The sequence below is a fragment of the Lagopus muta genome, chromosome 1 (genome assembly GCF_023343835.1).
Source record: "Lagopus muta isolate bLagMut1 chromosome 1, bLagMut1 primary, whole genome shotgun sequence".
Lineage (NCBI taxonomy): Eukaryota > Metazoa > Chordata > Aves > Galliformes > Phasianidae > Lagopus > Lagopus muta.
In genome coordinates, this window is record NC_064433.1 from 92,902,118 (window position 1) to 94,055,550 (window position 1,153,433).

At 36.1% G+C, this 1,153,433-nt stretch overlaps 1 protein-coding gene and 1 long non-coding RNA gene across 4 annotated transcripts; both read right to left on the bottom strand.

Moving 5' to 3' along the window:
• Positions 1-150,062: 150,062 nt before the first annotated feature.
• Positions 150,063-761,331, bottom strand: CADM2 (cell adhesion molecule 2). 3 transcript variants are annotated; one of them, XM_048941279.1, is made up of 11 exons: positions 760,806-761,331; positions 377,443-377,469; positions 329,334-329,483; positions 274,782-274,934; positions 272,185-272,322; positions 265,878-266,048; positions 245,569-245,659; positions 216,407-216,585; positions 197,767-197,886; positions 155,864-155,989; positions 150,063-154,325 (listed from the first exon to the last, which is right to left on the bottom strand). In XM_048941279.1, the coding sequence occupies exons 1-11, from the start codon at positions 760,864-760,866 to the stop codon at positions 154,207-154,209; spliced, it is 1,335 nt and encodes a 444-aa protein (XP_048797236.1). In that variant the 5' UTR covers positions 760,867-761,331; the 3' UTR covers positions 150,063-154,206. The 3 variants fall into 3 exon arrangements, with proteins under 3 accessions (XP_048797236.1, XP_048797245.1, XP_048797255.1); XM_048941288.1 differs by lacking the exon at positions 377,443-377,469; XM_048941298.1 differs by lacking the exon at positions 197,767-197,886.
• Positions 699,953-708,678, bottom strand: LOC125691701 (uncharacterized). Its single transcript, XR_007376224.1, has 4 exons — positions 708,632-708,678; positions 703,272-703,321; positions 700,394-700,539; positions 699,953-700,312 (listed from the first exon to the last, which is right to left on the bottom strand). It is a non-coding gene; the product is annotated as an uncharacterized LOC125691701 (long non-coding RNA).
• Positions 761,332-1,153,433: the final 392,102 nt, after the last annotated feature.

The window sequence follows — 1,153,433 nt, forward strand, 5'->3', positions numbered from 1 at the left end:
AAATCCAGTAAGTTAAACCAAGGTAGTAACAATATACCAGGAAAATATGTACAAAATGAACACTTGACACTCATACCTCATATTCAGAGAGCATGCATTTTTGTCCATTTGAAAAATGCCCATATTCAGGAATATAGAATAGTTTTGTTTGTACCCAACATTAATCCAGTCAAAAATGTCAGGAGAAAGTACATTCTGCCTCTCATGCTTTAAACTAGAGACATGTACTTCACTATGTCAGTTGCAATTTAAAATTCAACCCAAATAATAATGCATCTCTGAGGTAGATTTCTTTCCAACCTTTGAATAAGTGTATGAATAAATAACTCCTTAAACTGATTAAATTCCTTGTCTAAGAATCATAAATACAGATACTTTCATGTCAATTGCAATTCAAGTTCATATTCTGACACATTTGTCAACCTTGAAACTTAATAGTGCAAAAATAATGTTAGGAAACATTTAGATGAAATGTGTTGTTTCAACAGGTTATAAAATAAATAATGACGTCTCACAGGTTTGTAAGAAAACTAACCTAGGTATCATATCTTTCCTTGTCTGTTGTAGGAGATGCCTAAGGAGGGTGAAACAATACTGGCAAATGGTCTCAGTAACCTCCCTGGTCAAATCTTACACTGCACAAGACTAATAGCTCTTTTATAAAGCATCTCTCTTAGCAACATTTTTCAAATCCAAAAGCTCAGAGCATAAACTTTTTAAAGGAAAAGTGATAAAGTTTCACTAGCATTGATAAGCTGTATTTTGATCCAGGAGCAGGACTCATCAGCACATGGATTATAAAGACAATGCATGAGGAGACCTATGGCTTGGTTATAAGGAAACAAAGTATTTAAATTAATTTTATAGGGTTTGTGGAAATTTGCAGCCATGGCCTATAGATTTGCTCCAGTGCTGTTTCTCTGTTGAGAACACAACAGAAGGTACAGAGAGCCACAGAATTTGTGTTAGCTCTCTAAGTTTAAGGTAAGTCACCATTCCATGGTTCATGTGCCATAAGAGATGCAATACACTCTCAACTGTGGCAGATCTCATATCTTAAACAGAGGAAGAATTATAAACTAGTGTGATACTGCCAGCAGACAAATCTGTACAGCAAAAAAAATTCAACCAAATAACCAAAATGAACAATTTCCAGTTGGGACGACGCTCAGTGATTAGAATTCTGTACAAAAGCACAAAGTCTTAACAGGTGGAATTGTGCAGTACAAGGCTTGCCTCATATGCAGCTAATGTAGGATCAAAAAAATAAAATTTTAAGGGCAAAAAACCCACAAAGAGAGCAGCTAGGGCCTTACCAACATCATTTTATGAAGTAACTTCAAAAGTTACTTGAAATTTTGTTGTAAATTGATTAAATTTTTATCATGAACAAAAATCTTAGAATGTCAACATATAAAATAAAATCTAATGTATTCTGATGACATGAAATTCTAGTTTACAGGAAGCAGAAACAAAGTAAAAGAATAAACCAGCACTGATGTGCACAGCAGTGACCCAGAAAATGCAAATAGAAATTGATGGGACTCTACCTTCATGTAAAGGATTAGAGAAGGTACTCAGTGATATATCAACTTAGAATACATTTTCAACAGTTGCATTTAAAAAAAATTTTTGCCTGCAAGTGATGAGACTTTTCTGTAACTGAACACCTGTCCAAAGTAGAATTTTACTAACTATAATCTATAAATACTGCCAACAATTTGCTGAAAGAGTTGCAAAAAAAAAAAAAAAAAACCAACCTGAACGTGTGATAGCTAGAAAAAAAAAGGATTAGACAGTGTATGCTCAAATGGAGCACATACTTTGACTGGAAGGAAAAACAGTTGTTCTGTCTCGAGTGAGCATGCAAGACGTAAGGTTTGTGCTGTCAGTGTCTTCTTTTTCAGCTTCTGTTATACCAATAGTAACGTTACCTAAAAACACCACCAGGATGAAAACTTTATATTATTTGTTCACATATTAAAAATTATGCTCTTCACTCACTCTGTCATCTGAACATAAGCTTATTAAATCACCAGAGCCCTCATAGTGTCTCCAGTGAAGGAGACAATACTCAAACATAGTGCTCATTGGCTGCCCAAATGTCTTTCAGACATTTGAAAACTAACAGCTTGAAGAATTTGTAAGAGAGGTGTGAAGAACTCTCACGAGAGCTGCAAACCATTCAAAGGGAAGACAAGGACTTGTTAAGTAATCTAGCTTTTCTTATAAACTCAAATTTCATTTCAACAGCTTTATGTAGTTCAGAGGCTATCACCAACACTCCTATACCTCATTGCTTTGCCTGTACTGTAAAGTCATTAATGGAAGAAGTCCTGATAGTTTTTTAATTTCTCTTCCATCTAATCTGACAGCTGATCTTACTATGTGTTACTATGTCTTTTCAGAAATCATTGGTTACTTTTATCTGTACTGGATTTTTGGAGCAAATTATATTCACAGATTGGTCATTTTTGAGCATTAAGGAAAAGAAAAATGCTCACAATAGTGCAGCTTTCATTCACTAAGATGAAGAACGTGTGGGCACTGTAAAACAAAACAAAACCAAGAAGAAGTAAGATACTTTCCATTGTAACTCACTGTATGGAACTGCTTTAGCATGATGGTAGGACTCAATGTCCAGAGGTTGCTTCCAATCACTACAGTTCTGTGATAATGATAATATTTTTGAAGGAATTCCAGACCTGTGTCACTGGATACCTCTCAGTAATGCATAAAATTTAGGCTGTGTGATTCTGACTTGAAACAAGAAAAACACTGATAAATGAGACCAAAACAGGTATTCAGTCTCTAAATGACTTTGAATGTCTCTTACAGAATACTTCCATACTAGCATTTAAGTACAGATCAGCAATATACTTTTGATTTTCCTGTTTGTTCCTGTTTGGTTTTGTTTGCATCACAAAATAGTCTCTGAGTGCATAAACTGTATTAATTTCAAAGTAAGATACCCGTCAAGATGTACTTTGCTCTCTCACCTGAGATGCTTCAGCCTTTACTGGGTGTTCAGTACACGGGATCAGCGTAGAGCTAGTCCAAAACAAAACCTAGGAATGCCTACTCTTCTTTTGCTAGATCTTCAATATCATCTGCTTTTCTACATAGATCTTCTCTATTGTGTAGTACATCTTGTGACAGACAACTTTGGAAAAGCCTGTAATATTCCACAGTGTCTAAATATAACTTCAGAGAAATATGAGCAGCTCACAGTTGTATTTTGAACACAATCCAGCCTATAAATACATATAAGTTAGACATCATTGGCCAGAATCATTCAGGATTACCAAGGAAAATATGAAATTATACATTTAATTCTGAAATAATTGGAGGATTATATAAGGACAGCACAATAGAAATCAGTGGAGTTAAAATTGACTAAGCCATCTGTGAACTTGGCTTACAGACTCATTTTGCTAGTAGATATTGGAAACAAAATTGCAATGCACTGATTACCTGCTTTTTAAGTTCCCTTTAAATACACTGACTATGGCAACAATGCTATATGCTCAAGCAACTAGTTAGTCCATAGACACTAGTAAAATAAAACATTATCACTCATCTCTAGCTCATAATAATTGTAAAATAGTGGTCTATCCTGAGAAAAACACTAGGTTAAGAACACTTGCCAAGTTGTATGTATTTTAACAACCCACATAATTTCTTCATGTGACCTATTTTGCATCAATACCTCTTTCAACAACCTTTTTCAGAAATTCTAATCAAACCTATTCATTCAGGATCATCAAAATATATATTGAGTCTTTTTCTGTGCATTCTTAAATCTGTAGTCTTTTGCAATATTAATTTGTATGTTAACCATTTAAGAGATAGAAAAGAGATGCAATATTTTTTTTGCCAAAAATTCTGAGACTGATGTCTTGGTCACCACCAGAATTAAACAGCAAAGTTAAAAATAAATAATTTTCTGCCTTTTACTGCTAGTAGATAAATAGTGCAAACAGAAACATACTGTGGATTCCATTACAATTGTAATGCCGCTGAAAAATAATGAGCATTAAGTTAGCATTCCTGGCACTCCAGGCTCTTGAAGTTGCATTAGTTATTTTCATTGAAAGAAATGCAGTGACTAATCCTCTGCAACTGAAGACTCTGATATTATCTTGTGGATCCAGATAGCTCCTTCCTCTCTCCCTTATATTTTGTAAGCCAGAATGTTTGCAGTCTTTTCCATGTTTGGTTTCCAAACCTTCATAGTGCCTGTGATGTTTCAAATGCATAGCTTCCATTCCATAGGGCCAGATTGCCTTGCCAGGCTGAAGGGCCAGAGTGAACACATTTCCAATTTCAAAGCTGCTTGTTTTAGTAATTCTAGATAGAAAGGCTCTGAAATTGGTATACACTCATTTTTCTGTTTAGTGAAAGGCTGTTTCAACTCTGAATTATTCCCGTAGCATTTTACTTGACAGAGTCTGCAGGTGTAGTGTAATGTCTAACAAGGAACCAGAAAGAGGGACTCCAAATATCTACTGATGAAAAAATAAAATCAGCACCCAATATTCAGCATTCCTGCAGCAACGTAGGCTTCACTCCACTTAAGAAAGAGCTCTTGCTCCTATCATTACTTTATTGGAGCATAGGGGAACATGTCATCTGTAAGGTTATTTTGGCAAGAAAATTGAAAGGAAAAGGAGGTTTTAAACTATGTACAATGTTGATAACTTTGACTCTAATTAACTTTTATATAAGGAAAAGCTTTCAAACTTGGTGACTTTTCATTATTGCTGAAAAGTAAATTCAACTTGAAGATGCCTTGGGATACATATTTTGGTCACAGATTTGTTGTGGCTTGTCACAAGTATTCTGAGATAACATCACGATTATCTTATCTGCATAAGAGTGGAATCTAGAAGACTCAGATGAGATCAAATCTCTATCGTGTAGATAGGTATTTTATAAGCATTCTTGTACCCCCACATCAATGAAAAGCAAAGAATGAGAAAAGGAATAAGACGAAGATTTGGTAAACCAGTTCCTTTGAGTCACAAAGGGTGCACATTTCCTGCCTTGCAATTTGTCTGAGAATGGATTAATGTATTGTACTACCTATAACCTATGTTTTGGGTATTTACACAGTCAGGAAGAACATACTGGCAAGTAAATACTAAGTCATCTACTACAACATGATTGAACCCTGGTAGGAGGAGTTGGTGGCAAAGTTACTCAAATGTGCAGATTTCACACTTTAAGTATTTCACTGGCTTTTACTTTGAGGCTCCAGTCTCAATAACATGCTGGTGGGCATCTTCCTGCTTAATTTATTGTCAGAAGAATCCAGCTTGAATGTCTTGAGGCTGCTTCATGGTGCAAACCAAGGCCATAATGTAAGTAACCAAGTGAGGATTTGACTGGAAAGCACACTTTTGATTCAGACTGCAACACTAACATATACACATTTGTTGTATCACTCCAGGAAGAGTTTTCCCTGCTCTACCAGTCAACCTCATGGCATTGCATGGTGCCACCTCCATGGCACAAAGCAGTACACTCTAGACATCTGATCAGAGTTTCCCATTTAACAAGCTTTAAGACTCCAGAAAGGCCTGCAGCTTAGAATGGGCTTGTATCCAAGTGACTTGGATTTAAGTGTTTTCTACATTAACCATCTATTTCTGGGAGAACAGTCAGAATGAATAAATCCAGACCCCCTACTAGCCCAATGGCTTACTATCTAAAGTACATTTTTCTTCTTGGTCAATATATACACCACAGAAATGGTTACAATAGCTCAATAACTTTAGCATTATAAATGGATTGAATTCACTCCCTTTCCAACATTTTTCAATTATTTTAAGTTCCTGAAAGCAGCTATATTTTAAAGCTACTGATAAGAAATCTTCAGTGGGATCACTAGCCTTATAAAACTTATTATGTAATAGAAGGTAATTTCATTCTCCAGGTAATTCATGTGTGACTTACAATTTTTATTTTCTCTCAATAATTTTTTCTCTCATCAGAAAATAAGTTTTGTGGGTATGTCATACATCATTTTTTAAATAACAATTTTTATTGTTTGTTATCTGATACCATGTTCATTATTTTAAATAAGACTAGGGAGTAAAAAACTATAGGAAAATAAAAGTGTCATGTACTTCTAATCAATAAAAAGAAAGTTTATTAGGCACATAAACATTTATAAATAAGTGCTAAATTAGAATTTTGGGAAATGCTGCTTTTTCCATGTGTCTTGTGTAGATTGAAAAAGTCTAATTTCTTACATGGTAATCAAAGGCAGAGATAGCACACATATTTGCATGTTCAGGGTACATTTCCCTTTGAGCAGGTCCACACAGGTTTTCTTCAAACACATTACTTTTTACTTTCCCCTGAACCTGAAGATTTTGACCATCTGAGTGGGAATTCTGGATGACCAAAGTGCCAAACAAACACCACTAGAGGACTGGGATCAATTTAGAGCAAATACGCTCTGAGTCCAGAATATATTGGATATAATGGATACCAAGCATTAAATCCAACAGGTTCTGGGATTGCTAGGCTCAGTAGATGCACAGCCTGTTAGGTTTGAACACATTTTGAAGTTTGTAGGTAGAAAAAGAGAGAATGTTACGAATGAGTATTTCAACCTATGTTCTTTGTCTTCTGGGAAAGGTGTTCTCATAGTAAGTGGCAGGCACCAGATTCTCTTGCTTTCAATGCCAGAAACAGTTTAATTTGTCTTGAATAATTTACTAGTAACTGAATCAAGAAAGGGAGGGAGAAAGCCAGAGTGGATATTATCCTTTACCCTATTGGTAATGGAAAATAAATTGAGGAGAGTATGTCCAACACGGCCTGACATCTTTACTGTAAGAAAGCACTAAGTAGATTTGCTCAGACACAATGAATTTGGTCACACAGGTGAGACAGGGGAGGAAATCTCTCTTTGTGGTCACAACACAATTAATGACAGCTGAGTTCTTATCAGGATTAGACATTGAGATACATTCACAAATCTCATATCTGGGCAGTTTTTCTCGTGATAGCACAGTACTCCAGTGAGCTAAGCATTGTGCTGTGGATTGTTTTTGTCTTTTTTTTCCTGGGTGTGATGTGCGGAATCAAACTCTGTAACCCAAGTAAGATTACAAAGCAGGTACGGTTTATTCAGTGCTGCATGGACACCGGGTGCAAGGGGGATAGATCCACCTAACTTGCACAACGTCTGGAAAAATCGTGCTACAGATATAGGCAAAACTAATATATAATCAATAGTTTTCCCAGAATTCGGATACATATTCATTACACCCCTGAGAGTTCATTAGCATGCAGACCCTCCCCTCTTGTGCGTGCCTAGTGGGTCATGGGATGAAGATTTGTTTTCCTTGTGAAGGCTTCTGACTGTTTTCACTGTAAACTCCTGGCCTTTCAGGGGAGCGTCTCCCCAAACTGGTTTCTTCTTGCACTGTGGACATCTAATCACCTCCCTGCCAAATGTCCTCAGGCTGTTCTCAAACCTTTATCTTTACGGCCTTCATCCCCCTCACTATACCAGACAGAGTGTCTGTCATCCTTTATTTTCTAACAAGCTCTGCATTCTTGCTTCTATAAACTATCTCTAACTATTCCCCTTCACCCCCCTTATTCTCAGTCACTGTGAAGCCTTGCCTGTTTACTTTCACTTATGGGGCCCATCTCACCTTTCAGGTGGAAGTTTAAATCGCCGAGGCATCTTGCGCTTATAGAAATAAAAGTGGGCAAGGGAAGTAAATACGCTGGGGAGCCCAGACCCAACTCACCCAAAAGCATAGGAGGCTTCTATACCTGTACAAGCATTGAGCTCAAGTGTCCTAAATTTTAAACTGGAGCTTAAACAGCAGAAAGAATGCTGGATAAATCTTAGCTGGGTAGACAGATAAAGAAAAACCCAGCAGTAAACAAAAACAATTCAGATAGCGTAAGAAAAATCCAGTGAAAGTAAAGAATTTATGTCAGGCACCTGATAGCTTATTAGATTGCATATTAAATAAATTGCATAATTTCCTGCTGTGTGTGGATTTCCTGCTGACATTCTTGGAGCACTTAAAGGCAAATAGAATGAAATTTAAATTAGGCACATATAATGAAAGCATGGAAGCACCTACTCCAATCTGTATTTATTTTAGCATAAACATAAGCATTTTTCTAACTATTATACTGAATGAATTTGTTTCCCTAAAAATGAGTTGCTGGCTTCCCAGGGACATTTTGAGGTTGACCAAAAGGTCTAACTGTATCTGGTTGTGTTTCTCTATTACATCCGTTCAGTTAATCCTACCTCTGAAACAAATTAATATTGAAGGAACATTAAGAATATCAGAGGAAAAACCAACATGCAAACAAAAAAAACTATAGAAAAATGTTAGATCAGTTGTCCTTCCAGTTTTTCACACTTATGTGAAAATTGAGCTGCATATAACGGCTACATCGTACTCCACGTATTTATCAAAGCCAGCAACCCCAAGTCCTAAATACAAGGAGGAAAATACAGCAATTTTTAGTTTTTCTTGTGTCACACTGCATCCCTATGAGATGACCACAAAGTTTGGCCACCAGAGAAACTGTCTGAGGACTAGGTTCTAGACTGTATTTCAACCTCTGCTGGAACATATCTGCAGTAGTTGAGCAGTTGAATGAGGTTTAATGTGTCATGCTTTACTCTGAGTTGTTATCAGAGGTCTTCAAATTTTATGCCACAGCCCATTTCAGATATTTACGTAAACTCATTCTGAATTTGACTCTTCTCACTTCTTTTTTCATAGATCATAAGGCCCAGAGCTTCTCTGTTACAAGTTCAGGTTTGGTTTTCTTCTTCTAAAAATTCTTCAAGCAAACTGAATTTAGTAGCGTAGCAAAAAAACTTTGAAGGAGTCATTTACTGGCAATTGTGCATGGCATGGAGACAGGAAGTAATGAAAGGTCACAAAGAGTTGGAAAGCAGTACCTGTGTGCTAACAGTAGTGTAGTAACATTGTGAGGCTGTTTGGCAGAAAGGACTTCAAATGAATAAGATGGAGCCATAGTGCTATTGGATAAATGAGATGGATTTCACTTCTGCAACAACTGTGGAGGAAACGTAACATAGTGGGAAAGAGAGACTCTGTAGAAAGTCCTGGCTTGGGAATTTCACCTTTAATTTCTGCTACTCTGCCTTCCCGTATGTATAATCACAACAACCTTATCCCTGTCTCTTGCTTACTGCTTCTGTTCAGCTTGGGGCAGGGGACGCAGTGCAGAGCAGAGAATTTGGGCAATTAATACCATCCTACGTTGTGCATGTTGCTTCCACCGGAGAGTAGAACTGTAGAAGTAAATCCATGCTGACCTACATGTCTTCCAACATAAGCAGAGCATCCTTCCTATGCCTCCCAAAACAGAAGCCTATGTTTCCTATACCTTTTGCTGTCTTTGCTCCCAGACGTAAGCTCCAACTTCCACAAATAGATTTGTAGCAATCAGTGTGACTACTCATGTGAGTAATGGCTCACAGCTGGATGCAAACAGTCATGAGCTCCCTATATTTTCAGTTTTTGAATTTTAGTATTTTTCTTGTGTGTGTTGGGTGTTGGTTTTTTTTTTTTTTTTCCGCAAAGAAATTGGATAAGTAAATTGCTTTTCCTAATCTCCTCTATGTTTAGGATCAAAATGATCAGCACAGTAAGACAAATAAGGAATTTTATTAAAGTTATCCCAATGCTATTGCAACTTGCAGCTTTTTTGTGGTTATCAAGCTCTTTTGCTGACACTGTCTTTAAACCCCTCTCCTGTGATTTCAAAGCACCCCCAGTTTCACTAAATTCAATTGAGGTGTTCAGAGTTCATCTATGAATGCTAAGATTTTTTGTGAGAACACTCTGAATTCATTTTTCACCCAGACATCCCATTGCTGGTAGTTTGTGGGTTGAGGTATGCAGTAATAATCCCTAATGACAGTGTATTCATCAGAAGTGACTAGAAGAAATTGATGTTATTTCCTTAGATAGTTTTATCTCAATAAATCCAAACAGAAACAAAAAAATAAAATAAAATAAAGACGGGAATCTCAGGAGGGAAAAAAAGAGAATTTTTTTCCTAAGGAGATGATTTTTACATTTCTATGCCTACAGTGTAAGACAGGCTTTCAAAAAGTGTTCAGTGTCCAGACATTACTTCTGCAAAAAAGTGGTCTGGATCTTCAGAGAATTTAAACCGCACGACACTGGCTACTGTATTCATGTCTTAAAATCCTTCAGGTTCTCTTGAAAGCTCAACTTAGTAAAGAAGCAATGCCATCCCTTGAAAATCCTTGCGCTTCCTAGGAAACGTCACAAAACTCACTTCTCAGAAAGATGTTGCAAAGCACTTCCTCTCTGATCCTTAAAATAGTGGTTTTTTAAACAAAAAGTCTTTCAACTGAAATCTAGATGAAAATATAACACAAACATCTGACTTTTTTAGTGCATTTCATCTGTAGTCCTTTATACTTACTGCTTTATGATTTATGTCCATATAATCATCTCTCCAACCTACTTTTCCTGAAGCTACTTCTGTACTATCTGTGGACTGTATAGCTCATTATCCCTACTGCTGTTCCTTCCTTGCTATTACTAAAATACTTTGTCCCAATCTCCCTGCTCATCTCCTGTCTCTGCCTTCAGGCCAAGTTCAGCTTCCTTTTTTGCTGCAGCTATAGCAAGGCAATACTCCTTTTTTCATGCTCTCCCTCTCACCCTATTCATCTGTATAAAAGCCTTCCTCCAACCATGACTGACCTCTTCTTTCTTGATAGTCTCTTCTGTACCTGATATTCAGCGAAGTCAAATATCACCTAAAGAGAGAAGAGTGAAGAAAGCCACAAATGTTACACAGCACAAAGGCCACACACCTTAATTTTTTTCAATATGAAGGAATATTTTCCTAGTGTCTCCAATGTCTGTGGCTACTTAATTCTGGGTAATATCTGCTCCTTTTATTAGTAAATTTTGTAGCATCAAAGCTCAAGTAAATAACTGTATGTGAAGATTTGTTTAAGTCAATACAACTACAAAACTTGAAAGGCATAGAGACAATATTTCAACTGTTTTCTCTTGCCACAGATGTTTAAGAAACTGGACTTCGGGGAAATGCAGTATTAAGATGGTTAAGTCAATATAGCAATAGATAACTAACTGGAAGTATTACAACAATCCGAAGGGGAAACAGCTTTGAAGATAACTGTGTCTCACCAGCTAGAGGCAGAGGCACGTCACATACTGTAAGTCTGCATTTGCCTGCGCATAGCAATCTCACAATAATGAATAGGCAGGAGCAGGCACACTGGCAATATAACATCTCCCTTCATGCAGAGGCTGTCTGTAAATAGTAAGATTTTGGATGGAGAGATAAGGAAGTACAAACTGCTAATATCTGTCCACTGCCTCACCCGAAAATGACTTCACTTACCACTGCTGGGAGTACCTAAAAGAGTGCACAGAGAATATAAACACACACATGCAAATATCAGTTGTATCTGTAAACCTAAGCCATTTTCTCTGGGCTGTTGGTTTTTACCTCATTTTGTTCAGACACAGCAAATAGATGTGTCAGCTTTTTGTTGGTTCAGTAACAGAGAAAAGTCTCTAGAATCCGATTATCCCAATTCTTATAAAGTCTGCGGTTATTTAAAAGCAAGTAGTCAGGAGATTTAGCTTTGCTTCAGAAACCAAGTAATCCTATTGTTCCCCAATAAGTATGGCATGAGTCACATCACTACAACAATCCCTCCACGTTCCAGTCTTAATTGTTGCAAAATTAAGAAAAGAGTTAAATACATCTTACTGCAAGAAAATGAATATTTCTGGTTCCTGCTGCTACATAAAATGGCAGAGAACTCCTCCAAATGTAAACCGTATCAGTTTACTAATACAACTGTCCATTGAAAGCATTAGTCAGTCATATTTCATTTCACCATCTATTTACAATCTGTTAAATCCACAGACTAATTTTACAATAAAAAGTGACTGCTACTTCTTTATCAATAGGGATTCCTGTGAGCCTCCAGCCTTTCCCACCATTTGACAAGAAATTCATTACAATAATGAAGGACTATAGCTACAGCTCTGCTAAAAAAAACCCACGGTTTTTGTTTTTTTAACAAAGTTATCACAATTGCCTCCTATTTGAACCAATTTTTCATGAGCTTCACAACAATTTTTTACCTGTGATCATTTATTTCATGACTATGTATCACCTGAATGCTGAGGTGATCCCATAGCTTTGGAGGACACATCCTGCTGAGAGTAATACACAAATGGATGGGCAAGTAGTTGTCACTCCAGAGCATTTGCATGCATATCTACCACATCATCCAGCAGGCATATCCAGACCTGAAAACGCTGGTACAGCCATGCCAGTTCTGGGAGCTCTGGTCCTGGTCCAGCAGAGCAGAAAGGAGTGACTATTTCAAACAAGTACTGGGGGAGCCAGTGTACTGGTTTTCAGAGGAAAGAGTAGTAGTTAGGTGACGGGCAGGTCTAGCAAGGGCAGTTGATCCATCAGTTGGGGATCCAGCCATAAAAATAGATTTGGATTCATAATGGTATTCACTTGTTTAAGAGGTTTGGATGAGGGGAGACCAAAGTCTGTTGGTAAATACTCAGTTTCTATTCAGAAGGCCCTATTTTTGATAGGTTTTATGGAAAAGATGTGTTTGTCTTATTTTAATGAAGTTTCCACCTCAGTAAATCAGTGTAGTTTAGGAAACATCTTATTAAAATCAGGTTCTGTTCCTGAATATCTCCAAAGCTCTGCCTAACAACCTCGAGTTGCATGAAGTTCCTTGTTTTCTTAGCTCATTCTGCAATATCTTACCTACAAAACACTTCAGAAAAAAAGTATTTTTGTGTAAAACATGCCAGCAAAAATCAATGCATAAGTGATAGAGAAAGAATTCTGACTACTGCTTGCATTAACTATAGCACACAAAATTTAACCAGCAGAGCTTGAATTCAATAAAAAAATAAGTATTAAAAATTAAAACTTGCAAGTGCAGAAAATTGAATTGAATCAGGGCTCTCCTACCACCAGGGAAAGCATGTGGAAAATGTTTTACTGCTGAGAAGAGTCCAGCTGATATTGACCAATACCCCCTTGACTTCCTCTAAAACATTTGTTGCATTAAAAACAACCCCTAGAAGCAGCGATTTATTTCTGAATTCCCTGGGTGAACAGAAAGACACAAAGGTCCTAAATCTGCTGACTAAGATAAATTGCAACTTGTTATGTATTTAACAAATGATAATGCAAAATGCAGGAAAATATACAGAGAAACAGCAGATAGCAATGGAACCGAGTACATGACCTGCCTGAGAAGTTACTGCATGCAGTCGAAGAGCAGATAGAACTGCAGACAAATTCCCTCAGCTTCCTCTCCCTACAGAAATAATCTACTATTAAGAGAACATATATTTCCCCCTGAAAGTGAATCCTTCAACTGCGCAACAAAGTTGACTGGGAAATCACTATTACAGTTGAGAGAGTAATTATTTCTAAAAGGAGGATAGATTAGAAGAAAGAAATGTGCTGAATTTCACTTTTTAAGAACCCAAGAGGAAAAAAATATATAAGAAAAAAAAAAAAAAAAAAAAAGAGAAAAAAGAGAAAACATCAGAAGAATAAGCAAATGGTTATTATTAATAGACACACCTCTTCCTATACAATGGCTGCTAGCTGCACAGTGCCTTGTTTCACACACAGAAGCTGATGTCGGCCAGAATTTAAGATAGGACACAATGGACAAGTGGTCTAGTAGGACACAGCAATTCCCGTGGTCTTATTTTGTAGACAAGTGCAGTTAACCATGGTTTGGGTTTGTTTGTTTTTTGTAGTAGTTGTTGTTGATATTTATATCTCTTCATGTGCTTCTTTCTGGACATAATGACTGACAAAGCATCTTATCAAAATGTCACCACAAGCCTCTGGCAGACCAGGTCTTACCTTGAGCCCAAGCTCAGCAGCCAAGCAGTAAGTGAAGAGCTACAGTAGCATCTCACAGAATAACGCAGATGAGAAAAAATGGAACCTGTGACTGCCTTGCAAGCACTTGCCTTCAATCTGCTCACTTCTCCTGCTTCCACACACTCCAAAAAGGAACGCTATGTACCCAGGCTTCCCTCTATCCATTTAAGGAAACAGCTAAGAAAAGAACTTAGAATTAAAAACTTAGATCTCCAACATGGAAACTGGCATAATGAATTGAGAGGACATATTAAAAAGGGAACTTACTGATGGTAGCTTGGAAATAAGACAGTTTAACAGGAAAAAAAAAATCATGATTATGTATTAATTATCCTCTCCTACTGATACTCCTACACACGTTTATTGTTGCACTGTTTCTACTGCACTACTATGGTGTGGTGCACAAACACTAGGAATGAAAATCATTCTACAGAGGATTCAGTGTGTTGTTTTTAAATACAGAGCTGCACACTTTCCATTGCAAGGTAAGGATGATATCACTGAAAAAACTACCAAGACCACACACTCATAAAAAATAAAACACCAAAAAACAACCAAAATCCAAAGCTAATCAAGGACAAAGTGGGGGGAGGTTTAGGTTAAATATTAGGAGGAAGTTTTCCACACAGAGGTTGGTGATGCACTGGAACAGGTTACCCAAGGAGGTTGTGGATGCCTCATTCCTGGAGGCATTCAAGACCAGGCTGGATGTGGCTCAGGGCAGCCTGGTCTTGTGGTTGGTGAGCCTGCACATAGCAGAGGTTGAAACTAGATGATCGTTGTGGTCCTTTTCAACCCAGGCCATTCTATGACTGTATGATGATTCTATGATCTCACAATGACAACTGGCTTCACCATGTGGGATGAAAGGAAAAATAAAAATCACAGCTATTTTCCTGAAGAGATCTTTTCCAGGGGCAGGTTCATTCTCTATCACCAGAATACCTCTAATCCTGCATATAACTGAAACTTCTGCCTGTGCCAACAATTTCTTACATTTTCCTTCTTCAGATAGCCAGCGTTAACACTACCCCAAAGCTGTAGACTTGTTTAAAGAAAAAAAGGCCAGCAGAATAATGAAGTGTTAAGACGGTGCTGTCTTTTCCCTTTTAGAAATGAGAACACCTGTTTTTCTCCTGAACAAATTTGCACAGATTAGGTAGGACTTAAATCATTTTTGATGTTTCTTACTCTGAGTAAGTCTTGGTTTATTAAGGAATAATTTCAGGAACAAGCATAATCAGAGTTGAGACACAACAGGACCATTTATTCTTTCTAAGGCCTAAATCATGAGGCTTCAAGCAAAAAAATATTCTGAAATATAGAATCATTAACCAAATAGAAATGTATTGATTTCTTCATTTTTTTTTCAAAATTTTTCTAACTTCTGCTGGGAAATCGCAGATGGAAAGGGGATGCAGACAGTTCATTTGGGAGAAACAAAGCTAAACAAAACAAAAACCAAAAAAAGAACAACAAAAAGCCCCATAATCTATTCTTTATGGCTAGATAGATATTGTCACCGACTAAGAAGAATGTGTGCTATTAATACTTCTTTTAATTTTTATCTTTTACTAGCTGATGTATTATTTTATTATGCTAAAATAAATACTGCTTTTGTCTAGTTTAAGTTCTGTGATGTCTCCATTTAGGTTAGTATATTGTCAGATGGGAACATTCTCTCCTAAGACGATTTGTGTTCATGAGGACAGTGACCCACTCATCAGACAGCTAATGGTGCAGCCAGACGTGAATCACATATCTCAATTTCTTACAAGCTCTGTTCTGTAATGACCTGCTGCTATTCTTCTGAAAGATCTGCAGAAACTCTTCAGGTACTCATTCCAGGACAGATCTACATGACATGTAGGTACAGAAAACATTAAAAGGCAAGATACCTCCACCTAATGCCTTAGTTTTGGCACATAGCTGTGTTTCACTGAGCACTGAGGAATGTTTTCACATTCCTCTGTACCATAAGCTTTGTTTTTTAATGACATGACTAACAGCAATGTCTATCAGCCCTTGGCTGTGTAACACACAGTAGTGATGCTGTGGCCCACCTACAGCCTCCCAACAGATTTGTCAGGATGGCTGGCAAATAGAGCAGACACAAGTTGAGGTGTGTACGGGGAAAGAGAGAAAAGTGTGCAAGGAGGCAAAGTCTCCTCTCAGTTCACAATAAATCCACTTGGAGATAACACTTGATATATCCTTTCTGGATGTTTAAGAATCTCGTATTTCATACCAGAACTCAATTTGGGGAAAGGCAGAGAAAAACCAATTCACTGTTACTCAGGACAGCTATTACAGTATTGCATGTTTGGAGATAATCTACAGAAAAACAGCTGACCTGCTAACAGTGCGATACTTGAAATCAACAGAAAGGCAACCACAACACTCCAGAAAATTCTGAGGAACAAGAAATAAATGAGAGTTCTGAAGTAAGATTGATCCCAATTTTTATGTTAATAGAACTGTACAGCCAAACAGATTTCACTGCTACCCATATCTTTTTTATAGATGAGTCATTGTGCTGACAAGTACTTCCTTTCCTGTCTGCAGCATTTTATTCATCTTTGTCAATATCTGTGATACTGTCTGATCAGTCTCAACAATTGATCAAATAACAGATTGTGAAAAATAATCTACAGCTAATGAGAGATGATAAAATCTTTTTCTTTTTCTTTTTTTTCATTCTCTTTTCTTTAGGCATTTTAAACCAGCACCTACGACAAGGTTTCTTGTGCTTTATCCAAAATGCCAGATCCTTGCTACCTTTAACAATGTGCTAAGAAAAAATTCATTATTTATAGGATATGACATAGCATTTCTTACATTCCTGTTTCAGTCTTTGATCTCTCCTGACAATTTATTTTAAAGAATTTTGCTATCTTAAAAGGATATAATTGGAACATGTTTTCCCTTCAAAAAAGATTTAAAAAAAAAGAAGAGGAAGAAATGCTGAAATATAATTTATATTCTTTTCAGGTTTTGAACCAAGTTCCCATTTACTAGACGGTATATTTATATTTGTTTTCTTCCCCTTTAGCAGCAAACCACTAATGAATTTTTTACAGTACTTTTATTACCGTATATTCCTGTGAAGTACTCCTTTCAATCTTTTGATGATCCATGATCCAATGAAGAAGCTCAATATGTCACCTTGGTGTCACTGCAAGTCATGATTGCAGGGCATTTTCTATTTGCCCATACATGCTGAGTGCTCACTGTAAGCGTCCTGTGTACTTGCTGCCTGCTGATAAGCACAAAAAATATCCCTATTTGCCTACCTCTTGTGTGACTCAGTGCCCCAGAATGCACAGGGGTGAAGTTACTCTGCATGATAAGATGCCATGTGAACATGAGACAATTATCTTTTTTTCTAAACCAAAGGACTATCTCAATATTCCTAAAATATTCACCTTTTTGAAAACACCCATTCAGTAAGCATCCATTCGATAAGTATGTAAAACAGTATTTGAGGACAGCAGAAAGGAGAAACAGAGCTAACTGAACAAGAAAATAATGTTTGTTTGTGCAGGCATCTGCACAAGGAAAAAAGATACCTCAGGACCTAAGAAACAAACAGCAAGTAATGGCAGTATTCTGGCATTACTGGCACTGCCTGCCTAACTTTTGGCCAGGAAAGTCTATGCAATCTAGGCTAGAGTCTGATGAAGAAAGCAAGTTAATTTTGGCAGTGGAAAAAGAGAGTGTCGTACATCACCAGAAGACTGGTAGTCAAGCTCATGCCAGGCACATGCCAGTCACTGGTGAAACAGTTACAGGTCAGAAAATACACAAAGAAAGGGGCTGTCACTCAAGTATGTGCAGCCAATCCTTGTATTTTGTCACAGAAAGTCAGAAGGAAAAAGTTTCCTGAAGAGCAGCATAGTCAGAGATAGGACCCATATCCTAATGAGACTTTTTGCTATGACTATATAAATAGCAGACTTGTGGGATAGGATACTGCTATATAAGAGTCTATTTCACTCAAAATTGGTTTTAGCTGGTTAAAGATAGCATGTAACAATGTTTACATCATGAGAAACATACACCATTTCCAGAATACAAAAGCAGGGATCTTTCTTCTGGATTACATTCACCGCATTTCTTGGACTGCAATAGCTTCCCTCATTTTGGGGTCCATAAAAAAGATATATAGCTGCTTGAAAAAGAGAGCTAATATTTGAGAGCATGCACAGATAAAATTTAATATACTTTTAGTATCTTGAAAGGATGCGAGAATGTATCACGAGTCAGATTGATGCTAGCAAAGATAATGTTTCTATTATTATTGCTATGTATGGCATATTGAATCATCTCTGTAAGCTAAGGTGAATATTACTAGCAGAGGTTAAAGGAATACTCGCATTAAAAAATGTGATTGCTAATTTTCAGTATCCATGTATAAGTGCAGTTATGAAAGCCTACCAAAGGTGCTTAGATGAGAGGCCACACAAAATTTTAGCAGTATGTCTGACTACAGAATTGCCTGCTTTTTGACCAAGTGATAGCTAGATAATTGCAATTGAGTAATATATAAACTAGTAATATGAACTGTTTTGGAGTGAAGAATGTGGTTTGGACATCTACTGTCTTCTTTATCAAATAGAAACATCAGAAAAGGAGTTAGCACAAACTCTTCACAGCAAACAGGGGAAGGGCAATACATTTTGTAGCTACTCTTTCATAACATCCCTGGGAAGAACACAGTGCTTGTACAGTCTGATTTAGGGATAAGAGGAAGGCCACAGGTCTTCTTGATTTATTACTGGCATACATTTGAAATAGAAAAGATTTCTGGCCATGTGTGTATGTCAGAGTAGTATACAGCCTCCAAAAAAGTGTTGAGATAATGGTTTTTGTTGTTTCTAGCCTGTGATTATCTATAGTACCGCGCTACGAAGCCTTGGAGTGACACAATGTTTTGGTACCTTGACATCCTTCCCTCTCAAACCTACAAAACATTACAACAAGCAGCCTGTGGGCATTACTGATTCTCTAACTCTTGGTCAGTCATTCAGGAAGTACAGAGGTTACCCTCTTGCCAGCCAAATCTGCTAGAGAAAACAACAATTATGAGTTAATTGGTGGAGGGAAAGATCGATCTCTAGCTTCCTAAACTCTTTTCCAAGAAATTATGCAAAGAGTTGTGGAGGCCTTCTGGTGTTTAAGGGAATGTGCCATTAAAGGGAACCCAAAGGAAGGCCACATTTACAGATGAAAAAAAAAGGCTTCTCAAGGGGTCTCAGGTTGCCAGTGTAGGAACAGAGAAGCAAACCACTAAATTAATTACTCCAGACAGTGCTAGTTACAATTAAAGTAAGTAAGGTAGAAGCTACAAGCAGCTGAAGGGCATGTGGGTCTCTCTGTTGTTCAGATATCCGCATGAATGCCCAGAAGAACAAAGACACTGGATACAGGAAGATCTTTCCTCAGGATGGAAAAAGTAGAAACATTATTCCTGGAAATAGGAATATTTCCTCAGGAAAATATTTTTCAGCAATTCTTGGAAGAAAGCTTTTTTTTTTTTTTTTAATCAAGGAGCACAAAAAGGATATCTCTGTACAGATCACCACAACCAACCCACAAGGAAAGATGAGCAATCCCTTTGCAAGACAAAAGAAATCAGAAGTCATGAATCAAATACACAGCTATTCTATTTGCTCCTTAACCATTGTGAAGGTACAGTGTAATAGCAGAACATTTAAAAAGGCAAAACTGGGTTTCTAAATTAAGCTACATCTTTGCTGCCAAGATCTGCATTTTCTGATAATGCTGCTTTATGACAGTTGAATATTAAGTTGTGGCTTGGATTTTTAGGAGTGATAGATAATGAATAACTCTTTTTCTGTTTCTAGGTTTTTAAATGAAGAGCTTGTTTTAAAAATCCATTCTTTTGTCTTATGAATGTTAATTAAACACCTTTTTTTTTTTAAGGAAAAAGAGGTTAAAAATGAAAAGAATTGGAAAACTGTATGTATTATCTCAGCTCTAAATTCCTACTAATTGGAATGTTCTGTCTTCCCCATATTCAATCCTGCAAAATTTCAGAGCACTACAAATGTCTAATAGAACTTCAATTACATCCTGTGTATCTACTCATCCTGGCATCTGTTGAATTTATCTTTGTGTGGTACATTTTGTGTATTTACAGCTACATCCAAGAGGTATACTCTTCCTTTTGCATGTGCAAATACATGTACTGTTACACATAACTTACTACATACACACAAACACCTTGCAGCACTTCTTCCTTTGTCCAAATACTTAGTTAGGAGATCAGTGGGAAGTTAGCAGATGCTAGCTCCCCCACCTTTTGACTGGCCCACTTTGACTAATATTTCTGCAACGCTCTTGAACTGAATATCCGTGTTTTCATTTTTGCCTTGTGGAGACGCCTGTTTAGCACCTGAAACCACTGTAGAGAGTAGGGTTTCAATCAGGTATCAGACAGGCAGTAGGATTAACCCCCTTCAAATTTGCACACGGGTGCATACAAGCCTGAAAAATATGAACTGATATTTTGTGGAATAGGGTAGGAAATAAGAATTAGTGCTTGGATAACATTTTCATTACAAGAAACTCTAGAGTTCTCTACCAAAGGAAAAGTGTTTGATTTTGGGAAAAAACTGTGTTTCAAAATAGGAAAGACAGAAGGCCTTCTCTTTATGAGTTTAAGCATTCAGTGACACACTCTTTCTTCTTTTTTGCTCATCCTGATTAGTCTGTTACTCCCTTTATATTCCTATTGTAAATGGAAGGGCAAAATGTGAGCTGTGCAGTAGCAAGTCAGATGGCAAAACACAGTCTGCAGTAAGCCACAAAAAATACAATACCCAAAAAGGAAACAAAATTATTGGTATGACAGTGCAGTGAACTGACATTGTGTAATCAAATGGTAGGATACAAGTATTTAATTAATTAAAAAGAGAAAGGAAGAGGAAGAGAAATACTGAGGTTATTACACTTATTTCTACTCCATTATTTTGCCGCTCTCCCCAGTATATGACTTATTTGTTGCTTTTTAGAAGATGTGGTAAAAAGAATGGATAACTAACCTAAATTTTATCACTTAAGAAACCTACTTCATATGACATAAAAAGTCTTGACTACCTCCTTCCTAGCTCCAGGAGTATAAACAGTTTACAAACCTTCTCCACTCTTTTCAGTGTATTTCCAGTGCTGAATGTCTGTTTTAAGCACACAGAGTAACGGTGCCCTGCTCCTTCACCATAGGGATTTAACATACTTTAGCTTTTATGAAGAAAGAATTCTGCGGAATCACTTAAGCTGAAAAGCCACTTGCCTGAGCACCCTCCCCTCCCCCAGGCCCCCCCAGGATCCATTATGATGTCACTGGATTTAAATTGATGGATTTGACAACACTGTGAATATCCAGATAGGGGGGTGAATTTAAGTAATTTTTAAAGCTCACTCCAAGCAATCCTATTTAAATGTGAGTGTAAAATCAGGTTACTTTTACACTAAATAAAGCTGTGGAATACTGCTATCTTTTTAAGTGCCATAAGGATGGGATGCCAGCATGGCATCACAGGGAATGGAAAATTCTTAAGGTGCTGAATTGGTAACATCATTTCTAAAGGTTGGGAGGAAGTGATATGAAAGACCAAAAAGCTTTAAAGGACACAGCTACAAAGCCAGCTACTGCGTATCCTTGAGATGTTCCTACAAGGACTCTATGATGTACAACGCCAAAGGAAGAGAGATCTATGGAGTCTGTTGAGACAAGGTACCTCTGTCAACGTTAATAAGAAGCGAGGTTATCTCACTGCTATGTTTGGGTCAGAAAAACACTGAAGTTTCTCAGAAGACACATGACTAAAGAGATAATGAAGTAACTGAAGAGCTACCACTTTTCCCATAATCTTTCCCCAGAATAAGAAGATTAATGATAAAATGATAAATGGCCTCACAATCTAAAGGAAGTGAAAGATCCTTTTTTTCTTTTCTCTTCTCAGTTTTTCTTGCTTAGAATTCAGACACTATTTTAAGAGTCTGTAGAACTCTCTTGATCTCAATGAGAATGTCATTTTTATGGATTTGTGCAGTGCCTAAGCACTTTAAAGTAACACAGTTTTTAAAAATATCAGTAAAGGAAGAGCAAACAAGTCATTCCAAAGCCTAAATGACTATAGGAATGTACTAAAAATTTGCTGAGAACTTAGGACTCTCTGAGTTACACTTGCACAGCTCAACTCTGAAAAAAGCCTCTCTTAATGACTTTATGTGCTTTACCTTGATATCTCTACCCAACCTCATCTGGCTTGACAGTGACTTTTTTTCTCTGAGACATGGAGATGACAGCACAGGGCACAGAAGTAGATAGTCAAACATGTGCTTGGATTATCAGTAACTGAACAATAAACAGCTATTTTCCTCCCCTTCAAAAAACAAACATAGCAGTGAAGGGACTGAAGTCATGACAGACATGAGCAAGAATATCTGTCACATTAAAACAGCCCTTTTCAGCTACCACAACTCAAGTTCCCTTTCTTAACAGCATAGACATAGCCCTTGATGATATACCTACTGTTCCTCTTCCTTCCTGAACCTTCCTTTTCAACTGTTTTCTATCCAGTCAGGTTAAGAGTAAGAAATGCATTTTTTTGCATCAGCCACATACAGTTTTGTTTTGCTTTCCTTTAGATCAGAAGGATAGATACTTTAGAATCACAGAATCAGGCTGGAAAAGATCTTAAAGATCATCAAGTCCAACCTTGACCTAACCATACTACCCTACCTCTAACAACCCTCTGCTAAATCATGTTCCTGAGCACCACATCCAAATGGTTTTTAAAACATCCAGGGATGGTGACTCAACCACCTCCCTGGGGAGCCTTTTCCAGTGCTTAACAACCCTTTCTATGAAGAAGTGTTTCTTGATATCCAACCTAAACCTCTCCTGGTGTAACTTGAAGCCATTTGCCCTCATCCTGTTATCTGTCACCAGTGAGAAGAGACTAACACATTTTGGCTGTAGGCACCTTCCAGGTATTTGAAGAGAACGATAAGGTCACCCCTCAGCCTCCTTTTCCCCAGACTAAACAGTCCCAGTTCCTTTAGTCTCTCCTTGTAGGGCATATTCTCCAAGACCTTCACAAGCCTTGTTGTCCTTCTTTGGACCTGCTCCAGCACCTCAATGTCCTTTCTGTACTGAGGTGCCCAAAATTGAACACGGTACTTGAGGTGAGGTCTCACCAATGCCGAGTACAGGGGCAGAATGATTTTCCTAGTCCTGCTCACCACACCATTCCTGATACAAGCAAGGATGCCATTGGCCTTCTTGGCCACCTGGGCACACTGCTGATCTAGCACCTCCTGAATGCCTTCAGTGTCTCCTAAAATTTCAGAAGAAATTTAATTCCTCCTCTTTCAAAGCAGAAAGAAATAAAAAGTTTGCCTGAAAACAATTTGATGATATATAAAGTAGAAATACTTCTTTCTTCTCCATAAATGATCTGTCCTTTATTATTCCTGCTTTCCAGGTGAGTTTGACCTGGCACATTGTTACTTATCACATTTTTCCTTCCTATCTCACTCTAAATTGTCAGTACTCATTTTCTATATGTAAGCAGAAATTTATCTGGAAATTTTAAACACCTCGGAAAGATAAGATAAAATATTTCCCTTTCTTAATTTCCTATGAGAGCTGTTATACCACCTTTTGCATTAAATTCGAATGATTCCACTTGGATAAAATCTTTCTGAATTGCTTCCCATCCCAAAGCCCTCATTCTGTTCCTGCATCTTCCAATAAATTAAATTTACTATGCCTCAGCTTTAGAACACTAGAGCCAGTGGGTTCTCCCCATAAAGGCAGAGATGAGATCCATCTTCTTCTTCCATTCACAATTTTTTTTTTTCTTTAATAAATAACATCATGTGCTTCTCTGAGTCTTTTTTTTTCTTTTTTAGGCAATGCAGTTTCAATTTAGTTCCTGCTCCCGGATGATAGTTGCAGGAGAACTAGTCATACTAGTGAGTTTCCTGTGGCTAATCCAGATCTTTCTTTAGGAGACAGCCCAGAATTCAATGTAGTCCTTTAGCCCTGAGGTCCTTGTATCTTTTTCAAATGGAGAAAAATGGAAAGATTACCTCAAGTGCTTTGCTGCCTCCCAGTATGGCATTTGGATTCACAACAGCAGTATGACATTTTTAACTCATGACTCATATGTATTAGCTCGTGGTTCAGTAAAACCCCTGACCCTTTTCTGTACAACAGCTTCCTAGCCAGCTGCTCCTCATTCCTTATTTATGTAGCTGATTCAGCTTGCCTACATGAAGTACTACCTTCTTGCCCCTATTCCATTTCAGCTCATCTTCCCCAGGTTGTCAAGATCATTTTGAATTCTGCTCATGTTTGTCAGTAAATTCAGCCTCCAATCTCTCAGCTTGCTAATGTCTTAAGGATGGTGGTCACTAATGAACAGACAGCAGTTCAGGGTAGTTCAATATATCTCTCTATTTTGATAGGGAAACAGTGATAATTGTCTTTTGTGTAGAAGTTTCAAATAGGTTTGCATGTAGCTTGTCACAGATCTTTGCAGATAATGCTTCCTTTACTTTCAAGGATATTGGGAGAGACAAGATCAAAAGACTAGCCAAAGTTAAGACAGAGGGGATTCAGCACTTCTCTGACATACAGTAGAAATTATTTCTATACAATATTTCCTCCATAAAATCTGCTCTGTCACTGTTTGTCTTCACATTAATTTCCAAGTGCTTAAAATAACAGTTGGAAAATCTTCGGTCTAATCTCTTTCTAAAATTTTTATTATCCGATACATCAGTATTTCTCCAGTTCCTTCAATTTTTAATGACAAGCATCTTGGTTGGATGGGGCCCTGGGTAGCCTGATTTGGCAGCCCTGCCTGCAGCAGAGGTTTGTAAGTGGATGGGCTTAAATGTCCCTTCCCACCATTCTGTCCATTCTGCAATTCCATAATTCTATTTTGGTATCCCTTCTGATGTCTACAATCACTGAAAACTTCACATGACCTATAGCTGGATTCAGATCTTGGGTAATCAATGTGTATTTGATGAGAGAGAAATTAATGGCAAGTTTGATATACGTAGGGGAACTAAATAAACAAGTCATCATATTTTGAGTCTAGATTTTCAGTTGTAGTAGGAAGTGAAAAAAAAAACTTTCTCTATTTCTTGATGATTTTTTTTTTTTTTAATTAAAAAACAACAACAACAACAAAGAAGCAAACAACAGATTTGAAGAACAAAGTGTCACATCCTACTTTTCTAAATTTGGCCCAAATTAACTTTCTGTTTCCCCCCTGGAAACAAAAAGTAGTATTTTTCAGAAAATCTACTCTTAAGAAAAGAGAAAGCAGCAGCAACTTTTATTCTGAACTGCACAGTGTCAGCACTCATAGCTTAATACATCATGGATCCACAGTACATTCCAGGCCAATCAAAGCAACTTTGCTCAAAATATGATTTTCAGTGTTTGTGAGAGTAGATTATTGGTTAAACAGATGGGGAAAGAGGAGAACAAAGTGAGCTTTTGAAGTTATGAGATCATAGAAAATTTATTCTGATGGTCGAATCAAGGGACTTGAAAGCTGGTGATAAAAAAAAGGATTTTGCAATTTCTTGTGTCTAGTTAAATTTGTACCTATTCAGGACATTGCCCTTATATATTACAGCTGGAAAACCTGTAAGACATCCAAGGTTACTTTGCAGCGAGGCAACTTCCCCATCTTGCAATAAATTTAAACCAAAAGGTCCCCTAAGATATTGAGTCTGAAACTGAAATTGCCTTCTGTCTCACAGGTTAAGGAAAAGAAAATGATTCTACTAAAACAAGGGAGATTGCAAAACAGGTGCTCAAGAGTCACTCTATGACGATATATAAAAAGTGATGTCAAAAGGAATATTCTTATTTGTGTCTTCATTTATAATTTATATTCATTATAAAGCATCACATAGAATATAAGAAAAAATATCTTAGAAGTTTTGTGATTCAGAAACTATAGCACCAGAAAGTAACTAGAAGATAGAAGTGACTAAGCAGAGGGTCACAGCGAAATAAATCAGCTATTTGGGTAGGACTCTGCCATGTAGCATACTGGCTTAATGTTGACTGTCACAGGTGTTTGCATTTAAAGGCCTTCCTCGTGATCAGCTGTGAGCTCTGTGCCAGCACAGGTGGACTGCCTGAGGAAAGGGTTAGGAACATTGCCCTTTGCCCCCTGGATGTTTTGATTTCAGATCTACCAGTCTAATTTCTTGTCCCAGTTAAAAGCAAACAGAGCCTGCTTTTGTTAACAGTTTAACATGCTAATGACTGTTGTTGTCAAACCTATCATTCAAAAATAGAGATATTAAAAAAAATATTTCTAATTTTAAAAGTGCTGATACATACTAATGAGCATGTATGTCAAAAGTATAGGTATTTAAGGGGCTCCTTAGCAGTTATAGAACTTCGGCACTGAAATATCACTACAGATATTTAAATAAATCTGTGGAGATATGTATCTCTCTTTTATCACTTTGACAGTTTTACTGCCAAATATTCCAACCACTTGAAAAGTCAAACTTACAAAGTTATTTATCTGCACACATTCCCATCAATAGCATCACAAATGTGTGTACAGCCTGAGCATCCATCCTTTCCAAAAACCAAAGATAAATTTCCTAATTTGTCAGAAGGAGTTACATTTCTGGCTAGGGAAGGAGACATTTTTAGCCAAGAAATTCTTGCTGCTGACCACAACTTCACCAGATTTACACTAAAGGTAGAATAACAATAATGATAAAACTCAGCAACACACAAAAACTTGTAGAACAGCAACAGTGGTACTTCTGCCATTTTTAAGAGGCACTAACCTAGTTGCTTCATAAGGAAGCAGATTATGGTATCATAAAACAGTACAATGGAACTATGCTATAATGACTCTAGAAGGTACAGCAGCAGTAGCACTGGAGCCACTTTCTTCACAAATTGTATGATAAAAGATGACACACAAATATAAAATCAATCTAAACTTCATTTGATTGTAGTTTCAACCTTATCAGGACAGAAAAAGATCACAAGACAATATGAAGGAGAAAAGACAACCTATAAAAAAAAGACCAACTGATGCTTTCAGCTGCCTAACTATAAAAATATATCAACGGATGATCAGCGCACTAAAGGTATTCACAGAATTCATATAAAGCAACAGCTTTAAAAGCAAATCATCAGCAATTCAATAGCAAAGAGTTAAATAGTGGAATGAAATGGCTTTAAACTAAAGGAGGGAGGATTTAGGTTATATGTTAGGAAGAAATTCTTCACTCAAAAGGTAGTGAGGCACAGGCACAGCTACCCAGAGAAGTTGTGGATGCTCCATCCCTGAAGGTGCTCAAGGCCAGGTAGGATGGGCCCTGGGCAGCCTGAGCTCATGGAAGTTTTTCCTGTCCACAGCAGAGGGGGTGGAATTAGGTGGTCTTTGAGGTCCCTTCCAACCTGAACCAATATAGTAGTTAAATAAACAAAAGTACCCCTTCAGAAATTGTAATTTATATCATAACAGTTTCATTTCTCTGTATGGAAAAATAATAAAAACATGACTTCTAAGTTACTATATTACAAATTTTATGCCAGCCTAGTAAAAAAGACAAAATGAGAATTTTGTTTGATGGTATGTATTTGTTGCTTTGTGTTATTAATTATAAAGCAGTAATTATACATACATTATTTTATATATTCAAACAGGAATACTAACAGGATAAGACTCAGTAATCCCATTATTGGCAGTACAAAGGTTATTAAACAATCTGCAATTGCCACAAGGTGTAGCTCGCTCTAGAAGTGATACCTCCTATCTATTTGCACAGAACCTACAACAGGTACAAACACTATTTGATAAATTCTCAGCTACAAAGCATTGTTTTTCAACACCATTAACTCTACATTTTTGCCTGTGATGAATAAGAGCCTGCGTGCCACACCTACACAAATCTGCACCGGCAGAGATGAGTGCTGTCACTGTTGCCACTGTTGAAACACACCACCCATTACCTCACTGTGTTCATATGCACTATTAAATCTCCATAGACTTTCAGGAAGTGTCAGTGTATGTCAAGGGGTGTAATTTTTTTCCTCATGGAGGTATTCAGTTCCACATCTTTGTTTCCTATGCACTTCCATGTCAGATGTAATTCTGTTAGACTGTCCCTCTGCTGCCATCTGTTAAATGGCAAGAAAATTAAATGGGATATTGCTGGGAAGGTTCATCTTGTATTGCCATTCCACTAACATCCATCTCTGACATCGTGGGCCAACATAAAATAGGAATCATTACATTGAGAGCAGCCCTCACATTTACTGAGGGCCTGACCAGTGCTCAAAAGTCCACTGGATGCCTTTCTTTATTAGGTACAAATATGATCTCATCGTATTGTCTTTATTTTACTGTGATTTTGAGTTTAAAAACCTTGGGCAGAGATCTGCGTTTTTTTCACTACTGCAATGGTATGCAGCAATGTGTAATCCAGGTCTGCAACTGCAGTGCCTCTTTTCTATACACCACTGCAGTTTTAATAATAATCTGAAACATTTCCTTTAAACATCCCCTATGATAACCATTGCAGTACACAATAACAAACCATAATTGAGTACATTCCCTCTCCATCCCTCCAAAAGTCTAAACTATTATTTGTGCTCTGAAATTAAGATTTCTTTTGTTTTAGGAGAACAAAAAACAGCTCCTGTTCTGAAGAGACTGTGAACAAACTGACACCTATGTTCTGCAGATTTCTATTGTATCTTTTCATGATGCAACCCTACTCTGAAAATGGCTTCTCAGGCTTACTGTGATACACATATTCTATCCACACACCTGCCCCAGGAACTGGGTGTAGCAGATCCTAGAGTTTCACATCGTATTCAGGATCTCACAGGCATTCCCGAGGCTGCCTCTCTTAGTAAGAAAAGCAGGCAAGGCCATCACTAACCCAACATGTTTATGTATTTGTCTGTGTTTATGTACATATATATGTGTGTTTAAGTACTTATACACATCTGTATAGATGAATAGATAAACACTTCATTTTGTTTCTCTCTATTGCTCCCAGCATTCTCCATGAGCCTATGACTACCATGCTTGATTTCAGCTAAACCAGTTACATCTGCTCCCCACTGTCTCTCCTCCTTATACAGTCCACTTCTGTCTTTTGTCATAGATTTTTTTAATAGTGTCATGGAATTGTTTTAATGAGTGACTTGAAATAGAAATCAAGATAGAATTAGATTACAGAAGTTTGCAAGTCTTGCAAGCCACATCAGAACTGTGGCTTGCAGAGAAAATCAAGACCCTGTTCTATGAATGGGCTATGAATATGAAGTAGATTTTATCAAGGCTTGAATGAACTGATGTTAAGAGTAATGTTAAATAGTGATGCCCTGATAAGGCTAGGAAAAGTAAAGCTGCTTAATTTAAAACTTGTCTTGGTAACATGCAGGAGACCTAGCTGAACAGGGCAAAATGTGTAAGGAATGCAAAGGCCAAATATGTTTGGATGTCAAGATGCGTACATCCACTAGAACGAGAAATGCACATAAAGAAATTTCTGTTAGTGAGTCAAACTGCAGTTAAAAGTATATGTGTCAAAAATTACTAAAACAGTACCAAAATGTCTTCAGGTTGAATATTGTTCAAGACTGTTTCTTTCTCTCATCCCTTTTTAATATTCCTTCTGCTTCAGTAATAATAATATATACATACAGTATATAATAATATGAATAATGGAAGTAAGTATCCATGGACAGGACAGCACAATGGTATTGCACAAATTTGCAGCAACCAGACAGTTGTCTAGTAGCAGGATAAACTGACACAGAAGCAAAGTTATCCTACTTTTGTGTAAATTCTACCTTTGAACTGCATGCATCTGGCAGAGCATATTTTATTGTGTTCACTGGGTTTTCATTACACCCCTTGTCATTTGCTGAAAGGTATTTTAACTTCATTTAAATCTCCTTCTGCCTTGAAAATGTCAATAAATGTCATTGTTATCATCAGTTTTGTCCTGGGTCAGCTTTTCTGAGTTTTCTGTCTTTAGATTTGATTAAAATTGGGAAATAAATAGTGAATAACATATTGATTGCAGACTGGAAAAGGCTGAAGATAATTTATTATCTGGTGAGCATGATGTCAAGTTTTTTTTCTACCAGAATCTTTAGACTAACAAAATTCTATCTGATGGGAAAGTAGGTTTTGTAACTATTCTTTAACGTTAAGTAGTTTTACAAATCTTTGTTTAGTCATCTATAGACCATAAATCAAGTTAAGATCAATGCTAGATACCCCATACTGTTAGTTTAGCAAAGACCTTAGAAAAAAGTATTAGAGATCATTAAAGCTGAAGTAAAAATTCCTCACTTATAGGAAAGAAAAAAGAAAAAAGAAAGAAAAATAGAAAAAGAAAAATAGCAAACACTCTGTGAACACTAATCTAAAATATAATTCACTGTATTAGCAGTGAATTCATTATACTGCTTTATCCAGCTGTACAGAAGAGTAAGTATTTGGATCTATGTGTCCTAAACTGACATTTTGTCATTATCCAATACTGCTTCACTGGCCAAGAGAATGAAAACTTGAAATGCCAACATAAGCTTCAGTATTCTTCATCATACCAATGAACCTTCATGAACCTTTCTGCTTTCAAGCCTTTTCATGAGTAGGAATATCTGAGCATATCACTGGTGATGATTTAGAAGCAGCAAAATGAGACAAAAGTAGGTATGACATCAGTCAGGTTCTTCAGTCTATCTTGTTTATTTCTTAAAGTGTATCTTTTCTAATGGCGATTTAATCTACAGAAGCCTGTGTACAACCTTAACAGTTTTTGCCTTCAAATACAACTATGAGGCTCCCTCTCCTCATAACAATCATATGCCCCTTATCACTAATGGCAGTGGTAACCGTTCTTAATGAAAATCCTGCTCTGATGTCTGTAGGGCCAAGGTTTTCTGAGCACAGTATTTGGCAAAGTGGGCTGCCACCCACTTGAGGGAGCTCAGGTCTATGCTTGATTCGTAAGTGATGGCACTGGGTTTTATTGAGAACAAACAATAATCAGAAAATAATATATATGGTGGGCTGAAGAAAATCTGGAGATAATCTTGTCCAACCTGCAGTGTTGTTGTTGCAAGACACCTCAGGTTGGCAATTGTTGTGCCATACAGTCAGTAAGAAATGGTTGAAAACCAGCAGACATAAGAGGAGCATTACCAGTAGATGCTGTCAGTGGAAACTGGGCCCTAGTCACAAACCTTTACTCACCTCCCTCTCCCCAGAATCACAGTAACTGCTTTGTATCTTACCTCTGTAAGGTGGGTGCCAATGCATGCCTCCCTAATATCAGAGAAGTGTATGGCACTGTTCCAGAACTATCTTAGGCACTTAGTGCCTTGCATCATCTCTGAGTACTTGGCAATCTTTAATCTGCTCATTCTGGAAGGTAAAGAAGAGTCACATTCCACATTTTCAGAAATAACACTGTAGATCATATAAGACCATTAGATGAGAAGGTTAAACAAGGCTTTGTAATTACTACAGCATCAAATTAAAGAGATGTCTGAATGATTCAGTTATCTAGAGTGGATAGACGTGGTTCCCTGTACAGCAGATGCAGAAGAGTAGTAATATGTAAGCATGCAACTTTTCAAGAGGCAAAGCTTAGGTAAATTATTCCCTACAGAGAAGGCATAGTGTCTGGTAGTACCTCTTTGCTGGTTGTACAAGTACTGCACAATAATAATGTCATTTAAGAAGTATAGATGAACAATACTAAACAACAACATTGATCTATACAAATAATATCTCTAATAAAAGCTGATGTGTGTCCCTAGCTGCTAATCAGATTTTGCTTGCACCTCTGAAGTCATAAAGGCTGCCACTCTAAAGTGACACCACCAGTCAAACTACATGGATTCAGTACCTCTGGAGAAGTTAGGATAAAAACTGTGTGGTAAAATATATGTGGTAAAATATATGTGATAAAATATTAGGAGATTGAATTATCTTAATGCTGTCTTCTGAGCATTTATAAAGAATAAAAATGTTTTCATCCACATTATTATTATTATTATTGTGTGCAGTTGGAGAAAAAGATTATAATTTATTTCAAGAAAGAAATCTAATGGAAAAAGGAAACTGGCCAGTCCTCACTGATAAGAAATAGAAACAGACTGCCTACAGACAAGATGACTTCATGTACAGTATTGAGCAACATTAAATTTGTTCTCTGTTCTATTCATTTGTAATATAAAGGAGTCATGGTGCACTTGCTAAGAACCCAGCTGGTTGCACTGCTCTTCAACTATTGCTTTTTTTTTACTAATGTATAAATGGAAACATAAAGCATGTAAGAAAAATAGCCCAGATTTTAAAGGTGAGCAGAATGACAAACAGAGCACAGAATGAAAGCACCACCATGCTTTCATTTTAAGCTGAACCATTGCATTATCTTGTGAACCTCAGTTTTCAACCTCCTTCCCTCTGTATCCTTCTTCTCCAGTAAGCTGCTAATGGCACTGCTTTTAAAGAAGAAATGGTCTCTTACTTCAGCTGCAGTTCTTTTGGAAAAAAATTCTATACAAATAAATAAAAGATAAATATAAAAAATATTCTGTTTCTTGTATTAGTTAGACAGTGTCAGTGACTCATACAATGAAAGAATACTCATTGTCAGTTGCAATCAACAGGGAAAAATAAACTCATGAGAGTTATTTAACACAGATACTTGCTGTGACTCTTCTTCCTACATTTCTAGCCAAGCTAGAAAGGGATTTTAAAGAGTATCTAAGAGATTTCAGCAACACAATTGTCACTAAAACTAATGGTTTTTTTTGTTCTAAGTCACTTTTCACTGTCCTCGTTAAGTCCAAGGCATTCTTTTTACCAGATTTGTACCCAGACTACTAATGTCTGCAGCATTTTCTAAGGTACAATTAGATTTAGTATCTTCCTTCACTGCCCAAATATTAATAGTTTCCAGCTATTAAGCCCAAATACACCAATTTCATGCCTGACCACTCACATGTCAACCTCTACGAGAACAAAACCTCATCAGCAGTGGCAATGTATTTGTTTAACAAATACAGAGCATGATTACTAGATCTTAATTTTCATGGAATTCACATATATCTTTATAACTGCTACAAACCAGCCTAAGATATAATTGAAAAGATAAGGAAAGAAACATCTAGGGATAACAGATTTTTATGTAAGTATTATTGTTATGTATTTTTATTGCAGCTTCTGATTTGCTCCATTGTTGTGCTTCAGGCAACGACAAACCTTTTCACCTTAACAACAGTCAATGGGATGTTTGAAATAGTATGTGGAAGAGGGGTGGCTGTGTATATGTGATTTTTTTTGTGATTTCCCACTGCACCTATTTAGTGATGATACCATGACACCCTATGGAAGGAGCAGCATCTGTGTCTTAAACTGTAACTATGTACCCCTTCAGAGCTGGAATAAATTTGTTTCCCACATTCCCAGTCCTCTACTAATGCCTGCTGCTGACACAGAGGCAATGTCCAATCAACTGGCTGAACAAAGTGTTGACAGACCCCAGAGATGCTTCTCTGGCCCTGCTGCGATGAGAGGGCAAAAGGAGAAGAAACAGAGTCCATTAACAACTTGAGGGGGATGTCAAGGGATTAAATATTGTTGTGGGTTGCAGTATGAAAAGTAGAATGAGTCAGAGCTCCAGCTGATCCACTGGGAGGAGAGGAGCTGTAGAGATGAACAGGAGGAAGAGGCTGCAGAGTTAAGGTGAGCAAATGATACTGCAGAGGAGGAGAGTGGAGGCCTGGGTCAGCCTAAACCTTCATGCAAAGTCTGTCAAGAAGAAAATGTAGCTGAGCTATCTCACGCATACCCTCTCCTGTGGCCCTTGAAGAGTGCAATTTACACTCTTGCAATGTCCACCATGACTAGCATCACAGAAGGACCGGTCAGGGATGTACAGTCCCCTTTTCTCTCAGAGCCCATTGCCAGTGGCACAGCACCTTTCCTGTAAGCAAAAGCAGAGCCAGCAGGGAATGAGTGTTGCATGGTTAACTTAGCTGCTTGGCTGAGCAGCAAAGTCACAAACTAGTTCCTTGCAAGTATTTGAAGCTTGAAGTTCATGTCAGGAGAGGGATCTGGCCAGTATTTCCTCAGGCAGGCTGGCTTCTGAGCTCTGAGATGTAGCAGTGAGCAAAAGAGCTTTCCTTACACACTTCATTGCAACTGAACATCTGCTTCCTAACACTTCACCACCTTCCAGTCCCCTCTATGCTTTCCTTTCATTTTCATTCCAGTCTCCTCATGCTATCATTCATTAAACCACCATCTTCTTCAGAGAAGCTGCAATCCAGAAAATCCTAATGCATCTCTGAATATTGCAAAGACAGCTCGAAATAATCCAACACATTAATCAAGCAGAGAAAAATACACTACATCTGAACTGCCTTAGTGAATGTCACAGAGTATATAACAAAAGAAATGTTTAATTACTCTGTCACTAAGGCTTACACAGCCCTGTCCCCATTCTCCTCATCCCAGTATGATGGTAATAATCAAGATAATCAGGAAGTTGGTGTTTATAAATCAATTAATACATCAATTAATGTAATGGTTAATGTGCTGCCTAAAGCAGCTATTATTGGCAGTACATGTCGGTTAATTGTTTCCTTCGTACGCTGCTGGCTCAGTGGGAATGTATTGGCAGAAGGTAACTTTTGTGCTTGTTTTGCTGATATTGAGAATGATGCTGGACTCTTCTGGGAATGACCGTATCTCCCTTTTTCACTGTCTGAAGGAAAAAAATATTGCTCCCAGACTTTCTACCTTGAGTAGAAGGTGCAGCATATTCTTTTGCAACTCAAGATATCTAATCAAGGACATCACATTTCAAACTGTGTCATACTTGGCCCCCAGTCTCCTGGGGGACTGCATAAGGTATGATATCAGCATACAGATTGATGCTATAGGCTGCAGGATATATCAGGCTTATCAGTAGGGACCCTGCACCTGTCTAATAATGTTAGATGTATATTTTGTATAATAGCTGTGAATAATTACTGCCTCTTTTCTTCCTAACATAGAAACACAATACAAATCAGAAATTAACCTTAGAGGGGTGACCAAAAGTAACATCACAGTAAGGTAGGGGATGTAATGAACTCCTGCCTACTATCTCCTATTTTAGCCATACTGCTTTACACAACTTTTTCCATCAGAACACAAAACATCCAGAGCAAGCTTATTTGTTTCTGAAACTCAACAATATACTTTGTAGAATCCTACCAGAGCTATAAGAACTTATCTTGCCTTTTCTCCACTGATGCAAAGTCAAGCAATGACCTGAAAAACTATTGTAAGGAAAATTTTTCACACAACCACGTGCTTGATTCTTTAGTACACATTAAGCACAGCCCTTGCATTAAAATGGCACATGATGATTTACCTGCTCAGGTCACAGCAAAGAACTTGGGAAGTACAATATGAGGACTAGATTTCCAGCTCGGGATTGAACCGTGGTATTATGAAAAAAATACACTGTTAAAATAAAGATAAATAGTACATTATTCTGCTATGAGGGGATATTATGGACTAGCAATCAAATTTGATTTCTACTTAGCAACATAATTTTTATAGTTCAATTATATTACTCTGAACATATGTCATGGGTATTTTATACAATTAGAGTGCAATAAATCAAAGTAATTTACTACTATATCATATGTAGGCGCTTATGTGAGTGTGCATTATCTTCAACATGCCATAACAAGTTTTGTGTTTTTGTATATGCAAAAAAATGTATAATTGTACATATAAATAACTTGCCTGTTTTTAATTCCAAAGTATTTGAGTTTTCACACACATCCTAAAAGGATAAGTCCTTAAGTCTTTACAGATATGTCTTCAATAAAAATAGCAAGTCAGAAACAAATAACCAGCATAAGAGCAGTAACAGCATATTAGTGCTGAACAATCTCCACAAACAAGAAAAAATAAATAAATAAAAGAAAATTAAATACAGATAATAAGTAAAACTGATCAAGCCACAAACTCTCCACACATGGAACAAATAACTAGCCACTATCACATATAGTATTAACACTGAACAACATATCTATTAATAAGGCACTGAAGAAGACAAACACATACTGAAATGTATTAGAAAATACAAATGGGAAAAAAGAAATTCTGGAGCTGCGAAAATAGTGGTGAATATGGAATGGATGATGCTTTCAAAGACACTCAGAGTTGACTGAGCACTTCTTCAAGTGAATAGAAAAAAAGCTCTCAGTATCTAAGGGAGCTGAGCCAGTTTGGTGCTCAGTACCTTTGAAAATCTCTCTCTGTAGCATACAGACATAAGCATTTTTTGAACTTGAAAAATCCTGACTAATTCCACACATTTCCACTATCCACAGTCATGGATATTCAGTACTGACAGAGCGTGTAGCACACACAGCCGTAAATAGTGTAAACTTATCATCAATGGACTTCATGGAAGAAAATTCCCTAAATCTGGAGATTTAGCTGATATTCAAATACACTAAAGTATTGGAGGAGATACTGGATGTGATTTGTTCAGTGATGGCCACTGTCAAAGGTTTATGGGCTGGTTCGGCTCAGTTCTGCGACCAGCGGGGCAGAAGGATTTTGCAAAATCCATGCCTTTGGAAAAGGGAAATAGGGAACCCCAAAATAATTAAAAACAGCGGCAACGATCTGAGGAGAAACAAATTAATTTACTAAATACGGTATCAGAATGCAAGATAACACACTGTAATACAATATAATTAGAATTGAAGCTAATAAATCAAATATAATGAGAGTGTTCGAAATGTGGATAAGTCTCACCATAATGCTGAGGTGAGATGCACAGTCCAGTTCAGCAGCAGGGAGATAAAGAAGAGCCGATGAAGAAGAGAGCATCAGGTAACCTTGCCAGGGTTTATATCTCCTCTCTGACTGCAAAGTCCCCTGAGGTATGTAGTGATTCTCTTCCAGACAGGTGCCTGGAACTGGAGCATTAACACCTTAACTCCCAGTGCATTACATGATGTTATAACGTGGAATGACGATAAGCAAAAATCATAAAACCATGACAGCCACCCAGCCCATACACAGAGGGGATACTTCTGGACAGGAACAAGAGAGAGTGCTAGCAGAGCAACGTTGAAAAAGGAGAAATGAAATTTGCCAAATATTTGAGGAATTAGAAAAAGGCATAGAACTAGAACTATTCCCAACAAATGGAAAAAGTGACAAGAGTAACCAGGATTAAAAGGATAAGAGAACAGAAATAAACAAAGAATCACAGAATTATAGAATCAAGGAATGGTTTTGGTTGGAAGGGACATTTAAAATCATCTAGTTCCAACCCCTCTGCTATAGGCAGAGACACCTCCCACTAGACCAGATTGCTCAAAGCCCCATCCAGCCTGGCCTTGAACACCTTCAGGGAGGGGACATCCAGAACCTCTCTGGGCAACCTGCTTCAGTATCTCACTACCTCCACAGTAAAGAATTTCTTTCTAATATCTGCTGTAATTCTATCCTGTTCCACTTTAAAGTCATTTCCCCTTTTCATGTTACTACATGACTTTATAAAAAGACCCTCCCCAGTTTTCCTGTAGGCCCCCTTCAAATACTGCAAGAATTGCCATTCTGAGATACTGACAGCAGACATAACTAAGTCAGTCATTAGCAGAAATAGAGAATGACAAAGGAAATGGGGCTGTTTAATCTGGGGAAGAGGAGGCTGAGGGGAGACCTTATTGCTCTCTCTGAAAGGTGAGAACAGGGCTGGTCTCTTCTCACTAGAAAGGGTTGTTAAGCACTGGAATAGGCTCCCCAGGGAGGTGGTTGAGTCACCATTCCTGGATGTTTTAAAAACCATTTGGATGTGGTGCTCAGGGACATGATTTAGCAGAGGGTAGTTAGATTACAGTTGGACCTGATTATCTTGAAGGTCTTTTCCAATCTGAGCAATTCTGTGATTCTAAGATTCTGTGACATCATTCATTTTGCCACTCTGGAACTAAAATCAGCACATAAACACAAACACAAAGAATGAGACAATCAAATGTGGTCTTAAAAATATTAAGAAATAGAATGCTGTAATTAGACAAGTGGTAAGAGATGAGATATACATTAAAAAATAGTGATTTGTATGCTCATCTGAGAAAGCCTCTCAATAATGAGGCCAAAAAAAAAAAAAAAAACCCACAAAAACCAGAAATCAGTTTCCTGGCTGAATTCATAAATTCCTATAAAATAGATCTAAATCCACTCCATCACTCTTACCACGTAGCTCCAAATCCACCATGAGGTTCCATGGAAATGTGATGTGAAATGGTGAAATAATTTTTTTGGTAGAGTCTAGAAGACAGAAAGACAGGATAAAATAGCAGACAGCACTTTCCATGAACAAGAGATAGTCAACCTGTCTTCACAGTTGACTGCTCAGATATGAGATCTTCAAAAAACACTTCTATTAAAATCAATTGAGATAATTGTATATGGTTAAATGTTGAGATTGCAATTTTTCAGAAAAAAAGAAAAAAATCACACCCAAGCTTCTCCCTCAAGACAATCTGCTCCATAACCTTCCCTGGCACCAAGGTCAGGCTAGCAGGCCTGTAGTTCCCAGATCCTCCTTACAACCCTTCTTATAGATGGGAGTTACACTGGCAAGCCTCCAGTCTTCTGGGACCTCACCGGTCAACAAGGAGCGCTGATAGATAATGGCAAGCAGCTCGGCTGTCACCTCCGCCAGTTCCCTCAGCACTCTCAGGTGAATTTCATCTGGCCCCATGGACTTGTGCAGTCCAGTTGGAGTAGTTGGTCTCTGACTGTGTCCTCCTGCAACATGGCAGGTTTTGTCTGCTCCCCAGTTGAGATTACCAGGTCAGAGAGTAGAGTACCCTGAGGATGACTTGTCTGACTTTTAAAGACAGATGCAAAGAAGGCATTCAGAACCTCTGCCTTTCCTTATCCTCAGTGGTCACATTCCCAGCCTCATACAGTAAAGAATGGAGATTCTCCTTGGTCCTCCTCTTACTGTTGATATATTTGTAAAAGAGTTTCTTGTTCCTTTTTACCCCAGCAGCCAGGTTGAGTTCAAGCTGGGCTTTTGCCTTTCTAATTTTCTTTCTGCACATCCTAACAACTTCTTTGTATTCCTTCTGAGTTGAGGGGCAGAGGGTTAGTCTGACAAAATGCCATCTGACATGGAAGTGAAACAAAGGTATGTTGTTGAGTTCCTCCATGCAGAAAAAATTGCACTCATTGACATTCATTGAAGCTTGCTGACCATTTACGGAGTGGACGTGAGCACAGTGAGGCAGTGGGTGGTGCATTTCAGCAGTGACGACAGAAGTGAATCACCTCCACTGGTGCACAACATGATGTCTCTTGTTAATAGTTGGTAAAAATCTACAGCTCATGGTTGTGCCTATGTTGAAAAATAGTGTTTCATAGATGAGTATTTGGTCTATCAAATAGTGTCATTCTGCTCCTTGTATCTGTTGCAGTTTCCATGGAAATAAATGGAAGGCATTATTTAAAGAGGTAATAGGTACAGTCTTTGCCACTGAGAGAAACACCTCTTGTTAGTTTTATTTTCATTCTCATTACTTGTATTTCTCTGAGTGTTTCTTTATAAGGAAAAATTATAGAAATAAGAACTTTCTCTGTATTTTTTATTATCTGCCATTGTAACAACCGCACTGGTCATGTTAATTAAAAGCCTTTGCAATATCTACTTTCCCTCACAAAGAGTGTTAACATAGTAGGAACACATCATCATCTTTGCTTCATAACTGAATAAACTGTGCTCATACAACTTTTACTCCTTCTCATTTGTTTAACACTACTTTTGTCCCCTAAGTGATTGAGGCCAATGATTATCATGTATCAATTCAGCAAAGTTGAAAAAAAAAATAAAAAATTTAAAGGAATCCCTGAACAATCTCACTTGAACATTTTAACATGATCCTACTCTTAAGCTTCCTTGCTGATTTCCTATGCAATACATGTAAGATTTTTATGCTATTCATAGCTTGTTTCCTACAATACTTGAATGACAGCATATCTTAAGTGCTATGTCTGCAAAATGTAAGCCACAAAGTGTTTTTCAAGTAATCATGAAATCTAAAATGAGTTGCTTACCCTGACTGAATAATGAGTTCTAGCGTGCTTTTGTATATTTAACATTGTGATTTCCTATTTGATCTCAAATGCTACATTTAAAAGTAGCCTAATCTTGGAGTTTTATAGCTTGTCTTGAAACTTTATCAAGCGGACCTTTCATGAAACGTGTACATACATGTGGATATACCACATATTCTTCTTTCTTCCTTTTTGTTAATCATTAGAGCCCTTTATGAAACTTTCTACCAATTATCACACCTATGACCTATGCTTTGGATAGTTCATTTTTGTAAATAGTCACGATCTAGATAAAGTTGTGAAATTTTCAGTTTATTTAATGTAACTAGTAAGCAAGAATGAGAAATGTCTCCCCTGCAATTTTATACATTCCAGAGTACTTTGCTTAAGGTATATGCCACTATAAAAAACAAGATTGCCTGTGTTTCAAAATTAAATCAGCTCTAACAAAGACAAATTATTTGCTTTTAAAGAATAAGGAGCATATAAAAAACACTGTAAAATCAGGGCAGCAAAATATGTGTTTCAAACTTTTCACTCTGCTTCTTTTTTTTAATGATAATGAGTTGATTGACATACTCCCCAGAGGGGCAGATTTCTGATAATATCAACTGCAGCTGAGCAGATTCTTTTGCTAACTACCTGAAATTGCTGAAACATGTCAGGTATTCCTTTGCTGGTGCTGACAGTAATGAATACCTGGTTTTACACAGTTTCAGCCACATGGGGGAATCACATTTTACTGTCTTCAGTTTTCAGCTGGTAATCTCATACATGAGCATATTTAATATCCTCTTGACTTGTACCAGAACACCCACTAATATCTTATCAACTGCACATTTTGGAATCTTTCACTTGAGCACTTCGCAGGTAGGGGGTAAATTGCAAGGATTTACCTTCTAAAGGTTTATCTGAAGTGCTGTTACCCCCTGCTCGCACATCTCTCTGCCCATGCAATATCACAGACCTAGAATTACAGAATCTATCATAAATCTTAATTTTTCTTGGCTTTCTCATGGGAATAGTAAACATCTCCCTGTAGAAAATGAACATCTTTTCTTCCTCTTCACCACTCTCACACTCCTGTTTCCCCTTTCCCCTTTCCACCATCCACCCTCTTCCCCAGTGAATAAAACAATAAAACCTCACAGTATCTTTTTTTGTGGCTAAACCTGGACATCTTGGTGCTGAAGTTTTCACAGTTACTACCAGACAGCTGCCAAACCAGGCTTGGCACCTTTCAGTGACATATGTATCATTTCGTAACGTGGATGGATCACTGAAACTGTAGGCATTTCTGCATCACAAAGAATTTTAACAACAGTTTTCATGGGATGTAGGATACTGGTGATATTTTCAACTCTTTTCAAATCATTTTTAAAGAAATTACGAGGTGCTATCCATTTGTCCAGACCCATTTTGACAGTACTGTAGCATTAATAGCTGATTGTTGCTCTATCTAGATAACATGTCACAACATTGTTGGAACATCTGTTATCAATTTACATTGGGAAGCAGCCAACAGGAGCTGCTGCTTTTTTTTTTTTTTTTTTTTTTCCCCCAGCATAGTACTTACTGTGTAGATGTCTTGGAAAAATAATGCAAACATCATTCAGCTGGTTCACATTTCAGCCCATTTCAGTGACTGAACTGGAAGTGTATGTAAAACATCTAATATGAGAGGACAGCTCCACTTCTTTAATCACAGTCAACATGTTAACTGCATTATCTATAGTAACAGATGGGTTCTGACAATACTGTTTCCAATCTTACTGACACAAAACACTACTCAGCACATGAGTAAGGTTCTGATCATTCTGTTATCAGAATGATCTGACTTGTTAAACTCTCTCTTTTGCAACACAAAGTCTTGATCTGATGTTAGATAGCTTTGAAATATTTTGTTATTGTCAGTCAAGATACCATGTCCCTAGAGGTTATAAAAGATACATCAGACATTTCTGATGTGCTTTGGCCTTTGATTTCTCCACAGACTCATAAAAACATTTGCAACTGGTGCCTCCTGGGAATGTAGCACTTGGACTGAATTTTATGTATAAGCATCCAAATGCTTTCTTCCAACCACGGAACATAGAAGTAAAACATTATAAAGGATTTGTCTTCTTTGTTATCAGCTTCATTCCACAGTTCACCCCTAAGCCCTGGTATCCTGCTTTTCCAGATGGTATACAAGTCAATACAATTTTAGGATCTTTGTTGAAGCCATCAATTTTCAGCAAACCAAAACTGAGTTGTTCCAAATAATTCCCTCCATGGACAGTTGCCCATATGTACTGTGGATAAGACTGAGCTGGTTTATTTTCTTTTACTTTATGTGGTATTCTAATACTATCGCAGCATCTTCTGTGTACTAAAATCTTTCTATACGTTTTCATTTTGTGTTCCAGACCTTAAGCTCTCAGAGTAGAAAAGAAAAAAAAAAAAACTTGCTTGACTGTCTTAACACTCTTTTGTACATTTAAATTAGGCAAAAAGACACTTCCATAAAAATAGCTTTGCTAAAGATATAAAGGTTGGGTCAAGGTAAAGTATGGATCAAGTACCATGTGGTGTTGAGATACCTTTAAATTGTGTGGATTAGAGTCATTCTGTATCATTTTGTCTGGAGCCAGCATTACTTCCTATAATGGAAGAACTTAGCAATGCAAATATAATCAAACACAACAGTAGATTCTACAGTGTGGCCACATGATTTCAGTTTCTCTTATATCAACATTAGAATGGCTGTCTATGTGGATTTGCACTATCGTTCTACTTTGGGATTCACCAGCTGTCTACAATCTGCCTTTCAAAGCAATTTCACATTTTTCCCTTTGGAGACATCAATACTGTATTGCTGGCTTTAGAACTCATGTTGCAGTAGCAAGCACTGTGTATTGTCTCATCATAATCTGTGCTTTGAATGATTCTGTATGCAAAACTAAAATATTTGCATTCTTAAAATGGAAAAGATGCCATGAAATTTTGAATTGTTACCTCAATTAGTTTCACTTAAGCCATTTTTTTCATTTGTCCATTGCAGAGGCATTATTGAAGGGATGATCCTGATGATGAGATACTTAAGGGTCATTTGTAGAAGAGAGAGGTGGTGGGAACTGAGGTCTCCCAGAGTTCTTTTGACAGAGAATATGGAATGGGTTTTTGATCACCTATGAGACAGTAGGGCATTTTGAGGATGATGAACTACTCAGCTGGTAGAGGGAGGAAATAAAAGATAATGATATCCAGTTTAGCACAAGTCAGCCCTCCTCTCAGCAAGAGCCAGTGCATTCAACAGGTTAAGCATCTAATCAAGTACTTCATTGTGTAATGTAAAGAGTGAATGAGTTCTCTGAAGCTAGTAAAACTATACACGTTTTAGTAATGATAAAAAAGAAAAAGAAGCTTTATGTTTTAGGATTTCCTAACTTTTTACTCCATAAAACTGTTCTTCCTTTTTAATCACTAGAAGAGCACCACGCTGCTCCTTACAGAGCTTCAAGATCTGCTAATTCTTCATAGCAGAAAATATGTGTAAACATAAGACATTTTCATTTTCATAGGATAGTCATTTATGTTAGAGAAGATCTTCAAGATCCCCAAGTCCAACTATTATCCTGACCTACCAAGTCCCACCACATAAACCACGTCCCTTAAGTACCACATCCATGCATTTAATAAGTACCTCATTATCAATGTGTTCCTCTCCCTTCTCTCAGGTAGTTTTAATATTACTCATTTTTCCAGACGCATAATATGTATTATGTTATATACCACATAACAAGTAGAGTGGTCTCCTTACATGAAGAAGAACCAATAATTACATCTGTGATTGGTTCCTGTTAACTGTGGTATATTGAGCAGAAACAAAACTATACAGATTATGTGTTACATTCCAGAAAATACCTTATAGATGAACACATAGTAAGAAGAAACACCTTTTTCCCGGTGCAGTGTTTTTAAGAGTGTTGTGTCACTGACCTTTGAATTAAATAAAATCAGTAAATTTACCAAGTAAAAAAATGAACATGTACACCTCAGCTAATGACTTGAACCATAGTATAATCCATTAGATGACCTCTGTTTTCTTTTGCTTCGTTTTCACCTTTACCTACTTTTTCATCATTGTATGAGGTTTAGAAAAGATTATGATTGTAAAGAACACCTTATATTTGTATCTAAAATTGTTCAAATGACAACTCTATCTATTTCTGGAAGGAAATTTCATTTATGCAGCTTTCTAAGTGACCCATAAGAAATTGCACATCTATAAGAAGTGACATTATCAAATAGAATTACAATAATGGCTGCATACAAAGACTTTTCTTTGCCTAGGAATGGATATAGAAACATCTGGAAAAAATCCTTGTTTCGCATTTGTTAAAACAATCTAACTTCTTGTAGAACTTTTAAATATAAAAAGAGCTGCCATCAGCATGGACTTGATTTCTATGCAGATCTCTAGATGGCACTGTGATTCAGTTATTACACCATTTTCTGTTTAATTCCCTCCCACTCTCACAGATGTTAAAAGCACTGAGTACTCCTTGTCTGGAATAAGAATTTACTGTTTAAAAGTCAGTATTACGCTGAGTTGCTTATATACTTATTGTATGCAATTTCCTGTTGATATTTCAATATTGCTTATCATTTCTTTCTAATATTACAATTTTAAATAAAGATAATCTTGCAATGGAAAAAATTGTCAGTCATTTGTTTGTTTTTGTTGGTTGCCATTTTAAATGACTGGTAAGGTTTTCTAGCACTGTGGTTACTTCACTATCCGCAGAAAAATGGCAAAATTGAAAGCTGGTAGTTAACAGGAATAATCAAAGACAGACAAAATAAACCACTCCTTGGCACTGATAGATTATTTTTTTGCAAAAGAGGAAAGAAGGGTATGAGGAAAAAATACAATTTTAATAAGAGGTTACTTGAGTGCACTGCAGCAAGGAATTTGAGTGTAAGGCAAAATTGCATATTGTTTCACTTGGCTTCCACATACTTTCCTGCCATGCTAATGAGGAAAATGTCTTTAAAACATCAACAGAGAAATATGAGTTTGTACCAGAGAATTAGATTTTGGAGACAAGGTCATAAAATTTAGGTCATACAGTCCAGTGCACAGAACAGTGCTGATAAATTCTGATGGAGGTGGCAATCAGGATGAAAGGAAAATAAGGAATTAAAGAAAACAATAGTTTTCACATGTCTCTAGTGCACTAAGCAGCTTCCATACTCAGGCAAACAAACAAACAAACACACACATAATTTAAAAGGAAATGCAACTTGCAGTGTAATAGCCATTTATCCAAATGCTCTGAAATGAAAGGCAGTATTCAGACCCTTTCTATTTTGTTAAATGTCACAGATATGAAGCCTCGGAGTATCATCTATGGAACCAGAAGAAAATAAGATAATCAGATGAGACTAACATACACTTAAAACAAAGATCATTGAGAAAAACTAATTCATCATATTACAGACTGCAGGATTTGCAGAATTTACAGAACTTGTCAAGAAATTATAGGTCTTATAGGTCTTCCTCCCAGATGGTGGTTTCTCTTTCTTTCCTCTTTGTTTGCCATGTGCCTTTGGGATTTCCTTTTTTATTTTTTTTAATTTATTTTTATTTTTTTGCAGATCTACAGAAATTACAGATCTACTTAACAATATTGTGCCAGAGCCATTATACAAATGCCAATTTCTAGAATTTATATCTGAATTAAGATCCTGTGTAGAATCTAGTCTAATCTATGTCCTGCAAAAGTTTTTTCCTTGTAGAAGTCCCCCTCTGTTTCACAGTCTTATAGTCTGGGTCCTACAAACTTAAGCGTATGTTGAAATTGGAGGAGTGATGCAGCTCTAGCTAAAACTGCTGAAAAACTTCTCTGCAAATAAGGATTTATATTTAAGCAGTAGTAAAAGCATGACATTTTCAGTTTATAAAGGCAATTCTTGTTTAGAAATTCTTAAAATTATTTGCTTCATATTAAGTAAAAAGAGACACAAAATGCAAGGAATTGCAGTATGCTCACCATTGACATGCTGGCAGTGGGCACAAGAAGAGGTGCTGCACTGAAGGCAGAGAGCAATATGCCTGTCAAAACCCTGATGTCATCTAAAAACTCAACATTATGATGGGGTTTAGCATGACAAAAAATGAATGCTCTCAACTGGCCACAGGAGATTACCCAGCTCAGGACTGTGCATGTATAGTCTCAGTCTCCTTCCTTGTCAAAAAACACCAAATTGTCTGAATTGTCTTTTTTTTTTTTTTTCCTTACAAAGATTAATCATTTTTATCTAAGTATTTCATCCTGCATGCATATTTTTTTTTCTTCTCGCAGGATCTATTTATTTATACAAAACAATAGCTTATTTCACAGTCAACCCTACCCAGCATATATTGCTGTTTTCATCAGCCTCCAGTCCTCCAAAGTGTTCAATAGTTCTTGTAGTCTTTCCTAATGCTTCAGAATCCCTTTTGGAATTCTTCTCAAAACCTATGACATATTCTTCACATAATCTTCTCTGCAGACTTTTGCTTATAATTCACTGTGACCCATTCAAGTTCCACGGAAGGTTGGTATCTTCTATCCATGAAGATACCTATCCTCAGTTATGTTACTGAACTAAGATATGACATAAACTCATCTCCTATATGTGGAAAGAAGTCTGGTAATGTCATGAAACTGTTACTCTTTTCCCAGGCATCAACATACTCAGGCCCCCCTTTCTTTCACGAAACAACAGCTTGAACAGGCAGACTGGTCTTCAACTTCCATTGTTCCTATAATGTAGAAGCTTTACTGTGGCAGTAAGCATGTGCTAAAAATCAAGCTGCCAAAACACACTACCAAAAATTGTATCACCATCTCCAAGTGAAGACAACATAAAATATAATTTATTGCCAGCGCATATTAAAAGGAAAGCAAAGGCCAAAACCTCAAAGTTGTGTTATAACAGGCCAAGGTCAGAGGCAGACTCTGTTGACTCTCTGCCTTGCTCATTTCTCAGGGAGCAATTTTGACAGAAAGCTCTGACTCATTGTAGAAGGTGCTATTTATCATAACTTTAAGAAGGAGAAAGAGGACCCAGTTAGAATAAAGTGTCTGATTTGCATGCTGAATGTATGATAGTTTATATTTTAAGTTATTAATGAGTATGCTGATCTGAAGAAGGAAATTTGCTAAATATTTAATATTTAACAAGCTTTGGTTAAACAAACTGGAACAGAGGAAATTTCTGAATTTGCAACCACAGCAATTTTATGTTATATTTTTATGTCAGTATTCATATACATGCTGAAGATGTTTGGGAAACTAAACCACGTGAAGATCTTACATTTCTATAGTATCTTTAATTCAAAAGAGTGCCAAAGTATTTAACAAACTGCAGTCAAGGATCATTTCTCCCATCATTAAAATGCAGATATGGATGCAATGAATTTCCAAAGCTCTTTAGAAATACAGAGGATCACTGCACAAGAGTACAGAAAAAGAATAAAGAATGCTGCAAGTTCAGAGACTTGATATCGATGGGAATTTAATCCTTGAGGTTTGTGAACTCGTACTAGCATGTCTGCAACTCTGGTCCCCACACAATTAAAGAAAATGCAATCTGTAATAAACTGAGGAGACTGAAAGCAACTAATCAAAGATGTAGGATACTATGGTTAGCCTAAAATTGTTTTGAAAAGCAGGGTGAGACTGACCTCACATTCCTTTATTGAAATACAGCATCTCGGTAGCAGACAGTCTGTGGTTTTGGGCACGACTAAGATAAATATAAAGATAAACTCATAAATAGTCCTCCAAAACAATGATAGTTGTCAACTCATTAACAAAACTCTGGTTTTCTTGGCTGTTCTCTTATCTACGTAAATAAAAAAAGTAACACCTCCTAGTTATTTCCACAGAAACTATAACAGATACATAGAACACAATAACACTATTTGATCTAGAAAATTCTCAGCTACAAAATATTCTTTTTTCAACACAGTCATTACCATGTGCTACTTATTTTTTCCAGCTATGAACAAAAGCCTGCATGCTACATTTGTAGAAATCCGCACCTGTGGAACAGACACCACTGCTGAAACGCATCACCCACTGCCTCACTGTGTTCACTATTTGGTCCCCACAACAGTTCAGTAAGTGTCAGTGAATGTCTGTGGGTGCAATTTTTTCCACTTCCATTTTTTGGTGAATTCAGTTCTACACTTCTGCTCCATACATACTCCCATGTCAGACGCCGGTCTGTCAGACTGCCCCTCTGCTGCCCTCTGTCACATAACAACATGTAACTGAATATTGGTTCAAACTTCACTATCAAACCACCAATACCTGCCTCTGACACTGTGGACCAGCATGCTAATAGGACGGGCATTACTTTCAGAGTACCCATCATATCTATTTATCCCCAAAGCCCACTGCTTTAGATTGTGAGATTTGATAGTACTATGTACCTAAGATCTTGGAGCATGAACACTGCTGCCACATAGTGGCAACCACAGTCCTAGAATCCTTGGGCACCATCCTTCCAATCAGCTGGAAAACCAAACAGTAACAGGGCAAAGCAGGGATCAGTATTCACAAATCACTATTCAGGAGTAGTTTTCCTGAATTTCTCTTGATTTTGTTAAGTATTTAATTCTGTTTTACCTTTTACTGTTTGAGGCATTTTTTATCTTCACTGAACGATGTTATATTCTGTGATTCCTTTTTTAAAGCTACATAAACAAACCAGTAACAAAGATAAAGTAAAAGCACCCACTTCTTCAATCCTTGCCTTGAGAAAGGCTGACAGGGAATCAAGTGGAAGGCAGTCCTCCACAATGCACTTCTGATTCCAATTTGATTCACTCTATTTTTAGTCATGTAGGGCCATTTTATCTTCTTAGCACTGCATCCACATCAGCTTACACACTTTGCTACAAGATGCTCAAGCTGAAAAACTCCTGTGCAGCTCCTGGAGTACTGACCACATCCTTGAACACTTCTGAAGAATATCAGTCTTTTTTAGGTCATAACATGAGGTTACATTCTTATCATCTTTTCTTAGCATCTTAAATCTTCTTCTCTGTGCTGCACCCTGTGTATCCTCCCCCAGTGGGAAAAAACTCCACCCTCCTATCTCAGCACAGGTATCCAATAGCATTATTTTTTCAGCTTTCCAAGGAGAGGTGGAAATTCAGCCTCATCAGGATAAATCTACCCTTCCAGTCCTTTAACCACAACTCTTCTCCATAAAGCAGTGGCACTAGCAGACACCTGTGGATATGCACACAGATGTAGCCCAGTTCTCATCTCTCATCAATAAAATGCAGATAACAAGGATGTCCCATTCTACAAAAATGCTTTGAAGATATTCACAGTAGAGAAGAGGAATTGCACAGGTAACTTGTTAAAGGAGGTTGGTGGATCACACAGTATGGTGAAAGAAATACAGTGCTCCTTCTTTCTAACTTCCTGTGTTCTTATTCCATCAGGAAATGCTCAGGCTAGCATCCATGAGAGAGGTGGAGAAAGTGGCTAGCCAACATGAAAGTACTCCCTCTTAAATATATCTTCATTTAACTCTAAATTGAAGTATCCTTGTACAGTTTATATTTCATAAATGTTAGATAAGAATGAATTGACCCTATACTTACTCTTCTTAGAAAGAATAAAAACAAGCAAACTTTTGTCTAACAAAATATGAAAACAAAAATTTTTTTCCCATCTGCAAATATGACTATTTTGTCCTTTGTGCAAGAAAAGAAAGCCATACTTGAATGTATAATTCCACTTGTTGTTTCCAGGGAGCAAAAACCAAAGACAGTGTATGCTTTCATGTAAATCTTTCTCAAGTGTGTGGTAGCAGACTGTTACACACACATACACACACATTTTCAGTGGTACAGCAGTGTTCATTACTGAAACCAAAGCTCCCCTGAAGAAGACGAACAGTTCACTTAGACAGCCTCTATTGAAATTTCTCTGGATGACTTATTTTTCATAAACCAAGGCCTCTGTTACTAATAGATAATGTCTGAGCTTTTTAAATGGAGAATTTTCATCGTTCTTAATTAGCTGACATGTATTAGATCAGTCATCTTTAGTAATTCTGTATACTGTATATTAAAATTGAAAATGATTGAGTAAAACAATCAAAATGGAAAATACTAACATACTTCCAATTGCTACCTTGGTGGACTTTTTTTGCTTTTACTTTTTAAATCCACTACCTAATAAAACTGACTGATCACAAAGAAATCCTCTTCTCAGAGTTGAAAGTACACAATTTGAACTTCAGAAAGTTCTTACTGATGTTGGAGCTTGATCTTTAAACAACATTTCTTCAGCATGCCAGTAATATGGTACAATCTGTTCCTCATCAAAAAGAAATACAGCATCTCAGAATTCAAATTTTATTATTGCAAGGGTATGATTTAACACCCTGCATACCTAAACACCGTCTGGGAGTTAGGATGGAATACACTATGTTGGGATCTATCCTTTTTATTAAAAACACATTATACCTTAAGGGAAGTATGTTTTTCTGTAGGGATTGCTTCACAATTTAATTAGAGCAGGCTATCCTCTCATTTTATGAGATTCATTGGAGCTCAGGAACCACAGTGTGATTTATATCAGCATATCCTGCTCTATCAGAGCACAAGGGGTAGCTGTGCTCTATTGAGAAAAAAATTGCATGGTTAGCAAAAATTCTTTGGACAAACTGCAAAAATGACAGTACACTCTTGCCTCCACAAGGTACATCATACCTCTAGCAAACTGTTACACATTAGAAACATTTCAGAAACATGTGCTTGCTATGGGAATATAGCACCCCACTGTATCTTCTTCCTATATAAGCCAGGCAACAGTATTAAATTTCCAGGCTGCCTGTTGGTTTTTTTTTGCTTTTTCCCAGGACCATATTTTAAAAAATAGTGCTGTAGATGCCTCCTGAACAAACCATCCTTTTGACATCTTTAAAATACATCTAGTTTTTAAATTCCTTTAAGAACTTGTAAAAAGCTGTATAATTTAATATTCATATTCTCACACAGATGCACTCAAACAGGGTTTAAATTTTGTTGAATAAACTAGCCCAGTCAAGGAACTTTCATCCCATTGCAGTACTCCACTAAGAACAGAAAACAGAATTTAATCTCGGGGGAAAGGGGACCCATCAAAAATAGGAACAAAGGTTGGCAGAAAAATACTTCTATTTAGTACAACAAGTACAGATGAAAGTCCTTTATATCTATGGAACCTATTAAATGGGAGCTGACTATGTAAATACGTAAGTCATAAGATCAAACACATACAGAGGAAAAAAGAGACTGGCTGTGGGTTGGCTCACTCCAACAACAACAACAACAAAAAGAAGTACAGTCTCTACCCAGAGATGCTGCCAACCCTTAAATGAGAGTGAGGAGGGTTGGATCCTGGCTCCACCCCTTTCAGTCACTTGGGTGCATTGCTTCACCTGAGCTCACTAGATTAGCCACCCCTTCTCATCTGGTTCTCAACCATTGGTTCAGGCTTTGCTGAGATAATCAAAATGTATGAATATACCAGTTCATTTGATTTTCCTTTAAAACAAATTTACAGACTACATATTTTTGAGGACAAGAAAGAAAAATGACCATCATGCAAACACATGACACAGACAAAGTAAATGTAAAAACAACATCAAAAATTCATTCTTTCAAAGTATTCTCAAGATTTTTGAATATCTGTTTCCTGTTGAGATCCCAGAGCCAGAAGCTGCCACTCCAAGGAGAGCTGACTCAACCACTTTGGATCTGAGCTGTCACTCCAAAGAGAGCTGACTCGACCACTTTGAAAGCATTGAAAAGGGGCCATCATTGCCATGGTTGCCGTTGCGGTTGCTGCCATCGTCATCATCAACAGAACTACAATGCCCAATGACCCACCACTACTGAAGATCAGTGACTGAAATACGAACCATGCTGGATCCATGGTGGTGACTATCTCCCTCTTGCTTCCTATAAAGACTCCTTGCTTCTTCTTTTCCATCTTTTCTATCGCCATCCTTCCCTTCCCCATTACCCTAATTTATAATGGTGTCCGTCTTCCCCTACCCCTTTCCCTAATTAAGATCTTTAATAAACTGGTTGTACCAACATTTGAACTGCTGTTTCTTAACCTCATGCCGGGTAGACAGATATTAAAAGAACCTCCTTTCCCTCCTATAAATTGGACCGAGACACTTGGAACATATTTCTTCTCAGTATTGAACATCTCTGACAGTATTTAAGTATGAAATGAGAAAGCTAGCTCCACTGAATCTGGCTTTATAGAACAACTAGGGGCATAGTAGGCTGCTGCATTGCTATTACTGGTATAACCAGTGAACAAGTACAGAAGAGCAGTAGAGAAAAACAAGAATGCTGAAAGGAAACCTCTTTCGTCCAGTCTCCAGTGCATGAAAGGCACAAAGAGTCCCAGTGTCTTTTGTCAATGGGATGCTATTTAGATGGAAGAATCCATGTTCTTTATCAAGTACAGAAGTTGTGACTGTGCTTACTTGAACAATACACCAGGTTAATGTTCTCTTCACAAGCATATACATCCCCTAAAAAACATATATAAAGACCAAAGGCAAACTTTTAAAGTGATCCTCAAAAAGAAGAATAATTCCTATGAGAAGTTCCTATACTTCCATTCTTGCAGCAATAGCATCACTACTCTATATTTGTTCATGGGGGGTGTTTGATCTGGAATCTGGTCTCCAAGCAATTAAACTGACAGAAGGAAAAATGATGGGGAAATTGCACACACAAAATGGGAAGGATTGTATCTGAGCAGCTGTTTTGGAATCATAGGTGCTAAGTTACAGGCTACTATCAGTGAGGCCTGTGACATGGGATTGCTGTGGGCAAAGACCATGAAATGATTTATAATTTAGTTAAACTTGCATTATTAAAAAGGGCCTCTGTCTCTTCTGAAAGATATTTGTGCCTGTCACTCATTCTCTTGATTTTACAAGTCACTGGCCTAGTTGGAGACCAAGTTATTAAAAAATAATCTTTTTTGTTGTTGTAGTTATTGAACTGATGCTATCAAAAGGACTCTATGATTTACAGCACCTGTCTCTAGGGAGATTTTAATCCATATTTTTTTTCATCTCTCCTCTTGATGCACATTTAAGTTTACCACTCAGTGAGATTCCTTTTTTCTCCTTCCTTGTTTGAATTCAGATGCTTGGTCTACTCTATTCTTCCTATACAATATAAGATGAAACTTATGCTTTGGTATGTATCTTATTTCCTCTCTGCTTTGTTTGTTTTTTGTTTTTTTTTTCTTCATAAAATTATCCTCACAATCAGCACTTTGGCAATGATATATCAACCTGGAACACACACACACACGCACGCACACAAACACAAAGACTGGTTGCATAGTCTCTTGTGTTTTCTGGAGCTTTGAAAGCAATAATCAGATGCTCAGGGTAGTAATTCTGTCTAGTTTCCTTTTGCCTTGAAATGAAAACTAACCCTGAAAAGGTCACATGCACCATGCAGTGGAGCATGGTGCTCTCATAGCTATATTTGCAATAAGAGTAAAGTCTGCCACTGGAAAAAGTGCAAATCTAGCTGCACAGCAGAATTAACACAAAAACTAATCCTATGAAGAAGAAAGTTTTATTAGTCAACATGCCTATGATGGTTGGTATGTCTGGGAGCCCAGCTAATATCTGCACAGTATCATGTCAAATGTTGGCTTCTTAAAGATAGCTCAGGACATGTAATGCTGACCTGTTGATCTGCCCAGAGAACCTCAAAATACCTTGAATGTACATACCCCATATGTCTTCACCCTAAGGGCTAGACATGGAATAGAACAAACCATCTGCAATCAGGTTGCCCCAAGAGCATAGCAGGACACTAAAATTCAGATCAGGACATAGAATTCCCACGGCTTCAAATCTTGGAGACCTCCACTATCACATTTTAAGGAGGAGAAAAATGCACGAGAAGCTCAGAGAGAATTGTCTTGCACAAAGACAGTCAGTTAAGAGTTAGAGACCTCCTGAGCACAGTGAAGTAGGCTGCCCAGAGAACTGCTGATTAACAGCATTTTATTCTACAAGAGGCAGCCGTTCCTGGCTCCTAGTTTCTGATGAGTTTCTTTACCTGGGCCAACAGTGCCTTTCCTAGCAAATTTTGGCATGTTCTTCTGCTCAAGACTGTGGTTCTCAGTAAGTCAGTACCTATATCCTCTCCTCTTTTCCCTGATTGGCAGCCTTGCTAGCTGGCCACATATTTGTCAATCAAATGGAAAAACAGAAGAAAAGATACTAGACATGATTCACAAAGTTTCTAGCTTTATGTTCAAATCATACTCCTTTCAAACAGTATTCAAAACACCAATCTTATCCCAGTGTCTTGTAATGAAGATGTGTGGGGACCACCAAGTATTAAAAGGAGACATGCTATATATTTTTAAGAACTAAATAAATAGAGGAGTGGGATGATCAGTTACTATTTCAGACAGCCAAAGAGAGTCAACTTTAGCTTGGTTTTGTGATATCATTCTACCAGTGTCTTTATACTACCTTAGACTTTAAAATCAGTAATCAATGTGCATGATAGGTAACAGCATGTGCTGTAGTATTTTATGCATACAGTAACACCTAATTAATTGCTTCCCAAGCCAAGTAAGTGGTTTCACTGTGTTATACATTATAGAAGATTCTTGAAACTAGTTAGTGCAACAGCAGGCATGCAGTTAAGCCTCATATACTTGTGTATAAACACAGCTACTTGGCAACACCTCAGTACAGCTCTAGATGAAGTTGAGATATTCGAGTTGAGATATTTCAGTATAAAGAAGCATTTATTTCAAGGCAGAGGCTCCTCTGATTCAGTTTCTGTAGCTGAGAATGAATCAAATAATTTCTTATAGTGACAATTCTCTCCTTGGATGATAAGTGGGATCTAGAAGACTAGCAGAGATCTATGTATTGTAGATATCTGAAATTAGATGATGTGATATAATCTTTCCCAGCATCCTACATACTCAATGGAGAAAGGCACGCATGTTATAAAAAATCTTCCAAGTAAGGATTGCACACAGCCAAGCACAAGTAAATATTTCTGAGAGAAAATATTCTAGGCCAGATAAACAAATTAAAAGGACGCCTTTTGGAAGAAAAAAAAAAAAAAAAAAAAAAAAAAAAAAATTACAGGAAGAAATACGATAAAACTAACAGAGCACTGTGCCAAGTCTTAGGAAGTTCCTTAGGAAACATTTTTCACAACAGTCTCATACTTTTGCTGTAGAGCCATATCACTTTAAATGCTGGTGACTAAAAGGCAAGCCTAAAATATTAACATGAAAAGAAATCTCAGCAGTTACTGCCACATCAAAAATTAACCCTGTACTTTCCTAGATTTAGACTTTTAAAGTCAGTTATATTGACTAGAAAAAAAAATGATTCACCTCTAAGATTTGTTTTTTAATCTATTTTACATTGTTGCGAAACATAACAATATCCTGAGAAGCAAAGACAAAAACCAATATGTCACTTCTTTCATGGGAATGCTTAACCAATAGGCTGTTTAGTCATACTCCTTTTCTCTTTCTTAGCCATTCTCATTTTCTTTGTGGCCCAACAAATCTTAAAATCTTTTCGGAAAATTCTGAAAACTGAAAGAGATTCACCATGAAGAGTGTAGCATAGTTTACTTCCAAAGCAGCTCATAATAATCTCCTAGAAGATGGGAAATAGAGAATTGATTTTGTTCAGGCTGAGAGGGATTGAAATTCTTCTCTATCTATTCCAAGTTCTAGAAAAGATGTTTCCCAGTTTTCTTCACTTACTATCACTGCAGAATCATAACCACTGGCAGGTCTGCAAAATGTTCAAGAGATGGCACTTGTACCCTGTGATCTCCTACCCACCTTCCTTTTTACACCTCCTGTCAGATATCTTTCCATGATAACTGAAACCCCAGACTCATGCAAACTCCCTCCGAAGTGGGAGGTCCCCATACCTGGTGGAGAAACCATAGAGTGAGGTGCTACTTCTGCACACAGCAGCAGCCCACCAACAGCCTATCAGCACTTCAGGTTGAATTACCACTCAGTTATAGCTGCTTCCAATAGCAGCCCTCACTTCACAGGATAGACAAAAAACTGCATGGTAAGCTTATGCGAAGAGGCTCTGGGTCATGAGGGAAGTTTGTGCAAACAGGAATATGCTTCCCCAGTCCTTAACCCAGAACATACAAAAAGGTTCTCAATAATGTCTATAGTGTAGTAAAGAGAAAATGGTAAAAATAACAGGAGAGAGGGAGAAAATGAAAAGTCAACAAAAATTGGGCTTTGGCTTCACTGGTAAAAAGGAAGCCCTCTTTCCCTCCAAGTAAAATGCAGACATCTTCTTTCTCTTGGGGTGAGTGAACACACAGAGAGTGAGGGGTTGAGGAGGGTGGGAAGGTTAACACTGATGTCTTCCCTGCCACTCTTTTTTCCATCCTATTCATACTTGAGGGAATGCTTCCATTAATACATGTCTATAGAAGTTACCCAAGGAAGCAAGCCAGACTGTTCCCCAGCAGGAACTGCCTTTAACAAAGGAACATCATTTCCTTGCTTCAGGGTTATTTTAATGGGAAGTTGAACAGAATACTGTGGCTGTTTTGGTTAAAAAGCCTAAGTGGACTAAAAGCATGAGAAAAGACCAGAGAAAGATTTCTGTCTCCTCACTTGGCCTAAAAATGTCTAAGTCTGCTTTTCAGCTTCATTGTCCATTTCAGATACCACTGTTTGTGTCTGAGTTATTAATAGAGATTGAGTTTGAGATGGGAGCAGAATCTATATTTCTTCTCATCACATAAGGTAGCCAAGAATTCCTCTTCAATTCCAGTTACTCCATAGCAACAGCTTCAATATGCCGATGTTGTCTTACAATTTAAATGTAGAAAATTTCAATTTAGCAGAATCCAATAGAGTTTATTAAATATTTTTACTGGGAAAATTCAGAAAGCTTTGCATGTGCAAAGACAACGAGAAGAATAACTACTTAGATCATAAGCATTATTTTGCATACCTGAAAGACATGGTTGATGTTATCTGCCACTGTATGACTTGTATAATGAATCCAAGCCTGATTTGAAATATCCTTCATGTTAGCGCTGCCCCAGTACCTTCCATAAACTGTACGAGTATGCAAGAAGCTTTAACTCTTCTTCCAGGTCACTCTTAAGTTTCACTTTACCTAAATGATGACTTCTACTCAGTATTGTGTAAATATATTTACCCTGACATTTGTGATAGCAGACAGAAATCACGTCACTGCCAATTCCAGACCATTATAATTCATTGTTTTGATTGAACAGTGTGATTTATCTACCTTCACTCACTGTATGAGCATGGCTGAGTGCCAGCTGAACCACAATGATGCCCAAGACCCAGAGAGATTATGTGGGTAAAGCACACGCTGCAGCTGTGATGATATACAAGAAGGGGATGGCTCATGCTGAGAGTCATTTCTGCCACACATTAATTCAGCAAAATAAACAATTTTTTCTTCATCTCACGTGCTCTAAGCCTGGTGCAGAGATTTGCAGTTGTTTCTTGTTCGTTTTTTGTTTGTTTGCTTGTTTTGTTTTTGTTTTTATGATGCCTTTCCAAAAAGAAAAGAAAAAAGTTGATTTAAAAGGCCTTTCTACATCATCTCTAGAAGTGTCATTTGCAACAAAAAAGAAGAAAACTTTGCACTGTCAGACCAAATGTGTAAAGCCGTTTCATACAAACATTGCATCTTTTAAAACTTCAGAAAAGTCTAATTTTCATTTCCCATTCTTTGCTATACAACAATGTACTCACACTCCATGTACTCACACTATGGGAATCTTTCTACTGACTACAAGTGGCTATTGGTGTTTCTGAGCCAGAAGGCAAAAAGGAAACTATATACAGAGTAACTACAGTATTAGAAATCTGTACAAGATAAAACAACTACTAGCATTTATATTAAAAAAAAAAAGATTATAACAGGAAAAGAATTTCACTGGAGGACCATCATATAAATGTTGGCCTGCTTTGAGAAGTGAATGTTCACCACACTTGACTGAAATACATATTCTTTTGAATACAGCTGTGATGTTACAGGAATTCTATTTTGATTAAATGTCTAAGGAACAGAAGAGGAATGCATGCAAAACAATAATTGAAAATATAGCAAGACAAAGATTTTGAAATGTAAAATAATAGTTGAAAATTCATCAAAGTAATCTCTATTTTGGATAAACTATGAAGATCTCAAGTAAAAGCATGCAAGCCTCTGTTTTCACTGAGATAAGAAGAATGACTTGTGATCTCAATCAATGCACTGTGCAGAAGGGGCATCTCAGTAGCCATGTACTTGTAAAGCACAAATGTAGGAAAATATTTTAATTAATAATAAGCACAGAGACTCCTTCAAGGGGAGAACTCATTTCTCACACCTATGTCTTAAAGTTATCTGTTACACTACTTTCAACTCTTTGAAGAATTGACATGGTATAGTGCGATACAAGGTTCCTACAGTATAAAACGTACCTCTGGGGACACCCTTTTACAACTGTAACAACTTCTATCCATGATTTGTACAATGGCATAAAAGTATTCATATCTGCAGGCAGAAATGTTAGTGGACAGCAAGGAAAATTAAGAGATTGTTAAAGAATGAAATTAAGCTCCTGGATAAATAATATTGGCCCATCGGTGTATATTTTAAGACAAACAAAAATTCAGAGTAATGCCTATAGAACTGGATTGCTGGGTTTGACACTGGAATGCTCAACCTTGAAAACCTTCACATGAGTCGTATGAAGATGAGGTCATGGAGCATGAACATATCACTGTTAAAAGACCTATTTAAGTCTTTGGAGGTACAAAGAAATGAGTGATCTCAGTGTGGGTAGGACAGTTGTTGAAATTGATATACCTAATTTTCAGAGCATACCCTGCAGAAGATGTAAAAGTTCTAAACCTATCAAAGGGAAGATGCGTGGAATGTATGACTGTCTATCATATTAATTGACTTTTAGAAAGATTGAGTTATTTCAACTTTTATGAAAACAATTAAGGAAAGGGATCTTGGTGAAGATCCTGCCAAAAGTATGCAGTACAGGTTTAAGCTACTGAAGGCTTCCAATAACTCATTCCATGAGAACACTTGTTTCATAAATTGGTGAAATGTTGAAGTTGAGGGATGTGCCAGTAGTTGGAGCAGATGCTAGAGAGCTGTCTTGATTTCTAGCTTAGACTCAGAAGATCTGAGTTCTCTTGAAGCAGCATAAATAATTTGCTGTCAGAACCTGTCCACTACAGTCTCCTGAATTTTAGGGGGTGCAAGTTTTCAAAGTTCTTCTTTTTTAAAAAAAAGAATAATTATGTCTTTGTAGTTTATTTCCTAACACTCAAAATATCCTAAAGGATTTGGAACAATTTTACATGATTTTGGGGGGATTTGGACGTATTCAAAACAACAAATAAAAAATTAACTTCTTGGAAAAGTTAAATAGCTTTTTGAAAAATCAAAAATTTCTACGCATTCCTCAATCATTTTCTATAGAGTTCACACATGATCGAGGAATCTAACAGAGGCAAAAATGTGTGGGATTTATAGGTTACACTTAAGAGTATTTTAGGGAAAAATAAAATATTTCCTTGTTTTTTTATTCAGAAAAGTATTTGGACTTTTAATAATTGCAAAGATAATTTTTTACTCTTCACTATTATCCATAACAATAGAACATTGTTTGAAGCTTTTTCTTTACCAATAGCTTTCTTGTATTAAACGTGCACTATGGTTTATTACAAGAGAACTGCTGATTAGTTAGTGAATTAGTTAGAACTGCTGAACTGTTGGCAATGATCACAGGAGCATTTGTGCTTTTGCTATAATAAATAATTAGCAACAGAGTTAAAGATACTGGATACAGGGAAAATGGAATAAATAAGGATCAGCATGTTAAATCTTTGAGAAGCTCCTAGGCTGGTGTATGATCTCAGTGTTGGAACAATATTATAACTGTTTCAGACTGTGTAGATTGGGGCTTACAGAAAGCATAACAACACTATTTGATAGAAAAAAATCTCAGCTATGAAGCACTGTTTTTCAACATAGTCACTACCGTTAGCTGAGTGTTTTTGCCAGCAAGGAAAAAAGCCTGCATGCCACACTCATAATAATCTGCACCAGTAGAGGGGATCCACTGTTGCTGTCACCACTGCTGAAAGTCACCACCCACTGCCTCACTATGCTTGTATCCTCTCTTTGGTCTCCACAAACGTTGATGAGTGTCAATGGGTGCAATTTTTTCCACACGGAGGAATTCAATTACACACCGTTTCTTCATATATACTTCGATGTCACATGCCATTGTGTCAGATTGCCCCTCTGCTGTAATCTGTCACACAGCCACAAAACATAACAGAGAATTGGTGGGAAAGTTCAATCTCTGCTGCCCACCAACATCCACAACTAACAACGTGAGCCAACATAATAAAACAGGAGGCACTACTTTCAGAGCAGCGCTCATATTTTCTAGATGTGGAAAAATGTATTATCTTCTCTTTGGTTGAATTCTAAACAGTCAAATCCTCTACCTCTCTCTTTGCAACTGATAAGGGACACAGTGTACTCAAACATATTCTAATCACAGCAGCGATCTTTATCCACACCTTAGTTAAAGGAAACTTAGATTATTACTCAATGATCTCAGGTATAATATCCAGCTGAGAAAGAAATGGAAATATTTTGGGTACGATCTAGATTTGTCCAACGGTTCATAGAAAAATAATATCTGGAAGCAAGAGAATTTTGCTTGGTTGGCCTTAGATTTCTTAAAATTAGGCTCTAGTATTTAATGGGCAGCCATAGTCATACACTCAATATACAAAATACATTTAAATTTTTAAGATTATATGCAGGCGAGATTGAGACAAGAGAAGCAGATGTTTCATTTCCTGTGAAAGGGAATCTTTTCTAACTCAAATTTAAAAATTTAACACTGAATGTGTACATATATATATATATATGTATATATATATATATATTAGAAGCGAGATATAATACAAATATACCAGGTTTTCATCAGCTCATGCTTCAGGAAAGATTACTGGCGATGAATATCCTATCCCAATCATCAGAGTGGGTTAAGGTGACATGTGAATTTTCTCTTCTCCCTCTTCCTCTGCCATCTCTCCAAAAATTTAGGTCAGTATGAACATATAATTTGTTGCTTTTTTTTTTTTTTTTTTTTCCCTGGAGTAGTTGGTGAGCAGCTTCCTCCAAAACCTGTTGAGAGTCTGGGCAGGAGATCACATTTGAGCACTGAGACAGCATAATTAGTGAAGCCTCAGAACTTGATTATCATAATTTCAGGTCATCCCAAACCACCTGGATTCTGCTAGACAAAGGAGCAAGAGACCTGAGGCCATATTTCAGCTGAGCACACCTTCTACATCATTGAAATGCTGTTTATCAGGCAATAGAGACAATAGAGTCCTTTTTAGATGAACTATAGCGCTATCCCTGTTTGCTGTCAATTTGCTGAATTCCTCATTATCTACACATGAAATCCAATGGATGCCTAATGCCAGCTTAAACTACAAATCAGCACTTAACCCACACAGGATATGTAGGTGTCCTGAACATACACAAACACAGCATTATAAGCAAGTATCTGTGCATGCTGCTGTGTGCTATTCTACTTTAGCATTTACCTTGGTAAGTTGCAAAGAAAGTTAGGAAGCAGAGAAAACTATTTTTCTGAGTAGACATTGACAGTCTGTCTGCTGCTGGCCCTGTAAAAGCATCACCAGTTGCACTATTCATCTTCTAGACAGAAGCACCTTTTCCAAGTATTTTAATTAATTCTTGTACTTCATATTCTTCGGGAGCTTTTGGAGTGCTCTGCTAACTGGAATAAATGTGAAATGACCTTATTCTTTAACATAACCTTGTAAGAGGACTTTTCATTGAATAGGGACTCATTCCTGCTCCTGTATATAAAGTTCCAACGCACGTTACTCCCCTGGGTCTCTCTCCAAGCTGCATTTCAGCTCTTATCTCTTGAATAGCAGAGGACTGGGATAGAATTACTCTCTGTGAAATATCTGTATTTCTTCTGATTTTAAATCATTCACAGATGTTCCCATTAATTATATCTTAAAAATATATTCCTAAGGTTAACCTGCAGAAATGCAGCTTACACACATACATGAGGCTTCCCTTTACCTATAAAATAAAATAAAATCAATAAAACACTGAATCTTATACCATGTTAGCACTTAACTAATGGACACTTCACTGACTAACTGCCTTGAGAGTGATTCCTCTTCTATCTCTGCTTCTTTTCCTTCCCTCTGTTTTACCTCATTTAAATTTTGCCTCTCTCTAAGCAGATTAACTTTAATCCTCTTCTGTTATTTGTGCCAGTGTGTGCATGAAAGAAGACCGTAAATTGTTTTGCTCTGGTACCCCAGTTTTCTCCCTACTTTTTCTTCCTGACAACTCTGGGGTTCTTTATAGTATCATTACAAATGGAAAAACCCAAGAATCTTTGCCACCAATACTTTAGAAAGCAGAAAATGCATGATCTTTGTGACCTTAGCCTACAAACAGCTCTATTTTCTAGACACATCTTAATGCTCATTTCCAGGTAATATTCTAATGCTACTTAGCTTTCCTTGTCAGAACAAGAGATGCCCTGGTAAGAATTAACTGACACAATTAAGGGTAGCTAAAGCCTCTGTAGATCCATTTACAAAATTCATAATGCTTGTGGTAACCACCAAGCACAAAAACATAACACAAACCAAAATCAAGTATCATGTCACTTCCATACCTATTCCATATCTGAGAACTGTATAGATAATCTTTATTTAGTCCATACAGTGAGAATGATGTTCATTGACAGTGTCTAGCATGGGACGCATAACTTAAAGAATGTTAAAAATAAGACAAATATGTCTGTTTTTCAAGATGAAATTTTCTTCTGTGTTTGACAGTATGAACCTGTGAGTACTCATCTATATCCCAAAGCCAGGATTTTGACGTACCTGTGTGCACACTAATCAGTGTATCCAAAATGAGTAATTGATACCACTCTTTACTCATTAAAAGTTTATGAAATCATATCCCTTCGAGTAAATTCTCTATTCACAAGCTTGCAAAGTATCTTTCCTCAATTTTTTTTTTGTAAGGGAACAAGAAAAGTAAATGAACAAACTAGGCAAATCTCAGGATGTGATTGTGGAGGCATTTGTGTCTGGATTGAAGAAAACATCTGGTTTTCAGACTTAGCCATTCAGATCAGGTAAGATTCACTAATTTGATTCTGAGTCAAAAGATTGAATGACTGAGCCTGGCTGATGTGTTGTTCTGAAGCATGTCAGCAATAGATATATGAGTTAGGTGCAGTTGCCGTGTCTACTCTCTTCCTTCTCCTCATTAACAATGTTGCTTCCAAGATCCTTAAGCCAGCTCTTTGTCCTCAAAAGGGAAAGGCCAATGTTCTTTCACATTCCTCCCAGTTTAGTTTTTCTTCTCTGTCCACTAATACGGGAGCCTTTGTACTTGCACAACCTCACCTTACCTCTGGACTCCGTGAATTCTTCTCATCTTCTCCATTCCCCATCTGTAATCAAAATCACAAGACAAAACCTCATTTGCTCTTCTGACAAATCTTCAACAAGTTCTAAAACAAAAACACAATGCAATATTCCATTTTTAAACATTGCCCAAAATGTGAAACAATGGGAAACCCTGAAAAATACAATGACCTCAATACACACTGAATATCTTAGAAAAAAAAGGTATTGTGTGGAGTTGTAAGATATCTTAATAATTATTCAGTTACGATAAGAAAGGAATTTAACTTGGACAATATTTATCCTGTTTTCATCTTTTTGTTTTGTTTTGTTTGCTTTGTTTTTCTTGTAGCTTTTTTTTTTTTTTTCTTCAGTGTGCAACATGATGGGTAAGCAACAGAGAGAAAACTGTTCACTTTCAAACTACTGAGTTTTTACACAGTCTGCAAAATATTCAGATTTCCATACATTAGTTCCTGTGGCAGATCTTGCCTGGAATCCTTCACGTTAATAGCAATCATGGGTTATTCTGTGGGCCTCACTTGCTGGATAATTTCCATATTCCATTTCATTTAAAGTTTTTTTTACACACAGATTCCAATTAATAGGAAACAAGATGATGAGATTTCTAGGTATCTTTCACTAGCTCTGCTACACATTAAAAGCAAACAACAAAACCAACAAATACCAGCTAAAAGCTATTCTATTCTATATCTTTGATGAAAGAATTAAGTTTGTCTTCAGAATCTGTCAACAGAGTATTGGCAAAGTCATTTTAATTATATTATAACTCACTGGACATCCCAACTATTCCTAGTTAATAACAAAGGAAAAAAGTTCATTGAAAAACATATAAACTCTCTTAAGAAACACCTCAGAAAAAGCAGGAGAAAATAAAATACTTAAACAATGGGCTTGGGGTTATTATAAGATATTTTTCAAAGAGGCTGAGCCTTACTAATGGAAATACTTTAAAAAAATATTCCAGATGATCAACACGATATAAACATGGAACAAAAACTAACAATATGTCATTCCATATGAGGTACAAGAAGGCGACAAAAATCTTTGTGAGCAATTAATAATAAGGATATAAAAATTACTCTCAGAGAAGGTGAGAGTATAGCAGAGAAGACATTTTTTTTTTTTTAAATACTATTATAAATAGTGCAGTATTATTCACTATATCATTGGAGAGATTCTTGTGCTGGAATTCTTCTGCCTGAGAGACTTGTCAGAGGATCCAGCTGAAATTGAAATAATTATAGAAAATATAATGACACATATGGACAAAATGAAGAGTAGGTGCACACTAGGACCAGATGGTGTCCACCCAGGAGTTCCAACAGAGCTTGAGGATGAAGAAGACAAATGGTGAATAAGTTCCTGACTAACCTGATATTTGGAGATAAAAAATATGGTAATAAAATAAACAAATGAAAACGTGATAAAAACAAATCAAGCAATCAAACAAACAAGTAATTTAAGACAGAAAATGGATTCTAAAGAGCTAGTCAAAACTAGAGTAAACATAATGTACTAGAAAAAGCCAGTGTGGCTGTTTGAAAGTGAAGCATAGCCTTGAAAGCATATTAGAATTCACAGTGTTGGATTTCAACACTGATGTAGATACAGACTAACAGTTTGATATAAAATATTTGGCCTTCCAAAAAGTTTTCAACAAATTCTTTCCTTAATAGTTTTTGAAGTAGACTGCCATCTGCAAGGGAAAAAATCCTGGCTAGATAATTGGATAAATGGCAGGAAAAAAGAACATAGATATAGTATGACCAGATCTCAAGCAGTGAAAGAAAATCATCAGTGGATTTTCACTGGGACCCCTGTTGTTTTATATAGACATAAATATAACCTCACAAAGGGGGGTGAGTGAGAAGCTGACAAAGTTTGCTGACAATATTGACTTATTAAAGTAGAAAGGACAAGAGTCATGAAAAATTCTAGAGGTATCTTTTGAAACTAAGATGCTAAGAAACAAAATGTCAGGTGCTGTTCAATATAGGTAAAAGTGCAGTTAGTCAAATGGAAGAAATATAATCTCAACTCTATGTTCAAAGTGATGGTTTTACAGCTTCAGAGTATGATTTTTCGATTATGACTGAAAATTCCATGAAAACAGCTGCTCACTACCCAGTAGTAGTTGAAAAAGACAAATCATGTGTTAAAAACTCTTGCAAAATTAATGGAGAATAAAAAAAATTGAGAACTTTGTTAGGCTGTCATATAAATCCATGATACATCCATATCTTAAATGTTGTGTATTCCTTACTCTCAAAAAGGATAAAATAGCATAAAGCATACACAGAAAATGACAAAGAAATCAAAAGTCTAGGACAGCTTTTGTACAAGGAGGAACTAAACTGATAAGCTCTGGCATGGAAATGAAATGACATGAGAAAAATTTACAAAATTGTAACTAGTATAAAAAGAGTGAATAAGGATCATAGAATAGCTTGAGTTGGAATGGATCTTAAAGATCATCAAGTTCCCATCTCCTGCCACGGGCAGGGCTGCCCCCTATCAGTTCTGGCTGCCCAGGGCCCATCCAACCTGACCTTGAACACCTCCATGTATGGGGCACCCACAGATCCCCTGGGCAGCCTGTGCCAATGCCTCTGAGTAAAGAACTTCTTCCTAACATCTAACCTACATCTCCTTTCTTTTAGTTTAAAGCCAGTCCCCCTTGTTCTGTCACTACACAATGTTACCGTGTAATTGCTTGTCCCCCTCCTGATTATAAGCTCTCTTAAAGTACTGGAAAGCCACAGTGAGGTACCCCTGGAACCTTCTCTTCTCCAAGCTAAACAAACCCAGCTCCATTAACCTTTCTTCATAGAAGAGGTACACCGGACCTCTGATCAACTTTGTGGCCATCCTTTGGACCCCCACCAATATCTCCACATCTTTCCTGTGCTGGAGGTTCCAGGTATGCTTTTTTTTTTTCTTTTGTTTTTTTTTTTTGTTCTATATCACAGTGGCTATTTAGTATGCCAAAAAGAAAGGAAATGGTCAAATAAAATATTTATATTGAATAGATTTCACACTGCAGGGCCTTGGATTTGGCAATAGACATTACAAATCATGAACAATATAGAGGATACAAAATTTAATTAACATAGCTAAAGATGGAGAAGAAAGCACACTGATATATGTAATATGGCTCTCAGCTTCAATATTCAGCAATAAAATAACAAGCAAATGCCTCTAAACCAATCTGAAATGAGGGAAAAGCAGAAGCAACATAGTTGGAAGGTTATATTTCAAAATATAATTAGTGTCAGAATATTTCAGAACCACTAAAAGCAAATAAGTCACCAAGTTCAGTACAAAGGGAAGTACAAATGACAAAGCTGTAATTTACTGAAGGAAACATACCTCATTATTTTTATTATTTAAATCTAATCATCATCAGATTAATTTAGATGAAATGAAATGAAGGTAAAGTACTACATCTTCATATTGCATAATAATTGGTGTCAAAGAAATTTTAATTTACTGGAAAAAATCCCTTCTGTGCAATTATAGAGAAAAAAAAAAAAACAAAACTATTATGTACATTAAATAGCTCTCGTTGCAAAATATAGCTCTCAAAAGATTAGCCATGGTTTAAATGAATGGACACAACGTAATTTCCCATGTTTTCTCTTTGTGAAATTAAAGAAGACTGTGAAAAAGCCCATGTGAGTAAAAACAGTAAGAATGTTGAACATACAATAATTTATTTATAACTGCACATTAAGAGTCCTCTTTGACAATGCTACATTTTGTTGTGTTAAAGACAGAAGTGAACTAAAAAAAAAAAAAAAAAAAAAGCATGTTCCAGCCAGGGGGAATGCTCACTTTCAATCAGAATCCAAATGTTCCCATAAAGCTGCAACACTAAGTGTTGCCAATATGTCATTTATACGACTGAGCAGAAATAAGAAATAAGTACTTCCTCCCTTTGGCTGTGATATACAAAGTGGCCACACTACCAAGCTCATGCAAGCATCTGAACATGAAGAAGAAATACCAACATTGGAACACATGGCAATTTTCTGTGCTCCCAGGCTAACTTCCTCTTCAAAAACTTCACAGGAACTTCAAAAATCCGTTCAGAAATAGCAATGATACTGGCAGTTTTCTCTCAAATGCTACAGGTAGAGAGTGGCATATGTGTAAATGTTCTGTGACTCTTGTCTAGAAACAAGTTTGGTGATAGGAAGAGAGATCAAGAGACTAGGAATGCTAGCCAGGAAATGTGCCATTCTTCCACAGTCTTTCAGCTATTTTGTTGCAACCAAGCTGTACAGAAAAATGTTAACATGTAAGTGTGAAAATAACAACATAAGCTTCATATTGTTTTGCCCCTTCCAAATTCAGGCTCAGCTGGAGCTCTTTGCACAGTCAGACCAGTTGTTGTTTTATCCAAACCAGTTCATCCATCCCTAATCAAGATGCTAGCAACCAGCTGTGTTGATCCTCTTGCATTCAGTGCACAGCCTTTCTGTGCTCTGCAGAAAAAACACCTCACTTTAGACTATGCTCAGTCAAGAGTGTTTTTTCCATCAGGAATCCACAGGTGCAAGCTCTCTGGCTTTGGCTTTGCTCCACATGAAAGCTAATTGCATAGCCCTTGGATGACCATTTAGACCTGAGCCTCTTAACCTCTGCACTGCTGAGAATAAGCACTGTATTCAGCACTACAGTACAGAGCAGGGGCAAACTCACCTAATTGCCCCTCTACACTTCCTCCTGTAATGACATCTCACAATACACTGCTCCCTCCTTGGATCTCAGCCTGCAGTCTTCCTACTGACTACTCTGCCCTACTTCACCAAGATGAAGAAGATAACCAAATGATTTATTGCAAACTCCTGTCTTTCTCTTCCTACATCCCTTGGTTGCTTTCTGTATTGCTTCCTGTCTTAAGGTTTCAGTGATGTTATCTAAAAGGAAAGGCATTAGCAATTGGGAAGAAGGTGAGAATACACCTTCACTAGCACTGTAGTCAGTAGTCAGCTACGTGAGTATTGTAAGGGGCTCAGTCAAATGGGGATTGGTACCTAGAGCAGAAACAGAGAATATGCCAGAGTTGGCTGATAGCTGTCAAACACAGTATGTTCCAGAATCATGGCGATTTATCATGTAGGCACAGTGTGCCTACCATTCAGTTCAGATAACTGTATTTCTCTACTGCTAATCGGGATGAAAAGATGTACAGGCTTATGATGAATACATCCCTCCCATCCACTCTCATTTAGGCTTAGCAAGGACTCTAGAGTTAATGGACTACCTGGAGCCACATAATAGTAGAAGTCTATCATGGAACGTAATTCTCTTCAGTGGGGGTATTGAGTTTTGCCTTGCTCTTGTGGCTATGCAATCCTAGGCAGAAAAGGAAAATGAATACTCCTTTAAGCAACTGCTAAAAGGATCCTTTTCTAATTGGTGTCAGCAGGTATGACAGTAAAAGGTGACTGTGTCCTCATGACTCTTTCAATTACAAAAGCAGAGGAAAAACATTCACAGGGTACTTGCAAGGACCAACACCATAGAATTAAAAAATTGCTGTTTTTCACAGTTACACAATTGTAAAATTTGCTAAAATAAGCATATTCTTTTTTATCACTTATTAAGAAAAGACAGGGTCATAACCAAAAAGAAGTAAATAGGGATCTGGATGTAAGTGTATGTACGACATATGTAAAATACAGTCAAGATTGTTAAACAACAATGGACTCGTTCTCTTTTTTTTTAGTATTAACAAAATAAGTCAGGAGATAACCTTGTACAGGAAACAATCTGATGAAGAGCCTTCTCACAGTACTCACAGTGTCATGGGCTCCGTTTATGAAATCCTGTGGTAGCCCCAGTAAAATGTTGAAATGCATAAATTTAGTGAAGGTTGAAGGAATGAGAAACTAGGCAATCACTAAGCTGTCTTGAGGGCTACAGATCCTCCAAAAGCAACAAGCCTTTTTTATTTTTTTATTATGATTATTTTTTCCCTTGAAACAGAGCCTAGATTGACCATACAGTTGGGTTTGATTTACCTAAACATCATTCAGATATCTGAAGCAACCAAGCATCCACTGCCCTTGAATGAGGGCTGTGTCAGATGCAGAACTGACAAAATCCATGGGAGTCTCTGAAGCCATTCTTGGAGCCTAGGGTCCTCCAGCAATTACACTGTGATAAGGAATCATTTCTTGTAAATGTCAGCCCCAAGAAACTGAACGCAATTCAGTTGTGACAATGTTTGTTTTCTACACCACAATTTTTCAGACAATGTCATACCTGTTTACACATATCACAGAAGCTTTGTGAAGACTTAATTTTAATTGATATTTTACTGTTCTAGGATATTTCAACATTTATTCAAATAATATATTTGCATATGATTTTGTAATTAAATATACGAATTCATCCATTAAAGTATTCACTCCTCCTAAATTCAGTTTTAGATATATTTAAGAGTAGGCATACCACTAAAGTGTACTTGTGGACAGAAAGATGCAGTTCAACCTCCATCCATCTAAAATGGCCATTAGTTATTCCTTAGAACCCTCATTCCCTACAATTACTATTTAGTTTAACACTAAATGCTTGCACTTTGGAAATAATTTTATTTCCTTTTTCTTTAGGCCAAAATCTGATTTCACAGCCACTTTAGTGCATTACCAGCAGGTGGAGTAATGGTAAAGCAAATACAAGCTCCAGATATTTATTTTTTAAATGGCCATTTTTAATATATTTTGCCAAGATTTGCATAAACTAGTTTGATATGCCAAAAAATCCTATACATATACAGAGATTACATACATTCACACACTTAAAAGCAAACACTAAAGGCCCATGTTTAATACTTGAAATATGAAGCCCTTTTCTATTTAAAATCTATCATTCTACGTGGTTTTCTGCAATTTCTACATACTGACCAATACATAATTTTCAAATTGTACTAGAAGCCTAAAATCTTTCATTTTCATCACTTGAAAATGAACTGATCAATGCCCAGAGGCAGTAAAGACTCTCTGGCAAGCTCTGCTTTGGTATTAAGGTCAGTTGAGATTTGAGAGACAGCTTTGGTTAATAGTGTTGTGACCTTGCCAACCCGTGGTTGTGTAGTATGCCCAAAGCCTTCACTGTACTGGATGGGAGCAGAGTTAGCAAGACCTTTGTCCTATGTCAGCATGAAGTGGTGGCTGTTGTGGATGGATTCGCTCATGTAAAGAAAAAGTTTATATGAATGCAGCAGTTATTCTTCCTCCTCTGCACTGCACAAAACTCTCTTAGCTACTCTCCTTGAGATAGCACTAGGACCTTCCAAGTCATTCATGTAAGCAACAAAACAGAACCTTAACAAGCACAGAACAGCTCAACATCTCCACAACATCTTTGTCTCCAATGACATCAATTTGAAGCTCAAGTTTGTAATGCTCTTGTATGTGCTATCAAAATGTAGGAACTTTATAAAATGAAACATATATGCTCTGAAAGGAATATCACTTGGACTGCAGGCTGTAGTCTTTGTTCAGGCAAAATTCCTACCGAAGTCAGCTGCTTTTTTTTCTTTTTTTTTTCCCTGATATAACACTCAGCTACTCAGTGCAAGCAATCCCCACAGTCACTATAAGAAGAAAAAATGATCAGTTAGTATTAATAGACTTATTGACTCACTGCCTTTAGATAAGGAGGGCTGTGATGCATTTCTGCATAGATATATTGAACTGATGTCTGAAGCATGATGAAGCTGATGCTTTTCTGAAAATCAGTGTTAATTTTGGAAGTAAAAAGGCTGAAATTGAGCTTCGTTTGTGTGCAAAGACTAAAAAAATATGGTCAGGTTATCACTATCGTTCTTTAGCTATGAGATTTGCAAGAAAAAAAGATAAATGCAGGAGCTTCAGTTTGCTCCTAGTGATCATATTAAATTGCAAATACCAACACAAAGGGAAAAAAAAAAAGGGCAAGGTTTCTCCAGTAAAATTAACATAAGCCTAAAGAACTGTAAATATCAGTCTTAGTATATGCGCTAGCGAAGTATAGGTAGGATTATTTCCCCTATCACCATTTGTTCTAAGGAGCTATGTAGAGATTATTAATATTAAAGAAAATCCTTCTCCCCACTAAATCCACAAGTTTAAAAAAACATTTTCTCATATCCATCTGAAAATACCAAATCTGTCTGTACTACCTTCTTGGTGTTCTTCCAGATCATAATGGTTTTCCTGTGATTTTGTTTGTAAATTACTTCTGATTCATTTGGGATTTTGTTCTTTCTGTGTGCAGCACGTTCAGTAAGAAATATCTACACTCTTTCCCCTGCCAATACAAACACTGCAGATGATCATCTTCTCTACCTCCCTATTTTTCTCTAGCAGAAAGGGGGAAGCACAGAATAACAGATATTTCAAACTAACCACATATTTACTGTCAGACAAAATATAGTCATATTCCTGAAAACAAACATAACCTCAACTTATAGCAGGGAAAGTGAGTGAGAAAAAAACGAATATAAAATATACTACAATCATTCAATAAAGAGAGCTGTAAGATTAACCAAGTCATGAATTAGCATGATCTCAAGAGATCAAGCTCGTAATACTTGACATGTTTTGACATGTATGAAAAGGTTAAATGAGTTTTAAAGCTGAGAAAGAAAGGAGTATTTCACAGAGCTGTTGCCTAATTAGGGCTGTATTCTTAAGGTTGCTATGCACCCTCTGCAGCCTTTGCAGTCTCATCACCAATCCTTCATTTCAGGAAGAGTCACAGCCAGGGCGCACCTGGATGCAGCCTGCAGCATCAGCCCTGTTTGTTAATTGACTGTGCAGAACATGAGGGTTCCCACAAAAGCCAAGGCAGCACAGGCAAGTGTAAGGCTGCAAGAGTGGGCTGTGACAGAAGTGGTTCTGCTGCATGTGGCAAGCATGCCATTTTCTCAACTCACACAGCTCACAGCTCACCCTAGTTCAGACATCCCTTGTGTTCCCCTTTACTGGTTGATATGTAGGCTGTTTATTTGTCCCCAAATCAATGCAGTAAAAGGTATGACTGTCTAGTTAGAGTAAAAAAAAAAAAAAGCCAAAAACTATGGTTCTTTTAGCAGCTGAGTGCATGAAAATGAGTTCACATCCAATGTTTTGAAAAGAAGGAAGGGATAGGAGGCAAGCCAGTAACTCTCACACACATTCTTCTTTTGCTTTGCATCTCACACATCCTGCAGGAAAGGACCTATTACCTAAATTTCAGACTTGCCTTTTCCAAAAGAGACAAAAATTACTTTCTTCTTGAGTCCTGGTTTCTGTTTTAGTCAGGACCAAAACTGATTTCTGCAGAGGCTTTTATGTCTTCCTCAGGAGGAATTTCATCAATTTTCAAAATGATTTCTTGCTATTATACAAATATTGCAGAACAAAAGACCAAGACACAGACACAATATTCTAGCAAAAATAGTTTCACTTCTCCAATTTTCTAATTACACAGTGTTATCATATTTTTCCTCTCATCTTTTTTAAAATTTTTCTTGTTTTTAAGCTAGCCCAGTTTGTACATTCACAGATGGTTTGGACAGGGGCACTGAGCCTTCACTGCAGTTTTCATTCTAGTCACAATGAATCCTGCCCATGGAAAAAGAAATCCTGTAAAGTTCATAGAATCTTCTCCACTGATGACAAAAAAAGACAAAGCAGATCAAGTTTGCACTCATCCTTAACGTGACTATACAGTTTTCAGTTTAGGTGTTAGCTTGTCATTCACAGTTATCCACAGTTTAGAGTTGGGGGGTCTGACACAAGGAGTCAGTGCATGATCTTCTGTATGAAATTGCCCTTTTGATACATTTCCAAAGTTTCAGAGTGTAGAGCCTCTTAACATAAATCTTCATTGATGATGCCTAGTGTCTCCCTTCCACTGGTGTTAGTCAGGTAGAACCTCTACTTTCTACTTCTCTGCATTTTGTTTTGTATCATTTTACATGTTATTCTCCAGGCTCAGAGCCATGGAGGAGAGTTTGGAAAGCAAAAGCAAAAGGGAAGCATACCTTAGTCAGACAGATTTGCTATAAGGCAGAAAACAAGGGCACATTCGGGAGATCTTGACAGAAAGTGAGACAATAGAAAGTAAAGTGGTGGCAGAGGGAAATGAACAGAAGCCAGAGCACTTCTAAGAACTTGAAAACACTGCAAATTAAATCCAATATTTAGCTGAAATGTTTTGTTTTCTTAAAAGAACTGCAAAAAACAGAGATCTGCATGTGAATGTTAGGTTCATTGATTAATTCAGATTGGAAATGACCTTGGAATGACATCTATTCCAACCTCTTGATCAGAGAAGGATCAGCGCTCAATCTAGACTAGAAGTATTTGTTTGCTCGATTCATTTGTGAACAGTCATGTAATAAATACTGTCTCTTCAATCAAGAGTCCCAGAAATAGAAAAAAAAATATTGTATATATAGATATATATATATATATCACCTACTAAAATAGCTCAACATCCAGAAGGTAAGGAATATATCTAGCAATAACTAACAAAGGTATTCATTACACTATCACTTCAAAGCACAGCTTTCACATGTTAGCAGCAGCCTTGTTACAGTTATGCCTTATCTGCATTAGCACTAAATCTCAAGCAACCTGCTGAAAAATGAACTGCAGTAATGCTTCAGTGGTAGGAGGATCAGAGGAAACCTAAAGAAAGATGTGAAGAACACATCTTTAGAGTCTTCCTAAATTTTTCCAGAAGTGAAAAACATGCTTCAGTAAGAAATAAGATCCCCACAGAGTTCATGTAGATGTGAGTTCTAAAACTGTGTGCTAGGAACCAGAGGATTTGTTCGTTATTAAATTTGTACTGTGTTTACCTGTGTAGGATGAGATTGAGGAACTTAATTGCATGCTATGTCCTTGCCCTCCGATCTTCTTTGTTAATTACGTTTAAGAATTAGATGCATCAATTTCTCTTATTTCCTTAGGACTGAGACAGTTATTAATTCCTAGTAAGCTTGCTTTTTCCATCTGCAGAAGGTTATATTTTCTTTTCATTGCATGCACAGTACTCCCAGAAGCTTTCAATTTGCATATATTGAAGATTACTTCACACACTTAACACTTCCAAAGTAAACTTGCTTAGAACCACCATGTGGCAGTGCTCTGAGGATTAATCTCACAGTCTGAAATGATAACATCCATAAAAATTACCAAGGTAAGGAACACACCTATAGATAGATAGATAGACAGATAGATGGATGGATGGATGGATTGATAGATGTGAATGTGCATGCATATGCGTATGAGGAACATGGCTGCCTGGTAGCTCCACTGAAGTTCCTTTCTTTAAGTGTTACAGATCAGTCTTGAACATACTTCCCGCCCTCTTTCCTCTGAAGCTGCTCTCATCATGTCTTATGGCTTAGTTTCCAACAAAGATGAGGTTCTTTACTGAGTAAGTGAAGATTTTTATTTTTTTTTTAATCTTTGAGAATGGTTCTTTTTATTTCAGATGGGATATTAATTGAAATTACATTCTACTCCCATCTTCACCTAGTAGCTTAATAGTCATCACATTGCACAAATTATTTTTAATACCTTGAAAAATTCATTAAGTGAACAAAAGATCCTGACATAAGTCATAAGATTTTTTTTCCTCTAAAGTGAAGTTAATAAAAAAGAACTCTAGAATATTAAGGTCTGAATTTTAAGCCACCTTTCTTCCCATTTTAAAGAAGGGTCTTTCTGCTTATTTTCACCAAATTTAAACACTAAGCTCTGACCAAAGATAATCATTAAACCAGAGGGTTTTATCATGCATGAAAAGATTTTCAAAACTAGCCTATTTCTTTTATAAGTGACTGAGAACTGAAGAAAGCATTAGACTTCTCAGATTTCAAGTAGGGTAAGAGTCACAATTAAAGAGAACTTCTATATTTAAAAAAAAAAAAAAAAAAGACTGACATGTAGGCAAATAAGACTGGATGGAGAGGGATAAAAAAAGGTATTTCCTGAGTGGTGACAGTAGAAGCATCATGCCCTGCTGGAGCACGCAGAAGTGCTGGAAAGCTGAAAAACACATTGATGTTACAAGCACAGTTCATTTTCTCTAGACTGTCAAGCATGAAGAACATTTCCTGTCTTCCATAAAGTTCATGACAGATCTCCGGTGCTAGGATATACAGTTGGCATTATGTCTGCATGTGCTACATCTCCTCACCCCAATGAGTCAGAATGATCAGGTTGGTCCATCAATAAGAAAATTCCTTCTCGCTTTTGTTTCAATTTCTCTGACCATTCCACTCCAAAGAGACATGGAAACTGAAAAAAAATTGACATGATAGCTTATTGTTTTTCTATACAGTTGGAGATTAAGAAACATGGATTTAGGATGATGGATAATTTTTGTTCTGTGATTACCCTTACAAATAGAATAATGTACAGATCTCTTTATTCTCCTATGGATGTTTTCTTCAAGTCTTTCCCAGCACAGAAAAACACCTTAGCATAGTTTCCAGCTTTCCGGTCTGTAATGCTTCCTGTGCTGATGAAAGCTAGTGTGCAGAAATGGATCATGACACTAGGCATGTTAACTTGGGAAGGAATCAGCAAACACTCATAAGATTTTTTTTGTTGGACAGGAAACAACAAATTGGAGTGTGCTGCAACATAGAATACTGACACTATCTTGGACAATGCTTTCTTAATAAAGTTAAACTGAGAGAAAGATCAGTGACATGCCTCATCTGGGTCCCCCCATAAACCTGTGGTGCATTTTTGTTGGGGTTATTTCATTAGGGCTCTGAGCTTGCTCTGAGCTTGGCCCAACCAGGCACTAGCCAGACTGAATAGCAGGGCTGTGTCTGAGTCACTGTCCCTACCCTGGCCCAGGGCTTCAATACAGGGCCAGTCACCAGGGAGGACCCATACTGTCCTGCAATACCTGTCACACACCCTCAGGCCTCCAATCACAGTGCAGCTGGCATAGTCACATTTTTTGCACTGTTCAAACCCACTGTAGCTCAAAGCCATCTGTGAAATTATCAACATCTGGAATTTAATCCAAGTCTAGGCTTATCAGATTTGTAGTAAGCAAAAGAAAAATACCACTGTTTTCAGAAAAAGTTGTCTCCCTTTACAGTTGAATCCAGTTTTACACACAGTGCATGTATCCAAACCTGCACAAGCTCATCAAGGTATTTCAACTCACCTGGTATTTCCAAGGATGACAACAATGGCCAGGAAACAACAGAATATCCCTCAGATGGACATAAGTAAGATATTATATATCATATTCATTATATCACTTTCAATACCACTTTTCTTAATTTGCTCTGGTATCATCTAATCTAATGGACTGGTGTGTAAAATTATCCTTTCCAAGAATTGAAGAGCAAACACAACAAAAAACTGCTCATTCTTCTCCAAACAATGTGATCTAAATACATGCTTGACTTAAACACAAGTGGGACTGCACATATGTTTAAGTGGCATTTTTATGTGCATTGGCATCCTTGGTAGCTCTCCAAGTTTCATGGGCCTGTGCTTGTTTGTCTGTATACAGCTGAAGTGGCTGGAAGACTAACCAAATCAAAAAATATCTGAAACTTCTCCTCCTTTGTTGTATTTAATTTTAACAAAAACCTCAACTTAAAGTTATGCAAACCTTTAATCAACGATCATTATAATTGTTGGCTGATTTTGAAGTTGTTGTGAAAATTCCTCTACAGCACATCATATTAAAGGATCATCCATATTCAGGCTTTTATCCAACATTGTTAAATGAGCCTATCTTGCCATAAAATGTTAATTAACAAAAACCCAGTTTTTAACGTGGTAACATCTCATATATGGACCAGAGGTAATGAAATACATAATGCATTGCAGGATCTTGCTAATGGCTGTTTCCAACTGGCAGCAAAAATAGCAAATACTGGCAGTGAATAGTTGATAGATGCATAGGAAGAAATAATGCAAAACGTAGTACTTCCCCAGGGTTTATAAAGGAGTTACTGAGTAAAATAATGCACTCCAATAAAGAATAACTTTTCTTCACTGACAGCTTCTTTCCAGAAATTTTCAAAGTACATATACTGCTTAAATCTATATGTTTACAATAAATAGAAAAATTCTACACAGCTTTCTAAAACGTATGACAAATGTAAAAGGACTTTAAACACAATTTGACTGTTGTACGTATATTTCACATTGCAGGAAACACCTAACAACCAGATCTAATAGTGTGATGAAAATTAATTCTTGGCCCTTCTACATAGGTTGCTCTCAAAGTAATGCCTCCTATTTATTTGCACAGAAAATACAACAGATTCGAAGATCACAATAACATTATCTGATAGAGCAAATTCTTAGCTACAAAACACTTTTTTGCAACATAACCATCATCATCATCAGCTATTCACTTCTGCCAGTGATGAACAGGAGTCTGCATGCATCACTAGTACAAATCTGCAGCAGTGGAGATGACCTAATGCCACTGTCACCACTGCTAAAACGTATCACCTGACTCTGGCTCATAGTGGTGACACCACATCTCATCACCAGTAAAGATGTGATCTGGGGAACTGTTCCCACCAGCCTTGTGTTGTTTCAACAGGTCCTGAAACAATTACACACGGTGTTCCTTCTGTTCCCCGTGAGCATCTGTACGATCCACCTGGCACGAATTTTGTTTCCAACTCACTGATGCTGATATTCAGGTCTGGTCATAATCCACCAATTTATGCAAATAAGCTGACTGAAACACTCTTCATTTCATAGTGTGACAGGCATGCATGGGCACCTGGAGCATGGCTTGTCTTTCATGCCACTGTTGTCACTGCTGAAACATACTACCCACCACCTCACTGTGCTCATATACACTGTTTGGTTTCCAGAAACACTCAGTTAAGTGTCTATGAATGTGATTGAGTGCCATTTTTTACTTCATGAAAGAATTAAATACCACACCTTTGCTTCATACACATTTTCATGTCAGATGGCAATTTGTCAAACTGCTCCTGCTGCCATCTGTTGCATGGTCATAAAATGTAATAGAATGTTGGCAGGAAGGTTCAACCTCTACTGCCATAATGCCAACATCCACACCTGACAACAAAATAAAGTAGGAGGCAATACTTTCAGAGCAACCCTTTTACTATGCCTATCAATTACTGTATAATGTTGTGATCATATTTTGGCTGAAGGAATTCACTACAGTTTTTACCAAAAACAGATTTCAGCATGGTTAGCGAAATTAGGAACACACAAAACCATTTGTTTAGTTTGGTGTGCAGAAAACAATAATTGCTAAAAGCTCAGATTGAAGAAATTCTCAGTAATCTGACACATTTCATAAAAGAAAATCAGTCTGGAGATAGTGGTTCAAGTAGGGAAGATAATAAAACCCAATTTGGAAATTGGTACAGCAACATATCAATTAGAGAATGAATGAACATAGTATAGGTCTTTATCATTCAAGACCTCTGGCCTTTTATTTTGGTTCAGGATTGTTTTTGGCATTCATTTATAGGTGACATCATCAATTTTGCAGCTGGAGGCCTCAACACTGGGTTAAGAATTGCATAGTGTAACCAGAATTGTCTTTATCTTTGCATTTACTGCACTCAGTCTTTAATCCAAACAGGGTTGTTAAAGATTAAAAGGAAAACAAATGGTCTTTTAAAGCCAGATAAGCTAAATTATTACAAATTATACATGTCTCAGTTCAAAATCATTAATAGCTCTCAGAATAAAAGATTAAAAGACAAAAATAACCTAATTAGAAAGGATTTACAGTAGGGAGTTGAATTGTTTGTGCTCAGAGCAAGGCAACATTGGATCTGAAGTACAAGACACTTAATGCACTGGCATAATGATGATCAGGAATGTTAAATAATATAGTTCTTCTATAAACCAGTCACTTTTGTAAGAAAAATTGTGGAGAACAACTTGGAAATGGTATCTTGTTATCTGAAAATTTATCCCGCTTTCCATTCTCTGAACAAAAGGAATGGTTAATTATGACTTTGCAAATACTGCTTTCGATATACCTGCACTGTATAAAACAGCAAATTTCAACAGCAATTGTAAACTAAAACATGTATATTTATGAGCAAACCTTACATTACACATGTGAAAAGAATACTGAATAAAAGGTAGGTATATTACTGGGGTTGGATGATTTCTTAGCCATCAGCAGCGAAGCTGCAAAATAATTTAAACTGAACTGAGCACTCAAGGGTAAACTCAGCTTTCAGTTATCCATGTGTAATTCCAATGATTTGCATTCAAGAAACTGTGGGTAGAATTTGGCCTCGAGGAAGCAGCCTGTGTTAGTGCCATAACCCTTGTTTTACAGGGAGTACAACATTTGGCCCAGGGGAGAAATACACCTCTTGTAAACCAGGTAAGCAAATGGTCACAAACCTGCTCAAGACATTAACTGCATAAATCAGAAATAATTTCATTTCCATTTAAAAGAAAAGTAACACTGTATGAAAGAAATCTGTGCTTATTTGTTCTGATGCTGATCTTAAAGATTTTGGATTGCTCTCCTTGGATGAATGACCCACGTCTGTCTTCTTCCTCAAGTTCATTTACAATTTATATATTAGATGCTAGCAGTTGGAATCTAAATTATTGCTAGAGATAACTGTAGAGATAAAATTCTCTAGCAATCTTCTTCACACAAGCACAGCTACAAGATATTTTGCACTTAAAAAGAGCCCATCTTGCACATTAAACCATTATGGTGAACAACTTTTACCCAATAACAATGGTATTCTCCATATGATCATCATCAGTCTACCAGTAATATCTTTTACTAAAAAAATATTTAAATGCAACGCTGGGGAAAAGGAAAATCTTGGGTAGTTGTTAATAATATCTTCAATGGTGATGCATTAAATTATCAGTGCTGTAAAGTATTTTGGATCATTTTTAAAATTTAGTGCAAGATTGTCTACATTTTATTGTTGCCTATGCTTTCATCATAATTATTCAGATTTACATTTTCATAGGTTCAAAGAGTCATTTCCAGCCCAATTCACTCTAACTGCATAGTGTTAAAAAAATTAAAGCCTTGCCAGGAAGGCTGAAGAATCTCAATACACTATTTCCCCCTGCCTACTGCTTAGTGGCAGAATAACCTACTGATTAGAGGACAGTCAAGCCACATTAAATCTATTGTGTTTTTTTTGGTTCTTGCCAGAAGGCACGCTATGAAGATGACATCAGTTGCTTTATCTAAGTGAGCCTGCTTTAGGAATGATATCCCCATGGGCACCCTTCCCCTTGCTAGCATATTGCCTAAAATTCCAGCTTGAAATTTAACTGGTCTCACTGTAGTTATCATGTTAAATACAGGTGAAATGCTTATCTAATTGTGCTACTACTTCCTCTTTATTTCCTCTGGTTAAATCAACTGTAAAAATTAGTAAAAATTCATTCCCTAGTTTTTTTTTCTAAAACTCCTAGCCTGTGCAAGCATATAACTTAACTGTCACAAGGATTTTATACAACCATAAATGCTGTTGTGCATATTTGTCATCTTCTCCAAGACTTCCTTATTTACCACCCAGGCTTTAGGTGCTAACAAAAGGCATGAGTCAGGAATCCATCATAAACAAAAGCTGGACTGCAAAGAGGTTCTAAAAAGGTGTTAAGATTTAATTCAGCATAACAGTCAAAATGAATCTAAAAATACTACAATTATTTTTAGAAAATTTTTGGGCAGCAAATAAGTGGATGTTCTATCTGAATAAAGATGAAAGACCATAATATTCAAATAAAATAAAATAAAATAAAATAAAATAAAATTTCAATGGTATCTCTGGGACAACTACTATATTACAAAAAATGCAATATACAAAATTGCAAAATAATAATATTGCAAAATACATCAGTTCTATTGTCATGCTAGAGAAATAACAATAGAATGTTTTCAAGTTAAACTGAAAAGGCCTCCAAAATGTTTCTGTTGCAGTAGTTTTAATACTTGTGTCAATATGTTCATGAATGACTGAACTTAGGGTAAACAGATATGAAGACTACATTTCAAATTCAAAAGCGATGCTCAAAAAGAGATAAATTTTGCATAAGATTTCAGCCTTAGAGGGTAAGTAGATGTATACTCTCCTGCTAAGATTGTTTCTCAAGCCAACTGCATATCTTGCTTTCAAACTTAAAGTACAAATAAAATATGTTTTAATTAATTCAAATCATAACCATCCAGTCCCTGAGAACTGAGGAAGCATTAATTTTTCTTGTCTATTCTAAAGTTATAATATTCTCATTTGAAGGAGATGCATCATTTGTGGAGACTATTCCCCATCTTGTTCATCATTCAACAGCATGTACGTTTTTCCTATTTCACTCATCAAAATGCACAGATTACCATGCATGCCATGTAATGCATTTTTGTGACACAAAAATCTACCATCAAGAACTCTCTTCTAGTAGAATGTTTTAATAAGAAGTTATCTTTGTACTTACAAACACTTTTTAATAGCTTTTTTTTTGTCATTTGTAACTGATGCAACCCTATATGCTTCACCATCTAGACAGTGAAAAACAGTTTGAGCTAACAAGAGGCTCCATCTTGCCAAGAGCCTCATTTAGTACACAGAACTGATCCCTGTGCAACTAAAAGTAAATTTAGGCATTGATTCAAGGAGGCAAGAGAATTCATTCACTTCTTGCATAGGGCAGTAAGAAAACAATATTCTGTTCTGCATCTGTCCTGAGGGCCTGGTTCAGAGGGGAATTTCTGGCTGGGAGGAAACCAGGGCATCCTCTGTCTTTGGTGACATACACCTCACCAGCTTCCTTGCTCAGCAAGCTAGAGTAGACTGAGTTGAGCTACAGGAGCTCACAGGCAGCAAAACTGTCCAGCTTAAAGCTAGCAGAGTATCTTGGTCTTGTCATGTGGCTCACTTGGGTGCCTGCAGAGCAAGAAGGTCGCTGAAGATTACTGTGTTTTTCAGGTGGGCTGCTATTTTTCTGTTCCAGCCATTGGTACTTAAATTATAATTAAGTATGAGACAAATCACTTCAAGACGAAAAAAGAAAGCTGTATATCACTTTTATTTAATACAATAAATACGATTAAAAGGAACTATTGCTGTCTCTCTTAGTATTCCCTCATATATATCAGCTGTCATTTCTTGAGGTTTAAAGTGCTTGAATAATAAACCTGCACAGAATTGAATTACTTCAGTAGCAAGTTGATTAGTTCCCACATCCAATAAAATGTCTGTGGTATCTCATATATTTGGCATTTAATGTTGTAATTAATAAGTCTTGATCATGTGCCTCTTACAGCCACAGGTCAGTGACAACAGTGACATTCCCTTTCTCAGCAGGAAATTGAGCCTCCAAGACATTTTCCTGAGACACTTTCAATTATGATAAATTGTCAGATTTGCTTCAGTCATTTTGAAAACTACTTCATGTATATCTTCCCAGGTAAAAGCAGCGCTGAAATCTAAAGATTTTTTTAAAATTATTTTTATTTTTTTCTTGATGCAAATCACATTTGGAAGATTTCAGATTTTTTAGGGTCATTATACATTCTCAAATGAAAGACATGTTTTGAAATGAACTGATTTCAATAATGTATCTTTCCAACTTAATGTAACACTTCGAATAGTGGGCCAGGCACTAAATGACTTTAAATCTGTGTAGCTCCATTGATTTCAATGGGTACATGTTCAATTTATTCCACAGAGGGATTTGTCTCTTTAAATTAATATGTTTTAAATGGCAATGTTGGAAAAGCACTTCTACTCCTTTTCTTTTTAATGATGTATAGAAGAGTTGTTCAGTTTCTTTCTTTTACACTCTAGTGTAGTAAATACCAGGATCCCATTTTCCCTCTTATGTGAGTTCTAGCCAGAGTTTTGGTATGGAAGTTTTCCATATTCGTATTGATGGTATGTAGGATATACAAGTGTGGAACAGAGAGGTAGTTTCATAAGTCATCACTTAAAAGCACATGAGATCTAGTCTAGACAAAAGGTTGGGAAAAAAGGAAAACCAAAAATCAACAATGTCACAAAAGCAACATTACTATGTTTCTTCTTTGATGCTCACATTAAAGGCACAGTGATTTTTGCATTTGCTAGGCTGTCAAAGCCACCCTGTACACAGAAATGCAGTTTTTAAATAAATGTTCATGCATACTGAAAAATTGAAAATACAAGAAGTAAAAGTAGTGCTGTTGATTTCTCAACTGGAAGTAAGAGTGAAAGACTGCAATAAGAAGGGGGAGAAGATATTGCATTTAACCACCTTGATGTCGTCTGCTAAGCGACAGGGCAAAGGGAAAAGTGGGAGTGCAGCAGGGAAAGGGAGAGGGGTGGAAAAAGCATTCTTAATGCTTGCTTCCCTTACTTAGATGTTTGCTTGGTTACTCTCTGACCAAGAAATGTTGCCTATGAGCTGAAGACAAACACCTGACAATTCTCTAATTATCAACCTGGCTGTACATTGTCAGCATTTACAATCCCAGATTGCTGTTCATCTATGTAATATTGGCAAAGCTGGCTTTCAGACATCATTGCTTAGACTCCAAGATATTATTCATTTTAAGAAGTAACATAGTTTGAGCCCTTTTCCATTCCTGTCCTAGTTTTATTTTAGTCTTCAGGGAATGCCTTTATCAAAGTTTTCTTTCTCTACAGTCATAAGGACTAGAATCTTATTTCAGCCAAAGCTGAATTTTTCATACATTCATGTGTCTGAAAGAGCTGGGATGTAAAGAGAAAAAGAAATATGAAATATCATAAGACCTGCTGTTACTGCAGTAAACAGTCAGAATTTATAAGAAGGCATGATACAACATAAAATAGTCATACTTCCCTGAAATAGAAGAATTTCTCAAGCCTCTGCAAGCATATTAGTCTTACAAGTTTTGCGGACTAAAATCTTATGATAAAAAGTTTGGAGCTTTGCCCAAAATCACAGTTAATTTAAAAAAAAAAAAAAAAGGACTTGGAATTAGAGGTCTTCAGGATTATCACCTGCTGACCAGGAGTGAAAATGCTGTCTCTACCTCTCAGCTTTTTACTTCAGACATGGGGTCAATATTCCCTGAAGAAATAGTATCTGTTACTTGTTTTAGAAGGCTGCAGCTGGTGCTGGAGACAGCACACACTGAGAAATGGCAAGTGAGGAAAATCAGAGCCTTGTAGCAGAAACTGTGTTACTAATCCCCAGCACAGTTTTGAGGCACCTTCACACACCTCTTCCTTTTTATGTCAACACCATGCAGCAGAGCATGATGTGAAGTCTTCTCAGTTAGCTCTCAGTGACACCAGATAACCCTAGATGGCACAAACTTAGACTGGATATACCACCTCAGGTACAAGTGCAATTAATCAATGCTCCAAACACTGTACCTAAGTGAAAAACAAAACAAAACAACAACAACAACAAGAACCCCCCCTAAAACAACAAAAACCATAGCTATACTGCTTCTGGGCACCAGGTGAGAGAAATAGTAACCCCACCTCTTCTGACTTTGGAGTTATCTTATGCAGAGAACAGATAAGTCTTCAGTCCTGTACCTCACAAGATGCTTCTTGTGTGGAACCATGTGCATTACAAGTGAGATTTACTTATAAATTCATTTTGGACCAAATGTTGTTACCACAAATTTCTCATGTTTTCAGTACACACAAATTAAAGGCAATCCTTGCATTGACCTCAGAACTTTTTCTACATTAATCATAGTATACAGAGAAATTTGATCTGCCAATGATCTCCAATGAAAAATTTACTTGTTTTGAGAGTGTTTAAGACATCCTCCCACTGCCTCTGGATTTTATAGAGTGCTTTCCATTGCTGCAGAGATGTGATCACTGTACTTTGTAAGTATAAACAGTCAATTGTTTATCAAATTAAGTAAATAAATAAAAAGTAAATTGGTTTCAGCTGCTGAAAGACTTTTGAAAGAATATTTTTATTACACATTAGTAAGATTTAGAACATTTGTAGCAGAGTGAAGCCAAATACCTCCTGAGATGATCACTTATTAAATTAACAACTTAAGAACATGGACATAAACATTAAGTAATTCTGAAGAAATTAAAACAATAACAAAAAATATTTAAAAGGACAATTATTAAAAATAATTGTAAAGGGAATGAGAGAAGCATCATGCACTGGATGCAATATGAACAGAATACAAAGAGATGCAAAAGATGACAAAAGCTAGAACAATGGCATAGAAAACATTTACTATAATAATAGAAAAGCAGCAAGATGCAGCAGCTAAATCTTCTTTTCCATCAGGATTTTTTAAGGTAAATGACCTGACCGTGATGCTGACATCTCACAGTTTTCATCTGAGGCAATTGCACCCAAAGGTTTTTATGGCTTTAAGGATTTCCTACCATTTGGCTTTATAACATGGAATCATAAAATTATTCAGATTGGAAAAAAAAAAATCAGATCATCAAGTCCAACCATCACCTTCTAAATCTCTAAATGCATTGGTTGCTTGTTCAAGAAAGACAGAGAGAGAAAGAGAGAAAGTGAGATAGAGAAAAAGAAAGAGGAGGAAAAAAAACCACAAGTGAGATGATTTATTGAAAACAAGGAAAGCAGAGACTACACACAAGTTCCTGTTCTACCTAAATCAGAGACCAAGCTGTTGCATCCAGACTAGCCCACGAACTTAAAAGTCACAAGGTTTAAAAGAAATGTGGAAATCAGTTGCTTAAGAAGATGAGCAATCATAATCCTTCCTGATTTTGCCCAGGCATCATGCTTTCATGTATAAAAAGCCTTGTATCATTCAGGTACACATATTTTTCACAACAAACTTTGCCTACATTGAGTCATTTTATACCCTTTTTGTCCATCAGAGATATCTAGATCACATCAATCTTCACTTACTGTTATTCTATAAAAACCCTGACTCACCCCCTATTCATCTCACTTGTCTGACTCACTGTCTAGCAGGGACTGGGAATTTTACCGTGACAAGCATATTCAGTGGGAATCAAAGTGTCTTGCATAACTAGGTTTCTTTATACAGGGAAATGTCTACTATGTCAATGTTTTATGTTTCCTTCTTCAGGATATAAGGAGGATTTGTTTGGAGGACAATAATCTCAACTGAAACAGAACTGCCTTTTTAAACCAAATCATTACAGTTCATCTGGGGGAAATATCCACCACTATTTTGTATTCCTCCTTCCAGAACTCAACTTTTCCTTGTAGGCAGCTTGTTGAACTGCATCTACATTTATACCCCATAGCCTCCCACCTAGTTAAACTGTTAAACACGCCATCTCAGTCACAAAACTACAGTGCCTGTAGATGTAGTGCAAGGATGTAGCCCAAAATCAAACCAGAGGAGACCAAGAGCTGAATTTCAGTTTTCATAAGATGCAACGGTCCCACTCAGGTTGGACATCATATTGTACCCGCCTAAAACATTTTGAAAGTTCAAGTTTTGGGGTTTTGTTTGCCTTATTTCAAGAAAAACAAAGTTATTCTCTCTCTCTCTCCAAATCCAGGGTGAAATGAAATATCAAAATAACAGATTTTCAAGCCCTTTCACAGCACTTGGTTACCATCCACTTCTCTAGCCTCTCACATTCATGAGGCTGTATAACACATCCACTCTTTTCTCTCCCTTCTGCCTCTCAGTCCCTCCATTCACTTCTGTCACCCACCTACTTTCACTTCCCAGCAGGATGCTGTCGGGGGCTGAAGGAGTTGTAGTCAGCAACTGCAGCTGCTCTTCAGCTGGATTTATGGCTCCAACTGTAAGAGAGTTACAGACCTCAGCCACAGCTTACTGGGACAGAAGGGAAAGCTGTTCTCCCCCAGAGATCTGAGATGATTACAGCTAAGGAGATGGAGCAAAAGGCGGCACATTAGAGGTACTCACTTGGCAGGGAAGCAGATATCCTATAGGCCTATCCTCAGTTGGTTGCAGCACCATGAGAAACTAGCACAAAGAAGAGGCAGGAAGGATGAAGTAATTGCTGATCTTTACAAGCGCTATGTAAAATACCATTCATAATGGTGATGACAATCACTTTCTGCACACAGGCACAAAGGGCTTTTTCTTCCAAGGCACTCTTGACAGTTTAGGCAGGAAGAGAGGTGGCTAGTGGAAGTAAATTGTCAGCGATCTGTCACCAAAGAGCAGATTGCTTTTCCCCTCCTGAATTTTCCCTCCTGAGTTAAGATTAGTCTCTATTGAAACCTATCGTTCTCTTCATTATCAGCCAGCACCTACAAAGATGAATTTTTTTTTATCAGATCTCTCTAAACGACTGCTTAAAGCTCAAATCATTCTGACCTTAGGAAGAGGTGGGACAACTGTTGCCTAACAGTGAAGAACAATGCATACTGTAGAACGAAGTTCCATAACAAAAAATCACTAAACCCATTTTTCTGCATGCAGGCTGCTCTAGTACAAATTAAACCCAATGCAATCACAAGAGAATTAAGGCCAATAAAATTATTGTAAATAAAGTACTAGTCTTAAAAATACTTCGATTTGTCTATATTTAGCTACACGTACAATAGCAGAAATTAATCTGAGAAGATTCTGTTACACACAAAATACTGCAGAGTACCAGGATTTTCTGAAAGCAGGGGAAAGACTCCTCTGTTTTGTTTGACTTTATTTTGATAACTGCTCTGCTGTTTAATGAGGTATAATGTCAACTTCTTTGCAGAATATTAAGATCCATGTGGAAAACAGAAATGTCTGCTAATTGTTTCCTCCTAAAAGCAAACAAGAGAATGCAATGTCTTGTATAACTGAATTTGAAAAATGCCAGGAAAGTTTGTTCTCTTTACAGTCAAAGTTAAGCAAATTCTTTTGGAGAAGGCTGAAATGGGGAGGGAGAACTTAAGTTTCCATTTAGTTTCCAGGTGCACACAGATTTTGTCTTTAGTTGTCACAAGGCAGCCTTTCTAAAACAGGTTACAATAAATAGATGAAAAAAGCAAAGCTTCTGTCACCGGAGCTCTGCCTTTTTTGCTGTATTTGTGCAGTGCCCAGAACACTGAAGCCCTGGCTTCTAAGCAGATATAAATAAACATGGAAGGAAGTGAAAGAATAATATGAGAGAAATCAAATAGATGGGTAACTTGAAAGAAGAAATAAAAACTGAATTTAAGCTGTTTAACCCTTACTTTTCTAGCATTTTATGTCACCTTACAAAGGAAGCTGTTTTTCTAAAAGTCAGCAACATTTGCAACAGTTTTCTTTATAGCACTTCAAAGACAGAAGCAATGAAACAGCAAATACGTATACACTTACATAGCAATGACACTCTAATGTAATAGCTCAGGTTTTCCTCCATGTACTGTGGCTCACTTTTATACAGTGGTGTCCATGTGAGCCCTGAGTTAATATTAAATGTTGAAGTTCAACATATTCTCTAAGCATTGAGAAGGCATCTAATCATTTGTTCTCAGTAGGTAGCATCTCAGTCACACATATCAATTTATAAGCTTGAGAAATCCAGAATACCTACTTAACTTTTAGGATAGGAATGATAGCAACATGCTGCAGAGGAGGTCTGTGCTGGTGGCCACTGAACAGCTGCTTAGCCCCACCTTGCTGATTTCCATGAACTCTGCCTTAATGAGCAGACCCTGTAAAGATGAATCAGACTCTTGTAGCATGGCACAGATGGGTTACACCTTTCAGCAAAAAGTTGATGTTCTTATCCATTTTAATGACAGCAAAATGCTGGTAGTTTTTCTGAATTGGAAAACTCCAATCACGGCAATAGCTTTATCTTGAAAATGATCTGCTAACTATGGAAACAGGCCTTAAGAAGCAAGCCTAGCTAGCTCTTTTGCAGAGGCATTTGTATGGCATATGTGGCAAATAAATGCAATTCTTAGGCATGGATCTGTGTAGCAAATGAACCAAAAAGTGAAGGAAGTAAAAGGAAATAGTACAAATACACTAACTTCATTTGCATTCAATATTGTGAATTGATACAATACAGAAGAGCAATTACCATCTGGCCAGAGTTGTATTTGTTCCACTTGATGCAATCAAAGGATAGACATGTAAAAATATTGTGTTTATTGGATTATTTCTTTCCAGTTGAAGACAGCAAAGAGAATTAATGGGAAAGATGTGCTCATACGTCTTATTGCAATATGTTAATTGGCATTTTTGGTTTTGTCATCTTTTACCTATTTTGTTAAAAAGATAACATGAAAACAAAGATAAGAGAACGAAAGATACACACATTTAGAGCAATCTACAGATATTTTTGTGAAGGTATGGCATGAGGACTTTTCCAGGTAATTGTATCAATGCTCATAAGAAATGAGAAAACTACAAATAATCTGACATTGTGGTTTTACAACATCATGCCACCTCACTGAAAAATGCATATATGCAGGAGGAATGAAAAAAGGAAACTAATATCTCTGCACAAGATGACTGGAAACGTACAGAAAGAAAAGTTTGAAGTGTCACAGTGATATTTTGGGGGGCTTAGAGTTTTTTTTTGTTGTTTGTTTTTCTGCACAAGAGCCTGGAGAGGTCGGTACAATTGTCGATGTGATCTGGAAAAATTGACATGAGGTTCCAATGGAGCTATTCCAAAATCATCCATGTGCAAAGAAAGCATCTGTGTTCTGTTTTCACTAGACCATGCTAGTAAACTAGGTGCCAGAGAAAAGAAAAGCTGCAGCATCATGTTGCATTGAAGACAACAAGGCTATTCTAGAAGAAAGGAAGCCTGATATTAGTTCGTGTTATAATCAAAACAAATCAAGCATGGATAATTTGGATCACCTAACCAGGCTTTATACACACAAGAGGAAAATCTGGTGGCAGCAAATGGAAATATTGTGATGTGATGTGCCGAATAGCTACATTTATCATGTATCATTCAGAGTTCCCAGGCTCAAATTCTGCAGTATCCTATGATTGCTAATTGTTTCTGTAGAAATAGTCAACAACTTAGTTAAATAGATCACAGTCCAAGAGCTTTACAAGCTGCAGCTTTTGTTGGATTTCAAACATTTCAATCATAGGATGGAAATGCCAATCTGCTTGCAGCTGCTGCACTTGTTGAACAGCACAGATCAACAAAGATTTGACAGTCACTTGCATCCAGACAGCAGTGACAGAACAGTGAAGATGTCTACCAAGGTGTCATAAGTTGTTGTCCTGAACATACATAAATAAAAATGTTTATGAAATTTGTTGTAGGAATACAAAACCAGTTCCACATACACAGTCACAAAATCCGCTATAAAAGAGTAAGAGAGAAAAAAAAGGTCTCTGCATTGATCCAAGACCAGAACAAAGAGAATAAGCCCATTATTTTGGCCCTAGGATTAGCAACAAAATAACCTATACAGAGTAAGAAATGAAGACAGACAAAGAAAAAAATGAGAGAAGAAGGTGATAAATGGAAGAAAAAGGAAACCACACAACTTCAAGCTTAGGAAGCTTAACAAATGTCTTTGCATTTTCTATATTTACCAAGCAAACACCACTGAACATTTGAGATGAGAAAACTTCTGATTTGAGCATAGGAAGTGTATTATAGGGCTAAATAAACTGAAAGAAACAGTAGAAGCAGCTAGGAAAAAAAAAAATCACTAAAATATACAAGGAGCACTGCTACGAACTCCTAAATGGAGTTGGAAGCTTAATCTGATGGCCACAGCACAAAGGCCTTAATTCACATTTATTGACATAAGTCTTCAATTCTGAGTGGTGGAGGCTCAGACCATGCCTGGCTCTTTTGAAATTAGCGGCACCAGCCTTGGAATTCTGACCAGTAAGTGAATTGTGCTTTTCCCACTGAACCACTAAGCCAGTGACCCACCATTGAGTCAGAGTCAGTCAAGTACTGTGTCCAGTTTTGGGCCCCTCACTGCAAGAAAGATATTGAGGCCCTGGAACGTGTTCAAAGGAGGGCAACAAAGCTGGTGAGGGGTCTGGAACACAGGCCATATGAGGAGAGGCTGAAGGAGCTGGGATTGTTCAGCCTGGAGAAGAGGAGGCTCAGGGAAGACCTCATTGCTCTCTATAACTTCCTGAACGGAGGTTGTAGTGAGCTGGGGGTCGGCCTCTTCTCTCGTGTCATTAGTGATAGGACCAGGGGGAATGGCTTCAAGCTACAGCAGGGGAGATTCAGGCTGGACATTAGGAAGTATTACTTTTCAGAAAGGGTGGTCAGGCACTGGAATGGACTGCCAAGGGAGGTGGTGGAGTCACCGAGCCTGGGGGTGTTCAAGGAAAGGCTGGATGTTGTGCTGAGGGACATGGTTTAGTGGGAGCTATTTGGAATAGGTGAACGGTTGGACTGGGTGATCTTTTGGGTCTTTTCCAACCTTAGAGATTCTATGATTCTATGATTCTATGATAGGGGCAGGGAGGGGCTGTTGCTGATGGAAGACGTGTTTGGATTAAGAAATCCAGTAATTATCCTTTAAAATGGATATATTGGAGCAAGCACTCTAGCTAGGTGCAAGTACTATTGCCTTCTATCTACCTCAATTTGCCCTGTGGTTTTAATTGAAAGCTATGATGTTTACAGCCAAACCTAAAATGCTGAGTAAGTCTGTCCTGCATTGCTAGACAGCTGCTGTGTTATGGCCCAGAGGTAAGTGATGAAGTGATCCCTTTCTATCCAGCACTGGCTATTTCACTTGGGTACAGTATGCCTTACTTAATGCTTGTAAAGCACTTGGAGGTCCTTAAACGAAAGGCATAAGAGCACAAAATAGCATCATCATTAGCTGTAAGGACCACTGCAGAGCAATGGAAAATATTCCTTTTCCCTGTCCATCTGGGGTTTTGCACACTGCCTAAGCAACACTCCCATTCCCTGCCAGCTCAGAGAGCAAGAGATCAAATCTATGCCTCTGGCATAATAGTGCAGAGTGCTAATTACAGAACTACCATAAAACATCTGCTGTAATGCATAACTATAACTCTTTGGCATGCACAAATACAGCACCTAGATGCTTGGAGTGTATTTCTGTATGTAAACCCTATGAACCAGAGTGTAAGCAGCTCCCAAATGAGTCTTGTCATAGATGATGGGAGACAGAAGAGAAAAGAAAGGCACCAGCCCATCTTGCACTCCATTCGTACAAAGGAATTGCAGATGTGTGCTGTACATTTAGAAAAAGGCAGAAGCAAAGCCATTAAAGCTGCCAGCCATTAAAGCTGCCACCTATCCACTCCCAAATCAAGGTGAACTACCTCAAATGGAAGAAGGGCTGTATTTAAAAGCATACTGATAGGCACTTTCCTCTCATGGTTCAGAGAACTGATAATTAACTATCTGCAAGACACCAGGAAGCTTTCCTTCACTACTGCTGGCATGGGAGATGTTAGGCTTGAAAACTAGTTTTCTCCAAAACACAACTTCTCCAAGATTTCCCATGACAATGGATGGCTTCCTAGAGCTTCCTCATTGCCAGCGCAGAATTTTGCCTAAATGGGATATCTTTGCTCCATGAAAGCAATGACAGACTCAAAGAGATATTAATAATGAAAATAAAGGCTCTGTTCATCCACATTTGGAAAGAGATAACTCTAATTTTTGCCTTGAATAAGCAGTTACTGTAAGGAACAACAATACTCATACACTTTAATATTATGCTTTATAGTTTTCAAGTTTGGGAGGGTATAGATACTATCCTTCAAACATGATTCTTTATCTTATGCAATGTGGGATGGTCTGTCTGGAAATTCATTGCATGTGACAGAATCACAGAATAGTAGGGGTTAGAATACATCGTAGATCATCTTGTCCAACTCCCTGCTAAAAGAGCACACTGCACTAGAAAGTGTGAGCAAACAACTTGCTGTGATAGGAGCACTTGTTACAAAAATCAAGCTTGATATAAAAATAGCCATCAATTGGTATTTCATCCAAATCAGAACAGGCAATAAAGTGTCTCTTTAAGTTTCAGACAGTGTAAACAGTTCACAGAAGATGGATTATTGTGGAGACAGTGGACACGTACAATTATTATTTTACCAAATACATCACCATTGCAAAGGAAATCACCAAATGATGGAGAGTGACTGAGCCCCAGGCTGGTGCCTGGATACATGCAGCCATGGAATACGAAGTCACTGACCAAGGGTTTGTGGCTTCAGTGAGAAATGACTGATCTTGATGACACTCGTATGTAAATTCAGGCACCAGCGGAGACAAACATGGACTTGTGCCTGAACTCTAGTTAAGCAAATCTGCAAGACTTGGACCACTGAACAAGGCTGTGATTGGGTTGTGCTGTGGGGCTGCCAGCAGTCTTTGTTGTTGGTTTTGCTGCTGTTCTAAGAGAATAGTGAATCCAGATCCATTACTCCTTCAGCCTGTATTCAAAGGAGAGGCACTTGAGCCCTCTAATCATCTTTGTGGCCTCCTCTGGACCTCCTCCAAAAGCTCCACATTTATCCTGTGCTGGGGGCATCAGACCTAGATCCAGTACTCCAGAAAGGTCTTCAAGGGCAGAGTGGATGTGGACAGTCCCTTCCCTCTGCCTGCTGGCTACCCCACTTTTGGTACAGACCAGGATACTATCAGTCTTCCAGGCTACAAGCATACACTGTTGGCTCATGTCCAGCTTTTTATCAACCAGGACTCCCTGACACCTTCTCAGCAGGTGTTCAAGTAGATGACATCAGTTACCTTACCATTCTTACTGATGTTGTCATCCATCATAGAAGGCCACCAGGTCAGGCATGATCTGCCCTTGGTGAAGCTGTGTTGGCTGTCTTGGATCACTACCTCATCTCACACGTACCTTAAGATGTCTTCCAGGAGGATCTGTTCCCATACTTCCCAGGCACAGAGGTAAGTCTTACTGGTTCCCTGGGACTTTCTTTCTCCCTTTCTTAAAAATGGAAGAAGTATTTCTCTTTTTCCAGTCACTGTGGACTTGGCTTGACACCAAACACTTTTCAAATATGACCAAGAGCATGCTCAGGTTATTCCTTACAGGGCTCAGAGACCAAATATTGGGTTTATATGCAGGATAGTTTCAAGGAAAGCTGTCAAATACTTTCTCATTGCCAGCTGATGCATGTGGATTTGAAAGAGTGAAACAGAAGGGATCACAGGGAGAAATTATTTCCTGGAAACCTTTGGTTAGTCCAAAACTTCTGTACACTGCTTCCTTGATGTGTCAGAAAACATGTGCTTTGGTGCCTGCAGGAAATAGGTCTCCACTTATAGCATCTCTCTCCATCAGAAGAAACACTTGTCTTAATCACCACTATCCTTTTAAAATATTATCATGTCAAGCATTAACATAAAACCAAACATAATAGAGACCAAATCTACACCTTGATGCATGAGAAAAAAAAAGGGACAAATGAAGCCATTAATTCCAGGATAGCAATTTCTGGGCCAAAATTTTCAAGCCAACATGGGGAGTGAGGAGAAGAAAAACAAACAAAAATACAAAAACAAAAACAACACAGAAGGACTCTGCAGCAGTCTTGTGAGCAAGTCCTATGGAAATGCAAAAGCACACTGAACTGTCCTGTTTATATCTTTACCACAAAACAGGAAATGTAGAGACTTCACTTATTTGTGTACAGTGGTACTAGGGAGAATGCATGAGAAAAGCCCTCTGAAATGAATAAACGGAAATAAAATACTGTTTTTGATGCAAGGCTAATTAGAGAAATTGGAAGCTTCTGCGACAAGTTGCTTTGATTTGTTTTCTCTGTATAGAAGCACTTCTAGAAGTGTCAATATAAAAATAAGAATCTTCTACAATGCCAAAATTCAATGTGAAGCAAAAGCGGCGCCTGTGTTCTAATCTCTGTGCTGGCTTTATAATATCCACCTGAAAAATACAAATGCAAAAACCTGACCAACAAAACCTAAGGAGCATACCAAAAAGAAACAGACTGCCCCTAATATCTTGGGTATATTCAGAGGAATGGCACTGCAGGGAAGACAGGAAAACTTCAGCAACAATTTGAAACTTACTGATACTTACTACTTAATGAATAAACTAGATATGAGCATTCTGGTGCTGTCTACAGAATATTTATTCATTTTGTTTTTGTCTCTGATATATTTATTTTCATATAAGAAATGTTATGCTTTCTTTGTTTTTTTTATAAGACAAAATAATTATCTTAATAGCAGAATACTTGCATTGATAAATAAATGTAGCTTTCCAATATGTTTCTACAGCCTGAATCAGTACATTCTCAAACAAATTAGGCTCTATCTTGCAAAAACAACAACAACAAAAAAAGTTGTAACGTTAACAATGGGAAGCTTGAATAAACATAGACAAAAAATTGTAAAATATAAATGTATTTTTCTGGGAGGGTGGTACTGGCAATTCTTGAACACTTCCCAGTTGATTCTGCTTCCCCCAAAAGCCCTTTCCTTTTGTCTTTTAAAAACAGAATTTGTGGGATTTAAATGACTACAGTGCTCTCTTGCCTAACTCAGTTAGCAACCTAGCATGAAAGAAGCCAAGAGAAAAAAAAATATTTTAAAAGGTGTCACTTCCATAAAAGCCAGAGATAAAGAGATGTATTGTTTCCGTCCCCACCACTGACCCAATTCTCTTGAAGACTGCATATGATGGTACATGTGTGTACATGAGAAAAACAAGAAAGGAAAGTTATCTTCTGTAGGTAAGTATATGTAGAAAATGCATTTGGAAATTGTCAATTTCGATTGCATAGATTTGCAGATGTAACTATATGGCTTATTATTTTTTAAATTATAAGGTTTGTTCCAGATGAAAGAATACATAGACAATAAAAATAATACCACGTATGAGGGCTGAGTTAGAATTGAAAAAAATGGGGAGTCTTTATTTAAAGTGCCTTGTAGGATCTCTGCTTAATAATGTGATGCTAAACTGTGAAGGCCCTGGACCATGCTTTGTTTGAGGTCTTTGGTATTCTCTCAGACAGATGGAATTTATCAAAGCCTTCAGAAACTACATATGCAGCTTGACACTTAACTCTGTGAGGTGCTGAGTATTAAGAGAGGTCAGTACATTTTCTCAAATTACTTTTCAGATTTTTTTTCCATTACAAGGTATAGAGACAGCTATTAAAATGGTGATTGTTTTAAATATAAATCTTTCCAGCATATTCTGGTAAATAGAAAGTAATTTAAGAAAGACTGTAAAAATGTCAGGATTATCTATTCCGGGACAAGGAGGGATCAAAAAGTACAAAGAAATTAAAATACTGAATTTTATGAAGGAGGCTTATATATTCAGAGAACTAGTAGACCATAGCCTCATAGGGAGGAGATGAACATAAAGAAATTCTGAGAGCTACCAGTTCCTTAAAGAAATTATAACAAGGACCTTAAAGAAATTATAACAAGTGTAAAGGAGGAAGAGAAAATTTAATTAAATCTCTGTTGACTAAATCACAAGTCCTCCATTGACATCCTTTAGAGAAAGACACACTCGATGACTAAGGATGGGAAGAAAAGAATAGCATTAGTATATATGGGCAACGTGAATCATAGCTAACTTAGATATTAGGTTAGATGCTAGGTGGAAATTTTTTAGTCAGAGTATGGTGAGGCACTGGCACAGGTTGCCCAGAGGGGTTGTGGATGCCCCATCTCTGGAGGCATTTAAGGCTGGGTTGGATGGGGCTTTAAAGACCCATCCAACTCAAACCATTTTGTAATTCTATGACTTTCATTTGCAAAGAATGTGGACAATAACAAGAAAATATCCTGGAAGTATACTAATGTGAATAAGACCTACAAAACAAACAAACAAACAACAACAAAAACTCACAAAACTTCTTATATAGAGAGGAAAATCTAGTCATTGAGGATGCCTGGAGAGCTGAAGAACCAGTGTCCTCTGGCTTCAGTCTTTACTATAAAAATGATGAACAATTAAGGTCAGTAGCAAAAGGATAGAGTAGGAAAGACATAGATCAGAAAGACCTACTTTTTATTTACAGACTACATGAGCCTGCTAAGCTTAATTTGGGGGAACTTAGAATATTTGAAATTTCCTTCACATTAATGGCTGATTTTCAGAATGTCTAGAAAACTGGCCCAACTCCAGAAAACTGGAAACGATATAATAAAGCGTGTATTTTTGAGACAAGAAGGGGAAGCGGTAGAAATTGAACATCAACCATCTTAACCTAGTCCCTAAATACTGTCACAATAACCAAAAAACTTTCCAGAACTATCAAGAAAACAAGGACACTAGAAATTCTGAAGAACTAGTTGCATCAAATCTACACTTTTTTTTTTCATATTGAGATAACAGTTCTTCCAACCTTAAGCGTTCTCAGAGAGGGAGATCACTAAACATGCCCCTGTGCTGCTTTTGAGGAAATAAGAGGCACCGGTTTAAGGAAAGCATTCTAGATCAATGCAAGCAAAGTTTACTGGACTTCACAGTACTTATCAGTTACTCATACTTCCATTAGTTCTTTGAGCGATGGAACAAAACTAGCCTCTTCAAAATATGAATGTGATACCAGCATGGAAAAGGCAGCAAACACAAAACAAGAAAGCATGATTTAAAATTATCTTCTTGCATATTGGAGGGCTATTTCGTCTGTCTCTCTTTTTCTCTTATATTTTTTCTTTTTTTTTTTCTCGGGGAGGAATGTCATTGCATCTGGTCAGCTACAGTTTGGAAAAATGATAGTTGCACAAATACAGTCTGCAGAACAAACAGCTAGAAAGCTTCTCTACAGAAAACTATTTGGTATTACAGGGGATCACAGAAAGAACATGAATCAACAGTGTCATTCTCTGGCAAAAAGTGACCATTGAAACAGGATTATGGATAGCAACATAAACTGTATTGCTTCTGTGTTTCATAGCACTCGTCTATTTTGCTGCAGTAATGGGTTCAGCTTAGGGTACAGCCCACCAGAAACCTGTGGGTTGCACACAGAGACTCCAAAGGATCAGAGGTGTAAGACACACACCATACAAGGAATGGTTGAACAAATTGAGATTGCTAGCTGTGAAAGTTCTTGAGAATATTAAAAACTTCTGCAGAGGGAGAAAGAATAATTTATCCTCCCTGTCCACGAAGGAGAGAACCAGAAATAATAGGCTAAAACTGCGCTCAAGCCAATCCACTTTCTATCATCAGAAATTTTTAAGAACAGGCAAGATAAGTATTTTTCAGGAAGTGCAGATAAAATTTGTTTTCTCATTTTCTTCTCTGTCTTCCATTATGGCATCCTGAAATCCATTTTAACCCTATGAAGTAAGTATCCTGCCCACTCAAAACTTTTACTGCATTTCCTTTTGCTATCCTTAAAGAACGCGGTGGAAATACTTTTGAGAAGGTTATACTTTTGATTGCTACTCTAATTAGTATGATTGGCAGATATGACTAATACAGTATTTGCAGGAACCAAAATTACATCTATGGCCTTGTAGTGGTAAGAGTTTCCATTTCTAGTGTGATGTCTAGTTTAAAAAAAAAAATAAAACAAAATTTTTTTTTTTTAAAGGAAAAAAGATAGCAGTGTACTTCATGCATTGACCTCATCAACCTTAGAATGCATCCTGTTCTTTACAAAGATTATTCCTTTCACCTTCTGTAACAAATGAGTGGTAGGGAGTAATATATAACCAACAGCATTAAATGTAGAAAAAAAGAAAAAGAAAAAGAAAAAGAAAAAGAAAAAGAAAAAGAAAAAGAAAAAGAAAAAGAAAAAGAAAAAGAAAAAGAAAAAGAAAAAGAAAAAGAAAAAGAAAAGAAAAAGAAAAAGAAAAAGAAAAAGAAAAAGAAAAAGAAAAAGAAAAAGAAAAAGAAAAAGAAAAAGAAAAAGAAAAAGAGAAGAGAAGAGAAGAGAAGAGAAGAGAAGAGAAGAGAAGAGAAGAGAAGAGAAGAGAAGAGAAGAGAAGAGAAGAGAAGAGAAGAGAAGAGAAGAGAAGAGAAGAGGAAAGGAAAGGAAAGGAAAGGAAAGGAAAGGAAAGGAAAGGAAAGGAAGGAAAGGAAAGGAAAGGAAAGGAAAGGAAAGGAAAGGAAAGGAAAAGGAAAGGAAAGGAAAGGAAAGGAAAGGAAAGGAAAGGAAAGGAAAGGAAAGGAAAGGAAAGGAAAGGAAAGGAAAGGAAAGGAAAGGAAAGGAAAGGAAAGGAAAGGAAAGGAAAGGAAAGGAAAGGAAAGGAAAGGAAAGAAAAGAAAAGAAAAGAAAAGAAAAGAAAAGAAAAGAAAAGAAAAGAAAAGAAAAGAAAAGAAAAGAAAAGAAAAGAAAAGAAAAGAAAAGAAAAGAAAAGAAAAGAAAAGAAAAGAAAACACTGATCAGGACAAAAACTCCTCTATCACACCTGCCATAATCTCCACTCCCCCCAGTTTGCTCCAAAGCCCTAAACAAATGGAAAAAAAAGGCACCTCAAAATTCTGCTCAAGTCTAGAAAAGAATTCCAAACAAACCACACACACAAATGGGGAGTAGACAGGTTAGATGATAGAATTTCAAAATCTCAAACATCTGTAATTTTTTTGAATGAATAAATGTTCCTCCTTGACTCAAAAGAAAAGAGGATGCATCATCAAAACAGTAATACCATTCTAGTGCACCCAGTTTCCCAGCCTTGTTTCTACAGAAAAGAAAGAGGAAAGGCAAGCAGTGCCAAAAGAGCTGCCACTGCTGCTGGCTCCCTGGCATCACCTCCTCACGGCTCAGCACAACCCCCCCTGTCAGCACATTGCAGCCTCTCTTCCCAAGGACTGTGTGATCTCTGGCAGTCTGGGCGTTGCACACAGGCTGGGTAGCAGCTGAAAGAGCCCAATAGCTTTGGAACAGCCAATTTGACAAGTAAACAAAACCAAAATCTCTCTTGCTTCTTACAACATGAGCTGTTTACAAGGCTAGAAGCCTTCCTTTGAATTTTGCTTCTAAGTCTTACTCTGAACTTTTTGAAAGAAGGAAATATTGCTTTCCCCCACCGTTACATTTGCATTCCTTCAGTATGCAGGCAGATTACTTATTAATTTTTTAACATTTTAATTCACATGTAGTGCTTTTTTTTAATTGGTTTTAAATATTGCACTCACAGCTTCTGAATATTAACATAATTTTATATTACTAGTGTACTGGTCTCTATCATTTTCCTTTCTCTCTCTCTCCCCCTCTCCTCTTCCTCCCCTCCAGGTTGGCTCAATACACATTGATCAACATCTCAGGAGATTTTATCTGATTCAAAATATTTCATAAGTGAAAAGAAAATCTGATGTCTTCTAAGAAGAACAGGGTTAGCTCTCTGCACAAGAATGAATACCTTTCATATAAGAGACGGTACTGTATATATGTGCTTTCAAATTCCTGAATTTAAGCATTCTGGACAAATTTTTCACATGCAGTGCTTTCATGGAAATTGAAGAGAATATACCATCAGTAACATCAGCATAAAACATCTTCCAATTCCTGTCTCTCCCAAACATTCTGTTTTGACAAAATAAATAAATTATTTTACAATGGATGAATCCATGACATTCTAAAACAACAAAAAACCTGAGCAAAGCAAATTTGTAAGCACAAAGCTTCCTTTCAACTACATCATTGTAAAAATCTTCCAAGGCACTTGAACTTCAATAAAAACAACAACAACAAAAAATCCAACTCATTGTATAAAAATGAACTGTTTGGTGCCAAAGTGTGATATGACGAAACTGTCAGCTATTTAAAAGCTTTAGCTTAAAGCTGGAGCATGTGCAAAAGTGCTGAAAAAAATAGCATCTCCAGTTCATCTTCACAGTTACAAATGTAGTAGATGAATCTGAAAATCTGCCAAACCTACAGTATCGAGCAGCTTTCAGGCATGTACAGTAGCCATTTTGAACCATATAAGATGACTCCAGGATGGTGCTGACGACTGGCAAACTCTTTGTTCTTCTTGTCATTGAAAGACAGGTATATAGGAAAAGGTCCTGAAAAAGGTGCAGTCCTACATTATGAAGAGTTTTTGCTCCAAGTCATTAAATAACAAAACATATAACCATCTCTTCCAGTAAGGGTAAAGCAATCACCAGTATCCAGAGTCTGTGCCTCCTGCCCCTCGTATCCTACAGTAGCACTGCACTGAGGATGTCTCTGCTGGAAAGAGAAATCTACTTTTTTGTTGTTACTGTACCTCACGGCATCTTATAGCACAAAGAGGCCATTGGAACACAAAGACATTAAGAAAAACAGCAGGACAGCAACAGTACTGACAACAGGACCAGGATGAGATAACATGAAAATCTGCAAAATCAGTGAGATGTGGTGGAACAACTCTGGCAATTGCTGACAGAAGAATGTATTTGCTGAAAAGATACGCTTGCTGAAACAGTGAGTGACAAGATTGCCAAGGAGAATTAGATCGCTAGGTCACTGGCCAAACATCAGGAAAGTTTAATGGCTATAAGATTACGCATGACTAATGCTGAGATGGGAATGGAAATTGCTCAAGAGGAACAGTGTTAAACTAGCAGGAAATTAGGGAAGACAGCAATGGCATACACCTGTTCAAGTTGGAGATTCAAAAAAATATCAGCTAACCATTTATTACTTTCTATAAAAGATGTATCCGAATGATAACCCAAAGGTACTCAGATTAAAATCAATTTGAGATGAGTTTCTCATCTCATGAAACTCGGTAGACAAGAAGAAAGAGATGAAGATTAATCTGACTACTTTGAGAGTGTAGAAGTATTAAACAGAAAAGGGAGATCAAGAAAAATCAGACTGCAACTGAAACAGCCTCTATCCATCTTTGGTATAAGCTGCTATTAGTTCTGCCAATGTCAGTGTACACTGGCTGTGGTGCTACATAGGCTCACACTGCCCTATAAAGAGTCAGTCCATCAGTCAGGCTCTTCCAGCAGACACTTGGTGTAAGAAAGAAGCAGAGGTTCTGGTCTAGCTGCAAAAATTTTGCACATCAGAGACAGCAAATATATAAAGGACCTGTACTTACTCTGAGAAAGAGCAAGCAAGAAAGGCTTTGAGCTGAGGACTGTGCTTTTTCTAGAGGTGGTTTGCTTTGTTAACCTCCCAGTGACGGAAATAGTGGGCGATAGCAGGAAAAAAAATCAGTTGAATCAGCACAAGGAAATATGACAAGAAATCAGAATTAAGATGAAATGTGACAAGGAAGTTTTCACAGCAAGGGAAAAACTAGGAAAGGAGAAAATGCAAATAGGAACTGACAGCGAGAAACTGCTTGGGATCGTAAATGAGCTCAGTGGAAGGAAGCATGGCACTTGCTAGGCTGGAACCACTAAATTATGGGATTACACACCAGAACTCAGCACAGCAGCATTTTCTCTCAGCCGCCCAAGCAGCAGATTTATTATATCGTACAGCTCTCTGCCTTTCTCAGTCTGTCCTTGTAAAAGCATTGAAGTCAATGCTGAATAGGAAATTAACCAACCTCTCTCTTGTCTCTTCATTTCTCATTAAATTATTGAGAAAATGTAAATGTTATTTTCTCCCTCTCTGTTTCTCTTCACCAGTTGTTGACATGCCAAGAGCTAAAAGGGAGAAGATTTAATTCAGAGCTTTGTGCTTACCCTTCAGAAGCCAGCGGCCTTCACAGGTGCTCACAAGAACTATTGAAACTGCAGCACTTCTGCTTTCAACGAGTGCTGGTGACCCATGTCCATAAGACACAAAGGAAGAAATTAAAATGAAAGGCAACAGAGTGCTTATGAAAACATTTATTCCCAGGGTTCAATAGTATTCTATGATAAATTCATATAAGGTCAAACCTTTTCTAGGGCAATTTCATAAAACACCAAAAAGGAAACACTTGAAACAAAGAAATCCACATGGCTGTAGACAGAGTTTGCTCCACATGACTCATGCAAAACTTTGGCAAGTTCCTCTGTCTTTGTTGTTGTTTTCATGATGGTAGGAAGAAGGAGGAGGAGGGGATTATCTTACTCAGCCTTGCATAGATTATGTTGTTCCAGACTTTTTAGTTGGTGTGATTCTCAGAATACTGAAGTTGTCTAAAGACAGAAAGGAGGGTGGCTTTTTTTTATGGCCAAGATTATGAAAAGATGCAAAGGAGATACTCCTTTCATGAAAGACAGAGGCTGCACTCACCTACTCTTTTTCTTATTTCTCTCTGTATTTACTCACAGAAATAAAAAGTGTGGACACCATCTGCATGCTTCTGTTTTATTCAGCCAAGAAGAAATATTTGTGACAGGTTTCACTCCGCTGGGTACTTCCATTTTCTTTGAGGTGGGACCATACATGTAGGCATGTAATTTGGGACAAAGCATTCTCATCTATGTATCCCTTTAAGAAATTTATAATACATTCATTGTCATGACTCTTGGCTTCTAAACTGAATTTTGTGTGATGCCCTAACTTCCCCATGTCTTTTCCTTAGAGGATCACATGACATTTTTTAGGTAAAAATCTGATCCTTCCCAAAGCAAATTTCAATTCCTACAAAACAAAACAAAACAAAACAAAACAAAACAAAACAAACAAACAAACACCCCCCCCCCCCCCCCCCCCCCCCAAAAAAAAAAAAAAAAAAAAAAAAAAACAGATCTGATTTATTGGAATGGTGTTTAAAACAACCACAGGGCAGATTTCTACAGCAACCTGGCTTTTAGTAGATACGGCACTTGGCTCTGTTCTCTCTTTTCCTGTGCAGAGTGCTTGAAACAGTGCCATATATGCTATGGCAAATTACACTTCTTGTTTCACAGCTTTTCAGAGTGAAGTAACCTCACTCCAAATTTAGCAGGAGCTTTGGTACCAACCAAGTCCCTGCAGGCATGGTGGAACCAGCGCTACTGCCTCTATGGAGATACAGGGTCCCAGATCCACCAGGGCAAGGCATGTCATATCAGTTCTAGGGCTTGTGGTCCCAGGTGACACGTGACCCTCTACCATTACATCTCTATTCATCACTCTGATAGCAAACCACTGCCAAGGATACCGTGTTTTTTTATATAAAAACCTCAAAGTCCAGCTTGCCCGCTCTATAGAGATTCTGAAAAATACTGCCTGGCAGAGACTAAATCCTACTGATCTGCTTCAGCAGAGAAGTTCCCAAGGTGTTGGAGGTGGGAACCTCTTTAGTTTGAGGGTTACAGAATACTGAAACAAGCTGTCTAGAGAATTTGCGTAGCCTCCTTCTCTGGAGATACTCAAAACCCTCTTGGACACTTTTCTGTGCAACCCACTCCCAGGGAACTTTTTTAGCGTAGGATTCAACTACATGATCTCTAGAGATTGCTTCCAACTCCTATCATTCTGCACAATTCTGTGTAAGGGGCAGCAGAGAACACATAATCAGGTGATACAAATATCTATATTAGCTACCTACTGTATACAGTCTGGCGAAGAGGAAAACAAAACTTCTATTTTTCTTCTGTTTCCATTCCCTTCAAATTTATTTTATCTTTTTTTTCTTTCCTGAAACTCTTAAATAATCATAAATTACTCTTGAAGAGTAAGATCCTTTATCTTTGCACAGAATTAGTACAGCACAGGTTATTTTCCTGTGCAGCTGCAGGCATCCACTTATAAGTGTAAGAGTGGCTCTTTTTCCTCAGCCAGGCAGTTCTAAGCCAATATTCTAACAAAGAGAAATAATTTTTTTGTTTATTTCAGTTATTCACTGTGTTTCATCACATATTCATGATGCTCTATAGGAACAACAAATCCTGCCCCAGTGAACCTAATAATGAATTCACAGTTCTCTCTCTTCCCAGGAATTTCATACCAGTTATTATGGAAAAATATCTTAAGAGCTAAATAAGGTCAGTTTGAGGAAAAATGCTCTTTCTTCTGCCCATGTACCCTTTTCTACTTCATGGGCAAATATATGTATTGCCATCTCCTGATTTTTGTGAAGAGAAGTAATACAGAAGAGAAATGGAGTCTGTGGAATGAACTAAGCCAGTCTTTTCCCATCTGTGCTGCAGAGAGGCTGCTACACTGAAGAGCAAGGGGCAGCTACAGAAAAAAGTTTACCAGCAAGTATCTGCTTGGTCTCTGCCCCCCCTTCCACCTACTTGCACACCAGATGTGAGAATTACTCCCCACAAACACACACAGAAAGCCATCATCCACGTGGAAAGACAAGCAGCACATCTGCAAGTGGCAAGAGAGAAAATCCTGAGGGGAAAAAGGAGACTAGGGGCAGGGAAGGGACAGTAAGCAGAAAAAGAGCAGGGAGACTTTCAAGATATAGAAAGAAGGATGGGCTGAATGAAAGTAAAGGGAAAACTGGATGAGAATAAGGTTCTAGAAAAGAAATGGTGAGATCTGGGAGAAGAAAATAAGACAAGTCATACCTTCATCAATAAATCATGAAACTGTTTAGGAAAGTCGAAGGCCTTTCTTCACCCCCACTTCCCACTTAAAAAATAATAAAAAAAATAAAAATAAAAGTAAAAATAATAAAAAAATAAAAATAGTAAAAATATCTATGAGAAAACATCAATATAAGAGGTATTGAATAGGAACAAACTAAAGTAGGGCTAAAGCATGTATTTTGTAAAGAGGGTTGCAAAAAATAACATGTATGAGTTGTCCAGGTTCTTCTACCTACTGATTGCACATAACACAAGTTCCTTAATATTTAAAAACATTTCAGCCAACACAGTTTGTGACAGCAAATGTTACCTGCACTAAGGTCAGACAACACTAACAGTAGCTAGCCAGTTGCAGTCATGCAATAGATAAGACTTAACTTGTGTTTGAAACAGTGACTTGAAAATGCTTGAATGTAACATGATGGACACCTTTATACTTTTCCTATAGGTTAAAGAGCTACACACAGTTGTAGGAGAGAGCGTATTTTATAACTGGGAAAAAGAAAATCAACAGAAATAAATGCAGTGCATCAACTGACAAGAAAAGAGACAGTGAGCTCATATACTGGACTTCAGTAAGGCCTTCAACACAGTATCCCACAGCATCCTTCTGTCCAAATTGGAAAGATATGGATTTGATGGGTGGACAGTTCAACAGAAGGATTGGCTGCAGAATTAAGTCCAGAGAGTAGAGATCAGTGATGATTGTTGTCCGCCCAGGGGTCAGTGTTAGGACTGATACTCTTTAATGTCTTCATCAAATTACATTGACAGTGAGCTAGAGCGCACCCTCAGCATGTTTGTTGACACCAAGCTGTGGGGTGAGGTCAATACACCAGAGGAACAGGATGCCATCCAGAGGACAGGCTTAAGCAGACAGGCTTAAGTAGTGGGCCCAAGTAAACCTAATGAGGTGCAACAAATCCAAATCCAAGATCTTGGACCTGTGTTGAGGCAACCCTCACTACCAATACAAGCTGGGGAATGAAAGGATTGAGTGCAGTCCGGACAAAAAAGACCTGAGGATACTGGTGGATGACAAGCTGGACATGAGCAAGCAATGGGCCCTCATAGCCCAGAAAGCCAACCACATATACTCAACTGCATCAGAAGAAGCATGGCCAACAGGTTAAGGGAGGTAATCCTGCACCTCTACTCTTGCTGGTGAGTTCAGTGAAGTTCTTGGTACAGGAAAGACATGGATCTGTTGAAGAGTGTCTAGAGGTATTCCAAGGGATGGAACACCTCTCCTATAAGAACAGGCTGAGAGAGCTGGGACTGTTCAGCTTGAAAAAGAGAAGGCTGAGAGGTGACCTGGTAATGGTTTTTCAGTATCTAATGGGGAGCTATGGGAAAGATGTGGACAGAATCTTCTGCAAGTCTGTGGTGACAGGACAAGCAGGAATGGTTTCAAGCTTAAAGAGGCTAGATTTAGGTTGGATATAAAGGAAAGGTCTTTAATAGTGAGTGTTATGAGACACTGGAACAGGCTGCCTAGAGTTGTGGTTGATGCCCTGTTCCAGGAGCAACCAGATTTAGCTGTGGATGTCCCTGTTCATTGCAAGGGAGTTGGACTAGATGACCTTTAAAGGTCCTTTCCAGCTTTAAGGATTCTATGATTCTAAATTCTTTTTAGAATCATAATTTAGATTTTTTTAAAGTTTTCCAAACCTGCTCATTTTTTTGAATAAGGAGTTAATATGACAATAAATATTTTCTGCTTTTAGTCAGACTTGATTCTGTCTCAGTTGTACAGTCACACACTGGAAATAATTCTGAAGCTACCTAATTAGAATGTTCAAGAAGAGCCTACTTGCCAACTGCCTCTTTTGCTTCCCATCTTCAACTCACTGATGAAAGAAGCTGAGCCAACAAAAGTTGGAAAAAACAGTCTGCAATTTACTACTATGTGATAGCAATAAATTCATTCCCTGTCCAAGCAAGATGGATGAGCAATAATTCACGGAACTGTCTAGTTCACAGTCATTCCTGAACCTTCTTGGTCATACTGTATTTCAAGCTATCCCTAAAATGCAGTTCTTGTTCTCCAAACGTTCATATAGATGACAAGGATACTTTCTTGAACTGAGATATGTATGTTAATTTCTTGAATCAGGCTATTTAATATGATGCCCTATACATTCTAACCAGCAAGAGGTGTGATGTGACTGAGATGTAAGATGTAACTAAAGAGGTTATTGAGTGGATATTATCTTTGTGATATTTTGAAGTTTTAAGCATTATTTTATGCTTATTTGCACAATAAGCAAAATCAAATGTGAAAAAGTAGCAAGGCTCATCTCATTGCTATAAGAAACACTTGACTTTTTTTCTTATTTGCTCAGTTTGTGGTTCAGAATTCTGTCTCAAATTTATACTTTTTTTCCCAAATGAAAACTTTTGCATTAACTACATATGCAGGGAGATGGAGGAGATGGGAGAGAAACTCTAGAAGTCAACACAATTGCAATTAGAAGTGCTAAGAAGAACCAAAGTAATGAGTCCTCACAACAAGTTAATGTGTACAGTAATAATTTTCTATATAACACTTTTGGAATGCAGTACAAGAGTTTGCTAATGCTTCACAATTATTTTAAAGTAGGAAAATGTATACTAGGTGACAAATAAGAGTGTTCCATGACTTTTGTCCTCAGATTAAAGATTCCTTATTTGTTTTCAGTGACATGAGAAATGATAATGGCTCCTGAAAAACTGATATTGTTTATCATGTCTCAAGTCCATCTTTCCCTCTTTTCTGCTACTTTTAATACAAAAGGTAAACATAAAATTGCATTAAATAATGTATTAAAGGCTTAGCTTAAACCTTAAGATCAGTATAGTTGACATAACTCTTGATAAGTCTTTAGATATGGGCAGAGCAATGCATATTAAACAACAGGCTTGGATCTTGTATTCAGATTATAAATGACTTCAAGGTACAGTCACATATAAAGTGCACTAACATGTTGCCTACAAATAATAAAAGCATGAAGGCTTATTATTCAAAATCAGCTTCAAGAGCGAACACAGCTGTTGTCATCTTGCAAGACAAAAGTAAAAAATCTGGTACATTTAGCATGCAAAATCTCCTGTGCTGAATCAGTGAAAAATTATTCTTTTCATTCACCTTTCCATGTTTAGAAAGAATATTCCAAGCCTATCAATGCTTGAGCCATATATGGAAGACCTATATGCTACAGAAATGCTAGGGTCTGGCATTTCCTTTTGGACAGAAATATGGCAAATGCAAACAAAATGTTAGGCAATTTAATCTTCAGCCAAGTGGACTGAATTCACCTAAATAAAAAACTTTATTGATATACTTGGTAGACTCTGCGAACATCACAGTAACACAGAAGCAAGACCAAAAGTTATCTTAAATTTAGAACATTGCAAACTCAATCTAAATGATAGTTAATTCTGCCTTTATGTGTTTTGTACCCTTTTTTGCCTACTCTTTGCTTTTCTAAACACCTATGAGACACAGAGCAAATGTGTGGAAATAAAAGCCAGAACTTGATATGAGGAATTCTGGTTACAAGCCTTGAGAATTGTCCAAGCATCCAGCCAGTAGCCCCCAGCACAAAGCAGTATGACAGTCTGCATAGATTAAATTTTGGCTAATTTATCTTTTCTCTAAAGTAGCATCTGGGCAGTATTTAATTCATTCCACTAGCCTAACAATGACAGTAATTTGTATGTTCTCATCCTGTGTCTGCTCCTGAATGTTTCTTCAGTGTATATACCTCTATCAAGAAGGATGTATTCTGCTGTAATACCTCGAGAGAGGATTTGAAAAACAAAGGTTAGGAATGATTCTTACTTACAGATGTCCAGGTTGCCCAAGGAGATTGTATATGCCCCATCCCTGGAGGCATTCAAGGCCAGGCTGGATGTGACTGGGCAGCCTGGTCTGGTGGTTGATGACCCTGCACATAGCAAGGGAGTTGAAACTAGATGATCACTGTGGTTCTTTTCAACTCAGGCCATTCTATGATTCTATGATGATTCTATGTTTTTGTTGCTGTTGTTGTTTTGTTGAGTTTTTGTGTGTGTGTGTTGTTTTTTTTCTCACAAAGATAAGAATATAGTTCTAGCAGAAAAGCCATCTTTCAACTTCACCAATGCAAGGTCTTCACTACCACTACCATATATACATACAATAAAAGAAAGTCATTACAAATTTAAATATTTCAGTTTTGTCCCATAATTATAAGGTTACTAGAACATGTCATTCTCCATTAGATCATTCCATGAATTTATAGAAACAGGGAAGTAATAGTAATTCAAAAAATGTCAACTTTCTTTAGGCAGAACCTTCTCATGAATCTGCACACACACAAAATAAGCAACAGGTAGAATCAGTTTGCCATATTATGAGCACTGAGGCCTGGACTTCAAAAAATAAAAAAGCTGTGAACTTCTGTTAGTGTACACCACTGTAAGGAAAGACACCACTTCCCTATTTCTTTATTTTCTTTATTCAGGATTACAAGCAAAATTGAAAAAAGTGGCCAAGCTAATGGTAACAAGGATTTGTCCATTTGTCCAAGGTATATAGATGCTAGGGTAAAAGCACAGAGATATTTTTGTTTTCCCAAACAGTCATGGCATATAATCTTTAAAAGCAATCCATATATCACAGTTGCCTGGAGCCAACATGACACCTTTATCACTGGCACTTGCTTGAAGTCAACAAGACAATGGATACATTGAAAGACCAATCATGATTCTAACTTCTTAGAAAGAGAAAATATATATACAAAAAAAAAAGTAACAATCTTTTTCCATAAAGCCCAACATCAAAAATTATTTGGCTATTAACAATAAAAATATCAATTATCAAAATGTCAAGAAGTAGAAAAGAAACAAAAACATGCCACAACAGTAACAGTGTTACTTGCATTTTTCTCTACAGCGCAACATAAACCAGTGTGAAATTCCACAAGCAAAATCACTCACAGGTAACATATACACAGCTGCAATGCAATTAGTTCCCACCCACCAACTGATGCCCTGCAACCCCCCAAGCACTGCCACCCCCAGCCAACTGCCTGCTTCATGACAGCCTTCTCTGCGGTGCCACATGGCACAGAATGACACCCAGCCTCATCCTTACTTTGTTCTGGCCCAGTCCCACCAGCTGCCCTACTCCACCGTGGTAGTGGCTCTGCCCTGCCAAGCAGCCCAGCCCTGCTGCAGGCATGCTTTCATCAGTCTGCAACAGCCAAACATTGGTTCACTCCTTATTCCACACCATTTACATCATGTCCAGGCCCTACATTTTCCTGAACATGCCCATTAAGTACACAGATATCACTCCACTATATCGTCCATGGAATTCATTTTGTCTGCTATTTGGGCTTCATCTGTTGTAACAGTCCCTCAGAGCAGAAGAGATTATGCACAGTGCTGGATTGGCGCATGCTGAAGTAAGTTCTGGTTCTATCAGAATATATTCTTTTATCTGACTGGCCCTTGTTTTAGTACCACTGGTAATTGGTTTTTTCTTACCCAGCATCAAAACTCCTTGAGGTACGCACAAAAATTGTCATCCTTCCCAATTAGCCACTGAAGGAACTCAGGTCTTTGAGTAAAAGCAGTCTCACAGATAGGATTGCTTCTGACTGAGGCAAGAATAAGTCAGACTGTCTTGCCCAGAATGTTTTTCATGTGCACAACAGCAGCTCCGTCTCCTTCTACAGCGTTTAACAGTTTTGACTGGGTAGGACCAGCTTGATTGCCAGATCCATGAGTATCAACTAATCAGGTGACTTTTGCTAAATGTGTAATCTCTATGTTTGAACATTCCAAAACCCACTGTGGAGGTTTTGAACAGTCCACTGTATTGATCAATTTTCCCAGAGGTTGGTGCATTATAGGGGATGTGATATACCCATGCAATGCCGTGCTCTTTGGCCCAGCTGCCTGTGAGGTCATTTCAGAAATGAGTCCCATTATTTGACACACTTCTTTCTTGGGTGTCAAGTCACCACAAGGCTTGACAAGGTGAAGTCAAGCATAGCTAACACAATACGTGCTGCAGAAAAAATGGCAATGCGGTACATAATAATAATTGTACCTATATGGTAACACCAGAACCAGAAGTTCCTGAATTCATAATTCTACAAAAGTTAATTTGTCAAAATGTTTTTCTGCTGCACACTACCTCACTGTGCTTTCTTTTTAAATTATAATAAAAAATCCTTTGTAGTTTAAAATTTATTCTTTATTCTTGATTAAAGAGACATATTGAAGATTACTAAACTTGTAATTACAGTTGAGGGTGATAGTCACAGTTTTTTAGAAAAACATCTGTGCAATTGAATTTATTCTTGTAATTCCAGAAGTTACATTTCAGTGGTTAATAATATGGAATTAGATGATACAGCATGAAAAAATGGAAAAAAAACAAATCTTACTTTGAGTGTTTATTTTTGTCATTGCCTAAGTTGTGTAAGAATTACACCAATTATAGAAACAAGGTTGTGATAGCTATATGAGATTTCATAAACTGAGTGAAAAAAAAAAAAAATGAGGGGAAAACAAGGTTATGAGCCACTTCATCAACCTTAGGTATAATTTTCATTTGCTCTCTTTTCCTTATTGTGAGTTGCTGGGAATTGCCCAAATGTGAATGACCACTTACATATCTTTGTAACTGAAAACAGTAAGAGCGCCCCAGTCATCTTTCCTGCTGAAGATGCTGGTGAATGCTGATAAAAAAACTACTTCAGTCTCTCTTCACCAGTGCAGCGCAGAACAATAATGAGTGGAACTATCTCACCTTTAATTCTTACATACCTAATGCCATTCCACATACTCCCATGATTTTTCAGGAGAGATCTAGCACCAGCCAAAAAAAAACAAAAACCCACAAAACAAAAACAAACAAACAAAAAAAAGGAGCGGGCAGATCATGGAATGAACATGTAGCTGGAAGAAAATTAAAATATTACTCATTTACACTTACAGAGATCAGGAGATACTTCAGAAGAAAAAGCTTGATGTTAGGTTTTACATGTGTTTCATAGAGGCACATAAAGCTCCCTGCCAAATCAACAAAATCACAGAATCACAGAATGGCCTGGGTTGGAAGGGACCTCAAGGATCATGAATCTCCAACCCCCCTGCCACATGCAGGGACACCAACCTCCCCATTTAATGCTAGACCAGGCTGCCCAGGGCCCCATCCACCCAGGCCTTGTACATCTCCAAGGATGGGGCATCCACAACCTCTCTGGGCAGCTGTTCCAACACCTCACCACTCTAGAACTTCCCCCTGACATCCAACCTAAATCTTCCCTCCTTCAACTTAAAACCATTTCCCCTTGTCCTGCTGTTATCTACCCTTTCAAAGAGTTGACTCCTCTCCTGTTTGTAGGCTCCCTTCAGATATTGATATTCTTTTCTTCAGGCTGAACAATCCCAGCTCCCTCAGCCTGTCTTCGTACTGGAGGTGCTTTAGCCCCCTGATCATCTTTGTGGCTCTCCTCAGAACCCTCTCCAACAGCTCTCTGTTTTCTACCGGTTGCTTCAGACCTGGACACAAAATAAAGTCAATAGGAAAGAATTTGTATGGTCAATTATTACAAGATTTTGCCAGAAAGGATCTTCACACACTTGCATTCAGAGTCAGCTCACAAGGACTTTTCTGCTATTCTCAAATCACAGTGATGTCCAGGCTGCTGCACAGACCTCCGTATCCTAGCGTATTCTCTGCTGCTTATGTTTTTGGCAGAATTTGAAATTCTGAGAAAATAAACAAACCCTCTTAAAATAGTGAGGGCTCTAGAGGTTGACAAGATGCCCCCAACAAAGCAGAGTAGGACATCCTGGCTGAACTGGTAAATCATGAGTCCAGACACAAACAAGACTACAAAGCTACAAGAGAGAAATCACTCATATGCAAGGTTGGATTCAGGACAGACAAAGACAGACTGGAGCTGAAACTTCTGAGAGTTGAGCAGAGGAACAAAGAGGGGGATCTAAAGGTATATCAGTAACAGAATTAAGAGGTAAGAAAATGTGAGCCTGCTGCCAAATGGAGAAGTGACCCATGTAATAGAAACACAGAAAAGGCCAGGATGTTTAATGCCTCCTTTGCATCAGTCTTTACTGAGGTCTGCTCTCAGGTCCCTGTCCCTTTGTCAGCTAACAAAGCTTTGGAAGACAGGAACTACCAGAAAGGAGGCTTAAAGTACGGGATATTTGAGTAAGCCATATACATGTACATCTACACTGGACAAAACATACCCAAGCACACTGGCCAACATCATCATTAGGGGTCTTCAATCATATTCAAAAGGCTGCAGGGACTCATTGTGGTCCCCAAAGAGTAGAAGAAAGCAAACATTGTCATTGTCTTAAAGCAAGCAAAAAACACATACATTCAACCTGTAACCAAACTTTCTCTTCCTCCCCCACCCCCCAGAAAAAAACCCACCTAGAACAGCAGGATTAGGATTCAGGGAAACATGAGCCATTCAGGCCGGGAACAATTATTTGACTTGTTTTCATATACACCTATGCATGTAAAGGACAGGAAGGTGATTGGGAACAGCCAGTAAAGATACACAAAATTATGTCTGAGCAGTGTGATTATGACATCCACTTTTATTTCTAGAGACTTCCATCATTCGACAGATAAATTAAAGTGATTGGGACTGAGCAGAAGATGCACAGCAAGGTGTGAAACACTAACTAGACTTTCAGGGCTGAAGCTCAAAATCTGTAGGTTTATCATTTATTTATTTATTTATTGAGAAGAGAGGCAGTGTGTGGTGGTTGTTTTTGTTTATTTGTTTTGTTTCAGTGGCTGGTATTTCTTAGGGTTTGATGGTGGAGTGAATGGTTAGCCATCTTCACCTGTGGGTTGGTTGATGGGGCAAGTTCCCCACCCTCAAGAAGTTTGTGGATGGTGACAGTCAGCAGTAGGGGAAGAGGGTGACACCAAAGCCCGTTCTGTCATCCAGAGAGGCCATGACAAGCTGAGAGAAAGAGTCAGCAGAGACAGCTTATATTAGTTACACCGTAGTAGCTAATGGCTCTTCCATCTAGTATCAATAAAAACAGGACTCCTTCATACACCGTCTCCAACTTTTCATTCAATTCCCCCACCTAAAAATAAGTTGCAGTAATCTGATAAGATGTCAGAAGCAAAACGAACATCAGAAAGAAAATCTGTCATAATACAGACTAGAAGTAACTGGAGCAATACATTTCATTGGTGTTCTTCCTCTCCTTAATTCTGAGACTGGTCATCTGAACTAGACAGAACAGAAATGGGGACAAGAAAAAATCTGATGATCCATGATGACCAGAAAAACAGTGAACAAGACATGAATGAAATGTTTATCAGAAGTCAAAGAGTAGGAATGGTTGATACCCTATTTGAAAATGAGTCCTTTTGCACAGTAAACTGATTACAACATCACTTTTATAGCTTGTCATTTGTATCAGACAGTGCATGTATGTTCTTTACTTTTCATCTGAAAATGCTTACTCAACTCTGATATTTAAAGAAGAGAGACCAGGCTGACTAGCTTGCAATGCCTAAGCTCAAATGGAACATTTCAACCGAAACCTACAAGTTCATACCTACATTGCACTGAATTTTGCATGCTAGACAGATTGAGTTCATGTTCTGTAAGTTTACCATAAAGCAAAACCAGCATAAAAGTAAGAAGTGCCCAGCTTCCTTCTCACTTTGTAGTGGGTTTCACTTTCAAATACACTGCATAATCAAATTTAAAAAAGGATGGTATCAGAATTTTTTTTAAATATAAATTTACACACAAAATTTCTGCTATAAGGAGGAAAAATAATAATAATCACAGGTTTTTCTTGCTTTCAAAAAGTCTATTAAAAGACTTCTTAGAATTCAGTTCCATACAATTTTAATGTTTTTTTGTTTGTTTGTTTGTTTTTTTATTTGTTTGTTTGTTTGGTTGGTTTTTTTTTTTTTGCTTTTCTCTAGGAAATTTGAATTGGAACTGCTGGGAAGATGAAAAAAAAAAAAAAAGAAAAAAGAAAAAGAAAAAACCCAAACAGAACAGATTCTGCTACTAAAAATATTTTTAAAGTATCCCCCACCTCACGCACCTACTGCTTTCTGATTATTTATTTACAGAGTGCTCAAGGTTCAGATCACTATCTACATTTGAATCAGTTCATCAGATAAACCAACACAGTGCTGAGTCAATAAAGCCAAGAGAGTTTATAGATGCTGGGGGCTTTTTCTTCCAGTATATCAATCAGAAAAAATACACTTTTTTCCTAATTACCTCCAGAGTCTTGGCAATGCCCTCACAAGCTGTATGTCAATATCATTCAGTAATGTCAGTTGGTCAAGTGGAGCAAGAAGGGAGGGATGGGACCACACTGAAGTCTGTTGACTGCCCCCCCCCCAGAGATTCCTCCCACCCTCACCAGCAGCAGCTAGCAAGGCAGGGTGTGAGCCACGTGCTGCAGTGCATACTCTCCATCATCAGCCCTGACCATCACTCCATTACCTCCCATTCCCTTCCATCAGCAGCAGAAACAGACACCTAGTATCTCATGCTATGACATGGTGGTGCAGCTACAGAAGTAAGGCAGGAGAGGAGAGGAAGAGCAAACTGCATTTGCCCAGCAGACCCTCTCCTGTTATCGAGGGAGGAGGTAGCCCCTCAAGATGTCACCATTCCCCTTTTCTGCCCTGCTGCCATGCACTATAAGACAGGTACAGCTGTTCTCTCTATGCTAATACCCAAGGACCACTGCAAGAAGCATCAGTGATGCTTTGCACCAGGACCTGGACATCCATGTGTTCACTAGGTGCAGTCACATACACACTGCCTTCTGCAGCTCCAGCTCCCAGGATCCAGTAATCCAGTGAATGACAGCAAGCTCATCTTTTCTGCAGTACCAGCCACATTATTTGAATATTTCCCCTGAGTAGATTCAGCAGGTTTTTCCCCTTTATTATTTGCAGCTTCTCAATCTAGTCCTTGGATTTAACTTAGCAAAGGAAAATCTTGTTTTTCCTTTTAGGAACAAATTTCAATTTTTTTTTTTTTAAATGCAAATTAACCAGTCTAAAGCATATGCAGGCCTCAGAGACCTTCAGTATGAATCTTGCAGTGAAAAGTTACTTGCTGGTTGAGACAGGCTTTTCCAGCACAAAACCATACATCCAATTGATGGGCACTACAACCAGCTCTCCTCAGAAGTCCAATTCCTTTCAGTCTGTTTATATTTAATTTCATATGTGTAGGGCCAAGTCACATTATTTTAAGCTTCAATTACTCACATCAATTCTCATTCACTTAGTCAAATGGCACTTTTAACAAGAAGGCGGCTTACAGTCCAGGACATGCAGTGAATATGTAAAGAGCAGAATTAGCCTGAGCAAAAACCATGAAAACAATTGAGAAAACGGCAGCCTCCTCGTTGTGCATTCAGAATAGGAGTTAACAGTAAAGCAACTAAAAATGCTCCCATAGCACTGCAGTTACAAGCAAGCACACAAGTTAGAAGAGCTCCAATGCTGCCAGGCCGCTAACACAGAAGCAGCGGTGTGAAACATGCTTTTAAGATCACAGGAGGTCAAATATTTGCTTGGTGACCACACTGCTGCCTGGCATGCCCCAGAAACAACTTCTAAGACCAGAGTCTATGCAGCCAAAGCCATGTTTACTGTATGATATCTTAGCCATTCTTGCTTCAGGTCCTCACCTCTGCTTTCATTTCTCAACCTAAGGAATCAGACTTTGTCAGTAATAGGACTTCTGAGAGCTTGCTTTCAGACAACTGAAAATCCAAAACCAGCCTTTCTGATTTGTTTCTTTGATACAATATTCCCATTTCAACTCCTGACAAAGCTCCCCTCCCACAACACACAAGGTTTTTATACATACATTTTTCCAAAGCACCTTACTCCCATACATTAATAAACCAGTACTCCCAGATCTGTAGTTGCTGCAGGTTTTGTTTTTTGCTGTTCACAATCTAATTGTACACAGATTTCCAGCCAAGCACTACTGTTAGCTTACTTTTCTCCAGTTAGGTGGTTTAGAACTGACAGAGATTGTACCATGTCTACCACATTACCATACACACATGCATTACAATTACTCTGCTAAAACTTTAATATTAGCATATATAGCTAGCAATCCCTCATAATATATTGTAGAATTAACAAACAACATGTAATCTGAGAATGTTTTCTTTTTTTTTTTTTCCTGGTTCTTTTCACCCTCAAGGTGTTACAATTAATTACAACAGTGCTTTTTGTTTCGCAGAGTATTATTACAATTAATGATGACTGGATAGATAATTTTGTTAGGCTCCCATTTTCTTGCTTAGGGGTATCACTTTCACTCTAAAGTGTTGATTGTTTCTTATCTAACTTTGAAAATGAGATTAGATACATTTAAAATGATGTTTCTTATATTGTCTAACTATGTAGATTTATATGGTAATTTAAGATCTGATAAGCTATGAGTGGCATAAGACTGTAATAAAGTAATCACAGCAGCTGACACATTGGAGAGAATTAAATTGAGTCTTGCTTCAAAAGAAAGAGACAAAAATATGTACCACTACACACTGGGGAGCAGAGTGCTGGGGGAAACATTTAGGGCTAGAGAGTCATTACTTAACTTACACGCAGCGCTCTCATTTTCTCTGCATGACTGGACAGGTGCATCCATTATGTGTTATTTCGGGAAGAAGAATAAAGGAAATAAATGGTCAAATACCAGGAGCTGCCTAGAATGAGATTGAATCTGAGGATTTTTGAGATGAGACTTGGATTACAGGCTTCTCCCAGTGCAGTTCTCTTTACATACTTTTGCACTGGTACAGGTGGGAGAATAATGAGGTAAGAAAGACCCCAATCTAATGGGTGCAGTTTCTTCTAGAAGAAATCCTAATTCCCCTTGCAGGTGTGGCAAAGCAACAGAAAGCAAACAAAAACAAACATTCACTTTTATATTTTGATTTTAAGGCAGCTTCTTAACCAAAAATACATAGAAATTTAGTTACACATAAGAACTCCGTTGGTATACATGAAAGGGAACCAAGAAGTGGGTTTCATCAGAAAGGCAATAGGAGAGTGGAAGCTAAAGATACAGCCTAAAGCATGCTAGGAGACATATCAGAACTCTAACCCTTGCACCCTGGAAATATGGCCAAGGAGCCTGCAAAACCTATAGCAGGGACTGCTCTAAATAGGCCTGAACAGTGTAGAATTATCAGGACATCACCATTCCAGATACTCAATAAGCACTTTTTTTTTCTCTCAGTAAAAGACATAGACCCTTCTTCTGCCTATCTCAGGGATTCAGAGAAAACCAGCTCTGATTACAGCCCTTTTTCATGCAGTAACCTATGCCATAGCCAAAGCATATAATTAGGAGAATAGATTGGGGAAAGTTTTAGTCAGAATGTATGACCTGCCTGGAATGTATGTTATGGAAGGTTTAGAAAATATATATTAGGGTAGCACAGGATAGGATGGACTGTACCTTAAATAAATATACCTTTTAGCAAGGGGGAGAAAAAGGAAATGCAGATACATTTTCCAAGTCACTGCACATTCAAGAGCAGCTAAGTCTCATCTTGAAAAGCAGAGGTATTTGTGATCTACTTATTTTAGTTATAAAATCCATATTTTGTCACCAAGTTGCAATCAAATACTGTTATAGGCACCGTTCCTGCAGATTTAACATTCAATATTAGGCACTTCTCTAACATCATACAGCTAAACCACAAATAAAACACATCCTTTTTCTGGCTGCACAGCCTGATTAGCTACCTGAAATAAGGAGTACAAGTCCTGAGTGAAGGTAAATGGAGGTGGTCCTTTGCTCTGGAACAAGGTAATGCCCTGCTAGTAAGCAGAACTCTCATGGGAAAGAAGAGGTGCAGTACTCCTTTGCTTTTAGAAGATAGTTTTATAGTGCCTTCCACTTTCCTTTTCTCTCTTGAAGTCCTATGCATGCCTGGAATAATTAAGAAAAGGTCTGGAAGGAGTTAGTGAACTGTGAAGGAGTATGTGCTCTCCATCTGCTGTAACCAAAACAAAAATGTAGCAAGTATCTCAGACACATCAGGAGATTTTTTAATTTTTTTTTATTTTATTTTTAAGAAGAAATAAACAAAGTGTCTCTTCTGAGTTTGTTTCCTTGGTTAACCAGAGTTTTGTGGTATGAATGGCTTCTCTTAAAAAGAGCTAACACTTTTTCCAGAATAAATGCTGGCTCTAACAGCTCAGATCTGTCACTGAAATATTTGTTTGCAAGACATTTTATTCTTGGCTTTCCTGTACACTACATCCTCTTAGGCTGAGTTGTTAGCTCAACTGTGCTTCTGCCCCAGTAAGCAATCCCCCTGCCTTATTCTGCTCTTTTTTCCTCTGGCCACCTTCTGCTTTGCCCAGTGCACACCGCGTCCTTCCAGACAGCCCTGCTGTTACCTGGGGTGTCCTTCATCTCTTCCTCAACCCCTCCAAAAACTATCCCCACAATACAGGGCACTGCAGCCAGGCCAGAGACAGCAACAGGTGCCTGCCTCCCACTCCTGTCTCTTCCCAAAATATAAACTGAAGAGTGAGAAAATAAAAGCATATCCTCCCTCATAGAGCCAAATAGATTGTGAGCAGGCAAAAGATAAAATACTTCGAGCAGAAACCCCTAAATTAAAAAGTAAATGTTACCCAGAAAGGGATAAGCTTCACTTCTTAAATCACTTAATGCCTCCCCTGAAGTCATAGATCTACTACGGGCCAGGGAAGCCAAATCTGGTCTGTTCCCAGAGATGAAGGCAAGGCGGAGCACTGCAGGCAGGACTCAGCTTTCTATTGTGCCCTTTCATCTCTAGCAATCCTTGTTTCTCATCTGACACATCTCTGCTACAGTGCTTTTAATACCAGAGAATTCATGCAGAAATTTTCAGCATCAAACCCATACTAACAGTTAGAATGGTTTTTGTGAAATTCATTTTTTCCCTGCCCAAACTCTTCAGCAGCATCAGTTAAATAAAACTGCATAAACCAAATATATAAATCAACTGTTTTACTGTAATTCACCTTGGAACACTTAAAGTGTCACTATGATCTCATACTTCTCTAACTCAGCGAAGAAACAAGTAGAACCTGCTAATGAAATGCCCTTTTTCTAAGGTGCACATAGACCATTTCTGTGTAACTAAGAGCAAAAAAGGTTGCATCCCTTCTTTTGGCAAACTATCAGCTAGGCGAGATACTTAAACTAACCAAGCAACGTATACTAACACCACATGCTTGAGAGTATTCATAATCATGCAAATATCTTTGGCCCACTGACTGAGTTTCCGCAAATGAACAATTAGTTTCTCCTCTATAAATTTTAATAAGCATAGGGCAAGCCATCTATGCTGTAGCTGCTAGCTTTCTCCTCATTATTACAGAGAAACCCATTTGGCATTTGTCAGCTTTCCCTGTATACATCTTTAGAAGAAAATTGTTCTTGGTATTCAGCAACATCCTTTTTAATATATTGTCATAAACAAAAACATGTATTCACTGCTCCTCATACTTCTCTGTGTGACTTGAGAAGCCTTGCTTGGCAGTTATCATACTTCAGGATATCTTTCATAAGCAAATCACCTCCCATTCATCAGCTTTATGTGGATATACTATAAAAAGGAAGTGTTCGCTCCACTTTTCACTTTTTCGCAGACAGATGAAACCTCATTATAGGTCCAAGGATGAGCGACTCTAAATGCATAAACTCATAACCAATTAGCATTATGGGGAGATCTTCTCTACTTTGAAAACACAATTTGTGCAAGTAGCAAGGGGAAATTTTCCTGTGATTGTTAATTATAGTCGGTAATTAAGACTATTAATCTTACTTTTTTACTAAATTACTGCAGTTCCTCAGGAAAAAATATCTATGGTTTTTTGGAGAAAAAAAAAAAAAAAAAAAAAAGTGTTCCAGAATTGAGTAAAAAAGAACAAGTGAAGCATGGAAAGTGTATTCTGTACAGTCACTATAAGCTATACGTAATGGAGGGAAACAGAGCCCAGTTCAAGTATCTGGATCAAAGAAAGTAATTTAAATAGCACCCATAGCAGGGCACTAGGAACCTCTTTACTTTCCTATACACACTTGTCCGCATAGTTGATGCGGAGACAGACAAAAGCAACAGGTAATGAGGCATAAAGAATTCCTTCTTTTAATCAGGGTAGGGAGGAACCTGTTTCATAAATAGGCTACACAATGCCTTTAGATCTGTTATTGTTGCAGTGGCATGAGGTTCCCAGTAATAAAACAATGACTGTCACTGAGTCCCACTGCTAGTTTTCAAGAGACCCACCAATGTCTCGCTTCATACATGCAAAGGACTACTGCAGTAGCCAAAAGCAAAATGTTTTTGACTTTTTCAATACAATGAATTTTTCAGTACAAGCCTTGTACCTCAGTAATGCTTAGCACCTTACAGAAGCACACAAACTTTTTCTGTTACAAGCAGCTTTTTCCTTTCTGCACCTTCCCTGGAAAGCCCTCTACGAGGATTCTATTAGCTGGGTCAGAATGCAATAGGCCAGATGCATAGCGAATATGACAGCAGAAACTCACTGATTTACTGAACCAAAAAAACTCTGTGATAACAAAGGGAAGTTTTCTACTGTAAACATACAGTACTGTTAACATAACAGTATGTTAACATACAACATAGTATGGATGGCAGAGACACATAATGTGGCTCCATAGTTAAAGAAGATGATCACGAAGCTAGTTTAGGCACTGGCCCTGACCACACAAGACTAGCAGTTTCCTATCTCTTTTCTCTGACTATATTTTGACTACTTCTTCTATTCCCCTACTTCACAGTACACAAGCACATCTGGAGATACAGCTCACTCCAGATATGTTGTAGATGAGATTTCACAGGTTTTGGAATTTACCGACAACCAACTTACACATTTATTTGTTACTAATCCAGAAGGTTCATGATAATGGACAATCTCTGCTGAGTGAAACAAAGTCTTTGACAACATACAAGATATTTCAAACTGAGAAAAGCACAGTGCATTACAAAATACAGCAGCACAGGAGACTCAAGGTATTCCCAGGTTCAAGGACCACTTAAGAGTAGATTAGCCCCATTTGCTCCTGCAGTCTGGACTGCTGCATACCACAGCCTGAAGGATTGGTTCACAGGGTGAAGGACATACCACAATGTGAAAGACTACTCCATTTAACTCAGAGCTGTAGATATAGCACGTACACTCATACACCATCAGGGTGATGGTGACTATTCACCTCTAGATGTGCCTGGTATTTTGCAGATGCATATTAAACCTGAGCTCAATCTCTAAGGGTTTATACCCTGAAAAGCACTAAAGTTTTCAAGCAGAATCCAAATAGTCCTGAGGCTATTTAATTTTCCTTTCAAGGTGTTGTGGATTTATACTTAGCCCCTTCTTAAAAGACCATTTTTGACCCAATGGCCCATGATGGTTTCTTCAAAATAAGCTTCAGTCTATCAGTCAGCTTCTGTTTAGTTCACAGATCATTGATACAATAGGATTTAACAGCTGCTCAGGAGCAATCATAGTCTCTCATGTCAGTCTGGTTGCCAGGGGTATACAACAAATGTCAAAAGTCTTCAAGAATAATTTTAATTGTTATTTACTGACCATACAAAAGGTGTAAGCCTTTATGCCTTTAACTTTTTCTCCAATGGGTAAAGTCAAAATACCCTTCAAACTGAGAATTAGAGCTGCCAGAACAAATTGGTCAACATAGTATACACCAGATATATTCTTAAGCTGTAGGAGCTTAACAGCACATTTACTCAATAAATCCCTGTTCTTTTTACTCCTACAAAATAAAACTAGCTAAACTTCAGCAAGTTAAAAGGGGAATATTTTTTATTAAGACTTCACATATCCTCTTTTACTTTAGGTAAATTTTTACAACTATATAATGAAAGTTTGAAACTTCAAGAGTAAAAAAAATATTGGGTTATGTTGAATATTTTTAGGAAGACAATATCATTCGTGAGGCTAGATGTATCATTCAACACATGAAGTAAAAATAGTTGTATAATTACCAGAAAGGGGATAACAAGTACAAGTAAAAGAAAATAAAAAGAAATCCTTGAGGATCCCAAATTGTAGCCCTGAAATTCAGCCCTCAAAAAGCACTTAAACTCGCAGGTCACTGTATTAATGTAATTAAGATCATGCTTTTAAACTGCCTAAATTTTTATTTTGTATATGAATTAGAATATCAACAAAGCAACAGCTCAGTTTGAGCAGCTAGTTGAACTTGACACTTGCCAAATGGTCAAACAGGATCCTGTGCCACAAAGAAAACAGTTACTGTCCCATATACTCAGACTGTGTCTGCCTCTCTTCCCTTCTCCACAGACAGAAATCTTTACCTCCATTATCTGACATGGCTTTGTACATCCACTTCCTTGTCACCTGGGATGGGGATATATCCCCAGGATCCTTCTGCTACTGGTGCAAAGAAAGTAAGGACTGCACGTGCAGAGCTGAAGAAAAACAGAAGTATGGATAACTGTGGAAGAGGGAAGAGAGTGACAAAACTGAGAAAGTGTCCTAACTTACAAGGGGCAGTCTGGATCCAAACAACATACATGATGAGAAGAGCAAAGCTTGCAAGTTCCTGCTCAGTGTCAGGTAGTCTGTGGCAGTTAGGATAGGCACAGAGAAGGGCTGAACATGGAAACAAGGAAACAGCTAACTTCCCTCTGTAGAATAGACAACATTGCTAAGAAGTGCTGAAATATTAAAAGCAGATGTAGCCTCCTATTTCTTTACAAAAAAAAAAAAAAAGAGAAGAGGCTGAGAGGGAGAGATGCATTAGACTAATGGATAAAACATGAGGAATGCTTGCTTCCTACATTCAAAAAATAAAGAAATTTGTTGTTAGTCTAAGAAGTGTCCTAAGCACGAGGCTTATAGATAGGTGTAGGCTGAACTTGTGATATAAATATAATACAAATATAATAGAAAGCTTGGAACCAAGGCAGCAAGGAAATTAAGCAATTACAAACAAGCAGCACTCTGTCTTGTAATGCCAACTGGTGATACTTGTACGTGTTAGTTAGCCCATGTGTATCTGGCAGTGTTTGCAGAAGAAAGACTATAGTTAAGAAATATTAAAACAAATTGCCTATAATTCACATACCACAGTCAGGAAATACTTTCCCACAGTCTGAAACAATATTTTTTCCTGTACTATTGGATGATAGAGTTATATGGAAAAGAACCTCAAAGGAAGGACCACGATTACGGCTGCGTTCACGTAGAGGATAAACAACAGTGTTCACTTCCTCAGACAAAGTTGACAATTAATACTACAAGATGGTAAGAGAGTGATATCATTCTCTTCCTCCACATCATCACCTGGCAGATGTCTTTTAGAGTAAGAGAACTCTTAGATGAGGGCTGTAAACTAATTGTTTTAAGTGGTGGGACTCAGTGGATTGCATACAATTATCACTCTTGCTTCCTCAGGCGTGCATAGAGCACAGAAAGCTGGGATATAAGGCTTGCCATGTTATTTAAGGTTTTCATTTGCTAGTAAAAGGCAGCTGCTTGTCCAACGTGTCAGTTTCAAGAGGCTCCAAGATACAAAGTTGGATGTGTACATCCTAATGAAAGGTAGGCAATCCTGCCCTTTCACTTACACAGGCACTCACCACAGGACTCTAAGTATAGATCTGAGGAGAGGAGAAAATGCTTCATTTTCAGACGTATTAGTTATGTAATTATTTTAACTCTCAGTTACTTCATTTCTGAAGGAAAATATTTTGGAAATTCAGGTCACTGCTGGGAGATAGTACCCCTTGAAGAGAAAGTAAAGATTAATCAGGCAGCTAGGCCAATTTATTAGGTAGAAACTGCAAGCTCAGTCAACTTTGTCTCAGAAGAATAATGTGAATTTGAGTCCAAGAAAGAGAAAGAAGATTGGGAAATTTTATAGGAAGGCAAAATATGGAACACATCTTGAAAAGTCTACTATTAAACTCATGGTACAAAGGAGCTAACTAACAAATCTGAGCAAAAAAATCTTAAAGCCAGTGTTTCCCTTGCTGAAAGGACTGAGAAGTCTAGTCCTCACTCTCAGAGGAAAGAAAGTCAAGACACTGGCTGAACAACATTTAGAACTAGGAAAGAGCTTCAACCTGCTTCAAAACATGTAACCTGAAAAGAAGATACTATATATTTAAAAATTCTGTGTGTTTCTAGCAAGTTTCTGGAGTGTTCATGTAGTTAGATTGCCACAGATGTATTACAGAGGATAAGCTATATTAATGAACCTGCTTTCTTCTCCGAAGTCAGAAAATCTGGGAAGATACATATGTATATGCCTCTATGAAATGTAGGTATTCAAAATAATTTGGTTTCCCATTCATTTTTCAGCTAGATGTTTTTTTCAGAAATGTACTTATGTATCCCTGCAAAATTAACAGGATGCTCTCATCTCATCATCCTATGTTTACAACCCTATTTATCCAGAGAATTCCCAAGGAGAGGTGCCTGACTATCACACCAGTCCTTTATTCTGTACTAGCCACTGAACTCAGCAGGCAGAAAACAGCTCTGATTAAGCTATTTGTATTCCTTAGAGGTTTGCTACTGCCTGGGCTCACTTTGCAGTCCTCTAACACCCAACAAGAATGGCTGAACAACTGAAAATAGTCCTGGCTGTTATATGTCATTATGATATAATGATTGTCTTATGAGCACAGAACAGCAGCATGCATTTAACTTGAGCTGCAAAGACTTGGCCTCGCTCTTTGTTATGCTAGTCTACCAGAAACAGTCGAGTAGGTTTAAAGAGCCGACATACAGACAGAAATCTTCAGCAGGATATCAAGTCCTCAGCTCTCCCAGTTTACATGTATCTGTTTCCTCCTTTAAACTCACCTTCAGCTTTCAGAGATTCCTAGCAATTGAAGACATTTCATTAGGCTTTACAGCAAGAAGCAGTTCCTAAATGTGTAACACTTGAGCTGGAGGAGATAAGGAAGCAGAAAGAATAAGTTTCTCTCTGAACAGAGATGGGTCTAGGCATTGCATACAAAGGTAATAAAAACAAATAAAGACATGAAGTACCTAAACAGCCAAATGACATGCTTAGAACTTACTTTTCAGAATGTCACAGTTCCCTCATAAAAAAAAAAAAAATCATCAAATTTAGAAGTATTTCTAGCTCATTTACATACACAGTAATCCTCAGCCCTGTTACCCATGACAATGAGAAAAACAGAAATAACACAAGTAAATGCAGTCAATAAACTTTTAGGATAAATCAGCAAGTAAAGAACTGCTTAGTGTTCTGGTATAAGGATATGGTAAAAATGTAATTTTCTATCTTCTTGCTTAATTTACAGGCCCACCATGAGAGAATTTAATCAGTAAAACAAGCAAATACTGTAATTCCTTTAAGTGGATGAGGAAGACCATCTCACTTCATAAAGTGCTATGTTTAACTAGTTTGAAAATACAAATTCAAATTTCTAAATTGTATTTTCTGTATATTTCTGTATATGTATATTCCTCCCCTTTTTAAAAAGAAAATAATGAACAAATATTACTTAAACTCTAAATATATTCAGGGCAACAAATAGTTCTGCAATCAATTAAGTCAGAGTGCAGGACATAGAGACCTATAACCATGGAAAACACATTGTTAGGTTTTCCTGCAGTACTTTTCAAAGGAGCTTTCACATATGTCTTTAGACTCATTATTTCTTAAACACCACAGACGCTAGCATCAGCTTAAAACCCACTGTTCATATATCTTCATTTTTTTCTGTCTGTTCCTTCTCTGAACGTGCTATCTTCTTCAAAGAAAAGTTCTCACACTTCAAAATCCTCTCATCAGCAAAGCACTCTCATGCTCCTCCTTTAAATCTTTCCATATAACCTACATTTCACTAAGACTGACAGTGCTCTAAACACTGTCAGTATCACACCCCGTCTTACAGTCTTGCTCTTATCTTTTGTTTCATATTCATCTAAAAATCAGCTCCTTAATTGCTTTGGGTTTCAAGTTGCCTCACTGTCTTCCTTCATCTTGAATCATTCACAAGTCCAAGCACTTCTCACCCTTATTGGTCAATCTGTAGAAGCTATGGGGCTACCTTATGATGGCCAGAAGAACAGCTGAAGTTACTTTATCAGTGAAGTAGGAATCAGCTGAGCATGTAGCATTCCAGCTCCGAGTTTTCCACTCCAGTGGGCTGCATCACTGCCGTAGAACTGGTTACATGTCATTTGGAAGTAGATCAAGGTTAGCTTGTGTTGTTCCACTTTCAGAATGCTATCTTGACAGAGTTGTGAATCTGCTTTAATTTACTTATATTTTCAAAAGCTAACAACTTTTAGTAAGTGACTGTATATGATGAATCTCACAAGTACTATATTTTCCTTAAAATTAGACACTCTGAACAGTAATAAATATAACCATCAAGTCTCAGCAAGAAAAGATCCAAGCATGGCACATGAATGTAGACTGCAGAAAACAAGATGGTCTGCGATATATGTGAGGATCATATTTAAATTTATAACGTGAGAATAGAACCAAGAATAGATATTCAAAACTAAATATAAAATAGAGTTCAGACAAAAAAAAAAAAAAAAAAAAAAAAAAAAGATAAAAGTCATTTTTGATGCACTAGAATGTTAAGCTTTTTAATAAATAAAAAACTCCTTGGTGCTAATTATATGAAGTTAATGGAACTTCCCTGTCAAAATATTAAAATTAACTCACAGCAGGAGTGTCGACTGTCTGAAATATACACCTCTCTACTGCTTTTGAAGTATCAGTATATACCAGTAAGCTTTCTAATTGACAATTTTTTTAAATATAGAAATCTTCATAAACATAAAATGAACCAATTTAAAGCCTTGAAGGTCTTTGCACTAAAGTGCTGTTGAGATAAAAAGCATATCTGAAATACTGAGAGTACAGGTTTTTAGAGAGGGCACCTCTAAGAAACTATTTAAATAATTTTTGATTAGTGATTTTCCATTGAAGGAAGGAAAGCATTGAAGGATGGGCCACGCATGCAGATGAGGCACTGGAACAAGCAACAGCTGCTTTTAATCACACTGCAATTTTCTCATGGTTACAACATGGAGAGGTTCTGACATGAAGTGGCAACAGCCATGTTACTCCCAGTGTATCCTGCTGGAAGAATTACAGAGCTGTGGTGCTGGAATTATGCCTCCCTGCCTTAGCTGTGCTCCTAACCAGATACTTCCTACACAGACCTGCAGAGGAAGTAGCAATTGAAGCCTTCACGTCAGCACTGCTGGAATATTTCATCCTGAGGGGGACCTCCAGGTCAGAGAGCCATGAGCATTTCATGACACTGAGGTGATATGGGCAAATGAAAGCAAAAAATCCATGTTTCCATCATTCATAAATTGGGATTCATAAGGAAGAAGCCACTGCTTTGCATCAAAGGAAAAATATATTTCTAAATACATATTAGAAACTAAAGAACACCATTTCTTTTTATTAAAAGGCACAACAAAGGCAATAAAAAAAAGGAGAGAGATAAATGGGACATGCTGTTTGGAGAGCAACTGGAATGTTTTTGCATAGCAGTGAGGATTACCTCTTCAAAGAAACCAGACAGTGAAAAGCATCAGCAGACCCCTGCCAGAACACAGACACCCTGGTTTCCTGCTTGATGTTCAGCTCACACAGCGTCTCACGAGATAAAATTTAAAGCCTCAGCACTCAAGAACTGCAATCTCTGAATCCTGAATCTATCCACAGCTGTGCTTTGACAAAGATCATCTGCCCTGCTGTGGATGAGCATTCTCCAGTATGCCTCAAGCACAAAGTGTTGGGACATCTTGGAAGCTGATCCAAAAATACAAGCTTGTCATCATTTTCCTAGAGAACACAACACTAGCAAGGGATGCTTTAAGGAGCATCTAACAGTCGCATCTGTATTTGAAGCTTTATGTGCCCTTATTTATCTCACTTTCCCGTACCTGTTTCCCTTCTTTAATCACCTGCTTTAAGTAAAGGTCCATATCTACAGCTCAGAGGCTACAGCTTCTCACTGTTTTGAGGAGTTATAGATCTGCAAATCGATTTTAATATAAATACTGTAGCACAGCACAGAGGTAAGAACAGCTAATCAAGGCACTACATTTCAAATGAGAAGTTACTGATCCTAAAAGATAAAATCAAGAAAGTTATGGTTTAACATTCTCTTTGATCTGTAAATGACTTTGTTTTTTAATTTGCCTATGCTTGAAAAAGTTGGACAAGGAAGAGAAGATGTTACGAGAGAAATTATTTCACATTAATCTAATTTAATTTGAGAGTTCTGAAAAGCATTACCTTCTGTAGTATAGATCTGTCTCTTTTAGAATTCCATACACAGGGTTTAACACAAAGTAAGAAAAAATATTACTTTTTATATTCATGTTGTCCTTGGATCATGATGTTATACATTAGATGTGTCTCACTAAAAGTGACAATGCTTTGAACAAGAGCAGTAATTAAAACCTTGCAGCTGCAAAATTTACACCTAAAATTAGCTCTGCAGTTAAGAGTTCTGAAAGGAATAAATGAGAGATGGACTGCTGCGGAACAGCAGTAACACAACTTCTTGCGATATGTTACAGACATTACATAAGAGATCAAGATAGTACATAACGATCTCATGAGTATTTTCAATGCCATATCAAGCAAAAGAACAGACAGTAGCTTTGCAAATAGCCCTCAGGTTAGAAGGATTCTGACATCTATCTGTGCAGGCAACAGTGCAACTCTATTCTATTTCTTGTATTCAAGTCCATGTCACAGAGCCTCAGGACCAAGAGGAATTTGATGTTGCGACAAAGGGCCCTCCAGCAGACTGCATTCTAGCTCACAGACCCTGGCAACAGCATCCCTTTCTCAGTGCTTCACCACTAGCCCTGAGCACTGGTCAGCACAATAAACTGGGTTGTCTTCCCATCCAAGGGACATTGAGAATTCTTGTCATGTTTCCTACCTCCCAGACACAGAATATTTCTGTTTTCTTTTGACCATTTTCTTTCAGATGGGCTGATTCATTCCTCAAGGGAGTTAGGATAAAATTGCTGAAATATTGGGATAAAGTAACAGGAACTGGCAAACACATCATTAGGAGGTGCTGACTCAGCATTGCATATCAGTTGCCCTCAGGTTACTGTAGAAGCTGTAACTCACAGCTGGGTGCTTCATGCTTTTTTATTTTGTATCTTTACAGAGGATATGACTAACCTGGTCTTTTTAATTATTCTTTCAAATATTCTTTCTACGACTAGTGCGAGCACAAACGTTAAGTTGAACATTAAGGAGGTACAATCTGATAGCAGTGTCCCTTGATCTCTTTTCCTCCTTCAGCCTTCCAAATAAAGAGCACATCATAATGTGTACTGTGTGCAGTTTTGTTTGATTTTTTTTAATCTTTTTTTTATTTTTTTAAGAGCCAGTAAAAGCCAGTCCCACAGCCACATTAAATGTCCCACACTGCCTCTTGTTGGAAGAGAATACAGGCTTTTTGTGCTTCCTTCAGTCAGGAGCTCCTCCCCCAGGACAAGGCACTAAGTACCTGCCAGCTGTCTTCCATCTACCAGAGGGAGTGCAATGTTTTTTTCTAATGAAGGCCACCACATACATCTGAGCTGTTAATTCAAACAGGCACTTCTTTGATGAAATGATGCAACTCTGGGAGGTAGAAATGGGCTAATAAATGTGAAAATGAATCTTCCAAGAATAATATGCCAGTGTCAAGCGGCAAAACAGTTGAAGCACAGTTCTGACCTCTCCTCAGTACTCGTGGTATTCTCATAAAATCTGAGCAGAGGAAAAAATATTTGATGTCTGGCCTTACCATTTCTATTTTTAGAAGGCTACACAACAATACTCTGACACCCCCTGAGGTACCTAATGGTTCAACAGCCCTGGACAGCAAGGTTCTGCCTCCTTTCTAAGGCGCACAAATCCATAAACCTTCACTGACCTGTACTGTTAGTACATTCCTGCCTGCAGCCCTTTTTTTCTGCTGCGTTAGAAAGCCTGATGAGACTGCTTATTGAATTTCTTCCTTTCAACATCAAAGATACTGGCCATGCTCTCCAATTATTTAATAGATTCTGCTACAGTGGAGAACACTGATTCATTTTCACTAGAGATAGCCAGTCATTGTAAAGAGCAATTATATATAATAACAGCATAGTGGTTCTCAAATGTTCTTTTATCAGACACACAGTCCAGTGATTACTGAGACGGTCAGTGATCTGATATTGATAATAAAACTTTATGTCTTTGGTGTTAGTTTTACCAAAATAACACTGGTTTTGCTTTGCAGACCTCAGGGCTCAAAAAGCAGTGGGACTGTTTGGGCTGCATTTTGTTTTGACTGTTACATTTATTCCATGATCATCCCTTAAAAGCCTCACTAAAAGGTCTCCAATTCATGTTTTCCTGCTCAGCAGTGCTGTCTAGAGGAATGACACAGGGGAAAGGGAGATGCTGAGTTCTGAAGCCAATTCTATCAATGGGCAGCCTCAAGCAAGGTGCTTTGTCTCAGTGTTTCCATCCATAAAATGCAGAGTGTAAAACTTTCCTACTTAGCTGTGCACAAATGCTAAAGATCAATTTGTTAATGGCTAAGCAATTGCACTGTGCACAGTCCTTTACAGATATAATGTCCTAAAAATACTAAACCTTTTTGCCCTAATCCATGGACGACTTTCCAGATCTACAGATTAAAGCATTTTCTTAAACTTTCCCTGAAATAAAAATTCAGAAAGAGCCATTTACTAAACCATGTCTCTCAATGACTCTGATCTGTCAAGTCCTCTACTTGACTATAGCGCTATTATTGAAAGCCAAAACAGTCATGAGTTTTACAGGGCCTGCTTGAGCTTGAATCACCAGTTGTGAAGAGCAAGATGAGAGTACCTACCTTCTCCACGTTGTTTTTGAACCCATTTAAACTGACAAAGGCTTCAGTGATGATCATGCATTTTTGGGGCAGATTTTATACCCTAGCTGACAGTAGGCAGTGCATATATGCTCCCGGCTTAAAAGAGCTATTATGTCTCGCAGGCAGTTTTCATTCACTTCACATAATCACTTACTTGGACAACACAGCTAACACACCACTTTTTATGCCTTATTCATTCTCATCTGTAGGGCTAAAACAGATACAACTTTCTCTTGACACGGTCTTTTCCTGCTCTGTGATGACATCCCAGCAGAATGTGGCTGTTTGCTTGCTGTGTAGGTTACTAGCACAGTTCCTGGTGGACCAGGGACCACAGCTATTGCAGATTTTGTCAGGGAATAACAAGCCAGAGCTTTACTGGAAAGAGCATAGATGTGGACAAGCACCTTCATTCAGTCACATTATTTCAGGCTTCAGGCTGAAATTGATCAAATCACTCATGAATCCAGGCAGTTTGGAAGTGCAGGGAAAAGACCCAACATACACTTTTATCCTCCCTGTAATGGCAGCAAGGTTATAGGGAGGAGATTCAGTCTGAATCTGCAATCTCAGCACAAAATCCAGCCCCTCGCACCAAGGAGGCTCTAGGCATAACCAAAAGATGCCAGTACCCACGGTGGGACACAGCATGAGTTTAGGGTCTCAGGAAGTACAGGGATGCTGCAGTGCTGTCAGTTGCAGCTTCCTCCAACTGTCATTTCAGCTCTACATCACCCTCTGTTTGGGCAAAGTAACTGGCATAGCTTAGCTATTACTATGAACTGCTCCAGCTCTACCTTTTAATCAGAGTTCATACTCTGCATAAGCTAGAGCCTGCAGCTAACAGATATAGCAAATTACATATCATTAAACAGAATATTCTGTGGGTTTTCATGGTACCTGTTTCCCACTGCTCCCCAGTCACACACCATTCCTTTTCATGGACACCATGGAGCACATATGGAGCATCCACAGCAGCTGTAAGGGCAGCTGGGGACCGTGTGTGTGGGAAGGAGGTTTGGGGGGGAAGGAGCTGTGCTTAGCCACATGGTCTCCTTACTTCATATTTAACTCCACAGCCATTTTCTTCCATGCCAGGCAGCTGTGAGGCTCTGTTAATACACCGACTGAAATCTATTTTCATCTAGCATTCAAAACATGACTGTAAGTGGTTTATTGTTGTCATGCTTTTAGATTACTTTAACTTTAGAAGCACTGCCTTTCTCCTCTTCATTTTTTCTGGCAATACACACTGCTTCTCTTCCATGTAGGGTGAAAGATGTATAGACTGCTAGTTGTCAGTGCTTGCAAGCAGCCATTTAAAAGCAGATATTTTTTGTCAGCATTTTTATTTGTGAAGCCTCTATGACAGATTTGGAAATTGAAGCCCTTGATTTATCTCCAGGCTGCAAACTAGGCAGAAGCAAGGACACCGGGAGCCTTAGGAACAAAATTACAAACATGTCATTACCTCCTTTAATCTGCTCTTGTTTCTGTGAAATTGCTCCAGACAACTCCAAAAATCCATGTGCTTTTACAACAGGAGAAAAAAACCCTCTTTTCCAGCTATTTTCCACTCATATTATTTGAGGCTACTTGCTGTTAACTTGTGTAAAAGCAAAGGTTAGTAAATATACTTGTCTGTAATATTTATAGGAAGCTAAGCCAACGAAACTGATCAATACATAAAGCATTCATGTCTATGTATGCTTTTTTAATATTTTTGAAATTTTATCTGACCCAAGGACAAAACCAGTAGCAAGTCACACTTGCATTCAGTTCAGGCCATACTTGGCATAACACAATGCAACATCTGGCACATTGAAGCCATGACTGGCAGACTCCAATCAAGATCTGCATGATGGAAGTAGCAGGGGTTATTGTAAAACAGAAGCAAAGGAGCTATAGTGAAGAATGTGGCAAAAAACCTAACTCCCCTTTGTCTGTGCAACCCTTTTCTGTCATCTCTTCCTTTTCTACTGCACTGGAAATCTACACAGAAGTTAGAACAATGAATAAATACCTGTGCTTGTATTGTTAGCCACAGGACAACTTCCATGGATGACTGGAAATGCAGAGCAGAGGAGCTGAGGGGAGACCTGATGGGGGCTGCAGCCCCTTATGAGGGGAGAGGAGGGGCAGCATTGAGCTCTGCTCTGTATGATGGCAACAGGACCTGAGGGAACGGCATGGAGTTGTGCCAGAGGAGGGGCAGCTGGGGGTTAGAAAAAGGTTCTGCACCAGAGGGTAGTCAGGCTTGGAAGGGGCTGCTCAGGACAGTGGGCACAGAGTTCAAAAGATGTCGGCACAACAGACTCAGCAACAGTGGCCTGTTTTTTGAGTGGTCCTGCATGGAGCCAGGGGTTGGACTCAGTGATCTTGTAAGTCCCTTCCAACTTGGAATATTCTACAAATCTGTGAGATCTCACTGCAGATCAGATCTGGAAGAAAGCCATTCTGCCTAGGCCTACTCAGAGCCCATAGCATCCAGCACTTGTGCGACTAGCGCACGGCTAAATCCAAAGCAGTGCTTGGGAAGAGGAGGAGTTTTTTTCCCCTCCTTTTTCAGGTGATTTGACTTTGCAGAAGAAATGACAGGTCCCTAGCTGTTAACCTGAAATATTCTCATCATCATTGACCCAGTAAAGCTGTAATCTTATTCCTCCTAGAGCTGGTAGTGGTGACAAACATGCCCTGAAGCAAATGTGAGTGCCTGCAGAGCCATACCACTTTACAGGAGAGCACTTGCGCCAGAACTGAGAACACTGACGCTGGGGACTGTGCAACCCCATTACCCTTCCTGGTAAATCTGCCGCTTGACCTGCTTTCTGGAAGAGGTTCAGGTAGAAGGCTTCAGTACTGGGCCCAAATGAATTGTTGATTTATTATAGGCTCAGTTGATTTGGCAAAACTCCAGAGAGGAGTGGAAGTTCAGACAAATTTTTTTGTAAGCATTTCCTACTATTTAACTTTACTTGTTGATTTATTTTTTTTTTCTTTAAAACATGCCTGTTGTCAATGGGCTGAAGACCATGTTCCAGGTAGTTAGATCCACTCACACAGAGCTAAGACAGAGCTCCAGTTTCTTTTCCAGGAAGCAGGTCCTAAAGGTCACATCAAAGCACATGACTTTAATCCTTACACACCTTTACCAGTCCATTCCTTTGCATTCAAACTTATTTCTGCTACATAAAACCACTACCCAACTCTTATCGCAAGCCTCTTTTGAAAATAAAAGCAGTAATCTGTCAGAAAATTTGGATGCTGTATCAAATGCAGTTTAGTTGTACTCACTGCCATGTTACCATTTTTATTTTTCAGAGGTGTGATCATAGAAGTGCTGGAAGTGAGGATAGAGCCTATTAGACAAGAAGGCAGAGGCTGAAACTGAAGACAAACAACTACCAAAAAGCCCCTAAATATACATTATTGATGTAAAAGCAAAAAAGACACAGGGCTGAGTTAAGTTTAAAGAAAGCTATGAAAGCTATCATGAGTAGAATTTTAAAGAGGAGGCTACTTACAGAAGTGCAAAATAAAGTACGATGTACTTCCTCTCCTCCTGCTCTCCCATGTTTCCTGATCAGAGAAATGAGTAGAGCAGCAGGTGAGGTCAATGACAGATCACTCCATGGTAAAGGTAAGGTCATATGTCCCCACCCCAGAAGTCTATCAGCTCAAATAAAAGTGATAGGCAAAAGTCTGTGGGGAGGCAAGGCAGGGAAAGGAGAAGACTAAATGTTACTAGAGAAAAGTTGCTCACACTGTGACTTCCTCTCTTAAAAATAAATAAATAAATAAATGAATGAATGAATAAAAGTAGAAAAGTTGCTGTTATCAGAATCACAGAATGGCCAGGGTTGAAAGGGACCTCAAGGATCATGAATCTCCAACCCCCCTGCCACAGGCAGGGCCACCAACCTCAGAAGGCTAAACTACTTCTGGAAATTCAAATCAGTAATAGAATCAACCCAAGAAAGAAAGGAGTTAATCACTGAGGATTAACAGAAGTCTCATTATTAGCCAATTGGGCTATCCTAATGATGTTTGCTATTACTAGGCACTTAGGATGGAAGCTGTCTTCCCACATGAAATTGATCTTTGCGATGAGTGAATAAATTTGCTTCATAACTTGACCATAACAATATAGAATTATAGCTGTAAATTACTGTTCTAATGTTTTCACTTATGGCATAAATACTCCTTATTGCACAATATTCATAGTCTTTCATAATAACTATGTGTGGAATTTCACTATGGGTGCATAATTTCATCATTTATATGCCATTCTGTATTATTTGGGAACAGGTAAATTTAAAATGTATTATTACATAGCCTCCACTTTGGTGGAGATCATTTTAGATAAATACCACAAACTGTAATTGCAGTGCCTGTTGTTAAAATGAAGTGTTCATCCGTTGAAATATATGGATTATGGATGCAGTGGAAATGTTCTCATGTCAGTGAGATGAGAATTGTGTCCACAGTATGGAAAGATCACTGAATCTGACTTTTTTTATTCTAGAACTTGTGATTGACAGACTACCTTATTACATTACTTCACTACTTTTTTTTTTTTTTTCCCCCTCCTTAACTTTAAGAATATCTAATGAAATTAATCACAGCCTGGAGGAGACAGTTTGAAACCTGAGAAGAATTAGATTTGTCAGCACAGGCTTTACAACTCACTTGGACTAATTTGCTACTGGCAAATATATCACTGTCATATACTTCTGTAAACTTCGCATTTGCAGTCTTTTGAACTAACCATACAAGCTAAAGCATTGAAGTCTAAGAGAGTGATAGAAGTGTTGATGCAAGGTTTCTAACTCTGCGGTAGTTCTAGTAGAGATGTACTGTTATACTCCCACGTCTTCTAATAATACTTATTGTTTCACTCATATCAGAAATGCAGAAGGAATGGGAGAAAAAAAAGTTTGTTTCTAAACAAAGCAAAGAGCAGCTAAAGTGAAAAATTAGAGAAAGTGAACTGTACAGGAACATATATAGCGTGTAACCAGGTTGTACATTAGCATCATGAAAAATCTTTGCATCATTAAGATTATTATTAATTGGTTTACACATTACTTCGTGTCTCTTGAATGGACAAAGAGGGCTGCGTTACAATATACCCAGACTATACAAGCATCTTATAAGAGAAAAACAAAAGTTAGGAGAAAGTCTCCAGCAGTTTTTGCCATTTCAGTACTTGCCACTACTGTCAGTTCCCTGTAAGTTATTGATTTCTATTTGAAACAAATAGCAGGAACAATATCTATGCTATTAAAACTCCTGCACTAAAGCAAAACCTTAATTATGACCTCATATTCTCTTGAGTCAAGGTATCGACACATCTGACTGTCACACAGCCCATCTGCAACCAAAGTTGTTTTGCTTTTATGTTGCTGAAGGTGCAATGTAAAGACACTGATATTGCAGTGAGAGATGAGACGTCCTGTGAGGGGCTTGATTTTTCTATTTCAAGATTCAGAAATACCTGCTCATTTCCAGACTGGGCAATGTAGTTCCAACTATATCAGATATTTGAACTGAGATTATTAGTAAATGTAGTAGATCCTGCTGAATTCAGTTAATTTCTTCATCAGTGGTTGTTGCAGGTGTTTGCCTTCCTGATACTGTATTAACACAAAGGCAGTTCTAATAGGATTTATAAGATATGTGGTAACTAACAGAGTGGTAACGGATAAAGGATAATTTTTAAAAATGAAGTCTCAAAGTGCTTTGAAAAGTTGCCTTAAATATTACCTTTATTTTCTAGATGGGAAACAGACATGTGAAGGATACGAGACTAGCTGAAAAAAAGAAAACCCAGTAAAACCTAGGAGTCCTGAGACTGCTTTTGCTTATGTCAATTAAAGAGCTTTGGGGAGTAACTTCTCCCCTCAAAAAAAGAGGTTGATCCCAAAAGTCCGTGTAGAGAGGGATAGGAAGATTTTTTAGAGAAGCCTAGGCACTTGAGTAAGTATATTTAGAGACATCAGTACATAGATCTTGAACAAATTTTGAGGTCGGATTGGATGTCGATCTGTATTCTAGAGAAAAGCTGCTATGGGATTTTTGATTAACAAGAGGTATGGGCACTTGAGTAAGTGAGGTAACCTTTGGCATTACTCATCAAAGAACAGTCCCCTCTGAGATGCCATTTTGCATTATGTATTTCATCTGAATTCATTACATTAGGAAATCATAAGAAACCTAAGTATTTCCAGATTGTATTTGTTTTGGGTTTTTTTAATTATTATTATTATTTAAGCAAAACTTTTCAGTCCATTATAATCCTTTGTTTCTTACCATTTTTCTTGATTTTTGAATATCGGGTATTTCCTGAAGTCTTACATGGCGCATACCAATTTACACTACAATAGGGAGTATTACGAAGCTAAGATGTCCTCACAAATTTGTTACGTTTTTCTTTTCAGAGTATGGCAAAAGGAGAGATTATGAGCAAAGGGACTTTTTACATGTCTTACAGAGACACTTTTGCATTCAGTTTAAAGTCTTCCTTAAAAGAACTGCTACTGTAATCCACATCAGCCTTCCAGATGAAGCTGTTAGAGCAGTCCCATAACACAAGACTTGGCTGGATCCTGGTGGCAACTCTTTCTCAGCCAAGGAGTTGATTTTTCACAGCAAACTGTGCAGTTGAGTGGTTGTGTTGCCAGCAAAAAACAAGGGAATGTGAGAGACATGGGTTATTCACACTGTGCTGGGCACTGTGTTCTTTAGAAATCATATGCTCCATATTCTTGGAGCTTAGCAGAGTTACTGAGAACAGCTTTGCTTTTATATGGACATTTAATTTCCAGACCTTTTCCTGTGTTCCTACAACTCTCTCATGTAACTAGTTCTCAGCAGTATCTGCTCATGCTTTTCCTCTGTCACATTAGCCAAATCCTCCTGTAGTCTATCATGGAACATCCCATGAATCCCAGTCAAGATATAGAACTTTAGAGAGGAAAAAAAACCAAAACATCCAGTCCCCCAACTATTTTTTCCTTCCCAGTTGTAATTGAACATTTTCTAACTCAAAACAAGGACACTTCACTAGCAATACGACTGTGCCAGACACTCATCCTTCCCAGTATTATCCCTCTTCCAATTTCTGAGCATCTGCTTATACACAAGCTGTATGGCTGTTTCTACATCTTGGAAGAAGTCAGTGCATTTAGATGCCACTAATTTTTTTCTAGGGTAGAAAAGACATGGGACAGTCAGAAGGACTGGAATATTTCTTGCAGTTTCTTTCAGATGGCTCTGATGCTGCCCAACAAGAACGTTGACTTAAGAAGTTATTCAAAAGTGTGTGTGTGTGGGGGGGGGGGGGGGGGGGAAGACAGGGAAGTAGAAAGGGAAGCCAAAAAAGAAAAAGCCTGAATGAAAGCTTTCCTTTCCCAGAACAACACTACATCAATCCCTTTGCAAAAGCAATAATTGGGTTCTATATTTATGTCCATCTGTATCAGGTGTAATTTTGCAGAAGTCCAAGGAGTTAGCCTGCTTTTAAAATGAGCTAGCTTTAATAGAAGTCATATTTATTTCTGTGACTCTCTTCACTTTGTTTCATACATATGTGATGTTTATCAAATCATTGTTGGTTCCTTATTAGAAAAACTAAATCAGAGCATAAATAAACTCACTTCATATACAGTGATCCCAGTTTGTAAGGAATACTTCATTCCATTTGCAAGAGATTTTCACGACTCTCACAATGAACTCTGTGGCTCATGAAATTCTGACATCAATCCTCTCTCCTTTCTTTCAGTTAATTGTAACAAATTTCATTGCCTTGTTGTAAAGGAGATTCACTCTGAGAAGGCAATTCCTACCCTAGATACATAAGAAGGTGAAAGATTTCCAAGTTTTGTCTCCTGAGCATATTAATAATGCACTGAGGTTTGGCTTCTTGCAGTATGAATTTAATGGAGAGGTATTAGAGTTTTTCTTAGCTAATAAAGAAGTGAGGATGACTGAGAGTCACTATTTCTTATTCTTTTTGGCAAGCACCCGACTAAGTGGGTGGCAGCTGGTGACAAAGGCTGTGACTGCACTTGCCATTTTCTTGTGAGAGCTGAAGCAGAGCCCTGGCCTGAAGTAATTGCTGCTGAGTTCCAGCATGGTTAGGGAAGAGAATTATGCAGATGTAAATATTTATATCAAACATGATAGTTCTAATTGGAGCTGCTAGTGTAGCTACACCCTAGAAAAATAGGAAGGGCTTAGACAGTGTCATCATTTTCCATTACTTAACGGAGGTGGTGGTGTCTCTTGTGGCTCTAGGAACCTTAAGCAATTGACTTCTGCTTTATGGTCTACTACATATTTTATGCTGAAGGTGCTGCTTGTAGGCAGCTCACTCTCTCCTGGACTCCTTACTTCAATGCATGTTTTTAGTGGTATTCTTTGATCAGTTTGAATGCCACCTGCAAATGACAGTGAAAATCCTTCCTGCCAGGAACCTGATGTGATGCCTCCTCAGTCCCAGGTCTGGGAAGTTTAAGGCATATCAGCAACTCTGAATGTCAGTTTGCCCTCATCTTCTCTTTCAGAGTTTTTTCTCTGTCTCCACCTTTGTTTTCAAATTTCTGTTTCATTTCTTTCCTAAATCTTTCTGTCATCTTAACTGAATCTTTTCCCCATCCCTCTTTAATTGTGAACCTCGTGATGCTCACAGTGCCAGGTGAGGTGGCACTGCAACACGTCCTCCTGACACCACTTTCCCTCATTCTTCTCATATTTCTTGTTCTTTCCCATCACACTCAGCAAATACAGTTCTCTCCCCACTGTTTCCAGTTCCTCATGAGAACAGTTACTTGTTAGTTTTGTGTGTTAAAAGGAGGTACTGTACTGTCTGTTTTTGCACTACAAAAAGGCAGAATGGTCATGATTCATTTCCCGAATGAAAACTCAGACTCAAGGCCCCAGTGGAATTGAAACTAGCCAGACTGTATTTCCCTCCTATTGAAAAGAAATAAAAAATAATGCTGGCAGAGAGAGTGATTTGGTGGTTGAATCACACACTGATCTGGTGCTCCTGCTGACACTGGCACTCTGTCAAGCTGCAGAGCATCCAAGGATCAGTGGCACAACCAACAGCTGCCTTCCCACCCTGGGGGCAGCAAATCAGGGACTGATGGTAAAGCTCTTTGCCACTTGAATGACTATGGCCTAGTTGTACTGAGAATAGCAGGCAAACTCAAAATGTTTTTCTGTAAAATTTGCTGTACATATTTGTGCCTCCTCTAGGCTGAATATACCTTTTGGTGAATAACGTTCAACAAAAATTGCTAACCAATGAGTGAATCTAGAGCTAGTTTATTTGTGCTACACAAAATATCAGCACCAGCTGTACAGATGTAAAATAAACATTAAAAACATAAAGCTGTGTCCTGAGAGAATTCAGTAGATATAAAATCATGAGCTTGGAACAGCAGAACAAGCTGGAGCTACCTACTTGGTAAGAATGAGGCATAGAAGAATACATGAAATAAGTACTGTGTTTGTGTGTGTATGTCTATACATCTGTGCCCCTCTGCATGTGCATTTGTAAGCTTGTGTGAGCTAAAAAAAATGAAACCTCCAAATTGCAACACTACTAATTTCATACAGAAGCACAACGCTGCATTCACGTTTCACTAACCTGTGTTATGAAATGTGAACAGACTTCTTACGCTCTCTTAACCGCTTGTCAGAGGAGAAGCTTATGATGTGTAAATGAATCTCTGTAATGACCTACTGACCTTCTTCCCTTCTACTCAGTGAAATGTAGTGCTCAAAGAGGATTTCAGCTGCTGCAGGAGGGTTGTAGTAAATGAGGAAGATGCATGAGGCACCCAAAGAATGGTTGTGGGAAATCTTATCTCAGCCTTGCAACAGTCCAGTGTGAGAAGATTACTTCTTACCTGCAGCAGCTTCAGCATCCACATGCAGACTATACATCTGACAGTCAGATGTGCAGCATTCGTCTGCTAGCTGAGAGAAGAGGGCACCAGTCTTAATTGCATCCTGGAAAACAATATTAATGGATTGTGTAGTCTATGTGGAAGGCCCACAACACATCCCACACTGGTGCAGTTATATTTCTAACCTCTGAACAGGAGCACTGCTGCTCTCCTCTACTGTGGCAGCCATGACTTTTGCTTACCAGCTTGAGGCAACAGAGGCATCTGAAGGTGGTGGCATCTCTTCATCTGTGGCACTTCTCAGGCACTACAGTAGAACAATGAAGAAAACTACTCCTGGCCATGAAGAGTACCTTCAAGCACCCTCAAAGGGGTGGCAAATTTGGCTGCATTTTCTTAGCAAGCTCAGACTGCTCACCGTAATTGTCTTCCTACATTTTTTGGAATTTAGTCTGAGGTCCAGATCTTCATTTTGAAGGCCCTGACAGGCCAGATTTGGGAGCAGCTGAGAGACTCCCTAGAGCTCTTAAGTGTAAATTTCCATCAGTAATATAATTCCTCCAGTATAATGAGGGCTTTACAAGGAGAACATCCTAAAATCGGAACATAGAATCCCACAGGAAGAAAAGACCATCACAAAGGCCACTATTTCTTCTCTAAGTGCTTTTTATAATCTACACTTCTTACTTAAACATAGGGGAAAATGAAATAAATGAATAAATTAGACACAATGCTTCATTGCACACATAGTCCTCCATGGGGAGCAGATGAGAAAATAAATATGACAGCTCTTACTCATGTTGCTTACTGCTGTTCTGTAGGGTAGTCTCACTGTACATTAGTGAGTGCAATATAATGACGTGCTTTAACTGAATCATATCATGGCAAGTGCACTTCTTTCTCTAAGGTGAGCATTAGATGGTCCAGAAAGAGTAAAAATGCAGTGGAGCAATTACAGAATTATAAGAAATATTTTCTTTTACCTGAGCCAAAGCTGGATAGTGTTCTGACACAAAACCAAAAGCCTTTGCAAAAGGTGTACTTCTTAATTCTCTGTACTTTCTGTTCAATTTCATTTGTCCGGGTCCAAATCCCGATTTTCTTATTTCTTCTTCTCTTTATATCTTACATATTCCTACATGTCTATAAGCTCAATTAGCCTAAAGCCCCTTGCAATTGCAAGCACTGCCTGCTTGCCATGCATTGGCATCAGTGTTTGGAAAATGTTTCTCACTGTACAGTATCTCTGTGATTCTGCTGATTGAACCAGATTCTTCTAGCACATTGTGCAGCTGAAGCTCTAGAATTGAATACAGACTGAAAAGAAGAGCCGCAGCATGTCAGGTTCCCCTTTGGTCCTAAACCTGGAGAGGGTCAAACCTGTTTCCCAAGCTATTGGCATGTGCACAGCTTTGCCTCCTCTCCCTGTGTGCTCCCTTTCCCCAGCCAGCTGCACAACTTGGAGGACGTGCTCCCTCACAATACACTGAGCAGGGACACTTGCTATCCTCACCAGCTGACATTAGTGCTAATTTCCTGTAAGATGCTACAGAACAAAGAAGAGGGCTCTCTCTAAAAATCTTTCCGGCTTGCTTAAAAACACTCTCTGTCTTCCTTTTTTTTTTTTTTTTTTTTTTTTTTTTTTTTTTTTTTTTTTTTTTTTTTCCGTCCATGCAGCTTGCAGAATCAATAAAGCCCTTGCCTCTTAGTCTTGAGCAGCAGAGGAGCTATTGCGACCAACTCAGCAGGAGCAAGAGCTCGGGTAACTAAGTAGCCCAGAGCTAATCAAAAGTGCCCTCCTGTGGCTCTAGATGCTGCCAAGTGCTTGAAGGAGAACCGGAAGGCAATGTAGCATGACTCTTTTGTCAAGCTAGGAACCATCTTCATTATCTTCCATGATTATCTCTACATTTCGTTAATTGTACTTACCTTTACCTTGCACTTGACAGAGTGTTGCTCTGAAACATTATTTCTGAAGGTTGTATATCTTTATATAGATACTTGATACTATGAAAAGAGGGAAATAAATTTTTTTTTGCATCCATGTATAATGTGATGGCCCAGCACAGAGAGGCTCTGTATACAATTAAATTGTTCTCAGTATTCCATGAAATTTCAAGCAATCTTTACAGGTGTTTTTTTTTTTTTTTTTTTTTTTTTGGTTTTTTTTTTTTTTTTTTGTTTTTAAATCATGTTTGTTTCCACTTATATTATTCTCATTGAAAAAGAAAGCAAAGCAAAACAACAAACAAAAAATAAAGCTGTATTTTTGTCTCTATACTGTGGGGTATAGAGAAGGCAGGTAATTTATTGCCTGTTAATAAAAACATTTTTATGTATATGAAATGTCTGGAGACACCCAAGATGTCCTGTTCACTGCAGGGGAGTTGGACAAGATGGCCTTTAAAAGGTCTCTTTCAACTCAAACAATTCTATGGCCCTATGATTCTATGAAACAAATGTAAAGATCTTGTTTTTTTAAAGAGAACCATTCAAGGGACATAGTAGATTAAAATCATCACAGTAAGTACCTACTCAGGCAGGGAAAGGCACACAGTAAAATGCAGTTGTTGAAATGTTTGGTTGATGAATGTGAAAAGGACAGTGCTAAAAGAATAACAGCTTGAACACATAAATGTATAAACATGGTGGTAGATTGTGTCATTTTGTAGATTTTTTTTTTGAGGTACAATGCAGAATTTCAGCACGCTTTGTTTCAACTAATGGTCAAATGACCCTGAGGATCATCTTGTATTCTCCACAGTTGCTGTATTTAAAAAGCATGCTATTGCACATTTATAAATTCCTTAAGGAAACATATCTTGATTTAGAAAAAAAAGAATCAAAGAAGAAATCTGCTGAATGCAACAGGTCTGTACATTTCCTAAATGAATGCCTAGTTTAGGTCATAGGAAAGATACACCATCAGAGATGCACAATGGCACCAAAGAAAAACTGTATAGAGAAACCAGCTTCAACTAGTGTCCCACTTTGTATCTAGAACTTGTTTCTTTTAACAAGGACTCCTCAGAATTTCCTCTTTCCCGTTATATTTGCCTATCTTCCTTTGACCCCAGTGGCCTTTTGTCCTTTAATTAAATTAAAATCAATTAAAGGTGGTAAGTGGTATAGAAAACCTTGGTTGAATTCTCTAGTTCCTTCGAGATTGCTGGACCACCATTTAAGTCCCACAGCCTTAAATGCTTTTTCAGCACTTGACCTCTTCAGAAGCAAGAGTTTCTTCTATAGTGAGGACAGCATTCAAAAGTTACGTCATCAGTCAGAAGGAACTATAAAGCAATATATAGTAAATAGTTTCTAAACATTAAATAAAACAATTGAATTTGTAATTATCTGTAAAATACCAATGTCTCCTAGATTACTTTCTTAGACAATTTGTGTAATCTCAGAATTAATATTTGAAGAAGTATGTAACAGTTCTATTAGAAACAGCAAAATTGGCTCAGTGAACAGTCCGTGTGTACAGCCACTGGTCTAAATCAACTCCACTGCCAATCTGGCAAGCACAAAGAAATACACTAAATGAATATCAAATGAATAGACAATTCAGAAATGTCCAACAGATAACTAAAATTGAAATTTTATTTTTTTTCAATAATATTCATCAGACATTTTTCTGACAAGACTTTTCTGAAAGATGAAGTGCAAATGGGAACCCTGTAAGAATGTTTAGAGGAATTGTACATGACATTTTTTTAAGCGCCACTAAGTACACATTGAATACTTTGTAAGTATATAGGCATAGCAACATGCAAGTGTCATGTACCTAACATTACAATATGCATTTTGTCTGCTTGAGGTTATTAATGAAGAAATTAAATGAAGTAAATGTGTCTCCACCATCAGTGCAATATGTTTAATTCCCAGGGGTTTTGTTTTCAAGGTTGTGGTTTTATTTTTGAATCATTCAAATGTATCCTTCCAAAGGTGTGAACTGCCAGCATAAGAGCAGTGGACATTGGACTTCCCTGGAAAATATACTTATGCTGACTAAATAGATAAAGTTGTTCCAGTCCTTTCACAAATTGTGTCTTACTATTTATTCTAGGAAAATTCCTGCTGAACATTTTTCTGTAGCTATAAAATATCTATACTCAGAGTAAAGGATGCACAAGGAATGCTTTGTCATTCTGTTGTAAAGGAACTAAAGAGCAACTCAAATGTGCTTTAACAACTCAAGCCTTATTCTTTTGAGATCAATAGGCATATTGTATCCAACTTTTATGGAAGCAGAACATATATGAACCCAGTAATCCACGAGTTCACTCTCTTGGCTCACTGCTGAGGATGAAGCAGATGACTGTAGGTTGTATTTGCATATTTCTATGGATGCTGTACAGGGGTATAAGGAAATCTGCTTTCACTGAAAAAAGACAGTATGAGAAACTGTGCATTTACTAGCTTTAAGCAATATGCATAGAAAGGAGGGAAAGAGGAAGTACTAAAGAATTTAGCTCAGCAGTTAAAGACTTTTCCACTCTTAGCAAATGATGTTAACAGTTAACGATTTATTTTTTTTTTTTAATTTATAAAAGCCCTCCTTTTGAATGTATTATGAAGAACCTTCAATAGTCTTGCTGTAGAAGAAGACTAAGAAAAGAGTATGTTTAGAAGCAAATAGTATCTATTTTCCTCAGCATTATGCATAAGGGCAGGATAAGGCTTCATATAGTTTGTGCTGAAGCGTGCAATCAGAGCTCACGCAGGAAACACTTCTGGTTTAATCCTGAACACAGAGACAATGCTGAAGTGCTGACCCCAGAAGGCTTGGTTTTGCAACGGAACTCTTAAAAAAGATGAAAATAAAAATCCTTCAACATTTCTCCAATAATAACATAGACTGGTCCTAAAAAGAGCCTGTAAAAGAAGGGAGACTTTGTTTTCTATCTCCTTTCCAATCAGACTGCTGCTTCTAGCCCAACAGAGAATAAATTACTCAAGACACGGAACATGAAGAGCAGATCTATCATAAACACAGACATCATTAAGAATTTTTTGCCATCTACTGAGAGATGTCCTGCTATAGGAAACCCCTAGTAATACAGTCACTGTATTGGCTCTACATCATCTTCTGTCTATACGTAAATACATTAAACAGTGCTGAAGAAAATGAACACAGCTTGGAAACAGGGTGATTTCTAGACATGGGAATAATTCCCTAAAGGACTGCTGGAAGCGCACAAAGCTTAAAGCATCCCGAGAACGTGGAGTGATACAGAAGTGTGCTGTTAAACCATGTTTATACCTTTATTTCCTCCTGAGTTAAAGCAAGTGCAGAGTGCTGGGTTAGATTCACCGACAGCAGGAAGGAACTGTGCTAGCCCTCTGTCAGTGCTAATAGACAATGCTCACTTGTGTTGGAGTTACTAGTTCAGATCCATTCTGAAAAACCATGTAGGACACCTTTAGGAATTTCCACTTCTGATGAGTTTCTACTCTGCTCTGTTGACGTCAGAAGCAGCTCCGCCTATTTCATGTTCTCTTATTGTTTGCAATAGTCCTTCCCTGTCCAACATGCATTGAGTGTTTTTAATGTAAACATGCTCTTAAAATATGTTGAAATAAGTAAGAGACATGTCAGAATATCTCAACAATAGTGGTATTGCATATTTAATTCAGAAGCTTGCATGTGCTTTAAAAAGTTTCTCTTCAAAACTGCATGCCTTTTACTGGAAAGGAATTGTATAGAAGTTGGATTGCATGCCACTGTCTAGTACTGACTAAATATTGATATGGTATAGCAGTTCATTTTTAAGCTGTTTGGGATGAACCCCCAGCCAGTGTAAATTGGCCCACATTTAAGGCAATAGAGTGAAGCTGATTTATACCAGCTGAGGCTGTGTCCTTATGCCCTATTATAATCCCAAAGAATCCCAAAGTTGGCAAAGAATAGGGCAAGTATTACCAACCTAGGCAATATTTTCTTTCTATTTTTAGCAGAAAAACAAAATTACAATCATCTTATTTCAAAATTACACCAAAGACTCAGTAGTAATTTAAAACGTATACAAATATTTCGTAGCTAGTATTCAGACTAAGAGGTAGATGTCATATTCAAGGAATAGTACAATGTGGAAAAATGCTAACGGCAGTTGCTAAATACATCTATTTGTCTATTACATATGACACAAAGAAGAATTATAGCAAATGGCAGCTAAAAATAATAATTAAAAAAAGGCTTACAATACCCTTTTCTTCTTTTGCTATACTATGTTATCTGTCTTTCAGTGCGTTCCCTGCGGCGGGGTCTGATGGAAAAGTGGCAAGAATTAGAAGGATCACTAATACAAAACTGCATGTTTACAAAACATCAGCTTTATCACGAAAGGCATCCTCCGTGCTTTGATGGAAGCATTTGGTACTTACAATTTAAGACTGCCTGGCATTACTGAGCAAGCGGTGGAAATTCCAGGTGAGGTGATTCAGCAAACTAGGGGTCAGAAAAATGCAGTTCTCTCTTTCTCTGTTGTGCCTGCTAAAAATACCAGGGCATATGGCAGCATATTTCAGCATCTTAACATACTAGGCTCCCCCGAGGACAGAAAAAAAAGAGAAAACTTGTGCTGTTGAGCCTGAAATAGATTACTGAACAGTGTTGCCAGACACAAAGAATGCTGGCAGCAAAGCCATCAGCACAGTCAGTGTTTGCCTTTCCTAAAGGTGTTTCAGTTATACTTAATGGGCCTTAAAGAGATAGAAATTAAAGCTAGTAAGAATAATGAGGAATATAAGCATTTTTATAAATTCGTTGTCATTGAAGGTAGAGGAATTACACATATTGCATTAGGATATCTGCTGCTTGTATGTGTACCTTCCTGATTTTCCTTGTGACTGTTAAGTGTTGTCCCCCTGCTTGAAATAATCAAAATGCATATTATAATTACATGGTTTTCCAAAATCCATACACAGCAAGTACAAGATACTTACATGTAAATACACTATATTCACCTATATTTTTGCATAGTTTTTAGTGTGTACTTTGTGCCACTTAATAAAAGCATTACTCGCATATTTTTATTTTATTTTTTTTTTTTTCTCTATTCTACAGCTTATTCAATTAAAGTAGAAGTAGCTGGATTTTGGTATGTTCATCACAGATTACCAGTTCCTTGGAGTGTAGAGATCAGATACTTGGAGGAGTCTGGATAAGCAGTGGGGAAAGCTGCAGTGTGAGCATGACGTTTTAAATCACCTCCTTAATTAAGAAATATCGTATCAGATTAACAGCGCTAATTTAATAAATTTACCTTTAATTTGAATGGAATTATAAAGGTAAGAACTCTGTTTTCCTTTTGGTAACACTTTACAATAAGTGGCACTAAATTACACTATAACGGCTATGTTACAGGGAAGTACATGTATCTACGCTGTAACTGCTGAAAGAGCTACTGTACATGTGCGTACATGGTAACTTCAGTGCTGTTACAATCATGAATTACATAATTACAGATGATTCTGTCCTTTCTTTTCATTGAAATAGTTATATATATATATATATAGTATACTGTCATGAAAATACACAAGATGTTAACTTTCATGTCTTATTTAGAAAAGTTGGTTTTCTCCACAAATTCCTTTATAGAGGGAGTCTCAGTGCAAGATGAACCACTCCTAAGAAATGTGAAAGCTTTTTAACGTGTTCTAGCTTAAAATTCTGAGCCTCAAAATTCAACATCAGGTTCCCTAAACTGTTTCTTGATTTGTCTGATGATGCTAAAAGAGTGTGAGGATGCACCCCTTGTCTTCTGATGCACAGCTTTCTTGTCCAAATCATGAGAATGTTCTTCAAACATTGGAAAAAAAAAAATTAAAAAAAAAAACAAAAACATTTAAAAGTGTAGAAATAATCAGCAACCGACATTGTAAACAGTACACTGGCAGAAACTAGCTACCTGGTTTTGAGAAAACTACTCTGCATGGGAGTGAGGGAGAGGGTGTCACACATATTTTGGCTAATGTCTTCCCATTCAGAGACTCCATTTCATGCATTTGCTGGGTACCTTGCAGCCATCTTCAAAGCAATCTTTCAGAATGGGATCTTGACTAAAGGAAACAGAAAACTGGTTTAAAAACCAGCCTACTGAAAATCATTAGCTTTGAGGCATGGTTTTGCTTACAAAAGAGAATGATGCCTCTTCACACTTGGTACAGTAATTTCAATCTGTGAGGACTAGATAGGCTTGTGAAGTGCTACCCAGTCAGAATTTGCCATTTATGGCTGCTTGTTGTGGTTTTTACACCTGCTTTGCACAGATGTAAGTGACATCACAAGGTACAAGATAATGAAAGATCAACTGCATTAAAAATCAGCACATATGATTAGTTTTAATTGGAAACCAATGAAATAATACATTTCAACTGTCCAATTCATATCTTTTTTTTTTCTTTTTTTTTTTTTTTTCTTTTTTTTTTTTGTAAAGTTTAAATGCTGTTTTTATACTGCTGGAGAAAATGGTTCAAAACAATTCTGCTTTTGGAGGTCCTGCCTGACTTTCATCGGGCAACAGTTCAAGTAACAACTCTACTATTCGAACAAGCTGGAATTAGGAAGAATAAAAAAAGGCATAAACATCATACTTCTGGGGAATTCCACTTGAGCAAATAAGGCCCTTGTCCAGGGAAGCACTTCTTTTTATGCGTAAGAATAGTGCCTTACAGTTCAATGGAACTTCTCCCATGCCTGTCACTGAGTGTGTGCTTAGATGCTTAGTTCAGTTGGGCCCCAGGTACTGAAATGAAACCTTGCATTGTGTGACACTTTACTGTGGCTAACTGGGAGTTACAGTTGTGGCAAGAATCCATATTTTTGGTACTAAACTGAATGACTTCCTTTGCCAGCCTTTTTACATGTGTATGTTTTGAAAGACATGAATATCTTGTAAACCTATACTAGTTTTCAATGTGTCTAGTAGCACCTACCTGGTTCTCTCAAACTACCATATTATATTAACATATTATTGCATTTTTCCACAGATGGGTATGGAGTGAACTGTAAAAACAAGCATGCAATCACATCAATGCAGACTAATTTCTTTAAAATGTCATACTGTATATGATTTATTATGTTAACACTCAACCACATCATATTATTTATGTCTGTATATTTTGAAAAAAAGTGCTGCTTGATTGACGTCACCCTATTTTCTTGAAATTAACAAGATAAATGTTTCAACAAAAACAATTAAAATACTCTAGTATTGTCCTTAAAAGGTTTATACTCTTTTGATAAATAATCTGACACAGCACCTTTATCTTCCATTTTTCCATACTACATGATGTCATATTCCAAACTCTCCCTTTCCCACACAAAAATAAAATCCCAGGAGAAAGTCCTTTACAGTAGACCATCATGCTTTTAGGCTTCACAAACAAGTACAGCAACCAGAGAGAAATATTCTTTTGTCAAAGGTGCAAAACTCAGGAGTACAACAAACTCCATCTAGACTAACTTGCATTCTCCAGTGTAGAATCATTACTAAGAGCTGTTATGGCAACCTTGTTACTTCATTGGAAGAGGAAATAAGCCAATGGGCTTACAGTGTTTTGTTGTCGCAGTTAAGAGCATGTGATTTTCAGCTGTCAATTACACAAAAAAATTCAGAAATAATCCAAACAGAGACTTTCACTGTGGAGCTAAAAGCATGGCAGGAATTCTCTATCATTCACGGTGACATAAGTTTGTACCTCACAAAATGCATAGACAGGAATTTAATATAAAGAATTAGTCCATTTACTGTATACACAAAACATATATCTTTTGTTTTAACATTTCTATCTTTTTTTTTTCACTTTTTTTTTTTACTTTTTTTTTTTTTTTTTTTTACTTTTTTTTCTTTTTTTCTTTTTTGGCAAACCAACATAGAGAAGCAGCTCTGGAACTGCCAAATTAAAAACTGATAATTTTTGCAACTCAATAGTATTTTTTAAGGATTGTAATCAAATGTGGTTGTAATTTAAAACCTGAGGCTGTGCACTGGTTGTTAGCATAAAACTACCTTTCCATATAACATTGTGCTTCCATTGTATAACAAAGAAAAACTAACAAGAACTAGAAAAGTTTGCTGCTGAACAGTGCTAGGACATACAGACAAAAAAAATACTTATACATGTTACCTACTCAGAATATTTATTTGAGTCATATCTAAAGGGATATAATGGACATTAGAAAATGCCTACTTGTGACTGACTTAGCTACTGCCAAAAAAGTTAAATATGTATCAAACAATGTTTAATTGAATTTATTATATGCACTATATACATATACTAAAATGTCTTGCAGTCATGCCCCATGAATGCTTCAAATTTGAGTAGGCAGGTGAGTCCATGTAAAGCAAATAAATTACAAAAACAGAAATTACTCACACACAAAACAAATCTCTAATCTTTGTAATCCCAAAAAAGCAGTAGAATGGAAAGACAAATTTGTTTGAAATGAAGCACTATTATCTAAATTTGCAGAATCAGTTTAGCTATTCAGCATGATTTTACCACTGAAACATGGCACTGCTGTCAAGGTACCATTTAAAACATAATAAAGCAAAGCAAAGCAAAACAAAAAATTTAGTGGATGGATAGTTGTTTTTTATCCCACCAAATCCAAGCACACAAAAAACTATTCTACAAAGACTTCTGTTTGTATTTCCTAGGGCATATGTCTCAAAAACAAGTTGCTTTTTTAATTATAGACATGTATAAAACATTCTTTGTAAACCTCTAGTCTTAGACTTAACATTTTATGTAAGTAAATTAGGTCCTTACCTAATAGTATTTGTTATGAATATTGTTCTATGACATACTAGTAGGGATCATGGTAAAAGAAACTGAAAAAGAAGAAAGCTGTATAACATTTAAAAATGTAGAAAACTTGAATTAAGATGATGATTAACATTGTTAAGGCTGTATATTCAAGCACTGTATGTTAAGAGAGCAGTGGATATGAATTTTAGGCAATAAGAAATGTCTGCTTTATACACAATGCTGTAATTATAGAATGGGGATGTCAAGAGCTGATTGTTGGTATAAACTGGCTACTTAGAGCAGGTATGCAAGTTAATAAAGATAGCAGAATATGGCAGAAATGAAGTCTGAAAAATGATAGCCAGTTTTCTCCACCATTCAGCCTGATAAGTAAAACTCCAAGATTCTAGTTCTGTATCTAAATGAAATACTCCTTTTTCTCCTCTGCATTGACTTGGCTGCCTTCTGCATTGATAATGGCTGTGTCGGCATCAGGTGCATCTTCAGCTCCTTTTGCTTCGTTTGTTAAATATGTTCCTATAGGAATCAGTACAACAGAAAAAAAAGAAAAAGAAAGAAAAAAGATTAGGTTTTTTTTTTAGATTTACATTGTATTATAGGAAGTACATTTCTAACAGTGCTCCAATTGCTTCATGAATGGATGGATACTTTTACATTTTTAGTATGAATGATACTGGTAGGTTCAGCTTTCTACTTTGTCCATGAAATATCTGTAGTATTAACACTGGTAATCCACATGCACAAATTCACATCTACTCATAGCAAATTAAAGAAATACCTTAAGAGAAGACCACCTTTTATGTAACTGCAGTAGTATGCAATATATTTTGTAATTATAGAATAAAAGATAAAATCTTGGTTATTTCATGGAACAACTATTCACAAAAATCAAATCAACTTTGAAGATTTAGATATTCATAAATGCTTAAAAAAAAAAAAAAAAAAAAAAAGACCACTTCTTTTTTGTACTTCTTTTTACATGATTTTACCTATGCTTAAATTTTACTGAATTCTTTTACGGTCATTTCCAGGAATTACAAAACTGAGGTAGTTTCGCTAACTAAATCCATTCATATTATACTAGCACACATTTTCATGATCAGGAAATGAATAAAAAGTATTGACCTTGACAACCACCTGCCCCTTCATGAAAAATGTAATTTATGTTGGCATAAGATTTATATGCTTTTGTTCAGAAATGAAAAACAAAAGAGGCACATTTCTACAGGTTTATTTTTCCCCTACATGGTCCAATCAAATTAAAATGTTATTTGCATCAGCTGATGTCTGCTAGCCATATGATTATCCTACCTAAATGATTTAATGAGTTAACACCAATACTAATCCTTTCTTCTAGGCTTTTTTTTTTGGTGAGGATAAGCAAATCAACTGGGTTTTAACAACCCAGTCCGCAAGCTATTCAGAGGTTAAATCTCACAAAATGATTTCGGAATTAACTAGGTCAAAATGGGATCACAGAGAGGCTTAGTCAGAAGTCAGTGTCACTCCATCCCTCTTATCTCTGTTGGTGGTGGGGATTCACAATGAAAGGAATAGAATTCTTAAGGTGAAACCCCTGCATAAGGTAAAGCTTGACCTGGGAATGAAACTCTTACTCTGGTGGGACCGTTAGCAAAAGAGCTACTGATCTGGAATTTCACAATCAGTATTTAAAATTATTTTTTTAGTGCTTGTTAGAAGTATCAGCACAAGAAAAATCTTGTGTATGTATATAAACATGCATCTGTTGACTTGATATACTAGTTAATACTACAAGATTATATAATCAGGTGTCTAGAGCTAAAGGCTAAAATCAAGGGTCACTCTAAATCAGTGATTTGTGACATGAACACATAACTGGACATCCTTTGCCTTAGCTAGTCCACTGAAAAACTGGACAGAAATTCAGAGACTTCACTCATGATTACAGTGTGAATGGAGCTTTCTTGTCCAAACCATTCATCAGATGGGGGAAGGTGAAAGGGAAAAGCATTCCCAAGTGAAATCATGCCTTGCTTCCAAAAGGGATAGAAGTTCCACTAAATCTATCCTACCTTTATGTCTTGCCAGGTATCGACCAAGGAGAATTATAGAACATAGCGTTACAAAGACAACTACAGCCACTATTCCTCCTATTAGAGCGTGGTCAGGTCCGGTCTGTCCAGCCAAAGCATTTGGATCTACAGGGAGAAACAAAAACCAAAAATGGTCCTACACAGAAAAAAACTGACAGGAAAAAATCACAATACCAAGTTTTACACTGATCATCCTGAAAATAGGGCATTTCCCTCTTTAATATTTAGCATGGTTATTCCCACATTTACTACCCATATCTTATCAACAACACAGTGCCGCTTGTATTCCCAGACTGTCAAAGCCCTGAGGACATCACAGTTATGAAAAATATTACCTTCTTCTTCTTTGGCAGAGGTTATTAAATGGGAAAGGTTTCTGGTTTTGTCCTCGTCATTTTACAACTGAAAACCTGGCCACAGCTATTTATAGAAGGAAAAACAAGGAACCGAGAATTGGGGATCAGATAGCATCAGCAGAATAGTGTCTGCATAATACATAATTTATAGACCTGATTCTCAGTGGGGAACCCTTATATATTCTCTTCCTCTCATTCCTATCCTATTGCACCAGAAATAAAAAGGCAGATAAAGTGCAGCCTTGCAAAGTCCCTCTGCACATGGCTGAGTCTGCATGAATTTGGTCAGATAAAGGTATCGGGCAACCTGAAAGATCATCATTCATTTTCAAGCCTCGGTTTGAGAGTTTACTATGAATACTCAATTAGCACACAAACGGAACAAGCTGTAATATATTCAGCAGTGTATTCTCATGTCCACTTTACTAACTCTGGACAAGGTGCTACAATGAATGTTGTCAGATTTGAGTCTTCTGTGCTGGTCACCTGTCTATTCTGTTGGCTGGTGCTTTATGAATGTTGCAAAGAATACTGGGAAATGACACTATTTAGAGGTGGGTAATTCTCTGGAACTTTTGAACAATGAATGAGCAATCTTTGTCAGCTGAAATATGCAAAAGGAAGAAAATATTCCATCAAAGAGTCATGTTAAGATTTCTGTTTTGATGAAAGCGCCTCAGCTACATGGTAATAGCAATTCTCTCAAGATGCTATTAGCATGTTCTCTATGTTGCTGTCAGTCTATACACACTGTTTCAAGGGCATTTCCCTTGTAGCAGCCATTTATATTCTACAAGTAGTTTGCAAACAATTTCTTTTTGCAAAACAGAAAGGCAGAAAAAATATTTACAGATAAAAGAAGGCTACCCTGCAAAGACAATTAAAGTGCCTCTGATAATGCTTAGGAAGTGTGATTGTGTGACACCACAATTACATTATGCTGACCAAGATCACCGTTTAATGGTGAGATGTATTTATATATCTACATACACATGTATGTATTAACATAGCATTATTCAGATGAAATGAAAGAGGTATGCTTTCCCCTCTCTTTGCAAAACATCAGCCACATGGAAACTCAAAGTTTGCTGGAGCACACAGCAGTATGGGTCATGGTAATAGATACCATTCTGCTCTTTACAGTCCCCAAAACCCTGAAGCATGGCTTCCTCCCCTGCTGCTGGCTTCAGAACTCCCAGCTGTCTTCTGGCTGCTAAGAGGACTTACGGAAAAATGGCCACAGCACTTCTGCAGACATCACAGCAAACTAGTTAGGGGCCTCAAGAAAGCTAGAAACACATTATAAAGTCCACTGTCCCTGCCCCTTCTCCATCCTCATGAAAATTCTGGCTCGCTATATTGAGGAGGGGGGTTCAATTCAAAAGGCCATCGGCTCTATTTTGATCAAAAAGGACCCTCATCTCTGTGTGCCAGCAGCCTTGCGGGAAAAGGCAAGAGGAGGGCTGAAATCTCATCCTGCTAGAGCCACAGCTTGGAGCCCACAGCCATCCTTCCCCAGGCCTTGCAGAGGCTCTGCTTTCAACAGCGCTTAGAAGGCAGTGATTACTCACTTGAGAAAATGGAAGGTGACAGCTTGCTGCAGGACTTTCAGTCTGCTTGAGCCATCTAGCAAATTCCTCCTTCTGTGGTGCCTGTGGCAAAGTTGCTGTAAACCTGCTTCCAGCAGCAAAAAGCAGCACCAATTTTGGCACTCAGGAGGAGCAATGTCCATAAGTGCTGTATGTAATCTGCAGGAGATGCTCTTCCCCAGAAACTGGGCAGGAGCAGGATGAATTTGTTTTCCCACTGATATACTTACATACTTGCTAATATAGTAGCATTAAAATTAACAAGTGAAAGGCAATATTTTGAGGGATAATATCCTTCCTGATGTAGAGTATAATACAGAGAAGGACTAGCATTGCACTTCATCCAGAGGTACGTTTTGAAAAGCTGATTGCAGCATACAAGCTCAATACCCAGATTTACACATCACTCTTATGTGAGCTTTAATAAGCACTGCAGACAGAAATTGTCACATAAAGGTAATCACTATACACTGAAGTGAATATGCCTGTGTTTTCATCCTCAAGCGCTTTCCAGCATGTAGGTCCTTCCTTTAGCACACCTGATGCAGTGGACTGCTTATGATGAAGATTAATGAGATTCTACTGTTCCTAAAGATTGACATTTTTAGCCTTAAATTTTAGTTTTTCATTGAAATGCAAAAATAGTATTGTATTGCCATTGAGAGAGAACTTTATGTTTCTCAATTTTTGTAAGATTATATTGATAAATATCGTCACAGAAGTCTATTCACAAAGAAACTGTCTATGAACTACTTTCATTCTCAAGAAGCCAAAAAAAGAAGATCCAGGGAACTACAGGCCAGTCAGTCTCACCTCTGTGCCTAGCAAGACGGTGGAGCAGATTCTCCAGAAGGCCCTACTAAGGCAAATGGAAAATAAATACGAGGTGATTTGTGGTGACCAACATGGTTTCATGAAGGGCAAGACATGTCTGATAAAGATGATAGTCTTTCATGATGGAGTTATGGTAGGTAAAGGAAGGGCAACTAACGTCATCTACCTGGATTTGCGCAAAGTTTTCGACACTGTCCTGCACAACATCCTGATTACAAAATTGGAGAAAAATGGATGAATGGACTACTTGTTGGATAAGGAATTGGCTGGATGTTTGCACTCAGAGTTGCATTAAACGGCTCAGTGTCCAATTGGAAACTGGCAATGAGTGGTGTTTCTCAGAGATCAGTACTGGGACTGGTGCTATTTAATGTCTTTGTAGGCTGTATGGACAATGGGATTGAGTGCACCATAGCAAATTTGCAGATGGCACCAAGCTGAGTGGTGCAGATGATATGCCAGAGGAAAGGGATGCTCTCCAGAGGGACCTGGACAGGCTTATGCCAACCTCATGAAGTTTGACATGGGCAAGTACAAAGTCCTGCAACTCATGTGGGGCAATCCCAAGTACAGACAGAGGCTGGGTGGAGAAAGGCTTGAGAGCAGCCCTGAGGAGACGGATTTGGGGGTCTCAGTTGATGAAAGACTCAACATGATTTGGCAATGCGCACTTGCAGTCCAAAAGGCCAATTGTATCCTGGATTGCATCAAGAGAAGTGTGCCAGCAGGTTGAGGGTAATGACCCCACCCCTCTACTCTGCCCTCATGAGTACTGTGTCCAGTTCTGGAGCCTCTAGCACAAGAAGGATATGACTCAGTTGGAGCAGGTCCAGAGGAGGGCCATGAAGATGATCAGAGGGCAGTAGCATCTCTCCTATGAGGACAGGCTGAGAGAGTTGGTGCTCTTCAGTCTGGAGAAGAGAAGGCTCCAAGAGAACCTCATAGCAGCCCTCCAGTATCTGCAGGGGACCTACAGGAAAACTGGGGAGAAACTTTTTATAAGTGCATGTAATGACAGGAGGAGGGAAAATGTTCTTTTTACTGCAAGTGGGTACATTTAGACTTGCTGTTAGGAAGAAAATCTTCAGTGTGAGGGTGGTGAGACACTGGAACAGGATGCCAAGTGAGGTTGTGAATGACCCTTCCCTGGAGGCATTCAAGGTCAAGCTGGATGGGGCTTTGAGCAAACTGGTCTAGTGGGAGGTGTCCCTGACTATAGCAGGAGGGTTGGAACTACATAATCTTAAAGGCCCCTTTCAACCGAAACCATTCTATGATTCAGTGATTATTACCACAGAAAAAATAACCTTTTTAAAAGAAAAAAAATGAAAGGAAGGAATGGATGGAAGGGAAAGAAGTGGAGAAAGATCTTCACAAGAAGCCAATATTTTTTGGGGGAAACAAGCATCCTTTCATAGCAAAATGAAAACCTGCACAATATAAACAATGCTATGAACAGGAAGTGCTTCTCATAGAAATTTTCTCCTCATTGAAAAATAATGTTAACATTAAATATAAATATGCTCTACATTATGCATGCTGTGTAATGCACTATACATTTGCCATTCATTAAATGACCTAAGCCCCATGCCTGAATTATAGATCTGGAACTATCTACCATCTCATAAATAATTACTGTGTCAAAATGTTCCTGAACAGTAGCCGAAAGACAGAAAAACAGGGGTTTGGAAAATATAGCATTTTGTATTTTAGATATTTATAGAGTGACCATACATAATCTTCCAAGTGCTCTAGGCGTTTTTATTACCAGCTCTCTTCAGGGAGGATGCCCTTTATTATCTTCATGAGTTTTACCTGGTCTTAGCCTGCCACACTCGTAACTCCAGTAAATAATGTCTTAATTATACAATTGTGCAATAAATTCTCATAATCAAGGGAAGAAATAAAAAAGGGATTAGTTTGTTAGACTGTTTTCTACTGCAAGAGCACAATAAACTAGAATAGTAATTGCCTGAGATGCAGAAATTCAAAGATCTTTATTAGTCTGATCTTCAAAGATCAGTTCTTATACTGTTTATTTTACTCTTTGATTGGACTAAAGAAATCTTATAGCAAGACAATGCCAGTAAAGCTAAGGAGTCTTTTTTATTCCTTTCTGTCCTAAATTTAGGAAGTACTTTCGAAATACTGATTGCTGATACAGTGACATTTTCAGCTTCTCGGATTTACCCATTACTGTTTGTTCACAGACTTACAGAGATAACATACTTAAAATGAGTAAGAGGAAAGTAATAGATCATTCATTAAGAAGTGAAACACATTGGATAAGACTTTACACCTATTAAATAAGGAGATAAGTGCATTTTCTGACTGAATGACTAAGTTTCAGCGTAGAATATTTTTATGTGATTTCACACATTAGCTAAGCAGAGAAATGCTGAAACAGTTTTTCATGCTTTTGCATAAAGTATATGATAATTATCCATCTAATTTCATTTTCTTCCTGCATAAGTTTCCTTTTTATTTATGCACAGTTGACTTGACTGAGCAGGCTGCAGGAAGGGGTCACATAACCCTTTTCCAAGCAATGGGAGAAAAAGAGCTGTGTATGCTGAAATGGTAGCATATTTTGGGGAATATGCTCAAGTAGACCTCTTTATTGTAAAGCTTAATTTTTAGCCCTGGTGATGAACTAAAAAAGTTACACAAAAATCACTTTGAGTATGACATGCTCAGCTTTTAGGGACCTAAAGTAATCATTTGTTTTGACCATTTATACTAAAAGAAAAATTGGAAATAAAGGCTATAATTTGCTCCAGAGCTTAAAATGCATTCTCAAAATGAAGACAAATTAAGCAGACATTATTTGAAAATAACTGTTCCTTAAGGCTGGGAAAAAAAAGGGATGTCCCATTTCTGACAAGTGCTGAAACCCCCAGCCTACAGTCACTTTTACTGATTTCATGAATAATCCATTACTTAGGCAAAATAGGACTGTTCCAGCAAGAAATCCTGTGGTGTAGCACCAAGTCCCAATTTATGTGGCAGCAAAATCTCTTCAAGTAATTCCTCCTCCTTTTCTCAATTTCCAGGGCCTGTTATCATTCCCAGTACAATTTGCAAAGCATTCATACTTTGGGCGAAGACACTGTTTAAAGGGCCTGGCACAAAATCAGATCAATAAAGCAATGTGTATTTGGGGTTGAGGAGATCCAAAGCACAAAAAGAAACCCCAGTCTGTCCTATTTGAAGAGAGTTGAGTTTATGCAAATGAAGAAGGGTAAGGTGAGAATGTGCAGTGGAAAGCAATGAAAGCTTCTGGAGAAAATCTAGCAAGGAACCACATCTACATGTTTGAGTACTTTTAAGTGCCTTTGTGAAATAAAATGCTAAAATTACAGAAAGCAAGTAATGGACAGGACTCTTTAGTTCTTCCTTTTGAATTTTGAGAAGTTCACCAGTGAATATAAGCTAAATTAGAAATATTCCCCTTCACTAAGACATATTTCAGCTGAGCTTCCTAAAGAAAGAGAGCTTTTGTGATCATGCTCTTTCATTCTCTTCAAATTGCTTACTTAGGAACTACGGATCAATTACAACCAATTTTAAGAGACAGTATAGATCTCAAGATCATTGTTTTCCTGTAACTATCCTGAAAGAACAGGATGCCGCAGGAGCTCAGACCTCATTAGATATCAGAGAACCTGCAGGAAGGATGCCTTTAGAAAAACCCTAATAGAGACAAAAAGCTTCATACAAAATCTGTGCCCTGAATCAATTTTTCAATAAAGGTTTCTCCCCATTGTGATTTCTTTGGCACATAATAAAGCACAGGTCCCTTTTGAAGCTTTTCACACCGTTAGGAGACATTTGTAACACCTCAACTCTTTCCCCAGTGCCTTCTTGTCTCATAATCGGTCAGCTCATGCTGCAGCATTTAGATAATTCAGTTTAAAAATCAGTCAACCAAAAAAAAAAAAAAAAAAAAAAAAAAAAAAAAAAAAAGAGAAAGGAATTTACTCACAAATATGGATAGTAGGTAGGGCTGCATTGACAGCTGACAAGGTGTTTGATTTAGGAATAGGAATAGTAGCTGTGGTGCTGTCTGTGATAAGTGCTTGTGAGGAAATTTTACCCATTTTAGCATCTTCATTTGGGCACCCCACAGCTCAATTTTCCCTTCCTGGCCTGGAGTGCTGAAACAGGTACTTTTAATCTCATTTTGTAATATGCCACTAACCACTAAAATACATGTACTTGAAACTTGTGAAAGTATTGTTAAGGAGGAAAAGAAAGTTTTCTAAACCCTCATTTAAATTGCAAAGAGTAGCTGCCCAAAGGGGTTGGTAGTGAAATTTGTTGAAAATGTGTTTTGTTATTAACCAGTTTTGAACTTAAAATATGTGACAGCCTTCCTTTTACTTCAGTGCCTGAAGCAAAGAAGAACAAAACAGAGTGCTAATATGCAGCATATATAAACTGCTGTTTTAATAGGAGAACATCATCAACCATAGAGAAGACAGACAGAAAAAAAGTTCACTTGTAAACCTTCAAAAGAATTGATAGCCTTTTCTTCTGGTATTACCGCAGTAGCACATTTGTCACATTTTGCCTCTAAATGTTTTTTCTTTCTTTCTTCTTTTTTTTTTTCTTCCCCCATAGCACTGAATTATATATACATTGCTATTAAGAAGAGCCCACATCCCAGAAGGATAAAAGCCCCACTAATGTGTCAACAGATGAATCTACAGCTCCTTTTGAGAGATCATGTTGTTCTCATGAATCTGAGATTTCTTTCAGTGAAGGTAAAACATCACATCTTCTGATGTGTATTCGTGAGTAAGGGGCCCTTGTCCAAGGTAAATAAAAATATTGCCCATATCTATTACTAATTTTTTTTCTTTCGGTGCTAATAAGAGAGCTGTATATCTACACTGGGTAAGAAATGGAAAATTTAATATTTTCTAGGGTCCTTAGAGCCTCGTTCCAGATTTTCTGCCTTGTCTTTTATTTCATTGACACAGTTACTCAAAGTTTTTTCTTTTTTTTTCTTTTTCTTTTTCAATCGTTCTTTAAAAGCTCCAGCTTTCTGAAGGGAACACGTCTTCTAATTAGAGTACACAACAGACTTCTCTTATTGACATTATATTTCGTCCTTCAATAAACTCATTAATTTCTTTAGACCTTGTCGTAGAAAAACAAACAAAAAGCCTAATATCTGCAAACTTTTCATCTTTCTTTTTGTAGAGAATAATGAAGAGAATGAATACTTGCAGACAATCCAGCTATAACTTCTGGCTACTAAAGAAGGGGGATGTGGGGAAACAGAAAACTGGCAGAAATGACTGTAAAATTTCTGTTAAGCCTGTCTTTCCGAGTGAGTTATATGGTAGGCTGCAGCACAACAGCCAGGTGATGGATTAACTCTGCTTCCAGCATTTTAATTTTCATCTTCTTCTGAAGTTCCAGAATGCTCAGTGTCTCCCTCCATTGTACAAACAAAGCAAAGCAGATTGAAGTTTGGAAACTACAGCCTATTAGACATAAAAAAAAAAAAAAAAAGCCAACCCTACCTAGAAAGTCAAGATGCATGATTTCCTATTTTCTGAGAAAAAACTGCATTTTGCGTCATCTTTCCTCTAATGACTTTCCATCAATAAGCATAGGAGGATCTCTGCTTTTTTTTTGTTTTCTTCATCAACAATTAAGGACAGACACCAGCTGGAGTAGGTGTGCATATGTATGCACAACTCCTTTTCTTGACACCAGAAGTTAATTATCTATATAAATAATGAATAATTCCCTAATTAACACAGAAAATGGAGATGCCAGTGAACTCTCCTGCTCTCTTTGTTGTAGTACTTTACAGCTGTGACTTTTGGTCACTTCCTACAGATTTCAGCTTGCCAAGCAGAACATGCAGACAAATGTCTGTATGAGAAGGGGAGTGTGTGTGTATGCTCAGCAGGTTCTGAACTCAGGTACCTCTTGCTGCCATATGGTCTCTTCCAGTCTTATCATTTGCAGACAATGAGAAAGCCATGCCTTGTCACCACAATTACACATCACAAACTGTGATCAGATTGTTTAAAGATAATCCTTCAAAGCACTTAAGAAAGTAATTCTGCTAGCCAGTAGCTTCTGGGAAGTAGTATAATACTTCCCACAATGACTTTTTTTGCCACTTTGTTTTTATGTTTATGTATAAACTCCCTCACAAATTGTTTTTCAGAGTTAATCAGTACCACGGTATAGCTCAACTAAACCTTCTACCTCAGGTAAGCAGTGCAAGAAAGATCAACTTTCAGCTAAGAAATGATATTTAACAAATGTAGAACTTCAGTAAAGTGTAGATATAGAGGAAGTTGTTCCCAATGGCAGAAGTAAGTAAGGCAGAGAAGCAGACTTAAAGCTAGCAGAGAATATCCACGGTTGTATAAGGAACAGAGAAGCATGAGTGGATCCACAGTTGCACAAGGTATGGTGGATTTAATCAATTCAGGAAAGTTTTCAAAGGGAGAAAGGCAGAAGAAAGAAAGGCAGTTTTAATTTATTTGAAGAACAGTTCTAATTAAAACTTACTCCATGCTGGAAGAAAAGCTATTGTTCAAATGAATTCTTTATGCTGGTCATACTAAGTTCTCCTTACCAAAACAGATTAGAATAATTATAAACCTATACAACATCAAAATACCTCAGTAAACCATCCACTTACAGCCAGAATCTGTCACCTTAGTCATGCTGAAGAGCAATTTAATCTGCCGTGAGATTACTCAGTATGAATAACTGCAACAGAATTTCCTCTTCGGCAGTTAATAGCGTATTTTATCTGTCAATACATCTCTAGAAGATTAGCCAGGCATACTTGTGGTTAGGGTAACTGATCCAAGGAAGGCTGTTCACTGGCTCAGATCATCTCAGAAATAGAGAGGTGAGAAACATTAGTGGAGATAGACTGTTGTAATTCTAAGTAACAGAAAAAATGAGTAAATTATTGGGAGGAAGGTGAATACTCCTGTTAACATTTTAGGCATCTTTTATGGCCATTTTAATTAGGGCATAAAATCCTATGTAAATTCTTTGGAATAATGACAACCTCCATTAGTGAAGTTTCTGTCCAAGCAATAAGACTATCTTCAATTTGTTGGAATTATTGCCAGTGGTTCAACTGAATGCCATCCATTCTTCATGCCAACTCTCTACTAATGGAAGCAACAATATTTTCTTCATTTAATAATGACATGGTTGGTGGAATTCAATATCTTAACCAAATTTTCCCCTGGGAACATTAAGACTTTGTTGTTTTCAGAAGTCTTAAAGTTAAATACCATCCAGCTATTAGTAAGAGATTGTTTACTCTTACTGCCATTGATTGGTAATGGATTTGTTATGAATAAGGTCAGTCTTTGCTTTCCTAGAGGACTGTTGTATTCATAAAAAATTATGCTGTGCTAGTTTTGGTTTATGGGGCTACTTTTTTTGAACTCAGCAGCATGTGTTCATTTCTAGCAGCACTCACAGTCTCTGTTGTCAGCACTGTTAGCTGCAATACATGAGGATTCTACCATGGGGGTCACATCCACACTAGTATGTAACTGACAGATTCATTTCCTACCATCTCTGGAGACAGCCACAAGGACTGAAAAATTCAGAGGTCCAGTGTAATTACTATGTATATTTCAGATTAAATAAATGCGATAAAAGCCTCCATCTGGCTGTTGATCAAACGTGCAAAGGCAGGCTGATTTTCAGTGACATATTACAATATGTCTCTTGTAACAGTCCCAAATGCCATCCTGTAAATTACTTACATTTGGGATTACTTGACTATGGCAGACAGAAATATTGCTCACTGCTTAAGTGTTGCCTACTGGGAGTATGAGAGACATGGGCTAATCTTAAAGTTGTTAAGCAAGGCATTAAGAAATAATGGGGCCATGTTTATTTTACTAAATGGCGATTATGCTCATACTATTTGAAGACAGCAAACCCAATTTAATAGCAGCCTGAGCTGGACTCTTGATGTTGAAAAGCCATAAAAAGTCTGAAACCTGGGAAATAAGTGTAAGCGATGTGCTGGAACAGTTCCTGAGGAGAACTTTTTAAAAGCAGAACAAAACACATCAACAACTTCAAATTATGTGCCATCTGTTGACAAAATGGAGGCCTCTTTCTAGACAGAAACTCTGAGATTCAGAGGCTGTTGATAAGGAAAATCTCAAGCAGATACCCAACAAAGAAATAGAACTTTCAAGGGAAAAATTGAAAGTGGTACTTCCATTTCTCCTGGAGGTTGTAGTTGGAGCATGGAGAACCATCACCATGTTACTGAAAGTCTTTTAGAGAGATTATGGTAAGAAAGAAAAGCTGGAAAAAAGCAGGAGAGATATTTATAGGGCAAGTAATCATGGTACGAAGGTCTGTTCATTCTTATGACTTAGAGCTCCTTAAGGTTTACAACTCTCAGAGCAACAAAAAAATTAATTCAAAATTGAAAACATCATAAACATCATTGCTTAACTTACAAGAAGAATCCTCTTTCCTAGTCAAACTGCAGGTATTTCTTGTTGGCAGGATTATGCTTGTCCTCACTGAACATCTGTTCTGTCCATTAAGTGTACCAGAATGCTGTATAACAAGGGCTGTCTACCAAGGACAGCTTTGGCCCTTCAAATTCTTGTTGGAAAGCCCAGAAGAACAACTTATTTCTCTATATCTCTTAAAAGGACAACATCTTCACAACACAGTGGTAAAAACTGATTTTCCTCCAGCCACTTATCTGGAAAAAAATACTTGGAAGCATTCACAAACCTAGTAAGCACTTCCTAGTATTTTTGGCTCTAGAAGCATTCTCCTTATCTCCTATTTGATGACTCCAAGAAGTAACTTCCTTCTTTTTCCTGTTTGGTTCTCATTCTATTTTAACTGCAAGAGAGTTTCCTTTTACTCTGAATTGTCTCATTAGCCCACATCACTCAGCATCCAATTCTACTTAACTGAAGTAGTTCACTAAATGCCATTTCCTCTCAAAAGGTCTCTAAGAACTTAGTCCTCCCTCTGTGAAAGCACAAACAGAGAATGTGAATGAAAACAAGAAGGTTCCAAGCAAAGCTGTGTATTACTACTTTCCCAAGTATCACTGGCCGGCGGCTTTTCATTGCCTCTTTCCTTCTTCCCTTCCTTCCTTTTTTCCTCATCTTTTCCCTTTACATTACATCCATGCCAAGGATGTAATATTCCTCTCTGAAGCATTCTTTCAGCTTAAACTGATGAAAAATAAAGATGCACTCCTAAAAATGCAATTCTGATCATTATGACATACTCGATGCAGTCAGCAAAATGTTCGTTATGACCATCTCACTAACACCTGTAACAATCTCTGTCTTGATAAGAAACTAGCAGGTATTACATACTGCTGAAAATTAGAGATTCATTCTGGCAGGTGAAGCAGGTATAAACCCTATACATTTACTTAAGTATAAAACCTTAAGTATAAGAATTTTAAAACTTTAGCAAGCTACTCCTTCTTCTGCAGAGGTGAGATTCATGAATTTGTGACAGCTTCTCTGCCACCAGGACAGCTGGGTCTGACTCAGCTGTGGCCTCCAACCTGCAGAGCTGGGCAACCCGTAATCAGAGAGCCCCTTGCTGGCAGCAGCCTCTCATCAAAGCCCTGCTCATGCCACCTGGGCCAAGCAGGCAGCATGTGGCTTGTTCCTGCAAAATCTCTTTCAGTACTTAAGGTGGAAAGTTGGTGTTTGTTTCCTTTCTTAACTGTATGCAGTTCAGAAACTTATGACATGTTAGGCTTCATCAGCCTGATGATTGTGCAGCCTGCTCACACTTGTGAGCTGTCCATCCAAAACACCTACTGGTGGTGCACTTCAAGAGGAAGGTTTATTTTTCTAGTGATAGGTGTGAAAAATGCGGATTTAAATCCTTACTGTGCAACAAATTTGCACGAACTTTGACAAAGTGTTTTCTTTAGCTGTACCTCTGTTTCCCTAAAATAACATGTAACTCAAAGAATAAAGAATGATTTTGACTCATAGAATGATTCATAGAACAAAGAATGATTTTGAGGTACTGTGGTAGCAGCGATGAGGCAGGCACTTGATCTGTCCTTATGAGCAATATCCTAGATTTTGAAACATTTGAAATGTATTTTTGTGGCTTTAGTTTTTACTAAGCTTCTGTTGGATATATTTTTATCTTGAGATAAAAGGAAATCAAGTATCTATTATGACGTGTTGCAATAATGAAGAAGTTAATGGCTGGATCTCTTTATTTCAGGCAGATGAGACTGAACAAGATGACCTTAGACAGACACATTTCTAGATGTGATTCACATCAGGTAATTGATGAAGAAAAAAATTAACACAAATATGGAAATAAGCCAGAAACAGTATGAGTCAACTTCCAGATTATGGGAACAAACATGGAAATATTAGAGATGTTGTTAAATGCTCTTAAACAGACATGAATGAGCCCTTGGTTTCATAAATAATATTGAATTTAATAGGAAAAGTTGTTCCATTTTAGCCCTAGAATCACTGAAATTGCAAGTCAGCTAATAAAAGAGTGTAGTGGAGAATTAATGTTTAGAAAAATGAACAGCTACAGCCTCCTGTTTTCAGTTTGCTTTTTCATCCAAATAATATCTAATATTTCATCAGTACCAATAATTTTTTTGCAATATAATTAAACTTAGAAAATCATGATTAGAACTTTGTTTTATCTATTTATGCCAAATTCTTAAAATCTTAGTGAACATTTAAAGGTTAGTTCCTTTACCATTATGTCAATCAAATTCAGCAATGCATTTTGTACATCAAAATTTTATCGAGTGAGCATCTAGCATCTAGCTGTCAAGGTTTCAATGAATGGTATTACGAGCTAATTCTACCATTTCTGTGATACTGAGCAACAAAAAGATATCAAAACATTCACAATGAAATGTCATACAATGTCACTGTTTTAAAATTGTGCGTTTACAGCTACAGCAATTTTTCTTAATAACTGCAGTAATTGTTCGAACATACCAATATGTTATATATTTCAAAGGATGTTTGCATCTTTCATTGCTGCCATAGGGTTTATGTAGTCAAATATTCATATGCTACAAACTAGCATTATTTCAAATACTATAAAGGCTCCACAAATACAGAAGTTGCTATAATACATTTCACATATATTAAGCATAAAAATCCTGGTACACAAAAATAAAAGTGATCACCAAACTCAGCCTCTGCAGAGGTAAACTTGTTAGTGGATGTCTGCAATTAAGAAAGTAAGGGTCACCATGGTCACTGGGGTCTGGAGCACACAGTGTGTGATCTTTCTTCAGCTTTACAAAGGGAAAGATAGAGGAGGAAACATTACCAGCTGGTATCCAGAAGGAGAAAAGAAGATCAAGCCAAATTCCAACTAGATATTCATAAACTTTTTCACCACAAGGAAGTACGCAAACTGGGGTTGTGTGATCTCCAAACTGGACGTACATAAAACTGACATGAAGGAGGCCCTGAACAACCCAATATACATCTAGACTTAGCTTGGATCAAATAATCTCAAGAAGACTCCCCTACTGTATTTAATTCTAAGACGCTAAGAAATGGGTGGCAAGCTACTAAAACTCAAATACTTGAAAAAAAAAAAAAATTGATAAAGAGCTTTTCTGTATTTCTGCATCTTAGTAGGAACATAGAGTTAATATTAAACTAGCAACTTGCAGATGGATGCTAAAATTTTATTATTGCTTCAAGATGTTCTGGTCTTTCTGTGTTGTTTCACATTGTTGCCATCACTTTTCTATCGATACTGTCAAAAATTCAAGAGGCTCTCCAATTACTTTTCTCCTGCCTCCTAGTAATTGACACACTTGAATAAAGGAGCAAGTATTCATGTAAATTCTTAGAAATGATGACACAGAACGTAGCTCTGTGTTGGCAGAGGAAAACCCTGTATGATAGAAAGGGCCTTGTCTTCCCCTTATAATTTATTCTTCTTGGAACAATAAAAAATAGGGTCACAAAAGCCTTCCTGGAAAAAAAAAAAAATATGTATTCCATACTAGATTATTTCAGATAATATTTTATGAAGCATTGTACATAATAAGAATGTCAAAGATCACTATATTGTTCCAATGGACTTTCCATTAAATTATGTTTACAATTACAGAGAGGTTAGATTTGCAAATAAATGAACTGACATTTCAGCTTTCTGTGGGAACTACTGTATTTTCAGTTCGAGGACTTCAATTTTTTGGCCAGCTTGGCAAAACTAGTGTGATCCTGCTTTTCCAGGTATAGCAAGGTTTATTTATAGCAAGGTCAGTTCATTTGAAATCTCTGGTACCTTTTTACTCACTAGAGAAATTGTTATGCAAGTAAAGCTCTGGATGGTGTTGTTTCTCTGTAATAGCAGGGGGTAAGAACCAGCAACCACAGAAATTGCCTTTCAGACTGTCAGACTTGATATTCAATGCACAAACATTTCGTAGATAAAAATATACTGCAGCTTATCTCTATGTAATAACACTGAGCATGCATCTTTCAAAGAATTCCGTATGCCCCAAACACAGCAGGGATTCAGAGATGGGGCTACCACACTGAAGCTCTAATCTAGCAATATGACAACTAAATACATGGTCCCAAATCTTCTTCAGAAACCTGGGAGATTAAATTCTACTGCAAAATTTCTCTCACACCCCAAATGCTCCCAAATGCAGTGGAAAAACATTGTGGAGTGCATCCAGCATCTCTTCTCTTCTTGCTTACTGCATTCCCTTCCTCTTTGGTAATTTGACTCCAGGAGAGGAAAGTTTCTCAGAAAATCTGCCAGTGTCAGAATATTTAGTTCTATTTCCACGAGTTTTCTGCCTACCACTGTCCTTTAGTGACATTACATTTTCATGAAAGAGGCTCATACACACCTTCGTCACAGTGTAATTTAAAAGTGCAACTAGCTGGCTGCAAAAATCCTGCTACTGTCTTGCTACTATGCTATCTCTATTTCCTGTTACTGCTTTGGAAGTAAAGCACAAGTTCTCCTTATCCCAGCAGTAACTTCTATGAGACTGCTTGAATTTTTTTCTTTTTAATGTTATTGTGTACACAGGATGAGATCCAGATGCATATTTAAATATCTTTAATGCATCTTAGGACAACTTCAAGCAACAAAGTCTTGAAATAATGATCACAAAGGCATAGCTTAAACCATTTAAAGGACAGAGAGAAAAATGTGTCCCTGACAAACACATCCTTGGATAACTAACATGCTGTACTGTCGATGCCTAGAGGCACCACTGTTTTGGCTGAACTGATCATCTGGGTACCTGCTTCCATCATAAAGTTGTTTTAAATTCACAAAGTAGGTGTCTCTAGCCTAAGTTGCCTCAGGGCTCAAATGATTTGTCTTACTTCAAGAATGTTAAATACACACTTGAAAACACTGAATTCAAATCAAATTGCACTAAGAACAGGCAATTTTATTCAAGATGCAACATGAAGAGAAGCAGAATCATCATGTTTCACTGGGGCTATTGAGGTTAGCAGGGAAAATGGAGTTTTAGTTTAGATGTTAGATGAGAATTATTTACTCACAGAGTGGTAAGGCACTGCCACAGGCTGTCCAAACAAGCTGTGGTGACCCATCCCTGGGGTGCTTATGGCCAGGTTGGATGGGGCCCTGGGCAGCCTGAGCTGGTGGGGGGCAGCCCTGCCCATGGCAGGGAGTTGGGGTTGGATGGGCTTTAAGGCTCCTTCCAATCCAGACCATCCTGTGATTCTACTACTCTCTGAATATTAAAATAAATACAATTCTGGCAAGCATGAAAGAGGTTGAAATCAACCTCATACTATGGGACACTACCATCAGACACAAATGAAGTCAAATCCCTAGAAGTTGACAGGCATGTTATCTGAGAGGTATGGTTTGTGACTCTGATTTTGGAAAGTACCAGTTTTGATCAGAACTGGCTTGGAGTATAGGTGCGGTGAATACATGAGTTGTTGCACCAAAAGAACTGCTTGAAATGCTCAGTACTGACTTCTTCTGTACCCCGATACCCAATAGCAAGCTCCGAGTATCAGATTATTTCTTCTTGGCATAGTTCTCTGTTGACTTGGTATCTCTATAACGGCAAGTTGCTCCTGGGCAAAAAACCCATGAGATGGATGCAATGGTACCTCCCTTGTCTCCTCTTTCTTTCATGCATGAGCAAGTGTATGCTGACCAGCAAACTGTACAGACTGGCCTTGGGCACGGTCAAAATGTTCAAGCACTTCTAACAAGATACAAACTACTTTTAATTAGATAATTCTTCATCATTTTCTGTGAATGAACTAGAATGTCATATTTGAATACATCATATACAATGGACATGATAAAATATTCTGCAGCTTTCTGTAAAGATCAGTTTGACTTCTAACTATACATTAAATTAAAGGAAAAGGCTCAATTAATATATTTATAAATATATATACACATATATATTTGTATATAAATATATACACAAGCACATCTCCTGTCTCTTCAGAGATGGAGATCATCACAGTTGGTTTTATGCACATTTGAATTTATTTGATAGGGTATATTAGTCATGTTCATGATTATTTAGTAAAAACAACTGATTTTTAGCATCATATGACAGTAACTTATAGTTTATTGATTAATTTTATACACTGTTTAAATTTTTATGAGAGCATATAAAAAAAAAAAACTGTGCATGTGAAATCTTCTAAAATTTTCTTGTAAGCACTGATATTTTGCTGATGTTAATTTCTTGTTATTAAGAGAATATCTGTATGAACTATAAAGACAGTTAAATGTATATTGCATTGTCTAATGTTGTTTAAATCTGTCCTAGCTAACACATTTGTTCTTTCAGACTCCATTTACCTGCACAGTGATTATCAGACAAATTACTGTAGGATTTTTTAGCCAGATTCCTGTCATTTCATAGATCAGATTCAGAAAGAAGAAATTGTGCTATTCACCCTTTCCTGAAAAAAAACAACAAAACCTGCCCAGAGAAAACAATGGTTTTAATTTTCCATTATGTCCATGAAAAACCATGCCAGCCAACCCTTTAAATAAATGCTGATTGATTGAGTCCTTCATCAGAGGCTTAACCATGAACAGTCAGATTTGGGTATGCTTCAACTTTGTTTTATTCAAGGATCTGAGGATGCAGCCCCAGAAACCATTAGACACTATGCACATTTCAAATTTTAAAATATTTTAAACAACTTAAAGCTACTATTAATTTTTGTTGGCAGACAGATGTTTCTTGGGCAAAACAGACTACTTTTGGGAATTTCTTTGTGTGCAGGCTGGCCAAAGACAGAACCCAGTCTAAAAAAGTACTGAACAAGTATTTATCTCATACACATACTTATTCCCTGATATTCAGCATAATTAAGTATATCACCAAGAAGATTTCCTGAGTCAAGTCCATAATCTTTAGTGGAAGTTGGTCACTGCAACACAGAGCAGAAAACAAACTCGAGGAAGTAGATGTAGTCTGGCTGGGAATAACAGCCGTTGTGCTGGTACAAATGCAGTGGCCATGCTCACGCAGTAAAATTTCAGGAATGGTAATATTTGGAATTTCAAATTGCATATTTTGGCACAAGATCTGCTTTACTTTTTATAGGTGGATTTTTTTAGAGATCAGAAAAGCTTTATTATCAGCTGTCACAGGAAACCTATTTTAACATGTTGACATGTAAAAGAGAGTATTAAAAAACTTGATTTGGTTAATCCATAGATTCATACATAGGCAAGAATACAGAAAAGAATCAGAGTTCAAATTACACCAGCAGTAATATGGATAGGGTTCCTTGAGTGAAATAGCACCCAGTATAGGAACTTCACAGTGCTGTCCCTCAAAGAAGCAACAGTGTGTAAGGGATCCATGCCACATCAAAAATTCAGACTCAGAGGCTGTTAAAAGAGAACAAAATGAATGTTGTGAAATGATCCAATACATCACTTTGAAATGTCTCATATGCATCTTCTGAGGAAGCATGAAAAATGGTGTCTGCGTAGCTGACAACAGTATTTTGATATCAGATCACCCTTTTTTTTGTGATAGAACCTGTGTGAAACAAGCAGTTTTGGATCAAAACCAAAACAGTCTTCCAAAGAGCTACAAGAAAGACCTAAGACACAAAAGGACTGATAATTATAACAGAACATAATGAGCTGAGTGTAATTGATGGGGAGTCGAACTGTTCCTTTAAATCAAAAAATCAGATGTCATTTTGAACACTTTTAGGGAGAGATATTTCAGTACTAACATTTTAATATTGTTTTTACACCTAAATTATACAGGAACTCTTTATTCCCAGAACACCCTGAAAACTAGATGACTCATTTCAATAGGTTACACCTCATGAAACATTTTAAACAAACTTGCAAATCAATTATAGGGAGACACATTAAGCAGAACGTGGAAATTTTAGAAAAAAACAACAAAGGTATGTTATTCTTTACAGCTTTGTGTGCATGTATACGAACACATGGATGACATATTTTAAGAAGTTTCAAAGAAACAGAACAGATTGGAAAGTATGGAAAAAGGAACAAAGAATCTGCACTATGATCATAAAGCCCTTTCTTTCAATTTTTCCCATTCATTCTCTTTGTAATTAAACAATGTTCACCAACAGTAATACATGCACACTCTTTGATTTGGAACCTTCTACATATCTGAACACTTTAAAATTCAACGGAAAGGGTTATTCTGTCTTTGGATGAAATTACTAGTACCATGAATAAGTGCTGAATATATTTGTTCTGGGCATGTAGTAGGGATGGGGAAAGGCAGATTTTCAGAGATTCCTTAAAAGAATAATGAATTAAAATTAATCTGCTGTTTTCTTAGTGATTGCTTTTACTTCTAGTAGCAGGAGTTGGAGCATCAGATATATGTTTCATTTACCTCTGTCTCCATCATTCAAGGAAGTTAGAATTAGTGTTATAATCTGATCTTATGCTTGCTTTCTCCAAGTCCTGTCACTTTACATGTAATGTAAAAGAAATTATAAGAATTTATTGAAATAATGCTAGGAATTAAGATACATCTTTGGATTGCACTTCCACTCTTTTCTATTCTTACGGCATTACCTGCTTGTACATCTTTGTGTTTGTTTGGTTTTTTACATGCACGCTACCAAGGGAGAGACTGGGCTTTAGGAATGTTCCTGACCGCTTAGCATGCAAAATGCTGGGCCTATTCCCCACCCTGCAGGTGTTGTCTCCTCTGAGTAGGGAACCAGAGCTAAGCTTTTACCTCTTCATCAGTAAAAACAGTGAAAATAGCTAGGGCACAACCGAGCTTCATATTCTGCTTCATATTTGGCATGTTTTCCCAATTGTTAAAGCCAGAATAACAGGCAATGCTTTAGTAGTATGATTAACAAAAACCAGATCACAAACAATACATAATTTTGGATTTTTTTTTTCCTTTTCTTTCCCCCCTGTTAGTTCATTGCTTTACTGTTGCTGAATTCCTTTTGTTTTCAAAGAACCTCATTTTCTGTCCATTGAAGCAAAACTGAAGAAAAGAAGTGAGAAAATGCTGGGGCAGCTAGGCAGGTAAAATCCTTGTAAATCCTACTCTGAACAGTTTAATATTCTGAATCCCTGCTTCAGGGAGATGAAAACCCTGTCAGCAAGCTCTGAGTTGCACTGCTGTCTGAGTAGGAAGAGTTTACTGTAGATTTGGAAGCCTGACTTTAAAAAGGGCAAAGAAAGAGAATGAAATTAAGATTCCTTTGCTATGCTGAAGCTTTCCACAACACAAGCCTCACTGATAAACAAAAATATAAACACACAGAATTTAGAAGCATTAGAAGTGGTCACAAGCTGCTGAAGGAGACCTTCATTTAATTAGTATTCAAACTACTAGTGAACCATCTAGCTCATTTTGATTCATTATGAAGCATTACTGGAGAAACAGAAAAATAACATAATTCCTATTGATTAAGACTGCCATTATGCATATTTGTATAGGCGTCAAATTCTTTTCAAGTTGCTGGTACCAAGCCAGGATTCCAATCTCTGCTTCAAGCACGCAAGAGACTGCTGAAATTAAACTTTAACATTCCCACTGCAAACAAAAAAATGCCTTCAGAGTGCACACTTGGTTCAATCGGTAGAGACTTCTCTGCACTTAAGTAGTGGAATAGAAGTGTGGTAATATGCCAGTATGTACATCTTAACATATTTAATGTACCTTATGTATTATTTCAATTGTAGCCCTGTATTAATCTGTGATATCACATTTCTTTTTCTTTAGCAAAAGAAGACATAATTAGGACACACATAATGGATAGGTCAGGAAGCAGCTCAATACCTTTCGTGCCCACCCATCTCAGCTCTCCAGAACAAACCAACCCTGAATATTTCCCCACCTACTCAATATACCACGCGCAGTATTTCATACATGAAGTTACTAGGTTACACTCACAGGGCTTGGGCACTGTAAGCTACTGTTATTTGACAGCCTTCAGTGATGTGTAGAAGCAAGGAACCTGATCAAGATTTGCAGAAACAGGTCATTCTGTTGAAAATGTCTACATTAATCATTCACTTCTACCTGATGATGACGCTCTAGTTCTTTCCAGTGATGCTTCACTCACTCATAAACAGGAGAGTATTGACTACGGAGTCTAAAATGCAGCTGCTCTACAATTTTCAGGGCTAAAAGCTGCTGCTTCTGATTCATGACTGCATGCGAATTAACTGTACATCTCCTGGGAGTAGGGTGGACTGAACAGGATATGTGTCTTCTTAGCAAATAGAGTTTAATATCCAGCACTTCAGCAAAACTAGAAACAGAAAAATAGCGCGCTAATAAGTCATAAGAATGCAACAAATACATTGCTGCTCTGTATTAGGGAGTACAGCTTGAGACCTGGAGAGAAACATGCCTCTTCTCAGTCTTTGTGGAAAGTACAAGAATACTGCTTGAGCAGGTTACTATTGTCAAGTATTCATTCATTAGAGGCAATAAGATATAAGAGCTTTGTGGATGCATCTCAGGTATGAAAAGCATCACCTTTTCTGTGTGATTTCTGTAACTTTCAATGAGCAGGAGAACTGTAATAAAATAGTTTTATTATATGGTCTTCCCAGAAGCACTCCTGGACACGAAATCAGTCTGAATTTTATACACACCACCAGAAGGAAAAGGGACAGAGAAGAGTCTCTAACTACATAGCTCAATTTCCCAACTAAACCAAACCAAAAACTAGAAAAAAAGTAAAAAAACAAATGAATTATTAACTTTTGTTCACTATGCAAGATCACAATATTTATGGCTTGACTTGTGGATTTTATAACTTCTGAGTATAGAAACATGGCAATTTTTGGTGGAAAAAATACTGCATATGTATGAATACCCATAATATACTCCTTGTTCACATAAATATATATATCTGTACTATACTTCAACTTGTAGCCCCCTCCATATGCTTTATTTTTGTATTTTTACCATATTAGAACATACGGCTTTCTGGCTTTGCTTACTGTTTGGTTAACTGTGGGACAAGTATTGCTATTACAACCTTGAACCTCCATAACACACCTCTTCAATACATGGCATTGAAGATACACAGGCCTCAAGTGGAAAACCATTATTATTTCCTTCAGAGCAGTGAGAGTCAAAACTGATGAGCACACTCTGTGTAACACTATGATTTTTTTCTTACCAATGAAAATTATATAGAAATTATATAGTAAAGTGTGTGAATGCCCTTTTCATCTGTAATGTATATTTGTGTTACTAGGAAGGAGGAAAACTTTTAACTTGTTTTTTATGATTTTATAATTCCCTTGGAACTGTATGACTTGGCAATAAAGAGTCTGAACTTGTAATTCATTCTGTTAAAGCATGCTACATTGTAATTATTCACAGAAATAAGGGTGGAATTGAGCTGCACTCTTGAGCATCTCTGTCTCTCTCATGATGATTAGACTTTCACTGGGCTTGCAAATAAAATCTCAGATTTAGGGGTAAAACATGCAAATTCTGTAAAAAAAAAATACCCACTTTATTCAAAGACATCCTCCAGGAAAGCATAAAGCACTTTACTGTTATACAAGAACATGCATAATAAGTTGCCCATTTACTTTTACATTTTCAGCATTGAAGCCTAATTAAAATACACTGTGGAGCCCTAAAAAAAAAAAAAAAAAAAAAAAAAAAAAAAAAAAAAAAAAACCCAACCACCAAAACAAACAAACAAAAAAACCCCCAAATAAACAATAAATAAATAAATAAATAAATAAATAATAATAAAAAAAGCAAACAAAAAAAACAGCATTTGCAGTGGCAAAGAGTTCCAGGATTTTGTTTTCAAAAAGCCTTCAGTTTACCCTTATCCTAGCCTTAAATTCAACAGGAGTGGATAAATTTAACCACGTAACAATAATTCTTTGAAACTGTAGAGTACATTAAATCATTTGCCTGTACTCATTAATTGCCAGACAAACTCTAACTGAAACTATAACTTCTTTTTCTTTTCTCAGACTGTAAGAAAGCAGTGGTTTTGGTTTTGAGCTCCTTAGAAACAATGCCCTGAAATCACAGGCACATTTCCCAGGTACAGCTAGATCCACAGAAGGCAGGAAAACCAAAATGTTCTCATATTGCATGAAGATGTTTTAAAATGAATATATTCCAGCTTACTTTTCTTCACACACAAAAAATAGTTTTGTCATCGAATATATAGCGAATAATCTATCTGTCATAAAGGCACCGTGTGATTTAACAGCCTAACAGTTATTAAAAAAAAATAAATATTAAAACTGAGGTTTGTAATTGGGATGTTTTTCTTCATCCGAATGATGATCAATGTGAAGTTAGTATTTTTTTTCCTGTTCAGAAAGATCTTATAACATAGGAATTGCTGTAGTAGATCAGAAAACAACATTGTCTAGAGAAGTTTCTTTTATATTCAGATGAAAAATGCATTACATAAAGTTCCCTTGTTCACCCAGCCATTTTCTGAGTCCATGGTCTAGAAACTTTCTGCATTGGTGACTGTCTTCACTTTTTTCATGTCATTTCTAATTTATGAACCTCTACCATCTCCCCTTCCAGCTATCTCATTTCCAAGCTGTAGACTGCTAGTCTGTTTAATCTTTCCTAACACAGAAACCATTTTCAAACAGCAGTCATCCTTCTCACTTTCTCTTTTTCATTCCATTCAGATCTTTTTGATGGCAGATAACCAGAACTTCACGCAGTATGTCAGATGCGGAGACACAGCATTAACCATGCAAGGCACACTGTAAGATGCGCCACTTAAGATTTGATGCAACATCAGCAATGACTGCTGTTTGTCTTTCTGCTCCTCGTGTGCCCACATTCTACTTGCCTTGTGGTGTGGTCACTGAATCTTGATGTGTTTTCAAAGTACTGGCTACAATGCCTCCAACACCTCCTTAAGGAGTACCATCACCAATTAACTTGGCCCTTACATTCGCTTTACAGGTTTGTACAGTTGAGTTGATTTTCTAGAACAAGAAGTGCTTGCATTTATTTACTGCATTATTGTCATTAGATATTTCTGCAACTGCACATTATGACTACGCAAAATCTCTAAATTACTTGAAGTCCCATGCTGATAACAGTCAGCCTTCTGGTGGAGAATCTCTGCCTGCACAGCCTCATCCTGTCTTTCCTCCTTCTCCCTCTTAGCAATCATCCTTTCTCTCCTAGGAAAAGTGAAAGACAGTGCACAGCAAAGAGCACATGTTGAATGACAACATCAACAGCACTGGAGGGAGCTATGACTCCAGTGCTGTGGTACTATGGCTATGACTCCAGACTATGGTACTCCAGTAGAATCACTGAAGAATTATGGAATCATAAAATATCCCAAGATGAAGGTTCCCACAAAGATTGCTGACTCCCAGTGCCACGCAGGACCACCCAAAATCCAAACTCTATGTCTGAAAGTGGTGTCCAAGTGCTTCCTGAACTCTGGCACTTGAGGCCATGCCCACTGCTCTGGGCAGCTCGTTCCATGCCCACCACCCTCTGGTGCAGAGCCTGTCACTAACCCCCATTTGCCCTCCCCTGACACAGCTCCATGCCGTTCCCTCGGGCCCTGTCTCTGTCACACAGAGCAGAGCTCAGCGCTGCTCCTCTGCTCCCTGTGAGGAGCTGCAGCAATCATGAGGCCTCCCTTCAGCTCCTCTGCTCTGGGCTGAACCAACCAGGGGACCTCAGCTGCTCCTAATACACCTTGCCCTCCAGACCCGCCCCCCCCCCCCCCCACCTCTGTAGCCCTCCTTTGGATGCTCTGTAATTGTTCCATCTCATTTTTGTACAATGTTACCCAAAAATGCACACAATACGCAAGGTGAGGCCACACCAGTGCAGTGTAGAGTGGGACAATCAGAACCACTTAATGTAATAAATTGAAGATTGTGCTATTCACACTCCTAAAATTTCTCAAGCTGTTTCTCAAGCTGTTTTGCAAGTTGCTTGTAAAAAAAAAAAAAAAAAAAAAAAAAAAGCACTACTGTGCTAGAGTGATAGAAGCGATTTTCCCCTCTATATGTGAAAGAAAAAATATGGATAATGTCTGGTAGATTCCTATAAATACTTTTGTATTGAAAATGATAAAACTATCAGTATGGAATAGTGATTTCAAAGGCTATGTGAATTGACAGGTAATCACGTATTTTTGTGATGTACTTTTGCTACATAAATGATCTATGAAATGGGAATGGGGACTGTTCAGCATATAAGTTCATATGTCTAAATTATTTTAAATTTCTAACATAAAAATGAAGTTATACTACCACTGCCTAGTATCAGGAATATTTAACATTATCTACAGAATTACTGCAGGCATTCAGATATATATTCTAAAAACAAGCACAAACTTGAAGTCCTGTTACGTTTTCTTACTTTCAAGTGGGTTTTACGGACACTTCAGACAGAAATTGGGTCTTATCTTAAAATTCACACCTTATCAAAGTTGTGAAGTGTTACATAAAATAAGCAAACAGAGTAACTGCTTGATAAGTGCATAACAATATAAATGCTGTAAACTTATCATGAAAATTATTTATCTGTAATAGCACAGACTGAGTGCTAAGAAAAACAAGCAAACATACCAAAAAGCATATTTTTTGTTCTTCTTGCTTCAGTATGTAAGGAATGAGTTAAAAAAATAAATAAATATCAAGTGAATTGAATGTTCAGTGATGAACATTTTGCAGTGCCTGCTCCATAATTGGCCAAGTAAACTTTCTTAAATATAGTTGAAAGAATGGAACTTATCCCTAATGTAAAACAAGGTCCTGATCTCCCAAAGACTTCAAACAGCTTCACTGATTTCAGCAGAATTGTTCATAAAGTGCACTAAGTATGTGTGCAAGCCTTTGCAGGATTGGGCTGGCATCTGTAGCCAGAGTAATGACGTTTGTTCAGAAGACACAAATGGCAGCTCACAGGAAGACACGTATGCTTATGACACACTCTCTGATGATTTAGTTATAAACTGATTTCATTAAAATGAGATTGCAATATGCATTTAATGCCATATAAAATTGATGAAAACTTTCAAGATTTCAGAATAGGCCTGAAAAAGTGTGCCATCTACAAAGTTTAGACTGAATAACACACTGCTACTTCTGCAGGCCCCATTCTTTCCAATGCTTTTCACCTACTAAGTATGTAAGTAATGCTTCCAATGCAGCACTGCTCTGCTGCTGATATATTCTTTTGTTTCTGATTGCTGAAAAGCTAGCTGCAGAATACAAACAGGATGAGTTCACTTTCCTGAAATAGCTGGTGGTCAATATGGCACTTTATGGCAACTGTTAGTCTAAAAAAAGACTTTTTTTTTTCTTTTTTTTCTTTTTTTCTGGCGCTACATATTCTTATTTCTGTATTTGCCCTGTATTTTTACACTCATCCAAGCCTAAATGCACACATTTCAGTAAGATATAGACAATCCAAAGACAGCACTTAATGCTCGTATAATACCAGAGGATAAAACTGATCTCTTAAAAAATGATGAAATAATCATTTTATTGAAAATGGTCAAATAATTAAAAATTAAATAAAGAACTGGAGCTTTTGACAGAAAAGAAGGAACATTAGTTCTCCTGATAATTATCTCTGATTCCAAGTGATTTACTAGGTTTGCTACAAAAGTAAATAATTTGCATTACTTTTGACCAAGATCTGAAGTTTTGGTTCATCTTCAGACTTAATAAGGCTAATTTTTGTAATGCTTTGAACTGACAGTGATTAACTATGAGGACATCTGACTGCTGTTTGTATTTCTCCCTTTACTAGAAAGCTAAGAGTTAGCATTCTGTTAATATTGCAATTTGAATAAAACAACTTCACCTTTTTTAACAGTTGTCATTTGAACAGTATAAATGATCAGACTATAGCCCCTAGAAAGAGAATTCATAGCTTGGTTGGAAGCATGAAAGCATTAAATAACCATATATATGCATATATATAAGATTTATATACAAATAACAAATCTAGCAACAGATGGGAAACCTGTGATTTTAACACTTAAATATTTGTGGGGGGTTTTATTGTTTTTGTTGTTGTTTTTGTATTTTTTTTGTTTGTTTGGTTTTTAATATCATATTAACTTAAAACTTATTTGGAGCTGAAATTAACCTAGATTTTCACAGATGATATTAAACATAAAACGTTGATCTTTTTCTGTGAGTTCTAGTTGAACAGCAGGTATTTAAATATCAACAACAATCTGCTGTGTCTACTATGATATAAATCTTAAGGATGAGTTAATGCCAATTCTATGATTTTCAACAAAAAGCGCAATTCAGTTCTAGGCATATCTAAAATACTTTCCCAAGTAAATTACTTCCTTTCTAAAATCAGGTATTCAACAATAAAAGCAACAGTAATAAATGTATGATAAATACTCAGAGTCTGGTAGATAAAGGTATGGCTGAATTGACATCTGTAAATAATCAATATTCAGTTTGGAAAGGTATATACACAGAAGGTTATACACAGAAAATTTTCACAAATATCAAGCCACTTATTTCTTCTCAGTTCTCCAGCTTTGTTTGTCCTGTTGCCTTCCTCATCCATCTGTTTGACCACAGACAGACATGTTCAGTTCTAGACATCGGGGATTTAAACACTCAGAGTTTTCCTTCATTTCTCCACTGAAGTCTGTGAAAGCGAGGATTAGCAGCACCATTCTGCAGCCAGATGAAGGGTTTAAGATATGTACAATACTGCACAGCCCTAATCAGATGATCCCCAAGGAAATAAATGCAATGTTATATCATAGAATCAAAGAATCCTAGAATGATAGAATGGCTAGGAAGGAATGGATAGTTTGGAAGGGACCTTAAAGATCATCAAGTTTCAACCCCGTATTGTGGACTTCAACCACTAAATCAGGCATTAGATCAGGTTCCCCAGTCCCATCTAACGTGGCCTTGAACACCTTCAGGTATGGGGATAATGATGTTTAAAGCTCATACTAATTCATGCACTGAGCTGAAAAGGGTTGATTTAGGCTTGTGCTTGAATATAGCATTAAGCTCAAATGCTGCCATGTATCCACCATAAATTCAGAGAATATTTCACAAAATGGTTTAATATGTTAGGGTTTTACAAGTTGTTCAGGTAGACTAGAAACTGAGACACAGACAAACAGGTTTAATATATTTTAACTCAAATATATTTTAAACAATAAAAATAAATACATAAAAAATCATTAAAGTATTTGAGCAGGAGTAACATCCAAAGCTTGAGAATCTACTTATCATGTTCTGCCTTCAGAACAGATGGCTTTCATCTTTTTTTTTCTTTTTATCACAAGACAAACTTGAAAATGACTTTTACATTGACCCATGCGTTTCCTGTATTACAAAATATATATATATATTTTTTTTCTGTTAGCATGCAGAAGTGGTATTTTCTATAAAAGGCTTTATACTTAGAATTTTCATGATGTTCTTAATTTCTCCATTACACTGAAAATTTTCCCAAAAGCAAGATGCTTTGCACTGCATATAACTTCTACATTTTACTAGAGTGCTGAAAGCAATCAAATTCTTTAGTAAATTTCTTTTGAGTATGAAATATTTTCCTGATTGTTTTATTGGTTGATAAGGATTCAGAATTATGTGATAACCTTACATTTCACTCACATTTCATAATAAACATAGAGAAGAACTTCCTGCATTGAAAATACAAACTAAATTCCCCGAGTGCAATAACAACTATTTGAAAAAAATTTTGCCACATAAATAATTTGGTTGGAACTAGCAGACACTATTCAAATGTAGTACATAGCAGAAAAAAGTGTACATTTCAATCACACAAAAAACAATTAGAACATTTTCCCACAGTCATACTATAATATGATAAGAATAATAAAAAAGTCACACAGGGATTGGCAATCCCCTTACAAATTACTTGGCACAAGGTCATGCAGTGCAGAGAGCCAAACTGATTGAAATTAAAGACTAATTTCTTCCTAGCATTACTAAGTCTGGAAATATTGGAAACTGATGCTTCAGAGATTAACTGGAAGGATAGGACTCTGGAATTAGAAGAACATTAGAACATTTAGAAGCTCAAGTGACACATTGCTTTGTAAAGCACGCAAGTGTTCTAAAAGAATAGAAGAAAATCTGACACTTTGGTTCCATGTACAAAAGCATCTCAGCATGGACGCTACCAAAATTGTACTGTAGTGGATAAACAAGATTAGGATTAATGGCAGGAATTATGCCAAAGAATCAAAGAATCAAAATTATGCCAAATATTACAAAGAATGCAATTCTGCCCAGGAACACAGGCAGTTCCTACACTGGGCAAGTAATTGAGTAAAACTCAAACATAAACATTAGAAATATTTCTTTTCAGTCTCTACTGAAAACTACACCCAAATAAAATTATAAAAAGAAAAAGGAAAAGAAAGAAAAAGAAAAAGAAAGAAAAAGAAAAAGAAAAAAGTGAAGTCTTTCCATTGGAATCTTCTACAATTACTTTCTCTAACAAATTAATACAGTTGTAAAAACTGGCTGCTGTCAAGTAATATTCAGGGTCGTAGTCAGAAGTCAAGTTAAAGACTGATAGTGCACTTGGAATCTATTAAAATTAATGTAGTCTCTTTGTAGGATGCTGAAAGCAGTTCATGACCTTTTGTGTATACTGTAGAGACTTGTTAGCCATAAGAAAAGAAGTACGCACAATAAATAGAATGGCTTCCTTAAATTGCCAATCATGAGGATGTTTCCTTTTTCTTTTCTTTTTTTCTTCTTCTGTCCTATCATAACATATTCCCACAAAGATTTATATCCTGGCCTTTGTTGCCCTGGTTCCTTGCCTCTTAGCCTTTATGCTGGAAAAGGAAATTGTACATTAACGTAAATTGCCACTCCTGATAGTTTTTTTTTCCTTGACTGATGGTTTTCTATTACAGGCTTGCAAGAATTCAGTCTGGAAAGAAATCCAAGCATCTTGATTGAAAGGATTTGATACATTCTTTTCAAATTCATACTATCTAAATCACAGCAGGATGACTTGTAATCAAAGTTTTTCAAAAAGAGAATAAATTTAGGGAAAAGGAAAAGGCCATTCAACCCATTGCAAGTCATCTTGGTTAACATAGTTCCTCCAGAATAGTATCTCCCTTCTTCTTTAATGACCCCAGTGCCTCCAATTCCAAACTTGGCTCAGTATGCTATTGAAAAATTGTATTTCTCTTTGAGCAAAAACTACTTCCTCATGTTGGTTCTGAATTTCATTTTTTCAGTCACTTCCATTTGTGCTTTCCCATTCAGTCTTTTATACTCAGCCAAACAGTGAGTCAAGTGTTATTGAATGAGATTTTCTGCCTTGTATTTATCAGAGTAGATGAATTTGTAATTCTCTTTCTTAATTTTATAAGGAAAAAAAATGAACTGTGAAATGGAATAAGCTGTAATTTATGATACTCTATACTTCAAAACAGACTTCCCTTCTGCTTCTCTGCTTCTTCCCTAAATAAGTGTTTTAAGATAATCTTTTAAATCATCAGTTTTCCATTAAAAAAAAAAAGAAAAAAACCCACCTTTTTTTGTTTTAATTTTGTTGACTCTGCTTTTCTGCAGCCAGTGTGACAGATGCACTGCAGTAAAATGCCAGCCTCTAAAGATTTTTGTCTTAAAAATCTTTAGATTTTTTTTGCTATAATTTGCTACAGTAGTACTATAGCAATATACTCAACATACTTCTAATTTCTCTTTCTCTCTCAGTTGTAACGAGGAAATATATTCTAAATCTGTTGTCTGAAGCACAGTATAGGTAAAGCTCATGCACCACTACTAGCTCTGTCAGCCTCGCAGTAAGCCTTGCCCTTCATTTTTTTCACAAGGTGCCTGAAAATATGCAATACACTTAGCATTCTGCCCTGAAAACATTTCTCTGATGTGCTGCTTCTCAGCCATTTTGATACTGGATGTGCTTGTAGACATTATACACACAATTCAGCCTCAATGATGGCTATTGTACTCAGTTTTGACCATGATGTGGTTTCCAAAGGTGACACATAACTAATATCCAAAATCTCTAATGACTCAAAAAGGAGTGTGGTTAGACATTTGACTTTGATGCTCTGAAAAGTGTTGAAGTATTATCTTTAGGATTCCCTTTTTTATCTTCACTGTCTGAATAATCTCACTTTGTATATGCTTTTATGCTGATAATTTAGAAATCAGGTAAACGTAACATTTATTATGGGCACATAAATTCATTTTTAGATTTAAGAAAACAGAGGAACACATTCTGACATAACTTTATAGGCAAAAATTAATAGGTCAGATTAAATCATCTCCAAAGTCACTTTGTGTGGATTTCACTTTTATTTTATTGTTCTGGGGAATGCTGTAGCTTCCAGTCTTACCAAGGTCATTTTTCATCCAACAAACTTAATATAATTAGTATCAATTCTGTATTTTGTGAAGCTCACACTGGAAGTTATTAACTGTGTTTCAAGTGGTGTGTCAGAGAAAGCAAGGGCAGAGAGTAATCTTTTCAGCTTCAAAGGCACAGTTGATGACTTTAGTTCACTGGTTAGTGAAAAAGATATGCATTTTTTATTAAAGGTGTTGGCAATAAATCTGAAACTAGAAACATTTTTCTCTCTTTTCCTTTCCTTTCTTCATTTTTACACCTTGTCAGCACTGTTTCAGTCTTTTTTAACATCCCACATGACCCTGGAACAGTTGCTTTAGTTGCCCTTCCTGTTAACTGCAATGATGCCCAGTTGTATAATTCTGCTTTTACCCATTAAGCTTTTCATCAGGTATCCTCATGGCACAGAACTCACCAAAATCTGCCTTACTCAGCAACTTCAGAAAAAAGACCTCCATGTCTGCTGTCATTATCATTACACACCATGGAAATCTCCTTGAGAAAAAATAAATCTGAAATTATGTTAGACTTGTGTTTTGACATTTTGTTCAGCAATAACAAAACATATTCAAAATAAACTATTTGCCTAATCTTTCTCCCTGCTAAAATGAATGTACTACATTTCCCTTAAAAATCATCACTGAAAGTACACTACACTATGTAGATGCCTTTACAGCAAAGCAAATTAACCAGAAGTCTTAATAAGCTTGTAAAGATCAGAGTCAATCCTTTTGAATGAAATTTGAAGTACATTTGCCGAGTTTTCTTTACAATAAACATTCACTTCTGACAAGTCTCTTTTTTTTTTTCTTTTTTTTTTTTTCCTGAAGAAAGATTTAACAAGAACCAATGCATGGCTGTTAACATCAGAGAAATTTAAGTGAGAAACAAAAATCCATTTTGTAACAATGAGGATAGCTAAATACTGAAGGGAAACATCAAGGGAAAATGTGGATTCCATTTTTTTTTAGGTTTTAAATTAAGTCTAGATATGTTCTGATGAACATTCTTTAACAAAATAAATGTTTCTGATCCCCATTATAAACATATATGAGTGGAAACTGTGCAAGGTTTTAGGTTGGCTGACCTAGTGGCTCCCTCTGGACTTAGCAGATCACAGATCTTAATCTATGAATAACTTATTAAGGTGCATACAGTCTCACTGAATATTAATGAGATTCCGTGTATGTAAGGTACTGTTGTGGTTTAATGTATCAGGTAGCTAAGCACCACACAGTCATTTGCTTGCTCATCCCCCTCCCAGGGGATGGGGAGAGAATAAGGAATAAAACAAAGTAGAACATGTGGGTTGAGATAAAAAAAATAAAGAGGAAAAAGAAAAGGATAATAGTTATAATAATAGTACATATATATACAAATTAAGTGATGCACAAAGCACACTACCCACCAGACAGTTTCTGAGCAGTGGCTGCTCAGCCACTGTTTGCCATTTTCAAGTCACACAGTATGGAATATCCTTTTGGCCAGTTTAGCACAACTGTTCCCCCACCAACTCTTTATGCCCACCCCACTAGCCCCCTTGCTGTCAGGACAGAGAAGCTGAGAAACTAAAATGTTCTTGGCTTTGCACAGCACTGTTCAGCAACAACTAAAACATCAGTATGTTATTAAAATAGTTTATCTCTTATAGCCAAAGCATAGCATCATACCAGTGACTTAAAAAAATCAGTTCAGTCACAGCTGAAACCAGGATAGGTGCTACGAACAAGAAAGGCTCCTGTTGAAGAAATTATTCACTGATTTGCTCCAAACCTCACAACCACCTGTCAACTAGGCTGGATAAACTCAATTAATCAATTTGCAAGCCGAACTGTTTGTAGAGCTGTAAATACTTGATGCCAAAATTCTCTTGTAATCAATGGAATTCTGGCTCTTAAAGTGGCAGGTATGATGCAAAAATATCTACAATTAAACTATTTTGGAAGTAACAAGGTTACTGGAGCATGGAAACTTACAAGCATTGCTGGAGTATGATGTTTGTATGAATAATGTAGCTTTTGTGCCTCATTTACATCTGACTGCAGAAAATAACTACATGTTCATAAAATGTAGGAAATTTTATGACTGAGATCAATTCTCATTTAGAGCTCAAATGAAAATAGCCAATAAGGCTGCACTCCTCAGTACATATGGTCTTCGATGTAATGCTTTATGCTGAGGTCTGGTACTGATGCCTTCAGTCTTTTACAGGCAGCTTTTTGAGAGGCCTGTGTCTCCTTGCTACACATGGAGGCTGGGCAGGAGTGCCAACACCCTGCAGTTGGTAGCACCTAAGGTGAAAGCTCGGGATGAATTCTGAGCCAAGGATTATCTTTGCAGAAAGCAAGCATCCTCCCAACAGAAGAGACTCTTAATTTGGAAAATCTCTGGAACTGTTAGCTTACAATAGAGATTGTCAGATTGCATAATTCATATGCAGTAGGGAAAAAAAAGCAGCATGATCAGAGCTCAGGTTGGGAATGTTTGAATTTCTGATGCATTGCTGAAGACTCTTAGGAGCTCAGCTATATAATGGAATCTTTATCAGACCATCAACCAATTGTGATACTTATCTGTACTGTTGCATTTTGGTCTAAGTGATAATCCATCAAGGCTGGAAATCATGATGTACTTTTTATGTTGCATACTTCATTACTACAAGCTGACAGCTGGATGGATTTGTTAGCACTAGAAATATTTGTTCCAGACACAAAGAACAGGTTCCTAATATAAAATATTATGATATTTCCTTTCTCTCACATCTCCACTGTGCCCATTTTGTAATTTATGTCTCATGTTTATAACGTTCATTTACATGGCAAACTGTCAACAGTATGAAATCTCTCTATTTGTGGTAGAATGCAACAGTCTCACTTCGGGAATAATATGACCAAATAACAATGACATCAATCTTTATCTTTATCATGCTAACTGTTAAGCAGAGAAAATTGCAACTTTCTAAATTCCAGATGCTTTTGCTTTAGTTTATCTATGATAAAAATTGAAAAACCTATATATTTCATGGCAAACAAGGAAACTAGCATCATGTGGATTCATGTTGGCAGAATTTTTGTTTGTGGCTAGGCTCGTTTAGTGCAGTGTGCACTGACCAGAGGATTACACTTAGATATCACAACTATAAAGCCTATTTTAACATTGTTTGAGAAATGGGACTTCCACACAGAAACATTTTGTTTTGATTTTGGTCTGCTCACAATATAATCATCAGAATATTTCCAGTTTTTAGCATGAAGTAATAGTAGGGGTTCACATTTAAATTCAAACTGCACAAAATGGTACTACCATTCACAGCTGCAGTCTAAGGCTACTTACTGCCCATTTTTCTATCTGCTGTAAGCCTCAAAAAAGTATTTATCTTCTTCAGATGCAACAGCATACAAAATTTCTAGTCTTTTTCTAAAGAATAAGATACAGCCTCTGGCTTGAAGCTCTCATGTGTTTGGTCGAAGACTATCACACATGTGAGCATGTATCCATGAAGTTTATGTACACCATGTCCAGGGTGGTGTAGGAGGACTGGGGGAGCTGCCACCTGTGGGGACTTGTGCTGGAGCAGTCTGCTCCTGAAGGATGGCCCCTGTTGTATGGAGCCATGCTGGAGCAGTGCTTGAAGAACTGCACCTTGTGGGAAACTCACATGGGATCAGTTCAGGAAGGAAGGAATCCACATATTACTACAGAGAATGACCATGAAGGAGCAACAGAAATGAAACTTTATATGGATTAATCACAGTCCTTTCTCCCTATTCCTCTGCACCAGGTAGGGAGAAGAGGTAGAAAAGGGTGGATGGGGAAAGGTGTTTTTTGTTTGCTTTTAGTTCTCAGTGCTCAAGCCTGTTACTAGAAACAGACAATAAATTAAATTGATCTCTGTATGCTAAGTCTAAATTGCTCACAACAGCAAGTGGTAAGAGATCTCCTTGTCTTTATCTCAACCCATGAGCCTTTCTTTCAGCATATTTTCTCCATTTGCTCTTAATGAGAGAGAAGTGTGCTGGAGTTTAGCTAGCCATCAGTGTGAAACTACCAAAATCATAAATCAACTTATTTCAGATTTTGTCCTCTTGCTCTCTTGGTACATTGCTTTGGGATTCTCCAGGATTTCTCCTCCCTGTTGCACAGAAGCCTAGAATTCAGCCAAAGAGCCAAATGTTTGCTGATGAGTTGAGGCTGTACACAAACACAGCTGTGGAGTTTTCCTTCCAGTATCAGAACACTCAGTAGGAAAAGGAAAAGGAAAAGGAAAAGGAAAAGGAAAAGGAAAAGGAAAAGGAAAAGGAAAAGGAAAAGGAAAAGGAAAAGGAAAAGGAAAAGGAAAAGGAAAAGAAGGTAAACAGTGTTATTCCACTGCATCTCCCGTCCACACTTGCTGGCTAGTAGTGGACCTTGAGAGACTAGGCATAATTTCTCCCCAGTCTACTCCACTTTGACCATAGAAATACCAAAGAATGGAGAGGCACTTTCTATTTATGGTCCCTCCATCATTTGGTTGGAGATACTTGTTAGGGAAGGTTTCCCAGCTACTGATCTGTAGCCTGTTGATGTTTCTTTGGGGTAAGAAATACTAGTTCTGATCAGAGATAGCTCTGAATGTCTCAAGACTTAAGTAAAGAGGTTTATAAAATAAGTTTGGGCTTTCATCATGGTCTAAATAAAGACATTCTAAACACTGGGGTACCAAGCAGAATGAAAAATTGATCCAATGAAAGAAGTCATTATAATATCAAGATATAGCAGCTCTTGCAAAAGGAGAGGTAAAGGCTGGAATGTCTGATGGGGAGAAAGATAGTCTAAACTATCTAGAGTCTTGCTTTCAATGTCACATTGTTTGGTCTACTGGGGAATCCAGAAGTTGCATAAATCAGTAAGAGATTATTATAAGAGAAAGGAAAATAAAAAAGAAGAAATAAAAACCTGGAAAGTTGTAATTTTGTTATCTGGCTTGAGTACAAACAAGCACATATTAGTTTTTATGATGCTCCTACAGCTATAAAGTATAAAGCAACAAGCTTTTAGCATGCTGTCATACAAAACTGCTTTTAACATTAGACTTTGGTTTTATTTACTATCAGAGTTGAATGCAAGTAAATGTAAACACCTATACCTAAGATATAACTATTCTTGTCTTCCTTATCTGCCACATATCTTCGGTCCCTTCTGTATCTTTTTCTTGCTTTGCTGTTTCTATCTCAATCCATATTGCAAAACACCAAGCTATCAGGGCTGCTCCAAAAGTAATGCCTCCTATTTAATAATGTTAGCCCAGGACATCAGAGGCAGATATTGATGGAATGACAGTAGAGGTTGAACCCTTTGACCAATATTCAGCTACATTTTATTGCCGTGCAATAGATGGCACCAGAGCAACACTCTGACAAAGAGGCTTCTAATGTGGAAGTGTGTATGAAGCAAAGGTGTTTCACTGAATTCTTCCATATGGAAGGAGTGCACCCACTGACATTCATCGACACTTGCTGAATGTTTATGGAGACCAGTGAGGAGTGAGCACAATGAGGGGTGGGTGGTACATTTCAGCAGTGGCAACAGAGATGTGAAATATAACCCACTTTTCAGAAGTCCATGCACAGCTGTCACACCATGAAATGAAGAGCATCTCAGTCAGCTCATCTTCACAAGTCTGCTTATGGTGGTGACTATGTTGAGAAATAGTGGTCTGTAGTTGAAAATTCACTCCATCCAATAGCGTTATTGTGCTCTTAGTAATGCTTCTGTTTCCATGGAAATATACAGAGGTCACAGGTCACTACTACTACTACACGACTACTTTCGGAGTGACCTATGTATCTTAATCACATTATGTGAAAGAAAAATTGTCACAAGAAAAAACTGGCAATGCTTAAAATTCTTTTGATATGAAAAGAGCTGGAGAATATAAATACTGTCCAAGTAATTAATGCATTTTAACTACCTACAATGAAACAACTAATTGGCTCCTTTTCCTTCTTTTCTCTCATGAAGACTACAGAAATTGGACAAAAAGAAGGTAATTTTCTTGCTACAATTGTTGTCATCTACACTGTTAAATGGAAACATTCACAATTTCGATTTATTGCAGTATATCAAAATAACCGCACTCTCAAATCTTTTATTAATCCACCATTAACTATTCTTCTCAATTTAATTCTCCATATATCCCTTAAGAAGGTTTTCTTACCAAAATGGTAAAAGCAAAGATTAAAATAAAACAGTAATTTAACAATTATTTATTTTTAAGTTTATATATGAATGTTAATTGACTTTATGAACAACTTGACTATTAAATCAACTTTTTGACTTTGTAGAGCAGCTGTCTGGGAGAAACCTCATCTCTCTGTTATGAGCAATGTTTTTGGAGATGTTTTTAGAGACTGCTATATAAAGCTGTGAACATTCTGGCACAGTCATTACAGAAATGAGTCAGTTGAGACTGACTCACTCAGATACATGGAACAGAACTGAGTGGATCTATCTTTTGAGTTTGGAATGCTCTTGTAATGTGCCTTTTACACCTATTAGTGTGTGTAGCAGGGGACAGTGGAGATTGTCAAAAATAAGTCAAAATTATTGAGTTTCATAACCTCTGACATTTTTTTTTTCTTGCCAGGAAAGAGATTTAAATGAAAAAAATCTTGGGGAAGAGTGAATGATTACCATAATGCCAAGCCCATGAGAGGATTTTGTGAACATCTGTGTGTCTAAGGACAGAGAGCACAAACTTTTATGCTTTTATCTTCTGTGAACCCATAAGCATGAAGACTTGTTATGAGTGGAGGTGACTTCTATACTGTTAACTATACTCTCTCTTCATCTATAGGACTTCAATGGGGGGATGTAGAATCATCTAGATTAACTTTAGATTAGCAAAGGATTTCCACAGGAAAGGGATCCCTCTTTCCACAACTAGGTGAAAAACCCCAGTCTTCTTTGCCTCTTCCCTTTAATAAAAACAGAACAGTAACATGGATCCACACAGAGCTTTAATGTTACATAAGTCCGATAAAAAGGAGACTACCTATACAACACTTCTTTAGACCCCTGAATTGTTTCTACTAATACATTTTATTCTGATTTTGTTGTGCATTCCTCAGCATGGTTTTTAGGCTTTGAGATACCCCTGACAAACATATAGAAGACAATACTCTTCTCTGACATCAAATTGTGTTTAGATTTTTGAGTTAGTAGGTAATGTACCAGCAAAAGAATAATTAATTCCTGAAGGACTGAACATAAAAGCAAGCATACATTTGTCTGAGAAAATGAAAAGTTTGACTAAAGAAGATGTTTATGAATTATCATACTATTATCTAACTGGATCAGTAACTTTTTCTCATGCTGTTTACTAAACTCCATGCAAATTAAAAAACGGATGGGTCACACAGTTCCAGAAATAACTGACGATGGTTTAAATTTTTTTTTTTCCCATTAATTCAGGCTTTTGATAATGAGAAGGCACAATCATCATAATGTAAAATGCCATAGATTTAAAGGTTCACTGAGATCCTTATATCCTGCAGTATATTTCTCTAATGGCATTTCTTGTGACTAGATGTAACATTCCTCAAGGTGGACTGTGTAATAGTCTTGCAGAACACAGGAATGTCCTGTGAAATTTACCTGAGGTGATTCATAAGTATCTAGTAATAATTTTAGAATATTAGTAATGAAATCTACTCAACAAGAATATTATATCAGCTACTGGAAGTCCAGTTGAAAGATATCTCAGATGTTAGAAATCCATTTTAAAGACTTTATTAATCTGTATGTTGTAACTGTATGATGTAAAGTAAACTTCTGTATCTTTAAAGTACGATCAAACAAGAAATAAGAAACTAAGGTATAGAGAAATGCTACTTCTAACCTACCTAGAAACAAAGTTTTTATATATATATATATATATATATATATATATATATATATATATATATATATATATTTAAAGTTTTGTAGGTCAAAAGTATATTAATAGCTTCCCAATTGCATGCCTTTATGAACTCCTTCAAGTCAGAACTCTTACTGGAATATGAAGCAGAAGCATCACAGGAAAATATGATTACATGGCACTTTTTGTTCAGTCAGGAAAAGATACAACTGAAAACTTGACCCTCAAGTCATTTGTTGCAGGTTTGTCTGTCCAAGAGCGGGGAGGGTGACAAGGCCTAAGGAGAGCATATTGTCCATTTCCTTCTGTCATTAGCATAGAGCACTTTTAAAGAAATCAAGTCTGATGAAGGTAAATCTAGAAGTTTGTTATCTGCACTGCCACTGCCTCCTCTACATTTAAAAAGTTTCTCCACCAAATGTCTCTGCCACTAATTCAGAGGACTCATTTGCCTGATTGAATCTGGAAAATAACTCTTTTAAAACTCTTTCAAACTTCCTTTCAAATACAAGCTTTCCAAGAAACAGCTTTCCAACCCTTTGTCCCTCAGATTGTCTGACCAAGAGATCTTATCTATCAGTTCCTCGAGTTCAAAACAATCTCATCTTCCCAGTCATTTTGCTGCATTCCATTTCAAAGAATTTCTGATTTTTTAGTGATTGATCACATTCTTCTGGTTTCCTTCTTCTTTCACTTACTCTTAAATAGTATCCCTTTGTTACTGTAGCACTAAATTGTACACTTTACAATATGTAGTAGAGCAGAAGCCTGGAAGAATGTCTTCCAGCTATTCTTTTTATTGCAGGGCATGCATATGGTGAAAATGGACACTTCAGAGTAGTGGAAACGAGGTTCTAACTGAAAACGGAACAGAATACCTGAATCACGTTGGTACACTAAATGTGCAAGCATGTCACAGATACAGGTTATTTATGATCACATGACATGATCACAGAACAAAACAATCAAGGACAGCAAACACCAACATGGAACACCAAGCACTTTGTCCTTCAAGAATGCAAGCTCCCAGAAAGCTGGGAAGCTTCTGCTGCATGACTCAAAACACTCTCTTTAAAGACAGATCATCTCAGTTCCTTCACCAAAACCATTCCTCTTACTATTACTTAGCCCTTGGAGCACTTCGCTGTTTCCCATGGTCTCTCTGTTTTTTTATTTCTATTTTTCTGGTGAGAAAGGACTATTATATAATTCTTTTGCTTTTTACTTTTCACTACAATATTTTTTCACACTCTAAGTAATATTAAAGCTTAAAAATGTGATTTCAGGCTTGACATCAGTTTATCACATGAAGGCCACAATATTAACATACAAATAATCTATGGAGGTAGGAACTGGGTAATCTGATACCATCACAACCTTTATACATTGGACTTATATTTAGCTCAGCTTATTCCTGCAAGTTAGGTTGGTCACTGTAACTGTCTCATAACAATGCTTTCAGAAAGAAAAGATTTCATAACACTGTCTTAAACTCCTTGGGATGGTTATAACTCATCATGTGAATATGGCATTGCAAAAACTGAATATGATTTCTTCTCTCCTTGAACAATGAAAGTCATCTACAGATCACACAGGAACCGTCTGCCATTTCACATACTGTGAGAGATATATTAACTGTTCCTTAACCCTAAGATGATAACCTGTGAAACCTTGCAGTTACATCTTCACTGTTGAACAGTTCCTGTTCAACACTGAATATAACCATAAAATTAAGCTTTCACTCATAACTAAGCAAAGCAGTACTAGAATCACTTAAAAACAAACAAACAAACAAACAAACCAACACAGAACAAAAACTTACATTCGGAACACCTTTAATTCCAAAAGAGTGACAAAAATTATGAAATATGATGCCTCTTTGTTGCCAAGCAGGATTGCATCAACAGTAATTCCAATGCAAAGACACTTATCTTGTTTTAAACATTAGCACCCAAAATAACCAGTCTTAAAAGGTCATGTTTATTTAAAAATAGCTTGCTTGCATTTTACATTCAAGTTAATTTACTAACCTCAAAAAAAAATTAAATGCAAATGTATACAAATAATTTAAGCATCCTGTCAAAGTTCACATACATACTGCTAACGCAATTAAGTACTCAAGGTCACAAGTAATTTTCCTTAACCATGAGCCATCACCACATGGATAATTCTATTAAATTTATTTTGAACTAAAATCTTTGAAGTCTCTCTTTAGCAATTTATATTCTTTTTAAAAACCAAACCTATAATTTCCTGTTTATAATGTGCTTTTCAGGCCATAACAAAGAAGCATACTGTACCTCTGGTGCTGATGGCTCTTGCCGATGTGGTTGTGCTGGCTGTTAAGGCTACAGTGGTTGTGACTGTTGCAGTGGTAAGGGAGGGGATGACAGTAGTGGGAAGCAAAGTGTTGAAAACATCTGGTGAGTGGAAAAAAAATATAAAATAAAATCATATCATGCAAACAAAGGAGAACCATAATAGTGGTTTAATTTGTAAATACAAGTATGTAAAAAAATGATTAAATTAAAACATGATTAACACAAATTATTACACGTACAACAGTGGTACCTTTAAATTCTTGACATTATATCACTCTCAATTTTTTATAGTCAGTGTGCTAGCAAACAGGATTTAAAATACTGTTAAAACAACCATGTTTCCACAGATCTGGAGAGTGAATGTTTAAGTGACAAGAATCCATTTCTTCACTGAGCCATTTTAAATGTCTCATACAGTAGAAACCATATACAGATGAAACATGCTGTGTCAGAGTGGGAGATGAAACAACAACACCATCATGCTAAAATAAACACACACATGTTAACGAGAAATGGCTGTATGTTAAAACACCCACTTTCAGACAGACTCAATGGACGGAAAAAGGGGAGAAAATGCTACTAACTATAAAAGCTGCTTTTTCCGGATTGCTTTTCTTCTTCCCACACACTTGTTTAAGACACAGTTGTCTGCTAAGATCTAGAGCAGAGTATATTTCAAAATCTTTACCCTAATTAGTAGGCAGTCATCTTGCAATCATCCTTAATACATACATGTTATCATCAATATATAGCTTAGAACTGAAAAATCAGAAAAGCTAATTATATTACTGTTGAAAAAGTAAATATACAAGTCAGAGAAGATGCAAGGCCCAGATGACAGCATCCTGCAAAACCCTTCAGCTTCTGATCAAATACAGGTATGCCAAGCACAGGCAGCTGCCACTTCATTGCAGAGGAACCAGCAAACTGTTGCAAAATGTTCCTGTACAGAGCAGAACATAACCAGATGTACAGATAGAAAACACTTTGATTACACTGCCAAAAGCAATCAAGACCAGTATCACTTTGCTTATAAGGTGATTGCAGGTTTTAAAGAACAAACAAACAAAAGCCCTGAAGAGAAATACAGGAAAGCACTTCTGTGAGGAAGTAAAAAGCATCTGACAATTTTCAGATTATTTATACCACAGCTTTAAAAGGAAAGGACTAGTTTCTCATCAATTGATGGTAAGTAAGCCATTCCACACTGATTTCAGGAAGAAAACACAACCAATTCTGAAGGGTGCTATTCAATGCAATGCAGCAGAGGAGAACAAGCCTGACCCATGATCTATCTTTCCTTGCTGTGGAAGGAAATGCAATTGGTGTCTGAGTACCATCAATTCTGACTGAAATTAATGGAAGCTAAAGCAGCTCATCCCTTTACAGTACTGGGCCCAACAGAAGACATTTCAGAGACAGGGTTCATGAGTTCAGCACAGCATAATTATTCCCTTAAGACTTCAAATTATAATGTTTGCCTTATTTTCATGATGGATGACAGATTACTTTGCCACTTAAAAAGTTTCCTTGTCAGTTAATATCTATGAGTCACCTGTATTATTACTCTGTATTATTCTGGTTTGGATGAACACCAGCATTATCCCCTCCAGAACCTATACCTGTGGGATTTCCCTTCTGGAAACCTTCAGAAAATGGCATGAGATCTGTCTTTTGTCTGCTGTATACTGATATTTACATCTGTTTTGCAGTTTGAAATATTAGAAACCAGAAAAATTAAAACAGGTTTTTCAAAAAAGACAGTGTAGCCACATTAATCATCAGGAAGAACTGCCACACTACCTGGAATGTGAATACCATGATAATTAAACAGAATGGAGTTGAACAATCATTAGAAATAAATTAACATTTTCCAAAAGATACGTCATATGTACTGATCTATGCAACTTCTTTTCATAAAGAGAAACTCCTTAGATAAGTATCTGTTAAAAATGAAATCAAACAAAGCAACAAAAATGCCTTCTTCGTAAGGATAGTAAATCCTTGTTTAGTAGAAAAGCTTTACAAATCAGCCTCGTACATAGAAGTTAATTAACGTGACATATTTTCCATAATTATATTTCTTAAATATGTTACTTACTTAATATTTTGCAATGGCAAGTCAGTTGCAACTGACAAATTATTGTTTTATGACAGTTTTTTTTTTTCTACAAACACACTGTCTACCTAGTTTGCCACACACCAGATTACATGAGTCCCTGTCGAATTTAGAAGCTGACTGCTTTCCAGTTTCTATTCTAACTGAAATATTTCCAACAAGATTTATTATATTAAAAGAAAGCCAATGTAGGAAACTGAGACTGGTTAACACTGGTAACTAGAAGTTACAAGTATTTTAACACAGATATAGTAGGTTCATCTTTTCTGACCACTCCAAGAGCAACAAAAACTTATGTTGACTGAAGTCACTAACTCTGATGCAAAGCATCAATGTGGCAGCTTGTCAGAAACCTCAAAGAAAAACATTTCCTCAAAGGAAACATAAAAACAAGGAATAGGAGTGGCTTTTCTTCTCTCTTACCAGAGAAAGGAGAAATTCACTATGCAAACAACTGCAGCCGATTTGCTTTGTTCGTAGCATTACAGCTACTTGCTCTCAATAACCAAAGAACAAGACAGGAACCAAAATCAGCCAGACTAGCCCAAAGAAATTTAAGTTTAATGGTATCTATCCTTTAACAATGAGCGTGTCATGGGAAAGTATGCATAAAGTGAGAAAATAGCTAACTGCCTTACCATCAACAGATTTTGGAACTCTTGCGTCACTTTCTGTCCTTAAATCTATTTGGGGCAGCCTAAGCCTAGATAAAAATTTGCATTCTAAATAGCACTTGAGTACCACATTCATGTAATATCCTTATTTGGGCCTAACAGTCCTACCGAGTCTCTGTGACAGAAAGAATCTTTCTCAGTTTTTCTAGGAAGATTTATGGGTTCCTGAAAAAACCCTAATGTCTTTGCCTTGAAAATGTGTTTTTTGTTTTTGTTCTTTTTTGCTTTTTGCTTGTGTCATGGTTTTATGATTTTTGGTCATCAGTATTCCACACCATAACATCATGTAATGCATTGGGGGTGGGGTTTGATATCTGCCGAATGTTCGTCCGTCGGAGAAGAACTACTTTTCCCCAGGAGACTTTGCGGTCAGCAAGGGGATATAACTCCAAGCAAGGTCACCTGATCCTTCTTCTTCGCCTGCTCTTCGCTGTCTGCGCTTTGCTATCTGCGCTTCGCCGCCTGCGCTTCGCCGTCTGTACTTCAGTCACTCAACTGGACTGCACTTCTCACCCCAGCATTGTGGTGAGGTCTATACAATTCAAACAGACTCTCTCTCTCTCTCTCTCTCATTGTATTTTACTAATACTATATTTAGTAAAATCATTTGTTTCACCTCAGATCAGTGCTGTTGTTTTCAAGTATTTTGGGGTCCCCTGCTTCCCCTTTCCCAGAGGCGCGGATCCGCAGATCCCTCCGCCCTGCTGGTCACGGAACTGGGCCGGACCAGCCCATAAACCGTTGACAGCTTGTTTGTTTCTTGCATGAGAGAATGCAGAACACAGGCCTCAAAAGAAAGAATAATAATCTGCAACAGCCTTCATTTTCTCCTTGTTTACACAATACATGGGAAGTAAGTGAGTTTGGTAGCCCCAAGAATCAGATAGACTGCAAATATAAACTGTAAAAGAGTTACATATAAACAAAAGTTTTATATGAAACACAAACAGAGCACAGGCTTCTGTTTATGGAATATGAATATCAGTATTTTAAATATTCATATAAATGGCAGAAACAGGTATTACTATTTGGCTATTTCTAGTTCTATACTTTTTTTGGCAGTATTTTCACTTTGGGGCACACTTACCATGCTTCCAGTGAAGCAGATCCCTGCGTTACCCCCATCTTTGTTTTTTAGCAGTTACTGAGAAACATACTACTAAAAGGGCTATATAGCTTTGATCTCTCCTTGAGCTCTCTGTCAAGAAGTATCTCAATGGATTTGCAAACTTCAGTCCAGCAAATGTGTGTTGCAGAGATATCTAATTCTATTTTCTGGCCTTGCAGTTTCTGAATCTGCTTGTACAGAATGTTCAGCCAAAAACAAATTTTTGTTTATGACTTTCATGCCCCTAAATACTGAGGATTGCTATGACCATGGGACCACATAGAGTGGAACTTTTCAATTCAGGTGGCTGTACTCAAACCAATGCACCAGATTGCTGTATCCATAATACTTAAGTATTAATCCTCATCTTCCTTTGAAGCAGAAAATAGCCATATTTTGCAGGTGGGGAATCAAAGAGGACAGAAAAGCCATGTTAGATATATAAATCAAACAATAATTGCCACTGTTAGTTTAGAAATCTCACTACTATGAGGCGTTTTTAGTGTAACATATTCTATCAAAAATTCAGTAAAGTAATAAACATGGTATTCCATCACCTTGCTATCTCTGAAATACAAACAATTCACTGAGAACTAAGTGTTTCCATAAAAGTTTCTGAAAACAGAAAAAGGATTAGGTATCATGCAGGAGAGAATAAGAGACTCTATACTCAATACTTTTTCATGAATATTCCCACAGGTTATGCATGAGACTGCAACTGGATTTTCAATGAAAAATGGTTCAGTGGATGCAGAGAGAAGCATGGAAAATGTTTTAAGGGAGTTCTTCATGGAATGCTACAGTATGTTAGCATGACTTTAAGCCACACTAGCAGTGGCAAGGTGAAGGCAGACAGCAGGTAATCTGACTGCTGAATGTGAATGGAGAGTAAAGAAAGGAGGAGAATGTACTACTTGGCTTGTTCAGGAGACTGCTCTTTAGGAGAGGCACAAATACAACCTGCTTATGAGTGTCAGAATAGTGCTGTACAAGACTAGCTCACAACACTGTCCAGACATGCCCAGTCATAATTTTGTGCTTGCCTCTCCTTTTCTCTTGTTAATCTAACAGAAGACATTCACCCATTTAAGTGCAAGGAGCCTGGACACTTTACTCTCACTGCAGATTTGGCTCTAAGCACTTTTACTCTCCATTTCTAAATAAATGAGAAATGGTTCTGTTTGGTTTGGTAGGCTTACACAAAACAGAGATCTGACCTATTGAGAATATCTGATTGGTTTGGGGGGAATAAAAAAAGAAAGAAAAACAACAAAAAAACAATAAGCTGAAATGACTGAGCACAATTCAGACAACAATGGCTGCAGTTGATAAAAATGTAAAGGTTTTTGTTTCAAGCTTGACAAAGTCTGACATAAAAATTAAAGGCCAGACTGATAATGATGGATGGCCTGTGCTGTATTTTTACAAAGAGCGAAAGAAGTTTTAAGTGCTAAACTGAACTGAGTGATGACCTACCTGGGAAACAACCTCACTACTCTGCACAAAATTTAATCAGCCTGTGGTATGTAGTACTAAATAATTTAGCAAGGTTTTAAATTCAAAGGGAGCTGCATTTAGAGTTGCTCCCAGAAAATGGGATCGAACAAAGAGATAATTCAGCCTGAATATCATGTGCCAATATCTCCTTAACACTTTAGACTAAATGATCATGAAGCCTTGCAGACATGAGGTCAAGGGGTTCTCTTTACTAATTGATTCAGATTTATGAAACTCTGAAATGAAAATTATGTGCTTGACATTTTTGCTAGCAAATCAGATGTCATTTAAAAATATCCAAAACCTTTTAATAAAAGCCTCATGTAGATCTAGATCCCTAGCTAAAACAATTAGAGGCTAGTGGTGGATGAGTTCATAATGCAAGATACACAGCTGGGCTAAAATGGCCAAGCAGCTTTGGAAGAACAGAAAGTAAATTCACATAGCACCATTATTCTGAGGTGTTTAATGGCCCAGTAGGTCGTATTAAGTGTTGGAAAATGTAGGAGCTCATTAAGGTTTGATTTAACATACTTTGGTCGCCTAGTAAGACAGAGGAAGAAAATCAAGTGCTAAAAGATACCAGAGTTTCATTGAGAGTTCTCTGCCTTCTTATAGAAACTGTAGTTTTTTTTCCTATTTTGAAAGCAACAGATTTCAGTAGCAAATGAAGGACAACAATGTATTTAAAAGCAAATAATGACTTCTTCCTTTTCAAGAGTCAAGTAAGTAAATGCTATTTGCCTAAATTTTATCCTTAGAAAATTAGGAATAGAAGAATAGAAGGCAAAGAACCAAATCCACTTCAGTGTTAATACTTAGTAATGGCATCATGGTGTCACCCAAAATTACTTAAAAGTTTGTCTTATATTACCTTATATGACCTTATATTACAAAATGTCACGTTTTATGACACATGTATAGAGTAGAAGAGTCTAGGACAAAACTAAAAGCATGATAAACATGAGAAAATGAGGATTAGTAGGAAGCTGACATTGAACTACAAAGTGAAAGTTAACTGTCCTGTTTGCCATAATTGTCAGAAAACAAGGAGTCAGGACTCTCAAGCAGGTGACAAGAAAGAAGCGATGGGAAGAAAGTACCTTAATACAATAGGAAGAACATGGGATGAGACAAGAAGTTCTTGTGCCCGAGGGCAGAGGTCAGCTCTATGACTTCCCTCTGCCCCCAGGTGCAGATGTCCAGCTCAGGTCTGCTCTTACCACATGCAGTGTCCTCACAAGCTGTTGCCCTGATTCTTGTCCCTGCCCATGCTGCCCCTGAATCGAAGCTTGAGGGGCATATTCCAAAGTTCTACCAACATCCCAAACTGTAAACAAAAGCCATTGTTTCACAGACACGCAGTGCTATGGAGTATTAAGTCTCTGTGACAATCCTGATAGGCACAGGCAGCCAGTGCCACCATTGGCAGGTAACTGGAGAGCCTGGCCAAGACAACAGCTTTCCTCCACTGCTCCTCCTGAGGGGCACAGGACAGCCCTGAGTAGCATTTCATATATATATATATATATTTTTTAGAGAAAGAAATTTTATCTGGTTAGCAAAACATGATCTTTATGCACAGCACAGATGTTGCCACAAACATGGCTTTGTTACCTGGAAAGCAAAATATAGTATGTTACACTCACAGTTGCACATAGGTACCACAGGAATAGTGAACCACAAGAAAGCATCTAACATGAATATTTCAGTGTTGTGCTAGTGACTGATAACTTATAAATGATGCTCTTTTGAAGCCCTTATTTCTTACTGTAGAGATCATTTTGCTTCCCATATCACTCCGATGAATTTGCTATCAGAAGATACTCTCTAGCTGCAGCTCCCTTATAAAGAAGTTTGCAAAGGAAGGTCTGCAATGCTGGACTCTTAATTAATTGTCCATCACTGTCATTGTTTGCCACCATTCTAGACACCTGAAGAGCTCATTGTTCTTGCTCTTTCTGATGCAGAAGAATGAAAGGTGACACAATGTAGTATCTCACAATATATCTAGCTATTGCTGTTCACTTTTGCTGGGGCAGCTTATATGAATTATATCTTTTGTACCAGAGAAAGCAAATAGCTTGTTATGTGGTACTTCTCAATTCCTACTTGTGCTAAATCCAGCTGATATACAGAGAACATAAAAGGATACATTTGACAAGATAACTACTTGTTCTGATGAGTAGATATTGAAGATTACCTTAACACAAGGAAAATCTAAACTCTCAAGTGGGTGAACTCTTCAATACTGAAGATTTGTTTTCAAGTGCTCTACTTTACTAGTTTTACTTTATTAATGGTTATTAGCATAAAATGTACCTCTGAGGACATATCAAGACAAGTATTCCACAGAAAAATTAATCTCCCATGTTCTGGAGTCACACAAATATAGTATTTTAGACTATTTCAAATGTACACTCTGAAAGCACTACTCTTTCCCAAATTACATTTTGCCAGTTGTGAAAAAAATCCTTTCACATTTTATAATGGTAACGTTAATATAAGCATATTATTTCATTTAAAGGAGCTATTCTATCTTGAATAAAATCTTTCTAATTGAAATAGTTACAAATAATGCACTGAGCACAGTAGTGAAGTTTGTGCAGTTTACCTGAAAGAACTTAAGTAAACTCAGCAGAACGAGGAGTAGGCCAAAGAAAAGAGTTTTGTAATTCATATTCTAAACAAAAAGAACAGTTTTAAAGAACTGTTTGAGTCTGCAGAATCAAAAGCAGCAGCTGTACTTACAAAAGTGCATATAGATGCATCCTGATTTTGTTTGTAACTCTTCATAAACAAATATATATACATTAAAGAATGGAACTCTGCCTTGAATTTCTGTAAGATCCTTACTTAGACGCAACAGAAAAAAAGTTAGGGAAAAGGAATTAGCATCATTCTCATTCCACAGCTAGGGAAATGAACACAGAATTATTAAATAGAATATCTTATATCTCACAGTTCTCTGGTCATGATTAGGGAGTTCAGAATGGATCTCCTCAGTCCCACTGCAATTTGCTATTGAAACAAACTCATTCAAAAGGAGAAAAGAAAATAAAACCTCTTAAAATTGCAACTGTCCTTACACCTGAAGTGCCAATTTCACTGCATTCAAGATGAAATGTTAACACAAAAGTCACCAACCACCATTTTGATTTGTCCCAGTAGCACGGCATTCTATCATAATTTGTATGATGTTCTAGGCTCATTGCCACTGCAATGTTAAAATGTAAAAATACATTTTTATTCTTTTAAGGTAAATAGAAAGCCATATTTCCTTGTTTCCCCAAGCTGTGAAATAGAAGTATTCAAAATTAAATGGAATAAAGTACCGACATCTGGCCCTTGAAAATCTATAAAGAAAAGCTAATATATAAGACAAATTCAGACACCAGCAGCCTTGAACAAAGATGACAGTTTTCTCAAAATGACACCTGACTCTTTCTGTAAAAACAGAAAACAAAACAAAACAAAAAACAAACAAAAAAAAAAAGCAGACAAAAAAAACTCAGGCAGAATGGCACTAGGAAGAAAAAAAGAGGTCAAGGAAAATTCTCTAAAATTTCTCTCATAGGGAGTCAAGTGTTGAGACTAAATGGAAGTAAATAGATTGCTGATCTCTATTTTACTATGGTTGTTGCTTTCACTTCTCGAAGAAATTCCAGACAAATCACTGAAATTGCTTAAACAACACAAAACTCACTGCAGTAATTTTAAGGTTAGTAAAAACGCATCAGATAGAATGCTATTTATTTTAAATTACTTTATTTCAAAAATCAGAGGGGTCCAGCATTAATCTGAAATGCTTTGTCACAGTATGATAGCTATATCCCATTGAAAATCAGCTTGGGGAAGTTAATGGCATCTTTGGAACAAAAATATACTTTACTGCACTTCTTTGCACTCTTTTTGATTAATAAACCTATTTCTCACATTCTTATTACCATAATGAACTACCTGCAAGATAAAAGTTCTTTTTTTTTTTTTTTTTTTTTTCTCTCTCCCCTGAAAGAATCTATCTCTTTTAGTTGAATTCTCTCATGATGCTAGCTCCACTACAATGAAAGCTGGGACACATGCAGTACAGTCAAGACTTGTTCTTATTGTAATTATACAACTTTCATTGATGTAGGCAGGTTATTTTATTACCTTTACTAACAAGCCATCAAATAAGACAGTTCCATAATACATTCCAGTGGAATGCTGCAGTATTTGTTAAACAGAAAACCTGGTCATATTCCCTTACTTATTAAAAACAAACAAACAATAACAAACAAACAAAAAAAACCCTTACAAGCCAATGTAAAGAGATTTCTGTTCCTGCTTGTGAATGATGAAAGCCATCCAGAGCTCTCCTCATTCAAGCAGTAAATGAACACTGCAATGTGTTAGCCTCATTTCTCCTTGTTTCCTACCCATCAAGGATTAAGAAATGTGGAGAAAATGAAAAAAAAAAAAAACAAAAAAACAAAAACAAAAACAGAAACCATGGAGGGAGAAACCAATCCACTACTGCTATGACCCATAGAAATATCTAAAAAAAAGAAAGAGTTTACCCTGCCAAGTTCTTTTCCTGTCCTTCCTCCTCTCCTTTGGTTTGGTTTCCTCTTCACTTGCTGTGAGAATGTGGGTAGTTTCAACTGAAAGACATACCCTCTTCAGGCATGAAGTTACCAAGCAAAAGTAAGGTTTTTCTTCAAGGGTGTATTTGGGGACTAATTAAGTTTTGTGGATACAGGTGAAGGAAAGGTAAAGGAAATGCAGGCTAGAATATAAAGTAGATAAAGAAAAAAGAAATAAAATCGTTAATTCTTCTACCTCCAAGCCTTCTATTAAAAGAAAAATGACCTAGACTGAAAATTTTTGGACCAATTCTTTCTACAAATCACAGATTATCTAACATCACAACATGAATTCCATCAGAAGTAGCAGATATTTAAAGATCTATTCATAGATACTTGCCTGTACGTTTCACCAAAAGGTGTTTAAATCTTTCTTTATTCTTGTAAGGTAACAATGGCCTCTTACAAGAGGTCACGTTATTGTGAGAGATCCACAGACAGCATTAGATGTTCCAACCGACATTATCAGTTTTAGTAGATAAGCATTCACACTTGCAAGCAATATTCATTTTTCTATTGCCTGAGAATGGTTTTGAGATATACCCTTACTGCTTTCCTGTCTATTGCTTGTGTCTCTTCCACTTCCTGTGTGAGTCATACGGAAAGACAAACGCAACATACTCTCTTGAAAGCTGTGAAAAATGTAGTGAATCCTTAGGAAAAAGGTCAAAGCAATTCACAGTAACCCATAACAAGGCAGATGAGGATTCAATGTAGAAAGTCTATGTCATGATTTAGCAATAAATTAGTATGAATTTAATTACAAAGGAAAGAAAGAAAAATGCTGTGTTAGGTCAAGAATTCAAGAACGAAGAGCTAGAAAAAATAGTTCATGATTTCAGGTTAGAAGTTTCCTTTTTAAGGGATGGAGTGAAGCTATTTCTCTCCCACCACAAATTAAAACTGAAGTTAAGCTGTGAAGAAAGATGTTATAGGGAGTCTGAAATTTTATCCAGGAAAATTTCACTTCTTGTCAGTTTGATCAGTTTTTTAGCTGGAAGAGTACTGGAAACAAAGGGAAAAATAACCACCTTATTTATTCAGAGAAAAATAGTAATAGAATACTGAAAGAAATATGAACTGAATATTTTTTTCTTCATAAAGACTTTTTTAATTTATTTATATAGGAATGTGAGGAAAATACAATAATGAGAACAAACGATTAATAATAGAAAACTAAAGATGTTAGAAATATTAATGGTTTGAGATAAGCAAATTCAAAACTGTTTACTTCTCTCTGAGCTTCTGTCCTTCGTATTTGATCAAAGAGCTGAGATACTGAAATTCTCATAGCTCTCTAGCAAAAATACAATATTTTAACAAAAGTTTTTCTGAACTCCCTTCAGCGGTAAGGTGCAGACACAGGGAGCTATAAGAAATTTCCCTGAAACAATTATATCTGTCCTCCTTTGCTCAGAGCCAATGATTTGTGCTACTTTCCCAAGCTTTGTAATCTCAGTTAGAACACAAGGTACTGATGTATCACCAGGCTACTATCATCAATTGATACTAAAGTATTATCATTATGTACCATTTCATTTCTCGAATTAAGCGAAATGATGAGCAACCTATTCTCAAAAGAAAGGTTAATTATAGAAGCACCATATCAGAATGAGACACAAAAGATCATTATCTGCATTCCACATGGCACACAGTGGTACAACAAGGATTATTGTTTGAAAATTGCAAAGTTACTTCAATAATTTCATTATGTGGGTTTGATTATTTTTTGCTGTTGTCATAGGTGGCTTTTTCTGTGTATAATAAATGATCTTGCTGGAAACAGAAAATCATTAACAACTATTTGACTTCAACTTTGTCATCAGACTCAAATGAAATTATTCTGTTAACAGTCTTATTTTCTTCATGAAGCCAGCATATGACATTCATAGGTATGGTAATTTTGCAGTCTAATCTCTCACCCAAAAAAGCTTGACAGAAATGAAGTTCAAGAACGTTAGTGGAAGGCAATGCCAAAGCTTGAAATCCAGAAAAATTTGAGAGCAATCTATGATAAAAGCAAATCAAAGTGATAACAAAACTGACAATAGTATTTGAGAAGTACACTCCAATAAAGATTTAAGAGTTCTGTTTGAAAGAGCAATAGTACTATATCTAGCATGTGTAGTTAAACAAGTACTTCAGTGTAGATGTTCTACCCACATACAAGCAACCAAATAATTAATTCTGTGCATATCATGTGTTGAGAGAAATCTTCATTACCATTCAAAACCTGTATGCAATATTTTCCTTTTCAGAAACCACAGAGGGAGTCCAAATCAAGAACTATCACATTAGCCAATTATACATGTACATAGAAAATTAAATTTCTTCAGATACTGTGTATTATTAAAGACATGACCCAAAACTACAGTTTATTAAATAAGCTCATTGATAGCTTCAATTCCTATTCAAATAGGAATGAGCTATATGTGTTTTAATAGGTAGACAGTGCTGAAGAGAGCTACCTCCATAAGGGAAAAAAAAAAAAAAAAAAAAAAAAAAAAAAAGCAGGACAAATTCACTTTGTGTAAAGTGAAATACTTTGTATTCAGCAATTTCCATAAGTATTCTATTTTAAAAAGAAATCAAGTTATCTAACAAAAAATTACTATTTTAAAACTTTTCTTTAATCAAAACCAATATTTTAATGTAAAACCATAGAAGTGTTAAACACATTCTCCAAAAGCATTACTGTGGTTTGGAATGTTATTTTATTGACCTTTACAAAATAATTTTGAGCTTATCTGAAAGAAAAGAAAAATTGTATCTTATTTTTCTAAAGTCACTATAAATGAAGAAATATCAGTTCACACAGCTCAACTATAGACCCTACTGTGCAAGTATTTATCAACAAAAAGCAATTTCAAAGTAGCTGCCTTGTGAGCGTTCAGGGATAATAGCTGGCCAATTCATCCATAAAATTAAGCCAACATTTCCACCAAGAGTTTCTTGACAGACTTTTCATACCTAAAAACATCAAATAAACATTATATTTCCTAAGTCCAATAATGAAACCTGTATTACACAAAGATTTCTTAATTCATCTGATTATGCAGCATTCAAACAAAACATTCTTATAGGTCCAAGCCACCTATTTCAGCACTGCTGAGTGCTGAAAGAAGTTTGGGGAAGTTAATTTTAACATTGCAATGCTGACTCAATATGACCCTTCACTTTAGAATGTGGATGTACATGCAAAAAATCAAAATAGTTCAACGTAATTTGAAAGTCTACACTTTGCAGAATATCACATGAATAAAATTAACTCAGTGCTGCTACCTTTAGCAGAGGATTCTTATCAAGTTAGTTTCTCAGAATGGCCACAATGCAGTCTAATTCCTCTAGCCTCATCTTTTTCACAAAAACTGAGAAAAACTAAAGACAGTTTGGAGGAAAGGAAGGCTAATGTGGGACTATCAACTCTTATGTACATTTTGAGACGGAAAAAGTCTTCAAGAGCATCATCCCTTTGTTTATTTTTCCTATAAAACCTCAAATCCCTCCACCAGTGAGTTGTCTTTATTTTATTTTTACTTTTTAAAAGATGGAAATAGGAAAGACTGTTCTTTTCACCTCTGTATTAAGGACTCAGAACTGAGACACCCACTTTCTTTTCATTCAAACACAGATAAAAAAAATCTCAAAACTAAAAAGTATAGATATTCGCATGCACAGAATTTCAAATGAAGTCTTAAGTGGTCTTTTGAGACCCATTTTCTTGATATGCCTTGATTGCTGTGGGAGTAGAGTTAGTTTTTAGTAAAAACACTCTCTATTGTAGCTTTACAGGTTATTATTGCTCCATTACATCACAAGTCTGCTCAATTCTCTTTTCAGAAGCACAAGCTTTGTTCAGTCAAAGGGTAGGATTTTCCCACAGGCAAGGAAAGTCTCTTCACTGTTTCTATGAGATGTTTCATCTCAGGAATCATAAAGAAAGCAAATTTAGAAAATGTCCAGCCACCTCAGTATCTAGAATCTTGACACCAAAATGGAGAACAACTAGTTTAATTTTGAGCCTGCTGCTCCATATGGATGTGTCCCATTCTTTTCTGTCCTTCCCACCTCTCTCTATTATGCACTGAATTTTATATATATATTTTTAAACATGTTTATGAGAAAAAGGTGTCCAAAAACTCTACAAGGTTTATTAGAGGCTTGCAGTGAAAATATTTGCAAAGCAGGAGATCTATGGTCTGACATCTTCAGTTTTCAAAGAAAAGGAAAAAAAGTCGTTCCTCCTCAAACAGACTCCAAATTACTTCAGACTCAGTATTTACTTCCAGAGTGAGAGATGTGCACAACTGAGTTACGTAAATAAAGGGAGGGGCTTCTATGATAACTTCAAAACAGAAATAAAATGTAATAAATATGATAGTGGGCAAAATATAAAGGAGTTTAGAGCTGATAGATGTTTTGGAATTTGATTTCAGATGTGCTTTGGATTCCACAGTTTTTACTAATCTGAAAAGAAACTTGCATAGGAAAAGAAGTTCAAAGTTCCATAATTATTGGTGGCTTCATACTTTATAACAGGAAGTGTACTGGATTTGAAGGAAGGAATGGAGGTGATGGAAAGAAAGATGAGAAAACACCATCAGAATGCAAATGTGATCAGCCATCACAGTGGCATTTCCAGTACTTACAGAACAAACAACATAAGATGCCAAGTAGATTGGAAAGTTAAGAAATGAGGAGCTCAGCCAACAGGTTTAAACAAACAGAAGAGATCATTTCCCTCAAAAGCCATAATTCAATTCAGAAACTTGTTGCCACAGGTTACTGTAAAAAGCCAAGATGATAAATGTTTTGAAATAGGACTGGACATGCACATGGAAGAGAAATACTCACTGTCCAGAGGAGAGGTGGAGGGAAACCTTTGGATCAGCATACTGTAGGATATTTTATGTTTGAAATTATGTTTCAAAATATTAACAAGGATATAACTCAGTAACTCAGTTGCCTTTATTTGCAGAAAAATATTTTGTCCACAAGAAAATAAACAAAATTTAGAGTCTGAAGTCAAGGGAATATGCTAAGCCACTTCTTATTCTGCAGAAATATTGAGTTTCTGGCTCAATCTTTTTTCTACTATATAACTGACCACCCACAGCAGCTTATTCATGTCAGTTACTATATTTCTTTGGTAGACCATTGATGTATGCCACATTATTGCTCTTAGTATTTCTCTTAATGGAATACATGGCTTTAAATTAGTAAATTAGGACATTTCACCCCAGGTAGCTTATTTCAAACAGGTCTCATCAGGTCTTATCAAATGCTGCCCCTCCCACTAAGAATATCTCTCAGTGATGTGGACTTCTGTCACCTACTTACTACAGTGCTGAACTAGGCTTTCAATATCCAGAGGTCACGAGTTACATACACAGCAGCTCTTTCTTCAGTTTGACCATGATGGACCACATCCTCTCTCAACTCTGTCTATATCACTGCACATATTACCTAAGCTTTGCCAGTAGAATCTATGTTTTTGAGCTGAGCACCATGAGACTCAGAGCTATCTCTGTTTACTGATGATTAATGACTATATTTGGACAAACAAAAATTCTTAATAAATTAAAAAAGGAGTGAATATTGCCAGCAGCCTATTACCAAAAGAAGGATGTAATGTACCTAACCAGAATGCACACTTCTAAAGCACTAAGCTTACCAATTAGAATACAAAAATGACAACAGCTACAGGCATTAAAGCATGTGCCTTTGTTACTGCAAGAGACAAGTGTTTTAGCATACCACATCTTGCCTTTGCACCGCTGCCTACAAACTCTGAATTTGTGCCCACTTTCCCCCTTCTTGAAATGTTTTCTTGACATTTATTATTAAGAACTGAAGTTAAGAAAAAGTAGCAGCTGTGTTGATTCAGCAAAGTAGCATGAGTATGCTTAATAGTCAATGCCTTTTACCTTATTTAAACACATTCATTTTCTTTGATTTCTTTAATTAAAATACAAATCTAAAAAAAGATTTTCTTATGTTAGCAGATTATATTTATATTATACCTTGCCATTTATCTGCTTATAGGAATATGTATTTCCACTGCCATCATTTAACATCAAAATACTATTACATCATTGTCATTATGGTGGAAATAATATTACTTTTCTCTATAATAGTTTGACTAGGTTGGCAAAGGCATGACACACTCTTTTCTTAGTATATATATATATATAAATTTTCCTTACTCTTTAATTACGATAAATGACATCTTTCATTTTTAGGTAAGCTTCTATCCATACTTTAGCTGTCTAAATCTGTTCTGAGTTAGGAAGATAACTGTAAGATATAACTTCAGAAATTGAAGGAATTAGTAGACAAAGTCTCACTGAGAGGAAATAAATAGGGGAAAAAAGAAATAGAAGCCATATGAAACTTTTGAACCCTTAATGAACAGAAGAAAGAAAAGCTGTAGAAGTGGAAAAAATGTAGATGGAATCGCAATTTGGATTTAAAAAAAAAAGTTACGAATCAGATTACACTTCTCTGACACTGTAGAGTCATTGATGTCCCTTGCTTTCTCACACCAGCTTGCCTGGCAAAAGTGAATCAGTGACAGTATCACCCTAAACTTGGGGAAGTGATTATCATTCTTTCTCTCCATCACCGTACTTCCTCTGGGCTGAAGATTATACTAAAAATCTGTTAGCTGTTTAACACTGTGGCAATGGACTTTCAGAGGTTTCATAAAGGGCAGTGGGCTAGGTCTCTTTTTCCTAGACATTACTTCCTTGACTTGCAACATCAAAGAAGAGATATTTTCTCTACATATAGATTTCTTCCCCCTCATTTCCCACATCTTTATAAATATACCTCCCCTTATGTCTGGCATGTACCTGTATTAGATACCAAAGACTCGTGATCGGAAGGCATGTTCATATGATACATCAGCTGTATCAGAAGGAGCAGATCCAAAAAGTTACAAGTGGGAACACACAGGGGAAGTGACGGCAAATCAAAGGATGCTCCAAGATACATTTTGGAAGATACAGAGAAAATATATCCTCTATTAAAAAGAAGAATGCATCTCAGAGAAAGCTAAAAGGTAGTTTTGCTAGCAGAAAAAAAAGAGACAGAAGAGAGAACAAGAATGATAATAATGAATTGCTCTGAGAGGATTAGGTTCCACTAGGGACACTGAGGAATCCAATGAACTAAAGAAAGGATAAGACACTGTCTAAATTGATCTATACAACCAATTGTAGTACAATTCATAAAATAATTATGTCAGTCTCTTCCATATTTAAAATGAACATAAAAAACTCAGAAATGCAGTAAGTTGTTAAGCACTAAACACCAGCACATACTCTGTCACACTACTTTCATTGTTACAGTAATCTAGGAAGCACCTGACATTTATCTTCTTCAGTTTTAACACCAGAATTCAAGAAACGCAATTAGGAAAACGACAGTACTCATAACAGAAAAGGTCAGCAGTGTTCAAGCTAAACCTGATAACATGCCTAATGTGTTGCCACACAACAGAATGCCTTCCTCATAATGAATAACTTTACAGATTGCCATGAAATTGTTGCAAGATAATCAGATCAACAGGGGGCATACCACTACATGAAAGAAATATAGGAGATTGCAAAATAGTCTTTGATGAGGGTATACTGCAAAGTCAGCACTGATGGAAAATCTACTATTGCCAAACACTGTGTTTTCAAAAATTATCATATAAATAAATTGAGTACAAAACACAAACGATAGAAATTTCTGTTATTTGGTAAGCAAGGAAGACATTACTTTATCCAAGGCCTAAAAAAAGTTGCTTTCATGTAAAAAGTAGGGGGAAATAGTACCATGGTAAAGTATAGCAGAGCTTTCACCTCCTTTATTCACTTAGGTTAAAATTCAAACATTTTCTAGGAATTAATATGTATATATCTGTGATAAAACAAACTTTATACTTTGAGACTGCTAGAGTTGCTCTGTAAAGCCGTACTAAAGTTAAATACTAACATTTTATTATAGTTTCTCCTATAACTGAGTTATATCAAACTATTTCGGGATTAATATAAAAGCCTGCTGGTTTTTAACATGACACATACTGTTGCCTAATTAAACAAAGAAAATAAATAAATTGTAATTTAATGGGAGCCTTCTGATTTATCAGTTTCATTGGAAGATGGATTGTGAATTTAGTACAGAACATATTTTTGAGGATTGATTACAAAAATAAGTCAGATGCTGATGATGATAAGCAGTAGCAAGCCGTAACTTGTGCATTTTGCCTTGTATTTCCAGTTTTCCCTTCATATGTATTTCTGTAACCACCTTAGCTATACATTATGTGTGAAGCAAGTTTTTAACATAACAGTACCCAACATACTGCAAAATATTTTTACAGATGCTTACATTAATGAATACATTTTGCTTAAGCTTTACAAAGAGAGGCATCTGGTAGAAGGAAATAAAAACACACACTATAACTAGAGGATAATGTCAATAGAAGTGCAATTACGCTTTTAGCTTTTTTCCTGATATTCTTGCATTAATGATCCTAAGCAACCAATTTTCCTCAAACACTACAAATGTCTAACATGCACCAAAGAGCTAAAGAGAATGCACTTACCATGTACTATCAGAACATATTCTGTGCTGTTTCGGCCAATTGGGTTTTTTGCTTCACATCTATATGTGCCATTGTCTGTTTTGTTTAGGAAACTGATGCTGAGGACTCTGCCGTTGACAACCATTCGCTCTGGATCTGGTAGTTCTCCACCATCCTTTGTCCACAATACTGGTTCTGGCCTGTTGGGTCCAAGGTGAGACTTTTATTCAGATACATGAAGTGTGTATACACAACGCATATTAGAGACAGTGACTAATGGGCAATACCCTGCCACTAAAGAATACCTAATTATAATTTGAGTTACTGGATATAGTGAGAACTTATTATAACCTACCCACCAGATGGAAACTACTAACCAAAGGGAAGGAACAGGCAGGAAAGGAAGAGGAACAAAAAGGGAAACAGAACAGTATTGGAAAATTCCCCCAATAAATAAAAAAATAACAATTTTTTTAAAAGCACTTGTGAGGTTTCAGGGCACACAGTTCAGCAAGACATTTGGCAAGCAACATTTCTGTGTCATGAGCAGTGTGGTCCTGTGCAGCTGACAGGCATCAGAAATCCTGTGAGCAGGCTGAGGTAGATATAAGTGGTTTGCAAATGGATTCTTAAATTATTTAGACTATTCACATTCACACGTGTACTTGAATGTACTGAGTGTTTTTTCTGAAGCAGGCATATCAGTCATAAAGTAGCACATCTTACATACAATCTAAATTGGTTTCTGTTGCTGTACTTTGACAAAGCCCATTCCTTTCTTCACCCTTCCTGCATCCTTCCATTGCATAATTGCTTGTTACAAATATTATCACAAGCAATGTAAGATTTGAATTAAAATCCTGCATTTCCCTTCAGTGAAATATTTTTGTTTCTAACTCTTGTAACTGGTCACCCCAAATCAGACCAGAGGCAAAGCACTGATAACCACCAGCCAAGTTAAGGACATAGCAGAGAAGGGAACCGATCATATTTATAGATTCCCCTAGACCTTCCACTGACATTAGATACTTAACTCTTTCCCAAAAACTTCCAAGAAGCTCTGCAGCCCAAGAGATTTGCCTAACAGACAGCAGTAAGTATTGATTATTTGTAAGCTGTCCTTACCTGTATGTAACAAAATCCACTCCCCAATTTACATGAAGAAAATTAAAAAAAATTGGTCCATTATTAGGAATAGAAAGCTGGCTTACTGAATCCCATTTCGGCCTAGATAAATAAAGCATCTCAACTCCTTAGACACTAGTCATTAAAGCAATATATTCACAGCCTGAAGACTCATATTTATTTATTTCTACCTGTTAGCTTTGTACTTTTTAACCCAAGTGCCAGTTCCTTTCTTTAGGGTCCACTACTTAAGCAGCTTCAGTCAACTGCAGTTCTAGACTTGCAACTTATATGGTAGCAGAATCTAACACAATATTTGCCTTATAAAAGTATTCAATTTTATGACTAAATAATAAAATGTAAAATTCTTTCATAAAGTCGGCAAATGTTTTGTTAGCTGCTAGTATTACTGAAGAAATACTTAACTTGCTTAATTTAATTATTAAATATGAGTGTTAAGAATTAAATCTAAACACCAAAGCAGAGATATTTTCTTAAAATGTGGCCTTACACACAGAAGAATAGTTTTAATGTCTCCAGCTACATAAGTATATTTTAAATAATACAACATATAAACAAAGTGAAGGTTTCTGAAGGGAACTTGCCACTGTGCATCTTATTTTCTATTTTCTTTATTTTCTATTTGGTAGGAACACTCAACATTTTTTTTCTCTTGAAAAGGAATGGTCTCACCAGTGCTAAGTACAGAGGAACAAACACTTCCCTAGTCAGGGAATATCACAACACTCCTGGAATTTCAAACCAAAGATTAAGAAATTATTGGTGTAAAGGGTCTTACCTATCTGTAAATTTGTCATATGTGCTTCTTAATGTGCTTTCAAGCATTGAGGCTAAATGCACATGCACACAAGATACACGCCTCCTTTCTGCTTAACACTAGCAAGGAATCTAGATGTCCACAATGTTGCAGAAGAACTGTCCCACATTATTACAGTGTGATTAGCTTTGATTCACTAAGGTGGATGTGTTCAATTTTTCAAGAAAACTCCTCATTGTTCCCCATGTACTGTGAATCTGCAATCCCAAGAGTGGAAATTCTGGAATTTTTCTGCTATAATGTAAGACATCACCTTCGTAAGTGGCCTGTTAAAGCAACCACTGTGTACCTGAAATATAAGAAACTTAGAATTTAAATTGAACTTAGATGGCATGGCCTAGGGTAAAACCCATAGGATAACAAATAACTAGGAAAAGGATCCTTAGATCCAAATTATTCAGAGAGCTTTGTTACATCTTAATATACCAATTGCAGTCCTACACAGAGTAGTTAGAGCAGCAGATGTACGTACTCTGGCAGCGGTGGGGAAGCTGTTAATTAACAGAGCCAGCCCCTTTGGCTCAGCAGCAGCAGCAGAGCCATCCCTGGGCAGCCAGCCCATGGTCAGCACGTCACGGTGGCTGGGCACAGCCCTCACTCCATCTCGCCACTCTCCAGGAGGATGGTGCCTAAAGCAGAAATGCTGTCACAGCCACGAAATTAAATCTTGCCTTTGCTGCTGGGAAGCTTTGAGACACTCTGGTCTAAACAATTCATTAGTCAGGCAGAAGTGAGTTAAGAAGATGAGACGTGCTCAAGCACCCAGGCCAGTGTGCTGCTACTGACAGCAACAACTAGAGTGGCTGCCTAGGGAAAGCAAGGGAGTGTGGTGACTGCCTGTAGCCCATTCCCTCTAAGCTCCTCTGGCATCTGCAGTCACCCCATCAGGGGTGCTGGATGGTGCATCTCTTGCTCTCTTTAGTATCTATGCAGTATTTAGACTGTTGCCCACGAATTTCTCTAACTTCTTTCTGAATCTGCTTATGCTGTCTATCAACCCAGTCTTCTGTGGCAATTAATTGAAAAAAAAAATCCCTACCTGCTGTGCAAAAGTATATCTACTTCTATCTGTCTTATACTGATCTCTAAGCAGCTGCAATGACTATTGCAGAATATGGTAACGGTTCTTCACATTATAACCTTGTTATGAGTTACGATAGACCTTATTTAGTATGCATTCCTTGTTCTCCCTCTATCCTTCTATATTTATTTTAATTTGATAATGTTGATTATGGACATAAAAAAGAAATCACAAGAAAACAAGGCAGACTGTAAATTAGGAGCATATTGGCCGTTCCCTGATAAGTGCTTTAGCACCTTAATTGTTAAAAGTCCAAATGCAACTGAAACATCACTGGGGAAGCTCCCCTTCCCTATATGTGGAATATGAGCATGCTGAAATGAAAGTTTTCCACAGGTAATCCTACTGAAATATGCTTGTGGCTGTATATTCAGAGGTTCAGTCTTCACTCAACATTCTGGCTCAGTTAGGGGATATTTAGGTTGGAAGGTCTAAAACATCAGGCAAATACATATATTCCTAATATATTCAGATATATTCATCTCTATAGCCCTATACATTCTATCTCCCTATACATTCATCTCTGCCAAATACACCTCTATTAAAGAATTTCAGTTTTTCTTCACTCACTAAAGCACTGTCATGATGAGAATTGGAACAAACAGGGTAGCTCTATGTCTTAAGTTTGTGATTACTTCAAGTTGAATCACACATACAAATTTATCCCTCACTTTCTCTGACTTTATTGAAGAAAATATTTTAAAGACAGCTCAAATGTGACAGGCCGTGCTAGTTGTTTGGCTAGCATGTATGGCTTTTACTAATTTGGCTTTGCATGTAGATTCCCACAGGGCACAATCAGAATTGCAATACTCTCAAAGAAGCCAGAGATACTAACTATGAGCATACTAAAAATACCTTAATTGTGATCAACGACTACTTCTTCTGCCATCTAAAATGAATTTGAAATCTACAGTTTATATGAAAAACTCCAAAGCAAGCTTAGATTTTGATGTAATTTATGTTTAAGATGATGATCATGAAGATGATCAGCAGACTGGAGTACCTCTCCTACAAAGACTGACTGAGAGAATTGGCTTGTTTAACTTGGACAAGAGAAGATTTGGAGAGATCACATTGAAGCCTTCCAGTACATGAAGGGAGCTTACAGATGGGAAGGAGAGCAAAATTTTACATGCTCTGATAGTGATAGGACAAAGGAAAATGGCTTTAAACTAACAGAAGGGAGATCTAGGTTAGATCTTCGGAAGAAGTTCTTCACTCAGAGGGCAGTGAGGCCCTGGCACAGGCTGCCAAGAGAAGCTGTGGATACCTATAAACCTACCTTTTAATGATATCTTTATATATAAAAATTATATTTAACTTAGTCTTCATTTAGGAATGATACATCGATTTTATGCATCACCACTTCTTTCTGGACACAGGGAACTTAATCAACACAATCCTTTTTTTTTTTTTTTTTTTTTTTTTTTTAAACAAAACAAAACACAGAAAGGTCAAAATATTCTTCACTGAGACCTTGATCTCAAACTTAGATAACTTGCTGGCCTGTAATACTACCAGAGATAACCTTTTGATATCTTTAAGATATGAAAAGCATCAAACAAAAAAAGAAACAAACACAAACAAAACAAAAAATGCCAGCTGTTCACATACTTGATCTCACTGAACATATTAATATCCATCTGGGTATTTAAGCATTCTGTCAAGACTTTGTAGCCAACATGGATAAAAATAGGAAAGACAGAAGGATTTGCAGAACACTAATGAGACAAGTAAATTCATTGTTTTGAGTACGGCTCTCTTGAACACCATCTTTTAATTCTCCAAGTAGGGGTATGTTTCTTTTATCTGCAGTTCCTAAAAAACAAGTGCTAGTGAAAATGTTTAAATGAATAATGGAAAAGGCATCACTACTTTCACCAGTGCATTTTTGTCAAAATGCTAGTGTAATGTTCCAAGTCACCTAAGGAAATTGTTGCTTCATTAATTTGACCGTATGAAGTCAGTCTCAATTGAGAATCTGGATTTTTAGATTTATCAGTTAATCATCCAGTTGAAAGTTTAAATCTTGAGGGAACTTTTTGTTTGTATAAAGCCTCACTCTTGATGAGTCATATTAGGATGAGCTGGTTTGGGAGCATTTCATCTATCAGAAACATCGATATCCACTATCTAGCCTTTCATAAGAGGCTTGGATAAATGGTTTTTATTTTATCAGATAGAAACTTTTTATGATTTTGTAGTTTTGCAGAGCTTGACTAATCCTCAGAGAGCATTTTTCTCCTCAAAAGAATTAGTCAAAAATGTCCTAAGTATCTTTTAAAAAGTTCGCTTTTTATTAGGAAGGTAACTTTAAAATATGAATTAGCTTTTACATTGGTCTATACCTTTCCCTTTCGAACATCTCAGAAAACCTAGCTTAGCTTAAAAACATTTATGATGCCCTATATCAGTTATACCAGTGTTTTTAAAATGACTAAGAATTAAATTACCAATATATGTAAAAAAATGAAGTGTCAACAAAGCAGATATTTCTACTTTTTATTATAAAGATTTGTGAGGAGTTTACAGCTATAAAGACAACAGGAACAACAAGAAATGTTGAAGATACCTGCAGTATATTATGCTTTTGAAAAAGCTGCTTAAATTTAAAGAGGGTAGGAATCTCAAGAGGTGTTAGAATTCATAGTTTACAGTTAAAAAAAAAAAAAGAAACACATAGTAGAAAAGAGAAAAAAAAATTAAAACAAACAAAACCACCCTTCATCTCTTCCATTCTGGTTATAGATAAAGCCTTTCTTTTACCCACTGCAAATGCATAGAGATGACAGAACTTACCACCTATAAGTTTCCTTAAATAAAACAGTCCTCTCACTTTCAGACTGAATCTTCGGGTTACAGTTGCTAACCACATTGATAGGATGGGCTAAATTTACAGCTGAAAATGCTTATCCTAAACAAGCCTATGGCAGTAACTGGTTACAGAGATCCAGGAAGAATCTTTTCAAAGCATAGGTGTTTTTTCCTGTTACTGAGACAGGAAGCATAGATTGCTCCAAGGGAAATGATATTTTTTTAAATATTTTTCAATACCTATTTTTTAACCTTTCCTCGCAACTATTTTTAAGGTTCAATTCAGGACAGTAAATACATACCTTCAGCTGTAAGAATCTGAATGTTCTCCTTCTGCAACAATTATCTTTTTGGATATGTCTCCTAGTCATCAGGCTGATTCTCTTTTATCCTTTAGTATCCTCATACTCCAGGACTGCCTTTTACCTAAGATGATCCGCCCTCGGCACAGCTGTGCTGTGTTGCTGCCTTGCATCTGAGTAGCTCTTTCCCAACTGATGACCAAGCCATTATTACACTAACTTCTTTGAAAATATTTACTTGTAGTTTCTCTTTCTCTTTTATGAATTCTCTGTGCCTCCTACCCCACCACTCCTTTATTTTAGTCTTTCTAAAAAAGGCAAGACAACATCAAACAAATACTCCAAAAAGTGCATAAAACATATAGTTCCAGTATTATTTCAAATCTTATCATGTAGGTATAAAAACCCGCTACAAATAACATTTGGGGGATTGGCTTTCTCACAGTCATGAGACAGATCAACAAGAGAAATTATGTGAAATCAGGAGATGCCTTATCAGTGAATTGCAACATAGAAATATCCCTTGTATTCTCTTACTGTAAGCTGCAGGGAGGCAAGAGATGTACAAAAAGATTGCCTCAAAAACAGCCTCTATGAGGAAGATGACATAGGAATATAGTCCAGAATTTCATTTTAAAGAACTCAATATCCATTGCTACATGAAGACAAATGTAGAGGAGTCCCTTAAGCTTGTTCCTGAGATACCATCCTCCATAAAGTAAGTTACATTTTAAATCTATGCGGAAGGAGAGGGCGTCAAATTGGTGTGCTCTCTACTATGAATGATCCACTGTCCTTCCATGATTCGTACTGAAGTAAAAAAACAGTTCAGAGAAGTATAATTCATAATCAGTAGCCACAAGGTATGTGCTGGAGAAGCAACATTTGTCAGGGTTAGCGTGGTAATGTTAGCTTGTTCAGCATTGGAGAAAATGCAAAATCAAAGAGCTCACAAATGTGTAATATGGCCGAAGGGGCAATGTTAGAAAAAGTTTCATCATGATACTGTGCTATATATCAAAACTGAGGTCAAATAAACAAATTTTCTCAATAGTGGAATACACAGGAACTCAGTACCAAGGTATCTGATAATACAAGTATTGATTTCTTACGCCCCCAGTACTACAGCATGCAAACAGGCAACTCGGAATAAATGCATTGAAACATTAAATCAAATTGTGCACAGGTAGTTGCTAGCTCCATTCTTTGGTTCAAGTACTTCTAACTGTACTCACAGGCAAACACTTAACTAAAAATGAACCTTCTTAAAAATGGTTCTTGTTACAAAGATTTCTAAGAAAATACTGTCATTATTCAGGTTATATGTTTTGTTTTGCCCATTTCAACAGTGCTTTTCCTAATGCCAGTAATTTCTTCTAAGGCTTTTATCTGCTCTCCTCTTCTTTATTCAACAGAATGAATCTACTTTTTGTCTTAGACATATTAAACTCGATTTGCAGTGAAATTATCACTGCATGACATAAAAATAGCATGCTAACCTCCTACAAACATCACCAGTCTTTAAAGAATGCAGACAAAATGTGCTGCCTCTTTTTTTTTAGAATCCTGAAGGGGATCTCAATGAAAAGCTTTGTGTGCTTGTAATAAACTGGGGAAAAATTATTTTAAGCAAGGCTGTCCTCTTGTTTTAGGAAGAGAAAGACTATTGATCTTGTATTTTTTAACTTATTATTTCATTCTTTACCACTTTCCTTTTCTATTAGAAGCTACACAGTATGAGGTTAGGCTTGATTGTCAGATGAGCAAGAGAAGCCAGTTGCAGCTGCAGATCTCCTATTTCCCTCACAGCCCACTCTTTCTTAAGCCAACATTTAGCACAAGTACCTGCAGATACAATACTGATCTATCTTTTCATTGTGATGGATATCTAAATCACATTTTAGTAACATAATGATTGCAAAGACTCTCAGAAAGTCATCTTGGCTAATTGAAATTAATAACTTCAAATCCATATATCAGTTTACTTGCTAAAATGTACCCTTTAAAGGGAAAGGCTTATTTTTTTTTCTCCCCCTGTTAACATAAGAAACCCATTATCTTTAGTTTATATAAGAAATAGAAACCTTTTTGCAAAGTCCATAGTCTTTATAAATCTCATGGCTCTCCTGTAGAGCGAACAAACTCAAAATGTATGTCTTATGAAGCCTAATTACACCCAAATAGAAATTAACTATAAATTCTTGAACTATTGACAAAAGGTCTTAGCTGCATGCCAGGGTATAAAGATAGATCAGGTTTGACAGACAGCTGCTATTGCTTAAGTTTTAGACTTTGTGATGCTTATTTAAATTATTTGTCCTGTGTTTTCTCATAATCACGTGACTTTTTAAAATTTCTATTACCTGAAATTTTTCAATGATGATCATGTCTGCAAAAAGTTTTTCTTTGAATATGCCATACTGAGAAATATTTCCATAAAATATTGTACCACAGTATTACTTATTTCCTGATTCTAGAACTTCCACGACACACAAGAACCAGTTCAGACTACACCAGTAAACTATGTACAATAATTAAGTTCCTAGACATCAAACGTAATGTGAAAGCTGAAGTGGATGGAGCTCTTTATAATTGATATGAATAGCATTATTTTATTCATCAATCAGTGAACAACTCTATGTTTGAACCAAAAACTAACCCAGTATTACCATAATGACTCAACAGTTCCAAAATGAATAAACACTGAGTGTGACAATACAAAAATCTGAGAAAAGGGAATGTTTTCACTCACCTCACCTTCTGTTACTGCTTATCAACAAACCACACATACAAAAAACTTGTTTCCTGGTAAAGTTTTTAACACAGAGAATTATATTTAAACTTACTTTGAGGATCAACATCATAAAGAACAATAGTTCTCCAGTTTCTGTGATTGTTGCCTACTTCAGCTAACGTTTTTTGTAGTAACACAAAATCTTATTATCCTACCTCACATATTTACAGCAAGTTCTAGAGAAGGCAAATCTTTAAAATATTCCAAATATCTAATCTTCTCAATCTAGTGTAGGTTCAGACTTCTGTGTTTCAGGATAAGATGCAGAAAAATATTTTTAACTTTCATGGAAGTGTAAAGTGTAGTTTAGCTTTTTGTAGCTGTTTTAAGTACGTTTAATTACTTACTGATTGCCAGTCTTATTTTGGTACAAAGAAATCTCTGAATCATTTCAGACTTCATTTTGAAGTTTGTGCATTAAAGGAAGAAATAAATCCAAATAATATTCATATAACATACTTTAATTTTCCCACTTGTATGAATATAATATTAAAAAAATATATTTCTATGTTTATTCTTTTGAGTAACTATACTCTCCAGTTTGAGTCTCATCATTAAGCCTCAGAAATCTTTCATCTCTGCATTGTTTTAAAATGTGTTTGTTGATACTGAATATTCCCTCAAGTATACCTGCAGCAGTTTTCCAAGCCCGATGCTTTCTCTACAGCTGTATCTTTTTTTTTATTATTATTATCCAAAATGCTTTTCAAGTTTTGCTTTGCTTTTAAATCTTAAGGCACTTCAGATGCTTTGCAAGGTTTCCTACAGTCCTGAATTGTTTACTGGTGCTATTGTTAATGATATCCAACCAACTTGATAATGCCTTTAATGGAAGAACTTCTTCATCAGATTAAGTACTAGATCTTGTTGCTAATTTTCTTCAAGGAAATCAAAGCTGTGGTGGTTTAACTCAGGTAGACAGCTCAGCACCTCATGGTTAGCTGCTCACCTGCTATCCCTTGCAACACTCTTTCAGTGGGATGGAGAAAAAGAGAAAAGGAGTAAAAGCAAGAAAATATATGGATTAATTTTTTTTGTTGTTTTGGTTTGGTTTGGTTTGGTTCGGTTTTTGTTTTTCCTAGTAACTGAAGAAGTACAAGAGGGTTAAAAGCAAATGAAAAAAAAAAAAAAAGCAAACCACCAAGCAGTGTCACTACCTCTCATGGCCAGATTGATACCCAACTGCTTCCTTAAATCCTCTATTTCCCTTTTTATTTATTGCTGAGAATGATATTATGTGGCATGATGTTATCTCTTTGGTTGGTTTGAGTCATCTGCATGGCTGTGTTCTGTGTCCTATCCCAAAGTTCTCACACATCCCCTAATTTCTCACTAGGGGAGAGTGACAAAGAGAGGCACTGCACATCCAATGTTCAGGCACAGCTAACACAAAAATGTACCTCTGTATTACCAACATTCCTTTGCTCCCAGATCTAAACCCTAGAGGCTGCTTTGGTGAGAATTAGCTCCATCCCAGCCAGACCTAGTACAACATCTCACTGCCATCGCTATAAGGTTTTCTTGCCTTTCCTTTTTCTCTTTGGTATTTACAATCAACCACAATTTCCTAAGCTTATTAGGCACTGCCAGTGTTTTCATGTGACTGTGCTTACAGCTGGAGCTCTTAAATTCAAAACTGTATTCTTTATGGATGTTCAGGCTGGTTTCATAGAAACAGTTGTACTACTTCAGATTTGTGTATGAGGCATGTACCTCACATGTACGTCATGCTTAGCTGACTACAACAGCTTTTGTTCACACACTGCTCAGATATTGTCAGTAAGCTCTTGGAGCAAAAAGGTTTTGCACTGGAGCCTTACGCTCAATTTTGTACAAATACAAACATTCAAAGTGAGAAAAGAAGAAAAAATGCTTGTGCTTAAATTCACCACCTTCCCAACACATCTGAAGATTAAAAACATTGCATGCTTTCTAAGGGGGTTGATCTTCTCCAGCTTTTTACTTTGGCATTCACCTCCGCTAATTTTCCAGTCAGAATGTTGGAGCTATCCTTTGAGCACTGTAGATGTGTTAATGCTTTTTCATAGAGGAGAACAGTAAGTTCCTCCAGCAACCTGGGCCATACACTGCCCATTACATCACCTTGCCTTTTGCTTCTCCACTTTTTTCATCCCTCTCCCATATTTGTCAAATACTTCATCTACTTGTAAACTTTGGGTGTCTCATTCCATCCCTACTCCACTATTTTGCTTCCTCCAAATCTGAACCGACTTCCCAAAAAACAGGCTATACATTTCTACTAATTTATACTTTCCTAAGTCTTAAAACTATTCTATACCCTGTTGGTAACCACTCCCATTAAAGGCAATTTTTTTTCTAAATGACTTTATTTCTACCTCTAAGCAGATAAGTAAACGCAAAAGAGAGAAGGGAGAAGACAGCTGCCAAATTTTCAAACTTTCAGCAACGAAATATCAGTTGGGGGCAAACAGGCCTGAAGAATAGAGGCACAGTGATGTAGTCCATAAATAAAAAGATAAATCTTTTTCAAATGCACCATGAGAAGGTCAGGGAATAAGCACTGACTTTATTTTTATTTTTTCAGTTCTATTCTGAAAGAGATGTGGATATTTTAATGCATTTTTAGTACTTCAAATCAAAATAAACAGTATTTTAGACTACATTTTTAGTAGTCAATTCTAAACCACAGTGTTTTATACAGACATTAAAGTCTTATGCTTAAAACATCTCAAGTTCAGAGAAAGAACTATACTCTTTACAGCTTACAAACAGTTTTCATTAAAAGTACATTTTAAAACCTTCTGCCTATAGAAAACAATGTCTCTGTAATATATGGTTATACTGTTCATTTTGTGTTGTCAGTTTTATAAATAATTTATATTTACTTTAAATTTTAACCAGCCCTCTCCAGAATTCTAATATCTCTTTCAAAAAGTTTCCTTAGGCTGAAATAGTGAAGAGAGGTGTAAATCAGTACAACATCGGGAAAGAAAAGAAAATAGATTAAAAGTCTCATGTTATAAATCCTGCCTTACTTTCTGGGGAATGGAGACCTTGCAGAAGTGGGTAGGGACTACTGCCACTGTCAACTCACTGGCACTAGCTCAAGGACAAATACCAGGAAATACTTTGCAGGGAATATCTGTGGGTTGGCTCGGACTCGAACAGAGATCTGATAAGGTGCTTTCCAATTTTTATAAGGTAGCAAAGATGCTGCTTTTGTATCAAAAGTAAAGGCCTGCTATGGACAGGTTGCACAAGAACAAGCTGTTCAGATGCTAGCACAATATATTATAGCAGCTCTCACAAGCAACGGATAAGATATCCCTAACAACATATCAATAATTAGGGTCCAGTGACAGCCTTGCTTCCAAGAGACTGTGTGAATGAAAAGGGAGAAACTGTTTCCATCAGGTGCATCTCCCTTACTGCTGCAGGCAGCTGGGGGAAGGCAGCCTCATGAAACTGCAGCCTGGTAGCTTCATACAGTGAGAAAGCAAGGTCCACTGAATGGTAACATTACTCTAACTGAGGAACGGGTACATGATGAAGTAGAGAAAAAGCTTCTTTCAAATAACAGAGCTAGAACTACTCTGTTTCAGTGCAGAGCACATCTGTAATGTAGCCCCTTCCCCAGTTGTGCCTGGGATTGGTGCCATTTATTGATGTGTGAATTAGAGAGTCAAATCCCTTTCCTTTCAGATTTATTATCTAAGATCTACACTCAGATAAGAGGGGGAAAAAAAAAGAGGAGAAACTATACAGAGATAAGTGAATATAAAGAATAATTCTCACACCTTGTTTAAATGTTTTATTGCTGTTCTGAGAGGCTTTTTCTTTTCCATCAGAGTATAGCTGAGATGATAAATGGCACATAAGAATTTCATTCACATGAAAAAGCATTGATTAAACACAGAAGTCTTAATGACCTGATTTTGCTATAATTCTAGTTCTATAGGTTTCTAATTATGCTTTCAAACTGCTAAATCTTTGTGCTTTTTATACTGCTGTTTACACCTTGTTGATTCCTTCTTAACCTTTAAGAGCTATTGAAAAATTAGTAGATTATTCTTTTTCATCAGCTATAAGTAAAGCATAATGATGAGAACAAAGGATGATAGAAACTGCAGTGGATTAAATGGACAATAACAAAAAAAATATTTCAAAGACATGTAAATGTCAGTAGTATTAAGATAATATGGTGCTCAAGTGGATGCATCAGAATGGCAGCTGAAAATTACTAGGATTAACCAAGAACTATGCTCTTAATGATAATGAAATGCTACTGGGGATAGGAAAGCAGCAGCACAGCATAACAGCAGGATGTGCACACCTTAGTTACTATGCGTTTCATAGAACACAGGAAAATAACACCCTCTTATCTGGTATGTCTTCAGATCATTTTCTAACATTGTGTTTTTCATAAAAGTTTCTAAGTATACTGCATACATGAAACAAGAGCTGTGGAAAATGCCAATTATTCAGAACTAACAAAGAGATTCACCGTGACTAATTTTAAATGCTTTTTACATTTTCGTACTGTATAGCAAAATAAGAGTACATTTCGTAAAATCAGCTTGGCTTACAGACAAAGAATAGGATAGCTCAACCTGAAGTGCCAGATTTTATGCTGTTTGATAGGTAACGTTGTAGACTGCAAGGAAGAAACGGGAGGTAGCTTCTTTTACGCCACATTTTCAAGTTCCTTTTTTCTTTTTCTTTAATCAGTGTTACATCTGTTAGTGATATTTCTACAGCCAGTTGATGCCAGAAGAATATATAAAAATATTGATGAGCAAAGATTATTATGAGCTTTTTTTTCCTTTGATGATTCAGGATTTTAGACTGCTTTGATATTTCAGGCTGAGATACTTAGAGCTATTCAAATGCCTAACTTGCAATGTTTTCAGTAAGAGCTGTGTACCGATACTTGTAAGAAACGATGTCTCTGCAAGACAAGTAAGCTGAGAAACCTCATCTAAAAAACACCACCTGCATTTTTGGGCTAGGGTCAAATACTTGCTGGCACAAGAATCAAAGGGAAAATGAAGAGCGGCTGATTCACTTCCACCTTTTTCATTATGTAAACAGATGAAAATCTGATGCAGAGTTCCTTGCTCAACCAAATACAACTTGTTTAAAATCTTGTGGCTATTGATGTGAGACAGAGTCAAGGAGAAGCCTCATTAAACTAAAATTCCTTCATGCATTTGAAATGCAGCAACAACACATAGAGAGCTGATAAAAGTACTAGCGTTGCAACTTGAATGACAAGCAAGTACTATGAAAAGTCTTCAGTACCAACCCTCGTTAACCAAGCTATGCAATACTTGGCTTTCAGTGCATGTCAAAACATTGCTCACCATGAAGTTTGGGAGATGTAGCAGAAGATTCCCTTTTCACCAAGTAACAGACCTTTAATAATGTCTTAGCTTCAGTTGGATGGAATTGTTTCCTTCAGAGTGTCTGGTATGATGCTACGTTTTAGTTCTAGGAGAAAAACAGTGTGGATAACACACTGACATTTATAGTTGCTGCTAAGAAGCGTTGTAAAGAACCAAGGCCATTCTCAGCGAAGGGCCCAGGGCACTGGAAGGGAACAGAATAAGGACAGCTAATTTAAACTGGCCAAAGGAATATTCATACCATATGACATCATGTGGAAGGAGAGTTTTGAAAGGAGTGTGGGAGTTCATCTCTTTTCCACTGCTCAGGGGACTAGCTGGGCATCAGTTTGTGTAGTGGTGAGCAATTTCTTGTGCATTACTTGCAGTATATATTCATACATATGTATATATATAGTCATAACTATTACAATTTTCCTTTTCTTTATCCTACTAAATATTTTTATCTCAACCCAGGAGTTCTAGCTTAGTTTTTACTGATTCTCTCCCCCATCCCACTGAGAAAGGGAGAATGAGTGAACCACTGGCGCTCAGCCACCTGCTGACTTAATCCACAAGAAATAACTAGAATACCTATGATGTTTCTATGATCTTTTTTTGAAACTGGATTCTTTTCAACAAAACAAAACAAAAACAAAAACAAATGTTGGTTGGTATAACAGTTACAGTAACACCAAAAGGAAGGATTATACATGGTAAGATTTTTGTACTGAATTATATTTTTTTCACGAGTATCAAAAAACTCTAGAAGAAAGCTTATATTGAAGTACGCTGAATTGCAGGGAGGCCCTTCAGAGGGATCCAGATAAGCTGGATCGCTGGGCTGAGGTGAATGGGATGAGGTTCAACAAGGCCAAGTGTTGAGTCCTGCACTTTGGCCACAATAACCCCATGCAGTGCTACAGGCTTGGGGATGAGTGGTTGGATGACTGTGAAGACGAAAGGGACCTCGTGGTGTTGTTTGATGCTCGGCTGAACATGAGCCGACAGTGTGCCCAAGTGGCCAAGAGGGCCAACGGCATCCTGGCCTGCATTAGGAATAGTGTGGCCAGCAGGAGCAGGCAGGTAATCATCCCCCTGTACTCAGCACTGGTGAGGCCGCACCTCAATTATTGTGTTCAGTTTTGGGTCCCTCACTACAAGAAAGACATTGAGGCCCTGGAACGTGTCCAGAGAAGGGCAACGCAACTGGTGAGGGGTCTGGAGCACAAGTCTTCTGAGGAGAGGCTGAGGGAGATGGGTTTGGTTAGTCTGGAGAAGAGGAGGCTCAAGGGAGACCTCATTGCACTCTACAACTTCCTGAAGGGAGGTTGTGATGAGGAGGGGTTTGGCCTCTTCTCCCAAGCAGCAAATAGGACCTGAGGAAATGGCCACAAGTTGTATCAGAGGAGGTTTAGGTTAGACATAAGGGAGAACTTTTTCTCTCAGAGAGTGGTCAGGCACTGGAATGGCTGCCCAGAGAGGTGGTGGAGTCGCCGTCCCTGGCAGTGTTCAAGAGGTGTCTGGACAAGGAGCTGCAAGATATGGTTTAGTGCTCACGGTAGCAATGGTAGTGGGAGGATGGTTGGACTAGGTGATCTTGCAGGTCATTTCCAACCTTGCGATTCTATGATTCTCTGATAAATAATGAAATACTTCATGCCTTCAAGAGAATATAATGAAATATTAATACTAATACAATAATACATTAGGAACTTATGATTATTTATATTTTAGAGCTGAGTCCTATACTGTGGTCTGCATCAATTTCTTTCATGTCTAAAAATGACTTACGAAACTGCAATACAATAAAAAAAATGCCATTTACTTACAGTAGTTTGTTTTTCCTTTCCCAAATGTATCATTATCTCCAAACAGAAGGAAGTGCTCACACAAACTTCTCTCACACTAAAAATTATCCATTAGCACCTCCACGGTGATAATTTTAGCACTGTAAAGAAAATATCCTCAAGCACACAGTGGGATCCAGCTCTCTTAGCATCTAGTCCTAGCTACCCACAGCAAACACAAAGCTTAACAGCACAGAAACAGCTGTACAGACTAAAAGTTCAGGCAGTCCAGTGCCTTATCTCAAGCACCAGGGGCAAGCAGTTGTCTAGGGAGCAAACGAAGCACGGATGTGGCCTCTGCCAGCAAACTTCCAACATATTGCTATCTCAGGCACTTCTGACACCAAACACAGAGTAAACTATGATGATTTTCCCTTCCATGAATTTATCCATTTTACTGTTGAATTACCATATTTTACCACCTCTTGTATCCATTGACTACAAATTCTGGAATTCTACCTGTCATTTTGTGAAGAATGACTACCATGCTTTGCTATAAAGCTGGTTGTTACTAGCTTAATTCAGCCCTTAATGTTTCTATTTGAAGAGAGAATGAACCAATGAACCTTTCAACTATTTCTATGTAACTTACAATTTTGTAAACCTCTGTAATACTTTCTCTGTTGAGTGACCATCACCTTGCACATTTTATGCGCACATTCATAGAAATCCAGAATGTTGGGAATGGATTTCCCTTACAAAAAATTTGTGGTTTTTTTTCTTTCTTTTCTTTCTTTATTTTTTTTTCTTTTTTTTCTTTCTTTTTTCTTTTTTCTTTTTTCTTTTTTTCTCCAGGTTATCTACCAATTCTAGCTCTTCTTAAAGATCTTACTATTATCAAGTTCAGATGTCAGTTCTACAGACTTGCACATTCTAGGACCTCTCCTGAATCCATTTTGTTCTACGTTAGCACAGTGGTTTTAAACATGAAGCTTCTTGTCATTGCTGGTAATTCATCTATTTCATCCTCAAGTCCTTTGAATGCCCAAGTGAAACCATCTGGTCCTGCTGGTTTCTCATTTCTGTTCACTTTGTCCATTTCTTCCACATTCTCCTATACAGCACATTTAAGAACTTTCCAATGAGCACCTCAGAATAAAAGGGAGATAGTCTGTAATCTACTCATTTTTTTCACAGTAAACATTGATACAATGAATTCATTTGAGTTCCTCTTGTATCTTGATTCTTCGCTGACTGTACAAATGAACACTTTCTCTCCTTGATACATTTCAAGGAAAATTAGCTAATACTTTTAATTACCTTTGCTAGGTGCTCCTCACAATTTTTCTTTCTATTTTTTTTTTCCTTTTTTCTTTTTCTTTTTTTCCTTCTGTTGAGATCTCCACCAGCTAAACCCAGTAGACTCACCACTGTTTCTTAGCTAGATCATTCCCTGACTGGGCTGTTCATGTGTAGATCTCTGGAGTCATTGCTCAGCCTCTCAGCTACCTATAGAAGACTCTTTTGTGAGGGACAAACTATGCACGCAGCTACAGTACTGTATTAGCAGTTATCTCCTACCTATGGTTCTGCATCCTTCCTTCCTGCATGCCACTTTTGCTCTCCTGTGAAAGACTATGTATTCCACACTTGATCTTTACTTGATCTTTCTTCAAATCTTTTAATATACATTTTGGAAACAGTTTACAGTGGTACTTTAAATACCATGCATCATATCTGGAGATTTTGGTTTTCACTAGCCAAACTAATTCTGAAAAATATCAGAGATTTTCCTTGCAAGGGAAAGACAGAGTAAAAGTAAAAAAGAAAAGAAAGATATTTTAAATTTCCTCTATTAATGAAAGGTGCTAATATACTCATTCTCTTACCAGTTTCTTTCCAGCCATGTCTGTTACAACCATAATCTCATTTACCCTGTCATCTCAATTTGTTCTGGGACTATGTTCATACACCAAAGAGTTGTACATTTTGACAACTAAAAAAGTTATTTGGATACTTTTCCATCCTTTGTTTTCCAGCCTTCAGCAGATGCACTAATTGGCTGGGCTTATGCCAGAAAAGTTCTGTGTGGGAAGATACATGCACTTTCTCTATCCATACAAATACAATTCCAAACTGGATATGAATTTCTGAATGAAGGGATACTAAAAACAAAGGTGAAAAAGATACAGATTAAAAGAAATTCCTAATTTTGAATTGTCCTTTTCATGTTCTTGATGTGACCACTTCCATTCCTGAGGAAGGATGGTGTTTTACTTGACTAGCTTACAGCACACACTCTGTCTCAGGGAGCTGTGCTGCTCTAAATATGAGGGGAGAATGCATGATTTGATGTTCTCCATGATGCTGCGTGTTTCAGATCACATTTACTATAGTGAGAATAAGCTCTGTTTCTGCAGTTATGTAAGAGAGCAAAATACTCTGAGTATGATTTGCACCAAGGGAAATTAACTAACATTTTTTCTTGTGTTCTGTGTCTGATGGTTGTTCACTTGTAACTGTAGCTAATCTCTTATTTACTGAAATTATCACAGCATCTCCCAAAATATTTTCTCTCATTTTAACTTCCAGTCTAGCACTGAATTACAATTACACGTGCTGTATTTCAACTTTACTGTCTTCTATGGACCTCCTTTATTTTAGGATGTGTTCATATTGTACACAACTCCATCAGCTGCTCTTTGCTAGGCAGTCAACTAAAAGAGAAAAGAAAAAATATTTCAAAAGGCATTTGCATGCAAAATGGATTTAATGAGCGCTAAAAATGCTGCATTTTGTTGTTTTCCACAATGTACTATCTGCAACACTTTTTTGTATAAACACTGCAGAAATGGGAAGTTTAAAAAAAAAAGAGAAAAAGAAATGATTGAATTGAGCCTATTATATAATGTGATTATTTTACAGAACACTAAAGGGGAAGTTCTTTTGCACTGCAAGAGGTTTTATTTTAAAGTGTAATTTTTAGTCAGGCACTAATTCTCCCACCTGTGTCTTTTTATGTCACACTTTTTATTACACCAATAGAACGTCCCATTTTTGAAGTGAAGATTCTCAGACTATCAGGATGTTTAACACAAAGTGAAATTTAATCTACTATGTTTACATACTGTAACTAAGCAAGAACATTACATACTTCTTATTATGCTATCTACTACATCACAACATATTACATGGTGGAATATTGGTGTATAAGGTTCTAAGCTGAATGTTTACATAATCCTTTAAAATAATTGGCTTTTTGTTGCAAAGACAAACTACCTATCTGGAAAGCTTCAATATGCAGATTTTTCTTTATAGTTTATATCATAACCTTCATCAGATTTTAGAATATTTTATGGAAAATGAATAGTCAGTCAAAACAGCATATAAAAGATGCTTACTAAATCAAGGCAGGAGATAACATTATGATGAACTCCTTTATAAAGACAACTATTTAAAAATTGGCCAACTATCCAGAGAAAGCAATTACATCAGTTAGAGTAAAATCCTGGCCAATGTTGTCAATTTTGGCTTTAACAGATATTTGGACTGGCATCAGTGACCATTAACTGGAATTATTTAAAAAATAGACTGGGCATTGAACTTGGATACTGAAAAAAAATCACCATTAATAACAGTTATGCATATAATGATTTACAAAACCGACCTACGTCACATGTTAAGTCATTAGTCTAATGTTGAAAATAATATGTATTTTCTCCACACATTTCCCACTTAAAAAGCTCTGAAATGTATTGATTAATTTTGATAAATTTTTCTTTAATATATCCACTGCTGCCTGTGCGGATGGAGAAAATTTATGGTTCACTCATCCGTAATGTTTCAGTGCAGTTTTTAAAAGAATCTTACAAGTTTGGTTCATAAGATATTTCTGTGTGGTTGACAATGACCATGGGATACAGAATGACTAACATTAACTGACACGTTATATGGCATCAGATCAAATTAAAAGTAGGCTGTTTATGAGTTAATAATCACCTACTAAAATATAATCAGTTCCTCTTACAGAAATACCATTTCACACTTTTCCAAGCAACGACGTAAAAAGAATGTATGAAGAGCCTAAATACAAAGATGTAATACAAAGTGCTGTTAGAACAAGGTGAAGAAAATTTTCAAGAAACAAGAACAATGCACGAAAGGCAGAGAAACAAAGAAATTTGTAGGAGACAGACTTTATCTAGTTGCTGAATAAGCTAAGTCAGAAGAAGATAACTTGAACAGAAAGGAGAGGTGAATTTCAGCAGAAAATCCTTAAGTTGAAAGACAAGAATAGTAGAGCATGTGCCATCTTGAGACTTGTTCCACAATTTAAGGAACAAAGGGCTGAGAACTGTGAGCAGGCGTTCCTTCCTTTATCCAAGCATACAACAACAGATGATATTTTGTCTCACGTAAAAGTGCATATTTAAAAATATATTTACAGAATTTCACTCAAAACTGTGTATGATATGTGTCACTGAAAACTTAGCTGTAAAATTCCAGCATTTGGAAGGCATAATCTTGAGAAAAAAAAAAAGTATACCTCAGTTGCTGAGAGGTATTGGAGATCCATGCTAGTTATGGGATCAAAGTAAAGGAAGCTAGGTAGAGTTCCTCTTTGTTAAAAACTTACTGATTATGACAAAATTCTAAACCATCCACTTTTCTGCCTAGGGCACAGGCTGCCAAATCTGAACATAAAACAGTGGAAGTCCAGTATTCCAACTTTACTTTTTATCTTGACCTACTTTATTTTATTTGTAATGGCCCTTTCCAAAGAAACATGGAAACAGAACTTCAGAATTTGAGATTATGTACAAATGTCTTAAATTTAAGGGAGAAATACTTCAATATCATATCCATATTTTATTAGAATAATATTTCATTTTGGATATGGACAAATTCATCCAATTTTCCAAATCATTAATACAGACTAAGCATGCAGCTTACGCTGTAGATTCATTTTGCAAGGCAATTTATAAATACAGAAACATGCATGCTTTTCCGGATTCATTACAGTTAGGTCATACAAGAACAGTTGCTACCAGCATTCCTTTCTAGGCTGCTAGGTATTCATAACCCAGGTAGTACTCTGCAATAAATAAAACTTATGCAGAAAATGAGATAATTTCTTTCAGTACCTCCATCTCATCTTCTCAAGCAGCTGTGGAAAGTCTATCTTGTCAAAGTAGGGAAGAAAGAATTGTGCACAGGTGAAAATCTGGCCATTATATTACTGAATTAGAATCTAACCCTGTTATGAAAATGTACTTGCAAATCAATATTGTTAAACTATTTACACCAAAATGTTAACACCTGAATGGCAAAAGTTTTCTGCTATTTTCTGCATGTCTGATTTCAGACTCTTGGGCATAGATTTGTACACGAGCTCAGAACATAGTGTTACAATTCTAACCAATGATGAGCTACCTTCTATATTACATCAAATACTCTTGGGAAAATGGATACTGTGTTCAGCACTAGACATAAAAAATATGTAATCTTTTTCATCAGTTTTGGTCATAGGATTTTTTTTCTGCTTCAGTTCCCAGCTGTAAATTGGAGGCAATTGAATGTACACAGGTCTGATAAAAATAAACATTTAATTATTTGCTAAGTTCTCAGATACTGTGGGGAAGAAACAAATGAACACCTATGAAGAAGATATTTTAATTCTGCAATCCGAGGACATGTATCAAATAAAACCTGAATCATACAGATAATTCATAACTACTACTCTATTGCAGAAGTCAGGAATTCTCTTCAAAGGCTCATATATCCTGCTTATAACATTGAAAGTTTCAGGAAACAAATTATGATGACATTTCTTATACTATAATGAAAGTCAGGAAATTTAAATGTTTCACTTCAAGCAGTTTTAAAAATTTCTTCCTTAGATTTAAAGGTGTTTCTGTTTTGTGTTAGTTTGAACTAAGGTAACTATTCTGAGGAAGGAAGACATTTTCTACTCTTCCTTGAGAACACAACAAATGATCTATGAAGTACATGTTTTGGTAATTTTCCAACTAGCAAACACCGAAAACTCTGAAAGAATGACTACATCTGTAAGCAAAGGGAGACCAGTAGATGTATCTTGATGTTAGTAAGTTTTTGGTTATGGTCTGCAACAGTATCCTTGTAGCTTGGCAGGACCAATACAGGTTAACTATATGCATGTACTACGTGACAGGTGAAAAACCTTTTGGACTATTGGGCTGTAGGGTGGCTGGTTACAAGTAGTCTTCTTCAGGAGTTTTTCCTAGGTATTATGTTTAACTGTCTAATATTGGAGATCTGGCTAAGGAGTTGGAAAGTGCTCCCACGAAGGTTGTCACTGACACCAAACAGGGATTGCATTCAGTATACTAGAGGGGAGGGGTCAGCATTTAAAAGGACCTCTGCAGGCTACAGGAACAATCCAACAGCTTCCTACAGACAGGAAGGGAAATTCAGCAAGGACAGATGCAGATTCTAGAACCTGAGATCAAAAAGCCACAAGAGGTCATAGGCTATGAGTCCGCATGTATCCAAGCTCTCCTGGTTTTGGCTGATCAATTTTCTTAACTATATTCACTGTTTTCTCTTCACCTGCATCTCTACCAGATTATTCTCAAATGAAACAGCCATTCCCTGAGGTCACTGACAGAATGGTGTCATGTATTTCTACTCTAAGTAGGTCTTTGCATCAGACTTTACAAAATGTTTGTCTCACTCACTGGAATCTTTTTTAAATGGATGTTAGAAAAGACAGAACTTTCATTTCCTTTTTTGTGATGATATCATACATATCATTTACACAAGCTTTAGAGTGTTTCAAATTCAATTATTTGGTGTGTCCTCATTATTAAAAGTGATGAATTTTTCTGATATTACAAAGATTATTTGACTGCATTTTAGATTACAGGGTATATGAAATATTGGTGCTTATTCCTGATTGTGACTTTCTCTGTAATTTTTTCATGACCTTACACATAATGTTATTCTAATGATGGATGCAAATGTGAGTCTTTCCCTGAAATACAAATCTTATTTATTTCAGTAAGGCCAAATATTCTCTTCACATTAATCAGCCAATATATAACGATTCTCTTGATGTGCATGGAACGGAAAGACCTATTCCTTCTGCACACGGGAGACAGACAACTGCCTCTTTGTTTGCCATAACCCAATTATTCTATTATACTTAGAAATCCTTTCTAAAATGGCACTAGGAAAACAAAACAAAACAGAAACAAAACAAAACAAAACCCTCACACTTTTTTCATGCATGCTTTGGAGAAAGCAATGACTAAGAATACTAATATTGAACCTTTCTACCACTATAGGGCACTTTTGAGTTCACCTCTGGAGCAGTGTGAAGTCAGTAGGCCATACTGTTCAGATGTAATGTTGTGTACAAGCTACAACTTGTGACAAGAAAAGAAAACACTGCCTTTTAAAACCTTTTTAAGCACAGACAACAGTGTGAATGATCATTGCATTTTTCAATTTTTATTTTTTTGCAGCTATTTTTATTTGAATGTTTTCAAAATATTGTGAGACAATAGGACTACAGAAAATTCTAAACATTGCATATGAGTTCATCAGGATATTTGTGATTTCTAGAGCTTAATTAAATATTCTTCTTTGGAAAATAAACATAAACTAGATAAAACTGTATTATGCTTAAAAAAGAAATAAATTAAAAAGGGATGCTGACATTTTACAGATGTATCAAGCAAGATTTTTTTACCAAAATATTATAACTCAACAACTTTTTGGGGATTCATTACAATTTTGAGCTAGGTAAGATAGCTATAAGGACTGAGAAGATAAATGATTAACTTTCATTTGCTCTGAAATTATATAGTAGTACCTCTCTTACAGAGAGAAATGCCGTTGGATAGTAGTGTCAACTATAAGGTGACACCTGCAGTTTTGACCTGTGATTTCTCAGTTACACAGAGAAATGTCTGTAATAGCCAAAAATGTTATTATTGTTAAAATTGTCAATCAGCTGATCAAACCAATAACTAAGTCTTGCATTTCTACAGTGAGTGTAGTTTATAAAGTCTGCTTAAAAACAATCTGTGGTAAACTGATGAGTGTGTTCATTTTTTCTTTACACCATCAGAAAATTTTAATTGAGAGTGTCAACTCTTTATATGTGTATATACATACAATATTCTAAACACTAGACTTCCACTGCTGCCCATAACTGATGCCACAAGTAGTATATTAGCTAGACCAGAACATCATCAAATCTAGAGGTCTGCAACCACACTTGCAACTTAAACTTTTCAGAAAACACTCAAGTTTTGATACTGGATCCTGCAGGCAATGAACTTAGCCAGAGTTGCAAGCAGACATAAGAGATATCTTTCCAGAAGCACTGTGTGAGGAAGTCTCACTATCTCACCATTCCCATTCTGACACTGTGAGCAGTAATTTCATCTACACCATGTGGGACTGGTGTAATGAAATATGTCACATCAGAACCCCCAGGGGCAAACTCAAGAAGTGATGGAACTTGCAGGAACCCCCTCAGCACCTCTGAGGTATCTGACCTCTGCTTGAAACTGCTTCATCCACAACACATATTCCAGAGGGAACTGTCGCAGAACACATAACAATCTGTGTGACACTTCAGTAACCCCTCTCACAGTCTGCCTCTGCAAAACTACTGTAGAACAGGCAAGAAAATAGCCCACTCTTTCTATAAACTCTACTATAATATCATAAGCATGTAATAATTACATAATACATATAACAGTAATACAATGTTTACCCAGAATTTTGTTTCCAAACTAATTCTTCTAATATTAATAAGCACTGGACCCTAGTCAGAAGCAAGGTTGACTTCGTCCTCACAGTAATGAATAGACATGGAAAGTCAGCAGTTACAGAAATTGCGCCTCTCCTCTTTGGTGATCACATTTTGCTTTACTGGATCATTCAAAATGGCTGCCCTGTCTTTCATTTTCCTCTACACCCTCTCACACACATCCTCGTACTCTTCTCCCCATTACATCACTCTCAGAAGTCCTGTTCCAACAATGCTGTATCTGCTTAAAGACCAGAAATGAGAGATGATACAAATCTATTCTTAACAACCAGCAAACTTGGAGTTTGGTCTAATTCCACACGTTCAAGTGTCTGAGGCTTCCATAGCTGTGGCCATCCGCTGGTCAGGACAAATTTTCATAATGCCTTAGGAGGACCTTCCTTCTCCAATTCTCACAACTTGTTGTTCCCCACCTCTCTGATAAATGTCTGGAGGATGTTCTGGAAGGGCAGCTGATTTCCCAGAGATGTCACTTTAAACAAAACAGTAAGTGAGGTAGGGCTTTTCCTTAGGACTGTGTACCTTTGAATAAGAGGATACCTCTGATGCACATAATTTAAGGGATAGAATCGATGCAAAGAAAAGCATGGGGACAGCTAGGATGTGGCAAAAACTCTCCAGATTTGGCTTCATTCTGCCATTTTCTTTTAGGAAAGGAGTGCTCTGCAGCAGCCATCAGTATTGTGAATGTCATTCTTCATTCTTTTGGCATTGTCATGTCTAACATCATTCTTATGAAAACTGAATAATGAGAAATGTAGCGGTAATAAGTATTAATTTACTGGTATGAGTCACTGCCACCTACAAGAAACAGAAGAGCTGTCAGAGGACAGTTGATAGAAGTTCACTCATGATGTATAAATGTCTATGATGGACCAAAGCCTGCTTTGAGCTCTCCATGAAGTCCACTGTTCATCACTAATCATTTGACAGACATATTTGGACTCTATGGACTTCTCCAATTTCTTCCCAGAAGGTAAGAAGGAAGGATGGGAGCATGACTTTACCATTTCTCATGCTAAGCAACTGGAAACTGCTCCCATGAGAGTGCTTATTTATTACTGCTCTATGCAGTGAAAGACTGACCTAATGAAGCAATGCAGAATTGCTGATGTTGGCAATTCTTGTAGTACGAACAATTTGAACTGCATTTATGAGAACAAAATATTTGTGCCCCCAAAGGCTACCACACAGAGGTGCCCTGCCTGGATAGTTCTATGGTGTAATTTTTATTTGGCTCACCTCTCAAAAGCACATATAATATTTTCAGTTGAACCATTTATGGTTACAACTAAGTTTTCTTTTAAACAAAAATTAAAAAAAAAAAAAAAATCTGTAGGCATCTCAATAGAATCTCCATTCTAATCATTGTTTTTTTTACTAGTATCTCCAAATGCTAACGTATAAGAAATATCTATAATATTGACGTATTAATAAAAAATCCTATATGTGAGGCTAAAACATAAAAGTTTCCTACTCTTTTTGCATCCTACAGAAATTACTAAGAAAAACTGGTGTCTTAACAAAAACCAAGTAACTAAACTGTTTTTTTTTTAACAGTCTAGTATTTTTAGCATGTGAAAGAAATTTCAATGAAGACTAGGGAAAACCTGCTTTTAAGTCATAGATAAAGAGAAGTATGCATCTAAAAAAATAAACAGAGATATACAATTTTTTCTATATAGGTATCTATACTTAGACTTCTATCTTCAGCATCTCAAAATGCAGATATGTAGGTTGCTCTGAAAGTAATGTCTCCTATTTATTTCCATGCAAACTAGAATAGATACAAAGAACACAAAAACACTATTTGATAGAGAGCATTTTCAGCTACAGTATGCTATTTTTCGTCACAGTCGTCACCATTACCTATGCACTTTTGCCAGAGATGAACAAGAGCCTGCAAAATGTGCTCTTAAAAATCTGCACTGTTGAAGGTGACACACTGTTACTGTTGCCACTGTTGAAATGCACCACCCACTGCCTCACTGTGCTCACATCCAGTGTTCGGTCTCCAGAAACATTCAGCAAGTGTCAGTGAATATCAGTGGTTGTCATTATTTCCTCATGGAGGAATTCAATGATACACCTTTGCTCCATATGCATTTCCATGTCAGATGCCATTTTGTCGGACTTTCCCTCTGCTGCCATCTGTCACTTGGCAACAACATGGAATGAAATAATGAGAGGAAGGTTCAACCACTACTGCCATGCCACCAACATCTGCCTCTGAAGTCATCAGAAAACATAATAAAATAGGAGGCGTTACTTTCAGAGCAGCCCTCATAGTCATCTTAGTCAGGTGTCTAAATTCCATGCAGTCACTGGAGAGATAAGAGCAGTTCAGATGTAAATATCTATGATACCAATTTTTAATGACAGTTGAGATCATTTCTATAGCCTAAAATTCTGAGAAGTATAATGCCTCTTCCAATATCCGTAAGTATCTGAAACTGCAGGAGCAAGACACTTAGTTGTTACTATTTCCAACAGCCCTCACCAACTCCATCCAACTGTCCAACTATCCAGATATCTATTTCACAAAACTAGAAAGCTCAAAAAGAAGAAATAAAGCCTCCAAGTTAACTTAGGATGTTAAGACCCCAGACATGAAGGACCAAACCGGTCGTCCCCCGAAACAAACAACAGTTAATTAAAATTTTGTAATGACTGCCTTATTTCTAAGTTTTTATCCTTATGGTGAATGTTAAATGAATAGTGAAAATCAAGCACCTGGGGCTAGAAGCCCTGAAGTCAGTGTGCTACATAGAGATCTCTGCATGTAGCTGTAGCCTGTTACATTATGTGGTAAATACAGAGATGAGGAAAATCCTAAAAACTAGCCAGTTTAGCCAGTTGTGTATTCAGAGCAATCGGTGCTGATCTTTTTCCTAAAATTAAACACTTGTACATCTTTTGCTGAAACTGAAAACAACAGGGTCAGGGACTCTGTACCACTTGATACCTAAGGGAATGCTCGAGGGTAAATTTATTCTCCTTCAAATATATTCTAAATGCAAGATGTAGTTGCACCTGAATTTTGTGAGATATGTACACAGGTATCTCAAAAGCATATAGTAATTCAGAAGTACATAGGTACACTGACAACCAGTTGCATTGAGTACCATGTAAGATTCATATGAAGGAACACTATCATCCTGGTCTAAAGTAGGGCAGAAGCATGATCTAGTTGCTGTGCTGATCAGCTCAGGAGTTACTTCAAAACAATACAGGCTTGTAATACATAAAAGAAAAGTATTTAGATAATTTAGATGACGCCTAACTAAATTAAGAGGTTAACAAAAGAAAAATGAGCATAAATGCTTGACGTTGTCTGAAGATGACTTTGGTTGACGATGTAAAAAAATTCCATTAAATCATTAAAATTGCAAAAAGGAGAAATTCTGCCTTTTGCTACAAGGATTTTGATACATAATTTTCACCTTTTTCCAGGAACATGATTGCACTATTATTTTAAAGACCATTCTAAAATTGTCTGTTACCCTTTCATGTAACACTACACATTGATTTTTTAAGCAATAGGTTAGTATTCAAGAAACTTGATTCATATTAATTTAATTCTAACCAACTTGATTATTTATGTTCCTTCATGGGTAAGTATATAACAGCTTATTGGATACAATTTTTTATTTTTTAAACGAGGTTGATTTAAATAGTAGCTTTTGTGCAAGAGTCGAGCTTTGCAGATATGTCCTTAAAAATATTGGTAGCAAAGATGCTTGTTTCCAAGTAAACAATTTATATTCTCAGACCAGGCTACATCTTTTAAAATTCCAGCAGAAATCAGTAGCCAAATTGCACATACCATTACACTTCAAATTTCCTTGTAAATGACAGAGAAAGTATCCAGAAATTTAAATATATTTTCTGTTAGGCTAGTTGATGTGGGAAGATTTTCATGAGACATTTTCTCTCTTATCATCAGTTCAATGATGTAAACAGTGGCTGATTAAAGCCTGCACTCCTTTCAGGTTGATATACCTGTCTGAAAAAAATATATATATCTCACAGCTGGAATTCTTCCTGAAAACTAAAATAAATGACAAAGTAAAAGACTGATGTTCTATAGATACTTAATGAAGACAGGCTTCAAGGGTTTTCTATGGCAGACATTATAGTACACCCCAGGACGAGACAAAAAGAGCATATTTCTGAAGCTGAAGATTGCAATCACAGCAGAATAAAGAAAATAACAGAACACATAACTTGTTAAATAACTTACACTGGTTTTCCTTTGGATTCACAAGTCAAAATTATAGATTGTCCTTCTTCAGGCCACGAATTAGAAGAAATGATTTTAACTAAAGGTGTATCTAGAAAGAAAAGAAAACAGACATCTTGTTGATATACATGAGAAAAAAGATTATCCATGAGTACATTATTCTCTGCTTACTAAAGACTACATCCTAGATTTAATTTAGACTTGTATATGCTTTTATTTGAACACTTGCAGTTTTCATTGTCCTCAGGAAGGCAACAAAATTGACCAATGTAAGCAAAATTGACCAACTGTAAATTTTTATATTCCAAGGAAACACAGATAGAAAGCTTGTTTTTACTCCAAAGAAATAACCATTTTTTTTTTCTTTCTACATTCAGTGCAATTGCTCCCTAGGAGTATTCCAAAGTGTAATATCTAACAGTGAATAGCAAATACTCTGGGCAATTGTTTCTTTGTCTATTTATAGGTAGATATGATGGAATGCTGCTATTAAGGGTATGATACAATAATATACATTTTAATAAGAACAGTTTTACTTTTGCAAAAGCTTGAAACCATAATAAGAAAGCTACAACGGGCTTCCAGATAAAATACTTTGTTATGGGCATTTTACAGGATATTATTTCTAAATTGCAATAATGTTGTCCCTAAAACAGAACTTTTTTTTTTTCCATTTGACTTTTTTTTTTTTTTTTTTTTTTTTTTTTTTTTTTTTTTTTCTTCCCAAAAAGAATGTTTCAAATACCAATGAAAAGGTCTGTAGAAAAATTTTCAATCTGTCCAAAAATCTTATAAGTATTACTTCCATGTAATGGAATTAATTTATAGTTGTGACTTCAAAACAATATACAATAAAAAACTGTGAATTAAACCTGAATAAAATATCTGTAGTAAATCTTTAACTTGTAAAACAGTTTGCCATCTGGTTTGCAAGGATACACCCTCACAAAGAAAATATTTTATATGAATTAAAGGGGACCTATTTTAAGGAGAAGCAAGGCCATATAGAAATAAACATTTACATACATAGTATTTTTTCCTTAAGAAAAGGAAAAAAGAAATCAAAATAATAGTAAGGAAATCTTTCATACTCAAAAGGAAAATACAGCCCTTTGTTTCCTGTATAGTTTCCTCTATGCTACCAAAAAAACAAAAAACAAACAAAAACAAAACAAAACAAAACAAAAAACCACCAAAAAAAAAAAGTATTTACCCTGAAAATCTAGGTTTATCTAACTTTTATTTCATTCAGTTTGCAATTCCTATTGTTTTAGTAGTGGGGTAGCAGGGAGAAGACAAATAACCTTTTATCAAGAAAATATGAAAGGAAAGATAGCATGATACTACAAAATCAAACAAAATGTGATAGGCTGTTATAGTATTATTTCTTATTGTGATGCTAACAGTTCTATTAAATACTAAATGGTATAAACAAAATGGCAAAAACTTTTTCTATCTTTGGCTTTCATTTTTGACATATCACAATGTATCACTACGGTACAAGACAAGAAAAGGGGCTTAGTGTACACTTGTCATAATTCCACTGAAAGCACTGTCAACACTGTTTAGATTTCAGCTGCTCCAACCTTACACCAGAAACAAATCTTTTTCAAAAGTTTGGCTTTGTTATGAACCCTGGAAACCATTTTGCAGGTGACTAATCCTGCACAGGTCACGCAGGGATTTGCTTCACTTTTAGTTCATGCTTATGGCACTGATCTCAAGTGCCTAAATAAATCAGGGCATCAAGTACTTCTGTAATTTTGTAGTGGTGTTGTAGGAGATTAATGTATTACCCTCTTCACTATGCACTGGACCAGAGGAACAAATTATTATCAGATAGCAATACGTGAAGACTTTAACTGAAGTACTGAGACAACTAATGCAATGAGATCAAGATATTTCCAAAAAAAAACTTGAAAGGGAACTAAACTTTTATGGAAGTAATCATGATTGCTGCAAGTGAAAAAGAAATTAAAGGTTCAGCTAGCTAGCATTACTGGTTTATATTGAAAAGATTATCAGCATTTCACATATTAATGTAAATGACCCAGAGAGGGGATTTCAAACAATTAAACTTATATTTGCATTGATCAGTGCTGTACTGTTCTTCCTTACTCAAAGTTTCCATTCCTGATTTATTCAGTGCTCCAGATAGTGCTCTGTTCTTTATGTGCCTGTAAAGAGAACTTACTAACAGGACAAGAAAAGTCTTATGTTTCCAATGAACTGTAAGATAATATTGGAAATAATACTCTTTTGTGCTTTCCCTACTTATTGTACACTAATTGATTGTTCCTTTAAAACAGGAAACACAGCAATTAATCCAATACATAGTTTTTAGGAAAGCTTACACTTCACAACTTCTGTATTTTATTATCAGTCCTCTAAAAAAAAAAATAGTTGATATTCTATTTTCATAGAATCATAGAATCATAGAAGGCCTGGGTTGAAAAGGATCTCAAAGATCATCTAGTTTCAACCCCCTCCTATGTGCAGGGTCACCAGCCACAAGACCAGACTGCCCAGAGCCACATCCAGCCTATTTTGATTGTTTCTGAGCGTTAGTCTTCCCACTTATATTTTTTATGTTTTCCTTGATTTCTCTGCAGAATTAAAACATGCACTTACAAGGAGAAAACTTCTAAGACCAAGTCAAAAACTTCCTCAAAACTAACCTAAAAATGCTATTTTAACAAATATAAAGATTGCTTGCAAATAGGGGTATTTCCAGAACATAATATTTCCTCCTGTTAGGACCACTTGTTTTAGCACCATTTGATGTCTGAATGTACTTTATCAATACACCAGGCTTTAACTGTTTCACCCATAACTGTTAATCATAGCAATATGAATATTACCTAACCTTCAGAAAATACTTTTACCACCAGGAAACAAAGTCCAAAATAAATAAATGAAAACGGTAAGAAAGAGAAACCGTAATGTAATGCAAGATGAAGGCTTATTTTCAGATATGCTTGTCAGGTTTTTATTTGTAGGTACGTTTAAAAAAAACCCAACACATTTTTGCACTTAAACCCAACATCCTTTTGCACTTAAAACAAATAATTGAAGGAGGTTCAAGGGTTATACTGTGGGTCAGATCTTCCACTGCTTCTCCACTAAGTCAGTAGAAGCATCCCAATTTATTCATTCAAACCTTAGAAAAAACTAATAATTTGCATCTTTTCAGGATTTGGCCCAGTAAGTTATTATAAATAAAATACTTAAAATACTGTAGACTGGTATTTAAAACAGAATTCTAGGAATTATGACTAAAACTTCTTACCAGTACCCATAAATATGGATTTATTCTGAGCTCTAAGGACATTATGGAGGAGAAAAATATTCCAAAAAGACTAAAAAAAACCCCACTCTAAGAAAAAATGCATTTTGTGTGAGTGTAGATCACAAAGCAAGCCTTAAGTGTAAAAGAACTTGTTCAATACTCAGTGACCCATTTATTCACATGTAACTCCAACAGTGTGAAAGCTGTTTGGCCCAAATCAAGCCTTCTTGATTTTGAATAATGAGGTACTTATGAGCTGCAATTGATAGCACCAGTGTGAACTGAGACTCAAACATATCTTTAGACATATGGCAAGATATCTTCTACCTCGTATGTGCCAAGAATCTGCCCTTTTGCTAGAAATTAGAGTATAACACTGATTATCGATAAAACTAAGAGATGTAATTTTTAGATGCAGCCTTTCTTCTTTCAGACTAAAGGCAAAAGTTTCACTGAGTGATTCTTTTTTTTTTCCAGCATCCGAGCACATCTCTCTGCACAAAACCAGAGAAGCCATTTAAAAGCTTTGAGACTTGTCTATTTTTTAATCAAGCAATATAATCTTTATTCACTCACATACAAAATTAGTGAATGCATTTGGAAAACTGATTTCAGTTATTCAGGTAATTAATGTTATCTGATATATAAAGAAATTAAATGCTTTAGCACAAAATTTTTGTTTTCCTCTTAGCAGCAATTAATGGCAAGTTAATATCTTACAGAACTGTTTTAATGATTAATGTAATTTCATTGAAAATTTTTCAAAATAAAAGTGGTCCTTATCACTCACCAGACCTTTGCAGTTAATCAGATCTCCAATGTTTAAATGTTTTATTTGGGCTTTTTTGTTCAAAATGCACTTGACGTTTTTGCATTGCTTGAAGTAAAAAAAGTTAATTCTCTAAAGCTGTTATAAAGTTGCAAGCAGGTTTAAATATTTTCATATAAATTATTTCATATAAAGTTTTTCATATATGATCACATACAAGCCACTTGAATATTCCTGTCTGATAAATTAAAGCCTCTGTGTAAGTCCTTGACAATCACAGGGTAAGTGCAGAAACTGAATGCATAAAAGAAAGTAAATTTGTTTAAGATCATAAGGCAGGTCAACAAGTGAATAGGAAAACGAATCCTTACTAGCTTATTTTTGCTCCCAAGATCATTAGAAATAATTCAGCCTGGTTTTGCTATGTAACTTCAGAAGTCCTTGGTTCCTCTGTCCTTAACAAGCTGGACTATCAGAGCTTCTGTGGATACTTTTTTTCATGAAACTTCCAGTTACTGGGTGAGTAACTACTACGCTGCATGATCTCTATTCATCCTTAGGCATTAATCAGCAAAAGGTGTGTGGAAATGACTAGATTTCAGAAGAAAAATCATTTTGTAAATAGGCAACATGATAATAATATGGTAACTATGCTATGACATCAAACAGTCTCTCCCTGCTGCAACAGTCTTCAGTTAATGAAATTATAATCTTAGAAAACAGCACTTCTTTTCTTGCCTAATGTTACAATGTGAGAAATACATAGATTTTGATGCTTTGAGGCTTTTAACAAATGACTATTGAAAGGTAAATTCAGGACTAGAAAATTTAGTGATCTCCTCCTGGTCATCAGAATTAAAATAATGTTAGAAATACACTGACTCAAGATGCATGCGTCATGGTGTTTACTAAAGAACATTAGGATATATATGTTTTATTGTAATATAAGCAATATTTGCTGCTACAGTTCACTACACATTTTGTTAAGAGGCAAATCACACTGCTTAAAGCTTAGCTTTCCCTGTGCTTCCAGTGAGAGGAGGATCAGAAAATGTCTTAGTGGTTCTTCTCTGCAGAAACTGTATTACAAAGAAATACTGTATAGATCCAAGTCAAGGCTCCTGATTTTCTGCTAAATTAAAACTTTCATTTATTTATTTTTTAATAAGTGCAATAACTTAAGAATAAATTTAAGCCTGGTGCCCCCTAAAATTTTTCAACGTGTCTAACATTTCACCACAGAATCACACAGAATCACATTTCACGAAGTAGAACAAAAAAAGTAGTATTTCCTTCTTAGAGAGACAGTATTACTATTCCCTGAAGCAAAGCCCTGTACTTTCACATTCTTCATCTTGGGGGACTGCTAGACCCCTGTGTCTTAGAAATCCACTTCTATAAAGCCTCACTTCCAGGTAATTTGATTTTAGGAAATGTTTACTAGTCCACTAAGAATAGTTCTTTAGATGAGTTATTAGAGCCCATGCAGTGATTTATGAAAAACAACAAGATCCTTTGCTCCAAAGAGTATTAAGTATTTGCAGTAAGTAAAGCAGATCCAGCAGAATACTTATTTGACACTAATTCGCTGATTAGAACATTCACCCCTTCAGAGTTTGGATAGAATTTGCTCTGAGTCAAAGTGCACACTGACTTCTTCATTGATTTCCCGTGCAATAGCAGGAGTCCACGAGGTACTGAAAGGTTTCCCTTCCACTCCGGTTTTGGACTAAGATTTCCCTTAGAATATGAAAATGCTTTTTTTTTTTCTCACCTAAGGCACCTAGGACAAATCATGAATTTCTGACACATTATGAAGAAAAATTCTTAACTCATTTCTCTTCAGAAGTTACAATTCCCCAACTAACTCGGTGCAGTGCCATTGCCCCTACTTATAATCAGTGCCAATATAACAATGAATATGCCATTCATTTAGCTTACATTACAAAAAAGAAGTTTCTCAAGTTAGATTAGGATGCTCCCAAAAATAAAATCCATACAACTTTAATATTCCCTATATAATTCCTAGGATGCTTAACTGAAAGTTTTGTCAGTGCTTAGCATCAAGTATCTCTGGTAAATCCATTCTCAGGCTGTAAGTAACAACATTTTAGTGAAATGTATTCAAAAGCCTTTCAGCCAGTGCTAAGGAATGTGCTTTTTAAGTACCAAAGATGGCAAAATCTTCAACATTTCAAAAATTCTAAACATTAATAAATAAATAAATAAATAAAATTGAAATTGTTAAATGCAATCAGAATGCCAGAAGCCCAAAATTAAGAATAATTTTTTCCAAACTGGTGGTATAGATATATAAAGCTAGGGCATTTATACTTGCATGTTATTGTTTCATGCATAGTGCACTTTCAAGTACTTGGGTGTTTGTATGTGTCTATTGCAAGAAATAGGAATTTTCTATTACCCCATTCTCTTTTACAAATGAAAATGTAATAAAAAATTCTGGATGATCAAAAGTTTAATGATAATCTCCTGTAATATTGTCCATTAATGGTTCTGCAAGTTATATAGCAATTTTGTAAAATGTCTTCTCTTTCTAACTGCCTTCCGTGTTTCTGTTGTGATGATAGCAATCCAGTAATAAGTAAAGGCTACTCGTTGCTCAAGTAACAATCAGTAGCTGAAAGTTGGTTCATTTTGCTCTATGGAAAAGGATGAGAATATCAAGAAGAAATCACATTTCTCCTGTTTTTCACTGTTGTCATTTAATAAGAGAATGTACGTTTTTCTGGCCTTTAGGAAATTGAAAGACCTGGCACAGAAAAATTGCCTCACTTGGTGACAGTAACATATACGTTTCAGTACATATAAGGCGCAGAGAAAAGATTAATAATCTGAATCAATACATGTAAGGTGCAGAGAAAAGATTAATAATCTGAATTATTTTAGTTTATGATTCTTTGGGGGTTCTAAAAGAAAAATCCATCTGTGAGATTCCTTTCCCTATGTATGTTATACATCAGCATGATATATACTGTCTAAATTTTTCTTAAAAAATACAGGAGATTTTGTGTTTACTTTTCACACTGTTTGAACTTGGAAGAGTGGCCAATACCAAAGGAGCCAGACATAATTAAAATAGTAGAAAGAAGGGGGGAAAAGCAGGCACAGTATTTCAAACACTATTTGCCAATAAAAATGCACACCTCCACACAATATAATACTAAAACAAACATTAATAAGCCTCCAAAGTGATTCTCTCCTATCTGATTACTTTCCATGCAAGCAAATTATCAGGCGCCTATTTCAAAAACAGAGCAAATGCAATCCTTTTCCTCTTCATGTTCTAAATAATTGAAAACAGCCCATTAACATCATTTGACCTTAGGCTTCCACTGGCATACTTTGATTCTGATACGTGTTTTCTTTGAAGGTAATTCTCTGTAGTTCATGCTGTTATGAACGCCTCTTCATCTGCACTAAGAATCTGAGTTTATTTTAAAGAAATCTGGGATCCTTGTTAGACTTACTGGTTGTGTGCAAATTCTGTTAGAAATAATAGGAAAGACACCAGTACAGAGAGGGAGGAATAAATCAATTGGGTTTGTCAGAGAAAGTGATGTGCACATAATACATCAGGATGTGCTACAAGTGCTATTCAAATCCTTCCTTCCAAAATATTGATACTGCCTTCTTATTTAAGCTCTTACAATGCTTTGCTGATTTTAATTGCCTTTTTTTTTTCAAGAAGCTGTTTTATCCAACAGACAGATTTAAAAAGCATTAAAACTGCTACTAACAAAAAAAGCTTTGTTTAACAATGTAATTCTGCAGTTGATGCATTAGTATGAAATATGCTGTTGTATCCATACGAGAAGAGAGCTATGCTTGTGTAACAGAGCTGTGCTTCCCACTGTGATCAGTGAGCTTACCATGAATGCCAGATTTTACTTTCATGGACTCTAAGCAACACAAGGAATCTGTCTTATTAACTACTCTCCAGTTCAGAAAATATTCTCTTAAGCTCCAGGCAGTCCGTAGTAAAAAGCACAGTGTGACAGGCCCTACCTATGGCATAACATCCATGTCATGGATGGCAGATCATTTGATAGAGGAACTGGAAGGAGGCTTTTCATCTCCACTAGAGAAATTTTGTTGCAATTTCTAAGAATAACAGGGGGATTCTCACCTGCTGAACAAATGGGTGGTGCTTTTTTGCCATATATGAAATTCTGCTTTGGTTGGCAAGGCTTGCTACAGTCTTCTCGTCTTGCCCTAATCTGCTGCAATATTTTTAACGGGAGTCTCAAAGAGCAACACAACCCACCCAGCTGCATAGGCTGGTTTCTCACTGAGGGCTACTATATAATGCTGTCTGCATAGCCAGCAATTGCCACTTTCCAGGAAAACTCATACACTTGCCTCATTATCAAAAGGGATTAAAATGTACTAGCCCCTCTACCTTCCTGCTCTTGCCCACAGGCTGTTTCCAGACCATTCCAACAACCATGTAACTATGTGAATTGGTACCTTGTGCATGGGTCTGTAATACTAAGCTTTACTCACCGTTCTTTCTTTCTTTATTTACCCGCTGTTCACTTTCTTTATTTTATTTTATTTTATTATTTTTTTTTTTTGCACACTGAATAAAGGGCTAATCTGTTATATTGTCAAAATTGTAAAAGCAGTCGAGCATGAACAATGGGAAAGATACGGGGTACCTCAACTGTAACTCAAGGAGCCTGCTGATTGGTCCAAAGAACCATATCCTAGAAACCATCCTAGAAACTGAACCAGCTGAAGCTGGAATACCTCCTCAGATTACACCAGGATCAGAAGTACACTGTGAGAATAACATATAGCCTTCATCCCCATGACCACCGGGAGGCACCATGCATGTGTAGAAGCATTAATTAGCGGTGGAATTCAGGATGTAGAATGGGCGTGGTATATTGTAATGAATTCCCAGAATTAATTGTGATAACCACTCCTTGTCTTAGAAATACCATGAATATGTATGTATTCCTTCTATAAATAAAGATGTTTATCTGGTTTCGGCGTGCAGGCTAGAAAGGGGCTACCCTCACCTGCACCTGGCATGCTCGTAGCACTGAATAAAAATATACCTTTTTTATAACTATTTTGTGGTTATAGAGCGTGATTCCGCAAGTCAACACTAACCATCATTTTCTTTGAGCCAGAGTCCAGATTAGTATCATGGATTCATTACAAGACACTTTTCTTCCTATAGGCTTAACTAAATTATGAGCTACCAACAGCATGTCTTTACGTTAGTGTTATTTAATGAAACTGAAAACTTCAATTTCTCTGATATTTTATTGTGTCAGTGAAAAACAACAGTTCTGTGGTGCTATCATTTTAAAAAATGTTATAAAAATCTAAGAGTACTATAATAAAAGATTATTGCTACCTGGCAATAAATGATTACCAGATGATAAGATTTTCAAAGATTTCCATGAGAGACTAATTCATTTCCTTTATACCTCATTTGTCTTTTTCTTTTTTTCCAAAGAGCATGCTTGTGAAATATCACAGCCTTCTTCATTTTTTTCCATAGTGCTTTCTCTATTATTTCCTTGGATCCTTTCCATCATTCCCAGAAGCAAAAATAAAATAAGCATACACCTCTGAAGATGATGATGATTCTTTACTAACTTATTAGCACTGGAGTAAGCCTAAGATATCCTTTTTTTAAGAAAATGTGAGATAATCATTTTCATATACAGATGGCAATTACAAAACTTTTTCAAAATTTTGCATTTCTACACAATTTTTATTCCCATTTCTAAAAACCCTAAGCAATTAGGCTTAGAAAGAGAGAAGTTTAAAGTAATTTTCAAGGACAAACCACTCTAGTATGCACAAAAATAAACATCAAATTGGTTATCCCAAATGAGATCTGAGGGAAGGGAGAGGAGTATTCTAATCAGCTCTGCGAAAGCATTCACCATTTTTATAGCTTTTACACTTACCAGCTGCTTGCATCCTACAGCTGTGATTTCAGCAGTCCTTCAAATTGGGCTTCTCTTGTAAATGACAAGCAGCATGGCTTCTGCTTGTGCCCTGTTGCTTTGTAATAGGTACTCACAAGGCAAGAGTGAATTGATAAACTTTGGTAAATTACACTGGGAGATACAGTAACTTTGATGCTCTGCTTCATAATATGACAAACGACTTATTACTTAAAGAGATGAGAGAAAAAGTATTTTATGTCTGACATTATTTTATTAGTAGTATCTGTGGGGGAGGCAAACTATGTCACGGTATTTCAATAAATGTGTTCAAGAACACTGTAAAATTAAGCTTTGCGATATTTTTTTAAATACTCCTTTAAAAGCTACTCTACACTCGAGCAGAACCAGAACCACCATATGGTCTCTTTGTTAGCTGAGATTGTTTGATGACTACTATATCATCCTTTCCCTCGTCTCCTTCAATTTAGTTTAAATGATGCTTGTTGAAGAAAAAAGGAGTAGCAGTTTGCACCGGGAGACTATAAAAGCACTCTCTTGGATGCAGAACAACAGGCCAAATGCCAGCGTGGGGGAAAAAAAAAGCTTGATCAGTGAAATATTGCTTCCTGACACTTATAATTCATGAGTGCCTAAACTCAAGCATCAACCTGGCAGGAAACCCTTTAAGCTACTAATTCTGTGAGCACTGATTATCTGGTACTTTGTTTAAAATATTCATAGTACCTGTTCCTACATCTCAGCTGTCAGTCAATCAGATACACCACCAAAACTCTACAGTTCCTATCTGTTTCATTTAAAACCTTTTATTTCTTCTTGTAATTCAGTGTGTTCACTGATCATTCTCATATGCTTTGCGGTTGGCCTTGAATAGAGAGAAAAATGTAACTGTAACATTGGCTATACTGGGAGATGCTGCTGAATTAAGTGGTACAAACAGTGGCAATGTCATCGTGTTCTAAATGCATGCCAGTTCATGAAGATAATTAGCACCAGCAGCACTACCTGCGTTATCTCCCCATAATAGGAAAAACAGGGTCACTGTTTTTACAGTAATCCTTTAAATCCCATACACATGTGAACGATATGGTAGAAACAAGAGTCTTTGGCAAATTCGTTCCATTTTGTTCAGTGAACTCTAATGATGAAGCTTAGTTTAACAGCATTTATCTTTTTAAATTATTTCTGTCACACCACTTCCTAAGACCAAACGATCTCCATTTTTCTTACCTTTTCAGATGTGTACCTCTGTTCCACTTAACATCCTCCCTGCCTTTCTTTGTGTCCCTTCCAATTTAATCATATATCTTCTTTTTTTTCTTCTCATTTTTGCCATGTCACAAGTGAAAAGGAAAAAGCCAGAGAAAAAAAAACACCCCTCTGCCTATATCATGCGTGTCTGACTCATTGCATGACCTTTCAGTGTAACTTTGCCTTCTGCATCCTCAGTTTCTTTTGCTTAAGGCCTTCAGCTTTCTGCTGTGTCTAACTTTTCTTGAATATTGCTGGAGAACTGCAGCACATGCGAAGTTACTGAAGAAGTAAGTAAGAGCTTTGGACACTCAGCATACCTGAAGCTTTTCTCTGTGATTCATACCAGACAGCAGGCACTATAAAAGTTTAATCTATAGAAAAATCACCAGGGCATGACAATCTGACTTGTTTCTTGTAAATACTTATCTTGCTTTTCAGAAGAGTAAGGTCCTCTCCTCTAGGAGGTCCTACTAACTATTTCTGTACATATTTTCTTTCAAACTCTTTCACCTGATTGCTAGTCAGTAATTTTGGAAATAGACAGTCCTTTAAACTGTTCTATCAGGAAAGACTCCTTTGTCCTTCAGTAACTAAGTTCATGGCTTACAGTGACCAGAGTTGCAATGTGGAGTTTGATCTATAGAGATTCTGTAATTTTTAGTCTCATTCTAAGCTGAACACATGACAGACTATCAAGCCAGAGAAAAAATAAAGAAGATATTTTAGACACGCTTTTGAGGCAGCATGGGACTTACTGGATCTTAGTCAAGTAATTGAAAAATTCTTTCAGAACCCGGGGCCTCATTTGGAGCTTCTCAGAAACTGAACTGTAGTCATTCAGTCACTCAATCATTATTATCTTGTTAGGGCTACAATATATAAAGTAGTTGTAACAAATACATTTAAGAACTCAATTTCTAGCAGATAAATAATTTAGTTTTTAACTGCTTCACAGTAATTTGGATTAGGAGCTTCAAAAATCTGTCAGTTGGTTTTGGAGTACTGCTACTGGGCTGTAGGTTATTATGTCAGGAAACTACCTCCTTAAGGATTATTCTTCTGAAAACCAATTATATTTAAAGTTCATTTCTTGAATATCCTACTTTTAACATTATTAAACATCCCTTTCCAAAATTCCTTTCTTCGGCCCTCCTTTAAACATGCATCCAAAGAGTAACCTGCCCACAACATATTAAGTTTCCATGCAGAACATACAAGCAACTCATTGGATTTTCCTATTATAGATTTTAGAGAGAAATAAATTCTATTAGATTATATTCTACTTGTAAACATAAGCTTCCAGATGGGAAAGGTCAGGACTGTACATTAACTCTTTGAACTAGATATCCCCTTTGAAAGATTAAAGTTTGGCAGTAAATGGACCCACAAGTTTTTGAATTACTTTGCATTTAAATAATGGATTTCTTATTTTCATCCATCATTAACCTAATTGATCTCATTTAAAAATGCAAATTGTGGCACTGAACTTTCATGTTCACTGATATTATTCTTTACTGTTTACTGTAACTATCCTTTATGTTTCATTTGTTTCAAGCACTCATTAATACGAAAAGCTCAAACAAGATAATTTTGCTTATTAACACAGTGTTGACATAGTTATTGAGCTAAATAATTAAATAGAATAACTTATTATTTACTTTTCATTCAATATGAAGAGGTATACAGTAGTGACAGCTATATCTTTTAATTTGCATTATTATGATTACTATTTTTAAAACTGCCTCTTACACCGGGAAATACCAAAATTTCAGTCCTTTAAGGGAGAAAGAATGGAAAGGTGATCACTGCTTATAGTATAGAAATAACATTGAGCTGTATTGTAAATACTAACATCTAAATTGTCATTTAGGGGGAAAAATAACACAGTTTGGGGAAAGAATCAGAAGAACATCTCAAGACAGGTGAGTCTTGTACAAAGACTAAATTTGTCTCAGAAGAACAGGGAGTCAACTGTAAGATCTCAAAATTCAGGAATCTACAAGAATATCTTGACTGAAACAGAAAAACAAGAACATGACTTGAATAGTTGGCCTCTAAAGAAAAGTCTTCTGTGAGAGACCACCCTTTTCTGTCAGAAAGGTGGATCAGACTCAGATAGCCATGCGAGAAAAGCCATGCTTTTCCTCTCTGTGCTTCTAAAAGATTTTAAAAGAAGAACACACAACCTAAACTTGTTTTGTTCCCAGAGTTAAGTTGAAGAATCTTGAAGAAAAAAGTGCTGCACCCAAGAAAAATATAATTCTGTTTTTTGATTGGGAAATTTTCTCAGCCTTGTGCTCTGTCCCTTTGCCATTTGTTACAATGAGTGCAATAGTCATACTCGAGAACGTCCTGCTGCATTTGCAGTAATCATGTAATTCTCGACAGGCTTAAGCTTGAGGTATTGGCTGCCTTCTACAACTTCGATCTCTGAAGTATCACAGTTTCCAAACATTCTAACTACTCTAAGACAAAATGATTATAGTAAGAAAGCAAATCATGCTAACTTGTAACAGCAAACTGTAAAACCCTGAATCCGCAAATCTCAAGGCAGTTCTTTCTTCTATAGTCCTGGAGAATCATGCCCTTAGAAAATCCAGGTCTTTTTGCTGCCTGAGAAGAACTGTGTGCTTTACTTCATTAACTAAAGATATAATGAGATAAACATTTGTTCTGATGGCAAAGTCAAAACAATTTCCAGCACTCCAGCTGTCTTCACTCCTTCTCAACATCTATTCGTATTTCCTTGAGCTGGCTTAATATTTTGGGGGCCTATTACTACAAAAATAGAGCAAGTCCATGGTTGAGGAAGTTACCCTGAAAGGCCACCCAAGATATTTAAAGATGAAATTAGCTTATTAGAATTAAATACTAAGCTTTAAGGAAGCCATATTCTTGTACTATATATGACACTATTCTCATGCGGAACTGTATTTTAGGCATTCTCTGTAAACAGATGGTCTGACAGTCTATGTATGACCATTTTCTTATGTTTTAAAAAACAACACTATATTTTGTATGGTAGTAAATAGGCTGCTCTGAAATTAATGCCTCCTATTCATTTCCATGCAAGCTACATTGGATACAGGATACTCTTGTGAAAATCTGCACCAGCAGAAGTGACCCACTTGTTGTTGTCACTACTGAAACACATCACCTACAGCCTCACTGTGCTCACATCCAGTGTATGTTCTCCAGAAACATTCAGCAAGCATCAATGAATGTCTGCGGGTACTGTTTTTTCCATGTGGTGGAATTCAATGACACAACTTCGCTCCATACGCACTTCCATGTCAGACACCAATTTGTCAGACTATCCCTCTGCTGCTATCCGTCACATGGCAACAACATGTAATGGAATGTTAGTGGGAAGGTTCAGCCTCTACTGCCATACCACCAACATCTGCCTCTGATGTCATGGGCCAGTATAATAACATAGGCTGCTTTCAGAGCAGCCCTTGTGTATTATTGTCTATTATAATATGTAATTCATATCTTATATTTGCACGTAACACCTTTCTTTCTGAACACGAAACTATAGAAATGGTGTGTTCAAAAAAAAAAAAAAAAAAAAAATCAAAATCACTGAAGTAAAAATAATGGTCTGAAATCTCTTAGTGGCATCAGATAATATAGGTCTGATAAAAGCATTCTGCCTTACACCTGCAACACCATCCTGTTGTCAGTGAAACCTCCATTTGTTAATATGCCACAAATCACAGCAATACACTGTTGCTGAATACACACGCACCATTTTCTACAAGGCTGCACAAGTGAAATGCTAATTTGCTTATCTGTAGTCTCCTGCATTTGAAGTGCTTTGTTTATTTAATAAAAAATCGATAAGCGTATTTCCCAGACAATAGTCAACAATCGCTTGGAATTGTTGCCAAATTTTCAAGTCAAGTTCAGATGCTCATTGCAAAAGAATCTAATAAAAACTCACCAGATAAACAGCTTATCACAAAAACATTGTTGGAATAGCCAGTAGAAGCAAGCTAGCTGATGGCTATAGACTTGTCAGATTGACAATTCACTGCACATCTGTGTCTGCCAATATAGAATTTACTCAAAATTGCCTCTCTAGACACTTCTTTACATAACACATATTTAGCTTATTAGTGCTGTCATTTGGGAGTGTGGTCAGCTTTTGAACAGAATTTCCCCATGTCCGTTAGCACAGATCACATCACAGCTGCCATTTTAGAATCACGATGATTAGGTTTGAAGTTCAAATGATTTGATTTCACTTTAAAGCTTCAGAAGCAGCCTCTGGGGCAGGCTTACACAATTAATTTTTTCTGAGGTCTGCTGGGTAATTTACTGTAGACAGAGAATTTTTATGAAGGTAAGGTAATTACCACTGGGTAATTTTATGGCACTCTGTTCAGTATGAAGCAACATGTTGGCTGCCTTCTGCTTGGATAAAACCTGGAGGAAAATGAAGATGCTGCCTCTGAGAATCATCGCTTGTTTGACACATAGAAGAAAGATGAACAGAGTTCACTCATTTCCTAGTTCTGGATCAGAAGTTGTATTTGCCCTCAAAGTGTCTTTTCAGTGTGTGCATGAGGACTTTGAGTACACAGTCCTGTAAATATTACCATGAGAATCTTTCAAAACTGAAGTACTGCACACGTGTTTCCTTAATGCAGGAGTGAATGCAGGATTTTAGTTTAAGTGCAGAAGTAAACAATGAAACAAAACATTCCTCTGAGATTTGTATTTATCACTTACAAGAAGCAGTTCCTAATAATCAGTGGCAGCTAGGCTGACAAGCAAACTTCAGAGCAAAGCCACGGGGGATACAAGTCTATTTTGGGTTTACTATTGACAGTAAGGGTCAGAGGAAAAATAAACTCAGCAAGCAGTGTCATGCTACCACAAACCTCTGCTGGCCAAGCAGAAACTAAATTATGGCTGAACCTTTCATCACAAAAGAAACCATTGGGTTATTGAGCTGCCCTGCAGTGCACAGAGCATGACACAGAGATGAGCAGGATTAAGCACAAGTGAGGCACAAATTACTGTTAAAAAAAAGCTTAAATGGTTGGAGGAGGTAATTATTTCACAGTCTGGAGTGGGGTACTACATATTTAGTCAAATAGCATGGATATTATTTTAATATCTAAAGTCTGACAAATTAATTTGGAAAGCCCTGTGAAAACAAGAATTGATCACAGTCCATGTTAAGATATCCTTATTTTGCTCAGTGTATAAGTAATATACTTATTTCCAGTTTTGGACTTCACCACTGAAAAAAAAAAAGGAGCAGGATTCAGAAATTTGTTTTATTACATACATGAGCACAGCATAAATATGGTGCATAATGTGATATGTATGTATGTGTGTATTAAAAAACAACTGCTTTTTTCTTAAAGTTTTCGCTCTTATTTCATGTACTTATTTCATAATACTACTGGTGAAAGTTGACACTGTACTGATATCACTGTTGATGGTATTACTGGCTTTAGTATTAACTTTACTTCCTATTAAAGCTGATGATAAAAGCAGCTGTGTGGATTCATAATCATCTCTATCTACATATCTGCAGACTCATTAGAAAGATCTGTTTCATACAGACTCATTGCCCAGGATAGATGTAATACTATTTTGTCATTCACTAGATAAAGATATAAAAACGTCATTTCAAATATTCTGTTGCTTTCTTATTTCTTACCTATTGTCCACTCGATGCAAACACAATCCTGCAATTACTATTATCTTTTTCTTTTTCTTTGCTTTGCTTTTAGTATTTTGATGAAGCCATGTGTGTTTCGTCCATTGTCAGCAGATTTTATCTATCTGTTTTTTACTCTCAGGTATAATCATTGAGGGCAGAAAACAACAAAATTAGCCAGACAATTTATTATTGCTCTTTTTTTCTAACCTGGGATGACAGCCTGGTTAGGAGTATCAATGTACGACAGACATAATTCTTCAGATTTTAGGAAAATGTTTAAGAAACAAGTTCAGTTCTATTGAATTATTTCCCTGCCAAACTGATGTCTAGCTGTGCCATTCTGTTTCACTTGTTTAAGGTACTACTCCGAAGCTCTCTGCTCATCTGAAATACCCCTGAGACATTTGGAACAAGTACCCTATGGAGCAATGCCACACTACCTGATTTTAGGTGAGATGATTTTCAGAACTAAAGGATGTCGAATTAACAGATTCTCATGACTTTTGTCTTGGGGTCCTGTAATTCATCTGTTTTGTCAGTGCTATTTCTGAACTGTTGTCAGCTGGCATTGAGGATGTCTTGAACCAGCCCCATAATGAGTGTTCTGTGAGCATCACTCTCATTAATACAAATACAATGTCTCTTCTATGTTTGTAGTCCTATGAACTGATGGGTAAAAGCAGTTTTCAGTGACTGTAGCAATACCAGATATGACTGTGAGCAATGTCAGGTGGATAAGCAGGAGAATAAAATTAAGGAGCCTGATTTCAGTGCCATGTATTCCTTTCAGAGTCTTTCTGATTGCTGTAGTAAATCATCCTCCTGCACTTCTTTCCTTCAAGGTTCTCTGCTTGAAGCAACATCATTAATTCCATGGATCTCATTCTCTTTTCCTAAAATTTTCTTAAAAACTTTATCTCAAATAAGACTGTTGGATATGTTGACTGTGGAGTTGTATGTGGTAAGGAAAAGGACAATAGACTGTTCCCTGTTTGCAATAAGAAAATATTGCTTTTAAGATTGCACATGGTCTTTCCACCATCTCTTATGAACGTAAGCTTATTTTGGCATATTTCTCACTTATCTTTTGACATATGATGACACTCTCTACTAGTGCTGGAGAGTATAAAATTGGTTGGTGGAAAATTAATGAAGCAAAGAGAAAGGATCGAGAATAATTACTCGTATCTTGTGGCTTCTGGTAAATTGGCAGACTGAGGGGGCAAAATAGCAAATAAAGCACATCAGTGACAGTAAATACCCTTTCCAGTTTGTCCTTGTTGGAGAACTTCAGTGAACGTGCAGAAAAGGAAGAAGGGTCTTGTTCAGAAAATGAAACAATACATAAATTGCTGCTGTTTAGCAAGGTAGTGTCTTATTGCCTGGGGAGCAAAGGGATAAATGAAATATCCAGAAGTTTTGTGTTTGAGAGGCGACACAAAGTCTGCCTTCTTGTTGCTTTTACATCAATCACGTTACACATGACACAGCTTAAACCTCCTACAGCAGCCTGGTTTTTATATCATAGTATGGCTTGGATTAGAAAGGACATTAAAGCCCACCCAACCCCAACCCCCTGCTGTGGGCAGGGCTGCCCCCCACCAGCTCAGTCTGCCCAGGGTCCATCCAAGCCAGCCTTGAGTGCCTCCAGGGATGGGGGCAGCTTCTCTGGGGAGCTCTGCCAGTGCCCCATCACCCTCTGAGAAAAGAATTTAACATCTAACATCTAACCTAAATCTCCCTCCTTTTAGTTTAAAATTAGTAACCCTTGCCTACTGTATAAAAAGGTCTCCCACTCTTTTATAGGCCCCATTTAAATACCCCACAGATTTCTCCAGGCTGAAAAAGCCCATTTCCTGAGCCTTTCTTCACAAAAGTTCTTCAGACCTCTGGTCAATGTTGTGGCCCTGTAGTACCAACATTTTGAACAGGAAGGGAGAAAGCAATTTGGAAGTGAAGGCATGGGTCATACCAGAGGATGATGGTGATGGGATTTAGAATTCAGGGAAATAGATGTTAAGGATTCATCTCTCTAGTACAGATGCCATCTGAACATTTTTAGGGGAGGCAGGTGTTTTATAGTCATTGGTAAAGAAAGGCTTTGATCTGCATCAGGAAAATGATGCATAGGATGCATCAGAAAACAGTTATTTTCAGTACACATTACTTACGGGTACTAATCCACATCTGCCTCATTTCAGATGTTATGCAGATGGCATTTTTAGCAATGCTGTCAGCTTCTATGTATGGAGTGCTTTCTCAACCACCACATTTTACTTGTTTTAGATACTTACAGAACTATCTTCCTTCAGAAATAAGTTATACAAGCCAGCAAACCTTGACACTGCGTCTTGGGAACTAGCTGCTGTTACAGGCAACTTGTCTGCTTCATGGGTAAACCTTGTTTATAATAAGTTCCTTTGCTTACATTTACCCTAGAAACAGACCTGTGAAAGGTCTCTACCCTTCACTTGATCTGGTAATATTTTGCAGACGTCTCTTTCCCTAGATGGCAAACAAACACTGATGTTCTTCAGAAAAGTATACATAACAGTATACAGAAGAATGGTGATTACAGTGCAAGTGAATATGTAAATGTCACCTGGTGGCGAAAAGCTGTTCTCCTGAGTTCCTCATAGTTTGTAAAAGCAAAGAAAGTGACTCAAAGGACAAGACTTCAGACTACAGCACACAGACATATAGGCAAGCTTATTCAACTTTGAATATGCCTAAATTTTGAGCTGAAGGCTGGTTTAGCAATAGGTATCAGTATATTACTTTAAGGACCAATATATTAGTTTAGCAAAAGGAATCAGTGAGTGTTAGTTCCAAAACTTTTCAGTTTAGATTTGGTGTGCAAGCAGCCTTGTTTTTCTCAGTGATCCTGCTTCATAGAAGCAATGAAGTCACAATATCTTTGCATCTACCAGGCACAAGGACTTTTTTCATGGATTTCATGTATATTGTTTTGAGTTGTAGTGCATCAAGCTGGAAAGTTGCTCATTAAGGCACAACAAGCAATGGAAAATTGTCAAATTGGGGAAAAACAGCTAAAGGTTGGACAAAGGGCGCTGTGATGAACTGCTATGATCTTGATATTACAGCTTACTTTGACATTACTACAATGATAAATGAAGAAGACAAATGCACTTCCTCTTTACTATTTGTAAAGAAAACCAGGAACTTAACACACTAATCTTTTCAGAGTTATTTCTGAAATAAAATTTAAAAAAAAGAGGTTGGCTAAAAGAAAAGTGTTATCAATACCTACCATTCTCAGAAAATTTCAAAGATTTCCTACAATAGAAACTCTGAAACAAAACAAAACTGTAAAAGCAAGCAAATATAATGTATATTACTTACAGTGTATTTCTAGAACCTGCATTGCTATTTGAGGTGTAGCATTTAGGGATTCATGATCTACTCTGCAGCTTACAACTGCACCATCATCATTGCGATCTGCAAGGAAATCCAGTGTGCTGCTGACTGTGAATGTTTTACGAGTTGCATCTTCTTCTTTTAAATATTTAACATCTGAAAGAAAAAAATAAACATTTTTGTTCCCAATATTTTCAGAAAGAAATAGTCCAAAATTAAACAGCAACATTTACCTATCAAACTTATTTTAAAAAAAAAAACACCAAAAAAAATTTCATGTACTTATTGACCTCTTTAAAACATAAGTAATTAAACTGTAGCTATTCTACTCTTTTCTCCTTTTGCCAGAGTAGAAGGTGTACATTGCAGAAGAAAATTCAAAATCAGTTACTTGATACTGCACTCAGAGGGCAATTGCTTTCACAATTCTCTCATGTTTAGGTCCAAATCTTATATAAATGACAGTTCATTAGAAAAGTGTAGTCTACTCCCACTCTCACTTCCCTAATATATTCACAGTGTCACTAAATGTTAAATATTCTACATCCATCTTTGTAATGCATATCGCTGAATCTGAACAAAGAGTTGCAATACATCAAACTCATGCTTACTTTATTCATTGCTTATTTTGTTTTTTAGCTAGAATCATACTAATTTATTAATTAAACTAAACCAAAGTATATATATATTAAAGTTGATGAAAAAATAGAGATAGTATTATTATATGATATATTACATTACATTATGTTACATTACATTACATTACATTACATTACATGATATAATGTGATATGATATTATTATAATACCTCATAGTATTTAGTGGGATGTACAGATGCATCCCAAGAACACTGGAAATAAAATTACTTCAAAGATACTTTCCACTCAGTGCTTTTTATCGTTACTCACTGGCTTACTCTTTCAGAGCAGAGCCCATTAAAAATCTGTGCTAGCTTTCAATCCAGATACAACTGTGTTGGGATCCTACCACCATGATTAAGAATTCAATTCAGCTTGAAGTTAAGGTTTAGACTCAGTAAGTTTCACTGTAGGACAAACAAGTTACATTAGAACTGGAGAACCAAAAGACTAAGCATTTATTTTTAAAAGTTATTGTTATTATTATTAATAATAACTTTTCTTACATACATATGAGAACTGGTTTACTTGGATCCCATCTATTTATAGTAGTTATTGATTTGTTTATTTCAGTAAAATCAGAAGCTTGCTATATTGATTAATGACAAGGAAGGATTTAAAAGATATATACACAAATACATAAATATATATATGAAATTACACTGAGATTGCATACATCTTCTGTGTCCTAAAGAAATGAAAACACAAGAGGTTTCAGCTTTATAAATTATGTTAAATCCCATTAGAAAAGAATATGACCTAAATAAAATTTGCATTAAATATCCATATTAGAAAGCAAATATTAAATGGCTTAAGCTACTTGTTTATAGATAAAAATACCTCTGATATCAGAAAGATGTTCTTTTTCATTGTCTCTGGATAAATGAAGACACCATATACATTTTCTACTTTTTCCCTAAGACAAAATCATTTATTGCATGCAAACATTTTTTTGCCTTTTGGTTGCCAAACTTTAAGAGATTTCAAATTTCTAACAAGGTGACCATCAATATTTAGGAATAAGAAGATAAGAGAAATACTGGTCGGGGCTAAAGCAAAGTTATTATAATCAAACGACAAATTTCTTCACTAGTTTTGAGGCACATAATTGGGATTTTGTTCAAAGAAGTAAGTATGAAATTCAATAACAAGCACCTACACAGATTGCTTTATGTTTGTGAGCAATGTATACAATCAATTTCTTATTGACTTTAGGAGGACAGAAAGCTCCCGAGAACTTCAACAACTTTCAGTTCAGTGAGAAGCTGTGGACACTTAATCCCTCAGGAAGAAAAAAACACAAAAAACAGTTGATTTACTAGGCAGGTGTTTAGAAGTCTTTCCCTAGACACCCTTTATTTAGAGGGTAAAACCCTTAATTCCCTCCACTAAAAATATGGTGCTAATATTGTTGCAGTTGACATCCTTATCATCAGAAATACTTAGCTAGCCCACTTGATCAACTGTATCTTCTTGGATGTTTTTTCATAGGAAAAGAAAGTTATTACATTAACAACATAAGCCCTTCTGAAAAGAAACAGCAGTGGAGATCAGGTAGTGAGCATGTAACCCCATGCTAGCTTTCAAAACATTTACCCAGGGTTTTCACAGAATTCATAAATATGTCCTATGCAGTCTGCTTTTTAGCTTACTTTTCTTACTACTCTTGTCAGCTAAAAAAGGCTTAAAAATGTTCATTACAAAAGAACTTTGTCTGCAAATCACTATAATCAAAGGATTTGGAGGATACCTGAAGTGAAAGCAGTTTTACAGAAGTGGAACTGGAGGTATTGAGTACCAGTTGAACATTAATCAACACTGTGCCTTTACAGAGTTGAGAGTTGAAAAAGGATTGCCCTGTAGTAGCAATAGTATAGCAAGCAAGAAGAAATTATTATTCTCTTTTATTTAGTATGTTTGCAGCTGCATCTAGAATAATCAGCCAAAATTTGGACTTTCCAGTATAGATGTCAACTGACTGGATTACAATGAGAAGTTGGAGACAGTTGGGTTTGTTCAACCCGATGAATAGAAGACAAACTACTGTCCTGAATTTCTTAAGAAAAATCCAGAGCCTTCTTGGAGCTGTACAACAACAACTGAGGGGCAATGAACACAAGTTACGCCAAGACAAATTCTGATCATGTTTCATGAAATTATGAAAACTCTCCTCAGTAACGCATCTCAATTACTTGAAACTTCTATCCCAGACTAACTGTGGAAACTGTCCTTTGAGATTCTTCAAAACCAAATCAGATAAGACATTAAGCAATCTTATATAACCTTCAATAAGAGGTTGGGCCACACCAACTATGGGGATCACCTATGACTACCAGACAGGCATACAAACAGACACCCTCATATTAACTATTAATTCTAGTTTATAACTCACAAGTACAGATGTTTGATGGTGAAAATAATAAACAGAAAAAGATCATTCTGCTGTTTTTAAAAGGCAAGTATAGTTCTTATTTACATTTAACATCATCATGAAATGGCATTTCTACCTAAAAAAAAATTCATCCTCCACTTGGAAATTAATTAAGACAAAATACTGGATGTCTGTCAGAATATTTACTGTATATTAAAATGTATAAACTTATTCAAAATATCTTAATTTGTTACAACAAATCAATTGACATTATCTTATATATTTTTAAGTCTCATTTTCCTAGGAAAAAAAAATCCTTTAAAAATATTCCTGGAACATGAAAGACATATTTCATGTTTTATTGTTGAAATTAGCTGTAACAAGTTTTGTTGGAAAAAAAAATTAAAAATTGCATATTTAGCTTCTCGTTTATTTCTGCTTTTAATAATCTCCTTCTAAAATGTCACCAGAATGCTAGAGTGCAGATTGCTTTGTTAATTTGGTTCACATGAGACAGAACACTAAAATAAAAGACACACTACTCAGTGCTTCGCACTCAGTCATATTACTAGCACTTACTGCATCAAACAGTATTCTTTTACCACATGACTTCTTTTTTGAGCAATGGAGGTACAATTTTAGAATGGCTTTTTCCCCTTTGGTGCAACTCTGAACTCAATGCATCATTTATATTCTTTTGCACCATGTATAATACACTGTAACATGATTGGATTTACTGGTGCTAGACAGACGAACTCCTAACCTTTAATGTCAGTTGCATTAGCATATAATTTCGTATCTATTTTCTCAGATTTATCATTTCACCTTTTACAGTGCACAAAGCTAATGTAAGTTCTGCTGATGCCACTGCAAACTGGTTAGGTTATTTTATTTCTAACCTTTGCAAAATGGCAATGTGATCTTCAGAAGATCTGAAAAGCTAAACTGAAATGAATGTGCTTTCCTCTCATTTCTGTTTTTTTCACTTTTACCATTCTTCTTCACATAACCTTTGTCCCTCCTCTGCCCTCTCTTAAGATAAAAAAAAAGTCCATTTAGAAACTGTGGAGAAGAACAAATTAGCTATTGAGACAAATGACTGAACTGCTTGTTTGGCTTCAATTACATATCAGCTGAAAGAAAGGTAAAGTTCTTATACCAGATTTAAAAATATAGTAATTTCTTCAAATTTGCTAGTAGCTGGGAAGAAAGGTATTCTGTACTTCCCCATTTTCTTTGCTTGTTAAGAGTGCTCAAATATATTTCAAATAATTTCAGCCTAAGCTTCCTGTCTCCAATAAAACAACTTTGATTTTCATCAGAAACATAAAGACACTTCTCAAATGGACTGCGTTCCTCAGACAACCAATTACCACCTCCTGTTAAATCAGCTTTGGTTGTGGTAAACAATAATAAAGGTAGATTAATTAGCTCTTTAATTAATGCTGCAACTTTGTTTGAGGCAATAATTTCAGCTAACAAAAATCACAACGTCAGACAAATGCGAGACAAAGCTGATCATAAAATCACAGATTTGCATGGGTTGGAAGGGACTTTAAGAAATCATTGAATCCAATCCCCCTGCTAAAGCAGATTCCCTACAATAGATCACACAGGTAGAGTCCAAGAGGGTCTTGAGAATCTCCATAGAAATAGACTCCACAGCTTCTCTGGGAAACCTGTCCCAGTGTTCCGTTACACTTGCAGAACAGAAGTTCTTTGGCATGTTAGTATGGAATCTCCCCTGTTCAAGTTTTAGGCCATTACTCCTTGTCTTATTGCTACATACCACTGAGAAGATTCTGGCCTCATACATTTGTCTCTCACCTCTCTTTAGATATTTATAAATATTTATCAGATTCCCCCCTCAGCCTTCGTTTTCCAAGGCTTACCAGAACCAGGTTACTCAGTCATTCCTCACATGGGAGATTCTCCAGCACTTTATCATCTTTACAGCCCTCTGCTGGACCTCTTATAGGAGATCCCTGTCTTTTTTGAACTGTGGAGGCCAGAATAAGATACATTATTCTAAATGTGGCCTCACCGGGGCAGAGTAGAAGAGAAGGACCACCTCCCTTGACTTGCTGATCACACTCTTTTTAATGCACCCCAGGATATCATTGGCCTTCTTGGCCACAAGGGTAAACTACTGGCTCATTGCCAACCTGTTCTCCACCAGGACACCCAGGTCCTTCTCTGCAGAGCTTCTCTCCAGCAGATCATCAGCTGACCTGTACTGATGCATGCATTTATTCCTCACCAGGAGCAAGACTATACTAAAATGTGGGTTTTTTTGTGTGTTTGTTTTTGTTTTTGTAAATGGCTATGCAAAAAAATATTAGATTTCATATCATATACTGATTTGGTCTTGTAGTAGAACAAATAGACATGACTTAAGTATAAGCCAAGACCTTATAATTTTTATTAAAATACATCAGGCAGCCTTCTTTTATAGAAAGCTTTATCCACTCATTCACCAGAAAGGATTTTAAAGCCGTCGTGTGTTTTACAAAAATATGGAAGGGAAAGTAACTTTTGAATAACGAACACAAAAAGGGAAAGAGAAGACAGAAAAGAAATACGTAGTTTTCATATGCAACTATTTCCTATTTTATTGGATACTCAAAGAACAATACTTGCTTTGGTTTTAGTCATCTAAAACCTGTGAAATCTGCTTCATGCCCTTCTAAGTATTCCTCCCTCTCTTCAGTCCTGCAGACACTCAGCATTCTTGTCACAGCTGCAGATTCCCAGTTTTGTAACTGGGACTTTCTCAGTGGCTAAAACTTGACCCTTCCTCACCTGAGCAGGCTCTGTATCTCCCCTATGGGAAATGCAATATCCTGTCTGCTCCAGACAGCTCTTTCTCAGCCAGTCATTTTACTTAAAGAAGCATAACATGAATCTAATAATTGATCAATATGTCATATGTCATATCACAAAAGCAAAAAGAAAGGAAAAGATAAAAAAAGTGAGTGTCATGGCTGTGACAATATTAATTTCACAAGATATTTCTCTATAAAACATCTACTTTGAGTTAAATACGCTAAACAGATTTCAGAGCAGTTCAAAACATCAGTTTTTACTATTGGAAAAGAAAAATAAAATAGTGGTTACGTGGCCACTAATGTCACTTAGAATCAATTTCTTAACTAGATACTATCACTAATTCATTTGATAGTTGAATATTAAAGACTTTTTTACAAACATGAATTAAAAACATAACTGTAAATAAGCATAGTTATACAAGTGTAACAGATTTCACAAAAGTCCTTTAAATACCTTTAACTTCTTTGTCATTCTTGAACCATCTGATATCAGCTGCTGGCTTGCTACCAGATGTCTTGCAAGTTAGCTGCATTCTCTCGCCTTCCATAACTGGTGAAGTAAATCCAGTAATTTGTGGCTTCTCAGGAACACCTAACAAGCAAACAAACAAAACGTATCTGATATGTTCAACTGTTACCATAAATATATGATCACCTTAGATTTCACTTCTTCATGTACTCTAAATTCTGTAAATGGAATTAGTAGTTCATTGTCTTTTATCAACATTTATTTAAAATTTCTATTGTAAATAAACTATCAATAAAAAACACAGAACTTATCTAGTTTTCAAAAGAATATGGATAATTTGTATCTTAGAACGTATTCTATCTAAAAATATTCTGCAAGCCGGTTGTAAGATATAAACTGGTCTGCACAGTAAAGAAAATGTTGAAGTACACTGGAAGCATATTGGAAGTAAAACTGAAAAAAAACAATAACTGGCAAAAAACAGCTAACTGATCTAAGTTGAGAACAGATGTTTAAGCACGAATTATGAAGTTTTAATACAAAATCCAGGGAAATAGGAGGATGAAAACAAACACAGAAGTTATATTATTTTCAGAGAACCAATAATGAGAAAAAAAAAAAAAAGTATAATCACAAATCCATTGGCTATTGAGAATTCTTTAGCTGAATCCAAGGTCTTTGGAAGAGGTCTTAGGATTCATGAAATAGCATACATATTATAATAAATTTTGAAATAGTTATTTTTCAATGAACCATGAAAGATTATAAATAAATTTATGAGTAGCGTTTACAAAAATGTCATTGCCATATGTATAAATCTATTTGACTTTGGCAAATACAAGAATAACTTCCTTTAAAATGATACTGAAGATTGTAATTTTAAGATGCCTAAAAATGTCACTGTTAAAACTCACATCCGAAGAACTTTGATGCATTCATACTAATGGCATGGTAAATGGATTAGTCACAGCACCTGATCTTGTAACCTGCATTTCACAATTTGGCTCATTTACATCACTTTTCCAAAATGACAGATTATGTACATAAAAACCAAGCAGCAGTACATATCACAAAATACATTTCTGTAATAAATCTACTCCTCTCTTTGAGAACACAAAATGGTGTCTACCATAGTACCTTGACACTTAAATCTTTTAATCCATATCTGAACTGTCAAGAAAGAGATTATTAGTACATAAAAAGATGGTTTATCTGATTAAAAAGATGAAATGTTTTTCTATGGAAAAAAAGTCCCATTCTCAAATGGAAAGAGTTTCAAGAGCTTAAAATATTGCTTTGAAACAATTCTAAAATATAAATAGATAGATAGATAGATAGATAGATAGATAGATAAAAACAAAAAACAGGCAACTTAGACATTTTATCTTTCCTTCTTGAAAGTAAAGTAGTTGATGGCAGGAAAATTTCATTAACCCCCTCTCACACTCCTCAAATCGAAGATAAAACTAAATGAACTGTGGAAAATCAAGTTAACTCTGGTTAATAAAAGTGGTGATATGTTTTTTCTGTCTTTGTAACACCTTTCTATGGCTTTCTGTCATTTACAAGTTTGAACTGGTCCATTCATCTGTTCTTTAGATCATGCGATGCCTCTCTACAGAAAAAGAGATTAACCTCAAGCAGATGTTACTCCTGCATATTCTGTTTTGAGAGGGTATTTTTCATTCTCAATGGCAAATTTCTAAAGATTTTTGTAAAATGGTCTCATGTGGACTGAAATGGAGACATATTTCAGGTCATATACGCAAAAGCAATTTCCTGTCTATATTAATCTGAATATTACTGGTGCAGAGAACATCTTACATCAGTCCTATTAAATTCAACTGTTTGCCTGTCTACATATTAAAAAAAAAAAAAAAAAAAAAAAAAAAAAGAGTATAGTTGAGGGATATAAAAAGGAGAAAAGCATTAAAATCAGTCCCTATAATCATATCTCTTAGGTATGGATTTTAGTTTCAATGAACTCTAGCCATTTCAGCAGATTGAGCTACTGAAATTTGTCAAATTATGTAAAGCTTCAAATAGAAACTTTATTTCCTGGGCACCTCTAGAAATCCATTGCTTTTCTATGTGTATCCATAACCTATGGGGAAAACAGTAGAGCATTTAGAAGATAAAGCATAAAAGAACCAGCAAACTGAGTGAAAATATGCACTTTAAAGACAAAAAGCAGAAATGAGAATGAGCCAAGCAAAGGCAATGCAAAGGAAAAACTATAAAGCTCTAATGACTGTTTTGATTTCAGGCTGATTTCTTCCCTTTTGCTTTCTAAAGTACATTGCTGGGAGATGAACATACACACTTTCTTCACATTTCTGGTGCTTGGGATGTAGAAGTTATGAAGCACTCCTTTTGTGCCATTTGTGTACTTCTTAATTCATTATCCTGTCCCAAATAGTAAGAGGCACATTATTTTTCAGCATAGCCATATTAAAAAATTAACTACAGGGACTCGAGATATTTACATGGCTTTTCTGCAAAACTTCAAACGAATTCATTCATATCATTATTTGCCAACGCTTGTTTCTGTAATGTGAGCACGCTCGGTTATTTATACTTACCAAGAACGGTAAGAAAAGCCTTGGAGGTTTTGACAGGCATAGTAAATAAAGAGCAGGTGTACTGCCCTTCATCTGACAGAGACACATCGCTGACACTGATACTCAGTTCATGCCACGAAGCTCGAACCAGCTCAATTCTGTTGTCCCGTAGAGCTGGAAGAAAAAAAAAAAAAGGTAAAAAAACCTAGCCCATTAACAAAGCTTGGCTTGTTACATAGGAGACTCTCTATATTATCCTAGGGAAGTTACACCCAAGAATACAGGGTTACAAACAGTTGTCTTAACACATAGTTGTTTTCTCTGTGGAAAGAAGCGTGAGGGTTTAGCAAGTTTCTGAATACTGAAGTTATTTACTTCTAATGTATGTAAACCTAAAAACCTAAGGGACTTAACATTTACATTTGGTCAAGCTCTGAAAAACCAATGTTGTGACTGATTTCTGCTATCTAATAGCTTTGTGCAGTCCTTAAATAACTTCTCTCCAGAAGCATTTTTTTTTTCCCAAGAATTTACATGCTTGGATGAATCTTGAGAATTCTGTTTCATCTAGTAACAAACTGCATTTTCAACTAACAGATCTAGTGCTGCATAGGTTGCCTACAGATTTCTCTCTTGTCTTATTACTACTGAGGTTGAATTAATGAGTTTTCCTGAACACTGTTAGAGCACTTCTGGTTATGAATATATTCAAAGTTCTACGTGCATTTGGAACACATTTTATGGTTTGAGGTAGTTGAATATTGTGGTCTTACTTTTCTTTTTTATGGGAGCTAAAACTCTGACCTATCAGAAAATCATTCATAACAAAATTCTGTTTGCATGAAGCCAACAAAGGAAGAGTAAGAGGTAGATCACTTCAATTCAAAATGACACTTTAGCTAACACTTCAAAATCTTACATATTTTAAAGCATTCAGATTAACCCACATTTTCTATTTATGAGCAATCAAAACATCCAACTATTTAATTTCTTTAGAATAATGGAATAATGCTATTTCAGAAATCCACATATATTAATTTTTTTGTTTGTTTGCTTCTTCAGTGCAGGAACACTACTATCAGAGGTAAGTAAGCACTGTAATTCTCCTATGTGAACAAAGCCTCTGTAACTTGGAAAGCACTGTTAGGTTCAAATCTTTGGATTGACAGGTTTCAGTCTTCAGTGAGTCTATTTTTATAGTAAGGCTCTGGAAGTTCAAGTAAAAGTGGACTATCGTAATTACCAGGAGAGCTTTGCTTTGATTTGTGAGAACCACCAAGATGCTCAGTTCCTAATTCTGTTCTCACTCTACTCTTTCAAAAGTCCCCAAAGGCTTTGAATTTGTTTCACCTACCATTTATATCTGTCCAGTGAGAAAAACGAAGCTTTAATGTGGTTTGTTTGCTACTAAATCTGGATGTTTCTGAACCATCACAAGACTCCCTAAGTACTGTCAACACAGGAAGAATTACAGCAAAATAAGCAGCCACAGAGAAGATTTAGCAAAAATGTCACTTAAATTGGTTGTCTTCTAAGGCTACTCTTCAGGTTTCTTTACAATGACTTCAAGACAAATTTATTGGTTATTTCAGGGTAGGTCAGCTAAAGCTTGACTTTCTTCGGGGTCTGATGACTGAAAGACAACAGCTTAAGTAGACCTGACATATAAGCATGCCATGCGTTTTTCTAAGGCACATCAAAGAGGCTGAGATTGTGTGCAGTGGACACATTCTAAACATATCTGAAACATATTCTATCCCTCCATAGAAAAAGCAAATAATTATTTAATATGTAATAGTAAATGCATATAATAATGAAAAATAGGTGCAACATCAAACAAACAAACAAGCAAATAAAAAGTCCCAATACGAAAAGCTATATCAGCTTTTAAATCAGCATGTTAGCAATATTAACAGGGAAACATGCTCAAGAAAGTACACGGAATCAAGCTCCTACCAATGCAGAACAGCAGGCAAAGTCGATGACTGTGGCTTTACTAGCCAAACGTCCTCACAACAGTAAAGTTCTTGCTGTCTTTGAAGAAATAATTAGAGACTCAGAATTCATCTGTCAGTGTTACCATTCTAGTCAGATGAAAACTGAGCTGTCATAAGGATGGTCGTTTATTTCATATTAGTGATCTTTCAGAAAAAAATATTTTCAAAATGCCCCAGTGCTTCCAAATATTTTGATTCCCACACCCATCATTTGGAAAACAAAATAGAAAATGAAAGAAAACAACAAAACCTCAAAACAAAACAAGTACCTCAGTATGCCATAATGTCAAAGTTGTGACTTCTATATTCCAAGACAAAAACTGTTCAAAAATAATGCAGTATATAATCTTACACTGTACTCCATTTTGACAACTGCCATTGTCTCTGATAGATTCACTGTTGAAATATTTTGCTACAGATGGGGCAATGTGCAGAATCTCATGCACTAAAAAGAATTATAATTAACCCCGGCGTAAGATGATGCTGGAAAGAAACTACTTTATCCTACTGGTATAGAGAAAAAGCAACAACTGAAATACAAACCAACTGCATGAAGTACACTCCTGCAGCTACCCTCATTTCCTCCCCTCCACAGCTTTTTAACCTTTGTGCAACATGAAATCGTCAGCTCAATCAATTTTCTGGAAAACCAGTAAAAACAACCACTGATGGAGAGCTGAGATCAGAAATACCCTGCCTCAGCCCAGAATGAAATTTATTGAAGGCATGGGGGGAAAGAAGAGTTTTCTAATGGAAATAGATTGTAGAGGAAACTGACGAAAAAACTTTTCCACTTTCACTTAGACAAAGCTAGCACTTACATAGAGATTTTTTACATTCTTATTTTCAAACTTTATTATTTATACCTTTATCAACAGTTATATATTTCTTTATATCTGCTCAAAAAGCCAACAAATTTCTCCTATGAAATTGAAAGCTGTGGTAGATGCCAGAATTGGTTTCTTTCCATTTTCTGTCAGGTACTTATTGCTGACAGAGTAAAAACTGACTAGAGAAAAGAAGACAACAAAGCTGTAGTCCTGACTCTGGTGCTCTGGGTCAGAAGGAATCTTCTGGGAAAGGGTGACTGCCCCCTAGTAGAGCAGGTGAGTCAGCACTGAAGCACTGGAGAAGCCTGCAGCACTGCTAGTCAGCCAGCACAGAATGAGTGGAGCAAGGGTCTCTTATGAGGCAGAGAGTAAATCCTTGCCAAGTCTGGCTGATGGAGAAAAGAAGCCTGTGGAGTTTGAATAGAAGCAAGCTACTTGGAGGAATCAACTGGAAAGCAGAAGCATGAAGGAAGAAACACACTCCTCAAGGAGCTAGTGGAAATGAAGGAGATTTGTTTACTATTCTCTATTCAGACCATTTCCGCAGATCTGACCTCTACCTTTTTTATAAGCATTTTAATTGCTCTTCCTTTGAAGTCAGAATTGTCCCGAACTGGGCAATTTTACCGGTTTCAAGCTAACTCAAGGTTATGCCATAGAGGAAATACAGTATCAAAAAGTAAAATATGAAATGTTCTCCCTTATTCGGTCAGCTGCTGAAAAGAAAAAGTAGAACCTCATGGTCTGTAATTTGATTCATACTAACACAGATTCATGCTTCCTGAAATGTTCGTGCATTGTTCAGTACATATGGCAGTAAATATTCCTAGCTTCTCCAAATAAATTACCAGGAAACAACAGGCTTATGTTTAAGCATCTCATGCAGCTACCATGCTGTTCTGAAGCAACATGGTTTATACCTCCACTTTTTATGAAGGTTATACTAATAGCCAGAATTTTATTCCTCAGGTAGTTTCAGAGTACTATTGATTAGACACATGGCAGTACTGACAAGAGAGCCTAGGTTTGGATAGAAAAGAATTTTGTCCCTAACGACCCTACATACTCTCTCCTCACTTGACTTGCGTCCTCCTTTCCCATCCTCACTGCTACCTCTGCCTGCTCTTTCAGAACCTTTCCTGGAAGCTCTTCCTTTTTTCTCTATTTTACTTTGTAAGAAGCCCAGCAGAACTTGTAGGCCTTTTCCTGGGGATCTGCATCCATATTCTAGAATTGTCATCTTCTTGACCATTCTTATCTCCACACTTTTGCATGATACCGGGATGCTATAATGGTAAATAAAAAGAATATGTATTTGATTTCTGTTATGACATGGTTGCTCAAAACAGTAACAAAGAATACCACCTCTGGCATCTCCTTCCTGCTCTCTTATGTTGCAAGAGCTCACAAAACGTAATTGCGTAAGTTCCAATATGCCCTAAGTCCATTATTTCATTTTTCTGTAATTTTCAGGCAAATATGATGTAATTAATTTGAAAGGTATGAAGTAATTATGCATAAAATACTTGTTCATAAGCAGACACACTTCATTTACTTTACCTGTCATTCTCTCCTTCTCTGCAAAAGATTTCCTTTCAGAATGTTTTCTGACTCAGAAACAAGAAACCCTGATAATTTGCATAGTTTAGCCTATTTTGAGTAAAATATACAGTTGCATAATTCAGCTGCATTAATTAGCAATTGTTGAGGCTGGCAACCATTGGAGAAAACTGATCTCCTAGTTCAGTCACAGAAAGCTGTATTTTATTTTTTGGCACAAAGTAATAAAGTGATCATATGTAACAATGCAGTGAAAACTTGCGGTAGGAATTGAACAGAGAAAAATTTTTTAGAAATTTATACTATCATGGAAGAAATACCCACATTTCCCATAGTAAGGAAAAGAACAGTTGGACATGTTACAATTGCTGGAGTGCAGCATCTCTAATCTTATTTCTCTAATGCAACTACATCTTATTAATGTTTAGAGTCAAATATTTGAAGAATGGGGAAAAAATAAACAACAAAATCCCTGAATCCTCCAGAGTACTTTGCAGATGTTTTGACAATACTGACTTGACAACTGCTGCCATCCTGGGATTCACTCAACGACATTTTCTTTCTTATGTTAGAGCTGATCTCTCTGTCATGGGAATAATGTAGCTGCTAGCTGGGACCAGAAGGATTCCTCATACTCTACAGGTCACGCCAGAAATGTAATACTTATGAAACTGAAGTAATTCCTCTGATTTTAAAAATCCAACTTGCTGAATGCAGGAACATCAGCAGCGCTGAAAGAGATTTCAAGGGATATATAATCCATTTAATTTGCTTCTGGATATAATTGAAAAGGCCTTTTGCATTGTTCCTAATGAAAGCAATATACCAAAATGCAATAGAGAGGATCTACAGCACTTGCCAATAGCTGTACATTAAAATCTGTCAGGCCACAGACAACCACCAACATTATCATAAAAACAAAGAAATAAATAAAAGAGGAGAAGGGAAGTAAATGAAAACAAAACCACAACTATAATTGTTAAATGAGGCACTAATCTGAATCAAGTTTTCTCAGTTCTTGAGCTCTTTTCAAACCTCTTCCCTTGTATTTCTTTAAAAACATTAATGTACTCATCAGTCCGTTGCTGTATTAACGGCTTGTCCATTTCTTAACTGGTATGCAGTTATTCTATTGATGCCTACCTACTCATTACTTGCACAATATCTGATTTGATATTTAAAATATTCTCAATTATTTGCATGTGGAAAGAAAACACTTTTGCTTCCTCATTCATTTCCAGTCAGGCAGTCTGATTACTTTCTTTCCAGGAGAAACAGAAGTAGCACTGTGAATAGTTAGAAATCGCACACTTTCTACTATTTCTTCTCGCAGTGAGGTCATTTTTACTTACCACTGGAAATAAGCACTAAAGTTTTGCTTTTGTGAAACTACCACTTTTGCTCTTATTACTAGTTGGTCACAATTCTGACAGAGTCCACAGGTCAGCAAGAAATGTGATTTTCTCTTAATTAGTCCGCAGCCCTGATAGATTTCAGTACTAGAATAGAAACACTGAAATTGCATCTATTTTCACAGATCATGCTGTAGTGCAGAGAAAAGTATATGGTAACACACTGGAAGTTTTTGTACAAACTATTAAATTTGTTTATATATGCATTAGTTGGAAACCATTAAAGGTAACATCATTTTTAAGTTAAATAATAAGAAACAAAATCTGAGAGTCACAATAGTTGGGTGGCTAATTGGCTGTAGATCACTATTCTGGTCAATTTGCAGATATGTGTTGATTTTTTTCCCCTCATCATTACAGTGATTAGTAACATGGCTCAGTTCAAAAAGGCATTCCAAGCAGCATCTTTCACATCCATGCTACACATATGCTGTGGATAATTCAACTTCACTGAATTTTTCAACCCATTTGTGTACTCACTGAACAAATCCAGAGTTCCACTGAATTTTGCAGAGGGTGCAAAAGGTTACATCCTTGGAAATTAGTTTTACTTTCATTCCCTGCATTAATATTTGTCTTTGAACCTCGTTGAAGACCTTGGTAGCCAAAAGGAAGAAAGAATGTGTTCAGTGGAAACATTCTTTTACTATTACCTCATATGGTCACCTTCCAGAATTCAGCTGCTATGACTGCTTCATGCTCTGTTTTTGCAATCTAATAAGACATGTCTGGATTATTTTCAGCTGAGAAGTGCTCCTGAATTAGTTGACTAGCTTATTTAGAGAACACTGCTCAACAGAATGCTTTTGATGTTTTATATTTTTCAGATTTCTTGCACATTGTGTAATGCATATCTCTGCAACTAGAGAAAACCTCCTTCATGATTAGAGCTGTTGACAGTTTCACTAAGCGAGGCACCTTATCTATATTTGCTTACTTCCCTGAAAAAGAATTAGCGATGCAGAACTCATCAGTACATTATCCATTATTTACGTCAGTTAGTTGCATTTAAAGAAAAAGCTTATATCCTTATGAGGAAAATCCAAACACCAATGTAATTTCTTCAGTTAAATAATAACAATTCTCAGCTTCCTGCATAAAACTGAGTTTGCTGCGATGAAAACAGTTTAAGGTGACTTACAAGGACTTACAATCTTGAGAACATCTGCTACTCTTGGTTTCGCCAACTGTAACCAACTGAAAATAGAAGGCCTGGACGACTATATGCCCTTCATGTATAGAATAAATCTTTGTTTGCCAGATTTTCTGCACTGAGTTACATTTTCTTTCACAGTCATTTTCTACATTGTCTTCAGTTCCTCTTTTTCAGAACATTCAAGTAACATGGCAGAACTTTCCTTCTATGGTGTTTACAATGCCCATTTCTGGTATTAAAGAGACAATGTACTTATGTTCTGCTTGTCTTTGCAGAATCTCAAGGATATTACTTACTATCTTACATGCTCTGAGGATTGCTTCACTTTCAAATACAAAATTTAAGTATCAAATTCTTCCAAAATGTACAGGCTTTGAACTGTGAAGGTGTTTTATCATACTGGAAAAATATTCAAGTGTACCTCCAAAAAATAAAATTAAAATTACATTAGTCAGAATGAAATATTTTCTTACAAGGTCTTCTTATATGGTTTCTTCTGAAATGGAGAATAACAAAACCTTCTATTATAATAATGGAACTGGACATGTGCCACAGAACGAAAGCCAAGAAAATCTTTAAAAATTATTCTTCTCAAATATGCAGCTGCAAAAATTAGAACTGTAAAATCATGGGGCAAGGTTAAAGGTGGTCACAGTTAAAATAAATGAGATTCAACAGATATAAGTAATTGATGGAAATTATAATCTTATAAACCAAGTTGGAGACTGATAATTTAAAATCAGTAATGCAGGAAAGAGGTTCTAAGGATTACAAAGAAAATTATTTAACTATATGTTCAAATGCAGAACCACTCTAAAAGATGAATCCTATTCTGGGTTGTACTGATAATGTCAATTATGATAAAAGTGAAAAATAATGCTATGGTAGTCCAAAACTACATATATCATATCATGTCATATATTTTAAATTACAGATAGGAACAAGCTCTCAGTGGGGGAGGTAATTTCTGAAGGTCTACCAATGGAATAGTGGATAAGTAATATTACTAAAGAGAAAATAATATAATGGAGAGCTGTAATAATAGTCTACAGCTATCCAATAAAACATGAATAGGAGTTAGAAAAATAATTTATTTTTCTATAGAGTAATACTGAAAACACAAAACAGTGTATTTCAGAGAAATAATGCTATTAAAGTATAAAGAGTAAAGACTAATATTCTTGCAAACTACAACAAAGATACACAGATACCCAAACTTTTTCTTTTGTGAAAAACAGACCAGGTGATTTTTTTCTCATGCTACTAATGTTGATATTAGTTATTTTGTCAACAGTAATTAAATGATTGCTGATGAAAAAAGTGTTAAGCTTGGCCAGGTACTGAAAACTGTCTAGCCAAGTAGCACAGAGCTTTACCAAGACAATGTGCATATTTTAAAGAGTATCAGTCACAACATACTCACTTTTTTTCCTCCAAGAGACTGACTTTTTATAGTCACCTCTGGTGATCCTTGTGCACTGTCTTCTCTCAGCTTCGGATACAAAATATCTTTCAAGATAGGGAACTCAGAAAAACTTGGCTAAGTTTTACACACTCAGCCTGAAATCCAGTCTCTGAAAATTTGTCCATGTGCAACATGTGATCCATATGTGTCAGTAGTTGGCCATGTCTTAAGAAAGCTAGAGAACTGAATAACATTTCTCTACTCTTGTAGTTGATAAAATAACAGCTTTGCTGACTTACCATCTAAGTTAATGATTATATTATTTATTTATTTATTTATTTATTTATTTTGGCACCACAAGTGAGCAATATCTGTGGTAAAGTCAAATTTATGGTACTGCTTCATATTTATTGGAAAGTCAGTCTTTTAATTTCTAAAGAGTGTGGCTGTGTGCAAACATATTTGGCAGAATTTGGAAAGGCTTTCTCATTTACTAATGATGGAAATATAAGAACAGCTATAAGTTACCTTGTTATCTTTCTCACTTCCTGATCATTCATGTAGGTAAATAAATTAACATCATCCTTCCTGAAGCAGATGGCTATATTGGCTAGAAATGCAGCAGAAATACTTATTCTTCCTAACTATTTTAAGAACTACCTAAACTCCTGCTGCAATCAGTGGAGCAAGATAGTTTCTCCAGAGGCCAATTAAGAACAGGTCACTGCCTTGAAAATATTACAGAGTCTGAGCAAAACAACAAAGAAATCATCAATGACGGATGATTGTATCTGCAATCAATCTAGCAATTGATTTCAGTGCTACTGCAGAGTCAAATCCTAACGCCTATGTCAACAGTGAAGATTAGTGGTGATTCACAGATCTCACTATTGAGGGAACTGAAATATGGAACAAAGTATCAGGAGATATCTGAGACGAGACTGGTGCAATTCCAACAAGGACTGTCAGAAAGCTCTTTGGTGGTTTTAACAGCTTTTAGATAGAGTTCTTTGAAGTTTGATGATGTCTTTCAAATAGTTAGAATCTGCCTCTGAATCTGACTACACAGATGCTTCCTCTTTTGTGGGATTTGCGTACAGATGCAGGTTTGCTAAGATCATTCATGAGAAACATAGATAGAAACAGATAATCAAGGGATTGGAACATCTCCATTATATGGATAAGCTGAGAGAGATGGAACTGCTTAGAATGACGAAGAGGCAAATAATGAGCTTATTCCAAATTAATAAATATTAATAATAAAAAAGTATCTATCAGAACAACTTTATAGGTCCCTAATTTTCTGAGTGATGTTCTATAATTGGACACAGTTAGAGAACAAGGTTAGACTAAGAGAAATTCACAGTTCCCTTTGAACTTGAAAGATTCTGTTTTTTTGTGATCCTTCTTTTTTTTTTTTTTTTTTTTTTTTTTTTTTTTTTTTTTTGGTAATGAATCTGCATTCTGTAAATCTGCAATCTGTAACAAATCCAGAAACACCAACAAGAAATCTCTGGTGCATATTCACAAACACTATTCTTCTTTAGCTTTTCCTAAGTAATTTTTCTTTCAGGGAGGCTTCTGATCGGCACCTCTCAGAATAAACAACTTAAAGTTATGTAGCTAGAAAATTCCACTTAATCTTCACACTTGCAAGTGGTAAATAGCAATACTGCTTTCCATGCTGCACTTTTCTTAACTAGTACATTTAGAAGACTCACTAAGAAATCTCCATAACTAACCTGTCTCCAATTCATGACTGTTATATAAAGGAAAGCATTGAATACTAACAAAGAAATTGCAAGTTGTTCTAATGTTGACTGCTTTTTGTGTCCACCTTTAATAGACAGAAAATCACCTAAATATTGGAGATGCAATCTTAAAAACAATTTATTTATTTACCATGTGATATTTAATTGTATGTAAAGGATCAAGAATGACTTCCAAATCTGCCTCTTCAGTTGCCTTTAGACATGGCAGAGGAGGTATTTGGCCTTCAGAGAAGTGAATGTAGTTAAACTATTTCTTAGGCTTATCAACAAAGTAACTGCACATTTAGACAATAATATGTTTGCAGCATCAGATGTAATACATAGTGCTGCAGTAACAATTCACAACAGGGGATACATGAATATGTTCAGTATGTAGGCTATAATATCACATTTTTAATAAGACTGTGTCCTTGATTCTTTTTTTATTTTGGGATGCAGATGACTGGCATGGGGCAAGAAAACACTACGCAGCAAGATGACTGGGCTTATCACCAGAGCTTTAAACTAAATTTTATGGGGAAATGGGGTGTGCTGCTGAATGACAGAAAGGAGCCAGGGAACTACCCCTTTGGGAAGCAGTGGGGGAAATCTCAGATTCTTCCAGAGGAATCTGGGAGAACTCCTCCAAGAAAGTAACATTGCCAACAGACCAGCGGAAATGCACCAGTGCACATAACTTGGGCAATAAGAAGGAAGAGATCAAAACCATGGTGCAATTAGAAAACAATGACCTAATTGCTGTTTTGGAAACATGGGGAACAAATTGCACAGCTGGAATACTGTGACTGAGAGCTGTAATCTTTTCAGCATGGATGGGTAGGGCAAGAGGGATGGGGCAGATGCCCTCTGTGTTAAGAAGCAGATAGATTGGGAAGAGTTGCCTCTGAGAAACAGCCATCACCAGTTTGAGAACTTGTGTTTAAAAATTAAGGAACAGATCAATAAGGGACATCTGATGCTGTCACAGAGTTAAAATCCCTCCCTCTGTAAGAGCAGAGCAAGTCAGAGACCACCTCATGAGGCTGATCATGTACAAGTCTACGGGGCCACATAACAAACACCCCAGGGTCCTGGAGAAACTGTCTGATGTGATTGCCAAGCCATTCTCCATCATATTTGAATAGCCATGGTTGCCAGGCAAAGTCCCTGGTCACTAGGAAAAGAGAAACATCACTCTTCCATTTTCAAGAAAGGGACAAAGAAAGATCTGGGGAACTAAGACCAAAGAGCAGTAGTAAGGCACTGGCACAGGCTGCCCGGAGAAGCTGTAGGTGCCACATCCCTGGAGGTGCTCAAGGCTGGGTTGGATGGGGCCTTGGGCAGCCTGATCTGGTGGAGGGCAGCTCTACCCATAGAAAGGGCTACAAGAAGATGTTCCTTGAGGTCTCTTCCAACCTCAGCCATTTTATGAATCTGTGATTCTTTCTCATCTCTCTTAACTTCAGAGCAGATTTGCTTAACTCCTTTATATCTAGCATCCAAGTACTTTGTCATGTTATCCAACTCAATTTTAAGGAGTGTTTGTCCCTACACCTCAATATCTTTTTCCATCTTTTTCAACTCCTGGAAGACTTAGTAGTTCTGAAAATTTTCCAGTAATTAAATCCACTTCCTCTGGTACAAGATAATAGCACAATCATTTTCAATAAAAATAGGTTTTTTTCTTCTGTTTTTCATTTTTGCTTGCAAATTGGGTTGGCCAAGTTTGATGCATTTGTAAGATCCTACCCTTCAGTAATCAGTCTGCTGTTTCATTCTTCAACAAAAACCTAGTAAAATAAATTCTATATTTTCCCAGTATCAGCATTTAGTGTACTATGCAAATTGAAAGTATTGAAAGTATTGAAAGTATTTTTCCTGACTCATTAATCCTATCCTTTCTTTGTTCTTTATTCCTTCTACTTTTCACTTTCTTTCTTTTCCTTTGAAATCTTTCCTGACTGCATGCTTAAGTGGGTGTTGCCTATCTTTGTAATAAGCTTTCACTCCATTTGTTTCTCTATTTACACTCTTCATCCTTTCACCACTGATTTTTCATTCATCGAAATACCTACTGGTGTCCCTCTTAGAAACACTTTTCCCATTTTCTACAGGAAAGAGTTTTGTTTCCTCTGTGTAATGCATAACATCCCTATGAGCTTGAGGCCACTGAAAGAAAATAGAAAATGAGAATGGGCTGAATGAACTGAGTATTATAAGTACACCAGGACTACTGATTTGTAACTCTTTAAAAGGAGAGAGTATGCAAAAGTAACTTATTTATTTGCTGATGCATTAGAGATATTGAAATAAGTTTGATAGTTGGACTAGATGATATTAGAGGTCTTTTCCAATCTTAAAGTTTCTGTGATTCTATGAAAAGTAATTTATATGTTTACATTTCCTAATATAAACTTTAAAGCACATTTCATTTCTCTTTAACAGAAATGTAAAAATGAACAACTGCAAATTTAAATTACTTTACACTTATTAGCATTATGGGCTTTTTTTAGGAAGAGTATCACCAACGGGTAGAGAGTGGTGATGTTTCCTTCCTACTCAGCACTGGTACTAAAGTTCTATGTCCCGTTCTGTCTAGAGAAGCTAGAGTCTGCATTCTTTGAGGTATCTGCATTCTGTCTAGAGTCTGCATTCTTTGAGGTATTCAAAACCCAATAAGACATGGTCTGAGGCAATCTGTTCTGGCAGACCCTGCTTTAGCAGGGTGATACCTGGTAATAAATTCAGAGCAATTAATTCAAACTCATTGGCAAACTAATAATCTGTGCAGGAAAGGTCACTTTTCCTAGATAAGCAGGACATCTGGAGGCTAAAAGTGGAGTCTCAACTATCCACAAGCCTTGAGGAGGTGTACTGTACCCTGTTAGGTTTGATAATTTATAGGCACCATAGCAAGGACAACATACTGATTAGAAACTTAGTCAACATCCATGTTTTTGGAAATAAGTTCTTGACCAAATATGGGACCTGGTCTACATAACATATGACCTTTCTCCTAGATAACACCTCCCAATGGAACCTCATAACTACCAACGATGACCCTTGCAAGAATCCTACATTAACACAGCATGTATTATTAGATTTTAATACGCATAGAAATTCTAGGAACAAGCAGGCACTTCGTGGAAATTGTATGAATATTCTCACATTAAAATGTATGAAATCTGTATGCTTTAGGTCCTGGATGTGCATTCTAGGAGGAGCGATCTCCCATATGCCCAGTGCTGCAATAAAGTAATGTCAACTTTCAAATCTGTCATTCACGCTAGTGAGTTTGATTCCCAGATTCTGGTGACAAGGGGAGCTGGACTAGGTGATCTCCAGAGATTCCTTCCAACCTCAGAAATTTGGTGAATCTCTGATTAACACTGATTTTACATATATTGTAATACCACATGAAAAAAATCGTCCAAGCATTCCTCTTGTCTTTGGATTTGATAATTTATTATTATTAGCAACTAATGCCCAGAACAGTGATGTGCTGAACTGTATCAAATACAACTGTTCTATGTCTATTAGTCCATAGAGATAATTCTGGTATTGTTAAAATCTTGACAGATTAACATGATCCCCTTTAGAAATGAGCACTGCTAAGAGTAAGCCCTCTCACGAACATGCATTTTCCAAGGACACCAAAGAATTTTAAAACCTTTGATTTGTTACATCAGTGTAAATGTTTCTATTTAGATCAAGAGAAAGGGAGGAGCTGGAGAGAAAGGAGCCTTCCAGTTGTTCTTGTTCTTGTACACAAGCAATTGCATGCTCCTGAGTCATCCCCTGTGTGGTTGTGATCTGTTCTCAGCTATTTTGTGAACAGGATACCACAAGCTTGAGCCACCCCATTCCCAACCTCTACACATTCCTCCCCCCCAAAAAACAAAAAGCAAAACCAAAACTTTTTCCATAAACTCTGAATTAGAGTATAATAGCCAGAAATCAGTGACAGATTTTTTTGGAATCACAGGCAACTTAGTTCTTCAGAATTCATAGAATCATAGAATCACAAGGTTGGAAACGACCTCTAAGATCATCTAGTCCAACCGTCTCCTCATCACCATTGCCACCACAAGCACTGAACCACATCACGCAGCACGTCATCCAGACACCTCTTGAACACTGCCAGAGACAGCGACTCCACCACCTCTCTGGGCAGCCATTCCAGTGCCTGACCACTCTCTGAGAGAAAAAGTTCTTCCTTATGTCTAATCTAAACCTCCTCTGATACAACTTGTGGCCATTGCCCCGTGTCCTGTTTGTTGCCTGGGAGAAGAGGCCAAACCCCTCTTCACCACAACCTCCCTTCAGGAAGTTGTAGAGTGCAATGAGGTCTCCCCTGAGCCTCCTCTTCTCCAGACTGAACAATCCCAGCTCCCTCAGCCGCTCCTCATAGAATTATGGAACAATGCAACAAATTTCTGCTGTGCCTAGGGTTAATTTCCTCACTGAGGAAGGATGTACTATCAGACAGAAATTTAAAATGTTTTCTCCTCTGACCAACATCCCTATGGTGTTATCAGGATTGAGCTGGAGGCATTAAATTCTATTTAAGAAAACCTCACATAGATAATCATTAGTTTTATTGTATAGTTATTAAAGGCATAGTCAAGAAGTATCTGCATATGCTAATTTACTCAGTATGCTTTTGAACTCTCCATGCTTGATATACAAGAACCATACTGGATTACTTCATTTACAAGTCTACTCTGAGTGTAGAAAAGAAAATATTGAATCATACAGTACTTATCAAACCTTCACTTAAAAATATGAATTTTGAAATAATACTAATTTGCAGAAAAAAATTATTAGAGCCAGTATTCACTGCAGATTATTTTCTTAAACTGAATCCTGGAAAGGATTACCTGAAAGTGACAGGTTGAAAAACAAACAAAAAAAAAGAGAGGGGAAACAAAAGAAATCCCCTACCACTTCCATTATCAAAATTAATTAATTGATTAATTGTAAGAATCATCAACATAGCACTCGCACAGAAAAGTACAACCCTTTCAGTAGAAGTATACTGACAGATTTCACTTTACAGTCATGCAGAGGAGGGTAATCTGATCTGTGTGGTTGAATAACTCAAAGGTACAGTAAAGTTCTGCAAGAGACCACAGGGAAACTACTACTGTAAAATCTAGATCATGAGCTTTACACCAGTAATTAGCAGAGTCTGCAACCAGGTTAAGCTCCGGGGAAAGAAGACAAAATGAAATCCTCATAAGCAAATCTGTCTTTCTAAATCTACGAGCAGACACAAAACATTAAGTGGATTAAAGCCAAGGAGAGGTGAAAAAAAACAGCCTTTGCCTCTTCACTAGCACTTTGGAGATTGAAGTTCCTTGGAGACTGCTTATATTCAGAGAAAATAGAAGAGGGTGTGAAGACTGTGTATTTTACTATGGATGTCTAGATCCTAGACAGACAGCTACAAATGAGCCTAGATGAAACATTACTGACTGAGACAGACAAAGGAAGACAGGAATGATGATTACACTACTCTGCAATGTGAATTGCTACAGCCAAAGTGATGTCCTAAATTATTCTATGAATGTAGTCACTGATCATCCATTTTAAAATTAAAGATATATTGTTCCTTGTGAAAATGAAATCAAGGACTCTACTCTGAGCTCTCCCATTACGGAACAAATCAGATAACGTAAATCAAGTGTCATCTTTTACAGTGATCTCTGCAGGAATAAATTTGGCAGCTGAGTCAGACGTCAAAAAGCACCAAAACCATACCAGAAAGTTCACTGGCACTCTGAACTGTTATTTTGTCTTTGATATTTCTGTCAATACATTAAGGAACAATACCTAGATGTTTTTGTGGGCAAACTTACCACATAAATTTATAGCAAACATCAGGAACATGAATCTTTATGCCTAAGGAAAACCTCTGTGCTCTGCTGAAATCCTTCAATTACACAATGACAGATACCTAGAAGAGTTGTTCAGCTTAAGTCTTTCAGGACCTACAAATACCTAAGGGCAACTGCCTGAATTCTACTGTGTCATTTAACTGCCTGGATGCCAAAACTATGTGTCTACATCAGGGCAATTCACAAATAAGGCAGTCCTCCATCTGTCTCACCAACCCACTGGGCATTGCTTCTTTCACAAGAGGTGCAGGCAAATTATGGTTCCCCAAAACCTGCATATGCACTGTCATCTCAAAACTCTGGTTAGAGAGCCCTTCTTAGAAGCAGGAGACTCCATAATTCATTCGACTACCTATATAACCTAGCCACTGGCTGTTTGGGCATATGCCATAAAAATCCTTTGAAAGCATCCTACTTTGTATGAATATACCCCATATACATATAAATATAAACATATATTAATCAAAGTAAATACTTGAACAACATTATTTCCTACCTAGTAGATCATGAAGTAAATACCTTTTTTTTCTTCTGCTATGTATTGTGAATATTTGAAGTGGAATATCTTCATTAAGTAAACGCATCAGCAAAGCCCATTAAGAAATTACAGTGGCCAGATGATTAGGAGTTCTCTGAGAAGTCTCACCAAACCAGACATGAACAAAGGTTCATATTAGAGACTGAGGCAGTTAAAAAAACTTGTATCTCCCTGACCCATTAAGTTGTGACTGCTCAAACTACCTGGTTACTGGCTATACCAAATAGCCCTCTCCCCTATTCTTCCATTTCTGTATGTTTTGCTGCGAGGAAGATCTGACATTGTCCAAATGGCATCTCTTAGAGAAAAGTGGAGAAACACAAGAAATAATAAATGCCACTTGAAGCTTTTCTTCCAGGCTCTAATACTTCTCATCAAGATTTCTTAATGGCTAGCTTACGTATCTTTCTCTTCAGCTTGCTGTCTTTGGAGGACCTAACTCTAATTTGTCTTGCTCTTTCCAGACATTTCTAAAGCAGCTTAAAAGGGTAATTTGAGATAGACATTTCCAATAAGTACTCATGTCTTTTTGTGGAGCCAATTTGTCACTTCCCAATGGGGAAAACCTGCAGTTTCCATTAAACAATAATATGCCACTACAAAAAAGCCAAGTTTTGACACTTCAACTTCCCATCACACCTACTGGCCTCTTTTCAGAAACCAAACACTAAGTAGAATTTATCATATAATAAATAATGCAATCAAAGCTAGATACCGGGCACTAGTACCAGTACATAGTGTCAAAATCTATATAGCTTTAGAAGAGAGAAGTACATAATCAATCTACTTAAATGAAGTGTTTTTAAAATCTTTCATAGTTCTCATTACTTGCAACATTGATGCATAGGATGTTGCGATGTAAGAAGTATGAGAAGTTCTACATAGCCCAGAACTGGTCAAGTCAAGAAGGCCCTTAGGTATATTTTGCTGTATAGGCAAAAAGGATCACATTTCCATGGTTGAAGTTAAAGACATCTCTCAGTCTGAAAAATAGATTCTGGTAACATCAGCAATATACAACCAATACTGGGTATGTGTATCAACTCAGAAGAAAAAATGAGGAAAACAATCATTCAGACAAACAGCAGACTAAACTAAACCTGACAGGCTTGAGTGATGACATAATACCCTCTTACTCTTGATGGTGACACAAAAATGCCAAAGGACACAAAGCTGTCAGACCTGTTGTTTATCTTCTATCTTGGACTAATAAAAGGAGGTTGTTGATTGACAGAGCAGACACGGGCGCGATCCTAGGCATACAGTTTGCACTCTGTTTGAAACACGTATTGATGGTTTTAAAGGTGGTTTATTTGTTATTGACTTTTTTCTGTATTACCTTTGTGGTCTTTCTCAAACTTTAGAAACAACTTTTTTAAAGCTAACATTTCTGTTTAAAATTCACAATCAGTAATTTTAATTGATGATACTGCAATGCCCTAGTAATTTATTAAAAGAATCAGCTTCTGGACAAGTGTCAAACTTAGTTAAAAACAAAACTAAGTTTTGCATAACCCCTTAGGTACTATCACGGTGAATAATGGAATATTATCAAACGCTTTTATTTTTAGGTCTCTCAGAAAACAACGTCGGAATGCATCTGGCTATATCAGCTCCTATCTACTAAAAATGGAAAATGACAGAGGTCTCCATAGACCATACTACTGAGCAGCATCCTTTAATTCTAGTATATTAATCTTACAAGGCAGTCAGAACTCCAAAGGAAGAGAACAATGAACAGTTTCTATGGTGAAGTACTGTTGAAAACAAGCATCTTATTCAGTTATTGTCCAAGTTACTCTATAGGAAATAGCTGATAGAAAAGGCTGTGAAATTAACCAAATATCTTTGAGAATTCTGTCTAGTAATTCAATGGATAAGTCTGTGTTATTAAAAACACAGGAGACAATGCTTTCAAAAACTTTCCCTAAAGAAATATAAGTGTCCAAGGTGAACGAGTAAAATCTCAAATAATTCTGCATTATTATTACTGAAAAACCTCATACAATAGAAGAGGCTAACCTATAGAGCTAGACTGTGTTGCAGTTCACTCCTTTCTCTGGAGCAGTTGCACAGGCTTGTACTAGCAAGGTATATCTTCGAGACTTCAAAGAGATATCTTCTCTTCCAGTATACATGATAATAAGAGCATTTAGTCCCTGATTCGCTCTTCCTCTCACACAGAAACTACAACTGATGGGTACAATACTGAGTATGTGCACTTCCTACTGAGAATGGTCTGCTTCCCTGCAAAGCACTGAATGTACTGCTTAGAAATACATGCCCTTCTTCTGCTTTGGAATCTGATTTGTTGTTTGACTTTGTCTGCAGGCACTTTAGTTTCCTGAGCCCAAGATTTCTAACCCTACACACTGGCAATGACTTTTCCTTCAGTCTAACACTTGCTGTAAAGCGTTGTTATGGGAAAGCCAAAGTACCCAAGAAAGATCAGAATGGATTAGAAAACATTACCTTATGAATATAGACACAGAAATACAAATAAGCTGAGTTTTAACAGCTCAGTTAATCTCTCAGTTGTAGTGCCTTGGGGCAGCGGCAACAGGGACAGGAAGAATGTGTTTGGCTAGAACAGCTGAAGTGAGCAGACTTTCACTACTCTGTTATTCCCATCACTGCATGTCCGTGTATTCACTACCATTGACCTTAAGATAGAAGTTTCTGTTCTGAACTCCTCACTGACTACAGAGCAGTGCAGTGCCCCTTCCCTCTCACAGGGACTGACAAGAACTACATTTATCAAGTTTCAGCAAAACAATTAGCTTTATGTTGAGCTTTGATGGTAACACTGGCCATTGCAGTATAATAATTCATGACATGAGAGATAATCAGAAAACTCCCCTCTCATTCCTGTCACACAACTTCATTATAATGAAGTTATGTACATTATAATAAGATGTTCTGGTGTGCACCACTGTGTTACTGGCACGGTACTCCAGCTGTTAAAGTCATTTCTCTTTGACATCATGTCCTAGCACCTGAATCCCTCCAAAGCTCAGAAATGCCCACTCTATGATGTCTTACTACTCAACCAATGTAGAAAAGCTGTCAATCAGTGAACTCAACAGCAACACAGTGCAGAAGAAACAGTCTAGGAGGTTTCTGGAGTATATGGAGGATAACTTCCTTATCCAGCTGGTGAGAGAGCCTACAAGATGAGCTGCCCCGTTAGACCTGCTGTTCACAAACAGAGAAGGTCTGGTGGGAGATGTGTAGCTTGGGGGCTCTCTTGGACAGAGTGACCATTAAATGGTAGAGTTCTCGATTCTTGGTGTAGCCAGGAGAGGGAGCAGCAAGACTGCTACCCTGGATTTCTGGAGAGTAGACTTTGAATTGTTCAGAAGACTAGTAGGGGGAGTGCTCTGGGATTCAGACTTAGAAAGTATAGGGGTTCAAGAAGGTTGGTCGCCCTTCAAGAAGGAAGCCTTAAAGGTGCAGGAGCTGGCTGTCCCCTGAGCCACAAATTGAACCAGCAGGGAAGAAGACCGGTTTGGATGAATAGGGAGTTATTCTTTGAATAGGGAGGCTCCAGGAGAAAAAGAGGACCTACTTCCTGTGGAAGAAGGGATGGGCAACTCAGAAAGAATACAGAGTTGTTGCTAAGATATGCAGAGAGAAAATTAGAAAGGCAAAAGCCCAGCTTGAACTCAACCTGGCCGCTGGGGTAAAAAGGAACAAGAAACTCTTTTACAAACATATCAACAGTAAGAGGAGGAGCAAGGAGAAACTCCATTATTTGCTGGATGAGGCTGGAAATGTGACCACTGAGGATAAGGAAAAGGCAGAGATTCTGAATGCCTTCTTTACGTCTGTCCTTAAAAGTGAGACCAGTCATCCTCAGGGTACTTCACTCTCTGACCTGGTAGTCTCAGCTGGGGAGCAGACAAAACCCCCCATGATTCAGGAGGACACAGTCAGAGACCAACTACTCCAACTGGACCACACAAGTCTGTGGGGCTGGATGAGATTCACCTGAGAGTACTGAGGGAACTGGCGGAGGTGATAGCTGAGCTGCTTGCCATTATCTATCAGCGCTCCTTGTTGACTGGTGAGGTCCCAGAAGACTGGAGGCTTGCCAATGTAACTCCCATCTATAAGAAGGATTGTAAGGAGGATCTGGAGAGCTACAGGCCTGCTAACCCAACCTCAGTGCCAGGGAAGGTAAAATATGAGTAAAATATGTGAATGAAATACGTGAAATAAAAGTGTGTGTGGGGGTTATTTATTTATTTACTGTAGTTTGCATTAGCTGAACAGCTGCTCCCTGCTGCAGCACTGCTGATGGCCTTCTTAAAGAGATCAGTACCTTTTACCAGTATATCCCCAGAAATTTTATATAGAATTCATTAAATGTTCATATGAAAATATACCCTTATTTTGTTTTAATATTTTTGTTCAAAAAATATGGATTTCTTTCTAGTATTAATGGTGTTAATCCTCTGATAACATTGTAATATTTCAGCCTGATATATTTAAAGCAGCAATATGACATTTTTAATGTCACTTCAATAGATAGCCAAAATATTACGTCATTATTCCTTTATCCATGATGCACTACATATCAGCAACAATAAAAATGAAGGTATTGAAACAAATTTATGGTTTCAAAGGCAGCCTAAAAATACTGTAAGATGGCCTTAAGTACTGTGTTTTTAGCACTCTGATGTCAGCCTCCTGTCAAAGCAGCTCTATTCTGACTATTAAAAAAATGATCTTGACTGAACTCAGTCAGAACTCCTCAGATGTAATTTCAGCTCTAAAATGTTCATATCTGAACAGATATCTGAAAAGATTCTCAGATGACATGGAATCAGTTTAATTTCTACATTAAAACTGCAAGTGCCTTGCCAAAGTAACACCCTTACAACTTCATGACAGTAAACATAAATAATACTCAGTCACAAGAACACTGTGAAAAAAAACACACAGGTTCTGAGAAGGAAATAGTTCTTGATTGGACTAAAAGACTTAGAGAACAAAAAAAGATAGAAGTAAGTGGTCTAGTAGGGAGGAATCAGCAATGCATATCTCATAATGGATACAAAGTTGTTTTGTTTTGTTTTTCCTGGTAAAGTTTTCACCTTCTACCCCTATTTCAGAAATGCAGATGATGGTTACCAGAAGAACAGAGATACTGAGTTCATGAACAGGTAACAGAATCATTAACAATATCCTACAATTTGAATCAAATAAATTAACAATACCAAACAATAACTGGAAACAATAAAAGCACCGCAACCATTTTCACTCATTTTTTTTCTCATCTATATCTTATTTTTTAACAGGTCAAAATAGAAAGACAGAAGACAAAGTAAAATTAAGCATACCTTATAGATTAGCAAAGCTATGTTTTTTCTAATAATAGCTTGTTGCAGTTTCCACACACTCCAGACTGTGGTATGCCAGGGCATCTCTAGACAACCATATTTTTCAGTGGTCTGTGCTACAGATTAGCATAGTGCTGTCAAAACTGACCAACCCTACCATACTTGGTGAAACAGCCATCCTCTGCTTCCCATCCATAGCAGTAACACCTCATATACTCACAGTTCCAGACAATATTTTGTTTGAACAGTTTGGACAGGCTTGGCATGTGAAATCTCCAAAATAATGAGAAGGTGTTATTGACTTTGAAGGAACATCACCTGAGAAGCAATTTATCACCATAGAGACGTTGTTGTCTATCTAAAACAGGAACAAACTCTTCAACCATCTCTCTGGATGCCTCATCCCTGGAGACATCCAAGGTCAGACTGAATGGGGCTCTGAATACCTGATGGAGCTGTAGGTGTCCCATTCATTGCAGGGGGACAGGATGGCCTTTAATGGTCCCTTCCAACTCAAATGATTCTGTGATTCTAAGATCCCCTATGGAAACAGAAGGCAGATACCCTTTGCAAGTGTAGGATCTCAATGAACACAAGCTGAGTGCCACCGTGAGAGGCTGAACTAAAAAGAAAGCTAGGATTTCTTCTGCATTCAGAAGTTAAGCAGAAACAGAATATAAAATACAAAGAAAATGCAAATATAATTCTTGGTAGTCAGTACTCGAATTGATGACCTTACCTTAAAGCAAAGCACCACAAAGTGTGCATTATATTAAAAAATAGCATAATAGTTATCCTACAGGTGATTCTGCAGTGGACAAGTTGGTACCATAAGAGGAACATCAGACCTAGCATCCATTTAAAGGCACAGTGCAGGAGTATCTGAAACATGTACAGTTGCATTAGCTGGGCTCAGCAGCAGGAATGTTAGAAAAGTGATGCAGCTACACCACTCTGGGGACCCATGCTGGTATTTCTGCACGGTACTTCGCTTCCTGCAACACTTGTCGGTATCTCTGCATATTGATTGAGGTATAGATATTCTGCAAGACATCTTGCTAGGTTTTTGTTAGTGTTCAGTGATCTAAAAGTAGCATGTTTACCTAACACAGCTGAAATTGACTGTGAGAAATTTCCAGGTTTTTTCCTATCTACTGAACTGAATGTGATTTTACTGGTGCATTGATTATGTCTGATCCTGCCCCCCTTCACTTCCCTCCTCTCTCTCCCCCCCCCCCCCCCCAAAAAAAGGACAAAAGTGATAATTCTTGTAATTAATAAGGTATACCTTTCACATTAATGTAAGGGACAATGATAGGCCATTTGATCAGTCTGTATTGTTCACCTAATGCAATACTTACTCTGTGTTTAAGCAGTTAAGCAGTTATCCTGTGCTCATTATCGCTGTGCATCATACTGGGAGCTGTAGTTCCTAGAATAATTTCTCTTTACTGCAGAGAATTAAAAGTGGGTCTTCAATCCTATTTTATCTTTCCACTTATGAAGTTATTTTCTATTTTCATTGCAAGATTACGTTATTGTTAATCGGAAAACCAGAGTCAATCCACCATAAAATACTGTTTGGCACACAGATCATATATAATGTATAAAGTTAATTACTTTTCAGAAGGAAAATAAAATATTTCTGTGAAATAATAGATCTAGTACTGACCTGACACGAGCTGATTACTGCTATGCTGGAGCTCAGACATGGTTGTGCTTTACAAAACTTCTTACAGACATACTCAGGTTACCTACTGTAACCATTCTAGAATTAGCGCTGTTACAACAGGTGTCTTTTAACCTTCAAGCATTAGATCTGAGGAAGAGCAGGACTAGTGAGAGCCCTTTAAAACTGACATTAGCAATTTACAGTGAAACACTTTCCCAGTTAAGACAGCATCTGTCACTATTATTCACACTGAGAAGTGTCTTAATCGGCAGGAAGCCCCACTGCAATCAATTACCAGGCAATTCCAGACTGTGATAGCCTTCAGTCCAAGAGAGCCACAATTTGACTCAGAAGGATGCCTTCATTCAGCTCCTGCTCTAAACAGAAGAATATGGTACTTCAGAAAATTATTTTAAAGGACTCACAGACAGTCCCTTTTTCCATCAGAACCATGGCAGGTAGCTTTATGTATGACTTTGCCCTTCTTATTCTAAGTTAGTCTAGCTCATAGAGAAGCTGAGATGGGTCACATAACCATTTACTTATAAAATGATGGTAAGAGAAGCCTATGCAGCTCTTCATGCAGCCAAGATTATGTTCTCCTTTTTTGAGAGAAAAGAAAATGAAAAACATACTGAGGACTGCATTATTTTTCCTAAGGGCATCATAACGGCATCATAATTATGAGTTGTAGTGAGGCTAATGATCAACAATGAGAATTTGCAAGATCTACATAGTTTGTACCTAAACAGAGACTTGTGCAATGCAAATCTGCAGGGCTGCTGTAGCAGACAGTACAGATGTAGAAGCAAATATCAGTGGTAAACGTGTCATGCCATGTCGTGTCCAACTATAATGCATAGTAGACATGGTATCTCTCAGATGGGTTTGCAAGTGCATTTAAAAATCTTCAAGTATTAGTAGGTGTACCAAACAACTTGTTTTCTTGAAATTACTTTCATGACTTCCACAGTTCATATTAATTATGCAGAGGTACATTAAATTACAATATTTTCACTGAATTGGAATTTAGTGACATAAATCCTTCATCAATAATCTTAGAGTAGTTCTGCTCCATTCCAATCAAATTTATGCTGCTCAAAACTTTTGAGCTACTGTCTCCATGAATAATGTTGCTATTTCTCCCTTTATGTGACTTGTATACCATTTCAGACTTGATAAATCAAGTCCTAAAAATTTTATGATTATTTCTGTTGTTGCAAGATTCCTTTTCAAGTGATGTTTTCCTGCCTTATGTTTTCATTTTCTTTTCCTTTCTTACACTGTTATACTTCATAAATACACTTTGTCTACAGAGTTTTACTCGTCTGGTTTTTATGCTGTCCCTTTTGATATTCAAGTTCTTTTATTCCTTTTGTTTTCCACTTTGTCTTCCTTCACATCTCTATATCGTTATGGTGCACTGAAGTATGCAGTAGAAGTGAAGCTAGCATGCATTCTAAAGAGGATGTCTGAATGTAAGGGGGAAGGAATAGCCACTAATCTTGGTTCAGATTTGTTTCCTTACAGTAACAGATATTTACTCAATCGTGCTTCCAATAAGTAATTATAACTAGAGATGACTATTGTTTCATTAGCCTTTTTTTTTTGTATTAATCATTGCAAGACTTGTAAACTCTTTCCTGCACAATGATGTCCATGACTTACACACTCTTCTAAATAAACTACAGACTTCTTATTGAGCACCACAGTGACAGACACGTTACGAGATAAGAGAGCATAAAAGGAACTAAAGAGTAAATTACTTCACATGATTTTTGAGACACTTGCATTAAACATTAAATATATTTGAAGAACACATAATCTGTCATCTCTCAGCTTCCCTGTCTCTTTCCTCTCATATTTTCTTGTCCTTTTTTATTTCAATACTTTGAAAATAGGAATTGATGAAAATATACTTTAATAAATACTCAATCAGCCAGAATTTAAGCTGCACACTTTCAGATATTAATAATCTTTTCCTTTCATATCATAAGAGGGTTGTGGAGCAATGGATTCCTGCCACGTTGCCAACATGAGATTCAGACAGTGATGACATGGTAAGCGAAGACTGTTAGTTTCCTGCTCCACTTGAAAATATGTAACTGGTAGATCCATGTTAATGTTTACACTCCTCTTTAAAGATCTAGCTGTTACTTTAATTATTTCCTAAAACCATTTAATTTTCAGAATTTATAAAAGCCAATAATTACCTATTTGGCAACTAGAATGACACTGAATCACTGTGAAGCAGATCTTTTACTGAACATTTTCTACCTCCTGTTTTTCTCCTGCCCCTCCCTTTTGACCCCAAACACACTTCAGTTCTAGGCCGTCCATTAAATAATTAGTGTACATGGAACAGGTAGACAAGAAATGAAGTCTGAATGACAAGTAATTCAGTTACGTAGCTGTAATTTCATAATTACGGATAAAGTTTTTGTTAAAGCTTTTGTTCTATTTCTTAATAATACTACGTCAGAGGTATAATTCCACATCCATACTTAAGCAAGTAAACAATTTAAAAAAATGTTTCTTAATCTTAATTTACTTTTCAATTATCAGTTTTTATTTTTCAACAACAAGCTCTCAAATATTATTTTTCTGATTATCATTATTTTGTTACTGTTATGAATCTATCATTCCATCAGCATGCAAAATGACTGGCAGACAAATCCCAGTTCTCTTCTGTAATTACACATTTAAGTCATTTAGAACTGCACATTCTATTGAATTGTTCTTGTTTCCTTGTGAAGCTTTAGTATATTAAAGACAAGAAAAGCATTACCTGTAACAAATTCATAAATAAGCCACTGCATCCTTTCTTTACATTTATAAAACTCTTATTAACAAATGAGACCTTTAATTTACTGAGACATATCAAACATATGAAAATAACATCTTCCATCATAACATAGTATCTTTGAAACATTCTTGGCCAATCATATCAGATTGTTCTCATTGACTCAATCAGGAATAATTTAATCAGAAATAAATTAAGACTTCCTCTATTAGAGTAAAAATAAACATTTTATTCATTTTCATTCCCTTAAAACATTTTCTTGTCTTCACAATCACATAAAAATTGATGGGCTCAGCAGGCCTTCTGGTAAAGTGATGCGTTTTCAGCTGGTCCTTTAGTCTGTTTTCCTATGTTCACAGCATACAATACATTATGTATGATAATGGATGTCTTTTTGGTTGCTGGCACTAGGATTATACAAAATGACCAACTAATAATGTCTCTCTCACTGTAACTATGTATATGTATACATATATACGTATATATAGTAGTTATTTGTTCCAGCTAACATAACTAAAATGAGAGCTATTTTCTTGGAAGAACTTTATGTTTAGCCTAAGCAAGAATAAAAGCTTTCCAAAAACCAAAGTGATTTGTGACAAAAGAACAATCTCTCAGAGCAGTGCAAAAAAAATCAGACAAACTTTTGTTGACAATTTTCAAAATTAAACTGAATAAAATACTATATCAAAAAAGAAAAATCTTGACCCAGAAAGAAGGTGATTTTCAAAGAATTGAGAGGCTTTTTACCTTTTACCAGAGTATCAAAATGTTATATTTGTGTGATCAAAGTCTTTAGTCCAACCAAACCTCACAAGACTGCCTTGCAATGGCATAAAAAAAAAAAAAAAAAAAACAACTTGGTTATGCCTTTATCTAGCTTCAGCTTATGCTGCAGTTGGCCTAATATAATAATAATAAAAAAAGTTATTCAATACAATACGCTTTTTCTTGGGCCTAAGGTTCTTTAAAATTAGACACTGCAAGACAAATGACATAATTTATACAAAAAAGGTGCAGCTAAGAATCAATAGTCATTCTCACAGGTGAAATGTATAGCTGCCTTAGGTCATACAAAATATGGTTACAGCAATCTGCATCAGACTCCTATTACAAGCATCCATTACACAAAGACAAGAACGAGGAACAGCCTCAGATGTGATTAAAGAAAACACTGGAACCACAGAACACTGAATGATCTGCTGTCCTCTAACATCCTTTTGTGAAGAAACAGCCTTGATTCACTGTGTCAGCAAAAACTGTCAAAAGAATGACACACTCGGGCATCAAGCATTCATGCTTCACATTGCCAAATGAAAAAAGAAGATGAAAAAGTCCATCTCAATACATTCAACTCTTTCCCTAATGGTTTCTATAATGATAAGTATTATGCATCAAGCAGATGGGAGAAGTGAAATAGAGGTGACATTTGAAGCATATGTTAGCATCTCCTCATTCTCTTGTATGAAGCACTCTGCAAAGTAGGAGAAGAAACAATGAATTCTTTTCATATTCCCTAAATCTATTTTTATGTGAGAAATTGCTTTTCATACAATTACTCTAGGTGAGCAGCTTAATTGTTTGCAAAGACCATGACAGTTGGGATGAAGAAGCTCCTAGTCCTTTCCTATCTTCAATATAATCCATTTAGCAAGCAAGTTGGATGTTTGGCCCACGTCTCAAAACATTTCCCAAGGAATAAGGAGTTCAAGGTCCAGAAATGTGTAACATTTCGCTGGTGCAAAACCTTCAGAGAACTTGTTAGTCTTTTCTCATACAAGTTTTACAGCCTCACCATTTTACTGTACTGAGTGGTACCAAGTCTGGACATATGACTGATTTATCTGTTTATGAATGCCTTTGATAACGTTTTTGCTAATAACAACTGTGACAACAAAAATCTGAGTATATTCACTCGTGACAGTGGCCTTTTACATGCACAGCATTCAGTAAAACCTCCACATTCCTCGTAGTTTAACTTTTGGTGCCAAATGTCTTGCCTTTTCCTTGGATTAGGAGCTGAATATAGAGCTCCTATCTTTGTAACTTCAGGAATGTAACACTGATAGGTGTATTAAGATAATGTTACCAGTATTGCACCATTGAGCAGAGGGAATGACAGACCTTTATACTCGAAAATTGCAGTCTGAGAGATTGTGGAGAAACAATAGGAAGAGACAGGTCTTTTTTTGCTTATTCTTTTGCAATGCAGACTTTGTATTTCCTCACTGATACCAGCTATTCCAAAATTATACTTCAAAGATGTGATAGATGCATTTTAAAAGGAGATTAAAGAGAGCATCTGTGCTTGGTTTATTTGGAAAATGCTAATCCAGATTACTACCACAAATACTATACTAAAATTATATGCCAAAAAAAGAGTATATTGCTAAAACTGTACTTAACTGTTGAGGAACCTTCTTGGATATTTGATAATCTCTAAATTAGGCTGATCTTCAGATGAGAAACAGGATGTTCTTTTGAGACACATAGCTCTCACACTGATAGGATTTAAACATCTGAGAGTATATTTCCCACTTGAGGTTGGGATATGCAGAGATGCTTCATGTGGAAACTGCTCAGTACAGAACAAACAAAAATGAAAGGGATATTGCTTTCCATGACCAGCTTTTAATACTGCAGCATCCTTGCCTTCAACCAAAACAGAACTTTCAGAAAGTGTTACAATAGTCCATATAAGCTTAGGAAGAGGCGCCATATGAGCTGGTGCCATCATTTTGGCAATGTTAGTTGACTTACTTTTCATGCTCCTGTTAAGTTTCACTTTGGAGACTTTAAGAATTAGTCAAGTGGATTAAGATATTTCCTGAGTTACCTTCAAAAAAGAAAATCTTATTGCAATTCAAATTACTATTGGGCTGTTTGTGTATTTATTAAGAAGGCAGAATAGTTGAATATGTATATTACTGCCAGAGCTCTTTTTTTTGGTAAAACTGTAATTGTGTCCAAGCTTTACAAACCTAGATGTTAGGAGCTCGCTTTAATGCAGTACAGAGGATAAATGAGGGTGCCAAGTGCTAGAATAAGAGAGATAAATAAAATATTCCTATTTTATCTATATTTAGAAGTAGGTGTTTCTGTTGATATAATGGCTGCTTTTGTCATAAAGCCATAATGAATCACACAGATTTTATTGATCCATTACATAAAAGTTGTTAAAATGATACAAAAAGTTGAAGTCATTGTTTCTGAGTGTATCCAGGGCTAACATTTTCAACTGATGTACACTAGTATAATTCATGCAATGAAAAAGCTTTGGAAGAACCTGTTAAATAGTCTTCATTCTTAATCTGAGTCAACTGGGAAGCAGGCATTTTGACAGCTATTTAACAGCAGAGGCTAAGTCCAAGCCAGCTATGTCATTCTTTCTAGGTACATCATACAAACATTTACTCACGTGAATGATACCTCATAATCATTGTAAGAGCATGAAAATATGAGTATAAACTTGAAATATTAAAGTTCTAAAAAAAAAATCCTATTTTCTCTCCAAAGATGATAACTAAGTCACAAAATCCTTTACAATCCCAGAGAAATAGTCTTTTGTCATTGCTAGCATAAATTTGTTTCCTTTTAGCACTCCAAATCCTGAAAGTGATAACAGACATCACAGATATGACAGAAAGATGTAATAAAAGAGGAACAAATTATAAACAACACTCAGTAAAGCTAAGCAACAGTAGAATTATAGCAACCAATTCAAATTTGAGTAATAAACCTCGAAAATATCTTTTGTAAGTTATTTTACATTCTTGTTTAACCTTTAGTAGGTTTTAATGACAAATCACATGGAAATACATATTGCATTAAAATGAAGTGGTCAACTTAATTATGAAGCTCTTATTTGTTTAAAATAAAATGAATGCTAAAACATTGCTCTGCTTATATAAAATCATAAACTGGCTTGGGTTGGAAGGAACCTACAAAGTTGTCCAAGCATCCAGGGTCAGGAAAGCTAAAACCCAGACATAATTAAATCTAGACAGGGACACAAAGAGGAACAAGAAGAAATTCTACATGTATATCAGTGACAAATCTGAAATCACAGAACTGCAAGGTTTGGAAAGGATTTTAAGAAATCATTGAGTCAAATCCCCCTGCTAAAGCAGGCACCCTACAATAGATTGCAAAGGTAGCTGTCCAGATAGGTCTTGAATATCTCCATAGAAAGAGACTCTACAAGCTCTCCAGGCAACCTGCTCTAATGCTCCATTTTCCTTACCATAAAAAAACTCCCACATGTTAGTATGGAACTTCCTATGTTCAAGTTTTAGGCCATTACTCCTCGTCCTATCACTATACACCACCAAGAAATACCTTTTCCCCAGGCTCTTCTCCCATGTACCCAGGCAATGATCACATGATGGAATGCTACCAGATTGGTCAAGCATGATTTCCCTTTTGTGAATCCATGTTGACAACCTCTGATAATCTTCTCTTCTAATTTCTTGCAGATGGCCTCAAGAACAAGTTGTTCCATCACCTTTCCTGGGACGGAGCTGAGGCAGTCTGGCCTACCGTTTCCCAGATCCTCCTTGCACAGGAATGACTTTGGCTATCCTCCTGTCTTGAGTCATGTCTACCATTCATAAAGACCTTTCAGAGATGATGGAGAATGGTAGTAACAGTAGTAAAAGCAATTATATGAAGTCCTGCTGACACTTTCTAGAAGGAACAAATATTGAAACTATTTAAGAACTTTCAAAAAAAAGTCTGATCTATCTCATTAATATCTGACTTTTAATAATGATAATAAACATAATATCTATCTCATTTTTAAATGACAGCATATTTCTCAATGAAAAATACTGCTATTGTCACTCATGCTGATGCAACAAATTTAACTAATTCTGCTTCCTCTACACTCTGCATCCCCAAGTACAATGATATCATGTGCTGATTTAGGGATGAGATATCACCAGAATTTTTTCAAATCAAGTTCTTTTTTTTTTCCTTTAACAAGAAGCAGCACTGAAGCATCAATGTTTAGTGAAAGTCTAAAACTACTCATACAAGTAACCACAGATTGCAGCACTGCGAATCTAAACTGTGAGAACTGGCCTGAGGCTGGCAATTGCTGCTACCACAGTTTTGGCTGAATAAGCTATCATTTGACCCTAAGGCACCTGTCCAGCTAAAACATATCAAGGAATGGATGACAACAGCTATTTCAGCAGTATTTGCAGGGACAAGAACACATCAAGAGTCAACAATGGAAGAAATAAAAAAGGTTAAACTTTCCATTACAAATAAAAACCAAGACATTCTCTCTGATCCTTTTTGTAGAAGAAATGTGTGTATTGCCAATGCTTAATGGTAGAGGGAGAAAAATAAACTCCACACATTATGATCAGTCAAGGTAAAAAGGATGCCACTATTATCCTCAGAAACAGCCTTCAGTAAAATAAGTGCATCTCAGGGTTGTTTTTTTTTTTTTTTTTTTTTTTTTTTGTTTTGTTTTGTTTTGTTTTGTTTTTTTTTGTTTTGTTTTTCCCCAAATACTTTTGCCACTATATTTACAGTTGATTGGAGTAATTCTTATGTTATTACCCTTCTAAAGCATGCAGGATAAACTTCCATGGCAGTCCATATTTATTTAACCCTCAACATAACTGTCCTTGTGCACAAACTTTTGAATGAAACCTGGAAAATCTTCTACACAGACATATGGCTGTAACAGGGTAGGTAAGCAAGCTGTGATCTTAGATCTTAGGGACAGTTCTACTTCTTAACTGAAGGAGTTCTACTTCTTAACTAATGCAGACACTAACAGAAGACATGGTAGATGCACCATAATCTAGACATATGTTAGCAGTGGGTAATTAATACATGGAACATCCTGAATTTGGCTTGCTATTTTGTCTGTGCTCCATGAAGCTGATTTAACATAAGGTGAAAATCAACATAACTACTTCTGTTCTCGAACCAACTATTATTAAAACCCTAAGTACACTTGTTCAAAGTAGAACACTAGATCAAAGATTGTTTTTTTTTTGGTGTGTGTATACCTTTCAAGTAGTATAAACAAGAATAGCCTGTACTCTCTTTCTTTCCCTGCTACCCTGTTTTCAGAGAATAAAAGAAAACTAATAATCTCCAATTACAAAACACGTGTCTTGAGTATCTAAATATTATTTCTAAATATTACTACTTAATTATTACTAAATATTACTTTATTTGCTACTACCAAACATGGCTTTAACCATTCAGCTAGTTTGTTTGCATGTCTCCTGTAAATTTCTTTTCCCTTTGGGAAAAAAAATAAAAAAATCCAACAAACTATAGTCAAATGCACAGTACAATTGAAAATGATAACATTGGTTCTACACATATATAAAGAAAAACATCTCTGATATAATAACTACCTATGACATTTAACATACAGTGCAAACTCATATGAAGAGATGCAATTAATAAATTTATCATACTGTCAAATTAATATTGCTACAGATTATCTACTCAATTTCATTACCAAAAGAGAATTTGCGTGATGTGTAGGCAAACCATCCTCTATATAAAAGACAGCATGCTGTGTCTGGTCATGCGGCTAGTGAGGCCATTTAGCAAGGAATTGAAAAAAGTAAAAAATAAGTGAAAAATGCAGTGACCAAGTCTGGAAATCTTACTGATGAAAAGTGACTAGATTTCAAAAAGGCTGAAGTTCAGAAACCAGCATTACGCACTGGCAGCAGCATATATAAAGAGCTAGGAATTTGGAGTTAGAATGTGTAAAGTGAATTTCAGACATTTCAGACACATCCTTAGGTGTCTTTTGACTTCTGCTCTTTTTCTGCGTGTTTTGTTTGTTTGTTTGCTTTTGTTTGCTTGTTTTAGTTTCACTTTGTTATTTACAGATTTGCTGCCATTTTTTGTTTTTTTCTAAGCAAGTTATTAGCTAACTCTAGAAGAACATACACCACTATCAAGAACCATGGAGGTCACTCCCACATATCTGATAACCTCCATACTTGATTCATAGGAGTGTTGCTAGACATTCTAGCACTGTAAGCTACTATGAAAAATCCATTCATTTCTAAGACAGGTGTTTACTACAAACTACTCTTGAAATATGGAAGCTACAAGAAGCTCACTAAATTTTATGGTAACAGTATTGAACTTCCAGAATAACACTTTAAATATTGGGAATTAGGAAAAGGTAGGTATTGTACAAAAGAAGTCAGCTACTTAAAATATTGGAAATAAATTTATATGTGGTATTGCTAAGGAAAAGACTATGATCCAAACTCATAAATAAAAGAGACGTTACTTAAGCTAGAGACATCTTTAAACTAGGATCACTGTGCACTAAAAAAGAGGAGAAGATCATGCCTTCAAATGTGCAATCGATACATAAGGCAAAGCAGAGATAGGAGATAGGAAAACTTAGGGCCTCTAAGCTAGAAGCAGAACCTGAGAAAGATTAATGTTCCTATTACCACAGGTGCTTGTCAAAATGATATTCACAAGTGAACAGTGTCTCCCTAGACATCTTGAGAGTATTTCTAAATATCTCTCTAATCCCCACCCTCATGCTGAAAAAACATTAAAATTCCTTGGTGTCCCTTCCAAACCAAGACATTCTATGACTCCATGATTATGAGCGTTTACTCTCTCATAATTTTATGAGGGACAAGCACAAGACCACTTGTTACTGAAACAAACAATATACATTTTCATAAAGAAGTGAAGTTTTCACTGGCTTGTACCTAATGGATAATTACAAATGTGGATTTTGATTATTTTAGGAAGATGACATATTGTATACTAAAGCACTGAAGTAGGATTTTTTTTTTTTTTAATCACTGACAATGTTTGAACAAGTAAAATGTTACAGAAGTATGGATGAGCGCTACCATTACTTTTATTAAAACAAAAAATGGAGACACAAAATATGAATACTTCTTGCAAAAATCTTGCTCTGTCTATGAGAGAGTTTGGTTGGTCAGAAAATTTTAACTTGGCTTTGGACGCTGGATAGACTTAGCTGCTCTAGCCAGTTCAGAGATGCAGGGCACGAACTGAAGTTGGGGTCAGGAGTTGGACATGATTCTTGTGGTTCCTTCGAACCCACAATATTCTGTGATTCTATGAAGTAGAAATGTATTCATCTTGTAAGTTTTCTAGTAGAAATTCTAGGTATCTAAAATTCACTTAAATGCTCTTGTATGGGCCTATTTAAGTCTTAAACAATCAGGCTGCTTGGGTATATCTCCTTCCTCAGTACCCAGGTATTTCTGGGAATTATACTCCCCTTTTCTTACCAAAACCCATGACAGAAAGAGGACTTTTATAAATCCTTACCCAGTACATTGAGCATATTATTCTATTTTTCTCAGTTCCCCCCTCCAAGTTAGTTTCTATCCCCATAGTATCTTACTGACAAATCTTTCCTTGAAGGCATTCTTTCCTCATTCCTCAGTTCTTTTCCCAGATATGGTTTCTCTCTCCTCTGTCTTTTTGAACTCTCCATCTTCTTTTTACATAGAGAAAAAGCGCACTGAGATCTCAGCCCTTGATGTTCTCTGAGGAGCTTTCTGAATTTTATTATTCAAAATCTTGAGTCCTATAAAAAAATCTTCAGTGAAAACAAACAACATTGAAGAGTATGACAAGGAGTATAGAAACTTCCCAGTGATGGCAAATGTGAGATAAAGAAAACATCTTTCCCTCAGACAATGAGTTAAATGGAGTCTGGAAAGTACAACATTTTACTTAAAAATAATGAATAAGGAAAACCAAAGACCTACTTGCAAGTTTTCACACTCAAGAAAATAGATTTTTGCCTTAATAACACACAGCCTTTGTTCCAAGTAGCTTAGAAGCAATGTTGAATTTAAGGTTCATAACATGTTATTGTTTAGATCAGAACTAAAGAATTCAGATCCTAATGTGCTGTAAAAAAGCACCGTAAGTTATGCCATTATGCAAAGCCCATTGCTGACCTTTCTAACACATACTACATTTGCTACTGCACCATGGTGAGACAGGTTCAATGATCAGAGATTCTAATATCTCTTTGAATCATCAACATTAGAATCTCTGATTCACAAGTATATTCAGAGAAAGGAGGTGTGGGGGAGTTCCTTTAAGAAGAACAAGCAAAAAGAGTGAGCAAAGCACAAAACTAATTAAACTTGGTGCAACAACAACAAAAAAAAGCATTTTTTATGCAATTTATTAAAGAGAAAAAGCTGTGAAATTAACAGCAATCAAAAACTAATTAAAGTTGATGCAATAAGAGCAGCCAAAGAATGCCTGATAACATTTATTGAACCAAAGAAACATGGCTGTCAAGTTAAAAGAAATCAACCAAACTCTGTTTTTGAATAGTAACGCAAAGATAATTATTCTCTGGGTGACACTTACAGAATAAGTTTCAAGTCATTACCTCAAAAGACAAAAGGACTGACATGCTGTGTTAAACTGCCTGTGAAAAAAAGGGTCTTAATACAGAAACTTTGTAAATAATTCCTCAGTCTTGCATATAAACAAAAATGACTCATCAGTCACACAATGCACTATTCTTGTTGTATCAGTTACTTCTATAAACTAGTATTTGACATTTAGGAGAATATCCTGTCTAACAGGCCACTTATAAGCCAGAGACTCTGAGTGTTTTTATCCTAACTCTGAAACTTGTTGCCTCAGTACCTCCGGGCAAGTAATTAACATTTAAGAGTGCATTTGTTTTACGATTATGATGCAAAACTCAATTCCTGATGTCAAGCATCATTTAAGTTGGCCAGTTGCCAGAAATTCTTTTCTTTTAGGTTTTGGGGTAAATAGTGAAGTAAACTGTTCATAGTTGAACATTCTACCATGGTCTCTGCTTTAGAAAAAATATTTAAATAAAAATAGTTGTTAGCAAAGTGTATAATGACAACACACATTTAAATGTTTTTGTTTTTGTTTTCCAAAAGATCACTTTTAAAGTTTAATGTTTAATGAAAAATCCATATATTTTGTGAGTAAAAGTAACTATTTCTTAAATAAAACTGTTCACAACCCTCAGCTCTAACCTCCAATGGGTCAGACTAAGTAGCAAAGACTCTCATAGCCAAATGAAAATTGAAATATTGAAGAATTAGTTGACAAAGAAGCAAATTTCCCTGTCAGAATTTCTCTAAAGCATTCTGTGGCTCCTGTAGGAACTGGGTCAAATCCCAGTCTGCTGAGTTTCATTTACAGCACAACACCTTTATTTTGGAATCACAGTTAAAAAACAGTTTAAAATTTAATTCCTAGAATCATAGAATGGCCTGGGTTGAAAGGGACCACAAAGATCATCTAGTTTCAACCCCCCTGCCCAGAGCCACATCCAGCCTGGCCTTGAATGCATCCAGGGATGAAGCAACCACAACCTCCTTGTGCAACTTGTTCCAGTGCATCCATACAATCTCCAACATTACCATCTTACTACTAAATCACCAACATAAAGCTTCTATTCATAAATACACTTCTATCTTAAAAAAACATGTTATCCCAGACAAAAATACCACAGTTTCCAAGAAAACAGATAGATTTATTTTGTTTAATCTCACAATTAGACTGTCTTCAGATGAAAGATAAAGTTTTCTAGAACTCATTTTAATACTTTTAAATTCCACTTCCTGTTCCAGGAAAAGAAAAACCTACTCTCTATAAAAAATGATAACTGAAGTCCAACATCACATTCCAAAGAGTTGCAACTTGGTATTACTGACAAGCCTAGGGAAGACTTCCATGTTACACTACTCCACTTCATTGTAAACGTAGGATTTTTTCTAAACATTAAAAAGCTAGTCTGCTTAATGTTGTTCAATTTCTTTCATAGTACATTTTTACTTCCAAATTAGTTTTAGCAATGAGAGAGATCCTCATCACATGCACGACCTTTCAGAACTATTTTTTACAAAATGCTCATGCCCTTACATGATCAAAATACCCATTTATTAGTCTGATCAGAATTTGCTTACTGCTACCAAATGATATTTTTCCTCTTCATTTTGTCTTCCTTATATCAAATGAAGATTTAAATTCCTCTTTTTTGGAATAAATGATAACTTGCACTGCACACTTGTTTATATTTACTTCAACAGATAGTCAATAACACTCCAGCTGAGCTCCAGTAAAGAGAATGTTTTCTTTCTTGTATATTATGGGCTTCTGTAGGCTGGTGTAGAACTTCATTGCTCCTAAAATCAGGGGGCCAGACTAACTTTTTACATAAGTATGTTCTATAGAAATGAAAAGTGTTTTATCTGCTTAAACCAAGTCACATCTTGTCCTGTAGTAGACAAAAAATGTCTACAAATGTTTTTTTTAAGTTCTAGCCATTCATTACTTTTTATGCCAGTCTTTCAGCAAACCTGAACTCTCACAAAGTTATACTGTTAGCACCATAGTAATTAATTTATTCGTTTTATAAATACTCTCAGCTTTTTCCTCAGTCCTTTGCTACTGGGTAGTGAAAAAATGTCAACTTCCTCCTGGCATTAAGCTGCACCTGAGCTGACTAGCTGCCTTATTCTCCCATCTCAACTGTTCAGTTGTTCTCTGCCTCTCTGATTGGATAACTGAATTCTACCTGACTACTTTTCTTCTTTTGTGGTAGCTGTATAAATTTAAGTCCTTTTCCTACTCCAAATACCCCTGAATTTATTTATATTTGAGACTCACACTTCCTGTAAAATAGATAGAAACTGGAAAACAGATTCAAATATCAGTGAGGAAGCATTTGGAAGAACAAGAGTTAACCAATGCTGCAATCATATAAGCTACTACTCATTAGGAATATTGGCTAAAACTGATTCAGCTTTCAGATTAAATGCACACATGCTCAGAAAATTATGGAAAAACCCTGAAAACAACACACTGACAGCCTGCAGCTTGTAGGAACATAATTTGAAATTCTGGAGTTTCCTAGATTGTACTATTGTCAGTATCACATAAATTATAGCAATTCAATTTCTAACAGCCTCTATTCTGAGCCTATTAAATCTTTACAAATAGGTCTCCTTCATGTCATGCACATACAGTAAGATGCAAGGCCCCTTTTATCACACAGTTAAGCAGCGGTAATGGGGGGATGGCTGGGTGACATACTGCTCTCAGGCATGGAGAGTAATTTCCACATTTTAGAGTAAGAAATTAATCCTTATCGCCTCTATTACATTTTGAAGGACGATTCTGATCTGCTGTGCCTTAATCAGTTTGACATTAAAAATATCTGTTTATTGTTGGCAGTTAGAAGAAGGAAATAGGAACTCTCCACAGTATATGAGTGTCTGAATATCTTGAAAATTGTTATAAAGTGGATAAAATGAGTAAGTACATTTTCATTTCACTGCCATCTGCTCTTTTCTTTTGCTACTGTCTCGTGTCTGAGAATACAAGCATAGATGTAGGCTATTTGACTGTCCTAGAATAAAGAAGATTCTGTCAAACCCAAAAGAGATAATCTATACTAATAGGAGTGTGATTTGTTCTCCAATAAAATGAGTTTATTACTGACCAGTGTGAAAAGCATTCTTTCAGGAAGCTGCAATACACTGATAGATTGTATAGGGACCCTTTAACTAACTTCATTACAAATTGATAGCATCATTGCCAGCATATTTTGTTAAACAGAGATGAACTGCCTCTTAAATTCTTCAGCAGTAAGGCTGACATTTTTTGGACAGTAAATCCTCTCATTTTTGAAAAAGAAATGATATTCGCTTTAGAACACATCGATCTGGAGGATGAGTCCAAGCTCATCCAGGCTTAAAAAACTGGGAAATAGCACAAGATGACCTGACTTGCATTAGCTTTTCTGAATTCTTCTGTAGGCTCTCTGAAGAAGTGGCTCAAACAGAATATGAATATGATAGGAAAGAGTTTACGGCTGTCATTAGGAGCCTCAGCATTGTGTGCTGATGTGGCACTGCACCATTTTGTGGTGATGAACTCCAGTTTGACTAGCAGAGACAGAACAGAAAGCATTATGCTTAGAATGAACTCTTCTTACACACCTTGAAATGGAATACAACTAGATGTAAAATAACTTGAGTAATGGAGGAGGCAGTTTGCAAATTTAGGTAAAGTATGTTTTTCTTTTTACCACGCTTTCACCTAGGTGAAAGAATGCACCTCCCTATTATGCTCAAAACTGAAACTAATTTTGATTTTGAAAAAATATTATTTAAAAAGAGTGATTTTGCAGAAATCTGCAATATGTTTATTACCTAGCAGTGATTTCCTCAAAGGTTAGGAGCAAAAGAGTTCAGCAAAAGAAGACTGTATTGAAACAAAGATATACCTTGTTTCCTTCCCTCCTATTTTAGAACAGAGATGTGACCAAGGTCCTAGCTTTTCATGAGCTAAGAAATAGATAGTTAAAAGATTTTTAAGCTGTATCATTTCTTGCTCCTTCGTTGGTCTTTTGTTCTGGAAATAAGAAAAAAAAAAAAAAAAAAAAAAAAGCTACATATGTCCCAGTGAAGAAGCAGCAGCTATCTTTTCTTCTGCTTCTAGGAAATTAATAGCACCAGAAAATGACACAGAAGGAGTCTGAAATGATGTGGCTATAGTACTTTCAGATTTTTTCACAGCACTAAGTAATGTTGTATAGCATCACAGTGCCTTATATCCCTTCACTATCTACAGGCACACATTCATGGATGTGTCCTAGCCCTCAATGAATGTGATGGAGTATGAAGCTGAGCTCATAGTTCTCAAGCCCACGAATTTGAGCTTCCCTCTGAAAGAGCTAGCTGTTGCTCTGATAGGAAGTGAATGCTTGCCACAGGGTTAGGATTTTGTGTGGCATCATTCTGGTAAGAGCTGTACTACAAAATGAATTGCTCTGTTGGCATTTTGCTCTGTGGTGTCATGGTTCACGCCCCACTCCTACTTCTCAGGGGATTGAAATTCACAGCTGCAATCAACTACAGATAAACTTAGACACACAAACATGATTCCTGAAGCAGACATTTTCACTACACCACACCACACCAAGCATGGGTATGTGCTCTCCATATAAGGGGATAAAACCAAAATCTATACTAATTTTTGTTTGCAATTTAAAACCAGGCAATACAGACAAAAATGCAACTGATGTTTTGTAAGTAAGGTGGGCAGGTGAGACGATGTCTTCTATACTGATAAAAACATGTTTATTGAAATGTACAGCAACTCCTTTTTTTTTTTTTGTTTTGTTTTGTTTTGTTTTGTTTACTCTAAGAACAAATTTAATTGTGCTGAGAGAATGGTTATGGAATGTTTTAATTTTAAAAAACGTTTCCATGTCACATACAAAAAAGCTATGAAAATAAATGCTTTAAAGAAACACTTTTTTTTTTTCTTTTTTTTTTTCAATTATGCTAGGCAACTTATCCCCACAAATTTCTTTTAAAAAAATAATCAGATTTGATAGTTGATGCTGGATTTGCAAAAGGAAATTTTCAAAACAATGATATTTCCTTCTCAGCAAGTCCAGATCTCACTCCATTTAGATTTGGAAGTAGGTTAGCTTTAAAAAAAAAATGAAGAATTCATTATTAGCACCCATCAGCTTTAATAGATGTTTCTAGACCACAAATGCACATTTATGTTTGAAAGACAACCAATGGCAAGATGCCTTGATGATTAAGGATGCCTGTTACAGAAGGTGGGACTACAGAAATCTGGTACTTTTCTTCAAATTCTCTTGATCCTCATTGTGTAAGATGGTGCCTTTTCACAAACTTTTACAGGTGTAATTTCAGATGTAATTCCTCCATTGGCTGACAGATCAGGCAAGCATCATTAATCTGAAGCATGAAGCCCTGATATTTATTTAAAATATGACTTGTACAACAGCCGGTAAAGAACAAATTCCCCTGCGAAACACACAGGGAGGATCCTTGACAGAATGAGGAAGTCTCAAATGCTTTGCAAAGGAACTACTACAGAGAGGCTGACAAAGGTAGACTAATAAGAGCACCACAGACTGTGCATAACAGTATGCTGAGAGATTTCAAAGCTTCTATTTGCCTCAGCACTAAGGTGGTTCTTCCAGTTGAAGGCAAGAACAATTTCAGTATGAAACCGTACACTGACAAATAGAAAGAAGAGATGTATCCTCCCTCCCAGCCCTACCCTAACAGAAGCTGAAATCAGCTTCTGCAGAAAGATGGCAATATGAAATGCAAAAAACTGACCAGGCAGCATGAAAGCACAGTGCACTGCAAGAAAGAAAATGCTAAGCAATTTTTGAAGTGTTAATAAGGAGAAGCTGAAGCCTTCAATGGGCCTGAAAAAAATACTCATTCACAATCCTGGCTTATCTTCACAGGCAGAAAATTCCATATGTGAGTCAGTTGCTAAGAAAGCTCTGAGTAATGCACATACAAGTCTGACTTTTTAAGTTGACATTTCTACTTTTCCAGGGGATAAGAGCTGTCAGAAGAGTTCCCTAGGTAGACCAGAGGATTGCAGAGAAGTATTATTCTGCAGGAGTCAAAGCAATGTGGCATAAGTACTTTGATGGAATTAGCAGTGGTGAATTAGGAAATAGCCTTATATTCTGTTCCTAGCACTAAAAATTACCACTCCAGTGGCAGAACCAGAACAAAGGAAAGAATCAGAAGGAAACCAGCTGCAGATTTTCTGATAGAACAGAAGAGTACATTTCCTTCTGCTGATGATTTCACATTGCCATTAACTAACATCTGGCGGTGGGGCAGAACAGATAACTACAGACAATATAATTGTAAACATTACTATTAGATTTGTCAAGAGCTCAGTTGTCAGAGTCCTTAAGCCATCTTCATTCCTTGTCTGATTTTATCACAAGATGTGCCTATAATAAACATTTATTATGCAAAACTTAAAAACGATCAGTGATTCTTTATAATAATAACAATCAAGTACATCAGAAGAATATGCTGTGCATCTGTATGAAACCAAAATAGGGACTACATAAATTTTTTCTGTACACTTGGAAAAAAAAGTTCTTTAAAGATAGCGTTTGGCATGGGTTAATCACCTCTTTCATTAGAGAAAGAAATACATACTGAGAATATTTTTCTGCCATCTGACTAAGCAATGAGCCAGTACAACTGTAAATCTTCCATAAATTCCCCATGGTTCACCTCTACAGAGGCAATTCTTTACTTTTCAGATCCTATCCATTTTCAGATGATCATTGCACTAACTGTATACAAAAAGTTTATATCATGCTGTTAAAAGAAATGAAATGTGACAGTTCTGCAATCCTCCTAAGAAACACTTGTAATTAGGAGACTGAATTATTCTCATATATTTTTACTTTTTAATATAATAGCAATAACAGTGAAAACATTTATTCTAGTACATACAATGCAGTGGTTCATTTTCTAATGTTCTAATGGCTGATATAATGTATTTATCTGTAATTGAGGTAAACATGATTTTAGAGTACTATTCTATCCCCACAATCTCATACTATGAATATAAATTCCAACTCATTGGAATATTTCTTCATTTGAATAAAGCAGATTTTAAGTCGTCTGCACTTTTTCATACTATTTCCAAGCATTAGAAGTACTAGTTCTATGTAATACTTACCCATATTACAGAGAGCTTCATGCAAGTTCGATCAAGTTTGACATATTCATTTAACACGGTTCAATTCAGGCAAGTTTTTCCTCTGTGTTAGTAGTAAGCAGAACAACCATGATATTAAAATAGAAATGATGGGATTTGCACCGAGGCAATATAATAATTTCATTCAAGTTGGGAAAAATAGAGGTGACAGCCACTTTATTTTCAGGCTGCAAAATAGACCAAAAAGGCCTGAAAGATATCAGAATGGAGAATATGCCTTCTATGAAATCAAATAAAGAAATACAGAAGTGCTAAGACTGTACCTTGTGATGCTCCTTCTATAAACCAAACTTTTGTTCACTGATGTAAACTGAATCACCACCAGATAATCTGTATGCAAAGAATGATCTAGTAAGGTGGCATTATATTTTTTCCTATAAATGTTATTTCAGATAACAAGAAATTCTATTTAAGTTGATTTTTCTTCTATTTAACACACATTTGAGCTGTCTGTGTAGTTACATGGTATTATTCTCTTAGGCTGCCACTGGGTAATAAAGCTAAAGATAGAAATAAAATAATAACAGCCTGTGACAGGTTACATTTAAAATGGTTGATCAGACTGATCAATGGGACATTGCTTTTAAAGCTAAATTCAGGTGCAAAGAAGGAAAAGATAACTGTTGAGCTCCACAGTTTGTTCATATCTCACTGAACTGGAAGACATTTGGGATGCAGCCTCAGTCTTAATGCAGCTGCCACATACAGAAAAATCCTCTTTTTTCTCACACTCCATAACATAAACACACATCTGCCTTTCTCTTCCAAAAATAATTCTGTTAGCATCTATACCCTTTCAGAATCTATGTTAGTCTAAACTCATAGCTGGATTTCATGTTAAATTTCAAAAGCTTTTTTATTTTTTCATGTGATTATTCTGTATTTTTAAACAGCATTCTGAACACTTAACAATATTTTACAATTAATGTATAGACAAGTGTTATCAGTTTCCACAGATTAGCTGTTACAAGTGATTTTTATATTTTTACAACACCTGTTAACATGCCTTGAACTTTCTTGCACCACAGGTTTTCTGTTGTATGTTTTGTTTTCTTCTCCATTTACACAATTGCCTATTGGTTTTGTGTTTCCTCAAGCTCCTTTTATCCAGAGTACAAACCTCTGAAAGTAATCTCATTCTAGTTGATTCAGTTCTCGTTTCTGTTCAATTTAAAGTTATTTTCTCTGGCTCACAGCAGAACATCACACAGTCTCTCTCACTGAGTTATTGAGGATTTTCACCCCATATCAGCAGCTCATCAGCAATTACTTTTCTGCACACACATCCTTAAAGATCTGGGACATGATGATTTGTTACACTTTCTGTGCCGAAACAATCATGAAGGAAGTTCCTTAAACAAGTTTCTACCACGAAGGGAACAGAGAGATGAGCAATTCCTATATTAAGCAGTACTTGATAGATTTTCATTTTCATTCCAGAAACTGACAATAACACTTTTATGTTCATACACAATGAAAGAGTACATTTAGCGCTCCAATTTAAATGTAGTTGGATATATTCAAATCATTGGGTTCACTGAGGTGAGCAGTCTATAAAACAGATACAGAATATATAGAATCATAGAGTGCTTTGGCTTGGAAGGAATGGTAAAGATCATCATGGCCTTGAATTATCTGCCTTTTTGATAGGCTTCATAACATCTAATGTTTGATGTGGTAAACTTTAGTTTGCTTCCCACTTTCAATGGAAATTCAAATAAGGCTTACTATCTTTAGTGATAGAATGGGTTTTGTGCAAACTTAATCTTCTGCGTTCATTTTCTTTATTTCTACAAAGAACACTTTATCCTAAACAAAATTGGGGCTTTCTTCCTTCATATCACTTGGTACCTGCTGACAAGGGCATATTTTTATTGTGATTTAACATAATAGTTCTCTATTTTACTTAAGCATTCTATTTTATTTTACTTTAAACACTAAATACTCAGACTTCTAACATTATGTTTTCCTCGCGTGGCTTAAAGTGAATCTGTAGTAATATCTTCTCCAGATTTAGGTTAAAGAGAAGCAAACCCATGCTACCAGCAACAAAAAGATCCAAGCTGTCTTACTCTTTACTAAGCCTGAAAATACAAATAAGGAAATAACAGAAATAAGGAAAACACACTGCAGAGATATCCACACTCATTTTGTGGCGATTAGGTCTAACTCAGAAAGAATTTATCTACCTTAGTTTATAAATTGTTAAATCCTTCTAATATTGAATAGACTTGCCAGCATGGATCACAGGCAGCTTGGGGACTTGCCCCATCACTTCTGACTGAGTAATCTGGACTGTCCATACAATCTGGCAAGCCAAGAGCTTTCATCATTTCAGAGAACCTGTTATTTCAGTATGCAGTGGATTCAGGCCCACAGGTACAATCATGTTATCAAATCAGCTTCTGGGATGGGTTTGGAGTTCAAGTGAGTCACATATGGCTAATCCAGACTGATAGACAATGTTTCTGCTATTCTTTTATTTTTTTTCCTACACAGCAGTCACTGTCTTTCAGTCGTATACTTCAGCAGTTTCCCCTCCCTCTCCCCCAGTCACTCGGGTAATTCACTAAAAATATGTTGTTGAATCACTCTTCTAGACTACATTTCTCTTGAACTACTGTTTTTATTCCCTCAGCAGTTGCTGACTGATAGTTAACCTCTACCTTAACCCTTCAAGTTGCAGTTGAAATGGCACTCACTGTACCAACTGCTAATGGTCTACAGTTGCTGTGATAACATTAATTCATTTTTTATTTCTGTTTCAAACCCTTTGGATTCATTGTTTCCAGTATCAATAGTCAGTGTGTTGTGGAATCAGATTTTATACCTGTTAAGCTACATGCATATTTATAAGACACAAGTCAGTAGCTAAAATATTTTTTTCAGCTGACCTAATTTGCATTGAGGAACCTTGTAGAATCTGGATGGACCTGCCAGCAACAAACAGTTAGCACAAGTGCTACCCAGATGTTTGTTCATGGCTGTGCACTTCACACGCTGTGCCTTGCAGACACTGTCATGTTTTCAGAGGGTTCTTTTTCATCCTTATAAGAGTTTTATTATTCAGATGCAAAGCCAAGAATGCACTTGTGTTTTGGATATTTCCATATTTTTATGTGGAACATATAATTTCTTCCTGTTCTATGTTTGCCTCTCCACTCTAATATTTTTAAAATATTTTTCTACTTTTATCCTAAAGCATTGCCTACTTTTTGTAATCTGATACGCTATTTCTAAGTACTGAAACTTCAACTTTTTCCACTGCTGCTGTTTTCAGTTGAGAAGCACCACTTATATCAGCTCTGCAAATATCAGCTGTTCTTTGCAATGTCAGTTCCATTTATTTTATTTTATTTTTTTTTCCCCTACGAAGTTAAGTATTCTTGGATCTAGCAATCATTTACACAACAAAACATTCAGGTTCTGGTCTGTTTGGTAGTTCTCTCATTCCTATTGTACTGAAGATGTGATATAACAATCAGTATTCTTGCTTGTCACATAGCTTCTTCTTGAAAAAAAAAAAACAAACACACACACAAAAAAAACAAACAACAATAAAAACCACCAAGAAATCAACTAAAAACACCTTTGCTTTCCCAAAGGAACAATGTTCACTATGATTAAAAACAAAATGCCTTTTACTGCCTACCATCATGTTCTTTATGATGTACAATGTTGAGCTCTACTGCTCCTGGATCTACTGCCTATCACAGAGAACCTATTCTCCCTCTTGTCCTTCTCTGCACTCCAATTGTTCCTCAGTATCATTTCCTCTTACAGTTGTCTGAAAGAAAACAACAGGTTCAAATTTGTTGTAATATACCATTAGCGCAGAGAGGTCAGCTATAAGAAATTTATCTTTACATTCTTTATTTTGACTCCCTTCTACATACTCTCTGAAAAATAAAAATTATATATATATATATATGCTTTAAGAGATTCTTTTCCATTTAAAACAAAAATAGGCACCAGCCTGAGTATTACAAACCTTCCTGACAGGGTAAGCTTAGCAGTGTCATCACAACTATCACCTCACTTCAGCATATTCCAGTGCATCGCATCAGCTTCATTCTCCATTTAGCTTGAGTGCTAGCCAACTTAATTTCCGCACATACTCACATTTCAGCACAATATAATGCAAACTCCTACACTTTCTAACTATCTCTACAATATGCTCATTTATGCTCTTAGTATTGCTAAGAAAATGAAAAAGTAAATGCTGTAAGTGGGAGTAGTTTCACTAATTTATTACAATGAAATAATATTCTAATGCATTGCAATACATTTTTAAGTGAAATTTTCATACTCATGAAGACAGTAACTGTCAAGATATTTTAACAGAACTCCTGTCCCTTTTATCATGCTATCTTTTTTAGGATACATGAACAAAAGCATTTGGGTTTTCAGAAGTGGCTGGTTTTGATACCTCGGTTTTTTGAGGATCAGGTGAGATATCTCTTGTTCTCAGAAGCTCTATAGAGAGTTCTTTTTTTTCCTTCCCCCCCCCCCCCCCTCCCCCACAAATGTAGTAAGCAACTATTATTCAAGATCGTTTAAACTTCTTTCCAAACATGGTTCAGAGGTAAAGCATACTGGTTTTTACCGGAATGGAGTCAGTTTTCTCCATAGCAATCCATATGATGCGCTGGTTCAGATGTGAGGCCACAGTAATGTTGACAACACACTGGTGTTTTGGCTGTTTTTGAGCAGTGTCTATACAGTGCTTTCTCTGTTTCTCATTCTGGCCTCTCCAAGGGAGAAATCTGGAGGTGGCCAGGAGGCTATGATGGGACACAACCAGGACAGCTGAGCAGAACTGACCCAAGAGATACTCCACACCCTGCAAAATATAACTGTGGAACTGACAGATCTCCCTAATATAAAACATTAAACTCAGTCACAAATCTTGGAAGAATTATTCTAAAAGATCATCATGGAAAACTCTCTATGAAAACATCTTCCTCCTCTAAACCAGATTTCTATCTGCTACAATTTTGGCTTTGAATGCTAGAAACTTGTCAAATGTTATAAATATTTAAAGCTATTGCTACCAAATTGGGGAAAAAAGAATTAAAAAAAAAAAAAAGAAAATCCATTCCCTCTGCATCTCCTATATACAATTATGAAGTCATAGTTTGACAACTGTCTAAAGAGTTTTCCTGGTTGTTTCTTTGGTTGTTTTTTTTTTTTTTTTTTTTTTTTTTTTTGCCTTTTTGCAGTGCTTTTCAGTCTTTATCACAGGTTTGCTAGAAGGTATTACCTCACTGAGCGAGTCTATTAAATTTTAAGTAACCGTGAATCCTTAATTTCTATGTGTACCCTAGAATGGAGTTCAGCTGGGTCATCATCTACATTCTGATCCCATCTCCACTCTATTATGCAACAGGTAACAGAGCATGTGAAGGTAGAGACAGAAGTTCTTTCATCATTGCTGCCTGATCTCACATTACTTAACTGCTAATACTCAGTTTTCCGAATAACAGCCTGATCACCTTCCGGTTTGTCTAACTAATCTAAATCTAAAGCATATATTTCCTACTTTTCTCTCTATTCCTAAAAAAACCACTATTTTCTTTGCTTCTTTTTTTTTTTCTGAGCTGACTCCTCTCTGAGGATTGTTTGTTTACACGTATACCTACATGTGAAATTCAACTGCTTACAAAAATTGTAAAATGACATTCTGGAAGTTCAGCATTTCTCTCCCCCCCCCAATCAGAATTCTCAAATGATTCTTCTTTTCTGTATAGATCAGTATCCGAGGCTGACTCATCCCACAGGGGCGTAAATTGGGGTTATATTTAAATTCAATATCTGGACTCTGGCTCCCACAAAACAAGTCAGTGTAAACTAGAAAGAATAGCATGACTACAACATGAGGGAGACAGGATTTTAAACCCAGCAAATGCCACAGAACTTCTATCATTTCTATTATTATTCAGTTTTGATAGCACCATAGTAAGAATTAAAGATCTTTGCAGTCATGACTCCCTCTAAGCTGACATACGTAGTTAAAATTCCATGCCTTGTGCACTGTGAGTTTCTGAGTCTCTCTTGAAATGTCTTATATTGAGGGGAAAAAAAAAAAAGAAAAAAAGAAAAAAAAAAAAAAAAGCCAGGAGTTGCTTTCTGGAGCCAAAAGGCATGATGCTTTTATCAAACATGTCCTGCCTCTAAATTTACCCAGCAGTTCTAACATGACAGTGCCAGCCCTGAGAGGGCAAAATTGCAGGACCTTTCAAGCAGGTGCTATACCCAAATGCATCCCTACAAGTTCATCTGCGGCATTGTGCCCAACAGTGAAGCTCAGGGGAGATCTGCAAGTACAGTGCCCTCTCGTAACCCTTCTCTAGTACACAAGTGTCTTTGAAAGCTTTCAAGACCATGGGGAGTAATACAAATGCCAAGCACTCTTACATGTAACGTAATCAAAGGTCATCTGAAGAAACATATTCTGCTTCTGAAGGATGAATAATCCTGAGGTTGGAATACACTAATGTTTTAGTAAAACATGTAAGTGCTACTACTTGATGAAAGCACAAGGGAAATGTGCTGATCTTTGATTAGCACCAGGCATATGTCTCATCAAAATACGGTGTGTCAGTCAAAGGCAAGCTTCTCATGATCAAGTGTCAACACAGGTGATTTTACTATGGACAGACTTCCAAATTCCCTAAGGTAAAGAGCAGGTACACTTTCATTTGTCTGACCAAACAAAATTTTTAGGTGTATACAAGTTTCTGTTTCTCTTCCTTCACTTTATTCTGATTGCTCATTTTTATACTGATAAGTTTAAACAACTTTGGCACCAACAGCCATTGTTTAGCTATACATGTCTGCTTTGCAACTCAGTAACCTACTCCATATGTATTTATAATCTCTACTGAAAGGGAAGGTGAAAAGAAGACTGTTCCAGCAAGCTAAGGGGAAATTCTTTTAAGTCTTCTCTTTACCATCTATGCCATCTATGTCTCCATGCTACCACCTTTTTGTTACACGTATCTATTTATATTTACATCTTTGCATTTATTGCTCACTCTAAATTCTTATGAAATACCACAAGTGAATCCAAAATAAAAAGACCTATATTCATTTAAAATCAAATCCACCAGTTCTACATTGTTGCTCATTGTTCTTCTTCCAAAGGCAGGTATATAATTATAGCTACTTTGGTGCATGAAATGGTACAGAGATTTCTATGGTAATTACTCATTTTAATTGAAAATTGTGTAGGGAAAAACACATTTCATGTGAAGCATGACATTCGCATTTCTTTCTAAAGAATCTAAACTTGTTCAGAGTGAGCTGTAAACTCATATTTTCCAGGAAGACAAATTTTAAAATTCTGTCCAAGGGTTACGGTGGGAAACTGAGAACAGTTGCAGGAATTTGCTGAGCTCATTAAAAAATAAGACCATTAAACATTTACAATGGATACACAACATCCTTGAAGCTACAAGTTAGACAGAGCAGAAAAAAATACGTACAAGAAAGATCAACAAAGAGACAGCATGCTGAATAAGAGGGGCCATCATTGACACCAAGTCCACAAGATCAAACATTTGTATTTCCAAGTACTTTAGCTAGCATAAGTTGAAATAATACATTTAATACATTTTAGAGTCTGAAAATCAGACTTGGGGAGAAGCTACTGTTTTATCTTGCTTTGCTTAAAAAATAAAGTTATAACTTCTTTTCCTATAGCAGACATGATACATGTGTTCTTTTTCAGGATATCCACACCAATTTTTGTCAGGAGGAACACATTTAAATCCTTAAAAATATTTAAATGAAGAGAAAATCTGTGAAACTGAATGAGTTTGCACAATTCTTTCTGCTGCTGGACATCCATTTTCTTATATTCCAGTATCATGTTCATCTGAGCAAAAGAGTTTACACAGTTTTTATTTATTTATTTTTTTGTTAGGGTAATCTTCAGTATAATAATTAATATGAGAAGCAAACTAGGAGTTGGGGAAAAAAAGGCCTTTTAATTGTTGCTCTGGCCTAACATCACTTTTCCTAAGACGTGTCCTAGAAAAGCAACAAAAGCAGAAGATAAAGAAAACATTGTGTTTCTTCTCCCTACACGCTGCTCAATTCCCATCACCACAATGAATCAAGCACATTTTAAGCCTGTACTTAGAACAAATCACATACTTCAGGTGGTGAGGACCAGGAAATAACCACTGAATCAGTTTCATATGTAGTATATTTTCTGAAAGAAGACTCATAATTTATTATTATTATTTCAAGATTGCATAGGCTAAGGGAGAAAATGTCTCAAATTGCACATATAGTCTCTGACTCTTTCATAAATATTAAATAAGTATTAAATTGCTGAAAAGGTAGGGGAGGAGGTGTTTCTTTCCAACAAAACATCCTCCTAACCAAACAAAATCTGTGCTTTAAAACATACCTGCATGGCAGTACAAGAGGCAAAAGAATAAGTTAGGATGTAGCTTTTGGCATTAGTGTACTTGGCACTTCCATGTGTAGAACATGTAAAACAGGAAAAGAAAGAATATGACTTCTAACTTTGAAGTCAATGATTGCATCACAGTTCAGAACAAAAAATTACACGATGATGACTTCAACAGTATGTGTAATCTGTTTTTAATAAAGTGGAGACTAACAGTAAATCCCTTGTCAAAAGGCACAGGGACTTGGAAGCAAACTTTCCCTCTCTCTAAACAGAGGACTCTGCTGGCATACTGTTAGCTTTATTTTCAGTAGAAAATGTTTTGCAAGATAGGGAAAGCAATTTGTACGACAAAGAAGTATGAATGTCCCATCAAAAACAATCTAGCACTGGAGAGCTTTTCACTACAATTTCCTCTATTTTTGGAACCTATTTTGCCATGTCTTGACAGCTGTTAACTTCCTCTTCTACTGCTGTAGTTGGGACTTCCTTTTGAAGTCCTTCCTTTACCTGAATTCCTGCATTGTACTACAAGATTCACAATTGTTAAAGTCCAGAGCAATCAAAATAATTTTAATCTGATTTATTTTATGCTTTCTTGTAAGAAATCAACTTATGCTTTCTCAAAAGAAAATAACTTATTAGAAGGTTGTAAAATTAAAGGCATGTGAGTCTGATTTTGTTCAGACTATAGTAATATCTCTAATGGATATATATGGAGCTCCTCTAATGTTCTTCTTAGGTTTTCTATACAGAACTTAACCCAGCATCCTCAGGCTCCTACTTAAAAGTTTTCATGAATTTTCAGCTTGAGAAACACAGCAATTAAATAGCAGTTCTCTTAGTGCTGAAGGGAGAAGTAAGACCTTTAGTTTTGGTTAACCCTAGGAGACAGGTTTGAAAAGACTCTAGCTGAGGCACTGCTTTCAATAAATTAAATGTAATGACTGGATCTAGCAGAAAGCTGCTTTTTATAGCCAATGTATGCCTGACTGAGACAAATAGATAAAGCAAAGAAGAACAAGAAAGTTTTTACAGTTGCATTTGCCATCATTTACTGACAAAATCAAGGTTTTAGAGCTGTAAATATTTCTCATAATCTTGTATCAATAAAGCAAGTATCACTATGTGAAGGAAATATATTTCTTATACGCAAAGAACAGATACAAATGCACACTCAATAAAAACACCAATGAGAAGTTCAATTCCCATTTTCAGAAATGACAGGAAGTTTTCTTTATGAGACTTGGATGTACTTCTCAGTGTTCTATGTATATCCAAGTTTGGAGAAGTCACATCAAGATTTCAAAGCTTTTCCTATGTATGAAGGACTAAACAACTGCTATTGAAGGAACTAGACTTGATCATGTTAGACCTTCTCCCGTCTCATAGATGTTCAGCAGACCCTCTACAAACAAATGATTTGAATCCTAGCATATTACTCAACATCTTGAGACAAGTTCATTATACAGTACAGTCTTTTAGATTTACACACTTCAGCTCCTCACATTTCCAGTGGGCTACACAGATTGTGACTGTGTACTTAATATTACTGCTTGCCATTCAAATTCTGCTGCTTTAATTCATTGTATTAAAAAGTAACACAAACTTCAATTATTCTTTGTATAATTAGAGATCTAGCTAAAGTATACAGAAAATTAAATTTGTATCAAAATGCCTACACAGTTAAAACTAAACTATTTGCATTTCTCTTCCATCTTTCTCCACATCCTTTAAAATGCTGCTTAGTTATAAAAGATATAGATTTTACAAGTGTTGGTGTGCTCTACCAATAAACAAGTTCTCTCAGTTCTTAGTTTTGCAGGCATTGTTAACCAATTCCAAATCACTAACAATTGAAGAAAAAATAAAGTTCTCAATTTAAGTAAAGGTTATAGGATTAGACTTATGGCACTCAAGTTCGCACCTTATAAGCCTTTCACCTTCAAGTCTACATTCAAAGGGTACTTATGATTTCAAACAAATTGCAAATCAAATGATTACACGCTACAGGAAATTAAATAAAAGAGAAAGGAACCACTTCAACACTGTAAAGAGATTCTATTCAGCTATTATATTAATAGCAAAAATCCATATTTTGATTGCAGCTTCTGCAGGTATAAAATGACAGGTTTTAGACTCTGCTTTCATTCAAACACATAGATCCACACAGCATTTTAAGTCCTGCAGTGTGTTGTAAAGTGTTGCAATCATTTAGCAAGGCATTTGGACAGCTTTTCTTTCACTTTAAACAGATAACTAACTGCACTTCTCATGGCATGTTCAAGAATACATAGCACCTTTCAGAACAAACTCAAGGAGAGAATAAAGTATAAAATACTGTTCAACTGTTGGATGTCCATATCACTAAGATTTACACAAAAATTTTTGCATTTTTGAAGCCAAGTGATGCTTCTATTACTTGTAATTTTTGTTTAAATATCTTCATGGTATCTAATGTTATCTTTAGGTTGACATTCTTATATGTAAAATAGAATGCTTCACATTTTCAGGTAAGGACAAATGTCTTGGAAATATACTGCATTACAGTAATAATATCCTTCTTTTTCTAAGGTATGAACACTTTCTGGTTCTTTTTCTTAAGTTAACTAAGATTGAAATATTGTGCTTGTCATATTTGGAAAAGAGTACACGGAATAAAAATAAATTTTGATAACCTTTTACAGTAAGAATGTGTGTCACAGCAATTGCATACTGCACTAACAACAAAACGAAGCTCCAGTACACCTGAATCAGGGGATTTTATGTATACATAGGTATGCATGCAAATATATACATGAAGACAAAACAATAAAATCAAGTTAAAGTTAAAATTCTTCCCTTGCCAGTCTTATCATTCATAAATACTCTTCAAAGATATTTTGTAACAAAGTTTTCCAAATCAGCTTGCACTAAGAATTTCATATATTATCTTCCCTTAATAACAACATAATATTTTGTACAAAAGGAAGAAATACAATGAAACATGTTTACCCATGAGAAAAACAGATTAAATAACATATTATTTCATAATTACAGCTGAAAGCACATATTCCTAGAACATATTCCTATTCTTTCAACATTACATATTCCTGTTCTTACAACATTACATTACAATTGCAATTCTGTCTTAGAAAAAATGCTGCAGAACCATGAGTTCTGGAAATAATTTACCTTTCTTGTCGTCGAAGTACAGTGTCTGTTGAGCTGGATTTGACCACTGGAGGGAGGTGTTATCGTTTTGATCGACCCTGCAGGTCAAATTTGCCGTTCCCCCTTCAACAACTGTGACATTCTGTGTAAGTGGAAACTGCCCTTGGCTACCTGAGGAGGGATGGGAGGGAAGTAGAAGGGAAGAAAAGGAGGAAAAAAAAGATTTCAGTTGTAGAACTGAATTTATTGCAACAACTACACACAGGTGACTGTGTAACTATATTCATCAAGAAGTATAATACAAAAAAACTGGAGAAAAAAATAGATAATATATTCTCTGCAGAAATGAAACAGAAAAATGAATTTAAGAAATACTGATATTATTTTTCTTTTTTTCCTGTATGTGATATGATTTAGCTTCAAAAAAGTAGCCTGCAATCTTCATTTTCTAGGACACACATACAAATCCAGATGTCCATGATATGAATCCACATAGGGCTCACATATTGCAGACGCATACAGATGTCGCAGTAGAGATAATACTGTTAAAATGCTCCTGAAAACACCACTAAAAACATAATGTAAAATCAACATACCTTTTTTTTAAACAGACAGGGTAGCCTAGATTCCCTGTTTCATTTTATGATTTTTGAAGAACTCTTGGGATGATGTTTTTTCTGTCAAGTTTGGAATATTGTTGGATAAAAACATAGTGTGAATATAATACCAGATACATCCTCTGCTGAGAGAATATAACCTGATCATATATGAAAATGGAAGCAATGATGTAGTAGTTCTCTTTCACATCTGCGAGTCTATCCCAAAGCATTACAAATCACATTAAGTGTTTGCTGAGAAGTCACTGGGAAAATTTCCAAATACCTCTATACAATATAGGAACAGTATCAGCCAGGTTCTTGAATCACAAGCATTTTCAATGGCATAGTTAGACTGAAGTGTTGCTTTGTGTATTGCAAAAATAGCACCCCTTGCCAAACAGTACATTCTGACAAGAATAGCACAAGGGAGCACAGTAAAAATGTGGGACATCTTCTTTACTCTTTTGCATAGGGATGGGGAAAGAAAATAAAATTATCAGAGAGGTATGCTTAATCAGTGCAAGGATACAATGAAAAAAATAGACAGTCCAATAGACTAAATCAAATACATGCTTCTTTCTTTTATACAGGACCTATTAATACAAGACATGCTCATGTTAGCTAAGTATGCTAGAATAAGAAATATTACAAGATCGGCACTCAAGTGGAATGCATCAGAAGTGAAAAATCCCCTTACCGTCCTAGAGGAGTGAATATAAACATAAGTATGTTGAAAAAACTATTGTACCTATTGTATAATAGGTACAATAACACATAAAACTATTGTCTAGTATACAGATTTTCAGATCATTTTACAGATTTTTCAGACCACAGTAAGGAATTACTAAATAAGGGATTAACTAAACTTCTACTTGACCTGCTGATGTTGCAATAAATAAATAAATAAAAATGCAGCTCTAGTAAGGTTTTGATAACTGTTCATTTTCCTATACAAAATAATTTTGTTGGCCTTATACCTGGTGTGTAAGTACCGACACCATAAAAGCTCGGAGTATTCTGATAATCCAACACCCTTCATATGTAGTTTCTTTTAAAAAAAAAACAACAAACTCTTCTACTACTGAAGTGCTTATAATCTAAATAAATAAACAAGATAAATCATCAGCAGTGCTAAGAAAGGGAATTTGAATCTCAAGGCCAGCCTTGGCTGCAGCAACCATGAAATGGAGGATTTCAAGATCCTTAGACCACTGAGGATGACATACAGCAAGCTCACTACCCTAGACTTCAGGAGAGCTGACTTCAGCCTCTTCAGGGATCTGCTTGATAGTGTTAAATGAGATAAAGTCCTTGAGGGAAAAATGGTCCAAGAAGGCTGAGTAATATTCATGGGTCATCTCCTCCAAGCTCAAGAGCAATGCATCCCAATAAAGAGGAAGCTATGTGAAAACACTGTAAGACCTGTATCAATGAACAAGGAGCTTCTAAACAAACTGAAATACAAAAAGAAAGCCTACAGAGTTTGGAAGCAAGGACAGGTAGCCTGGGAGGAATACAGAGAAATAGTCTGAGCAGCCTGTGATCAGGTTAGAAAAGCTAAAGCCCTGATTGATAGAATAAAATCTGATCAGAGACATCAAGGGCAACAAAAAAAGGCTTCTGTAAGTACATCAATGAAAAAAGGAAAAAGTGGGCCCTCTCTGTGAGACCTGGTTAGTTGGGATATGAAGAAAGCTGAGATTTTGAAGGATTTTTTGCCTGTCTTCACCACTAAGTGTCCTAGCCACATCACCCAAGTTGCAGATGGCAAAATCTGGGACTGGGACAATGAAGAACTGTCCACTACAGAAGATCAGGTTCAAGGCCAAGAAACCTGAAGGCGCATATGTTTGTGAGACCTGATGAGATGAATCCAGTCTGTCTCATCTCAGTAGATCCTCCTGGAAACGATGCTAGGAGAATACTGGTGAAAGCCAATATGGTTTCACTAAAGGCAAATTGTTCCTGACAAGTCTGGTGATGTTCTATGACGAGCTTACAACATTGGTGGATAGAGTAAGTGACATCATCTACTTGGCCTTGTAGAAAGCATTTCACCCTGTCCCACAAAACATCCTTATCTGTAAACTAGAGAAACATGGACTTGATGGATGGACTACTTGATGGATAGGGAATTAGCTGGATGGTCACACATAAAGCACTGAGCAAAACAGCTCGAAGTCCAGGTGGAGACCAGTAACAGAGAGTATTGGAACAGATGCTATTTTATATCTTCATTGATGACATGGATGACTGGATTAAATGCAACCTCGTCAAATTTCCACACCAAGCTGCTGGAGGGAATGGAAGCCTTTCAGAGGGACCTATACAGAGGTGGGTCTTCATGTACCTCATGAAGTTCAACAAGATCAAGTGTAAGGTCCTGCCCTGGAGTTGGGGCAATCCCAGGCACAAATATAGGCTGGGTAATGAGTGGATTGAGAGCAGCTCTGAGGACTTGGGGGCGCTGGTTGCTGGATATCTCACCACGAACCAGTAATCTGCACATGCAGCTCAGAAAGCCATCTGTATCCCAAACTGCTCTAAAAGAAGCTTGTCTAGCTGGTCACAGGAATTGATTGTCCACATCTACTATGCTCTCATGAGACCCCACCTACCTACGGTACTGAGATTAGCTCTGGGACCTCCAACATAAGAAGGACATTGGAACTGTTGGATCTGTTGAGTAAAGTCTAGAGCAGGACCATGAGGATGATCAGAGGGCTAAGGTACCTCAGCTACAAAGTCAGGCTGAGAGAGCTGGGATTATTCAAGCTGGAGAAGAGAAGGCTTTGGGGAGACTTTATAGCAGCCTTCCAGTATCCATAGGAAAGAAAGAGGAACTTTTTACAAGGACATGAATAGAACAGGACATTAGTACATTATTACAACTTGTGGCCATTTCCCTGGCTCCTGTTTGTTGCCTGGGAGAAGAGGCCAAACCCCTCTTCCTCATAACCTCCCTTCAGGTAGTTATAGAGAGCAATGAGGTCTCCCCTGAGCCTCCTCTTCTCCAGACTGAACAATCCCAGCTCCCTCACACACTCCTCATAAGATTTGTGCTCCAGACCCCTCACCAGTTTTGTTGCCCTTCTCTGGACCGCTCCAGGGTATTTTGTATAAATACCATCTTCCTGTAGATGTCTAAAGTGCAAAATTTACTATTTACTTATGTTCTTGGTAAGAGGGTATTTACTATTAGCAAGACAACAAATGCAGTAAATAAAAATATGAAGTATTGCAAATACCATGTCTATATTAAATACTGCGAAAAATAAATGTGAAAATTCTCATGACATCTTCTGTCTGACACTTCATTAATCAAATGCTTCTTCTTGAAAACCACACACTGAGAAATGCTTGATGAGTTAAAAAATCATAAACAAGAGTGAAAAAAAAAAAAACCAAAAAAAAACCAGAAGAGATTTGTCATTTTCTTTCATTTCTTCTCTTTCAACTCCACTGTGTCAAGGAATCTCAAGATATTGCATAAATTGCTTATTGCTTAAATTAGAATTTTAAAAATCCAGAAAAAATGCACACAGCCTGTTATTTCTTCCACTAAATTATAAGATCTTACCAAAGAAATAACCTTCTAAAGTATGAGCTGCAGATAAGAGGCTACGGAGGCTAAAATAGGTTTTGCATATAAAAAGCATTAAACAGAGCCTAGTGCCAATGAAATCTGAATCAGTGACTGTGATTTACATTTGACTATCTTCTGTTCGTATTTTTTAATAAAGAACCAATGTAATGATTCAGAACCCTATTCATATGATTTGGGAAAACTTCCTAGGATTATCCCACATTCTTTTTTGATATTATAGTTCCTACAGTGAACATCTCAACGTGTATGCAATCTCTTATTTACTAATTATGGTCATGTCATAGCCTTATTGATCAGAACTGTACTTAGAATGTAAAATGCTGCTTGGCCACTAAAGTGGAAACTGCAGGTCCCTGGATCTGAAAGAGATCTGGAAATTTTTTTTTCCTCTTACCCCTGTATTGAGTGCTGATGTTTTAGAAATTAATCAAAATTAACAGAGCATACAAAAGTCAAAGGAAAGAATTCCCCCTATCCTTTATCAATACAGAAAATGCATATAGTTTGATTGGAAGCCTGCAGTGGAATAAGAGATATAAAGAAAACGAGCCAATAATTTTGGAAATTAGCTTAAGAGGAAGAAAGGAAGACTGTATGCAAGATAGAAAAAGCAAGAGCAAAAGAATGAGTACATATCCTGAACAAGAACAAAACTTCTAGTAAATTATGGAAAACTAAGACAAAAAACATTTAGATTTACTTTTTTGCTTATACCAGCTTCTCACTTGAGTTACTGAAGGACATCTGAGACAAGAGAAAAGGTTTATAAAAGCCCAGAAGCAGGTAAATAAATGCTATAGAAAGCATGAGGCCATTTAAAATAGAATTAAATGTGGCTTTTATGCCACTGAGCTCTGGTCCTTGTAGGAGAAGTCTCATTTCTGTTAAGCAGGTAGTATGTGCTCACAAAGCACAGAAGAGAAGCTGCCAGCCTTCAGCATGACCATTTACAGCAATACCCTTTACCATCATTGAAGCATACATGGTTTTCCCAGCTATCTCTAAGTACCATCATCTAGCAATGGGGGCAGCAGCTTCTGCACCAGCACATTAACTCATGGCTGGAGGCTATCAACTGGAATCAGAATATCATTTCCAATGGGACTTGCTTTGGAAAACATCATCATACCTAGGATATCCTGTTACCATTGCAAAAAACAAACAAAAAAAAAAAAAACCACTCATATCCTGTAGAACTGAGTATGATAGTTCTGACCCATACAGATAGTCCCATTAAATCAAGAGTGGTTAGTGGTGAGCTTTCAGGAAGAAGGCAGGCATGACTGAGGGCAGATTATTCAGATTCAACAAACCTGGTATGTTGAAAGAAACACATCTTCCATCATTTCAAGATATGGAAATTACCTCTGTGGTTCTCTAGTATGGAAATTTTATAATATTTAATAATGAATGTTAAACTTTGCCTTAACTTCTTCCTTAAAACTGCAGCAGACATTGAATGAGAAAACATTCTTTAAGAAAAACATTCCACCTTTAAGAAGTCTAGCAATGGAAATCCCAGTGGCACCTCTGGTAACTTATTTTAGTGAGTAACAGTCATCACTGTTTAAATGAAAAAAAAAAAAAAAACAACGTTTTTCTGGTAGCCTGAATTAGTCTTATTGCAGCACTGAGCATCCATGGGCTCTTGTTACATCTTCTTCCGTGCTCTGAAGAGCCCTCTATTATCAAATTTCTCTTTCTTCTGCCGGTACTTACAGATTATGATCATATCACCCATTAACCTTATCTTTGATAAGCTAAATAAATTGAGCTCCTAAGTCTTGCTGTAGAAATCACATTTTTCTAATCCTTTAATTAGTCTGTGGCTCTTCTCTGTGTCCTTTTCTATTTTTCATCTTTTTTTTTTTCTGAAGTGTGGCTTCCAGACTGGAGACCCCAGTGTAGCGGTCACAGGAGCAACAGATACAATGGTCTTACTTCTTTACCAGCCTTTCACAGTGTTGTTTGTATACCTATGTGAAGCTCTTTGGCCCTGGGTGACTGCCTGTCTACCACAATGCTGGTATTATTCCTCAGATACTGCTCTCCATTCTGCTTCTGCTACCTCCTCTTGTAGCTCCTACATGCATGTCCTTATGCTTCACACCACACTGAAACATGCATCTCTGAGCTAAGTGAGTGACCCATGCTCTTCATTATTCCATACATCCACAGTTGCTGTGGCACTGGCAACTTTACTGGCAACAATTTTGTTTCTCAGGGTGTTTCTAAAAACCAACCCTGAAAAACACAGGAATAGTACAGTACCACCTGCTTTTTTCCCTGTGAAGTAAAGCACTGAGACTTCTTACCTATCATCCTGTTTTTGTTTTTTTTTTTTTTTTTTTTTTTTCAAACAGTTCTTATCTGTTTAATGATCTTAATGCTTATAAGGTTGGTTTTGAATAAGTTTTGTTTATTAATAAATATGCCGTGTAATTTCCAGTCAAATGCCTTACGGAAGTCAAAACATTTTAAAGATTATGGTTACATTTTTCCAGGCGTAACTATAACTTGCAAAATCATTTAAGTATTGAATTAGTCCAATATTAATTGAAAAATATATACAAAAACATGTTGAAGATAAATTCATTCTTAAAGAAGCTTTTTTTTTTTTTTTATAGCAGATAATGATAAAAGTTTCTGTTAAGGCAGAAAATCTAGCTGCAAATGAATGTTCATATTTCCTTTAATGCTGGTGATGACACTGAGACATAATCCCATAAAACTAAGAGAAATCTCAGATTTCAAAACCTGATTTATATTCCTAAATCTACTATTGACCTGACGCAGGACTTCAGGCAATTCATTAAACCTATGCTGCTACTCACTGTACACAAAAGAAATAGTGATGCTTGTTCAATTTGTAAAATATTTCAATTAAAAATGATACTTTTTTTTTTTAACATTTTTACTTTTTCTTTTCTGACTACGTATCATACTGCTGCTAATTGCAATACAGAGAAATCTACTTATATAGGGAACAGGAGTTTTTTATAGAAATAAACTTCATTATTTTATTTCAATTTAAAGGATAAAAACTTGTAGTAATTCACCGCTTATATTTTTTAAATCACACATAACTTCTCATTTGTGCTTACATACTGTTAATTAGAACTTCTATACTCACCTTTGTTCTAGAAATGATTTGAGGGTCTCCCCACCAAAACATAACTCCTCTACAGGGAGAAGTTCCCATTATAGGAAACGGCAATTTCAAAAAAAACAAATGACTATATTTGCAGATTCATTCATTTAATTTAAATAGTAAATGTGCCAATTTGGAACACAGTCAAGAAGTAACATCAGAAAGACTACGTGGATTCCCAGGAATTTTAATATGAATTCCAAACCTGAAGTATGAATCCAAGTCTATCTAAATTTCTTTAACTTTTAGGTTGGACTGACCAATAACACAAACATAAATTCTTGCATTATACTTACTTTATCTTGTTGAAAAAACAAAACTGATAATGACAGTAACAAAAACCACAATTCTATTAATAGGAAGCCATATCGAACAGGATTGTTCTTTACTCCAGGATAAGTTCAATGTGCTCAACAAATGAAAAGAAAGGAATAAAGAACTTGACATATGACTTAATAATAGTTAATTATAAGGTAAATTTCAATCTTCAGTAGAAAATTTCTAAGCACTTCCCACGCTACTCATCAGTGCAGTCAGCACTTCCCAAATATATCACCTTCCAGATTTCATTGTGCTATCTGAAACCAAGAATTTTTATTTGCCTCTCACCAGATGGTCGCCACAATGAAGCAACTCAGTATCCTTCCCTTCTATTCTTTGAGCACAAGCAGTCAGGATGCTATACTCCACTACAGGAGTCTCAGCATCATATTATAGAACAGAAATTCCATATTTCAGGTTAAAGTTATGGAAAGGATGTTGGAATTTGGTATTTGTTCTATAGACAAGTACTGAGACTTGCTATACAATTGTCATATGGGATTACATGATGATAAAGGACCCAAGGCTGGCAAAGGCCAGGGTTCTCTTGAAAGCAGGCATCCACAAGTACTCCAGAGTTTTGCTGCCTGTCAGGTTTTAAAAAATGTAGAAAAAAGCATGGAGCTGAGCAGTGCCAGGAATAATGGAATTATCCCTGGTTAGCTGGGAGAAATTTAAGGTGAAAGTGGGTTGTAAACTCAGAATGAAAAGGTAAGATGGGTCAGAGGAGACAGTACGAATGTTAAGTCTTTCCCATACAATTTATTTTGGACTAATCAGAAATCCCTCCTCAAATGCTACATACTAAGTGTTTAAGGAACATTTTATTTTTATAAACATAGAGAAAATACAGAAATGTAAAATTATACGTACTCTTCTGAACAAAGCTTTTTAGATAAGTTCAGTGCAATTTAGTTTTTACTTTATCATTAACTAAGTTGAATGAAGTAATGGAATCACTGCAAAAAGAGTGTGTCATTTAGATATCATTGTCATCATGCTGTATTTCTTTTCACATTTTATGAAGCTTTGTTAGTAAAACTGTTGTGCCTAGATGGAGCTATAGTTAAGTATATTCCACTACAGGTTGCTGCATAGAAGACCAGCATTATGTTCTTGTTGAATAGACAGGTTCATATCTCATTAGCCACAAGCTGTTTCTAGTCAAGAAAGGCTTTTTTACCCCCAAATCATGGCTCAATTGCTTTTACAGATTTTTAAAACTGATTTTATCTCAGTATGTGACAAGACCATGGGTGGCAAAATAATAAACAAGTTTGGAAATATTTGCCTTGTGAGTTCATCTCATGTTTATCTGTTTATATTTTGGGGTGGGTTTTTTGTACTTTTTTTGCAATTAAAATGAAAGCTATTTAATGAGTTTAACACTTCAGTTTGATGGTTAGGTTATATCTCTAATCCATTTACCAGACTAATTATAAATGTCATTTGGTGGCTATAAACACCAAGAAAACAGATTTTTCTCTTTATTTTTGCATATGCAGAGGTCTGTTTTTGCAGGAAACAATTATAAATTAAGAGCTTCGCAGTATCAGTACAGCATGCTTTGCCTACTCATTTCACTGTTTTTTCAGACAGCCATAAAAAGAAACGTGTGCAGAATGAGAGGAGGGAGCAAACAAGAGGTGACAACAGTGAGTTAGTAACCTTCTGGCACACTGACTCTACCTCCTCCTACAAGCCTGGCTGCCCAACATCCCAATGAGGCAAAGGAAGTCTATCAGCATATGTGATGGGAAGAACAAAGCTTACACTTTTGTTTATTCTTGCTCAGAAAACAGAGGTGAAATAAGAAAAACATGAATCTCTTTCCCGATACCATTTTCCCAAGCATAGTTTGCTACACAAACTTTGACTAGGTCAAATATCCTTTAGTAATTTTCTGTCTTAATAGCAATAACTTAGTCCTATATCTGGATTGCATACGTATTTTTGAGTTCATCTCCAGAAAGAATGTCCTGAAAGAAACAAACAGAGAGAGGGGAGGAAAAAAAAATTAAAAAAGAGTGGTAACTATTACATGCTCCAGTAACAAAATTGCTTGCAGAGAAAATTAGAGCTAATGAGAGCACTGCAGAAACTTACTACAGAATGAGAGGTTAAGGAGAAAGGGAGAAGAAACAACTCAGAAAATAACTGTTCCTTCAAAACTTTGTGTTTGAGGTCATTATGCTTTTTCAGATTTTTAAGCAATTACTAAAACAATCCAAAGGACAAGAGCACACCGGGATAGCCACTGATTTCAGGCTATAGAGTTTACATTACATAGCAGAAATACAAAAGGAGTAACCCTTTGTTACTTCCCTCACTCCTTAAATTTCAGGCATATGTTTCTCCAATGGCAGCTAACTCAGAATATAATTGATTTGGTTTATACTACAACGAAATAGTTTGTAGATTAAAAAAATAATAATAATTAGAAAATTACATATTTAAGTACTATTACTCCATAAACAGGAAAATGTGTGTGTGTGAAAGAGAGAAGGAAATAGAAAGCCTGCACTTTAGTGCTTTTTCCTAGGAGCCGTGCAGAAATGTATATTATTTTTAACTCTCTGCATGACTATTGCCATGGTATTATTTGCTTATGGAGAAGAATATTTATTGATTTGTTATTTTTTGAAAAGGGGAAAAGGCATTTCCCTTCAGCACTCTAAATTACTGATGGGAGTTTCAAGCCTAAAAATAATTAAAGTGAACTTCATCTTCCCACGGCTGTGATAGCACAATGCTGAACTTTATGCTTCTCATAAGTGCAAATATGGCTTAGAGCTTAGTGCTGTTTTTTGCTTTGAAGTGCTATGCATAACTTTTTGTGTTTCTACAAATTGTAAAGCTCTTTTTCCTCTAAAGGCAGGTAGGCATCTAACCCCAGCAGAAAGAATGAGGAAAAGGCACTTTATTTCTTTGAGGATCTGGGCCACAGTGTCTCCACATTTCAGTTCTGAATGTGTAAAATGAGAATAACAGCATTTTCTTACTTCCCAACACCGTTTCATGAATAAAATGCACCAAAAAATTATTCGCAATCCAGATTATAGGGTAATAGAAGAAAAACAGGTAGATGTAATAGTGACAAATACACCTATCATTCAACCCTACTAAATCTATCATTTGCTATTAAGAACATACTATGTGCTTTCTTCTCCTCCCCCCAAGTCTAAGCAATTCATCACAGTTATCAGTACTTTTTTTACAGTTAACAAAAAAGTACAGAAGATCACTTCTCATTAAAGTCTGCCCAGAACATCTGTTGGTCTAGATCAGTGTCAAATATTGTCAACTTCATACCATCTACACACTTGGTCATTTATGCTACTCAAAATACCCTTTCATGAATACATTTTAGTACTTAAAGACAGGCTGAGCACAAAGGTACAACTTATATTGACAGAACTGAAGTAATGATTTAGAGGCCTCATCTGGAGTACTGTGTCCAGTTCTGGGCTCCCCAGTACAAAAAAGACAGGGATCTCTTGGAAAGAGTTCAACAGAGGGCCACAAAGATGTTGAAGGGCCTGGAGCATCTCCCCTATGAAGAAAGGCTGAGTGAACTGGGTCTGTTCAGCCTTGAGAAAAGAAGACTGAGAGGGGACCTGATCCAGGTCTATAAATATCTAAGGTGTGGGGGGAAGAGTGGTGAGGCCAGACTGTTTTCAGCAGTGTGTGGAGACAGGACAAGGGGAAACGGCCGGAAACTGGAGTATAGGAAGTTCTGCACAAATGTGTGCAAGAACTTCTTTACGGTGAGGGTGACGGAGCACTGGAACAGGCTGCCCAGGGGGGTTGTGGAGTCTCCTTCTCTAGAGATGTTCAAGACCTGCCTGGACACCTACTTGTGCGAGCTGGTGTAGGGAACCTGCTTTGGCACGGGGGTTGGACTCAATGATCTCAAGTCCCTTCCAACCCCTACGATTCTGTGATTCTGTGTTTTCAGAAACAGCAGAATTCATAAGGGGCTTTAAGGACAAAATTAAATCCATAGTTTTTAATATAAAGAATGCCAACCGGGTAAGATCATAACTATGCCATTTCTACAATGAGTAGTGAAACTAACGTATATTAGAAATTTAATGTAAAGTGTATTTTCAATGGGAATATATATGAAATTCAAGCAATGATAGCCCAACTTAAAAAGTGGCTTTTGCAGAGAATGGAGGAAACCTTCTATCTCATCCAGTTTAGTCTTTCCTCCTGAAAAACATCATATAGGTAAAACAGTGGTCAAGCAGCCTGTGCAACTCATCTTTGCAGTGCCACTGCTTCGTATTTCAGTTCAGCATCAAAAGTGGTCAATACAAGCATTTCTCAAGAGCGCTGGCTCTTGAGAGCTCATTATTTGGGGTTAAAAATCAACTATGTTACTGGAACATAGCATCTCGAGACAGCCCCCTGCCTAAGCACTGCTTTCTATCTTCTGATGAACTGCTTATATACAACAAACAGTTGAAAGTATGAAGTACTCCAGCTTTGAATACACTTACATCTTGAAAAGCCTCCATAGAAGAAAAGGTGGGCAAAAGTACTAAGTGGCAATTTAAAGCAAAAGGTCCCATTCAGGTATGTGTATATTTTTTATTACATGAAGTGGTAAGGATTTTTATACTAGTTTATTATTTTAAAATGCTTCTGTCGCAATATGTTTCAAGGACAAGCTCTCGAGAAACAATATATCCCATTTTAGAATGAGTGGTTACATTTTATCTGGCCAGCAATTATGCATATGTAGTGATATCATGAATAGATTTGCATAAACTGAGAATGCTCATGTATGTATTTTCATGAAAAACAATATTTAGGTAACATTGGTCTTTAGGATATTACCTTACCAGAATGATGGAGTACTTTATTTTGCACTATGTCAGTGATCTGATTAATAGCCAAATGGCAGAACTTCTGTGATCAGCCTCCATTTCAGGCACACCATAGTCTCATGCAATGATACAGAGCCTTTCACAATCTCCCCATGCTGGAGGCACTGACAGTGGTCAGCTGGCAGTAGAGGTGGCATGAGTTCTGAGCAAAAGGTCTCCAAGTAGGTTATTTTAGAGAAAAGCTGCATACAGGAGGAAAATGAATCTGAATAGTTACCACAAAGGAGTTACAAAAGAAAGAACTTAATGTTGTCAATTTTTCTAAAGCTGTTTTAACAGTACTGGGGATACCCAAATCCAGCACCCCATCAGCGAGCCAGCAATTCTGAAGTGCATGCAGCAAAAAGATTTCTGACACCAACCTTATTCTGACACGCAATGGAACAATAGGACAACTGAGTTTAAATGTCATGGGAACGCATATATGCATGCATATTGTCAGTCAAAAAGTAAAGCACACAGCTACACATACTATCTGACTTTACACTGGGAGTTCTTCATATATCACATCAAATAACAATCATGCAGATGTTTAGCAATGATTAAATTCTGTAATTTAAAATACTCTGCCTGTGTGATTTGAACAAAATGTGTTAATAGATAATCCATTAGCAAGTACTTATAGCAGTCCTAAAAGTAACTGTAATGAAATGCAATCTAAAGTGCACCACATTCACACATCATCTTCCATGCTCTCTCCATGCAATAACTCATTGCAAGCAACAGGTGTCTGGCACTGTGATGGAATGACACAGCAGCTGACCCTCTTGAAGTCCACTGAAATTCCAAAAGTGCAAAACAAACAGAAAACAAATCAAAATGAACACAACTGTGTTAATGCACTCCAACCTGGCACAGCAAGGTTCCAGTTTTGGGAGATGCACGCAAGGCCCGAATGAGCATTTTGTGTGACAACTTTCCTTTCTAGTTCTCCACATTCAAAATACCCAGAAAATGCAGATAAGCACCGAAAGACTTTTATGGTTACCCGAATATATTGCAAATCTCATCTGTTCTCTAAAATGTGTAATTAACACAAGTTCTTTTTATTTAAAAATAATAATAATAATAAAAAGAAACCAAGAATTGCTTACAATGAGATATGCGGGTCTGAAAATACATTTTCATATTCTAACAATAAACCTCTCCATATCTAGAAATCAAAAAACTACTATAAGGCAATGCACGAAGTTTACAACAATATACCAACCATTCCTCTTTTAGGAATGTGACATCCAGAAGCAGCTTCACAGGTGATGAAAAATATCAAACTATCAACCACATTTCTCCAAAATCATAAATGAGGGTATTGGATCTTTCTCAGAGAAAAAAATTGCCAGAAAGATTAAAAAGACGTGCAACTTCAAGAATGCCCAGAAAATTAATTATAGCCCCTAAAAAGCCCTTTATCTTGCTGGAATGCTGTCTGAAAGGTTGATCATCAGACCAACAGATTTCTCTCTCTCTCCTTGCAACAAAAATACTTGAAAGGCCAGCAATCTAAGAAGTGAGAAAACTACAGTCATTCAGGGATGCTCACAAGAAGACAAAATCGCTCACTTAATCCTAGACTGAGATATCAGTGTAAATCAAGTGTTCTGGAAAATATCACACAGCTATTTGGACTCTACAGGATTAGTATGAAGATTCAGCCTACTTAGGATAATGCAGACCTTGGTCGTGATGACAATTTTTCTTTTTTTTTCTTTTTCTTTTTCTTTTTCTTTTTCTTTTTCTTTTTCTTTTTTCTCCCTTTTTTTTTTTTTCTCTTTCCATGCACTCCTTCAGTTTCATTTGTTTTTACCGGAAGAAGACGCAGCTTCATTGCAGCATCATTTTGTATATGCTATTCTTTCAGATCATACTAGTATGGATACATGGAAAACTACAAATACCTATCTACAGAGCACATGGTAAAAGCAGCTAATGCATTTAAGCTGTAAATGAATCCACAGGTGTGCTCTTCAAACCAATGTTTCCATCTTTTCCATGAATTAAAAATTTTATGTGAGCTATTAAGTATTAATAACTGCAATGCTGGTCAAACTGTCCACTGGACATTATCAGCATTATTGGATTTTACATGCTGAAATCATGTTACTTAAGCTTCCTTACACCTGAGCAGTGCTCAGTTCTGTCTTAGTGTCCATCCACAGGCAGCATGTATTACCCTTTCATTCAAGTCAGAAATTCAGCTGATCTGCTTGCAGAACCTGTGCTGACAGATACTTCAGCGGAGTAATCACAGCTTCTTGCCCTTCCTATTAAAACCTTGGCTGAAATACTCTGGGCACATATTAAAGTTTCTAACCTTAATATTAGTGAAGATATTTTTGTTGAAAAAAGTAATGCCTAGCAAAGACTGAAGCTACCAAGAATTCAGAAGTAATTTAGAACATTGTTTTGGCTAAAGGAAAAGTAAAGGTAGATTAAAAATAGTAAAAATATTAATTTTTCCCAAAGCATCAAAAGCAAACTTTTGGTTGACAAAAGATAAAATAACTTAGGAAAAAAAAAATCATTTCAGTGAAAGAGAATTACACAACAAAGAAAGAATGGCATGGAATCTGATTATTTTCTCAATTTTGTCACAACCATTTCTTTGCTTCCATTTCTGAGACATTTCAAACTGATTGAAAAAAAAAAAAAAAAAAAAAAAAAAGCTCTCCTATTACTAACTCATCAAAACAAAGCAAAACAAGACAAAACAAAACAAAACGGATCTCTCCAGTAGCTGTTCTTCTCTCTCTATCCTTGAAATAGATAATGTAGTCCCATGTTCAAGTGCACCATCTGGCAGGACATAATTTTTGTCCAGCTATCTGCCAGCTTTTCAACCCGACTTTCCACCTGAGCAGAACATAATCAAGGTTTAAAATCATGCAGCTTTTAGCTTTGTCTCACTGAAATTTCATCTAAGGGAGCTAAAAAGCAACAGAAGATGTAGCTGTACAAGTCAGCTCCAAGCAGTTCTGTACCTCACACAAATTCTAACCTCAAAGAGTATTCAGGAAACTGATGTGGGTTCCCAAAAACCATAACAAAACCGAACTGCTTTGCCTTATTTATGCATACTGTTGTAAGAACTCACTTAGCACTTTAAACCTCCTGCGCTGAAACAGCAGCTGAAATGTTTCACTGTAAATGCAGTCAGGAGAACGTGAAAATGAAGAGTTCTAGGTTTGTCTTATTACATGCATACACAAAAGCTTTTATTCTTGTTAAAATATAATATTCCTGTTCGCAAATAAGTATGCAAAGAAACAGGAGGTGGTAACAAAGAACAGTGATACGGACATTGATAAAAATATTTTTTTTTTTTCATGTGGATTTGCCTTCTTTGTACTTCAGACTGTATATTTGAATTATAATAAAACAGAATACTTAAACATTGATCTTACTGCCTCCTCTTTTGGAAACCAATCTGAACAAAAGTCACCTATTACTGCATTTGTTCATTAAATAAATCTTTGCTATACGCACTGAACTTCGCAAATCTGTTCAGCTTCCTTCAGATTATATGTAATCCTCAAATACAAAAAGAAGAAAAAGCAAAGGCAGAAAAAACTGATTTTGATCAGAGATGCTAAATGCAATGTTTTAATTAGCTGTTTTTATAACCCGATTACAGGATTCTTTTTCCTTGAAATACTTCGTATTTGTAAATATTAAAGTATTCTAGAAGTAAATGGTGATCAATACCAAGAATTCAGATACTTAAGTTCTATCAATTTAATATGGCCAAATTTAACTTCCAAATTAAATTCCCTTAACAACAAGCCTATATACTGCATAATTGATTATGAAAAAGAGGGAGGATAAGAGGCAGTACTGTCTTAAAGGTGGGAAATAAGTACCTTCATGTGGTTTTGACATTAACAACTTTCTGTTGATGACTACATAGAAGCATCCCAGCCAAGTTGGAACTTTCAGTAGAAAAACAGTTTTCACAGAAAAAAAAAAAAAAAAAAAAAAAAGGCTGGATAATCAGTATTGCCTGAATAATCAGAATAATCAGAAGTTTTCCTATTATAATCATTTGTGTATTCATGGAGTTTTTCTCACAGGTGTTTTTACCCACCATGTCAATATTTACATCTCTGCTCTTTCACTCTCTTTGTAGTAGGGACTAGACCTCTGACATACAGCTCAGACAATGAAACAACAGTTTCAAAACTTAGTATACTTTTTTTTTTTTTCGTTTCTCAGTTTAGACATTAAGTTAACACCAGAAATTCCCTCCTAAGAGTTACTTTTGAGTTTGTGTACCACAAAAAACAAACAAACAAAAAAACAAAAACAAAAAAAGAAAACAAAAAAAAAAACCCTACAAAATTAATTATGACACACTTCATCTGAAGGTACTAGAACGCTGGCTAGATGACTAGAGTTACAGAGATGAAAGGCAAATTGCATGAGGAGAGGATGTATATTTTCCTTTGTCCTTCATCATTGCTATTTCAATATTTAGCCTTTTTCTGTCTTGTGTATTCTCATGGTGAATGGCTGATTCCCTTCCAACACCATGATTTGTATTTCATAAAGATGGAATTAGGCTTCTTGCAGCGCAAGATTTTGAGTGAAGAGAAACTTTTCTCAAGTGACTGATTTTCCTTAAATTTCATCTGGGAACCATGTGATTTCCTTCTATTAGGAGACGTTAGAAGATTAGGATTACATCTTGTTACTCTTTCAAGTATCTGCTCCATAATGAGTCTCGTATGTTGATCAGTTGTAGATATGACTCCAATTTTGTGCAATTTAGGTATCATTTTATATAAAACTACGCAAGACTTTGGTGCACTTTGAAATAAATCACTTACTATTCTGACTTTTTCTTTTCTTCCCTATGGTCTACGAAATATCTATTGATATGGCAGCACTGATCTGCAACAAATCTCCCTGCTGGTTTGGGCCAGCAAGCTGCTCATGAATCTAGCAGATGTTTCAGTTGTCTAGGCCAATGGAAACCTTATGGACCCTTTTTTCTTCATCTCCTCCCAAGAGCAAATATTAGTATGGCAGATAGCTGGACGTGTGCCATGTAGCAAAAAAAGACAGGAAAAAGCTGCAGTAGCTTTGCTATGCAGTGTGCTGTATACTGATTGTAATATTTTTCTGGTTACCTCTAAGAGGTTTATTTAAAAATGCCACACTCCTCATATACAGTCAAACAATAATTTGTTTTCTTGTTTATTTGTTATTGTTTATTTTTAAAGATACCCCTTGACTTCCAGAAAAAATACATTCAAATATTATGCACTGTTTTTGCCAATACAAATTTATAAGTGGCTCAATGGCAGGGCAATCTGCATTCAGCACTGTACCCCCTGTAGACTGTAAAGAATATCTCAAGAAATACTAAGGCAATTTAGGCACAAAAAGAATGCCAATTTTTCATTAAGTTTCATTAAGTGGAAATGACGTGTGAATTCTCTAGCTGCCTTCAAAAATAGCTACACAAAACATTTATTTTTTTATCACTTGACCTCCTTTTCACTCGAGATGCAAGGAATAGTGTTTTTGTCTCTGAAGTGTGTATTCTAGGATCTATTTCTTAATCTGTTGTGACCTTTGGATTCTTTTCATTTTCGAGAATTCAACATAGGATCTGTGATTTCCAGTGGTCTTTGAATAAAAAGCCTCAACCTCATTGCAGCCTTCAAGTATTTAAAAGGGGATTATAAGAAGGAGGAGAATCAACTTTTTCCAAGGATAGACAGTGGAAGGGCAAAGGGGAATAGTTTTAAGCTCAAAGAGAGAAGATTTAGATTGGATGTTGGGGAAATTCTTTACAGAGAGAGAAATGATTTGCTGCCTAGAGAGGTTGTGGATGCTCTGTCCCTGGAGGTGTTTAAAGCCAGGTTGGATGGGGCCCTGGGCAGCCTAGTCTAGTATTAAATGTGGAGGTTGGTGGCCCTGCCTGTAGCAGTGGGGTTGGAACTTGATGATTCTTGGGGTCCCTTCCAACCCAAGCCATTCTATGATTCTATGATTCCTGCATTTTACATAATAGTTTTAAACTATGATTTTTGTTGGCATTAGATCACTTTTTTTTTTCTCATGACCAAAGAGAAAGATTGCCAATGTACACATATTTAAAAAGGAAGCAAGAAAAGTGGCTGTGGAGTGAACACAAGCCAGGATAAAAGTGCAGTTCAGCTGGAGGTTTGCTTGCTGAATGACAAACATCTCTGGAGTAAATTTTAATCTAGATAGTATGGGTGTAAGTACCTAAGATGACATGTCCACACAGTTATTACATGAACTAGAGCCATATATACACATCTAAATATATATACATTCATCTAAATGAAAACAAGACTCCAAGTTGATTATGCAATACTGCAGTGAGAGTCTGGAAGGAGAAAAATGATTTAGCAAGGGAAAATAAGGAATCCTCCCTTTGAGTGTGCAAGCAGCAGCAATAGTCATAAAAGGAGCATATGGGGCAACCACAGGTGTGCTATTTCCTTAATCACCGGAGAGGATGGAACAATTGAAAAACTAACAGAAATGCCACCACGTAATTAGGAAAAGCAAAGAAAAGCAGAATTCCTAAATTCTATCTATTATTGCAGAACTGTCAGTTTAGCAGCCTGGAAATTTGTGAGCTGCACAATTGAATGCAACATTTATGCAACTCTTCTTGCAATTGATTCTGCTGAATGTTTGTTAACTAAATTAGTATTGAGTGTTTATGGGTTTTAGCTGTAAGAAAAAAAGGAAAACATAACAAGTATGAATTGAAAGGCCTTAAAATATACTACAATTTCATTTTTGAAAATTATGTATGTATGGACTTGCCCATACTCCAAAGAAAGGGGAAAAAAGAGAAAATCTTCATTTTAGTGCATGAGTTCATTGCATGCAAGAGGAAAATAATTCATAAAATTGAAGAAATTATCTTATCAGCTTCAACCTAGATTTTATTTTTTTTTTAAAGCTCATCAGTTGCCACAACAAGCCTAAACAGACACATACTCTTATTAGAGAAATACAAATGTCAAAGACCATATTTGCATATTTGCAGAGCAGGAGAGGGGAGGAGGAAACAACAAAAAACATCTGCTGCACAGATTGAAACAACCTGACTTTTTTTCTGGATAGTAGAGCGCTTCTCAGAGTTGAAGAAATGAAAAAGCAATACATAATATATGTATGTAGATGTGTTTGTTTCAAGGTGGAGTAATACATGGTAAGAACTATATTTAAAATAAGTTTTTAAAACACATCCAATTGACTCTTGGGATTAGGTCTCCAGTAAGAGAGACCTATAGAGAATCATGTCTTATATATCAGAGTAAAGTAAGTCAATTCTTTCTAGCTGGTCTTTGGTTTTGTTGTTTTTGGTTCATTTTTTAACCTAAAACAGCAAAGAAACAAAACATACATATTTCTAGATCTTGTTGCCTGTTTATATCCAACTCTTCCTCCTTCTTTTTGCTAGAAGCATCTCTTTCTTGGCTTTCAACCATGTGGCACCTAGAATGTCAGCCTGAAAGACTGCATGAGAGGAATCTCAGAGGGAAACTCTTCTTTACAGAGTTTCTTTGTACTAGATATCAAGACTACTGTATTCTCAGAACCATGCATGCATTTGTTCATGCTGCCAAAGCAAATAAGCAAGCACACAGTACACTACATGTTTTATTAACATAATTACTGCACATTTTACACCTACATATCTAAGTGTGTGCTGCACAGACAGGCCCCTTGACTGCAGCCATTATGGAGTAGCTGGTTTTGATCCTAAGCATTTAGGCTAGGCACGTAAAGACTTGGAAGTTGTTTCATCTGGGAAGGGAAGCTGATGACAGAGTGGGGATTTTCTGTGATGAAAACCTACCAATCTGAAAAGAGAGGACAAAGTTCTATTTCCCAGGGCACAGAACACATGAAACAACAGAAAAGGTGACTTTGCCAAGATTCAAAACTTTTCTCGGTCAATACTCTGTCTCAAAGCCTCTGTCACACTTAGATTTTTTTTCAGCCTATACAAAATTGCTTGCTCAGTGCATTCCCTTCAGAACAGACTGCTGGCAGTAGCTAATTGCTACTCTACCAAGCTCTACAAAAACTCATTTATGCTGTTTCTCCATTTCTGACTAAGAGAAGGCATAACCACCTCCACACTATACTGTCATTTGCAGTATATTTTTCAGCTTTACTGATATTCCTGATCTTTCACAGAATGACATGCAAAATCATATTAACTAAATGTCATGAGTAAACTGAATTCCATTACCACTGTATACCATGTCTTTCCTCCGGGCCACGTAGCTGTCGGGTAGAGACCACCATCCTGTTAGACATTGAACTACAGCTTTTTCTAAACTGTCTCAAGTTCAACAGTTATGTATCCGCATTTCAAGAAAATATAGCAAGAAGATAAACCCTTAAAAAACTACCTTTTCTATAGGATTGTATCTTTTGATGTTACAAGTGCAGTTTTACTCACTTTGGGATGATGTTCCTTCTGCACAACTCTAGTAATCAGAAGTAAGAATGATAGAGAAAGAAAGAGAGAAATCTTTAGCATTATTCACTCTGTAATAAGGGTTAGTGAGTTCTCCTGTGCAACGCAGAATTAGTCCTTTACACGCGCATATAAATCTTTCCTACTGCATTCATTGGACTTTCCATTCTTCAGTTCTCCAAGAACATCTACTGCTTAAAATGGACTTATTAGCCAACTAGAGTTAATACAAGTCAGACAAAAGGCAGGAGAAATCTAGCACACCTAATAATTAAATCCTAAGAAAAAGAAAAATCAAGAAAATAAAAAAAAAAGATTTGGTTTATTCAATTAATTTGATCCATAATTAAATCAACTCATCTAATTTAGATATTCTTCCATTTATAATTTCTGCCATTAAAAAAGCATCTGCCTTGAAGTCTTTTACCAAACATCTTTACATGGCAGATCATCAGGCTACGAGTTTACCTTGCTATTTCATGGATAACAGTTTCTGGAAGATCTCTGCTTCTTTTCTTGATATGCTCATATCCGTTTCCAAGCTCTGGTTAATACGCCCTGTGTGATGCTTGAACAGTCTGACCTTGGACTAGATCTACGAAACGATCCAATTTAAACTTTCTTAAGCTGGCTCGCAACCCTTCAGCAGAATCAGTAGATGAACTGACGTGGTGGACAGACAAAATCTGAGAAGAACTACTATGTCAACCTAAAGGAGAGAAAACCAGTACCAAACCACATTCCCACATGCAGGAGAAACTTATATGTAGACAACATACAGCAAATATGCAATGAAGAACAATGTGATGAGATTGTAGAAGATGACTGAATACTGAGCCTGAGAGTTCTCTCACTTAATATTACACTAAATTCGGAGAAGCAACTAACAATAACTGTTCACAAAGGAAGTTTACGTCTTTAATAGAGCAAGAATAACCAGCTGACTCACTAAAATAAAATTCTGCCTTGTGTTTTGAACAAAACTAGAACTGTTATGATGTCCAAACAAGCCACTGACACAGCTTTTATTCCACTAAAAGACTCTGACTCCTTTACACTGCTTCTTGGCAATTATTTTGAAAGATTAAATTTGCTGTAGCTGCACATCTCATTCCCCATGCATAGAAACTTTCCTTTTTGGAACTATAAACAGGTCCTCAGATGTCTTCTGTAACAACAGCTTTTAATGGCTTTGCTTTGTAGCTACAAGGGAAAAAAAAATGTAAAAGTAAGAATCAGACAAACACTTATGTATAGCTAATACAGACCTCCACAGGCAAATAATGACAAGGTTTTTTTTATTTGCCTACATTTTACAGAAGGCAAAACAGCTCCATCCAAATATTACGCCAGTTAAATATTTAAAATAAAGGAATCTGCTCTAATAAAACACAAAAAGAACAGAAAAAAATAAAAAGTCAGTTGTCTGATTTTGGATTTGCATAAATATTTCCAATTATTCATACAGCGACATATGGAAAAATCATCCAGTAATTCCAAGAGCTGTAGCTTCAATAGAAAGGAAAACACAGCCAAAAAAGAATAGACTTGTCACAGGATAACAGAAGGTAGTAACCCTGCTTGCTTCTTCACACAGAGGTGAAAACTTGAATGGAAATGGTGTTTCATCACTGCTGCATTCTGACTTATTTGTTTGAAAAGCCACACCAAATCCTTTAAGCTGCTGTTATGATAGCAGGAGAAGCTCTGTTCCCCATCTGTATTTGAGAACTGATACTGTGATAGACAAAACTCACTCACTGCTACAGCTACTGCTGCTGTAGACACAGTTGCTTCAGGCTTCATATACAGAAGGACAACATCCGAAGAAAATCAACAAAACCAGCAACCTCCCTCTGCCCCAAAGCAGTACCACATTTGTTTGTAGATGGGAAGTTCTGTTCCAGAAGACTGGAACAAACTGTACAGCAAAGCTGGCACTTGCAGAAAGCCCCATGTGCCTGTGCCATCAGCTGCTCTGTTCACGCAGAGCAGACACAAGGCTTCTGAAAAAGCTTGGTACACTGCCTGTGAACATGTCATGCACACACACAGTTACTGCCTGGGCTGCATGGGAAGAACAGGTCTGTTTGGGGCTCTTGCGGTCAGAACCACAGCTCCCAGACACGTCCTGGCTCTGAGGTGAGATGTATGGCCTGGACTTCAGTGAAGGCCAAGCTGCTGAGCTGCTCTGAGCTGAGTGAAGCTTAATGGAAGCTCATGGGAACATCAGTGCCTAGAAAACAGCAGGAGAATTTGCACACCTCAAACAAAGGCTGATACACTTACTACTGAAAAACAAACAAACAAACAAAAAAACCCCATAGGTTTGATGAAACTTTTGCTACAGAAATTATAGACATCTAATGAAAGAGATGACAACAACTTAAGAACTATGTTGAAAGAGGTACACTGGGAAGCTAAGGATCTTCTCAGTGTTCCAAGTAACATCTGCTACCTCTGGCAGTCAAGGAAGTTAACCATGAAAATAAAATTTGTTCTGTTGTAGTTCCTCCTAAATAAGCTTGCATGTGATAAACAGTACTAAAAGTATTAAAATATAAAATGGAGGTAAAAATTAGAAGATTATTTTTCTACCTCTCATACAGCTGACCAGTGTGGCTGTGCTAGTAATAATGAGATAGGAACACTGCATCTATCCTCTAAACAACAAGTTTCACAACAAGCCAAAAAAGGCTTTGCTGGTATATGATCATCTACAGATCACAAGTCAAACAGATGGCAAAAGAGCCATTTTTATCCCATTTTGCATTTATGGTATATATGTAGGCTTTGACAGCTATTAAAAAACATCCAAGACTATAGATTCTATAGATTTCTCATAAGCATGAAGACACAATCTCTGAAGAAAAAAAAAAAAAAAAAAGTACATTACATAAATAAAAATAAAAAAAAAACATGCAAATGGTGATTTAGGCTAACATTTAGAACATTCAAACACAACAGCAGAAATGTAGGAAAGACCAGCATTACTCAATACTGAATAAATTGATGCAGTGAGAGTCAGAAAGCTGATAGAGCAGGCAAAAAAGGTGGAGCAGTGAGTTGGACTGCAGACAGACTATTTAAATCTCTGCTTTGTGCAGAATTGCTTGCAGATAACTGGAACACAGGGAAGACAGAGACAAGACTATGACAAAATGCCTGAGTAACATAGAGCAATTTTAATGGGTCTTTAATATGCCTAACTTGACACATACATGAGACCTATTTCCAAAGGGCAAATCTTAGTATTCACTGAAACACTGAAAATTACTAGTCAGTTCTAAAATTTCTTCCTGAAACAGCTTGGGTTTGAACAAGGCTTTAAAAAAAAATAAAAATAAAAAATGGCAATAGGCTGAGGTATAGTGACAATTGGAAATGGAATAATAAAACAAAACATTTAAGAGAAAAATGGATGAACAGGAAGAAGGCTGAAAGAACAAACTCTATCAGAAACTGCTAATAGGTCAGCACTGAAACGTTTCAGAGAAGTGCCTCGAGTCTGGTGGCAAAATTCTGTTCAGAAAAAAATAATTTTACGGTATTTGAAACACTAAAAAGGAATTTAATTTTAATTTAGAGATGCAGTTTAGCTCTTAAAATACTGCTTTTTATATTTGAAGTTTAAATTCATGTGTTGCACAAGGTATATTAAACAAACTAAAGACAAGTCATTGAAGAAATCACTAAAGTTTTAGCAAACTGAAACCTTTTAGACTGATTTTCTTATTTTATATCTTACTGAATTTTAAAGATGCAGTTGATTTTGTCTAACTTGGATTATTTTAAAGGGAAACTTTCCCACAAAACAAAACCTACACTTTTCCAGGAGTTCTCATATATTCATCTATGATATACATGATGTCTAATTGCATCTCAGCATTAGAAGAGAGATACAAAGTCTACCCACATTTTCCTCCTGCAGGTCAGGAAAAAAGAAAAACAACACAAATTCTTTAAGTAGAAATATAAAATAGTCTACACTAAGGTTTCTAAGGTTTCAAAACCAATTTTCACTCTACTTCAAGTTGGGTGTGGAGGGAATTGGCTGATAAAAAGTCTTACACGCAAAATCCATTATAGGAAGGCTAATTTCCCCAAAAGTGGGTCAGAATCAATTTCAATGTCGTTAATGGGATGTGAAAATGAAGACTGTTGAAATAAGAAATGCAAGAAAGATTTTAAAGTCTTTGTTTTGTACCCAACTTCCAAGTTTTACAAACAAATTTTAAGGGATCAAAGCTAGCCTATTATGAAGCATAAAACTACCTCTGTTGAAAACCATAAATTATGTATGGAGCAGGCATATTTACTAGAGCTGCTAGTAATGCAGAACATCTTTGAATGAGAACTGACTGCTGAATGCCTCATGTTCTTTTATGATGAATTATGCAGAAAGCTCCAATACGACAGCTACGCTAAGGTGCTAGGGTTCTTGTGCACGAGTGTTGGGAGCCAGTCAATAAGGAGAAAAAATATTATCTTCTCCCTTTTGTTCATAGGTTGAATGTTTTGTGAAGAACTGATATCAACATAACAATGGTTATATTGAAAAGTGTCAGACAAAATTATTGTTTTCCTCACCTCCCTTTTTTTCCTCCTCTTTTTTCTTTTTCTTTTTTGAACATCTTCCTTTTTCAGTGACACAGCTGGATAAAATTATTGAGTGATGCACTAAATTCCACAAACAGGACTGGCACTTGAAAATATAACCAGCATATCAATTTTGAGAATTTCCTCCCTCATGAGCAGTTAATTTTCAGAAAAGCTTTTTCTTCTCCCTGAACAAGGATGTTTCAGAACAGGTTCATTTTTATTCAAGACTTGGGAGAATTTAAAGTACTAGTAAAGTGTGGAGAATGCCTATATGGTCCAGTGAGGCTCAATTCATCACCTCTCCCTCCAGATAAATGCCAAGGTACTGATATCCAGGAGCCACCTGTTACATTTCTATCAAATGTCAGATGATTTTGAAACACAGCTATGCTGTGGCTATGCTACTTCCGATTCCAGACCTAAGTCAGTATTTCTTTTGAACTCCACAAGTTGGTGTATGCAGGAATTTTTAAAAGGCAGAACTGAAACCAAAGCAGAAGAAAAACTGCAGGCTTTTCTTCTGTGGAGATAGCATGACAAGATGACAGCAGAAGACTGTGGAGAAACCCGCAAAGGAAAAAGCAGTTGCCATTGAGCTTGTTCCAAAAGAGTGGGATCAAATGATTATCTAAACTCCCCTACCTATTCAGTCATAGAATCACAGAATCACCAAGGTTGAAAAAGGCCTGCAAGATCATCCAGTGCAACCATCCACCTATCACCAATAGTTTTCACTAAACTATGTCCCTCAACACAAAATCCAAATGTTCCTTGAACACCTCCAGGGTCGATGATTCCACAACCTTTCTGGGCAGCGCATTCCACTGCCTGACCACTCTTTCAGAGTAGCATTTCCTAATGTCCAGCCTAAATCTCCCCTGGTGCAGCTTCAAGCCATTCCCTCTAGTCCTATCACCAGTTACACAAGAGAAGAGGCCGACCCCCAGCTCACTACAACCTCCCTTCAGGTAGTTATAGAGAGCAATAAAGTCTCCCCTGAGCCTCCTCTTCTCCAGGCTGAACAATCCCAGCTCCTTCAGCTGCTCCTCATAAGCCCAGATCCCTCATGAGCTTTGTAGCCCTTCTTTGAACCTGCTCCAGGGTTCTTTCTTGCCCAAAACACAGTACTTGAGGTGCGGCCTCACCAGAGCTCAGTACAGGGGGACGATTATTTCCCTGTTCCTGCTGGCCACACTTTCTGATGCAAGCCAGGATGCCATTGGCCTTCTTGGCCACCCAGGCGCACTGCTGGCTCATGTTCAGCTGAGCATCAATCAATACCCCCAGGTCCGTTTCCTCTACACAATCTTCCAGCCATTCTGCCCCAAGCCTGCAGTGTTGCCTGGGGTTGTTGTGGCCAAAATGCAGGACCTGGCATTCGGCCTAGCAGAACCTCATCCCATTGGCTTCAGGCCAGCTATCCATCCTGTCCAGATCCCTCTGTAGGGCTTCATTACCCCCAGGCAGATCAACACTTCCAGCCAATTTGATGTCATCTGCAAACTCACTGAGGGTGCACTCAATGCCCTCATCCAGGTCATCAATAAAGATATTGAAGTAATTTTGAGCCTGCTTATTTACCTGATACATAAGTGGATAGGACACACATGACTATGAATAGTTTACCATTTTTCTAAACAGAATGATAGAAATCTGTAGGCAAGCTATGAGATTTAGGTAAAAATACCTAGGGAAACATACTTCACAGGCAGCAAATTCTCTTAAAATAGTATTACAAGGATATATGAAGTGCTACTAATGAGTGCAGTCTTCCCCCAAAATACCTAACCTGGTTTTTACTCAAACTAAAATATAAAAATATTTTTTAGCACATGTGTTATTTGCAGAATCCAAAGTCTTTTTTATTTATTCAGATCCACACTGAGGTGAAAATATATAACTTCCTTCATCTCTCTTTTTGCAGCACATTGCATTTTTTTCAAACTTCTCACTTAAAGCAGGTGGTTTAATTTTCAAATCTTCAGGGAAAACTATCCATCTTGGGCTGCAACTTTATCTGTCTCATTTCAGCAGGGAGGATTCTTTTTTTCCCCGTTAAGAAAGTTATAAACCTCGAAGTCTTTGAAGATGAAATGCATTTTCCCTATGCTCCTAACTTAAGCAATGGCCTAGAGATTCACCAGGAAACTAGGTCATTAAAGTCCCTGATACATTCTTTGACATAGCTAAATGACATATCTTCTAGAATCTGTATGTCATTTTTGTTCTTTATTCTTCAAAAAATAGATGTTAAACCCCACTAGAAAACACCGTGATCATTACTGTTTGATAGAAAATTGAAATCAATGGGAAATAAAATACATTTATGGTGCTACTTCTCTACAGTTTCTGTTTTAGCTCAATTTTCTAGACTTCCTGAGGTTGTCCAAACCTCTCTCAAGAGGGCAGCATTCTGAGAATGGATGTAAAGGTGTACAAGGCAATATCTGTATTTTCAAGGCCAGCCTACAGAATTCTGCAACAGAAGAAAAATAATCAGCTAATCAGCTTCCTTTCACACTACTTTAGAGAAAAAGCAAACCTAGCACTTTAGCAAACTTGAACGCTACAATCTGACTTCACATTGCAATGCATTCAACAGCAATGCAAAGAATAATGAATACATTACTATACTGCAGATAAGTGAATAGCAATGGGTGAAATACAAAGCTCAGTGGGTTTTAAGACTAAATGGCTTATTCCAATCATAAGTTATGCTGGCTGTAAAAGCCTTGTCTTTCTACATTTGGCATCCTTTTGACACCAGCTAAGATCTCTCACTTCTACTTCACAGTGTTCCTCTTCTAAGAAACCCACCTTCTCCCTGAGTCCCCATCTGCCATTTTAAGCGTGTCTTTGTATTTTACAGATTGACTGGCGTTCTATGTTTTTCTGTTATGCTTCCCCAGGATACACAATTTGTTTCTAATAGAAGCTAACATCACACACTCAAGGGAACAAAGCAGAGAGAAATAGGGAAGCAATGTGTAGCAAGATAATTTGCCTTGAACAGCCCAGCAAGTACTATTACAGAGACCTTTATAGCCACAAGGCCTTAGTACTTGAATGACAGAAGTGACAGAACAACACTGAAAAGGAAAATGTTAGGGCCTGTTGGGAAGATGGGGGAAGACCTACCAGGTGAAACTGTGAAATTCAAATCAGTACAGAAGTTAGAAATGCTTCCAGGAAAAACTGAGTGATAGAAAAATGGTTCAGTTCAATAGGTATGTAAAATATGTGTAAGCACATTTAATTCAAAATCCTCTGCTGTTTATTTTTTGGTTCTTATTTTACACCCTTCTCACTCCCCCAAACCCTTTCCATCTCACTTCACTCTCAAAGAAAGTATATCAAACTTTCTTGCTGTATTGCTTTGTGGTTTTTTTTTGTAACAGCTTTCAACTCTCAATTCCAATGCAGAGAAGTAGAACAGTGGCACCAGGCTTTGACCAGATTACAAAGGAGGGACTGAAAAACATGCTCTTTTTTTCCAGTAGTAATGAACTGATTACCTAGAATAAGCTTGTTGTCTATATTATTAGGATCCTACAAATGAAAATGCATTAAAGTCTTTAAAATGCCTTCCAAATTCTCTCTTAATTTCATTTATTTTATGCTGCAGTGCTGAACTACTAGTCTTCCTGGACATCCATACCTTCACACCACCCCTGGTAGCTAAAGGAATGAAGCCAGCAGCCTCTCAAACATGCTTTGACATTAGCCCAGCAGATGCAAAGACCACACTGGAATTTCAATTACCCCTGTCAAGCATGGTACTGAGGAAGCGTTCAAGAGCTCTGCTTTGATAAAACAAAACCTTTTGCCAGCTTTGATTGCAGCAAGCTCAGCTCTTTTCTCACCTTCCAAAGACCTGTGAAATAAGATTCAAGAAAAAAGCACTCCAAAGCAGCATGAAGCTTTTTGGTCAATGAGGTGTGGGGCTTCAGTACTCTCTTGGCCAAGCAGTTACAGGGTTTCAGCTGGCTCAGCTTGTAAGCAACCTCCTGTAGTCAGACTTTTGGGGTTTCAAACACTGGAACTTTAGTGGGGCAAAAAAGCTTGTGAAGTCCCTGATTTTAGGGCTTTTTTTTTTTTTTTTTTTTTTTTTTTTTTTTTTTTTTCAAGTCTAGAGTTGATACATTGAGCTGACACCCAAGAATAGTGGGCTTCATGCTATCAATTTGTATGATAACTTTTTAGTATTTTCTTACCTGATATATTAATACAGGGAAAGATTCTGCATTTTACATTCAGCTCTGATTGCAAATATGATAACAATCAGACAGAAAGGAGAGAGGTATTTGAAGCCATGACTCTAGCATCCATTAGATCTACCCACCTGTGAGCTCTGTTCCATGGTGATTTTACTTTCTTTTATCTCAGGACCTTTCTAAGTATCTTTAAATAAAAATGTAAATACTTTCAAAATAGTCTTTCTTTAGATCTAGTGACTGACTGGACACTTATCATAATGTACTAACTTAAAAACAGACTAAAAAAAGCATGTTGGGCATTTATTATTTTTTCAAAAGCTCCAAGATATCTGCTTCTCATTCATCCTTATTGTTAATACTTTCCACATTATATTAATGATCACACATATTAAAATAAAATCAATAGTTACACATATTAAACAAATAGCAATCTGGTTGCTGCTATAATAATTGTTATAATGACTTTTTAATTACTTGTATTATCCTATTTTTCCCCCCCTTGGTATCTATTTTGGACAACAAAAACAAAAGCTAACAATGAGACTCCAGCACATAAAAATATCTCAACAGAGAACACACATTTTAAAATGTTTAAGGATTTACAAATTTTTACACGTGGCACAAATTTGACTCTTTTCAGAATAGAAAGTAAATTTAAAAAATGATGTAGGGAGAGAGAGACAGAGCAGCAAGAGAAGAGGGAGAGAAAAAAATTATGTAACAATTCTACATGCTTCATAGAAAACAGGAAGACACAACATATTTTTTTTTTCCTGAAGACTGAATGTGAGAAATGAAAAAAAGGAACATCAAACTAGAGAAATTATAAAACATACGAAGAACATCAGTTAAATGACTAGCTATTAAATTGAACAAGAAGCCTCCAACTGTGACAAAAAATACTGGGATAAAACCAGGAGGGAAAAAAAAAAAAGACACCTGAGAGACATTTTAATAAGTTCATTTAGCACAAGGGAGACCAACAACAGAAAGTGACAAAAAAAGAGCACAATTTAGAATAATGTTTTGAGTACTTAATTCAAGTGCCAATTTCTCAGGAAGGGCAATATCTTCCAACCAGGATATAACACTGCCTGCTACATGACAGTGATTAGAATCATCATTAAACAACACCAATTCTGACAAGAAACTGCAATAAAACAATTTTATGAGGCACAAGTGTTTGTTGCAATAAATAGATGTTGCAACCTTGGACTAACAAGGGAAAACATTTGAGGTCATTGAAGGGAGGAAAGAACCAGTGATTTCTGCTATTGCTGTCTGATCAAGTACTGTAATATATACAAATGCATGACCTGATTCTCTTTGTAAGCAAAGGAGAGGGGAAGTGTGGGGAAGAGAAAAAAAGAAAAAACAAACATCTTCACAATAAACTCTTTCATTGCATGGTTATTTGGAAAGCATATTTTCTGATCACAAGGCTTCTTTATACCAAATAACTCTTTATCAAATAACTTCAGATAATCTTGCATGAATTCTCATGAATTCAGACCACTTTTTTTGAAGCTTAGTTCATAATCTAATGCTAAGGCACTAAGCTAATTACAAAGCATTTCAAAATCATTCTGTATGTTCTAATTATTTGTCTGGTTTTACTAAAAAAAACAACAAAAAACAAAAACCAAAAACCAATCAATCTTGTCGTATGTCCTGCTCACCCCATTCCATTTTTTTGGGTAAAGACACATTCATAAACGTCTGCAACATGCAAGAAAGCCTACAACCTGAACACACAAAGACACTGGCAGATGTACCAGCACAAAAGTTAACCCAATGTCAAGGGAGCCATTTATTTCTAATAAACATGGTATGATAATTAAGATATTTCAGACACTTATATTGAATTTACTCTCAAGTTTAAACACATGGGTTGACTCACTGACTTCAGGAGAATTACAGGCTCAATTTTAAGCACATAAATATCAATTTTAAGCACAGGCAAATGTTTACAGGATCTGGTTCTAAACCTGATGCTTTACTTCTCCACAGGAGACAGCTGTGCACCTTCTTCAAATTCAGTTCTTGCACAGATTGGACAAAAACAGCATTGCATTACAGAATTTCTGTACAGAATTTAGCAATTTCCTCTTGCTGAAAAAGTTTAGAGCTGAGGATGGAAAAACACAAATACTGTTAACACAAACACTGACGAATATATTAAAGGCAGCCTGTCATAGCTAAAACCTCTTTTCACATGTAACTTGATTTTAGTTGCTGTAGTAATAACGTTTTTACCAGAGATAAACAACTTTTCCAATTTATAGTACTTTCCATCGAGTAATAATAAAGCATTTGAAAATTTGTTAAATGTCCCCCTATAGAACTAAAAAATGAAGAAAAAGATACAGCTTTTCCAAATTCACCAAATATATTCTAACATGTAACAGTCAACATTCCCCATTACAAAAAAAAATCGCTTTTCAAAATTTTATTGTGCTAATAGTCAAACCTCTCTGCATTCCTTTCTGTGAAACTTAAGTACTTCTAAAAAAATCAAACCTTAAATCTCTGCCACCTTTGTCAGTGTTATAACAAATGTCTCTCAGGAATGCTGCTGCCTTCATCTCCACCACCCTACCCCAATCCACTCAAGACACAATTTATCCAATCTGCTATGTCATACAATGATCAATACCTATTTTGTAACTCTGCCTTATTCTTGCACTACTGTTATGTAAACAGCACCTGACTCAGCAACCCAGATTTTCATTGAAATCCACAGACTTTGCAACTAGAACACGTTATACATCTTAACACATAGTTCATGCAGCTTGCTGTAATAACAAAGATCTTCAGAAGGATATTATTGTCCACGTGCCACATAGGTATGCTCTCCTGGTTGAACTGTCTGACTTAAAAAGTTTGGGACACAAGAAGAGCTGACCAGAAGATATTTGCCCATTGCTACTGTGCTCACTTCCTCTCCACTAAGTACACTGTTCAGTTACATGGCATTACTTCTCACTGGCACTGGATAAAATGAGAGAAGGCAGAAGGCTGCACCAATCGCTGCATGCCACCCAAGATGTAAAAATTCCTGTTTAGACACTCATTCAACCACAAAGCTTTTTTCCCTTTGGGAATCTAAAGAAAATATGGAACTACTCTACACAACTCTACTAATAAATGAATTAATAAATGAAATCACACTGATAATATTGACATTCTAACATGACTAATATACAAATGATTGGCAACAGGATGATCCTTTTCAGACAGACTAATCTTTGGTTTAATTCCTCTATCATCTGAGAGATGAAATCCTATTTGCAAGGAAAGGTAATTCATAAATACATATTCATACAGAGAAGTAAGTCAAAATACTGACCTATACATTTTTGTCAATAAAATAGCTTTCAAAATCTGGACAATTTTATCAGAAACACATGAACTCCATTCTTTTGTTTGTAACACAATAGCATTTTTGCATTACTTCATAAGGAATTAGTAATGTGTCCCTATATAATCCACAGACTGTTTTCTTACTTGTTCTATGTTTAGTCTTCAAGCACTTTGATGTTTACACATCGTTAGCAGAAATTAGCACACTGTTAATACAACAAAAAGTATGACGAGAAATAAATAAATAAGACCAGCAATGATTGAGAAATCTGGGTCATAATTCTTACTGTTTTTCATAAAGGAAGTGAAGAAGAAAAGAAAGGAATATAACAAAGACAACCAACTGCAGTAAATTGCTTGAGGAATAGAACTTAAAAAAATATAAAATTGGAATGCTTTCACTAAAAAGCCAACTCCTTCTCAAAGGAGAAACTGCCTCAAAACAGTTTTCTATTATTCAGGCTGAACTGCTCAACAGGATGCTTTTCAAGCTAAGAAATTAAGAAAGATGATTGTGAGTATTTGTGTAATCTCCAAATGTTGGTTTAGTACTTAGAAAGAAGGTAGTAACTACATAAGGGCACCATAGTAAATTCAGATTTATCACCGTAGCAGTCTAAACAGGTGAGAAAAACAATCCTAAAGCTAGATAGGAAGGACACTTGTCTATACAAAACATCCCAGTGAAAAGATGCACCCAATCCAAATAGGGAGCCAATAAGAATCAAGCAAAATATTTGCATATTGATGCAAGGGATACGGACAGCAAAGTACAGGAGCTTTAGACAACTGACTTGTTACAGAAGGAAGAGAAGCAAGATTGAATAGCAGCAATGATTGGAATACTTCAAAAGCATAGGTTTTTAATGAAACCTAATACAGTTAGCTGGGTCCTACTAGCAACTATATGGAAAAATGGGAAGGCAGAAAATATCTGTTTGGGTCAAAATGAATTTGAAGAAGCTGACAGCTAGAATTTTTCCAGTTCCTTAGAACTAGATTTGGTTGTGCAGTAGACTGATTGCTTTGACAATGCTAAAAGTCAGAGTGCTTACAAATTTTACTGATATGCCTCTCAGTGAGATACCTCTCAGAAAAGATGTGGTGCTAACAATGGCAAGATCTCTTACTAGTAGGACACTAAAGAGATGTCCCAGCAGCGATGTTGATCAGGATGTTGTCAAAGCAAGGCTCTTTATTCCCAGTTTCAACCCGTGGTTGCTGTATTTAACACAAAAGGAAAGAGAGAAAAAGAGAAAGAAAGAGAGAAAAAGAGAAAGGGAGGGAGGGAGGGAGGGAGGAAGTTAAAATAAAAGTTTCATCATTTTTTTAAGTGAAGTCTGAAGTGCAAATATCAATAGACTTCCAGAGATGGAAGGAAGGATATTCCCACTTACCTCAGCAATGCTAATTACCATTTCAGCAGTAAATCACAGGAAATAATTTTTATCAGAAAGAAAAACCAAAAATGCAAGAAACTCAAGAGTTTGGCATTCTGGCTTGAAATCACACAGCTTTTACTCCTACCTTTTTTTTTTTCTTTTTTTTTTCTCTCTTTTTTTTCCTGCCCCAAGCATAGGAAAGGCCCCTTACAGACAATATAAGCAGGAATAAAACCTGTGTTAAAACCTGTGTGAAGCAGTGAATATACACACGTGTGTGTAATATTATGCATCTCAATACTGCTTTATATTTTGTCTTTTCACAGATTTGTTCCATAACCACCAAAATCTGTTTCAAGTGAATATATCCTTTTACCCATAGGACTGTATTTTGATAAGTGGAGTGATCTGAAAAGTATGACATTAATCACTCCTTGTCACTGTAAGAGGTATTCAGCTCCCCATTATACTACTACAAGTTGCAGACAGAGTAAAGAAGTTGTGCCTGTACAGGAGCAATGAGTCTGGTTGTGGGAGATATTGCACATTTTCAAATAATTCCCTGGCTTTCACTTGCCACTGAGAAACTTAAACAAGAAGCATGCCTGAACCTCAAGGGAAAGATTTATATGTTGAAAACAAACAAACAAACAACCCCAAACAAACAGAAAAAATATGTAGTGTATATATACAATGAGTAAAGGCCATTTCTGATGCACTGATAAACTAGAATGTGAATAACAAGCATAGAGGTAACAAATTCTGGAACAGAATTAGCAATACGTGCAAAGCAGGATGCAATGTGATGGAAAATCTACATATGACACTCTTTGAATCAGATGCAAAAAATTGCATAGACCAGGAGATGTGCAAGAAAGTCCTTTAGAGATGACCATACCACTCTGGTATCTAGTAGTGCTGGATACATAGCACAAGAATGTGAATATATACTTAGCATACCAATAAAGTAACATGCAAGCTGCAAAGTGAATGAAAAATGGTCTGCAGAAAACTATTCTGTGAAGGATACCTGAAATCATCAATCAGGAAAACATTATATATGAACTATATTTATAATTTATAGTAGTTCAGATACAATTTGCACTTTTTTCAATGCCACTGCTTGCTATTTTACTACCACCACTTGATTTCTTTAAAATCACCACTATACAACACTACACTTGCTAAATAACAATTGTCCTGACTAACAAGCCCTACCTAATAAATCTACCATCTAGTCATCTTGTATAGATTGGCCAAGATGAGCCAATTTGCTCCCTGGAAATGGCTTGGAAGAGATGAAAGAAATGATCAGAAAAACTGGCATAGTCAACCAAGGTCAGCAAATTAATATGAAGTTAACAAACACAATCAGTCAAGGTCAATCTGATTACGGGCAGATAATAAATGCTTAGTAGCTTTATCTTTACTTAAGTGTATTAGAATGAGATCACACACTCAGCATGTAAATTAGGCAGAAGATAGATACCAGCACGGGAAACGTAGGGAAACATGAAATGCTTACGGAAGATGTCAGGAACTGAAAGGAAGAAGTGTCTTGGAGGAAGTCATTAATTAGTCTTCACTATTTCATTTTTATACCACTTGTACTAGTATTAACAGACATGACAGCATCAGTAAGACAATGTCAAAATCTTCAAAGTTATCATTCACAAAGAAGAACATCGGTACTTCTCACAGAAAGTAATGGATAATCTTTAGGACTGATGTAATAGAAATGAGGAGAAAAAAAGTAATGCGCTCAAGGATAAATTCAATTAATAATCAAAACTTCAGCTATACTCCAGAATCTCATCAGCCGAGAACTGAGCAGGAAGAAGGCAAATCTACCAATTTATCACTAGATATGAACTACTAGAGTAATTATTGATAACCAATACAAAGAAGCTTCAAAAAAAGCAATTACAAGAAAAAATAATCAAAGTATTTCTAATAGTTGTAGGAATGTTTAATAAAAAGCCAGGCTGAACGTCTAGTAAAACACTGTACACCATTCTGCTCATCTCATTCAAGGACTGTCAATTCACACTGCAGCACACTGGAAAAGGCCATACCAGAAAAAAAAGAAAAAAGAAAAAAAAAAAAAAGAGAAAAAAATATCTGTCTGACTACCAAATATAAAGAAAGAGAAAGCATTTTAGTTTATTTTGTACTACTAAAGAAGGTAAAAAAAAGAGGAAGATGATGTTCAATGTAAAATACAGGATAACCTTGCTACATGAAAATGTTATGTGAAGAAGATGCTTCTAGAAATTAGAAAAGTGTGCCTTACATGGGGAGGGTTCAGTTTCCCTAATCCTAGAATTAGCTAGAGAGAAAAATATTTTCAGAAACATGCACGTAATGGATGAGGTAATATAATGGCTGTAACAAAGAATTAGACTTTAATGGCTGTAACAAGGAATTAGACTTGATCACGACCATCTCATATAGCTACCTACGCGCCTGAATACCTTACACAGTTTGCTTTCAAAAAGCAGACAATGGCAAGACTACTGTACCTCAAAAAAAGTCAATCATATATTCATGTATTTTGGAAAACATGTAACGTGCTTCATTTAAGATTGACAGGTTTACAGAAAAAAAATCTCTGATATGACATCTGATTTTAAGAAATTGTCATGGGAAATAATATATTGCTCTTCACAGAAGCACTAGAATCTATTTTTAAAGAGGTAAAGTTATTAAAACAGTTGACAACTAACACAAATGACTGACACAAATCAAGATGGTAGCTGAATATTGAAAAAGTAACAATAGCAGAAGATTACTAAGCTGTACTCATGGTATCAGGAAAAAACAACAAATCATACCATAAGGTAGGGGGAAAAAAAACAGCAGGAATGACAGACCAGACAAAAATGCTGGCATGGTAGGTGGATCCCAGAATAACAGAATCACAGGGATTGGAAGGGACCTCAAGAGATCACCAAGCCAATTCCCATGCTTAAGCAGATACCCTACAGTAGGCCACACAGTTAGGCATCCAACCAAGTCTTGAATATGTCCTTAGCAGGAGACTCCACAACCTCCCTGGGCAACCTGTTCCAGTGCTCCATCATCCCTACCATAAAGAAGCTATTCCACATGCCAGTCTGAAACTTTCTAAATTTAAGTTTTAGGCCATTGCTCTTTGTCGTGCCACAACATACCACAAAGAAGCCTCATCCATTTGCCTCCCATCTCCCTTTAGATATTTATAAACATTTATCAGATCCACTCTCAGTCTTCTTTTCCCCAGGATGGACCAATCCAGATTACTCAGCCTTTCCTCATATGAGAGAAACTCCAGGCCCTTTATCATCTTTGCAAGAGATCTCTTCTGGAGATCCCTGTCTTTCTTGAACTGGGGAGGCCAGAACTGAACATGGTATTCTAAAAATGACCTCACCAAAGTCACTCAACCTGCTGGCCATGTTTTTGTTAATGCGCCCCAAGATACCATTGGCCTTCTTGACCACAAGGGCACTCTGCTGGCTCATAGCCAACCTATTGTCCACCAGGAAACCCAGATCCTTCTCTGCAGAGCTCCTCTCCAGCAGGTCAGCCCCTAACTGGTACTGATGCATGTGGTTATTCCCCTCCGGGTGCAAGACTCTACTTTGGACCTTGTTCAACTTCATAAGGTTCCTCCTTGCCCAACTCTCCAGTCTGTCCAGTCTGCTGAATAGCAGCACAGCCCTCAAGTTGTCAGCCATGCCTCTCAACTTTGTATCATCAGCAAACTTGCTGAGGGTGGACTATGACCTTTCATCCAGGCTGTTGATGTAGATATTGAATAAGACAGGACGCAGAACCAACACGTGAGGAACTGCTAATTAATACCTCTGCAGAGCACATTACCTTGCAAATAATGATATTAGCAAGAATGGAAGCTGCCTGAATATAAATGGAAGAGAAATGTTAGCAGAGTGCATTTCCATGACTGCAGAACTTGCTTCTTAGAACTGGTAAACTAGAAGACAGAACGTGTAAAATCTCAGCAGTGCTATAATGCTCACTTTTTCTCCTGTGCTTTTGAGAGAGAGTAAGCCAAAGATCAGAGGAATTTTATAATGTCTGCTCTGGAAAAAGCATTTATTTTATTAGTCTGCCTCATGGGGAACATTTATTGTTGGAATGGGATGGACAGTCCATTATGGTAATCATCAGAAAAATTAAATTCTGTAAGAGAAGTCTAAGCATGGCAAGAAAGCCTATTCATTTCTTTACATAACATTATCCGAAAATAATGATGAATTATTAAATCATTAGTTTTATACACTTGTAGATTCCTAAAATGTAAATGGACATCAACACAGAGACTGATATTGATAATCTACATTCATTATAGCTGCTATTTGGGAAGCATTAGCTGGCATACTTCACATTTTCAGAAATCAGTGACAAATAAATACAATAATTACTATTCCTCAAAACAAATGAAAACAAATAGTTTTGAATGCAAATTAAGTACAGACACAAACTGACTGCAGATGATAGACATCTGGAAGCTGGGTGTTGGTCAGCAAAGCACCAATGGAGGAAAAAGACAAGATTTCTGTTGTTTTATTCAGTTCTTATTGATGGCAGCTACTATGTATGATGTGAAAAGTAAAAATTAGAAGCTTGAGAAACGGATAATTTTGCAAAATTATTTCTAAATCCAACTACAATAAACATTTGAAATAATTCTCCTGAAACACTACTCACAACACATTTTGTATCCAATACAGAAATAATTACTAGGAAAAGCATGAGGAGAAGAACCACCCTTTTCATGAAAAGGAGTTGTAGTACTGTCAGCAGAAGTTAAACAGAAAACAAGACTGGGAGGTGGATTGGAGATATTATGTCATACACAGGCAATGACAACATTCAGGCCTGCAAAATCTAGGTAGATCCTCTGTTAGAGGCTGCTGCCAAGGTCCACTGGATATGCAGCTGTCAAAAAGTATTCCTTTTTATTGTTCTCATTCCAATTTTCTCAGCCTTCTAACAGCTTTGCACAGTTTCAAATATATTTTGTAAATCTAAATTTTCGTGATCAATTCCTTTTGGAAGGACTTTTGTCATGTTACAGCATTTTAATGATTTTAATCTATTTTACAAAACCACATAATAAGCCTAGGAGGTTGTTATGATTGGAATGATGACTTCTAGTTTGTTATTAGCTCTTCAGGGAGCCTATGAACAGCATATTGATATAACAGATGAGAGATCCAACATTTAAAATGCTTCTTTCTTATTACTAAATCTTCTATTCAGAGTTATTGCCATTATAACTCTTTGCCATGTTGCTTTTTTTTTTCTTTTTCATTTATTTACTATTTTTACAATATTCAGCTTCTAGACCTGAATTCATACAGTCAGGTGCCCAAAAAGGAAATTCCAATTTTCCACTACTTTCTCCTTTTATGCAGCCTATATGGGGAAGATTTTCATGTTTGCAGACCTTGAAAGAATGCCAAAGCAATGCATGGAATAAAGCTTCCTCAGAAAAAAATTTACAGAGATCTTCTATAAAATAATGATACACACTGAAATTTTAACTTCCTTTCTTCTGTTCCTATTCCTGAACCACCTTACCAAGCTAGTATACATCACCAAATGACATCAACAGTAGTGAACCTCAGCCATTTAAACACCCATGTTTCAATGACCACAAAGGAAAACAAATTCATTAAAAATTTGATCTCATACTGAGATTTAAGAAGGAGATTTTGAGAGCGGAGCTAGTAAATCCTAATGTTTCTAAGAAGAGCATTTGAGGAGAAAAGAAAAAATAAAAAGCAAACAAAAACAGCATACAAAAGCCATGTTTAAAAGCACTCTCACAACTTCCTTTGGTTAAAGAAGTATCCTGGAACAAAGATAAGCCTGAAAAAAAACTTTGTGCTTTACAAAGCATCTATAACAGTGTAAAGCAAAGTAAAAATCAAGGACCATAGGCTTGCTGTAACCCACATATATGCATAATTTCTCTAGCCCTTAGGTATATTATCAAATTTTCTTTCAATGGAAGTTGAAGATTTTAGATATTTGAGATAAAAAGCAGCTCAAAGCAAAGCAACAGCAATACTGAAATGTCAGACATTAGGAAACTGCAGCCGCCAACTCCAAAGCATGTAAAAATACAGTGAAGCGGCCCTGGGCACTCACTACTTCCATCCCTTTCATTGAACTTAAGTAGAAATTCAAGACTCAAAATAAGGTGTTTTATCAAGCTAGAATCTGAAAACTGACTTCACTGGACCAGCACACAACAATAAGTGTCTGTGTCTCATATGTTCACAACACTTGCAAATGAAATACAGCACACTGCCCATGAAAATTCTTTGCAGATAGCCATAAAGGCTCAATGCTTGATATCATTTACAACAGTAAATTTATTTAGATAACAAATAAAGCATATAAATTCCCAGCAGAGTTCTATTCAAGTATGGTAAGCTCTCCTAATAATGTTCTTCTGACAGTCCATTCCAAATACTTAACAAAACAAGGACATTCAAATTAAAAAAAAAAAAAAAAGAAAGCTATTGGAATTTGTATTAACAATAATGGAGGGAAGAATCCCCTACTTGAAGACTATAGAGTGATGAAAAAATGCTTTAATCCGTGATAAAAAAGTCCACAACAAGAGGAAACATCTTCCCTGCAACGTCTCTCCCATAACTGTGATGCCTTTCACAAGAACAGAAACAGATTTTATCCTACTCCATTCCAAATTCTTCTAAACTGTTTATTAAACTATTTAGCCAAGTAATGACTGACACGGCTCAGGGTAGGTGTCTCCAGAATGAATAGGGCATGTCAACAGCATTAGCTTCCCTTACCGATCTCTTTTTAGAGAGGCTTTGTCCTTTCCTCTGCTATTTCAGTTTTGCCAGAACTGCTTTATTCCACCGTGACCTACAATTTTAATGAGCACGTTACACTACCAAAACAGCTGCTTTGTTTATATCTGTTTTGCAAAAATACTGAAATAAAATGTTTTAAAAGCAGTAAAGAGGACACGCAGGACTGTATAACTGCTATTTCCAGTGTTGCTAACATTTCTCAGTCTGAGAAAGGAAAAGTTGATTCATATTTTGGCTGTTTTCTTAGTACCTAGGGACCTTGAATGATAGAAGGATTCTGGCAGGAATTATAATGGTGAATATTTGGACTGTGTACATACAATATTATGTGAAAATCTCAGCTGTCTTAATATTGGAAAGATCTTACAGATGCTAGGGCCAAGTATTTCACGTGTATGAATGGAAAGGGTAAAGAGCAGTCAGCAACTTTGTTAAGAACTATTACTGTCATTATGATTTCAGCTTTCTTCCTCTGAGACTCACTTAGATTTTGTAAGAAAAAAGAAACAACACATTTTGTAAAGCTGTAAAACAAACAAGCAAAAACAACTCAGAACACAAATCCCTATTTTTTTCTCTTCCTTATCTCTTTCAATAAATATTATAAATAATGTACTGAAATAGATATTTATCATTTTATGAGATCCTAGTGTTATTAATTTTGGTATTATCTGCTGGACAATTGAAACTGAAATAAACTATTACCTTGATCTAAAATTAATTTTTGCATTTAAGTGAATAAAAATATATTCAAAGGCTAATAATAGCATTGAAAATGTCATATGCTTTTCACCAAAACAGAACAAGAACAGGAGAAATGCAGTAACATTAAGCAAACAAAACCAACTGCCTACCTAAATTCATTTCAGATATCCACTCTTCTGTTACTATTAACAGCAGAACTGAGAAAAGAAGAAAGTGTTTTGTGCAGACCTACAAAGAACTTCTACTGTCTTACTACTTCAAATCTACTTTTTTTCCAATGCACTCTCTTCACCAACAAGCTTCAAATTATATTCTTCATCACCACTTCCCTCCCCATCAGAACTGTTGAATATGAGAAAAAAGTCTGGCCTTAAGTGCCAAGAGAAATCAAAGTAGAATACTGTGGCAGACCTAAAAATGAAATTTAGACCTTTGAAACTCAAGGGGTTAGCCATTGGACATGACTTAATCAGCAAAGAAAAGCACTGGACCTCAGAGGTTATATACTAAAAGCAGTGACTAAACTACAGGGAAGGAAATATGAAAGAGTCAATAAAGAAATAGTTATTAAGGCTTCATTAGTTTCCCCGTTTTCCCTCTAAAATTGCAATCGCTTAACATTTGCAAAGGAGCTTTCAATAACTTAAAAGTAACATAAGAAAATTCTATCATTAGAAAGTTAAACTCTTTTGAATAAAACCACTGGGGTAAAACTCTTATTTCAGTAGCACTGGAATACCCAGTAATTTTCAGTCGGCTTCAGATCATACTACGCTACTACCACAGCCTTGATAAGCTTTCTGTAATAACCTTGTATTAAAGGTGAAATTTGACAGGTTTTCATTTCTACACGTCTCAAAAGAGAAAGCTTGTAACCATAAATAAATGCTCTTTCAAACTACCATGAGTTATGGAGTTTCCCTAGGCTCCATATTTGATTCACACTTTCAACAACCATATACTTCCACGAGATTGTATATTCATTTTTTTCCATAATGTTGCAATGTGTCATTTTTATGCAGATGATACCCAGATTTATCTATCCCTCAATAAAAAATTCTGCAGCAACAGAAGTGTTGACTGACTGATGTCAGTAACTGAATAGAATTTTGTGAAAATAATGCAAATAAGGCAAATAGCAGGATTATGGTCTCCATTATGTGCATTTATTTCATCCTATTTCTCACATGCATAGATGTTTCATTACTAGCTTAATTTCAGGATAGTTTTACCTCAAATAATAAATATGTCTGGCTAATTATTTGTACTTAAGACTTAAACTGTATGCCTTCCATGCAGGGAATAATATTCAACACAATTTACCTGTTTTGCCTGGTTTTAAGTAAAAACCTATTATTTACCAAGAAAACAAATACGCATGTAGGGCAATGCAATAAATCTTACTATATAATATAGGAAAATCAATGAGATGGTTGGGTAGAATGCGACCATTGAAAAAGGTCTGGTAAAGCCTCAAAAAACAAATTGATTCCTAAATAAAAAATAATATAAGTAATTACACAACTATGTAGGCAATACCAGAGTATATTTGCACAACATTCTTCACACAATCTCTCCTGATTTAAACTTAAAAAAAAAAGCCGATACCAATTTCGTTGATATAATGAGAACAAACAATATAAATCAAGTGAATAAAGTCTAGAGTGATCTTTGCCTCTTGGAAAAGGTGCATTTAGACAGAATCAACTGCTGTGATGATTTTTGTTAGACACTAAGATGTATGCTTAAATAGCACTGTTAAAGTTAAATTTAATCTTACATTTCTAATTTGTCTTCTCTTTTAAAAGTAAAACAGAAACAACATACCCTACATTTGTAGAAGAGCTGACAAAGTGAATAAATGCTCTCCTATGGAGCTAAAAAATAAGGACAATTTCTTTGGAAGACAGATGCAATACAAGTGAAAAACACTACTCAACAATCCCCTGGATATGCAACAGGCTGCAAAGAACAGTAGTGTTAATATCAAACTGGTGAGGAAACTGAAATGTAGTAATAGGCATTTAAAGTACTTGCAAGTATAGTTTTCAGTTAGAAAAGACTTTGAGCTACCAATACGACGTCTCCTAGAATCCATTACCAATACGCATATACTTCTGTAGTTAGTGTAGTTGTACAAATCATTGTAACACTGGGACTATGATATGAATGTAATTTCTCCCTGAGAAAACTAAAGATATAACTTCAAACATAGCAAACATGGGAGGAAATGGCAGAAGTAGCTTCTAATGACCATAGTTTTATATAGAATGGATAGTATGAATCTTGCAATGTGAAGGCAGTTGCATCTGCCCCTCTGCAAGACAGTCTCCTCTTTGGATATGGGGCACTTCTTGGAATTTACTATTCCTAGTTTAAGGGTCAGGATTTTTAGAAACAAGAAGGAATGTTGTACTCCTCAGCGAGTACACAGAGACAACAGAGGGATGACTTTCTTCTTCTGCAACAGTAGCTGGCTTCAAAAATATACTTTTTTAATATAATATTGTCACATGCATTCATGCCATTCCCAATGCCAAAGCAACTATTACAAGTACCCATCTAAATTTTGAAGGGTTATAACGTCAAATGTCTAGCTACACAAGGTTAGTGGGGCAGCTCCGGAAATAACTTTGTAATAGCAGATGACACTGAGTGTATCAGAGAAGTGGAACAGTGGAGCACAGAACTCCATTCCTCCACTAATTATATTTGAATGAAGACACTCGGCCTTCCTCTCTCACCTGCTGACTGAGAACTGACGTGTCATTAGCAGCTCTGATAAAATCAGCGAGCCTGAAAACCTGTGTTAACTGCTGCTAGAAGATACTGACAGAAATACCATGATCAAGATGTCACAACAGCGCTTCTTAAGAGGTCAAGAAGTCTTCCTACTGGTGCTTAGATAGAGGAAGTGCTCATTTACATTCCTCATGTTCAACAAATCTGGTCTGGTGCACTAAGGAACAGTACACACTGAAACAACCTTAGTCATATAGCCTGAGATAATCAGGAGGCATCTTTGTTCTCTGCTTCATGAAATTCAGTGCCTGTGCATGGTCTTCTTCAAGCTTAACTACCTGCTTTTCTTTCAAACCCCTCTGAACTAATCTTCAAAATGTCACTAAGGAATTCATGAACTTGAGTGTCTTGTAGCAGCATCTGTCCAGTGGTAACACAAATTAAGAGCCTTCCTTCTATGCACAAATCCAAGCATTTCCTCTTTCCGAAGCTCATCAAAAACTTACGTGTAATTTCTTCAAGACAACAGAAAGCATAAAAAGGAAATAAGAAAACCATGGTAAAATAAAATACAAACTAAGCTTCCTAGCCTGGATCTGTGGAGTCTCTGACCCTTGAGATACTATTATTTGACAGGAATGCTCTGAACAGCCACATCTAAGTGAGCCTTACATACATGGTAGCTTGGATCAGATGACCTTACAACCTAAGCTGATTCTGCACCACACAGTAAGGATGACTTAGGGAATATGTCTGCTTTACATCCTTCAACAGAAACAGCCTTGAATGAAGTCCGAGAAAACACTTAAAAAGAGAACTGAATGAAATGTTTGAGTACAAAAGCTGTGATGGTCTGTTTATAGACAATCCTAAAAAGAAAATAAATAAATAAATAAATAAATAAAAGGCCAGCAGAAGGTTGCTGGGCTAACAAAGCATAAACAAAATTTTTATGGGATGTCTTCAGAAAGGAAAATGACTTCAGAAAGGAAAGATGAAGATCCATAAAGAGCATCATAGACATAAAAGTGCTGGATTTCAAAAGAGAAGATCTGTCCACAAAACAAAACAAAACAGAAATAAAACATTCCCTCAGCTGTGAATTTCTGTTTCCAATGCCATATTAGGTAATTGCCTACAAATAAAATGTTCTATCTCAAAGGGAGCAGGAACAGATCCCTCTTTGCAGCTTACACAGAGCAATATGAAAAGCACTAAGTCAGCTATTTTGTCTTCTGCCACAGGAAATTAAAAGATGGGTCCTATGTTTCTGAGGTAAAAGATATGACATACAGGACTGAATTTTTTATGTATATTGGGCACCTTCACCATGGGGTTATTGAGAACCAAAGGAAAAGCTGACTTCCCAAAGCACAGTGCATCTGAATAAGAGGACTCTTTAAGACATGCATAGCTACTGGTTACAAGATTTTTACTTATTACAGCATCAAACCCACTTTACCATATATAGATTCAGCCTTTTATTCAATATGCAAGTGCATTTCTGAAATAAGGATGTGCTAGTGTTCATAGATGAGTGGGGCCTATGAGTACTTCTGACTCATTTTGTAATTCCTACGCCTGCAGGGCAGTTTTTGTTTGAATGGCAATATATGGGTACATGGACAAATTGCTGAATACTTACAAGATTATGCTTATTTGTTCTGAAAGTTTACTACCATGGATGTATTTTGTTTTTCTGTTTGTTTTTAACATTGATTATGAAGGTCTTAAGCTCCTGACCACTGTTAAACAGTGCCACAGCAGAATATAAGACAATATGGAAAAGATTAAAGCTAATTTCATAGCATGCACAAACATGTGAATTGTATTTTATCCTTTCTCCTTGCTCATGACATCCAAAGCATGCAAAGAAAAAAAGCCATGATTTTACAGAAAGCCATGCAAGGGTATATAAAAAACCTGAGCTAGAGTTTAATTATTGATTTAATCACTATAATACACAAACACTACCAGTCAGATAAATTTTCTTTCATTCTATATTTCCTCTATATTTCCAAGCCTGACAACTTATGAGGACTGCTCCAAAAGTGATGCTTCCTATTTTATTATATTTGACCATGTCAGAGGTGGATGCTGGTGGTACGGCAGCAGAGGTCAAACCTTTCCACCAGTATTCTGTGTCATTTTATTGCAGTGCAACAGATGGGGACAGTATGACAGAGTGGTGTCTCACATGGAAATTTGTAGTTTCCTTCAAAATAAATAGAAGGCATTAGTTTCAGAGCAAGCTATATGTATAATTAACAAACACCGTGAATGTGAGAGTTCTTAACTCCTGAACTTCATTTATCCAAACATAAATATTTCTTTTTAAACCTGTCATTTGATTATGAAGCAACTTATCTACCAGAAATTTCACGTAGATTTTAGTAAATATGCCTTTTCAGGATTTTCTACAAAAATATTTGTTCACAGATACATATGTATCTATATATAGATATGCATGTATGCAAACATTTATAATGCATATGTACTTAAAAATATACTCTTCAGATTATATTTACCATGCTATGGCTTTGTTGAAATTCAGGAAATGGTTTTGGCACAGTTGACCTTAGATGTTTAACTCTGAAAACTTTCTTTCACTGTCACACTGATTTGTGACCATCACCTTGCTGGCCTGAAACAGTAAATCTTTACTAGTACACTTTTATATATTGGCACATCATCAAAAATAGCGATGATCATATTATAGTAGTGTGAAAAGATGGGAGCTGCTTAGGAGACACTTATGCTCATTTATGTTGTCTGTTCAGATATTTATGACTACTTCTAGAGATAAAAATTATAAATTACATTTACATATTTATGAGCAATTTTATGTAATATTCAAATTCCTATTAAAATGCCATTAATATCCCTATTTTAATATAATGAGAGTTGGAAACGGAACTAAAATGTATTTGGTTTTCTTTTTCTCCTAAAAATCCTCTACATTTAAGCATCCAGAAAAATGAATACAATGGTAACTGATAAACAATGAAAATAATCTGAACTTCGGGGCACAATTAGAAAATTGGACAGAAAACAAACCAAAACAAAAAAAAACACTTGCCTATTATACCACAAATCTAAAAATATCTTTGCCAGTTTGAACAGCAGGAAAAAAAAAAAAAAAAAAGAGATAATATGTGGGCTGCATAACCATGCTTTGTACATTGAAGAGCGCAAGCAGGAACTCACCTCTAGCTCTGTTCTTTGTAGCAGCCACTGGAAGCAAGGAAAAGATTGCACAAGAACAAGAGAACAAAGATAGATTAGATAGAAGTTTGAGTAAGAAAGAATACAGAGAAACTTTATCACTATTGATTCAAAGCTAACAAACACTGTTTCTAGGATTATTTGACCTATTTGAGACAGTACAGTTCTACAAGAAAGTTCAGATCTATGATTCTGTCAGAAGACCTGTGCTGTTATGCTTAGAAAATATATCACAAGACATTCTCAAGAAGCATGGCAATGACCACTGAAAAATCATGTACCATTAATCACGTATAGGTGAGAGCATACCGACATAGATTTCTGAATTCTAAACTTAAAGCACAATTTGCCTTCCTAAAAACTAATTCTGAAGAATCTCTACATCATATATCAGCCTTTTATTCCTGCCTCTTGATATGTAAATGTCCTGTAAAGCTATTTAGAGTAAACATCAGTTAAACTGCAGTTACTTCAATTATTCATAGTCTATGTTATATGATCATTGGTTTTTCTTCATTGAAGCATGTATCTTCAGATTGTTCTCACACCCTAAGTGTGCATCCACTCATGTTAATGAATATGCAAAGCAAACGGAGCAGACAATACTTTAGCAGTGACCAACATTCCAAATCACAGAAAAAGAAGGCGGCAGAACAGCCTTTGTTACATCTCCCAGAGCAACACTGCTTCATACTACTATTATTTGCAAAGGCACAAGACAGTCACACTAACAAAGACAGGATCTTAAAATATCCAACTTCCATCTTCCCTGCCTCCAAAACTGGCAGAATAATTATCTTCTGTTTTCTGAAGCTCGTAGCTAATGTTACACAATGTAAGAAACTGAAGAGTAAATTTGGACACTCTGTTAGCTGTAAATTACATAAATGATACTATCCATAAGTCTTTAAACTCTCACATGCATTGTGAAAATGCATTCGAGGAACAGGTACCTTCGGAAAAAGAAATCATAATTCATCTTCTCAAAATCCCCTTCGTAATTCTTTCTTGTAAAATGGAAATACACTACAGTTCAAAAGTAGTTATACTTGTGATCAGAATACAGAGAGAAAGGAGAAAGACTAAATTATCTCTTTCTGTTCTCTTTACTGATCTCCTCCACACATCGATTTTCAGTCCTTTTTTCCCCCCTCCTTTTTTCACCAGTGTAGTGTCTTGCCAATCAGTCCTTAGTAAGGTAAGTAAGGAGAGCATGGCGTTGATGTCCAAGTTGCATATGTGTAGAAATTTTAGGGAAAAAATAAAAATAAATTGATTTTTAATTTTATGAATGTCATTTCTCGAGATTTTTGCTCATCTTCACAGATCCCACTTCTACTTTCAGTGGCACTATTCTACATTGTCATTGTTATCCAGGAAAACAAAACGAAGAAAGCAGTTGTGTGATATATGAAATCAACATTACTCCACAGAATGACTCTGCTGTGGGGAGGTACAACAAATGCAGACACTTCCACAGTGCTACAGTCTTACAATTAATTTTCCATGGGGCTATTTAACAAGACATAGCTGCAAAAAAATCCAGTAAATCTTACACACACTAAATATCACTTCAGCAGTAAGCAAAATTAATGGTGCCATTCTAATTTTATAGTTTCTCCTTCATGCAAATATAAGTTGATAATGAATGCACTGAGTTCAAACTGTTCATTTTCTTATTCTTCCCCTACTTTCTCAGTTCTGAGAATAATATACATGTGAAGACATTATCAATTCAAGCCATAATAATGATTTAAACTTAACAAAGGTCTGGAGAAAATCTCCCCAGGTAATTTAAAAGCAACAAGAGAATTTGTATTTATTCATTCAAAATACAACGGTATATAAAATATGTACATGAAAATTATATAGGTACTGTAATTGTTCAGAAAAAACATGTATACACATACATTATGGTGATACAAAAATTAAGTATATGCATGTATATATGTATATATTAAAATAATAAAAAAAATTTTATGGTTAGATGGCTTTATTTTGAAGCTCGAGCACTAGGAAAAGAATTATTACCTACCATCTATTAGTAAATAAAGAAAAGACAGAAATGAGGTTGTGCATAAGTGGAAGTAGGACAGGTTACTGAGCTTGTTAGACCAATTATAACATTCTGCATATTCACTGATAGAGAACTAGATGACAGTAACCTTCTTAAAAATGTCATGTTCAATACTTGTAAGTTTTTCCATTGACAGCAAGGTCCAATTACAAGTCAATTCGTAAAGTTCAAACTGCACAACAGCCAAATTAGCTACAAAATGTCTTTCAAAATATAATTCTGCCTACTGCAGGGAACTAGCGGGAGCTGTTTCCATCAGTGACCCATTTTTTTGATACCTAGCATGAAGAAAATTTCCTTTTTCTTACTGACATTGATGTTGGTCTTTCTTCTTCCAAAGGTGAAATATTTTTTCTCTCTTCCTTATTTGCCTTCTTGATGTATGCAAAGAGGATGTTATTTTTAAACTACACGTTTGGAAATTTTTATCCATCTCTTCACCCTATTATTACATGGAAGGTCATAGGAGGAAACTAGCAGAGATGTTTCAATTGAGCATCTCTAACACCGAAAATTAGCAGAGGGAAGCTGATCTCTTGCTTAGAGCACCTGACACAGGATAGCTCAGCTTTTCAAGCCATTGGAGTGAGTTACAAATGACCAGTGGGTTTCATGAAATAACATTACTTTTGCAATATCTACATGTACTTCATACTGTCTTCAGTAAGTCAATTATTTCTCTGCACTTCACATAACCACTTGTAAAATGGAGATAAAATATTCCATTTGTCTCCACTGTGACTTCCCTCCTGTACAACTAAAGATAAAAACTCTCCAAGGCAGTGAGCCTCCTTCTTCTCAAAGTAGTACACTATCAGGATTCTGATTAAATTTGAAACTTCTTTAATACAACTAAAGTGGATTATAATAGCCAGTAACTATTTATGGGTACAATGTAAGCTGAAAACTGTAATTTAGGTTATTTGGTTGGTATATACTTTATCTGGCTAAATTAACAAGTCAGTCTGGACAAACAGGAAAGCAAATGACTTAAAATATTTCACCAAGTTCAGGCATTTGTTTAAAAATCCGAACACATTTCTGAAGTCACAATTCTTTGAGCTGTTCAGCCCTATCTTTCTTAAGAAATTGATTCTAGATAGAGAGGCACACTACAGAAAAAATTGAGCAATAACTTTGTTGGAATTTAAGGAAGTTTTTAAAGACATAAGAAGATGGAATGAGAAAGAAGAAAGACCACACTCTCTAAAGTGAGGCTGAAAGACATGAGAGACTCTACTAGATTTCTAGGTAAGATTGAGAAGAAAATAAATCTTAAGCCCTTGGTTCTGTCAAGATTAAACAATATCCTGAAGTCTCTTCCAGTACACACAAAACAAAAGGGTTGGCTGTTAGGGGGAGGTCTAAGAGTGAGAGAATCATAGAGCATGAAGAGTTCAAGGTTAGAGATCTCAGGGGATTCCATTCTGGGAGATCAGGATAGGGGATGAAAGTTGAACTGAGTTCTGAATCACGTCAGTTAATTTTCACAGAACTAAGATTTTTTTTTATAGCATCTTAAAATCAGAAAAACACTTTTGCTGTAGCTCTACTACTGAGAAAATGTGTTCAAAAATCATTGCTTGTACGTAGAATGCTGGGTTCGATTCTTAAAAATCGTAATATATCCCTACTCTCAAATATCAATAACATATTGCTTTATTTTTCTGTGATATATCTTTCCGACTCATAGTTTTTTGTATGCCAACAATTGTTAAATTACATTCTTTGATAAATGGTGGTTACAAATTGTTCAATACTTTTTCCACTCTCAGCTGTCTCTATGCTTTTCAATTCTGTGGCCATTTTCAGACAGATTCGATATAGCATTTATTTTATTTTTCTCTTATATGTGATTTATTATTTGATTTGGGATCTTGTTTTTAGGAAAAAACAAAAATCACGTGCTTCCAATTATTTCAATAGCTCAATAAAAATAAGAACAGGGAGAAAATATTTCTCCCAAATGTCCAGCCTGCCTAACTTTTTATTTCAGAAAATAAAAAGAAAGTAAAAAGTGAAAGTGAAAGACATCAGCGTTCTGTTCTCATTTCATCTATTATATGTATTAAGAACACAAATAGAGGAAAACTAGTGCAGTATCTAAATGTTACAATGATCTAATAGCTCTTTCCAAGAAAAGACACAAGATGATAAAATAAATAAAAATAACCAAAAGAGTATTAAAAAAACATCAAAGCACATTCCATATTTTCAAAAGAGAAGGTCTAATTTTTACTACTTAATTTAGAATTTTCCTTTTAAATTTATGATGACAATGTCAGCAATGTTACCTTTTCCCTTTGGATAAGCTGATGGATTAACACTGGTCATTTAGGTCACCTAAATTCATCTCTGCTTGACTAACTGGAAAATTTCCTCTATGTGACAGAAGACTTAGAGGGATCATTTTCTCAAGAGAATAATGCAAATTATTATGTGCTCACCAACTGGGTAAGAGACCCATTGAAAACAAAGATACAGGTATATGCTGTACTGTAGCATGCTTTGTAGACTATATTTTAATAATACCATTTTTCAAAAGCCACTGAAGGAGAAAAGCACCATAATCACCAAAATATCACCAAAAAACTGGAGTGGGATTTTGGGTATCTTGCATTCAGGAAGATATTGCTGCCATTTCCATGATAAGCTGATGACAGAATCATGGGACCTTGGGAGTTCTTTGAGAATATAATTGAATGTATGCACACACATACCAAAAGAAAAAAAAAAAAAAAAAAAAAGGTATCCATCCCAGCTAACATCTCTCCTAAACAATATGTTTTAATCTACAGGCAAGACAGATTTTAAAAACTTTGTAACTCACTTTGCAGATCCTAAAGATAAAGCAGTATCAGAAATCCCGGCATCTAGCAAACCTAGAAACTAGAAACTGAGCACACATTCCTGGCAATAATACTCAACTCTTCTGTAATTCTGTAATTAAATGACTAGCAGAAAATCAAAACAGCAGCTGTCAAGTGTGTATTCACTATGTTCTGTGATTAACAGACACATTTGAGAAGTTGCTTTTAAAGCACACTTTTCTGTATACTGTGCAGCAGCTCTAGAAACTCTATACAATTATATTTTACTTGATGAAACTTTGAACAGCAATGTGAAAAATAAGCACAGGTTCCAGCGTTTTGGTTTTCCACCCACCAAACCACTCCAGAATTCAATGCTAGGAAATGAAAAAGTAATTTCTTGTGTTCAGAATATTTCATTTGCAGGCCAACAGAAAACAGATTTGGAAAATAGTAATTACTAAACACAGATAATGAGAAGAAATTTGTATACTGAAATGAAAGAGCTAGGACTATAAGCATCTTTCAAGCTACCTAATATAATGCTAAATTCTTCAAATATTTAAAAACTGAGACTCAATTATCACATGCAGTGACTTTTATTTTATCATACTAATCAAAAAATACTCAAAAAGAGACAATTAAATTTTCTTTCTAAAAAGTAGACAGTAAATACAGTAATTTTGTTCTTGATTGATATTATAACTGGCACAATGGAGATCAGCAGAAGCATCTTATAATACAGACATCTTTAGAGTTCAGGATTTCAGCTGTAGCTGATTCACATTAGCAGCTGAAGACACATAACACAGTACATTACTGTATAGTGAAACTTGAAGACGATAATCATGCCCTAAAGGCTTCTCTTAAAGGCATCTAGACAACATGATTTGCCTGTCCCCAGTGCTAACTTCATTCATATGATAATACAACTGGACATACAATTTCTATTAGCAATGCAAGTTGCAAGGAAGCAATTTCAGCAGAAGTTTCCATGAAATATCACATGAACTTCACTTGCAAATAAATTACTTAGATTGTAAACAAGAGTAAATACATTTAAAAAATTTCATTTCATCAAAGTAACAAAATCTTTTAAAATGGAAATATAAAAACAAAAACAACCTCAAAGCAGTAAAATGAAGAACTCCATAAGGTCATAAGTGTGGTTCTGGCATGCAAACACAGATGCACTCAATTCTGCCCCCAGATCTTTTTACAGGCATTTCAAAACTGAAACTATAAATTTAATTTTTGATTTAAAAGCTTTGATTCAGCAGGCGAACTATCACAATTTTTCATCACACAAAACGCTCAGCTTCTGTGTTTATGTCAGGTCGCCAGAAAGAGCAGAAAGGAAATGGTCCTGCTTGGGTAACCTTTGTAAACTGCTTTGGAACAAACTAGCTGACATCAAGCAGCTGGAACTTTTTTGGCTTAGGTTTCTTCTCACATCTGCAGATCAATGCATGCAAACACCTCAGACTGCCATCTCTGTTTTGTTTAAACTAAGAGTAACTGTGACATTCACAGTTGGTTTAAATTTTTATTTAGTTAAAAAAAAAAAAAAAAAAAGTATAAGCAATGCTGTATTGTTTTCCATACACGGCCCATAGCTCCAATAACTCACACACCTTTAGGAGTTACTGTTATTGAAAACAAGTAACTAGTATGAACATTCTGAACGTAGAAACTTAAAGACAAGGGCAAGAAGCCAGCCAGGCAGACTAAGGTTGCCCTTATGTTACCACACAGATGCACAATTCATTTACCTACTGTAAACCCTAAGAAGGTCTTGGGAAGGAAAATGTCTTTCATTGTAGTTACTTTCTTTTTTTGCTTTGTGCTTATTTTAGTATCACAGCCCATGGGATCTCTGCATTAAAAGCATTACATCGCATCCATAATACATCACCTGTATGAAGTGCATGAAGGTTAAGGTATGTACTGAAGAACATCAGGACATCGAGTGAAGCTTGTAGAAACAAGTACGTATCTTAAATGATACAGAATTAAGACCTTACATGGAAAATAAATATTTTTTCAATTCCCCAAATACTATTAACTTTGTCTTTTACAGACATTAGAGGACAAACTTAAGACAGGAAAATTAACAAGAAACACACACACACATAAAAATAATAAATTAAGTGTGGAGCTCTGCTGACACGATTTTCATAAATATAGACAAATACCAATCACTATGTTTTGCACCTAAGCTCTTCCTCAATTGGAGAATGGGAATTCTAAAAGTGACTTCTGAATGATGATCTCATTCAACCTTCAAAAAGTCTACATGGAATTTTTGTCATTATCTCCTGCAGTTGCTAGCTCAAGAAATATGCTTGGAAGTTTTACACATTGTCATGACCTGAAACCTTGCAGGCACTCCTCTGAGGACCTTCTAGAGAGAGAGAGAAGCTTTCAATATTATGGAAGATAACTCTTTTGGAACTAGTGAGTCTTACAAGATAATTTAGAAATATTAAAATAAATGCACAATTGACACATAATATTTCTGAAAATAGATAACTCTGTGTGATGATAAAATTTAAGATCTGTTTCAATCCCTGTTACATACAGTAAGTTAGAATGGATCATATACATTAAAATTATACATTCTTTTCTGGAGAGTAATGAAATAATTTTTCACATGACGTTTTCATCAAACAATCTTAAAAATCTTTAAGTTTACCTACAAAGTAATCAAAACATTAAAATATAATTACATTTTTAATATGGATTTCTGAATGGTAAAGATGTAATAGCAAATCATGTTTTGATGGAATTCCTAAATAATAAAGTAAAAGTTACAGCTATGGACACTGATGCATAGGGTCCTTAAAACTAAGACAAGTATTGGTAGGAAGCTTTATATATAAAGATGAATTAAAATTGACAGATGGCAAAAAGAAAAGTTCTTCCAAGTCAACAAGAAAAAATAATAGCTGGGGAAGTATAAAAGATGAAATCAGAGAAAAAGAGATTATAAAAAGTAAGAGCAAGTTTAAGGACAGGAAGGGAAAAGACTGAGATAAAAATCTAGAGCAGCAAGTTCAGAGAACCAAATGCATACAAATCTCAAAATATTGAACTTGCAGTCACCTGTATTTTCAGCATTCAGTACTGAAGAGGTATTTCTATAGGTGATAAGAGAGAGAGTATATAAAGCGATAGACTATTTAAAATTCTACAGTAAGTAAAAATGAATAGTTGGCATAACAGCATGATGAGAAAGTTTTTATCTTAGCAAAAATTACTTTCTTACTGTCATTAAAATTAATTTCTTCTGTGCTCCTTGCTTCTAACACTGTTACAAGTTTGTTATGTTACTCATATTAGGAAAAAGAAAACATTTTGCATATTGTATTGTATATGTTTATTGCACTTCTTACTCCTCAATCTTGCTTCTCATATATATATATATTTTACTTTCTTTAGTGAAGACACAGATTTTAAAATCATATGAATATATACCTAGGTATATTAAACTCTATGTATGCGCATCACATGTTTTATGTACAGATATCAAATATTGTATACACATTATTTAAATATATTCTTATTTAAGATAATCAGATTCTGTTATACAAATATGCATTAAATACACACAGCTTCGAATTATAAATGTATACATTATATTCCATAAAGTAGTATATGGAGCAATATGTGATATACTATATAATATATACGTGTGTACTAAATGTAAAGTATAATGCATACCGGTATGTTTGAATAACAATTAATAAAATCAGTGTAAAGTAATGCAAATAATCAACTGAAAAATAATAAATGGAAATACTTTCATTGCATAATTTGCAGAAACTCCTGAAAATAATTACTATAAGAAATTAAAACAAACAAACAAAGAAAAAACACAAACAATGTAGTCAAAGTGACTGTTTACAGGAAATGATGCAATTCTTACACTAACTTTCTTAATTATGACTTCTGAAGTATTCTTACTACTCTTATTTTGTGATAAAAAATGGTTACAGAAAACAGTGATCTGCAAATTGTAAAAACAAACAAACATTTTAAGTCTTTAAAGTATTTTGATTTATAACATGAGTTTTTAAAAAGTACCGAAAAAAATACAGTAGCTAAATAATTACCAAAGGTATTCCTCAATAATGTGAACTGAAACCTTCTTGGAAAACACAGCAAACAAACTCTAAACTAGCTGACAAGGCAGATAAACTACTGCATAGTTCTCTCTTTTTCCTTGACATCTCTGCCACAACATGCATCTTCTACGCCAGAATTGTTGCACAAATACAATGAGCTGAGCCCTTTGTACCAGTGTAATACTTATATATACAGTTTAGCCTCAGTCATTGCTGGAAATTGAAAAACATTTTGAAATACCACTCGTTTATAGCAAACTGATGGATTTTGAGAGAAAGAATGCAAAAGGCTGGTGTCACTATGTCGGTTTTGCTCTCGGAGCACAGCCAAAAGAGATTTGTAGCTCAGTGAATGAGAAGCAGGAAAGCCTCCAGCTGTGAACATGTGCTCTGAGATACTCACCCAGGTCCCTAGCAGCTAGCTGGGTAGTTCTCCAAATTACTGTAACATGCTCAGACCTTGCCCACTTCTTGGAGCAGCCAGCAGAGACAGTAAAGACACACACAGCACCATTCTTTTTCTAGGAAAACCCATGAAACCTTCCAAAGGATAAGTCAATTTCTGAGACATTCATACATGCACCTCGTTTCATAACTAGTACAGCTCTTGCAGTTTAGAAGATGTTTTCACATGCAGTCAGTTACAGCATAAATGCAAACTGGCAATACAACTATGACTACCCCTCCTTAACAACCTCATAAACCTTCTCTTCAAAGAGATTTATGAATAATATGAACTAAATAATTCATGGCACTGCAGATGCCAGTCCAAATCGCCTCTTGCTTTTTAAGGTTTCAGTTTGTAGATGTGTGATCAAAAACCTTCATCAGTCATGATAGTGGCATTTGTACTCACTCCAAACAAACCACATTTGCATCTGAATGTTTTTCATTGAAATGAGAGATATAATATGCAAGCCAAGTTTCAACTAAAAGGCATTTTAAGCTATTTAAATTCAGTCAAATTAAAGGTTGAATGCAACCTAAAACATATACTCTCAGAACAGTAATTTGACACATCATAAGTAAGAACCAGTTTTTGTTAGAGTACCTCAATGCTTGCCTAAAAATTTTACACTGCATCTTAGCAGTGCTGCCTCTTGAGGAATAGTAAAGTCCTTATATAAAGCAATGATGTAAAGAGAAACTTAACACTCCAGTTCAAAGGCTTCACTTTTACACATGTGAAAAAGAAACCAAGAAGTTAAAAATGTTTGGGCATGAAATCAACATTAACCTTTAAGAACAAAAAAGTTAAGAGCTTCCTACAGTAGCTTTGAGCAAATAGATACTCGCCTAATATATTAGATACTCACACTTTTTTATGAATCACACCTACTAGGAAGGTGAAGGTAATTCTTTGCCACATCCATTGCATAACTTTACCCCTGATATTTAAATGTACTGCAAATAGGCCCTCAAAAAATGTCAAACTGAAGAAATAAGAGCATAAATATATCAATCATTCCACGTGGGAGAAGTCACAGGAATTTCACCTTGTATTTCAGGACATGTTAGTGAGAGAAAAAGCAGAGCTAGATTAAATTTTTTTCTGGCCATGGGAAATAAATAAAGAAATAAATACAACTCTCATAAATTGGTGATAGTACTCATTTTTAAAAGCCTACTAAGAGCATAAAATGACCTTCTGTTATGAATTTTAGTAGGTATAAATGAGATAATTTTTATTAATTGTCTGGGGATTTTACTGTAAAGTCTCTACACAAACCAACAAAAAATACCACCACCACCACAAACAAAACCCCACAAAGTCTTCTAACTGCATTTAGAAATTAAGCAGACCAGTGAAAGTAAGCAATTATATGTATGATCCCATATTGAATCACGTCACAGTTCATGTCTGTTTTTTTGTTGTTTTGTTTTGTCTGTTGTTGTATTTTTAATAAGAACATACCAGTTCACTTTGCAGCTTGCAAAGTGCTTGCAGCCCACAAGCTAGTTATCCAAAATACATTGTATAACTCGAGATCTTTGTTTTATGCCCCTTAAATTTAACTAAGTAATTACTATTTGCACCATACATAAGATACAATACCACAATCCCAATCATCCAATCTCATTATCTCTCATATTCAATCTACACAAACATTGACTAATTTTTATATGGAAATATGTTTACATAAACAAAAAATAATAATAATTATTTTTTTTAAATGTAGGTACTCTAGAAATCAAGGCTATTCCAAAGCACAAAGGTACAGACTTCACAACAGGGAACAACTTGTGGCAGACTATCATATCATAGCACTGGCAATATGAATGCTAATGAATAAAGCAAAGAATTATGCTGGAGCATCATACATTGGAAGATGACACTGATGAGGGCAGATGTAGAAAAATGATTATCAACTTCAGACCCCTAGAGCAGCATGAATGAAATCAGATCCTTGTGTTCTGGGAAATAAAGCAGGCAACTTAGATAGAAATAAAGACAGCCCTTAATTATCTAAAAGTAAATTGGGAGCAGCCCATGATAATTCAGAAGTGGCATTATTATAGAACACAATGCAGTGTTAATTCAGAAATCAGTTCTTTCAAAAACATCAACAGCTGGGTTTAATAATAGATACGATGAATCAGAAATGAAGAAAAGCTTCAGACAGAAGATGATTAAGTAATTCCAATCATACTATTAGATTTACAACTAAACAATGGCAAAGAAACTATATGCTAAAATTATTTAAATAAAGGAAAACAATAATTTAGTTATGCTAAAATTATTTAAATAAAGGAAAACAGTAATTTGGATTGATGAACTGCAAGAGTGTAAAAAAAATTAAATGTCTACACAATTATTTTGTCTGGTTGTGGTTTAGATGTATCTGGTTATGCTATTAGCAGGGAAAAAGGTATCCCTTCATTATTTTTGAAATAGAAACTGGATTGCCACAAGATCAAAATATCCACTTGAATGAATAAAATGCTTTAATGTTTTGTTTTGTTTTTTGTAAGTTTATACTTCGCTGCATTCTGATACCTCTGCTCATATTCAGTAAGATCACCTGAAAATTCTTTCAGTGGTTTTATAATTCCCTTGACATAAGATGCTTAAATTCCACTTCCTATGGGAAAGCTTGGTAAGAGCACAATTAGACTATGGGATAAATAAAGGTACTATCACTGGCAAAGCAAAAACAGTGGCTACAAATTTAGTTACAATGGCTAGATATTTTATTAGTAGAATTATGAAGTTAAACTTTGTACAATGTATGGTCTAATTTAAATACAAAAAGCAATTCCTTATGAAGGCTGATCTGTTCTGTGCCAGCTGCAGAGCTCTATAGCAGCAAACGAGTTTTAAAGCATCCATATTTGGTTCTGCAGTCAGCACAGTATAAGGAAATTGCAAAGCTTCCATTTAAATACTACATAAATATTTGTTTAAACTGTCAACCAGAAGCTTAACAGTAAAATGTTCTCTCATATATGCTGTTCTTTTAATACTGATTTCCAGCAAGAAGAAAAAAAGTAGGTCTAGGATGAAAGGAATACCTTTGAAATGATGGTGTTTCACAGTACAGTTTCTGAAACTGTTGCATATTTTTTCCACCTTTCTTCTTCTCCTTTCTTTCACTCATAAGGGAGGCATACATGCAGAAAGAGGGATTAGCATGGCATTTTCTGTTGTTAACTGTTATTTTGGTAAGTTAAATTTTCTATTTTTCTTCTTGAAACCATGGATAGAATAGCTTCTAAGGTCAGCAATTTGTCTACCACAAAATAGCGAATACCAACTACTGTATGCTGTATATAAAAGTAACTTTTCAAGTTATATTCTCTTCAGCAAGAGAACAATAATGCTGACAAAAAATTGCCACTCAAGGTAAAATTCAGCTGTCAGATATGTATGAAGCTGTCAAGAAAAAAGTAACCAGAGTGTAAATGTCTGGGCTCTGAAGCAGCTTGCTGCAAACATACATGTTTTCTGGAAGTGTTAACAGGATATTTGATTCTCGCTATTTTTGTATTCTACATTTTTTAAGACAGGAGCTGGGAACAGAAGTAAAGTTTGCAGAGTCACTACTGCATATTTCATCATGTGAATGATAGTTCAGAAAACTATTTGCATTACCACGCATACTTCTACAAAACTTACAGCACATAATACTCATATACGTCTCAAAGACAGTTCAACAGAAGATACTTTAGAGATGAATGAATCTACAAGGACATATATGACATTTATTCATTGAAACCTAATGTTTTTGTTCAACATAGATATTCCTTTCGTGATTCTGACGTTTCCTTTAATGACAGAAATTTTTTCATTCTATTATGTTTTGCTTTCAAAGTTGAACAAAGACCTTCTGTTGACTTTCAGGGCTTCGAATCAGAACTGTAACCTAACAGATGAAAAGAAAGAGGTGGGGGAAAGGAAAGTGTTTTGGCCTGTGCAATGTAAACATTATTTAATTTGTAATTGAAAAGAATATTTTGATCTAAAGATGTATATTCAAGAAATAATTTAGGCTGGCCAAGGGAACAAATCCAACATCCACTGAATATGACAAAGATATTGCTACTCTCTTAAGAAGGTTGAGTCCAGAAACAATTATATCCTATTACATGATTGAAAGAAAATATTAGTGACTTGGGAAAAATAATTACTCAACAATGCAATAATGTACCAATTATGAGTAGGCTCATGTACATATTATTATATTCTTATAGATGTTATTGGGCATTGCAAATTACTAATATATTCATCAATATCATTATGAGAGATGATACACCCAACAAATAAGAACAAGTTCTTTAAAGACTTGTTATTCATGAGTGATGACATACAATAAGATTCAGGCATCAATATGCAACAAATTTCGTCACAGCAAACAGCTACCTCATGAAGCTAACCCAATAAGAAATACATGCTTAATACGTGCATAAGAAATGCAAGATGCTCTGGCTCTCAGGTATTGTACATGGTTGATAGGGTGATCATGTGATTAGGTTGTGAGGCAGTTCAACTAAAATGGGACTTCTCATCCTCCAGGAATCTGGTATCTGTATCAAGGAAGATGTCTGTAAATTCCATGATTTTACTCCCAGAAATGTCAAATGCCATTTCACACTTTCAACCTAGAATTCAGATGTGTGGAGAAGGAGCATGCAGCTGTACTAAGGAATGGTGTTTGTAAAAGTTACACAGTTCAATCAAATAAAGGAAACTATTACTCTAGATTTCTGCAACTGAGGCGTATGAGGTCATTATATGTATGATAAACATATATCATTATATGTAATATAAATACATGAGTTGTTCTTAAAGCTTAAAACCTGTCTGAGTGCACAGACATCAGATGTCCATGGAAAAAAAATATATTAACAATAATGCCAAGTAATTATAAAAGTATGAAATTCAGAGAACTGGAGAAGACAGTAAGTGCATAGTACAATAGTAATGAAGACAAATACCAGAAGATAAACATCTTGACATGATGCACTTTTCCATACCATGCCCTCTTTATACTTGAAATATAAAATTCTTTGAAAGCCATATAGATTTATTCAGCCTATTATGACAACTTGAATTAAGTACCCCTAAATCTATATGGCATGTTACTGCCCTCTGTCCATCTCCCAGCCATACATTCTCTTACCAGCATTAGTGCAAGAGCAGAGCCACATGAAGGAACTGACGCCGCTGAAACCAATTCTAGATGCAGTTAGTTCTCTGGATGTACTTCTACTCTACATTTCTTTGCTCTATATATCAGTTTTATACTTCACGCTCATAAAAAGCCACACTGCCTTCTCCCTTCATTTTAATCTGAAACTATTACATGACATGCATTACTGCTCTTATAAGAAACATGCAATTATCGGATATAATCTGCTGTGTATCATAAACAGAAAAGAATGCTAACTTAACTGGAATAAAACAAAAATACCACACAACTAGTATCTTTCAACAAAACAGGAGATATTTGAGATAAAGTTAATTACCCCAATGAAATTGCTGAATTAGACTGAAGTTTAACTTCAAAGTTTTAAGTTCAGATGGGTTATACATATACTATAATTCATATAGCTACTTTAGATCGTCCATATTGATACTAACATTTATAGGCTTATTACACAGTTCTTTTTTGATGGCAGTAGTCCAAAAGTTGGCAAGGGGCTGAGGGAGGAGAAGGCACATATATATAATCAACCAATTAATTAATCAACTGAGAAAAAAGACAACAATATAGTGAGGGACACAGTGAAAACTATCAAATTTATTTTTAACTTTATTCCCTGAGAGTGAACAATCTGGCTCTATGAAAAGCTACTAAACTCTCAACTGCAGAAAGAAGTTATTTTTCCAAGGCAGTGTTTAATTAATTTGCAGAATAACTGCTGTGAAAGTTCATTGAGACAAATATTGAAGCTGCATTTTTAAAGGGTTGGATAATTTTGTGATGATAAACAACACTGGCAGTTTTGTAAGCAAAGACAATGATGTAGGAGTAATTAAATCTCATGCATCAGAATATAAGCAGAATCCTTCTGCCCCAAGTACAGCATGGACTATTATTAATAACATTTTACTCATATTATAAATCTAAACTCCTAGGTGAATTACGATACTTGACACTTCTGTTATCTGCCACTGACAAAGGCAGCATATTGGACTGGAGAAATCTCTCTCTTTTTTTTTTTTTTTCACTCCATCTGACAGGGCCTCTGTTTCCAAGTGTAGTCCTACATCGCCATAAAAGTAAATGCAAGTATCCCACAGACTACCCTTACCTCATCTAACTCCTATGGACCACGCCATCATCACTGTTATCCATATAAAAGAAGTAAATCATTTGAAGTAAATAAAAATGGGGATGACAAATTAACCAGTACAAGAAAATGCCTTAGCCTGTCCCAAAAACTTCAAGGAGATAAAGCTTTAGAAAATGTAAGCAAATACCACTGATCCAGCAAAATAAGTAAATAATGGAAAAGGGAAGAAAAGTGAAAGTACACACATCTATGGAAAAAAACATTTTAAAATAACTTCAAATCAGACTGTCCTTTCGTTATCCAGAAATATAGCAAAAAACCTGTCTCTACATAGCACATTTCAGAATACTTCATAAATGCATACAAGATGAGAAGGTGAAGAGAAAAACCCTCCAAAATTAAGACAGAATTACACTTTTTGGTATCTATGGTCAAATATATAATAAAATGCAAAATACTAAAAATTATCAATACTTTTTAAGTTGGAATAGTATTTTAGTTGAAAACGTTTGAAACCATTGGGGCCTATAAATATGCCTTCCCATCAATAGCAAACACCACACAGCTAAAGGAAGTAGCAAATAAAAGCCAACAAACCCAACAAAGTAGTTACAGTGTTTCAAGTTGCACGCAATGTTTTCACATCCCCAAGCCTTCAAGAGCCTGCCATCTGCAAATGCTTAAGGACAATACATCCTTCTGAGTTGGTCCATGCCTTCTGTCCTCAATGAATTTAATGTATATTTATATTCAAAGTTAACATAGTAAAAATAAGCAGCTTTGCCTTCTGGCAATTTTCTACTCAACCACATAAACAAGACAAAAAGTAAAAACTCAAGCCATTAAGTAGAGAGTTTTCCCAAAAGAATTATCTGCGTTTTTTTATTCCATGAAATAAAAGAGATTATCTGCAATGCAGGAGGAAAAAAACCCAAAAAAAAAACAAAAACAAAAAACAAAAACAAGAAAAACAAACAAACAAAAACCCCAAAGGAGAACAAAACAAGAAAAATAAGTCTTTTGTTAACAGCTTTGTTAGGCTTCGTTAAAATAGATTAATGTGATTGATGATAGCCTTGGTTAAAACAGATTAACAACATCCTATCATCCATTTAAGTTTAAGAGAGCTCTTCAGAATTACTAACAGGGACATGATAGAGAAGGTTTCCAAAAGATACCGGATACAAAGCTTCTTCCCTTCATTTACCATTTCTGTTCAAGTAGTACAAATTGCATCTTTTACAGGGCTCCTAAGTAACCAAATGTAAGAAAGCACGCTTTAATCAGAGGTTCATGCCAGATGAGCTTTCAAACTGTTCTACGGCATTGATAAAGTTTCTATTATGATCCATGACAAGTGATAAGCACAGGTAAAATCTTTTAATACATCAGCTAGTATACATGGAAAAAGTGAATTGAACAGAAAACAAAGACTTGAAAACAACACAGATTAGCAAAGTGGGTAGCTCAGAGTTTTCACTCTTGCTGTTCCAAAGTCTCAGAGAGCTGAGAAATAAATTAGAAGTGTGCAGTCAGTACAGCAGGGTGGCATTACCAGTCTGCTGTAGCTCATCAGAAAACACTGGCATCCATCCATTTTCACCTGAGCTTTATAATGTTCAGATTTTAACAAGAGTTCTCTCTTGCACTGATCGTGATGGCAGAAGTGCTAGCCTCAATCCTGCCACCATAACACACAATGGTAGGAATCTACTCACCAGCTACAGCATTAATGCCATCATTATTAGCAGCTGTAGCCTACTTCCCTTTAATAACTTCTACATAAATGCTAACATGAAATCCTTTGAAGTCAGTCATTTCAGGCAATCACCATTTCAGAGGTGTCATTGAGACGGTCTGACCTTGCAGCAGTCAGCTGGAAAACTTCTGTTTTCATGAGAGTAGTCAAAGACTACAGCAGCCAGAAAGACTGAGGAAAAAGCTGCTTTTGGATATGCTCAAAATTTGTTCAGGCCACAGCAACCTGATCTAATTTCAGAACTGCAATAGCTCTGTTCACGGGGTTGATTCACGTGACTTCCACAGTCCTTTCCAGCCTAAGTAATTCTATCATTAGGCCCAGAAACAATCATTCATGTTCCTTGCAGTAATCTCATATTCAAATGTATGCCCCTGAACTTCAGCTCTATCTTGGGTATAAGAATGATGTGCTTGGTGCACAAAATATTAAATGGACTGCAGCATTCAGCAAAAAGTCAAATTTTATTTCACATAAAATTACAGTTTTCCTAATTCTTACTGAATGCTTTGAAAAACATAAAGAAAGAAGTTACCACTACCACTAAGTTAGGATTAATGGTATTCTTGAGGCTGTTAAGTATTGAATTGGCATGACAGGTTTTAAACATCTCCAGAGAAGGAGACTCCACAACCTCTCTGGGCAGCCTATTTCAGGGCTCTATCATCCTCACAGTAAAGTCGTTTCTCATGTTGATATGGAAATTCCTACATTCCTGTTTGTGACCACTGCCCCTTGTGCTGTTGCTGGGCACCTCAAAATGAGCCTGAATCCATCTACTTGACACCCATCTTTTAAGAATTTATAAGCATTGGTAAGATCGTCCCTCAGTCTTCCCTTCTGCAGACTGAACAGTCCCAGATCTCTCAGACTTTCCTCACAAGGAAAATGCTCCAGACCCCTGTAACTCTAAAATAAATAATGAAACAAATCAGTTTACCTACTTCTTCCTGCTTTAACAGTAAAAATACTGTACTGTTGCCATACTTGCCCACTGTTTCAAATACTCACATGATCCAGCCATATTATCTCAAATACACACTGAGATTAGCTTCCTCTTTTCAAACAAGAAACAGTAAAAATCTGCAACACAACTTTGCTTAAAATTTATAGAATCACAGAATGTTTTGAGTTGCAAGCAACTTCAAAGATTGCCTTATTCCAAATCCACTGCCATGAGCAGATTCTCCTCTACTAGATCAGATTTCCCAAAGCCCCATCCAACCCAATTTTAAACAATTCCAATGACAGGCTTTCACAAGCCTTCCAGGCAAACTGCTCCAGTATCTCACCACCATCAATCAGCTTTTTATTAGTAATTTTCCAGGATTTGATTCTACTTGATTCTACAGTAAATACAATACAGGCCATTCAATTACTTCAGCATTGCTATCAATGCATTTGCCTTCATTCATCAGTGCATTTGACTTCCACAGGTAACATACCTGATTTCCTTACACTTACAAGGTGCATGGTGCCCAAAATCTCATGAGTTTTGTTTCCTTTCCTTCACTTCTGTCAAAAAATATGCCCTTCCTTCCTAGTGTTAATTCACATTCTCTGTAATATTTAACACTCTAGTTCCTGACCTTCAGGGCTCCAAGCTGTATATTACTTCATGTTGTGTGTAAGCTTACAGATGCTAAAACTGTGTTTTTCTTTTTGTGTGATTACAACAGAAAAAAAAAAAAAAAAAAAAAAAAAAGTTAGTTTTCAAGGAATTCATGAGAACAAGTACAACAGGATCAATATCTTATATTTGAGGTTATTAAATTTCAACAAAAAATCCTATTAATCAAAAAGATCTACACATGTATTCTTCCAACTTTTAATCTCTTAAGACATGCACGACATTATATGAGTAAGTCAGAAAAATCTAAGAAAAACATCCCTGAGAATGGTTAAGGGTATGAGTTTAACACTGGTATTGATCAAGTACCTCTAATATATTGGAACTTGACAGAAAAGTCTCCCGCTCCTAGAAATCAATGTAAGATGAATATGCTTGGACTTTTCTTCACAGACTGGGGAACTGCACCACTGAGTATAAAGACAGCAGATCAGGCTCACAGCTCTCCCATGGCAAGGGAGCACATTTCAGAGTCTGGCTGTCAGATACTGAGAGCAATCTGATGCATCTTCACAGTTCTGCTTCACACTTCTTGAGCCTCTTATGCAACCCTGCATACCACAGTTTTTGCTCATGTGGAGAAAGGTATGTGCTTCTGCCCTTGCAGAACAGCAGAGAGGAGGAAAAGTGAAGAACACCATGAAATTATAAAACTAAACCTTAGTCACCTTGCTGTCTCATTAAAAAAATAAATAAATGAGTGTCTTAACTAATTGTTGGAAAAATAGATTATTTTTAGCCCACACCCTTTAAGTTGGGCTTTGTTTCTAAATTTTCTTTGGAGAAGCTTGACTTTCTATTCATTTATTATGGAATCTCTTAAAATTGGTGCTTCTGGGTAAGTTATATGGGTATTTTCTGGCACATAGTTTTGTTGCTGAATTTTTTATTTTTTTTTTTATTTTTTTTTTGCATGCTATGATACAACTTGATAATTTATAGGAAAGAAGAGCAAGAAAACTCAGAAAAAGAAAATTTGCTTGCTAATCAGTACTACTGAAAATTTAATCATTAAAAATGCACATACACGAAGCCTAAGTGGTTAGTTAAAATAGGTTGTAACTTCTCAATTACTTTTAGAGCAGAAGCAAATGGATAAAACATACATTTGAATTTGGGTCATCATTTACTTAAGTGAAAAAACAAATGTTAAGTCTCATTGCTAAAACTTTACTGCAAGGAGCACTATACAGACATGGGAATACACACTTCTTGTCTTGAGAAGAATTGACCTTAGGATGTGTAATATGACTTCAAAAAAAAAGGAGCAGGATTCATGGCTGGGATAATGAGAAAGATATTTCTGAGAAAAGGAAGAGTGAATAACAACAGGAAAGCTAACAAGCAAAGCATAAAAAAAGCAAAGGCAGAGGGATGTAGAAAGGAAGGGCCTAAAACATAAATAGAATAAATTAGAATCAGGCTAGTCTGGTAGAAGGATAAGGATGACCAGTGATATTAAAATAAATAAAAGGAAAAAAGAAAAAGAAAAAAAGAAAAAAGCTTCAAGAAATCCTTGAGTCTGGTTACGCCAAACAATGACTGGAAATTCCCTTCGTGTCAATGCAGCTAACCCCCCGTACCTATTAAGTGTGTGACTGCCTGAGAGAATTGAAGTCTTTCCATAATTATTCTCAAGAGTGCAAGGGTGAAGAAGAAGAGAAAATACACATCAGAATTACATAAAATAAATCTCTACATCATTTTCAATCAAATTCCTGACTTCCTTCAACTCTCATCAGAGTAAGTCACGGCAAAAACACAGCATATAAACAATAATCTCTACAAACAGGACCTTTCCTGTCTGTTACTGTGAGAGTAGGATCACAGTCACAGAATTGTAGAGATTGAAAGGGATCTCCAGAGATCATTGAGTCCAGGCTCACTGCAGAGCAGGTTCCCTACAGCAGGCTGCACAGGTAAAGGCATCAATTAAGTTACAGAACACATGTCATGATATTCATGAAAATCTTCAGAAATTCTGTAAAAATAGCAAACATAAGTGATGGTGAAATTGCTATTTTCTAAATCACTTTTCACCCAGCCAATGTGTTATAAGAGGTGACATGCTAGCATGATCACCTGACTGTTGTGTTACATGTAACACATAGCTCACACGTCACCTGTTCAGGAGAGGAAAAAGAGGTAAAAAAAAACAACTGCAGAAAAATCTCTGAGGAGAGTCCATCAGAAGATAAAGCAGGAGTAATACATATATATATATATATATATATATATATATATATATATATACACATATATATATATATATATATACATTTTGCTAATTTAAAAATATTCTACTTAAGAATAGCATAAGTGATTTGTTCCAACCAGTTGCATTTATGTTTCAAAATTTTTATTTAATATGGAACTTCCAGATAATAGATTAAAAAAAAAAATCCACCATTTATATAACAAATAAAACCTTTCAGTAACTAAAAATAAAAAATATACACTTTTCTTGCAAAGTAGGAATTGCTTGCCTCCTATGAAAACTGTTTTTGTTTTGTTTTGTTTTTTTTCTTTAATGTTATTTTTAGATTTAATGTAGAATGTGTTTTCAGAATCATTTAAAAGCAAGAGGAAGCAGGAAGGGCATTGTTCCAGTTCAACTAGAGCTAATAGCATTCTTCTCAGATAAACCTTCACAGTTATTCTGCTGTACTAAAATCATTCACATCACTCGGAAGTTCTAAGGAGTACCCATACAGTGACTAGAAATCACAGAACACACTGATATATTAAAAAGTCAAAATTAGCACTATTGATAAGGGTTGCATACAGATGGCACTGCCTACCTGTACTTGCGGCAGCACTGACAAAGCTTCCTGCCAGTCAGGAGTTGGCCTTACCTTTGTTACTGGAAAGTGAGCTCAGATAGATATATACATGTTAACATCTTTTTTAGGTATTACATAATGCAACAGGAAAAAAAATGAACACTCATTCTACAAATGCACAGCATTCTACTTGGATTTTTTAATTTAAACATTCTTCTTTTCTACCTCCTCATAAATAAGACAGCAGAGCCTAGGTTTATCAAACAGCAATCCTTTTCCTTCAGGTGCATTGTCACTTAGAATTTGTTATGATATGCTCACTCCTCTTTAGATCTCTACTTTTGTTATTTAATTTTTGTGCTGGTCTGCAGATAACAAATTTGCTGCCAACCTGACGATGTCCATAAGATACGTACTGGGAATTAAGCAATGAGAACAGGAGACAAAAGACAATCCCTTTACTTTTGACAGATAAAAATCAGATTCACTAGAATCAGAAATCAGCTGTATCACTTATGCTAGTAGGCTGGAGAATATTTTCTCCTTGTAAAAATCTGCACCAGAGAAGGTGACCCACTATCACTGTTACCACTGCTGAAATGCACCATCCACTGCCTCACTGTGCTCACATCCACTGTTTGGTCTCCATAAACATTCAAAAAGTGTTGATAAATGTCACTGGGTGCTATTTTTTCATATGGAGGAATTCAGTGACACATCTTTGCTTCATACGAATTTCCGTGTCAAACACCATTCTGTCATACAGTCCCTCTGCTGCCATCCTTCACATGGCAACAATATGTAACAGAATATTGGTGGGAAGGTTCAACCTCTGCTGCCATACCACCATCGTCAGCCTCTGACATTATGGGCCAGTATAACTAAATAGGAGGCATTACTTTCAGAAGAGCCCACATATAAATGCATAGTAAAAAAAAAAAAATGCATGAAAAAAAAGCCTACAATACATAACAGGAAAAAAAAAATCATCTTGAATAGTCTGTATTTAGTTAAAGAGCATCCCCTGGTCCCTGCCCATGGCATGGCAGGACAGCAGACTAGATAATAACCTAGCAGGCATTCTATGCTTCTATGACTGCTCTGTAATAAAAGCAGGATAGAAACATCTGAAATCACTTCTTTGTAAGCTGAGATTACCACACTTAGTGAAATCCACTGAACCTCCAGTGAATAAAATTCCAACTTATTCATTAAATAGCACTATAATTCTACAGATGGAAGCTTCTCTTGCTTCACCTGCAGCACTTAGTTGGCAAGATTAAATCAAAAGCTCACCTAAGTGTGCTTCAGAGACATTCAGCTTTGTGTTCTTCTATTTGTGCCCTTCCAGGCTAAGTAGCATTTGTAATGCAGATTCTAACACTTGTAGGAACACAGAGTATTAAAATAATACTGACCTTGATTAGTATTTATTCCTGTGTAATTCCTTTTAATGCAAATTATTTATTAATGATATTCTTTTACAAAGAACCCATGATTTTATGTATGAACAGCTCCAAGTTATTTCCACACTTAGTAATAATTATGATATTATTTAATATCTGCACTTATTTTATTCGGTTTTATAAGATAATTAATGCAAGACACAAAAGAGAACATGCTGATTCTATTAATTATTTTGTCAACTAATTTGTTAACTAAAAAAACTCCAAAAGACAAAAAAAAAAAAATAAAGCAGAGGAACATAGCGTGTATTCACACACACTTATTGACAACACTCACAAAATACAAAATATTGATAATACAAAACTACAGAAAGGTACAAGTAAATTGTATAAATTAAGAGCCACTTACAAAGGTGCTGGCCTGTTAACTATCCGGAGAAAGAAATGCATCATGAAACTACAAATTCCAAACTTTTGGAGTAAGAAAGTGAAAAGTAATTCTTAATTCTTTGAAGCTTTATGATCTAGAATACATCTTCACCACTCTTAAGGGAGCAAAGATATATTTCTATTTCAATAAATAGTGGAGAAAATATTATCCTCAGAATAACTATAGTCAGCATTCTTTATGAAATCATATTTTGTGCTAGAGACAGTACCAAGGGTTTTACATAAAGGGAAAAAAAAAAAAAAAAGTGAATTAATGGAGTAGCTGTCATCACAATAAGCACCAAATGCTATCATTTCATTATATTTCTTAAAGAGCACAGAAATCCAATTTCAATATACTATTTAGAAATATGTTATAAAAGAGACAGAGTATGAAGAAACAATGAGAGGAAAGAGAAACATCAGGAATATAAGAACCATTAACCTTAAAAACAGGAACATCAGCAAAGCACAATGCAGTAAGTTAGTCTAAAAACAGGTTGTAATACATAGCCGGGTGGATACCAAGATGGAGCTTTCAAAAAGTAAAACAAAACAGCACAGAAATGTTCTAGAGGGGGAATGAATGTGTGTTCCTCTCCTGTTTGAGGGATGGAAACCCACACTGCCATGGTAGTGTCGATGACACCTCACTCTATGAACTGAGCCAGGAGATAGGTAGGTTGGAGCATACTAGCAACAGCCACCATGCAAAATGTGATTGACATCTTCACAAAACATTTTTCAGTCTGTGTGAAGAAATAGCTGGCACAAGGATAGGCTCAGAAAGGAGAAACTGCTGTAAGCAGCCTTTGCCTGAGGTATTCAGACTCAAGAGCTTCACTAAGAAACAGCTAGCAGCAATTTCTTGAAGGAAGAGAACTGCTGCTGTCACCTTTGAGGCATTGGACCCAGTTGTCCCACTGTGCAACAAAAACAAGCCCACTGGGAACAAGGAATGGCAAACATATCTAATATTCCCACTGGCCTTGACATCATCTGAAGTTCTCTTCACTTATGTATTTGGACATCACATAGAAGGGCATAAGGTACGGGCTCAGTTCATAGCACAGGAAGTCCTTGAGAGGAAATGTTAAAGGCTTATACTCCACAGAATACAATGAATCAATCACGGAAAAATTTCTTTGCTTGAAACTGTCATAACATATCACGTCATACAGATGATCTGACAGTTCACATTTATACAAAAAGATGTAAACTGTTTAGCTCCTTTGTTAGAGCATTTCAAATACAAGTCTAAGGTTGATATTTTTTCCTCTCTTTCTTGATAACCAGTCTTCAGTGAAAAAAATAGTGGTGTTAGTCAGAAATTCCAGAGGCATTTCTTGGGAGGAATGGTCTAAGAGTTTGGTTAGAAACACACACTAGATATTACAGATGCCACATTAAGTCTTGCAAGTGTGCTCACAAATGCTAAAATTTAGCACTCATGACTAAGTACCATGATCACATTAATAAACTTTCTGTCTAAATCTTCAGTCTTGTTCAAGTCTGCTGAGATGGGTACTCCAGTATACTGGGCTCCTCCACCACTAGGGAGCCTGTGGGTATATGACAATGATTCTACCACGTGATATAGGGGGAGCTTACGCTGTTCAGATTTAAGCTGCTGTCTGGATTCTTACATGAAAATTTGTCCATATTTTAATATCATCTAAAACAGGATAAACCAATTTTCTAAACGTTAATTTCCTTTATTTCCTTGACCCAAAATGATTTTCAGTGTAATAAATATGACAAATAGTTGCTCTGCACCACTAAAAATAGAACACTAGGAATTTAGACAGAAAATTTTATGGGTCTTATAAAAGGCAGGTTATTAATCAATATAATGATGACATTTATTTGACCAAATGACCAAAACGCAAGGCAAATGTATCAGCTACTCTAACAAGGTAAAAGAAACCACTGAATAACCAAATAAATGTTTTGTTCTTAAATATGATTGCAGCTGCAAGTGTTACCAGGTAAATAACTTTCTGGATTCTTATAGTATGAAAAGCTTTTGAATACAGTGTCTAAAGAATGGATGCTGTGGGGTGATTCCAACTAGCACCTAAGACCCCGTCCTGTCACTCACTCACTCTTTCTCAGTAGAATGGAGGAGGAAAAAAAAAAAAAAAGGAAGCAATACAAAGACAATCACTCACTCACTCTTTCCCCCTGAGAATCTGATGACCACACGCTCTCTGAGCAATGACTATGTTGTAAAAACTACCTCCAGTTTTATTGGCAAGGATGACACTGTAAGGCATGGAGTATCTCTTGGATCAGTTCTACTCAGCTCTCCTGGCTGTGTCCCCTCACAGTCTCCTGACTACCTCCAGATTCCTCCCTGGGAGAGGTCAGAGTGAGAAACAGCAACAGCACTGTGCAGGCACTGCTCAGAAAGAACCAGAACACTGGTGTGTTATCAACAATACTGTGGCCACAGATGAACCAGAGTATCGTAGAGACTGCTATGGAGAAAATTGACTCCATCCCAAGAAAACTCAGTAGAATGGGCTAAAGATCCTGTCTATATTCAAACTGCAATCTTTTTTTCTATAGAAATATGTGAAGTGATCTATGAATACATAAAATAGATAAAATATCAGTCTTATTAGCTAGACACCATTGAAACTTCTGTAATAACAAGATGACAGCAAGTAAATTAACAGCTTGGAAAGAGAGTTAATTGGGTAAAACTAACCAAAGGAACAGACTACAGTGAGGAGGATCGCCGTCTCAGATGAGAAAATAGGTAATCTTTCACAGTTCTGTCTAAAAAAACTTCCAAAAGAGGAAACCACACTGTGTAGGTTCAGGATTTTAATCATTACAGAAAATTAGGTGAAAGATAAAGGTACATGAATAGAAAGTAAGAAATCAAATGACTTTCTGGCTTTGCTCTTACAATGCAAAGAGAAGGACATCATAGTACAGTTTTATATTAGCAGTAGTTTGTGTCTTCACAAGTTGGTCACTACTGTAGAAAATCTCATACTAGTAAGAAATATGAGACAGTGATGGCGTAAGTGCACACTATTTCTCTTCACACATGAAGTTCTAATATTAATTCCATGAGGTCAGAGGTTGAAGATACAAGAGCGCACCACACTAAGTAAAAAGGAAAGAAGACAACAACAGTTCGCTCCCTGAAGACTGTTTGGCTCAGAATATGAATTTTGCTGTTCAATTTGCACTCAGTGACACAAAGAAACCACCTTTGTCAGTGGGAATACCTACACTGTTATTTGCAACACCCATTACAGAAACTTCTCTGTCTCTTCAGGACAATGCTTCCACCTAAGTGTACAACATTAGTTCTACTGTTAATAAATACTAATCTTTATCTCATAGTTAACCTTAATCTCATAGTTACACCACTATTCCTGATGTCTTTTGCCTAATGGATTTCACCATGCTCCTCTACAAAAATATCTCTGATACCTAAGTATTTTTACCACCAAGCATGCAGCTAAAATCCCCTTAATTTCTTCATTAAAATAAGGTCTATGAGACTTACTGAAGAATTACAGAATGTCTCCTTTCAGCATCTGAGACCCTTTCACCTTCATGGTCAGCAAAAAATTTTGTTGGTTTTGATTCTTCTTCTATACCATGTCAGACAAAAAGGATCAACTTTCCTCTGCTCTTATTCCTGGTAAACAAATAGCAGCAGTAAGCTAGCATTTGCAATGCCTGCATAGAATTTCACTGTGCATATAATACTGGTTTACAGTTAAGCAAAGAGTGATATTAAATGTCTTCTGGCCTCGTCCTCCTTATACAGTGTAATTGATTTTTTTAAATTTTTTTTTTCCTGAAGAGGCCCTAGATTCAGCGAAGAATTTAATAATACTAAAAGTTATTTGGCAACTATTTATGTAGGATAAAAGCAGGATTTAACTAAAATCGTAATTTTATACTATGCTGTGAATTGTTTGAATCTTTTCTCATTAAACCAACTAAGAACATAACAGCTCAAAACACTCAACAGTCCCAGCTGCAACACCTTCCTGAGAATACCACCATAATGACCTAAATCAGTTTGCAATTAACAACTAATTTCTTACGATTTCTACAGGGTGAATGTTATAAAAAGATTTTGATAAGAAAGTATAGCTAACCACTAATATTCTCAGAATCACAGTCAAGGAAATTCAAGCTCTAATTTGCACTGGCTCTGTCATCTGTGTTAGACATCAGGAAACCCAATTACATTTTAAGAGATAAAAATCCCTCTCCACCAAAGACAATTTGATGGATCTTTCTTTTTCATAGTGCATTAGTTCATGCTATAAGAGACTTTTGCTAACAGCTATGAGAACTACAGATCCCAAAGCATCAGATGGACTTGTTAAAGCAAATATAGAAAAGTTAAAACCAAGATTAACAGTCAACAGATTTTTCTTAGCCTGACATTCCTACTCAGATTTCCAAAACAAACATTTCAATTAAAATAAATAAATAAGTACTCCAACTGAGGATCTCCTTGGAAAAAAAAAAATAATAAAAAAATAAAAAAATATGAGTGTCAGGAAGTTAACTGCAGAAATTATATGCTATCTATATATAAACACTTCAGAGGACAGCAAAAATCTAAAAAGACAAGACAGAGTATTCATTTCCTGTTCTTTCCTGAAAACCATCTCCTCATGGCAAGCAGTATATATGTTTTTCGGTTTGCCCTATGACAGCCATACGCTATATGCTGTCCTGGCCATACATAAACTGAGGGATACACACACACTGTCATTACTTGCGTACGGGTCCCTTAACAAAGTTTGCATTTTGCATTCTTCAGTGGCCTTTGTTGTTGTCATATCCAACAAATGCATTCAGAAGGAATGCTTTCATTGTAGTTTCTTTGAAATTCATACTCAGGAATGAAGAAGGACTTTCAGAACAGACATTTGAATCATCTGAATGTTTTTATAGTAAATCTGAATTTTCACTAACTGAGATAGAAACATTTAGCTGTGATGCTTTTAGAGTAAAATACATTTTACAGAATCCCTGGAGGCACGCACCATAATTCTTCTCTTTGCTTCTTTCTCTAAGATGGAAAAAATCTCTCTTGGAAAAAGTTGATGTTGCCCAGTGACAAAAGAGAGTGGAATTAGATACAAAGGAATCAGGCAAATATTCAGCCTCCACCTTCAATGCAGTGAAAGAGCAAATCACTACAGTTACAGCCACTGCTCCAGTCTCTATCCACTTTCAGTGGAACAGCACTGCTAAGTTCATTGCTGCCACATTTGGAAGCACTGCCAATCAGGAATGATCTGTATATGACTACTCTCCCTGTGTTCACAGAATCACAGAATTGTAGGGGTTGGAAGGGACCTCCAGAGATCATCGAGTCCAACCCCCCTGCCAAAGCAGGTTCCCTACACCAGGTCGCACAGGTAGGCATCCAGGCAGGTCTTGAACATCTCCAGAGGAGGAGACTCCACCACCTCCCCGGGCAGCCTGTTCCAGTGCTCTGTCACCCTCACTCTAAAGAAGTTCTTGTGCGCATTTGTGCAGAACTTCCTATGCTGCAGTTTCCGGCCGTTTCCCCTTGTCCTGTCTCCACTCACCAATGAAAAGATTCCAGCCTCACCATTCTGCCCCCCACACCTTAGATATTTATAGACCTGGATCAGGTCCCCTCTCCGTCTTCTTTTCTCAAGGCTGAACAGACCCATTTCACTCAGCCTTTCCTCATAGAAGAGATGCTCCAGGCCCTTCATCATCTTCGTGGCCCTCCACTGGACCCTTTCCAAGAGATGCCTGTATTTTTTGTACTGGGGAGCCCAGAACTGGACACAGTACTCCAGATGAGGCCTTACCAGGGCAGAGTAGAGGGGGAGGATCACCTCCCTCGACCTGCTGGCCATGCTCTTTTTAATGCACCCCAGAATGCCATTGCCCTCTTGGCCACAAGGGCACACTGCTGGCTCATAGCCAACCTGTCATCCACCAACACACCCAGGTCCCTCTCCAGCAGGTCATCACCCAACCTGCACCAGTGCATGCAATTATTCCTCCCCAGATGCAAGACTCTACACTTGCTTTTGTTAAACCTCATCCGGTTTTTTTCTGCCCAGCTCTCCAGCCTGTCCAGGTCTCGCTGAATGGCAGCACAGCCTTCAGGTGTGTCAGCCAATCCTCCCAACTTCGCATCATCAGCAAACTTGCTGAGGGTGGCCACTATCCCCTCATCAAGGTCATTGATGAAGATGTTGAACAAGACCAGACCCAGCACTGACCCCTGAGGAACACTGCTGGTTACAGGCCTCCAACCGGACTCTGCACCGCCAATGACCACCCTCTGCGCTCTGCCAGTCAGCCAGTTCTCAACCCACCTCACTGTCCACTCATCTATGCCACACTTCCTCAGCTTTGTTATAAGGATGTTGTGGGGGACAGTATCAAATGCCTTGCTGAAATCAAGGTAGACTATATCCACTGCTCTCCCCCCATCCACCCAGCCAAAGACAACATCATAGAAGGCTACCAGATTGGTCAAGCATGACCTCCCCCTGGTGAACCCATGCTGACTACTCCTGATAACCTCCTTTTCTTCCAGTTGACTGGAGATGACATCCAGCACAAGCTGTTCCATCACCTTTCCAGAGACAGAGGTGAGGCTGACTGGCCTATAATTGCCTGGATCTTCCTTCTTGCCCTTTTTGAAGACCAGAGTGACATTGGCTATCCTCCAATCTTCAGGCACCTCCCCTGTCCTCCAAGACCTCTCATACTACAACATACTACTGAAGTGAATGCATATGAAAAATGCAATCATTTTCATACTTAAAAGTACTTTTTGCTGACGGATAAGGAATATACATTTTACATTTACATCTTGTTTCAGCTTTGTCTTAAATTCTCACTTTTTAACAACAGAGATATCCTTGGTCAAAATGGTGAAATTTTAACTTGTGAGAAAATTACAATTTTGGTATTTTTCTATATAATCTCTGTCATTTTTATGTGAAAGATGTTTCACACATCCAACATATAACATACATATGGTGCCCTAATACAAAGAAAAGCTTCTCCTAATTATAAAAACTTCCACGATAGTGAATGGTAAATTCATTTGTTTGAGAACATAGCTGTACCCTCAGTGAATAGCGTATAAAACTGTTTTTGTTTAAAACTATTACACATACATGAGTAAGCAGGCAAAGGTTTCTGAAATTCAATTAAAAAAAAAAATATTTAAAGAACTGAAGCACTGTAACAGGAAATGAAGTGAATTTCCTATTAATCATAGCACAGTTATTTAGAAAAATCTTTTTATTATATAAGCGAGAATCTTTACAGAAATTAGAAGTGCTGTGTATAAAATATGCAGCTAATGAAAATAATTAGGGAAATATAAATGTTAAATTCAGATATTTTTTGCTCCTTGAATTAAAAAAAAAAAAAAAAAAAAAGAAAAAAAGAAGAGAAAAAGGGAACTTCATCAGGGCTAAAATCCGCTACATATTTTAAAAGCATGTTTTACTTCAAACACATGAAAATTCCTCCTCATTCCTCAGAAGATTTAATTACTTTCCTGATGGGGCTTTGCACATTGTATCTACTTTGACAAATGTAGGAGGCCATTGAAGTGCTCTACAGTCTCTTTCTGGAATAGGGCATTTGCACCTGTAATCTTCACAGCAAAAACACTTTGGTAACTGCTCTCTCTCATTCTTCATCCCACTCAACTTCGTGCTCTTAGCAAGGTTCCTTCTGTTCTTTCAATCTTTTTAAAGAACATTCAAAACATTCTTAATTGCACTTGCTTACCAACTATTACCCTTTCTCATTTTGTTTTAATTACAGATGTGCCTCTCTGGTTTTTCAAGTTCAGGGAATCCAACTTTCAGCTATATTCCTCCCCACCCTCCCTTTCCCCACCCTCCCTCTCCCCACCCTCCTCCCCAGCAGCCTTGTCATGCCTCCCCTGCCTAGCATCATTGCTTCCTATGTTCTAGTTTCTCTTTCAGTACCTTCAGCAAAGGTTCCTTATTTCATCTCAGCTCTCTGAAGATCACGTGAGACCATGTTTATTGATGTAGGTCTCATAATGGCATAATTCCATCCACAAACTCAAACAACATATATTCACATAAGATTTCTAAGCTCCTGCCATACCAACTCCACTTCTGTTTTACTGTGTCCAAATTCACGTGTCAGGCTCTTCCTCTGGCTACTTCTTACAGATGCCTAATGTGCGTCTCACATGTACAACAGTTCAACTGAAACTCTTCATTTTGCATTTTTTTTTTCTTACTCATCTCCACTTTTAATCTAATTCATTAATTTTATAGTAATAGCTATCTGCAGCTCAGCTTTCTAAGTTTTACTTAGAACAGCATGCTCTGTTGAAGCCTCTGCTTCATCCTTCACTTCACAAGTCTGAGATGCCTTCTGTGCAGTATCTTTAAGATACTGCTTTTCTCATCTTGCATAAAGAAAAAAGCTCACCCTTGTGCCCATGTTGCAGTATTTCTTGCTTCAGCCTATGGAAGTATAGTTTTGTCCTACTCAAATCCATTCTTAATGTGAAAACTAAAGAAAGGGTTTATCAAAGCAGAAAAACATGTGGCAGTGCTCTGTTAGCAATGGCTGTCATAGCACACATCTTCTGGACCATCTCAGGGAAGAAACATGTTGGCATACAACTTAGAAATGAGTATATCTCTTTCATTCTGAATCACACAACTACACATAGTACCAAGAAAGATCACTTGTACTCCACCAGCACTTTTTAAAAGCCATTTGAATCATTTTCTTTATAAAAATAAGCTCTTTTGATTTCCATTTTATTCTTGGCAACTCATACTAGAAGCCTCAAAGGCCCACTTAATGAACGAAGCAATTCTACAAGCTGGAGAATATCATGTATTATTCCTCTTGATATATCACCTTAAAACTCACAATTTTCATAGTATCAGAATCACAAAAAAGGTCCTTGCAACATTGCATTACTGCCCCTTCTTCTAACTTGTAGCATGACACCATCTTACTGCTCACCAGTTCTCTGATTGATTCTGATTTTTTTGCTTTAAGAATAGCTTTTATATTCTTAAAAGACATGGATCTTCTACCTCTGTGTTCATAGATCAAGTAATACACTTCCTGAAGGAAGTAATGATATACACTACTGAACATGAATTCTCAAAAATCCTTACTGTGTCTATACCTTTAAAAAAAATAATTTAAAAACTCAATATAAGACTAATGTGGGAAACAGCTAGAGAATGACTTTTATTGTAAGACCACATTTCAAGTTAGAAAAGATTTTATCATATTCTTAAGATAATTCTGTAACAGGAAAAGCTAGGCTAGAGGGGGAGAAATGTGGGAAGCTATTTAGAAGTTAAAGATTTTTAAATTCAACCTTATTCTGTAGAAAAAAATTATTCTTAAATAACTTCATTTAAAAGCTATGTCTAGCTGTAAATGTACTCATCAAGCAATATTTGTGCACATTTGAGAACTTTCTACTCCAAGAAAAATAATCTCTTCATAACATATTTTTATATTCCAGTTTCCTGATTAGACTCTCATCTATAAATAAGTAGCTCATCCATGGGATCAGCTACTTGATTCCAAAAGTAATGGTCCCCTGAGAAATTCTCTTCACAATAATAATAATAAAAACAAATAAAAACAAGTTCATTAGTATGTTTATGCTTGGCTTAAAGCAAGGCAGACAAGTTGTGCTAGAATATAAATGTCTACTAAAGCATCTGATTTTGAAATTGTGTGGATAACAACAGTGTTATATAGTTTTGGTAACTCTGCTGCTGCATCAGGTATTGCTAATTATGATACCTGTATCTCGTAGCAGTGACAAAGTCACAATTTTGAGAGGCGACAACTAAAATAAAACAATGTAGTAGTTTAAACAACACACAACACATTTAACACAGTTTAACACACAACACAGTTTAAACAACACACAACAAATAGTGTCATAGCATTTTCAAAGCACTATTTCAAAGTAAACTGAGCTGTAGCTTTCAATCAGCAATGCTAACTTTTTATATGGTTAACCATATATAGGTATTTATGAAAACACATCTGTCTTTAGTCAAACCTTCAAATCACAGTCATTTAAAACGGTAAATATGCAAAGATCTTGCAGGAAGATCATTCTTTCAGCTTGTCCTAACTCTGCAGACTGGTGTAGGACATGGCTTTGCTTCCAAAAAATACCTTTTACTCATTCTTTTCACTTCTCAGTGGATTTGTTACTAGAATTTATAACTAGCACTTCAAGTCTTTTTTGCCCCTCATATGCACTGCTTTAACTTCTTTATGATGTCAGATAATTGTTTTGGCCTTAGGCAGGGAATGTGCTTTCTGCTCAGAAAGATGGCTGCACAGCATCTTTACAAAGGAGCAAAATGAGAAAAAATGAGATAGTTGTAGAATATTACATTTCTTTATCTTATCAATTATTGAAGGAAAACTTTTTTATTTTATATGAAAAGAATATTAAGAGGTCAAAATATAACACTAAGTTCTTGGTAGTAACAGTAATATGAATCATGATTACAAAAAGCAAGATAAACACATTCTTTAATGAATAAAATAGCAGGACTGATTGAACATTTCAGCTGAAGAAAACAAGTATTGTTATTAGAAATGAATTCAAGTTGTTGAAAACACTAGGAAGTCCAGCTGTGTTGAGTCTAGATCTATTTCCTTACCAAAACATAAAAAGATTTTGTTTCTTCTGTAACGAGTATAATCTGAGTTTTTTGTGACACAGACAAAGTATTTAACTTAAATAGCATTATTCCTTAAAAGGGACAATAACCTAATTGATAGTTCAAATGAAATTTTTTCAACAAAGGCAAAGTCAGTTCATTTCCCACTTACACATAATTAAGAGAAGAAGCAGTACTTAAAACTTGAGGGGACATCTCTGGAAAGTTGAAGGGGGCTTCTACCAAAGCTGTATTACCTATAGAGTTATTAAGAGATAAGAATTCTTGCAGGATATTAATAAAGTAATGCAAATAAGGAAAAAAAAAAAAATAATTGTCTCTTAACAGTAAATTTATTTTATTTTTTTTTTAAATGAACAAAGACTAACTTGTATGTTTTCTAGTCATGTGCTGAATATGCTAATGGCTAAGAGCCATCTTTATTAAAAAAAACACTTAGGATTACATACTTTTCTACTTTCCTTCCTGCTTCTGTTTAGCATGGTATCAGTAGTATCAGTAATTATCAGGTAATCCATATTTGCTGTTACCTTGTGTTATTAATGAGGAAAAAACCTAAAAGCCTATATTTTTTTTTACTTAGCGGGCCTTAAAATGGCTTAGGAAAAAATAAATAAATCAGGTGAAGCAAATATGTAACAACTCTAGAGTTTTTGTCTTTTTGCATTTGTCTCTGGTTGCATAGAATAAAAATTACGTTACACAGGCCCTACAACACTTTTACTTCCTCCTAATTTGTCCTTTATAAACCACAAGGATCTACTTATTCCATGCTGATACACTCCAGAGTATGTAAACACAAATCAAGCCACACAGTAGAGAACCAAAGTATTATGGTCTGATTTCTACATTGACTGTTTAATATATGTGAACTGAAGGAGAACAAGAGATTTCAAATAAAGACTGAAAATATTACCATATAACACTCCTCTTAGCAGATTAGAATCTCTTCATATTGAGGCAATAAAAGTCTAAGTGTTAGGAAACTTGAATGTATCTCATCTGGACAACAGGCTTTATTCCTGTTCCACACTGTCTTTTAACTAATAAAGTCTTTAAACCTAAAAAACCAACTTTAAATTATTCAATGTAATTCTAGACCGCAAAATGGGTGAAATAAGTAGCACTTCAGAACAATATTTTTCCTCAGTCAGAAGTCTTCTTAGATTCTAGTAGCATTGCAAACAGTTATTAATCTTTGATTTAAGAGCAGAGTAAAATTTTTTATAATGTTGCTATAATTTTTTCACTGCCATAAGTTTGAGAGATCGCACCAAGAAGACATGAAGAGTATTGCAAACCTTGTCATAAAAGAAGCAAGAATTAACTCAGCAAAGATGTGAAGTAGCTTGGAAAAAAAAGTGTGAACTAACACAGAAGCATGACCAGCAGGTTGAGGGAGATGACCCTGCCCCTCTACTCTGCTCTCATGAGACTCCATCTGGACTACTGTGTCCCATTCTGGGGTCTCCAACACAAGAAAAACATGGAGCTATTGGAGCAGGTCTAGAGGAGGGCCACAAAGATGATCAGAGGGCTGCAGCCCCTTTCTTACCTGGATAGGCTGAAAGAGTTGGGATTTTTAGCCAGAAGTAGAGAGAAGGCTCCAGGGGGACAGTAGTCTTCTAGTACCAGGAGGGGCCCTACAGGAAAGCTGGGGAGGGACTTTTTCTAATGGCATGTAGCAACAGGAAGAGGGGAAATGGCTTTTTACTTGAAGAGGGTAGATTTGGAATAGATATCAGAAAGAAATTTCTGTGAGGGTGGTGAGACACTGGAACAAGTTGCACAGGTAGATTGAGATGCCTCCTCCTGCTTCCTCATGGAGGAAGAATTCAAAGCCATGTTGGATGGGGCTTTCAGCAACCTGGTCTAGTGGGAGGTATCCCTGCCTATAGCAGGGAGTTGAAACTAGATGATCTTAAAGTTCCCTTCCAACCCAAACCATTCTATGATTCAATGAAAACATAAATGTGGTTTAGCTCTATGAAATATGAAATATATACACATTTTTCACATGTTGAAATCATAATAAGAAAACAATTGTCATGAAACCAGCATGTAAAAACAAAATCCCTACAAAATTTCCCCCCCAGAAAAGAAACAGAAGCAAAGAAACACCTTTTCACATAAACCTGCTCTATTGCCATAGCTACAATTCCTATTTCTAATAAAACTATGCACATCTTGTTGTCAGCAAATATTACAGGAATACTTGGGAGTGTACCTGATCCTAATGTTTTCATTCTGCAGGTGGAAACACCATACCCTAAATTTCACAATGGTATGTTAGAACACATATAGCCTATAAGCTTACTCTATTTTTATTGTTTTGCTGTTCCTTTTGTTTCTCCATTCATTCAATATTTAGAGACTTAAGCTACTAAATTGAGGGGGAAATAAAACCTCAGTTTGAACTCACGGATAATTGAAGCACTACCACACATTTTCAAAATTTATTTCTCAATTCATTAAGTACATATAAATAAAAATACTCATGAAAATGTCAGTTAAAAATTCATAATTTTGTGAGAGGTTTTAAATTGATGAGGTTACTCTTAAATCTCTCTCAAGTGCTCAAAAGTCATCCCTTTTCACTGTCACGTTTTCTTTGTTTTTAAAGCAGATGGTTTTAAAGCTAGAAGATGGAGGCTTGATTTTAGTTTGCACAAAAAACAATTCAAAATTGTTATTGCTAATTTCAACACTCCCTTCCCACATCCTTGATGAACCTCTTCCTGTAATAGTAAACTCAGAAATAATACACTGGTAGCAGCTGAGGAAGAAAACATGGGCTATCCTTTGGAGATTTCTGCTGGCAGCCAACTGCTTGATCTATTTCTCATTAGCATTAAGAGCATTATACGGCAGCAACAAAACAAAACAAAAATCATAAGTATGGTTTTATTTTATTCTTATATTCACTTTGAAAATCAGGATTTTTTTTACATGGAAATTTTGTTAAGATTCAGACTGATATTTAAATAAGTATATGTTTCAGCTCTTGAGAAAGATTCACAAAAATCATACAGTTCAAAATTCAGACATCTCCTCAATCACAAACATCAGAACTATAGTACACCTGGAGTATTTCAATTAATAAGAATTTAAATGGTTGCCATTAATTCCTGAATGACTATATGGTTGCTGTAGCATTTCATAAGTGCATGCAATGAAATCCAAGTGGCTGACATATAAATCTCCAGAGACAGTGCTCACCTGAGGCTGCCTAGCATCTTCACTGCTTTGGTTGAATAACCTTTTCATTGACCTACAAGCATGAGGATCATGAAAGAATATCAATGAGAAGTGCAAATAGCTAAGTCTTACTACACAGGTTTCCTGGACGCTGACTAGTATAGAAGATAATGTTAAAAAACAAATTCAGTCTCTACTTTTTGAATATCTCCGCTTGTTCTTCCTAAAAATTGTCAGATTTATCCCTTTCTACCCAATTTCCCCCTACACCAGGCCTTCTCTTTTGAAGTTATGCTACCATATGGAGAAACAAAACATAGTCATGGCTGTCTACTGCAAAATTATTCCATGGAATTAGCTTTTAAATTAACATGCAACATCATTTTTTGCTTCAACATTTTGTGGTTCAGTCACTAGATCTTTCAGTTTATTGCATCTTGCATTTGCTTCTACCAGAAAATAACCTTGTATTTAAGGCACTTAAGGTTGGAAAAAAAATTATCCTCAAACAGATTTCATTAATTCAGGCAAGAGAAAGTTAATATCCCATGACACAACTGATTTGTTTGTAAGGGTGTTAAATGCATCATTTCCCTAATAAACTAAACTCACTAGAGGAATGTGTAGAAGTTGGTGCTCCTTTCCTCAACTCATGAAAAAGCAGCAGTGTCTGCCAGGTGAACTCTGAGGAAAAGTAATGAGAAGATCACACTCTGATAAGCATTCCTAAGATATGTAAATGAATTTACATATTTATCTCAATTATAGAAATATTCTGTTTGAACTTCTATATCATTTAGGTAGTCTATTTTTCAGGATCCAGAAGCATCCCAAATATTCACTAATATACTACAATGTAATACATCATGCTCTCAAATGGAGTCTATTATTTTAACATTGTTTTATGGTTTGAGCATCCTGACTTATAACTTTGAGTCCCTGCATTCAAATGTTTATAAGTATTTCTTGAGAAATAACTTCTTCAATTTTTAATCTTTATGAAGTTCAAGCTTACCATCTAATAAAAACAAAATTAAAACTACAACAAAACAAAACAGCCCTCTGGATAGCAATGGTGTACAGAGAAGATAGTACACATGTACTCCAATTAATGCAACAAGAGACATACTCTTTAACCTTCAAATAACCCACATTGAAACAAATTAGGTACTTATTCCACAGAGCTTTCAATTTAAGAAATACATCTTCAACCAACATGGCACATGCCAACTCACTTCTGAGCCATTCTGTCTAAGATGAGTTTTGACACCTTGCAAATATTTCAAAGTTGAACAAACTCTTTCTATCTATATCTTACATTGTGGGACCTGACTCTGTTAGCCTTCTGAAATGGAAGGCTAAACATGTTTGTTGGAAACAAAGAAAAATACCCAACAAAATCACAGACTACATACTTCTTGCTGCTTTCCAAACTGACTTTCAATGTGAATAGCACATTCTGATGGTGGGAAGATCACAGTCCTTCAGAAAGCTAAATAAATAAAAGAAAAAAGCTAAATATTTTTGACACATCAAGATACATTTGAAACATATCATTAAACAAGACAATTGCCTAATAGATCATCATAAGTTGTAACACTGTCACTCAGAAGAATCTCTTCATAGATATGAAGATAGGAATTATCAAACTTTCTGTTTTCATCTCCCCTTTCTAGGAAATATAGGCACAAAGTTTGGATGTAAAAGCTGTAGGAAAGTGTGAATGCTCTTAAAGCTCTTATCCTACACTTCTCTGCAGCCTCTCTTGCTCCTTAGTAAGCAAAGAACCAAGCAAGACCCCTAGATGCTACTAAATAGATGAAATGCAAATCAAGTTGGCTAGCCTAGTAACACATTCTTAAAAAATATTTTAAGTTACAAATGCTTATAAAAGACCAAGTCTTATGCCCATCATATGGCCTTAGAACACCTTCCAGAGGAATACAGGACTTATATCAAAGAAACTGTAGACGTAATTTGAACAGCAAAATATATATATGTATATATTTATCTTATATAAATATACGATTGAACTTGAAAAAAAGTTTAGGCTTCAGACGCTGAAATGGGCATACTAACTCAAAGTCAAATATCAGACAGATAAAATTCCCTTAAGTTTCACGTGTTGTTCCAGACTTGGGCCTGGATCACATGCAGCATATTAATCTGTCAGTTGTTATGGGGCTGGACTAGAAATGGTTACAAGTGCAAGTGCAACCACCAAAAGCCAGATACATAAAAAAACAATAATAAAGATCAGAAGCATTCACACTGATTTCAGTTGGTGCTTCATAGATGCTTTATGGGGCCTTTTTTGCTTTATAAGATAGTAGTCAGCAGTTTACTTCCAGCAACATCACCAGATACAGCAGCAATACACATGCCCAACCTTAGCTTAAAAAGGGAAGTTTTCCTCAAGGGCATATTTGACAGATCCTATTCCAGTTTCCAGAAGCACAGGAATTCTGTGATTACTCAGGTGCTGCCTAATGTGTATTTTAATTCTTTATCATTTCACTGGAATGTTGAGAATATCTTCCTATCAAACTGGTATTTCAGGTAAAACACGTAACACGTTGAGCAGCTGCTTCAACTACAGTACATAGTCCAGTCAGTGAAATAACAGCAACTTGGCTGCTCTACAACTTCCTTTGGGCCATTTAAACACTCCTATTACAATGCCCAAAACATTTTCTCTCAGAATGCTCTCACCTTACCTCAAGCTGTGCTTTCTGTTACAATCTTAACCCCTACAACGATATGCCAGGAGTCCAGCTCACACCACTTGTGAGAACTCAGACTATCAGCACAAAGCCACCTTACCTCGCATTCTGAAGGACTCTAAGGATCACAGTGAGCAGCATCTTGTGAAATAGAGAACGATGATATTTGGAATAACGATCTAGTAGCTAGTTCGGTTGGCCCACAGTGCTGCCATAATAACCATAGCCATAACTGTATTTCCTAACGATCCTATCTGACAAGGAGATGCACGCCAAGCTCAGTTATGGAAGGGTAAACATCACAGTAGAGAGGAGAAACAATGCAAATGAAAGAAGCACAGTGTGCTAGAAAACTAAATCCAGGCTCATAAGGTGTAATATATAAGAGGTATTATTATAATGGAGGAAATAGCCATGTGTTACTGATTCAGTCTTCAAAGTTGGCAGACCACGGATTTTCACTACAATGTACAAGTGTCATCATATTCACAAGAAAGAGTAATTTTTACTTGTCATCCTGCATGGTAGTTAACTGAATCAAGTCATTTTGGCTTCTCATGTTTGCAGGGACAGGACAGTTGAACAAGCATTTTGTTTTTAAAATACATGTTTATACATATACTACAAACACTGGCTGAGATCTTGCATCTACTCTTATTTTAGCTGTTTTCTTTTAACCGAGAGGACAACCAAAAGAATAAATGCAACGCAAGTATTGTGACCCAGTACACATTTTGAATGGAGTAAATTATTTAGCTTAAGGAGTCATAACACTGCTGCCTGTGAAAGCATTTGATAGAACCATATGATCCCCAGGGCAGCAATCCAACTTTTAGTACTGCTTTGTTACTAAAGCCATAAATATTTTTCTTACAGTGCCAGGTTTAACATTCAGCATCAATGTAATATCAGTTCTAATCCATGAACAGTTTAAAGGATTTGTAGTCTCTTAACAGTATTTCATCTCCTGAAATTATAGTTGTTTTAATGTGTTGTATCTGTTTCTGCATCAGAGACCTTCTTCTCCAGAAAAATAAAAAAAATTGTACTGCTATAAAAAATCAATAATGTACTTTAAAGTGCAAATTAAAACTGCCATATGTATATAAGAAGCAAAGTAGTAATTACCTATTCAAGTGCTCAAACACGACAAGCAAAATTTCCAAAAAGCAGACCAGCTTCATGATTATTTCAATAACCACTATTTATCCTACTTCTGCAACTTGCACACTGTGTAAAAGTAATGGAGAGACATTATTAAACAGGAAGAAAAGTGTCAGACCAACAAGCTTAATTGAAAGTGAGGAGATGGAAAATTCTAATTAACTTTGTAAACTAGTTTTTCTGTTGTCAATTATGTTAATTGTACTAGTGGATTATAGGTTACGATCTTCACAAAATTTGAATCACAACAATGCATCTGAAATTACTGAAAGAAAAAACTTCTGAATGCTTCTTTATTATAAAATGTGAGATGAAGCAGCATCGCATCTGCTTGAGATACAATATTTCTAAGGTTAAAACCTTTAAAAGTTTATCTGCCTATTCAACTGGTGCAAATATTGGAAAACTGGGATGTCATTAATCATCAGTATTTATTTTAATGTAATATTTGAAAGTGAGAGTTTGGTATTCCCCAAATCTTGGGTTATTTATCTCTCAGTAACCTTATTTCACAAAGAATTCTCACAGAGGCAATGGAACAGACAGGAAAAAGGTGCAATAGATCTGCCTTGGCACTGCTGTAGCAGTAGCTGCCTACCTAGGGGTCAGCAGGATCAGTTCAGACTGCATGGCCAGGCCCAGTAAAAATTTCAAGGGAAATCACGTTAAGTATAGTCACCACCATCAAAAAATAATTTGTATCAGAGTAATCCTCCAAAATCAAACCTAAAGATTTTCTGGTGATACCAACAGCCCAAATGAAGCAGCTAAGCTACCTATGAAATAAAAATGTTTTTTAGAGTTATGAAAGGTATTATGAGATACATTATTTTTTCTGACATTAATTGCAAGAAGTTTTGAAAAACTATTTCTATCAAAAAGATTGAGTGCAAGCACATAAAGAATATAAATTCAGAGTACAATCTGTAAGCAAAGACTTATGTCATGGTTTTATGATTTTTGCTTATCAGCGTTCCACATCATAACATCATGTAGTGCACTGGAAGTTAAAGAGTTACTGCTCCAGTTCTGGGCACCTGTTTGGAAGAGAAGAGCTACTACATACCCCAGAACACTTTGTTTTCAGAGAGGAGATAAAGTCCCTGGCAAGGTCATGAGACCAGGCTCTCGTCCCTGCTGCTCAACCCGACTGCATGTCTGGCTTCAGCATTAGCGTAAGGCGTTCAGGTTTTGGACACTCTCATTATATTTGATTTATTAGCTTCAATTCTAATTACATTGCATTATATTGTATTATAGTGTGTTATCTTGCATTCCGATATATTATTTAGTAAATTAGTTTGCTTCTTCTCAGATCATTGCCACTGTTATTTTTGGGGCTCATCTCTCTTTCCCTTTACTTTCCCCTTTTCTAGAGGTGCGGATCCATGGGTCGCTCTGCCCCGCTAGTCACAGAACCAGGCCAAATCAGTCCTTAAACCATGGACAGACTTATGATCATTAAAATAATTCTTTTGACAAATGCATATTTTTCCAAAAAGTTGCTTGCTCCATTGCAGTTCTTCACAACTAAAACCAAACTCCATGAGTGAAAATTTGTTTCTCTCTGCAATTTAAATTAGTCTTGATGCTGAAACAGTTAAAACAGATCATTACAGATCGCCTTTACATAGAAAATATAATTTCATCCTACTTTTTCTTGTAGGAGTCTCAGCTAAAAATTATGAAGTCTAATTTCTCTACTAAGTATACAAATTTTATCAGCTTAAAGTAGTAGCTACCAGATACCTGAATTAAGTGCTGGATGGGACATCAAGGAGATCAAAAGAAGTCCTCCCATATCTCAAAACACTACATCATACAATCCCATTCATAGCACTATCAGCCATCACCTTTCCTTGACAAGACTTCCTGCAAAGATCTATTGCCTTCAATACATTTTATTCTAAAGTAAATAGAACTTCTTTCAGACAAATTGTACTTCATTGTGTGGCAAAAACGCAGTAAATGAGGTATACTGAGATATGACAGCTTTTACAAACTGATGGTGGAATAACACTACTGGCCCATAATAGGATACCTTCCTAATCAGAAGATGTAAGAAAAGGAGATAGGTATATAACAGTAGCCCAGATTTTCAGGAGGAAAGGAGTCAGGGAAGATAAGCCTAGCACAATTCCTGAGAACTTAAAACAAAAAAGTAAAAAAACAAAAACAAAAATACAACAGTTCATTGAATAGTTTACACAATACTTTGAAAGCCCAAGAGTAATGTATAAGGCTACTGACATTCCCTAGAGAAAGGAAAAATTTTATGGATTAAATACTTTATCCAAAGAGAAATAGATCAGCTGCCATACCACAACCTCGCAGCCTGAGGCAGAAGAACTCAATATATTGGATTGCTATATAAACAACCCATGGCTGAGAATAAAGTGCTCTTTTAGTAAAAATTGAAGGGAAAAAAAAAAAAAAAAGAAAAATCAGAGAAAGCTGAATGCTGTTTTCAACTGAAGCTTGCTGGAAAATACTCAGAAATGTAGGCTATGTAAGGAATCCATTTGGCTTTCAGATACATAAGCACAGTGACAATTCAATTTTCTTTAATTAGTGTTTCATACTTAAGGAGCAAAACCAGGCTCCCTAAAAATCAGCATTTCTGCAGTACTTTATGCTGTAACATTATGGGACTTATCTCTCGTCTTCTGTTTAATTAAACTGTGCTTTTTGTTTTTAAGATATTGTCACAGTATAATAATAATAATAAAAACACGAAACGTAAGCATCTTGCACTCTGTTCTGAATTTGTCTTAAACCTCTTGTATTTCTAATAAAGCTGCCTCCAAAAAGTGAAGCCTTTAAGATACTTCCATAGGATTACAGCTGGTCTGCTAATTCTGCCATTAAATTAATTCAGAGAAGCTCTCCACTGCAGTTTACTTCTGCTACAAATAAGTCTTAAGTATGAAAGATGCATTAAAATGCGTCTGAATCACAATGTAAATGCAGAGAGCATTACAAACATCTAATCTCATTGAGAAGACAGAAAAGGAAGTCTATAGCAAATTGCATACTGGAGAAATATACTTATTTTTGGCCTCATACAGATAACAAATTTTATTTTATGTGTATCTTAGTTTATGTGATATGTGTAGCTAGAGGGGCATCTATTAGAGCTTTTAGACTCAAAGCTACCTTTATTCTTTGCTCGGAAACTCGAAAGTTCAAGGCAATGAAAAGGAAAAATAAATGATGCTTGTTCTGCAGAAAAGAAAAATAGCATTACAGAAGTTAAGCAAAGGCAAATGTCCCAGTAGATGGCAGAGACGGAAACAGAATTCCATCACTTCAAAGATCACTCTTTTTTCAGCTGTCCACACTGTTACTGCACCTCAATCAATTAAATAACTTCCTTTATTGCAGAATCATAAGCATAACCTTCACATATTAATAATTCCAAAACTTGTCTGAAATACTTAATGAAGAGTTCTGATAATGAAAAGTCACATTGTCTGGGTCATGCAGATCCCAAACAAGTCTCACAACTGCTACTCTCAACACATCTCCTTCAAAGATAAAAAGGAATGAAGTCTGCTTATCCAGCATCACTTTCCATGAAGTAACAGTGCAATGATATTGAAGTAGATAAGTACTGTAAGCAACAATTCTCTTCTCTTTACCCCCTAACTCAGAACACCAGAATATATATAGAGAAGAGAAACATTTCCCCTCCCCCATCATTTAAACTGCATAAACTATAATTTCAGTAAATCAAGCAAAGAGCTAATCAAGTTTTGATTTCCTAATTACTTCTCAATTTGATTAGAGCTGGCAGCTAATCATCTCTGGAAATGTAAAGTCAATCTTTCACTCACATTTGCAAATCAGGACGTTAGTGTAAAGGAACTGGGACATCGTTATATTCTCACTCCCATCCCCTTTCTCCCCCTCAACTTCCTCCCCCCCCCTGCCCCCCTAGTTCAGCAAATTTAACTGCAATTCTAATTTTTATTATTATTGTGGCAGTGCTCTATATAATAAAAAATTGGTAGAATTCTATGCAAAAACTGAAAGTAAACATTTATAGGGTGCCATGATATTACTAGCATTAAAACTCAAAGGGTGCAATATTAAACAAATGCAATGCAATTTGAAGTCATAGAAAAGAGAAACAGAACAATACAGCTTCAAAATTCAACATTATTATAATAAACTTGTGATGGTACACTATACCACATGCAGAAGAAATATAATTTACCTTCCAGAACATGAGAAAAGTTCAGCTGAAATTGTGAAATTAAAGTAGGATCTGAAGCAACACTGGAGTGGTTTAAAAAAAAAGAAAAAAAAAAAAAAGGAGTTCCAACTTATTTCTTCTTTTTTTTTTTTTTTTTTTAAATTTCTTTCAACATTTTTTATACCTGTGCTTTTCCTAATTTGAGTAGATATTCTTCTAAAATCACTAATTATCTGCTGCTCTTCACTGTGTGGCTGATGGAGTCATCTTACATTAGTTGTACTAAGGGACAGATGGAAATTTAAAGCCCGGGAAAATGTGTTGCTATAGATATTACAACAATGGTTACTAGCCACACTATAGCCTAAGTTCACTTTGAGTGGCAGGTAAGGCTCAGATCATGCACACCCTTCTGGCTATTCTTTTTTTATTGAAGAAAGCAAGGACAAAGTCAAGACAGGGCGAACCTGTGTCTTGATCATCTTCCACACCATCTTCAGCTTCATTATCCCTGCGTGTGGAGTCCTCCTCTTCATCTAACCAAGCCTACTTAGACTTTAACACCACTGCCTTCCCCATTTTGAAAGGCAAGAATGGGAGTCACAGACAGGTTCTCCCAAGCCACAATGAAAATCTGACATTACCCCAATCCAGTCAGCGTCCAGCCTTCCTTCTTGGAAACCATACACTCTGGTGTCATTTTTCCTCATCACTTTCCTATTTTCACATCACATCTTCTCCACGAATACGTTCTTATCCATAATGCAGTCCTTGCTTCCTCACTTATATTTCTTTTGATTTACATCTGATACTTAAGTGGAGTACTGCAGCCACAAGACTGACATTATTCAAGTCATCCATTGTCTGCAACGATTATCATTCTAGATACCCATCATCTCTGGCCACACGATATTTACAATTCCTTGTGTTATCCAGATTCCTTTCAAATCCAACATTACCCTGAAACCGTGGGAGGGCATGAACAGGGAAGAAGTGGAATAATCAGCAGGGAGCAACTCCTGAACATTGTTTCACAACAGTTGGTAAGCATTGTAGAGAACAGTAGGAACATGCCTAGCAAAGAGAATTTCTGAGCATGGCCTGCCCCACTCCTTCTGGCTCCACATTTCACAACCTGAAGATCTGTACCACTAGGGAGATGCACTGAAGCATAACCATACTGTGGTGAAACTGGAAAAAGACAAAATGGTGTGAAATGACACTCCAACTCAAATTAACAGAGAACGGGACATGTTAGTACTTCATATTGCATTTTCACATAAGACATTTGTATCTAATTAACTAAATAGTGTTATTGTAAAATCTCTTAAATTACTGAAAACATGGGGACAGAAAAAGAGACAAATTCTTCAACTACTGATCTGTATGATTAAAAAAAAAGAAAGTACAGCATAGGTTCAAATAATTAAAAAAAAAAAAAAAACACATCACAAATTGGGTTAACACATTTCAAAGAAATAAGAATCTGTAAAAAACATTCTACTTTGAGTTTGTCCTACAAAACCCTTGGATTGTTTTCTTTTGAAATTACTCCTTTAACGTTTTAGATGTCTTCTTCTATTTATATGATAGACTTCCTACAGGTAACATTAAAATAAAATATTTACTGTCATTCAAAAGAAATTTTAAGTATTTCATTTAATAAGGAAATTCAAGCAGTGAGGCACTGTTACAAACTTGAATGATTTTCTAGATTCTGCATGAAATAAATTATTTATACAGCTCCATCTAGCAATCAAAAATAGCCAGTATTTAAAAAAGGACTTAAATTGACTGCATTGTCTATAAATTCTTTGTCTACAATAATCTCTCAAAGTTGTTTATTTCATTGGATTACTAACTCCTGTACCCCAGAAAAAGGCCACCATCTATCTGTTCTGCTCTCTAGTCCAACACGAATGCTCAAGTCAGTGTTTTCACAAAGGAGAGTGAATACAAATAGTACCGTTAAATCGTGTCATCAATTCTTTGTTTTGCCAGACTTAAAAATTCAGACTTGGAGTAGCATCATTGATTTAGAGTCCCTTGTTACAGAAATGACAGATTGCTCATAACTGATATTGCTGTAAAACAATCTAAAATTAATCATCAGTACATTCATTTCTGAACAAATTAAAACGCAACTTTACAATTCTGGCTTATGCAATTGTAGTATTTAATGCATTTTAACAACGATAAAATGTTAAGTCTAAGGAACTCTTCATTCTCTCTTCACTAATTGATTTGAAATCATAGCAAGCATGTTCTCCAAATTTCCCCTGTAAAATAATTATGCATAAGCTATATCATTAATTACCCTGAAATTGAATTTGGGACAATAAGCTAATAAAGATAATTATAAAACTACAAAAAAAAAGAAAAAAAAAGTGAAGACTTTTTGATGTTTTATATATACGAGTATACTACATTGTGATACATCAACTATTTCTCTTCCGTACAGTGCTACCACTCCCAAACGAAGTTTCAAATGTAAGTGAAACAGAAAACATTTTCCTTCTGGTATAATATTAGGTGTTGCCCATTGAAGTGTCATATTTAATTTTAGTAGCCCATTGTCCTAGCACTTCTTCAATCTTCAATTCAGAATACCAAAAACAGATACTTTCCTAAACATTCTCAAATACAAAATACAAAAGGACTTTTGAAAAAATACAGTAACTCCACAGAACTCTTGAGTTTTGCTGTAAACACAAGCAAAATGTAAACTTCAGAATTTGTGATTTTCATAGAAGTTTCAAAATATGTAAATCACAGTAAGAAAATTATTTGTTTTAATGGAAAGCACATGAAAGAATATTGGTTCTTTTGCTAGCAAAGGTCTTAAAAATGTTCTGCATATGAACTTATTCGTTGTGATTCCATTGATGAATCCATTTCTTTGTTGATGAAAACAGCCAGTTCTTGCTTCAGCCACTGCATTTGTCATGGCTGCAACCAATCACAACAGTAATTCATGTATGTAATTTAAAAAAATCAATAATTTAAATGAACAAAAGAACCAGTCTGTTGACAATCTTACTTTGTAAAGGACAAAGAAATTATAGTAAGGCAAGATATGAACCTCAGATCCTTTACCATGAATCTTACATCAGATTTCATAGGAAAGACAAAAATTATGAAGCTTCCTATCATTCCCTTACCTTCAAATCAATATTCCATTCATTAAAAATTTAATTTTAAATCATCAGAAATATAATTTTTATGTATCTACAGTCATAAAAATCACAGTGGAATAGTTGTTAATCCTTTTACATACTTCTCTAAGTGTTAGAAATGGGGATGCTTTTTTTTTTTACATACATAATATGCTAATGCTGGTGGTCTGTTTCTAGTGGTTCTAAAAGTTTAGTTGTATTAAAAAAAAAAAAGTTATTTATTGCATCCTATATATTTTCACATCATCACATCACTCTCCAACTGAGCCATCCTTTGATACAAGGTAACTTTTTCTAGAGAAGAACCAAAAACATCATTTTGCAAATTGCATATCATCCTTCCCCAAAAAACTTTCAAATCTATTTTCAAAATTCAGTCTACTACTATCTACTTTCAAAATTCAAATTTTCACAGCTAGTTGAGATGCAATTCACATCCTTAGCCAAAAGAGAAAGACTTCTAGCTCAAAATACATATTTTCAATATGAGCAACAGTCAGCGGATGTACAGAAGCTGAAGCAAAAATGTTATATTTAACCTGGAATATTTTGTTCGGAGCATTTAGCAGAAAAGCCATGGTAGAGTTAGAAAGCCTTAGAAAGACTGGCTATCAGATTAGAATGAAATTTAGATAGAGGTAAATTAAGACTCTTGCTTTTGCTAGGGTATTTTTTTTTTTACACACATGATAAAATTCTAACAAGAAATCACAAGCTCGCTGCAGCAGGAAATTAGGAAATTAAGTTTAAATTCTTTTACTTCAACTGATGCAGTTCTCTTCCAACATGATTTCATCCTGTTCTTGTTTACCTATGGCGTGGCAGAACATGATGCTGTAATACTGAAAGAAAGCCAATCTGTTTTTTCTTAAACAGATCTTGACCACCTTTACAAATCCATTTTTCACTATACTTGTTAAAGTAGTAAGCATTTTAATTCTTAGTAACTTTACAAATTGTTTGCTCAATTCATGTTAATCTTTCAAGTATATAATAAGACGCTAGTGTGAAAACTACTACTATTAAAATAACACATCTTTTACCTTAAAAATGTTATTTCTTCATTTTCCATTTAACCAACACAAAAAGCACATGACCTTAGTACGTTAACTTAAGTGTCCTAATTAACTGGTAATGTGACATTGAAGCCAGTTGCAAATATTCCACTATACACAAAACATATAGAAGGTCTTTGAAGACAATGAAAAGGATTATTTACTCCGTAGTTAGTTGACAATGAACAAGAAGTTGCGCCAATTTCTGCTTCATTGGTTTATAATAAAAGAATGTAAAATTTTAAAGAAAACACAGGTCACTCGAATTCATCATACTATAGAACGCAATGGCTAAGAGAACAGATATTCAGAATATTGAATCATTTTAAGGTAATGAAGCTTGCGATCTTTTGAAATTATGCTGCCTATTTGAGAAAATGTATCTTTCAATTCTCAAAGCCCTCCTGTATTATTTTTTACATTAACTGATACACAGATGATGTCTCAACATCAGTAACTATATAATTTTGGAATAATCAATATGCACATGTGCCATAGAGATAGATTATTTAATTGTAAATATTTTTGCAGTTTGCACATCATTCTCAGTTACATATTACTTTGCTTTCATTACAATTCAATATAATTTGAGTAAACGAGACAAAGAGTATCCTGGCAGACGACTGAAAGTGAATCTTGCTGATTCCAACTAGCACCTCTTCCCAGACTCAGGCGAACGGAGGTGTTTGCAAAAATGGCTTTCAAGTAAATTATAAACGGTCATAAACAAAAATACCTGCACAAATATAGATGTAAACTGCTAACTTTCTTCAACATCCAACATCAGTAAAAAAAAAAAAAAAAAAAAATCACAGTGCACAATATGTACTGGAAATCCCATAGCATTCCACACTATTCTATACTTCTACATATGAAGTAATAGAAGTACCTTCACAAAATTTACCATTATGAGGGACATAACTCAATAAATTGCTGTAGCATTGGGGGAAAAAAAAAAAAAAAAAAACAAAGCAAAACATTTTGACCCCTTACATTTGAGATTACCGACTCAAAGCAAACAGTTATATTCAACTAATAATTTAAAATGAAAATCATTTACACTAGATAATGATGCAAATACAAAGTTTGAAAATCCAACTATGTACAATGACAAAAAAGTTACTTTATAAACTTCAAATGCAAAACGCAAACACTGATAAACTACACAGTCATCCTATATTTCCCCTTCTCTAAATATAAGCTACTACACCGTTACTTTCTTCTCTCTTTTTTTTTTTTTTTTTTTTTTTTTTTTTTTTTTTTTCTCTCCTGGTGCCCCTCTCACCCTCCAAATTAAGAAACAAATACCTCTTAAAACAATTTATGGAGCAAGAGGTGACAATTTGTCACTCAAATGCTAACAACTGTCATTCCAGGAACACTGTATGTGATCTCCGGAGAATGAACCTTGCTTATTAGGAATGTTTGGAAGAACAGACAAAAAGTTATTTATTTTTAATTGAACTAAGCAACCACAACTTTACTGTCTTTTGTTTTTAGCTAATAGCAATTATCTATACTCTAGTGGCTTGATAGCGCAGGACACTATATACAATAAAACAGCAGCATAAAGTTGCCTTTATTCTCCAAAGAAACTCAGAAAACAATACATGTCTAAGGAGAAAATAGATTACCTTGGTTCCTCTGCTTCAGCAAGGTTTCACATATGGCAGTGCTGTTCATGTATTTTGGGTAAATTAACAGAAAGAGTTGTTTCTAGCTTTGAGACTTTATGAGAAAATTATACTGTTTCAAATTATTATGCTCATCTCCAAGTAGCCAGGACATAATGAAAGTGCTATGAAATGGCTATGAAAAAAGAATCAGAAAAGCAATTAAAGCTGACTGCACAGAATTTACTAAAAGACGAGAAGAAAACTGCAAAGAATATTGATCAAGGTTAGGTTTGTCTCCTATTTATCCACAAATTCCAGAGAGTGATAAACCTAAAAGACTTTTTGGATGATGGGAGAAAAGCTTCTTGCAGGAAAGCGGCCACCACAGATTGCTTAAAGTTGTTAACAAGTGAAGGTTTGATAAAATATGTTGGAGTCACTTGCTTAGCAACATAAAGATTAATGGAGTTACAAGAAAAATCTGCAAAACTTTTTACTTATTTACATTTCAGTTGCCCTTTAGGCAGCAGTAAGTCCTAATATCATGAAAGGTCATAATAAGCAGATGCTGAACAATAATATCAGAGAGAGGAAAAAAAAAAAGTGCTATTAAGCGTAAAAATAAACTGTTTTTGATGTTAGATAAATAGATTTACTGAGGAAAAAAAATCCACATATATTATCTAAGAGTCTGGTTTATTTAAGCTTAATAATTGTCCAGATTAAAAATAAATAAACAAAAAACCACTAAAAAGAACAGCAGCTAGTTTGTTATAGCAACAGAATTTTGTTTCACATGTTTTTAACTGTTCATATCAGTTCTCCTTACCTAATATATTTTAAACATGTTTACAAAGTATTGAAATATTTTATTCTATCATACGTAGAATTATCATCTGTTATTTCACAAACATAATAAACTATTGTCCCATCATGGATTTCTTTCTTGAGAAAATGAAAGATAATTACCCTTCATGGGTGACATATTTTATTTATTGCACAGATTCATTTCATTCCATTGTAAATTATACTGTTTAATTCAATATTTTGAGTACTCACTATTGGAAGGGATATCTGTGACGAACTAACAAGGCATTTGCCAAAGCAGGTAGTTAGAACTTGCAATGACTTATACTCATCAAATACTGTTTACAATTATTTTCAGAGGGTGAGTTGTCACTTTGATATCACCTGATCTCTTCTACTGTTTTTGACCTCTTCCTCCTAGCAACAGGCAAGTTTCAGGCATACAGTTTCTGAGGCAATATTTTTGCAATCATCTTCCTTTGCTGAGATTTTGAATCTTTGTTTTTGTTATAGAAATCCAAGGTCAAAATTATCAAAGTAAATATATGGAAATTGAGTCTTAAAGTCTGCTATCACTTCCTTCACCTCCATTCATGAAGAAAGAAAAATGAATATATTCAGTATTACAATTCACTCTTATGCAACAAAACTGTTCTATAAATTACACATGACGGCAGAACATTCCAAAGAATCTCACTGGATGCATGACAACTGAGTGCATTACGTATTAGCCAAATATGATAGAATTAAGTGTCACTTTATATTACTTTCAATAAAACTGATGAATAGATTAAATTAAGAAAAATGCAAGATCTCTGTGAAGTTTGCATTTAAATTGATCCCAGGAAGAAAATGCAACGCTGAGGAGTTTAGTCCAGACATTATTCAAATAGCTGCTTCTAAATATTGCAGACTACTTAAAACTATACAGCAGACTTTAAACAGTAAGGTATTTTGCAAAGAATATAAGCATTTTGATTCCATGGAACATCTTGTGCAGGACACTGTAAAACAGATGTTTTTAGATAAATTGCCTGAAGGCAGCGGTGCCATGAAGGCAATGAATTGAACTTCCTTAAATACCACCAGATTCCACAGCAAGGAATAACAGAATCTCCTATCTTCTTCCAGAAATTGCTCTCTTCATGTCAACATTTGTAAAGTTTTCTTGCAACCGACTATAGCAGAGCATATTCTTGTCACAAAAAGAGTGCAGAAATATGACTTCAATTTTTTGATCAAGTATTTCATTCCGCTGAAGAATGAAAGTCCATTTTGAGTCCACTACCGCCAAGGCCAACAGAACAAAACATTGAGAATGAGTAAAGATGGTAAAACTTGATTTACAACTTGGAGGTTAGAAAAATTGGCAAGACACTTGTGGATGCGTGTCCATGCTACACATACAGTGTACTTTTTAATCAGGTAATTAAAGCCTGGAATTGAGCATACTGAAAAGAAGTTTCAATAAGCTGACATTTGCACCACTCAAGATGTAAGGCAGAATTAACTTAAGTGATCAGGATTCTCAAAGTAGGGGAACAGGGATTAGATCAGTTTTTTGACTGTTTCTTACACAGGGATTGCTGATGATCTACTAGTGTATGCAGCAAACTAAAAAAAATCTTTCAATACTGACAGATTTGTCCAATGCAGAGAAGGCGTTTATTTTTCTTCTCTATTAACTACATGGTGATTCCTTGACAAAGACAGAAACACTATCTAAACATAACCACAAATCCACAAAGGAAAAAGCTTTCAGAAGTTCACATAGGACAAAATATTACATGATTTAAAGATAAAATATATTTTAATAAAATAATAAAATGAATTTTTTTTTCACTAAAATAAAATGTAAAATCTTATAAACTGTTTTCTAGACTGATAAGAGGATTCCAATATACAAAGACTGTGAGAACCATCATCACTTTTCCCTTTCCATGTGGGAAGATGCAAAAACAGGAACTTAGTTTTTAGGAAAAGATTTGCACTGACTACCAAAAAGGCAGGAAAATGAGAAATCTATAAAAATTAAAGCCATAGAAAAATATGACCTTGACTCTCTCTTCAATCTCTCAAAATATTAGTGAGAAATAAACAAACAGCTTCTGCCTCTGTTCTGGGGCATAGATACGAAAATACTTAAGTCCCATCCAACCCTTTATTTTTGTGAAACTTTTATTTTTTAGAAAGTGGTTCTGTTTTTTGAAAAAAAAAATAAAATAAAAATCATGTAATATCAACAGACTTGTATCTACATATCAGCAACGTTCATTGTAAAGAAAATGAACTCAAATTAAGCTGCTGCCTTGATGCATTAGGATTAACTTGGGCGGTACACTAACTTTGTTGTTTTTGTGAAAAATGCACCTAGAGAACCCACAAACATTCCTTTATTGGTTTTACTTACCTATTTTGTAGTTTCATAGTTATAGTTTTTGTTTTCCCCCAGACTGATGAAGTTATGCCCACTGGAAATACTTTAGGATTTCTTTTGTGTTTCAACTGCTCCTTAATGTCCTTATTTTTCACTTGGTTGTTTACAGCATATGAAAAAGGTGAAGCAGGTGTTGCACATAAGGCTGACATTCTGTCAGCCATAAGCTGCTCTCTGGTCAGCATCTGTTTTTATATATGCATGAGGTAAAAGTATTACTGTTAGAAGAGGTTTTCAAAGACATTCAGAAGTAAATTAAAGAAGCTACCCAGCTGGTGATTTTAATGAATAGGTAAAATATAATGAGTAAGAATAATCAGACACAGTACATGATTTTACTAGAAGTATCTTCTGATTTTCTTAAGCAAATAAAGTACATATTTTTAAGGTTAAAGAACAAACTCATGTCCAGTACAGACTTAAAATTAATTTACTGCTTCTGTGATCTAAACCAGAACATATAAAAACCCTTAAAATCCATACTGAGCTCAGGGTGGGGGAAACTAAAGAAACACCAGTTTCTCTACTATGATAAATCTGGCTGATGCATTTAGAATACCAAGGATGTTCTACCAACAAATTGATGGGATTAAATTTATCAGAAATCTAATTAAAACAAGTCAAATGTGCGAAATTAAAAAGCAAGAGGAAATCTGTCCAAGCTCTTCTTCACAAAATTAAACAGTGGGGGAGGGGAGGAGAAACAGAACAACAAAAAAACCTGAGTAGCATTTGTTATTGCTTCCTGCACTTCCAGCCCATGAGCAGCAGAAATCATTTCTTCATCTTGAGAAAATTTATTGCAGTTAAGTTGCATCCTAACGTACAGCATTGCATTTATTAAGCAGATTTGGGACCCTACTGGACAAGTGCAATATGAGCTAGCAGTATGGTCATGCAGTACAGGAAGGCAGCCAACGCATGGGCTGTAATAGTAAGAATGCAGGCCTCCACTGCTGCAGAATTGCATTTCCCTGCCATTGTGACGCTACACACGGAACACTGTTTGGAGTTTCCCAGTGAAAGGACAACAGTGATGTGCTGAAGTGATGCAGTGGCAGGGCCCTGAGTCAGTCAGTGGGCTGGAAAACATGACACATAAAGAGGGGCTGCAGGGGCACAGCCTGTCCAAGCCAGGAAAAGCAAGCATACAAAAATGGAACTTTTCACAGGTAATAAGCAATATAGCAAAAAACAAACTGAAATGTGAAAAAAAGAACAAGATGGTTACGCGCTTTTTTTTCTTCTTTTGTTTTTAAACCATGAAGGTGATTTAAATACTAAAAAAGGCTGCACAGAGAGGATGTAGGATTTCTGCCCTTTGAGGTGCCCAAGATTTGACTGGACATGAGCCTGAGCTACCTGATCTAATTAGAAATATTTGGAGCAGGGAGCAAGATGAGATGACCTCTTAAGGTCCCTACTGACTTAAATCACGGCCCTACTATTCTATTAGGGAAACATCCAAATAGAATTTGCCAGAATGTTCCAATTCACTAAGGATTTAAACAAGTTTTCTTTGGACAGTAAAACTAATGAAGTTTGTCTGCCTATAGATTTGTCTTTCTTGCTCACTAAATCTCTTCCCTCCAGCATAAAAATTCCCATAATCCTTCCATGAAACACCCACAGGACAACAGATACAGCGCATGCTGCTGTCTGTGGGGAGCTGATTTTCTAGCTGGTGTATCTGTGCTGATCAGCGAGCTAGCCGATTCCAAACAGAATACAAATCACCTTTCCTTTCACAACAGACAGCACGATTCTCTTGCCAGTGCTGCTTTCATGGAATTTTGGACACTGAGTATCTTGAAGACCTCTAACTTTTTGCCAAATACTTTTGAAGCTATTGGTACAAAATTCTCTGAGATAGTCAGAAGACAGAGTGCATAGCCTCTGCGTCTTTGGAAACCAGGTTCAGAATCAGTGCAGGCTAATACACACAGCAAGCAGCCTGAACTTATTTCATCTACTTTCTAACATCCAGAAATGTCTTTGGTTTAAGCATGTCAGAAGTAGGCTCTGTGTTTCCCTAAAAGAAAGAACAAAATGTGCAAGAATAAGATATTTCGTTATTCTTTATTCTTTCATTTGCCTATTCAAAGGTCAGAAGCAAATTGTCAGATAATATTCAACTTTCAAAATCAAGTTAAATCGGGAATCACAACGACAGTATTACCATGATTGCTTCAAAAACAGTCATTCAAACTAAATATTTTTAAAGTATATTTTAAAACAACAATTTTCTTCCCAAATAATTTTATAGTAGGTTTTTTTTTGGTTTTTTTTTTGGTAGGCAGTGAAAGCCTCCAGGATAACCACAGAATTGAGCAAGTGTACATGAATCTTAGCATAGAATCATAAAATCACTCAGGTTGAAAAAGACCTTAAAGATCATCAAGTCCAACCACAACCTAACCATAACCACTGCTAAATCATGGCACTGAGCACCACATCCAAATGGTTTTTAAACACATTCAGGGATGGTGACTCAACCACCTCCCTGGGGAGCCTATTCCAGTGCTTAACAACCCTTCCTGTAAAGTTTTTCCTGATATCCAACCTAAACCTCCTCTGGCAAAACTTGAGGCCATTTCCCCTTGATCTGTCACCAATGAGGAGAGACCAACCCCGCTCTGACTATAAGCACCTTTCAGATATTTGAAGAGAGCAATAAGGTCTCCCCTCAGCCTCTTCTTCCCCAGACTAAACAGCCTCAGTTCCTTCAGTCGTTCCTTGCAGGGCATATTCTCCAAGCCTTCTTGACCTTCTTTGGACCTGGTCCAGCACCTCAGTGTCCTCTCTGAATTGAGGTGCCCAAAACTGAACACAGTACTTGAAGTGAAACCTCACCAATGCCAAGTTCAGGGGCAGGATTACTTCCCTAGTCCTGCTCACTACACTAATCCTGATGCAAGCCAGGATGCCATTGGCCTTCTTGGCCAGCTGGGCACGCTGCTGGCTCATATTCAGCCGGCTGTCCATCAGTACACAAGGTTTCTGTCAGGTAGCTTTCCAGCCACTCCTCCCCCAAGCTTACAGTGTTGCCAAGGGTTGTTGTGACCAAAATGCATGACCCATTACTTGGCCCTATTAAAACTCATACAGCTCACACCTTGGCCTGTCCATCCAGTCTATCCAGGTCTCTCTGAGGTGCCTTTCTCCCCTCAAACAGATCAACATTCCTTCCCAGCTTGGTGTCATCTGCAAACTTACTGAGGTTGCACTCAAATCCCCCCATCAAGGTCATCAATAAAGATGTTGAAAAGGAGTGGTCCCGGTACTGAACCCTTTGGGGACACCACTCATACCGGTCACCAACTGGATTTAACTCCATTGACCACAATTCTTTGGGCCTGGCCAACCAGTGTTTCACCCAGCAGAGTGTATGCCCATCCAAACTGTGGACAGCCAGCTTCTCCATGAGGATGTTGTGGCGGACAGTGTCAAAGCACTGGAATAGGCTCCCCAGGGAGGTGGTTGAGTCACCATCCCTGAATGTGTTTAAAAACCATTTGGATGTGGTGTTCAGGGACATGATTTAGCAGAGGATTGTTAAGGTATCATGGTTAGGTTTGCATTTGGACTTGATCTTTAAGGTCTTTTCCAACCTGTTTACCAATTCTACCAATTCTACAATTTTACCAATTCTACGATTCTCTGAAAGGCTTACTTAAGTCCAGTTAGTCCACATCAAGAGCCTCAACTTCATCCACTAAGTGGGTTACCTTACCATCAAATGAAGTCAGGTTTGTCCAAAATGATCTGCCATTCATGAACCCACGCTGACTGGGCCAGATCCTCTGTCTGACTGTATTGCAGGTCAAAATGTACAGGCATTGGGAAATTCAGCACATTCATTCTATTTCATGTTAATTGACTCGCTTATATCTACATCATGTAAAAGTGGTACTATTACATGACATTAGCTGGATAAGTCCCTTATTTCTTCAGCATTTTGAAAATGCATACAAGCATTTACTCATTTTTCATCAAGATTCATGTCTATCACGTAAAGCGGATACTCTCAAAGAAAGACATATTATCCTTATTACTTTTGAGCTTTGTCTTGTATTCCTAGTACTTTATGTACTTTGGAACATTTATCTTACTAGATAAAACATATGTAAAACAAACAAAAGCCATACGCTTCACAAGATCCTTACTTTAAACTTGAGACAGCTATTTCGAGAACAAAAACATATTCACCGAATTGCAGTAGAGAAATTAAATCTGTTCAGCCTTCTACATTGGCCAAGTAGCTTTGCTTTGCTTTCCCCAGAAGAAGCAAAGAAACACAGATAATTGATCTGGCAGCTGGTCTCCCTCTTGGCAGTATGCTGCACTGATATTCTATCATCAAGCTAAATAAATATATTTAACTTCCACATTATAAATAAAATTGCCACTACAGGAATAATCACTGACTAATATTATTTAACAAAAATATTCACATAACAAAAATGAACCACAGAAGAAAAAATAGTACAAAAGCATCAAAACTATGTACATCAATTTTGAAGAAAACAGAGGCATATACTTTTAGCAAGTCTTGATTTCCCTGAGATAATATTTGAAGTACAAAGGTTACGATTCCTTTGTAATCGTCCACATTTCATTTCTAACTCTATATTCTCTCCTGGCCACAAGTTTGTTGGACCACAATTCTTTTCAATCTGCAGCTGAATGATAATAAGCTTTCTGAATATCCATCAAGGAATTCTCTGAAATTTGAGCAATCATCCAAAAAGAAAGATTAAAGAAACTGGAGACAAATGACTAGAGCATGCATTTTCTTAGTGATACTATAAAGCTTTGGCAGCATATGCAGATTTGTTTCTTCCTTTCCATTTTTCCTTCCATGTTTTTGGAACTTGTGGAGAAAAAATGACTGGTCATTCATATTTGCTACATATTTGATATACTAGTAAGTTGTCAGAACTTATCATGTCTCCAGTAATGGTTCTTAACTGCAATAAGGTTTGATTTTGAGGAAGTTGTGAATCCAACAATATACCAATTCTAAACTTCGTATTCATATTTTTATGTAGACAGCAGTACTATAGCAGAATAAAGACTAAGTCAATCTTAAAATTCAAAATTTAATTCGGGGCTTAAAATCTGATCTATATTTTGGGATTAATGACATTTCTAATTATACAAGTATCTGCTGAGTATATGTCGGATTTTTTATTTAATTTCATTCCAAAAGAAATTCTTAAATGCTGCAAAAGCAAAGTAATTGCTGAAAGAAAGTAAACAATACTTACTAGAGAATGGAAAGACTTTGATGTGTCTAAATTAAAAGCTCTTAAATTTGCTGTACTTGATCCTTGATATAAACTATCATACTAATATTATTTTACCTTAATTATACCCTTAGTAGGTGCTATTCTAATAACTTGACAAGATAACTTCACTGAACTTGTTGAAAAACAACTATATCATGGGCTGTGGTACATATATATGGACCACATATATGTGGACCATATATATATTTGCAGCAAGAGTACTTCCAGAGAAAGAATTTGTATAAAACATTTTATTTCATCCATTATTGTTATTGTTTATTGTTATTATAAATATCCATATTGTTTCTCAGGATCAAGTGTCCTTTTAATGCTGGTTTTATGCTTCTCAAACTTCCCAAAAGCCTGAGCACTTGCCAGTATCTTGTAACATGTCCTAACTAAATTTTTTGTTTGTTTGTTTCAACAGCAAAATAATTCCACAGACAAATAACCCTCCATTAATAGAGATCTCACAATGAAAAAAAAAAAAACAAAAATCACAGATTGCATAGAACATTTAACTCCAACCCTATGTAGATATCAGCCCATTTGTACCCTTTCATTTCGTTGCCCTCTCAGACACTATTAACTAACTGAATAAATAACTGAATAATAAAAGTGGAGCTGCCTTGGGAAGGCGATTCAAGGTAGAATCAGAGATGAGTTAAAGTGAAACGATTCTCTTGAGTGCCCACATCATGCATCACAAAGTACAAATCCATCTACTGGCACAATTGCCTAAATTATTGTTATTTTGTAGTTAATGGAATGTTAAAATCCACCATTCAGTATTAAGCACTTTCAAATGCAGTGAGACTTGACTAAATGTTTGTTTTTAGTTCTAATTGCTAGCAATTTCTGTTGATTTTTTTTTTTAACCATCTGAAGCGCTCTTTACGTGTTCCCTTTTATTGTCATTATATTTGTATGCAGAACTCTCTATATTATATATTATTATAAAATAATGCATAAATGCATGTAACATACATAAAAATACACTTTTCTATTCAAGACTACAGCTTTCTATTCAGCACATCCTAGCCAATCTTTCCTATTCCTACCTGTAAGTTAGGAAAAATCTTAAGTTTTGTGGTTGTGTTTTTTTTTTTTTTTTTTTTTTTTTTTTCCTCCTAATTAACTAAGACCTTTATATGGAAGACAGGTCATATTTCAAAAAATTATCTTAAATAGCGCTTAGGAAAAAAAAAAATCAGGTTATTTTTGTTTAACAATTACTTATGAAATACATAGAGCAGTAATTATCTATTCATATGAGTTCTCTCTTTTTCTAGTTATTACATTTCTACTATATAGAAACAAACCATATAGAATATGGTTTCTATAAAAGCAGTGGTCACATCAGAACATAAATTAAAACAGCATCAAGTGCAACTTTAATCTAAAATTGAAGATTTTGAAATTAAAAACTGAAATTTCTCACTTTCAACTTTGACCAAGTATTTCTTTCAGATCTAGAACCAAGACATTAAAGCACAGATTTACACCATTTGAAAACAGCGCACGACATCTCATTTGCTTCTTCTGTATAGTTGGAGGATTTCTAGGCTGTGATCAGTCTATAAGTGATAATCTGCATGTATGACAGGTTAATACCTACACTTACCTTTACCTTAGTGCATTACATATTATGGAATCCACTTGTAGATTTCTGAAACCAAACTTAAAAAGTTGACGAAGGTTAAGAATCAAAGAAAATCTGAACTGAGAATTTTTCGTTTTATATATATCCATATATCCTGTTGTTCTGAACAAAATCCCTGATTTAATACAAAAAAAAAAAAAAAAAAAAGTGGAGTAGGAGGAAATTAATGCTTCCTTCAAACAAAGAAAAGCTCTAATATGACATTATTGAAAACAAGAAATAGCCAGAGTTTTATGGTTTAATAATAACACTTTAATAAAACTTATCAGATTCATCAGTAAGGCACTGCATCATCTGCAAACCTCAACCCCCCAAGACATTATTTTTTTTCTGTCATTATGACTAAATGAGTTTCATTCTCCTGTAAATCTTTCAGGTTTCCATGACTGCAGCTTACTACCTTGTTACAGTTTTCATGTAGAAGGTGAAGGAGTACAGGTAAGAGGCAAAGCTGAGATAGAAAGGGAATCTCATTGAGCTGTGGAATTTAGAACAAGTCTTTTACTTATTCTCACATACATAAGCACTGTCCCTCATACCCCCTAGCAGTTGACTCTTAAGAGAAGACAAAAGAATCTGCTGGCCCTCATAGATTAATACAGTAAGATTCATCTCTCCATAGAGATAATACAGGGAAGAACTTGTGGATTCTGTTTATTTGGTTGATTGCTTTCTATATTATTATTGTTTTTTCCCCTTCCAAATAGATTATAATTTGAAATTTCTAAAGTATATTTGTGTAGAGTTGCACATAGATGCAAAACATGTATACATTGCTCATATATCTAAAGAGCAAAACTTACTACTGAAGAAAATGGAAGTTACGTCTCCTCTGATCTTCGAAGAATTAAAGCGCTCAGTATGGATGCTGAGCAGTAGCATGACAGTGCATTTTTACAAGTACTCAAAGGATGGAGTGGGAATAAAGTCAAATGACATGAACATTTTATGAGTAGTTATTCTTTTAAATATAAATATTCATCAAGAATTTTCCACATTCACTACTACCAACAGAACAAACCAGTAAGAAGCAATTGAGCATCAAGCTACTGATAAGTTGCTGCTAAGAAGATGCCTGATGTATGACATTTCTCCCACACATTGCTGAACTATCTTACGGTATGGATTCTCACTTACTGAAATTTGAAGTGTGGAGTAAAAATACAACTTATTCCTCCAGACAGTGAAGATCATACAAAAACTGTATCCCTTCTGTTTCAGCTCCTATTTTCTCCCTCATGAACTGTCCAACACCTAGCAGCCCATTTCATCCTCTTGTCCTTGCAGCTCAGAAAAGTTCTCTAATTCAGAGGTGCCAGGAGAACTCTACACAGTGCTTTTGGACCAAAATAATAATAATAATAATTTAAAAATATATATGAAGGGCTGTGTGTCACACAAAATCATGTTTTACATGACATTTTCCTCATAACTTCAATCATTTGAAAAAGAAAATCTCACCAATGATACATAACCAAAATAACATTTGGTGTTTACAGGTTTCCTGTGTAACCAATAGAAAAAGAAAGAAGGGTAATCCAACAATTAAATACCAGCTCATCGAGTAATGTATCCTGTAAATTGGTTTTTACTTCCTCCTTCATTTCACAGAATGTTTCACACTCAGTTGAGTGAAGCAAAAATACTAAATATAACTTCTGCCATTTCAATTCTCACCTAAAATTTTTCTCCTCCTCCCTGAAGTCTTCTGTTACGTTTTGTAACAGACAGCTCTAGTTACACTGTGACCATTGGCACTTCCTCCATAATCATACTGTTGCAGTGGCAATAAACATCCAAATGTCAGAGGGCTTGAAATGAAGGTCAAGACCTGTCAAAGTTCATCAGAAACAGTGGAAAATCTGCAGAAAGAATACTGCTTACTTGATATCATGCCTAGGTAGTTTCCAATATACTTTTAGAAACTTAGTTTAAAAATCTGGTGCTAATATTGACGATATCTTTTTAATTATACAACACTGACAGTCAGGCTTATGACAGTCACTTAGTGACTCCACTAATTAAACTAATAATACAGTAGTGCTGCTGAAAAAGATTATATATTTTTAAGCACCAGCAAAATAAATTAGCCTCTTGTTTTCTCAGAAACAACTTACTATTTTTAGCTTTTAACACAAGAATTATATGAAACACTATTAAAAAAAAAAAAAAAGAAAAAAAGAAACAAACCAACACAACAACAACAACAAAACACTTTCAATGAGACAAAATTTATATATACACAATCCATTTTCCAGGAAACACAAATTTCACCTCCTTTAATTACTGAGGCTTCTACTTATGCCTTTAGAACTAACACACATGAAAGGCACAGATGTCTTTGGCTGATAAGTGATCTCTTCAGAATATTAGTTACAATGACACATAATTGAATGCTCATTCTAACAAGTCATCCCTTCTCTTACATTTCATCTGTTATTCCAGCTTTACTTCAGACAAGCTAAAAGTGTGTGTACTTAAGAGAAGTGAATTTATTTAGCACTCAAACTTTTCACTGATATTTTCATCTAAATTTAAACTACCTTCAGCATGACTAAAAATTATTCATACATTTTTCTAAAACTACTCTGTCTAGCTTCATTGTAGGAGATCTCTCAAAAAGAAAAGAAAAGAAAAGAAAAACAATAGCAAAAACAAAACAGTAAAACAGTTAAGCCAAGCAGTTACAGATTAACAACGTGAGAACAAAATTACAGGTTTCCCAATTTGGGGGGGGGGGGGGGGAACAAAACAAAAAAAAAAAAACCCTGACTTCACTGAATCTACACTGAAAGGTATAAACACCAACAAAAACCTGTTCTTTCTCTTAACACAGAGATGTACACTTACACAGCGATAAAAGGAAAAAACAGCAAATAATATTCATAGTATTGCTCCCAGATAACTAATCAGGAACATCTGCAGCTCTTGAAAGTTACTCATGCAACAATATCAGACAGGTGGCAGACTACCCTCTAAGACTACAAGAGAAACTGTGAGAACACCTGAGATCATCTAATCTTGATATAGATACTTCCTGACTGAGGGTAAGCCAGATCTCTTTGGCAGATTCCATATAGTACATTATCTAGAATAAAAGACTCTTCCTTGCCAGTAGGCACTGTGCTACGCTTCTAGCAGCTGCTTTATCTATTTCAGATTATGAGAAGCCTTTTCATGTAGCAATTTGGAAGCTTTCTCAAAAGCTTGAACCCACTAAATATGACTTAATGTTTTATAAAAGACATCTCTGAGCAACTCAAAGCCTTCGGAAGAAGCTTTCCTGTCTTTTGTCTGAGAGAGACAGTGGCTTTTAGGTGACAGGCTGCAAAAAAGTCATCAATTGATTTCATAGTCTGGAAGTCTGAAATTGTTATGAAAATGATTTGGGGTAAATGACAAAAGCCTCAAACATATACAGCTACATAAACCCCAAATATTTATTGTCACTGTAGAAGAATTACTACCTCAATTACACACTCTGAAGAAGTAGAAAAACAGAAGTTCATCCTAAAACTTGCATTCAAAGGCACACTCTGAAGACCACCTTTGGTCATCTAACTTGGAAAAAATGGTTTGTACTAGCATACTGTCTACAACAAAAATAGTAACGTGGGGGTAGGGCCAAGCCTGCAACTTCTTGAGCAAGTTATCACAGGGTGCTGGCATGAGCTCTTTGATAAAAAGCTAAGCCACCCTTTCCTAAGTTTGAATCAACCGTATTATAGAACAAGTACCCGGAACTGTAAACTGGCATGGATAAATAATTGATCATCTTAATACATTTAATGATGGTGAAGATTCTTTAGTTGCAGATCACACAAAATACTGGCAATAGCTGCATACTCAACATATCAATATAACTACTTCCACATAAAGTTCCTGAAATGAAATATCTAGAAATTATTCATTGTTCTTGTCTCAGAGTCTATGCTAAATAACAAGTTACTCTGTCCTAGACTGCTGTAACTCAAATGCTCAAAACAGTCTCCCCTAAGCAACACAGAATTTAGCATTGAATTAATTTACCCTAACTTACCCTAATTTACCCTAATGTGGAAAAGACCCACAGGATCACCCAGTCCAACCATCCAACTATCACCAATAGCTCTCACTAAACCATGTCCCTCAACACAACATACAAATGTTCCTTGGACACCTCCAGTGTCAGTGACTCCACCACCTCTCCAGGCAGCCCATTCCACTGCCTGACCACTCTTTCAGAAAAGTAGTATTTCCTGACGTCCAGCCTGAATCTCCCCTGGTGCAGCTTGAAGACATTCCCTCTAGTCCAATCACTTGGCTAGAGAAGAGGCTGATCCCCAGCTCACCACAACCTCCCTTCAGGTAGAGAGCAATACGGTCTCCCTTGAGCCTCCTTTTTCAGACTGAACAATCCCAGCTCCTTCAGCTGCTCCTCATAAGCCCTGTGCTCCAGATCCCTCACCAGCTTTGTTGCCCTTCTTTGAACCCGCTCCAGGGCCTCAATGTCTTTCTTGCAGTGAGGGGTCCAAAACTGGACACAGTACTTGAGGTGTGGCCTCACCAGAGCACTGTACAGGGGGACAATTACTTCCCCGATCCTGCTGGCAACGCTGTTTCTGATGCAAGCCAGGATGCCATTGGCCTTCTTGGTGAAAGTTCAGCTTTCAATGAATGGAATTTCCAGCATAAGACTGAAGTTGATTTCAGTTTAAGTTTTCAACAGCAAAAACAAAACAAAACAAAAAAAACTCACAAAACATGAAGTATTTCTACACTTGTTACATGGCTCAGCTAACTAAACCTTAATACATACTGAAACTGATGTTTGCAAATGTAACTAGTAAGGCTTACAAAATATTTTGAGTACTCTATCTGAACGGACAACCAACCTTCCACTGCTATCAGTTTTCTTTCTGTTGAAAGTTTGCAAGTAGTTAGAAAGCATTTCCACTTTCATATGAACAGCTACTTAGTCATGTTTAAGAATCTGTGAAGTTTTCCAATAGTTTGAAAGACAAATGTACTAGAGAAATCAGCTACTTATATCATACAACCTAAGAGTTAACTGTCAGCTTCAGCATCTCCAAATATACCATAATGTAGACTGACACATTACAGTCAATACTGAATCTAGATTAAATGGCTAATTGAATTCAGTTTCTCGAGTTCTGAAGCTTTAGCCAGACACAGTTTTGTGTTGTTGTTTTATTTTTATTAAAGCATCTTAATGCTTTAGAACGCATCAATAGCTTTTTGAAGTGAATCAGTTAGCATAGCTGAAAGCCAAAGAAAGAAATAAAGCAACAACACTCCCACAACCACCCAGTACTGAAACTCAGAGTGGGAGTACATTATTTTTAAAGCAAGGAATTCTTTGGTCCCATCATGGCTCCAACCTTAGCTTTCTATAGCATGCCTCACTCACCATACATGTAGAATACACTTCAATTTCATCCTTGGGTTGTATATGCATATCCCTGGTATTTTTAGTAGCACTTTAGATGTATAAAATCTATTCCCTATGCCCTCATCAATTTGAAATTACCATTTTAAGGCTGATTAAATAAGGATTAGTGCCAATGTTCCACTTATTAGTCTGTGTCTTCAACTGGAACTGATGATGTAGTATTTGTCTATAACCAGTTCACAGCTTTAAAATCCACAAAATGAAATCTCTGAAAAACAGTCCATCTGTCAGAAAATTTTGTAGCAGACTCCACGTAGAAGAAAACTATTTATTACAGGATGATACAAGCTTTAAGTGGCATGTATCACAGCTGTTTGATTACTACCAGGAAGATGACTTGTACCCCCCTTGCAGCCCTGCATTGGAATCCAGCATTGATGGATTGAATTTCCCTTACTTTAGCATGATGATAGATCTCCTCCACAGTATGAGTAAGAATGGTAAAGTGTGGTGTAAAATTAATTAGCGTGATGCTGGACTAAGTACTGACTTCCAGCAGATATGAACAGCTAGCAAAATATTTTAAAGACCTTTCCTAAGTCTAAATTATGTGACTATAATCTGGGAATTCCTCACAGATATCTAGACCCTTACTACGTAACCACTAGGAAGAAACAAATAAGGCAGGAGGTTCACAAATTCAATGAGTTTCTTCAGGAGAGTTGAATTCAACCATGACCTCAATTCCTGAAACGCACCAGCCTGTTTAAACCATGTAATTTCGAAATTCTTTGTGAATTGTATCTACATATCTTGTTGCAATCCATAGAAGTTGGACTGCACTCTATTTTTCACACAGCACTTGTGCATCATTCAGTACAACTAGTTAATTTAAAACCTCTGAATTGTACTGCAACGTATTTTGTACTACTTTTTATAGCAGTTATCAAGTTAATTACATTTTGAGGTAAGGTACAAAGATCTAAGAACACAGCAACCTAAACTAAACGAGTTTGAAATATCCAGATTTTATTTAAATCTCCACCTGCATTTAGTTAAGCAAATTCATTTTTCAATCTACAGTAGAAATATTAGTCTATATTCTAATGCAAGGAGAAAAATGTTTTAATTGTAATTGCTTTCAATTTTTAATTTTGAGTTTATACACAGCAGCTGAAAAGTTAAAGGTAGAAATTAGGTCCTACCAGCAGTTGCACCTGCAGCCAGGAGACAGCTCCATGTCTTAAAGACAACACATTGCTGATTAACTACTGGCTGGGCCACTCTATTCTACAAAACAGAAACTCAAAAATAAATAAATTTTAAAAAGCATCATAGTCCTCCCACTACATAATTGTACAGCAAAAGAAAGAGAAAACAATCATTTACACCTAGATGTCTTCATAAACCATTTAAGGACTTCAGTTAAAGTCCAAGAAAAATTAAGTATACCCACTGCATTTTGGCTTCATACAGCCAAGTTACTTCAGGCGCCTATTCACTACTGAGATGACTTGTAAAGAAACAGGAACTTGTAGTGTTCATTAAATATTAAAAGACAGAGAGCCTACCCAACAGTATTGGATGGCACATGTATGGCCTATAGGAGGAAAAAAAAAAAAAAAAAAAAAAAGGAACAGTACTAAAAAGTGCTTTGCTGTTTTGAAAGCTTACTGATGACAGTAACTAAATAGGTAGTGCTTGAGGAACTTTACTCTGCAATTTTTTTTGGTTCAACACCAAATTTATTTTGAAGGACAAAGCACAAATAAGATGGGCATATTTCTTTGGAAAACAAACAAACAAAAAGATTACAGGAGTTTCACCAGAGGTTTATAAAAAGGCATACGAAACAAACATTGACTGTATCTTCTGCAGCATCACTCAGTCTTATCACTCAGGCTGCAAACTGCTGCTGTCCTTTTTGACACTGCAAAAAACAAATTGTTTAGCAGCTAGAACAGAGAAATAATGACTTAAATACATGATAAAATCTATTCTGATCCAGATGGATCTACAAAAGAATGAATGCTACCACTTCCCCTCAATTCTGATGGGGGTAAAAATGCATTTATTAACTGACAGTTATTTACATCAACTTCTTTTTTATTTCATTTCAAATTCATAAGAAGTACCAAGTAAAAGTGGCAGACAGTCATAACCAGTATGCAGCTCAGCATTTTACAGAAATCTGAATGAGAGAGTTAGTGCTTACAAATTATTACTATTTTGCTTACTCCTAAATAGGTCATGATAGTCCTGAGATATTTAAGCCTCATGAAATGGACACAGGTATGGAAACCTGTTCTTGAAAATCTTTATGAAGTTGAATCATAGACTCACTATAGAATCTTTTGATTTAGAAGAGACCCTTAAAGGCCATCCAGCCCAACTCCCCCGCAATGAAGAGGGATACCCACAACTCCATCAGGTGCTCAGAGTCCCATTCAGCCTGACCTTGGGTGTCTCCAGGGATGGGGCATCCATCAGCTCTCTGGACAACCTGTTCCAGCGCTTCACTATACTTACTGTAAAAAGCTTCTTCCTTAAATCCAAACTAAATTTCCCCCTTTTCAGTTTGAAACCATTTCCTCTTGTCTTATCACAACAGATTCCAACAAGAATCTGTTCCCTTCTTTCTTACAGCCCCTGTTTAGACAATAAAAGTCCATTAGACAAACTACGTTCTACTGAGGAGGCAGGAACACAGTAAGTCTGAAACTAATGGTTATTTGAACCACTCTTTTTAATACTCTGAATACATCTTTCTGATACAGAAAGAAAAAGTTAAGGAGAAGAGTACTACTGGAAAATGACATATTTGAGGCTAAGATGGTGCTTTCTCATCCATCAGGATTTTAAAACACACAGATTCAGTATCCATAACAAATAGTTTTGTAAATAGCAAAACTAATGAAGCCCACTTTTCTATGTATTATGCTCTATCACTCCCAATTACCAGGTAGTCAATGTTTTTATTTCATCTCAGGTCAGAAAATTTCTACTGCTCATTTTCTTCTATAATGCCAGAAATAACACCTTGACAAACAATAGAAAAGCAAATTTCACAAAGTTAGAGTGAAAGGGCAGAATAACTTTCTCCCATCTCTTTCACTGAAGTGTTAAAAATATTCTGTGAACACCAACACTGAGTACCAGGCCCATCTCCAGCAGGCCAGCCATCCCTACGCAGAGTTTCCAGGACTATATTTGAGGTCTGCTGACCACAGCAGTTTGGTGGAAAGAGAAAAGAACAACAGATCAGGGACAGCAGCAAGGACCAAACAAAGCTGACTCGGCAGGCTGCTCTTTGTATCCTTCCCATCTCATTGCCCTTACTTGATCTGCCGCTGAGCAAGAGACACCAGATCTGCCAGGCAGCAAAGAGCTATCTATGGGAGAATATAAGGTAGCTTATTTCCCTTTGCCCCTCCACAATCAGGGACAAGCTGTTTTAAGTTACAGTGGACGTGAGGGGGATAAAGAGCATACGACTGTGAAAATACTATCAAGCATCTAATATACCATAACTTTTATTTCAGTGTTTCCTTAGTTATGATTCTTGCATGAGGCAAGATAGCGACCCCGATAAACATGCACACATCTTATATTTCCTGTCACCAACAGCAAAGATAATTATTAAAATACGTAAGATATTTTTTCTAGAGAAAATTCAGAATTGGAAGGACTCATCTTCCAGTGATGTTTTATATGTGAAAATTACTGACAACACTGGTTGTCTATTTACTGCTGAAATCAAGACGTCATGCTTCATGAGGCAACACACGTTTTACCCAGTGACAATACATTTAAGTATATTGTGCTTACACTCACATCACAGATAATTATAACAATGCAAAAGATGACAAAAGCTCCCCCTTTTGTCATCTGCAAGCTACAAGTATTAAGCACTACAATATGATTTTTCTACATGCACAGCCAGCAAAAGCTACAGTCATTGAAGCATAGTGCATGTGTAAGCTTGGACTATGCCTGAGTAGGCACATGACGCACAAGGTACAAAACTTGCTTTCATCACTTTAAGGCTGGTTTTCAGAAAGAAAACTAGAAGGGCTTTCTTTCTTCCTTTTTTTTTTTCTTCCCTTCCCCCCCCCCCCCCCCCCAAAATGCATTTCCCATACATTTATTAAGAACTTAAACTTCCAGAAAAGGAAAAAGCTTAGCACTTTACTTTATCTATGCCTTCCTTACCTCCATTTGATTATTTACTTCCATAACTTCCTACCCACAGAAACAGATGCTTTCATCCACAGATTCCTTTAGAATCCATCAATGCATCAAACTTCAATAAGCTTTCCACTAATTTTTCTATATATTTATTACTCTACACGTGAAAATGCTTCACTTGAGATATTTTTTCAGCCTTCCTTAATCCCTTTTCATTTTCTCCCTTTTTCTCCCTGCAAGAATAAAGAGTTCATTGAGCGTAAGCAGTCATCTCCCTAAATAAAGAAGTTTTGCTGAAAATCACCATGAAATATATTCTGTTTTTCAATCAAAATACGTCTGTTAATCTTTCTTCATAAGTTAAGTGTTCAAAGCCTATTGTATTATTTTTGTTTCTTTTCTTTGACTACAGAAGATAGATTATTTGAAAATCAGTACGGAAAACTAGCCTGGCCTTTGGTCTAAACAATGCTTTCAATACATTAATTATTCTTCTGAATATGGTTAACACTCAACAGGTTTCTTTTTTTTCCTAGTCACCAGAGTGCAGTGGTTTTTTATATCTTTATATTGATTTTGCATTTTACCAGGCAAAGGAGGAAAAAAAAAACATGAATCAGAAAAAAACACCACTATTTCCTTCATAACTGCTGCAGCTTTTTATCAGAAACTATCTCCTAGAAAAAATACATTTTAAAACAAGACATTCTGCATATTTCTTCCCACAATACCCTGCCAAAAAATTAATTTCATTCATATAGGGAACCTTCATTTTTAACACTCTCTAGAGCTTTATCTTCAAGGAAGTCTCTGCCATTCAAATCCCTTTAAAAGAATGCAAAGATCACTATCTAAAGTCATAATGTGGCTTTGTTATTCTAGAAGCAGCTAAAAGTTTGCAGATTTCCTTTGTAGCTGTCATTTGATGATACTGTACCAGAAGTTGCAGTTATTAAACAGTTAACAGCAAAGCCACTGTGTTTATTTGCATATGGACACAACAGGATATTGACTGTGATCATGACTATGGGGTTGGAAATATAGCACACAAATACTGAAGTGCATTAGGAAAAATCATATAAAGAGATGGGTACAGTTGGAAAGCATAGAGATGGCAGAATTAAGGAAGCCTGTTAAATCCAATTCTTGTATATCACAATAATATTTATAATTAAACAGTAAAATACTATTATTCCTAATCAGGACTCTTGCCTATTGTAATGAATGCAGAGATCACTGTAAATTTATTTTTGTCCTTATACATATCCCCATACATTACAACACAAACAGCTACCTTGCACAGAAAATAACTATTTTCTTTGTGACCATTTCTCATGTATTCCTACTGATGTATTTAAGGACTTCACAAATACCAAGAATTTATTTTCATATTACTCTCATGGAACTACATATTTTTCTTGAATCTCTGTTACAGCTGTGTCCAGGCATAGCAGCAGCTAGGTACAGCAAGCTATAGGAGAAAATCATCTTAATACAACACTCCCAAGTTTTGAGCTGTTTCGTCTGAAAATCTCCTTCCCAAGCCAGGGCCATCAAAACAGGGAATCCTCCATATTGGTTTGTAGTAAGACACTTGCTGGACTATTAGCAACTTTTATACATTACCTCATTTTGCCTTCATGCATTCTCTCATTATTTAATCGCAATGTTATGCATAATTAAGCTTTGTTTTAAACTGAATACGAGAAAACAATTTTTTAAAATAGGCTATTCTAAAAGAAATTTTACTACACAGGTGTTTTCAAGTTCTATTATGGACAGTGAAAAGCACTCTAACAGTCATAACAGAAAACAACACATTCCTATAAATTCAAAGTACTCCTTTTCCAATGATTTTAAAGTTTTTAAAGCTTTACTGAGAACTACTGTTCAAGACAGATTTATAGATACAGTATACTTATCTTCTAACCAAATAACTGAATAAAGAAACAGATGTATGCCATTAGTTTCCTCTACACCCCACCACTGTAATTGAGAATACTTGTAGCACTTCAGTTTGCTTCAGTCATACTTTTCACTGGCTAACTAAAAGGCATCAGTATCAAGCAAAAAGGCAGGACCAACTACTACCCATATTTCAGTTTCTGTATGCTGATTTCTAACTTTTATTAACTATCTTTAAAGATATGTTTAGCACATGAAGCGAATGTTAAATGAACAGTGTCCCAAACTGGATTTTTGGGGTTGTATTTGGGAGATGTTCTTGAGGAGAAGAATGGGACAGGCAATCAGTGATGTTCATGAAGACACACAGAGTGAAAGACATCAATGAGTGAGAAGACATTTAGAGACATTTAGTAGATATTCTCTACTTCTAAGCAGCAAAACAGCCCAAAGCCACTCTTTTTCAACCTCTATTCCTCTATATGCAGTATGGAACCCAGCAAAGAATGCAGAGAAACTGCATTGTCTTTATTCAGCTACCCAAGCTTCGAGACTTGTTACTTATACTGTAAAAGGAAACAAAAAGGCACAGTCCTCACACAGCAAAAACATTAGAACGTTGATTAAGTTAAGAGGAAGCGGAAAGAGTGGGGAAAGGGATAGCCAGAACTGAAAACAAAAAACGGTAGGAAAAAGTGAATACATTACATTATTATATTAAAAGCTAAGAAATGCAAGGAGAAGAATAAATCTTAGCTTTTACCTGACAGGAGGAATGTTTCTTTAATTCCATCAGGGCTGCAAACATAAAGCTCTCAGAACTTATCAAATAAGACCAACCAAAGAGCAAGACTGTTTTCTGGCAGTTCAGTCAGCAGCAGATGGGAAAAGGGCAACTTCTTTCAAAATTCAGAATGAATCTCTCAAGTCAACAAGAGTTCAAAGCTGACTTGGGCTAAGCCAGGCTTACAACTTTCTTTGAGCATTCTCAACTAACTGCTCACTAAAAGCACCAAAGAGTGAGAGTGTAATTCTGAGAGAAGAGGTACATTTACCTAGATCAACTGAGAAATATCCCAGCCAGCAAGTTTCTGTCTTCAACTCAGCCTAATTGCTATCTAGGACAAAGGAAAAGCTGTGAGAAGGCTACACAACTAAATTGCATCAGAACAAACAAACACAAAACAAATTATTTAAATCTCCCTGGGATGATGTTTTAGGAATATTCTGGCAGAACATCCAATTTCATCTGACTGTTTTTAACTATTTATGGACAAACAAATGTTTGTTATGCATTTAAAGCAAAAAGAATTGCATGTGTGTACCTGATTATAACATAGCAAGTTGCCATTTCCCATAGATTTGGTAGCATCAAGAAAGACCTTACAGCAACATACCTCTTTCTCTCAGATGAGTCAGAATGGTGAGGACATTGAGTTGCTTATAACAGAAGAAAACTGTGCTACGCTTATTGTATTAACAAAACACTGATCAGAATAAAACATCAGTAAACTTAAAAAAAAAAAAATCAGATGATTTAGAACAACTGAAAGAGGGAAAACAGGCAGTTATTTAAATTATTTAAACTAATTCAACAGATAAATAGCCATTATTCAGAGTGTTTTCAGAGGCAACATGGTGCTTTTTTCCAGAACAAAGGTTCCAAATTTTCAGACAAATAAAATCTGTTAAAAATGTTTAGACTGAATTCCAAACAATGAACAAATTCATTTTGATTTATCAGAAGATTAGGCACTTTTTTCTTGTTTTAATGTGCTTTTTTGTTTGTTTGTTAAATAAAGATTATAGTAAGACTCAGTAGTACCAGCAGCCCAGCTAAAGCCTAAGAAAAATTTCCTTTTCTCCAAGAAGATGTATTACAAACAACTGCTGCTGGGTGTCAGCAGTTCTTCCACCTCCTGAGCTAATTAATACAGGAAAAAAAGATACGTTCCAGCTTTTACTGTTTGGACTCCACAACAGATTTTCTGTACTTCAGAAAGGCATGAGCCAAATCATGCACATCGCTATGCTAAAACCTTTATGCCAAAATTAAGAACTTTCTGAACCAGATACACATTCAACACATAATTAGTAAGTTAACACAATAGTCAATAAGTTAACACAGGTCAACCTACTTGACCTGTGCAGCAGCATAAATGCTCACAGAATTTTTTAAAACTAATAAAAGAAAGAGAGTGAATAAGTGTTCAAGGCAGAAAACATGACAAAAAAGTTACATTATTGATTGTTGCTTATGAGTATGACGAAGATGAATCTCTTTTCTTCATGCTTTCCATCCTGTCACCGTTACATTTCCATGTGTATTTTCTTCAGAAAAGCTAACTTTTACATTGAAGATTTCTGATACTTTCACTTACATCATTTTAAAAAAATATCCCTTTGGCATTATTTCATAATTTATTCTCAATATTTGAGGATACACCAGGAGTGAAATAAAACATTCTAAGAAAGCTCTAGAAAGAAAGTTCAACAGAGAGTCACTATCGTAACCTTATCTCCTATCTAGCCCAGCATAAACCTCAGATTAAAAGGTGCATTTTATAGCAGTCTGAAGTCAAAACAAATTTGCAATTACAACAGCAAATACAAAAGAGATGTGGCAGAGGTGACATCACGCCTTCATTAAAAACATAATCGCATTTTGTTTTTTCATACTCAACATGAAGAGACAGTTATTTCCAGCTCGTCTGAACTTTGTTACTATGGTATCAGGCAAAGAAATAAACCACCTCAGACAGCAACAAAACATCACAAGTTTCACAGGTATCAGGCAATACCTTGAAATCAGCCAGAAATTATAAGCACTGCCTTTCAGTCATGAAGCTCATCTAATGTCTTTCAAAAGCGCTTCTAAGTAAAGAAACAGTTGTTTTCTGTCTTCTCATATTTACCACAGAAAGACAAAGAGATGCTGAGCAGACTTAGATCATTCTTTCAAAGACTCTTTCATATGCAAAAAATAATAAGAAAGTCACAGTAGTCGTGCCCATGCTTGTTCAGCACCACCTGAGCTAGGTCATAATCACCTTACCACACCATTCTACTTCACGTCTCTTAGATTTTCTTTCCTTTTATCAACATCTAATTCTTCACCCATAGAAACACCCTCCACTACCTGCTTCAGTTTACAAACTGGCCTTCAGAATATCTGTAACACCAACAGCCCAGAAGTGTGCAGCAAGATGGTAACCGTCAGGTGTATAGGTATATACATCATTTGGCCATTGCATTTGAGAATAATGAAGGCAAACATCTGAAAAAATTCACAGAAATTTTTAGCAGTAATACCATATATAAGTCCTGTAAGGAAAAAGATTATATACCCACTAATTCTTATTAATTTCCAATTGCCTGAAAGAAGAAATGGCTCTCCATCCATGTTGTCTGGTCTGATTGAGCAGAAAAATCTCTAGATAAGTTCCATCACGGCTTCTGAACAGCCTAAGCTACACAGTATCATTAATCAACAGAGAAACAACTCCATGAGATGACAACTTATAATTTGTATACAGTCAGCAGTAAAGGCCATATTACTATGCATTTTTTGTTTTTCTTCGTATTTCATATCTCCACTGGAGAGCTGAACATCGTGATAGATGAACAGCTGCAGGTACCTGTACAATTGTGTTATTTACCTCAGACTGCCCCCAGGTGTACACATACTTTGAGAATCTATGTCCTCTAGAAAAAGGGACAGTTTACTTGGGTAGACTACAAGGAAATTGCTTAAGTATCAAGGGAGAAAGTCAGGAAGGCAAAAGTCCAACTTGAACTCAGATTGGCCACTGCAGTAAAAAAGAACAAGAAATCTTTTTACAAATATATCAACAGCAAGAGAAGAACCAAGGAGAGCTTCCATGCTTTATTTGATGCAGTGAAGAATGTGACCATTGAGGATAAGGAGAAGGCTGAGTCCTCAATGCCATCTTTACATCTGTCTTTAATAGGCAGATCAATTATTCTCAGGGCACTTTACACCCTGATCTAGAAGGCTGCGATGCTACACAGAATATACCTGGTGATCCAGGTGGAAATAATTAGAGTGCTCCTCCTCCATCTGGACTATCACAAGTCCATGGGACTGGATGGGCTCCACCCTAGGGTGCTGAGGTAGCTGGGAGGGATGATTGCTGAGCCACTCTCCACCATCTACCAGCACTCCTGGTTATCTGAAGAGGTCCCAGAGGATTGGAGGCTTGCTGATGTGACTCCCATCTACAAGAAGGGCTGTGAGGACATTCAACAAGGCCAAGGGCCGGGTCCTGTGCTTTGACCACAATAATCCCATGCAGCGCTATAGGCTTGGGGCTGAGTGGCTGGATGACTGTGAAGAGGAAAGGGACCTGGGGGTGTTGGTTGATGCTCGACTGAACACGAGTCAGCAGTGTGCCCACTGTCTGTCTCCAACAGAGAGCTGTTGGAGAGAGTCCAGAGGAGGGTCACAAAGATTATCAAAGAGCACCTCCCCTATGAAGACAGGCTGAGGGAGCTGGGCTCTATCAATCTGGAGAAAAGAAGGCTGCAGGGTGATCTCATTACAGCTTTCCAGTACCTAAAGGGAGCCTACAAACAGGAAGGGAGTCAACTCTTTGAAAGAGTAGATAACAGCAGGACAAGGGGAAATGGTTTTAAGTTGAGGGAGCGAAGATTTAGGTTGGATGTCAGGGGGAAGTTCTTCACAGAGAGAGTTGTGAGGTGCTGGAACAGGCTGCCCAGAGAGGTTGTGGATGCCCCATTGCTGAAGGTGTCCAGATGAATTCCAGATGTCCCTGCTAAACTGAAACAGGACATGTTTCTAATGAATTCTTTAGATCAGTAGAACCCTACTTAGAAATGCACACAGATCTCTCTCTACTGCACTGACTCTTCATTTTGTTTTAGCTGAAACAGGAAAGCTGGAGATGAATCACGTTTCATATTTCTCTCCACTTTCTTTCCCAAAAGTGCTGTTCTTTCATCTCTTAAGCAAAAGAGAGCTAGTGTGCACCGAAGATTAGTTCTTGTTTATGGTTTTCAAGGGGGGAATTTTTGTTGGGATAAATTAATTGTTACTCCAATAATACTGGTAAAAGGAAATAGCAGTAGGTCCTAGCCCCACTTTGTACTAGGGTGTCAGGTACAGATCCCAAAACTACTGTGCACTAAGACTGCCTGCAGAGGAACGAGACAGAAAAGGCACCATTAGCCTTTAATGCAACACACAGGAAACTCACTTATACCACTTCACACTACTAGTATCACAACATTTTGGCATCCATTGGTACAAATAACCCATCTCAAACACGCACATAGAAAGGCATTTTGTACTGACTTATTCTGTAGGCATGGTAGACATGGTGCCTGAAGCTGTTTTGACATCTCTTTCTATTAAGTGCTCACTCCAGTAACATTTGACAATTCTTCCTCGAAAACAAATTTGCAGTGCAAGCTAAAAGTAAAACTAATGCCCCAGCAAAGCAGTTTTCCAATATTTTTGCAGTGCTATCATTACACACAAACATCCAGATAGAGTTGGAGTACTCACTCTTCTGATCCTACGATCCTATAATTCCTTTTAGTATAAAGGAGATAAATTTTTTTCATGGTCATTTGTATAACAATCTAAGCTGATTTAGCAAACTCTGATTAATCAAAAATTATTCACAAGGGAAAAAGAATATACACTGTGCAGGGTCTGTTCCTATATCAGCATCAATTGCATCTCTGAATAAGTCAGGGAACACTGTTTCAGAAACAGAAGGTAGGTACTAAATCATTCACTGAGAATACTCTGATTATTATAGATGCATTCAGTATTAATGAAGTGTTTGACAGCACTTTCTTTCCTTAACCAGTGAGACTGTCAGAAAAAGAAAATGTAATAAATAGAAGACTGGTAGAGTTTGCACCACAAATTCCTACAAAAACCTACTTCATATTCATTTGGCACTGCTGCCTTATGTTGCTGGCTTGGATAATCCAGACCTTACAGCTTTCCAAACACCATGCATAGAGAAGCTCTTTTTTTTTTTTTTTTTTTAAACTCCTGAAGACAGCATGCAGGTGAATGCATTCGGAAGGTGTAAAAATCAGAAGATGGCATTTGTAATCCTCCTTCTGATGTCTCCCAACTGCTGATCCTTCCTTGGCAAATATTATCTTGTTTGACTTCTTATCTCTGACCTAAAAACATTTAAAAAAATACACTCCAAAATTAACTGGTGCAGCAAGTCCTCCATGATACTCCTGGACTTTTAGAAAAAATGGCTTAACACCTGGTGTAGACATGAACACTAAATATTATGGATAAGGTTCAATCTCTTTAAAATATCTCTTTGTCGTCTTTGAACAGTGGCAGATCAGAATAAAGCTCAAAACTTTTCTCCTATGTGTTACAGAGCTTTAACTAGTAAATGCTTATTATTAGATAGGTTGCCTGTTCCTCCTAATGCATCCTACGTTTCCTCACTTAATTGAGGAGAAGTCAAATGTACAAGGCCTTGTTTTATCCCAAGGGAGCTAAGGACAGCCTTAAGATATTGGATGTTCAAGCTATTAGTATTTATTACCATATCATCACTGAATAATAGAAGAGAAAGAAAGGAAAATCTAGTCTGCTAAATCACACATGCACAAAAACCTCAGTATCTTAATAAGCTCTAAGTAACTAGACCTCACTTCCCCTGCGGCTCATTTTCTTCTGCGGGGAAATAGTTGTCCATCTATTTGGAATCATTTAAAAGCTTTGGGCCAAAGCATTCCATAGCCAAGCTCCTTCAAGCTTTTATATAACATGCACAAGCAGCAATTGTCTCTTCGCCTTTACAAACAAGTCTGGCTAGAAGATGAAGAAAAATGATTTGAATGTAAAATGAAGAAAATTAGTTCCTGGCAAAGATTTTATACATATGAGATCTAGTTTACTTTGGTAAAATTAAATTTTAAAGACCACCTCTTTCCAAAAACAACTTGGTTCCTACAGAGGTAGCAAATCTACAGGTATATGTGAAATGTCCTTGAAAGGACAAGACACATGGATAGGAGTAGAGATGCCATCTGTACACTACATGAGACATAGTAAATGTCTTTCCAGTTTCATTATGTATTTTAGTACAGGCCCTAAAAATAAAGGTATGCAGAATATTAAGCCTATCTTATTATTCTGCATGTTAATACTAACAAATATTAAGCCAAATTACTGAAGCAGAGGAACAACTCTATTTTTTCCAATCATATATTTCCCATATTTTATTTAGCTTCCTCTGGAAATGCTCCTTCTAACCATGCTCCTTCAAAAGCTAACCAAGTCTGATGACATTATGTATGAAGATGCTTGATGAAGCCATACTTCCAGTTTTATCTTTCCTCTGTGCTTGGGCAGCAGTTGCATGAACACAGAAATAAAGAATAGTGAGTTACAGGACAATACCACACTGTTTGGAGAATCATCTAGAGACAATCTGTTCTGCTCTTCCCTCCTCTCCACAAAAGTTTGTCGTCTCTAAGCCCGGAACTACTGCACACCTCCTAAGGCTTTCTAAGGGCCTGAATTCAGTGTCTAGAGATTCACAATGTTTGTGCATCCTATCCAACCCTTCTGAATAGTCTACAAAGTGAAGACACCTTTAACAGAAAAACCTCAACAAGCCTTGCTCTCTCTACCAGTTTTGACAATTTCCAGTTTCTATTCAGATAGGGATATAGCCAGTTAGCTCAGCTGTTAACTCAGTGTAAAACAGATGTCTAGACTTTTGTAAAGCAACAGAAATACAAGTTCTCACAACTCTGATTTCACAGTTTAAGAAGCAACCTTATCTTCTCTTTCCACTCCTCTGACCCAATGACCCCTGAATTTAGACAAACTACTTAAGCGGTCCTCCAGCAGTACTACCTGTAACACCAGGGGAGCATTGCTTATTGACAAACCAGCACAGAGAAGAGGATATCCAATGACTCAAAATCACATCCCTAGAGAACAGCTGTATACAGATGTTTCCTTTTGCCACTTCAGGGATTACAGGCTCTTGGACATTCACGGTCCTAATTTTTATTTATCGGAACTATACCGCATCTATCTTTAAAAAAAAAAAAAAAAAAAAAGACAAAAAACCCACACACATTAGAATACAGTGTTCATAATACTGTGTGCTGTGAAGTGCACAGAGCAGCTGTGGGACAGAGGACAGATTTCTCTCCTATAACTTGTTGCATCACACTCTTGTTACTTTACAGTTAGGACATTGAAAAGGTACTATACATTTGACAAGTAATACGTGGTGCAGCACACGGACATAAAAAGTAAATAATAGTCTGAAACTCAAACACCTCTCTACTGCCATTTGCCCCCTTCAACAACGACTCATATGACTCATGCAGTCAGCAGCACATTATAAAAGTATATGAGGATAAGAAAGTTAACAGTATCAACCCAAATAGCCCATGAGTATTTCTTATATAGCGACAAAGCACATTTATGAATAAAAATTTATTTCATTGGATTAAGCATGATCTTAAACTAGGTCAAAAACCTATTCACACTGACACAAAAGCAATTTTCAAAAGATGGAAATGTCATTGCCTATCTTGATTTGGGTATGTCCAGGCAAAATTCTGTGCATAAACAGGTACCAAGAGCTCTCAGCAATCAGGTAGCAGCAGTGATATATTTCAGTAGAAGGATGAAAAAAGTTAATACATTTCAGTTGTACATACTTGATATTTTCGCTTGTGTTTAAGTGACAGCATGATATATAATGTTTTCATCAGTTTTTCATCAGTTTTGGTCTTCACTATTTGAGGGAAAGGACATCTATTATCTGTTTATACTTATAAGCATATGAGCAAACATATGTAAGTAGACACATACAAACAAGAAGCAAAAAGAACACCACTGTTCTCCTGTTATAGGCTAAGAGTTTAAACTCCCAGATTCTTCCCTATTATGTTTAGTATCCCTTAATTCTCTAAATTGTACTTTGCAATTCTTCCCTCTATTGTTGTTTCATTCTTCTACTGCCTATTCTTCGTTTTCTTGCAATATATTTGGGTTCTAAGAACAGCAACAATCACCATATATTATAGGAAATACTTATAGAAATTATGTCAAACAGGAGCAAGCAATGCATCAGTTTAGACACTTTTCAAAACCAACAGAGATGCAAGCAGGAATAGTCAGCATATGCTTCCAGTATAACATGAACAATACAATGAGGGAGTGCCTAATTCCACCTTAGACACAATTCACCTGCAAAAAGACATACTGGGCAGGACAAGGAGAAGTAACTGCAAAACATTTAAGTCATTCATTGTCTGACATTGTTATAAACATGTGCACCAGCTGGAGTATTTCAGGAAAAGTTCAGAAAAATTGAAAAGAGTGCAAGCTAAAGTTTTCAAAATCAGTTACTTCACACTGCCTATAACAACTCCAAATATTGCAATCAAGCAAAGAAAATGAAATCTACCAATTTTTGTTTTTCTATTTCTTTTAGGACAAGGATAATGTATGGATTCTTCTGCAGATACCTAGTTTTAGGTTAGGCTAATTATGCAATCATCAGGTAAGAATTTTCATACAAAATGAAAACTTTAAGAATGGTAAATACTATAGCAGTTAATTGTATTCCAGTATATCAAGTAGTAATAGCACACTGAAATTATATCCATTACATGACTTTATTGGACATACTTGAAAGGTAATAAAAGTGTTGTAACTGACATTTTTTCCTGCTTCAAAGAAAGCCAATTTGGCACTAAGAGAACTTCTTGATTTTAATAGTTGCACATTTTGATAATTTGAAATCAAGAACTTTTTAAGACCATTTATCAAAGATTTTAATAAAATATGAAGGGCTATATCAGGATGATTTATGTACAATGTAAATTACATTCTAGTTATATCTACATATATCTACTAGATCTTTTTATTCAATAACAAGTACATTCTGGAGAACTGCACTACCCACTTATCACAGCCTTAGCTCAAAAAAGTCTTCTAAAAAAGTAATAAAAAACAAATCAGTCTGTTTCTTTCTCAACACTAACACTACAGGAGGAAAAGTAATTAATTAACTGAAATAATAGTTAATAAAATAGACAAAAAAGAAGAAAATACACAAAAGTATTGTATGTAGCACCTGTAAAATAGAGATTATGTTTATGTATTTACTATTGATTTTACTAGAAAGTTCTGTAAGCAGAATTTACCATACCTCCTTACTAGTCATTTGAGAAACATGCAAAAAGAAAGGGAAATACCATGCACTGCACTGTTCAGATCCAAAACTTACCTAGTTTTTATGAGATAATGAGGAATAATGTAATAATGACAAGGCGTAACACTTGTTACAGCTAAATCCTTTGTCTGAATTCTAGCCACCCACCTGAAGCCTTTTGCTTTGCTTACGAACAATCTTGACAAGCTCCATAAGCAGCAAACTGTCCTTCACTTTCAGTTTTGGGAGTGAACCTAGCCAAGTCCACAATAGACAATACAATGCTAAATTCAGTCTCAGAACTAGCAGTTGCAGCTAAAAAACAGAATTACGCAACAAAAAAATGTAAGCAAACTCAAAAGAACAAAGAACATACATGAGCATTTAAGCCATGGGTGTCCAAACTTTTGACTTGCCTGTGTTGCACTGAGCGAAGAGGAATTGTCATGGGCTTCATATGAAATATGTAACATAGTTAATGTAAATAACTAACAATTTATTTATTTTTTAATATTTGCTGTTTAAAAAGAAGGCAACAAAAAAATACAAAAATTAGTGTGATGTTTGACCCTGTTTTTTGCAAAACTAATGCATCAGCATCTGGCTTGATACAAGTGGTTGCAATTCACCATGAGTTCTTAAGGCAGTAGTCAAATTTTTGATCTAATTTTACTCTTCCTGTGCTTCATCCTCTAAAACAGTTCTTTTCAAATGTATGCACTGCCAAAAAATGATGACATGAATAAAGGAGTGATTATGAATTGTGGTATACTTTTTCTCCGTTAGGAGAGGTCATACAAAGTCTACTAAAGAGACACAACCAAATTTTTATTTGAGTTGAATGCTTGATTGCAACTCTATACATTCCATTTGAAAACTCACTGGTTTTATTTATGTTGACTAAAAATGGAGTTGCAAATATTAAAAAAAAAAAATTGTTTTACATATCTTGAAATGTATTCTCAAATTCCTTTATCAAAGTGGAAAGCAAAGCTGCATATTTTTCACTGCTCACAGGACTGTGTTTAGCCAAAGCATCAAAATACATATAATTATTTGCCATAACTTGAGCTTGCCATAATTTATGTCTCTTTTTGAACAGTTATGGTTTGAAACATAGCACACATAAGCAGATTTTCACCTTGAAGATGCACGTGTAACTCATTTAAGCAAGCAATCTAATCCACCAGAAAAACATATTGCACATTTAATACTTCTTGTGAGCTTTTTGAAACATTGAAAATTACAAAATTTGTCAGCACTGCACAAGTAGTCTGGATGTTTTTTTCCTGCAGTGAATACGTTGACTCATTAAATTATTTTATGGAATAACACATGCCCAAGTATAATAACTAAGTAAGAAAACTTACGTGTCTGCTTCATAACAAAAAACACATAGCTTCACATGTATGCGCATGTCTTCATAACAATATTAAAAGTTCTTGTGGGGCCTCATTACTAGATGTCCAGAGCTACACACAACCTCTAGGTTGGACACACCTCACTTAAGTACTCATGAGTCTTGCTGCTTAGAATTCCACAGGTCTACTGTCTTAAGTGTAACACTTCTACTTGCTAACTTTGTCAGTCTAACAGAGACTTATTTTATGCTGTGCTTCCACAAAGTTAGAGTTGGAAAAATGTATTCCACTCTCATATTACTTAAAACTATAAACAAAATCAGTTGAAAGAAAAATTAATTTGTTCATGAGTTAGTTGTTCAGCAGCTGAATAGCCTTGCAGGTGAAGTGATAGCTATCAATTTACTTTTCTACATTGTTGGACAGAATATCAGTTCCTTTAAATTGATTAAACTCATTGCAACCAATTTTCAGCTCCCACCAGTCATATCTGGAAACACACTAGTATGCTGCAGGGTGCTGGAGTGTAATGAATACCTTGACATAGTTCAGTAAATATTTTCACTCCCTGGCAAGTGAAAAACTGGTCAAGCTATCAGTACAAGTTCAATGAGACGAGGTCTTTGGATTTGATTTAAAAATATTTTCTAAAACAAATTGATTTTATTAGCACATAACATGCTTTTAAATTCTGTTTCCAAATGCCTGCCAATTCTTTTGCAGAGTAAGCAAGATAAATGTTTTAGAGTTTTTGCCCTTTTTTTTTTTTCTTTATCCCTTGCCCAAGCAAGAGGTCTGGTTTATTCATTATTTTCTGACGATCTGATTTTGAATAAAAGACATCAGCTACTAATAGACATCAGCAGCCCCTCCTGGATAAATAAGTTGCAAATATCAACTTAAATTTCCCTTAAGACTGTTGCAAAAACAAGTAGAGAGTAGAGAGAAGACAAAGGAAGGAATCTGTGAAGATTCCACTTCTTGTGGAAGTGTTCACAGGCAAATTTCTTCCACAGCAAAAAGAAAGCCTAGTATGCAGAGGGAGAAATGACACAGTCAGAAGAAAATGCTATGAAAAATGTGGTCAGCAGTACCGCACTTCTGATTAGATCAGGCCTCAGAACACTGGAGGCAGAGGCTGCAGAAATGAGGCAAAAGAACTTGATTAGAATCTTAAATGCTAAGCAGAAAAGAGAAAGCTCTTGAGAACCAGAAAGAGAAAATGAGAATGTTCAAGCATCAGAACATCTATCAAATTTTATTATTTTGCCAGATTTCAGAAAAATCTATGGCGCTTACCAAGACCATTGTAGGCTTTGTACTGCATCTCCCTGAAGATTTTTGGAGGCAGCACAAGCCAGTGAGTGGCAGACAACCCAATTCTGCCAGCCCAGCACTGATGCATGTATATTCACCTCAGTTAAGGGATATCATGGGCCTTACGTGTAAGATTACTCAAAGCTGTCTCTGTCACTAAACGTTTAAAAAAAAAAAAAAAGACATGAATGAACAAAGTATTCTTGAAGGTCTTTTCCAACCTTGGTGATTCTATGATTCTATGAAATTACACTCAACTGCAAAGATACTCAGCTACTCAGCAACTCCAAGATTCTATCTAGCTAGTGACTTTGCTAACCAGCCCATCTCCCAGTAGCAATGTATTATGAGAAGCACTTAGAGCTGTCTTTGAAAAAAGGGAGCACAGAAACAGATATCCTACTATTCCAAGCACTTGCTTTTAATACTCTGCCCCATTTCTACACAAGGAGAAACCCACAGCTATCTGCAATGAGGCAAAAAAGTAATTCAGATTTCTGCTTAGCTTCAACTCCATATCGAAACTTATGAGATTGGTAATCATGTATTTTCAATTAACATATAATCTCATTTTTTTAAACAGGTGCCTTCCCTTGTTTTCAGATACCTTAAATCAGTTTTAATTACTATTATATGATTTAACAGATACCAAATAGTAGGTACATTTATAAGGTTGATGTTACCTTACAAATGTTGAAAAGTTCTAACCACTGACACCCCTCAGATTCCTTCCTGGTTTGCACAGAGGTGAAAAACTTAAGGATCACTTACTGCCCCCACTCTATCAGCACTGGCATCCATGCCTATATAGACAGGCTGTGAGTAACAGCTAACAGGGAAGGAAAAGAAATTTATTGTCTAGAAATTAGGCCTTCTATTTGATGGATTAGTATTTTCATTTATAGGTGATGATTTGGTAGCTCACACATATCATCTATAGAGGGAGGTTAATTAGAAAAGCTTCATGTCCAAGGAGAGCACACAAAAATCTGTGTACTTCTCTAAATATACACTAATATAAATTTTCAACAAAGTTCTTAACTTAGTATCTATTGTTTCACCTTGTTCTACTTTTAGTATAGCTAATAGACTTAAGTAATATGCTGTACATGCAACTGAAAAGTTAAATCCTAAAGCATATAATTTTTTTTCTCTAATAAGAACTGTAAACTGTAACTGCCAGCACTAAAAATATACAGTAATGATGCTTTCAGTTACCTAATCCCTGTAGTGGAAGATTTTTTTTTCCTGCTCTCCTGGTGACAGTGAAATCCTTGACCAGTACATTTAAAACACTCTATTAATAAAAACTAGTTCATGCTTTTGATTTTACAGTTGTTTAATATAGTACAAATATCAATATCGTGCAGCTACAACAAACACACAAGTACCTCAAAGTACATTAGAAACACAGATGTGTATAATTATTCTTTAACAAGCATATTGATTGCAGCAGATAGATTCAGCTAATTGCCACAAAGAAGCCCGTGGCAGAGCAGAAAATAAAATACATTCCTCAAAATTCCTCTGCTTTTAATGCTAGCGCATAGAAATTCAACAGTACAAACTGTTTCAGATTAATGTATCTCCATCCACTTAGCAAAAACACATTTCTACCCGAAACTTACACTTAGCAGTCATTCTAAAAATGAAATGAAAACCCACGTCAGCGTTCTTGCAACAGGTGCAAAGGGCTGAACCCCAGTTACTGTAGCCCCTGTGAAAATGCTAAGAGCCTACAAGAAAGATTCCCTGAGCCATCTACTTCACCAAGGTTCTGTAGATATTTCCCTCTACACTAAGGACCCCAAACTGCTTATTTTAAAATTGGCAATGGATAAATTTGAATAGGTTATCTGCAATAATACAGATCTCATTTACGCAGCTAGGTAGGCACACTAGAAAGGAAGGGAGCTTTTAAAACCTCACGTCATGAATTCAAAGCTAGAAACAACACTCTACGGTGAACATAGCTTACACGGAGAGGGAATATGGGCTAAAAAGTAACAAAAACATGGAAGACAGCATGAAACAAGTTAAAAAAAAAAAAAAAAAAAAGTAGAGTGTGTTAAAATTTAGAATTTCCTCTTCTTTTTGTGGCCAGATATCTGGGATCCTCCCTGAATAGCTGTCAGTCTCAGTCTCATTTTTTCTCCTTTCTCTGAGGAACTCTTAGCCAACACTATGACCAAGTAGCAAGAGGATACTAAGCACTGCAACAGCACACCTTCCAGCAATTATTATGTAGTCTAAGGACTGTTCAAAACAGTGTGCTTTTGCGTGCGTATTCAGAAATCCTTGATAGATCTCATTTCTGCTCTCCATTTTACACCTTCTTTGATGCATCCATGTTTTGACAGTATACAATATACAATAGTAACAACATGTAACAGCTTAATTTTAAATAATATGAAGCACTCCCTTTTGTTTATCTTAATTAAGTTGCCAAACCACCAGCACCACCTGTGTATCTTGCAAAATTTAACTCTAAAAGTTATTTTTCTTCATAATTCATTTTAACACTGCTCTTTATAAAAAACAAAGTTCTTCTACGTTAAATTCCTTCTTCAGTCAACTTTCTTTTCCAGCCTATTCCACAGAAAAATATGTTTTCCAAGTACTTTTTCCATTCAACAGTTCTTTTACCCATAAGCACATAATCCATCTAAATCTATAATTTCACTTACCAAGCATTAAGCTTTGAGAACACACAGATTAATTGTAAGAAATCCCTTAAGATGACAACTGGCTCAGCCCTTGGCCCAACATTCACAAAGCAGCTGTGAAATGAGGCTAATGAACCTCTCTTAATGGGGCATTCAGCTTTTTATATTGATCATACAGAAGAAGCTTAGCCTGAGGGTGCAGTCCTCCCAGGTGCTCTATATCACATTGTGCTTCGTCAAACTTTTCTAATTCCCCTACCAGGCTGTATAGGAATACCTCGCACAGAAGTGCTTGAATTACTTACAGGTACATTCAGTTAACTTCAAGAGGCACAGAATTACACTTGTAAGGACTTACTGCGTTGCATTTTTATTCCCTTCCCATTCTTTTCAACCTCCATTTTGACTGTGATTGAACTACACAACCTGAAAAGGTGCACGCTATCATTGGGCAACTTAAGCTCTGTGCTAGTGAAAGCAGGTTTTAGGGTATATTTGCCAAGCTTATCAGAGAATTTCTACAGGGGGAGTTTTTTGGTTTCCGAAGACAAAAGAAGGCCCAGCTGAGAGCCATCTTGGAGACAATTGAAACCACTACCAGTAAAGACTACCTCGAACATTCCGTTCTTTGTTTCAGTCTATACAGAGTGACTGCCTTTCCATGGTGTCACTGCTGTCATTTAGCTAGCAAATGATTAATCTGTGGTTAACAAAACCAAAGCTCTGCTCCTAAAACATCTAAAACACATCAGACATTCTAATGTTTCTATTCCAGCATGTTCGGAATCCTAATACAAGCTGGAATTCAAAGTGTAGGAGGAAAAAAAAAATTGCAAACCAAGAGAAGGAGAAAATCTAATAATGTTTAAATTATGATTAAATCATATAAACAGTTATACTGAAAGGCAACACTGGCTTCCAGTCACTAAGTTACTGTGGAGCTCTGTAACCCGATAAAGTTCTTGTCACCACTAATAACAGACCACAGGCTTTGTACCAGCTCTGCAAGGCCTCAAGACAGGGCTTGTCGGCTTTTGTACATGCGCCTTTTAGACTTGCCTGGAGCTCTACGTTTAGCATAATAAACCACAGCAACAATAGTTTAATTACCAAGTAATTGTTACCTGGCCAAATTTGACTTAGCTGTGGACAGTGGTGTGGTATAAACTCCACTGTTCCTAGAATTTTGAAGTATTTTTACAACTAATGGATAGTAGTAGTGAGTCACTATATTGCAGTGAGTTACTATATATGCAGAATGCATATAGCAATCTGTGAAGCTCGAATGAAAACACAGCACACGAGTGCAAGCATGGGATAATGGCAGACACACTCAAAGTACAAAGACCTACAATTGCAGAAAAGCAGTCAGTTTTTTAAAGGATTCAACCATGGGTGGTGAATCATGACAAAAAACGTGCAAAACACCCAATGTCTGTAAAACAACAGTCGATGAAGTAATGTGGGACATTAAACCAATGAAGAAAATAAAAGCTGTAGAGAATGTTAAAAAAACGTATTGAATCAGCCTCAAAGGAATTCTAGGGTGAAGGGGAAATACATCATTTACAACAAGCTCACCAGTAAAGGACTGGGAATGTCAGTGATTCCTTGCAACCCACTCTTATCTCCATTCCTCCTTTAGCATCACTGAAGCTGTTAAAGCCCAGAGACACTGGAAGGAGAACGACTCAAACACTTTAACTCTCATATTATTGAGACTTTCTCTAAATACTGTTATTCTACTTTTATTTTGTATGTAATAATTAGAGCTTAAATAATAATGATTGTTTGACCATGCTGTGCACATCTCAGTTTGACAATAAATTCCTTTCTTTGCGCATCGCATGAGCTATTTCATTGGAACACGTAAAGAGCTAAAACTGCAATGCAAAACTCATAAGCAACAAATTGGTGGAGATAACCTTGACTTAGATGCAAAAACTACTAGCAACCCTAACAATATCTCGGTGTTTCCAAAAGCAAGGTAAGTTTCTTACTCCTCTACCTTTTTAACAATTCTATTATTACACAGATGAGAACTGCAAGAGTTCTACTGCCCACCCACACACTAAGTGATCATTTAATCTATAAATAATCTATAATCATTAATCTATAAAGCCCTCTGTTACGTATTTTCTTACAGCATTAGCCTCTTTGGCTTGCATTTGCCCTAAAGCAGAGCCACAGGCTAAAACAGCTTCATATTTTCTAGATGTTTCAGACCAAATTAAGGATGTGTAGGGTGAGAACAATGAATGCTTCAGTCCCAATGAAATGCCCTGGGGGGGAAAAAAAAAAAATAATCTGTAACACATGACGAATACATTCAGGTGACAGGATAGCTGTCAGCAACCATGAATCCATGCCATCTATGATCAATATCAGCATTACAGAGATGTTCTGAGAAACACTGTCCTTATCTAAGAGTAGTTGAACAAATTTAAAATTAAACATAAAGTTTCCATATTTGTTTTAAACTTTGTTTATACAGATTTTTGTACCATTATTCCAAATCTAGTCACATCTTGAATAAGTGTAATGAATCAGATTTATGAGTACAATGTACAGTGTAACTCATTTCTGCTCATTGGTTACTCACTGTAGAGATAAACTGAAGCCATCTGTTTATTACTATTCTTGCCATGATGAGACCACATGCATGCCTTATTGTTTTCTATGTGCAAAAGCACAAAATTACCTGACTAAATGCATCACCAGGTTCTACTCAGTAGAAGATCGGGCAAAGAGGTGCTGAAATTCTGTTACAAAAGGGCACGTCTGAGATCATCATTGGAACAACATGAGCGTGGCCGTGCAGTCTGCACCCTACCTGGCACATGCAATAAAAAGACCCCTCATTTTTCACCATTGTCTTAATCTTCACAAGCATAATTACAGCATGCCTCAGTAACGGTAAATACAAATTACACGCTGTTCTGCAAGACAAAGATAAGCTGGTTTTTATGTTTTAACAAAAAAAAAAAAAAAAAAAAAAAAAAAAAAAGGAATAAGAAGGTATTTATCGCAGCCTAAATATTAGCATTATATAACATTGTGTAAAGTACCAGCACAGAAATGTTATGTTCTGCAGCTCAGCATCCTAAAATACATCTTATGAAACTACAGTGGAGACAAAGAAAAAAATATATTTTTTCTTTGTTACAATATTTTCTTAGCACTATGGCTGATCAGCCTTAAATGGATACAGAAATTCATTTAAATGACACCTGTCTGATAGAATTTCTCATTACATAAATAACAACTTCATTATTTCAGTAGCGTATTTTACATTTTCTTGCTTAATTACCAACTTCTACACTGTATAATTGAAACTATATTAAAGAAAAAATGTCAAGCTGTCTGAAATTGCTATGTTAAAAATAGGAGACCTTTTGTACTCAAGTTTTGCAGAAGTAGCCTGTTGCTTAATAGTTTTTTGGAAGTAGCACAAATTTGCTACCGTAGACCAGCTAACAAGAAACATCTAAATATGAAACTTAAGAGCATCACGCTTTCCTCCAAAAATATTTAAATGGAGATTTGCCACAGTTTACAGTCCATAAACTAAATCCCAAGTAGTCCTACCTAATCTTTTTTTTTTCCCCACTATAGCAAGGAAAACAAGTTTCAGTCTTAGCAATATGATCACAATCTATTTGTATGTATTGTTTATCACAACAAATGGAATTTATAACAATGCACAGAGCAAGAAAAATACATTTTACACTAGTTTTATACATTTGTTATCATTGAGATAGGAAGTCATTTATTCTCCCTTATAGAAAATTTAATCCTCTTTACTATTCTGATCCAACAGGATTTAAGGATGTGCAACCTCTCACAGGGAAGGTTCTAAATGCATTCCAAGAAAAAGTCCATCTTAACCAGCTTTGCAACCCCAGCAGGATTCCACTTCTGGAATGATTTTACCTGCTATTTTTTGAATTGGTAATAACTCACTTTCACATACTCATTTCCAAAAATTGGCAAAGAAAATTGTATAAAATATTCTGCTAAAAATACCTTCCCATTATCTTCTACTCATGTGAGAAAGTGGGATTGTTTAGCATGGAGCGCATAATTTGTTTTTCGTCATCCATTTGAACTTTCAAAATGATGAGAGTTGCACTGAAGGTAATGCCTCCTATTTTAGCACATTGGCCCAATACGTCAGAGGCAGATATTGGTGCCATGGCATTCCCACCAATATTCCCTTACATTTTTTTGCTGTACAATAAATGGCAGTCTGACAGAATGGTGTCTGAAGGAAAGGTGTGTCGATTAATTCCTCCATGTGAAAAAACAGCACCCACTGACATTCATTGACACTTGCTGAATGTTTCTGGAGATGAAACAGTGGGTGTGAACATAGTGAGGCAGTAGGTGGTGTGTTTCAGCAGCAGTGACAGCAATGTGAAAGAGAAGGCGTATTCTAGACAGCCATGCGCAGCTATGACACCACAAAATGAAGATTCCCTCAATCAAGCTTATCTCTGCAATGTTGGTGACTGTATCAAAAAAAAAAAAAAGTGTTTTGTAGCTGAGAATTTACTGTATCAATTAGTGTTGCTGTGCACTTTGTATCTGCTTTTGAGGCAAAAAAATAGAAAGCATTACTTTTGGAGCAAGCTACATACATACACTTTCTTTGGTCATGGTATACTAACTTCTCTTTTCTCTATATACTAAGTGCTTCTCAAGTTTCATAGAAAATAGAGAAATTGGCAAGGAAAATCATGCTTCCAAATACATGCACACCCTTTGCTACCACCTGCAATCTGTGGTGCTGGCTGTAGTTCAAGTGAACCATCCATTGTGTAGCTCCTGTTTCAAATCTTTTGTAGAGGCATTAGTTAATTTACTCTTGCATGTAGGTTTAGACAATAGTCTACTTGAATTAGGTGTTTGGCTTTGTATTCAGTTTTCTTCATCCTCACACTTAATTTTTCTTCATGTCCATCTCACTGAGGAGCAGGTGTTTATTAGGCATAGGTCACCTCACAGAGAGGGGGATGGAGAACAGTCCAAATGGTTCTAGGTGCTTTTTTGAACTGAGCATCAGAAAAAAAGAGGACCAGGATGAAAATATGAGAAAAATCACAGTAAATTTCCTAGTGTAACTTCAATAAATCAGCAGGTGCTTAATTGCTTAAAAAGAATTATAAAGTGACAGACAGCAGGTTTGCACTAGACTTCCCTAGCATGGCATGGAATTCTGAAGAACACCTTGATCAAATGTCTTGTGTAAAGAAGGCCAGCATTAAAAGGGAAAATGTTAATGGCTGAGCAGATGCAGCAGGAATACACAATCCCTACTCTTTCAAAATGCATTTTGTTGTGGCAGATGGATGCTATTGTACCTGCATTCTGTAAAGGTGTTTGCAGCACAGCCTGAGGCCTGGACCTTGCACCCTATTTGCTACTGGGGAGGCAGCTGTTAAAAAGAATGAGAAAGAAGGGCAGAAGAAGAAAACTGTCTGTCAACATGCAACAGGCTCGCATTCAGTTTCTTGACTTGGAAACCATGCTGTGTTTGCACTAATCTATAAAAGGTTATGAACTAAAATCTAGAAGTGACACATTTCCAGCCATTCATTCATCAATTGCTAAAAAGCTCATATGAAAGGGACTCAAAACATACTGTTCGCATTGCGCCATACTTAAATTCTTTCCGAATTTGAGATATAAATTTGCTTCTTTTGACAAAAATCTGCTTGGTTAAGTAGACTTATCATTCCCACCTTGCTGCTTTATTTGCTTATCAAATGAAAAGTACTACTTTCTACACTGAAAGCCAAAAAACAAAGCATAAAAGATATTTACATAGTATTTTACATAACAAGCTCCTTTTGAGAAATGAGAATATTAAAATTTCAAAAGTACAGTCACAGCAAGTGGTAGGCAAGCAATGAAGATAAATCAAATCCTATTTCTTGCCATGCTGTGAAAAGACGGCTGGCTTTTAATCATCCTGATGTGCCATATGTAAATTCCATCAAAGAAGAAGTTTGGTAAATGTTATATTTCATAACCACAGGGAAGGAAGCTATTTATAAACATCAATTAAATTATATAATATAGTCTAAATCCATTAATAACAAAGCTCTTAATCTAGGTAGACATTACCCTCACATTGGGTAAGTTTTCTTTTATTGTATTTTTTTTTTCCAATGCATATTTAACAAAGAAAACAACCTTTTTTTTTTTTTTTTTAAAACACAAGGTCACTCTGACCTGTCTCATGTGTACTTTCTGTGGTAGCAGAAATTTAATTTTACCAGGAGAAAAATACCCCACAAAGCACTCATAAATCTAAAAATCAGTCAGCATCTAAGATTTTCATGTGGTCAGAAATCTTTAAAAGAGTAAAGAGCAAAGCATGTATTGTAGATACACAATATATAGCCATTTGTGTGCATACGATGATTAAATGCTAATTCAAAGTGTGCTTTGCTCTTTCTGGAAAACATTTGAGATGCAATTGTCGCCAACAGAACAGCAAAGCTTAATAGCATAAGAAATGTGTTTGCAAGCCTACAAAGTAATAAAGAACCAATAATAATAGTATTGCTATTATACTGCAATTGTACATCATTTGCATTAGAAGTAAACATTTGAAAACACTAGAAATTGTTATACTTCACAATATTTCTAGGATGTTTATAGTCATCTAAGTAAAGTAAGTACAGTTTACCATCTCAAATGACTATGGCAAACTAAGAATAGATCTTTAAGCCCTAAATACTAGGCTAGCACTTAAACTTCCTTCTTAAACAGAAAAGAAGCTAAACACAATAGGTCTCAAGAGGAGGTTATATAGCCAAGCAAAAGGGATGGCTAACGATAGCTGGGGGAAGCCTTCGTGCAGTAACAGAACTGACAGGTTACCCAACAGATGCTAGAGGGAACAGAGAAGGAAAGTATGATTCTATGTAAGGAAGGCATGAAGGAATTTATTTTTTTCCCCTCAATAGACATCAGGTTTTAGAAATAGTTATTAAAAGCCCACAGGAAAGCAAACCCTATCAACACAAGAAATAAATGCATACCAAAAAAGCCGCAAAGAAAAACACTTTCAATGGTATTCTGTACTACACTTCTTTTGTTTCTATTCTGATTTACTATGAAGTCAAATCTAGATCACAATCTGAGGAAAAAAAAAAATTCCAGCAGTTTGTTTTCTGTGACACAGCAATAAATGCTTTCTGCTACATATTCCAATCCAAAGATTTTATTCTAATGAGTTTTGTGCAGGGAAGAAAAAAAAAAAGCTCCATATTTTCAGCACACTCAGCAATGTCTGTGCACATAAACTGAGACCTGTCATATCTGCCTTATGATTAGCAGAAATTTAATGCTGCACCTCTTTGTAATTTGTCGTTTTGTTATGACTGGCATGTAGATTGAATGGCAGGTGACATTTCATAAGATTTAAATAAGGTAAGAAATTAGAAAAGGAATATGTTAGTTTGATTAAAGTATAATGAGTCATTTGCATATTGAATACAACAATCTGTAAACACAAAATGAACTCCATATAACAAAGGACATCATGAACTGCATTTCTTACATTTTATAACACACAGAAGGAGAACTTCAGAAAACTGAAATCCTGGCTAATTTATATAGCAGCTTGTACTCTGGAAGAGATATGCTTACCCTCTGTCTCACGGTATGTAAGATATCACACCGCAAGGTTGTGTAGGGAACCTACACAGTTACTTCTCATCAATCGCAAAGGCTGCTTCTGAGTTGTCCTTGTAGGAGGAGGAAATCAACTTATAATTCCTAAATGTGTAAGCTCCAGTTTTGACTCCATAGAAAGAGTTCTACACACATGGAATGCCATGGATATCAATGGAAGCCTGAAGGAGAGGACAAAACCTTTTGGCCTCTCTGCAGAATTAGTACCTCACTGAAAATGTAATGCTGTCAAGATGCAGAGCTCCATACAGAAAACTCAAAGCAACAGCAAATGAACAAATCTACCAGGACTGATAATAATAATGAATAATGCACTGCTCAAACTGCATTAAAAAAAAGTAGCACTTAAACATAACCTCAAGGCAAGAGACCAATTCCTGTGTAACTCTGCTGTCAGTATATTCAACAATAGAGTGAAACAAAATAAGCTGATGTGGTTAGTCGACATTTGCAAAACCATTTGCCTAAAATTTACTCGCATTGTAATGGCATTTGGTTACTGTTAAGTTTTAACTGTCTACAAAAGAAAGGATAGTCTTATTTGTGAAGGGAGCTTTAACTTTCAAATGAAGCAAAATAAAGGTGGAGAACAGGAATGCTAACATATATTATGAATCTGTACAAATAAAGCAATTTCAGCCAGTTAGACCTGAGCTGTGGCATTAGCTGCAGAAGTTTGGTTTTGCACAAGAAATTTAAGAATCACCTGTATTCTAGTCCACAAAGGTGTAAAAAATATTAAAGAGTCCAAATGTTACCTTTAGAAAGAAATACAAAAATTGGTTAAAGACCTATCAAATGGTACAGAAAGATATATAAATAATAATTAAAAAAACCCCACAACACTGGTAACTTCTGGGCAGAATGGAAAGCCCACAGCTGCAGGCTATCTGCAGAAATACTGGACTGCCAACATCACTTGAAATCTGTAAACAAATTGCCTATTTTCTTCATTTCTTCTGCTAGCAATTATGTGCACTACTCATTCTGCATACATACATTATGCTAACAGGCTGCTTCAAATGCAGAGATGAGGAGATATTACATGTTGCCTCACTAATCTTCTATTTAGAAAAGAAGCAGCCCTTGCTTTCCTACTAGTGGCAATTTCTCAATACACCAGGGACACCACTGGGTTAGCAGTATGAGACTTATCAAACTTAGAGCATTAAGATATTGACCTTAAAGATATGTATTTGAGATTTTGTGTTAGACAGCAAGGCAGAAGACTCTACAACACCAACTAACTCCTTAATCCATTTTATAAGCTACCTGGTTGTTTTCCACCATTGCACATGCACACGCAGTCCAGGGAAGAAGGAGCAAATGACTTAGAGCTTTCTATGCCACCCTGCCACTTGTAGTTGTCCAGAATACAACTACATATATTGGGAAAGACATATATATATATATAAATATAAGACATATATATATATCCATATATATAAATATCCATATATATATATATATATATCTGGATTCCATGCTTGTCTCTCAATGCAACCATTATGGCAAACAGAAATATATCCTCTCATTAATGCTCACAAGAATGGGACCAAGATTACATGTTTAATACAGAACTGCTTTTCTATACTTCATGGGTGTATATATGTACACATGAGGTTATTCAACAGTTAAAACAAATCTTGAAAATATTAACTACTAAGGTGAGGCTCCTGTATTAAGAGATGTGTATACTCGTTTGAGTCAGACAGTTACTACTTGTAGTCCTATGAAAGTTTCTGTATGGAGTGGAAACAAAGGACAGACTCAGTATTTCTTTGATTTGGCAATTATTGTTTCTTACAAGGCATATGTGACAATTGTTTTCTTGACTACAGTAGGAAATTTAGATTCCACCTTGAGAAAGCATGAACCTACCAGAAAATACTAAGTTCAATTTAAGTTGCTTGCAGCAAAGCTAAAAAAGCTTCTGTGACAGTTAGACTTTCTTACTAGATCTCTGCAACTTCTTTTATAGAAATTACATGCTCCTGTCAACATCTGCTTCTTCAGTTTTCATACAATCTCACTATTACCTCCAAGTTGGATTTTATGCAGTGTCTGTTATTTCAGCTTTTTTTTTTTTTTTTTTTTTTTTTTAAGTGAAGCTCAATTTCTTTTCAGTTTTCTTTCTTGTGAGAGATGAAGTTGCACCTTCAAGGAGTTAGGGGGAAACATTTATTCTTTGTTTGTGTCTACCTACATATTACCCCTGTAAGTAATCAACTTTTGTATAGTGTTTGCTCTTCCAGAGCTGTCCCTGAAGACTTCAAATTATTTCGTTTTTAAGCATTGCTATTCCACACATTCCTTTATGAAAGCAAAAAATATTTATTATAATTTTAATTCCTACATAAGAATGCAGCAACTCAAGTGTATCACTATTAATCCTAAGGAGAAATATATTTGGTAAAATGAGGTGAACGTACAGTAAGGACAGAGAGAAAAACAGTTACATGTTAGCACAGCAGGGACAGAAGGTACAACTCTATTAAACACTTAGAGGTATTTAAATTAAAATACCCCTCTGAGTGAAATTCTGCAGTGATGTATATTACCTTACACCTCTTCAGCCTCTTTTCTTCCATTCAACCAATGTACGCTGGAAAACATTTTAACCTCTCATAGTGTAGTCAGCAATCCATCCCATAACTGATTGATCCATATCAGAAGTGAAGCAGACACTGTAGGTCAGCAACACACAGCAACAGGAATGATGAAGCACTGAATCTGCTCTTGATAGGCAGACAAGAGAAAGAACTACAAGCAGCATACTGCGGATGACAGGCTCTGACACTGTCACCTCTTCTTCCTCGTAAGGATTCTCAAATCAAAATATTGTTAGAGTTCTTTTCCACTAATTAAATGGCAACTGAGAAGATATAACCTGTCAAGGTTATGAACAGTTCGGCCTCCAACTTTCCTCAATGGAAAAGACTCACTGAGAAAGAGAACTAGATGAACTCCCAACCCCTTCAAAACTCCTTCCACGTGATGACTTATGGTACGGAATATCCCTTTGATCAGTTTAAATCAGCTGTCCTGATTCTGTCCTTTCCCAGTTCTGTCCCAGCTGAAGCTAAAACAGTAAAAGACCCGCACTCTGCACACAAGTGCTTCTGAATATCACTTTTTCTGTACACTTCAGTAAGTAGTTTTGAGTGACAATGAAAAACAAAGTACCCTCTTGAACAAACAACATTCATTTCCATCAGAGGACTTTTCACTTCAGGAGTCACTTTGTTTCACTCAGACAAGCTAAAATTACTATTACAAAGTCATATCTTTTCTTTTTTCCCCCCTCCGGAGTACAAAGTTGCTGCTTAAGCTACATGTATCTATGCTGCTTTGACTACTCACTTTCAGTTTGCTTGTTTCATTAACACCTGGTGCCAGCCTTAACAAAGAAATAAATGACTTAAAGGATGAGAGCGGCAAGTTACATAACAACCAAAACATTCCAAAGCACCACAAAAAGAGATGAATTTGCATGCACGCTTCAAAGCGAAACTGAGGGTTCAGCTTCCTATACAAAGTCATTTTTCAGGTTTAGGTCAGTATCTGTGAAAGAAGCAAACACAATCTAACAACTAACAAATACAGATGAGCAACTGCCCGAGTACTTCTGCACACATACGCAGGTATGTATGCTTACATATGCATACAACTGAGAAAAAACTGGCAAAAAGATATAATATACACAACTTTTTCTCACTGTAAACCACATAAGTTCTATTGCCAAGGCTGACATGCAATGCATTCAATAGTGTTTTTGAAAACAGTTGATTTATTCAGTATTTCCAGAAATTGAAATGAGTTTCCTAGCTCACATATGTAAAAACAATATCACCAATGAATAAGACAGAAGGAGCATAACAGGTCAGCTCACCTTTGTAAAAGACAAGCCAAGCTATTTAGTCAAACAAAACTGCCACCACCAACAAAAACTATTGCCCATCTCCTTCAATCTTCAAGTCTAATCCTTTTTGAATAATGAAAAAAAAATAACTTCAGTAACACCTCTGCCCGAAGCAAAGTGAAATTTATATGAACTGATATATAAACTGATAAACGCAATAAATATATAAACTGATAAACAAACATTTTTTTTTGTTGTTGTTGTTTGTTTGTTTTTAATCATTAATTTAAATCAAAACTTTATCTTTGGAAAAGAAAATACTTGGCCAAAAGCTCTTTGCCTCCAGGTACTCAACGGCAAGTAAGTTAGGATCTATACCCTAAGTTACTCTGAATTACTTGCCTGAAACCAAGAATAACTCAAGACCTTTAAATTTCTCTGGATTACTGCTCAGTTTTTAATCTTGAAATATGCTTATCTTGTAGTTGTCCACTCTTTTAATAAATCACAGTTTATAGGTAGTCATCTTAGCTAAGAAATAGTACAAGATTCATAGATAGTTTCTCAGCAAAACACTGCAGATTTATAGACCCATAGCATGCAACCATCTCTTGTGTTTTTTATGGAATAAAATACAATAAGGAGTATCAGAAAAATCCCACGTACACTTCATTCTCAGACAAATAAGCTAAGAACTGTATTTGTACACTGAACCTGAAGTTCATACTATCCAACTTAATTCTAAATGAAAAGTTTTAAACAACAGCAACACTGTGCTACACGCACTGTAAAACAAGTTCTACATCCATTTGTTATGAAGACTGTTGAAAACAAGCTGCTTTGCTAGAATTGTGTGTCTATACCTGGTGCTGCCATTCGTTCTTTAGCTTCACTTAAGCCATGCCAATTAACATTAAAGTGATATTGGCCTTCTGCACAGTTTATGGTATGCACTTTAGGCAGGAACAATAATATTCCAAAACCTGCCAGGAATTTTTGTGAGAATTTCCTAGTGTAGTAATTGTATAATGAATGGGGTTTATGATTTTATATTGAATTAAGAATCCTTGCAGTGGTAACAAATTGTCACTTCATTCAATATACTAATTAAACTAGGATTTTTTTTTTTCCCCTCACTGAAGCTTTTAAATGAAAAGGCTTATTAACATTTTAAGCAGCACCCTAAGGGACAACAGCTAGACGGACTAATGTAAGTGTGCATGACAGAGTAAATTATCATATTGTCATGTGGATAACTGCATCCTGAATAAACTATAGCTCTTGAAAAAGAACATTCTTCTTTGGATAGACTGGTATGCTCTGGTCCCTCACTGTTCCCAGAGGCTTACTCCCTTCTTTAAGACAGCTGCAGTTTGGCACATCCTCCAGGTCTTGGCTGAGGTTCATTTTCTATTCCAAGGAAGAGAAGCATGTGGGAAACAGGGGAAGAAAATAAATAAATAAATAAATGCCACAGGGAGTGGGACAGATTTGGGGGACTGGATGTCAGAGAAAATACTTCACGCAATTGTCAGGCAAACACACTGCAGAGCTCTTCCTAGGTAACAGTGGATCTGGCAACAGCCTGAACTTCTAAAAGGAAGTAACAAGATTGTTGAGGATGGATGTGCAAGGTACAGTGTGATGTGATAAAGAGTGGGTTAAGGGAGAGATTTTCAAGTGGACATCCCTGAGCACTACTGAATTAAACAGGGAAAGCAAAAGATGACATGTAAATAGACAGTAATACTGATGATTAATAAAATACACTGTATTTCAGCATTCAACATTTCAAATAAAATCAGATGTTACACTGAAGAGTCCCTATACATTCAGCACGCACAAAAGGCATCATGTATTTCTTTGCTTTCTCACAGTTTAGTTATTTTTCATCCCTTATTCTTCTTTCAGTTAAGTCTTAAAGTCATGGCACCTTGCAAAAGTGCTTCTTACACCTAAATCTACTTAGATGCATATTGTGTCTAAACAGAACACCTAAAGTATTTTGGTGCATTTACTTTACACAGATTGTCATTAGGATTTTGTGTACATCTATGTGAATGTGCTTAATATTAAGCCAATGGAAAGACGTGGGGCAAAATAAAAGCTTTACAAATAAGGACAAACAAGGATCTAATAGACCATTCAAGAAAAAAATATATATATGTATATTGTTTACACTCATCTATAAAATGGTTTTAAAAAAATAAATTCCAAAATTCTATTCAATATCCTGATTACAGGATATACTTGTCCTCTCCCAGATTTTTCTGAATGAGTCAGGAATTTCAAGTACATTTATTGTGAGTTGCTTTCAGCATTTGACAGTCAGCACCACTGTCAACACTTAACTGAATTAAACAAAAAGGAAAAAAATGTTAACTCATCATCTGTAGTGATTCCAGAAATCAGCTCTGAAAATCTAGTTTTAAATTATTGGTAAGTGAATTTCAAATGTGGCAGCTCAACACCAGACAGCCTGATGTACAAGATACAACCACTGAGGATAAGGGGAGATGAAGACATCTTACACTGACCCGCTGAGGTTTATAAGGCAGAATTTCCAAATACGTATCACTCTCTATTAGACCCCAATTCGGAAAAGCTATTTTAGTACATACCTCACTTCATTCTGTGAGCATCAAACATGTTGAACCACAGCAAAGACTTATGTATTCCATGACTTCAAAGGCTTACTCTAATAGGATTATACATCACAGTGTATGCTAAAATGAATTGTTTCATCAGAGCTCACATGAAGAATGTAAAATACAACAGGAGAAACCTGGATGTCTTAGAGTTATTTCTCTCTAGCTTGATATTGTCACTGCAATGGAATTAAAGGTAATTAGACTGATTACTTAAAAATCACTGAAGATCTTTCATTCACTACACTGTCAGTGCTGCTTGCTACACAGTAGTAGTATCATCCAGATTTGCCACTGCCAACGAAAAATGTGTAACGAAGAAATAGAAATAAGGTATGAAACCGTTCTACCATCCCTCCTCCCCCCACCACCACAGAATGCAACATTTGTTTTTAAATTATCAATAGAACTTTTTTTTTTTTTTTTTCCATTTTAAGAAATAGTTTATGTCAGGTATTTCATTTTATTCCAGGACTGAACTCTGTTTTGAAGAATTCTTTAAGAGGAGGAGAGGAGAGAGAGAGAGAAAAAAAAAAAGAAGAAAAAAAAGCAGATTTTTGCTAATTAGCTTTCAGCAACAAACATTCCTCTAATCGCTAAGGGAGGCAAGAAGAAAAAAATGCAAGAAGTCCCTTTTACTACTACATACAGTAATTCAACAATCATTACATTTTTTCTAGCAGTACAAAAAGAACTAGTAGGGTTTTCAGAGCCTGACACTCCTTCTGGAGCCTGGTATACTTGGTCAGTAAGTAAAATATTGGCCTAATTATTTAAAAAATAATTTAAAAAAATGATATCCTAGAACCAAAGCTCAAGTACATGTACTCAAATACTGAATTATATATATATAAAAAATATATATATTATGGGCTGAGTCTCCTACAATATTGATTTCATTTGCTTGCAATTCCCTCTATTCTCCAACTCATTTTCCACATGAACAGCAGTAATTGACATGAAAAATGCTGTTAGAAAATACTGCTAAAATTCTTACATTTCCTAAATTCATTGTCAACCTAGCAGCAAAAATCTCAAACAATAGAAACTTTGCAAAACTTAGCATTCCTTATATATCTATGATACATGCCTTCTGCTTCCAGGAGTAAGTAGTTAAGTTCTCACGAAGAAATGAAACGATCTTTTCAAGGAACTGGTCTTAGCCATGTATTTATATTTAGGCAAGAATCTAAGCTCCATCCATTATGAGGAGACACGAGTTCATGGTTAAAAACTAAATCCATCCTTTAAGTTCTACTGTGCTGCAAGTTGCAGGTAAAGAAAATCAAGAGGTTTGGTAGCAATATGAAGTAGCCTAAGATGATGATGAATTAACTGATTACAGAACTAGAAAAATGAAAATTATGAAACATTCTTTAAATTGTAGTGTTCTTCTTGCCTACAGATACAAAGAACACTTACTCCTGGATTCCTAACAAAATCCTAACTTCTATACTTCTATCCAGTGCTAAGTATTTGTCAGTGACTTTGTAACAGGTCAAAAGGATGAAAAACGTCAGTGCCTACATTAGCCTTTTTAGTTTCTAATATATCTGAAAATGGACAGGAAAAGCTTTTTTCATCCACAACTTCAAAAATAACTCTATAGAAGAAAATAAGGCACTCCATAGAAATTATTTATCATTTCCAAGGTATAGAGAATTCAAGTACCCTGATTTTTAGAACTGAATAACCATGAATAGAAATAAGTGCATTATTTTAGAAAGAGTCAACATGGTTGACCTTAAGGCAACATCTCCTCAGCTTAATAAATGAGGTATTAATTAGACGATACCTATTCAAATTAGCTTTAACGAGTAACAAATTGTGCTAGCAGACTTTCACATGTGCTAGCAACCACCATCACATGTAATCACATTACCTATTTAGCTTGCACAGGTGAATCTGAAATTCAAGTTCTCATTAGCAGTATCACAAACACAGAACAGTATTAACAACAGGGAGCAAAGGCAAATCTGCTGTTTAACACAGAAAGCGTGTTAGATGATGCTACATTGCTGTTGTTTTCTATACTGAACTTTCTCAAACCAGGCATGAGGAAAAAACTGTATTTTTTAATGACCAGGCAACAGCAATTGAATTTTTGAATAATCAAATCAAGGGGAACAAAAAGAATACTGATGAAAAGCTGAATGACTCAGATGATCACAAGTTACTTGACTACGTTCCACTAAAAACTTGCTTTACAGACTGAAACTCTGGAAAGTAACATATTTGCATTTACTTTCTAATGCATTAATAGCAACTTAATCTTGAAGGTTTCTTACTCAATAACCCATTGAAAAATAATTGTTATTTGATTGATATGAAAATGGTTCGGATGTAATTTTCTGTAGTTGTTTCTACTGAAATTGTATACTTTCTGCAAAGTAATATATTTTTCTTCAGTTACCACAAAAGAAGAATTTTGCTGATTTTTCTACTGAATAACTTGATTAGTATAGAAAAGAGCTTTGCCTCAGCATGCTATTGATACATGCATAAATGCATTGAGATTTTATGGTCTGCCCTTATAAGTTAAAATATGATAGCGATGTCTCCCATATCAAGGTCAATGCACTGCGGCATTGCATTGGATGGATTCTGAGGGAGGATCTTGGATTATTTTGCCAGTAATTAAGGGAGCATCATTTCAGATCACCAACTGTCACAGCATATAAACCCACACCATAATGTAACAATATATTATAAAGAATTCTGTGAAAAAATGTATTTTCATACAATAGCAATTTTATTTAAGTCAAAACTGAAGAAGATTGCGTAAGAAAATTATTCATTAAATCCACAATATTAATGAGCATTTTTGAAGAGTATTTTTTTCCATTCTATATGATACCATAGAAAAATTGGCAACTTTTATCTTCCCTTTTTAATCATTATCAGGCACATCTTAAGTTTGGATATTTATTTTTTTTTTAAAGAAATATGCACACAGTACAGAATTTAACATCTGTGTGGCCTAAGACATAACACAAAAAAGACAGATTGTCAAAAATAACTTTTTCATATGTAATTTGATTTCATGTACATATTTAATACAAAAATCATGCTTGGTTTTATGTTAGCATTTATGCACAGTCGTGCTCATAACATTAAACAGTTCCCAGTTGTATAATCAATGGATATCAAGATGTTACAATCACAAAATAAACAAGAGAGTTAGGCGAAGTGGACTACGATAACAAGAGAGAATAAATGGAAGGCTTACCCTTATGCTGGCCTCACCTCAAAACACCAGAAGGAGGGATCTCCAGAAGAGATCCTTCCCCACTGGCAGCCAGCTCTTAAATAGGTCTAGGAGTGGTGGAGCCAGGCTCTACCCCTTCCAGCAGCACAGGTGCATTGCCTTCACCTGTGCTCCTGTGGCTGACTCATGGCTCGCCTCAGGAGATCAATCAGAGGTTCAGGCCGTGACTCAGCAGTTCCCATACATCAGTGAAAACGAAATCAGTATGGTTTTAACCTGAAAAATCTACTTATAGTCCTAAATTTCATTTAATCCCTGTGCTGGCAAGCAAGTTCATACACTGAAAGCATTTTATTCTACTGGTACAGTCAAGACTTCTGTTCAATTACTTTTTCTAATACTTGGGATTCTTGAGGAAAAGGAGCAATTATCCTTCATCCCTACCCATTTTTAATCATAAAAAGATCATACCTCCATACAAAATAAATATAGAGACAAAAATTCCAAAATTTGCCATTACATAAGCTCACATATAAAGAGTGCATATAATGTCTGTGTGAAAACATTATGAAACATCAAAAATCTCTGCAATACATTTAATATTTAGAGCATGCACCACTGTCACAACTTAAAACCAAATGAAATTTGCCTAAGAAAATACAGTTAATGGATCATAATGGCCTTTGTCACCAAAAAAAAAAAAAAAAAAAAAAAAAAAAAAAAAAAAAAAGCTTAACCAAAACTCCTAGGTCTAATATCTTTACTATTAGCTATATTTCATATCTTTCAAGCTAAATCTTGTTACTCACAATGCATGGATACTAGACCAAGAAACAGAATGGATCACAGAAACCCCAACATGAAGCCTGAACTGAGCTCTCACAGAGAAGAAAATAACCAAGTTCTCCACAGAACCCACGGGAAAAAAAAAAAAAAAAAAAAAAAAAAAAATCTCAAAACAAGCATCTAAACCATAATGATTTTAGGTCTCAGATTGAAGATGGAAACTGGGAAAGGAATTATTACTTATTGCCTTATATAGTTTCCTGTGTTCTCTTTATATACAACAAACATGTTGAGTTATTACTGCTAAACCAGAGTTCATTTCATTCTGTTGAGCAACTTGAGTTTCTTTGCTGTAATTTTTTTTTTTTTTTTTAAACACTAACTTCAGATTGTATGCTAGCTAAACAGTCAGCAATACACACATAAGCATCAACAGCCAAAGTTTTTTTCCCCTCTATGTGTTTATGAAGAATTTTAACTGCATTCAGCAGATGTGGTCATTATGGCAAAATTCTCTTGACTGCTGTAGCTTTTTAACAGGAGCCAGGACTTGCAAAGTAAGAAACTGGATGTCATTCCTTGAAGGCAGTATTCACAGGTCATCTTATTAGTAACAAGCAATATGGAATGCCTGGTGTGTGAACATATTGAAGATGATTGTATTGTACAACATTCTGTTTTAGTATGTTAAAGAAAGCAGCATTTTTACCTAGAACTTCTGTTTGACTACAGAAATACTTGTTATCAATGTTATCATCAATGTATTCACCTCAAATACAATTGTGCATTTATACAAAGGATGAAAAAAGTCCCATCTTTACCTTGATGATTTATCAGCATGCTATACAAACAACATTACAACTCTTCATATGGATTGACAGGCAAAAACCCAGCAACCAACTTGGGGACCAATCTCCTAGTTCTGATAACAACTGTCCATTCAGTTTCTTTAATTACCAGGAACAAAACAAACAACACTACAAATTACCTTACAGCCAGCAGATGCCTGCAGGCCAGCTTCAGGAATAATTCAGGAAGTGTTCCAAAAGTCATCCTTACTATGGTTAACGTTCTGTATTCTGCACAATTTACAGATCTCAATCTGATTAGATGTACACAATTCATAGTTCGAAAGTGTTCACTGCAACTGTACTACCATTCATCTGCTACAGATAACATGATTCAAAGTTGAAACAAATACCATACTCCATTTAAAGTAAGAGCATCTGCTGGAAGTACATCACAGAACAACAGATGTTGCTGTATTAAATAACTATCAATCTTATGCTGATCTAATGACACTGACAAGGCAATAAAAATGCAGCTGGTCAAGGAAAGAAAATCATCCAAATTTTATTCATGAAAGAACTCTGGATGATTTCTACTTTAGCTATGTAACCTTGGGATCGCTGGACATCTCACCAAAAACATACCTTCAGGAAACTATTTATATTCTTTACAACATTCTGTCAAGCAGTAAAGGATTTACGCTGCTTACTTGACTTTGCTTCCTGGTATCCAGCAGTTTAGATACTAGGAACAAATAAAGAATTTCAATTCTTGAAATATGAATGCAACATTATCAAGAATTCACCAGTACTACCACTCTTTTGAAGTCATATTTTCAACATCTGATGCAACCAAAGGGAGGCTTGGAATTAATATTCTATTTTCAAGATGCTACACATTGCTCTTACTGGAAAATGACAATACCAAAGACTGCAAAACTACATTCTACAACTAAATCTGGGCTGAAACCACTGTCGAGTGCCTACCTGCAAAGAACTCATTGAAGGCAACTTCAATAATTAGGTTAGTAAACAATGTTAAAACCATAAAGTTTTACATTTTGGACAGACAAGAATAATATCCACACATCTTGAATAACAGCAATAATGCAAAAGGAAAACATGTTTTTAAAGGTTTACCATATTCAATATCAATTTATAATGAAAGGAAAAACAGCTAAATGAACTGTTTTATCACAAAAACATTACACTCTGCCTGATTAACGAAGTTAACACAGAAAGTATTAGTTACCCAAGAAAGCAAGACTCATGAGTTTTAAGTGATTTTTTTTTTTTTTTTTTTTTTTTGAGACTTAATAGATCATAAGTGATAGTGATACAGGTATTTTGGATGCTTGAGTGCATTAGGCTTATACAGCAGTTCTTTCTTTACTTATTCCTGCTTCAAACTGTTATATAACTCAGCACAGGATTTTTTATTTTATTATTATTATTATTATTTTACACAACTGTACTGAAGAATTAAAAATGTTTGAGGTAAGGAAAAGCACTTTTACTTTGTCGCAGAAGTTTTTTTACACTCAGTCCAAGATATTCTCTAAATTTTCTCCTAATATCAGCATTCATATACTTGCTAAAAAAATAGCAGATATTGCTTTTATTCTAATAGATTAATAGTAATTTTAGATTTTGAATTCACTATAACCAATAGGAAGTTTTATTACAAAGTCACAGTATTGTCATCATCTTTTTACATCACAAACACACAAACATAGAACACATCCAGTATCATAACTGGAACTGAGCAGTTTTAACATAGAAGTAGAACACGCTGAAGAGACTGCAACACAGAACATAATTCTAGGCAATGTTTAACATCTGATACAGGTACAGATATTTTTCCTTTGGTAATCAAAACTGATACTGATTCAGACATTTCTCATATACAAGAGACTCTTACGTCCACATACATCCACACAATCACAGTCATAGTGTTCAGGTACCTGAAATCTGTTACCTTGATGAAGTCTGATTATAATGAGAAATCTGGTATTTTCTTACCTACAACACAAAAAGAAATTTTTATATTAATTTATAGCATAATTTAAATTGTACATTTTGCAAAATGAATATGGAAAAAAAAATAGCGCAACCAACAAGTCACATAAACTATTCAGTTATAAAATGCTCTTTATACTAATACAAAGAGACGCTTCTTTTTGACAGCATTTTCTATCATAATCTTGTCATTTCCTGTCCTTGGACGACTGCAAACAGAACCTTTTCAGTCAAATATATTCAAAAGCCAAACACTGCAAGAAACATTTAAAATCCATGTTTATGTTTTGGTACGAATCATATTGTTCTATTTCTGACTTTGTACAGTGTGTGTATAACTCTGTTTGTACAAACTGACACAAATAGACTGTTTTTCCTAGAAAGTGAAAACTCAAAGATGATTTTTATACTCCTCAATTTTTTTTTTTAAATGATTTTACATGTGCTTTCATGCCATTTTGTCTTCCAATTTCTCTTCTAGAAGATAGCCAACAAGAACAAATACACCACAAGGACTAACACACCACATGATTTTGTCACTAATATAACATACCTTGAAGCTTAAAGAACATCTATAGAACTAGTGGCACATCCCATTTATGAGTATATGAAGTAGGAAATACATCTGTTTGCAAAAAATCATTTAAAAATTACAACCTGCTCTCTCCATCTCTACGAGAGATGGTTTAGTAGCTTGTGGCACTGATAGGAATGGGAGGGTGGTTGGACTAGATGATCTTGCAGGTCGTTTCCAACCTTGTGATTCTGTGATTCTGCAAAGGTCTCCTGCCAGGAGTCTTTCTTCAGCAGGTCTGAGCAGGTGTGCCATGTGCTGCCTGACTGGCTGAAGTTTGAGCAAGCAATGGGCTGTTCACACCAGCTTCTATATCAGGAGGGACTGGCAGAAAGCAGTTCACTGCCTCCTCATACACAGATTACTTCTGCAGCTCCCTGCAACCTATTATCTTTACTGTGTGCCACCTAGTACCATTTTGTTTTCAGTTAGTCCTGTTATACCTAGCACATACAGGCTCTCCCATCTGCTGTCTCCCACACTGCAACAATCCACTTTTGCTACCCCAAGGACTCCCTCCCCAGGCCACAGCACCCTGCCTGCCTTGTCCCGCTCCCTACACTGTGCACCTCGAACAGCCCCTGAAGCCACCCACTTTCCGTCCACCTTCTTCATCTTCAGTGACTGGGGGGGGTGGGAAAAGATGTGCAGCCTTGCAGTACGAAAAATTTCCCACCAACCATCCTGTAAGGAGGAAGACCAGAGGTGCTTGCCCCACGTAATTTTTCAGTTTGTGTTTATCTTCCTCCAATTTATATACTTTTCTATCAAGTCCTGGTATGAATAGGCTCTACCCCACAAAAAGATTTCCATCTGAGGACTAAGGCATCCTGCCCATTCCTGTGATTTCTGTTCCCAAACATTTTACTAAGTTTCATCCCCATATTAACATTCCAGGCTTTGTGGCTTACCCAAACACTAGAAGAGGCTCAGCAACCCTCTGGCATGCTGACCACTAATGGCCACATCAACAAACAGCCCAGGGCAATGGCTGCTGCACATAAGGCCCTACTGCACAACAGTCCCATCCTCATAGTGCAGTCCTGCCACAACCCTCACGCCATGGCCCAATGGTCACCTGCCCACACACCGCCACAGAGCCCCAGCCTACTTTTCCCACCCTGACACATGCAGGGAAAAGTCTTGTCTGCCAGTAACAGCTTCTCTATCAGTAATAACAGCAACTTCAGACAGGTCAAGTCATTGTTCAGGGCTGCTGTGAAGCAATGAAAAATTTCATTTAGAAAACCACTTATTTAACAAAGAGCTGAGGGAAGGATTGCAGTTCTCATCATTGCTGGATTTAAACACCAGCATTACGTTCTGAAATGAAGGGCTTGGTTAGAGCAGTAATACTGGCTTTAGTTCAGAAGGGAAGCAAGACAAAGGGCATTCAGGGCCTGGTACGGTCACAGAAATACAAAGCAATGGAGGATATGGAATGATGGCAGTTGTGGTCATGCTTTCACTCTATAGTTTCTCTGGGGGCAAATCCATTCAAGAGCTCTTGCAATGCAAGTAATAGTGTAAATGCTTCTTTCTCCCTACAAAAACAATAGCTTCTTCAAGCTCTGTTTATACAACTACACAGTGACCTAAAGCTGCTAAGTGACATTTCACCTTCAGAGCTTTAATCAATTAAAAACTGTTTTCTAATAACTCTCTAAACTAGATCATTTAGACAGAGCTGAGTTAGTACTTGGTAATAGCAATGCTTGAAACAGCCCAACAGAGTATAGTAACTCTCAGCAGGAAGAGGAAACCAGCATTACTGGCAGAGGAATCATCACCAGAACCCAACACTTCAACCTAATTTTGTTTATCCATTAAGTAATGTAACTGATTTTCTCAATTAACAGTTGTGGGACAAGAAAACTAAACTTTTCTCTCCTGGTGTTGAAACCTGTGGAAAAGAGATTATATAAAACCAATTATTTTCCTGCTGCTTTTGTTAAGTTCATAATTTTTAGTAACCACTGAAGTACTAAGTATTCTTCCTAATCATGATCAAGTGGATCAAAGTGAAAAATAATCTTTGTAAGGAGGAAGAAAAAGAAGCTTTTCCAATGATTATTGATTTCTAGTGTTGGTTTCTGTTATTTAGTTATAGAAGAAATCTATTGTGTCTCAAACAAAACTTCCAGCAAGGGCTTCACTGCACTGGAAGAACTCTAGACTATTCTAACAAGAATAGCAACTGTTAGTTATATCATGTTCATTAAAACAAGTTGAATGAGATGCTCTTTATATTTTATGAAGAAATAAAAACTGGTTTTCAAGATGTCAATGTGTTTTACTTAAAAGTTGCTAAATACCTAGAAGAGGAAAACAAGATTTAATGCATTTCCTCTTCTTTCATGATTGAATTCGGCAAAATTAGAATTACTGTGCAAATGGTCATTGCTAGACTACACAAGTATAATCTTATGTCATCATATTCAACCACCCTGCACTACAAGTTCTTTAAATTTATTTACCCTGTAAGTCCACTTCTGTTACTATCATGAAAACATATCTGTGCTAATTTCAAACTAACTTTCCTGAATTTGTAAAAACCCCTGACACTACAAATGCAAGTAGTCAGAAAAGATTTATTACCTGTTAATCAACAAGAGAAATAAAATTACCACAAGTATCCTATGTAGGTGTTTCAAAATATACTTTGCAGAAACATCCATATTCCATCAAGCTTTCCAACACACCAGCATGCTTCTGAAAAACTTCAATGGTTTAATCTAGCACAATTAATACTAGATTATCATCTTCCTGAGCAGTAGCTGCCCATGCTCATGAGGGGATGCTACTGCAAGTCACCCTCCCTTACTGGGAGTCATCACAATTCTACATATTTTCACTACTCAAACAATGGTAATAACGTTTGTCTAAGTAGAATATAGCAGCAGAATATAGCAGCTCCACAAAAGCTGTTGCATCCTTCCTTTTAGACTTTTCTTATCAATGCAGAACAACATAGTTGCCTTAAGACCTATGTATATTACTATGGTTTTATTAATGACTATCACAGAGGAAAAAAAGATTAACTCGACCATTTCTTGAAATCTGCAGTAGTTTCCATACTATTTAAAGTTATCAGAGCTTTACAGATGAGATGACACAGCTTATACCTGACTGCACAATGCAGTTCCAATGTTTGTGGTGACCTCATTTACTTTAGAATTTTTGGTGAGTTACTATTTTTTTTATTTTTATTTTCTTTACCCGATCACAGTTTTGAGAGTTCACAATGTTTAGAGAGAGAGGTTGTCTTTCATTTTTTTTTTTTCTTTTAAACTTTTAAGGCAGTCAGTGAACCGTACAATGGACAAGAAAGGCTGAAAACAAACTAAGTTCCAGGACAAAAAAAATCACTTTGCAAAACTATTCCTTCCCTGCTCTGAAAGATCTTGTAGTTCAGAAAGTGCCCATGCAAGAAAAAGAACAATTTTTTGTTTCAGCTTTGCCTATTTTACAATAGTAATTATAATTAAAACAAACAAACAACAAAAATCAGGTTAAAAGTTTTACAATCCGCTATCCAGGAATTGGCTAAGTTCAATAAATATCAATCAACAGAAGTGCTTGTGACAAAGCATGTTATAAATTAGTCATCTTGAATAAACAGATAAATTCTTTAAAAAAAAAAAAAAAAGCAAACAATTCATAACAAAATTCTCAATGGCCCATGAAACAAAGTAGCACTTTAGTTGTGATTACTATTAATGAATCAGACTACAATAAATTACAAACTACTATAAATGACTTCCTCTTCAGACAGATGCCTTATTTAAGATCTTAAAAAAAAAAAATAAAAATAAAAAAAAAAAAATCAGTCATTTTATACATTCAGTATTAGCAATCTTCTTCTTAATTTCTTATTATATATCAACCTTTTTGAGCTCAAATCCAGAAGACAAAAAGACAATCTGTCACCTCAGTTGTGCAGACTGCACAGACAAGATGTGCTAACAGTTCCTGGGCTAGTCAGGCCTGCTTTTATCACATGAATCCTCCCTGAGCACGACTTTGGGTTGACTTTGAAGTTTATGAGCTGAAAAGCAGCTAAATTAAGCAGAACAAAACAAGCAAATGACAGCTAAGGAAGCATTAGACCCAAGTCTATCCATTCAATTAATCTGCAGTTCTACCCACTCTTCTGTTTAACTACCCTGTCAAAATTTCAACAAAAGTACCACGTGACTGAATCTACACTATGGAAAGAAACAGACAATCACGTTGCCTTATTATGGTATCTAATAAAATTCATCAATTCAAATAGCATATAAACAAATTAAGATATAAAATCAGTCCCAAACAGTGTTGTTCCAGACAAGTCCAATAGCTTCACCTCCAATTACATCTAACAGCCTGTTAGTTTTCTCAACATTTGAACCAGGTTTCCCACTTCAAAAGTCATTTAAATGTACATTGATCGAATAAGAGCACCAGTCAAAGACTGGTAGAAAGACTATAGAACCCTTCTATTTTCAGACAGACTTTTAACAGTGATTATGAGCATGCAAGTTATTAGTAAAATGACACCTGCTGTAACAAAAGCACATGGAAAACCACTTCCCTGTTAACTACAGTAAGAACAAAAGCAGTAAGATCGAATATATTGGGTAAGCTTACAGAAAACGATCAGTAAGCATTTAGAAGCAAGTTTATACAGAAGAGCGTAAGTCAGTTTTGAGTCCCATACCAATAAATAAACTTTATGGGTTTTTCCCCCCCAAACAGATAGAACATAACGCCCACATATTACGTCATAAATTTACATAAGTCAACTCCATTTCTGCAGCTATATTACTATCAGATGGCTACTGTACTCTATGCATCTTGCATGCATCTTCCCATATTGAAGACAAAAAGAACCAACGAAAAACCAAACAAGTGGTTTGTGTCTTCCATATGCGTCTGCGTCAGTAACTACATTCTACTTCATTCCCAAGTTGAGGATAGATTCTTCCAGTAAGAAGTTCATTAAAAATATATGTGTATATACACACACACATACATATATATACACATAGTTGTCTGAGTTGTTGTTTCTAGTACAGACTAGGTACCTGCTAAGCTGATGCAACTGCACACACTGCACTTTGAACGTGGGACAATAAAATAAGCATTCTGACCCATATACAGTCCAATTCCTATTCTGTGAATCATAGAAACACTAGAATAATTAAAGAAAGCAATGAAGGAAATTGCTTTATACTAGCAATATTACTCACAAAGTAGCTGACTATACATTAGTCAACAGCATTTATTTTAATACGCTCAAGATAATTAAAGTACGCTGAGCACTTCATGAATGTAGCATTACAAAGTGCATGCAATGACAAAATCTTATTTTCTGCAGTCTAAATTTAAGCATTGACAAAAGTGATTCTTCTCTTAGAAAATTATTTTCTGACAGGCTTTGAAAGCTTTGATACAGATGTACTTATCTGTCTTTTAAAGTCAAGATAAACAACAGCACAAGCTTTTTTGCATGCGTGGCTGATTTTCAAATCATGCCCTGAAACAAAATAATAATTATATGCAATACAGAAAAACATGCCTTATTCACACCACTGACTGGAAAACTATTGCCAGTGACTAAATGAGAAGAATAGCAAAAGTACATTAAAAAAAAAAAAAGCTTCAACAAATACATGTCAAAAAAAAAAAAAAAAAGCAAAAAAAAAAAAAAAAAGCAGCTGTACCTATAGCTTGACTTCAGTTTAATCTCCATTGCTTAAAACAATACATAATCAGCGTGCCAGACAATTTCTTATACCAGCATTGTCTAAATACTAATAGAAGTCAGGAATATACGTTTCACTTAAGTATTAAACTAAAAAGAGAGCTTATTAAAAATACATCACGTATAAGATATATGACTAGTCAAACCAAAGCACCAATTTGTCAAGAACTATTTAAACTTTCTTCCATCTAGATATGACTTTTGTTGTCTTGTACAGACTTGTGTCCTAGTGGACAGGCCTTATCTCTTAAAGCCTGGAACTCAGAATCTCAATTGCAGTTTGGGATAACAACATATTCTACCTGTTTTCACATAACAGTAATCAAAATCTTACCCATTATTTCCAAAATCAGAAACCAAATCTCCATTATATTCATGGGCAAGTCAGGGAATTAAAGGTAATGGTAACCTCAACACACACACTAAATAATCAGATTATATCTCACACCCAGTTTCTTTTCCAATAGCGTACAAATCATAGCAGTAATTGTGTGATTGGGGATCAGTGATGAGTGGTGTCCCATAGGGTTCACAACTAGAGCCAATACTCCTTAACATCTTCATCAATGACATTGATAGTGTGGTTGAGCGCACCCTCAACAAGTTTGCTGATGACATCAAGCTCTAGGGTGCAGTTAACACACAAAAAAAACATGAAGCCATCCAGAAGGATCTAGACAGGCTTGAGAAGTGAGTAATCAATGAATATACAGATGTTATAATAAAGAAACATACAGGAAATTTAGGCTAAACAGGTCATCACACCAAATAAAAATGGTTGGTAAGCTTACCCTTCCCTTGTGCTCACTGAGAAGACTCCAAAAGGAACAATCTCCAAAAGAGATTGTTCCCTAGTGGTAGTCAGCTCTTAAATGGTGTCTAGGAGAAGTAGAGTCAGGTTGCATCGCTTCCAGTAGCACAGGAGAATTGTTTTCACCTGTGCTACCAGCGCTGACTCATTGCTCACCTCAGGTGGTCAATCAGAGGTTCAGGCTGTGATTTAGCAGTTCTCATAAAACCAGTGAGCTCAGAAGAACCTCATGAAGTTCAGCAAATCCATACATGAGGTTGAGACAATCTTCATTACCAGTACAAGCAGGGGAATAAAACGATTGAGCACAGTCCTACCAAAAAAGACATGGGGGTGAGTGGGAAGCTGAACTGAGCCAGCAGTGTGCCCATGTAGCCCAGGAAGCCAACCGTATCCTGGACTGCATCAAAAGAAGCATGGCCAGCAGGTCAAGGGAATTGATCCTTCCCCTCTACTCTGCACTGATGGGGCCCCATCTAGAGTACTGAATCCAAATGTGGAGTCCTCAGTACAGGAGAGAAACATAGACCTCTTAGAGCACATCCAGAGGAGGGCCACAAAAATAATCCAAGGGATGAAACACCTCTCCTATGAGGACAGACTGAGACAGCTGAGGCTGTTCTGCTCTGAGAAGAAAAGGCTGTGAGGTGACCTAATAGAGACCTTTCAATATCTAAAGGAGAGCTTAAGGAAATAAGGGAACAGGCTCTTTAGCAGGGTCTGTGGTGATAGGACAAGGAGAATTGACTTCAAGCTTAAAGAGATTTAGGTTGGATATAAGGGAAAAGTCTCTTACAGTGATGGTGGTGAAGGACTAGAACAGGCTGCCCAGAGAGGTGGTGGATGCCTCATCCCTGAAGATTTTCCAGGTCAGGCCAGATGAGGCTCTAAGCAACCTGATTTAGCTGTAGATCTTCCATTCATTGCAGAGAAATTGGACTAAATGATGTTTTAAGGTCCCTTCCAACTCTGAGGATCATATGATTCTATAAGCTGTAGCTGAAAAAACCTGAATATTATTTTGTATTATATACTATGTTTTAAGGATGGTATCTCCCCCAGGCTGCAGGGGAACATCTGCTCCCACATCTGAAACACTTTCTCCCCTATTCTTCTTTAAACCTGGTGCTCATAAAGCTTATCTCACTCTTTTTTTCCCTCACTACTATGGTAGTGCTTTGCCCGGTGTTAACTTTTCCCATAGGCTCCACCAGCTTGGTTGATGGGCTCAGTTGTGCCCTAAGGTCGGTTCATTGGAGACAGCTGTGTGTAGCACAAAGCAGCTCCTGTTCTTTTCTTTCAGAGCCCATCTACTTCCAAAACAATACCTTCTACATCAAGCACAAAGATCCAAACTGACTTGATAACAAGGATTGTCTAGGTCATGCTGGGTAACAAAGTCAGCAGTTATTTAATAATGGATAGATGTGGTGAGCACAGAGACTGGCAGAGAAATTGCAGTGCAAGTGCTCTTAGCTAGTTCTGCAACTGGTCCCTCGGCATGAAAAATGCTAAATCTTGCTATTTTTAAAACATTTTGCTTTAAGTTGATCTCTTAATTTTTATTATCTCAATTATAAAAGTATGTATATGTGAAATTTATATCAATGACATTAAAGAGATAAAGGAAGAAGTCATACTATGAGGGATGTGAGAAGCGTTTTAGTATTGACATAAGCAATAATTGATTAGGTTTTTCAGTCTCTCCTTCCAGAAATTCTGATGCATTCCACTTAGGATTACTAGTTAGCTTTCATTTCCTTTCAAATTTTGCCTGTGGATAAGCTCAACTATTCCCAAGAAGAAACACTGATAAAGTACATTTGTCATGCGAACAACCATAATAAGGTAATTCATCATAGTCTGTCAGAGTTTTATTCCAGGAAGACTGCTGCATTTTTATCCTTACTTAAAAATGTGCTGTCACTCCTGCTGAAAATTTTGGTAGACACTTTGGACATGTTTAAAAGCCCTTCCAAACTGATAGTGGCAGGTAATTAAGTTATCAGCTATCAAAGTCTTTTTTCCCTCTGCAATGTTTATGACACCATGAACCTTTCTGGCTGGTTTAATCTGACCTGTTCAGAGTGTGCAATCCCTTGTTCTCTCCCTTTTCCTTTCTTAATAGTAGCCAATAACCAAAGTAATTCACTACAACAAATGAAGCTCTTCTGGAGAGTCTAATTGACCAATTTTGTTTTCTTTTCAAGTCTTAAAATCAACCACATCCTGAAATCCATTCTTCACTACTACAGTAACAAGAGTTACTACTTCAAAGTAAGGCAAGTTAGATTTTAGGTTTCTGAAAAGAAGAATAAATAAACAGAGTCAAAGTTGTGTGTGGGTGAAGATGGGAGTTGCAATTTAGCCAGTTAGTAACACTTAACTTCTTTCTTATATTTCTCAAACTTTGTTTTTCTGTGCAAGTTTGGCACTATGCTAGCAGGCTGGGTACAAAATTCTATATATACTTCCTGTATTTTGTCTTATATATTAATTTGTAGATATAAATACTCAACAATTTCTGCTTTTTGGCTCCAACGTAGGCCAAAAATAGAGCATGGAATTTAACACTAGTGAACGCGCCTACAAATGGAAACGTACTGAAGGAAAAAATATTCAATAAGAAACAGGTTCAATTTTCATTTCCCGAACAGTATAAAAGAAAGAAAAGAGAAAATTGACTCAGTCTTGTAAATTTCTTGCCTTGTATGCAAACACAAACAGGAGTCTTAATCCTTGAACTTTGTCCAATAAAACCTTTTATCTGGATATTCAATAATGCTCCTATTAATACTGTGAATATGGGAGGGAGCCCTGAGAGCTGTAGTTGGGTGAAAAAACATTTTTAATATTTACTTGACTTTTCTATTAATAGGTCTTCTGTAGGTCCTAAATGAAAATGGTGTATCTTAAAACTAAGAATCCTGAGCCAAGTCAGTAATATTTCAGTCCAAAAAATACCCTAGCTTCCAAGCACCATTTGTATTTTTTCTTACATGGAAGAGTACAAATAAAGACAGAATTAGTCATATATTCAAAGATTCTCAAATGTTTGGAATTAAGAACATTTGTAGCCATTTTAGTGGATTTGTAGATTTGCTGAAAGTTTAGATACTTAGAAGTAAAAGGAGATTTAGAGGCTATAGCAAGCATTGTTTTCAAAACTAGTCTTGTAAGTATTTTCATGCTTAGTCCTTGTTTCAAGTATTTTTACATTAATTGCACAAAGAATCATGAGCCATCCACTCTGTGGTTCCAGGTTCAAAATGAACAGGCCTGCCAAACAAGTAGATGATCTAAAAGCATGAAAAATAAGTTGTAGACTCTCCGATATCACATTTTCCACCATGTGACTAAAGGTACTTCCATACTTCCTTTGCCAGGGCAATTCACCAGGCAAAGAAGTTTAGAGGTGTAAAGGGAAACAGCCCCTGGCAAAGTGTAAAAGGACGTAAACCAGCACATTCATTTAAAAATAACATAGCCTCTTATTTTTGATTGAGAAGTGTTTGTTTGTTTATTTGTTTGGTTGTTTAATAACCTAGTTGCTCTTAAGAGTCACAACTAGCCTGTGATATAGACATAATTAAGAAACAGAATCAGTAATTTTCAAAAGGTTCAAACAAGAGCTGAGCGTTCATATTCCACTTGATGTCAATATCTTATTCTAATTTATTCATATTCTGAGTAGAAAGACTAGTGTGTGCTCTGCTGTAACTATTTAGCATTAGGAAAAGCTGTATTACTCATATGGCTGTTATGAAAATTTGCCAAGATTGTAATGAAGGCAAAACTGTTGGAGTACCCACAATGAGTCAGAATTGCAAAGAATCCTAATTTATGTTTTCAAGTAATATTAATTTTTAGTGTAAAAGCCTTATCAACGTTATAGCAGAGCCAAGCTTAGCTCTTATTGAAAAAGGGAGCTGGAGACCACAACAACAAATTTCACGACACTGGATTTTAAACTGCAGACTATTATCCCCCAGAAAGTCATTCTCCCCAGGGGGTTATAAAGACAGCCTAAACAATGGGAGGCCACAAAGTGTTTGACTTGTTGTTTCTCACAAGCCACTAAATCAGGGTGCCAGAGCACACTACTATCAAAGTGATGAAACTACAAGGTTGATGAGAAGGAATCCAAATACAGGTAGGAAACATTTCATATCAGATTTCCAAGGGGAATTCTTGATACCAGGTAGACTGATTTTTTATTCAACATTTCTCTGTATGTGGCCATCATTAGTTTTAATTATTTCTGACACTTTGTCTATCATACTGGATCCTCAGAGAAAAGTAATGAGCCTCTTCATGTGAAAGGTGAAAAGAACGAAGATCATATTAAGATGCCAGAAATAATTAAACCACATGATCTTCTTCACTATAAACCCCATGAAGGATCCCATTAAATACTTGCAACTACCAGCGTGACTACAAAAATCTCCTCATTAGCTATGAAAGACAACTAGCAGCATCTTAATTTTGGCATTTCAATTTTGTTAGTTCATTGTATATGCTCGTTCCAGACTTAATATTAGCAATTGTCAATTGTCTGATAATAATGACTATGTCAGAAATAGATAATTAATGAGGGCTACTAATCTGAGTAGCTGAGTCCAGCCATTTCCTAACTGTTTCTCTTTGAGTGGTTGGGAAAGTAGTTTGTTAAAAGTATATTTAACCTTTTTCTGAAGGTCATGTTTGTACTGTAACAAAACTTACTCAGCTTTTTTTCTGAAAGCATCTACCAATCAGTTCAAATCGAAAGCTTTGGAAAGTACAAATTACATTCTCTCTCTTTCCAGCTTACTGGGAGAAACACTAGTATCAAGAAAAATTAAGCAGGGAAGTCTAACAGTCTGTATTTTCTTATCTTAATAGAATTTTACAACAGCAATGAATGCTTCAGAAACACTACTAAGGAGAAAAGTTAATTGGCAGAAGATTATAAATTGTTTTGTATATTCAGCAAAATAAGTACAAGATAATTTATTTTTGTATTCCAAACTATAACTCAGTGGGAAGAGGCAAAGACTGCAAAAACAATTTAAAATACTTTTCCTACAAGAAATATTATTTTGTGAAATATTAACTTATCAATACACTTCATAACAAGCAGTGATACATTAAAATAGTGCTTTTTCTCTCTATTTCTACACAGGATGTGCTTACCAAGTAATTTTTTGGCTATACAATTGCCTATGTATATAAAAGTAGAATAATATAAGCTAACATGTTCTAAATTTTATTTACAAAGTGCTTTATTTTTCCCATGTGATCTCACTGGCAATGTCCATACAGTATCTCTTACCTGAAGCATTAATAAATGTACACGAAGACATGATAAAAATGCAACCATTTTAGTATTTCCACCGACTTCGGTAAATCAAGCTGTATGTATTAGTTTCAGCCAATGAGACTGATCACTTCAAAATGTGCCAGAATAAATCTTATAGTATTTCTAGACTAAAGCCTTCTCAGGACTCAAAGAGAGCTGAGTTCATTCTCTCTGTGTTCTTTCACCATTCAACAGATTCTAAAGCAGTATTCCAATGGATCTTTGTGTCAGAAGAATATAATAAGTAAATTAAATTGTTACATTTCTACTAGGACTAGCATATATGTCATATATTATACACGGGTGATTATGTTGTGATTTTGTTATTGCCAGACTTTATATTGAAATTATGTTATTTGACACGTTTTCATATGTTAAAAGTAATTAAAATAAAAGATAGTGGCAGAATGGTGACTTCACTCTGTTTCACTCTGTTTGGTACCTAGCACTGTCACACTTGTGTGTGTATGTGTGTGTGTGTGTATGAGACATTAAAGGCAAAATTTGTGGTCCAACTTGAACAAGAATGTGATATGGACCATGAAATAAATCTCCAATATATTTTGTCTTGCAATCTATTCTTCTACTCCCTTAAGTCATGCGCTGACACTTGACTTAAATACCTAAATGTGGTGTAATCAGTTCGGCAACACTGGAAGCAGTTTGTAGAAATATATAGGGGGTTCATAATTATGAGGGGGAGCGGAGGAAGAAAACATGAATTCAGAGAACTTGTTCTGCAAATTTTCAGGTAGAATGCCAGCAAACTACAGCAGAGTCATTTTTACTACCAATCTAGACATGCACAAAAGGCAATGTTCTGTGTAAATACTTTTGCTTCAGCAGAAGAGCTGAATTCAGTAATAAGATATTGGCATAGGTACAAAAATCTTAAGTTTATACAAAAATGCATCTGCTTCACTCCACTAGCCTTGAGAAATGACTTATGCAACTTATCAAGAGATCTGCGAACAAGAATGGAACAAGCTATTGAGAACAGCTTATATTTAAATATCATATCTAGTAATTGTTACAGCAACCATTAGATTTTTGCAGCATTCAAAACTGTTAAAATGCATTTTCTAAAACACAGTTTGAAATAGAAAAAGAAAGAAAATAGACATCTTAAGCATTCATATATCAGTAGGTATGTATGAATGCAAGAGAAGCATTTTATCTTTCTGTCTTTGACAGTTACCATTAAAAGGCAAAATCTTCAAACTGTAGCAAGAGGGGAAAAAAAAAGAGCAAGCCCAACTTATTACACTGTATATCACTTGAAAATGTTTCAAAGACACCCTGAAATAGTTAATTTAGTATGAGTGATCATACTAAGAGGTTCAATCAGAAAATTTCTATTTACAAGGCTTTCTTCTTATAGAATAGTCTTTCAGAAATAGTATTCTCACTGAACTACATTTCAAAATCAGAAGGATCTTTATTCTCCTAATTGCAATTTGAGATAAAGAAATGACCCACTTTGCCAAAAATTACCCACTTGTCTTTAAAGATACTGTACTCCAGAAGTTCTTTCATCCAGTGGCAATCACTGTTTTGATCTATTGTCACAACACAGAAAATAATGGTTTACTTTACATACATGGAAGAGAAATAGTGGCTCTTGAAAACAAATATTATCCTTCATTTTACTGAGATTGTAGAAGTGGTCAGTTAAGATGTAAATCAACCATTTAGTAGAAACAACAAACAACATATAGCTGTTGCTGTGGTGATTAATAGAAATGGACTGTTTCTGTTTTCCAGAGCTTGATTTATCCTTCTGAATGCAATGAATTCCACAAGGATCTCACTTTGCTTACTAAACTGAGAAGTGATGTCCTTTCATAGCACAGAAAATAAAATAACCATCTGTTTCTTTGCAAAGACTTTATCTGAAGAGATTGCAGTTAAAGCAAAATAAATTCTGAGAAAAAAATACAAAAAATGTAATTTGAAGTTGTCACTAAAACAAAAAATAAAAAAAAAAAGATGGAGATGGATAATGATGGGTGGTCTGACAGCCTGTCTGAAAACATATGGCTTGGTCCAAGACCCAGTGAAGTTAGGAGAAGTTTCTGTTTTCCTAAAGATATTCTAGTTACAGGCAAGGACTTATATAATTCATTAAGGCTGCAGAAACAGAGCCATCCTGTTAGCAGTACTTATGTGATTTTTTGTTTTGCTTTGTCATTTGTAGACATGGAAGTTTGTTATTTAAATATTGTGACATTTCCAAATACATTGTATGTTACCATAAACTTCAATTTATAGCAAAAACAAACTGCTTCAAGCTTTGCTGGATGTGGCAAGAGGAAACTGAAGGTGTCTAAGGGGTAAATGGATGCCAGCTTGTTAGCTGTGGGAAGAGGCTGAGGCAACAAATGTTGTCAACCTGTATAATGAGGAGCAGGGTTTCAGGAAGGGCTGAGAGATTCAGAAGGCAGATGAGAAAAGGCAGCAGATGCAAAGACAATTTGTGTTTTGAGAGAGTCTGGGCATATTACGGTACAACAGGAACTTATGGTAAGCAGGGCTTATGTAGGCATTGCAGGAAGATAACTAGAGGTGCTGAATAATTAGGCTGCAGTCAGACACCTGGGAAAGATGTGGAGGTGTCCTGGCCATCAGAAAATAAGGACTCGTGAATAACTATGCCAGTACCATACTGCCAGACCCTAGAACAAGAAAAGTTTCAGTCCTTTTAAGCGGAATCAAAAAAAGCTAACTACAGACACTTTACTATACTTGCAACTATTTTTAGCATGATTACTGAAATGCTGGAGTAATGTCTTCTCAATTAACTCTGCAGGAGTTACAGCTTCTGTTTCTTCTTGCCCCCATAACACCACTTACTTTGTATCAGAATAAGCACTTGTGTGCCTGTACACAGAATACTAGGGAATTAATTCAGCTGAAAAATAACATTTGTTACTGAATTCACAACTTTATCATCTGAATACTCATTCTCACTCAAGGTGAGCCATTATGCAGGGGTATATGTGCCTGAGGCAGCAACTACTTTCCGCAGGGCATGCATAGATGGGAGTGAACAAGCATGTGTGTGAGGACTTGAAAAAGAACCAGAAGAATCTGAAGGGACTACGTCTTCTTTGCTATTCAATAAAGGTAGCATAGACTGTGCCTGCCTTCTTCAGGATTAAAATGCAAGTTTTATAAAATACATGAAGGTTCAGGAGCTGCCATTTCTGTTCAGCATTATTTGCAACATGCACTTGAGGAAATAGATTAACTAGAAAATCACCATCATTAGATTGTTTCTTCTTTTGTCTGAGCTGAATGACTTGATCATTCAAAACAAGACCCAACCTACCAACCAAAAGAAAAATAAAACATCTAATTTTGGTTTAAGAACTTGCAATAATTTCCAGAGCAGACTCTCCAATTTTTGTTCTGTACATGTCTGTATATAATTTGCAGATCAAAAGCAAATGAGAACTTAGGTTCTTATTTATCTACAGGTTTAGTAAGGTAAATTACATTTCCCCTTTACAACAACTAAATACACTACACTCATAATTCTTTGGTTTGAATTTTTGTCAAATGTTCTCCAGTATAAAAGGTATGAGCAATTTATAGATACACAATCTTCTTTCACCACTTTATGATTAACATTATATAATGTACACAGTTCTACTGAGAAGACTTTTAAACCTGGCACTTCAAACAGAAGAAGAAACAAATGTAAAACAAGCCAACCAAAAATTCTTTCTTTGGCTGTTGCCCAGGTGTCACAGAAACACAGAAGCTTACAGGTCAAGTTTATGAGATTTTCACCACTGGCCAAAATATTCTATCTTTCCTCTTGCTTTACTTCTCAGTTGTGGACACTATCATAAGCAAAGTATCCAAACCAAATTGATAATAGGAGATAAAATCATCCCAAACTCAACTCTTCAATTCATGTGGAAAGATTTCACTAGTGTTAAAATATTACAGGGAATCTTTGAGAAAAAGGAAAAATATGTTAATTAGCTTAGAAAATAAATTAGGCCTTAGTTCATATACATGTATTCTCCTCCCGCTTTAACTAAAAATGTACTTGAGGTCAAAGCTGGTGGTTTCTTTAAATGAAATGAGTGTTATCTTTACCTTGTGTTAACTACTCAGACAGCTATGACTAGAACTCTCTTGAACTCCAGCTGCACATGGTGTCAACTGTAACAGAAGTTCACATAATAAAATGCCCTCTTATTCTACAAGAACAGATACTGCTCAGAAGGTATATATATACTTAGACACTTTGCTGTCCTTGCTACTTGTCACTGTCACTGAAAAGCATTACTACATTTGGCATCAATACTCTGGTGAATTACATCATCATGATCACATTCATAATTGACAAAAAAAAAAAAGAAAAAAAAGAAAAAAAGAAAAAAAAAGAAGAAGAAACAGAAATACAAACTGCAGGGCCTACATCTAGATTCCTGAATCCCTGTTTTGTCAAGTACCCCATCAGCAAACTGAATACCTACAGCTCTACTTTCTTAAAATGCATCCTGATTAACACCTCAGACTCCCCAACCCAAACCAACCCTAAGCCATTTAAGATTATCAAGTCTGCAGCTACAGTGACTAATTTCAACTACTCAAACTTTGAAGCACTCACAAAAGCATTTTTAACATCATGAAGAGATAGTGTGCATTATTAAATTAGTAACATGACATAGGCCTCCTAAGGATGAAGGATGCAGAAGAAGTAGTGACTACATAATTAGAGCAGAGAAGGAAGATCAAGAGAGAGGTCCCAGCATAGCAAGTCTGCACAGTGCTGAGAGAAATTTGTTCTGTTCTGGAAGCAGTCTGGCCACATTAACATGCTGCACTGCTATGCCAATAAGCCTCTTCAGGCAAGGCTGCCCTGACTGAAACTGGGTAATAAGTGGCTCAACTGAGGTCGTGAATCGACAAGCCCCAGATCTTGCATTCCTGAACATTCTGTTCCAGAACTACCTAACATTAGGTCTTGTGAAGCTTTTCTTTGATCAAATCTCATTGCCCTGCTATGCTTATCTCTCAGACAGGATCTATTTACTGCTAAGCTTCCTCAGCATGAAAAGAGATCAGATGCAGCCTCTGACTTTAGGACTTCTAGAAGAGTGTTTAAGAAGAAATTCTTTTTGTAAAGTATTCCACAGAGGTTTAAGATCTTACTGTCTTACAGCAACTCAAGAAAAGGAAAGGAAAGGAAAGGAAAGGAAAGGAAAGGAAAGGAAAGGAAAGGAAAGGAAAGGAAAGGAAAGGAAAGGAAAGGAAAGGAAAGGAAAGGAAAGGAAAGGAAAGGAAAGGAAAGGAAAGGAAAGGAAAGGAAAGGAAAGGAAAGGAAAGGAAAGGAAAGGAAAGGAAAGGAAAGGAAAGGAAAGGAAAGGAAAGGAAAGGAAAGGAAAGGAAAGGAAAGGAAAAAAGGAATAGCTTTTCATTTGCTTACAATCACCAGTTACTAAATGCCGTAAATTAGATTTTAGGTTTTCTAAGCCACAGATTACTCAAAAGACATTTTCCAGCATTTGTCAACTGTACTCAGCATAGCCCTATATGCAGACTAGGCAAATCATAACACACCCCTCAGTACTTTCTTGACTCACTCATTTACTGTTGCCATATGTGGCCAAATTCATAAGTGTGCTCCCTACATCTTTTGCACAGATACAGGCTTTTCTTATGAAAGGAGTCTCTCTTACCGCCTTTCACCTGTATCCATCATTCTTCCTTCCTTCTCCTTCCTTCTTCCTTCCAAATTGTGAGTCTGAAGCCACTGTCAAATAACCTGGCCATCAATTTTGTCAAAATGTCTTTTGTCAAAATGCTAGATGATCCCTCAGATGGTCACCAGCCCACTTGGCAAAGCTGCTGTTTTCCCTGGGCCAACTTCTTTAATACAGCCACTCTCCTAACCCAGTGGACCTATTCAAATGCCAGTGAGCTTTTTAGTAATCTTTTCACTGGCCCTAGCTATTGATTGCCAGTCATAAACCAAGTCCATGGAAATGGAGAATGCCAGTGACAAGAGGCTAACCCTTGGAGACCAGGTGAGAAGCAAGACACACATGCACAAAATAATCAGGTAAGTCATGTCATGATATTTCATAAAACTAATGTGTAAACCTCTTCAGCTTTTTAAGTCTTGGTTATACATAAAGATGACAAAAATACAGAACTCTTTTTCTGTTAAAAGAAACCCCAAAGGCTTTGTGCCTTGGAATAAAGAAAGACATAAAATTTCTACATAAACTCCTGAATGCTATAAAAAAGCAAGTTTTCAATTTCTGATCCTGCACACACTCAGGAAGTATGCCCCACTTGTTCAGTCTATAAATTTTCAAGGTTATCTGGAAAGTAAAGAATAAAATGAGTGCTTCTTCTAAGAAAAAATAATAATCATAAAAACAAAACAAATAACCTTCATAACAGCAAGGAAGGATTTAATTTTTATTTTTTATTTTTATTTTTTTTTAACTCCTTCAGGTATTCTTATGCATGCAACTTAAAAAGTTAAGCAGGTTCAGACATTATACTCCATCATATTTTTTAAATAAATTTAAAATTCAGTTTGATTAAAGTCCAGCACACAATATTTTGGGATATAACCATAACATCTTTCACGGTTTTGAAAGATGTTGCTAGATATGAGCTATGGAACCAATTAGAGCACCAGTTCAGTCTGAAGAAAAATGAGCCGCCATAAATAGAGTACTTGAATCATATAAAAGAAAAGGCAGTCATACCCATAATGCCAAACTACAACATCAACACAGAATTGAAACAGGATTTTCAAGGAAATATGACAGTGCCAAATGAAATACCTGCAAACATGCTGTGCCGAAGATTTTACACTGATCTCTGTATTTCAGCTATCCAACACAGGCATCCCAATAAGTAGTTCACATATCAGGCACTGCACAAAATATAACTGAACTGTCTAGTACCAGTAAAAAAATGCATTAAATCTATCTCATTTTCTGTTTATTTCTTTCTCCTCCCTTAGGGACTCAAAATTGTTCAAATAATTTAGCTATGCCATCTCTCCCCTTTCTTATATGCTATCCCTTTCAATCAAAAAAAGAACAGCAGACAAGAGAGGCAACAAGACTGAATGCACATATGTTCTAGTTGTTTCTGAAATCCAACAACATGATGGCACTACACTGAACGTAAGAAAAAAAGATAAAAAAAAACCAGTGATTTGAGGCCATTCAGCATGACTTTTGTTCAACTGTCTGCTTCAGTTCACTTACCAGTTATATCACTTCTTTTAGAGTTACAAAATGTTCTTCTACACCTTTTACTTCATCAGTAGTGGCACTTCAGCATACTACAAAGACAGAACAGTTTTTAACCTCACTTTTTTTTTTCTTTTTTAGCATTTTCAGTCCTTTCCAGCTTATTTTGAGGGACAACTTCCTTCCAGCTCATAAAGAATGTTAATGACATCAGGAGTGTGCTCATGAGGGCTCCTGTAATGAAAACTTTGCACAGTGCTATTAAAATAATTCAATATTTTTCAGGAGGCAAAGTAAACAAGATTCACCCCTCCTCCCAGCACAACTGATCTCCCTCCTTCCCCTTACCATGCACCTTTTTATTGTGATTTTCAGAGACATTACAAAGCAAAATCTCTTGCTTGTTTGTGTTCATCAGTGAGAATGAAAAAGACTTGTACCAAGTTGGAAACACGTCAAACTGCCCTTTCTGACTTGTTAATGAAATCCTTCTGATGTACAAAAAGCACTTATTCACCACCTTAATAGTCACACTGCAAGTAGATTTTATCTGGCTAGAGACTCATTTATTTCAATGAGAAACTAATCTCTTTTGTGGGATTAACAGAAAGGATTTGAATTTAAAAATAAATAAAATGAACTGTTTACCTGCACACAGATAATAATACCTTTGGAAATTCCATCTATGCATATGACTACTGAATCATGAAACATTAGTCTAGCACATCTAAGAGTCCACGAAATAAAAATATAATGAGTTTATGCTCTAGACTAGCACATAACAAAATGAAAACAAAGTTAAAGTTAGATTCCAGATACACCCAGAAAAAAATAATAGAAAAACGTAGACAGTGTTCTTAGAGAAAGGTTTTGAAAATGTACGGAAAAAGCTCTTGCTTGAAGCTGAACAAATTTCATTTGACAGGACTGACCTGACATAAGGTTGGCAGTGGATGCAACTGTAGCCTTAATTGAATGAGCTTGGACATCTGTCTCAGCTGTCAATCCTTCTAACACTAAGATTGATAGATGCAAGCTAATCGCCAATTAGAGGCAGCTCTTTCAGATACAGGCTGTGATTTGGGAAGCTGCACATACTCACACAGAGGTGGCTGGAGTAAATGCACAGAAGGGAGAGGAAAGTTTATCTTTCTTTGTTTCCAGACAGAGACCAAAGATCTCTTCAGACTCAATTCTTTCAGCAAAGTGTCACAGAATCGGAGAAGCATAGGCATTGAAAGGCACCTCTGGAGATATAGAGTTCAACCCCACTGCTAAAGCAATTCACCACAGTAGCTTGCAAAGGAAAGTGTCCAGATGGATCTTGAATATCTCAAAAGAACACTCCACTACCTTCTGGGCAGCCTGTTCCAGTTCTCCATCACTCTGGCAGTAAAGAAGTTATTCCCAATTTTCAGATGGAACTTTCCATGTTCCAGTTTGTGTCCATTGCCTCTTGTCCTGCTGCTGGGCACCAGTGAGAAGAGCCTGGTCTCATTCACTTGACATTCACCCTGTAGCTATTGATAAGATTCTCGCTCCAGTCTTCAGTCTGTACAGTCCCAGGTCTCTCTGCCATTCCTCATAAGGGAGATGCTCCAGGCTCCTCATCATCCAAGGATGATGGACTCTCTCTAGAAGTTTCCTGTCTTTCTTGAAAACAGGAGCCCAGAACTAGACACAGGATTTCAGGTACAGCCTCACCAGGGCAGAATAGAAGTGGAAAATCACCTCTCTCACGCTGCTGGCCACACTTTTTAATGCATCTCAATACTATTGGCCTTCTAGGTGACAAGGGCATACTGCTGGGTCATAGCCAACCTGTCCACCAGAACACCCAGGTCCTTCTCCACAGAGCTCCTCTCCACCAGGTCAACTCCAAATCTGTACTAATGCATGGGGTTATTCCTCCCCAGGACTCTACATATTCTCTTGATGAACCTCAAATGTTGCTCTCCAGCCTATTCAAACCTCAGTGAATTGCTGCACAGCCTTCTGGTGCATCAGCCACTCCTCCCAGCTCTATATCTTCAGTAAATTAGGGTGCATTCTATACTTTCAACCAGGTCACTGATGAAGATGTTGAACAAGAGCAGACCCAGGATCAACTGATGGGGAACAGTGATAGCTACACATATCCAACTAGACTCTATACCACTGATCACAACCTCTAAGCTCTGACAATCAGCCAGTTCTCAAACCACCTCAACATCCACTAATCTAACCCACACAACTTAAGCTTACCTACAAGGATTCAAAAGCCTTGCTAAAGTAAAAAACACAACAACTGTTGCTCTCCCACCAACTACCCAGCCAGTCATGACATCACAGAAGGCTTCCAAGTTGATCCACGTGGTGACCCCATGTTGACTACTTCTGATAACATTCTTCTCTTTTACTTGCTTGAAAATGGCATCCAGAATAATCAGCTCCAACACCTTACCGGAGACAGACGTATGTAGTTTCCTGGCTCCTCTTCCTTGCCCTTTTTGAAAACAGGAGTGACAATGAATTTCTTCCAGTTCTCAGGCATATCTCCCATTCTCTATGACCTTCCAAAGATGATAGACAGTGGTTCAACAAACACTTCTACAGCTCCCTCAGCACTTGTGGGCACATTCCATTGGGGCTCATGGATTTATGTACTTTGGGTTTGCATAGATGGTCTCTGACCAGATACTTCTTGACCATGGGTAAGTCTTATTTTCCCCAGACTCTCTTATTTCTAGGGTCTGGGATTCTTGAATGCCATTCTGTGTCATAAGCACAATAATGAAGGCAAAAGAAAAACACTAGCTCCACAGCTGCATGACTAAGGGCTACCTCATCTTATTATAGTTTCAGGCTAACACCCAGTGCAGTTTTACTTACACAGCAATAAGCATCCTATTGCTTTTGGAATACAAAATATTTCAGCATCACATAATGTGACTGCATTCCTTGTCTTCATTTCTTTCTCTCTCCAAATACAAAACTATTTTCCAGTACTTACGTCTTTTTCACATCCTGCTCAATAGACAACTATTTATAATAAAAATCATTAGGATCCCTTTTGTTTCTAATACATTTAAGCTCTTTCTGCACTGTCCTTGCTTTCTGCTGGTCAAATATTATGTTCTCATTTCCTCTATAAATATTATAATATTTCCAGGTTTTGTTACAATGCCTTTATGAACAACTTCCTTCTTCCCAGTTTAGCAAATGATTTTTCATTTTCACTGGCCGAGACTTTCAAGCAGCTTGTCTCTTCTCTGCTCTTCCCCATTTATAGACTGTGAAATTACATCTCTGTGAACACAGAACATAGCTTTTAAAATTTAGAGATATTAGTACTTATTTTCTGATTAAACAATATTTGGGTCTCACACAGAATACCATCATGGTAGAATCCTTTAGAGATGCGTGCTTATTTTTGAGATGGAACAGCAGCAGAATTAATACATTCTCTCTTCCCTCCAGTATTAAAAATTTGCTCTTCTCAAGGCACCTGCTAGTTTCTTTAAATTGTGTTTTAATAACTTTATCTGTAAATCTCAACTAAGTGTTTTCATTTGTCTTTTTGTGCTGACAGAGCAGCATCAATAACAAATGTGGTAGCCAGCAGTAGTACATACTTGTTTCTAGTCCTGTGATTGGTTTTGGCTTCCCTCCTATCTATTCTATACCTCATGTTGATGGGAAACTACTGGTGAAGGCAATAAATGAGGTTATAGCAATAACTGCCAGGTTTCAGGAACAATAACAGGTAGCACAGAAACTTCAGTGAGTCACAGACAGAATGACTTCCTAATAACTAAGACTTATTTTACCCAGGATTTTACCCTAATTTTCACAGCTTTTTAGTGATCTACTGAAAATAGTCTGCCTCACTATCTTTCAGCTTTCTCAGCCATGCATTTTTCTCAGCATTGTTCTGTTGATCCAGAAACAACCTATGCTGTCAAAGCTCAGATGTTCAAAATATACTTATATTCAAAGTTCAGGAATAATCAGGGTTAAAATCTGAAATGTGGAGCATAATTTGTTTTTTTTTTATATATATATAAATATCTGTTAACACTACTACTGAAAGTGCCCTTCAGCATTCTCCAAAAGCTGCTAAGTTATTCATTGCATCCTGCAGCATTAGAAATTCTGCATGCTCTAGCCCAGTGAATGACTACTCTGTGTGAACCTTTTTATCCAGAAGAACAATATAGCCATGAAAACAGCAGTGATGGGCACAACATATTTAAAATACAAAATATATAGTTTATTTTTATTTAATTCTTTCTCCTATTACGTCCTGAGAGAATTAGTAGAATCAATCATAGAATCATAGAATCACAAAGTTGGAAACAACCTATAAGATCACCTAGTCCAACCATCTCCTCATCACCTTTGCCACCATAAGTACTAAACCACATCACGCAGCACGTCGTCCAGACGCCTCTTGAACATTTGCCAGGGACAGCGACTCCAACACCTCCCCAGACAGGCCATTCCAGTGCCTAACCACACTCTGAGAGAAATAGTACTTCCTTATGTCCAACCTAAACCTCCTCTGATACAACTTGCGGCCATTATCCCTTGTCCTGCTTATTGCCTAGGAGAAGAGGCCAAATCCCTCTTCACCACAACTTCCCTTCAGGAGGTTGTAGAGTGTAATGATGTCTCCTATGAGCCTCCTCTTCTCCAGACTGAACAATCCCAGCTCCCTCAACCGCTCCTCATAAGACTTGTGTTCCAGACCCCTCACCAGTTTTGTTGCCCTTCTCTGGACACGCTCCAGAATTAGTAGAGAGGGTACATTTAGACTAGATACTAGGAAGAAAGTCTTTACTGTGAGGGTGGTGAGATACAGCAACAGGTTACCCAGAGAGGTTGCCCCCTCCCTGGAAGCATTCAAGACCAGTTTGGATGGGGCTTTGAGCAATCTGGTCTAGAGGGAGGTGTCCCTGCCTATAGCAGAGGGTTGGAACTAGATGATCATATAGGTCCCTTCCAATCCAAACCATTCTGCAATTCTATTTCTGAAGAAAAATGATTTTTTTTTTTTTTTTTTTCTAGTAGGTTTACTTTGCCAGGACATACAAGGATGAAAAGACTTATAATGATATTACTTAAATAACTGTTTGAAACCAAATAAAAATAAGGCAGAGAATTAATAACATTTGGAAACGAAACTTTAAAAAAAACAAATTCAAAGTTGACTTCTGCAACAATTGGAAAAAAAAGGAACAGAAAATTACATGACAGGTATGGTGTTCATACCCCAAAATCAGAACAAATGCACACCTAATGGACGTTCCTTTAGGCAAAAAAGTCTTAACGAGTTACAAATCCATTTTCCAATGCTACATGCTAGAGGCCATAGAGCCCAAGAGCATTAATCCATAGATAGTTCAGACAAATGACTGTTTTCACAAACCCTTTTATAATTTGGCAGTGCAGCTGAGAATGTTATAATTAAATGCATTTTAATAGCATAAGTGAAGTTATTTATCTGTCACAGGGAGAATTTCAACTGTGCCAAGGTCTAATTATTTACGATATATTAATTTTTTGACTGTTTCATATAGTGTATTTAAAAAGATGCTTGAAGTTTAAACAAAATACTGCTGTGGATGCAAAGAACATTGCTGAAATCTTTCCCACAAAAGATTTAGTATTGCACACAATGCGATCTCAATATAAATGAAGCATTGAATTTTACCATGTTGAATGAGTTGCAAGAAATGCTTTTATTAAGCTGGATTAGGACTGTTATCAGCTTTGGACTAGTGTCATTGAGCTGCACTGCAAGTCTTAAAAGCAGTGCAAGGAAGATGAGTTCAACCTCTCTGACCCTCACCCTCAGCGCACATATTCACTGAAGTAAAAGGGGTGTGTGAGAGACTTCATTTGGAACAATGCTGAAGGGAAAAGTGGAAAAAACACAGCCCTGGAATACTTTGACTGTTATGTGAGCATGAATGTTGTGTCTAAGAAAATCTTCTCTTGCATTAATTCAATGACAGGCAGTACAGGGAAGTTTCCAGCAACGCTGAACTTTCCACTGTTTCCTTTACTCTAATTTATGTCCAAACAGTATAAAAGTACACCTGCTTTTTCTTTTTGTTCTAGGATACAAGGTGAAACTAATGCAACAAAGACACTCCCAATGCCATGAATCGTTCTTTCATTTGTCTTCTAATGTTCCTCTAAAGCAGGTCCAGACACAGATATTCCCAGGTTATCCAAGTAATGCATAATGCCAGTGGAAATACTTCTGATCATTGTCATAAAGCATATGCAGATTTAAGCCTGCCCCATTTGCCTAAAACTGCCTACAGCAGATTACATACATGCAATCAAGCTTTGGGAAAGTATGGCACTGATTGTCTTCTTTTCAAAAAGACATTTACCATCTGAGAACGTAAGCATATGGAATCAATTGATATCTAAGCCATTACATTTCAACTATGTACATACATTGATTTTTCAGGTGTTCATCATTCCTGTTTAAGAGGTCATTACTATTTAAGTACATTCAGAGCAGAAGTCAAAAGAACTGTTATGAGCTCAGCCTGAACACTCAGATTTTTATTCTTCTTTTGTTAAAGGTCGGCAAAATACACACTACCTTAAGTTAAAGCCATTAATACAAAAAATAAAAATTTAAGAGAGGATACAGTTCACTACTTTGTAATAGCTATAACTCAGAAGCCTAAACAAAAATGCTTAGCTCACAACTCTTCGGATCTATGCATTTTTATATCTTTTACAAGCACTATTTTGTAAAACAAACAGACCCAAAAACAAAACAAACAAACAAACAAACAAAAAAAAACACCAGAAAATAACAAACACATTCTTTGGAAAACTGAAGTAACGAGTACTTCCTGTAAAACTTGCCTACTTTAACTCCATTACTTTGAATATTGGGTGAATAATCAGAAGAATATAAAGCAACAAGAAATAAAGGAATGTTAACATTTTAACAGGAGAGTTAAAAAGCCATGTAAAAAGCAACTCCACCACCTCACCTTCCTGGCCTCTCTTTCCTGATAGGAGCATAGCCATCCATGACCACATTCCAGTCATGTGGTCTGTCCCACCATATCTCTGTAATTGCCACCAGGTCATAATCTCCTGTCTGATCATGGATTTCTAACTCCACCTGCTTATTCCCTACACTGCGTGCATTGGTGTACAGGCATTTCAGGGAGTGAGCTGAGCACGCTGATTTCACCCTAGAGGGGTGAGAGGCCTCCCAGTACTCATCAATACTAGAGTGCTGTTCCACCAGAGCAAGTCTATCTACAACCCCATCCTCCTTCGAATCTAGTTTAAAGCTCTCCAAATGAGCCCTGCTAATTCCTGCCCCAGAATCCTTTTGACACTGCAAGATAAATCTTTTCCATGTATTACAGCCAGGTCTGGTGTCTTATAAAACCAGCCATTATCAAAGAATCCAAATCCTTGCCTGTAGCACCAGCCTCATAGCCAGGTTTTTACAGACTGGATCCTTTTATTCCATCCCATGTCATCACTCAAAAATGGAGGGAAGGAAGAGAAAAGAACTTGTGCCCCAGACTTTTTTTATCAAGTGTCTCAAGGCCTTGAAGTCTTTCTTCAATCCCCTCAGAGAATGGGATGCTTCCTCCCCACTGGTCTGAAAGATCAGCAGGAATAGTAGCCCATTGAGTGCACCAGGCTGGGGAGTGTCCTAATCTGGGCTCCAGAAATTCCTAATCCAGACTCCAGGTAGACTGCAGCCTTCCCCATGTGGGTCAACTCTGCATATTAGGCCCTCTGTTCCCTTCAAGAGTGAGTCATCAACAGCTAGAACCCTTCTCTTCTTCCTTGTGGAAGAGGTTGTCATATTCCTGGAGGGCCTATCTGACTGAGGTAAGACTTCTGGAGCACGTTGTCTCTCCTCCTCTTTGAGAGCATGTTACTCTTGCAGGACCCCCTGTCTGTTCTGCATGAGTAACCGGGGAAGTGGGTGATACCAGAAGTGGATTTGCCTGCATCCTCGAGCAGGAACCTTTCTCCATTCCCCCAAATCTCTAAGGTTCTCCACTACTACCTGGTGGCAAGAGAGAGGGGATCGTCCTGTTTACCTTGGGCCTCAACAAAATTCCGCTTAGTCATGCAGATTAGCATCTCTGTTACTGAGCAAGAAAGGAAAAGAGTGTCAGGGTCTGGATCTTGCTTGTGAATACTGTTATTCGGAAGCACCTTAATACAAAATGCATAAATCAGGTACATTCATTGAATCAGGCTGGAAATCTGGATTCTTGTCACTTCCAGAGGAACTTAACTCACAGCAGGTCACACAGGCAGGCTCTGCTTTGCTTTCTGTTCTCTCTCTTATCCCATAAAACTTGTTATCCCAGCTGAAGAGTCATCCACACTCAGCAGCAAAGAAAGAAAGGCTCAACCCCAGCCTAGCTTGGCTATCTAGATTGCAACTTGAGGTCAAGCATCTCTTAATCTGCACTTTGCTTGCAAATATTCATGTTCTGAAATACTTAATGCAAATATCCAACCATTTTCTGAAGTGAGAGGTGGGATTTGAAGGAAAGGAGGCTGGGAGGACCAGTCCTGCAACTTGCTACTGAGTAGCATACAAAAGAGACTAGAAGTGATTCTGTAGCAGCAGCATTTCAATACAGTGACTTTTTCACCTCCTTGCTGGCTCTTATTTCACCTTCTTGTCCCTCCCTCCTAGAGCAGCTCCCTCTTACTCTCTGTACAGTTACTCCTGTTCTGGGCTTAAGCCATTGATTCTACAAATGCTGACTCCAGCAGCAAAGGCACATGGAACCTCAAGCTACAAGCTTGAAAAGCTCTAAGTCCAGGAGCTATATTTGGATGCTCTCAAACAAGCTTAACTGTGCCCCAGCCCCACTCAAAAAAGGTTACCAACACTTCTCCTGCCTTGTAAGAAAGGTCCAGTCCTCCTACCTGAGCGCATTACCAAGGTAGATGAGCCAATAGCAGCATTTGATGCTGAACTTCTTCAAGCTGACATTTAAGACAGGAAAGATGCAAACCATCAGAACCTTCATCTTCCTTTTTTCCCTCTTTCCCTCACCTCTTCTCTCATGGCTATGTCTTCCAAACACAGGAATTTAAGTGCTTTCCATGATGGAAAGTAGTAATATGCTGCTCAGCATTTTGTTTGCTTCCTTAAATTTGACTCTATTGTCCAACTCCCATTTAATGTATACAGAACTTGGAGCATATTTATTAGACAAAGTCCAGATATATTTAATTCCAGAATTTTCATGTATTTTAGACTAGAAATCTGCTATTTTCTGATTTAAAATATTTCAGTGTAGAATAAGAGTAAGGAAAAAGTGAGGCTAGTCATCGAAAACAATCTAATGCTAGACTGAAACCTTTCTCAAAGAACAGCACAGCATAAATAAGATCAAAAAGTTAGGTCTGTGGCTATTGCAGAAAAAAATATTTCTAAAAGATTATGATTTTTCACATTCTTAATCTGTCCTAATAACATATATTACGTTCTTGAAAATATTGAAATAATAGACATGAGCAGCGGGTACTTTCGCACACACAATAATTAATAATACACTTATCAATTTCTATTGCTTTGAGGGAACTGGGATTGTTTGATCTGGAGAAGACTTGGATGAGATCTCCATAACTGCCTGAAAGGAGGCTATCATCTTCTCAGAAAGAGTGGTGAGGCACTGGCACAGGCTGCTCAGGGAGGTGGTGGAGTCACTGTCCCTGGAGGTGTTCAAAAACCATGCAGAGGTGGCACTGAAGAACACGGCTAGTGGGCAGTATAGGTGGTAGATGAACTGTTGGACTAGATGATCTTTTCCAACTTTAATGACTCTACAATTCTGTTTTTTTAAATCTATATCACCCTCAGTTCACAGCACTGTATCAAGAGAGAGCAGATAAAAAAGAAAAAGAAAAAAAAATACAACAACACAGGCATAGATCACATATGCAGCCAGACTGATGGAAAAATACACCCTCTAAATATGAGTACTGATACTGTGTATACTACGAGCACAGATTCTACGGCATACTTCCCAGATTCACTGAAGTAAACCTACAGTTAAATGTTCACAGATCTGAACACTTCACCCAAGTGTGATTCTGAACATCTCATTCATTAAAGAAAAAGCTAGAATTATTGGGGAAAAACATTACTGTCACAAAAAGAATGCAGGCACAACAGACTGTCTTTGTTCAGAATGTTGTTTTTCCATTTCCACTTTCAACTCTACTCAAAATTTTATTTCAATATTTTTTATTAAAATAAATAAATAAATAAATAAAGCTTACTTTGAAAAGCAGACATTTCTGACAGTTCCTGCAGCAAGGAACATCAGAGAAGGTATACAAAGTAAATAAAGATAAGAGATTCTTTGAAAAATGGTGCCTTCCTGCTTTTCTCTACATACTGTACAAGAACACCAAGCTCTCCCCTCAACAGATGATTTCCCTCAACTTCTGTATCTACATAGCACAGTTACAAAGAGTTCCTTCCTCACATGATTATTAAGCACATTCCACCCATTAGGAGCAGGAAGCTAACGAGCCCTATACTTACAACTAAGCCAGTTTTTCTAGTCCCAGACATCCTTGTCTCTCTGTTTACTGTTTGATCCATATGTAGGTACCACATGTAATAACGGAGCATGTTACAAAGCAGTCTTGATTTTGCCTCTCTTCTAGTCAGTAGGCAAAATAATTTACAGACTGCATTAACAGTATTCAAGAGCTACTGCTGAATGTAACTTCTCTCAAGAAATAACAAGCATAAAGCTCAAGGAAAAAGACAATTCCAATTTTTGTTTGTTTTTTTTTTTTACTTTTTTTTTTTTTTTCTTTGAAAGCACTACTTTTATGTTTTACTGTGTTTCTTTGTATGTGTATACATGCACCTTTAAATGCAAGCAATTGAGTTTGGGGAATTAAAACGTTCCTACAAAAAGCAGTGCCACTAAAAACGAACCTGAATTTTACTTAAGTGTAAGTAGCTGAAGTTATAAATACATTTGGATTGAATGCCAAATAATTTATCTAGAAATCAAAAATATTCATCAGCCTGAGGCTGTTGATCATTTCTGTCGGCAATCAGCACTATTTCTGCTTAGCAGGTGACAACAGGGACCAACTGCTAGCTACTTAGTTTCAGGCTAATTTTTATTTAGCACAGTATTCTTACACTAAATGTAACAATTTTCTACATCAGCTGAGCAAAAGCTAGTTTTCATGCCCTTCTGAGTCCTACACACATTTCCTTCTCACAGTAGATGGAGGAATTTCCAAAGCTGAAAGCTATTTTGAGCAGCTTCCAGAGCCTCTCTTTGTAACACCTTCTTAACTGTGATTTCCTAATCACTATGCAGAAGATTTCACTGCCTAATTAAAGGACTGGTGCAGTGATGAAGATAAAGAATACAGAGCAGGGCTGCAAGCTAATCTACAAGCAAAACACAGGAGCTACTTGTCAAGTGTAAGGGCATATTTTATCGACAGCTGTGTCCAATAAGGATGAGTTATGTAGTGAAGGTTTAATGTTAATACATTTCAGTTTTTCCTATTTCTTACTCATTATACATACCGAGGGCATTTCCAATTCTCCCACTCTTCCATCTCATTGTAATGTAATTAACATTTTAACCCTTCTCAAAATGCTTGTTTTTTCACATCATCGTGGACTTTTACAGTTTTCTACAGAGCTCTATATCTCAGCAGTGAAGTTTTTGGCTTGAAAAATGCAGGTTAAGTGTATTAGTTTCAGCACTGAGTGAATCTGCATTAGACATCAGATGCTTTACTTAGTGTTATGCAATTATTATTATTACTATTACTATTATAGATTACGTTGCCATTTCAAACATAAGCCTTAAATTCATTTGTACAAACAACATTAAGCTCACCTGTGGGCTAGACCATCTCCATTCATATCATTCATCCCCTCTGTAAGATGCCAGTCCATTTTACAGAAGAACTGACACCTGTATAATCCATGTCACAATTGACAGAAAATTCAGAGCTGTCTAGTCAGGAAAAAAAAAGGCAATAAAAGTAGAAAAACATTCTTTGGACTGAAACTGGCAAAGTCTTTTCTATCCTTACACTGTAATCTTTAAATGTAAAATTACATTTCTCCTCTTAGGATTTTGTACATTTCTTTATTTAATCAGTGACATCTGGGACACAATCAGAGAACACTGAACATTCAAAGTACAACTCAAATGGGGAATTCTGCTAGGAGCACATAAATGGCCACAAAACTATGCCATAGGTATCAAGCGAAGACTCGATGCTTTTAAGTTGTTTGACCTCAGTAACTGCCATACATAACATTAACAAATGTTATATATAATGAAGCTTAATTCATTAGTGCCTTATAAATCATCAGGGCTTAGATAGATAAACAGACATTTTTCAACAGCATTTTGCATTTAGCAACAGGAAAGCTCAGGTCTTCTTTTATAGGAGATTAGAGGTGCTTATACTCTCTTCTCTTCCTCTCTTTTGACACTTTAAAGTCTTTTGATGGGAACAAAGCAGCCTGGCAGGTCCCAGAGCGCATTCTGCCTCCTGCAGCTTTGGCTATCTGGGCTCAGAGCCAGCTCAGAGCACAGCTGGTGACCCTGAAGGAAGCCACTATGAAGAAAGTAAGAAGCCACTGCCAGGGCTGTCGCTCCTACCCTTGGGTGCTGATTTTTATCTCTGTATGTGCTCTGCTGTGCATCCTGCTGAGGTGGACCAAAGCTCAACTTGGCTGCCTTCCCAATTCAGTCTCAGTCTTGCTCACTTCCTACAGCCATCATGGTCAGTTGGGGCTCTTGCTTCACTAGCCACATCAGGATGGACAACCCACTTTCTGGGGATCTTGAAGCTGCACAGGTGAAGGACCCAGCAGAAACCTCATTCTTATCACCATGAGGCCTGCTTCAAGTCTCACTCTGTTTCCCGCCTAGGAGCCCGGGGTTTCTTACTGCCCCATTGCTTACCCCCACACTGTGACAAACCCCACAGCAATGGTGACCTCCCAGGCCACCCCAGGCGTGAAATATCACCAAAGAAAGGTGATAACTAAGTCTAGGTGTCCTGTAGTCTGAGTAACTAACTAAAGTTAGCCAGCTACTAGGTAACATTCAGCAAGAAGACAGTGGTTCTAACATCCCAACAGGAAAGAAGACACAATCACCATTCTTTATAGAAGAAAAAATCAACAAATAAATAAAAATATATTAAAAAAAACAACACTTGAGGTAATTAAGTTAATGACTTCTAAACAAGAATTGTGCCAGTGAACTAGGAATGGCAAAAGGTGCCTGCAATCAGTTCCAATACGCATAAGTGTCAACCTGTGCAGTTGTGCATGGCTCTATCAAGCAACAGCAGCAGCGTAAGTATGGCAGAGTAAATTGGACTTATGCTGACAAACCTCAACTATTGCAAGTACTCATGTAATCTAAACCATGCACAGGATTCCCTGCTCTGTACAAAAGCCTACAGAAGCAATACCCTGAGGCGCCTGTGCATTGATATGGGAACTGAATCTAGGGCTGTGCAATCAAAGCACAGAACCAGACAGGGACAAATTAGGCATTAGGATGCTTCACAGCAAAATACCTAACCCCCATTGTGGATCTAGTCCCACGATACAACTATTGAAATGACTGGAAAAAGCACATGAGAAAATTTATAACTCTGTCTGTATTCTATGTGAGGACTGGACTGCATGCAGTAGATATTACATGAGTCACAAGCTGATGTGAACGGTGAATTTAAAAAGAAATATTGAATTAGCAGCTCATTCAGTACTCTGCAGGAGTGAAATATTCATTGTGAGGAAATACTAGGATGCGAACAGGTAATTAAAGGTTGTATTAGTGCACCTGCCTGAGGGGGACAAGTCAGTGTTGCACAAGCCATCTTCATCACAGCTTGTCCTAAATTGTCAGTGCTTGTCTTGTGGCCTTAAAGGAGCCTTACCATTTGTTAATTTCTACTCTTTTGAATGCTATATTTATATATAAGCAGTTTCTATATAAAAGTTGACTTAAGATATTTGTATATATAAGAGGGAATTATTCTCTTTGTCTTACTTGAAGAATACATTATTTTACCTCCACTGCACAAAGGACACATTCTAATTAAAGACTGAATTTTCTCAGGATTTTAAACGAATCTATCACTTAGCTTAAAAATTAAAAATAATTAAAGATAAGGTCTCAGAAGAATTACATTTCTGTGCCTCCTCACTTCCATCTGATTCCTTTCACTAACAAATTACTAGTTTTCTATTGTTTGTACTCTCTACATAATTAGGACTTTGTCTGGGTTGTAGTTGATGGGATTACAGCAAACTTGTGGTCAGCCACTAGTGGGGCTCCATGTTAGAGTCAGCTCTCTTCAAAGCTTTCATCAATTACTTAGATACACAACTCAAAGACTCCTAAGTAGGCAGTCAACACTAAATTCAGAAGAGCTGTTGACTCTATCAAGGATACAGAGGTCTTGTAGAGAGCTCTTGACAAATTGAAGTGCTGCACAATCACCAATCACATGTAGTTCAAGAAGAGCAAGTGTAAGATTCTGCACCTGGAAAGGGGCAACCCTGGATCTACATACATGGGGGATGAGAGGTTGGAGAGTTTTCAGAAATTAATCTGAGGACTCAGTGATCCTCGTGGGTCCTTTCCAACTCCAAATATTCTATGACTTTATTTCAAAGAGTTCATTGTGTTGTGAGTAAAAACTGTTTTGTCTTTCTTATTAACAGCAACTGTTTTGTCTTTCTTATAAATATTCCAGCCGTGGTAGACAAGTCAGGAAGTCAGGGTCTAGCTAGTCCTTACCAGAAGATGATCTCCTCTTCACTTCTACTAATAACTCAGACAACACAGGTAGCTGCCATTTCATTGAAAAATAGTGTGGAGTGCATGCTGTCCACGAGTAGGAATAGCCAACGTTCCTGCCTCTTGGGGGGAGACTGGTCTGTAAGATGCTTGCCATTTTGAGATCATAGAATTGTAGAGAGGGAGTTTTATTAGAGAACTCAGTTGTGAAATGTTCATTTCATTTCACAAAATAAATGAAATATGGAACTTCTGAGTTTTACCATGTACTGTACATAATATAAAATAGATATCTGCTGTTGATGCTATCTTACTATGTGAATTAAATTCATTGTTTCTTCTTGCACTGCAGAGAAATCCAAGCTCGTTAAATCCAGATAATCTGCCAGCCCAGACACCTGCTACTGCCAGGTAGCGAAAGCCCTTATTTTTCCAAGTTGGATGTTCTGGTCCACATCACAAACCTCAGCTCCTTTAACTGCTACTATTTTCTCATCAAACCTCAACTATTCCAAGTAACTGATGGGCAATTTTTTCACCAACTAATAGCAAAAAAGAAAAAAAAAAAAAAAAAAGAGACAAGAGAAGAAAAACAAGAAATGAAATGAAGTTGGAATAAATACTATATCAAAATATAGGAAATAATAATTTGTTAACAATGTCATATATTTGCAATAAGATAAAACTCATATCCTTACAGGGAATATAATTTTTGCTTAAAAAAACAGTGGATATAAAACATCAACTATCATTTATTAATTGAAACACTTTTAAACTAAATATACAGTGTTAATGCAAATGTTTTATCAGTGTCTCTAAGGCTCAAATTCAGCTGTGTGCTGTTCTGAAGAAGAGGAAGTATATATATATATATGTGGCAGAACAACAGAAACAGTCTTCACTGTTTAAGAAATACTACTTTCAAAATTGTTCATTTATAAAAAGTATTAAAAGCTCCATAATCACTTGTTGCTCCTTGTTTCCCCAGTTGACAGCAGAAATAAAATACAAAACATAATACTTGCTTCATTTTAAAGATCAACCCATATGCCTGCTGCCATACAAAGTACCCAATTAGAAAAATCTGGAACTCTGAGCAACTGAAAAAAAAATAAACCACATATTCAGAAGTGGAAATTATTTTTCTGCCAAGTACTGCTATAGTCTAGAAATGCAATTGATCAAAAGTCACACTCTCTTTATCTCAGTTCTTATCTTTTTCATAAGATGTACTAATAATGTTTTTTTTATGGGAACTCCACTAACTCTTCCCTTCACTCTGCAATGCAGTGAAAAAAAATTGCTTTCCTTAAAGATTATGTCTACTGCTTGATTTTTTTTTTACTTAACTGTATGAAAAATTTCCATAATTTTTGCATATGCTTATGCATTTCCCTCCTTTTTCCAACATAATTACATCCCGTTTCCATATAATTACTATTCAAAAACAAGAAGAAATGTTCCTGAGGCAAATCTATGAAAGTTTAATTCTTTCTTTTTCCCATTCTTTATGAAACTGATAGGAATTTAATTACCTTGGAGACTCTACCTCCTGTCAAGTTTGATTGAAATCAACCAATGGCTTCAGATGTTGTAAGGGGAAGAGAGTCACACAAAGTCATAAATATTACTTAAAAACACAACTTTTATTTAAAAAAAAAAAGAACAAAAAAAACACCACCAACAAAAAAACCACACTAAGTAAGCCCCAATCAACCAGTGTTTCCTTAACAAAAAAAAAAAAAAAAAAAAAAAAAAAAAGTCTCATCTCTGAGCTACGTTTCAAGAGTATAGATTTCAAAAATTCTCTGAATCCTTCTTACTCCAGTAGAGACAAAGATTATTCAAATTCAGTCGCTTTTAATGAGCAGTGCAACAAGACTACGAACAAGATTCATTTTCATAAACCAGTCTGAACTTCCAATATTTCCTCATGATTTTTGTTGCTTTTTACATCTGCAATGCTATTTTAATACGTGTTCTTAAATAGTAATTATAAAAAAGTAAATCACCCTTCTGCTTGATTTTAAATCCCAACTTCACATAAGTAATATTCTTTTTTTTTTTTCTCTCCACTTAAAATTTTTATTTTCAAAGTTAAAATAATTTGGATGAAACTCCTCCCAAGATTAACCTTTGTTCAAATCACAGCCCCCATAAACCACAGAGACATCAAAAACCTGGGAAGATAAATCTCATCTTTGAAATTACTGAAAGCCTTCATTAAGCCTTAATATATGCTGTCAGTTTTAAACTAAATAATAGATGAGATTTTAACATAATCAGAAGAAAACTGCTGGTACCTGCCTCGATTACTGTCACAGTTAAATTGACAAGGTAATTTTTAAAATAACGCCTTCTCTAAGTCAGTGAAAGACTGACAAGCACTCACTATTTAGAAAACTTTTTTTCATACAGAAGGAACCATCTTACTATGAATTCACTGGTACAAATGATAAAGTATCATTTAATGCTGGTCCACTGTGTGCCCAAATTAAATAAACAAATCTGAAAAGATAATGCAGAACATCTTCCTCTTGGAATATATATATATATATCCAGTATATATATATATACTGTTATTCTTGTCTCAGGTGAAAAAAAATCTATCAAAAATTTGTATTAAACACGCATTCTAGGATTGGACTATACACTATTCTTAAAAAACTACATTTAGTATTCCACATACTATGATGATAAGGACCATATAATGCTGACAGTTGACCAGTTAAATCTCAGCTCACGCTCATCTGGTATACTAAAGGCCATATGTAGCTTACAAATGAAAGCAAAAACCCCTCTACTATGTAGCTTTTTCAGGAGCCCTAGCACACCTGCTGATAACAGAGGGTATGCTTCTTCCCTTCTCTCCACACCCATGTGCAACCAAAAACAAAAAAAAACAAGGACAAAAGACAAACAGACTTTACTGTCCATCATAACAGCAACCCAGTTTCTCTTGACTTCTCTGCTTTGGGTTAGCTCAGCACTGCCACCCACAGCACAGCACCGTATCCAAATCCTTGTGAGTTAATTTTTCATGGAGTTTTCACCTTCTCCATAAGCTGAGAAGCTGATACTCCACCTATCCCTCATGCATCTGGATTTTCCTTCCTTCCTCTCCTCTGACACCTACTTCAGATTATGCTGGCATTGTCTGATGTACAAAATGAATGGCTTTCAGATTCTTATTTGGGCTACACTGGATCTCTGTTGGCCCAAAGTCCTCCTAAGCTTGACTTATGTTACAACTAGAGCTTCTATCCAAAGTAGCTTTGAAAAGGCCTTCCTGCTTGCGAAACCATTTTTTTCCATGAATTCAATGACGGTGAAATGACAAAGGAGGCATTTCACCAATAAAGGTTTGATTTAGAAAGTACTGTATTTCTCATTTAGAAGGTCACCAGAGAGTTTGTGAACAAAGTAATGGCTTCACAGTCTTGTTTAAGATTGGCATGTTTTGTGCCTATCAGCTGTCTCTTCTACAGACACATCTCACTATTTTAGCTGGAAAAGGAAAAAAAGATTAAAATGGGATTTCATCATTTCTAGTACTTCAGAGGTAGCTCCAAGTTTTAGTTGCTGGACTGTCCAACAAGACTAGAGAAAATATCTCAATGTTCAATGAGAAGTACAGCACTATAGATAATATAATGCTATGACATGTAGTTCTTTAATATGGTTTGGATTTTGTTTCTCTTTTTGCTTTACATAACAAAATTACAACTGAAACCACTCACAAACATTTAATCCCCTCCAAGTTAAGCCAAACACTCTGAGCAAGATCTGGGGAACTTGACCAGATCTTAAAGCCTGGGAATTAATTCATGTCATGCAAATGCATGAAACATCTAGGCATGAAGCTATACAAAAATACTTTAAATAAAAACAAACTCCACCGTCTACCTATGAAATTAAATTTATGACTCCATCCTCCTTTGGATTTATGTGTGATGACAAAACATAGCACAGTCTTATTTCTCTTTCCAGCTTCCAAGGAAAATAAACAGACCTGAGTAGCTGAAGGGAAACGAGAGTTGTAATTCAAGCAGAGGGAATAAAGAGTGGATATTCTCCTACATGCAACATGAGCTTTAAAAGCTAAACTCACTGTTACCAATATCTCTCCATGATTATAGGACCATCTGTAGTAGGCAACTGCGGGACCCCCCAACGGGATGTGATGCTCATGTCAACTCTTTATATCAGAAAAGAAATACTATACGCCAAATTCTTCCTTGAATGGACTGATAGGATGGAAAAGATAGTGCCAGTGCATATGTGTATCTCTGTATGTCTGTAATTGTGAGTCTATGTGTGCAAGCAGAGAAGCCTTACATATTTTATTTGTAATAAATTTCTTTTCTGATTTCCTATATAAAGTGAAATGGAGGCTATTTTTCTCCTGTTCTGGCCTCGGTATACTGAAATCTTGACTGTTATTGTTACTTCAAGTCACATCTATCCATATGGCATATAGTGCATATATTCAGCATGAATGTTTCATGAATATTTTGGGAAGCAATTGCAATGTAAGACACAATGTGTATTTCAGATGACACATGATTGATGTGTTTGGAGATCTGGATTTATTATGTACTAGCAACATTCATCTACCACCAGAAAACTAGTCTTTCCCCATACCATACTGACTAAAGTCAAAGAAGGAAAACGAATGTGCATTTTGAATGTATCTGATCTTTTACTGAAACAATGAATTAATTTACTGTCATGTTTGTTTTCAGCCGTCTCTCCCCACAGACAGAGCACAGAGACAGAAACAACATCCAAATCCTTTTGAATTTGCCACCAAAGTTTCTTCATGCACCACATCATTACTAGTTTTGGAATAAATTTTAACACCATGTGTTTCTATAAGTAGAACTTTTATTACAGAAATCATTCTACTCTTTAATTTGATATCTCCTGCTCTCTAAAGAGTATCTCTATTATTTTGTTCACTTTTTCCCAATACTTAGAAAGGTCAGAATTTATAGAATGACCCACACTAGTCAGCAAGTAGGTGTTAAGATAGGAACCTTGATGAATATATGCTGCCATTTCATCTATGCTTTAAGAAAGCCAAACTCACAAAAGGTGATTTCTTCTGATTTCTTTTTCTTTCTCCATAATAAAACAAAACAAAAACAGTAACAACATTCCCCCAAAATATACGCATACATACTATTTTGAAAAATCTTCTAATGAAGAACAAACAACTTTACGGAATGCAGAAAATCTGTGGTGAAGAGCTACCCTCCATTTTATTAATAGACTGTCTTCAAAAAACATTTAATGTAGCACTTTTGTTATACACAGGATATTTGCTTATTTCTTGCAAATACTGCATAAAACTAAGAATCTATTACGTGACCTACCAGTCACTTTGAAGTAGCTCTGAGAACTAAAGAGAAAGAAAGTTTCAAGGGAAAGGAGAAAACAGAAATGACTGAGACAGAAGTGGTCTTCAAAAGCTTGAGAGAATCCAGGTGTCTACAATCTCATCAAATTTCTGTCTTAACGACTCTTAAATTTCAGTGCCTGCCTGTGTGTTTTCATTGCATGAGGAGATGTCCTCGGTGCTTCTCATGACAACCCCGTGTGAACTTAGGAAGGAACAGGAAGCCTAGGAAGGCGCAGTCACTCACACACACTGGTCCACTAAGATTTCAAATACTTTTTTATTATTATTTATTTATTTATTTATTTTTAATAGCTATTGAAATCTATTCCTCATTTGAGGTAGGCCCCACTGCTTGGGCCTCCAGAAATAAAAGGAAAGGTGGGGGATTTGCACCATGTGTTGTATGAGAACTCCTCATCCACTATTAGCGTTAGCCCAAATGTCCCACCACACTCAGCTCAGGTATGGAGCCTGCCACTCCTCTCGGTGGAATACACAAGAAACTCCAGTAATATTTCGGAGTTAATTTAAGAAGCTGATGAAAAATATGAAGTCAGACTCCATCTTAAACTGCCTGTTGCTTACACTTAACAACTCAAGCAGGTAATGAAGTTGTTCTGAATTCCCTCCTGTTGTCCTACTGGTAAGAGAAAAGTTGACCACCTGGAGAGATTCTTACTTGGTAGAAAAATCTCTGGACCTTGACAAATGACTCTTAAGTGAAAACCAAAAAAAACATTTTGCTAGGTCATTTGGTATAATTGTGGAACTTCCTCATTACAGTTTCTCAAGATCACCTGCTCCCCATTGAGTATCATTATTGTGGACATTTCAGACTCCATATCTGCATTTTCAACCCTCATATAAATTGTACACTTTGCAGGGTAGAAAACACTACTTTCCTCTTTTTTTTTTTTTCTTCTTCTTCTTTTCATAGATGTTGCAGTGGAAAAATACAAAGCATATAGCCTGCTTATGTTTCATTATATTCATCGCATTTTAAGAGTAGTAACCCTCTGAGATGAAATAATTCTCTCACAAGGGGTAATGTTTGTGGTCAGAGAAAAGAACAGCATCAAACAAGCTAACAACATAAATACATCTCAATTCACTTTAGGCACAGATGCTGCTGTGCCTAAAAAAAACAACAAACAAACAAACAAAAAAAAACAACAAAAAAAAAACCCAAAAACCCCACATACTGCCTTCAGAAAACAAAGTTTCTTACTCCTTTTCCAAAAGCAGATCTAGTGAGTGAATAGTATACACTGATAAATAAAAATACATTTCAGAAAAAAAATACGATGATACAACTCTCTGTCACCAATTGTGGGAAAAAAAAAGTAAATAGATATCTCTTGGAATCAGTAAGCACCCCTCAACAAAGCAGCTAATTGTAATTTTAAATGAGGCCACAGGTGTTAGTTACCTAAATGTCTTCCTATGTGGCAGCTGCTTGTTGATTGGTTTTGGTGGACGGTTCTTCACATCAAGGAGCTCATCACAATTATTGCCTTTGTTGGCAGTTTCAGCATAAGCCAAGAACTGAATGGCCATCTATGCTCTCTCTGATGTGTAGCATGTCAATGAGGTTTGCTCATGCTGTACTTAGCTGTTCAGTGGTTAGACAGTTGATTTTAATTCTACCACTTTACTATCCAGCATATTGAATAAAGTAAATCTTCATACTCTCAAAAACAAATCCATGGCTTTAGATAGAATTCTATCCTTGAAATTGGAAGTAGGAGATCAACATCCACAAATCTAAATTCTTACCTTGGATGTCAGAATGTTTTTAGAAAATATAATGTGGAGAGGCCAAAACAGCTAAATAAAGAATGTGAAGATATTCTTTAAGAAAGAATGACAATAGATCATCCATGAACAAATGTGTCATGACCCACCTGATCACACAGCATTTTCCTAAACAGAGATCCTATAACAGACAACGTTAACAGACATAAGGGAGGGAGAAGAGAAAATTAAATAAGATTAAACCTTCCTATTTTCTTATTTCAGGAATGGAACTCAAAGAATATTGTGGATTACACTAGAGACACTAAGCTCTATAAATGCTGGCTGATCTCTCTTCCACATTAATATTCATATGACTTTAACATCTATTCATTTGCCTTCCTAAGAGAAAACATTTAATCAGTTTAATAAACACAGCAATAAAATATTGCAAACATGCGTACGGTCATATATACTACATAGTAGTATATTTAGAATCGGATTACTGTGGTGCTGACCTATATTTACTACTTTTGTTACTTTATATTAAAATTCCTCCTTATCTTTTGTATCATTCTACTCTGAGCATAAACTTCAACTGGAATTCAATTTGTGTGTAAATAAAAGAATGTGAGGTCACTGCATTCTGATACATAGATGATTACCATCTAATGTTCCCATGATCAGAGTATCTCACAGTTTATCATTATTAAAATAAAATAGATGAAAAGTATAAACATACATTCTGCTGTGATAGCTTTCAAACTTCTCTTTCAAAAACAAAGATCCTCAGAATACAAAGCAAAGAACACCAAAAAGAGAAGGAATCACAGGTAGCTGTATGCATATATTAAAGAAAAAGAGTGGCTGAGTTCAAGCCTGCACAGTTAGTTATAGTTGTAAAAATGTAGATTCCCTCTCTCAGCTCTCATGCTTTTCCAATAGGTACAACACCATCCATACACTCAAAAACAATGCAGTGAAAAAAGCTCAGCTGCCATATTTGAATGTTTGAAATATGCATAGCGTAATATAAGTGGTTAGTGTTACTCTGCTGAGTACCATACAGGCAGCTCTGGGGTATACTTCCTAGTTAATGATACGTTTTAATTTACTACAATAGTTTTGGCTGTTGCTTTGTGAGTTATTTTATGATGTTTAAAGATTTCCCATGATAAGAATACTTCAACATATTTACAGTATTTTGATTTTCTATATGTTAATTTAGTCAGTTACCACTTCTGGTTTTTGATCATCTTTGATGGTCAGAATTCTAAGCAAGTGCCTTTAATAACACTGGATTGCAAGACAGAAAGAAAGACATTAACTAGGAGAAAATGACACTATAACTACTGTACATCAATAGCAGTCCAATCACCACCAACAAAGGGGAATAAAAGGGAAAAATTTAGCCATGTTCAAGTACAAATAAACTGAGTTTAAAATATCATCTTGGGGAAGGGACAAAAAGGTCTATGAATCACATTTTTAAAAAAGGCAAAAAGGACTCACAGAATAGAAAATTATTGGAAGGATGAATTTCTCTATTCAGGGTGTGGGATCCTGATTTGTTGGCAGTAGTACTCTGGAAACCACTTTTAAAGGGCAAATAAGTATTTCTTAAGAGAATAAAAGCAGTCTAGAGGCATGACTCTGATTTCCTGCTTGTCTACAGCTAGTCTTTCCTTTATGTTCATAATAAGCAGGCTCAGGGAAGACTTTATTGCTCTCTATAACTACCTGAAGGGAGGCTGTAGTGAGCTATGGGTCGGCCTCTTCTCTTATGTAAGTGATAGAACTAGAGGGAATGGCTTCAAACTGTGCCAGGGGAGATTTAGGCTGGACATTAGGAAATACTACTTCTCTGAAAGCGTGGTCAGGCACTGGAATGGGCTGCCCAGGGAGTTGGTGGAGTCACCGACCCTGGAGGTGTTCAAGGAACATTTGGATGTTGTGTTGATGGACATGGTTCAGTGAGTATTATTGGTGATAGATGAATGGCTGGACTGGATGATCTTGTAGGTCTTTTCCATCCTTGGTGATTCTGTGATTCTGTGATTCAATACTTGCTATTAACTTCCTATTTTTTTTTCTACCACAACTAGTCCTTTTCTCCTTCTTTGTTTTCAGCTATCTGCTTAATGCCTTTTGCCTTTTTTATCCCTTTGTCAATCACAATCTCAGATCAAAAAAGCAAACTGAAATTGTTATTTAATTGATGGAATTCTGTTATACCCAATCTGCTTAAAGGTACCTAAGAACATTTAAATGATGTCTTGACTTTCCTGACTGGCTCCATGGTACTGCCACAAGCATAGAAAGATGAAAGACAAGTGGGAAACTGTACTCATGACCTGCTGGATTTTATCTTTACCTTTATGTTTTCCCCTTTCTTCCCAGATTCTAACACGAATTAGTGGAGTTTAATTTGCTTGTTTTGTAGGTTTTTTGTTTGTTTTGTTTGAAATCCCAAATGAATATATACATACATATTCATTTACATATATATATAAAATGGTGCTGAATGACCCTGTGGTAATCCAACCATAACGCAGAACAAAGATGCCCAGAACTTTCTATGTTGCACAACTTCCTTCAACACTTATGGCCAGAAAGTGGTATCTCTTGCCTTAATTCCCCCCAGCTTTGAATCATAGTCTTAAGTGTATGAAGTTGCTTAATTTCTCTACATTTTCTAGGAAGTCTGGACAGCCGTCACATAATTACTGCAGAATCAACTTGCAAGGCAAGGAATAGAAATAGCAAACTAAATCTTGTTTGTGAAAACTCTGTATTCCTTCAGTCACGAAAAATCAACTTTGTCAGTCATTAATTTTGTAACCTAAGCTACTGCACCTATGGGCTTTCAAATGGAATCAACAGAGTTAGTTTTGACCTTTAAATTACTCAAAAAAGGTTATTTGAGAGACTATTTCTCTATGTAGAGAGAATGTATGATTGTAATGCTGAGAAATTTGTGCTAGCTCTGTCAATTTAGTAAAGTGGGACTTCCTAGAAAGGCATTCACAGTCTAAAACCCTCAGCTCTGAAAGTGGAGGCCTCTTTAGCTTCACAGAGTCTGGATTTATTGACTCCCTTATTGGCTTGCTTTCTTAGCTGAAACACTGAAAGAGGCCTTTAAATATTAGAACAGGGGATGATATTTTGATGTCTTGATGGCTATCGTTATGTGATTCTTACAGACATTTGACTCAATTTGAGGTAATTTCTGCAATACTAAAATAAAACATAGTGACATTTAATGTTATTGTTTCAGACAGTATGAGTAGAAAATATTTATACATAATTAGAATATAATTTAGGTAAAGAAATAAGTTTCTCTGATTGGGAACAGGAGAAGACAGAAAAACAAATGCAAAGCTATATACATTAACAGAATTCAAACAAGATCTGTGGCAAGTTTGGATTAGAGACTAAGAAGAGTCGTTAGGGAAACAGCAGCAAAAGATCCTGTTGATGAGGTAGTCTATCAACTGATGTGTGAATTAGCAAACTACTTTCTAGATGCTGAGAAATGTATTAGAATCTATCCTCCAGGCCCCTGAAAAGTAAATGCCAGAACAAAATTGCTTAAAAAGCCAATTGTATGTCACTCATTGTGAAGAAATTCTGTATCTTCTCAACACAGAGACTCGGGCAGCAGTTAAAGGTTTATGCAGAAAGATTGCAGATTTACTCAGCTCAGATGTACAACGATGTGCCTGTCCCTCTAGCCACACAACTGGGGTTACGTTGAACTTATTTCCCAGAAAGCCAGTGTTACTTTCTTTCTTCTTTCTTCTTAAAACAAGCAGACCTAATTTGTCAGCCAGTCTGACAAACTCTCATTTTGGGATGAGACACTACGTGATTCCTATGGGTTAGTTTCAAATTAACTGCCTGAAAATACAAAATGTAATTTGGGTTGAAGGAAGCTCCTCAAATATTTGCCATTTTAAGCTTTAATTCTTCTTTTATGACAGTCTGTCCTTGTATATCCACATTGATGTTCCTAGAGTTATTTGAGGTATAGGCTTTAATTTCTCAGCTGAATCATTTTCCACTTACCAGCTTACAGTCTCTCTCAGAAGGGGAATAATGATGCTTTATTGAAGGCCATGTTTGAGTGAATGTCATGATGTTAGTGTTCACTATCACATGACAGTACCCAAACTATATTTTGTCACCTTATAAAAGATTAAATCCAAATGATATTTTAAATATTTTTAAAAAGCAAAACAAGGACATATCTCTAAGCAAGTTCTACTCATTAAATCCCTTTCCTGTATGATTGATACGTTCATACGTTCCAGGTTCTCTTCTAAGATTTAAGAAACCATTAATCATTAAATCTGCATACGGCTGCAAACATATGCATCTTCACTGTTATGTACTATTAAAATTTCATATCTGCTTTAAGAAAGCAATAAAACAAAAAATACAGAAGAAATTATAATCACGTTAGTTAAAGCTGTAGCCCCCAGACTGATCCACTGAAATGTATGCAGAAATGTCTGTCTTAAATTACTGGAAGTACTTAAAGCTCTTTCAGCAGTTCAATATTCAATACAAGTTCACTGTCAGAAAGGTCTACTATGAAATGTAATAGGCCTTAATGGATTACTGTTAAAAATAAAATAAAATCAAGGAACTGAAAAATTATGGCCAATTCTTAAAAAAAAAAAAAAAAAAAAAGAAGAAGAAGCAAAAAAAAAGCTCAGAAATCTTTCTTGTGTTTTCATTATACATACACTTGTACTTAAAGCTTGTACTTAAAATATCTGCAAATACCACCATCTTTTTTTCCTTTCTTCTTTCTTCAGGAGAAGAAATATTACTTTTGCTCAGCTTAACTTGCATCTTGCAGTTCTCATTCCTTCTCAGAATGAGAAATATCTGCTTTTACTCCTCACTCTACATCGCATTCCTCACTCACTCTGAAAATGGACACCATGAGCTTAACTGGGAGAAAAGTTTTGTGGTTGCCTGCTTACAAAGTTTGAAGTTGGCTTAGTGACAAACCATCTCTACTTTTCCCTAAAATAAGAAGGAATAAAAGATAACCACAGCTTTCAGACTTTCCAGTCAGTTTTACCTTGTTTTATGAATAGTTTTCAGCCATCTATGGGTTCCTCTGTATTGAAGTTGCTTGTTAATGTCCCTGAAGGTACACATAAAAGATGTCCAGAAGTGGCACGGAGCACTGAATCACACCTTATAAACCGTACTACTCGCTGCTTTGATACCAGACTCTTCTTCAAAGTGAACTAACTAGCTCTTTACAAAGTAAAGCCTCTGTCCATTTTTGGAGATAATTTACTCCCCAGTCTACTCTCAAGACACAGTACAGATGACATTACACACAGCCGGCTCATATGACCCCACACATTCTCTCAACCCTATCTCGGCATACTTTGCCTCCTCAGACATCCCCCAGTTACACCACAGAGCAACATGTACTTTCATGTTCATATTACACAACATGAAGTTGGTTGGCTCAAAGGAACACTGATATTTCAAACAGTTTCAATTTAAAGAAGAACTAACATATGTTTTATTACTACCGAGACACCATAAGGGATAAAAGATATCCAGAGCAAAGTGATATCTAGTGTGGACATAGATAGTGTATGCTAGAGATAACTAGTCTGAAATGCTTATAACATAAACCTGTTTCAACAGAGTAATGGGGAAGGGAGTGCTCCCTGCCCTTTTATGCAAATGTTCAGACCTTCTTTGGAGGGCTATCCAAGAGAAGAAACCTGTTGAAATACTCTACCTACAAAACCCAAAATTACAGTCTTACCCTAGCATTAATGCTCAAACTGTTTGCCAGCTACACTGATCATTTACCAGGTGAGGGCTCATTTTCCATGGTGAATGGTTAGCTGAGGGGATCAAGCTATTATGTTATCTACCTCAATAACCTGACTGGAGTGTATCTTTTTTTTAAAAATTTCCTTTCCCCCCCCCCCCCCCATAGCCCATAGCCCATTTACCTAGTTTCCTATGGCAATAGAGAATCAGGTGCATATTGCCAGTGGAAGTCAAGGAAGGTGAAGAGCTCTTCCAGATTTCAGAGATTAAACAAATCCAATATTGTCTATTAATTTGGCCTCCACAGAGAATGTACAGATGCATAAGAACAATCCATTACTATGAAGCCAATCCTAGATTTTTTGCAGACCAAATGCATGAAAAAGGCATTCACTTTTGCACTAAGAAATCTGCCTTCCAGCACTGACCACAGCAACATACAATGTTCTCTGGTTTCCAGTTGAAGAAGATTATCTTGTCTTCCATGGAGAGATTTGTGATATTTTTGGAAATACTTACAGGTATCTATTCTTTACTTTAAAATTAAATTTATTTTCTGCTAGTGATATATGAACTGCTCTAATGATTTTTAGGTAACTAAAACCATGATATTTTTATTAATTTTTTTATGTACTATAATTATGTGCCACCTTGGAATACAGATAAAAATCTTTTTTGGGATCTATTCATTGTATCAACAATTTTACATGATGCCAGCAATTTGCAACTCATTATTAGTCCTCACACTGGGTAACTAAATCTAATATTGGAAATCCATTGACAGCCACATGCCCATAAATTCTTCAATGACATATTACCACAGCACTAACTTTTAGTGCAGACATAAGGAAGGATAAACTTCAATAGATTTAATGTTAAACAGTTCTTCTCAAGACTGCAGAAATGGTTTAATGATAGAGATTCTTGAAGGAAAAAAGTGTGGAAAATGAAATAAACCTGTCCTTAAAGACCAAAAGCTTGCAGAATTTTGAGGAAGAGTTCAGCAGTTGTCAATGCCAATAGAATTTAATGGAGTAGATACAAAGCAAAAGACAAAATCAATATCTAGGTGTTTGTGCTTCATTTCTTTGTAGCTGTCAAACCTTTGAAGTTGTTAAATAAGGACTTATAGAGTAAGAATGGATGTCTACTTTGACATTTCTTTAATGCCATGTCAAGAACCCAACAACTCACATGCAAAAAAAAAAAAAAAAAAAAAAAAAAAAAAAAGTTTGTATGATAGGGAAAAGAAACTCAGTTTTAGAACCATGAGTTGAAAATTGCCTGCATAAATCCTCAGTGTTTTCATGCAAAACTCTGATGAGTAAACAAAACCTTCTCTCAGGAGAAATATCTTTGAGACAAAGACACTTTAGCATGTATGCACATTAGAAAAGAGAATCTTAAATGGTTAAATGGCTTTAATGGTTAAAAAGCTTAAATGGTTTTATGACAGATCATTCTTTAAGTACTCTTTGTCAAAGCACCTTTCTGAGGTGCCTCCTTCTGTGCCCTGTGACCATAAAACAGTTATTTTGTCAGTTAACTATGTAGTCATCTTTCACAAAACTCATACAAATCCCTCCATGAGAACCCAGAACACTCAAAACTACTGGACAGAGGCATTGTCTCTTCTCAATGAAGTTGCTATGAGCTGCATCCCTATCTCTAATGGGACTGGAACTTGGAACAGGGAAAAGGCTAACAAGGTTTGCTCTCTTAGGAAGCTACATCCTCATTAGCCACTCTACTGTGGAGCTGGGGAAAGTCAATCTGACTGTATAATAACAGCTGGGAGAGTTTTGTAGAAGGGGAAGTTAAGGCAGGTAAACTCGAACGTAAATTCAAGCCCCTCTGCTGACTTCCAGTTGAGCATTTCAAGGGCTTTGATTGATGATTATTGATTAAGCTGTAGCAGCACATGAGGTAACCATTATTACCCCCCCACAATCTCTCTCCCCCCCCTAAATTTGGTAGTTAAAATAAAGGAACAGTTTGAGGGACTTAATTTCTTCAACTGCTGCAGCTAAATCCTGCTGGGATTGTGAATCAGATCTCCCAGGTACTGAAGCTCAATGTCTGGCCTATTAAAATAAATTGAAATGTCCTTTGGTTTGTGTTAACACTACAGTGATCTTGGAATAGAAATACTACTGTTTCACCATTCCCACTCCTGAGACAGAAGCTTGCAGCAGAGGGAAGGAGAATGGAAGGACAGATACAGATCCTCCTTAGCTGCCCAGCAAGAACCGGCATGAACTCATGAATCAGAGCTCTTACTCTGACCCAAATGTACCTTATCTAGTTTGGGATAATTCGTACTTGTAATGTAGATGTTGCACCTAAAATGTGCATCCTAACTTGTTCTGTATCCATCCCATCATGCAGAGATACATAAGAAAATAATTAATAGATTCAAATTTTCATTGAAATAAAGATTGAAATGCAACTACTTCTATTAGCAATTCATGAAAATTTCTTTCAAAAAATATATAGCACAACACCATCAGTAGAGAGGAACTGAATGATCAATCAGATTCAAACCAGAACCATTCTGCAGAATGGAAAAAGTTTAAAACTTTCATTCCTTCAAAAAGAGAAATAGGTAACAGCAAAGCAGCAATGCCTTATTACTTCTAATTCTTTTGACACAAACTTATAACTCCGACAGCCTTTTTATTCCTTCACATATTTCTGGAGGTCTGAGGACAGGTTAGGCACATTCACTTTCCTTCAGGGTCACTCCTTGACTGCTCTGCCAATAAAGGAGAAGTCCAGATTTACACAGTATTCTTATCTTCTGTTGATTTGGATACGTAATGTATTTCATAGAATCATAGAATCATAGAATGGCCCGGGTTGAAAAGGACCACAATGATCATCTAGTTTCATCCCTCCTGCTATGTACAGGGTCACCAACCACTAAACCAGGATACCCAGAGCCTGGCCTTGAATGCCTCCAGGGATGGGGCATCCACAACCTCCTTGGGCAATCTGTTCCAGAGCATCACCACCCTCTGTGTGAAAAAACTTCCTCCTAATATCTAAGCTAAACCACCCTGGTCTCAGTTTAAAACCATTCTGCCTTGTCCTATCACTATCCACCCTTGCAAACAATCATTGTCCTTCCTGTCTATATGCCCCTTTCAAATACTGAACAGACACAAAGAGATCTCCCTGGAGCCTTATTTTCTCCAAGCTAAACAAGCCCAGTTCCCTCAACCTGTCTTCATAAGAGAGGTGCTCCAGCCCTGTGACAATCTTAGTGGCCTTTCTCTGAAACTGCTCCAAGAGCTCCACATCCTTCTTGTGCTGGGGGCCCCAAGCCTGGACACGGAACTCCGGATGTGGGCCTCACAAGAGCCAAGTAGAGGGGGACAATCAGCTCCCTCTCCCTGCTGGCCACCCCTTTTTTTAATGCAGCCCAAAACACAGTTGACCTTCCAGGCTGGCAAGCGTACACTGCTGGCTCACGTCCAGCTTATCGTCCACCAGGATTCCCAAGTCCTTCTCTGCAGGACTGCTCTCAATGAGTTCTTCTCCTAGTTTGTACAAATAAGGATTGCCCCAAGCCCAAGCCCCACCTTGCACTTGGCCTTGTTGAACCTCATTTAATGAGTTGTAATTCAGAAAAAGTAAAATCTCCAATTCTGGAGATTGAAAATCATGTTGGGAAACCAATTTCCTAATACTGTAACTGGTAAATTTAGTCTGTGGTCTGTACGTTTGACACCAGACCTCCATGACCACCAGCTGGGCCAGGCAGGACTTCTCTCCTGGCAGTCATTAAAGGGTTTGTCATAGTGCCACAATGTTTTTGTCACAGCCATGACTGCTCTCTGCAGCCTGCATAATACTCTAATGCAAGCTTCTGATAGAGGTATTGAAAATAGAATTGGCATAATTGAAATTCAATGTGGGGCTGATTTGTATTTCGGATGTCTGAATTTCATTAGGACTATTCATTTTTCTATGACAACATATAATTAAAGCAAACATTACTAGACACTTCTGCATTTAGGGTTTTTGGCTTTTTTTTTTTTTTTTCTGCTACTGAGGTCTTGTTTTTCAATTTAGGAAAATTTCTAGAAATGCAAACTGATGGGAAGGAGACTCCAGAGAATATTTTGTTCTCCAGGAGCATGTATGGATGAGATGACTTGCTGAGCGACACATTGTTAACAACTTTCAGGTTTTGAACAAAAGTAGGAGGGGGGTTAGTTTGCATGCTGTTTGCTTTAAGAAGGTAGTGCATAATCTAAACGAGATCTCCCAAAAGACAGATTCTTTAGCAGCAAAGGAAGGAAGGAAGGCATTACCCCAGACATTTGATATGAAGGGTATGACAAGAGGAAGAACAAAGAAACAATTTGATACCACTTATTCTTGCTGTAACCGTAGAAAGTGCTACAAGGAATAGCAGGCATATCAGAAACCACTGCTGCTGCCACATCTACTTAAGGACAGAGGTAGCTAGCGCAGGAGATGACAGTCAGTTGCAAGGCACTTCCTCATCCAATGCCTCCCACTGTTAGATGAAGGTCAGAGTAATCCCAGTTTCTCCAGTGATATGGGAAGGTCCTTATTCTGTCTCAGAGTAAACAAAAGTAAACAAACCTAATTTTTGCTGGTATTAAACCTCTGATCATAGAAGCACTTTGGAAGCACACAAGCACACAATACAAACAGTCATGTATATGCAATGATCTACTTCACCCAATTCAGCATCATGAATAGATAATTACATTTCAATACTTCCTTTTTTCTTGATTTAACATCAGGACCTTGTTTGCCACTACCAAGTTTTGGTGCCAGTTAAAGGGACTATCCAGAGCTATGTGTTGATTCATTTGACCATTCAACTATTACTGGCAGTCAGAACTCAGCACAGTCTTAGCTTCTGAGGAATTACACGTTCAGTGATTCAAGGAATACAATTACATCAAAATTCTTAAGTGCAAGACTTGAAAAGATCTACATTTGTGCAGAGGGTGGAAAGAAGTTCCAGAGGGACTGCTACCACCTAGTTTCACAGGAAGGAAATAATCTTATGAACCTCTTGTTCAGGCACCAAAAGCAAGGAGAGAATTTCAAGCCATGAACTGATCCACATAATGCTTTTTCATTAGTTATTAAAATAAAACTGAAACATAGTAAACTATCTGATCACTTGCTTTCATCTTGGCTACTCGCCAGTTAATAAATTGAATTAATTCCATTTTAAATTATTTTTGCTGAATTTACGAACAATTTGCATTTGGTGCAAATACTCAAGCTCTCTAAAAGCAGAAGCAACTATGCTTTATCTTACACCATCTGCACAGTAAGTAACCACATAACATAGTTTGACAATATTACATGGCAAGCATGTAATAGCAACAATGGCAACTGTGGCTTGAAGCCAGGAACCAGACTAAATCTGTGAAAAAGCTATGTTTTAATGCATACATTAAAAGTTATCCTTTTCTAATTCCAGAAATGAAATTGCTCCCATGGCAATATAAAAAGACATGTATCTTTGATGATAGGTAATTTGCCTTTGGGAACAAAATCACTAGATCACATAGAGCCTGAGCATCACCTCAGTGATTCTGCCTGGGTGTAACCACAAGCACTGATTTAAAAACATTCTCAAAAAAAGTCCCCTCAGAAATTCTTCTACATAATCTCAAGGGGAGAACATTTATGAGATACTCAAAATCCCAGCAGACTCTGAAGGAGGAAATGAGTTAGGTTTCAGGAGTCATCTAAACAATACTGAAGAAGGTTGTCATCTGCTCCATTGGGCAAGACAAACGATCCTTTCTGTGGACTTTTTTGGTAAACATGTACAAACACTCAGCACAACATAATTCAGTTCCACAAATAAGTGCTGTATTTTGATACTGGAATGCTAAAATATTTCATTCATTACTACACATTTTTTTAACAAAATCATGTAATTGAAGTATTTCAGAACATGCAGTGAAAAAATTCCCTTTCTAATTGTTCTTTTTCCAGCAGCTTTTAATGGGGCAAGGATTTCACCATCGCTGGCCCATGCTTTCATATTCTGAACCAGGAACCTCTGCTCACACCACTCGTGCAGGCTCTGCCAGAGCACTGCTCAGCAGCCCCTCCATCTCCCTCGCCCACCTGCTTGCCTCTTCTTCCTTTCCTTCTCTTCCCCAGTCTCCATTTGCCTGTGATGGATTTGACTGCTACCTTCAGACAAATCATTCCCAAAAGCACTTCACCAACACTACACAATCTGATAACTTCAGCTGTCAAGCAGAAAATGTGCATTTGATGATGGCTTAAAATGTAACATTATTCTGTCTCTAAAGTGAGATAGGGAATGCTAACAGCCTTTCTATTTTATTTTAATGTTGTGCCTGTGTTCAAAAGTCTCATTAAGCAGTGCTGCATTCTTCCCTTTAAGAAGGATGTCTGCTTAATACTTTTTCCTAAGGGTGCAACAAAAATATACATGAATCACCTTTATTTGCTAGATTATCTGCTGAAAGTTCTTTGCTCTCTCCAAGTTTAGAAAATAATTTATTTCATTTTGGCAGATCTATATTTCACTAGATAAAAAGAGTCACAAAAAATGCATTGTTTGTCTACATTATTTACTTTTTTGTCACCTCCATACATTATAGACCCATGCTCCATTTAGGGCAAAACTTTTGGTGATACATGGAGTGAAGACATTGCTAAATATTAAAACAGTGCTCACCATGAGGACAAGTTTGAAAGAGTGGAACAGAAGCTCTTTGGTAAGATAAGATGAATTGCTGACAGCTCTCAGGAGACAGAGCTTATATTGCTCTGTGAAAGTATGCAGCCACTAGCACATCAAAACAAAGTTACTTGGAAGAAATAGAGATATTAGTTATAAAAATGTCATGGTTTAAAAAAAAAAAAAAAAAAAAGGGTTCATTTACCTTATTTACCTTATTCTTCTTACAATATTAGTACTATAAATATTACTACTTATATTAACTAAAGGAATTGCATGCTCAAGAATATTTGACAAGATTTTAAAGAAAGATACCTGAATTTATTTGCCTTCAAAGTTTCAAACTGACAGAAATCAGTTTGTCAGTCCTATGTAAACTAGCCCCTCAAATAGGGTTCCAAAATCTCTTTTCACATTCCTGCTACACACCACTTATCCACTGAACTCCATCTTTGGGAACAGCAGGTGGTAAAGTGCCAGCACATTCACTCAGAAGCATTATCTTTTTTTTTTTTCTTTTTTTTCTCAGTACACTAAATAAAATAACATTCCTAGAGTCGATGTTTAATTTTAGATGAAACTTATATTTTATGTTTCTTTATCACCTTTATGCCCCACATCTGTTCTTGAAGGAAACCTCTGGCCTTAGACTACTTCTCTGTATTTGAGAAGTTTCCTGACAACACAATTTCTGCACAAAAGTAATATAGTACTGTTATTTCTAAGTCATTGAACCTATTTCAAAACGACAAGCAAGTAGATCAGCAAAAACACTTTGTCAAACTGTGATTTTTTTTTCCATAAAATTGAAACTTTTCCCAAATTGTATAAAATAATGTTACACATTATTTTGTCTGCAACAGGAATCACAGAGAAGCTGTTTTCAAACCCCATCAGTATTCCTTCTGAAATACATATATATTTTTTAATTAAGCAAACAGCTTATTTGCAAATCAATAATTGCTTGAAATAGTGTGTGGCTCTGTCTCAGTGAGCTCTTAATTCAAAAAACATCAAAGACAGAGAATAACTTCTTTTGTGTCTCTAACAACCACTTAATCATTGCATCAACAATAACAACAAAATATATTTTATGGGCTAAGCAATTCTTTCATTTCCCTATTTAAACCTCAGTCCTATTTAGAAAATAGGAAAGTCATGCAGATCATACTGGAGAAAAGGTAATCCAAAAACTAAATGATGACCTCAGTAATGTATGCTCCAATTAAAATATTTTCTAATCAAAATTATTATGAGTTCAAAATTCAGAATGATCTAGAAATTCTATGGGATCATTACAAATTCAACAGTGATACAATGCTTGTGGCAAAACCAGTACGTATTCAGAATGTACTACATTAAGTATTTTTATAACTAGCAAACATTGGTGAAGAACACAAGTACTGTGGATGAAACTAAACTCACCAGTATTTAGACTTTCAGAAAACAAGAACACCTGAACGCATGAAGAAAGTATTGTTTGCAGTGAATGTACACAATATGCTGAAAAAGTTCCCAGTCTTCATTTTGCAAAGATTATCTCCTTCTATGCCACACAAATGACAAGTACCATCATACATTTAGATGGTCAAATAAAAGATGTAAAATCTTTAGTACCTTCATCTCTTTAAATAAAATACTCAGAATATAATTTATTTCCAAAATGGGATAATGTGTTCATAGAAACTAGGAAAATTTTAATGTCTTTTTTATCTGGCAGTTTAATGAAACTGTTTACTATCCATTGGTCATCAGAAAAAATATAGCTTTAACATCATAATAGCAATAGTTTACATTTGCATTACTGACAAGTACACTAAAATATAGGTGACAAAAACTGCAGTTGAAATTTACTACTTTTTTCTCTGTTCATTCTATTACAAAAAATAAATAAAATTGGAAAAAATGCAGAGATCCACTCTTTTTTTCTGTTTTCTCAAGTATAAAAGGCAAAACCAACAATGGCCTTCTTAACTGAATTTCCCTGGCAGTCCAGAGGTTTCTCTACCTCCCAAGTATGCAAAAGCCACTACAGCCAATTCCAATTGATGGTATTCTTCTTGTAAAGTCATCCTTTAAGCAAAGAGTCACAGTGCATTATAAATACCCATCCTAATATAAAAGTAAAGCAGAAAGAGAGTTTGAAGAAAAGAATAAAAAAGAAGGACTGAAAAAGAGAGAAATGCAGGGACATAGAGAGATGAGGTCAGAGTGAAAGACAGGGGTAGAGTGTGAGTATTAACAAGAGAAAGGAGGATTGCGAGTGACTACAAAGAGAAGTGGAGAATGGCTCACACATCCACCAGAATCCCATGACTGCACTTGAGCACATGGAAGCCTGCCAAGATTGGCACAAAATTAGTAATGTTATCTTCTTCCCAATAGTGGTAGCCACCACAAGTAAAAGGTGAAGAGAGCTGGAAGGTTTCCCAGAGTTTAATTTTCTCAGGAAAGCACTCAGCAGATAATTCTATTAAATTCTGAGACGTTGGATAAGAAAAACATAATCCCAAGTTTAAACTGCATGCCTATATAAAGTGAGCAAGGTGATATTTATTTATCTATTTATTTATTTTTAACACATGAAGGCAACAGGAAAAAGAAAAATGGCTTAAACATCTGAGAAAAGTCATTAACAGTCTTTAGAGACAGAGAGGAAAATCTAGCAAATTTGAGTCCAACATTTGCTTTTGAACCTCACTTTGCTTTTCCTATTTAGAGTTGAATGTGTTTAAGTATGCACAATGAGGGTAACAAGTGGCAAAAGGATACAGTTCTTCATAGAAAAACATCAAGCAGTTTATTAATAAATGCAATGCAATAGGAAATTCCTTAATATGTGATATTTAAAGGAAATCAATTTTTTTTTTTGCCAGTCATAACAAACCATGTAGTTTTATTGCAAGATATAATATCTGGAAGAATTTTGCTGAATTTATTTTACCACTTGGTTTTAATTTTAACAGATAAAAACCATTTGAAGAGAATTCACTGTTAACTAAGAGTAATTCCTTAGTCATCTTTATATATTTGTGCCTCTAAAGTGCGTGAGTAGTAATTCAGTAACACTAAATCTGAATACAAATTGTAATATCAAGTAAAGCATGTCACCTTTCATTGGTAGCAAAAAAGTATTCTATGAGGGGGAACAGTGATATGGGATACTTGAATTCTTGCATTTAGAATCTATATCTCATTCCATATTTTTTGTGAAAAACAGTTCAAAAGATAAAAATTGTTACTTCTTGCTGAGTTTCAAGACTATTTCTCAAAGAACAGTCAAATGCCTTTGTTTATGTTGAGGGAGCAGTGGAAAGCAGAATTATTTTTTCTACCTTGCACTGCAGAAAAATCTCCACTAAATGCCACAAGAAACTCAAACAACACAACGAATAAGAATTATATAATACAATTTAAAAACAAAACCAAACCCTAAAGCAAAACAAAAACCTTCTGCCTACTGAAGAAAGTATATGAAAATAAAATACGCGGACTTAAACTAGAAGACTAGAAGTGTTTTCTTTCTTAATTCAAAAGATCTATTACCTTTAAAGTAAAAGTGGAAATTTAATCATTTGCAGGTGAATCTCCTATCATTCACTCACAAAACATTTTTGATTAATTCATTGGTCTTTTTATGAAATATATACATATATATTATATCTCTTATAGAAAACATAAAGGAGTAAAGTATTTTCCACAAAGAAATAACAAAGAAAAAAGTTGTTAATATTCCAAGTCATTTGTTTTAAATTTTGCCAGTCCTCATCTCTATGCATATCAAAACCTTTCATAAACAACAATGAATTAAAACAATTTTGTGTAATTATTTATGTAAGCACTTTTGTTTTAATTTAGAGTTTAGGAAATTTAGTTTCATCAATACTCCTGAACTATAAAATAATCACTTAGAGAGGGAGAATACAAAGTAGGGGTAGTAGACAACTGGGAAAAAAAAAAAAAAAAAAAAAAAAAAAAAAGTTACATTTGTGTGTTTCAAAACAACAGGAGAGAAAAAAAAATCAAAAGTAGATTATATATTTGGAATCATACATACATACATGAGTGATATTTATGGTGAGAAATTTGCTTTGTTTCTATAATCAGACAAATGTGAATTGAACTGAAGCCACAAGAAAATGCGACCACTTGACCACAAGAAATATTTCCCTGAATGCAAAACATCATTTAACTTAAAAATTTAAAATTAGATTAGAAAAGCAGGATGTTTAAATATCTATAGTATGTTAAAATGTAACCTAAAGAAGAACTACAAAATAAACGGCTCTAACAAGTAAAATGTAATGTGATATTTATGTATCTAGTCTAATATATAAAAAAAATGTAGACGTTGCATAGTATATTTTACTCGTCCAGAAAGAAAAGCCAATAAAATATGGGTAAAAGGCAAATACATATTTTCCATATCAATATAGGGCAAAACGTGGAGTCATTTTATTACATATTATAACCACAGTACCAGAGTTGTGCTGTGCAGAGTTGTGCTGAGTTTTTTTAATAGTATCATATTGATAAATACACAAGCAAGAGTGAGGTTTGTCATTTTTTAAAGACAGCTCTGTTCCAAGTAGCGCTAAAAGAGATGCTGACATATCAATATCTTATTTTCTAAATAATGCATAAATAATTTTGCACCATATTGTGTGCAGCAGGCTATATAAAGGTTTTGTTGATCAAGTTATGTTAAAAACATCTAAAATATGTTTTTCTTTTGATCATAACATGAAGGAGACATATAAATAAGCAATTTAATTCCAGATCTGGTCAATTTTACAGAATAACTGATTGGTTAAAGTGTCTTTAACTCTAATAATTAATAGATATAACTTCTAAAAAAATTAAAATTGATTTACGGTAAAATGCCAAGATAAGCATCCCCCTTTAATCCGTAGAAAGTCATTAGGCAATTCTGTCAAAAGAAGTATACAATGATGAACAGATACCAAGATCTTTTTTTAACATGATAAGAACATGTCTTTCTTAAACCCTAGTCCTATTTAAAGTTTTGATTTTAGGCCTCATAACAGCTACTTTGGGGATTGTTCTGAACAAAATGTTAACAGTATGTTTTTTTCTAAAATAATAAAGCGTCTACTATTAATGTATATCCTGGAATGCATGAAGTGGAATACTGAACATTTCAAGTTCCCACGGTTACAGAAAAGATTAATTTTATAGCAGAAGTACTTCTGGTCATATGTTCTGGAAATTTTAGGATTTACTCTTTAAACATGAATTGTTCTGTACTTTCTGCATTTTATACTTTGCTGTTGCATGATGTGTATTCACGAGGGGTTTTGTACACACTAAATCTTTAGCATAGGCACAAGGTCTACTGAATCACTTTTAGAATTAGAAAAAAAAATGAAATTTAGGAAATTTAATTTCATATGAAAATTACTTATTCTGTTCAGTACATGCTAAAAGTAGATTATAATATAAGGTTAAAAAAAAAAAAAAAGTTCTATTCATGACCCAAAGAATGGAAAGACAGCAAATAAATGAAAAATAGTAATACCTTCCTAAAAAAATACAGAGATCGGAATATTGGAATTTCTAAAGATGAAATTAGCACAGAAATGCTGCCTACAGAATTAGAAAGGTTTCACAGAAATTAATTCAAAAGTTCATAATAATCTTGCCTTTCATATGCAAGAATGGAAGACTTTGGCACAGTGAGTGTAAAACTCTTTGTTTTAAACACAAACTAAGCAAACAAAAAAGTGCTATTTAGTGACCAAGAAATTTCCTGAAGTATTTCTAAGAAGATCATTAGGTGGATCTAGGGCACTGGAAACTTAGCAAATACTGATATCAAGTGCTGTCATGTACATTTTCCGAGTACAGAAAAGAAGCAGCATACTAATGAGAATGCCAATGGTTCTGTTTTATTGTATCTACTGCCAATATTGATTTCCCAAAACACTCTACAGAGCAGTTAAAAAAAATTTAGCATTCCTTGCATCTCTAAATCTATTGCTTAAAAGCTGCAGAGCTAGAACAAGGTTTATAGCATATATAAAATAAATACCTGGAACATCACAAAATGTATTTTAAGAAACATTTCCCTACCTTAATAAAAAGAAAGTACTTTAGGGTCAAATAAAACACACTGTGCGTGTGGAACTTCTGGATTATCATCTAGAGGAAGGGGATCAGATAAATCACCCTTAAGCAATCTAAGTTGGTTTTAAAGCTGACTTCTGCTGGGCAGGGGAAAGTTTTCAATTTAATTCTTTTTAATCGCTTGCCTTAGTTAATACTGCTGCCTGACCCTTCACCATCAAAAATTGGAAAAAACAAGTAATCTTGCTGCCAGTGAGTAAAACACACTGTGCACAGCAGAATACCAATTCAGCCAGCAAAGCTGGTTTCATTCCCATTTGTTGTCTTTTTCTCGTGAAGTACATCATTAATGAAAGACTACAAAAAAGCACAGTAATTTGTTTTTCATGTTAACCTCTTCAGGTCACAACTAAACACAGCACGACAGCCTGCAGCACTACTGGAAACTGTCCTGTTTCCTTCGGGTCTGCTCACTTTAAGAAAAAAAGCTATGCAGATAAGTGACAAAGGTAATTTTGTCCAAAAATTTGATAATTTAATCTACTCTCATTGCATTTTATTGGTAACCCATATGGAACCAGAGTTTTAAGAAAATGCATTCACTGAAAGCTTCTCACTGCTGAGAATCTCTGTTTAGCACTGAAGCAATGTGAAGTGTAGAGTCAGGCTACAAAGATAGATTCATTTGCTTAGTTGAAGACAGAATTTCAAACTCACTACATTCAGTTACTCACTTATATTCACTTTTCCTTAATGCTTAAAAACATGTATTTATAAACTTACTGTACGCATTGCCTCAATCTTGAAGGAGCCTATAATGCCTTCCCCATTTAATACACAGAATTATGTTTATTCACAAATTTATCTAACAAATCCATTCTCCAAACTCCTTAAGAAACAGCCTAATTTCAAACTGCCTTCCAAAGAGAAAGCTTGAGAAGTGTTATAATTGCTTGATTTTTTAAATCCCTGAGAATGTTCTGTACAGTTATTACCCTATTTTTTTTCTTGGGTTGAAAAGTCATTCTGACTGATTTATTCTCAAGCTGAATCAGTGACAGAATTTTCAGGGTTTGAGAGGGTCAGAAGGATGATGGGAAAGGCAGAAAGACTGGTGAAGGGAAAATATTATCTCTAGTTAAGATTCTAGTGTTAAATATTAACAAGTAACAACAACCTTACATAGTTCTTGTTCTCTGAACTTTTTAAGGCATATAATTCCATCCCTTGCCAGACAAGCAGAACAGATGGGAGAGAAGCCTCTGCCCCTAATACCCAGGTGACTTTTCTTCTTGTGTTGATTCCATCAGCTGAGAACACAATCTATCTTGTAAACAACAATAATATTTGGAAATATATTTTGTGAGTGTAAGTCCTATGAAGTTATCTTTGGATGCAGATCTACGGGATTTTCCAAGCCAGTGTCCAGGCCACAACTGTAACTCCACACTGCAGAGACTTGACTGCTTATTCAGACTGAAGACAGACGTAATCCCCTAAAAACACTGCTGCTTCTGAGGCCAAAATAAAAGAAGGAGTATTAATATGTATGTTGATGATTATAAGGATATCTTTTAAATAACATAAGAATCAAGAGTAAAGTAGAAGTTAATAAAATTATGTTATAAGGTTAAGAAATGGGCCTGCTGATCAATCAAAAAACTCACAAGATCAGACCAGAGCCACTGTAAGTTTCTCTAATATTTCTCTAAAAAGACAGTGAATTAATTTTCATTAGGGCCATGATATTAAAATGGAAATACAAAGAAATATTCCATGTAGAATACATAATCCAAATACTTTGTTAGAAGTTGAGGAGTGGGGGTGGAGATCCTTTAATAGGTGCATATAAGAAAGTTTGAAAACACTTTTTCCAGAAACATTTAATTTGAAATTAAAATAGGAAAAAAAAAAAAGAAAAAAAAAAAAGCTTATTTGATAAATGGTAAATGATGCAAAGCAGTAATTAAAGCAGGAAAAAATAGTGGTGTGTTTTTTACCCTGTTGGTTGCTATAATTACTCTCTATAGTTAGCTGCTTAATTAACTCCACTTGTTATTTAACTGGACATGATGAACAAAGAATCAACAAAACTGTCAGAGGATATCAGGACAAAGATAACACCCAGAATGGTGCACATATACTCAGTCTCACACGTGCGGACCTACATTCGCACTTAGATATACTAATAGACAAACACACCTTCTTTCCACACTACCCGAGCAAGAATAAGAAACCATTTAGTACTGACTTATTTTTAAGCAGATTAAAAGTTTCATAATGCATGTGTTGAGTAGTGTTTCTCCAAACTAGACTCATGTCCTATTCCTTTCTTCTGAAAATAATAAAATACAAGCAAAAAACAAACAAACAAACAAACAAACAAAAAAACAGTAAGTTCTTCTTGGACAAGAAAAACTAAAATTATTTTAAAAAGAAATATCAGCCCTGCTGCAAGTGTAATTTTCATCAATATTTTAAGAAAACATGAAGGTAAAAATTGAAGAATATTTTAATCTCATGTGAGAAACAAATGATAGTTGTAAGAAGGAGTAGAACACAGAAGAAAATGTTTTAGGGGCAAAAAAAGCCCAAACCTTCAAAGGAATTCTCCTTTTTGGAACAGAAAAACAGATTTAGGGTAATAAGTAATATATGTTTAACCTGTAAAGCCAGATATTAAAAAGCTTTGAAAAAGGAACAGCTAGACTGAAAAGCAGAATGTCTCTAATAGGAGAGAGACAATACCTAAAATATGACCACCTTCAGTATATTTCTCCAAATCCAATACAGGTCATCAAAGCTACAACTTATGTACTTCTCTTTGCAACAGTTCTATTTTCAGATGTTGAAAACCTGCTGTGACAGGGAGCTATCAACATTTTGTTTATTGTTCTCGCTCCACTCTGACTAATTCAGACAATGTGTCACTTCTCATGTGACTATATACATTTCATGTGTCTTACCTGCCAGGTATGTTTATAATGCTTTCTAAGACATCTAAAGTACTAGATAATATGAAAATATTATTCACCATCTCTCTCTCTTGTAGAAAGAAAGAAAAGAATATGATAACAGTTTGGTTTCCACACTGTGTCAGTTAATGAACGAACATCATACTTAAGGAAATTTATAAATTACCAGCAAAACTCGAATTTGTGAACTAGTTCATGCCAGTTTGAAGAGCAGTATCTTCAATTAGCTATATCTGAACTGTTGTCTGATAGTAGAAGAACACATCTTCAGACTGATCCTGCTTTTGCAAATGAAGAACTCATATTCATCATAAAATTTTAAGACTATGGATACCACTGCTGGTTCAAAATTTAAGACTGATAAATACTGTGATTATCATCTGCTTGTTCAGATTCAGTATGCAGTTTGGTATGTCATTCTGTCCTGACAGCACTGTTTTCTCTAGGGTGTCCTTTATCAAAGTAGCTCAGTCTGTAAACTTTTCTCAGAATTCTGAAGGCATTAAAAACTTTTAAAATTAACTCTGGAAAGACAGAGAAGTGAGTGGTAGAATGACACGTTAAAAGCAGTACTCATGAAAAACAACCAAAACGTTACTTAATATTCTGAGCATTAAACTGCAGAGAATTCAGTAGAGGCTCTCTCCTCATTTGATGCCTTCCAACTTTAAGAAGTTGATAACGAAAGCAGACACAGAGAATGAGAACAAAGCTGTTGAGTTACTGTGCGTGTGGCGCGGGTGTCCCATGCTGAAGAAGAGACGCAGGATCTGTTTCCTGCTTTCCAGATCTCCTCCCTCGGTCCACCCTCATGTCCCACATCATACCTCAGCCCTGCACAGATCTCTTGGCTACACTGTCGTATCCTCAGCATCATTAGATACCAAAGGGTAGACAACTGAATGAAGTTTATAGAAATGCTGAAGAATAAAGTCCTGTAATCATATGCCGTTTCTTTGTTTCCTAGAAATTTATTGTGAAATCACCCTAAAAAGCAGATTATATCGTATTTAAACACACTCTCTCTAATTTTATCTCCTGAACAACAAAGATTACTTTGTTGTTCAGTTTTGAACAACATTCTTAATTGTCAATATATTAATATATTATGCAGTGTGGAAAATCTCTTAAAATTCTCTTTCAATTAGGAATAATTTATCACTAAAGGAACCTTTCTGCTTGATCCCATTCTTTGTGCATTACATCCTATTTCCTAAATTGGAAAGCAGTCTAACAACTGACAACAATGGCTGGAAAATATTCATCTTAGGTTAAATTTAATCTAGAATCTAGTAATGTGTGCACAAACTCAATATAAAGAAACAAACAAAGGGAGTAGAGGTGAAATGAAGCCTTGTTTGCCATAGAGAAAAAGAGAACCCTTATTAAATCTAATAAAATTTTCAAAAGATCTGATATTATCCAAATCAGGAGAGGATTGTAAGGGAACCTGCCTCTTTAGTGAGGTCTTATTTCTCGCTTGACTCGGTCAGTATACACATTGGGAAGAGAATAAGATCCTGAACTGATGAACATCCGTACAGCTCCACCAAAGTCAAAAGAATAAACAGATTTCAGATCATATGAGGATTAGCCATTAAGAGATCAAATCTTAAGAGATTCTTATCTCTGGGGGGGAAAAAAAAAAGGAAAAAACCCAACTTCATTACCTTTAAAATCTGCTCTGCTAAAGTTCCTGCTCACAAGACGTCTATGAATGTAGTATCCCACTAAGCTATGATTCAAAAGAACTTATTTCTCGCAAACAGCTGTTTTGTCCCTTGGTACTGGAATGGTTACACTGAGATATAACAATCAATGAGAATATTTTTTTTTGTTTTGAGTGTGATCCCCTCCAGTTGTTTTTCTGTTTTTAGTAGCTTTACAGCTGATTCAGAAGACCTGTAAATTTTCCAATAAAATACATGGAAATGTATTTTAATTTCTTGTGAATGTTTAAACAGACTAAGCTATCAAATAAAGTGTTGCTTGTGTTTGTCAGAAATAATTTATACCATATTTTTTTTCCTTTTTTTTTTTTTTTTTTTTCACATAGAACCTTGCTAGGAGTATGAGGCTTAAAATCTGTATCATATATTCCCACTCAAGACAGAAGTTGAACAATGATGGCACACATAGCACATACACTTCTTTCATTTAAAACGAAAAGTATTTATAATACAAGACATGACTAACCATTCATTGTACTTCAAATATCATTCTCCAAGTTGGTTATTTTTTACAGTAGCTTTCTATTTAGTGGTGTAATTCATAATTCCCAAGGAAGTATACTTAACTTTCAGCTGAATTGCATAAATTGAGACCAACATCAGCAATTCTGTGGTAGATGTAGAGACAAGTTGCACCCAAGAAAGCCAAAGATAAATTAAAAAGCACAGCAAAATATGAATTTCTTTATGCAGATTTTTTTTTTTCCTTTCCCACATGATCATGAGCATTATGACTCAATGACGGTCTTATTTACTCCTGATCCAAATGCAGAGATAATTTAGTTAAGTGAACAGCTCACTCCAGGAGAGATGTTTATCTTTGAACTCAATAAAAGCCCAGGTTAGAAAATTGCTGGTCCAGAGATGATGTAGCACTTTAGCTATATGTGCTGGGGGAAATGAGAGCAGCCCATACATGCCTTTAAGAGACTTCATCCTTTCAGATTTAAATAAGAAATAATAAGAATATTAATGCTCCCTAGCAATAAAGATACTTTAACTATGAGGCTTACAGAGAAGGGATCCATTTTACATGTCAGCAATCTGACAGAGCTTCTTGTCTCATGACACCACAAAAAAAACCCACAGAAATCCAGACTCTGGAAGGTCTCTGAGCCGTGATTGGAGATACTTCCAGATCCTAAGCAATCTACTCCATACATGCACATCAAGTAGCTAGACAAAGACATACATTCCACAGTCCAGATCTCTGGTGAATGGATGGTATCTTCTTTTGAAGAGACCAATGCTTTGTAGATAAAAAATGCAATGAAATGAGATAAACCACCTATGAGGGATGGTAGGGAGGTATAAAAAACACAGAAAGAAGTGTTAGTCACTCAAACTGCCACCTTACTTACGCAAGCAATAGCAGACACTGGCTACACTGCCTGTTCTGGGGAGTCTCATGATTTGCCATCAGGGCAAAGCTAAGCTCTACAGAGTCACTGGTTTAATAGCAGATAGGCACGCATCTCAGTGCTGGCCACTGATGGTACTGTCTCAGTATTTCTTTCAAAAAAGAGTGTTGTGTTGTTTTTTTTTTTTTTTTTCAACTTGGTGTCTGTCTTATACTTTGAGGCATGGCCCCCACTTTGGCTGTGTTGTACTAAGTAAATGTAGAATCGGGAAAGGTAAGATTAGACTGATATGTAAGTACCTCTCTTCTTAATCATATTATAAAATAATTTATTCTCCTTGAAGACAACAAAGGCCTTCGTCAGACATCATTTCCTGATATTGTTAAATAGATTAGTCCCAAAGAGCATTTGTGAAATTCATATTCTCTGGGTGTAAAAACTATTGGATTAACAAAATGTATGTAGATGACTCCCAAAGTAAAACCTCCTTGTTATTTCCACAAAAACTACAACAGATACAAGGAGCACAATAGCACTCTTCAACAGAACAAATTCTCACCTGCATAACACAACACCATTTTTCAACATAGTCACCACATTAGCTATGCATTTTTCCCAACAGTGAACAAGAGTATGCATGCTGTGCTCATGGAAATCTGCACCGGGGGAAGGTTCAACCTCTGCTGCCATACCAGCATCTGCTGCTTCTTTGTGGGCCAGCATTGTAACATAGGAGTCAACACTTTCAGAGTATCTTTTGCAGTTTTAGGTGATTTTTGGGAACAATAAATATAAAAACAACTCCTTGCTCTTCCTTTTATCATGTCTTTGTGTATGTATGCTATACACTTTGCAATACCATGGAAGGTTTCAAGTTAGGTGTTTAAAAATTATGCAATAATAACAATAATAACAATAATAACAATAATAATAATAATAATAATAAAATTAACTATCTGTCATTGGAGACTAAGAGAATTCAAAAATATATTTTTTTTCTACTTTGTGGTGTTTTTAGCATTTCTTTCCTGTTCCTCTAGCAGGAGTGCTGCTGTGATCACTCTACAAACTCAACTTAGTTTCATCAACACAATGGATTCGACGCAATTCCTTTGAAGAACAATGTGAAAACATGCCTGGCTGTATGGGACTACTAGCTGTGCCATTTTTTGCCAACATTGATTCCTTTCTTCTAAAAAGTAGTTTATGTGGATGACATAAAACTACAGAGTCACATGCTTATCTGCAGTATCATTTGTAGTCATTTCACAAATTGTACAGTAGGGATTTCCACAGGCTATAGTAGATATTTTATTCTATTCTGTTAAAGTGTGGACAACACAACCCTATCAAATGAGTTACATCACTCTCAATGTGGTGCTTCTTCTGGTCTCAGTAACTGGATATAAATTTGCTTAGGGCAGACAAAACACTCCACTCTGATTTGCAAGCAACTATCCTGTTGTACCGGGGGAAAAAAAAATCAAAGTATTTCCACATGTGTTGTCAGAGGATAACAAAGCATGCTGGTGGGATATCGAGTATCCAGGTATTCGTTTATGGGTAGGAGAACCTTATCACACCAATATAATGTTTAATGTTTACTATTTTCTGACAAATTAAGACCAGACGGAAATAATAGAATCCAGGTAATCAAGCTTGTTTTAATAAGATAAGAAAATAAAAAATAACAAGCAAAAAACCAAACAAGAACAATGAAAAATACAAAATGAAATCAACCACCCTCCCAGCAATGCAGATAAACATTTGATGCTCTGAATAAGAACTTCCAGGTGTGTAAAAGTATACTCTATACTTATTGCTTCAATTACATAAAAGACAGGTAAAAATTTGCCAGAATGTAAGACAATGAAAGAAGATTGCATTGAAAGACTTTGGCTAACACATAAGATCAAATTAAATTACTTTTAATTTACTTTCCAGATTCCTTAGAATAGAAAAGGGGAAAAAGGGTCCCAAAATGTTAACTAAGCAAATATCCATTTTACAAAACTAAATCCAGCTGCAGGATGGTTTCGCATAGTTACTGGATTTCTATTTAAGAAAATGTTTTTTCTTAACTAACAGCTTAGCTGGTTAAACACTGCAAGATGAATATCACTGATTCACAAAGAACTAATAATTTATCTATAGAACTAAAAAGAAGTAAGAATTATTTACATTTCCTATATTTTATTTTTGAGTCCTTATCCGCCTTTAAAGAGTTGATAAAATACATTTAAAAATGGATTTTTTTCTTTTCTTTTTCCAATTAAGAGGAAAATTCAGTGCAAGAGGAAAACAACTACGTAAATAGACAAAAGTTCTCTGCAATTCTCAAATTCCAGGATGATGATTTCCTATAATCCTCAGCTGATCAACAATTAATACAACAAGAACAACCTAGTTCACATACTGTTTACATGAATGTGTATACAGAAGTAACAACGGATACAATAGCTTTTGTTAATTTCTTGCCTTTCATTTCAGTTTTTTACTTTTTTTTTTTTTTTTTTTTTTTTTGTCTTTTGGGAGAATGGTTTTTTGTTTGTTTATTTTATTTTAAGAGGTTAACACAGAGCACAGAAAAGAGGACCAGAGGACATATTGACTTGGAGGGCAAAGGAGAACTTCAGTTTATTTCCAAGTACCATATGTAAAAATATGGCATTATTAATGTATGCTTTCTAAGGCTACAGATGCTATCCCCACACAATGAAACAATGAAGATGAATTCTAATATTATAGTGGGAAAAATGAGTAAACCACATGCCTGTAGAACCAAAGTAGCACCAAAATTCTGAAGACAGTAAAAAATATAATGTTAGCATTGGAAAATGTAGAGAGGTCTGAGTGCATTATAACTTCTGTGGCAGCATAGTGGTCAGACAGTATCAAAACAAGAGGATTTAAAAGGTTCAAAGAAATCAAGAAGCTAAAGAAGTTAATACAAGTCAAAAATTTCTTGTGCTAACAAACTAAAAAGACACAGCTTATTTAAAATGAAATTTGTTCAGCTATTAATTGTGCTACAATTTTCAAGTTAGTAGGACGATGAAGTTTGTATTTCCTTCCTCAGCAACATTCCTAGATTACTTTCATAGAATCATAGAATCAGAAGGTTCAAAAGGACCTACAAGATCTAGTCCAACCGTCCTTCCATTACCATTGTCATCACGAGCACTAAACCATATCTTGTAGCTCCTCATCCAGACACCTCTTGAACTGTGCCAGGGATGGCAACTCCACCGCCTCTCTGGGCAAGCCATTCCAGTCTCTCTCTGTGAGAAAGTTCTTCCTTATGTCTAATCTAAACATCCTCTTGTACAACTTGTGGCCATTTCCTAGGGTTCTGTTTGTTGCCTGGGACAAGAGGCCAAAACCCTCCTCATCACAACCTCCCTTCAGGAAGTTGTAGAGTGCAGTAAGTTCTCCTCTGAGCCTCTTCTTCTCCAGACTAAACAATCCCAGCTCCCTCAGATGCTCCTCACAAGATCTGTGCTCCAGACCCCTCACCATTATAAGCATTCGTAGCATTCTGAATTATTTTCACATGAAATGAACTATATACCTAACTAGCTGAAGAAGAAAGAAGTTGAAAAATATTTGACAGCTATGTATTAAGTACAGCAGAATAATAATCACTTCAGTGGAATTGTGCTTTTGTCAGTGATTCCTCTTAAAATCAGTAATGCATTAAAGCAACACTGTGAAGCAGGAAAAGGAAGTAGACTAAAAAGGATATGAATAAAATTATTAAATCAATATGAAGTACCAGGTAAGTCTAGTAAGAAAAAGGGCAATCTACTACACAGAACCACTATACCAGCAGTTTTTATCTTAAAAACATACAGACTTCATCTGAAGCATTCACAAAGCAGAAATTTGTGCCTCCTAAAGGTCTTCATGTGCATTTTTCAGCATGGATACATCTTACTTGCTGAACTCTGCTCTAGCCAGAATATCCATTTGAAGATGATTTACTACTCTCTTTACTGCTGTTGAAAAAGTTTATTTTCCTTGAAGTTTGCATCTCAAGGAATTGCAATTGATTGTTTCACACAACATGTGGTAACAAAAAGATTTACAGTTTTTAGTCAAAGCTACGAGTATAGGCATAGGTACTGTGCAGTATTACTTCCAAGACCAGATGCATTTCAAGATGAGCTGGGTCCTCCTTATGAGGACTTATGGTGGGCTACCAGGCTTGAAGTATAAAGTCTCAATTTGTTCTGACATTTTTTCATTGCTGTATTCTGTCTCTTTATTTCAGATATTTAAGAAAGGGCTGATAGATATTTTGAACCTGCTAGTGCAGCATTTTGAGAGATAAATATTCTCCTGGAGTCATATAACTATAAAATGTGGAGCACTACATCTTACACAGCTTACAATAACAAACACAAAGACAGAAACCCAAACTATGGTTGTGATTTTTGTTTTTTTTTTTTCTTTTTTTTTCTTTTTCCCGTTTTCTCCTAAAAAAGAAGAAAAGAAACAAGGGTCGAATTATGACTTTTTACACCTAAAAAATCTACCAGTTCATTTTATAAAGAGGACATATAAGGAAATAAGTTTGAAAGCTACAGGATTAGCTCAGAATCCAGAAACTTCTAAGTCAGTATAAAAAAATGTACCTTTCCTTTGACAAGACTGCCAAGGGAACAGATAGGTCTCTTTTTGGAGAGTCAGATGGAATTCAAGCATCTCAATCAAATCCATGTTCCCTCCTCACTTATTAAACAATGAACAAACATAGAAATATCATTCTTTTTTTCTTATCTCCATTCTCACTGACTGAAGAGGTAACTCCATCTCTTCCCCATCGATCATAGGCCAACATTTAATCTTTCACTTCTACTTCAGAGACAACTAATTAACTAATTAAAGAGTTATGCATAAGAACTTGATGTGTGTCTATGCCAGGCAGATGTGTACAGTGTTATAATATACATACCTTAAAAACTGTCACATGCTCCAGTAGCTTCTGCTTACATATAATTAACTAAATACAGAATAAATAAAGCTTTTAATTCTTCACAAGTTTTCAAATGAAGTTACTTGAAATTCTTTAGAAAGCCATTTAAGGCAAATGGACAAATTTAAAATCACTTAAAGACTTTCAAAGTAGGATTTATTCAAAATGTATTAATTATACATTACCTTTTTAGATCACATATAGGACTAAAACACAGTAATGTCAAAGATTTTCAAAACAATTAATTTAAAATACTTTGTTTAAAAAAAATACTTGATAGAACTTTAAAAAGTAATTTCAAACAATAGGTTAGAAAAAATAAACTTTTTATTTGGACAGATGTAGTTTCTGCATACTGCAATTATTTTACTCCTGAGTATCACCACTGTATGCTGAATAGCTGCATTACTTTCTGAGTACACTTTTCAAATGCTCACAGCCTGCTTCTTTCCATAGGGAATTCTTTCAGGATTGAGTACTTCTTATGCATTGTGTTCTCTTGTATGCCTGTTTATAAAGAAACACTTTTGTATAACTTTTAATTTATTTAATATTCCCATATTCTTGCATTTTATGTCTTATATGCTTTTTTCTCCTGTCAGATACTCACATGCCATTTAAAGAAGCATGCCTTTTCATGTATAGCAGCAGTCTCAGTGAATGCCAGAAGGTTGAATCAGAACCAGTGTGACTGTCATACCTTTTAAAATGTTTTAGCTTTCCTATAATTAATTATGTTATGATTATATTGCATTTTAAACATGGCTTTTAAAATAACCTTTTCCATAACTTTAATTTGTTTTCTGCATTGATAGTCATAATCAATAATTCATCAATTTGTGAATTCTTAAGTGTGTCCCTTATAACACATTCTTTTCAACGTTTTATTTTTCTACCATGATGAAATGAATTTTTCATAGAACTAACTAGTATATATGAATGTTTTCCTGCTTCCAATTTCAAAACATCACCTGCTTCATATAAGGGTCACTTCAAATGAGTAGACTCCAGGAAAGACCAGAAGACAGTACCAGCAATAGTGAGAATATTAAACCTATCTCCTTATAACTGGCATTTTGTTCAGTTAAGTTGTGAACAGAAGCATGACAGATACTTTCTAGAAATAATCAAATTCCAAAAATGAAGTATTACTCTCCTTTGAATTCTTCCTGGTTCTGTACATCATGAAAAACAATCAGATCAAAATATCTTCAGCTGAACCATCGCAGAAGTAAAGAAAGAAAGTCCATAAAGAATGGAATTGTTGCACAGACTTTCTAACCTTGAAGCAAAGAAAAGCTAAGTCTGAAATGAATTATTTCCAAGAGACCTAGGCATGGTGTATGCGAGTGAGCCAATGCCAGCAGCATGGCAGAACTGCCACAAGCACAGCATGCAGAGAGCTGCATAGCAGCTCAGGCTCTCAGCTACCTTCCAGCACTGCGGCCACTGAGAGGAAAGAAATCTAACATGATTTAAAATTTGCCATGCCAGTTTCCAGGCTGTACTCAAGGCCACACACAGAGTGGATGAAGCCTTGTGCTGTAGTGGACAAAGCAGAATATGATGCATTCCTTACAGAAGACAGAGCTGAAGCTGTCATGGCAGGGAGCAGCATGCTTCATTCACCACGTGACATTGAGTAAGCTAATAAATCTGTCCCAAGCTCAAAATTCCCTCTTGTAACAGAACAACCCTTCATTCCCATTAACTGAGGCTCAAAGTACATTATGTCATCATGCAAACCATCATATTTTCTTTTAATACAAAGGAGGACATTTTCCTTCACATCCTGAATGGAAGATAGACTGCTGTTACAATGAAAGTAGTGGGACTCCAGATAAGGAGAAATGAATGTATCAATACAACCTTCTGTGAGATCTAGCTCTACACTCTTATAAAAACTTTGATTTAAAATTTCATTTAAGCTTCCTTGTGTTGTGAAATGTCACACTGACGGGGTATTTAAAGACCAGAAAATTGAAATAACATCTAACTGAATGTTCATGAAGATCTCAATTTGTTTTAACTCACATTATTGCAAACAATTTAGGATATTGAGGTATGTACTTATTCTTTATTACTCAATTACACAATCCTCCCTCTCTTCTTTGCCTTGGTGGGACCACATTCAGACTACCACATCCAATTATGAGCTCCACAGTTCAAAAAGGACAGGGATCTAAGAAAGATGTTGGTAACTTCTGAAGACTTACTGTTCTTAGCCAGTGATGAAGCAACATCTACCTGTTTAACTCCAGTTCTTAACAGACTCTTTTAAAACCCCTAGTTAGCCAAAGGAGGTCTCTATCACAAAAGATTTCCAGAACTTAGCTAAGAATTTGTACGCTACCAAAGCCTACACATTTATTCAGATAAACAAAACTTACCTAAGCCTTTCCTTTTTTTTTTCTTTTGTTCCAATCCTAATGGTTGGTACTTTGTAAATTGTTAACATAGAAATCAGTGAATGAATATATAAATCATTAATGTAGAACAAAATTTCTCATTGTTCTATGAAGAATTAGATGTTTAAAATTAGATGTTAAAGTTTTAACACTTCTAAAACTGAATCCCTGTATTTACAGGTAATTTACAAGACACAAGGCTTGTAAAAAATGACAACCTCTCTCTGCTGTAAAAAAATTAGTACAACACAAGGAATCCTATTAAATAGTTGTTACATCTGAATGACTTACTGATGTATTACATACTTAATTACACTGAACTAGAATTTTTTGTATTGTAACCACCAACATGAGAAAACTGAAAATATCTACAGAAAATATTCTTGAGATAAAACGAAGTGGTATAGATGGGATGTGATTTATTTGCCTAAAATACAGGCAGCTGCTATCCTTCAAAATACCAATACAGGCCTGTGATGGGCCTGTATTTCCTATGACAGATGACACAGGAAGCTCTCACTTCCAGAGAAGCAGCTAAAGACTAGGTGCTATTGCTTTTAAAACAGCTGCAGACATGCTCTGAGGCAACTAAATTCCACAGCAAGAAATACAACTTTAAGGTATATTAAAAATTACAATTTAAGTGTATATTAAGTATAGTTTCACATTGCTACTGTCTCCTCCAAAGGAGGAGCATCATTTGTAAATGATGCTTAGAAACTTCTTACCCATAAGAAATGCTCTATTCCCCTTATTCTTTTTTTCTTTGACCATGTTATGCATTTTCATGGTTAGGTGTCTAAACATTTCATCTTTACTCTTCAATCAGATATATTAGCAACATCTCACCTAATAATGAGAATGGAATCATTGTCAGCTGTATCATACATTAAGAGTGGATATAGAAAGTGCATGTAATAGTATTATGAATACTGAAATTTGACTATTTTATGAAGTCATCTATGAGTTAACTATATGACTATGATGAGAAACCAACATTTTTAAAGAAAATATGCTCTGCTGTTAAAGCTCATGGAATGATCATCATATGCTTGTAATTCTTAAAATGAGTGCAATCTTCTCTATAATACACAACCATTTCTTCTCTGAAAGTAAGCAACAAGCACAAATGTGAAAGACAATATCATTTTTCTGGGCTAGAAGATAAAACCTCTATTTTATTAGACTGAGAACAGAAGGATCAAAAAAGCTCCAAGTACACAAATCCTTGTGAAGGAAAGCAAATCTTTTTAATAAACTTATGTTTGTGATTCTTGAGAAAGAAAACAAAAGCTGACCTAGTTTAGCACTAATGCCTGTTAAGATTTCATGAGATGTATTAAATCTATATATTATAGGTATCTAACCACCCTTGTAGTCCTGGATTTCAATCTCTGCAGAATTTTTAGGGAGAAAAATGTAGATATCTAAGGTGTTGGTGTCTATGCAGATCGCCGTGAATTTCCTTGTTGTTTTAGGGGTTGCTTTCTCAAAAAATGTTTATTCTTCCTGATAGATGATAACATTTTTCAATAATTTTGTAGTTAATACCTTTCTTCAGAGAGAAATCTCAAACCAAAATCAGACCTGCTGAACATATTTTATTTAGTACATATTTAGTACATATAGTACTAAATATACTCCAGGCACAGCTGGACAGGCCAAAGCAAACTATGTGATTTTATTGTGAGAGACGGCTCGTCAGTACAGATTGAAAACCAGGAAGATTGCAGATGGAGAGACAAAGGTTATGAATTAAAAGCAACTGAGTTATTACTGCTTCAGATATTACCATCAGTTACCTGAAGCTCTGTAACTGTCAGGGTATGAGCTTCTAATTTGTCTCTGATACATTTAACTCAATAATTGAAGCACAATCACTACCAGTGGACATTTATTAATTTGTAGAAGTGTGGAAATTTTCATTTGCCTAGTCCTGCTGAAGCAGCACTTCTCCCAAAAAACATTGAGAGATGATACCACTCTTAAATATAAGTAAGATTTCTATATAAGTAACGTTGATCAGTTGGACTTAATCATTCCTTTTTGCTGAGATCACTCCTGTCTAAAAACAATGCATAATAATATCAAACTAAATAAATTATTTCTTCAAAAGTAATCAAACACACTTTTATGTGATAATAGCCTTTTCATTTCAAGGCTCAATATGTTTAATGCATATCATCTTTATTACTGAATAACAAGTAAATGAGAATTTGGTATTCTTCACAATACAAAACTAGAGTCCATTACAGAGTATCACTAAAGAATAGAGGAAGGAGTTTTGTTCTTCTACACAACACATAGTCAACTTGTGCAAGTCAATGCCATACACAGCTATGGATGAAAAAAAAAAAAAAAGATAAAAGCTATGACAGAAAAGCTTAAATTCATGGCAGAAAACAAACTTTTTAAGCTTTAACAAGTTAACATATATTGAAAAATACTTTCCAGTGATTTAAGTCCATTTTTGTGCCATGAAGTAACTTCTAGAACTCATTCCAAGATGACATTACAATAAGCAGATGGAAATCTCTATTAATATATTTTAAGTTTTCTATTAACTCTTGCCAATTTATAGACGTAACATAGCACAGTGTTGTCGTTGCACATAAACACTGAATTGGTTTAAAATAAATAAATAATTTATATGTCCTCCAAAACTAGTTCTGCATTCCTCACTTCTACGTTAATCAAAACCATGTTTAGTCAGAGACCATAAAAACCTAATTAAATAAATAAGTTTAACATAAACTGAAATATGGAAATTTCCAATTGGGTGTAAGGAGGAAGTTATTCCTCATAAATACAGTCAAGACAGTGCAGCAGGTGGCTCAGGGAGGTTGTACAATCCCCCAGGTTGTAACTGGGAAATTTTCCAGTCCTGGCTGGGGAAAACCTGAGACCTCCTGTCCTCCTGAGGTCCCTTCCAAGCTGAATTCTCCTATGGCCCTGTTCTAAGTTCATTCCTTGTATAAAGCACAAAAACATATTTTATTTTTTTTTAAGTAAAGAAAGAAAACAGAGAATTATCAGCAGAGTACTTACTTTAATCATTGCTATTACAAAGTTTTCTTTAGATTGTAACATGATAAATTAAAAAGTAAGTATTTTATCCTTAAGCAAATTTTTTCAGAAACAAAAATCAGCATCTACAGGTGATTAGTTATCAACATCTGCCATTCAAACAGAAGGCAGATAACAGATAAGAGAAGATAAAACCTACGTAACAGCTGTATATTTTAATCAGAATAAGAACATTGTTGACAAGCAGTTTTCTATCACTTTTTAACCGCAGGTATTTACAGGAAAAAGGAGTTTTGGCATTGTGAAGTTGAAACAGAGAAAAAAAGATGAAAATTCACACTGATTAACTGTTTCTAATTGGTATTCTGCTAATTCTGTGTATAAAGGAGAATGTTTAAAATCTTTAACAGGACGGTAAAGTTCAGCCCTGTTCTGAGAGTATCCAAGTCCCTAAAAACATAAGACACCATTTCTCCACTAAGAGAATGCATCCTAACATAAACATCAATAAATTGATTAACAGTGACTTCGCCAAAGAAGGAAAGTGAGCACACGTTGCTCTAGGTTAGATGGTGGTAGTCTTCAATAGAAGCTTCCTTAACAAAGCAATGTAAGAGCAGGCTGCAGTTTAGGACACCTCATACAGCATAAAATGTACTGAAAACGTCATATTTATTCTAAAAACAGTAAGGTCTCAAGCAGGTCCTAAGTTCTACTTTGAAAAAATTGAAAATGAAAAGCGTGCTCACAGAACAGACAGAAATCAGTAAGGAAAGAAAAGATGAAACACACTCTACAATTTACTGCCCTTTACTGTCTAAGCCTCCACCAGATGAAGATGTGAGACCCTATTCAAGCAAAGCCAAAACACTTAGATCTTGTTGGGTTTTTTTTGTTTGTATTTTTTCGTTCTTTTTGTTTTAACTATTTTTTAATGAAGAATGAAAACATAACAGAGCAAAATGTTATATAAGTAAAATAAAAATACTAGAGAATATAAGCAAAGGATGCTTTGCCTTGCTATTGTATTTAAAATTTTTAAAAATTGTACTAATGTCAAAAACTCTATGGGTCTTTTCCATCCCCCCTTCCTAAATTATGATTTGATTACATATTCCTTTCTTAAGATGATTTCCAACAAATACATCAAAAGTCTTTGATTAATTAGCATAAAATAATTTTGGAGGGTGCACTTTTCTCCTTACTATTATTTCCACTGAGCATGCAATCTACTATTGTTAGTATCTAATATTGTAATTTAATCTAATTCAGTGTTTTATCAGCTTAAAACAGGCATAACAAATGTAGTACTAGTACAGACTGTAATGATTTTCCTCTAGCATTGTTTAAAGTTGCCTAAAATAATTCTTAACTCAGAACCTCATAGGTACTAAGAGATGTCTATTAACTTGGAAAAGAGGTATCTTGTTTAAAAAATAAAAATGCACGTAGTTGAAGAGCCTTTATCTCTAATACAAATACACAGTATAAAAGAATTAAGAACTGTAAATAAAAGCCAAATTATTTTAAATTTTCCATAAACTTCATAGTCACATCGGTAAGCAAAATTTAGACGTCATTTTCTGTGTTTTATCAGCAGCAATTCATGAGGTTTCTTATGCCACAGCAGTGAAAGAAACAATGAAAGATCTATCTACAACACAGATTATATAAATGTTTGATTAAATAATTACCCATATTAAAACAGTTCATTGCTACTGACAGTTTCAAGTGTTTCCAAGTCAAAAAAAAAAAAAAAAGGAAGATTTTACAGACTTGGGAATAGGGCCCCTTTTGATTCGTCTGTGCTCTGCATGGCAGAATACCTTGCATCTCTGGTGAATATGTGTAGTGTGACAGATGGGTTCAAACCTTTCTCATTATGCTTAATGGAAAAGATTTGGGAGAACCTATAATAAGGCAATGGTGATTTTTCTTGAAGAAGGCTATTCTATCAGTTCTCCTGAATACCACCTCTCCTCCCATTGTAGCACCTCAGATTGCTCATTCTTGCAAAAGACAGCCTAGAACTTCTGAAAAGCTTTTCATTGAATCCCATGTGAACTGAAAAATCTGTTTGAACTCCAACAGCTTTATTTCTGGAACATATATTTTGGTCATATATAATGACCATTATATTCTCAATGAATATGATAGCCTCGCCTTGCCTGCAATACTCATTAGGTAAAACTTATATATTATTTGATCATCAGGAAATTTTTATTCCTGGAGTTAGCAAACAGATATATTAGCTATGCAGCTGATTTATCACACTCGTTTCTCCTCAGACACATCAACCATTTTCTAAACTTGCAAAAATCCAAATCATTCATATCCTAGTCATCACAGGATAATAAATACGCAGAATAGCCTTTTAATTTTTAGTTATCAGAAGTTCTCATTCCTTTTCATGACAACAAAGAACAAAATATCATAAGTTATACTTTTTATGCGAATTGAACTTAGTGGCCTGGATGACCAAAGAAAGTATTTTATCACTTAGAAGGCTGTGATATGATGACACCAAGCTGAGTGTTGCAGTGGACACAATAGCAGTAAGGGACACAATCCAGAGAGACTAAGACAAACTTGAAAATTGAACACATGAGAATCAAATGAGGTCCAACAAGGCCAAGTGCAACGTGCTACACCTGGATTGGAGAAATCCCAGATGTGTACAGATATGTGTACAGAATGTGTGCAGCCCTGACAAGAAGGACTTGGGAGTCCCAATAAACGAAAAGCTGGACATAAGCTAGCAGTGTGCGCTTGCAGCCCACAAGGCTAACAGTATCCTGGGCTGTGTCAAGGGTGGCCAGTAAGGGAAGGGAGATGATTGTACCCCTCTACTCTGCCCTTGTGAGGATCCATCTGGAGTACTGTGTCCAAGCCTGGGGCCCCCAGCACAAGAAAGATATAAAACGGTTAGACTTGGTCCAGAGGAAAGCCATGAAAATTATCAGAGGATAGGACCAGCTTTCCTATGAATTAAGTTTGAGGGAGTTGGGCTTGTTCAGCTTGGAGAAGAGAAGGCTCCAGGGTGACCTCACTGCACCCTTCATTCCTTTAAGGGAGCTTACAAGCAGGAGGGAGACTGATTCTTTGCATGATCTGGCAGTGATACGACAACAGGGAATGGCTTTAAACTAAAATAGGGTAGATTTTTCTTAGCTATTTGGAAGGTGTTCTTCACTCCGAGAGTGATAAGGCACAAGCACAGGCTGCCCAGAGAAGCTGTGGATGCCTCATCCCTGGAGACATTCAAAGCCATATGAGGTTCATGTCAGTAAGTGTTCACACGTGGGGATACTCAACAGAATTACTTCCGCTTCCTGACACTTCAGTACAGAATGTAATTCAGTGTAAAGAACTTTATTGTAGAGGGACATCTGTTCATGCACAGTTTATTAGACTGTATAATGTAACACTCATGAGAATGAGATACAACAAAACTTAGAGGACGACTTTGCAAAGGAAAAAAAAATGAAGACTGAACTGCAGCTTTCTATAGCAAAGCTAACTGAGCTAAATTAATTATCAATAATTCATAGAAAAAGCTCAAATTAGTAGTATTTGGTTGTTTCATATCTAAAATAAATACAATTTTATATTTGTGACAATAAGGATAAACTTTCCTTTGACATTCAGTTCCTCTTGCACCAAATGTAGTTCCCATCTGCAAATACTTTTAGATATTCTTTACAAAATTAGTCCATCATCTCAGATGTGTGTGGTGCTCTCTCCTAACAGAGACGATAACCCAATGACTACCTTTCAAGTAACATCAAAAGTTTTGAATATAAAGTTTGCCTTCCTTCTAACTATATTTGTAGGTTGCATAGTACTACTGTGAATGCACTATGTGTTCTGCATAAGTCATTGGAGAATCTTCCATCTAATTAACTATAAAAGAGTGAAGGAAGTAGGATTCTTGGAGGAAATCAGGTTCTGAAAATAGTTTATTGCTTACGATAAAATTTAGTTTTACAAATAACTTACTTGTTGAAAGAATGTGTACATTCAAAGGTGCTTGACACCAGAAGAAGGAAAGTAGAGAATATTTTTCCATTCAAAGATTGAGAATTATATTGCTTAAGATCATAGTACGTCTTACAGATGTCAAGCAGAAAAGCATACAGTTCCCTTCAGTTTGCATTTGGTGTAAGCAAATATCTAAGTAACAGAAAAAAAAACCCTCACTTTATTTTTATAACATGAAAATCATCCTAAGATAGGATATTAAAACGTTAACCTTTTACAACGATGCAGCATTCCTGCATTAAGAACAAGTGACCATAAAAATACATCTGTACTAATATATCATGTAAGCAAGCATATTTGTGTCTATATTTTATCCATTACCTGCCTTGTAATACTGTTTTATGTTGTTTTTGAAGTTCGCTCTTCAACTATATTCAGATATTAAAAAAATAATAATAATAAATCAGAGGATATTTGATAGAACTAATCTAAACAGATGGGCTTACAAAATTAAAGAAAGTTAAGATACAAATCCTAAACTTTTCAATTTTAAGAAACAAATTCAAGTCTTTCTTTTGTCCGCCATTGTAAAGATAGTGTAATAAACTGTAAAGAAATGTTACAATTCACCTTCATTGTTACAAAGCTGTGAGAAATTCTTTCAGTCATGAATTTGTTCTATTCCTTTTTTTGTTCTATTCCTTTTCCCCTTATTATTAAAGTAGCCAGAGGTAACTGGAGATCAAAATTTTACAGATAACAGTGCATTAATTATAAGGTTAAATAACACACCTGTAACCAGTTTAAAAAAATATTAAATTATTATAATCACCAAACCATAAATGCTTGTAAATCACCAAGACTTATAAAATAAAATAAAATAAAATAAAATAAAATAAAATAAAATAAAATAAATGAAACAATGAGATGACTATTGTCAGAAAAAATATAATTTGTATGAAGCAGATCTCATACCTGGGCACTGACAGAACTTGCTCACATATTTAGTACCCACACTATTGTTTAAATTCTGATGTCACAGGCCTATTCCCTCTATTTAAGATTCAGTTCAGAAAGGTTTTTTTGGCTCTAGCTCTCAGCTTCTGATAATGAGTTCGATTTGGAACATTTCCTGTGGTTTCAGATATATCATTTTTCCCCTTTTCATGTTGCTACAGTGGTAGAATCCAATAAAATCTCTTTTTCTCCCAGTCTAACAACCATAGGCAAGTTAGCAGTTGGATTTGTTTTGTACTGGAGTCCTGATTGACTTCTTCATTTGGACTTCACTCTGAAGTGTTTCTTAAAAACATCTACTTTAATATATATGCATATGTCCTATTCTTTTTATTCTCAGTGACATTTTTTTCATTCAAATTTTTCCTTTTTGTGAAATGCAGATACACATCTTGCTTTATGTGGAAATGGAGTTCCAGAAGTAAATACAGGGCTCAAAAATTCTAGACTTTTCCCTAAGTATAATTGCACAATGTGCCTTTGGCAGTATAGTGTTTATGATCCGTCTTCCAGATACGGACATGTAAGCAGTTAAATACCAGGCAAGGTGTACATCGAATCTTTTTTTATGGAACTGCAATAGATGCAAGATACACAATCGTGTAGATGTAAAAGAAGCACAGAATACGAAGCTGCATAAGGTATACAAATCTATGAGATAGTTTGAGTGTTTTCCCAAGTATAGTCCATTCCATCAAGTAGTTAACATCTTTTTTTTTTTTTTTTAATGTATTTGTGAGATGTAGAGTTCAAGATTCTAAACTCAATATTTCCTAAACAAACCCTAAAATAAAGTATAATTACAATTTAAAAAAAAAACCATAGAAAAACAGCTATAGAATATTAATGCAGCCTTGTTGAACACATTCTGAAAATGTCCATTTAAGCACAGAGCAAAATAAATAAAATGTTGGTAGCTGTTTTTTCCAAGTATATTCATTCATAGGCAGTCCAGTTCTACAGTAATATGGTTTTAATTAACCTCAATCAACAAGATTCGTTTACCTGTGCACTTGTCTATGTGAAATGAATACAAATATTACAATAGCACCTACGCATTTAAATCACAGAGCTCATCAACTTCTGTTGGCAAGGTGAAAGATAAAAGCCACAGAAGGTCCTTCCCAGCCTCTGTCACTAATGATAAACAGCATTAACTGCTTCTGCAGACACTAATGCTGCTATCTTGGGAACACAGGCAGTCACCATGAGAACTTTACAGCTTCACTAATCATACTCTTGTTTGTCACAGAACACCAAATAAAATCTCAACAAGAAAAGGCAATAAATATTAACAGCAATGAACAAAGGAAGGTCACATTAATATGTAGATCTTTAAATACAGGATGCTTTCTTCATTAACTAAATAACTTGTTCATTATTATAGCATGTCAAGGGGGCGTAAGGGAGAAAGTACATTAAAAAAAAAAATCCCTGACTGAGAGCTTTAATATATTATCTACTCAACACTTAATATTTAGAGAATAGGGATTTTTGTTCCTTCTACTTTTAGTTCAAGGTTGCAAGATGCGTATTGTCTATTTTATAACCTATTTATCTTGTGAAGCTTTTATTTCACAAAAAGAAAACCAACAAAAACTGATGGGTGGAGTTTGTGTTGAGTCTGCATTTTACTGGCTTTTTTCCTTCCTCAGTGTTTTGACATTTATTTTTTCTAGTGGGAAGACTAGTATGGGCACATGTTTGATCACAAAGTCACAATGATAGTTTCCACTTTTTCCCTTGAGAATCATATAAAACTTTCCATATCATACATTGTCCATTCTTTCTTCTGAAAAACAGTATCAGGAAGATGTGTCTCAGTGTGTATAGTGAGACATGTTTAGCATTTGCAACTCATCTACATCAACAGCACTTTTATAATGCATAATCTTGTTGAGGGGTTAAGAGGAACAAAAGGAAACGAGAATGCCTGAGTTCTACTCTCCCTTGTACAATGCTATACATAGCCAAACATACTGTTTACACGCATCTAGCCCACAGGCTTAATGCCTGCCTTTTTTTTCCTTTCTTGAACCACCTACCTGTAAGTTGGAAAGTTGTTGCAGCATCCTTTCTCTCAACAGCAATCAATAGGCATCCAAATAGTGAGCCTCAACTTACTTCAATGTCACACATTTTCTTGAGAAGTCAGTAAAACAGCGTTAATATCAAAGTGACCAGACATTCTGCCATTACTATCAGAGAAAGACTGCACAGACTGGTTCCAAAGCGCACTAGTGAGGCCATGTGTGCAGTCTTCTGGAAAGGCAGGAATTTGAGGGCCTCACATCATGCTGTCCCCTGTGCAAGGGTTGCCCCCTCTCTTCTTCTGCAGTACCAGCCTGGGCCCAAATACTCAGACACAGTAACCAAAGGATCACCACATTTATGTGATATTTCTTGTACACAAGCACTGAAGATAAAATGAAATTATCAGAAAGTAGTGGCCTGTGAAGGGCAAAACAGTCTTTCTGTCACGGCTCAACAATGCTCTTAGAAATATAAGCCAAGACTCAAGTGCATGGAAGAAATTTGAGCATTAACAGCATTCAAGACGTGGTAAAAATGAAAAATGGTATTTTAATAATTACTTTAATATCGTACTAAAAAGTCAGAATTCTTAAAATGCAAATATATTTGGTGATATATTTAAATTGCTCTTCGGTTGGATGACTCTTTAATATGTATTACTTCACTCAGAATAAATTAAATCAACTCTATTTTTACATATTATACTGTAAACAAGTGATCTTTTCATATTTAAAGGCTTAAAATATTTTAAAAGAATACACTTTTGAATTATTTGTTAATAATTTGTTTTTGTTTCTGGCAAACAGGGAGTACAAGTCAACTTTGGTAGTGCTAAGAATTGGTCACGTCTAAAATTAATCACTGAAAATAAAGCATGCTCTGTCCCACAAACATTACAAATTGTTAATGAGATGCAAAATTTCAGGTATGTGCACCAGAAAATACATACAATATTGTATGTCTGAATGAGAAATTAAAATTGCAACAGAAAGTCTACGGAAGAGAAGGAATAGTTAGAATTTATTACTACGAGACCAGGCTTACATACAAAATATGCTGAAAACATATTAAATGTATCAATTTCACATTTATTTCACCTGTCCTTATTCTAATTGCTTTCAGAACACAAGTCTGAGTTAGAGCTTTAAAAACAAACAGAACATTTTCTTTTCTGGAAACTTTTAGCTAACTTTTTAAGAAGTACCCACGGAATAATATAGTAGCTAAAGTACAGTGCAGTGTAATGCAGGACTTAATAACATTCATTCAGTAGGCTGATTTCAATCAAACCTCAAGACTTTTGTACTTATGTAAAAATTTTGAGAGCAGATTAATTAAGTCAACACAAAAAAGTGACTATGACCTTTTTAAAACAGTTATATGTATATCCTAGAGAAGTCAAAAGACACTGGTATTATCTACTAAAGTCAGTAACGTAATTTCTGCTAAGAACATAGAAACAATTAGTTCATGTTATAAAGCCAGCTATCATTAGTAAATAGAAGATGTTTGAGGAGGAGGGAGCACAGGATCAGGACAAGCAAGTATTAATACTTCTCAGAATTTTCTAGTATCCTGCATAAAAGTATTATTCAGTGATTCCTGTGCTAGAATTGGTATTGTCCTATCTGATTGCCCTAAATGATTTTCTTCACGTGTAACACAGCTGTTGCTTTTTTTTTTTTTTTTTGTATACGTAGACTTTTTGTCATCTACAAAAACCATTAACAAGGAGTTCCACAACCCAATAGTGTGCCAATTTAAAAATTATTCTGGAGAAATTAATCTCTCTGTTCCACTTCTGTAACTAATGCACAAAGAGTCCCATCTGGAAAATAAAAGATTCTTGAGGAGGAGCCTAAATCAGAAACTCCAGATTATTCTATGGCCATTCTCCCTTTCTCTTTACTGCTCATAAGCCTAAGGAGCTTTTACTTCCTAGAACACATGTATACTTTCTAACACACCCTTCCCAGACTATATGTATATTTCATAAGCATGCAGTTGTTTTAATTTTTTTCTGAGGTGATAGGTATCAATACAGAAAGGTTCAGAAAAAGATGTTTAAGCCAGCCAGCTGTTCACATAAATATGCAATTCTTTTGCAAGATCACTTAAAGTCAAACTGCAGCAGAAATGCGGGATCACCAAAGGATATTTCAGACAAGACACTTTCAAACAAGACTGCTGTTTGACTTTCAAGGGTCATTTTAGAACTCATTCATCAGAAAATAAACAAACATAAAGAGACCTTATCATAGGGGTACAGCAGATACAACCCAAAGAAAACAAACCAAACACAAAATGGGAGACACATGCAGATGCAAAGAAGTGAACAGGGAACCAGACTAAAGTTGCTATCTCCAGAACTTGTTTCAATTTAGCCTTATTCACTAGAGACAGAATGTCTTTCTTGTGTTAAGAAGAAATTGCAACTGCAAAGAACCAGATAACAAATCACATGCTCCTGTAATAACTGATTTACCTACCCTATTGCTCTCTTAAGTCGTTGGTTCACTGAAAGTACTTACATTCACTAGTCTAACTATGAATGAGGGAAGAGTATGTTTCATTATTGAAGGAAAAATGACTAAAGATTTTGCATGTGAAGATTTAATACATATTTGCTTGCTATGAGCAAATTCAGATCAATTTGATAGTGTATTATAGGTTTAGAAAGTACCTGTCTCTCAAGGAAAGAAGATATTAAAAGCCACAGAAATGAATGAGACTGAAGAGGGCCACTGGCTGACAGTTAAATGTGCTCATGTTTCTATGCGAGACAAGAGGCTAATCATTAACAATGGCTAATGTGTGCTGGACTCTCCTAGCTCCTACTGAGGGAGTACTGGTTCTTCCAGGATTTGAGTTAGATAAATTAAGCATTTTCTACAAATATTTCTCTAGAATAATCTTTTTCACTCTCTTGAGGAATCATAGAAGCTAGAAAAATTCAAAAGTCCAGAAAATAAATCAGGAAAAACAAAGTCCAATAAATTAAGCATTTAATGAGGATAAAACTTCTTAGAAATACGATTTTCTTATTATTTAAAAACAAAACAAGAGAAAAACAAAACCAAAACAATGTAGTGTTACTAGCCAATAACCATGATATAAAGAAATAATTACACAATACAGTAAGTTAGTCCATACATCTGCCCTTCAAGTTCAAGTTCAACCTACATTGCTTTTTTAATCTAATTTTATGAGTTTGGACTTCACTGGAATGCTCACAGTAAAAAGTCTCAGACTTAAGTGTAAGTTACTTCCAGTGAAAAAAAAATAATCTGTTAAATGTCATAAGTAATACTATGGCTCCATATGAATGATTTGTCTGAGTTTTTGAAGAGTGATGGATCCTACTTTATTACTCTTACAGATCCACTGGGCATTATGACAGATATGGGGACTTATTTTACCACCTTTCCAAGGGACCATATCCTTCTCAGTCATCTCAAGATGCAAGAAATCATTTATATACATTGCAAAGCAGTATTCAGGACAGGTGTGGAAATGACCTTTATGACAAACAGCAGTGAATTTTAATAATTACAAAAACTCTTTTTATCAGCCTTGCAGTTCACATCATTCTTCAACAGCCAACAATTATATAAGCTGTGGCACTCGTGACTGGGAAGACTATCTTAAGAAAAAATTAATATCAAGACAGTCATCCAACCTGACATTATCTGTCAAGAGCACCTTTTGGGTAATTTCCTTCTAATTCACTCCCAAAGAGATGATATGTACTCTTTCCTCAAAACTTACATACCTCTTCTAACTGTTTTAACATTCCCAACTGAAAATAATTTTAGAAAACATTTTTTATTTCTGAAAACCTGATTAGAGCTACCATTTGTATAAGCAACTGAAGTGATCATCAAAATAAATAAGCCAGAAACAAATTCAAAGCAGGAGCTACAAGGACCTTTGAAACGGTGTCATGGTCTTTTGTTTCTATTGCAAATGGCTTGGTTCAGTGACTTCCCCATCCAGGTAGCAGGATGATGGCAAAAGCCATCAGAGGTATTCAAACCAAACACAACAGAGCTAGGTGATGAAAGAAACTGTCACAGAAGGAGGGAACAACAAATAGAGACATAGGGCAATTTCTCTATGATCAACAGTTCCACTACCACTACGCTGGTAGCAGTGAAACTTTATCGTGGGAACAAAGGAAGAATATTTGAAATCTGCAGTCAACAGACAAAAGCAGCAACAGAGGAAGAATCAAATTAGAAATTTAATCTTGCAAAGATTCACTTAAGTGTTTAACTTATATACTTTATATATTTAATAAATTGTAGTTCCATTTGGATAAACTAATATTATTATGTTTTACATTAGTCATCTGTGTAAACATGTGCAAGTTAAATTCTGCTAGAATGGCTCATGATTTATCTGTATTATCAATTAAGCCTGTTCCAGAGGAACCTATCATCCTCAGAGATGTGATGTAGTAACCTAGGAATTCACAAGATAAGAACTGTGTACGCATGTACAGCAACAGAGTAGAACTGACTGTATCATTATATAACAGTACTGCCACTCCCATTTCTCTAAAAAGATATGACTAATGCCATAATTAAATGTGTATAATTCATATCAGATAAAATATATATATCAAGTAGATATCTGCAGAAAAAAAAACCAGTGTATTTCAATTTAATTAATTTTAAATACATATCTCTAGATGCACTTCACTTTTTCTTGCTATATCTTTCAAACAGCAAACAAATACAGGACCACGATCACTTGGAGGTCCCAGATATTTTTCCCCTCCAGTACTATCTTAAGTGATAAATTACAACAAATTGCAAGCCTAACAAAACAACACTTTAAACTGTATTGTCAAATTTATTATAAAATTCTTGGTTCATTGCATTTTGGCATTTTATACAACTGGTTCTGACAATGATTAACATGGTTTGGGCTTCTGCTGTTTCACCCAAGAGAAATAAAACACTGAAATCTCTGCAGGTGTGTAATGGGCCAGGGATTCACAATCTGTTCTGCAAAGTCAGACTTCAAAGACTTCAAAAACAAAAATCCTAAAGCTGGCATTGCCTCTGTAATCATTCAAAGCTTTTTGCATATTTCAAGGAATTCTACTTTCAGTGTTTTAATCAGCACTGTTATTCAACTTTCTCTTTTTTTTTCCCTCTGAGAATTTAACCAATCGTGTGACAAATTCACCATTAGCTTTGAATGTCACAAACCAAACAGCATTACAACGAATAGTTTTGAGACTAACGTAAATGACTAGTTTGTATTGCAACTTCAAAGGAGGTTTCATTTACTTGAAGCACACTTTGTAACCTATCAGAAGCATACGGGTGGTTAGAAATATACAGTAATTACAAAACAGCAATCAGATGGTTGCACCTGCAGTAAAGGAGCCTCAGGACAACATCTCTAATTGTTTCTGTGATTACCTGTCTAAAACTAACATGAAACTTATTGAAGATGTGTTGAAGTTCAAACTATAATTTCTTTACAATTGAAAAAAAGAATTAAAGACAGTCCACAAAGTAATACATATTTCCAAAACTGGTAACAGAAAAATTGCCTTACATAATATAAAAATTTAATTATGTAATTACCTATTTTGTAATTAAACCTCTCTATCAAAAAGCACAGAAGAGAGTCACTTGATCTGTTTCTTTTTTTTTTTTTCCAAACCATTTCCTTGTATTTAATACACTTGCTTTTACAAGCGCTCTAAGAAATTTTTCCTCCATTCTCAAGTTGTAATTTCCTTCTCATTTGGAATTAGTTTGAAATTTCAGTCTTTTTTCTTCTTCAAAAGCAAAGCCTTTTGCCGTGAAACTAAAGATTTCAGTCTCAAAATACATCAGTGGACAGCAAATAAAATACTTTCCCTCCCATTACCTCTTAATTAGAAATTAGAATCCTAGGTGAACAAAGTACCTCAAAAGGGAATTATTCAAATCCAAATAGGAGAAATGAACCACTAGTATTCATTTGAATATTCAAGCATTACAGATTCAAATAGCAGAGAATGCAAATCACAACAAAAATGATGGTAATTTCCCCCCTGCTAAATAACAAAAATGTATTATTAGCATCATTATCAGTTAAGCATGTGTTTAGTAAAATATTAATTTCCTACTCTATTTCATAGAAAAATATGACAGATGCAGGAGCTCATAAGGTATAAACGTCAGCCATTCACAAAAGCTGTGTTTTTTTCATCACATGGCATTCGACCAGAGATGATAACATTAGGTTTCCTTCCACTACTCATATTCCACAGTTAGAAAAGGAAAGATGACCTTTGCAGGTTGTGTAATGTTTTTTTTAAGAATTGCACTCTCCTGCTTCTAGGCTTCTAGTGGCATCAGCTTCTCTCTGATTTGTCTTAAGTATTGCATGGGGTAAGGATATTAAATGTGCACATTAATTCAAAAGTTCTATTACTGTGTCTCCTTGATATGAAAGTTTGGTTATATTATTTCCATGATTATAAATTCCTTGCCATACACCCAGAAGTATTTTTACTGCCTATAAATTAATAAATTATGCCACTAGCGGTTAGTTTAAGTCATTCTTTCTAATTTCTGTTAATTAATAATGTGCTTGTCATGTTAAACCAAAGGACATGTACAGAAACCTTCAAATCCTTACAGCAAAAAATCATGTTGAATTATCAACTGTCAAATTTTAGCAACACTAATCAATATTACTAGCCTGAAGATACTTTCAGCCTTACCTGGCATAAGTTTTCTCAAATAATGATTTTTTTTATCTCAAAGACCTCCTTTGCAATGCTTTATTTTTACTGAAAATCAAAAGGAAAGAAAAAAAAAAAGAATTCACTTCAAGAGATGCTCATTTGATATTAAACTGTATTTGCACAACGTTGGGTAGAGCAGAATTGATACTGCAAATCCAAGGATGTAAAACCACATGATTGATAATGAGCTATGTCCTTGAAAGTTTCATTTTGATAGATATCTGTGGGATTTTCCATTAATGCAAGTCCACTGATTATTAAAAAAAAAAAAAAAAAAGTAATTCAGTAGTGAAATTATTTTGTAGTATACGGAAATTTTAATCACTAGGCTGAATGTTCTTTTAATTGTATGGATTTAATTGTATCAGGATTTGAGGCGCTACTATTTATGCCTTTCCCCTAAGGCTTAAAATTCTCTTACCGTGCAAGCAGATTCAAGGCTTCTAAGACATGTTTTCAAGTGAAACAAACAAACTATTACAAAAATTGGAAATAGAATGGTTCAAGTACTGAGTTTGATTTAATGAGGACAGTAACAAAGAACTTTATCTTCCTTTGAAGTAATTGCACTCTCTGGATAATTCTACAAAAAGTTTTTGGTTTTTTTTTTTTTCTGAATAAAACTGAGATTTCACTTTAAAAATAACCCTTATAAAACTCGAATGCCTTCATGATACACAGACAGAAAACAGCATTTCAGGTAAGTTCTCTTCCACAGTTCTCCTAGTGTAAATAGATATATTATTGTCTATCCCTGCATTAAAGATTCATCTCCTCTTGCAGTTTCTATAGCAATGGCTTTAGTATCCCTACACAAAAATGCTACCACAACATCTGAAACCCTGCCTTTCCAGATAATTATGACTACTGATGTGGTAATCACAGGAAAAAAAGAAATACATGGTATTTCATTTCCTTTGATAATTTTGAATGTTTAAAATATCCTAAATGTAAGACAGATACTTGTAACTGAAACAGATAATTAGTTAACTCTGATTACACCAGTACAGGTTGAAGTCTTTCTATATGGAAGCTAGAGCAAACCTCTGCTTCCCTTGTAGGCCCTGAATCTAACATGCCCTGTATCTACCACCTTCTTCGCAACACTCTCTAAAAGCAGCCCAGAGACTTCACGAGTAGAGGCTAGAAACCGAGGGGTTAGCTGAAATGTACACATTCAAACAAAAAATAGCAGTGATGGCGCTTGCACAACCACATTGAGATTCTGTCCGTGACACTTTGTCAACGCAGTAGGTTTATTGCGAGTATCTTGTGAACTCTGAATATCTATTTTATACATCTCACTGGAAGGCGCTGACCTGGTGCTGCTGTAGCCCTTTCTGAAAAAAGCATTCAGCATTTTCTCAAGGATATTTTTACAGGAAGTCAACAGCAGACACTCTAATGTAGTTTTGTAATTTGCCAATTAAGCCTAATCTAATGTTGTATGGTCTTTTTTACTTCCTGATAGCAAACAGTGTAGTGGCTTCACGTATTTGCTAAGGTGATAAAAACAGTGTACAGATGTGTTATAAAAACCTTAACAGTGGATCATTCATGGCCAATTCTTATTAAAAAGGTAAAATATTGCTCATTCGTTGTGCTTTTAGAAGTGTTACATGTATTTTTTGAATGCACTCTGGAGGAGAAATATCTAAAAAAAGCCTTTTAGAAGAGCTTGAAACATGCTTGCACACTACACAAAAGCACTTAAAAAATGCAAAATCTTAAGAATATAAGTTCATACTGAAAAACTAAGTTGCTGTTTTAAACACAGTTGAAGTAAATACAAGTAAAGTAGTTGTAACGAAAGATTTTACCAGTTAATTTCAAGTCTTCTCACAGGGGATTTAATTATAAACTTCAGTAGTGGCAGAAGTACTTGCTATTTCATAAAAATCTCTCAGCCACCCTATCTTCAAAAACATCTTCTGCCCTCTTCATCTCCCAAAGGCTTCCCATCTGCAGGGGGAAAACCCAGGAGGCAGGAACTGCTGGCATGCAAGAACATCTCGACTAGCTTCCTGCACCACAGAACGCACAAAGGCATTTCAGCATTTTATCCTTGGCTCAAAAATCTGCCACTCAGTGATCACCATTGAACTAAATTAAAAATTCTAATATATAACTGCTAGTCTCCTGAAAAGATGCACAGTATAACATTAGTATGCCAAAAGAGCATATTTAATACTTAGAACATATTAATTATAATTTTATAATTCAACATTTTATGTACTGTGCACAGTGAAAAGAACACGCCATGGCACTTATGAGCCATTGTGTTTGAAATTATGCATTTTTCTGCATTCAGTATTCTTAAAGTGAATTCTAACTAGTTATAATTGACATCTTTTAGACACGACTATATATAAATTTAAATCATTTCATATTAGCTAATACAAAAAAATAGCCCTTCAAATTCTATATGTATATCGTACTTTAAAAAGTAAAATAACTTCCCTCCCATTCACTCAAAAAAAAAATTATTTCAAATCTAAGACTAAAACTCTTTCTGCAAGAAATTAACTCATATTTTTCAATAATATTCTCAATGCAAAGATTCTATTTTTTTCAAAGAAGGGTTTCAGAAATATTATTGAAATAATTCTCAAACTGCCGTGGTTCCATATTTAAAAGGATGTCATTAATCTAAGAAATTCCAGTGTCTACAATTCCTTTATTTTCTAACTATTTTCTAAAAAAATTGCTTTCTTAGCTCAGGCTTTTGAAAAGTTTTATACTTTTCAACCTAATTTCACATGTTCTTTTTGTAACTATATAATAGCTATTGCATAAAAATGCCATCCTACGACAATGATATAAATGTCATAAGTTTCATTTTTCATTTGAATCATTGGCAATACATCACGTGTTGGTCATCCCTTCTTGAAAGTTTAGCCCTTGTCCTATATATACTATTGATGTCACAGTCTAATTGCTCTGATACCACAGTTCACAGAGATGACATATTTAAGGAATGAATCGTCTCTTTGTCACAATCGTTTCCCTGCAGTGCAACAGTTTTGAATATGGTTTAGCCACATACATATTGCTAAACTGTAAAAGGAATATGGTGAAGAACCAGAGGAGACTATAAATAAATAGAAGAGTATGAACACCTGAAAAACTATATAAGTAGCAATTCAGTCATAATTAGTCATAGTATGTCTCACAAGAAAAGAAAATGATCTGGGAGAGTTTGACATCAAAATCTTGAATGAATACTGCCTAAAACCCAAGTTGCAGGATATGGTAAGAGTAACCTAAAATCTTTTTTTCTTTAATATTATGTAACAGTTTCTGATTAATGATTTCACTTGTACAACATTTTTCATTAGAAAAGATCATGTATGAATTAGCAGAAAATCAATTTATCAACTAGACCTCTGAATTACTATGTATATGCATACAGTCATGCCTGTATTTCAAAGCTAATCTGTTGGTGTTGAGTCACCCTAACTTCCCTTATGTCAAAGGAAAGCCTAGTCATTTCTTATCTGCTTATAATGGATAGAGCATTTGGTTACTATCATAAGATAGAACAATTTCTTATTATCAAAAGGTAATGGTATCTGAGTAGCATCTCAAGCTTATTTACTATAATGAAGAATATAGAGATAAATCTAGCAATCTCTTTTACTTTCTCAAGCAAGAGCCAAACAGAAAAAAAGGTACTAAAATAGTAAAACAGGCAATTTACTAAGTACATTGTTGATCATTAGAAAGTAATTAAACTTCTTTATTTAATAAGTGAATGCCTGTTGGTTACAATGGTGAGATACATTTAAATGATTGAGCAACCGAAATTGCAGCTACCTAAAAAAAGCTTTAAACTGAATAAAAACAGTCCGAATTATACAGGAGCTACAGTCAGCATTACTTTTAAACAAAAATATGTGGAGATCCAGTAGTGCAGAACATAACTTAGAAAGACATGAATCTAGTTTGTATCTAACTTTATGCATTAGTAAATAAATAACTGAAAAGAAATGAAATCAGTCCTGTTCATTCCAGTGTGCATAAGTTCTTTATAACAAAATGACAGCAATCCCACTGGGTGTGTGCATATCCAGAAAAGTATGGTAAGCAAATAATTGTGTGGTGCTGAGCTACCTACTGCATTAAACCACAACATCCACAAAACCAGAACAGTCAATGCTGAAATTCTTAACTTGTATAAGAATATTCAAAAGTACAATATTTAATATTATGACATATTAGCATCTTGTCTTGAGCATTTATGAGCTAAAGACAGAATAAGAAAGCTGTCATGAGTCCACACATAAGTTGTTCCTTACTGTGTTTTTGTTATATTTTATATATGATAGGATGGTGAAGGAATGTTTCTTTTCTCACTTTATACTTGTGTTTGTCTTTCTCTTTCACAAAACCTACTACCAAAGAACTGAATCAAATAAATGTGTTGTTTCTAGCAAGAAAGTCTCTCTCACTCTTGCCTTCAATTCTATTATGGCTGCATTTGTTCTTTGATCCATTCCTTTTTAGCTCTGTACATTACAAACATCCCTGAAGTTTAAGAAAACTTCTCATTTTCATGAGCTCTCACACATACAGACCTGGAGAGCACAGCCTGTGATAGCTGCTCAGGAGTGGAAATAAAGCATGCCATGCCTAAAGCTATTACAGAGAAACGACTGTCTGGGGTTGCATCATCAGCATTACTGCTGTAGCATGAAGGAGAAAAACAAAACAAATATTAATGGAAGAGATGGAAGGACAGAAGTGAACAAATAAAGACATGTTAAATCATTGTTGCAGATTTTCCATTGCCTCCCTTTTAAAGAGAGTTATGCAAATGGACCAAAGCATTGACATGCAGGTGTTTCATCAAATTACTATGAGATTTTAGGGGTTTGTCATACATGAGTGAGCCAGGTAATTAAACTATTTGTTGCAATTAAATTCTATGAATACGTAGAATCTATTCCTTCTTTCCTTCTTTTAACTCTACAACAGGAATTTAAAACTATATAAGAGGTAAAGAATGTGATTGTTTTGCCCTGCCAACCGGAAAAAAAAAATCACTGTTTTTTATTTTAAAAAGCTCAAGTGTAAGTCTCAAACAGGTACAGGAAAATATACCTGACGTGAGGAGGGTAAAACGCCCTCATTCTTGTACATTATATGGAACTGAGTTTTTAACAATACCTTTCCTGGATTTATAGCTTCATTATGTACATTAGATGTGGAAGTTATATGGCAGTACTGGCTTTCTCTTTTCCTTTGTTTCACATTCAATTAATAATTTTGCCACAAAATCCACCAAGGAAAATGAACACATCCTGGGGAAAAAGGTGTTCAAAGAAGTGGTTTCAGTGAACTCCTAAGATTCCCCCCTTCTTTTTTCATTAAGTTTAACATTTTTGACACTATATTGTATTACAGAATATTAGCCTAAAGCAATGATTGGGTAGATCAAATTTTCTCTGAAATGCATGGTGAAAATTGGGTGGGAAGGATAAGAAATTACAAGTCTCTATTAGCAGGTTCTTTTCAAAGGGTGGCTCCATCTTTGTTGCACAAAGACGTATAATAATTTAGACCCTGCAGCTTACATTGGTGTAAATCAAACGCTTTTTTTTTTTTTTTTCCCCAATGAGTCTTCATAATTAAGACCTCTAGAAAAGAAAAAAGCTCTATTTAAGCAAATGCACGCAAAACATAGATTTTTCTATTATTGATTCACCCCACGATTTTTGATACTGCTTTCATTTCTTGGTCTTTTTTCTTACTTGTCTTGACTCTGAAGCACTCCAGGTGCTGGCAAACTAACATAAAAGAAAACTGGGTACTCTGCTGGCAAACCTACATGTACAAATCTCACAATAACATCTATCTTCAGAAAGGGAAAATAACAGAAGGAAAATATGGTGTTGGACACAGAGCAGGCTGTACAAAGTCTTCCTCTCTAACTTCCTTCTCAATTACACAGAATCACAGAATCACAGAATCACCCCGGTTGGAAGGGACCTCAAGGATCATGTAGTTCCAACCCCCCTGCCTAGCAGGGCCACCAAACATACACATTCAGATCAGGTTGCCCAGGACCCCGTCCAACCTGGCCTTAAACACGTCCAAGGACAGGGCATCCACAACCTCCCTGGGCAGCCCGTTCCAGGGCCTAACCACTCTCCTAGTAAAGAACTTCCCCCTAACATCCAACCTAAATCTTCCCTCCTTCAACTTGGATCCATTTCCCCTAGTCCTGCTGTTGTCAGCCCTTTTGAAGAGTTTACTCCCCTCCTGGGTGTAGGTTCCCTTCAGGTATTGATAGGCTGCAATGAGGTCACCCCGCAGCCTTCTCTTCTCCAGGCTGAAGAATTCTTATTATGTTTAGTTGTACTAAATTCAGTTGATATTGATCAGGGGCCTAAAGAGCTAAAATGAAGCATTCAGCAGCTTTTATCCTTTTACACTAACTTTTTTTCTTTTTTTTTTCTCCATTTTTCTTATTACATAAGATCTGCACATACAGTTATGCTGTGTGCTTCCCTGGGAAACTTTGAAATCTCTATAAAGTTGTTCCATGATTTCAAGTGATTGCAGTTGGCTGTACTGTTCATGCTACTAATTAACCTCACATGTTTTCTAGACACTGCATTTATCACTGGCAATCCAAAAGAATCTGTAATCTGTTGCTTTAATAAACTGCACTAATCACTAATCCACTAATTTAGATCTAAGTGTTCTTGTCGGGTGTAGACAAATTCCTCAAGAGTGGCTGTGAGAGCCCATCCAAACACAAATAGATTAACTGGGCAGTGTGCTATTTGTGAATCTGTAATCATGACAGTTTATATATTGAACATGACTGGAATCAGTGTTGAATTGGGCATCACTCAGAAGCTATGCCTAGCCACCCCCACCCCCTCTGGGAGCTGGAACATAAGAGGGTATATTTTCTGCCCTTTTCACATCACACATACTTATTCCTTTAATTTTGCAACATTAAATAATCAACAAATGAACACTCTTCTTTACTTATAATTGAAAGTAAAACAGTGTATGAATTCAAGCAATCAGAAAATTACAGCTATCATATTTCATCAGTTCTAGTCAGACCAAACTTGAAACCAATCTCATCTTTACTGAGGACAAGCATTGCTTTCAAAATGATTTTTAACACATTATATGAGTGCATCCCAAAATTAACCAGCTTTGAGTAGTGAAATTTACCATGCACTGAAGAATAACAACAATCTCCACTGTTTCTAGAGGTAGATGAAGAAAGTCCATTTCACTCCTTACTTTGAATTACAAAGGAAAAACAGCTATGCCAGACTTGGGCCAACACTGCCCAAGCCAGCCCAGAGTAAAGACTCGATCATGCTGGGTAGGAGAGACAATAGGTGGAAGTTACAAAGTACAAGGTAGCACATCTCATATTTGCAAGCAGAGAAATTTTGACTTAATCTTCAATTTATAATACTCTCTATGGGATACATTCAACAAAAACAAATACATAGGTCACTTTGAAAGTACTGCCTCCAACTTATTTCCATAGAAACTACAAGAGACAAAGAACATAATAACTCTACTGGATAGAGAAGATTCTCAGCTACAAAACACTCTTTTGCAGCAGAGATACCACCATTGGCTATGCATTTGCATCTGTTTTTCACAAAGCTGCCTCCATTACTGAAAGGCACCACCCACCCCTAACTGTCTCACATCCACAGTTTGGTTTCCATAAATATTAAGCAAGTGCCAATGAATGTGAATGGGTGCCATATTTTCCACGTGGAAAATTCAATTCCACCCCTTTGTTTCTTGAGCACTTCCAAGTCAGACACCATTTTGTCAGACTGTCCCTCTGCTGCCCTCTGTCACAAGGCACCAAAATGTAATAGAATATTGATGGGAAGGTTCTCTACCTCTACTGCCAAACCACCAACATCCACCTCTGATGTTGTGGGCTGGAATAATTGAATAGGAGGAATAGCTTTCAGAGCAGCCCTTGTATATTTAATGAAATAAAAAATAAATAAATTCATGAAAACAATATAAATTCTACTACATTAATAGATATAACATGGAAATAAGAGGTGTCGGAATTGGTGAGAACTAAAAATATTTATCAATTAAAAAATATAACACACTGTGATATGCATGCACATGACCAAGCATGATATAGCTGAATCACATCTTCAGTGACATCTAAAAATTACTATTATTATTATTATTATTATTAAGGTTATTTCAATCAAAATTCCAAAAAGCATACTGCTGAGTTTCTGGTCTCCACAAATTTTTATTTGAGCACATAACCTGTGGTCTCTTTTCTGATTAGAATCTGATGGACTAAGAAAAGTCTGCCTTGATGCTGTGAGATGACACTGTGCAGACTTTCTACAGGATACAGAAATGAAACTCTCAGGAAGAAATGAATACCTAAACCAAAATATTCAAATACCTAACAGCTAAAAATTAAAAGACAAAATTTGAAAGAAAGTGGAGAGTAAAGATTTTGAACAGAAGTTGCACTGCATATGACACTAGAATTAGTTATTTAGCAAGAAAACTTCTTTTCTGTACTCAATGGTAGCAGCTGTTATTTGCTTTTCATTTAAAATTCTATTCTCTCGACACAATTTTTAATTCTAAACTTCACCTTAGTTAGTTAGGTTTTCATAAAATTGGCGTTACTGCTTCAAACAATATCAAAATGGAATGAGTGTTACTACACTATTTTTAACGTGCAGTAGTATTTTTTCATATTTTAACCAAATAATTGTACATGCAGTTAAACAAAGGGAAACACTCCACCAAGTGCTTTCTTTGCAAAGGAAAATATCCTCCAACACAACAAACAGCATTATGCCAGATTAGATCTCTGATCCAATAACTAATCCCAACAGCAGCTAAAGCAATGTAGTCTGTTCTGTTTCCAATACATAAATATAACCCTTCCATTTCCACCAACACCTCAAGAGCTTTCTTCATTATAAATTCATCACCTTCTCCCTTCCCTCATGTATTTGCGCTCTTCACTTTCATCTGTAACTGCTCTGCTGACTCATTCTTTGCTTTCCTCTATCACTTGGCTGAAGCATTTACATTCCCTGTATCTTTCCTTGGGATCAGATTATAGCATGTAGAGAGTACTGCTCCTCCTTTCCTTATAACAACAGATTGAGTCCTGAACTATTCTCATTTGGATTCTCTTCACTGGTCCCATACTCGCTATTTATTTCTCTTTTCATATATTTCCACTGCTGTCAATACGCAAATGTCTCCCTTTGGATATGTGCCATCTGGAACAGCCTTTTTGCATTGCTTTGCCTCATCAGCTCCAGCTTCTATTAAAATCTCCTTAAAATTGGAATTTTAAAATATTTATATATTTAATATGAACATTACACTGTAATTAAAGCAATAAACTCTCTTTGCTTCCTTGACCAAAAATTATGCACTATTAATTTTGAAACCATTGCCAGCTTTGAAGTGTTATGCCTAATGATTCTGAGTTAGTAAAATCCACCAATAATAAAAGCTAAAAGCAGAACGCAACGTGTAAATGTTAAGTCCTAAGCCACCTGCATGCACATACGCATATGTATTTATAGATATGAGACAAAGAGAAAATCTTTATCATGTGTCTTACGAGAAAAGGAAAACAGACAAGCACAACTAAAACAGCTTTGTTCTGTTCCTTTTAAATATTTCATTTGCTTTTGACCTGTGAGCAATGATGTCCTAACAAATGCCCACAGCCTGTTTTTCCAACAGGCAACCTTTTGATTCTAAGTAAGCAACTGGAACAATGCTTTATCTCCCAAGGGGTGACAGAAAATGGCATTTAGAGCAGGAAAGTCAGTGACTACTTTAAGAATATCTTGACAAGGATTTACAGAATGAAGTCTCGTCAAAACAACATTGAAAAAACTTGGAGCAATAGAAAGAGTTATATAAAGGGGACAGGATATTAAATATTTCACATATCAAAAGTGAACTGTAGCCTCTAAGACGGTGGGTTTAATATATTTTAGTTTCAAATTTAAATGAATTTATGTTGTGCAGAGGGAACTACATAGATAACATCACAGTATTGCTGCCCTGATATGCATACTTCTCAATCTGAAAGCTTTGTACTGAATTTTAGTCCAAGTTTCATCAGCTGTTCCTAAATATTAAATGTATTCCTATGCAGCCACGAGCAACACCTTCAGTTCTTATACATATCTAAATAAGTATATTCCAATCACAGTGTGGATATTTGTTTGCTTTGTTAGAGCAGAAACAAAGACGCAGGTTGTTGTGGCTTTCTTTTTCCCACAAATGTTTCTGTCCTTGTATAGCATCCTTGGCAACATTTGATAGATACTGCATCTTTACACAGTGTTCTGCCATTTCAGCTGCTGCAAATTTCAAATGAGGAGGTTCAGAGAGTAATGACTATCAGAAAAGACATTCATAATTTTGCTCGTGTTATACATTAACCAAAATTGTATTTTAATACAATGATGGAGATGCCAGTATTTTCTTTATAAATTAATGACATGGAAGATGCCTAATAAGACTTGTCTGACTAACATTTTAATTTAAAAAAATATTGATGATATACTCAAATTATACTCAAATTCATTTTACAATATAGCACATTGAAAATAAATGAATAAATAACCATTAAAAAGCCTAATACACAGAAAGATTCATAAGTTGTACATACATAGAGTTGGTAAAAAACTGTTATCGCTATGTAACCTATAGCAGATAATCTTTTCCAGCTCTCAGCAGAACAGAACAAGGACTAGAATGGCTCAGCATCACAGAACAGTGTCAATTCACTTTATCCCTGATAACAAACAGAAAAGATCGCTCTGGAACAAAGCCCTGTTCCAGCATCTCCATTTTTGTAAGCAAATCACACAAAAAGGTCTTGCAAAGTTTTGAAGGAAACTTAAATCTCAAAAGTCAGGAATCTCACTTGTGAGCATGCAGAACTTTTTTTTTCTTTTTTTTTTTTTTTTTATTATTCTATCTGTGGTATATTTTAGTTTGAAGTCAATCAAATTATATTAGTGTATCTATGCAGAACAGAAATTTGTGAAAAACTACTACAGGAAACCAGATGTCAAAGTTGCATGAGTATTGCATGCTGCAGTATGCACTGCTTGTTTAACTTCTGCAACCAGATTTTTGAGTTTAGATGGAAAAGATGCGTATGTCTATAGATTGGCCTAAACACAAGGCACATCTCACCCTCACTGGAAATCAGATGAATTGTTACTATAGTGCACTGTTAGAAAGAAAAGTGTGCCTACAAAGCAAGATTATTCTACAAGCTCTGCTTTTTAAAATCAGATATTTCAATCAAAGACAATATGTCATGATAGCCTAAAGAATTTGTCTTCTTTTTCTCAAATTCCAGACTTTTGTATCCCAAGGAAATTATGCGCTATTATGAAGTTCATACAGTTCAGTTACATTTCTGAAAGATTTCTATGATGAAAATTACATCTATTTAACACTATAAATAAAACATTGTGTTTATACCCGTTTATATGTTCCTAATAAGGCATTTACAATAATACTGAAATCTATAAGAAGGAACTGTACTTCAACCTACTATCCTAGCAGCTCAAGCTCTAACAAGGTTCAACCTCTATTGCCATACCACCAACATCAACCCTGACATTGTGGGCAACATAAAAAAATAGGAGGCATTACTTTCAGAGCTGCCCTCATGTTCATCTTAATTGACAATATGCACTTCTCTAGTAGCTAAGCCTTCATCAACTCTGTGGATGATCCCTTTGTTAACATTTTACCATAAATCCAGAAGTTACACTTTAGTGGGATATGAACACAAAGAGTGCTGTACCACAAAATAAAAATCTTAACTCTCCAAGGCACTCAAAAGCAAGTTATAGTATATCTTTATTTAGATGCTATGGATTTTGTTATCAATTACTTCTTTCTTCATCTTTAATTCACAGTTTCCATTAAATTAGATAACTCTCCCTTGGTATGCTTATAGCAAATATACACCTATAAAAATGAAAGCACATTATAAAAGGTGATAGAGGCAATGAATGTTTGTAATGAGGTCTACATCAAAAAGAAACATAGCCTTCTATCCAACATACAAACAGAAAAAAATGCTCAATTTATCTCAATTCGGCCTGATAGAACCAGTAATTGGCATTCGGAAGGGTATAGGAATTGTAAAGAACCCACAGCTAAAAGTTTCACTACTAAGTGAATGCCAGAATTTTTAAAAGGGTGTCATTTAGGGAATGCTTCTTTTACGCCTTTGGAACACTCCTCTAATCCCACTGCCTTTTCAGGATTAAGTGCTCTCAAGTGCCTCTCATTAGGAGGGAACTCAAGAAACAAACTGCTGATTCACTACAGGAAAAGCTATTTAGAAATACAAATTTAGAAATAAAGAGATAAACCCTAGCCGTGGATACAGCTTTATGAAGGACTGAGATTACAGACAACTCTATTCAGAGATCTTTGCATGTTAAAACACACATGTTTTTAAACCTTAGACACTTGACAGTATTTATTTACAGAATGCCAGTGACAATGGGTAAAAGTACATTTATTTAAAATGTCTATAGTATGTGAGATCTTATGTATAGTAATGTAAAATGTGTGTTTTTGTCTGAACTGCTTTTCTATAACAAGGAGCTATTAAAATCTAACTTACTGGTTTATATATCATGGTACTGTCTTTACTACAAGATTGTCTGTCTATTTATGACAAGTCTGGAAAAAAAAATAATCTGACCAATGCATTATGATCAAAAAAAAAACAAAACTTGAGTCTGTTCTCTCATCTGTATATTACATACAGTAGAAAAGGGCAGCTTTCTTGGCCTTAATTGTTACACATTTTTAGCAATTAAATCTTTCTGATATTTTCATTACCAACTGCCTAATATTATCCCACCTAGTTAGCTTTGCAATGCAGTATCATCTACAGCCTTTGTGCCCTGGGGAAAGATTTTTCATTTCATATTGTATGTTCAGATTTTAATGAGATTTTTAAAAGAGGAATCCCTTGGATTGTAACAGAGTCCCGCTACAGATCAGTTACTTGTAGAAGGCATTCTGAGAACTAATTTTAAAGAGAAATCTATATTCACAGAAGTAGGCTGCATGACAAAACATGGAAAAAAAAAGAAAAAATAAAATCTGGAAAAATGCACCAAAAAACCCCTACTAAGACAGCAGTCATGTTTTAAAATAAAAACGTTTTTTCCTTCCTTCTAAAAACATGAATAATGACAGCCGGAAGTTTCAAGATTGACAGGAAAGAGATGGACAAATGGTGTGAAAGTCTGCTAATGAGAATCACACTGCAATAAATGATAAACAAATGTAATTAAAAACAAAACAAAATAAATTTCATATTTCTTTTGCCATCTTTCTGAAATAGGTTATTTCTCTGATAAGAACCACATGACTATGTCTGGAAAGAGCAAATATTTTAATATTTTATACAGGATCAAATCTGCATCACATTGGCAAAGTAAAATAATGGCTTGGTTTCCCTCAGTATTTTTTTATCTGTGATTCTATGGAATAGATTGCCCAGAGAAACAGTGGATGCTCCATTCCTGAAAGAATTCAAGTTCTGTACAAGTAGGTGAAGAGTGAGAATACATTTGGCTGTACTTATTAACTAATAAATTCTGGCCGATTTTCACAGTAGCTTAAGTAGGAAGCCTCTCCTATTTCATTCTTTTCCAAGATATTTTACCTGTTTTCAGTAATTACTGTTACTATTTTAACCTGAGGCAGAAAAAGATTTTGTTTGTCTGTATTTGTTTTCTTTGCTTGTTTTACGTTTTCTAAGTTTCTTTGCTCAGGAAAAGCGAAGACACCCAGTTTCTTCATTATTGAAGAACATAATATAACATTCTTACATTCTTATATTTGCTCTTCTCTCTATCAACACATCTTTTAGTGTGTCTTTTTTAATTTATTGAACATTCTTCTAGTTTTTTCTAAACTTGAAAGTTTAGTGAGCAATTTACCAAGAAAAAAAAAAACAAAAAACAACCTAGCTTATTAACAAAGATGAGGAAAATATATTTATTATATATTCCAAAATATATTTATTGAACAGAATTATGAAAATGTATCACAAAGAGACACTAAATCTTTCTATCACACCTACCATATATTTAGCAAATACTACATGAATACAATTTTATTGATTTCCAAACAGTTTGGAGCAGACAGGCCAGCTGACAGCTCATGACAATACTTAGCTCAGACTAGAATTCCAGACAACATGCAACATACTTTAAACATAGCTAAGCAACATGCAGCACGTAGCCCAGAAAAATAATGAGCACAGTGGCTAACTAGCCTGATAATCTGCACATGCTTGCTCTCAGCTCAGCCTTCACTGCCCATTCAGCAAACCAAGCAAGCTGCAAATAGGGAAAGGCACAAAACTCAAAGATCATTCAATTGCATAGCCATTCTTTAAATATAGATTCAGCTCTAAAACAGTACTATTTCTGTGAGTTGTAGATGAAGTGCATCATAGATGCTGAGACACTAGACCAGACAGTTTGCAGAAGTACCTCTGGCCTAGCAGGATGCTTTAGTGAAACTATGTCGTGCTCTCAGCCAGGTCAATGGTACAGCTGCCTGTGGCAATGCTTCCATGGACTCTAGGGAGCTCTGGGTTCTCATTAGCCTCCATTTAATCCCTGGCAAAACCTGGACCTACAAAGCGATGCTCATGAGATAATAAGCCCCTTCTGTCAAGAGGAGCTGCTTGGGTCATGCCAGTGTGGAACTGAGCCAGTGCTAATAAGCTGGGTCAACATGAGTGCTTTTCTGCTGGGCTGTACTGCATGTCCCAATGGTATGGGCATTTTCAAGGTTTTTCCCATTAGCCACAGTTTTTTTGTCTGCTGTCTAGAGTGCCACCACATTCGCCTGGCCTAAAAGAACAGTAGGGGAGAGAAAAAATGGAAAAGCTTTCTGTACATATAATTCAGCTGCTCTCAGCATTAATAAATAATGTTTTCTATGTTTGGACATTAAAAAAAAAAAATCTTTCCTTTCTTTCTTAGATGATTGTGCCTTTCAGAAGTTTAAAATAATACTTCTGCCAGTAGCACATGCTTAATACCTTTTTACAAATTGAATGTATAATACTTGCCTGTTTGAAAACTATAAATGACATTCCCATTATATGTTATGCTTGAAGTAATCCCCAAGATAAATTAATTTATATGAAGTATGCTCAGGTGAATTGAAACATTTGCTGCAGGTATAGATCTGCAAAGAAAGATATATTTTGCATAAAGTGTATCACGATCCTCTTACTACTCCATTATACAGCAGTGCTAGAAAACTACCATGAATTCAGTGCTATTTTTCTTAAGGAAAAAGAAGTGTGTTTTTTCTTCACTGGAGTATAAATGTTGAGTAAGATATGCTGACTCAACTTTTAAATCTCATAAAATTTTAAAATATATTTGAGCTATAAACTTATTTTTGTTGTGAATTCAGTTTGATTTAACTAATATCTGGAAATTCAGTTATTTTTCAAATTCATCTTAGAACCAATGTACTGCTTTCTAAATATGTGCCACAGAGCCCAGTTTTACACTTTTTCCCAATATGGAATTAATGTACTGCATGCTCCACCGATCAGCACTCATCTTTTCATCATGGGGTGGTGCTTTGGTAATGGAGAGTAGTTATATTTGACAAGGGAGAGCAGCAATCTAATAGCTAATTTCCTGTTGGGAAGAGGAGCATACAGATTTAAATGGAGTATTATAACATATATATGCAATATTCTTATTGATGGAAGACCTTTTGAAAGGTACAAACATGAATCATCTAAACATACAATGACACAGAAGTTGTAAGGGTTTAAAAAAAAAGTTATATGTCCTTTGTCTTCAGTATTACATTGAAATTAATAAATAGCAAATAAATAATAAATTAATAGTATCAACCTACACATTGGTGAATATGACTGTTATATGCAAAAGATGAAATAATTTGCTATTATGGATAAACAAAATAGCTCTACAGAAAACAATGCAAGTAGATCAGTAATGACAGCATAAACATTGAGACTTCATGCCTCTGCAAGCCTTCCAATACTCATTATTCTGGAGATTTTAAATGTTGTCATAAATATATCAGGTATATGGTCTCCTATACCCTATTGCATGACTGCTTCATATTTTAAGGTGTTTTTTTTTTTTCAAATATTCGAACTTTTATAGACTTTCTAGTCTCAATCAATCTACTAATTATCAGAGAAACATAAAATGACCATATTTATCCTGAAAAAAAGAAAGTTTGTCTTTCCTGCTCGTTGCATTATATATACCAACATCTTTTCTGTCAATATAATAGTTTATTTTTTACAGTTTATACGGAACAGTTGGAATACTGCCTTATTCATTGTCTCCAAAGCAGAAATCATAATTCTGTTTCTTACTCCAAAGTTGTCTTACTGACAAAACACAATGACTAACATCAGTGTTCAGTTTTCAACTAAAATATCCATTCAAGGACAAAGCTCACATCAAAAGTCAAGAGAATTTTCTGGTTGTTTAAATCCCTGCTCTCCCTTATGCAGTAAGGACTTTTTACATAAAGAAAAACCTCAGAAAATCTCAAAGCCAGAAGAGACAACTGCAGTCCTCATGGACAGCAGCACAGAATGTATAGCAAAATTATATACAGACATTGTTTTGTCCACCAACTTCATAAAACTTTGCGCACTGAGTTCTTTAGCCTGAACAGTTGGGTTAATTTCCAGTTCTGAAAAGTCCTGTAATTCCTTCTGTGATCTTTCCCCTTAGTTAACTTTTTTCTTTTTTTTCATTTATTTCTTTTTTAACTTTTTTTTCTTTTTCTTTTTTTTTTTTTTAAGATTAGATACCAAAAGCAGACATAATTGGGTACAATGATTGTTTTATTTAAGTTAACTATAAAGTTAATACCACCTTCTTAATTCCCATCTGCTACCTTCAACCTATACCTCAGATAATTACACTCTTTGCCTTTCAACTGTGTTAGAAAGCTGCACTGAGTTATCCAGCAGAAAGTTAGCAACCTGTCTTGTGAATGAAACTCTTAGTTGAATTCTCAGCTGATGAGTAGCCCATAAAGAAAGGAAAAAACCTCTCAGGACATGTGAGAATTTTCTTTACGGTTATCTATGCCTTTTACTGACTAGTCACAGGGAGATGCTAGATCTAGTCTCCTGTTCTCTGAAATTGTTGTAGTAAAATGACAGTCAAGCTCAAAATATTAAATTTCTGCTTTGATCTTCTCTTTTATCCCAATTCTTTCAGCTGTTTAACATCAGATTTGCGCCCAAATGACAGTCATGTCTACATCACCTCTCCTAACTCAGTTATTCTGAAAAAAGGATTTTAATCAGAATACTCAGCTGGAAGGGACCATCAAAAGTCACCAAGTCCAATTGCCTGACCTCATCAGGGCTAGCCAAAAGTGAAAGCATATGAATACTGAGACATTATCCAAATGCCTCTCGAACACTGACAGGGACAGGCCACCATTCACCTCACTAGGAAGCCTGTTTAACCACCATCATGGTAAAGAAATGTTTCCTAATGCCCAGCCTTACCCTTCAATCTGTGGCAACTCTGTGCCATTCACATCCTGTCATCAGTTCCCAGGAGCAGAACCCAGCACCTTCATCTGCCTTCCTCCTTGGGGAGCTGCAGGGAGAAGTGAGATCATCTCTCGGCCTCTTCTAGATTGGATAGCCCAGCTGCCCTCATCCTCTCCTCACAGGATATACCTTCATGACTTCCAGCCCTGTTACCAGCTGTGTTGCTCTCCTCTGGACACTAAGATTTAGTCAGCTGGAGCTAAATTGAAAAGCCATCCATAAAGGACATCTCAGAGTTTACCTAGAGTTGTGTAGCATCTCCTACTTAATGTTCCTGCAGACAGTTACAATATGTACTCAAAACATGAGAAACATCTTCTCCAAACCTGAGCACTAGCAGATGACTGTAACTTGTAAGAGATTGTGCCCCAGTACTTTAGTCCCAGGTTTTCACCCTCTGAGGAATGTATATAGAACGCTCTGTTCAGATTCACTTCCTCCTTTGAAGCTGATCGTGTTACCCTGAACAATCTTCTCTTGCAATATCAAGCAGTCACTATTATAAAAAAAAACAAGTTACCTATTCAGAAAGATGCCTGAATTTAAAGTACAAGAAAGTTCACATGAGAAATAGATAGAAATGAAATTTGATTAAAAAGTTAGCAACTTGTTCCCTTTTTAGTTACTTAAGATTTTATCTGGTCTAGGAATACTAAACATATCCCTGTTCAGGAAGGGCAGCTCACTGCATTCAAAACATCAGTCAGTGTTCTGAACACTGTTCTCACTCCTGAGCTAATCTTATCATTCCACATTTATCCCTCTCTGCCTTCATCTGGTACAGTCTGGGACCAAAGATAGTCTTAATAACCCCATCCAGAATTTCTACCAGGACCTCAACTAATAATCCTTCACACAGTCATCTTTACCTTTCATATAACATCGGGAAGACATTCAAGCTAAAACAGCAAGTAACACAGCTCTTACTAATTAAAATAATACTTTGTTCATTACAATTTTCAGCTAACAGGCACTAATAGCTTAACCAGTTAAGAACAGCTTGGGCTCTTACTGATCCTCAGTTGGAAGAAAGGGAGGCCAAATCTTTTATTAGCCTGTAATCCCTCTTTGATGCTTTGTCTTCTCTTTGTGTATGTGAAAATCAGAGGATTCAAATATTTAACGGACTCCAAAATTTACTTTGAGTTTTGTGTTGAATACTGAGAATACTGGAAGAATCATACTGTAAAAAATCATATTTGCATACATAACATGCTAACTGAATATTACACCAATATAGTACTTAATTCCCATGTGCGTGTCTATTAATCTGCATGTTTTGACTAATTTCAGGTTATTAGAACATCCTTTTTTTCACATGTGTGTGCTACTTAGCCAACAACATTTGGTGAGTTTAAGCACTTTTGCTGAGTTTAAGCAACAAATCATCAGTTATGGAAATTATTGATTACAAACCTGTGCTACATGGCCTATCAGTGATTTGCCTTTCAGTAAATGCTAGCAAAGTTGCAATAGAACTGTGCCTAGACAGAAAAATATAAGACATTAATCCCTGCGATGAGCACAAATAGCTTCAGTGTGCCTAGATTTCAAACTGCAACAGTCTTTTCTTACAGTCTTGTTTCAATTTTCATCAGGTTTACTCAGATTTGTAATACCTCCTGTAATCCATGAATATATGTAATTCAGGCTAATAGGGTAATAAAGTTATTAGTTATTAGTTATTATTAAAAGTCTTTGACTCGTTGGCCACCAAAACTTATCCATGTGTACAGTCTACTCTTTTTTTCTCAGGAGTCAGCTTTTCTTCTTATGTTATGTCTCTTGATTATGTTGATGTTACATCTCTGATTATACTAGAATCTCAAAAGACTGTAGAAAACAACCTCCTAGTATGAAAGCTGGTGATTAAAAAGTAACAAAATATATTTGGCCTTCAAGAAGAGAAAAAGATTTTTTTAAAAGTCAAACTTTCTGATTTTCTAAAAATATACAGAAGGCATGAACAGACTTTGCATGACATATAAAACAATGTTATTGTATAATTAGGAGAAAAATTGACTGAGGTTGCCTTTCAATTATGGCATACTTTAAGTGGGAGAGCACTAACAATGTAAATCCCTGCAGGGATGGATTTTTAAGAAATTCTCTTTACAGCCCATTGTGTACTGCTGTTCATGCAGAGAGAGATTTCACAGTGTTGACATAAAACTACATTTACCTTTGGCTGCTACTGGGGAAAGTGCTAATTCAACATAAGTGATTGTTTAGTTTGTCAGAAAGGTACAGGCATATTACTTACACTGTGAAATATAGGAATTATGCTTCACTGGAATACACAACTAAAGGTCATAGTTATACTAAATAAAAGCAAACAGAAAACACAAGCATAGGGGAAAGAACGTGCAATTGAGATATTGATGCATTTTGTTAACTGTATATGTCCATTTGCAGTACTTACTACAACCACTGATTACAAATTGTCCAAACAATCTCAAGGTTGAAGAGTAACTGGCAAATGGTTCCACCAGCTCAGTATATTTACATAAAATCAGACTTCCACACTACATTCAGACTTCCACTTAGGAAGCTGGGTAAATGGAACAGAATCACTGGCTGCTGAATGTGAAATACTAGGGTCTGAAGGAAAAGGTTTGCTGTTTATGAACAACACTAACAAAGTGTTTAGATACACACCAAACTTAAAGGTAGGCCTTGCTGATGTTTACAGAGAGAGGCACCACAACAAGGATGGAACTGACTGTTTTGCACAGAAGCCAAGATTCTTCCTCAGATTACAATTTCATTCATTTTGGATTTTTTTTTGTTATTCCTAGGGCAAAATCTAACATCAAAGGCAGTAAGAGTCTAAGACAAATGAAAAAGCAAGACTGAGTGCTGAAGGTTTAGACTCTTGGATTTCTTTTTCTTTACATTTATTTTTCCTGGCATTCTGATGTTCTTAGAGCATAAAGTTTCTGTAATGTGGAAGAACTGAAAGTCTTACTAATCTGTCATTATCTGGACCATTTAATCTTTGCCATCCAATCAAGCAAATGATAAGCTAATGATGAAAAACTTTTTCAGTAACAAATCTGCTTTTTTTAGTCCCAGTAAATATAATTTGATGTAAAATAAATACAATGTCTAGAATGTGACACTTTCTTTTAGCTAATTAAATTGATAGTTTAGCTTACATATTATTATCAAATATTCTAGCTCTTTCCTCAAGCTTTTGAAGGACTTCAGCCTGAAAAACTTGGGTTTCATATTGGAATGCTGTCTTCTTCTTCAAAGTCCTCTTCCATAATAATAATAATAATAATAATAATAATAATAATAATAATAATAATAATAATAATATACTCTTGAATCTAAAAAACTAAAGCAACTTCATCAGAACATTAAAGCAATGAATTATAATGACTCAAGAATCTGGCATCTGAACATTTACCCCTAAGTACAAGAGCTATAAGAGAATCCATTATTGATTTCATTATTATTATAAACAATTTAACATGAAAAGCACCCAGACGCAATGATAGATGAGCAACAGTACACTACACTACCTCTGAATATAATTTTGCAGTTAAAATATCCTATTGTGTTTCAAAAAATAATTGAAAATATCCACTTCCAAACCCAATACTGTCAAACCCTGAGAAACTTAGGATGGCCTTGCCAATGCAATCAATCTGCTCAGTACCAAACAGCAGGAGGATTCTGTTATTTGCAGGGAGGAGATGGGATGGAGAAGAAAAAACATGAGACATCCTTTTTGGGAGTAGAGTTTTCAAGGATATAGTCAGGATTTTGAAGACTCAAAGAGAAGCAGAGACAATCTTGTTATCTAAGGAGCTGTGCCATTCTTTCCTACAGGGAGCCATGTACATTCATGCAGTGCCCCAAGGTTGTGATTGGCTGAGGATCCTCAGCAACAGATATCCTCTCACAAGAGGCAAGGTTCCTTATTCTTCTCTAGCACATTTCAAAGCGCAGAATGATGCAGTATGGGTCTGACAGCATTCTCTGCTGTGTTATCAAGCACATCTCAGACAATAATCAGATACCTTCAACACTTACAGATACAGTACATATTCTATCATTACCATCATCCCACTTGGAGATAGTAGATGAAAATGTAACACAGCAATAGTCCTGTCCCAGCTGGGCACTATGCATCTTTTGAATCTGCCAACAACGTCTAAGACATTAAGGACAACAGCAAGTCAGTGGCAGAACAAATGGTGCATGGCCTCCTGACAGGAGCTGCCTGCAGAAACCCTAAGAGCTCGCAATAAAGACATAAATTACAGTTTTAGTGCACACTGTGAGGAGGATGCTTCAGAGCCAGCTCAGAGAACAGTGCAGACCTGGCCACTGATTTCTGTTCTGAGCGTTGCTATTAATATGATAATGCAGTAACAAAAAAGAACTTCTGATACATCAAACAAGGAAGAGAGCATAACACTGAAGTGAAATGTTGAATTCACCATTGCCTGGTCATGTATTTTCTTTTTGCTAGTCAAAGGACACTCGAATATGACCTAAACACACACACACAAAAAAAAAAAAAAAAAAAAAAAAAAAGTTGTCATATTTTGTGTTTGCATTAGTTCAACACCTTGAAAACAGGATACTTAGATGGTTGGATATTGATATTCAGGTGACAGAGGTAAGGGTAAGATGAGAATCTTTGCAGAATGTAACAACAGAGCTGGAACATAAAATAGATTTTAGTGGAATAGAGAAAATGACCCATCAAGGTAGCAAAGACTCCTCTGCAAGCCAACCTGCCAGTGAAATAGCTAAGAAAGCTCGGAGGAAGTTTATGCTCTGTCCAAGTAGGAAATTAGCACGCTGATATTCTTGACACAAAGTTACTATGCCACCAAGGTCAGTGATTACACATATGCACAGAAGCTGCACTATCATCCTTAGTATTTCTTTCCTGGCACAGGTAAAAAAAATAAACTGTTTAGCAATGTAAGACAACTGTAGAACTGAAAGAGGCTAATTTACAAAAATGAACAGTGCTGTTACAGTCTAAAATGATCAAAGGATTATTGCATCTTGAGTGTGCAATAATAAACTGATGATTTACATTATTCCACTTATATTTTAAATAAGTTTCATATTAAAAATAATGAATATAAATGCAACAGCAATTACTTTTCTGCCTTCCACATTTACCATAATAGTTTATGATGAAACTGAACAGTGAAAAGTAATAAATATAATCGCATTTCATTCTGCTGATCAACAGCAATCAGGTAATGTGCTATCATATGAGATACAATCAATGTAACAGGAAATTTATATAGATATGTTTACTGCTACTTACTGGATACTCATATCGATATTTTAAATGTATAATTAAAATAATGACTCATTTGTCTTTCATCATAAAAACAGAAAGCTTCAGTCTCTGAGTTTAGATTTCCTGATGGAAAAGCTAAGCTGTGCTTCAATAGAACTTCTAGGAAGAACAATTTCCCCACTCTCTTTTAATAAAAAAGGACTTGAAATGACTCCAAAATGCTACCTTCCAGTAGACTTTAGCCTAGCATTGTATTGCTGCTGGAAAGATCTGATTAATAATTTTTTTACACAGTTTTTCATACCATGGACATACCATGGACTCCCATATCATGAGTATGGAAGGATATTTATGCGTATTTCTAATCTTATTAAGGGATTACTCCCTGATGAGCTCATTGTATTTCAAGATATGCTTTGTTTCTTACTACATTTCGTTTCTCCTCTCATGATTTCTTTAGAATTGTACTTTACAGATAAAATACAAAAATTCCAGCATACACAGTCTAATTAGATGTCCCATCTGTGACACTGACAGTACAAGGTCTTTTGGAAGAAATAAGAAAGCCTCAAGGGGAAATTTCTTCTTTGCTCCAGGCAGTTAGCAGATGTCACTCTTCCACTTCAAAATAAATCATGGGTAAATTTTCCTATCTAATGTGTTCTTAGTTGTATTCTTCTTCTCTTCAAAACCATCTTTTTGACTATTTCTACACACCTGACCAAGTTCCATTAGTTCTAAATTCAAGATTTAAAATGAAAATAATAACAATAAAAAAAATATATCAAAAGAAACTGTGAGACTGAAGACTATGGAAGAGAAAAACATAGACATTTATACGTTTCCTTTGGGACAGAGAGTTCTTGGCCTTTCTAGAGAAAATAAAATATTATAAATAAAAAGGGAAAAAGCTGTAGAAATCATGTCATCTACTGGATAGGCAGTGAGTATGCAGCAATTAGCAGATAGCACTTGGCACTACTGAAAATAAAAACCACATACACTGAAATCTGAACATGTGGATCTTGTTTATAAAGAACAACAGAAGAGCTAATACTGTAACAAAGCTTAGAGATGTACTCCAAACTTTCCATCATCTGTTGCCATCAGAAAAATGGCAATTTTTGCACCCTTTCTCTCCGTAAAAATAGAGATCTGAAATTCAAACTTCGTACCAACAGATCATAGGTAAACATCAAAATCCTTTCAATATCATATGTTTTTAATCAACTTTTGTATTAAATAGTTTAAGTTTTAGAGTCAAATCATTATTTGCTGAGGATCACCAAAAATGCCTATCAGCCCATCACATACTGTGAAAACACATTCCCTGTTTTATTATTATATGCGTTTATGTAAACTTTTATGCTGATTCTCAATTGACTTTCTGTACCTGTTCCAGTCTTGCTAGATTTTTGTGAGGCATATGGACACACAAAAACTAGATGAGCCCTGGTAACAAGAAGCACACAGTACCAGAGAGTCATAGCAAACTGAGCCATGGCACATAAAACATCTGCCTGTTGAAAGTGCAATCTTTCCCTAGCCTCACCTGAGAGCCTTCACAAAGAATTTGAGCAAAGGCAAGCAAGAGAAGTTATTTGCTCTCACTTGACCTATTTCATCTTCTAATTAGCATTTGATAATTGGCTGGAAAAAGTCCAATTTGTTGCCCAGAAGATGCTCTTTAGGTATGCTGAATGCTTTGGGTTAACACCTGGGGAATATGGCATTCTGTACTAAGTGATTTAGGAATACAAATCTCACTGTAATTAAATGGAATCCAAGTATCTAACAGCCAGGGGGTTTTGATAATCCCAAATGTTACAACATATTGCACAGGATGACATGAAAAAGCTGCCAGTGCAATTCCCAATTTACTAATAAATAAACAAAGAAGAGAAATCTCACTAGCCCTTTCTTCTTTTCAAGAGTCAGAGATCATCAGATTTGAAAGACTCAGTAAAAACTTTGAGAAGGGGAGAAAGAAGAGCAACTGAGGGAAAATAAATACATTTAAAATCAATTGTAAACTAATTTTTTTTTAATAATTGATTTCAATTTGGGGTACTGCAGTCAATAATAAATAGTTTGAAAAATACCCAAGAAAGGTTAAGGGAAAGGGAAAATCTAGGCAGTGCTGCAATACACTGGCAACTAATACAAGATATACATCTGCTTTTCTCTAAGGAAGAATATTTAAGTGACAACAATTTGCCCATGTGTTAAATGAACTTCAAGTGTCCACTCTGCAAATCTCAATCTGAATCAGTATCCTGAGGCATGCTATCGTATCTGAAAAAGCTCTAGTTGAATGAAGTCTCATCTGACCTCTAAGAATCAGTTTGGCTGAGAAAAAAACAACACAAAACACGTGAAAAGAGCTATTTTGATGCATTTATCAGAAGTCAGTTGATTTATTGTGTTGATCTTTTTTAACTAAAAATGTCCCAGTGCTTACCCAGTATAAACACCACAAGAAACTTTAAAGAAATATATATTTCTCAACAAAAAACTAACGATTAACAGTGGTATGGATGCTACCTTCTGTTAGCTAAATACGTAAGCTGGTGTTAAATGGTAAACAGTTATATTGTTATACTGGGAAAAAGTAGGAACCCTGAAAGCTCAAATCGCAAAGGAACTATAATTTAGATGGCATGAGTCATGGAGTCTAAATTTCAGTGAAGAAGCTTCACTTGATACAGAAAGTCAACCATATGATTCCAGATTCACTAAAGTATGCAAAGAAAGCTTTTTCTGGAAATAGTGAAATGTTTTCTACTGAATCTTATCCACTACAAAGTTCTGATTAAGGCTGAGGATTTGAGGTCAATCCTCCAGTTTCATAAAGTTAATCGACTGATTAAACTTTGACTGGAAATATCAGGGATATAGTTCTTCCAACTGAGCTTAGCATTAGCATGTGCAATGGAATTAAAATTTACTAAATCTTCACTTCCCTGAAGTCTTGTGTTCGAAACAAAAATTGAAGTGCTGTTACCATTCTAAACTTACACCATCCATGATTAACACAATGATAGGTTAATCATACTCAATTGCTTCTCCTCTTCTCAGTTGCTGTTGTATGATATTTGAGAAAATAGAAGTTAATTTGTACTCTGTTCCTTCAATTGCAAATGTAAATACTCAGCTCAGCTCTGTTTTGCTCTGTAGAGATTAATACATCTGTATTGATCTAGACAAATAAAACCACTTGAAACCAAGACCCCTAATTAGATCCTAATTGTGCCAACAAATTTGAGTTTCAATTATGCATTCTGCCACAAATATGTGGTACACTTTGAAACCCTTTCCTGAGAGATACTGAAGAAGCACAAGCGATATTATTGGGTTGCAGCTAAATAAAAATTCTGAAAAAGAAGAAATGAAATATTATGACTTTTCTTTTTAACTTTTAGTAGAATCTTCCAAAAAAACTTTCTTTTAAGTTCTTCCTATATTTTTTTCTGTTTTGCCTCATAAAAATATTCTATTACACTCACAGCATTATTATTTCAGCTCCTATCATGCTAAATGAAATTAACAATGTTCAGGTTTCAGATGGTGACCCATAATTAGTACTTTTATGACAGTTCAAAGCAGAGAGAGGGAAGAAATGGTTCTGCCCCACAGTTCAGACCACAAGTCTTATTAAAAATGAGCTAAATCATATGTAAATAATTTGATGCTGAAGAAGACCAAAAAACTTTTAGATTTCACAGATATTGGAGTACATCAAAATCTTTTGAAAAAAACAAAATCAAGTAGTGAATATGTCTCCTGACTGCAAATAAAAAGCTTGCAGAGTTTGTTGAAAACACAGTTCAAATTGCATCCATGTTTACCTTAGCCTGAATAAACTAGAAGAAAGTTATTGAGAAAATCAGAAAAGGTGTCTTTATTTTCACATAAACCACCATCCTAAAACAAAGGTGGTCACAATAAATTTGCAAGCAAAGCTTTTCAATGTTGTTTTTTTTTTTTCAGGAATTATTTCCTGAGGAAAACTAAAAAACTAAAACTAAAGTTGATGCAATGGCACAGCAAGTGTTCTTGCTGTTCAGTATGATACTCTCAAACAACTTTTGCATGGCCAAACTTAAAATTGTAAGAATGAAAGATTGCTTATACATGACAGAATTCAGACAGTCAATCTATCTGGTCCTTATAAGATTGTATTGCAATATTCACGGGCTTAAACTTTTGAAAATGTTCACTGTACAACACTCTTAATGATTCCTAACATTACCAAAAAAAAAAAAAAAATCTGCAGTGCATGAAGAACTGTATATTCATATCTATTGCTTCCAATCAATTTTGTTCTGTTCTGTAAAAGTTTATCCACAGACGTACATGCATGCCTATTCAAAGCTATTTTCTAGCCTGAAAAAATAAACAATTGTTGGCAGATTATATCTTTGAATATCTGTATAAATTACCTGCTTGAAGCCTTATCAGTATTACCCTTCCTTAATTCCTGTTTTAGATCTCTTCCTTGTATCATACATATCTCACTGTTCATTCTTATTGAGATGCTTCAGGTAATCATTCTCTTACAGACATCTCCTCAAAGTGCTGCTCAGCTACTGAGTAATATAAATCTTTCTCATTAAAGCACTGAAGAAAGAGATGGGTCTTAGTAGCTTATTCAGAATCATGAATAAAGCCAAAATTAAAGGTTTTGATTAACATCTGTAGAAGTTCCAGGTATCGTGTTATTCTGTCACTGTTATGTGGACTCCAGAAGGAAAGCAGTAGCCAGTGTGGGGGGAAAAAAAAAAAAAAAAAAAGTGAGTAGAGGTAAGCTAAGTCTAGACATGTGCAGAATGATCAGTCAACTCCATTATGGTCACCATCTTGCCAAACACACACATAATTTTTATCAGCTATACATAGAAAAGCTACCAAAGTTTAATGAATGTAATAAAACGAAATATAACATAAAATGAAATTAAAAAAAAAACAACAAAAAAAACATTACTATTTTCAAATAATGTAATAAATCATGGCTATATATAACAGTAGTAAGCTCATTTGTATTCATTTTTGGGTAATATTGACAGACTACGTAGGAAAATGAATCAATACCTACGCTATTTTATTTTTTCCTAAGTAACAAAGCCCAGTAAAATGTGTTTCACCATTTTAGAAAGGAGAGATTATTAGATTAAAAAAGGAATGGTTCTGTGCAGATTTGATCTTTTAACTTCTTTGTCATTTTAAACTAACGCTTATACTCATTACAGTAATATAAGTAATGTTTTTGCAAGAGGCTGAAATTTAAGTCAATCTCATTTCATCCTGAAATGAGAAATGGCTTCAATAAAATGCCAGTGATAATGAAACAGAGCAAAGTATTGTATACTTTTACCAAAAATATTCAATAATATGTACATAAAATGTGCAATATTTTATCCAAACACTGCACAGAATAAAATAAGGTTGTAAAAACTTGTAGACACGTATCCCTTGTTTTGAGATAGAATGCCAGTAGCATTTTCTATTTACTTGCTTGAAAGGTTTGTACTAAGAATGAAATATTTCTAATAAAGTAGAACATAATGAATGAAAATAGCTAGAATGCTAGTAAAAAATTACATACGAAAAATGCGTTATAAGAAAATCAAAAACTAATGAAACAAGGTGCAGTAGATTACATCAAACAAACAAGGCCTGGAGGAGGTCAGAATGCAGTCCATGGAATTTTGCATAGCTATCTGTGTGCCACTCAAACAGTGGAGCATATCTGTTGAGGGATTTTAGTGGCATCTCATTTTATCTAAGCAATATGCCTACAGAGGTACTGAAGGCTCAAAGTCCAGTCAACCACGACGAAAGAAATAAAAAGGAAAAAGCAAAAGCAAAACAAAACAAACAAACAAACAAAAAAGAGGTTTGATCAGGAGCACCCAGAGAAAAATGCAACGCTTAGATTTTGCTCATGTATGGTTTGAGCTCATGAGAATTATACAAAATGTAAAATGCCACTGACCTGCAAACAATATCTCACAGAACTCTGAATGCTAGGAAAATGATAGAGAGCATGAGTTTCTAAACCATAGGATATGCACTACTGCCGATAAACAAGCTTATTTTTAAAAACGCTTCACTCTCCGGCACAAATGTTGCCAATGCCTGTGGTCATACTTGGAGGGGGAGAGTGCGTGACAGTGGGAGTTGCAAGGCTCTTGTTCTATCCTTATTACTGCTGAGGAATAATTTACATCACAGTAAACAAATCTTAGTATTAATGACTAAAATTTAGATCAATATGTGATATGACTGACTCCAATATAAGGGCCATCAAATGAAAGAAAGAAAAATGTTAACAACTGGAAATAGAAAAAACAAGGAATGCAAAATTAACATTTTGAAGAATAGAGTATATGTGGTTCCTCATCAATCACTGAAAGTTGAAAACAGTGATAATGCTCAAACTACCCCATGAACATGAGCAAATACTCCTAATTCATTCAATTATTTTTTTATCATTGCACCTTCAAGACTCATCTCTGTTCCTCTGTGACAATTTGCTGGAGTAGTGAGCCACAGGAAAGAAAAAGAAAGTAAAAGTTAAAAAATACCAACTATAGAATGAACGTCTATTTATTTTGTTCTTATGCTATGTAAACAAGTACTACTCCAGATATTTTTTAAAATGGTCAACAAAATATAAGGGTAATATATATAACTGCCAACTGAAAAGATTTTTTTCTCTGTATTCTAAGGTTTAAGTGCTTTTACAATTCAACCTTTTACTTAAAACTGTAAAAATGAATACATGGTGTGAATCCAGACAAATCACTAATTCGCGATATGAGATTTCTTTTAATTTGTAAAATTATTACTGTCTGTGGAGTTTACAAAGTTTAAGTATTTTAAATTTTATTCAGAACTTCTGATCCTGACAGCAGGCTGCCTTAGGCCTCATTTCCAATTAATTCAGAAAAAAAACATTTCTTTTTAATGTACTGTTTGATCAAAGGCACATTTTTAACACAAAACACATTTTTAAAAGTACATTTTGAGTAGATTTCCTACAGCTAAATGAGAAACTGAGCCCCATTCATAGAAAATGTATCACTATTTTCACAATTTGTACCCAAAGTTGCCTTGCCACATTTACAGAACAACAATCAGAAGGAAAAAAAAAAAAAGGAAAAAAGATACATGAGTATGGTATTGATAAGCTATGACATAAAAGCAGGCTGAACAGACAAATAAAATGAAGCGAGGTTTCTTCTGCATTATTTACATGATTCATGTGTCAATTAAAACTCTTTTTGCATAAAAGATTCCATGCATCCGCTGCCTACTTTAACTCTGATGGATCTTTGGGCCCAGCAATCACAGGAATGTGCAGGTGAAATGCCAATTACTTCACCTTAATTATTATGGGTGGATCACTTGTATTTAGACAAGTCTGCACGTACCATCAGTTACTGCTTGCCAATATCCATAACTAAGTTCTAATTCAATCACCTGAAGAAAACAAGGTCAAGCCAATCACAATCTATTTCTAGTGTGTTTTAAATAGCTGATATACCTCATATAGTCACTAACAAAACAAATGGGTAGACTGTACAATTACATAAATTACTATCTTTCTAATTAAAATATTTTGTTGGAAATTTTGTGTGACCTTGTGAAAGGTCTACCTCGCCTTTCATATCCTCTCAGAAGAGTTCTGCAATCAAGATACATCAGCTCCCAGCAGCACTGATGATGAACATTACGTCAGAACGCAATTTCAGTGTTGCACGGGTAAACATCAAAACAAAGCCTGGCTGGGGTTTTTATTAGTTTTTCTCTACTAAAACTAATAAACAGTCAAAGACATGACCTTATGAAAGTGAATAGGTTATTTTAGGGACCTGTGTACTGATGATGTTTCTGAACTATAATTAATGTCACAGAGCTCAAGAGAAGCACAAAGGCAGCTTATGGCATTCTGCTGCCAGCTTCCTTCACTTGTGCTTCAGTTTTGTCATGCTTGATGAACTGGTTGTGACCAGAAACACTTCCCTTATTTCACTTTAGCTGCTGCAGTGGAAAAGAAAAATAGTGTTAAATGCAGTATTAAATGAGTTTTATTTGCCTTATTTCTTATTTCTGTGTAATTTCTATTTGGTTTAAAAGATGGGAAAAATGACAACTTTATGAAGTTTCAAGTTCTTATGAGTAACATGAATATAATTTAAAAGACAATTCTTGCAATCATCAGTATGTTAGATTTTATTGAAGATAAGTAATTTTCTCAGTTTTAAAGCGACTCCAAGTTTCTGCTCAGTAAATATTTGTGCAGATACAGTCTGCTGTCCATCCAGGAACAAACACCATTTCCTGAGATGTAAATGTAAAATCTCATTTAAAGCTATCATTTTCAAATAAAGGATTTTACTTTGCTATTTTCACTCATTTAATCAAAGTCAAAGAGATGCTACCACAACTTAATTCCCAAGATCTTTAAACTGAGAAAATTGAAGGAGAATTGAATGGGGGAAGGATAATCATTTGGTTCTCAGAGCCAGACTTCTGTGCTTTCCAAAACAGATTTGTCTGACAGTAGGAGCAGGAACTCTATGTTCTGTTCCTTGGTCTCAAGAAAAAATCCTTAAATCCAGATCCATTTCATTCCTCAGTTTGCACACTCATTGATTCCTTGACAGCCTTTCACTGGTTCTGACTGAGATACCTTTTCCAATATTCAATATATGTCACATTATAAATTCTGTAACTTCAGAAAGTGCGTTTTGGTGTCATGCATTATTAAGTGTCCCTTTCACTTTGTCCTCAAAGCTATTAAAAAAAAAAAAAAAAAAAAAAAATCATAGTATCAACAAAGCTGGATTTTTTTCCTCTGAAAAAGAAGATTCTGTAAATCCCATTATATGGTGCTACTATGAAGGAAAAAAAAAAAAAAAAAGAAAAAAGAAAAAAAGAGGCTTTCTGGACAGAGAAGATGAAATTATCTCCACTGTTTGAAATAAATACATCTACAGAACTAGTCTCCAGATCAGCATTTGTGACACCGCTTCTGGACAAGCCATGTTTTCCTCAGGTTTCATTCCTGGCTTGTAATTCTCGTGAGCCTGGGACTGCTTCAACCCCTCTCACTGTTTCACAGCCAATGTGAGCCAATGTGGCAGCGGTGCTGCATATGCACAGCATGAAGTACCACAACTGCCCCACAGCCAGCATCAAACCACTTGAGCAAGATGTGCTCACTTCTCAAGGCATGCTTCACAACACCCATTGTTTCCCTTCTATATACCGTACATCTTATCAGGTAGATATTTGCTTTAGTTATGATAACCCATGCTTGTGCTCTTCTGGGTATTTCCTCTAGTATTAAGTTTTTAAATGTACTTCTCCTTCCTACGCTTTAATATTCTGTTGTTTTTGCATGCTAATTGAAAAAAGAATTAACTTTCTGGCTTGCTTCCTCAGTGAGGCAAATAGAATTCATCACCTCCATCACAAATTAATACAATATAGCTAAAAAAATAAAAATAAAAAAATAAAAAATATATATATATATTCTTGGAAAACTTGTAACACACTTCAAGGTAATAGGCGGCACATGAATAATTCACAGATTCAATTACTTGGCAACAGAGTTACCATACAAAATGAATAATAATAATAATAAATAAATAAAACAGTTCTTTTTAAGCTCAAGGAAAGATACTCTCCCATAGTGAAGACCCAAAATAGCACAGTCATTAGGAGGAGGAACTTTAGGGACAACAGGAGAACAGCCAAGGGAACTGTTGTCGTTCATGGTTCTGAGTTCCTGGTATTAAAGATGAACAAAAAAGTTTAAGCATTAGATTAACATCTCAATTTTACCTACGTAGCAGCAATTTGCTGGCAACAGGTCACAGGTGGTATTCCCCAGGGGTTGGTATGTGAGCTTGTCTTGTTCAATATCTTTACTGATGACCTTGATGAGGACACTGAGTGCACCATCAGTAATTTTGCAAATGACAGCAAGTTTGGAGGAAGTGTCAATCTGCCTCGGCCCTACAGGGGGAGCTGGATAGGCTGGATAGCTGGGCCTAGGCCAATGGGATGAGGTTCAACAAGACCAAGTGCTGGGTCCTGCATTTTGGCCATAACAACACCAGGCAACACTACAGGCTTGGGGCAGATTGGCTGAAAGACTGTGTAGAGGAAACGGACCTGGGGGAATTGGTTAACACTTGGCTGAACGTGACCCAGCAGTGTACCCAGGAGGCCAAGAGGGCCAATGGCATCCTGGCTTGTATCAGAAATAATGCTGCCAGAAGGAGTAGGGAAGTGATCATCCCTCTGTACTCAACCCTGGTGACCCCGCAACTGAAGTACTGTGTTCAGGTTTGGGCCCCTAACTAAAGAAAAACATTGATACTCTGCAGTGTGTTCAGAGAAGGGCAAATGACACTGGTGAGGGGTCTGGAGGAGTCTTATGAGGAGTGGCTGAGAGAGCTGGAACTGTTCAGTGTTCGAGAAAGTTAGATGTTGTACTGAGGGACACAGTTTAGTGGGAAATATTGGTAATAGGTGGCAGATCGAATGATAGTTGGATGATCTTAAGGGTCTTTTCCAACCTTGGTGATTCTCACTTGCAGAGCAGATACTTCTTTAAAGATAGAAAATTTCATAAAACAACTATGACCAAGTAAACAAATTAAATTTTGCAAATGGGCCATAGTTGCTAAGAGAGGTGTCTATACAAAGGTCCTACAACTCTTGGCAGTAGGTCAAGAAAGCACAGCAGATCTCAAGCAGATATTACTCTCATTAAAACTCTGCTGGTTGAAGAAAAAAAACGAAAAAAAAAAAAAAAAAAAAGATAGTGTCTAAGCAACTACTTAGGTTTGGAAAACAGGAAAAGCAAATTCTCCATTTCCCCTTTAGTAGGGAAAAAGGTTGAGACATCAGTGACTGGAAAATATGCAGTCAGTTTGGAGCAGGGTTGACAAATCCATTAAGTATATCATGAATGGGCTCTAAGTCTTATGAATTTGGAAGCTGGTTTTCTCAGTTGCATAAGAGGCCAATAATTAAACATTAGATACTAAGGTGTAGAGAAGAAAGGTTAACCTCTTCCAGGCCAAAAAGTAACTTGAGTGATGACTCATTTAAGTGTGAGATATAACTTACAACAGGTACAAAGAAAAGACATTGACACATTTACATCTAAACAATGATCAGCTTATGTGCTGTCAAACTGCAGATAAGGTAATTATTTGTTACCATGCAGCACTGAGCACTTATGCAAGACAACTTGCATTATCTCAAGGCAATCATTCATCTATTTGGAAAGAGTTGAGTTTTTATTTCATGTTTTAAATGAAACAAATATACATAGCCTTAGCTGAATTCTGATGAAGTCTTTCTTCTTTCTAACCACCCTGTCATGGGAAAAGGGAAAGGTCATTGTAACTGCAGCAACAGAAAGCATTTTAGTTAACTGGTTGAAATTTCTAACAGGACAAAAAATAGTGCTGACTTGTACCTGTAAAAACACACATTTTCTGCTCCTCACAGCAGAAATGGTTTCTGCATGTGGGCACCGCTGTTGGTTCTCCTCACACGGTTTGCCATGGGAAATACACTGATCGCATTTGCTTTGAAGATTATAATTATACTCCACAAGACAAAACTACTGGTATATTTTAGTTTAAATTACAGATGATAATTTAGCATATTTTACTTTTTCAGTGCTGAGTTCTTCAGAGAAAATTCAATATTGGTGTCTTAGAAAAATTCCTTTCACATTTAAATTCAATTCTTTCTAAAGGTTATTAGTGTTAAGACCGGCACAAAAGCTTTAAATCAAATATTCAATTATTAGAAATGAAAAATTATTTGTTAAATAGTAAAATATCAATTTAAGCAGAAGTAGCAAATTCACATTTTGGAAAGAAATATATGATGCAGATGTTTAATATGAACATTCTAAAATGTGTATAAAAGTCAATGCAGATTTTTTAAAGGTAGAAGCATGAAGCTATAAATATCCACAGAATCTTAAAGGAGTTTTGCTTTTAAAGTGTTGCCAGTAACCAGCTTTAGAATATAGTAAAAGTATATTCAGCTGTTCTAAGAAAACAGGATTGTGAATTTGTAAGTGATTCTCTGAATGGTAAAAAAAAAAAAAAAAAAAGAAATATTTGGAAATGAAAATAAAAATATTTCTTGAATTACATTAAAAATAAAAGTAAAAAAAAAGTAAGAAATAGATATAGCAACAAAATCCAGTGCAAATAAAACCACAGCTTGCACCACTACCAAGAGTACTCAAAGTTGTCCTGACTTTGTTTCCTAATAGTGGGGATAAATTCTACTGAAATATGATGTATGCAGATGAGAATTAAATGAACTGGATACCTGCAAATTGGAATACATTTTATTTTTTATTACCCTGCATGCTAAAATGCAATGTCCATATATGGACACCACAATTTATTACTGCAGCACAATCATGACCCGAAGCAATTACGAAGCTGCAAAAATGCCTGCATAATTTCCTTTCCAGTTAAGGATGCTCTTCCTAATGGTACTTCATATCTTTAGTTCGAGCAGCCCCTAGCTCTCTAGCTCATATGCCAAAGGCAATAACATTCAAAGGAGGTATTGAGGTTTACAGTGATACTTATGGAGGACTGCAGACAGGCTTTCACAGATGTGCAGAGGTGTGACCTGATCCTATTTGTCAAAACAGGTGTTAATGAAAAAAAATTAAAGTTGGCATGAATTGTTTCACTGATTAACACTGTAGGGGGAAAAAAAAAATACTAGTGAATCGTTATGAAATACAGCAGCAAGGAGTGACGGGGCAGAGAGGAGAAAAGGATACTTCTCTCATGGGCTGCTGGAGGTGGGAATAAATTATGAAAAGCTTCTCACATGAAAATCAGAGTCCTATATGTCTTCATCCAAGACAGATGAGAGGAACAAACATAGAATTATGGAACTGCCTTTTAACTGCATCGTGATAAGACAAAAAGAAACAATGAAGCAAAGTCCTAGGAGAAAAATGATCTCTTAATTCCTATTTGCCATATGCTGCATAGAAAATTATACCTGTGTTAATACCAAAGGGTTGGAACCCAATCATTCAAAAAGGGTGCAAACAAAGCAAAAACACACTTGGCACAACCTATTTCTCCACTAAGTTGAATCCTGCTGAATTTTGTTATTTCATGTCTATGATAATTTAATAGCTCTTGCTCCTCATTTGCTTTTCTTGTGCTGCTTGCTCACGTTTGGGAGCACTGATGAAGCACAGGTCTCTGTTCAGGGGTGGGCAGTGCTGGTGCCCCTGGACACTCTGGGTCAGCATCCAGCACTCTAATGCCACAGGAGAAAGCAACACTAACTGCATTAAGTCATTAAGGCTGGAAAAGCCTTAATTAATTAATTAATTAAGGCTGGAAAAGGCCACTAAGACCACCCAATCTGACCACCAACCTACCCCCCCAACACCATGCCCACTAGTTATGTCCCTCAGCCATACAGTTCTTGAATACCTCCAGGAATGGTGACTGCACCACCCCCCTGGGCACTCTATGCCACTGCCTCACTGCTCTTTCAGAGACTTAATTCTTCCTAATATCCAACCTGAACCTCCTCTGGAGCAACTTGAGGTTGTTCCCTCTCTTTCTACCACTCTGCTGGAACTCATGACAGAAAATTATCTCCTATACTGATTGTGCAGTCTATGGAAACAGTACACTTAATTTTTTAAACTTAATTTCCTTCTAAACAGTATCCCAGTTAGTCAGCATGCTAATTGTTATTTTGACGTACTTCTAGTATATTTTAAGTTCTTAACTAATGTATGACTGAATCCACCACTGTGTATTATTAACAGGAAAACTCCACTCCTTCAAGGCTTTGTTCTCTTCCTTATAATACAATAAGAACATTGCATAATCGTATAAACTTTGTCTTAGATATTGCTGGCTACTTTTTTGTTGTTTGAGAAAGCAATTTGTGCAGCAATTTCATCCTAACAGCAATAATATTCTTAGATAAAATTACTCAGTTCCTTTAAAACAATGTGTGGTAAATTGCTAATTGCAGTCCATTAAACCATACAATATGAACTGGTTTTATGCTACTCAGTTTCATCAACTATAATAAATGAATAGTAAATGCTATGAGACAGGCAAATATATACAGACTTGTAAGAACAACATACCTTCTGCACAATCATAAAGACTGTAAAAATAAAAACCCATTCTCACACCTGTTAACTGTTGTACAAGTCTTTACAGTGATGATGACAACAGTACCAATTTCAGCTACATCGGTTAATATTTTTTCCATTCCCTTTTGGAGAGTTAATTTTATTTTATGTTAAAAAGAAATAAGATGTAAGATTTCCACATCTATAAAACACAACCCACAACTCCAGTGTCCCTGCCTCTTTGTAGAGCAAGGAGAAAACAGCTAGTGCCTTTTCCAGCATTAAGCCAGGAAACCGTATTCCCTTCAAGAGATGCTAGCCTTGTACTTTCAGTGTTTCCTTTTATCTAGCAAGTTAGCTGCAGTATCATCCATTTTTAACACCAATTCTCCAGACAATTAACCACTAATATTTGGCTTACTTCTTTGTGAATTAGATGCAAATTTAGATGGTTTAACATGTCTTGAGCAACTCAGCTCTACACCACTGTTGGGAGTTTTCTAAAGAACATCTGAGCACTGTATCTGATTCATCTTCACCTTGCACATAAAAGTATAAGCTTTAAAGAAAGACTTTGAAAGATTTTACCATTTTGTAAAAGAAAACGGAAGACAATGGACCAATCTACTAAGATCAGTATATAGCTGATAGAACCAATAAAGAGCAACAGTAACAAATCACTCACACTTCTGTGTAAACTGTTTGTACTGAGAGCCTTTTCATTAATAGCATGACTTCTACAGCATGTCAATAAATGAATGCTATATACAGGTTTTAATGAAGAGTAATAAGAGCTTCTAAAAAGCAGCTCTGTAATGGTCATTTGCTTTATAAACTGTCCGATTTGTGAAATGGGAGCAATACCAATTCATTTAGCTGGCTGGAACGTGCATTCTCAAAAAGAGAAGACAGGAAGTTGGGAACACTTGAGAAAGTCTTGCACCTGATGCTGCATGGAGACCACAGGGCAAGAAAAATCTGTGGTGCTCTCTGAGGAGGCTGCACTGTCACTGCCATTGATGAGGTTTACTCAGTGAAACCAAGGCATGCAAAAGCAAGAGAAAGGGAAGAGTGCAAATGGTCTCATCCTGCCTTTAAGCCAGGACACACAGTGGAAATCCACAGTCAGGCAGATGTTTCTGGGTGTCTGTGCACAGCCTAGTTCAGGGGCTGAGTGGTGCTACTGCACTCACTGCTTCTCACACAGAGCTTTGGAAAGGATTAGATTATTAACATGTTAAAACCTTTAAAAGAGCAAAAAGTTTCAAAATACTTGCAAGGTGACCTTGCACGTTCTAACTATCTACAAACCTCATTTAATTGGCTCAATTTGTTTATATTTATAAATGTGACAAAGCTATTCTCAGTCTGTGAAAATTAGGATGCATAATATATTTGTCCCATCAAATATTGTAAATCTATAATACCATTATGCACATAAAGAATATTTAAACAGAACTTCATTTTCTGATCAAAATCTAACTTCAAGCCCAGATTTTTATTTGGCTATGTCAGTGCAATAATGGAATAAATATTTCCATAGAACAAGTAGCCCTACAGTTCAGAGGCAGATGGAAAAAAAATACGTGTAGATTTGCATTTGTTTAACCATCAATAAAACCCAATGGTTTTGTTTTTTGTTTTTTGTTTTTTGTTTTTTGTTTTTTTCAGTCTGGAACCGTACAGTGTTACCTTAATCATCAACAGAAAGGAAAAATCTATTAAACAAACGCTTCAAAAAAGCACTCAAAATGTAGATTTCAAAGTGCTGACTAAAGCTAATGCAAACCGCTATGCAAATAAAACAACTGAACCTTTGTTATTGATAGAGAGCACTCAGACAGACCCATGTTTCAGTAGCATACTAAACAGATTACTGCGACAGCAACCAACAAAACTCACAACTGGCGTTCATTTAATTTCCAATTTTTTATAGAAGATGTGAAATTTCTATTACTTTTCAAAGAAGTATAGTTTACCAGTTACCACAAATGCATTTTCCCTGGAACTTTTTTCTTAGGTCTGTTAGCTATTTCACACAAATGCATATTTAACAAAGTCTTTATGATTATACTCTTGCACTCTAAAAATGCCACAATAGATGCTTCCTGTATAGATCACTAAGAGGTGATGGAAAGTCTTTCATTGTCTTCTCACTTAACCAGGAAAGCAACATTAAGAGATGTTTTCTTTTGAGGTTCTGTTCCACACATAGCAGAACTATATAAATTTTGTAGTTTAAAGATAAAATAATGGTTACTATTCAGACAGATCAATTTTCCAGTATAATTCACCTTTGGTTTCACAAACAATTAATGCAGAAAATGTTGCTCAGGCTATCACTGCCTCTTCAAAAAATGCATACTGAATGCACAACTTCAAAATCAATGTAAATGCTCTTCCAAGAAAGCGAGCTGTTCAGCTACACCCAGAACAAGCAGTGTGAGCCAACAGAAGCAGGTCTGTAAGAGTAAACAGCCAGTCAAGGAAGACTTGCTCTCCTTGTTTCGTACATTAAAAAAAAAAATACCTCACCACTCTTCAGCTGATAAAGCTGCAAAACCACTTTGGAGCACTACTACAGAACTGATGACCTCATTTACAGATTTTTGTTGTGAAGCCAAGAAAATTGACAAAGTAATACGACACACCAATAAGTTATGTCAAGCAGATATTCCCTCTGTTACAGCGCTGGGTGTATGGGGGATCACTCTACCACCATGCACACCAAGAGAAGTGGCAACTATATATTGAAAGGTAAAGCATATACATATTCATTACATTCCAAGGACATGAGCAGACATTCCCCAAAATAACTAACGTATCTAGTGGTCTTGGGATAAAAGCTAATAGTCATTTCCAACCTTTTAAGGGGGGTAGCCCAAACCGGTTCCCACCGATGTTATGCTGAGCTGAGGCATTTGTTTTGCCATCTTATCTGCAACAACAGGACATCCATTCTACTTTCATATCTTCACTTGACAAGTTTCATGGCCTCTACATTTTGTTCTTGAGCTTATATTTATGCAAGCCTCCTGTCCTTCAGCTTGTAACCACTCAAGTTTTGTGAAAGGCTGCTCTCACAGTATGAAATAACAGTATAGCTATTTGCATGATTCAGTTGTAACAATCCTGGTTAAACTTCAACTGCACCAAAAGATACTTTTGAAAAGACAGAAAAAAATGAGTAGCTTCCTTAATGGATTGATTAACGCTAGTTGAAAATAAAGGTTACAAAGAAGACAACAAGGTATTCAAGTATGGGAACAGGCTGCCCAGAGAAGTGAGAGAATTCCCATTCCTGAAGATATTTAAGAAAAAAGGTGGACATAACACAAAAGGACATGGTTTAGTAGGACAATGTTCACAGTTGGATTTCATGATCTCGAAGATCTTTTCCAATCTAAATGACTCTATGATACTAGGAGATTCAGTATTCTCAGACAAAATGATGCTTTTGTGAAGTTTTGTGAAATAACATAGTCAATCTGGAAACAGTGAGAAGCTCCACTTTTACCAAATAAATCACGTTGTCATCATTCATGTGCAAACAAGTTTGGAAAAATACACTCAGAAGACAGAAAATTAATGTTATGATCAAGTCATCTGGATAACAGATTATATTTTTGTGTCTCTCACTATATATAAACTCTTGTACACTCACAAGAAGAATGAAATACTGCAACTTCAGTCAATTAGGTTAGTCATACGATTGAACTGTCTGATTAAAAAAAAAAAAAGACAGAGAAAACCACGTACCTAGATGAAAACTTCATGACTTGCATGTATCTTTATGTTCTAGCTGTAACTCAACCTTTTTAATAAAGGAGGGCATTGGACTTTTTTAAAGTTAGTATACCTTTTTACATCTATTTTTCAGGTAAACAGCTGGCACTGACATCTGGCTATACCAGATGGGGAAAAAAAGAAAAAGACATTTAAATAAAAATTAAAGTCTCAAATGAAAGTAAGTTATTAGCTGAACTGTCAGTGGAGTCATCACAGTTTATGCTCTTTTATGATGCTTAAACCTGTAATATATTATGCTATTTTTCCAAAGTTTGGATATAAATTTCTGATGCATTAAGCAGACAGGAGGAAAGTTGCCTCTTCAAATTTATGTTTCATGTGGAGGTAGACATTAGTTTAAGGACAATTCAAAAGACTTACAGGATTTTCACACTGCTAACTGATATTTGAAAAAGTATTTAATGAGACTTTGAAGTGATCAGAATGAAGTTTTAAGAAATTCAATCTTTTTATTCAAGAATTAAGTAGTAGATATATCACGTAACCATGATTCACTCAGTGTTTGTTATTGTGATACAGAAATTGTTGAGATTTCATTCACAGAAGTATTGAATTTTTGAGATCTGAAGATGTTTATTTGGTGCTGTATGCGCATTAAATTAGTTTATTTCCCAGAGGTACTTGATACTTACTGCATTTTCCATTATTTATTAGTGTTTGTTTCATTATTTAAGATTCTAGAAGATATTTGCTGTTGGTATTTTAGGAATAATAATTCCGTAGCATGCCCCTATTCCCTATTTGCTTAAACAATCATTTTTAACAGCTGCAACATTTGAGCGCTGTGATATTTAGAATATCACATTAGAGGCAGAGAAATGAAGAGGAAGGAAGAAATCCTATAATCAACTCAGCTGTCTGTTTAAAACTGTCTACTACTTCAGTGTTGCCCAGACGCCTGCTCTACCACCTATAAAAAGCCATCTTGCCTGCTGAGAGCCTCATCCACAGCCCTGCGAGCTTACAAGCTGCTCCACTTATAACAAAACTCCATGCATCACTGGTTGTTGATTACCACCCCTACACCATGCTTTTTCTAAATAACTGATTCCAAGTTTCTTCAAGTACATCATCAATTTTCCAAACTCTCCTCAAAAGATCTAATTGGGCTGCATTTTCTTTACGTTGAATCTCACCATGGTATCTTTGCTCATTTTTCTAATCTCCCTGCATGCCTTGTGTCAGTTCTTAACTTTCAAACACTTCTATCCCCACAGAATATATAGTATCACATGCCAGTTTTATTAGCATGTTGTTAACACCCTTTCCCCGACTATTAATAAAGACATTAAAAATGACTGGTTCTAGCAGTGACCCTTGTGGTACACAACACTCTTTGTCTGCAGACTTTCAGTCAGATTTTAATCCACATTACAGTGTTCTTATTCAAGCCAATTTGAATTCATCTTGCAAGTAAGGCTTCGCAAGGCAGTGGAAAACTTGTTACATAATAAATAAAAATGACTACATTAATCCCTTCTCTCAGGTTTTCACATTTTATTTTTGAATCTATTAAAATAGTGCCCTTTATCAGCCACATTCACAGATAACTATATCCTATATATTTGCATCTTTTAGACAATATAAAAATTTTATATGTATATGGACGTATAAGGAAAATATAGAAAAATGGAAGCCAATGTTACTCCTATTCAAGCTAGAATCAAACCTTTGCCAGTGATAAGAGGGGAAAAAAAAAAAAAAAAAAAAAAAAAAAAAAAGAATTTGATCAGAACAAAAGAAATAATGCTCAATTTTCCAGAAAGAGAAATGGCAGAGCAACAAAAGTTTTCTCTACATTGCAGTATACAGCTGCCAGAGGGAGTAAGTCTCTGGCCAGAAATCCTATGGTATAAGGTAGCTAACTGACTCTATGTGGCTAAGTCCACATTGTATCTCCTGAGAAGATTAGCAGCATTGTTCCTACACAACACTCGGGTTCTCATGATGCTGGGATTGAAGGGTTTCATGTTTTAATAATTTTTTTCTTCCTCCAGCCCATCCTGTGTTTATGATAATATAATGGCTTCAGCAGAGAAGCTTGGCACCCATGGGATACATAACCCTGAAGGCAACTCAGCTCAGGTATTACCAGTCGAAACTTTATTTACACTGTTTTTGGCACCACCCAGTTGTTGTAACTCCAGAAGAAAGCAGTGCTATGTCTTCCTCTAACAAAAACAAAGTTGTTCAGAAACTTTATTTTTAATATTTCCTTTCATTCTTCATTTCTCAGATTACTCTGCATCAGAAGTCTATTGTTGTACGTTCTTTAAGAACAAACATAACATGATAGAACTAATGATCTGTAGCTCACACTCAATAAACATTTTTTTTTTTTAACGTAAGCCTCACATTCAAATTTCAGGGATTTTTGTCTAGTAACTTATGTAGGTACAAGCTCCTTAAAGTGTCCTTTGGGAACATCTGTCTTCCCAATTTCATCATTTCAAGTGAATATGATACTACTGTCCCCAGGTAAAAGTCATGATGCAATTTTATCAGACAGTTGCTGTACTTTGTGCAGCGTGGGTGTGAGAGCTAATTTTGTCCTTAGATTCAGAGGCTTCATTAACAGTCTTAACACATTCACTGCAGCTTCCTAAATCCTTTCAGGCTTTAACACTTAAGCTACTGCAGGGGAAAAAAACTTCATGTACAGAAAAGGCTGTTTCTCTAGCTCAAATGAAACAGATACTTTAGATAATGCTAAGTGCAACATTACAGCTATGACATGCCAGTGAAATGAAATTTATGATAAACTAATCATAGCTATCAAAGGCTGTAAAATACATTTTGGATGTTATAAAATAACTGTAACCCTAAACTGGAATGAATGCACAGAGTGGAAATTAGGTTTCAATTTTATGCAGGCATATAGAATTTGTCATAATGCATATCATGACACTTTGCTATTATGTTATAAATTATATTCAAAGAATCTCCTCACATGACAACATGCTGCTCGTGACAGTTGATAACTAAAACATACCAAAAAAAAAGAAAAGAAAAACAAAACACCCTTTGCCTTCCATCAAAGGTGGGCCTTTTTGTTCCAGCTTTAAGATGCTTTATATAGTAAGGTAAGTTTTAGTTAGTTTCTAAAAAAATAAATCTGAAACTCTTCCTAATACTCCTTTTCTATATCTCAGTTATGAGACGTGTCTTACAAAGCTTTTGTACATGGGAATGTTTTCATCAATTGATAATATGTAGGAAAACTTGTATGTTCATTGTCTTTTTTCTTAAAAAATATCTGTAACAAAACTGATAAAACAAAAGACCAAATTCCTACCTGCTACTGTAAATCATGTAAATTAAAATTCTGTATTATATCTGCTAGATATAACTACTCTGAAAGATTTCTCTTACTCAAAAATACTATGGACAAAAGAATCACATAGCTATAAGCTATGATGTTTGTAGGTAACTTCCTTAGGTAACTTTTATGAAGAGCTAAGCAAAGCGTGATAAGTGAGTAGCCAAGTAACCAGTTTGCAGTGAGAGCTTCTGATTCCTCACAAAACAGTGAAGGATAGTGGTCTATCAACAGATGTAATGCATTAGTGGGTATACTAATCTGGTTTACTCTGGCTATTGGTAAAAGACTAGAAAAAATATATTCATAATACAGGGTTGAGTCTTGCTGCATGATACCAACAGACTTCAGTTACTGAAAAGACATTAATTTGAAGCCACAATGACTCTGCAAGCACAAATACTAAGTACGTGGATTCAGGGCTTTCTTTCTCCATAAAGGAGAGCTTTAGACAGATAAGGTGCATCAAAAAGTCAGAGCTCAGTAATGCAGAAATCCACAGATGCTGGTATGAACTTCATTTATAGACTTTGTGACCCGTGTCACCGGCAAACTGCAAGTCTAACTCAGCAATCATGTTGCTATCTTAATGTCTACATACACAAAAAGTTATCTAGGCTCACACTGATTTATCAAAATCCAGCACGATAAGGAGGAAATACACTGGTATAGTCACACTTCTGACTGAAATAAAAAGGATGAAGTCTATGAAAGACAGAAGTGAAGATGAGGCAGATGCAGATGGGAAAATGGAGCTTTGGGGGAATATCTAGCTTTTGGAGAATCAGGGGACTAAAGAGCAGGAAGTAGCAATTGTTGGATAAAGGATGCAGCAATTTGTATTTTGAAAACACTTGCAGAGCTGAAGATGAAAAATAAATTTCAGGAAGTGATTAACATTAGCTGACATACTAGGGATGGGGATGGAGAATTTAAGGAAGGAAAAAATGAGAAAAAAATAATGACAATATAATATACTGAGGAAAAATAATGATTTGGTGGAATGGTCCCACTGTGACACAGGTTCAGATTTCTGATCTCAATTTTTAGTAATATTGCCTCTGTTTATCAATAGGTTTATCAGGAAAAATCTGCTCTCCCTTAAGAATTGTATGTTTGATTCCACAAAATACACACTGATCTGGCACTGGTAAAGGTGAGTCTGCTTTGTTCTCTTTGCATGCACTTTCCCTACCTGTCAGGTAGTGTAAGACTTCCCTGTCTTTTTAATGTGCACATACCTTATAAACAGCTTCGGTCAAGTTGGACAACTTTCTACCATTTCTCTTCCTTTTCTGGCAGAAGATAAAGAATGTTTGTCAGCTCTTCTCAGAAGTTCAGCAATATTGAGGGCAAAAGCAATATTTTTTTCTCTTAGTTGCAGAGAAGTCTTCAGTTTAAAGCTTCGTAGCAAAGGGGCAATGAGACTGGTTCCACTCTCACTGAACTCTCCAGATAAAAAGTGCAAAACACTTTGAAATGAAAAGTGCTAAGGAATCATAAAACATTATGGAATGAAATTCCCCTTCAGTGGGGCATTACATATGAAGGCAGATGTTTTACTGGCTCATCTTTCAGAAAACGTACTTAGCTCACTCAGTGTTTGCAATAGCTAGTGTCAAGCACTTCCATGACTAACAACAAGTCAACATATGCAGGAACAAAACTGAACAATCAATAGAAATTTATCTTCTAGGGATGTTGGCACATCAGAAGAAAAAGAAAAGAACAGCAAATACCTTACGAAGAAATCATGATATCCAGGATAATTAAATTTAATATAAGATTAAATAATGTTAAAATAATGAAGGTCCAACCAACACAGTAGAGATTTTTAAAAAGATAATAAATCTATACTGACTGTAAAGAAAAATGACAGGCAAACTAAGGAATATTTTTCAAGATAAAGATTTTAGTGAAAATTGAAAGCAAGCAAATAGGAAGGCTATGATACAGCCACAGGTTTATCCATACATCATGAAAAGAGAAGCTCAATGTCATGAAGTGACCTAGTACTGAAAATCGGATCTGAAATGCTTGCATGAAACAAAAAGTGTGGCCTGACCACTAGAACACACAGCTATCTTTTAAACATGAGAAGATGAAGAACTGGACACAGGATTAATAGACTGAAAAACACAGTTCTCTTGACCAAATCCAGAGATTATAAAAGCACACCTTACTTTATCAGCATACATGGCAAGGAGTGGCATTCCACAACTATAAGTTAAAGCGTCATCCCTATACTAGACCTGATGCAACAGAGCAGACCAGGATAGGAATTATCCTTGACATTGAGTTTCTGTACCCCAAAAACAATAAACATTACAATTAAACTATATCAAAGCAGAGATGAATGTATATTTAGAGGTTGGATAAAATTAATCATTTTGGTGCAACTGTGCTAATAATTATTTAGGGGAGGATGAACAGCTGAAAGAACAAAATTGAACCTGACAAGAAAATGAAAATAAATAAACCTCAGAAATATGAAGAGGGATTACTATAATTAGCTAACTAAAAATCCTCAGTTTTCTATTAAAATTTGAGAAATAAGAAGAGGCAATTCAATTTGATCAGTACAGCTCTATTCAGAAAGGGAGAACTCCTTAAGAGCAGCCCTACAGAGAAGGACTTTGAGGCTCTGGTGGATGAAAAGCTGGACGTGAGCCAGCAGTGTGCAACTGTAGCCTGGAATACCAACTGTATCCTGGGCTTCATCAAAAAAGGGTGGCCAGCAGGGAGGTGACTTCACCCCCCTACTCTGCCCTTGTGAGGCCCCATCTGCAGTATTGTTTCCAGGCATGGGGTCTCCTGTACACTGTGGTCTTCTGATACTTGAACGGTGCTTACATGCAGGAGGGTTACCAAAATTTTACATGGTCTGATAGTGATAGCACAAGGAGGAATGGCTTTAAACTGAAAGAAAGGAGGCTGAGATTACATGATAAAATAAATTCTTTGCTCAGAGGAAGGTGAGGCACTGGCACTGGCTCCCAAAGAAGCTGGAGATATCCCATCCCTGGAGGCACTCAGGCAGCCCGATCTAGTGGGTGGTAGCCCTGTCCATGGCAGGGGTTGGGGCTGGGTGGGCTTCGAGATCCCTTCCAACCAATTCATTCTATGATAATCGTATAAGAATGACACACGAGGCAGAACAGCCCTTACTAAATTGAAGACAAACTATAAATTGAAGAAATTTTAGCAGCCAAGTTATACCTCAAACATTAACAAGCTCCTCTTAGTGAAATCATTCCTAAACTTTAATTACATTAATTGCAAACTCAATAGTTGTTATCCGACATCTAAATCTAGTTATATTTATTTTTAACCATTGTGAACTTATTAGACTATGAAAGCAATCCTTTTGCATTCCCAAACTGACATAAGTGAGCTTGAATTTGAATTTATATGCACTTTCTACATACTTTGGAAAAAAAACAAAACAAACAAACAAACAAAAACAAAAAAAAAGTGATAATACTACCTATGCTGTTTTTTCTGAGAAAAATACCATACTCCATCCAGCAATGTGAAGATGACTCCTAACATATACACAACTAATGGATACATTAATTCTGTGGATTACCAATATTTGTAAAATTGCATAATCTCCCTCCATTGAATAATTTAATCTGTTACAACAAATATTTTTAAAACCTCTAGAAATCTGCTCAATGTTAGTACACATGCTACAGTATTTCAGTGAGAAATCCAGTGAGCTAGTCATGCTCCAGAATAAGGCATTCAGAAAGCATAATACTATTATTAGTGCAGTTCCCAGTGTTTCACCAATCAAAACACTGTACACATAAAATTTATCATTTCAAACAACGACTAACAATCCTGAAAATAGGGAAAGATGAAGGCTGGTGCAACAAACTAGGTTCCAGGTATATATCTCAGAAAGGTAGCACTAGAAAGAAATGGATAGTAACATAAATAGAAAAATATACTGTCTCTGATCTTGTAATGCTGAGGTTTGACCATTCATTCACTATTGCTGACTGGCTGTGTATTATGAACACCATTACTGTCACGAACTATTTCACAGTAGAAAGGTCTTAACTGAGATCACTTTTTACCACTTAAAAAACTGAGTTTTTGTCAATCCTTTGATTGCATGGTAGCAAAGATTTTCTCTAATGATAGCTCAAGAAGAGCTTAAAAAAGAACTCCTTAAGAAGGAGTCTTATAAACAAAGCTAAGTAATTTATGCTATCGTAAGAGTGAACAGGTATGGTTGGCATCTTAGCTTCAGTCTGAATGTCCTTGTTACCTTGGCTTGACCTGATTATTTGTAATTTTTTGAGCAGTGAAAAAAGATTTTTCAAAACGTTATCTGTGATAAAACTATCTGTAACTACACAGCTGTTCCAAAAGAGATCTGCTTATGACAGTATTTAGAGAGGCTTCAAATCAAGCTACCATTTCATGCATCATGTTAAGAAAGTTTTTTGTCTCTTCCCAGTCCTCACCACAAAAACAAGAAAATCAAAAAGCTCTTCACAGGATGGGCCTAGTCATCGTCATATCAACAATATTTTCTGCGAACATACAGTGGAACATTACCAGGCATACAAATTTCTCTTAGTACAACCTTGCAGTCAACATATATCTTTGCTAGTCATTAATTATATAGATCATTCTACACATTACATACTGATAACAAGCCATTTTTAGATGTTTGAAGGTGAAAATATTTTTTTGTGTATACAAAAACAAACAAACAAAAATCTTGGACTTGAAAGCCTATGAAAATCAATAATTGCTAGAAATGTAGGATCAATGTAGGAGCACTAAGTGCATAAAGGCACTAAAAAGAAATATATATAGTCAACTTCAAAACTGCTGAAGCAGCCTATTGCACAAAGAATGCAATAAAAGTACTGTAAATTTACTGCAGTAACTTTCTGATGCTAATGTCTTTTTACATTAATCCTTACTGTAAGTCTACTAAATGCATTAATTAGAGTAACACTGTTGGTTATATGTAAGGATATTCTTATCAATGTAATCTCATTTGGAAATGTAAGTGAATGCAGTACAGACAAATAGTCCTTCAATGGAGAAGCAAATCATCTGGAGCACCTCCCTCTGGTTTTCTTTGATATGCACATTTTCAGACAAGGTTTGCCTCAGTTATAACTTTATATCTCAATCTCCCAACAATACAATTAAAATAAATTATCATGCTCTCTGCTGCTGTAAACATGGAGAGATGAATCCTGCTCAGCTTGATATGTTATTACAATGTACTTAGAGTACATTATCTACTCAGGAACAACAGAAATCTTGCCAATTATTAAATATATATATATATTTCAACCACTTAAGTTGGTTTGTTTAAACTTTTTTTTTTTTTTTTTAATTGTAATAATCTCAGATTTCAGTATTTCCAGATTTAGAAATTTTAAACACGTGTTCTGTTTTTAGAATACCTTGGTACATAACTGTAGCTCTTAACAAATCCAACTTGCTTAAAACGTAAAATTCATTATCATCCATAGTGTGTCATTAACTTCTTACCAGTCAGTATGGTATTTGCTTCTGTGCAGCATCTTTCCCTCAAAACATGGCCTTTTCAAAAGCTGACATCTTCACTGTGCTTCTATTGAGTCATTCTGTAATAGCCCCATTTCTGAACAAAACACTACTATCGCAGGGTAGCTGACACTGGTGAGAGTTAGGTGACCTTGGTGGTGCTGCTACATTTGTAATTCTTCAGCACAATGAATTACCTCATGATAATGTTTTTTTTTTTTTGTTTTTTTTTTTTGTCAGAGAACACTGTAACACAATGAGAACTAGATTTTTTTTTCCTCCTGTGAAAGAAGAGATATGCTTTGACTGGTATACAGAAACATTCACACAAGGGTCACTGAATAACAAGGGAATTGACAATTACTCAGTAATAAAAAAAATATATATACAGTAGATATTCATATAGCCCTGTACTTCACACATAATGACCTCTAGGCTGACTACAGCAAGTAATATTTGTCAAAAGGATATTTTAGTGACCACCAACTCTTCCTATATGTTATATTTTAAAATAGCACACAAAAATCATTAATTTCAAATCATACACTAATCAAGAAGTGGCCTGGCATAATACAGCAGCAATTGTAATTGCACTGTCTATACAAAAAGGAAAAATAGTAAAAAAAAAATAAATTGAAGGCTCGAAGCAGAAAATTTGCATTGCAGGTTTCACAAATTATTAGTAGGAAAACGTTGCATGTTTACGTATACACACTTATATATAATGCAGTATTTTATGTAGTATAGATATTTTGTACTACGTAACTATGATATATATTATATATAATCTCATGAGTTTAGGCTTTTCTTCACAGTCACAAACACAACCATCACAATGACAATAAACATCAAGCAGCAGAACAAATATCACAGCAGTGAAACTGTCCCTCTCAGAATTTGGAGTCTCCTATAAGATACATCAGAGAATGTAATTCTAAATGCTAGACATCTAAAGAAGGCTGCAGCTAGTAGCATTAATATATTGTCTTATTTTTATGATTTAAAATATCTTATCCCATAGAATTTGGAAAGAATTTAAAAGTAAGTGAGCTCTAACATGGACTAGATGAAGAATGCCTGTGACTGTCAGCAATTTGCCCAGCTTTTACTGATAGAATTGCCTACAGGCTTGAATTCCCTAAGAATTCTGGCAATCATCTAATCACTGAAAAGTTCAGGATCTACAAGTAATTTAAGTTGAAAGTCCAGAAGTCAACTGGTCCAAGGCTGTGCTCACAGTAGGGGCCACGGTAGTTACAATGGGAAGTCAGAGCATTCTGAGAGAAATTGAAGTGCAGTGTTTGCTCTTATGAACAGACAATTATAGCCATCAGAGCACCCACTACAGACATTAAAAATGTAAATAAAAGAAATATTTCACAGAAAGATAGTATCTGAAAATAATATTTAACATAAAAATCTTCAGAGCAGTAAAACATATCATCTCACAAGCGTGGCATGACACCAATCAACACTAAGGCATCCGAGTAAACATGACATGAACTTTACTGCATACATACATACATGTATGAAAAATGATTAATGACTCTACTTACAAACTAGAATTGGAGGCAACACCAGTTTCTGTATCATCTTAGACTTGCAGTAGCGTTTAATTTAATTTAATGAATTTAATGACACACTACTACTTTTCAAAAATCCATTTTCCGTTTGCATTTTCACTAAAGTGCTCAAAATAAGAAAAAAAAAATCTGAACAGTAATCAATATACATATTAAGTGCATTAATTACTGTTGAGTTTTGATCTGAATCAAAACAAAGTAAAATTGTGCATAACAATTAATCAGTATCATTATTTCTGATCCTATTTCAAGGAATAACTGCTAAATTACTTATCAAGAGCCAACTTATTATTACAGAAAGGTTAACTGCTGAATTTAATGTGCAGAAATTGTAAAACAGATATTTGGACACGTGCTTTGAAGCTTAGGATCTTAAACAACATCTGAAAGAATAAAGGATTTTGTCTTCCCAAAAATAAGTGGGGAAAAGAAGAGAAGAGAAGGGAAGAAAAAGAAAAAGAAAAAGAAAAAGAAAAAGAAAAAGAAAAAGAAAAAGAAAAAGAAAAAGAAAAAGAAAAAGAAAAAGAAAAAGAAAAAGAAAAAGAAAAAGAAAAAGAAAAAGAAAAAGAAAAAGAAAAAGAAAAAGAAAAAGAAAAAGAAAAAGAAAAAGAAAAAGAAAAAGAAAAAGAAAAAGAAAAAGAAATAGAAATAGAAAAAGAAAAAGAAAAAGAAAAAAGAAAACATTTGTATAAACCATATAGTGGCCAATTCCTAAAACATAGCAACAATAAAGCAGATGGCTACCAAAAATCAGAGACACCTTAAAATAATACTAGGCTGTTCATCAGGGTGGTGGTTCTATTCTTCCATGGTCTTCCCTCACTCTTCTAGAACAAGAAGCAGTGGGTGACTGAAAACCTACAGTATTTCAATCAAATCAGCAAAATGCTTATTTGCATCCATAACTGCTTAATTTCTACCATAACATAGCAGACAGATTTAAGAAGAAATTATTCCAGTTGTTTGACAGAATGTCATGTTAAGAATTACACTTTCCAAATTATAAATTTCTTAGCCTTGGCCTTAGGTTTCACTATTTCCACAATAATCACTTTTCTCCAGAACCATTAATACAAGGGGGGAGGGAGGAAGAGAAAACAAAAAACAAAAAAAACCCTCCAATAGCACAACAGAGTTCATTACATTAAGAACTTACATGATTAAACCTATTTCTCCTCATTACACAGTGAAATAAAAAAACATTTAACTAAACTATTGATATCATCATACATTCAGAAAAAGTGGAATCTTTTTAAAGATTTCCAATTGAGGAAAGTAATAAGAAGTTCTTCAAACTCTCAAAACATACTAAATTTCAACACTACCTAATGTTCGCTTCTTGACTGCAAATAGAGAAAAAGCCTTTTCACTTCATCTGCCGTGAGGATTTGCTCTCACCATGAAGTCTACCACTCCTCTCTTCCCAATTCTCTGCACTGATCAACATCTGAATACTTATTTTTTATTCCTTGGTATTACTAAGTTTATTTTAAAGCACTTAATATCTAGTTTCTCAAACCCTGACAAACTTTCTTTCCCTATGATTTAAAACAAAATAAATTTTCTGCATAGGAAGGATACCACAAAGATTTGCACTAGACACTGTCCGTGTATTAACAATTTCACACAAATGCAAGTCTCCTATTACTAGAGCACCTCACAGCTCCTGTGCTTACAGTTTTGAACAATTTTATTTTCCTATCTAAAGAAAAAAGTTAAGTCAAAAAATAAACAAGTTTTAGAAATAAAATCCAAGCTATTTTATTTTGTAGTCCTCACCACCTTAAATTCAAGATTTTAATTAGTACTTAACTAGCTCGTATGAACATGGAGGAATGTCATCATCAAGACCAAACTTAAGCCAAAAATGCAGATAAGGATGACTGTTCTCAGCAGAAATGAAGTCAGCCTTTATCCTCCTACCAGCTATCTAGTATATAACACGCAATTTACTCTTTCACAAGACATTCACTCTTGTGCTTTTATAGAAGGGGAAGAAATTCCTTATTCCTCTTTCCAATATCTTTCTCTCCAGAGAAGAAAAAAAGAGGGGATTATAGCAGAATGATAAATTAGACACTTGATGTGTGTCTTTCTTTGTCCTCATAAAAACTCTAAGGTACCTAAAATTAAATATCAATTTGAAACTGGTGAAATTCCACTATTACCTCTGCAATCATCACTGGGTAAGATAATGGATACAAGGGAAAAAGAATCAATTGTTCTCTTATCAAAATAGAGCCAATAATTCTTCTTTCAGAACTAAAATCCAATGAATGTGTCATCATATTAAAATAATAATAATAATAATAATAATAATAATAATAATAATAATAATAATAATAAATCACTTCATTTTCACAAAGTAAATAAAGAGAGGTACACGGAGGATCCTAGAAACTCTTTTGATAGCTGACTTGGGTAAATAGAAAAGGAAATGACTGCATAACTAAGTACAACATAAGGACCTGTTAAGGATTTATTGCCTTTAAGTTCTTATTAACCATGCCAAGTTACGTCATAACAAATCACCAGCTATACACAATATATTGCACTTAGTAGGTTACCATAATACCCCATTTCTGTTTATGCGCATATACATAAACATATGCATAAAACCACTATTTCTCCTTTTTCTCAAAACTGAAAACAAAAATATCACTATCACAAGGAAATTCCAAATTTTAGTTAAAACTATAGAAGATACTCATTCAATAGGGTATTTGGATTAAGAAATTAATACTTTCATAACTAGATGGAACTGCTTATTTTCTTTTGATAGTCCTGTTGAAACCGACATTCCTGGAAAGCAAAATCTCTCTTGATCGTCAGGACAGTTAAAGTTTGGAAAATGGCAAGAGTTCCTTCAAACTACTCCAAAATGCCTCAGCAACATCCAGGAATGTTGGATTGTCCTTGACCTCCTGCAGAGGCTGCTGAAACCAATGCCAATTACTGTCAATTGTGTTAGCTTATTCTGCAGCATAGACACCTGCAGACCATGAAATGGAACAAGATCACAATTGCTTTCACACAGGTCACCGTGCAGCCATCAGTTGGTAACAACTGTCACTCATTACCTAGTGAAAACATAATCAGATTGACAGTACAGAGATGAAAGTCACTCTTTTACCATCATCATTAATCTGCTGGATCTATTGCTTCCACAGGAAAAAGTCAGTCCTTCTTCTTCCTCAGATAATTAGAAATTCCTCAGACAATTAGAAAGACAAATAAATTTGTCCCTGAAAATGAATTTTCTCAATTCCCCCATAGTCAGTTGAAAGAGTATGCACATACATTGGGCAAGAGAAAAGGAGGAAATGAGAAGAAAGCTTAACTGATCTGGATGCTGGTAGAATAACGACAGGAAAAAGCTCTAAGTCAGATGCCCCCAAAAGCTGCACCATGCCATCAGCTTCTTTCTAGATGTATTAAGAGAGTTGTATGTCAGCCATCTCAGCTGATTCTAGGTCCATAAACATGTAAACAGAGCAGCAATCTTTCTTTTCTAGGTGATTAGTCCTTTGCCAAACTGAGAGGAAAAAAAAAAAAGTGCTGAAGTCCTATGTGTATTCTGATTGGACTTATCTACAAATAAAAAATGCAGCAAATACAACAATAACATGACATTCTCCCAGGAAGAGAAGTTCTAAACACCTCATGCTGCGCGAAATCTGCCAACACACTGCTGAAGTTTAGAGAACTGAACTTCAGTGATTTCCTCTTATAATCTCCTTATGTCAGAAAATTATAATATATATTTTTTTTCAGAATCCATGACTATATATATATATAACTATTTAACTATATATACCTATATATGTATATAACTGTATCTATAGATATAACTATCTATACAGATATATCTATATATAACTATGTCTATCTATATATAACTATATATATATATAGCTATATCTATACATAATCTACTTATCTATATGTATATACACACGGTTACAGATTCTGCAGGAATCACATAGTCATTAAATAGCAAAACAATCAAAATGATCACAAAGAAAAAAGTTATACTGGTTGGTGGAAGTCATCTGCTAAGGCAACAAATGTACTTTTCATCCAACTCCCACCTTACATACAAATTTTAAAAGTTCACAAATCAAGAGGACTGAGAGGATTGTCAGAGGAATCTTCTCTCAAACAAAAGAGGATATTTTAGTAGTAAGAAATTGTTAGTATCAAGGCGTTAATTTTCTAACAATAGATTTTATAATAACACACTTTGAAACTGCTAATTGTACTTTGTCTCCCTCTAATAAAAACTAAAAAAGCACCTCAATCGAAATTGGCCTTCTGCCCCTCCTTCAGGTAAATTGGAGCACAACACTTCTTTCTTCCTTTTCTGTGCTTCAAAACATTTTTTCCCCTCCTTTTTATCAAGACAAATGGTATTTCATTTCACTTCCAAATTCAGGCTTACTTTAAGATTATCAGACTCAAGGTCCTTGTAAATAACAGATACATTATATTCAAACTTCACACCTTGTATCACAATATGTTATATCTGTCAATGAAATCCATTAAAATAATGAAAAAGATAATACTGCTAAAAAAAACAATGTGATTTAAAAAAAAAAACAAAAACAATCAGGCAACTAAGTGATTCAAAGTAAATTCATTTCAAGAAATCTAGAAGGGACAAATACCAAAACTCTGTGAAAAGAGATTTAATATTTGTTATTTGTTCACATTTGAATATTCGGAAGTCATGAATTTTTATGATGGTGCATAACCTTTGTCATTTTACTTCTTCACAATACAAAACTAATTTCATTACCTGGATATCTTATCTAAACAGTACTACGGAGTTGCAGTTTTGTGACAGTCCCGGAAAATAAGAAATTGTTATTGAACAAATCTTGTACCACAATACTGCATAATGGATTAGCGTGCTGTTTTAATTTGTGTTCAGTTATTTAATAAACTTTTAGTTCCCTCCAGATTTATCTAGAGTTTAAAATTAAGAAAATATCAAGTAAGAACTGAGAAATAAATACCTTTTTTTTTTACAGTTATCAAGTTTTTTTAATTATATGAAGTATTTCTTGAAAATATAATTAAATGAAGTATTTCCTGAAAATATATTAATATATATAATATATAGATTTAACGTATATTAAAAATGGAATTTTGCCTTAGTAGTTGCCTGCACTTTGAAATTCATTCTTAATCCTCTGCAATTAAGTTGATCAAAACTAGTGCAAGTATCTCATCCAACATTCTTTTTCAACAATGTTTTACTCTTTGATAAGTCTTTGTATCCTTAGTAGACATTATTTGTTTTAATGAGTAATATGTGCTAATCAGGTTCGGTTTCCTGCAGAATACCCTGTACTGTAGAAATGATTTCTTACATAAATACAGTGAAAACCAAAAATGCAAGAAAATAATAATAATTTAAAAAAAATTATAGATTGTGAATACTCCTGGATAGTATACTAGTTATAATGTATTATATTCAAGATATTACCTTAATATCAATATACTATATTAATTTACATTATTTTGTTGCAATGTATATATGTATATATTTGTTACAATAACTTGATATTAATTCTGTATAATATATTCAATATATTATATAATACTCAGAGGGGATGTGATCAATGTCTATAAATACCTAAGGCGAGGGAGGCAAAGGGACGAGACCAGACTCTTCACTCTCAGCAGTGAGTGGTGACAGGACAAGGGGAAATGGATGCAAACTGAAGCACAGAAACATCCACACAAATGTGCGCAAGAACTTTTTCACAGCACTGGAACAGGCTGCACAGAGAGGTTATGGAGTCTCCTTCTCTGGAGAAGTTCAAGACATGCCTGGACATCTATTTGTACAATCTGGTCTAGGGCGCCTGCTTTGTCAGGATGGACTAGACGATTTCTAGAGGTCCCTTCTAGCCCCTACAATTCTGTGATTCTGTGATAATACCAACTACTTAGCTTTAGTATCATATATTCAATAAAAATTTTTGTCTCACAACCATTATTCATTACAATTCTAAAAACGTTTTGGCTTCCAAGTGCTTTTTCTACACTTCCAATAATTTATTTTCAAGTAGGAGTTAAGATATGGTGATTAGCTATGTTTAAGCTAGTAATTTCTTTAATGCCAAATACTGATAAACACGTACGTATAGATAGACAAGCATATCACAAAATAATAACTGGACAATATAGCAAACACATTTTCACACATAATGATTAAATCTCTGCAATGGCTTAAGGGTTCTGAAAACTTTAAACATATGCGTACGCACATGCACAAACTGTTCACATAAAAGAAACATAGTAGTTAGATGTTTAGACTTGCCAACCTGAATCATAGTCAGTCACTGTGACATGAAGCATATAAATATCTTGAACTAAACTCCTACTTAGCTTCTGAGAACATATCACCTTAACTATCACTGTAACAAGTCTATTTTTTTTTTTTTTTTTTTTTCTGAGACCTAAAAAAACAGAAAGAAATAACTTTTTAAAAATTCTGGTTCTATTAGTGTATGAGAACATCAGATCTGAAATGTTAAAAATTATATTAATAAATCACTTTTTACCATAACATAGTAAATCCAGTTCTGTAAAAACGCAATATTTCAACATACAATTCTTTCTTTCTGACATTTGCATTTACAGGCTATTTTGCAAATACCACTTCCTTGCTTTACCCTAAATCTTAACAGAAACTTCATAATTTTCAAGGAAAATTAAGGGAAAGAAGCCTGTAAGATAAAATATAAAAACAAATGTTGTAAAGCTGAGAAATAAATATTGACTGTCATATAGAAACAATCACTAAATGAGATAAAACCCAAATCATTTTGATTTAAATACAGGATTAAGAACAAAACAATAAAAAACATTCTACATAAAATTAGGCAAACATACACTAGCAATTTCAAATTTAGCAAAGGCAAAAACACTTAGAAGCATGTTGTCAAAACAAGATTGACCCAAGCAATGTGTGGTTTCCCATTAAGTAACTGGTTAAAGCAGGAAATAATAATCATAATAATAATAAAGCAATTAAACACTGCTGAACAGCCACTTCTCTAGTTCATGGCATGACTTTCGTAACTGTTATCTTGCAATACTTTTTAAAATCTTTTCGTGTCTATGAGGAGGCCACTAAGAGGAAAATGCTGACAACAGAAAACAGCTGAAGTTTTTCTACTAAAGAAATGTACAGGACATATGATTAGTCTCAACAGAGACTTCATTCTTGTAGTAACATCACTAACAAAAATGTTTTCATAAGTGGAATTTTCCACTTATGGTTAACAGCCATAGTTTAAATCTTTAGTTTGTTTGTTTTTTGGTGTAAAAATCTCTCTTTCTACAATGTGCAGTCTTCTATTTTAATTTTGTTTCTTCCCACCATTCCACAGCATTTTCTAAAAAGTGTGGGGTTTTTTTCATAATACAAGGTACTTTCTGTTCTATTTGATTCACCAACTGACAAGTTAATTCTTCCATAATAGAAGATGTTCAAATGCAATGCATACCATTTTTGAAATCTGTGACTCAACCCCAAAGTTTTACTTTATGCTCAACTACAATTGCCACCAGTGCTTTTACTATAATGAATATTCTTGACCTCGGCTAATAAAATTACTATCAATTAATAACAACTCCATATTTCAGAAATACTGCAAGCAGATGGAAAAACGCTAAACGCTAATATTATTTTTATTGCAGTTTTTGATGTGAGAACAGCAAATTCTTGAATATGTTACAATGGCATCTGTTCCAGTTGCCTTCCTGTATGCAATTTAGTTTCAATTTTTGCAACGCTAATGCCTTGTTTCAATGTCTTGCAAAGTCTAGTCTTCTGTATAAGTCCAAGCTATAAATGATGAGTGCCCAAGCATCATAAAAATTGAATATAAAATTCCCAGCAGGCAACTGTAATGACTGCACTGTAAAATTGCAGTATGTTAAAACTTCAGAAGGTTGCATAATAAAATTCCTAAATGATCAATTTATTGTACTAATTGTTGCAACTATTATTACAGAGGCAAGGTACTAACAGTTATGGAATACATAATAGCATTCTGACCGGTGTATAGCTAGGTGTGAAGAAAATTTAAGAGAATCCCATGTTTCTCAAAGAATGAACCTTATGAACTACTTCAACTGAAACGCAGGTCCATTTTATTGCCGTTGTTTCCTTGCAATAAGATCAAATGAGAAATGTGGAATTGTTTGTATTGTAAGGGACCATTTATCCCAGTACATAATAAACATTTTACTTTTCATCGGAAGTACTGCTTGCAGTTCTTCCTTTTGTATATCACCACTGTGTATCACCTATGTAATTTTCACGTTAAATATTTTAGTGATTTCTCTGCTTCATTTAACTGCCTCTTCCAAAGAGCATCTCCATATTTGTTCAACTCTCTTAATAACATCGAATTTCTGATCTAAGCCTAAAGCACTAAGGCAATCAATGCTGATGAATGACTAGAAACAGTTTCTTTATTCCACTCCTCACTGAATAGAAAGTTTCCATTATCTTCCTCAACATCTTCACTCTATCAATTTGACAGGGGCATGCAGTTCTACACTCCACTGCCTTCACTCTAGAACTGTATACAGCCTTTCTATCTTCTTCTAGTATAAAAGAAAAAAGATAAATGATAAAGTCTACTGAAAACTTCTTGTCTTCTGAGTGTCATATTTTTCCTTTTTAATTGTTCTATGGTTTATTAAAATGCATATTAGCATAAATACCCAGTGTCACTCAAAATACACATGCATAGAATACAAAAGCATATTTGGACAAGCAGGAAAAGAGATCATTACAGCACAGTAAGTGTTAATCTAATTAAGACTGGAGTTAAGGCACCTGTGAGAAAATTTATACTATAATATTCTAGTCTTTATGGACTAATCAGTATACAAGAAAAATATCTTTCATACAGAGAAACATGCTTTAACATGTATTACTCAAAGATAATTTTAAGACAATTATGACAATACTGACAACAATATTAAAAGGGTAGCTCTCTCACTCAGGTTTTTTTTGCAAAACTGGTCTACCTCTGCAGTGCGGTGTTTGCTTCTTCCAACAATGATCTCTGATTTTCAGCTGTTGCTGCAGGGACCCAAGATACAAATTGTGTTCTTTTACAACTATTTTCTCCTTATTGGTCCATTACATTTCAGACTTATAGTCTTTAACAGAAATATAGTGCTCACTGCAGAGTGATGATGACTCTTCTGATTTCCTGTCAACCCTTTTAAACTTGCTGCCTTTCATGTATTTGCTCATTACTATGAGGCCTCTGAGTACTTAGGTTTCCAAAATGAAGCCTTGTGTAAATTGAAAAACTATACTTTTCCAACTTTTTGTATTTGTGATAGCCAACATATTTGAACAAAATTCTTTGATATTAAGAAACCTTCTGGAGACGGGATCAGCAAGTTGTGGGGGAACACAGAATATGGATCCTCTTCAAAACTCACTGGGCAGCAGAGATGAAAGAATGAAGGTGAAGGCTTCATCAAACACTATACTGAAAAGCAGAGCTGGGAATCTTTCTCACCACTTACTTCTTCACTGCCACCTCCTTCACATTATTCCTTCCCACTGTGGCAATGACCAGTCCCAGAAACACATGACAGCTTTTGTGGGATGTGGCACAATGGCAAAGATACTGTGACATCAGGCACAGTAATGAGCATCACATGCCCATCCTCTACACTTTGACCTCTTCTACCCTTATTTTTGCAAATGAGAAACTGCTGCTAGTAATTATTCCAGGGTGGGCAGCAGAAAAAGGACGAAGGCATGCTGCCTGGCCACTGTCAGAAAGTGGAGATTTAGGTCCTGCTGTTCTCAAAACTGAAGTGATGATCAAAATTAAAAGGTAGAAATGTGCTTTCAGAATTATAATTCTACAGTCGTGTTATTGCTATGTAATCCACTGCTTTCTTAGATGGTCTATAAAAGAGATACCTTTACATTAATATTACCCCTCTAAATGTGGACTAAATTTGCATTAACTTCCATACTTCCATAATTTTTTTTTTAAAAAGGAAAAAAAAAAAAAAAAAAGAAAGCATCATAAGCCTCTTCCTCTTGTTTTAGGTTCTATCAAGTCATTCAATAAGAAAAGTACCATTATTCAGATAGGAAATTGAGTTTCTCTGATATTTTGCAGGCACTTTCCACAGAAATCCAAATGAAAGCTTACCTGGCATGTTCAGGAACTCAAATCATAAGTGTTCTTAAGTGTAAAAAATTATTCTGAAACTTCAATTATAAATATTGAAATAATCTGCAAAACAATTGTTTTGTTTCATAGCCTCACAATTGGTATTTTGTTCATCTTTAATATGACTCATATACATTGTATCTTCACAAAAACACTGCTTTGTGGCTTAATTTCACCTGTGCAGCACATTCATTTTATCTACATTATACATTGCCTTTACAGTTGTGTCTTCTTTTTTAAAGCCAGTTTAATACCCAAACTATTCCACTCAAATGGTTTCTTAAAGCATCCACTCAAACAAGAATAACTAGACTGAAAAACTGAGAAAATACAAGAAAATAAGACACGTACTCATGTCTATCATGCTATCAAAAAAAAGGTATTTCTAATAATTTCACAAAGAAAATTTTTTTTATATTTGTTACCAAGCACAGGTAACTCTTTTTTCTTGTGCTTTATATCTGAATAACATCATCCAATACATTATGATGAAAAGTTGTTTCTGTGCCCCAGTGTGCAGATCACATCTTTTTCTGAGCTCTCTGCCCTTTTCCTCCCCATCCTTCCTCACTCCCATCTTGAAATAAGTAGTAAAGTTTGATCTTTTCCTTGATCTTTCTGTAAAAAGTAATCTATAATATTGACCTGTAAAAGGCTGCTAGCAATTAGATTTCCCAAGAGGCTACAGGATTGAAACCAATGTTAGGTGATTCACAAACTGTAATGATTCCAGGGGCTTTTCTGAATAAACTTTCTTCACAGGTTGCAGGAACGCACTGGCGAAGCAAGAATCAGCAGTGCTGGTCTCCAGCTTAGCTTCTCCTACAACTCAAGCAACTGCTCTGCCCTGCAAGCTGCCAAGTTATTACGAATGAGCCCTTAATTCCTTCAGACACTATCCCTTCAGCCAAAATGTCTACTGCTTATAAAAGGTTAATGTATCAAACGCCAGGCATCTCCTACAGACACATGGTGATCAGAAGTTGCCCTTTGTTATAGTGAGGAAAACATCCAACAGGTTTCCTAGCTATGAACTGCTAAAAAGGACTATACATACACAGGTCTGAAAGGAACAGTTAGTAGAAAAAGAACAGTGAAAAGGTACTGCATACTTTCTGTGCAAAGAGATGATCTTTGTTATTCAACAGAAGCATTAATTATGCTTTAGAAATAATGGTCTCAACCAGTTAAGTTTTACTGAAAATACTTACATTTATATAACTTCTTTCTGATGAATTATTTGTTGTGTAGAGTATCTTAAGAGTTTAAAAATATAATTTAGCAGCCAGCACATTTAAACACTTCTTGAGAAGGATCTTGCTTGAATATTACTTCCCCTAGATACCTACACTTTGCTATTATTTAATAAATTACTCTACAAAAACATTATTCAACTGATTTCTTTTTAAACCCTGGCAGTGAACATCAGCCCTGGGGCCAGACCATCAACTTTCAGATGAATCAGTTTGTTTTGTGCCTGACATTTTATGAGGCATTTTACCAGCAATTTTATCTCTCAAATATTCTTTCAAAATCTATTCAAGAAACAGATTCAGCATACCTTAGGCTCCCCCATCTGCTCCAATACTCCCTTTTTTTTTTTTTTTTTTTTTGATAGACTGAACCACAGACCATTCACAGATCATGACCTTGACACTAAAGGAATCCCCAGGCATCCAGAATGTATAAGTGCTTTTAAAATAATTTTCTTTAATGATAATTAGGGTATTTTCAACCACTGGCATTGAAGTCATTTTGTGGACACTGTAAATAATGTAACATCTCATAGAATCAAATTGTACAAATTCATTTTTAAAACTATATTTGTTCTGAAGTCACTAAGAAATCTTTGCCATATCTTCACAAATAAAATTTTATTTAAAGTTCGGTCTGTTAGACTGTATTTGTACATGCTTGCATGGTGAAAAAAGAGATGTGCAAAAAAATGAGTAAAGAAAACTGCTTGCCACACAACCTCCCTATATATATCATGTGGATATGACATACAGCAAGAAGCTGGCTGGGAACTGTGTTCTCAGCTTTTTAAGAAACTTAAAAGTCCATTCATGCAGTGGACAGCAATTCCTTAATGTGATGGAGTATAAATACATCAGCTGAATTTTGCAATTTCCCAGTTAAAGTGTTGGAGCTTTTCTGTTTTGTTAAATCTTTTTAATTGACCACTTGCAAAACCATCCTACTTCCCTTTCCTTCTCTTTTATTTAAAAGGAAAAAGTAACAAAAAAGCTGTTTTGGTACCTGCTAGTGAGAATTCAGAACAAGTTAGGAGTGAAAGAGGAAATAAAAATAGACTATACTTCATGGAATTCTTGATATGTATTGTCAACAGTTTACAGGCTTGTTTAGCCCAGTACCGTGACAAGCAGGGCGGGAGAAACCACAGACCCATGCACCACGAAAGGGAAAAGGGTAGGGAGATAGGCCTAAAAACAAAACAGCAGCAACGATCTGAGGAGAAACAAATTAATTTACTAAATAAGATATCAGAATGCAAGATAACATGTTATAATACAATATCATTGGAACTGAAGTCAATAAATCAAATAAAATGAAAGAGTGTTCAGAAACCAAAGGCCTTATTCTAAATAAGTTGAGGCGACATGGCACCTGCAATATGAGCTGGACAGTCAAATGGGTAAAAGGCAAGTCTCGTGATCTGCAGACAGTTTTTATCTTTCCCTTTGAATGTAAAATGGAAACATAAATAACGCAAAATCCTCTGGGGGTATGTCGTACCTAACTCTTCTTTCCTTCCACGAACCAGGTGCCTGGAAATATCCCAGTGCACGACATGATGTTATGATGTGGAATACTGATAATTAAAAAAAAAAACATAAAACCATGACATGTATCCATGAACACGTATAGATGCTGAGAAGTCAAAAAAAAAAAAAAAAAAACAAAAAAAAACAAACAAACAAAAAAACCTCTATGGCAAAAAAGAAAAACTCACTCCAGAAGGTCTTTGTGTCAGTGAAGGAGAACCTAGATTTGACAGTTACATGAATCAAGAGCATGGCTTTTGCTGACATTTCCAAAGCCAGTGGAGGGTACAAGACAGTTGTTTGTGATCTTCCAGTGAAAGTTAACATGTTCAGAAAAGAATACAGGAACACAGAAACATAAAAGAAACATTCCTATGAAGTTTAAGAATTAATCACATCTATATTATAGAAAGCATATTCTGAACTTATTACCAGTTCACTATCATCGTAAGAATAAAAAGAAACCAACTACTTTATCTTGCTTTATGGAAAACATTTGGTGCTTGCAGTACGCTGGTTACAGCACATCTAGTAAAAAACAGAATACACCAGTCTAAGAGAACTATCCGCTGAAAGAGTTCACTATGGCACAAAAAGCATCAGCCTCATTTGACATTTTTATTCAGAGAATAAATCTTCATTTAAAAGAAAATGAAGTCAAGAAAAAGGTAACATTTCTTTCTGAGATGTCAAGAAAACAAATGCACAGCATGATCTTGTGTTGTCAATGTCGTTAGAAAGAAGGGTTCTAACTTTATAGAGCGAGAAATTTGGCACTGCTACTGCTAGCCTACATTACTGAGTGTAGCATTACTCAAAATTCTCCTTAACAACCAGTAAAGAAAAGACACACTCCATTGAAATAATAGATTTCAAGATGATAAAATAGCAGTGGTAACAAAAACAACATACTAGCGAGAACATGAGGGCGCAAAACATGTGGATAACTTGTGAATCAAGGGATAAATGATTAGACTATTCTGCACACCATTTCACATTTTAACACGGATGTAAACAGGAAAAAAGTATTTCCCATTGGCATCAATAAAAATGGGACAGGAAGAAATACCATCCTTTTTTCCTTTCTGTCAGCTTTTGGAATTCGAGAAACAAGAGAACAAGAGAAACACAGACATTTTCAAAGCACTTAAAGCTTCTATTGATTTTTGCTTTTTTTTCTAAAAACTATCTGGAGTATGACACCAACATTTTTGCCCTTTCTTAGATTCTCCTTGATTTATTTCTTTTCTTCTCTCTTTTTCTTGAATACGTTTCTGAAAAGGATTTTGATTTAGACAGTCAAGACTTTCTTTTTGCAACACTGTTGTTTCTCAATGAGCAAAAAGCCAGCTAAAAATCAATGACTAAGGGCATAGAAAGATGAATTCCAGCACAGCTAGCTGGAATGATTGAAAACTTTCTGCACCAGATGCTCATTACTGACTCTGTTCAGTAATTTCAACGTAAGTTATTTGGATTTGCTAGAAGTCTTACTGTGATTTGATGAACAGCATTTAGACAATCCATTAATTCAGCTGCAAAGGCAGCAATCACTGGCAAGGTGGCAACCATTTTAAACAGCTACATTTACTGTGAGAGAAATCGTTAGTCTGTAGGCTAGAACTGTTTAGTATTGGAAAATGTGTGCTTTGGCTTTTAGTGGGTAGTAAAATCCATGCGGTAAACTTTTGCTACTACAGCACAATGGCTGCAAATAATTCAACACAAAACACGAGGCGCACTTTGTTTTTTTTACTCCCTTCCCTACTTGTTAGGGATTTTTCTTATTTTATCTTCAAGGAGACAAAAATATTCCAGAAGCACTAGTAATAAAATTTTTTTAACTCTTTCTGAGCAACTTTCTTCTATCTGAAAAGCCTTCAAACAAGACTTTATTAAATCAGCAATCAAAAATGTAAATGATCAACTCTAAATTCAAAGGGAGACGCTGTTCAAGTCAAACCCTTACTTGAAAAGCATCCTTTTTGTTGTAAGCATTTTATTTGAAATACAAAAATTAACTAAAATATATACAGGCTGTTGCTATTGGAAAAAAGAAATTAAGATGACTTTCAGATCCTCAATGTTAATTTGTCTTCGACACCTTGGTACAACTTACTCCATGAAAGAAGTGTAACATTTTCCAGATTTATTCTTCACTATATTATTTGTGCCCTTAAAGAATAAGAGAATTGCTTAACATGGGGGGAAAAAAAAGTTTAAATTAACTTTTTTCCTACTGTCCAATTAAGACACAAAAGTCAAGAAAATAAAGCAAACATACAGGAAAGGAAAAATGAAAATTAATATGTGCAGTGAGAGCTACATGGAATAAATATTAGAAAGAATTGTAACAAAGCTTGAAGGTGATGAAGTGGAAAGAAGCAAACCAGAAAGCTAGAAAAAAACATGGCAGATTTTCTGAAGAAAAAAGACAGCAAAAGCAGAAAATATCTTCAGACAAATACACTTGGAGATTATGGGTCCTGGATTAAGAAGCTACAGCATACAGAAAAACAAAGTACATTTGCATTATATAACTTCATATTACTGCATCAAATGCAGTCATTTCATTTTGAAGGCAAAAAAAGTGTCTAAGGAAAAGCAATGAAGCAGTTTAAAATGAATACAGACTACATTTGGAAAGGTAACTGCTCATGTGGAAGAGTGAAGAGTAAAAGATGGTTTACAGAAACAAGTAGAAGATAATTTATAGAAGCAAATGTGCAGAGGATGCTAAAAGAATGAGGATTGCAACAAGTTGGGATTAGAACAATGTGGGAGAGGAGGACAAAGAAAGAAGTTTTGAGAACAGCTCGAGGACATTCAGTAAGTAAGTGATAAGATGTCCATAAGGCAAGTTAGAACTAGATTGGGGGTTGCCCCCCCACACAGGGTCAAGAGTTTACAGTGAGGAAGACTACAAGCCTTTGCAAGGAAGATCATTCTTCATCTCACTACCACAAGGAGGAGACCCTACGATTCACTACGCACGCACAATGGAGAGGGACTGCATGGATGTGTTCTCTGAAATCTAATGAATATGTATCCAAATTCCAGGAAACGATTATACATTAGTTCAGGCTATATCTGTACCACACTTTTGCTTCACAGTGTGCAAGTTAGGTGGATTCTATCCCCCTCGCACCCAGTATATGTGCACCACTGAAATAAACATACCTGCTCTATATCTTTGATCTGGCTATAGAGTTTGATTTCTGCACGTCAAGAGCACACATAAGAAAAAAGCAATAAGACTTATACGTATGTAAAGCATAAATATGCAACACAACGACAACTACATCTCCACAGGATCACTTATTTATCTTTATGCCACCATTTCCCCAAAAAGATCAGATCTTCCTTATGCTGAATTCTGCTCATTGTGTCCAACTGTATGTGTGATTTTATTCGGTCAGTCTGTAACATTTTACTAATAAATGATACACAATGATCAACACATTGTCAAAAAGATGCAGAACAATGGTCAAAAAGAGCAGTGGCTTTCCTTTTGTTTAATGGGCTATTATGAAGACCACACTGATGTCTGAAACCTTTTTATTACTTTTCTAAAATAGACAGTAACAAAAAAAAAATAACGCATTCTATCCTAGCTGTTTAGTAGACAGACCACCTGGCACAATAAAAAAGAAAAAAGTAAGCACGGCTGTATCAGAGGAAAAGTCTGAACCTTAACTAGGCTTGTGACAAATAAACAGTGTTTCTCATTTTTCTTGATACTTGATAATCATTTCCATTTTCCTTCCTTCCTGGAATCTATGCAGTCCTAAACAGTACTAAACACAAATATGGCATTCATTGGATGATGAATTAAAGCTTATTTCAATGATTACAGTCTTCTAGACATGCTTACTAGACAGGTTTTAACTAGGTACTTCAGAAGACTATCTAACTGCCTGATAGACAGATAACTGATAGAGGAAATTATGAATAAGAAATCAGGAACCTGGAAATAACTGACTCAACAAAACTAAGCTGCTTAGAGCTTTCTAATTACAGCCTCCACATAATTGAAAATATGCGAAGTCTGAAATATTTTTTTAAAGCATTTAAGAAATATTCTAATGCTAAAAGCTAAGAGATGAACAATACTGGATACTGTATCACTGGTATAGTAAGGTCTGAAGGAAGATAAGGTCTATGCACAGTTTAGCAGTGTTTGTTGAAATATGGGACTAAAACCAATGATCAACTTCTCAGGAAATATCTGGAAAAAAAATACCATTCATCAATTACATTAATAATTTTTGCTGTTAATATTATTTTGGAAAGCAAAATAGTTTGGAAAATATTTCTCTAATCCACAGTACCTGGCCGAAAGCACTGAAAACAGATACCACAACTGCTTTAGCAACACATCCTAATTATCTTTATTCTGCATTTGGAAAATCCATGTTTTAACCCCTTGCTGACATAGTACCTGAATCTCACTTTCCCATATGTTGCCAGCTTCTACTGACAACTGTCCAGCAAGCCTCTTTGTTTTTTTGTTGAAGCACTTGGCAATTTCTAAAACAATTATTTGCCACCAAATTTCCAAATGCAATGGTAACAAAGGAGACTACTATTTTGTTTATATGATCCATCTTCCTCAGTAACTTCACACAATTTTAACTGTTTAAATGAAGAGATCAACACTGAAATTCCTAGACAGAAATAACTAGAATAAGACTTTTCTAATTTCTTGATGAAGTGATGAATTTGTGTTTTCTTCCTTTTCAGGAAACAAACAAACAAACAAAAACAAATACTAAATAATCCGTATAAAGTAAGAGATGGGACACAGTTAAGAAGAATGGACTTCTCTAGACAGATATTGTAATACGGGAGAAAACAGCAAACCTGCAGTCAAGAACATGGAGAAAAACAGGTTACTATCACAAAGGCCACTATCACTGTAACTAGTTCTGTAAATCACTCAATTTTGTTTTGTGCTTCTCTGCACAGAAAAAATGTATGAGTATCATGAAAAAGAGCATCCAGGTAATTAGAGATGCTGCCCAAGGTGGCAACTTCATAAAGTAGCTTATAACCCATTCCAATTACTGCATAGTAGGACAAGCTGGGCTAGAGTTTAGCTGCAAGAAATATGGCAGATACTGTGTGGCATCTGTAACACAGGAAGGTTACCTCGTCTCCTCTTGAATGTGCATATCTTATGAATTAAATAAATAAATTTTACTTGTTTTATTTAATCAGCATTAAACCAGAAGTCTTCATTTCAACATACTGCTTTACTCCAAGTGAGTACCACCACAGCGAGCTTATGTTCCCTCTCTGTCTTTTTTCTCCCTATTGTCATGTTACTCCTACAAAACAGAATCTTGCAAGCTGAATGGAAGATATGTTTTATTTAGATTGTAAGTCACACAGCATATTTTCTCTGCTTTAGGTAATAAAACAAAAACATAACAAGATGTTCAATTAAATTGCAGATCACAGACAAAGTACACCGTGCCCGTGCAACAGCTTCCATTCGCTGCACAGAAATATGCTGTAGACATGACAAATTTTTGCAAAGATTCTATTCGTAATTACTTTGCTTCATGCAGGCTGTCATTGCATGCTAGCTTTGATATGGAAAAATATTTAGCATCATACACCCTGTGCAAAGCTGCTAGCAGTAAACACAAATGCCTTAAACAGCACTTTCAACCCCACCTTGTACGTCTTCCATTTGCTGCCTGCCCCACCTTGACCACTGTGCTGACACCACATGCTGCCAGCCAGAACTACCTTCTCAGGGCAGCAGAGGCCAAATACCACTTCTCAGCAGGCCAGGTCATCTTCCCTTCCTGCCAGGTACGTGAAGCTGCCTCACTCCTGTTTGATGAAGGACAGTTTCCCACCCAGCTGTCTCTTCTCACTCATAGCTGCTGTCCTGCCCCAATGCCTTCTTCTGACCTGCCTGCTCGGCCTCCTCCAACCCCACTTGTTCCCATTTCTAATGCTACCAGAATGGACTGCCCAGCTATCCAAAACCACTGTCAAAATTGTCCTTTACGAAAATTTATGATCGGACTACCTTCATATTGGTCTTAGCTACCTGAGACTTAAAAGGATTATAAAATAAGTGATTTACAGTGGGTCCAGAGGACATAAAGATGATCAGAGGGCAGGAGTGCCTCTCCTATGAGGAAAGGTTGAGGGAATTGAGCTTGTTTAGCCTGAAGAAGAGAAGGCTCTGGGAAGACCTTATTCAATCTCTCCAGATTATAAGCAGGAAGGAGACCAACTTCTTACACAGTTGGATGTGACAAGGCAAAGTGCAACAGCTAAAATAAGAGAAAATTAGGTTGGATATTAGAAAACAATTCTTCACTAAGAGGGTGGTGAGGCACTGGCACAGGCTTCCCAGAGAAGGTGTTGTGCCCCATCCCTGGAGGGGCTCCAGGTCAGGTAGGATGGGGCCCTGGGCAGCCCAAGCTGGTAGAGGCAGCCCTGCTCACAACAGGGAGGTTGGCACTGTGTAAGCTTTGAGGTCCCTTGCAACTCAAATCATTCTATGATTCTATGATTGAAATTTTAATTGCTAAAAAAAAGGCTCCTTAAGCAATCTATTTGCATGTACAATAAATTTAATTCTATTGGATCTAAAGTATTAAACATTTTATTTCATTTTTACCATTCTATGCCTATTGTATTATCACTTTACAATGGAGACGTTATAAAGGATTTATTTCTCCTTAGAATAAAAAGTATGTGTAAGAGATTATTCTTTTACATAATTGTCTCAAAGCTTGCTGAGGACAAAGATGGACAAGTCCAAGCAAGTCCTGGGCAAGGGTAGTGAAATCCTTTGTCTGAGGGACACTGATGGACAAGGCCAGGGACAACGAGAGAGAGAGAGATAAGCCACAGAATAATGGCCGTGAAGAGGTCTTTTGTGTGGGCTTATCTCTAGGAAAATGGCCATCTCAGGAGGTGCTGCACATGAGTCTTACCCAAGCGCCCAGGAATGCCACGACGGCAGAAGGATAAAAAGGGGACCTACAACCATTAGGTTACTTTTTCTGGCAACAGATTCCTCATGAAGAAGAAGAGGTTTCTGACATGAGAAGCCTCATGACCTGACTCTCTCCCTCCTGGACTTGCTCTGCGTTCTACCATGATGCTGAAGAAGAACAAAGGTGTCTGCCATCAGATTCCTCACTACAGAATTCCTGCATGCTGTCATACTCTCCTGGGCCTGCTACCTGAGTCCTGCTGCTTCCTCCCAGATTGGCTCTGCAACTTCTTCCTGCTACCTGCTTGCCACCCAAGGCCGCCACACTACTGCTACTTTTCCCCTCTATGATTTTGCCTCAGACCTTTGAAACAGTGTGCAACAGGACCGCTGCTAGATCCTGGTGGTGACTACCCCTGCTTTACGCAATTCTTGCTTCTTTCCTATCTTTTCTATCACTCTCCTTCCCTTCCCCATCACCCTAATTCATAACAGCATCTGTCCTGCCCTTCCCTGTCTCCCTGAAGAGAATTTACAATGAACTGATTGGACCAACATTTGAACCGTTGTTTCTTAATCTCATGCCAGGTATGTTATATTAAAAGAACCTCCTCTCCCTCCTATAAATTGGAGCGAGACAGTATGTTAAGGTTAAGAGTCTTTTCTTTATATGAGGAATGCATGTTCATCTGAACAAAACAAACAAACCAAAAATAACATCAACAGGAGACCAAAAAAAAAAAAAAAAAGACTCAAAAGGAAAAAAAAAAATAAACAATAGGTCTCAAAACACGATTCCTTTGGTTTATTCCATTTTCATCCAGAATAAACCAAGGAAACAGGCATAGTGCCCCAAAGCCGACTAAATTCAAATTTCATCTTCAGCTGGGGCAACCAGTTAAAGTTACATACAGATGAGGGAAAACCCTTTACATAGCTATAATCTGACATTGTCCTGACTGCTCAAATTGTTGTACTACTTCAGAATACGTGGTTTGGTTGTAACTTCATTCCTCAGCTGCAAAGAAGACAGCCTGAAAGCCCTGTCTCAGGTTGCTGATAGGAAGTGCAATGCCTGCTTTTGTATCAGCTGAACTTTAAACACGTTTATGAAAAGACCGCAAAAAATGCACATTGTTGCAAAATCTATTTTTATATTCAGGCAGTTTATGGTTTAATTAATACTGCAAGACAATCTCATGCAGCTGTGGGAGAAGGAATGGGAAAAGAATTGGGATGGAGGCATGGCTGCTCCTTCTAATGTGTTCTGACAAAACTGAAGCCCCCATCAATTGTAATACAAAATAATGAAACCTTCATATCAAGTTTTATGGTAACAAAGAAGAATTATCAAACTGACTACAAAAGTGGAAGTCTAGATTTTTTCTTAAACAGTGCAATAGAATTTCTCTGGTATACCTGAGAGCAAGTGGTTTGTTTACTGCACTAGCTAGAAATACAAACTACAACACACACACACACAAAAAAAAAAACCACCATGAGGAATAATTCTAGTATGCAAATGAAGCAGCAGTAATTAGTCAAGATGTCAGAGGATTATACTCCTATAGAAATCTTAAGGCATAATTTTTAAATATACATTGGTTACTCCAAAAGTAATGCCTTCTATTTTTTTCCATTAAAACTGTAACAGATACGAAGAGTACAGTAACACTATTTGACAGAGTAAATTCTCAGCTACAAAATACTATTTTGCAACAGTCACCAGTAGTATCTATGCATTTTCACCAGTAATGAACAAGAGCCTGCTTGCTGCACTCATAAAAATCTGCATCAGTGAAGTTACGTTGCTTTTGTTACTGCTGGAAGTCATCACCCACCATGTCAGTGGGTTCAATTTTTTTCCCCACATGGAATTCAATAACACACTTTTGCTTCATCCACTCTTCCAAGTAGGATGCCCTACTGCTACCATCCGTCACACAGCAACAAAACGTAATGAATACTGGTGGGAAGGTTTTGACCTCTACTGCCATACCACCAATATCCACGTCTGACACTGTGGGTCAACATAAAAGGAGACATTACTTTCAGAGAGGCCCTCATAGTTTGTTATATGCGTTTAGTAAAGTTATTTAACCACATATCAATGCAAATAGCACTGGTGTTTTATAACCAATTTGTGACACTACTAAGGTATGTAAATTAAATTTTCACTTCCTTTTTCTTTGCCTTTGAGCTTTATTAAAGGCAACTCAGAATATCTACAGAACACAGTATAAGAATTCTAAGAACACAATCCCTTCTAGGTTCAGGAGAAACTGCATTAGAGATTGTTGAAAAATCTCCAGAGTTTGGAAAGATTGCATCAGAAAATATTGAGAGAAGAAGGAATTGTCTTTGTATTGCATTTTAATTTTCATTTTACTGTAATAACTTTTTCAAATCTAAGTATACAAGCAGAATCCAACCTAATACTTAAATGCATGACCTTGAGATTCCCTCTTTTGAATCAGCTTCAAGATAATCTATAAGTACAAATAGAGTGCAACAGTGAATAGCATCCAACAACAGAATCAACACAAGAGAAAAGAAAATAAGCCAAGTTTCAGTTAGCACGTTTGGCAGATATATCTAAGTAGCTGGCACTCTCCTTCAGTGAAGCTTATTACTTAATTCTCTGTATTTCAATTTAAACAAATACGAAATAAGAGAAAATACTACTTCTTGTAGCAAGACATCTGAACTTCAAGGGTTCTTTTTTCCATTCTTGCAAAATTTGTTACATAAGAAGATAAGACTAGGGAAACTTGAATACATAGAATACCTATCTAGACTTCTCTTCATCTTCTGTAAAGGCTACTTGTTAACACAAAGTAGAAATATAATAGACTAAACTACAGAATAACAATCAGGGTTATGACAAAATCCCAATAGCCAAAAAACGAACCCATTAAAAAAAAATGGCTGCTAAATCAAGTCTTTACTGTGTTTTAATCTATATGCCTTCTGCTATGAGTCTCTGAAGACATAATTAAGTAACTGTACACATGTATTCTCCTTTGCACATACTGTACATCAAATGGTATTAGTATCCTTTACATGAAATTTTTTACCTTAATATTTTCCAGGATTATAAAAAAAAAAAATCTTGAAATTCTCATTTCCTAGAAATATACTATGTCCATGTCATATGAATATTACTGCATAAGTAATATGGATATATTAATACTGAATAAAACCATGTATTTTGTTTTAATGTGTACAACAGAAAAGAGTTAATAGCACTGCATGCATCAGGGTTCTGAAGGAATCTAGAAAAAACAATGTCTAATGTATATTTTAAAAGCTTGCTGCCTTCTAAGAATATTTAAGCCAGTCAAGCATTTGACAAGGTAAGCATCCCTGTTCATACCCCAATGTTATTTTCAGAAGAGAGTCACTAAGTTATCACCACCAGTTTTTAACATTAATCTCACCAACTACTTTGATTGTCATTTAAATAAATTACTATTTACACAAAGTGGTAACTGAGATTTTTACATGTTTAAAGTGTTTTAAAATATTTATGTACAGCTGTGTTTCTGTTAGTTTTAATTTCTGATTGATTTGAAATAAATTTCTAATGAATGAAACTCTGGACACCTGAGTTGCTGGTAATAGTGCACAAATTACTGCAGTAGGGTCAACATTACAAAAAATTCCCTGACATCAGATTCTTCTGATCACATATACAGTGGTTGATTAACAGAAAGTTCAGTATAACTCAACAATATTGCTCCAAGTCTTTCAGAAAAACATATATGTATTTCCAGTTATAATGATCATAAAGAAGATGTAAATAACTTAGGAAAATGGTACTGTCATACTAGAAACAAAAATATTCTTAAAAACTTCTACAGAATCAATGCAATCTCAAAATTTGACCAGTAACAGAAGTAAAAATATTGTAATTTATAAATATATTAGAGATAAGTATTTCTCACAACATAGGGTTATCGTCTACTATCAAATTCTTTTTCCATCATAAATGGCAACACATCTACAAAGACCTCAAAGCTGGAAATTGTACCCTAAGTAGATACTCTGAAAGTCAAAAGAATAGAACAGCAAGAAAATTCTATGCAAACTCAGTAATGCATATCATCCAAGCGTCTCCATATTAACCTTTCCAAACATTTTACATATTAATACAGCACCCAATTACAACACTGAATACCACTGCAAAAGTTATTGCACTTCTGCTTATGCACTAATTTGAAAATAATAATAATAATAAGAAGAAGAAGAAGTCCTACTTACCCACAGTACACTACAGAAAAGAATTAATGATAATTGACAATCAGGAATTCTGTTAACCTTCAGTTACTCACCTAGGAAAGAGGAAAAAAATAATAAACACTCTTTGCATGCAAAGGAAGAATACAACATTATTTTTGAACATATGTTTAGAATCTCTCTCAAATAAATTTATCTTTTAACCCAACTTACACAAAAGGAGAGCAAAATATTTTAAATAGCGAGGTGGACACAAAGCAACAATGAGGTTGAAATTGTATTTGTATAACATCCAAGCTCTTCATTCACCTGAAGCACTGATACAATAATTTCCTGGTACCACAAGAGGAGTCCAAATATCTAAAAACAAACTGGATAAAGATTCTGTGTTCAGAATCTAAAGCAACATTTTAACAAAACAGTTAAAAAACTAATCACCTTTTTTTACTACAACATAATAGTTTTCAAGTTTTCCCCATGAAGCCTGATAGGAGATCCAACACTTTGCCTAACAAAACTAGATAATTTCCTTGAACTTGAATATTTACATATTTCACCTCATTCTCTGTTCAGCAGAATAGCAAGTACACCACGTTTTAAGTAACGTTGAACATATCGTCAGTGATTTGTTCTTCTACAGGTTTAATGAATTCGACAGAGTAGAGTGAAAGGAAATCAATCATGAATGTCAGAAAGTATTTCTTCATCAATGTACAAAAGTTTCAAATAAATGTAAAGAAATATTAAAAGCAATGAAATTGCAGTGTTATTAAAAGATACGTTTTCCTATATTAAATAAAAATTGCAATAAGTTTAGAAAATTTAAGCTCTTCAAAATTTGTGAATCTTATCAATGAGTTGAACTACAAGTAATATAATAAAATGGAAGTTACTGTAAAATGAAATTTAATTTACAAATTAAAAAATAATAATAATTGGTGTGTTCTGTATGAGTAATGAAAATTGACAAGCAGTACTGTTTTACTTCAGTTGCTTTAAAATGGTAAAGATATTCAAATAATTTTTGCTGACATAAGATTCACTTTGCTCTTAAAGCTTCTATAGAAAGTACTTTGAATTGCTTAGGCTCATGAACGCTGCTCATATTCTACCTCTATTAAGATTCCTGTGCTGGCCAGCCAAAGCATGGATACATGAACAAAAACAAAGTTCTTCAACTCACAAAAACCCAAAGCACCACAGCTATAGCCTCAAGTGTAACACTAGCAACACAGTTCTACATCTCAGCGCATTGATGGATGGCCTTGCCCTTTAGTACCCAAACGGCTACACCTGGGCTGCTTAACAGCAGTGTCTGAAGGCAGGGATTCAGATGCATGAATGATCTAAATCCCTTAATATAGGTTCTAGCATCCCTTATATAAATTGCCAAGTGCACAATTGTAACTTTCTATCCCACCCTTCATGTCAACAAGTCTCCTTCACATCTAGGCACTAATTGCCCCACACAAGAGCTCATCCAATCAGAGCCACAAGTTGCTTCTATTCACGTGCTTCTTCTCCAGCCAGTGTGTTCATCACACCAAGACTGTGCACCCCATTTGACTTCTGCTCTTGTCTCTTGGAGACAGCCTTTATTCTCAGTGTTCTTTTTCACACCCTCTCAGACTTGTTTTTCAGCCTCTGTTCTGAACGTAGTCTTGAACCCCCCACATCTGCCTCTTTTTTGCTTATTAACAAACTCTTAGTACATTACAAAAAACAATGCATTAACAACATACTCATCCTGCCTGCCTGTTTTGGAGCCTTCCTCTTCATTTTGCATAACACTTTGTAATAGCATAGCAGCATGTATTTGGGTCATCATAGCTTGATCAAGACTTAGATTGACAACACATTGAACAGAAGAAAAGAAAAAGAACAGCAAACATAGCCTAACGGCAAGAAATGCTATTAAGCCCATTAAGAACAAACATGTTTGGCCCAAGTTCCTGCAGACAGGATAAGAATCCCAGAGTCCCATTCCATGTGTACCTGTAATTGACTAGAGAGAACCTTCAACTTTCATATACTTTGATTTACCTATTCTGAATGATTACTGAGATTCATACAACACATGCCTTCAAAATTCTCATAACCACATCCTTGGGCTAATAGTAGAAATTCAATGTCTGCACAATTATGTAGAATAGCATGCCAAACATCAGTAAGCATCCTCTTAAGAATATCACTAGTGGCAATGCTTTTTCTCTCTCTCACACATACACTCACAGGCCAAAAGATACAACCTAAGATCCACTAAGAGCAACAGAAGGCACTGACATCCCATCAGTACTTCAGAGCCTTAAGCCAGCAACTGTGGGGCCTACCTTGGTGAGTATGGCTAAAGCTCAACTGGCGCTGTTTCAGGGTACCTTTGAAATTATTGACCCCTGAGAGACCGCAAACCGCCTGAAAGAAGAGAGAAGGAACGTGCCAGCAGTGGATGCAGTAGGAAGTGCCAACAGGGTGTCCCCGCTTCAAGGTGCACTTTTCCTCTCTTCCCCACAGCCTCTCTCCTGCTTTTATTCTTCCGATGGTCTACAGAGTTTTTCCCATTTGCACACTTTACCCACACGGCCACTTTGCATGATACAGAGCCCAATCGGAACACCTGCTCGCAAAATAAGTCTTTGCAAAAATAGGATATTTTTCAGTAATAGCACCCATTAACTATTTACAAGGCAAAAAATTTGCAAAACAATACCGACAAGTAAGAAACACATAACTCCCATAATTATGAGGGATAAACACTATTTTCTGCCTTGAGATGGAGCTCTTATCTGTACGATCACTAATCAAAAAATTTAATACAAATCCTTACAAAATCTTTCTTGCAGTGTATGTCCCATACTCGCTCTTTTTTATTATTGAATACATTTCAATATGATGTTTCAACATGACGTGTTTGATGAGCACATTCAATGAGGAATGCCTGCATGTATGCCCATTATCTGTTTTTATAGTATGTGGGGTAGCTTCCCTAAGCTTCAGGAGTCTTGTACATCATACAGCCTACATGCATGACAATGTGAAAATATGTTCGCAAGAATGAAGAAGAAAAACCCGAAGCAAAAAAACACCTCTGATTCTTTTTTTTCCTCTCAAGAAACTGATTCCTCCTTCTCTTCTTCCACCTCCTCTTCATAGTCTTGAAGACTTAGCTGTAATTTGGATTGGTTGACACCACTCCTGTTGTCCATCTGCCTGAGAATCTGCTGGGTGTCCTCTGCAGCCACGTCCCACTAGCAGGAGTGGGCATGGACTGCATGCCAGCTCCTCTACCTTGAGGCAGGTGAGCTGTTCATGCATTGTGGTCCTCACCCACAGCAGCATCTCCTCCTCATGCAGCTCCCACGGGCAGCTCAGCATTCTTTCTGCCACCTCAGTCTAGTCACAGCCCAGCCTGGCTTGGCCACACAGCCCCTCTTTTACTCTTCTCCATGCCAATTTGATTTAAGTTAGTGAAATTATCCATGATCTATGCAGTTGCCTGATCTCAGTACTTAGCCATACACAGTATATTGCATGGGAGACAGAATCATTTGCAACAAAATTTTGAGTCATATTGAGTCATAAGTATCACCGACTGCAACCAAAAGATTATATGTAAAGGCAGACCGAATTCCATAAATTTTCAACAACTTCTTTAGCTTCTTTAATGCCTTATAAGGCAGGGATTCCCACCAATTTTGTTCCAAACAAGTCCTTATCCAAACAAGAAAAGTGACTAACACTTCGGTAGACATGTCTGCTTGGAGATCTTACAATTTTCTGTATTACTTTGAGATTTACTTGTTGCTTCTTTGTTAGTGAGTTCCCCATGGTTCCTAACTGCTAACCTTCTGTCCTGCAGATTGGTGATGAGTGCACAAAGTGATACACCAGTGGTTCAGTCAGGCAGCGCTGCCAGTCTGGGGTAATTCAAGCTCAGCTTCTTTTCGCTCAGCCAGGATCATCATCACGCAGAGATTCCGTGCCCCACTTGACTTCTGCTCTTGTCTCTTGGAGACAGCCTTTGTTCTCAGTGTCCTCTTCCACACACTATCAAACTTTTTTCAGCGTCTGTTCTGAATGTTCTCTTGAACACTCCCCACAGTTCACTGTGAATTTGGCACAAAGGCAAAGCAGGATGCCTAAGAACTTTGCATAATCAACAAGAACTGCGGACGGTTCTAATAGCATGCAGTGAACAACAAAAATCACTTCTGTTACTCCCGTGTCATTCTTTATTGTATAAAAACTAAGCTCGGTTCTTTACTGAGGTCCTTCAGCAAACACTCCAGGATATTATAATGTGTAAAATGTCAAATTGCTGTGGATAAAGTTATTTTATATTACAGCATCTTTTAGGTGCCATCAGGCTCTTGTACATATTAGAGAAGGCTTCATTTTTCTAAATAAGTATTTAACAACTGCATAACAGTCTGAGGTGTATGTAACATTTATTGTACTAAAGTTTTAAATGCTCCTGAAGGTTAAAGTTTAATAGCCAATCTTGATACTACCAAGGTTTCATCTGATACATTTTTTGTCCTCAGACCTAATAATAGAATCACTTAGGCTGTGAAAGACCCAAAGTACAACCACAATCCTTCCTTGTCTCATCACTTACAAAAGGCTACAGAAGAAATACATGGCTACAGGTTCAAAAAACTATTAAGCAAACAAAATCATTACAAGAATTACCATGGATGCAGGTAAGCATAAACTTGGCCCAATATATAACAAGAGAAGATTAATTGCTTCCATTTGCTGCTGGCTACAGAACTTCCTCCATCTATCCCATTACCAAGCTTTTACATATAAATCATCTCATTTTTTAAACTTTGTTTAGTACTTCATGCAAAAGGTGTTTTAAAAGAGTTCAGCACCAGGACACTTGTCATCTCCACAATTTACATTTCCAACTACAGATACCTTGAAACCAAGCTAACAAGTATGAACCTTTCTGAGACAAAAAATGATCAAACTCAAGGTAGAAGTAATAAGTGAGGAAAAGTTCTTTGAAAGCAAGAAAATAAAAATCCACACTAATAACATTTATATGTTTATTTCCCATTATCATGTAGTTAAATGAAATAGGTCTGACTCCTGTCACCTCAAACCATAAAGTACATCTCTCTGTACTCAGTTTCCATAAACATGAAAAACAAAATGATGCATCAAGAAAAAGTTAGAGCCCCAGTTTCACCTGAAATAGTGTTAATAGCACAGTGGTACTGATTCTGAGGGACAGGAGGGCAGCAGGGAAGAGTCACTCAGAGAGCAGAGCAGAGACTGGACAGGTACCTAAATTATGTGTAGTAAGAAATACGCATTTAAGAGCAACTACTTTACAGCAAGATCATCAATATATTAGCATCACAGTGAAAAACTTATTAAGCAATTGCATTATTCCAACATTAGGGTTTTGAGGTTCCCAAGTGTGAGGCTATTAATGTACTAGTAAATTGTAGTCATTAGTCAAAAATAGTAAATAAAATGGTTTACATGCCTAAAGTGACCTTGAGACAGGCCTGTAAAATATTGATGTCCTGAATGTTGCTTCATGATTGTTCTTGATTAAATGAAATTATAACTCAGTCAAAAATCTGAGCAACGTTGAAAAAATAAATATATTCCTTGACTAATTTATAATTCTACATTGTTTTTTTACTTTAAAAAGTACTTGAGACTGTATAGGAAATCTGAATAAGTGTAGTCAATTTGGAATATTACTTAAATTTTAAGACTATCAAGTATATTTTCTAAATCTTCCTTTTTCCCTACCCATGTTCTTTCTACATTTTTTTTTCCAGACTTCCCAATTTTTCCCTATATATTCATCTCACTATACACGCACCTTGCCTTCCTTCTTTTTAAATAACACTCTACTTTTTGAGTTATTCTCAGATGTGACACACTTCTGATACTTTCAACTCCTCTTGATGAGAATTAATTTTAATTACCTTTTGTTTTTTTACCTATAGAAATACCCAGCATTTCTATGTAATAATTTACTTACAGAAATACTGGGTATTTCTATGTGTTACGAGTAAATTATTACATAGATACTGCAAGTAGCTTGTCTACAATTTCAATGAAGTATGATACATACATACTGCGTAGAATGCTCTGTCTGAGAATACATGCCTACAAAGTAAATAGCTCATTACCAGTAACAATGGCTTTCAACTGCGCTTCTGCAGTTTATCTTACTCTCATTACGATAAATTCCACTTCCAAAGATATGTAATTTATTTTTAAATAAAGCTACACATTAATTACCTTATGTAAAATATGTATATTTTCTTAAAAGAAAGCAAAAACAATTTTACAAAACTATTAATGATAGTTGAGCATTTAAAAGGAAAAGTGAAGATGTTCAATTTTAATTCTAATGACAATGGTTCCTTTGAGTTTTACATGACTATTTTTATCTAAAATTTAAATATATGCATGATGTCCTAGACTAACATTTCAGAATTCTGGTTTTATTTACTGCTATTGAAAAAGAGCCTCAGTCTTAAAGATTATGGCTTTCAGGTTTTGTATTTAATCATCTTCTAGCTACAGTATCTTACAATACCAGTCAGTATCCAAGACAGACAGGATATCAAGTTCTGCTCTTAATAAAATTACACCAGAAAGCTACAAGCAGCAGAACAATACACAAATATGCAGCACTCCCTCCCTGCTGTAATTTAGCCCAAACTAGACCAATTTCTTACAGATGGCAACCTACAAACTTAAACTTTGCACAAAGCCAAGTGGCAGTTAAAGTGATTATGAAAGTTCTGGGGTACTTTTCGAAAATATCTGTAAATATCTGTATAAGACAGAAAAGTTACCGACTCAGATAGGGGCAATCTATGTCAAAGTTTAAAGAGAAAGTATTCAGTGTGTTATGTTGGCTTCATGTAGATAATGCAGAAAATCTAGAATTATGGTTGCGTTACATATGTAAAGTGAGAATTCATCTTTCTGAATAAAAAAAAATCCCATGACATTTTAAAAGCAAAAGTTATTTGCTGAAAAATTTCTAGTACGTTAAGTATTTAAGAAATCATTTAACTAACTGAGGTGAGTTCTTTATAAAACCACACACAAAAAAATTGTTAGGTTTACCTCTCTTCCAATTGCCTTTGTACAGACTCTTCAAATTTTCAATGCAATTAACCTTAATGAAAACTTAAGTAATGGTTTAAAAGTGAATGCCACTGTGGTTATCCTGGATAACATAACGTCCTAGGCAAGAAGAGAAGCAGTCCTATTCTTCACAGATCTTTCCACAAGAGCACTCCTCCAAACTGAATGACATCTGTTACCTCATCCTGTGTTCAACTATTCATTTTATGCATAAGTAACCCAAACTTTTGTAATAACAAGCAGCAAGTATGCAATCTTTTCACTGTGTCAAAAAATATATATATATTTTTAAACATTAAACTTCTCTTTAAGTAACAGTCACTTGCCATTACGGATTTCTCAAACTTTCATCCGTGCAAGAAGCCAGGTACAAAAATCAGTAAAGGTATGTAAGAATTACATGTAATTTCATATGATATTCAAAACACATGAAATATAGTATCAATAACAATGATGAAATAGGAAATTGGCACCTATTCTTGCATAGTCAGGGCTGAGATATACATTTTTGACTTTCAAAAAATCAGAGACTGCTGCAGACCACGCCAAACTGGCCACTTCTTGTTGTGAACTTCTCAGGAATTACTAAGCCAGTAACCGAGTAACAACAGGCTGATAAATCTGATCTTATCACTCAGTTAAGACATTCTCTGGACAATGCAACTCGTTAGGAGGTCGTAGGACAAATCAACACATATAGAAGAGACTCTAGAATTTGCCTCCAGTTGCAACCCACTCATACAATAACATTTTGAAAGTTTCACATTTGAGCTATAAGTAATTTACTTTCTAAACAGAAGAACTTTATTCCAAGAATTACTAGAAAGCTATCTGATATTATTTAGAAATATGATTTTGTGATTAGCTGCTTATATTTTGCACAATCATCTTCAGAGATACAAAACCTTTTTTGTGCTGTTATTCTTTCCAAAACACAATATGCCTCTTTCATCTATACAAAATATGGATATGAGTATACTAGAAAGTATCTGCAATTATCTGAAGATCAAATGTATAATAAAGAACTTAATGGATCAAAGCTTTCACATTCTTGTCAAATATATTTGGAAATCTACTGTATGATTTAAAGGAATAAACCAGCTCATGTATATTCAGATATAGGCAGATGAACACACACACAACACAACAGAGGTGCTCTTCAAAACACACTAAATGTGATACTTGAAAGTTTAAATTGGTATTTTACAATCTTCATATCACTGAAACTTTCTCAGTGTAGTGACAATCAAAGTAACATGAGGATCACACCAAGATGCACACACATTTATGTTTCTGGCTTTTTGAAAGTTGAAAGCATTTGAATTCACAAAGCTTAAAAGGAAACTCAAGATTTTCTTCCCAATTTTAGCAATTACCTTCGAATTTCAAATCAAGGCATGAAAATAAACATGCTAGCACTAGCAAGTGTTTTGTATGGCATTTATTTTTGATAGATCTGTAACTAAACAATATACTCTTTTAGCAAACCATCAAATAACTGTAGGCCTGATGTGTATGACAACTAAATGAGCTTAACTGAGCTGAACTTTGACTAGCTATTGCTAAAAATCACAACCAATAGATAGCTTGGAAGTGGTATATTACACCTTTATCTTTACTGCCAATCTGAACTGGGGGTGGAATTTTAAGATGAGATACTGAGTTACCATCATACTGTGGTATTGACCCACAATTACTTTGAAGCTTAGAGGTATTTTTAAGACAGTCTTCACTTATTTTTATATAAATCTAAGCATGCCTCTTTATCTTTTCAACACCAAGTGCGTAAGAAAATATCACTTTAATAATACATGTGAAGGAGGACACTTCCTATAATAAGAATAGAAAAATCTCGAGCAATTGAGGAATAAGATTTTTTTTTAGTTACTATCATTTCTTAAAAAAAAAAAAATAATAATAATAATTAAAGTTAGATGATAGGCAATCTTCCAAATATCAAGAATGTCCTCCTTGTACGCTGGCTTCACATTGGCCCCAAAAAAGTCTGGCATGCCTTGTGGAGCACTCCGTACTGGGCCTGCATTGCATCGCATGGAATGAGGAATGGATTTACCGCTCCAAAATACCACCTCTCCAATGCCAGTCTTTCCCAGCTCAGGATAGCATGGACACTGCACATGCAGAGCGGCTTAACTTCTTAACTTGGCTGTTGAATGTTGACCCATTTATCCCAATGGTATATAGGTCACAGGGGTAAAAACAAACTGCTTCAGAGAAAAGTACTCTATGCATGTTTAGTGTAGACAAACTTCTTTAAAAAAAAAAAAAAAAGTCAAAGAGCTATTTCTTCATTTAGCTTCAGGTGAAACCTAAAAGAAGAAACACCCACAGTATATAGAGAAGTTACCTAATTCTTCCATATGCTAATTTCAAAATAGCAACATTTTCAAATCTCTGCCAATGATTTTAAGTTCTAGTTTTAGAACTCTTCTTAAAAGACGGGGGAAAGAGAAATTGGCCTTTAAACAGCTGAACAGCTTTCCTTCAGCAGAATGATACCCATTGACACCTAGGAATGTTATTTTTAAATAACACATGATACACTTGCTGTTACAATTGCTCCAAGCACCTGATGTAACTCGCAACTGAGAAGCCCTAGCAATTTAAAAATAATTGAATCACAGCTTATTTTTAATTTCAAGTAATATGATAACTTGCTTAGTATTACACATATTTAGACAAGCTACCTGTCTCTGTCCCTAATAAATTCTTCCCCATCATCTCAAACTTGACATTTTTCAATTCCAAGTATACAGATTTCTTTTTCCTTGGAAAACTTATCATTAAAACTGTCACAAACTATAACTATTTATGTATACCTATTTAGTATTTATCTAGCAAAATCTCCACAGGCATCACACTGTTACTGTTTGCTCATGTCATTCTGCTGCCAGCCTTGGTTTTCACTGCTGTTGGTCTGATGCTTTTTGTGCATAGCAGGCTTGTTTCCCTTGTTGAATGTTTCCATAGCATTGCAGGCCCAGACATGCCAGCTGCTTTTCTAAGCTGTGTTCATTTCCCAAGTAGTTTACAAGGATTGCATCCAGTAAAACATTTTAATTCAAAGCAACAATAATTACAGAATATAGATTATAAAAATAGCTTATTTATATAAGTAGTTTAACAGACTGAAGTTTTCAATTTTTCCCATTAATGGGGAAACCATCCATAACTCCAATTTCTAAGTCCCAGCTTTTAAATGGTTTTACGTATGCACACATCAGCTACTTACAAACTTTGGCAAACACATGCATAAACAGGACCAGCCAAAACTCTTGCTCAGGCTTATTTTTATATTTTGACAAGCAAACTGGTGTACAATTCCAGTCACACGACCTACCCCACCATGTCTCCATGGTCACTGTGAGATCATGGCCCTGTGACAGCACACGTATCCCTAATTCTTCCTGTTGATTTCCCATGCTGTGTGCACTGATATATAAGCACTTCAGAGAAGAAAAAGGAACAGAGGATGCAGGATATACCCCATACAATATTTAATCCCCTAGCCCGTTGCTAAATTTTGGTAAAATAATTTAATTCATTAACCTAATGGATGAAATATAAATCAAACTAAGACTTTATTAAGTAGCAGATGGTACATGATGGTCCTCAGCAGTAACTTATTTTAAAAATTCACAGAAGAATTAAGTTTTTAACAATATATAAATTGCTCACACAGAGACAGATGCATACATATCAGGGACAGCAGAAATACTTACAAATTAAATATTTTTGAGTCCAAAGAAATGAATATTGCACTAAAAAGCACAACAAGACAAAAGAAAATCAGCATCCAAAAATGAAAAAAAACTGTCCAAAACCAAATCAAAACAAACTGAAAAAATAGTTTAAGAAAAAAAAAAAAAAAAGGACTGTCTAGAAAAACTAAATCTTCTAGAGAAAACTGGGAAGCAGCCTCTGTCACTCCACTGCATGTCACAGCTGGAAATGTCATCTACATCACATAAAACCTATTCAATACCGCCCCTTCCTTCCCCTGCAAATTTAAGCAATGTCCAAAACTTCGTATTTTCTTATGCAAATTTCACTGTTTCAACATTGACACTACCATAAAAATTACTTGCTCTCTTATTCCTTTTCATAGTTCATAGAATAGAATCATAGAATTCTTAGAATTAGAGAGAAAGATATTGTTGGGTACTGTGTCAAAGGTCTTACTGAAGTCCAGATAGATGACATCAGTGGCTCTTCCTTTGTCCATTGATGAAATGACACCATCCTAAAAAGCCACTACACTGGCTCAAGCATGATTTGCCCTTGGTGAAGGCACTTGTTTCTCCCATATCACATCACATGGCTTAGCATAGCTTCCAGAAGGATCTGCTCCACGATTTTCCCTGGCACAGAAGTGAGACTGACAAGTCAGTAGTTTGCAGGATGATCCTTTTCATCCTTCTTAAAAATGGGTGTGATGTTGCCTTTTTTCCAGTCACCAGGGACTTCACTTGATTGCAATTACTTTACAAATATCATTGAGAATGTCTTGACAACTACATCAGCTAATTCCCTCAGGACTCCAGGACACATCTCATCAGGACACATAGACTTGTGGATGTTCAGATACCTCAGGTGGTCTCAAACCTCATCTCCACTTACAGTGGGAGGGGATGTTGCTTCCCTAATCTCCACCTACCAAACCAAATTTCTGAGGGCTGTGTGGTAAGTTGACAAGTTATCAGAAAAGACAAAGGCAAAAAGCTAAGTACTTCAACCTTCTCCTTTTCTGTCATTATCAGTTGCCTATGTACGGTAAGATCCCACAGATGGGCCTTCCAGATCCAGAAGAGGCAAGTAGCAGCTTCCAGCACAGATTTGCCTCCATTCACTCCTTTGCTTTGTATTCTTGCCTCCAGCCTCCCAGTTTTTTTTCTCAGTCTGATGTGATACAGGCTGCCCCGGGTTTTGTGTCTTTTCCTTTGAAATAACTTGACTGTGCATGGGTGAATTTTGGCTTCCCTACCCCTTATGTTTGTCCCCCCCCCAACACTTTTTAATCCATCTATTTCATCCTGTAGCCTGGCCAAAAGGAAGAGCAGATCACCTGCCTGCTCACACCTCACACAACTGTTCTGACTGCTGTCCCTATGAAGCCCATTAGAAGCTTGTGCACACTACACAGCCTCTCACAGTAGGCTGGAAACCACAGCATTGCCTTTGAATTCAGCCAGGGTTGTAATAGCTTTCCTGACAGAGGCAGACACCCTTGCTCTCCTTAAGATGGTTACCATGACTAAGTCTCTGTCCTTGGAGGATAATAATCCTGCACTTCAGAGCATGAGGACCCTGGCACTTCAAGGGAGATAATCACCTACTGAATTTCTCTCTCTAACAAGAAGGGAACTCACCCTCCTTGCTCAAACTGCCCATGCAAACTGCCACGCCATACCATGCCCTTTTGTGGCACCATGCCCTGCTTACCAGTCTTTGCATTTGACTTTGCACCACTTTTTTCTTCTGTGATAATCACTATGACTATTTGGACCAAACTTCTCACTACTTTCTTCCTTATTTTTTCTCAGATCATCCAGGTTCTCACAAATTGCAATTCATCTGATACATGGTTCGAAAATGCTCTGGGGAAACCTCATTGCAGCCTTCCAGTATCTAAAGGGGCCCACAAGAAAAATGGGTAGAGACTCCTTATCAGCAAGTGTAATGGTAGGACAAGAGATAGCAGCTTTAAAAAAAAATAAAAAAGATAGGTTTTGATTAGACATTACAAGGAAATTCTTTACTCAGAAGATGGTGAGGCGCTGGAACAGGTTGTTCAGAGAGAGAAGCTGCGGATACCCTATCCTTGTTAGTATTGAAAGCCAGATTGGACAGGGCTTTGGGCAACCTGATATAGCTGAAGGTGTCTAAGACCATAGCAAGGGAGTTGGAACTGGATGATTTTTAAAGATCCTTCCTACCCAAACCATCCTCTGAGCACTTCCTCTTTTCAAAAAGTGAACAATTTCCTCAAACATGCAGCAGAGCCTTTTCCAGATTTCTTAATGAAGTCTTGAAAGTTGCAATTGTAGGGGAAAAAAAAAAAAAATTAAATAATTATCAGCAAAGTTTCAAGAGTTACATGGAACCTCCACACAATGACTGCGTTAGTAAAGACTTAGATGAAAGCAATGAAGGTGTGACCTTGCTACTTCTGGCTCACGCTTCTTTTCCAAGTTCCCACGATTTGTTTATTCTGCCAATAACTTCCTTCCAGTGGGAGAAAGTGTGTTGCAGGGCAGTTATATTTTACATTAGAGTTTTAAATGAATGTGTTTCTTTTTATTCTTTTCTTTTTAGAACAATGCATACCATATGATGGAGGAAAGAAAGACAAAGCTTTATCCTCATGAGAAGTCAGTGATTAAGGCTTTTCAAAAACTGTACTGCAAGAACCATGTGTCCAGCTAGAATGTGTTCTTGTATTAAATCTAATCAGAGAAAGCCTGTAAAAGCTTATGTATTACAGATAATACGTGACTTAACAGAACATTCAGGTTGCTGTCATGACAAAACTAGAGAAGGGCTGAAGTCAGTACTGCAGACTTAATTTTAGAATTGAAAAAAAAAATTGTAAAACATACGTATATAAAAAAAACAAAACAGTAAGCAGATTTTCCAAATCTAAGAATAAGATCCTGAGGCATTCTCACAAACTGATTCAGGACTACTTAAATAAAATAAAATAGAATACCCATATGGAAAGTCTACAGGATATCTGCCTCACTATATCACAAAACGCATTCAGCAAAATGTAAGAGGAACAACTGCTCTGGACAAAATACTCTGGCTTGAAATCTATTCAGCCAGCATATGAATTCATAACAGTCAAGGTACATGACTGCAAGCTAAGATCAGCACAAACTGATCTCATATTCTCAAGATTGATAGCTATGCAAATCTTTGAACTGTGGGCTGATGCACTGCTTAGTAAATCATTAGATTTCTCATTAAAGTAAATTTTTATCAGCTTTTCTTTCTATTTTCATGTTACTATACAAGGTACAACACTTTGAAAAACACTCATACACATTTAAACTTCATTCAAAAGTTAATGATTTACCAAAGATACTTCTAGAGTTCTGGATATTTACATAGAGTCTACACAAACATTGATTGATTTATTGTTTCTTTGCTTGTTTGTTTTATAGAATCTACAATGGGACTAAAACTTAATCAGGCCCTTGAGATTCGTCTCCAGTATTTACTGGAAGGTAGATATATTAAAAAACAAACAAAAAACCCAACACGCTCCTGAAGTCCCCTCTAGTTTCACATTGTAATTTTAAATATCCAAATAAGCAAACAGAGCTTTTGTTTCCTTCAAAATATTCCAGGTATGGATCTCATCTGTGGTTCAGCAGAGCACTGCAATGACTTCTGTTCTTAACTGTGTTAAAGACAGCGTGTCAGAACTAATACAGACCTCAGCTGAAGTTACTGACATCTTCTATGTACCATGGTTTTCATATAGAGTACTTACCATTCGTAGAAGTTAAACTCTATGAATATCATTATCACAAAGTCTTTATGCCATTTTGTATGCAGCCATAAAAAATACTTCAAGTTTGACAGCTACTGTATGAGAAAACAAGTCTCAGTAAACACACTTATGTGCATTTAGAAGTTTAAGTGCATTAACATATACATTTAGTGAAAATAATTCAGTGGATTATTACACACAAAAAAAAATTCATGCTCCTGTACTATCTTTTTGTGATTGATAAGTTCATCTATCGTGTATATGTTTTAAATAGAAAAGACTTGCCAACAGTATACTCCAAACTATAGATGCTTACAGAGAACCTCCAAGCCAGAAAAATATAACTGTGTTACCCAAGGCATAGTAGGAAGAATGTTATATATCATGATGCATATCAATCATGATATGTAATAAATTGCATCCTTATAACAGTTAAAAAATTTTAGTTACCAAGTAACTTTTCTGCTCCTTTCCTATTAAATTACTCAAACACCGCTCAACTCATTACTCAAACAAAAAAAAAAAGTTAGTCTTTTGTATTTGAATTACATATTCGTTGCTTAAACTTTATGTTTGTAAAAGCAGTAATTAGGTAACATAAAAGCCACTTTATAAACAAATGCAAACTATATTTCATCCAACAGGTAACAAGGTCTTAACTGCAGTTGACGCAATTCTGAATTCAAATATTCTTTTAAAACTTTTATCTAAAAGAATTCAGAAAGAAGTACCTTAAATTTCCACAAAAGACATATTTGTTAATGTTTCAAAACAGAACACTGCAATCATGTCATGTGTTCAATCCCTAAAAAGACTGAGTAGGGTTTTCTTGCCTTTGTATAATTTACCCAAAGTATCTGCACTTCTGCATGACAGCATAACGAGAAAACATGTAAATCTGAACAAAAGCTGAAAACTTCTTGTAAATTATATATTTATATCAAGAACCATCATTAAAATATCACCAATTCCAACAGTGCTCCAACTGCATTAACATAATTTGTAAGTTACAATGACTGAGAAGTCAAGACTCTCCCAGTGACATAAAACTTACTGATTGATCTCTTAAGGTAGCTTCTTTTAGGGCTGTTGTTTCTTATCATTTTTTTTCTTCTTAAATTTGTGCCAATGTATTCAGCATAAATATATTGGATATATGCTTCATTTGATGATAGGATACATGATGTTCATTTTAGAGAAGCAGAATACATTCTTAGCCCAGGCAGCATTATGCTCAAGGTCAAGGACATGTGAGGTCAACCACAGCTTCACGGTTAGTGAATCACATAGCATATAAAAATTAATTTCCATCACATGCAAATTTCTTCTACATCTGTTGGTAACAATTGATTTTATAATATTGCAAGAGGCATGCGTGCTCGCGGTCTCTCTCTCTCTCTCTCTCTCTCTATTTCCAGACAGACCACTACTTTGCATTTGCAGTTGTGCCTGAGTAAAAGATATTTCAAGTCCTGTACTTCCTGTACTTGGATTCATAAGGTCTTGTATCTGAATTTTGTTTCAAAACTCTACCTTCTCAATAGAACATTAATTATACTTGATTGTTTGCTTTTGGCTTTTTACATTTAAGACTCTAAAGTGCTTCAGCAGGTTTCCAAAGAACAGTTTTTTGCATTCTTCGTTATATTTAGCAATACCTTAGAAATCCAAAACATAACACCATCAAGATGACAGTTTGTAACCACTGAACTACAATGGAGAGTTTCATATAATTTATTTTTGTTGATCAGCAAATACAATGTCGTTAATAGCAATAAAGCAAGCCCCAATGGCTTTCATTCAGTATTTACTCTGAGTCAACTTCCTTACTCTTTCTTAAGGAGAACAGTGAAACAATAAGTAAAAATAATAATTGACACATCTCTGTAGTGGTAGCTGCAAATACTGCAAACATGGTTGCAGCAGCTGCACGTACTCTTCACCAAGACAAGAATTTCTCTTAGAAAAACATGACATTGAACTAGTCTGAGTACAATTCTATAGGGAGCAAGTCTACAGGAGAGAGTCTTACAAATACAAAATAAGAGTTTGAGTTAGAACTGACTAACAGACTTCAAGAAACATCTACTTTTTCTCTCCTCCACACTCCTAAGTGTCAGTAACTCAGCTTTTTACTTCTTAGTCATTAACCCCTTCAACATTTCACAAATTCTCCTTCTCTTCAACTGCCTATCCCTAGAAGTGCTTTCTCACTTATTGCCCCTAGGAGTTCATACTTCTAAATCCATTTGTATACATCTCTCCAACTTCCAAGCAATCCCCTCCCTCCTATTACTTCCAAGTTCAACAGAAACCCACTTCTCTCTTTAAAGAAAAAGGAGACACCCTCAGAGCACCCAAACTTCCCATTTTCCCTTTGTTCAGCAATTAAGCAGTATTTTGAGACAGCACCTGAAGCACCATGCACAATTATGGCTGGTAGGAATAGAAATACCCATGAGGAAGAGAGGTCAACAGCAAAGGCAATAAAAGCTAAGCTTGGTAGCTCAGAAATCTCCACTACAAAATACATATTCTAAGGCAAATGAGTCATGAAGAATTGTCTCCAGAACAGCCCTGGAATGTTTAGTTTCATGATCAGTGAAACCAAACACCAACAAAAGACAAAGAACTACTTTCCTAACCAGTATTTTCTTGTTATTCCTTTCTTTATATCTAACTCCCACAGTGTAGTAGATGAACTGTTTTACCAAACTAGCTTATTCAGGTCCACTAAATCATTTACAACCTGAGAGGTGTAAAACACTGCAGAACAAGATATTAATGGAGAACTTCTTTTCCTCATTTGTTTTTAAAGAAGTTAGTATTATCTGAATTTTCTTAATTACTCTTGTCAAATTGGAGGATATGGTCTTTAATTATTAGCTTATTTACTGTCAAAATAAATACACACTGTTCTATTGACATTTGTAGATATCCACTAATCTTAGAAATATAAAGAAAGCAATTACAAATTCCAACCTTTACTAAGCATATATTTAATATTGATTTACTTTAGCATTTTGTATTTTATTTTCTTGAAAATTTTACACAAGTGTGCATGTGTGAATTTGTCTCCCATGGATGTCCCATCCCTGGAGGTGTTCAAGGCCTGGTTGAATGGGGCCTTTGGTTGCCCAGTCTAGTATTAAATGTACAAGACAGACAGAGAGCTGTTGGAAAGGGTCCAGAGGAGAGCCACGAAGATGATCAGGGGACTACAGCACCTCTCCTACGAAGTCAGGCTGAGTGAGCTGGGCTTGTTCAGTCTGGAGAAAAGAAGGCTGTGGGGTGACCTCATTGCAGCCTTTCAGTACCTACAGGCAGCCTACAGGAGGGGAGCCAACTCAGGCCATTCTGTGATTCTATGAATCTGTAATGAAAGCCATCTAAATTAACAGCCTTTTACTGATGAATTGGTTAGAACACATCTGGAGTATTGCTAGTTCTGGAATACCATGCGGTATTTGGTTGAATTATGAAAAAATTGGCATATTGAATATTTTACTGTACAGCACGTGAGTAGTATGGCTATTTATGTGCAGTGTTCACTTTAGTGAGTGATCCAGTCAAAGAAAATAAAAATATGTCCATGGTTCATCAAATGAGCCTGATGATTAACCAGACTTCACGAACTTTAATTTTTTTAATTCTCTGCTGTTATCAGTGACTTCTGCCAAGCTAAATACTTAAATTTGAAGGAATAGTTTTAGTTTACATTCACCTGGAAAAAAAGATTTATAAATTTATTTTGGCAAACCCCATCACATTAAGATTGGATACAACATACCTGAAGGTCAGGTATTCAAACTACTATCTTATAAAATTCAATTGAGTTAATTTTTGCATTTTTATACTTGAGTGCATGATCCATTCTAATTAGTAGCTCGAAAAAAAATTTGTCTTCAGGAATGCAGAAGAATACCTACAGTCTTACCAGTGATATGTGGGAGTTTGCACACACACCAAAAACTCATGAATATAGAAGTACTCCCTTTATGCTAGTAAATCTTTGAAATTTTCCCCTACACTCCAATTTTCAATTTAACAGGAAGGAATATAGAAATATCAGTACTATAGTCTACCACATCACATCTGTTTTTTGTTACTAAGTATGCAGCTAACATGCTCTGTATTATTTTGTATTTTTAAAAAGTATTCTAAATACTGATTGATTTGCCCTATTTGGATGTAAGTACTACCATGAAGACTGAGAACAAAATTTTAAACTGGGGAAAAAACTTGAAAATTAATTAGATGTTCAAATTTAATTTATTTCTTCCTCCATTCTATAAAGAATATAGCCATAAGGTATATTTTACTTTTGTAAGTTCTACTTTCTACTAAATTGAACAAGTTTCTACATATGATAAGCTCATTTTAAACATTTGTAGGGAAAAAGGTCAGGTATTTGATTTTCTCTTCAGAGGAAAAAAAACCTTTGGATCTTTTATAGATGTAAGAATGCAGAAAATCATCTCTTACTTCTAATTTCATTCTATTGTAACAACACAGAGCAAAATCATAGATGTTCCTAAAAAGAAAAAATACATCTGCTTCTTTCTGACACTAGCTAAGTCACCAGAGGTTCTTTTATTTTATTAAGCTCTCTCATAATTTGAAAGGGAAGATGCTACTCATGCTTATAATCCTACTTTAGGCTTCATAAACATGTTGAGATCCTGAATATAAACAATAACATAAAGACTATATACATTTTAAAACCAAAAAGAAAAGCTCTTTTTAGGAACATAACAAACAGTTAAAAGACAAAAAAAAAAATGATTAAAGATATTTAAATTCTTTAAATACTTGAAGTCCTCATTTAAGAATGGGGTTTCTTTCTGCTGAGAGCTGTGTACCAGCACAGAAAAAACAATGTTAAGTCTCCACTGAAGAGCTCTGTTTTTTTTCTAGCTCTTGAAGCAGCTAACTCAGTGCTGAGATAACTAGCTTACTTTCCAATTGGAAAAAAAAAATAAATTTGAGGAGCCAATTTAATGAACAGGAAGATGCTGAGACAATTATGAAAAAGTAAGACTCATGGTGCAGTTAATCTTACTCTGCTTATTATGTGTTCAGTTGTAAACCTTAAGCCAAACATTAATCACATAAATGGGTACAGAAACCAAACACTTCTCTCTTCAGAGACCTGCTCAATTGCTTCCTCTGTTAAGAAAAAAAAAGTAGTGATTTTATGAACTGCAGCACGTATTATAACGTCTATTGGAGATCTATGCAGTACAAAAACAACAAAAACACACATCCAAAAATTAAACACACTACACACCCTGCTTTCAAGGTTAATTTAATAATAACACAAAGGCTGTCTGACCTGTGCAGACAGTAAATTATGCTCTTTATACTCAATTCTGTAAAAAACTATTTTTACCTTAGATGTTTTAAAATATATACAATTCTATATACATAAAGCTATCTATTGCAACCATCTTTTAGTACTGACCAATTGATTTTTTTGACAGAAATCTTAATTTAGAGGAAAAAAATTACTAACTTCAACTTAAGTATCTGTATTTTTCAGATTCTTAAATTAAAAAGTATATAACCTTCCTCATCCTGAGTATTCTAAACTGGTATCATTTCAGATTTTCTAAGACTATTTTACAAAAGCACTGAGGATTTATTTTAAAATACTTTTTATTACAATTTAACATAACCAACTTGAATACATTAACTAAAGCTTGTCTAATTAAAACCTGAATACTTTCTAACTTGAATAGTACAATTTAAATCTGAGGCATTCTGGTATTTCTTATTGCCCCAGATAATTTATGGAACTTATACCTTTTTCTTAATCCAGGTTTGGTATATTTTTTCTGTCCAACAACTATTTATTCTGCACAGAAATGGTCAGCTTTCAAAAATAAGAGACCTTTTGTCAAAAAGAAATGATTTAAAAAAAACATACTGTGTATCTTTTCATTATCTTTATTTCATTTCCTAGTACTGTACGGTGAGAAACACCACTAAAATACTAGCAACGAGTGACTTCATGCAAGTGATTTCACGAAATAAGTAAAAGTTACACAATTAATTACATGCATTATAGATGCACAGTTAATTAAAATAAATATTCTATCTATGCAGTAGAAGCTTTCATTTAATGATTCTCATTTAAGATAACACCCACCACAGGAAGTGTCATTATTTACATGAACACTCTAAACATAAATGTACCAAAGAGAAGAAAGAACAAACAAGTTTTCATGATTCTTTCATGATTTCAATATTCTTTTTCCTTCTTTCCTCTTCCCAACATCCAACATCCCTTTACAAAGAAGCTCAAAGCTATTTTTTCCTGACTTTTTCATAGTTTTTAGCATTTGGAATCGTTTCCAGTAAAAACGTACCTGAAGAGAGGCCACTCAGCTATGAAATCATTTAAAACAAAATAACAACCAAAAAATCTGTTGAAATAGGAAAAGAATGGAGAAAGTTACAATACAAAATGAACAGCTATGCTTAGAGAGAAGTCTGAAGATTGAGCTTTTGACTTGACAACTTTACAAGTTCTCTCTCTTTCTCGAGTTTCTCAACAGAAAATTTTAAGTACCACTGCTATACAAATACTGCAAAAATATAACAATAGAACAGATTTGCTCTTGAATAGCTTCCAATCTATACAAAGTGGCTGAACATGGGTGAAGCGGGAATTTAGAGAAACCAGTTATTCTTCTTAAGTAGCTCATTCTCATCTAGAAGCAACATATAAGTAACTGAAATCCTTTCTCCACATACTCCACTGGGTCTTCATGAGGGCCAAGGAATAGAATTAAAATACAGCTCCATTACAACAAGAGGTTCTGTACTGTCCTCACTTGAATCAACACACAGTTTATGTACTTTCTGAGTTACACATGTATAATTGGTATTAATGGTCCTTTGGAAGGCGTGTTAACTTGTATAATAGCTTTTTCCTTGCACATTCAGCAACTATAGCATTTTGCAGCCAGGCATTTAACAGCAATATTCCATTGGTTTTATATTCAGTTTGCAGTTATTTCCTTTTTATTTTAAGGCAGCTTCACAAGTTTTTTTTTTTTGTTTCCAATAGCCAGGTTACTGTTTTATGAGCAATATTTCTGTCCTTCTTTTTCACGTTCGTATTTGTATACTAATGTGCTACACTGTCTCTCTTCCTCATCACAGTGTGCTACAGTTTGCTTAACCTAATCCCAAACAGCAACTTTTTCAAAACGATTTTCATCTCCTTGATGTACAACTTCTGTATTTTTTATTTACAAACCTTCAGCATAAGTCACACAACTTATTATTCTCAGTTTCTCATTTGAAATTCATTTTGCTTCTGAAACTCAGTATAACAGCTAAACACTAAGATGATATTTTCAGAGGACAATCTGTAACATCTCCAAGATATCTTTTTCTAAGTGGTAATAACCAACCTAGAGACGGTCATTACTGCAGTATTAAATCAAGCTTGTTTTTCTATCAGTATTACTTTTTGAACTTAAATCTCAGCAGCCTCCCAGGTAAAGACTGTAATTATTTAACTAGATGGTACAGATGAAAGGCACAATTGTAAGCACCTCTCAACTTAAAAATCCTTTCTCTCTAAGACCTATTTAATAGCTACTGTAAGTTTCTGTAAGGCAAACAAATTCTTAGCTGTCCACATCAAGAGGAAATAAAGTACCACGTACTGCCACTGGCAGACTTTGTTGGTCCTTCCTGTAGCAATACCTAGGGCAAAAACAGCACAAGGATTCAGCCACATTCTCATATATGGCTCAAATATGGTTCTGTACACAACCTGTACAGAATTTCTGTAACTAAGTCATCTTTGCACTGAGCAAAATTCTGCTTATGTTCACTTGTGCTCATGGACAGCTGAAGAATTAGCAACTAAGCGGAATAAAATTAGGTTCAAGGTCTGCACGGCTCTGAAAAACAAGTGTCTATGGGCTTGTGAACACTGTTTCTGTATTAATAATAAAAACCTCAAGATTGCACCAGTCTGATAATTTTGTAGCTTTCACAAGACTCCGACTTCATTTCAAAGTCAGAAAAGATAAAGCATCAAACAATGTTTTCATTTTTGTAAATTGTGTCATGTTCATTTTTTTCCCCCCACACTGCAGCCTCAAGTTTTACTGTATACCCAAGGTCTCAGCACTAGCAGTGCTTACCTTGAAAATGATACAGCTTTCCCTTAGGCTTCAGAACTGTAGCATTCAGAGAACAACTAACTCTCCACTTAAAGATCAGAGCATTTCTGCCTGTAATTGACCACTTTCCCTGAATTTCCTTGTGAATTACAATTCATGCACACTTAAATAAATGCCCTAGGATTTAATATGGTAAGAGAAAGAAAATCCCATTTACATTCTTTCTGTATCTCAGAACTGAAGACAGAATACTACTCAAGGATCTTCGACATGTGCAGGTTGCTGCCATCCACGCTGCCTAAATTCTACCACTCTAACACAGACAAACAAGTGCCTTGGTTATTTAACTGGATTAACAGTCTGGGTATCTGCAGTGGAAAAACAGATATAAGGAACCTTACTTTTCCGTATAACTCTGTTTTTGATGTAACTGCCTGAAAACCAAAGAAACTCAGGCTTAAACAAACTGCTCCGTATTTATTAGTTGCCTTCACACTTAAGGGTCCCTGCAGTAAATCTCAGGAAAGCAAATTAGAAGCACTTTTAAATGCTTCTTTTACAAAACCAGTTCCTAGGAAATTAAGTTTACCTTATTTTTTGGTTTTCTTTATCTGAAACACATAAAGAAGACATTAATTATGAAGTGGAAAGGAAAAGTCATTCAAAATCAATTCAAGATGGATTTAGAAAAAAAAAAAGTCAATGTTCACATTAGTGCTGTAATGATACCCTTCTAGGATGCTTTAATTTAATTTGGAAAAAAATCTAGTCCTCAAAATGAATTGTTTTTAAAGCATGCAGAGTGTTGGGCCAATTTACAAGTGATTTTGACTCAGCTGGACACAGAATAGCAGAATAATTGTATCATGCTTTTAAAATAAAAAAAAAATGCACCTATGGAATAACAACAACAAAAGAAGCTCAATACTGAAAAGTGTTATGATGCTTGCCACAGTTCTACTGATTTTGGATCTTCTCCCCACTGATTCGTGGCTCTGACAGAACAAACAAGACCAAATTTAACATTTCAATCACTATCACTCCTGTTACCTGAGCACAGAAGTATACTCATCTATAAAAATTTTAACTAGGAACAGCCAAAGTAATTTCTAGCAGAACAGAGCTGTAAGTAGTGACATATGATTTGCAGCAGTAAGAGATGAATTGGCCTCCTGTGTGTTCAGACTTGAACATGTCTTCAAATCTAACCTGAAAGTGATCCGATTTAATCACTCAGCACAATTTCAGTATTGTGACTGCTGTTCTGGAAATACAGGGAAAAAAAATGTAATTTTCTTGGAACATTGGAAAAACCAATTATTACATTTTATATATTCTTAAAAGAAAGAATAGTACAATAAACTAAGTTATGAAAACTAGAACACTAAAAACTGCTATTAAAGAGACTGACAAAAAAAAGATTACATACGGTAGTGTATTGTTATGTTCCCACTACATTTGAAATACAAGTAGCAGCAAGTATATGTACTACTACAAGTATATGTAACTACTGTGCTTAGAAGTTGCCTGGTGAGTATTTGTCTGTGTTTCTATTGTAAATGTGAAAAGGTTTTAAAAAGATACTAAAAGGAAATCAGTTCAAATAAAATGTACTCTATTCTGTGAGCAACATAGCTACACAGTTCTTCAAACAATGCCTATTTGTTTCAAGAATCCTTTCATATTTAGTAGAATGCTGTTAATAAATTGCAATCATATATCTGCAAAATGGTTCAAATCTGTCATTGTCTTGAATACTACTTGCAGATGGACAGGATAGTAGCTATGCAAATTTAACTTTAAATACCACATGGGAACATTAATAAATATCCTAATGCTAATTCATTTCAGTGAGAACTCTATCCTTTTCTGTAACACTTTTGTCTCTCTTTAAGGTAATGCACTACCAGCAAGTGAATGCTAATACATCCCAAACTAGAACCAATTCCAAAGTCCTCCAAAATTTAGCATTAATAGGAATGTAAAAAGGAGTTGCTGCCTTCATATAATGCCTAAGGGGTATAAGATTGAGTAGAAACAGATTAGTCAAGTTATAAGAGAATGTGAATTATTTTAAGCAGATTCCAGTTCTGGGTTAAGGGCAATCCTTCTAATTGGTTAGTTTACTGCACTCGTACTTCATTTGAAACTGCAGTTCACGGGACTCCAATGTATCTGAAAAGGATACTCACATATCACAACCTAATACTCTAAGAAGGAGAGGATAGAAGAGGATAACTTAACCTCTGAACTCATGAATTTCACAGTGTCTACTGCTAAATCAAAAAGTTATAATATTACACAATCTTACTATGCAAGACAGTTTTTAGAGGGATTTCGACTGTTTTCAACTGAATGAATAGCAGAGGTGGGTTTGGTTTTGGTTGCGTGCTTTTTGTTTTTCTTCAATAAGAGTTTCTACTCCAAGCTCTACTCAATACTTTTCCTTAAAACCCTTGATATGCTTTAATATTCTAAATGAGAGTTTTTATCTTAATTTAAAAAAAAAATCCTCATGCATGTCTTAACAGACATAGGAACTGGCTGTTCTCAACATTTTATTGTAAATTCATGATTACGTAGGAAAGCTTCTACAGAATCAATCTAGAGGTATGCCTAATCCAGTTCTATAATCAGAACGTGCCACTGTTCAGTGAAAGCATAGCAGCTTAAACAGATTTACTAGATTTATTCCCACAAGCAACATCCTGTGGCAAGAAGTTCCAAAAGCTCACTACCCACTGTGTGAAGAAGTAGTTTTCTTTTATCTGTTTTATACAGTTCTCATTTTTATCAGAAGCCCCTACTACTTACACTGAGACGTTTGTCAATCAGTTCCACATTCACATGCCCATCAACATGAATTTGTATCTTCCAGTCACAGCCCTCACTTTCTCCTCCCCTCAGTGAAGCTCTGAGGCTCCTCTGATCTCTCTCCATTGGCAGCTTCTCCACACCCTTGATGGTATTAACAACTTCCTTTTCCACCCTCTCTATTTTCACCAAACCTTTCTTGAAGAAATCAGACTGTGCACTGTACTTGAGAGCATGCTGCAGAAAGTTTTTAATAGAACTACAGAAAATATCCTGCACATTCTTCTCTGTGGCCTTCCTGTTAAGACTTAATAGCACCTCTGGTCTGTCTGTACCTGGAGGTGATGACTTCAGAGAATCTTAAAAAAAAATTTTAAGATTCTCCTCCTACATCCCAAAGGCTAGCTCAATCTAAGCATGCATATCCATTTTTTCCTTTTGATATATCACTTACCAGATTTCTACCCACTCAGCTTTGTGAGGTCTTCCTGGAGATCGTTTTAATCAGTATAGCATCTGACCACTGAGAAGAGATTATCATCACCAGCTAATTTGGATCTCCTCTACTTACCTCCTCCTCCTCCTCCCAAAAACAGGTGAACCTCATCACATTATAATGAATTTTTAACACATAGAAAAACTATTCCATCTAATGTTTTCCCCCATGTCTACTCCTATTTAAAACCTCTGGTCCATCTGACAAAACCTGCATCTAGTCTGAAAATATCCCTGAAGATTTTAGTAGTAAAGACCAGTACTTGGCCTTATTATCTGAGTATTTCTTTTAAACAGGACAGAAGGTGGAAATTCAAGGATAGAGGATTGTGGTTTAGAGTGCAGTGTTGCCCATTACAGTTCACTAAAACATGCTTTTGAATGATGATCTATCCAGTACATTGACAACTTAAGGTACATATTTCTATAATACAAATCATATGATTAGCAAGCAGATGCACTGAATTAACTGCCTTTTACTTGCACAGAAGGTTCACAAATACTCTCAAATACTTATTACTCACAAATACTTATTACAAATAAGTGCTAAAAATTATGCACAGATGAAGAAAAGAGTTACGTGAAAGTCAGAGTTTAGGTGAATGACTTGCCACCATTATCATGAAATTGATAAATGTTTCTAATTTACTTCCTCTGATTATGTCCATCATACTGTAATAACCCAGCAGTGTTAGTCTATGTTAGTTGCAGGAACCAATACTTAGAAGGGATAGAAGTTACTTGTCAGCTTATTACAACTTTAGGATTTTAATATGAAGCAACACACTTGCACGTGGTTTATTCTTGCTTAAGTCTAAAAATGAAAAAAAAACACACAATTGGAGTCTCATCAGCTATTCTTCACTTCCAGAACTACTTTCCTGACTATTTAGAAAACAGTAAATATTTTTCAGAGAACTGTGAAGCAAAAAACCAAAATCTTTTTCCATATCTAAGTTGATAGCTGGTGATTAACAAATTATAAAAAAAAAAAAAGACTTCAGTGAAGTAATCTAACTAGTCTGCTGTTGTCACTGATAGTCAGTGATAATTGGGAATAAAAGAATTAGAACCTATCATATGAGCCACATGATAGAGAAGATTACTTCAGCTAGAAGGCTTTCTTGCTTCCAAATTCTAAAGTTCTCCAAGGTTTCTGAGAAGGGAAAGTATTGTTCTTACTAAAACAAAAGCAAAAATAGAAGTTTAACATCACTTCTCTGGAGAATTTAAACTTGAGAAGAAAATCTTAGATTATCTTAGTTATTTCCATTCTACCAGTAAGGCTGCAGCCAAGATGTCATAAGCATTTTGTTAAAATTACAGAACACTTCACGCTTAGGCACAAAAGCCTAACATTTAGCCCTTTTAGAATTTGTTACTTTGTGACAGTTAATGACAATGCAGTTTTGTAATCACTGACATCTGCTTTCTATTTGCTCTAAGATTTGATAAGATAAAATTTGATAAGATTTTATGAAATACATAGTGATTGAAGTGGTACCATACCTAACAGCACCTTATAAATGAATATATGGAAAAGTTCTACAGCAAACAGCTTTCTCAGCTTGCTATACGTCCTAGAGAGATAGTGAAGTGGATTGTATAGGGATTCAACCAACATCATAGATCCATAAGATAATAAAGCAGATAGTAATTACTCTGGTTGTATGCCAGTACAATCTCTGCTTACTAGATAGGCACATATAGTAACTTATCAGTTGGTCAATTGGTCTGTGTTACTTTATTCTAATTATGTGTTTGTTCCCTGCACCCCAATCAGTGTGGTACACAAGAACTCTGAAGGCTCACAGAACTTCACAATTGCACAGATGATTACTGAGAAAAGTGAAACAGCAAGCAAAACATCTGATTAGCTAATAAAAAAAAAACTATTTAATCAAGGCTTTCTGTTGCCTAAAAAAGTAGATATGGTTACGATGTTATTAATAAGTTTATTAAAATAAGTAACGAAGAAATAATCTTTAGTTACTGTATTTGATGAACCTATGCTAAAGTTTATCTGAAACTATTTACTTATAATGGTAGGTGTATTGTAGATTGAGTTTGCATAAGTGAATACTGTAATCCTATTTAAATAATTGCAATTATTGCTGTAAAATTAGACATTTATGTTGGTTCTATTCATATAGCTAATACAAAATGTTTTATTTCTAAACTGTTTGAACTAAAAAATTGTGTTGGGTTCCTGTTTCATTGTCATTTTCAAGTTTTCATGGAAAATTCAATCCAGTCCTTCACTAGGTTTTAACCTCTTCCTTAATTTGAAGAACCAACATTGAACATCATCAACAACAGAAAATATCTTAAGATTGACAAAAACAGTTAATTATATATACTTGCTTAAATATTCATTTGAACTAATTGTTGAAATGCAAATTTTCTTTTTTTTTTTTTTTTTCTTTTTTTAAAACAACACAACTTTGTTTATAAAGGACAAGTTTAGTCACAATACTTAGGAATATACAGGGAATACTAGCATCCATAGAGTCCTGGTATTCTAACTACATTTCAAGTATTACTGATACAAGACAATTGTTGCCCTTTGACAACAGGAAATCGATAGACATCCAGTAGCTTGTTCCATGTCAGGCTGAGAAAGCTATTTTCTTAAAACTTGAAATCAGAGTTCCCTTACTAGATTAAAGCTAATCTAGTTAACATGCATGACTCTGCAAGAATTTAAAGTGCTTTTTGTTAAATTAAAGAAATGAATTGAATTAAAGAGACTTAGTGAAAACTTCATACATAGACAAAATATAAAGAATATAAAATTCAGATAAGTACTTTGCACCTTCCACTTCAAGAATTTCAAGACTATTTTCAGAATACCATACTAAACTAGTTTATACTGTCACTGACATTGAAAAACACAGAAATTTCAGCATTTAGTGAAAACTTAATTTACAGCTATTACTTATTAAAGCAAAAAATAAAGGATCGATCATCTTAGGAAAGCTTCCATTTCAGAAAGGTAGAACTCAATTCCGAGCAAAAACTTGCATGTAATTCAACACTGGAGCAGATTCTCAAATACAGTTTATAAGATTATGACTGAGAGGTAGTTGAATTGATTTTCAATTCAAGTGAGAAATCAAGTTAACCTCTATCTCCCAGCAGACAAGTGCATTCTACGAGAAAACACCTAAAGGTTTTTTTGTCATTAACACAACGCCCTGTTGCTATTGCAACAAAATAATAAACCATAAAGTCCAACCTTCCTCCCAAAGAATCTCCAAATATCACAGAGTCCAGGATGAGAGACTGCTTCCTTTCCCACCTGATAAGGATCTGGATACAACAGATTTGCCACTTTAAAACTCTAGTTATATAATTTAGAGGAAGCAGCAACAATGTAGATGTCTACTACTTCTCACTGTTGAGTCACTACTGTCCTTGGTGGATTATCTCAAAAGAATTCCAACTCAGAATTCAGACTCAGCATAAACTCTTCACTATCATAAGACCATGAACTTGGCAAGCCTGAACTACAGATTAATTCTTCTTCCATAGGATTCAACAACAGAAGCTAAAAGACAAAAGGTAATTAAAACATTCAAATACTGAGCAACAAGCAGGAAACACATTAGTGCATTAAACGTAAAAAAGAAGTTGTGATTGAACAATACTCTAACAAACAAGAATCAATTTCTTCAAAAATACAGTAAAGAAATGTTGTCCTTTTGATTTAGAATAAAATGTCTTCTCTTACATCTACTTATCTCCTCGTAAGAGCAGCGCTGACAGAACAGAAATTTAAATTACGCATCCAGTTAAGTAAGCAGATCACACTGAAAAACAGTATATTTTGCGCAGAATGATAGAATCAAAATAAATTTTCTTCAGTTCCATGATAGAGTAAGGAAACACCTCGAAAGCCAGCCTATTCAGAGCACTAAGGCTCAGAATATCCAGAGTACTAGTCAACTTTCCAGTGTACGTATTATTATTCTTGCTATTTACCTACAGGTCTTACTTCTGAGAAAATGAAGTCAGACTGTGGCTGATGCATTTAGGATTTCTCATGCTGAAAGTTTAAACCTCTGCTCAGTAACCAGGTTTCTGCACTGATGAGAAAAGTTGAACTAGGAGGAAGACTCAAACTATCAGTCAAATATCTCAACAGGATTATCTGAACATTCCAGAAAATTAATCTTGCAAAACAGAAAAGTAGTTTAAAAAAAAAAAAAAAAGAGAGATTAATAAGCTCTCTTATTCAGTGAAGCTAAAACCATGGACATTGACTAAAATACTTGCTGGGTAATAAAAATCTTGCGAATTCACATGTCATCTAAGTAAACGGAAGAACAAATATTGTCCTTTTTGCCTCATAAATCAAACAACTGATCAAAAATGTTTGTTATTTTGATAACAGTTAAGTTCAAACAGTCTGACTAGGGAGTAAGAAAAGCTATACATTCAAGGCTGAATTCATCTGTAAAGATTTCAAAGTAGTGTTCTGGGAAGGATTTAATGACTACTCACTGTACACAGTGATGAAATTGGTGAGAAAACAAAATGAAGCACATGCACATATTTAAATGTGCATTCTCTCCTACAAAAGCATGATTTCTATTAAAATGAAAGACAGTTTTAGGTGAGAATATCCTCATTGAACAGTCTATAGATTTTTCTTAATATAGAATACTTATTTTCCAAAAACTTTTTTTTTTTACTTCAATTAGACACCTTTGAAAGCTCTATAAATACTGCATTACTACATTCTAGATTGTTTTCAGTAGGCTTCATATTTTAGTGGATGTAAATGAGTGAAGAACCAAATTGTGAATGAATTTGAGAAAACATTGTAAATTGTACTGTTTTCTCCTAGAAAACCAGAAACTGTGGAAATCCAGCCAGAATTTGAAACATAGTAAACTATATAAATTTACAACCTAATGACCAAGCAATACATTACAGAGAAATCTTATACAGAATTGAAGGATATTGAAATATGTTATAAAATAATATTTATGTCCGAGATAAATTTAGACTATTGAGGATATGAATTACCTCATTCTGGGTAACTTCCTTACCCTTATAACTGATATGTACTCAGAAATTGGAGGAGAAAAAAAAAAAAACTTAATCTTAACCTAGTTTTTCCTCCTGGGGTAAGAGTAGGTGATGCAATGCTAAACCAGCATTTATTTGACATTCTGTGAAGATACCTCATGAATAGCCAGAGTAAGTTGAAAGGGAAGCAGCACCTGTGGGCTATTTTATTTTCATGCATTTGTTTTGATTCTGTTGCACAGGCTGAAATCATTGTACAACTTACTGACCATATACAACCAGATCTTTTATACTTAAATTACAATTTATAATTGCTCAACTTACCACCTGAAATTTAAGCATAGAAACAGTAATAAAACTTCATGACACTGCGCACTTGAAAGCGGTATTCATTGTGTCATCTGATGGTTTATTTCACCTCAATATATTCATCAATAATATTGGCAAATATGGCAACAGAAAAAAATGTGTCAAAGAAATCATTCTAAAATTCTACTTGTAAACTCAAATTTCACTTTTTTGTAAAAAAAAAAATCCTAGAACATTTTCTTCACTGTAGCTTCTTCAATAAATCTCTTTTTGGCTCTGCTTGGGTTTTTCTAAGTATCTACAGTGAGTACTCCAAAATTACTTCTCCTATTTGCATATACATGTATTTCATTAGGCATATAACCAGCACTGTATGATTTCTGTTTATTACTCTGGAATTATACAAATTTGAAAAGCCTGTTTTCATTGACAGTAGAATTCAATGAAAAAGCATGTATGCAAATGTATGACTGATCATGTCTGTGTAGTGTAATTTCCCAGATTGGTTTGACAGATCTCATTACATTAATTCCTTAGGAGATGCTTATGGGGATAAAAAAAATGCACTCATTTGGTGTTTTTAGAAAATATAACTACAAACTATTACTTAGTGGATATTTATGTGAGCAATCTTGTTACTGTCCATTGATTCTCTTGCTGCAATAAGAACAATCAGGTGAAATATTGTTACTCACCTCTTTAAAAACATGAAGCTGATTTCAATTGTGAGCTGCACAAGAACCCCTGCACCTTTGAAGTATTATACTGCTCAGCAGCAATACGGGAATATAACAGAAACAGAACACTGTCTAGACAACCACTTTTACTTTCAAGCTACCTTGTCTGACCATACTATTTCAAACAACCTCATTTTCATCTCTGTGTGATAGTCTACTGGATTCTAAAAGGATTGGAAAAAAAATTACAAGTTCTTTTTCCATCAAAAATATGTTTTTCTCTCGAAGATTATGAAAATGTTTTTTAAGTTCTAAAAACATAGTTATAATTTTTCCATTTCATTTGAGCTCGTTTTTTATTTTTTTATTTTTTTATTTTTTTAAATATATCCCAAGATTTTAACATCTCAAGATAGGAACAATCCAACATCTAATAATTTCATTGTATTTGTGTTTTTGGATTGTTTCTACAGTAAACTGAGTTTTTCATCCTGAATCAGCATGAAAGTTAAATAATTAAGCTCGCTAAAGAACAAATTATTTCTGAACTCGTTCTGCTAGAATCTGGAAAACTAGTGATGCTTCTCCTGTGCTCTCCAGAAGCTGCTTGCCAGTCATTCATTCATTCAAACTGCAGACTATCTTGGACTGTATTCTAGAAGACTAGATTCTAGAAACATCCCAGGAGAACTCATATTCTATAACTTCTTTTTTAATTTGTGGCAACCTTTCTTGAGATTTCTGAAACTAAATGATCCTCTGTTTCCCCATCCTTACTCAACTCCATTTTTTTCCCATATTACAATCTACATGAATTGACCATGGCTATAGTTGAAAAATTTTATGCTGAAGGAGTGAAGAGAGTGAAATATTAACCATTTCTTAACTAAAAAAGTATCTGATTACAGAGTATGATATAAAAGCTATCAAACATGTTATCTAAATTACAGTTATAATTAGAGAAACAAGCAGCTGTCCCATACAGAGAGTGCAGAAAAAGGACTGTACTGAAGGGTGTTAAATGAAACTGCACAAGCAGAATAAAAACAAAATCTAGAGAGAATTTTCAGAGAATTTGACTAGGTTCCTGAAACAAGTTGATTGATTTGTTACAGGCAGATACATCAGCAGCTCTACTCAATATATGTAAAGGAATGAATGTGGGCTCAGGAGTACACCTAAACAAATTTTGTAGCACAAATACAGTAGCAGCCTTACACATTGATATGCACTGTAGCTGCTGACGGGTAATACAGAGCCAGACATCCTTAACGTGAAGCACAGACACTACAAAAAAGCAGCACAGTGAAGTTGAAATGCTGCTTCTCTCAAACTTCTACCTGATATGACCTTGTGCAGTCTGTCAGTCAGCCTGCGTGAATGATACATCCCAAGGCAGAAAACCTTGGTTTAGAGTTAAGGGCTGTTAACAGCAGCCTGTAGAAGATCTGTGATTCTGTGGGTAACCTCTACATGTAAAGTTCACTGAATTTTCCAGTAGGCTACAGTGCACACTTGGGAATGGGTTCTGTCTCCCAGAAAGCATATGAATATTTGAACATTTTTATACCTTAGTGATAATTATTCTGAGAATGCTTGGATTAATAACTGCATTACGTCTTGAAGATGTCAACACTGAATTCACAATAGATGTTTTTTCACACTACCCAGACAAAGCATTCACATTAAGAATTCTCATAGGATCAGCGGTGTGCTCACCTTCAATCATACTTACACCCTATATCTCTTTATTCATTTTATATCCTACATTTGACACCATACATATATATATATAATTAGAAATCCAGGAAGAACGACCAGATCTCTCAATTCCTGCAGATCACAACTGGTCAGAGTTTCACGTAAAGAGTATTTAACAAGTCTAAAAAGACAAAATAAACAAAAACTTAAAAAAAATAATCAGTACTTGGAAATAATAAGCTTCATCACAGTCAGAAACAAAATAAAGTATGTCATGATGACTGCCCCCTCAATCTGAGATACCATGGCAGCCCTTCCAAGTCCCCCTTTATGCCTTCCTCTTTCCTTTTCCCAACCTCATCCTCAGATCAGACTCTGGTCACCAGTAATGCTCTTGCCCATGCTGTGTAACCTGCTACCTGCCATGTTACTAGTACCAGCCATTTCCATTTTCTCCCCGTGAAATGGCCAGAAAACTTGAAACTCACCTAGTTAGCAGTTCTCATCTTCACTGTAAAATTTTAGGACAAAAAAGGGCTTTCCTAAGCCTGAACAATTTACAGACCAGTACAGGCTGCTCTTGAAACAACATGCTGTGTTTGTAAACTACTACTGAGTTTTATCCTCTTTTATTGTCAGGACTCTTCCCATGCGAAAACCTGATGAACCGCAGGTCTTGCTACCTGTGGCCATCAAAACCACTAGTGGCCAGAAGGGAGTGAGGACACTAATAGACTCAGTTGCCAGCACACAGGTTCAGACATCTTGCGCAAAATTATTTCCTAAGCAGGAAGGGAATCAGTCAACTTCATACTTACAGTCATACCTACAGTATTGGATGGTACATGCAGCTATTTACAGAAGTTATTTCACCAGCTCTTTCTTTCTTTTGACAACATAGAACTTATTAATTTAACATCTGACAGCTAGGATTTAAGCTCCATTGGGGCTTAAGAGATTTCACTACTAATTGCACACATAACCTCCAAACTGCATCCCCTGCTTCTTGCCATAGCGCAGACACTGCTGCCCACACTTGTCTAGGAATTGAGAGTGCTGGCAGCGAACTGGCAAGTCACTTGGAGAGGATCCTCCTTGGACCGAGTCCTACTGGGCTCTTGCATTTGGGCAATCTGGCTATTTTTGGGATTGCACTTGAAAGATGTGGCTCTACGCTTTACTGCATCTTAAATATCAGAGGCCTGAAAAGCACACCTACTACTGACACTTGATGATATAGAAAATACAGGAGAGGAAGCTGTCACCCTCTTTCTATCTTTCTAAATAAGCAGTTTTTAATTCACCTGAACAAGAGTTTAACCAATACTACTTGTTATGTGATCTGCCTATCGCGGTATATATATATTGTGTCTTTCCATCCTTCGTTTCCTTATTTTTCCCCACCACTGACAGACAGCAGATAAACGTCACACTTATTCTATTTTCTCTCCAGTTTCTTTAGCTTACCATTAATGATATCAAGAATATGCACCCATTTCATAGCCTTAAACCAAGAAAGGGCATAAAAATCACTAAAATAGGAGCTTACTTCTAGTAGTTACTTAGCTTGACACAGTGGCCACGTTCTTTTATCTCTCCCTTGCCCCAAATTCCTCACCTGAAAAATATTACTCATAGCAGGAAAATGTTCTGACTAGTGTTTATAAACAATTTGAGACTCTCAGCTTGCTCAAAGAAAAAATAAACATGACAATATTTTAAAAAAATACTGAAAGATGAACATCACATCAAATTATAACAGATCTAATACAAAAGCATAGTAATGCTTGACTAATCTTAAAATTTCTGGACTGAAATAAACAACAAAATAAATGCATAAAAGAAGCAGCTGTAACACAACATTCCTTGTGCATGACATTCTGACATCTGACATTATGACATCTGATATTTGTTTGGTAAAATACTGGAATACAAGGGGGCAGTATTTCAGAGCATTGTTTTCAAGACAGAAAGAAAAGAATGAAGTTAATAAGAAATTCAGGGAATTTACTCAGCACCAGTGTTTGTTGCTCAGAATCCACAAACTCTTATCACTACAAGCTCACCTAAAGCAAGGCACAATAACTTATTTTGAACATTCTGATATCAAAGTTAGATCTACACATTGACTAGAGCTCAAGGCAACCTTCTTAACACTGGTTCTAATGAACTGAATGCTCCATAGTGGTTCAATAAAAGTCTGCCTAGGTATCAGACAAATTACAATGCTAACTATGTTACTACTATGCTTAAGGATACTTCATTTTTCTTCAAAATCCATTTAAGCAGCCTTCAACAATGGAAGATGTAACCTGCTTTCTCACAGAACTCAGACTTCAAAAAAGATTATGAGACAGGACAAAAAAAAAAAAACAACAATGCAACCTTCTCAAACATAATTAGATCACCATAAAATTCTATTCTGTTGCTTTATTACTGCATATATTGCAAGGCAAAATTATATCCTCTCCACAAGCCACACCTTGTAGAAACCTTCTTTTATTCCCCCCTCCAAGTGTCAGATGTGTCCTGTGTTTTAAAACATGTACATGTTTTATGCTCTCTGTGTTTTAAAACATAGATAATAGAAAGCATAAAACATGTACTGACTTGGAAATGATCTACGAGGATTATTGAGTAAAAACAAAAACCCTGGCACCAAATGCCACTAACAACAACAACAACAACAACAACAACAAAAAAACAAAAAAAAAAAAACCATACATCTAAGTGCTGCCCAACAGCTTCCTTAATGCCAGAAGACTGGTAACAAGACTACTGTCCTGGGGTGCCTGTTCCCCACCACTCCACTCTCAGAGAGAGCCCCTTAAATTTCAACCTGACTCTCCCCTGAAACAGCTCCATGCAAGTCTCAGTTCTTCAGTCTGTGAAATCCAGCACCTTGGAGCCACAGTCACTTTCACAATAGATTCTACATCACACCACCCAGCTTCAGGTGGAAGGTGTACCCAGAGGGAACCTGGGCAGGTATAAAGAAAGTCATTCATCAGCTCCTCTGCCAGTTAGCACTTGTCAGCCATATACAGTGCTAAACCTGGGAAAAACTGGAAGACTGCTTTAAAGCAGCAAAAGGCAAGCAAAAAAAAAAAAAAAAAAAAAAAAAAAAAAAAAAAAGAAAATACAGCAACCACATCTCTGCAAGAAGTTTCATATGACTGTGAAGAACATTAGCACATTCCAAAACCCCCACTTTCCCTTTATGCCACTTCAAATGCCTAAGGGAAAACAAGCAAGGAAGCCAGCTACACACAAAGGTATGTAACGAAGGGGAGAAAAAGCGAAACCTTTGCCTCACTTTTACAGTGAGTCAAGAATGGGAAGCTATAGACACACTGAAACAAACGAGTGAGAAACAAAAGCAGGACTTCACCATCTGCTTCTTGAGAGTTGAACAGGTGAATCTATCAATTCTTCCATCAAACATATCAGTCAAAACACTGATAATAGGTTATACAAAGATAATAGTTTTAAACTGAGATGGGGAGGTTTAGGTTAGATATTTGGAGGAAGTTTTTCCACACAGAGGGTGATGATGCCCTGAAACAGTTTGCCCAATGAGGTTGTGGATGCCCCATCAAGGCCAGGCTGGATGTTGCTCTGAGCAGCCTGGTTTAGTGGTTGGCGAACCTGCACATAGCAGGGGGGTTGAAATTAGATGGTCATCGTGGCCCTTTTCAACCCGGGCCATTCTATGATTCAGAGGTAACTTTTGCTGCACTGCAGGATTTAAAAAGTATTCTCAAGTCAAAAATTTGGATTAGAGCAGTTACTTTCTCCTTCTGTTCTCATGAATTATGTTTTTCAGCTTGCTTTCCCCATACAGGCCAACACAAATTGACTTTAAAACTTTGACAACTATATGCTTTCGCGAGCAATATAGCAATACATCAGCCTTTCATTTTATTTTCAAGGACTGCATAACAGAACATAATGCTTCTCAGATAGCATTTTATGGAGGCTTACGGGAGTTATAATGAAATTAGAATACGCTCAGAAATGAAAACTATAATAATTAGTATTTCAAATAATTTGAGTTCAAAGAGATCTTTGAAGGTCATCTGCTCCAACTCCCTCGCACTGAGTAGAGATATCTAAAACTAGATCCCATTGCTCAGAGCCCAGTCCAGTCTGACCTTGAACTGGATCCACCACCTCTGTGGGCAGCCTGTTCCAGTGCCTCACTACTCTTACCACGAAAGATTTTTTCTTCCTGATGTCCAACCTAACTTTCCCTCTCTTAGTTTGAAAAGATTTCTCCAAGTTCAATCACAACAAACCTTGCTAAAGAGTCTATCCCCTTCTTTCTTAAAAATCCTCCACCTCAAATACTGAAAGGCTGCTATCAATTCTCACAAAGCCTTCATAGATGCAGGTCACCTTGATGGTCAGCTGCAGCATCCTCTACAGGTGCAAAGTTCATCCACCAGCTCCTCCATTAGCTGGCACTCATCAACCACATATGGTGCTGGCCACTGAATTCTGTCAGCCCTAACTCTGCCTAGGTCACATGCTTAATCTGAGTCACTCCTTTCTTCCACCTCTTCCTGCCTTAGGTGCCAAAGACCACCCAAGCCATGACCACTAGCCATGTTACGTTTAAAGTAGGATCCCAACTATATGTGCTGGGTTGAAACCATCTTTTATGAATTTGTATGTATTTTTTTAATTTTCAAAAAAAAAAAAAAAAAGCAAAAAAAAAAAGCTTTTCATTCAGGAAAGAATTTCCATTATCTATAAACAACTGTAGATTAGATATTAAATAACATCAGAAAAATACAATGTAACATGATTGTATTAGTAGCAGCAGCTCCCTATGAGTGACAGACAGCTAAACTGAGCGCTATCGCTATAAACTGAACTAAGCCAAAGATTAACATTCAATTGTTAATCACTTTCTGGTGTCCTCTGCCCTTTTGATCATCCCAATCAGAGAGTCCATTATGCTTTTGTCTAGTCAGGAAATAAGAAGCAGCAATACAAAAGTCTAACTTATTTCCTTATAAGTAAGTTTTAAAGAAGTTCGCTAAATGCCTCTTGAAAGTACAAGTTTTAGTTTCTGAAATGTCTGAAATGCATTTAATGGCACAAACACAGAAAACAAGTGTAGCTATTTATACTACTTACACGTGCATTCTCAGTTTGGCATGTCTGGTGTTAAGTATCAGATTGAGTTGTCATTTTTATAGCATATTTGTCAGTTTCTTTTCCTTAGAATTACTGATCAGTACTAGCATAACATCATCCAAATGTACCTTTTCACTGTTAACAGCTATTTCTAGTATCTGGTGTCAAGGCTAAAGCACAGCATAATTCTTGTCCAATATATGGCATTGGGAATCTGCTTTATAGTACATTAGAAAGCTCTCTGCTTCTCTAGATATTCCATACTAAGTATTTTTCTTTTAATCTTGTTCACAGTTGTAGTGCAGGTTGCCTTGACTCAAGTACAAGGTGTTGCTCTTGGCTTTGTTGAACCTCATTGGGTTGACCTAGCCTGCTGCTTGAGCCTCTAGATCTCTCTGGATGACATCCCATCACTCTAGCATGTGTTGACTGCACAATACAGCTTGGCATCATACGCAAGCTTGCTGAAGGTGCATTCAATCACTGTCAATCAAAATGATGATGATGTCAAAGAGCACCAGTCCCAGTACTGATTCCTGAGGAATGTCACTCATCACTGATCTCCATCTAGACATCAAGTCACCAACTATCACACTGTAGGTACAATCATGCATCTAGATCCTCATCCATTGAATGGTCTACCCATCAAATTCATACTTTTCCAATTTAGACAGGGGGATATGGGATACCATGTCAACTCACACTTACACTTCTTTCTCCCTGCATCTCTTCTGAAAAATGAGAAGTTAAAGAGAAACTACTGCATACTTAAGAACACTAACACACAGTTACGTATGCAGAAGCATGCACAGTTCAAGCTCATTCTGCATACATGTCTTAGAAGGACAAACTGCTTGGGAAATCAACTAATTTCTTCCTAATGAGATATATATTTAGAGCCAGGAAAAAATAATTTTGAGAACTCCTTCTTCACCTCCCACATCTCCATCCCCAAAAAAGTTTTGTTTTCTTGTGGCTTTGCTTCACGCACAGTTCTTTTGAAAATCAATACCTAACATAAAAGACATATAATGTTTTTTAATTTTTTTCTTGAACAATCTGAATAATTTTTCTAACATTTTATCCTCTTAGTCAATTAATAAACAGATGTTATAATTAAGAAATATACAGGAAAGTTAGGCTAACCAGGTAATCCCACCAAAGAACAAATGGAAAGCTTACCCTTCCTCCAGGCTCACTGAGAAGACTCTAAGAGGAGCAATCTCCAAGAGAGATCCTTCCCACTCACAGTCAGCTCTTAAATGGGGTCTAGGAGAACTGGAGCCAGGCTCCACCCCTTCTGGGAGCACAGGAGAATTGTCTTCACCTGTGCTCCCAGGTCTGACTATTGCTCGCCTCAGGTGTTCAATCAGAGGTTCAGGACATGGTTCAGCAGTTCCCATACAACATGAGACATGCTCTAACTCAACAGAGCCTGATCACAAGAAGAAAGCAGGAAGGCAGCAGAACATTTTCTTGGACATTTCTGGCACGCTACTCTTTGAGATATTTTTCAAAGAAAAAAAAAGCTGATAGCAACTTCATTTTTCTATTGAGCTTGCTTCTGCTATTTTAGGAAAGTCTCATCAAATGCACTGACTTTAGCGCATCAGATTTTTTTTTTCCTCCCCAACTACTTAATTTTACCTTCACTTTAAAAGACATTTCTTCCTGAAGAGCTGCATGCTGAAACAAACGAGCACAAGAGCAATTAATAAATCTACCAAAACATACCTTTTGCGGTTGGAATTTACTTGGCCTTTTGTTAGTGGAAATGCAGCCCCTGAAGTGTTCCTACAGACATGTTTTCAACAGTAATATGGCTTACAGGTCTGAGAACTGAATGGGTGAAATAGCAATAAAACCATAGGCTTCACTTCAAAAGTGCTACAAGGAGGAAAATATACTCATTTACTGATCTTCTCCATGTAAAGCAATATATTACTAGTTAATTATTGTTCTTAAAAAGAGGTCAAGGGGCAGAAACTAATAAGAACTAAGAGTCTCTGAATAATATGAGTATTTGAAAAGAGGATAAGATGATAAAGTTATTTTATAGCTAAAAAGGATCAATTCAATGCAACTATTGTCATTTTTTTTTTTTTTTTAGCAGTTTTCTCAATATTTTAACTCTGTTGTAAAACTAATCTAAAACTCAGAATGGAATGCATAAGCTACAGCAAACATTTATAGTGAAGGAAATAAGACACCTCAGCTCAGTCTCCTTAATGAATAACTCATAAACGCATATACCACATAAAAATATATAATCAGCATTCCCAAAGGTACAAAATGTCTAAGTTGGTTCTGACCCTAAGAATTTTCTCTCTTAAGGACATACTTACAGGTGCATTCTGTATCTGATTATCACCCAAGCCCATCCAGACATACAAAACAATCCAATCTGGAAATCATATTGCAGGAACGCCATGCACATGAAAGACAGGTAGTCACCTGTCTTTCAGCAGCAATAAACATAATTCAGTGTTACACTGACATGACTCACACTGCTTCTGTATTAGACTTAGGCGCTATGTAAATGGTTTGTAGTCTACAGTCTTCATCTAGCTATGTTAATTTAAAAAAATCAAATCTGTATAAAACTCAGCTATACAGTTTGAAAAAGTAAATCTGGAACAGTACTTTCACAAAGCTAGCAATTCTCAGAGTTTGAGTGTTCTAACTGCTTTTAAAACATCATCAGGAGATAGATCAGAGGGAAAAAAAAGGGTTGTGGCCCTTTCGCAAAGTCAACTGTTTTGCGGATGAATATCCCTTGTTACATAATAGCACAAACTTCTACTAAAACTTCAAGAAGAATTGCTACCTATGCAAAATCCTTGAGTTTCAAGATAACATCAGTGAAATCTAAACAGAGTCCGCAATGGCATATGCACAGGGTTAATAAAGGTCACATCACATTGTTAACTAGGAAGAAATATATGTATTTGCAAAAGGAATCTGGAAAAATTATACAGTAATTTGCTTATGTAAGAGAATTCTCATGGAAATCAAATAGAAGAAACCAAATACGTCAGTTGCTCCAGAAGTAATGCCTCCTATTTATTTCTATGGAATCTACTACAGATACAAAGAGAAAAATAACACTATTTGATACAGCAAGTTCATCTTTTATTTTTTTTTAAACATAGTCACCACTGTTAGCTGTGCATTTTCACCAGCAATGAACAAGAGCCTGCACACCATGCTTACACAAATCTGCACCAGCAGAAGTGACCCACTGCTTCTCAGTGGTTATGAGTATCAAGTGTTTGGTGTGCATTAATCACATAACCAACTTTTAAAAAAGAATGTACAAAATATGTAGTTGGTTTTACAGGCTTTGGTCACTCATGAACGAGATTATAAACAAGGGGAGCAAGGCTGTGAGCTTACAGTTAAATCCAGTCAAATAATGAAGCTAAAAACATGAAGTCATGAAGGTGTATGTGGGTGTCATTATTAACAGCAATCACAAGAATATACAGGCTGTGTAACTAGCACCATAGATTTAAGTATTAAAAACAGATCCTTATTCAGATATGCCAGGAAGGAAAGTGAGATGTCATGCCCCCCCCCCCACAGCAATAAAGTTTGAAAATATCCTTATTTCATTTTGTGTACTCTCTTATTTCTCCTATTCATCCATAAACTCTACTAGTATTTCCACTAGATGATCATGTTTTGTACAAATATTTTTGGTTGACTAACACTAGCTGTTTTTATCATAGCAATGAAAGACAATTGAACTAGAACAGTCAGCATCTTAGCATAATCTAGAGTTCAGTTAATTGCATAACCGTTTACTGAAGTACACAGTTAGTATACATTAGTGTTTGACTAATAATATACCTGTCTTACCTAAACTAGTTTAAAGATCTACATAACATCATTTAATAAACTTAAAACATTTTATATAGAAAGATTCATCACAATCAATGGTGCTTACAAGGGAAAGGTGGGGAACTTGCAATACTGTTTTAACAAACTTGAGAGAAATGTTACAAAGCAAGCTTTGCCAGACTCATTGCTTCTTTCTTATTTTCCTTTGATTACACAGTGCCTCAAATCACACTTTTATTGTGTCTCTCAAAAAGTTATAATTTCAAGACATGAAATATAAACTACTGATAGGCTGCATGCTGTTTTCAATAAAGGCCTCTAAAAAAAAGAGACTTTCACACTATATTCTTTCTAAAAAATAATCTTTCTAAAAAAGTAATGTTTCTTTACTTTTCATACATAGAGGAAAATGAACATTTTGAAAATGAAACAAGGCTGATGAGAACGTAATTGGGTCCACATTGTTAAAAGCGATTTACTGAACAGCAACTACTCTAAAAAGTAAATCAGCAGCATATAGTGAAGCAGAATATTACCAAAATAAATATTTCACTTGCAGTTTTAGTGGGACTTAATGCTCACACAAGGTAGTAGTAATTCTTAATTATAGGAATTTAACTGCTATACTTCAACTCTAAAATTTGTTTTGTATGTGTGATTTGTAAAGTTTTTTAGATGTCTTCTGTTACCCAGAAAGTCTGCAATTCAGGATTTTTTTTTCCTTAGAATCTTGAAAAATAAGTGACCGTAACTTATAGTAATACGCTGTAAGCAGTTTTGAGTGAAAAACAATTCATTAAGAACATATTGTTTGCCATTTTCAATCAATTAGAAAGACATTACCATCTGATAAATATTTGTGGATTAGGTAACAAAGGAAAATAACCAAGCCTGAGGCTTTTTGAGACATTACAACATGTTCCATGCAGCCCCTTCTGTTTTTAACAGTAATCTGTAATTGATGGCTCATGACATTGTCATTCTCAAGCTATTAGTTATACAATAACAGCGTTAATTAATTTCTAATTAAAACTGCCACTTTCATACTTCAAGCTTGGAATACCTTAGCTTCTTCCAACATAGAGAAGATGGCTACCTTAATGTTTATTTGTATAATTATGTCTACAAATGAATAGAAGAATATCAACTGCAGATGATGATGATTAAGATAGTCAAGTGGCAAAATAATCAAACGTAGAATTTTCTCACTCCTCATCCCCTTTGAAAACATAAAAAGATTAAGGATAAATTTGTCAAGGAAATGATCTAAAAGACAAAACCAAACATATGTATAACATTCATATTGTGTACATTTATATTCTTGTGCTTCTAAAAACTGTGAAATATTTTCTGTTTAACTTCATCTTCTTGACATCTGTATGGGAACTGCTGAGTCACAGCCTGAATATCTGATTGATCATCTGAGGCAAGCAATGAGTCAGCCAGGGGAGCACAGGTGAAGGCAATTCAACTGTGCTGCTGGAAGGGGTGGAGCATGGCTCCACTTCTCCCAGACCCCATTTAAGTGTTGATCGCCACTGAGGAAGGATCTCTTCCTGGAGATCACCCCTTATAGAGAATATTGTGAGCCTACAATATTGGCAAGCATTTTCCATTTATTATTCTCCTGTTGCAATAATCTTTCTTAGCTTAACTTTTCTGGCTATTTCTTAATTATAATATCTGTATACTCATTCATTATACAGCATCTCATGAGCTCATATTTTAAAAAAATCCACTACTATTAGAAAGCACTGCACTTCAGCACCATTCTCAGGGACAATCCTTTACTACATCAGATATTGCAGTTCATGTACAATGGACAAGGAGTCTTTTGAGCTTACTAATTTGAGGCGAGAACGATAAACTCTATGTTTGGATTATTGTAAACTAGTTTCTAACAGGAAGTGTGGAAAGGCAACATGCAGAGCTTAAAGCTCTAAGCAGTAAACGTAATAAGTATGGGGAGCTGACCAACTTACTTAGATTTCCCATTGGCTGTTTCAGACCAGATGAAACCAAAGATAGGCCTAAAACACGGAGATAACCTGGAACAGTAAGGTTTTTTTCATTTACACATTACTGTTCTCAGTACTGACTGGATTTCCACAGCAAGGGATGAGCTTTCCTCTGCTCTGACACTGAAAGATGTACCTGGACCTGCTAAGGACCTATCCTCTCTTTTCTTATCGTCCTGGAACTGGGTCAAAGCAATGCCACCTGGATATATCAGCACAGGGGTTTAGGACATAACTTAAGGCAGTACTTGGGAATGGGGACTGGCTGAGGATCCACAGAATGCCCTCGCTTCCAGTTTAGATGTCAATACTAAAATATGCCAACATCATAAAAACCAGGCTTTTTAAAAGAGAAAGTTCTGGAGAAAAAATTGACCACAAGTAAAAAGGCATTGTCTGTCATTCTACAACAGTAGGTAGTTACTTAGACTACTCTTTTTCTTGCCCAGTAGTACAGCTTTCCATTAATCTTTTTTCTTCTACAATTATCTTAAGGATATTGGTACTTAACATACGAGACAGCTACATTTAAATACCACCATATGATTGTCTTCCCTGGAACAGTCACTGTGACACAGCTACTGTTGCTTATCCGTAATATATACAAAAAGTAAGTTGCAGAGTTGCAAGCTTTATCTAAGGCAAGAAGACAAGGCTGAGAATTATTGATTTGTGCTTTGAAAAAAAAAAAAAGTCAATTTTTCTTTAACTGTATTGGCTCACTTTACTCACAGCAAAAGAGAAACTCAAACATTTCAACTTCTCTGCAACAAAATTCTTCATGGAGACTAGCTCAGATTTGCTTCATTTACCCAGAGACTGTTCCTTACACTTCTCGCCTCCATCCTTTTTCAGTCCAGGAAAAAGAAATCATATTAAAAAACAGGTAAAAATAATAAAAATAATTTAAAAATAAAAATAGTAAAAATAATATTATTGATTCTAAAAATAATATTATTGATTCTATGCTATCCTATTTCTTTTATTTGCCTTCAATATATGTAATTCTGACACCCATAGAAATTCCTGACTGTACCTCAGAAACGCTCAAATAAAGTCGTCTTACACTTTTATTCATGTTTTTTCCTCTCAGAGCAACCCTGGACAGTTCTTATTTTCTTTAATTCTCAAATTCTTATATTAATATTTATTTCTCTATGCTCTTATACTCAAGATCTTCATCAGCCTATCAATTTGATAAGAAAAGCTCTCAATCCTAAAAACTAAGAGTATAAATTATCAGAAGCCCTTTCTTTTCTTAAAAAAAAAACTATTCTTTTAATCACACTTGGCACCAACTCTTTAATATGCTATTAAATTTTCCTTGATCCTGTGCAGCAAATGATTTTGTTTATCATTTTAAATCTATCTTCAAATATTATATTCCTTTTGTCTCCCAGTCTAAAAAGAAGAAAAAGAACAAACACACAAATCCACACCAAAAGCTTCCCCTCTTCTTTGGTTTACATTAAGATTTGAGGATTTCACAATTTTTGCCAATAATACTCAAACAAAAACTCATTAGGTTTTTGACATTAATATATAGCTCCTTTTGTACAGGAAAACTAAAATTATTTTCCAAATAGAAAAAGCAAATATCACTAACTTGGAACTCAGCATTAAGGCATTTTATTCAGTAGATTAAATGAACAGTTCAATAATGGAAATAGAAAAAGCAAAACAAACACACACATACATCAAACAAACAACAACAAAAAAAAAACAGCACCTAGTCTATTCATTGTAAGATAAACTGAATCACTTTTAGCTTTCGAAAAATGAACTAGCAATTAAGTTTTTCAAATAATTATATATCCATTAGTCTTATGGTTCCCAATGAGACACATTCCAGAGTCCTGAGGGGAATTAGCTCATTTAGTTGCCAAGCTGCTTGTGATGATATTTGAAAAGTCACGGTGGTCAGGGGAAGTCCCTCGTGACTGGAAAAAAAGCAAAATAGCACCCATTTTTAAGAAGCATAGAAAGGGAGACCTGGGGAACTATTGATCTATCAGACTCACCTCAGTGCCTGGGAAGATCATGAGGAAGGTTCTCCTGGAAGATATGATGAAGCATATGGAAGAGCAAGAGGTGATATGGAATAATCAGCATAGCTTCACCAAGGCAGGACCTGCCTGATCAACCTTCTGGTTTTTAGATGGTGTAACTGCATCAGTGGAAAAGGGAAGTGCCATTTATTTCATCTATCTTGACTTCAGTGAGGCCTTTGACATGATCTCCTCAACATCCTTCTCTCCAAATTGGAAAGAAATAGGTTAGATGGATGGACAGTTTGGATGGGGAACCAGTGTGTCCAGCAGGTCGAAGGAAGTGATTCTCCCCTCTACTCTATCCTGCTGAGGCCTCACCTGGAGTGCTAAATCCAGATGTAGAATCCTCAGTTCAGGAATAACATAGACCTGTTGGAGTGTGTTCAAAGAATCACAGAATGGCCAGGGTTGGAAGGGACCTCAAGGATCATGAATCTCCAACCCCCCCGCCACATGCAAGGCCACCAACCTCTTAAGGCATAGGGTAATGTGATTTTCATAATGAAAAATTTTAAGACATTGTCAAGACAAAGACACAGACAAAGAAAATTTTCTTTTTCTAATCTGAAATGCAAAAACTTAATGACATGCATTTAAAAAAAAAAAAAGAAACATATATGATTTCCTTTCTGATTACTATCTATATACTCCCATAGCTTGGACAAATAACTTGCTGCTCAATGATAGTATTAATCTACATCAACACAGCTAAAAAGTTGCAGAATATTTTCATTCATCCTTAGTTACTTAAAATGAATATTAAACATCTGAGGATTATCTGCTGTTGCATGCAGTCTTATTCTCTGCAGTCAGGGCTGAGTCATTGCTCTTCACATTTAGTCCTGTGAGAATCTATGAAGAACTAGAGAAGTATTCATTCATCAGCTAGCTAAATCACCTTAATCACCACATTAATGCCTTTATAGCATTTTCATGGAGATACTCCCTTTAGAAGGATCCAACCATGTCAATGCTAGAAAGGCATGAATGGCAGAAGCATACTCCATAATGCTCAAAAGATCCTGTCCTCGTTCGAAAAAACCCATATGCGGGTTTGGGAGGACACCATGGAAATAGAGGTGTTTTTGTTTTGTTTCTTCAAAATTTCTTTGCATTAAGGATACTAGCATTTTGAAGATCATATTGAATCAGTAAACAGAAAAGATATAATTATAGAAGCCAAAAATGGAAAAAAAAAAAACAAAAAAAAAAAACCAACGTCTCTACCATCAGTTAGCAAATCCTAGCTACATCCTTTAAAAATGAGTTTATAAGGAATGATTATGGCTAGAAAGTCATAATCTTTCAGTTGGACAGAGAATTAAACAGTAGGGTTAAGGAAAATAGATAAAAAGCAAAACATCTACAAATATTTGCATCTGATAACAAATGCAAACTGATTGACAGGCTTTATATCACTGCAAAGCTACTATAGGCTTTTCTGCTTGTCACAAAAATAAGAGGAGGGAAGAAATGATATACCAGATATACCAAAGCGTGCTTCAAAATGTATATTCATATTTATATGCATTATAGAATCATAGAATTGCAAGGTTGGAAATGACCTGCAAGATCATCTAGTCCAACCACCCTCCCATTCCCAGTACCACAAGCTACTAAACCACATCTCGTAGCTCCTCATCCAAGCGCCTCTTGAAAACTGCCAGGGACAGCAACTCCACCACCTCTCTGGGCAGCCATTCCAGTGCCTGACCACCCTCTGAGAGAAAAAGTTTCTCCTAATGTTCAACTTAAACCTCCTCTGGTATAACTTGTGGCCATTTACTCGGGTCCTACTATTTGCCTGGGAGAAGAGGCCAGACCCTTTTGCACCACAACCTCCCTTCAGGAAGTTGTAAAGTGCAATGAGATCTCCCCTGAGCCTCCTCTTCTCCAGACTGAACAATCCCAGCTCCCTCAGCCATTCCTCATCAGACTTGTGCTCCAGACCCCTCATCAGTTTCGTTGCCCTTCTCTGGACACACTCCAGGGCCTCAATGTCTTTCTTGTAGTGAGGGACCCAAAACTGAACACAATAATTGAGGTGCGGCCTCACCAGTGCTGAGTAGAGGGGGATGATCACCTCCCTGCTCCTGCTGGCCACACTATTTTTAATGCAGGCCAGGATGCCGTTGGCCCTCTTGGCCACCTGGGCACACAGCTCATGTTCAGCCGAGCATCAACCAACACCCCCTGGTCCCTTTCCTCTTCACAGTCATCCGACCACTCAGCCCCAAGCCTGTAACGCTGCCTGGGGTTGTTGTGGTCAAAGTGCAGAACCTGACACTTGGCCTTGTTAAACCTCATCCCATTCACCTCAGCCCAGCGATCCAGCTTATCTAGATCCCTCTGCAGGGCCTCCCTGCCCTCAGGCAGATCGACACCACCTCCCAACTTGGTGTCATCTGCAAACTTACTCAGGGTACACTCAATCCCTTCATCTAAGTCGTCAATGAAGATATTAAACAGGATGGGCCCCAGCACCGACCCCTGGAGGACACCACTTGAAACAGGTCTCCAGCTAGACTTAACTCTACTGACCACCACCCGCTGAGCACGGCCCTCCAGCCAGTTCCTTATCCAACGGAGGGTAAAACTGTCCAAGCCACGGGAAGCCAGTTTCTGCAGAAAGATACTGTGAGAGATCATGTCAAAGGCTTTGCTGAAGTCTAGGTAGACTACATCAACAGCCTTCATGAATGCCCTACTGCTTGAGACCAGGTAATTTAATGTCTTCTACTTTCATTTCATTTTAATTAGCACTCACAAATTTAAGGTCTAATTTCCTACCGTGGTAAAAAGTGAACTCAGAACCAAAGTGAGAAAATAAGTTATTTTGATGGCTTACATCTTCACATATCTTGTCAGCCGGCGAAGGTCTTCCTGCAGTTAGGTTTCCTGGTGTCTCATAAGTTAAAATAAAAAATTAGTAATAGCTCCAAATTCCCTCATCCTACCCTAATTCTATTTGGATTAAGTTCAGAGCTAAAAAAATTTAGCAACCTACTTCCCTGGTAGTTTGAGTTTTAGATACTGCTTTACTGTCATTGATATTAATCACAGTGGTTACCACTGCTGACCCTATTCTTTACTGAGAATGCCGTTCCCTATGATTCCATAGATTAAGAGGGTTGATCATAGATGAAAAATGCAATATAGGATACAGAAAACAATGCAAGCAGAAAATGAAGGCATCGCTCAATTCTTCCTCTAAAAACTTCGCAAATGTGCCTCCTCTCAGTCTCATGACAAAATGCAAAGCTAGTAACCAATATAGACTTGTTATTGATGCACATCTGATCCATATTTTGATGACTGATGGGAATCGTCAAAAAAAGCATCCAATTTCTGACATGCAGCTGAAGGCTCTTAAGTAATGGACCAATATGCATGTGAAGAAAGAATACATAAACCATAAACAACACGGTTAAAAGCGTTTGCATATTGAGAATCTAAATTCTGAATGTGTTTTGTAGTCTTCTACAATAGCTGTATAAACACCTGATAACTCATATTTACATTTGTATGTGATTGGTACAATGGCTGTATAACAAGAAATGAGTCATTCACAAGTGTTTCGAATATGCATTTCCAAAGTAATTCATCTGCATAAGCTATAATTGTTCTTTATTTCATATTTTAGGAGAAAAAACACACATTCAGTATCTCCATTTTACTCTGCACATATATACAATGAAAATAAATTACAAATAAAAAAATATTTACACAGAACTTGGTGAACTTGTGACACAGATACTCTTTTTAATAACAGCAATACTACATGTTCTTTTTTTCCAAGTTAATATTACTCAGTGTATGCTCATCTGATGGAAACCTATCAAATACTAGAAAGTGCTCCATTGACATAAAAATTAACTCGGTCATTTCTCTAACTGATGAAAGATAACGCCAATCTAATAGATCTCTATTAATACGGTATGAGGTAGAACTGTAGAACAGTAATATTGTAGGCTATCTTTTGAGTTCTTTGTTTTAACTCCCACTCTTCAGCTAGAAAGGAAAAATAGCTGAGTATGTATTCACTTTCAATGAACACAAAGTTATCTGATAATAAATGACCCATTAGTTTGCTTATAATTTTGTCAGAGTTATTACAGTCTTTAGGTTCTGAATGACTGTAATTTACTATAATTGGTTTGCAGAACAAGAGATAAATTCAACTTGCTCAATTGCAGATTCACAAAAATAATTTTGAACATTAGACTATTTTTGAACATAAAGGTCATGACAAAACCTAACAAAACAAAGAATTGTAATTGAAGAAATGGTAGTTTATTTTTTTTTTTTAAACAGATTGATTATGAAAAATTACCAACCTGCCTTAGTCTTACGGTTATGCGATGTTTATGTGGAAGAGACAGATAAAAAAAAACATGCCTCAGATAGTTGTATGCCTACTGCATGAATAAGAGACTTTGCTGAACATTCATTCTTCCTTTCAGGCAGGAATATACCTCAACTTAAGATGACACATGAAAATATTAAAACAGGAAGTTCAGAATGTTAAAGTTAGTGTGTGAACTACTTAAAATTATTTCTGTCTAGTTAGGCTGCAACATTTATCCAAGTTTCTAACAGTTCAGAATTCTCCCAAACCTTCAAATTGGAATTGATTTGTTTTGTTGTTGTTGATTGTTTGTTTTTTGTTTTTTATTGATCCTAATGCAAACTATGAAACTGAAAGCAATGTGATAACTCTAGTAGAGACTAAATGTTTTAGAAGTCTTTCCCTTGAATTCAGTCTTACCACTTAAAAACAACAACAACAAATAATTATAATGGTCTTTTAAATTAGAAGATGCAATAAATCACTGCTGCCTTGACCTTCCGTTTACTTCCTATTCAAAAACAGAAACAGTATATTCTCAAAGTTTATCTATTTTCAGAATCACGAAACATTTTAGTTTCAATTTTTTGTGCTCTAATTGCCATTAAGACAAAGCAAATCAAACTGATAGATATCATGTATTTAAGTAAACTAGCTTTTTTCTTCAATAGAATACCAATAATTCTGGACTTGACAGTTTATTAGATGTTTTTCCCTTTGCAGTGCTCTCAGCAGTGTATCCTAGTATCCCAAATGTTTGGCAAAGGAAGGTAAACATATTGGCTGGGAAGCTCAGTCTTTCATAGCTGGTACAGAAAGAATGTTGAAATTAAATTTTAGGTAAAAATTCGGTCTTTTTGGACTCCACAAACAGCTGCAATCAGAAAATATAATATCAAGAAAATGACAATTCTGAAACAGTCTACTTGCTCTTTGTAAAAAAAAAAAAAAAAAAAAAAAAAAAAAAAAAGCTTTTTTATTTAAGACAAATAATTGAAACAAAGATTTTCAACTAAGGCCCACATATACTTGTCCCACAAAGAGGGGAAAAAAGGATTTGAGCTGCTTTTGTGCACATTTATGTTTTGATGTCATATGTAATAGCAGTACTATAATGCAAGATATTACAGGTTCATATAATCAAAGTGAAGCAACTATAATTCTGAATTCTTATACTTAAATATCTGCTATTATGATTTATGGAAGAATGCCTAAACCTCTCTCTGAACTGAATTCTTGTATTTTTCCACCTTCTTCACCAATGTAGTATCACAGCAATCTGAAAACAAATCCATTAGTAAGTGAATATGTTACTTTTATTATTCTTATTGTTAAAAAAAAAAAAGAGGGTTGGAGATAAAACACCACAGCTAAAACTGAAGGATATCTTTTCTGCAGCCAATCAAGACTTACCATCTCCCACCTCTACCCCATAAACCCTAGGGAGCTTACTACTTTCTTTATTCATATAAAAGTTTTGTGTTTCATTTTTTTTCTTAATTGCAATTTCTCAAACACGTTGTGTTTGGGAGCAAGTTTATTTGTATTTCTAATCACGTTTGGTATATTAAAAAAAATCACTTTGAATGATTTAAACAAAAAAAAAAAAAAAAGAATTATTGTCCATTCCTATTTTTCATTCCTTCTCATACTAAGCTATCAGTGAAGTCACACCTACATTCAGTTCAGACAGAATTGGATGTGAATTATGAGGATGGACATTTTGTTTTAACTCAGTATGGGTGTTACTTTATGCTAGGACTACCAGCATTCTATAACTGGAAAGCCCTGGTGCCAGATCCGTGCAATAGAACCTGAGTTCAAAGTCTTCAGTATTTTCACAGAATGACAGAATGGCCCGGGTTGGAAGGGACCTCAAGGATCATGAATTTCAAAGCCCCCCCTTCACCGGCAGACCACCAATCTCCCCATTTAATACTAGACCAGGCTGCCCAGGGCCCCATTCAACCTGGCCTTGAACACCTCGAGGGATGGGGCATCCACAACCTCTCTGGGCAGCCTGTTTCAGCCCCTTATCACAAGGCAGAACCAAGAGATGATGCTAGCTAGCTTTTTATGTTTTCTAAACCCAACATTTTGCCAGGTCCAGCACAAATTACAAAATGCTGAAAGGATTTTTAGGTATCTACTTTCATTACAAAAATATAACTACTTATATCATGCAAACACTGCAGTTTTTAACTAAGCCTTAACATTGACAAAATTCTACCATCCATGCTGCTTTCAAGGCCCCTCTGTTAGATGTGCTTATTTCACATGAAGTATCACATGTACATGAGAAAACTACTGTTATTAAATAGGGCAATAGTGAATAAACAGTGAAACTGACATTCACCACATGACAATAAGAATCTTAATATTTGCTTTACATTTTCTTCTAAGGGATTTGTACAGGAAACGAGCTCAAAGAGTGAAACAGACCAGCCAAGACCAACGTGCAGCACAGTACTATACCAGGAAATGGAGAAAAACGGTATTTCCTTTGAATTATTGGTGAAAAAAGTGCTAGTATATTCATTAGTATCTTTCACTTAATGAAAGCTCTTAAACCTTTAACCATTTTGAAAAACGATATAACTCTTTAAGCCATTTGTGGCACAGCACAGTGTGTAGCGATGAGTTCTCTATTGTTGTTTCCAACAAGTTATTTACATCATTTTCCCTCTTTCATTGTGTTGGCATCTGACAATCTATTCTGAGATGCCTACCATGGAAGTGATTAAAAGTCACTTTTACAAAGCATGGGCAGATGTATGAAAAGCTGGGTTAAAAAGCTTCTGAATAAGAAACAGTAATCTTCATTTCTCTAGAACAGCCTACGCTGAAATATCATCATTCTTCTTCCTTTCCATTTATCTGTTTCATTCACTACATGACTTTCAGTTTCTGCTGAAAGTTAAAAAAGAAACCCTAGAGACAACAGTTTCATTAACTATACAACTTATTCATTCTCTAAATACCATCCATTCTATGCATTAAATTGAATAAGAATTCAGTGAAAGTGTGTGAACATGTAATTAAAGACAATTATAATGCATACTCATAGGGAGAATGGGAAACAAAAATTTTGAGCAGCAGCACAGATTCTGGCATTCTTAACTAATACGAGATCATAACCTACAACAGCTGTGTGAACTAGCAATAGAGAAATTGAGCAGTTTTTCTGTTAGCAGATTTAATGACTATTTCCTGGCATCAAATGTAGTCTAAGACTCAGGGATTTGGGATTCCATTCCAGATTCTTCAAGCAGCCTTTAGGACATTTTTTGCACCTGCCTCTGCCAATGAAATTCATCACTCCCAATATTTTTGGTTTAATTCCCAACGGCTTACTCTCTTCTGTACTGTATTCCTTATTTCTCACTCCAGCTGGGAATCACAGCTTCCTCCTTCACCCACATCTGGCCAATTCACTGTGCTAAGCTAACCTACTACTGTCTATTTCAAATACAAACATATGTTATACGATTTCAGTCAAATAGATGTTTAACACAGAGCTCAAAAATGGTTGTTTTTCATTACAGAAAACCAACATTGTATCATTCAGGAACTCTAATTCTAGTTAAACACTCAGATCAAGTAAAAAGCCCAATCCTATAAACAAGAGGATGGGGGAAAATAGAACAACCCTTCCCTAACTCCTCCCCCCAATATTTAACTTCCAGCATTCATGTCTTAACTAAAAACAAATAGAAAGCTGAAGAGATTTATTTTTTTTTTGCATTTCTTTCTTTGGACTTGTGTAATCAATGGATATTAAGACATTATAATCACAAAATAAACAAAAGAGTTAGGCAAAGTAGACTATGATAACAAAAGAGAACAAATGGAAGGCTTACCCTTATGGTGGGCTCACCCACAAAACACCAGAAGAGCCAATCTCCAGAAGAGATCCTTCCCCACTGGCAGCCAGCTCTTAAATAGGTCTAGGAGAAGTGGAGCCTGGCTCCACCCCTTCCGGCAGCACAGGTGCATTGCCTTCACCTGTGCTCCTCTGGCTGACTCATGGCTTGCCTCAGGTGATCAATCAGAGGTTCAGGCTGAGACTCAGCAGTTCCCATACAGGACTGTATCTGTAAATCTTATGGCACAATGAACAGACAACAATAATCTTAGTCCCCTGACTACACTAAGTACCCTCATCAAGAAGCACGATTATGGAAAAAGTCTTGCACTACATATAAAGGTAGCTGCTCCTTTCTGAATAAGAGAAATGAATACAGAGAAAGAAATAGCATGTGTCAGGCAGAGATCTGGACATAATTTCACAGCAACTGAATGAAGACGTAATGTCCTAAAGCAATTCAAGGATGATGTTCCAGGAGTCACAAGCTAGTAGCATTCACCTGCAGTACTGTGAAAATGGTTTGCTTATGAGAGAGATTCTCAAGACTCTGGAGAACAGTGTAGGAGAAAGTTTAGCAGTGCTAACAAACAGGCAAGAGAAATTTTGATTCTGAGTAGAACAGCAATGGAAAGAAATTTCAGGAATTTTCAAGAGTGAAAACAGAAATATTTGATAGCAAAAAAAATAGCCAGAAAAATTTGTTAACCACTATCTCAAATATTCTAGTTCCAGTTTTTCAGTTCAATCACAAGCTAAAGAAATTTATATACAGCAGTATACCTAAATATCAAGAAATTACTTAGAAAAAAAGAGATGAACAATAAGTTAATATGCTTTTACTAATGATAATCAGTTATTTTGAAAAAGAGATGCAGTGAGCGAATCTGAAGAATTGCAGATGTTCTTACTGAGATTTTCTGATCTGCAATGAAATGATGTATGAAATTTCGTACAAGTAATGTGATTACATCAAAAAACCTAGCTTCCTTTTTTACATTTCTAGATCCTGAATTGAAGATCAAATTTAAAGAGTAAGGCTCTATTGTAACACTAGATAATGCTACTGAAAAACTTTGTTTTTATCTTCCTCATACGCCTCCTCTGGACTTGCTCCTATAATTGGCATCTTTCTTGTGCTAGGAGCCCCAGGTCTGGACACAGTACTCCAGATAGGGCCACAATAGGACAGAGCAGAGGGGGACAATGCTCCACACTTCTGGCTTACACCTGGCTCAAGCTTTTTCATTCAGCAGAACCTCCAAGTTCATCTCCACAAGGCGGCCCTCAAAGTGCTCTTCTCTCAGTGTATTGACACATCTGGGATTGCCTCAATCCAAGTGCAACAACTTGCACTCAACTTTGTTTAACCTCATTCAATTCACATGTACCCACATCTCAAGCTTGTCCACGTCCCTCTTGATTGCATTACTTATTTCTAAGTGCACCACTCAGATATGTGCCATGAGCAAACATGATGAAGGTACACTCATTCCCATTATTCAGTTCATTGATCAAGATATTGAAGAGCACTGATTGCAAGACAGACCCCTGGCAGACACCTCTTGTCACTGGCCTCCACCTGGACATCAAGCCTCTGGCCACAACCGTCTGGCTGCAATCATTTCTTTATCCACTAAGTTCAGCCTTCAAACCTACCTCTTTCACATTTAGAGACAAGGATGTGATGTAGGACCATGTCAGAGGCCATGCACAATTCCAGGTAGACAACATCATTTGCATTTCCTTTGTCCACTGATGCCAGCACTCCATCAAAGAAGGCCACTAGATTGGTCAGGCAGAATTTGCCCTTGGTGAAGTTATGCTGGCTATCTCGGATCACTTTCTTGTATTATGTTCCTTAACATAGCTTTCAAGAGGATCTTTCTCATGATTTTTTCAGGCACAGAGGTGGGGGATCACTGGACTGAAGTTCCCCAAGTTTTCCATTCTCTCTTTCTTAAAAATGAGAGTGATGCTTCCATTTTTCCAGTCAGTGGACACTTTACTGTGCCATGACTTTTCATATATAATGGAGAGTGGCTTGGCAACCACAACAGCCAGTTCCTTCAGGACCCCATGATGCATGTCATCCAAGCCCCATAGACTTCTACACATTCAATCTCATCAGGAAGTCTTAAACTTGCTCTTTGTTTACAGTGGAGGGATTTCACTTCCCCAACCTCTGCCTATAGGTTCAGATATACAAGAGACCTGGGAAGTCTGACTGCCAGTGAAGATCGAGGTAAAGAATAATGAATAATGTAGCCTTCTGTGTCAGTTGTTAACAGTTACACCAATCTCCTGGATTGCCTGCATTTATCAGGGGGGATGCTCTCCTTGGCCTTTCTCTTCTGACCAACAAACCTTTGTTATTTTTCACATCCCTCAGTAAATTCAGTTCCATCTATGCCTTAGCTTTCCTGATCCCATGTCTGCACTGGTAAGATAAGAAGACAACCTAAGATAAGAAGACATCCCCATATTCTTCCCTGCTTCCATTGTCTGTACATCTCCTTCTTATCTCTCAGTTTAACCAGCAGGTCCTTGTTCAAACATGCTGGTTTCCAGTCTTCTCAGCTCCATTTCTTGTGCTGGGGGATGGAGAGCTTTTTTGCTCTCAGAAAGGTGTTCTTAAAGAGTTGTCAACTCCGTTCTGTTCCTCTGTCCCTACGAATGCTGCAGGGGATCTCATTCAATCTTTTTTTTTTAACAGCCAGGAGTTCACTACTCCACTGAAGTTCAGCATTCTGTCTCCGCTCTTTGTCAGGTCCGTATTCCTCTAGATCACAAACACAACCAGGGCATGGTTGTTAAAGAGTAGAATGTTTTCATGTTTCCACCTCCACAATGATCTCCCATGCACTGGAGAGCACTAGATCCAATAATGCTTCACCTCTAGTCAATTTGTCTGATTCACAGTCCAGGAAATTATCTTCAATGCACTCCAGGAGTCTCCTGGATTGCCTGCAGCCTACTGTGTTGCTTTCCCAGCAGATATTTGGGATTTAAATCCCCCATCAGGATGAGAGTCTGTGAGGGTTTTCACCAACAGGTTCTCTTCACCAGGCAGTCTGTAGTAGAACCCAACCAGCAGATGTCATCTATTGGTCTGGTTCCTAATTTTAACCCACAAGCCCTCAACCCTGCAGACTAGGAATCCAATAAGAGCAGCTAAACTGTATAACTACAATGGTTGGACCTGATGATCTTAAGGGTCTCTTCCAACTAAAACGATTCTATGATTCCATATAAGAAAACTCCAGAAGTTCCTGAAATTGAGATACACAGAGAAACTAGACATAGGGTTATAAATACACTTACTCTGTTTTCTACTGGACATGAAAGACTTTTATATGATATATGGTCAGTATAACAATTATGTTCTTACAAACATGGCCTACAGAAGTCTAATATAATTTTGTTGTTAGGAGTCCAAAGAAGGATTTAAAGTCTAAGCTGTAAATCAGCATCAACTCCTGTCTGTAGTGTATGTCTGTAGTGAGGTGTTGTGATGTGTAGTGATGTGTTGACTGAATTGCCACTCCAAATCCAAACTCTTCCACAATAACTAGAAATCAAGAAATTAACAATTTTCACCTTTCATACTTAGACAGTTTTCTACAGAACATCACAGGCTAGAATTCTGTGCACCAATGGCAACGTTAGGAAAGTCACAGTTGACCAACAGCTCAGCGTGTCCTAATCTGAAAAAAATGGAGCTTTCATGTGAAAATGTTTTGTCTGACATATCCAAAAGAGGAAATATAATTTGATTTGAATGATGACAAAACTGACTTTGTCACACCGCTTTTTCTATTTGAATCCTCTTTTGGAATAAAGAATTCCGATATATGTTGTTTTTTAAAATGAAAGCCCAACAAGCCCTAAAGTCATAACTAGTTGTTCTTCCATTTGGCTATCTTTATCTGCATGTCCTATGCCAAATTATTGGAGAGGGAAAAAAAAAGAATGTTAATCACTACCACTCCATTATTATACATTGTATTACTTAGACAATGGACAAAGAACAAAAGTTTAAACATTTTCCTTATGCAGTAGTATATATATAAAGTCTTAAGTCATCCTGACTACTTCAGAACTCTTGTATGGGCTCTCTGGAAAAACAGAAGGTATAAAACAGTTACGAAATAGTAATGTCTTTTAAATAAAGACTTTACTGAACCATTTCTACTTCCTGATCAAAAGATCTTCATAAAATAAAATTTACTTCCTGATAAAGGTAGCCTATATTGCAATCACAAGGAAAAACAAAATCAAATATACTGCTTTAGAAGAAGGTTGTATTGCAAAATCTACATCAGACACAAATTAACATCTTTGTCATTATATTTCATATACAGAAGGTATTTTATGTATTTCCTTGTCAAGCAGTGGTCCCTTGATGGGAAGCTATTTTTTAAACTGTTGAAGTTACCATGAAGAACAGAATTCACTGGAAGACTCACAATGGTAGGTAGAGAATGCGGTCAACTAAAAATAAATAAATAGAAAGATCAAAGCTTCCTACAGCCACTGTATTGATTTTTCACTTTTCCTATATGCACATCTCTGTTCTAACTGAAAGAAATTGGTTGCAAACACGGACATTCACAAGATCATTAGATCATTCGTTAGCTACATACAGAACGACTATAGAGCTTTACCACAGTTCTGCAGGAACATGAGTTGCTGAAGGCAGACCACAGGATTAACTACATCTCTACTCTTTAGCTCCAGTTGTGCTGTCAGATTAAATAAAAAAACAGGATAAAAATAAAATATCCTCTGATAAAGGTTATTGCTAGTAGATTAGTACAAGATAGGAAGCAATTCATGGACACTTGAAAAGCAAGTGGGAAAGGCCAGTCATCATTACTCAGGCAACTCTATTACAGAATACTTCCATAATTTAGCAACCATACTTTGGCTGGCATTATAATCACAAAGATTCAGGGAAAAAAAAGGGGATACATAAGAACTTTTCTCATTTTAAAGGTAAGTAGTGTTGTCAGTAGTTAATTTCACTGTAGCCAAACTAGTACATGTTGCATTGGATGAGCAAATAAAAGAAAAATCACTTGAAATCATACCTGAATATTTGAAAAATGAGAAACTAGAAAATGCAACTAGAAATGGACTGCAATGGGCCATTTCACTCAGAAAACCTTACAGTATGTTTCTCCTATTTTAACTCTGTTATTTGTCTCAATTGCTACACTTTGTAGCGGATTTGTTTCATATTCAGCAGAAATAGCATCTAATACAAAGTCAATTTCTTTCATAGTAAAGAGTCCACAGTTTTGAAAATTGTTCCAGCTATTTTGTGTAGGCGTATCTAAGAGTACACTAACTTCTTCAGTAAGTAATTTGTTAATATTTCTTTCTTTTTGAAAATAAGAACGTTTTTCATTCTTTCTGTGTAGAATTTATTAATTTAATTCATTACTCAACATCAAATAATATGGTGAATCATGAAAGGGTTTCCCCACCCCAGTAGCTCATGTATGATCTCTGGAATATTAACTAATCACAGATAAATTTTCTTTAAGGTAAAAGTGTGACTCTTTTTCCTTCCCTGTTTTCAAATGAGTTTATTACCGATTTTGGCTTTAAGCCTTGGAAGAGTCAAGTTTACAACAATTGTCAGAGAACACTGCATTGGGTTTCTTACATACTAAGCACTGTAGAACATTTGCTAACTAGACTTATAAAAAATATTAGATTCCTACTCAATCTGTCTCAGAAGGAAGGTATTTGAAGCTTCATTCACTGAATTATTCCAGAAGCCCCATCCTCAAATATTAGGAACAATTCTGATCAGAAAGAAAATAGCCAAATTGAAAATATTCTCTTTTTACTGAGCGCTCTCTGACAAATAAGTCTGTAACTATTATCTAAACAGTATAAACAGTGTAAAGTTAACTAGAATTAAGTACTTGCTGTCAAAGTGAACTTTATGGAATTGGACAAATCCACTTTTTTCCATCATTTTTACTCCACTAAAGCAGTGCAACTTGTTACTGTAAAACTGATCACCAATATGATACATCCCATCAACAGAGAACTTGTTCTTTAAAGCAACATCATTTCTCTCAGCAATAATTCACTTAAATCCCTTAAATGAGGAAACAAGCTACCTCTTGGTTGTTTCAAAGAATCAATTCCATCAGTATTCACTGTGTACTTGTGTGTCATATTAGCACCAGTACAACTGATATAATTTTCACTGCAGCACAAATATAAACATTGCAACAGAGGATGTTATTTGTACACTTGATGATGAAACAAAATTTCTCTGTTTCTTCTATTACTCTGGGTATTTCAGTTGCTTTCAGACTGCTACTGCCAGGTAATGGCTCCCCCTCCCCCAAAAAGGTTCATGTCCCTAAGTTTAAAGAAGTACAGCCAGTAACAACAGCTGCAATTCTGTTAGTCAGTCTTCATAATTTCAGTATCCACCCTGACTGCCATGTAGTGATCTGTCTTGACAGATACTGTTCATTACACATTCTTTCACAAGTCCAGATCTCAGCAAGTATTTTCTGTCCCACTGCTTCACAGAAGTCATTTCTCATTCAGCATAATACTATCTTTAACAATATTCTTTTTACAGGAAAGTTCAAGCCAAAGTCATATTTTGAAAACTCTTCACAGTTCAAAACTCCTGTTATTTCCCTACTCATTGCTGTTATTTTAGTTTGCATCATATGTTTTTTTTTTGTTTGTTTGGTTTTTTGTTTTTTTTTTTTTTTTTTGCATGTAATAATTAACTTATTTCCCACAACTACAATAACAACTTGGACATCTGAAGGGGGGCAGGGGGGTTGGACTCAATGATCTCTGGGGGCCACTTCCAACCCCTACAATTCTGTGATTCTGTGATTCTCCCTTTATTGTCTTTTCCTAATCACACTACCATGCCTATCTTTTCTTTCACACTGCTTCATTCTACTTTCAACACATTTCAGATAAAGGAAGAAAATCTGCCGCTTTCTTTCTTATTTCCCTGCTTTTTTTTTCCCCATTCCTCTTAATAGTTACACTTAGTCTAACACTAGTATTGAAAATATATTTGGTTTTGTTTAACCACTAATCAAAACCAAGCAACCATATTCTACATACCAGTAATGCATATATGACTAGTAGCCTTTTTTGAGGAGTGGTCAGAATATAAAATGCAGGTATGGAAATAATAAATGAAATTAAAATGAGATAAAAAGTGGGGGTAGAGAAACATATATATTATTGTAACCCATTTAAGAAATAGTGAGATCTACTATTCTTCTGAAATTTTTTTCTATGTAAAGACGAGCTTGAGAGGCTTGAGAGAAATTCCTATCCACTTGGATAATGACTGACAATAAGCATGTAAACAAATGCCTTTGAAACGTCTGCCACATTACAGGTATCTCATTCACTTAAATCTGGAATTATAAGATTCAGATTCACATTTATACTATTTTAATTCCTTCTTGGAATGACTGTCGAGAATCCAGGATGCTATGATTAAAAAAAAGTAATAATCATGTATTAAGTCTTCCCACACATAAATTAATATTGCTACTTGTCAATATAGACGATTCTTTTTAAAATCTGGGAGAGATGCAATAACTGGAAAAGCCTAATTGAAGCCCTAATTTTTCCTCTAAAGACTTCAATTTCTTTATTCTTTTTGAATAAATTAATTTCGGATTTATTCATTCTCTCCCACCATTCTTATACATTTTTGCAATATCTGCTGTAAGATAAACTATCTGAATGTATACATATTTTGCAATTATACAGCAAGCAGTTGCAAACACGCCAGTAATCCAGTTGTCTATGAATAACAGTGTACAACAGTACACAGATAAACTCAAGAGGCCAAGGGAACACAGAAATGACATACCCATCCCTAAGAAAAGTAGTAACAAATAAAATTTTATAACATATTAAGTAAAACAATTGGAGCAACTGAGTCAGCCAGAATACAAGTAAAAGGTTTGTATAAAACCCTTGCCCCTTGACTGCTATCCCTCTGAAGGTAGACTTCAGCTGCATGAACTAAAATTGGTTCAAGAAACAAGCAGAACGCATCCACTGTTAAAGTTTTAAACTGTATGTTTAGGAGACTTGAAGACAGAACATTCCTTACATCAACATGTTTGTACAACTTCCAGAACAAAAATTCTCCATCAGACACCAAAAATTTGGGGAAGCTTCACAGTTAATCAGGATAAATTCACCTTCAAAAGTGTATACAAATCTATTTCAGAGTATAAACTTCTTTACAGTTAAATTTGCTCACGAGCTTCCTCAGCTAGTTAAACTGAAAAACTCAGGTTAAAATTGATGTAAGAGCACCCAACACAAAATTGTGCTCCTATGAAGTAACATCTCCTTGAAAATTACACAATGAAATTAAACTGAAATTTTGTGAGTGAAGACTGACTGAACCTTACTGATTATCCAGTTCTTGTCTATTTCTTCCATCATTCTTTTCCTCCACTTCAAATACGGATGGTTTCTGCACTGAGCTCCAGTTCTGCAGATGCTGTTACATGCGATACAGAAGTAATCCTTTGTAATGTTCATAAATTTGCAATAGAACCTACATTCATTCAATTTCCTTTGCCCCACAAACGCAGAGATTTCAAGGAAAAAAAGAAAAAAAAAAAAAAAAAAAAAACCTCACTGAAAGAGCTGCAAGTTGAAGATGGTCATTCATTTACTACATTAAAAAAAAAAAAAAAAAAAAAAAAAAAAAAAAAAAAATCAGTACTGCTTTTCTAATGCATGCAGGCTATTGGTAAAAGAAATATTGGCAAAAATTTCAAAGTTATTTTTGTTGATGTTTTTCTGAATTAATTATGTCTGGACTATTTTGCTGTAAAAAAAAAAAAAAAGTTAACTGGAATCATAGTAAATACTTGGCCCTGAATACACACAGTGGTTTCCTTTAGCCTACAACAAGACCAAATGCAAGAGAAGCAGGAAAATAATTCCCTTGCAATTTCAATGTGACATCAATAGTTTTTAAAGCTTCATTTGGGATTCAAGTCTCAGGAGAAAACAGTAGGTATACATGTACATATGTTTGTGTACATGGAGATCAGATGTCTGGGATAGCTGATGTTCATTGCGAAGCTTTGAATAAGATAATCATGGAAAGGCTCTCTCTTCAGTCTCACTTTGAAGACAAGGGTTAGAATTGCACTTCAGTACTTAAAGCAACCTCTATACTACGAAAACAGACATACCTTCACAATGTCAGTCTTCCACACCAAGGTTAGACACAAGGTAACATTTTATAGATTTATAAAATGTATCACATTGTGAATCATGCATTCTCAACTAGAAAGCTGCAATCATGTAACTGCTGGCTGTGGGGTTTGAGTATACATTTTGGTGGGTTTTTTTTGTTTGCTTTTATTATTATTATTGAGAACTTTTAAGTCCATTTGGGGGTTCAAGTAACTGTTTAAATAATATCCTTTTGACTAGGCATTAGGGCCGGAACTGAAGAAATTAAAACCCAGCTAGATTCTCAGATACAACTCAGGGCCTAAGTTACATCTGCATTCTAACAACACAACTATTTTTGAATCTATTCAGGCAAAGGCGGAATAAAGGAATACAAAGTTAAAAAAAAAAAAAAAAAAGAACCACCATTTCAGGCTAATGAAAAAAGAAAAATAAAAAAAATACCTCACCTCTTTCTTCACACTTTTAATATTGTCTTTTAGACCTCTTTTAAAACTACCTAAAAACTACAATTCCTTTCTCCTGAAAAACAGCATAACCACTAAAAGACAGAAAAAAAAAAAAAAATCTTTTAAATTTTACCATATTTCAGATTGTACTATAAAAACACATTTGCTACTAAAAATTTGTCTTTTTCTGAAGTCAGCAGATGATTCAAAATCTACTGGAGGATAAATGAGGCTAACGTCTTCTTCAAGGCAAGACAAATATTTAAAACTGTAATTGATAGGAAAGAACTTAGTGTTCTGCACCATCTCAGTGTTTCACTCACTGGTAATTCCAAGAATACCTCAGCAATAACCTACCTTTGATAAGGAAAGAAAGTTCTAAAATGTGCTAGAAAGATCTGTTCCATATTTATACTTCAGGAATGGTATAAATACCATTTATGCATGCATGACTGTACTTTAACAACACATGGGTATTAACAAAGGATAATATTTCACAGCTGTAATGGGAATCACCAAAGTCATCAAGAAAATCATATTATTTAATTTGTCTATGAACATCTAAACTAAGCACCATAGTCACAGAAGTCTGTAACCTGAATACATTTTCACAGCAATTGATGCTCCAGACTAACATAAAACATTAGATACATTTGGGAATATTTCCCAAACAGCATGGCTCCTTCTCAAATAGCAGCTTACCTGCTTTCATGGGGTTCAGAATTAATGAAGTCCCTGTTAATTCAGCAAGGGCTGCAGACAACTCAGCAGAGCTTCATCCCAAAGTGCATTTATCTGCTTGATCTCAAATTTAGAAAAATGTGGGAAGTTCCAGCTAGTGTATCTGCTCCTCAGTGCAAGCTAGCACAAGCACATGCACTCCATACCTTAGTACAGAGATCTGTCTATCAAGACAGATTCCTCAGCCATTATCCAGGACAGACCTAGAGAGTATTAAAGTGCATGCTTTGCAACTACCTTGGAGAGTTAAACAAGTGTTGGTTTATATTAACTGTGTCAACAAAGTTGTATAAATTATGTGACTAAAATAGCAACATATCAAGTATCTTGAAATACATTAGCTTTAGCATTTCAACTACTCTAGTCAAATTTATTTTTGAACACCCTGAAAATTTAAAAAAATAGGTAATTTTATACTTAACATTCCCTAATGACTTAGTAAGCCTCAATAAGTCAGTGTGCATGTCAGCTCTCCAGAACTATTCACAAACAAGAGAGACCTTTCACACTAAGGAGCTTGTTTCAAATCCCAGCACTGACAATCTGCCAGAATTGAAAACAGCAGGACAAGTAATAATTGGGTATCTGTTTGCATATTAATGACCAATATTCTATCTGCAAAAATGAAGCCATGTTATTTCAATCCCAATGGTAGATGAAGATGTACTATGTTTAAAGACTGAATTTTAGCAGCTGCAAAACAATATAAATATTACTGATGCTTTAGAGCATGCCAAAATAATATTCTAACTGGCACTTGGAAACTGATATATGTTATCCACAAATATTTTATTTTCTTCCTGCACGTCTAACCGCTGATTCTCACTGATAAGTAACTTCAGAGTACCTAACATGACCATAGGAAATCTCTTCTTTTACTAGTTAGGAGTAAACAACTAAGAACAAGAAAAATCACACTAATATTCACTTTCCAAAAACTTGGCCTTCAGGATTTACATTTCTTCAAAGAAAGCGTCTCATATGGTTTATACCAGCACTTCAACAACAATATTCCATGAGTATACATTGCAGTTTTCTCATCTTTTTGCAAGAAACTGCATCAGTGAGGAATAAAAGCAAACAATAATTAATTTGAAAAACACCTAAACTTAATCTATAAACCCATACTCCTTCATTAAAACTAGATCTACTAACAGCAACAAACCTAGTTAGATGGCATGGATTATTTTGTTATGAATTGGTAATAATGGAGGAAAAAAATCCTATCCCCTTTATGGTCAACTTCACTGATTTTACTGGAGATCAGAGAGAGATGTCTATTAATGAATTACTCTTTAATTCCAGAGTAAACCCTGAAGTATATCAACCACTGAGAAAGGTGTAACTGCTATCTCTCTGGCCACAAGTTACCTGGCAGGAAAAAAAGACAGTGAACTTACCACACCTTTACATACTACCCAAAACAACTATAATCCTAAATTTCCCTTCTATGGCACGAACAATATAAGTGTGACTAATTAAAACTAACAAATGGTGCTTTTCAATTATTTTGGGTATTATTAATGTGTTCAGATGGATATAACTAAACGTATTTCAGCATGGTTCCTTAGTAACTTAAGTAAATTACTGTTTTATGAATTTTAATATGACCACCACCCACAATCAAGACAGAAAATAGAGCAAAGGGCACCTTTTCACAATGTAGAAAGTATCGCTTTCATTAGATGTTTTTTCCCTACTTATGTAGAGGGAGGTTTAAACAGGCATTTCACTTTTTCAGTGGGAAATGATTATGTCTTGCTTCTATCATAGATGTATCTTCTCATGTGATTTCAGTTCAGAAAAAGCCTACATATCATGGGACATCGTACCAATTAATTTGCCAACAAGAAAAGAGGTAAAGAGTACAGCAACTGAAGTCTTATTCCTTCGATCAAGCTAAAAAGAGCACTATGCATTGCCAATGCAAACACAATTATTTAGCCATAACATAATTCAAGAATATTAAGACAGTGAAAATCAAAACTCAAATTATGTAGATTGAAGCTGTAAAAGAACAGGATAAGATCTATTTCAAGTATATACTTTCAATAAAATAAGTAGACCTGGATATGATAAACTGGAATCTGATTGTTCTCCTTTCCCTTGCAAGATCTTCCATCATTACATGGTATACTGTGAAAAACTATGGTCACTTATAAGAATAGCAAAAACACAAAAGGACTGATTGAGAATAACAAGGTCTACTGAAGCATTTCTCATTGTTTATTAGCATTCCAACCAAGAATGCATAGGAATCCTCAGTGTGATCTGTTTTGTTTACATAATCTTGTAAAAGGCAGCAGTCACCACTTCCAAATCCTCCCAAATGCTCAATTTATAAACAAATATGTCAAATATCTTAACAAATCTCTTAGCCCTGCTTTAAAAAATCTTTTCAACTCTGTATACCGTAGGCCAAACAAGAAATATTTAAGGGTGCATAGGGGCTTCCTCCCTCCCCCCCTTTTTCAAGGCAATTCAAAATGCAATTTCCTTTTTTCCCTCTCTTCAAATTATGCTTATGATGAGCTTAAATAAATAAATAAATAAATAAATGAAAAGACTCAAAAGATTTTTTAAATCAAAACTTTTTATGAACATCAGCTTAGAAGTAAAGGTCCTATTTGCTTGCCATTACTCAAGTTTTCAGGAGAAAATATTGGCATTTGACTTGCAAAGTAAATGTTGTAAAGGGTTCATTAACATAATTTAGAGGATATTGGAAAGACAGAAAGGTAAATTTAAAACTACAAAATTTTGGTCTGAAAGAATTTGGAAGGTTTAATTATAGTGGAGGCAGGGAACAGTAAAAGTAACTTCAACAGTCTAACTGTGGGAGCAGAATCAGACTTGTGTAACTGAAGTAAAATGCCTCCTTCAGCGTAAGCCAGGAAATCAGTGTAGTTCCTTACAATTAGGATATTTTTAATTAATTAAAATTTCCACTCATGTTATACCAAGAGAAAAACAAATCAAATTCACACTGCAATAAATACATATCTACAATCTATAGGAGCTTTAGTGAAAGGACTACTAATGAAAATCTTTCCTATCCAAAAAGCAACATGATGAGACATAAAAATGGGTATCAATTATGATATCTACAATATGATGGAGGTGATACTCTCTTCAGTAACTGGATTTAGACCACCAACTCATGTCATGTAGGCCACTAGACAGATGGTCAAAACTTTCAATCATGGCCAGCCTCACGGCAGTTCAAACTCACAACAAAGAAGTAAAAAGCTTTGTATCCCGTTAATAATCCTCATGCCATCTGTCATCTGTAAGTGGAGACACTTTAGGACAATTCCAAGCATATTTTTAATGATATTTATTTCAAATCTTTCCAGGAGCTTACTATTTATCTCACAAAGATCTCATTTGGCAAACATTCATTTTCCTCACTTGAATTAGCTGAGAAACCACAGCAGTCACCTATGCCCCATGCACTAGTTAACACCCATGTCTGATGACACCTTCTCAATTTAGACTTAGTGGGTTTTTTTCTATGATTTAAAACTCATCTCAACAAACACGAAATAACAATAAAAGTACAGTCATACGTATTTCTCAACTTTTTCTTTTTCATGTCTCTGTCCAAGTCCCTATAGTAGTTAACTAGAATCTTCTTCCATTATGAGGAATAAAATCTTGTGGCAATGCCATCTCTGAATTTGAAACACGATGAAGGAAGCACAAGATGCAAAACATTGCTCTATTTATAGGAAAGCAGTGCAACCCACCTCCATCCCTTCCAAGAGGCAGGACTCCTCTGCAGCAGCAAGCTAGCCGCCTGTCAACTCCAATTCTCTAAACGACTCAAGAATGTAAGCAGGGAAAGAGACTGGAATGTGGCTCTAATGTGCCCTGGCTCTTGTTTGAGTTAAATATTTGAATAACTGACGTTTTAACTCCATGTAGCCTTTTTCCTTCTCTTGCTGGCAATGATATGAAATACTGATAAAGCAGGCTGACAGATCCAAGTGCCATACTTCATGGATGCTGCCAGCAAATGCAGAAAAATAGGCTTTTAAGAACACACAGCAGAACATCACTCTTAGATCCAGAACAGCATTTGATTGAGGGCAGGATTCTCGCTCCATGGTTGCCTTTTGCTCTTTTCATTCCCTGTCATTCCTTGGAAAGACTTTTTTTCTTTTTTTTTAACAGAAGAAATCACTGAGAAATAACAAAAGCACTTTAAGAACAGTCAGAAGTAAAAAAAAAAATAAATAAATAAAAATAAAAAATAAAAATCCAAATCAATTCATCAAGTTGCATGTTGCAAAATGCAATGCAATACAAAAATAGTAAACATTCACAGCTAGGAAGCAGTTGAGGGAAGGGAGAAAGTTTTTGTTGCACTTAAACAAGAAAAGAAAATTATCTATGATGAAAATAATACTCAACTAGAAGGGCAAGGAAAGTAAAAAATTCTAAATTTCAATTCATGCACTTGTTCTCCAACTAAGCTTGTCTTAAAAGCAAGTTACAGAGATTGCTTTCACTGAAACAGCAAGCATGGAGCAATGACAGCCAATGCAATCTTATTTACATGGATGAGGAGGCAGAGTGGGGAAATCAGTACTGCCAGAAACACAGAAGCCATAGAATAGGACAAACTTATTTTGTTCCCGATGAGGAGAACCAGTTACCAGTTTTCACTGAATTCCTCAATACTGAATTAGGATTTTAATAATAGTGAAAGCAATAATGAAACAATATGAAATACAGCAGTATAACTCATCTTCTCGCAGTTTAGATTAGAGTTCTATGTTTCAGAAAACTTAAGATGCAAGACATATAAACATCAGCAATTCACATGTAAAATCCCAATACATTGACCTGTAATGATTTCTACTGTTTTTTTTTTTGGAGTGGGCAATACAGCTTCTTACAAAAAGTTATATTTAAATCACTTTTCACAGAGTTTTAGGAACTACAGATGTTTTCCAAAATAGAGACAAATGCAGTGTTTTGCCTTTTCTTTTTTAAAGCAGTTCATAATTTCTGATTCAGATTTGGTGAATACTAAATCTCATTTTATTGCAACACAAATTAATCTTAACTTTATTCCCACTGCCGTATTTTCTTCAAGAAATATCTACTCCTCCCTCACTCTGTAATCACAAACTGTGGGAACAGAGAAATGATCTTTCATCTCAGAGAGGCAGGATGGATCCTGGCTAGATGAGGAGACTGACACAGACATTGCCCTTATGTTTAGCAAACTAGGTAATTGCAACAATTACCATGGTTTTTTTGTTACTTAGAGACAAGATTGCAGAAAACCTGTGTAGTCACATGGCAAGGCTGCAGGAAATGGAACAGATGGTCATAATGTCAATTCAATATCTTTTACTATGTATAAAATCAAACTTTCCAATAGAATTACCAGTAAAATTTAGATTCAATAACATTTTCTTGAATTTATATTAGCATATAATCTCAGGTTTTATTTGCTATATTAATGACTCTAATGATTGGAATTATGTCTTTATTTCCACTGAAATTCATCTACGCTTAACTCTGACCTGCCTGACAGGGAAATAATTCCCAAGAACCAGAGAGTAAGGGTGAAATAGTGTCAGCAAGGCAAAACAAAAGGCAAATCAATTGTATTAAGAATATTTTGGCTTATATTATTTGAAACAGTGAACCTTCACACTTCAAAATGTGGTAATAAGTAGCTTACTGTAGAATAGCTAACTTAAAAAGGCTATCTAAATTTAAAAAGGGTACTCAGAGGAACCACACACCAAATCCACTGTATTATCAAGAGAAAAACTTTTGCAACTCATATGGTGCCATGAACTGGAAAAAAATTTTCTCACAAGGAATGGTCAAGCATTGGAACAGGCTGCCCAGGGAGCTGGTAAAGTCACTGTCTGTGGAAGTGTTGAAGAATCATGTAGACATGGCACTGAGGAACATGGTTAGTGAGTATTGCAGTAGTGGGTTAATGGCTGGACTATAGGATCTTAGTTGTCTTTTCCAATAGTAGTCATTCAACGATTGTAAAGTATTCCTCTTAGTTCTCTTCATAGTGTATAAAACTAGTTTTTACTCAACGGAAACCAGATATATTCTGCTGAACTGCTTTACCAGTGACCTGGAAGACAATAGGGAGTGCACTCTCATCTGGTTTCATGATGTCACCAAATCACAACAGTACCACTGGTGCACTTGAGGACACGAATGCCCAGAGACAATTATAGATGCTGGAGGAATGGGACCAGCAGCAACCTCAATAGGTTCACTTTGGACAAGTATTAATTCCTGGCCTGGGGAATGCAATTTGTTTTAGAAAGGCTGTGGAACTGTGGGCCAGCAGTAAACATCCAAGGAAGCAGCCTGCTATGGCTGCAAAGATGGACAGTAGCATTCTCAGCTGGATCAAAGCTAAAAGGAAGAGATTATTCCCCTTTACTATCACTCTATGTAAAAAAAAAAAAAATTAAAAAAAAAAAAAAAGGCATTCTTGTAGTGAGAGAGCAAAAACTACAAGATATAGAGCAAACAGAGGAAGTTCAACAAATAACCTATAAAGGTGGGCTGAGGAACCACCAGGGTGTGCTCAGTCTTGAGCAAGTTCTTCAGTGGTGCACGCTGAGAGCACAAGAAACAACAGGTGCAAACTGAATGATGAAAGGTTCAGAGTAGATTTGAGAAACTTTATCCCTATGAGGATATGCAGGCAATGGTACAGACTGCCCAAGACACTGTGTTTTCAAGACCCAGATGGATCAACAGCTGAGCAACCTGATCTTCCCTTGTAGCTTGCTTTGAACAGGAATTTAGATTAAAAATCTTTCAAGTTCCTTTCTGAATGGATTCAGCCTATCCTTACCTTATTCTGGAACTTCAGAAATTTAGAAATGGCATTTTAAAAAATTTCTCAATGAAATACCATCCTCCCATTGCCTTACTGTTTAGTCTATTGTGATATCTTGAAGTAAGGCATTTCAAGTACATAAATTTCTTATGCTGGAGTAATAAATAAACTGAAATTACTAACTAAAAATAGCATTCTCTCCAAGACAACCTCACTGAAGCTGTGGAAAAAAAGTGTTTCTTCAAAACAGATCATAAGCAAAAAAATTTCATATCTCCTCCATTATGTATTTCCCAAATTCAGAACTTTTATCAAAATATTGGCAAGTACATATAACCATGCCAGCTTAAACTTCGTTTTTTCCAAACCTTAAAATCAATTAAAGCATTTTTTGTAATTAAACAGATTACAGTAGAAACATCTGCTTCTGTTGGACATTTTCCAGAGCATTTACAATTCAAATTTGTCTGCATTGTTTAAGAAAAGTAGAATTAAAACAAAAACAAACAAACAAACCAATAATCAAAGAGAACATGACCAAGTCTTTACTTATGTCTGAACAGGTGAAAAAAATAATTTAACTGCAAAAAGATATTAACTATTGAAATAACATCTTAAGCTGATGCGCTGATGTTCAAAAATGACAGTTGCCCTTTCCAGAGAAAAAGTATTTCATCAAAAAATCTAAAAGCAGAAAGAATTTGATTAAAAGGTAAGCCATTATTTTGTTTCAAAAGCATTGAGATGGCAGATAATCCCCTTTCATATGGACCTCTCTCTCCCCATTACTTTGTGATTTCACATGATGGATGTTGTGTTGAGGGACATGGTTTAGTGGGAGCTATTGGGAATAGGTGAACGGTTGGACTTGATGATCTTTTAGGTCTTTTCCAACCTTGGTGATTCTATGATTCTATGATTCTATGATCTTTAAACTGGAAGAAGTTGAAGGATGTAGACCCCATGCCTCCCCGCATTCACATACTGCTGATTTCTGAGGCTATCTACACTCTTACTACTGGTTTCAGGATTGGGAATGAAATCCAAACAAAAACTAACCTAGAATAAAGCCAGTCACTCTGTTATAAATTTCCAAACCCTGTACCACCACAAAAACACTTTCTCTGCCCTCAGAGTCAGTGCAGTACCCAGAAATTTTTCAGAAACAAACAAAAAAAAGCATTCTGATTAAATAAATAGATTATGTTTTTCGAGCACACAAAAAATAAGAGTAGCTTTATCAAGCATATTTTGTGAGATTTCATTTTACATTTGAACTCAGTATATATCTGAGCAGCATTTGGTCTTCCAATAAATGTAAGAAAACAAGAAACTCTTATTAAGACATATTATATATACAAAACAGCTAATTTTCCCATTCAACATTTGATACTGACAAATATTTTAGACAACATGTTTATATAGTGTAACAGAACTAAAGAAACTACTACAATAAATAGCAATTGTAGGTTTAAAGATATCTGGAGAAATATTCAAGCCAAAGGGAAGAACAGTACAGGTAACCTGCAGTTAAACTCAGTATAGATGTACATACAATCTTCAAAGAATAAGTCATGCTGCAACACTAGATTGACAACAAGAAATAAAGGCTAATACATATGAAACAAGTTCACATAATAAAAGATGTTTCCTTCAAAGCAAAGGCTGTCAGATTCTAAACTTAAATACAAAAAATAACCCTGAGACCGGTACCAAAGATAAACACATTCAAATGAGGATCATGAGCAACAAGTAGTAATTACATAGTTACAGCTGTAATACGTTTGAAGGTTTGACATAAATATGATCTTTGTTTCTACAGAAGTTAAAATAATCTTACTGCATGCCTGCAAGCTTTATTCTGAACCGTACAAGATTTTACTACGCATGTACTGAAATACCCACCATTAATGAAGGCATTATATTAAATTTGGAGAAACACAAGAAAATAAGGTGAAATAATATTTTTATCGTAGTTGTATCATTAAAAAATGCAACTTCACTGAACAATGACTGCATAAAGATTTAACTCATTAGGTGGAATAATTATTACCATTGTTTTAAATCTAAAGATGTTGTAGAGTGATCCACTTGGTAATATAACAGAATGTTTTTAAAACCCCTTTTTCATTACTGAGGGAAAAAAAAAAATGCCAAAAAAAAAGTCATTCCTCTTTCATTTTCTACTGAAGATTTTTGAAACTTCCATTGGCCTTTTCTCAAAACGCCAAAATTGAGTTTAGTGACTGACTGACAGCAACATTAGTTTAACTTCACTTCCTGATGGCAAGAGAATACTAAATAATTGGTACAGATTAACTTCAAGCAGCAAGGACAGTAAGACAAAGAGGTGTGATGACTGCACATGGAAGACAAATAAATGAAGAGAAATATGTCTGCTATTCTAAGTAGTCCTTTCTTTCAACTACTTAGACGTTCTTTTCAGAGGGAGAAAACAGAACAAATAAATTGAAGTTGGACAAAGACCTAGTGAGAAGGAGATATAAACTGCACTAAGTAAAGTAGCATCCAAAAATAAAAGTTTTACAAGTAAAAACAGGCTCTCCTTAATTATATGAGTTGTAATGCTATATTACATGTTCTTTAAATCAATGTTTTTCAGAGAATTTGTACTTACAGTTTATGATTGATCCAGTTTACCTTATTCAAGGCAGAAAAAGATTTTCGGAAGCTTTCTGCTGACTGCTCACTCTACAGTGAGCTTCTCCAAATGTAACTGAGGAGACACACTAGAGATGCTCATTAAGCTGGTAACATATGTAGAAAGCTGTTCACAGAGATGTAGCTCTTGATAAGCAGTACCAAGATTCCTTCTGAAATGAAGCATCTTTAGCTAAGCCATCAAGCTAAACACTAAAAATAGAGGAAGAGATTTAAAAAAAAGAAAAGGAATGTCGTCTTTCAAATTGTCTATTTCCATGGCTTTTATATATTGGATTCAATATTATCTCAGTGATAAGCTTGTGTAAATTGTCCAAAGCAGCACACTTACATGTTGGTATTTCTGTCTTCTGTGTTTGTTTTTAGAAATAGTAAAATTTTCTTTGCATCCCTATGCTCTCCAGCCTTATCTGAGCATATTCTGACTACTATATAAAACACAAACTTTTTTTAAATTACTCAAAAATGCAGAAAAATATTCTCTCTTGCTAACTCTACAATCACTACTGTTAAAATTAATTTGTATTTTTGTAGGCAGATAAGAGCAATTTACTCTGACAGCATGAGCTCTTCCCACTGAACACATGGACAACATTGAACACAGGGCTGCAATTCTTGCTAAAGACTGGATGTGTTAACAGGCATTGTTTACAGCTGACTATAAGAATAGAGAGCATGTCTCATCTCTGTCCATGAAATGTTATGTAACAATATTATATAATGCAGTGGCATGCACAAAACCAAATAATTCATGTACTGTTGCTTAAAGAAAAAAATAGCATCTGTTACGTAAATATAATATCCATTAAAATAGCACTTGGTCATAAGTTACTGAAACCTTTGTTAATGTCTTTATGAAGAAGAAAACAATCCTAGTAGAACTAACTTACTTCCTATTTATGAAAGAGATAAATCTTTTGGTGCATTAATGTTTTAAACTTCTCTGTCAGAGTCAAGGTAAAGCCAGAAGTATTTCACAGGCCATATCAGTGCCTTGGCTCATCTGTTCACAGTAAGGATGCTACTGATTCTGTTATTCTCACTTAGTGCAATTCCAAGAATCACACATTCTCAGATCTGGTTTTCCACATCAGGTGGGCACACTTCTCTGATGCCTACAATACCTGCTGTAACTACAAATCTATTCAGTTGTCACACAGAAGTTAAGACAAATCAAAAGGAAACAGAAGTAAAAAATTAACGTCTTGGACAAAATTGTTCTCTTTCACCATGTGATCCTACGTGCCTTTTTGATGTCTCTTGTTTATCTAGAAATCAGAAGGGAAAGCATCTAAACAACTTTCTCAGCAAACCTCTGAAGCTCCATATAAGCACAGTCGTTTTCTCAATAATCCAGACAAATTCATGTACAAACGAGTATACTGCTGTCTGATAGTCTGTTTTCCCATATCACTCTTCTCAAAGTAGTTTTATTTTGTTTCCATATAAATTAATTATTTTTTAGACAATAGTGGCCTTTTCTAGTATTTAGCACAGCTCCTACTTTCAAAGCTAAATAGAGTTATTCTAGGTTGTGCCAAGAAGCCACAGTATGCTATTCAGTAAAATTAGAACAAACAGAAAAACTTGTCATCACATAAAATGCAGCACTAATCCATTTTTCATGACTGAAAAAATGTAATTATAAAGCCTTTCTAATATAAAAGATGCAGTTGCATACACTTAAAACACATTCTGAAAGTTCAAACTAATTAAAAATATTTAAAAAGTGAATGGTTTTACAATGTTACATGAATTAAGGAAGTGAGAAAAAGGACAAAACATTTATACTTATTTTTAATCAACCAACTGGGATACAAATTTACGGTTTACGAGGTTTTTTGGATATATCAGCATCAAATGGAATTACATAAAATAAATGACAAAATAAAATTGCCATGTGTGTAAATTACCAATATGAACATCTGACACTTCAAATTCAATTAAATTACCTGCACTGAAACAAATTTTCACTTCCAATTAAAATGCTGTTCTCTAACAGCAGGCCCAGGTGAACCTCATGACGTTAAACAAAGCACCTGGATTATGGCAACTCCTTCTATTACTACAGACTGGGAGATGACAGGATTGATCACAATCCTACAGAAAAGGACCTGGGGGTACAGGTGGATGGGAAGCTGGACATGGCCTAGAAAGACAACCATATCCTGGGCTGCATCAAAAGAAGCATGGCTTGCAGATTGAGGGAGGTGATTCTAACCCTTAATTCTGTGCTGGTGAGATCTCACCTGGAGTACTGCATCCAGATTTGGAGTCCTCAGTATAGGAGAGACATGGACCTGTTGGGGTGTGTCCACAGGAGAACAGGGGCTGTTCAGTCAGGAGGAGAAGGCTCCAAGGTGACCTAATAGCACATTACAGTATCTGAAGGGGAGCTTAAGCAAAGAAGGGGACAGACTCTTCAGCAGGGTCTGTGGTGATAGAACAATGGGAAATGGTTTCAAACTAAAAGAGGAAGATTTAGATTGGACTTAAGGAAGAAGTTTATTAAACTAAGGTTGTTGAGGCAGTAGAACTGCCCAGAGAGGTGGTGGTGGATGCTCCGCCCCTGGAGACATCCAATGTCAGGCTGAATGGGGCTCTGAGCAACTTGATCTAGTTTTAAGCGTCCCTGTTCGTTACTGGGAACTTCAACTGGATGGCCATTAAAGGTTCCTTCCAACTCAAATGATTCTATGAAAGCCATGTAAAACAGAACAATCACAAAAATATCCTTCAATCAGCCAACTGGGTTTCTTTTATCTAAATGAATAGGCTAGAGAAGAGGTTGTTGGGTTTTCTTTGTAATCACTCCAGAAGATTCAATATGGGCATAGGAAGAACAGAAAATCCCCCAAACAGGAGTTTCTTCATCAGATAAGTTAATATGAGCTCTTCTTTCTCCCTCATTTAAGCAATTTCAGCTCAGCAGCTTTCCAGTGTGACCAAAATAGAGTAGATAACAGTTAACCTGTACAAAATACAGGTATGAAATTGTGAAAATTTGATAGGATAGAAATCCCACTTAAAACTGGCTTGCACTTTTTAAGCAGCTAGTATCTATTGAAAAGTACTCATACAAGCAAATTTTTTAAAACTAGTATATTCAAATGAGTTGAAAACAAATATATTCAAATGAGTTAATTATGCAGCAATATCAACCTGGAACATTCATTTTGGTGATCAGAAGAGAAATACTGTACTCAATGGGAAAGTTACATAAGGATTAATTTGTTTTTCAGAACACTTTCCAACTGTGTACTAAATTTTCAAATGCCATTCAAATATTAACATTACCATTTTCTCTTATTTTTTCCATTGTACTAATATTACACAAGGCTTGCATTGAACTGAGACAATTCTTTACTCATCTCTGTTAAAATAATCATACCACTTTACTTGGCAAGTATTAGCTTTCACAGAAACAAAGAAAATAAAACAAATTTGGAAGCTATGTAATTTTGAGAAAACTGTGAAGACAGGACAAAAAAAATCAGAAATTATAAAAACTGTTTCAAATGTTAAGAAAAAGTTAAATAATGCAAAAGATATTCTTAAGCAATAGAATAAGATAAACAATGGTATTTCAGCATTTACTTTTGCATTATTTAGCTGAGTGGAATCCAAGTCACCAGTGAATCCAGTTTGCACATACTATTAACAGAAATAGCAATTTAAAAGTAGAGGATGCAATTTAAGCACAATGAGTAGAGAAATTCACAAGCTGGACAACACAGTGAACACGTCATCTCATTCAAAGCATTTTCATTCCACATCTCTGAAGATTCAGCATTTAACTTACGAGGCAACACCATCAGATCAACAAGTCTGAAACTTGTATGCCGAGAACTGAACGGTAAAATGAGGACATTTGTTTTCCTCAAGAACACTAGGGAAAGAAAAGGGAACAGGGTATTGATGATCCACAGTAGTATACGAGTAGGATGTATAGCATTTTGAAAGCACAATAGTTTGAATAATCACTCAAAAAGAAAAAAAAAAAGAAAAAAAAAAAAAGAAAAAAGAAAAAAGAAAAAAAAAAAAACCTCGCTATTCAGCTCCAAGCGGTTAACCCCATCCCATCTCACCAAATAGAATATTTCACTTGCTTAATAAGTAAATATACTTCATGTTCTTCCTATCAGAACTGTAATATTGCATATAAAACAGTTTATAACCAAATAGGATAGAGAGAGAAAGAATTAATGAAGCTGTATTCTCCAAGGCCTCTGGTATGAATGCTTATCTGAGACAGGTGATGACTTAGTCACCTGACTACTTAGATGTGAGTCTGTTCTCTGACACAGAGTGAAAGCGATGCCAAGTTATTCAACTGGTGGTTCTTTTTCATGTATGTGAGAGAACTCCTGGAAGCATACTTAGAAGCCACTTTATTTCATAAACTGTCAAACCAAACTATAAGAGAGCTGTTCAGTTGGGTTTCCTTCCCTTTACTTTTTTCTCTTAAAAACCTCCTTAGTTCTTTCAGCTTCTAAAATAAAAATCCTTAAGAAACCTTGACAGTCAATGACAAGAAGTTTTGGATTTATTTTAAATAATGGATTTCAGCTATTCCTTGAGCATTAGAACCAAATATATCAATCTGAAACCAATACCCAGCTAGTGAGACACAATTAGGTAATATAACAGCAATAAGTTTTGCTTAGAAGGAAAAGCCTGAAATCCTTGACTTTTCCCCCATTCCTTAAACAGAAAACTTTGTTCAGCCTTTCTCCGACCATGCACAGTATGTTGTAATAGCTTGGCGTCTTCTTGGACTCAAGCCATCTAGCTGGAGAGGAAACATGAACAACATAGTATCCATAAAAGCTGTTTAGGTCCTAAATGACTCTCCTCCATGCAAAAAAAAAAAAAAAAAAAAAAAAAAAAAAGGAGTGAGACAGATTTCCTTTCTGTCTGCTGCTCCACATGTTTGCGTTCCATGTTGAAATTATGAAGAGCTTCAGGGCATACTTAATAAAAATTGATTAAAATAAACCAATCTCTATTTTTCTTCATTTGTGCCTAGAAAATATGTTGAAACATTACATTAAATTTCATTGGTAAGAGGAACAATTTAGTGTATAGTAAATATCTAAGTAACCCAACTAATATCACTTTTCCCTTTGAATTTCTTACATTCTTAATCTAAGATGAAACTCAACTTTTTTCTTATAGGAACTCTCATAATAACATTTCATAAATACATACTTTCATAATATTCTTTGGACAATCTTGTACATATTTTAATAAATTTTCTGAGTTATTTTGAAAAGAGGATCTAGGTGGCCTCTTTTTTTCCATTCATAAAAAAATCTATTGGTGAAATAGAGAAAAGGCTGCTAGGAGGTACCTGCATAAGCACTGTGCTCTCTGAGCTCTCTGGTATTACCCATCCCTCCCTCAGAATCCAGAAATTGTTTTGTGAAGTTTTGTTAAAGCTGTAAATTATTTCTGTTTTCAAGCTTTATATGAGTATGTAATATACTGCCTAATGTAATGTTTTTTCAGTTTGAATAGTATTAATAATTTTGGAATAAAGTTGTTTTATGTTTAAAATCATAGAAGATGGCATATATATATGTATACCATATGAAAAAAACATACATAGCTATATTAATAAAATAATAAGCAACAGATCTCTTCAAATCTTTGGGAAAAAAAAAAAAAAAAGAGTCAATGTTCTTAACATCCAAAAAAAATTGTATCTACACACACACACCACGCCTGTGAATCTTTTCAAAGAAGTGTTTGTCTTCACTGTGGTCTCCATCAGCTCTGTACTGGAGTACAATTCTAACTCCCTGTCAACAACTCCTGCATTCAAACTGACCCAGAGATCCCCACTGCAAAAGAAGGTATATCACAACAGAAATCTTTAGGAACTAAAATAAAAAATAACAGAACTGTTCAGAAAACAGTAAACATAGCAAGGCATCTGAACATTTTGCAAAGCATAACATCCCTGACCAATCTCTTGAAGTAAAATTTCCCCACCTACTCAGTCAACAGAAAATTTAAGTCCTTCTACAGTGGAAAGGTATCCATTCACAAAGGAGTTTTTCTGTTTTGTTTTCTTTTTTTAAAAGCACTCGTAAGTCATTGAGCATCAATCTATAGGAATAAGGGATTGGCTAGAAGCCCTCGATTGCGAAGGCTCAAAAATTTACCCTTGTTTCTTAAGTGGCCTAAGCATCCAACATATCAACTGAAAAGATAAAGGAAATACTACACAAAAAAAATATGAAATCCAGAATTTTGGCAAGGTGAGGAGGGAGTGAAGGGAAAATGCAGTCATATTCCTAAATTTGCAGAGCAGAGAATTCCAGAATTCAATCTGAAAAGATGGATTATTTTTTTCACAGCCCATTTATGAGATTAGACTTAAATCTGCTTTACTACTATCACCAAGGAGTCCAAATACTCAGTAGTACCAGAAGGTGTAGCTGCAATTCTTTGCACAATTCACATTGACTACAGTTATTCTGAACTCCAGCTTACTTTAGTGTTGTGACTTCTTAGCACCTAAGAGACAAACACAGTAAGAATATGTATTTAAAATGTAAAGGAATTCTCTTTCCAGAAAGACTTTCCCCCAAAGACTTCTCATCTATTGAAGATTATCAATTACCACAGGCATTTTGTCTATCCCCACTTTGTCATTGCCAAAAAGGTTCCCTACAGCTTAAGGTCAAAGCCAAATAAATACAGCTATGATCCTGAAGCTGATCCCCCATACTAGTGAGTACCTGAAAAGTCAGGTACTATACATGAGTTTGACTAATATTATTTACATCAACATTTAAGGTTGTAGTAACAAGAGATTTTGATACACACATACTTGTTTTTATAAGCATCTCACATTTAACATATCTATATTAGTTTTTGGGGAAAAAATACTTTTAATTCCCCACCCTGGCATACCTTCAAATAATTCCAGCTGCACAGCACTCCAATTCTATTTTCTTCAAGCTCAATGCTAATCTTAAAAGCTAACACTGTACCTAGACTTGCTTCAGGGTCCCAAACTGTAAACAAATTTCTTTCACAGATTTAGTCTGACCAAGGAATTGGCCAGAAGAAAATTACAATTTCTACTGCCTCACTTTAACAGTAGGCATTTTCAATGATTAAAACCATTCAATAACAAAACAAAAACCAGCCAACCAAAGAGTCAAACGGGCTTATTTAAAAATCAAATAAACAAAAGCTCTTTGCTATACCATCAGACGCACAGAAGTAACAGCACAATGTCCATTTAATTTCCAAACTGAACAGCCTCTCCTCCCAAGGAACAAAGATGCCTTTTAAGATAAAAACACTCTTTCAAGCTCATCTCCCCCGTCTGAATGTCAATTTTGCATAACATAACTCTACATTCAGTAACGATTATAAAACAGTTTTTCAGGGTCAAGAAAGTTTTCAAGGCAAAAGCTACATTTACTTCATCTAAATAAACGGTAAGGAATATAAATCCATTAACACAGCAAGATGATCCACATCACATCTGTTTTCAGTAGACTTGACTAACCTAGACTCCATTTCTGCAACTGGAGAGCCTGCAAATTACTGAAAAAAATAAATGGCAGATTAGATAGAAGCACATTGAGATTTCCACTGCAAGAGACAAGGAAGAGGGAAAAAAAAAACCTGTTTAAACTGCAGAAACAATGATGACAAAGTAAGAAAAACTGCTGAAGGGTTAAGTTCCTAGGCTACTGACCATTAATGAGAAATCTGACAGCAGTTAAAGTATACTTTCAGGATGTAGGAACAAAACCACTTATTCGTCTGCCCTAAGTAATTAAACTTAATACTGAAAACAGAACTAAGTAAAATAAAGCAGTTTGAAGTATTATATAGCCAATTAGATATCAGAAGCTTGAAAGGTCAATTGATAAATGCAGCACTACAAAGATATTAATTTGGCAGGAGCAAGTACAAAGCAGAGCCTAAATTTTCACTAATAACATCAACATGACCTTCTCTTATGGAATGTTACAGTTTAAAACTTCTCCCCACATTATTGAGGTCATAGCCTGCAAAGATTGAATAAAGTTATTCATACAAGAAGTCAAAGTTTGGTGAGACTTCAGTCGAAGTTATTATTTTTACATATTCCATTCTTTTTCAGATATGAACAGTTTGTCTTTTTACCTTGCTAAGCATTTCATAGAATCAAAGAATGGCCTGGGTTGAAAAGGACCACAATGATCATCTAGTTTCAACCTCCTTGCTATGTGCAGGATCACCAACCACCAGACCAGGCTGCCCAGAGCCACATTCAATCTGGCCTTGAATGCCTCCAGGGATGGGGCATCCACAACCTCCTTTGGCAACCCGTTCCAGTGCCACCACCCTCTGTGTGAAAAACTTCCTCCAAATACCTCCTAACCTAAGCCTCCCCTGTCTTAGTTTAAAACCGTTCCCCCTTGTCCTGTCAGTATCATAAAAAGTCATGCCTACTTCCTGCTTATATGCTTCATGATATATATATACATCATACTTCCATAAAACAGACACAATCAGAAGACTCACTTGAATCCTTTCTGAAAAAGGAATAGTGGTGTTGTTTTTTTTTTTTTGTTTTTTTGTTTTTTTGTTTTTTTTGTATTATTTTGTTTTGTTTTTAATAAAGCAAAACAACAACAACAATAAATCTCATTTTTAAAACTTGGTGGGAGCAGGAGATAGAAAGATAGAAGCAGGTGACAGCAGGAGCCTGCATGCTTCACCCTGACCCTTTGTTGGAACCTCCCCCTGACAGCTAAATGAAATTAATGGCTCCTGAGCAGCAGAGAGCAAGCATGGTGCAGACACCTCAGCTCCTTGTGGCAGAGTGGACAAGGCTGACTCTCACACATTATTTCCTTGTTCCCCAATATCCACTGTATTACAAAAGCACCTACAATGCGGCAGAAGTCCACTCCTCACATGCAACATCCTCCCAACCTAATCACGGTTTCTGCTTTGAACCGACATTAAATCAGATAACAGTTCCTATAACCTAAATAGAAATGCTATAGCCTGTTTATACCCAAGAGATGAGCCATAAAAGTTTGAGGCAGCTAGAAGACACAAAACAGCTAGAACATTTTGAATAAGCCAGAAGTGAGCTGCATCACAATAGGATCCAGTAAACTACTTCTCCAATGTTCTTGTAATGTATACTCATTAAGTATAAATGACAAAGTGCTTGTAAATTATGGAAAAGCCAACTACTGCTTCATTAAGTATGTCTATTTTAAAGGAGAAATATTTTACAACTGAAAAAGCAAGGAGTCTCTGGGGAAGAAGCACAGGAAATTCTGTTACCAAGATCAATATATGGTTGCTTACCTAAGTTTAAAAAAAAAAAAAAAAGCCATTTCAGTTTTATTTTACTAAAATTATGGCTTCCCCTATGTCTCAAGTACAAAAAAAAAAAAAAGAAAAAGAGGACCATCTAATCCATTTTATTCCCAATAAACATCTTGCTAGCTACCCACAGATTTATATATATTTACACATTATAACCAGCACCAACCAGAACCAACTAGAAAAAAAAAAATAAAACCTTCCTTCCTTCCCAAGTACTCAACACTTTAAATAGTTAACAGTTGATGAAACAGAATTAAACTGAAAACTTTCTAGAAAGTCTAGAAATGCTTAAGTGGATAAGTAAGCTATTTATACTCAATTTGTTTTCTGTTAAGTGCTGATTTATTTGGCTGCATACACTTAACCTGAGAAGTTTTAAACACTATCCAAGAAAAAAAAACAAAAAAAAAAAACTTATTAGTCAGTAGTCAAATATTACCAACAGAATTAAATATTGTAAGCAATCTAACTATGTAAACATAAATAAAAGGTAATGTCATGAACCCTGCTCATCTTATAGCCATGTCAGAATACACATACAATAATAGAAAAGTCAGTATAGAGATCATGGTTTTCATTTTACTCACTAAATTTAACAAAGTATCCTGGATTACAGAGTTTTAAATTAGCTGAGATTTCTTAATGTTGTTAATGGAATATTTTAGATTATTAACCCAAACAATTGCTGTGGCAGGAGATTTTTGAATACTTATAGGTAAATAATTTTTTTTTAAATGGAGACAAGATTGTGAAAATCTGAACTTGTTTCCCCCCCTTTTCCCATGGCAGAAAATTAAGGTAAAAAGGCCAGAAAAACATGTTTATTTTAGAAATAAATTACTTAATAAGTAGCGGTATAATTAAACCCAGAACAAAGTGTTAGAATTCTTTTTTTGTGCTTTTAGCAAAAGACAGAAGGAATATAATCACCAATAGTTAGGTGAAATGTATGTCTGACTTTATGCTAGCAAGGCTATGAATTAAATCAATTATTCTTGATCTCTGTTGGATGTTTTACAAAATAAAGGTTCATGGATGACTTCAGAAAAACAAAGGTCTCAAAATTTTTCATACATATATTAATATATTAAAAGAAAACAGTAGCATAAGTCTTTCAAAGTAATTTGACATTTTAACTGAAAGAAGAGTGGGTTTCTTTTTTATTCATATATATTTGGCATGTTGCCTTAATTAGGTAAAATATTTGTAATGGTCACCAAACTTTTTATTAACAAAGCAGAGTACTAACATATCAGAAAAACTAAATTCAGGAGAACATCCAGTTTTCTTTTTGTTTTCTTTTTGTTTTCTTTTTTTTTTTTTTTAGTATGTTACACCAAAGCAACAAACATAGAAATAATGGAGGAGCAGCATGCTTTAATGCAATTATTGTTTAAGTTATACTCAGTCATACATATCTACCTGCATATTCAACTACTGTGGAATTTTTTTTTGCAACAATATATTTTTAAAAGTGCTTGCAGACAAAACAAATTATATGACATCCTCAAGCCTGCAAGTGTTTGTGCTGTAAATTGTTCTAGGTGAAAGAAGAGCCAAGGTGGCTTAACATGGATGTTTTTCACAGAAACATCAAGTTATTTTGCTCCCAAGGTCAATATAATTCCAATTGTGTCCTGAAATCTATGCTCATGGACTGAACTTTCAGCAGTGCTGGGGTTATCTACTTATGTTACTACACCAAAAAAAGATGACAAACTCTACATTATTTTATTTGATTATTGTGCATAAATTCTTGCTTCAAGTGTTTTCATGGTGACAATTGTAATTGTATAAAAATACTTAACCTAAATAGGACAAGCAGTTCTAAGAACACCATTTAATTGGCACATTCCACCTTCTTGAAAGAGGCCCATGGCTACTGCTTTGTCCTCCTGCTTGCCCATATTTCACAGACTCTTCCATCCTTACCATACACAGCTGCAGCCTCCTTCCTGGCTTACTTGTGTTCAGTCTTGCTGCCATACTCTCTGCTTCTTAGTTTCTATTTTTCTGTCCTGCAAGCACCACGGCAGTTCCTCATTCTTCCCTCTGGCTCCTCTCACTTCTTCCTAAAGGTGGTTGTGCCAACTCCTTCCTACATCCTGCTGCAGCTCCATCTGTATGGGCAAGGGAAGAACCAAAGGTACTTCCCGACTAAGTTACCCAGATGCCTCCAAAGACATGTCATGTTTCTCAGGGCTTCTAGCCACAACAAAAAGACAACAACAAAAACCCCTGTTGAGGCACGTGGCCAAATGCAAAAGCTGAGCAACACTGCATGCTCTATCGCTCCTGAAAAGCCTACTGGAAGAAAGCCTTTGAAGATTCCAACTAAAACTGCCATCCAACTGATCTATTGTTTTCAAACCATTTAGAGCATATCTAACAGCTTTAAATTGCAGAAAAATAACCAGCCTGGCAAAATCAAGTCACAAAAAATCCGGTCCCTTTCCCAAGCAAAAATGTTTAGAAAAGCAGTAGGAGTATGCTGATTTCTCTGCCAAAAGGTAGTGTTAAAATAAACAATGATTCAAATATTTTATTTTTTTAGCCTCAGTCTAATAGTTATATATTTAAAAAGGTATTTAATGTATGATTTTAACAGCACAGCAAGCAACTACTCTTTTCATTTTAATATCACAGAATAGAATCATCTAGGTTGGAAAAGACCACTAAGATCATCCAGTCCAACTACCAAGCCATCCCCACCATGCTCACTATCTCTCTCTCTAGTGCTACATGGACACGTTTCTTGAACACCTCCAGGGACAGTGATTCCACTACCTCCCTGGACAGCTTGTGCCAATGCACTATCACTCAGTCTGTCTGAGAAGAAATTTTTATTTTATTTTAACATAATTTTAAATTGACTTGTAAGATAAGAATCTGTCTGAACATATTTCATAATATAACAAAATGGCTGTCTAACTTGCATTAAGAGAAAAGTGGTTTCTGATGAAACTCTTCAAAAGATTTGCTCTGATACACTCTGCAGAAAGAGTATTTTAGGAGTTCAACTAAGCAAGGAAGAACTTAAATGTTCAGGAACACCTATACACAGAATCCCCACTGCAAGATTTTTAGGGGAAAAGGTATAAATCTAAAAAAGTTCAGCTTCAGTAACGTTATATGAAACTCTAACAAGTAAAAAGGGTATTAAGTTGAGATAAATTTTCCTTCTTGCTATAAAAAAATAAAGAGCAAGCATAATTTAATACAGACCAGACATTTCTAAGTCATTTTTAATACAATTAGTTATAACATACACATAATCACAAATATTAATGCAATTTCAGTTACGAGAAACATTTACAATCATGGCCAAGAATTCATTTTAAAACTATATTTATTGATAATTAATACAATTTCTTCAAATAGATTTAATGCCAATATGAAAAACAGTTCCCAGATAAAAAATTGGCTTTAGTTTGAGTATTTACATTAACCAGTAATTTCTTAATGCCACTGCCAAGTAATTTTACATGCTATTCCAAAGTCATAAAGTTTCCTTCAAGTCTACAAAAACCATATTTGATGATGTTAATCAAAGACAGAAAATAATGCTTACAAAAAGTCGAATACCAAAAATAAAATGCCATCTGTTTTATCTGCTCTGTGATTTTAGCCCACAGGAGAATTTTGGAAGACCCTTAGAAAAATTCAATCTCCACTGACAACTAGTTTTGGTCTGAAGATGAACCCCGCTAGAAGTTAATTCAAGAACACATGGTATCAATATTAGAAACAATCAAGTCTGAAATAATTTAGTGACCTTTTTTTGCCACAAAGAATCAATTATATGTAATTATCTTAGATGTTATTTTATTGAGTAGCTAAAATAGAACACAGAATATAATATTGAGTTGAAGAACCATAAAACATTTCATATTAAACAAGAGGCTAGACAAAAACAAGCCTAAAATTAAGCATTTTCATTTCAAAAAGACATGAGAAATTAAAGCATCTGCAGCAAGACCACTGAAATGTGAAAGTGATCAATCTGAGTGACTTTTATGTGTGTGTGTGTGGAAAGAGAACCTTAATCCAAGTGAAAAAAAAAACCAGAAAACTGTTTGAGTAGCTTCTTACTTTACTGAAAAGATAGATACTTCAAAAGAGTGTTCGGATCAATTTTCCCCTAATTCTGTTGAAAACAGAGGCACTTAAAACAGATATTGTTTAAAAAAAAAAGGAAAGAGTGAATTCATGTTTATTAAAAAAAAATAAAAAGAACATGAAGTCAAATCTTGCAAATTTTTAAAGACTAATGAATAAAAAAATATTTCCATATGTGTACTTTTTTGTAACGCAAATTAACTTTTGTTTAAAAACTGAAGGAAAATTCACATTTTGCTTCAGAAGCTATGGCATATTTTAGGTATGATACTGAATGAAATTAAAAAATACATATCTTAGCCTTTGTACCATAAATACAAGACAGGAATCAAATACACTCATATTGTCCCAAGACAGCAAGTATTACCTACATCATAGAGAAAATAAATTTTACTAGCTTCTACTTATTCACAAGGTGGCCTAGATTGGTCTTCAGACAAATTTCATTTAGCAGTATCATACACAATGATTCCACTTAGTTAAGAATGAAGTGATGGCTAAGAGAAGGCACTCTACAAAAAAGGAAAAATACAATTTAATGTACAGAAAAAAAAAACATGACAAAGTACAGGAGTAATAAATTAGAAATTCAAGCTTGTCACCCTTTTTACATGCTGTTTTAAGCTGACTGCTTAAGAATTGAAAACAAAGAATACACACGAAAATGCCCATGACCAAGAAAAACATTCAAAATCACAAGTGTAAGCTTCAAATGTAACACTGCCTGTATAAGAAATGGAGTAATTCAGCAGTAGCGACTGACATTAAAATGAGAAAGGATTAGTAACAAAAATTCCTAATCTTATTTAGAAATACATTCTTAGTTCATAGAAGGGACTATATTATGTAGCTTAAAACAGCAGATTAGTGCTGATGTATTAGCACACTATACATACAGTGTACGTACTGGCTCTGGCTGGGATGCAGTTAAGTGTCCCAACAACAGCCATACAGTGTTGTGCTTTGCATTTGAAGCTAGAACAGCACTGATATCACACCAGCGTTTTGGCAATTGCTGAGCAGTGCTGGCACAGCACCAAGTCAGTTTCTCCAACCCTCCCAAACCCTCAGAAGCCAGTAGGCAGGGGGTGGATAAGGGGTGGAGAGGGGACAGGACACAGCCAGGTCAGCTAATCCAAACTAAGCAAAGGAATGTCCCACACCGTATGTTGTTGTGCTCAGCAACAAAAACTAGGGATGGAAGGAGGTTAGAGGGGAGAAGGAGAAATGAAATAATGAGAACTGCTCTCATTACAAAAGCATCTGTTTTCGGAGCAACTGCTACACGCACTGAGTTCTCTGCTTCCCAGGAAGCAGCTGAACATCACTTACTGACGGGAAGTACAAAATTTTCTCATTTTGCTTCCTTGCAACCTTTGCTTCTCACTCCCTGCTCCCTCCCTCTGTGCTTTTGAGATCACAGAATCACAGAACTGCAGGGGCTGGAAGGGACCTCCAGAGATCAAGTCCAGCCCCCCTGCAAAGCAGGCCCCCTGCAGCAGGCTGCACAGGTAGATTTCCAGGCAGATCTTGAATATCTCCAGAGAAGTAAATCCACAATCTCACTGGGCAGCCTGTTCCACTGCTCCGTCACCCTTCCTGCAAAGAAGTCCCCTCACATATAGGTGTGGAACTTCCTATGCTTCAGTTTATAGCCATTTCCCCTTGTCCTGTCCCATGGACTGCTGAAAAGAGGTTGGCCATGTCTCTTTGACTCCCACACTTAAGATACTTACATACATTAATAAGATCAACTCTGAGTCTTCTTTTCCCAAGGATGAACAGACCCAGTTTGCCCAGCCCACCCTCACAGGGAAGACACTCCAATTCCTTTATCATCACTGCAGCCATTTGCTGAACCCTCTCCAGGAGATCCCTGTCTTTTTTGTACTAGGGAACCCAGAACTGGATACAGTACTCCAGGTGAGGCACAACCAGGGCAGAGTAGAGGGAGAGGATCACCTCCCTTTACCTGCTGGCCACATTGTTTTTAATGCACCCCAGAATGTCACTGGCCTTCTTAGCCACAAGGGCACACTCCTGGCTCATCGCCAACCTGTCATCCACCAGGACACCCAGGTCCTTCTCTGCAGAGCTGCTCTCCAGCAGGTCATGTCCCAACCTGTACTGACGATGAGATAAGAACAGCTGAATTACATACTTCTAGGCAATGAAAATGCCTAGATGTAGAAAATGTAGAAGTAGAAAATGTTTACTGAAAATGAAGATTCTAATTTCCTAGGGCATTATTATACAATTCAGAAGTTGGAATTTATTAGAAACTGTGTGTTTACAGGATCAAATAGAGGCCAAGCAATGAAAAAATTGAAGATTGACCTAAGATGTTTTTCTCTGCCTCTATGAATTTTGATATTCTTTATTAAACTGCTTTTTCTACTTCTTTTTTACATTACTACAGTTTGCTTATTTCTAGACTTTTCCAGTTAACTATCAGAAATGAAGTAGGTTCATGGACAGATGAGTTCAGAAGGAGTACTTGTCATTTCTCTGACATTTCTAGTGTTCCCCTAATTCTTTGAATACTGTTTGAAAAGATCTAATGGATTAGTTTCCAGGGATAAATCATGGTGAGTCAACACTTGATGAAGTCATTCTTAGCTTCATTTTTAGCAGAAAAAAAGCACCTTCATCTCACAGTGATAAGAGTAGCAGTGTTACAAAGGGATAGTCATGTCAAGCTTGACTAATCATATTCTGTTGCTTGTTACTGACTCTCTAGGACAGGAAGAAAAGGATCAGAGTTGGAATTTAATTTGAAAGCTCTTCCACATGACTACCGGTATCATCAAGCCTTGCAAATCTTACCCTTCTCCTCAGATACATACTATATGCATACATGCACATTCTGGTCTGTAGATCAGAAAGATTATTGTTTTATCTTTATCTTTTCCTTCTTTTTTACTTTTGTCTAGCAAAGTGCATTCAGAAGACCTGTTTTTGGCAATTGTCCCTATTTAATTTTAAGGAAGTCGATAATATAAGTGATTTGCCCTTGAAAATTTAGATTATTTATTCGAATACATAATTATTCCTACCATTAAATTTTATTATTACCTTTTAATCCTGATAAAATATGCTAGTAAAGAGCCTAGTGATTTTTTTTTTCTTTTTTTAACAGAAGAATTAGTGCTTAACAAAAGAAATCTTAATTCTCAATGAAAAAAAAATTACTAAAGCTTGTAATTCTCAAATTCAATACAAAACTAGAGACACCTCAAGTGACCTAGATTGTAAATTTTAGACCTGTTTGTGTGAAAAGAGGAGGCCATATCAACAGATATGTTTGTTATGATTTCAAACTTTTGGTTTGCGGTTAGTAATCTCAAATTCTTGTCAAACCAGAAAAAAGTTTGAAAGTGCACCAGACACTTTTGGTTCATTTGCTGAGCTAGTCCTGGAATTTAAGAAATTCACAGTTTTAACGTAACTAACATTAATTCCTAGAGCTACAAAAAAAAAAAAAAAAAGGCTCCCTGTAAAGTTGAATATTAAAAAGAACAGCAAGTGGACATCCACCCATTTCGTATAAATTAGTCATGACTCCCCAGAGAAGAGCATCTGTTTCACAACAGTAGAACAGTAAGACAGATGCTGCAACTCAATACAGCCTTTTACTTCCAACAGTAACCAGATGACCCACAACGACCTGTAACAGCATCACTCCAATGCTATCTAGTAACAAGTCTTTCATAAATTGTTTTGACATCAAGACTTAAAAGAATAGTACATGTTTTGAAGAGACATTTATTCATATAGAGAAAACATAAATGTTTTCTTGAAGAGTTTTGCTTTTCACTTCCTGACCATGTTGCACTTCAGTTCTCTTTAGCTTTGCCTATTCTTTCTCAGAAGATAACTCACACGCAGATACTTTGTTCATTAATTTTGAATGCACTGCAAATCAAATGATGAAAAATACTGTTTCTATTAACATGTACGTACTCATTAAATGCAGGCTATGGATATAATATAAATATATGATGTTTGTAGAAGAGGAAAACAAGCTAGTTCTTTTCAAACTTCTGCACGTGAACAGCTATCAGTCATAATGGTATAGCACTTGTAAGCTGACCTTTATCTCATCCTAAATTCTGAATTTCAATACTCCTCTTCAGTATTTTGTTACACATTATGATACATATTATAAATAGAAATTAAGATAGGAAATAATAATAAAAGAAATAGAAATTCAGGCATTAGCCTGAATCTGGTTTTGTACAATCATATCACAATTTTTGATACCAACAGTTCTTGCTGAGAATAAAGGGACATGCACTAACAGAGCTAAATGTTTGTGATTGTAACAAGATTTAGGAGTGCAGAGAAAAGGATAATTAGCTAACACATACCTCATGCTGTTTCCATCTCCTACGTTTGGAGATCTCTCAGCCTCATAAAATAGATATAATGTAATCTGATTAACTATTCTTAAAACGTACTTGATGTAGAATAAGACAACAGGCTTAACACAAGAGCTGGAGCAGAATCAAGAACTTTCCTTTACTTCAATATTTTCAAAATGTGTTTAATGATAGCCTGCATACACAAACCTCTAACAAAAAAAAAAAAAAGAAAAAGAAAAAAGCTAAAGGTGTTTGCCAGCAGATCCAGCAACAAGATAAAGCATGTAAAGGGTCCAAGCCAGTTAACAGCTTGATATATTAAATTGCTTTACTGAAAATGTTTTAGTACTTGCACTGTCTCAACACAGTTGTTTTTTCAATTGGTTTGAATTTTCTTGAGGTCACCATAAAAAATAATCAGGAAGCATGCACAAGTGCAAACTACAGAACAGTAGTATTACTGAATAAACACTCCAACCATTCTTTCTCTGATGAAGTTGACTACAACCACGTACAGAGAAAATCATCCTGTTATATGTATGAGGTTTCTATGCAGGAATTACTAAAGACAAGACAATTTATGTGCTTGACAAATTGAATAAATGCCAACACTGATCTCTTTTGTGGCTGACTTCATATATTGTGACTGCACATTGGAATTTCCAGATTTACAGCACACACGTACTAAATCTACAACCCAAACTGTAATTGCAAGTTGTATATGTAGACAACAGAATCAATTCCACTGCAGTAACCAAATCTTGATTCTGAATATTGCTCTCAATGCTTCCACATTTCTCCATAAAAATTAGAAGAATTGGAAATAGTAGAAACTCCCCAGATAGTTATCACTTATGATTCAGTTCAGACAGCGGATGAGTTGGACTTACGTATGTTTTGGCATGGCTTTTGTTATTGTTTTGTTTGTTTTTAATTTTGTGAGCAAGCTTTTAATACACACTTACATTGATAGGTGAGAAGACACACACAAAACAAAAATTTGTTTCCTGAATGTTTACAACATTCATATAGTCAAATAAACAACAGAATTTAGTTCAACAAATAACATACAATAACTGCCACATCTTGATCATTTATTTTCAGTTCTGATGTAGGCCAGTGTACACAAATACAATTTTATGTCTACAATTTCCATTTAATTCCCCTATGTTTGTGATGTTATGCACTGATAGACGCTTTCAAAAGGAATTAATCATGACAAACACTGTAAAAAAAACTCTCAAAAAACATTTGTGCTCATTATCATAAGCCTGTGTAGCCTTAGAGCTCGATTTAATTAGAATTGATGAACCATGTTTAAAAAAGCTAAATCCAAAAGTGCAGAGATCCCATTTATCAGGAAAAGGAAGGGAAAAATACTCGCTTCACCTAAATATTGAATATTTCCTTTAAATTACAAATTGTGAAGAAAAAACTGTGATTTTTCCCACAAGTTTAACCGCATTTTTAACCTTCCCATAAATGTATGTTAGATTTAAGTCTGAATTCTGAAGAATGAATCGTCTAGATTTGTAAGCCAGTCTTATTCTACTGAAGTTATACTGAAGAGCTTTGCGTAAGCAGTATTTGAGCATAAGCAGTTATTTTAACTATGGCTACTTCAAAAGTTAAATGAAAATGAAAAAAAAGTGAAATTCCTCCTAAATATCAAAAGGAATTACCGAAGAACTTAAAGTGGTGAAGGAACAGCAATGATGGTAAGACTATTACTGTACCCTTCTCATGTTCATCTGTAGCTAGAATGAAACTTCAGTGTTCTCAGTAATTTTGTAAAAGTTAGACATTAACATTCAGTGTTACCAGTGTTCCTTACTCAAATCCATAAAAGCAGAGGGAAAAAAAAAAAAAAAAAAAAAAAATCAAACAAAATTAATTCATTAATTACAAATAAAAGTTATCTAAATTTCACTAAATATTTTAGTTATCTCTCCATATTAAGAATACTCAGAATGGAAGAGGAAGGGGGAAAAAAAAAAAAATACTCACTCTTGATGTATTTTAATGTACTCAGAAAGCAATTACAAGCTTTACCAATGCTATGTAACCATGTGATTCCCGAAACATACATAGAGATGATTATAAAAATTTAGTTTTATCTTTTATGCCCTTTGTTTCGAAATAATGCTCATCTTCCTTTCTTCCTCAGATCTGAGGCTCAGCTAACATCCATTTTCCATAAATTATTTTGGGATGTTTTAGAAATCACAAGATATTTTCAGTGCAACAAAATTAAATCAGATTTTTAAATACCATCTGTAACTTACAGGAATCTCTCAGTAACACACAAGCAAAACTGACCCTAACACCTCACTTTTTCACATGATCATAATTAACTGTCTAGGAAGGAGTGGGCTGGCACAGAAAGACTCAGAAGTAGTCCTTCTTTGGTTATTCACAGCATACACCTAGAAGGCAGAATTTAAAATGATCATTTTATTTGTTTTGAATTATAAGAATTGAAAAGCAGTAACTGTCATAAATTCTCTCCTTCCAGCCAAATGCTTCCTTAGGATGACAGCTGCACATAGGAGGACTTGATTCAGAGAACCAAGACTTTTCCAAGAAAGAGGAAAATGATGACAAAAATGCAGTACTTTAGTTGTTCATAAACATTTGCTGATCCACAAGCTAAATGGCAGGCTTCAAACTAAGAATGTGCGTTCAGAAATCTTCTGTGCCCTTGTTGCAGTTAGCAATACAATTTATTAAAGCCTCCCTTTTAAACATAGTCTGCCAGCCCATGCAAACTGACCCACTGTCTGATACACGACTCTCAAAGAGACAAACACAAAGCAACAATTTTATGACAGCAGTGAGTTTTCATTAATAGCTTTTAAATGCTACACACTAAAATGTTTGTACAAAGTCTATTAATACATACAGTACAGTACTCAAATTGTGGCTTCTGTTTGAATATATATGTACAATGTATACATACCACAAATAATCAGGCAAACTTTAATTATTTACTTTTGCAAATAAGAGTGGTTTTTGAATTTCTTTCCAGTTTTCAGAAGTAAATAAAAAGTGCCTTCTGGCACCCTCCAAACAGCAGAACAGTAACTACATTGTGACAGTGAAATCTTAATAAATAAAGAAATAAATAAATTTAAAAAAAAAGAAACATAAAAGGGATTGTTGGTTTTAACCTTACTACTACCAACCTTACATGTTTATTATGTAAGGTTACGTAAGGTTATTATATTATACATGTATAATATAATATTATGATTATTACTTATATATTACGGTGTCTCTCATCTGAGAAAAAGCATTTCATGTTTATTCCAGAACAATCTGAAACTATAAATCAAACTTTCTGCTTCTAATTCTTTTTCACAAGGAATAGAGGAGACAAACTGTAAGAAAGTGTTTTCACACTCCCCCATTTGTGACTATTAACAGCTACAGCTTATTTTTTGATTAAGCAATTACCTACTTAGAGCAAACACTTTTCTAAGTTTGACCTAACTAGAATGCTTTTTCATCACTTTCAGTACAGAGGCTCATTTTCTTCTCATTTCTTTTTCTCTCTGATCTTGCAAGTTTCCTGCCCAAAGTGTGGTCAGTGTAAGTACTCTACTGAAGTGTTACATACTGAAGTCTGATTCTAATTATAGATTTATAATTCTGCTGCAACAATGAAACACCAAATCTATCCTAGATCACAAGCAGTTCACTATAGTCTTAGCCTCACCATTTGCTAATACAGCAATAATGGCAATAATACAGCAATAATGGCAATAAGACAATACAGTGATTAAAACTTTATACAGTTTTGTAAATTGAAGAAAGTTTAACAAATCGTTTTTCCTGCTTAATTTACTGTTTAATATACTGCTGCTACAAGGTTACAGCAAATTTATTCCAGCTATTATTGATAATCTTACTGCGCTGTTAGCAAATTAGTCCCAAAAATATTTAGTAACTAACAACAAAAGAAGGTGCAAAAGCTCAGTGCTAGGAACAAAAAAGCTAGGTTATATTTCAGTAATCATGCATCTAAACATGCTGAACTGATCTTATCAAATAAGATCAAATATATGGTTACGTCACGAGTCAAAAAATTATTAGAATTCACTATATCATTCAAACTGATGAACTGATGAAAAGTATATCAACATACAGAATTAAAAGTTATTCTACATACACTAGACAGCACTGTATTATGAAGTTATTAACTCTCACAGTACCATTCTCAATGAGATCAGAAATACTGACTTATTTAGCTACTGAAGAACTAAATTTATTCTTAAAAAAGTAGTAGCCTGATGTTCTGAGTCCGTACTTAAGAACGCAGCTAAGCCACAAAGATGAAAGAACAGCACCACCTAGTTCTCTATTTAAAAGTTTACAAATATTAACATCCAATGATTTCTTTTTGTAATCTATATTCACATGTGTGTATCATGTAATGAAATCTGTCTCATTTCCATACAGAACAGTACTAACAAGTTTGTCAGGAGTTATTAAACTATTTGATGAAGACACTTTATGAGTATGTACTTAAAAAAAAAAAAAAAAAAAAAAAAACTTATTTATGCAAGAATACTGGAGACCTGTAATAAAACAAATATTGTGCAGAAACACCATAACTACAAAATGGATTGTTCATCCTTCCCCAACATTCTTTGTGGGATGATTTCTCCAACTTGACTAAAATACTGTATGTGTACTGACTTCGCCATACAGTTGCTTGATATTTTAGAGTATGTACGTGTGTGTCCCAGATGTAAAACTATGTTTATGATACAGACATTGCAGGAGCCTTAGTAGCATTTACAAAATAATTATAGTTAATACAAGTTGTTTTACATTTAGTTTTCTATTCTGCAACTTAAGCACCTGGACTGAAATTTGCGATGTGACAAATCTCTCTGATAGAGAATTAGAGATTACAGAATCACAGAAACACCAAGGTTGGAAAAGGCCTACAAGATCATCCAGTACAAACATCCACCTATCACCAACAGTTCTCACTAAACCATGTCCCTAAACACAACATCCAAAGGGATGTGCATTTGAACAACCTGAAAGTGTAACATTACACAACAGCAACACCTAAGGAGCTACTTACTAACATCATTCAGTAACCATTCCATTTGATGAATACACAACTACGCAAGCAGAATAGTTTTTCTAAACATGCAGTACATGCTAATGTCTCACTCACTTTAACAGGACATAAAAGCACTTGCATTTCTGAAAACATTCTCTTTTGACACTAACAAATCTGATTTCTTATACACTGCACCACTAATGCTCTAAGCTGAAACAAAGCACAAATGACACCGATATTGTGACTATTACTATAGTAATACATTTTATCTTGTGATGGCATGTCTCGTAACGTTACAAAGAAAATGGATTTAAGTGAACCTACTAAAAAAAGTTTCAGCTGCATTTTGAAACAAAATGTTCAAATCAAATAATTGATTTATTTAACTTGAATCAATGAAAATGAAAGGAAGCTATGTTGAAATGACCTCATGCAATACCTCACCATAATGATATGAATGTGCATGTAAATGTCTGTTATTCACAGGATGACTTAAAATATTTTCACTTCTCAAGTTTGACATTTCCTTCTGAATGCCTGGAGGACATCTCGATTTTATAGCTTTGTTACAAGTTTGACACATTAATTTAAACAGATTATACAGGATCCAAATTTGAAGCCTTTATTCTCGAGAACTTAGATAGGAAATATCTTCACACATACAGACTCAGGTTATCACTGTTTCTGCATTTCAAGTCTCACAGTGGCAAATGGAAGAAGCAAAGTTCAGTTTTGTTGACAAGCATCCTAGGCAGACAAGGAGAAATTCCTTGGAGAAATTCCTCCGTATTTACCTATGACCACTGATCTATAACCAGCAAGCCACCTACTTTGAAATTTCTTTCTAAAAGAAGCTGTTCTACAAGTTGTTCAAGAGTTTTTAAAAGATCAAGTGTGCAATATTAACTATCCAATAAACAGCAAATTTGAATTTCCTTATTTCAAGTGATATGGTTCTCTCTAATTTACAGGGTATTTCAGTTTGCAAAAGGCATAACCCAGCTGCCATTAAATGCACCTGCTCTACACAACAGTGCAATACCGACGTGTTAAAAAAGATTACCCTGCATGAAAAGAGTTGAATTGTCTTCTTTACCCAGTTCTCTTGTACTTCCATTTTGTTTCAGTTTAAGAAAAAGCTGATTTCGTTGATCACAAAATATCACTTGCTCTTCAAGCAGACATAAGCAAATGTATGTAAAATCTGATATTATTTTTCTTACAATCCAAATTTTGGGAAATTCTGAAAATATATGTTTTAAGTGAATAGGTGCTTACATATTTTGTCTAAGCAATGCTTGTGGGTGGTCATTTAAAAATAATCTTATATTCCAAGCTATTTTGAAGTTATGTTATTATTCTTCCATGTAAAACATAAGAGAACATCCCATAAATACTCTGTGAAACATTGAGAATTTTCTCTAGTATAAATAAAAATAATTTTAAAAAATAATAATAATAATTAAAAAAAAAAAAACAAAGGTTCCACATATTTCTATTGATTACGTGCCTTGACTTTCACAACCAAAATTCACTATTTGGAATTCAGCAAAACAGTAGTGACTTAAAATTTGCAAAGCAGAGATGACCTAGGAAGCAGAAAACACTGCATTTTCCCAGTTGATTCAATTCTAAAAACTCAGACATTTGGTGAGGAAAATACTGAAATGATGCAAGATGAGGTCAATTTTTAAGGGACTGAATGAAGCTTATTTACATTAAGAATGTCATACATTTTGTGTTTCACATGCTAAATTGCAGCATTAACCATTAGTTTATAAACAATAGGCTTCACACTTTGAGGAGAAATATGACAAAAGCCTGGCCAAAAAAAAAAAAAAACAACCTGAAAGGCCAAGGCAAATGTTCTGAAGAAGCTGGGCAAATAGTTGAGGTGGTGGCCCATGCTTAACTTAACAGTAGCAAATACACTGCTTGTATTCAAATACAAATCACCTCGATTACGTTTAAAAAAGCTGTGCTCATGATACATCATTAGGCAGCAACGTTAAGATTTCAGAATGAAGCTTTGCCTTTAAGGAAAGCACAGCCTTTAAAACTAATTCACTAGTCATCTGTTTTTGTAGCAGAAAGATGAGATACACTCACTGTCTTTCAATATACAACGTCCAAGTGGTTTTCAAGATGGATGTTCAAATTCTGAAAAAACACCTCTCCATCAGGTGGGCTCCTAATATAAATATATATTAGATATATATACATATATACGTATATTATCCTATTTTTATGATCTGTCTTGGATTTGAGATACTCAGCGTTAGTTCTTGAGATTAGTAAGCAGTTTAGCAAGTAATCTCCAGCCACTGCATTTATTTTTCAATTTGCAACTAGCTGCTGTACTGCATTTCTCTATATTTAAAAATGTAAAAAATTATTTCTGATGATGACCTGGAGTGAGACTGTTTTCTTACATACCAAACAAAATTTTACTTTTCATGTATAAAACATGTAATCCAATGGAGAATTCCTTGCTGTTCTTGAATTCATATCCATTAATGCATATCAATGAAGCACCAACTAGCGTGTCAAAATTTAAACTTCATATACAACAAGAGCACTAACAGGGGAAAAAAAAAAATTTATATGCAATAAATATAAAACAGGTTTGGCAGAGAAATGCATTTGGTATAGTCTTCCAATTGAAACAAGCTTTTAAGATTAAATTCTGATTCGATTTTGTCAGTATCACCTCATTTTTTGCCTGATAATTTATTGCAGAAAAATATTAAATACATACCATTTTTGTATTGGAAAGTAACAAATTACTTCAGTAGCAAATTCAATGATCTTAAACCCTGCATAAGACTAAAAAATATTGCTTCTGCATTAACTAGTATGGCTTTCCCCCTCGTTTGAGACTAACCAGAACAGCTTTCTTCCCATACAGCATAGCGGGAATAAAAGCAGGTCAAGTTACACTGATAATCCAGCAGATGTAGGTCAGTTTGGGATAAATATCTGAGTAAACGGAAAATACCAAATGCCTACTGCAACTGCTGCTGTGAAGTAGTTTTTTCTTACTCTCTTCAGAGCTGTCAGTCACAGTTGTAGAGTTTCGAGTGTTGAACTTTGAAAAGCCAGAGTTTGTAAGACTTAGACAGATGGATCAGTAAAACTGTGTTGGCCTATTCAGCTTCTGCCAGGAGAAGTGGAAATAATGCAGTGTCATATATATTGATGGTATGCAGTAAGGCATAAATGTGCTCCTATATGTGGCCACAAATCCTTTTGCATGTAATAGCATATCCAGGTAATCTTAGTTAAGATTTGGCAATGAAATTACTATGACAATTAAAATCATTGCTCTATTAATATTGTGACATGAAAGAAATTTAAATATAATCAGTACATTTTCACTTCTAGCACAAGAAAAACAGTCTCTCTTGCATCATCCTTACTACTCAAAGACAAGCAGTCAACAAATTGCTTACCGAAGGACGACAATAAAGAGAACATTAAAGCTAAGCAGACAACCACTATATGGCGTATAATGACATGCACTGCTTCAGAAACAATCTAAACAAGCTTGACTCCATTCACATCACAAATAAAGAATAAGCTAGTGAGGAATTCAGTAACATACACATTTATTTAAAGCTTTGTTCTCATAGATATTTATAGGTACACACACACATTCAAACCTTTTGCTCTGAAATTCAAATTGAGAAAGACAGACTATACATATGAATTATTTTTCTAAAAGTGAAGAGCAGCTGTTGATGGACACTTAATGTTCCTTAATGGCTATGTGAGAAGAATAGAGAATGCTAAAGTGAGTATTATGAAGTAGAAAAAAAGTTAAAGTAATTTATGAATTCATAGTAAAATAGAATTGTATTAACGTTGATGTGTTGCTACTTAAAACTTGAAAGTTAAAAGCATTCACATTATCTGAGATCCATTTGATTAGACTGAAAAGCAGCAAATACAATTCAACTGCTATTTAGGAAGAAATGGTCCTTACTCAAAAATCTTCCATTTGTCAGACACTAAAAATATTACCAAACAAAGCTTATATAGAACCTAAGATCTCTGTTTTACATATAATAGGATGGCAAAGGATGCAAGTATGATTTTATTTTACACAGTTACAGATGTCAGAGAAAGGAGGACAGGTAGACATGGTTAAATGAACAAACAGGGAGTCTTCCACTTCACCTACTATAAAAATAACTACCTCACCCTTAAATAATTTTTTTTTACCTGTTTCAAATTCTCCATGTTAGAAAGTCCTACACACTAAATTTTTATTAGTAAAACAGAGCACTGAAAGATATAATACGCAACCTCCAGCGTTAGAATTCTTTTCTGTTATTAAAATAAATGCTTTCTGCCTCTTTCTCTACCACCTTAGAATGCTGTGAGGACAGTCTGCTCAGTACAGCTGTATAAACCATCCATTCTGAACTTACTGTGCATTAAAATAAGAGAAATTGTATGCATTTGGACCTTTTTATTTTGATTTATAAAAATGAAAGGGAAAAACCTTGAAACAGTTTCAGAGAAGAAAAAAAAAAAAAAGCTTTAAGAACTCTCACAAAGACACCCACATACATTTTTCAAAAAAGTATTTTCAAAATATTTTCAATGTTTTCATTATGTAAAAAGATAAGTTGTTCAAAGGCAGATTGCTGAGAAAAAACCCATCATTTTTACAAGCTATTCCTTGCCACTTTTTCTTTCTTCCTTTCAAACATACCTCAAGAATTCCTTAGAAAGAAGGGATATGCTCATTAAGCTCATACTTAATATTGACACAATCCCAGAGGAGACACACACTAAACTACTAAACTATGTCTAATAGTTTTACCATTCCACATTTGTTTTGGAACACGTATTTTATAAAGCATGTCAGCAGCATCCTCTCTGGAGAGGACTCTCCATTCTTTTGAAAGTCTCTAACGGAATTAGCCTGTTGTCAGGTTTCTCTTTTAAAACAAAATGGAAGCATTCCTTCTATCTCTTTGAGAAGGAATTAGGAGGACCATCAGAGCACCTTCTCTTTCTACTTCATAAATGTTAGTTTGAGAGGGAATCATTCTTCTAGTAGTCAACTGCATTCTGATTACACTTATATTCTCTAGGCAACTGATGTCCATCAGTGTTTACCACATAGACAGTGGTTATATTTTCTTCACCAATATTCGTGATGCATAAGTGGAAAAAAACTCAAAATCCAACTTTGACTTTCCACAGCAATATTGGAAGACTAATCATTTAGTGGAAAGATTAAATGCAACCACATTCAAGACTTGTTTTGCAACATAAAGCTGAAATATAAGAACTAAGGCTTCTATAAACTGTGGCTTAAAAACATTTACAGTACATAGTCATGGAATTAAAACTGACAAGTAAATTTAAAAGCAGAGGACATTAATGTCTTACATTTTTTTCTAATAAAAAAAAAGAACAATAAAATTGACATGAAAAAACTATTTGTTACAAAGAAGTGTTTCTCCTTATCAGCATTTTTGTGGAACTACTGCTTACTGCTGAATAGAAACTTGATAAATACTGTAACTATGAAGAATCTCTATTCATGTGTTCATCGGGGAAGTTTCAGGAGGTCACCAGTGGGAGTTTTGAGTGATTAGTTACTTGATGTTCTAAAACTGTTCAGCAAGGCTACATGATGACTAGTAATAAAACATATGAAGAAGGAGAAATAATTAATAAAATGAATTAATCGGGAACTAGACAACTAAAAAGCCTGCCAAGCTTTGTTTAGACTGACCCAAGTCATATAAAGATGGCCACAATCAAGTCAAGACTTATATTTTACTCTTCAGCTTGTGAGTTCGATTCTGTGATTCTGTGATTCCAACTACAGATTGCATCAACCTCCACCAAAGTCACTGTCTTCTATTCTCCAACTGTCTTCTTCTTCACCGAATTTACTAACTACAGCACACTTTCACTTGCTATTACCATATTAGCATTATAACATTAATTTGTCAACACAACACCTTTGCTTACAAGATAAGGCATTACTGCCAAGATTTTGCTAACAGAAATCCTAGTTAAAAATCAAAACATATAATAGCTAAGCAAGCTATGGAGTGATGTATCACAGCCTTCAATCAGCTCATATGATCAGAGAAGCAGCCATTTGCATATTCACTTTTTTTTCCTACTTGTAATGGATCTAGGCTTATGAGCAAAGTCTCATCCATGAGCAATTATGTCCTTACCGATTTCTCGCATCAGTGATCACAGTTTCAGACAAATTAAAGTGTCCCTACATTATTTTCATTAGTAAACAAGTTGCAAGTATTTAAAGTGCCTGAAGAAACTGTATTGGAAAGACTTGTCTGGTGATGGTTGAGAACTGGAAGTATATTATTTGTTACCACATATGACACTATCCAGCATTCTTTGAGAAGCAGAACACATGAAGGCATTAGATGCCATTTGCATTATCCCACAGCAGGGGGCTACAGCAGCTACAATTCCAGGATAATTTTAACCCATATCTGTACACCAGGAATTCTACAAAACTATCTTTAATATCACAGTTGATCATACGGTAACTCTTTAAAATAAATAGCTTAGATTCCAGGTTGCATAAATTGTTTAAGATACTGTACGAAAGTTATTCAAAATACATGTCATCCTTCTACTGTTAAATTTTGTATATAGCAGGCTAAATTCATGAAATGGGAGGAAAAAAAAGCGAAACAAAAAATGCAAGTACAAGCTGCTAACATACATAACAGTTAAACCTCTTAGGACACAGTTTAGATACTTTGGAATCATTAACAGCACAAGAGGTAAGAACAACAGCAGCCAGAGATCCTACTATTTTCACAGTAAATACTGGATAGGGCAAAGCAGACTAATATCATACCCGAACTCAGCTGACAAGCCACTTCTCAGCTCAACATGTTATTACTCCCCCTTCCACCTTACTATTCCCCTCTCACAGCAAGCAGTTGACACTGGACTCTTTTACTTCTTGTTTGCCTCCGTTCTGAAGGGACTGCTTGCTGTTAATGCTATTCCATGCACAAGCTGAGAGGCATTATTCTATGTCCTCTTCCCTCAGCTGATGCTTCATCAACACTCGGGGCATATTGCTTAAGCCAGGCTCTTAATAGACAGAGCCAAAAAAAGGCACACTTCCATGCAGGACATGTTAGCTCAACTCTGTCTTATCTTTAAACTAAATTAGTGAACTGAAGCTAACAGGAGCCATCCTCAGTCACAGTCCCAAAGCGTTCCAAATCCTCAGAACAACAATCTCATTCATGTACAGAGATGACGGAAAACCTGTGTATCCCACAGACAGAAACGGAGGAATCTAACAAATCCGCTGAGCCACTTCACAAGGCAGTCTGGGGAAGCGCAGCAAGCCAGCAGGAAAAATTACTTTTAAATGCAGGTATAAAAATGCCAGCAAGAAATGTGTCCAGTACAGAAACCATGGCTGGCTGTGCCAAAACAAATGGCACTGTTTATGAAGTAGCACTACAAGGTGAACCAAAGGAATTCGATATTTGGTGAGACACAGCAACTATTCAGGGCAGATTTCCCTTAGAAAATATTTGTGTGTTTTCTTCTCCTTCAAAGGAGGATGGAGGAAAGCATAGCAGAAATTATCTCCTCTCACTCCACTCTGAGGGTGACAGGTTTCTTTAATCCCCGTTCTACTCAGTGCCCAGTAGAACGGCACCCAAAAAGTGCTCTGCTCAAATGTGGTATAGGGACTGCTCCAGTACTCCTGAGGGCAGTTTTAACCAGGAGCTGAAAAAATACTTGTGCGACAAACTGAGAAGGAGCAGGCATTTCGTACCAGGCAGAGAGCAAGCCAAGCAGCACGTGAGGCACGGCCTGCCCCTGTCTGCAAGGACGGGCCCAGCCGGACGATTTCCACAGATCTGCATTGTATCCTTCTTCTTGCAATGTTTTATTACCTGATGCGGTTCACAGAGTAGCATTCCGCCTGGCACGCGCCCTAACCCGCCGTCAAAGGCGGCACTGTTTTAATCACTGGTTCACTCTTAAGAATGCGATGCGCCGAAGGCGGCTGACTGCATCTTCACAGAGATCAAACCCTCCTCCTTCAGCGGCAGCCCCGGTTCTATTGGTGACACGAAGCACCCCTCCCCGGCGGGGCCATGAATCGACAATTCACGGGGAGATGCAAGAGACAGAGAGCAGAGTCCAGGTGCAGTCCCGGCACATGCCCCAATAAATCACCCGGTACAGCGCCGGCACAGCGGCTCCGTGTGCGGTGACGCACGCCGCCGAGGCGCACCGAAGCCCTGCCCCGTGAAGCCGCGCTGACAGCCACCCGGCGCGCTGCCCCGTCCCCTTCTAGCACCCGCACTGCCAACTTCCCCGTGAGGCGACGCTGCCTCCCGGTCCGCTGCGGGCGCCGCGCTCCTCAACCCTCTGGAGCCCGCCCGACACATGACGCAGCCGAGGGAAACGTAAAATTTATTGAACTTGACACGGCGCGGCGTGACGGAGACGAGGGGAGAGAAAATCCTCGCAAGGTCACTTCGCTCCCCCGCTTCCCCCCCGGAGCCCCCCGCGGGGAGGCAGGTCGCCCCCGTCCCCCACCCGCCCGCCGGTCTCCGCGCGGCGGCTCGCTGACCCCGCGCACACCCGCCAGAGGCCGCCGGGCTGCGGCGCCGCGGCCGCTGCCACCTCCCCCGACCCCCGCGCTCCCGACCGCTACCGCCCCCCGCCCGCGCGCCTCCCCGCCCCGCGGGGTGGGGGGAGAGAGAGCTGCCCGCCTTCCTTCGCAGCCGGGAAGCGGCGGTACTCGGCGGGTTCCCCCTCCGCCGCGGCTGTTCCGTGTCAATTAGAAGGAGGGTATTCACTAAGAGGAGCGGCGCGGCGCGGTGGGGGAAGAGGAGGGACGCGGAATATACCGAGTCGGGGAACTCGCCGTTGGCGTCGGGGAGATGCTGCCTCACTTCGGCAGCGCCTCACGTATGGGCTCTATACGTCCATCTCGATGCGCGGCGCGGCGCCCCTTCCCCCGCGCCAGCAGTGCCCGCGGCCCGCACCTCCCCGGGATGCCGCCCGCCACCGCCGCACTCGCACTTCAGGGGCACGCGGGGAGCGGGGCCAAAGCGGCGGGGCGGGAAGGGTTAATAGCGGGGCTGGAAAGAGCGGCGGAGGCCAGGGGACGAGCGTCGGGGCGGGGGGACGCGAGGGTAGCGGGGTCAGGAGCGGGGCGGGTGGGCAGCGGGGCCGCGGCGATGCCCCCCCCCGCCAGCCCGGGGCCCCTCCCGCGGAGGAGGGGGAGACGGTACCTTGTATGAGGATCCCGCAGAGGCTGTAGAAGCGCAGGAGCGCGCCGGGCTTCAGCCGCATGCTGGGGGCTCCCCTCGGGCTGGGTGGGCGCCAGGCACGCAGATCCGCAGCCTCCCGCCGCTCCGCTCTCCGGGCGCTTCCTTCCCCCCGCAGGAGCCGCCGCCGCCTCCGCCGCAGTGTCTCCCTCGCTGTATCCAGTGGGGTGAGGAGGAGGAGGAGGAGGAGGAGGAGGAGGAGGAGGAGGAGGACCAGGGTCGCGGGGGTGGATTGGGGAGGGAGGAGGGGGGGGAGCGGCGCTCTCCGCCGCTGCCGAGCAGGTTCCCCCCGCGGAGCGGTACCGGCTGCCCCTGGTGGCTCCGCTCGCCCTCAGCGCCGCGCCTGCCCTCCGCTCCGCTCGCCTGTCCCGTCCCGTATCGTCCCGCTGCTGGCGGGTGCTGCGGCGAGGCTGCTCCGTTCCCAGCCGCTTCCCGGCTCGAGACACAAGGGCAATCTCCGCTTCGCGAGGCTCCCCTGGCCTCACCCCGCCTCCGCCTCTAGCCCCGCCCCTTTTCGGCTGGAGGCCACGCCCCCTCGCGCCACACCCCGGCCCACTCTGAGTCTCGGACCCGCCTCCGCTACCGCCTTGGCCGCGCCCCTGCCTGCACGGCACGCCCCTCGGCCTGCGGACCGCCCCCTCAGGTGGGCATGTGAGTGGCAGCGGCGGCCCTCCAATGAGAAGTCGACCGCTTCGCCCGGACCTCCAATGAGGCGATGCCAGGGGAAGCGCGAGACGCCGGGTTACAAAACAAACGAGCGCTTCTCGGAGGCTCCAGCCGCGAGCCGGGCGCCAGCACCTCCCTCCCTGCCCTGCTGAGTGGCGGACGGCTCGGGCCAACCGCGGGCAGCCCTGGCTCCGCGGCGGCTCTCCAGCCAATGGGCGGTGAGCGGCGGCGGGAAGGCGGGGTCGGGCGGCGGGGCGCTGTCCAGACCTGGTCCTGAAGCGGCGGCCCGCGGCGCACGCGGCACCGCTTCGGGGCCGGGCGGGCCCGGCTGCGGCGCCCTCGGAGCGGGGAGGCGGCCGTGCTGCCGCGCCGTGGGAATAAGTGGGACCCGGAGCCCGACGAGGCTGGATGGCAGTGCGAGCCGGGCTGCGGGGCCGGGGAAGCAGCGTTCCGCCGGCTGTCCGGGCGGTGGGTACCTTCTGCGGGGCCGAGAGGCGGTGCGGTGGTCTCATCTCCAGAGCTGATGGTATGCGCGCCCCTCTCCGACCCTGGCCGGGACTGGAGAGCTCCTCTTGTCGCTGGCGGGGGAAAATGTAGCAGCATCCGCGATTCGCTGCCAGAGCCATGTTCCGTGGAAGGGACTTATCCATGCTGCTTGCTCTCTGTTCAAGGGAGGCACAGGGCACCTTCTCCTCTGCATTTCCACCTGTCTCCTGGCAAGCAGCAGAAGAAAAGCTGGCCGAGTCCCATATACCTCCAGAATTAAGTATGAGCCTCCGTAAAGAGAGTGTGTATGTGTACCATCCATGCAGTAGTAGTAAGACCTCTTACAAGGCACACCGAAAACAGAAATAAGAATCTTTCTGGACTCTCATCTGTGTTCCCCCAACTCTGACTGGCTTGCAGAAAAGTGTATATTTGAAGGCTTTCTTTGGAAGCATTTTCAGCATTCACTCAGGAGTCCAAAACTGCTCACAGTGTGAAAGATGAGATACCAAATGTAGGAAACCCAAGATGGCAGGCTGCTTCTTCGTATTCATTTAGTGAGCATTTAGCACCGTATCATTCACCCTTTGCCAAAACCACTAATGAAATTGGAATACTTTATTGTATCGAAGTTGCTGGACTTGTCTGTGAAAGTCTACTCAGGGAATTGCATTGCCTCTTCTCAGAGAAAACAGGATTCCCCTGCACTTAGATGCTTGCAGGGATCAAGTGTTTCTCTACTTCTGCTTCCATCCTTTTTCTATTGGGATTTGCTCAACACCACAGTGCTGTATGTTTTGCATTGTACCTTTCAGCCTTCATTTCCCATTCTTTGTCACCAAAGAGCTCTACTGAGATAAACAAGTGATGAAATATTCTTAAATACCTATGGGAGTAGAAGCTCTTTAAAAACTCATTTTTCCAGAGGGGCATGGTCTCAGATCATTAAGGAAGTGCTAACAGTAGACAAATTTACCCTGCAGAGCTTGCTTTAGCCTAGAATCTGGGCATTTAAATATTCTGTAGTCATATCTTTCATTTGGTTCTTCATCGAGTAATGATTACACCTTGTAACAGTTAAGACATCAGGATTTACATTGAGATCCCCCTTCTCCAAAAGATGTCCAAGCACAGTACATAATCAAGCTAAAAATTGGCATTCTGAAGACAGAATTGCTATAGTTGATTTCATTTTTCTGAAATCCACATCACATCCATTTCTATTCTCTTAGTATGTTACTTGAACAGTGTCAAAAATGTTGCACTGAAATATTCCCTAGGCAGGAACATTTGCAGAGAAGTCTTTGCAGTAACCATCTCTGGGGATGATTTGGTACTTGTTTTACTTGTTGTTTTGTTACTACTGAAAAGGGGGGGGAAGGAAAAGGAAAAGGAAAAGGAAAAGGAAAAGGAAAAGGAAAAGGAAAAGGAAAAGGAAAAGGAAAAGGAAAAGGAAAAGGAAAAGGAAAAGGAAAAGGAAAAGGAAAAAGAAAAGGAAAAGGAAAAGAAAAAAGAAAAAGAAAAAGAAAAAGAAAAAGAAAAAGAAAAAGAAAAAGAAAAAGAAAAAGAAAAAGAAAAAGAAAAAGAGAAAGAGAAAAAGAAAAAAAAAGAAAAAGAAAGAAAAAGAAAAAGAAAAAGAAAAAGAAAAAAAGAAAAAGAAGAAAAAGGAAAAGGAAAAAGAAACACAATAGGCAAAGTTTGCGGTTTTATCACTGTTATGATTCAGTGCAAGTAAAGTAATGAGTGGGCAATGATTCTCAAAATATTTTAGATGTCATGCAAACAGTGACAACCTGTTTTTAAAGCTGCATTAAAAGTCTTGACAAAGTCTCAAAATTTGTATATTGTTTTTCAGGAGAAAAGTAAAAATAATTGACAAAATAAGTAATTTAAATCCTTCACTAAAGCAGGATTGTAATGCAATCAGAAGTGCCTTTGTGTTAGTTATTATAATTGACATCTCTGTACTTTTGAAAACATATATTTGATTGCACTCTTGTTGCAGGAAGCAATTCAGGAAAGATACAAGTGTCTAAGAAAAGAGGCTCCTCGGCAGATGCAGGGATCAAACACCCATCTGTACATCACAAGGGTTCCAGGTCTTTGCCCCATGAGCACATCTGGAAAAGCTGGACTGTGTCTTTAGAAACATGAGCTGACATTTTCCTCCCAAAACCCAGTAACACTGACAGAAGCATGCCCAAAAATGCTGATTTTCACCTTTCTCTTCTGAATTGGTTCTGAAATGAGCTAGCAACAAGAAGGTGGCATTACTCCTCTACATTATGCAGCATAAATCTTTATTAAACATTAGAAAAGCAAACCCAGGGTTCAAGCACCATCAATAAATCACTGCAGTGAAGAAGAGTGAAAAGTCTTTATACTGTGTAAGTGAGTTTTCTGTCCATTTTCTTGAAAGAGAAAAAAAAAATTCCAATGAGAAACTCATGGTTTATTTGATCAACTGTATATCTGAAGCATTTATTTATTAAAATTGTTTGAACTGCCAGATCAGATGTCATCTTTTTCTTTGTATATGTAACATCATACCTTATGACATACACTGGCAGCTCCTATATAAACCTAAAACCTAACACCAGACAGAACCTTGTAATTGGTCTGTGAAGCTGAAGCTTATGCATGAAATGGCTAGAGGCTTCATTACTTCCAGACCAAAAGGGCAACAGGGACTATTAAGGAAGTACACTGCAGAACAAAGTAAAAAATAATACCTTAAAATAACAACAGGAGGTCAGCACTGAAAACCAGTTGCACAAGGTAAACATTTTGTAAGAGCCAGAAAAAAAATCTGCTTTATCTCGATATCCATCAAGGTGGTGCATACAAATGCTTCCAATACCAAGCAAAATAATTCAATCTCCAAGCAAGTTTCAGAAAGAGTCAGCAATCCTTCTCTCTGAATTGCTAAATAGCAAGTTGTCCAGGTTCCTCCACACTTGCAACATAGATTTTATATTCTTGTACCCCCAAATTTGTATTCATTCAAAAGCTAGCAGACAAACATTTCCTAAAGCAGATCTGTCAGCATTCTAACTTGCTTCCTGTCAATAATGTCATATTCTTCCCTTTTTAGATGGAATATTTTTCACAGGTGTTGCTGAACAGTTAATGAAACTGCGAAGAGCCCCAGTAGACAGGTCTGTTCACTAACTGCTTCATATCTTGGTCCACTGCATGCTCTCTTATGCTTGTACATTTTTCTCATCTGATCATCAAGACTTCCAGCTGTTCTCTAAAAAGCTACCCTCCACCTCCTCTAGAAGGAGCCATCTGTGTTGTAGTGGATCAGTCTACCTCTAGAGTTTGCCTTGAAAGAAGCAAATTCTGAAGTGATAACCAGGATTTTAATTATGTCAATCCTCCTTGATTGCATCACTTGGTCTTCAGAATATAGAGAGAAACAATAGCCGAGAAAGGCCTTCATAGGACCAAATCTTGTGGTTCTGTTGAATTCATTACAGAGTGGAAGATGGAGGGAGGATTTAAAGGCAGAGAAATTCCTATTATTGCAAGCTGTGAAACATTCTTATAGAAATGCTTGTTCTATATTATCTTCTACTATATATTTTTTAAGTAAATTCTGAATACTCTAGAGGGTAGTGAAGCAGTGTCAAAATATGATTTTGATTTGATACTAAAAGTAAAAAGGCCTACTGTATTTTACAAAAGAGACAAGCTAGCTGTTTCATAAGACAGAGGCATATACTATCCTGACTCACAGTACTGCTAAACACTCACAATCACAGTTAAAATCGTAATTTGGACTGTATTTATATGACTCAGTATAAAAATGCTGTGACAGAAACACCGTGCAGCTGCAACCTAGCATCTGGTTGGATAACAGCCATTTCTTGCAGTGGCAAGTTCTCTATTCTTGTATTTGCCCCCTCCTACCTGAAAGTGGCAGAATGGTCCTTCTCCAAAAGGCAACATGTGTAGTCATTCAAAGTACATTTCCCTGCCCAATGCACCATTATGAGTTCATGTGGAAATCACAGAATTTTGACTGAAGTCTGTGTATTCATGGCTTATATTACCCTTTTAACATATTTCAGCAGCTGAAACAGAAGAATTGGGGTTTTGTTTGTTTTGGGTAAGAAATTTTGTATGGTGGAAAGGAGTTGCTGTTGTTTTAAATGATGTGAATTTGATTGAAGCCAATCTCTAAAAAAAAATAAAAATTGGATAACATTTACTTACCAGATGCCAGTGATCTGCATAGGTTTGAACAAATACTGTAACTACTAATTTAGTTAAATCTATCCAACTGTGAAAATATATTGGCGTGAATAAAAATATATAGACGTGAATCGCATTGCATTTTCTGTTTGAAAAAAATTGGCTTCAGTAAAGAGCAATTGAAGTTTGAAAATATGCTCCTGAGAAGAAATGTGTTCATTTCCATAAAACATATTGGTGTGTAAATATACAGTATGTATCAGTTCCAGAGCAATATTACAAATTCAGTGAAATTTTGTTCTGTTAGCTAGTAAGATGAACCAAGTAAAAGGAACTGTATGCTGCAATTACTCCATATAAAATATGTGTGGGATGAAGTCACATTTATAAAGCAATTATAAATGTGAGATATTTCACTGGCTTTTGGAGGAGAAAAATAATCGATAAAACAACACTGTCAGTGTAATGCCAGCACACAATGAACCAAGGTCACGGTAAACTGGTATCGTTCATATTGAAAAATGCTTAATGCACACCTTTGGTTGGTAAAATAATTGCAGAAGAGAAGCAGAGAGTACAAGCGAAATATCTTACTCATAGATTGACCTCTTGCTCATATAATTTGAGACATGAAAATACAGAAAAAAATGATTCTGGTAACATGGTTCTCCATGCATTCTAGTTAACTCCTCCTTCTAAGTGTTTGATAATTAGCAAAAACATGTGCTTTGTTGTGTCTTCTGACCCTGATCTCCGTAACAACTAATCAGAGAAATTTTAAAGTTATTTACCACAAGTCACAAAATTATAGACCTATGTAACATGAATGCCTCTACTTTTAATTATTTATGGTTTAAATACATATAATGCTCACAATATCTCTATATTAGTTTGCTATAAAAGTATATTTCTGCATGGAATTAACTACAAACTTTTTTAGATCTACTTCAACAAATATTTAGGATACCTCCTAGATAGCAACTTTAAATATATATATTTCCATTGAATTATTGTTATTTCTAATGTGTTGTAATTCATACTTGCTTTGTGTTTTATTACTTATGCTGAGATCATGTAAAGTGTTGGAAGCAAATTCTTGTACCCAGCTAAGGTGGCACAGAAATCCAAAAAGAGATTAAGAAGACAGGTGTTCATTCTGTAGAACATCAGAATGTTGTTCTGACACTGTAGAATATCAGTTATTTTACTTCCTTAAGAGCAACTTAGATTACTGACAGAAGCAGTTTTACAATTGTTTTATTACATGTTCTGTTTATTTAAGAGGCTCTAAGCATTAAAACTCAACATTTGTTTTTTTCAGGGCAAGTTTTTTCTTTCAAGGAGTCCCTAGCTGAATATGTTTTCAAATAGGAGTCAAAATATTTTAGATGATCCAGAGTAAGATTCAAAGAACTGAATAATGACATTGGTTTGCCCCTACTAAAGACTCTAATGAAACTTGTTCTAGCATAACTGTGCTCTAACAAACAGATTTTAAGTGTTGATAGGGCCTTTCTGTCAAGAATATTCCTTTTGTTGTCTCTGTGAAAATCTTCCCAAGTCATAATACTCATGACTCTTAAAAGATTACAGCCTTTACAATTTCTAAACATTCTGTCTTCACTGAACATGCTTCTAAAGAATGAGTTGATCTGTCAGTGAGATACAGCAATTCAGTCAGATGGGATTACTAGTGCTCTTTCTAGCAATGAAAATAAGATTGCAATTTCATTCAAATGTAATAATGTTATATGCTATGGACACTATGATTAGAAGCAGAAAGAGTCCACCCTGTCTTCTTAGCTTGTGTCTAAAACTCTGGTCCCATGATTGCCGTAATGAAAGCTTGCTTTATTGTTTTATGGCATGCATACCAAGTTTCTTTTCTGCAATTGACTGGGGAGTATGAGAAACTTTGTACTCTAAGTTTATCCCTGACATTCAGGTAGATTGCTGAGGGCATTAATGGTTCTGATAACGGCTTAATGGTTCTGATAATGGCTTAATGGTTCTGATAATCCTCACTTTAGGTCTCCAACAACACCCATTACCTCCAAAATTTCTATTTAAGCTTAGTCAAGAAACTTCATTTTCTACATAAGTGTGCTGGAAAAATGCAGGTTTCCAGCTCAACAATGTTTCTGTCTTCAGAATTCTTCAGTCCAGACTTCAACTCATCGACTTTCTGGCTAGATCTTTGACTTTTCTTATATTCATGGACTGAACCTCAGAAACTGCTGCTAACCCATATCTGAAGATTAATTTCACAGCGTCATTTCTGACATGCTGTATTGCTGTGATATTGTCTTATGATCTAGACTTATAGACAAGCCTTGCCATCTTCTCCGGATTTATTCTGCCTGCATTACCTATTTACTTGTAAGACCGGACAGTGGCTGAAGAGGCCCTCCTAATGAGTGTGGGATCACAGTGTTGTTGGTTCACGTGTTCTCACTGAGCAGCCATGCTCTTGTTACTCCTTGACAAAAGCCTGAAAGAACACTGTACCCCAAAAGTAGGAAATATGTCCTTCATTTCAGAGAATTGAAATTTACTTTACATCTTGCATTGACTTTCCACCTACTGACACCAGGGAGAATCAAAATGATGTCACCTGTCCAAAATAAATGGAGGAAAAAATAAATAAGGAAGAATAGAAAAAAATCTGTTCAGACAAGTGCTTTGGGGAGACCACCTATATATATATAAATATATGTATATTCATTTATTTATGTATATAAAAATAAGTTGGAGTGTCAAAATAAAAATGGGCCTAGATGTTGAACAGATGAAAAAGTCTGTGATAACAATGGACCCCAAACCTAGAAGAAGATAAAGAGACAGAAAGGAAAGGCAAGGGAAATCTGTTTTGGGGACCACAGGAGGGGAGGACCCTGTGATTATCCAGGTAAGAAGTCTGGTGTTTGCAGAATGTGATTTGTGAAATAAGAGCCATAACATAAATCTGAAAGCAGGATAGAGCTCCAGAGAGGAACTGAGAGTGGCTGAGCAGAATAAATTGACCAAAGAGCCAGAAATGGGAGAAATCAAGACAAAATTAGGAAATAAGTAGAAAGGGAAACTTTGCAATGATGAAGAACCAGGAAAGAAGGACTAGCAATAAAACAAATAAATAAATCAATAAACAAATGAATAAATAAATAAATAAATAAATAATAATAAAAAAAAGACAGGAAGAATAAAAGACAAAATAGGAAAAAGAAAGAACTTAAGTAAGATATTTGAGACGGTATGAGCTGAGAAGCTAGAGGAATGGAACGAAGAACAACAAAAATCACTATTAGTTAAAGAGAAACAGGATTAGAAGTAAAAACCTTTAAAGAGTAAAAAAAAACTTCAAGACAAAAAGAAGAAATGCCTGTGCACTTATTGCTTTACACAGCACTAAAGTCAGTGCACCACATTCTCAAAATGCATCTGCTTTTGGCAAACACCTAAGATAAGTGATTGAAAGTCGCTTTTTTCTCTAGTAAATAGGAACTTAAAATACTACTCTCTAATCTGTGAGCTCAGATGTAATGCTATTATGTGGATTTAAAGACTAAGCCTTCTGATTATCTATAGGGGTATCAATGTGATAACATACCTTTTCCCACATTTACCTCTCAAATTTTAAGAAAATATATGCATGCATTGTTTATGAGTATCCTAAAGTTATGAAATGTTCATGATTAAATAAATGATTTTGGTGTATACAACCTAAATGCAGCTATTTATTTTTCTGTAGGGAATTCTAACTATGGGATTACTCTTCCTTCTGTACTCTTCTGCTCACCCCCCACCCCTGACACGGAGTTATGTTCTCACTCAGCCAAAGGAATTGCTGCAGTAGTGATTCAAGGTTTCAGGGAGAAAGAAAACATCAATAGATAGAATCTGAAATTAATTAGCTGGGGAAAAAAAAAAAAAAAGGAAAATGTGTAATTAATATGGCAGATGACTGGAAAAAAAAAAGAGAAAAAGGCAGTCTTGGAAGAAAAGAATGATTCCTGTAAGAATTGGATTATGTGCCTTTAAGCCCCAAAGTTCCTCTGTGATGTTAAGTAAGTCGCTTAAGCAAACGTTTTTGGAGAGGTAGTAAATTGATATTAATGCTCATTTTCTCAGATTCCAACTTTGTACTTAGGAGTCATATCTATAGAAATGTGAAGTACTGCAGGCATCCTAATGGCAGTGTGAACTGGACTATGAATATACAGAGCAGTGTAATGAAAATTGGCCACTTGGAATTAGTGCTTACCTTTGACATTAATCTTAATTAAATACTTCATTACAAAGTATCTGAAGAATGAGGACAAATTAAGGTTGCATAGGCAATTCTGAATTCTGGCATTTCTTATGTCTTTGATTTTTTCAGTTTCAGTGATGTTAATATAGCTTTGTGTATATATTTGGTCTTATAGTAGAATTCAGTTATTTGCTTTTCTTTCTTTTTGTGTTAGCTTCTTAGCATTAATTTAGTTAATCTTCTGAAATATTTGCCAATTTTTAAAATATTTGTTATGTCTCAGGAGTGTAATCATCACAAATGAAAAGAGTTAGTGAAAATTTCAGGATTTTTTTTTTCCATGATGAATGTGAATCTCTTTTCCTAAGCCAACAGATCAAACACACATGCATTATGATTACTAAAAATAAACAATGACATACATTCTTTCGTTGCTTTTCTTTTACATAAGAATTTAGTAAAGTATTTCATTATATCACTTGCTTTTGTGGGAAATGGGACAGAGACTGACAAGTCAGACAGTTCAGACAGTTCACTGCTTCGTAGAAAATAGAATTAAGAAGGAAAAATGAATATGTTGAAAGATCTACATCCCTTAGATCTTTGTTATTAGTTTTGCCATAGCAAAATTATACTGCAGGAGATTCAGTGAGTTAGCAAGTGTGGTAAGATACAAGAGTTATGAAGGAAAATGTTTCTTATAGAGGAGTAACAGAAACTATAAACAGATTTTTGAAGTGCTTGTACTTGTTAAAGCAAATCTAAATTATATGATGATCACAAAAGTGGCTTGTGGCAAGTGCATTTGGCTGCAATTGCTATTTTAAGTGTTAGCTGATAGTGCTAACAGCAATTAAAATAGTGATATAAAAAGCAAGACGTTTGCTTTTTGTGGATCTATGTTATTTTCCTGTATTTTCTGTTAGTATCAGGACTACATTGTAGACTATTGTCAGTAAATTTTTAGGTGTTAGAGGATAAGAGAGAAATGAGTGAGAGTGAAAATCAACACCTGCTACAGTACATGGAAATAGTATTAAATAAGGGGTAGTAATTTTAAAAACTATTTTTCCATGTTGCAGTTGTCCAGAATGTTTCACTTACAATAGAAAATTTTCATTCTCCTCTTGCAGAATTAACTCGGTTATGTTATGTCTCATTTTTTAATATCAGAATAATTTTTAGTACCATATTATGGAAAATAAATAAATTTAGCTATATTATGCTCACCCTTATTTTTTTTTCTTGTTAATGTACAAAGGCTGAAATTAACAAACAATATCTGAACAGTAGGCTTTCCACTGGAGGAGGGTTTCTTGCCCACAGCAGAACCCAGTTTGATTTGCTTCTGCAGTTATAGCTTTTGCATTTTACAGAGGGTAATACAGGTTAATTAAATAATTACAATATTTCATTTTAAAATTATATAACACCTATTTGTTTTATAAAAGGTAAGTTGAAAAGAAAAAATAAGAAAATTTTGTTATGTTCAGTTCATGCATTCTGTTTGTGCACCTGCTACCTGAGGAATAAGGTAATAATCATATTTTACATAGAGAAATGTTTCAGATATCAAAACTAATTATCATTATAACATTCTCAAATACAACCTGCCTATATTTCTCAAAACTGTGTTTATTCCTGATTTATTTACTTTAGGCATTTAATGAAAACTAAACCTATGAAATAGAGTTTGTTTTTTCTTCATAATTCTTATAGATACGACCTTTCCAAAAGTGATGGGGGATTGTAAATGGGCCACATAAGTTTACTAACCAATTCAATATAATCAAAGATGAGATTTGCTCCTTCTGTGCCTCCTATATACAAATATGCTCAGAGGTTATTAACAGTGTGTGTGCATGAGGCAGTTTGAAGCTTGCAGTAGTTAGAGTATGTGATGCTCCTGTATTATCATCTATATAAAAAACTGTGTAACTATGTCTGGTGCAGTTGAGTCTATGCCAGCATTGCTGAAGAGATTTTACAGCTTTTTCAAACAATCACAGAATTGCAAGGGTTAGAAGGGACTTCCAGAAATCACCAAGTTCAACCCCCCTGCCAAAGCAGACTCCCTATAGTAGGCTGCACTAGTAGGCATCCAGGCAGGTCTTGAATATCTTCAGAGAAGGAGAATCCACAAAATCCCCGGACAGCCTGTTCCAGTGCTTTGTCATCCTCATTGTGAAGAAGCTCTTATGTATATTGGAATGGAACTTCCTTTGCTCCAGTTTATGGCCATTTCCCCTTTTCCTGTCCCCACAGACCACTGAAAAGAGGTTGGCCATGTCCCTTTGTTTCTGAAAGTCCCAAGTATTTTTCTTAGATAATTGGTTTGAATCCCTGCACTTCAAAGTAGATTTCTAATATGATCTCTTAAGAATGAGCCTAATCTGATTCTGTTGCAGGCGTACATTTTCAGGAGGTTTTATCAGTAGAAATTATTGGCACAAGCAGAAAATGTTGAGGGATTTCTTTACTGAAAATTCTCATGCAGCTAGTTTGAATAACAAGTTAATTGTGCAGTTGACTATCTCCAGACATTTCATGCTATGACAGGTTCCAGGTATGACAGTTACAGTACTTGGCAGTATGAAGAGAGTCTTTCTTCCATACCCAACAAGGATAAGTGTAGCTATCATCTTTACTATCCTTTATAGCAGGGTGCTGTATATCCACAGAATATAATACAGTAAGCGATCAAGACCTAAATCTCAGTTGTTTCAACATGATCTCAAAGTTGCTGTGAGTGAAAGTACTAGAGCAGGCATGCCCAGCCTGCATCCCATAGGCCATATGAGTCCCGCGCCCCTTGCTGCCATTTCTACTATTAATCCCATCTCAGCTGAAATCAGGCCACAGGGAGGGCACAGTGCAGTGCTAACTCAAGTTCTGGCAGAGAAGTTTATGGATTTTGATACATTGGCTAAACACAGTCCCATAAACAATGAAAAATATGCAGCCATGCTTTCTGTTCTGATAAGGGAATTTTAAGACAGGTTTCCAGACTGCAAAAAGAATCATCAATTATTTGGTTTGTTTGAGATGTCATTTTTAGTCAACATAAATACATTACTTGTGAATTTTCAAATGGAGTGAAGAGAATTGCAGTCAGAAATTGGATCACGCCTCTTTACCAGACTTTTATAAGTCCTCTCTTACTAGAAATATATATCCTTGTCTTCACAATCACACCTTATTCATAGCATCGCTTTTTGTCAGCATGTACATTTGTGAACAATTATTTTCAAGGATGAAGTAAGGGAGGAGTCAAATTTCATCAAGAATCTCTAACAAACAACTTGAGAACTCACTAAGAATTGCAGCCACTGCCATCAAACCAGATTGACACATTAGTTCCACAAAAACAAGGTCATGTATCCTACTAATTTCATGTATTTGTTGCTTATTTTTATGTTCTAATAAAAAGCATTAGAATTAAAATAAGTTTTCTTACTTGTATACATTAATGATACATATATATTATATATCTCATGAGGGCTGCTCTGAAACTAATGCCTCATATTTTATTATGTTGGCCCACGTCATCAGAAACGGATATTGGTGGTATAACGATAGAGCTTGAACCTTCCTGCAAGTATTTCATTGCATGTTGTTGCCATGTAACAGATGGCAGTGGAGGGGCAGTCTGACAAAATGCGTCTGAAATGGAAGTGTATATGGAGCAAAGCTGTGTCACTGAATTCCTCCTTACAGAAAAAAAATGACACCTAGTGACATTCATCAATGCTTGCTGAACATTTAAGGAGACCAAGCAGTGTATGTGACCAAGTGAGGTTGTGGGTGGTACATTTTAGCAATGGTGACAGTGAAAGTAAATCACTTCCACTGGTGCAGATTGTTACGAGAGCAGCATATAAGTTCTTGTTCATCACTGGTGACAATGCATAGCTAATGGTGGTGACTGTGTTGAAAAAGAGTGGTTTGTGACTGAGAATTTGTTCTATTAAGTAGTGTTATTGTGCTCTTTGTTTTATTTTCAAAGGAAATAATTAGGATGCATTACTTTGTAGATGCAATCCTAGACAATTTCTCTTCACTCAGTACAGTCCAGACAAGCCAAAAGATTTGGCTTCCATGCCCTAGAACAATCTGGAACAACAGATAAGGAATAAATTAGCTTGTAGCTGCTAAATCAAGTTTTCTTTCCAAGCTGAAGCATGTTCATGATCTTTCTGGTCCTAATTGCAGTATTTTTGCCCAAGTCTTACTTTTGGTCTCAAGCTATTTAAAGAACTTTGGAGGAAGTTTGAAGGTTATTATATACAGCAGTTTTAAATGGTAAAATAGTACACTGTTAATTAATTTATTACGCTAAGAACAGTACCAAAATTAGACAGGCAAGTAGTTTTCAGGATTTCGAACTTGACCTTTTCAGAACTCTCCAGAATGTTTTGGCATTGTTTTGACCTGGTTTTACACAGATATTTTATGTAAACATTTCCTATGTGTGGTTTTGCAGTTTGTACTAGTTCTAAGAAATTACTTTAACCTCTCTAACCTGTGGCTTTTGAAATCCATCACTCATTCGGAGGCCAATTAGACGCAAATATGTGAGATCCTCATGTTGACAGTATGTTGATACTGTCCTAACTCTACACATTGCCAATATATTTATCTATAAACTAACGTATAAAGTCAGCTCAGTGAAAATTCTGCTTAATAGCATCAGTCATTTTCTGTTGGCTATAGTCCTAAGTAAGGCTGAAGACTTAAAAATTTTGTGTCATATAATACAGAAATCAAGTATCTGACACTTTGAGTTATGTCAGTCTGCTTTGTTTGTTGTTATAGATTAGAAGTTGCACTTCAAATAAAGCCATAAAAATAGCTATTTCTCACTCTACCTTTTCATCTTGTAGTGTATGCATAACCTCATGGTTATATAGATCGGTGATATTGTATTTGATATAGTTTTGGAGAAGTGTCTTCAGTGCTTATGGGAACCACAGTAATGATGCTATTTTTAAGCTAATTCCCTGATTACACTCCCCGAGGTCTGTACTTACCTATACTAGTTTAAGAATTATGACAAAAATGAAAAGTTAAAAAAGTCATTCACAGGTTGCTTGAAAACCAAATGTATTAATAACTATACTTTTAAAAGTTCTTTATATGTCATATATGAGTAAGATAAACCTTCTACAATATTTGTAGCAACAGAAAATATAAGTGACCCTCAAAACATCGTTATGATTATTTTTCAGCTTCTTAGTCCTTCTAATATTTGATTACCAAACTAATGGCATTAAATACATATTCATACTTTTTGGAGAAAATGAGGAAAACGTTTTCACATTCCTGTTTATAAAGACATGTCATTGAAAGTACTTATAATGTACTTTGTACGTATTATTGTATGGGAAATGCAACTAAATTGATGAACAAGCATACTATAAGTATTGAGAAGGTGAAGGATGTTTTTTGAGTGTCACAACATATGAAGGTTGCAAATCTAGATGGATTTGCACTATAAAAGAACATTTTCATAGGAAGATGCCAGGTTGTATTTTAAGAAGGCATAAGGTAACAAGTTATATAAACTTACCCACATTCATAAATTTAGGAGCCTTTCTGCCAAAACCATTCAAATCATTCTTAAATTGTGCTAAAAAAATAAGCATGTGCCTAGCTACTCTTCTAAATTCTGAATATATGGAAACTTTAGGGTAGCTTATATTGATATTTAGTTTTTCATAATGTGTGCTAACAGTTGGTTTCCAGATCATCCGTATTTACTGTGCTTTGAATAGCATCATCAAGTATCTTGGAAGTGATCAAACTGGATTTCTTTTGTATAAAACAAAACCAGAACACATGCTAGAATACAGTTTATGGATTTCACCAGCTAATATGTATTTTATACACAAATTCAGATTATTGTCAGTCCAATGAAACCTTGTCTTCTCCATGTTTGCTTACAATATCAACACCAGATTTTCAGAATAACAGATCCATTATGCATTTTTACTGTGACTCAGTAGCATATATATCCTTACCTACCAGGAATTTTTCAAATGAATTGTATAAATTTCATTATTGAGAGCAAAATAGAGTTTTGTTACTTCTTGGAAATGTGGATTTGGAGAAGGATGTTACATTAGCAAAAGCTTTTGTGGACCTGAAATGAAGATTTCCTCCCTCATAGACAACTGGAATTTCTTTCAGAAAGTTAGTTTTGATAAATGAAATTTCTTTGAAAATTATGTTTTTTATAATCTTTATTTTTTCAAATTGTGCAACTTTGGCAGTGAGTTAAATTAATCCTTATTTTCAACACAGGAAAATCAATAACTCTTCAGTCCTGGCTTTTCCAAGTAGCGTTTCAAAATCATATCAATTGCAGTAGGAAAATAAGCATTTGGGGACTTCTCTGAATGAGAATAACCTAAGCTGTTTACATTTTCTTACTCTGCTCTGTGATTCGTCCCTGCCTGGAAAGACTACTCTTGTAGCTGCAACCAAGTTGTGATGAAATTCCACTTGGGATCCTGCTCAGAAATAAGCACTTCACCAAACGCTCATCATTTTGGAAAGCTGATTACAGTTCTTGCAAACTGACGAGAAGCATTATGACTAGTATGTAGGAACAGTAAGAACAACATTAGATAATTACAATAAATATAATTTATAGCAAAGAAGTATTAGAAGTAATAAATATAACTTTAAATTCTCCTCCCATTAAACTCTTAACAGATAAGTATTAAATATTTATAAGAAAACCACAGATTCTTTGCTATGTCTTTATCTTCTATCAGAAGACAGTGGTACAGTCCTGGATGAACACTGTGAAATGGCAGTTTTGATACTGTGACACCAAACAGTTTAAACGAATCAATTTTTCTTTGGATTAACTTTTAATGGAGAAAAGCCCTCTTTCAGTTAATGGGAATTTTGACTTCCATCACTTCATTTATTCCCTGAAAACAATGTCAGATTGGATCTGTATCTCTAGTGGTAATTTACTCTTTCTCCCATATTTTTGTATGCCTCTTTCACTGCTGCAATCCTCACAGAAGAGTTTGACTGGCGCTCCAGTTAAGCAGGAATTTGGCAAAAGCTCATTAATATACCTATTCTCTTCCCACTTCCAACTTCAGTCCCATTTCTTATACATACAGGCTCCCACCCCACCCACTTATCTTGTAGTAGACTGGATACCTAGACTGTAAGTTACTCGTTTTGTGAAGAAACCTCTATAATAATCTGAACAAAAAGAAATGCATTTGAATTTATAATAAGCCGATTTATTAGAAGATAACTGAGACAGTTTCACTTAGATTTCTATTTGCAGTACAGTTCTTACCTGCCTGTAACTTCACTCACAATACTAGAGAGACTCAGTAATAGTCAAGATTATATTAGAATATATATTATACAACCCTTTTCCCCTAGTATGATTGTTCTGTCAGATATAAACAAGCTTCATTGAATTAACAGTACAACAAAGTACATATTCAGATTGCAATCTTTAGAATATTGTACATCAGTGTTTCTTTTTACTGCAAAAAGTACCGATTTTCTTTAAAAAGTTCTAGCCTTTAATTGTACATATGGCTATATTTGTTTCTTTATATTTCAGAAATTACCAGAATTATAAATGGTGTCATAAAAATGTTCATGCAGTAGCAGGAAGTAAATTCTAATCATTTAGATACATTTATCAGAGAGTACTACGTAAATCCTAGTGATATCAATTAAAAATTACAACCTTTTGTTAAATTAAAGGAACAGCATTACTCTTGAGATATTTAATTTTTAAATTCAATATCAGACATTATTACTGAATATTTGGTAAATTGGAAACAATAAATAGTCCGTAAGGTACTGAACAATTGAGCTATCCTGTATTTCACTGCAGTTACTCTTACTTTATATCAGCTTATGCACATGAAGAATGTAAGTACATGATGTTTTTTGTGTAAGAAAATGATGTTTCCTTTTTTCAAAATTAATTATTTACCATTTATATTTCTAGATCCATATAGCGTCTAATGCTATTCATTATTTCAGTGTTGGGCTGATCAATTTTATCATTTAACTATAATATTGACAGAGTAGATACTTCACTATATTGTTTTTTAGAAGAATTTCCTTTTCTACGTGATGTTTATATGACCTTTAGTTATGGAGGTGTGTTATTAAAGCACCTTCTGAATATGTCAGTTGTTAAATTCAGCTGTTATGGGACTGATACTATATGTTGGTACTGACATATAGTCAGTCTACTGACAATGTCTGTCCTGCTCAAAAAAGTCTTAGTGATTCATAGCCAATGATGTGCAGGTTCATCATCCACTGTCCACTTGATTTCACTGAAGTTCATGCTTAAAGAATCAGAAATTTCTCTGAAGTTGCTGAGCTCTTCTTTTGGTATGAACTTGTTCATGATTGAGCTGTCAGTTAGATTTACTAACTTCTCTCCCATCTGGTGATAGTTTTGACTTTTTTTTTCTGTGATATTGCTCTTTTATATTTGCTGATAAGTTCTCTGCTTTCTGTTTGAGGATCTCAGCATATGAAGAAAATGTGTTATGTTCAAATTCTGGTACTGCAAGTGATGCATAGGCAGACCTCTAGTAGTCTAAATATTCTGAGTTAAGAACTTAATCTCTATAGCGTTTAATGATAAGAGTTTCTCTTGATTTTAGATTTTATTTTCCCAAAATTAGAAAAATTAACTATGACATATTATGCAGTTCTAAAACAGACATGCAGTGTTTTCAACTTTTAAGGAGTCCTGTGATTATAAAACAGACTGATTGTGAGTTTTGTCTAAAAAGTCAGAGCCCGTGTCATCCTTCACACTGAAAGAAAAGAAGGAATATTAGAAAGAAGGAATGTCAGAAAGAAGGAATATTAAAAATAATAACAATAATGAAGGATATACACACGCATATATAAGTTCTACTGTCCTAGTTAGTATTTGAGATTCAGAGAAAGTTTTCAGGAATGCACCTAAAACATATGCAACCTAAAATATATAGAAATAATAGCTTCTTTCTTTCCAAAATAGGCTGACCCAAAGATATGATATGACAGTCTAGAGACCATGTGTTTCATGCTTTGGCAACAACAACAAAAAAAGCTTTTGCTAATCTGAAATTAGTGGGGATAGTTCTAGTCTGGTAGTAGCTGTGGATACAACAGGAAGAAGAGTTGCTAGCAGGCATAGGACTAATTGCTATTCAGAATGACCCTTAAAACATCAAGTTACAATTACTTAGATATATCCAAATAAAGAAAAAATAATAATAAATGGTAGAATGATTTGTGAAAACTCTATTAAAGCAACCAGAGTTTTGTATGAAGGTTATGTAGTCAGGAACATTTTTGTGCAGCTGTGCGAATGTCTTGGTATTTCTAGGCAACTGTTAAGGAAGACCAGAAAATCCATGAGTGTCCAGTATCTCTATGCCGTTTAAGTCTCTCCAGACAACTAGATCTCCTTTTTTTCTTTCTTTTTTTTTTTTTTTTTGTTTTTTTTTGTTTTTTTTTGTTTTTTTTTTTTTTTTTGTTTTTTGTTGTGTTTTTTTTCTAAGTAATGACTAAGTACTCTTATCTACTTGAATGGAGAATACTTTGGGCATTTTGCATTATGGTGGTTTCCTTCTCTACTTCTTAGTTCAGGTGAAACTGACAAATACCATACAATGTACCCAAATACAATTTTGCTATCCCAGTCCAAAAATGCTGCAGAGGGGTTTCTGCTTCCTTACTTGTGATACATACATATAGTACATAATCCATATAAGCAGTCATAGCTTTTTCCATTAATGCTGAATAGGATTTGGAAAGTTTTAAGATTTTATATGCCTCTTTCTGAGGATTTTTGCTTCTTTGATGTTTTTAAACATTATTGTATAGAATCATAGGATTGCTCAGGTTGAAAAAGACCTTAAAGATCGTCAAGTCCAAATGCAACTTAACCATACTACCCTAATTCTAACAACCCTCCGCTAAATCATGTCCCTGAGCACCACATCCAAAAGGTTTTTAAATACATTGAGGGATGGTGACCAAACCACCTCCTGGGAAGCCTATTCCAGAGCTTAACAACCCTTTCTACGGTATGCAACAGCTTGTCCTTTTCTTCCTTTCTCTTATCTCTAAGCTTGTTTTGTTAGGTTTCTCTACACTGAATGATGTAAGCCATTACTGCTAGTTCCTCCAGCACCTCCTGAATTATACTGTCTTTTCTGTTCATTTGGTTGTTTACTGACCTGTCTTCATTTTGTGTTTTGTAATCAGCACAATAGCAACTTACCTCTCACTCTTGCAACAACTGACAAAAACTGCTTGTAATGTTCTTGTGGCAGTCCTCTAGTCACCTCTTTCCAACTCAAACTGTTTTCTCAACATAAATTTAGTTGCTATATATCATTAACTATCTGATTTCTTGAAGCAAATTAAATAAATAAATAAATAGATAGATAGATAAGCAAAAGCACATTGGGGAAAAAATATAGTTAAATTGAAACTTTGCTGAAATCTTTCTGTCCATATTCACATGTATGACAGCTAGTACCTAAACTCAACATACAATAGAAACAACAAAGCTATCATCACAGCTGTTTTCTTCCTAATGTTTCAAAGACTTGGAGAAATCCCGATTATATCTTACACTTGTCTTTGCTATAGTATATTGTGATGCTATTATTTTTTCATTTCCTCCATACTATGATACAATTCCTGGCTGGTGCAGTTTTAAAAAGATAATAAATGAGCAAGAAATCTAGTATATATTCAAATGTAAATGTTTTAATAGTCCCATTAACTCCTTTGACCTTTATGCAAATCGTTCCACTGGGGCGGAGTGATGCCCCTTTGATGTTTGTCTCTGTGGTCTGGTCCACGTGGGATAGGATGGATTAGGAGCTACATAAGTATATTATTTAGCTGGGGCTTGCTGAATTATCTTGTTATATTATTCAGCCTCTGAATAACAGAAAACAAAATACGGGAGAATTATATTTGTTGTTCAGAGTACAGAAACAATAGATTTATGTTTCTCATCTATTTGTATTGAATCTTGCTATTTATTCACAGACAAGGAAAATGCTACAGGTGTGTACTGACTGCAGACTGATTTCTGTATTGATGTGCTAAATTCTTTACAGCAAGCAATCCAATATGCAGACTGTCTTATTTTGAAAGGGGGCTCCTGCCAGACACAGGGTGTGCTATCAGTTGTTGTGGAGATGCTGTCACATAAAGACTCACAATGTCTCTCAGTCAACCAGCAATTCTCATTTAGAAAAATAAGTTGCTGCAACTGTAAGGTGATACTCCTAACTCCTTCAAGCAGTGAAAATTCTGTCAAGTAGTAGTAGAGAGAGAGAAAAAAAAAAGACAAAAATAATAAATTCTGGATTAGTTCTTTTGTTGTTTAGCCAAGCAGTAATATCGAATAGTCAAATGAAATGAAAAGAAAGTTACATTTAAAACCACTTCAAACTGCAAAAATAAGATCACCTCATCACTCATTCACCTTTGAGGATATATATTCAAATGGAAAGATTAGATGCATCTAGTTTTTGCAAATTAAATTTTGCACTAGTTGTACAGCTGCTGTTTAATTTCATACAACTTACTACTTTCATATGGGTAATCTCAAACTGTATTTTTCATTCTGTGGAAAGAAGAAGCAGAAAAAGCTCATGAAAAGTGGATTTGAAAAGTGAAAGATTTGAATTTATTTTCTTTTCCACAGAAGTAAAGATGATTTGTAGCTCCAAGTTCTAAATTATGATCAATTACACAATTTATGATTATTTTCATTACATGACAAAAGATCACATGAATGGGGAAAGCAAATAATTCCAGTATCCAGACGTCCAGAGAGAAGCAAAATGAAGATAACCTAGGTTTTGTTTTTGTTTTAAAACCTGCATAAACTATACACAAAATCACTTCTGAACTTTACTGATTATAGAATATGACTACTAATTTGTTCCATTTTAGAAAAGTGCGTTATCTACTGTTTTCAACTTGATTTTATTATACAAAACCTAAATAATAGACATGTTACTTTCATTTGATTTGCTTTTCTTTCTTGATATTTTTGTTTGTATGATTGTTTGTTTTTTGGCTAACATGTTCATTTGCTAACATACACTTTAACTAGTAACACATTAACAATTTTAGCCCGTTGGCATGCAAGCTTTGAAAACTCCATAGGAGGATTGTAAGAAAGCACTGAGGTTTATGAATAGAGTCTAACACAATTTGTGAGATATATGAATTTCCCTCAGGGTAATAATGCTCAAAATGTCCTCAGATAGTTTGAGAGTCAAGTAGGAAATAGTTTTACAATATGTAGCAGATTTTGATAGTCACTCATATGGATATACAGCATTATTTAGAGAATAACGTGCCATTTTTATTTTGCTTGGTAGTGAAATCCATCCAGAAATGTTTTAGGCATTTACAGCTAGGAACTGTTGATGGGATTTTTCCAATGGAATCTACCAGAAGTTTCATTTAATTGTTGACAATTATGTGTGCACTTAATTTATGACTAGATGTAATCAACATCTGTTAGTTCAGCAACTTCATAACTGTACAGTGTTGGAAGATATAAACTGTTCATAAATATAAAGAAATTAAAAATTCAGGCTTGAATAAAAACAGATGATGTAAGAACACTGATTTTTTTTTAAGCTCAAATAGAGTAATTACCAAATTATGTCATCTCAGTGTTCCATCCATGTGTCTCCTGGCCTCAGCAATGACCGGTGGTAAATGTCTGCTCAGTAAGTATCGGGTGAGGCTGACAATACGATGACCTTTCTCTAGATACGTTCCCTCAGCTCTTCAAAATTAGCAATGTAGGAATTTCCTCAGATGGATATTATATTAAAACCATCATGTTAACATGGTCTCAATGGATATCTTTTTCTGTATCTGTCTATTCTTTGGCAAAAAAACCCATGGTTTTGATTGTGTTATAAGTATTATTCTTTTGTTTGTATTAAACCACTACTTGTTTTTTCTTTTTTGAAGCCTATCACCTGCTAAATTCAATGAGTAACACTTAACTCAGCTTCATCAGCCCTTCAAGATTTCCTTATACCTTGGCCAAAAATTCCTTCCCTCTTCTCCAGGCTAAAAAGCTCCATTGTTTTTTCCCTGATTTTAATAAGAAAGCATGTTGTACGTACAGTCTTCTTATGACACACACTATGTCCTTTCCACTAGTTTTTGAGGAGTGGCTAGATAGATAGCATTTGAGACAGTATGGGCAGCTATACATTCATACACTAGCATATTGTTGTTTTGTTTTGTCCTCATATCCTTTCTCAGTACTTTTTCTAAGATGCCTTTTTTGCTACTTGACAGTCACCATCAGTATATCAACAGAAAAACAGGCAATGACTACGTGATGCTTTTCCTGAATGGAAATTGCTCATATCAGTGTATTTTTTGTGCACATTTTGGGGGTAAGGGAAGAAAAGGGACAGATTGTCTCATTTTGTTTTGCTTCTCCACACATATTTCTTCTGAATTTACTGAGACTGAATTCCAGTTACTATTTTACTACCAGTTATTTTGTCTGATATTGTTCTCTAAGTGTTAGGAATCAGTTTTACCTTTGACTATACTGACTAATTTTGCATCACCAAAGTCTTTGTCATATCTTTGTTTACACATCCATTTCCTTGTGAGCATAAAATAAGCTTTTTTTGTTTCCATTCAGTCCCAGAGTAGCCCACCTTCTGAGGCTGCCTTTCTTTCTACTACTTGCTATTTTTTTTTTTTTTTTCATTTATCCCTGGGAATTATTTCTACCTTCCTCTGTGGTTTTTTGTTGCTGTTGTTCTTGTTTTTTTGTGTGTGTTTTTTTTTTTTTTTTAACTATATATCTTATTTAATATACACACTAATTTATAAGTTTAAATATGCATTTTTTTTCCAGGCCATATAGTTGATACTATTCTTAACACTGTGATAAAACTTACAAGAAATTGCAGTTTGTATCTGTTAAATGACATTCTTATATCTCATGACACTTAACTTGCAATTATTTAACTGAATTATTTTATGTAAGGCAACAAGAAGGTTTAGTTTGTATTTCAAATTCCAGCAATGCTATTCAGAAACTAAATGCTTGTTATAATTATCTATAATTACCACTATGTTAAAGAGAGACGTGTGATCAATAGTCAACAATTCTACGTAAACAAGGAGCTCCTTCATGCCAAGATTTATTAAAACACCATGGTTTTATAACTTGTTTTCCATAAATGCTTTCTCATTGTGTTCCAGAAAGGTAGAAAAATCATCTAGGATTTTTTGTTTCTCTAATACTTTTAAGCACATTACGTTTTATGTAAGATTTATATAATTCTACAGAGGAAGAAAAGAAAACATACTCTGTGTTTTAAAAGCATTCTTTTAGGTTATATCTTCTTATACTTCCATTTACATTAAGATTTTGCAAATCACCTTATTGTGTCAAGAATAAATTTGTTGCTAGAACCTCTTTCCACTTTTACTTATTTTGCTCTTCAGCTATTTTGCATATTTATTAGCTTCTTATCAGAGATACTTTGAATATAATTTCAAAAAGGAAAATATTTATTTTCCTACTTTTTTATCATGATAGATGTAAAGAAACACATTTTCTGCATGGTGTACAGGGAGTTAGGCATGCAATTTCCATTAATAATGAATCATGCAGAAAATTTACCCTTGAGAGGTACATGTATAGGCATCACAAACATTAATCATTAGTTGTCCAGTATCCCTGAATTACTTTCTTATCCAAAAATTATAAGATACAAGAATTTCATTTCACATTTAAATGGCTGGAACTTACACAATTCATCGTATATAAAGAAATTACAAGATCAGGAATGCTATCTCCTCTATGATATTTGCAATAGAGTTTAGTGGACAAACAGATCCTGCCACTCCTATTACATATTCAGGATTAAGGCAGTTGTTTTTAGCTGAATAAAGTTCTGTTGTTTATTGGGGAGCCTGTAAAATTGAAATCTGTCACTTAGATAAACTAGTTCTCTCAGAAATTTGCTAGAATGACATCACTTAGTATGCCCGAGTACAGACATGTTTTCTTTTTATCTACCAATCCATCCTTCTATGTAAATTAGTCAACATCTGTACATACCTGCCTATGTATTTTCTAGCATAAGAATAATGATTTATTACTTCAATAGAATGCACAGCTATGATATTGAGACTACATGACAAAATTTGAAGGATTAGGGCCGTTGATTTTCAGTAGACTGTCAAAGTCCGTGTGAAAAACCTATGACCTTAGCAGCTAAAAAGCTTGCTGGAAAATGCTCTTTTCGTTTAGTAACTCACATTTGTAGATGTCCCTTTACTGGGCTCAAGTTAAAAGAAAATGTAGAAATCTTTTTTCTTTTTTAAGTGAAATATTCTCAAAACAGTTTGAAGACCTAATTCCATCAAGTAGTATGTATTATTACTAATTTTTAAAGTCTGCAAGCTACTTGAAACAAAGCTAGTGTTTGCAGTGTCTTATGAAAAGGTATCTAGAACAATTTGAAATTAGTTTATAATGCCATGCTTGCTCTCTTTATGGTCTTGTTCTCTTTCCATATGTTAAACAGAGATGAATGTGAATAACCATTTCTTTCAAATGTATTACAAAGTGAGCTTTCATTGCATTTTGAGTAGACTTGCATTAAACTTCTGTTCTGGCAGCCATGAAAACTGAGGATTATTGAAAAAGCTTACTACTAGTATTGATATACTTGCTTTAATTATAAAAATTATGAAAAGCTTTCTTTCTTTATAAGATACGTATGAGTTTTCAGTTTTATAACTTTATTTTATGGCATAACGTGTTATCCTACTCATGAATTCTGGATTCTGCATTACATCTCAAGATTTAATTGATTGATCTATTGAAGTAGAATGAAGTCATAGTCATGGCTTTTTTTTTTTTTTCTTTTGAATGCTCAACAAATTGGCAGAAGAATTTGAAAAGACAAATAGATTTTTGCAACTCTAACTTATTTGGTGAAAAAGGAAGAAAAAAGCTTTAAACATTTGCAAGTGGGAAGGACCCAACAATTTCCATATGTCCTTGATTATTAGGTATATCACTCCTTAAAAGCTATCACCATTCACATTGTCTTTTATTTTCTGGAATTTAGATTTAATGATACAAAACAAAAAAAGTTATAGACAATACTCAGTATTTTTGAGTGCATTTCATTCTTAAAATGTTTTAGCTTTCTGTCTGACTGATATCATTGAGATTGCTTTAATGAGCTAGCGTAACTGTACACAGTTGCTTTCAGAAAACTTAATTTCTGGCTAACTACTTTCCTCAAACCACAAGAGCAACCTTATATTTGGGGTTAGTAATGCTACATAAGCTACTAAATTCTGAATTGGCTGTCAAGCATAACCATGTAGCATCATTCTCAAGTGTTCTGAAATTTATTTTGCTAAAATAGCAAAATAATAATCTTTCTGTGATAGCAGGCTAGTTTCAATACTGTGCTTCCTATTTCAGTGAATTACAGAATACTACTACACATGTTCCAGTAGTGAATAGACAGAAAAACTGAAAAAGACAGGCAAATAACATTTTGCAGTTTAACTGCATAAAGTCCTATCATATTTTTAACAGAAGGTTTTCATTGTCTTACTGTGCATTGCTAAAAAGCTGGTGTACACCCTCAACACAGCTAAATTCCAGTATTGCATGAAATACAATGGTGTATTCACTATGTGGGTGTTAATATATGTAAACATATCCCCTGCTTGGAAGATGGGACATATGACAAAACAGCATCAACAATTCTTCTTATAACATCATAAGTCATGATATTAAAAGTCATGGTATTAAATACTAGCACATCTTGTTGAGATGCTAGCAAGACTCCCAGCATCCATTCATAGCCTTAACAGCAGATAGTGAATAACAGGGGCAGCTATACTTCTTTTAGTGCTCTCACAGAGGTTACAGGTATTTAAAGCTTCCCTAAGTAGGAGCTTTAACTTCTGTTATGATTTCAAGAAAGGAAATAGGCAAATAGACCAAAAGGCCTCTTCTATCTTCCTGTAAAAACAAAGAGAATATCTTGTTCTGTAATACTGTACTTAGGGCTGGGCAAGCAAGACCAGGAAACATGGGAAACATGGAAAACATGAAAAAAACAAATTCACAGATATGGAATTTAGAAAATTGCATTAAATTCTTACTACATATTTTTTAGTTTGGAATAAATGTGTTTTACTACATTATTTTTAAATGTGTGTTTGAATCAGACAATGTAATTAGCTGCTCATACTTACCAGTGTGTTTCTGTATGGGGAACCTTAGGAAATGTGTAGGGGAATTACAGTGTCTAACCATTGGATTTAAGAGAAGGATTCAAGCTTCTAAAATCACAGCAGCCTGAAGCCTTCAGTGAGAAATTGTAGCAGAAACATTCCAAAATCTTCACTCATCCAAAATGCGGGAATCAGCCTGTACATATTTCCTGAGCATGCAGTTTCAACCTCCCATGTTCATTGCTGCCTACCCCTAAGGATGATAGGAAGAAGGCGGTAATTCCTTTTTTCCTAACAAACGTGACCATGAGTAAAATAGAGAATACTATTTTTAAAACAGCCTTTCCAACAAAGTGAAAGGTTTAACATGACTCCTGGTTGAACGATACTTTATTCTTTTATTCACTTTCCTTTCTCTATTTACTACAAAGTCAATAGTCTAAAACTCACTCTGAACACAAACTTTTGACTTCTAAGTGCTTCCTCTCTCAAGCTTTACAGCAGGTTAGTCCTGACAACATTTTCTACAAAGCTGGCTTCTCTGTTGAGAAGCAGCGTAAGAGAAAGTTACATCGTCCGTAAACAGCTATACACATTTTTCAGTGAAACCACATTGTTGTTGTCATGCAGAGAAATCACATCTCTACTTTCTTTTAAAGGTATAACTGAGGTTAAGTCTTGGGAAAACAGTATTCGTTTTCCACTGTTTCCTTTAAAACTGAAATTAGATTTCCTGTATTATATTCTGTTTCAAAAATTGGATAGTGAACTGGGGAGGTAAACAAAATAATGTCATGGTCAGGGAGAGTTGGCAGAAAAATAAAGTCAAAGAGGGATCATGTGGGAGTTCAAATGCACTGTAGAAACATCAGGAGAAAAACTGAAGGGGATCATAAGTAGTGTTCTTGCTGCTCACATTGCCTTCATCTGTTTTCCTATTGTATTTTCTTTGCAGAATTTCCTTCCTGGTTTCTAAAACACAGATAATCATGACCACTTCCTTAAACATTCTCTTAATTTCAATCCACTGATTTCAATTGATAGTAGTACCTGCAGAGCTACAGAAAAAGCCCAGTCCCAAACTTACTGCTAATACTACTGGGGCTTTGTATATGTAGAGAATTGAGACTAAAATCATTAATAAGACTGACTTGTATTTGGAGACTGAGTCTGCAGTGACCTAATCTGTATGAATGCCTTGCAAAATTATACTCAGACAGGGAATAAATGTAATTGCAGGACAAGGTAGTTTTCAGATTACTGGGTCACTTAAATAAAAGATACCATATTTGTGAGAGAATTTGAAGTCCAGTGAAGTCAACAACAGAAGAAAGACTAGAAGAATCAACCTTCCACAGATACATATGTTTAACATATGTTAAAATCCTATTAAGTTAAACTCATATTAGGCAGAAAACTGAATTTAGAGCAGATAGTTGTTTTCTTACAATGTTATTTTTTAAATCTAATATATTTCTGTAACAGAAATATTTTCTGCACAGCTAAGAAGGACTAGCATATTATACTGTATTGTATCTTCTTAAGCGCACAAAGAATACGCTGTCACTGTGTGAGAAGAGCTCGTTTGGATTCATATGAAGGGATAAGGTAAGAACAATGAGAAATAATATATTCATCTATAGTTGAAAATCATGGGCTTTTTTTGTTTTTGTTTTTTGTTCTTTTTTTTTTAATAATTCAATTGTCCTAAATGTGATTTCTCACCTTTTGCCAACTCAATATTCCTGAGAGAGTAAATAAGAAGCATAGCTCCAAATAGAGAATAATGAGAAGAAAGAATTCATCATTCTAAACTGTCTGGGAAACAGGAAAAATAAATCAGGCAAACCAAACATTGTGATAACTGTTTTATGGTGTTATGTTTCTTAGCAGCTATTATTAATTGAATGACAATTCCTATTTACAGTAGGATACCTAGGTAATTTGGATTCAAAATGAGAGATGTTCATGATAAAAGACTTCAAGATATACTGCTGAGAAGTAGCTTTTAATTTAAGGAATAACTTACTGCAGAAATGTAGGGTTTTTGTGCTTTCATATCTTCTTTATTTATTTTCCTGGAAGATTTTTCCCCCTCAGTTTAGAGTTATTAAAAACTACTGAATGGATCTTATCTTCAGCTTGGGATTTTAGCTGCCAGGGTAGCTGAAATCCCAAGACACGCTGATATCCTGATCAGAGCTGAAGTGCCTCCATAGGGGTCTTTGCTCAAAGGTTTGCAATTACTGATGCATATTTGGGTGAACAAATATACCTGTGGTGACATTTATAAGCAGAATCTGTATGACATAAAAAATATCCAACTAAGTAAATAGTACAACTGACAGAACTTGAGTAGTAGTTTTAATATGTATCTTTGATTTCATTAGGCTTAAATCTTGAAGGATTTGCCATTCTGTAACATTGTTTGAAATATAATTCTAGGCATTATATACTGGCTACACATGCTTTAGGCATGCTATACAGTGTACTGGTAGGGTTCATGTGCATTCATAGACCATTACCTTCAACTTTCAGCACAGTATACAGATAACATAATCCTTCTTTTGCTGCACGATCGTCAGATTCCAGAGAACCGTCTATAGAGGAAAAGAATAAAACATTAAGTATTATTTGTACTAAGCCTACTATTAATCCACTTATTTTCTTTCACAGTCTTGAAAAATATCTATGCTTCTGCAATCACTTTTACTTCTTAGAGAGTTTTATTTCTTTTGGATTTAGACTGTCATTCATTCTGCTGTTCAGCCTCAGTAACAGGGGTTCTTGCTGACTTAGTTGTTTTGGTGTTGTATTTCTCTGCGCAAGGAGTTTTCTGCTCTCTGATTCCAGGTCCTGCTCATGGTACTCCAAGGAGTTTCCATTTTCTAGGTAGGTTCTCCAATCTGGACTTTTCAAACAAGTGAGATTGCTCTGTCTCTCCTAGTTTTATGCAAAAAATAAAATGGAGGAGATGATAAATTTTCTTTAATAAGGTCATTTTTAATCACAATTCACTGCTAAGCACTGGCATGTCAACAGAAAAGACCATCAACTTTGTACTTTGTACAAAGCTTGTGCAACTTATTTTGTACAAGCAAGACTTCCTGTCCCAGTACAAATTTGTATCAGTAAAATAAATTCAAATTTTGAGCCAGTGACTAGAATACTGAAACTCAAGCAGTTGATGATGACTGGATGTACTCAGGATACATACAGTTTAACAAAGGTAGAGCAGTAGATTAGGATTTAACTGATGATGAAATTGGCTTTACTCTCTGTTGCAGCAGACAAGTGGCAACTTACAACTGTCAAAAGCTGAAATTATAACTGGAGATGTGTGTTAATGATTTAAGAAGAGCATGTTTACGAAGTCATAGACACTTGTTAGAAGCTGAAAGGTCATAAGAAATGTATAAATTTGCAAATTTTCTTAAGGAAAATTCAGGAAGGAACATCACAAACCCTAAATGAAGTTTATTTGCTTTGATTTGATCATTAAAAAAATCTGAAAACACCAAATGTTTGTATTTTTAATCCAAATATTATTTCCACTTTATTATATAGCTAAATGTGTGAGAAATTCAACAGAAGGAGAGACAACTGTCTAAATATATTAAAAGAAAATGTTAATTTTTAAATAGAAAAAAAATGTAATAATCCCTGAATTGCTTCCTGGAGCTATCACAGGAATACAGGACTCAAAATGACTTCAATATATTATCTTAGTCTACTAGGTGAAAAAAAATTATTAAACCCTGTATTAAGCCATTACCCATGTTTTTTTTCCAAGTTATGAGCTAGTTCCAGTATTTCAACATTTATAGTTAGAAAATATTCTAAAATATTCCCAAGTCCAACATGTATCTTTTCAGCAACTGAAAATGATTTCTTCTTTGTCTTACCCAGTTTTCAGGGATGTGATTGATTACAATCCTGAGAATAGTAGCATTTCATTATTTGAGATCAAATCCTCCTCTAAACAAACATTGTCTTTTTCAGTCTTTATTCGTAGGCACATATTTGTAAACCTGCCAGATATAGATATAGATATACACAGTATTGAAAGCATATGCTATAATTACAGCGTTGTAGGGATTGAAAGGGACCTCAGGAGATCATCTAGTCCATCTACGTGGCAATAACCCCTATACCTTCTGAAATTGTTTTAAATCTATTGCAAAACAACTAAAATTGATTTTTGTGGTTGAGGGATAAAGAAGGTCGTTGTACTGGCTAATGAGTGGTAAAGCTCAACAACAACTTGAGCCTATTGTAAACACCCGCCTAGCCCTTACATGTAACCAGTCTTGGTTGAATGGGAAAACTATTGTATTGAGTGGGTATAAAAGGCTTTGAGCACCTAAAAGTCCTCTGTTCCGCACCAGCAAAGGAGTCCACCACCTCTTTCGCCACACATGCAAGGGAGCTTGACGCCCTCTTGCAACATGTAGTTGATAACATGTAGTTGATAAACATTGGAAATGAATGTTTAATTGAAGCGATTTTTCAAATTAAAAAATCTTTAAGAATCACATTAATCTTTTTTTTTTTTTTTTTTTTTTTTTTTTTTAAATTTAGGAAATGCTAGGGTTAAATGTGAAATATGCTTGAGATGAAAACTCTGAAAAATTGATTATATAGCTTATATTATTACTTTTGACTAATCACTGTATAAATTATGTAACATTTGAATTCCAAAGGCTGCTAATTTTCTCTTTTGCCATATTTTGAGTTTCTAGGAATTTTGGAAAACAAGACTGGAACAACCTTCTGTACAGGAGGATCCTACCAAAACTAACCTGCTTTGAAGCTATTGCTATAAACGTGAATAATTGAAATTATTAATTCTAAATTCAGTGCTTGTACTTCATGCTAGATACAAGGTGATGGTAACAAAAAGGAGGGAGGACATAGTTGGAGAGAGAATGTGGTTTACCAAAACACAGGATAAACGAACTACTTAAATTCTAGTTATTTTTCATTAATTTAATATTGATGCTGTGGCAAGTGTCAAGTGTTCTGATACAAATTCATGTCACTGGGCATTCTTACTCTCTCCTAGAATACTTGACAATTGTGGGTTTACTGGAAAATCTATTGATTACTTTTCCTTTGATCTGAACTCATATCTGCTACTACTTTCCTAAAATGTTTCTGAAATATGTGATTATCTCTTGACTTTTTATGAGTGGAGATGCAGCTGTACATTGCAAATACAACATGTTTCAGGCCATGCTGTAGTTTGTTTTTTATTTTTTTTTAATTGCTGATGTGAATTTACACTTTGGGATTTTGTCAGTTATGACATCCACTCTGTACAGTCCCAGTACCTCACGTCCTTTCTTCTGGAAAAGTAAAAAAATTCCCCTTCTTCTGGAGATAAGATGCAAAGAATATTTACAACAAGCAGCTCTCACCAGCTGACACGCACCAAGTTGTGATCTTGCTTCTCTAACCCAGTTTCCTTTGTCAGCACATCACTTGGTCTACTGTGAATACAGAAACCTTAATGTCCTATCATTCAGCCCTTAGTGGCTGGAGTATTTCTACAGTATTATCTTAGTAAGATATTTGAACATATAGTTGTTTATTTGCTTTCCTTTATTTTGCTTCATGCATCTATCAGAGAGATTATTGACTTGGAGCCATTCAGTGTTTTACTCTTCTGATTAGTAGTGTGCATGTATAACTCTTCTTTTGTCCTTCTGACTAGTTGGAAGTGGCTGCTGTTTGTTTCACAGTGGTCTGTAAGGCATTCTATGTGCTTGTCACATCTGCACGTCTGTTTGGTAGAGCTCATGGTTGCATCCCTTCACCAGAAGAACTACAATTTGTCTGCTTCTGGAAATTTTGATGCTTGGGTCCAAATTGGGATTTGCAGGTAGCACTGTTTCACAGACAGCCAGGTTTCTTATGCCTGCAGTGATAGAATTTGTACTACTCATTTCTTCACCACAATCTGTGGCTACTGTGCATCAAATGGCCAGCCTTGCTGACCCTTGGACTAGCCAAAGCTTCACCTGTATTCCCTTAGAGGAAAACTATTGAATTGTATATTTGTGTCTATTTAGAATATCTGAAGCAGTTTTATGGTGAATTTTATGTCATACACCGAATCCTTTTTTTTTCTCTTGTATTTTTAATAGAAATAATTCTACAAATGTCTTACTTTACACCGTTTTTCAAAAATGGGCCATACTCACATTGCTGCATCATTGATTATAATGTCAGCAGCTGTTTGCATGGTGTAGCTTGAGTTTTAGATTTTACATGCACTGAGATCCAGCTGATGAGAACTTCACTGCACTATGGATTGTACTTGCTCCTTGGGGCAATAATGTGTATTCTCAGTGCTGCCTATCCTTTTGGCTGTGCCTCTACTACGGCCTTTCTACTTAACACCTGCCTAGAAGGATGTCAGTCTTCATAGTTGTCTGTCTGCTGGGAATGGATTATATTTCTTACCAAATTTTGTTTCCCAGTATTTTTTTTTTCTACAATGTTTGCTTACTCATTATTTTTTATACTATCTTTTTATTTCCAAGTAAGTACATGTTTTTCTTCAATTCTATAGATACTCATTATTTAATCACTTGTTAATTATCTCTCATTAATCAATGATAATTGAGCAGGTCATAACATGCCTTTAAATATTAATCAGTAATATCTTTGAGTATTTATTCTTTTAATAATATCTATTAATTAATCATCTACAGCCTTTACTATGAACTAATATAACTTGTACACTGTTTTACCTGCATTTTTTAACTGAGTACCATCAATTTCTTTTGAGGTGAAACACTGATACATTTGCAGTGAAAATGCTTTCTTTTTTCTTTTCTTTTTTTACCTTTCCTTCTTTGTGCTGCTTATCAGATTACATCTGTGCTGATTACCCACAGCTGAGCCCTGTCTGTACAGTTTTCAAAGGCACCCCTATTTTCAAAATCTGTGGAAGATGAGCTAAGAAGCAAATGCTTGACTTTTGACACAATGCATTTTTAGCAGTTAGGCTGTGAACTTCTTTCAAAACAAATACACTTTCATTCTTTTTTCACTTTAGGAAGTACTTCTGCCATCAGAATTTGTGAGTTTTAACTTGCTGTTTCTTCAGTAATTCATATTTATCCTTAAAATTAATAATTACATAGTGTCATTATTTTCTCTTTCTTAAGACCTCTCTTACCTATAGCTGTGTATGTTATAATGTTTCTTTTAAATTGTGTGATCTTCATATTATAATATCAGGCCTCAATGATTCAAGATCACTTCTTATATTTAAAACGATAGACTTGATACCTCTGTACACCTTCTTGGAACTGCTGAAGCTCTTGGCATACAGCTAGGCCTAGTGAGGATACATGTCTGCTTTAGGGAAAACATTCTTCGAACACTTTGTCAAGTTCTCTAGCTATCATGCTATAGATAGAACAATTTAATTTCTTCCTGTGGCTTTTTTGTCTCTTGCTGCTTCTTGAAGATTGTATACCTGTTGACAGAACTTCTGCAACACCTTGTTTTCCTTCCAGTAACTCTGCTTTTCTTTATATCCTTACTGATTGACACTAGGAGAAATTGGTGCATAGGTTTTATACTGAATCCCCCTGTATTTTTTTTGTCTGTTCAGCTTGGGTGATTTATATCTGATACTGTTCTCTTTTTACTCCTGCTGTCATCATCTGCCTTAATAGCACGGTTTTGACGATGGATGCTATTATTAATCTCATATGCTTGCATAGTATGGAATCATTATCATCTCTGTGGAAAAAAAGAAACAGAGCGAGTCAAGCATATGGGTTTCAGAGGAAGAGGCCTGTGAGTCACAGTTCTTTATTCTTCTGTCTTTAACTTCTCAGCCTCCCCCCCCCCCAAATGTAAACTATATTATGAAATTTCTCTGCAGCTTTTCCAATTGATTTCTGCAATATGAAACTATTATTTGAATAGTTCAAGCAGTTGCTTCCAAGATCCTTTTTGTTAAAAATCAAACTCTAAATCTTAATCCATGTTATTTACTATTATTTAGAGATAATAGCCCTAAATAATTTATCAGTTGTCCTGTGGCCAGCTTCTCACGTGGCTTCTCATTTTGACAGCTAAATTCCTTCAGAATGTGTTTCCTCAGTTGGATTACATGTATTATTTCTGAAGCTATGTCAATATAGTATATATTTTACATTAAATCTGGGGAAAAAATGAGTGCTGTTCCTGGACAAAAACAAAAACATAGATTTGTATAATATAATTAGCATAATTCCTATGATATAAGTAGATTTTCTCTTATGCTTATTTAGTTCTAGTTGTGTATTACTAGGATCCTATATAAAAATACTGTAAGTGATGATGTCCATTAAAGAACATATTAGCAGGAATTTCTTTACCAGCTACGAAGTTTTCTCAGATCCAATGCAAATGAATATCTGTCTCAATTTTCAATGTTAGGCCTACTATAATAAGCCTAAACAAAATATAACCAACTGGAAAAAAAAAAAAATTAAAAAAATCCCTAGCCGTTTGGAAGTTATTTGAAAAAAAAAAAAAGGTAGTATTTCTAGCTGATACAGAATCAGAGATTTGAGGTCTGAAGCATTTCTAAGATACAATATATTTCCACTGGAAAAAAACATAACATTCATTTTAGTTAATTTGAAGATTTGAATATTTTGGTGCAAATTCTTTGGAATAATATGTTGCAAAACCAACATTTCTCATTTCTCAGTCCTACACTTGAATAAGAATAACTGCATGGATCAGTACAGGTTAGGGGCTGACCTGCTGGAGAGGAGATCTGCAGAGAAGGACCTGGATGTTCTGGTGGATGACAGGTTGTCAACGAGTCAGCAGTGTGCCCTTGTGATCAAGAAGACCAATGGTATCCTGAGATGCATTAACAAGAATTTGGCCATCAGGTTGAATAGGTGATCCTCCCCCTCTTCTCTGCCCTGATGAGGCCATTTCTAGAGTACTGTGTCTAGTTCTGAGCTCCACAGTTCAAGGACAGGATATTTCTAGAGAAAGACTAGTGGAGGGCCATTAAGATGATGAGGGGTCTGGAGCATCGCCCTTATAAGGAAAGGCTGAACAAACTGGAACTGTTCAGCCTGGAGAAGACTGAGGAGGAATCTTACCAATGTTTATAAACATCTAAAATGCAAGAATCAATTAGGTAGAAGTGCCCAGTAACAGAAAGAGAGGCAACAGTATAAACTAAAAAGTAGGAAGGTCCATCTGAACACAAGGAAAAACTTTACTGTGAGGATAACAGAACCCTGGAATGGGCTGTTCAGAGAGAGAGGTTGCAGAGATATTCTAAATCTGCCTGGACATTTTCATGTGTACTACTGCAGGAGTCTGCTTTAGTGGGGGGCTGGAGAAAATGTTCTCCAGAGGTCCCTTCCAACCCAAGCCATTTTATGATTATATGATCCTAGATCCATCTAGACATGGTAGACAGGACAAAATAGGAATTAGAGGGGTGAAGAGGAGGTTATCCAGCAAAAAAAAACTACCTCCAAGGTGGTAGTCAGTCTGAAAAAAGTCTAGAGAGGAGGATACTTACGATGCAGTTCATCTTATGTTCAGGCCTTTAGCTCTAGCATGAAATGCAGCTCCTGGAGGAGTCGGGTGGATAACAATTCATGGTTAAGCTAATAAGGACCAGTAACAATTATTAGTGAAGGCTCAGAAATGGTTCTACATTTTCATTGTTAATCATTTAACCACAACTGTAGATGTAAAAGATCTCGTTGCACTAAATGTCCCCTAGCAATTTGTAGCTATGAATTTTGGATTTCCCAATACCACCATTTGTATTTTGTTCCTATTTCTGGTTCCTGTGCAGTGCCTTTTTCACTGGAGCTCTATCTTCAGTTGTGTGTTTAGTCATATTGCATCTTATATCTGCTTGTTTTCTGAGTATTGGGATTGGTTGCTTTCCTACTTGGAGGATGTTTTCTGAGCTCCCCGGCCCTTCACAGCTACCTCGCATAGGATCCCACTCTAGCAATTTTCTTGATAACATAGCAGCTACAACTAACTCTGATTTCCCTGTTTTGCACTTTGGCTTGTGTGTAATTTCTCATTTGTTTACTGTGCATCACTTTTTTGAGATTTTTGATTCGGAGTGAAAAATACAGGAATATTTTACCACAAAACAACACATGACTCTTACTTGCTGAGTGGGAAGCAACAGGTATTCTCACCAGCAACCAGAATTGTCCAGGGCATTTTGTTATTTTTAATCCTTTTGAAGAGAATTTTGCTAATATGAGGTTCCATGGTGTTATATACGTATATTTATCTTATTTCCCTCTCAATGGTTTTATTTTGCAGTGGAAGCAAGACCCTATTTTCTCAAGGAATAGCACACATGCCTCCATTCAGCTTGTCTGTACACAATTTCTAGCATCAGAAACCTGGAGCTTAGCACTTTTTGATAATAAAGCAATAGAACAGAAACCAGAGAACAAAAACCATTTATAGTCCAACACCATTGTTTTTTGCTTTTTTTTTTTTTCCTGAAATCAACTTTGCCAATATAACTAATGACTTGGCAAAATAAGGGAATTCCATGAGCCTGCACTTCATTATTATGCATTGAACAGATGTAAAAAGTTCATAGTGACTCAGTTTGCTATGGCTTATTGCTAGATATGTTGACTAAAAAGATATATATATATTTTAAACTGTATAGCTGAACCCTAGTAACAACAGCTTGTTCCTGGACCTGATGAATACCCATGGGAATGAAACAGGTGAAAAGGAATCTGTTACAACCTGTGTGCATGACACCACTTCAGGCTCTTCTTTTCTCTTGTTACCCTTTGATGTTATAGTCAGTTTGATATATAGGGAAGAGCTTTCTAAAATACCAGGGTATGACAGAGTAAGTACATCACCATAAGAATACTGGTACTCTTGTAGAAATTAGGAAAACTCAGTGTATTGCCCCACAAGAAAACATCATTCCATACCACCCCCAGTGCAGGCCAGTACTGAAATCTGGCCCTTCTTCTAATTCTGAAGAAGTTACTTTCTATTCCTTCTGAGGCTTATGTCTTGCATGCATGTATTCTGTGCACTGCTGGACTCAGATTTAGACTCTGTGGGTGATCTTCTGCCACCACAGGTCATTATATATTTTGTAAAACACAGTGGAACTGATAAAAGGGAAAGGGCAACCAGGTAAATTGCCAGAAGCAGCCCTCAGGTTTCATGAGCTTCCTGAAAACAAGATAGGGATGAGAAAATATCTTTCCCCTTTGATGGTAATATCATGATGTAGCTACATGAAACTCCTAAAATTCTATATTTTCAACATTTGTATCTTTTATTTAAAGCTAGCTTTTAATTAGGTGAATATTATGGCAAGTCTATTAAATAAAGGATATCATCCTTGCTAAAATCCTCAGTTCCCTTCCTCACCTAAACAGCAAACTGTTTACACACAGAAGACTTTTACGTGGAGTAAGACACTGTGTTAAGCAAACATCTAAATATTCAGATAAACTTAAAAATGTATGCAAATGTTTGTTCCAACTATGCTTCTAAATAGATTTTTCAGGGCAAGGAAACCAGTTTAAATCATAGGTATAAAATCAGATGCACAGAGGAGAAAAGCTTAAGTTTTGAACTTAACTCTATAATTAAATTGGATAAATAAATGAACTGCAATTAAAAAAATCAGACATTGCAATATATACATCAGGAAGGGAGAGAATATTTCAAATGTTCATTAGTCAAGAGGAATCTTGCATGATTTTTAATATACTGACATATCAAATTTTGTTATAATTTTGCTTATCTCATCAAAAGATTATTTGTCACTTTTCCATTTTACTCTTAAGTAGTACTTTAGTGGAATGACTCCAATTTTATTTTTCAAGTTGTTATGCAAATGGGAAATATTTGCTCAGGTATGCAATACTTTTTTATTTAAATGGAAATAGCTTCCTTGGATAAATGACTGCATGGTTAGGCCAATTGTTCCTCCATTTTCTTAGTCTTTTATTCTGTCAGCCAATTGTCAAACGTGTCAGTTCTCTTGAAGGTAACTACAAAAGGAAAAAAAAACATTCTTCAAGCCTGCTGACACAGCTTTTATCTGGTAAGCCATTCACTGGTTCAGTGGAATTTCCAGATACATGAAAATTCTGTATCAAATGAAATGTTTTGGGTTGAGGCCTTTACTGAAAGGAAATGAAAAACCTTCTCACTCTTTAGTAAAGACCTAATTAGTTTGTGAATGGTTTTCTGTTTTTTTATCTGATCTGTGCAACTTGAAATTTAAAATATTTTCAGGCGTCTCTCCTCCCTATTATCTCAGAATTATTAAGATAATTAAGATTTTCTCAAAATTTTCTCAGATAATTTAAAGTCTGAAATTTCGTGCAAATATAATGCTTTCTAGCCTAGAGATGTTGCGTAGTAAACTAAAACTTTTGTGAAGCAGGTTTTCTGCAAATGTAATGTAAGACTTGTGCAAGGTCCAAAAGTAAGGTTGGTGTCTGAATCATCAATTCTCTATTGTACCTTGGAAAATTATGCAATTTGTTAAGATTTTTTTTTATAGGATAAATGACTACAATTTCAACCAAACAACTTTTCAAGATGTAAATTTTTAGGAGCACCTTAAAAAAATTTCTGCTTGTTTGCAGAAAAGTAGTTGATTCTAAAAGCTTTTATCCTGCTGTCATTTAGTGTCTTGGGAGTGTTTTTCTACTTCCACACCTTATTTATCCCACTATAGTCTCTGATTTAGATTTACAAAATTGAAATGGAAAGTATTTGCAAACGTGATTTCATGTCAGATAGAAGTCTAAAGAGAAGATTTTATGGTATCACATTGAAATAGTCTAGCAAACTGGAAGAATGACTATGCAAGAAGCGTTGTCCACATCAATCATTCTTTTATTTTGAAATATTCCTTTTCAGTTAATGTCAGTACACTAGATGAACAGCAAAACTTTAAATGCCACCTCATATCTAAAAAATCAGTTATTAATTAAAGGAGAAAAGATGTCATATTTATTTTAATATTTTTCTTTTCTTTTCTTTTTGTTTGTTTGTTTGTTTGTTTTTGCACACCACTCTATCACTGAGTGTCAGCTCTGGTCTGTAATATCCATCTATATCTCAAGTACTGTGGTTTATCTACATAAAACTGTAAATTTTTAATCAACTTGCTGTAGGGGAACTGTTGGATCACGGCCAGAACTACTGAGTCAGCCACAGCTCCACCTCTCCCATACCCCATTTAAGGGCTGACTGCGATTGAGGAAGGATCTTTTTCACTGGAGATGACTCCTTGTGGAGTTTCTTGCAAGCCTACAACAGCAGTGAGCACTTTCCGTCTATCTTTGTTTATGTTTTCCAGTGTGATAATCTTACTAGCCTAACTTCTCTGTGTACTTTTTGATCATCCAATACTTTACAACATCTGTATACTTATTGAGCTTGCACGCTCAGTAGTAAAGCAAAAGTAATGAATATCTCTGACATAAAGTGTCCTGTAGCCTTTGGCTTCAGTGAAGAGAAAGTTTGGTTGTATGTTTTCCCAGTGTAGAAATTCATTTACAAAGACTAAGATTTAACATAAGTCAAAAAACAGGCATTAGAAGGCTGATAGGGTTAGAGCTGTTTTCAAGTTTGAGTTATCCTATTTGAAATGCCGTCATAGCATAGAATCAATAGGATATATATATTATTTTTTTTTATAAATACCTTCCCACAAGGGAAGATGAATTAACCTCCAGAAACTATTTCATATGTTCCAGGTGGTTTGGATGCATGTGTGATTATTGATGCATGTTTATTACATTTTGATGTTTATCCTTACCATTTCATTAACTAAATTCTTCCCCATTTTGAATGTAATGTGCATAGTCATCTTTCTATTTCCATGACTATGGATTCTATCTTAATTTGATTCACCCAGCTTTTACAAATAAATCTTAAATTCCAAATTAAGAAAGGGCTAGTTTAACACTGTTTGTTTATATGCAGGCAGAAATATCTGTGATTTTCTTCTTAATGTTGTTTGTAAACTCTGAACATACTAATTTCATCTTTGTTTTACTCCTGGATAATCTGTTTTGTGTCTTTGTGCATTACAGACAAACAATGTTCAGAGGGTTTTTTCCTTAGTGAAGGCTGTTGTTTAGTGTTGCTATCACTAAAGCTTGTTATCATTTATCCTGTTCATTCAGCTGCAAGGTTCAATCCCTGTCCATCATGTTTTCTAATGCTCCAAGTCTTCACTTGCCTGAAACTATTATAATGTAACTTCTTGTTTTTATTTAGTAGCATCAGCTGTTTTTAGCTTAGGAAGATGATAGCTGATGATGTGTTTATGAGCATTTGTAGCTTACCTTGCATTATGTTGTAGTGCTTAATATCTAGATGACTGAAAAATAAAAGAAGTATAAGGGGAAAGGAAAAACAAAAGGAATATAACAGAAGAAAAACAAAGATATTTCAAGCCATCTTTTATAAGAGCTTTCTCTTTCTAGAAAGTGAAGTAAAATTGAGCTTGTTTATGATTTGTCTTGATCATCTGTACAATGGGATGGAGAAGAATAAGAAAGTTCCTTGCCTGACTGTGCATTAGTTACCTCAACTCAAGGCCCTACCATGCATTTAGTGTGGTTCTTTGTCCCATCTATAAGAAGACAGACGAGTCAACTCCCTTTATCTCCTGAAACGTATTGATGAGAACATCTGAGTTGACATGGAAGAGAGAGATTAATAAGCATTAATATTTAACGTGGTGTGGACTGAAAACAACCTTCTTAAGCCACTGTGGAAACCTGTGTGAAGTCTTTCCACATCCTCCTGTGAATCCTCTGTGCCATGGTTTGCTGAAAGGTGATTCAAAAATAATAGTCCATTCTACAATCAGAATAAGGAGTTAGTGCATGGTACCAATTACTCAAATGAGCAAAATATTTAATTGCACCCTTACTACTTAATGAAGTAGTCTCATTTGCTAAGAAATATATCAAGTTGACAAGAAAAGCAGTTGCATTATCACTGCAACTGTTCAATACACATTGGTCTACGAAAACTTTTTCTAGAATAAGATACTACATAGCAAAACAAGAAAGCTGCACAGCTTACAATACTGATTTTTCATAAACAGCAGGCTGATTAGGGCTTGCAGGTGATACAGACATGCACACAACTGCACCTGCATATGCAAATATGGTATTTATCTATGAAATCATTCTGTATGTACATATGGTTTACGCAAGGCACAAGTCAATTTTGAAGTCCTGAGGTATTTTCCAGTATTTTTTCAAGCTAAGCATTTAGTTCTCATTCTTTGCTTAAAAAAAAAAAAAAAAAAAACTGTGGTAAAAGCATCACTGCTATTAGATTCTGACTTCCGAAATAAGGGTAGAAAGCCACAGGTTAAGAAGATGAGCTTTGTAAACTCAAAGCATAAGAAAAATATTTTACACTTGCATTTCTGAAATAAAAATTGAATGATTCCTTTTGCTATATGTAGTCCAAACATATTCAGTAGTATGCTTTGATACGTAACAATATTTCAGATATCTTTGCTGTCATGATGTTTCATATTAGTCAGATTGTTGACTGCCATATTTCAAGTTTAATGTCAGTGAGAGTGACAGATGTCTCTACTTCCTCCCCTTTCCATATGAATATATTTTTAAAATACTGAGGGTGTTATGCTTGACTAAATGGGTAGTTTTGTTGAGTTATTATAATGATGATCTGAATGGCAAGAAATGGTTACCACTAGGGGTTGAAAGTCTGTCCTCATATATTTCTTGGAGTTCTTAGGTTGAATTTAACAGAAGATTTAAAATAGATTTTAGGTAAGAGCTCTTCATTGTTAGCATCTTAATATTTCTTTAAGGGATTAGGCTGTAGCTTTTTGAGCTCATGTTAACCTATGTAGAGACTTCTATGCCCTTTTGCCTCTGTCATTTTTCCTATCTGAAAAGTCCAGTGATGAAAACCAGAGCAAGGTAATATTGCTATTTGAATCTTTATCTTATGGCAATGGATTTCTCTTATCAGTTTATGGCATTTTTATGTCATGATATTGATGAGAAATAAGTAGATGATAAGATTTTTGAAAAAAAATACCAACCGTACAAATTCCAACTATTACACCTTCTGCCTATTCATATTTTCTGTTCTAGTTATAACCAAGCTCATCTAGTTAATTCAAAAATCGTGTTAATCTAACTCTCAGAATACTCTTTGTTGCTTACTGTGTGTTATCAGGAGAAACAATATTTTTTATCCTGATGGCTCTAGTGCATGGTCTGTTACATGCAAGAGAACTGCTATGTAAATGTGATTTCTCATCTAACTGTGGAACACAAACATGATCAACTACCATAGCAAATGAACCATATATGAGCAGAAGAAGTTTTCTGCACGATACGTGGGGAAGTGTTCTTTATTTGTTCTTGACAAATCCAATTTAATTTCAGTAAGCTTTTTGAGAAAACATACTGCTGTTAAAAGTCACTGTTTCGTCCTATTGACAATGTTTCTCTTTTTCCAATTGTAGTGTTTTCTTTCATATGTACCACACTGGCTATGTTCCTGTTAATGCAGCCTATGGTGCTGTAGACCTATTTGCTGTCAGAGCATGTTAGCAGCAATGATCATGTTGAGCTCATTGCCCTCCATGACCCTAAAAGTTTTTCATAATTTTCTTTATTATATCCTTAGAGGTGCTGTGACTTAAAAAAGAAGAAAAAGCACAAAGCTGTACTATGAGAAGCAACTTGTTAAAAAAACCAACCAAACAAACAAACAAAAAAATAGATCAGTATTTGTTCCTGTACATCCAATGAGCTTTATTTCTGATAATAATTTTTTCTGGAGATATTTTATTATTTGACACAGAAGACAAAAGACAGTTACTATTATCTTCAGAGAATGATGATCTTTCTATCTGTTTGAAGGAATAGTTGGACCACGTTCATGTAATTTCTGTGAATTTCGTATTCATTATTTGTGCTATCTTCTTGAATGAGACATGAACAGGTCATTTAAGAGCAAAATCTTAAAGTAAATCTGTATTGGTAGAAAGGAAATATAAGCAGAATAGAAAATCTCTCAAAGTCCATTCTGTTCTTATATGGCTGTTTATGGATACAAAATTTTAAAAAAATGAATAATAAATGAAAACAAATGAAATAAATGAATAATAAATGAAAAATGTACTGTGAAAAATTAAATTAAAAGAGGAACAAGCAGATAATTATTAAATAGACAAAAAATTATCTGCTCGTAATAAATAAAACAAGCAAGCAATCCTCAATACCATATGTTTATTTTCTGGAAAACTGACTTCCTTGTGGAAAGAGTAACTAATTTCTAGTATTTTTGAAGGGCAATATTCAAATTACAGGATGTCTTGTACTTTAATTTTTTAAAATTTATTTTCACATGACTTTCACATCAGTATGTAATAAATCAGTTCCTTCCTTTCCTCAAATCTCTCAGAGACATGACAGCACATATGTATTCCACATCACAGTGCTGAAAAAAATGACAACCAACATCCTTCCCACAAGAGACAAATTGTAAATAGAACTGGAGCTTACTCTGAAACTGCTTGGAAGAGCAAAACTGGCAGAGAAGTGAGTATGAATTTGCAGGACTTTGACCTTGAGGCAGCACTCTAGAGGAGCACAGAGAGTGAAATGTAGGTGGCCAGAAAAATAATCATTATAGGAACTGATGTGGCCTTGAAGAAAATGACATCTGATCTTTTTTTCTATGAAATATTTGAAACGCTTTCTTTAATAAGACATGAAGAAAGAAAGTCTAAATAATACCCATATAGGCTTTCTATTGAATAATGCCAGATTTTTGTGTATTCTTTCATTAGATATTTCAGTCCCAGTTCATTTTCCTGCTTCTTTATTCTTAATATTATGATAAACATTTTATGTTGCTTTCATTAACTATTTAGCAGTTGTCTTGAAAAGCACTTTATATTTTCCACATAAAGAACCAAAATCTGTAAGAACTGGCTTGTCATCATCCTGGTAGGTAATTCAGCAAGAAAAAACTAGTGCCACATATGCCTTTTCTTTTTTCAGTTTCAAAACATTAAGATACACAGAAAAATTCAAGACTATACCCATGCAAAAATACTTATCTTGAAATGATCACTGTTCTTCATAAATCAGAATTAGTAGCTTAACTCTATGGTTCCTCATTTGTTTACTTTCCCCTAAAGTAGAGCCCATCTGCTGATCAATTATATATTGAATACCAAGACCAGAATAAGAACACTTTGGAAGAATATACATGAAGGACCAAAAGAAAAGACATCTGTCTTTCCATCCATCCATACTTTCTTCCCATTCTGCCCCTCTCCCAAAGTGCTCAACCTTTAAGTTCTGTACTTTGTCTGAAAGGCATCATGAGATTTTAACACCTTCTGCAAATCAGATGGCAACTTCTCAGTTGTAGTGCATGAAAAATATTGTTGCAGATTGATTGTTAACTTTTTTCCTAGTGGACAGTTATATTACACAGTAGGATCTTCTTCCCCTTTCACAAACTTGAAGTTAAAAATAAACTCTATTTTGCACAGTTACTGTATTTTCTCTTAGTATGTGTCCAATAGATGGACTAAAGATCCATTTCACATCACCTTGATTTTTTTTCCAGCATTTCATTTTTGCTACTGAATGTTTCTGAAGAATATATATATATTATATATATATATATATATATGTATATATAGTGTTTTCTCTTCTACACTAGTCTAGTCTTTCAATATATTTTTACCACCTGTTTTGGAGATAACAGGAAAAACAATGTTACGTACATGTACATTGATCTTTATTTTGCTGTCCTCATTTCTGAGAAGATGAAAGTTGATTTAATTGCCAGTAGTTTTTCTGGTTATTTGCTTAATGTAGCCTTGGTTCAACCATTTATTTTTCTAGCTAAAGGCAGATTGTGGCTTTTTCATCTGTCAGGCAATAATCGCTGTTACGTCATTCTGTGCTATGTGCTACCGATGGTCAATGTGTTGAATTTATTTCTTCATGGACAAACTCAAATGTTACTGGCTCTTTAGTCTATAAAAAGGGCAAACATGAACAAATCAGTAGCAGCAGGGGCAATGTCTGCTGTCTGAGTACATTATTTATTGCAATATTTCTTGTAGATATATTTGGTTAAAGAGAAGTTTTCAAACACAGCATATGAATGACTCAGTGACAGTAACTGTCACTTTACAATTGGTAATTCACTATGAGTTTTAAAAAAGAAAAAAAAAGAAGAAAAAATATTACTGTTATTATTAATATTAATGTTAGGCTCGCTAATGAAATGTTATTTTATATAATTATTTATATTTTATTTTGAAGTACTGATTTTTAAGGGGTAAGTTTTTCACTTTTTCCCATATTTTTCACCATAAACCCAAATACTATGGTCAAAATTTTTATAAAATATTTTGAAATAACATTCACATTTCTGTGAAATAAGCAGATATTTCAAGTAAAAAATCCAGATCCAAGTAGTCCAGAGAGAATTTTGTCATCTAGAAGTGCAAAACAGCATTACATTAATCAGTTTTTAGTACTAAATTAATAATGAAAGGAACTGAATTTCAGAAGTTGTTAAGAATTTATTGAATATAGATAAGAAAACATTGTATTTATTAAAATTTTTATTCTTCATATTATGTGGAACATAGTGTGAAAAGAATATGCTTTGTTTTGAAGGAAATGTTTTCAAGATACTTTAATTTGCTATACTCAGGGGCTGTAAGAGGAAAGGTCTAAAAGTATGTGAACAAAAAGCAGGATAACGGTGATCTATTGTACTGTAGCTAGGCTATTTAGAATCATAGAATTATAGAATGGTTTGGGTTGGAAGGGACCTTTAAGATCACCTAGTTCCAAACCCCTGCTATAGCCAGGGACACCTCTGTCTAGACCAGGTTGTTCAAAGCCCCATCAAGCCTTGAATGTTTCCAAGGAGAGAGTATTCATAACCTTGCTGTGCAACCTGTTCAAGTGCATCACCACCCTTTCAGTAAATAATTTCTTCCTTATATCTTGTCTAAATTTATCCTCTTCCAGTTTAAAAACATTTCCTCTTGTCCTGTTACTATACGCCCTTATAAAAAGTCCCTCCCCAGTTTTCCTGTAAACCCCCTTCAGGTACTACTGGAAGGCTGCTATAAGGTCCCCCCAGAGCTTCTCTTTGCCAGGCTGAAAAGCCCCAGCTCTCTCAGCCAGTCCTTGAAAGAGAGCTGCTCCAGCCCTCTGATCTTCATGGCCCTCCTCTGGACCTGCTCCAAATACTCCATGTTCTCCTTGTGTTGAGGACCCCAGAACTGGATGCAAGTACTCCAGGTGGGAACTAATGAGAGCAGAGTAGAGAGGTAAAATCACCTCCTTTGACCTGCTAGTTACAATTTTTTTGATGCTACCCAGGACCTTCTGGGCAGCAAACACACATTGATGGCTCATGCTGAATCTTTCATCAATCAACACTTCCAAAATCCTTCTTCTCAGGGCTGTTCTCAAGCCATTCTCTGTCCAACCTGTATCTGTGCTTGGGATTGCCCTGACCCAGGTGCAGGACATTGCACATTTTAATATAATAGTATTGGAATGGCACATTATTATCTGTGAGCATCTTTTCACTCTATTATCATCTACTTGTAGACATATGATATTTTCAGATGTTTTGGGCAATACGTTCCTTACTTTCAGAGAATGTACACAATTGAGTGTGATACAGAAAATTGCTACATTCATTGTGCAATCACTGCACATACAGTCTTTATTTTTCTATTATGTCAGTTCTGTGATACAGATTGAAACGTACATGACATCAGATATTTTGAAAATATCAGCTGTTTGCTTTGCAGAAAACTAGTAATCTCTTTGTGGACAGTTGACATTTCTGCCATTATTAGTGAACTGTTTTTCTTTGGATATTTTATCAATATTTTCATAGATTGCTCTGCTTAAAAATCCAACACTAAGGAGAGATCCATTCAAGGAGGTATCAATAAAAACTGCAGTCCAGAAACCGTCAGTCAGCCAGGCATTGGTAAGACATAGTGACTTTTTGTTAGTGACTTTTTGTTAGTGACTTTTGAAATGCAGTGCTGTAATTGTGCCTCTTATTACAAACATTCATTTCAATGGTATTAAGACAGTGTGTAAAACTGAAATTGGAATTTGTACTGAAAAAAAGAAACATATAAGCAAAACAGACATGAAGACCGTCTTATACTCTTATTGGGATCTGGTTGGGTATGTAAGATATATATACCTATACATGTATATAAACAAAAATTTCATCTAACAATGAGAAAAAAAAGCTAAAGCATTTTTCTTAACATCTTGTAAGCCTGCACTGGGCTTAAATTCTGTAGATACATAATATCAATATAGTAAGAAACCTTAATGTAACATAAGCTTGATACACAAAAGGCATTATGCTCTTTCTCCATATGCTAACATCATTTTTTAGTGACAGCTACAGCATCTTTTTGAGTTTCCTTGCAATCTCCTGTTTACATCCCCTTAGACAGTGTTTCATCCTGCAATTGGTACCATTCTGGTCAGTGTTGTGCAGAACAGTGGAAGTCATTCTGGTGAGAAGACGTGTATTACAGATGTTCAAGAGGTAATGAACTGTGAAAGCAGCATTCTAACTTCATTTGGAGCTTCTTGCACAGTTCCTCTAAATTCGTCAGAAAGTCCTAGAATTTCTGATTACATTCCATGTAGCTGCCTTGAAGTTGGTCCTTCAGGATACAAATTCAAAGTCTCAGAAATGGTTTTTATTTCCACAAGAAACACAATAATATGCTTTACAAAGTATATTAAAATTCCAGTTATGATATATCAAGTAAAAATAACTTTGAAAGATCTCTTTAGAAGATAGAAAAAAAAACAATAAAAAAAAGTCTTAATTTCTTTTCTCCCATGGAAAATTTGAGTTTAAATAAAAATACTGTTTTGTGAGATAATTTTGAGAATTTTATTTTGAAAAATGACAGTAGCTTCCCTAATTTCAGAATCTTTTACAATGACCCATCTACTAATGTAAATCAATAAACTCACCATTGTCTTCTCTTCAAAATCATTTCATTCTCTGGTTTCTAAATACATGTAATGCAGAGAAAATATACATGCATATGTCATGAAAATATTCAAATTTGAATGAAGACGAAGCTCAATCATCAACTAGGAAAAAGAAAACAAAAAAAAACAATTTCCTTTTTTAATTCTAAACATAGAATGAATGTTCTTATCGGATGTCTGGAAATTGCAGTAGTGGTCAGGGTAGTGAGAGCCAATCTATATAATTAATTTAATAATGCTGCTCATTCTGCTGGCATAACACTGAAAGTAAATACATCATAACACACTTTGTATGCAATCTTATCTTTTGTTATAATCTACGTCAATCTTCAGTTATTACTAGTTCTAAGAGTCAACAATCTATCTAGGAGGTTTTTTAAATTATTTTTTCCCCAGAGATTTGTTTTATTGTACATGGATTCAGAGATTTTAGATTTCTTCATAAAGTAAGACTTTCAGGATGACGAGAAACAGTGCAAGACTTGTGGCTGTCATCTAAAAGTCTTCACTGAGCATGCCAATTCCTTTTGACAGGGATAGATGGCTAGAAAGACACCTGTAACAAAATGCAATGGCTTGCTGTACCTTCAGATTTTTTTCTAATTGTGTGCGCTGCCTGCAGATTCTTATCCATGTCCGTAGGCTCAGTTATGATGACAAAGCTTTGATATTAAACACTTTTTTTTGTCTGCCAGAAACATCCTCTGTGGAATTTTCAAAGTCTGTTTCTTCTTGAAGAATTATGTTTTGAGATGTAATGGGAGATCTGCAGGAATTGTCTTCTTCCCAGTAGGAAAAAGACATAATGCTATTTCATTGTTCCTTAGATCTTATATTCTTTAGCACTGTCTTTTATAAGCTTTATTTTTAGGACAATTTCTCTTTGTGATCTTCTGTGACTTGTATGTGAAACATAAGATGATAGTTCTTAATTACTGTAGTCATTTTACTTTACATCAAGAAGAGACTGTCTTCACATTTTATTTTCTAATTAAAGGTAATGTACCAAATTTAGTCCTGCTGTGAGTAAGTAATGTATGTTGATTGGACTGGACACATTAGGACAGATGATGTATCAGAGTTCTTTGAATTTGACACAAACAAAAATTGAAAACTGTTTTGTTGCTGCTGGTAAAACTGCTCATTGTCAAATATAGAAATGCTTTCATCTGTTTTCTGAGATTCCGAAGAATAAAGAAGCCTGAATTTATATTATATATGTTGTTTTAGTTTGAGAACTTCTTAAATACTTTTTGTAAAAGCGACTTAAAGTAATTATTAGTGCAACAGATAAATCTGTTTCAGATCAGGCTTCTTAAGCACTGCATTCTTCCTCTCTAGTGACCCAACTCCATCCTCAAGTAGTAATCCTTTCTTTATAAAAAGAGGTATCAAATCCCTTCCAGCTGTTCTCTGTTGAGAAAAACCTGCAGTCAGCCTTCTGCATCTCATAGATGATCCAAGATTTCAAATTCTTATTTCTGAAGGCTTTAGGAATCAATGAGTTACTTGGACTATTTTGTACATTTTGGATTGTTCTCTCCTCCATCTATATTTTTTATTTTTTTCCTGGACACATTATTTCCTGGTGATTTGTGCGTATCTTCTATCATCTCATTAGAACTGATCTCCTCAAATATTTTTTGTATTCCTTCCATAAAATGCCATTTCCAGCTATAGAAAATGATTTTGACATAGGAGCTTTAGATTCTCAAATTTTCATCTATTCGAAAGCTTATGTAATACACACATACTATGCTCTGAAAATGCTTTAGAAGTAATTTAGAACAAAAGCCTTTATGTCCTTATGATCACACTGATTTTAAACAAAAGTATTGGAAAACTTAACTGCTATTTGATGACAGGCAGACAAACATCAGTCACACAATAAAACAAAAGAAAAGAATAAACATCACTTTTCAAGAAAATTGTATTTTGACTACTAACTCCAGTACTCAGAAAAGAGAATTCAGACTTTTGGCACAAATAACTAATAGTAAAGTTAAGTTTATGGCCAGATCCTTTATTCACCTGTGATAAAGAGAAGAAAAATGATCACAAAGATGCACAGATGTGACGCATACAAGACAGGTTTCAGGTAAAAAACATTTTCTGTACTTGCAATGATGCTATAAATTAATTAAAAAAAAAACAACTAATGAACATCCCCAGTAATTAAGGTAAGTTATATACATACTTTTTGAATCACTGCATCCCTTCTTAAGATTGTGGAAGATTTTCTAGCCTCAACAGAAAGTACATATTTAGATAAAACTAAAATCAATAAACCCATAAATCAGAGCAAAGGAAATATTTTCTTTTTACTTCTCTTACCTACTTTATAAGTCCAATAATATAAAGAAAAATTGGAAGGTGGGTTATTATTTTCTGAATTGTTACAAGATATATAAATTTTTTCTCTTTTTATACCAAAGAATTATTACAACTGCAGCAACTAGAATCATTCAGAGAATTTAAGTCTTTCTTACTTGTGCTATGCATAAAAGAAATTTGATTCTTATGCTGATGTTTCTTGTAATTATTCTGGTGTTAACAGCTCACTGAAATGCCTTCACACATTTCAAGGTTCTTCACTTTTCAAGGAAAAATAAAGCTACATTTGATAACTCCGTCTTGTGGTGGATACCTGCTAGGTGCTGAACACTTCCTGGAAAATTAAAGAAATGAATAAGGATGATGCAGTAGAATTAGACAAGAACTGACATGTATGGGGGAGTCAGCGATGATTTACAAAGAAAAAGTAACATTTTCAACTATTAACTGTAACACCAAGGCACTTACAGAAAGAATCAGAAGACTCCTAATTTACTGAGGTGTTCTGGTCATCATTTATCATTGGTAGGGACCTCAATCTTCAGTACCTTTCCTATGGATGGCGGTAAACACCATGCTTTTGTAGCTGATTTCATATATCTGTTCCATCTTCACCTTCTTTGAAGTCAGAATTATCTAATTTCTCTGTTAATTGAAATGCCAGCTTCTTTATTTGTAAATAAAGAATTGTATAATACATACTGAACATTCAGTGCTTCAGCTGAATGTTTATCTTTTTGACTCATTGATTTTATAGACAGTTTTTCCTTCAGTGTCTCTTTTTTTCTTTTAGATGCCTGCTGTGTATTTTTTCCCACAATGCTGAAATAGTATCTGAGAAAGCATTAAGACACACACTTTATTATAACAGTGAAATGTCTCTTTGACGTGCATGTAATTTTGAATTGCCTTGTCTTAGTAGGATAATGCTGCATGAGGAATGGAGGTCAGATCAGATATATCACATCAAACTTGCAGGTTCTATAGAGAATGGTATAGTTCTGTCTGGCTTTCAGATGAAATTGTTCGTTAACTGAATGCAAAACTAGAATGCCAAATGAAAGATGCTTCTTCAAGGATCTGCAGATTATGAACCTAAATTTCTGCATTAAAGATGAAGTATAAAGAGAAATTTCACTACATAAATTCCCAAGCTGCACTTCCTAATTCTTCAAAACTGTTGTTGTTTAGGTGTTTATCTACGGTATTCTTTGATTCAGAAATCACTGACGAATCATTAACTTCACAAAGGCTTTTTCATGTCTTCCAAAGCATTAGAGTACTTAATCCCTAAAAAATTGCATGACCCTTGTTTTCAGAGTTTTCAGAAATAACTACTGAACCTACTCCAGTGAATTGGCGTACTAATAAGAAAATCGAACAGAAGAATCAGTGTTACTGAATCAGGTTGAAAATGTTTTATCCATCACTCAAAAAAGCTGCATCTCTCCCTCATTCCATGTAGTGGTACAATATGCCAACAATAACTTGCTGAGTCTTGTGACTCAGTGTAGGGTGAACTCAGAGTTGTGTTGGGGTCCTACATGAGCTCAGGAAGACTACCCCATCAAATCCTTTCAGGTTTAAAGGACAAACTTTAAAGGCAAAAATTTAAAGATATTTACATATTCCAAATGATTTGACATAAAGAAAGTAAATGAAAAAACGACAACTAATTCAAAGTAAATATCATGCAAAAGAGTATGAATATAGCACCATAGAGTCTAATGTTGAAGCTGATCAGAAAAAAGCAACTTCAATGCTTTAGTGTTTTAAATCATAAGAAACAATAGCAGATCAGCAATGTGATACTGGATAAAGATAATAGTCAAAGGCTAACACTTCAGAGACCGCAATTGCGTTTTGGCTCTGTCCAACTATAAATGAATGTTGTACAAGTGTTACAAAGAATTTGTCTCTTGATATTTGCCTTACACATTAATTTAAATTAGCAACATCACTAAAGACTTTTGCATTAAAAACTAACAAGTTAGTGATACTCAGCTAATGATCTGAGAGTGGGTCAATGGTTTGATATTAGCATGCTATTAAGGTGGATGGAAAAACTCAAGTGTCTTAGAGCTTTTAAGAAAACCTGACAACTCAGAAGGGGGTGATCTCAGCAGGCATCAGGTCAGCAATGTACTGCTGCTTATTAAGTGATATAGCTACCAATCAGTTTAGTGGCACAAAATGTGCTAAAAATCTTATGACTACATTTATTTCATTATATTATAAATATTATATGTATATATATAATGTTTATTATATTATACATATTATTATTATTATGAGATTTACTCAAATCTTCCCAATGAAGTATGGAAGAATAGATTTAGAAAATGCTTATCATATACTGTTAAATATACTTATATAATTATACACTTATAGATCAATCGGTAAACTGCACAGTTTTACTATAATGTACATAATGAATTTTAAATGCTTTTATTATTATTGTTGCTGTTATTATTATTAGTAGTATTATTTGCATTTGCACCTAAGATAATCTAGACCTAGCAGATGGCAAGGCTTTCTTTGTGAAGAGTTTGTATGCTGTAGCATTGAGGAGCAGCAATGTAAATTTTAACCTAAATGTTAACAGGATTAGGAAAAAATATAAGTAAATGCTGCCTGCATGATCTTCCACATTCAATATCATGGTGAGAAATGACCGGTACATGGAAATGATTTCTCTTTCTTAATGTTTAAAAATATGCTTTATGAAAGATGAAATGGATGAAAGTGATGTTATATCTTTTAACAGATGTAACCAGCCCCCAATTTATAGCTTCAGCCAGGAGTCCTTCAGAAAAGAGACCTTGATCTAAAACAATTTTAAAATTAATAATGAAATATACTGAAGTGTCTTTTTTGATGAGAAGCAAAGCGGTACTTTGCCATAAAAAACCTACAACATATTCACAACGTTTCTAGGACAATGACTCCTGCTGCTGAGTTTTCCATATTTGGAGAACATTTGTATATTTTCAGACTAAGAGAGCGTAAGAAGACAGCCTTGTAAAAAGAATATAATGCTTCTCAGTAGGATGGTGCCACTTTGAGTGCAAACTGTAAGAACTGTGACCTGTAACATAATCTGCAAATTTCAATGTCATTGTCACTTTAACGGGGGATAAACATATAGAGGTCTTTTTAGATGGAAAGTCTCTTTGTGTTTAATCGGCTTGGAGGAAGACACTTTTCCCAGAAAAGCTTATCTAACACCTGTTGAGCTCCACTGAAAAATTACTATTGATCTGAATGAGAATGAGATTAGCCCCATACTGGGAAAAATGACATGTACATTTATATAGTAGTTAATGCAGCAAAGCAATTAGTTCCTTATTTTGATACATTGATATACATTTTTAGCAATTAATCACTACCAATTAACAAAATAACTTCTTTTGTTTCTGAAGAATTCTGTTGTATCTAACATTTAAAAGAGATGTTTCATCTATACGTACCACACATTGTCAGTCTTTCCTTAGTGAAATAATTCTACAGAGTGTTAATTTCCTTTATGTACCTTAAGGATTTAAATAATCATATTAAGAATTAAAAAACAAAACAAATGAAAAAAAAACCACCAAGGAATTATAAGTCTCATTCAGAAAAGAAAGGATAAATTGGAGTATAAGGAGGTAAGGCTTTATACACATAATGAGGTCATCTTAAGCAAATATCAGAAATTGCAAAGATGAATATGGGAAGTTGTTCTCATCACATGAAGTATCTGAGTAGTAATGAATAGTTCAAAGTCAGCTGTATCTCCATATCTCCCTGGCAGACAGTTTACTTTGAATGCAATAAGTATTACTGTAGTAACTGAAAATTAACTTGCTGAAGAGCATGCAATTGTTGCAGAGGTAATCACTTTTGAAGAACATAGACTTCCTGTGTCTAACTTTGCAATGAGGATTAAAATTACTTAGTAGATGTAAAAGTAAACTCAAAAACTGTAGAAGGAAATAAGTCATCATTGAATGCATATGATCTTTTATTTTACTTTTTAAATTTTAGCACAATTTCAGCACTACATTAGGGCTTGTAGAGAAAGGGAGAAAAGCCTGCCTAACAGCAGCTGGATGTCTTCAAATCTGCTAAATTTCTTATTCTGGTAGACTTCAGCGGACATATGGGAACGGGGCCTACAGTCTTCTCTATGTGTTGAACAGCTACCGAGCAGATTGTGCTGATAGCAGTGATATCTGCTTCATAATCTCACATACAAGCTGTGACCTGTCAATCACCAGTATGATGTTCCAACAACCAAACATGAAAATGTGGATTGGAAAAGCCCATATTAACTGCATTTTTATCACGTACTTGAGTGATGTTTAATCACTGCTGCAGTTCCAAATGACTGCTACAAAAAAATCGCTTGATTTGCTCAAAACTCTTAACAACAGTTATATAACAGCTGGAATTTGAATGTCAGTGAGCAATCCAAAATATAAATCAAAGAAAATTATAAAGAACTGTGCACTCAAATCTGTTCCATGTTTTGTCTAAAGCTGAAATTGTCTTTCATGACAACAGTAACGAGCAAAATGGGTTCTATGTGCTGTCATTTGCTTCTTCCTTGAGCAAATTATGGAATTTTGTCAAAAGGACAACAAAGCTGAGTTGATAAAAATGATAATGCCATACAACTTAAATTGAAAGAGGAGAAGAGTTCTTTGCAGGAATGAACTCTTCATTGGCTAGACTCTGTTGCCAGCAAGCTGTTTTACATAAGCTTTGACATATAGTCTAGTCAGATTACCTAGGAGCACAGATTAGTCATGAAATACTGATGCTGACAAATTGCATGCATGTGGTGAGGAAAGCCATGTGTGCTGCTCTTTGCTGAGCTTGTTGCTCAATATGGCACATGACAGTTGCCATCAAGAACGGAGAAAATACTTGCAATCATTTGTTGTGGAAATACGAAAAGGTATTGTACCTTTCACCATTGCCTGATTGTCAACACATCCGTTTCCAGAGGTGTGTGAGATCTCAAGGTATCTATTTTCACTTAGATCAGCTGCCAAGTGTATGCGAAATGAGCAGTGCAGTAATGTCCATCAGGATGGCAAGGTGCACAGATTAAAAGGCATCGCATCTTTAACAGAACAAAGGACAAGAACTCCAGTGAGTGGTTCCCCCATCATTTTCCTCACTATCCAGCATTTTCTTCTGGTTATATGTAGAATTAAATAAAATGAACGGATTGAATAAAATGAACGGATTATGTAGGATTTCTGTATACTGATGAAAGTGAACTTTAACAAATACTTTGAAAAATACTTTCCTTAATTGCTAGGATGCACTGCTTGTGAAATCTGCTATGTACCTTGCCTTGTCTTTCAACAAATCACTGCAGGAAGCCATGTCTGTACCAATAAATAACATGACTATTATCTGTCTTTAAAGGCATGCAGTGCGATGCAGATTGCAACTTGGTAGCTCAATTCTCTTCTAAAATAGGATTGTCTCTTGTATATTTTTTATTCAGACCCTAAACACAGCCCCTCTCCTAGGGTTCATCTGCATATGCTCAAGATTGGCGTGGAAATGCAGCTGTACAACCTTGTTTCACAGTACTGCAAGAGCGAGCTGTGCCACCCACCCACACTTCTCTCCTCTGGGGCTGAAGTTCAGGTCCCCAACCTTGGGCTCTTCCAGGGCTACAAAGCATCCTGACATCTCACCTTGGCCTGAAATCTGCCTCATTAGTTAGCCTTGCTTAGCAATTAGAGAGCTGTTGTCTGACTCTGGCTACTGGTACAAACTTGCTCTTCTCCTCATATTTGGGCAATCACAACCTTGCTGATCCCTGTCTTGTGCCTGCATTGCTATCATTTTAGCCTCCTGGTTAGCCTTCCTCTTTGGAGCAGCCTAGAAATGTCAGGTACAGTTAAATTACAGCTTCCTTGTGTGGTTTTTCTGAGTTTTATGAGGACTGCTCTGAAAGGAATGCCTTCTATTTTATTAGGTTGGCCCATGAAGTCACAGGAAGGTGTTGGTGGTATGACAGTAGAAGCTGAACCTTCCCACCAATATTCTATTACATTTTGTTGGTGTGTGACAGACAGCAACTAAAGGGCCGTCCGACAAAATGGTATCTGACATGGAAGTGTGTACAGAGAAAAGGGCTGTCACTGAATTCCTCCATGAGGAAAAAATGGCATCCACTGACATTCACTGATGCTTGCTAAGCATTTCTGGAAACCAAACAGTGGATGTGAGCACACTAAGGCAGTGAGTGCTGTGTTTCAGCAGTACAACAGTGACAGATGGCCATGGAAATTTTTACAAACACGGCTTGCAGCCTCTTCTCCATTACTAGTGAATATACAAAGGTAACAGTGATGTTTATGTTGAAAAATAATGTTTTGTAGCTGAGAATTTGCTCTGTCAAAAGTGTTATTGTGCTCTCTGTGTCTGTCATAATGTCTATAGAAATATTTATGAGGCATTACTTTTGGAGCAACCTACATACATTGCAGTTTAAAAAAATATCAAAATATCAAAATATTTCCCACAATAAATATCATGCCAACAGGTAATTTTCTTAGCAATATGCTATAAAAATAACAATCAGATTTCAGCATAGATTTTCTAGTTTTCCTAGCTGAAAGTTATCTGAAAAATGTCCTCTTTTTATTTTGCATACAGAAATCAGAATGAGTAAAAAATTGATAGTTCTCTTTCCCAACTATGTAAAATATAACCCATATTTTTTTCTAGCTGGTAGTAATGCTGTTGCTTTAAGATGTGAAAGGTGAGGATAGGGAGGTTTTATACATAATTTAAAAACTTTTCTGTCTTCAGTGAATAGTTTCTGTCACCAGAAGATAAACAGTCCTTCCCAGTACATTTGTGTATCCAGAAGAGCTCAGTTTTGTAATATTTTTATCAATTTATACACCATGTTACCATGTTTCTACTGAAGACCTGGAGGGACTTGTTCATTGCTTTACATTGTTTAATATACTTTTTAGCCTAATTTAAAGAAAATATCATGGTTGTTAAAATCTGTGGGTGACATAAAGATAAGAGAAATATTACACACTGCAAAGAAATTTTTTTTTACTAACAGTAAAATGGTTGTGAATGAGCAATACACTTTTCAGTATGACTGAATGTGAAATCATACCATTAAGAAAAAATGTAAGCATACTTGAAGGATGGAAATTTTGCAGAAGATTTGGATAATTAGTTAAACACAAATTTCCAGTGCAACACTAGGTGTTCCCAGTTCTTTATATGTATTCTGAAAGAGAGGCCAAATTGCATAAAAGCCATCTTAACTTTTTTTTTTTTAGTACTGAAGTAATTGCTACAAGCATGCAATGTTAATTTCTCATTGATTTCAATTTAAAAAAACAAAGTTAGAATCCTAACAAAGATCTAAGACAATGATTTACGAAAAGGAAGATTTAAGAAAAGGAAGTACTTGACTTAATAACTAGAATTACTCATAGAATCAAGGAGTACTGCATCCAGACCTGGGGCTCCCAGCACAAGAAAGATGCAGAGCTCTTGGAATGGGTCCAGAGGAGGGCCACTGGAATGATCAGAGGGCTGGAGCACCTGTCCTATAAAGAAACGTTGAGGGAACTTGGGTTGTTTAGCATGGAAAGCAGAAGGGTCCAGGGAGACTTGACTGTGGCCAGTACTTGAATAGAGGATATAAACAGGAGGGGGAAATAACTGTTTACATTGGTTGACAGGGATAGGACATGGGGGAAGTTTTAAACTAGGATGGGTGGTTTAGCTTAGATATTGGGAGGAAGTCTTTCACTCAGGAAGCTTGTGGATGTCCCATCCCTGGAAGCCTTCAAGGCAAGGCTGGATGTTGCTCAGAGCACTCTGGTCTAGTGATTTACCCCCCCACAGTAGGGGGTTGCAACTAGATGATCTTTAAGACACTTTTCAACCTAGCCCATTCTGATTCTACGATTCTACAATGATTCTATGAGTCATAGAATCACAGAATGGCTTAAGTTGGAAGAGATCTTAAAGATTACTCAGCTCTAGCTCCTGGCCATGGGCAAGGCTACCACCCATTAGATCAGATTACTCACTGGCCTTGAACATCTACATGGATGAGACATTTGTAACTTCTCTGGGAATGCTGTTCCACTGTCTCACTGCTCTCTGAATAAAGAATTTTTTCCTAACATCCAATGTAAATTTTCTCCCTTTTAATTTAAAGGCATTTCCCTTTGTGCTATCACTATCAGACCATGTGAAAAGCTAGTCCCCCTCCCTTTTGTGAGCTTCCTTCAAGTACTGAAAGGACATAATGAAGTCTCCCCAGAGCCTTCTCTTCTCCAAGCTAAACAAGCCCAGTTCCCTCAACATTTCTTCATAGGAGAGGTGCTCCAGCTCTCTGATCATCTTAGTGGCCCTAATTATTATTCATTTACATCATAAATATTTAACACAGTATCTTAAAACTGTGGGTGAATCAATTCATACTCCAGGTATTTTAGAGATACAAGCAATTTAGAATTCCAGAATATGTTTGATTTATTTTACCAGACTTGGGACTAGATTAAAAAACTTTTAGGAGTAGCTCTTATGACGGTAATGCAGAGATGCATATAATGCAGAGAGCCAGCAATCACAGAATACAAATGTGACCTGTCTTTTCAGTTGTTTGAAAATTCAACATACGAAATCCAATCTTATTTTAGGAGTTGTTCAGATCTTTAATATAGAGCAGGATACACATTCTGAATTCTTGGTCCAGTAAAATAAAGTTCTGAGTCTGACATCACTGCTCTCTATACTGCTCTGCAATGGATTTGCCAGGTCACAGCCTGAACCAGTGGGTGAGCACATGTGTGCCTGGAGTGGGGAGCCTGGATCTGCCCTTTATCTCTCCCCCTCTCAGTGGTGCTTCTGGGAGCATGTATGCATACCAAGCATGCACAGTTTGCCCCCCGTGCCCCCTTCCAGCATGCCAGAGTTCAAAACAAAGAAGGCTGAGTTCCTCATCTCACTTTTCTCTGAGCCATTGCTGGGAGGGGTGAGTTAATTCCTCTTTCTTTGATATCTTGTTCTATAGCGCTTGTATCTCAAATAAAGGCTTCATCACCACCTTTTTTGCTTTACCTGCTCTGGTAACATGAATCTGATACTGTTAAGACCCTGCTGTTAATATTGGGAAATTTAGACAGACTTGCATTTTTCCTGAATAGACAAAGATAGTAAACTGTGTATTCTTAACTCATCTGTGAGGCATATTGTTAAACATCAAACAATGTTTTAGCTTAGGTCCCAATTAACTAAATGAGCACCTGATTTTAGATCAGTCCTTTCCTTAATGGGACAGAACTGCAGCCACCAGAATAATGCCATAAGAAACAAAAAAAAAAAAGTCATTTTGTACTGTCTGCTAAAAGTACTATATTGTTTTTGTATAATACGTATTTTCATTTATCAAAGCAATGACAACAACAGTGTTTTAGATAGAAACTCTTCCCTAATTTAATGAAATTATCTGGGGTATTGGTCCCTCCATTTGTGACTGCTTGAGACAAGAATAAGGTAACAATCATTTAACTGTGCTACAATAAATTCTTCAGCTACAAAATGTAAGCAGGTGATGCTTCAACTGCAATATTGGAACTTGTGTAAAAGCTATGGAATCTAGTGAAAGCATAGAATTACACAAACCACTCTTGAGTGGTTCACTGTGTGCTAAGCTGATCAGGCTAACACCATTATGTATTCTATTTGAACAGAAAAAGTGATGGTTTCTGTTCATTACTTTGCCATACTTGATTTATCTGGGCTTTCATCTCCCATGGGATAATTATGATGACTAATATTAATATATAATAAATTATGTATGCTTACACCACACAAGTGGGTTTGATAATCAAAACACATGTTGATATTTCATCAACACTTGTAAGGATCATTCTTCTGAAATTTGTGAGATTTGAAATAAAATGCTTCAGTACTCCTTCAAATGTCAAAATTTGCTGTTTTCCCAAATGATCCTGTTTGGTTTTAATAAACATTTAATAGCTGCTTGTATTCCTAGTAGAAAGCTTTACATAAAAAAAAAAAAAGCAAAAACAAAAACAAAAACTTATTTAAAATACTTAGATTAGCTTTTCCAGTTATAGTTTGGTAGTTATTCATTCAGCTATTCTTTGATGTTATTGGGCACATTTGAGTGAAGATATTGTATTCAAGCTGAAAGAGTAAAATGCGTGTCATAACACGTTTACTTTATCATTGTTAGTAGTGCAAAAAATCTATTTTCCTCTCAGTGAAATTAGTAGTGTGGGTTAAAAAAAGATAAAGGTGTATTTTCATTAGGGGGTGAATCATGGCTGTGATGCTGTGATAATATAGGCCCTACTCATTCTGCTACAAGAAGCAACCCTTGTTTCTTCACACATTTTGGGAGTGAGCAGATTTGGTACTATGCTGCTGCCTGAGGAAACAGGCTGTGTATTAAGAGGATCTGCCCAGCTATTATCCAGAGAAGTTAAGCATTGGTACCCTGGAGCTCTCCTTGTGAGATGGCCCAGGTACAACCGATCAGCAGAAGCTGCTGCTATCAGGACAACATCATGCAGGTGAAGGCTCTGCCCTTCCTGCCTGACCAGCCCGTACTTAGCCCTTGTGAGGCAAGACAGGCCCTTTTCATTGTCCCCAAATGAGGGTCATGAAAATGGGGCAGGGTCTGCAGGGCAAGGTGTCCCCTGATTGGCTCAGCCCAGAGCAGTGGAGCTGAGGAGATGCCTTATGGCAGCTGCAGCTCCTCATGAGGAGAGCGGAGGGGCAATGCTGAGCTCTGCTCTCTGTGACAGCAAGAGGGCCTGAAGAAATGGCATGGAGCTGTGTCAGGAGAGGGGCAGCTGGTTGGGCCCTGGAACAGGCTGTGCGGGACAATGATCATGGCTCCCAAGTTGCCAAAATTCAAGGAGTGTTTGGGAACTGGTCTGAAACACTAGGTTTGAATTTTTGGTGGTCCTATGAGATGGACTTGATAGTTCTTGTGGTTACAAGGGAAGCATGTGCCTCAGCCATGCCAGCACCACCACATCCATGTCTTTAGACAATCATAAAATCAAGGAATCATTAAGGTTGGAAAAAGCCTCCGAGGTCATCCAGTCCAACCATCCACCTACCACGAATATTTCCCCACTGTCCATGTCCCTTAGAACAACATCTAAATGTTTCTTGAACACCTCCTGGTGACTCGACCTGCCCAGGAAGCCTGTACCAGTTCCTGATCACTCTTTCAAAAAAAGTTTTTCCTAATATCCAACCTGAGCCTACTCTGGTGCAACTTGAGGCCATTCCTTCTAGTCTTATCCCTAGTTACATGGGAGAAGAGGCCATATCCTGCCTCACCACAACCTCCTTTCAGGCAGCTATAGAGACTGCTGAGGTCTTCCCTGAACCACCTCTTTTCCAGACTAAATAATCCCAGTTCCCTTAGCCACTCCTCATGAGACTTGTGTTCTAGTTCTCTCAGTTGCTTTGTTATCCTTCTCTGAACACGCTCCAGGATCTCAATGTCTTTCTTATCATGAGAGGCCCAAAACTGAACATGATAATGAAGACGTATGTGGTCTCACCAAGGCTGAGCACATTGGGATAATCAACTCCCTGCTTCTGCTGGCTACACTATTTCTGATACAAGTGAAGATGCCGTTGGCCTTCTTGGCAATCAGGGCACACTGCTGGCCCCTGTTCAGCTGAGTGTCAAACAACACTTGCAGGTCCTTTTCCTCTGTGCAGTCTTCCAACTACCCCAAGCCTGTAGTGTTGTCTGGGGCTGTTGTGGCCAAAGTGCAGGACCCAGCACTTGATCTTGTTGAACTTCATCCCACTGGCCTCAGTTCAGCTATTCAGCTTGTTCAGATCCCTTTATGGAGCCTTCCTACCCCCAGGCAGATCAGCACTTCCTCCCAGCATGTTCAAACATTCTGAGCGTACACTTAATCCCCTCATCCAGATAATTCATAAAGATACTAAACAGTATGGACCCCAATATCAAAGCTTGGGGAATGCTCATGACCATTTGCCAGTTGGAATTAACTCCATTCCCCACCGCTCTATGGGCTCTATCCTGCAGCCAGCTCTTTACCCAGCAAAGAATGTATCTGTCCAAGCCATGGGCTGCCAGCTTCTCCAAGAGAATACTGTGGCAGACGGTGTCAGAAGCTCAAGTCTGGGTAGACTATAACAACAGTCTTTCTTGCATTCACTATGCTGGTCAACAGGTCATAGAAGGAGATCAGATTGGTGAAGCAGGACCTGCTTTTTGTTAACCCATGCTGGCTGGGCCTGATATCCTGGTTGTGTCACACATACCATATGATCTCCCTCCGAATGATCTGATACATAACTTTAACTGGGAATCAAAATCAGGCTGACAGGCCTGTAGCTCTCCAGATCTGCCTAACCATGCTTCTTGTGAACAGGAATCACACTGGCAAGCCTCAAGTCCTCTAGAATCTTTACGGTTTGGTGGTGGAAAGAGGCCTGACAATCACATCTGCCAGCTCCCTCAGCACCCTTGAGTAGATCGCATCTGGCTCCATGGACTTGTGACAATCTAGATGGAGTCTCTAACAGTCTCTTAACTGTTTCAACTTGAATTATGGGGAAGTTTATTCTGTTTACCATTCCTGGACGCTGGTTGGGTTAATCCCTTGGGAGTCTCTGCTGAAGGTAAAGAAGTCCAGGAAGACAAGACACTCCTCAGGAAAAAAGTCTGTCTCTGAGTGCTGTAAGATAAGCCAGAGGGGAAGAAGACCAGTGTAAACAAACAGGGAACTTTTCCTGAGGTTCCAGGAAAAAAGAATCTACCACCTGTAGAAGAAGAGATGGGAAACTGAGGGAGAGCACAAGGAAGTTGCTAGAATATGCATGGAGAAAATTAGAAAGGCAAAAATCCAACTTGTACTCCAGCTGGCCACTGTAGTAAAACACAATAACAATTTTTTTGCAGATGTATTGCCAGTAAGAGGAGGGCTAAGGACAATCTCAATCTTTTAGTGGACAAACAGGGAATGTGACCACTGAGGATAAGAAAAAGACTGAGATTATCAATGCGTTCTTTACATCTGTCTTTAAACATCAGACCAATTATCCTCAGGATCATCTATATCCTCTGCAACAGATACTGCAAACAGCTTGCCACTTGGAAGTCTGGGATGGGGAGCAGAATAAACACTGGGCCATGATGCGCACTCCTTCAGCAAAGGTAAGTCTTTTTCATTTTCCACCTTTGCTACTGGGGCAGTGGACCCTTGCTAGAAAGAAGGTACAGTGCCTGAAATTTTAAAGCCGTGACCCTGAGTGAAGGCATCAGGTACCCTTAACCTCAGTCCTCATCCTCTTTAGAAACTCATCTGTGCTTATGTGCGAGTCTTAGATACTGCAAACAGCTTACCACAGAAGAGAAGGGAAATACAAGACTGTACACATTAAACAAGCTCTGAGGTAAATGCATAGATTTGTGTTTTACTTGCTTTGTTCACATTATTTGGACCATCAGCCTGTGAATTGCATCAATTTAGACTCACTCTCATTTATTCGAAGGGCACTTCACATCACTCTGGTAATAGAAAGAGGCATTAAAATGGCAGTAATTTATATTTACATTATTTTTATGGCCCTGTTGCTATTAAAATGGTGTAAAGTGGAATTAAGAGGAGCCAAGATCAGGCTCCTGAGGGTTTTTACTCCCAGACTGCTTGAGATTACAATTAAGAGCCTAAATGACTAAGGGAGCGAAGGTAAAAACATTTAAGAAAGGCATCTGGGGCAGAAACTGTTTATTAGAAGGCAAGGAAATGGTGTTGGTTTAAATTTGCTAAACTCACTTATAAGCACCTGGGAAAGAATATCTGTTGGAATAATGCCATTAATTTGTCTGGAAGCTGTTAATCCCTTTCACAGGTCCAATACTGCAAAAAATATTGCTGGCATCATAAGGCTGTTTACCAGCCTACATAAGGTAAGTAAGTTTGGAATATAGATATTTCCTTAGTGGAAAAATATTTATTTTATCAGAAATCTCACAAGAGTTGTCAAAGATTTAATAGATAGAAAATTAATGAACTTAGGGACAGAACACTCTTCCTGCTGACTTGAGATGGAACGGTATTGGGAAAGACTCTCCTGAAGTATGGTCATATAGACCCATAGACCTATGGGTAACTTTTAAATTTACTGTGTCTTCATGTGCTCTTCTGTCCCTTAGTATAAGCAGGATGCACAAAAGGGTTCAGTATTCAGAGTCTGACTGGCTAAAAATCACAAAATCAACACAAGGAAAACCCTTTTGGTATCCTAAAAATAACTGGACTGTGATATAACTACATGAAAAATTACTCTGCTAATAAATCTCACTGTTCATCAAAATATTGTCATCTTATGACAATATTGGTCCATGAAGCATACCTATAATTCATGAACATTAGTTAAATCACTAAAAACAAACCAACAAGAAATAACAAAACCCAGAAAACTTTCTGTATGCTATAATTAGAACTCAATGCAGTCCTAAGATGGCAGGGTTTGTTTTTATTTTTATTTTTTAAAATTATTATAATTAATCTTCTAATTATCAGTTGTATAGTCAAATTTCAAAGGCATCAGAGAGACACCTATGCATCTATGTAACAAGATATTTTAATTTTTTTTTTCTGAATATTTCTTATGACATATGTACACTTTTTGGTCATATGGAGGTTCTGCATAAATTTCTGCAACCAGTAACCATTCTTACAGTAAATGAAGATTTTTTGGAGAATATAAAAAGGAAAAGACAGCCTTAGCTATTGCTTGAAGTGAGACAGCCTCAGGTATTCCTATCTCTCTTCAAGAAAGTGGCCTGAGTGGTTTCTCTGTTAAGATATCTTGCAACATTGATGAAGTTCTGCAGCCTGATGAGTACCCAGTACTGTCTGTGGGAATACTATTAGCAGTATTCCACCTGTGCAAGCAAAGGAGAACTATGCTTTCCTCGGAAAGAAGATAAGGATACAGCAGTCCTAAATAAGATTAGGATTTGGACATTGTTTGCATCTCTATTGCCTCTGAAAGGAACAGACTCCCTTGAGACTTGGGCAGTGGGCTAACCCTCTAGTCCTTGACCCTTTAGCAGCTAGGATTGTGAGCAATGAGTAGGTGTAAAATATGTTCCTATGCTTCAAGACAGAATAAAATTATAATGAATTCTTTCATTTTAAACTGCTGCAGGAAGTGTTGTCCAACTCCTGAAAACATTTATCACTTTTCTACCAGCTGAAAACTCTTGCTGTAAGAAATTAGTTACAACAAAAACTGCAAAAATTGTTCAGCTCTGCTGAACAATTAATAAAGTTGCTGTATTTTTTATTACTGTGCTTGTTTTCAATCACTGTACTCCACGGGATTCTTGGACTATTCCACTATTCTCAGATTAAAAATTTAGGACAATAAAGGGCTACAAATAAAGCTTATGTGTCTCTTGAGAGTGAGTAGCCAGAGATTGTTGTGTCCATCAAATCTCTGCTCACATCAATAGAGAGCTGAATGATATTAAAGTAGCAGAAATTGCATTAGCTTTGTTCATGTGAGTGATTCTTGCATCTTTGTGGTCCAAAACCAACAGATCATTTAACCATCTATCATTCACAGTGTCTCTTATAGTATCTAATCTCAACTTCAGAACAAAGGGAAATCTTTCATATGATACTGCAGGGACTGGTAAATTCAGAACAGAACGATGCTACTATTGATTCAAACTAATAAACACTTGATTGTGTGGGTCCAGTCTCAGGCCCGATATTTTTGTCAAATTCAAATTCTTTATGTTCACTTCTAAAAAAGAAAAGATATTTTGCAATTGAATCCTGCTGAAGGAAATGGGCCTGCCACACATTTATCAGTCCATGAAAGTTCAGTGGTGGGAATGTGAGAAATATAAAATTTTTTAAATAATCACAATCAGAATGACTTAGGTTGGAGGACGCCTTAAAAATCATCTAGTTCCATCCCCTTGCCATAGGCAGGGTTGTCAACCATTAGGAGTTGTTATTTACAGAAATGCATAACCTATGTGTTTTATGTAAATACAAAACTACTTTCTAGCAAAATATAGAAATAACTACTCATTTTGTGCTTTCCTAAATGCTTTTAGAAAAACTAGTTTTATATGGAATTTCAAGTTTTTGATATAAACATACATGTCTATGCAATGAATCCATACAGAAAATCTGCTAAGAAAGTTAACTGCAGACTCAGCAGCTTCCTGCTCTGGTGGTGTATTTTACATATATTATTCATCTGTTTGTCATTGTACCTGTCTGTACCTCGCAACTAGGTAATGAAATGCTCTGGTGAGTATTTTTCAAAGTAGCATTTTAACACAATATTTTTATTATAAGATTAAAACTTAACACACGCTTGTACCAGAAGGAGGACTTCTCCAAAAATAATTTTATTATATTTTATTATATTTATATTGTATATAAATCCTATTTATTGTATTGGCCTGTGACATCGGAGATCAATGTTGGTGATATGGCAGTAGAAGTTGAGCCCTCCCCCCTGTATTCTGTTACATTTGTTGCTGTGTGAGAGATGGCAGCAGAGAGGCTCTCTGACAAAATGATGTCTGACATGGAAGTGACATGTGAAGCAAAAGTGCATCATTTAATTCCCCCATGTGGAAAAAAATGGCACCCATTGACATTCACTGACACTTTATGAATGTTTATGGAGATCAAACAGTGGACATGAGCACAGTGAAGTGATGGGTGGTGTGCTTCAGCTGTGGCGATGGCAACAGTGGGTCATCTCTGCTGGTGCAGATTTTTCCAAGTACTGCACGCAGGCTCTTATTCATTGTTGGCAAAAATGTAAAGCTAATGGTGGTGACAGTGTTTCAAAATACTGTTTTGTAACTGAGAATTTGCTCTATTTAACAGTTTTATTGTGTTCTTTGTATCTATTTTGTTTGCCATGAAAATAAATAGGAGGCATTACTTTAAGTCCAATGTACATAAATCACTGTTGCCCAAAGTAGAAGCTAATTTTCTCTTTTTTTCTTACTGGTACTGTTCAAGCACCGCTTGGCTCTTTCCTGTCACTGATTTGACTTACTACATGATTAGAAAAATGTTTATTCTCCCCTTTTTTCTTGCTTTATGCCATTTTAGTGACTCATGTAGCAGTCTGACTAACTCCAGAGCCAGCATAAGGCAAACAGTGAGAATGCGTGTGCTTGGAAACAGGGAATGGATTTGTCAACATTTCATCCATTTTGAGACATTGTGTTTTTCTGCATCTGATGAAATCGGGTACCGAGGTTCTGACCCTTGGTACAGGTAATGAAAGTAGATTGTAAGATAGGTTGATAATTTGAGTAGCTGAGAAAACTCATAGTTGGGGCTGGAATCAAACATTTTATTTTTATTTTAAAAAATTGTTTTTGATTGAAATGATTATTCATTTATCTGGGTATCAAACACTTTTATATATATATGTTTAATATTCTGTGTAGCAATCTAGCATTTGTAAGACAGGATTTTTTATCTCAATTTTTGGAGAGGTGATGAGGTAACATATATTCATGATTGTGCAAATTTCAGCTTGGCAGCACTGAACAGCCAAAAGGTGCTCAATACAGAGAGGAATATAAATTTCCTACGCTTCTCTATTAATGTTAACTGAGTTGAAGAGCTCTGTATTTCATTTGCTTTTCCCTGAAAATAGAACAATGGCATTAAAAAGCAAGAAACAAACAAATAAAGGGATAAAAGAAATAGGGCTAAGCTTTCTAGCACTTTCTTTTCCTATAAAAAGCATTTTAAAAAATGAAATAGCTCTGTTTAAAATTAGATCTAGTTCTCTAAATAAATTTCATCTCTTCTGAAGAGTTTTTCAGTTAGAGAATTTCTGAGCTTGTGACCACAAGTATTTATTACGAGCTTTGTGTTTTGGATAATAGGCCTTCTTTACAGCCATTCAGAAAGCTAGATCACTTTTCACTCCAGACTATGATTTGCCCTTCTGTCCTCTGCAAATTTATTCTCCTTGTAACATTTAAATTAGCTTCAATTTCTTACTCTTGGGAATGGATCCTCACAAGGTAAGAAGAAGCCCTGCTTGTGCACTGCTAGGAGATAATTCAATTTTCACCCAAATGAATCTGCTTTAAAATGTTTTGTTTCCATTCTCTCACTTAACTCATGTTCCTAGAGAAATGGAGGCTGTTTTGTACACTGCTTATTCGTTTGAAGTCAAGTCAATTCGTTTTGGTATCTTGACTAATTTGTTTAATTTTGACAGTATGATCCTCATTTAATGTCTACTAATGTATTAGACCTCTTTATGACAACGTTGTTGCAGATGGATACCTAAGCAAGCTATATTGTCATTGTCTGGGAATGGATTTAGAAGTGATTAGCAAATATTTTGAGGAGGAAAAATTCATTCAGAAGATGAAAAGAAAGGGGAGAAGTGAAAGACAGGAGTAGAAGATACTGGCAGTGTTGAAGACAAATAATGTAATGTCTTCTGAAGGATGGAGAGTTAAAAAGGAAAGTTACCACTGATTCACATTCAGTTTCAAATATTCCAGACTATTAAGTAACTACTTTAACCAAAATTATTACAAAAATTGCCTTTTTTTCTCTGAGAGTGACTACAAAAGAAAGATCTCAAGAGGAAGACCAAGAATAGCAGAATGCTCATTCCTCTTTATATATTGCTCTTGCAGACACTGGGCTACATGGGTATGTGATCAGGTACTAGATGTAGAATGAAGCAATATTCCCTGCATTCCCTGTTCTAGTAACTTGATGGCACATCGGTGACTTCAACATCATTTTTAGGATGTGCCTTTTCAATATTAACTTATTTTAAAATTAATTTTGCAAGGAAACGCTCCTGAACTGCTCTAAAAAATTATGGATTTTTAAACATTATTTGTTGTGATTTGAAAGTTTATAGTTGAGCACTTGGGCTTATTTTCATGCTTATTCTTCCCATTCACATTAAAAAAAAAAAAAAAAAGAAGCCAAGATGTTTTTAGGACAGTGAATAAGTTACAGATTTTAGTATAAAAACAGCACTATGTCAGTGAAAACCATCACATTCTGTTCTTTCTTGAATCTCACATATTATTCTCAAAAGTGTTCATAATTCCTTATAAGAAAAGAGGGAAATTTATTGAAAGAAGGAAAAGTTCCTGCTGTCTTTACAGAAATTCTTCTACTTCCTGTGAAAAAAATATCTACAAGGTCGACAGTGAGCATATGGTAAATGGCTGGTTCTTTTCTTCCTTTCCTCACACAAATTTGTCTGAAGCAACGTCCACTTGAGGCAGAAAGTACTGTTATCACACTGTGCAACAATACGCCTTAATATATAATTGAGATTAGCTTTCAATCACTACAATTTGTGAATCTGTAATTTTAAGAGGCTTACCAATTTTTCTACATAGAAGAAATCTACCCCCTGCTTTTCTCTGGAAACATGGAAGACAACATAGTGATTCTTTGAACAGTTTAAACTATTAAGGCTGAACGAATCAGACTGAATATATTTATTGTACATGCATTTATGCTTGAGATGAGTGCGATCCTCATTCTTTAGGTTTCCTTTATAATGTTTTCCTTTGGACTTCAGAACATAAATTAAATTATGTGTTTAAATAACTTTTTAACCAAGATAAAAAAATGCTGATAGTAATGTGTGACTTCCTGATAATAATATAAGACCAGAGATGAGGCTGACTGGCTTGTAGTTTCCTAGCTCTTACTTCCTGGCATTTTTGAAGACTGGAATGACATTGGCTCTCCTTCAGTCCTCAGGCATCCCTTCCATTCTCCATGAACTTTTCAAGATGATAGAGAAAGGCTTGGCAATCACTTCTGCCAGACACCTCTGCACTTGCAGGTGCATCCAATCAGTGCCCATGGATTTGTGTGCATTGAGTTTGTCTAGATGATATCTAACCAGATCCTCTTTGGCCAAAGGGAATTCTTCTTTTCTGCAGACTCTCTCTTGTCTCTGATGTCTGGGATGTCTTAGCAGTAAAGACTGAAGCAAAGAAGATATTCAGTAACTCTACCTTCTCAGTATGCTCTGTTACCAGTGCACCCACCTCATTCAGCAGTGAACTCACATTATCTCTAGCCTTCCTTTTGCTTTTGACATATTTAAAGAAGCCTTTCTTGTTGTCCTTGGGCACCCTTACTAGATTTAATTCTAAAGTGGACCTTATCTTTCCTTGTGACATCTCTGCATGGCTGGACAGCATTCCTATTCCTCACATGTGGCCAGTCTCTTCAGTGACAGTGTGAGGTAGTTAAATTTGTTTCTGGTAATGTTTGTCTGACTGTGTGAGAGCCCTCAGTGCATATGCCCAGAATGAATATTACATGTAGAAGTGGGATCTCACTAAAGGACATAGTGAAAAAAAAAATGTACTCAGCCTCAAAAATTTCCCTTTCAGGGCAATGGTGTAATTATTAATTTAGTTAGTATATGGATGGGGAGGGGAATCAGGACACTTGTAACTCCCACCTGCTCAGTTGGTTTGATTAACAGAATAACAGTAAAGATTTACTAGATCAAAGACATGGAATAAAAAGTTATTATGACCCTATATCTTTGTTGGTGAAGAAGAGTGAAGATATGGGCTGAGTTTTAGTCTTTTACACTGTATTCTATAATATGAATGCATTCCAAATATTTGTCAATATAAAATGAGCAGGGAGCACTACCATTTTCTTCTCCCTCATACTCCTGCAAGAAGAAAGATGTAAATAATTATTTTAAAAAATAATTTCTCCTAGTTTTGTCAATATTTCATATCAAGACGTAACGTGGCAAGCTGTTAGTACTGGAAGACAATACTGGGAAACTGCACTTCCTGGCACTCTTGGCTATTCTCACATTGGTTCTGGCACTCCAAGGGGAAGATGTGCTGAGAAGAGACAGGCTACAGTTCCCAGAAGTCTCCAGTACTCCCCATGTGGTTTCCAATTCTGAGTAAAAGAGATGGAATAATGCAGTGTTGGGAGAGAATGTTCTTCTGATTTCTGGACAGCGCAGCAAGCATCACAGTTCAAAATCCTTCCTCTGCCATTTGTTTCATTTATTTCCCATAACTCCCTTTCATATCATATTTTCTTACATTCTTTCACCATTTGTAATAAATTAGTTATTTCTTCTTATCTCAGTCAGGCCATCTATACTTCTTTTTCCTGAAAAGGGGAAGGGGAGGAAAAAAGAGGCCCCTGTTGTTCCTGATAGCATCAATTAAACCACAACATTCTTATAAACTTATATTGCAATAATTGAATTATAGACCTAAAATGCATACTTCTCTCTTCAGACTGCAATTAAATGCTTGAATCTTGGATAGGGTTGATGTGGGGAGGAGGTGACAACATCAAATCTCATTTTTATTTTACATTTTGTGTATTCTGGGGCATACTCCATCAGCATTCAGGTTATTGATAATCTCATTCTGAATCATCTAACCCTCTCCACTTAGTCTTAAAAAGGTTTGATACCTGATAGGGAGCAATGTGTTCACTTTCTTTTCAGGACCATGCAAAAGCAAGCAACATTGAAGTGGTGAGGTCCTAACCTTTGGGCAAATATGTGGAGGAGCATAGTGCAAGGCAGAGCTCCTGAAAGCCATATGGCCAAAAAGCAAGTTGATATTTAATTTATCAGAGGCTTGTCAGCCCTAGAAATGCTTCAAGCCCTCCTTGCTCTGGAAGGGAAATTCAAAACCTAACTTTGTGCTGTACGAAAATTTGAGACTACATCTAGTTGTTTCAAGAGATGTGACTTTCTATCTGAATTTAGGAAAACTAAAAAAAAAAATCTTTTGAAGAGAACCTTTTTAAAAATTTATTTCTCCCTTAGAACAAATATAATATTTTCCTAATAACTGTCCTAATATGAACAAAAACATGAAAAATTCAAATGAAGAGTCTTACATAAGCTTCACTTAAGTACTGCTAGAGTACTTAAAAAGACTGTAGACAAACAAGAAAGTTTAACCTGTCACATAAAATAATTGGAAGATAATCTATGCATTCTGTAAACAAAATAGTGATCCCTAGACTATAATTCCTGTTAGCTAGAAATATGTAATGTTTTCTACTGATTAAAGATTCAACCAATAAAAGCAAATATATTGATCTAGAATACATAATTTTCTCTAGACATTTGATTTTGCTAGATGCTATATGATGATTCAAATGCTTATATATATATATATATATATATATAAATATATATATATATGTATGTATAATTATACTGCTGGTAAAGCTTGAGATAACATAAAAATACCTGTGATAAGATATGGTATACACCCAGGAAAATCTGAAAGTTAAGAGTATTAAATACAACAAGGATCTCTTTAAATCAGCCAAATGGAAGGTAATGTGCCTGGGAAGGTTATTTTAACAGGATGTGAGAGTCTGTCTGTCTGTCAGTTTGACTATCTATCTCACAAACCCAGTAATTCATTGATAAATAGATGGGTAATTCTAGATAATTGTCTCAATATAAGCTCCCAACAATTCTTGGTACCATACTTATGATCACTTGAATAGCTTCACTGTGGAAGACAGTGACCCAAAATTGCTTATGTCTATTGAATGAAAACAGGTATTTTTTGAAGAACTCTGATTTGATTTAGTTTTTGGAAGAAGTTTCCCACACATTAATAGCTGTTGAAATTTATTCCTCTATTTTTTGGAAGAAGAGATTAGTGTAGTGCTTAACTTGATTCATAAGAACTGAAGATTTGAATAAATCCCAGTCACAAGTTTGAAATTTTAATATGTATGTTAAACTGGACAAGATTCCCAGTCAAACTAAAAATTGTTACAACAAAATAAAAGAGAAAAATCATGTTATTCTTGATCTGATCGTTACAAAGACAGGCTATTTTCATTCTGGAGAAAAGAAAGCTGCAGAGTGATCTGATTGCAGCCTTCCAGTACCTAAACATGAGCAGAGTCAACTTTTTGAAAGGGTAAATAATGTTGTAATATATATAATGTTGTAAGGTGAAGGAGGGAAGATTTAGGTTAGATGTTAGGGGGAAGTTCTCTACTAGAGAGTGGTGAGGTGCTGGAACAGGCTGCCCAGAGAGGTTGTGGATGCCCCATCCCTGGAGGTATTCAAGACCAGGTTGGATGGGGCCCTGGGCAGCCTGGTCTAGCATTAAATGGGGAGGTTGGTGGCTTGAGGCAGGGGGGTTGAAGATTCAAAATTTGGACTGATCTTCCTGGGGATAGCAAACTTCAGCTCTCCGACTCCCATTTTTCTAGTGCTTATTAGCAAGAACTTCCTGAATTTAGGGTCTTTGGTAGGAGACAGAGGAGAAGGATGAGGAAGGCTATTATTCTGCAAATTATCAAACACATGACCAATCACATTAATAGTAAAAGTTTTAGAATTCTGCACAATTAAACCTTTAAGTGCAAAACACAAATCAGTTTAGAACCTTGGTGTCCTACAGTTCTCTAAAAGGTTACACTTACATTGATGTGACTGTATTAAACAGACAATCACAATAGAGGCAATAAAGGAGTATATTCAATGATATTTTAATTACGAATTCACAACAAAAGGGAATCTTCTGCATTATCAAGTGCAAGTCTCTAGATGGTATAATGCTCAAATTGTTTCAGACACCTTAGTAAAAAAAATACAACTAAATCTGTATATTTGTCAGAAAAAAACACACATTGCAAACAAACAAATGATCTTTCATTGTAAGATTCATTTAGTGGTGAACTGTGTTTTATCTGCATAGCTGCAAAATGTTTACACTAGGGTTTCCAGTTCATAAATCCTTAGTTCTATGCAAGTTTAATGACAGCCAGTCTTGACAAAGCTTGCATTTGTTATCCACTTTGAAAAATTGCTCATGACAACTGCTAGTTTTTTCTGAGATACCAAGTTACCCTTCCTTCGTCTATTCTCCTGACTGTAGCAATGGTAAGCTTTTATACAGAATAAAGATTTAATAATTTAATGTTGATTAATTACGGGCTGTTTTTGACATTCATGCTCTTATTGAGAGGGACCTTGTGCCTAACAAGTCCTATGATTTCATGGTGTTACTCTCTAAATGAAGTATTAATAAGATAATGGACACTGTACTTAAATAATTAATGGTGCTAGGTAGGAACAATAACTGTATAGTGCCCCTGGTATTTATTTATTTATTTATTTATTTATTTTGTCTTAGTAGAATGATAAAGAAACATAGAAGGGATTCAGATCTTGACCAACTTTTTAAAATTCCTTTCTCTAGGTTTTGTAGTTATCATTTCCTGAAGTTCAGTGTGCTTCACCGATTTAAGATGCTGGTTCATTCTTATTTATACCTTTCTATTTACTCTGTTCTTCTGATACAGCTCATATTTCCTGTAACGATGTGCACATTCTGCAGAATATTTTTCATATGTGTAAACATATCCATCAATTTTTTCCCCTTCATTATTTTAAAGATTAGTCTGTTTTTTATTCCTCTATGATTGTTCCAGCGTGATCTCAGTGATTACTTACTGCTAAATGAGAAAATTCCCATTTAAATATCGGCACACTGGAATGTATAAAGGTAGTCCAGTAGATACACATTTTACTTTTCAGTTAATGTTACTTGACCTATGCCTTATGAGCAGATAAGTGTTTTAGAAGTGTCACTTGTTGAATAAGTTGTAAAATTGAATTTCCGGTTATTTCTCGACTTAACAATAAGATTCTTCAACAAATGAAATATTCTATGTTTTATAAAACAAAGTTTTAATAATAATTATATCCATTGATCTGTTTTTCTTAATTTCATTCGTCTGACTGAATGCTCTAACTTTTCTCCTTGAACATGCAGTAGAATACACTGTACTACATTCTATTCTGTGTGGATTTTATTGTCGTGTACCCACAGTTAGTTTCATTTTCCAGCTTAACAGTAATTATTAGTAGTGATTTTGTATCTCTGAATGCTAGGTTGTATGCAGTTCAGTATATGCTATTCACGTGATCATTGAAATAATGAACGTGTATTCAACTGTAACTTTCACATCTTTCACACATTCCTTGATGAAAAGGACATGTAACTCTTTCCCACTAAACAAGGAAATTACACGGGAGAGATTTCTTCCTTTGTTAGCTCTTCAAGGAACCACATGGGGCTGGGAAGCTTCTCAGAACTGTCCTTCAAGAGGTGTGAATGTGGCTGGCCTGTGGCAATATCAATGACTGATTCAATTTCTTTTGACATAAACCCTTCTCAAAACTTCTGTATGTATTGGATTTTAATTGTGCCTCTGACCCTCAAATATCACCAGGCTGCCAGAAGGAGGAGAGTAGTGCCTTAGATAAAGCAGAGGATGGTTCATAGTATTTAACTGTTACACTGTCAGGAAAAGAGTTATGAATGCTTCAGGAATAAGAGGAGCATTAGAAATAGATAAAAATACACACATAAAGGCTTTGCAGGAGACAGTGTGCTAAAGATTGCTCTCAGTAAGTAAGCGTTTAGGTATGTTTCCTCAGTAAGGAAGAGAAATGGAAGAACATATCTCTCTGATGTTCACTATGGCAAGATGAACATTGTGATGCTGTGCCTCTAGCTCACAGATATGAACTATCTCACAAGAAAAATTATGTTACAGAAGGGAGACTGAAAGGACAGTTCTACCCATTTAAATGGATGGAAATTACTCATCCTTTGTATAGGATGATTCAGTATTAGGACTTTACATCTCTGTTCAGCAGAACAGAAACAATTGCACAGTCTCATCTGTTGTCAACAATTCCATGGTTATTTGGAAATTAGGGATTAAATTGTGTTTAAATGAGATGGTCATTACATACATGTAACTTCTGCTTTAGTGATCTTCCAATTTTTGTGCATATTTAGTTCATAGTATCACAGAATGATTTATGTTGTAAGGGACCCCAAGGATCATCAAGTTCCAACTCCTCTGCCAAAAGCAGGGCCACTAACCTCAGATCTAGTACTAGACAAGGTTGTTCAGGGCCCCATCCAACCTGGTCTCCAACACCGCCAGAGATGGAGCACCCACATTCTCTGTCGGCAGCCTGTTCCAGCACCTCACCTCTCTCTGTAAAGAACTTCTCCCTGACATCCAATCTAAACCTTCTCTCCTTGAGCTTAAAACCATTCTTCCTTGTCCTATCACTGTCTACACAAGTAAAAAGTTGTTTCCCCTCCTATTTATAATCCTTTTTTAAAGACTGGGAGACTGGAATAAGGTCTCCTTATAGCCTTCTCATCTCCAGGGTGAACAAACTTCCTTCCTTCCTTTCTTGGACAGCGCTTGTGCTCTCTGAAAGGCATCTTTAAAGAGCAGTGAGCTTTCTTCTACTCCTTCGTCTCTAAGAAGAGCTTCCCAGGTGATTTAATCCAACAATTCCTCAAACAGCCTAAAGTTCACTCTCCCAAAGTTTAGAGTCCTGACCCCACTCTTTGCCAGTTCCACATTCCTTGAGATCACAATCTCAGGGCAAGGTTGCTGCCTTCACTCTTAACACCTTTAATGATCTCCTCTGCAACGATGAGCACCACATTCAGCAGTGCTTCACCTCTGGTCAGTCTATCCGATACTTGAACCAGAAAGTTATCATCCAAGCACTCCAGGAGATTCTTGGATCTCTTGCTTCTTGCCATGTGGTTTTCCCAGCAGATATCCAGATGGTTGAAATTCCCCATCAGGATGGATGCCTGTGAGCATACTGCCTCCTGCAGCTAAAGGAAGAAGGCCTCATTAGCAGGCTTCCCTTGATCAAGTGGCCTGTAGCAGACCCTTACCACAAGGTTCCCTTTATTAGTCCTATCTCTAATTCTAATCCACAGGCTCTTAACCTGCTCTTCACAGTCAATCCACTGTTTAACATAAAAGAGCAACTCCCCACCCTTCCTTCCCAGCCTCTCTTCCACAAAGATGATAATCCTCTACAGTGGTTATTCTAGCTATGGGAGTCATCCCACCATGTTTCTGTGGTATCAACCAGATGTAACTTTACAAGCATGTAACGGTTTCCGGCTCCTCCTGCTTATTTCCCATGCTGTATGTATTGGTGTAAAGGCACTTCAGTTGGGCTTTCTGACACACCTCCTTTCTAGAGGTTCCCTCCCTCAAACCTCCTGAAGAAATCTGAAGTTTTCCTCTGCTGCTTCTTAGAGGAACACAAGAAGGTTTCAGATGGGGGGGTCAGCAAAGTTACCTCCTCTGAGGAGTCCCTGAAGGATCCTACAGAACAGTTCAGAGGTTTTTCCCCACAGTTTCCTGGTTTGACAGTAACCCCTAACCCCTGTCTGTCCTATTGCACTTGACATTCTTCCCCCATCAGATCTAGTATAAAGTCTTAGACTCCTCTGTCTACTCTAGTGAGCCTCACTGCATCGCCTTCCCCCTTCCTACTTAGTTGAAAGCCCTCTCAATGAGCTCTGTCAGCGCTAGGGCTAGGATCTGGTTCCCTCTTAGAGAGAGGCGAGACCCATCTGCAGCCATTAGCCCAGGTGCCAAATTAAATTGCCCTGTGCTTGAAAAACCCAAAGTTCCTGTGGTGGCACCAGCCTCTCAGCCACTTGCTCATTACCAGGATTTTCCTAACCTGATCCATATCCCTTGTCACCCCAGAAGGAATAGAGGAAAATATCGCTTATTTTGAAGTAATTGCATCTCTTGAGTTAATTCTGCTAACTTCTGTATTTTCCTAGCTTTCATTACTCATTGTTCTTGCTAGGCTTTTCAACATGAGGTTCTTCAAATGTCCATCTACAGTGAATCTGTTCATCTAACTACAGTCAATCTATCTGCCATTAGTCATTTACCAGACTAAGAACCCTTGAAGTTATAGGCCAACAAATAAATCCCCTTTTCTTCTGAGCATACAACATTTGAAGGAAACAAAACAGTAGTGGTAATAACATTAATTCCTACTGATTTCTAAGACATCTAATTCCCATTAATTTGTTTGGGACAAATGATTACTCCTCCATGTTTCTTAAGAGGACTATTCTATCAGGTAGTATTGACTAGGTGTCAGTCACCTTACTGCAATGTTTACAGAAAGTGCTCTTTAGCATAATTTTTTCTAAAACCAAAATTTAGATTAGGATTTATGTATATGTGTTCAGTGTTTTATATGTCTATTTTGAAAGATTAGCATAGTCTGTGGGGTTTTCCAGAGAGATCAACTTGCTGAGATATCCTTGACTGGAAGAAAAAATATCTTATTACTTTCAGCATAGAGTGGATTTAGTATAATTTATGCACTTTTAGCAATGATAATTTGTAGGTGCTGTAGCTCAAATGTCTTTAGACATCCTGGCTATTTTTCATACAGCTCATATTTAGGGTAAAACAAAAAGGAGGAAGAAAAATGTAGTTGGAAAATGGTCCTGCTGAGTTAAAGAAAATGAGGGAACAAAAGAAGCCGTTCTAACACTGGTGAACATTGGAACAATAAAATGTCCAATGACTGCATGTAGGATGCAATCCTAATTGCATGCTTGATGCAGGCCATGAGTCAATCACATGATTCTATGATTTATTATGTATATACCCTTGTAATTAAGAGAACATGGAGAAGCAGTATTGTGGGAGTTCTTTGAAAACAGGCCTGTTCCTGTTTAAATAGTATTTCAGATTCTGCTTTTGAGCAGAACACAGCAGTGGCAATATATCTCAAATTATTCTACTACGTTAATGAAGGACAAGTATTCTGAGTAAGACTAGAGTTAACTATGTTCACATATAGTGCTATAATAGATTACTGCAGAATTTCTGGTATGCTGGTCAGGATCTAGACAGACACAAAAGGCAGCTTGGTGTTTTCATAGAGCGTTCATCAAGAAAAGAAGAAAAAAGGTTCATCTCTTCATTTCAAATTATTTAGAGAACTTTTTATAAAGTTGGTAAATCCATGCACAGCTTGTGGACCTTTGACATAACAAGCTTGTTCTCCTGTTTTAAAGTTGGAAGATTTTCCTTTCCTTAAAAATGTTTAATATTATTCAAACTAAGTTATACCACAAAATATTTTGAGCAACTGGTGGCTATTCCTTTATGAAATTATGAGCATGCTTGTTTTGGTAGAATAAGCATTCGCTTGATACGTCTCCCAAACTTTGGTCTATCCTCAGCTCAAAAGGTAGTGCAGAATGTTTTCTGGATAGAAAATATCTTCAAAATACACATTTTCTGATGAGATGTTTAAACAGAATCTTGGGCTAAAGTAGGTGTTTTATTTGCTTGGATAGGATAGGATAGGATAGGATAGGATAGGATAGGATTGTGGATAGGATGTGGATAGGATTTTTTCATATTTCCTCACAAAAATTATAGTTCGGAAAACTGTATTCCATAGTGTAAAGCAATCCAAAATTCCCATGTCCACCTTTAAAGAAACACTAGTTGGTGCTCACTGTGGTGCTCAGGCCTTTCTTCTACTCTTTCCAAAAAGCAACAGCTCTGTCAGGATAGTTCTTGCCATAGAGGCCTGTCTCACATAACGCAACAAATCTGGGCTTCTCAAAAATAAATTTGTTTCAAAACTTACAGTACCTGAGAAATCAGAGTCTAAGTAAGACCACCTGGAAAAGTAAGATCATCAGTGTTGTCATAGTTTATGGTGACTGCTTTAGTAAAATAATCTGCCACAGGTGTTCTGAAAAGTAGTTGAAGAAGAGGCTTGGAAAGAATGGAGTTGAAAACACTATGAAGATTTAAGAGGAAGAAAGAGAAGATAGAGGCTGTTGCTATACTATAAAATAATGATATAGCAGCTCTGTGAAGTTATATAAAGAAGGTAAAAATTATCTGAGAAGGTAGACTTATTCTCATGTGAATTTCCTTCCCAGACTAGAAAACCAAAACATAATTCAGACATAAGTGAAGGAAAGCTGGGGAAAATCTTGAATAATTCAGACAGAAAGGAAAACAAACCAAAACAGTCTGTCTTGAAGTAAATTCCCATTCTCTGAGAAAGAATGGGTAAGGGCAAAAGATTGGTTCCTTCACCTGACTTTCAACTCAGCAGCTATACCAGGAAGGAACAGTGAGACACCTCTAGAAACTAAAGGTCAAGGTTTTCTTTTCATCAAAATCTGAAAATGAGGTTCATAAAGAAATAGTAAACATTGCAGAAAGGTAAAGATATTCATTTTAGGTATTACTTTAAGCTCAGCATTAAGAAAAGGAAATTAAAACATGCAAGTTGCTGACAACAGAAAATACTGATCACTTAGAAACTAAAGAAGCAAATTTTTCTTTTTAGTTGGTCTTAAACCTCAGAAATCTCTTAAGCCACCAACTATTATGCTAATGCAAGAACACATGCCTGTATTTTGAAGTTTTGCATTTGCTCAAGAACAAATCTTCCTTTGGAGCTATTTCTGAAGTGCTGTAGTTCATGTCTTCACAGTTAAAAATTCGTAACACTGGAGGAACTAATAGCACTAATAATCAAATATTTTGTTATATTTCCTCTCCTCCCTCACAATCAAGGATCCATCTACACATGTCTATGTCAAGTTGCTAAAGAATAGTTATTGATATTTATCATATCTCTATTTCACTGATTCAGACAAGTCAGTATATTTTTAGCTGTCAGCTTGCCAACATAAGTCAGTGCTACAGTGACAACAAGATGTTAAAAAATCATTTGGCTTTCACATTCTACAATTTAAAGCTGTAGATGAATAGAATAAATCATGTATATATCCTTTAAGATACTCTTAGTAATCTGTTCTTAAAATCAAACCCAAATACTTTTACTCTAACAGAGGGGTGCATGCATGTCTAGTAGCTTGCCTGCATCAGGAAATTCTGTACTCTGTAACTTTTGTTCTCTAAATGAGAATTTATCTATACATTCAAAATAGAGGAAAAAGTTGGAAAAAATTGTAATATTTTCAGTTGACATTATATCCTTGCATTATAGCATCTTCTTATTCCGTACTAAACAGTATCAAAATTTTGCATCAAACTTTATTTTTGTTGCTCTACTTTGCCCAACTGTGGCAAAACTTTTGCTTTCCTTTTATAAATATTTTGTTATTATTCTTTACTTCTTCAAAAATCGTCTCTTTGGTTGTTCGGACATACTGCAGTGTTTTCTCATTATTTTCAGAAGTTTCTGAGGAAGATTATTTTCCATGGCACTGAAAAAGCATTTGTTATACATAATTTGTTTACAGATACTGTCAGGTAGCATAGCTGCCAGATTTTAGAAGATAATCCAACAGAATAACATTTCTGTATTTGGAGATTTTGATCCATTAGTGTGGCTGATGCTTCCAAGATATGGTAGGAAATTGTGAAAGAATGAATTGCTCATACTGTGAAGTGTACAGTAACCATGATACTAATTTTGTCCAATTCGAAATCATAAGAATTGAAGTAAACTAAGAAGTTGGGAGTCAACTCTTTGAAAGGGTAGATAACAGCAGGACAAGGGGAAATTTCTGTAAATCAAGGGAGGGAAGATTAAGATTGAATGTCAGGAGGAAGTTTTTTATTATGAGAGTGGTAAGGTGCTGAAGCAGGCTGCCCAGAGAGGTTGTGGATGCTCTGTCCCTGGAGGTTTTCAAGGCCAGGATGGGGCCCTGGGCAACCTGGTCTTGTATTAAATGTGGAGGTTGCTGGCGCTGCCTGTGTCAGGAAGGTTGGAGATTTTTTGAGGTCCATTCCAACCCAGTCCATTCTTTGATTCTGTGATTTAGTTATAATATTAACAATTAAATAAGTAAAGAATGAGTGTAAATAAGTCAAGTGCACTGTCTTTGTTTCTGAACTCTTCTTATCCTTCACTGGTTTCAGTTTACACACTGTGTGAATCTGAAGCTTATGAAAAGAGAGGAATGGGGCTGTAAGATAAAAAAGTTTAAAGAGAAGCAGAAGAGAAAAAAATTTGTCATATGATTCACCTTTTCTAACAATCAAAAGCATTGGAGTCAAGAATGATGATACCACAGTTTCGTTCTTCTGTGAAGTCAGTGACAATTGCTGTACAGAATAATCGATAATATTGTTCTATGTGAACTCTCTTAATAATTTAAAGGATGGATTTTTTGCAAAATTTTTATTGTGTCTGATCCATTCTGCTGGGAGATCATTAAGACAGGTATTGTGCATTGATGAAGGCTAAAATATGATTCTAAAGAACTTATCCTATAACAGAGTAGAAATGGACAGGATCTAACCCCATCAAATTAATGGGGATTGAAAGTCAAGACTATTTATGACCAGGAGGTGTCAGACAATAGATAAAAGTCTCCAAAGTGCTACTGAATTAATTCTATTTAGTGTCATGAAGATGTCGGATTTTATCTTGGCTCCCAGATTAAAAGGGACTCTGAGCTGCTCTGGTGTCCTTTGACAACACGCTATGAGGAATTGAGCTTGATGAAGTTCACTGTGCAGTTGCATGTAACTTTACTCCTCTCTGTAGCTTAGAGGGGATTTTACATTTTAAGCCTGTTGAGCTTCACTAGCACCAAAGTTCACTTTAAAATATGCTATAAGTTGGCAGAAATCCAGTCAGCTATAATTTAAAAAGGCCTGTAGTAACACATAATAAGGTGGTAATGAAAGATTGGTTGTTAAGTCAGGGCCATCAAGGCTCCAGTTCTCTTAGAAATTTACCCCCGCCTGAATCCTCCCTCCAATTTTATGATATCTTCATTTAGTTACCTCCAGTTCCTCAGAGATGTTAAACAACACTGTAATGTTGGTTTTGTATTATATAAAACTACCACTATCAGAGTTCTCCAGGACACTAGAATGTAAACCATTCCGTTTCTGACAGCCAAGACAATCTACTCCATTTCTTGAAATCTTTCCTCCCTGCCTCCCTTATTTATCCTCACACCCCTTCTGTTCTATAGTACTTCTGTCTTCCCATATTTTGTATTTTTCAAAATGTCTTGTTATAAAGCATATGCAGTCAGTATTTTAATGTGGAGGATTATTTTACTGAACCCTTTCATACTAGCCTTTACCTCATACTCCTTTATTTGTCCTCACCTGATCTTCTTTTATATGCAAGAAATGACAGAGTTTACAAATCTCAGAGAACACATAGCTCCTTTTCATATAGCTTGCATTTCAGTTATAACTTTGTTATGCTATTACTTTAGGCCAGTGAATTGCACACACACACACCCACACACACACACACAAAGCAGAAAAAAGAAGCATTCTATATAACGTAAAATTGAATCAGATGAATTTTTTGCGGTTCGGAATGGAATTCCATAAAATGCTGGTGTTGATGAATGTGAAGCTTCGGGATCACAGTACAGATAGACAAACTTCACACATTTTATCCTGTTTGTGAAACCAAACATTACTGTATATGTAAGAAAAAACACCCTCAAGCGAGAATATCCAGCGCATATTTTATTTCTACTCCTTTAAAGTTCTCCTGTTTTATACACAGTTTTTCATTTATGCCGTCATTCAGTTCCTCAGTTACAATATCAATGTTAATGTTAATTATATGGATATTTCACTTACCAGACTTAAAAGGAAAATAAGTGTAAACCCGTGTGAATATTCTGAGAATAACATATGAAAAAAAAACTGTTGCATATTATATGAAAGCATAACTAAGGTGAACTGTCCTAGAAATATTTTAAAAAGAAGAGGTATTTAAAAAAATAAATTGAAAGAGGTTGGATATCCATTGAACTCTTGAAATATGTCATATCTGGAGATCAAATACCTCTGCTCAGCTACTCTTAAATGCAAAATTAATTGAAAAACCTGCAAAGCATGTTCTGGTCATCATTAGGTATTTTCCTGACTCTTGCACTGTTAAGATATTAAAAAGAAATTCATTCTTGTACCATAGTTCTTTAATGCACATATATTTGATAACTATTAATACAACAATCTTTGTATTGTTTCTTAAGTGGATTTTGAATTAATTCTTTCATTATACTAATTTGTGAAAAACCTAGGCATATGAAAGTAGATACTGAATCTCTGGAAATAAGAAGCATGGTTTCAGAGTCTCTATCAGTTCTTTAACACATGGTAGAGCAGCTTGTTACAGCAGTTAAATATCAGAGCCATATGGCTCTGATCCACTGCAACTGCTACAATAGAAAGAAAACATTGAAAAACAGGAAAAAAAAAAAAAAAGAAGATGAATGAATGATTGAAGTAGTCAGTTACTTTCAAGAATGTGACAAGGGCTGCTCTAAAAGATGAAGTAGACTCAATCTGTAGAGTTTGACAAGCTTCTATTCTGAAAAAAAAACCAAAAAAAAAAAAAACCCAACCAAAAAACAACAAACAATCTCCCAGTGCCAGAAAGACATTTAGGCAGATGGACTCTTTTGCCTGTGTGACTTCTCACCAAATCTGATGGATATAAAAGCATAAAGGTTCACACAGGATGATAATTCAGCCTGCCATAGGGAATTACCCAGCATGGAAGGCTTGGAGGAAGGCATGATCATATGCTAACCTTGACACAGGTAATGCTGAATAGGAAAAGCCAAATGGTCACTTTGTACTTGCTCACTTAATTCAGGGGAAATTGAATGCTGGTTACATCAAAGAATGGCCTACACTAAATTCACACTGTTGTTTGAATTTCATAGGTTCATACAGTTTAATATCAGCGCCTTCTCTTTCTTCTTCCCACTTGCTTGAAGATGTTTACTGTTATTGGAAGTTCACGGACTCCAAATACATAATGATACATGTACAATTTAGGAATGGTCTGACAGAAGCTTTATTATCTCAACCATGGTGCAAGAACATTTGGACAGCGTCTCCCCCTCTACTCCCAGTTCTCTGCCAAATGATTGCAGAGACTGAACCAATACACTGTTTCAGATAAATGGAAAGGTAAGAAAAAACAGTCATTAATATGTTAACAAGGCCAGGTGGCCATGCCTGGGAGGGATGGACTCATCAATTAGCTTGCTTACTGCAACTGTTCTAAGAAGGAATTCGTCAGTAAATTATGTATGGAGGGATGGTGGAGCCTGTGCACACCCATTATTGTTGTAACTTGAAAGTGGGGGGCTGGAAACTGCTAGCTTGTAGTTGAAAGGAATGATATTCTAGGCTGGGCAAGCCTCTTAGCCAGACATCTCAAATCTTAAATATTAACTACCTCACTACTTAATGATTTAACAGAAGAGTATCTCTGTGTCATCTTGCATCATTTGTTAAAAGTTTTTTGAAAATGTTGTGAAACAGCTTAAGAAAGTATTTTCTTCTCAGATTTATATTTTGAAGGCTGTAATTTCAGTGGAAACACTATATTAAGAAAGTAGTAACATTTGTCACAGAACTTGTCTCATGAGATGGCAAATTTGCCACAGTTTTGATCATAACAATACTGTCTCAGTTTCCAAGGCAAACTGGATGTTGTTAGAATAAAGTAGGATGCCTGTCCTTTAAACCTCCAAACAGATGATTGGCGTAAAATGGGCTCATACTCAGTGCTCCTCCTACCCACTGTGTCTGCATGTAGGTCCTGGCCTTGGATTTAGTCCTTCAGAGATGTTGCTTTCTTCATTGCAGCAAACTCTGCCCAATCATCTTGAGCCTTCCTGAAGCTGTGTCCCTGCTGGGGCTGGCATCTGGCACTGTGCTCCTTGTGATGGTCTCATGTCTGTGTGACATGTGGGCTTTCTCCTCTGAATGCCTTCAGTCCTGTACACCAAAACCTCCTACATTTTCTCTTGGAGCAGGCTCAGTAGCTTTCCAAGGATCCTATATGAGACTTCATCCAAATCCGCTACTTCTAAAGACTTAATAGTCAAATAAGAACACATTGAGAAGCCAACTGTAGTCCATACCCATGGTATCTGCTCTCATATATGGCAGAATTTGAAACTCCATTTGTTTTCAAGGATTCAAATCTGCTAAATGTCTGAGATATTTCTTCTCATAAGAACTTTTACTTCTGGCTTTCTGTATGAATTTCCTCCGAGAGAGATTTACCTATGTTCCCAATTTAAGATGAAGAATGTTATGTGATTGGCTCCGAACTCCCAGTATTAGAAACCTCTGTCTCACTGAAACTATCATGTCAAAAGTGAAAAGAGTATAGATTTTCAGGTTAAGTGCTGGTAATAATTAGAACAAACAAACAAGTTACTCTCATTTTTTTGTAGGTCATGTTGAAGATTCTCTGTTTTTAAAATTATGAGCTATGGAAATTAATGTATTTATACATTGTGTTAAAAAAGATTAGTAAATGTTATACCTATACATTATGCTGGGATTAATTTTTTTTGAGGGGAACCAGCTTTACATTGATAAACCTTTATGTTCAGAGTTGAGATTCATTACTTACAACAAATGTGAGAAACTTCCCAGAAGCAAGTTGATTTTTCCAGTCTCTGTGACTCATGACCCTCCTTCCAAAATTAATGATCCAAATACTATAAAGTATAAGTCTGAGAAAGACTTTCAAGTTCTTAAAACAGAAATTACTACTAAAATTTTCTTCTGCTAATTGTGTTAATCATCTTTTCAGATCAACTAGTTAATGTAGCAATATTGTATTATTTGTTTTAAATGCAAGTACTTTGGGACAAACTGAGGTGATAAGCATCCATATAGTTCTAACTCTGCTGCAATTGTCTGTTGTCCCTAGATTACAAATCCAGTAAGAGAAGAGAGAAAGGGAAAGAACGTTTGAGACAATTTAATATTTAGAGCAGTAAAGTAATTTTGTTTGAAATGTTCAGTACGCTCACATGCGATGCTTAGCAATGACTGTAGTCTCAATGAAATTGCAGAAGTCCAGTAAAGATGCATCTTAGGTAGATTTTATTCAGTTTTGCACAGTCCAACCTACTTTTTTTCTGCGATTTTTTTAACAAACCTCACTTTCAGATTAGGAAAATAGCTGTGTGTGCTTTCTCTGACAGAAGTTGAATCCAGATGAAACTGGGATTACTTTCACATTGTCCTTGAGAACCTAATGTAACAAAAGTGTATATTTTGTTTTTAAAATTTCTTTCTTACTCTCATTTACTTTCTTGTCTCTTTTTGACAAAACAAAACAAAAATGAAAACAAAAACTCTCAAGTTTTCTCAGTCAAAGAAGGATTTGAATAGTTGATTACTGAAACTGAATTAGTGTTTGAAGTTTAGATTGTAACTTTAAAGTTTTCATTTGTTTCCATTTATTTAGCTTTCCTTTTCCTTTCTCCCATCTCTTCTGTAACTTACCTGATACGCCAAATATATTTGGCAGTTTGGGTTCTCTTAAGTGAACATAGAATGCTTTAAATTATTTGTATGAGAAAGAGAGATCAGGCTGTTTACCTTTCCACACAGAATTTTACTTCAAGCATTGAAATGTAATTCTACATCCTAAAATTAATAAAAGGAAAGTCTAGAGTAGAGTAGAATAGAATAGAATAGAATAGAATAGAATAGGAGTAGTTCATTTGAAAGAGACCTTCAAAGATCATCAAATATAACTGCCTGACCTCTCCAAATTAGGAAAGCACATTATTACTGAGGCATTATCCAAATGCCTCTCGAACACTGACAGGCATGAGGTACCAATTACCTCTCTAAAATGTCTGTTCCTGTGTTTGATCACACTCATGCTAAAGAAGTGTTTGCTAATGTTCATGCTGAACCTTCTTGGCATAACTTTGGGCTTTTCCTGTGTGTCCTGTCATCCAGTTCCCAGGAGCAGAGCCTGGCACCTTGCTCTGCTTTGTCTCTTCAGAGAACTGCAGAGACCAATGAGGTCACCTTTCAGCCTCCTTCAGACTGCACAGCCTAGGTGCCCTCAGCCTCTCCTCACAGGACATGCCTTCCAGCCCTGTCACCAGCTTGGTTACCCTCTTCTGGATGCTTGGAAGAACCTTAATATCCTTTTTACATTGCGGTGCCTAGAACTGTAAACAAGATTCAAGGTGAGGCCACACCAACATTAAACACAGAAGGAATCTCTTTTGACTGGCTGGCATTGCTACATCCAATGCATCCAAAAATGAGGTTTGCCCTCTTTGCTGCCAAGGCGCACTGCTGGCTCACGTTGAGACTGCTGTCACCAGCACCCCCAGCTCCCTTTCTGCTGAGCTGCCAGCCAGCCACTCATCTTCCAGCTTGTACCGCTCTCAAATATCTCTCAGGTAATGAAAAGAAATGACAACAGAGAGAAAATGTACATACTTAAGATACCAAAAGGACCCATCTTAGTGTCGATCTGCAGCTGCAATTAAGGAACAAGACAGTTCATCCTTACAAGTGTTTTTACAACCAGCAGAGCAGTCAAAAGCAGTATAATGTATTTTTTTTGTATTTTGATTTCTTTCACAAGAAATGATCAAGCATGAAGCTACAGGATATCAGTCTTCCTATAAATGACTTGCTAACCTTGAACATAAAAAATCATCCTACTTGTTCTTTACTTTTATGACTTTGCTCATGCCTCATTTAACCCTGCACTACCCTATCCTATGCCTTTGTTGAAATCAGGAGTACTTGATAGAGATAATTTTGCCTGGCAAACATGATTTGGTTATCTTTAAGCTATGATCAGATTTTCTTCTAAACTGGCATGCTTCAAAATATATTTGAGGATTATGTAGTATTGACCCTGAAAGTTTATTATTTTCCAAAACTATTAAAACCAAGAAGCTTTTAGCTACATTTGGAGCAACCAGCATATATTTTAAATGAAAAAATTCAACACTGTTGTATCACAAATTCATAGAAAGAGGGATTTTGTATTTTGTAGACATATATGACATATATTTTGCTGGGATCTAGCAAGACTATCTGACTTTGTTTGAGGAAAAAAACCCTTCAAACCATGAACTATTCTGGGTTATACTATAATTTGATTCATGCCAAATTGGTATTTTTATATCCAAGAAGAACAGCTACTCTTGAAGACTTATCCTTTGTCATAAAAAACAGTATTTCCCAATACAGTTTAAAATGAAATATTTAACATGCAGACAAGTTCAGTATTCTTACATCTTATTTTTATTTTGCTGTGCTTCATAAGTGGTGGATTTTTTAAGTTTTAATTAAAGATTTCAAATATGGGTAATGAAAAAAATTTGGAATTAAATCAAAGTGTGATTTTTACAAGGTTGTCTTATTGCTAATATTGTCTCTTTAATGTTGTATTCATTTGGCAATCGTAGCTCTTTAATTTGTGCCTTATGTCTTATTGGTTCAAAATTTGTTTTTCATTAAGTAGCCTAAGACCTCAATAATTGTAATTAGACAAAATTTGAATCAAATCTCCTTTGTACAAAAACAAAAATGCCGATTCAGTAGCTTTCTTACTGTTGGTTTGGTTTTTGCATAATGCAGTGCAAGAAAAAAAGCATTTTTTCTCTATTGGAAAAGCATCTCAATCAAAATTTACAACAATGCATCATGTAGCTATTGGGACAACATGAGACCATTTTTATTTTTCAGTATAAAGGTGTTGGAAAGGAAATGTGATAGCATGCTGATAATATAATCACTATATTGACGCTACTGAACATCTCAGATGTGTGTAGTTTTGTTCAGATAATAACTAAAAATAGAAAGACTTTTTCTTGAGAGAAGGGATAGGGAATCAGGTTCTTTAGATTCCAAAAATTGGAGATATCTAAGATTCTGATCTTGTTAGTGCTTATCCAGTGACTGAACATGGATTGAAAAATTTGCAGTGAACGCTCTAGGTGCAAATTAAACAAGGTGCCCAAACAGATAAAAAGATTGATTTTTTCTTTTTTTTACATATATTGTTTTCTATAAATTCTAGGCTGCATGCATGTTTGACATTAGCATATAATAGTGCTAATGGTACGCTTATATTTTCTGTTACATGTGCTGAAATTATTCCTAGTTTCATCTGTCTTCTTACAAGAGTTGAGCATCTGATTCTCCATAAAAAGATTAAAGGAAGGAGTATACCTTGAAACAGCATTGAAGTGCTTTACTTAAGTAATATTTATGCTGATATTACAGTTATGCAATGCTTAATCCTTTCAGTGCACTGCAACCTTTCAATAGGTGCAAGAAAGGGAAGTGGGATGTGTTACTCTGTTGCTATTTTTAGAGAAAAATCATTCTCTTCTACTGATAAAAATGAAGTTTGTTTGAATAAGTGACTTCAGCTTAATGTTTTAGTATTCAGCATAGGAAAAAGTAATATGAAGGACACCATCATGTTATCAGTGTGTTGTCCAAAATGCAAATTAGAAAGTAAGCTAATTCATACAAGGCTATGGTAAAAATATTCAGTGGAATACAAGAGAAGGAATATTTGCTTCTCTCTAAGATTTATAAAAGTCTTTTCTCTCTCCTGTGAGGTCAGCTCACTAACTAAATAAATGTACTTTTATAAAGCAAGGTGGCAGCAAGAATCTTCTGACAGAAAAAAATAGTCTGTGCTCATTTTTCATACAGCAAAAAGATAAGATGCAAGTCATGACTGCATTCTGTCTCAATTCCCTCCTTCTACAGTTTGTACCCACATTTACCCTGTAGTATTTAATGACTTTTTATACAAATTATCTTTTTTTTTTTTTTTTTTTCCTCTGTATGTGTTTGTGAAACATATCCATTGTTGTACTTAAGAATTTTAGCTCAGGTGCTGAAGAGAATATAATGGTTAATACATCTTTCAATAACTTTTTCATCATGTGTAAATTTTTAATCATATGTGCCTAGGGATTTATTTGTAAAGGGTAGATTGGATCAACTTTTCTGTCCATCTGATGTTTTTGAGGGCATATTCTCTTCTTAAATAAAACATTTTTTTAAATCTCTTTTGGTCATGCTGGAAACTGAGATCTCTGATGGAGTGAATTATTTTAGAAAGGATGTAGATCTTTTAACTGTGGATACCAGCCTGTAGGAATTACATTCCTCAATATAAATTTATATATATATATATATATATATTTCTGTTTTAAAAGCAGTGCTGAAGCCAAAAGCATCTAGGAAACATCCTGAGAGTAAGACTTTTCTACTTGTGACTGCTGGAGGGGAACTAGACAATCTTTAACATTTTTAAAATAAAATTCAATTGAAAATCTTTCAGGCAGTGACAGTTTACTTACAGTGAAAAATATGTCTTTCAAAATTTCTTGAATCCTAAATTGCTTTATCCAGGTGACTTTCTCATTTAATCTTCTTAGGAAATTAAGAATGTTTGGTTTTCATAGATTGTTGTCTTCAGTGAAGGTACAAGTTTTTACACACATCATGAAATTTCTGCAAATCTGATATTCTAATTATATTTGAAATAATCCAAATAATTTTTCCTCCCTGTACTTTTAAATGTTTCACATGAATCTAATAGTTTGTCTACCTCACCTGATCCCAAATGACCTCTTCAAACTTTTCCATTGTGTTTCACTCTCACCCTATACTCATGGATCTGTGATTATACCTTGCGACATAGAGAGCTAATAGCTCACAGATGATTTTGAAATTATCCTTTTAAATTATAAGACCTGCCTTGTCTAGACTAGGATTTGCTATTATTAATGTGCTAGCTTGCTAATTCTGATGCAGCCTTTCATATCACTTTAGATAAAGGATGCATGCGTTTGGTAAAGTTTTCCTATGACGTTTGGGTTTGATTCTCCTTTTGTTATTGTGCAACTGTTTGTATGAAAAGCAATGACATTTATATTCACTCATTTGTAGCACATGTTTTATAGAAATAAGTAAGATAGCAGCAGGGCAGTGGGTAATGAAATCATTTTTCTGTGTGTGTGTTTGTGTATCTGTAGAATGTAATTAACTGATGTCTGAAATAAAGTGAGTAGAGTAGATATTTTGAGGGAAATTGGGAACACAACTCTTTTTTAGTAGAAAAAAAAAAAAGAGTTATAAGAGATACAGTTTTTAGAAATGTTATACAAGTAGAAATGATAAGATTACCAGAATTATTTTGGTGCAGCATAGTACCAAATTAAATAACAGTCCTATTATTTTTAATAATGAAAATGTATAGTTCAAGGATACACAAACAATTTTAATACTTCAACGAGAAAATGCCATGTGTTCAAAAATCTGATGGGAGTTTTGGATTGTTATACACCTATACAGCTCTACTTCAAATTGGAAAAAAAAAAAATAATAATAAAAAGACAAGGAAACAAAGTGATATAGCAAAATGGGAAAATCGATGAGTTTCAAGACAGAAGTTTTTGTTCTGTGACATATACACACAAAATTAGGCATCACTGTAAAAGTATTTTATAATATACTTCTTAAAACAAGCCTCAACAATGTTTGAATCCTCTTTTTGTTTGGAATTATGTATTTATCTTTTCCTGGAATATATGAACAGTAAAACATGTGACATTAGGTATCATGACATTCCTGAAAGGAGGGAAGCTAGATGGGAAGGGCTTACTGCATTTATTTCTTATGAAATGAGTGCTCTTGGTGTCTCCTATACATGGCAGGGAAACTTTGTTACAAAGCAACTTCTTGGCTGTAACAGCTTGATTTTTGCTGTATTTTTGTACATGTTATAGTTACTAATGGTGAGGTTACCAGGATGCTTCTATCTTCAATAGACAGTGTTAGTAATACAACAGTGTTGACTCAACAGAACAGGGCTCTATGCTATCTTGGTTATTTTGCCCCCAAATGCAGTCCAAGGCAATGGGCCACCAGCTGGCATGCCAGTCCTGCCAGTTTTGTGCCTCTAGAGAAAATATCAAGCAAGTAGTACCAAAGGTCTGGCACAAGGCAGGGAAAGTCTCTCTAGGGTACTCCAGAATCCATTCATTCTTACCTGTGATTTTAACAAAACAACTTTCCTACAGATCTTGCAAAATTGACTGGATACTCTATTTTATTTATCCTGCTAAAAAGTACACTTACCGATTATATGCATGGGTGGAAGGCTGGAAGGCAGACTAATACCACCAGAAATAAAAATTAATTTCAAAGTGAACTTGAAAGCAAAAAGCAGAAAAGCTCTCACTGTACTTTCCTTTATTTATTTATGTTGTAGTTAAAGAGAGGTTGCCCGGGAATGCATTCTGCCAAAACCCTACATGAATCCACTCTAACTTCTTTCAGGAACAGACTCAAAACCTTACTCTAAAAGACTTAGCTACTGCAAGTGCTCTCACCCATTTCAACTTGCAAATTTGCCTCTTTCTCCTTCTCCACCAAAAAATAAACCACATTTTAAGCATTTCAAACCATAGCCTGCTTGAAGTTATGCTCTTATGCTTAATTGGGAAAAACTAAACTGTGGAATCCAGCACATTTCAGCTCTTTCTTCTACATGAAAATAGTTGTCACTGCTGGGATAGCGACACTAGAAAACTTTCGTAGAAGTTGGTGCTCTTTTTATGCCATTCTTATCTACTGACTAGATATGTGTAGGCAAAAGGTATTAGAATATGAATTCAAAAATAAGCCACTGTAGTTACAAATTTTCAAAGGTTTGATATAAAAGTCTGATGTCTGTGCTTTCCTCTGATATAATCATAATTAATTTGTGTAAGTGCTGGGTGATAACATAATGAAGACTTTGACAGTGGGGATAATACTCCAGTGGCCAAATTACTTTCAGAATTTGGTCTTGTATAAACTGCTTGAATTCTATTCCTTGGAGGTAGGATGTTCCTAGAAAGAAAGAGATTATCTTTCTGCATATGTCTAGCACTACTAACTCCACAGCAGTGTCATAACCATCTTTCAGTGCTCTATAAGCAGACAGAGTTGACAAACAAAGGATTCAAGAGATGGGCTAATTTAGGACTGCTTTTTATCAGTTTTTTGACAGAGATCCTTTAAAAATATGTGAACTCCTCTCCTTTGTGTGTCTCTCACAAAAAAAAGAAAAATAAAATAAAAACAAAAAAGGAACTTATTAGTTATTGTAAAGCAAATCCTACAAGCTGAATTATTCCTGTCTTTTGATACAGCAGTATTCCTATAGCTCTTCATAAACTGGCATAATAACAATAATAATGCAAACTGCTCAAAATATATAACATTTTATTTATTTTAATTTAATGAGGAATTATGGTTTCAGATGAATTATTCTGCCATCAGGAACACCTTGGTGTGCAGCAAGATCAACCCAAGAAGCAGTGACAAGTGTTACCTAACTGTCATTCCCTGCTACAGAACATACTCATGATTATTCTACATGTACCCAAGGCCAAAAACAATGGGAAAAGCTTCATGCACTGTCCACTGACTGCCTTCCGTAGACATTGGATCTTCTGACTTCAGTAAGTATAGGGTCATTCCCATGTAGATCTTAGTATATCCATTCTGAGAGCAGCTTCACCAAAAAGTAGTAGTAATGTTTTCTTCTTTGAAGGATACTGCCTCTTCAAGAGCAATGTGGAGGTACAACCTAACCTAAATTATTTTGAACAAGAAAGCTCTTTACCTTATCTGTAGCTGAACCCTTTAATAAGGAAGAAAAAGCTAAGAAGTGGAGATAATACTACATATAAGAGACAAATCTGATGGGTCCCAGAAGTGATTTCATTAGTGAACTCTGAAAGCATGCTTCTGCTGCAGTGATAGCTGTTTATATAATAAAGATCAATGCAGTTTCATATATTTTCCACATGGAGCTCTGCGTCATCACACCTAATTCTCAAGGTACTTCTTCAGGCTATCTGAGAAATGTTGGGGCACACAAGGAACAGCTACTGCTATGCAGATAGACCTTGCAATTGGAAGCTGCAACTGGACACCTGCATTAGTTGGATGCACACTGTTTCCTCTACCCTCTTTGCTCACTCTCTTCCAACGCTATCTCAGATAAATATCTTTCAGAAAGATGCTGATGTGCAGCACAGACAGGTTGCGAAGTCGAAAGAGTCTACAGTTTATCAAATCTATAGCTTGGAAGCCATTGGTTGTTTATGTAGAAAACTATATGAACTTCAAGGTTGTGTTTTGATAGAACTCTCAGCATACATGTTTCAGCTATTCTTTCCTGACTGTTTAATGTATCTGAAAATATTATAAAGAAGTAAAAAGCTTGATGAAAAAGGGCAAGTGTTGTAGCAAAGGCCATAAACAGATGTTTGGCTTCTTTCTTAGTTTGTTTAAATACGCTGTATTCTCTCACTGATGCTACTCTCAACTTTCCTTTACATTTCTTTAAATAGTCATTCCTTTTTCATGTAAATTCATTTTTCTTTTAATTTTCAAACTTTCTTAGTATCTGTGTAGCCTGAAATACCTTTCTTTGACAATGTAGCTGAAAATTGGAGCTTTGCTTCTTTTTTATAACTAATTGAAAATAAATACATAAAGCTGCCAGTTCTGCTGTCTTTTGCCTGATGAAAGGTCATTCACAATCTTCTTTTTCTGTAGTTAATGAAACACACCATTGTGATTACACTGAAAGCTGAATGCCTTCAGAAAGTTTGAAAACTAAACAATTGTATGTGAGATAACAGAGAAAAATAATTTCCTTTGGAGAATGACCTTTCAAAAGTGACTAGTCCACATCTTTTTAGTGATGCCAACATGTCAGCTTCACATTGTGTACAAACCTCCCTGTCTTTGCCATATGCAAATATCCTCACTAAAATGGTAAAGTAATGCTACACATTGCAATATTTATTTTTTTCATAAATGCTCATCAGATAATAGCTTTTAAAGGTCTTTGAATACAGAACACTCTATGTGCTGTCTGCTTAGCCAGTTGATTTTGTTTACAAAATGTCAGCATTTCCTTTTTTTTTTTCTGAAAAAGATAAATGATAGTGTCTTCTGAAGAAAGAAACCTAAGGACAACTCTCAGCTTACACCATCAACAGAGACTTCTGTTATCTTATTCACTATAGCACTAATAACAAAAGATAATTGTCACATTTATGTAAAAAAAAAAAAAAAGAAGAAGTAAAAGAATGTCCAGACAAATGAGATGATTTTATACTAGATCTATTACCATTTTCTAATAAAAGATTGTGCTATATTTATCAGTACAATTTTATTCAGAGATTAAAAAATTCAATTGTGATCAAATTATATGCAGAATAAAACTGGAGATATGCAACCTTAAGGCTTTTCCTTTATATGAGTGATTTGTGGTCACTAAAGTTTAGATTTGGCAAGCATCAAATGTGAAGGGAAAGTACTTAAGAAAATATTCACAAATCCCTTTAAGAACTAACCAGCACAGATTTTTCCCTGCCGTTCTATAAATCATTTTTACAGTATAGCAAATAAATGTTATTTTTAGAAAGTAGTCCACCTCTTGAAAGTTTTGGCATATAACACAAACAGGATAGGGAGAAAAAAAGCATAGATTCAGAGAAGCATTTATCTGCCAGTTAAAAACACATGCTGATAACACCTTTTATATAGGATTTATGTGATTGGAATATATGGTCAAATTGATGGTTGTGGAATTACATGGCTAGGTCCAATAAAATTATGCCATATTCTAGTTGCCTTTATATTCTTCTAGCTTTAATTTGCTGTTTTACCTCAGGGAGACTTTTTATTATTACTATTATTATTTTTTCCTATTATAGACTCATGGATAGAATTCTGTGCCTTTTGGAATTGCGCGTCCTTAAAATGTCATCTAGATAGTGGTAATGGTACGTAACCACAAAAGAAAAATATTGAGCTTTTGAAACACAAACACTGACAAGCTCTATGTATTAAAATTACCACATAAATTAGAACTGACGTAAAATTGCATATTACATCAAAATAACACCGTCCTACAAATGCTTTGTATACTACCTTCAGCAGTATGCCAGGCATTAGGTGATCACGATGCTGCATAGAATTTATCTGGACTGCAAGTGCCTTCTTGAATTGTATTGCTTTCTGGTTCCACACACTTCAGATTTTTATGCAGAGAAACCACTTTATATTAGCTAATAATTTAATAAATTGCTACGTTCCAGGTGACCTGCAGGACTGATTTTAATTTTTGCATATAACGATTTAGAACTTTTTACATGGATGCATTGAAATAATCTAGAACACAGGCTTTCATCTCAGCGATACCTCTTCAGCCTTTTAAATGCTATCAAATATTTTGAAATGCAAGGAAAATATCCTATATCATACTGAGCATCTGTATTATGGTAAATTGCAAAGTTATATTCTAATATGAGAATCCAAACGCATGCTTTCTTGTTCAAGAAGATAATCTATTTATTTGGATCCTTTTTTTAATTTCAATTTTTATATGAACTGTTCTTTCTACCAACAGTAGTTCTTTTGTTCCTTTGTTAGTAATGTCGAAGTATGATACATATTTTAGGAACTCCTGTGTTATTTTAATGTATTTAATTATATCACATCTGCATCTATGCATTCATATTTTATTTCAACAACTTTCAAGCTTCTTATCCAAGCCCCAAAGAATAGTTGTCATAATAATTGATTTCCTGTGATTCTAATCTCAATACCTACAGGGACCAAGGTACATTCCAATAATATATTATAATTGGTCCCTTTGCTCAATTAATAAGTCAAGTCTTATCAATCAGAGACATTTTCTGTTCATGTTACAAGTGCTGCAGATGCTATGCAGAGAAAATCCTTTACTGAGAGAGAAACTCTAAAGCTAAGTAAGAAAAATCACTTTTAATTTGACTGTTGGGAAAGATCCCATTCACAAAACTAAACAGAACAGATAACTGATTACGTAAGCCATCAGCTGTTGTACGACAGAAAGCAGCTATAAGGGTACTTTTAGGTCACATCTTTGCCTGTGTTGTCCAGTTGCTTTCATGGTAAACAGTCAGGTAAAGTAGCAATTCACAGAATCACAGAATGGCCCAGGTTGGAAGGGACTCAAGGATCATCAATCTCCACCCTCCCTGACACAGGCAGGGGCCACCAACCTCCACATTTAATACTAGATAGATTGCCCAGGGCCCCATTCAACCTGGCCTTGAACACCTCCAGGGATGGGGCATCCACAACCTCTCTGGGCAGCCTGTTCCAGCACCTCACCACTCTCATAGTAAAGAACTTCCCCCTGACATCCAACCTAAAGCTTCTTTCCTTCAACTTAAAACTATTTCCCCTTGTCTGCTGTTTGGTACAGTACTGCTATAAGACCACAGTGACTCCAGATTTTTTTTAATAAAATATCTTCTGAAGAAGGCCACTGCAATCAGATATATAGCCATACGTAGGTACTTTAGATGGTCCAAGTGTAAGTTAAGTAACAGGTGTCTGAAGGAGATCCTTATTATTTCCCATACCACCTGCAATGATTCTTCCCTTCCAGCCCACTCACAGGATAACTCACTCAAGAGCCAGATAACCTTCTCATTTGTTCTCTGTTGCTGAACAGCTGGCTGTCAGATACAGAAAATTACCTTTCTCAGATACTCCCTGAGAAAATTCCCTGTAAAAGTAATAACTAAGTCAAGTGAGTTTTGGAACAACTGTATAAATTAGGTGAGCAGAGACTTCCAGAATGATTGAAGAAATTGTAGCAATGCAAATGGCTCCTTTATTTCTGATGCATTTCATAAAGTTGTTAGTGCTGAAGATTTTCCACTCTTAAGTAGACGTTCAGCTATGGCTTTCAGCAAACAGTACTGTATTATTGCACATCAAAGGGTTAAATAGTTGAAATAGTTGAGAACAGCTTTTGGGGAGATGAGAGCACAAACGAAACAAAAAGAATCATGCCAAAGGCAACAAATTACAAATCCAAATTTTCTGTTACATTTTCTGTCATTTGTATTACCAAGGACATTAAGCAGGACAGGCACTAAATAAGAATTCTTATCCTGCGGTTTTGTTTTGAAATTCATGATCTTTCTTTGGAGCATACTAGTAATTATCACAGCAACTATTTGTTCATATGTCAGACCAGTAAATGAATGAAATATTGTTTTTAGTTGACTCAGTGAAAAAGTAAGCAGGTCTTCTAAATGCATGGAATTAAATTTAAAAAAAAAATGCAATGGGTGCTTCTGTAGAAGTGATTTTCAGACCTGCTAAGCTACTGGTCACTAGTTGGGTTACGGAAAGAGGTAATCATGGGAGTGTTCAGTGGAGTGTGATTTATTAACAAATACCACCCTTAGATCACTAATTTTATTAATAATAATCATTCTCATTTCTGGGATGCTATTGTAACACTTCAGTATGGGATCCATCTTGGAATCAACCATAATGAATAACGTTTCCTTCCTGATGGGATAGCACAAGCAACCCAAAAGCAAATGAAGGCATCCTAGCTGACACAGAATTTGGCAGAATTTGAACCTACCAAATCCCAGTCTGATATTTTAGAAATTTACCACATGAGCATTTAATACTTGGTTCTCAAGCTTTAGAGCAACTGTTGTCTAAACATTTGGAAAAAAATACGTGCTTCAAATTTAGATTACTGACAGAAGAAAGCTACTGCTTATCAGCAACATTCTTTTTTTTCTTTTACTTTGTTTTTCAAGGGACAAAAAAAGCAACGTGATTTTAGTTCTATAATATACACTGTATCATTAACTAGGACTGATCACTCAGTTAAGAATGATGCAGACTTTTCTAGCACATTAGAAAATTAATTTGATCACAAAAATAGATTAGCTACATACAGGAGCTAATAATGCTTTTGCTAAAATATTTATGGAGTTAAATTATTCCATAAATTGGAGTGTACGTCTTCAAGATAGTTTCATTTTAATATTCATATGCACAAACTATGTCAGAGATGCTAAAAATGTTGAACTTCAAACATGGTTCTTGATCATTCAGATTTATATAAGTGCTTTTTGGTTTAGAGCATGTTCAGTGAAAGATAAAAGGAAAAGCATGATTTATTTTAGGGTGATAGGTGAACAAAGTGAAGACCTGTAGAAATAGGTCATAAACTACCACTTGCACATAATAAATATTTTAATTTAGATTGCTATAAAATACCATTTGCAGTAATATTGCAGAAAAGTGGCTCAGTACAAAAATAATTCTAGAAGAGGAAAACTAAAAATTGTATTTTTTGCAGTTTTCTTTGACATATCCATTTATCCCTTTAAATCAAAATGAATTCATTTTGTACAAATCATAGTAGATTAAAATCACTCTAACATGATCATCCCACACATACTTCAGTTTATCATTCTTCTCTTTCTTTTTGCAGGTGTTGTCAAAAGAAAAAAAAAAAAAAAGCTTCACTTACCAAGATGCATATGTGCTTAGCTATTTACAGCTTGAAATGAGAAAATAAACCTTCTTAGAATTCTGAAAGTGGTGAATTTGTTTTTCCCAGCTGGAGAGTAGGGTTTGCATCATTTTATTAATATGTCTATGGCAGAATGTTCTTCAGCATTATGCCAAGAATCTGTGCTGCATGCTGTGGAGTTCAAAGAAAGGAAAGGGGATTGACTCTGCATTTGGAAACTGCTGCGTCCACTTGATGATTGAAATAGACCTGGTGATTTTATACATGATTTTTCCTGTGAAGTGAAAAGAAGAATGGATAATTAAGCAGTGAATCCTGAGATTTCTTCATGCCTCTTATTTGTGTATCCCCAACAGTTGCATACAAATGTAACATTCCCTGTTAAATTTTTCTGCTTTATATGCCTGCGGTTGCTATTTTGGGTTCATGTAGTTCAGGTGAAAAAACATCATGCACAGAGAAAATGGCAATTTGTTCCATAAGTCAAATACTGAATTTTTGGTTTTCTGTTTAGAATGTATTTTTCCCCAGTAAAAACAAAATCTAGAAAGCCAGGATATATTAAAGAAACTGAATATATTTCACTGAGTCTAGCTTTACTCCAATTGCCTTCCTTTAAGTAGGCAAACATGCTAGTAAGAAGTCATCGTGAACACTAAAACATACATAGCTACAGTTACTTTTCCCATTATCACTTGCTTGCTTTCTTTATCCCACTCAGTGGCCAAAAATATTTCCATTACCTTATTTGGCATTTTTGACAAATACTACTTTGCATCAGTCCTCTTGTCTATGAGATAGTCATATGAGATAGTCTCTTCTGTTGAGATATGCATGATCTGACATAATCTAAAGTGGTATGGAATCAAAATATAAAAAGGTAAAAATCTTTGCTGATATGAGAGAAAAAAATTAATATAGGAAGCTGTAATTTAATATCTTTTGTTAAAGACATTTTAGTACAATCTTCAGTATCTGCTTGTTGCAGGTTTCCCATACTACAAGAATATTTTAAATTTCTTAAGCTAAAATACTGTGAAACACTCCATGCATCTTTTAAGTAGCTTTTAAATAACGACATACAAATTTAATGGGCTCACCTTTCTTGTAGTGGTAGAATTTTAATAACAACATTGTGGCTGTTTTAATAAAAAACAAAATAAAACAGATCTAGGCATAATTACATACACAGTTAGTAGCTTCTGTTATATATTACTTCTCCTTCTGCTAAAAATTTTTCTGTCATTTCTCCAGTGATTCCATTTCCTCTCAGTCTCTGTATATAAGAATGGAGACAACAGTGTTCGAATGTTGTAGTGTTCCAAAAACAAAGTTTAACATACTATTTGGACACCCGATGTCCACACAATGTAGGAGGCTCTTGCCATTGAAGAGCTGCAGATGGAGCATGTAGCATATTTTCTGCTATGCTCATAATAATTAACTTTTTGTACTTCTGAGATAATAGACATGACATGACTTATCAGCAGTGCCATATTTCTTCTAACCAACAGAATTTCAGTTCAACAGAATTTCAGGTTTTCCTGAAATTTTGAAAACTAAATGTTACTTTTTACGGTTTTTGTCTACATTATGACCAACTTGTAACATCTACACGTATTTACACATCACAGTTATCATTTATCTGTTTATGTTTTTTTCAAGCTTGTTAAATCCTAAGCACTAAAGCTGTTAAATTTATTATCATAGAATCATATAATAGAATCATATAATGGTTTGGATTGGAAAGAACGTTAAAGGACATCTAATTCCAATGGCTATATGGTGGGCAGGGTTGCCATACACTAAATCAGGCTGTGCTGGGATCCATCCAACCTGACCTTGAAGGCCTTCAGGGATGGGGCATCCACAGCTTCTCTGGGCAACCTGTTTGAGTCCCTCATTACTTTCTGAGTAAAGGATTTCTTCCTATCATCTAACCTAAATCTCTTATCTATCTGTATGAAACCATTTTTCCTTGTCCTATCACTATCAGACCATGCAGAAAGTCTGTCTCTCCCATTATAAACTTCTTTTAAGTACTAAAAGACAGCAGTGAATTCACCCAAGGGTCTTCTTTCTCCCGGTTGAACAACCCAGCTGTTTCAGCCCTTTGTACTAGTTTGGCCCTTTGGACTAGTTTCAGCAGCTCTACATCTTTTTTATGTTGGGGACCCCAAGCCTGGACACAGTACTACAAGTGGGGCCTCATGAGGGCAGAGCAGAGGAAGACAGTCACATTCCTCGACCCGCTGGCCTCATCTCTTGATGCAGTCAATGATACAGTTGGCTTTTTGGTCTGCAAGTTCACATTGCTGGCTAACGTCCAGCTTTTTTGTCCACCAGAACACCTAAATCCTTCCTGAGTGAGAGCAGCATGGCTGCTCTCAAACAGTTCTTCTCCTAGTCTGTACACATTTGAGATTGCCACAATCTTGGACTTGGCTTTGTTGAACCTCACTCGGTTTACATGGGCTCACTTTGCAAGCTTGTCCAGGTCCCTCTGAATGGCATTCCTTGTTTCTGTCATATCACTGAACCACTGAGCTAAGTGTCATCAGCAAACCTGGTGAGGGTATACTCAGTTCCACTGTCCATGTCATAGATAAAGATGTTGAAAAGCACCAGCCCCAAAGCAGACCCTTGGGGGATTGCACCTCACTGGACTCCACCTGGACACAGAGCCTCTGGCTGCAATCATACAACCATTTATTTATCCATCAAATAGTTAATTCATTTGGATGTTTGAATCCATCTCTCTTCAGTTTAGAGACAAGAATGTGGTTCAGGGCCACGTGGAAGTCTTTGTAGGACTCTGCTCTTACTTTGTCCACTGATGATGTCACTCCATCATAGAAGGCCATGAAATTGGTCAGGCACGATCTGCCCTTGATGAAACTGTGCTAGATGTTATGGTTTAACTCCTTGTCTTGCATGTTCCTATAACACAGCTTCCAGGAAGATCTTTCCCATGATCTTTCCAGGCACAAACACAGTGCTTACATGGCTATAGTTTCTGAGGTCTTCCTTTCTCCCTTTCTTAAAAACGGGAGTGTTGTTTCCATTTTTACAGTCAGTGGGGACTTCACCTTACAGCCATGATTTTTCAAATTGATGGAGAGTGGCTTGGTGATCACATCAGCCAGTTTCTTCAGGACCCTGTGATGCATGTTGTCCAGCCCCTTGTACTTGTACCCATTCAGTCTCATCTGGTCATCTCAAACTTAATCTTCTCTTATGGGAAGGATATTGCTCGCTCAAACACTGCCTGGAGTTTCAGAGATGTGAGAGATGTGGACACCCTGACTGCCAGGGAAACCTGAAGCAGATATCTTGTTGAGTACCTCAGCTTTCTCCATGTCCATTGTTGCCAGTTCTCCCTTTTCATTTCTCAGAGGGATTACACTCTCCTTGGCCTTTCTCCTCTGACCAATGTACCTACAGAATCCTTTCTTGATACTTCTGATACCCCTCACTAATTTTCATCATCTTGATTCTCCTGATTCTATGTCTGCTTGTCTGGAAGACATCCCCATAGTCTTTCCAAGCTACAGGTTCCTACTTCCACTGATTGTACATTTCCTTCTTATCCCTTTAACCAGCAGGTCCTTGCTTAGCCGTGCTGGTTTCCTGCCTCCACGGCTTGTTTTCTTAGGCCTCATCAATAGACTCCCCCTGATCAAGCAGCTTGTACTAAACCCTGACCACAGGATGACTCTTATTTGTCTGGTCCTTAGTGTTTATCCACAAGATCTCAATCTCATCATGGCTGTTTCTCAGAAGCAGCTCTTCACCGTGTATCCACTTCTTAACAAAGAGGGCAACACTCCCCTCCCTTCCTTCCTTGCCTATCCCTTCTTATAATCTTGTATTCCTCTATCATATTGTTCCAGTTGTGAGATTTGTCCCACCAGACTTTTGTGATAGCATTTAGGAAACATTTTCCTAATTACACCATCACTTAATTGCTGAAGGCTTCCTGGTCTTTTGTTTGTTTCTTTGTTTTTGTCTGTTTGTTTATTTCTTTCCCTATCGCCTGTTCTCTCTCTGGGTGGAATTATGTCAAAGACTGACATATTCCACAATGGACACTGATAGTTGTGGGGAGGTTTCCTCCTATGCAGCAGCTGCAACAACAGCAACAGTAACAGCTCCTTCCTCTACACCATGGTGTGATTCTGTACCTTTTTAGGCTTTACTCTAGATCATCACCAAAAAGATTGATTGTACTAACCCAGCAGAAAACTATCTAAGATTTCTCATGGAGAGATCTGATGTATGTTACAGCTAATGCAAGGTAAATAGAGACAGTATGAAGTAGGGAGCAGTGACAAGATGTTAGATTGGTTCAAGCTGTCTCGTGTAATTTTGTTTTTGAAAGTGAAGTGACATAATATTTGCAGCTGAAATACTGCTGTGTTAGTTCTCTGTTGTTGCTGTTTGTTTGTTCTTTTTTTTTTTTATTTATTTGTTTTTTAAAAACTGTGCTAGTGCTAGTACTTCTCATCCACTCAGGAAACATTCATTAGGTTTAAAACGACTCATAGACCCTGCAATTTAGTTGAAAATATCTACTAAAATGTTAATGAGGTGTTGTTTTTCAAGTGGTTTTACTAACATTATAACTTAATCTAATTTGGTTAAAGCTTTGGTGTAGATGTGTATATTTCTGTCCACACTTCACTATGAAATGAATTACCATTAAAAAAAAAAAAAAAAAAAAGAAGTGCTAGAAAGTTAAATAGACTATTTTACATTTTTCAGCAAATAATACCTATCTATTAGGGAAGACAAGACCGGATTAATAATGGATATATACATATTTTTCCTTGTTTCCAGGAAATCAATAATTTTTCAAGCTTCAGCAAACTATTCCCAGTTCCCTTTGACTCCTAAATTCTTCATGTCCCCTTCAGGGCCTTAATGCTACAAACATCCTGATGTGATCTTGCTTTGCCATTTAGTCTGAAAACTCCTCTTTGTGGACATCTCTCTCACAGAATCATAGGGGTTGGAAGGGACCTCACGAGGTCATTGTGCCCAACCTCCCTGCTAAAGGTAGCTACAGATAGCCATCCAGACAGCTCTTGAATATGCCCATAGAAGGAAACTCCACAACCTCTCTGAGCAGCCGGTTTCAGTGTTCCGTCACTCTTACCATAAAGAACTTTTTCCACATGTCAGTTCCTATATTCAAGTTTTATGCCATTAGTCCTTGTCCTATTGCTACACACCACCAAAAAAAGCGTGGCCTTACCCGTTTGCCTCCCACCTCTCATTAAATGTTGATAAACATTTAACAGATCCCCTCTCTTTTCTCCTGGCTGAACAGACACAGCTTACTCAGCCTTTCCTTGTACAGGAGATGCTCCAGGCCCTTTATTGCCCCCCATCTCCTGGTTTTCTTGTAATCAGTTTGGAAATACAGAAGGAAAGATGAAATGAACTATAAAAAAGAAAAAATGAACTCCTAAACACTATTCATCACATGCACATTGAAATAGTTTGAGCTGTATGTGTAACTGTCACTTGTTTGTGATGATTGTCATTATGTGAAATTAGAATTTGTACATATAAAAATTAATTCCTATGCTTATTTTTATGTTCCCACTGAACTGAAGAAAATGAAAAAAATATTTTGGAGCAAAAAACCCCACCACCTTCTAATTTCAAAATAAAATCTTTCATAGGAAGATATTTCCTTTTTCTTCCTTTTTCACTCCTTTGACCCTAAAATAACTTTTTTTCTATAGCTTTGGAACTTATGATCGATGATTCTTTATAGCCTTTTTGAAGAAATAAATGAAAATAGAATTAGAAATTCATACAAAGTTTTGGTAAAGAATATGGCAAACACATTCATGAAAATAAACATATATATCTAGACTTGTACTAAATATTGATTTGCTTACATTTGTAATATAAGACCATATACATTAACAAAAAATAAACTCCTGACACACACGTGGGAATTACAGCAATAGCTTTTTACTACAGAATCAAAAGTCATTGTAAAACTACTAAAAAAGAAGAAAGAAAATGTCCATCACTCAAATAAAATCATAACAAAACAGAGTCTACTTTTAAAATCAAAACTACAGAAAAATTCTATGGCTCTATGATTCCATGAAAAAAAAATACTAAATTTAAAATATGGACAAAAGGTAAATGCCTACTTCTTTACAGTTGTGATGAAAGGAGGTTTTTGATTCTTTGATCCTAAAGAGATTTATTTTATGACTAGGGAAAAAAAAAAAAAAGGCAACACAAAGTAAAACCAGCGAAAAGAAGTAGTGTGCTTTCTCCCTTAATTTATCTGTTGTGGGTGTAGTCACTTGGTCTTTTAGAAGAGAAGATCTCTACAAGGATTATTGCTAAGAAATTAAAGCTTTGTTATCTTAATTTTATCTAAGATCATTGACTTTAATCAAGTTAGTTTCAGGAAAGTGTGCATAATTTCTTTCCTCACCCCTAGTCTGCTGAACCTTCATTGTCTTTTTTTTTTATGTTAAAAGTCAGCTGGAATCCCATTTTATGGCCATACTACTTGATGCTGGAAAAGATTCTGAGGAAGTAGGGTAATGTTAGTCACATAGAATCTTTGAACTATGTTTTGTAGGGAACAGACTACTGATTGTGTCAGCATCCCTCACACTACATGTAAAGATTTGGTGTGGAACAGTTCATTCTGCAATGAAACACAAGACATGATTGCCCTGAGTAGATTTCATTAGCTCAAAAAACATTACAGTGCTTTCTTCAAATGATTTGACATAGGATTCACCTTAATTGATTTCTAACAGAAATACATGTTGCTACCATTTTATTTTACCCTGTTGCAGGCACAAGTCTCATTTATTATATTAAACTTTGCAACCGAATACCTACACGAAAGGTTAATTGAGAGAAAAACAATATGCCGATGTTATGTTTCACAATCCCACTCTACCAGATCTCAGAGATCATGTTCTTTTTAAATTGTATGTATTTTTAAATTGCTGATGTATATGAAAGATCTTCTGTATGAAGTTATCTTAAAGTGGCACATGAAATTTGTCAACTTCTTCCCTTGTATTAAATTGCAAAGCTATTTAAAGCTAAGTGTTTAAGCTTTAAAAGATGATCTTGTGGATGCTTGCTGTTTTTTGTTTGATTCATTAGTTGATTTCTTTAATATTTAATATTCTTTAATATTTTTTAATGAGTGGTTGCATTAAATTGATAGTAAACAAACGTTGCAGTATAAAGGCAACTCATATTTCTTGTCACATAAGGATTATTATCTGTTAAAATTTTAGATCAATTTCTGCTTTCACAAAATAGTAGTAAGACCATAACAGATCATTACTTTCTCGGGATGTATAAAAAATGCCTTTTGGAAAATACATGTCCTCCTTCTTTGAATGAGGTCCTAAATCTTATAGCCAAACTCAACCCTTATACAAACTCTATGTCTTCTAGTTTACATCACAATAAATTCATCTGTTTTATCCTACTGTGGAAAACCATCCTTGGGAACTCTTTCATAATATACTGGCCAGTATAACTACGTTTATTGACATTTCTATTAGGTCCTACATATTAGATATGCTCTGCTGTGATTCTGTAGAAAATGTACTGAAGTCAATGGAGATACATGAGTCCAAATGGTCCAAGGAAAAAATGAATCCTGTGAGTTAGATTAGACAAAGATGAATCCACTGCTCTCATTTAAATTGCAGGTACAACTTAAGGCATTCACTGAAGTTTCCGGAGGTAGAAGAATGGTACACTAACTCACTATCATCCTGTCAAGTACTTCTGTGAGGGTTTTATTAGATCTGCAATTTAGGTCCAGTATAAAAAGGGTCAGTATCCTGATTTATCACAGTTTTATGACAGTGGTGTTCTGTCTGTGCTGAAGAAAGTGGAAAAATGGTTTCCTGGGAGTTCAGCTGCTGAATGAGCCAGATATGTATCTATGGGGATTTCAGGGACAAATCTTATAGGACATTACGCCTTGCCCCATGCTAAGGAATAAATCTAAAATCTTTGCAAGATTCCTCTTTTCAATTTGCACAATGCCATTTTGGTACAGTTTCAGACTAATGATTAATAGGAGATCAGCATAATGGCCCATGATGTGATTGCATGTGTCTTGAAAAAGCACAGAGAGAAAGCAAGATTTTATTTGGGATACATAATCCCAAATACATAAGTGTTTGTACATAAAAAAGAGGCCAAGTCATAGGCTCCATCAAGGCAGTTCTGCAGAATGTACTGATGTGAATGGGAAGGCTAGAAGACGGCAGAAGAACTGTATAGCATGTGGGAGAGTGGAATGAATATCTGACAGTTCTGCTGCAGTGATTGCCTATTGCTTGAGAGACTCCAACAAGGAAGAGAGTTTGATCCTCTATGTCAAAGTGCAGAGTGCATCCTTAGCAAAGATTTGAGACATAGGACCACCAGGGCAGTGTGATTCTTCTGACCATGATGAGCCCTGTCTTGCAAACACAGCAAGGTGAACTGAACTGCAGATGACTACAGCGGTCAGCCACAACTTCACCACTGTCAGGTGTCACCTTAGGCCCTAGGACCAGCCAGGAATGCATCCTGTGGAATAGGATAGGGTCAGTACAGACAGACAGACACAGCATAGTGCTTGTTCTGCAAATCTGCAGTGCTGATGTCAGCAGCACAGCCCAGATCAACAAGGGCATGGAGCGCAGCAAGTCTACAGAGCTGCAGTGTAGCTCAGTTGGAGTCAGACTCACTAGCCTCATCTTAAAAGCACTCCCCAGAGAAGGGAGCTGGTCCTTGCTGAGATTGTCAGCAAGGCCTGTTTTTTTGTGTTCTGCATGACACCTATAAGAAGTCTGGTATTTCTACCAGTAGTTCCTTCAGAATTGGCTGCAAGTTTCAAGTCTGTGCTTTTCAGAATGACCACAGTACCTTTGGCAGTTGATTAACTCCTTGGAAATTAGACTGATTTCACATCACTAATCTCTGAATATCTACTTGGGGATCTTACTTTTATTAGTGAGCAGACTGTGTGGACTGTTGATTTACTTAAGATGGGCCTGGTGATGATGGCTTTCACTTAAATTACTCTTTGACTAGTTTAACATTATTCTCTGTAAAAGAGAGTTTTGTGCCATATTCTGATGATCTTACTTGTGTTCAACTTCATCCAGCAATAACCTTAGATCTCATTCCCTTTTTAATTAATTAAATAAATAAATAAATAAATGCCCTTCTGTGGTTGATTTAACACTGCAAAAATATTTTGGATCCATCTGAAAACTGAAGGATACGTATTATAAAAATCCAATATTTTCTTTTACTTTAGCTGTGCTCTGTGTGCTTTTGTCTTTCTTTTGCCACCCAATTCAACCCTCTGCCTCAGTATCACTACATACTACTTGACAAAAGAGTTCAGTTTATCACTGAGGACTTCATTTTATGTGATGAGTATGCAGACTTAAGCCTAATATGATAGTATTCATTTACATATTAAGATTATGCAAATAGAAGTCTAATTGTGCTACCCTTTTCTGCTCAAGGCACTAACAAAGCAGATTATGAGAGTTAAGCCTAAACCTGAGTGCTGTACTTCGTGAAACACAAGTTTTGCACCTGGGACATGGCGATCCACAATTCATCTGTTCTTGATTCAGTGAAAAAATGTAATAGGCATATGCTTGCATGTGCTTGAAATCTTGAAGGTAAATATTAAGATAAAACAAGCATTAGCAGGTAAGCATTCCTGTTTTACAAAGCAAGAACTGCTCTCCTTTTCCCAGTGGGTCAATAAAACAAATCAGCTGAAAAAACAAAGCAAGAAAATATTTGTATAAGCCATTGGCGTAATCAAACTGTCTGCAGTGTTTCAGGCTTTGCATCCTTTCCTGTCACAATGATCAAATGAGTTGTCATAGCTGAGCAAGTTTGAGTGAGAACATTTATAGTAAAAGAAATGCCCTTGATTAGCAATATCCATGTTCTGTTAGCTACTGTTGAAGATTTGTGCTTTAATCCAGCAGCAAAGCTTACAGCCTATCCTCACAGCTTATTTTTTTCTTGATATTTTCTTTAAGTCATAATCTTATGTGTGGCATTTCAGTCATGAAAATTATGTTACAAATCCAATTTAATGTTTTTGCTGTAGGATGAAGCAGTAAAAGGGGCTGAGAGACAGATAAATATGGTTGGTTATAGAAATCTTTGATAAATAAAAAGATATGGCTTTGTTTTCTTTGATTTATGAAATCTTCAGTATACAATATACAGAGTCTGGGACTACTACTGAGAAAAAGTCAGAGAGGAAAATAGTAGCAGACTAAAGCCTAAATTGCACTTCTCTTTGTTTGGGAAAAGAACATTTTTGAGAGTAACAACGTCATGCTGCACTTATTTGCCTGTAACCAATAAAAAAAATTATGTCACATAACAGCATTAGAATGGCCACTAGCAGGCCTTGCAGAACTTCACCTTGAAATTAAAATAAGCAAACAAAAAACCCCATAACTAACAAAAAAAGCCCACAAACCCAGAAACCCAACTTTAATTTACAGTTTAAACTTTCAAGGAATGATACTTATTACCTGATGATTTAGATGCAGTGTGGAACTAGAAGGATGAAATTTTTTCATAAAATATGTCCTCTCTTTTCTGGCAATTTGGATTATCACTAGTTGTAATATATAAAGTGATTTCAAATGGAGTGTGTCTATGTACTGTGTTTTTATGTAGTGTGAGCATTATCTTTTATGACATTCAGTTTTGACTTCAACTGCATATTATCATAATTTGAGACAGGCACATGTAGTTCTGTTGCAACTAAATGAAAATCCAAAATCTCCTACTAAGCAAATTTTACTTCCAACGTATTTATATATTTCTCCTTCAGAATGCTGCCCTCTAGACCTTGTATACTTCAACATTTATACAGTGACAGAAGCAATTTATTTTTTATTTTTAATAAACATCCCTTAAGGTACTTTAGACAGTTATAGTAAAATTAGTAGCATGGTCACATATAAAGGGTTCCCTTTGAGAAGCAGTAACACAGCCTTGTTACTTCATTCTGAAATAGTAGCTAAGCTTCATGCACGTCTTATGAGGCTGTGGTGAAAAATATGTAATAATTTCATGAGGTTAATATTTGTTAATGTACTGTGACCTCTGTTATTTTCAGATTGGTTCTGAAATACTCCCTTGATGCACTCATAGTAAAATTGTCCAAGAAACTTACTTTTGTAATGGAAAAAAGTAGCATATATTGATACCTAAATATACTTTTTATGTGAAAAATTTTGTAGTGTATGGATGCTTATTTGTGCGTGTTTTGTTGGATAACTTCAGAGATCCATCAGGATTTACTTTTTTGTGTCTGAAACTGTGTGGTTATTTCTGTCAAGGTGTCAGTATAGGCTGCTTTTCACTGTTCTTTACATACTAATAACAATTTTGACTTGCTAATAATATGTAACTGGTAAAACTTTTCCCCCTTCAGGGCCTAAAATGTCTGTAAAGAGATAAAGAAGCCTTCCACTCCTTTAGCCGATGTTAAAAGTGTTGTTGTTGTTATTGTTTTTCCCACTGCAATCTGGAAGCCTGTAATAACAAGCCCTCAGATCTAAAGCATTATTTGTGAAATCTTCAAATATTTCTGTCACTGTACTGTGCATCCAGTAACTTCAGTGTTTTGAAAGCATTCAGAAAATCCTTCTGGGTGGCTACTTGCTCTGTATTACTTGCACTGAATGCTGGATTCAGTTCTAGGAAATCTGGAGAAGAAGTGGACCAAAGGCAATTTTTCTTCTCATTAACAGAATTTACAGGATTGCCTCCTAGAATAATCTTACTTTCGTCATTTGGAAAGACCTAGTAATCCCTATAGGATCCTGCTTTTTTTGACCCTAAGTTACAATTTAGTTATGAGTGGGAAAGTAAGGGGAGGAGAAAGATAATAAACTCTGTATAGAAATTTTGTACTGGGGACAATCTGAGCTACTAGCTTTGTACAAGGGCTGCTCTGAAAGTAATGCCTCCTACTTCACTATGTTGTCCCATGACATCAGAAGCTGGTGTTGGTGGTATGGAAGTAGAGGCTGAATCTTCCTGCCAATATTCCAGTACAGTTTTTTTGCTGTGTGACAGAAAGCAGCAGAAGGGCAGTATTACAGAGTGGCATCTGACATGGAAATGTATGTGAAGCAAAGGTGTGAATTGAATTCCTCCATGAAAAAAAAATGGTACCCATTGATATTCATTGATGCTTGCTGAACACTTATGGAGATATCCAAACATTGGATGTGAGCACAGTGAGGTGGTGGGTGATGCATTTCAGCAGTGGTTACTGTGACATGAAAGTCAAGCCACGTTCTGAACAGCCATGCAGATTTTTACAAGTGTGGCATGCAGGCTCTTGTTCATCTCTGGCAAACGCACAGCTAATGGTAGTGACTATGCTGAAAAACAGTTTTGTAGCTGAGAATTTGCTCTATCAAATAGTGCTATTGCACTCTGTTGCAGTTCCCATGGAAATAAATATAAGGTGCTACTTTCAGAAAGACCTACATGTATCAGAAATGTAGGCTGACATAGAAAGGGAACTTGCAAAAGCAATTAAAAAACACTTCTGATGTGACTTCATTATTGCTCATAGGAAGACCAGATTAAAGGAAAACTACAGTTTTCTTATCAAGAGATGTAGGAGGAAAACAATTACCTAAATTATAAATATTGTAAAGAAGTATTAATGAAAGTTCCAACATCACTAGCTTGTACCATTGTGGCTGCCAAAATATAATTAAGTTTAATGTCCAGAGGGATAAAGTGTTTGTGAGTATATGCAACTAACCTAAAAATGTGACACTGGTTGATCAAGATGAAAAATGAGAAAACATTTCTAACCTTAAAAACCTTCAACAAAACCTTAATAAGCAGATTTTAAAAAGTGTAAAACTAGGAACCCTAAGATATGGGAAGGTTATGCCTAGTGGATCTTTCAGAGAAAGTATATTGATTTGAATAAAACAGAAGAAAGAGTAAAAAAATATATAATGTGTTTTAGCAGCAAGTTGCGAAAGATATGCTCATTCAGGGGCATTTTATAAGTATTACCTATTAAAGTGTTGAGAAAAAAACTGTACTTCTACTATGAAAATATTTGAGTAGAAAATACTGGGATATAGAATAAACTTTTTTTTTTAGTATGTATAGAATAAACTTTTGCATGCTCTGGTACACTGGATTAAAAAAAAAAAAAAAAAAAATCAAGATAATTACCGAGAATTCAGTAGAATCAGCCAAAGAGAAAGGAAAGCTGGGAGTGTAAGCTTATTTGAAGGGATGAGACTTGCAAAAAGGAAGAGTTGGGAGAAAGAAAAGGGAATAAGTGGCAGCAAATCAGGTGGTAAAGAATAAGTTCAGATGTGCCTGACAAGCAGCCTGCTCACTGTAGTGCAACAAAGGAGGCATCCTGCTGTTCTGACCACACATGTGTCTGACCTATTTTTGCAAGGGAATTTGGGGTGTTTTTCCAGTACTGGATGTAGAATACTTGTAGGAAATGGGCTGAATGCCTATCTTCCTTACACATTTTTGTCATCCTGAAAGATGTTTACTTCAGTTTCTCATTCAAATTTTCAGACAATGAGTACGTTCATTTTGAACTGGCTCAGCATTTTCTGATATAAGGCTCTTTCATTTGAATGCTAGTGACAGCAAAAGTATTTGGAAAAGTCTACACTAGTCATAATTCACTTAAAGGATGAGTTCAATTGCCTTCCTTGACTCAGAAGGTGATTGAATACATTGATGGTTGAACCGCTAGGTCTATGGGTGAATATTCGCATGTCACAACTTACTTGAGTGGAATTACATTGTAGCTTAACTTGAAATTTTCTTACTTGTCTAAAAGCATCTTTTACAGTTGTTAATCAAGCTAAGTAATCAGCACAAGTTATATGTTGATGAAAGTAACAGCAGCAATTCTGAGATTATGTTTTTGTGATGCCCAACAGAAGAGACTGGGTGGCAGGTGCAGAAGGTGCAGATGATCCTCCAGAACGTGTCTACAAACCAGCATTATTTTACATCTGCAAAGCAGTCACAAATTCATAGTTCAAGAATAGCTGTTGGCAGTGGGAACATGGTGATGGGAGTATGCTCTGGAACTGATGACACTTCTTTGAATGCCAACTGTAATTTGATGCTTTCAGCTTCAAATCTGGATTTCCTTTTAATCAAGTGTATCCTTTATATTACAATTAGGGAAACATGCAAACTTCCTTCAAACTTCTCTGCTATTGGTATTTGTTTACAAAGAATGGTGTCAATTAACTAATTGTGTTTGTGAGCACAGCCTGGCAAATATGTCATTTTTAAATAAGAGGTACCTGACTGTAAGCTTTGTAGTGACCTGGCAGCACAGGATCTCAGGTCTTGCCCAGGATTGCGATGATCACTGCTCTTTTTAGAAAGTTTTAGCAACTGTTAGTGGCTGAGTAATTGTCCAGACTGCCCAAGGTTGTATCTGTGAGTGCCACCATGAGGAAGACCTGACAACCTTAGGCAGTTCCTGTATGACAAACACATGCCCATGTAGTCAAAGAGGACTATAAGAAAAATCTTAACTCTGTGTGTATGCTCTTGTTCCTTTTTTTTTTTTTTTTTTTTTTTCCAGAAGCCAATTCTAAGACAGGCCTATGAAGCTCCTTCCTGTTCAACGTAATTCTGAGATCATAATCTCCCTTGATGAAGATATGAACATGGTAGAATAGTATAGAATAATATAGATCCATGCTTTATGTGTTTCCCTCTACACTAGGGATACAGTAGGTAAAGATATCTTGTTTATAGCTGGTCAGGCATATTTCAATGAAAATCCATACGAGTAAGTAGAATGCAATGTTAGTTTGCAGATTCAAGAGTCAAGGGTTTCTTGAAACTGGGTAGTTTCTATGATTTTGGTTCATCTTTCTAACATCTTTCTCCCCAAAGACCTATTCTCTAATAGTATTAAGTACTGTTATTAAAAGATTTTTTCCAATTGGTTAGTATATTATAATTCCTGGCATTTCATGACTCATACATATTTTTTTCTAGAAATCATAAGTCATGTTATTTCAAAAAAAGATTCCATTTATTTTGTAACAAGGCTATAAAAATACTTGTCCTCTATTGCACAACACTGTGTTTGTTACTGGGCTAGCAAATGAACAACCGTATATTTGTTGTATGTACATATATACATGGGGAATATAAGTAATGTGGGAGGATCTACCACAGTTACTTTACAGGAAATGTTATGTACCCATTGTACCTAAAAGTAGCTATGGTTAAAGGTTACCTGCTACATTTTCCCCTCAACTGCTTCAATAAAAACGACAGATACATTATCAATTAAGTTCTCCAAAGTATTTTAAAATATGTTTCATTGGTTTTCACTAGCATAGAATCAAAGAACAGGTTGGTTTGAAAGAGACATTAAAGACCTAGTTCCACCCCCACTGCCATGAGCAGAGACAACTTCCACTAGACTATGTTGCTCAAAGCCCTGTCCAGCCTGGTATTGAACACTTACAGAGATGAAGCATCCACAACATCTCTGGACAACCTGTTCCAGTGCCTCATAACCCTCTGAGTAAAAAAAAAATAAAATTCTTGATGTCTAATCTGAATCTCTCCTCTTCTAGTTTAAAGCTACTATTGCTTCTCCTATCACAAGTCTTTCTGACAAAGTGGTCCTCTCCTGCTTTCTTGTAGACCCTCTTTAGGTACTGAAAATCCACTATGAGGCCTTCCCAGAGCCTTCTATTCTACTGACTGAACAACCTTAACTCCCTTAGTATTTGAGGTATTAACAAATCTCAGATCATCTAACCATTACAGTTCCTCCTATTGTTTCTGTAGCAGATACTCCTGATTTGCCAGTTCGTCTCAATTACTATTATTAATATTATAATACTATGAATATTAACTATATTAATAATATTTTTAGTTTTACTTTAAAAAGATTCCAAAGTGTATTTCTCTGTCTATCATTAAGTTTATTGGAGAGAAGTCTTGAAGTCCACATTCAACAGTATTCTTTGTTGTTTTTGTTTTGTTTCGGTTTGTTATTTTAAGTATTCAAAACCATCCATTTTCATTTGCTGGCTAATCCATTTCTCTCTCCTGAAATAGAAGCTAGTATCTTTGCCATGATATGGACCTCACTGATAGAAAAAGAAAAGCTAATTAAACAATGCAAAGAAACCAACTTCACTGTTTCTTAAACTTATTTTTCATTAAATATAACATAAACAAAACTCCATGACAAATTTATCATCTGCTATAATGCATTATTTAGATTAATATACTTTAAGCGTAAGGTATGTGAGAAAAGTGAGATAGTTAATTTTCTTCACAGACATTACAGGTATATACATTTAAATAAACAAATTTCTAAGAGAGACATTCATTCTTAATGCATTATATTCACCGATAAATGTCAAAACAAAATAATGCCTGACATTGTGATTTCAACAGAACATTGCTAAATCCTTAAATTGAAAGTCCAAGTTTTGTTAGTTTTTTTTTTTTTTTTTTTAAACCACAAGTCCTCTATATCAACTTATGTATTAAAATTTATGAAAATAGGTCAATCCATATCAATTCAGACATACAGGTCACATATTTCCTTCAACACGCATAGCTGAAAGGAACTTCAAAATTAATACCAGATGAATCTGAACCTGTTACAATCTTTATTATAAAGTAATAGATGGACATAAAATTGAACTTTGAAAACAACAGCTGTCTTCAACAACATTTTGGGAAACCTGAGTTTAATTTGATTTCAAGGGAAATCTAAATTAAATTTTAATCTATTGTTATTTAGTTTGACAGTTGATTGTCAGAATATTATACTGTAAGTCATGGATCTTTCAGGTGACATCTCAACATTTTAGGTATTACATCAGATGCTTCCTTTGCTGGTATACCAGAGTTGTTTCATTCTCTCACACCCCCTGGATGCACAGGAATAAAAGGAAATTAACAGATCGTTTTTTTTTCGTTAGAAGAATCTATACTTCTAGCCTGTTTTCCATAAAACTACATCATAATGAAAGATGTATGTTTTGTGATGCTCTTCTAACTAAAATTTTGAATACAGTCCAGACTATAAGGCAAGTTACATGACAAATAGTTGTGTGTCTATTCAGCAGAAAATACTATTTAAATTCTTCTGTTATGCAAGATCAACAACATTTTAGCCAATTCAGCCAATTTTTTATTTTTATTATTTTATATTATTATAAAATATAATATATTATTATATTATTCAGCCAATAATTAAAAAACAACCACAGGCCTTCCCTAACTTAAGAGTAGATCTGTGCTAGCTTAGCATTTACCCAAGGGCAAAATTATTTCTCAAAAGCCCTTCCAGTCATCCTACATCTGTGTAAGTATTTGCTAATGTTTGAGTAATATTTAGGCAAAATATGTTGAACCTGCATTCATCTTTCTGACAGTGCCATATTTTCCTTTCAAATCTCTCAGACTTTTACTGATAAAGATACTGATTAATAAAAGATTAGGTGCTTTTTTAATCTCAGAAACAAGCAGTTTTTCAGAAAATACCAGGCACAAAACAGCACAAAAATGGGGCAGTTATTTAGAAAACCTAGTCTATTAAGTCCGATATTAATATAATAATATAGATAGTAACTAATATAGAACATATGAACAGAATGGTCTTCCAACATTGCTTAGAATGACCAACTTGAACAGAGATTTTTCAGCCACCTCAGAACAAAGCACAATATTTTTCTACCCCCCCCCTTTTCTAATAAGGATGTAGTTATATAAATAAATAGTGTATATAAATATATATATTAATTAATTTTCAATTTCCCTTAAAAAGTAAAAGCACTAAATGGATTCAAGGCAAGCAAATATTTATAGCTATGACTTGCAAGTTAGCTTCCATTTATGTATTTTATGGATCATAAGCTGTAGTATTTGTATAGGTAAGCTATCCCACAAACAGTTAATACCTTTATCTGTGATAACCTACTTGTTTTTTGTATTTTTCAGGAACTAGTTAGATTACTGATATAACTGGTGCTGTTCTGATGTAAATATATAAGGAAAAAGCAGCTGAGTTATTTGAAACTTCTTTAAAAGAGAAAACATGAAATAAGGAAAAAGGTGAGATACCACATTATGAAAAATATAAAAATAACTTGATAAGCAATCTTTAAAATGACAATTAGATCCCAAGATTCTTCAAACCTTATTTAATTTACATATCATTCATTGTCCATCTGTTGCATTTCCAGATTTTCTTTGCCATCTGGTTTTCTGATGCTAAATCCACTGCACAAGTTTCTCTACATATAAGGCCTCTAAACTGTAACTGATCTAAGTGATTTATTAAAATCTATTATAAAATAAATATGGTTGGGCTTTTTTGGGGCAGTAGTTACACGCTCTAATTCACCTGCGTAGCTTATAATGACTGGAAAGATGACTTCAGAAAAGAATAAAGAGCCGAAGGACATATCCAGAGAAATCTCACAGCAGTTCAGAAGAACACAGATATTGAGAGGAATATATGATAGAGAGGAAACCTGATGAACCGAGAATGTGTGACACCATCCTACAGGGGAAGCAGTAGCAGCTGCTGCATGTTAAACAGCACTTTACTTTGCAATTGGTCCTAATAATTTTAACAGGATAGACTTCACTTCACTGGTGCTTCATATTCTGTCCTTTGTAACATATCCAGCAATTTGGCCTCTTCACACACCCTGGGACTCTTAGACTGTTGCAGTTGCTCATCTGTTCTGATTTTTGTCTTTAACTGTTCCATGCTTCTCCCAACAGACACTCCAACTCTGTCAATTCAACAGCTGCTACACACACTTCTATTTCTGGCAGAGTACACCAATGGTTTCAAGAGGATTACTTGAAGGGTAGGTAGGTCAGAATCTACAGTTCTATAAAATATAGCACATTTGATCCTACGTGATCTTCACAGGTTGGGCTAAAGACACTGTTCTTGATTCAGTGGATTCTGAAAATATACCCTTGTTTTGATCACTATATTTTCAGGCTGATTAAACAAATCGTTCCTATGATTTTATTCATCGTAAATGAGGGGAAGGCACTCACTGTAGAAATGGCATAATATACATTAATTGCCTGGCTGGGTATGTAAATAGGTGATAGAATAGTGGATGAAATGGCAGCCTGCTTTCTAGGATTTCAAGTGAAAATGAAGCTTTTTATCTTTGAATTCAGAGCAACACAACACTGGACTGGTAGATAGCTATCTGCTATAAATAAAACTCCAGAGAGAAAGAAAAAATTATTATAAAGATTAAACTGTTTGAGTTTTCACAGAAAAAAAAAAAAAAAAAAAAAAAAGAAATATTCAGATATCACAGAACTTAGACATCACTAAAGTTTCTCACTGTTAGGCCAACTAGGAAATTCTACAGTTTGTGAAAAGTCCAGAATCAGAGAAAAACAGCTTTGAAGTGAGAAATATGAGACAGGGGCTATTATTTTTATATTCAGTCTAAATAACACAAGTAGACTAGGTTGGAATAAATTCTTATGTCCGTATCTAGATATACATGAATAAATAATAATTTATAAAGGTACATAAAGTCTTCTGGTTTAATTTTACCAAACAGATACAGTCCATCATCTAAGCATATTTCTTCACCTACTTAGAATAAGTGGTGCTGCTAGCCAAGCTCGAGCCATGATTTTTCTCTGCTTTTCCCATTCTTCACTACAATATTTATGTGCCTCTATCAGAAGAAATTAAGTTCTTGTACTACTTAAACTTCAAGACCAGAATTCTGTCTTGGTTATCTGTGGTTTACACTCTGATGTGAAATGCAAAGTCAAGGCATATTTTGACCCCAAATCTTCTTTGAACACATTAACCCATTCAAATTCTTCCCTGAGAGTACTCCAGGTCCAATGCAACAAATGAAACAAATCTGAAGCAATATCAGATACGAGCAAAGAATTTCATGAAGTTCTTCATGAAATTAAGGAAGTGATTCATGGAATATCAGTTTCATTCTCAAAGTACACATCTTACTTAGAAGCTTGTTCACAGCATAAGGCAAAAAGTTTTCAAATGTTCTGAAGGACATATTGAGATCTCTGCCCTCCATTCCACTGACACTGAAAAAGTGCTGGTACTAAAAAAAAAAAAAAAAAAAAAAAAAAGAAAAAGAAAAAAAATCTTTTTTCTCCTCATCACTGCAGTATCTCATTGATCAATTCTACTTAAATGTCTCAAACAAAGTTAAAACTGTTTATTTCTAACAATTTCCAGTACTAAAGAATGTTTCTGGTAAGTAATATTAATTACCAAAAGAATCACAGAATCACAGAATCACAGAATTGTAGGGGTTGGAAGGGACCTCCTGAGATCATCGAGTCCAACCCCCCTGCCAAAGCAGGTTCCCTACACCAGGTAGCACAGGTAGGCATCCAGGCAGGTCTTGAACGTCTCCAGAGAAGGAGACTCCACCACCTCCCTGGGCAGCCTGTTCCAGTGCTCCGTCACCCGCACTGTAAAGAAGTTCTTGTGCATGTTTGTGCGGAACTTCCTATGCTCCAGTTTCTGGCCGTTTCCCCTTGTCCTGTCTCCACTCACCACTGAAAAGAGTCCGGCCTCGCCATTCTGCCCCCCACACCTTAGATATTTATAGACCTGGATCAGGTCCCCTCTCAGTCTCCTTTTCTCAAGGCTGAACAGACTCAGTTCACTCAGCCTTTCCTCATAGGAGAGATGCTCCAGGCCCTTCACCATCTTCGTGGCCCTCCGCTGGACTCTTTCCAAGAGATCCCTGTCAAAAGACTACATTAAGCTTAATTTTGTTATGTTACTTAGCCCTTTCTCAGTAATCCAGACTTCCAAATCAGTAGATTATTCTGTATGAATTTAAAAAAAAAATAAAATAAATAAATAAATAAATAAATAATTAAAAAAAGCACAGCAAGAAAGCTCAGATTGTAGGAGCTTTTTTTCCTTTTTTTCCTCTTTGGGTAAAAAAATGTGCATAGCTTACAGCAATGTGGAAATCCACACAAATGTTAAAGCACAGTTTTTGGCTGTATTTAGATGATTTTTAGATATTTTAGATTTTTTTTTTTCTTTTTTTTTTTTTTTTAAGATATTTTCTTATTTACAGGTTACAAATCAGATAAGTATATAACATTCTAAATAGCTCCAGGAAAACAGTAAATATCCTATGACAACATCTTTAATGAAGAGACTGTGGCACTTAAAAACACAGAAACCTTGACAGAGTAACATGAATTTGAGCTTACCCATTTTTCAGCTGGGCTGAATGCAAATTTGTTGTTATGTCAGTCAGATGGCTACAGCATGCCTAGAGTATTTAGTCAAATCACTGAGATTGAAGTTGTAACCAACCATTTTGTCCAACCCCCCTGCCCAGATACTCCTCCCAGGTACACATCCCCTACAAACACTCTGAGGATACACTCTGTTCCATCACCCAAATTATGAAGACCTTGAAAAGTACTGTATGAATATTAACCTCTAGCACACAACTGGTCATTGGCTTTCAGTGAGAATTCACACCAGCAATCACTACACTCTGGGCGCAGCCATTAAGACTTTTCAAACCACCTCACTGTCAGCCCATCCCATACCATTCTTACTTTGAGAATCTCAAAAGAGACAGTGTTCATAGAACAGACAAAGAAAGTTGTTGGTCAAGGTAATTGTGGAAGATTAATTACCAATTACTGGCACTGTTATGAGATGAAGCAGAGGAGGCAAGAGCAGAACAAGCTAGTTAGAGAAGCCTGCTCTTGACTGCTTTGCAGCAGTGGCAGCTCTCCATATTTGTTGGCACCCTTGTCAGAAGCTCGCCACCCATTTGACTTGAGGAGCTGCAGGATCATCTTATAAGAAGGCTCTTCCTCCACTGACACTGGAATAGATTCTGACACAGAGCTGCATTTGCAGGACTCACAACTCAAGGCAGGTGATGACATGCTACCAGAAAGAAAAGGTGAGAAGCATGAGGTAGGCAGAAAGAAGAATCAAAGTCCTGTGCAGCAGTCTGCTGCAAAAGAAGCAAGTTTTTCACCCTGCCTTCTCCTCACATGGACTGCCAAGGCCAAGGTTGCCACTTCACAGTGGCCCAGACATTACTCTCGCAGCTGTTTATGCCCAGGGACATATTAGCAAAAAAAGCTGCTCATGGATCTCACTGTGTTCAAAAATGGCAGGGTAGAGAACCTTCCCATCCCATGTACTCCATAGTTGTTGGTGGCCCAGGATTGAGGTGCAGAAAGAGCTTCTATTTAGAATACAATCATAGAATCACCAAGGTTGGAAGACACTCAAGATCATCTAGTTCAACCATCCACCTACCAGCAGTATTTCCCTACTAAACCATGCCCCTTAATATAACATCTAAACTTCTCTTGAACACCTTCAGGGTTGGTGACTCAACCACCTCTGTATGCAGGCTGTTCCAGCACCTGACCACTATTTCAGAGAATAGGTAATTCCCTAATATCCAACCTAACCTCCTCCAGGGCAATGTGAGGCCACTCCTTCTAGCCCTATCTCTACTTACACAGGAAAAGATAATCCCCACTTCTCCACAAACCCCCTTTCAGGCAGTTGTGGAAAGTGATGAAGTCACCCCTGAGCCTCCTCTTCTCCAGACTGAGCAATCCCAGTTTCCTCAGCTGCTCCTCGTAGGACTTGTGCTCCAGACGACCCATCAGCTTTATTACTTTTCTCTGAGCATGCTGCAGCACCTCACTGTCTTTTCTGGGCTCAAAATTGACACAGCACAAGGTGCAACCTCACCAGGGATCCCCTAGTTGTTAGGTAAACACCACGTGATTTCTCTCAAGATCATCTGTTTCATAACCTTCCCAGCACTAAAAGGCCAACAGGCCTGTAATTACCTGGATCCTCCTTACAATCCTTCTTGTGGATAGAAATCACACTAGTAAGCCTTAAGTCCTCTGGGACCTCTCCCAGTGAGAGAGTCTTTATTTTCAGTGGTCACACATTCCTCACTGCACCCAGTCAAGGATAGAGACTTTCCTTAGTCCTTGTTTTACTGGCAATATATTTGTAAGAAAGTTTTTATTCTTGTAATGCTATAAATATGACAGAAATTACAGCAATAATAGCAGAATAGCATAGTCCTAAGATACAGCAGATGAGAACAAGCCAAAAAGCAGCAGCCACAGACACACAAACAAAGGAAAAAACATTTGCTAACCTCTAGAAAAACCACAGGTAGGCAGGGATCTCCAAGAAGATACCCTCACCTCCACTGCCAATCCTTAAATGAGATCTGAGAAGAGGTGGATCCTGGCTCCACCCCTTCTGGTCACTCAGCTGCATTGCTTGCACCTTAGCTCCCCTGGGTTGGTCCTGCCTTCCCACCAGGTACTCAATCACTGTGTCAGGCCATGACTTAGTATTTTCACTACAGTTCACTTCTATTGCTGTGGCCAGGTTGAATTCAAGCTGGGCTTTTGCCTTTCTAATTTTCTCCCTGCATCTCCTAACTTATTTGTAATCTCCCCGAGTTGTCTGTCCCTTCTTCCACAGGAGGTTGACTCTCTTTTTCTCCTGGAGCCTCAGAAAAAGTTCCCTATTCATCTACATCTGTCTTCTTCCCCAACAGATCATCCTATAGCACAGGGGGACAGCCTGCTTCTGCACTTCTAAGTTGTCATTCTTGAGGAGTGTCCAGCATTTCTGGACCTGTTAACCCTTCAGGACTAACTTTCAAGGGACTCTCCTTACCTGTGTCCTGCAGTGTTCAAAGTGCACCCTCAACAGTCCAAGCTGGCCCCCCTCATGACTTCACCAAGAATAGAGAACTCTACCATTTTGAGGTCACAAATATCTTCCAGCCTCCACATCTCCCACCAGTCTTTCTGTTTGTGAACAGCTAGTCCAGCAGGACACCTCTTCCAGTAGGATCCCTTACTTGCATGAGCAAGTTATCTTCAACTCAATCTAGAAACCTCCTTGACTCCTTCTTCTGCACTGTATTATATTTTCAGTATATGTCAGGGAAGCTGAAGTCCCTTATGAGAAGAAGGACTAGTGATCATGCAACTTCTGAGAGCTGTCTGTAAAACACCTTGTTCATCTCTTCATCCTGTTAAGTGGTTGTATGGGAACCGCTGAATCATGCCTGAACCTCTAATTGAATACCTGAGGCGAGCAATGAGTCAGCCGTTGGAGCAGAGGTGAAGACAATTCTTCATCATGCTATTGGAAGGGGTGGAGCCTGGCTCCACCTCTCCTAGACCCCATTTAAGAACTGACTGCCTGTAGGGAAGATCCTCTTTTTTGGGAATTGCTCCTCTTGGAGTCCTCTTAGTGAGCCCAGGACAAGGGTAAACTTTCCATCCATTCTTTGGTGTGATAACCTATTTAACCTAATTTTCCTGTCTATTTCTTAATTATAACATCATTGGTTAATAATTTCTTAATTATAACAGTCATTGGTTATACAGTGGTCTATAACAAAATCACACCAGGATGTCAGCATTGTCAGTCCTTCTGATATTTACCCATAGAGACTCAACCTTACCTCTCTCAGCTCAACAATGAAACACTCTTAAACATAGAGAACAATACTGCTACTTCTTCCTTGTCTCTCCCTTCTGAAGACCCTATAGCCACTCATTGTAGCACTCTAGCCATGGGAGCAATTCAACCATGTTCAGTAACAGTTGCCTGTCACACAATGGCTTCCAGATCCTCTTGCTTGTTACCCGTGCTGTGTGCACTAGTGTACATGCAATTCAGCTGAGCCACTTGCCTCCTCTCCAACCCTGTCATCATTCACCATGTCTTCTCTCTAACAAGCTTCGTTTAACCCCTTTCCCCTTCATACCTAGTTTAAAGCCCTTTCAACAAGCCCTGCCAGTTCCTGAGCTAGGATTCATTTCACCCTTTCAGAGAGGTGAGACTCATCTGCAGCCATCAGGCCAAGCATTAAGAAAACTGCTTCATGATAATAATAATAATAATTAAAAAACAAACAAACAAACAAACAAACAAAAAACTTCAATTACACCAGACTCTTAGCCACATATTTATCAGATGGGTTTTCCTGGTCCTCTCAGTATCCCTTGCTGCCATGAAGGGACAGAGGTAAATACCATCTTTACTACTTTAGCATCAGCTAGACACTGTAATGCCCCAAAGTCTCTTTTGATAGCCCTCAGGCTTCTCTCAACATCTTTATTGCTACCAACCTGAACTATCAGTAAGGGATAATAATCAGAGAGGTAAACCTTGTTAATAATACACACAAATTCAAGAAAGAAGTTTCTATTAATGACCTAGTACATATCACTGGGATCCTAATTAAAAAGTAACTTAAAGTCTGTATATTTTGTTAAGCTTTGACACTGACTAATGGAAGAGGAGAGAGGAAAGAGGAAAGAAAAGGAAAGAAGCAGTGCAGTGATGTGGCTGTAACAGCAGCAGGATGAGTCACAACAGAGGGGGTGTCAAGAGGCTATAAGAGAGTCAGCACCATGGTGCTGTAGCCTAGGCCTTCAGTGAGTGCAGCATGCAACTGCTAATGTCCATGGATTGGGTGATCTTAATCACCCTGATGTTGATGGGCATCATGAAGCCTCAGATGGGAATTAATCACATGTATGTGAATGTACACAAGCATCTGCCTCCAGAGCAGCCTAGTCCAGACATGGTTTGGCCACTGCACAGCATGGAGCAGGGGAGCCAGGAGCAGAGCGGGACAGCTGAGGGAGTCGTGCTCTTTGCTGCCTAGCAGCACTGTCAGCTCTGGGCCTTTGCCTAGAGTCCTTGTACTGCTGCTTGGGAATGCAAATAATTTTCTTCATTATATAGGTACAACTTCACAATTGCAATCTCTGAGGTCGTAACTATTTCCAATTTCCTGTAGGTTGTCACCAGATTTATTCTGACTGTGAAGGTAAAGGAGTTATGCTATGCAGTACAGGAGTGATTTGAACACAGTGTTTTAGTATCGATTGATTTTGAACAGATTTAATGCTATTTCAAGCGATGGCTGCATGTGTTTGCATGGCATGATGCCTGTTGCAGGAAGAGAACCTGCTTAGAATGGTGTGTATCAGAGAGCTCTCTCTCTCTCTCTGAGTTTTGATTTTCCTACTTGGAAAGGACCTGCACAGCTGAGATCTTGTCTTTATCTAGCTCCCATACATTGCTGTACAGGGCAGCCTTAAGGAAAATGCTGCAGGGAAATGCAGGGAGAAAGCTGATATTGTCTTACCCCAAAGGAAAATAGTCGAGCTTTAGGAAAAGACAGAAAATATTTCCCAGGATTATACACTGCCTTTCCCAGTCCTGTTTGCTCATATACTCATGTGCTTTATACTATACATCAAAAATAAGTTTTTTGCAAAAATAAAACAAAATCCTGCTCTCTTACTGCTTCCAAATTTTTGAAAGCATGTCTTGATTTACAGTCTCATTTCTGTACTAACCAATTTTCTGAGGCATTCATTCCTTATTACACCTTCATTCTCCACAGAATTTGTTCCATGAAGAATCATGGTAGGTGACTGCCAGATTGCTTGCCCCTCTCTTGTACAACTTAGTACAAAGTCCGTGAAATGTCAGATGTGAGAATAAAAATCGGTCTTTGGATTCTACTTCTTTGAAAGATATGGACATATCATCCAGAACATTCATTTTGTGAGTATCTCAGTAATTCACCTCTACTCAACCAGGACATATATGTCACTGATTAGTGAGCTCCATTATAAATAATAATAAATTGCATTAAAATGTATTTGGGGATAAATACATATGGTTACATAGAAAATATTTGCTGAAAGAAAAATAATAATAAGATTGTAATTTCCTTTTCTTGAAGAATATCTAGATCATAGAAAAAAATATACCTTGACTGAAATTTTGTTGCTAAAGATGAGGGTACTGAAGACCTATAGCACTTGGTACTTTCCAGAAGGAAATTTGGATCTCAAGATGATTAAAGCAAACTGACATCAGAAGTAATTTGTAATCCCTACCTGATGTCTGTTGAAATCTCTTCCACAAGTTACAGACTCTGTTGACTATTTTCATTTAGCATATGCAACTGGCTCATTCCTATCAAAAGTACCATGTATCAGAGCTGTTCATTAGAAAACACAGGCATTTGGGGTCAGCTCAGTGGGAAAAATGCTGTATTACAAAAGTAATTATTTTCCTTAGGCAGAAAAAATTGTTGACATGGTGAAATTTTGGATGACCAAATGACTTCGTTGGCATCAAAATTTCATTCCTATCTATCATCAAATCTTGGGAAACATACAGTTCTCAAACTCTCACTATCCATGACTTCACTGTTATTGTTATTGATCACTAAGAACCCTTATGGCAAAGGACAATGTCATAAGGATACAGACAATAATCCTTTAGCTTCCTTGGGGAGGAAAGAAAAAAAAAAAGGAAAAAAAAAAAAAAAAGGATTTTTTTCTTATTTGGTGTGACTGGGTTGCCTTAAAATGGCTTCGGTACTGGGAAGAGCCAGGAAGAATAACAGCATGAAAACGGGAGAAAAAAATCAACATGTGGCTGAACTGAGCATAAACAGATATGGCAGTTCAGTGCAATTCCCTGGCTAGCAATGCTGAAGGACAGATGTCTGAATTTGGCTGATCAGAATGAAGGAAACTGGCACAAAGATCAAGACATCTAAAAATAGCATATATCTAAAGCCTGAATTATTTCAGTTAAATCAATCCATCTAAGAGCATAAAAATGTTCTTCCTTTTTGCCATCCTGGCCCACCTTGTATACATAGTTAATATAAAGCAAGTGGTAATATTGAGAGTGTATTTATTTTATTTTGACTAATTTTTTCAACATATTTATTCTTTCATCAGCTTTTAAAATTTTAAAATTGACAACTTCCACTTTTTTTTTTTATATTAAGCTTCCATTTCTCCCCTATAGAGCATGAGTGTCCAACATTTTGGCTTGCCTGAGATGCATTGAGTGAAGATGCTTTGGGCCATATAAAAAATATATAATATAGTTAAGGAACAAATCTTTTTTTTTTTCACTTTTTATTAAAATGTTAAAACAAGAGGGCAACATAAATAAAACTAGTGGATTGGATATATATGCTAGAGTTATGGCTGTTCCATATGTAATGGTGTCAGATATATTCAAGTTGGTATCATATTTTTAAACAACAAATCACAGAGTGAAGTGCTCTTTGCACAGGCTTACCTTGCCAATGTTCTTGCATGTTAATCACAAAATTCTCATGGACCATTTTTGTCATTAATGTTGAGGCTATCGTTGAAAAAAAAATGAAAATCATTAAATTACAGACAACATATAATACAGTGTCACACAACATGGAATAACGATCACAACTGCAATATAAACTGTCAAAACAAATAATTTAACAAATGTTTTGATACAATTCAAACTAAACATCAAATTCATTTATTAAAAAGGTACACTGAAATGGTAAACATTCACTGGAAATGAAGACAAAAACATACAGTCTCATTGAATACCAACTCTCAGTGGATGGATTTCCCAAATTACAGATGTTTTTTGCATTTACTGAATTAATAACTAAAAAATACCAATCTCTGAAATTTAGTACTCAAAAATGCTGATATACTTGTGCTTTCCAACACAAAAAGATGTTCAAATTCACTTACTATCATAAATGAATTACAGCATGCTTCAGAAAACACTGAAAAGGCTGTGATCGCTTCAATAACTTTTTCATTTTATTTTAGAAGCATTGAAACAGAATCCCTATTGTTCAAAAATTTGGGTTTCACTTTTATGCAGAGTATCCCATACCAAGATAGCACATTAGAAAATTAGTATATTAGCAAATTAGCTACTTTCACAAAATGATTGAAAAATATACTTTAGGATCAAAAATACACTTTAGGATCCATTCAATAATTCAGGATAAATGAGGTAATAAACCACGATGTACTGCAATTCCTTTTATATCACATTTTAATTTCTGGCTAAATACATGCCCAAAGACATATCTTTCCGGTTAGGAATATTTAAGTTCAAAGTTTAGATCTGCAAAGTATACAGGAATAATTTAAGCTGTAATTTTATTAGAGAAAAAAAATGTGTATGTTTGCAACAGTGATTGCAAAAGATGTGGAAGATTCTAGCCATCTGGAATAATGCTAAAACAGACTCTTGCTAGGTTAGAGTTTTGTTGTGTTGATAGCCAGAGCACTTGATTTCAGTCTTTGGCATTTATTATTGTTTGCAAGTTACTTTCATCAGCCACCATAACACTATCATAGCAACATATTTTAACCCTACTTAAGATATATTTTCACTTATGACTAGAAAACTTTGACAACAAAACAATAAATTAATCATTACAATTTCTCAAAGTCATTAGGATTGCATTTACTTTCATTTATCAGGCTTCACTTGTCATCTAGATATACAGGAAGCAAAATTTAGCACAAAGAAAACAACGTTAGATGTTTAACATTGCCTTAATAATTATCTTCAGACATGATGACAAATTGTTAAAGTGGTAAGTGGGATACGCTAATTGTTTTACTCAATTACAAAAAAACAAACAAAACAAACAAACAAACAAAAAAAAAACCAAGAGAAATAGAAACGCATGTACAAAATCTGCATTTATAATCACTACTGAATGTTTTCTTTGGGCAAGAAGAAACCATTAAGGAAAAAATTTTATTAAGGAAAAATTGAGATGATATCAAAAGGAAATTATGATAGACAGTACATATATCAAGTTATTTCACATGGACAGTTCAACACACTGGACAAGACCACAAACTGTTGAACACTGGTGGAAAAATTGCATACGAATGTGGCCAAATTATGGGAATGACTTTCACTATCATGTGCTTACACAGGTATGAATAGGAGTTCAACATCATGGTCTTAACCAGACGTTTCCTTTGATATTTCTTGCATATGTTTGACTAGAGGATATATTGAGATATCTTTCTACATGGTCTCTGAATGAGATTTAAAACTGATGATATTCACCTTTAGTAGACAGCAGAAACTTGTTAACAGTTTACCATTAGTATAAGTTGTGTTCCTATTTTCTTAATTTATATACTGACCTTAGCAAATTAGAAAATAGCTGACAGTTCACCTGAGATATAAGTTTGAGCTATTTGATACATTTTTTTGGGTTATTTTTCTGAAATATAAAGCAAAAGAGCCATTTTGGTCCCTATTTATATTTCTAAATTTCTATTACTATCAATACAAAATGAGCTAACACTAAATATCCATTTCTAACAAGTGAGATACATTAATTTTGTCACTAAAGCTGGAGTCATTTAATTTGAAATGGATGTTTATATTTGATCTGGTGTTCCTAGGTTCTCTTTATAGTCAATAGAAATTGATCATGTTAGCCAATGGCTAAGGCACAGCTCATCAAATCTAAAATTAGATGTTTGAAATAAATAATACACAAAGAGTACATATTTCTCTTAATCAACCATCGGAGTAGTTTAAAGTGTTTAGATCCCTAAAGAGAAATACAAAGATATTCTCTCTAAGTGTCTGAAATCCATTGAAATTACAAAATGAAGATTTTCTATCTGTTCTAAATTCTTGGAAAATGATGGAAACTTAGAAAAAGGTTAAGGTCTTCAATAAACATTTCTATCTTGATCTGTCAAAATAAAGAATACATCTCTCACCATGGCTGAACCCACACGTTTGAGTCTACAGTTATCTGGTAAGTGTAGCGTTGTCTTCAGCCTCTTGATTAAACTTCAGTGCTGGTAGTATTTATTTCCTTAGTACTTACAATTATTTTTTTAATGCCACAAGTATGAACAACTCTGATCACACCTTCCAGTTAGTATTTCCTTACCTCTGTTAGGAATGACTTACATTACCCGTCCCATTGCTTATTCGTCTACACTTGTTAATTATTTCAGAATGTTTTCAGCTTCATTTTACTTGACTGGCCTCAATAATTTAGTGTCAATTATAAAATTATTTTCTTTTAAGTCTTTTCTTTTTACATACCACATAAAATTATTTGTAGAAAATCTGACATAGAGAATATCACAACAACTGTTAGCCCATGGACAAATGAAAGATTTGATTTACAATCATATTCTCTGGCTTTTGCTTTTCATTACTAATTTTTAGTCATTACTTCTAATCTACTTCTCATACTTTGACAATCTTGCCTGAATGGTCTCTTGTAAAGACTGAAGTTTGAAGCGGTTAGAAAAATCAAGAAAAATATTATGACAAACACATGATTACATATGAATATAGTTATAAAGAGTGTATCTATTGCTAAAACAAAAGCACATGCTATATTTGTTACGCTTTTTTAAAAGGTGCTTTTATTTCTTCTTATTTCAGAGTGACTGCCTATTCACGTGCATGTGTCTATACATACACACATATATAGTATATACAAACACTCTGGATACTTAGATCTCAAGATCATATAGTAATTTTTTTTGTTTAGGAGAGGAGGCATGCAAGTTTGATCACTTACTTTTTTTTTTTTAAGATGAACCAAAATCATAGAAACTACCCAGTTTCAAGAAACCCTTGACTCTTGAATCTGCAAACTAACATTGCATTCTACTTACTCGTATGGATTTTCATTGTACATATGTACATACAACAAATATACGGTTGTTCATTTGCTAGCCCAGTAACAAACACAGTGTTGTGCAATAGAGGACAAGTATTTTTATAGCCTTGTTACAAAATAAATGGAATCTTTTTTTGAAATAACATGACTTATGATTTCTAGAAAAAAATATGTATGAGTCATGAAATGCCAGGAATTATAATATACTAACCAATTGGAAAAAATCTTTTAATAACAGTACTTAATACTATTAGAGAATAGGTCTTTGGGAAGAAAGATGTTAGATTATAAGGAAAACAGTGGTTTATGGGGATTGAGGCTGTATGGATTCGTAGAAGAGATATTTCCCTTGTTTTAGTGATAAATATGAAGCAAGTCATTCTGCTCAGGACAAACAAATCATGTGACATGTCAACCACTCTGCCAATGCAGCTTACTAGAATATAAGAATAACTGGTGGTTTCACACTAAGTAGATGAACTTCACTGTGCAGCCCCATTACTTGCTCTTCTCAGGATAGGAGGACAAAATATACCTGTTTGGCTGTACAGTCAGGTGAGCTGGTGATAGGAGACTGCTGGCTACAGAAAATGTGGTTCTCCTGTGTAGGCTGTGCCCTGCTTATTCTAGCCTGTTGTCGTTACTTTCTGTCCCCAGGATATGGTCTTTATTCTCTGCACCCTCTTTCTTGCTCTCTGTCCTCAGTCAGACATAAGGAAAGCTGAGCATTGCCACAACTGCTTCCTTGTCATAGTCCCAAAAGTCCTGTTCTGGTTGCGTGTGCCAAGCTGTGCAAGATCTATAGCAGGCAATCATCATTAAGAACTTGGTCTACAGGGAGATTTAATGTTTGACTTGGCAAAACTGGCAACATGTTCCTACCCTGTAGAATCAGACAGGCTGGGCAAAGCTGGTATGATAGTCTTGCCAAGAGGAAGGCTCCAGGAACCTCAACCCACATAAACGGTCTCTGATGTTCAGAACATTTCTGGCTTCAACGGTCCCTTCTGTGATGATACTTTTTTTTTTTTTTTTTTCCTCCCTTCATCAGTGATCCAAATTGCCTGAAATAATGAGTGCTGGTTTCAGTAGAATTATGGTTTTTGTAGAGCCGTATGAAGAAAGCAAAGTAAGTGCTCCAGGGAGGGGTATGAGTGTCTTTGAAAGCACTGAACTGTAGTGCTGCTTTTAGAGGACTGTCACAACATGTAGGATTCATTCCTTGTGGTGGTCCTATACATACTGACTGTGTTAAGAAAACATAAATTTGGTTTTGGTAAACTTTTTTTCAGGAAGAGTTAAAGACAACCCAGCTGCAAGCTGTCATGTGTGCAGTGCGAAATATGAGAAGTGGGACCAAGGACAGTAGTCAAATTGATGGTGTATGCATGGCTGTCAGTTAGAGAACTTGAAAAGGAAATTAATATTTTGCATCTTCTAGCAACAGCACTCATAGCTGCAATCTTGTGCGTTCTCACACTGCATCCCATAACAATAATAGAGATAATTATGATAATTACAATAAAAATTAATAATACTTGCCCTTTTTTCAGTGAATTTTAAAGTGCTTTTCAACATTGACTAATTATGTCTAACAATATGCTGTGAGGTGGGTAGCAGGTGTTTGTTCATCTATCTGGATCATGTCACCCACTGTAGTAATACAGCTGCTTGTACTTAAGTCTCATTGACTTCTAAATTATCATTATGGTTTTCAGCAGATTATTTTCTTGCTTTTTCTGCATAGTGTATAGAGAAGTGGGAGACTTTTCTTACGTGACTGCTGTTTTAAGAGTACTGAAAATTTACATGAGAAGAATGTGACTACACCCAGTCACAGCTATGTCCATCATGATGAGAATGCAGGGCTCTGCAGCCATGCGAACCCAGTCCTTGCTGCACGAAGAGGTGCAAAGCATTTTAGCAAGGAGGCATGAACAGTCCTTAGACAACAGTCTAAGTTTGCCTCTCAGACTAATCTTCTGGTTAATGGTTAATCAAATAACCGAGTGTTTCCAGGCATGTTCCCCAGAAAGTATTACTGTGGATCTCAATTGTGCTCATATATACACATGAATAAAAGTGAAGGGAATCACAGGAAAACGTCTTCATTTTTATTTCCCTTCATATTTTTAATCTGACCCCCTTGAACATGTACATGCAAATACAGAGTGTTTATTTTCAAATGTTAACTGAGAGATTATTTACGCTGAGGTAAACCAATCTGAGATGCAACCTGTTTCTCCTAATAATCAGAACATAATATGGATTCTTTGCAGCAAAATTAAAGGATTTTGAGAAGGATATGAAATGACAGATGCGTGATTAAATTTTTAAAGGGTAGAGTGGAGGATGTAGAGTAAATTTTCTGAACAGCATACAGAAGATTCAACACAAATTCTATTATTACTTTACAACATGTGGGTGTTAAGTAATAACAGGGTTCCTACACAGATGTTTTTAATATACTGCTGTACAAATTTACATCCATGAATTCAGTGAGTTTAGACTCTGAAAAGTGGTATCAGTCTTACAGTTCACATACGCTATCAAAATATTCTTAATATTCTTCATTTTCTTAACTAGCACAGCATCATTTCAAAAATGGCATTACATAAAAGGCCTGGTTCTAAGTCTGGCCCTCAGCAGATTAGTGATGACAGGTAGCACATCATGAACTTTGAAAATGGATGGCATATCTGGCCCTTTTTATACTTGATCAACCCATAAGAGCTCAAGTCAGAAAGCAATAAAATCAAATAACACAAATTATTACTGTCTAGAAAAAGATAAATTTGATCACATGTTGGATTTCCCCTGAACTGAATATGCAGACAATACTTTAATACAGTCATACAAGATAATTTTTCTCATAAATACTACAAGTTGTGGGAAGAGCTGAGCACTAATTTCTCTATGGGACCTATCAAAAAAACAAATGTGATATTAGGACATCTGAGTGCTTAATATTGAATGGCTGTGTTTCCAAACATTATAGAATTCTAGAGACTGCAAGCATCTGTAATAGAGACAAAGTATTCCATGAAACTAAAATAAAGTTGTACAAGAATATCAATTAAGAGGTAAAAAAAAAAACGTGCATCTCTGCCTCATATTAATACAATTGTGAGGTATTTGATTAGGGATTAATAAATTTGGCATAGATGAACTCCACACCTTTCTAACGAAGCTTCAAATTTATTACAACTTGTATACATACCTTGATACTCTGAAGAGGCTGAGTACCAATTCATCTAGATAATAATTGAAAAATACAGTCTGCAAGTACCTTGTTTCTAATACATTTATAGTAATTTAGCCAACTTATAGCAATATTAAGTTTTAAAATATTTCTACAATTGTGCTCTCTTGCTCTACATGCTATACTGTCAAAGTACAGTTCCTAATAAATGACATACTACAGCTGAAGTTCATCTCAGTAGTCTTCTGATGTTTACTTGAAAAACAAAAAAGGGATAAACCTATTTTTGTTGATTGCAGAACAAATCAATGTACCTACAGATTCACAAGCATAATATTGTCTACTCTTTTTTTGACGTGTCTGCACTAACTAGCTTCTGAAAACTGACTTCTTTCCTTCAGTGTGGATCTTGATCTTTTCTCCTATAACAAAGCACGTTCTTAAAAAGTTAATTTCAGTTGTGATGACTGGCAAAAATATAGGAAGGAAGTTTAATACTGGAAACTCAGTGTAATTCTGTGAAGCCATGCAAGATTTACATCTTGATATCAGATGAGATTTCAACAGTCATACTTTAAACAGAGGACCAATGTATACTTTTTCAGTTAGCTGTTATGCCTCCTCTATTAGAAGTAACAGGATCAGACCCTGGTTAGTGTTGAAGAAGAGCAGAGAAAAGAAATATTGATGTAGAAGGCTGTTCCTTTAGAGTTTGAAAATATATAGCCTGCCTAAAACGAATATATAGAGCTGCTTTTTTGTTGTTTCTGAATTAACTTCAGAAGGAAATTAATTTCTTCTTTACACTTTAGTTTGTAAGTATGTGCTACTTAACGTTTTAAACATTCCTTTTTTCCTTATTCTGTTTCTTTTTGTTCTGTTAGATATATACTTGTGAAATAATGACTTGTCTATCTTTGCTCTAATGGAGAAGCTCTCTTCTCTTGTCACCTTTTCTACTTTTCCTCACATACTTTTCCATCAAGTGTATCTTGATGCTGTTGTTTTTACTGATAACTTGCATTTCAGAACATGATATCTCACATGACAAATGTCTACATTTAAAAAATATATATGGAAAATAATATTGTTTCTTAAATGGGCTCGCTACTTCACTACTTCGCAGTAGAAAAAAAACAATTGCTGCTAGGCACGGTGTTATCTGCCATACGATCTGTAAGATTTTAGGAATTCATGAAAGTCCCTTCACTTTTTCAGATGAATATTAGGGAAAACTGTTTTCCCTAACAGTTATAATAAGAAGATAACTGAGGATTAACTCCATTTCCAGTTCTTCTCTGGAGTTAGATTAATTCTGCTCTCAGATGTGTCTATCTTTAGATAATGTTTTGTAAGTGGAAATGCATCTTGCATTTTGTAGTAATATTAGGCTTTGATTGAGTCACTTTGAGTATTACCACTTACTATGTGAAATTTCTGAGCATTTGGGGAAAAAACTATATACCCAATAAGATTTGGGGCATCTGGTCTGGAATCAACCACAGATGGATACATATGAACCCCAAGTGTTTTTTTTTGTATAATGCTGGAGGATAAGTGTGTCATATGCAGCTTTCCCAGACTTATATTTCAGCTTTGTTTTGACAGATAACAGCTCAACTACTAGAGAGGCAAGTCTCTTTTGAGAAATATCCTATATTGTATGCTACAGGGAACATGAAAATCAACAAACTTTGTGCCAGTGTTTGAAAATGAAATGGGGAAAAAAAGCATAGTGTCTCCTGGAGACCTTCTGAAAACAGGGCTAGCTAAGCGTGTCCTAAAAGTAAATTTGTCAGACACTAGAGCTGTGTTGCAGATCCAAGTGGCGTCTCTTTTTAAATGAATTTTAAATGGTTTAAATGAGTTTAGACTGAGTGGAAGTAGTGGATGTATATGTGCAAATGGGTACATAATAAAAAGAGCAGTTCCACATGAAAAATGGTGGCAGAAAAAGACTCTTTACAGAATTTACTAGTAGTAGTAGTCATAGAGTTAACTAGATCAATTTATGTCTGTCACAGGGAGGCAGTAGGCCCCTGCCCCCCGGCCTGACAAAATGGGAAGGAAGGGGTGTAGGGAGATGGGAGCTGGGCTAAAGGAAGGGGGTAAAAACAAAACAAAAAAAAACAAAAAAAAAAACAAAAACACAAAACAACAACAACAAAAAAACAAACAGCAGAAACAGTGGCAACAATCTATGGAGGAAAACTTATTTTACTATGATAACGGTATGCAAGATAACACAATATAATACAATCTAATTGAAATTGAGACTAATAAACCAAATGAAATAAAATAGGAGAGAGTTCCTGAGACTGAGTCAAACCTGAAAAACTTGGTATGGCTAGGAAAGCATCCTCCAGCACCTGCTGCCATGCAGTAAGAGACCGCCCCACCTGGAAGGGCCAGATCCCATGACTTCCATGATGTACAGGGACAGGTACTTGGAATTAGAGCATTAACACTTTAACACCCAGTGCACTACATGGTGTTATGACGTGGAATACCAAAAACCAAAAATCGCAAAACCATGACATTCTCACATATCAGTATCAAACATCTCCTATTGCCTTAACTGTAGAACTCTGTCTAACAATCCATGTGTGCTTTTATGTCATTTCCGTGCTTTTTCCTAAGAGAATAGGTTCCTAACCATCACCGTATCCATCCTTATGATGGTAACTGCATCCCATAGTGCAGTGCTTGTGCTTGTATTGAACTGAAAAATGAGACCTACATTTCAGAAAAGGAGACTGAAGTGAGCACAGTATGGAATTAGGACTTTTTATTACAAACCAATCCATTTTTTAATTTACTTTAGATGCAGATTGCAATTAGAGCTAACAATGTATTATCTATTCCACAAATTCCACATCTTAATTTGCAAATTAAAATCAATAAAAATCATCTGTGCTCTTGTTTTATATTATGCGAATGTATTTGTAATTGACAATGTTGTGCTGCATAATAAAAGTGAATGATATTTGTAGTTTTGTTATTTTAAAATTACTCATTTTTTTCACTCAGCCCTTTAGCTACATTGAGTATTTTGCTTCTAACTGAACGCACGTAGATTTTGGAATAAATTAGAAGAAATTTCTTTAATATATTCTGCATTATTTCCTTATTTTCTGTTGTATTATGTATTTATGCTATCTTATTTTATGTAGTTATCCCAATAGAAGCAGTAAGCAAGAATATAGCAAACCATATTCAAATAAACTCTTTGGAAAAATTATATTAGAATGTCATAAGTTCAAAGTTCTGTCCTAATTGAATTGAGATCATCAACATCTAAGGTGCTTTGGGTATAAATATGTGTAAATATGAAACTGGACTTATATATATAAGTCCAAATATATTTGGACCTGAAGCAGTCATTTGCCAGCTCAGTGAATTAAGAAAAACTCAGTTTCAGGGGAAACTATATAATCATTTCATCAGAAAGCATTACTAGAAAATGGGAATTAGTGTCATTTTTAAAAGACTTTAATACTTGTGACCCATACATTTAGCTATACTTTGTCATAACTTTGTCAACCCTTTTTATTTCATTTCTATGAAATGGAATACATCTATTGGAGAAAATAGGCAAAAAGGCTGCAATCAAAATCAACAAATGAGAGCACTATGTTAATGAAATATTTATTGGGATTGCTGGTTATTTTAGTAAGAAAACAATGTTCTACTTTCATTTTAAGGTAACATCAAAACGATGAGTATGATTAGTTCAAAACTTTAAATCCAAACAATCCTTATCATTTGTAATAATTAGTGATGCACTTCTGAAGCAGTAGTTGATATAAAGAGTCAGATGCTAGCAGAAGTAGAGACTCCTGATATGGTAGTATGTTGCAGTAATTAAGAATTGCTTGCGTTTTTTAAAAAAGAGCTTTTAATAAAGCTTTTCATATAAGTGGAAAAAAAGTTATCAGTACATTTGAGAGTTTGATTGAAGTTCTGCAAGAATGAACTACAGGGATGAATGCACGTAATGTTCTGTTCATGTGTTTATGACTGAATTTAAATCTCCACTTTCTTACATCATGTATAGATACTTATTGCAGTTCACAGTGAGTGTAACAGTTAAAGTACGATTAAATTTGGTAGCATTTAGCACCTGTTTTACATAAAATAAAAGGTTTTCCAGATGTAAGCAATAGAAAATCCAGTCTGAAAGGCAAAATGATTCATTACTGGAGTTAATTTATTGTGCTGTTTGATGTCACAGATAAGCTAGTGGCTAGCAACTGACAGAAAGAGTTTTGCTCCTCGCTACACACCCCTGGCCAGATAATTCTACCCCTCTCTGTACTCCAACAGCACCAGGCTTCAAAGCCATCTATCAGAACTGTAAAACAGGAATAAAAAAATCATATGTTCTTTTCAAATTATCTTCCAGTAGATTTTTGATTTAAATATTTTCTTTCATTAGCAGCTGGCTGCTAAATTTGTTGTCAAACTATGTCCTTGGTCTGGATCAGTACCTGTCTATTTGACCATATAAAAAGTGAGGAAAGTGTGTTTGGAACAGGTGGAACATCTGAAACAACAACAACAAAAAAAACAACTGATTGCTTTTTTTGTAAACATAAATACAATCTGCAAAGTTCTTATTCAGTACTGTAAGAACTTCTCCTTTGTGCTTCTTTGAATCCAAATGTTTATGCTACTAATACCACGCATTATGTAGTCACACAGCTGTGTCTTGTCCATTCAAAAAGATGAGTCTTCTGGCCAGGCTTTCAAAAACTTTATATAAAAGTAAAATAATGTATTATATATTCTTAAAAAAATATATTTTTTGGCTATATAATGAATATATCCAACTAATTGTTGTGCTTGGCACATGGAGAACAGCAAGCTATTTATCCCTAAACAAGGCACAGAATCAATTACAGTAAAAGAAAATTGGCTGAAACAATTTTGCAGGAATGATTCATGTTTAAAAGAAAAAAAGTCCCCTAACATACTAAAATATTGTGATTATATCAAGAGAAAATTTAATTGGAGTATTCGATGATATTAATGGTAATTCTCATGGATGAAAACCTCCCCTGTAAATTCTTTCACAAGAGGCTATTATGTGAATATAGTTTCTTATCCTTGAAGGTTATTTTAAACGTTCTGTATTGTGAGTATTTCACTTTAGCATCACTAGGCATTAAATTACTTAGATGAAAGATCAAACCTGTAATTTTTAAATAACAGACTGTTTAAAAGCTTAGGTTTTTAATATAGCAAAAGGATAATGGAAGCTATCCCAATATTCTAAAAAGGTGTCATTAGGTATATTTTACTAGATTTGGAAAATGAGTAGAAAAAGTGACAACGTTTTAGATAAATAAAATTGGAAGAGATTTTGAGTAGCATTATGGAGAAATCACTGGCAAAACTAAATGAAAGGTTAACTGAAAAACAGTTGATTTATTTTTCATAGATGCATGAAAACACCCAACAGTGGGAATAATTTCGTCTATTCATACAAGTTTTTGTATTACCAAAATAGCTTAGAGACACTGAGGAAAACAAGCAAACAAATAAAAAAGCAGGTAAGAGAATTGTTGTATTGAGTTCAGCAAAAACAAAATCTCTCCTTGAATGTGTAGTGATGATATATTTAATTTGATCTATCTTATAAGTGAACATGAGAATGCCTAAAAATTGTGTAGAAAACAGCCATTAATGTTATAACTCTACAATGCAGTTTTGGCATGTAAAATGCAGGTACTTATTTACAGTTTTTCTATTGCAAAAATAAAGGTAGTCTAGGGATTGATTATTAGAAATCTGATAACAATTCTTTGTAAGTAGAAAAGTTTACTTCAAAGGGACAATTAAAACAATTGGGATATAAATGAGTGCAAAAAGATGTCTGCTTTTTCTAGATCGTGTTATTGTTTCAATGGTATGTTAAAAATGTTTTGCTGTCTTCTACTTGCCTACGGTTTTTGTTGAACTTGATCAATTTTTTTTTAGTTCCTGCTTTAAGATCACATAAGTATTTCAAGCAGCAATAAACTTCATTTCAATGTTAGAAGAGTAAAATATAGTTTTTAAAATCATTTGAGCTTTCACACAAAACTAATTTTTCAAGTTTCTGATGAATTAAAATACAGTAGGATCAAATTTGAAAGTATTATTTATCACCACTAGTTGTCACATGTTTTTAGAGTTGTCTTACTACACTTAGAACAAGTGGTGTTTTTCTCCTCTATTTTGTTCATAATTCATGAAAAATATTGCTAAATGGCATCTCGAGAAGGTTTAAAAATATTCAAGACAGTTTAAAAAATATGAAAAACAAAGTAGTTCTGATATGTACTTTTCAAGAACTACACTAAACGTGTAATTATTAAGGAAAAAACTTGATTTGAAAATTGCATTTTATTTTACTTTGGCTTATCAGTCATCTATAAAAACTAAAATTGCTCACAATTACAACAAACAAAAGAGCCAAGTAACTTCAAAATTCAAATCCCCTGGTATTAAGGATTCTTGTTTTATCCCCTCACAGACAAGATTGTTCATAATCTTAAATTTCAAATACAGGAAATTAAATGTGTTTTCTAACAGCATTATAGTATCAATATCAATATTTGCTAATATTTTTCAAGGAATAGAGAAACAGATGCATGGGCATGAGAAAATGGGTTATACCCAGATCAGTGATGCTTCTGTGATAAGCAAATATAGGTAGCTGAGAAAACCACAGCAATCTGTGTTAAGCGCTGACTTGGCTAATTTGGAGTAACTGTCCTGATACCTGGATCACACTGTGATCCATATAAATTATAAATTATAAAAACATATAAATTTTATATGACAACGTATTTTATGAATTTTAAATGTATTTTTGGCCAGATCATTTTGTCATTTTTTTTTTCTGCAGTTGAAAACTGAAGATCCCATTTAGTTGATCCCAGAAAGTATATAAGTTCATAAATGAGCCATTCTGGAATCTTTGGAGTCAGTGTAGTCTTTATTGCTTCCTCTAATATGACATAGATACAACTTTTGAGGATGGGATTTGCAAGTGATGAATCTTAATGGGAGTCAGAATCTACTTTTTTGACATCCCTTACATATTTTGCAGAGGGAATTCTTTAAGTGAATATGTAGCAGAAAATATAACAGTAAATTTTGACATGATATAAAATAACAGATTTTCTTATGTTTACTTTTTGTCATGTTTATATTTTCTAGTATGGAGAGTACAGTCTGATTTCTACAGAATTAGAAAATGAAGAAAACTGAAATTGGAACAGACAGGAGGCAGTTTAACGCAAATATTTTGGTCAGGGTACATGTGTTGGGTTGACCAGTAAAATCCACAATTCTGAAGTTAGTTTTACTATATTGAAAAGCAAACTTTTCTATTTTACAGTAATGAAAGAACTGAAAGCCCCACCGTTTCAGGACATCCTTGTTCAATATTACATATATTGGGACAGAATTAATGAAACAAATTTGATACAGTATAGTGCAACTGTGCACTATACTGAGGTGCTGAAAGTAAACTGAACTCAGAAATATTAATTCAATTAACCACCACACTACATAGTTCATTCAGTACAAGACTTTTTATGTATCCTTATCAGCCAAAAGTTAACAATTGTATGGTGATAAGCTTTTATTACAAAAAATTTTTTCACCATAATTGCCTTCTACAGGTCTGTGTGAGCAGTGGCAGCAGAACACAACATAATCCATTTTCTTAGGATGTAGTTTTGACTCTTCTGTTATCTAGAAGAGTTCTTAAAACTCTACATGCTGTCTGCAGCAGCTGTGAACACATGGGCTCTTTCCATTAGTAGTACACCTTAAAAGCCATATGAATTTCACTGAATCTTTTTGAAGGGTTCCTCTTTGAAATATGAACAAAATACCAGAGTATTAATCTTCTGTGTTGCTGCATAAGAAAATAAAGACACTGAATAGTACGTTGTGAAGAGCAATGAATATATTGTCAAAGCTGGCTATTACAGGCTGGCTATTTTTAAAGGATTTGCTTTGACATTACTGACTGACAGAATCCTTACAAATTAGGAAATAGGTAGGGCAAATCTTAACAATCATATTCTTTAGTCACACAAAGGATCATTCTCAGTATTTTATTCACATTGTGTTAATGTTCTCTGTCTTAGGGAACAATATAATTGAAAACAAGCAAAATAGTGATAATGACTTCTAATAGAATAAAAAATGAAAGCAATATAGAATACAAGCAACAATCACTGGTTTCTTCACCTAATTGTATGTTTTTCATCAACTGGAATATATCATCTTTAAACTCAATAATGCATTGAATAAAGTACTGACTTTGTAAGTAAATGAGATTAAAAGAATGTTGCTCTCTAAAATCAATGTCTTGTCTTTTCAGCAGTAGACAATTTAGCAGAAATTATTTGTGGGCAAAAGGGCTTAGTTTAATTGTAGAATTGTTCAGTTGATAATGAGTAACTTAGACAGTGTAGTGGTGGACTAGTGAGCAATCTTATCCAGTTTGCAGTAACCAAGTATTTAGACCAGTCAATAAAAAGCATTAAATGTTTAATCTCACAATAAACAGTTATTGAATATACAATACATTTAAAATGTAATTAAGTTCAACTATCTCCCTCTGTTTACCAAAATTAATTTATGCCTTCTCACCAGGATAATGAAACTAAAAGATTTCTAACTTGACACTTTTTGGAGGCACAGTTAGAGCCTTAATTTTCAAAATTTTCCAATGTTTGTTGTAAGAAAAAATAAAACCCCATTATTTAACTTATCAGTTTTTTGTTTCACCTGTGGATGCTGTAGAACAGGTGATCTTTTTTACAATTGGAAAATAAAAGCCAAACTTCAGTTTTTCAATATTAACAAATTGCATCTATAAAACTATAATACTGAACAGAAGAGGCATTTTAATTTTGAAAATATTGACCTCCTAATTAATTATGCAACTTTTCTGCAGCATTTATAATTTGCTGTTGTTGTGTAACTCTGGTATGATTCAGTAAAAATCTTAACAGGATAGATTTGGGAGTTACTAAGCCCTTCAGATTCTGTTAGTGTGTATAATGTTAGGATCAATTGATGGGAAGTATGATGTTTTTGCATAAAATTGCAGTGGTCTGGAAAACTGCCTATGCACCTCTTTACACACCGTATCCAACAAAGCAAACAACAAAAAATGAATAGATGAAAATATAAAGATCTGTTTAATGCATACTTACTGAGGGCCACTGAGAAATTGGCTCAGTTTAAAAGAGTAAATTAAGACAAAATTATAGGAAATTGAAAATAATAGAAAGTGAAAGCTTAGGATAAGATCTAGAAGGTACCTTAATACTTTTTTTTTTTTTTTTTTTTTTTTTGTACTTCCTCAAAAGCATTGATAATGTTTTAAATTGTTCTAGTATCTGAAAAACCTTTGTCTCTCTGTAATATGTTGTAAACAGTCAGTGCTCCTGAATCACAAGCACACAAATCTGCTCCAGCCCACTTGCTCCTTCACACCCTTGAATAGAAGGCAGCGCAGAGCAAAACTGAATGAATACTGATGGCATTGTACTGATGTTTAAATGGGAGCCTGAGCTGAAAGGAAGGGAGTGGATGTGTTCCAGCTGCTATAGTCTTCTCCTGATCTGTCAATTTTAGATTTATTTATTTATTTGTACTATAATCAGGCTCAAGTAAGAGCAACTGCAATGCTTTCATTGGCTTAGTGCTTCTGTGATATAGGTATAGCAAGCTGTTCCTTAATATGCCTGTTCCTTTTGGAGATGAAGTATTTTTAATATTTACAGTTCAATGTATTTCTTTGTTAAGCACACTGACGCTTCAGAATCAAGAAATGAAATTATATATTTAAAAAGTAAAGATCAGTTTAGTGATCTGAAAATCATCTTTTTAAACTTAATTTTGAAACAAACGATAAACTGTACATAGTTTTTAAGGAAGCCCTTTTATTATTATTAATATTTACTTCAGCACTGAACTACTTAACACTTCTAGGTAGCTAATTAACTCCATAATTAAGATAAATTTTTTATACTCAAATCGATGTTTGTTTTTAACTCATAACCAGCTGTAATATAGTTGCTGTCCTACATACTGGTATTTCAAATATTTTTTTCCCCAGCATGGAAATTACAATATTACTAGACAAGCTACCTAAATTTACAAACAAAATATTTTTAGGTGTAATACTTGAGGTGTTTTTTCCATCTTTCAGTATTTAATTCTTTGTAATTTTTTCAGCATTAAGAGAAAACATGATGTCACAATAACCAAAATATCTTCCTACTATCCCTTAATGTTAAATGCATGCTCTATGAATCCATTAGAATAAGTTATTTTCTGTAATATAGCAGTTTGTATGGGTCTTTTAAAACTGTCTTTTTTTTTTTTTTTTTTAAACAGGTGTTATAGGGGATAAAAAAAAAGTGTTTTACTAAACAGTTTGTGGCTTTTGGTAATGTATTTCTAAAAAAATTTTTTTCTGTGAAATCCCAGAGTAAAGTCTGCTAGAGTTTTCACCAATACTTTGGAACTACCAAACAGATAAAATTAAAAATAAAAATAAAAAAATAAAAGTTTTTTTGTAATTCTGAAAAATATCATCTCAGTTGTCTTCCTCCCTCTCAATTAAAAGGCTGTTAGGATTATGTGATATGGCACGATATTCTATTTTTCCTTTAAAGATTTCTTATCAAATATTCATAAAAGAATCATATGATCAATTCTTGTATATGTTTTTAAAAATAAGTCATAAAATATGTTACATGATGGTATAGTGCAAGAGAGGCTAGTAAGAGTATTTTCTTTCCTTTATAAACCATTTACATGAATTAAGTACAGTTTAATGCCCAAAGGTAATCTATTTCCATTTAAGATGATGGAAAGCTTCCAGGCTGAAAAAAAGTTAGTCCCAAAAGTTACTGTAATTAGCTCCATGGTTCTAGTTAATGAAATATTCCCACCTCCCAAACAAAAAATAAAATTGTATGTTTTCCTCAGTAGCCATCTTAGCTGGAAGATTAATTACAATCACTTTGTAATGCTCAGTGAAAGTACAAACAAATTTGAAAAATGTGATGCTAAAATACTGATTAAGGTTTATGCATGATTGTTATTAAATAGTTTCTGGATCAGCTTTGTACTGCGTAGTAGGAGAAATTAATATTTTAGATAATGATGATCGATATATTGATCATAAACCTGGGAAAGTAAGGTTTCTTTTAATTTAAAATGCTTTACCTGATTGGTCATATGTATATAATATGAATTAGTACATCTGCTGTACAAGAACAAGGTACCAAAGTTGTTATAGTTCTTATATTATTTGTCCTATACAGGAAATTTTCATAATTCTCTCACCCCAGGAACTGAATTTCTGTTTAATTAGGTATAAATTAAATTTTTGCTACACAGTTTCCCCAATTAAGAGTGATATGTACCATTACAGGTAGTTACTACATCAGCTTTGCTTATATTCAAGTGGCAGCTGTCTCTTATGTAGCATATCAGGCATGAAGTCTTCAAAATCAAGGTAAAAAAGCATATTTTGTTACTTAAATGCCTTTTCTCCTTTTGGAGAGACACAGATTCACTCGACAGTGGAGCAAACTCTGTGTAGAACAGAGTACTGCTTGAGCCAAGATGTGCAGTTCCATATTGTCCAACATCAGAAGAACATCTTAGGATGCTTACGGTAAAATAAAAATACACATGCATTTAGCAAACCAATTTTGAAAATAGTGCCCCAAATTCTTGTTTTTATATATATTGAAAACACTCTTCTTACAAACACTAAATAAGTTTAAATTATCATATTGAAACAATATGTTAATTTTCAGTTTTGTAATGGTTCGCTGGAGTGATATACAGTTTTCTTAATGGACGAGGTCTATCTGATGAGCAGACCACGAGAACTTAGATTATTGATAGAGTTATTTCTTAATGTTGGAAATATGGCTGGAACTTGGAAAAAAAAAAAAAGTTTCTATCATTGTGCATATACATATCTATTGTAAAACATGCACCTTACCCCTGGCATGGGCTGCAGTCCTATGAGCCTTCAGTAAGATGTGAAATATTTCACCCTGCCTGTACAAGACTATCCTGTAATGATAGTTTTCATTCTAGTTGTTGCCTGTGAAGTGCTACTGCATTTCTTGTCACATCATTTTAGAAGACATTCTACTCCCAGCCCCTTACTCTGAGGGCTGGGAAATTCTGAGCTGTGAGATATATAGAGATTGAGGGGAAGGGGAAAAGAAAGAACAAATATTTTTCCTCTCTTGTTTTAACTGCAAGTGTGGATAGAACAATTTGAGACTACTCTTTCGTTCTTTTCAGTGAAGCTAACTGCTGAATTCATAAGCGCAGGGCAATAAAGAACCTCAGTAGAACAACTAGCACACTCCAGCTCTTAAGAGAGGACTGAGTATAGCAAACATGTCAGTACTTCTTAATGCAACCTTTTCTTAGAGACATTTGTGTAGATGAATCCTGGACACTGCTTAGATAGTCTGTTCCAGTTTCGCTCTAACCTGTAAGTGCGAGAACTTTTGTTGTTATCTAAATTTAGTCTCCCTAGCAGTGCTTTAAGACAATTAACTAGTATTGGTCTTTTTACTGGTGAACACAGAAAATTACTCACAAATGTTGTCCTTGCACCAATCTTCTGCAGATTTGAAGTTGGCAGAACTCTTTTGGGTTTAGTCTGCTTTTCCATGTCTCATCCCTGTGCAGGTCTCGCACCACCTGCAAATGCAGAAGAGATCAGTTCCTTCCTTTTTCTGATTAGACAAAAGTGTCACACTATAACACAAGAGGTGCTTTTAGACATGAAGGGGAAGAGGAAAAGATTCTCTGTAGGTATTTATTTTATTTTAAGCCAGGGTTGTGCCTCATCCCTGGCGTGTTCAAGGCCAGGCTGCATGGGGCTCTGGGCAATCTGATCTAGTACTCAATCTAGCAGTTGGCAAACTTTCCTGTGGTTGGGGTTGGAACTTGATCTTTGAGGTCCCTTCCAATACAAGCCATTCTATGATTCTATGAAATACATATCTATTAAGTAAAATCTATAATTAATATAGGTTCAATAGTATGTAGTCTATTATTAATTTATAAAATAAAATATTATGCATTATATGTTATGTTATACAATATACACACATATAATTTTTAGACACACCAGAAGAATTTATCAAAGCAGGATTTAGGCAGTAAATCCGCTATAAAATTGTTTTGAACACGCAGATGGTGATGCATGATTTTATTGTTGCATTTATTGATTTTATTGTGGTACAGTACAAATCTGCCAGCAATAAAATAGAATACGATGATACCAAAATGCACAAAGAGATAATTCACTTCATGCATAATGAACAAAGTTGTTGAACCAATATGTTAGAAATGTGCTATTTACAGAAAAATAATGACTTGTTATTTCTTACTTATTTGGCCCATGTGGCTTAAGTTTAAGAAAAAATGAATCAAGCATTTCAAGTATTACGATTCAGGGCAGCTTTAGTGGTAAACATTCCAATTCTTTTGTGAAATGCTGTTTGTTAATGGTGAATAGAAAACCTTGAGATTTTATTTCCTACGTTTTAAGTATTTCAACTCAAATAATAAGGAAAAGAAAAGTACGATCACTGGAACATTAGAGATGTGATTGCATCATGTGTTTTGTAATATCTGTTCCTCAGACAACTCATTCAGCCAGTACACAATGCACCCCAAAAGAATTTTCCCTTTTCTCCTGTATCACGTCTTTTGCATTCACTTTTGCTGTAATGTTCCATACAGATGTTTTTGATGATTTCTGATGTGACATAAGAAAATCATTAAGCTTCTTTAGGAGTGTTATCCTGTTTAGCAGTCCTTATGCTTTGTATTGCCTGTATGGAAGTATGAACTTCCTTTACAGTGAACAAGATTCATGCTGATGATCTGGGAATCTGCACTGAGCTGCTTACCCAGCTGACCAGGGAGACTATTGAATGTCATACAGGTAGGGAATGATTTCTATTCAGTGAGACGTGCAATGTATGGTCGTTTATGACAGTGACCAAGTTAGGAGATGTCTGGATTTTACTTTTTAGAAAACTCTGCAATGAACTCGTCATTATCATAGGTATAGCTTTTTGCTTTATGATATCTTTCCAATATCACAAAAATGCTTGACAGAAGAATGAAATTTCTAAAGTTTCATAACATGTCCTAGTGATAAACTGTTGGTATAGCAGGCACTCACAATGAGAAAAAGTTTTACCTATAAAGTGATCTCTCCCAGCATCTCTAGTTTTGTATTTTGTATTCTAATAATCAAACTTAAACTCCTATCTCCTTATGTGGATGGCTAAGCTCAGAGAAATTGATGACAATTTTTGCTGAAACATTTATACTTCAATAGAGAAGGTGAATAAAATGTGATGAGCTCTTAGGATTTTTTTTTTTTTTTTTTATGCTCAAGCATACCATGGTTTCTATTTACATGGCAGGTGTAGGTTGGGAAGACAAGAGATTGTAAATAATTTTCTGCGTGTTTTATCATTTAAACATGGACCACTGAGATCCACGGTGTTTCAAGAAAGACTTGGAGATACATTTTTCTTCCAGGAAATGTTATTGCATGATGATAGCCATGATAAAAGCATGACACTGTACAAGTATTTTGCCATGAAACTGATAGAAAATGGAGACGAGAAAATTTTAAATCTCTTTTGAACCCTTTCCCATTGCTCCCTTGCCCCTCAGGATACACGCACAACTTCCTGTGCCTTTCTGCTGTCCAGGCCACCCTGGGGGAGCCCACAGTCCTCTCACTTGCCTCTGTCTCTCCTCAACTTCTTCCTTATTTCCCTAGAGGAGTCAGCATGAAGTGCTGCCTTGAACAAGCAATTGCTATGTAGCTCTGCAGATCTTAAAGTCTTCCAACCAACATGTCATCTACCTTCTGTCAAGCAGTCATTAGTTGTATTAAGTTTACATTCTTAGTTTCTACACTTAACTTATCAAGGCACTTTTGTGTAGCTGGATTGATATATTCAGAGTGGGAAGTTAAATGTTTCATGCTTTATCCTTCAAGGCAGTATTTTTGCACAAGATACCGAGATAGTATCTAAGAATACCAGAGCCTACAGAATCAAATACCCATCTGAGGCAGGCAACTGTCATTCACATAAGCATCATGAGAGCCAGTAAAGTGTATTTCCTGTACCAGGTCCCCTGAAGGATAGAATTCTGTTAGTGTACTGAGAGCATGCAGAACACACTATCACAAGGGCACAGCTCTCATAAAAGAGCATGGCAGCTGTCATGTTTGTTCAGAAACAGGGCTAAAAGTATACACAGTGTTTCTTCTGACCCTTTCCCTTCATCCTTAATACCAGTAGGATGGATGCGTGGATGCTTTTCTCTTATTTTCTCTCTTAAATCTCTTACCATGTAGCAGGCAGTGCTGATCACCAGGTTACTGACAAGCTTGTCATGTGGGAGTACGCTTCCACAGCTTTTCCTTCAAACTGTTTCACTTTCTGGAAAATAATTTAAAGATTCAAAGATAAAACATCAGAGAAAAGGAGAAAAAGGATAATGGATAAGCAGCACTGGGCTGGGGAGGGAGATAAGAGTTATTCCTGGAGCATCCTGGACTGAATTTTTGGACAGGCTATGAGAACAACTGCTGGCTTAATCTTTGTGGGTGAGGAAAGCAGGAAATCAGCCATCCTTCTGAAGCTCTCCAGGGCAGTATAGAGCCAAAAGAACATTTTTTTTTAGTACTCAGGCAATTATAAAATTAATACCATGAGGATCATTGGATATAACGTGTCTTTAGACACAGGCAGGAGTTAGTAATCTTGATAACTGATATGGAGATAGAGGATGAAAATTGCAGTTATGTGTATTAATCCTCTCAAGTCTTCTAACAATTCTAAACATTACAGACTAAGCACTTTCATTGTGCATAGACATGCAAAATTTACAATGAAAGACATTATAGGAAGGCAGAGTAGTTAGATTTTGTTTCACAGTGCACACATTAACTAAATTTCTAGTGATTCCTCTGTATAAAATATGAAATTTACCACTATGCATCAAAAGTACAGAAGAATGAGTACTATGAACTTTATGCGAACCTCAGATCTGCCTTACAGTCACACTTCCTGCTTTATCAGTCATGAGTACTCAAAGACTCAATGTCTTTTTTCACAATACTATTTTCATTTAATTGAAAAATGCCATTTAATAAATGCAAAGCTTATTTTGTGGAAGAATATTGGAACTGATGAAAAGGTAGTTGTGCAAGTTTCTCACATCCAATATGAAATTTCTCCTTAAAACAGTGGAAAATTAGAGATAGATGTATTGTAGTACTGAGCAAGTGCTTAGGATAGTGACTTAGTCCTTGAAAGTTAAGTGAACATTGTACTGCCCAGCCTAAGACTCTAGGTCAAAATCACCTGATTTTTTTTTTTTTTCTATGGCCTGTATAACTTTGCAGTAAGTATTGATTGATTTGAACTAATCCCGAAACCTAGTTACCTAGTTATGTGCTTTTCAAAATGAAATAAAATACAGATTCTTAAATCTGATTCTAGACTGGAGTTCTATGCAGCTCAGGTAAGTCCCCTACCATGCACAAGGTTTTTGAAAGTATTTTTTTTTTCCCCTCTGTCTTAATTCAACATTTCAGCTCACAATATTTGACCTAATATTTTTTGTAGCTTTAGAGCTAGCATTTTTATGAAATTTAACCACTGACTTGACTCCCAGTGAGTTAGAAAAAGGGATAAAGAGAGGTCTTTCACTAAACCAGAATACTTTTCACTTCTTGGCCATTGTGTTGTGGGCAATGGAACTCTCTGTCCCCTCAAAAATACTTTTGTTACACGAAAAAAAAAGAGGTTTTGAATACATTAATAGACTGGGAGAGCTATTGCCTTTCTGTCTCTCTGGATCTATTTTTTCCTCTCTATATAAACACATTTATTTATGACATCTGCTTTGTGATGCATTCTGATTCTAGAGATTCTTATTATACTTCAGTTAGGAAATGACAACTAGTGAGTTAACTTGTTTAGCTCAGCATATGTGGGTATGTACAAGCTCATGCATAAACATAAACCAAACTATCCTTGTGGAAAGAGGCTAATACTATTTTAGAACATAAATGAAAAATAGCAACCAATGAAAACTGAAAACTGCTTGATCATAATTGCTGAGAGAATGACTTATTTGTCCAAGCCAACCAAGAAGACAGAAAGCTGAGGGGTGGGTAGACATGTGAGTAACAAAAGATAACTTTACAGTACATCAGCTCTGAGGGTTTAATGTACTTGTATTAAAGCAAGAGTGTGTGGAGGCGTATGCAGTGACAGGCAAAGAGAGCCGTGTCTGTTTTGCAAGTGGAATGAAGCCAAGCACAGAAGCTAGGGATTTTTTTTCCTCCATTGACTTCAAACTCTCAGTTTACTTGCACTATTACAGAAGTAAATTTTCAACTCAACTAACAGCCACTGCTTACACAGCAACAGAAATAAACTAAGCCAGTGTAAAAGAGCTTAGTATTTAGTAATCATATTCTTTTTGACCTTGGGAAATATGCTCTTGGCTCATTCAAATTTGTTCTGAATTCTCCAGCAGTAGTTGCTTTCCTGACTTGTCATTTTGATTAAATTAATTGTGAGAACATTTACATTTCTCTACTAGCTCTTCCTTTTTAATATGTCAGATCAGATATTGTGTTTTGATTTTACTTTCAAGACTCTAGGGTTCTTTAAGACTCCTTCTCTTCTGATGAACTCATTTCTCAGTTGTGAAAAATCAATTTTTGTTCCAATTAGTAGATGATGCTATATGCCATTGTTTCTCTGCTAAGTCTCCAAACATCTTTCCTAGCATTTCTGATAATGCCCCTGAACTGAGGCAGATTATCATCATAGATTTCAGCAAACTCATTTCTCCCTCACCATACCACTTTCAAAATTTTGATATATACTTGGTGCAATTATTGTGAGTAGCCACTTATATGTGTGATCTTCTTGACTTTATTTTACTAATGAAAGGATTTTCTGATGATCTGTGTGGTTGATGGCTTTGATTTGGGATCACTTTCATTCTCTGGTCTTTTCCTCTGTAGCTCTAACAATTTTTTACTTTTCTTTGTTTAGGTTGCATAAGAAGACTATCTTCCCATTTTTGTTTCTTATTAGAAAAAGAATTATAGCCAACAATAAAATATCAACTTACTGTATCCATTTTTTCAACATGCAAAAATCTGTTTTTATCAAAGAAATGAAAACTATTCAGTACTCCAAGGTCCAGTGTTGCAAGAGAAACGTTAAAGACATTTGTAAAGCCTTAAAGGAGCAGCAATTCATTAAGATTGCCAAATAAAAAATTACAAAACAGAGAGTATGCCTATCTAACTACTAAATGGAAGAACTAGGCCATCTAGAATCAGATGCATTGCAAACATAGAAAAAAAAAATGACAAAAATGTGAGGCAATATATCATGTTGATTGTAGTAGGTTAAAAGCAGTTAGACATTAAAGAGCTGGAATATAATTACAAGCAAGGTATACAGAGGAAAGTAGTACCCCAAACTATAAAAAACTATGGCAGCAACTATTTCTCATTCCCTTTCCTCTCAAGCCCATTAGTGAGCTGGAACTTGCCATCATCTAGTGAAGAACTTACTTCACTTACAATCATATGTGTTTGTGATACCAATGCTCAAACTGACAAATCATAGAATCACAAAGTTGGAAACAACCTATAAAATCATCTAGTCCAACCATCTTCTCATTACCATTGCTACCACAAACTAAACCATCTCTCACAGCTCCTCATCCAGACACCTCTTGAACACTACCAGGGATGGCGACTCCACCACCTCCCTGGGCAGCCATTCCAGTGCCTGACCACTCTCTGAGAGAAATAGTTCTTCCTCGTGTCCAACCTAAACCTCCTCTGGTACAACTTGCAGCCATTTCCCTAGGTCCTGTTCATTGCCTGGGAGAAGAGGCCAAACCCCTCTTCACCACAACCTCCCTTCAGGAAGTCATAGAGTGCAATGAGGTCTCCCACAAGCCTCTTCTTCTCCAGACTAAACAATCCCAGCTCCCTCAGCTGCTCCTTGTGAGACTTGTAATTGGATCCCTCACCAGTTTTGCTGCCCTTCTTTGGACATGTTTCAGGGCCTCAATGTCTTTTTTGTAGTGAAGGGCCCAAAACTGAACACAATACTTGAGATGCGACCTCACCAGTGCTGAGTAGAGGGGGACAATTACCTCCCTGCTTCTACTGACCACACTATTTCTAATGCAGGCCAGGATGACATTGGCCCTCTTGGCTACCTGGGCACGCTGTCGGCTCATGTTCACCTGAGCATCAACCAAAACCCCCAGGTCCTTCTCTTCTTCACAGTCATCCAGCCACTCATCCCCAAGCCTATAACGCTGCATGGGGTTGTTGTGACCAAAGTGCAGGACCTGACAGTTGGCCTTGTTAAACTTCATTCCATTCAGCTCAGCCCAGCAATCCAGCTTGTCTAGTTCCCTCTGCAGGGCCTCCCTACCCTCAGGTAGATCAACACCACCTCCCAACTTGGTGTCATCTGCAAACATACTGAGGGTACACTCAGTCCCTTCGTCTAGGTCATCAATAAAGATATTAAACAAGATGGGCCCCATGTATGGGAACTGCTGAGTCACGGCCTGAACCTCTGATTGACCACCTGAGGCGAGCCATGAGTCAGCCAGAGGAGCACAGGTGAAGGCAATTCACCTGTGCTGCCGGAAGGGGTGGAGCCTGGCTGCACCCCTCCTAGACCTATTTAAGAGCTGGCTACCAGTGGGGAAGGATCTCTTCTGGAGATTGGCTCTGCTGGGGTTTTGTGATTAAGCCCAGGATAGGGGTAAGCCTTCTATTTATTCTCTTTTTGTTCTCATAGTCTGCTTTGTCAAACTCTCTTGTTTATTTCATAATTATAACATCTTAATATTCATTGATTATACACCCCAGTACCGAGCCCTGGGGGACACCACTTGAAATGGGTCACCAGCTGGACTTAACTCCATTAACCACTACCTGTTGGGCATGGCCCTCTGGCCAGTTTCTTACCCAATAAGGGTGTACCTGTCCAGGCACAAGCAGCCAGTTTCCCCAGAAGAATCCTGTGAGAGACCATATCAAAGGCTTTGCTGAAGTCTAGGTAGACTACGTTAACAGCCCTTCCCTCATCTACCAATCTTGTCACCCAGTAGTAGAAGGAGATGAGGTTGATCAACCTGCCTTTCACAAACCTGTGCTGGCTGGGCCTGATCCCCTGAACACCACACGTGCTGTGAAATCTCACCCAAAATGACTTGCTCCATTACTTTCCCCAGTACCAAGGTCAGGCTAACAGGCCTTTAGTTCCCCAGATCCTCCTTACAGCCCTTCTTGAAGATGGGAGTCACATCAGCAAGCCTCCAATCCTCTGGGACCTCTCCAGTTAACCAGGAGTGTTGATAGATGGCCAAGAGCAGCTCAGCAATCACCCCCGCCAGCTCCCTCAGCACCCAAGGGTGCAGCCCATCTGGTCCCATGGACCTGTGACAGCCCAGATGGAGGAGGAGCTCTCTGACTGTCTCCACCTGAATTGCCGGGGTTATATTCCAAGTATCATCCCAGACTTCCAGATCAGGGCATAAAATGCCCACAGGATAACTGGTCTGGCTATTAAAGGCAGATGTAAAGAAGGCATTGAGGATCTTAGCCTTCTCCTTGTCCTCAGTGGCCACATTCCCTGCTGCATCAAGTATAAGATGAAAGTTATCCCTAGTTCTTCTTTTGCCATTGATATATTTATAAAAGGATTTGTCATTGTCTTTTACTGCAGTGGCCAATCTGAGTTCAAGTTGGGCTTTTGCCTTCCTAACTTTCTCCCTACGTGCCTTAGCTACTTCCTTGTAATCTCCCCAAGAAGCCTGTCCCTTCTTCCAGAGGAGGTAGACTCTCTTTTTCTCCCTGAGTCTCAGTAGTTCCCAACTCATCCACACCGGTCGTCTACCCCTACGGCTCGCCTTACAGCACTCGGGGACAGCGTGTTCTTGTGCCTTTAAGATTTCCATCTTGAGGAGCGTCCAGGCTTCCTGGGCTCCTTTGCCCTTAAAAAGCAACTCCTAAGGGACACGTGCTACAAGCACCCTGAAGAGATCAAAGTCCACCCTCTGGAAGTTCAAGAAAGTAGTTTTGCTGGCCACTCTTTTGACATCTCCAAGAATAGAGAATTATAGAATTCCATGGTCGCTCTGCCCAAGATGGTCCCCAACCTTCACTTCTCCCACCAGTCCTACTCTGTGAGCAAAGACCAGGTCTAGCAGGGCACCACCCCTGGTAGGATCTCCTACCTTGCGTAAGGAAGTTGCGTAAGGAAGTTGCGTAAGGAAGTTGCGTAAGGAAGTTGCGTAAGGAAGTTGCGTAAGGAAGTTGCGTAAGGAAGTTGCGTAAGGAAGTTGCGTAAGGAAGTTGCGTAAGGAAACCATCTTCCACACAGACTAGAAACCTCCTGGATTGCTTCCTCTGTGCTGTATTATATTTCCAACATATATCAGGGAAGTTGAAGTCTCCCATTAGAACAAGTGCTGGCAATCGCGTGACTTCCATGAGCTGCTCATAGAATGCTTCGTCCAAATCTTCATCCTGATTAGGCGTTCTATAACAGACCCCCACCAAGATGTCACCCCTACAGGCCTTCCCCCTGATCCTTACTCATAGACACTCAACTCTGTCATTCCCAACCCCAAGTTCTTCGACATCAAAACAGACTCTAATATAAAGGGCCACACCACCACACTTCTTTTCTCATCTATCCCTTCTGAAGAGCTTGTAGCTATCTATCACAGCACTCCAGTCATAGGAGTGGTCCCACCATGTTTTGGTAATAGCAACAAGGTCATAATTAGCCTGACTCACAATCACTTCCAACTCTTCCTGCTGGTTGCTCATGCTGTGTGCATTGGTATGGATGCACTTCAGTCGAGTCATCTGCCTCATCCCCAGCTTAAGCATCATTCCCCTAGGCTCATCTTTTGTGAGGCCTGTTTTGTCCCCTTCACCCTTCATAGCTAGCTTAAAGCTTTTTCAACAAGCCCTGCTAGCTCCTGTGCTAGTATTTCTTGCCCCCTTTGAGATAGCTGGGTTCCACGGACAGACAATAGGCCAGGTGCTGAGTAAACTGCCCCATGATTTAAGAACCCAAAGTTTCTGGCTCAACACCAGCCTCCAAGACTGAGCAATTATTCATTGCAAAAAAATGAGCAATTATTCATTGCTCATGCTTTCCGATCCCACTCAGTGTCCCTCACTGCCCCCGAAGGTATAGAGCAGAAGATCACTTGAGCTCCCGCTCCTTGAACTGAATGCCCTAAACCCCTGAAATCTTTTTTCACAGTTCGTAGGCTTGTCTGAGCAATTTCATCACTGCCCACCTGAACACGTAATGGAAAGTAGTCAGATGACCTAACCAGCTTAGGGAATTTCCTGGTTATGTCCCTGTCCCGAGCCCCAGGAAAGCAGCACACTTCTGGATGGCCCTGGTCAGGTCTGCATAAGGGGCCCTCCATTCCTCAGAGAAAGGAGTCACGCACCATGACCACCCTTCTTTCCTGTCGGAGGCAATCTCAAGGTGTGGGGGTGACCGCCTCACCCTAGGCTCTCTCCTAGGCAGTTCCTCTATCACCTTTCCACTCACCTCTCCTTCTACTTCCAGTAACTGGAACCTGTTGCTTAGAGGAAGCTGGGGAAGTGGGCTAGGCAGGCAGGGGTGTCTCTTGTGACACGGAGTAGGGACTCTCTTCCAACCTTCCTCATCATTCAGGTCTGTCTGACCGCAACAGGGCAGGGGGCCCAAAACCTTTCTGGGTATATTCCCTTTGGTGAGCCAGCTAGTCACTCCACCAGTTGATCTCCCACTCACACTCCCTGATGGTCCTAAGTCTCTGCACCTCATCCTTGAGTTCCAGCACCAGGCTGAGCAGCTCATCCACCTGCTCACGCCTCACACAGGTGGAATCCCTGCTACTCTCCCCATGTAGCAGCAAGCTCAAGCACTCCCTACAGCCAGAGACCTGAACAGCAACATTTCTCAGCAAGCTCTCCATTTGGGTTGCCATGGTCTTCTTAGAATAAGCCTGCTGTCTAATGAAGAGTCTAGTGGAGACCCTGTTTCAGCCTATGGTCTCAGAGACTGCCAAGGAAAGCTGATCTCCTGAGCAAGGAGGGACTAAAGCTTACAATTCTCACCATTAGACCCATCTCCCACACTCACAGATGTAGCATCCTATGGGAAGTGTGGGCTGTGCTCACTCACTGGACCTCCCCTTTCTCAGTGAGCAGAAACAATGGTTACTCACCTGGTGTGCTTTATGGGTGGAAACTAACTTCCACTCTCCCTGAAGCTATTTAAACCTTATTATCAGGTGTGAAGGTTCTGGGCAGGTGTTTAAACCATGTTGCTAATGTGCCAGCTCTACCCCCTGGTGACTCAGGAGCCTGCCTACAAGCTGCCAGCTCCCCAGAACAAGTGTAGTGCTGTTTCTAGCCTCAAAAAAGCCTTAAAAAGAGCTTTTTGGTTGGCCTTTTTACTCCAGATCCCCTCCCAGTGCAGACTTACCATACTAGCTCAGAAGCTAATCTCTGCAGCAAAAGTCATCTCAGAGTACATAATATTTATAGTTTCTTCTTATGCAGTTACAACAGTCAGCTTCAGATGTCCTGGTTTCTGTTGGGATAGAATTGATTTTCTTCACGGTGGCTGGTATGATGCTATGTTTTGGCTTTTAGAGAAGAATAATGATGGTAACACACCAATGTTTTAGTTGTTGTTGAACAGTGCTGTACAGAGCCAAGATGTTTCAATTTTTAACTTTTAATTTCAGTTTTTAACTAATATTGTCCTGCCAGTGGGTGCCTGGGATGACACAAGGAAGTGGGAGGGGACAGAACCAGCAGACCTAACCTGGCTAATGGGATATTCCATACCATATGATATTAAGTGAAAAAACTGTAAAACTGAGGGGAGTAGGCTGGAGAGGCTGCCACTGCTTCTGGATTAGTGGGTCGGGTTAGCAATTGTGTTTTGCTTTGTTTGTTTTATAAACATATATCTTTGTAAATATTTTTTTCTCTCAACACACTCCAATTCTCTCCCCCATCCTACTACAGGTTGGGTAGTAAGCAAAAGTCTGTGTGGAAATTAGCTGTTAACTGGGTCAAATCGCAACATCATGTTATCTGAAAGTATTTCAATCGTAAGACTAGTTGAAAAAAATATATATATCTATGTTGTAACCATACAAGGAGCATTTATTAAAATTTAAAAAAAAAGGCAAGAAAGAAAAGATAGTAGTAAGTTTTACATGAACTTTGTTTTCAAGTATGCGTAATTAGAGACCAATTTATGCTCTGAAGAAATGCTATTACATCAATTTTTTTTTTTTTTTTTAATCTCATCCCACAATAAAATATGGGACCATTTAGTAGTTTGTGTCTTATGAAGACTTTTTGAAGAGTTAGAAACCAGAACATGATTCACAGGTTCAGTTTACAGTAGTAGAGAAAGACAGTCAATGAGATGGCCTGTGGAAAACACTGAAAAAAAAAAAAAACATCTCTTAAATTTCTCCCACTTCAAGGACTCTTTTTCTCAGAGCTTGTGTACCCAATGTTCCTGAAGACAAGCACTACATCCTTTCATTTAAAAATAAGCTGGATTTGTACTTCTAAGAATTGGAAAAAACGGTTCATTCTCTGTAACCCAAAGCCTCAATTCAGAGATGGAAGAGAAAGTATTTGGGAGCTCAGTAGAGGACGTCTCTTCCAGTCTTTCTAGCAGAGCTTTTCAATCTTTCATTGGAAATCGAGCAAACAAAAAAAAACCCTACAGGATTCAGGTGGCTGCACAAATAGCACAAGAAGAAAGTACTTCTATATTAAAGAGGGTTGCATGCAGAAAAGATCTACTCCTGTGGCTTTATCAATACCTGATTCATTATTTTACGCAGTACCTCTGAAATATATCCCAAATAGAAGAAAGTCTAATTAGAGATCAATAACAAGATAAGCACTGACCCACTGACAAATCTTTACAAAACTTTAGGTCTCTAAGTAACTAAATGAAGTTGAAGTGCCTACTGAATATGCTAGCTTCACAAATTAAATAACAACTAGGTAGATGTATTCTGCAGTTTTTAATTTAGATATCTAAATTCTGCCAGAAATTATTACTTTCCATGCTAACTTTTACTACTAATGTGTAGTGAATTTTGGGTTCTGATAATGGAGTTTAACTCTATTCATAATGAATAATCATGACATTTCAATCAACCAAATTAGGTCATAAAAACATTGCTCTTTTAAAATAGCAACTTGTTTATTATTGTGTGGCTTTTGTTGGTAGTATATAAATAGCTGTAAGATGGCATTTTAGAGGTAAGAAAGTCCTACTTCACCTGAGACCACTATGTTCATCCTCCTTCAAATTTATTTTGTTTATTCATTGAAAACCACTTTTGTGCTGAGACAAAAATCATAATCTCCTTATTGAATCCATGACACATTTTAGTAATTGCAAGTCTTACTAACTGTGTTGGGATACTAAAGATAACAATTTTCTGTTTCACTTCCTACAAGTGAGAAGAACCTTTGTTGAGCAGCAGGGAGAATAATTAATGCTTGCATTTTGTTCATATTTAGAATATCATGAGGTTTTATCATTGTTTTATCATATAAATCTTTGAACTTTCTTTTTCCACATAAAAATTAAATGATATGTTTATGTGTATCATATATGTGATGTATAAACATGCATGTATTTTGTGTATTATATAATAGATCTATATATATAATTTATACAAATCTATGCATATGTGCTTTAAAACATGAAATATGTATAGTATATTGTAATTATGTGGCACAAATATATTATAAAATGTTATAAATAATATCTTCATAATATGTCATAATTAACCATATGTATAACGAAGTAAAGTAAGAAAATGTTTGTCCTACTTATTTTTTTCTAAGTTAGTGCCCAATACTAAAATGCAGGGCAGAGAAAAAGTTGAAATTACATTCTTTATCTTGAAAAACATGAGGTTCCTTTTGTCCTGAGGTTAAATGTTCACACCTGTGTGCAATTCATTCAGGTTAATCTAGAGCATGTGATGCTTCAATTTGTAATAACCCCAGAGATGACAACTTGCAGCTGTTCTTTAAGATACATAGTAGCATAAAATGTAGAGGCTTATGGAATGTGAAGAAGATGAATTTTTCTTGATTTGAAATAGTAGGGGTTTATAGCTGTTTCCTAATCTTTAGTTTACATAATTATGTCTTATTATTTTATGAACATAATGAAAAAGTTTATCTTTTCTTTTTAATCAGAGATAAAGTGCTTTATCTGTACTGTTTAAGTAGATTTGTTTCAGTGATTTTTTATTTAATTGTTTTCAGGTTGATGGAATTAAAAAATATATTTTGCTTTTTCTTTCCAGTTTAGGTAATAAAATACTCTTTCAATTTTCTTTTTTTCCTAATGAATTCTACTTTTTAATAAAGCTTTCACAAAAGAATCAAAATTTTTTTCTCACTTTTCAAAGTTTTTCAATGTTTCAAAATTTCTAAAGCTTAAGTGTCATAAAACATCTCTTTGTTGTTGTTAATCATCTTTCTTATTTTGGGGCTGTAAAAGTTAGTTTGTATTCATAATGAATAAATGTGTTAAGAGTCCTGTCATCTTTTTTGACAGATGTGAAAATCTAACTGGTTGTTGGCATGGGTTTGTTTTCCTCCACTGAGGAATATTAATTTGCCTACATTGTTTTTACTTTCTTAAAGAGTTGATGTGAGAGGGAGAAAGGAGAAGATCTATGATGAATACAAACAAATGAGTGAGTAAGTATTATCTTTTAATTGTATATTTAAAGAATAATGTAAATAAAATAATTGCTGACATTGGCTACTTGAGTGAAGCACTTAGAAGCTCATTGGTTTCTGTCATGGTGCAAAAGTAGGGTAAAAAACAAAAAAAAAGGACTTCTCAGGATAGCAGGACAGCTAATAGGGATAAAAGTTTCAGTTGATCTCACTGCAGTCTCTGTATTAGGAAATGTTTAATGTTGTAAAGACCTTCACAACTGGGCAAATTAAAAAGCAGTACTATTAAATATTTGGTAGTATTTAAAACCCATTCTAAAGCAAGGTATAATAGTGGATCTAGAAACTCTAAGTATCAGAGAAATAGACTGTTTTACAACAAAAAGCAATTAGCTAGAAAGGCTTGAGAGAAGTCACCAGGGGGTTTTTGGTGGACAAGCATGGTCTATTTAAAAATGTGACTTCTTGACATTTTTGTGGAACGTTACAAACCAGAATATCATTTTTTACCTAGTCACGTTTTGCTTTTATGATTGACTCTGGATACGGCCTTTCAGTAGTAACCTACTCCTAGGATCATTTTTATTACACAAAGTCCTTAATTGAGTTAGTGAGCTGGTTGGGTAACTTTAATTTTTACCTTTTAATTCTTATAGTTCAGCCTATGATGCTTATGCAGCAGACATCATGCAAATGCTGTTTTGGCAAAAAATTATGTGTTTAAATGAAAAGAAGACTTAAAAATTTGAGCAATTATAGCTTATTTCGTTATTGAACACTTGATGGTGTTTTGACATGCTGAAAGGATTCTGCAGAATTTCAAACAAAGAATAGTATCTCACTTCATGCTGTGTTGGGCTGTAATAAATAACACGCAGAATTTTAAGTTGGGATGTTTCTCGCCTGTCTTTTGAGTGCCACCACCACGTACGCCTTGAGTACTGTGCTCAGTTTTGGACCCTTCAATACAAGAGAGACACTGAGGCCCTGGAGCATGTCCACAGCAAGGCAATGAAGCTAGTGAAGGATCTGGAGTATAAGACTTACGAGGAGTGGCTGATGGAACTGGGATTGTTTAGTCTGGAGAAGAGGAGAATCAAGGAGACCTTAGCACTCTCTACAACTGCCTGAAAGGAGGTTATGGTGAGGTGAAGATCAGCCTCTTCTCCTACATATCTAGCGATAGGATGAGAGGTAATGGCCTTAAGTTGCACCAAGGGTGGTTCGGGTTGGATATTATGAAGAATTTATTCTCAAAAACAGTGGTAATATAGTGGAACAGTTTGCCCAGATAGGCAGTAGTGTTACTATATCTAGAGGTGTTTAAGGAAAAGGTAGATGTATAACAAAGGGACTTGGTTTAGTGGGCAGTATTGTTGGTAGGTGGGCGGCTGGACTGGATGATGTTAGAGATCTTTTCCAACCTTAATGATTCTATGATTTAATTATGGAGTTTCTGGCTTTATGAAGTGGTAAGGAAAAATCCCACAATTTCTTCCTACTCATTTTCTCTGTAGTCTTCTAGTAGACAGCTTGCTTTCTTCAGTCTCTTCTCAGTCAGTCTATATCAAAAACCCAAGAAAAAAAAAAAATACAAAGTCAAACTCTCGATGGCAAGTAGCATAACTGGCAGTAGCACATGCTGATGATGACAGATATGTTAGGTAGTTGGACCTAATGACTATTCTGTTCAGAAGTTGGGAGTTTTACTTCAGAATTGCTGGTCTTACTGAATTACTGTTGCCTTTTGGAGAATATTTGCTTTATTTCTGGAGCACGTCTTCAGATATTTTTTTATCTGATAGCAATCCAGTTTGTCTCTTACTATACTTTGTAATGTGGCACAAGGCACTATATGTGGGTGTGACTGGGAGATCTGCTTCAGAAAGTATGTACCCAATGAAACTCAGTCATCCTTTCTGTTCCAATCTGTGTGGTTCATCTCTCGGTTTGGAAAAGCTTGAACTTCCCTCTGAAATTATGGAGAAAATCAGTAGATAGTGAATTATTTCACCTGAGTGAAAGGACTTGTTTTCTGCCAAACTGCCAAATTGCTTTTAATTTATTTTCTAAAAATCCACGGTCTGAAGCTGACACCTGCATATGAAATTTCAGTCCATATGGTTGAGTTTGGTGAAATCAGTGACAGATGAATTGGTGTAATAATGGATGCTGAGCTATCTTAAAAATACTTGTCAGTATCTCTGCTGGTTAAAATATTAGAGGAAGGTGATATTAAAACTGCTGTTCCAAAAGAGAAACTTGACAAAAAATTATGTGTCAACAGTTTATGGGCTGGTTTGGCCTGGTTCTGTGACTAGCAGGGTGGAGGGATTTCACAAATTCTGTGCCTCTGGAAAATGGAAACGGGACCCCAAAGTAATTAAAAAAAAAAAAAAGGCAACAATCTGAGGGGAAATAAATTAATTTACTAAATACAGTATCAGAATGCAAGATAACACACAATAATACAATATAATTAGAATTGAAGCTAATAAATCAAATATAATGAGAGAGAGTGTCCGAAAGGTGGAAAGGCCTTACCATAATGCTGAGGTGAGATGCACAGTCCGCTTGAGCAGCAGGGAGGAGAACAGATGAAGAAGAGCACATCAGGTAACCTTGCCAGGGTTTATATCTCCTCTCTGACTGGAAAGCCCGCTGGGGTATGTAGTTGTTCTCTTCCGGACAGGTGCCTGGAACTGGAGCATTAACAGTTTCAGTCCCGGTGCACTATATAATGTTATGATGTGGAATACTGATAACCAAAAATCATAAATCCATGACATTATGTTAAAATAACAACTTCCAGTTTCATTCATTAAGTATCGTATCTTGCATTTGCTGTATAATTTCATTTTGTGATCTTTGGCATATTTACCTGATGCATGTAAAGAATCTTTCTGTGTATGACTACAAAAGGCTCTGCAGAAGTGTCTATATCCATAATAAATTATGCGCCACTCCAGTATTCATGTTTTGGTGTAGTTTTAGTTTCTGCTAGCTTAGTGATGTCTTCAGTGAACATGTTTCATGTTCATTGTGGTCTTCCAGTACTTGAAAGGAGCATATAAGCAGGAGGGGGAACCGCTGTTTACATGAGTGGATAGTGATAGGACAAGGGGGAATGGTTTTAAACTGAGAAAGGGGAGGTTTAGGTTAGATATTTGGAGGAAGTTTTTCACACAGAGGGTGGTGATGCACTAGAGGTTGCCCAAGGAGGTTGTGGATGCCCCATCCCTGGAGGCATTCAAAGCCAGGCTGGATGTGGTTCTGGGCAGCCTGGTCTAGTGGTTGGTGACCATGCACATAACAATAAGTGGCTTGAAACTAGATGATCATTGTGGTCTTCTTCAAAACAGGCCATTCTGTGATTCATATTGTTAGGATATATGTTTTCATCTCACCTATCTACTTTGTGGAAAGCATCAGTTTCAGTGACAGATGCTCTTTCACCAGTGCGCATAAGCACAGTCTGTGCAGTGTGGTCAGTTACTGATGTTGTCTTTGGTATGATATAGTGACTTACAATGATTTGCCTGTTGGCAGTGCGAATTTCTTTAGACTGTAATACAATAGCAAATGGACTGGCTGGCTGTCAAGTACCTGAGGCATATAGCACTTCCCCTAAAATATCCAGGGGTCGCATCTGTATGGGAGCAAGAACTTAAAAGTATTTGCTAATTCAGTCTGTGTCCATTTTGGAAAACTGATCAGTATAATTAGTCTGCATCAGTATTTGGAGGCTGTGGAGAATTGTTTTGATGGTAGAAACACTAACAATATAAAATTAAATGTTCCAAAGGCCAGATAGAATACTTATTTGTGGAAAGTTAAAATGTTTTAATGAAAACCAAAATGTGTTTTCTTTGAAATATATATATCTATTCATTATTTATATGATTACTTAAATACAGATACATCTGCTCTCTTGCATTTGAGGAGTATATTCCATATGGGAATTCCAATGCTTCACCATACTTTCACAATGTGTTCATAAGCAACAGTGTATTATTTATTTGCATGTCTGAACAACATCAATGATGCCTTGCCATAAATTAAGACATATCCCCTTTCTACCAGAGGAATGAAACTGGTTCAGTTTTGTCAGCCATAACTCAGTTTGCCTGTTCTGCTAAACACTTCATCTAACTCTGTATGAGTGTAACAACAGTTAAAATACTTTACATATAAACTATCGGGAAAAAAGCAGGACTCTTGTGCTGAAAAAGAAATAACTTTTCTCTCCTTGACCACAACTGATCACAAATCTCTTCTTCTAATAAATAAAATGTAAGGAACCTAAGTGAATGATCACTTTTTGTCTTTGGTAGTTAACATTATTCAAAACAATTTAAGAAAATTCTACTAATCTTTAGCATCAAAGACAGCGGTTTTTGGTTTTTTTTTTTTTTTAGTTTTCATCTTCTGTATGTCCTGTTAATATTATTCCAGAAATGCTAAAGTGAGGCTGTTCTGAATCCACCTTCAAAATGCAAAGGAAAGACTTTTTATGCAAAATGACAATTTCCTAATCTGAACTTCTTTCGACAATCTTCCCAATTTTTTTTTTTCTACAAAAGAACACTTTTTATAATCATGATGAGACTAAAAGAAATGTAAACATATTCTGATTTTGTTTATGTTGTGAGGAATATGCAACACATGCACGAAGACCATTGATGCTTAAGTTTTGTGTTCAAGGTTATAATTTATTCAGTGCAACTCTGAAGATAAGCAGAACTAACAACATAATTGAGACAATTAACTTAGAACTTACCCTTCATCAAAATATTTTAGCATATACCACATTTAATTTTTGTACCAAGTACCCTGTAAATATGCTTTACTGTATCTCTGACAACATAGAATTTTTTGCTAGAGTGGATATTTCTTTCATAATTAGAATTTTCAGAGACTATTGTTTGTTTTTTGTATTAAGAAAGAGAACATCCATTTAATGGTGGTACACATCCTTAGTACGTCTGCAATTTTACAGAACAGGGAGGACACTTTAATTTTGAACATTATTCAATGTAAAATACTTAATTACAGTAGTTTAATGAGAGTTTCAACACCACATCACTCATGCTTTAGTAGACAGTTGTATGCCTTCCTTGGTAGTCGGACTGATCTTGCTTTATGTTCTGTCACAAAATTTTGACTTCTGCTATAATTGTTGGTCTTTCCTTTTTAGACTTGTGGCTATATGAACAACTTGGTAAATGTCAGTTTTGAAAAGGGGGGGATGGTCACAGGCTTATCATTTTTTGAATCTTTTAACTAAACCAGAAGGAGAAACTGGAAGTCTTTCCTGAGGCCCACTAGTCCCACCAGTCTCTTAATCCATTACCTTTACCTAAGATCAGCCATAAGCTAGTGCAATAAAAGAGTCAAGCAGTTTTGAGTAAAGAGTAAATTCTGGATTGCCTCTTCAAAAATACTAAATAAATAAAAAATACAGGGCAAGACTTGTTAGATTGTCAGAACTTTTTCCTTGCTCACTTCTTCATTGGTTTAACGCTCAAACTGAGGAAGTGCTAGCCCACACTGCGTGGCCTATAGTTATATAAAAGAGTTTAGTCTGATCAGTCAAGTTTCTTCTACACATCAATACTGTGCACTCAGAGGAATTAGTGTACTGTGGCCCATTTTCCCATACACTTATCATGTGGCTTCTCTGTATCACCTATTAGAGCTGTTATAAGGAAGACTAACATAGATTTAGATAGGTTTACTGTGGGTCTTAAATATGACATATCTAATGACTTCAAGCAAGCTGAGAATTTTTACAACCAAAGAATGTGTGTTGGTAGTAGAAAATATCGAGCTGTTAGCTAACACTTAAATCAGTTCAGCAGATGTGGAGAGGCATGTGATAGGTTCTGCGTAGAATCAATGATCTTCTGCAACTGATTTATGGCTTTTAAACATTAGAGCTTCAGTGGATTTCACTTTCATTCTTTCTTCTCTCTTCCCTTTACTTTGTCAAGCATTTAATATATCAGCATCATTCACAAATACACTATGAAGAATGAAGGCGATTTTTTTCATGAAATTTGTTCATGAAAAACTTTTTGGCCAACAGGAAAAATTATCCAGAAACCAGAATGAAAAATCAGTTTAAGATAAATTTCAAGACAGTTACTGTACAAGTAGGTTTATGAATGTGGTTATTTCAGTTTCACAGTTCCTATGTTTATGAAATCTTGGGATACATATCACAGATTAAAATTTAAAGAAGAAGCAAGTTTGTCAAATTTCTTTCTGTACATGTTTTTATCCTTCCAGATATTCTTTGAAAATATTCTATAATATAGTCTTCTACTTTACAATTGCAGGACTTCTATACAATTCATAAAAGAAACAAACAGCTTTCACTTAAGTGTAATTTGTGGATGGATTTACATTCCTTGTTCATTTATTCATATTGTTTTCTATTTCTAGAAAGGCCTTTGCATCTTTGAGAAGAAAAACTGAGTTAATGCATTGCATATTACAAGTGTTCACAATCTGGCTCAAGGTAGAATGATAAAAACATTGTTAAGTTATAACATAACTTAGGCATGTCTTAGACATGAGGAAGAACTTTTTCCTCTCAGAGAGTGGTCAGGCACTAGAATGGCCCGTTGACAGTAATACAGAATTTCAGCATGTGTAACTTACTATCATTTCACTACTGTATGGAAAAAATGTGTGGAGAACTTCAGATAAATAAATGCTCTGAACAAGAACAAATTTTTATTTTCTAGTTAAAGCTTCAATACAGGGATTTAATGTGTGTACAATTAATGAATATACAGATGTTATAGTATAGCAGAGGGCTTGGCTACATGGTTGTTACACCAAAGCAGGAAACAGAAAAGATAGGTACACTCACCTGTATCCTGGGCTCACTTGGGAAATAACAGTGGAGTGGATCTTCAGAAGAGATCCTTCCCCACTGGCAGCCAGCTCTTACATAGGTCTAGGAAAGGTGGAGCCAGGCTCCACCCCTTCCAGCAGCACAGGTGAATTGCCTTCACCTGTGCTCCCGTGGCTGACTCATTGCTCACCTCAGGTTCAGGCCATGATTCAGCAGTTCCCATACATTCCACCCCTTCACAGCATGAACCAATGATCAGGTTGACTAAAGGGTAAGCTTTTCCTAATACAGAAATCCAATATAATGCAACTCTTATACAGTTTCCATCGCGACTCATGTTGGTACAATTCAAGATGAATGACAATCAGTGAACGCTGATATTCTTTTATGGGCCAGTGCTAGACGATGGAGGCATGCAGTCATGAGGTGCCAGTTCATGCTATGTTCCATCAGTCCCACGTAGACCATCACCGCTGTTGGACATGATCTGACAGTAATGCAGAAACATTTTGATGATTCTTTGTTCCTTCTGGTGGTCCTGAAGACTCAAAGACTCACTCATAATACAAATGTTTCAGAGGTACCAGGAAGGAAAGGTCTGCTCTCCAGGGCAAGATACAGGCCATATTTCTGTGCTGGGTCAACACTTCCATTTATACTGAGGCACATCCTGGCTGCCTGTACCACAGCTTCTGGCTGGATGTCTCCAGCTGCATAATAATATCAGGCACCAAAGTGGGTGTCTGTCCTGCTCCAATTTGTAGGAGGGAGATGAGGTTCTTTTAATATCTGTATACCCAGTGTGAGATTAAGAAACAATGGTTCATATGTTGGTCTGACCAGTTTATTACAAAACCTAATCAGGGAGACAGGGAAAGGAAGGAGGGTGATAGAAAAGATAGGAATTATGCAAGAATTGCATAAAGCAGGGATAGTCACCACCAGGATCCAGCAGTGGTCCCATTGCACACTGTTTGAAGATCTGAGGCAGATGCAGCAGGAAAGGGGAGCAACAGTGTGGCCAGCCTTGGACAGCAAGCAGGTAGCGGAGGCAGTCGCAGAGCCAATCCTTGAGGAAACAGCAGAACTCAGGCAGCAGGCCCAGGAGAATTCATCAGCATGCAGGTGTCACTTCGTGAGGAATCTGATAGTCAGGAACCCTATGATCTTCTTCATGAGGATTCTGTTGACAGAAACCTGCCCTCATGGTTTTCGGTTCCTCTTTTATCCTCCTTGTTCTCCTGCCTATGTGACAAGGATGGGCCATGAGCAAGAGTCATTGAGTACCCTCTGAGATGGCCATCATCCTGAGATGAGGCCAGACAAAAGGGCACTTCACAGTCATTTAGCTGCAGCTCATCTCTCTCTCCTTGCCCATCTTGTCCCCCAGACAAAGGATTTCACAACCCTTGCCCAGGAGTTGTCCAAAGTTCTCCAGACAAAAGATTTCACAACCTTTGCTCAGGACTTGCCTATCTGTGTCCTCAGCAAGCTTTGAGACAGTGATGTAGAAGAATCATCTCTTACAACATCCTGATCTCCCATAGGGACATGATGGGGGGTCCCTTTAGCAATAAAGATCAGAGTATTAACTACAAGGCCATGTACCTATTACTGGAGGGACTACTGAGCCTCCCACCTTCAACAGTCTCCCCCAAGGTGCAAGTAGGCCGCACCATTTGGGTCCTACCTGCACCTTCCAAGGCCATTTTATTTTATGGGTACCTGGATCCAAATTCTCAGGGACAGGGAACAGAAGATTATTTTCTTAACCAATCTGGGGTCTTACCTGATGGTCAGTACCCATAGTTTGGATCCTAAGCAGGGTAGCCCGTGTTATCTGCAATATTATTAGAGCACTGGGTCTGCTGTCTCTGGGTCTTTCATTCAGGTCCTACAAGGTTTCATAGAGTCTTTTCATCCACGCCTGCAGGAACTGGGAGTCTGTCTTCAGAGCATCCTTAAGAATACCATTAAAACGTCCGATGAGGCCCGCCTCCGTTGGATTATATGGCAGGTGGAATCACCATTGGATGTTATTTTCTTCCGTCCAGCGCTGTATCGTTGCACCAGTAAAATGAGTCCCTTGGTCGCTCTCGATGACTTGAGTGTCCTGTAGGCAGACATCAGTTTAGTGAGTGCCTTAATGGTATATGCCCGGTTTGCTTTCAGTACTGGATAGGCCTGCAGTAGCCCACTTGCAGTGTCGACGCAGGTCAGGGCGTATCTTGCCCCCTCAGACTGAGGAAGGAGGCCCGATGTAATCAACCTGCCATCACTGGAGAGGATTGTGTCCTCTAGCAAGATGGGCTGTTGTTTCGAGCAACGATCTCGGTCTCATCTTGGAGCAAGCCTCACAATCCTGGCATGCCTGGAGGATATCATGTAGTTGTATGGGCAGTCGCCATGCTTTAGCAGCTGCCCACATTGTCTTTTGTCCCACATGCCATAGCTTCTGATGTAACCAGTGGGCAATGTTCTCAGATGGTGAATTCTCAATCCATTGAACTCAGGCCAGCATGTTGGCTTTATCGTTTCCCAGTGACTGTAGGGGCTGATGACCAGAAACATAGTAGATACATACAGTCCTGTGTTTGACTGTATTCCGTATCTCTAACTACATGTCTTTGCCCCAGATCAGTTGGGCATGGATAGTCAATTCCTGGGTGGCCCACTGTGCAATCCAAAGAGTGAGCCCCCAGTACACAGCCCAACTATCTGTGTAGATGTTCAGGATACCATCACCAGGTTCCTTGGTTATAACCATCCACCCAGCTCACAGTTCTGCCTATTGCCTGCTCTGACCATCCCCCTCATCAAACCAGATTGTCTTGGTGGAAGGATGGTATGCTATTGCTCTCCACTTGCTCAGGTTGCCCTTGCTGGACCCATCTGTGTACCAGACATCTTCAGGGATAGGATATTTTCCCTCCTGAACAGGACTCTTCTCTGGTGGAGCGACCAGTATTTCTTTTGATGCATCAGTGTGATATGTCACTGGGCCTAGGATCTTCTGGAGTTCTTCTTTCAAGGGTGATGAAGACAGACTACTCCTTTGGCTGAGGTAGGCGACCCATCATGCCACTGTTCGTGCTTGGGCCACCCCTGTCTTAGGAAGGTGGGTCAGATCTTTCACCCACCTCTGAATGAGAGTGGTCTTGACTATAACTTCAGCTGTTTGAGTTATTGGCTCTACTGCCTGTAATGCTGAATAGGCAGATGTATAATCAAAGAATATTAGGCTATTATAATCACAAAATAAACAAGAAAGTTAGGCAAAGTAGACTATGATAACAAAAGAGAATAAATGGAAGGCTTACCCTTATCCTGAGCTCACCCACAAAATACCAATAGAGGCAATCTCCAGAAGAGATCCTTCCCACTGGTAGCCAGCTCTTAAATAGGTCTAGGAGGAGTGGAGCCTGGCTCCACCCCCTTCCGGCAGCACAGGTGAATTGCCTTCACCTGTGTTCCTCTGGCTGACTCATGGCTCACCTCAGGTGATCAATCAGAGGTTCAGGCCATGACTCAGCAATTCCCATACAGCAGCCAATAACTGTTTTTCAATCATACTGTGTCTTTCTTCTGCTCCATGCCAGACCTGAGACCAGAAACCAATGGGGGTCCAAACAGAATTCTGGTGTTGCCACAGGCCCCAACCAAAGCAGTCTTGAATAACGTGAACATCCAACTTGGCTGGGAGCGTAGGATCAAATATACCCAATGCCTGGACTTGTTTAAGTGCCAGTTTTGCCTGTTGGAAAGAATCCTGTTCTATTTTCCCCCACTCCCATAGCTGCCCCTTTTTTGTGAGCCTATATAGTGGCCTTAGCAGCTGCGCTGGGTGCGGTATAAAGGAATGCCAGTAACCCAGTATATTTAGAAACTCTTGCAGCTGCTTTGATGTTGTAGGGACTGGGAACACCTGAACCTCATCTATGACAGCACTGGGTAGTACTTTGGTCTTTCCTGACCAAACCACCCCCAGGAATTTTACAGACAGGCCCAGACCTTGCACCTTTTGGGGATTTATAGCCCATCCCCTCTGTTGTAAATAGGTGGTTAATGAATCTGTTGCCTGCACTACTGCCTCCAGTGAGTTGGATGTTAGCAGGAGATCATCAATATAATTATATAGGTTAACATCATCAGGTTTTCTCCAATCAGCCAGGTCATGCACCACTAGATTATGACAATCCATTGGTGAATGCACGTACCCCTGTGGAAGGACCTGAAAGGTCCACTGCCTGCCTCCCCACGTAAATGCAAATTGATCTTGCAATTCCTCAGCAATTGGGATACTGAAGAATGCATTTGCTAAATCTAGGACATAATGATAGGTTTTTATCTCCCTACTTAATGTGTCCATTAGGGAGGCAATATTGGGTATGGCCACATGAGTAGGTGGCATGACCTTATTTAATTCCCTGTAATCCACTGTCATTCTCTATGTGCCATCCGACTTTTGCACTGGCCATATGGGGGAATTATAAAGGCTGTGTGCAGGTCTTATAATGCCCATTTTTTTCTAATTCCTGCACCATTCTCCATATTTCATCCTGCCCACCCGAGAGTCTGTATTGTCTTACGTGTATAATCAATAGATATCAAGATGTTATAATCACAATATAATCAAGAGAGTTAGGCAAAGTAGACAATGATAACAAAAAGAGAATAAGTGGAAGAGCTTACCCTTCAACTGGACTCACCACAAAACACTAAGAGAGGCGATCTCCAGAAGACATCCTTCCCCACTGGCAGCCAGCTCTTAAATAGGACTAGGAAAGGTGGAGCCAGGCTCCACCCCTTCCAGCAGCACAGGAGAATTGCCTTCACCTGTGCTCCTCTGGCTGACTCATGGCTCGCCTCAGGTGATCAATCAGAGGTTCAGGCCATGACTCAGCAGTTCCCATACATTTACATTAGTAATCTGGTATAGTTTTGGCAGGCAAATAGGCCCATGTTTCACATGGCTTCTCAATATTGCCTGCACCACCTGGATACTAATACATCTCTGTCGAAGTCTGAGCTCTCCCACAGTTGTCTGGAGAGCCAGACTCCATAGAATATCTATGCCCAAGATGTGTTCCTGGACTAGGGCAATAAACACCTTATACTCACAGGGTGGGAGATGCCCAGCCCCCAGTTTCAACCATGTTTGGGTGACAGGAATAGTCTGTCCCCCAAAACCACAAATTATCACTCTACCTCCATCAAATTTGTTTGAATCTCCATAGATAATTGACGTTTCTGCTCCAGTGTCTACTAATGCCATAACTCTGAATATTTTTTCAGGACCAATAAGTTGTTAATTCTACATAGGGCCTCTGGTCCCATCTGGAGGGGGATTAACATCCCTCGTCACACCATGAATTGTGTTGGGCCAATTCTTTTGCTTCTGGTGGCTCAGGCATCATGGCCTGAGACACCTGAGGCGATTTTTTTTTCCCTATTAGGAACAATGAGAACTTCTAGGTTCCATGTAGTTGTTGGTATGCTCTCTGTAACCCTTACCCTTGGTTTCTTAGGGTAGTTTTGAAATTTTTGATTGTCAGTTGTCTCCAAAGCTGGAGAAAGATATGGTTGGGCTGGCAGTCAATCTTAGCAAATTGGACTCTAGCCCAAATTAAGTCATTGAAAATTTGTTTTTGGCAGACCCTTACAGGTTCCAATTGAGGAGCTTGAGTAGCCAGCATCTTGGTTTTAGTCACCAGCAGTACCTCAGCTTCTTCTAATGTCCAAATGTTGCACCTGGTCCACAGGCTTTCTGTTCCTCCTAGGTCAGCTACTAACTGGGCAGCCTGCTGGACTACTGCTTCTGAGGCCACCAGGGAATTTAATATAGAGCACAAAGTATCATACAAATGAGAGGCAGCTTGCTGTAGAAGTAAGTCTCTCAATTCCTGCTGAGAATTTGACCATATCAGGGCCATCAAACACGTCTTCATAAGTTGCTTCCCTTACCCCTAATTCACCAATATAATTTTGAAGGTCCTCTATGGAGGACCACATCACTGTACGTAGAGGTATATCAGATATATTCAGCCATACCATATGGCAGGCTGCTATTAACCATTCTATCATAGAATGGTTATCATCAGGATATTGATTACCCACATATAACCTCTGCCTGAGAGCAGGATGGACGGTCATGGTGGCCATCTTGGTTATTTCTGGGCCATTCACCAAAACATTTTCTGCCCCAGAGTCCCACAGTCTTAATAACCAGGCTGACACACCTTCTCTAGACTTCTGCTATAATTGCTGTACTAAGTCCATTAATTCTGTTGCTATGTATGACTGGGCAAATGAGTCTGGGCAGGGGGCCACTGATCAGGCAGCACCCCTGCCAGTCTGTCCTGTACTTTTTTGTTTTCTGAGTTATGGCAGGACAGACTTCTAGTGGATCTGTCAAAATCAGAGATTTGAGATTTAATTTAGATTTTTTATTTTCCTGATCTGTTGATTCAGGAGTCTGGTCATTGTTTATTGAAATGTTACAAACTTGACCTATTGGAAGATACAGAATTGGTTTCTTCCCTATTAATACGCTAACTTCCTGCTCTTAACTTTTCAATACAGTCTTTCAAAAGCTGGTTTTCATTCTCTGAAGTATTATTCGTCATTTCTACATGATTTAAAGCATTTAATAATGGCCATGCCATCATGGAAGCAGCTAATTGTCCTACTTTTGTGATCAGTATATCTTTGCTAAGTCCCTGAAAGTAATCTACCATGGGATATGGGGAGATATTTCCCATAACATGTAACGGACCCCATTTTTCAATGAAAGCCACTAGTTCATTGTAGGGAGATCCCACAAATCCTGAGATCTGCCCAAGCATCATTTTTTCCAGAGAGGTAATGTTCTCCCCCTTGACCCATTTAAAGAAATTCCACAGAAAGGACATAATGTAAAGTTAATATATTTGGCCTGCCTGGCTCACTAAGTGTACAGTTAATGAATATACCAATGTTATAGTATAGCAGCATACAATTAATGAATACACAGACGTTATGATATAACAGAGAGCTTAGCTATGATGTTGTTATACCAAAACAAGAAACAAAAATGATAGTTATACTCACCTGTATCCTGAGCTCACTTAGGAAACTCCAGTGAAGTGGATCTTCAGATGAGACCTTTTCTTGCTGGCAGTCAGCAAGTGACTCTAGGAGAGGTGGAGCCTGGCTCCACCCTTTCCGGCAGCACAGGTGAATTGCCTTCACCTGTGCTCCTCTGGCTGACTCATTGCTCGCCTCAGGTGATCAATCAGAGGTTCAGGCTGTGATTCAGCAGTTCCCATACAGTGCAGATGAGGAAACAATAATCAGCTCAAGAATGAATTTTCAAATAATAAGTGATGTGTAGGTACCAGAAAGCAAATAGTGTAGTTGTTGGAAAACTTGTTTAGGTTGCAGAGTTTCATACCTGTCTTCCGCCTTAGTCAGCTAAGTAAGCTTACTCTTTAGTCCACTGTACCTATCCAATCATCCTTTGTTAATCAAGGGAGAGAAAGTTAGTTCTCTAGATCTGAATCCTGGGAAGAATTTTGCACACACAGTGTCTTTCTGCTGACGACTAGAAGTCTGGTCAAGTAGTTTGGATTACACATAACATTTGGGCTGTTGAAATTAGAGAAGGTAACTAATGTCTTGAATTATCTGTGCTTTTAATGAATAATCTAAACTTAAAGCTAAGTCTGGATTTGATTCTCCGCAAATTTTCTTTGTGGAAGTTTCCTGATTTTTATCTCAACGAGGAATAAAATTTTGTTTCAACTATGAAAATATTTGGAGAATAAATGTAATAACAATAAATGTAATAATTTTGGTCCAATTTATCCTAAATTTTAGCACTGTACAAAAATGTTTTTTATATCTATAATGCGCAGATGTCTGTGCACCATTTCTCTATAAAATTATATGTATTTTATTAGACATTCTTTTATCTGCCATAGCAGACTGCATGTCATTTATTTTCTATCATACTCTCAATTCAGAATAATTTCACTCCTTTGCATTTTGAGTTGGAGATTCACTGTTTATTCACAACAGCTCTAGTTAGTTGTCCTTACTCTAAGTAGCCCTTCTGGAGACTGCCATTTGAACAATTGCTGATAGTACTGCAAAAATAAATTGTATAAAATGAAACTCACTTTGTTCTTATTAATTTTGTAATGCTGCTACTTTGCCATATGACAATCAAACTCCACTTTGTTACAGCAATGCTCTGTTCAAAGTAACATACACCTCAGGACTCTAGAAGTGTTGTAATATGGCAGTTCCTGAGGTCTCACAGCTACTACGCACCTAGCAGAAGAACTGCTGTTGATTTTGCAAACAGAATCGCTTAGAGTATTTTTGACACACCCGGGGGTTTATGTTTTTATTCTGTAATTCCTTATGATCTTCATCAAAAGAGCTTGAGAATAGTTTACTATACACACATTGTTTAGCAATGTGAATAGAGAAAGTATTTATATGTATTTATATACAATCAGCATCTTGATTCTTCATGCTAAGTTTCTGCTACTTAATATTTGCAGATTTTGCAAGTAATCTAAAAAATTCCTTTTAAATTAAACATGCCCATTGGTGGTTACTTAATAAACTAATAGGCAATGAGCCATATTTGAATTTATTTCTTTTTCTGCATTTTTTTCTTCCTTAGCATTGTCTCATCTCATCTGTCTCCTGTATTAAAGTAAACTGGTGAAAATGCTGAAATAGAAAGTAACAGAGAGACTATGCATGCATAACTAATATTCAGGCTCCAAGTTTTATTTAAACTGTTTCTGAAGCTTTAACCAACAAACCAAGTAGTTCGTATATTTTTTCCATAAAGAGCTCTTACTGCATAGATGAAATAAAATATACCACAAGAATACGCTTAGATATTGTAACTCAAAACATAGTGAATAAACAATGAACTAAAAAAAAAGAATGAATATTTTTTGTGTAGTGATACATAGAAATAAGGAATATTAATTTGTTAATGAGGGAAGATAGTGGCTGTTAATTTTGTTTACAGCTACAAGGAAGGAGAAGTTCACATACTTTTTATGTTTAAGTTGTAAAAGCTTTTCTTTTTTTTTATTATAGAAGGGGAATATACAACATTATGATTCATATATGTTATATAAGAATTTTAATTATACATTTGCTTTGATGGCGATGCTTAAATGCCAAAATATGTATAATGACTTACTTCATCAAGTTCTATTAATTACAAAAAACTTAACCCTTAGTAATTGCTAAAGATACAAGTTAAATTTTAGATCTGTAAAAACCAAAAAGTGGTGTTCCCCAGGGGTCGGTGCTGGGGCCCATCCTGTTTAATATCTTTATTGATAACCTAGACGAAGGGATTGAGTGTACCCTCAGTATGTTTGCAGATGACACCAAGTTGGGAGGTGGTGTCAATCTGCCTGAGAGTAGGGAGGCCCTTCAGAGGGATCTAGATAAGCTGGATCATTGGGCCGAGGTGAATGGGATGAAGTTCAACAAGGCCGAGTGTCAGGTCCTGCACTTTGGCCACAATAACCCCATGCAGTGCTACAGGCTTGGGGATGAGTGGCTGGATGATTGTGAAGAGGAAAGGGACCTGGGGGTTTTGGTTGATGCTCGGCTGAACATGAGCCAACAGTGTGCCCAGGTGGCCAAAAGGGCCAACGGCATCCTGGCCGATGGTGAGGGATCCAGTTACAAGTCTCACAAGGAGCAGCTGAGGGAGCTGGGATTGTTCAGTCTGGAGAAGAGGAGGCTCAGGGGAGACCTCATTGCACTTTACAACTTCCTGAAGGGAGGTTGTGATGAAAAAGGGTCTGGCCTCTTCTCCCAGGCAAATAGTAGGACCCGAGGAAATGGCCACAAGTTGTATCAGAGGAGGTTTAGGTTGAACATTAGGAGAAACTTTTTCTCTCAAAGGGTGGTCAGGCACTGGAATGGCTGCCCATGGAGGTGTTGGAGTCGCTGTCCCAGGCAGTGTTCAAGAGGCGTCTGGATGAGGAGCTGTGAGATATCGTTTAGTAGCTTGTGGCACTGATAGGAATGGGAGGGTGGTTGGACTAGATGATCTTGCAGGTCGTTTCCAACCTTGCAATTCTATGATTCTATGATATATGATTTTATGATTTAAAATACAATAAATAATATTTTAAAAAAAACAACAACATCTGAAAATTGTACTTTAGCAACTTTCACTACATTATAATCTCTGTAAAAAATAGGAAGTTTGAACCATGATTACACACATTAGTAAGATTTCTTGCAGTTCCCATGAAAAAATGTATGAAAATGAAAATAATACTCACTAGAAGACACAGTACATACTAAAATATAAAATTCTGGACAAATAGTCATAGTGATATTATGTTGTTTCTCCTCTCAATCTATGGATTATGTTTAACAAATCTTTCCTACTCTGTCCCACAGTCTTCCACAGTCTGCTTATATCTACAAAGATGTATATAATGTCTTATTTTGAAATCAGTGGGTGAAAAATGGTGCAGATTAGTTGGAATCTTCAGAATAACTTTAAGATATCCATATACATTTATACATATAATTGCATATAGGATATTCATACACATATACATAGAGAGAGATTGAGACAGAGACCTATCTGCCAGCTTGAAAGTTAATTGTTCTACATCCTGATTATGCATGTCAAAGGTTCAGATTAACTGAGGCTTGGTGAAAAAGACAACATTAGTTTTTGAGATTGTTATTAATTCTTGTCTTAAATATAAGGACTCTTTACAGGAAGTCTGACTTATTCCAAAGTGGTAGATTTATTTCATTTGTTCCTATTGTAGCTAAAATTTCTGTTAGGAAGAACAGCATTTCCATTTTTCATAGGTAATCATTCATGTGATTTGTCTCAATTCTTCAGTTTCCTAGAATGCCTCTTATGAGGGGATGACTTCTGCTAGCTTTTATTTTACTTGCTTAAGCATACAGAAATGGAGTAAATCAGTGTATTGTAAACTGAAATGGTGTGGTGCGGAAAGTGAAGTCAGAATGTTTTGAGCCTTGAATGAGAATCAATACTGTTTCAGAAGATTTTTATATAAAACTTAAGTTGTTTAACTTTGTGTTTCAGAGCAGATTGTATAGGAAGGATTCTTTTTTCCTTTTGCAAAAAAGGAAATGAGTGTATATTTTTATTGTGGCCTAATCTTGATCATAATCTTAATGAGATCAGATTATTTAATTTTATTCATATGCCTTAATGAGAAATTAATCTAATTAGTGTTTGATACATCTGATCTGTATGAATGTCTGCCAAGTTATGGACAATTCTAAATTAGGTGCATACAACTTAACTCCTTATTTCTTGAGCTTCCTTATTTAATTTTTGCATATCAAGCTCTGTTGGCAAGAAATTTGAGAGATTAAAGAAAGATTAAAATATGTGAATGTTAGCACTAAATACGGCACCGTCTTTGAGATTTGGACAATAATGATGGTCCAAGGGAAATTTTATTTGCCACAGAGCTACAATTTTCTCACCAGCTTCTCCAGTTTTCTAGCCTTGTACCTTTGTGATATTTTCAAGGAGGTGCCATGATCTTAAATTTAAATTTCCATAGAGTAATTATGTTGCTTTGATATATTCTGGCTACAGATGAGTGAAGACTTCTAGATGTTCTTCTCATCTTCGTGCATTTTTCATTTTCTGTTTCCTATTCCCATGCTTCCCCATCCCAGTATACTTTCTGAGCCACTTTTATCAGCAGTTTCCTTAAAAACAAAAAGTCAATAGGTCTTCAATTTTATGACATCTACTGATTAAACTTTAAGTTTGCAGATCAAGTTTACAACAAATATGAATGACTCTAGGGATTTTTTGTGCATGTATTGTCATCAGAAACAGTCACTGAATATTTGAATGAAAAGTAAGGTACACAGAGAACAGTGAAACTAAATATTTGAGAGAATGCTAACAGCAAAAGGAAGTATGAACATTCACTGTTCTAAGAGGAACAATGTTGCTTCTCTATTTCCTCTATGTCTATAAACAAAACCTTAAGTTCACCTGAAGGAAATATTTTCCTTCTATTTTGCTGATTTCAGTTAAAAGGTTGACTTACTCTGATATCTGAACCTATAGAAGCAAACATGCAGCTTTTTAAAGGAGATATTCTCCTTTACTTTACCTTAATATTACTGTTCTCTGGCTACTGTTTGTTCTGCACAAGTCACATCCTGGGGCAAAGTAGATTATGGCTGAGCTGCAACCACTCCATCATTCTTTAATTCCCAACTGTTAAAATCCTCTGCAAACCTTAGGCAATTTTTTTTAATGGAATTAATGCCTTGTCAGATTCATGTTTTAACAACTCTGTTTTTTGTTGTTGTTGTTGTTTTTATATATTCTCTATCTCCATGTTTTGCAATACGCAGACTGTTCACTAAATAGATTAAAAAACAAGACAGAGAAAATGAAGCCAAACCTCTAGTCTTTGCAACCACGTGTTGTTGTTTTGTTTTGTTTTGTTTTGTTTTCCTAAAAGATAAGGCTAAATGCCTACATGGATTCAAAAAGAAACTGAAGTAATCTGAAGAAGAAAAAAACAAAATGAAAGTATAAAGGGATGATCTCTACATTAGGAATCCTTTGTAGAGTTGCAGGCTTTGAGAGAACCCTGGAAAATTATTCAATTTTTTGCCTTGCATTATATTCTTCTGGAGGAATCCACCTGTGACCAGTGCTACAGAAATAATTCTGGGCAAGATTATCTGATTTTTAAACCATTCCTGTGATATCTCTTAGGATTCTACATACTCTCACACAAATTAAAACATGACTGAACACAGAAAGAAAACTTCTGTTGTCTTTTATAACATGTAAGAAAATAAAATGTCAAGTCTCCAGTTTCACCCCACATTCACTTCAGTAGCTGTGTGACAGAACACAAGAATTTAGTTAGTTTGATGTTATAAGAATTTTGAAGATTTGTATAATTCGGTGCTACCATCATTTAAAAAAAATAGTTCATGAGTTGGAAATGCTAACAAGTTTTAGAAAAATTCAGAGGTGGGGAAAGCTTGATTACTAATCAAAGCATCAGCTATTTGGTGGCTGAGGACAGTGTGCATCGCTCAAAATATTCCAAAACATCACTGTGATGAACTTTGTTATAGATAATAAATATTCACTGTTGGATATTTTTCTTTACAAAGATGACTTCACAGAACTGTTCAATTGGGAAGCATGTAGTAAATAACAACTTTGATATTTGGAGACTCTCTAATGTTTGTATGACTTGAAGAATAGATTTTATGTCTTCCAAAATTATGCTGGACAATCTTCTAAAGGAAATGAAATCTCTAAAAAGACGCTTTTTACACTTTATGGTGCAAGGTGGCATTTATTTGTGCAGTCATGTTATGTTTTGTATATAATATGTTCTGTAGCAAACATCATCAAATAATCAAATAATTGTGTAATTCTTGTTTTACATTTACAGCATAGAAAAGTAGTTTTATGTTGCAAAACATGTTGTACAACTATCAAAATCACTAATTTGTTACACATTTATCTGGGCAGTTTTCTTTAAAAATTTTTGGTCTAGAAATCCAATCTGTTCCTCATTGCACCCTACACTCAGCCATTATGCCATCAAATCACAGGTAAGGAGTACTGAACATTGTTGAACTACTGAAAAAAAAAACAAAAAACATGCAAGGTTGCTCAGCACAGGTGTTTGTGTAATTATAATGTATTAGGAAAGTTCAGTGGCATTCAAGCTGCTAGGAGACTAAATTCCAGATCAAGCAGAATGTTTAACAGAGATGAATACGTATAAGCAAGATTACAGCAATCACTTTTTACAGAAAATACGGACATCTTACTTTCACAGGTCAAGGCATTACTCACTTGAAAGTGGTTTTTGCATGCAAAGTGATAGACACAGTGGCATCTTTGTCCACCTGCTTCATTAGCAGGCACGTTGGAAAAGTGCACTCAAGACAGACTCTTCTTAGCGTTTGAGCAAGCACTTCAAAATGAGGCAGTGGAAAATACTACCATTGCTTTAGTAGCCAAAAGTGTCTTTGAAGCTATGCGATCAGGATCTGTTAAATCTCTGCCAAGGATAAAGAAAAGGGAGTCCAAAAAAGATTTCAGTTAAATTCTCCTGGGAACAGTAGCTATTTATTTATTTTAAAACTCAGTTGCATTGGGATTTTATAGATTTCTCTGTTTAAAGAAAGAGGCTTTCCCAAAGAGAATATTAACAGCAATCTCCTCAATAAACATAAATAATGATACGTGGAATGAACATGCCTATACAATTTTCACCTGAATGGGAACTATTAGGTCATAGCATGAACCAGTGATTGAGCACCTGGTGAAGGGATGCAGCCAGCACTGGGAGCACAGTTGGAAGCAATTCACCTGTGTGACCAGAAGGGACAAACACTGGTTCCATGCCTCCTTGACCCCATTTAAGGGCTGGCAGCTGCAAGGGAAAACATCTCTACTTAGAGATCATTTTGTTTGTAGCCTTGAAAAGGGGTAAGTGATTCATTCTTTATTACTGGGTTGTGATCTCTACTTTTCTTGAATGATCTGAAGCTGGTTTAAAGCAGTTATATCTGCTATTATCTCTCCTTATACCCTCCAATGTCATTTCTCCTTAAAAGTCACTATAACTAAATGATACCGTTTCCTCATTATTTAGAAATTACTTAATTACTTACTCGTAAGGAAATGTCAGAAAATTTTTGTAATCAAAATAGATGTGGCAACTTGTGTAACCTTATGCATCTTTAAGAATTTTACAGAAAAGCTAAAATCATAGTATGTTTCCCAAGTAAGTAAGTATGTATCTTTAGCCCCATTTTGCAGATGAGAAACAGAGGTTCATTAACTAGAAATAAACTACTGAAGTTCATTCAAAGGCTTTGACTGAAACTTTCGCCTGGCTGATCTTTCCCTTTCTGACACATGAGAAGGGACAGAGTAGCACATCTATTTTTCTGCACCCAATGTCTGAGCAAGAGACTGTAATTAAGTCATTACAAGAGTTGTTCATTACAGCGGTTTTTTGTTTTGTTTTGTTTTTTCTATCATACAGGCTGGTGCAATTTCAAAACCACTTTGCATTCATAGCATTGTATGGCAGTGAACCTTCAGAGCATGAACTCAACAAGATATTCACTGTATTGAAATATATGCTTTTGTTTTAAACCTCATTTCTACTAATGTTACGCTGCTTGATCCTGTCATGAAAACAGTTAATAATCACTCTCTGTTTTCCATTCATGATTTCACATATATCAGAATAAACTTTGTTGAACAGATATGTCAGGATCAGTTTAATACTAAAACCACTCCATACCTTTGTTTACCACAGTTTTCAGGAGACTACTCTTGTAGTTAAGGAGACTGGAATGAATAGGTAATTCAGAGTGTGACAATCAATGTTATATAATGCTGTGACTATGTTCTCTTTTTGCACTCTCTTCTTAGCAATTATTTTTTCTCTTGCTGATCCACTTAAATTTTGAATGTTACTGTATTTTGGGTTAGTAATGTTTTCCCGAGATTAGAGGCAATGACAGCTGAACGTCTTCTGAGCGGTAACAGCTTGTTTAGTTATCATCTCACTCTGTTTTCACGAGGAAGACTTTTTTTTTCCTGATTACATTACATTGTACTGACAGTAATGTTCATTTGCTCCTTGTCCCATAGGTGGTTAGTACCCTGAAATCCTCTGCAAGCCTTTGCAGTTTTCATGATTATTACTGTGAATAATTTTGTAACATCAGAACACTTAGTCACCTCATTATTCACTTCCTCTTCTGGATCATTTATGTTGAGTAGTAGATATTCCAGCAGAACTCCCTGTGGGATTCCACTGTTAAACCTCTACTTTTGTTAAAGCTGATCACTAAATCCTACTATTTAAGCTATTTATTAATTCGTGAGAAGACCTCCCTTCTTATCCCATGACAGGCAAATTTCCCATGAGCCAAAACTTTATCCTATGCCATTTTGATTTTTAATTTTCTACAACAGCTATAGCAAAGCACATTAATTCAAGAATGTACCTACTGACAATAGCCTAGGTCTATATTTGTAATATTCACACAGAAAAAATAGATTCTGATTATTTAATCACAGCTCCAATAACAGAATCCCATTTATATTCTAAGCCTACTGTCTATTCTAAGACAATAAGATAAAAATGGAGTAAACTATGTTACCTAATGTAGGCTCTATTACTTGGCTGTTTTTCATTTTAAAAATGAGAAATTTCACTGTGAATTAGTGATGCCATAATGTAAAAAAAGTAGTCATCAGGATCGCTATTTTTTTCAGTTGAACTGTGTAATTCATTTATTGAGAATCCAATTTACTGTTCTTAAAAGTTGGATTGTGTTAAGATAACTAGTGTAATGCTGTAATAGTGCTTAGTTCTAGCTGAGAAGGAGGCCGTAATATTAAAGTATTTTTGAGTGACAACATTGCCATTTATCTTCCTAGCAAGAGTCAGGTGAGTGCAATAAAGCAAGGAAAGCCCTCTGTGCCCTATCCATGTCAGCTGTCATCACACATAAAACAAATGCTGTGAATGCCAGAATAAGACTGTGTTCTCTCAGACTTCTGGATTTGAATGCCCATAGTGCAGTTTCAATACACTGATAGGATCTACGAAGTTCTCTAGGTCTGACTCTGTGGACTGGAGGGGGAGGGGGGTAGCAAAAGCTCAGACATCCCAGGTGTCATCAATTCAATCAACAAAATTAGATGGCTGTTATGTAAATTATGCAAATATGTGACTCAGACTTCTCATTCATATTTGAGAAATGAAATATGTAATGATGTTGACATTTTTAATTATCATCAGGCCTCTGTGTTGACTCCTGAGTAGGATCAACGTTATTACAAGATTTTTGACTCTGGTGGACATCTTTGTATTGTATCAGGCTCAACTGTAGCCATAAGTGCTTGATGTACTTGCAAAGCTGATCCCTCCAGTTTGATAAAGAGGTGCAGGGAAAATTGATCTATTCTTTGATGCTGGTCAAGATTTGACCATCTGAAGATGAATATTTTTCTTTTTCCTCCCCCTCCCCCATATCTTGTTATAAAGGAAAATTAATTATAAGATAGACTTCAAATAAAGCAATGTTACTCACCTGCACCAGCGTGATGGGAAACCTTATGAGGACAGAAATCTCACGACTGTGAACTTCTTAAATTTAAATACATTTGCCTATATTCATAGAATCGTGGAATGTCCTGGGTTGAAAAGGACCTCAAAGATCCATCAAGTTTCAACCCCTGCTGTGGGCACCCCTACACCAGTCTGCCCAGAGCCCCATCTAGCCTTGCCTTGAATGCCTCCAGGGACCTAAGTGCAACACCTTGCACTTGGCCTTATTGAACCTCATTAGGTTCATATGGGCCCACTTCTCCAGACTGTTCAGGTCCCTCTGGATCACTTCCCTCCAGTGTATTGACTGCACTGCTAAGCTTGTTGTCTTCTGCAAACTTGCTGAGGGTGCACTTGATTCCATCATCTGTATCACTGATAAAGATGTTGAAGAGCACTGGTCCCAAGATCAACCCCTGGGGTCATCACTTGTGACCAGCCTCCACCCAAAGGTAGAACCATTGATCACGACACTTTAGCTGCAACCAGCTAACCAATGCTTAGGTAAACCTTAGGTTTACCTGTCTGATTCTGTATATAAATAATTGTGACTGCTTATACTTGAAATTGAAGTTCAAAACTGGAACCTGCAACACAGCTTTTATATTTTGCTTTATTTCTTTTCCTTTCACTTGTGCACTGAAACTGAATTACGCCACTGAAGAAATCATTCTGTTCAGAAAGAATAGCATTGAGTTGATATATCTGTATTCTTAAAATGTTCACTGCTTATAAACTACTGGCCCTGTGATTACTAACTCCTTGAATAACCACATTCATGTCTGAGGCATTGGAAGAAACATGAATCATATCTACAGCACTTCAGTGAATCAGTGAAAGACTGACTGGTTTATGCCCCAAAGCCCATGGATTCAATAGATGTCTTTCATTTAAATGAGTTTTAGGTCAGATCTACTGCTGCTAAACAAACACAGGAAAATCAACAACATTCTTTAACTAGAGTGAGTACCCTGCTTAAGATGATGAAGTATTATATGCTCTGAAACTAAATCTGTAAGAAATGCCTAGTTTTTGTTGCTTGCTTAAACAAAATCAGAAATAAGTTTAAAGAAATCGAGTGGGCAGAAAGCTATCTGAGACTACTTGAATATGTTAACAGCAAAACTGAAGACATTAGCACAACTTTTATAATTGAAGTAGAAATTATGATTTTTAGGAAGACATTCTTAATACTGTATCAAAACATCAAGAGCATAAATCTTAGTGAGAGACTTCAGCTTGGTCATAGGTATGTTTATGAAAAACTTATATTCTGTTAGAACACTGTATTTAGCTACTTTTAAAGAAAAGGACAAGGTTGATACAGAGAGGAAATCTGGTTCTTGTAATTAAAAAAAAAATCTGGGTCACCATGTGAAAGCAGGATAATAATGCATTTATGTGATGCAAATCTAATTGGAGTATTTTTTAAAAATCCATCTATTTCATTAGTTTCACCTTGCTTTCACAATTTTAAGTGAATCTGGTGTTATTCTCTTAATCTCACAGCATGTGATTGCAGCAATGATCTATAGATTAGAAGAGCTGTCAATGTATATGTGGTCTTGATTAGGACTCCACACATCCCACCCAGAGTCTACATGCAGGACAAATGTCCCACAAACCTGTGTAACTGATGTCAGTATAATCAATCCATGCTAGGAAGGCATTTAGCCAGTCCTGAAAAATACAGCTTCCAGTAATTAAAACCCTTCACTGCCAGAGTAAAGAGTGTTATATGCAGAGGAAGTACATAATGCAAGCCTGCACAGAAAGGCGTAGGCTTCCATGTAATTCCTATGACTTCCAATATAGGAAGATGTCTTTGTTCAAAATAATCATTTTCTAGATATACAGACGTCAGATTCTAAATTGTTAATTAGTATCTTAAGTATCTTCTGTAATACAGAAATCTTGGTAAGTTATTAACGTTGCTGCATCATGAACTCTGTTAAGGTAACCTTAATAAAAAAAATCATTTTAATTTTTCAGTAAGAATCTGTAATCTTTCTTCTGAGAACTATTTAATGTACAGAATGGGAGACTGTGAACCATGATAAAGTTGTTCAAACCTGGAGTGTGAACAATTGAGTGGTAAACCTTAAGGAATCCTTTTTGCAGGACAGCTATACTATCTTGTTATCTTTGCATACCAAAGTTACAAAAAAAAAGGTTATAAAATTACTAAACGTGGGGATCACGCTAAATAACTTTGAACTCTACTAAACTCTACAAAAATTACTAGTTTAAAGCTATCTTCGCTGGTGTTATTTCAGGAAAAAAAAAAAAGTTATGAATTGAAAATGCCTCTAAAAAAAATACAGAATTACAGTAGTAAAATGAGAGGTAAACAATTTTGAATGATTTTTGAAAGACATGCCTTCCTGAAAGCCCTAATTCCTGATTTATCTGCAGGCAATCACTGCTTTGAGTGTCCTTTGCAACAATTCCTTTTTCCTTGTTCCTTATCTCTGTCTTTATTGAATCATCATCGGGGATCTATGCCTTTGTCTTTGGTCTAAGTGCCTTTATTGTTCATATTGCTCACTCTTCTAGAATTTTGGGGGGCTGGCAACTCCTAGAAGAAAGGATATAACTTTGTCTTTGGGAAAGCTCTGAGAGCTGAGCCTACAATGAAAATATCAAAGTCAGAGAGAGAGAGTGAAAGTGTGAAGAAGACGAACTGTCTGACTTTGATGGTGTAGCATGAAAAAGAGAAGTTGAATCAAATAAAAACACTTGGCTAAAAGTTTTGAAAAACTAAAACCTTGGCTTCTTGGAATATACCTTAAGTAATCTTTCAAATTTCTTTATAGTTTTATAAAACTTTAAAACTTTCCAACATTTCCAGTGTGGCTGGTTACTTTGGAGAATGTTCTAGCCTAGCACAGCGTCCTGCATTGTGTACCACTGTCCAGTAGGAAGCCAAATGAATTTTAAGAGTGTTGATGTTCTGTATCACACTTGAATTTTTTAGTTCTATAAAAATGTGGAAGAAAATCTGGAGACTGTTCCAGAAAGACAGTGTCAAAGATAGCCAATTAGCTGCTTCATCAGACTTTTGCAGCAATTCCTGTGGAAAGCTTGTTTCTGCAAGGCAGGAAAGCTGGGATGAATGTACTCAGAATAAAAGCAAGGACTGAAGAATAATCTTGCAGGAAGAGAAACCTGATTTCTAACCGAGTTACCATCCTCCTCCATTCCATTGAGAAACGGCAGGCCTGCCTCTGTCTCCTCAGACAACCAGCAGTGAGGTACCAGTTCAGTTTGTAAAAGCAGAAATGAAAGTGTATAACGGTCCAATCATTAAAGAAACAAACTCCACAGCATAGAAGTCAGACAATGAGGCTGGCTCTTTCACAGAAGTGGATTCCAGCGTACAAAGACTGAATAACAACCTCAGATCTCAACACGACTCAGGGAAACTGGGGCTGGAACAAGCTCACTGCCAAAGCAAAGCACTTAGCAGCAAAAGTGAAGGATCAAGAAGAAAGATGTTCAGATCAAATGCATGCTGGAGCAAAGGAAGCCAGAGCTGATCAATGATGCCTGATTGATGAAGAAAAGAACCACTGCCAAGCCCTGTGGAGATAGAAAAGGTGATGGTAAAGCCCCAGAGCCACCAGCCCTGCTGGACATGTTTCTAACTAATGTGTTGAGCTAAAGCAGTGAATAAGAGAATGGGAAGCTGTAAACTCTACACAGTTCAGTGTTTATAGCTGTGATATGAGTGGTGGGAACGCTTCTCAAGTCTGACTCCATCCCCTTTCACAAATATCTTCTGTACTGCTCATTGCAGAGTAAAGGAAGTTCATACCTGAATTCTAAAGAATGTGCAATGTGTTTTCTCTAAAAGTGTGTTTTGTGACCTTGAAATTTAAAATTACCCTCCAGTAGACCCGGGGTTAGGAATAGAAATTTTCAGGGAATGATCATTCAATAATGGGTTTTAAAAAAATCCCAGAACATAATTGTTGTTCATCTTTCTATGTTTTGTTTACTAAGACCTGGGGAAGAGAGATACACTTAGGGCTGTGTTCTTTTTACATACTGTGAATATTTTTTTAATTCAAGGAGAGCAAATCTGCTTTTAAAGCTATTGTAGGGAAAATAATTTCCCTCCACAAGATGGCTCCTGCGGTGAGAACACTAGGCAATGAAGATTTTATTTTTGGTTCTGAAGAAAGTAATCCCAGTTCATGTGGTTTAATCTGTCTACTTTTAACTCCTGAAGAGTAATGTTTATTAAAATTAAAAAAAAAAGTTCTCTTCATGTTGCAATTGCACTGTGGTGCAGGATAGATAACTTTGCTATTGCAATTGCTCTCAATATGGAGCAAAGTTCTTGATGCTCATTTTGATTGTTTTCACCAACTGTGTTGTTTTGTTGTTGTGTTTTTATTCCGCTAAAAATTCTAATACAAGTGGCTGTCTCCTGTCAGGAATACTTATTGAGAACTCTCCACTGAAATCAATGGAGAGCTGTGACTGAAAATCAATGGCAACATATAAAACAGGTTGTTTTATGCTAGAACATTGTGGGGTAATTTTTCAGAATACAACAGAACAAACCAGTTGTAGAGAAACAATGTATTTATGGTTTATCAGTTAACCATGATTTCATAGGGCTTGCCAAATTAAAGGGAAAAGAAAAATCCTAGAAAATAACTATAACTAGATCTGTAGTATTATAAGAGTGTACTTGTAACTGTTATGAAACATCAGGAATATGCACCATCACATTAAAACATTCCCAACAACCATGAAACTGAAAAGCTGAGCCATGCCATATTGTCTTGTTTTGTGATTGGTTGAGAGCATACATAACGACAGCAACATAACTTGACGTACAGGTGATCTATAACAAGCAGTTAAATATTATTTTGATTTCAAGTTTAAGCAGCGCAAACAAATGTGATAAAGTCTTGTGTACTTATGGCTAATAAGGAATTTGAATATCAGCAGCAGCTGGGGTTTTGTACTGTTGGTAGGCTAGTATATAGAAGTTACTTGCAATTCTGTAAACCAGTCCCAGAAGGAAGTTAGAAGCTAAGGCAAACATTGGTTACTTTTGTTTATCTGCTTTTTTATTTACGCCAAACAGTGATTGAGGTGCCGACTACTGGCACCTTTGATGTGTCAGCCCATGATCCACGTGATAAGCACTCATCCTGTTATTCTTAATCTCTTTTACCTTTTTAATCTTTATGAATGCTGACTGCTAAAAAAAAAACAAAAACAAAACAAAAAAACTAAGAAAAAAAACCAACAACAAAAAACTACTTATTTTGAGCTTCATTAAAATCATTAAACAGAATGTTGGAAAATGAAGATGCAACATTAAAGAAATCATTTTTTAAAAAAAATCATTTCCTTTGTTTTGGAAGAAAAAAAAAGAAGATTCAAGTGTTTGCTATATGCAAGAGATAGTTTTTTGACACTGATTAAAAGATATTTCTAAGTGCAAGGAGGATTTGTTGAGAGAAGAGTGCTGAAATTTCCTCTGACCCAAGTTACCTAACATTTAGCTGGCACATAAACATGCTCTAATTAACATGTTTGGAAATGATAGAGAAAGAAAGATAAACCTGGCACCAAATTAATAAGTAATGATATCTCTCCTATTTGTGCCTATGGGAAAGTCTGTAGGAGAAAAAAAAAAAAAAAAAGAAAAAGAAAAAAAGGATATTTTTTAACATTCACTCTCAAAAACTTTATTCCTGCAAATCTTATGCCTTCAAAAACCTGTTCTGCAAACACACTTCAAATCTCCAGTCTGCATAGGATGTATAGCCCTAGTGTTTGGCACAGTTTGGGGAACTTTCAGAAGAACATAGTTTAATTGGAAAATGCCATTTCATTGAACCCAAATTTTTTACTCTATATTCTGCTGCTGAGCAAACGTCCAGTGCTCCTAACAATGAATCTGACAAGGACATCAATTTTACTGAACAACTGTACCAGTCAGGAGGGGTTATGTAAAATAATCAAAGTTTATTTTCAGATTTTATTTCTATGTGATTGGGAAATGTTGCTCTTCATATCAGTCTGGATGTTAGCAGAGGGATCACTTGTTGTCTGCCTTTCCCTATTTATTTGTTTCTTGGTTAGCACTGGCCCACACTTGTAACTACTGTGCTCCTCAAAGTTCTAAATTACTTAATTGAAAAAGAAAAGAATAAAACATCAACAACAAATAAACCAGGCTATCAATATACAGCTATATGTAATTAGTAGAGAACTGAGGAAAAGAGGTGTTCTTTCTCATTTTAATTCATATACCTATCAGTCCTTTTATATCCTAAAAGCTGGAACTGTATGGGTCAATAAAATTAGCAGCTCAGAATGCCTGAATCAAATAAGTAATACTGCTTCTAAGGAGCAAGGCAATAAAGACGTAACATTCTGGCAAGTTTTTGTTCAAAGAGTGTCACTGAAGAAAATCATACATGAAGTTTATTTCCTTATTTTCTAATACCCAATGATACTGTCAATAAGGAAGTATTTTAAAAGCTTAGTGTGAAAGATGTGCAGATTTGCTTTTTTTATGTTTTGTTTGTTTACAGAAAGTTTAATTCAAATCTTAAAGTAAAATTTGAGATTTATATTCCGAGGTACTAGGAGATACTAGGGAACAAGGCAAAGAAAAAAGGAAAAAGGAAAAAGAAGAGAATTAATAGAATTCAAACATAATTTTTATACCATTGGGAACTTGCTTATGTTAACAATTTAGAGAGAAGAAGTATTTTCTCATGAATCCACCTATAATCTTTCAAATGATAAAAACATTAACAGCAAATCCTGAAATGCTAAAACTTATTTTTAATTTTAGAAGTCTCATAGAAATGAAATTAAAAGAAGTATTAGCTCATTCTACATCAAACTCTACGTTCTTTTTTTTTTTTTTTTTAATTTGTAGACTTAAAAAGGTCAGTTCCCTAAAGAAAGAAAACAAAAAGTATCTACACCCATTAAATTTTAAAGTATTTACTTAATAAAGGGCTACATCATTCAAAGAATGTTTAGATGTAGCGCTGAGAGACATGGTTTAGAGAGAACTATTAGTGACAGATGGACAGTTGGACTGAATGATCTTGTAGACATTTTCCAACCTTGGTGATTCTATGATCATTATTATGAGTGCAGATGCAGATGGAAAACATGATTCTGAATGAAAGAACCCTTTCAAATGAGTAAAATGAAGACTGCATGACTCCTTACCTTACAGTTTTAAAAACCCAACTAAATAAACAAATCTGAAACAAACATGGAGATGCATAAGATCAGAATCAAAGAAAGACAATATTACAGTAGTGAGAGCTGTGTGTGAGTTGTGCTTCCTATATTCTTTACTTTACCTGTATTCTTTACTGATGCTTCCTTGGAAAATTTAGGCTACCTCACAGTACTGGGGCTCCTGGGTAAAGTTCCTGGACATTATAAAAATCAATCAAGGAGAAACTCAAAGATATTCCAAATGTAAAAGAATGGGATGGTGAGCAGGACTAGGAAAGTAATCCTGCCCCTGTACTTGGCACTGGCAAGGCCTCACTTTAAGTACTGTGTTCAGTTTTAGGCACCTCAGGACAAAAAGGACATTGAGGTGCTGGAGCAGGTCCAAAGAAGGGCAACAATGCTTGTGAAGGGTTTGGAGAACATGCCCCATGAGAAGCAACTGAAGAAACTGGGGTTGTTTAGTCAGGGAAAAAGGAGGTTGAGGGGAGACCTTATTACTCTCTTCCGGTACCTGAAACAGTGAGAGCAGGGTTGGTCTCTTCTCACTGGTGACAGGACGGTAATAAGGAAAAAATTCTTTACAGAAAGGGATGTTAAGCACTGGAATAGGCTCTTTTTGATGAACTTGATGATTTTTTTTTTTTTTTCCTTCAGAAAAGGCAGATCATAGAACCATAGAATAGTTTGAGTTTGTTTGTGACCATCTCATTCTTATTGCCTTGCCATGTGCGAGGGCATCTCTCTGCCCAAAGCATACTGATTTAGAGATACAAAGGTTTATACAGGTAATGGTAGTAAGGGAGCAATGGGAATGTTAAAAGGGGGCAGAAGGAATAAACATACGAGTAATCTTGTGTTTATTGGAAATGTTGTACATAGAAATTGAAAAACTTGTGATTGGTCTCTGGAAGTAAAGCAAGGATACAGGTTTTCTGTATGGAAGGACAGGCTAACAGCAGCACTGCCATATTTCTCTGGACGAACAGTGCATATTACTTTATTCAAGACCAAATGCAAAAGGAAGATTGTGAGACCAAGATATAACCCTTTAGTATTAAACCTAAGAATACTTCTCCAGTCTCCAAAAGTTTTTTTTACTCTTTCTCAGTCAGAATTATTTAAAGTAACTTAATTGGATTTTTCTTTCCTTAATTTATTCCAGCACTCTGAAGGTTTGTAAACTCTCAGCATTCCAAACACCACATGCAAAGTGAAATTATCTTCTTATATCAAATAAAAACCTACCACCTAGATTGGCTTTTGTTGGTCCATACAGTGATATTATGATTGTTACAGAGTGGTGCTTCAAAGGCCACCTTTTTAATAGAATTATAGAGTCATAGAATGGCCTGGGTTGAAAAGGACCACTCTGATCATCTAAGTTTCAACCCCCCTGCTGTGTTCAGGGTTGCCAATCACCAGACCAGGCTGCCACCAATGCAGACTGCACAACACCACCCAAAGGCAAAACCAGTCTTGCTGCGCTTTCACTGCTTTTTAATCAAGTTATTTTGGGCTTCAAACTAACCATCATGCCTACAGTGGCACATAGATAATAGAGTCCTGAACATCTTCTTCCAAAAGACAGACAGGGTTATTATGCTTGAAGCAGACTTTACTGCAACTTATTTTTCATTATATTTTGATGGGTGTTTGTTTGTTTGTTTGTTATTTTTCATTTCTTTGCTTAAAAAAAAAAAAAAAGCCATATAACTGAGTACTAGGTTGTCATGTTTTTCACTTTAAAGACCAATTTGCTCTACCATCATCTTAGAATCTGAACAGAATACTTTTAAAAAGAGTTGTATGTGATTTATTTCTATCTGTATCTGATCTCAACAAATTACAAATATAAATCTTCAACTTGGTATATATTGTCATAAAGAGGTACAGAGATTACACTGAGAATATATTTTCTATTCAAAAGTATAAATCAAATCAGCTACTCAGCACTAGAAATTTCAGGAACTGACACTGTGTCATCTCCAAAGAAATATATTTTATGTCAGGTTCTCTGAAATTTGTAAACATTTTGGCTCAATGCCATTATCTAAATACAGGCGTCTTTTACCATACCAGATACACTGGGATATCAGTGAAATCCACAAGAGGCTAGTAAATATCCACGCAGTTACAGAACCCTTCAGGAGAGGCAGCTTCAGGCTGTATGGTATCCATAAGACATCTTAGTAATGCTAAATCCCTGTGTTTAGGCAAGCAGGAATATTCAGAAACTAACAGGAGATCACTAAAATATATTTTTTTCAATGCAGTCCTTTAAGTAGTGACATACAGATCTTTGTCCCCAGGAAGCTGTGGAGGCAGAAAGAGTTATGAGGTTGAAAAATGACTACAAAATTAAAGGGTAGTATGGCCATGAGTGGATACTAAGGAAGTACACATGAAGTATATAAGTATATAAGGAAGTATATATGAAGGAGGTACTCTCTAACTCCTGCAGAAATGTGTCAGTCACATATTTCTGCTACCTCCCATTTTCTTTAAGGGAGCAAATACTGGGTTAGGGGGGAACACTGGCCTGACCAAGCAAGGAATTTTGTATTTTTATGTTCTTACATCCATAACTGAATCTGTGCAGGAGAGGTAAAGCTAAATCTTTAAAGACTTAGCAGATTATTTGAATATTATATTACCTTTAGTATCTTTGATCCATAATTAATTTAAAGAGTAGGTCCCCTCCTCACCCCCTTTTTTTTTTTTTCCCATGCCAAGACTCTTTTGTTTGTGGAGTCTCTGTGATATTCCTCATAATCCTCTTTTCTGTTTTAACAGATTACCTGCAGTCTTTCACCAAAAAGAATTCCCTTCTGTTAATGAAGCATTTCTCTGTACAGTTAACTCACATATGATGTGGACAAATTATTGGCACTTAACAGGAAAATCACTTTAATAAAATCATATTCATTCATTCAGTGATGTTCAGAGATTAGGTTAACCAAATGCTTCCAATTAATTTTCATCTTAATTTGCAATGAACTACTATATATATATATATAAAAATAAAGAGCTATGTACTTAGAAGAAAGATTTCCCATTTCCTCTCAGTATGGAGGAATGGGAGAAAAATGATAAAACTATATGATCAAATTGATGTTAACTTTAGCACAGTTATACAAGTTCATGCTGGCTGAGCCATAGCTCTTAAGAAAAGGAATTTCTGAAACACACTAGTCAGTGGCATAATTGACTTGGTGGCTTCAAAAGGCCATGAACACAGCTAATAGTTTTTGGCAGTTCCAAAGGCATTAATCATGATCAGTGTGCAATATTAAATAAGGCTCCTTCAAAATGAATATAAATTAAGACTATAATTCCATCTCAGCCTTCTGGTGACATGAAGAAACCACTTGAGTTTCACTCTCGTGGTTTATGATGTCCCCGGAAGCCTTTGATGGAATTATAGCCTTATTAAGTACAGTTGGGGTACATTATTCCTTATATTATTGCTGCTACAAGTCATTATTCCCACTAGAAATTAGGACTTGCTGTACTTTCATCAACCATGTAATCTTGAAGTAAGTTGGGGGGAATTACATTGTGGGAGGGCTTCTGCTTTTTAATTTCTATCACTATTCTACATACACAGCTTTGTACAGTTAACATTTAATATTAACAGTCTACATGATCATTTTTTCTTTTTATTTTAAGGAACACTATTCACAACAATATAATCAAGTCATGGCTGATGTTTCTGTGGTATTTTATAGGAGATTTTAGGTCATATTTTTAATATTTTATATAAAATCATTAAACCACCAACAAAATAAAATAGAATTAAAGGAAAATCAAAAATCCCACAAACAAAAAATCCTAGATGAAGACAAGAGTTCATAGATAAGCTACTAGAGAGATAGTTATTAATGGTATTTCAGTAAAGAGACCCGCAATCATGTCCTTAATAGGTAAAATTGAGATGTAATATTTAAGTCCTCAGAACAATTAAAGTCTTCATCTGAAATTCAAGAGAGCAAGGCCAGGAATTTCTCATTTCCAGTCCATGGATGGGTAAAAGTGTTGCTGCTGAGGGAGAGCAAGATATGTATTGTATCAGCCTTTGGATTATTTTGGAGGTTTCTCACAGTATTACTTGCAAATCATAGCCCAAAAGAGCAGAGTTCCCGTGGAACTAGGAACACTGGAGATGCATTGGTTGCCCTGGGACCTTTACTGCCTCAGGAGAATGGGCTGATTGCTCAGCCAGCACCATCCATATCAAATCCTTTTTTAGTCTGTAACATCAAAACTCAACAAGCATGCAAAAGATAGACCTCTTTCTATCAATAGCAGGAATCAGCTATGTTAGTGTAAGGTAAATATTTTGTTATGTACAGACACTACTTGGCATAATATGCATGTAAGTACTGTCACATTTTTTATTTAAAAGAATGAAGCATTCTGAAAAGAGTATATCTTATTCATCATGCAAGCTTTTAAGAAGAGATTTCTTGTTCTCTAATCATAGTTTAAATCATCACAGTCTTACGAGTTTGGTTAGCTCTATGTATTAGTTTCTTTCCACAGCTTTCACACTGCATACGCTTTTAAATAGTGGTATTATTCAATACCATGCACTTAAAAATACTTGTTGAAGAAAATCCCTAACTGTAGCATACATATCATTAAGCCTGAAGGAGTTCAGGGCTTTTATTCTCTGTCTTTTTTTTCTTTTTCTCTTTATATGCTATTTTGAGGGCTGCATCATGTAGAAAGATATCTCCATGCTGTTCTCCCACAACTTTTCATATTATAAAAATATCCAGTTATAACTAATAAACCTGTCATTACATTGCATAATTCATAAAAAAAAAAAAAAAAAATTGAGAGTTTCAGGCAAAGGTAGAATCTCTAATTTGAATGAGCATTTAAAGAAAGAAGAATTTTTGGTTATTTGGGAAAATTACATAGAATCATAGAATGGGCTGGGTTGAAAAGGACACAGTGATCACTGATTTTCAAGGCCCTTGCTATATGCAGGGTTGCCAACCACAAGATCGGGCTGCTCAGAGCCATATCCAGCCTGGCCTTGAATGCCTCCAGGGATGGGCATTCATAACCTCCTTGGGCAACTTGTTCCAGTGCGTCACCACCCTGTGTGAAGAACTTCCTCCTAATATCTAACCTAAATCTCACATCTCAGTTTAAAACCATTCCCCCTTGTCCTATTACTATCCACCCTCATAAACAGCTGTTCCCTTTTCGGTTTGTACACTTCCTTCAAGTACTGGAAAGCCACAGTGAGGTCTTCCCAGAGCCTTCCTTTGTTCAAGCTAAACAAGCCCAGTTCCCTCAACCTTTCCTCATAGGAGAGGTGCTCCAGCCCTCTGATCATCTTAGTGGCCCTCCTCTGGACCCACTCCAAGAGCTACACATGCTTCCTGTACAAGGGACCCCAGACCTGGACGCAGCACTCCAGATGGGGCCTCACAAGAGCCGAGTAGAGAGAGACAATCACTTCCCTCTCCCTGCTGGCCACCCCTTTTTTAATGCAGCCCAGAACACAGTTAGCCTTATGCACTGCAAGCATACACTGCTGGCTCATGTCCAGCTTCTTATCCACCAGGACCTCCAAGTCCTTCTCCACAGGTCTGCTCTCCAGGAGCTCTTCCCTCAGTTTATATAAACACCTGGGATTGCCCCAACCCAAGTGCAGCACCCTGCGCTTGCCCTTATTGAACCTCATTAGGTTTTCATGGTCCTAACTCTGCTTTTTCCCAGACCCACATTCTTCAAGATCACACACTCCACCAAGGCCTCCAATCTTAACCTCTCTTCTGAATTAGTGAGCACAAGGTCCAGTAAGGCTTCAATCTCAGGTTGGTCCATCTACTACCTGGACCAGAAAGTTGTCCTCAACAGATTCCAGGAATCTCTTGGATTGTCTGCCACCCGCCACGCCGCTATCCTAGCAGATATCCAGGTGGTTGAAATCCCCCATCAGGACAAGAGCCTGTGAGCGTGACACCTCTCGCAGCTGAGGCAAGAAGACCTTGTCAACAGCCTTCTCCCGATCAGGTGACCTGTAGCAGACCCCAACCACTACATGCCCTTTGCTGGACTGATACTTGATTTTTACCCACAAGCTCTTGACCTATCACGACTGCTCCTCATACACAGCTCTTTGCAATCTATCCATTTCCTAGCATAGAGGGCAACTCTTGTCATGCCTCCTACCCTGACTATCTCTTCTGAAAAGCCTGTAGTCCTTAATCAGGGTATTCCAATCATGGGATTCATCCCACCATGTTTCCATGATAGCAATTAGGTCATACTTTGCCAATTGTGCCACAGTTTCTAACTCCTCCTGTTTATTTCCCATCCTGTGCGCATTGGAATAGAAGCACTTCAGCTTAGCCATTGGCCTCGCTGACTTCTCAGAGGAGCCCTCCCTTGTACTTCCAGGACAAGTCTGGGGTTTTCCCTTACCGCCTCCCAAGATGACAGTTTTCCCACACACTTATCTGTCACCTAGTGTTAGAAATATCCAAATAATTTTTGTCAGAATGGTATCTCTGATAAAAGCAGATTTTATTTGTGATTGCAGTGGCAGGCTTCATGCAAGAAGCAGCACCCCTAAGGACACAATGACAGCTTTTTGTACCTTGTTTCCCCCTCTACCTATTCCCCTCCCTTGTTTCCCCATTGGCTGGGTACTCCAGATTCACAGTCTTATCAAAGTTTACATTTGTTAATTGGTGTGTTATCTGGTGTCAGTCAGTAGCCATCCTGTTGTTTCCAAGATGTCTCAGTGCTCTTCTTGTTGTATTAATATGGTGATTTTCTTTAAAGTCTTCGCATGCCATAACTTGTTCTCTGATTTGATCAATCTCATGCAATCAATCTCTCGCAATGTGCATGATAAAATATACATATATATTCTTATATTCTAAGCATGCATTCCTAGGGAACATTCGCCTAGAGAATAAGCAATGCAAACTATCAGAGAAACTCCTCCCCGCCACGTAAAGTAGAAAGACTCCCAAAAAGAACTATGACAGCAGAGACCATGAAATAAAAATATATTATTCAATTATAATGCAGAAACAACATTTGATTCACACACCTAGTACAACCCCTTCCCCCATCATTTCTAGTTTAAAGCCCTCCTAACCAGCCCAGCCACCTTGTTCCCAAGAATATATGTGACCCTTCTAGTCAGATGACTCCCATCTGCTGTCAGCATTCCCCCTTTCTCAAGGCTGTGTCCCAAGCCGTACTACTCGAATCCCTGAGTACGACAACATTTGCAAAGCCATTCATTCAGCATGTCTACCCTCCTCCTTTTCTGGGGATTCCAGTCACCCACCGTGAGGACGGAAGTGAACACAACTTGTGCTCCCGATCTTATCAGAAGTCTTCCCAGAGCCCTGAAGTCCCTTTTGATTGCCCGAGAATTTCTTTTGCCTACCTCTTCATTTCCAATGTGGAAAACTAGTAATGGATAATAATAGGAGGGCTTAATGAGGTGAGTGATGTTCCTGGCAACGTCTCTCACCTGGGCACCAGGCAGGCAACACACCTCCTTGTGAGACAGATCCGAGCGGCATATCGGGCCCTCAGTTCCCCTGAGAAGGGAGTCCCCTATGACAACAGCCCTTCTTTGTTTTTTTTTTCCCTGACTGACATTGTAGCAAAACTGGGAGCAGACTGACTAGCCTTGGACAACCTCTCCTGCATGGATGGATTTTCACCAACATCCACATCCCCCAGTCCCTCCAGCTCCAGAGCCTCATACCTGTTATGTAAGGGCACCTGGGAAGGTGGGACAGATTGAGGGGCAGTTGGCTTGCTACCCCAAACAGGGACGTGTTTCCATCCCTCACTGTCTTTGAGGTCACCCTTTCCCACCTGATTGTGAGAGGGCAGACAATCCCCCACTGCTTGAGGATCATCCCCATCGCACCCTTCCTGTAGGGATGGCAGAGTTTGACTCCACCAATCAATCCCCTCCCCACAGTCCCGGATGCTCTTCAGCCTTTCTACTTCCTCCTTTAGCTCTGCCACCAGGCTGAGCATATCACCCTCCTGTTCACACTGCACACAGGTGACATCCCTATTGCCCTGATGTAGCAGTGACAGGGCCAGGCACTTCTGAAGCTTCAGACCTGAACTGCAGCATGGACGTTCACGCTTTCTCTCTGGGTCTCCACGTGCCTTTTAGCAGTAGCTCGCTGCCGGGTGGTAATCACGGTTGCACCTCGTTAAGTGACCTGTTAAGTGCTAAGTGCTAACCCCCACGTGAAGGCATTTATTTGCATCTGCAACAATGGGTTAGAAAATGTGGCCTTGTACTAAGGAAACGCTTTGAAAGACATAATTAAATGTTAATATGTGATATTCTTCATATTTATTTTAGGTTTTTAACTTTATGAGTGTAGTCATGCTTCTATTTTTCCCTTGACAAGATATATGCACCTCTTTTAGTAAACAGTGTTACTGTTTCCATTGATTTTGGTAATAAACTTCACATTCACAGAATTAAGTGAAGGGTACAAATCTATGAAGTATTACAGTGACAATAATATTTATCAAAGATGACATCTGAAAAATATGGCATAATATTTTAGCTTGTTTACATTAATTATTTTTTTTTCTATTTAAAAATAATGTACCTTTTGTGCATGTTTAATTTCTTGAATTTTGAAATATTTTCTTAAAATAAAAAATATGTGTCGAAATTAAAGGAAAATCCTAGCCTGAAGCGGCATGCAAAGGAAAAGAAATATTTGAAGAGTCACAAAACTTATAGACTTTTCCTGTATGGAAATAGAATTTCTTTAGTGAATATTTTAAGGAGTTGTCACATGGTATTGTGAGGACCAATAATTTTTTATGTTCACACTGAGAGCTTGGTTTCGATTAAACATTGGCATGAAATGTTATAAATCAATACATGCAAATGGTCTGTTCCTTTAAGATTTATAAAGAGTTTGCAGCTGTTTACAGCCTAAGGATGTTCAGCTCTCAGTAAAACTGACGTGCTGTGGTTATTATCGGAAACTACTGAAGAAAGCACAACGCAGGAATTAACACATCATTACAGTGATGTAAGGCTTTGTCTATTTCTATTAAGATAAGGCAGACGTGGTGAAGAGAATCCATCTAATATGTACAACTCCAAAATATTCTGCCTTTGAACAATCTTAGAAGTACTGCAGCAATGCCATAAGTGTAGCTAATGTGCAACATCCTGAGAAAGTAATGGTCCATTTTAAATTCCATGTGTCAGTTATAAATATCAGCGATGACAGAGAAAGTAGACATGTTTTATCTGCTGCATTTTTTTTATCTAATTATGCACTGCTTAGTATTATGAATGCACATAAATTTGCCTTTCAAAACTCATACATTCTAGATTTAAAGCCCATAACAAAACACAGTGAAAGTCACAGGCAAAGATGATGGATAACAAGGAGAATTTAAAAGGAACTTTTCTATTTATGGTAGTACTCCTTAAAAAAAATGCAATTAATATGTTAAAAATTTAAACATATAAATGTCACCAGAATACCTCAAATACATCAAAATACATCTTCAATATTGGTATACACGTCCATTACAGTGGATAAGCAAGCAGAGAGCGTCCTGGAAACAATACTCACAGGACTAATACATTGATAGCTGCTGTGGTAACATTTCCAGGACATGTCACTTGGACTGCATTTTTTGCCCAGAGTTCTACTTCTTTGTTTAAGCTCAGGTACCCCTGAATTCTCATTAAACTCAGCAATAGATTTTTGTTGTAATTTGTTTGTATCTTTTTATTTATTTATTTATTTATTTATTTATTTCATCTTATTTTTTACCTTTCCAAGCCAAGGAAAATCAGTGATCAGCAAAAAAGATAGACTTGTACTGTAACAGCCACTGCTCCTATGACATGAGTATTGGTAGGGATGTTGGGAACTGAAGCCTAAGACCCTTTCTTACAGACTCAGCACAAGAACTGGAACTTTGTCTTCCAATCTTAAATATGTAATCAAGCCATGGTGCTATTTGCATTGCAAACAATTTTACTCTTACTCCTATTTGTTTTTTTTAAAGCATTTCATAAAAAAAAAAAATACCCAGTCACTGCTATTAAAGAAAACTTCTGCATATGCCTAACTCTGAGCATGTGTTTTTTGTAAGATCCAGTCTCAGAGAGAGACTTACTTTGATTGTTGGGGAGCTGTAGCAAGACACCAATTTACTTTTATTGTAGTATGACAGAATTTATGAGATTATTGCTAAGTAACTTCTTCAGGGAGAGGATTTAAAGTCTGCCTGGATGAGCTCCAGTAGCAGCAGTCCCACAGGGCTGCCTTACCAGCTTCTCCTGTTATCTAAATGCTCAGCTTTCCCTAGCACCTCACTCACCTTTTAATTCCAAGTGCAGAGTATCCTCTATCACACAGCAATCTGCTTCCTCCAGACATTCACCTGAAAGCAAGCTGAAGATGTAATTCCTGTCCATCCTCTTGCAGCTCTTTTTGTGTAATTAGCAACAAATGGATTTGTTAGTGCTAAAGTGTAGACTTGTACTTTTGGCAAAGAGAGGAAGATGTTACTTGGCTTTACATTCATGAAGTGTTACAGGGTTCTTAAGCAGCTGAAGTTTTCCAGGAGTACTTGTAGTAGGGATCATATTTAACTGGAAAAACTATGGCTGTTCAATTTATGAGCACTTCTTTAGTCATTAAAGTTTTATCACAACCCAGTATTCTTCAACTGTGCTCATTTTATAAAGTAAACAAACAGGATAAAACCTCCTCTGATTCAACAGCATTTTGTTTTTCTTGCTTGTGTGGGTTTTGCACTGCAAAATTTATCTCATTGCTTTGTGCTAAGGTATAAATATGGAAATATGTTATTTAAACACTGCAGTACCAGTGTGCAGGGTACAAGTTTAACATCTTGTAAGTTACAAAAGAGAATCTGAAACATTTGGTGAAACTCAGACATCGTGATAGAACTATGCATTTTATTTCTTTCCCAGTTAAATATATACTTCCCTTACATTCACTGCTAGCAATTTTCACTTTTTCATGAAATTAAAATAACCTAAAAATACCAGGAACTGCTAGTTTGCTGTTGTAATTGTTCCTTTGGCCAGCAGAGAAGCCTGCAAAAAAACCCTGTATTTCAGAAGAGAAGTGGTAGCAGCCAAGCCAGCAGCTGTTTACCCCTGGCTAGTGTTGGCCTATGCCTGCCTGCTGGGCAGCCAGACCCCACAGCCAGGCAAATGCTTGACGTTTTTCTGCTTCATTAGCAAGACAGACTCACTTAGTCCCCTTTCACGCACAGTAGCCTAAGCAAAGGGTGAAGCGGGCTCACCTAGGATACGGATAGCAGCAGGAGGAAAACTGATGTGTGCAGGAAGGGAACTCTTCTTCCTTGGAAACAAGCTGTCACAGCAGCACAAAGCTGAACATGGAAACACATTAAGATGACTCCTTAGTAATTAGGTACTCAATAGCGGGATTTTAGGAGATTCTCAGTCAGTCTCCCCCTTCCTGCTCAGTTGCAGGCTGTGATGTGTTGCCAGAGCCCTGTAGAAACCTGCCTTATCTGCAGCATGGCCAGGAATGTATGAGGGCAGCTCCAAAAGTAATGCCTCCTATTTTATTATGCTAGCCTACAACATCAGAGGTGGGTGCTGCTGATAGGGCAATAAAGGTTGAACCTCCTGCCAGTATTCTATTTTGTTTTGTTGCCATGTGACAGATGGCAGCAGAGGGGCAGTCTGACAGAATGGTTTCTGACATGGAAGTGTGTATGGAGCAAAGCTGTATCATTGAGTTCCTCCATACAGAAAAAGTGGCACCTATTGACATTCTACTGAACATTCCTGCAGACCAGACAGTGAATGTGAGCACAGAGAAGCAGTGGGTGGTGCGTTTGAGCAGTGGTGACAGTGATGTGACAGACAAGTGACAACGTAGATGGCTGTGCAGATCTTTATGAGCGTTGTATGCAGGCTCTTGTTCATCGCTGCTGAAAATACATAGCTAGTGTTGGTGACTGAGTTGAAAAACAGTGTTTTGTAGCTGAGAATTCACTCTATCAACCAGTGTTAATTGTGCTCTTTGTATCTGATGTAGTTTCTATGGGAATAAAAAGAAGCCTTACTTTCAGGAAAACTTATATACATAGCTGCACTGCATGAGTCAGTCAGCCTCAGCTCAGGTCCCTGAATGGATTCTGGGCATCATCCCTTCTGGGAATAATGCATATGTAACACATGCATACATGAGCAAATACAGAATTCCTAGTTAGGTTTTTATTGTCAGTTGAGAAAACCCAGCTACATCTACAGCACAAGAAAGCAACCTTTCAGCAGCTAGAGACAATACTACAGAAAAATGTAGCACAGAGATAAAGAATATTTGGTAAGACTGATAATTTATTGCAGTTTTAAGGATTCTTTAAAATGATAAGTTAACATGAATATTGATATGATATGACATTAAAGTTTTCATCTCATTATTTAATATGCTCAGCTCTGCTTTGCTTCTTCCCTACAAGACAAGTCACTGAAATTAGACGCCCCAAAAGTCATCTCAACCTTGATACATCTTTGTCTATTTGAAGATACACATTGGCTGTACATATTTTTTAACAACTGAATTTGTGAGTTCGAGTATAATTGCGAGTGTACCATGCAGATTCATTTTGTATGGATGGTATGACCTGTGAATATACACTCCTTCATCAACAGAAAATTACAGCAAAAATGAAGATAAAGCTCAGGCAAAAAAGTTTAGCAGCTTGGAGGGAAGCAATAAGAAATAGTTAAAATGTTGCTGCCTACAAAACAACCAACAATTTGTATTTTTAAATTCCCTACTCTATTTGTAACTAATCACTCATTAGTGATTCTGAAAAGGAAGAATGAAAGTAAGAAAACGAAGCTAGCAAGGAAAATCTAAAAATTGTTGTTACTGTTACTGTTTTTAAGAAGTAAGGAAGCCCTTGCAAAAAGTATCCACATTAATTTTGGGAGACTGGGAGAAATATTAACAGGGTTGAACATCACAATAGATGTTCCAAATGTACAGTTCTTGGGAAAATTTGCACGGATGTGAAATGAACGTGGATGGACAAGGCGCTCTATTAATTATCTCCCTGCAGAGTCTTTTTGGCTTTAAAAGAAGGCAAAAGGACTGTTCTACATATGGCATCACTTTGAAAGCTGAAATAATTAAATTAGATTAGCAAAGTGCTTTTTGTGTATTTTTTTTCCATGTGAGTTGTAATACTGACCTACTTCCCTGCCTGGGCACACAGGTGCTTTGAAGTTAACCAACAGATTTTCTGCTGAGTTAGTTTTGTTTACGTCAGGGAAAATGCTCCAGCAGAAAATATGTCCCTGCCTGAAATGTACAATTCAGAAAGTGAATCTCTTTGGTACTTTGAAAGCTCAATAAGGGCCCCTTTGTGGATGAGCAATACAAGACTACACTATTGTATTCTAAATGCCATGATAATACATGTGCTTATTTGTTTATGTGCCATCACAGGGTAAAATAGCTGGGAGATATTTTTTAAAATATTAAAATAACAGTAATGGATTTGAAGACAAAGATTTCCAGTGGTCTGTTTATCCCCACAGTTGCAATTTTCATTTGCTAAATTAATGCTGAGCTCTGTCTTCCCTTATTAAATCAAATTTCTGCACTGGGAGGAAAAAAAATCAATAAAGACATTCCACTCAGTATGTTTTAGAAAAAGTTTGAGACAGGTTGTGATTTTATGAGATTAAAATGTGAAAAAGGGGAGTTTTACCTAATGAGAATCATTTTAGCAACTCTGAAAAAGCACAGATATTACATGATCTAATATTGTGGTATGTACTTTTGTTCTGAACATCTGAAGTTGTCTTTTATGGATTCTGTCAGCAGGGGGTCTGATGGTAAGTAGTATCTTTTAATGGATTTGCTTTTGTGCTGCTCTAATGGGGAGATTATAGAATTATAATTAGTGTAATCCTGTCTTTATTATGTACATGCAATGAGGAAACTGCCATTTACTTGAATGGGAATAATATTAAGTACACTGTTGTAGTTAACCTTCTCTATCCTTCTTTCAAATTTTCTCCTCCCAAATAACCACAGAAATTTTAACAAATTAGAGAGGTCATCACATACACTTTATGGTTGGTGGTAGAGATTAGGGATAGATTATATGAAACAAAATAAGCAGAACTAGCAGATCTAAATTAACAAAGCAAACTTAAGATAGGATCCTCAGGAAATGAGGTTAGAAAATAGGCTGAAATGAAGTGTCTGTGAAGGGGGAGCATTCCATTTTTTACAGACCTTGCAGTGTTTCTTAGAAATTGTCCTGACAAAATGTGCACAAAGATTCTTGGCATATCTTCTGGAGTCAGTCAACCGTTTTTTTGAAAAACGTAATGGATGGGGAGTTAAAAAAATAAAAATAGAAAGAATTGAGCCACTCTTACTAATCATTATGGCAGTGTTACTGACCCTGCTGGTAATATTAACATGCTGTTCAGAAAAAATGTTTCTGAAGAGAGTAGAGGCATTTTTATGGGATGATTCCCATGACTGCAGTATAGCTATCAATAGTTGCAAGCTGTTCATACAGGATAGGTGAGGAGGAAGGGGAAGAGGTGATGCTCTCTACTTTATGGAAGGAATAGACTGTGAAGAGCTGTCCCTGAAAAACAGCTATGAGCAAGTTGAAAGCCTGTAGGTGAGAGTTAAATACAGAGGCAACAAAGGAAGCCTTGTGCTTGGGGTCTATTACAGGTTGCCAGATCAAGCGGAGTCCGTTGATGAGGACATTCTCTGTGGTATTTGAAGAACCATGGCAATCAGGTGGAGTGCCTGGTGACTGCAAGAAAGGCAGTGTCACACTCATTTTTAAGCAAGGTAGAAAGGATGGCCCAGGGAATTATCGAGCTCTCAGCTTCACCTCTGTGCTGGGGAAGATCGTGGAGCAGATCCCCCTGGATGCTATGCTAAGGCATATGGAAGAGAGAGGTGGTTGGTGACCCTGCACATAGCAGGGAGGTTGAAACTAGATGATCATTGTGGTCCTTTTCAACCCAAGCCATTCTATGATTCTATGATTCTATGATTCCGCGATTCTATGATTCTATGATTCTATGGCATGAAATGGGAGAACTAGCCTGCCTTCACCAGTGTATGTCTTGCCTGACTAACCTGTTGGCCTTCTATGATGGTGCAACTGCATCTATGAAAGACACTGATATCATCTATTTCAGTAAGGACTTTGGTACAGTCCCCCATAAAATTCTACTCTCTAAATTGGAATGTGTACTGCTTGATGGAGTGGTGGTGGAGGCCCAGTCCTTGGAGACATCCAAGGTCAAGCTGGACCAGTCTCTGAGTAATCTGACCTAGCTGTAGATGTCCCTGTTCATTGTAGGGGACTTGTATTAGATGAGCTTTAACAGTTCCTTCCAACTCAAATGATTCTATAATTCTATGATTCTCCATATATGTTTAGGAAAAAGTAGTTTTTAAACATAAGAAAAAGTTAGGAATTTCAACTTCAGCATTACTTCAGTTGCTAGGAGATTTTTTATTTTTATTTTTTTGCCATTACCAAAATTATCTGCCTCCTATGGATAATAAGAGATTTATTATTGTCTTGCGAACACTTTGATTTGGTCTTCATCTCACTCATGGAAATACGTTTTTTGTGTTGTGTCTATTTTCTCTATGGTTGGATCCCTCTCTTATTCATAATTTAAAATGCCCAACCTACTCTAGGATCAACAGGATAATGGAAGCACAGTGCACTTTTGGGACAGAATAGTTAAAGACATACATATTAAAGGAAAGTGTACACATTTTCTTTTTTGCAAAAGCCCAGTTTCAATGACTAGTTAGCTGAAGAGTGGATGAAGCAGTCATCTCTTAAATTTGGTACCTAGACAAACTGTGGGGTCAAATCATGCACTGACAAAGAGTGGCATTTTCGTGAGGATGACCATACTCATCTGCAAGCACAGTCTAAGCACCATTGAATATTTCTTTATTTTATACAATTATTACTGAATATAGAGCATGAACATTAATTAGTGTAAAAACTGGAAGCCCATTTTCCCTCATCCTAGGTGTAAATCCTAATCTTTAGGCTGTAAATTTCTATCCAACCCTTGGTATAGGCAAAAAGTATTTTATTATACTGTACAAACAGTAACAACTTCAGTAACAAGGAAAAAGTGATCTGTACTATTATTAAACCAAAATCCTTTGTTCCTAAAATATTCAACATTTATACATTTATCCTTCTTTTCTGTGTTTTTTTTTTTTTAATTTTTGGTTCAAAACATTTGGCCTTATCTGTTTATGATCCTAATTTGAATATTGTATGATGTATATGATTAAATTACATGCAGCTTATTTATTTTCTTTATCTAATCAGTGTCATTATTTTTAAATATAAAAATATATCAACATTTTATAAATAGTTTGTCTATGTAATACTTAAGTATATATATAGTGCACAGTCTTGAAAACATGGCTGTATTATAATAATTATGAATTTATTTTAAAAAATTAATTAGCTGCTGCATTCTTTCTGAAGAAATGGTGCAGATACAAATACACCTGATTATGGGGCCAGTGTAATTGCACATGGAATGAATCAACATTCTTCTTGCCTTTTTCAGAATCTGACATTCACAAAATTAGCTGTGACTTTCTGCAGATCACCACTATTTTGCATTAACCTTGGCTGAGTCATTCCTCTGAAATACTTCATTGCTGTATTTCAAGACGTGAACCCGAGGTTACTTCATGCACTCTATTCTAGATTTCAGGGTACTGGATGAATATTTCAGTTTTAGTATATTTACAAAGAATGATAATCATGTAATAAATTCCTTTTCTTTGTAATAATCACATTTATGTAGGCTAGACTTACCCTATAATTTTGTGTCTTCCTTTTACACACAGTTTTGGAATACTTATTTACTATTACTACTTTTGGCAATCAAATGTCAGGGTTTTGAAACATTTTAACAGTACTTATAAAAAAATGTTTCCACAAAAGCATTTACAAAAATATACACATACCACTCAATTCTTATGTTTGTATTAATGTCTATATTTAGAGATTAATTTATATTAGAATGTAATTAGTGAACAGTGTTTTTAGTTTCCCACCTGCACTCATAAAACTTCACATTAATGCTGATTGTCAGTCACAATTTGATAAATGTTACATAAGGACAAAATATTTTGGCTATAATAGAGGTACGAGAAACCTCTAACCATGGTCCTTGCTTAGTTCTTAAGCAGTCTTCACAGCTTAAAATGGAAAAGGTATATGTGTCTGCTCTCTTGCTTCTATTTGCAATGCAGTGAAAAGGTTTTGTTTCATTATTTCTAACCTGGTGAATACCAAGGAGTGCTGGAAATGTTGTGACTGCCTTTCATTAAATTAATCTCCCGCCTGTATTATAACCCAAAGGTTTGCTTTTCAGATCTGGCACCTAATATCATTTATTTCAAAACTGATGAGTGTCGTCCAATTACCAATTCTTCCACTTGAATAGTAATTGAGTTCTGCTTAAGCACTCTCAGGCGTTGTTTGAACAAGCCTGGTGGAGCTCTGCAGCATTCCTCAAGGACAGAAGCAAAGTTCTGTGCTTCTGAGACTTCTCAACATGCACAATGAGAATCAGGAAACACATCTATCCAGGTACCGCAACAGTAGGAGGGTAAGGACCTCATTTTCCTTACTCCTATTTTATACTGGTATAATGCCTGTGGGGTTGCTTCTTCAGCAGCTTACTGTACATCGGAACAGGATTAGGACCCTTGTGCTTGAGAGAGCAAACTCTCCTCAGTATTTACAGGTGAAATCAAATCTCTTCACCCAAACCCATAGAAAGATGAGGTAGAGAAAAGCACATTGCAGTTTTCATGACACTGCATGTTACTCATATTTATTTTCTCTTCTAACTTTCCTCTGTAAGCTAACAGGTATTCTCCTTACCCATCAATAGTTACACTGAAAACTGCAGAATTAAACTCTGTAGCAGAAATTAATCCAGTCCATTGTCTCAAAAAGGATATTAGCACAGTTAATAACAAGGGTTACTTAGGTGTATTAATATGCAATCAAATATTTTAGATATGACATTATTTGTGAAAATTGGCTATGGTGATTCTTTGCTTTAGACTTTAAAATCATGGCACCAAAGCTGTTTGGTTTTCCACAGGTCTTTTGACACCAGACATGATGTCCTAAAGCACATGTGCTGTCAGTCTACCTTATACATCAAAACTTCAAAACACATCCTTCTCCTGCAGAAGGATCAGTGACCTTTAGCTGCATGAAGGAAGTTGACAGGACAACACACTTGCCATAATTTCTCACAGTATTTGCTCTTTTTGCTGCTTCAGCCATATTAACTTTACAGCCACACAGATGTGAAAGTGCCTGCCATGTAAACTGCTCACTACTTTTGTTTCTCGTTGTCCCTTTCTAAGAAGCTTCCTTTTTTGAATTTCACTCACACAAATACATATACGTGGCCATCCAACTGTTTGATAGGTGGCTGTGCAATTATTTCTTATAATATATATATGAGATTAATATGTAAATACTATTTTAACTTACGCAAAGAATAATATTTACTCATGAATTTAATGATTTTTACTTTCCCTAGTTTACAACAGATTTTTTGATGATATGAAATGGCTTTGGTTCAGATTCTCAAGTGAAAATACACTGCTCCTATCCGGGTCCAAGCCACCAAAATTTAGGCAGTTACTCTGTATTTTTTTAATCTGTAAAAAGAGGGTACCATGCAGTGCTGTTTAGATTCTCCTGATTACACACTGGTTTGTCATTGTCCTGCTATAATTATTAAAAATTCTATCCTCTTTTTTTCTCGATTTGTCTTATGACACAACAATCTAAGGAAAGAAGGGCTTTTGAAATGACTCTTCAATTTTATAAAATATCATAAAAATACCCCCAAACTTCAACTGGATAATCCTGGTTCCCTTTTTTTTTTTTCTCTCCTGAGGAATTTGTCACCTACCCTGTTTTAAACCATTCATATTTTTGTCAAGTTTTGCTAGAGCCAGCAATGTTTCCTGATAATATTGTTCCCAACAAAACTGCTGCATTTAGAGGATGAGCAGAAAATACAGAAACGTGTGCTAGAGAATCTGTCATACCTGAGATATGAGTTATGTTCCCTTGCTGGTGTGTAAACATTCCTTATTAAGTATTATGCTTTATCAGGGCTTATTTTGTTTGCTTGGCTTTTGGGAAGAGTCGAGGAGTAAAACAGCTTTCTTGCATTTTCTCAGCCATCAGTTTTTCTTAAAAAGCTTTATCCTTATTAGAACTAAAGCTTCTTTATCCCTCCACAGCTCTATGGAGGTTTCCTAGCATAAGAAGCAGTCCTATTCAAAATTTATTACTGTTCTAGTACAATGGGTTTATTTATTTATTTATTTATTTATTTATTTATTTATTTATTTATCTCCTATTTAGTCTTCTTTTTTTTTAAATGCAAAGTCATTTTTCAACTTAAGGTGAGCAACTCAGCAAAATTTTGTTTGTAGATAGTTCCAAACATAGCATAAGAATTTTTTGCTGGACTTGGCCCCAGCATATTTTTAAAATTCTACATTCTTTTTTTTTTTTTTTCTTCCTACAACCTCCTTATTGTGCTATTTTACCATTGTTTTGCTTCCTTTCAGGAATAACTATTTGGCTAATCAAATTTTCCTTCTATTCAAATATATTATCCCCAGAGAAGCCTTGATTCAGAAGTTTTCATAAGCAAGTACACTTCAAAACAATATGAATGGAGAGTATAGTTCATAATTTCTGTTTTAAAAGCACTTTTTGGTCATCCCATTTTTTTTTAGCAGTCTTTTAAACAACTGTGACTATGGATATCTTTTTTTTTTTTTTTTGCCTTTCCTATCCTCATTGCTTATTTATGCTTTGTTTTTTAAATTAAAAGCATTTCTGAAGGATTTTCTTGACTACTTTTTAGATCTTTTCCCTTCCCTTCCCTTCCCTTCCCCGTTCCATTTCCCTTTCCCTTTTTTCCCTTCTTTTTTTCCTCTCCTCTCCTCTCCTCTCCTCTCCTCTCCTCTCCTCTCCTCTCCTCTCCTCTCCTCTCCTCTCCTCTCCTCTCCTCTCCTCTCCTCTCCTCCCTTCCTTTCTTTTTTTCCTCTAGCTTAGTCCATATGCATTATTGTGGCACTGGACACCAAGACAGATAAATGGTGAATATTTGTCTAAGTATCTTTGACTGTTTTCAGCTGTGAATATTTCCATGATGAATTCATTCTTTATCTATCATGCCCTGATTTACTGTTTCCTGAGGGTTTTTTTTTTTTTTTCCTATTTAAAAGTTGTTTTCAGGCATATATGAACTATCCATTTCTATTTTTCTTCAGTAGCATAATCATTATTCATCTAGTTCTGTCATGTTAATGGAGTGCACTAGCACATTAAGAAGAGTATATGTTGTTCAGCTAAGCTCAGTGTAAGTATCTTCCTACTAGAAATAATATCCAAGAGTTTTGCTAGGTAATTATAAGATTGTTAACTTCAAAAGTATCCAGAAGTTTCTGTAACTTTAGTAATAACACTGTATTACTTCTAATATATATACAGAATATTGATGAAAACACACAGCATCTTACATAACCCATAATGTGTGTGTATGTAATTGATGGCAAGCTTTGAATTTAGTTGTCAGTGTTAGTAGATCTCTTTACTGATGCCTTGCATTTAAAACTCACCTTAAAATCTCTTCCTTCAGACAAAAATCTTTTGACATTTGGAACAAAACTGGTGCAATGCTTCTTACAGTGATGGCACTGTTTTTCTTAGTGGTGTCAGGGAGGCAATCTTTCATAACAGACCAAGAACATAAGCGAATGCTCCACTGGTAGTGAACGAATACTCAGGGTCTTTTAAGATGGATCCCACACATCTACAGAAAGAAATGCCTGTACTGAATAGTCCTTCATTCTAACCTTATAAATCTCCTTTAACAAAAAGTAGAAGATGATCAAAATATTCTGTAGTCAAATTCAGACCAGCAAACAAATGAAAATATTTCATTTAGCACATGACTACCACCTTTCAGGATTGGGACGTTGTAACAATTTCTTTTTCATAGGTAAGTTTGACTACTATTCATTTGCAATCTTTGTCCACTAGGTTCGTGAATGATTTTCTGAACTATTCTGCTTTGTTCAGTAACAAAGGTTCTGTGTTTTCTAGTTAAATGTATGTAAAGTTTTAAAAGTCATAAAAATATCTTTGGAATTATTCTTGAATGCTCCTCAGTGAAAGTGACAAAATTTACAAGTTAGAAATATTTTTCAGTGACATAAAACCAGATCTTTACTATGATCTGTTCATAGCATGGAAAGATTAAACCTTTTCCAATAGAGTTGTGCTCCATTTGTATAAATCCCTGCTGGTATAGAGATCCTATGTTGGTTGTAACATATGTTTAAAATTAAGAATTAAGAAATTAATTGCATGTATGAGAATATTTTCTAAAAGGAAAAGGAATGAAGAAATCTTTATAGGGACTTCAATGCTAAGTACATTATTTCAATGGTATCTTTACAATCTTTTTTTTGATTCAGCTTAAGATGCTGGTTATGCTATTTTAAAGTAACTTGTTTGTTTGTTTGTTTTTTAAATCATAGACTGAAATAGCTTAGGGGCCACAACACCCTGATGACAGAGCAATCAAATTTCAAAGAGACAGCAGTAACATTTTATTCCTCACATTTCTACCAGATGCTTTAAAAGACCTTTCCATCCAGCACTGGCACCGCAGCTTCCTAAATACCTCACAGATATTTCAGATTTTAACGTAAGAATTCATATTTTGAATTGTTCCAGTTCAATTTCTTGAATTAGATTGGAACGACATCCACCAATAACAATGCCAGTCACTAATCTCATTTTTTCTTGGACAGGGAATATGACCTGGCCAGTGAAATGGAAGATAATTAGACATGAATAAGATATGAGGCACTGAGACTTGTGGAATGCCGTTAGAACAGGACGCCTCTTGCTGCCCTTTATCTAATTTATATAGTGCTCTCTGGTTTTCTGGGGAGATCTTTTCCTTAAGTGTTCTCTTTCCCCTTGCATTTCTGTTGAAAAGTGGTGGGATCTTTATAGATCCTTTTGTGATGATGTTATGGCTCTGATTTTCTGGGATTAGGAGGGATTTCTTATGTCCCCAGCTGAAAGAAGCTCTTTTGTTGGCAGTTGGAAACTAGTTTGTTTAAAAGATAGCAAACTGAGAAAACCTTGGAGAAATGCTTGCACTGTCACAAACTATAGCTGATGCGTTGACAGATAAAGACCAAAGGGACCAAAGAGATAAAAGAAACCATGAGGTTTTACTGGTAAATATTATATCTGAAAAAAGAAAGGGAGATCCAAAGATTCTACTGGGAAAAAAATTTCAAAATGAGAAAATCATTGGGTGAAATGATAAGGAATGGTGAGATGTATTATTTACTGTCTGGATGGACATCTAACCACTTTGTCATCCAAAAATGCAGGTAAGAAGTTTTCAGGACATTAAGGTTAAAAGGGCATATAACTCTTCCTCACTCAGTTGTCATTAGGGGCTTCCATCACATCCATTTACCTGTGTTTTGCTTCGATGAGTGCACAGAGATGAATGAGAGAAATGAATTGAGGCTATTCTTGCAGATGATGTAGATATTTGAAACTCTGCTTTTGAAATATCCAAAGAAAGGATTTATATTCTTGCAATTGATAAGATCTCATCTTTGAACCAGGGGTAGTGAAGTGCTAAATGAAAAATATTTAGTCTCACCTGGATTAGGATTATGGTTAATAGTATTTTGGTTCTTCATATATTGCCATATGAACATTCCTGAATATTTGACTCTTTGGCATTTGACATATTGCCACATATGTAGCAGTACTGGATATATTTCTTAACCTTCAGTCACAGCAGTCTTCATTTTCTCCTGATATTTTTTATTCCCACCAAGGTTGGAAGCATCTGGAATATGCTAGTGTAATGGAATTAGTCAACATTTGACTGTGTCTCTAAATAAATACATACAAATAATTTTGATTTTGTTTTTAATTCTTTTTATTTTTTAAACTCCGTCATGACTTAAATGCAGTAGGTTCATACAAATAATTTTTTGTCAATTTTTTATTTTCAGTGTCTGTTTAACATTCGTTTTTCTCTTCAAAGTCTCTGTTTTGGTTTTTATATATCTTTTTCGAAATCAAAAGATTTAAAACAGCCTTCACTCTTCACCCTCTTTTGCCAACAACTGAACTTGAGTAAATCAGAAAAAGTCTCAATTACACTGATGAAGAAATTCAATTTAATAGGCAGGGGATTGGTCCAGTTTTGACATTGAAAAGTAAATAATTGACCCAGTGGTACATATTGGCAGGCATGCTGTAGCAAGAAACAGCCCAAGGACAACAGGTCACAGGGTTGATGTGTTGTTTTTAGATGCAAAGAGGAATCTAAAAGCTGGTAGGAAAAGCAGCTTAGATGAAGTCTACCGCTGCATCTCTCGCTATATATCTTTTTCAGTTTGCCTCCTTGAAGAGCTAATTGCAGAGTATCCTCCTCATCAAGCAAACACTGAGATATACCCAGTCTTGTTTTCCAGATCCCAGAGCAGAATGAAGCAGCTGGGCAGACAGAGAAAAACTTTTGCTTGTGACTCAGATACAGAAGTATGCTATGTGTCTCTGAAGCTACTTTGAGTCTAGCATACTACAGTGGAGTAAGAGCAAGTGATATGGAACTACTTTTGCAAAATATTCATAGAATCATAGAATCACAAGGTTGGAGATGACCTTCAAGATCATCTAGTCCAACCGTCCTCCCATTACCATTGCCACCACAAGCTACTAAACCATATCTCGTAGCTCCTCATTCAGACACCTCTTGAATACTGCCAGGGACAGCCCTCTGCCAATGAGCAAGCCATTCCGGTGTCTAACCACTCTCTGAGAGAAAAAGTTCTTCCTTATGTCTAATCTAAACCTCCTCTGGTACAACTTGTGGCCATTTCCTTGGGTCCTTTTTGTTGGCTGGGAGGCCAAACCCCTCCTCATCAATACCTTCCTTCAGGTAGTTATAGAGAGCAATAAGATCTCCTCTGAGCCTCCTCTTCTCCACACTAAACAATCCCAGCTCCTTCAGGTGCTCCTCATAAAACTTGTGCTCCAGACCCCTCACCAGTCTCATTGCCCTTCTTTGGACACATTCCAGGGCCTCAATGTCTTTTTTGTACTGAGGGGCCCAAAACTGAATACAGTACTTGAGGTGCAGCCTCACCAGTTCTGAGTACAAGGGAATGATTACCACCCTGCTCCTGCTGGCCACACCATTTCTAACGCAGGCCAAGATGCCATTGGCCCTCTTTGCCACCTGGGCACACTGTTGGCTCATGTTCAGCTGAGCATCAACCAACACCCCCAGGTCCTTCTGTTCTTCACACTCATCCAGCCACTCAGCCCCAAGCCTATAACGCTGCATGGGGTTGTTGTGCCCAAAGTGCAGGATCCGGCACTTGGCCTTGTTGAACCTCATCCCATTGACCTCAGCCCAGCAGTCCAGCCTGTCTAAATCTCTCTGAAGGGCTGCCCTACCCTCAGGCAGATTGACACCACCTCTCAACTTGGTGTCATCTGCAAACTTACTGAGGGTACATTCAATACCTTCATCTAGGTCATCGATAAAGATATTAAACAGGATGGCCCCCACTATTGATTCCTGGGGAACACCACTTGTAATGGGTCGCCAGCTGGACTTAATTCCATTACCAGTACCTGTTGGCCATGGCCCTCTAGGCAATTATCCAAAGAAGGGTATACCTGTCCAGTATTGCATATAATCATTCATAAAAACTTTAGTTTTAAATTCTGTCTGAAATTATGGTATTTTTTGTGTATTTCTCTATTGTTCCAGAACCAGAGTTCAGGAGACCTTGCAAGCAGATAAGATTTGCAAAATGCCATACAAAGAGACTCTTCAGCCAGTCAGTATTGAGAGGCTGAAATGGTGATGCTGCTACTTGTTTTCTGAGCTATGCCTCCTAAAGCTTTTGTACCGCCTCCTGTACTAGATTTGAACACAATAGCTTCAGCTGAAACAAAATTGCATTGAAAATGAAAAAGTAAGCATCAGCACTGAAGCAAAATGGGACAGAAAATCTTTATTACACTATAGGTTATATATATGTGAAGTTGTATAGCGCACTTACAGAGGGATTCATAGAAGCTCATTACTTTCCCCACTACTATAAAATATGCATCTTAGACTTAGAAATACTCAAGTACTGAACAATGAGAACCACCAGTTACTGTGAATGTACTGCAAATGATGATTATTCAAATCGAGGTCATATAACAATATTATGATTTGTTAGTAAGAGAGAAGGCTGAAACACCTGCTTATGTAGCATCGACATGTATTTGAAAATTTCATTTGTGTTTCTTGGTCTCTCAGTCTTCCAGTTAAAAAAAAGTCAGACAAGAACATGGCAAAATAAGAGCATTCAGGCTGTGCAGTGTAGAATAATGAAAGCAATTTAGATACATCTGGAATAATGCTACATTAACTGCATTAGTGAAGCATTTTCTCCCATAGCATAATCTGTCAATGGTCTTCTCTAACTGACAGCATAAAACTTCTTGTCAATTTTATTTTTGCATAGCCATATTTTCTCTAACAATGGTGTTTCTTCAGAATGAATTTATACATTACATCACAACTTGTGCTCTTAGCAGTTTCATTATGAAAATTCAGGCCATTCAAATGCCTTTCATTGGTTTCATCATGTTCTTTGATCATGTGTACTCAGAGAGCCCTTCTACACACGCCTCTACAACTTGCTTTGAGACATAAGCAGCGATCCCATTACACTGCTGGGAGAAAACATGGAGTTCCCAGACATAAATATGTAAGGATGTTGTTTGTTACTTGGAAGGAGAAAAAGTAGATACAAGGTTGTAGCTTTGCATTCCACATTCACAGGTAGGTTGGAAAGTCAGGGACAAAGTGTAGTGTGTTCCTTGTGTTAAATCTCCGGCTACACAGTAAAGCAGTGGAGGGAAACAGCTAACACAGATCTGCTCAGAAGCTAAGGAGTCAAATATCTATTCAGTTCAGAACTGAGGCAAAGGACTAATAGATCTACAGTAAATCAGAGCAAAGGAGAGTGGAGAGAGCAGTCAGGCTGGGAACAGGCTGAGGAGTGCTACATCTTCAAAAAACTCTGAAGATCTGCCTTTAGGGTCCTTAAATGACTTGAATTCTTTGGCAGAAATCAGTCAAGGCCAGTGCACTTCCCCCACGCACTTCAGTTAGCAGCTTTGGAGAATCCCTGTAGATAAGTGTAAGAATAGCAGGCCTGTAAATTCTGAAAAGCTAAGGCTCTTCTGCCCCTGTGAATGATGGTTTACTGTAAAGGTTGCATTGGTCATTCCAATTCATCAGATAGGTACCGCTTACAGATAATTCCTGTTTTTCTCATATCTCTTCTTGACCTCTAAGTCATACATTCTTATTGCTATAGATTATTAAAAACAAAACAAAACAAAAAACTCATGAAACTGGCAAAAATCTGCAGAATTATTAACCAGAATTGTGATGTCATGACAGTTAGTCAGTTCTTCCAATAATCTGTAGCACAACTGAGGTGAGAAATGCTCTGGAAAAGACCATAAAATGCTATGCATCAAGAAAATGCCATTGGGAAAGATCTGCAGCTGTGAGCAGTAATTGGTAAAGTACTATCATCAAACCCCACATGGCCACGTTCGCAGAGGAAGACTCATAGCACATCAAGTGTAAAATGAAAACTGTGATACAGGCAGACATAAAGCTAAAGGAATATTGGTCAATATGCTGAAGCTGCTGGGTAAAGAAAAGTCTGTTCAGCAGACTCCAAAATATTTGTAACTTTGAAAGCAAGAGGAAAAAGCTCAGTTGTTCTAGTTAATGATAAAAGTTGATGTAGGGAAATATTCTACAGAAATGAGGTGCAGTGCTGGAAAGATAGATCATTATCAGTGAGTAATACCACAGTGTCAGTGCTCTCACAAGCATGGAAATAATATACATCTACACTAATCCCTATGGATTTATTATGTCACATGGTCAGTCTACATTCCTCCATCTCCACTGAATAAAGCCTGTGGACACTAACGAATAAAACTGATGTCGTTCAGTCACAGTGATTGGATGAATGAGGAACAGAGGTCAGTAACATCACAGAGCATAGTGGTGGATTAGTAGGCTAAGGCACATGAAATATGCGCTGATATAAAATATTAAACTAATTATGAAGAGTGGTTCTGCATAGCCAACACCAGATGCTTTGATTCTGGTTACTAATCTGTTTGAGACACAAGGCTATGGCACATATAAGTGTAGTTCTGCACATTGGCAAACTGCCCGGATATAGTAACCCTGTAGTAGAATGATGAAAGTAAGAATTTAACACATGCTTTTCTAGTGTTAAATAGCATTCATAGTGTTCCCTCCTATTTCATCTGTGAAGTTGAATAAAACTGTACCCCTAAAAGAAAAACATCACAACAATTTCAGGAAGAAGGAAAACAAACATAGATACCAACTAGTTTTCTTGTATTTCAGGAATCATTCTGCCTCCCAGCAGAGGGAAAGAGAGTACTAAATTTTGGAAGTGTGGTGGAAGTGCTAAGTCACAGCCTGATTGAGCACCTGATGGGAAGGCAGGGCCAAGGGGAGCTCAGATGCAAGGAATGCAGCTGAGTGACCAGAATGGTTGGAGCCAGGATCCACACCTTCCCAGACCTTCTACGTGTGTCATTTTAGTGTTGACAGTGAAGGCAAGAGTATCTTTCTGGTGGTCTCTGCCTACATGTGGCATTGTAAAGATAATCAATTTTTCTTCCTTTATTTCTGTGTCCATGTGAGTTTTGGACACACCTTACTATGCAGAAAAAAAGAGTCAATAAAATCCTTCTTGAAAGTGTACTTTAGTTCGCAATGGCTATTCCTTGATTATGCATCACACTGTTTATTCTAGGCTTCCTGGAGTCAAAAGCAGACACATTATATGATCTTGTAGGCAAAAAACAGCATGTGATTTCTAATATTACCTAAAGGAGTAAGATGTTCAGCTTGCTTAGATCTTGCTTAGTTAGGTTCTAAGATGGTTAAAAATACTATTACATTGGTGTTTGAATATTTGCTCTTTCTTCTCTATACACTTTCCTCTTGAAAACTTCCCATTTTCAAATCCTAAGTTACTTCTTATATGCAGTGTATGCAGGGAGAATTAAGACAGAATCCTGCATTTTTATCTGGTATTATACCAGATGAACAGGAGCACTTAATGTTATAAAACATCTTAGGCTTAGCCTTTTGCAGGTGACCGGAATGGCTTAGACATCTTGTTTTTATGACTTACTTGAAAGGCAGCTGGGCTTTGTATTTGGGTGAATGTCAACCTTTCTGTCTTACGTGGATACCTTTCCATGCTTGCATGGAAGGCAACCAAAGAAATAAATAAAAAGAACTGAAGAGATTGACCTATACCTCCAGAAAGTAACTGAACCAAAAATCACAAACCTTCTAATTTTGGCTTAGAGCTCACCACAATCCAATTGAAAAAGAAACCAAACCAAACAAAACAACAACAACAAGAAAACACAAAAAAACCAGTTTGTTTGATTTAAGCTCACTGTCTGATTAGAAGCTCTGAGTAAGCAGATTGTAGGAATATAGGATGTATTTAAGTAAGAAAGTTGTTTCTCTTGTTGATTAATCATGTGAAAGCTTCATGGTTCAACTACTCTGTGCTTGTTTTCCCATGATTTGCTAAAAGAGAAGATCACAGAAATATATATTTTTTCTATTGAGAACATGCTTATTAGCTCACATTGCAGTTTTATTTTATATTTATTTAACCACCATTCATTACCATGTACTCTGCAGCATTCATCATGTCAAGAGTGTTAATTCGGACACTGTGTGATGTCTCTTGGACATAAAAAGACAAATATTTCTACAGCACTTATCTTGATTACAAGTTTCTAGGAGCATTAGATTTTTTAGTGAAACCCCTGATAAAGACTGCTGCTATGTGTCTTCTATTCCCTCTTTTTATCCTCTTTGCCTTAGAGATTTTCATTTTTGTGGCCATATCTGGGATTTTTTTGCTTTCCTTGAGTCTGTTCTGTAAATTACATTGCATAATTTGTCTAGCTCTGACAGATAAATGACTGAGAAATTATCTGAATATATCTTCTTCCTCGGACTGAACACATGCTCCAGGCACATGACGCTCTGTTCTGCAACGTGGTACTATGTGACAATGAGGACTGAGCCTTGCCAAGCGATGTATGTACACAATGCAGAAGGGCAGGGACCACAGGGCTACTGACAAGAAGACTGTATTTATACATTTGAGGTGACAAAAAGCAAGAAGAGGCAAGTACTGGGTTGCCAGTCTGCAGGGCAATTTTTGAGTGGCCAGATTATTGTCTTGCTTCTTGCATGTAAGTGTGGTGATCCAGCAAAAAGTAAATGATCACATCTGGCTTCTTCCTCAGAATCCTATCTTACTGGGTTAATCGGGGCAAGGAGGCAAATATATGTCCTGAGAGCAGTGCATGATCACGGGTCAATTTGGAAGGAGGCAAGAGATTGTTGGAAAAGAAATAAAGACCTCACTATCAATACATCTGGAACAGAGCTTCATTGCGGTCTATGGCATGGAATATTGTTTTGTGCTATCAAATCACTTCAGCATGACTTTTCTCACTTGTTTATAAGAATCTTCATTTTTCTAGCATCTTATGTGCCAAAGTTCTTAGGAATCAGAGCTAAAATTTAAACTGTACCTTAAACATGAAAACTGCTATCTAATACTAAGGACGCTGAAAAATCAGTTTCTAGCTGTCTCTCAAACTTGACGTGCAAAATTAATTGATACTTTTGACCTTTAACTCCTTGTGATCCAATAACCCATCTTTATAACGTATATAGTATCAAATTCATCTCAATCATGTTAGAGAGGTGGAAAGCTGAGAAAATAAACTGATATTTGGAAAGCCATAACCTAATAGAAGTTTGTGAATTATATTTCTGTCTTTAGAACAATTTGAAGAATATGGCACTGATAATACCTGGAACTACACAAAGAAAGAGAAATTAAAAAATTGAACTGCTTTTCATAAATGATTTTTATCTATGCTGTGCATTGTATAAGAAGATAGGGGACTCATTAGCATTTAATGCCTTTGATCATACTGTTAAAGAAGGTGTCATAAGTATGAGGACTAAATTCAGATCGTACAGATCTGATTTTCAAAAAATTAACTTTCTACACTGATAACGCTTTTAACTTTTTGTATGGCTATGTATCCATGCTTGTGCATGTATGTTTTCAGACTCACAAATCACACTCAGTATGTTTTTGAAGAGTCTGAAATGGTGGTACGTGCTTCTGAGACACCCTGAAAATATCAAGCTCTGGCTTTTAAGGCATCTGGGGAAGTTTTCTTTCTAATTATTTTTGGCTTCAATCACACAGTAGAGTTTCTTCTGCCATCAATTTAATTTGCATCAGTTGTGTAAAAGTGTTGTCAAATCATCTTGTTAATATGGCAAATCACATATAGGAGAGGTTATTTAAATGAGATCTAAATGTTTAAATAGCTTACAATCTTAGGATTAATAACATTCAAAATGTTGACTGTGCTACTTGAGTCTTATAACCTTTCTCAAATGGATCCTTAGTTAATTATCTCTAAAATCGGCCTTTTAAAACATTATGCTGTGTCTAGAGATTGATATTTAACTTTTTTCTATTAATCATATTTAGTTTTAAGATTTGGAAAGGTAGTTCTCTGAGGTTCAGCTGACATTTAAACAATTATGCTGAGACTTAGCAATGATATATTTTGGTTGCTTAACCCTTCTGTCAGCAGTTTTGTATTTTATGCAGACCTTGCTGGTGTGGCGCTGGCATTTATAGTAGAGTGCATTTATTTTAATAGAACATTTCTTGTCCTTGTAGTTATAGCAGTTATGATTATTATCCTAAAACAAAGCAGACTGAAGATGAAATTAATCTACAGGTTATGCTTTTACATACAGACATGCATATTCCTTGTGAAAACTGATGCTGATGTGCATTAAACTGCAGATTTTCTATTAAGAAAATATTCTAGGTCCTTCCTAATTTTAAAATAAGTAACTTGAAAACTTCTAATTTTTCAGTGCACAGACCTTAACTGCATAGGTTCACTGTTGATTACAAAAACTGATAAACTGCTCCATAATTCTGGTTGTTGAAGGCTACTAGAAATGTTCATGATATAGATTAAAGCAAGTGGGAATATTGTTAAGCCAATGCTTCTGGCATTCTGCTGCTTAATGTTTCTTCAAGGGCTGCTGAGTTTATATTCTGTCTGTCTCCATCCTAACATATTGTTTCTTGAAGTGAATTCTTGGTGGAGGTCTGAGAGTAATGTACTTTATGATATCAGTCAAGCTCACTGAAATATGGTACATAGATGTTGGTCTCCTCAGTCAAGCTCCTGTTTGATTGTAAGGCTGGAGGGTCACGCGCTGTCAATGTGCCGCTGTCATTTTAACGTTCTCCATCTCTGTGCAGCAGTACAAACTGCTTCACAAACTGGAACTAATCCAGCATAAAATACAAAAGAGAAAGTAAAATGAAAGTTGTCAATAAATTGGCAATGGACAGAAGCAAGAAGATGGTCTGTTGCATGTGCTGGTTTCGATTCATCAACCTCTAATCTTATTTTTTTTCAGACTTTTTAATGATGGCATCTGAAGGTCATTTATGGACAATTCCTGTGACCGTTCAAAGATAATAAGCAGCTTCATGTGGTATGAATGTACCACCTGCTCCCTTCTGCCAAGAAAAAAAAAGAAAATAACTTGCAATATCTGTGTCACAATATTGTTTATCACATTTCAGTTAGATATTTACTTTAGATAAGAAAACCTAAAAAATTAGGAATTAAAACTGTAAGTAGCTTGCCTTGTCTTCTCATAAGCTTTTTCTTGAATTTCCCTCATGTCTGAGCTGTGTTTATATAAATAAACATCTCTGGAGGTAGCAGTATTGCTTGTCTAGGAAGGGGGGCAGAAGAGGTTTTCCTGCTGGAGCAGGCCACTTATCTTTTTCAGCGGTGAGAAAGGCCAAATGCTATAGGTTTCTCCCTCTAGAGGACATGACTTTATCTGAATGCATTGATTGGAGCAGTGTTCAGTAGACCCACAGGGAAAATTTGCAACACACCAAAGAGAAGACATCATATAGCTTTGCAATATGTGTATAAAAAGTATTATATTCCAACAGGTGATCCAGAGGACAAATTTCAAACCACTTTGTTGAGCCCCTTTTCTTGTAAAGGGAAAACAGATTCTACAGGACCTGATTTGTTACCTAGCTGGCTGCACTGGCTGGGCTTGCTGCTGCTGTCAGTTGGAAATTCAGTGCTACACCTTACCTCCAACTTTTCTATTTCCAAGTAGTCTCTTGACTTCCATGCCTAAAAGAGGAACACCCTTTAGATTTCTTTTCCCTTCCAATGCCTAGCAGAGCAGGCAGACCAACTGTGGCTGTCCTCTCTGCTGAGTCTGGTGGGCTCACGTTCATTGGGATGGCAGCACTGGAGAGGGAGGTTTGTTGTGTGGAGGGAAGCTCTGCCCCACAGAGCAGCAGCTGCTTCCCATGTTGGGAACGCATGTGTGTAAGCAGCTGCAACGTGTGTACAGCAGTCTGCTGCAGAGCCAGGAAGAAGAAATCAATATCCAGGTCCTGTAGGCATCATTCTGAAGCCACCCATTTTGGGAAATATTTAAAATAACCAAATAATCTTGTTCTGGATTAATGACATAAATGACTGACACTTCTACGACTTGCAATCTGATGTTGGGATTTGCATTCCTGACTGCATGACTGGTTGTATTTGGGGGCCATTTGATTATGTTGCTCACACAATTCAACAGTTGGTGTATATGGTGCCATATATATACAGTTGTTACATACCTTTGAAAACAGTAAATTCCTGAATTTATGAGACAGCTAGGCAAACAAGAAAGGATGTAGGGAGCTGAAATATAGAAGATGTGCCAATATTACTCATCCTCCTCCCACTCTCCCTGTTGGTTTCAATTTCCTTTTAGAGTAGAAGCTAACAGTAAATTTTAACGATTTTTTTCTTCCAAATTTCTATTTTTAGATTTATAGGTAAAAGACACTAGCAAATAATTTTAAGTTTTACTGCTCACAGAAAGTTCCAAATTAACAGCCTTTGGGAATAAAATCAATAGCTCGAACAGGGCACAGTAAAGACAGGACCTGTACAGGCTTCAGGCCTCTGCTGGGTTTCAGATCTGATCATATTCCCATTGCACGACTTGTCTACTGAGACTACCAGTTAAACTTTCAATTACTGAAAACAATTTTGTGGTATGGGCTCTTGCTCCTTGTGAATGGTGCTAAGACCATTCTTTCACCTTGTCTGACAGGAAGAACACTCAAAAGAACTCTTTTCCTTTGTTGTTGTTTTTTTTCCCTTTTCTGTAGTTACTAATCCCTTCAATCATGGAGTCCTTCAGCATCAAAAACTAATCCCTTCCCCCCTCCAGGAATAGAGAACTAATTCTGGTGACACATTAATGTACTTATCACTGGTATTATGCAAGTGAAAGGTACAGGACTGACAGATGAAGCTCTGTATTGTGTTTCTGAGATTCTGTGTATTCTCAAGTTACCTAACTGTAGCAAGTAGCTGATGATCCCTTAATGTATCGTTCTGAAGTGCATGAGGTACAGCATTCACACGTTGAAATGCAAGCAGGGCTGCTGCAGCTACTCAAACAATTCCATCTGTGCTTGTTTTAAGTCAGTAACTGCTACATGGACATTTGGAGGAAAAATATAGTTTTGTTTTCACCTGAATTGAAGGCAAATTTTTTGAGAAAAAAAAAGATGTTCTATCAATACCTGAATTTTTAAAGCAAAAATGTTACCTTGCATTCATTAGTGAGAATTCACATTTGTGGAGGATGTTTGCTGCTTTTATTTTAATTTCCTGTATCCTGCCGTGCTATACGTACCATATTTGCAGGTGGTGAACCACCTACCAGTCAGAATCAGAAATTCCTAGTGGAAGATACTGTATAGTAACCTGGGGAAAAAAACCATTACTACTACCAAGGGCTTGTATCCAAAGATAAAACAAGGCTGCAACTGTGACAAACTGTATGACAGAAAGAGTGGATAGCCATAGTAAAAACACAGCATTACAAGCTCAGTTTGATAGCTTTGAATCGTTTAAATGTATGGGTTTTTTTTTTTTTTTGTGTGTGTCTGACCTTATTGTGATTAATGCTTAGGTCTAGAACTACAAATAATATTCCCCTCTGCTCCTCAAGAGGCTTCTTCAGCCTCAGTATTGGAGAGCATGTGCTAACCAATGCATAATTTCTAAAGAAGTGTTGTTTGATCTAGTGCTTTAGACACACTTCTGGCATTGAGGTCCATCTGATATTCAGAAAGCATAGGAAAAAAGGCAGAAAGCCAGATGTCATGTATTAAAGACCTTGTCTCACTTTGGATGACAACTCTGGAATGTGCTTGGCACATTTCTTGCATCAGTAAAAGGGTGATGCAAGAACAGTATGATCTTCTGATAGCTCATGTTTCATCCTCCTGGCTTTAGGGAGGACAAACAATTGCTGAGCAGGTCAAGGTGTTAACAGCCCCGCTGCTTCTTCTTCTTCTTCTTTTTTTTTTTTTGTCAAGTGGTTTATTTCAGGATGTTAAGATGTTAAGGGAAATATTGAAAGCTACCAATTATGCTTATTGTTTAACAAGTACCTGAATCAATTTCCGAGTCCTTAGAGATGATGTATACCTGTGCAACTGCATAATTTGAATACTGATTATATTTTTCTAGAAGTAAGACTAATTTGTTCAAATTTATACCTTCTTCTGTAACTTAGGTTCTAGATGCCATCTAATTTGTAGTGACTTCTTATACCTGCAGTACATGGTGTAAGCACACATATGTTCATGAAGTACACCTCTGAATTTACTTTTAGTATCAGTACTCCAGTTCTTTGCACAATATGAAACTTGTGCTGAACATATAACATTCCCAGCTAAGCAAAAGAAACAACCCTGCAAGGAAAAACAATCCTCCACAACCATAGACCAACAACCCACAATAACAGATGGCTTTCTTGTAAAATCTTAACTAGTTTCACCACAGTCAGAAACAGCAGCCATGTTTTGTTTAGAGATGTGTTTCTCCTGAAGGCAAAATGACTTTCTTCATTAGGAAGCAAGCTTCAAATCTCTTTTCTATAGCTCAAAACATGCCCCAAAACATGCAATACACCTCGTATGTATTACATACTCTCCCCAAGAATTTTCCAAAGATAAATCAAATGTTTGGAAAACTTACAAGAAGAGAATGGCCTGCAGTTTTCTTATGTAAGCTACAGCTGCATGGACATTTCACAGCTTGTTACTGCTGAGACCTATTGCAAATTGATTTTTATTTTTATTTATTTATTTATTTGTTGAAAGAAAACTACCTTAGTGCTTTCATTCCTAAAACAAATTGTATTTTATCGTTAAGGGGCATATTCATTATTCATTTATCCAGATTGCTACAACAGTAAGGTGGGGCATATCTCCAAAGCATTAGGTTGTAACATCCGTAGTATTTCTGACATATCTTAAGTGCAAGAAAATAATCTTTCACCATGCAAAGTAGAATTGCTAAGGTCTAAAAAATAACTCTTCCACATCTATCTCAAATTATTTGTGCTTTGCAAAATGTTGTCCAAGAGATAGATTAATGAACAAAACTTCTTAAGTGGCTAAATTCTTGGAAAAATCCAACAGTTCCATGTGATTCATATTCATAGTACTTTTACAAAAAAATGCTTTCTATCTGCCCAAGCACTTGATTCTGTGTGTGTGTGTAAGAGCTGAGGCTTCATTAAAAGATTATACTTCATTTGACTTTCAGCTTCATGCTTAAAATTCCATGAAAGCTTACACATTTCTACAACTAAATTCTACTTAAAATTAAACACTATAATGGCTGTCATAAGCAGTTACTAATTATTAGCTTTCATATTCTAAATACAGGATTTTAATCAAAAATGTCATGATGCTGTCTGCCTTTTTAACTTTTTTATAATTTAATCCTTTTATGGTGGGTTGACCTGGACTGCTCTCTCACTTCCCATCTTCAGAAGGGTGCAAGAGGAAATTAAGCTGAAAAAAAGGCTCATGGGTCAATATGAAGATGGAGAACATTTCACAGGGGTAACAGGAGAGCAAAACAGACTTAAGTTGGGGGAAATTTAATTTGATGCCAATTAACATAGAATTGGATGGTGAGAAAGACAAAAGCATGGTTCAGAAGCCACAGTTACTTCAGGGAGTACTCATCTGCATTGGCATAGGGCACTTCACAGGCTGCAGGGCAATATCTGCTCCACTTCCTGGAGCACCTGCTTCTTCTACACCTCGGTGTTCACAGGGTTACTTGTTGCATGTTTCCCTTCTCCTTGCACACCAGGTAGCGTGTCAAATTTTCTGAAATATGTTTTGTCAGAAGTGTCAGCAGGTTGGCAGATGGGCTCAGCTGTGTCCTCTTGTGGGTCCATTGAGCTGTCAGTGTTCAGCATGCGACAGCCCCTGGCTTCTGCTCATAGAGGAGTCTCCTGCAGTCCCCCTGCTACCAAAACCTTGCCACATACACATAGTACATTTGACTGACTTCCCTCCTCCATTTTTTTTATGCCAAACAGCTATTCTGTTTGTTTCAGCAAAGAGGGAAGCAGTAGAGGACAGAAGTTTGAGCAGATCCTGACCACTTGTGCTGCTGTTCCTCTGACCACAGGTGAAGGCAATGTTGTGGCCTGAGACCACGGGCACATCGCTACAGCCACTTTTCCCACGTTTTTGTGTTAAAAATGGTACTGGCAGCTTTTGTCTCAACTGGACACATGCACAGGTGACGTGGAGTGCATTTTGGTAGCATTAATGGGAAAACAGCAGTGACACTTGGTGAGGGGAGATGGAAGAAGTCATGCTCGTATTGAACAAGGTGAATGGAAATGAGTAGGCTGATGTTACTGCAGACCAAGAGGACCCCGTGTCTGCTGCTGCAGAGAAAGGAGCTTCTTGAAAGCAGTCCACAATGAAAATTTTTCCTTCTCTCCAAAATAGTGAAGATTCTGAGATAACATGAACTCCATTCTTAACTAGTAGTTAACATAATCCATATCTCTTCTTTATTAAGTACTGCTGACGTTTACTTTGTTTTTCTCTATTGTATACAAGTTTAGATTTTCATTCCCACACACTCTTTTAAATCAGCTGTGAGTTGATAAGACACTCACCATTTTTATCAGTCTATAAATAGCATTTTGCCTCATTTCTTTTCACTTCTTGCAAATACTTTATTTGGATTTCACGCTTTTTGAAAAGCATCAAATTAAAATAAGTGGCAAAAAATATTTTTGCATAAGTGCCCGACCTTATTATAATCCCAAAATACAAATAAGTGCCAGTTATTTAAAATCCTTACTAGCTAGGAGAATATTAAAAGTGAAGTTAGAACCTGAAATTAAAACAAAACAAAACCCTAGTAAAATGCTTACCTGTGTATCTTATATAGTATGGATTTCCATCAGGAGAAACTGACCACCCTTTAACTCTAATGTTACACATGAATCCACAGTATTGGTGTATTAACTCTCATACTTCTTTGCTATCTATTCCCCACAGCAGTAACAACATATAGCTTCAGCATTAAAATATGATCCCTTATCTGTACTAGCAAAACATTTTGAAGTTCATAATTGCCTAAACTGTGTTGAAATCAGTGGAAATATCAAGGGATAAATTTAGCTTGGGTGATACAGAGAAGAAACATTAATAATCAAGAAACCTGGAGAAAACATATCTTTGTAATTGATTTTTTCAAAGTGTTTGACAAATGAATACACAGTCCCTTTTGAAATCAGTATTTCAAAATACCAGATTTATATCTATTATGAATGAGGCAAGAACAGAAATGAATTGACAATGAATTACGCTTCAGTACTCTTTTGCCATAGTATTTTAACTCAACTGAAAAAAAAAAAAATTAGACTTAGAATGACTGTTCTTTAATTTAAAAAGTATATTTTAGAGAAATTGCTACAATGAGATGACCTGATTTGGGTGAGCACAGGTAACTCATGTATTCTGCCCTGATGTGGTTATGTTACTCTAGTGTTTAACTTTGGTTTTGTTGTGTGTGTGATTAAGGAAAAAACTTATTTATTCTTTGAACATTTCCATTGCTTTTTTCAGTAATTAATTGATTAATGTCTTCAGATATCACTAAGAATGTGTTTGACAAGACTTTTCTTTCTGTGTCATGCTATAAAGCCTACAATCTATCTAGCTTTAGGTTTCTATTGGCTTTCTAGTTAAAACACTCAAAATAGTTTTGCATTTCAATTTCTCAATTTCTGTTGCTTACCCTTATTGATCAGCATACAAGTTTAGCCTTTGAAGTACAGAAACCTTTGATATTTTATATAGTTCTTCAAACTGTGATGTAGCATTTCTTGAGTCCATAGTCTAACAGGGAATGCTCCTTCATTTTCATGTAAAGCTAGAAAGTCACTTTCTTAGCATCACACTGGATATGCTTCAGATATTTTATTCTATTTAATTTTTCCCAAAATATAATTGCTATATAAAATGTTGTCCTGTTAAAATTCAAATAGTTTCTCAAAATTTATACCTTTTCCAGAACTTTGTTTTCAGATTTATTTTTTTTTTTTAAAGAAACAAAATTAGACCAGAACGTTTAATTTCTTCTTTTTCAACATTGAACATCTTGATGTTTTTCCTCATCAGTTAACATCTTGTTAATTTTTTTGATTCTAAGGTAATTTTAAAATGTTCTAGTAACCTTCAGAAAGTCTGAATCACAGTGAAAATGTATTGTTAATTTGTTTTCTCAGAAGTGTAATGACAGAATTAAGCACTGTATTAGTCTCTTTCTTGTATTTTAATAACACAATTTACATTTTGTTTCTGATTTGAGCAGGGAATTACAGTCTTAAACCCCGATATTTGTCACACAGATAACTGGATTTTTGTGTAGTCTCTCTTGCTAAAATTCCCTTTTACGAAGGGACATATAAGTAATTTACAAGAACTCCTGCTTGTAAGTGTATAGATGATATCCACAGTATCTGTGATATCTATGACATCTCTGAAAGTCAAGAAATTTGGTCTTCTTGTAAAGCACTTCAGCATGTCAATTTATGGTTCAACAAAACAGAGTAAAAGTGTGAGCTGTTGGTAATGAGCAAATATTGAAGCCCAAGGAAAATTCTGTCCTGTGCATACCAAGGAAGGTTTTTCTATCAGGAAATCCCACACTCAGCAACACTACAGTGAGGGGTCTTCCTTATGCTGTGTGTGCAGCTAAGTGCTTGCTTGTTAGGTACTGCAGATAAATTGGTAGCATTCTTGGGAGATGAAAATAATTAAGTCACCATTCCTGCTATAGTGAAGTTCTTAAAATAAGACTACAAAGACACTATAATTACACCACACCTTTTCTGCATACTCCTCACTTTTGTGACAGCAGTATTGCTGTGTGCTACACAAGGATCTGCAGTTTCATTTTTTGAAGGGTTCAGCTTCTCCTTTCTCATCTCTATCTAATTCCAATGAACATTGAGAGGACTTAGCATCTGGCAGGATTAAGATGTTCTAAATTTGCAGCTTTTTACGCAGATGACAAATAGTGATATCTGGTGTGATAATTCTGTGTGGTCCTTTCACTGGATGCTAGGATGAAGCCCTGTGGGATTTGCTAATTCTGAGGCAAGATACTGAATAAGAGAGATTAAATCTTCTGGAAGATTTTACTTGCCAAGTTATTTTAAGCATTAAAAGTTTCTTTCCTTTTTTCAGTAGGAAAAGTGCATAATAGCTAATTAGGCCCTTTGGGATCAATTTTCAAAACAGTGTGCAGGAGGTGCGAGCACAAACTTTATTTGTTAATGGGTTTTGTGAACATACCTCCTGTGATTTTTTTCAAAATGTAGCACAACAAAACAGCAATCCTAATGCAGAAGTACATTTAAATATATAGAATGTTGTATCTTTTCTTTCAGGACATTAGATGATGTACATTAAGTCCATAGAGTATTTCTGTGACCATTATGTTTCACTTTCTCAAACCTGCAAATGTAATGAAACTATAAAATATTCTTTGCTGCCCTGTGGCAGTAATCCCATATACAGTCCCATAGTCCTTACTCTCCTTCTCTTTTCTTAAATGAGGATAAGTAACAAAAGACTAATTCCTTAATTTTGGTAATTAAATATGTAAATGTATATGTAGATGAAGAAAGATAAAATCATTTTTAAACATTTCATTGTAAAGATTGTGCAAGGTATTAATGAGGGCTGCTTTGAAAGTAATGCCTCCTATTTTATTATGTTGGCCCACAGTGTCAGATGTGGGTGTGAAAGAGACAGTAGAGGTTGAACCTTTCCACCAAACATATTCCATTACATTTTATTGCCATGCAGACAGATGGCAGCAAAGGGGCAGTCTGACACAGTAGCATCTGGTGTGGAAGTGTGTATAAAGCAAAGGTGGGACTGAATTCCTCCATATGGAACTAATAGCACCCACTGACATTCATCGACACATGCTGAACATTTATGGAGATCAAACAGTTGATGTGAGCACAGTAAGGTAGGTGCTTTTCAGAAGTTGTGACAGTGACATGAAAAACAAGCTACCATCTGGGTGGTCATGCACAGTTGTTGTACTACAAAATGAAGAGCATCTTGATCAACTCATCTGCATGAACTGAATGGGCTGTTGAAAGATGGACTGTGTTGACCACAGTGTCATAGAAGCTGTGAAACAGTGGATCATCTCCATTGGTGCAGGTTTTCACCAGGTTTTCACAGTATGATATGCCTCTATGCAACCTCTTGTTCATTGCTGGTGAAAATGCATAGCTGATGATGGTGACTATGTTGAAAAAATATTGTTCAATATCTGAGAATTTGCTCTATCAAATAGTAGTTTTGCGCTCTTTCTATCTGTTGTAGTTTTCATGGAAATAAATAGGAGGCATTACTCTTGGGGCAACTTACATAGAAAAAATTAAGAGTAAGCCTATGATTTATGCAAAATTTAGGCAGCAGTATATTTCATTCTCTATTTAAACTGATGGCAAAAGTTTCACTATAATTACACAGGAAAATGCAAAAAATGCCTGTTATTTTTTGAATTGAGTTAAATAAAAATATATTTCTTAGAATCATAGAATCATCAAGGTTAGAAAAGACCTCCAAGATCATCCAGTCCAACTGCCCACATACCACTAATATTTGCCACTAAACCATGTCCCTGAGCATAACAGCTAAACATTTCTTGAACACCTTCAGGGACAATGACTCCACCACCTCCCTGGGCAGCCCGTTCCAGTGCCTGAACACTCTCTCGGAGAAGTATTTCCTAATGTCCAACCGGAATTTTCCCTGACACAGCTTGAGATCACTCCCTCTAGTCCTATTGTTAGCATCATGATAGAAGAAGTCAACTCCCACCTCACCACAACCTCCCTTCAGGCAGTTGTAAAAAGTGATGAGGTCCCTCCTGAGCCTCCTCGTATCCAGACGAAGGAGACAAGGACAATCCCAGCTCCTCTGTACTCCAGACCCCTCACCATTCTTTGTTGACCTTCTCTGGACACCAGTTATCTCTGCTTGTTATAATTTACGATAACATTGCAAGACTGCAAGAATGAATTCACAGGCAGGTAGATGCAAGGCAAAGTGGATCGAGGAGTCACATAGCTGTAAATAAAACAGAAGGCAGTATTTGTTTCAGCAGTATTTCAATTCTTTGTTTTGAGATTCCTCATTTCCAGCCAGGTCGTAATGTTGGCAGATGAGCTCAGGTTTGTTTGCATTTTCATATATTATTATTTCTTAAAAGTTTAAATGATGATCTGTATCCATGTGACCTTATGCTTCTATCATCCATGTAGATCCAGGGGTACATAGCCGTGTATGTAAAATGTAAATTCTTTATATGTAAAATGAACATTGCATATGTTCATACAGCCTTTATCCTTGTTCTGAACAGTATGGAAACTGAGAATATAACAAGAAAGTGAAAATTTGTGTTTAAAATATTTAAATATATATTATGTCAGAAAGACAGTCCATGGAACATAATTTCTTACAATTTAAACAGAACAGCGATATTTTGTTAATATTTTACTGTGGGGAAAAAAAAAAAGAAGCAGCAACAATCAATCAAGCAACAATCATATATTGGGCTTATATTTTAGCAGCTGAATGAAAGTTTAACGTTGATTTCAAAAGTTAGGATTTTGTTTTAAACGACATCCTCCTGAATGCAGGAGATATTTGTAATTAAGAAAACAAATGAAAGTCTGTTGAACTCTGAGCTGGTGCCTCACCAGTATAAGCTCTTTAGTCAGTTTTATACAAAACTATTCACAGATTACAGAACAATCAAAAGAAATCAGCTGCTTCTGTGTTTTTCAGACTGCAAATGCATCATTGTAATGTCCGTAAATAATGAACAATCACATAATTCCAACCCAACCTCACTAATGAAAGATTTTGATTTAAAATATTTTCAGCTTCTATAAATGACAACAATTTCTGTCCTGAGTGGAAAAATGATTTGTTGTCTTAAATATTTCATTGCTCAAGTGGCATCTATTATCTAGAAAACATTGGATTTCCCAGGGAATAGAAAATATATTTAAAAACATGTGAGCACAGATAATCATTGTAAATTGGTGATTTTATTTCTTAATATTACTGGACAGTTGCCTAAAATGGCAAGTTTCATTACACTAGAATATAGATTTGACCAAGTGTGCAATTTTTTCCTTCAGTGCGGATTTAATGGAATTGCACAATAGTCTCAGAATATTTATATTGTGCTGCATGATTGGAAATTTGATAATATTCATTCATTGCAGTTATATTGTTTCATTAGTGAATATTGAAATTCTGGCTTCCGAGATGCCGATTTTGAACGGTTATAGATAGTGTTATATATATTTACATTTAGCTTAACAGATTAAGGAAGTGCTAACAGAAAGCCTCATTAACACTGAGTCAAAAATTATGTGATTAAGTGCTTCATTTAAAGCACTTCTGCTTACAAATACAAATTTGTATCTCACAAATCCCTTACATTTCCAATAAAGATTAGCTAGGCTGTCAATTATGATATTGACACCATAAAATCATGAGCTACAGCTGCATTTCAGTTTAAGCAGATTCTGTGATAAGAAATGATTACTTGAGCATCGATATTGCCTAGAATCTGAATAAACACATTTAGTTTTAGCTATATGTTTTTGTACTTTAATAACTTTCATATATAATCTCATTATTGATTTTTTGTTAGTTCTTTTACTCCTTAACCTCTTCACTGCAAGCAACAGTAGAGAATTTGCTCTATCATATATACAGACTTTAACTGTTGGAATATGTAGAATTATGGAAGAAGACAATGTGGGACAGTTATTCAGCCATATATCTTGCAGTTTTCCTACCGTAGCTACCTTTTTTTTTAGCTTTGAATTTAAGTTACTAGTAGCTATTCTCGTTCAAAAGTAAGAGTTCTTTAAGGGAAGGTATTACAATTTAAATACTTTTAACATCACAGAATCACAGAATTGTAGAGTTGTAGGGGTTGGAAGGGACCTTTGGAAGTCATCTAGTCCAATTCCCTGCTAAAGCAGATTCCCTAGAGTAGGTTGCATAGAATAGAATTTGGGTGGGTTTTGAATATCTCCAGAAAAGGAGACTCCACACACTTTTTGGAAAATTTGTACCGTAACAACAAACACTGAGAGAAGGCTGGTACTTTCCTCTCTATCTGTGTTCTGTTAGACAAGGTTGCACTCTAAAGCTTCTCTTCTGTTTTTGGATCTTATAAATATGTTCTTAAATTTAATAGAAACAAAATTATTTCCTAGAATCATAAAATTATTTGAGTTGGAAGGGACCAAAAGGACATCTAGTCCAACTCCCCTGCAAGGAAATGGGCCCCATCCAGCCTGACCTTGGATGTCTCTAAAGATGGGGCTACCACCATCTCTCTGGGCCACCTTTTCCAGTGCCTCACTATTCTTATTGCAAAAAACTTTATACAATTGTCTAGCTCCAATTATTGGTAGCAAGATTGTGACATATGCATCCCCAACATGAGATTACAAGTCTGGTTGGTGCAGGGGAGGGGTGTGTGTGTGCAGATTCTCTATCTTGGTCAATCATAGGCAGAAGGAAAACACAACAACGGAAAAGTGTATGCAAAGTTTTTTGCAGTCTGTATACATGTATATACATATACATGTATACATATATATATATAGTTCTGTATATATATATATACATATATACAGTTCTCCTTAGGTTGCCCGTAGCAGTGACACATCTGACACAGGTGCAAAAGTCCAGTGCAAGCTTATCCACATCAGAGTAGCTGAGGCCTCCACACAAGGCTAAGCCACTGCATCTTGGGAGTAGCACATAATTTGATAAGTGTCAAAACATCCCCCTTATCTTCCTTGTTCTGACACTCCTGTGTAGGCAGAGATGCTACCAGTTGTCCTTGCACTGCACAGCAATCTTTGAGACAAGAGGAGTACAGCATCTCACAACAATCTAAATATCTCCTATTCTAGTTCAAAACCATTTCCCCTTTTCCTACCACAACAAGTCTTGCTAAAGAGTCTATTGCCTTCTCTCTTACAGCCCCCTTTAAATACTGAAAGGCTGCTACCAAGTCTCCCTAGAGCCTTCACTTCTCAAGGCTGCACAGCCCCAGCTCTCTCAGCCTGTCTTCATAGGGAGGGTATTCCATAGCTTGGATCACTTTCTTGGCCCTCCTCTGGACACACTTCAGCTGGTCCACATCTCTCCTGTACTGAGGATTCTGCACCTGTTTGTAGTACTCCAGGTGAGGGCTCACCATCACAGAGCAGAGGGGCAGGAGCACCTCTCTTGACCTGCTGTCCACATTTCTTCTGATGCAGCCCAGGATGCCTATGGCTGGCTTTCTGGGCTGTGAGAGCAGATTGCTGGTTCATGTCTAGCTTGCCATCCACTGGTACCCCCAAGTCCTTTTCAGCAGGGCTGTGCTCTATCTTTTTGTCTGCCAGCTTGCACTGATAGAGGGCGGTGCCTTGACCCAGATGCAAGGCCTTGCACTTGGCTTTGTTGAAATTCATGAAGTTCAACTGGACCCACTGCTCAACCCTGTCTACAGCTCTCTGGATGGCATCCTGTCCTGGAGGCATGTCATCTGCACCACACACCTCGGTGTCATCCACAAACTTGCTGAGAGTGGTCTTGATCTCATTGTCAATGTCAGTGATGAAGATAATAAAGAACACTGGCCCCAGTTCTGAACCTTGAGGGACATCACTAACCACAAGTCTCCATCTGAACACTGAGCCATTGACCATTACTCTCTGCATAAGATCTTGCAACAAGTCCCTTGTCCATTGAACAGCTCACCCATCAAATCCATATCTTTTGAATTTAGAGAGAAGGATGTTGTGGGGGATCATGTCAAAGGCCTCAATGATGTTCAGATAAATGACATCAGTGGCTCTTCCCTTATCCACTGTTGCAGATACACCATCACAGAAGGCCACTATGTTGGTTAGGAAGGACTTTCCTTTGCTGAAGCCATGCTGATTCTCCCATATCACCTCTCTGTTTTCCATGTGCCTTAGCATAGCTTTCAGGAGGATCTTTTCCATGATGTTGTACAGTGGTGAGGCTGACAGGTTGGCCATGAAAGCAAGTGCTTTGCCAGTAAATACCTGATATAGGTAATGCTTTAGTCTCCCTTTCTGAAATATTGAGATGATTATTTCCCCCTTCTCTATGCAGACCGCTTTTTTTACCAACTGTTTACAGTACCTAACAGCATGACTTCTTTTCTAAGTACCAGCAATAGTCCTATTGCATAGATTACTCTTTTTCTTCCTTTAACTTAGCCAAAAGTTAAAAAAAAATCTCACAGCACTTCCATGCCTTGACTCCTATCTCATTTCTTCGTAAGATATTTTAAGCAACCTTCAGTAGTACTTTGGATGTAATGTGTGAGACAATCTCTTATATTTTTTTGTTTGAATTTTACTATGCCACAGAAAATCTCTCCAAGATTATCACTGTTTTCTTCCTGAGTATTACAAACATAGTTCTTCCTGTTCTCCCTTGCATCATTATTACTTTATTTCTAACTTTCTGAAAATTAGGTGCTGGATCACCTACCTTTGTGTACCTTTTTTTTTCTGTTTTCTCATTCTACTGTTCTCTCATGTCTATATTAGTTTTCTAACATTAATCCCAGTCTGTGTACTTTCTATGCTGTCTAAGGTGCTCGCATCACATCTTTTTCCCATCATTTTTTAATTTTTATTTTTTACCTACCTGGCCCTGTATGACATAAGGACTCTTCAGCAAAACTCATGCTTTCTTAATACCTTCTCCACCTGTTAGAGGTGAGCTGGATTTCATTCTGTGCTTGTTAATAACTGATTGATTATAATTATGTAGTCTAACCAAGTTTTTAAGACATTTGTTACCCTCAAAGAACTTCTTGCATGACCTCTATATCCTAAAGGGATCATAATTTCCTAAAGTGACAATCAAGCTTCCTGTATCTCTTTGAAGCACTTTTTATGATGATCCTTGAAGTTCCCACTTTGTCTCATAAACATAAGTGCATTAGGAAATGCTGATAAGTGCACTCGGATACTTGCTTCATGGTACCAGTGTATAAACGCTGTCGCTATGTATGAGAAGAACAGCTGCAGTGACAGAGTTACTAGGCTGTAGTTACCACAGAAACCTCAATATTTTTAAAAGGAGTAACCATATTATAAAATGAGTATTCAGATATAAAATGCTAGTAAGGATCATGAATTCACAGAGACTGAACTGATGAAAGTCAGGTTCAAATTTATATTCTTGTCACTTTAACCTATTATAGGCAATGTAAGTTATGCCTACTGTTTATTTATGACTAATGTTTAGGACAAATGCGACCCAAAAGCATTAATTTGTGATGTATTCTAGTGACTGTAGCACCTTGGTGCTGATGTGTATTGATTATTTTGCCCTTCTAGGAAGACATCTTTGATCAATTAGTCTCCTAGCTAAGACATTTCTCCATAAATTACAATCATATTTGAATGGAACTTGGTAATTATCACAAATGAAAAGTGCATTTTTGTTCAGTAACCTCAGATATCACATTTATAGAAATACATTTCTCCCATTACGAGATTCTATGGTATATATACAAATAACAATAAAGTCAAATATCATGAACAAAATTAACTGAATATTAGATTTTTTTTTTCCCATGTCAGCTTCTCGGATTTATTAGATGGCTGTGAATTCTGAGTCAAACAGATTCTCAGCAATGAAATTACATAGTTGATGCACTGGAAAATGAATTAGGAAATAGAACTTGATGTTTTTTAAAGTATAGACAACTTGATGCTTTTAAAGTATAAACAATTTGCTGATGAATATAAAATAATCTAGAACTTTCAAAAATGTTTTAATTGTCCTTCCACAACATCTGCTGTTTTTTATGTTTTATTTTTGTGTCTGTGATAGAATATTGTTTACAAAGAAGATCATAAACTATGCATCCAGTGAACTATGTCGAAAATAGCTATGTTTGACACTGACGTACTGTGTGAACCTGGAAGTATATTTCATTATTAGAGAATGGTATATAAAAAGAAAAGGAAGAATGGTGGAGAGATGAAGGAAATGTCTATCTGATCTTACAGGGAAATAAGCTTCTAAAAATAACTCCTTAAATTTTCTTTTAAATCAGCCATACAGATGAAAATGTACCCGTTATATTTTTCACGTATATCTGAAAGTATAGTTTGCATAGAAGCTATGTAAAATGTGTGGGAAACCACCTGACTCATTGCTCTTATGAAATCTATTTTTCTTTTAAGAAATTTTGAGGATGGAAAATTACAAAAGATGATGTTTGCATCATTTTGTCATTTTTTCTTTTGTGAAATAACAATCCTGTGTATAATCTTGTGTGTGTCATTATGTACTTGTTAAGTCAGATCTTAATTTATGTTTTTAAAACAGCGGTTAGAAATGTATAGTTCTGAAGAAATTTTATTAAAAAGTAATCAATGCAAGCTGAAATTTGGGACATTAGAATTTATTTTGATATTGATTCTGCTCTTCAATATGTCAGCTTCTGTCAACATATCCTAAGGTATTAGGCTCTGTTAGTACCATGATCAGAGTAAAAGACTTAAGGAAAGTTTCTTCACAAAGGATGCCCTCTTTTTTTTCCAGTTATTTAATTTAGAATTTGCAAATCTATTCCTTAGATTATTTTTGCCTTCTAGAGACAGTCTCTAGGGAAATAAACGTACAGCACAAAGATGATCTTCAGAGAAAGAGGAATTCTTCAGAGGATTGGTACTTAAGTAAAAGTGAAGGGGGTGTGGGTTTGAATGGCTGGAGTCAAAGCACATGAATCAAGACTCTGGACATTCTAGTTCATGTTCAAAGTCAGTTTTGCTGTACAAGGATGGGTTCATTTTCAAAAATACATTCTCCAAAAAAGTATAATGTTCTTGATGCAGTACAGTAGTTGCCATATTGGTTGCCAGAGGTAATTTTAACAAGCATATTAAATTTTAGATTGCTCTGGCTCCATTTGGAAATTGGAGCTTTAAAATAGCAAAATGACAAAAATGGCATGAAATCCTGATGTCTTCACCTGGAAGAATGTAGATAATTGATTTGGACTGAGTTACTGGAAACTTATCATCTCAGTACACTTTACAGGAAAATTAATATAATAGACAGAAATTAATTAATTGACAGATATCTATGCATCCTGACAAAATCATGCAATTTTATATATATATATATATATATTAAAAAAAAGAATCTAAAAAAAAAAAGAATCTAAGCATTTATAAGGAAGATTTCAAGCTGAAAATAACTTTTTTATGACTAAGATGTTCTAAAGACTAGGATGTCATGTAACATTTTACAGGCATATATATCTGTATACATGTATGCATATATATTCACAGACAAAAAATGTGCAAGTCTGATATATGTTTTAAATTAATAGGCAAGATCTATATGCTTAACACCATATCCTACTTGTAGATCTTAAAATGGGTAACAAAACATAGCACTAACTTTTGAAGAATCTAGAAATAATTGTCAAGTATAAAGTATCAAGTATAAATAGATTGTTTTAGACCTTAATGTACAGAAATAAAAGATTTCAACTCAAAAGAAAAGCACAATGGAGAGTCCAGACTAACTGTGACAGCACAGCCTGTTATAGCTGTTTTACTGCCTAGGGAAGATGCCATTTTCTCTGGGAAAGGAAACTGAGCTCACAAACATATTGTATTTTGCATATTGAGATAAAATAGACATGCATGAGCATAAAAAGAAATGAGATAAATTCTACAAATACATTTCCCTGGAAAGGTTTTCATGATAGCCAAGTATCCATCACAGAGAAACTTCAAATAAGTAGCTCTTGGTTATCATTGCCAGCTCTCTTAAGGGAGTTAATAATGAAAATGCCCATAAATGGTCACAATACAAGAAACAGTATAATGTTTTTCTAATAGTTATGGTGTTTTCTTTCAGGTGGCAAAGGATGTATGTTAGTTCAGCCTCCAAACATTTGTATTTGAAAGAAGAAATCATGTTGTATGTCCTGAATTTTTCTACGGCTTGAAGACACTATCTAATAGTGACAATATGTAAATGAAATTTAGTAATTAGAAAATCAGTAAAATGTCTATGAATATTTATATCTGAACAGCAGATCTAGAGAAGTGAAATCATGATGATTTTATTTGACTTTTACCAGCTTAACAGACATAGGCAAAACAAAGACAAATTGGTATTGACAGAATTTATGTTGCTGAAGTATTTTTAGTCAGTGATTAAATTAATCTCATTTTTTATAACTGATTATCACTGAGAAACATAAAAACACATAGGAAGAAAAGAACTAAAATTTTGGATTTTATGAAAAGAATGTAGAAGAAGGCAGAAAGTAAGTGGTCATTGTTATCTTGGAACAGCTATTTGGAGAGCCTGTCCACAGCCAAGAGATAGTAGCAGGATTCAGCATGGCTTCACTTAGACTTTCCAAATCTTCAGCTATTTCCTTTAAATGTGTGAGATCTAAACTATGCATAGTGAACAGTATGTCCTGAATTATGCTTGTATGTACAGCACTTCAAAAACACATAGTAACAGAGCTTGCTTCTCAAAACCTGCAGATAAATATGGTGAAGCCAATTGACTCCCTGAGCATACAACTGCAGTTAACTGCAGAACGATTACTAGAAGCTGTCTCTGAACATTAACTCTTGGGATAGGACCAAGATGTTGCAGTGTGTGCCTGAGGTAAGTATTAGAAAATGGGCAGATCCCCAAGCACCACAGCAGTAAAAGTGCAGTGGAAATACCTCATAGCATGGTTCACAACTGGCCACTGAACAATGAGACAGGGAGACAACAAAAAGAGCTATGGCACTTTAACTTCATTTAATACAATACATATTTGGTTTGCATAGATTTGTTTATAACACAGGACAGACAAAGAAAAACCAATTAGGTTTCTTGGATTTCTGAAAAGTAATCTAAAGCAAATACCTTTAACTACTGCAGCATAAGATCTTTTGAGATCAGACTTGGATCATGTAACTATCTGCCTCTGTAGAAATTACCCCTTGGATTAATACGAGTAACTGAAAATTTCCTTGCTTTTTTGTAGCATTAAGTGTAATTATTAGAATGCGGTTGCTGCTGTACTGCTGCTGTACTGCTGATGTGATTAATCTGTAGCTGAGGTATTGGAGAATGCAGTTAGATAAGTCTCTTTACGCACATTTGAATCAGGAAAGCATTGTCAAACGCCTTCAGATTGCGTAGGGGATAAAAGGCAATGAAGGTTTGAAGCTATGTCATGCTAAGTAAACACCCACATGATGATATGCATGAGAAATTTTCTACACGGAGTTCTGGAAATCTTGAGATTTTAGCAGAACTCCTGCAGCTCCATGCATGACAAGATCAAAACCAGGAAAGCTGTCGCAAGTTGTATCTTTACAGCTGTGACTGTGATACAAAGAAGAGCTACCTGCACTACATGTGAAACACTTATGCTGGATCTGGAAACAGCTACAGCAAAAGCAGCATGGAATTTAGCATGGACTCATTTACTGTATTTTGTAGGGCAAAGCTATATATTGCTGTGCAGTGAATAGCAGCAGTATTTCAAATAATTATCTCAAACGTACTTCAGATGTCTCTCACTAGTATCAGACATAGTCAGAGTATATACTAACAACAAACAAACAAATACAGAAATAAAGACTTCTTAAATCTACCCCTAGGATTGGGTCTGAAAAAAAAGAGATCAGCTTTCAGACACACGATGAAAAATCCCACTGACTTCAATTGAGTTGCTCCAGAAATGTCTAGCTTAAGCTAGATCAGAATCCAGCCTTATTTTCAGACGTATATTGAACATAAAAAACAGATGAAAAAGATCCACATCAGTGACTGCAAGTGGGATGTTTGTTACTGAGGATAATACATATCTGGGAAAGCTTCAAACCAACTGTTTTAAAAATAGATATACTTGAAAAATCTTCCAACATTTTTGCTAGGGCTCACTATATAGGAATTTCCTATTAGGGAATTTCTTACGGTTTTGCAGTCCACAGCATCGTATTATTCCCTTTTCACTCTGCTTAATGTTGAATTCATCAAGGTTTTTAGATGCTACCTGTGGAAAACTTTTCAGATATTCACTGCATAGTGCACGTGAACAAGAGGATATGGGGAAAAACATGAACCATCATGCTCCAGAAACAACATTCCATTACTATGAAAAAAAAAGTGGATAGAAAAAAAATACTGTAAAAAGAAACATTACTGTCACATACTGAATTTGTATTTGATATGCAATTTACAATGCCATATCATCATTTGGTTTTCCTATCAAAGAAAATATAGACATGATTAAGAATATGCATGGCATCAGCATTAATATAAGAGCAAGTTAAGTGTTTCTGAATCAGGAAATGAGATTATAATGAACTCAGTGTGATTTCATTGAGGTAAAGGAAATTTAAACTTGATAACTATTCATAGGAAGAATAGGTACTATGTTAGCATTCTCTTTCCCTGGAGGTGAAAGAGCCTTGACAGGGCTGTTTCTCTCATTAAAAGCTGACATAACTTTGCCCTATAGGATTTGCTGGCTTCACTAGAAAATTTGCACTCATCTGACACATGTGTTCTTCTATTCCTAATGGATGAACAAGTCTAATTCAGTATATACATATACAATTAAATTTCTCCATGGCTCTGCTGCAGCGGAAGCTTGCTGAACTGTTTTTAAAATAGATTTAAATCAGAACTGTTGAGCGTAGGACCATATAATTCAAGTTACTTTCTACTAAAGGGAAATGTCAAGATACCCAGTTAGTTTGGAAAAGGGAGCTGCTACAGGATCATTATGCACATTGGGTCAAATCTGAATACAGCATAATTGTACCAAGTGCCTTCATTATTGAATGGGTTTTAAATTATTTGATGAAGCTGTTGCAAATTAAATTCACTCTAGACTTGTCAGTTAAAAATATTTCTATTTTTTAAATCATTTTTACTCCTCTTTTCAATGAAATATGACCTATTTTGACCTTAAAAATGGAAGTATTAAAAAATTGAGTGGATTCGTACATGTGTACTGTGGATGGCTATTACTGTATCAAATATTAATTAATTTGGAGAGGCTATCAGTAAGACACATATTACAGTTTAAAAATAATTATTAGAACATTCAATGTTAATTCATATTTATGCACAAAATTCTCAAACTTAAAATGTGTTAGAAATGAATATTACTGTAAATGAAAATTCATTAATTTTCTTGCCAATTTATATTTTTGTGCTCCCAAATATGTCCTTTCCATGGATCAAAGCAGCTTCTTGGGAGGGTGGCATTTGGAATGCACAGAATGAAAAATGCTTTCTACTACTCCAAACACAGGAGCAAAGAAGAAAAATTTCCAATCATTTTCAAGAAGATTTGAATTAAAAAGTTACAAACAGGTTATAGTTGGAAGGTTCTGACCCTCTGCAAATTGAGAATACTTTATAAATGTGTAACTTTTACAAAGTCTTATATAGTCAGCTTCAGTACAATTTTCTAACAAGATTAGTTAGAACTTTCAGACTGAAATCCCAAGGGCAAGCATGGTAGAGGAGAATGTTTTGGCAGCTGAGCTGCAGCTCTTCCCATGGTTGCTCTTTGCCACTTTCCATCTGTGCCCCCCTCCCAGCTGACTTCTCTGTCCCCAAGGAAATCTCAAGGAACTGCACAAAGCTGGCAAAGGGGGACAGTGATAATGGTGTTTGCTTGGTACTGCCCAATATGACTCAGTTTTCTACAATAATGGATATAGTGCAGGGTGAATTTCATCTACAGAGTTTTTGACTGATTGCCTGAACTGAACACTGATTGTAATTTTAATTCCACAAAAACATAGCAAAGGGAGCATTGCATAGGAACTCTTCATATTTCAAGTTTATATAATTATATAACCAGGTCTTTGAGAGGCAGCTATAATTTTCCTAAATGCCAAAGCTTACCATTGAGGTTTCAGGTACCACAGAATTTGGAGGTGGCAAACAGTTCCTGAAGCTATGGGGAAGAAAATTTGCATTTTTTTTAAAAAGTTGCATAAGGGTAATTTATATACATTATTGTTTTTCTCTCTTATCTCCACTTATCTTCCTCTTCTCTTTTGTGTTAACAATTTTTTTAGTAATTCTGTGGAAAACTGACTTCTAAGCACTAACTCCTGACCTCACATCCTCCTCTTTCTCATCTGTTTTCTGTTTTCATTTTTCTTCCTTACTTCTGCTGTAACTATAAAGACGTTTTACTAGCTGGTTCCACTTGTACTAGCAACGTTTATGACATTGTGTTCTTCTGAGTGTCATTTGTGAACAGCAGTGCTTTTCTCCAGTGAATGGCTAAAGGTTTAATACAGTTCTTGTAAATAACTGGTTGCTATTCTTTTTGCTATCAGTGTTTACCAATGAGGCTCTAAATCTAGTTAGTCACTAAATCATATCTCTAGTGCTTCCCTCCAGAAATTTCATCACAACATTATATTGCTTTCTCCAATATGAAACTTCCTCTTAGGAGAAATGCTCCCTTTCCTAGGGAAACTAGAGGATAAATATGTTATTCAAAAATGTAAATTTCAGGTCATACTTAGACCTACTCCACAACAGAATGATTCATTTTACTGTTTCTAAACTGTTAATGTTTTTCATATCTGCCTTAGAATAAATAACTTGGTTTTGTTTGTTTGATTGACTGTCTGACTTTTGGTTTGTTTCCTTAGATCCAAGATACCCTGGTATACGAATTGCCTAATGTATTTTATTCAGAAATTTCTAAATCAAATATTAGCACTAAGACCTAGATATTATGTAAAAATTCATCTAAACTTAGGTTATGCAGGAAATCTGTTTTATCGTAGGTTTACAAAGCAGCATTTTTTTTAGAGATTAAATGATTTCAGAACTTTTTTTTTTCCAGAATATTTTTGTGTCAACGGTACAACCTTTGTTTTCAGCATCTGAATTTTCTCAATTTATTGTAAGAGATAGAAAAGATTTTAAAATTAATGTTGTGAAGTCCACTTTCTGGCATGGACTTTCATAAAAAGAACTAACTCTCTTTTAAATCATCACAACTCTCCCCTTGGGACTCTCCAGCATCTTTAAACAGTTTGTTCTTGCCCATCGTACAAAACATTTATTATATTTCTGACAGAAAGAAGAATATGAATAGCTAAGAAAATTTTAGTCTTCCTATCTTATGTACTAACATGAAATCAAATATCCAAGTTCTTCAAATCACTCTAGGATGTCCAGGATTTGGAGTTGTTCCAGAATTAGCAGAATCTCCCATAACTGAGGAGAAAATCTAGAAATGTTGAATTCAAGTGTTCCAGAAACCACGTATATGCTACTGTTTCAATATTTTCTATATTTGTTTCAAATTGCAATGAAAAAAATAATAAGCAAAAGACATTTGGTTGGTCTCGATGATCTCTGGAGGTCCCTTCCAACCCCTGCAACTCTGTGATTCTGTGATTCTGTTATATTTGAAAGAACACTATACTTAGACAGTTAATTTATAATGCTTTGGCATTACTGAGCATGCCTTCTAAAGGCAGCAAAAAAACCCCAACTACACTGACATTTATTCAGGGAACTTTTCATGACAAGATAACAATTAACCTGAACTTGGTGTGTGTTCAGCCATACATCACTAACATAAATGCAAACTCTGTTCATGCAACAGGTATGCATGTTTCTGTCAAAACTAGAATAATATGATTCTGACATTGTGTGTAGGACCAAGTCTTTGGCACAGAATGTGGAGTAACATCTGTACTCATGAAGAGCAGTCTTCTCCTGCAACACTTATAGACTGGTGGTAAGGCTTTTGCAGTAGTCTCAGCAGGAAACAAGAGTAGCAAGGCATCAAGAAAGGCCTTTGGAAAACCATTTGGAGATACTGAGGAAACTGATGTATTTGTCCTGTCTGGCCACCAACTCTTTTGTGCTTCTGTAAAGTATATAGTCTTTTTAGGTAGAAATCAAACCATATATATGATAAAGTTGCTTTGTAAATTTGAAAGAAAAAAAAAAAAAAAAGAAAACAAAATACTGACATTTGCTACTGCTGGATTTTATTGTTGCTATCAATACATATTGCAAAACATGAAAATCACCTTTTATCTCATTAAGAAAAAGGCTTATCAATATAAAGAAGACAAAAAAAAAAGTCAGATGTAGACATAGAATTATTCAAATTTTGATTTTCTTACAAAAATTATATATTTTTCTAATTAATTTAGTATTTTCATAGTACCACTTAAAATATATTTTCTTATTTTCAGAATTTTCCAACTTATATATGTATTTCAAGACAAGTGAGGATTTTCTACAGTAGTGCATAGGCCAAACTGGAACTTAAATCTATGGCTGTGTTTCCTCTGGGGTACTGATGTCAAACTTCAAACAAGTCTGAATAAGAGGATTGATTAAAGCAACTTAGAACACAAAGATCTAGAAGCTAATCTCACGGTTTTTATATATATATATATATTTTTTAAATTATCTTTTTGATGCCTTTACAGATTAGACCACAGAGGTATCTAAGAAAATCATGTTCTTCTCATTAACATCCATTAAGCATCAGCTATTAAAAAACCTAGCTTGTTAACAATACCCAGCAATGGACTGCACCAGTATAAAATTTTGCATTTATGTACTTTCAGTGTAGTAGATTCAGATTCCTTGATCAACATGTTTCCTCTGTATTCTCACAGAGATTTCTAGAGGAATCATATAATTTATTTTTGTAAAATATCCCTGTATCTCATTTTCCATACAATCAGAATCACAGTCTGGTTTGGGTTAGAATGGATCTTAAAACAGTTCTAACACCCAGTTTCATGGGCAGGGGTGCTCCCCATCAGTTCAAGCTGCCCAGGCCCCATCCAACCTGGCCTTGGACACCTCCAGGGATGGTGCATCCACAAATTCTCTGGGCAGCTGTGTCAGTGCCTCACTGCCTTCTGAGTAAAGAATTGATTCCTAGCATCCAGTCTAAATCTCCCTTCATTTAACCTAAAGCTATTTTGTATACAATCCATTTTGTGATCACATTGGGTCACAAAGTGAATTTTCAGGAGCTTCCTAGGAATCAACAAAGAATTTCATTCAGAACTGGAGTTTCTACTAGGTATGTGACTTTGAAGATGATGAAGAAGGACAAGTAACATGATGATCTGTATCTTCTGCCACTGGTCAGCATTGTCACAATATTGTGCAATTATAAGGTGTATTATAATAGCTATAATTATTTGTTTTTCTTTCTCTTGTAGCACAGCTGTCAGGAGAATGGTCCATCCAGTTTTATACTGTGCCTGACAGTTTGTTGCATCAAAATGCACTTGTCTTGACCTCCAAGCTACCACCTCACAATACTGTTTGATAGCTCCGAGTCCTTGTATAAGGAGAGTTTCCAGAGAAGTGCCATGTTTTAAGCTGCCCCTCAATATGAACTTATGCAGACTACTTCATCGCTGCCTGAAGGACGCTGCTGAGCTGATTCAGTTCCCAGAAGTTATCAGTCCTTCTCATGTTTCTAGCTAAGTATCTACAGATAGCTTCAGATGATGACACATGCATTGTATGAAAACAGTATCAGCTAACCTAAGTTGTGTTCCTTTGTATGTAAGCTGACCACATATCTGCTGTATGTCCTTTACAGCAGCATACAATTCTATGTACTTGGGAGCTTGGTTTTGGGAGCATAGGAAAAAAATATTATGAGCAATTTGTTACAGCATTTGCTATTAATATGGTCATCAGTAAAGTGACAATTTCAATCATTTTGAAATTTGCACATAAATATATTCATCTGTTAGATATAACATTTGGAATGGGGAAAGAAGGATAGCTTATAGAAATATAGGAAAAATAAAAGAGAGAAGAGAAGGAAAAAGAAAAATATATCTATTTTGAGAAACATGTTCAGCATAATGAGTCTAGTGGAATCTTTCAACCATAACATGTTATCCAATTAATACTCATTTTTTGTTATATCAGTTTTTTTGTGTAATAGCAACTCTGATTTTTCAAACCATTAAAATGATGCATGTTATAGGTTTTGTAGTTGACTGACTGTAAATGAAGTGTATTCATGTTAAGGAGTTTTTGAGTATCTGTCAGTATGGAAGTCTTCAAAATAGACTGAGCTAAATGAAAGCAGCAGTAAAAATCTCATCAAGGAGAAATTTCTTTCAGTGAGTGGGCATTTCAGAAATATGTTGAAGAGAGGATAATTCTGAGAGTGACTTTTCTTATGTCTTTAAGTTAGATTTTATTTTGAGTCAGTTGTCCAGGAGTTCTGTTAATGTGGAGATGACCATGTACGAAAACTCCCAGGCAGAGTGGAACTGAGAAAGTTGCAGTACTTTGATTCATTCACTTTATTCAGAAAATGAGAAATAATGCAGGCATATCTGTATGTCAGTTTATGCATATTCCTGTTTTCAAACATACTTTCACAAAGAAGATATATAGACTTGTAATATATATTCTTTATATGCTTTTATATGCAAACAAGGTGTGGAATGTGTGAGTGCATATAGAGGGAGACACCCTGTATATAGATCATATGTTTCCCTATATGTTTTATATATTTCATTTCCTTTTAGTGAAACATACCAGCTATGCATATTGAATTAAGTATACATATATATAACTTCTCTGAATGCAATAATTCTACTCATATATTATTTTTAGTATCTTATATAAGAAAAATATTGTCAGTGTAAACATACTGGTGAGAGACAGTAAACACTTTAGATAATGAAAAATAGAAATTAAAAAATAATTCTGAGTTTTAATTCTGTATATGCGTAGATTTTTATTTTTAGGTGATGATGGAGTAGAACATAAAGAAATATTTTTTATGGAACTCAGTAGTATTTTTTTTTCTAAGTAATGGAAATACTTTAAATTAGAAGTGGTCTTCCAGTAATGGTGAGTTGTTTGATTGTTATGCTGTGCTTCTTAATGCAGAACTTTTTCTGCAGTAAAAGGTTAATTAGTTGGGAAATGAAATACAGAAAACTATCATGAATGAAATGGCATTAAGTCTTCCTTTTTCTGCCTGTCTCCCTGTCTCCTTCTAGAATATAGACTCAAAAAGGGCAAAGGTGCCTCTGTAATTGGACATTCCTAAGCGAATTGCACTGTCTTCATTCATACGCACAGTGGGAAGTAAATGGATTTCATTTCCCTATAGAATATTACAAGCTTCAGTGGGTCCTTGTTTTATTTTATTTTATTTTTTACAAGAAGAGAATGAATGCTTTCCAGTTAAACTTTTCTAAAGTTGTTTAGTAGGAGAGTGAGGGTATAAATCAGACTTTTCTCACTGCTTCGAAGCAGGTTATACTGAGAGAATACTCTCACTCCACAATTTCCACCGTAAAGGAAATGATCAGAGGAAAGCAGGTAATCCATGTTAGTACCTTGGTACTCTATCAATTCCACTGTTGTCCTCAGAAAATCCAATATTTAGCCATTTTCAGTATGTGTCCTGTATGAAGTAAACTTTCATCACCTCAGCTCATTATTTTATGCCACTAAACTGGGACAAATCTCTACTAAATGTAAGGAAAATGATGAAATTATTAAAAGACACTTATTTTCAAAACAGCAACAGAAACTAAGTTAAATCTGACAGAGATAATACCTTGTCAAATATAAGTCAACAGCTATGTATAAAGCAGATACGCACACTTGCACGCTTGTGCCACATGTTTAGCCCTTTTTCTTAAAATCTGTCTTCCTTTCAGTTCTTATCCAATTTCTTTCATTTGTTTTCAGTTTTCTCTAGTTTTTGACCTATCATCAGTATTCCACTACTAAAGCAAAATATTAAATAATAAGCACCTCTTAATTGTAGCTACATACTGGGCAATTTGATTACTTTTATTAACACTGTGTGTTTCTAACATTCTGAAATCCATCCTCTCAAGTGTTATATTCACCCAGGAAATAAGCAGAAATAGAACTATATTTAATTGCAATTCAGATTGAATTTTGAATACTGAATGCTAACAAATAAAGCTTTTAAACAATTTACAGAGCTATTAATATTTGCAGTCATTAATTTGTGAATTTAATTAAAAATAATTTTGGCAAATAATAACTTGCTTCCAGAAAGTTTAATAATACAATTTTGAACAAAGTTTTATACAATATATATGGCTGCTATATTTTGGTTCTACTTTTTTAGTTTAAAACATTTATTTCTGTACTTTCATACACTCATGGTCTAACCTCCACAGGCAGCTCAGCACCACACAACTGCTCACTCCCTTTCCCTTTGTGTGGGATGAGTGAGAAAATCTGGAAGGTAACAGTGCAAGAATGCATGGGTTGAGATAAAGACAGTTTACTACTTAAAACAAAACCCATGTGCACAAGCAAAGCAAAGCAATGGATTCCCATCTACATCCCATCAGCAGGCAGTTGATCAGCCACTCTCAGGAAAGCAGGGATCATCACACGTAATTGTTTCTTGGGAAGACAAATACTATTATTCTGAACACCCTACCCTCCATTACACTAGCTTTTTATTGCTGAGCATGGTGAACATTGTATGGGATATCCCATTAGTCATCCTATTAGTCATCTGGATCCTGGCTGTGTCCCCTCTCATCTCCCTGTGCATCCCCAGCTCCTGCCTGGCAGGATAGCACAAGGAGTAGGAAACTCTGTGCAGCAGTGATATGCAACAATTAAAATATGGGTGTCAATCAACACTATTCTCACCAAATATCCAAAGCAGAGCACCAAACAAATCTGCATGATGCAGACATAATCTAAGTTTGAAGGAGACAGGCAGAAAAACTAAGGCATATATTCTGACGTATTTGGAGCAAATCAAAATTTCACTCTAATTGCAGCCTTGGAAATGGGGCTTCTTACTTTGTGTATTTGCTTTTCAGATAGCTAAGCAGAAATGTACAGTGCAATGACAGGCTCAAGCCAGTGAAATGCATATATTTTGTGTTTTGAGGTTGCATTATGGACTATTCAAAGCATATGACACTCCTAATACATTAGTCTACACTCTTAAGAAACACTAATTAGTAACTCTCAAAATGTTGTGTTTAAAACCCAAACTACTAGGGAACTATAACCCTTAATTTGACATTATTTCTTTTTCTTTTACAAGAAAGAGCCTTTCAGTCTAGAATATAATGAACTGGCAAAATTAGCCCAAATTCATTCAAATTCTACTGTGTAATTTTGATGTGTATGTGTACAGGAAAGCAGGAAATGTGCTTGAGCTTGTTATCAAGTGAGACAAGGTTAATTAGTGACTAGAATAGCTTCAGCATTTATTTCACTCCATTATATTTTACCACCTGTTCTTTTGACTTCCAATATAAGATTTTCCAGTTTTAAGATAAGAAAGGAAAATTTTGTTTTCATATTTTGTCACTAATGAATGTATATTTAACACACAGAGTTTTTATAGTTTTATTGCCTATTTAGAACTGCTTTTCCAGAATTGCACAACAATTGATTTTTCAAAGCCTTGGTACCCAAAATTACAACTAGATTTTTACAAAAGCTCTACTCTGAGCAACCTTCAGTATAGCAAGGATTTTCAAAGGTCTCAAAATGTAGTGCCTCAATACTTTGAAAAATAGCAATATTTATTTGATATGCAAATGAGAAAAGTACAGAACTGAATGTTCACTTCTTATATGGACTGTATGAAAGTACTATTTTCTTCCTAAAATAAGAAAAAACGAATAGAATATTTAATTAAGAACTAGCTGAGAGTTGAATTATGAATCAACTTATATCTCTTCAGTTCCTCTGGAGATTGAATGTCATATTTTTCATACTCTTACGTAGTCTAGAATAATGTAGTGCCATTTTAATTTACTTTGGCTTCCCTGTGGTTGTAGGGAACCAAGTTCCACTTGCCACTGAGATTCCCACACAAATTCCAATTCTGTTTTTGCTTATGTCCCAAGGAAATACTCTCTTAATAGAATGCAGGATCTATTTATAGCACATAATCAAGAGAAATTCTGGACTTCAGTTTGAACCAGAGGAATACAGGAAGCTAACAAAGTGAATTGATATTTCAGTCTTCCTCTCTACGTTTTCTGCTTGGTTTTTATCAGCATACTGTACTACATGAAAAGTATAGATGAATTATGCTTTTTTTTTAAAAAAAAAAAAAAAAACAACTTAAAATATAGTATAGTTCTTTCTACTTGGTAATGATGAGCAATATTTTAAAACATTAAGATAAATGGAAATAGGCCAAGACACTGCCTCAGTGCAATAAAATCTTAGAGAGCGGAGTTTTTGAAAATAATGTTTCTATTCTTTTTTTTCCACTCTTTTTTTTTTCTTTTTTTTTTTTTTTTCCCTCTCTCTTTCTTCTGAAAGGCAGGGGTTGCATGCTGCCTTTGGAAGAAAGTAGCTGTCTTTGGAAGAAAGTAGCTGTCTTTTGGTGTAGGCACTGAATCCCATGGATAGGTCTATACTGTAAGCCTGAGTTTTATTATCGAGAAGAAAAACTCATTCAAACTTTTGCAGTCACCTGTTGTTAATTAAAAACATCTAAATGTCAAAGAAAGTTTACAGTGTTTTGGTTTTTCATGAGTCAAGGCATTGGACGAGCATTGACATTCTTCCTAACAGACATGGGCCATGCTGCTGCTCCCAGCAGGACTGTTGCACATATGCTTTGATACTCAAAGGCACTTGACTAAGCAAGTGATGAGCACATTTGAACAACACTATTGTTCAAATGTTCAATTAAATAGCTTATAACTATTACAAAGTGGTTCTCACAACCTCCTTTAATCCCATGCTAAAAATCAGGGAGATTTTTGTAATTCCACCCTTATTTTATTTTATTTTGGTTAAAAGGAAGAAATAAGGCCTTGAAACTCAGGTGAAGAATGAATGAGCTAAGTGTTAGCACCATTGACAGTTGCTTTAAAGATCCTTTTTCTTTGCCACAGCAGTGTAATATCACTTTAATGATATTTTTGGGGTTTATTTCTATATGGGAAAAGAAAATGAAATGAAAACCCTTATGTACATAGGACTCTCTGAGAGTAACATCTGCTATCTATTTCAATGGAAAGTGCAACAGATAAAATGAGCACAATAACAGTATCTGATAGGTCACATTCTCAGCTATGAAACAATATTTTTCAAAGTCACCACCATTAGCTATGCATTTTCACCAACAGTGAACAAGAACCTGCATGCTGCACTCGTCAAAACCTGCATCAGTGGAGGCGATCCACTGTCGCTGTCACAGTGACATTTCACAGGTGAAATGAACCACCCAGCATCTCACTGTGCTCACATCCACTGTTTAGCATCCATAAACATTCAGAAAGTGCCAATGAATTCAGTGGGTGCCATTTTTCCTTATGGAGTAATTCAGTCACACACCTTTGCTCCATATGCACTTCCATCTCAGACGTCATTGCGTCAGAGCACCTCTCAGCTGCCATCTGTCATGTGGCAACAAAATACAATGGAATATTGGTGGGAAGGTTCAACTTCTACTGTCATATCACCAACATCAACCGCTGATGTCATGGACCAACACAATCAAACAGGAGGCATTCCTTTCAGAGGATTTCTTGTATACTGTTTCTGTATGTGCAGTTTTCAGTTTTCTACATACATAGATTTTGGGTACAAAAATGCAGAATTTATTTAAAAAGAGAAATCATTCTTTTTTGCTGTAATTTGAATTGTGAATATTTCAAAATGTAAAGCAAGTAGATGCATAATATTCAGTCTCTATGAGTACACATACACAGTTGTAGCTAATGCTAAATGCTGTAATATGTACTACTTATGGAATCACACAAATAATTTGGGATCTTAAGGTCACAAAGTACCTATCTCCCTGCATTACACACATCCAACTTCTCATTTATATCTCAGAACTTCAAATGAAGGTTTGAGTTTATTGGTTTTCTTTTCTTTGCAGTCGTTCAGCAGTTGTCTCCCACAGATGGTGGGACAGTTTCTACCCAAAATCCTAAAAAGGAGTGCTGAATCTGAATTTGAAACTTATCCTGTTCTAAAGACTTTGCCAAAAAAAAATCTAAATTTACATATACATGTAAAAGCTTGATTTAGATATTTTCAAATAATAGCAATTGACTTGAGACTGCTGAGGTTGGTAATCTACTTATACTAGATTGTGCAGCTAAGCTTTTATGTTCCTACCAGCATGTTTATTTTCCTAGTACACTCCTAATAAATATTATATATGCTGTTTAAAAATTTGGGTAAGTGGTTTTCCTTGTAAATAAAACAAAAATAAAATAAATAAACAAAAAATAAAGTGCAGTACTTAATATTTTGTAGGATGTTCTCTGTACACTTGAACCAACAATGGCTCTGTCTACATGTTCTTCACAGCCTGATCCACCAGGGACTGTGTACTCAAATCACATTATACTTTTTTCCATGCATTAAATTACTACAGAAACTCCTAGTATGCCATAGTTATTTCACATATTTCCTCCCTGTAGCCAAGCACAAATCATAATGAGGGTGGCCTGCCTAAAAGTACAAAGTCTAGCAATAGATACCAAGGTAGCACTGGTGCTATGTTCAGTGATCATTATCCCTGACATTTAAGCAGCACTGTTTCTCCTCATCAATGAAAGGAGAGATCAATTGCAGCCCTGGCACTGTCAGCTCATCTTATTGTTATGGATGACAACTGCAAATTGCTAATACTTTTTTCCATTGAATCTCCTACGCAATTCTGTCTTCCAGTTAGTCTGTTCTTTGTCAGTCAAGCAAAGGATAAATCCAAAGATATCTTGAAGCTCAGGGTCTCATAAGAACCATCATGAGGAGAATAAATGGTCAGAGAATGTTCACAGTTAACGTTTTGGATGTTACAACATGCGTGACAGTAAGTAGTGAAGCAACTCATACATTGACAACTTCATGAAATAACATCAGCTATTTCAGTAGCTGTTTTTAACAAACAGCCCAGGCTTCAGTACCTGACCATGAATATGTATGACAAATGGTTAATTCATAGAGTTTAAAAGCACTGTAAATAACAGGGAAATGCTCCAAGTAACTTCAAGTAAGTTAGGGACAATTTTCCTCATACTGAAAAACTGGAGTAGCTTGCTGCAGAGAAGGTTAAAAGAAGAGTTGATCCCCGTTTATAAATTTCTTTTGTGGTGTAGGATCTTGATCACTGGAGGATAAACAGGCTGACAAAGTAAAAACCAAGATCCACAGCTGAAAAATGAAGTTTGAAAGCAATAAGACTGAGGATTCAAATCAAGTTGAGCTTTACAAAAATGAAGGTTATATGCCACTGAAGCTGATTACCAAGGGAGCAATTAATTTGTAATTTTGAAATCAAGATTAGACATATATTGAAAATATATGCTGTGGTTCACCTGTAAGTAATGGATGTTCTCTCACATAGAGAGAAAAACTGCTTTCTCTCTGCAGGACCTGGTGAAAAAAAATTCAGTGACCTACCTTATACTGAATAGTCACTCCTGGTTTTAAAATGTTCACGATTTCAAACACCCAAAAATAACATATCAAATATCAGATTAAAAAATATATATATGAAAAAGTGTAGTTCACATCTATTTTCCCCACACAACCTTTCATTTGTCATATGGCAATAGCAGAATAGTATCTGTTCAAAAGGGTTATAACCCCCAGGCTTAGAATCCATGATGGAGAAATAGATGCAATACCATAGGAACAAAATGCATCAGAAAGCTCAGTATATCTTTGTTATTAGGCATTTTCTTTATGCATGGCATTATTTTGTTTAGTTTTCTAAGCAGATGTACTCATGGTATAATGCAATATTTTAATGCTACCCACAACTTTTATATAAAGTTCCAACTTTTACCTTTAATATTTATTCTATATTTCATTATTATAGGTTTCGTTGGCTTCATTGTATGAATTATATCTGAACTATAAGGAAAACCATGATTTTTTTTTTAAATCAGTGTAAGTATAAACAAAAAGGAAAGAAAAAAACATGACATTCCACTCAAATGTGATTGCTTTCTGATAGACTCACAAGATTAGTGGATGAAGGATATGCAGTAGCAATGTTTGCATTTTAGTAAATTATGATCATGCCTTTGAAAAACTTACAAAAAATGATCCACATTTACTTGAATATAATTGTTTACACATTGGAATTTTTTTTTTTTCCTTACACAGGGGAAAAAAAAACAATACATGAAAGACAGTGAATAAAGCGATCCTAACTCTGGGGTGAAATGTAGCCGGATACTTGAAGCATATGCATTAAAATTCATTTTATTCAATGCATTCTGTCTTAATCTGAAATTAAATAGCACAAATGAATGTGCAGAACACAGTCAGCTGGAAAGCACATTTTAATCAAGATGGGCAAGATCAATAGCAAAATCTGTTTTTTTTCTCTCTCTTTTTTTTTTTTCCCCCTGATTTTATGAATGGGTCATCCTGCTTTTTTGACATCCAAAACAGAATCCACTAAATGTGCTCTGACAGAACATAGTCTCTGTAGAAAAGTGATAGAAACTAAACTGAGCAGGTATCAGAAGATGTGTGTATTGAATGATTCTGATTGAATCCCCAAATAATTCCATGTTTTCTGGCTTTAAATAAATAAGCCTAATATATATTTTCTTCATCATTTTATGACTTTTTAATGTTTTATTATCAAAACTAACCTGATATGCTGCATAACAATGAGCATGCTACTCCTGAGTTCTGTCTGAAATAGATTGGAACAAGATTATATGTTGATTCCTTTGATAGGAGAATTAAAACGATTCTCAGGCTTTTACAAGAGGATGAGTTTGCACTCTAAAAAATTCCTTATGGATAAAACAAGCTTTGACTACTTTGATTACTGAGGGAAAAGAAAGTCTCCAGTTCTATTTTCTTGCTTGAGTAAGAAATGTAGAAGTTGTGGCTCTTGCTTTCAGAGAGAGATTTGTATTTCTTCACCCCATTTCTCTCTCTAACAGCCAACAAAGATGGAAAATGGTAGCAATGGACAATAGCTTTGCCCACAAATGCTTATTCAGGAACAAAGATTAGGATGTTCTTTGCCCTAAAGAGAGGACTTGAGAAACAGTTTAGCCTACATGGGAAGGAATGGGAAAAGCTAAGGCAGGTCTTGAACTATCAAGCATCTTTTTTTTCTTCAGTTTCTCTTGGCACTTACATTAAACTGCCTTTTACTCTGAATAAACTCAGTCTTCTTCGAAATATCTTAACTACAGTGCCTGCGTGTGTGTGTGCCGGAAATGCCATTTTGACACAGAATTTGTAAGAAAATGCATACAACCAACCACAAGTGGACTCAAAACTGAAGAAGGGGAAATTACCACTATAGATGTTGCATTCCTCCCAGCAAGGACTTCAGCACACCAGCTGATAAATTCCAGAGTTCCTCTTTTTCACTGAGAAAGACTGAAAGGTAAGATCTTTGGAAATAAAAGGTAGATACGAGGAAGTTTTACACAGCATTTTTGCTTGTTTTTAAAAAACAACTCACTTTCCAACCCCAAACCAGCTAAAACATTGATTTTTATTTTTTTCTTTATAAAAGAGAAAAAAGCAAAACGCATCTAATAAGTTCTACATCATATGGAAAGTATACAATGTCACTAATGAAAGAATGATTAAAGCATTTTTTAATTGAATAGAGTTAAGTAAACTTATATACTAAGAATCCCTCAAACATAATAAGACATAGAACATTATTTTCCTACTTCAGACTCTTTCAGAAAGATTCTATCTTATGAGATTTGGCCTGGATGCTAGTATCATTTTGGATGTACTACCTCCCATTCCTTGGAAAGATCTCATCACAAAAATAATAATAATAATTTAAAAAAACCTATCAAATAATCCACCAAAAAGAAATTGTCCTTTTTTTTCCCTTTTTTTTCCTCCAATTTGTAGGGGATTTATTCTTTAAGTCCTTTGGAACTGTGAAGTATTATACATTTTACATATTACATGCAATATTTTCTTAAGAAATACAAAGATTTGGGAAATGCACAATATAGACATGTATTTGCAGTTTGATAGTAGTATCTTACATTACTTCTAATGTATCTGTAAAAAATTAATTCATACAAACCTTGTTATATTATCTTACTCATAATGGGTAATCCATTGAAAATTAGGGGACTTTTTTGCAAAGTAATTTTTTTATTTGATTTACAGAGATTGATAAAACACATTCTGATACTTTTCTTTCCAGTAGGGTTCAGATTTCATGGTTTTCTTTACATCATGTTTGCTTTTCTGATTCCCACTTACTACCTTATTCCATGAGCTGTTCACTGAGTATAGTATTTCTCAGAATGATTACAGGATACAGATTCTAGCCTTGAAGAAAGCTGATCTTCTTCAAGACTGAAGCATAAATAGAAATGAATCATTCAGTCTAACTTATTTTTTTAAAATGCTATCTGTTTCCTAAGCTGTAGTTTTGCCTCTTCGTTGCTACTGCCTGTAAACTCCAACAAGTTCTTCAAGACATTCAGTTCTGCTTCACTGGAGCTTACAGGATGGTTTTCCCAATCTAACAATTATCAGACTAGACTCACTGGTAGCTATAAGGCAGCAGGCTTACTCAGCTATCTGAAGTTAAATGGAACCCATGAAATTTACCATCTTGCAGTGACTTGTATTTTTCATCCAAATATTTTCAAATTTTACTTCCCACCTTTTTTTTCCTGCTGCACCCTTATATTTAATACTGCTTATACTGAAATACAGAGCTGGTAATAAAAGCAAGCATTTACCTGGTGTTTTGCATTGTCACATGATAAGTCACAGGATGATGAACGCTAAAAAGCTCACATACCAATGTGTTGTCCTTACTTTTCTACTTATTTTTTTTCTAAATGTAAAGATATCAGAATGTCAGGGTTTCTCTTATTTTTCTGCCCACAAATTTTGTCTGAATAGAAAAACAGCAATATGTGCAGTCTCCTGACCTCCAGCATGCGAGCTCTGGAATTCACCTCACTGTGTAAGTCAAACAGTGTCCACCTGTACTAATGAGACCCACAGATCCTGGACGCTTCAGAGTCACCTCACATGTAATGCACAGTGAATGCAAGCATATTTCTGTCTGTGAAATACAAGACAGAATTGCAACAGACCTATTAGCTGTAACTTTGACAGAGTTTTCACTCAATTAATACTATGGCAAATTAAAAAAGAAAAAATTACAAGCATACAAAAAGACCTGCCATAGAGAGAGAGAAAATAATTGCAGAACCACTCACTAAGGAATAATACATCATCTTTTCACACCACTAATTTGCCTTGCTGCCTCTACTAACAGCCTCAAAACCCTACCTAATTGTACCCCCTCATTCCTCTGCCAGGGCACATTGTCATGTCTGCTTCTACGGCTTTCTTTTGTTCTCTTCTCACTGACATGATGAGACATGAAGAATGAAGAAATGCAATCTGCATTATGTGAGGAGTTTAGATCACTCAAATGAGCCAGTTGGCGGTGGAAACCTTTCCTCCTACATGTTGGTACATTACTAACGAACAAAAGAGTATGTGCTGATCTGGTCTTATCTGGTCAAGCATAGTATTTATGCACAATGAGTAAGATTTTGTATCCAAAAGAAGTAAACGTTGACTTCTCCTCTAATCTCATTGTGTTATTTTCAAACCTTTCAAAAGTAAGAAAAAATGGATTATAGGAATCACATTTGTCTCATATACATAGCATAGGAAATGATAAGGTGAATAGAACAGGAAAACTACTTTCCTGCCACTTCTGTCTTTTGGGAACTATGTACAAGCCCAATGTATATTGCTTTTCAGTCTTTGTACCTGATCTGTCCATCACACTGTTGTACCCTTCAGCATCCAACACTTCTCTTTCCTTATTGTCCTACAGAATCTGCAGAACCGTATTTCAACAAAATGCCAAGTCCAAATCATAGGAGATAATGAATATTCACACACAATTTTCTGAGGTCCAGAGTTCACGATACCTTTTTACTGTAGAAGAAAGCTAGATATTTGATTCAAGGTTATCACACATATTTGCACAATTGACTCAGCATATTTGGAATGCTGTACATTTTCTTTGTGCCAGTTCTTCTGGCCTCTGAAATAAGAATTTGCATACATTTGAGAAATGCTAGAATGAAGCTCACTTTCTATGAGCATGGCCATGAACATTTACCTTGATTCTCTGTCCACAATTATTTCAGGTTGTTCTGTTGTGACTTGTCTATAATTTATTTGTCATTGATACAGTATTTTAAGAATTGATTTCCAATTTCTTAGCTGAAACTGCATTGTAATTTAGATTCTGACTGTAGCACAAAGGGAGTACTTCCATGTCAAACTGATCCTGGACAAAAATACTATTGCAAATTTTTTTAATGATTTTTTGTACTTCTAGGAAAACTTTTAATTTGTGACATTAAAGTATTTTACTAAAGGTCTGAAATCTGAACCTCAGTTTTTTGTGTCTCCAAGGAAGCTGGAAAGAAAATTGTCTAAAACAGCTCTTTCTTTTGCATACTTTCTATACCGGGCTTTTTTGTTAAGGTGTTGGCAGTGGCTGCTGTGAGGCTGCTGTGTGAAGTGAAGCTGGGACTGCTCCATGTTGGACACAGTGGGCTCCAGTCAGCTCCACACCACAGTGGGGGCACCTCAGTGGAAGCATGTTGGAGAGATAGCATAAAATGCTGCACAGCAGCTGTGAGAGAGAAGAGTGAGAAAAATATGAGAGAAACAGCCCTGCAGACACACAAGCCTGAGAGGAAGTAAGCCTCACTGGAGGTGAGAATGTACTCCAGGCATTGGAGCAGAGGTTCCTATGCAGCCCGTGGAGAAGACCATAGTGAAGGATGACTATGGAGACAGAAGGTCACTTCAGAGCATGTAATGCTGCAGAAGGTGGAGATACCCTTAAAAAAGCTGCAACCTATGGAGAGTAGAAGCTTTTTCTGGCAGGACCTATGGCCTATGTAGCACCCATGATGGAACAGCCTGAGTGTAATCACAGAATCACAGAATCACAGAATCACAAGGTTGGAAACGACCTGCAAGATCATCTAGTCCAACCACCAAATGAATAGCACCTTATGGGAAGGACCCACAGTGGAGTAGTTTGTGAAGGACTGTGTATTGTGGGAGGAACCCTACTCAGGGGAGAAGTATAAGGAGAAAGGAGTAGCAAAGACAAAGGCTTTCAAACTGTTTACAACCCCAGTTCCCAGTCCTCCCTGTGCTGCTCATGACTGGAGGAGGTTGAAGAGGAGATGATGAAGGAATGAAGTTGAGACTGGGAAACAGTGGATCTGGACTTAAGGTGTTGATTAGTCTTTTTTTCTCATCATCTTCTCTCTTTTAATGAGCAACAAATTAAATTATTTTTTTTTTCTGAAGTTGAGGCTGCTCTGCTCATCAGTAATTGGTAAATGGTCTTTATCTTGACCCATGAGCTTTTCTGTCTTACTTTCTTCCAATGAGAGAGTAACTAGATGGGCATCCAGCAGTCAGTAAAGATTAATGCATGACACATTCAAGAACAATTAAAATTCATCTGGGTTCTCTTCTCTCCTGATACTATAAACTTAGTTTCTTGTCACTAAATTCATATGTAAGACATATTCATTTCCCTAAAATGTGGCAATAATATTTAAACTGGATGTAAGATTTCATTCTCCATATTCCAGCTAAATGCCAAGACAGTCGAGACTGTAGCACTTCCACTGAATTTTGAAGTATTTGGCTACTAGGAAATTTGGGCCTGATTTAGGTATAAGCGTTTTTCAAATGTAAGAATATAGATTAAAAAGTCAGAAATACCAGGCATTTCTAACAACACACACAGAAGAGCTGGCCTTAATCAGATAAACTGTTCAGGAACTACTTTCCACCTTGTTGTCTTTAAATAAACTTGTGTAGTTATAGGAATAAACTTTTTAATGCACCGGTTTTAAAATTTGCAAATGTATTTTTAAATTGATAAGGTAGAAATAATGAAGCAATAATCTCCACCTTACACAGAAATTATAGATTCTATTAAAAAAAAAAAAAAACAGTTAATAAAATTCAGAAGTAACTAGGTTATGTTCAAGATGATAATTCTATAAAATGAAAGCATATTCACTTTATTATTGAAGGATAAAAGCAGTGTCAACAATAACTCAGTATTTTTATATTTCATTTATTACATGCTACAACACTGCATGATTAAACCTAAAATGAATTTTAAAATTTTTGATTGATTTACAGTAAATCAAATCTTTGATTAACATTTTAGAAGGAGGAAAAACAAATGAACATGCTATGAAACATGCTAATGATGATCATAATGGTAATTGAGAATGTTCTTAGAATAGATAATATCATAATGAAAGCATCAAGATTTTATGTAGATTTCTCCCCCTCCAGGTTTCATAACAGGCAGAACTCTTCACTTATTTTTAAAAATTGTGCTGAATCTTAAATGCTTTCTGACATAAAAGTGAAGGAAAAAAAGGAAATATTCCTTGCAGATTTTTAATTTCCACTAATTATGAAGCTGCTTTATTCCTTGTTTCTTTCTGTATATATGCTTTCATTTTCCTGCCAGTGAGTCTTTACATTTACTCCTAATAAATCTCCTCAACTGCTTGAAAATCTCCCAGCCCAAAGTTCTGTTTTTTATTTTATCTCAAAACCAAGCACATCCAGCCTGTGGCCCACAGCCTGCATGTGGCCTGGCGCAACTTGTATTGTGGCTGACCCCTGCCCCATACCATCATGGAGGCAGCTCTGCCCTACTGAGCAGACTGGCCTGGCCCCAGGCACATCCTCATCTCTTGGCAACAACCAAACATCACTGTGTGATTGGCACTGTCTAGGCTTAAACCAGTGCATAGGGAGAATGCAGTGCAGTGCTGAATCAAGCTATGACAATTTTATACATTTTGGTGCACTGGCTGAACAGAGTCCCATGAACAACAACAGCAACAAACCCAAAAATAGTCATGTTTTTGATAAAGGAATTTGAGAACATGTTTCCAGATTGCAAAAAAATAATAATCAGAAGGCAGAGGGGCAGTCTGACAAAATAGTGTCTGACATGGAAGTGCAAACAAATCAAAAGTATGATTGACTTCCTCCATGTCAGAGAAATGGTACCCACTAACATTTGTTGGTTCTTACTGAACATTTCTGGAGACTGAACAGTGGATGTGACCACTGTGAGGCGGTGGGTGCTGCATTTCAGCAGTGCTGATAGTGGATCACCTCAGCTGGTGCAGGTTTTGACAGGAACAGCTTTCAGGCTCTTGCTCATCACTGATGGAAATGCATATCTAATGGTGGTGACTGCTGAAAAGCAAAGCTCTGTAGCTGAGAATTTGCTCTATCAAAAAGTGTTACTGTGCTCACTGTACCTGTTGTACAGTGTACGTTGTACTTATGGAAATAAATAGGAGGCATTACTTTCAGAGTGACTACTTATATGCACCTTAAGACAATTCCTCTTCACTCAGTATAGCCCAGGCAAGCCAAAAGTTTGGACACCCATGCTGTAGCCTCAGTTATTTTATTTGCTACTGTCTCCAAATGTGGTCACAACTGAATGACATCGTAAAATTACCAGCCGCAGATGGGGAGCTAGTATTCCAAGAATGGGAAAAGAGAAAAGGCACGGAGGTTTCTATTTGATTTTTCAGAAATTACATAAAAACTTCTAAAAATCTTTACTTTAGTATGACTCTTTTAAATAACCTCATGACATATAGTCTAACGATTTCCTTAAAACAACATGGAAATTTTCTCCCTGCCTCCAGTGATCTGCAAATTAAAGTTTGAGAACTGCATCCTAAATGAAACAGACACAATGTAGATAAACCTTTCTTTTTTAGATCATTGATAGGAATATGAGAATATAAAATGGTGAGTAATGGTTCATTATGAGATGAATAGCATACATAATAAAGTAATTCCAATTCAGATTGTGCATTTGGGCCCAATCACAATTTGGTCAGAAGACTTGTTCTGCAGTGGAAAGACAAGTGCATAAGAGAGTTAGGCACTTAACAGCATGATTTAAAGACTAATTAGCAGCTTTTCTCCGTCATGACTATTAGAAAAAGAGGACAATCTAGCAGCCCTGAAAAAACCTTAGCTACTTAACTTTGCTGAGTTTCATGGAGCCACCACTCCTGCTTCCAACAGCCGAAACCTGGTCTCACTTTTCCTCTTGAATCTTACCTGCATACCCAAGTATTTAAGGCCATGTAGTCACGAGAGGGACAACTCATTGGCTTGCAACCTAGCAGAATCAATCAAACAGAGGGAGAGGTGTAGTCCAGCACCCCCACTCAGACTGCCTCCACCCCTCTGGAGCTCTTTAATGAAGAGGTAAGTTTGGAGATTTGTGTGTTTTATGTTGGTTTGGGGGCTCAAAGCAAAATGGATTCTGCTATGAATGGCTTGTGGTGTTGATTCTTTGATGTAAGTATTAACAAGTTAACAGATCATAATTCAAAGTTAATGATCATTATCTTCAAACTGCAGTCTTGAAAGGATTGTTGCTCTGTTATTCATCTGCAAGCCTGTTATGTGAAAAAATTCATCTAGGAGGTAGGCTAACTGGCCTGAAGTATAGAATGTGAACTCAGGCTTAGAACTACCATTATGTGTGTGCTTAGGTTAACCAGGAGTCTCTAAACTCACTCCACTAAGGGTGAAGATGGTAATTAGTCCTTTTATGTGTCTCTTTCTTTCTTATCTATCTCTTTCTAAGGCCTTAAGAAAAGCTATGAGGTTTGGATCACAACTGCAGTCAGTTGTGTCAGCCCTTTGAATAGTGGATGGCTATGTGCTTCTTATTTTCTGAATAACTGTCACCTTTGGCTATTGGCTGAGAACTGCCTTCCAGGGGTGGTTCAGGTGATCACAACTGGCTCTAAGGTTAGGAGATGACTTCAGTCCTGTTCAGCATCTAATACTTAATATCTTTGCCTCTTAGCTGTGTAGTACTTTTTGTCTTGGTGTTTTGTGTCCATTGCTGTGTGCACCTGAATATTTTAGGCAAGATAACAAGTGACAAGGGACAGCAAATGATATTGTTGGTTCCTTATTGAACTTAATTTCTCTTCAGTGACTGCCAATAATCAATCTTTGTAAAAATCATCAGTCACTTTGTGATGTGCCAACTTGAGATGGAGATGGAAGGATACTTATACTTTTCTGGGAAAGGAAAAGTTCCTCTATCTCATCAGTAATGCTGTATTTTCTTGAGTTTACTTACTTTGCTGAACTGAAAATTGTCATTAAAATTTATCAGTTAACATAGTGAAAAATAAGGATAAGCATCACTGATGACATTTAGTTTGGATGTATCTGTCAATGTAGTAAGTACCCTGAATTTCTATTCAAATGGGATAATTCCCTGAAAATGTGCTCATCAACAAAGAGTGTTAAGTTCTTCACCAGTATAAAGCTCAGTGAGTAGAAGGGTATCAGATATCTTGTCTTATCTGTGTATTTTCTTGTTTGTACTAACAATAAGAATCTGAAATTTTTGGTTTTGGTAATTTTAAGTATCATGTGAATCTAGAAAATATCTAGTTATCAGTTTTGCAGGAGGAATAAAGTAGAGAAAGCTTTATTATCCACTATGCTAAAAATATGGCAAGCTTTGTCAGGGATATCCAATGACATGTTTCTTCTCCATGACATAGTTTGCTATGTTCCTCACAAAGGAAACCATTACTACCCATGATAGGTTAGTTTAGGCATCAACTTTTTTAACATGATGTCCTTAAGTGGGAATTCTTTCATGTTAATTACTGTGAATCAGTGTTCCTCAAGTGGAAGAAACTTGTTAAAGACAATTTCCCATCTTTACTCATCATGTAGCATTTTTTCCTCTATCTGCAGTAGTGGTGGCATTTACCAGAGCCTTCTCTCACCTCATTTATCAGTCCAGCCCCTTTCTGTAATGAAAGGCACAAACCACTGGTTCTCAGAAGGAGTGGGAGACAAGAACAAGAACAAAATTTAGGAAGCTTGGCTTAAGATAATTGGTTATGTTCTTATTTCTCTACTTCATGTCAATCCTGGATTTTCAAGGGCTCATGAGTATACACAGTGAGTAGAAGGAGCTCTGGGACTTCAAAGAGTGACCTTCAGCAGCTGCTGAAAATGTTAGGAGCAAGGCTTCTTTTGGCTTAGAGGCAGGACAAGAGGCAAACTGAAACACAAGAGCCATTTTTCAAGATAAAGAAGTCATTTAAAAAAAAAAAAGAAAAAAAGTTTAGTAATATGACTGATGCTTTTTTTCTTTTTTTAAGATTTTCTGTTGTTGCTGTTACATTTATTCAGTTAAGTGCGGCAATATAATTAATTAATTTACAGGGAGAAAGAGGGAAAGAGGGCATCGTTGAAGTGACTTGTGGATTGCAGCCCATCACTACTGGCCTCAATAAGTAAGGGTTCCACCGATGTGCAGTGTGCTAATTACTAATTTTTCTTCCCTTTTTTTCTTCCCTTTTTTCCTTCTCTTTCTCCTACATTCTTAGTAAAAGCTATTTTTCTTCTGTTGATTAAGACCTATCTTATGGGACTTATTCATAAGAAATGCACCCTCATAGTTCTCAGATGTCCTTTTGCCTTCTCTGTGTTGGTGGAGTAGATTTTAGAATTTTTAAATTTTTTTTTTTATAATCCTCCTACATCTTCTGTTCTAAAGAGCAATATTCTCTCGTCTTTCCTGTTGCTAAGCTACACAAGGCATGCTTATTCAAGACATATTTATATGGCACAAAATAGAACCGTGTAGAAATGCTCAGGCTAGATCAACAATTTGGTTCATGAAGTAAAGTTACCAAATGATGTAATGTTCTATCAGAGCTAAATTGCCCCACAAAGAAGTAACAGCTTTTGTTGGTCATCACAGTTCATACAGATGACCATTGGTAATGTCATCTATAGATATCCTATTAATCTTTTGAATAGACTTTTTATAACTTGTTCCAGTTTGAAAATTTTTATCATGAAGGCTTAATTTATGTTTAACAACGTCTAATAAAATTGGGATATACTTCTTACCCCATCTACCTGCTTGACATTAAAGCTCTACTTCTTTCAATCAAAGATTAAAGAACCTAGGCCGTTCTTGCATTCATCTTCCTTAACATACATACGTGCTTTATGAGGCTACGTTTTGGAGGTTCTTATTATGAAAATCTTAGGTTTCTTCAAAGTGTTTTTCAGGAATTTACACTTCGAGCATATATAAGGACTAATTAATAGTTTCTGAGCCTTTTCACTACTGAAAATAATAGCCAGGTTTTTCAAAAATTACTTACATTCTAAACCTAGTCTACTATCTAAGCTTTTTTCCAACAGTGAATTAAGAAGAAACTGAGATCATGTTTTGCCTTCTATCACAAGGCAAAATCAGGTACTCCTATATTATTGCCAATGAACATTTATCTAGTTTGTTCTTAAATATAATAATGGAAATTGTGCAGCCTTCCCAGTTAATTTTTTCCAGCACTTAGCCATCTGTAGTGCTATGCACTTAACCTAAAATTCCCTTGCTGCTATTAAAATCACTACTGCTTCCCTTATATCACTAGATATGAGAAAGCATTTATGCATTTCCTAGTTAATATTTTGATGTGTAGAAGACAGAAAAGCTGTTATCACATCTTCCTTCAGTCTTTGTTAGGAAAAATATCATTCCCTTTAAACCTTAGTCATGTTTGTTTGTTACCTATTAAAATTCAGTCCCCCTGAAATCCTAGTCGATCTACTTTCCTCATGAATCACTGCCCAAAAATATAAACAGTGACTTTTGAAGCTTTACCTGCACCTAGTGTCACTGAATAATTTCCTCATGGATCTTGAAGCCTAGTACTCTTCCTTATATTTTCCAGTATAGCAATTAAGAAGAGGAGAAAGAATTGATCTTTGATTTTCAAGTCATAAACTAAATTTTATGGGACATCATTCAGAAAATATAAAAGGCATGATTGTATTTCCAGTTAACTTGTCATTATCCTTTATGAAAAATAAATTATTTATTTCAGATTGTTGTGAAACTTTTATGCAGACTGCACTCTCTTTGGAAAAAATGTAATCAAACGAAACAGGTATTTTCTGTTATTTTATACACTGAATATATATATTTTTTATCCATCTTGAGCAAAACTGACATTTTAAGGGATCCCACAGCATGGAGCTATAAATATGTTTGTTTAAGGAAGTTTCGCTGAGTCTCTCATATCTCTGTGAAGAACATGAATGAAATTGAGGGGAAAATGGGTTCCTATAGAATACTGGTAGTGTGGATGCCCTGTGAAACCTCATAGAATTCAGCATGGTGTGATTAGGTTCACCATATGTAAAATTAGATTATATGTAAAATTAGGAATGCATGTTCTGTGGAAACACAGGCTCAAAAATTGGGATGCTTCACAAATGGGCTTACTGACTGTTCCCCTGCCATGCACCTTCTTGCATGCTATATAGGTCTTTTGAGTTGATAATTCAAAATATGACTTTAAATAAATAAATAAATAAATAAATAAATAAAAGAATTACCTTTTCCATAGTAATTCAAATATATATGATGCAAACTGCTGGCTTGGAATCACATTCTCTACTTTTGTGAAGGCATCTCCAAGCAAAAGCTTACATTTCTGTCCTTTTCACTTTTCCACTCTTCAACCCTTTCAGCAAAATGACAGAAATAATGACCTGATGTTTGACTGCTGTGAGTCATGGCCTTGGTAGCAGAAGTGCCATAATTATCTCATTGCTACTATCACTGCATCGTAAATATTAAATGCAAAAAACAATGTTTCAATAGCTTTGAGGTTTTGACACTAAATGAAAAAAAGCTGAGGAGTTCATAGTTAATGTTTCTTCACTTTAAGTTAATTTCTTCAGTATTTTTAGTATATTTTTACTTTAAAAGCCACAGATTCTTAATAGTAAAATAAGCTTCTGGAAGTCCATCACTATACTGCTGATTACAGTCTTTTGTCAACCATACTACAGGATTCACTTAGTGAACAGGATCCTTTGATTAACTTTCACTGCATACCACCTGCATAATCACATTTCTAAGAACTAGACTGTGCTTTTATGTCTGCTGGTATGTACATACCTTAGCTTCAGTAGCAATCGAAGGAAAAATGAGACTGAATCTCTGTCATTTTTCTTGGAAAATTGTGTGTCTATAGCTGTACTGGTAGAATGGTATTAGAAAATAACATGAGAAGTGGAGAAGTAGGTTTATCTGAAATTATTCTATGAATTTAAAAAAATCAAAATTTCTCATTAATCATCCTAATTGCTCATGTAGGTTATTCTGCCTAGTGCTTAGCTATTGTTTTATAGTTAATCACTGGGGACCCTATTTCTTGCTTTCTCTGGAAAAAAAAGCACCTAATCTGTCACTGGTCTTTGCCCAACTTTGGCCTCTCTGTGGTTGTTACATAACATGTTTCCTTTAAACACTGTGAACTGCATTTGGAAACATTTACAGTGGCACTTGCAGACAGCTATAGAAATGTCAGAGGTAATATCTACAGTGCTCAAGAAAGAGTGTATTAACTACTTTTGACACCTAAGATTTTAAAGTTATAGTTATTTTCTTCTTGGCTGAAGCAGGGGTGCTACTTCTTGGTATACTTTTAAACAGAAAAGCTTGAAACTAGATGCATCTTGGAGACAGAACAAATAAATTAAATGAAAATCTGGTAAATAATATCTTTAGGCAAGGAAAACAAGCCAAGGAAAAGCTAATTCCTTTTTACTTTGAGTATGTGTATTTCATCAAATGTTACTTCTGAAGGATTATGTTGTCCTTGTATTAGTTTGGAATTAGATTAGGACAAATGCTTAGTTATTATTAAAATATTATACACAATTTTCTAAATAACTTCACATGTGACCTACTAGTATTTGTAAACAAATTGTTTCTTCTGACTGAGGCAGAATTGCTAAAATTAACTGTAACATAAGGTCCCAAAATGTGTTTTTTAGTTTACTGAAACATTTTCATCTGTTGAATTTTGATATTTGCAGTTAGTCTTGGTTCTAATCTACATCTCCTATTCAAGACTAAGCAGATGATGATTTATGTTTTTGCAGTTCAGCCTAATAGAAGTAAATCTCTTCTCAATATCCCATCTTTCCTCTGTGCTGTGTAGTTATTTTCTTTTTTGCTATTACTTCTGGTCTTTAAAATCCATCAGACACCTTCCAGGGCATGCCCTTTAATCCCAGTCTTCACAGAATACAACAGAATAGAGATTTCATTGTGGTTTGAAGAATCTACAAAGTGGCAAACATTCCTGTAACCTACCTATTTTTGCAGAACATCTTTCAAAGCATTGAAATATTACAGATTCATTTTTAAAAGGAAAGGTAATACACTTGTCAATGATTTTTACAAACAAAATCCCCAAAATATCTACTGATAATTTCACATAATCTAAAGTATTGACAGATTTACTTCCTTACTGTCTTGGGAGTTGTTCTGTTGTCTGTACCAAAGATTTTATCAATCATTTTTTTTCCCTGTGTTTTCTTAGTTTCAGCTTTTAGAATTGTTCTCATCATGTGGCCTTTGTTACCTGGAAAGAAAATGACAAATATCAACAGTAAGTAAAGGAACAGTGGAAGGAATTGCCAAATCAAACAGATAAAATGCATTTTGTATTTAAGGTCAGAGTTGCGGCTTAGAAAAAAGTGGCTTAGACTATTAACTGGCTCAAGGCAGTAACAGATGAAACTTCTGTTTAGCAATAAATTCAGGTGAGTCATTCTTGACAAACTTGAATAAAAACCTTTTAAGTTTGTAGTGGAATCATTAGGTAATATCTTTTTGAAGATTAAATTTTGAAGATTGAATAAATTAAATTATTATATATATATTTTTTTAATTTTACTCTTTAGGTTATTTTTTAAATAACAGTGAACAATAACAGTTTAAATGTAAAGCAGAGTACAAGTGTAAAATTTATTTCAGATTAGGCATTTTCAAACTCAGCATGGGTTTTCTCTGTTTGTTGAAATAGAGTAGAGCAACTTAGGCTATTCCTGTTTAATTTGAATGATTATATTTGTACTTGAAAAGAAATGGAAGTTGCATCTAGAAATTCTGCCTGATCTCTATTTAGAAAAGGCTTACTTAAAAACAAAAAAACAACAAAACAAACAAACAAACAAACAACAACAACAAAAAAAACCCTGTCTCCTGCAAAAGTATATCTGAATTAGATAGGTTATTGCTGAAATTCATTAATTTCACGTATGCCTTCCATTGAGAGTAGTGATAGCAGCTAGTGGTGAATTACTGCTTGTTGTCTGAGATGATTAACATATGGATGAGGCTGAAACATGGGGTTTCTGATAGCTGCTATGGTTGGTTCTCCTTGAGGATCCTCAAGTAAAAACCTTCTGAAGTGAATATGGGAATGTGGATATGTTATTTTTTTTTAGAGGATATTTTGTATGATGAGATTTCTGCAATTGACTTGTCAAAAATTTTAGCAACCTGATATCTAAAAGATCCTGACTATATCTCCCCTCTCAACTGCTCCATCCTCCATCATTCACTGCCAGTTTCTTCTTTAAAGTAATTAGTTGTTTTTGTCATTAACTGTTAAGACTTAAGTTTTGTTGTATTGGGATACAACCTTTATTTTTCCCTAACAACTGAGCATCTAGTTGGATTTTGTGAGTTAGGTCACAAAATTTGGAAGGGAGTCTGGAGAAGAATCAAGATAGTAGAGAATGAATGGGTCTTACACCTCTCTTTTTTTTTTATAGGGTAGCAGTTCCAGGGAAATTATCTTTGAGTACATATCTTCTGATGACCTTCCTTAAACGTGGATTTTTTTTCTGCTTTTACTATCTCTAGGCTGAATTCCGTTCTGTTTTTCTTCCATTGGGAAACAAGTTTGCCCAAGCTCATTTGCAGCTTACTTCCACAATCTTTCCTTGCATACAGACCACAAATATACTACATGGAAATCTTTCTTTTTGAAAGCATCTGTTGCTTAATTAAGACATGAAGATTATAATCCTACTTCAGAAAGCTATCCATTGTCAGAACTGCTATGATACTGACTTTGTAAAATTCTATAAGATCTTCACCTATACATACACTTTGTAAAACTCATATCTAGTTTAGCATTTGCTTTCTATTAATATTGGATTTGACACAGTGAAGATACATACTAGCTGTAATACAATTTTTGAGTGCTTTATCAAAATGATCTTTTTTCCTTGCATAGTTGTTCTTAGGATTACACAGTTTTATTTCCTAGATGCCTAGATAAATTTATAAAAAATATCCTTTGCTTTGTTGCATAGGATGTTTTGGTCTAAAAATTTTGCTGGAGTAGATTCTTTCACCAAAACCTAGTTCTACAGACTTTTATTTATGTGAGTGCTTAGTCAGTAGAAAAAGTCCAAGAAAGAAAGATTACATGATAATTTTATTAATGTTAAGTTTCCTGAAACTGAATGATGAATTGGTTTCATGTGGTATTTTTATTTTGCAAAATTCCTAGCTTAACTTCAATATTCCAAGATAAGTATTAGAAGCCCGTCTGATTGAAAATAATTCTTTTTATTCTTGCCTATTTTTATGTGCTCAGATGAATGTTGTTATCTTATGTCCTTTACAAGAGGAAAAAATGAGCATTTTAGGTTTTTATTTTAAGCTCTATTGCTGTAAAGCAGCTACGTTTTTGAAATAACATCTTGTACCGGGTCCTCTTCGATCCTTTACATTTTTTTAAAGATGGTAAAGTAAAGATTAAGAGATACTTAAGTCATTCACCAGGAACCTAGACAGGCACAAATTTAATCGTACTCGTATGATTAAATTAATTAATCGTACAAATAGTTTTATGATTTTTGGTTACCAATACTCCACATCATAACATGATGTAGTACACTGGGAGTTAAAGTGTTAATGCTCCAGTTCCAGGTACCTGTCCCAGAAGTGAAGAAGAACTACATTCCCCAGAAGACTGTTTGTGTGTTGTTATCATTTCTGCTCAGGGGGAACAGATATAAGGCCTTGGTAAGTCATCTGACCTCTTTATTTTTTGTCAGGCTCTCCCTGCTGTTCAACCGGACTGCGCATCTCACTTCAGTGTTATGGTGAGACCTATCTACCTTCTTTCCCATTTCCAGAAGTGTGGATTCACTAAATCCCTCTGCCCCCCTAGTCATGGAACTTGGCCAAACCAGCCCATAAATTGTTGTCAGACTTTCTAATGATATTGTGCTAGATATTGAAAACAGCTTCCAAAATCAGAGGAAATGGGTAGAACTAATGTCAAAGCAAATTACCAGTTTTCAAAATATCCTTTTAGTAATTCTACTAACAAATTTTCTTTTTAAAGCTAAAAGCAGATTGGCTAGATAGAACCTTGGAAATCTTACCAGACTTTCAGTATTTCCTCTATGGGAAACTCTATTAGAATGACACCCAGTTTGTACCTTTTATAATTTATAAATCTAGACTGAGTCTGTCTGGCCTTTTGAGGATAAATTTCCTCTAAAACTCATTCCACCTTCTCTTTATCATCCTGGAGATGGGACAACTATTCTTAATTTTTTTTTTTTTTTTTTTTTTTGTGCCTAACGATGTCTTCTGCAAGTAATTATTTAACATGCTTGCCTACCAAATGGGGAAAGACTTTTTTCTTTTCTGTCTTCTCCTTCCCAAAACCTACTGCCAAGTTTATGTAAAATATCTTACGCTCGGCTTAGAGGTATCAATTCTTACCTTGAAGTAACTTTGATGCCATAACAAAGATGCATGCTATAAATACAGATAGTTCATTATTGACTCTCTAGTTAAACCAGATACAACAGTATTTCAGTACTTCTGGAGATGACTAACCTTGGTGTCTTTCCTAAGTATACTATAACAAAGATTTTTTGAAATAAAAATTATTTTTAACTCTGAAAGATGAGCATGATTTTTGCATACCAGATGTCTCTTCTTTCTCCTCTCCGATCTGCCATTATTTAAATATATATGTATCATTAAAAAGAACAACTTAGTACAGGTAGAAGGAAGTAGAGGTACTTCTCCTGAAAGCAAATATTTGTCTTTCCTGTAATGTTAGGGGAGGCATACAAGCATGAATGGTAGTAATACTATTTGTTTTCTGACTGGAATGTTGTTTTGTGATTTGTTTTGCTCCTTAGGTGAGGGTCCCCTCCCTGTCCTGGGGCTGCCTCTCAGGCCCAATTAATGCTCTTATTCTGGCACTGGGCCCTTGGTCAGCTCCCTAGGTTTTGTCCCAACCCATTCTGAGGGCTGCATTCATGGCCAGGTCCAGACCAATAATAGCACCTGAGGATGGTTGGGCTGTGGCTGACTCTGATGACGGTCCCTGGCCCAGCTTGCCTCACTGGAGCTGCAGGATGAGCTGGTCAGGTAGGGAGGTCCTTCAATTCCTTGCAGCCATTGCCAGACTGCCCGAGCACATAGACTGCTGTGGCATGGGGTCTTCTTATCCTTTTGTTTCAAGAACCACAAATAATGTAAAAAACTTAAAATTCTTGTCTATTTTTGTTTAAATCCTAACTGAATTTAAGAATGGGAAATTCACCGCCTCAAAACTTTCATGAATACTTTTATTTGGCATAGGCCTGATACTGAGCTCTTAATTAGTTCTTTGCCAGAAGAGGAAAGAGATCTCAGGAGGTGTTCCCTTTTGGCAGCTGTGCTAACACTGAGTTTATTCTCCTACCTAGAGTTAGTCAGACCAAGGGATGCCTGCAAGGGCTGATGCTCAGGAGAAATTTCTTCCTCTGTGCTCATTTGGTCTGCTTTCCATCCCCAGTGTGAGGTCATTTTTCCACTAGCTAGTGCTTAGAGGATCTAAGTAAAGAGCTACTACATTCAGGCTAGCTGGGCTGTAAAGCTTACTTTCACTCAGAGGAAATGCTGAAACTGAACATAGCAGATGAGATGCAACAATGGATCAAAGGCTTGTATGTGAGCCACTCACTGGCTCAGTTAGTCAACTGAAGTTATTTTCTGTAGTAGAAATTCAGGTTTAGGTGAAGCCTCTGTGCACCTGCAGGAATATGTAGGATGGCTATAGTGAGTTGAGGCTTCTGGTGCATACTTCTGGCCTTGATGTTTGACTTAAAGATTTGTTGTATTTATTGGTTTAGGGAAATTTGTCATTGAATTGTATTTTCTTCCTTATTCTCAGAATTGGCTTATTTGTAATAATAAATAGATGATAGGAAGGGGGGAAAGGAGAAGCCCCTACAGAGATATAACATATTCATGTCCATTCCTTGTCCCATTTCTTGCAAATGAAGTATGGTTTTGTTTGGTGTGCGGATTTTTATTATTATTATTATTATTTTTTTGTAAGGTGAGAGTGACTAGTCTGCATGTTTAAAAGAAAAAAATAATAAGAAAAGAAATAAAAGAAAACAATGACAAAACCACAAAAAATATAAACAATGCAAGTTGATATCAAGAACATAATGAGAAGTGAGAACTGTCGCATGAAGTTATCTGATAACTCTGATTCCTTTCCAGCAAATGAATATGACAAATATAGGTAGAAACTACAAAACTAGAACAGAACACTGATCACTCACCCCTGTAATATTGCAAAATAATAATAATGATAAAAATAATAATAATAGCAGGTACTTCATTTGAAAAGATTAAGTTGGACTTAAAACACTAAAAATACTCACCGACAGTCAGAAAGCTTGATTAATTTAAAAATGGAACCTCAGGATTTGTCATTTGTATGTTTACAATGTTAGCAAACCAAATTTATCCAGACCTGGTAAAGAAATTGAGAAGACTGGGAAAAGTTTTTGTATAACTATTTTGTAAGAACAAAATTAGATGTATAAAGGCAGTCATTTTTTTTATGTTAGAAAATCAGATTTACTGCCATTGCTGCTAATATTAGCAGAACGTCCTTTAATCTGTTAGCATTCAGAGAATAAGCTTCACCTTTTACATTAGGTACAGTATAAAACCTTCCCTTCGTCCATTGCTCCTTTTAATCTCTTTTCTCTATCTTACCTACAAAAGCGTCTTTATTAACAGTACTATAGAAGCTTAGCCAGCAGGATTTCTTAGATCTTTTAATAACCATCTGAATTTAAGCTTTTTTAACTTCCTTTTTATGATCTACCAAGTCTAAAAACTTTAAGGATGGTCTAACTTTGGTAAAAGCTTTCCTCTTTTTTTTTCTTTTTTTCTCATCTTTGACCACTATGTAAGAATGAATATTTCATAAGGTAGAAGTGCTTCTTTCCTACCTGATTTAGATGTGCTTAAAAAAATATATTTGTTAGTAGCAAAAGTGTAAAAAGCGAAATACTGGTGGGCTTTTTCCTCCATTTTCTCCAGCAAACTTGAGAGAAAAAAATGACTATTTAATTGTCAAAATCTAACACACACTCCAACATGATATTTCTCTAGAAATAAACCTAAAAAAAAAACAAAGGGAAAAAAAACATTAAGAAATACAGGAAGGAAATATGTTGTCAAGTAAGATGTCTTCATTTCAGAAATGAGAAATGAACATGGTGTACAATTGTAACAGTAGTGTTGAATGAAGTTTTAGAATTGAGAGTAAACAATATGGCTTGAATATTAATGATTCCTCTTTAGTGATTCTTCTCATTGTATGCACATGTGGGCAATAACAGCTTTTGAATTGACTCTTGGTGAAGAAAATCATTAAATCAGATCTGTTGTTTCATTAAAGATATTCTACTCTATATCAGATTACCTCACCCCTGATGTTAATGTTTCAGAGGTAGCTTGGGCTGGTTTGTTCTTATTCTATCATTTTCAGACAGCCCAGGGCTAGCAGGCCTGAACTCAGCCTAAAAGCTGATTATAAAAGCAGGTTAAGGGCTCAAATTCTTTTATTTCCAGTGATGAGTGCACATGCAGTGGTGCTCCTGAGTGTGCTGATGGGCAGAAGACTCCAGCACAGCTACCTTGTATTTGCTTTCTTACTTCTCCTCACTAATGTAAGGCTTGGGATGCAGTGCTTGGATGGTGTTTCCTCTGTCACATTTCTGGATGGCTCTCCAAGCCTGTGATTTTATTTGGTCTTTGGATTTAAATAAACCAGCCAACCAACAACCAACCAAACGAAAAATGAAAACATTCAGAGACATTCTGGAAGAGAAAAATGAGTATGTACTGTTACACTATAATGCCAGAATTTGAGCCCTAAGATTATGTCTAACCTTTTCCACGCTCTAGAGGTACCATGTCTTCACACAGAGCTGAAATTGCCCTCACTGGTTATCTTGTTGTTTGCAGATCCCCTTTTGTGTATGATAAGGGACCACTCTGGGAGGTGTAGATTCAGGCTACCAATAGTAAGAATCACATGGTGAGATCAAAAATATTTGTCTAAAGTTATATTTAAATAGCTGGTGATGCAAAAGATGAGATGGCAGCTGAAATAGATACAGTATTTATCAAATTGCTCCCTTATCTTGAATAAAACGAGGAGCCTGGAAAGAAGTAGCCTTTAAGAATCTACAGTAGAAACACTGTGGTAATAATCCTCTTTAGAGATTGTATTTTAATTTAAATCCTAGTGCGTTAATATAAGACCGTAAGTTTTAAAAACAAGGCTTCTGATCTACTTGTATTCATACTCCATATTGAGTATATTACTCTATTCATTCTGTACCTGTTATTGAGAAACAGGATTTGAGATCCTGTTCAGGTGCTTTGAGTTCTTTAAGCAGATAAACTGATTTATGGAAACTGACAGATTTGAAACTGAAACTGACATTTTCTGTTAATAGTGAATCAATTTTTTATGTTACTTCTCTTAAGAACTTGTGACACTGATATTTTTAACTTTTGCCTGTCTTTATATCTAAATTTTCATGAAACTGCTGTCTCTAGGAGTATGTAGATATTTTCATGAATTTTATTATTCAACTAAAATTATTTCTCTCTCTTCAAGCAGTGAAATAACTAGGATTTTAACTATGCCAGATAAAGACCTGATTTTATTGGTGTGTCTGTAGCAAAATAACTGTGGATGATGGCTTTAAGAAAGCCACAACAACAAAAAGCAAACAAATGAAAAACAACAAAAAAACTTGCCCAGTATGTTCAGAGATGCTGTGAAGATTCTCTTCTGGCTGTTTCCTTGTTCTTATGTTGTTGTTGTTGTTGTTGTTGTATATGATGGATGCTGTCTTTGTTCTATATGATATGACAAAAATAAAAAAATAACTTAGATTTAGGTCAAAACTGGCAAGATGTGAGCTTTTGCAACTGTTAGTAACTGGTGTAAACTATCAGCAAAATAGCAAGCAATCTTTTCTGTTCAGTTGCAAAATGTGCTATGCAGTGGTCTTGCTCACACACACACCTGCCCTTGAACCTTCTCCTTAGCATGTTTATTAGCAGAAGAACATGTTAAATATAGATTTGCTTGTGTGCCTGGAAGAACAGGAGTCACCGCCAACTTTGAATGGCACACACTGTTAGAATTGCACAGAATTCTTAAACTTCTGAAACTTCCTTTCCTTTTCAGGAATATCAGAGTCAAAAATCAAGCAGATAAACATTAGAATTATAGCCAAATTACAGTGGTGCTAAGTGCAGCATTGTGCGTGTTAGGCAGTATGTTTGTTCACCCATAGTTCTGGATCTTACACTATGAAGATGGATTGCTAGCAATGGGAAAAGCTTTACAATAAAAATGTGTTTAATGACTGAGAAGAAAAAAAGTGATGGTGGGGAAGTGAGGGTGAACAAAACTGTGGATATAATACAGTGCTTAATACTGATAATTTCATTAGGCTGACTTCTGATCTCAGTGTGGAAAGCAAGCATATTTGTGGTGGGTTCACTTTGACTGTTAAGAAAGCCCTCACCCAGTTGGGTGCTCACAGGGAAGACAAACAGAAGGAGAAAAGTGTGTGGGGAGGAGAAATATACATATGTATCATGAATTGAAATAGACATCTTAAGAAATAAAGCAAAGTTGGATGCGCAAACAAAGCAAGACAAGGAATTCATTCACCCCTTCACATCAGCAGGCAGATCTTTAACCACTTCATCACATCACAGATCAATTGCTTGAAAAGACAAACACCATAACCATTGGTGACTTCTTCCTCCGTTTTTCTGAGCTATTTATGACTGAGCACAATGACATGTGGTATGGAATGTCCTTTTTCCTTTTGGTCCCTTGGGACCAGCTGTCCTTGCCAGTCCTTCCTTGCCTCTTGCCCAGTGCCAGCCTACTTGCATCACGGGTGGAGTGATGAAAAGGTCTTGGTGCTGTGCAAGTGCTGTTCATCAGTAGCTAAAATGCTTGTGTTTTATGAACGCTATTTAAGTCATAAATTCTAAACACCACCACATAGGCTGCTATGAAGGCAATTAACTCCATCCCATACAGACCCAGTATTGTGTTTTTGTTGGTATAGTTCAGGAACAGGAGAAAACATAGAACCCTTTGTTCTTAGGGTGAGAGCTTAAATATCAAAAGATCACAGTAGATGGGTTTTGTTAAAGATTCAGTGGAGGTTGCTGGAAATGTAGATTGTTTAATTGTTCTATTTCCTTTCTAATAAGGAGAGGGCTTTTTTTTTTTTTTAATGGACCATGGTGCCGTGTGCCACTGACTCAAAGCTTAATATCAGCTTGCGTTAACCATGAGAACACCTACACCTGCAACATAAATTTGTCCTCGCATCAACTGTTGATAGTGAGCTCATGCATAGTGCTTTAAAGGAGTTTTGGAGTGAGGTCTGTTAAAACAGCTGATAACTCTTTCCTTAGAGAGAGCAGAACAAGACAAGACATTATCTTATAACGGAGGTCTCTGAAATGATGCACTTCGTGATCCTTTCCAAAATAATTTTATGAAAAAATCATGCTTTTGTTTAACATTAAACAGATTTCTATGCAATTAAACATCTTCTAGATGTCATACATTGTGGGTTTTGTTGTGCTTGTGCATTAGTATTGTATAGGGCACATCTGGCTCAAGTGAAGCCTGGGTGAGATGAAGAAAGATACTGTTTCAGTTCTTAATTGCTTACAGTATTTATTTTTTTTCCATCCCCAGTATCCAAATTGGTGGTAGAACTTCTTATTAATTGGGAACAAATTACAGTAAGTGAAAATTCCCAAATTTCTGACAGTTTTACTCAGAATAAGCAATAATGATTAAACCTTCTAAATTATTTTGTACTTTCTTTTTGGTTCCTTTATCTAATAGAATCGAATAGAATTAGAAACTTGATTAGTGGATGATTTTTGTCTTGCAATTTCATTCTATCAACTTGCTGAAGAAAAATAATTTTTAAAAAAAAAAGCTGTCAGAAGAGTGGATGTCAAATCGATTCACTGCAAGTTTTTATTTTTTGTTTTGAAAAAAGATGGGTTACTTTTAGATATTGAAGGTATTGTAACTGAAAGCTAATATGAGTACTGATGGAGAAACTAGTGGATAAATTCTTCATGACCTACAATATCCTCATTTTTTTCTCTGATCTTAATTCTTTCCTTTTCAAAGTGCTTAAAACAGATCTACTTCTTCCCAAATATTGCTTTAAAATCTTTACAAGCATGTTAAATTTTGAAAGCTATTTTCCAGAATCTTTTAACAACACGAAGGAGATTAAAAAAAAAAAGTAGCATTATACTACAGCACGTCATAAACTATGCTGTGATTACACCTTACAGCTGAGCAGGTTGCTTAAAAGCAAACATCTGTAGCTTTAAGCACATGACATGAGCCTGACTTTTTTTGTAGCAGACAATGAAATATAGTTTAGTCAATCTCTACCATCAATACTTGCTTTCTTTTTTCTGTTTGGATATCCTCACTTCCTCCTAAAATGTCCGAAATTTTTTTTCTGTCTTGGAAATAAAGAGTTAAATGTAGGAAGAGCAGAAGTGTTAGGGCTAAGAGATAGATTGTCCTTGGGAAAATACTTATCTGTTTCCAGTTTCCAGCATTAGCTATGTAAAGAGAACCTACTTAGAATTGAGGAGTCCAGCCTGAAATCCTAGTGTGTAACCTCAAAAGTGACTTCATGGAAGATATATATGGGCAGTAGGTAGTAGGATTAGAAATCATTCTGACCTCAACTGCAGTCTTGTCTTTCTGCTATGATTTCAAGGCTTCGTTATTCTGTGAACAGTGCTTGCTATGTACCAATGGTAATTCTTCTGAAATGCTGTTTTTCTCCTAAGTAACATCTTTTTACTGAGAAGTTATAGTCCTGTCATATCGGGCCCTATATAATAAAGCCTCTAAACATAAACTCTTGTCTGAATGATCAGTTCTCTCCTGTTTTACTATATGTATGGCATTTCGCTACCACCATACAGTACAAAAAGACTACAAAAACACAATTTCTTCCCTTCCTTTCTTCAGAGAACTGCAGAGAGCAACAAAGTCACCTCTTGGTCTTCTCTTCTCTGGACTGGACAGCCCAAATGTCCTTAGTCCTCAAGATGTATTCTCCCAGGATACATCTTCAACCCCATTACCAGCCTTGGTGCCTCCTCTGGACTTCCAAGGATCTTGACATCTTTTTTTTTTTTTAATATGGTAAAGCTCATAATTTTGGTAGAAATCTTTTAGATCACAGAATCACAGAATGGCCAGGGTTGGAAGGGACCTCAAGGATCATGAATCTCCAATCCCCCTGCCACATGCAGGGCCACCAACCTCCACACTTAATACTAGACCAGGCTGCCCAAGGCCCCATCCAATCTGGACATGAATACCTCCAGGGACGGGGCATCCACAATTTCTCTGGAAGTTCCAGTACCTCACCATTCTCTCCGTAAAGAATTTCTCACTCACATCCAACCTAAATCTTCCCTCCCTCAACTTAAAACCATTTCCCCTTGTCCTGCTGTTATCTACCCTTTCAAAGAGTTGATTCCCCTCCTGTTTCTAGGCTCCCTTTAGGTATTGAAAGGCTGCATTGAGGTCACCCTGCAGCCTTCTCTTCTCCAGGCGGAACAAGCCCAGCTCCCTCAGCCTGTCTTTGTAGGGAAGGCGCTGCAATCCCCTGATCACCTTTGTGGCCCTCCTCTGGACCCTCTCCATCAGCTGCCTGTCTTTTTTGTACTGGGGGCTCCAGACCTGGACACAGTACTCCAGATGGGGCCTCACAAGAGCAGAGTAGAGGGGGACAATCACCTCCCTGTCCCTGCTGGCCACCCCTCTTTTGATGGAGCTCAGGAGACCATTTGCCTTCCAAGCTGCAAGGGCACACTGCTGTCTCATGTTAAGTTTTCCATCTATCAAGACCCCCAGGTCCTTCTCCACAGGGCTGCTCTCAAGGACTGCTCCTTCCAGTTTGTATGGATGCCTAGGATTCCTCTGGTCCAAGTGCAAAACTCTGCACTTTGCCATGATGAACCTCATCAGGTTCACCCAGGTCCACCTTTCAAGCCTGTTGAGGTCCCTCTGAATGGCATCCCTTCCTTCTACTGTGTCAACTGCACCACCCAGCTTGGTGTCGTCAGCAAACTTGCTGAAGGTGCACTAGATTTTGTCATCAATGTCATTGATAAAGATGTTAAAGAGCACCGGTCCCAAGACAGACCCCTGGGGGACACTACTTGTTACCATCCTCCACCTGGACATAGAGCCATTGGTAACCACCCTCTGTCTGCAAACTTCCAACCAATTTCTTATTCATCAAGTGGTCCATCCATCAAATCCACATGCCCCCAATTTGGAGATAAGGATGTGGTGGGGAACCATGTCAAAGGCCTTGCTCAAGTCCAGGTAAATGACATCGGTCACCTTTCCCTTGTCCACCAATGCCATCACTCCATCATAGAAGGCCACCAGATTGGTCGAGCGTGACCTTCCTCTAGTGAAGCTGTGTTGGCTGTCTCGTGGGTCACATGCTCATTCCTCATTAGATCAAATATGTTATCCAGGATGATCTGTTCCATGATCTTCCCAAGCACAGAGGTGAGACTCACCAGCCTGTAGTTCCTGGGGTCCTCATTGCTCCCTTTCTTGTAAATGGGAGTGATGTGACCCTTCCTCCAGTCATCCAGGACCTCACCTGACAGCCACAACTTTTCAAATATGATGGAGAGCAGCTCAGCAACCACCTCGGCCAGCTCCTTCAGAAACCTGGGATGCACGCCATCCGGCCCCATAGACTTCTACACATTCAGTCTCATGAGGCGGTCTCGGACCTGCTCTGTCCTCACAGCAGGGTGGGATTTACCACCCCGGTCCCTACCTAGAGGTTTAGGGATGCAGGGCTCAGGGACGTGAGAAGTACTGGAATCATGGCCACCAGTGAAAATCGAGGCAAAAAACTCATTCAGTACCTCAGTCTTCCCTTCATCCATTGAAGCAAGTTCTCCTTTTACATTTACCAAAGGAGGTACACTCGTTTTGGCCTGTCTCTTCTGACCAATGTACTTGTAGAAAGTCTTCCTATTGTTTTTCACATCCCTCACCAAGTTCAGTTCCGCCTGCACCGTGGCTTTCTTGATCCCACGTCTGCAAGTCCAAACAGTATCCCTATATTCTTCCCAGGTGACACGTCATTCTTTCCAGAGCTTGCACACACCCTTCTTTGCCCTCAGCATGCCCAACAGGTCTTTGATGAGCCATGGTAGTTTCCTACCTCCTCTGCCCACTTTCTTATTCAGAGGGATGGAGAGCTCTTGTGCTCTCAGGAAAGCATCCTTGAAGAGTAGCCAGCTCTCCTCAACATCTTTGTTTTTAAAGACAGCATCCCAGGGCATCTTGGCCAACAGTCCACTGAACAGCTTAAAGTTTGCTCTTCCAAAGTTCAGGGTCCTGACGCCACTCTTTGCCAGGCCCACATCCCTCGAGATCACAAACTCAACCAGGGTGTGGTCACTGTAACCCAGGCTGCCTCCAACCTTAACACCATTAATGATATCCTCTGCATTGGTGAGCAGCAGGTCCAGCAACGCTTCACCTCTGGTTGGTCTGTCCAACACATGGACCAGAAAGTTATCATCAGCACATTCCAGGAGCCTCCTGGACCTCTTGCAGCTCGCCGTGTGGTCTTTCCAAGAGGTATCTGGATAGTTGAAGTCCCCCCTCCGGACGAGATCCTGATGAGCATGAAGCCTCCCGCATCTGAAGCAAGAAAGCCTTGTCAACAGTCTCCCCTAGATCAGGTGGCCTGTAGTATATTCCTGTCACCACCTGGCCTTTGTTAGTAATTCTAACCCACAGGCTCTCAACCTTTTCCTGACTGTTTCTCAGAGGGAACTCCTCACAGTCTATCCACTCTTTGACACAGAGGGCAACGTCCCCTAGAGGGCAACTCCTTCCTACTTAGTCTATCTCTTCTAAAGAACCAATAGCCCTGAATGATGGTATTCCAGTTATGGGAGTCATCTCACCATGTTTCTGTGATAGCAACAAGGTCATAACTTTCCAAGCGCATCACGGTTTCCAACTCATCCTGCTTATTTCCCAGGCTGTGTGCATTGGTATAAAGTCACTTCAGCTGGGCTTTCCATCTCACTGCCTTTATAGAGGATCTAGGATCCCCTAGAGCAGCAGCATCCTCAACACCTGCCTGCCCCAGTCCATCCCTTTGCACTTCACTGTCATCACCCATCAAGTTCGGTACGAGCCCTCAAACAACCCGCTCAACCCCAGCGGCCCTGATTTTGCCCCTTTCCCCCTTCATACCTAGCTTAAAGACCTTTCAATTAGTCCTGCTAGTTCCTCAGCAAAGATCCTCCTCCCTCTCAGAAACAGGTTACTTCCATTTGCTGCCACCATGCCAGGTGCCAAGTAAGTTGCCCCCTGGTCAAAAAAACAAAAATTCCTGCATTTGCACCAACTTTTAATCCATTTATTTATGAGGTGGGTTTTTCGGTACTTCTCAGTATCTTGCCCTGCCATTGAAGGTATAGAAGAAAACACCACCTGCACGCCCACTCCCTTAACTACCCGCCCCAGTCCTCTTAAGCCTTTCTTGATAGCCCTGAGACTTTTCTCAGCAACTTCATCACTGTCAGCCTGGACTATCAATAAGGAATAGAAAGATCCTAGAAATGTGATAGTGTAACACTCTGTTACAGAGGGTATTTACTGAACAGATTTAAGATCTGGGTAACTAGTGCCAAAAATAATGCTTTCAACAATTTCCATGTGTTTTCCTGCCTTGGGCCCTATGTGAGTGGAACGTAAGCATTCTGCAGGCTCCTTCTGACTGCTGTTTAAGTGAGCTTGAATATCTTGGTTTCTCTTTCCTTAAAATCCTTATAACATAGCTAGGCATATAGTAAGCTTCTTTGATTACCTAATTTATGATCACTGCTTTTTATATTGCTTAGTTTTGCAGATTGTACTATTAAACAAACTTTAGAAACCTAACAACTCAATAACAGACTCGTAACCGCTGTTATATATGTATATAGTGCTCTGTTTCAGACACTGATCAAGGAAAACAGCATTTATACGGCTTTCTCATTTTTAAAGTTTTTGTTGTTTTTTTTTTTTTTTTCCTGGAAATCTTTCAAGTGTTAGTTTTATTCATGAAATAAGAATATATACATTTTCTTCACATTAATATTGTTACAGGGCAGAGCCGCTTTAATCTAGCATATGATTTTAATACTTTTTTTATTAATGAAATTGGAGGACTGCTGCTAATGCAACTGACATAGTCTAAGATGAAGTGCATGTTTCTTTCCTTAAACTGAGAGCAAGTTACAGTACACACATGCCACTACCCACTCACAGACAATGTGAAAACACTTCACCAGCAATTGCAGTGCATTTTTGAATTTGAGGAGGCACTTGCAAGAGGTGGGTAAGAGAACTCCTTTCTTGCGAACCAAATTGGTTATTTTTGTACAAGTATTTCACAGTTCTTTTGATTGAGAGAGAATCTTTGATTTGAAGTAGCAGAAAAAAATGGGGTGTTCTTAAATCATTGGATTAATGGCCTATACACCCTCCCCCAGTGTATATTGATTTGTTGGTATTTGTTTACTTTTGCAATTTGACATGGTAAAAAGTAGACTTATTATCTCCCTCTCTGCTCATGAATTTCTCATGCTGAATTGCTTCTTAGTACGACAGACCATCCACAGTACAATTTCTGCATTTTTATCCTTTTTTAACACTAAGTAGAATTCTGTTTGCTTCTGAGACAGTGAGTAGAAGTAAGGAGTTATTTTTTTGCTAAGCATTGAAATGGAGGGATGGTGCATTGTTGGATGCTGGTGGCTATATTACTGCACAGTGCACTTCTCTGTGAGGAGGTCAAGTTGACAGAGCAGGCACAGAATTTTGTGGTTTGAAACGAGGATAATCTGGTTATCTTTTATGAATAGCTATTATTACTTTTGAGATTCATATTTTAGTGAATATATTTTACCATTAGTTATAAAAAGTTGGAAGGCATCTTGTAGCAGGAACTTAATTGTTGTGCGTTGTCTAGTGTATTGCATAACGATGTCCAGGTCCATAGGTAAGGCTATCAGATGTTACTGCAATGTAGTATGGGTGATGGTGAAAATAAACCTGTCTGGTCAAAGGCTGGCTTGTCAGGATGGGTTCTGTAGGTAATTTCTGCTTTTTCTGTTCTTCCCATTAACTAACTGAGATACTTGTCTCCCCTCATCTTCTTCAATAACTCTGAGATCGTATGAAAAAACCATGAAGTACCTCAAAATTCAGAATGTGCTGGATTTAAATCAAGTTGCCATAAAGGACAGGGATAGCCTCTATGACTGAACAGTTTCTTTATGCACAAGAAGTCTTTTGAGAATTTTGTTTTCTGTCCTGATTAAATGAAATAGTTTGTGTGCCTCCCACCCCCTCCCTTTTTCTTTAAACAACATATCCTTTTTGCCTGAAGTACAATTAGATAGTCAAATGAGCTCTTAGTGCACTAAAAGAAGGCTTGTATTTATCCCTGTATTCTTTCTGAAATTCAGTAATCTGCTGTTCAGCATCTTAAAATGCTCCTGATGCTAGTAAAAATAGGTATTTTTTCCTTTTCTGCTAGATGAATATTCTCACTTATCCAAGTGTTCACCCTTGGGTTAAAGTGTTCTTATTATCTTGTGACTCATCTTTCTCCCTCCCTCTCCTCTATTCAGCGTACTAGCTAATGTTCATTAATCTGTAAAAAATGAGGATGTGTTTTCAGTGCAATATTCAGTTCTCTAAAGTAAGGCCAATAACAAAAATAAGGCTGTTTGAAACAGTCAAAAATAAAAATTGGTGACAACAAATTACAGTCTATGTATTGCACCCATAGAAAATTCTCTGCAATGTACTAATATAGCATCTGAAGTTAATAGTATTTGAATTGCTGCCAATATGCAATAAAGAAAAATCTATCTTATCTTGCAAGGTCTAGTCCACGTTATCCTATTGCTATTTATTGTGTGAATCTGCAGTTTTCAAGTTGTTTTTTAGTTGAAAGATATACTTGGTTTTAAACAGCTTTAGAGAGAGTAAAAACTTTTACTTTCTATAATTTTCTTACCAATTCCATATACAAACATCTGTAGAATATTTTGATTGTATCAAAATCATTGTGACATTTATACCTGATAGAGGAACATCTCTATGGTCTTACTAGACAGACATATTTTTGATGTCATTTTTATTAAATGGTTAGTGTATTTTACTCTTGAAACTTTCATGGCATAGACATGAGTAAAAGGAGGGAAGGTGTTATTGTGTGAGTATTTGTATTGGATTAGTCACTGAATACATTTCAGACAGGGCAAAAACGATACATTTTTGACTATGGATGGAATGCTGTGTCTATTTTGTTCTGCAGCCCTTCCCATCAGAATTATATTCCAATGTACATATAATTTAATTTTGCATTCTGGTAAGATCTATATTATCCTATTTATGTGGAAAATGCTATCAAAAATTTTAGATGTGTATCCTGATACATAACCTTCAGAATTTTTTTTTTTTTTTTTATTTATGTCAACTACTGCTCAACTAAATGTGATGGGATGCAGACAACTGTCTGTGTGATTGTGCAGTGGACATGCTGAGTCACTTGAAGCAGTGATTAAGCATGTGGTGGGAAGGCAGGACAAACCCAGGGGAGCTCAGGTGCACCTGTTGCTGTTGTGACTGAGGGGATCCTTACTGTGGCATGGGACCTTGCTGTTCTGCTGTTTTGCTGCACATGCCATTGTGTTACAGGTGTAGTACTTAAATCCATGAAATTACAGTATGAATGTTAGTACTTTGTTGCATTGAGGTTGTGTTTAGCAAAAATAACAAAGAAAAGCTATTTCCCTTTATACTGTGTGAATTTTTTACAGTTAAATGCTGATGAAGAGCATACATACACAAAAAATCCCTGAAATGCCCACCTAGGAAAGAGCTAACACCAGGAACAGTAAGCTTATGCAGATACTATTTTTGATAGTGTAAATATTTATTATGTGTCATCTATTGCTCCTAAATTAATGTTAATCCTAAGAGTTTTTTTTTCTTTTCCCTGCTAAATATCATAGTGTTACTGTTTGGATTTGTTGCAAGGAATAGACAAGAGCTGGTTTGAGGCAATACATTGAATTTCCAGTGATGAACACAGTGGGATGTCACTGCGATGGCTTCATATTATTAGCTGGACTCGGGAAGTTGCTGCTGGCTACTTCCACAAGAGCATTCCCAGCTGAAGTCCTCAATGCTAATTCCTAGCTAGAATAACTAGCTAAGTCTTAATCATTTCCCAACCTGTGGGCCGCATGCAGGCTAGCTCAGCTCTCATTGCAACTTGTGCAGCCCTGGGACACAGTTAGGGTGCAGCACTGTGCTTACAAATAATGCGGCCCTATGCATAATTTGCAAGGACATTGTGTCAGTTTTCAAAGATTACAACTTGAAAATATGTTATATGCAGTAACTTGCTTCCAAATTTGATGCATGTCAAGGAATGCTTCATAAAGACAGGAGAACTGATAAAAATTTGTCAGTGCTACAAAACATTCTAAAAAATTTAAAACTCAAATGGACTCCTATAAATGCTAATTAGATGATAACAAATCGGATTGCATAGGAAAAAAATTCCTGATGATGAGTTTGTTAAGCAGTGCACAGAAAGCATAATGGGTATAACAAGTCTTGAAATAAAAATACGTATATATGAAAAGTTTTTTTTTCTAAGGCCACATTTGAAATAGGTGTTCAATTCTGAGCTCCAAAGGCCAGTGAAGACAAAGAAATACTGGAGAGAATCTAGTGGACAGCCTTAAAGATGATTAAGGATCTGAAGCATCTTCCCTGTGACAGACCTTGGACTTTTCAGTCTGGAGAAAGGAAATATTACCACAGAATGGCTTTGGTTGGAGGGATCCTTAAAAGACCACCCAGTTCCAATCCCTCTGCTAGGGCAGGGCTGCCACTCACCAGGTAAGGCTGCCCAGGGTCCCATCCAGCATGGTCTTGATCACCTCCAGGTATGGGACATTCCCAGCTTCTCTAGGCAACTTATTCCAGTACCTCACCACCCTTTGGGTAAAAAATTTCTTTCTAATGTCTAACATTTATCTTTCCTCTTTTAGTTTAATATCAGTTATTAATATCTGAAAGGCAGGTGTCAAGTGGAGGGGGCCAAGCTCTTTTAAGTAGTATTCAGTGATCAGGACAAAGGAATTACAGAATCACAGAATCACAGAATTGTAGGGGTTGGAAGGGACCTCCAGAGATCATCGAGTCCAACCCGCCTGCCAAAGCAGACTCTGCGCTCTGCCAGTCAGCCAGTTCTCAACCCACCTCACTGTCCACTCATCTATCCCACACTTCCTCAGCTTTGTTATAAGGATGTCATGGGGGACAGTATCAAATGCCTTGCTGAAATCAAGGTAGACTACATCCACTGCTCTCCCCCTATCCACCCAGCCAGATACAACATCATAGAAGGCTACCAGATTGGTCAAGCATGACCTCCCCCTGGTGAACCCATGCTGACTACTCCTGATAACCTCCTTTTCTTCCAGTTGCCTGGAGATGACATCCAGCACAAGCTGTACCATCACCTTTCCAGGGACAGAGGTGAGGCTGACTGGCCTATAATTGCCTGGATCTTCCTTCTTGCCCTTTTTGAAGACCGCAGTGACATTGGCTATCCTCCAATCTTCAGGCATCTCTCCCGTCCTCCAAGACCTCTCAAAGATGACAGAAAGCGGTTCAGCAATCACCTCTGCCAGCTCCCTCAGCTCCCGTGGATGCATCCCATCAGGTGCCATGGATTTGTGAACATTGGTGTTGCCTAGGCACTCTCAGACCACCTCTTCCCTGACTGAAGGGAGGTCTTCCATTCCCCAGACCCTCTCACTAACCTCCAGGGTCTCAGATTCCTGAGGGGGAGCTTTTTCACTGAAGACAGAAGCAAAGAAGGCATTCAGTATCTCTGCCTTCTCAGCATCCCCCGTTACCAGAACACCCCCGTCACTTAGCAGGGGAGCCACATTCTCCCTAGTCTTCCTTTTACTGTTAACATACTTCGAAAAGCCTTTTTTATTATCCTTTATCCCCTTCGCCAGATTTAATTAATTCCAAGCGGGCTTTAGCTTTCCTCGTCACATCCCTGCAGGCCCTGACAACATTCCTATATTCTTCCCAAGTAGTCAGACCCTTTTTCCACATTTCATGGGCCTTCTTCTTTCCTTTGAGTTTGTTCATGAGCTCCTTGCTCATCCACACAGGTCTCCTGCCACCCTTTCCCGATTTCTTCCTCACAGGGACGCACCGATCCTGAGCTTGGAAGAAGAGCTGCTTAAATGCTGACCAGCTCTCACAGGCCCCTATACTGTCCAACACCCTAGCCCATGGGATAGCTCCAAGTAGGTCCCGAAAGAGATCGAAGTTGGCTCTCCTAAAGTCCAGGGTAGCAATCCTACTTTTTGCTTTACTTCTTCCACTCAGGATCTTGAACTCCTCCATCTCGTGGTCACTACAATCCAAGCTGCCCCCGACCTTTACTTCCCTGACAAGCCTTTCTCTATTAGTGGGAATAATGTCCAGCAGTTCCCCTCTCCTCGTTGATTTCTCAACCACCTGCATCAGGAAGTTGTCTTCAACACATTGCAGGAACCGTCTGGACCATGCATGCCTGGCCCCATTGCTTTTCCAGCAAATATCTGGATAAGGACAGTGGACACAAACTAGGACACAGGAAGTTCCATCTGATTGTGTGACTCTATCTTCAGAATGTGTGATTGTGACCTAATTCATGAATTGTGAGTGGGGAAACAACTGATTGTGACTCTCTACCTCACTATCTTTTTCTGCCCTCCATCTCTAACAGGAATTGAAGTGATTCATTTAGCTAACATGTAATTTTCATATCTGATCTTTCACTGCCAGGACCTTAAGTTCCTAGATACTTCGGTTTGAATAGAAGTATGGCTAATTTTCCCTGAAAATGCTTTTTTTCTGTTGTTCAGTCATCAGACAGCTGAAAAACCATGAAAGCCATATTAGAAAGGATGTTCTAAATACATCAGTCAAACAGCCTTAAAATATTTTAGAGATTCTTGGGTCTGCTCTTCGGAAATTTCATTTAACTAAACTCTGGAGCATCTGACAGATGCTACACATTCTCATCACACACACATTCTGTGAAGGTTGGCTAGTATCGTGGGCATGCACGTGGGAGTAGAGATGCAGAGACATATGCATCATATTTAGATCTCTACATGTGCAAATCTAATTATAATCAGAGAGAGTTAGTACATCTAAAACTTTTTTTTTTCTCCATTTGCAATTGCATTCCCCTCAGATACATCTGTTGGGAGGAAATCTCTGGGCAGTGAAATATTTTAGAAAAGAGAGCAAGAGAATAAGGCATTCAGCAAAGCTTCTGACTCTGTATTGTTGTGGCAATTCCCTGAGTGTAGGTCTACTACACAGTGCCTTTTGTAAAGTGTTTCCCAAGGGAAAGCTAAGCAGAATAAAAGATGGATAATAAGACTTTTTCATTTAAAATAGGAAACCGATGAAAGAATGTCAAAACATCTAATAATCAGAAAACTTTCAGGTGTGAATTTGCACTACAAAATTTGGAAAAAAAAAAAAAAGTACATGAGGACAGTTCTGTTATTATTAAAAAAATAAAAAATAGAAAAAATAAAAAACAGAAACAATAGTGGGCAAAAAGTGTTTCGTTGACATTAACAATGTGCTGTCAGTTTGTTTGTTTGTTTTTTTTACCTACTCCCTCTGTATTTTGATGTTTCTTTTTCTTGATGTTTCTTCTCAATAGCTTACTTCCTATTTTCTTTTCTCATCTATCTTTTTTTTTTTCTCTCTTATCACTGATCTTAGAATAAGTCTTTTTTTCTATCCCAGTATGTTTCTTCTGCAATTACTACTCAGGAATTGCCTCAATTTACGCTTTTTACCCTTATCTTTTTGATTATTTCTTATTTAAAACTGTTTGCTCTAGAAACCGGGATGTCTTTGTTCTGACAGTACATCAACGTCCCTCAAATACAGTCTCCTTTGCCACCAGCTATGAAACTGCTAATTTCATTCACTCCATAGTATTAGTGATTTTTATCCAGATTAAAGTTTAGCTTTGTGTTTTGCATTCCTGATGCTTATCCTGTTTTACCCAAGTTTCATATATGGTTTTTATTCTGTAAATAGTGATATCTCTTAATCTGTCTCTTGGATTCTTTATATTTCTTCAGCTATGAAGTTTATGTAACTCTGTTCCCTTTAGGACTAACCTCATCACTTTGTCTTAGTTCAAATGCAGCAATGCCTTTTTGAAGTTGCAAGTTGAAGTTGTTTGTGTTTCAAGAGTATCTGAAGTCATGGAAATGTCTGTCGTCTTTCTCATGTTTTTTTTTTTCTTCTTTTTTTTCCCCTTTTCAAAATGAAAAGGCAGAAGGGAAATGACCTTATAGTATATCAAGTGTCCAGTCCTGAAGTAGCACTCCTTACTTCGCTTGGTATTATTGCATACTTTGCAGTATTTGCTCAGAATCTTGCATACAAAAAAGTAGCTGCTGTCTTCTGCTCTACTTTTTTTCACACTGAATGGGTTCCCTTGATAGTCTTTGGTACAGCACGTATTATTGAACTTGCTCAGGCCCACTGTGCTCCAGAAGATTGCGTATAAAATCTTTAGCGTCTCTTCACTGCTTAGATATTAGTATGTGGGTATAGCAAAGCTGAAAGTATTCCCTTATTCCCATCCCTGTAGGAAGTTCCAGAATCATGAAAGCTTAATAAATTCAGATTTATATTGCAGAACAGTGAGGATTAAATCAGATATATTCTGAATGTAATAAGAGAACATCTTGCTTAAAACTCATCCACTGAAGCTGTTAACTAAATGCAGTTAAGTAATTGAACAGTAAAGATAAAGAAAGCACATTTGTCTTGTGCTACTTATGGTCACTATATTGGAAATAGTGTTGCTCTTCACTAGTCCCAAAGAGAGGATTCTCTCATCTTGCTGTGTATTTGGTAGACTGAATTTGCTTTCATGAAGCAAGGGACAAAAGGTTCGAAGTCTGGTTAAACAACGAAAAAAGCCTGCCACCGATATTTATTCCTCTCTGTTTGCTGAGTAATAGAGATGCGACAGATGTGGTATGGCTGGGAAGTTTGGCATCTCCTACTAACATCTGTTTGCTGAAGGAGACAATAAGATGTGGGTGTTCAGCATTCCTTATTATACAAGGAAATGAAGAAGAGATTCAAACAGCTGTTCAGAAACACCTCAGAAGCACTCTGCCCTCTCCTAGCTAAACTTCAGTCTGAATAAACCAGCTAACACAAATAACAAGTCTATTCATTTGTATTGTTACAGCATACTTTAAAAACTCCAGTTTCTATTAGCTTCTGAAAAAAAAAAAAAAATCAATCATTGCTTAAGAAACTTCCAGAGTTGATGGGTCACACAATAGCTAGTAGCCAAATGCTAGTTACTGCTGGTAAAAGTTCAGTTTTCATATTGTACTTTTACCTAGGTAGCTTGTACTTCACTCAAACGTTCAGCTAAGCCCAACCTGGATCATATCTTCCTTAAAGAAGTTTTAATCTTTCTTCTAAAAATGTTTGGCTCATTTTGATTTAGATTAAATATTAGGGCTTCCATACTTTTGTTGTGGTTGGTTGTATTATTCCTCAAAAAGCTTTTAAAGCTGCTTTTGGGTGCTCTAAAATTGTATTTCACTTCTAAACCCTGTTTCTGAAATGCTAAGCTATTAGTTAGAACATAATATAAGTACTTCTATTCAAAAGACTACCATGATGGTTCAGAGAATTTTTCCTTGTGAGACTGATAGCTATTCTAATCTTAAAATTTTGAATGTTGAGATTCATTCTGAATTTAATATTAGTCTGAATTTCTAAAGAACTCCATTGCTTTTTACCTGTGCATAGGTGGAGCAGGAAGAAGAGAGGCAATTGAATTGGGCAGTGAGGCTGGTGAGGTATCTGTAGCATAGGTCTTATGAGGAATGCCTGAGGGAATTGGGATTGCTCATTCTGGAGAGTAGGAGGCTTAGAAGAGACCTGCCTGAAAGGAGGTTGTGGAGAGGTGGAGATCAACCTTTTTGCCTGTGTAACTAGAGATAGAACTAGAGGGAATGGCCTCAAGTTGCACCAGGGGAAGTTCAGGTTGAATATGAGGAAAAATTTATTCTTGAAAAAGTGGTCAAGTGCTGTAACAGGCTGCTCAGGGAGGTGACTGAGTCACTGTGCATGGCGGTGTTCAAGAAATGTTTAGATGTTGTACTAAGGTATGTGGTTTAGTGGGGAAATACTTGTAGTAGATGAATGGTTGGACTAGATGGTCTTAGAGGTCTTCTCCAACCTTGATTATTCTGTGATCTAATCAGAAATTGCAAGTAGGTCTAAAATGCTAATCTTAATCTTATATTTTTGGAGTTGTTGATTGATCTTGTTTTCTTCTAAAGCAGACACAGCAACTGCTGTTCTTTTTGCACACTTTTCACTATATATTATTGCCCTCCTAGGCAATAATATGTGGAGACAGCCTTACTAGAATTATACACTGTGAGACAATAACCTCTAGACTGCAAGATTACTATTTCCTGGTAATCTGAAACTGTGCCATTTTCTGACTGAATAAGAAGTCCCAAATTACAAAACACATGTTTAAAGGCTGGCAGCATGACTGTCAGAAAGACAGAGAATGTAATGAACAAATTTATTATTAATACATATCAGATACATTAGCACACAGCAATGTTTTCTACCACTTTGTATTACACGGGCTGCTCCTAAAGTAGTGTCTCTTGTTTTATTATGCTGGCCCATGACATCAGAGGCTGATGTTGGTGATATGGCAGTAGAGGCTGACCCTTCCTGCCAGTTATCTGTTACATGCTGTTGCTTTGTGACAGATGGCAGCAGAGGGGAAGTCTGAGAGAATGGTGTCTGACATGGAAGTATGTATGAAGCAAAGGTGTGTCATGCAGAAAAAATTCCATCCACTGACATTCACTGATGCTTATTCAACAGTTGTGGAGACCAAACAGTGGATATGAGCATAGTGTGGCAGTGGGTGGTGTGTTTCAGCAGTAGTGACAGTGGGTCACCTCCACTGTTGCAGATTTTTACAAGCAGAGTATAAAGACTCTAGTTCAGCTTCGGTGAAAATTCATAGCTAATGGTGGTTACGAAACTGAAAATCAGTGTTTTATAGCTGAGAATGTACTCTGTCAAAATTGTTATTGTGCTTACTGTATCTGTTGTAGTTTTGATGGAAATAGGAGGTATTTTTGAAGCAATTTTTGTAGGAATGGGGAAAGTTAGGAACAGCTGAAATGAGTTAATCATATTTCATGAACATTATGCATAAGTTGAAACTTAGCTTTATTCCAGTGCCTTGCTCAGTTAAATATTAATGAACTTAAACTTTTATTGGTACCCAATTAAATTAAGGAAATTACTTGTAAACTGAATTGGAACTGATCTGTATTTAGGGACCCCCTTGAATATAGTCCCTCATAAGTATAATAGCTTATATTTCTGCCTTAGTTCTACTCCTGTAACTAACTTCTACATCAGTTGGTCTGTTCTGTGCTTTTTTACTTTCTCTTGTTCATAGATCCTTTATTCATGGATCTTGAAGTCAGAATGATTAATTGTTAGTCTTGATGTGAAAGTAAATCTCTTGTCACGCTGCTAGAGCCTCAACGTGCAGATGTCTCAGGTTCTTGACCATTGGGTAAAAATGTAGTTAGTCTAAATTAATCAGATCCCTTGGAAATATACTGTCAAGACAAAAACTGAGAAGAGAAAGGTGATTAAATAAGATTTTGGCTAGTATATCTAACAGAGAAATTAAAAGGCTTTTTTTTTTTTTTTTTTAAAGTTACTTTCTCTAAATTTCTTAATTACATAAATTTGAAAATGAATATATTCTTACCAGCACAACATTAAACATTTATTGGTACCTTTAGACTGGTCTGTATAGTATGAATTTGGAAATTTGCAAAAGAAATACTTTTATACTTTTGACAGTTGCTGGACTTGCATTATCCGTACTTTATTCGGAATTCTTCCTTCTCTGTAAAGAAAGTATTACAGAGTCATTTTCCAGGATCAGAAATAATATAGCATAATGTTGATCAGTTATAACTTAAACTGTAAGTTAATTTAGTTAAATTCTAGTGAAATCAACAGTCTTGATTTGTTACTAGTACTGCACCATAAAAATATGGAAGCAAGGGCTCCATTAAGATCAATTCATTCTCAAACCTCAATTGTTCCTCTTCCATACCCCCTGCTGTTGCATCATGGATGTGCACCTGTTTTTTGGAAAGCTGGCAAATGGCTCTCTTCCAAAGCTCTCTGCCACTGTAAGTTAATGCTTAACTTAGGAAAGGCTCTGATGGTATGAAAATGTAATTATGTGAAAGAGCCTTTAAGAAAACTGAGGTTCTGTCTCCTGTGCATCAAACATAAAGCTTTTCTTTGTTGTTTCTTGCGAGATATGATGCTATCAGTGTGGACATACAAAATACTGTATTTCTTAAGAAAGAAGTGTCTGTCTCACAGGAGATGGTATCTAGTGGAAAATGAATCACTTTGACAGTCAATTAAAATAATGATACTTAATGCTTTATAGCATGCTTCACTTGTAAAACTGAATAAACTTTATTGGTCCAATTTTATTCCCAAAAGTTTTCAAACCTCACAGAGAGCAGAATAGTGGTTCTTCTTCTCTGACCAGGAAAGGATTGCAGCTCATCAGTTATAAAGGTTCTGCAGTGCCTATCTGGGTTTCACTTCTAACTTCCTAGATCTGAAGTTTGTACTACTTATGCCAAACGTGAAAGTATTGATGCCAAAACTTTTTTCACCTATTTGTAAATGAAATGAATGTGTTAAGCAGAGAACTGTCTACAAGTAGGAAGCAGGTGTTTTAGAACTTGATACCTAGTAATTCCCACTCCAATGTTTATGGAATATGGTTTCCTTAGGAAAACACTTTCTATCGTGAAGTTGGAAGCAAAGCCTAGTGATGTTGTCTGTGAAGGAAAATAAAAAAATAATATGTGCAATTCCTAGGAGAAGAGGTAGGAAATGCTACTGCAAGAAGAAAACAAAACAAAAGATTCTGTAGGTGACGCAATTAATGGAGAAATGTTACACTTCTGGAAGGCATCTGGAAGACAGAATTCTTGACTAGCTAAGTCTTTTTTATTTGGTAAAATCTCATTTAGATGAACATAACTGCCTTTGTTTTTAATGATGAACAGTTCTGAAAGAGGATCAGTAAATCCAGTAAATCCAAAAATCAGTGTGTCTTCTTTATCTGCTGATATTTGAGATCTGTCTACTATGGTGGTGTTGGGAAGGGAGGAGAGATCCATGATGCTTGTTTTGGTTCTTATTTCCGCAAATTTCTTTTGCTGGTGTATTCTTAAGTTAACAATTTACTTAGCAGTTTCAAAAACACGGTGTAACAAACTATTCCAAATATGTAACTTTTAAGTCAGCTTTTGTGCTTCTTTTTATAGTAAAAATTAATGTTCTGTCATTTTAACAGAGAAGAGTGGAAATAATGATAAGCAGAGTAACAACAGATATTAGATTTTAAGATACAGAATTTATTTTTAAAATGATACAGTGAATCTTCTCACCCACTGAATGTGGTATTGCCTACAGCATTAGCAGGTCACAGGTTCTATGGTGAGTTATGAACATGCATCTCAGGCTCATCTTGTCCTGCCTGGATAATTTTTTAAAAAAATTTGTTTAGTTGTGGGAGCATTTATTTAATGACCAGATGACCGATGAGTAACCTGTTTGATTTTAGCTTTTGCTTAGCTATGTACAATATGCAGTGTAATATCTCTTGTGAATAGAAATTCTCTTCCGACAAAATACTGTCAGCTTGTAGTTATTCTGTGTATGTGAGCTGTCTGTGATGCTAGAATAAATATGCATAGATGAATGTAGGTATGAGTTAATAGTACACATGAGGTGGACCATAGATAAGAAATTCAAATGCAGTTCAAAGAAGAGTAAGCAGCTTGTGAAGAGCATTAGAAAACATATAAACACAAAGTAGATCTTTGAATGAAAAGGGAAGCATAGGGTTACATCTAGGTCATGGCAACCCAAATATTTCCTTGGGACACCTATGATTCCAATGGTGAATATTTTTTTCTCCTCACTTTAGAATCTACTTGAAGTAGTTTTCATACATTTTTTGTAACATACTCTATATTTTTCTCACCTTTGCAAGTTTATAATCACAGTGGAAATGTCATACCAATAATTTTCAGAAAGTATGACTTAACATTCTTCCCAAGGGTCAGAGTCATCCAGTTATGGAACAGAATTGATACTTAATGGATCAGTCAGATGTATGAGCTGAAACACTTAAAGGAAATGGGAGTGTTGAAATCCATCCATGTTCAGAAGGCCAGTGTATAATTTTCCTTCCACTTCAAGTTCAACTTGTGTCATTTTAACTATTCTCTGTGATATGCTTCCTTCTCTGAAAAGAAGAAAAGCAAAAGTGAGATAGTTTATTACTTTTTCTAGCATTTTTCCTCTAGATTTGACTCAGTTTCTCAGTTTGTCCCTTGTTTATAAAAACAAACAAAAAAAAAACCCACAAAACAACAACAAAAATACCTGAAAACGAGTGGGAAAGAATTATATTCAGCCAGTGATCTTTGTGAATTGTGAACAAGTGAGAACTTGGACCTTTGAGTCTTTGTCAGAGGTTTACGGTCTGGTTCAGCCCTGTTCCATGTCTAGCAGGGTGGAAGGATCCAAACATCCGCGCCTCCAGAAAGGGGAAACAGGGGACCCCTAATAATTAAAAACAGCAGCAATGATCTGAGGAGAAACAAACTAATTTACTAAATATGGTATTGGAATACAAGATAATACATTATCATACAGTATAATACAGTACAATTAGAATTCAAGCTAATAAATCAAATAAAATGAAAGAGAGAGTGTTCAGAAAAGCTGAAGGCCTTACACTAGTGGCACGCAGTCAGGATGAGCAGTAGTGAGAGAGCCTGACTATCAGAAAGAGGGACGTCAAGTGACCTACCGAGGCCTTATATGTTTATCCCTAAGCAGGAATGATAACAAATCAGTGAACGTTCCTCTGGGAATTGTGGTTCTTCTCTTCTGGACAGGTGCACAGAACTGAAGCATTAACTCTTTAATTCCCAGTGCACTACATGATGTTATGACGTGGAATACCAATAACCAAAATCATAAAACCGTAACATCTTTCTCCTCACGTTCTCAAAATTTTGTGCCCCTCTCTGAAATGTAAGTTAATGCAAAACTTTGATTTGCATACTATTGGCACAACTTTTCTCTCTCCTGTGTGTATAGCTTGTTTGCTCTATTAGGGTTGAAAAGATTTCTGGAATCGGAATATTTTCTGTGGACCAAATTTAACAATTCGTAAAGGTTTGTCAGTCTTTGACAACTCTTCATGTTTGAATAGATGCTGCAACAGTTTTATCTTTCTAAAGGTTAGAACCAAGTTTTGGAACAAAAATCAGGCAAGTAAGTATTAAGATCATAAGGATTCATGCCTTGTTGTGTTAAGTATGCTTTCAAAAAAACTCTTTAAATAAAAATATATTAATACAGTGATACTAGATATGCAACACAGAAATGGTAGAGGAACAGGAAATTCAATAATGATGCAAATCTATATAAGTACAGTATCTAACAATTCTGATTAATAAAAATCCATTGTGAAAGGGGAATATTTCTTGTGGCACAGAAGACTGCCTAATTAGCAAGAAATATGGCCTGTAATAGCACTAATTTTTATAATTAGAATTCTTCTTTCCCCACGTCTTCTTTTCTCCTCACCTTTGATGGAAGGCTTTGAATAGCTATACTGGTGATTCTCCAACAGCATCCTCAGTAATAATTTGCTTTTAACTAGATAGTAGGGACCCTGCTAGCTTTTTAAGGCAGGAAATTTCCTACTTAATGTCCCTCCTCAGTGTGGCTGGGCATGCTGGACTACCTACCTAATTCTTCATGTTTGACAGCCTTAGGATTTACTGAACATCTCAGAGGTGAGGAAAAGGAATGATGAGGATTACTCTCTAGAGTCAAAGGATAAAATGAAAAGTGATGCTTCAGTAACTGAGTTATTGGCATTGCCTGACTTCTCTGGGTGGCTTGCTCTGGCTGCTGGACTGGTGGATTGCTAGAGCAAACATGGCTCTGCTGTTAGTAATGTGACAGGGTGCCAGCATGGGAGACTATCTACATTACTAAATTTTATGTCTCTTGTGCAATGGGTTGGTGGATACAGATCACCTTGTTAGAAATGTGAAATTCTTGTACAGCTAGTCTTAATTACGGTATACTATCTTTGGTATGCCTTTATGTGAATAGAATGTTTGACTTCAGTCCAGGCATGTGCGGCCTGTGGGCCACGTGTGACCTGGTACAGTTACAGTGTGGCTCACCCCCCAATCTGCATGCTAAGGGTGGATGTTCTTTTGCCACAGTGGCCTTTGGCACATACCCATAGCTCAGCAATAATCAGTCAGTGTGTGATTAACACTGTGTCAACTGAAAGAAGGTGATGGGAAAGGGCAGTGCTGACTCAAATAATGGCAGATAGTTGCATGCATTTTGTTACATTGGCTAAACACAGTGCTGTGAACAGGAGAGAATACACAGCAGTGCTTTCCAGCTTGATAAAGGAGTTTGAAAATCAGTTTCAAGATTGAAAAAAACAACACCTTATGTTTGCAACACTAGACACTATTTTCAGTTGATATAAAGACATTATTGTAAACTTAAAAACTCCAATTAGATATTCAACTCAAATCTGATCATGTCTCTTTACTGGTGATATCCCACACTTCACAGTCATGCCTTATGTCATAGCACAACGTGAAGTACAAGAAGACGAAAAATTTATCAAAAATCTGGAAAACACTTTGAGAGCTCATGGAAATTTGCAACCACTGTCAAGAACAAGTGTAACGCATTACTTTCTCAAAAACAAGGTCACATATCCCACTAGTTTTGTTTTTTTCTTCCTCTTTTTTAATATTTTAAGAAAAGTATTTAAAATGTTTAGTTACTTATAAATTAACAATATTGTATATTTTACAAGGGTTGCGATGAAAGTAATGCCTCCTGCTTTGTTACGTTGACCCATATGTCAGAGGCACTTGTTGGTGGTATGCGAGTAGAAGTTGAACCTTCCCATCAGTATTCCACTACATTTTGTTGTTGTGCAGTAGATGATAGAAGAGGGGCATTCTGATGAAATGACATCTGACATAGTAGTTTGTAGGAAGCAAAAGTGTTTCACTGAATTTCTCCATGTGGAAAAAATGTCACCTATCAACATTCATTAATGCTTATTGATTGTTTACGGAGACCATCCAGTAGGTGTGAGCACAGTGAGGTGGCGGGTGGTGTACTTCATTTGTGGTGGCATTGAGTCACCTCTGCTGGTGCAAATTTTTATGGGCATGGCATGCAAGCTCTTGTTCATTGCTGAGGAAAATGCATAGCTAATGGTGATGATTATATTGATAAAATAGTGTTTTGTATCTGAGAATTTGTTCTATCAACTAGTATTATTGTGCTGATTACATCTGTTGTAGATTCCATGGAAAAAAATAGGAGGTATTATTTTTGTAGCAACTGTATATGAGGCTCAAGACAATTCGTCTTTACTCATTGTGGCCCAGGCAAGCCACAAGTTTGGACACCATACTTCAGTCAATGAACTTGCTTCTACAGGCTTCTTTTACATAAATGCTAAGAAGGGTTTTTTTGTTTGTCTTTTGATATGACAAGAAGATGTGCTAAGTGTAATAAATGAAAGTTAATGGAAAAAAACTATTCCAGTATGAGGAGTCCCAGAAAGGACTCAGGTTTATAAGCACTTCTCTTATAATCAAGACATATTGATGAAAGCTGATCAAAAAAAAAAAAAAAAAAAAAAAAAAAAAAAAAAAAAAGCACTGAGTACCTTAACCGTTTCCCTACTATTTGTTACTATGTATCCCATCTCACAGAACAGCAGCCTGACCTGTCTTCCTTTTGCTATTAGTATACTTAAGGAAACTGTTCTTCCTGACTTTCACCTCCTTTGCCCGTTTGAACTCCAGCTGAGCACTCCTGATTACTTTCATGCGTGCAGGCTGTGTCTTCTTGCTCCTCCCAACAGCTGTACCAGCTTGCAGCTCCTGTGTACATCCTTTTTCTGTTTACACTCGGAAGCTGCCTGTGTTTATCCACCCTGGCTTTCTACCATGCATCCTTGACTTTCTGTAAAATGGTATGGATTGTTGTTGTGCTCTGTCATGGTCATTCTTGAGCATTAGCCAGTTCTACTGGGTTTCTTTGCCCTTTCAGACAGTTCCCAATGGGATTCTGATGGTCCTTGTAGAGACTGTGCTCTTTGTGTTCCTGGACTATAATACTAGCGATCCCACTCCTGGTGATAACAGTTAAAGCTGTCCTTGACCTCTATTTTGTGCAACTCTTACTTTTTGTTGGGCAACAAGTACAACAGAGAATCTCCTTTAGTCACTTAATTGATCACTTGCATAAAAAATTATCATATCCATAAGTCTGGATGGTTTGTACTTATTTGTGTTGACCATCCAGCAGAAATCAGGGGGATTATAGTTATCCACAAGGGGTGGGTTCTCTGACTGTGAGGCTTTCTTCAGGTGCCCAAAGCTTCATCCTCCTCTTCTTTATTAGGAGGTCTGTAGCAGTCATATACAGCAACACCTGTGCTAGGTTGTCCTCTAATTCTTAACCACAAGTCAGTTTCTTCATCACCCTCCCTGTAGAAAAGCTTCATGCATTTAGTTCCTTTTTACATTGAGCACAGCCCCTCTTCCATGGTTGCCTACTCCTTTTGCTAAAGAGTCTGAGCTCCATTGCACTGTTCCCAGTGTTTCTCACTGAGGCTATAAATCTGCAAAAGTGCACAAAACTCTGATTCCTCCTGCTTGTTCTCCATTCTATGTTCAGTACAGTACAGCACAGCCTGCAGTACAGGCTTCTGATATGGACTTGAGTCGTGCTGCTCTTACAGGGTAGCAGGGTGAACCTCTCACTGTTGTCTAGCCACATCTGTTCTGGCACTTGATCCTTTGCTTCTTTTCAGGTTGTGGTAAGTCTGTCCCAACATATCTGATGGCACTGATGCCATCATTCCCACTGCAGAAATGTGGCAGAATAGTCATGGAATCCCTCATGGATCTGTTCAATGTTCTGCTTTTCACTCCAGTGCCAATGGACCTGTCTACTTGACTCAGTCTGGGGGTGAGAAGTGAAGGTGGGAATGAATTTCTGAAGTCATAGCATTTTATTATGGAAAAAATTTAATACTAGTTCTCAAAGAGTTAGTAGCTCACTTTTGTTTTCTGCCTTAATCCTAACTCTCTTCTGTGTACTGGATAGATTGTATAAATTAGTGCCTGTGAGTAGAGGGTAGAAGTAGCAGGTACTCTTAGAGCATTAAATCACAGAAGCCCTAGAGGATCCTTCTGACATAAAATTACTTGTATCTAACATGAAATATAAACAAAATATTACTTCAGGTAAAGGTGTGAGAAACTTACTGCATTTGATCACTTAGCCGGTCACTACTGAAGAGGAAGGGCAGTAGCTAGAACTGGAGGGAGAGCTGACATGATTATTGCATTAACTTAAAAGTCTTGAATAGTGTCATGATTTTATGATTTTTGGTTATTGGTATTCCACATCATAACATCATGTAATGAACTGGGGGTTTGACTGTTGATGCTCAAGTTGCAGGTGCCTGTTCAGAGAAGAAGAACTGCATTCCCCCGGGGGGCTTTGCGGTCAGCGAGGAGATAGAATTCCAGGCAAGGTCACCTGATGTTCTCTTCTTTGCCTGCGCTTCTTTGTCTCTGCTTCTTCATCTGCTCTTCTCCGTCTGCTTTTCTTCATCAGCTCAACTGGACTGCGCATCTCACCTCAGCGTTGTGGTGAGGTCTATCCACCTTTCGGACACACTCTCATTATATTTCAATTTATTAGCTTCAATTCCATTATATTGCATTATCTTGCATTCTGATACTGTTTTTAGTAAATTAGTTTGTTTCACCTCAGATCGTTGCTGCTGTTTTCAATTATTTTGGGGTCCCCTGTTTCCCTTTTCCAGAGGCGTGGATCTGCGGATCCTTCCACCGCACTGGTCACGGAACCGGGCTGAACCAGCCCATAAACCGTTGACAAATAGTAAAGTCTCTTTTGTTCTTAGTCATGTTTTTTCTTGCCTAACTCAACAAGCCAACAAGATTTTCTTCACAACTTTTCTAATAGTTGTAATCTTCCTTAGTTCTGAATATTTTCTTCAACTGCAGAATGTACAAACAGGCCCTGAATAGACTTTTCTTAGCTTAATGTTCCCTTCAGGGATTCAGATCCACAACTTTCAATCTTTTTTTCTTACTTCAGTCACTGAAAATACCAGCATCTCTGTAAGTATCTCTACTTAGGCAGTTTGTCATGAGGTATTTCTCCTGCTCTGTAAATCTCCTGAAACTGACTTTGTCTTCCTAAGTTCTTTTTTCTAGTTTTATTTTATGCTTAGTTCTATGTTAGTTCCCTTGGTGCAGCCTTGACACTTCTGTGATATTGCTGTTTGAAAAAATAAAATGAACTTTTTGCCTACTCGTAGAAATTGTCATCTGTTCTAACAATTGGGAAATTGAGTTTGTATAAAAGAAGAAACTTCATAGAGGCTGAAGCTCTGATATTACAGGTTTTGTTCATCTGTGCAACGTAAAGAATAACAATCTCATTGATTGGCATAGTATCACTGACATGCTAATGTTGGGCATGTGTACAGTGCGTGAAAGGTCAGGACATTAAAATGTTTCCAGAAAGAGCTTGTCAGGCTTTTTCTAACTATTGTAATATAACCAGAAAAAAAAATATATAAATATATATATGGAAAAAATAGCATTAATTGAAGGGGGGTATTCTAAGGAAATTATTAGGTTAAGTTGTGCTAGTTTCAAAATCATCATGTATGTCTTTTGTGTTATAGAGGTATTCTTCTGGGTTGAAAAGTATTCAGCCCTACCAAAAAGGACTTAGAGGCTCTGGTGGATGAGAAGCTAGATGTAAGCCAGCAAGGTGCTCTTGCAGCCCAGAAAGCCAGCTGTATCCTGGGCTGTATAAAAAAGAAGTGTGGCCAGCAGGTCTTGAGTGATCTTGCCCTTCTACTCTGAACTGATGAGACCTTACCTGGAGTGCTGCATCCAGATGTGGAGTCCTCAGTAAAGGAGAGACATAAACCTGCTGGAGTGTGTTCAGAGAAGGGCCACAAAAAGGATCCAAGAGTCAGAACACTTCCTCTGTGAGGACAGTCTTAGAGGTAGCGCTGTTCAGCCTGAAGAAGAGAAGGATCTAGAGAGTAGTGATAGTGGTCTTTCAATATCTGAACAAGAGAGTGTGTAAGAAAGAAGGCAACAGACTCTTTAGCATGGACTGTTGTGACAGGAGAAGGGGAAATTTTTTTGAACTATAAGAGGGGAAATTTAGACCAGATATGAGGAAGAAGTTTTTTATGATAGGGGTAATGAAGCACTGGAACAGGTTCCCTAGAGACGTGATGTGTCAACCCTAGAGACACCCAAGGTCATGCTGGATGGGACTCTGAGCACCCTGATCTAGCTGTAGGTGTCCGTGTTCAAGCCTTTGACTGGATGACCTTAAGGGTCCAACTCAAACAGTTCAGTGATTCTCTACCTAGACTTTAGCATGAAAGAAAAAGAGCTTTTATGTTCTGTGTGATTTGGGGGGTTTTTGTGTGTCGTTGTCTGGTTGCTTTTCTTTTTTAGTAAAATGGGGTATAACATTGATGTCTTGATCTAACAGCAATTGTTGTAAATGACTAAACAAGTAAAAAGTAATAATGCATTTTGTTCTTACTTTGTATTTTTATCAAAGTACTTGCTTTTCTTCATTTTTTAGGATCACCATTTGATATAGCTCTCGGAATTTTTGTTCTACTCCCCTTGTCTTATCGTAGGACCAGATAATATTGTCAAGTTTGGACTTTTCTCTGGTTTTCAATGGCAGTTGTCTCAGGAATATTTCTTTGTTCTGGTGCCGTTCTTCTCCATCACTTAACGTGAAAAAATGCTGCAGTCATAGTGGAATTAGTAGTTTGCCTTTGTGTTAAGTCTGATTTACTCTTGTTTGCAATGCAAGTCAGGCTCCTCAGCCTGAAAATGAAGTCAGAAAATTGTTGATATCCAAAATAATCAGTGACTAAGTATTTTAGAACAGTATTTAACCACTGAATATGAAACTGATAGATTTCAGGGAATGATGAGGAATAGAAAATCACTGGCATTCTTCACTTAAGAGCTGATTATTTGCTTTTATTTTACATGATTATTTTATTTTCTATCCAGTGTTGAAACATACTGACTTCATTACCATCAGATCAAAGTGATTGACTGCCACAAATAAAATCTTGGAATGAGCAGGATGTCATAATACTGTTTTAATATTAAATCTAAAATACTGTTTTTATTTCAGTGGTGCTAGTAAAGAAACTTTATGCTTCTGGTTTGCTTGTCAGTTTTTTCCACAGTGCATGACGGGAAGTACTGTTTACCACTTTTTAGTTTTCTTCTTGTTCTTTGAATTTTCTGTTTGTGTTGTTGATAACATTATTGCAGGGAAAAAGAGGAAAAAAGATGCACTTCTGAGCTCCAGTTTGTTAATAAAAGATGAAAATCATATGGCTACAGAGTATGAGACACGTCTTTTCATTGACTTTTGATGATCTTCAGATGCCAAGGAAGACTAGGAAGTATGTTTTAGTTTGCAAGCTTTAACATGATGCATTAAATTCTTACTGACAAAACAGCTGATTGAGATTCTGCTTCTATCATGTATACTTTTCCTATCTACTTAGTCAGAAAAGTTTAGAAATCTACTTTTTCCTATATTTCAATATCTAGCTTCTTATCCTATGCAGAAAACTCTCCTCATAAAAACCAATAAAGCTGAATCACAGCTTTGGAAGTAAACAGGTATCTGTAAATTCATCTTTGAGATAAAACATACGTACAGAAATGCAGAAACAAGGAGACTAGAAATGAGAATAGTGTTTAAATGAAAACTGGTTCATGGCATGTGTGGTGAAATTAGAGAATTCTCTTCATATCAAGATTGGGAAGAAAAGAGTATCCAGAATTCTGTGCTGCAGAGTGCTTTGTATGCTGAAAATTACGAATATGTGAAACATGAGAAATGAATGAAAAAATTCCTTGACAAAAATCTATCATAGGCCCTTAATTCAGAGACAGCATCTTCAGCTGAGAAAGTTGCAAGCCTTCATTTGCAAACTCAGGAATACTTGAGGGGGAATTATTTTTTCATAATTTTGTTCTTGTTTATTTCAGTGGGTAATCTCTACTGTCTGCCACAATTACTGGGCTAGATGGGGTCTTGACCTAACCCCTATAGCTATTTTCATGTATGTTTATCTTCTAATTTACATTGGTAAAACTTATGATCCTCTCTGTCCTTACCCTCCCACCAACATTTTAGAAAATGTCAATTTGAGTTAGCTCATCTCTACAAGCTTCTTCTATTGACAATAGAAGGAAGGACTTCAGCTGTCTTGGGACTTAAGAGTTGCTTGTGGAGTAGGAAGGCAACAGAAATCACTCCTGTTTTTCACTGACAACAATTGAAACATAGTGGGTTTATTTTCCTTATCCTAATGCACAATTTAACTTGAAGCAACATGTAACAATTGACTACAACAAACAAATAGGAGGAATGATGAGAAGCTGAAGAACAGAGAGAACTGTGATAAAATCATTACAAGATTCCAGGTGACTTCTATCACCAGTTTTGTGAAGAGAATGATGCATTAAAAGCAAAGTAGTATGAAATAAGACATTCCAGCATATGTGAAAGCACTGTGGAAATACTGCAAACAGGAACCCCTTGAGAAAGCCAGTTCTCTCATGAATTGTCAGACTGAAATACTCAGAGCATTTAATAAAAAAAAAAAAAAGAAATATGAGGTTTATAGAGTGGAGTCATGCTTCTGTGCATCATCTGTTTGTGTGTTTAAATGCGTAAAGATCCCCAAAATTGTAGAGATGGGAACATATGTTTGGACTACCTTAAGTTTCTAATACTGAGATGAGGCTCTTCTTTCCTTCCAGCTTCAAAGAGAGAATAATTGCTTTGAAATCTTGACATTTAAATTAAGGGATCTTGCTCACCACTTCACTCATTACAGAACTGCATCAAACTGTCGTGCTAGGTTATTTTAGGTTGTTCAGATGCTGTGTAGACTGAGAGTGGATTCTTTACATGTATTGTCCATTTGGGTTGAAGATAAATGGAAGAATATCGATAAATGGAACATTAAAGTGTGCTCCTTGACCATCAAGTGAAAAGAGGTTGTCATATGTAACCAGAGGTGGTAGAAAAAACATGTATGCAGTTCTATACCTATACACTTATATGTAAATATATACAAGAAATCTAGATTGAGTCTCATAGGTCTTGGGAACAAGGGGAAACAGCAGAAGCTTTATTGCTGAGTTTGTTTGCTCTTGCAGTTCAGCTTTGCTAAGCATTGCAAATACATACAGAACGCTAATGAGAGAATAGCTGTTGGCATCAGAGAATTGCATTTATTAGCACAGTTTCAGTCTGAACTAGCTACCATACTAACAAAAGCAATAGTAAATATGAGGATCAAAGGATGAACTTGATTTACAGTTACCTCTGTGCCACTGAAGTTTATCAAATAATTCACACATAACAATGAATAAAAATACTAACATGAAAGGAGAAGTTAGATCAAATCTACTTCCCTAGTGAAGAGCACAAATAATTAAATGAGTTAAATGAGAAAGGGAGGAGAATAAGGGTGATGATCACAAAATTTTGGGAGGATAAAAATTAAATGTCTTATCTACACTCAGTGTTAAGATTTATAGTGATAATGGTAGAAGAGTATTATTTTCAGGTAATATTAGGTCTTAACTTTTAGTATCTAATTGTGGGTTAGCGTGCTGTTTTCAAGTGGAAATTTATCCTGATGATAGTAACAGGAGTTGGAACAATGGACAGTGTCATTTCAGCAGCTAATTCCTTGAAGCTTAAAGATGATTCTATGAGGGTTAACATAAGGGGTTTGTGGCCAATTTGTTCAGAATAAGAAATATTAAGTTATCTCTATTGAAGATATTAGGGCATGCAGCAGAGAAGAATGAATCTCAGTGAAATAAAGCATGGACGATTTTCCTAATGAGTCATTAAATCAAACAATTGTAAGTCTTGTTTCTTCTTGCTGTTTCCTTTATCTTTGGAAGAGGGAGAAAAATCTGGTAAAGTAAAAAATGCTGAGCTCTTTCAGAAGATATTGTATGAACTACTTATAGTACTAATATCTGCGGTGGTAAAAAAAAAAAAAAAAAAAAAAAAAGATGTTCATTTCTGTATTTCTGTACTATTTGTTTTTTATTTACAGCAGACAAGGAGTTTTGTCACTGAGGAGCACCTGTTCTGCAATTCTGATAGTGCAGCAGGCTTTTGGCAACTCCCACTTTCTATAGAATGTGTGTTATCTATGTTTATTACCTTGTTTGGATGACACTTTCAATTGGCTTCCACTCAGATTGTCTTCAGCGCCAACACACTTCCAAAAGAGACTTTCATCTTATGACAGGCTTGAATGGCTTTTTTGGCCATGCAAATGATATGATGTTTTCTAGCACAGATAACAATGAACAGAGTAAGTGCATGCTATTTGGAGCAAGTTGGCTTGAATGTTACTGAGGAAATATGATTTTGGAGTGAAGTAGATAAATCTTTTAGGATGCATAAGTAGGAAATAGCATTCGACTTAACTGAAACAAGCTCTAAGTCATGCCTTCTGGTTTGAAAAATAAACTAACTTCAACATAAACAAATGATAGTGTAAGTCTTACCAAATTTAGTAAATCTCAACAAATTCAGATAATATAAACTTCTTGAGGCAGAAAGCAATTCAGATATCTATGTATGGGAGTGTTGGAACAGCCTTGATGCTTTAGGGTAACCTGCTTGGCCTCAAGCTGCTTGTCTCAAAAGGGAGCAGGTGCACTGTAGTTCCTGTGTGTCACATTTGCTGCAGGCCTATGTGAGTGTTATTGATACAAAAAATATCTAAAAATTGTATTAGCTACATACATTTAGTCAAGTGAGTAGTACTGAAATGGATCACAACATTGCATATGTGATTGGACACTAAATCACTAATATATCTTAATAATAAACCCTCATATTTGTCTTTTTTGATGTGACATTTTAATAAGAAATTTGACAATATTTTTTGTCATAGCTTTTTGTATAGCTTTATAACTTCTACGACTCAAGAGGACATCTGTAGATTTTAATCATAGTGGTGTTTACTATGAAGAACTAGGTGTGAAGATTTTAAATTCTAGTATATAAACACAATGTTAGTGAAATTCAGATTGCTAAGACATCAGATTTATCTTTGTTTTTGTTCTCATCTGTTGTGTGTTTTTTTCTTTCTAATTTTATATATATTTTTAAACAAGCATGTCTTTTAACAAGAGACTTCTAAGCAACAGTCAGAATGAGAAATCTTTATGGTGGATGATAAATTTTGTATAAACTGTCCTGGTAACATTTTGTTATCTGCCAGTTGAATTTAGCAAATCAGAGCAGAGCCATTAATGAAATATGCCAGAAAACTGTACAAGACTGCTGAAGAACATTAGGTTGTATGTTTCAGCTTCCATCAGAACAATGTCTATAGCAGTAGGACTGAAATTATCTTCGTGTGGCCAGTGATATCATGGCTACTTTTTAGCTAGCTTATGCAAAAAGCATCTGTATTTGTGCAAGTAGAAGTATATGTGTCCCAAGTGATCAGTCTCTGTGTCCTAAGTTTGGAAGAACAATTTCCAAATTCAGTAAAAGAATGTAGGAAACAGGGAAGAAAAGTAACTGTTGATATCATCAAAGCTGCTCTTGATGGATATTGGTAGCAGGTAACAACTGAAACATTTTTTTATCTTCTTTCTTGGAAAAGCAAATATGTTTCTGCATCTCACTGCTATATAAACTTGTTTCAACATATATGGGCTAGTATAAGCCATCTGGAAAGTAAGTGCAGAATTTTGAGATGAGGATTGTTTTGAAGTTTTCATAGCAGAATGCTCAGTTTACTTCTGAACTGTTTCTGACTTTCAATGAAGACTTTAGTTTTCAGAGGCATAGAAAATCCCCAGAAAGCCTTGGCTCTGGAAGAGCACTGTGATAATCTGTATCCGTGACACTCTTGATTTAGTAGCATCACAACTAATTTTAATTATACTGTCAGATTTTGTGGGTTATGTAAGCAGAGAGAATGTTGTTTTAGCAAAGGAATAGAGCTCATTTTCTGTATTTCCTCATTTGGTAAGGAAAGAACTGAGATGGTAGTGTTGTTTTTTTTTTTTGTTTTTTTTTTTTTTTGCTGTTGTTATTGTTTTTTGTTTTTTTCTTTTTGGTTCTTTGGTGCTGGAGGTTACAACCGTTACAACCTTTGAAAGCTATGCAGAAATGAAAAACTCTGGAATAGTAATTATACCTTCTTTTTTTTTTTTTTCTTCCTGTGACAGTACTATATATTGTTTAGAAGCATGAAATTGCTAATCAGAGTATTGTTAATGGATCATTACAAGTGTGTGTGCATGAACAGAATAGTTCATCTGGTTATTATATTAAAATATTTAAAATATTTAGATTTTATTTTAAAATAAAATATTTAGTTGTAAGAGCCAATCTTTTTGGAGAACATAGTATATACTGTAGGTAAAAGTTGACCAGATTGGATTTACAGCAGAATAAAATGTAGCTTTTTGTTTGCACCATGCATTAGACCCCTCTTGATGATCAGTAAGGTTCCTTCCTCCCTAAGCCATTCTATGACATGATTCTGTGTGAAGTGAAAGAAAACTATAATTCCTATGATAGGGAAAGATAGCAAATTCAGTACTGTTTTCATTTGAGAACACTTAATTTTCTCTAAAAGCTGGAAAGAAATTTGTCTTTACAAAATTTCTTTCAAGTAGATCCCTTTGTAAGGAAACATCAATATTTCACAATACCACAACTGCTTTGCTGCTTCTGATTCAATCGTGCATGACTGGGCTCTCTCTCCTCATCTTTCTTTCTCTTTCTTTTGGAATTTTTATTTTGTTCATTTGAAATAATTGTGTTTATGCTCAGATTTCTCAGCAATGAACAGGAAGAAAAAAAGAAAAATAGGATTCATGTCAACTGCAGTGTTAGATGCAATTTGCTGTTTGCCATCCAAGATAATGAAAGTCTTGCTGTAAGAACAATGATTTCACGAGAATATTTGAGAACTACTTAGAAGTGAGATTTATGGTAATACTTCTGCTGAAGTTTAATTTTTATTGTTTAATATTTTAATTCCTGAGATGCAAGAAAGTATGATGAGAAATTGTACTGTTTTCTTAGCTTTGATTCAGTAAGATGCCACAGGGAAGGAGGAATAGACCTAAGGAATGAATCAGTAAAATCTATTTCAGATTGAGTACTAACAAGAGGGTATTTGTAAGTAGTAGAAGTCAAAATAGGGATAGAAAAGCAGGGAGATGAGCTATAGATGCTCTTTATACTTCATACTTTAATTATGCTTTCAATTACTTAGATAAGATGTTCTGTTTTTCATCATCGTTCTGGTAGAATGAAACAATTCGACAGTGAGCTTCTAGAGCATCTGGGGAAGAGACAAATAACAACCTCCCTCTGTCCCCATCAAATCCCAGCTATTTATTCTTAATGATGGAATTCAGTACCAATTTTTTATCAGTTAAGAAAAAGAACTAAGAATTCTTTTTTTCATGACTGAAATCTCACAAATTCAACTTTTCAAATATGTGCATATAATATAGACAGACAAATAGACAATAGTAGAAGAGATGCAAGTGTTCACTATGATATGTAAGAAATAAGCTCACAACAATACTTGTAGAAACACAGATGAGTCATCAAGTATATGTTGTTAGAGACAAACTGTGTAATAGCATCTTTATGACATTATTTATCTCTAAGAAAATAATCTAAGTACTCCTGTTTTTATTTCATTATGCTTGCTTAGAACACTAGTCTGTTTTGTTCAATTATTTGAATTTTTCTCATACAGAAATACTGTAACATACCTGTTTTGTATACTGTCTGTGTTGGAGTTTACTGAGACAAAATGCCAACATATACCTACAGTTCTTTTCTTCTTTAAACTCTAGAACTGATCTGTAATGTCTCAATGAATCAAAATTCTGCTGCTCATCTGATGGAATTTGTTTTCACTCCTACGTTTTCCTGATTTCAGAGTAATAGTCAACAAAAACATTGTTGACATAGTTTAAAAATATTGATTTTTGCACTTAAAGTGCAATAGAATTGAATTATTGGTATCTCCCTCCAGTAACACAGATGTAATAAAAAAACTCTAGTGCTCAAATTATTTGAGTTTAAAGAGCCAGCTGCAAAGAGTAGGTGGGGGGATGGTATGAAGAATAGGAACAGGTTCTCTTATGGCAGCTTTCATCCATGGTACTATTTGTTGCTGCAGAAATGAGGTAAGAAGACAGCTGTTTATGCAAATAAAATGTCTTACAAATCCACATGAGAAGGTGTGTGCACAGCACTTATAACAAAGAAATGTTCCCTTATGCCCATACTGCGTCTGTTCCCTGAATAAATCCCACACCAACCTAAATTCCTATCTGCCAACTTGTGTTAATGAATATGGAACTTGCAGAACAGCTAATGCATAATGAGAGAAAAAAAAAAAAAAAAGAAAAAAAGAAAAAAAAGAAAAAAGCATAAACATTGCTTTTAGTTTGGAATGAATGCATGACTAATCCAAATTAGATATACAGCACTGCCCATTTCAAAGGGCAAGCTCTCTGGCTGGCTTTGCTTGTTTGCTTGCTCTAGAGAGAAAAGCAGATAAATACAATGAAAACTTGGTTGAATGCAAAGAGAAAGGGAAGAGAGAAAAGAATAAATTAATTTATTTCAAATTTTAACAATCTATAATACAGAAATACAGTAATTGTTGTTTTGAAGTCCAGTCAATGCATTTCAGTTTCTTCAGGTACAGAACATTTCTTGCTGCAAAGGAACAAGTATGGTATATAGTGTCAGGAATTTGGTATGCACTTGTTTTTAATATTTATTTTAGATCCTGGCAATCTTGTTTATTTCATGAGGGAGAGGGATAGGTATAGCTGTAATTGTGTACTTAGTTTCAATACATTTAAATGCAATTAAAAAAAGCAAATAACGTTTCTGTTAGTTGGCTTCTCTCAACACAGAAATGAAGACAGAAATTTATATGAGAAACAGAACCAAAATGATTGGTCCTGTGATGACTCATGAATGTTTCTAACTAGTTATTGCCATAGATTCACTGTTTATCACACCTGTAAAGCTCTCTGATTTATATAAGTCAAATAACAACTAATTTGTTGGGTTTGGGTAGATCCTCTGGATCATTACCAATTCTTATATGCTACAATTTAAAATACTGGCATACAAAAACTTTTAATAAATGAATAAAAGGAAAACCTGTTATTTCATTGACTTTAATTGAATGAATGTTTGCAACTGGAAAACATGGGGTAAAATATTTGCTCTTGAGTGCTGAATAGCAATCACTGACAATCAAGGTTATTTCATTGTCTTTGGCAGTGTTCATTTTCAACATCTTGGAAGACAGCTGAGGAAATCAGATGATAATTTAGCATTTCATATCAACTTCATGATAAACTGAACCATATCACACATGATACTGAAGTCTTTTGTAGAATACCACAACATTTAATCTTCATTTAATGTTACTGAATACATGCTATTCATTGTTAGCAAGTTCTGCTAGCTTTTTGTAGCTGAAATTCTTGTAGGTAGAACTCCAGATAAAGACGTTCAATCTTGCATATCATTGACACTTTCTATAAAGCTTATCAAGTTCTTTCCTTTTGGCTTCAGTAAAGAAAAGAAGCAATAAGAATCCAGCTTGACAGGCAAGAACATATGGGGAAAAGATAATATAAGAGTTCTGAGTACAAGACTTTGCGTAGTGTTTCTTTGGACACTCAAATATATATTACTTCATTCCTTAGGAAGGGAAGCTAATCTCTCCTACAAGTTTTATCATGCAGAACAGTATTACTACTGATACCAGTCAATAGCCATTTTTTAACTCTGGAAACCGATCATATTTATTTTCCTCACTGAGGGTATATTCCAACTGACTGATGAAAGTAGTTGTCAGTACTTTGTGGGGGCTTGTTGCTATAATAATGATGAAATATAAATCTGTAAAATTTATTGACAAAATATTTACAACAGAAGAAGATGGAGCATAATAATTCGGGTTTTGTTCCAGTTTACTCTCGGAAACGTTCTAGTGATTTAACCTCCACCTCTTTCTTTCATAAAAATTGTGACAGATTCTAAAAGTTGCAGAGATGATTCTTTGTACAATCAATGAATATACGGATGATATATCCAGGAATTTGGCTGATATAATTATTATACTAGAGTAGGAAAGAAGGACACTCACCCTATCCTAAACTAACATGGTAAACTCCAGTAGAGTGAATCTCCAAAAGAGATCCTTCCCACTGGTAGTCAGCCCTTAAATAGGTCTAGGAGAGGTGAAGCCAGGCTCCACCCCTTCCAGCAGCACAGGTGAATTGCCTTCACCTCTGCTCCCATGGCTGACTCATTGCTCGCCTCAGGTGATCAGAGGTTCAGGCTGTGATTCAGTAGCCCCATACATTCTTCTTTTCTCACAGTGGTGAAACGTGGGGGGAAAAAGTGCATACAGAGTAGTAGAGATGTTATTCTTGTTTTCAGTTCTAGTGTTGGTGTTGCAGAAACCAATAGCATCCACCACCTTTAATTTTAGGGATGGTCCTACTGGGGTTTTATATACCCAGGACAGAGCAAATACAAAGCTGAAAGGATTTAAAATGTTTCTACTAAAGTCAGTAGTAGTAATCTGAGTATCTGAGAACTGAAACTTACTCCAATTCTTCACTTAGTCCATCAAACAGCTGCACGCTATACTATGAGGGTTTTTTCAATGTCAGCGTCACTGGAAAATTGTGGTAAAGCTTTCACAGCCTTATTACAGCTAGAAAACCAATTCGTAATCTAGAGGCTTAATGTTACTATGACTTCTGGGAAGAAATCTAGATTTTCTCTTTAAATACAAGGGCAAATAAAATCAAACAGTAAGAAAAAATAGCACTGCAAGTAGAAAATATAGCTGTAATGTCTCATTTAACAATAACTTTGGAATAGACAATCATGAAATAAGACCTGATCAATCTCCACTGCAAGCTAGCTAAATTCTACCACCAGAGAGAGACAAGCCACAGATTAATGGCTGGGAAGCAGTTTTTGTGTGGGCATATCTCGAGGAAGATGGCTATCTCAGGGAGTACTGCACATGACTCTTACCCAAACGCCCAGGAATGCCACACTGGCAGAAGAAGGACAAAAAGGGGACCTACAGCCATGAGATTAGTTTTTTTGACAACAGATTCCTCATGACCTGAGACCTGCATGTTGAAGAAGAAGGGATGTCTGATATCAGAAGCTGATGTCTGCATGCTGATGGACTCTCCTGGGCCTGCTACTGGAGACCTGTTGCTTCCTTCTGGACTTACCCTGCTTCTTTCTCCTGGCACCTGCTTGCTGCCCAGTGGCAGCCATGCTCTCCCCCTGCCTTTGATTGAGATATACATAAAAATTATTTTTTAAACAAACTGAAACAAAACTCCTGAAAACTTATCCCAGTTATCAGCTGAGAATGACTTAAGTTTGGTATTGCCAAGGTTTTGGGTTCCTTCTTTTTACCCCACTGTGAGATCAAGACCTGCTATTTCTTTGCCCAGTTAATTTGGGCCGTGATTACTGACTGTCCACTTTCCCTTAATAAAACAAAGTTTATCACTGACCAGAGAAAATTACGTTTTACTATCTCATTTAGAGTAGAAGAGGAAAGACTCTAGAAGACTTTTCTCTGTGATACTGATTCTGGTGACTGTAGGTAGATTGCCCAATAGGTTACTCCATATCCAGAAGAACCCTTCCTTCATTGCATCTGGAGGAGTTCCCACTGTCCTACTCATACCCCTGAGTCCTGAGTTTGGGGATGCCACTTTAATGGGTTAATACCAAAGGCAAAGGCCATGGGAAAGGAATCAAGTCCAGATTCTGTTTTGCCATGCATAATCAAAGGACCAGATTTACAGTTACAGAAAACTCCAGGTTTATCAAACTGAAGGCTTGATTAAATGGCTTTTTCCCCTCCCACCCAAGCAAAGGAAAAACTGTGGCTTTATCCCAACTGGTAATAGTGTATATATCTTTCAGTTCCATCAGTAAAGCTCTTAAGGACTTGCGTACACCATCACAAGATTACTGATTAGTTGTTGAATTCAAGCAAGTTTTCACATTATTGATAACCTATGCTGGAACAGCTGCTGTCATCCATTTTATTATGAGGTGCTTTAAGTCTTAGAAAACCCGGTGGAAGTTTTTGAATGAAGAATCCTGCTCTTTTTTTTTTTTTGGAAAAAGAACAAAGAAACAAAACATTAAAAGTATAGTGACCCCTAAAAATTCTAAGGCCTGCCCTGCAGTGAGTAATTGCTGGAGGAGGCTGAAGTGTCTGGGTAGATCAGGATTTGATAGAAGAATCTGTTCATAATCCCTTTATCTCTGGAATTATATATCATGGAGTTAGCTTTCTTATACTCTATTCTGTTATCTGGAATTGTAAAGTGGCTCAACAACTTCTCAGAGTTACAGGAGGAGTTTTCATGACTTTCAAGTAACTGTATAACTGGATTGCTACCTGGTATGTGATTCTGTATAGTGGCAGCTACAGATTTTGTCTGGATTAGCCAATGACAGCATTCCAGTCACCTCGGAGATCTTGCTTTAAAGTATGAATTGCTAAGTATGTATAGAAACATTAAAAAATTATTTATCGGTCTGCAGAAGAAGCAAATTTGGCTGGAGGGTCCCAATTTGTATTGCTACCTGGGAAAGTTTGTACTAAGGGTCTCTATTTCCCCTAAGAGTCAGTGTAAGAGGCTTCTTGGCCTGTCATTTTATGTAGACTCATCACTGTGACATCTCTATTGAAAAACCTACTGAAAAGAAGAAAGTAAACACAAGAGCCAGGGGACTGGAGATGGCAATTTTTCTTTTTCCTTTTGAAAGCAGAATCTTTTCAAAGAAATGGTTCTTTTTAACTTCAACTTATCAAACCACTCATTTCAGACAGGGATGCCACTGATGCTGAGTTAAGCATATTGTTCTTTAAGAGATTTATGGGGGCAGGGAGATACTATGATTGTTCTTTTATAGAAAATTCATAAGGAATAAAATACATTCAACCATTAGTGAAGAAAGCTTATCAATTAAAAGTCTAGATGTCAGTTAATAGATCGTTCCCTGCTAAAGGATCATCTGCTTGTGTTCATTCAAATAGGTGCAGACGTATTCAAGTTGTGAATCCATCTCCAGTTAATGATACTTAAGCGTATGTACTCTATACTGTGTTCTCTGATTACTTTGATAACTACATAGACTGTATTCTTGATGCAGTGGAGTTTATCGATTGATTTTTTACTCTGATACTTCTCTTTTACCTGATTTGTTTGCAATACTCTCCTGGAATGGTAAATATTCCTATATTTAGTGTTTTAGTCATTGAATTTCAACTTTATTTGCAGACTTTTATAAGGACATCCATGTAATGGGCTGAAGTAAGCATTTATTGCTCTGGTCCCACTGAAACATAAAACTTTCTACAACAGGAGTAGTAGATGCTTGATTCACCTCTTACCCCCTGATTATATTTGTTTGATGGTAAGGAAAGGATTTGTCCTTGGAATATTGGATAGAGATATACTTTGTGCTTCAAAAGAAGTATTTTAATGGGAATAGGCTTTTTAGCACAAAATCATTACCTGAACCATTTTAGATCTTTTTGCTATCTGATGGAATTGAAATCAATATGTCAGGCTATAGATTCAGAAATTAAGTGCAAACTTAATTTGAGTATTGTATTGGTTTCCAGAATAACACTCTAGAGCTATTTAGCCAATAAATTACTTCTAGTTAAAAATTTTCTATTGGTATTTTCATGATGTACTTTCAACATATTTCCATTGTATTTATATATTACCTTCACTCAGTTGGAGAAAATTCACACTTAGCAAATATATAGCAAGATAAGACTGGAATGCTAACTATATAAAATAAAGACCTCATATAAGGTTTCTTCCTTTATCTCTAAAGGTAACAATTAAAACAGCTTAAAATGAACACATCTTAAGAACTAAACTTGTCTCATGAGCTAGTGAAGTAACTTTAATGTCTAATTCACTTGCATATCGTAATTGCTAGGCAGGCATTGTATTAAGTTCTAACCTTTTGTGTGAGGTATTCTTGAAGTCAGCTAATCCTTTTATTTGTCACCTCTTTGCACAGTATAATTGAGAAGAGAGATTTGTCTGTACAAACATACCTTTTCAGAGACTTCAGTGGTAATACTATTGCATTATTAAACACCAATATAATTATTTTAAGCATAATTATAAATACAATAAAATTATCACATTCCAAGATTTGAATCTGCTCACAGTGAAATTACTGCATACTTTTTCCTTATCTTCATTTAAAGCAACATTTAAAGGTACAATGTGAAAGAACTCCCTTCAAGCAGTTTTGTTCAAAAATCAGGAAGATGAAGTTGAGACAGGTGAAGAGGAATCACAGAATCACAGAATGGCCAGGGTTGGAAGAGACCTCAAGGATCATGAATCTCCAACCCCCTGCCACATACAAGGCCACCAACCTCCACATTTAATACTAGACCAGGCTGCCCAGGGCCCCATCCAATCTGGACATGAATACCTCCAGGGACGGGGCATCCACAACTCTGGGCAGCTGTTCCAGCACCTCACCACTCTCTCTGTAAAGAACTTCCCCCTGACATCCAACCTAAATCTTCCCTCCCTCAACTTAAAACCATTTCCCCTTGTCCTGCTGTTATCTACCCTTTCAAAGAGTTGATTCCCCTCCTGTTTCTAGGCTCCCTTTAGGTATTGAAATGCTGCAATGAGATCACCCTGCAGCCTTCTCTTCTCCAGGCTGAACAAGCCCAGCTCCCTCAGCCTGTCTTCATAGGGGAGGTGCTCCCAGTTCCCCTCATCATCTTTGTTTCTCTCCTCTGGACCCTCTCCAACAGCTCTCTGTCTTTATTGTGCTGGGGGCTCCATACTGGACGCAGTATTCCAGATGGGGCCTCACAAGAGCAGAGTAGAGGGGGAAAATCACCTCCCTGTCCCTGCTGGCCACCCCTCTTCTGATGGAGCCCAGGATACCATTTGCCTTCTGAGCCTTCCAAGGAGACTCATAAGGGATAATAAGGTAGTGTACTCACAAACAAAGGCAAATCTGAAACATCCACCTATTATCTGCAATCAGCCCACAAATCAAGGGTTGTACACTTTGGTAAAGCTGAAATGAACAGGCTAAGGCAGGAACAAGTTGCTACTTGCCAAGACTGAGTGTAGCAACTCCTCAGCCTATGAATCCAGTCACTTTAATTTTAAGTGAAAAGAATTCATTCTTAACTTCATTTAGTATAAGATTGGAAATGAAATATTCATCAGCTTCTGAAGAATTCTCTGACTTTGTATTTTAGGAGTAATCCTTCTTCTGTGGTAGATCTGAGCTCAAAACACTTCAATTAAGCAGTAAGAGATGTGACTTATTGTGTAGTAATTGACAACAAGATATACCATTAGTTCCAAATATCCCATCAAGATTTTAACATCGAACTGTCAAACTGATTTTATAAAAATGATGTTTAAAAGCAGAAGAGGTGAGGAGCTTAACAGTTACCTGCCTTGCTGCACCTCATTTTTCAGTTAAAACAAAACTGTAGTCAGTAGTGCAAAAATTTTATCTAATAGTAGCTCACTGTGAGGAAGACCTAAAGCTATCATTGCTTTGCTATGTTAGTGAATTTTACATCACATAAAGTGTCCTGAATTAGCAGTCAATTGCTCATGGAAGGCTGTGTGCACTCTGCTAAAACTCATTCCATGCTTATTCCTAGTAATGTAAAGTTCCTGAATGAATTACTATTTTTATTAAGTACAGTGTTGTAATCAGGGTTGCAAGGTAGTCTACAAAATTGTGAAATTATGGTGGGCCAGGAATTGCCATGTAAACTAAAATTTTTGCATTTGTCTCTGGATTGTCATTTTCTTGGAGTTTAGTTTGACTACCTAGTCAACACTGAGAAATGCTTCAGCAGAGCTTCTACTCCTGCTTTATCTGAAAATTTCTAGAAATTTCTTGAATAATATAGTATATTTTAATCTGCTGCCAATTTATAAAACGAGGAAAATGTTTCTTCTTAGGCAGAAGAATCACTGAGTAAGTGTTTTGAGAACGCTTTCTGCCATTGTATTGCCTAGCATAGGTGGTGATCCTGTTTGGAGCAGCTGAATGCTAATAATAAAATAACATACTCTTTTTGGAAAACTCTTCCACAGTGAACTACTCTTTTTTTGTCTTATTGTTCTAGTAGTATTGTATGGGAACTGCTGAGTCATGGCCTGAACCTCTGATTGATCACCTGAGGTGAGCCATGAGTCAGCCAGAGGAGCACAGGTGAAGGCAATGCACCTGTGCTGCCGGAAGGGGGTGGAGCCTGGCTGCACCCCTCCTGGACCTATTTAAGAGCTGGCTACCAGAGGGGAAGGATCTCTTCTGGAGATCCTCCTCTTTGGTATCTTCTAGTGAGCTCAACCCAAGGGTAAGCTCTTCTACTTATTCTCTTTTGTGATCCTTGTTTGCTTTGCCTTACTCTTTTGATTATATTGCAATTATAACATCTTGATATCTATTGATTATACACAATTGTATTGTGATTATAACATCTTGGTTATACAAGTATGAATTTGCTTTCTCTGGGAAGATCAAAACAATGTTTTTGTCATCTAAAGAGGAATTCAAACTCAGATGAAAATGTTTCAATTCACAGTCCTTGTGTGTCTGATGTTTTGGACTCTTTCATGTATTGATTTATAGTGCAAACTTTAAGAAAAGTTCACATAAGTTTGAGTTGACTAATTGGAGTTTTAGTTGTGAGAAAGAGAGTTCAGCTACAGACCGTATCCAGAAAGCCATCCAAACACTGAAGTTGAGTATTCTTTTTCCAGAACAAGATAAATTAATATTGAGATTAATATTTTATCCACACCACTGATGAGTCACTTTTTTTTTTTTTTCCTCATTGATAACAGAATCAAAACTAATTCTGAACACCAGAAAGATGTAATGGAAAGTTTGACCAAAAATGTTTGCTGTCAGTATTTTTCATGGGCAGAGACAAAATGAGATGATGCATAAGATGCCTAAGATACTTTTTTTTTTTTTTAACTGTTACTCATAAAGTAGACATTAAGGGGAAAAATACATTTTATGTAGATCTCAATAATTCTATTCAAACAATTCATAGAATCATAGAATCACAAGATTGGAAACAACCTGCAAGACCATCTAGTCCAACCGTCAAATTTTACAGTTTTTCACATTTTCCAGAAGGTAGACTCTGTGTCTGCCAAACTACTGTTCTTTTTCAGACATACACAGAAGGAAAAATTCCCAGGAGGAAAAAGTAGATTCTGGACATAGAATTGTTAGTGTTAGGAGCCAAGAACTCCAAAACGAGGAGGTATATTTTTTATTGTTATTATTTTAACATATTAAATGAAAATGATTACACCAATACTGAATAGCCCTCTTACATTCATGGTAGTATTTTCTGTGTTTAGACAGGTTTTGTTTTTGTTTTGTTTAATCAACAGCTATTTAACTTAGTTAGCCTACATACTTGTAAGTGCTTGTCTAGGACACAGTGTAGTGCCTTGACTGTTGAAATAACTTCAGTTAGTTATGCGTATGTTAAATCAGGATAATGTAGGAACAAGCATTTAAATTGAAGCTTGTTACTATCTTTGCTCCTACCTACATGTGTGCTTGGTACTTCAGAACACCTTTAGGACAGTTGTTAAAACAAATCCAATACAGTCTTTGAAATCAACATACAGTAGGTACGGTATGCTGGGGAATTGATTTTAGGGGATATCCTCTCTCGCAGTTTGCTGTGCGCTTATTTCCCAGTGTTTCATCTAACTAGTGATTACGTTTCAGTCTATGCTCAAGTTGCCCTTTTTTCTATTCCATTGCAACTCAGAATTATTAGACTGGCTTCTACATTCTAAGAAGTAGTCAAGTTACACCTGCGCTGCAGTTATAATTCTAAGGACCGTTTGGACATCCCTGTGCCTTCATACTTACCCTGCCAGGGTATCTATAGGCAGAGGTGCAGCACAGGTGCTGCCAAGGGTGGTGCAGCTCAGAGTGTCCCCAGGAAGCATCAGCCTCGCCTGAGATCTTTGTGTGCCTGCTTTGTCTTTCTGGCTGTCTCTTTTCATATATAGAAAATGTCAGCTGGTGCTGACAGAAGCACAAACTTTCACTTTGAATGTTTATTTTCTAGGTGTTGATTACATTTTTAGCACTCCTTCTTATAGACTTGAAAAGCTTCTTTTCACTTTTGCTCACCCGCAGAATTCTACATGTGACATTTCTAGACACAAGACTGATGCTGCTGATTCATTTCTGCTGTTTTATTTCTGTTAAACTGAGTTCATTTGCTCATTCCAGTTGAGCCAGGTAATGGGTTCCACCTGCTGCATTGCCCCAGAGCACACAGCTGATCATCATGCATTATGTACAGCCAAATGCGTTTGCAATGTCGCCTGAAAATACCTGAAAGCCTTGTGTAACTCCACAATTACTTGCACAAAAATGCATGGGTGCCATTTAAGACCCATGTGTGAAAAATAAAATAAGGGAGATTGGAGAATTACAGTCAGAAAACTGCATCTTCTGCGTAAAAGCATGAACCTTGAAAGAAAATTCCTGAATTAAAATGTTTTGGACACTGAAATTTTTGACTTGAGTGAGTGATGTTAATGAAGCTTAATTGTGTCAGACAAGTCGCTTTTTGTAGAAGTCAGCACATTTAATTCACACTGAGCAAAATGTAGCTAAGTATCTGAGCACTAGTTGACTGTAAGGGAATTTTTAGATTGCCCGTGCCCACAGGGCATGGTGGTTCTGGCAAATGCAAGCCAGCTTAGTAAATGTACACCAAGAGTAGCAAATCAAAATAGTATTTGTAGATTTTAAAAACTATGATAGTGTGTGCAATGCCCTCATTATATTATAGTATGGAATATACTAAGGATGACTAAATATCACTGCTAGAAAAAGAAATGTATGTAGAAAAGAAAAGATGGACAGAGGTAAGTAACCAGACAGTTTGATTTTAAAAAAAGTAACTGGTGAACTTGAATCTCCTTTAAGGTTCAAAAAGGAGAGAAGAAACTGGTGGGGAGTCAGGTTTCTTATGAATGTTCTTACAGATCTCCACATTTATTCATTTTAAGAGAAGATCTAACAATTTCAGAAATTTAATAAAACAGGACTGCTTGGAAAGAATGAAATAAAATGTGATCAAACCTGCTTGCTAAGTTCTCCTTTAAAAAAAAAAAAAAGGCATCAAATTGAATTGGGAGTTATTTTTCTTACATAAAAAGATGACTGCATGTTTTTGCTTCATCTGTGTCCAACTTTGTTATCTTTGGGGCTCAAGGTAGTACATTTGAATTATGAATTGATAGGATTTTGTGTTTGGAAATTTATCTTATTTAGCTACAAGGCTCTTTGAGTCTTCTTCAGTATTGTTATATTACACTGAAGCTGTTGTAACAGCCATTCACTTCCTTTAAGTTTGTTACAGTTAGCTTCTCATATTGTAAGGTATACTTTTGAACAAAATCATTTTGATTACTTACAAATATTTATTAGGCGAAAGCACAATTTTATTTTTTTTTCAGTGAGCTACTTGCAGTAACTAAATTCCATTAAATTATTGTAATTCTCATTTATTCTATTATTAAAAAAAGAAAAACAGAGAGAAGCCTAGAAAGTATCTGCATTTTCTTTTCAAGTCAATTACCTGTGATGGTGAAAGGGTAAATTCTCACCAGCATAGATTTGGATCTGCTGTATACACATTTGAAACTATCATTGGCTTGAATGCCTTTTTATCTTAATAGCTTGCAGTAAATCCTGATCCAGTTACTAAAGTGTATTTTCCAAGAAAGACACTCTATGAGTAATAACTTCTCATTTTCTCCTGGACAGTATACTGAACCCAAGATTTATAAATAGCCTATAAAACTAGCTACATTTATTAATGTATAAGTAATCACAGAAAAAATTGCTATATTGCATCAAATTCAAAATATAACATCAGCGATACCACCAAGCCGCTGATTTTTTCCCAGAAGGAACAATATATCTCTTCTGCCAGCTGTTAGTGCTAGCAATATCAGTTCTTTTTCTAGCATAATACAGTGACCTGAACCTGAGCTCCTTTTTCTAAATCTGTAGAACTTTTAAATCCAAACAAGATTTTTTCTAGTCATGTTAGGTGCTTTTTCTCTGCCCAGAATTACTCTGTACCCTTTTCATGAGCAAATTGGAATTATTATGACTAATTACAACTTGGAGCAAAGTATAGATTACTCAGAATAACAATATTTTGACTTTACCAAATAGAAACTTTCTGACTTTTCACATAGGTTGATATTTTAAAATAACGTGAATTGAAATGCAATATTTTTCCTTACTGATTTCAAAACACTTTACTGATCAAAAATCATACTTTTGTTTCTAACAATATTGACTTATTATTTAACTGAAATTCCATGGTTGACCAGAATTTAGAATCTCTCATTTTTAATTTTTTTTTTAATTGTAGAATTAACTACAAAGAAGTAATTGCAAATTTACAAACAGCTTTCATTAAAGCATAAGCCAGCTCCAATCAGTCTGAGCAGTTGACTTAAAATCTTTCCATCATTTTCTATGTGTACTTTCTCAGACTTCCTTCCCTAAAGCTGCTCTACCCCGTGTATGTGTCTGTATATATCATGTCCCTTTTCATGTCCCACTTAGAAAAGTGGGAGCGTGCTTTTCAGCTGTGGGAGAAGATTTTTTTTCCTGTAAGAGGATTAGTGCACCCAGTATCAGTGAAGTTAAAACACATGGATAATTCCATATTAACTATCAATGCAGACATTCATTTTAGTTAATGAAGTTTTGAATATATCTTTCTATAGCCCATCTCTGCACTGTAAATTCAAATTACACACTATTCTTAGGCACACAAGCCCTCAAAATCACTGACCATAATGTCACAGACTTTACCCAAAAGTGTAGATTCGTAGGAAATTACCACTTTGCCGATTACATTTATCTCCAGCAATCTTCAAGGAGATTATTTACTCAGTGGCTAAAAGTCTTTTTTCTATATCTAATCGAATGAGCAGCTGCCCCAGCATACGGGGACAAATCTTTTGAAGGCTCTGTTTATAATATGTGTCTACTTGTACATATATAGAATGTAGAATATTGTTCTTGTTAGAAGAAAAGTATTTTTAACTAGTATCCCTTTAATCTTTGCAGTATTTGTGGTCATCAAAGCTTGCACTGCAGTCAAATCTGCTTGATGTTTTACATTCTTTAAGTAGATGTATATAGGCACCTGTCAATAGAAACTGTAATTGAAAATATAACATTTGGGATGGCCCATTGCTATCATAGATGAGCATGTTGTAGTCTTGACTTTTTTTTTTTTTGGAGGGGAAGGGGGCGGAATAGCTGTAATGCTTAGCTCTGAAACATTGTGCATGTTGGCTTTGTACAACATAAATTTTCATATGAATGAATACATTTGAAAAGAATTAACTGACATGCAGTTTCCAGAGACACTTTGAATTCTATAGCCTTGAAAAATTGAAGTTTTTTTCTTTACTGTTATCAAATTGTTTTCATATAGCACCAGGAATGTTTCTCTTCTAAAGTATAATTGTTTCTCTTTGTGGTTGCCTGGGGAAAGAGAACTTATTTGGTTTTATTTTCTTATTTTCTCATTTTAAAGAATGCTAAAGAACACTCTTGTAGTAATCAGTGAGAGTATTTGTTGGTTTTTCTTATCATACCTCTTTCTCCGACTTGGATCTCAAGCAACCCTTAAGAGGCCTCCCATTCAAGCATATGAACATAGAATAAATAAGATGAACATTTCAAACAAATAGCTTACTTTTATTTTTGATTCAACCATCCATTATAAACGTGCATTATGCTGCACCTCCTGTTGAGAAGAGCTCTGCAGGAGTCATGAGCAGAGCAGACCTGACTGCCGTCCTGATTAGATCACCAGCAGAGAAGCAGTGATTTAGAGACAATTGGCTGGGCGATGGCTGATGATGTGCTGCTATTGTGTTCTTCAAAGCCATTGAAGCACAGTGAAGTGATCAGAATCTGGAAACCTAGTACTTTGGGTTCTGTTCCTGATGTAGACACATCTCACTTGTGAATTTGTGTCAAATAACTTAAATAGCTGGATCTCAGTTTCCTTATCTGAAAACCTGAGATAAAATGATTATTTCTCAGAGCTGTTCTGAGAGGAGTATACAAACATCACTGTAGGAATCCCGATGAAGAGGGCAGTGACCTGTGGCAGACTCTGGAAAGCAGCTGCTGGTGGGCAGTTGTTTGTGTGCTTCCAGAGAGTAGAGGAATGTGCCGTTGACTAGTGATCAAATGCCAGAACACACAACGAATTATTACTGTTGGAAATATCCGAATAATTTTTGTCAGGACGGTATCTCTGATAAAAGCAGATTTTATTTGTGATTGCAATGGCGGGCGTCCCCACAAGCAGGAGAGCGCATCTATGGACACAACATGACAGCCTTTATACCCTGTTTTCTCCCCCTTGCCTCTCCCCCCCCTCCCCTGTTTCCCTACTGGCTGGGTACTCCAGGTTCACAATCTTATCAGAAGGTTTACATTTGTTATTTATTTGTGTTGATATGGTGATTTTCTTCAAAGTCTTCGTTAAACAAAGAGCAAGGCGGGGGGGGGAAGAGGGGGGGGTGGAGGGTGATGATGCCAGGCTTTCCAATGTCTCTTCAGGCACTTCCTTTGGCATGCCATGAGACTTGTTCTCTGGTTTGATCTCATGCAGGATATTCTTGCAATGTGTATGACAAAATATACATAATATACACCTATATGCAGAGGACAAAATATACATATATACACTTATATACAGAGTGTGCATTTCTGGGAAGGTTCATCTAGAGGATAAGTGATGTAAACTATCAGAGATCCTCCCCAAGTTAAGTAGAAGTACTCCCAAAAAGAACTATGATAGCAGAGATCATGAAATAAAAAAAAAAGTATTATCCATTTCTAATGCAGAAACAACATTTGATTCCCACATTATCAAAAACTGGGTTGCTTATATAACATAAATAGAAACTGTAGAAAAAAGGTTTTGTTTTCAAAATACACATAACTAGTAATTATATTTTTAGAAGAAGACATTCTACTCAGGAAAACTAACCAGTGGAAGGGTTTTTTTTTGTTTGGTCACTACTAATTGCAGCAGTTATGATGGGAAGAACCTTATTTTCTGTGAATGGCTCTTTGGATAACCATCTGCTCCTTATAGTTGTCTGTCAGAGCTATAAACCACAGGGGATAATTCCCAAGCCAGAAGTGATCTTTGAGACCTCTGATACATTTTGTCTTGGGTATGGGAAAAGTTTGTTACTGTGTTTTGGACAAAACATTCACATTCAATGAGCAAGTATTTTCCCAACAGAAGTTTTGGAGCCACAGATTTGCTGGAAAAAACTACCTCAATGTTTGGACATCTCCACAGCCACGTCACCTTACAGTATTTCCCAGAAGAAACATATTCCTCTCTTCACCAAGCACCTGTTTTCCTGTTCTGAGCAACTTCATTTTAGGTGCTTGGCAGCTGAGAAGGGTGAAGTGATGTGCATAGAAGAAAGTGAGGGATGGAGAACACACCAGGGGCTGATACTCTTAGAAGCAAGTGGGGTGCTGAAAGGAATGGTTTGAGGATTGGAGGGATATGGACAGGACAGCAATGAAAACATGATTTCAGAATCAAGGGAGAAAAGAAAGAAGAGAAATTTTGTACAAATAAGATGAAAATCTAGGAATATAAAAATAGATGGGGAATGTGGATTTCTGGGAGTAAAAAGAACTGTAAGTTTAGCTTACAGATGTTGTGAAGTGTGAGATTTTGATCTTCTTCATTCATTCCTAGAATTACTTATAATGGGACGGCCAAAATGACAAAATGCTGCTTGAATGTTATCCCTGCAGGACACCGCTGTTATTTGCATGCTTCTTTTACTGTGCATAACCAATTAAAGGCCAATTCCTGACACTGTTTATACATGCGGAGAGGAGCACCAATGATGTGTGCTGAAATTAACTTGTTGGAATTTGGAAGCAGATAAGCAAACTTCCTGTGCTGCAGTCCTGTATCTCTGCCTCAGTGTAGCTTGCATTCCTCCCATTAGAACAGGAGCAGAATCTGAGGGAGGACCAGATTTGGTGTCTAGGGAGAGGTGAATAATAACTATGACTCAAGCTTCTGATGGAAAGGAATATTATTAGTGCTACTACTGGGAAAAGAACTTCCTTTCTGTGAAACAACTGGCTATTGTGGCATCTGTTTAAAAATAATAATTATAATGATACTTTCTCCTGGCACGTTGTAAAATAAAAGCTGAAACACTTATTAAGAGTTCTGCTTTGTTCACATATCTCCTTAACCATCTCAAATTCTATTTGGTATGGTGCAACTACTTGGAGAATAGTGCAGCTGCAGTTAACTTTTTCATTTTTGAAAATGAATAATCTTTCTAGCATCTTCCAGGTGACTGGATGTGAATAGTCTTCTCTGCTCTTACCCAGATAGGAATATTTTTAAGATTACTTCTCTTTAGAAAAAAAGTTGAACTAGCCCTCAAAGAGAAACAGAAGAAAACGTGGAAATAGTTATAGTTGCATGTTGCAACTATTAATAAAGTTGCCTGTGGTCTTCAAGTATTAACATGCATTAGAAACTGGAGATTATTTGATCTGTTTCAGCTTATACAAATTGATTTTACCAAATTGATTTTTAATTCCTCTATCTGCAAATCTTTTAGCAATGGAGACTATTTGTTCTTCTCCAGATACAGTAGCTTTATAGTAGGTAAATCTTCAACACAAGTTAAAAAATTTTCAGTGGTGTGCTTATGAAAACCTGTTATTTAGAGGTTTATTCTTATTTTTTTAAATAGCTATTTATTTATAAGAATTCCAATAGCAGTATTCAGGTTCTGATAGTAGCCTTACGTATTAGGCGTATATTAGAATCAAAGAATCATTAAGGTTGGAAAAGACCAATAAGGTCATCTAGTCTAACTGTCAAATGATAGCCTAGCACTGGACGGTTTTGATTGACAGACCTCTCGGTTATGGGTCCAGCATGTGGGTCCTGCAAGAAAGATATTGAGGCCCTGGAACGTGTTCAAAGAAGGGCAACGAAGCTGGTGAGGGGTCTGGAACACAGGCCATATGAGGAGAGGCTGAAGGAGCTGAGAATGTTCAGCCTGGAGAAGAGGAGGCTCAGGGGAGACCTTATTGCTCTCTATAACTTCCTGAAGGGAGGTTGTGGTGAGCTGGGGGTCGGCCTCTTCTCTCGTGTCATTAGTGATAGGACCAGGGGGAATGGTTTCAAGCTACGCCAGGGGAGATTCAGGCTGGACATGAGGAAGTATTACTTTTCAGAAAGGGTGGTCAGGCACTGGAATGGACTGCCCAGGGAGGTGGTGGAATCACCGACCCTGGGGGTGTTCAAGGAAAGACTGGATGTTGCGTTGAGGGACATGGTTTAGTAAGAGCTATTGGGAATAGGTGAACGGTTGGACTGGGTGATCTTTTAGGTCTTTTTCAACCTTAGTGATTCTATGATTCTATGATTGATTCTATGTTTCTGCTGAGCCATTTATGCTACTTCCTCAAAGTATGGAATTCTTAAAATTTTGAATGTTAATTTGTACAAACACACTTTTTTACTTTAAAACTGTGTTGGTAGACAAGTTTCCTGTTTGTGTTTCAGAGATGTATGGCACACTTTTTCCAAAGTGTGTTATAATCTGAAATACTTTTCAAAAAGGTGAATTCACTCTCAGTATTTTGAAAATAAAATTTGGGAAAGTTTCAGCAGAAAAATGACATTCTTTCTGTGTATGCTATATTTGACATCTTGGATTTGTGATCTCTACCTCAAAAGCAGTTATATCAGAAAGAACTGCATGAAGATAAAATTTTTAATTCAGACTCTAAGCCTGAAAAATGAAGTTTCTGCCATAAGTTCTAACAGTTAGATTCCAACTTGGTTCATAAAATCATCTTTATTGACAGTCATTTTAAAACAAATCATGATATTTTAAGTTATTTTCTGTTTAGTGTCTTACTGCTGATCATTTCTTAGGTCACCACTGTTAGTTTGGTGTAATAGAAGACATACCTAGGATGAAAAAATCTCTTAGGAACTTTTGGTGTATAACTTTTAGCTTAAGAGAACAATGAGTATTTTCACCTCGAAGCTGAAGCAGCCCCTGCTTCCAGTCTCAAATTGAAAAATTAGGTCCTGCTTCTTATGTTCCTTTTATAAGTATTTTCTTTAATATCACTAACAAAGATTGGATGCAACTTCTTTGCCCTGAAGGTTTATCATATATTCAATAAGCCCTAGACTTTGTACTTATCCTTCACATACCCTGCTTCTGCATCAATAAGCTTCCAGATCAGGAGTTTAAAATTTAAGGGGGCATTAAGAGGAGTTAGGCCAACATATTTTACAATAAGAGATTGACTTGATTGCTATTAACTTGATTGCTACTGTTAACCTGAGTTTTAGGTGCCATGCAGCACCTTGTTTTTGTTGCCAGACTAAAAAGAATCCTGCCAGAAATAAAAACAGTAAAAAGAAAGATCTGTCTATTATCTATTGGTTTGTGTTCTTGACTCCTGTTTGATACTGTGTGGCAGCATCTTCCATGCTCTACTATGCATTTAAGATCCCAGTAGATAGTGTTTTGGGGCTGTGGTGACTTTAACACAGGCAGAGGAAAGGGAGAGGAGTGGAGAGAGATTTTTGCAAGCCTGCTAGATACTATAATCCTATTACTAATAAAGGGGCAGAAAAGAAAAAAGATGTTTTTGCAAACAGCAGGTGCACAAAATAATCAGACAGGAGAGGGAATAGTCCTTGCAGGCATATATCATTTTAATCAGTGCTTCACCTCTCAAAATCCCCAAGCATAAGCCTTCCCAAGTATGTATGTATACAAATACACACAAAATACATAAATGATCTTTAAAATTACTGCAGAATTTTGCGGTTACAAATACCGAGGTATAACAAACATATTCTGAAGTCCACCTCCTTCCAAAGTAGAGAATTTCATTAGAGCAAAAATTCTCCAGAAACGCACAAATTCTGTCATTTTATGAACAATCTCTGGGCAGCGTAGGTTATTTTAATGGGTGCATCATTTTAAACTTAGCCTTCACCATCTGTTCTACCCTCTTCACAAATGGAAAAAGAGCATAATTCACAACTGTATCATAAAATGTAAGATGGAAGTGATTTAAATGGGTTTATGTTCCTTATTCAATAAAGTTTGCATCTGTTATGGTTTTTTTTTTTTTTTTTTTTTTTTTTTTTTTTTTTTTTTTTTTCTTATAAAATGTGGGAGGATTTAAAGGATTGCTTTACCATGAATGCTTTTTGTAGTTGTCCTAAGGAAAATCAAAATCCTGAGTCAGATTTGCAGGATAAGTTCAAGTCTGTTGGCAAAATACATTTTTATATGTGGGGGGAAAATGAGGTAACAAAACAAAAAAAAAACCTGCTACAGAATTGGCCAGAGAATTAGAGCAGTAAGAGTGTAACAGGAGAGATAAGGAACCTAGACACATTCTATATGAATGGTTCTGTGTGGCAACATTTTAGCAGCTCTGAATGCCTGTATTTTCTCCAGTAAAGACCTCTGACATTGATTGCAGTTAGGGCATGATAGTAATTTTTGCTTAATATTAGTTCTGCCTTTTAGATATTCTAGATATTCTCTTCTGTTATGGTCAGCTAGCCTCCAAAGGAGTGAAATCCACAACACAGGCATTGTAGTTGTATGAAGAACTGAATTCTGCTCATCAGCTCTTCTTCCCTGGGGCAATGTCAGAGTGGGGCAGACTCAGAAGTTCTCTTTGTTGTGATAAGAATTTATATTGTGTCTTCAGTATCCTGGGTTACCTAGAACTTGTTGCAGGTTCTGTCTTGATCCTTTTACTGAAGATTATATTACAAGGTCTTAAGAGATCATGAGCGGACACATGAATTAGGCACTTCTCACTCAGGGAAAACTCTAAGGATTGTGCCCAGAGTTGCATCGGCGTGCTTGGTAATGAAGTTTGACAGTTAGTGTCTAAGCTTTCAGGATATGGGTGTGCTGGGAATGTAAGTATGAAAAGAAGAAAATCATTCTAGAAGGAAAAAATAAATAAATGTGCCGGTTGGGGAACCAGACTCAGTAAACATCCCCACCCACATTTTATATGTAAGAGTTCAGTGAATCCAAAAGCATTCTTAATGAGCAAGATTCTTGCTTCTGAAAGCATTACAGAATTGAATCCTAAAAATGTAAGACTGTTGTTCTGACAAAGCTTCAAAAAGATGATAAGATTATGCTGAAGTCCAGCACAATTTCATTGTTTAGTCTGAAAAGAAAAAAGAGTAATGAAAGAAGATGGCACCTTATAGCTCCAACTATTTATCCATACTTTAATGCATGTTTGCACTTTCACCAGAAGCATGAATATCAAGTATATGCTTCTGAAAAGCATTCTATATTCTCCCAAAGCAACCACAGCAGTGTGTTCTTTTTTTGTTTGTTTGTTTGTTTGTTTTCTGCTTCCGTACCTTTTAAGAAGTTATCTTTGTATATTTAACTTTCAGAACAGACATCTTGTCCTCTCACACACTGTGTTTTAGTCAATGTTTGGATACATTAAAATATATATTCCTATTTAAAAAATGTATTTGTATGAGGTGAGTTTTTAAGAGTTGCTACATTCTCCCAGATAACTGACTTTTAAATCATTTCTTCAGTGTGTATTTGCTCAGTAGGCTCGCTGTTCTCTACGCAGAACTCTTTAAGCTGTATGTGAAGTGTTCCATATGAAAAGAAACTTCAGGTTATGTTCCTGGAAAAGTGGCTTTTCGGGAGAGGGGGAGAACTCACATTCTCTCTTGCAAGTGGGTGGATAGAAATGAACTTCCTTCTAGCAGTCTGAATTTGGCCCATAACTTTATGTTTTGTCCTTATCTAATTAAGTGCTTAAACAAAGTCAACACATGGGTACTTTCCAAGAACTTTGCAGTTCAAGTTGCAATTAGTAGTGACTGGACAGTTTTGTAATGTTACAAGTACCAGAAAAACACAATAAAGTATTTTAAAGGAACATCTTGAATAGGTGAGGAAGCAAAGCCACTGATGAAAAAGGGAGATAAGAGAGTGGTGGAGAGAAAAAAGTCAAATGAGAGAATTATGTGTACCACTGCTAAGGCTTATAGATCTTATTTATTCATGAAATTTGTTGACTTATTAAACATACTGATGTAAATCCTTAAGTATGTATTCATTCATGCCATTTTCTGAAATGCACTTAGTAGAATCACAGAATGATTTCATCTGGATTTTATAAGGCCTTGAGAACAGTACATGCATCTACATCATGAAAGGGGTATACTTTATTTGAACAGGTTTAAGATATCCACAAGATAGCTATCTAAATCTGTACTACAATTTAAATAATATCTCCTGTGACCTCCATTAAGGGAAGCTTGTCACAACTGTGACTTAAGGAAGTGGTGGAAATAGCACAAATGGATTTATGAAATACCAACAAAAGCCTTTTATATAAGAACATTCCAAAATACCAAGCTTTTGTATACTCAGAGGTGCATAAATCACTGACAAATCTGCCTGACAAGCTTGTCCAGGAGTTTGATTTATTAACCAAGTCTGTTTAACAGTTTATAGACTTGTTCATTTGAACTTGTTAGACTTGTTCTCTGCAAGTATTTAAAACACTGCTGAATATGTACCTGTGATACTAAATGACAACTGATAACTTTTACGTTACTACTATTCCCTCATGCTTTATATAGCATGCTAGAAATGGCAGCGATGTGCTACAGAGTCTCCTGTGAGCATTAATGGTCTAATTTGTTTTGAGTATCACTTGTAAGAAGCATCTCAGGGATGATGACAGATCTCAAAAACATATTTTTATTTCAAAACATACAGAGGTTATTCTTTAATGGTTATATCATTGATGTTTCAGTCTTCCTTTGAAAATCCTGTCTGCTTCCTGGTGATATGGAACAAATAGATTAGTACTACTGTTTATGTATTGATACACATTGCAGACAGGCTCTCTCCATCACATAGCCTTTTTCCATCTTAATAATTCAGCACATCTGAGAGAAAATTGCCTCCCTGCAACTAAGCAGGCACAGAGTAACCTTCTTCCCTCTTTTCTGAAGAGACATCATGTTCAAAGGGTGTAGTATTAGCATCACCATGGTTGTCCTCAAACCAGAGTGCTTCTGCCTATACAAGGTTATATCAACTGTGAGAGAGAGAAATGCGTCCTGTTATGATACTGAATGAGGGAGAAGGCAAGGTGAGCTCTGAGTTACAGAAATGACACTTCACCTGCACCTTTTTGTAGGAAATAGGATTGTAGGCTTTATAACAAACTGAATGCTTCTTGTTACCATTGTTAGGAGAATGAGATGAGTGGATGCATTTTTATTATCCCATATATTTACTCTTACAGTCTCTAAGCTATGAAGTTTACATACAGTCTATGCAGACTAAGCATAGAAATGTGAATTGTTACGCTCAAAATATCACAGCCTGCAAGGACAGTCTGACTGATGTACTGGTATGGTCATTACTCAGAACACTGTTTCAAAATACAGGATAATGTGCTATTTTCTTTTGCAGTTAAAAGGTGTAGACCTCAATCACAGTTTGCTTTTTTAAATGATGGTCTGTGCGTTAATATTCTTCCTAGATACTGTTATTAGCATCTCTGTTAACCTGTTAAATTGAGGCCTTACGTAGACAAATATCTTGAAAACACAAAGAATTCAGTAAAATTAATTAAAAATAAAAAGAATTCAGAGAAAAAAAAAAAAAAAACATGCAAATAATCAACATCACACCATGCTTTATACGGGAAGAGATTTGCAAAATAACTTAAGTTTCAAATTATGATTCTTCTGTTATTATTTTAATTATTTAATTAAGTTCTCTTGCCTTTCTGATGACATTAGGAAGTCCTCATTAGTGGGTTATGTTTCAGTTGCTGTTTTTCTTTTCTTATTTACTCTACAGTGTGAGAGTTGTATCTATAGGACTTAGATAAAAAATTGTAGCAGTTTGTGTCTTTGTAAAAATGAGGGTAAATTAAAACCAGATTAGCATCTAATAAAGTCTCCTGAAATTAATCACAGTAATTAATAGATGGCAGAACATCTTTTTCTTTATTGAATGAGCAAAATGTATCATCCTATCATGCAATCAGGGTAACAAGGAAAAAAGTAATGTTAGCAGAAGGCTTCTTTCTTTGCTGTGAATTTGGGAAATCCTCTCCCTCCTTTGCCACCCACTTTCAAAAAATGCCGTGACTGTGACTGGCAGAAAGAAAAGCAAACATTGCTGAGCCAGATATTTGCAGCTGTATATGTGTCTCAGCTGTGCCGACCCATCTGTAGTAGTTGCCATCTGCCAATTGCTTTAGTTGGGGAGCATCTGGAAGGTGAGCCATTTTAAAGAAAATCTGCTGCACAGCAAAAGAAGCAATTTCCTCCTTTTACTTTTTAATCTAATTTCCCATTTCTCTTTTCCATTACTTGTGTATGAAGTGGGAATGGTTCCACTTGTAGCTACTCTGTGTCACTCATAATTCAGAGTTTTGGTCAATAGCAGCACACCAAAAATGAGCCTAAGAACACACAGTCCCGGCCAGTACCTCATGGAGGAAGGAGATAGGGTCAGACTATTTGTGATGAGGATGGCACAATGTGATGCTCCTGTCATCCACCGTTTTTTGATCACCCATGGTTAGATTCCCTAAGTACTGCCATGTTATATGACAACAGTACAGGACAACTTAGGTCTACCTGTATCCATTTCCTTATATTTCTGAAATATTAGTAGGTAACCATTTTCATAGATTCGGCTTCCAGGGATTTTGTTTTTATTATGTTTCTTCTGTTTTATTTTCAGGTACAAGATTTAGACATACAAACATCTTGTGCTCTAGGCATATCTTAAACTTGTACATAAAATAATGCAGAAGGACTTCCTATGAATTTTAAAGAATGCTCAAAAGCCCACTGCCTCACATATTTGTGTCAAAAGAAAAAAAATGCACTGATCATCAAACAAAGTTAAAAAGTAGAGCTGGAACTCTGAGAGTTCTTTAAAAAGAATGATACTCTAGCCAACTTTACTTGCTTATGTTGGTAATGTTTCTACCATGTTTTAGGAAAAAAAGCAAAAGTTGCATTTTTCAGTGTTAATATTTTTAATCTGTTGAATTAAATAAGAATTGAGACTCCAGGTTTTCTCTGATTTGCTGCTTTGGAGGGGATTTTACATTGTGTAGGACTGTTTGGCCTTCTTTTAGTGTAAAGAATCTAAGAATTATCTATGCTCTCTGAGGCTTTTTTTTTTCCCTGTAGTACATACCTTTAGAGTTAGTGAAAAATAATAATAATACAAAAACAGGCGCTCAAAACCAAAAATGAAACACAAGACATGAGAAATTCTAACCTCTTCTTGGGATCAAAGTTAGGATTTAAGAGTTAGAGATCAGATTTATGGAAGCAATGGGAAACAAATACACTTAAATGGATGTTTACTTCTTTGCATCCAGATCTTACCCGTGTTTGAGGCAGTGCCAGATTGTCACTTTCACAAGGCATCTACATCAGCAGCTATATACAGAATAAAGGATTTTGTCAGGATAAAAGAAAAATACTGGGAACTTCTATCAACTTTATTTTCTGGCTCTGCAGGCTTCCCTCTGTTGGAATCCACACAACTGTTTAAAAACAAAAAAAAGAAAAAAGAAAAAAAGTGCTTTAAAATTCTTTCTGCTTGTGCATTAGCTTTCTATTTACTGTTGCTTCTGAGCAGGATGTTGTCATTCCTGAGTTGCTTTTTTCAGTTCCCAGATATGTGCTTTAAAAGTAGACTTCCCTTTTCTATCCCTTGTCTATTTCCTTTGTGTTGTTACTCTGAGCATTTGTTTCTGAGAACTGGTTTTGTAGGACTCTGGTTCTTGGCTGTGCATATTGGATTCTCCTCAGTCGTTCTTGTTTTGGGCCTGGTAGCTTTAGCTCATCACGCTAACTTTCTAGGAAGGTTCCTCATGCTAATCCTGGTTGTTAGGCCCTGTGTTCATTATGCTTGCTTCTGACTACTGTATATGAATCAGACTGCAAAGTCATCTATTATTATGAGATTCACATGAAGTGCAGCTTTATTCCCCAAGCAATCCCAGTGTCTCCAGTAGGATCACTTACATTCAAAGGGCTAACTGGTAAGGATAAAGCTGCCTTATGCAAGTGTCTAGACACATTTGTGTACACAGAATAAGCTCTCCAAACTTTATTTTCCCATTTTTTTGCTATTGCCGAGTAAAAGCATTGAGGAGGTATGTATGTCTGTGTGCCATTTTTTACTGTCAGCATGGGACTGGGCTCCTGGTTAGGTGACAAGAGCAGGTCATTTTGCAGAGAGCCTTCTTTTCTCAAAGATCAAGGCATTATTGTTGTCTTTGTGATTTGCATGCTAAGTTGGTTTCATGTGTAACGGTTTAAAAGGAAGTTCAAGTATTTCCCCATCCTTAAAAAGATAAAATAGCAGTCATTCTTTTGCTACATGCACAGTGCTCCAGGATACATTAAAGGGCATCATTTTTACTACATAAAGCCCCAAGGGTGCCTAAATCCTATCTGAGCTCATGAACTCAACTTGTCATTGTCAATTCAAAATGAAATTGAGTTCTAAACTCATCTTGTTTTATTTGTAGTCCCTACTGTTTATGAGAATTTTTCATGGTCATCTGCAATCCTGGCTTTGTGACAAGATCAGAAGCCCTGACCTTTCTGATCTGAGGAGAGTTAGACTGATTTTCTGGATGCTCCTTTTTGCAGAGTACCCAGATCTGCAACAGATTTGCATAGCTGGGAAGCAGCATGTTTTTTTGTACACTCCTTTTATTTTTCATCCCAAATTTATCTAAATGTATGATGTTATTTTTATAAGCTGTCATTTCCCGGTGGAGGACAGTGACATTTTTTAGTTGCTGGAATAGTCTCTTGAGATGGGCAATCACGTTTAACTTAATATTGGTACCTGTTACTGTAACTGCAGTTGCATGGTTCTCTCAGTAAAGAGAGAAATCTATTGACCAGCGATCCTGTGATGGTTAAAGGTTTTAAGAACTCCATGCATCATCTTCATTACAGATCGTTTGCTGACATAGCTGATAGCAGTGATTAAGAGCAAGGCAGTAGCCTCGAACTAAGTAGGAAGAAAGTAGTGCGTCTCTCTGTGATAGGTCTTGTGGTCATTCTCAGCCACGCTTTACCAGCTGTACCAAACAGTCTGTATTTTTCATGTACAAGTGACAGCCAAAGCTGATCACAGTACTCCAACTGAGACTTTTTCTGTGGCAAGATGAGTAGCAGGCTTACTTCATAAGTCTTCCTGCAAGAAAGGAAGTTTTTCTATGCATGTGTTAGGTGGCCCAAGAAGTCTGGATTTATATTTACAGTAAAGTTTGACCTTGAGTGCTCTGGAAAAAAAATAACAACAACAACAAAAAAAAAAAAAAAAAAAAAAAAACAAAAAGGAAAATCTAATTCAATGAAGACTGAAACTCTGCAGATTTCCTCAGAAACTTTAGTCTCTGCCATGGATGCTTATAAGAGACATTTACTTGAAAATAAGTCACTAAGTACAAAGGTGGAAGGGAAGGGATCTGAGTAATCTCTCTAGCACCCTTCTAGTTCTGTGACCTGCATTAAGAAGTTACTTAATAAATGAAATCATTCAGAGAATGTTACCTCTCCTCTGGATTCGTGCTGTTTTGACTCTTCCCCTAAAGGTGCGATGTGTCTTAGGGTTTGAGCCCTGTAACAAATACATCTTTGCACACTATTTTTAAAGAAAATCTTGCAAGAAGGTTTAATTGCATTATCATCCCCATTTGTTTTGCAGGAAAAGAAACACCTACCCATGAGTGAAATTCTAGCGGTTCTGAGTTAAAACACACAGTGAATAATGCAAACAGTGAGTTTTGTCCAGTTTTACCCAGATCAGCTACAAAATGCTCGAGGCAAGTATGTGCTGCAGGCTGAAGTCATTAGGGACAGTAAATTTGTAAGGATAAAAATAATGATAATAATAAAGCAATATAACAGTGTAGGAAATCACTCAGATTCTGAGCAATGTATTGGAAAAAATGGTGCTCTTAACAGCAAATCATACTGAGTTGCATTTTTTTTATATGTCATTCTTGACATGAATCCTTGGAATGATTATAGAGAGTAATATGATGTGCACATTGACATGAATAGGTATAACATTTCATCTCAGTGACACCTCATGCCTACAAAATTCGGAAAGATTATTGTGCTGGAAGAAGCTAGAGGCAGCAGCCTTTAAAACAGCAAATATTCTTTAGTTTGCAGAATTCTTTGACTCTTGTAAGCAGAAGTGAAATATTGGTGTTCTGAAGAGAAGTGGGCTGTAGATATTTAAACATCTTCATCTCTGTCTATCACTTATAGTGCAAGACAGATCCTTTCCAAAGCTAGAAATTGAACTGAACTAAAAATTCAGTAAATGCTGAAGTGATTGTTTCTTATTACAGAAATTCAGTAGCTTTAATTGAAAAACAATCTGTAAATTATCGCAGGATTTCTTTCATTTTGACCCATGTTTACATAAGGCAGAAAGGAATAGAACAGCTGTAAATTGAGACGCAGGTCTATGCTGTAGCATCAAGAGGACTTAGTAACTTGCTATTGTGCTTTTTTTATGCACAATACACTTCATAGCTCTGTTAATCTATCATAGACTGAGTGAGCATATTTTTCAAAATGAAATAATCTTTAGAAGGTGGCATTCAACTGAAAAAGCAAATCCGGCTTGCTGTATCAAAGTAAGTTGTAAAGTAATCTCACCAAGTAGAGAGAGAGAGCTGGGAAAGCATATAAAATTAAAACAAGCAAAAAAAGGTTATTTTTGAGTTCTATGCCTATTTACACAGCACAGATCTGAAACACATACCTTACAGGATCCTGTTGAGTCCATTTCCCAGATGCCTTTTCATCACTGTGATTAGAATATCATGCATTGCCTGTTAAACAATGAGTATTTTTTTCCTAGTGCTGATTTGTCACTTTCATATTGGTGTTGTATTTGCAAGGTCGGACTAAGAAACGGTAAGAGTGCACAGATGTGCCTTGTCTGCCTGATCGCTCCAGGCAATTCACACGCTAAGGGGTCCCTGAGCTCATAGGCCACCAGCTGGGAGATCTGTAACAAAGATGATTCAGAGAGAAAAAATGAAATAAATAACTCAACCTCTGCCCTCTTTTCTTCCTTTTCTCTTTTAAGGCTTGCTCAGGAGCAAATTGTTGCTCAGAAGTAGAGAGGTAATGCTATTTGGGGCAGTTTTAAGCTAGGATGATTGGTGCCTGATGCTTCTTTTTTGATTATGTTTACGCAAAAAAAAGGTGAATTGAGGAAGGCTGGTTTGACCAGGCTAAACAATGAAGTGAAAATTGAAAACTGTGTTTTGTAGTACAAATCCAAATATCCTATGTCCTTATAACTTGGACAGACGTTGTCATGGCCTATTTGTGTAGTAAGTTTGAAGTTTCCAGCAAGAAAAAAGATTCAATATAGATCCATTTTAAAATAGTTTATTTGAAATTTAGTTGTCAGAATTCCATGCATACAGAAGAAAAATCTAATTCAACTGAAGTAGTATGAGCCTGAGATGGAAAGAAGCTTTGTCTCTTTTTTTTTGGTAATAGAATTTCGATTTTGTGAAGCATTTGACTGTAATTTTTAAGGTGACATGAGCTTTCGAGATGTGAAGGGTGACAATATGTCTACTAATTCTACTAATTCTACTAATTTTAATTCTAGTAATTTATTCTAAGCTTCTTTAATAGACACTGACTGAATAGCTCTAGTCAATCTTTGGAATAGGCTACTCACTGTGTATGGTGAAACTTTTAGGCATTGCTTTGGCAAAACTGCCAGGCCTGGTGCAGGGGTGGTTGATCTGCTTTGCATGGGCAGAATGGGTTGGGCAACCCACTGAGCTGCTCAGCTGAGCTTGTGGGAGCAGAAGAGCACCATCGCTGATAGAAAGCTCATGCAGTGTTTCTACCAAATATGTCTGATTTAAAAAGTTTCCAATTTTGTTCTTTTTTTCTTAAAATAAACAACAACAAATAAACCCTGTTTCAACATTTCAGTATGCCTTCCTCTGTGAGCACACAGAATTACTGTTGAGGTGGTGTTGGGAGGGGAAGGACCATATAATCTGAACAGAAGAGATCCATATGGAAGATCAGTAGGGGAGGGCAGGCAGATTGTTACAAAGAATAAAGGATATAAATCCTCTTAAATGGTTTAAGTGGTTTTCTGACAGCATTGGAGTTATTTTTTCTTGAGTCTGTTAGCCAAAATATAAGCACTAAATTAGAATTATATAATCTGACTTTTGACAATAATTGGTATATACATATATAAAAATAAAATGCAATAAAAGGATGGGACTTGTCTCTGGAAAAATCTTGAATAGGAATTTGGCTTTTATTTTAACTTGGATCAGTATTTTATTTTCATTTTTTTAGGTGGATTTCTGCCACAGGAAACTAGGCCCAAAATGATGCACAAGCATAAGACATATTGAAAAGCCTATATAAGCAGCTATTGTAATATTGTCCTTGGTCATTAGATTATCTTTTATTCCATTACACTTTTCTTATACTGAAAGTCAAACTCCGTATTTCTCTTTCAGTTTTTGACTCTAGTTCATAAAAATATTTTTGTACAATAAGATCTTCATTAAAACTCTAATTTCCAGTGTATGGGTCATTAAGGGTGAGCTAATAACAGTAATGAAAAAAAAAGTAATGGCAATAGCTGCAGTGCTTTATATTATTATTCTAGATAGGAGATTGTTGACACTTAAAAAAAGTTGATACTACTACTAGACTCTGATTGTCTTTTAATTCCAATCTTATAATTTTTATACTTCATCACTTAGGCTTTTATGTTAAAGAGAGGGATTATTCTTTGAAACACATTCTTAATATTGTCTTTTTTTACTTGGAGGTTGTGTTAAATGAAATAATCTCCTACTGTGTACTGTCTTTCTTATAACTTGCTATTACTGGAAACCACAAGCATTTCTTTATTTGCACTTGTGCCGTATGATAACATTAAAAGAGACATTTAAATCAAGAATTTAAGTTACTACTGATTTGGAGATTGTTTGGACCATTGCACTATGACTTCATTAAAGCTATATGTGTAATTCTGAAAAAGATCTGACAGGATCCTCACTGAGTCTAGTGGAGAGCAGTGTCATTTTTTTCTTAAGTATCTAGTACGTGATCATGTATGCTAACCGCTATTCATGTTTTGCTCTTCCAAACTTCGTGTTGGTGCTAAAAGTTGTGCAATTGCTTTATGCTACAGCCTGAGATTATAGAGTGTAAATTTTTAATATTCTTCAGTAATTTTAGTCAGATTCTGATTCCATATTATTTCAGTAAAAGTATATAATAATAATAAAAAAAAACTCACTAAGGTATACAGTAATGAAGGAAATATATGAAATTATGTGCTAAGAGTTATGTAGAGAAGAAACTAGGATTATGTGTCATCGAAGCCTGTTTCTGAATGTAAGCAAACAAGGAGAAGTGAAGAAAATATTCACAGCTCTGTACATATTATTATCCTTTTCATATATTATAGTGTAATTATTATTTTTAAAAACAAGATGGTTTCATGTATTGTTTTTGTGGATAAACTTCATGAACTGCGTTTTCCCTAGCAAAAAAAAATTGAATGGTGATATCTTTATGTCAAACCACTGGAACTAACTGAAAAATAGCAACTCTGATGGGGAGGTAAAAGAAAATTAATTTTTTTTAACTCCAGGATTGAATTTATAAATTTTGAATTGCAAGCAGTAGTAAGACCAGTTCCTAGAAAATACACAGGTTTAAAACAAGTCAATATCTGACTGGGAGACCTAAGAAATGCAGTTATGAAAAAATAACACTGATGAGTGAGTAGGCTGTATACTCTAACAAAGGCTAGTATCAATGTCCAACTGTGTTTATTAAAGATAATTTAGCAATTTCTGCAGAAGTATGGGTCTCAGGCTAATATTTTTTTTGCTTTCTTCTTGGAGTAGTGATATTCTGTCTACGAAAATCAGTCTGCTTTTTGTTTGTGATAGAATCTTATTCTCATCAGGTCTTAAACTGTTTTGCCATGTGGCTGTGTCCTATAAATACCATTGTCTTATTTACTCATGGATGTGTCTTTTGCAGTGCACGAGTCATTCTTTCATTCTGAAGTAAACAGAGCTCTCAGAGATGCCACGTATTAATGCAAAGTATGAGTTTGAAATTACATTTGAAGGCTTCAGCACAATACAGCTCAAAGGTTTTTTTTTTTTTTTTTTTTTTTTGCCTCAGAGGCAAGAAAAGGAAAACATGCTTCATAATAAGAATTTGAACTGCATTTCTGCTTTGTACTATTTAATGCTTCCTGATATGATGCTGAGAAAGACATACCTCTTGGAATCATATACTATGACTGACTGACTGACTAAAAGATAAATATATTTATCATCATCCATATCTTACTTTTGATCAGAGTTTATAGTCATCCTATTTTGTGTGTACTCCAATTTTTTTCTCCAAGATTGTTTTGTTTCTCTCCTCCATTATGTTTTCATAGAATTGCTTTAAGTACTGTATAAAATATGCTCAGGAAAGTTGCAGGTCCAGAGATATAAAACTGTGAATTATTTCTAATTTTATTGTATTATTTATATATTCTATATACTTATAATTTATTATACTATTATATAATTATTGATAATTATCTCAGTAGAATAGAAATAAGTATTTTTACTTAAATTTATTACTGGCATGACTGCTGGCTTGAAAAGGTTAATGTGAATTTTACTTATTTAAATGAATTTTTCAAACAACAAAAACATAGGCAATAATATCGAATCCATTCTTATGTATATTATATAGTGGAATTAACAGGTTAAACAGTTCTTTACAGTTTGTATGAGGATTCTAGAAAGACATTATTTTTAGAATGAAGTCTGCTCTGAAAGTAATGCCTCATATTTTATTATATTGGCCTACAACATCAGAGGCTGATGTTGGTGATATGGCAGTAGAGGTTGAATTTTCCTGCCAATATTCTGTTACATTTTGTTGCCATGTGACAGATGACAACAGAGGGGCACTCTGACATGATGGCGTCTGAGATGGAAGTGCACATGGAGCGAAGGTGTGTGATTGAATTCCTCAGTGCAGAAAAAGAATGGTACTTACTGACTTCTAGTGATCTGCTGAATCTTTATGGAGACCAACCAGTGGATGTGAGCACAATGAGACAGCGGGTGGTGTGTTTCAGCACTGGTGACTGTGATGTTAAAGGTAAGCCATGCTCCAGATGTCCATGCAGAATTTTCCGGTTGTGGCATACAGGCCCTTGTTCATTGCTGGCAAAAAAGTTGGTGGCTATGTTTCAAAATAGTGTGTTTCAAAATAGCTGAGAATTTACTCTATCAAATACTACTATTGTGCTCTTTGTATCTATTGTAGTTTATGTGGAAATAAATAGGAGTGACCTATGTATTATCTCTGACCCGTTTGCCTTCAGCAAGAATTTGGTCTGTGATCTGTCTTGAGTGGAGATGGAAGTTTGTATCTTCTTAATCTTGCAACCTACACTGTAAAAAGGCACAGGACTAATATGATTTGAAAAATCTGAAATGCTTAAGTATTTTTCTTTATTTTTATTGCACTACTGGGAAAATTTTATATTTCTTAACTTTTTTCCCTTAAGCAGAAGGGAAAATAAGTTTATATGTTCAAAAGTACTTATTGTTGTATACATAGCATTGATTTTATTTCACTTAATACAGCACAAGCAGTACACTGAAAACAAAGCCAAATACTGTATGGCAGTTTAAAAATGCATTATTATTATTTTTTTTTCCCAAAGATGAAATGTTTTGTAACAGAAGAAGTTTATGTGTTTGGATATAAGTGATGCAGCCATTTTAAACTAACCTTGAAAGTTCAATAAAACTTTAATTCTTTTGTGAGAAAGGTGAAAAATGAGTAATGAAAGTATCAAGTATTCCTAACTTTCCCTTTTGAGTTTCACTTTACAGATCCTTTTCAGTTATCATTTGAACCTAAGCAACAAAAACTTTGTAGCAATTCTTCCTGAGTTATGAATTTTAGGCCTCTGGTACTCATTTCTTCTGTAAGGATGTCTACATCTTGTAGTATAGTCTCATAATAATTTGGCAGCCCCTGGTAGCAAAGAAATATGTTAACACTTTTAGGCATTATTTCTGTAAAGGAAAAGAATGGCAAGAGAGCATGGTGAGAGATTTTGCAATATTTCAAAGAAAAGCAAAGTGTGATATTTATTTTTTTTTCCTGCATAAGAAGATACTCCAAAACGTCTTCGAAATCTAGTATATGTTTGTGTTTTGTTGTCCACCCTACCTCTTCAGGAATGCTAGTGACACCTTTTTTATCACGTTTTCCATAAGACAGCAAGCTCTTGCATCTCTTTCAGAACATGCAAGCACAAATGCTGTTCAGAGGCAGTGCCTCCATCTTGGCCTACTACCAGCGCACCCAAATCTCAATTTGAAAATGTGTAGTGCATGTTGGTTTATGTCTTTTTAATTTTCACCTTCAGCTTACAAAGTCCAAGATTTGGAGTTTAAGGTCTTGACCCTTAGCCAAGATAAAGTTTCAAAATGGAACGTGGAAAGAGGATGGATGAGAAAGCTTTTGCAGACTAAAAGGGATGAATTATTTCCCTCTTTCCCACATTATGAGCATGCATGAGTATGCACACAGACATATGCAGGCAGACTGTGCTTATCAGAAGTGCAGCCCAACCACGTTACATCTTGAATTAATCTGATACTCAATGATATTAACTACCAGTTGGAGGAATCAGGTTCTGGCTCATACATTAAGCCTATTATGGATGAGGATTATTATGATTAGTGTCAATGGATGCGGACAATACTATCACAGTAAAACAACTGTGAGGAAAACCCACAAAAGATCTGGCAGAGCTGGCTCCCGGAGAAATACAAAATAAAACATTTATTTTTCTTTGCATACAATTTGCTTATATGCCAAAAAGTACACATTGAATTTCAGTTCATGAATGATAAGAGTCTGTAAGGTTTCTTTGAAAGGGCAAATGAATCTAGTGAAATTATATAGCAATATCCTCAGTATAATTTATCAGAATTTTAAAGGAGATGACTCTATTATGTGTTACATTCTTTTTAGATAAATAAAGAAATATGTGATTACGTAAAAGCTGTGAAGAACAGCTCAAGAAATTAATTTTGGTAAATGTTAAAAGGGTGGTTCTAAAGTACTAATGTGAAGAGATATGACTGATGCGTATGAGATAGTTCAGAGCTTTGGTATGAGATTAGAGCTTTGTTATGTTTTTGTTGTGTAAAAGGTCAAGTAGCTAGTTGGATTTAAACACACAGTTACAAGAACCATTAAAATAACTCTTCTGTTGAGTACATTTGTCTCTGCAAGAGGAAATCCTGCTCCTTTCTAAAAAACACAATGCAGTAAGTAGTATTTTCCATGTTAATGGTGGAGGAAAATATTTTCAGTGAGCAAGTGTACACTTGGAACGCTGACATTTTATAAGTTAATTGCTAAGATTAGTAAATAAATCAGATATTTGTCAAAAGAGATTTTTAATAAAATGAGTGTATAGGTATATATTTGGGATCAAAATAAAAATGGATTATCCTAGACATTTTGCTTTTAACTGTTCAGGAAGAGGCCCTAACTAGAAATTATGTCTGATTTACTACAAGAAAGACGTACAGTTAAAAGTACTGGTTAAGAAAGTATAGCTATGCTATGTTCCCCCTGTATGTCAAGGAGATGAAGACAGAACAAGTATTTTAAATCTTAGCATTTAAGCATGAAGATGATGGAAATGATTATGAAATAGTAATGGAGATGTTTGGTGAATATTTTATCCCCAAATCGAGCACAATTTATGAGAGGAGCTAGAGGAGCTAAAAGCTTGGGAAACAAAGGAAGGATTATTTGCCAGGAATTATTGCAATTCTGAGAATGATAAACAGGCACAAATCATGGACAACTGAATCATTGGTTTCTTATCTGCAAAATCTTCCTGTTGTGTAATAATATAGGTAGCTAATATAGCTAACTAATGATAATTTTCAAGTTAATCAAAGGAAAACAAATCATTAAGTAGATTTGTTAGCAACATAGAAGACATTAAATAAATAAATGCATTGTTTTTAAATTCTTGTCTTTGACAGAGGAATGCAGCATAATCAGCAAAAAGGTCAAAGTGCAGTGAGGAAAATGTATGTGGACAAAGCCAAATGCAACATATGCTTTACAGTAGCATACTTTGAAGTCATTAGCCATGTGAGAGCAAATGAAATTTGGAAAAATGACACCTTACTTTAGCCAGTCATTGGAGCTGAATCAGAATTTACATGTGATGACTATAATAAGGCCTAAATTTTGTTTGATAGAGGAAACGAGACCAGGTTTTTGCGTACATGTTTTGCATGCACCAAAGAAGCTCTACAATAATTTGTATTTCTTTGGTCCTGGTCCAAGGTTTCCACACTCATGCACTGTACCATGTGTGAATTCTGCTGGGATGGCTTGTCTCTTTTCAGACTGGAGGACTAAAATGAAGTCATCCCTGATGTACAACACAGCCTCATTATAGAGAGAGGCATCCAAAGGGTTAGTCTCTAAACTGGATAAAATGGCTAGATGTTCATCAGAACATGATAAAACTGAACTAAGCAAGGGTAAATTTCCAATCTGTTTGCTTAGTGAAGAGAAACACTGGTTTGAAAGATTAAGGATAGCTTCACAGGAGAGGAACATGGAATAGGACTGGGTTTGTGGTAAACGGAGAGTGGTGTTGAGGCCAAAAGCCCAGAAGGGAGCTGCCTGAGTGGAGCAGGACTGGTGCTGGGCTGCAGGCTTGGGTAGTGTTGTGAACCAGTCCAAGCTGTAAATGTTCAAATCCAAAGTGTAAGTGCACAAAAAAAGGATTTTAGTCTGCTTGACATAGACAAAGGAAAAATATATATAAATAAAATACATAGGTATTGTTTGAAATTTGAGGAATGAGGAGGCTGTTATGTTTACTGGGTTTAGGGTGGATACATTATGTATGCAGCATGCTGCTTAGGAGATGCAGTTCTACAAACCATTGTTTTTTCCTTCTATATTCTTATTTATGGGGGTCACAAGAAAATAAATTAGGTGAATAGTGTCACTGATGGCATTGTCTTAAGCTGGAGCTGTAAAAGCAAACTGGCAAACTCTGAAGGAATTTGCATCACTAAAGTAGCCTGAAGACAAGGCATAGTAGAAGCAACCTTTCTTAACAAAAAATTTGGTTTTTTTTCTGAACTGCTTTTCTGGTTTCTGATGGATGTTCCATCAGAAATTGCTGCCTTTCACATTTAGCTCTCTTATATTCTTAGCTAATCTCAGTTTATTAAATCTTACTTAACTCTGCTGTCTGAGTTGGCACTACCTCCTTGGAACGGCTCATTGCTGGCCTTGCCATAATAAACAGACAAGAGGAGGAATCAAGACTATGCAATTGTATTGCATTATCGTCCAGATATTTGAATTCCAGCATTTTTATGCATGCTTTGCATCTGCAGTTATTTGTTTTTGGTGTCGACCTACTGAATGGTGGGAAGATTAGTTGAGCAAGTTGGCAGAGGCATACACATCATTGGTGAGACCGATAACAGAGACACTCGCTCCCCTGCTTGCCTGTTCTTTCGTCTTCACTTGTGTTAAACTTCAACCCACTGCACAAATTCTGCCAATTTATCCCTTTTTGATCTGGCTCTCTTTTCTCTCCATTTGGCACTATCTTTTCCACAGGAAGCAGATTACTGTGGCACTTTAAAACAGAGAGGCAATAGCAGCTTCAGCAGATGTTGCCCAGCATGCTCAAATTGAAAAAGCATTCCCTTTAAAAGGAAAATAGCGAAGTTATTGGGAGTTATACCTAGCGCTTTGTCAGTACCATGGGGTCAGACATGCTCTGGGACTGCTTGACTTCCTCAGCAAATTTATAACTTGGCACCTCCCTCAGATGGGACTTGGTGTAAGCTGGAAAAAGTTGATCTTGGTGACTTCGGGGAAGTAGTGCTTCTGTCGTTCCTTGGTTGATGTTCAATTAAGATTGAATGAAAGTTTTCTGCAACTGTATTATAAGATTTAGAAATACGGATTTGTAGTGGAAATCACAGTTTTCATCGAGTGTCACTTTGTGTATCAGATGAAATGTAGAGTATTTCTCGTATGTGTCACCAGGAGCACCCAGACAAAATAGTTGAGAGATTAATGAGTCTTGTGCTGCGAGGCATTCTTCCAAGAGAAGAAGGTGCTTCGCTATTTTATCTCATGGCCACAGGTGTATATTTGGTGTTAATAGTGCTCTTGAGATCATCAACAGGAAAATGCCAGAGGCACTGCAGGATTTGGAATGGATAGTCATTTGTTATCCTCCTGTACAGTCACTGTGAGAGAAACATGCTAAATTCTCTAGCATATAGTGAGGGTGGGGAACAGGATCTAAAGCTTGCTGCAAACTGCCTGCTGTGACAGAAACAACTCGATTTCTTTACAAAGGAACGGGCTCACGTCCAACTTCAGAAGTACAGTTAATAAAGAATGGGTGAAAAGATTGCTACTCTTGAAATGATTCAGAGCCTATCATTTTAAACTTCTTAAAAATACTATAGCTTTTGAACAAAGTCCCAGAAAGTGAAAAGGCCTGTCCCTGGAACCAGTACAAGAAAAAGCTTCCAGTAGAGGGAAACAATTCTTCGGTGAAAGCATCAAAGATTACCTTATGACATTCTGAAACAATAGCAGTTTACAGGTATTGGTGCCAGAAGGTGAGGATTATCTGACATACTACAGAAACGCCACAGGCAGCAGCTGAGGTCAACTACAGACTGCCTCATTCTTAGGATCAGCCTACTCTGACTGGGAAGTGCCTTTTTGCAGTACTGCTTATAGGGTGAATATCAGATATGTGAATTACCACTGAAGTTTTGTATCAAATGGATCAACATTAAAGGCTTTAATACACACAAGCATTAAGACAAGGGAGGAATTAATCAGTATTGCTTTATGGCACAGTAATGAGGCATGTGCTTTCCAAATTCTTGTTTAGAGAGCATCTGACTATCCTGGGAGTTGAATTGATGTTAATTTCAGTGACTCAGATCGAATCCTGACATCATCTCTGTCATTTTTTACTCAGGGAGGTAGATCAGTGCAGGCAGTACTGAGGAAGTAGGATCCTGTAAAAGAGCTCAGTATGATCTGAAGCTAGTAGCATCACTGCAGATCCATGAGTAACAACAGACACCTGGTTTTGGAACATTCACCCAGAGGAGGAAGACTGAGCTCTGCCCTTTAATTACTGTAGTTATTTTGATGTATTTGATGCATTTAACAGAAGAAATTTGAGCTTCCTCTCCTCTCAAGCATTACGCCATGCAACAAAGCTTTACTCTGTTTTCTCTGTAACTAAGTGAGCTTTCATTTATTTTATTTAAAGAGGAACAGTTAAATTTGGATAGGAGTGTCTTTTCCCCATGCCCTAGGGGCCCTGTTAAGTGTTTATTTGCTCAGCACCGTCAAAACCTGGCTGTTTCTAGTTTTACCAGTGAGGAGCCATCTCAGTAAGAATCTTCCTGGTAAAAACTTCCCTGCTTTAAGTGTGGTGAATTAGAGCATAGGTATTAAGGCTTAGGCAAGTTGCTATTTGTAGCCTCTCAGAGTTGATTATTTATCACTTATTACTCACAGTCTGGTAAGGAGTGGGAACTCAATATATGTAAACTAAAAGGGAAAAAATATCTGGCTACAGCTGACAGCAGTTTCAGATAATTAAAACAGCTTTGTCCCATTTCAGCAGTCTGAAAGCCCAAGTTAGTTAAAAGAACTGATGTATAAGACAGAACTCAGGACATGTATAATAAAACAATTCATTGCTTGTCTACACTTTGTCACAAAAGAAGGCTTTTTGACAGCTAGTATAACTTCTATGTCTCACTTCTGTTCTACTCTCCACACAGGTATATACTTAATGAGAGGATCCAGTTCTAATTGTAGTAAAATATTCAGCTATCAATACACTCTAGAATAACTATTAGTTAGCATGAGGAATAGATTAGAGAAATTAATACAAATTCTATTATATTTCTTAATAAGTACCTAAATAAATATATCAGACAAAAACAAATGCACACACAGATATGTAAAGTCTTATTTGCTAAGACAGGAACATCTCATTTGAAAAAAAACAACAGCAACAAAAAGTGATAGGACAGAATATATGCTGCAGAAATTCTTGCCACATTTTCAAAAAAACGGAAAGCCTTTGAAAATCTCTAAACTTCATCTAATACAGCATGCTATCATAGAATCACAGAATCATAGAGTGGTTTGGCTTGGGAGGAGCCTTTAAGATCATCTAGTTCCAATCACTCTGCTATAGGAAGGGGGACCTCCCTCCAGATGAGGTTGCTCAAAGACCCGTACAGCCTGCAGCCTGGTCTTGAGTATTTCCAGGGAGGGGGTATCCTTAACCTCACTGGGTTCCACTGTCTCACCATCCTCACAGTAAAGAATTCCTTTTTAATATCTAGTCTAAATCTACCCTCTTCCAGTTTAAAACCATTTCCCCTTGTACTGTCACTCCCCAGCTTTCCTGTATACCCCCTTCAGGTACTGGAAGGCTGCTATAAGACCCCCCCTGAGCTATCTTCTCTAGGTTGAAGAGATCCAACTCACTCAGCCTGTCCTTGTAGGAGAGGTACAACAGCTCTATGTCCTTTTTTTTTTGGGACCCCAGAACTGGATGCAATACTCCAGGTGGGGTCTCACAAGAGCTGAGTGGAGGGACAGAATCACCTCCCTTAACCTGCTGGTTGCACTTCTATATGTACCAAGTTCTTTATTAACAGCATTCAGACTCATGTAAGAAGTCACAAATACAGCTGGCAGGGTGGTATAAAACATAACCATCTAATCTCTCATTTTGAGCACTAAAAGCTATTATGTATGACTTGCTAAATATTAGAAGCTACTTTATGTAAAACTGTTATATAATTTCCAGAGCTCAAAAGGAAAAACATTTTTTTACCTATCCAAGCAAAATAAAAGCAAACAAACAAACAAAACCCCTGCCTTTTAAGTAAGTTGCAAACCCTCTTTCTCACAGATGACAAAAAGTGAATTACAGTAGTTATTCTGCAGCAGAAGTACTAGAGGCCCTGAAATCTTCACTTTCCAATAAAGCTACAAGTAAAGCTGGTGTCCCCCTTTCCATTTTACAAAATTAAGGTTTAACTGACTTTAAATAAATATACAAAAATTAAAAGGCTGAAGTGATTAGTTCATTTCTTTTTAAAAAAATTTTCTTCTGACATTTTATTACATACTACTTTTAAAGAAAAAGATCCTTCGCAGAGTATCAGTAAGTCAAATGGAAATTGACAGAATTTTGTCATGGATTAGAAACTTCACACACAAGCATTCACTTTCCACAGCAGGACAGGTGTCACAATGGATATTTTCAAAGATTAAATTTGGAGTAGAAAATGTCTCTTAAAGTAGATTCCATTAGCAGGTATTTTGGTCAGTAGATAATGTAGGGCAAACTTGTTTAGTTATACTCTTAAAACACAATCCAAGAAATTCATGTGTTTGTAGTAACTAAATAACCTTGGGAATATTCTGTTAATTCATAAAACATATCCACTCTGAATATCATTCTTTTCTCCATAATGTGTTACTTGAAAAATAAATCTGAAAATATGTGCCGAATTGCATGGCATAGGACATTAACAATTCTTTCTTTTCTTTCTTCATTTTTTTTTTCATTAATTCTAAAGAAACAAACAGACATGTTTTGAGGGTGTTTTGTTGGTCAAGACCATATTTCTTCTTAGTGAATTTATGGGAAATAGGTTTACATGTTTTGCTTTCTGAGCTGTACTGGTACTTTAAGTACCAGTCAAAAATCATCATTTAGATGTTGCCACATTCAGCACTGATGAGATTTAAGATCTAAAACTCTTCTCTCAAAAGAAGATGAGAAAGAAGGAACTATGTCATACACTTCGATATGAAATAGGAAGGCATAGCAGCTGTTGTATATCTATTCTTCTTATACTGTGTTCCACACTGCAAAAACTTTTTTTTTAAATAACTTTTTGTCCCCACAGAACTGCACCAAGCTTTCAAAAACAATAAAATAAGAGTGATTCTCCAATAGAATGTAAAACAGGATGGAATTTTGAATATAATAGGTGAACATGTAAGTCTCATAGTAAAAATATAGGGAAGGAATAATTTCAAGTGTTTTTTGAAATGTTATATTCTCTATAAAATTATTATTATTATTATTTTGTAGCATAATGATCTCCCTAAGTCTCTTACACAAAAGCTCTATTCTCTACAGTGATCTAAACTGTGAGCCTATTTTGTAGTAATCTATATAGATTGCACATAACAGACACAGTTTTGAAAAGTATGTTTCTCAGCCTTCCTGTGGAAGTTCACTAAAAACTTTAAATTGCAGTGATTTCCCATGAAACTTTGATTTCTAGTTCAGCTACTTGCAAGAAAGATCTATTTCTCCCTGAGGGTACACTATTTGTATTGTGTGTGATCTCAATAAAGATGAGAATACTCTCAATAAACCAAATAAACAAAAATACCTGGACTTTAAGTAAAAGCATTAAGTAAACCTGGCATGATTGTGACATATGTTGTTCAGATGTCTTGCTGCAATTTGGCTATGTTTGTCTGCTCGAGTACTTCTTCCAAACTGCAGTGCTGTCTCACACTAATGAGTGCATAAAATTAATGACAGGAGTCAGGAAATCGTGTAAACAGTGGGAAGCTTTGTTTCTGTTTGAGAATATTACTGAAAATATTTTAAAATAGTCAAGTGGTGGTCTTTCCAATTATTTTTTTCTTGTTGAATTTTGCTGAAAATATCTTATAAAATATCTGATATTCCCAGATAGAGAATTTCAATTACTGGTGAGTGGTAATTATTATTATTTTGTACATAAATTTGATAACACTATAGCACAGGGAATTTGATCTTTATATGTCATGTAGCCTGTATCTCAAAATGCTATTTTCTGTGACTTTGAGTGTCACAGTACTTGAACAGTATATAAAAAGTTGATGCCTGAGGTGCAGTACAGAATGAAATATTCTGCAAGAGACATTTTTTATTTTTTATTTTTTTAATCCCACTGCACAAGTGTTTATTTGCAACTGATTGCATTGGTACTTTGGTTGAGATTCTTGCTTCTTTTTAATGGATAAAATAAAATGTTAACATGCCCATAGAAGGTATGCTTATGATTTTTGATTTTAATTTGTTAAAAAGGTGGTCTCAATATAAACCAGTGGAAAATACAAGAAAAAAAAAAAAACACAAAACCTAATAAAATCCTGTTGTAAGCCTAATACAGAAAAAGAAAAGGAAAATGAAATATGTCTGACATACAAGTTTAAGCAATCAAAAAACTTAATTTAGTGTTCATTTTAAATGAAAAATGTGCTTAGCACGCCTAGAATATGATGGGATTACCATGGAAATAGTAACGTTTTTGTGGCTGTTGGCTAATTATATGGAAGTTCTTCTGTAAAGGTTATACGTGGCCTAAAGTACTAAAGACTAAATGAAGCTGTTGTCACTGTGTTGATAAATGCATCCATTGTTGCACAGGGCTATAAGCGTATCAAAACAAATATTTGACCATAATTCTGTAACGTCACCATCTTTTTTAAATTATGGGCATTCAAGTAGGCTACATATATAGATTAGGGATTTGTAATAGCAATACAGCACTGTTTTGAGATAATAATAATGAGTGCACTAAATTCTGCAGTTGAAAACTCTGGTAATTTCATCCAGTCCCCTGTGAAATAGACTGCAATTCCCTTGAAAGCCTCTAAGTCAAATTTTGCCATTATGTAAATGATGACTTAAGCTGATCATAAAAATGGGTGCATTTGGAAATAAAGCATACATCAGTTTACCATTGGATTGGTGCAAAGAACAGATACAGCAGCAGAGCCAGGAAAAAGGAACATACAGCAGGTGCTTCCCTTCTTAATGTATACTTTTGCCATTCCTAACAGCCTTACAGAATATTAAATCAGTGCAAGCTTCCATATATTCCTTTAAAGTATGCCAATGGATGCCAAATCAGTATAATTTAGTGTACACCTGTTACACTACTTTTGTTTTCCCTTATATATGTTATATATTTGACACGCAAAAGCTAAGAACTAATTTCAGTACCGTATGTTGATTAGGCTTCTTGTTAGGCATAAATAAGGGTTATCTTGTGCTATACAGTTCATTATGTTGTAGATTTAATAGGTACATAGCTTTCTCTGTCTTCTTCCATTTTCACCCACAGACATTTAGACAAAGAGCAAAAGATAAAACATAACAAATTTGTTAGCTATGAGTGAAGTGTGATAGAAGAAACAACAATGTACTTATTGACTACACGCATTCTTTTCACATGGTAAAAACATGAAGAAAACAGCACAGAGGGTTAGAATCTGTAGTTAGCACTGACTTTTCAATGAAAATTTACAGATACGCATTTTTCATTGAAGTATGTCTGGTGGCTTAAAGAATGCAAAAAAGGGGACTCTGATTTTTCAAGGTATTGTTCATGGAAAGAAGGAAAGAGTAGCTTTAATTTTGCTTGCTTTCTTTGTTGTTGTTATAACCTGGAAGTTAAGGGTAAAAGGAAAAGCAGTATTAGAATGTAGATAAGCAGTGAAATATTATTTGAGAGTCAGAATTTTCTGATATTGGTATGGTTTAGAAAGTAAATGAGATCAGATTTTAAAGAGGAAAGGAAGAGAATACTCGAAGTGTGAAAGAACAAGAAAGTTAATCATCTAAACAAAGAAAAAAAATGCCACCAAAAATAAAATCAAAACAGAAAGATGGTCTGGAAAGGGCAATGAAAATTTGGAGAAGGAAATTTTCCACTCTATCAACTGAACTGGATAAAATGATAGAGTAAGAACAGAGGACTAAAATTGGGACTTCAGGAATTACTGTGTGTAGTAAAAAGGCACTTGCGGAAAAAGAAATCTGCTCAGAGGAAAGAGAAATTGGAAAGCATATAGAGTAGGAACAATGGCTAGGAACTGTTTTTTTCTGGGGTCACTGAAAAATATTTTTTTCAAAGAAATAGACCGAATACACTCATACTTTAGATTTCAAATGAAATGAGAGACTAAGGAACAATTCTTAATAAGTTTTCTGTGTTGCTACTAAAGAGTTAAATATGTCTGATTTGCTCAATAAATGCTGCTCGATAATCTATGCTGTTTTAGATTATCTTCATGTTTTGAAGACACTGTAAACATGTCTGGAAATGACACACTCCCACAGTTCCTCTACAGCAAAATGCAGTGAAACCAGCCACCAAAAAATATTACATTTTCCACATGCACTCATATTACTTAACAGAGTAATATCCATGTGATTTAGAAGTAGGCATTCAGAAGTCTTTAAAGGACTTGAAAATCAAGTTTTTTTTTTTTTTTTTTTTTTTTGCAAAGGTCTCTAATACATCAGTTCTATGCAATGTACAATGTAGAGGAGAAAAGGTAAATTAAAGAATATTCAGTTCCTCATATTTCATTGTGCTTAGTGCGTATTTCATATTTTGTTTACAAACATTTTATAAAAAATAAGAAATATAAAGTATGAATATTCATAATTAGTTGAGATTACTGATGCATTATTTTTTGCTTCAGAAAACAGTAGATTTCTAACCCAGTTCTACCACTAAAGTGGTAACATTTTGAGGTGAGTTCTGTGATATCAGCTCTTTTTTGTGTGTGTTTAAATTATTTTAGCAGCACTTTGAAGAAATTTTAAATTGTACCTTTCACAAAGCTCTCAAAAATAATGTCTGCTATACAGTTTATCAATGTAGCCATGTTTTAGTGAGAGTGGATTGAAAAAGTACTGCTACTTTCAGTGCTCGCAATTTCCACTAAAGGCAAACAAGCAACTGAGTGTAAGTAAGATGATCTAATACTGATTTGTAAGAAACTTGGTATATTTTTTTTCAAAAATACACTACAAAATGAGAAATGACAATTTGAGTATGTTCTGCAGATGGCTCTGGCAGGTAGAAATGTTTGCTTCCAGTAGAACAACACTGAAGTCATTTTACACTTCTGCAATTGCTTGCAGAGGCATTAGATGTAAGTACATGGTCATTTCTGTCACCTAACACAAATTATTGCATTATAAGTGTTTACATCAACACTTTTAAAGTGCAAACAATTTTCCATGTGCTCAAGATACCTGGCAGTTCTGGCAGTAATAATAAAGCTTACATCTCAAAATCTCAATGAAGTCGGGAAAATCCATCAGGTTTAGTAAACTGTAAACATGCTGCTCATGACTCAAAGAGAACTATAAGGCTAACATTTAAAGAATGTTAATGCAAAAAGCAGATATTTAGGACAAGTCAATTCAAACTGAAGCATAGAGTTCACCACAATACAAGCAGGGTTTCCTGAAGAGTAATAAGTTAAGCCTTATAGACATCTCCATTATATATTTTATGCTGTACATGCAGTACTAATTTGAATGTGTGAAATACCTAAACAATTTGAATAAATGGCTTGTGAGCTGCTGCCCACCTATCCTTCCCCATGCCTCTCAAACCCTAGTTTAAGACACTTACTAAAAAGTAACTGAAAATCTTTCATTTACACGAATGAGCGATCTAGTTGAGAATTAGTTAAAGGAAAACTTTCTCTTAAACGCAAGATTTGCTCTTTTTAATCAAATTGCAGCACATGCAAACTCTCTTCATTGGTGAAAGCAGCATCTGATTCCCAATACATTTGGGATAGCGAAGTAAGTTCTGCTCTTAAGTAGGTGAAAATAATGCAAGTTCAGAATAAGCGTTGTGGCTACAGTGAAATCACTGCCTTGTTTCATTTTCTTTGCTGGAGCAGAATTGCCACCAAAAATGAAAGATAAATAAAACAGGGAGAAACTGTTATTACAGATTTAAGAGTAGAGATTAAAATGTAAGCAGACATTCTGTGTCTGGGTATGTATGATCGTTTGACGTGTTTTTGAAAGGAAGGTCTTACAGAAATGTTTATAGGAAGGATTAACGTGAACTGGTGTCTGTACCTGGAAGACTACAGTAAGTTGTGCATGGTCTGAATTTATGCTATTAATTTGTAACAGCAAGGAAGCCTATCTTATTTGCAATTTATAGACAACAACATTTGATTGATAGGTTGTATGTCAACTGAATTCATATCAATATTTTGTTAAGAAAAATGTTTGAAAAGTTCTTATGTACATACATATTCAGTGAATATATTCAGTGAAACTGATAATTGATCAATTTTTGTGGGTTGATTTTTGAATGACATTTTCATGCCTCGTGACTGTTCAGCCTCACTCTGAACTAAAACACAGGCACAAAAATCTGATAAATCTTAATTCTTTAATTAATTTAAATTTTATTTTCTTAATGATTGTTAACACTTTGTCTTTAAAATGTAATCGAAAAATATTGTCTGTATTTTAATCTCTCTTCTTAAATTATGTTTTCATTAAAATAAGTAATGTACTTGTTGAAAAAAAAAGAGATATTTATTTCCAGTTCATTTTAATAATCTCTGTGTAACTTCTAGTAGTTTGGATTTTGCATCAGAAAATCACATTCTGGATGAAAATAATATTAAAGTATTCTGAGGCATGGAAATTACTCTACAAGCTGCTTTGAAATTATTTTGTTGCTTTGCACTCATTTCAATATATGTGTTCTCCTTTATTTGTTTAATTAAACTAGTGATTCATCTGATAAAATTGGTTTTAGTTGTTTTTGACATAGACAAATTTGCTGGCATGTTGCAATACCAATCTAGGGAAGGCTATTTTTCTTTGCTTAGAAGTTTTAATAAACTGTATCCTATTTCCTACTATACGCTGCAGTCATAAGTGTAGTATACTTTCTGCTAACAAAAAGTTTAATTGTACTACACTGCTTAACTATTGTCACTTTTACTTGTTTTAGAAGTTCTACAGTGTGTGTTTTTAAGAGAAACTTTGAAAAAAAGCAATAAAAGCATGTTGCAGGACTTCATAGGGTTGTTAAGTTTATCTTATGAAGACAATTAGTGCCTATGAAACAACTTGCTTCAACCTTCATCTGCACTGATGTGAAGTTATCTAAAATAATTTCAAATTTCACGTGGTGAAGATAATGTGAAGACCTTGCATGCTTGTCACTGAAAGAATGGCTATGAATTTTATTTCAGAAAAGCTTAACATTCATCTCAGTTGTGAAATGAAACCTTGATTTACTGCCAACTAGCAATAGGCATTTAGAACTTTACATCTTGAATTAATGCTGATAAAGAAATGTCAGAATATGTAGAACTTTTCTTGGCCAGTCTTGAAGAATGATATCTGAACTCTCCTCAAGATCATTGATTTGAGTTAATTTTAGCCCATAATTTTATTTTTCTTACCAGAAAAAAAAAAAAAAAAAAGAAACATTATTTTAGTGGAAAAGAGTTTGGAAATGTAACATTGTCTGCTCAAATCACAAGCCATGGGTAAATAAATGTCTAAAATGTGTGAGTATATGATTAACCAATGTGTCAAGACATCTTTATTATTCCAGAAGTACCAGTACTGGAAAGTACATCCTTAGAAAACTTTATCTTCAAATGAAAATGAAAGGTAGGTAAACAGTGTGGAGGAAGTATAACACGCTGGGTCAGATTGCAAGGAACGAGGCTGCAGTTATCTATAAGATAAACACTCCTTCATGTTAGCTAGAAGTAGGGAGAATGAATTTGAAAGTGGCTGATAGACTTCTTCATTGATGATGTCTGATGTTGTTGATGTCTTGGATCAGCCTTCTAGTATGTGTAGGTAGCCCAGCTACAAGAGAAAAGGTAGATGGAAAAATCTGAAGAAAATTCAGGGTCACTTGTATATTCCTAACGTATTTTTTTCATCCCAGTGATAGTGATTCAGGTAAGCTTTAAAAACACAAGCTTTCCTCTTTTGTTAGAGATGAATAGGCACTGAACCAAGAAACTTTGATTACACCTAGAACTTTTCATGAAAACTGAATAGGTAAATATTTGTGATACAAACAACTGCAAAGATGAGCAACGAATCAGAATACACTTCAGTCATATTCTGTCAATAGTGGGTGCTTTCTAAACTCACAGCTGCCAAACAGTTTTTTCTTCTTCTTTTTTTTTTTTTCAAACTAATCACAAATTTTATTATTTTTGGAGCTTTTTGTATGTTTGTCACACCTGTTGCTGATGCAACTTATGTGGGCAGTCATATCTGTGTGTAGTAGGTACGTATGTGCATGAACATCTACGTTCTGGATACTCAACTGCTTGGGACTTTATTGATCTGTCACAAATATATCTTGGAGCTAGGTATGCATGGTGACTCCCACAAATTTGGGTTGAGTGTTCTAATTTGTCCAGAAAGAGGAGATCCACATAAGAAGAGAGTACATTAGAGTCTCAGCATACAAGCAGCAAAGTTTCCAAAATGATGGCTCTGTCGAACACAGAGAAACTTCCCAGTAAAATGGGTACTACTATTAATATTGATGTTCTAAATGCACATGCAGCTGAGGTAAGAGTATAATAAATACCTGTGAGTTAAATTCAATGCTTTAATTCAGTTAGTGTGCTTTTAAACAAAATATATAAAGTTTTTCTAATACTTTATGTTAGTGCATTTTTTTCCATGTCTGAACACTTGAACTCTGTTATATGAGACACTGCAGTTTTGAATGCTTTCCCAACTGATGAATGGGAAATGCATTTCTAATGGCAGCCAAATCTTAATGTAGGATAGTTCAGGTAGCAATGTGAAAACAAAGTTTTCTACCAGGGAAAGAGTGGTAAAAAGGATTTTAGGAGAAGAGGCCTTAGGGAATATGTGTATAACCTCTTTATAGCAGCAATCCAAATAAGGTTGGTGTGCTGTGCTATATTACTTCCAGTACAACATGACTATTCTAGTAGAAGACTGTAGGAGAAAAGCTGAGTAAAAACCTTTTTAGCTATTTCTTTGTATCATGAATATGTGCAGTCATATGTTGTATCCAAATGCAATTTTTGTGCATTAGAAACGTACATTTTTTTCTTCTCTGAAAAGAAGAATAACTAGTTTTAATGATACCAGGATTCTATTTATTAACCTGTAGTTAGTGAGATTTTGAAATGCTTAATGTGAAAATGTGGCATCATAGATGTTTTACTTGATTTGAAGAACATATAAGAAATAAGGGTGACACTGTTTACTGATCAGAACCATCTCCTTTGCCTTCAGAGGGAGGACGCCAACTCAGAGACAAAAGTGGGAGATGTTAATTATCATGCAAAACATCACTGGAAGCTATCACAAACACTGAGAATGTTCAGACTTTCTGAAACCCACAGAGAACTACTGGGACAATATGAATGTCAAACAAAAGAAGTATGCATACATACTTTTCATTAAGTAGTTCAGCATGAATAGCAAGTTGTTTCTTCAGTCATCTTTAAATATTACTATGTTCACATTACCAAGTAGTGTAGGGCAGGGGGGTTGGACTCAATGATCTCTCGAGGTCCCTTCCAACCCCTACAATTCTGTGATTCTGTAATTCTGTATACTGATGAGAAAGAGAAAAAGGGTTGATGATTTATGCTGATGATCTGGCATCCACCTCAGCCAATATAATTTTCATTCATTTATTTATTAGGTGTCACAGAGTTAACTAGATCAATCTATGCCTATGACAGGAGGGCAGTAGGCCCCTGGGCCCCTCCAGCCCTACAAAATGGGAAGGAAAAGGGAAAAGGGATAGAGAGATGGGAGCTGGGCTCAAGGAAGGAAAAAAAACAGTGATAAAAATCTATGAAGGAAAACTTATTTTACTAACTATGATATCGGTATGCAAGATAACACAATATAATACAATCTAATTGAAATTGAGACTAATAAATCAAATGAAATGGGAGAGAGAGAGTTCCTGAGACCGAGTCAAACCTGAAAATCTTGGCACGGCTAGAAAGCACCCTCCAGCACCCACTGCAAGGCAGTAAGAGACCGCCCCACCTGGAAGGGCCAGATCCCATGACTTCTTTGATGTACAGGGACAGGTACCTGGATTGGAGCATTAACACTTTAGCTCCCAGTACACTACATGATGTTATGATGTGGAACACTGAAAACCAAACAACACAAAACCATTAAATTAGGTTTTAGTTTTATATGAGCCTTAATCAGGTTTCATGAATTGAATGAAACATGCTGTGAATGCTTCTTGAGTGTATCTTCCAACTCTGTTTTATCTGGAAGGTTTTCAAATCATGTCCTTTGAAAGCATTTCACAGCGCATACTAAAGTACATTAAATGGAGGTGGCTATGATATTTTCTTCAAAGGCAGCCTTGTTCGCAATTAGAAAAGCTAGCATAAGAGCACCCTATATGATTTGGTTTCATTTTTGAACAAATACAGTAGTTTTGTTTCTAATATCTTAATTCTTTTTACTTTATGGATAGATTTACAAGGTTTGATGAGAAGGAAATTAATATGGAAATCAATACTCAGTTCTCCTTCCCCCACAGTTGTGGCAAACCACTTGTTTGTTGCTGTGAGGCAGGGAATCAAAATTTAGGTCTAATATAGATTCATTTTCTATTGCACTTATCTTGATATTTATAAAGATAATGAGGTTGAAGTGAAAAATAAATGAATGCACTTTTCAAAAGGAATGTGTTTTTCCCCAGTTTTACCTGTCCTTAACATTATTCCATGCTTTTGCTTTTGCCTTTCGAGTATCATTACAGGAAACTAGTATGATTTAACTATAGTATGCTTTTCCTCAGATATGTACGCAATTCTGTATGCTTACAAGCTCCTAGATCTTTTAAAATTCCTTTTGTTGCAGTTTTACTTATTTAGTTAAAGTCAATAATGTTTCTTAGGGAGGTGTGCATGCTGGAATATTACCTTAAACACTAATTAATTGAATATGATAATGAGGACATAATGACAAAGTCAAAGCAGAAACTGCAAACAAGTATTCAGACTTTTTTAACAAGCAGATTCTAACTTAATAGAGGCTGGGAGGGTGTCTGCAAATGTAGTTTGCTTAGTGTGAGTGGAGTTTTAGAGTAAGTTTCATGGGACAAATTCTAAGAATGCAGTCTCTATTTCTAGTTTGCTATAATAAAACTGGCATATCTATAAATAGAATCATAGAATCATAGCATGGCCTGGCTTGAAAAGGACCACAATGAGTGTCGAGTTTCAACCCCCCTGCTATGTGCAGGGGCACCAACCACTAGACCAGGCTGCCCAGAGTCATATCCAGCCTGGCCTTGAATGCCTCCAGGGATGGGGCATCCACAACCTCCTTGAGCAACCTGTTCCAGTGCATCACCATCCTCTGTGAGAAGAACTTCCTCCTAATATCTAACCTAAATGTCCTCTGTCACAGTTTAAAACCATTCCCCCTTGTCCTATCACTATCCACCCTCGGAAACAGCCATTCCCCCTCCTGTTTATATGCTCCCATCAAGTACTGGAAGGCCACATTGAGGTCTCCCCAGAGTCTTCTCTTCTCCAAGCTAAAAAAGCCCAGTTCCCTCAACTTTTCTTCATAGGAGAGGTGCTCCAGCCCTCTGATCATCTTAGTGGCCCTCTTCTGGACATGCTCCAAGAGCTCCACATCCTTCCTGTACTGGGTACCCCCAGCCTGGATGCAGTACTCCAGGTGGGGACTCACAAGAGCCAAATAGAGGGGGACAATCACCTCCCTCTCCCTGCTGGCCACCCCTTTTTTAATGCAGCCCAGAACACAACTGGCCTTCTGTGCTGCAAGCAAGCACACACTGCTAGCTCATGTCCAGCTTCTCGTCTATCAGGACCCTCAAGTCCTTCTCCACAGGGCTGCTCTCCAGGAGCTCTTCTCCCAGTTTGTATAAACACCTGGGATAGCCTCAAACCAAGTGCAGCACCCTGCACTTGGCCTTATTGAACCTCATTAGGTTTTCAGGGGTCCACTTCTACAGCCTGTCCAGGTCCCTCTGGATGGCTTCCCTTCCCTCCAATGTATTGACCACACCACTCAGCTTGGTGTCATCCACAAACTTGCCGAGGGTGCGCTTGATGTCATCATCTATGTCATTGATGAAGATGTGAAAGAGCACCAGTCCCAAGACCAATCCCTGAGGGACACCACTTGTGACTGGCCTCCACCCTGACGCGGAACCATTGATCACAACCCTTTGGTTGCATCCAGCCAGCCAATTTCTAAAACATCAAACAGTCCATCCTTCAAATCCGCACCTCTCCAATTTAGAGAGAAGGATGTGGTGAGGGACCATGTCAAAGGCCTAGCAGAAGTCCAGGCAGATGACATCCACCGCTCTTCCCCTGTCCAGCAAAGCCATCACTCCATCATAGAAGGCCACCAGACTGGTCAGAGACGATCTGCACTTAGTGAAGTCATGCTGGCTGTCTCAAATCACCTCTTTATCTCATATGTGCCTTAACATAGCTTCTAGGAGGATCTGCTCCATGATCTTCCCAGGCACAGAGGTGAGACTCACCGACCTGTAGTTCCCTGGGTCTTCCTTTTTCCCTTTCTTAAAAATGGGAGTAATGTTTCCCTTTTTCCAGTCTCTGGGGACTTCACCAGACAGCCATGATTTTTCAAATATGATGGAGAGTGGCTCGGCAACCACATCAGCCATCTCTTTCAAAACCCTAGAATGGATATAATCTGGCCTCATGGATTTATACACGTTTAATAGTACAGAGTCTGTTATGTAGTGTAGGCTTTGATTACTGTGAGCCTCAGTCATACCTGTTTTCTTCCCACTGTACCTAGGAGTTTGAATTACTGTTGAACTTCTGCTCTAGGACAGTCTAGTAAGTAGTCATGTAACCTAGTCTGAGGAAAGAACCACTCTTGAAATGCTCTGAAGATACAGGTGATATTTTCAGAAAGCTGTAGATAGAAAATTCATGATACAGTGGTGGAACTATGATGCCTTCATACCAAAGTAGATTCCTCTGTGTTTTGACACAGTACCACTGTTCTGAATTAATTTATGTCTTGGGATCATTGAAATTCTTCCCAGATGGAAGGCCTACACACAGAAAAGCGGTATGATAAATTTTACTTCACTTTCTAACTTCTCCACTCCCTTTATATCTTTGGCTGTGTGTGTTAGTGCTATTCTTCTATCTGCTTTCCACTGTGTTTAGGAGGATAAAGGATGTGTCATGCATCCTAACTCAATTTTCTTCTCCACTCACTGTTGTACAGCCCTTCCTCTTCCCCTTTCCTTCCATCTGTTTAGGATTATTTGCTTTACATCACTATATCATAGTAACTAAGAAACTTCAGGATGAGAGGTGCCATCATCATATATTTGCATAGAACATCCTCATGCCTCTAGACTGTATGTGCTGCCTGGATAGGCACATAGTTCTGATGATGACTCCCTCTCAGTTCTTTTTTTGCATTTCATTTTTTTTCAGTAAAAATATAAATTGCACATTTATGGATTTTAGATTTTCTCATTTGCATGGATTCAGAAAGAAAAGACATGGTACTGAAGATTTAACCTAACAAAGCCCTTTCATGGGCTGTATATCTGTCATTTTATTCCATCTTCACACAGGTTACCTAAGAAGAGAAGTTCTTTTTTTAGTCTGTATCTCACACTGTTCTTTGGTAAATGAGTTTTATAGAGTTTTATAGGCCTCTTTCTACATATATTTACAAATATTATTTATATCTCAAAGATATTAGTTTAGAATGAATTTTTCAGCAGTACATTTCCAGGAATTCTCTTAAATATTTTTAGAGAAGAGATCTAGATTCTATTTCTGTCTTCTGCATATTTTCTCTGAAATATTCACAAGGTGCTTCATCTGTCCTTTTTCTTTTTTTTTTTTTTTTTTTTTTTTTTTTGTGGTCATTGGAGTTAAAATACCATATACCTATAGGTTATGAATACTGACTTACACTTTGTAATAATTCCAAAGCAACCTGTTGAGCATATATCAGACCTAAACCTAGGGTATGAAATCTATGATCTCATAGAATAAACACTGAAAGGTTATTGTGCAACAGACAAAAGGCAGAAAGGAGGGACCATGTGTATGCCTGTGTGACTGAGAGAGGGATTCAATTAACATAATGAGAAATGAATGTGGAAAGTAGATCAGTAAGGGAGGGGAAACAAAATGAGGACAATAGTTTAGGGATGTCACACTGAAGAATGGAATAGATAATGAGAAAGCTGAAGACAAATTCAGTGAGCATAACTACATGGAAATGAATATTTTTGTCTTATCTGTACTTCACTTTGAATCTTTTGTAGAATTATTTAGATCCCTAAAACTGTAAATATAACTGCAATTAATACTGTAATTAAAATAATACAGTATCTGTTTGTAGCGCTCCACTGATGCTGTTTAGCTCTTAGAAATTGACTGTCTTTAGAATTATAAGTTTAAGCATTTGCAAACTTATATGGCAAGCAGACTTAAATAAATATATATGCATCCTTAAACTTAGGAAGGACTTATTTAAAATTTCTTCAGAGGATTTTTTATGGCTGACAAAGACTCCAAAGTGTTCTCTCATCATTAGGATCATTCCCTTTATTCCTTCCTGTATGAGTATGGATTCTGTCTTAAAAAATAATGATAATAGTGAAAAAAATCCCATGAAACCAGTCCTGTTAATAACTTTAATGGTCAAAAGGAGCATATTTCAGTAGGAACAGAATATAATGGTAAATGTAATTTTTTTTTTTTTTTCAAATCTTTCTTCCTCTGCGACTTTCTTGTGCAACTGGGAAAGTGGAGAACTGGAACAAATAAATTTTCACTCTAATTTTTCTTTTAATGATTTTTTTGGAATGTGTTGTCTACTTGGTATACATGGAGTATGTTCAAAACATTCAAACAATACAGATGAACATCTAACTTTCAGGAAAAAAAACACAACAAAACAAAAATCAGTGGAGTCCATATCCCTTCATTGCTGAATGTTTTTCAGTGAGTACAGTAGCAACCACTAACGTTAGTGTTTCTGTAATGTGTCTATTTAACTTGCCTAAAAATATCAGTGTTGTCATTTCTGTCATAATGATATGAACAATGTAAGTCGTCTGACTTTGCTTTTCTTCATCAGGCTCTTCATCATCTCCTCCCTGCTGCTTGACCCAACTGCATGTCGCAGCATTATGGTGAGGCCTTTCGGATACTCTCTCACATTATATTTGATTTATTATCTTTGATTCTAATTATATTGTATTATAGTATGCTGTTTTGCATTCCGATACCATATTTAGTAAGTTAGTTTGTTTCTCCTCAGATCATTGCTGCTGTTTTCAATTATTTGGGGTCCCCTTTTTCCCTTTTCCAGAGGTGCAGATTTGTGAAATCCTTCCACCATGCTAGTCACAGAACTGGACCAAACCAGCCCGTAAACCATCGACGTTATCCTACCAGGAGGAAGAGCTGCTGTACAATTGCTCACCTGTGAAAGTAAACCTATGAATATACCTACGAGAATATACCTGTCTCACCTATGTAAGCAGATCACTCTGAAAGTAAAGCCTATTTAGTTCCATAGAAACTACAACAGACACAGTGAGCAAGATAACACTATTTGGTAGACCAGACACACACACAGGTGTGTTCTCAGCTACAGGACATAATTTGACGACATATTCACTACCATGAACCGTGCATTTTCACCAGCAATGAAGAAGAGCTTGCATGCTGTGCTCATAAAAATCTATACTAGAAGAAATGACTGACTATCGCTGTCACCACTGCTGAAATGTACTGCCCACCACCTCACTGTGCCCATATCCACTGTTTGGTCTCCATGAACATTCAGCAAACGTCTGTGAATATCAGTGGGTGCCATTTTTTCTGCATGGAGGAATTCAATGAGACACCTTTGTTTCAGACTCACTTCCATGTCAGTTGCCAGTCCCTCAGACTGCTCCTCTGCCGCCATCTGTCACATGGCAACAAGATATAACAGAATATTGGTGGGAATGTTCAACCTCTACTGCCGTGCCAACATCACAAAACAGAAGGCGTTATTTTCAGAACAGTCTTTGTATATCTATGTACATCTCAAAATTCCCTGAATTCTGTTTTTTTGAATGAGGAGTCGTGAAAGATGAATAGTATTGTGACTCAGTGCTGGTCTCCCTTATGTCACACTACAAATCCCTATGTACTTATTAACAATGGATTTAATCATTGTCCAGTGATTTAGAAAACAGGATGATTCATTTTTTTCCCCCCACTCTTAATGGCAGCTGACTCTGAGATGTTATATCTGTATCTGAACATCTCCACCTAGTATCATCATCTATTTATACACCTAGATATTATTCTATCTCTGCAAAATTTTAACATGATTTAACATTAAAAAGAACTATAGTTCTTTGAAAGAGGAAAATGTGATTCACCTATTCTTGCTATATGTGCGTTGGTGGATTTTGAACACTTTCTGAGGAAGCTGCAGGGAAGACAGGTTTGGCTAGCTAGACATTTAAGACACAGGTTCAAATAGAGATAAGTGCTTCATGGGAGTGATCAGAATCTGAGCAGTTCTATTTTCTGAGTGCAAGTGGATAGAAATTTCTGAGGTCAGTGAAAATAATAAGTAAAATACACTGCTGTACAGATAGCCCACATTTGTCTGTTCTGTATTCCCATGTTCAAAGTAGAGCTCTAAGTGGGACACAGGCATGAGTCTTTAAAAAACTGCTATCATTTGAAATGCTTTGAACTCTGAATTTCAAGATGCTTTAGACACTCAGGCTGTAAGTGTATGACAAACCTTGGCACAACACTTTATGATGTTTTTTATTTTACAGACACCATTTAATCTTTTTGTGTTCTCATAAGCACTCCTCCTAAGTAAGAGGATTTTTTATTTCACTGAAAGGAAGAAGGGAACATATTTGTAAATGAAAGGCAAGCAAATAATTTGTAAGACATTTGTCAAAAGATAACAGATGTGTGTTTTGTTTATCTTTTCAACATGAAGTCATGCTTTTTCAGTGTAGGTGAACCCCCAACAGCAGCTATATAGGACATATATTCTAAGAACAAAATTAAGTGTGATGTAAAAAGTGAATAATCTTGCAACTCCAGTGTGGTTGCCAACTTATGTTTGATTGTCAAATGTAGCTATCCAAACCACTTCTTTCAAAAACTGCCTAATAACATAGGTTATTTGGGCTTTCCTTTCTTCCACTATTGAGCAAGGAAGCTGGATACCTGGATAATTCCGTCATTAGTGTTGAAATTGTATGTTCTTACTCTCTTGGACAAAATCTTATTTTGCTCTTGATGAGCAGTTTTGCTTTTTCTAAGATTGTTTTTTAGCAGCACCTTAAATTTCAACATCCTGTAGTGTTGTTTTTGAATTGTATATTTTAAGAGACACCTACATTCAGGTGGCTTTTCTTGACGTTTTAAACATTATAGTGTGTTCAAAAGATACTAATCTGATTGCATATATGCAGTAAAATAGAAACATAGAATCACCAAGGCTAGAAAAGACCTCTAAGATCATCCAGGTCAAGTGTCCTTCACTAATATTTCTCCACTAAACCGTGTTCCTCAGTACATCTAAATGTCACCTCCAGGACAGTGACTCCACCACCTCCCTGGCAGCCTATTCCAGCATCTGATCCCTCCCTTGGAAAAGTATTTCTTAACGTCCAACTTGAATCTCCCCTGGCACAACTTGAGGCCATTCCCTCTCATCCTATAGCTAGTTAAATGGGAGAAGAGGCCAACCCCCACCTCATTACAACCTCCCTTCATGCAGCTGTAGAGAACAATAAGGTCACCCCTGAGTCTCCTCTTCTGCAGGCTGAACAATCCCAGCTCTTCAGCCACTCTTCACAAGGCTTGTATTCCAGACTCCTCACCAGCTTCGTTGCTCTTCTCTGAACACGCTCCAGGGCCTTTGTGTTTTTCTTGTACTGAGGGGTCCAAAACTGAACACAGTACTTAGTGTGAGGCCTCACCAGGGCTGAGTACAGGAGAATGATCACTCTGTGCTCCTGCTGGTTACATTACTTCTGATACAAGCCAGGATGCCATTGGCCATCTTGACCACCTGGGCACATTGCTGGCTCATGTTCAGAAGTTTAAAGACAAAGGTAAACAACACATCGAGAACCTCAGCCTTCTTCTTATCCTTAGTGGTCACATTCTCCACTGCATCCAGTAAAGGGTGCAGATTCTCCTTAGCTCTCCTCTTGCTATTAATATACTTATTAAAATATTTTTTGTTCTCTTTTACCTCAGCAGCCAAGTTGACTTCAAGCTGGGATTTTGCTTTTCTAATTTTCTCCCTGCATATTCTAACAACTTACTTGTGTTCTCCTCGAGTTGCCCATTCTTTCTTCCACATAAGAAAGATTATCTCTTTTTTCTGGAGCCTGAGGAAAAGCTCCCTGTTCATCCCCACTGGTTTTCTTCCCTGCCACTCATCTTGAAGCACAGGAGAATAGCCCTTCCTTCTTGAGGATTGACTAGGCTTCCTGGGAACCCTCTGCCCTCCAGGACTGAATCCCAAGGGACACTCCCTATCAGTATCCTGAGCAATTCGAAATTCACCCTCTGGAAGTCTGAGGTAGTAGTTTTGCTGCCCCCCCCCTCCTGACTTCACCAAGAGTCAAGAACTCTTACTTTTTGTGGTTACTCTGTCCAAGACAGCTCCTGACCTTCACATCTCCCACCAGTCCTTTTCTGTTTGTGAACATCAGGTCTAGCAGGGCATCTCCCCTGGTAGGCTCCTCACCAGCTGCAGAAGGAAGTTATCTTCCATATACTCTGGAAACCTCCCAGACTGTTTCTTCTGTGCTGCATTGTATTTCCAACATATATCAGGGAAATTGAAGTCTTTCATGAGAAGAAAGGCTGTAATTGCACAGCTTCTGCCAGCTGTTTGTAGAATGCCTCATCTGTCTCTTCATCCTGGTTAGGTGGTCTATAACAGAGCCCCACCAGGATGTTTGCCTTGTTGGCCCTCCCTGATCCTTACCCATAGAGACTCAATCTTATTACTCCCAACCCCAAGCACAATAGTATCAAAATACTCTCTAATGTTAAGAGGCATGTTGTGCCAAGGAACATGAATCCTTCTTCTATCACAGCTTTGCATCATTGCTTCACATGTGCTGTATGACACATTACAGGTGTGTTTCTGATCATATGGCTTGGTAGTGGGAATGACTGTATGACTTCCTCAGCAATTGGATAATGCTGCCATTTTTGGTTCAACATGTCCCTGTTGAGACATATGCTATAGCTCAGTGATGGGAAGGGGGAATTCTACCAGGTAATTCAGACAAATGTTCAAAGTAATATTTTTCAGACTACTGAAGATACCTTTCCTGGCATCTACTTACTTGACTTATCCCTAGGAGTCTTCATATTTTCAGCAGTGCTAGTTAAAGCTATTCCATTATTTTTGTTTGGTTGGTTGGTTAGTTTTTTTTAGGGGAGATGTATCTCCTCTTCTTATTCTAAAAATGATAATTCTACAGGCGTATTATACAGAAGAGTGTAGGATGTGGAAATCTAGACAAAGCTGCACTTCTTTGAAGTGCTGCAAGATAAAATAAGACAAATATTTCCTTGCCAAAGCTACTTACTTTTTTGTTATGTTGTGAGTTTAGACAATGTGTTACTGAGAAAGATCCCACTACCACTAATACAAGGCAGAAAACTTGTATAAGCAACTCACTTTTGAACTGATAGAGATGCCTAAAATTACAAGCCCAGTGTCTGATTTGATGCCCAAGGATATCCCACACATCTACCTGCTGCTGCAGAACAGCATGGATCTTGATTGTGTATTGCAAAAACGCTGCATATATTTGAACATAAAATAGCACCTAACACTTGTCTTCAGGCACATGAATTGTTCCCTTGGTAAAGGATTCAATGTTATTTTTCTAGTTACAAATCAATAATACAAAAACTTATTTAGAATGTCTTGCCTTCAGCTTTCTTTTCAACTGGGGAATCTTCTATATTTTATTACCATCTTCATAAACTATTATAAAATTATCATAAAAAGGTGGTGTACTTCCTGCTTTGTTTTTACTTTTATTTTGACAACAGATAAGCTAAATAATATCTGATGGAAAGAACAGATGGCTGGACAATGCTATATCTTAACCAGAACTACATCTCCACTAAAAATCCATAACAGTTTAGTGACTGTTTTATTGGTTTTATGCTGAATATCTACATCTAAATGAATCTCCAACAGGATTAAATTGAAAGTTATTGTTGATAGCAGCATGGCATAGTAGATTTTGGGTGATGATCAACATTAGGAAGGCTACGTTAAACAGCAAACCTTAAAGCTAAATGAATTTTTATAAGTTTTTTTTTCTTCTTTTTTCTTCTTTTTTTCTCCCAATGGCTACTACCACTCTTTGTAACTTTTGTAGCTTCTTGTTATTAACCTATTTTTAGACCCTTTGCATTTTTTCTTTTGCTTCTCCCCCATGTACCATGCTTTCTCTGTACTTCTGTCCTGAAAGACTTCTGAGATTTTGTGGCCATCTGTCTCTGTTATGGGCAGTCTAAAGCACATGGAGATGGTGAACATTATTTCCTATGCCTGATATTATCAGTTGTGTTTCTTGCAAATACCATATTACTAGTGATAACCTAGCTATATATTTTATAGTATTTCTGGCTGGGACTTTCTTGTGTAATCATTAGTTTTTAAAGAAAATGAACTACACTGTTCAAAGAGAGATATGTCTTTTGCAAACAGCACACCAGCCCTTAGGATTGACTCCTTCTAACAGCTGACATTTATTTCCCCCTCACATTTATCTCTCTGAGTTTCTCAGCATGATGTAGGGTTTCTTTAAAAACCTTGCAGAGTGTTTATCATGGGAATTGAAAATACTGCCAAATAAATTCTATTTTGAACATTATATTTATATTTTTATATATATAAAATATATATATATTTTAGTCTTATAATGATTAAGTGCACTAAGCCTCTACAGATTGAATCCTGGATGCAGGACCTGCAAAGACTAAGGACTGAGTTTCTTAGGGGTTCAGACTGTTTAGCACATCAAAATACCTTAAACATATTTCACTGTTATCAAAACAGTAATCCTTGAATACTTATGTGACAGGATTTCTTTCTTCAAAAAGGAGAAAACAATGTTGATGTGAACATCTTATGTGCCAATAAATGCACATAAAACTAAATTTCCATTTTGCAGGAGAACCATAGAAGCATAGTTACAAGAAGGATACTAATATTCCTTAGAAACTGCACTACAACTTTTCCGCCATCATAGTAGGTTCTTGAACACACTTTTCTGTCTGTAAGTATATGTTACAATTCTTTAATTTTCTGTCATGGAATAAGTATATTATTAATTGTGATACTATTTCTAAATAATATTTTTGTTAATAGTGAAACTTTCTTACCGTAATTTTGCATTAGTTTAATGCTTAGACTTCACATTTTTCTAAGTTAATTCCAAATATTTTGAACCAAAATGCAATGAGTTCAACAGGGGCTTTCAGTTGGACTTCAGAGTCTTTTTCTGTTGGAAGAAAACTCCTTAACTCATCCTGGCAAATATTTGCTAATGATCTAACAGTGACCATACAGCTTACAATTTGCTTCTGTCGTCTGGCAAGGGAACTGTTTGAGTAAAAACAATTAAAATATCACTGCCCGCAAACTGCTCATAAATGTAAACAGTTGCACTGTGCAATATTTCTACCTCATCTAAGTGCCAACTTTAAATAATTATTAACATGGACAGATCATTGCTAGATGCTTACTGACCCATATAAATCAGGGATGCAGCTTCATTATCTTACACAAGACCATACTAGGCTTACAATGATGTGCTAGAACCTAAATTAGGCTTACACTGATTGAAAGAGAAAACAGAATATTGACAGATTGAGATACTGATTTTCAGGAAATGTTACTGGGGTGTGTAATCAGCATGGTTTTATTGGTTTCCTTGTCTCACCCTCCCACTCCTGATTCACCCCATTTAATAGACCTGTAGCTCTGTGATCATGCATGCAGAGACAAAGAGGATAGTATTGTATAAAAATTATTTTCTTGAATTGCGAAGAATACAGTGCTTTGAGGTATTCATGTAGAAGAGTTATATGAAAGGTGAAGGAAAGGGAGGAGTAGAAATTGTTTCAGAACTTTTAAATTAATATTTTCTGGTTTTTTGTTTTGTTTTGTTTTGTTTTGTTTTGTTTTTGTTGTTGGTAGAATCCAATCACTGGTTGTTAATGCAGATATTTATTGTTGATGCAGGGGCCTATGTTTAGAGATATGTGTTCTATAGATACCAAGAGCAGAACAAATGTTAAAGTATAAATAAAGAAGATAGAATGAGAGTGAGAAAAAAAATAAGAGGTAGACAGAGGTAAGGACACCCAAAGGAAAATCTGCATTTAAAATGTAAAGCCAGAGTTAAAGATCTCCCAATCTCTTGTATCACAGGTGCTGTTTTAATTCTTTTTTTTTTTTTTTTTTTTTTTTTAACAGTGGTCAGAAGGAATAGAATTTTTAGAGGCAAAGAAGCCCATTAATAACTGACAAGGAGATAAGATCAGCTATGTTTTAAAATTACTGAATTACCAAACCTCTTTTAAATCTGATCATCCAACTAGTAGGTGAAAAAAAAAGTAGCTTTACATTGAGTACAAATAATGAACTGGAGAGTGTTGCTGATGGCAGATTACACTAAGCTAATAATCTGAAAAAAAAACAAAACACATTTCAGTATTGTATACGGATCTGTGACTGTATACAAGCATCAGGAATATAGGTTACATAATGAAATAATATAAACTAATTTTCAAAAAGAAGAGAAATGATCATTAGACTATCAGATGACTTCTCTTCCCTAAGGGACAACATACTGAGAAATTAACGAAATTACCATTTACCACTTTGAGTGCTTAATCTCTGTGGAAACTGAGAAGAAAAAATGCTCCTTAAAAAAAAAGAAAAAAAAAAAAAAAAAAAAAAAGATAAAAAATGGCCTAAGTAATATATTATGTTAGCAGTTATGAAAACAAACAAACAAACAAACAAAAAAACAAACCAAGGTAAGATATGCTTAAAATATGCTCTAAATTGAGACAGAAGAACGTGATGAGCTTAAAGCTGCTCTTAGGAAAAGTTAGTGGTAGCTTCCTCATGCTTGCTGTTGTCCAATGGTTCCCTGTGCTGCCAGGTGCAGACAGCTTTCTGTAGAGGTGCCTGCTCACCCACCAGCAATCATGTTTTCTATCAGGAGCTCTCTACTGGGCCAGGGATGGAGGGAAGCGCAGCAAGGATGGAGATCTGCATTCAGGCAAGTTGGAAGCCCATGACCTGCTGCTGCTGACAACAGAGAATGTTTGTCTGGGACAAAACAAGAGTGAGAAATCTGGCATTAACTGCCTATTCACTAACTATCATGTCTGGCAAAATCCAGAGTGGCTCTTATGAATCCATGTGGAGGTGGGTCTCAGTGACAGAAGTGTTTTGTCTGTAATGCGTTGCTGTTGAGGTTTAGAAGAGTGGAAGATGCCATTCCATGTCTCGAAATAAATTCAGTAGCACTGTGAGAAAAAATAGTAGGAGGTTTCTGTCATAGTGCTTGACAAAATAGGTTTTGGCATAGCATGCCACTTCAACATGTATTATTTATTTGATTTTTATCTTGTCAGTCTTAATCTGTGGTATAGTTAATCTTTAATGGATTTAATGTGAGGTTCTGAGAATGCTATGAAGCAAGAAGAAAACGGTGTTGCTGTTCTTGCTTCCCATGATGGCAATGTATCCATAAGATGACATCCAACTGTTAACAGAGGCTTTGGAAATAAGGGAGGGAGTTAAAGTCAGGTACCAAAGTGGCTACTTGAAATGCTTTGAATGTCAGCCTTCTGACATTCTGGATGCATGATCAGGCCAGATTTTGCATGTATCAAAGTCTTTTAGCTTTATTTCTTCCCCTCTACCATCAAACCAACCTGTACCAGATTTTACAATGAAGCAGCACAATTTTAGACCTTTGCTGCTTGTTTTCAGTAAACTCTCCACACTGGTGTCTGTAAGTGATCTCAGCAGAGGAAGAAAGAGGCAAGTCTACCTGCACCCTGTGCAAAATCCAATGACAGCTTTAGGAATGGAAGTGGCTGGCCAAAAGAGGACAGAGCATAGGAAATATTTTCTTTGCATGTAGTAGAGCATGATAACAGTGAAGTGTTATGCTTGTTCCACAGTTTTATAAAGAAAAAGAAAGAAAAAAAAAAAAAGTGCTATGTGATTCTTCCCTTTAAAAACTATTATTTTTCTACAGATGTGGTTATTTGAATATGATTTACTCTGGTTAAATTGTGTTCTCTGTGTTTATCCAGGAAGCAGTTTAAATTGGGCCAGAATAGAGGCGTGATTTTAAAAAAATTCAGAATATGTTGAGTAAATACGCCATAAATACGCCAAGCTATAGAGACAAACTGCACCTGAGTAAATGCTAAGACCTCTTTATAATGTTTTTCCAGTGTTTTTGACATATCTGTGTATGAAGCTGTACTTAATTTCACTTTTCACTTTTCACTTTTTTTTTTTTTTTTTTTTTTTTTTTTTTGTGGCAAAATTCTCAGCCAGTGTTCACAAAGGTTTTTGCAGAGGATTAAGAAATTCTGGTCTAACTTCAAGTGTTAACATACATAGAGTGTCCTTCTAAGTCCAGTCCAGTAAGATTTCAAATCATTGATGTTATCTTTGTTCTACTTTTATTTTTATCTGAAACATCATAGGTTTTGCAAATCAGCATTTAACTTAAAAACTTGGATGGCATTGTTATCTGTACTGTGTGCTGCTAGAAGTTTTTTTTTTTCCAAACCATGCAAGAGAGAGGCTGGATATATTCTCTAAAATCCTTAATATGCATCTGTTTTGGAATATGTTCCACTACTAAATGTTTTATTTGTGTGTTTTATGTGTTTACTTGTACTTGAGTTAAAACTAGTTATTGAAAGTTCATTGTATGAGTATGTGGATGAAAGGAAATAAAGTAATTTTTTCTTCTACTTGGAAAATATCAGCTGTTGCGTTCTGTAATAGTTATTAATCTAGATTCTGTGTGTGTAGTTACGCAAAATTATTTTGTATAAGCCCACTTTTTTTTACAGCTGTTAGTTGGAATGACTAAATACGAAGTTTTGTCAGAAACAGTTGATTTCACTGAGATCAACTTCACCTCATTTTTTTTGAGCCACATAATTTTAACAATTAAACTAACAATGTCTGATTTTATTAACCCTCTACTCAAACAAAATTTGCTTGAATAATTCTGCTTTCTTTTTTTTTTCTTTTTTTATCAACTAAATTTCTAATGCCAATAAACAGACTTCTGACTGTTTTCAGGCTGTGCAGAGCAATTTTTCTCTGTACCGGGACCATAGCTTCACAATTCAGATTGACTTTTTTATGTTGTATTTTGCATTATACTTTGAATTCTAGGAAGATTTCTTGCTTGTGACTTGTTCTAAATACTTACATTTTCAATGCGGGACCATTTTCATGGGCATAAAAAGATCAGAAAAAAAAGAAAAAAAAAGATCTTACATAGACATAGATACATAAGAAGTAATAAAGAATATATAAACGGGGAGGAAGACAGCTGCCTACCTGATAGTCTTTCTTCCTTAAGGGATGAAGGATGTGGGCTCAATTGTAACCTACATAATTTGTGTACCAGCTTTTGTCTGCTTTTACCATAAAGGTAAATACCTGTACTTAGGGCCAGAGAAAAGGAAGAAAAATGATTGAGGATGATTATGAACAGCAAACTCACTTAAAAAAGTGATTATTTTAAATCTTTGTCTCCAAGTTTCTCACTGAAAATGACAACCTATATATTAATTGTCTGACTGACTTGTTTATTCCTGTTACCCATCCTAAGAGCACTAAGTGGACATTCAAAGATGTTTAATACTGCTTGTTGTTATGTTTGTTTGCTTTTAATCTGCTACTTTGTTAGAATGACTTCTATATTGCTACAAAGAAAGAGCTTTGTTAGCTGTAAAAAAGCACTTTTTTTTCTGCCAAAAGCACTTCACAGAGAGATTCACACAAGTTATTCCTGTAAAAATACCACATCTTAGTATACTAACTAGCTTTTCAATAAAACTTGAATAAAACTTGTTCAAGTCACTCTAAAAGACCACTTCATTCAGTATTCTGCTTCCAAGAATGTTCACAAATGCTACAGCAAGAGAAAGAACTTGACAGTCATCTATGGTCCTGTTTGTTTATTTTTGTTTATTTGTTTTGCCAAATTTATTTATTTTTAATATCAGAAAAGTGTTTCAAATCCAGATAAATGTCCATGTAGTTAGTAAATCCTGGTTGGTTTTTCTTCCAAAATTTTGTTCAATCTTTGAATCCATACATGCTTTAATAGCCATAAAAAATCCATTCAAAAATTCTGCAACTCTAAAGGAGTTCCACAGGTATGGAATAATTATTGGAGGTGATTTAAGAGAAGGTGCAACATTGAGGAAACCTCCAGAGTGGAATGCAGTGCTTGTGCAAGGAGTCTGTTCCGTGATAGTTCCCTAAGCAACACAAAACTGCAACTTTAGATGTTATTAACACCAGGGGACCTTGGTGTGCTGACTCTAAGAGATACAGCAGGGAGAGTGGAGCAGGGTGTAAACACCGTGGCCATGGTCTGTGATATCACTGCAGGGATGGGAACTTGGTACTGTGGAACTGAGAAACTGTGAGTTAGTAGGTTTTCATTTTCTGTTGCACCAGTCACTATATGTATGGCTAGTGTCACTCAAGTTTCACCTGTGAAAGTAAGAAAATAGTATTAAAATGTCTTGAGAGAGGGGGATTTGGGGGAAATACTGTTGCAGACAACTTGGGAGGACACTGCTGATTTCTGGGACGCGCCGACAGACTGAGACTCTCTCCCCTCTCGTAGGGACGCTTATTAGGTAACATTCACACACTCAGTTATAACTAGTGCTTCTCTGGAAAACTTAAAAATCTCTATAGAATTGTTCCATAATTTAACGTATTTGTGGTCATCTGTATTATTCACACTCTTGATACTTGCATATGCTCTGCAGACAGTGTTTTTATCACCAACAATTTAAAAGGATCTGGAATCTGTTGCTTTAATGAAGCACTTTTCACAGAATCACAGAATCACAGAATCACAGAACTGTAGGGGTTGGAAGGGACCTCCAGGGATCATCGAGTCCAACCCCCCTGCAAAAGCAGGTTCCCTACACCAGGTTGCACAGGTAGGCATCCAGGCAGGTCTTGAACATCTCCAGAGAAGGAGACTCCACCACCTCCATGGGCAGCCTGTTCCAGTGCTCCGTCACCCTCACTGTAAAGAAGTTCTTGCGCACATTTGTGCGGAACTTCCTATGCTGCAGTTTCCGGCCGTTTCCCCTTGTCCTGTCTCCACTAAGCTAGCTGTGAGAGTTCTCATTGGGCTTCAACCAAACTCGTCAAGAGTGGCGGTGTTAGTTCATTGGAACACAACTAGCTCAAAAGTGCTTCATGCTATGGGTGAATCCATAGTTGTGTGAGTTCTTACTGACCGCAGCCTAATTCCTTAAGGTTTGCTGTGTAGCATTTGAATATGACTGAACTTAGAGTGCCGAATTGAGTATCATTCAGAATCTAAACCCTAAATATAAACCAAAATCTAAATCTGGAATTTAAGGGAGATTATTTTCTGTCAGACTTCTTTATCCTTTACAACAACTAAAGAAAAAAAAAAAAAAAAAAGGCAAGAAAAGGGAAAGCAAAAGCACAATGTATCTAGAAGTTTCTTCCTATTCTTTGTACTGTTTTGTTTTTTTGTTTTTTTTTTTGGCTTCTGTTAGTCTTTTTTAACTTTTTATTTTTCCTGTTTTTACTCTTAGCTTCTCATTGCAGGCACAGCCTGTAGCCACTGTACTGTAGACTAGCATGTTTTTCAGTAGCCTAATTTGATAATTCCATCAGTGATATCTGGATTGCAAAATGACATTTTGTGCAATGAACAATTTGCATTTGTAGTTACTCCATATTTTTTGCTTAAGTGACTGATGGATTACGTTCAAAAATGCAAACCTTAGGGTAAAAATACAGAGCTATTGAAACTGCCTCATTAAAACTAAGATTTCATAGAGGATTATATGTGATACCTAAATATGTAGAGATCAGAGTGAAACTGAAAGGGATTCAATGCTTCATGTATGCAAATTCAAGAATAAAATGAACCTTTTTTTTTCCCTATCTGCTTTTGCATTTATAAAATGGCAAATACAACGTCTGCCTTACAGTTCCATGATCATATGAATTTAATGTAGGTGAATTAGTTGAAGTGATTGGTCTAATGAAGTGCTGCACATTGCATTCAGGAACTTGTTCTGTTTGCTTAAGTGTCAGTATGTCTTAAATTTTCAGATTTATTCAAAAAAGTCTCCACTGATATATGCTATTGCATAAAACTCTTTCTAATTTAACAGTAGGAGTGCTTCAAATCTCTCATAATTTTTTCACTTTCTTATCCTGATGCGTATACTAACGATTAATTTGCTAATTAAAGGAGGATGATTGGATTGCTTTGATAGACAAGGCTAAAAATGGATTCTATCCACAAAAGAAAAACACAAAGCTAACAAGCTGCAGCAAGAGGTAACACAAAGGTAACAGCTGCAAGACTGCGAATTAACAATTAGTCATCATTTACTGTAAAAGATTAAAATAAATTCAGAACCATGCTAAATATGTGCAAACCTGGAGGAAAAACCCTAGCAGTTTTCAAAAAAATTGGTATAATCCACTTTCCACATCTGGTTTAATATGTTCCCATGTTAAATAATTCTCTGAATATATATATATATCTTCATTTTTATAAAATAATGCCTTAAGAGGAAATAAAAGGAATTCCTTACTCATCACTTCATAATTATGTTGAAGACCAAGAAACTGGGGGAAATATTATTAAAATAGCAATTAAAGAAAGAGAGGTAAGTGATGAAAAATTGTAAGAGCTTACTGATTCTTGAAAAGGATCTGTAAAATCAGAGAAACATCTCATTGAATGGGGAAAGTGTAACTATTCAAATTTTGCAAAAGCCCACAAACTATTAAAAACTTTTATAATTGCAGAAATATCTGTAACTTTTATTTTTTCATGTCATATGATGAAAAATAAAGCTTATGGTATTATCAGGAAAGATAGAGACACCGATAAATTACAGCTGAGTTTTGGGGAAATAAAAAAGTAAAATTTGGAGTATTGACATTAGTATTTGTTCTATGAAATTAACTTCAAAATAAGTTCAAACATCAGAGTGTAGTAAAACTTAAATTACAGTGAATTACAATATAGATAGTATTCCACATTAATTTTAATATGTTAAAATTGTAATCAGAAATAATTGGACTTTCAACACAGAACTAAATGAACTTGCTGAACCGAAAGGAAATTAACATTGATTGCAAGTTGAATAAACTGCAGATTTGGATATTCCTGATTTATTGAGGTGGGAACTGCTTCTAAGCCCATTAACATAAAGATTTAATTAATGTGTCATGATTTTTAACAGCTAGTGCAAAGAGAGTAAGGAACCATAAAAAAAAAAAAATCATTTTATTTAGATAATGAAAATCAATATGAAAATTGCAGGAGAAGCAATCTCAAATTACAAGACTGGACACTAATAGACCTAGCTGATGATAGCAATCAAGAAACAAAAGCTGCTAATGGGCATCACAATTGTTTTAAACATGAAAGACTTTCAAATGATCAAATCTTTACATCTTGGGGAACGTATCATATCAAAGAAATATGTTTCATTCCCTTTTGTCCAAAAGTGGTATTTATGTTTCTGTGCTTCCCATGGACAAACCGTAATACTCCATAGTACTTGCCCATAGAGGAGCAACCAAAAACCTATAGTGTATTATTTCCATGTTTAATTCTCTTTCTGCACTGTGTCCCAGTTTACACAATGAGTCAGAGTGAGTTTAACAAATTTAATACATCTTGTGTAATATATTACTGTCTTAAAAGGAACCTAATGCTCTTCTAAAATAGCCTATAGGTGGATGATGTATCGGGATGATTTTGTGTTACATTACTACATCAATAGAGAGTAATTTTCTGTGAAGTAGGCAAGGATTGGAAAAGAGATTCATTGGATAAGATTTGTGAAATGAAGGTTAATTCATTATTTGACAAATCATTCCATTTAGAACTTAGTAAAAGATGAATACTTCCTCTTCAGGTTCAAGAGTGCAAGAATAAAATCTGTTTATGATTTTGTAGATTTCAAATTGTTTGTGACCCTGTCAGAGATGGAATTATTTTTATCAGCTTTTGTTCTATAGACACAAATTGAAAACATTCTTACTCTACTTGCCTTCTCATTTCTGTACAAATTTCAGACATTTTGTTAACTATACTATTTCTTGCTTTGAGCAGACAAATTTGAGTTACAAACCTCTCACCCTGCAGTAAATTTTGGATGTTCCATTTACTACATGTGAATCCTGTGAAAGATAAATAGATCACATATGTTCTTTAATCTAGCCTTCTCTATGGTAAATATCTTAAAATTGTAAAAAAGCTCTTAAATGTGTATTTAGAAAAAAAAAAAAGTGTAGGAAATGATGCTGAAAACTTTTCAATCCCAGTTTGTGAATGAGTCATTGCTGCCCCCCCATCCCCGAACTCATGACACCTGTGTCCTAAGTACATTGGCAAGTGAGCAGTGCAATTTCCTTCACCTCTAGCTATGGAGAGTAATGCTTTTCTGGGTGTGTCCATGTGTAGGACTTAGAAATCAGAATCATATCATACAATTATAGAATGGCTTGGGTTGGAAGGGACCTTAAGGATTATTGAGCCCCAGCCACCTACTGCAGGCAGGTATGCCAACCTCCACATTTAATACTAGACCAGGCTGACCCAGGTCCCAGTCCAACCTGGACTTCTACACCTCCAGGGGTGGGACATCCACAACCTCTCTGGGCAGCCTGTTTCAGCAGAGATCTTTTGAGCATATTTTTTCAGATTCTTTTTGTCTTGGGGTACAAATAGCATATGTTAAGACTATTGAAGATACTTCCTTCAACCCTTTCTCACCCAAACAGCAAAGAAAATGAGGAAAATTATCAAGTGAATAAAAGATAACCCTGACTTGCCAACCAGACAAAAAAAATTCACATCTTTTTTTTTCATGTTTAGTTTTTCGCACAATACATAAACTACTTAGGCCTAGCTATCTTCTGTCTTCCTTTTCTTCATAATTGTAGCTAAAATTAATTCTGCTAACTATATGAGTAGATCAAATTACAAAATTTACAACTCATCTAAATAGATTTAACAAAAAAAAAAATTCTGAGATTGCATTTATTTCCAACTGTCATCTTTATTTTTACATTCTGTACTGGAAGACTGTGATTGCAGTCCTTTAGAATGATGAAACCCATGGTGAGATGGAAGAATAGTGGGTTGTCATATAAAAATGCTGAAATATGAACAATTTTGAACAGGTAGAATATAATTTCTTAATTAATGATTTTTTTTCTTAATTATAGGATTTTTAAAGCTACTTATTGAATCTTATTGAACTTAAGAATAAAAGTACTCTACTGTTAGTTTCCAGTATGAAAGTTCAAAATCTTAACAGTTCACTACTGAATTCTATAGACTTTTATGTAAGTGATATTAGCCTACATAACCTACAAAAGTTATAAGAAATTTCTGCTTCACAATCAGCCACCAGTGAGAGGAAGATGGATGAAAGATTTGGAGATAAAATAAAAATGTTAGAATAGTTTGATCTATTTTTTGTTCAACAACAGCATAAAACAACAACAACAAAGCTGGAGCTCTGCCTCCTAGAATGTGTCCTGCTGTTACGGAATTGGAACTAAGCTAACTCTGCTTTTACAAAGTGCTTTTACAATAGGCCTGAATGGGTTACATGGGATATTTCAGGCAAAATTCACGCCTTTTTCTCCAGTGTATAGCTGAGGTGGAGACACCAGTGTCTGAAGGTAATTGCTCAGCTACAGCAGCCAAATGCCACAGACATACAAAAATGTTGATTTATGTCACACAAAAGCAGCATAGAAAGCAAGCACCTGGCTCAAGTGTTCTTTTCCATTTTTTTTCCCCTTTCTTTCTGAGTTCAGTCAAAAGAAATGATACAGAGCCAGCCTAAAGAGTGAAACCAAATGTTTGCAGGAAGACTGTCAATTTTAAAGCAGACTCAGGTGTGGATGTAATAGTCATATCAGAAAAGACTCAACTCCTTTCACAGCTGAACCAGCTGTTACTATTTCAGATATTCCTAGAGGCTGCATAAACACAAACAGCAAAATCTTTAACTTTAATGCTTGAGTTTGAGAGGCTCTAGATTGGCATGTTCCTTTGTTAGGGCTATAAGTGCTTCCTTAACAAGAAAATTGAAAGAGAAAAAATAAAGGGGGTACATTTGTCTCTTGTTCTGCGTCCATTATCACTGTTCATAACATTGAAAATTTAAACTTCGTAAAATTTCCTTTCTCAGACTCCTTAAATAGTTTCCAGCGTGACATAAGTTTGGACCAGCTGCATTCAGCACCTCTTTTGATCAGACACTATGTGTCAGTAAACTTGTATAATGGAGACTTTGTATTAAAAGCATGGTATGCTCTGCTATCATGTTGAGAAGAAAAAAGCAGAACTCTGATAATTTCAAAAAAATTTCATGGAGGGGTAAAAATATTATACATTTCTGGCTGTATATCTTATTTTGTAATGTAGTCACACACATATATTTATGTATTTCCTGTGCATATTCTTCATTAGTCAATTTTAAACTGGTGGACAAATTTTACTACATTTGGGAGAAGAAAAGAGATCCTCAAAGTAATCAAATATTTATTGTTTTCAAAAAAATAAGAAATTAGATGATACAGATTTTTCTCAGCTGTAGTAAAAGGGAAAAATGCAGTGGATATCAGGCAATCATCCTAAAACGAAGAGTGCAATCAAAAATCTTGACGCATTGAAGGACATGGAAGGACATAGACATAGAAACTGGATTCCATTAATTTAAGAGCAAACAGAACAATTTGTTCTTATGCTTGCTTTAGTTATTCATCTTTTTTTCTTCTGTAATTTCATGTGACTTGAACAGGTGTTCAAAGGACATTACAACCGATGATGGAGCATAGGAAGAACTCTCTCTTTTTCCCACTTAATAAAAGCACTAAGACACAACTGTGATCTCCAAAGGTCAGTTGTACTGTCTGATCCTGGCAGAACAACCACATAAGTCTGTAAAAAATTTGATTATGGATGCAAAAGTGATTCTCACAGCCAGAAATTTTAAAGTTTAAAAGGAGATTCCTTGCCAGGCAGAAGCTTCAAAAAGTTGTAAATTGAGTGGAGAGGAAGGTTGAATGCAGTGAAGTACTATAAATTTCCATACTGAAAGAGCATGCATCGGTGATTCTCATACCTTTTCATCCAGAAACTCTACACAGATGTATCGAATGAAGTCTGAATGTGTCTATTTATTCTAGTTATCTTTACAATACATTCTAGG

Coding starts and splice junctions, on each gene's coding strand:
- CADM2 (XM_048941279.1), bottom strand. CDS start 760,866: ATGCGGCTGAAGCCCGGCGCGCTCCTGCGCTTCTACAGCCTCTGCGGG. Junction 329,484..377,442: donor TACAAAGAACAGAGCTAGAG/GTGAGTTCCTGC, acceptor ATCCCTCCTCAG/GTAGCCAAGGGCAGTTTCCA. Junction 154,326..155,863: donor ATACCTGGCAAGACATAAAG/GTAGGATAGATT, acceptor TGATTCCTATAG/GAACATATTTAACAAACGAA.